This window comes from Hypanus sabinus, chromosome 8 (assembly GCF_030144855.1).
Source record: "Hypanus sabinus isolate sHypSab1 chromosome 8, sHypSab1.hap1, whole genome shotgun sequence".
In the NCBI taxonomy this organism is placed as follows: domain Eukaryota; kingdom Metazoa; phylum Chordata; class Chondrichthyes; order Myliobatiformes; family Dasyatidae; genus Hypanus; species Hypanus sabinus.
In genome coordinates, this window is record NC_082713.1 from 148,331,741 (window position 1) to 149,470,967 (window position 1,139,227).

The 1,139,227-nt window shown below is 39.9% G+C and overlaps 10 protein-coding genes, 2 long non-coding RNA genes and 1 other non-coding gene across 26 annotated transcripts; 5 read left to right on the forward strand and 8 right to left on the reverse strand.

The window, feature by feature from the left end:
* Window positions 1–28,874: 28,874 nt before the first annotated feature.
* Window positions 28,875–35,596, forward strand: crebl2 (cAMP responsive element binding protein-like 2). The gene is made up of 4 exons (XM_059978213.1): window positions 28,875–29,207; window positions 31,410–31,603; window positions 31,970–32,114; window positions 33,737–35,596. Coding segments are annotated over exons 1-4 (360 nt in total). The 5' UTR covers window positions 28,875–29,188; the 3' UTR covers window positions 33,739–35,596.
* Window positions 35,597–37,788: 2,192 nt separating this feature from the next.
* Window positions 37,789–39,021, reverse strand: gpr19 (G protein-coupled receptor 19). Its single transcript, XM_059976453.1, has one exon. The coding sequence runs from the start codon at window positions 39,019–39,021 to the stop codon at window positions 37,789–37,791; it is 1,233 nt and encodes a 410-aa protein (XP_059832436.1).
* Window positions 39,022–70,620: 31,599 nt separating this feature from the next.
* LOC132398574 (cyclin-dependent kinase inhibitor 1-like) lies at window positions 70,621–98,602 on the reverse strand. Of its 2 annotated transcripts, XM_059978215.1 has the most exons (4): window positions 98,465–98,602; window positions 97,534–97,936; window positions 75,744–75,818; window positions 70,621–72,606 (listed from the first exon to the last, which is right to left on the reverse strand). In XM_059978215.1, the coding sequence occupies exons 1-4, from the start codon at window positions 98,540–98,542 to the stop codon at window positions 72,548–72,550; spliced, it is 615 nt and encodes a 204-aa protein (XP_059834198.1). In that variant the 5' UTR covers window positions 98,543–98,602; the 3' UTR covers window positions 70,621–72,547. The 2 variants fall into 2 exon arrangements, with proteins under 2 accessions (XP_059834198.1, XP_059834199.1); XM_059978216.1 differs by lacking the exon at window positions 75,744–75,818 and having other exon boundaries at window positions 70,628–72,606; window positions 98,465–98,601.
* Window positions 98,603–120,490: 21,888 nt separating this feature from the next.
* On the reverse strand, window positions 120,491–162,707 carry LOC132398576 (uncharacterized). 5 transcript variants are annotated; one of them, XR_009513701.1, is made up of 6 exons: window positions 158,427–158,772; window positions 158,144–158,183; window positions 156,055–156,183; window positions 155,894–155,942; window positions 131,312–131,392; window positions 120,491–121,445 (listed from the first exon to the last, which is right to left on the reverse strand). It is a non-coding gene; the product is annotated as an uncharacterized LOC132398576 (long non-coding RNA). The 5 variants fall into 5 exon arrangements; XR_009513699.1 differs by having other exon boundaries at window positions 158,274–158,772; XR_009513702.1 differs by lacking the exons at window positions 158,144–158,183; window positions 158,427–158,772 and adding an exon at window positions 162,626–162,707.
* Window positions 158,973–162,354, forward strand: cdkn1bb (cyclin dependent kinase inhibitor 1Bb). Its single transcript, XM_059978217.1, has 3 exons — window positions 158,973–159,640; window positions 160,032–160,166; window positions 161,680–162,354. The coding sequence occupies exons 1-2, from the start codon at window positions 159,160–159,162 to the stop codon at window positions 160,154–160,156; spliced, it is 606 nt and encodes a 201-aa protein (XP_059834200.1). The 5' UTR covers window positions 158,973–159,159; the 3' UTR covers window positions 160,157–160,166; window positions 161,680–162,354.
* Window positions 162,708–178,835: 16,128 nt separating the features above from the next.
* LOC132398763 (U6 spliceosomal RNA) lies at window positions 178,836–178,942 on the reverse strand. Its single transcript, XR_009513792.1, has one exon. It is a non-coding gene; the product is annotated as a U6 spliceosomal RNA (small nuclear RNA).
* Window positions 178,943–246,128: 67,186 nt separating this feature from the next.
* LOC132398577 (potassium voltage-gated channel subfamily KQT member 1-like) lies at window positions 246,129–772,940 on the reverse strand. The gene is made up of 21 exons (XM_059978218.1): window positions 772,861–772,940; window positions 772,223–772,429; window positions 771,905–772,137; window positions 716,362–716,452; window positions 684,663–684,789; window positions 682,952–683,030; window positions 679,260–679,356; window positions 666,523–666,663; window positions 659,090–659,200; window positions 657,680–657,775; window positions 644,397–644,525; window positions 640,230–640,392; window positions 632,371–632,397; window positions 631,402–631,461; window positions 630,680–630,797; window positions 398,512–398,587; window positions 394,306–394,400; window positions 389,159–389,199; window positions 383,056–383,117; window positions 253,082–253,261; window positions 246,129–249,066 (listed from the first exon to the last, which is right to left on the reverse strand). The coding sequence occupies exons 2-20, from the start codon at window positions 772,277–772,279 to the stop codon at window positions 253,106–253,108; spliced, it is 1,959 nt and encodes a 652-aa protein (XP_059834201.1). The 5' UTR covers window positions 772,280–772,429; window positions 772,861–772,940; the 3' UTR covers window positions 246,129–249,066; window positions 253,082–253,105.
* A 46,354-nt stretch (window positions 772,941–819,294) lies between these two features.
* mrps35 (mitochondrial ribosomal protein S35) lies at window positions 819,295–843,448 on the forward strand. Of its 2 annotated transcripts, none has more exons than XM_059978223.1 (8): window positions 819,295–819,388; window positions 821,607–821,656; window positions 825,080–825,247; window positions 825,608–825,668; window positions 826,919–827,058; window positions 834,192–834,301; window positions 836,427–836,496; window positions 842,511–843,448. In XM_059978223.1, the coding sequence occupies exons 1-8, from the start codon at window positions 819,358–819,360 to the stop codon at window positions 842,787–842,789; spliced, it is 909 nt and encodes a 302-aa protein (XP_059834206.1). In that variant the 5' UTR covers window positions 819,295–819,357; the 3' UTR covers window positions 842,790–843,448. The 2 variants fall into 2 exon arrangements, with proteins under 2 accessions (XP_059834206.1, XP_059834205.1); XM_059978222.1 differs by having other exon boundaries at window positions 819,322–819,490.
* Window positions 843,449–849,854: 6,406 nt separating this feature from the next.
* LOC132398579 (MANSC domain-containing protein 4-like) lies at window positions 849,855–857,256 on the reverse strand. Its single transcript, XM_059978221.1, has 3 exons — window positions 856,875–857,256; window positions 855,744–855,878; window positions 849,855–853,798 (listed from the first exon to the last, which is right to left on the reverse strand). The coding sequence occupies exons 1-3, from the start codon at window positions 857,092–857,094 to the stop codon at window positions 853,098–853,100; spliced, it is 1,056 nt and encodes a 351-aa protein (XP_059834204.1). The 5' UTR covers window positions 857,095–857,256; the 3' UTR covers window positions 849,855–853,097.
* A 6,406-nt stretch (window positions 857,257–863,662) lies between these two features.
* LOC132398582 (uncharacterized) lies at window positions 863,663–868,876 on the reverse strand. The gene is made up of 2 exons (XR_009513703.1): window positions 868,773–868,876; window positions 863,663–864,272 (listed from the first exon to the last, which is right to left on the reverse strand). It is a non-coding gene; the product is annotated as an uncharacterized LOC132398582 (long non-coding RNA).
* An 89-nt stretch (window positions 868,877–868,965) lies between these two features.
* On the forward strand, window positions 868,966–876,264 carry klhl42 (kelch-like family, member 42). Its single transcript, XM_059978219.1, has 3 exons — window positions 868,966–870,014; window positions 872,301–872,494; window positions 874,413–876,264. Exons 1-3 carry the CDS (start codon window positions 869,254–869,256, stop codon window positions 874,856–874,858), a joined length of 1,401 nt encoding a protein of 466 aa, XP_059834202.1. The 5' UTR covers window positions 868,966–869,253; the 3' UTR covers window positions 874,859–876,264.
* A 17,297-nt stretch (window positions 876,265–893,561) lies between these two features.
* Window positions 893,562–896,639, reverse strand: LOC132398581 (parathyroid hormone-related protein-like). 3 transcript variants are annotated; one of them, XM_059978226.1, is made up of 4 exons: window positions 896,451–896,639; window positions 895,769–895,839; window positions 895,494–895,615; window positions 893,562–894,818 (listed from the first exon to the last, which is right to left on the reverse strand). In XM_059978226.1, exons 3-4 carry the CDS (start codon window positions 895,598–895,600, stop codon window positions 894,353–894,355), a joined length of 573 nt encoding a protein of 190 aa, XP_059834209.1. In that variant the 5' UTR covers window positions 895,601–895,615; window positions 895,769–895,839; window positions 896,451–896,639; the 3' UTR covers window positions 893,562–894,352. The 3 variants fall into 3 exon arrangements, with proteins under 3 accessions (XP_059834209.1, XP_059834208.1, XP_059834207.1); XM_059978225.1 differs by having other exon boundaries at window positions 895,769–895,843; XM_059978224.1 differs by lacking the exons at window positions 895,769–895,839; window positions 896,451–896,639 and having other exon boundaries at window positions 895,494–895,627.
* A 19,914-nt stretch (window positions 896,640–916,553) lies between these two features.
* On the forward strand, window positions 916,554–1,096,357 carry LOC132398583 (coiled-coil domain-containing protein 91-like). 6 transcript variants are annotated; one of them, XM_059978227.1, is made up of 14 exons: window positions 916,556–916,703; window positions 937,052–937,139; window positions 947,072–947,115; window positions 949,236–949,314; window positions 966,381–966,559; window positions 971,227–971,430; window positions 972,211–972,315; window positions 1,004,310–1,004,387; window positions 1,024,347–1,024,454; window positions 1,037,170–1,037,262; window positions 1,037,352–1,037,420; window positions 1,039,260–1,039,436; window positions 1,052,488–1,052,601; window positions 1,077,707–1,078,849. In XM_059978227.1, exons 3-14 carry the CDS (start codon window positions 947,086–947,088, stop codon window positions 1,077,836–1,077,838), a joined length of 1,368 nt encoding a protein of 455 aa, XP_059834210.1. In that variant the 5' UTR covers window positions 916,556–916,703; window positions 937,052–937,139; window positions 947,072–947,085; the 3' UTR covers window positions 1,077,839–1,078,849. The 6 variants fall into 6 exon arrangements, with proteins under 6 accessions (XP_059834215.1, XP_059834210.1, XP_059834214.1 ...); XM_059978231.1 differs by lacking the exon at window positions 1,077,707–1,078,849 and adding an exon at window positions 1,076,715–1,077,655 and having other exon boundaries at window positions 916,557–916,703; XM_059978230.1 differs by lacking the exon at window positions 1,077,707–1,078,849 and adding an exon at window positions 1,094,520–1,096,357 and having other exon boundaries at window positions 916,559–916,703.
* Window positions 1,096,358–1,139,227: the final 42,870 nt, after the last annotated feature.

The following is a 1,139,227-nucleotide window of genomic DNA, read 5'->3' on the forward strand; positions in this document are numbered from 1 at the left end:
TCAGGGTAATGGCTGTGTTTTATTAATCCCAGCGGCAGATCCATTCAGCTACATGCAGAATATAATAACAAGGAGTGATAAATTTCATTTCAGAAACTCTTGGTGCGACAGTTCCCCTCGCATTTTTACGCATGTTTAACTTACACTGATCATTACATTTGAAGTTCTTGACGATAAAAATTACAGGAAAAATAAATTCGATTATTAATTGTTTTGGTATAATTCCTCTTTCTAAAGAGTTTTACTGGTTTTAAGAACCTCATTCGACTTCCATGCAATATCCTGTTTCTGTTTAGAAAAGGAATCTCTCAATGTTTCTTAAAACAATCTTCATTTTGATTTAGGATGTCTCTTAAGTATTGTGTTCTATCAGTTGAATTCTGGTTAAATCTCCTTCACAGAATCCAGTAAATTTCCCAGTTAAAAGGTAATAACAACATGTAGAAAAGTTACAGGAGGAATTGTGAGCATAAACTCACATTTTGTTTTTTTTCCAGTTTGCAACCATGGCTAAATTTTATCAAAAGAAATCAAGCAATTTTCTGATAAACTGAGAATGCTTGTGCACAGATTAGTCCACTGCAGTTTTATTAAAATCTGGCTGTTTAAAGGAACATATAATAAATTAAAACATCACATCAAAAGAGAAAGATGTTTTAAAGATTCTAATAGTTTATTTAAATATATTGAATTATCTTGGTAGTGTGTGAATTTTTTTTGCTCTTCAATTTTTTAGTAGTGTTTTTTAGGGCGATGCTCACCAGAGATAAGAGTTTCTGTCAGAGCTGGATTGAATAACTTAAAATAACAAACTAACCCACTATATTTTTCTTTTTAATCCAGTGGATTACAGTGATAAAATATGGAGATTGTTAACTAACTAATGTTTCATCCAGGAACTGATAACAGCAGAGGTGGACTTAAAAATGTATGGGGGGGGGGTAAGACATTCTATAAGTTTCACACGAATCTTACCTGTTAGTGATTACAGGTGTTGCTAATTGGTGAATTGCTTTGAAAGATTTTTTCTTTATGATACACTAAATAATGAAAATACTGTATGACACACTTACATATTAATGTGAATGATGGGGGAATAGATTGGTACAACTTTATTAAGAGGATGCAAACCTATAACATTAACTTACAAAGTTAAAATACATATTTAGTACAAAGCATGATAAATAAACGTAGTGGAGGATTTTCCCATTTGACCCCAAGATCTACTTCCAACTTGTCCTCTCCATTTACAAATGTTATTTATCTCCTCTCCTGCATCTACTTACTTGTAGCTGAAACCTTTGTCCATTGTTATTTCTGGATTTTCCCATTGGCTTCCCTCATAGCACTCTCTATAAACATATTGGAAGTTCTATTGTCCAACTGACCAAGCTAGCACTGATCACATCTACTCATTACCAGTCAGCTGTCTGCTTTGATCAAGTCATCATCTGTGCTATGGTGTGGTATGAAATTATGTTCAATGACAGCATTGTGATGCCATGGACATTACTGCATCCATATAACCAAAGACTAGGGTTTCTCCACTTTATTTGTTTGTTAGGGATCCCTACCATTAACCAAGGGGTCCATAGACCCCAGGTTGGGGACCCCTACCACAGACCATAAGACATAGGAGCAGAGTCAGGCCACTCAGCCCTTTGAGTCTGGTCTGCCATACATCATGGATGATTTACTACCCCCCTCCTCCCAGTCTCCTACTTTCTTCCCGTTATTGTTAAACCCTCATTATTATGAACCTATCAACCTCCATTTTAAATATACCCAATGACGTGGCCTCTACAACCGTTTGTGTCAATGAATTCCACAGATCTCCACCTCATCTCTGTTCTAAAGGGATGTCATTCTATTCTGAGATTCTGTGTGCCCTCAGATCCTAGGCTTTCCCATGATCAGAAACATCCTTTCCACGTTATCTTGGCCTTTCAATATTTAGTAGGATTCGATGAAATACCACCCCGCAACCCCTCCCCCATTCTTCCAAACTACAGCAAGTACAGTCCCAGAGCTATCAAACACTACTCATATGTCAACCCCTTCATTCCTGGGATCATTCTCGTAAACCTCCTTTGGACCATCTCCAATGGCAATACATCTTTTCATAAAAATGGGTACATTTGACAATAATAAACCAATACCAACATCAAAACCAACAGTGAGGAGAGGCTAGATTAGTTTTCCTAGCAGTGAAGGAGGCTGAGAGAGGCCAAACTAAACATATATAAAATTATGAAGAGTATAGATAGGGTAGAGACCAGGACACCTTCCCCCAGCAGGCATATCTAAAGTAAGGCATAGTGGCAACTTAAACAACCCAGTGCTGCTGCTGGCAACCACCCAGGAAGTTATCATTGCATGATGTGCCCTCTAATAGAGTTCAAGGTTTATTGGCCCTTTATTAGCAACAAGCAAAACATACAATCTTGAAGCAATGAAACTTATGAAATTAAAAACTAGTGATGTTAAACATACTTATGGGAAGTTATGCAAGTTCAAATGCAATTAAACACTGTAAGTAGTCAACAAAAGACCTGACTCCCAATGGTCCCCAGCTCTAACCTGTCCAAAACAAAGCATAAATGCATGGCTAAACCCTTTGCTTTTACCACGCCCCCACCCACATGGCTAGTTAACATGATAAACACGCAATACAGAATACAGTGCAGATAGGGAACAGATGGATGACTTCTGAGGACATGCTTCTTCATCCAGAACCTTGACTTCACCGCTTGAATGGGTGGTGGGAGTAGGTATGCCGATAACATACAAGTAGCATCTGGACAAGCATTTGAACAGCCAAGTGGAATTAATATAAAAGTTACTTGACAGTTGGTGTGAACGTGATGACCAAGTAGCCAACATTCCCTCTGATTTTGTTTTTGCAGCTGTGTGGACCTACCATTGCTCCGAGCAGGATATTTTTACATGGCCTGAAAACTGCATGGCACTTTAAATGTATTTTTTGTAATTTGCAAAATATGAATATTTAGAATGAAAATGGAAAATCCACATACTTTTTATTTTATTTCTTAATTGAAGGGTATAACGAAATACAGTACAACAGAAAAAATCCTTTCACTTTTTGTAAATGTTTTCCTGTCTGACTTTATTACAAGTCCACTGTCTATAAACACTGTACAGATTAGTTTCTCATCCAGATGAAAGATACGTCTTAATCCTCATTAGATCATCCAAATGTTCCACTTACAGTCTGTTTCTGGATTTACATTTGACTGAATCCACTGGAAGCCTGAAATGTTCCAACAATGTCTACAAGAATTGACAATTCTTCAAATTCTTCGGTCAATAAGCTACCAACTTCCATCTGTGTTTATTGTTACAATTTGTAACTGTGTTGTAACTTGAAACACTGACCATGTAAATAGGTTGAAGCTCTAAAATGTTTAAAAGTAAAGGTTGTGGTATGTTTATTATTTTTAAAATGTATGGATTCTATTCATTCACATAATTAATTACATGGTATTTCACAATTATATTAACAGATTTTAAAATTATATGAGCATAATTTCAAAATTATACTAATGTTGTTCTGTGTAAAAGAAAGTTCCAGCTGCACAATGACTAAGGTTATGTGCAGTGAAGTATTGCTGTTACTGCTTGGCCGCGCAGCCATGCAGCTTAGAGGGAGCAGTGCAAATTGCGCACAAGCGGTTTAATTGTTTTATTAACTCCCAATTATCTTCTTCTTAGGCAGTCCCTGGGGGTCAAAAGTGATAGGAATTCCATTAGTCCTTTTTGTAACACCTTGCCAATGAAATCTATATTTGATAAATTAATTTTCAAAGACCTGTAAAATAAAACCATTATTTGGTACATGGTTGTGTTTTACATTGGTATGCTCCAGTGATTTGTTTCTTCAAACCCGGAGAACGCAAGTCAGACCTGGGCATAGGACTAAAAAATCCAATGCAGGTGATAATCTACAAGTTGCAGAATTTTTTACTGTGATAATTATTGGACTACTTTATTGTTTTACAGAAGGGGTTTTACAGGATTGCAAAAACCAATGGAACCCAATAAAATGGCCCTTGTATTATAAAGCAAAAGTGGACTAAGAGGCGCACTAATTTCTTGTATGCTACTCTTCTACCACAAAATGAATTCCACCACAGCCATATGCAAGAAATATATAGGGAGCAGCATCAACCATTGTACATGGTCCTTTGACCTTATGTAAGATGCTGATTTGGTCGACTGAGAACAACCGTGGAGAATCCTTCTAAATTAAAGATACCACAAATATGTAACACATTCAATGACAGCTCTATGATGAATTGCAGGCTGTGATTCTATCCAAGGAGGTCACCACAAACACAATCCCAGTGGAAACAAGGCCATCACATTATTCAAACTCACTCCTGCATTTTTCTCACTGCAATATTGCACTTCAACACCAACACCTGCTGCATTGAAGCTAATTTACAGGATACGATCTGAAAATAATCAATCTAGTCTGAAACAAAGGTCAGGTCAATCTCAGGCACTGAACTGCAGTACACAGATGCTTTTCTGTGTGTCTATTTAGAGGGTGAGTTCCATATCATTGTAAGCTCATTCACTCAAACAAATTGGAGAATGGGACCTGATCTAAACATCCAAAAGATGAGGTTCCTTTACCAATTTTATACTGTTGCCAACACTACCATATGATAATAGACGTTCACAATGCGAATATAGTGCTTCCCATTAACCTTCTCTGAACATTTGATTCCCATTCCAAATTCAATAAAAGGCAAAGAAGGCAAAGAAGCAGAAATTTATCCTTCAACTTAAAAGAGTAGAGATTTCCATATTCAACACTGAGTTCAGTTGTTCTAGGCTTGTACCTCCTCCAGACAAGTACTTCACAATCCATCGGTCACAAGCAAACTTTAAAAATACAAGGTACGGTTATTGAAAACAAATAGCTTACCCTCAAATGTATTTGCCAGCACCACTGCATGTTGCCTGATAGCTTCTCTCCTTTGAGCATCAAAGGTTGCACAAGCAAGTCAGTCATATAGATCTAGGTGCCAACAAAGGCTTAGGTTAGCCCGAATGGAACTTGGCAACAATTATACTTTGTGTTAAGTGGAGCTTCAAAAAACAGTCCCTAAAAGTAAGTTTGTTTTAAAAAAGGCCAGATATCTGCAACAAGTAATTCCTAAATAATTTTTAAAAAATTAAAAAATCAAATTCATTTTTACTTTATGAAATATATGTTTTAAGATGTACTAAGCATGTTTGTAAAGTTTTCTAAATTACTTGAGCCAAAAGTGTCCTAATCAATTGCAACATTACAGTAAGTAATATGATGGGGTTAAATGTCATGGAAGAGAGTGGTCTGGAACACATACAGGAAATGAGTCTTTACATTCATTGATAAAAAATACAAATTCTTAAACCGTCCTCTAGTACATTTGATATAAAGATTTCATCTTAGCCCAAGAAGAAAATGATTTGCAGGTACTAACCTGATTACTTAAGTGTTGATTTTCATATATTAATGCCATCTGCACTGAAATTTTGTCAAATGAAAGGTACAGTGTTTCAGTAATGAAAATTATATAAGACAAGCATCTAGGTATTTTAATGAAAATATTTGGAAATTTCACACTAATCATTTAAAATGAAAATATAAAATAATGGAAAACACAGTAGGTCAGGGAACATCCATGGAGAGCTCAGATCTTCAGTTAACCCGAAGGCCATCCATGCTCCGTCACCTGTATCCACGAGAAGCCCATTATTACCCAGAGCAAGTTCCCGGGTCTGAACTTTCTCCAGAAAACTATCTTTTAGCTGATTCGCAAGAGCTAGCCCAATCAAAACTGGAAAACCCTTCCTCACAAATATTTGCAACATATCGTGTTCTTAAATGTTTAGAACTTCCACAAGTATTCAATAGCTTTTAAATGTACAATTATCTGCTTCTTTTGTAATTAAGGAAATTAGACAAAAACAGATAAAATTCACTTATAAACACAAGAAAATGAATAAAAGCAAGCAATCTAAATCAATTCAAGTATATAAAAAAAGATCTAGCAATTTAATTTTGTCAACTTTATCTAAATCCAAATGTCGTACTTGCCCCTGTCAGGCCTCACAGACAGGCACCTCTCAGTGTCCACACAGCTAACAGGAGTCACCTGCCACCTGTTTCCAACTCATTACCATAGAAACATAGAAAACCTACAGCACAATACAGGCCCTTCGGCCCACAAAGTTGTGCTGAACATGTTCCTACCTTAGAAATTACTATGCTTACCCATAGCCCTCTATTTTTTTGCACTCCATATGCCTGTCCAAAAGTCTCTTAAAAGACCCTATTGTATCTGCCTCCGCCACCATTGCCAGCAGCCCATTCCATGCACTCACCACATTCTGCGTAAAAAACTTACCCGACATCTCCTCTGTACCTACATTCCAGCACCTTAAACCTGTGTCTTCTTGTGGCAACCATTTCAGCCCTGGGAAAAAGCCTCTAACTGTCCACTCGATCAATGCCTCTCATCATCTTATACACCTCTATCGGGTCACCTCTCATCCTCTGTCGCTCCAGGGAGAACAGACTGAGTTCATTCAACCTGTTTTATCATAAGGCATGCTCCCCAATCCAGGCAACATCTTTGTAAATCTCCTCTGCACCCTTTCTATGGTTTCCACATCCTTCCTTCAGTGAGGTGACCAGAACTGAGCACAGTACTCCAAGTGGGGTCTGACCAGGGTCCTATATAGCTGCATTACCTCTCGGCTCCTAAATTCAATACCACGATTGATGAAGGCCAATACACCGTATGCCTTCTTAACCACAGAGTCAACCTACGCAGCTGCTTTGAGCATCCTATGGACTCAGACCCCAAGATCCCTCTGATCCTCCACACTGCCATGAGTCTTACCATTACTATATTCTACCATCATATTTGACCTACCAAAATGAACCACTTCACACGTATCTGGGCTGAACTCTATCTGCCACTTCTCAGCCCAGTTTTGCATCCTATCAATGTCCCACAGTAACCTCTGACAGCCCTCCACACTATCCCACATCACCTCCAACCTTTGTGTCATCAGCAAACTTACCAACCCATCCCTCCACTTCCTCATCCTTGTCATTTATAAAAATCACAAAGAATAAGGGTCCCAGAACAGATCCCTGAGGCACACCACTGGTCACTGACCCCCATGCAGAATATGACCTGTCTACAACCACTCTTTGCCTTCTGTGGGCAAGCCAGTTCTGGATCCACAAAACAATGTCCCCTTAGATCCCATACCTCCTTACTTCCTCAATAAGGCTTACATGGGGTACCTTATCAAATGCTTTGCTGAAATCCATATACACTACATCTACTTCTCTTCCTTCATCAATGTGTTTAGTCACATCCTCAAAAAATTCAATCAGGCTTGTGAGGCACAACCTGCCCTTGACAAAGCCATGCTGACTATTCCTAATCATATTATACCTCTCCAAATTTTCAGAAATCCTGCCTCTCATGATCTTCTCCATCAACTTACCAACCACTGAAGTAAGACTCACTGGTCTATAATTTCCTGGGCTATCTCTACTCCCTTTCTTGAACAAAGGAACAATATGCACAACCCTCCATTCCTCTGGAACCTCTCCTGTCCCCATTGATGATCCCTCCTCCCTCGCCTCCCGCAGTAGTCTGGGGTACATCTCATCCAGTCCTGGCAACTTATCCAACTTGATGCTTTCCAAAAGCTCCAGCACATCCTCTTTCTTAATATCTACATGCTCAAGCTTTTCCGTCCGCTGCAAGTCATCACTACAATCACCAAAATCCTTTTCTATAGTGAATACTGAAATGAAGTATTCATTAAGTACGTCTGCTATTTAGTCTGGTTCCATACACACTTTCCACTGACTCACTTGATAGGTCCTATTCTTTCTCATCTTATCCTCTTGCCCTTCACATAGCTGTAGAATGCCTTGGGGTTTTCCTTAAACCTCCCTGCCAAGGCCTTCTCATGGCCCCTTCTGGCTCTCCTAATTTCCTTCTTAAGCTCCTTACTGTTAGCATTATAATCTTCTTGATCTCTAACAGTACCCAGCTATCTGAACCTTTTGTAAGCTTTTCTTTTCTTCTTGATTAGATTTATTACAGCCTTTGTACACCATGATTACCGGCAGCCTATTTAACCCTGCTCTCATCCACAGTCCTTGTTCACCCTTAAACCAGCCAGCCTCAAATAGTTGCTCCTAGCCTTCACATACCTTGTTGGTTGATATGCTTAGTAACCATTCTCCCTTGTTTTGTGGCCCTTTGCAGCTTATTAGTTTTGCAATTATTAAGGTTATTGTTCATTGCTGAATCATCTCAGCCGCTCTGCTTTTGGACCAAACCTCCTCTACATTTCCTGACAACCCCAAGTTTGTCAGTCAGTCACATGGAAAGTGGGGACTTTTGCCTTGGCTCAAGAGCTCCTAATTTCTGCCTAACCACATATATAAAAGTTAGAACTGCTAACTTTTAGGCAGAAGATCTGAGTCAAAATTCAAAGAGAGGATAAAAGGAAAAGTCACGGATTGCTTGGAAGATAGAAGACTACAGAACTGATTATGTATGTATTATCCAGTTGTTCTTCTTACCTTGTGCCTATTTGCATTCTGACGGAGTTAATTTTACCAGCTGTTGTTGACATGTGCACTGAAGTGTTGAGATTTCCAGTTGCAAAAAATAAATCCCTCTCACTGATATAACACATAAGAGCATGCAACTTTTCATAGGAAATAAACTGCAAATACACTAATCATCTTTCAGTAAGTGACAATTTTATTTTACAAGCCACAGAATAAACAATGTTTAACATCTTGTTCCATCTTTCTCTGAGGTGTTCATGTACTGTACTGTTTAATGGGGATTGGGCTATCACTGCTCCTGGCGATGAAATTTCGGTTGCACTTAATAATTACAGAATTGGTCCAGTTTCATTGATGTTACAATTACAGGGAATCATTTGGGACTTGATCAAAGGAATTTGTTGTGAGCTGGAACTACTATTTCCTGAATAAGGAGTTTTTTTATCATCTGAAATCCTGGCAGATGAACTTCATTAGATTCTTGGAGACACAAGAGACTGTTGATACTAGAATCTGGAGCAACACAAGATGTTGGAGGAACTCAATGGATAAAGGGTCTTGCCCGAAATGTCACCTGCCCATTTAATTCCTTGGATGCTGCATGACCTGCTAAATCTGTAATGGTATTTGGTTTGCTCACTGCAAAGTTTTAAACTCAAACAAGGACCTTAAGCCCTATCTTATATAAAGTTACAAATACTCTTACTAAGAGGAGATTATACTGTAGCTACCTATTCTTCAAATTCTAGTTTATTATCCATGGTGGGTTTAGTTGCCAATACCCACAATTTGAGAAGCAGATACTTCCAGCCAACAAAGTAGTTTAAGGCACAGTTCATTTATTTTCATTGATACACATTTAAAACCAAACAACATTCTCAAAGAGCATTTCCAAAACATGGGTACAATTCCTATAAAGACATATCAACAAGGTGCAGGTAAACAAAATGTGCATCACAGAAATTGAAGGTAGTTCAAACGGATTCTAGTTCACCCCATGTTTCTTCCATGCTGCTTGATGTTTCTTAACCATCCTTAGAAAGTCTGAAATGCTTTCTACATTTATGCTGTTTCTTTGCCACTTGAGTGACTTCACATGCATATGATAATTCCTCAAATACCCTTTGTACACAAACAGGCTAAAAGCATCTCAAGACGCAGTTCCACAATTAATGCTCTGAAGCTAACTTCTTTGAGTACATAAACATTTCAACATTAATAGATCAGTTATTGATATGGCCACAAGCTTCCTTGAACTAAGCAACTAGGTCCACTTGTCTGTTCTGAAACAATCCAAATTAAATAACCCATTGTCTTATACTAACCTCTCGAGCAGCAATAAACTACCTGTAGTAATTTTCTTCAGAGTTATTTTTAATGAACAGTTTCTTTGCAAACCCATTCTATAGGCAGTACTTTGTTTTAAGTTGAAGAACTGAAGACTGACTCCCATGTATGATCAGAACTAAAAGAGCAATATTAGTTGGAAGATTACTTACAACTGTTTTGATCTTACAAGTGGCATCTGCTGTGTTTAGAAAACAAGCTTTGCTAAACAACTTCCTGTCCCAGGAAGTGAATATCCATCGCAAGTTCTTCCAGCATCTTAAGTTCTTTCAGAATTAAACTCTACATCATGTTCTACATTGCCTTGTTGTCTTAAAGAACTTAAGTGAGAATTGACATCTGTTCTTGAAAATCTCGCTTAGGATTGTTTATTTCACTGAAAATCTAAATCTATGCTTAAAGCACAGAAGGCACAATTGCTTTGACCAAATGAACAAGTTTATTGTATTAAAAGATGTCTTTCTTTTATGCTTCATATGTTGTTTTTAAATAATAGAACAGACATGTTTCATAACATGTCTTTAGGAATATATATACTGGTAAAAGGGTATGGTAGCCCAGAAGCACCGAAGGACTAATTAATAAGTTGCATGAAAGATCTGGCAATGACTTTTCAGATAAGCAAATTATGGGAAAAATGTATAACTTATTTTGGAGTTTTACTGGAAAACATGTTTCTACCAAGGCTACAAGACTCTCAGCTGCTTGGATTATCTTGCAATCGTGGTCGACAGAAAAAGGTCATTAAATGAGCTTACATTAGTTTTGGTGCAATGTTGCTTGAGAATATCCTGCTTTTGCTTATTGTGCTGATATATTCATACTGGCATTTCAGTATAACATACCTGTTTAAAAGTAGACAGCACATGGAACATTATGTTCAAATTGCACAAAGTACACTAAACTCTGATGCATTCATCAAAGTGCAGCAAGCTCAAGCTGCTCATTAAGCGAAAACAAAATTTTATTATTCAGTAATTTGTAAGTACCATATTTGAATTCTGCATTTTACAACAGTGTGTTACTTTTAATCGCCACTTCCCAGCACAATGGATTCCAATTAACTGGGCCATAGTTTAGTCAGGGCAGCCATTTGGGACAACTCTCGAAGAACAAAAACTAATTGGGTAAATAACTTGGATTCCTTTCATTTATTGGGGACACCATGCCACTTCAGGAAATTGTTGCTGATGTTTCTAACTAGCATCAAGTCAAAGAGCACTTGAATAGCCATTAGACACTTAGCCTTGCTTAAAGCGAAGAGGTTTTAAATAGTGTCAGTTGCATGTACTTATGTTCAAAAAACAATGATTTTTGTTACTGATCATTGATGAGAATTGTCAGTACTTTTGTCACTAAAACATTTGAAGGTATCAATAATCATCTTGAATGTTACAATGGAAATTAATCATCAAAAGTATTGTATGAAGCCAGTCTATTATCTGCCCTAGGTATCTGCATTGATTTTGTTAATTCACTGTCAATTATAAAAACACAGCAGTGTACAATAGATGAATTCCTCTGTTAATAACTATTAGGATTGAATACAGTTTTATTGTACTATAGTAGTATTAGTAGTGTTTTCAGTTATTTGGTACTTCATTTAAATACATAATTTGTTAGTTAAACTTTAGTTTGTTCTTTTTGTATGTTTTAAATTATTTCCACAAAACTTGGGGCAGCCACTTATTTGGGCCAATACGTACTTGTCCCGATGTGTCCCAATTAACCAGAACCCACTCCACATACTTTGATAATAATATTACTTTGATCTTTGATGGATTTCAGGGTTGTCCAGGTACTATAGTTGGAAAGCAGCATGTTACTCTCCACAAAACAGATTAATTTCTAGTCTGTTCACCAGTTATGGTATGGATGATATGGATTTCCTTTCTGTTTCAACGTCCCAATGATATGATCTGGAACTGGGGTGATGCCATGAGACTTTGTTGCTGTCCCAGATAAAACAGTAACAAGGTTATATACCACTCATTTCCTCAGAAAGATAATGCTATTAGAGTTAACTTTTCTGACTCCTTCCTTACCAATCATACCTTTCTAAAGGTTTGTGTTCTTTCCAACTCTAGGATTGATGTTGCTTAGGGATCAAGTTTTTGCAAGTGAAGTACAAACCACTGGAGGAGCTCACCTGATCGAGTAGTATCTGTGGAGGCAAAAATTATGGTTGACCTTTTGGGTCAATACCTGCATCAGGATCAAATTGTCTTCTTCCGGGACATGAGTCAGGGTTTTTCTAAAAAGTAAAAATCCTCCTTGGGTTCATCCAGGGTTAGGACCAACATTCTGATGACCACAGATTGCTGGGTACAAACACATACTTTTCAGAGTATAAGTCTGTCCCCTTCAAAAGATAAAGGACTGCAAGTTGACCTCCCTGATACCTATTATCTGTGTTAGGCCCTAACTATCCAGGGACATAAACCTAGCCAAGACTTATAGAACTGTACAACTCAAAACTCTTTTCAAATGTTTATTGAAATTAAACACTACTACTATTGTCATAATTCAAGATACTACAAATAATATACAATGTCAGAAGAAGCTTCAGGATAATGTGATATAGGATAAAATTGCTACAATCTATACTTGATGATTATTAATGTACCATACACTTTTGCAGTTTGTTTCTAAAGATCTTAAATAATTTTTACTATTTGACTATAAATGAAGCTTCATCTCTCATGTAGAGTCATAGTCACAGAGTCACAGTCACAGAGTCACAGCACAGAGAGATGTCTTCCAACCCATTTTATCAATGGTGACCATCAGGTACTTATTCATTTACCTGTACGTAGTCCTTCTCCTTCTGTGTTGACAATTACAGAGCTCATCTATATTCTTAAATGTTGTGATTACTCACAGATCATCCACACAAGCAGTGAACTCCAGGTTCCAACCACCCTCTAGATGTCCAGGTTTTTCCTCAGATCCTCTGTAATCCTCTTGCCCCTTCTCCTAAACCTAATTTTAGATATCTCTGCTATGGGGAAACAGATTTTCCAATTTTCTTTATTTACTGTACATATTTTGTACAGCTTTCACAGTTTTTCCCCTCTCAGCCTCCTCTGTTCCAAGAGAAAGAAATCCAGTCTATCCAGTTTCTTCTCATAAAGGAAATGTTCCTTTCCAAGCAACATTCAGCTCAGACTCCACTGAAGATCTCGCTAGTGCAAGATCATCCTTCCAAAGCAGGGCCACCAAAACTGCTCAGAGTCCTCCATCTGTGGTCAAACCATGTTTTGTAAATATGTAGTATAACCTCCCTGCTCTTCCATTCAATACCCTGGCTAATGAAAGCAGATATCCCATGTGCCACCTTCATTACCTTATCGTCATGAGCTGCCACTTCTAAGTTGTTTGAACTTATACACCAAAGTCCTTCTGTTCCTCAATATTCCCTGGGCTCCATCATTCACTCTACATGGTCAACTTTTACTTGTTCATCTAAAGTGCATCACTTCATACTATCAAGAGCCTGAGGACCTCATTCAATGTTTTAGGAACAGCTTCTTCCCCTCTGCCATCAGATTTCTGAATGGTCCACAAACACTACCTCATTGTACCTCTTTTGCACTATTTATTTATGTTGTAACTTACAGTAATTTCTTATGTCTTGCATTGTACTGCTGCCACGAAACAACACATTTTATATCAGTAAAAATAAACCTCATTCTGATTCACTCCTTAAAAATGTCCTCATAATCAAACATGCTCCAAAGCCCCATGTTTTTCCCGTGAAGTAGGATCAATCAGTATCCGATTTGACATTTTTGTCCATATTGTTAACCCAAGAACAACAAGTTCTGCATCTCATTAATCTTTTCCCACAAATTGTCTTTTAATTTTCTTGAAAAGAATTTGACAGTTATAACACGGCATGGACATATGACAAATATTCTTTCGACATACCATAAATGTGTGTAATATTCTAGAACAAAAATAAAACTAAAGCAAGTGTTAGCAAACAAAAGGTATGCAAAACAAGGCATATTTTTTGGTGTGGGCTGAAGAAGAACTGAATGTAATAAGATATTTGTGAGACCATGAATTGATTTACTTGCCCTTTGAGAATGAGCCATACTTTGTGGAAACAACCTAGATTCTTTCATGGAGTAAAAAAGTGTAGCTAAAACAAAATCAAAACTAGGCACACATGATGCTTCAAGCATTTCATGAATTTCAAATGGCCTGCCCACTTATCTTCTACCTCAGTCATCAATGCAGTCATAATAAGAGCCTTTTGTTTACACGCCAGATTTACAAATCAAAGTACATGCTGTGAATAACAGAACATTATGCTGCTATTTGCTTTTGTTTTTCACTTGGGAAACTGGGTATTTTTACTATCTGCTCAAATGTCTCATGCCTTGCAGTAATCATAATATAGCTTTGTCTTCCCAACAATCCCTTCTCTCTCATCCCTCTACCCAAGCATCCTTAGAGGTAAAACCAGACATCACTTTTCTTTTAAATGGTTGAACTTACAAAAAAAACAAAATAGTGCTTTTACAAATTTACATTTTTTTAAGAAAAAATTGACTTTTGTGCCATATAGTGAAAAATAATAAATTTACTTAAATTCATCTAAATGTATTAATTTATTTAAATAATTTCATTATAATTTCAAAAGGCCTTATACTATTTAAAAACCTTGCCAATCACTACACAACATAAAAGTGCAGTTGTAATAAGCGAACAAAGGAATTTACTGTATTTTCATATGTGAGTCAGGAGCATTAATGTAGTGTATATCAAGAAGCCAATAAAATATAACCTGGAAATCAAAGGGGAAACTCTCAGCTTGCTGGTTTAATGATAGCATTGTGGATTATACCTATGTTCATTGGAGGTTAACAAACTTCCTCAGTGCAGTACAACTATCTTCAGCTGGCTTCATCAATGACCCTCCCTTTGTCGTAAAGGTAGAAATGAGGATGTTTGTTGATGACTACCTTTTTCCAATTCAAATTATAGTTTCCCCAAAACAAAACCAGCTGTTCTCACATGCAGCAACAAATGGACAATACTTGGGCTTGATAAGTCATAAATATTATTTATTTCTCAATACCATTAGACAATTAAAATCTCCACCTGACCTAGTGTTTTCCATGTCCCGTCAATATTCAAAAACATTACCGATGCCAAATCCTCTCTGTCAACTAACTGTGTTGCCATGTAACATCTGGACCAGACATATACAATTTACAGCTGCAAGATCACATCAGAGGTTGGGGAGTGTCTCTTAGGCTGACTCTCTAAAGCAATTCCATTAGCTACAAAGGGGATGTAGAACACACTCTGCTCACTTGTAAGAGCACAATTCCCATACTGATAGGAAACAAAGCAGCCTGACTGATTGGCACCTTAATCACCACATTAAACTTCAAATTGTGCTGTTGTTTCTTCAAGAACTCTGAACCTAAATCCTGGAACTTCCCTATCGTTAGAAGTGCAGTACTTTTTAGAAGATATATGATCATCACTTTTTCAACAGCAAACATAAAAGAGTAATAATTAGTGGCCTTTTCATTGACATGCATATCCAGTGTATGAATAGAAATGAAGACTAAAGCTAGGAATAGAAGTACAACAGCAGGTTATGGAAAACTGAGAGAGAATATGTTTTTTCAATAGTAGAGGGAATTCAGGAGAGACGTATAGGACGATGGGTAAGGCTGGGGTTACATGTGGAGAAGGTGCAGATGAAGTCAACAGGTTGATAGAAAATATGTACAGTTAGGGTGAAAGAACTGAAACAAAGGACATACAAAGTAAGATGGTAGTTAAACAAAAGGAACAGAAAGAAATGAAAATTAGTGAAATGCACAGTTACAGGAAAGGCCCAGCATTCTACTGGAGATAAAACATTTGACTGAGTATCACAGATGGGTGTTCCAGAGCAAAACTGACAAATTCTGAATAGGAACACACCCAAGCCACTACATTATATTTATAAAAACACATTTGAAATACAGTGTCATTACTTTATACTGCTACAGAATTTAATGATTCATTAATAAATGAAAAGTAATTATTAATAGGTATAAGTAATACACAAACTAATATATTAGTGTGCAAGGTACTCACTACATTATTAATATATCAATGTGTCATATGATGATAATAAATTACTTAAGCCACTATTCTGCAACAGCCTAAAATTCTTCAAATTAATTAATTTGAATTAATTCTGTTAGGTGAGCTGACTGAGCAAAGAATTATAAGACTAGTGTTTGGCAGAAGAACGTATCATTACTGCTTCTGCTACTTCCATCTGTTTTCTACTTCTATTGACAATATTTGATGATTTTACTTCATTATGGTTAGAGTTATGTACTGTGCTGTAATAGGACTCTTGCCAAGGTGACACAGTTTATTTAAGTATCATCATTGATCTTAGAGTTTGATATGAAGCTTATGGGCATGCTGGTGAAGGGGTAAAGTCGCGGTCAGAAACTGGATGTTCAAAATTTAGATTAGTTTCGGATACTTTACAGAGTTAATATCGGGGGTAGTTAGATATGCAGAAGAATTTGGCAGAGGTTCAGAGTTAGGTTGGAGATCAAGAAGTATATTCTGCAGGGAATAATTGACCTTTACAACAAATTATCACAAAGGCTGTCACATTAAGAACATATTTGTGATAAGTGTCTAATGCAGAACATGCAAGAGGAAAGCATCTCCATCTTGATGGAACAACAGAGTTGAGGTCTTAGCCATTGTTACATCTTGCAAGTTATATGATTGCTGCAGACATCAAAGAGCAAATCCTAAGCTGATCAAAGCGATTTTTTGCTTCTTCTTTTGCTCTCTTTGAGAGTAAAGTGGGCAAGCAAGGGTTAAATTTATCTTATAGACAGACCAGTCCAATTGATCCCAAGGATGAAAGTGTTAACCTGTGAGGAGCGTTTGATAGTTCTGGGCCTGTACTCACTGGAGTTTAGAAGAACGAAGGTGGATCTCATTGATTCTCATCTCTTATGCTCTAATGGCTTTTATCTTGTTCCTTTAGATGGAAGAAAACATCTTTTATTATCCATGCTAATCCATAACCAGCCAATCCAGAGTAATTCTTTGGAGGTATCTATTTCATTTTTCTTTCTCCTGTTCTTGAGTATGTTGAAGAGTGCTCCATCTAGAGGTCCAGTTCATGAGAGGCAACTGCATAAAGTTATTCCATGCATGCAGAAGGCTTTCACGACAAAACTGAAGCTGAAAGGGGATTTGCCTAAACATCACAAAGACTTCATCTAATTGCAAGACTTTACACCCTGTGTACTAACCTGTTTTTGAATTCTCACAATCATGGAAATCCCAATTAGCATCCCTTAAAGATTAGCTTTATTTATCACATATACATCAAAACAGTGAAATATGCTGCCCTCCTCTTCTAAATTACTCTTCAGATGTTGCCTTCAATGGCAAGGCCAGATTTTATCACCTATCCTTAAGCGTATTTGAGAAGCTGATGGTCAGTAATGTTCGTGAAGCAATGCTGACCGTCTGATGAAGATATCCCTCAGTGCTGTTGGGCATGGTGCTCCAGCATTTAGAACCAACAACAATGAAAGAATTATATGTATCCAAATTAGGATGGTGTATGGTAGTGGAGGTTTTTGCCTGAGTTTACTGCCTTGTCCTTCTTTGTAATAATTTATCAGTGATCTGTGATGCACCATCAATAACTCACACTGAGACGTAGGCGAGATATCGGCTTTTATTGACTGGAAGAAGGAACCAGGAGTGAGTGTTTATCATACAAGGTCTTGGAGACTGAGGCCGAGCTTCAGACCGCAGGTCTCCTTTATACAGGGGCCTGTGGGAGGAGCCACAGGAGCAGTCAGCAGGGGCGTGTCCCGACAGGCACATAGTTCACCACATTCTGTTAGGTGCAGTTGGAGTAGTCTGAGTGAACACTGAAGCTAATGTTCAAAGTAAGTTTATTATCAAAGTACATATATGTCAACAATACACCCCTGATGTTTCTTGTGATCATACTCAGTAAATCCAAGATACATAATAAAATCAAAAAAAGATTGCACTGAACAGGACAAACAATGTGCAAAATACAACAAATGGTGCAAATGCAAAAAAGCAAAATGATATTCATAAACAAGTACTAAATATCAAGAATGTGAGATGAAGAGTCATTGAAAATGAGTCCAGAGGTTATGGGAACAGTTCAGTAATGGGGTGAATGAAGTTATCCCCTCTTGTTCAAGAGCCTGATGGTTGAAGGGCAATAACTGTTCCTGAGCCTGGTGGTGTGGGTCCTGAGGCTCCTGTATCTTCTTCCTCTTGGCACCAGTGAGAAGAGAGCATGGCCAGGGTGGTGAGGGTCTTTGATGATGGATGCAGCTTTCCTGTGAGAACATTATGTGTAGATGTGCTCAATGGTGGGGAGGACTGTATGACAGACTGGGCTGTATCCACTACTTTCGTAGGATTTTCCATTCAAGGGCATTGGTGCTTCCAGATCACACTGTGATGCAACCAGTCACCACACATCTATTGAAGTTTGTCAAAGTTTTAGATGTCATGCTGAGCCTTTGAAAACTTCTAAGGAAGTACAGGCACTGGCCTGCTTTCTTTGTAATTGCACTTACGTGCTGGGCCCAGGACAGATCCTCTGAAATGATAAAATCGAGGAATTTAAAATTGCTGACCTTTTCTAACTTTGGTCTTCCAATGAGGACGGTCTCATGGATCTCCAGTATCTCCTTCCTGAAATCAATAATTAGCTCCTTGGGCTTACTGACATTGAGTGAGTGGTTGTTGTTGTGGCACCATTCAGCCAGATTTTCAATCTCCCTCCTATGTGCTGATTCATCACCACATTTGATTTGGCCAATGACAGTGGTGCCATCAGCAAACTTAATTATGGCATCTCAGTCATAAGTATAATGCGAGTTGAGCAGGGGGCTAAGCACAGAGCCTTGTGGTGCTCCTGTGTTGATGGAGATTGTGGAGGAGATGCTTTGCCAATCCGAACTGACTGTGATCTACAAGTGAAGAAATCAAGGATCTAACTGTATAAGGAGATATTGAGGCCAAGGTCGTGAAGCTTATTATTTTTGAGGGGATCATAGTATTGACTGCTGAGCTATAGTCAATAAAGAACATTTGATGTATGCATCTTTGCTGTCCAGATGTTCCAGGGTTCAGTGAAAAGCCAATGAAATGGCATTTGCTGCGGACCTGCAGGCAAATTAGAGCAAATCCTAAATTAGAGCTTCTCAGGCAGGAGTTGAAATGTTCCATCACCAACCTCTTAAAACATTTCATCACTGTGGACGTAAGTGCTACCGGACAATAGTTATTGAGGCAGATTACCGTTCTTCTTAGGCACTGGTATAATTGAAGCCTCCTTGAAGCAGGTGGGCGCCTCAGACTGCTGGAGTGAGAGGTTAAAAGTATGGGTGAACACTACAGCCAGTTGATCAGCACAGGTCTTTAGTACTCAGCCAGGTACTCCAACTGGGTTGGATACTTCCTGTTGGTTCTCGCTCCTGAAGGATGCTCTCACGTTGGCCTCAGTCTCAGGAATTACAGTCATCGGGGCAGTGGGTGTACATGAAGGGTCCTCCATGTTTTGATACTCAAAGCAAGCATGGAAGGCATTGAGATCATCTGGGAGTGAAGGCTTGCTGTTACCTATGTTGCTTGGTTTCACTTTGTAAGAAGTAATAGTATTCAAGCCCTGCCACAGCTGTCAAGCATCCTTGAGTAATACAAATTCAGCCTGGAATTGCCACTTTGCCCATGAGATGGCTTTCCAGCGATCATACCTGGTCCTCTTGTATCTTACTTGCTCGCCAGACCTGAATACCACCGATCTGACCCTCAGGCGATTGTGGATCTTGTGATTCTTTCAAGGCTTCTGAATGTTTTAGTGGGACACACTCATCTATGACTGTTTTTATAGAGTCCGTGACAACTGTGGTGCATTCATTCAGATCCTTTGAGTCCTTCCATGGTCCAGTTCACCAACTTGAAGCAATCCTGTAGCCGCCCCTCTGCCTCCCGTGAATACCTCTTTGTTGTCCTTATCTCTGGGGCCTTGCTGTTTATCCTCCGTCCGTATGCAGGTCAGAGGAAGACAGTCAAAAGATCAGATTTCCCAAAATGCCTTCTGGGCATGGAACGGCAGGCATTCCTTATCTTAGCATAACAGTGGTCTTGTATGTTGGGACCTCTGGTGCTGCATGTTATATGCTGATGGTATTTGGACAAGATTTTCTTCCAACAAGCCTGATTGAAGTCCAGACTGTGATTTGAAATGTGACTGTTTCTTGGTTGGTGATGGCAGCATTCAGTATCTCAGGTGCCTGGTTACCATAGGCTTTTGGTGGTACGTAAACTGCGGTCAGGATCACACAGAAGAACTCCCTTGATAAGTACTAATAGTACACTAAGTACAAAAATTAGTGCCCTACGAAGGGAAGGAATGAAGGGTTTAGTGTATTTGATGGTCTGTCAGTCAAGAGAGCTGACTTCTTGTGGATAAGTTAAGCTTCTTGTGTTGTCAGAGATGCACTCATTCAGGCAAGAGTATTCCATCACATTCCTGACAAGGCTTTGAGGTGGCAGGAGGTGAGGTATTTGCTGCAGTGTACACTACTTCTGACTTCCACTTGCAGCCACAGTATTTGTGAGTGGGTTAATAGGAAAGATAAGAGAAACTTGCAGTTTTTCAACTTTGTAAAGAATATGTTGAGACAGAACCTTGCATAAGTTTGTAAAATAGTAGCTCATATAGAATCTGTGGAGAGAGAAAGAGTTCATCAATACCTTCTAGCATCTAAAATTGCCTTTGTTTTTTGATAAATGAGGAATGAAATTTCTAAATTAAGACTAGGATACAGATTTAACTGTTGCAAGGTTAATTTTCACACAGAAATAATCACTGCATTGAACATATCTCTGTGTAAGCTCACAGCAGCCAAAACAATGAAATTATTTAGGAAATATCAGGATGATGTGATGGATTCTATATCTTTATTTAAATTGTGTGGTCCCACTCACCTGGAATGAAACTGACATACTGCTTCATGAATGTAAAAACACAAACAAGAAAGAATTTGCAGATGCTGGAAATCAAGCAACACACACAAAATACTGGAGGAATTCAGCAGGTCAGGCAGCATCTACGGAAAAAAGAGTTGACGTTGGTCTTCAGCTGAAACGTTGACTGTACTTCTGTCCATTGATGCTGCCCGGCCTGCTGCGTTCCTCCAGCATTGTGTGTGTGTTGCTTCAAGAATGTAATTTATTTTGATGGAATTCTGATCTCCAATTCACAGATCTCACTACTTTTAAACAATAACATCAACAACTCAGTCATTGTGGAGAGACAAGAACTGTTCTCGTGATCTTGTGGGTAAAGGGGATGGACAGAGAAAATTGGGAAGTCTTGCCACAATTATACAGAACATTGTTGAGGGCCCACATGGAGCACTGTGGGTATTTAGGGAGAGATATTTACACAAAAATAGCATAGAAAGACAGCATGGTAAAGCCTCTACTTTAGTAGTTTGCGCAGATTTGGCATGTCATCTAAACTTTAACAAACTTCTCTAGATGCGTGATGGAGAGAGTACTGTCTGGTTCCATCACAGTCTGGTGTGGAAACACCAATGCCCTTACATGGAAAAGCCTGCAAAGTGTAGTGGAGCACATCTACAGGAAGCACTGTCGCAGGAAAGTAGCATCCATCATCAAGGACCTCCACCATCCAGGTCATGCTCTCTTCATGGTGCTACCATCAGGAAGGAGGGTACAGGAGCCTTAGGTCCCACACTACCAGGTTCAGGAATAGTCATTTCCTCTCAATCATCAGGAGAAAACTTCACTCTTCTCACCACTGATTCTATAGCCTATAGACTCATTTTCCAGCACTCTACAACTCATGTTCTCCTTATTTATTTATCTATTTATTTATTTATTATTGTTTTCATTCTTTTTGTATTTGTACAGTTTGCTGTCTTTCGCACATTAGTTGTTTGTTTTTGTTGTGTGATTTATTCATTGATTCTATTGTGCTTCTTTGTATTTATTGTGAATGTCTGCAAGAAAATGAATCTCAGGGTAGTATCTGATGGCACATATGTACTTTGATAATAAATTTACATAGAACTTTGAACCAGAGCACCCAGGAGAAAGTCACATGGACACTGGGATAACATGGAAACTCCACACAGCTGGCACCCAATCTTGGGATGGAACCTGGTTCCCTGGAACAAGGAGGCAGTGGTGTCAACGTCTGTGCCACCAGGCTGCCTGTTACCATGGGCAGACAGTAATGTTGGAGGAAGGTTATAGTCAGATCGGCCATAATCTTATTAAATGACAGAACGGGTTCAAGGGGACAACTGACCTAGTCATCGTCATTAACATGTTTGTATAAAAACACCAGTAATAAAAATCATCTGTGCTTTTCACTGTCCCAGCAGCAATCCTCAAACGTGTTAGCAATGCTGCAGCTGTTAAGGTATAATGTACCTAAACATAATCCAAGTTGCTGCTGATTTAAAATCATCACCCTGTTGTTAACCATCTCTTGTTATTGAGATGTTCAAACTCAATTGAATTCAACATTAATATTGTTATTACATTTAATACACACTAAAGTAGACATCATCAGTAGGAATACGTTGATTAGAGAAGCACTTTTTAATGTCCCCTTCATAACCACATCAACAACTGGGCTTTGTCGAGAGTCATGGAGTCAGAGAAGTACAGCACAGTACAGGCCCTTTGGTCCATCTAGTCCATGCCAAAACCATTTAGACTGCCTACTCCCATCGACCTGCAACAGGACCATAGTCCTTTAAATCCCTACTATCCATGTACCTATCCAAATTTCTTTTAAATGCTAAAATCAAGCTTACAAGCACCCCTTGTGCTGGCAGCTCATTCCACACTCTCATGACACTCTGAGTGAAGTTTTCCCTCAAATTTACCTCAAACTTCTCACCTTTCACCCTTAAGCCATGACCTCTGGTCATAGTCCCACCCAAGCTGAGAGCTTGCATCTACCCTATCAATACCCCACATAGTTTTGTATACCTCTATCAAATCTCCACTCAATCTTCTATGTTCTAAAGAATACAATCCTAACCGATTCAATCTTTCCTTATAACTCAGGTCCTCCAGACCTTGCAAACATCCTTGTAAATTCTCCCTGCACTCTTTCAACCTTGTTTACATCTTTCCTGTGGGTAGATGACCAAAACTGCATACTATTCCAAATTAGGCCTCACCAATGTCTTATACAACTTCAACATACCATCCCAACTTCTGTACTCAATACATTGATTTATGAAGACAAATGTGCCAAAAACTTTCTTTATGACCCCATTAAACTGTGTTGTCACTTTCAATGAATTATGGACCTATATTCCCAGATCCCTTTGTTCTACCACACTCCTCAGTGCCCTTACATTCACTGTGTAAGACTTATCCAGGCTGGTCCTACCAAAGTCCCCTAACTTGTCTGGATTAACTTCCATCTGCCATTTTTCTGCCCATTCTTCCAGCTGATGCTGAGCCCTCTGCAAACCATGATGGTCTTCTACACAATATACCCAGTCTATGGAGTAGGCAGTTTAAATGGTTTTGGCATGGACTAGATGGGCTGAAGAGCCTGTTCTGTGCTGTACTTCTCTGACTCTATGACCCTTACAATGCTCAGTTATTGGTCATTCCCAAATTTGCTGATCCAGTTAACCATATTATCATCCAGATCATTGATCTAGATGACAAGCAACAAAGGACCCAGCGTTGATCCCTGCGGCACACCTCTAGTAGTCATAGGCGTCCATTCAGAGAGGCAATCCCCTACTACCACTCTCTGGCTTCTCCCACAAAGCCAGTGTCTAATCCAATTTACTACCTCATCTTGGATGCCAAGCGACTGAAACTTCTTGATCAGCCTCCCATTCGGGACCTTGTCAAATGCCTTACCACAGTCCACGTAGACGACTCTAATGTCTTGCCTTTATCTTTTTTTCTGGTAACCTCCTTGAAAAACTGTATAAGATTGGTTAGACATGACCTACCATGCAGAAAGTCATGCTGACTATCCTTAACCAGACCATGCCAACCAAATACTTCCATATTCTGCCCTGTAGAATATCTTCCAAGGTATATTGTTGTAATGAAAAGCATTTAAAGCATTGTATGACAGCAACCGGACTTTGAACAACCTAGTGAGCAGGAGTAAATGCCTGTAAAAAATACTCTTGTTTGACTTTGTAAAACAATGTAATATGGTATAGATAAAGTTAATTAAACTGTTGCTCGAGGAATTGAGAAAGAATAGGAAAAGGACAATGGTTTGACAGGGTTCTTAATGGTTGGCCATCCAGACCATGCTCTTTTTCTCACTGCTGACACCAGGAAAGAGATACAGGAGCTTCAAGTCCTATACCACCAGGTTCTGGAAGTTATTATCCCTCAACCATCAGTGTTTTGAAACAGAGGGGATAACTATACTCACCCCAACACGGAACTGATTCCATAAACTATCGATTCATTTTTAAGGATTCTACAACTTATATTCTCAATATTTATATATTTATTATATTACTTTTTTCTCTTTTTTGTATTTGCATAGTTTATCTTTTGTACATCGTGTAAGCTGTTAGTATTTGCTGTGTGTGTTTTCATTGATTCTGTTGTGTTTCTCAGGGTTGTGTATGGTGATGTACATATGTACTTAGATGACACATTTAATTTAAACTTTGAACAGTTCAGAAAATGTTCAGCAGGAGGTCGTCTTCTGGTCCAATGAGGATGAAGTTGAGCAGATTGGACTATGCTCAGTATGACTTGAGAAGAATGAGAGCTCACCTTATTGAAGCTTATAAAATTCCAGCAATGCTAAACAAGGTGGATGCTGAAAAGAGTTTACCCTCAAAAGAACCGAAATGAACAGAGCATAGTTTCAGAATAAGGGATCATCCAATTAAGAAGGAGATAAGGGATTACTGCTTTTCTTTGATCATCATGAATCTTTGGAATTCTTTCCTCTAGAAATCACTAAACAATTTAATGCTAAAATGATCATTTTTTTACTTTGGGGAGAGGTTAAAGATTATACCTCTCCAAGTGTTCATAAATCCTGCCTCTCAGGATCTTCTCCATCAACTTACCAACCACTGAAGTAAGACTCACTGGTCTGTAATTTCCTGGACTATCTCCGATCCTCCGGAATCTCTCCCGTCCCCATTGTTGATGCAAAGATCATTGCCAGAGGCTCAGCAAACTCCTCCCTCGCCTTCCACAGTAGCCTGGGGTACATCTCATCCGGTCCTTGCAACTTATCCAACTCGATGCTTTCCAAAAGCTGCAGCACATCCTCTTTCTTAATATCTACATGCTCAAGCTTTTCCATCCTCTACAAGTCATCACTACAATCACCAAGATCCTTTTCCATAGTGAATACTTAAGTAAAGTATTCATTAAGTACCTCTGCTATTTCCTCTGGTTCCATACACACTTCCCCACTGTCACACTTGATAGGTCCTATTCTTTCACATCTTATCCATTCTCTTCAGATTGAATTTCAATTTTGCAAGTTTTTTTTCCCTCAAAATGTACATCTATAATGTTTTGCTTCTCTTATATGAGGCTTAAATACTTCAATCGCACCTCCTCTGAGGACTATAGCATCAAATTTTCATGGTTTTTTGATTTAAAAATACAAGAGAAAATTGAGCTTTCTTATGTGATAACTGTATATAACCAAATCTCACACACTTACAGTGTAAATATGTATATAAAAGAAAACTTGAAACCCGCGGTTTCTGGTGGAAAAATGAAGTAAAAACAATATGCTGGAAATGGCTCACTCACTGGGCGAGGCATGACATGGAAAGAAACGGGTTTAATGTACTGACTTTTTGTCAGTAGGATACTGCAACTATTGCTGTGATATACAACAGGCTACAGTTTGGCTACTCATTCTGAAATCTGTGTATCACTAGGCAAGGCTTGCATTTATTGCCCATCCCTAATTGTCCGAATTAGTGGATTAGCAGTTTGAATTCTGGGTGGGAGAGAGAGAGTAGGAGGAGTGAGGCTTGTTTCACTGTTGTTGCTTGGTATATTCTGTTTTGTTCTACTGAATATTGAAAGCATACTATTTTGGGGGTGACGCTTGCAGGCTGCCCCCAGTACATCCTTGGCCATGTTGGTTGTTAATGCAATTGACACATTTCATTGTATGTTTGGATGTACACATGAGAGTTCTGAATCCATTTATCCAGAGACATAAGTTTGAATACAACACAGACAGTTAAATAATATAGAGGAAAAAATGTAACAGTAACCATGAAACCACCAGAATGTGGTAAAAACCTAACTAGTTCACTTATAATCTTTGTCAAATGCTATATGTGACTCCAACCCATCAAAGTGGTTGTCTCTTGACTGCTCAATTTTTTGAGCAATTACTGATTGACAGTGTATTCCCAGCAAAGTCCACATCAGGTGAAAGAATAAAGAAAACTTTTGTAAACATGCCTTATTCCCATAATCTTCTGAATCTAGAATAGCATTTCCCTATTCAGTGTTTCATCATTATACTGTACTTGATTTCTTAACTGTGTGTCCTCATTCATTATTTTTATAAGTTAATGTAAAATTCCTGTTGGGAAATTGCCAGTGCCCAACAGCACATCATAAAAGGTGTGAACATTAAATAAAAGTGTGATTCAGCCGGGTCAATTATTACTTGCCCTTTACAGCAGTGACATTTTTTAAAAAATACATCTTAAATGTGTCTGATGACACATTTGTTAGTATTACACACATTATGTCACAATGACAAATAAACCATTAAATGAAGGGTCATGGCCAGAAGTGTTGACCGTTTATTCCTCTTCATAGATGTTGCCTGACCTCCTGAGTTTCTCCAGAATTTTGTGGGTGTTGACCTGGATTTTTAAGGTTCTGCAGAATCTCTTGTGTTTATTGTCTCAACTGTGTTCCAAATTCTCTGATGGATTTTATTCTGAGCATCTCGACAGTATTAAATTTAACCTACCTTATTCAAATTGATCAATTTCATACACAACAGAATACCGATTAGAAATGCAGAGGCTAGTTCAGATCTCATTGAGCTCTTGGAAGTTGCAGAATAGTTTAAACTATTTATCACTCAAAAATTTGTGTTCCACAAAAAGCCTAATTCTGTTTCTTTAAATGTGTTTACAATCTGTTAGAACTTAAAGCAGGAATTATTTTCCTCCCGAAAGGCTTGTTTTTCTGATGTTCTCATGTTTAGGCTCTAGGTGGCACTGCCAAGGTAGCATTTATTGCCTTACCCTAATGGCCTTGAGAAAGTGATGGTCATTTGCCTTCGTGAACCTCTGCAGTGCTACTGGTGATGGTATTTCCACAGTGTTCATAGACATAGAGTTCTGGGATTTAAATCCAGTAGTGATGAACATACTTCCAAGTCAAGCTGGTGTGCTATTTGGTGAGGAAACTTTCCCTTGACCTTTTTGATAGTAGAGGTTACAGATTTGGGAGAGTATACTTGACAATTAATTGCTGTGCATTTTATTGACAATACATACCGTGGGCTGCAGGTGGAAGGAAAGAATGTGGTGCCAACGAAGTGGGCTACTTTATGCTGATTGGAACTGAGCTTCTTGGGATGTACTGGCACTGCACATGTCCAGTCAAGTGGAGTGTATTCCATCACATACCTGATTTGTGCTTTGGAGATTGTTCGAAAGGCCTTCTGATAAGTCATTCATCATAGAATACCTAGTTTCTGATCTGCAGTTGTAGCTCCTGTACTTATGTTGATATTGTTGAGCTATAGTCAGTGATGAGATTCAGGATACTGATGGTGGTAGAAACAATGATGTTAAATGTTTTCTTGGGTGTGGTCATTGCCTGCCATTTTCATGGCATGTGTCTTACCATCCTTTTTTTCAGTCCATACCTGAATGGTATCTCGGACTTCTCCTGCGTGCAGGTATGACTGGTTTCATTTGCTGAGAGTTGCAAATACAATTAAACATTGTACAGTCATCAGCAAACAACCTCACAACTGACCTTAAGATAGAAAGATAGACATTAATGATCTACATCTAACAAATTTGGTTGGGTAAGGAGACTATCCTGAGGAACTCCTGCAATGATGTCCTGAGGCTGAGATATTTGACATCAAGCAACCACAACTACTTCCCTCAATACAACCTTGTATTCAAAGGATCAATGTCAACACATCTCACCTGTACAATGCAGCTCTTTGATCCATGTTTGTACGAAGGATGTGATAAGGTCTGGAATCAAATGGTCCTGGCAAAACACAAACTGGGCTTTGGTGGATAGGTACTGGCAGATATTGCTAGATAGCACTGTTGACATCAGTTCCACCATGTACCGTGTGGATAACCAAGAGGCTTTTTCCTAGGGCTGAAATGGTTGCCACAAGAAGACACAGGTTTAAGGCACTGGGGAATAGGTACAGAGCAGATGTCAGGGATAAATTTTTCACTCAGAGAGCTGTGAGTGCATGGAATGGGCTACCGGCAACGGCGGATACGATAGGGTCTTTTAAGAGACTTTTGGATAGGTACATGAAGCTTAGTAAAATAATGGGCTAAAGGTAAGCCTGATAATTTCTAAGGTAGGGACATGTTCGGCACAACTTTGTGCTGTAGGTTTTCTACGTTAGAACCCAGAACCTGCATTAAAATGGAGATGAATTGTAACTTTCTTTGCCTACATCAGATTCGTACAGGTATCGGGGCCCAAGCACAGGACCACCGGCCGCCAGGTCTGGATGTGAGGGAAGGAGCGGCAGAGCGCAGCGCAGCGCGGCTTGATGATGTTTCCGGTCCCCGAACGATGACACCGCCGTTCACATGCGCATTGAGAGCAGTGTTTGTTTACCACCGATGGTTGCGAGTCTTTGAAGTTCTCGGGTTTGGCTTCGAAAGCACCCGCCGCGAGTCGGAGCCTGAGCCGCCCCCGACCGAGCTGCCGTTCAGTCGGGGAGCCGAGGCGTCGCCTGTCCCTTCACCGAGGCCCCAGCCACCCGTCTTCGGTGACCGGGGCCTGAGCTGCCGTACGGTCCGGCACTCGAGGCGTCCGCTGTCCCTTCGGCTAGGCCCGGCCGCCAGTTCCGTGACCGGGGCCCGAGCCGGCCGGACCAGACGGCGGGGCGTGGAGATGGACGAAAGTAAGGCAAGTAGACAGCCAAGAGCTGGAAGCAAACAATGTCAAATGGATCCGCTTCCAGAGCCGCTGTCATTCCCTTTTTAGTTTACCGTTATTAAAGTTCCATTTATACATTTCTGTAAATGAGATACAGACCTTTGTTTTGAGCTTGCTACTGCGCCAATTTACCTCCTATTCGGTTGTATCTTGAAAGATTGTAAATGTTTAATGGATTCGCCTGTTCAAAAATGATGAGATTTTAAGGCAATGTCGTGAAATTGGATGCATCATCTCTTGAAATTGAAAGTGATTTCCCAGTTATTCACGATCAGATTAACAATTTGTTCGAGGACTAAATGCAATATTTCCATGTTTACTGGTGACATGAAACTGTGGAAATGTGGGTAATGATGAAGATGCAAGCGAATACAGACAAGTTACTAGACAACCGAGTAGATAGAGGCGCGGGGTGGGTGAATATGCATTTAGGTAAGGAAATGGTGAGAGAGGAACGTTCAAAGTGAGTTTGTTATCAAAGTACACACTGAGATTCAATTATTGCAGCCATGCTCAATAAATTCGTAGTAGAAATATAACCAATACAGAATCAATGAAACAGCGCACTAACTGGGTGTTTAAGCAGTGTGTGAGAGACACAAACTGTGCAAATACAAAAATAAATAAATAATATTAAATAAATAAGCAATAAATATTGAGAATAAGAAGTGAGGTGTTCTTGAAAGTCCATAGGTTGTGGGAACATTTTAGTGATGAGGCAAGAGAAGTTATCCCCTTTGACTCGAGCCTGATGGCTGAGGGGTAATAAATGTTCACTTTGTGGCGTGAGTTTTGAGGCTGCTATCCCTTCTTGCAGATGGCAGTAGCGAGAAGAAAGGATGTCCTGGGTGGTGGAGGTCCCCGATGAAGATTGCCGCTTTCCTGCAACAATGTGTAGTGTAGATGTGCTCATTATCTGTGTTTGACTCTGTTTTAAGCCGTTGGTGTTTGTAAACCAGTCTGTGAAGCAGCCAGTCAATGTATTCTCCACTACACAAAAGTTGAATAGGTGAGGACTTTATTGCACAGAATGTAGAAGATTGAGGGGAGTTTTGATAGAGGTATGCAAAATTATGAGGGTATAAATAGGCTTTTTTCAACTGAAAAAGTGAGACCACATCTAGAGATCATGGGTTATGGATGAAAGGTGGAACATTTAAGGGGAACATGAGGGGGGAGCTTTTTCATTTAGAGGGTGGTGTGAGTGTTGAACCAGCACAAGTGGTGGATATGGGGTAGATTTTAACATTTAAAAGAAATTTGGATAGCTACATGTATGTGAGGAATGCAGAGGGCTTGTCATCTGGGTGCAGGTTGAGGGGGCTGGGCAAATTTATGATTTGGCATATAGATGAGCCAAGAGGCCAGTTTCTGTGCTGTATTACTCTTAGAAAATGTCTATGTGCACAAGGTCACTGGAATCCTTTTTGAATCAACTATTTTAATCTTATGTGTGCATGCAGTAGGCAATTTGGAAAGTAAATGATATGTGGACCTATATTGCAAGAAATTTTGTATATATGAATAAAGATGTCTTGCAACAATTATGTGTTTTACTATCTTGGTGAGACTATACCAGAAGCATCGTGCACGATTTTGATCTTCCCACCTAACAAAGAATACTCTTAGTTTGGAGGAATTGGAGCAAGATTTGCCAGACTGGTTCATAGGAGGCCAGGTCTTTCAGTGAATTGAAATTGAGTGAACTAGGCCTCTGCCTTCCAGCACTTAGGGGAATGAGAATTGATCTCATTAAAATTTACAAAACTCTGAGAGGAGTTTGACATAGAAAATATGGAAAGGATTCTTCTCATGCTGATAAACTGGAATTAGATGCCAGAGTCTCTGGAAAAAAAAAAGGCTATTTTGGGCTTTTATAAGGAGCTAATTATTCATCTGGCAGGTGGTGTCGCCTTGGAGTTCATGATCAGTGCATTGGTCATTGACGGCATTCAAAACTTAATGTTTTAATTCAGCTATCTGATAGATGTTGGGGGGACTTTAGAATAGTGCAGGGAAATGGTTTTGAAAGAAACTTCACTATATGAAAATGGATTGGGGTCCTGGGGCCAAATTGTTCATTCATGCTCTGATTTATGTTCTTATGTAATTGTAAGAAATAAAAAGATTGAATCTTGAATTGGTCTCATGCTGACATTTTTCCTCATCCAGGCAGTGGGAGGTAAAGTGAAGAAACCGGGAAAGCGGGGGCGTAAACCTGCGAAAATTGATTTAAAGGCAAAGCTTGAAAGAAGTCGCCAGAGTGCTCGAGAATGCCGGGCAAGGAAGAAGTTGCGCTATCAATATTTGGAAGAACTTGTATCTAGAAGAGAAAGAGCAATTTGCGCTCTGAGAGAAGAGCTGGAGATGGTATGTGAAAATGTTCACAAACAGAATTGCCATGATAGTCCACCAATGTCTGTAAATATACTTTACATTTTTATTTGTACATGGTTTTCAATCTCCTCTCCCCCCCCCGATTAGTTATCATTTAACCCATATTTTCTTTAAAAATTACAGTTTTTGTGAAATATGCTTAATAAAATGTAAATTGTGGTTTTATTTTGCTTCCAAGTTACTGTGTTTTAGGCTAATTTCCACTAACATTTGGGATCTGGCTTGACATAATCTTGTGGGACTATTTTCAAATTGTATTTAGAAAGATTTAGAAATGCCATCAAATAGATTTTACAGTTTCATTTTGCACCTGCTTGAAACTTATCATTTAATTTGTAGTACAAGCAATGGTGTACAGCAATGGATCAAGGGAAGATTCCATCAGAAATAAAAGCACTTTTGACAGGGGATGATCAGAGCAAAGCACAACAGTCTACAAACAAGTCAGGAAAGACAAGAACTGAAGGAAATACCAATTTGTCTTGTGAGTATTTAATTAAATAATTTGGAATAATTTATCGAGTAATAATGAGTTTTGGAAATGCCACATTTCAGTTTCTTCTGCAAATCATTGGAGCTATGAGCGATTCCTTTGGTGTCTGTGGGGAAAATTAGTTTATGTTGCCTCTTCATGATTACCATCAAACAAGCATTGCTGGAATTGTATATGCGTGCACAGCATGAAATCAGTAAGACCCCGCTTTGAAATTTTAACCAAAAGTAAGTGGGAAATTTTGCAACACTAAGAGGTAATTGTGTTAGAGCATGTGAGATTCTAAATATGCTTGTTAATTTGTATTCTGTGGGGATACTTCTGTTAGAAGAGCCTGGAAATATGGTACATAGACTGTAAGTAACAAGCTGGTTAAGATTCCAACTCATAGGAGATCAACTTGTGCCTGGAATGTAGTAAATTTATGGAATTTTAGCAGGAATTTTCTGCAGCAATATGCCTTAGAGTCATTAAGAAGCCAGGCCTTGTTATATTCAATATTTGGAAAGGAGTTTGATTGTTTTAACTTAACAATGTATTAATATTGAATACCAATTGTGGTGTCGGGTTAATTATTAATATACAAAGAGAAGCAATGATGTTAAAACTGATGGCTTTGAAAGTAAAATGCACATGGAATAACAGTGCAATTTCCAAGCTAGCCAATCACATAAACTTTGAAGTTGTGGTGCTCTTTGGAATGTGGCGGTACTTTTCAAGAAGTTTTATATAGACAAGCCAGTGGGACAAGCTTATCATTGGAAGATAATATTTAATGCCGAGAACATTATTTTACAGTTTAGTAGGAATAAGGTGTAAACTAGAAGGCACAATTTTAAAAGGAGTGGCAAAAGTCACACGTGCAGGTATGTTAACAGTGGCAGACAGGTAGACCAAATGTGGATCCTGGGCTTTACAAACACAGGATCATGGGTCATGGTGAATCTTAATAAAATACTGGTTTGGCCACAATTTAAGTATTATGCTCAATTCTAGGTATGGCATCTTCAGAATGAGGTGAACAATTTAGAGAAGATGCAGAAGAAATTTGCTAAGTGTGTAGGCAGGGTAGGTAATGATATCTGTATTGGTGAAAGTTTCAATAGGACAGAGTTGAAGGTGTTTGGCAAAAATACTAAAAAGTGACACAAGGAATACTTTAATATGTGTAAGAAGTTGTTAAGATTTGGAATGCACTGCCAGGTGTAGTAATGGAAGCTGATTTAATTGTAGTGTTCAAAATAATTGTCCAAAAGGAAAGAATTTCAAGGCTGCGGGAAGGTGGCTTGGGAATGGGACTAGATAAGTGTAAGAAAGGCCAAAGAAAAAGCACACCTAAGGCTCCAAGTTTATAGAGCCAGTACAATGTGACAGGCAGCATGGATTCTATCTGTGCTAGAGTAGTAGAGGTTTATGTCAATATCAAATAATTACCACTTAAAAGATAATGATTATTTATAATTAAGAACATTTCCAAGTAATTTGTGCTGCTACATGGTGATAGCATTAAATTTGATAGATTATTGAGGTGCTATATCTTGATGTGAAAATATTTTGAAACTTGGATGTTAACCTTGCATTTAATATATATATATATATATTTTTAATTACAGAAGAATTACCTGAGAATGGTGGCATGGGAAGGACGTGCAGAATCAATCCATGGTCCTGCAGTTTAACCAATATTGTGTTAAATGGACAAATTATCAGAAGATAAATTGATTGCATCCTTTGTCTGAGTTCTGACAATGCTGTATATCTGTAAATCAAAATGTAAATTATGTATCCTGGTAAGGGGTTCTTTTGTATTATATTATTCATTTAAAAGCAAATTTAAATTGTCAATTGAGTGTTTTGATGCATGTGTTGCTTTTAGCAATCAATTAGAAAGGGGTTTTAATAAACCTTTTGCATCTTTTTACCAAGTCAGTTTCCCACGTTTCAACAAACCAAACACAGCTGATGCTTCTTACATTTTGCTCCCTCCTTTGCTCCTTTTCCACACACTTCTTCTCTTTACCCTTGTCAAGAAAAAGGGTTAAATCTTTCATTTTGCTTTTAAAGAAGTTTATCTTTAAAGTCAAACTGCTTTTGAGGCCAACATGTTGCTATAAAAATATTTTTCACAAAGCTATAAAAATTTATTTTGTCTTGTTACCTAAAAGCTGTTAAACTAATGTTAAAATGTTAAACTAATCTTCAGTAGAATATTCTTGAAATAACCAAATAGTATATGTGTGCTGTCATGGTTTACATCCAGTGACATCACCAGATACTTTCTCCTATATTAACCAAAGAAATGATGTACATGTTGCATTTCAACAGCTAATTACTTATTTTCCACATCTATTTGTGGTATTTACAATGTGGTACTGCTACAAATGATAAGAAAAAATGAAAGAGATATGTTATCTGGAATGACTACACAAAATTATTTGCTAGTAACATTTCCTCTTTTCTTCCAACATTATAGATCAGTGTTGACTGTACTGTGCAGAATTTCCAATTCATTAATAGTTTTCCAATCACAACAGTATGTTAACTTCCACTCGGTTCAATACATGTGTTACCAGTATGATAATATTCCAGTCATGAACTCTGATTTAATATTTATCAACCTATATTTTGCTGCAGCGTGCCCTGTTAAATTTGTTCAGATATGTTTTGAAATTTATTCCAGTAATTTACTGAAGGCATGATGATCTCTCAAGGCAGTGAATCAAAGAGAATCCTTTTAACCAGTGAGATTAAAGGATTGGGCAAGAGACTGAATTGGAATTGGATTAATTTGATCTGAAGGGGAAAGTTGTGTACTGATTGGATCATTAACTTGCACAAAGATGTGGTTGTTTAATGCCATCTCAGTCCAAGGGTTGATGTGAAGGCTACTCTGGGGTGGGGGGTGGAGGGGGAGGGGATCTTAGACCCAACTGTTCCTTCAGTAATCTTACCTTAAGGTCTGAAGTGCAAATGTTCAATGTTTTCATCAGCCAATGATTTTCAATTTCATTTGTAACTCAATTAAGCTCATGGTTGGATGAAACATTCCCTGGTTAATATTCAATCATGGATTTATGGGCAACAGTGAATGGCAATCAACAATCTGAACAATGAATGGCAGTTAGTAACATCCTTAATGAAACTGTAACCAACCAGCATTGAAATTTAACACCATTGCTGTCTAAATGTATCTGCCTTAAACATCTTGTGGAATTTGGGGAGCTGTTCACATTGATCAGAAGCTCAACAAAACTAGCCATAGAAAAACTGTGGTCATAAAAGCAAGAGTCGCCACTTGAGTCCTAAAGTCTTTTAACTAGAAGACAGAAATAGAGTGAGTGAAGTATCCTCTAATTTCCTGAATTTCTAGGACAGGGGTTCCTAACCTGGGATCCATGGACTCTTTTTTTTAAATGGTATTGATCCATAGAATTAAAAGTGTTGGGAGCCCCTATTCTAAGAGTTTCACACAATGTAGGATACAATAATCTGTTTTCACTGACTCACTAAATGTACTGCATTTATATGACAAGGCCTTTCTTACAGTAACATGCCTCAATGGTAGCCTACAGAACCACATAGTACAACCTTCAGATTCCCTTCCCAAGTTGTGCACCATCTGATTTGGAAATATATCACTGTCCCTTCACTCTAGTGTCATGTTCCTGGAATGCCTAGTTTAACAATACCAGAACTACCTTCAAAGAAAAAGACTGCAGAGATTTAAAGTGTTGATTCAATATTTTCACAGCTACAAATCTATATACAATAGAGTACAAGAAGATTAGAGAAGTGACAGCAAAAGTTCAAAGCTACAAAATATATACCTTTAAACTGAATGCAACAACTAAACCAATGGATTCCATAACTATAACTTCCTGGTCAAGAAGCTAACGGTGTAATTAATCCTTTTTAACAATTGGCTGAGCTTCATGGTGAGTTTAACAAGCATTTGCTGCACTAATATAGCAACTTTATGAAAATCACAGAGGTATTTTCATAAAGCCTCCAGAATATCATAAATTAGTCATATATTCAGATTCATTTTCATCACGTACAAATAATTCCTTTGAATCACTGTGGGGAAAATCTAGATATACTGTCCCAGGAATGATCATTGGCGAGAACTCTTTAGCACAATTGGGTGTTGGAAAAACCTCTGCTGGATTAGGACTGCTTCAAGGTACTTCTAATTCCATAAGGACAGTCCCAAGTCGGGCTGTGAAAGGAGGAGGGTTGGAAATGAGGCTAGCAGCTCCATCCTATAAGGACGTAGAGCTACAGGAGTTCCAAGGACCTCATCCCTGGGAGAGGAACGATCTTCAAAGATGGGCTCCACCTGGGGACAACCTGAAAGACTGCCCCAGGACAGTCGAGGTGATAGGCTTAAGTAAGGTATTACATTGGATATCAATCTACTCCTTGATTGTTTTCAGCCTCCAGAAACCAAGGCCCAAGTCTGCAAGGTCCCAAGGCTCAAATTCCTGACCCAGGCACAGATCCTCAACTAATTACCCAATTACTGTTCCCCTTCATCCCACTGTTCCATGGCTAACTCATGAGGTAAGACCCTATCTTTGGTCTGTGCCCACCCATCCACTTTTACCCAACACCTGCAAACTGATCTCAGACAGTACAGGCTTAACTATTGAAAACTGCAACACATTTAGCTGTTAATAAAATTTGTACCTGATCATAAATTAAGTTATAATCTTTGTGTGCATTTTTGACTCTTTATTTTCTGAAATACATTGAATGAAAACATTGTAACCTGTGGAACTGAATTTATAATGTAGCTTGTCCCAGTAGCAACAAGTCATTGATACCCAAGCACTATAAACTGATGTGGCATTGAGTCCAATTGTAGCAGAATAATAGCAGTTATATTAGTTGGGTCAGAAATTATTGTTGAAGTAATAATTAAAAATAAATCGGAACAACTTGGAATGATGTTAAAACGTTATTCATTTTAAGCTTGATGATGAGTTTATTTTGACAAAAGACAAAAACCTAATATGGTAATACATACTCAATTATAAAGCCCTCTTTCTATGCAGTTCAGAAGTTATGCAAATAAATATTTTAGTAACTAGACAAAAGTTCTGGGGAGCAAATAAAACAACAGTCATATCATAAGATACTAAACTAAGTGGTGCTGAATGAAAATAGTTATTTAGTAAACACTTTGAATAGTTCCATCAATGTGATGACAATTAATATTGCTTCTCTGGTTATTAATTCATGTATTCGAACACTACATTCTGAAGCAAAATAACATTTACAATCTAATGCATATCCAGGAATAAATGCAAATATGATTAACTTTTATTAATTGGATGTGTCTACACCATCTGGTATTAGTTATACTAAACACACGAAATTCAGTGAGATGCCCAAGATTTAAAAATTCTGCAGAGTATTTTTAATGGCTGAATTATTTGATTTGCTCTTGATGCTGTAAAGTATATTTTATGCAGATGAGATAGTATGAAATACATGGTCTTTTACAAACTATAAATATATTAAATATTTTAATATTCTTTGATAGGAGAATTATTGAAGGAATGATTTTTCAGTTGATTGAATGCCCTTTCTGTTTGTTTTCAATGTAATGTCTGAATTCCATTGTCTCGGTGAAGCCAACAAATAAAGCCTGAACTGTGCTTTATACAAATGTATTTGGAGGATTTGAATTTATAGGCCATGCAAGTTTTTTCTCTCTTGCTTGCCTGTCAAATGTTTCATATATTGTATCTTTAGTAATGGTTTTGGTGGGTGCAGGAATGTCAGTGATGCCAACATAATTCTTTTTTGCCATCCTGGAGCTGGTAGTGATGGTGTATGCATTGCTACGGTAACATTTCATTGACGACATGCAGAACGTCTCCTTCATACCTCGCCTGAAGTTTGCATTGAAAATTGAGTAGAGGCTGGGTTTAGATGCTGAAGAGCTAAAAGACACCAGTGCGATGGATAGAAAGACTGCTGAACATCCTGTGTAATCCAGCTGATCTGGTTGCCAGATTTGAACCACATAAAAAGGAAACCAAGACAATAAGAACATACAGTTTAACATCAAAAACATCTTGATTGTTTTAACCTTTGTTCTTGGTACGATATTCATAGTTCTTCTCACAGTCCTGCCATCTGTACCTATTCTCCAAATATACTTTATGACTTTTTGGTAAAATAGTATGATGAGGACAGATGGAACTAGAAATCCCAGTAAAAAGTGAACAGTACCGTAGATGATACCACTCCAGGATTGGGGTAGGAACAAATTACAGGTACCTCCTTCTGTGCCATAGAAAAACAAAGTTGGAGATACAAATGCAGCATCAAAAATCCAGGATGCTGCAATCATTTTCTTGGCCTTCTCCCTAGACACTTTGAAACTTAAAGGATACACAATAGTATAAAACCTATCCACGCAGATGGAAAGAAGGACATAAATCTGCACTCCAGGAGTGAGATACTGGATGTACCTAACCAACTTGCACATGGCATCTCCTAACAACCATCTCCCCGTTGTAAAGTGCAAAAGGACGAAGGGAGTGCTGGCCACACTGATGAGCAAATCTGCTGAAGCCATAGACACCACAAAATAATTAGTTGTTGATTGTGTCCTTCGACTCCGGTGGATCACAAGGCAGACAAGTGAGTTCCCAAACAATGCAATGAGCCAGATCACGCCAAAAACAAAGCTGACAGCGACAATTTCCCCTGTCGAAAATTCCTGAGATGCGGTGTTATTCATTTCCCTCTGGTCCTGTCCATTCAGTTGTTCTCCACTACCTCCAGATGATATGTTTAATATCTCACTGAAATTGCACAAAGTTTTAGCTGTTGGTATTGTGTTCGAGGATGTCATATTAAGATTTCTTCCAGCGAATACCATTTTCAAGTTTTATCTGGTGACAAAAAGAAATACAAATTAGGATACAATTTATTTGAGTACCTCTGCTTTACATTTGATGTCTTTTGGACAATGGATTTCTAAAGTGATTTCTAAATCATTGTCTTTTGGACAAAGAATTTCTAAATAATAGTAACTGTATATCAACTCCTTCTCAGCATATTAATTCAACATATTACTGACGCATAAATGATGGAGACAAAAACATTGAGTTTCCTGCTAATTTTAACAGTAATTTTTGTAATAGGTGTTTACTTTGCTCTGTAATAAATTTTTGGGGTAGTTTTCATCAAGTCATTGAGCACTAAAGCACAGAAAGAGGGCCTTTGACCCATCCAGTGCATGCAATCCCGACCTTCTGTCTAGTCCCATCTAACTGAACCAAGACCATATCCCTTCAAATCCCTCCCATCCATGTACTTATCCAAAATTCTCTTAAGTGTTGCATCCAACCTGCATTCACTAGCAGCTCATTTCCCACTCTCAGCACCCGCTGAGTCAAGAAGTTGCCTCTTAAGTTCCCCTTCAATATTTCATCATTCACCTGCACCTGTCACTTCTGGTGGCATCTCATTCCACAGATAGAGCACCCTCTGAGTGTAGAAAATCCCTTCGTATTCCCTTTAAATATTTCACCTTTCACCCTAAACCTATGACTTGTACTTCTGTCTCACCCATTCTGAGTGAAGAAAGCCTGCATTCATTCACTCTAACGATACACCTCATAACTTTCCATACTTCTATGTGATCTCCTCTCATTCTCCTGCACTACAGGGAATAAAGTCCTAACCTACTCAACCTTTCCCTGTAATTCAGGTCCCCAAGACCAGGCAAAATCCTTGTAAATATCCTGGCTGCAGAAGATTCTCAGAGGGAGGGTGAATAGCCGGAGGTCATAATGCACATCGGCAGCAATGACATAGATAGAAATGGAGGTGGGTTGTGGAAGAGGTCCTGCACTCTGAGTATATGAAATTGGGGAAGAGGCTGAAGAACAGGACCTCCAAGGTAGTAATCTCTGGATTGTTCCCATACCATGTGAAGTATTCTAAAAGGAGAATGAGGCAACTATGGCTGACAAGGGAAGTCAAAGGGAAGTCAGGGTAGGAATAGGATGATAGTACAAATGAATGAATGGCTGAGGAACTGGTGCAGAGGGCAGATATCTGGATCATTGGGATTCTTTTACCTCTTTTGTATGACCTGTACAAAAAGGACGGGTTATGCCTGAACCTGATGAGAACAATATCCTTGTGGGCAGGTTTGCTGGAGCTCTTGGGCAGAATTTAAACTAATTTGGCAGCAGGATGGGAACCAGAGTGATAGGGCTGAAGATGAGGCATTTGGCATACAAGTCAATGCAGCATGCAGTGAGATTATGAGGATGTACAGGCAGATAATAAGGCTAAATTACAGTCAGTGGACTGAGTTGAAATGTAACATGGAAGCAAAATTGAAAAGGTGATGAACACAGGACCAAAAGTGTTATATTTGAATGTATGCAGTATATAGAATAAGATGGATGATCTTGTAGCACAGTTAGAGACCGGCAGGTATGATGCTGTGGGCATCACAGAGTTATGGCTGAAATAAGATCGCAGTTGGAAGCTTAACATTCAAGGGTACACATTATATTTAAAGGACAGGCAGGTAGGTGGGGGGGGGGGAGATGGTGGGGTGGCTCTGTTGATAAAAAGATCAAATCAAATCTTTAGAAAGAGGTGACATAGCAATGGAAGATGTAGAATCTTTGTGGGTAGAGTTAAGGAACTGCAAGGGTAAAAGGCCCTAATGCGAGTTATATACAGGTTCCCGAACAGTTGCCAGGATGTGGGATATAGATTTCAAACAAAAAAAAAAGAAAATTAATGTCATATTGCAGATAGATTGGGAATATCAAGTTGGTGCTGGATCCCAAGAGAGGGAATTTGAAGAATGCCTATGAAATGTTTTTTGGAGCAGCTTGTGGGTGAGCTCACTAGGAGAAAAACAATTCTGGATTGGGTGTTGTGTGATGGACCTGATTTTATTAGGGAGCTTAAGATAAAGGAAGCCTTAGGAAGCAGCGATAATAATATGAATAATATGATAGAATTTACCCTGCAGTTTGAAAGGAAGAAGATAAAGTCAGATTACTGTATTAGTATTAAAGTAAAGGGAATTACAGAGGCATGAGTGAGGAGCTAGCCAAAGTTGATTGGAATGGGACACTGGCAAAGATGATGGCAGCGCAGCAATGGCTGGAGTTTCTGGGGGCAATTTGGAAGGCGCAGAATAGATATATCCCAAAGATGAAGTATTCTAAAAGGAGAATGAGGCAACTATGGCTGACAAGGGAAGTCAAAGACAGCATAAAAGTAGAAGAGAGGGTGTATAAAATAGCCAAAATTAGTGAGGCATTAAAGGATTCGGAAGCTTTAAAAAACCAATTGAATGCAACTAAAAAAAATTAATATCAAAGAGGATACCAAAAGTTTCTTTTTCAGATCAATAAAGAGTAAGAGAGAGGCAAGAGTGGATATTGGACCTCTGGAAAATGACACTGAAGTGGTAGTAACAGGGGACAAAAAATGACAGATGAAATCAATAAGTATTTTGCATCAGTCTTCACTATGGAAGGCACTAGCAGTATGCCAGAAATTCGAGAGTGTCAGGAGTCAGAAGTGAGTGTAGTTGCTATTACTAAGGAGAAGGTGCTTGGAAATCCGAAAGGTCTGAAGGTAATTAAGTCAACTGGACCAGATGGACTACATCCCAGGCTTCTGAAAGAAGTAGCTGAAGAGATTGTGGAAGCATTCGTAATGATCTTTCAAGAATCACTAGATTCTGGAATTATTCCAGAGGACTGAAAAATTGCAAATGTCACTCCACTCTTCAAGAAGGGAGGAAGGCAGCAGAAAGGAAATTATAGGCCAGTTAACTTGACTTCAGTGGTTGGGAAGATGGTGGAGTCCATTATTAAGGATGAAGTTCTGGGGTACTTGGAGGCACAAGAACAAAAACAGCGTGGTTTCCTTAAGGGAAAACCTTGTCCGACGATTCTGTTGAAATTATTTTGGGAAATAACAGGCAGGATAGACAAAGGAGAGCCAGTAGATGCTATTTACTTGGATTTTCAGTAGGCCTTTGATAAGGCTGTTAACAAGAGCCGATAGAATTACAGGAAAGATACGCACATGGATAGAAGATTGTCAGATTGTCAGAAGGTAAGGAGTTGGAATAAAGGGGACCTATTCTGGTTGGCTGCCAGTGTCTAGTGGTGTTCCACAGGGTTCAGTATTAGGACTTTTTCTTTTCATGTTACATGAGATGATTTTTGATGGAATTGATGACTTTTTGGCCAAATTTGCAGATGATACAAAGATAGGTGGAAAGGCAGGTAGTGTTGAGGAAGCAGGGAGTCTGCCTAAAGACAGATTAGGAGAATGGGTCAAGAAGTGGCAGATGGAATATAGTGTAGGGGAGTATATAGTCATGCACAATGGTAGAAGAAATAAAGGCATAGACTATTTTCTAAATGGAGGGGAAAATCAGAGGTGCAAAGGGACTTGGGAGTCCTTGGGCAGACTGTGTTGGTGGTAAGGAAAGCAAATGCAATTTTAGAATTCATTTCAAGGCAACTAGAATACAAGAGTAAGGATTTGATGCTGAGGCTCTAAAATGCATTGGTGAAACTGCACTTGGAGTATTGTGAGCAGTTTTGGGCCCCTTATCTACAAAAGCTGTGCCAGCATTGGAGCTGGTCCAGAAGAGGTTCATGAGAATGATTCTGGAAATGAAAGGGTTGACATATGAGCAGTGTTTGATGGCTCGTGGTCTGTATTTGTTGGTGTTTAGAAGAATGAGGGGGAATCCCATAGAAACTTAACAAATATTGAAAGGTCCAGATCAGTGGATATGAAGAGAATATTTCCAATAGTGGGTCAGTCTAGGACCAGAGGGCACAGCCTCAGAATAGAGGAATGTCCATTTAGAACAGAGATAATGAGGAACTACTTTAGCCAGAGGGTGGTGAATCTGTGGAATTTGCTGCCACAGACGGCTGTGGAGGCCAAGTCATTGAGTATACTTAAAGCGGAGGTTGGTAGGTTCCTGAATAGTTAGGATGTCAAAGGTTATGTGGAGATGGCAGGAGAATAGAATGGAGAGAGATTATAATTCAGCAATGAAGGAATGGCAGAGCAGACTCAAAGGGCTGAGAGGCCTAATTCTTCTCCTACGTCTTAAGGTCTTTCTTAGGTAGGTGACCAGAACTGCAGACAATACACTAAAATTAGCCTCACCTATGTCTTGTACAACATCAGCATAACATTTCAATTCCCATACTCAATGCCTTGATTTATTTTGAATTAAAGTTCTTTTTGCTAATAAAGATTTCTTTATCTCATCGTCCATATTTACCTTATTCCATAAATCAATCAAGTCCCTTAATATAGGAGATTCTTTTTTTCCCCGTATCCATTTAGATTCCCATTTATATTCCCATTTATATATAAAATCTTCTGGTATGTTTTCTCCTATCTTATCTAACTCTATTCTAATCCATGCCGGTTTTTCTTCATCAAAAAAAGACGCAATAAATCTAGGTTGATTTGCTTTATAATAATTCTTAAAATTTGGAAGTTGTAACCCTCCTAAATCAAATTTACATGTCAATTTTTCCAATGATATTCTTGACATCTTTCCTTTCCAAAGAAATTTCCTTACATATTTATTCAGTTCTTGAAAAAACTTCTGAGGTAATTGTATTGGTAAAGTTTGAAATAAATATTGCAATCTAAGAAATATATTCATTTTTACAGCATTAACTCTACCCATTAATGTTATTGGTAACATCATCCATTTATCAAGATCCTCTTTTTTTAATAATGGCAAATAATTTTGTTTATATAAATTTTTTACATCATTATCAACTCTAATACCTAAATATTTTATCCCGCTTATTGACCATCGAAATTGAGTTACTAATCGACATTGATTATAATTTCCTTTGGTAAAGGGTAAAATTTCACTTTTATCCCAATTTACTTTATACCCTGATACTTTCCCATATTCTTCCCATCTAAAAGATAATCTTTGCAAAGATTGCAATGGGTTTGTTAAATAAATCAAAACATCATCAGCCAATAAATTAATCTCATATTCTTCTTGATTAACTCTAAAGCCTTGATTTATGAAGGTCAGTGTGCTGAAAATCTCTTTATGAGCCTATGTACCTGTGATACCGCTTTCAGGGAATTATGGATCTGTATTCCCATGTCCCTTTCTTCTATGGCACACCTCAGAGCACTACGATTTACTATGTAAATCTTGCCCTGGCTTGTCCTCCCAAAGTGCATCACCTCATTCTTGCCTGCATTATATACTATTTTTCATAATATTTTCCCAGTCATCTTCATAGAGTCGGAGACATGGAACACAAACAGGTATTTTGCCCCACTAAATCCATACCAACAATCAGTCATCTTTTCCTAAATCCTTAATCCCATATTAATTTCATTTTTGTTCTCCCTATATTCTCATCGCTGCTCCCCAAATCCAATCACTTCCCTTCATACATGGGACAGTTTTTACTGGTTAATTAAACTGTCAATCTGCATGTGTTGGGAATGTGGGAGAAAACTGGTCTGTCCAGAGAATATCCATATGGTATCAGGGAGAGCAGACAGACTCCACAAAGTTAACACCAAAAGTCAGGACAAAACCATAATTCTGGCACTATGAAGCAGAAGCTGTATTAGCTGTACGTACCACAGTGACATCTTTAAACTGCGACTGCATAGAGCATATTTACTAAAGCTATAAATAGTGGGCAGCTGAAATTAATTATTGACCATTATGGCCATTTTCAATCCTGGCTGCACTGGAAACAAAATGATAATCTCCCACATGCAAATAAGTCCCCCTCAATCCAAAGGCATTTTGAAAATCAAGGTGCCAATTGGTCACAAGCATCCTTCACTAATCAGTGGAAATAGCAGTAGTGCAAACAAATTGCTTTCTCTCAGAGATTTTTCACTAATATTTGCAGTAAGTTACCTTAAATATATATTTTGAATATGTTAATAACATATGTACCAACACTAAGATTTTCAGGGTTTCGAGATAGTATATAGGTCTTGAGATTTTTATTTTTAAATGTGACTTTCAATTAACTGAAATTAGTTTACTGTGTGTTTGGAAATCTTTTTGGAGATTTCTTCATTCATGAGATTTGTTTAATATTTCGTGTGTTCATCTGAAGTGATGTGCACTTAAACTAAATTACGTGGTTTTCAACCATTCCAATAGTAATTGTTATTCATCAACACTACACTGGCAGTGTGGCTATTCTACTGGATAATGCAAAGCTTAATACTTATTATATTAACCATCTTTTTCAGACTCCAGATAAAAGACCAGCATTGAATTGCATTCTGTCCATCAGAAAAGATTACTATCAATTCGTCAAAACATCTCAAAGGGTAGCATTAAAAAGATTGGGTGCTAATTTTATAGAGTAACCAGGCACTTTAATTTTTCTACCAGAATTCAATTCCACTCAGCACAAAATCCAATCCATTTCTTCAAGGAAGTCTGAGATCTGATGATACCCTTTAACATCTAAAACGATAGTACAATTAGTTGGCCTGAATTAGTGTCTTATTATCTGAGTACATTGTTTTCATGTGTCCAGTACAGCCAGGATTGACAGGTAATTACCATAAATCATCATACAATTACTTGGGCCTTCCAAGAAGTTAGGCAGAGGCCAATACCTGTCCATAAATTAGTAATATTTGTTTCACCTGATAGAACTTACAATACCTGACGTCTGGACAATCATGTCTCAGATACACTTTCTTTAAAAGCCTTTTTGCCATATTAAGTTCATTTTTGATTTCTAACATTACCATTTTTTTCTTTCCTTTCACGGCAGCACTTTTTGATGTAAATTGCTAAATCCAGCCTCACTGAATAAAGTATTTATTTGACAGAGAGCAGTGTCATCTGACCTCATCATTGCATAACAGGAAACATATAAAATTCTTACATCAATAAACTAGGCTTTTGATGATCTCCATTATGATGGTGATCTTCCTGGTAAGAACAAATAACCTGCTTAAGAGGAAATAAAAATTTTTCTAAGTACGGCTTTCTCTTTCAGCCATAGTTTCAGCATGAATAAAACAAGTGGGTGGCATGGTGGGAAAAATAGTCCAGCAGCAATCACTTTTACATCTGGAGTATTTAATTCAGGAAAAAATGTATCTTTAGATAAAGTAATCTGGCATATGAGATTGAAATAGTAAATATTTTAAATTCAATCTTTCATCTAGTGAAACTGCTTATTTTGTATAGCATGAGCTGTTAGATTATTATGCAGTTATGGTAGAAATACGAGTTGGAAGACGTGGCTCAGAGCTTCCCCCATGTTTCACGTTCATTTGTGCATTGTACTTCCCCTTTTTCTTAGTTTGTTGCAGTCAGATGTATCTAATAATCTCAACCCTTTCTATATCTCAAAACCAAAGTGGGAGTGTCATCTTCACACGATGAAATTAAAGTAGCTTCAAAGATCAATAATTTAAAAAGTGAGAAGATGTTTATCTCATACTACAAATGTAAACTTTGAGAGTTTACTGCACAACAGCAAAAAGGTAATATGTAATTAAATTTGAATGTTTTGAATCATAAATTGACTCTGTTATATGTCTTATGATGACGGAATAAACTGACAAACAGCAACCAATATGCTTGCATAACCAATCTATCTGGAAGGTTATATAACCATATAATAATTACAGCACGGTAACAGGCCATCTCAGCCCTTCTAGTCCGTGCCAAACGCTTACTCTCAACTAGTCCCACCTACCTGCACTCAGCCCATAACCCGCCATTCCTTTCCTGTCTATGTACCTATCCAATTATTTTTTTAATGACAAAATCGAACCTGCCTCTACCACTTCTACTGGAACCTTGTTCCACACAGCTACCACTCTCCGAATAAAGAAGTTCCCCCTCTTGTTACCCCTAAACTTTTGCCCCTTAACTCTCAACTCATGTCCTGTTTGAATCTCCCCCACTCTCAATGGAAAAAGCCTATCCATGTCAACTCTATCTATCCCCCTCATAATTTTAAATACCTCTAACAAGCCCCCATCGACTTTCTATGCTCCAAAGAATAAAGACCTAACTTGTTCAACCTTTCTCTGTAACTTAGGTGCTGAAACCCAGGTAACATTCTAGTGTTACGAATGTGCCACAGCTCTGAGGGGCCAAAGGGTGCGGGGTAGCCCCCTCCTTTTTGAGAATCGCAAGATCACTATTGAGTCAGTTCAGGAGACCCAGGAAATGAGAGAAAGACATGCAGAATCCACAAAGAGTTGGAATGTGTCCTGGCCTCCGAAAGGCGGAACCATTGATACCTGCTATTGTCTCTTGGAGACGGAATTGTGTATTGAATCCTGTACGATGCATCAAAGCCCCTAGGCAATGAACCGAGGGGGAGGTTGGTGGAGGGATTGCATCATCCCAACCTGATTGACATCTGAAACCCTGTGAGTCAGGATAAAAGAGGGTCTGTGGGAACAGCCCCTCAGGCACACCAGAAGAAATGCTAGTGATCCCATAATAGCGAAAGCCGGTGGGAAGGCCACGCGCATCTGTTTCCATTTGCCCCGGAATTGGTGGGTCTTTACCATGGAAGAACGGTTTTTAGCTAACAACGGGGAAATCAACTCCCAACGACTCTCGAAGGATTGACATCATAAAAGGAATGGGCAAGTTTTAACCCATCTTTCTCTCCAACCAAAAAGCTGCAGCTTGAATGAACTAAAGTGACTTTTGTATTTCCATCGGACAATACATTATCCCCTAGACAACGACAGAGCTATTCCTTATTGATTATTATTATACCCGCGCTTTTAGATTTAGTATTGACGACATATATTATCTGTATGTTTGCATTGATATTATTTTTGTGTATTTTTATCAATACTGTTAAAAATAGTACCATCAGACTTCAATGGACCTCTCTATCTTTGCTGGTAAGTGACCCAGTTACGGGGTACATAACAATTGGGGTTCTCGTCTCGGGATTTGACACCAAATTGGGAGGCCAGTGAATCGGGCTTGTAAGTCCAAACTTGGATCTGGTTATGCGGGTAGCCAGACGGGAAACCAGCAAAGATGGATGTGGGTGAATTTATAGAAAACCCGACTCTGGAGGCGCTAGAGGCGGCCACCAAATCAGACTTGATAAATTTGGTGAAGAGGTTAAACCTCGCAGAGGTGAGGTTGTCAATGAAGAAGTGGGAGGTGCGAAGGGCCATAACTCAGTATTATATTGGGAAGAATGTGTTTGTAGCTGAAGTATTGGAAAATATCCCTGAAAAGGTACCAGCTAGTGGGATGGCTCTGTTAGAGTTGGAGAAATTAAGGTTGGAACATGCAATTAAGGTAAAGCAACTGGAAGCAGCTGAGAAGGAGAATGAAAGAACCAAGAGAGAGAGGGAGCATGCGCTCCAGCTAAAGGAGTTAGAGGTGAAACGGGAGCAGGAAAGAGTTGAGAAACAAAGAGAGCACGAAATTCAGTTAAAACAGCTGGAAGCAGCTGAAAAAGAGAAGGAAAGAGCTGAGAAGGAGAAGGAAAGGGCCGAGAAGGAGAGAGAGGCAGAGAAACAGAGGAAACATGACTTGGAGATGGAAAAGTTAAGACAAGAGCAATGAGTTCAGGGGTCAGACCGAGAGGAGCGGTTTAATGTTAGTCGGGAGTTGAGGTTAGTACCTCCGTTCGAGGAGACAGATGTTGATAGTTATTTCTTGCTTTTTGAAAAGGTGGCAGTGAATCAGAAGTGGCCCAGAGATCAGTGGGTGGCGTTGTTACAAAGTGTGTTAAAGGGGAAGGCACAGCGGGCATATATGGCGTTGTCCATGGAGGAGGAAGAGGAGGAGAGTTATGACAAAGTAAATGCGGCCATTCTCCGGAGTTATGAGTTAGTACCAGAGGCCTATAGACAAAAGTTCAGAACTTTAAAGAAAGGGTGGAATCAGATGTATACCGAGTTTGCCTATGAGAAGGGTGTGCTCTTAGACTGTTGGTGCACAGCAGAGATAGTGGAAGAGGATTATTGGCGGCTCAGGGAGTTAATTCTGATTGAGGAATTTAAAGGTTGTGCTTCGGAGGATATCCGGATGTATTTGAATGAGAAGCCGAATAAGTCCATCTCTGAATTTGCCAGGTTCGCAGATGAATATGCCCTAACCCACAAGACAAAGTTTTCCTCGAATAAAGGTTCCCAGAGAGACCGTGGGAACGATCGAGAAAGCCCGCCGGCTGAGGCAGAGGTCCCGCCGGGAGCTAGTGGTAAGGTTGAGGGGGAAAGGCCAGATGGCCAGAGATTTCCGGGCTTGACCTGTTTTAATTGTGGAAAGGGGGGGCATATTGCATCTAGGTGCTTTGCTCCGAGGAAAGAGAAAGGAAAAGGGAAAGCAGCAGTCCCTATCCGATGTGCCGTGGTAATCAGTAAATCGACAAGAGATCCCCAGGTAGACTGAGTATGAGAAGGGTCTGAGACTTGTATGTCAAACGGAACCGTGTCTGTGAGGGAGGGAGACACCCCAGTTCCAGTACAGATCTGGAGAGACACGGGGGCTGAACTATCATTGATCAGCAGTAAGGTACTAGATTTTGGTCGCAAGACGGGAATGGTAGCTGTGAAAGGAATAGGCAAAGGGACGGAAATGGTGCCCTTGCATAGGGTCATTATGAATTGTGAGCTGGTATCTGGACCAGTTGAAATAGGGGTGCGATCAGAATTCCCGAGAACTGACGTGGACGTCCTTCTTGGTAATGATTTAGCCGGTGGTAAGGTTTGGTCAGCAATGACGCTGACAAGCCGGCCAGTGAGCGTTGCGGCCCCACCCCTAGATTCCAAGATCTATCCCGCATGCACGATCACTCGCAGCATGTCGAGAAAGGCAGCTGAGAAAGGGAGCAGTTTAAATCCGGCCAGTTTCGATTTGGCCGAGACGTTTTTACTGACCCTGTACCACGAGGGTTTAGAGGGTGGTAAAACGAAGAGTAGTAAAGTGAAAGAGAGTAAGGGAGAGGAGGTAGACCTTCCATTAGTGAGGAGAAAAGTTCTAGAGGCAGAAAATAAAGATGAGAAACAGATAGAGCTGTTAAAAGGTCCGGAGTTGGACAGGGATGATCTGTCTGGTTTGGCAGAACTGTTTGAAGAAGTTGAAAATTCTAAAGAGGTTCCCGATAATGAAATGAGGGCAGCCCTAACTAAAAAGGGTGCCCTTACCTTGAAGAAGTCTGCTGGGTTGGCAGATGAGGTTGTTTCAGCCCGCGGGGTTGAGTTTACTCCGGAAGGGAGTTGCCCAGAGAGTAGCTGGGAGAATCAGGGGAATTTAGAATTTGGATCGGGTACGGGTATTGAAAGCCCAGAAGAGTCCAATGTCCCATTTGAGTGTATCCAAGATGTGGATGCACGTGGTACTGAACCTAGTAATGGAGCTCAGAAAAAGTCTAAGGTATTTGATTCAGTTGAAAAGGAAGACAGTCCTTGTGGGTCAGATAGACTTGGTTCAGTGAAGAAAGGGTTAACCTTGGTAATAGTGGGCAGTGAGAGTTCCCAGGTGTTTGTGCTCGAAGGTGTGTTAAAAGTTAATGTGGAGATCAAAAGTGGGGAGATGAATATTATTATTGAAGGACAAGGGAAATATGTAGTTCCCAAATCGAATGAAGAAAATTTAAAGGCTGGATTAATATCAAAGGCAGCAACCAGGCTCCAGTCATTTCAATGGCATGGTACAACAAAGCCTGCGGATCACTTACAGGTTAAGTTGGAAGATGACAGGGCCCCCCATGCTATTGTTATTGTGGTGTGAAAAGGCAGAAATTGAAATGCTGCTTGAACAAAGAATTCGAACTGAAAACTAATAGCCTGAAGGGTCCTGAAGAGAAAACTAGCAACTTGTGTAAAATTAAAGAATTGGGTGGAAATTCAGAAGATGGTCTAAGTTTGGGACACAGTGTTGATAAAATAACTCCTATGGAAGAAGTGGGCGAAAGCCTATTTCGCCAGGGTACCCAAGCTCCCCACGTGGGAATTAACCGGAAAAGAGGCGAGCGTTAATGGGGACGCCATTTTTAAATAGCAAAAGCCGGTTTTACGGGATTTCGACAAAGCATGTGAAAAATAAAGACAACCCCATGGAAGCCTGCCTGTTATGTTTGAAAGCACCATAAAGATTAGTACTTGCATGAACTTTTGTAGTATACAGGTAAGCTAAGATCACAACTCTTTAGTTTTTGTTTGCTGAAGGAAAGAAATAAAAATGGGTGGTTATTAAATTGAAGTCTGATGCTACAAGACTTTAGTAAGGTACAAGATGTTAAGATATTAAAGGAAGTGACACTGTAATCGTTAACTGTTTAGATGCTGAATTGAATGTATTACTCTGTAGAAAAAAAAACTTTTGTATTGTGTTAGATTCTAAAATCCTGTAAGACTCTGTACTACTTTGAAGAAAGTAGGTGTGAAAGTAGAAAGTAGCTTTGAAGAAAGGGGGTGTTATGAATGTGCCACAGCTCTGAGGGGCCAAAGGGTGCGGGGTAGCCCCCTCCTTTTTGAGAATCGCAAGATCACTATTGAGTCAGTTCAGGAGACCCAGGAAATGAGAGAAAGACATGCAGAATCCACAAAGAGTTTGGAATGTGTCCTGGTCTCCGAAAGGCGGAACCATTGATACCTGCTATTGTCTCTTGGAGATGAGATTGTGTATTGAATCCTGTACGATGCATCGAAACCCCCAGGCAATGAACCGAGGGGAAGCCTGGTGGAGGGATTGCATCATCCCAACCTGATTGACATCTGAGACCCTGTGAGTCAGGATAAAAGAGGGTCTGTGGGAACAGCCCCTCAGACGCACCAGAAGAAACGCTAGCCATCCCATAATAGCGAAAGCCGGTGGGAAGGCCACATGCGTCTGTTTCCATTTGCCCCAGAATCGGTGGGTCTTTACCACGGAAGAATGGTTTTTAGCTAACAATGGGGAAATCAACTCCCAACGACTCTCGAAGGATTGACATCATAAAAGGAATGGGCAAGTTTTAACCCATCTTTCTCTCCAACCAAAAAGCTGCAGCTTGAATGAACTAAAGTGACTTTTATATTTCCATCGGACAATACATTATCACCTAGACAACGATAGAGCTATTCCTTATCGATTATTATTATACCCATGCTTTTAGATTTAGTATTGACGACGTATATTATCTGTATGTTTGCATTGATATTATTTTTGTGTATTTTTATCAATAAATAATGTTAAAAATAGTACCATCAGACTTCAACAGACCTCTCTATCTTTGCTGGTAAGTGACCCAGTTACGGGGTACGTAATACTAGTAAATCTCCTCTGTACTCTCTCTATTTTGTTGACATCTTTCCTATAATTCGGTGACCAGAACTGTACACAATACTCCAAATTTGGCCTCACCAATGCCTTGTACAATTTTAACATTACATCCCAACTCCTATACTCAATGCTCTGATTTATCAAGGCCAGCATACCAAAAGTTTTCTTCACCACCCTATCCACATGAGATTCCATCTTCAGGGAAATATGCACCATTATTCCTAGATCACTCTGTTCTACTGCATTCCTCAATGCCTTATCATTTACCATGTATGTCCTATTTTGATTAGTCCTACCAAAATGTACCACCTCACACTTATCAGTACTAAACTCCATCTGCCATCTTTCAGCCCACTCTTCTAACCGGCCTAAGTCTCTCTGCAAGCTTTGAAAACCTACTTCATTATCCACAACGCCACCTACCTTAGTATCATCTGCATACTTACTAGTCCAATTTACCACCCCATCATCCAGATCATTAATGTATATGACAAACAACATTTGACCCAGTACAGATCCCTGAAGCACACCACTAGTCACCGGCCTCCAACCTGACAAACAGTTATCCATCACTACTCTCTGGCATCTCCCATCCAGCCACTGTTGAATCCATTTCACAACTTCAATATTAATATCTAACGATTGAACCTTCCTAACTAACCTTCCATTTGGAACCTTGTCAAAGGCCTTACTGAAGTCCATATAGACAACATGCACTGCCTTACCCTCGTCAACTTTCCTAGTAACCTCTTCAAAAAATTCAGTAAGATTTGTCAAACATGACCTTCCACACACAAATCTATGTTGTCTGCTCCTAATCAGACCCTGTCTATCCAGTTAATTATATACACCATCTCTAAGAATACTTTCCATTAATTTACCCACCACTGACACCAAACTTACAGGCCGATAATTGCTAGGTTTACTCTTAGAACCCTTTTTAAACAATGGAACCACATGAGCAATACGCCAATCCTCCGGCACCATCCCCGTTTCTAAGGACATTTGAAATATTTCTGTCAGAGCCCTTGCTATTTCTACACTAACTTACTTCAAGGTCCTGGGGAATATCCTGTCAGGACTAGGAGACTTATCCACTTTTATATTCTTTAAAAGCGCCAGTACTTCCACTTCTATAATCATCATAGTTTGCAATAACTAACCTACTTGTTTCCCTTACCTTGCACAATTCAATATCCTTCTCCTTAGTGAATACAGAAGAAAAGAAATAGTTCAAAATCTCCCCCATCTCTTTTGGCTCCGCACATAGCTGTCCACTCTGATTCTCTAAGGGACCAATTTTATCCCTCACTATCCTTTTGCTATTAATATAACTGTTCTGCATTTGTAATACTATAAAGAAGTGTAAGCTGTTGCTAAACGCAAGATTCTAAGATTGGGAAAAAGTAATTGTTTTAAGGCAAGAACAAACCATACTGATCAGAGGAGTTATAATGGAGAAAGCATTGTGTAGGCAGTGCAGGAATTCAGTTTTTCTAATTTTCTAAATTCTGATTAGCATCATAACTCATTTGGAACAACAGAATTGGTTTAGACAAAGTTGATGAGCAGGTCCAGTAGTATAAGACATTTCATTGGAACAAATGTAAAGTACTGTAAATACCAATCAAACAGGATGTTAAAATTCCTCCATAAATGATACAATAGCTGAAAATAAATAGCTAAAGGAAACCAGACAGACTCCAGGCTCCTGACCAGTAAAGAGAAAACAATTATCAGCAGGTTCAAGAATGTAAGCCGTGGTCAAAAACGGCACAGAAAAGTACTAAGATGTTGAAAAGAAGTTAATGAAGAATATTGCATAGGTTAAACTATGTTGGATAGGGGATACTTTGGAGCTGTTCTGTTATTTTGATGAGGTAAAATGATGAAAATGAAATTATTTTAAGACATGAAAAAGCCGCGGGGACACTGGAGGCGAGGTCCATCGGGTAAAGCAATTAACACAGAACCTCTTGAACTGCAGATGTCATAACGTTACCCTTTAAGAACATATTCACTAAATAATTACTTGTAATTCAACATCAAGTCCTTAACTTTTTAAACCTTGTTCAAATAAGATGTACAATTATTGATTCACATAAGCAATTTTCAAATTGCAAGGACGATAGTTGTTATTGCAGTACTGTCACTTTCCTTATAAATCAATTTATTGCTGTGATACGGTCTGTTGTATCACCTGAACATCTCATTATTGAAAAAAAATACCTCCAGGAGAGGAACGTTTGCATGCTGCGTCTGGAGCAAATCGCAAGACAGATGATTAACAGGTCCCTTGGTATAAACATTCAAAGTAAATCATTAGCTAAATAGCCGAACCGGATATGTACATTAACACAATATTATCGTGTAACTAGTCAAAAAGAGTTGTTGGCAATAACACAATAGACCGTTCAACATACGTAAACAATGATCGCTGATGTAAATGTGTACTGTTCCATTGTTTTCCCTTACCTGGTAAACTGAAGACCCCACGATGTTTCAATATAGTTTTAGAATTCTTAAAAATCCTGTTCTTGTTTATTTGTGGACATTGTCTTCTGCTTTTGAAGAAGCTGACTCGTTCTAAACTCATCAGAATACCTTTTCTCTGCTAATTCTGCCGAAGATGCAACTAAACGAGGAAAATTGCATCCGTGGTAATTTTAAAAACTCCTGGGTTAACGTGGTCAGTCTTGCTAGTGGGAATCTGGTTTCAGATGCCTTTTGTGGCCCAAGTCCTTGACGGTACGGTAGCTATAAGCTGGAGAGAGCAGAAGTCCAGGACCTGGGAGGCGGAAGAAGAATGACATGAAACTGCGGTAGTGGAAATTACAACTTCGAGATCACGTTCTCCTTGTGAGTCACAGCAACACAGACTGATTGAGAGAGATGCGTTCAAGAACTGGCAGATCAGTCAGCGAGCTCAGAACCGCTGATCTGCAGCAAGTTCCAGTACGATATTTCATCCTAACCGATCACCATTGTGCAAAACCTTCCACGTAACTGAAGTGTTTTGCACTGTTTTTATTTCATGGTCCTTCGCTTGGAGAGGCAACTGCCTCTTGCAAGAACCTATCATCGTTCCGTTTACAGTTTAGAAAGAATATAAAAAGCAAAATTCTTGCCCCAACTTGCTCAGCATATTTCTTTGTTAAACTAGCGAAACGCGACACTTCTGGTCCTTTAGTAAAATGGCTCAAATTGTAGCGTCTGCCCAGATTGAAACGTCTGTATAACCGTTCTGCTACTACAACCCCAGTTTACCGGGGTTGCATACCTGCACTGGACGCTCAACCCCGGCTCGACACCCCAGTGAGTTACCCGTACCGTAAAGCTGGATTGAAACAAGATGTCGGGGTATCCTGGCCAAAGCGCCGTTTTTTTACCCCTTGCGTAGAAAACAGTCACGTGGGAAGATTGTCATGTGATTTTCTTCTAGATTTGTTAAAGTTTTTCATGTTAAAACCCATTTGTTTCAGCAATGTAGTCCACTCATTTAGAAATAAAACAAAACACCAGATTCTGTCTGTTCAAAGCTTTCTCTTTTCAATATGAAACTATTTCAGCCATGTTTGGAAATTATGTCAGGAATTTCACCTAGTTTTCACAATAATTCTTCAGGACCACGGAGAGCTCATTCCATTTGAACCTAACGTTTTCCTGCTGATCAACTCTTGCTTTGACATTGAACAAAACAGGCAAAACGGCAATAAGGTGATGGTTTAACAGACTGAATTTAACTGAAGGTGACTTGCTAAGTATTTGCATGCAGTTAAACGTATTCATGTAACATTGTTGGAGTTAACAAAAATACTAGGCAGGAAAAACATAATGCTTTCATAGATTAAACAGAAAATGTTAAGAATAATCAGGTGGAATATATTTAGACTTTCAGCTCTATGACTCATGATCAATTCCCAAAGAATCTCCCTTGGATAAGTTATTTCCTCACATCTGAGACGTTGTGGGTTTCATATAGTTCAGATCATGATCCAGGCTGACAATACACCACTTTGCAGAGAACGTGATGAACGACGTGGTGTGCTTTCTGTTTGGAATTTAAAATCAAAATCGTCTTCCCACGTGGGTGTAAGGGACATAAGAACAGTAAGGGATTTTTGTGGTATCCAGGCTAATATGATGTGGCCTTCGGCTCACACAACTTAAGGGAAAACACACACACGCACGCACACACACACACACACACGCACGCACACACACACACACGCACACACACACACACACACACACACACACACACACACAGACACACACACACACACACACACACACACACGCACACACACGCACTCACACACACACACACACACACACTCACACACACACTCACACACACACACACACACACACACACACACACACACACACACACACACACACACACACAATGCTGGAGGAACTCAGCAGGCCAGGCAGTATCTACGGAAAAAAGTACAGTCGACGTTTCGGGCCGAAATCCTTCGAAGAGTTCCTCTAGTATTTTGTGTGTGTTGCTTGCATTTCCAGTAACTACGGCTTCTCTCTTGTTTGAGATATCTTGCCTTTATTATTTTGTTGTTTGTAGACCTCACTATGCATGAATTGACCGCTGCTTTTCCCACCTTGTACGACCCAAAATGTATACAGTCGGTTTTCCTCCATAGGTGCCGCCTGATCCGCTGTTCCTCCAAAATCTTACGTGTTATAGTTCAGAGGCTCAGTCTAAATTATGAACTAAGGGAGGTTCTATCTTTTTTAACGTATTAGAACACCCGCAAGAAAAAAAAGCCTCTCCAAATAGATAATTACATTTAAAATTACGGAAAGTCAAACGTTTGTCAGAAAGAACAATGCATATTTTATTTGAGCTCCGAGATCTGCTAAAATGCAATGCTTTGGCCAATTATTACTATTCCTTGAAGAATTCTCATTTACAATGAACCGAAATTGGGTAGGAGCTCTTGCACTGACAAAATACAACGATCACTCTTCGAGCAGAAGAAATCAAATAAACGACGGATGCCGGCAATCTGAAAACAGACACTCAACAGGCCAGACAACATTTGTGAAAAGAGAAACGCTTAACATTGAGTAGTTCCGAAGAATTGTCTTGGACCTGAGCAGTTAGTTTTCTCTTTCCATGGATGCTGTCTGACCATCTGAGCATTTCTGGTTTTAAAACAATCTTTCCTTGTTTTGCAGTTTCACTTGCGTCAGTCTGTGGTAGTTAGAAAGCATGCAGCTTTGTCAGAACACACTCTTCCAGGATATTTTTGTTTGGTTCCTGTTTCAGCAGCATCACAAGATTTCAGTCGTCGATAACATTTATAACCCCGTTTTCTGAAGATGCAAATTATACTGACCAAATATAGATTAAATCGGGAGCTGGTCGCGTTTACTGGACTAGCTCCCTGGTTGCCGTGACGTGTTTGTTGCCAGGACTCCGTCTGATTGCTGAAGAAATGAGTCCTTTGCTGATGGTCACCATGGAATCCCGGTAATTGACGAGAGCAAGATGGGAAAAGGACCGACTGCAATGCCATTCCATTGGTTTCTATCGATAGAAGATGTTTCTGTTGCAAATCAATGAACCTGATTTTGTTAATTATTGATAGCAAGGATTTTGTTCTATTGAACTCAAGTGCCTATTGCGTTATCGAATGCGTTGTATCATTGCAACTATTTCGTCTTGCTACTTTCAGAATTTAATTCCATATAACGCGAAACACACGATCACAAAAGCGCCCAGCTAATGCACATGAAACGCCTCCCCCCCCCCACCCCCTTTGCTTCATCGTTAATCAGCAGCGTTGATGGGTAAATAGCTTGTTTTTTTTTGGTAGACGTGTTTCAGCAACATTATTCACTGTTAATGTTTTTGGACCAAACGCTACGCTGTTGTGTGTGAGACTTTGTTCAATTCACAGGGAATGGAACGCGACCCAGCCGGCCAGCGCCATTTTTGGAAAGAACCTACAGCGGAGTGCAGATGGCGAGGCATTTAGATGTGATTTTAAACAGAAGAGAGAATATATTTTCTCTCGGCACATTTTTTGCGTGTACTGTGAAAGGTGTTGATTTAACGCTAACAGGAAGATTAGTCCGTTGGATGCAAAGTGCAGCCATAGCGCTGCTAATAGTACCTGTTTAATGGAAGAGCAGTTTGTAGAGCACTGTTACGAAGAGAAATGCAAAGGGCTGAAAAATAACTAAATAGAACGGACGTCAGCCACAAAACAACACTATTCAAATAAAAAAAAGAACAGACCGGAACTGTTACAATGGTAGTTTATATGCCCAGGCCACCTTTTAGAGCACAGCTTCACACAGCGCAATTCCCGCTGGGGCGAATTGCAAATGCGGTGACAGAACTTTTCGGGGACGGCGTTACACCAAACCCCTTTCATGATTTCCGGCGGCAAGTTAGAAACAAATATGACTGCCGTTAAACTGTCTGAACGTTTCCATTTACAGCGTAAAATATCATTATTCCTTTTTACATTATGACACATAAAACTTCGAACCCAGCGTGAGCACGTTTTCTTTGATCGATCCAAAACTCTTTATAATTACTAATGATGCTACACCTGTCAATTGTAACTTAAAACAATTAATAAATGTTCCATATAAAGGGATTACCACATCTTTAATAATGTGTGCCTACCGACGGGGCGTTACGAAGAGAATACGACCGAAAATTCTGCAAAATTCCCACTGGAGTTTAACTTCGAAAGGACAGTTCCAGGCTGAGATAATCTTTCATCTGTTTCCAAAGGACACAGTGTGCTTTGCACTGGGCAATTTGTCTCCCATATGCGGCTTCAAAAGCGCTGCAAAAATTCACCTAATCTTTGATTTCCTTAAGATTTGTCATCTCTTCAAAGAACAGCTAGAAGGCTGGCCAAGTATGTTTTTCCGTGGATGTGTTCTCGTTTCCCTCCTGCAGTTCACAACGGATCTGCAGAATGCTGCGTCCCAGAAGCAGACCACTCGGCCCGATGAATCATGGTGGTTCTAACTCAGAGGAATCCGACGAGTTTCACTCCGCTCCCTATTCTCCCCTGACCTGCATTTTTTTCAGATTCAGTTTTCTTTTCAATACTACTTCCGAATTCTAAGTACACGTAGCTAACTTGTAAAATAGTTTCCTCTGGTCGCTTTTTGTTCTTTTGCCAATCATCTTACCTTTTCACATCAACCCAAATGGTAACAGTTTCTATTTACCCCCCCCCCACCACTGCCTACTCTCTTAATGATTTTTAATGCCCCCAACTCATAACCTCTTATATACCGAGTCCATGCATATGACATAACTCCGTTTTTCCCGAAATCTTTCCAGTTAATCTCTTCTGCATAGTCTCCAATGTCTTCATATCATCCCTAAATGTAATGGCCAAGCGTGGACATGATCTTCCAATTGTGGCTGGAACTTGTGTTTTGTTAAGTTCCATTAAGCCTTCAGTGTGTTCATATCCCATGTTTCCACTTATAATCCAAGCATCCTGTATGTTTTTCTAACCATTCAATTTAAACTACCACTAACAGGTCCTGCCACTTTAAGAAGGAGCAGGAGCCTCAAGACTCACACCACCAGGTTCAGGAACAGTTAATACCTTCACCCATCAAGCTCTTGAATCAGAGAGGATAACTTCACTCAACTTCACTTGCCCCACCACCAAATTGCTCCCAAACCTACGGACTCCCTTTCAAGGATTCTTCGTGTTTTCAATACTTATTGCTTATTTATTTATTTACTTATTTTCTTTTGTAGTTGCATAGTTTGTTGTCCTTTTCACACCATGGGTCTTTCAAAGATTCTGTTATGGTTATTGGATTTATTGAGTATACCTACAAAAATGAATCTCAGGGTTGTATATGGTGACGTATATGTACTTTGATAATAAATTTATTTTGAACTTTCAATGAACCACAGATTTTTAAAAATTGGCCATTCATTCACAATCTCCTAATGAGTTTATTGTTCCTGAAGTGCCAAGTCATTTGATCCAGAGATGCCTTTTGGAGGGGAGTATACTTTCTAATGATTCCCATTAAACCATTTGACTGATGACCTCCTCAACTTAACACTATGCATCAACGGTCTCACCATATTACAGATATTCCCTGTGTCCTGTCCACCACCACATCTTCCCTGCAACTTAAAACTAACATATTTGTCTCTCTTCCCTAATTTGGGCAAATGAGCTTTCTCTGTTTCCATTTCCAAGTTTTTCCTTACCAAACACCCACTCCTTCCATCCATGTGCAGCTGGACATTTACAGGGACATTGATTTCATGCTAGTTCAAGTGAAGTCTTGTTTCAGCTGTCTGCCCCTCAGATGTCTGATGACAAAAATGGAGAAAGTTCAGATTGCTGCTCAGAGATTAGATGATAGATCATCAGAAGCTAGTAAAAGGTGCTTTATTTGAGCCACTGTTCAACATAATTGATCATGATGGGTATAAAAGCAGACTAACCAAAATACAATTTTTCAAAATATCTTGAACCATATCAATAAAGTTTCAATACAACCACTAATAGAATAGATAGTATATATTGATGTGGTAGTTTGTATGGTTTGGCTGTACAAATATCAGCCAAGAATTCTGCAACATAGATGACCTCACTAATACTATCACAAAGAACATGATGAAAAAGTATTTGTGTCAGAATATTACTTTCCATTATATTGGGATCTTGTTTTACTTGCAACATCAATACAAACTGTTTAACCTTCCAAATACTTCCAAATAAAAAAAATCACAAATATAGCAATGAAGTAATAGCTCAATTTAATAGTTCTAATAGTTTACATTAAAAATACTTAACATAGATACATTCAGCACCAATTCTTAATCATGTTTAATTTAAAGTTAGCCCTTGATAATAAATATCTAGGCACCCACGAGAAAGCTACAAATGTATAAATATTATAACCAGAATATTCTAAATTTACTCTAGGAACTGATATTTTTTTAAATGTTCTACTAAGGTATTTACAATTAGCCATTTTTTATAGATATTCTACAGAGAGTCTTTAAAAGGAAGATTATGTCAGATGATACGGCAATAGCTAGTATCATTTTTATTCAGGGGTTATATGGTATAGATATCACATAGCATCTCAATATACATCATTATATCCTATGACAGAGCTGTCCAGATGTTCAAAAGACTTGTGGTCAAAGTTCTGCATCAGGAAAATTAAAAATAAGGGTTACATTATTTCCCTAATATAGAATAAAAAAATTACCATTGTTGTTTGGAACAGAGAACATAGGACAGTACAGCACAAAAGGAATCTTTTAAGAGACTCCTGGATAGGTACAACGAGCTCAGAAAAATAGAGGGCTATGGGTAACCTTAGGTAATTTCTAAAGTAGGTACATGTTCGGCACAGTATTGTGGGCTGAATGGCCTGTATTGTGCTGTAGGTCTATGTTTCTATGTTTTGAAAACAATCTCTTCAGCCCAGGACATTATGCCAATCTAATTAAATTAATAATCTATAGTCCAATTAAACTAATACCTTCCTTTATACATTGTCCATATCCTTCCATTTCTTATAATTCATTTGCCTACTGTGGGCCTCTTGAGTGCCCCTATTGCATTTGCCTCTGTCACTACCCTTGGCAGAGAATTCCAGATACCTACCACTTCCTGTGTAAAAATCTTGCCCCACACATATCCTTCGAACATACCCCCTCTCACTTGAAATACATGCGCTTTGGTTTTAAATATTTCAACCCCAGGAAAAAGCTATCAGCTGTTTTCTCTATGATCTTATACACCTCTGTCAGATCTCCTCTCAGGCTCCAGAGAAAACAGCCAGGTTTGTCCAACCTCACATTATAGCTCATGTCCTCTAATCTAGGCAGCATCCTGGTAAATTTCTTCTGTACCCTCTCCAAAGCCTCCAGATCCTTTCTGTAACGGGGAACCAGAACTGTATGCAATACGTCAGATGCAGCCTAACTAGATTTCCATAAACCTGTCACATAACTTCCTCAATCTTGTACTCAATTTCTCAATTAATAAAGGCAAGTATGCCATATGCCTTTGTTACCACCCTATCAATTGTGTAATCACTTTGAGGGTGCTATGGACTTGGACCCCAAGATTCTTCTCCATATTAACTTTGTTAAGGGTCTGCTAGTAGCAGTGTACTGTCTATATATGGTACACTGTATATAGATCACTGTAGATCTCACAAAGTGCAGCATTTCACATTTGGCCAGGTTAAACTCCAACTGCCATCTCTATGTCCAACTGATCTATGTATGGCCTATATATACTTAGGCAGTCTTCTACACCATCTGCAACATCACCAGTCTATATATTGTCTACAAATTTACTAACCCACCCAACTACACTTTTATCATGTCATTTATATATCACAACAGCATGATTCCCAGTATGGATTCCTGCAGAACTTCACTAGTCAGGATAAATCCCATTGACAACTACACTCTGTCTTCTAAGAGGAAGGCAATTCTGAATCTAAACAGCAAATTTTCTATGGATCCTATGCATCTTAATCTTCTACATGAGCTGCCCATGAGAGACCTTGTCAAATGCCTTACGAAAATCTTTATTGACAACATTCACTACCTTTGTCACCTCCACAAAAACTCAATCAAGCTAGTAAGAGAGAGGTTGTCCTACACAAAGCCATGCTGACTGTCCCTAAGTCATGGTTTTCCAAATGTTCATAAATCCTATCCCTAAGAATCCTCTCTATTAATGTACATACCATTGACCTGAAACCAGTCTATAGATTCTAGGATTATCACCATTTCCTTCCTTAAATGATAGAGCAACAATAGCTACTTGTCAATCCTCTGGGGCCTTGCCTGCGGCTAGTGGGGATACGAAGTTATTGTTTAAGACTCCAGAAATCTCATCTCTTGCCTCACTCAATAACTTGGCCCTGAGGACTTCCCACCTCAATATTCCTCAAGAGACAATACATCATTCAATATCTCAGAATGCCAAGCATATTAGTACATTCCACACTGATCTTACTATCCTCCCTGCCCTCCTCTTTGGTAGATAGTGATGCAAAACACTCAATGAGGAACTTACACACATCCTTGGCCTCCTTCATCCTTAAATGGTCTTACCCATTCCTTGGTTATTCTCTTGCTCTTGACGTATGTACACAGTGCCTTTGGATTCTCTTTATTCCTACTTGACATGGACATTTCATGGCTCCTCCTAGCTCTCCTAATTCCCTTCTTGAGTTCTTTTCTGGCTTATTTATATTCCTTGAGGGTTCTGTTTGATTTTATCTTCATATACCTTACAGATGCTTCCTTTTCCTTCTTGATTAAATTCATGACCTCTCTCAACATCTAAGGTTCCTTTGTCTTGCCATCCTCTCCTTCCTCCTTACTGAAAATGCCCATCCTTATTTGTTTCCAATAATGTTCTTCAGCATCTGAGTCTTACACATATTTACAGTTTCAAATCTTAAATATTCTAACGTAGAAGTGAAAAATATGCGAATGTATTTAAAACATCGCTGATACATTTCAAACACATACAGCATTATTTTTCTAGCTATTTTGTTGGAGGTATTCCTAGAGTCAGAAAATTCCAAAATCCTTTGGTTTATATGGCTTCTTTCCTTACAGTAGCAGAATTGTCCTATGACCTCTAATATCCAGTATCATTCTTGATCGATAGGCTGAAGTACAATTTCTTGAATTTTGCAGGTAATCCAACAGTCCTGGGTGTTAAACTGTATACTGTTCTATAAGCAGAAAGAGGTCTCAAAATGGCTCATGAAGATTGAGCTTGAGCCTTTAATTATTAGTCAGTTGTGGAGAATTACCATTTATATTCACTAGCTTTTGTGTCATCCTTCTAAAATAAACAAAACTTTAAAACTAATCAAAATTCCTGCACAGGAGGGAACACCTACTCAATGGCCAACAAACTTATTTCAAATCAAAAAATAAGGAAGCATTTTAGTTTTGTTAACTACAGTAACATAAATTGAAGTTAGTTGTGGATTTTGTTTTAATAATTAACTTTATGCATAAAATATGTTGGGACTTAAGTCAATTGTCAAATGGTAGCAAAGAGTATGGGCTGATTTGCAGATTCTTCTTTTTCAGCGATTCCTCAGGACCGAATTCTCACTCTCATCTTCAGGGCTCTGAAGTGTTTGACAAGAACAAAACTGGATCAGGTATTTGATGGTGGTATAGTGGCCAGTGGTGGAGTTGTGTAATGTGGAAGGTGGACTTCTGCATACTCTTGGCAAATAGGTTCGGGTCACCTCAGTCACATGAAAACACTTAAAATAAGAAATAAGCACATCTCGCTTTTCTTGTATCACAAATAAGAAAAGTAATTGAATTGCAATTTAACATAACTACACCTAAACAATAAAAATAGAAGCACATCAGTTCTATCTGCAATTGCTTGTGGGTCAGGGATGCCCAAGAGTCAGTGAGGATATTACTTTGCTTTTAAAGAGGCTTTGAGAACATTCTTAAAACGTTTTCTTTGAAGCTCCTTGTGACAGTTCAGATCAGAGTGCCTGTGCATGAGAATCAAATGATATGGCCTGCCTTTTGAAGTTGGCTGAATATGATCAGACCTGTGATTTTGGCCTGGGAGAGTGCCAAAAATAGTTACTTACCAATTGATTTAAATAATTTTGCTCAGTGCTTATGATATCTCACCAGTTTATGGAGACACCAGCTTTTGATTGTCATGTCCCTGAACTGGTGACTAGGTCAGGGATCACTACTACTTGTTAAGCAAAGCACTTAGTGGTGGTTTTGAGGTCCTGATCTTCAAACAATCTATTGCTGATGGCCAAGTTACTCTATAGGATGAATAGGGCTGTGTTCAGCTTCTGTCACCTCTATGTTAGAACATACATCACTTCAACAATAATAAATAAGGTGCAGTACTGAACAGGTAAAATAATTTGTGCACATTTGGAAGCCAAGTTCCATATCACTGACACCTGTTTACTGAAGCTCATAAGAAAATGGGTCCTTCACTAGAAATCTGCAAAACCCAAGCGTGTCTATTAACCTGACCTTACTGTACACTACTACTCCACCACCTCCCCCCGCACCTCTCCACCCTGGAGAATAGAACTCTAGGATACAAAGCAGGTGAATATCTGCAGTGCATTTTGTAGATAGAGCACACAGCAATCCCTGTAGAAGAAGTAAATCACTTTCCACGCCCAGGAAAACATTTGTCTTGGCATCAATTCACAGATTAGTAAAGGTATTTCCGTGATTGTAAGCCATACCATGTAAATTAAACATGATAATCATTTGTTTATGGTGTATCATAAGAAAGTAAGATTTCAAATAGTAATTGAGTTGTAAAAACTATGAACAAGCCTAAACAATAGAAATTCAAGACAAGTTAGAGACATCTGTATTAGAAGACCAAGTGCTATTGTCCATTAAAAAAAAATTGTACATTATGATATCCAGAAATATGCAGATCTAACTTAAGGCATACTCCTTGTATGTAACCATGTGAAGAAATTCTTCTTCTTAAGCCCATTACCCCTACAGGGGCACAAGCTGCCAACAGCAGCTTGCCAGAGTCCTCTGTCCTGGGCCAGTCTTTTAAAGTTATCCCTAAGTCTAGCCCGTCTTCAAAGATCCTTCCTCTCCCAGTGATGATGTCATTGGAGCTTTTGTAACGCTGGGTTTTTACATGATGGGGTTGCTAGCCCCACGCCCAATCCACTTCCTTTCGTAGCCGAACATTTATGGTGGAGTTATGTGAACAATTTGCTATTCCCTATTTCACAATACTTAACTGTAGTCTGTGCAAACACTGACATTCTTTATGACTAGGGATAGCCCACCATAAATTTAAAACAAGCAGACACTCATTCACAATTGGTCTGCAGTACAATCGGTGACAGTAAGTTGATCACAAAAAGCAGAACAAATCCGTACAGCCTATACTCATTATAGTCAAAGCAATGTAAGTTGAGGTTGAGAGTTCTATCAAGCAACACCTTCTCTCCAAAGCAAGGTACTATTTGACCAAGTGTAATGTCATGAAACCCTGATAAAATTGAAGCCAGTGAGCAGCAAACATAAAGCACGCTTATTCTTGGGACGTACTGCACACGAAGGAGATGGTTGTTGTAAGTCAAATACCTTTCCCACAGAACTTCACTGCAGAGTTCCTCTGGACAGCACAACCATTTTCTGCTGCTTCATTGATGATTTGCCATCCATCACAAGGTCAGAAATTGAGATCTTGCTGACTGCGTAATATTCAATTCTATTTCCAAGTCTGCATGTAGTAAGACCTAGGCAACTTTCAGGCACGGTACCTGAAGCATAGCAAGTGCAAAGAGCATGGTAGTGACCATCCCCAAGACCGCAATACCAGCTCTGGGTTGCCTGCCCTCATGGTCCTGGGTGTTACTACTGACTAGAAATTCAACTTGACCAAACATAACCTGTGCTAGCCACAAGGAGGTCTGAAGCTGCATATCCTCTGGCTCACCTGCTTCCTTTCCACTATTAAGCTCAAGTCAGGTGTAGGATGGAGTATTCTTCAATTGCAACTCCAACTATTGACAAGAAACTTGAGAGCATCTGGAGAAAAAAGCAGTCCACCTGATTTATACCTTATACAACATTCATTCCCTACACCAAAAGCAAACAGAGATTGCCTGTGTCCCACCTACAAATTGCATTTCAGTTACTCACCTGGGTTTTGAAGGAAAGGGGCAGTAAGCACATGGGGACATCACACCTAGATGATCACCTCTGAGTCACAAGCAATTCTGCTTTGCACTTATATTGACAGTCCTTCGTTGTAAAATTAGCTCTAATTCCTGAACTCCTTTCTGAGCAGCCCCCTGGGAGAACCTTCACTGAAGAACTGCAGCAGTTCAAGATGACGACTCACTGTCATTTTCTCAAGACAATTAAGGATGGGCAAATTTGCCTTCAGAATGATGGAAGGATCATTCATATTCTGTTATTCACTCTGATTTCAAGGCATTCATGTCCAGTGTCAGTTTACATTCCCACCTGTTCTTTAACGTAAACTCTTATTGGTGGGTTTGTGGAAAGACATGCACTTACTGTGGACTTCACGTTTAGACCGTAAGACAGAAGAGCAGAATTAGGCCATTCGGCCCACTGAGTCTGCTCCACCGTTCCATCAAGATTGACTTATTATCCCTCTCAACCCCCATTCTCCTGCCTTCTCCCATAATCTTTGATGCCCTGACTAATCAGAAACCTTCTAAACTCTGCTTTCAACATACCCAATTACTTGGCCTTCACTCAGCTGTCTGTGGCACAGGATTCCACTGATTCACCATCTGCTCTAATGCCTGCACATCTTTTCTCAGATAAGGGACCCAAAAATGCTCGCAATACCCCACGTGCGTCTGACCAATGCCTTATAAAGCCCCAGCATTACATCTTTGCTCTTGTACTCTAGTCCTCTCAAAATAAATGATATTGTAACATTGCATTTACCTTCCTTACCACTGCTGCAAGTTAGCCTGCACAAGGACTCCTAATTCCTTTGCACTTCTGATTTCTGAATTTTCTCCCCATTTAAAAAATAGTTCATGCTCTCATTCCTTCTACTGAAGCGCCTGACCATATAATCCCCTGTATATTCCATCTGTCATTTCTTTCCCATTCTCCTAATCTGTCTCAGTCTTTCTGCAGACCCATTTCCTCAACACTACCCACTTATTCAACTATCTTTATATCATCCCACAAAGCCATTAATTCTGTCATCCAAATCATTGATATATTGAGAAAAAGGTGGTCCCAATGCTAAATCTTGCAGAACACCAAAATAGCCTCTTTCTTCACACCCTTTGCCTCCTGCCAGTCAGCCAATCTTCTATCTATACTAGTATCTTTCCTGTAATACCATGGGCTCTTGTAAAACAGCTTCATGTGCAGCACCTTGACAAAGGCCTTCCGTAATCCAAGGAAACAACATCTACTTTGATTATCCTCTTTGTTATTTCTCTAAAGAATTCCAAACAATTTGTCAGGCAAGATTTCCCCTTAAGGAAGCCATGCTGATTTTGGCCTATTTTATCATGTGCCTCCAAGTACCCTAAAAGCTCATCCTGAATGATGGACTCCAACGTTCTTCCAACCACTGAAGTCAATCTAACTATCCTTGCTCTTGTAGAATACTGTGCTAGAGCCCATACACTGGGCTGACCAGTGAAAAAGTGTCACAAGTATTCAAAAAATATCTAAGTCTTCTGCAATTAGTTAATGGGCCATCTTAATATGCAGTATTGCCACCAGATGGCACAATGTGCTTTACCCAATGGCTGATACTACATTCAGAAAAACTGTGTGATACTGCATATTTGATTGGCTTTGAGTACATGGCGTTTTAAAATCCTATTGTGATTAATTGATAATGGCGTTTGAATTTGAATTAATGGCATTTTAAAATTCTATTTCGATTAAATGATAAGTAGTTCATTTTTTGGTGGATAGCTTTCAGTCATGCAGAACCATAACGTGCAAGTTCAGAGCATCTCATGAAAACAAAGTTTTGTAGAATTGGACCTCCCATTAATTGTGTTAAGGTCGCTGTTGAAACATTGGTGAAGCACTACACGCAACATATGGCTATTATCTTGTTCTGAAGATGGCTAATTGAGCAGGACCAGAATTTGTCATTAATTTTAATGTTGCCAAGACCCAAAAAGGATTGGCTTTTTTTGTGCTTTGCAGTGTGATGCATCAGATAAAGCAGAAGAAAGGGAAAAAGAGGACGCATTAATGGGAATAAATGGCATTGATTTGCCAGCAATCTAAGCACAGAGTAAACTCCATAGTCCCAAATTCCATTAGCCATGCAGCCTGGATAGAAGATTCATACTTATTACTAATTCGCAGCACAAATCTGAATAAAACTTCATTTTCAGGACAGAAATCTCTTCTTTTTAGAGGATGGCGTGAGGTGGGGGGAGGGGGAGTGCTTGGGATGAGCAATAAATCCTGCCCTACCAGTGAAGTCAAATCCCAATAATGAATTTGAAAAAAGATGATAGATGCATAGAACTGTACACGTGTGAGTCGATATTCAGTTTAGTGCTCAGAATGTATTCCATGGAGTATGCCTGCCATTAGCTCACAAGACCCTGGGACATAGGAGTAGAATTAAGCCCTTCGGCCCATTGATTCTGCTGTACCATTCCATCATGGCTGGTTTATTATCCTTCTCAACCACATTCTGCTGCTTTTACCCTGTAACCTTTGACATCCTGACTAACCAGGAACTTATCAACATACTTAATGACTTGGCCTCCACAGCCTCTGTGGCAATGAATTCCATAGATTCACCACCCTCTGGTTAGAGAAATTCCTTATCATCTCTGTTCTAAATGGACATCTCATTACAATCAGTGTTCAAGAGGAATCATTGTGGCATTTTATAGAGAGACGTATTACTGTCAGCGCAGCTCTGCCGGGCACCTGGGTGACTAGAACCTGATACAAACAACTCCAGTGTACCAGAAAACTGGCATGAATGTCTGCCCTCTTCTGACACTTTCCTGCTTTCGTATCTGTCCAACTATCTTTTAAACCTGTCGGAAATCAGAGAAGTACAAATAGGATGAGGGAAAAAGGATAGTTTCAGTTGTCAACAGAAATCCTGGAATAACCTGATAATGCTTACTTAGCCTCATAAGTGAGAAATAATTAGTCACTTCAATGAGGTATTAAAGAGCCTTCATGAAGTGGCTGCATATTAAAGGGAAGGCTTGAGTTTTGAGGTGCCACCAGCACAGATCATTTATCAAACCAGAGTGTGCTCCAGGCTCTGGGACCACGTTCTACACTAAGCACTGCTCATGATAGTTAAATCAATCTGCTTTTCCTATGAAACCTACTCACTAATCCCAGTGGTATCCTTTATTAAGAATAGAGTCCCTTAGATCTTCTTCTGACATCAGCTATCAAAATATCTCACACGATTGTCATATTATTTTTCTTTTACTCTATCTTTTGATCTAATAACTGGATATGGATTGAAATATAATTTGACAACTTAAACTTCACTTATAGAAATGATATTTGTTTAATACTATTTTGAGTCTGGATGGATGGTAAAAAAATGTGTACCTTTGCCAATACATTGACATTGGGAAAGAACCAGGTCTTTTGCATTTCATTGTACTCAGGTAAGCATTGAGTTAATTCTGCTTTAATTGTCCAAAATGAGAAGCACAATGAGGAAGTGTTTAAAGTATCAGGTCATAGATCTTTCCATTACAGAATGCAAGGGTTGGAAGAATGTAGAGGAGGAAGTGAAATCATGGTAACAAGTGTACTCTCCAGGTAAGATTAGCTGCTATTATTGTTGAAAACCAGATGGAAAGGGAAATTAAGGTGTTTTACTCTTCCATTTTGCTTTTAGTTATCTGGAACAAACATTTTATGTTGAATGTCCCTCAGGAAATATGTAAACTAAACCTGTACATGCTACACAACCTTGAGAACAAATTGGATTCTTATAAAAGTGGATTTAGAAGTTCACAGGGTAAGACTAATCTGGAATTAGAACGTATAGTAGATCTGCTCCATTGTAGCTCCAGCTATGAACCCAAGTTCATAGAACTATACAGCACAGAAATAGGCCTTTTGGCTGATCTAGTCGATGCTGAACAATTTAAACTGCCTAGTTCCAGTGACCTACAATGAGATCATAGCCATCACATCTCTACTATCCATGTATCTATCCAAACTTTTCTTAAACTTTGAAATCAAGCTCATATGCACCATCCTGAACTCTGTTACTCTGTGTTGGTCAATGGTGGAACAAGGGGGAGAGATTGAAGAAAAGTAGGATTATTGTAAAAATGACACTTTGATGATCACTGTCATATCAGTGGACTGGATGGCCTATTTCTGTGCTGCTCAATTCCATGATGATATTTTAAAAGTGGTTTTGATATTTATAACTTATAACATGGTGTTTCCTCTCATGAAACTCCACATTTTTCTGTGCAAATTAGTCATCTTATATTTAATTAGCCATTGGGAGATGAGAATGCTCATGGTCTATTCCTCTGAGCGAGGTGATAGGAGTTCTGGAATAAAAGGTTGGCTGTGCCCTAGCAAAGATGGATGATTTCTATTTCTGTATGTGTGTCTGGTTGACATTTAGTATATTAGAATGTTCACACTGTCTCTAAAATATCCTACTCCTCTCTGCAGATGTAGTGATTCTATCAGAGTGAGGCAATTGGGAGAAACCTAAATATGAGAAAAGGTAGCAATATTGAACGAATAGCAAGCCTTGAAGGAAGTCTCTATGAAAGAGTTGGACTGCAACACTACTGGAGGGTAGAGATGGTGGAAGGGTTGGCCTGGCAGTTAGCTTACATGCTCCAGGGAATATCAAACTTTTATTACTAAGTTCTTCCAGGATTTCTGAACTATTCAGCTTTGTATACTGTCTGTATCATTGTTCAGCAAAATTAAGTGTGCTTCATGACTATATGGGGCTTGTTTTGTTTTCATGTCAATGCGCTAGTCCTGCAGAATCTTCTTCTTTGGCTAATGTTTTGAAACATATAACCTGATTGTGTTACCAATAGTCTCAGCATCATAACCCTTCAATGTACCACTGCTGTATGATATACCATGCTTTCTTTATGTAAAGGCAGACTAAATCAGAGTATTGCAAAAAGAGGGTAGTTTTAAAATAAAAAACAAAATAAAATCCAGAGTACTTGCAGACATTTGCAATGAACAAGCCACTAGTGAAATACATTTCGTGCACAAAGTCTTTATGATGTGGAAGAGACGGAAATCATTTCTTTACCAAAAAGATTACAAGAAGTCAGAATTTGACTTTGTCCAGAAACACAATGAATTTTAACCTTACTTTGTAGCATACAAAAGCAATCCAGTTGAAGAAAATCCTACTTATAATGGCCTTCAATGATGAGAGTATCAACGTGCTAGTTGAAAATAATCTGTAGTTTAATAAGAAATCTTCTGCTACAGTTTCTTTAGGGATCATCTGATCATGTTCAGTTCTTTTGTAATCACTCCATTTTCTCTCCTGGAATGTTACTTCCTTCTGCTGTGGCAGGCCCGATGTGCGCATCTCTTCTTTGCGGGATAGTAATCTGCAGATGAAAGAAAGGCAGGCTGAGTGCACAATCAAACACAACACAAGCTAACAGTACAAAGTAGACTCTGCTTGGTACATGGAAACACCTTGCCTTGTGGATCTCCTACTTGAAAGAACACACGTGGCTAGCTTTTAAAGAGATTGATGGAGGGAAGAATGTGGGTGTGGGTTGAGTGGAAAGTGTAAACTTGAGCCCCAGGGAACTTGGAGATGCACTAGCCCCAGCAATCTTATAAACTCAGTCTTATTACCATGCATAATAACTTGACCAAACCTAGTTTACTCAAGCGACCTATCAGTGGGTGCTGGAGGCAAAAGGCCCAACCAGGGATGCTGCTAACTGTAAAGGAGGCTCAGAGCAGAATCTCCCTCTGGTACGTAGAAAATCTAAAACAGAATACGATTACCATCTTTCTGAGCCTTTCCTAGCCCACTCTCCTCTCCATGACAGCTCAGGTCTAAAAGTGAAACTGCAACCGATCCTTTGCTTACGTCTCTAATATTATCTTTGGTTTTCATTTGGATAATTGCAACCGCATTACTTTCCTGTTGGATGTGCTCTTGCCAGCCAAGACATATATAGAAAGCAGTAGGATGTGAGAGGAATTTTGAGGACCTTGATTTTAAAGCCCTTGTTCCCTTACAAGGTTTCTCCAAGTTATAATATAGGTAGTAAAAGATAAAACAGGTCTCAAGGTTTAAATGTATATGATCCCTTCCCAAAATATATTATACCTTAATTAATAAATGAAGACATCTTATTGTTAATTTATTAAAAGAAGCAATTATAATGCAACTCTTCTTACAAATGCAACAGCTGAATTGTGCCCACTCAAAAATATTTTTCTATGTGGAATTATATACTTGATGCCACGCGAGACAGCTGACAGGCTTAGTAAGTACATTAGCCTAGAAGGTCATGGTTATTAGGTAGTGAAGTATTTTAACCACTGATGCCACTCTAGTTTGACCTTAGTGCTACAGCACAGTTGTAATCCACTTTCTGATGTGCTGAGCTCCTGATTAGTAACTGTGACATGAGGGGCAGGTGAGTGTTAAGCGTAGCAGAGAGCGAATGATTTCCCCTAAGCTACATAAGAACTACAGTGGCCTCAGAATTAAGGGGTAAGATGATGCCTGCAGCATTTTTTTTTACTGCTGTTTGTTATTGAAAATTCCTGAAGCAAATCCTGACAAAATGAGCAGTAAACATGCAAAAGCATTTAAAACTCAAGGAGAAGATTTTATGTTCAATCTGTAACACAATTAAATCCAATACAGGCATTTAAGTTTCCCTAAATTTATCATAACTGTTTATCTAAATCTCTATTCTTGTTAAATTACCACTTAAAATATAAAACGGTGTTATTGAAACAATGTAACACCCAGTAACTTTAGTGTGCTACTGAAAATATAGGATTAAGAAAGTGTTGCTGTTCAGGACACTTTCCTTAAGAAGAGGGAAAAAAACCATTCGAGCCATTGTGGATGCAGTTATTAAAAAGACATTTTTCTTTTTCAATCCCGTTAATCATAAAATGAAATGCAAGCAATACTAAAAAATAACTCGTGCTGCTCATTAAAAATGTGTACACCAAATATTTCTACTAGCTCACAAATTAAAATTCAGTTAACTTTACAGAGGTTCAATGATCACCTCCAACTATCGTTTATTTAAATGTTGTTGTTCCTTTCTGTGCCTTGTAGCGCATTGGGCAGCAACCTTGCCACTCAGTGGGGCACTTGTTTCGCACTTCATTTGCATTTTAATGTTTTTTTTTACGTGGTCGCATTGCTAGCTCAGTGCTCAACCCGGCATGCAAGGAGCTGGCCAGATTTGAACCCGGGACCACTCGCCTCGAGGTCAGGTGCAGATGCCACCACACCAGTGGCCAAGAACAGAAGTGATTGAAAGAATTGATCCAAACGTCCTTTACAATCCAAAATTCTTGTAGCAATTCCACCAGAAGATGACAGCTCAGCAAGTCTGTCATTATGCATCAACAGGAGGTGAATGCCACAAACCAGATCCCCTCCATGCTTTCAACAGTAACCTGACAAGTCTACAGACTTGGTAAACACTTCATCTTTTGGTAGGATGTAGATTTAACTGGGCTTTCATTTGGAGTGGGGGGTATCGGATAAATGTAAGCCATTGGAGTTTTGATCTTGAAATTACTATCTGTATGAAGAACCTTTTTCTTAATGAAAATGCAAATGTTCTCTATATACTTTATTATAACTGAAATGGAAATATTTGAAGTTAGTTTTCATATTTAACCACCATAAATATTGAATTTGGCAGCAATGCTAATTTTGCCTTAACTACCAGAATCTATAAGAAAAGGACATGAAAACATGTAACTATCTTAAAATAGGTTGTGAGCTTAACATTGGTTGTACTACTGAGCTCTGGAAATGAAGACAGTCATAAGCAATCCTTTGTGGTTTTATACGTGCTACTTTAGAATAGTTAGCAATAATAATTTAAATAGATTGTTCTGGAGTTAATAAATTTCTTAATTTGAAAGCTGTGTAGATAAATAATCTTTCTTTGGATTAAAACTTCCAAAGTACTGCTGTGTAGCGAAAGACTGTATTTAGGAGCAACTGCATAACTGATACTTTTAAACAGAAAGACTCTAGGCCTAATTTTGACCCTTGTGGGTAACAGGCGAACAAATAAATGCCAAATCCTCCAGTTTCAACAGCATGAATCCCAACTACGCCTAAACACTATTGGTGTGCCCCCTGTGTGTCCTGACAAAGGGTCTCGGCCCAAAACGTCGACAGCGCTTCTCCCTATAGGTGCTGCCTGGCCTGCTGTGTTCCACCAGCATTTTGTGTGTGTTGGTGTGCCCCCTGTTAGTTCATGAAGGAGAGTCAGAAGAAGTATCTTTCTCTGTGGGCCAGAGAAGTTCCTGACCTACTTATTCCTCTTTCATGTAAACTAATCTTCCAGGAAAAAGCTGTGGCAAGGTTTCAAAGTCTGTCGACTGGGCATGGTGAAGAATGAATCAATTTTTCTGTCAATATTACTGCTTTTTTGACAATGAAGAGTAGTTCTTTAGGAGCGTCTGCTGCATTTCCATTTAAGCATATCCAATCCAAGCATACCACAGCCTAAATTACCTGGGCAAACATAAATAATCCCATAAAGAGGAAGGAACCCACTGCGGAGCACAATGAACTCACAGCTTTGATGCACTGCAAAAAAAAACACTTAAAATGTTAAATAAAAAAAAATGAGAAGGTGAATATATCTCAGTGATGGATTTGCAATTTTGATGGTACAAGTTCATCTAAAAATTATAAATAATTTTATTGTAATACTTTCATCCAATTTCATTTATTGGTAAAATGGTAAGTGAACCCACGAGATACAAATGTAGAAAAATATGGGTGGTACACTGGTCTGGAAGGAGTGCAGGGAAAGTAACAAGACAAGAATGTTTTGGTTCAAAAATATTCTGCATTGGAAATTAAGTCAGGCTATTCCGTGCCACCTGATTTCATGTGTCTCACATCTGTACAAAATTTACAATTGCAGAAACCAATCTAGAGTCTGAAACACTGCACTCCTGCGACCTGGGGTGCCAGATCACAGAAAATGACAAATCACCAAAATTGCTTCAAGGACACCCTTGTCAGTTTCCAAAGCAAATCTCATAATTGGCACCCGTGATTGTTGTCCTTGCTAAATTAGTTCAGTTCTCTGTACACATTCTGTTTCTATTTTTCTTTTTATTTTCATATCAATTCCATATCCCTAACGTTTAGGTAGTGATTTCTGAATTCCAGAAGGGCAACTTTTCATTACATGGGACTGTAGTTGATCGATGGCACCCGTTAGTCTCACGAGACCATGGATCTGCACCTGGAAAGTCTTGCTTCAGTCTGTCTTAGATATACATAATAAAGCTTAAAACAGAAAAAAAAAGACTATTAAGTTTGCCAATGCAGTTAAATTGGTGCCAGCCTGCCAAATAATGGTGCAAAATTCAGAACACTGGAGCTGCCAGGTAAGAGAATGCCAGACCAAAGAGTTTCAACCTGTACTTCCAAAGCAAATGATTGTATTTGTTTTTCAGTGTCCAATCAGGGCATGTACCCAGAGATCCTATCAAAAGATTCTATTGACCATATCTACCAAGCTTCAGAATCACCCAGAAAACCAAATTCCATTTTACCTCAGAACTCCTCTAATCACTCTGAAGTCAAGCAATCTTTAAAATTATTGCACGATCAAACACCATCCTCTGTTTTTACTAAACCTCCTGAACATTTATCTGAACCACCCATCACATCACCTGCCAGTTTCCCTGGTGTTACGAAATGTGGGGAGGAAAACCGCAGTTTACAGCTAAGTTAAGAAAATTGTTTCATAAGACACTTGTGAAAATACTTATGAAACATCCCAATAAACTTAAGAAGTAGTATTATTCAGTCATTGAGAAATAAAAGCAAAGAAACTGGATTGAAAAATAAGATGTATTTTATGTTTGAATAGCATACTGGAAGTGCATATGTTTTTAATTGTTTATGTCCATATCTAGGGAAAGTTCTTAATTCAGACAGCACTGATAAAAGTTACTGGATCAATGTGCTTCTGTTTCAGTAACCACAATAATTTCTGTCATAATGCCCCCACATTAGACCTTACTGCCATTTAACCCTTAATATCCCCCCTTCAGTTTTTTTCATTATCTCAACGTTACCAGCTTCTCTCACTATTTACTCTCATTTCCATGGCAGCCTGCAAGAGGGTGCACATTCAGAGTGCTGACTCACCGTCATGAGGGTGCATGTTCAGAGTGCTGACTCATCTCTCAACAGGCAGCCTGTGAGTAAGGCATCAGCTTCCCTCTTTGCAATTAGCTGCCATTTGTGAATGAGCTAAGTGCTGACACTGGTAAATGGGAATAAACCCACTCGAGCAAGGTTATCCTAATTTTGTGATATCATTGGTGACTCACAATTTACTGTCCTTACACATCTGGAGAAGAAGGATGCTTATGTGAGAATGCTGTTCTTGGACTACAATTCAGCATTCAACACCATAATTCCCTACAGGCTCGACAAGAAGCTCAGAGACCTCAGCCTTGACTCTGCCTTGTGCAGCTGAATCCTGGACTTCCTGTCAGATCACCAGCAGGTTTTAAGCTTGGGCTCCCTCACCTCCAATCCTCTGACTCTCAAAACAGGAGCCACCCCAGGGCTGCAAACTGAGTCCCCTCCTTTACTCTCTGTATACCCATGACTGTATCGCCACCCACAGCTCCAATCTGCTAATTAAATTTGCCGACAACACTACATTGATTGGCCTTATCTCAAACAATAACCAGGTGGCCTACAGGGAAGAAGTCATCTCTCTGACACAGTGGTGTCAAGAAAACAACCTCTCCCTCAATGTCGCAAAAATAAAGGAGCTGGTTGTGGATTACAGGAGGAATGGAGATGGGCTATCCCCTATTTACATCAGTAGATCTGGGGTTGAGAGGGTGAACAGCTTCAAGTTCCTCAGCATCCACATCACTGAGGACCTCATGTGGTCTGTACACACCAGCTGTGTGGTGGAAAAAGTACAACAGCGCCTCTTTCACCTCAGATGGTTGAGTAAGTTTGGTATGGGCCCCCATATCCTAAGAATTCTCTACAGGGGCACAATTGAGAGCATCCTGACTGGCTACATCACTGCCTGTATGGCAACTGTACCTCCCTTAATCGCAGGACTCTGCAGAGAGTGGTGTGGACAGCCCAGCACATCTGTAGTTGTGAACTTCTCATAATTCAGGACATTTAGAAGGACAGGTGTGCAAAAAGGGCCCATAGGATCAATGGGGACCCAAGATATCCTAACCACAATCTATTCCAGCTGCTACCGTCTAGGAAACGGTACTGCACCATAAAGGCCAGGACCAACAGGCTCCAAGACAGCTTCTTTCACAGGCCATTAGACTGATGAACTCACGTTGATTTGAGTGCACTCTATATTACACTGACTGTTTTACTTACTGTAAATTAATATAATTACTATGATTACACATTGCACATTTAGATGGAGATGTAACGTAAAGACTTTTACTCATGTATGTGAAGGATGTAAGAAATAAAGTCAATTCAATTCAATGCATGTTGTTAATTATATATATCCATATCTAGGGAAAGTTCATAATTCAGACATGACTGATAAAAGTTACTGGATCAACGTGCCTCCATTCTAGTGACCATAATAATATCTGTTGCAGTGACCTGATTACAATGCCCCATAAAATGGTCCCCACATTAGACCTTATTGCTATTTAACCCTTACTATCTCCCTTCAGTTTTGTTCATCATCTCAACATTTCCAGCTTCCCTCACTATTTACTCTCATTTCCATGGCAGCCTGCAAGAGGGTTCACATTCAGAGTGCTGACTCACCGTCATGAGGGTGCATGTTCAGAGTGCTGACTCATTTCTCAACAGGCAGCCTGTGAGTGAGGCATCAGTTTTCCTCTTTGCAATTAGCTGCCATTTGTGAATGAGCTTGGGAATAAACCCACTCGAGTAAGGTTATCCTAATTTTGTGATATCATTGGTGACTCACAATTTGGTGTTAAAGCAAACTTAAAGCACCCATTGAAGGCATCAATAATTGGGAGAAAACTAATTTCTAGGCTAAAGATGTGCAAACATTATTCTAAGATAAGTAGTTTTTCCCATACTTATTTCTGCAGAAAAGTTTTAAATTTTTTTTGGAGGGAGGACATAATGTAATAGTGATAAAACTTTACATGTTCTGTCTCTGTAAATCAACAGCAATGATAATTTACTGAGAAGTATTACTTCGCACTGTTGCTATCATAAAAAATATATCTTCAAAATTAATGTGACCTTTGTCACTACAGAAACACTGTAAGTATACAGGGAAATTTATTTGAATAAATGTCTTAATGATGACAATATAAATGCCTTTGTCAATCATCTTCAAATAATTGCAAATGATTATGTTTCACTTCAATATCTTAATCACTTCAAAAAGTAACCTGTATTTCAATCACGGGGATCAGAACACTTGTGCAAAATGGTCTTCGAATCTCTGTGTACCCTAAAGGAATCACAACGTTAGCCAAATACATTTTCCATTATACAGATTTGCAGTTCAGTCTGTACATCTAGAGAGGAAAAAAAAACATAATTAGAAATGGCATGGCATTCTGAAAGGAAGAACATATTGACCAGCATAATTAAAGAGTCATGGCAAAGATCAGTGTGCTTGGAGCCAGCAGCAACTAAGACAATGAAATTAAAGATGGATCCAAAGCAGAAGTTGGAGTCTAGGAATTAGAACTTTTATACATGTGTAAGTTGCAGTAAGGCAAGGGTTAAAGGCAATGATAACCTGGGACAGTTGTAGTCAAATGAGACTTTTGAAGTGAGACCTCTTCTTACTACAGATGGGATAAACTGTGGCAGTGTATACTCAAGCCAAACGAGTGAGGCCTCTGCAAAGAGATTTTTCCAGAAAGGTCTTCCTAAAACAGTCCTTTTACATAATGGGAGTGCCTGAGAGAGATGAGATCAGAGTGACAGAGGGATGTGAAACATACTCAACAACTAAGGCTCCAATGTTTTTACTAACTTTAAAAGATCATCAGCTGCTTGCTTGAAGTTTTGATTGACTTTAACACTTCTATAGTGAATGATGATTGGTCTTGTGAGTAAGGAACTCAAACATGTACAACTTACAATGACTAAAATTCATAACTGATAAGTCAATTCCGTATAAAGATAGCAGGTTTCTGATCAGACTTCAGAACAGTGTGAACACGCAAGTAAATAAAATGTCCAACATTCCCTTTACTTTTTTACAGCTGGTCCGAGCAGAGGATTTTTACATGGCCTGAGAACAGTAATGTTACAAATTGTAAACACAACGGAAGTCGATATCTCATTGCTAATAAACTACTGGCCCACTAAAAGCCAATGCCATCTAGTCAAAACATTTTATTTTTGCCATTGTGCCTGTCAGTTGTATTGATTACCTGACATCATTTACTTGTGAGTTGTGCTTTGTGTTTGTTCAATGTGAAAAATTCTACATTCTGACATTTTTTGGTAAGTAATCTTTTAGAAAAATCATTATCGAATAATATTCTTAATTTTAAAATTATTGGAACAAGGTAAAACTGCGTTTCCATAAAATGCTTTGCATGACTGAGGTTATTTTATTTTTTTGACTTACCTTAAATGTTTCAAATAATAATAATTACTATTTTTAGGATTCTCAAATAATAATTACTGTTATTTCCAGTACCCTAAGGGTGTCAAAAAGAAAAGCTGAAGAAGAGTTAAATGCATTGAAAAACAAAGCTTGTAGAAAATTTAAGGTAGAATGGCTTTTGCAACGCATAGATACTGAATTCCCATCTTTGCATCCAAACCTACCCCCAAAGAAAATTGGCAAAATTTTTACATATCAAGATACTGACCATAAATAAAATCAAAAGTATTAAGTATGTGATTTTTCAATTTTCGTTCCAAATATTCAAAGTATGCATATTTCAAAAAAAAAAGAGCTACTGACTTCCATTCTGTGTTTATTGTTACAATTTGTAACGGTATTGCAACTTGAAACACCGACAATGTAAATATGTTGAACACAATCAAATATTTCAAAGTAGAAGTTGTGGTATATTTATTATTTAGCAATTTTATGGATTCTATTCATTAGCACATAATTAATTATGGGGTACTTCACAATTATGTTAACATTGATTTCAAAATTATACTAGCATGATTTCAAAACTATATTAATAATATACAAAAGAAAATTCCAGCTATGCAGCAACAAAGGCTATGTGTATTTCAGTTACTTCACAGCTGTGCAGCTTAAGAGGGAACAGTTCATAGTTCCAGTAAAGTAAATTTATTATCACATATATGTCACCAGATTCCACCCTAAGATTCATTTTCTTATGGGCGTACTCAATAAATCCATAAAAATGAAATCAATGAGAGACCGCACCAACTCGGGCGTTCAACCAGTATGCAACAGATAACAAACAGTGCAAATACAAAAAGAAAGAAATAATAACAATAAACAAGTAAGCAATAAATTTTGAGAACAGGAGATGGGGAGTACTTGAAACTGACTCCATGCATTGTGGGAACATTTCACACTGGGACAAGTTGAGTGCATTTATCCCCTTTGGTTCAAGAGCCTGGTGGTTGAGGTGAAAGAATTGTTCCTGAATCTGGCGGGGTGAGTCCTGAGGCTCCTGTACCTTCTTCCTGATGGTAGCAGCTGAGAAGAAAGCACGTCCTGGGTGGTGAGGGTCTCTGATGATGATTTCCTACCACAATATTTCATGTAGATGTGTTTAATGGAGGGAAGGGCATTAACCCATGATGGACTGGGCCGAATCCACTACTTATTGTCAGATTTTTTTGTTCAAAGGCATCGGTGTTTCCATACCTGGCTATGATGCAACCAGTCAATATACTGTCCACCACACATCTCTAGAAGTTTGCCAAAGTTTTAGATGTCATGCCGAATCTTCGTAAATGTCCAAGGAAGTAGAAGCAATGTTGTGTTTTCTTCGTAATTGCACTTACATGCTGGGTCCAGGACAGGTCCTCCGAAATAATTCAATGAAGAATTCAAAGTTGCTGACCCTCTCCACCTCTTACCCTCTGATGAGGTAACAAGGACTGACTCATGGACCTCTGCGTTCCTTCTCCTGTAGTCAATAATCAGCTCCTTGGTCTTGCTGACAATGGTTGTTGTTTATGATACCACCCAGCCAGATTTTCAATCTCCCTCCTATATGCTCTATGACAGTGCTTGAGTAGTAAGAGTGCATGCGTTCTGGACCCAGTTATTTTAGTTATTTCATTTAACTGTCAGTGACAGCAGTTATTTGACACAGACAGTCGTAAAATGGGAAGTAGAAATGTGTACCAGAATTCTGTTACTTTACATCTAACTACATTAAATGAAATGTATCCAGTTTCTTTCTTTCAAAGGCTGACGTGTCCTCTTATGCTAACTTTAGATTTGTAATTAGAGGAACATGTAATGAAGGCCATAAGAAAGCCCTTTGCCTCATCTTAATATGACCTTGGATCCATAGTAAAATGCCAAATAGTAAGTGCTGGCATTGGGAGAGCTAAGCACTATTCAGTGGCAGGGAAGTCTTTCCAAGATCTCCGAATACTGAGAAGTGTTGAGGTCAGCTCTTACTGACCAGCATTTGATCCATTATCCTTTATGGCTGAGCCATTTGGACACTGTGTAAATGCTCTCAGCAACCCACATTCAGCCATTCTCTCAAGTAGTGTATTCAAGGTATTTACTGCTATCTGGGTGAAGAAGATTCCCTTTGCATCTCTTCTGAATGAGTTCATCACTACTCCAAACTTGTGCCTTCTAGTTTTATCTCAACCTGATATGGGAAACGTTCTCTGAGCTTACCCTACCGATACCACTCATTATTTCACATATCTCAAACAAAACCTCTGAACCTCCTATACTCCAGGGAGCAAACAAGAGAAAATCTGCAGATGCTGGAAATCCAAGCAGCAGACACAAAATGCTGAACTCCTCCAGCATTTTGTGTGTGACACCCCAGGAAGAACAGACTTAGCTTCTGCAGTGTCTATTCATGAATGAACTGCCCCACCCCAGGAAACAACCTGTGGAATCTCCTCTCCATTCTATTTCATCCTTCCGAAACCTAGTACATCAGTTGAGGTCTGACCCAGGCTTCTAAAATTTGGGGTAATAACTTCTCTACTTGTTTATACAATGTCCCTGCTAATGAAAGGCAGTATTTTGTATGCTTTCTTTATCATGTTATCTACTTTCATTGCCATTTTCAAGGTCCTAGCTTACAATTGTATAATTACCTTCCACACTATCAAACACAAGGCTGTAGTTTTCAGAGGAGGAGGAAGCCAGCATCTATGAGAGGTTGTGGTGTTAGGATAATGCAGCATGCACAATACTTCCTGAGCATAGTCTGGCATAACAGAAGCTGGTTTAGCCTAGGCCATCCACAAAAATAAAGTTTATTTAACTTGTCTTCTATAAAGCTAAAGCCATTATGCTGTCTATGTTGGAGAAACAATGGACAACAGTGACCCCTAGCCTAGTGGCCAAGTAATACAGAGCTTGAGATAAATTCAACCAACAGAAATTGTGCTCAGATGGAAGATATTTAACATACTGTGTACAGGTCTTTGCCGAAAACGCAATCACAAAACACTGTTTTTCTTGCGTTATTATGTAATTAAAACTCATGTCTTTCCTAGGCTGGTTGTGAGCCAAACATTCGACTGTGTATTTCCTAATGCATGGCTCTAGTGTGACTCATTTTATTTCTGATTCAGCCACAATATCAGTGCAATGTTCCTTTTGGAGCATTGTGAGAGAACTCAAATCAATTGTCCCCAGAGTAGCCATTGTTGGTCACACCCAGCATAACCAGGCCCTCACATTACAATTCTGGATTATGAGGAAAGTACTTTATTCCTTTGGAATCCAGCTGACCCAGCACTTGATATTGACCTGACCTCCCAAGGCTTTGGCTCTGACCTTCTGATCCTTGAGAACTACTGTGGTTCCTCTGATCCTCCCAGTGCTGAAGCCCCAGAACCAACATTCCTCCTTCCATTTACCCAATTGTCATTTCACTTTTGCAGTCCTGATGCTCAAGCAATTCTCCCTGAACTTACCTACAGCACCTCTTTTGACTCTCAGCCCCAATCTCCCAATAATGACCACTAACCCTAGACTCTTCACTGCCCTCCAGTTTATAGTGTTTGTTCAGTGAAAGACTAGGCCTCAAGCCTTGGTATCGACTGTTTGCAGCTGCCCAGGAGAGGGGTCGGAGTCATTGCTGGAAATAGTGTGGCACAGTGTCCATGCTGGCATCGGTGCTGCCCTCCTCTCTTTGCTAGGTGAAAGACCAGCTGTATTACGTTCAACAGCAGACTGTTGCAACAGTCTATTGGTGCTATATCTACCCTCACAGTGGAGTTCTACAGGGGTCGGTGTTTGGGACTGCTGCTTTTTACGATGATTTGAACTATGGGATTAATGGACTTGAGGCTAAATTTGCCGATGATACAAATATAGGTAGAGGAGTGGGTAGTGTCGATGAAACAGAGAGCCTGCAGAGAGACTTAGATAGTTTAGGGGAATGGGCAAAGAAGTGGTAAATGAAATACAATGTTGGATAGCATATGGCCATGCACTTTGGTGGAAGAGATAAATGGGCAGACTGTTATTTAGATGGGGAGAGAATTCAAAATCCTTGTTCAGGATACCTAAAGGTTAACCTCAAGATTGAACCAGTGGTGAAGAAGGTGAATGCAATGTTGGCATTCATTTCTAGAGGTATAGAATATAAGTATAAAAAATATAATATGTGATGTTGAGGCTCTGTAAGGCACTCGTGAGACCACACATAGAGTATTGTGTGCAGTTTTGGGCTCCTTATTTTAGAAAGGATATACTGACATTGGAGAGGGTTCAGAGAAGATTCACGAGAATGATTCAAGGAATGAAACATATGAAAAACGTCTGGCAGCTCTTGGTCTGTATTTCCTGGAGCTCAGGAGAATGAGGGGGCATCTCATAGAAACATTCCAAATGTTAAAAGGCCTGAACAGATTAGATATGGCAAAGTTATTTCCCATGGTAGTAGAGTCTAGGACAAGAAGGCACAACTTCAGGATTGAAGGACATCCATTTAGAACAGAGGTGCAGAGAAATTACTTTAGTCAGAGGGTGGTAACTCTGTGGAATTTGGGGAAAATGAGTGACTGTGGAGGCCAAATCATTAGGTGCATTTAAGGCAGAGATAGATAGGATCCTGATTAGCCAGGGCATCAAAGGGTATGGAGAGAAGGCAGAGGAGTGGGATGACTGGAAGAATTGGATCAGCCTTTGATTGAATGGCAGAGCTGACTCAATGGGCTGAATGGCCTACTTCTGCTCCTATATCTTAAAATCTAACATTCATGAACTCAGGGACTCAGACTGCTTTTTTGTGTAACTACATTTTACTGCTAACTTGTACATGCTATATACACCTCGTGCTGTGTATGACTGTTGGTACAGTACTGTGTTTTGCACTTTGGCCCTGGAGTAACACTGTTTTGTTTGGCTGTAATCATGGGTATGGATGTATGGTTGAAAGACAATTAAACTTGAACTTCACCGACTCCAGAACCTTTCTTTTAATTTTCCTAAATGGCAAATGGAAGAGTTTGATTCATTTGAATCACAAAATAGCACAAATGGAATGGCTACATCTTTGACTATGAATTACAGAACTTGCAAACAGTAAAAGCAAACAAGTTAACTATTTCTGTTATAAAAGTATTATTCCTAATATTGTTATTCTACTTAACTGATGTGACTTAAGTGTGAAATAATAAACTTTTTTTGGAGTAAAATTGCAGAAATGTTCCTTACATGTATGATTTCATTATATTAGCATTAAAGACATTTTAACACTTCAAAACAGTTACTGCTTAAAACTATTCATGATTGTATTGTACTGATGCACAGCAAGGCAGAGTATAGGTATTTGGATCTACCGTTTTCCCTGGGAGTGTTAGCTGTATCTCCCCTGTATAGTTGTCTCACCTGTTCATCAGCAAATTGTAATCTGACTCCACAAGGCTTTGCTAAATGAGCCCTTGCTGATTTCATCAAGGAAGTTCAGCCTTACGAGTATGAATCAGTTATGTGCATAGGCTCAGTAATGAGTTCAGACAATGAGGCATATAAGTATTCTCCTTTCTACCACCGTATTTGATGTGCTGAGTAATTCAAGCAGTTTTTAATTCAGTTTTTTATTTAACCACAGGCACTGATTGAAATGATAGTTTTCATGTACTGCATTGGACGGTTTGGGGTCTGGTGGGTAATTCTGTAATAAGAAACGGGTAAAAACTTCACTGCAAGTAACCCTAGTGCAAGTATTAAGGCTCACTGGAAGGTCCAGGATGTTCACACTAATTTGATTGATGGCCCACCATATCAAATTCAGTTCCAAGAGAGCCACCATATTTTCACAAGGTCAGGCTCATGGAAATTTGGTCTGTAGCAAAATGGAAATGGGTTTGGGAGAGTGGAAAGCTAATGGAGACCAAGAGATGGTGAACTGGAAAGGGGGATTTTGATGGACCAAACCTGGTGGATGGGAGGAGAGAGATTGTAGGCCTGGACACTATGGATGGGAGTAGGGTATCAGGAGCTAAGATGTAGTGATTACAGCAGAGAGAAGCAGAGGCCGAGTAAAAAAAAAACAGGGAGCTACAAACTAAGATTGGTAACATTGATAACTTACACTGTGACTTGAGCACAAAAACATTGGTGATTTGTGTGTACTGAGCAGAAGAGAAAAATACATGGAGAGGCTGCAAAATAAATCAACAAATTGACTTTAAATAAAGTGAATAATCATTTTACAACATGCCATGGTTGGGACCATGGTTAACAAGAGAAGTGAAACATCTGGTCGAGAGGAAGAAGGAAAGACACATAAGGTTAAGGAAACAAGGATCAAACAGGGCTCCTGAGAGTAATAAGACACCCAAGAAGAGCTGAAGGAGGGCCTTAGAGAAGGGGATTTGAGAAGGCCTTGGTGAGTAGGATTAGGGAAAACCACAAGGCACGCTACACATACACAAATGACATGTGGATGACAAGAGTGAGGGCAAGATCAAACAGGGGAAAAAAGAGGAAACATGCCTGGATCGGAGGAGATAAGGGAGGTGCTTAATAAATACTAAGTATTAACCAGTGAGAGGAACCTTGATGAATGTGAGGACAGCATAGGACAGATAGAATGATAGAACATGCTGATGTTAAGAAAGGGGAAATGCTGGAACTTTTGTAACAGATTGTGATAGATAAATCCCCCAGGGCTGGACTATATATACCCTGGGTTACTACAGAAAGTGAAGGAAGAGATTAATGCACCTTTGGTGATGATCTTTGTACCAGCACTGACCACAGTAGTACCAGAAGATTGGAGGGTGGCATCTGTTATTCCTTTATCCAAGAAAGGTAAAGAATAATCCTGGGGATTATAGACCAGTAAGTCTTACATCAGTGGTGGACAAGCTATTGGGGGGTGGAGGGGGGGAAGTTTTAAGAACACTTGGAGAAGCATAGTCTGATTAGGAATACTCTGCATGGTTTTGCAAGGGATAGTTTGTGCCTCATAAGCCTGATTGAATTTTTCAAGATAATGATGAAACTAATTGATTGATGTTGAACAGTGGAAGTAGTGTACATGAATTTTAGTAAGGCATTTGATAAAGTTCCCCATGATATGCACGTTCAGGAAGTCAGGAGGCATGGGATCCAAGGAATGTTGTTAGCGTGGATGTGGAACTGGCTTGCCACAGAAGGCAGTGGATGTAGTACATGGGAGCAGACTTTACCTGGAGGTTGGTAATTACTGGCACTCTGAAGAGTTCTGTTATGGGACCTCTGCCCATTGTAATTTTTATGAATGACTGGGATGAGAAAGTGGAAGGGCAAGTTAGTAAATTTGTGGATGACAGGAAAGTTGAGTTATTGATAGTGCAGAATGCTGTTGTAGGTTACAATTGGACATTGACAGTTGATTTGAGAAGTGATTGATAAAATTCAATCTAGACATACACTTTGGAAAGTCAAACTTAATCCAGAGTACAAACTTAATGACAGGATTCCTAGCAGTGTGTAGGAATAGAAGAATGTTGGGGTCCACGTCAAAAGATCCCTCAAAGGTGCCACACAAGTTGATAGAATGATTAAGAAGGCACCATCCACATCCTCTCTGTTTGCATTTATTAGTCTAGCAATTGATTTTGAGAGTCACCAGGTAATGTTGTAGCTCCATAAAACTCTGGTTAGACCACACTGGGAGTATTGTTTTTTGGTTTTGGTTGCCTCATTATAGGAAGAACGTGGAAGATTTAGAGAGGGTACAGAGGAGATTTACCAAAACACTGCAAGGATTAGACAGCATGTCTTAAGAGGATGTGAGTGATCTAGGGATTTCTTTGAAGCGAAGGCAGATCAGAGATGATTTGATAGAGTAAGATGGTAAAAATCAGAATCAGGTTTATTATCACCCACCTACCAGGCTTCACCTATCACCTTCTAGCTTATACTCCTTCCCCTCTCCACCCCACCTTCCTTTCCAATCCTGAAGAAGGATCTTGGCCCAAAACATTGACTGGTTATCTATTTCAATGGATGCTGCCTGACCTGTTGAGTTCCTCAAGCATTTTGAATGTTTTGTTCTAGATTTTCAGCATCTACAGAACCTCCTGTGTTTATCATCACTGACGTATGTTGTGAAATTTGTTGTTTTGCAGCAACAATACAGTTCAGTACATAAAAATTGATGTTACAATAAGAAAACAAAAAATATTGTAAAAAAAGTGCAAATGGAGAGGTAGTGTTCATAGGTTCCCAGACTCTTCAGAAATCTGGTAGTGGAAGGGAAGAAGCTGCTCCTAAAATGTTGAGTGTGTGTCTTTGGGCTCTTGTGCTAGCAATGAGAAGAGAGCATATACTGTACTGGATGGTGAGAGTCCTTCATGATGGACACCACTTTCTTGAAGTGAAGATATCTTTGATGGCTAGCAGGCTAATGCCCATGGTGTAACTGGCTGAGTTTACAACCCTCTGTAGCTTTTTCTAATCCAGTGCACTGGACCCACCCCCCAATAGCAGACAGTGATGCAACCAGTAAAAATGTTCTCCATGGTATATCTATTAGAAATTTACCAGAGTCTTAGGTGACGTACCAAATCTCCTCAATCTGCTAGTGAAATATAGACACTGGTGTGCCTTCTTCATCAATAGGTTGGGCCCAAGATAGACCTTAAATGATGTTGACACAGAGGAGCTGGACACTGCTCACCTCTCCACAGCTGACCCCCGAGGAGGACTGGTACGTGTTCCCCTGACTTCCTCTTCCTGAAGTCCACAATCAATTCCTTTGTCATACTGACATTGACTGCAATTCAATTAGCTGATTACTTCACTCCTCTCTGCCTCCTCGCCATCACCTGCGATTCAGCCAATGACTGTGGTGTCATCTGCAAATTTTTAAGATAGTGCTTGAGCTGTGGTTTTCCATGAAGTCATGGGTGTAGAGAAAGTAGAGCAGCAGGCTAAGCACACATCCTTGAGGTGCCTCTGTATTAATTGTTAGTAAGGAGGAGATGATATTTCAGATCCATATTGATGATGGTCTCCCAATGAGAAAATCAAGAATCCAGTTGCAGAGGGAGCTACAGAGGCCCAGATTTTGAAGCTTATTGATTAGTACGGAGGGTATGATGGTGTTGAACACAACTATAATCAATAAATAGCAGTTTGACATAGGTATGTCATTGTCCAGGTGGTCCAAGGTCGAGTGGAGAGCCATTGAGATTGTATTCATTGTAGATCTATTGTGGTGGTAGGCAAATTGCAGTTAGTGATAGTCCTTAAATAGGTGTAAGTTAATTCTGACCATGACTAAACTCTCAAGGCACTTCATCACAGTCGATGCAAGTACCATTGGATGATAGTTGTTGAGGCAGATCACCCTGCTCTTCTTGGGCACAGCTCAGATCGATGCCCTTTTGAAGCAGTTGGGAACCTCGGACTGCTGCAGAGAGAGACTGAATGATCTTGAATACTCCAGTCAGTTGGTTGGCACAGGTTTTCAGGTACACCATCAGGCCCTCATGCCTTGTGAGTATTCATCAACGTTCTCACATTAGCCTCAAATAGATATCACAGGTTCACCGTAGGCTTCAGGGATTCACACAGATGTAGTTTTATTCTCCTGTTCCAAGTATGTATAAAATGCTTTCAACTCATTGGGGAGAGCAGCATCATGGCCATTTATGATGTTGGGGTACACCTTGCAGGAATTAATGCCCTAAAAACCCTGCCATAGACCCTGCTCAGCCGGAAATGTCGACAGCGCTTCTTCCTATAGATGCTGCCTGGCCTGCTGTGTTCCACCAGCATTTTGTGTGTGTAATATGACAGAGCCCAAGTTTAGGGTGGTTGGAGGAAAGTACAGGTGGGATGTTGGAGGTAGGATTTTTACAGTGTGCATCGAATGCACTGATGGGAATGTTCAAAGAGACAGATATCATGAATTGAAGAAACACTAGCATAATGCATATTTTAAGCTGCTATATTTTACTCAGATACTTTTAATCAGATAGATAAAATGTATATTTTCAAGAGGATATTTAAAAAATACTTGCAAGTATCAAAAAAAGGATTACATTAGACCAAATACAAAAACAAATATTCTATGTTTTGAGAATGTCCCACATCCAAGTATAGTTTAAAAAGTTTGATTGAGCAGTCTAGCATATAGTTATAAGTTTTAAAATTCTCACATTGCTAGTTATGGGCTTTGTATGCAGATCAACATTGATGATTTGGATTGAAGAACCTTTTTTCCAAAATGTAGAACTCTATGATTCTGTAAAGTATGTTAACTTGGACAAAACCTCTCTTCTTCCTTGTGTACAATCCTGACTTTCAGCCTCAGCGGTTTATAATTTCCTCCCTGGAATATTAGGAAAGATCCCTTCTCCCTGACTATGGAAGGGGATTAAAAAGTCAATGTTTTGGAGCAACGTTTTTCATCAGGACTGGAAAGAAAGGGATAGAAGCAAGAATAAGAAGATGGGAGGAGAGGAAGGGGTAAAGCTGGCAGGTGATAGGTGAGGCTTGTTGGATGGCTGATTAGGACAAGGGGAAAGTTGTTCCAATTGGCCTTACCTACTAGCCCATAATCCTCTACTTACAGAAAATCGATCTTCAACAGGATCCTACCACCAACCTCATTTTCTCCCTCCTCCTCTTCCCCCCCCCCCACACCCCGCTTTCCACATGGAGCGCTCTCTCAGTGATTTGCTTGTGACATCTCCCCATTGATCTCCCTCCTGGCACTTAACCCTGTAAACAGGACAAATGTTACAGCTGCTCCTTACCTCCTTCCTCATTACTACTTAGGACCCCAAACAGTTCTTCCAGGTGAGGCAACACTTAACCCACGAGTCTATTAGGATCATCTACTGATTCCACTGCCCTAGGTGTGTCCTCCACTATATTGGTGGGACCTGATGTAGATTGGGAGACTGCTTTGTCAAGCATCTTCACTCTGTCTGCAACAGGGAGGGTTTTCCAGTGATCACCCATTTTAATTTTACTTTTAATTCCCATTCTGACATGTTGGTCCATGGTTTCTTCTCCTGCCATGATGAGGACACTCTCAGAATGGAATATCAACATCTCATGTTGTCTAGAAAGCCTCCAACTGATTGCATAAATATTGATTTCACTAACTTCCGGTAGTATTTAACCCACCCTCTTTTCTCCTTTCCATGCCCCATTCTCGCTCCCCTCTTACTTGTTCCCTTTTCCTCACCTGCCCATCATCTGATCATCTCCCTCTGGTGCCCTTCCTCCTCCCATGGTCCACTCACCTCTCCAATCAGATTCTTTCTTCTTCAGCCCTTAATCTTTTCCACCTATCAGTTCCCAGCTTCTTATTTCATCCCCATCACCCCCCCCCCTCCAACCCACCTACCTTCCCCACTTACCTCACTTCAATCACCTACAAGAGAAAATCTGTAGACGCTGGAAATCCAAGCAAAATACACAAAATGCTGGAGGAACTCAGCAGGCCAGGCAGCATCTATGGAAAAGAGTGCAGTTGATGTTTCAGGCTGAGACCCTTAGCTGAGGCCCAAAACGTCAACTGTACTCTTTTCCATAGATGCTGCCGGGCCTGCTGAGTTCCTCCAGCATTTTGTGTGTGTTGCTTCGTCAATCACCTGTTAGCTTGCACTCATTACTCTCCCTCCACCTTCTTATTCTGAATTCTCTCCCCCCACCCCACCACTCTCCTTTCCAGTCCTGATGAAGGGCCTCAGTCTGAAATGTCAACTGTTTATTCCCCTCTATAGACGCTGCCTGGTTTGCTGAGTTGCCCCAGTGTTTTTGTGTTGCTCTGGGTTTCCATCATCTGCAGAATCTCTTGTGTTTATGATTTGCTCTCTCTGACTGCTGGATAGAAGCTAAAGTAAATGCTCCTCCAAGCACTGTCCAAGCATTGTGCTTAATAAGCTGACACTAAAAGGTTTTAAAATTTTATACTAAGAAGCAGCAAGTAAGAGGGGCAGCAATGATGGAATCTGCTGCACCAGCTCCTTTTACTTTAAGTTTGTAGTAGAAGCTCCACTTTTTAAATTCGATATTTATAAGTCAGGATTCTTCACACATTACTTTTGTTGGAAAAAGTTGTCATTTAAAATATAATCTGAATTGTGCATTTTGATGGTTTGAACAATCTATTCCTTATCTTAGTTCTTTTTATTTCTGACACTCTAATTGAGAGTCAGTATCCTCCAAACCACTTTTTTAAAAATTTCCCAATTTGTCTTCTTCTACACATTGTTTGCTTGTCAGTCATTATTTATGTATAGCTTTTCATAAATTCTATTGTATTTCTTTATTTTCCTGTAAATGCCTGCAAGATAATTAATCTCAAGGTAAGTATATGGTGATGTATGGGTACTCTGATAGTAAACTTACTGTGACAAATCTTTGACAAATGAACCATGTTTATGTGATCTTGGTAGAACTGTTTTTTCAGATGTATTTCTGCAGACAATATACCTACTTGTTATAATTACAGTTGGGCCCAAATTACTGCTTGATTCTTTCAAGTGTCATTACAAACCTTTATGTACTTTTCTCTGTTTCAATGGTGACAAGCTCACCCTGATCAACTTCAATGGGTCTGCAGTTAAGAGGGTGAGTAGTTTCAAGTTCCTCGGTATACACATCAACAAAGATCTCACCTGGACTGTACTACCAGCTGTGTGGCAAAATAAGCACAACAGCATCTCTTCTACCTCAGCTGATTGAAGAAGTTCAGCATGAGCCCTCAAATCCTGAAGACCTTCTAAAGGGGCACCATTGAGAGCATCTTGTCTGTATCACTGCCTTGTACGGATACTGCACCAACCTCGATTGCTGGGCACACGGAGTGGTGTGGACAGCCCAGCACATCTGTGGACGTGAACTTCCCCCCCACTGAGGACATTTACAGCAGCAGGTGCACAAAGAAGGCCTAGAAGATCGTCGGGGACACCAGTCACCCCAACCATAAACTGTTTCAGCTGCTTCTATCTGGCAAATGCTACCGCAGCGTTAAAGCCAGAGCCAGCAGGCCACAGGACAGCTTCTTTCTACAAGCCATTAGATTTTTAAATTCACATGTCTGTACATTCCAACAGAGTCATAACTCAAAGATTTTTACTCAATCATGTTGTGGGATTGGTGTACGATTTAAATAAATTCAATTTGACACTTTCACATTGAGAAAAATTGTTTTAGGACTGTGAAGAAAATTCTTATAAGGTTTTGGTTTAAAATTTACTCAGGCTAGATGCAGACAATCCATTAATAGACCACTATTTGAATGTTGACAGAGGAGAAAGGCTTGGAACTAAACACTTCAATTTTAGTGTTTATTTATCAAAGAATAAGTGAAAACTGCAAATAAATAATGACTTGGGCTTCAAAGTGAAAATACATTTTTAATGACTTTTTTATCTTTAAAATAAAAAAAGGACATCCATCCAGCTCTGAATAGGGTTTGGGATAGGGAATGTCAGAATAATAGCTACTGGTCAATTCTGGCATTAGCTGTGCCCAGGCCTATTCCAGACCAGTCTAACCAGGATCAGGTAGTGACCCCTTTTACATCCAAATGAATGGTGTATGACACGTGGTGTTTCCATGTTTATTAATTCAGGATAGTACAGAGAAGAACGTGAGCCTCTTGAGATTGAATTGCCTCTCATCACCTTGGGATCTACATTTTCCTAGCCTGGTGACTTGTTAGGCCACAGGTGAGTTGCCTTGCATTTCTCAATGTAAACTGAGGCTCCAAACAAGAATCTCAGGTGGGCTTTGAACTGGCAGTTCAGTCCACACTGCCATTCAGTTCACCGAATTCCATTTTTGAGCAGTAATTAAATGAGAAGCTTCAAAGGAGTATTACGTATAAAATGATCAAACTTTCTAAGGAAACAATAAACAATGCAAGCTGGAAGGTTTTTAATTAATGAATAATTAATTTAATTAACGAATAAAATAATTGCAAACGCAAGCATACTTGATGGAAAACATAATCAGAATATTGTAGGATTTAAAATGTATTGGATCACAAAATGGCATACAGTGGCATGCAAAGGTTTGGGCAGCCCTGGTCAAAATTTCTGTTACTGTGAATTGTTAAGTAAGTAGAAGATGAACTGATCTCCAAAAGTCACTAAGTTAAAGATGAAACATTCTTTTCAATATTTCAAGCAAGATTAGTGTATTATTTTTGTTTTGTAAGATTTTAGAGTGAAAAAAGGAAAGGAGCACCATGCAAAAGTTTGGGCACCCCAAGAGATTTGAGCTCTAGGATAACTTTTATCAAGGTCTCAGACCTTAATTAGCTTGTTAGGGCTATGGCTTGTTCACAGTCATTGTTAGGAAAGGCTAGGTGATGCAAATTTCAAAGCTTTATAAATACCCTGCCTCCTCAAACCTTGTCCCAACAATTAGCAGCCATGGGCTCCTCTAAGCAGCTGCCTAGCACTCTGAAAATTAAAATAAATGATGCCCACAAAGCAGGAAAAGTCTATAAGAAGATAGCAAAGCATTTTCAGGTAGCCGATTCCTCAGTTCGTAATGTGATTAAGAAATGGCAGTTAACAGGAATGGTGGAGGTCAAGTTGAGGTCTGCAAGACCAAGAAAACATTCTGAGAGAACTGCTCTTTGGATTGCTAGAAAGGCAAATCAAAACCCCCGTTTGACTGCAAAAGACTTCAGGAAGATTTAGCAGACTCTGGAGTGGTGGTGCACTGTTCTACTGTGCAGCGACACCTGCACAAATATGACCTTCATGGAAGAGTCATCAGAAGAAAACCCTGTCTGCATCCTCACCACAAAATTCAGCATCAGAAGTTTGCAAAGGAATATCTAAACAAGCCTGACACACAAAATGCTGGTGGAACACAACAGGCCAGGCAGCATCTATAAGGAGAAGCACTGTCAACGTTTTGGGCCGAGATCCTTCGTCCAAACAGTGCTTCTCCTTAAAGATGCTGCCTGGATTTTCTCATGTTTGATCTAAACATGGCCGCAGTGTGCAAAGGTATGTTTGGATAAAAAAGGGTGCAGAATTTCATGAAAACACCTCTCCAACTGTTAAGCACGGGGGAGGATCGATCATGCTTTGGGCTTGTGTTGCAGCCAGTGGCATCGGGAACATTTCACTGGTAGAAGGAAGAATGAATTCAATTAAATACCACCAAATTCTGGAAGCAAACATCACACCATCTGTAAAAAAAAAAGCTGAAGATGAAAAGAGGATGGCTTCTACAACAGGATAATGATCCTAAACACACCTCAAAATCCACAATGGAATACCACAAGAGGCACAAGCTGAAGGTTTTGCCATGGCCCTCACAGTCCCCCGACCTAAACATCATCAAAAATCTGTGGATAGACCTCAAAAGAGCAGTGCTTGCAAGATGGCCCAAGAATCTCACAGAAGTAGAAACCTTTTGCAGGGAAGAACGGGCAAAAATCCCCCAAACAATTATTAAAAGACTCTTAGCTGGCTAGAGAAAGCATTTACAAACTGTGATACTTGCCAAAGAGGGTGTTACTAAATACTGACCATGAAGGGTGCCCAAACATTTGCTTTGGGCCCTTTTCCTTTTTTATTATTTTGAAACTGTAAAAGATGGGAAAAAAATTAATTTTGCTAAAATATTAAAGAAAACTGTCATCTTTAACTTTATGCCTTTTGGAAATCAGGTCATCTTTTACTCACTTAGCTATTCACAGTAACAGAAATTTTGAATAGGGTGCCTTAACTTTTGTATGCCACTGTATACCTGCTGTTTACCATTAATATCAAAAATAATACTTCAAGCAAAAATAAGACTTCGATGTGTTCCTTCTGCATAAATAACACTTCTCAGTGTCCTCCAGTAAAATAATTTACTTCGTTAAAATAATAAAAAATGGATCCCACACTGAACATTGAAATGGATTCCACCTTGTTTTGTTTTAAAAAAACAAAATTCCTAAAGAGGAAAGTGATCTTGAGAACAGAATTTCAAAGGAGCAACATAAGGGCTGAAGGGTGGAAAATACACAGAAAGGCCTGTGGTCAGAGAAATAGAATTTTCAGACAGGAAAGAAGTTAGCAGGTTGAACCAGCTGCCAGAGGGGATGGTGGAGGCTGAAACAGTAATAATATTTAAGATGCATCTGAGCAGCTAGTCGAATGAGCTGGTCTTCGTGGGACATGGAATTAGTGCAGGCTTGGGACTAATATAGATAGGCACACATAGGGTTGTCCCCAACGGTCTGAATCTATACTGTGCATCTCCATATCTCTGTATGATTAAGAACAGCATGTTAATAATCCAATTAACGGACACGAGATGATTAGGGTTTCTAAAGTGCCAGGGTAGAAGGAGGTGAGGCGGTTTTAGAGACAGTCTGGAATAATGAGAGAAAAAACTGAAGAATGATATCGGAGTCAAGCTGCGTAGCATGGATACCAAACCGATACCGCCAGTGGGAAGGGAAATGCAGTCAATAATGAAGAAACAAAGTTAGCGGCACAGGCAGAATCACCCCTTTTTTTGGGAGGTGGGGGGGGGGGGGAAGTGTCCAAGTCGGTTAGGAAGTGGAAATGAGTTTCAGTCCACCTGGAAGCTGCTCCGACCCTGATCGACAAACTCAGGTGAAACTTAAGAAAGATTGGTGCGAAGTCGCACAAAGTAAAAATAATGTTACGTGAAAAGGAAGTCCATCGGTACCTGTTATGCAGGTCTGCCGCCTTCTTTTGGGCTCAGGAGTCACCTGTGTCTTCATATCCTTGCTGGGAGGCGCTGGCTGATCGGAGTTGCTCTTTACGCAAGCTCCCTGCAGTCCGCACAAGTGCTTTGCTTTGTTGACAACGCGGCTCCTGTAAAAAGCTGGGACTTCTTGACATTTCAGTTCTTCCCATTCAAGGGTTCCTTCTGCCGGAATTTCCTTACCGAAGTCATAATTCCACCTTTGTCCGGCAGCTTCAATATTTGCCTGCAGTAAATGCTGAAAATCTTGCTGCAGCTGCTCGTGATCAACGGGACCAAATAAATTCCTTCGGACCCGTTCAGATTTACTCTTAAGATCTACTTCCAGCTTCTGCTCTTCGGAACTTAGACCCATCATAGTTACCTGAACAGAGGAGACGATCTTTAACTCAAAGTTGTAACTTGATGCAATGTCAAAGTTTCGCATCTACGCTGATCCTTGCAAATCTAGATTGCCCCCTTGGATGGTCAGTCGCTACGGTACAAGTTACACATTAGTTTGTAGATTGTCAGCAATCCCCAGCAAATCGTGGCGCTGCAGGAGTTTGCACCAATTTGTTTCAGAACTGGTTTACACGGCGTAACTGTACATTGCTGTGAAACGGCAGAATTGATGTGTGTTTGTGCGAGAGAGAGGTGGGGAGGAGATTTTGGGAATTATCCAATTCTTTGGGGGAATTTTGTACGGCTGATAAACTTGCAGCAGACGCATCCGCGGGGGTGTGTGTTTTATTTTGGTCTTCTTGTGTATCACGCAACTCTTTTTTTAAGCGTCAGGTCTGCGATGCTTTCCCGCGTCGAAACCACTAACTTCCACCCCTTTCGCCACACTGTGTACCCTGTGACCGAGCTTAAATGCGTTTTTTTTCCTCATCAGATACTTGAGCCTTACCTCCTCCGGGCCGCATTTCCCCGCCAGCGGTTCAGTGGCGCTAAATCCCACTAACTGTAGGTTGTGTAATAATCGCATTCCACACACCGCAGACAGCACTTCCCGTTACAAACCCAAACTCAAAGCCAGTGACGCACGCACGAACCGTTCCTCTCTGGTCTAGCTTTATAAATAGTCGCCGATATGCCCATTTCAGGAGGGGCTGGAATAGGTCAGCACGACAGTGACTGACAGAGCCGAACACAACACCGCAGCGCACTTTTACCACAGTAGCGAGAAAGCTTAAAGACCCTGGGAAAACAGACTGCAGTTTTCCCCAGTCTGGGAAAACCACCGCCGTATACATTGTCCAGCCAACGACTTTCTTGAGACATATTAATTTCTAGGTGTTTCAGAGTTTCGAAGGCCTCCTGCTTTGTTTTAAGAGACGCCGAACTAAATCTGTGTGAACAACAACCAGCATTTATGAAGTTTTCCGTTAAATTATGACATCGCTTTGCCGAACAGATCGATTTTCAGTAAATTGCACAGGGGGAGGGGGGGGACAAAATGTGTCCACTCGTCGGTTTGGGGTGACGGAGATCGGGATTCGGGAGTCCCCGCTGCCTCCTCCACCCCATCTTGGGATTCCCAGGTCCTCTACGTGACAACATGTCATTCGCTTCACATCAGTTCGATCACGGCACGGCGATGTAAACCGCACACGGCAGCTCTTCGCAGGGGAACAGTACAATTTTTACTTTTGCATCAAATCTTTGGGAAAACGTGTTTTACACGGAGAAACGCAGGAAGGAAGGTCAGGGCGGGATTGTCAACACAGTTGCATTTTCATTTCCTCAACGTATACATTTTCAGCTAATCAATCGTAAACATTGTTACTGTTGAATACATAAATGGAGCAGGCAGTTTGTTACACCCCCAATCTCACAAATTACAACAGAACATCGAGCAATAGCGCACAGGAACAGGCCCTTAGCCCACCACGTCATGATCAACTAATTATTAACTAGTAATTAAATGGCTAACTAAATAAATTCCTTCTGCCTCCCCAATGTCCACATTCTTCCATTCTCTGGACTTCCATGTGACTATCTAACACCTCATGAACGCTCTATCATACGTGCCTCTATTACCATCCTTCGGGGACACTGCAAACTCCCAACACACTGGGTGAAAGTTTGCCCCGCACACCGTCATCAAGATTAATGGCCAACTAATCCTGGGTGATGTTGCCACTCAGGAGTAAATCCCACTTTATTCTCCTCAAATTTCCATCAGATCTCCCGAGTTTCTACCTCTCACCAACCCACTTTAAGAGATTTACAGTGGCCAATTATCCCACCAACCCACGTCTATGGGAGGGAACAGCAGGAGACCCACAGGGTCAGAGAAAGTCCAAACAGATTCTGCGCAGACAGCATCGAAGATACACCTGGACAGAATACATAAAACTGCCGGGAGAAGGGGGCAAAACAAGAAGGGAGAGAATTATATTGGCTCGACTTAAGAATTGGGCGTACTATGCTTAATTATTCCTTTTAACTTGTTGGAAAACATTCTGGGTTGTGTAAGTTTGGTCATCATTATGAAACAGTTGAACATATACTATTGCAGTGTGAAGCATATAAGGTTGAAAGAGATCAAATGCAGACTCACTACTATCCTGGGGTTGACAATTTTCATTTTAAAATTTTATTTATGTAAATGACCTTAATTTAATTCACAGTTTTGTATTTCCTTACTTACTATATAGGACTTTTGGGCTACAATTTAGCTTTTATTTGATAAAGAACTAGTAAAGGTTTTATTTCCCAATTCTCTACACCACACTCCAGTCCAGTTGGTGGCAGTGATGCTCCTTTAACTGCCAACGACCGTTAAAAGTCAGAGGAAGAAGCTCCGAAGATCAGGACTGAACCATCTACCACGGGAGTCCTGATGCAGCGGAAGTCTATTGTGCCATCCAATTTAGTCGGACCTACACCAAATGCTATCCAATGTCAAGGGGGATAGCTGTTGTAGTGCTTTTCCCTTGTTCTTTGTTTGTGTAGCCGTACCCTGTCCCCACACCGCTTCCTGTGTATTGTAGTGACCCGACTTGTGTTGACCCGACTTCCCCTTGTAAATAAATTCCTTATTATTAAAACTGTGTGTGTCCAGGCCTCTACTGTTGAGACTCAAAGAACCAGTTATTTTCCATCACAACATTTGGCGCTGCGGAGCAGGGTCTCATAGGTTTTGGCTGGACACAAGCAAAGGGGATAATGTTCTGGAATAAGGGGAAGAAAGCCAGTGCAGGCACCCAGGATAAGATCCCCGGGTGGGCTGATGCAAGGGAGGGATTTGAGAGTCTGGCCAGCATGCTGGCAGACCCTGGAAAACCAGTGGACTGGTCTGAGCAGTTAGAGAGCCCGGTGGAGTGAAGCTGGGCCATCATGTGGTCTCCCTCCTGAAGGAATCAGGGTTCTCCAAAGCCAAGGGGAGTCCAAGGGGTGCCTTCTGGTTGTTTGCGTCTCTGTCTGAGACGCCAGGTTAGAATTACTGATCACCTGCAGCACTTGTGTGGTCAGAAGGACGGGGAAATTGAAGACCTCAGTCAGCGTTGTTGCACGCTGAAGGAAGCAGCACAGGCTGCCCAGGCCCGAGCCAATGACCTTGAAGTTAGGGGAACTGAACTTGCCTGTCGCCCCATAAAACCTCAGCCGGCCGGGGCAGCCCGTCGGTCTGGCTGGCAGCCGGACCCATTAAAGATTCGAGCCTTAGTCCAGTGTGGCGACAAGCTGGACGCATCGCTGGGGGATGGGGACATCTGGCTGGATAGTGACGACGAGGGGGTGCCCGAGGAACCAAGGTCCCACAACCACCCTTCCCCCTTCTCACCCGAGTTCCAACTTGCCCGACCCGTCACCACGCGGTCCCAGGTTCACCGCAAGGAGGAAGGGAACGAGGGGGAGACGGCCGGACCTTCCCCTCGTCACTCCGAGACTACGGAGACCCGGGACTTCTCCCCCAAGGAACTGACCCAGTTGGCGGATCGGTATCGCCAACGACCAGGCGAACACCTCGCCGCCTGGCTGCTCCGGCTGGGGGACGAGGGGGGACCCAACCTCAGCCTCTCCCATCAGGAGGCAAGCGCCCTGGGAAGCCTCTCTGACCAGCAGAGCGTAAACAATGCGCTGCGGGCGCCACAAGCAGAAATCCGCGACGGTACAACCCTGTGGGATCGGGTAGTGACCGCGGTACGAGCTCGCTGTCCCACACTATCCCAGTGGGATCTACACGGGCGCCCGCAATGGGGTACGGTCAGTGAGGACACCCGGGTTATCCAGGAATGGGCACTGGTCAACGGCATCTACCAAGGTGCCTGCGACCGTAACTTCCTTGAAAACACACGAGTGACCGGTGCCCTAGCGGGATACTTGGTCACTACCGCGCGCCCCGATCTGAAGTCGGTAATCCTGCCCCTCATGGCACCAGCTAGCGGTAGGACCGTACGGGATGTCATCACCCTCCTGGAGGGATTAGAATATATGCAGAGGGGGGCACCTACGCAGGTCCGGAAGACCTGCTGCGTGCGGGGTGGATCGTAACCAGATAGATGGCATTCCCACCCCCAACCTATATGCCCTGTGGAAGGAGCATTGCAGGGGGAAGACTACTTACAAAAAGACCACCCTCTGCGCATTCCCTGCCTGAAACTGTCTCGAAGGCCCTCGAAGCAGAACTCAGACAGTTCGTCAGGCAGGAAATGTCCCACCTCCACCAGCAAGGTGCCTCACCCCCCTCCCATAGGATGAAGGCCAGGGCCCCCGGCGCATTTGCTCTCTCGCCCTTTACCGCCCGGGGGACCTGAGGCCACATATACCCGTCACAGTACATTGGGGAAAGGGAAACACACAGAGGTGGACCTGAGGCCACATATACCCGTCACAGTACATTGGGGAAAGGGAAACACACAGAGGTGGACCTGAGGCCACATATACCCGTCACAGTACACTGGGGAAAGGGAAACACACAGAGGTGGACCTGAGGCCACATATACCCGTCACAGTACACTGGGGAAAGGGAAACACACAGAGGTGGACCTGAGGCCACATATACCCGTCACAGTACATTGGGGAAAGGGAAACACACAGAGGTGGACCTGAGGCCACATATACCCGTCACAGTACACTGGGGAAAGGGAAACACACAGAGGTGGACCTGAGGCCACATATACCCGTCACAGTACATTGGGGAAAGGGAAACACACAGAGGTGGATGGCGCTTGTCGACACAGGCGCCCAGCACACGATTATCCCAGGCAATCCTGCCTTATGGAGGGGTACGGACATGCAGATAGAGGGTTTGGGGGGCTCCCTGTTGCCAGCTAGGGAGGTCACCCTTCGCCTAACCATAGACAACCATTCCCCCAGACGTATACAAGTCCTTATTGCCCCCTCCCCGGAATGTATCCTCGGGATCAATGTTTTAAAGGGACAAACAGGAGCAAGTTCACCTTCGGCATCGCGCGACCCACTATTGTCGTCGGGCCGGCTAAGTGGGAGCCAATTGTTATATTCCCCCTCCCTCCAAGATCATCTGTAACAGTCAGTACAGAGTGCCGGGGGTGGGGGGGGGGCGCCAAGAGATCGCAGACTCCATTCAAGCCCTGTTACGGGAGGAAATTATTAGAACCGCTGCCTCGCCTTTCAATAGCCCCATTTGGCCCGTCCGCAAGAGGAACGGCTCCTGGCGGATGACCGTTGATTATAGGCAATTGAACAAGGCTGCACCCACCCCCCTCGCCGCCGCTGTACCTGACATTGTCACCCTTATTGAAGACATCGCAGGCCGTCCCCATAAACCCTGGGTACACTGTTGTCGATTTAGCGAATGCATTTTTCTCGATTCCCCTACACTCAGACAGCCAAGACCAGTTTGCCTCCACTTGGGATAGCAGACAATACATATTTAATCGCCTGCCCCAAGGCTACATTCACAGCCCCACAATCTGCCATGGCCTTGTCTCCCGCGATTTACACAACATCCAATTCCCACCAAGATTTCGATTGCCCATTATATAGACGATATCCTTCTGCAAGTCCCTTCTGAGACCATTGTGTCAAAGGCCCTTCACATGCTAATCGAATCCCTCAGGGGACGGGGCTGGGCCATTAATATGGAAAAAATACAGGGTCCCAGCCAGGGTGGCATTTCCCTTGGAGTACAATGGAACTCCGGGCACAGAAGCATGCCCGATGCCGCCAAAAATAAAATTTTAAATTTTGCCGTCCCCTCGAATAAAACTGACACACAGAGATTCGTGGGGCTCCTGGGCTTTGGCGGTAGCATGTACCCTACGTGACCATGCTTCTCCGGCCGCTCGAGAGGATCTCCAGGAAAAAAATCCACATTTCTTTGGGGGCCAGCGGAACAGGCTGCCTTTGATACGGCGAAACTAGCGGTGGAACAAGCCACTCCACAGGCTGCCTTTTGAGTTACAGGTCTCAGGAGCGAGACGGTCGCCGAGTGGAGCCTCTGGCAGAAGACCCCAGGCCGTAGAGTCCCCCTCGGTTTCGGGACTAAGTCCCTACCTGAAGCGGCAGTGCGCTACAGCCCCTTTGTGCGCCAGCTACTAGCCTGCTACCTGGCGCTCCTCGCCACAGAACACCAAACAGGCACCGACCCTGTCGTCCTTCGCCCCCATCTCCCCATAATGTGATGGGTCAAGTCCCCCGATTCTACCCACAAGGAGGGCCGTGCCGAGAGGTCCTCCATTGTCAAGTGGAAGTGGTACATTGCGGACCGGGCTGAGCCCCGGTCCTGAAGGGGTCAGCCGCCTCCATGAACAAGTCACGGCTTTCCCCCAGTCCCCAGGACCCTACCCCGGATATCCCCGAGGTACAACCCTCCCCAGCATGTTGGGGTCCACCCTTCGATTCTCTCGACCCCGACAGCCTGTTTCACAGACGGCCCCAGCCGCTGGAAAGGGGATAAACAATTTTGGAAAGCGGCAGCACTTCATCCCGCCACGGGTAGAATTTTAACCACCGAGGGAGGGGGTGGGGGGTTCCAGTCAACTTGCCGAGCTAGTGGCAGTAGCCCTCACCCTCCAAAACACCACCGGACCAGTCCACATCTATACAGACTCCTGGGCAGTAGCTAACGGCATTGCGGTGTGGATGGCCCGGTGGCAAGACATGGGGTGGGAAATACACGGACGTCCCCTCTGGGGACAGCACCACTGGCGTTTCATTTGGGACCAGGCTACCCACACAAAAATTTCTGTCCACCATGTGGATGCCCATACCCGGAAAGATAATGAAGAGGCAATGTTTAATGCTGCTGTGGACCAGGCTGCCCAAATATCATCTGCCACCACTTCCACCCCTGACACAGACCCCAGTGCACTAGCTGCGTGGGCACACCGCAAAGGTGGCCACTTAGGGGCCGATGGCATACGGCGCTGGGCTGAACAATTCGGTGTCGCCTTGACACTCGATCAATGTAAAACCTCTGTAGATAACCGCCCCATCTGCCAGCAAGTCAAGCCAGGGACTGGCCGATAGGGCCACCGGGCCAGGCACGGGAGCGGGTCAGGTATGGCAAATCGACTATATTGGACCGCTCCCGCGACAGAAAAAGAAGCAGTATGTCCTCACGATGGTGGACACATACTCGGGTGTCCTGGTGGCGGTGCCCTGTGAGAGGGCCGACCAGAATAGCACCATCAGAGGATTACAGCACCTCTCCTCTCTGTATGGGGTCCCATGGGAGGTACAATCGATAAGGGCTCACACTTTGCTGGGACCAAAGCCCAGACCTGGGCGGCTGAGGCGGGGATCTCGTGGCTGTTCCATATACCCCACCACCCCCAGGCATCGGGCTTAATTGAAAGAATGAACGGCCACCAATTGCCCCATGAGGTGTTGTGCTGGAGGAGCTGGTCCCTTGATTTGTGAATTTTAGCCACCGAGTCCCGAATGTGAGCGGCCAAGTGAGTGATGTTGCTGGACTCATCAGGGATAAAGGGACAGCATTCCTCACCAACCACTGCACACGTTCCACCATCAGCAGCGAGAAGGTAGTCCAGGGCCATTCGGTTCTGCAGGGAGACCATCCTGACAGCTGTCAGTCCTGCCGCCGTTCGGGTGAGGGCATCCTCCGTGCGTTGCAGTGCCACTGCCGTCTCGTTGGCCAGAGCCTCGAGCACGCTGGTCATCTGGATCACCACCCGGGACAGCCGGGCCGTAACTGGGAAAGGCTATCATCCGGAACCTCTCTGCCTCTGTAATGGCCCTCTTGACCCGGTGGCCGCTGAACGCCGGATGCTCCCCAAGGTCGTTCAGGGGGTGGATGAAGGGCACCACATATGCTGGAAAGCAGCAGCCGTACCAGCTCGTGGGGAGCCACGGGTAGGCGCGGTGGCCGCAGGTTTAGAGTCCAGGGAGCTCCCAGCTTAGTGGCATCGTCGGCAGTGGTCCAGCGGTCACTGGGGCACCCGGGTACCGGTTTCGCTGATGATGCGCTGCCACTCACGCCGAAGCCGCTGGATGACATTGAGATGAACTGTTTACACAGATTGTTTGCTCCTGCTGGTTTTGGTATATCTGTTTGGGCGGGGGGGGGGGGGGGCTCTGCTGGCAGTCCCCCACCACTCTCCTCCCCACTACACAACATCTCGTCCCTTGACCCCCCGATGGGGTGGGTGCTTCAGGAACCGGTATTTCCCTCCCTACAATTTGACCTCCACCCGAGTCCCCACCCTCAGTGATTCCACAGCAACTCATTCACTGGTCCATCGCACTCATTGTTGTACTCACAGCCATTTCTATACTATGTTGCACATGCCAGCTGACTAAGTGTCTCTGCGTTTACTTAGCTGCTCAAAATTGGTTATTTCTGTTATATGCGATTTTGTTCCACCCTCTTACGTGTGTTGGCTATGTGGTGCGTTTTCCGAGGGGTGGAGTGCATCCAGAGATACCGGCCACGTGACAGATGCACTGCCACCTGGCTGGTCGGAGGACACTCCACATGCCAATCAACATTTGGTACCTTCCAACTAATCAATGCACACCTAAATTACTTGTAACCTTAATTGGATTATCACACCCAGTCCAATGCTTTAAAAGGTGAGACTTGGCCTTGCCTAGCCTTCTCTTACAGACCACCACATTGGAGGTAAGTGCATCAATTTATGTTTGGGAAGGTCTATCGTTTGTCCTGGAAAGGGAGCCACGGCTATCCAAGGTCAAGGGGGATAGCTGTTGTAGTGCTTTTCCCTTTTTCTTTGTATGTGTAACTGTACCTTGTCCCCACACTGCTTCCTGTGTATTGTAGTTGCTTGTGTTGACCTGACTTCCCCTTGTAAATAGACTCCTTATTATTAAAACTGTGTGTGTTCAGGCACACCGTCATCAAGATTAATGGCCAACTAATCCTGGGTGATGTTGCCACTCAGGAGTAAATCCCACTTTATTCTCAAATTTCCATCAGATCTCCCGAGTTTCTACCTCTCACCAACCCACTTTAAGAGATTTACAGTGGTCAATTATCCCACCAACCCACGTCTATGGGAGGGAACAGCAGGAGACCCACAGGGTCAGAGGAAGTCCAAACAGACTCTGCGCAGACAGCATCGAAGATATACCTGGACAGAACACATAAAACTGCCAGGAGAAGGGGGCAAAACAAGAAGAGAGAATTATATTGGCTCAACTTAAGAATTGGGCGTACTATGCTTAATTATTTCTTTTATCTTGTTGGAAAACATTCTGGGTTGTGTAAGTTTGGTCATCATTATGAAAACAGTTGAACATATGCTATTGCAGTGTGAAGCATATAAGGTTGAAAGAGATCAAATGCAGACTCACTACTATCCTGGGGTTGACAATTTTCATTTTAAAATTTTATTTATGTAAATGACCTTAATTTAATTCACAGTTTTGTATTTCCTTACTTACAATATAGGACTTTTGGACTACAATTTAGCTTTTATTTGATGAAGAACTATTTGGGGTTTTATTTCCCAATTCTCTACACCACACTCCAGTCCAGTTGGTGGCAGTGATGCTCCTTTGTCTGCCAACCGCCATTAAAAGTCAGAGGAAGAAGCTCCGAAGATCAGGACTGAACCATCTACCACGGGAGTCCTGATGCAGCAGAAGTCTATTGTGCCATCCAATTTAGTCGGACCTACACCAAATGCTTATTGACCAACTGAGTTGCTCCAGCAGATTGTTGCAGTAAACTACATGTAATGTGACCGGGGAGCAAAATAAATTAATCATAATCAGCACTGAAACAGCAACAAAGACCCATTAATTAGTAAAACAACCCAAAACACCAGAGGAGCATTTTCAACCAATATTTGGCAGTCTGCCAACTGAGGAGATAATGAGATAAATGCCTGCTAGCTTAGTGAAAGGGACATGATCAAAGGAGGAGAGACATAGCAACTTGTGAACAGTAAGGTTTGGTGATTAAAGTCAGTGTGATCAAGAGGTCAGAAATGGAGGTGTGCATTTATCTCTGATCTTTTTAGATAGTGTTTGTGAAATATAATTGTCAATGAAGTAATAGAAGGGACAATGTCAGAAATATACTTGTTTTGTGAATTAAGTCACAAGGGGAGAGTACTGGTAGATATGAAGCAGCTTCCTTATTCTAAAAAAAACAAGGTGCAGTAAGCATCATATAGAGATGCTTTTGGTGGACAGGTGTCGCTGGCTCCAGGTGGGCCAAACATCAAAGGGCAATTCCAAAGCAACACGTACAAACAAGCTAGAGGAACTCAGCAGGTTGAGCAGCATCCGTGGAACTGAGCAGTCAACATTTCGGGCCGAGGCCCTTTGTCAGGGCTGAAGGGGGAAGGGGCAGGGGCCTTATAAAGAAGTGGGGGGAGGGTGGGAAGAAGGCTGGTGGGCGTCAGGTTTAAAAACCAATCAGAGGAAAGATCAAGGGGTTGGGGAGGGGAAGCAAGGAGGGGATAGGCACCCACACCAGACATCTAAGTTAGTTTTAATCTGCATTGTCTGGTCTGTGATTCCAGGTTTTTAGAAGCCTATTTTTCATTTGAATTTAATCTATTCACATTTATTTTTGAAAATTGGTGGCTAAATGTAAATATGCCAACCCACAGGCAAAAAAAAATCAGTCAATCATCTCACAAGTTTGAGAAGTCCATAGCTTTTTCTTTTGCTGGTGTTGGACTATAGCTAACTGCTGGAGGAATTCAGCAGTTGAGGTCGAACAAGTTAGGTCTTTATACTTTGGAGTATAGAAGGTTGAGGGGGGACTTGATAGAGGTATTTAAAATTGAGAGTAGGAGAGATTCAAATGAGGACATGAGTTGAGAGTTAAGGGACAGAACTTTAGGGGTAACATGAGGGGGAACATCTTTACTCAGAGTGGTAGCTGTGTGGAACGAGCTTCCAGTAGAAGAAGTAGAGGCAGGTTCGATTTTGTCATTTAAAAAAAAAAATGGATAGGTAAATGGGCAGGAAGGGAATGGCGGGTTATGGGCTGAGTGTGGGTCGGGGGGGATTAGGTGAGTAAACATTTGGCACGGACTAGAAGGGCTGAGATGGCCTGCTTCTGTGCTGTAATTGTTATATGGTTATATAGGTTAAGCAGCATCTTTTTTTTTAAAAAAAAAAGGTGGTCAATGTTTCAAGCTGAATACCAACAGCAGGATCGGAGAAGGTAGAGGGGAAATAGTCAGTATAGAGGTACAAGAGGAACGAGCAAGGGGCTGACAGGTGGAACCAAGTGAGAGGGAGATGAAGAGCAAATGGAGCTGGGGGAGGAGAGGGCTGGAGAAAGGAGACAATCAGGACTTGATTTAGCAGAAAGTTGCTACTGCTTTACTTGCATATGGATTGGTGATAAAGAGATGGGGGTGGGAGGATCTGCAATCACATTTTCAACCAGGCTTTTGAGGAGACACAGCACTGGCACACCTGCACCTTAGCACTGAAATTCCATGTGCATTCCTGGGATGTAATCTTGTATAAATTAAATTAATGGATTGAAATGGCTGTCATGTCACTTTTCCATAGGTTCCAGATATTTCGTAACTGAATCATAGCAGGAAAGCAGAAATCTTGTTGAATGATCACATTCAGAATTGAACAATGCTGAACTGAGCACTAACGGCACTAAATTTCTGTTCAACCATTTTCTTATTATATTTCCATTTAAATACGAGAAGCAAATTAAAGAACCTTTGCCTCCTTTGACGTTGCAGTACCACCAGTGCAAAACCAGATTGTAAAGGTTTCAAAGTCTACAGTTGAGCCACCAGTCTTTAAAAAAACACTTTAATGCGATCGAAAATTGACAATCACGTCAGATCTTGGTATCAAAATATTTACCGGCTACCGATCAAGCGAGCTCAGTACATTTCTAGGTATTCATCGGTAGGCTCGCTGGAAAGTAATATGGAGACTTCGTGGATCCTGGCGTTCTACCTTCAGCATCACAACCTCTTGGTTCTTAATCAACGAAACGGGCTATTTTCTTCCCAATCAAAAATTCTATTTAGGTTTAGGATCGCTTCAGGTTCTGCCCTTCCATAAACCCCTCAACTACCTTCCATATATTTCAGATCTAGAGTTAACACCGAGTTTATTCCCTGGTAATTCCCCCAGCACAAACCCGCTATACTGTATTGTACATGAACTCGCTCCGGATCCCATGCCGCACGTGAAATAGACACGTGAGGGAGCGCGCGCGCGCGCCCTGGTGGAATCTTGCCCGGATCAAGGATAAATAAAAGGGAGCTTTTAAAAAAAAATCTATTGGCGCTTAAATTTTGTTTATGCGCGTGTTTACATTTTTGTGTACTGTTAAACACGCTCTCCTTGCTATCACGCATAAAAGTGTCCCCAAGTACTGTTGCCTTGCTTTCGCTGGTGTGTTTGTGTGTACCGGAGGCGTTCAGTTACGGCATGGAGGAACGAGTTAGTGTTACACGAGCAAGATTGACGTGGGCGAGTATTGTTTTTGCCAGAGAAGCTCTGTAAACCTCAGAGAAATCGCGCTGCCGCGGATTCTCATTGTTGTACATCATTGATTATTAATGAATTTCAAGTCCGGGTGGCAGCATTAAGCTCTCTTTTCAACTAAAATAGTAATTCCATATTTTACCAAGCGGATGTATTTAATATCTGCTATTGCATAAGACTATGATTTTCCATAATATGGATGGGGGAGGGGTCCCATGATCTAAAACGGCGAAAAAAGACGGATTTTCAAACAAATGTAATAAAGTTAAAACTTCGTTCCCGTGTGAGGCAGAGAATATAAAAGCATACTTGCAGAAAATTAAGAAATATTAACATTAAATTACGTTTAATGCTAATTAGCATTAGTATGAAATTCCATTTTATTCAAGCTTTGTGTGTCTCACATCGCATCAATCAGTTTGATTCAAGTGAGGAAACTGTATTCAGCCTTTGATGTAGGACGAAGATATCTTTAACGTTACCGACTGCATAAATATTGCGCGGGGAATCCGGTAGCAGTTTACCACACAGTTCCTGGGGCAGGTGTCACGGAGGAGCAGAAGTTGCTTCCATCACTTTAACGAGATAAAATCGTTTCCTCGCACTTTTGGCCCACCCGCTCACCCAGTCCTGAGCACCCGCGTTTTAAATAAAGTGCAACAAGGACCGCGGTTTCTGGTTTTGCGGCGAACCGAGGAGGAGACTGAATCAACAAGTGGAGGTGGATCCTGTAAACACCTGGCGAATTTGATCAGTAAACCTGGGGAGAAAAGCGTGTGTTGCCTTAATGTTTCTGGCATTCTCTCCCCTCCCCCACAACCTTGAAGGGCGGGCTTGGCGGGGAATCTTTGCAGACATTTGGCACCTGCTAACTCTCCAGAAGTCTCCATGCGCTGATTTATGGGCGTTACCAGGGCTTGGTGAAGCTTCAGCCTCGTGGTAACTACTTCCTGTCCAGCTATTTAACCTTCCAGCTAATTGACCGTGGTCTTTACTCTTGGGTCCAAAATTATTGCAGGTAGTGGGCCTGGTTGGTATACGGAGAAACTGGAACTCATTTTGAATTAAAACCAGTAAAACAAAGGAAAAGCACAGAAGTGTATCTAACTTATTCGTTATTGTATTTATGAACATGATGTCAGTTTTCTGGTTATAAACAACTGCATCACTTGAATAAGAGTGGGCTCCCTCACCTCTGCCCCTCTGACTCTACAAAGGAGCCCCTCAGGGCTGTGTACTAAGCCCCCTCCTTTACTTTCTCTATACCCATGACTGTGTTGCCACTCACAGCTCCAATCTGCTAATTAAATTTGCTGACAACACTACACTGATTGGTCTAATCTCAAATAATAATGAGGCAGCCTACAGAGAAGAAATCATTACCCTGACACAGTGATGTCAAGTAAACAATCTCTCCCTCAATGTCGCAGAAACAAAAGAGCTGGTTGTGGACTACAGGAGGAATGGAGACAGGCTAACTCCTATTGATATCAATGGATCTGGAGTTGAGAGGGTTTAAGCTCCTCGGTATACACATCACCGAGGATCTCATATGGTCCATACACACCAGCTGTGTGGTGAAAAAGGCACAACGGCACCTCTTTCACCTCAGACGGTTGAAGAACTTTGGTATGGGCCCCCAAATCCCAAGAACTTTCTGCAGGGGCACAATTGAGAGCATCCTAACTGGCTGCATCACTGCCTGGTATGGGAACTGTACCTCCCTCAATCGCAGGTCTCTGCAGAGAGTGGTGCGGACAGCCCAACGCATCTGTAGATGTGAACTTCCTACTATTCAGGACATTTACAAAGACCAGTGTGTGTTTATAAAAAAAAAAGGGTCTGAACGACCATTGGGGACCCAAGTCACCCCAACTACAAACTGTTCCAGCTGCTACCATCCGGGAAATGGTACCGCAGCATAAAAGCCAGGACCAACAGGGCTGGACAGCTTCTTCCACCAGGCCATCAGCCTCATTTATTCATGCTGATACAGTTGTATTTCTGTTATATTGACTGTCCTGTTGTACATACTGTTTAGTATAAATTTACTATAAATTGCACACTGCACACTCAGATGGGGACATACAGCCTCATGTATATGAAGGATGTAAGTAATAAAGGCATTTCAATTCAGTTCAATAATAGAGCATCAGGCAATACATCTACTGCTATGTAGCTCCAGTAGGTAACAGGAACAGTGACAGTTGTGATAAGAGGTGACTTGTTCGAAGAATTTTGCTTTGTGATTTCATGCCCTCTCTGCTTTCCTAATTTCTGTCCTGCCTGCTTTTTTTTAAATTATAGTAGTAAAACAGTTTTGTTTTAATTGAAGCAATACACACAAAATGCTGGAGGAGTTCTGCAGGCCAGACTGCATCAGTGGAAAAGAGTGGACAGCTGATACTTCCAGCTGAGACCCTTCATCTGGATCTCTTGTGTTGTTTTAATTCAAATTGCTTTTCAGTTCCCCTTTGGACATCTATAATGGTGCTTGCTCTTTTTTTAAAATTTCAATCTGTTTGATGATCCTTTAAAATTAATGTTAAATCTATCTGACAATAGGTGGTGTTCAACATGGAGATTCATAGTAAATCAATATGCTCCCACAATGGAAAGCAATGGGACTGTATAATCTGCAGCTCCAGTAGAGGATTGCAATAAAGAAAGTTTGTCGGTGCTGAGAACATAATACTACAGCAGGCCTAGGAGGATATTAAAAGTACAGAGGAGAAATTAAACCTGAATCAGCAAAGTGAAGAGAGGCATCTGAAATGCCAAGTACATAAACAGCAGGAGGATAGCTAAAGAAATGTACTGTATTATGGCCCAGAAAGGTAGCAAGCCTGTTTACGGAGGCGGACAATGCAGTCAGGATTCTTAATCAACACTTCACAGCAGTTTTAATAAAAGAGAAGGAATTGCTTATGAAATGAGCATTTATTGACCTGGTCAGGAAATTGAATGATTTATCAGAACATGCACTGAACAGGCAGATGGGCCAGATTTGAATTCCTGGAAATATTTACACTATTTATGAAGTATTTCAATGTTGGGGCAGAAAGGATCACTTCCAAGTTTACTAATTTCACAAATAGTTGCCAATTTAAGCAATGTGAAAGTGAGCAACAAAATTTTAGAGTTTATACAGTATAGCACTATACCATGCCATTTGGCCTAACCAGACTTTACTGATGTTTATCCACACTCAAGCTTCTCATCTTTTAAAAAATATTTAAATCTATTAGCATAACGACTATTCCCTTGTTCCTTGCATGCTTGTCTAACCTACTCTTCCAAATTCTCACTACTTCTTCTTTTTAGACCTTTGTTCTGAATTCACTGTTGGATTTCTTGCTGACAGTCACATCAATGGCTTCCAGTTGGGCTCTTTCTCATCAAAGTGGAAATTTTCTATCAAAATATTCAAACATGTTAAAGGCCACAATTAGGTCTCAGCTCCATTTAATCAATAAATCCTCTCCCAACATGCATACCCTCTCACATCTAACATTATTCTTGTTAATTTTCCCTGAACTTTCTCCCTCCTGTGATGAACAATATTCACTACTCTAACTATTTGCTACAGGTTTAATATAACTTTCCCACTTTTCAATAACACCTTTGGAAATAACTTTAAGGCCTTGCTATCCCATGGTGTCTCTTTTAGCAAGTTGATCTATATGTAATTTTAGATCCCCTTGTTATTCTGCACCACCTGCACTTGTACGTGACCTCCCCTCTCTGTTTTGACATTCATTTCTCAATTATTTACCCATTTTACAAATAAAGGAAGTTATGATGGACATTTGTAAACATTAGTTCAGCAACAACCAGAATCCAGTTCTAGGCACCGCACATTAAAAAATATGTAATGATTTTGGAGAAGATGTGGATGATAGTTAATAAAATAAGAATGACCTTGAGAGGGTGCAGAGGATTTGATGAAGACATTTAATAATCAGGAAAGATAAAGACAGTAAATAGAGAGAAATTGATCCCATGGTTGGGATTACAGGTGAAATGTGGGAGCATAAACACATTTTTTAATGTGGTGTGCAATGCCACGGATAGTGGTAGAGATAAATTCAATTCTGGCTTTCAAAAGGAAGCTAAAATGTGCCTTGAAGGAAAGAATTGGGGATTAGCTGGATTATTCTTACAAAGAACTGGAATGGATTTGGCAGGCCAAAAGAGCTCTTCCATACTGCAACATTTCAGTGCCTAACGACTTCCTGTGATTTATTGCAGTCTCTTCAGTGTTGAATTTATTCCTACCACCTGCTAATTTAGAAATTCTAATTTTATGAACAGCATTTTATCAGTACCGATCCTCTGATTTTCACTTTAGTCCTGCTCTGTTTTCCATCTTGAATATGTCCACTAGTTATAGTTATATGTCCACTAGTTAATTGTTCCCTGATTTTCATTCTCTGATGCAATTTGTTAGCATATTGCATCAGTTATAGTTATATGTCCACTAGTTAATTGTTCCCTGATTTTCATTCTCTGATGCAATTTGTTAGCATATTGCAGGTATCTTATGGAAAATTTTAAGAAAATCTGGATAACTTATTATGGTCCTCTTTCTTTTACCAGTTGAAAACGTATAGCAAATTTGATCAAGCAGGATGTTACCATAATGCTCTGTATTAATTATTAATTTTCCCAGCTATCCCATTACCTCTAAATTAGACATTCTATTATGTGTCTTGACCCTGCTGTTATGTTCTGTGGGCTATAATTCTATGGATCTGTTCTTTACTATTGCATATGTGCAGTATCACATCTAGCCATAGGTCTGCTGGCTCTACATTTTTTTGTAATCTATATTTGAATATACATTATAATATTTAGTAATCTTTTCCTTGGGTTCTTTTGAAAATATGTGATCTACCAGGGATCTGATCTTTGATTGAGGTCAGTTTAATATATTTACATTTTCCTGTTTTAATTGCATTTACTTTATTATTTATCTCATTGCTCAGTGTCATGTCCACCTGTTCCAAAGTGACTTAATAATTTAATAGTTCTACTTTTTTCCCATTGTTACCCATGGTACAGTCTTTCCCATTATGCATCTAATCCTAATGCAAGCTTCCTTTCTTGATGTCTTTAAAATGCTTCTTTTACATTCCTTAATAAATTAGGTTTGTAGTTGTTCTTGGCCTACCCAACATTTTACTTTGACTTCTGAATCCATTCTATTATCATGGATTCCTCTCTCTGTACACAATATATGCCCTGTTTCTTACTCCCAGTTGCTGGTCAAGTTTATATTCAACATGGAGCCTCAATGTTGAATTTGCCCTTTCCTTTTAGAAAAATAACATTGGGAACATTCCCTGATGAATGTTTTAAATATTTTCTATTGTTTGCTGATATTGTTGGCCAATTTGCCTTTCCTAGTTATATTCAGCTTTTTCACAGCCTTTTAATTACTTGTTGCAGTAAGAATTGCCCTACTCTTAAATGTTTTGGTTCATCCTCCATTACTCTGCCTTTTTTGCAAATTGAATACTCATTTTCAGCACTTCACTCACTTATTTACTTTAGCCACTGCTTTGGGCCTGTTAATATGCATGGAAGACTGCAAGTAATCAGATATTGTTTTATGATTATTCCCCATGTCCATAAATTTTCCCCCTCTCTTCTGACATTTCAATTTTCATTCATCCCTTTTACTTCCAGATGTACAATCACCATCCTTTTTGGCCAGCACCACCACCTCTTGTGTAATTCAATCTTTCTTCAAAGATTGGTCCACCTGATAAAATACCATCTCCTTTTGCTTTGTGCACCATTGTTTCTATGTAATTTGAAACTTGTTTCATTTCTAAAATTTTCCAGATCTGATGAAAAGCCATGGATCTGAATGTTAAATCTGTTTCTAGTTCCACAGCTGCTGCTTAACCTGATGAGTATTTCCACTATTCTTTTTATTTAAGATTTCCATCAGTTGCAGTATTTTGCTTTTGAATCTTTGAAGACCATAAGATATGGGAGCAGAATTAGGCCACTCAGCCCATTGAGTTTTCGCTGCCATTCTCTCATGGCTGATTTATTATCCGTCTCAACCCCGTTCTCCTGCCTTCGACCTGTAACCTTGAATACCCTGACTACTCAATAATCTATCAACCTCCGCTTTAAATATACTCAATCACTGGGCCCCCACAGCTGTCTGTGGCAATGAATTCCACAGATCCACTATCCTCTGGCGAAAGAAATTCCTCATCTCTGCTCTAAATGGATGTCCCTCTAATCTGAGTCTGTGTCCTCTGGTCCTAGACTCAACCACTTTAGGAAACATCCTCTCCACATCCACTCTATCCAGGCTTTCCAATATTCGATAGGTTTCAATGAGAACTCCCCACATTCTTCGAAACTCCAGCGAGTACAAGCCCAGAACCATCAAATGCTCCTCATTTGTTAACCCTTTCATTCCCAGAATCATGCAGGTGAACCTCCTCCAGACCCTCTCCAATCTTTTCTTAGATAAGGGGCCCAAAACTGCTGACAATACTCGTAGTGCAGTCTGACCAACGCCTTCTAAAGCTTGAGCATTATTGCCAATAGGTCCAGGTGACTGAACTATCTTCAGACCTTTCAGCTACCCTAGCACCTTCTCTTTAGTAACAGCAGCCACACTCACTTCTGCCCCCTGACACACTTGAATTTGTAGTATACTGCTATTGCCTTCCCCAGTGAAGATGGAAAATACTTATTAAGTTAATCAGTTATTGTTTTGCCCCCCATTGCTACCTCTCCAGCATCATTTTCCAGCAGTCCAATATCTACTCTTGCCTCTCTTTTACTCTTTATATATCAGAAAATACTTTTGGTATCCTTTTGATATTATTGGCTAGCTTACATTCATATTTCATCTTTTCTCTCCTTATGGTATTCTTTCAAACCATAATGCATTGTAATTTACGTAGCTGTATCATCTTTCACTGCAGTTAAGTCTTTTGTAATACAAGTGCTAGATGGACATTTAATAAGATTTTAGATATCATATCATAACATGTCTGGATAAAAAGAGACCTCATAGCACAGCTGAGCCCCTGAAATGAGATTATTAGTGGACATGTCTCCAGAAAACCTGAAATTACAGACATTAATCATCATATCGACTTTGTTGGTAAAAATTGAAAGCATTGAATAGACTAGTTCTTGTTCATTGCTGTTTGCGTTGGTAATGCACTGTTCCTGACTGAGAACACTAAGCCTCCTGACTCATGAGTTAACAGTTATTGGGCATTTGAGATGACTGGATAATGCAACTGAAAGGTAATCTGCAGTATGGAACACTTCCATCAAGACCACAAATCACATGCTTTTGAAAAAATTTAGACTAAATATGAAAGATAATGGCTAAAAACTCGTGTATTTAAGATAGGGAACCTGCTTGTTGAGTTCTGTAAAACCATGGAGGTTTTGTTGCTGTGAAGTAAGAAGGCTAGATTTATTTTAAGTTGCTTGCTCTAATGATGATAATTTTCAGTAACTATATTGGGCAGTTTTTTCTTAATTAAATTTACTTAAGTTATTTTCAATTGTTTTGGAAAGTTTTGCATGTTTGACATGTTCTGGGTGGAGCTTGTTCTGACTTACCCTTGTAATTTGATTCTGCATAGCAAAGCCCTGGCTCCATTCTGCCAACCAGGTCCAGGATGCTCTTGGCAAATGGGTTCGGTCTTCCACATCTGCACCGGGTAAGTACCTGGCGAAGGGAATCCGAACAATGACTGCAAGTGGCCAGTATTTTAGCCTTACCTCTGTTCTGGTGCAGCAGGAATCTTTACCGAGTAAATACACTCCGTGCGCACTTCATTAGGCCCCTCCTGAACCTAATAAAGTGGGCACATGGTCTTCTGCTGCAGTAGCTCTTCCACTTCAGGGTTTGATGTGTTGTGCGTTCCGAGATGCTGTTCGGCACACACCTGTTGTAACACGTTGTTATATGAGTCACTGTCACATTTCTGTCAGCTTGAAGCAGTCTGGCCATTCTCCTCTGACCTCTCTCATTAACAAGGCATTTTTGCCCACAGAACTGCTGCTCACTGCATGTTTTTTTGTTTCTCACACCAATCTTTGTAAACTCTAGAGACTGTTGTGAGTGTGAAAATCCCAGGAGATCAGCAATTTCTGAGACTCTGAAACTACCCCATTTGGCACCAATTATCATTCTGTGGTCAAAGTCACTTCGATTACATTTCTTCCCCGTTCTGATGTTTGTTGTGAACAACAACTAAACCTCTTGACCATGTCTGCATGCATTGAGTTGCTGCCACATGATTGGCTGTTCAGATATTTGCTCTTCAGGAATAATTGTGTGATATCACAGATGTTGTTTTTCATTAGTAAGAAAGTGAACTGATGGAAGTAAACCTAGTTTCTTTGTTTCTCTCAGTGACGTCCTGCTGTCTTGAAAGGCAGCAGGATCAATTTCGGTAAGAGTTATTGCTATTCTCATTGGATTTGTGGCCTCACTCATCAACAAATTGGTTGATCTAATTAAAAAAAATAAAAGCCAGAACATCATAGAAGTAAGCAGAAGGAATTGTGACTGGTGTGGTCCGGGTGCTGCTGCTGTCTTCTTTCTCCCGTTATCAGTCTAATAGCAGTCAGTGTTCCTTGCATGGCATTTTTAGGCATGGGTTTTAAGAAGATTCTAAAACTGCGCCAAATGATTCTAATTTTCTATGAACAATGTATTGAAATAGATAAAATTTGAGTGTTACGAATCTGTTTGAGGTTGCATCTTCAGGATACAGATGACAAGCATAATCTAGTTGGAATTCACACTTCCAACATTTTCTCAATTTATGATCTGTAATCTGAATGTGATTGAATAATGTCTCACCAAAAGTTTAGAGGATATGAAACTGTGAAGGCACCACTTGACCAGTTTTTAATTTGCAGCTGAGCCAATGGATGAAATGCTTTGACATCACTTTGGCACTTTATAATAACTTGGTTTTCTCTTTTCTGTCACTATAAAAAATCATTGAAATGTAGATGAGAAGCTCTTTCAAGTGTCTTCTTCTTATGATAATTATTTGGGAGTCTTTTCTTTCCCCAAGCCAGAAATTGCCACGAAAGATTGTTTGAGTGGAAGCAGAAGGCGGTGCCTCTTTAACGTGTTATTGATTGTTTTGGCAGTAAGTGAAGGTGAGTTCGAAAATAATCACTGGGATGTCGAAACACTGAGTTCATTGTTGCCATTTGAATCCTACAACTATACCCTAAGTAAAATAATTTTAGAATTTTTAATGTTTTCTAAACATTTCGCCTACACATTAACTGTTATTTCAGAATGAGTTTAAATTTAGCATGAGTGAAGGAAGCAGTGGGTAAAGTCTTCATGCACGATATGTAGGCACAACAAAAAATCAACGTTCTTGGCAGAAGCCAATTTACAGAGATCTAGTATATTTGATTGGTTGATGTATCGTAATTTTTGATTTTACTGGTATTTATTTACCAGGTTTATCGATAAATTGTGCACAAATTTTAATATGCCAATGTTTTACTATTAGCTAGCATTGGAATTTCAGGTAAACATACGCATTTTGTGGTCACTGTACTGCCCAGTATTCTCACCACTGAGGGAACACACATGCATGACATGAATTCATAATCTGTTACTTTAAGACTCGTACTCTCTGACTTGATTTGTATCTATTCCAGCTTCATCAGCCAAGTAATTAGTAAGAACAAGAGAATGAGGGAAAGCACACTGTGAAATATTTGTGTCTTAACCTCCAGAAATTCACTACTACTTGGCAAATACCACTGTGGATTTAACATTCACCACAGGCAGGTTGGAGACAAGTTGTAGCTTTTTAAGCTTAGCTGGAATAGTTTGACAATGCTGATTTCTGGGGTTCAGAGTAGACAGGCGACTCCCTGTGTTATGGGGGGGGGGAAGGTGGGGGTGTTGCACTCCTACTCTCAGGTGGTATGATGATTTTCCATAATGCAAAACCTCTTCATCTCTAAGCATAGGCCAACAAGTGTGAGTTGAGACAATATATTTTCTTTTAATTCATTTACCTTTATCAGATAAATTCTGCAAATTTTATTCAGAATCTCAAAGTTTTAACTGGTGATTTGTGGATACTGTAAGGGCAAATTTTCATAATCTGAACAACCATAATATGGGGGATATCTGCGAAATCTTATTTAGTCACAAAATAGTTTCTCTTATTTCTCTTGTTGCAGTCTGCATGTACTGAATACAAAGCAAGCATACCCAGCCTATTTTTAAAGTTACTGGCTTTTTCTAGACCTAACAAAAAACCAGACATTATGGATGTCTTTAGATCTCCAGAAAGGCATCCATGAGGCCACTGTGAGGTGTATCTTGACATTGCAATATTGGCATTTGTCTCCGCACGCATGCAATGAATATTGATTGGGTTGAGAGGAGGCAAATCATGATCTCAGAGGTCAATGCCACCTTTTTAAATTAAGGATAGATATTTTGCACTATCCACTTTCACCTAACAATCCCAATTAAAGGGATGGCCATGGCACAGTTGTGTTAATTGATATCTTCCAACTGTTAGTACAATTTTACTAATGTTTGTGTTTCCTAATTTGTTTCAAGGGAGAAGAAATGTTCTGTGAACATATCTCCTATTGACTCTGGGCAAGGGAGTGTTCATTGTATGTTCTTGATGAAATCTTCTACCTACTGCAGCATTGCATTGTAGGGATCAAAGCAAACTTAGTTTTGCTTGTAAGTATTGGAATGTCATGGTATTGAACAGGAATTTTCTCCTCCTGTTAGTCATTAAATTTCCATTCATGCTTGAAAGAGGAAGAACTGAAGAGCTTGGAGAATATCTGTTTGTTGTGGGATGTTGCTTCTGGTCTTCAACATGTATATAGTCTTGTGCGGTAGCTTCAGCAGACACATACTTAGTACTGCCCTTGGTGTGCTTAGCTGCCCTCCTCTTTGGTCTGCAGTTGGTCCTTGGCTGATGGAATAAAAAGAAGAATTTGAGAGGTCATGGTGTTACAGATCTTGCTGCTACTGAAGGCCCACAGATCTTCCCAGTATTGCAGCTGACCCATTGACCACAGTGACAGTATTATGGCATGTGTCTTCAGTCTAAGGTAATGCTTCATTTCCTCATATACCTCTGCCTCAAATACTCAAAGACCCAGTCTCCAGCATGCAATAAGAGGAGTTCTACAGATCTCCTGAGATTAAGAATAACATCTCACCTCAGTCTTGAATAGGTAACTTTTATTTTTAAACAATAACTCTGGTTCTAAATTTTCCCACAGGAGGAAGCCTCCTCGCTACATTCACTCTGTCAAGTCCCTCAGTACCTTGCACCTTACAGTCAAGTTACCTATACTCCAACAAGCACAAACTAGTCTACCTAACCTTCCCTCATAAGATAGGGCATCTGTCTAGTTATTAGTTTAGAAAGACCTCCGAACTTCTTCCCGCACATTAATATCCTTATTTTGTAAATAAGGAGACCAATACTGTACACAGTACTTCAAGGGTCATCACAGAAATACCTTATTTGATTGAAACATTACCTCCTTTTGTCCCAAGAAGCAAATAATATTGTTTGCTTTCCTGATTACTTGCTGTACCTTCATACCAGCTCTTTGGAAATCAGGACTAGGACATCTAGCTCCCTCTGCATCTTCAACTTCTAAAAATGAGTTTTGCCCTGGGTGCAATTCTTTCTCCCTAATGGGTGTGGATGTTTGGAGTTCTCCTCCTCCAAGACCAGAGTAAGCAGAGTCTTGGAATATTTTTAAGGCAGACATATATAGATACTTGATTAGCAAAGTGTTGAGAAGTTATTGCAGATAGTCAGTAAAGATGACTTGAGATTATTGACTGAGTAGAATTGAGGGGCCCATTCCTGGTCCTAACTTGTATGCTTATGTGTTAGACTAATCTCAAATTTACATTTCAGAGATCATACCTGACCTCTAGTCCCACTATCCTGGATTAATTTCAATTGGAAAACTCCAACTTTTTCCAGATGTTCAGCATTGTATAATCACCTGATTTTCCAGAAAGGTGCCTTAGTTCATTCTTTGGCACTTGGACATCTTGATTGTTTCACAGTGACTGGAATAGAACACCTGGTAACTTCATCCAAATGTGTTTTTGAAATGTATACATTACCCGCTCTAAGTTAGCTTATCTGTAGCACACCTAAGTCTGCAATGCATTTTGATTTTTTATATACAATATTCTCTTTCACTTGCCTTAACTGCAGCCTCTATTGTCTTGTTATTATTAAAGTAACTTAAAATATTCTCACTTCAATCAGCATCTTAAAAGATGAATTAAGTAAACAAAATAATTAAACCCAAATATTTCAACAAAAACATCCCCAAGGACTAAATTAGATCAATGTGTAAATGAAAGCATTTTGGATTATTTCCATAATACCATAATATTCCACATGGCCATCAGATGTTCAAATGGAACACAGAGTTTAAGATTTAACCCAGTGATGAACCTGAAAGGTGATTGGACAGCAATTGCAACTTGAAATATGGAAAATTATTTCAAAGCTGAAAGTAAAAGTATTATCAAAGTATGTGTGTATTACCATATACTACCATGAGATTCATTTTCCTGTAGGCATTCACAGGAAGAAAGTAATACAGTAGAACTTATGACAGACTGATAAACAACCAATGCGCAAAAGACAAACAGTGCAAATCAAAAATAATATAAAGAACGTGAGTTGTAAAGAATCTTAAAAATAAGTCTGTAGTATGCAAAAGCAGTTCAGAGTTGTGATTGAAGTCATCCATACCCATTCAGGAGCCTGACGGTTGAAGGATAATAATTTTTTCTGAACCTGGTGATGTAGGACCTAAGGCTTCTGTACCAACTGCTTGCTGGTAGTCATGAGAAGAGTGCATGGTCCAGATAGTGGGTGTCCTTAATGATGAATGCTTTCTTGTAGCAGCAGTCCATGTAAATGTATTCAAAGGTGGGGAGGTCTTTGCCTGTAAAGGACTTTCTGTAGTCTTTTCTATTCCTGGGCATTGGTGTTTCCATATAAGGCCATGATATAACCAGTTATGATACTTTCCATTGTGCATCTCAAAGTTTAGCATGAGATGTCAAATCTGCACAAACTTCTAAGAGCTATTGTTGTGCCACCTTTGTGATGACACATAGGTATTGGTTCCAGTAGAGATTCTCTGATAGATGGTCGCCAACAAATTTAAAACTACTGACCCTGTCCATGCCCATTCCCCTAATGAAGACTTGCTCATGGACTTTTGGCTTCTTCCTCTTCTGTAGCCAAGGAGAAATTGTGATAGCTGTGTGTTAAGTTTTCAAGTCTTAAGGTACTACAGATTTATGATAACTGAGACTGAAATAAAGAAATTGATTTCCTTTATAATGAATGCAGTTTTTTTTCAACTTTGGAAAGAGTTCAATAATAGAATTGTTTCATATATTCATTTTTCAACATGTGCACTTTGTTGATAGTGCCAGCATTTATTGCCCATCCCTTATTGTCTTTGAGAATTTAATGGTGATCTACCTTTTTAAGATGCAACAATCTTACTGTTAAATGCTGAGGAGCTCTAGGATGTGGATCTAGTAACGCTATCAAGATGGCTAGTGTCTTAAAGAGAAACCTTACTTAGATCCCCTGCACTACAGATCTTTACCTAGGTATTATAGGTTGTGACGTTAGTGTAGTTAAAGCAAATGGCTTTGTTGCACTTTATAACAGACGTGTACTGCAGCTACACCATACCATGAGTGGAGGGAATAGGAAGGAATTGGTGCCTGTCAAGTGGGTTTCTTTGTCTTCCCTGATGTCAGGTTTCTTGAGTTTTGTTGGAGCTGACCTCACCCAGGTATGTGAAGTGTATTAACTGTATTCCATCATGCTTTGTCGTAGCTGAGTGGAAGAGATCTGGATTAGTATATGGGCTTGGTTGTTCAGTGAAGGTTTATCATGAACTCGAATAGTAATACTCTTTCCTTTGGTACACCTCCAGTAGGACCACCTCCAAAATCCATAACATCCCCACAAGACCATTTTGAATAATTATTCAGTTTTTCCTTCAAGATAAAACTCACCCTTTAAGAGCTACTTCCACACCAGATTCTGTAGTATAGCTAAGTATACTACAGACCAAGCTGTTTGGAAATCTTTGCAATAGCTTATTTAAATTTTGGGATGGTCTTCCATCATAAACATTGGCACAGTTCTCTCTTCATACCAAGGCCTGCACCACCCCAGTTAGCTTAGTATACTGCTTTTAAATAAACTTTTATTCACTTGGATTTTTCTCTCTCATTTTCCTGTATAGAACTGTAATACTAGAAACAGTAACTAATATTGTATATATTAAAAATCCTTTATATTATGAAAGTATATAAATGGATCTCACTATTTAAATCAACCCAATCATTCAACAATAATTTATCTAAAATCATTTTTAATATCTTACCAATTTTATGATTGTAATTACACCAAAGGTAGAAAGGTTTCTCCTTTGTGGAAGACTGTCATGAAATTGTCATAGCATTGTGCTAATATGATTGGTGCAGAGTCTACATCTCAAATCATGGAAGCATTTCTGACACAGAATAGGGGGTTTCAGCTAACCATGTTCAAGCCAGCCTTCAAAGGGCTTATCCTGCTGAAGCTCGTTCCAGTCATTTGTCTATTGCCACAGGGATATAACGTCTTAGCTGATCATCTCTATTAAATGCAGGGAGGATTTCTGCTCCACCATTCTTTCAGGAAGTGACATCCAGATCCTCATACCACCTCTGTGAAAATTAGATCCTCACATAACTTTGAATGCTATCAATTGCTTTACATCTATGATCCCTGGTTATTGACCAATACTATAACCCCAGGAGATATTAGGAGTTCCTCGGTGTGGTTTCATGAAAATATCTTGAGTAGGGGATGATTTACAAATGGGGATGTGGCGAATAGGGTTCTGTTTATAGCTGTGAATATTTGATAAAAATAATAAATTTGAAGTTTGAGAAGGTGCCAGAGATTTAAGAGGCCTGGCCAAAATGTGACATAGAAATGAAGCAGTTTCCATGGGCAGAAAGTCATCTTTAAGTACCAAAGTTCTTGCTGTTTTATATCCTTGAATCTCAAACCCTTATTTTAAGCCACCTTTGCATTTGCTACCTAACTTAGATAATTTAGAGGTCTCATAAATCTCAGTTTATCTTGATCTCCACCCCTTTTTACAATCTTTGGGATTGACCTGAAATAGAAAAATCAAACTTTTATCCTTTTATCCAAGTGGGGGGGGGGAATATGGGAAGGCATGGAGCAGGACAAGTAGAAAATGACATTGTAGTGATTGTTAAGACCACAAATACAGGAGATTATGCATTGTAAGGCTATTGGAGAATGGTCAGTCATGGACCTGAGCAGGAAAGGTACGAGGAGATTCATTTATTAAAAAATATGATTGACCATCCTGTAATCAGGCAGGAAGTAAGTGGAGATTCTCATGGGTTTATTAGCACTTTGGGTTCAAACATACAGTCTGGTCAAAGAATACTCCCAGGTCCAACCTTAATGTTTTTTGGCTCTCTCATCGGGTGGAAAGATGAAGGACAGTTTTCTGATAACAAGATGAATAGATCTGATAGATCTCCAATTCAAATCCCAACCATCCCAACCCCCTGTGCGTCAGTTAAGAATATTAGCATTAATTTTTTGAAAATGGGAATATAATAATTTCATGAATTTCACTTGTTATTAATTATATCAATTTAATTATGAATGATTCTGAGTTAATTCAAAATATTTGTGAGATAATTATATTAAGATCACTAAATTGAATTCACTCAGTGACTTTGGAGAAAGAACACAATGTGGATTTAATTTTATTGGCCCAGACATTCAGTTTTTGTATTTCTGATGACTGATTCATTGAAACAATCCATTTAAGTACCAGATTATTTGAACTCCATTGAAAACAGGTTATTACCAGTACAGTTATGTTTAGTTTATTGACTTTACTCAATACCTACATTTCTCTGTGCCTTGAAAGAATGCTGTCAGCAGCAAACATTATCACAATTGAAAGCTGAAGATTAGCTCCTGCTATTTTAAATATCAGAAATGGGAAGTTGTTCAGTTTAGCAAAGTTGGGTTAGAAATCACTAACTTTGTTTTAATAGGAAAAGCTGCAAGCCAAGTTTTTATTGTGCAGTGGATCATTATTACTTTATCAGTAAATCTAATTTGGAAGGAAGAGGAAATTTTAAAAATGCAATAAAATCTTTAAAATGTTTCATTGTTGCATAGTGCATATTTCAGTATTGGCTCAGATAGCTCTCATACAGTTTGAGTTAAATGGTTATGTTTCTAATTAATCCTGACAGTCTAATTTCCTTTATATATAATAAGCCATATGTTTCCCAATGTCTTGTTTCTGTGTGAAAACATTAATATCAGTATTTTCTTTATTTGTAAGGCATTGGATAATTCCTCTCCTATTTTTGAGCAATTGAGATCCCAGAATTTTCTGGTGCATGGTGAGGCAGGTTAAACAACCAGTACATGGTAAACCAACCAGTATTTTATGTCAGCATGTGCAGCTTTGAATTCATAATCATTTGGGAATGATGGGTGGGTCTACTATGGTAATCTTAGTTTTGAATGGTTTGAGATTATGATCCAGAGTGGGGACTTCATGGAGTATGGAAGAACCCCCAGTGCTCACACAAATCCCTTTCATATTTCATTGAAAGAGGCCTCACATTCATTGTGAAGGCTTGCTACTCTGAGTGTATGCACTGTTTTTCTTTTTTTTTTGTAATTTATTTTTTATTAAAGTTTATCATCAAACAAACATTTCCATAAGATGTATTTCAGATACACTACATATATATCATATAATCATATTTGTCACAAATCTCCACATTAAAATTATCTGAAGTATACACTCATAGAAAGGAGAGGAGAGAAAGAACAATCAAAATAAGAAAACTACCGGTAGGTACAAAGTAGGGAGTGATCATTTTTTAAACAACATATTCATTAACTTGTGCTTGTTTTTCAACTGCATTTGCATGAATGACATTTGGGACCTAGTTGCTTGAGTGCCACTTCACATGTTCACATGTCTCAGTGCATTAGTGTGTCATGTGATGGGCAGATGTGGTAGGAAAACTGTGGATCCTTTGGTCCACCTGCAAAGTCTGTCTTTTATCTCAGATTGGTTTTCCAAAGAAATCAGCCATGCAGAATGATAGAATTTCTAGGCTAATATCGCCATCAAAAGATTTAATAGCTGTAACTCATTATAAAAGGTAGTGATGATTTTCTTTTCCTCAAGCTGTGTTTGCTTATGACTCAGCTGCTCCCAAAAACATCAGAATAATAATATCATTTCCGTGGCCCGTGTTTTTGTGTGTGCTTTACAATTGTCATGTGCTCTGCTTGCCTAACGGGTATCTTGCCTGTTAAACCTCACATTTCCGGGAGGTTGGCTGCTGTTTAAATGCTAACATGTACATCTTTGGAATGTGGGTGGAAACCCTGCCCAGTCATGGGGAGAATATATAAATTCCTTACAGAGAACAGCGAGAAATAAATCTGGGTCGCTGGCATTGTAACGTGTTACACTAACCGCTACCCTACTGCGCCACTGTAAACAAATTTCATGACATACGACAGTGACAATAAACCTAATTCGGATTCCTCAATTAACCTATCTGCCAGTCTATGGGAGGAAACTGGGCCACCGGAGGAAACCCACGTGGTTACGGGGAAAAACTCCCCATAGACAGCACCAGAAGTCAGTGACCCCCCCCCCCCCCAGCTGTACACTGTGTAATGATTGCAGTGATCAAGATATCAAGGTTAAACTTGGAAGTATATATACCTTGCGTCTCTTGGAATTGCTCATTCTCAGGCACTTTATCAGTAGAAAATTTGAGAAAAGGCTACTTAAGTGGATTTCTGGAGCCTGTGTAAATTGCAGTTCACCAAACAGTGTTAGGTGACCAATTCTACTAGCATTAGTATCACTGAGGTTTCATTTTAGAGCTAGTTATACAGCTTTCCATCATCCTTCTGCCATTGACAGGGTGGTAAATCAAACTGGTAGAGGCTTCAGTCATTTAATACATGTTCCATATTATGCTGTTACATTGATCAGTGGGAATGCTAAGCAGTAGCCTGATGGCAGAGGTAATCTTACAATTGGCTAAGGATATCTTGGCATGGTCACATAGCTGGTTCCTCACTGATAGTGAGCTTTTGTTGTAGTGGCTTTGATACAATTGGTGCAATGGGAACGGAATGTCAAGATAAAGCTGACCTCACTGAAGTTTTAAAATAATAATTTATAACTCGAGTGAAGATGACGTTTGTGGTGTTTGATCCCCTTTTAAAATTTTTGTTACTTGTTTATGCATCATTTCACTGCTAAATCTAAAGTGTGTCTAAGTTATTGAAATGATTGCACAGTGTAGTATGCTGCAAGATGGTGTTGTCTTTTGTATAACTGAGATGTGGGTTTTTGAGCTTGAATAAGTTTAGGAAACATTATTCTTGAATCAGTGTAATTTTTGGACTAACAAGGCATTTAATAAGGGTAAATGGGAAGTGAATTGGTATGCTGAAATTTTAAATGAAGTTCAAAGTTAGCTTGAAATAGATGTTTATTTATTTGATAACAGCATATGTATTTTAAAGAACAATTTTACATTTCTGGTTCAAAAATACAACATGTATCTAACAAGCTCTTAATTTTAGAAAAAAATGAACATTTTTGGAACTGTTTTAAAAACTACATTATAAATTGTTTGCAGTTTGGATCAGGCATGGCTTCTTTAAATAATTGTGCCAAGAACATTCCATGCCCAATAAAAAAAAACCCTAAATGTGATATGCCATTTAAGTATGTTTGCTTTGGGGAAGTGCAGGTCCCTAACTAAACAATAAACTGATGCTTGATTGGTGAAAACCTTCATGAACTTCATCATGCCATATTTTATTCAGTTACAAGCAACTGTATTCAGTGGCAACTTATAGCTCCACCCATTTATTGTCATGAGTTAGGAATGCCCATAAATTAGCTGGAATTTTGGCTAAAACCAACTAGTTTAAATACTAATTAGTAATTAAACACAAATGGTATTTAGAAACATTGAGCGATTGCACCAGTAATATTTAACTCATTACAACTTTATATATACTGAACTGTATTTGTCTTTAAAGTGTGAGTTGTGTAAATCTCCAAAGTTAAAGTACTCATCGCTGTTGCAATGTTCCAAAGATATGCATTGCATGAATTTTAATTTGCCTTCAGGGACTTGGGTAAGGTTATAATGTGGGTGAGAGTTAATATTTGATGTCACAAGTTTACTGCAAATTTTGTATCAACTCAACCTAACTTTCTGTTTTATTATCGGAATTTGTTTTGCCACAGCTTTAAGTCAAATAATATTGAGGTGATTAGCTTTAATGAAATTGACCCAAGAAAACAAAATTCAGAGATGATCCATACTGGTACAGGATAAGCTGCCTCAAGAACTTTCACTCAGTAGCACTCACATCTTCTGTGATCAAGTACTTTGAGAGGTTAGTTATGGCCAGAATTAACTCCTGCCTGGGCCCGCTTTAGTTTGCCTACCACTGTAACAGATCTACAGTGGACAAAATTTCACAGGCTCTCCACCCAGCCATGAGCCACCTGGACGACAGCAAAACCCAAGTCCGGCTGCTGTTGGTCAATTTACAGCTCAGTGTGCAAAACCTACCAGATGACCAGACCTACTAATAATTTAGCACAGAGTTCCATACAAACTTTGCAGCATGAAATTCAATCGATGCATTTGTGGAAACAAATGATTTTCACCTTACAGTGTCCACTGGACGCAAGCAGCAGGCATCCAACATTGCTGCAATAGGACTAAAGGATTCCTGTCTTCAGAAGGATTTTGATGGATTATGGAGAGTCTTGAGGCTGCCTCAGTGGTTCCACAGACTACAGAAATCCAGTCTCTGAATGATTGTGTTCATACTTCCATCAAAGATACTCTGCCAGGTCCCTTCCTGTTTACTTCCAGCCAGCTGCAATTGCTGTTTCCACTCTAAGATGATGCAGTCTGAAGGTAGACTGACTAGGATTTAAGGTCATCCTCTGAGGCCATCTGCTCTCCTCTAGCTGAATCCTGCATCTTCCCACCAGCTCTACTGCAAACGTGAGTGCAGCTTTTAAGTAGGAGTGCTGGGACAGGACAAGGAACACTGAATGGTGGCCAAGAAATGCAGAGGCCTGATTAGCTAGATTTCCCATCAATTTGGCAGTATTTAATTTATAATTAAATAGTTTTGAAATGTTTACTTTCAAGTGTTTTCTATACTTGATTTGTAGTAAGATGATGTGATGGTCGTTGACAGAGGAAATGAAAGAAATTTATTTTTCTGTGAGTGATTCCAGTAATTTCCCTTAAGCACCAACTCGGTCAACAGCTAGAAAATGACGATAGAGCACAGTCACTCTGATAAAGCGATTGTGCACTGGAGATGGAATTTAATTTGCAGTAACTGTCACACATCAATAGTAGTGAAATCATAGTGAGCTGAACTAATCTCAAATATTAGTCATTATTCCAGTTCAGGTTTGACAAGTTACTCCTTGATCACATTAGGCTGATAATGGCTTCTCCTCTCCTTTGTTCTCTACATACTTTCTACTTTCTTCTCTTGATCATGCATTAGCCCCAGCGGAATATCAATGACTGGGAGCAACTGGTTTGTACAGAGGTCTTGAAATTAAATAAAATCTACTATCACAACACTTAAAACATAGAGTTGAAGCAAGAACAAACCCATATTTGTTGATTTCTTCAACAACGTTGGTTGTGTTTTTTCATGCTGTTTGAATTTCATCTTTGATCCTCGGGGACTACCTAAGAAGCAGGAATATATGAGCTGTCTGAGGTTAAAACAAATCATTACCTGAAGTATGGAACATGAAAATGGAAGCATGGCATAAAATCAGCATTGCCCACTGACAGCATGATGTGTTAACAGTATATTTCAATATGTGCAAACAAACTACCAACATAATTCCCATTGTTCTGCATCTGCAGTATGTGCATAAAGAAAACAAGCCAGTACTTTCAATCGGCTTTTAGGTTTATTAATGTGCGATTCAACACGGTGGTGTGGTGGTTAGCACGACACTTTACAGTACAGGCGACTGAGGTTCAATTCCTGCCTGCCTGTAAGGAGTTTGAATGTTCTTCCTGTCTCCATGTGGGTTTTCTCCAGGGTCTCCGGTTTCCCCCCACAGTCCAAAGAAGTACCAGTTAGTCGGTTAATGTAACACTATTCCCTGATTAGGTTGGGGTTAAATCAGGGTTTGCTGGGTAGCATGGCTCAAAGGTCCACAAGGGCCTGTTCTGCATTGTTTTTCAATAAATAAATAGATAGATTTAAAAAAAATGCCTATATTGGACAGTATTCCAAATGTCCCTAGTGCCATTTCTAAACATCAGTACTCTATTTGTAGATTAATACTTATACCAAGTTACATACCAAATTAAAGAATCTAGCAGATTCTATATCTCAGCTAAAATCAAACCACATGGAAAACAGGCCGCTTTACTGACTGAGTCCACAGTGGGCATCAAGAATCTATTTTAAATTAACTCCACGTAACCCCATTCCATTCCCAAGATTCCCATCAATTCCTGATAAGAGGACAAAACTTACACTTTCAATGTCAGATAAACTGGCACTTCACAATGTCTCTTTCATCCCAATGCAATCATGGCTACCTATCAATTTTTCGGGAGCCCCAGTCAATGGTGGCAATCTACAGTGGCCAATTAACCTCACAACCTACACATCTTTGAAGAGTGGAGCACTTAAAGGAAACACACACAATCACAAGGAGAACATGCAAACTCCACCCGGGTAGCACATGAGGTCAAGATTGGACCCATAAACCCAAAAAGGGATAGATAAGATAGAGGCAGGAAAGCTGTTACCACTGATAGGTGAGACTAGAACTAGGGGACATAGCCTCAAGACTCGGGGGGGTTGAATAGATTTTGGATGGAGATGAGGAGAATCTGCTTTTCCCAGAGGGTGGTGAATCTGTAGAATTCTCTGCCCAATGAAGCAGTGGAGGCTACCTCAGTAAATATACTGAAGACAAGGTTAGATAGATTTTTGCATAGTAGGGGAATTAAGAGTTATGGAGAAAAGGCAGGTAGGTGGAGATGAGTCCATGGTCAGATCAGCCATGATCTTATTGAATGGCAGAGCAGGCTTGATGACCAGATGGCTACTCCTGCTCCTATTTCTTATATTCTTATGCAAACTATCTATTGGTCAAACCGGTCTCTTGACCTCATGAAATGAATACCAATAACAGAAGCCTGTGAGTGGTTTGAACCAAGAGTGCAATGTATTTAATGAAGATGGGTGGCCATTAAATGGCTTTTGAGAGGGCCTCCAAGTACAGCCTGCCTGGTACACAAATTTCTATTCTGATCATACTGTCATAGAACCATTAGCATTGAAATGGGCCTTTTGTTCCACCCACTCACAGCTGAGTTGCCTACATGAGCTGTTCCCATTTGCCTGCATTTGGACCATACTGTATGTCTCGAAACCTTTTCTATCTATGTACCTGTCCAAAAGTATTTTAAATGTTGTAATTGTACCCAAATCTATCCCTTCTGCTTATTTCATATATCACAGCAAGAGTGGATATTGAGCTGCTGAAAAACGGTGCCTGAGAAGTGGTCATGGAGGACAAGGAAATGGCGGACAAACTGAGTAAGTATTTTGCATCAGTCTTCACTGTGGAAGACATTAGCAGTATGGTGGATGTTCCAGGTATCGGGGTCATGAAATGTGTGTGGTTACCATTAGTAGGGAGAAGGTTCTTGGGAAACTGTAAGGTCTGAAACTGTAAGTCAACTGGACCGGATGGTGTACACCCAGGGTTCTAAAAGAGGTGGCTGAAGAGATTGTGGAGGCATTAGTAATGATTTTTCAAGAATCACTAGATTTTGGAATGGTTCTGGAAGACTGGAAAATGGCAAATGTTCAAGAAGGAAGAGATGCAGAAGAAAGGAAACCTGACATTGGGAAGGTGTTGAAGTCAATCATTAAGCATGAAGTCTCAGGGTACTTAGAGGCACATGATAAAATAGGCCATAGCCAGCATTGTTTCCTCAAGGGAAAATTTTGCCTGACAAATCTGTTGGAATTTTTTGAAGAATTAACAAGTAGGATAGACAAAGGAGAATTGGTTGATGTTGTGTACTTGGATTTTCAGGAGGCCTTTGACAAGGTGCCACACATGAGCATGCTTAACAGGAGACAAAGAAGGAAATAAAGGGAGCCTTTTCTAGTTGGCTGCCAGTGACTAGTGGTGTTCCACAGGTGTCTGTGTTGGGACCAATTCTTTTTACGTTATATGCCAGTGATTTGGATGATGGAATTGATGGCTTTGTTTCAAAGTTTGCTGATGACATGAAGATAGATGGAGGGGCAGATAGATTTGAGGAAGTAGAGAGTCCACAGAAGGACCTAGACAAATTAGGAGAATGGGCAAAGAAATAACAGATGGAATACAGTGTTGTGAAGTGTATGGGCATGCACTTTGATAGAAGAAATAAAAGAATCTCCATTTTCTAAATGGAGAGAAAATGCAAAAAACAGAGGTGCAAAGGGTCTTAGGATCCCTTGTGCAGGATTCCCTTAAGATCAATTTGCAAGTTGAATCTGAGGTTAGGAAGGCAAATGTGATGTTAACATTCACTTCATGAGGACTAGACTATAAAAGTATGGATATAATGTTGAGAGTTTATAAAGCACTGGTGAGGTCTCACTTTAGCAGTTTTGGGCCCCTTGTCTTAAAGGATGTGCTGAAACTGGAGAGGGTTTGAAGGAGGTTCACAAAATGATTCCAAGATTGAATGGCTTGTCATATGAAGGGCGTTTGATAGCCCTGGGCCTGCATTCACTCAAATTCAGAAAAAAGAGGTGTGTCCTCATTGAAACCTATTGAATGGTGAAAGGCCTTGATAGAGTAGATGTCAAGAGGATGTTTCCTTTGGCAGGAGAGTCTGACCAGAGGACAGCCTCATAATGGAGGGTGTCCTTTTAGAACAGAGATGATGAGGAATTTCTTTAGCCAGAGAGTGGTGAATCTGTGAAATTCATAGCTACAGGCAGCTGTGGAGGCTACATCTTTATGTATGTTTTAGGCAGTGGTTGATGGATTCTTGATTGGTCAGGGCATGAAGGGATATGAGGAGAAGGCAGGAGAATGGGGTTGAGTGGAAAATTGGATCAGCTGTGATGAAATGGTGGAGCAGACTTAATGGGCCAACTGGCCTAATTCTGCTCCTATATCTTATGGCTTTATACCCAACCACCCTGAAATAGTTGCCCTTCAGGTCCTCTTAAAATATTTCCCCTCATTCAAAAGCTATGGCCTCCTATACAGTCGAAAAAAGACTGTGACCATCCACCTCATCAGTGCCTTTCATGATTTTATATATGTACATTCCTTAGCCCCTACACTTCAAGATTAAAAAGCCCCAGCAAATCCACTCTCTCAAGCACTACAAACCTGGTAACATTTTTGTGAATTTTTTTCTGCTTACTTTCCAAATTAATCCACCTACAACGGGCATCTGCTGTAGGCACTATTGGTTGTGGCCTAGTTGCATTTTGTCCAACTCCTTATCTACCTCCTCCTCCTCCTGTATTTCCAGCTCTTCACTAAGTTGTGCAATACTCAACAAACAATGACAAAGTTGGTAAGCTCACCTGTACATAGTGGAGAGCACAGCCAGGCTGAGACAGACAGTGGAATTTCAATTCACTGAGGAAACCAGTAATTAGCTGCACTAACTAAGTGTGCTGTACTACCACATATTTCATTACAAGGGTGCTCAGATACAAAGGCAGTGATCACACAGATATTGGTTAAGGAGGTCAAAGCCCTTGCCCCAGTTACAGCGACAGAGCAAAAGAAATGTCAGTGTAGGTTCCTGGACATGGTGATCTGTATCTTCACAGACGTTTTTTGCCCAACAGCTTTTAGGATCTTCCTCTGAACTTGTTAACTGGGAGATGATTGGCAAGTTTAGAGTTGACACTAGTATGTAAACACGATGCCCTTTTTGTATAGATAACAGGATGAACCAGTGCAACCTCGTTTAGAATAATACCATCTCAATCTTCAAATACACCATGTAGTTGCCTATTTCTACAATTGACTACGTTGATAAGTGTGTACTTGTTATGCAAATCAATTAATATCTTACAATTTGGATGATGGCATAAGAGTAAAATAGCATCCTGTGGGATACTGAAGGAATCGTTTTGATTGGAAATCATTTGGAAAATGCGTAGTTCAGGTGGTTGGGTTGAGTTGTTCTCTGGTCTTGGCAATTTACTTGCATGGGTTTTGTCACCATACAAGGAGACATCATCAGGGTGCTCCTAATGATGTTTCCTTGCATGATGATGAAACATTTACGAGTAAATTGCCAAGATCAGAGAACAACTCAACCCAACCTTATTATCCAGCGTTAAGTTAAAACTTCATCCCAGACACTTTGGAATGATTCTACAACACAATACCCAACCTAGAAACATAATCTTTTCTTCCTTATTCTTAAGCAGCCAAGTTTGCAATTCAGAAATTCACACATTTATCATGTAAGAAGCAATGTATTTATGATAGAAAATTCTGTGGGGATTGTTATCTCTGACAGAAATGAACAGTATTGCAGTGTTTCAATAAGCTTTTCATTTTCAAAGGATGTGGACAATATCACAAGAATACAAGAAGGACAAACTGGATCAGTACGAATCAGACCCTTCAATGTGCTTGGGCAACGTTGATGGAACAAGAAAAAATGGTATCTGATAATGAAGAACAAAATCCTAAGCTAGAACTTGCTTAGAAATAATTCTGAAAATGTGTAGCTTGGGTAGTAGTTGGGTGGGTTGAGTTGTTCTCTGATCTTGACAATTTGGTGACAGAATGTTTGCAAGTAAATTGCCAAGATTGGAGGACAACTCAACCTAACCAGAATTTGCTTAGTTATTGTCAGAGTGGGCATTCTGAACTGGTGAGTTTCCAAACAGATCAGTAAATGTGTTCAGAGGTAGATCACAAAATTCCATTTTCCTTCAGTGGATTAGCTGATCTTAAAAATTGTTGATTTGAAGACCATCAGTATTCAGTCTCCAGGCTGCTATCCAGTGAAGTGAGTATATCTGCATATCAAATAAAGAGAAACTCAACTGGGCTGTGATGCCCTCCTGTATTAAACTCAACTGGGCTGTGATGCCCTCCTGTATTAAACTCAACTGGGCTGTGATGCCCTCCTGTATTAAACTCAGCTGGGCTGTGATGCCCTCCTATATTAAACTCAACTGGGCTGTGATGCCCTCCTATATTAAACTCAACTGGGCTGTGATGCCCTCCTATATTAAACTCAACTGGGCTGTGATGCCCTCCTGTATTAAACTCAACTGGGCTCTGATACCCTCCTGTATTAAACTCAACTGGGCTGTGATGCCCTCCTGTATTAAACTCAACTGGGCTCTGATACCCTCCTGTATTAAACTCAACTGGGCTCTGATGCCCTCCTGTATTAAACTCAACTGGGCTGTGATGCCCTCCTGTATTAAACTCAACTGGGCTGTGATGCCCTCCTGTATTAAACTCAGCTGGGCTGTGATGCCCTCCTATATTAAACTCAACTGGGCTGTGATGCCCTCCTATATTAAACTCAACTGGGCTGTGATGCCCTCCTATATTAAACTCAACTGGGCTGTGATGCCCTCCTATATTAAACTCAACTGGGCTGAGATGCCCTCCTATATTAAACTCAACTGGGCTGTGATGCCCTCCTGTATTAAACTCAACTGGGCTCTGATACCCTCCTGTATTAAACTCAACTGGGCTCTGATACCCTCCTGTATTAAACTCAACTGGGCTGTGATGCCCTCCTATATTAAACTCAACTGGGCTGTGATGCCCTCCTGTATTAAACTCAACTGGGCTCTGATGCCCTCCTGTATTAAACTCAACTGGGCTGTGATGCCCCTGTATTAAACTCAACTGGGCTCTGATACCCTCCTGTATTAAACTCAACTGGGCTGTGATGCCCTCCTGTATTAAACTCAACTGGGCTGTGATGCCCTCCCGTATTAAACTCAACTGGGCTCTGATACCCTCCTGTATTAAACTCAACTGGGCTGTGATGCCCTCCCGTATTAAACTCAACTGGGCTGTGATGCCCTCCTGTATTAAACACAACTGGGCTGTGATGCCCTCCTATATTAAACTCAACTGGGCTGTGATGCCCTCCTGTATTAAACTCAACTGGGCTGTGATGCCCTCCTGTATTAAACTCAACTGGGCTGTGATGCCCTCCTGTATTAAACTCAACTGGGCTGTGATGCCCTCCTGTATTAAACTCAACTGGGCTGTGATGCCCTCCTGTATTAAACTCAACTGTGCTGTGATGCCCTCCTGTATTAAACTCAACTGGGCTATGATGCCCTCCTGTATTAAACTCAATTGGGCTGTGATACCCTCCTATATTAAACTCAACTGGGCTCTGATGCCCTCCTGTATTAAACTCAACTGGGCTGTGATGCCCTCCTGTATTAAACTCAACTGGGCTCTGATACCCTCCTGTATTAAACTCAACTGGGCTGTGATGCCCTCCTGTATTAAACTCAACTGGGCTGTGATGCCCTCCTGTATTAAACTCAACTGGGCTGTGATGCCCTCCTGTATTAAACTCAACTGGGCTGTGATGCCCTCCTGTATTAAAATCAACTGGGCTGTGATGCCCTCCTGTATTAAACTCAACTGGGCTCTGATACCCTCCTGTATTAAACTCAACTGGGCTCTGATACCCTCCTGTATTAAACTCAACTGGGCTGTGATGCCCTCCTATATTAAACTCAACTGGGCTGTGATGCCCTCCTATATTAAACTCAACTGGGCTGTGATGCCCTCCTGTATTAAACTCAACTGGGCTGCGATGCCCTCCTATATTAAACTCAACAGGGCTGCGATGCCCTCCTGTATTAAACTCAACTGGGCTGCGATGCCCTCCTGTATTAAACTCAACTGGGCTGTGATGCCCTCCTGTATTAAACTCAACTGGGCTGTGATGCCCTCCTATATTAAACTCAACTGGGCTCTGATACCCTCCTGTATTAAACTCAACTGGGCTCTGATGCCCTCCTGTATTAAACTCAACAGGGCTGTGATGCCCTCCTATATTAAACTCAACAGGGCTGTGATGCCCTCCTGTATTAAACTCAACTGGGCTGTGATGCCCTCCTGTATTAAACTCAACTGGGCTCTGATACCCTCCTGTATTAAACTCAGCTGGGCTGAGATGCCCTCCTATATTAAACTCAACTGGGCTGTGATACCCTCCTGTATTAAACTCAGCTGGGCTGTGATGCCCTCCTGTATTAAACTCAACTGGGCTGTGATACCCTCCTATATTAAACTCAGCTGGGCTGTGATGCCCTCCTGTATTAAACTCAACTGGGCTGTGATGCCCTCCTGTATTAAACTCAACTGGGCTCTGATGCCCTCCTGTATTAAACTCAACAGGGCTGTGATGCCCTCCTGTATTAAACTCAACTGGGCTCTGATACCCTCCTGTATTAAACTCAACTGGGCTGTGATGCCCTCCTGTATTAAACTCAACTGGGCTGTGATGCCCTCCCGTATTAAACTCAACTGGGCTCTGATACCCTCCCGTATTAAACTCAACTGGGCTCTGATACCCTCCTGTATTAAACTCAACTGGGCTGTGATGCCCTCCTGTATTAAACACAACTGGGCTGTGATGCCCTCCTATATTAAACTCAACTGGGCTGTGATGCCCTCCTGTATTAAACTCAACTGGGCTGTGATGCCCTCCTGTATTAAACTCAACTGGGCTCTGATACCCTCCTGTATTAAACTCAACTGGGCTGTGATGCCCTCCTGTATTAAACTCAACTGGGCTGTGATGCCCTCCCGTATTAAACTCAACTGGGCTCTGATACCCTCCCGTATTAAACTCAACTGGGCTCTGATACCCTCCTGTATTAAACTCAACTGGGCTGTGATGCCCTCCTGTATTAAACACAACTGGGCTGTGATGCCCTCCTATATTAAACTCAACTGGGCTGTGATGCCCTCCTGTATTAAACTCAACTGGGCTGTGATGCCCTCCTGTATTAAACTCAACTGGGCTGTGATGCCCTCCTGTATTAAACTCAACTGGGCTGTGATGCCCTCCTGTATTAAACTCAACTGGGCTGTGATGCCCTCCTGTATTAAACTCAACTGGGCTGTGATACCCTCCTATATTAAACTCAACTGGGCTGTGATGCCCTCCTATATTAAACTCAACTGGGCTGTGATGCCCTCCTGTATTAAACTCAACTGGGCTGTGATGCCCTCCTATATTAAACTCAACTGGGCTGTGATGCCCTCCTATATTAAACTCAACTGGGCTGTGATGCCCTCCTGTATTAAACTCAACTGGGCTGCGATGCCCTCCTATATTAAACTCAACAGGGCTGCGATGCCCTCCTGTATTAAACTCAACTGGGCTGCGATGCCCTCCTGTATTAAACTCAACTGGGCTGTGATGCCCTCCTGTATTAAACTCAACTGGGCTGTGATGCCCTCCTATATTAAACTCAACTGGGCTCTGATACCCTCCTGTATTAAACTCAACTGGGCTCTGATGCCCTCCTGTATTAAACTCAACAGGGCTGTGATGCCCTCCTGTATTAAACTCAACTGGGCTGTGATGCCCTCCTGTATTAAACTCAACTGGGCTGTGATGCCCTCCTATATTAAACTCAACTGGGCTGTGATGCCCTCCTATATTAAACTCAACTGGGCTGTGATGCCCTCCTGTATTAAACTCAACTGGGCTGCGATGCCCTCCTATATTAAACTCAACAGGGCTGCGATGCCCTCCTGTATTAAACTCAACTGGGCTGCGATGCCCTCCTGTATTAAACTCAACTGGGCTGTGATGCCCTCCTGTATTAAACTCAACTGGGCTGTGATGCCCTCCTATATTAAACTCAACTGGGCTCTGATACCCTCCTGTATTAAACTCAACTGGGCTCTGATGCCCTCCTGTATTAAACTCAACAGGGCTGTGATGCCCTCCTATATTAAACTCAACAGGGCTGTGATGCCCTCCTGTATTAAACTCAACTGGGCTGTGATGCCCTCCTGTATTAAACTCAACTGGGCTCTGATACCCTCCTGTATTAAACTCAGCTGGGCTGAGATGCCCTCCTATATTAAACTCAACTGGGCTGTGATACCCTCCTGTATTAAACTCAGCTGGGCTGTGATGCCCTCCTGTATTAAACTCAACTGGGCTGTGATACCCTCCTATATTAAACTCAGCTGGGCTGTGATGCCCTCCTGTATTAAACTCAACTGGGCTGTGATGCCCTCCTGTATTAAACTCAACTGGGCTGTGATGCCCTCCTGTATTAAACTCAACTGGGCTGTGATGCCCTCCTGTATTAAACTCAACTGGGCTGTGATGCTCTCCTATATTAAACTCAGCTGGGCTGTGATGCCCTCCTGTATTAAACTCAACTGGGCTGTGATGCCCTCCTGTATTAAACTCAACTGGTCTTTGATACCCTCCTGTATTAAACTCAGCTGGGCTGTGATGCCCTCCTGTATTAAACTCAACTGGGCTGTGATACCCTCCTATATTAAACTCAACTGGGCTGTGATGCCCTCCTATATTAAACTCAACTGGGCTCTGATACCCTCCTATATTAAACTCAACTGGGCTGTGATACCCTCCTATATTAAACTCAGCTGGGCTGTGATACCCTCCTATATTAAATATACTGGAAATACTAACCTTCAAGGCTGAGTGACTATTTTGTTCAGCGTTCATTTTCTGAAATTGTTTTCACTCTTTTCTAACTGCTTTGAATTTATTTAGAGCATCTGTCATTTTTCATGCCAGAAGTCAACAGGTGATCTGTTCCCAAGCATCTTGCATTGGTAATTTTAAAATTGACTGCAAGTGGCTGAGAGCAGCTTGGATGAAATTTTGCAACTTGAGCTATCTCTGAGCGCTCTTTACACTGTTAGCCACAGAATGCAGCTTCCAAAAACAGGCCAACACCTTTCCTGAACTGAAACTTAATCATGTGTGGTGAGTAAGATTGTGATAGAAATGCCCTAAAACTCATGGAGTGCCAGGCTAAACTGTAGGGAAAAGAGAAAGAATTAATAGAAACTTAATAATAAACTTAATAGAAAATGAATAGAAAATATTAGGCCAGTACTTTCTGAGAAATGCTGGCAGTTCTGCATCAAACTGTCAGCATTCATCTTAGGTTATGTAAAGAGTTTGGGGCTACAACACAAATGTAGTAGTGTGGAACTTGCTAGCTAAGTTCTATCAGTAATTTCCCAGCTCTGCTTTGGGGCCAGACTCCTCACTGAAGAACAAATTTATTGAATTTCTCAGCAGGTATGTTGGGAAATAGGTCTGCTGAAACTGTGCCAGGTCAGATCCAGTGTAGTAACAGCAAGCTCTGCCATTTGAAAGGAAAGGAATGGTAATTTACCTTTACTATTACTTTATGATAGAAAATTCTGTTGGGATTGTTGACTTTGTGACAGTGTTTTAGAAAGTTCAAAGCAAATTTATTATCAGAGTACTTAAATGTTACCATATACAAACCTGAGATTCATTTTCTTGCATGCATACTCAGTAAGCCCATAATATCAATGACAGACCACACCCAACAGGGCAGGCACCCAATTTGCAAAACACAATAACTTATGCAAATACAAAAGAAAAAAAAAGAAATAATAATAAATCAATAAATATTGAGAACATGATATGAAGAGTCTTTGAATTTGAGTCCATAGGTTGTGGGAACATTTCAGTGGTGGAGCAAATTAAGTTGAGTGAAATTATCCCGTCTGGTTCAAGAGCCTGACAGTTCAGGGTTAATAACTGTTCCTGAACCTGGTGGTGTGAATTGTGAGGCCCCTGTACCACCTTCCTGATGGCATCTGTGAGAAGAGAACATGACCTGGGAGGCAGGGGTCCTTGATGATGGACGCTGCTTTCCTGCAACAACGCTCCGTGTAGATGTGCTCAGTGTGGGGAAGACTTTACCTGTGGTGGACTGGGTCACATCCACTACTTTTTGCAGAATTAACCCTAACCCTATGGGGCTGTAATGCAGCCAGACAATATACTCTCCACCTCACTTCTACACAAGTTTGTCAAAGTTTTAGATGTCATGCTGAATCTTCACAAATTTCTAAGGAAGTATAGGTGCTGCCATGCTTTTCTCCTAATTACACTAATGTGTAATTTTCTCCTAATTTCTCCTAATGTGTAGTTACCAAGGCCCTCTGATATGGTAACACCGAGGAATTTAAAGTTGCTGGTGCACTCCACCTCTGATCTCCCAATGTAAAGTGTTTCTAAGTGAGTAAATTCTTTATCAAGAACATTCTGAATCAAAATTCTTGCCAATTTTGGCAGGTGGCAAAACCAATCTACGTGGCTTTGTGGGATGTAAAAGTTTATTTTCAGTAGTTTTATTCTGGGCTAGCCACATGATGACATTATGAGATGCAAAGCTCTGCCACTATGAAGTTTATCCTCATTTAGGATTGCAGCTGCACCAGCAAACCAACCAGGGTTTGATGCTGGCACGAAATTTCAACCAGTGTTATGAGGACAAAGGAATTTTTGTAGCTAACACCTAACAGTTGTTGGAGCTGGACTTGCCCTGAGTTAGAAGGTTCTTCTCAGTTGAGTGTGTTTGATGCAGTGTATGGTAACTGGCTTCCATGACTTTAATGGAATGACATTTCAGCAGTGGACTACTTGACAGTTAGTGCAAATCACAAAGAATGTTGCAGCATGACTGGAGGACCACAATGAGCAGAAAGCCATGTTGATTTAAGGAAAAAGAAGCTACCCTTAACTCCTTATGCCTGATCACATAACCTCATAGAGATGGCAGAATAAACAGTACAGGAGCAGGTCTACACAGCAATGCTCAACTTGAGATATAAACAAGTCTTGCTCATCTAACTCTAACCTCCCATTTTAACCTTCTGCTTACTTCTTCCTCACACTGTATGCCCACTTTGTTTCCCCTTTCCCTATCCATACTTTTCATCTTGGGCTGGCTGGTGGTGTAGTGGCATCAGCACTGGACTTCAAAGCAGATGGTTCTGAGTTCAAACCCGGCCAACTGGATCCCAACTGGGCAGCAGCAGTACCTGTGCGGAAGAAAGGCCTGGCAATCTACTTCCGTATCTTGTCATGAAAACCCTATGGTCACAAAGAGTCGGACTTGACTGAACAACAACAAATTAATAATGTTCCCCTTTTTCACCACAATGGATGTTTCTGCTAAATGCCGATTTGATTTCTTGCTGACTATTGTATATTAATTGCCATTAGTTAAGTTATTTCTGTTTAAGTGAAAGCATGATCTCATATTATCATTGCCGCAGTTTTACCTTTCTGGTACTAGTTCTGGTATTGGCCTTGTAAATCATTTCTGCACACTCTTCAGTGCCTCTACACCCTTTCTGTAGAAAAGAGCCTTGGAAATTGATGCAGAATAAGGCCTTTTGCCACATTATTTCGATACCAGTTGAAATTCAGGTATGAGACTAATGTCTTTTCCCAGTTCCCTTATAAAGTGAGGGTATCAAGTTCATGTAAGCACATATTAAATGAGGTGAAAATCAAAAACTTCTCACTGTATCAGTAAAGCAGTCAGCATAATCACTCACCCTAGACATTTTCTCTTTTCCCCTCTTCCACTGGGCAGAGGATACAAAATCCTGAAAGCACGTTCCACCAGGCTCAAGGACAGCTTCTACTCTTGGCTTCGCAATCTGCCTTTTTTCTGATCTTGCACCTTATTGTTTACTGGCACTACACTTTCTGTGTAGTTAAACTTTATTCTGCATTATTATTGTTTTAATGTCACAATCATGATTCAGCAGCGCAGTAGATATGGCAATTGCGCTTGTGAATTTGCACGTGTCAGCTAATTATTATTTAATCACGATATTTACTCCATACTTGTCATAGTGCTTGTCGAGACTTGGACAGAGCATAGCAATGTTTTGGTTTCGGTCTTCTCTGAGATATTGGACTTTCAAGTCACCTGACTCTGAAGACTAGTGGTATTCATTTAATGTTTAGATGTTCTTTTCAGCTGCAGTGTAGGCTTCATGTTCCTTTTGGGAGTTTTAGTTAATGGCCCTGTTTTGGCCTAGTGTTTGTTTATTTTCCCTTTACCACTGTTCGTATTAAAGTCTGTGGACTATCGACCTGCTTCAGTGTCTCTCACTCCACACTTGGACCACATCCGAGCCTGGTAACATTTACCTTGTACTCCCTCTCTGCCTCTCTACCTTAGTTTAATTTTATTTTGCTTATTAAAGGTTAATGGCTCACACCAAGTGAAAGGGGTTGTGCAGTGATTAAGCTTTTTTTTTATTATGTATGCTGGGCAGAGTAAAATATTTTGTAATTAATAAGATCTGGTTTTTGTCAAATAATTAGGCCTTTGCCCATTAGAAAGCTTGAAATGCAGAAGGTCTGAGGTCTGGGTAGCAATTACAGGAAACTCATTTATTTAAATAGGACTGATGTGAAGTGAAATGCATCGAAGGTCCTAACAAAAAGTTAAATTATAGAAGTTGAGGTCCATTGGATTAAAGATTTTATCACCTTGAACATGATGTATTGAGATGTATTAAGTTTGCCATAACAGCATTTTTAGTCTTTTATTCCTGGTACAATTTACACATGACAAGCATACGTTCAAAAGTTTCTGACTGCACAAAAGCAGCGATGCCAATTCGTGAACAGAGCAAGCTTTTAACATCACTTGTGTGCAAAACTGAAAGTGGATCTAGCCTCACACACCGAAGGAAGTCTTCTCTGCCACCTGGCCCCCCCCCCCCCCACCTTTGCCATTCCCAACATCCTTTACTCCTGCCAGGTTGATAAACTTGCTCTCCGTTCCACGTTGACAAATACAGTACTGTGCAAAGTCTTAGGTGCTCTAGCTATATATATGCATGCCTAGGACGTTTGCACAGTACTGTATACCCTTTATGGTCTTATTCCAGGCAGGTGCTGTCTTAACAGCATTGTGAAGGACTCCACGCACCCCTCACACAAACTCTTCTCCTTCCTGCCATCTGGCAAAAGGTACCGAAGCATTCAGGCTCTCATGACCAGACTGTGCAAGTTTCTTTCCCCAAGCCATCAGACTCCTCAATACTCCGAGTCTACAATGACATCTACATCATTTATTATTATATTGAAATTTGTCCTGTACTGTGCCTATTGTCTTGTTTATTAATTGCTGTACTGCCCTGCACTGTTCTGTGCACTTTGTGTGGTCCTGTGCAGGTCTGTAGTCTGGTACAGTTTTTATGTTGTTTTACGTAGTCTCAGTGTAGCCTTGTGCTGTCTCACATAGTCTAGTGTAGTTCCATGTTGTTTCATGTAGCACCAGGGTCCTGGAGGAACGTTGTTTCACTGTTACTGTGTACTGTAACAGCAGTTTATTGTTGAAATGACAATAAACTTGACTTAGTTTTTTTCTCTCTCTCTGCTCAGCACCCTGCCTGTTCTCCATCTCCCTCTGGTGTTTCCCCCCCTCCCCTTTCTTTCTCCCGAGGCCTCCCGTCCCATGATCCTTTCCCTTCTCCAGCTCTGTATCACTTTTGCCAATCACCTTTCCGGCTCTCAGCTTCATCCCACCCCCTCCGGTCTACTCCTACCATTTCGCATTTCCCCTTCCCCCCACTACTTTCAAATCTCTTAGTATCTCTCCTTTCAGTTAGTCCTGACGAAGGGTCGCGGCCCGAAATGTTGACAGTGCTTCTTCCTATAGATGCTACCTGGCCTGCTGTGTTCCACCAGCATTTTGTGTGTTGTTTGAATTTCCAGCATCTATAGATTTCTTCGTGTATGCTCCATTAAGACATGCCAGTTTCCACTAACTCCTCTCCAACTGACATCCCAATAATTTTTCTGACAGACCCTCACTCACCAACTCATTCTCACCCTATCCTTCTGGCCTCTCTAAGCCTCTCCCAACCCCAGCCTAGCAGTTCTTCTGACTAACCTCCTCCCTATCCTGGGCTGATCAACTTTGTGAATGACCCATCTCCCATGCCCATCAACTGATCCTGTTAAATACCAGGCCCTACTCTGACTGGTCCCGCCCCATTTTACACCCCAAGAGCCTCGCCCAATCGCCTCCGAGTGACTAGCTGCTTTGCACCCCCAGACCCCTCATGAGCCCAGCCTAACTCCTTCCCGGTCTGAGCTTACCTCTCTCCCACCACTTCCCACACCGCAGATTCTGTAATCCACAATCTATCCATTGAACTGAAAATGTTTCATCATGCAGGTGCAGCAAGCAGATGGGAGAGCAAATGGTACATGGCCTTTTATTGTGGCAGTAGTAAAAAAGATTTACTGTGATTATGTTGAGCCAACATGTAAAGTGTTGTGTTTGTTCTAGATCACCTTATCAGGAAAAAAATATATATTTAACCTGCAGTGAAGATTTACAAGACTTGTTCCTGGGATGGTGGATTTGCCATACATGGACAGGCCCCTTATTCTATGAAACTCAAATATATTGAGAGAAGAGCTTATTGAACCTTGTGAAATTTTACTTGGTAACAGGATGAAGTCTAAAACCAGGGATCACAATCTCAGAATAAGATTTCTGCAATTTAGGACAGAGATGGAGAAACTTTTTCACTCCAGGGTTGGTAAATTAGCCAGCCGGTAGTGTAGTGGCATCAGCACCGGACTTCGAGGCAAATTATCCTCGGTTCAAACCTGGCCAGCTGCTTGCATCTGTGCTTGGTTGAGTGCTGAGCTAGCAACTCAGCATTGATAAAGACAGACAAATGCTAAGGAAATGGCAAGGTTGCTTTCTAATGCTAATTATCTATCTGGATGAGTTCATTCAAAATGGAGAACAAAATGGAGTTTATCCAAAATGGAGAACAGTGGATTTCTAGATATTAAGGATTACAAGGGATTTGGGGATAGTGGCACTGAAGTGCAAAACCAGTCATAAATCAATAGTGGAGCAGTCTCAAAGGGCCACATGGCCTGCTCCTGCTGCTAATTCTCATTTTGTGTTGTGCCTTGGGCTTTGTTCTTATTAGAATTTTACTACTGAGGCAAATCTTTTACCAAACAACTTTTAGACATTTATGTGTATTTGGCAGAGCAAATGATTGTTTATGACTTGTGTGCAGGATTTAACTATCTAAAAATAGAAGTGAGATGCTGATTAAAAATAGATTCACTAGGGATATCCCTGAAACTAGCATTGAATATCTGGAAGTAGGCAATCTCATTCATTTTGATCCTCCTCAAAACTGAGGCCATATTAGGCCATATGGGTTCTGGAGACATTGCAAATGATTTTGTAACCATTACCACATTCTATTATCAATTAAATTTGGTGAATCAGTAATACTGGTTATCCAAAACTTGATTTTAGCTATGTGGATAAAGTATTTTAAACTATTTGTGCCATCCATGTCAATTATGGACATTGAGGCCACTGTTATGTTGTAATATACGGTGCTCAGCTATATTACCTTAAGGTTGTTATAGTCAGGGGTGGTGGTGGGGATGCTCCTGAAGGTGTGTGTCTCAAATAGCCTTTGACAACCAAGTCCAGCTCCTAGCCTCATGTGTGGCCTAGCTACTAAGCCTAGCAGAACTATTTCTACTGACAGAAGAAAGGGCAAAAGCGGGGTTACTGGCGCCTTCAAACCAGTCGCTTCAGGCAGATGGGGTTTGTCAACCGTGGTTTGCAGCTCATCAAGGAGAAGGAAAACTCTGATCTCAAATTTGCACTGTCTTACGGCTATATCCACTCCTGGGGAAGGCTTCAGGAATAAGCCCCAATGACCAGTCTAGACCTACATTTTCAGTGCTGACTGGTAACTCCTGCAATGCCACTGGTGCCAAACTGTATCGGTCTCTACCGTTCCTTTGGATTTATCAGTGACTTGGAGAGAGGGAGCCTGCTACATGGGTAACAGCTTGCTCTCTATATTGTACTGCCCAGGCTTGCATTTCACATAAACAGCTGGAACACAACATCCGTGGTTGACTCCGACCAAGGGAGGGCCTCATATAAACTCACACATATTTTAAAATAATTTTTGCCTTCATACATTGCACTCTTATTATTTGCTATTGTGATGCTGCTACTCATACGTAAGTAAAGAAAATTTACTTCATAATTTCAACATTTGACTTTCTCTGTATTCTTAACAAGAATCACTTAACACGTTCATTCAATTACAGGCCCAAGGCAAATCAAATATATGTTGGTATTTTCCTCTAAAGAAGCCGCCAAGTCAAATCACACTCCTGCTTGCTGCTTAGTCTCTTTTTAATATATTTGATTTTTTAAATAGCTAAATATCTGTCACAAAAATAGTCTGTGTAATTAACATTAGGTAGTACCAAAATTCTGATTTTTGTTTAAGTGGAGTTTTCTAAATTTGTCTTGATTTCTTTATATAATTATTTCAAAGCATTCTGTTTATAATATCTTACCAGCCCGTGGAGCTATTGCTATCTGCCTTTTCTACTACTTTATCTACAAATGCTACCAGCTGATACAAACCAAAGTCTATATTGAAGATCTTGTACTTTGAGGTTTATTATTAGTATGTACCTAGTTTTTATATTATTTTCAAATATCTATAGAAGTTGGGTGTTACCAGCAAGGGCACAATTCACTGCCCTTCCAAGGCCCTTCAGGAGGTGGTGGTGAGCTGGTCCAGTCAGTGCCACAACATCAGTGAATGTAGTATTAGGAAAACTTAGTTAGGTTTCATTGGAAAATCTGAGGCCTTGGTAAATACTTACCTAACCAGACTAGCAATATTCTTTATTTTGTCCTAATTCATAGTGTTCTTTGCATGAAATTTCTGAATGTACCATTAAAAAATTCTAATGGGATTGGTCTGTGATAAATGTCATGCTGCCATTTTATCACACACCCAGACTTGTAATTTAAATGGCTTCATCCCTCATCATAAATGCACATCATATCATAAGAACCCTTTTTTTAAAAAAAAAGATTACTGCCTCCTACGATTAACTTTACATGATTTTTATAGATAGTTTACATACGTATTCTGATCTGTCCGACAGAGCGGGTCATTTTTTAATTGATTGGAACATTGGTTTCACTACTTTATCAATTTGATTTAATCCTTGCATGATGCAACAAACTAATAACATGGTTTTAGCATATGATTTTATTTTGTGTGACGGTACTAGGAATTGACATTTTAGCAAATCATATTTCTGCTTTTGGATCTTCAGTGCTACAATTAATCTGAACAATGTGCTGTATTATATTGAGTTTTATCCATATTGCATTTTGAAGCATCGACTGAACAATATCTGTTACTTTATCATGAGAAATTAATATTTTGTTTTTAATGATTCATTGAAAGTTGGGATTCCTTTGTTTTTTTTTACAATTGATTTTAATAACTGTCGAAAAGGAAAGTTGGAGAAAATTTACATTTATTCCCCCCAGGATGAGCTTTTACAGTACTTTGTTGTATCAATTAGATATTTAGGACAACAATTTGCATTTACTTCCATAATATAATATTTAAAAGCAATGGAATATTCTTTAATTAATAAAATAGTTCAGATAGTATGTGCACAGAGTCTTGCACAGTAAGTTTCTGTCATTAAGGTCAAGGAACATCAGCTGGTTAAGATTACAGTTTCATCCGCTACTATTTGTGATCTGACTAATAAACTGAAAACCAGAAGTACATTTTAGTCTTTGTTTTATGGCAATAATTACCCTATTAACGTAAACTGGATGTGGTGGGAGTCAGTCTGTATCCACTTCATGCTAACTAAGTTTTTTTGGTTACTGTGAATTACAGTGTGTTTACATAAAACAGGCGTTCACAGTAGGAAAAGAAATGAGAAAAATCGCAGCCTGTGTGTACAGTGGAAAGGAAATTCACTGGTTTTTGTAAGGCTTTATAATTTGAAATCTTTCATATAACAAAAGAGCAAGGAGTAGTTTTACATCGTGTGCATATTATTGCAAACTGTATCATGCTAACTTAAAATCTGTTTATCCATTGTTAAATAACCAATAGTAATGGAAGACAGTGAGGTGTAAACCCCAAAGAGGTGCCCCACAAATAAATTAATGTAATACTCTAAGAAAATAGGAGAAAGAAACACAAGGTGTCACCTGTACACTTGCAAATTTCTTTAGAGGTATGGTGGAGAGCATTCTGACTAGTTGCACTACAGGCTAATATGGAGGCTCCAACGCACAGGATTGAAAAAATGCTACAGAAAGTTACTGGTTCAGCTAACTCGGCCATGGGCACAACCCACCCCACCATCGAGGACACCTTCAAAAAGGTGGCACCTCAAGAAGACGCCGTCCGTCACTAAGGACCCGTACGTTCCCCTCTTCTCACCACTACTGTCAGAGAGGAGGTACAGGAACCTGAATACCCACACCCAAAGATTCACGCACTGCCTGTTCCTCTCTATCATCAGATTGCTCAGCAGCTGATGAATGCATGAACATGACCTCATTATTCCCTTTTTTGTATTACTTACTTATTTTGTAACTTAAAAGTTTTTTTTGTCTTTGCATTGTACTGCTGCTGCAAAACAATGAATTTCATATCAATGATAATAAACCTGATTCTGATTCAGATTCTAAAGAGAAATGAAGGTTTTACATTTTTAAGTATCATAACTTCATATGACACGGCATTAGGAATTAAAAGGGAGGAAATTTAAGACCATAAGACATAGGAGCAGAATTAGGCCATTCAGCCCATTGATTCTGCTCTGCCATTTCATCATGGCTGATCCCAGATCCCATTCAACCCCAAACACCTGCCTTCTCGCTGTATTTCTGATGCCCTGACCAATCAGGAAACAATTAACTTCTGCTTTAAATATACACATGGACTTGGTCTCCGCCACAATCTGTGGCAGAGCATTCCACAGATTCACTACACTCTGGCTTAAAAAAACCCTCCTTACCTCTGTTTTAAAGGGTTGCCCCTCAATTTTGAGGCTGTGCCCTCTAGTTCTGGGTACCTCCACAGGAAACATCCTCTCCACATCCACCCTATCTAGTCCTTTCAACATTTGGTAGATTTCAGTGAGGTTCCCTAACATTCTTCTAAATTCCAGTGAGTACAGGCCCAAAGCCCTCTCAGGATTCTGGGATGTAGTCCATCTGGTCCAGGTAACTTATTCACCTTAAGACCTTTCAGTTTGCCTAGCACTTTTTCCTTTGTAATAGCAATGGCACTCACTCCTGCTCCCTGACACTCATGGACCTCTGGCACACTGCTAGTGTTTTCCACACAATGAAGACTGATGCGAAGTACACATTAGGCTCATCCGCCATTTCTTTGTCCCCCATTACTACCTCACCAGCGTCATTTTCCAGTGATTCAATATCAACTCTCATCTCCCTTTTACTCTTTATATAATGGAAAAAAATGGTCTCCTGCTTTATATTATTGGCTAGTTTGCCCTCATATTTCATATTTTACCTTATAGCTTTTTTAGTTGCCTTTCGTTGGAGTTTAAAAGCTTCCCAATCGTACAACTTCCCACTCACTTTTGCTACCTTATATGCCCTTTCCTTGGCTCTTATGCAGTCCTTAACTTCCCTTGTCAGCCATGGTTGCCTATCCCTACCATTTGAAAACTTCTTCTACGCTTCCAAGTTAAAACAGATTTAGAGATGAGCAATGAGTGAATTGGATATGGAAATATCCATGTTATTTTTTCAGTTCATGAGTGGCACAGTCTCAGACACCCCTCTTCCTACAGCATTGGATAGGGTGTTGGTGGATTTGTGAGGGTACTGCATTTGAAAAATAATTGACTCACCTTACAATCTGGAATTGGATTGTTAAACTCCTTTCTCTAGCAGTCTAAGTCCTTGGAAAGGTGTTTTTAAAACTGACCATTGTGCTTCTTGTTTTCTCAGCATAATGGATATCTACATGGAGTGTTTACAGCTGCGCTCTGAATACAGGAAGGCTTTTTTCCTTTTGTGCAAAGACCTCTGGTGCTACCAGAAAATCTTGGTGCAGGTACACTCTTATGTATTCAGCTCTTTCTCAATTTCACAGCAAAGATTCAGCTATCAACCATCTGCTCAACAGAAAAGGGTAAAGAATTGGCAAAAAAAAAATCCTGTCAGGATTTACAAGTGCTATTTTGGCATCTTCCTAACGACTACGCCAGTAACAAAGTTGTCCTCAGTTAATTCAATTCACTTCCCATGATATCAAGAATTGGCTGATCGTACAGTATTGCATTGTATGTTACAAAGTCTATAGGCCTTGAATCATAGATCAAGACAGGATCCCGTCCCTTCAGCCCAACCGCCGCATGCTGACCACAGTGACCACCCCACTAGTCCCAATTTTTGCATTCAGACGATATCCCTCTAAGCCCCACCTCTCTATGTAAACATTTCTTAGATGATACTGTTGTAACTGCCTCAAGCAGCTTGTTTCAAATACTCACTGTTCTAGTCCCCTTTAAATCTTTCCCCTCTCACCCTAAATCTTTGCGCCCCAGTTTTGGACACCCCCTCCCCCCCCCCCCCGTGGTAAAGACTGTTATCGTCCACTGTTCATAATTTCAAACCTTATAAGTTTCCCCCTCGTTCCCTTACATTCCAAGGAATGAAGACCTAGACAGGCCAACCTCTCCCTATAACCCAGTCCCTCTCGTCCTGGAGACAGCCTCTTACATCTTTTCTGCATTCTTTCTAATTTAACCACATCTTTTCTACAAGAGTGTAACCAGAACTTCCAAGTGTGGCCTCACCAGTAACTTGCAAAATTGCAACATAATTACCGGTCAGTGCCCTTACTGATGAAGGCCAACATGCTAATTGACTTTTTCACCCACCTGTCTGGCTATAACACTACTTTCAATGAACTATACTTGTGTACTGCTAGGTCCCTTTGTTCCATTACACTCCCTAGTGTCCTACCATTCAGAGTACAAGTCCTATGCTAATTTGATTTTCCAAAATGCATTCTCTCATACTTATCTGTAATGAAATCAATTTGACACTTCTCACTCTCCTAACTGATTAAGAAGCCCCTGTAATCTATAATAACCTTCTTCACTATCAACAACACATCCAAAATTTCATGTTATCCACAAACTAAATAACAAATGCAAGGCTCCCAAAACCAATCCTGGAGGCATACCACTAGTAACCAGTCCCCAACCCAAGAAACAATCTTCAACCACCGCACTCTGCTTCCTACCTCTAGGCCAATTTTAAATCCACCTAAGTAGCTCAAGATTCCATGGATTTCAAGGGAGTTAACTTTCTAGACCTACCATGCATTTCCTTGTTGAAGGCATTGCTAAAGCCCATAGAGACACCATCCACTCTCCTACCATCACTATCTTTTTGGTTAACTCTTCAATAAACTCTAAAATGGTCATCAAGCACAACTTCACATGAACAAAGCCATGCTGATTCCTCCTATAAAGACTATATCTGTCCAACTGCTAGAAGATCCAGTCCCTCAGAATTCCCTCTAGTAATTTCCTGACTGCTAATATCAGGCTGACCGGCCTGTAGTTCCCCAACTACATATTTTAAAGAAGAACAACATTAGCAACCTTCTGATCTTTTGGAACTTTGCCAATTGCTAAAATGAAGCAAATATCTCTGCAAAGGCCTCCACAATTTTTTCTCTGGCCTCCCACAAAGTTTGAGGATGCACTTGGTTGGGCCCTGCAGATTTACCTAACTTCATGCACTGTAAGGCTGAAAATACTTCCTCACTGGTAATATGAATTTCTTCCAGAACATCTCCACTAGCTTCCCTTATCTCTTGAATAACCATGGTTTTCTTGTCGGTAAACACTAAGTAGAAATATTCATTAAAATTCCCACCATTCTCCTGCTGTTTTGATACAGACATACTTTATTGATCCTGAGGGAAATTGGGTTTCATTACAGCCGCACCAACAAAGAATAGTGAAGAAATACAGCAATATAAATATTTGAGACATGTGTAGTCCTGCTGGATCCTAAGGGGATCTCTCCTTAACCACCCTTATACTCTAAACATAGTTATACAATCTCTTGGGACTTTCCTTAACCTTAACCTGCTAGATCTGTCTCATTCCCTCACTTTGCCCTCATGATTTCCCTCTTAAGACTGTTTTTAATTTTTTATAGTCATCAAGAGATTTACTGGGCCCCGAAGTCCTCAATGCTTCCTTCTTTTTCTTGCCCAGAGCTTCAGTATACTTAATTATCAAGTTTTCCTAAACTTGCCAGGTTTACCTTTCAGTTTAGCACTGGACACTTGATATCAATTTTCTTGAAAGCCTCCCACTTGTTCATTCTTGCTATTCCCTTCAAACAGGCTCACCCCATCAACCTCTGCTAGATCCTGTCTAATTCACACCAAATACGCCCTGATCCAGTTTGGGATCCCACGCTGTGGAATTGTCCATTCCTTTTCTATCACTATCCAAAATTAATAGAATTATGGTTATTGGATCTTAGTGTTCTCTGACTGCCACTTTAGTTACTTGAGGTCCAGTATTGAGTAGAGTCCTCTACATACTGACTCAGGAAACTCTCCAGAACACATTTCACAAATTCCATCCCATCAAGGCCCTTAATTCCTTGGGTAATTCAGTCAAAGCCGTGGAAATTAAAATTGCCCACTTATATAACCCTGTTAATCTTACAACTATAAGCAATTTATCTATGCACTTGCTCCTCAAGTTCCTGCTGACAATTGGCCGCAATACAGGTGCACTAGAGTGACTCTGCTCTTCTTCTTTCTAAGTTCTACTCGAAGTACTGCTGTTATGTGCTCCCTTGTCAAAAAGGCAAAACCCACCTCCTCACTTACCCTACTGTCACCCCTGTAGCATCTATGTCCTAAAATATTGAGCTGCCAGTCGTGCCATGATTCTATGATGCCGACAATATCCCAAACCTCAGAGCCAATCCATGCTCTCAGTTCATCCGTCTTGCTGCTTGTTTTGACGCTATCATAGCTGTGATTCTGAAGATGTGTGCTCCTGAACCAGTCATATATCTAGCCAAACAACTCCTCTATAGTTATTAAACAAACAAGGCAGAAAATTGTTCTAATCATAAAAAGCAAGATACATTTTATCCACTTAAATATTGACAACTCGCAAGTTTTGCAAAGTTGTGATGGGTGTCAAGCAAAGCTTATTATGGCATTAATTACTCACTTATAATTGGTTTGGATTTCAACAGAATCACTTGGCTCTTTGTCTTGGTCTAAATAAGAAATTAATTTTGAAAAGTAAATTAGAATGAATGCTCTTGATATGATGACAGCAGCTGAATCATAATAAAGCTGGTCAATTTAAATCAAACAGAAATTTCTCACCTTTTTTTTCCCTCCAGTACAAAGGAAGGCAATTGCAGTCAATGGAGAAAATCATCTCAATTTCTGATATTCTGACACTTTCGAAACCCATAAACCCTCTGGCGCTTCATCAGTTGCCTTTTTTCTTTCCTAATATCAGGAGTGGGGATGCGAACAGATAAATGAACTAAGTTTGATTTTAAACTTCTCAGGATAATGGGGCATTTCATGTCTGCAGGCAGCAATGCCTGGAAAACATTAATGCTGCTAAATTACAAGAAATTATTTGCAGCTTGCAATTGCCAGGCAGGTATTTGCATAGAGCAGGGGTTCCCAACCTTTTTTATGCCATAGACCCCCTACCATTAACTAAGGGGTCCATGGACCCTAGGTTGGGAAACCCTGGCATAAAAAGATGCAGGATGGTAATATAAGGAGAGATTGTGTTATCTAACCTACTTACCTCCGAAGTCTGGTATGATTGACCATTATCTAATACTTAACCTGGAGCACTGGTGTGTATTTATGAGTAAGGTAAATTGATCCAAATCAAGAGGAGGAACCTAAGATGGTCTTACTCTCTGTCTGGAAATGTTAAGTACTGCACCCAAAGGCTGTTCTGACAAGAATATTTGGGCCTTTATGACTTCTTGCTTCACTGAGAGCTGCTTATATCTCCTGTACTGGTGTTATTTAATTGCAAGATTAAAAACTCCCATCTAACATCCTGTCAAGAAGTTAAGTTCAGTAATGCCCAGTAAATTTTACAATATCAAATTCACATCAGCCCTGTATCAAGTTAAATCCTAACTCCAGAAGAGGAAAATTACTTTGAAATATGACTGCAGAAATGAGATTATAGAAAAATTAATAGAACTATTGAGGACCAGCAAAATTGAGATTTACTGTGTTGTAAAGTGAATCTAAATGGCCTTCCACGGAGAAACGGGGCAATTAGATGATTGTTCCGGCAAGGTGCCCCATTCTCCCATTCCAATCCCGGTCCGGTGGGAAGAGTTTGAAAGGAACTTATTTAAATCAGTGAAACAAACTTAATAATACTTTTGAAAATTAAATGGTCTGCGATGCTAAGGCAGAATTATAAACTATTACAGTTTTTAAAGGAATACTTATCAATGGTATAGACAAGACATTCATACTGGAATAAAGCCGGGAAAAGCGCTTCTGTCAGTGAGCATTAGAAAACAGCCAATGATTATAATTGTTTCCCCTGATAAGTTAGATCAGAAGTTAAAATGTATTTACATTCATTGCAAGAGCCTTGGGAAAAATGTAGCCCTATAAAATCAAGGTTATTTACACTGTGTCTATCTTGTAACGTTACGTTACAAATTATGCGATAATGTTATCAAGTAATCATTCCTCCCCGATAGATCAGTACTGTTACCCATTAATAGCCGCATGACAAAACTGTTTGTCAGGTTTTTAAAAAAAGAGTTACAGAAGGCTTGCCTCTAAATCACATTAGTCAAAAAGAATATTTTAACTATTCATAAAATAGTTTCTGTATTTATTATTTTCTAGATTTTAGTTGCCTGTCTGCCCACGACAGAAATATTTCGTTCTTTTTCCGATTTTGAGTAGCCACTGTTCTATTAACGTGGAAACATTGGAGTTCATCCACATTTCGTTTTGTTTTGTATAATACATGTTGAAATCAGAGGACTTCCATGCGCACAGTACGGGAGTTTTAAAAGTATGGGGATTAAAACTGAGGCACGAAATGCAATTCCAGTTTCGAATACTAAATACTCCAGCCTTCTACAGCGTACAGAAATCTTCATATCAAATGCTGAAAACTTCAATGCAAAGTATTTGCACAGATTTTACTTTGTCATAAAAACGATGAGATACGGCTGCAAGGATTGATCTGGTCACCTGCTGGTTCTATTGAAGAGACGCAAGAACTGCCAGTCAAAATGTTTACAATAAACACCTGTGTTAAAATCACGCAAGTTGATTTAAAAATGAACGTTTACAATCATGTCTTCGAGTACAGTATCTCTGCCTAACAGCTTTTATTCCGTGCATCCACTCATTCACATTCGGTTGAACAATCTACAATAATAATAGGATAAGTGAAACTGACCCTTTTTGGCAAAAAGTTCGTGTTTCAAGTATAAAAGATCCTGTAAAAAATAGAAGTTCATACTGCGTAAAAAGGAAGCGCGTTTGCGCGTTTAAAAATATAACCGCAGTGATATTAACCCCTTGAGCACCTTTTGTTTTGCAAAAAAAAAGCCAAAACAACCAGCACGGAAACCATCCAGTTCGCCGAGAAATGTCAAATGTTGAGAGATGTTTGTCAGAAATCATTTGATGCAAGAATTATTATTACTTTTAAACACTTTGGATTATTGATCGGGTCTTACTCCTGCAATGGTCGATCACTGGAATTAGTAGCCCGTCCTTCTCTGAGGAATATTCATGATGAAATCTTGTCAGTTAATCTAAGTGATGCAACATGTAGCAGCATTTTGTCAGGTTAGTTTAAGTGGGAGATCACTAAAGGGCTGTGTTTTCTCTGGTTGTCTGGACGATGGCGCTGTGAGCCGATTCCTCTTTCGTAGGTTTCACGCTTCGCTAGGACTACTCCACGGGCGCCTGCCTCTCACTCTTCGCCTCGCTGACGGGGGAAGGGTTGGGGGGGGGGGGGAGTTGTGAAGATCGAGCGAGAGAGGGGTTGCTTGTCAATAAACAAAACGCTTTTAGATCATAGCAAGGTCGCCCCGAGCTCCGAAGCGAGCTCGTTCTCTCGAGTCGCAGCCCTGCATGCGAGGGCGGGACCTGGGCGGAGCCCGGCCACTTCGGCCAATCGCATCAAGCTCTCTTTTTAAAATTCCTTGTCCATCACTCAGTTTCCTCTTCGTCAGCCTCCTTCGCCATATTGGGTAACTGAAAAAAAGCCAGTTTTTTTCCGCCTTACTAGAGTCAGTTTTGACGAGATACGTTGTAAACGGTTGTTGTTGGCGTTTTTGTTTTGGTACCGTGCTTTGCTGCGTTCGAAAGAATTGCACGACATTGCTAAATCGTGCAGTTTTGCATTTCTACTGGTCGCTTGATATCTGGACGGTTTGCAAACGAGCGGGGGTACGAAGGAAAAAAATGTCAAACGTACGCATTTCTAACAGTAGTCCTTCGCTGGAGATAATGGCAGCGCAACTAACAGGGCACCCGAAATCTTCTGCCTGCAGAAACCTCTTCGGTCCCGTAGACCACGACTTGTTAAACCGGGATTTACAGAAGCAACGGAAGGAGATTCACAAACAGGATAGAGAGAGGTGGAATTACGACTTCGAGAGGGACAAGCCGCTGGATGGCAATTACAAATGGGAAGCCGTGGATAGTGAGGATGTGCCTGATTTTTACAGGCGTCCTCCCAGGGAGCAAGTGTCATCAGCGGATTGTAATGTTGATATGAACGGGAACCCTACGATAGTTTACATAGGAACTCGGGTTCAGGGAAATTCAGGGGACACACACTTAGCGAACCCAGAGCAAAAGGACCCGGTTAAAGAGACAACTGAACACCTAACAGACTCAAAAGAGCAGTGCAGTAGTCCCCGAAAACGAGCTGCGTCAGTCGGTAAGTGACAAAGATGTATTCTGTTAGAAGCCACAGGATCCATTTTCAAACGGATCTTTTCTGACCTTTTAATAGACGTACAAAAATCATCCAACCAGTGAATTTCTTGTATTTCTCGCAGACCTGCTTTGAAATCCTGCAGATCTTGGTTTGTCCAAGGTTAATCTCGAATTCCTCTACTTTTTTTTTGGGGGGGGGGGAGATGCTGTAATTTCAGGGCTTTTTTTGAAGAAAGGCGAAGCAAATGTTTTTATTTGCTCCAATAATTGTTTGTGGTTGACTCATGCCAACAATCATGGGGCAAGTCAGAACAGAAATGACCTCGTAATTTATTGACATCCTGACTTGAGGTTTTCAATTTTTTAACGTTCTTTTTAAAAAATAATTGTAGATGGTATTCCAGATGCAAAAAGGTTCAATACGAAGACAGAGACAGACTGGTCAGCAAATACTCCCAGTGTGGGTGCATTAGAGAAGACGCCGAAAAAGACGATTTCTCGTGGACATCAAACATAAAAGTCACAAGGTAGTTTTTATTCACTACCTGTTATTTTACCAGCGACTTCTCGCATACCTTTAAAGTATTAAGTTTACGGTGTAGTATAGGGAGAAGTTGTAAGAGCACCTTGTATTGACCAATCCTAATTGACGCGGGGTTGAGGATTTGAAATTACACTGCATTGCAATGTCACTGGTGTTTCTTTAGTTCGAAAACGACACGTATGCACAGGTGATTATATCCAGCTGGTTTTAAAAAAAAACAATGCACACCCGCGTCTCCCATGGGTTTGGGAACGTCGAGGTGATATAAATTGCTTTCCTGCCTATTAATGTGCAGTTTGTTGCCCAAGTGTTGTCCTAACAGAGATGTACTGAGGGTTGACACAAAGTCTAGTAGAACTAGGGGCATGGCACCACGGGGAAATTTGTAAGCCCAACTTCCACTATGAGAACAAACACCTTTAAATCCTGTGCAGAAGAGTATGATATTCTTCATCTCACCAGCCATAAAGTAACACCTTGGGCAAGCTACCAGAAAAGTATAATATCTGAAGTAACTTAAATGTGTTACTTAATGCCTTTTGCATTCCTTTCTGAGATTCCTACTTTGATTGGGTACCATGTTATAATGCTGCACTTTAGACAATACAAAAAAAAAGTGGTGGATGGGGTAGAAGTGGGTAGAGAGGGATGTGTGATTTGAGGCAAGGGAGTTCTAAGTGCTAACCACAAAATGAATTGATGCTAGTTTTACTGCACAAAAAAAGTGCCCGCATTCAGTGTCCATCTGCAACTATTGTTAAACTGGGATTGAAAATGTAAGTCCACATTGTCGTCAAATGTTGCAGATCCTTTTTTTGTTTCCAGTTCGTTCCAGATAGTAGTAAACAACATTTCATTCACTTGATATGTAAACGCGTTTAAACAATTGTCTTAATCAGTTACAGATGCTGACATATTCGCAATTACTTTCGAGTCAAATACTGTTGGGTATTTTAACCGATTGATTGAAGGTCCAAATTCTTGAAGTCCACTAAATAGCAGTTACTGTCGCAGGTAGATTCAGCCGATCGCTGCACCTTTCCTCTCCAACGGTTCTACAATAAGTCAGCAAATCAATTTGATTGTAAAAGACCTCAGATCGTTATGCCAACTATTTTTACTAATTCGATAATACTTATTAATCTGTTGAGATGTTACAACTCCCCATTTAAACGTGATTTCGTGTGTTTTGCAGTAAACGTTTGCGTTGCTGCCCGAAATAAATCAATTGAAAGCTGGGCAACACGTAACAAAGACAAAGATACATTAAATCCGAAGGGAAAACGCATCGTTACAGTATCCTGATGATTAGTGAGAGTACAGTGGTTTAATATTGCTGGCGATATTGCTTGCTTCGGTCACCAGTTGTTTTGTTTTGCCAGCTGCGCCCGATATGACTGGCTTAAAGTGAACAGCCTGGCTGTGCCAAATAGGATCTAAGTAATTAAAACGATTTAAAATGCTTTGTTTTAATCTATATCTGTATTTCTTTGCAGATGCCAAGGTCCTCTTTTTCTTGTTCATCTATGGCAGTGCTTGCTGAAGGCTGGATAACCTCCGGAAGGGACACGTATCATTCCCTCTCCCGGTGAGGAGAGCCCGAGCACTGAACTCAAGTGAACACTAAACCGCCCATTTTAGAGTGGATATAGCGCTGTGCAATTAGGTTCTTCCTTATCACTTGGCTGATTTTACTACCTGTGTATATAGGGTTGTTTTTGTAGCACATAAACCAGTTTGGTGGGGGGAAGGGGAGGAGGATGGAAACTTGTTCAGAGTTTAGAAAATATGACTTGAATAGCAGAAATGTAGTTTTCCAATTCAGTTTTGAAACTGCCAAGTTACAATACCTGTGTATTGTATGTTTAAAAAAATAAAAAAAATCTAATGTACCTGTGTACATAACTTTGTAAAGACACTGAGAAATTATACTAACTTATTTATGTTATAAAGAATTGATGTTTTTTTTGATTCTAGAAGATAATTTTCCGTTAAGCCAAAGTGGCATTTTCCCTTGTGCATTTGTAAATGCTTTAATGTAGATTTTCCTTCTCCATTTTTGCCTGTCATAATATAAGGCTATGCTTGAAAAGAGAAAGCGTCCTGAGCCAGGCTTGTACTCTGCCTTAATATTGGTTATATTTCTCATTTTTGTTTTGTAACGTGTGAAGAGATGCTGACTTTTGTTTAGCATCATGAAATGAAAATAAAGATAAATGTACAAAATGTTTACGTGCATAATTCACTAATGAAGCGGGTGCTGCTGTTTATAGAGTCTTGATTACTGCCTCAACTTTGATCCGGAAAATCGCTTTGGCTATAGAATGATTTAAATATTTAATTCATTCAATAATTAAAAAGTCCCAGTTTTTTTGTCAACATGAACTCTGCTGGATAATAGACTTTAAACACTTCGACCCTTTCATATAATGATTATCCTACCTCTTTCCACCCTGAAGCGATTACTTCTGCCGCTTAAAGTTTTTGGGAAGAAAAACGTACATCCATCATGAGTGTGTTTTTGTAGAAAGTAGGTGGGGTGGTGTTGACAACACTTTGCCTGACAGTAGTTAACCCCCCCCACTTTCCCCCGCATAACAAGCTTTCTGAACCGTTTAAAGAATGATCAATAAAGGGATCTTCAAAAATGTAGGTTTTTAATAATATAAAAAGGATCATAAACTGGGAAGCAAAACCAAAAAGGACCCGCAAAAGTGGCAATAATCAGTGTTAGAGTGGGTTCGAGCAGTGGGCGCGCGTCCATGATTGACAGCTCAGCAGCTCGAGAAGAAAAAGCACGCCACGGTAAAGGACCAATGAAAGAGCGAGCTGGACGGACGTCAGCGCGCGCCGCAGCAGTGCCATCCGCGCTTTCATTTCAACCTGGAGCTTCGCCCCCAATCGATCGTCTCATTGGTCAATATCCTGAAAGACGAGAGGAACGGTTGGAAAAGACCGCAGTCTATTGGAGGAAAATATGTCAATCTCACGTCATGGCAGCACTTAAGCGCGCGCGCGCACGCAAGCTTGCCCAAGTTTTTGAATTCATATTTAAAACGACAATAACCGTTTTCCAAAGTCCTTTCTTTTAAAACTGCGCCAAAAATTTAGGAAGCTACATTTTCCAATGTTTTTTTCCCCCCGCAACGGTTAGACCGAAATGGTACATTGTATTAGTCGACAGCTCGATGTTAGAAACTGATGAACGCACAATTACTCCTGTCAGTGTAGTCGGATGGATTCAGTTGCAAAATATTTTAAAAGTGAAACGTTTTAAAGAGAAGTGATTCAAATCACGAAGTGGGAATAAAATATATTTTTCGGGAGTGCAGTGTGGACCGAATCTTTTAGTGATGTTGCGGTGCGACAGGTTACACCAGCTCTGCACCCCTTAAACTCCTTCATATTTCTCCTGCTGCCATTGACTTTAAGCGAATTGCTAATATTTAAACAATCTGACGACCGGTCACTTCTCCTCGATGTCACTTAGAAACAGGGACGCTGGTAAGTAGTTTGCTGTCATTTTAGAAGGTAGAAAAGCAAAGGAAAAACAATGTGGAAAAAGGTCGGTTGATCTTAACAAATCAGAGGGTGGAAATTGTAATATCAACCAAGGTAACTTAAAGGAGCTGTGTTCAACAAGCACGGTACCTCGAACTGATGATGACCTTATGCTATATGTCATCTATTTAAAACTTCCAGTGTAGGCCTCAGCAATTAAGTTTTTGGAAAAAAAGATTATAGTGTACATATTTTAAGAGGGCTTATTTCCCATAAACGATTTAATTTTGAAATATGGAAAATATTGTGTAAGCCGTGTTGGGGTGCTTTTAGCTTTACCCCTTTTAAGCAGTTTTAATCAACCTGTCTCGCGTCATTATTTTCATAAGGTCTCGTTCACTTTTGCTGTCTGATGCATTTTGCTGAAATTACTTCAAGAAGTTGTGCTGTCCCGCGTGGTTGAGGGGAACTAGATGCATTGCAAACGACACGATAGAATGTTGCTTTTTGCGCACATTAAGTTGACATTCTTCCCAACACATATGTATGTCTTTTTACTGTGAGTGCTCTCTCTTCGTATCAGCAAGCAACACAGATCCGACAACTCATAGAAAAAAAGGTTTGTAAAAGATTTGTCTAATTATTTGGAAAAGTGTAAGCATGTCATTACAGCACATTTTTTACAGATTTCTAAATCAATCTAATTCCACGTAAATATCTAATGATGACCATTCTGAATGTTGTTGAAAGGTACGTCTTAGAGGAAAAATGTATAGTGTATTTTTCATGAAGATAGCTTGCGACAATGAAGCAGATTGTGTCTTAATAATTAAATTTTGTCGATTCTGATCTAATTTTTACCTGTTGCTGTTAATTTATTACAAAATAGCCCATTAACTCAATTGTATAATATACCATTTGGACTGGCATCAGATCATCAGCCCCCAGTAAAATACTCAATACATTGCCCTCTATTTCTCCCTATCTGTTACTAATATGCTTTAAAACTATGGACAGAGTGTATATAAAAGCTGCCCCTGCATCATGTTTTGATATTAAGAAGCCAAGTGAGCAATCTATTATTTTTCAGAAGATGTTTAAGATCCGATTTTAGTTTACATATCCTTCGATGGAAATTTTCCGGCAAAGCTTAGTCTGCACACAATAGAAAATATATTTTATTAAAATCCACTGCCGTTCTTCAACGACGTAGAAGAATTGAATGCAATTTGGAAAGTAGCTGAAGTATTGAGTAAATTATTTGCAAGATGTGAATTATAGAATTTGAGCGGATACACGGTTGTTAAGGAAGACATTTCAGGCAATCTTCGTGAGTAGTGAAGAGTGCGAGGGCAGTCTGGGAAAAGATGATGGGTATATCAGGGTTGTTATATAAAGTGTAAAAACAATAGTGATTTTGTTAGTCAAGGGATGAACACTATAATCTACACGAAAGACAAAAATGGGGGGAATTGATGACTTTTGGAGCTGGTTGCACATCAGGATGGATAATCAATGTTGAAAATGAATGTCAGGTCTTCGTGGAGTAAGGAAAATAGCAAGGTATTGCGATGCCTGTAAAAAAATTGAATGGTGAGTTGGGAAGACTAATAATGAAGCACATAAACTTTTCCAGTTAAATTAAGATTTAAAACATAACGTGGAGAGATTAGAAAACGTTTCCCGTGCGTATATTTTCGTGGTCTTTTACATACCCCTATCAGTAAACAATACATTTTAACAATGATCCATAGTTTGTGCCTACATAAAATGATTACGTCAATATTAGTTAACATTTTTAAACAAGTAATTCTACGTTTTATTATCAAGTGACGAAGACGACATTTTTAAAAAATGTAATAATATACAAATAATAGAAGTCAGGTTTACGCACATAGTACAGTTCTCATCTTTCTGGTACGTAATCTTCAATCTGAACATTCATGCGTTGTTGACTGAGGAGGTAGGTTCACTTTTTAATTAACTACTGAAGCATAGCAAACCGAATGAAGAGCGGGTCTGGGAGAAATTTCTTCAAGTAACGAAATGATTCAGGCAGAGACTATTCTATTATGGGAGCTCAGTCAACAAGCCCCACACACTTCAAAATTGTTTTGTACCATATCTTTCAAGTTTAAATAATTAATTTGTTGAACAGGGTAAAATATTTTTTAATCCATGTAGAGGTAAAAGTGAGTCATTTTTACTACGGTTTCTCCATATGTAAGATGCATAACTACTTTTCATAAATTGTATTCTTCTTGTAGTTTTAAAGTGACAGAGTAATAATCCATGCAAAATCATATCACCATAAAATGGGTATTAGATTAATTACTGACTTCGCCCAATTTTTATTTCAATGCCAAAACAATTATTTTACTTGGGGAAAATTCTGGCGTTTTGAAAAATGTTTCAGATTAAGAATATGATGAATATAATAATTTTCGGACCCACTTTATAATAATACAAGAATAATTATGAATATTATAATTCGCATCCTCTATCTGATGGAACATATTGAACTGATTTTGGAATTGCATTATTAGCAGGATTTACCTGTTCACTGGCGAGTTAGTCTTAATCATTATTCATGTTACTGAATCCAGCAGAATCCTCTTTTATATTATGTACGCAGCGTACTTCATGTTAGTAAAGTAACGGTAATCGCACAAATGCTTTTAAAATGACATCAGACTGAACCTTCTTCTTTAAAAAAATCACATCTGAATCCCACACTGGATGCCACGACTAATTTAAATATTTACGAAATTATAATACCGGGATTATTATATTATCAACTGACAGTTACAGATTACAGTGCTTCCCAAAACAGTACATTTTGGGAAACAACAATTATTTCACGAAAATATTTTGCTACATTTTCACTTTTTTAATCGATAAGATAATTTTTGTTTTTAATTAAACCAGTACGCTATTCATAAAAGTTATTGAGCCTATCAGCAGTTCTCGTTGTTACAACGCGCCGATGGATAAATACTTGTCTATTGGAAACAAGTGTAATCAGTTTCACATTGTCAACTGGCAGATGAGAAATCATCAGACCTTTGCACTTCACCAACGCCAGCGGCAGAAACTGTTGATGAATAAGCAATCTGATTACCGCTTTTCAGTGGATTATTATTTCGATGACAAATGCTATCAAGCACGTCCCTGACGAATAGTTCCAAATGAACAGGATTTTATTTCATGAACGGGGGTGTGAAAAAATACCTTAGAAAGAAAATGGTAACTAATTCTCGAATCGGGAGCTTATGATTGCGTTTCTTTCAAGTCTTTTAGTTACTGTGACTTTCGCGTTTTTCTCCGAAGTTGAACGACTTTCTGATCCACAATCATTTCCCAAAAAAACTTCCACGTTAATGTTCAACGACTGAAGAAGTTACATTCGGTTTCTACAAATAAAAATCAAATTAGCCCTTTCCCTCAAAAGATGTAACCGTAAGTGACAATGAACCATTTTCAGGAACCCGAAATGCTATATTTCCTACAATATGTGTTTGTAGATGGATTTTCTGTGCCAGTTTCCCGTTAGTTCACAAGGAAATATGTTTTCCCTTTTGTTTGGGAAGTAATTGCGCAACAGAATTGCGTCAAAAATACTGGGCAGAATTGAGACATATGAAAAAGGAAAGTAGTCTAATTGAAAAGAACTTTGTCATTCCAAGAGTGTGTCAGAGCTATTTTGATAGTAGATGGTTTGTTCGCTGCAGATACCTATTGTGCTCGGAGCAAGCTGCTTGATTATAAGGAAATGATTATTGAATTTCACTCAGGAATGATGGCAAGGACACCATCCCTGGAGTCTGGACCTTCTATCTGTTGTAAGAAACTGTGGACGGTTGCGCATTAATATATTTAGAAATAAAAATAGGTTCCTTGCGTTATTTTTCATTTTTGGTTCACTAATTTCTGGGGGGAAATGTTACATGACAGGGCACTCGTTTTTTTTTTAATCGAAAGACAAAAATACTTGTTTTACAGTTGATACGAAACTAAAGCGGCAGTCCGAATATGCAAATTTACAACGCACTCCTGGCAATGAAGTAGGAATTGTTCAAGCTTCTTAAACAGTTAACGTGTTAATATTAAGAACAGTGAATACGGCTGCAGAGGGCGTATTTGAAAAGTTCTCAGTAGCGATCTGAGTAAACAGTCTAGCTCACGAACTTGCTCCATCGTTTTAATTTTGATCAGTACAACTGTTTAACACTGCTTTTGATTTTTCAATATATCTCATACGTATATGCACGATAGCTTATATAAAAACACTGTATTGGTACGAATGGAAGATCAGAAGTCGATGAACTTCCATCCCAGATTTTCATGCAGGACCAAAAACATTAAGGAAATGCAGAGAAAAGTAAAGGTTACTTCTCACCAATCATTGCTATTTGTTCAGGCACAGGTGTACCCAACCCCCTTTATGCCATTAACCAAGGGTCTGTGGACCCCAGGTTGGGAACCCCTAGTTTTGGACAAAGACTCTTCTTTTATACATCTTGCTCTCCCTATCTTCTGGAGATATATAGGTGCAATCACTCAGTTGGCCTCCACCACCAAGCTGCACTATTCTTTGGGCTGGCAGCATCAATAACCAGAAGAATGAGAGGGAGGACCTCAGGAATTGGAGGTCCTCTTCTGAAGATCCTGCCCAAGGCCATCACCAGTTAGGTGAGGACTACTCTAGGACAGGTGATCCTCTCCGATCAAGCATGATCTGTACCTGGCAGGAAATTCTGTGATTGCCTTGCACTGCTCAGGAATATAATTGCCCCATTCAGGGCAGAGGGCCAAATGGGTGCCGAGTCAACTTCACTTAGTAAAGGCCTTTGGTACGATGGGCATGTTTTCCAAAATGAGTTTTGGGGGAAGGATTCAGGAACTGGATCCAACTGCTCTGCACAGGTTTCTGTAGTGCAGTTTAAATCAATGGGGGGGGGGGCGGGGGTGTGGAATAGATAGTTTCACCATCAAGTTCTGTAGTCAGGCAGGGTTGACCAATCCCTGTCTTGTTTGTGAGTTGCATAGAACCCTTTGCTGAATCCATCATGAAAGATCAAAACAGAAGAATATATTGCTGTCTTCTTCTTGAATCCACAGTCTGTTTAGCGATTGATCAGGAACCGTGACCCGAGGGCCAGATTCACCTGCTGTATGAGAGAGACAATATTCTCCATCAACCGTATGCATTACATCAAAATTCTCCAACCATTCATCATGGATATCAGCAATTTGGCTAGTTGGAAGTCCAAAGGCCAAATTTCGAAGTGTGCTGATGATAGACAACCAGGTGAACATGTGCATAAAACCTTAGGATGTAAGGAGGCTTCCAGGGAATATGGACAACTATGACATATGGTAAGAGTATGACATTGAAATAGTGTGGGAAAATGTAATGCTATTCATTTTGATGCATAAAACTGAAAAAAGGAGTACTTTTCATATGGTGGCAGAGACCTTGTACAGAAGTCACTGAAAGCTAACATACAGATATACAAAGCAATTAGAAAGAATAGTGGTTTTGACCTTTGTTACAAGGGAGTTTGAGTATAGGGGTGAACATGCCTGACTGCAATGATATGTCCTTGGTGAGTTCACACCTGAAATATTTTATATAGTCTAGTTCTCTGCATCTGAGAGAGTATATGTTTGCCATAGATGGAGGACAATAAAGAGTTATTGCATTGATTCCAGGGATAGTGGCTTGCTTTATAAAGACAAATTGAGTAAATCTAGCTTGTATCTCTGAGGTTGAAAAATAAATGAAATGTGATTGCACTGAAACTTAGAAAATTACTGCAGCACTTGACAAGGATGCTGCTGCTCTTGGCTGAGAAATTGGAACCCAAGTCATAGTCTCCAAAAAAGAGATATTCCATATAAGATTCAGATAAAGAGAAATTTATTGTGTTTGTGAGTAATTGGTGTTTGCTATCATTATTGGAATTTTGGAGGACTGCTGAAGTTCAGTCATTGAGTTCATTAAGAACAGCAATTGATAGATTTCAGGATATTGAGAAATCAAAGAGTATGACAATAGCGCTGGAAAATGGAATTGAGGTAGAATTTTAGCCATGATCCGAAGGAATGCTAAAACAGGTTTAAAAGGACAGATGGTCTATTTCTGCACTTCATTTTTATGTTCTTATTGTAGGAATAATGAAGGTAAAACTCATCCAAGAAGGCAAACAAGTAAAATATACATTTTTAACACGTACTCCACAGAGACACAGCAAATTCCCATTGCTTAAATGGAATGACTGATGATAACTTTCACTGACACTTGTAATGCCAGTAGAATTCCCCTGCTGCTTCACAATGTCACTAAACTGGAAGTGGTGGTATTTGGCTTAATGCACTATGGAGTTTAACTCTGGCTCACTTTCAGACCTGGTTCCTTTGGACCCTCCACTGTAAACTTACCTGCCATTAATTTAAGTGTGAGACAGACATTCATTGGCCTACCCTTTCTCAACATTTACATTTTGAGCTATTTAAATGCAAAATTGTTATTCCTAATATTTGGGAGACAGCTCTGTGCCTATGTGCATTAAGGCATTTGCAGAGCTTTTGGCTAAACAGGTTGGTTAAAGTTTCAGCCAGGCAGGAGCCAAGCAGTGTAAACAGGCTTGCTTGGCTGAAACCCAAAATGCAGCTTTTTAGACCAGAAGCTACAGTGTAAATGTACCTAAACTATCAATTAAATGATACAAATACTTAACAGAAATGATATGGAGTAACAAATAGTTATGTTTTACCCTATTATTTTGTGATTACATTTCACATAATTGTGATCAATGTAATGTTAACTAAAATTATCTCTCACCTAGTGAGAAAACATGAGTTTATCCAAAATAATTTTATTCTGTATTTATCTGTAGTAAGTTATTCATATCTCAGTGATTCTATCATAAAGGTTGACTTTTGAAGGCACATAATTCACTTCCTCCAACATTAACATACTTTGGATAATAGAATTTAAGTACTGAAGAGGGAGAATTGTAGAATATGGGAAACCATCTTGTGAGATAACTAAGTGACTAGCCCTTTTGACGATCTGTTGTGGGTGCATTTTGTGTATGAGCCCATGATTACCTATGAAGTATTTTCAGAATGTGCAGATTGTGTTTTATGACACAGTATGTAGGTACTACACAGGTAATTACTTTGTTTGTCATTATTTCTCAAATAAAGGCTACATAGAATCATACTTGGGGAATTGAATGATTGGACACAAATTACACCATGGTTATGCATCATTCATACTTTGTATCGTATTCCGTGGTTTAGAAAAGCAAATTTTAAAGGAACAGGATATAATTTTAAACAATTAATTGGAATGTAATTGTTTCAAGATTTATAATAGATAAATAGGAAGTGGTCAAGGAAATATTGTTGAACATCCATAATGCAAAAGTGAGACATATTAAAATAAAACAAAGGGCAATAAACACGAGGAAGGGTGAGCAGAGACTTTAAAGTGTATAAGACCTCTGGTAAATAGAATAATTAAATACCAATGAAATCAGATATAAAAACAAGAGACACACTCAAAATGCTGTAGAAACTCAGCAGGTCAGGCAGAATCTATGGAAAAGAGTAAACAGTCATTGTTTCAGGCTGTGACCATTCAGCAGGGTTTCCAGCATCTGCAAATTTTCTTATGTTTGTAAAAATAAAAGATGCAGGTAATGAAAAGATTACCAAAATAATTTCAAGTAAAATGCAGAAATATAAAAGAAATAAATACACTGATTTCCATTTACAAAGCAGAAAGCTTTCTCAAACAATTGAATAGAGCAGTCCTACCTTATCTTCCCAAACAAAATGCATTAACACTTGCAAAAGATGTTTTGCAGTATGTCTGGTTGGGATTATCATTTTATATCATGCAACAACTAATGATTCCACCTGTCGTCAATAGTTCAGTAGCAGATTAGCAATAGATTTGATTTTTTGTATTTTAACTGGGCATGCAAAGAAAACAAACTAGTATATACATTTTCTACCAAATATATGTTACATGTATCTGCAAAATGATAGCAAATAACAAACTCTTGAAATCAAATACTTATGAATTCCTCTCATGGATATTTCTAAACAGTTTTCTGGAAAAATATATTAAAGTTCCAAGTAAATTTATTATCAAAGTACATACTGTATGTCACCATATACAACCCTGAAATTCATTTACTAAAACTCACATTTTCAGGAATTCAATGGAAGAGTTCATACCATGTCATAATACAGTAAATATATAGTTATGGTCAGTTATTCTTAAAGTAGAAGGATACTTGGGTCAGCAGACCTTATAACAATTTTAAGACAGATATATTTAAAAGTAATAACTTTTAAATGTACACATATTTTTAATGTTGCTATATTCTGGATCAGGAGTTCTCAACCTGAAGTCCACGGACTTGGTTGATGGTAGTGGTTCATTGCATAAAAAAGGCTGGGAACCCCTGTTCTGGTGTGATTCTTCAAGTTCTAGATGCAATTCAACACAGCTTCATCACTTGGTATGGTAGGATACAACTATGTTTCTTGTATTGTACTGAAGCATACCTCATAGTTCATAAATAGGAAAATTCAATTTTGCCTGAAGCAGTTACAAATTTGACAGCATCCTTCACCTGAAACATATGCTGCCAAGTTCATATTTCATTTGAATGCAGTGACCAAGTTATAGCTACCAAAATTCATGGTCCATGTAGTTATGGAGCCATAGAGTTTATAGAACACTACAGCACGGAAACAGGCCATTTCATCCATCTAGTGCATACTATTAATCTGCCGTCTCAATTACCTGTATCCAGACTATAGCCCTCCATATCCCTCCCATTCTTGTACCTATCCTAATTCCTTGTAAATGTTGAAATCAAACCCTTATCCACCAGCCCCAGAGGCATTTCCTTCCACACTCTCACCACTCTTTGACTGATGAAGCTCCCCATAATATTTCATCTTTCATCCTTAACCCATGACCTCTGGTTCTAGTCTCACCCAACCTCAGTGGAAGAAGCCTGTTTATCCTATCTATATATATATATATATATATATATCTGCATTTATCCTATCTATATCCCTCATAATTCTGTATACTTCTATCAAATCTCCTTTGTATACCTGTATCCTTTGTATCTCTGTATACCTCTATAAAATCTCCTTTCATTCTTCAATGCTCTAGGGAATAACATCCTAACGTAGTCAAACTTTCCCTATAACTCAGAACTTGTCAATATCTTGTCTTGGCAATATCCTTGTAAATTATTTCTGCACTCTTTCAATTTTATTGCTACCTTTCCTGTATGGAAAACTTCACAGAATACTTCAAATTAGGCCTCACAAATGTACAAGTTCAACATAACAACCCAACTCCTTATTCAATACTTTGATTTATGAAGGCCAATGTGCCAGAAGCTTTCTTTACGGCCCTATTTATCTATGATGCTACTTTCAAGGAATTATGGATCTGTATTACCAGATCCCTCTTCTGCAATTCTCAGTGCCCCACTGCTCACTGTGTAAGTCCTACTCTGATTTTTCCTCACAAAGTGAAACAAAGTGCAAAATTGCAAGAGAGCTGTGAATTATTAGGTTACATTTGATCACAAGACCATAAGAGTACAAGACATAGGAGCAGAGGCCCATCAAATCTGCTCCACCATTTGATCATAGCTGATTTATTATCTCTCTCAACCCCATTCTCTTGCCTTCTCCCCATAACCTTTGACATCCTTTCTAATCAAGAATCTATCAAACTTTGCATTAAATATACCCAATGACTTGGCCTCCATAACATTTGTCACAATGACTTTCTCAGATTCAGTGTTCTCTGGTTGAAGAAATTCCTCCTCACCTCTGTTCTAAAGGGATGTTTTTGTATTCTGAGGCTGTTCCCTCTGACCCCAGACTCTCTATGTGCACCCTATCTAGGCCTTACAATCTGTTGTAGATTTCAATGAGATGCCCATTCTTCTGAACTTCAAATACAGGTCCAGAGCAATCGTACATTTAGTACAATCTATTTAGTAGCTGACAATTAGTTTGGGCAACGGCCACAGAGGATGATTCTAAATGGGATTATGGATGAGCAATTGTCCACAATATTTGTAGCTGAACACATTTAAACATTTTAATATTCAAAGTAGGCTAACGTGTTCCTCATATATCTATAGGTTATGTGAAAAATTAAGATGATTGCTGTTGCCAGGTCAAGTATTTTATACTTTTATTTTTATTTTATTGAGATACAGCGTGAAATAGATCCTTCTGGCCCTTCGAGCTGCACCACCCAGTAATCCCCTGATTTAATCCTAGCTTAATCATGTGACAATTTACAATGACCAATTAACCTACCAACTGGTATGTCTGAACTGAGGGACGAAACCTATGCGTTCATGGGGAGAACGTACAAACTCCATAAGGGCAGTGGCAGGAAATGAATCTGGATCACTGGTACTGTAAAGCATTGTGCTAACCACTATGCTGCTGTGCTGCCCCAAATGGTAGTTCTTAAATGGACTACTTTATTTATTTTAACTGAAAACTAGATAAAAATGAAGGGAATCAAAGAAACAATTATTGTAGCTTTTGCTAGTCTCAACACTAATAGTCGCCAGAGAAAACATTGCTATTCTCTTTGTATACAACTCAAAAATTAGTCAAATTTATTTGGAATCACATTGTTCTATCTAAGAAATTGTTGCTTCAACAGTTAACTTCATCATAACTTGTCTCTGTATTGTACATGACAACTTTAAGATAGAGAACTTGTACATGCCAATGAATACTCAAAAGAAGCTCAAAATACTTTAATGTTGAACTGAATGTCATATCATGGTTTCTAATCTTGGTCTTTATGACAAATGAACCACTGTATGACTTCAGGACAATTATCATTTGCTGTTTTTATAATCTTTGAATACAATTAAGCAAAAAAGAAGTGCTGATTTGATTCCATCCTAAAGATTGATGAGGGCAAGATCTATTCATTGCTGACAGAATACAAACAGTTTTCTGACAGGGATTGTTCTGAGAAGGGCAGAAAGGATATGATAAAAAGATAAGTTGAGTTGATCTTGGGCCTGGTTCTAATCCATTTCTTCACAATAAACAATGCATTATGTTGAATGTACGATATACACTTTTCTCAGCAGATATACAGTGCCTATACAAAGTATTTACCTCCCCCTCCCGAAAGTTTTCATGTTTTTTTGTTTTACAACATTGAATCACAGTAGATTTAATTTGGCTTTTTTGACATTGATCAACAGAAAAAGACTTTTATGTCAAAGTGAAAACAGATCTCTACAGTGATCTAAATTAATTACACAAATAAAACACACAATAATTGATTGCATAAGTATTCACTCCCCTTGATTAAGACACACCAAATCATCACTGGTGAAGCCAATTGGTTTTAGAAGTCACATAATTAGTTAAAAAGACATCTGTTTTTGGAAACCTGTGTGCAGTCAAGGTGTTTCAATTGATTGTAGTAAAAATACACCTGTGTCTGGAAGGTCCAACTGCTGCGGAGTCAGTATTCTGGCAAAGACTACACCATGAAGACAAAAGTACACTCAAAGTACTTCCACAAAAAGATTATTCCAAAGTGCAAGTCAGGAGATGGATACAAGAACATTTTCAAGTCACTGAATATCCCTTGGAGTATAGTTAAGTCTATCACCAAAAAATGGAAAGAATTTGGCACAGCTGTAAATCTGCCTAGAACAGGCCGTCCTCAAGAAGTGACTGACCGTACAATAAAGTACTAGTGAGGTAGGTCACCTAGAGACCTATGACATCTCTGGAGGGGTTACAAGCTTTAGTGGCTGATTTGGGAGAGAATACACCTACACCAGCTGTCGCCCGGGTACTTTACCAGTCGCAGCTTTATGGGAGAGTGGCAAAGAGGAAAAAATCTCACATGAAATCTTGGCTAGAATTTGCCAGAAGATGTGGGAGACTCTAAAGTCAGCTGGAAAAAGGAAACCAAAATTGAGCTTTTTGGCCATCAGACTAAACGCTGTGCTTGGTGTAAGCCAAACACTACATATCATCAAAAACATACTGAACCTACTGTGAAGCATGGTGGTGGCTGAATCTGTTATGATCCGGTCCTGAATCCGCATTCCGGGTCTTGATCCGGTCTGCAGACTCTGCAGTCCGGGTCTTGTGGCCGTCCCTCCTTTCACCTTTGAGCCCAATTAGTCACATCTGTGGATCATCGTGGCTTGTTGGGGCTCAAGGAGGTGCACCCGATGCCCATCGGCTGGAAGTGTATATAGGGGGCTTTGGGAGTGAGTGGAGTTGGGGGGGGGTTGTCCTGGCTTGGAATTTCTCTGGTTAAAGACCAGTTCTTCAAGTAAGTCTGGCAGTCACCCTGAACCTAGTTCCCTTCCTATCCCTTGCCTCTTAGGCAAGCCTGGCTGGACTGCTGTTGCCTGGTGGGGGACTCTGCCCCTTTCCATCCCTCACTGCTGACAGCTTCTGCCCCGTGACCTGTTCAGGCCCCTGTGGCCCTGGGAGATCTGGGCCCTGCCTAGGAGGTATGTGGCCCACCCAGTGAACTCTGGGATACTGCCTTGCCTGAACTCTGGGATCCTCCTGCCTGCTTGAATTCTAATACTCTCTCAGGACCCTAGTCTTGAATGTCACGTTCCTCACGCACACCACAGTCTCCATGTCTTGTCTCTTGTTTAGTTGTTCCTGTGCTGCCCCTATTCAGTGCCTGTGTCCTGCACTTGGGTCCAGCCTCCTGTCCCCTTATGACAGTATCATGCTTCACTGCAGCAGGACCTGGAAGGCTTGCAAAGGTAGAGGGTAAAATGAATGCAGCAAAATACAGGGAAATCCTGGAGGAAAACCTCATGCAGTCTGCAAGAGAATTGCAGCTTGGGAGAAGATTGGTTTTCCAGCAAGACAATGACCCCAAGCATAACACCAAAGCTACAGAGGATTGGCTTACAAACAACAAAGTGAATGTCCTGGAGTGGCCAAGTCAGAGACTAGACCTCAATTCAATTATGAACTTGTGGCATGACTTGAAAAGGGTTGTTCACTCATGATCCCCATGCAAATGGACAGGTTTGTAAAGAAGAATGGGGTTAAATTGCAGTGTCTAGATGTGCAAAGCTGATGGAGACCTATCCAGATTCAAGGCTGTAGTTGCTGCCAAAGGTACATCTACTAAATACTGACTTGAAGGGGTGAGTAATTATGCAATCAATTGTTCTGTGTTTAATAAGTTAGATATGGCCCTTGTGGCTAATGGGATTGGGGGTATGGAGAGAAAGCAGGTACAGGGTTCTGAGTTGGATGATCAGCCATGATCATACTGAATGGTGGTGCAGGCTCGAAGGGCCAAATGGCCTACTCCTGCACCTATTTTGTATGTTTCTATGTTAATAACTGTAATAATTTTAGATCAATTTGTAGAAATGTTTTCATTTTCACTTTGTTGCAATAGAGTCTTTCCTGTTGATCTGTGTATAAAAAAAATCCACTGTGATTCAATGTTGTAAAACAATAAAATATGAAAACTGGTCCTGATAGGATGTATCCCAGGGTGCTGAGGGAATTGGTGGAGGTGATACTAGACACATTGGTAATCATTTACCAAAACTCTCTAGATTCTGGACAGGTCCCGGCGGGTTGGAAGACAGCAACCGTCACGCCACTTTTTAAAAAAAGGATGTAGGTAAAAGATGGGCGATTATAGGCCAGTTAGCTTAACATCTGTAGTTGGGAAAATGCTTGAAGCTGTCATTAAGGAAGAAATAGCGAAAAATTTAGACAGGAATGGTTCCATTAGACAGACGCAGTATGGATTTATAAAGGGTAGGTCCTGTTTGACAAACTTACTAGAGTTCTTTGAGGACATAATGAGTGCAGTGGATAGAGGGGAATAGGTGGATATCATTATATCTGGATTTCCAGAAGGTGTCCGATAAGGTGCTGCACAAGAGACTTATAAATAAGTGGAGTTGGAGGAAGTGTATTGACATGGATAGTGGATTAGTTAACCGACAGAAGCAGAGAGTTGGTATAAATGGGTGTTTCTCCGGTTGACAGTGGTGAGTGGGATGCCGCAGGGGCTGGTGCTGGGCCAGCAGCTGTTTACCATTTACATTGATGATTTGGAAGAGGGGACTGAGTGTGGTGTAGAAAAATTTGTTGACACTAAACTAAGTGGAAAAGCAAATTGTACAGAGGATGTGGAGAGTCTGCAGAGGGATATAGATAGGTTAATTGAGTGGGCCAAGGTCTGGCAAGGAATACAATGTTGATAAATGAGAGGTCATCCACTTTGGAAGGAATAATAGAAGAGCAGATTATTATTTAAATAGTGTAAGATTGCAGCATGCTGTTGTGCAGAAGGACTTGGGAGTACTTGTTCATGAATCACAACAAGTTGGCTTGCAGGTACAACAGGTTATTAAGAAGGCAAACAGAATGTTGGCCTTCATTGCTAGCGGGACTGAATTCAAGAGCAGGGAGGTCATGCTGCAACTATACAGGGTACTGGTGAGGCTGCACCTGGAGTACTGTGTGCAGTTCTGGTCTCCATACTGGCTTTGGAGTCAGTGCGGAGGAGGTTCACCAGTTTGATTCCAGAGATGAAGGGGTTAAACTATGAGGCGAGATTGAGTCGCCTGGGATTATACTCTCTGGAATTCAGAAGAATGAGAGGGGATCTTATAGAAACATACAAAATTTTGAAAGGGATAAGATAGAAGTAGGAAAGTTGTTTCCATTGGTAGGGAAACTAGAACTCAAGATTTAGGACAGAGATGAGAAGAAACTGTTTTTCCCAGAGAGTGGTGAATCTGTGGAATTCTCTGCCCAGGGAAGCAGTTGAGGCTTCTTCACTAAATGTATTTAAGCAACAGTTAGATTTTTACATAGTAGGGGAATTGAGGGTTATAGTGAAAAGGCAGGTAGATGGAGCTGAGTATTCATAAAGGTCAGCCATGATCTTATTGAATGGCGGGGCAGGCTCAATGGCTTACTCCTGCTCCTATTTCTTATGTTCTTAAGTTTCAAAGGGGGGGGGGTGATGAATACTTTTTATATGCACTATATATATTGCCTGAGAATTTGAGTAGTACTTTAATAATTTTATGTATTTTTTTAAATCATGAATTTGCATGCCATCCTTGTGCAGGGGCCATGCTAATCTTCTCTGTATCGTTCCAATTTTAGTATATGTGCTGCCGAAGCGAGCACATAATTTTATATATTGCACTGCACTTTAAAGGAAAACAAATTTCATGATATATGAGAGTGATGATAAACCTGATTCTGATATAGGTATCTGTTGTGGATTGACCATTGGAAGGAGGCAGAAAGCGGGGAATCGTGGCTGGGAAAAGGTGAATGGGAGAGGGGAGGGAACAGGAAGCACCAGAGGGAAATTCTGTAATGATCAATAAGCCAATTGTTTGGAATTAATTGACCTTGCCTAGTGTCTCAGGGCTGGTTGTGTCTGCAACTGTGCCACCCACTGCCCCTGTTCTACACCCTTGCCATGGCACTCCACCCTCACCTTTACCCAACATTCTTTGCTCCCACCAGATTTACAAACTAGCTCTCTGCTCTACATTGATAAATAGAGTACTGTGGAAAAGTCTTTGGCAACCTAGTTCTATTTATGTGCCTAAGACCTTTGCACAGTACTGTATAAAGAGTAAATGAGAGGTAAGAGTAGGTATTGTTCTGCTGGAAAATGATGCTGGAGAGGTTTTAATGGAGGACAAAGAAATGCTGGAGGAACTAAATAAGTACTTTGATTCTATTGCATAGCAGAATGCCAGAAGTTTGAGAGTGTCATGAGGCAGAAGTGAGTATAATTGCTAGTGCTAGGTCTGAAGGTGAAGAAGTCACCTGGACAAGATGGACTACAACACTGCATTCTGAAATGGGTAGCTGGGGAGATTGTAGAGACATTGATGGATTCTGGCATGGTTCCGGAGGACTGAAAAATTGCAAATGTCCCTCCACTTTTCAATAAGGAAGGAAGGCAGAAGAAAACACATATGTGGTTGGAAAGATGTTGAAGTTGATTGTGAAGGATGAGGTCTCTGTACTTGGAGGCACATGACAAAAGAGGTCAAAGTCAGTATGGTTTCCTTAAGGGAAAATCTTGCCTGACAAATCTGTTGGAATTCTTTAATGAAATAAGAAGCAGGGTAGACAAAGGAGAATCAGTGGATGTTGTGTACTTGGATTTTCAGAAGACCTTTGAAAAGGTGTTGCACATGAGACTACTGAAAAAGTTAAGAGCCCTTGGTATTACAGTAAAGATACTAGCATGAATAGAGTATTGGCTGATATGTATGAGGCAAAGAGTGAAAATAAAGGGAGTCTTTTTGGTTGGCTGCCAGTGACTAGTAGTGTTCTGTAGGGGTCAGTGTTGGGACCTCGTCTTTTTATGTTGTATGTCAATGATTTGGATCATGGAACTGGTGGATTTGTAGCCATGATTTCAGACAATATGGCGATAGGTGGAGGGGCAGGTAGTGTTAAGGAAGTAAAGAGGCTGTAGAAAGACATTAGATAGATTAGGACAATGGGCAAAGAAGTGGTAAATGGAATACAGTGTTGGGAAGTGAATAGTCATGCTCTTTGGTTGAAGGAACAACAGCTTAGACTATTTTATGAACAGGCAAAACATTTTAAAAATCCAAGGTGCAATGGATCTTGGGAGTCCAAGCAGGATTCTTTAAAGACTGACTTGTAGGTTGAGTTGGTGGTGGGGAAGGCAAATGCAATGTCAACATTTATTTCTAGAGGACTAGAATATAAAAGTTTGGATGTAATGCTGTTGCTTTGTAAGGCAATGGTGAAGCCTCACTTGGAGTATTGTGACCAGGTTTGGGTCCCTTATCTAAAAAAGGATCTGCTGACATTGGAGAGGGTTCAGAGGAGTTTCACAAGAATTCTTATGGGAATGAAAGGGGTATTGTATCATTTGATGGTTCTGGGGCTGTATTGGCTGGCATTTAGAAGAATGAAGAGGGATCTCATTGAAACCTATCGAATGTTGAAAGGCTTAGACAGTGGGTGTTGACAGAATGTTTCCTAAAGTGGGGGGAGGGTTCCGAGACCAGAGGACACTGCTTCAGAATAGAAGGACATGCATTTAGAATGAAGAGGGATTCCTTTAGCTAGAGTTTGGTGAATCTGTGGAATTCATAGCCATAGGTGGCAGTGGAGGTAATGTCATTGGGTTTTCTTAAGGTGGAGGTTGATAGGTTCTTGATTTTTCAGGGCATGAAAAGTTGCGAGGAGCAGGCAGGAGATCAAGGTTGAGAGGGAAAATGGATGCCATGATGAAATGGCAGATCAGACATGGGCTGAATGGCCTAATTCTGCTCCTATCTCTTGTGTCTTATGGTTTAAGTTTCTTCTCAAGGTGGTGATGAATTTCTGGGATTCTTTGCCCCTGTATATGGTGGAAGCTGGATTATCAGAAGTATTTCAGATCAAAGTTGAATAAATATCTGACAAATTGAGGAATAGAGGGGTATTGGGAAATGGACCAGAAGAAAAATTGGAGCCAGTACTGATCAGTTGTGATCAGGTTAAGTGGTAAGCAATTTTAAACAGCCTGATTGCCTATTTGTACTCCCATTTTCTTGTATACTTCTATAATAGTTTCAACAAAAATATGATGTAGTTATTAGTCTTTCTAGGCCTTTTCTGAATTAACCACATGAGCAAGGATGGCAAATATCTCATCCCAAGACAGTCAGATTTTATAGTTTCATTGTCATGAATAGAATGTATGCATAGTGAGATATGAACTTAGTTTCCTGGATTATTAGTCAGGGTCTCAGATTACTATTCTGGTGATTTAAGCACTCACCAGTTTGTATTCATTTTTATCTTTTGTTTACATTTCATATTACAATTGGATTTTAAACTGTTTCAGTTTTGGATTTTATATTTTATTTGGCTTCAGTAAAGTCGATCATTATCATTGGGCCTTGTTTTTCACAACCTGCATTGTAACTTTCTTGCATGTCACCTATCAAAGTGATGTCTAGAACTAAAACTACACTCAGATGCAGAAAAATCAACAATAATGAGTTTAAAACTTGGATATTCAATTTATAAATGTTGCTACTTCATGCATTTATCCAAAAAATATAAATCTCCTATTCCTGCGCTATCATGTAATATATAGTATATAGACCATTGAAACTGATTTGCAACTCTTAGGAAGTGAAATAGCATCCAAGAATAAATAATTCTGCTATTTATACATTGATACACTGATGTTTGAAGCAAAATATCTACTGAGCTACTATTATCACACGTTTGAGTGTAACTTACTGTTCACAACTATTTCATACAATTCATCTGTATTAATAAGGATGGAATGCTGACTGTAAATGCCATTGTTTGGCTCAGTGAGGCCTGTGTAGTGCTAGGGCTATATGCAAGTTAATCTAGTCGATTGAGATTTATCTAAAATGTCTGAGAAAACTCTCAGATGGCAATGTTTTCCTACCTGCTTTCTATCTAACAAACTGACTATTTTAGTATTAATTTTATCCAAGCAGTTTTAAAAAAACTGCTAAATAGTTAAATGTATTACTGTAAACAAATTATATTAAAATATAACAATTTTCTCCTTGCAATAATATCATAGTTCAAAAGAATGGGCTCAAGGATCCTGTACCTGGAACTGATCATGCTTCTCAGGAAGATCTTGCTTATTATGTATGAAGTCTGTTCTGGTTAATTAGGACCCATCGGGACAAGTATGTTTTGGTCCAATTAAACCACTGCCCTAATTAGCTGGATTCTTAGAAATTATTAAAAAGTTGTTAACATTCAAACTACCATTTAATTGAGTACCAAATTATGTATTTAAATAAATAACAGAACAAATTAGAACACTATCAATATCTACTACAGCACTATAAAACTATTAGTTCCTAATAGTTATCAACAGAGGAATTAATCCTGTGTACACTGCCATATTCTTTTGATAGATTGTAAATTAACAATATCAGCACAGATTTATATTAGACTATCTTCATACAATCCTTTCAATGATTACATCCTCCAAATCTTTATTTTCATTCAAGATGATTGTCAACACCTTCAAATTTTTTCTATAGTTCTGTTTTCACTCATGGCCATTTCTAGCATCTCCAAGTTTGAATGGTTGAGACAACAATGAGCAAAACGGTTCTGAATTGTCTTGCTGCTTATTTCTTGCCAACTATCAGTGACAAAAATCACTGCTTTTTGAATGCAAACACATGCAACTGATGCTATTTAAAAACTGTTCACTCTAAGCACAGTGTAGCATCTAACAGCCATGCAAGTGCACGCATTTGACAGAAGTTTCTGTTTGGTATTCGTCTCCTGTCCCAATTAAGTGGTATAGTGTCCCAAATAGAGAAAAGGAGTCCTGTCATTTTCTCAATTAGTTTTTGTTCTTTAAGATTTGTCCCCAAAATGTGGTGGCCTTGATTAATTAATGGCCCAATTAACTGGAATACATTGTATACATGACCATATCCTACCTTGCATTTCCTTGCAGGCATTTTCAGGAAAAAAGACCAATATGATTTTGTGAAAACTATATATAAACAGAAGACCTAAGTAAGCCACTGCCCTGATTAACCAATGGCTCACTGTATATACTAAAGAAAGCTCATTCACAAAGAAATGCATTTTCCAAAATAAATTAGTCAGTGACTAATTAAAAACAAAAGGTGTTTTAGACCAAAATGATAATTCAAATAACTTGTAAAGATTTTATACATTGGTTTGTACAGACTAGAAAGTGAGCAGGTAGAATAGCACAAAATGTGCAATAATTGTACATGAAAACAATAGAAGTTAATATAGTTTTTATAAATTGGGATATTCTATCATTGTTTGCACTACTGTTCAATGATAACTTCTCCACATTATAGCAAAATACATTTAAACACTAACCTCTACTTGTACAGACCCATAACACAGAAAGAAGCATCTTAAGATGTTCCACAAGTGTAACTGCAGACAAGAATCAAAATTGATGCTGTGCTAGGTAAAAAAAGAAATTAGTACAGGCAACCAGAAGTTTGGTCAAAGAGGAAGTTTTTATAATCCTTAACAAATTTTCCATCAGCTCATTACACTTTCTCCAGACTCCAGGGATAGCCATCGGCACCAGCATGAGCCCCAGCTATGGCTGCAACTTAATGGCCCTTTGGCCCACAAGGTTGTGCTGACCCTCAAACCCTGCCTCCCATATAACCCACCACCTTAAATTCCTCCATATACCTGTCTAGTAGTCTCTTAAACTTCACTAGTGTATCTGCCTCCACCACTGACTTGGGCAGTGCATTCCACGCACCAATCACTCTCTGAATTAAAAACCTTCCTCTAATATCCCCCTTGAACATCCCTCCCCTTACCTTAAAGCCATGACCTCGTGTACTGAGCAGTGGTGCCCTGGGGAAGAGGTGTTGGCTGTCCACTCTATCTATTCCTCTTAATATCTTGTACACCTCAATCATGTCTCCTCTCATCCTCCTTCTCTCCAAAGAGTAAAGCCCTAGCTCCCTTAATCTCTGATCATAATCCATACTCTCTAAACCAGGCAGCATCCTGATAAATCTCCTCTGTACCCTTTCTAGTGCTTCCACATCCTTCCTATATTGAGGCAACCAGAACTGGACACAGTACTCCAAGTGTGGCCTAACCAGGGTTTTATAGAGCTGCATCATTACATCATGTCTCTTAAACTCTATCCCTCGACTTATGAAAGCTAACACCCCATAAGCTTTCTTAACTACCCTATCTACCTGTGAGGCAACTTTCAGGGATCTGTGGACATGTACCCCAGGTTCCAATGCTCCTACACACTTCCAAGTATCCTACCATTTAATTTGTACTCTGCCTTGGAGTTTGTCCTTCCAAAATGTACCACCTCACACTTCTCCAGGTTGAACTCCATCTGCCACTTCTCAGCCCACTTCTGCATCCTATCAATGTCTCTCTGCAATCTTTGACAATCCTCTACACTATCTACAACACGACCAACCTTTGTGCTGTCTGTAAACTTGCCAACCCACCCTTCTACCCCTACATCCAGGTCGTTAATAAAAATCACAAAAAGTAGGGGTCCCAGAACAGATCCTTGTGGGACACCACTAGTCACAACCCTCCAATCTGAATGTACTCCCTCCACCATGATCCTCTGCCTTCTGCAGGCAAGCCAATTCTGAATTCACCTTGCCAAACTTCCCTGGATCCCATGCCTTCTGACTTTCTGAATAAGCCTACCGTGTGGAACCTTGTCAAATGCCTTACTAATATCCATGTAGATCACATCCACTGCACTACCCCATCTATATGCCTGGTCACCTCCTCAAAGAACTCTATCAGGCTTGTTAGACACGATCTGCCCTTCACAAAGCCATGCTGACTGTCCCTGATCAGACCATGATTCTCTAAATGCTCATAGATCCTATCTCTAAGAATCTTTTCCAACAACTTTCCCACCACAGATATAAGGCTCGCTGGTCTATAATTACCCGAACTATCCCTACAACCTTTTTTGAACAAGGGGACAACATTCGCCTCCCTCCAATCCAATCCTCCAGTACTATTCCCATGGACAATGAGGACATAAAGATCCTAGCCAGAATCTCAGCAATCTCTTCCCTCACCTCGTGGAGCAGCCTGGGGAACATTCCGTCAGGCCCCGGGGACTTATCCGTCCTAATGTATTTTAACAACTCCAACACCTCCTCTCCCTTAATATCAACATGCTCCAGAACATCAACCTCAGTCATGTTGTCCTCACCGCCAAGTTACCTCTCATTGGTGAATACAGAAGAGAAGTATTCATTGAGGACCTCGCTCACTTCCACAGCCTCCAGGTACATCTTTCCACTTTTATCTCTAATCGGTTCTACCTTCACTCCTGTCATCCTTTTGTTTTTCAACTTCAATGGCAATGTAGAATATCTTACATTTCAATGGAAATGTAGAATAGCCCATATTCCAAGCCTTCTCCCTTAATGCTCCCCAACTCTTCCTCTGATACATTGATACTTGCATTGGTGCTGCTCCATACAGCCGATGAGCTTGTCAGTTTCATCAACTTTGTCCCTAACATCCATCCTGCCTTTGAATTCACTTGGTGCATTTCTGATACCTTCCTCCTCTTTCTTGATCTCTCTGTCTCCATCTCTAGAGACAAACTGTTGATTGACATCTTGAATAAACCTACTAATTCTCATAGTCATCTTGACTATATCTCTTTCCAGCCTGTCTCCTGTATTGCTTTTCTCAGTTCCTTTATCTCTGCTGCATCTGTTCCCAGGATGCAGCTTTCCTTTCCAGGACATCAGAGATGTTCCTCCTTCAAAGAATGGGGTTTCCCTTCTTCCACCATTGATGCTGTCCTCACCCACATCTCATCCATTTCCTGAACATCTGCGCTCACCCATCTTCTCACTACCTTAACAGTGGTAGAGTTCTTCTGGTCTTGCCTACCACCACATGAACCTCTGCATCCAACAGATCACCCTATGCAAATTCCGCCATCTGCAAAGGGATCCAAACTTATCTTTATCTCCCCTTCACTTTCTGCAGGGATCACTGCTTTCATGATTCCCTTGTCCGATTATCCCTCCCCACTAATCCCTCTCCTGGCACTTACCCTGCAAGCAGCCAAAGGTATTCACCTCCTCCCTCACCTCCATTCATGGCCCCAAACAGTCCTGTCCTTCCAGGTGAGGAACACTTCACCTGTGAAGCTGCTTGGATCACCTATTGATGGTGAAACATTCCAATTCCAATAATCCCATTCTGACCTGTCGGCCCATGGCTGCCTGTTATGTCAAGGTGAGGCCACCCTCAGGGTGGAGAAGCAATATGTTATATTCTGTGTGGGTAGCCTCCAACCTGGTGGTATGAATATCGATTTCATCTCTGGTTTAAAAAAAACCCCTCTCCTTCCCTCTTCCTCAGTCTGGACTCGTACCTCTTTTGACCTGCCTATCTCCTTCCCCTGGGTCCTCCCCCCACCCTTCCCTTTTCCCTATGGTCCATGTTCCACTCCTATCTGATTTCCTCCTCTCCAGCCTTTTTATTTTTCCTAACCACCTGGCTTCAGCTATTACCTTTGAGCTATCCTTCCCCTCCACCCCTTTTTTTTATTCTTGCATCTCTCCCCTTCCTTTCCAGACCTGAAGAAGGGTCTCAGCCTGAAATATCAGCTGTTTGTTCATTTCCGTAGACACTGCTTGACCTGCTGAGTTCCTTCAGTATTTTGTGTATGAAGTTTCATTAAGAGTCCTAAAAGAGAAAAGAGTTTAAGAAGGAAATTCTGGAATGCAAACTCCTGTCACCTAAAAATATGCCCACTAATAGTGGAGCAATTACATGCAGAGATGAACTAATGGCTAGTGTGGCAGAAATATGGACTTCCAGAAGGGATTTAAAGCAAAGGTGTGAGAATAAACATTTTAAAATTGGCCATTGTTTGATAGCAAGTCAATGTAAATTAGTGAGTTTAAGGGTAATAAGTGAGAAAGACAGTATGTTTCAACACAAAGTAGAGTTTTGGATGACATAGAGCTTACAGTGAATAGAACAGGTAAACAGCTAGGTGATATTTGAGCTTGGTGGTGACCAAGGCATGGATTAACCGAGAGAGGGGTGAATGTTTTCTTTCTATCCATTTTACTCCTGGATTTGCTGTCAATTCACTATCAAAACAATATTTGTTAGGTCATAAGTGAAAAATACTTCACATCAATTCATTTCTGGGCAATGTGCTTGAAACTCATCTTGAATGTGCATCAAGCTGATTGCTTAGTTTCCTTATTTTACTACCACAGTTTTATTAAGACCTATATTTTAAGATTTTCATATTTTTATATAAATATGTGAAGATTCTGGGAACCCTGTATTACTTTAATATGCTAATATTTTGTATGGAAGTTGTTGCACTGAATGATGCGAACAAGAAATTCACTGGTACCCCTGAAAGCTCATGGAACACTTATTGTGCTGTGATATGCTAAAGTAAAATTATGCAAGTGCAGGACTGAGGCAGGTCCAAATTGGAAGAGAGGATTGGTAGTGAGGAGCCATGTTGTTGCCAAGGTTAGGTGTGGTTAAAGATTTGGGTCCAATGGTAAGAGGACTGTCTTGCTATTGTGACCATGGTGATAAAAATGGGTGGTCGTTAAAGTGTAGGTTCTGACACACTGGAGAGGAATGTGTGGAGCCTGAACAAAAATTGAAATTGAAAGAAATTAAGGAGTTCTAAATAGTTTCCTGCTTCAGAAGATTATCTTAATGGTATTGCTGCAGAGCAGCAAGGCTATGAAAGCATCAGTAGTCTGCAAGTGAGCAACAGCAACTGTCCCTTAGAACAATATGAACTGATTTCCGTGTGTGATGTGTATTGCACAGTGATTGATGTCATCCTATGCACAACTTGTGGATATTTAATTATTGATACAAGAATGAATTACAGTTGGAAATGTTAAATTGAATTTCCAGAGCTTGGAGTATAAACAGGAAACCTTTTCTGGAATGGGGGAAACAGTTTGGGTTCATCTAGTTGCATTGATATATTGTGCAGCTTGCAGTATACCGAAGGTGACTTTTTGCTTCAGGGATTAGATTTGGAGTGTGGATCTTGGTTAAGCTGTAGCACTGATAGCCATCTAGAATGTTCTGAATGTTCTCAGTATAGTGCTTTCTGCTGGAATATAACCAATCACTTTCCTTCAGAACTAGATCATTCCAGTGATTAAGTGTTGAGGCTTTTGTGCAACATGTTTACCACAGCCAGACTGCAGAGTGCCTTCAAAGGTGGTGGTGTAACTGCCAGCTCACAGTAAAGTACATAGGGTGCAACAGTACCAATCATTGAAATGTGACTTGACTGAAGACCCATAAAACCACCATAAGAGGTGCTAGATATGTAATAATATTCCTGAAAAGTTAGCCTTGATTTTTAAGATGTGCCAAGTTAAAAGAAAATTTTTTTTTCTATAATTTGCTTTTCTTGATATGGTCTTTGTACCCAGAGAAAGAGAACCTATTAATATTTTGGGTCTATATCGCTTTGCCAGAGTGCAATAGGACTAAGAAATCCTCAAATGTCATTTGCTTTTTTTTCCCCCACAGAAGTGCTGTTCCTGAATTCCAATAGCAGATGTTTTCTCTGTGGTCTTCTGATTTCAATGTTCCAGAGCTCAGGATTGCTGAGTTTTTATATTTCTAACTTCTTGGGGTATGCTGGGTTCTTTACAATTCTGGGTGTTCTACACAGTTTGCTACTCCTTTGTTTGGGATCTGGGTTGTATTTAATGCTGTCAGTGCTCTAGAACTGGAGCCTCCTCTCTGCTATTTTTTTTACTGTTATTTGTAACATTTTATTATAAGATTGGAAGTTGCTGCTATTGTTTTCATGTGACATAAGCACTTTGAGCCTTAGTCTTAGTACTATAATAGCTTTAAATTGCTTGTGGAATATTTTGCATCTTTTTTCTATTCCATCCCAGTTTAATGATAATTATCTTCTAGCACCCACCAATGCTTCTCTTAGCCAGGAGTTCCTAGCATTTAGGTGTAGGAGTGCTTTGTGACAATACTTTCCTTCTTGCTTTCCTTTGTATTCAGTTCGCTCATAGCCTTTCTATCTGGTCCTTGGTGGAAATAATGCACCCATATGGAAAGTGCACCAGCATCTTTACTTTGAGGTGTCCTAACACTTTCTTCTGGGGCAATCTTGTCTGCATCTAAGAATATAGAACAGTACAGCACATTACAGGCCCTTCAGCCCGCAATGTTGTGCTGACCCTCAAACCCTGCCTCCCATTTATTCAGTTTTGTGTTTTTGAACAGGTTCTGTAGAGGTGAGTATGGAAACAAGAGACAATTTTGAAGGGCTTTGTTTTCTGATGGTAAGGCCAGGTTAAGAATGAGTCTTTTTGCATCTAGTTTCAGCACCATTTATTCTTCCAGATCTTAAACAAATCTTTTAAGTTGATGTTCTTTCACTCCCCTTAATATATCTGGCAAGGAGTATCAGCATATGAATTATTGGAATGTATATCTCTTTGGAATCCAGTAATGTTTTAAATATCATCAAAATATGTATTACTGGAAAATCTTGTATACTGAAGATATTTGCAAGCTTTAAACCTGCAACAAGTCCTTTCAATGAAATGATTATGGTCATTTCTTCTATATTTTCTCTGTCATCCTCAGAGTGTTGTATACTCTGGTGCTTGACTTTTTGCACATTTCCCTGGTCCTGCAATTAAAGCCAGCAGTGAGTTGAACATAAGTAGTTAAACAACAAAATATCACTTAAAGAATAGACATTAAGTTCAAAGTAAATTCATTATCAAAGTATATATCACAATGCACAACTCTGAGGTTTGTTTTCTTGCGGGCATACTAAGTAAATCCAGTAGCCACAATAGAATCAATGAAAGACCACACCCAATAGGGCAGACAACCAGTGTGCAAAAATAACACTCTGCAAATACAAAAGAAAAAAATAAGTAAGCAATAAATATAAGAGCATGTGATTAAAGAGCCCTTAAAAGTGAATTCATAAGTTGTGGGAATAGTTCAGTGATGGGATAAGTGAAGTTGAGTGAAGTTACCCCTCTAGTTCAAGAGCCTGATGGATGAGTGGTGATAACTGTTCCTTGAAGCTGATGGTGTGAGTCCTGAGGCTCCTGTACCACCTTCGTGATGGCAGCAGTGAGAAGAAAGCATGACCTGTGTCTTGCATTGGGACATTACACTTGATCTTAACCAAAAAATTGCGAACAATTATGTTGGAGATTTGTTGTTTAGTAGAAACATAGCAAGGTAATAAAGTTAACCAAATTTTAAATTCCTTGGAGATTGCTGTCAATAGCTCTTTGACATAGAATGCACATTTAACAATAAAATCTTTAAAATACATTAATTTCACACTAATTTAAAATGTCAACTCTTTGCAGCTGTCACGATGAAATAAACAGATTATTGAACATAGAACTTAACTGCACAGTACAGGCCTTTCAGCCCTTGATATCATTTTAACCTGCTCTAAGATTACCTAACCATTCCCTCCTACGTAGCTCTTCATTTATCATGTGCCTACCTAAGAGTTTCTTAAATTTCCCTAATATATATGTCTCAACCACCACCCTGGGCATTGTGTTCCATGCATCCACCACTCTTTGTACCTCTAACATATCCCTCCCCCATACTTTCTTCCAATCACCTTATAATTATGCCCCCTCATATAAGCCATTTCCATCCTGGATAAAAGTCTGGTTGTACATTCGATCATCTGATGCTCCTTATCATTTTGTACACCTGTATCAATTTACCTCTCATTGTCATTAACAAATCAATTTAGTTGTTAACAATACTCGGTAACAAATCCATTTCAATAACAGTTTTATAAATGTCTCATCTAATATTGTGAAAGACAAATATATAAAGAATACAAGCTCTCTAAGGCAGTGAAAAATTATAAATTGAGTAAAGAAAGAATCTTCTACATATGGAAAAGGAAGTAGAATTTAATTTTATTAAATGTAAAGAGATGTCTAAAATTTAAATGGTGTTGAATAGTTGAAAATATTCAAGAATGAATGGATGAAGGATCTTCATGAAACATTTATACAGTTTAACTTTATAAACTGGTTTATTATTGTCACATGTACAGTCAAAAACTTTTGTATACTGTTCATGTAGATCAATTCATTCCAACAGTGCATTAAGGTAGTATAAGGTAAATTAATAACAGAGTGCAGAATAAAATGTTACAGAGAGGATGCACTACAGGTAGACAGTAAGTTACAAGGTCAGTGTGAGGTAGAATGAAGTTAAAAATCCATCTTGTCATAAAGGAACTATTCCATTAGACCATAAGACATAGGAGCTGAATTAGGCCATTTGGTCTATTTGAGCCTGCTCTGCCATTCAATCATGGCTGATCCCTTTTCCCTCCTCCTCAGCCTCACTCTGCAGCATTCTCCCTGTAATCTTTTGATGCTAGGGCTAATCAAGAGCCTGTCAAGCTGTGCCTTAGCCTGTGGTAACATATTCCTCATATTCACCACCATCTGGCTAAAGAAATTTCTCCACATCTGTTTTAAATGGATGCCCCTCTATCCTGAGGCAGTGCCTCTTGTATTAGAATCCCCCACCATGGGAAACATCCTTTCCACATCTACTCTGTCTAGGCCTTTCAACATTCGAAAGGTTTCAATGAGATCACCCCTCATCCCTCTAAATTCCAGCAAGTACAGACCCAGAGACATCAAACGTTCCTCATATGATAACCCTTTCATTGTCAGAATCATCCTTGTGAGCATCTTCTGAACCTTCTCCAAAGCCAGCAGATGAGGAGCCCAAAACTGTTCACAATACTCAAGGTGAGGCCTCACCAGTGCCTTATAAAGCCCAAGCATCACATCCCTGCTCTTGTATTCTGGACCTCTTGAAATTAATTCAAACATCCCTCAACACTGACTCAACCTGCAAGTTAACCTTTAGGGTATTCTGCACAAGGACTTCCAAGTCCCTTTGCATCTCAGATTTTTGGATTTTTTTTCCCCATTTAGAAAATAGTCAGCACATTTATTTCTACTACCGAAGTGCATGACCATGCATTTTCCCACATTGTATTTAATTTGCCAGTCTCTTGCTTATTCTCTTAATCTGTCCAAGTCCTTCTGCAGCCTACCTGTTTCCTCAACACTATACCTGCCCCTCCACCAATCTTCATGTCATCTGCAAACTTGGCAACAAAGCCATCTATCTATTCCATCATCTCAGCCATTGATGTACAGCATAAAAAGAAGAGGTCCCAACACCGAACCCTGTGGAATGCTACTAGTCTCCGGCAGCCAACCAGAAAAGGATCTTCTTATTCCCACTTGCTGCCTCCTATCAATTAGTCAATGCTTTAACCATGCTAGTGACTTTCCTGTAATACCATGGGCTCTTAACTTGGTAAGCAGCCTCATGAGTGGCACCTTGTCAAAAGCATTCTGAAAATCCAAATATTCAACATCTACAACATCCCCTTCATCTGTCCTACTTGTAATCTTCTCAAAGAATTCCAACAGCTTCGTCAGGCAAGAATTTCCCAGAAGGAAACCATGCTGACTTTGCCCTATCTTGTCCTGTGTCACCATGTATTCCATAACCTCATCCTTAACAACTGACTCCAATATGTTTGCAACCACTGAAATCAGGCTAACTGGTCTATAATTTCCTTTCTGCTGCCTTCCTCCTTTCTTAAAGAGTGGAGTGATGTTTGCAATTTTCCAGTCCTCCAGAACCATGCCAGAGTCTAATGATTTTTGAAAGGTCATTACTAATGCCTCCACAATCTCTACCACTACCTCTTTCAGGACCCCAGGGTGCATTTCATATTGTCCAGGTGCACCCTTAGATCTTTCAGCTTTTTGAGCACCTTCTCCCTTATAGTAGTAACTGCACTCACTTCTCTTCCCTCACTCTTCAACACCTGGCACACTGCTGGTGTCTACCACAGTGAAGACTGATATAAAATACTTATTTAGGTCATCTGCCATCACCTTGTCCCCTGTTGTTATTTCTCCGGTCTCACTTTCTAGTGGTCCTATATCCATTCTCATCTTTTATTTTTATATACTTGAAAAAGCCTTTTCTATCCACCTTGATATTGTTTCCTAGCTTGCTTTCATAATTCATCTTTTTTTCTCCTAATGACTCTTTTAGTTGCTCTCTGCAGGTTTTTAAAAGCTTCCCATTCTTCTATCTTCCCATTAATTTTTGCTTTGTTGTACGCCCTCTTTTGTTTTCACCTTAGTGTTAACATACCTTATGAGCCATGCTTGTATTATATTGCCATTTGAATATTGCTTTGTTTTTGGAACATTTCTGTCCTGCACCTCCCTGAGTTTTCTCAGAAACTCAAGCCATTGCTGCTCTGTTGTCATACCTAATGGAATCTCCTTCCAATTTACTTAGGCCAACTCCTCTTTCATACCACTGTCATTTCCATTACGCAACTGAAATATTCCAATGTCGGACTTTACTTTCTCCTCATCAGATTTCAAGTTGAACTCGTATTGTGAACACTGGCTTCTAACAGTTTCTTTACCTCAAGCTCCATAATCACTTCCAGTTCATTACATAATACCCAATCCAGTGTAACTGATCACCCTAGTAGGCTCAATGACAGACTATTCTAAAAAGCCATCTCACAGGCACTCAACAACTTCACACTCTTGTGATCCATTACCAACCTGATTTTTCCCAACCTAGTTGCATGTTAAAATCTCCCATGACTTTTATACCATAGCCCCTTTGATATGCCTTTTCTATTTCCCGTTGTAATCTGTAGTCCATATCCCAGCTACTATTTGGAGGCCTATATCTGACTACCATCAGAGTCCTTTAATCCTTGCAGTTTCTTTACTCCACCCACAAGGATTCAAAGTTTTCCGATCCTATATCAGATCTTTCTAATGATTTGATGCCCATTCTGTACCAGCAGAGCCATACTTACTTTCCTATCCCTCTGATACAACGTGTTACCTTGGACATAAGCTCCCAACTACAACCATTCTTCAGCCATGATTCAGTGATGGCGACAATATCATACACGACAATCTGTAAAAGTGCAACAAGATCATCCACCTTATTTCTTATTCCATGCATTGAGACATAACTCTCATATCAATGGCTTCATTATTATTATGTGGTATGTCATATGACCTGGATAATCATAGTCTTTGATTGTTCTTGACAAACCACAAAAGTTGTCTGCCTGACATCAGTGGTTGCGTAACCAGGACATGTGATATGCACCTACTGTTCATATAACCACTCAGCACCTGCTTATCCTCCCTATCATGTGAATGTTATTGGGGGGGGGGTGCTAAGGTGATGCTACACCTTGCCCAAGGATGAGCTGCAAACTAGTGGAGGAAAGAAGCACCTTACACCTTCTTTGGCAGGGACCTATCTCCACCCCACCATTCCAATAATAGCCTCATAAGAGAGGGATAGAAGCAGCCTCGTGGTACTTGTTTTCTTCTGCCCAGTGGGAGGGGGGAAAAGAGAATGACTGAGGTATGTAGGGTGTTTTGATTGCACTGGCTGCTTAATTGAGGCAGTGAGGTAGAGACAGTGTCCAGAGGTGGTAGGCTGGTCTCTATGATGAGCTGAACTTTGCCTGTGACTGCAAAACAAGTGCATGGAACAGTGAATGGAGCAGCTGTCACCTCAAACTGTGATGCACCTTGATAGCTTTCTTTCTATGGTGCATCAAGTAAAAATTGGTTAGGATCAATTGCTGAATTTTCTTCTCCTCCTCCTCGTGATGTAGAGGCATTGATGAGTGGCCAATGTGTCAACATGGTTGGACCAGGATATGCTACTGGTGATGTTTAGTGCTAGGAATTTTGAAGTGCTCAACCCTCTTGACATCAGCACTGTTGACATACACAAGAACTTCCTTAAATCAATGATGACTACTTTTGCTTTGCTGACATTGAGGGAAAAGTTATTGCTGTGACACCTTGTCCATAAGCTATCAATCTCCTTCCTGTACTTTGACTCATTGTTATTTAAGTTACTGTAATGCTTTGTAACTCCAAAACATTAAACTAATTAAAAGAAAAACACAGCTGGGATAACTTGCGCACGTTAGTTTCATTTTTGGTTTAATTGATACACACACACGATGTGGTGGTGTGATGATGTATACCATTTACCTACTTTTACATATAACCAATAATGAATTATTTAAGCAAGCAAACAAGTTTGTTTGTATAACTGCCTTTTTAAACACAAGGCAGTTCCAAGTGGTTTTTATAGAACAAGATATAAAAATAAAACATTAAATTTCAGACAATATATAAGAAAATAAAATCACACAAAAATGGATATGATAAATAAAAGTCACAGTGTAGGAGATTCTAACAAAAAGCTGCAATGAAAAGAAAAAAATTTAAGCCTCAATTTTAAAGGAGTTTAAAAGTGAGGGCAGACTTCACATCTTATGGAATGTTATTTCAGATATGTGGAGCATTATAACTAAAAGCTGCTTCACCATGTTTAGTTTTTAGTTCTTTTTAGTTCATGTTTAGTTCTTCACCATGGTAAGAAGACCTGCCCCAGATGGCCTGAGAGCTTGGGAAGGTTCACAATGCATCAAGAGATCAGATGTATTTTGACCCAAGACCATTCAGTGCTTTACAGTAGTAGTATTTTAAAGTCAATCCTCTAAAAGACAGGAAGCCAGTGTAACAATCTAAGAATGGGAGTGATATGTTCTACTTTCTTGGTCTTTGTGAAGACTCTAGCAGCAGTGTTCTGAATGCTCTGCAGCTGTGTGAGCAAACAAAGAAAGCATAATCAAAGAATATATTTACAATATTACTCAAATTTTACTGAAATATTAAATTCACACAGAAATATCAAAATACAATGGTGTCATCTGCAAACTTAGAGATGGAGTTAGAGCAGAACCTGGCCATGTAGTCAGAGTATAGGGAGCAGAGCAGGGGAATAAGGATGCATCTTTGTCGGGCCTCAGTGAGCATAATTGTGCCGGAAATGTTTCTGCTGATCCTTACTGATTGTGGTCTGTTGGCCATGAAGTAAAGGATCCAATCCAGAAAAAGTTGCACTCATGTGCTTAGGAGAATAAGTTTGTTGATCTGAATGTATTTACATTTTATATAATGTCAGGGCATAAAGAGAAATCTGTAAGACTAATAAATGCATTCTGCAATTAATTAGATATTCTACAATATCCTGTCAGTTGTATAGGCTGATTGTTTTTATACACAATCAAAGGATTGCAGAAGTTGAGGAATACCATTTAGGGTCACACCTGAACAAGCAACAGGCTGTTTGCATATACAAGTAAGGAAGCAGATACCTTTATTACAGACCTTTAGTCCCAGAATTTTAGCGCAAAGTTTTTTTTTAAACTAAAGCATTTCCCACTTATTAGAAATGACTCTAACTTGAAAAACTTGGGAAGTATATATGATGGAGTATTTGGGTTCAAGTTTCATTCCTGGACTAGAGCACAATTTCTTCTGTACCACATACAGGAGCATTGCATTGTTAGATGTGCAATACTTAATGCCAAACTAAGTAATTGCATGTTCAAGTGCAGGTCAAAGATGTTGTGCTTCATATAACTATTCTTTAGGTATGTATGTGTAATGCATTTTAGCCCATTTTATACATGGCATAGTATTTTTTAGTTAAAGGTTCTACTTTAAAATGCTTGAAATACTGAGCAGGTCAGGCCATGTCTGAGAAACAGAGTTGACATTTCAGGTCACAGACCACTTGTGAGAACTGGAAAGATGACAAAAGAAGCTAGTTAGGCTGGAGGGAGGGTGAGGAAGGGTATCTGACAGGATAAAATGGAGGTGATCATTGGGGATAATCTGTAAACAGGGTTATCTAGTTAATGAGTGAATGGGAGCTGTTAAACTGTGTGAACATAAACAAAAAAGAATGTAGGTATTGCAAAATGCAGAGCAAGAAGACATGTTTAGCGGGTGAATTTGGACATGATCCTTTACTCTGAGGAATAAAAGAGGGAATAAAATTATTTCACAAACAAGTGATACAGAGAGAGATATCAAGTTAGTCCAGAAGTCTATATTTTCATACAGAAGATGAGTTAAATGTTCAAAAATTCAAAGTACATTTATTATCAAAGTATGCATGCATTAGACAACCTTGAGGTTTGTCTTTTACAGGGAGCCACAAAACAAACAAAAGCCTCAAAAGAACCCATTTTAAAAAAAAGACTGTTGAATGCCCAATGTGCAAAGAGAGAAGAAACCATGTTAACAATAAAAGTAAGCAAATGGCTTTAGAACTGAAGGCTTATGAAAGACATGAAGCCAAGCATCACTGCAGCTGAAACAGGCCACAGTCCCAGTTCATCACAAAGCTGAGTAGACATTATAAGAGCAAGGACATGAAGCTAGGAATCACTGCACCCGGAGTAGGCCACAGCCTCAGTTCAGCATGGAGCTGAATAAACATTGCGTGGAACTGGCCCTTGCCTCATCTCCGCACATGACACACTGACTTTTTAAATCTGGCCCTGCGCTTAAATCATCCAAACATTGGGTTGTTCCTTGCTTTCAGACCACTCTGGAGCCTGAACCCTGCCACCATGATTTGGCCCATACCCGACCTTTTAAATTCAGCCCAGTGCTCAAATTGATCAAACATCGGGACTTTCTTTGCTCTCAAGGATGCCATGACACTCCCTTGTCTCTGATTCAACCCTATCCCTGCCTTTGCTTGCCTGAACCAGGCCTTCCCTGCACCTCCGCTTCTGCTTGCCTCCAGTTCCCTTGACCATTTCTCGCCCTCACCATTGTTAACGTTGATCGTTATTAATAAGCTATCTATTAGTTTCCTTTATTTTGCTTTTTGCCACCAATAAATAGTTGCAGGGCATCACCTGCACTATCTTAAAAATTCTGCAATAATCCTCAGCATGTATAGTGCCTTTTTGAAACGGTATAAAAGACGACAGATCAATAGGTCAAAGTCGAATTGGGATGAGGAACTTAAGTGAAAAGTATTCCCAAGCTAAGGGTCATCCCTTCAAACAGCTTTTTAATACTGTCACTTTGAATAAAATAGATAAAACCAAAAAACTTATTCAGTTGTAAAGGCATTGATAAAGAAGTGGATTTGAATGTAAAATGAAAAGGCAAAATCCCATCCAATATCCAGCAAATGCAGCATGAGTAGAAAATTTAAGTTTTTGCATGATCTATGTTGGTACAAATGATAGTGCAGGTGATGCCCTGCAACTATTTATTGGTGGCAAAAAGCAAAATAAAGGAAACTAATAGATAGCTTATTAATATTATAGAAGTGTATATTTTTATTTTGAAGCTGCTAGTTTTTCCAGTTTAGTGCAGGAACCAAGGCAAACTGTAGAGAAAATCAGTACTAAAAGATAAGCCTCTTCTTCCTCTCTCTAAACTATTTATTTATTTTTCTAACTAGCTGACTTTACAATTTTTACAGGAAATGGATATTAAATTTTGCTGAGCCATGCTAGACACAACTGAACAAGGAACCCAAGATACTTCTGCAAAATAGTGTCTCTAGCTATCTTGTTAAAAGCATTTCATAACGACAAAGCTCCTTCCATATCTCTGCAACAAACTATCCCACAAGGACTTCAGATAACTTTTGTCAAATAGAATAATTTTATCAGTCTTGCTGTTCCATTGTATACAAAAATGTTAGAGTTCATTTCCTACTTTATGGTGTAGGATCATTGGATTTTAAGAAATTACCAAGAGGAAAGCAAAATAATTTAAAGTAAACTATATTTAGAAGTGTTAGGAAAATTGAGTGTAGAATTGCTCTAGAGTGGGTCAGAAATATTTGTTTCAGAACTTGTACAGTATAGTTTCAGCAAAATACTAGGATTGTGGAAGTACTCTTGCCTCTGAAACAGGAACAGATTTAGCCTGCACTTCAGAGAATTTAAAATCTAGGTTAATGCATCAGTGCTGTATTCTCTAACCAACTCTGGCTGGATGTATTCTTGAATCCATTCAGCCATTTCCAAATGTAGTACCCCGTAAAAGAATCTTCTTAAAATATATATCTTTTCATAAGTAATATGAAAACTGAATATGGCCTGAAATTACTGACTAGGGATTTCATGTCAGCAATATTGATGGACTTAGAAGTCGGTGGGGGCGGGCGTTCAGTTCAATGAAATAGTAACTTGTAGCGATGTGCTGCACACAGCGCTGCAATAACGACACGCAATCGGTAAGTCGTTTCGAGACTAGTTTATTCAAACTTCATGGCGCTGGCACTTAATCCCTAGCGCCTGCCCTCTCCGGGCGTCAGAGGTGCATTACCAAAGTCTCCCCCCGCGCGCTGGCTATTTGTAAGCCGGTTCGCCTGCGCAGAAAGTGGGTCGTCACAAACTGATGGAATCAAAATCAAATTAATCTGAACCAACCATCAGATGCTGAAGAGCTTCTGTTAATAATTTTGAGGACCTCCATTCTCAATGGTAACTAGGACTTGCTCTGTAGGGCATAATGACAACCAACTTCTGCACGAGTTCATTGCAAATGATTAGGTTGTGTCTTTAATGCTACGTGTATGTTATGCTCTTGCAATGTGCAACTAAGTTTTTAATTTACCTGTACATGCATGTATGTTGAATATAACAATAAACTTCACTTTGACCATTCCAGTAGGAATGGAAATCTAATAAATGATGTCTCAACATGCATGTATAGCATTGAATGCCACTATGTGTATTCGAGGACCTCTGTTTTATAACATCTGGTGCGTAATGAACATAGAACAGTACAGCACAGTATGGGCCCTTCAGCCAACTTTTTAACCTATTCCAGAATCAATCTAGCCCTTTCCTTCTACATAGCCCATAACCCTCCCTTTTTCTTCCATCCACTTGCCTACTTATTGATTCTCTTAAATGTCCCTAATGTATGAATAACCTCTTCTTGAGCTTCCAGTTGGGTACAAATCACAGCTTATATGGATCAAAGATTACCTTGGATTCAGGACAGCTGACGTTTACAGGATTGCCTGTGAATGCGGAGCAGCATATATCATCAGCCAGATGAGATGCACTATGAAAACCTGCATCAAGGGAGCACAGGAGGTTTATCCACTTGGTTACCTGGAAAAATGGGCAGGAACAGAACATTGCATTTGCAATGGCCATAGGATTGTCTTTGGCAAAAACTACTGTGCTGCACCAATGGCTTTTGGGATTGCTGGGTGAAGGAAACCGCTGAAATAAAACTAGAGAAAATGAATTTTAACAAGGACTAAGGTCTCTCTCTAAGTAGGAACTGAAATTTGATTGTAACCAAATGGGATAGTGGAAACCTGATTGGATGAAGACTAACCAATCAGGAGGGGTGAATGACAGGGCTATAAATATCACTGGACTAGACATGCCTACTCATCATCCCTGATGAAGATGGCAGCGTTTGTAATTGAAACATCTGCTAAAATCAATACCTGTACCCATTTGGAAGCCAAAGAAGAGTTTATTCATCATATATGCTGGGAAAGCACTAAATCCTTTTCCCTAATGTATCAGTTTATGAGAAATGCCTTAGCTCATTCAACCTTTCCTCCTAGGACATATTCTATAATCCAGGTAGCATCCTGGTAAATCACTTCTGCACCCTCTCTAAAGCTTCCACTCCCTTTCTACAAAGAGGTGACTAGAGCAGAATACAGTATTTCAAGAGTGGTCTAAGCAGAGTTTTATCGTCTTACATTACTTCTTGTCTCTTGAACTCAGTCACCCAGGCACTGAAGGCCATTATATGCTATGCCTTCCTCATCACCATTTTAAACTTATAGTATGGCAATTTTATTATGAATAATCTGGAACAAAACTCTCAAGAGTGTAATTCAAAATTTTTTCTGTTCCATCAATGATGGATCCAAATCCTTGAACTATGTGGCATTGAAGAAAATAAGCCAGGGGTATTTACAAAGGGCTTTGTTTTGTTCACAACTTGCAAATAAATAGCTAAATACATAGAAAATCTAATTCATTATCTCTGGCTGATTGTATTGGATATATTTCAGTTAACAGAATTTTTTGGTGCTTAAATTTGTTGGGTGATATTTCATAATTATACAATAAGATTCTTCAGATATTTTCACTTTTCCCTTTGAGGCAAAAAACATCCAGAGATTCACAACCACTCGAGAAAAGAAATTTCTCTGCACCTCTATTTTAAATGATCAACTCCTTGTTTGGAACTCTCCTACTAGTGAAAGCAACTCAACATCTATCCTATTATGTCCCTTTAGGATTTTATATGTTTGAAAAAAATCATCCCTCATTCTTCTACACTCCAAGTTGACTACCCTCAGTTTGATGTAATAACCTTCTCAACTCGGGAATTATTCTGGTGAGTTTTGTTTGTACTGGCTCCAATGTTTTGTATCTTTTTTTAAAAAAAAAATTATTTCCTGCAATTTCAGTTTTTATTTTGTATTTCTGGCATTGGTTTTATTAATTTTCATTTACCACAGTGACCTGCTTGCAAACCCTTCATTAGTACTAAAATACCTATATTTCTCTGAACTTCACTCATTTTCAGTCCCCCTCTAGTTAGGTATTAAAATACCTTTTGATTTCTCTTACATAAATACATAACCACAGACTTTTATTTTCAAAATTGCCTTTGGAGTGAATGATTCGGTACATTTTTGCAGAGGGCAGTTAGGAATAAAGTACATTGCTATGAATCTAGAATTGTGTACAGACCAAATGGGTCCAAGAAATGACTCCCTAAAAGGAGTTTGTAAAACTCTTTTCAGAACAATATGGTAGTTTCATTATTCTCATTGTTGATATTACATTTTTTATCCCAAATGTCATTAAATTACTTGCCTTTAATTTCTCCAGACAGGGAAGTACATGGTATGATTTGAATTTACTTGTCTAGATTATTAGTCCAAGTTTCTGGATTACTAGTGCCATGATAAAACCAGTATGTTTGCTTACTCCTTGTGCAGTAGATTGGCCTGACCCCTTTGTAGACAAAGCTGCAGACTTTTGAGTAAAAATAACTTTCCTGGAGACTTTTTAGACACTTTATGTTAATATATGTGAATGGTCTCTAATATTTATGCATTAATTTCTGTCTATTTATATAGTTACCCTTCATTTTTATATATGAATATGTAAAATCACTGCAACTATGTGTATACCAATGGAAGTTACAATCAAAATAGTAAAATATTCCAAAGCAAAAAATCACAAAACTTAGCAAAAAATTACATTAAGTCATTATGGGAGATATGTACTGATTACAAATAGTAAGATTTTTTTCTGGACAGAATCGTATCAGTTACATAAGTTCCTAAACTGCTCTGCAATCAATAATATTTATAAGTACAATTACTGTTTGACAATTTTCTGCAAGAAGCATACTTTGGCTTAATCTAATAGACATTTATAACTTATTTCACCTCAAAATATCTTTGCTCTGGATTTGGAAGTAGGAGCTGGTAGAAGTATAATGGGGCAATCATGATCTAATGCAATGAATTTGTTTTTGGAGTATTGATACAGTAGAACAGTCTTGATGCAATCTTACAGATTCAACATTTCATAATTATCTATCCAATGAGATGTGAGATGGAGAAAGGGAGAACTGAGAATGAAATAGTCACTTTGAATCACAACAGATATGTGATACAAGAAGAGATAAAAATTGAAATAGAAAAGATGAGACGGAAAGGAAAAGCAGAAAGAAAATTAAAACTAACACTTTTAAGTCTCTAAGAATTTACTACTTGCAAGAATGGAACTTCATTGTAGGATCTGTTCTGTTTATTGGACAAAGATGTTGAGAGGCACTACAGCAGCATGTATATGATCAGTAAAATATTATGTGTATATTATGTACTGCATTGAACTGCTGCTGCTAAGTTAACAAATTTCACGAGACTTGCTGGTGATAATAAACCTGATTCTGATTCTAAAATACCAGGCCTAGTTGTTGTTGTTTTTTTTTGCAGTGAGTATATTTGGTAACTAATGTGGAAGGACATCAATTTCGTGAAACTCACAATTACTTTGACTGTGAGCTGTTGTTTTCTTTAGGCAGAGTGCTGGAAATCATCCAGTAATTTGAAGTGATCTAAAAGTCACGTGTATCTCTTACTTGCCACAAGTTGCTGGATGATTTATTCACTGAAACTGCACATTAAACTCTACATTATACTGTCAGCAATTTCTGGCCCAGTAACTCTCCTGCTGAATTCATTAATTTAAATATTTTACAGCAGCATTTTAGACAAAAAAATACTTTTTAAAAATAATGAGAAGACTGAATTACAGACATTAGAAGTAACCTGGAGTGGAAACTAAAATTGTGCTTGTTGCACTTTAGTAAGTTTAGCCCATTATGTGAGTCAAAAACCTTTGAATGGATATTATTTGTCAAATTCAAACTCCATTAAAATAATACATTCAAACTGAAAAAATATATAGTTTCATATTCTTTCCCTCTGTGTCCCTTAGAACAAAGGTTGACATTAGTTCTTTCCCTCTGTGACTGTTTTTCAATCCACCTCTGCAGGTTCTGTAAGATCATAATGAATTTGGGTTAAATAAAGGGAAGCTGTTCTTGATATTGGATGGTTCAAAGGGACACAAGTATAATTTTTTTTACAAAAGGTGCAAGGAACAATGTTTTTGCTCAGAGTAGTTAGGATCCAGAATATGCTTCCTGTAATGATAGAAACAGAATGAACCAGTGCTTTCAAAATAGAAGTGGATAGGATTTTGAGAGAGATGACCTGCAGGGTTATAGTGCATAGTTGAGGTTCAATCATTCAATAGGTCCACTTAATATCAGAGAATGTATATAATACACCACCTGAAATTCTTACTCTCCTCAGACATCCTTGAAACAAGAAAAAAACCCCAAACAATGAATGACAGAAAAAAGATGTAAGAACCCCAAAGCTCCCTGCCCCCCACACACAAGCAGTAGCAAGCAACATCAACCCTCCCCCTCCCTCCACTTCCACCAGCCACCATGCAAGCAACAACAAAGCCCCCAAAGGGAGACCATGGTACATCAAAAACTAACTGATCACTCCAACATTGTTGAGATCCCACAGGCACTCTCTCACTAACAAGGGAGAGACACGTATCACTCCTTCCCCAGTTACAGGGGAGACAAAGACAACAGTCACTATTTTGATGTTACAGTCAGTCTGAAGCATTGCTTACTTTGAGCTCCCCAATTCAAGAATCAGCAAATCAATTATGTACTGAGCGCAGAGCCCTTCGACAGCCACTCTCACTGTCTTTGATGTTCCAGCTCCCGCTATGCTTCAAGACGTGCACTGGCAAGAATCTATGCCTACAGGGCCATGCAGGCCCCGAAGTTGCCCAACTTAAGGCCGAACCTGGACGTACCAAAATGCAGCTGATCAGTGAGCTCCAAGAATGAGAACATGCCATCATGCAGAACTACAGTTTTTGAGTGTTGCTGTGGATCAAAAATGCTGATAGGACCTGATGCATCATCAATAGCTCTGAGACTGGAATTGAATGATAGGCTTTTATTAACAGCAAAAGGGAGCACGACATCTCAAAGACTGAGGGAGGAGCAGTACCCCATTCGCCTTTATACAGGGGTCTGTGGGAGGAGCCACAGGAGCAGTCAGCAAAGGGACGTGTCCAGACAGGTATACATAGTTTACCGCAGGACCCCAACCAACCTGAAAAGGAAAATAGAGACATTAGAATAAGAGGAATTTAAATGTTTTATTGATAAGCTGCGAGAAGTCATCTTCTGGTGCCATCATTAGTAATGGCACTGATGGTATTGTTCCATAGTACGGACTGAATGGCTTACATCTGTACCATAACTGGTCTATCACACTTTAACTGAGAATTTTTATTTGTGAATCGCACGCTCCTTTTCCCCCCGCAGTAGGATAAAAAACAGGGAATATTAAAAAGCACAAAAAACTAAAACTTCAGAAATTGGAGTGTCAGCAGTTTAAAAATATTCATCTGTCTTTGGTCAGAACCTAGTTGAACCACCTCTGGCAGATAAGTCTCTGTTAGCTTCGTACACTGTGATAGAGTAAGATTTGCCCATTCTTCCTTGCAAAATTGCTCAAGTTAGGCCAGGTTAGTTGAGGACAGCAATCTTGAGGTATTGCTAGAGGTTAAGGTCAGGACTTTGACTGGGCCACTCAAGAACATCAATTTTCTTCATTTGAAGCCACTCCATGGTTGCTCTGGCAATATGTTTTGGGTTGTTGTCCTGTTTAAAGGTGAACTTTCTCCCCAGTTTAAAGTTTCTGGCAGAGGATAGCAAGTTTTTGATCTAAACTCTCTCTGTATTTAGCAGCATTCATCTTCCCATCAATCCTGACCAGATTTCCAGTCTTTGCTGCTGAAAAGCATCCTCTTAGCTATCTCCATCATACTTTACATTTGTACAGGGCCCTGGTGAGACCACTCCTGGAGTATTGTGTACAGTTTTGGTCTCCAGGGTTAAGGAAGGACATCCTGGCTGTAGAGGAAGTGCAGCGTAGATTCACAAGGTTAATTCCTGGGATGTCCGGACTGTCTTATGCAGAGAGGTTAGAGAGACTGGGCTTGTACACGCTGGAATTAAGGAGATTGAGAGGGGATCTGATTGCAACATATAAGATTATTAAGGGATTGGACAAGATAGAGGCAGGAAATGTGTTCTAGATGCTGGGAGAGTCCAGTACCAGAGGGCATGGTTTGAGAATAAGGGGTAGGTCATTTAGGACAGAGTTAAGGAAAAACTTCTTCTCCCAGAGAGTTGTGGGGGTCTGGAATGCACTGCCTGGAAGGCAGTGGAGGCCAATTCTCTGGATGCTTTCAAGAAGGAGCTAAATAGGTATCTTATGGATAGGGGATTCAAGGGATATGGGGACAAGGCAGGAACCGGGTATTGACAGTAGATGATCAGCCATGATCTCAGAATGGCGATGCAGGCTCGAAGGGCCGAATGGTCTACTTCTGCACCTATTGTCTATTGTTTACAGTAGAGATGGTGTTACCTAGCTGATGCACAGTATCAGATTTACGCCCCACATACTGCTTTGTATTGAGTTTTATTTTAGTCTCATCTGAACACAAGACCTTCTTCCACATCTTTACATTATCTTCTGAGTGATATTTTGCAAAATCTTTATGGGCAAGGATGTGTTTCTTCTTTGTAGCCAGGGCTGCTTCTTGCCATTCTTCCACAAATACTCTTTTTGTGTAAGGCCTTAGAGATTGTGGAGCCATGAACTTCATCTTCAGTTGTAGCTTAATCAGAGTGACTTTTGGTTCCACAGTACCCTCTCTTACAAGTGCCATTCTTCTCTAGCGAATAAGTTTAGAGGGGTGGCCTGACCTAGGCAGAGTGGCTGTGGTTTTCATATTTTTCCACCTTTTCACAATGGACTGCACTGAGCTCAGAGGTATGTTTAGTACCTTTGAGGTGCTTTTATACTATTCCCCAGATTATCATTTCCTTGACCTGTCTTTTTTTCTTCATTTTGGTCTGTTGAAAATCTACCATACTATTGAACTATACAGGGCGAGGGGGTATTTATTTTTATGAATTCATTGAAAACAGGTGATCTTCTAATTTTCTACATCAATAAATTGGGTGAGTTGGTAAGGTAATGTATTAAACCTAAGGAAATTTAGCCATAGTAATTACAAACGGGATGAATACTTTTTTAGCTTCACAATTTTGGTTTTTAATTTTTAGTAAATTGTTTTAGAATTTTTCTTTTGATTGAACGTACACAATGTTTTGTAGAATAGCTCCTAAATCCTACTTCAATATCTTTTAAATTTAGAAAATGAGACAGTAAATTGTGAAAGTAGTTGTGGGCTGAATACTTTTTCAAGGCACTGTATGCACATGATCCTGCCTTTGTAAGTTTCTTACGTTGACTGTTAAAAAGTGGAAAGCAATAGTGTAAGTGATTTTAGGAGCGTGTAGTGGAATATTATAGTGTCACTGCCACTTTTAAAACAGTATCACTATAATACACTGAGTTCATTTAAGGAGGGGAGAAAAGAAGAAAAGCAAAGATGGGGCTGAAATAGTTTAGTGATGTGGAAATAAAAACTAAAGAGCCAAAATGGTTCTGGGTAGTTAAAGAAAAACTTAGAAACATAATCAAAACCGAAGCTGCAGAGGCACACATTTTTAAATACTTTAATTATTGCTTTTTCTTGGCTGTGCAGAAACCTTTTTGCATTGATTTTCTTTAAGTAAAATCCTCAAGGATATTTGAGATGGCAGCAATACATTTGAAGTCTGCATTAGATTTCCTCTTGGATTCAATATTGTTGGTCATTCATCTGTGTGCAGTCCATACACTTACAACATGTAGTCTTCTGTAAAGCAACTTGGAGCCAAAAATTAAAATCTTATATTTTGTTCATTAGAAGATGGGTCACAATTTTATCTTCCGTACAATGACTAACTAATACTAATATATTTGACACATCTTATGGTCTTATAATATTTAACAGATAAAATGCAATTTTCAGTGAAATTTAATTTGCCTTTTGCTTGCATATCAACAGAAGTAATAAATAAATAAAAAATCCAATAATAGGCAAAACTTATTTTACATGCTAGCAAACCCCTGAACTGAGTTACGAAGAGTTCTTTCCCTCTGTGACTGTTTATCACTCCACACCTCTCCAGACTCTGTTTGTTTCAGTTTAAGAGAAAGCCAAAGAGTTAACCTTTGGCTCTCACCAACCCTCTGTGCTGGGAACAGGGGAGATGAGCTGCCAATCAAACCTATTATTACTCTCATGGGCTTCTATTGGGCTCAGTGAAAGGGCCATTCCAATCACGTGGCTGTGAATGGATTAATGAACTGCACTGTTCTAAACAGATATGGTAAATGAAGAATTTTGTAAGTCACTTTATGTAGTCCTGGCTACTGGGTTGAATTCACGTTCCCAAATTGTTTTTAAATTCTGTGGTTTTTAACTTCCAGTGTACTGCATTTAATTTAATCAAAATAGATGGTAACCTGAATATCCTAATAAAATCAAATAGGCAATCTCATTGATGATGATCAATTACAGTTTAAAGCACCACCATTTAAAATACCATTTATAGCCCAACTTACCCTTTGGGTCTACTGCCCAGATGGTCTTTAATCTCTTGGTCTTATGATTCTTTGATACCACAAGGTGCCTTATATCAGTGTTACTTTCTAAGGTTTGTTCCTACAAATTCTAAAGTGCATGAAATCCAAGGGAATTAATATGATGCGCAGAGGTTGCGGGAAAGAATGGGCTTATGTTTGGGGAAAGTGGTTGTTTTGGAGTCGGCTAATTGGCTGGCAGAAGGTCAGGATTTGTGGAGGGATTGGAAATGTGAATGAAGGTGATGAACAAAAGAGCCATATTTGTTTTTAGAGGCCTTGAATATAAAAGTAAGGATGTACTGCTGGGGCTTTAGACATTGGTCAGACCACATTTGAAATACTGTAAGCTTTTTCGGCTCTTGTATCTAAGGAAAGATGTGCTGGCCCTAAAGAAGTTCTGGAGCAGGTTCACAAGAATGATCCGAGGAATATGAGGAGCATTTGATATTCTGAGCCTCACTGAAACTGACCCAATACTGAAAGGCCTAGATAGAATGAATGTGGTGATGATATTCCCATTAGATGGAGAGTCCAGCACTGCATTGTCTCAGCATAAAGAGATATTGTTTTTAAGCTGAAATGAGGAATTTCTTCAGCTAGAGGTTAGTGATTTGTTGCCACAGAGGGCAAGGGAAGCTAAGCTGTTAGGTGCATTTAAGGCAAGGATTCATAGGTTCAGAGGTAATCTCCAATGGGATCCCACCACCAAGCACATCTTTCCCTCTTCCCCCCCCCCCCCCCACCACCTTCTGCTTTCCACAGGGATCACTCTCCACGTGGTTCCTTTGTCCATTCATCCCTCCCCACTGACCTCCCTCCTGGAACTTATCCCTAGAAGTGGAACAAATTCTATATCTGCCCCTACACCTCCTCCCTCACTACCATTCAGAGCCCCAAGCTGTCCTTCCAGGTGAGGCAACACTTTACCTGTGAGTCATTTGGGGTCATCTACTGTATCCGGTGCTCCCAGTGTGGCCTCCCATATATTGGCGAGACCCAATGTAAATTGGACTGAGCACCGGTGCCCTGTCCGCCAGAAAAAGCAGGATCTCCTGGTGGCCAACCATTTCAATTCAACTTCCCATTCCCATTCTGACATATCAGTCCACGGCCTCCTCTATTGCAGCCATGAGACCACACTCATTTTGGAGGAACAGCACTTTACATTCTGTCTGGGTAGCCTCCAACTTGAAGGCATGAACATCGATTTCTTAAACTTTCATTAATTGTCTCTTCCCTTCTCCATTCCCATTACCCTCTCTTACCTTATCTCCTTACCTGCACAACACTTTCCTCTAGTGCTTCTTTCCCCTTCCCTTTCTTCCATGGTCTTTCACCCTCTCCTATTAGATTCCCCCTTATCCAGCCTTTCATCTCTTTCACCGATCAACTTCCCAGATCTTTACTTCACCCCATCCCCTCTCCCAGTTTCACCTATCACCTACCACCTTGTACTCCTGTCTCCCCTCCCCCCCACCTTCTTGCTCAACTTCTCATCTTTTTTTCCAGTCCTGATGAAGGGTCTTGTCCTGAAACATGGACTGTTTACTCTTTTCCACAGATGCTGCATGACTTGCTGAGTCCTAGCAACATTTTGTGAGTGTTGATTTCACAGGTCCTTAATTTGTAAGAGGGTTAAGTTTTAAGAACAGAACTTGGGACAATGGGGCTGTAAAGATTGTATCAGCCTCAATTGAATAGTGGAGCAGACTCAATGGGCTGAATGGTCTAATTCTGATACTATATTTTACTGTCTTATGATCTAATGTAAGAGCCTTGGGGAGAGCCATCATGAAAACTTAAACCCAAAATGCTGTTTGGAGTTTAGCCAGTCAGACAGCATCATTGGAGGGAAATAAAGAGCAGACATTTTGAGCCAAAACCCTTCATTAGGATTGGAAAGGAAAGGGCAGAAGCTTGATTAAAAACAGTAGGGATGAGTGTAAGCTGGAAGGTGACGGGTGAGTCCAGATGAAAGGGAAGGTTGTTGAGTGGAGGAGAGGGGATAAAAGGGAATGGTGTGGGAAGCTAGGAGATGATAGGTGGAAGAGATAAATGGTGATCTTCACATTCTTATTCTGCCTTCTTCTCCCCTTCCTGTTGAATCCTTTAAAAGGATGTTGGCTTGAATCTATAACTGTTTATTCCTCTCCATAGACACTGCTTGACCTGCTGAGTTCCTCCAGCATTTGTGCTTGTTGTTAAGTATTTGTATCTGCAAGGCATAAGATAGCTATTGACCAAGTGCTGTTCAATGCTGTTGGTAGAGAGATGCTTGATGATCAAAGGGCTTGTTCTTTAAATAAAGATGACAATTTTGAATGGCAGTTTATAGGTTAAATCTGGTGAATTGTTTATTTTACAGTTTTCTGAAGTGGTGGAAGATCACTTGGAGACAAATGAAATGATCCATGTAGTTAAAGATACAGTACAATTTGAACTGTGCCATAGGGCAACACAGTAGTGCAGTAGATCCAGTGACTGGGATTCAATTCTGACCTCTGGTGATGTCTGTGTGGTTATTGCAATTTTTCCCTCTATCCATGTAGCTATTAGGCTAATTAGTTACTGTACATTTGTTCTAGTGCAAGTAACTGGCTTCTGCAGGTGAAGTAGATTGCCACGTGAGAAAGAATAGAGTATAGGGAAGTAACTGGAGGAACATGAGTGATGGGAATCCTCCGAAAGCCTGCTTGTGGCACAGGGTCATTCTGCCAATGGAAATATGAATTTATGAATATCAACTCCCACTGTATGCAGGAACATGGCCTAATGTCACTTCAGCCATCCATTGTGTTGATCTGTTTATGGCTGCATGTCAGGCAAGGGAGATACCAGTTATAAGATCAAATTTGTGAGTTCAAAGGGCCACCATCAAAGTGATACCCAATGGCTCCTAATAGAAATAGAAAATGAGATCAATACATAACATTAGTTGACCCACTACTGGTCACTTTGCATTCTAGCCTGGAATCAAACTTGTCACTATGCCTATTGAGTAAAGTGAAGATACGTGAGGTTCATGCATATTGGCTTTGCACAGCATTTCTACAATGGCATGAGGAAAGTAAAGAATGTAAAGGGAAGCTTTTGTGATGGGAACTGAGGAAGAAATGGTAGGAGTAGCTATTCATTGTGTCATAGGTAGTTTTAAGAAGTGAATAGTTCTAGTGTGTGGGTACAAAAAGGAAAGGAGGAGGTGTGTTTGGAATGTGTTGCAACATTCCACAACAGAGACTCATCTGGCTTTAATACACATATTCAATGCCTGCAGCTGTTCCTTTATACTTAAACCTGTGAATTGTACTTTATTTTGAAATGTAACACTTAAACGTAGCCAATTCCCAAATTCTGACAGAAGCTTAAAAATTTATCAAAGATCCTAAACATAAGGATCATTCTGTTTTTTTAAATTAATTTTTTTTATAGGAAGTGATAGAACTATGTGTACTGTCCAGTGTTAGTAAACACTGAAATATTAAAACTACTGTTATGATCTTGAATCCATCCAAGATAATTTCATCATTTAAGAGTTTTGCCTTTAGTTTATGAAATGGATTAGTTTTATTACACATGAATCTAAATCCACAATTTCAACCATACCAACTTTAAGAAATGAAGTTGTTTAATTGGTTGAAATTATGAGTATTGATTTTTTTTTTGTTTCTGCCTGAAATTCACTGAGTTGTGTGTTAACTCCAAAGCTGGCTGGATCACAATACACTTTCCAGAAAGAAGTTGGTGTCATTAAGTTCAACTAGGGGTCTGGTGACATAATATTGATTCTATTTCCATTTCAACCAGGTGGGTCAGAAGTCTTGCCTAGCAGTCATTCTATTGAATAAATCTCAGTGACATTCATCTCACAATCTGACCGACATGATTGAAAGCAGAATTTCAAATGGCATTCACTTTGAATCTCACAGCTCGTTAGAATCTGTCCTATTTTGTGTAATGGATCTGTTTCATTTTGATTTCCTTTTTCCCCTTTACACTGGTTAAACTTTATTGCTATGTATGAGTGGTGTTTTTGCCTCACAACTTTACACCAACAAACTTTGTTGGAAGAGCAGTCATAACAATGAGGAGAAGCAGTTACTAGTTCTAATGGTCACTACATTTAAAGGCCTTATCCTGGCATGGGCCCATTGTCTCAAATTAGTTCATGAGCTACTGTACCTTGGAAGAGCAGTACAAGAAGAGGCTATTTCTTATTTTGCAATTGGATTCTGGAGTCAGAGTCTGACCTAGCATTGGAATGGGCTGTTGAAAAGTTAGTTTGGATCCAACAGCTGGTTTATGTTACACACTTCAGCACTTTACATTGAGTATACATGTAATATAAATGCATCCAGAAAAAGCTGCTTGTCATAATGTACATATCACCATTTAAAACAACATGTTCATCAATAAAAGCTCCCTTTTTCTATTTTGAAGGGAATTTAGCAGAAGTCAAATTAATTCTCAGGTGCCTAATTCAAATGATTTCATGTGGAACCTCATTGGTGACACCAATTGACCTTTTTTATACCGACAAACATATGCTGCCAGTAGGAAGCTACATGAAATACCAGTGCAAGAAACTCCCCATTGTCATGTCTTTGACCTCAGCACAAAAGGTGGCACACAACTAACGTGCCTTTAATGGATCCATCATCAATCTGCCCCCTTATTGCTCAGTGTACAACTGTTCATTGGTTCCAAATGTCAGGCTGGATTCTTTCCCTGAGGAACCAATTTTTATATTAGTTTTTATGACCCAATATATATGGTAGTATTTTAACTCAATCAAAATGTTTACATTTGCTTTAACTTTTTATTGTCCAGTTACAATGATGAGCAAGTAATTGTCATAATATCAACTAACAAGGATCAAAGTTATGACAGTATTACATTGTACTTCTGAAACAGCCCATAAGAATATAGGACTTGTTGAAGTAAAGGCAGTGGATGTTGTTTATATGGACTTTAGCAAGGCCTTTTACAAAATCTCCCACGGGAGGCTGGCTGAGAAGGTTTAGTCACTTGGCATTCAGAATGAGGTATTAAATTGGATTTGACGTTGGCTTCACGGGAGAAGCCAAAGAGTGGTAGTAGATGGTTGCCTCTCTGACTGGAGGCCTGTGACTAGTGGTGTCCCGCAGTGGTGCAGGGTCCATTGTTGTTTGTCATCTTTATCAATAATCTGGATGAAAATGTAGTAAACTTGAATCAGCACATTCGCTAATGACACCAAGAGTGGGGGCATAGTGGACAGAGATGATGGTTATCAAAGCTTACAGTACGATATGGAAAAATCCAGCTGGAAAAATGTGCTGAAAATGGCAGATGGAATTTAATGCAGACAAGTGTGAGGTGCTACATTTTGGAAGGACCATACAGGGTAGGACTTACACAGTCAAGACGTATTAAAAAGCTAGATGAATTCAGCAGGCTGGGCAGCATCCGTTGAAAGAAGCAGTCAACATTTCGTCCTGACGAAAGGTCTCAACCCGAAACGTTGACGGCTTCTTTCAATGGATGCTGCCTGACCTGCTGAATTCATCCAGCTTTTTTGTACATCTTGATTTGACCACAGCATCTGCAGTGTACTTTGTGAGGACTTGCACAGTGAATGGCAGGGCACTGAAGAGTACAGTAGGCCGGATGGATCTGGGAATGTAGATCCATAATTCCTTGGAGGTGCTGTCACTGGTCGAGAGGGTTGTAAAGAGAACTTTTAGCACATCAGCCTTCATTAATCAGAGTACTGAATAAAGGAGCTGAGTAGTGAATACTTATAATTGAAGTTATATATGGCATTGATAAAGCTAAATTTGGAGTATTGTGGATATAGTTGGGATTTACATGGTTATAGTTGGGATTTGAGGACCCAAGTTATAGGGAAAAGTTGAATAGGTTCGGACTTTTATTCTTAGATAATGAGGGGAGATTTGATCGAGGTATACAATATTATGAGGGGTATGGATAGGGTAAATGCAAGCAGGCTTTTTCCACTGAGGTTTCCTGAGATGAGAACTGGAGGTCATATGTTAAGGGTGAAAAGTGAAATATTTAAGGGGAACCTGAAGGGGAACTTCTTCACTCAGTGGTGTGAGTGTGGAACGAGCTGCCATTGGAAGTGGTGGATGTGGGTTCTATTTCAACATTTAAGAAAAATTCGGATAAGTATATGGGAGGGAGGGGTGTGGAAGGCTATGGTCCAGTTGTGGATCAATGGGACTAGGTAGAGTCCCATTTACTATGGACTAGATGGGCTGAAGGGTAAATTTCTGTGTTGTAATGCTCTATGACTCCATGACAGCTGAATGTTTGCCTAAAGAGCAGGTATGAGGATGGGGAAGGAAAGGCTTCAGGTATTTGGATCACTGGGGTCTTTTCTGGGTCACGGATAACCCGTAAAGTGGATAACCCGTAAAGAACAAATAGCCTTGCAGAGAGGTTTGCTAGAGCCTCCTCACTGGGAGGAGGGGTATGATTTTAAACTAGTGAGTCAGGAGGGTGTGCTCGAATGACAGTGCTGAAGTGGGGAGACGGAATCAGATTTAGGGAATAGACCAGCAAGTACAGTGAGTTGAGCAGATAGACTTGCAGGGAAGCATGAGAGGCCTTAACCATTTGCTTTAATATAAGGGCCCTTCCAGGAAAGACGGATGAGCTGCAGGTATGTATCAGCGAAAAGGATTATAATATTGTTACAATCATGGAAATTCAGTTAAGGGTCAGTCAGACTGGCAGTTCTCTATTCCAGTTTAAAGAAGTTTCAGGCTTTTGAGACTGGTACAAAAGGGGGTGGAGGAGTTGCACTGCTGATTAGGGAGAGCACTGAGGCTACTGTATATGGGTAGAACTTGGAAGTAAGGAAAACATGATCACTTTAGATTTCTACAATAGGTCTCCAATAGTTGACGGGAATTAGAAGAAGAGATATGTAGGTCACAGAAGGTTACTAAAAGAAAATGGGTAGCAGAGAAGGATTTTAATTTTCCCAATATTGACTGGGATTCCTTTAGCAGAAGTGGCTTAGTTGGACCACAATTCATAAAGTGCACCTGTGAAGCATTTTTAAAGCAGCGTATAGTAATACTACTAGAGAAAGGGCTGGTTGAACTGTCTCTGGAGGAACCCTTTGGCAACAGTGACCATAATTAGATAAGTACCAAGCTAATTGTAGAAAATTGTCTGTCCTGGAGTTAGTGTCTTAAATTGGGAGAGGGGTGATTTCGATCGTATGAGTCAGAACCTGGTGAAAGTAGATAGGGTGAGCAAATGAGTCTTATAAAGTTTATAGTGAATTATTAGGTAAAACTTAAAAAGTGAATTAAGAAGTCAAAAAAGCTTGAAATAGCATTAGCAAGCAGAATTAAGTTGAATCCCAAAACCTTTTATAAGAATATTAGAAGCAAGTGGGTAGTTAAGTCTCTGTGTGTGGAGCCAGGAGATGTGAACACAACTCTCAGCAGTGCCTTGTGGTCTCGGGCAGAACAGTTGTTATGCCAAGACACAATTTGAGATTCAAGATAATTTCCAATGTGTACATTACAACATACAGTGAAATGCATCATTTGCATTAACAGCTAACACATTCAGGAGTGTGCTGAGGCAGCCTGCAAGTGTTGCACACATTCTGACTCCAAAATAGCATTTGCCAATGATGCTCAAACACAAAATACAATAAACAACAAAACAATAACAATAAAACAAGCCTTGTACCTTCCTCCCATCCATGCACACACACAGGACTTTAACCTCAGAACAGGTCTCCAGCCTCCAGCTACCAGAGTATTTGGATTCAGACCTGCAGACATTAGGCTTTGATTTCCCCATTAGACTCAGAGATTTGCTGTCAGCTCTGGCAAACAGGCTTCGACTCTTGGACTTCCAATTTGATCTTTGGGCCTTGATCCTTGCATTGATCCCAGGCTGTGTTGATCACTGAACATTAGGCCCCAAACTCCAGACTCACTGATAATGGGACACCAAGCACTAGCCCTCAAATCCTGGTCTTTCAAACCGAGTGGGTGATCGGAATTCATTTCTTTTGTCTGCACAGAACTCCAAATCCGGAACCCACCGACAACTCGCAGAACTGGGGGGGGGGGGGGGGGGGTTGGGGAGGCCCTCGTCCACTTTTTGCTGGCCCAACATTTGACCATAGATGTCCAATGTCTACATCACTGGCTTTTGAATGTGGAATGGAGACAGACTTTGGCTTGACCTCCTAATTGCCCAACATTTCTGTTCATAAATGCTAACCTGACCCCTGACTCCCCTCTCTGTCCCTAAAACCATTTCTATGAACCTGAAATCAACTAAATCTGAGTGATGACACAATGGAGGTTGCAGCTCAGAACCATTTTATATTATTGGTGCCAGATAGGATGCTTCCTATGGAGTATCAATAAAACTTGGAAAGGTTAAAGGCAGCATGCTAAATGTCTTTAGCCTCATGAGGAAGAAGAGGTTGCAGATGTACTATCTTGGCCATGAAATCTATGTGGTTAGAGCAGGACAGGCTCTCAATTTTCTTCACTTCGACACTGTTGATGTACACAGGAACATGTGCACTGCTTTCCTTCCTGAAGTCAAAGACCAGCTCTTTTGATTTGCTGACATTGAGGGAAAGATCGTTTTTATGATATAATGCCACTCTGCTCTCCAGCTCTTTCCAGTACTCCAACCCATTGTTATTTGAGATTCAGCCCACTACAGCGATGGCATCTGCAAACTTGTAGGTGGAAATAGAGCAGAACCTGGCCATGCAGTTGTGAGTGTATAGGGAATACAGTGGGGGCTGAGGACGCAGCCTAGTGGAGTACCATGTGTGAGGATACTAATGATAGAAGTTTTGCTGCCTATCCTATAAATGTGATGTTGGTCAGGGAGTCAAGAATCTAGCCGTGAAAGGAGGTGTTGAAAGTCCTACCAAACTTTCTAGTATAGGAGTTTGGTAGGACTTTCATAGTGAATGGTAAAGTTCAAAGTAAAATTTGTTAACAGAGTACATGCATGTCACCATATACAACCCTGAGATTCTTTTAAACTGCAGATATACTTAGATATACTTCTATACTTAGCAAATCTATAGAACAGTAATTGTAAACAGAATCAATGAACAACAATCTATGCAAATGCAAATTTAAGTAAATAGAAATAAATAATGGGAGCATGAAATAACAAAATAAAGGAGACCATTGGTTGTGGGATCACCAGAAATAGAATATGTGTGGGGGTTATTCCCTCTTGTTCAGGAGCCTGATAGCTGAGGAGTAGTAATTGTTCTTGAACCTGGTGGTGCGAGTCCTAATGCTCTTGTACCTTCTAGCTGATGGCAGCAGTGAGAAAAGGATGGCCTGGGTGGTGAGGCTCTTTGATGAGGGATGCTGCTTTTGTACCCCAATGTTTCATGTAGCTGTGCTCAATGGTGGAGAAGGCTTTACCTGTGATGTACTGAGGCTGAATCCACTAACTTTTTGTAGAATTTTCTGCTCAAAGGCTTTGGTGTTTCCATACCAGGCCATAATGCAGCCAGAATACACTTTACACCACACATCTATAGAAGTTTGCCAAGTTTTTTTGATGATATGCTGGATCTCTGTCGACTCCTGAGGAAGTAGAGGCACTGTTATTCTTTCTTTTCAATTATATTTATATGTTGGGTCCAGTTCAGGTCCTTTGAATGGTGGCAAACAGGAATTTTGAAGTTACTGACTCTCTCTACCTCCGATCCTCCAATGATTATTGGCTCATGGACCTCTGGTTTCCCTCTCCTTAAGTCTATAATCAGTTCCTTGTTCTTACTCACAGTGAATGAGAGATTGTTGTTACACCACTCAGCCAAATTTTCAATCTTCCTCCTGCATGCTGATTCATCACCACCTTTGATATGGCCCACAACAGTGATGTCATCAGCAAGTGCGTATATGGTGTTGGATCTGTACTTAGTCACACAGTCATTGGTGTAAAACGGTCTAAGCACACAAGTTGTGGTGTTCCTGTGCTGATGGAGATTGTGGAGGAGATGTTTTTGCCAATCTGAACTTACTGATGTCTACAAATGAGGAAATCCAGGACCCAGTTGCACAAGGGGGTATTGAGGCCGAGGTCTTGGAGTTTACTGATTAGTTTTGAAGGTATTGTTGGCCAGAAAGAATGGCAGTTTACAAACCAGTGAATTCAAATGAATCAAGGACATTGGAAGCAGACAGACTAATTGTCTTTGTTCTTGCTGCGTGCTTCAGGATGGAGGCTGCCATTTTATGAAGACACTCTGTTCTCCATGTTGTGAGCTCGACATGCTTTGCTTGATCTATGTTGTAAAGAAGATACAGTGATACTTCACATAATCTATTGGATTGGAGATAATTTCCAAATAGGAAGTTATTTGTGAGATGTTCTTTGGTTGGATATAACATGCAGGTTTGTGAATGTTGTGGTTGGTGCCTGTCTGGAGTGATTTGAGTTTGTCGCTGATTGAGAACAAAGAGCCATAAATTATTGACTGTCACTTGATGGGAAGAGGGCAATAAATGGATGCTAGCTTGGAGCAGAGCAGAGCCAATAACAAGGTGTTAAAGGTCAGACACAGAATTGTGGCCAATGACACTGGACCATAATATTTGAATTGATAAGGAATGGATATAAAAGTGGATGCTACACGTGTGCTGGCTGTGGTAACTTCAAAGAATAACCATCGTAGATACAAGCACGAGCAACCCTGCTAGGAACACGTGGTGAGTGAATTGGGACTACAAGGTACACCTGGCCAGCATAGATTCCTTTGCCTGGGTAATACTTTTGTTATTCTTTGACTATTCAGGAGAATCAGGGATACTTAGTAGGTGTGCACACAAGGTGTTTAGTGTATGAATTCACATACTTGTTAGTTTAAGCAATAAAGGTACTCTTTGTCTCATTGATCATTGTTATAAGAGGTAATTCTTACAACAGTATTAAATGTTGAGCTTAAATCAATAAAGAGCATCCTGATATATGCATCTTTACTGTCCAGATGCTCCCGTGTTGTGTCAATGGTAGGGCCGAGGGAGTGTTGTGGAACAGAGTGATTTAGAAATGCAAACACATAGTCATTGAAAGTAGTTACACAGGCAGACAGGGTGACGAAGAAGGTATTTGGCTGGTTTTCATTGGTTTGGGCACTGAGTATAGGAGTTGGGATGTTAGGTTGCAATTGTAAAAGATGTTGATGAGGCTGCAGCTGTAGTATTGTTATATGATTAGTGTGTTATATTCACCTGTTATAGGAAAGATGTCATTAAGCTGGAAAGAGTGCACAGAGGATTGATGTGAATATTGCCAGACTCACGATTGTTTCCTTAATCAGTACATAGAGGTCCCAAATAGAGAGAGTCTGATACCAGATCTCCTACTAGGGGATGAGGCAGGGCATGTGACAGAAGATTGTGTAGGGGAAAACTTTGCATCTAGTGATCATAATGCTATTGGTTTCAAAATAATTATGGAGCAGGTTTGGTCCTTGGGTTGAGATTCTAAATAAGAGAAGAGCCAATTTTGATGGTATCAGAAAGGACCTGGTTACTGAGGATTGGGGCAGGTTGTTTTCTGGTAAAGGTGTACTTGGTAAGCAGGAGGCCTTCAAAAGGGAAATTTTGAGAGTACAGGAATTGTATGTTCCTGTCAAAATAAATGGCAAGGATAACAGGTTTAATGAACCTTGGTTTTAAAGACATATTGATATCTTGGTTAAGAAAAAGGAGGAGGTGCATAGCAGCTATAGGCAGGAAGGAACAAATGAGGTACTTGATTAAATGAAAAGCAAGAGAACACTTAAGGAAAACAATAGGGCTAAAAGAAGACAAGAGGTTGCTATAGCAGACAAGGTGAAAGAGAATCATAAGGGCTTTTACAAAAATATTAAGAGCAAAAGGATAGCAAGGGATAAAAATGCTCTTCTGTAAGAATCAGAGTGATCATCTTTGCATGGAGCTGAAAGAGATGGGATTTTTGCATCTGTGTTTACTTAGGAGATGGACATACAATAGAGACTATAGAAATGAGGCAAAACAGCAATAAGGTCATAAACCATATACAAATTACAGAGGAAGTGTTTGTTTTGTTGAGGCAAATTAGGATGAATAAATCCCCAAGGCTTGACAAGGTGTTCCCTCGGAGCCTGTGGGAGGCTAGCTGGAATGCTAGCAGAGATATTTATAAAGTCCTTAGCCAAGGGTAATGATTGGAGGATAGTTGATGTTGTTCTGTTGCTTAAGAAAGGCTCAAAGAATATTGGAAGGTATTCATATAGAATGGATATATAAGTATTGAAATCAACAGGGACTGAGTAGGCATAGTCAGCATGGCTCTGTGCATGGAAAGTTGTGTCTAACCAATCATACACCATTTTTCAAGGAAGTTGCAAGGAAAGTTTATGAAGGCAAGGCAGTTGATGTGTCTACATGAACTTTAGCAAGACCTTTGACAAGGTCCCTCATGAGAGGTGGTTAAGAAGATTCAGTCATTTGGCGTTCAAGATGGGGTAATAAATTGGATTACATATTGGCTTCATGGGAGAAGCCAGAGAGTGGTAGAAAATGGTTGCTTCTCTGACTGGAGGCCTGAGACAAGAGGCATACTGCAGGGATCAGTGCTGGGTCCATTGTTGCTTGTCATCTATAACAATGATCTGGATGATAATGTGGTGAATGGGATTAGAAAATTTGCAGATGATTGAGAGTGTAGTTGACTGCAAAGCTTGGGGTAAGATCTGGACCAGCTGGAAAAATGGTCAGAAAAATGGGCTGAAAAATAGATGGAAGTGTGAGGTTTGCACTTTGGAGAACAAACCAGGGTCTGACTTATGGTGATAGGGCACTGAGGAATGTGGTAGAACAGGGAGATCTGGGATTACAGATCTGTAATCCCTTGAAAGTGGCATCACAGCTGGCTGGGTTATAAAGAAAGCTTTTGGCATATTGGCTTTCATAAATCAATGCATTGTATACAGGAGTTGGGATGTTATTTTGAAGTTGTGTAGGATGTTGGCAAGGCCTAATCTGGAGTATTGTGTGCAGTTCTGGTCACCTACGTATAGGAAAGTTGTGAATAAGATTGAAAGAGTGCAGAGAAAATTTACAAGGATCTTGACAGGACCTGAATACTTGAGTTATAGAGAAAGGTTGAATAGGTTAGGACTTTATTCCTTAGAGGGGAGATTTGTTAGAGGTATAGAAAACCATTCGGGGTTTAGATAGGTAAGTGCAAAGCAGGCTTTTTCCACTGAGGTTGGGCAAGACTAGAAGTAGAGGAAATGGGTGAAGGGTGAAAAGCAAAAAGTTTAAGGGGAACATGAGAAGAAATTTCTTCACTCAAAGGATCTTGAGAGTATGTAACAAACTACCAGCAGGAGAGGCAGGGTTCGCTTTCAAAGTTTAAGAGAAACTTGGACAGGTTCATGGATGGGAGGGATATAGAAGGCTCTGGTCTGTGTGCATGTCGATGGGACGAGTCAGATAAATAGTTTGGCATGAACTAGATCGGCCAAAGGGCCTGTTTCTGGGCTGTAGTGTTCTGTGACTCTGTAACTTGACACCTGAGTTATAGCGAAAGATTGGATGTAGATAGGGTGAATTTACATGGACTAGTTCCCCAAAGCAAGTGAATCAAACTTGAGGTGAGAGGGGCAAGATTTAAAAGGGACACTGAGCTTTGTCAGAAGGAGCAAAATCAGCTGTAAAGTTGGGTGAAGTGCTAGCAGGTGGAATTTAATTAGACAAGTGTGAGCTAAATGCATTTTGGGATGTCAGATACTGGTAGGACATATAGAGGAAATGGAAGAGATCTTAGGTGTATAGTTGCACAGCGAGTCCTTGGTGCAAATCCCTTACCTCCTTGAAGATAGCAACACAGGTGCACAGGGTAGTGAAAAAGGCTTTTAACATTTTGTCTTTACAAGCTGAGGCAGTAACTGAAAGAGTTGAGACAACTTGTTGCAGTTTTAGAAGACACTGGACAGACTGCACTTGGAGTATCATGTAAAATTCTGGTTAACATACTGCAGGAAGGATGGGGTAGCATTAGAACAAGTGCGCAAAAGACTTTCCAAGATATTGCCTGGAACAGAGGGTTTGAGCTGCATGGGAAAAATTGGATAAGATAGGTTTATTCTCACAAGAAAATAAAGGGTGACCTTTCAGAGGTTTAAAAGATTGAAAGATGTAGATCAGGCAGATAGTCATAGTTTAAGTAGAGAAACTTAAAGGAGATCTGAAGAGCAAGGTTTTCACATAGAGGGTGATGGAATGAGCTGATCGAGGAGGTGGTAGAGGCAGATACAGTTGTAATGTTTAAAAGGCATTTGGACAGGCAATTGAATAGAATCTAATGTAGAAAAATAGGAATATCATGGTTGGGGGTGATGGTTGGTATAGACAAGTTAGGCAGATGGGCTAGTTTCTATGCTTTACAGCTCAATGGCTCTGCCAATGACACTCAAATCACGTTGAAGAAGAACGAATAGCACTCCTGATTATGGACCTCCATAATCAATAGTCAAGAACTGTGAGCAGATGCAATTGATGCAGATATTTTGGATTCTTGACACTTCAGAGTTGAATGATTGGCCCAGACACAGTGGAGGCATATGTAGTGAGCTGCCTTGCCTGAAAATGGAGCACCCTCATTCCTCCCACCTTGTTAGACAGAAATCCAGAAACTGATACTTGTGGTTCAACCTATACTCTGACACATGCTTGATAATCAATCTCAATATCAGGTGTCCTTTTAACTTGGTGAGACAAGGTCTAATGTTATTGAAGTATGTACTAGCATTTGTGTTTTATGTATAGTAAAATGTAATTACTAAACGGGTACATATGATTTCAACAGCTCACAATATTGATACTCCTTGGGACTGAACACCACAGTGCTTTGAAAATTGCACAGCTTAAAATTAGTGTGATTCAGCCTAATGAGGGTGCTGGAAATCTGTAATGAGAAAATACTGGTGATATTCAGCAACTCAGGTGATATTTGTGAATAAAGAGGATCAATGTTTTTAGGAGATGACATTTCCTTGTTTTCTTTCCCACAGAGCATCTGAAGTGTTAAGGGATTTTAGCATTTTTTGTTTTGAACTTTTTTGTAAGTTTGAATGGTATGGATAAGAGCCTCTAGCCTGGATCTATGGTACACCAATTGGAGAAAAAAAGTATTTTAGGATAATGTTTTGTTAGAACAATTTGCTAGAACCCCTAGAGCGAGGGGTTTAGATGGGGTGGAGTTTGTTTGGTGTGTTCAGGAAGGTTTCTTGATACAATATGTAGATAAGCCTACAAGAGGAGAGGCTGTACTTGATTTGATATTGGGAAATAAACCTGGTCAGGTGTCAGATCTCTCAGTGGGAGAGCATTTTGGAGATAGTGATCATAGTTCTACCTCCTTTACAATAGCATTGGAGAGAGATAGGAATAGACAAGTTAGAAAAGTGTTTAATTGGAGTAAGGGGAATTATGAGGCTATCAGGCAGGAAATTGGAGGTTTAAATTGGAAACAGATGCTCTCAGGGAAAAGTACAGGAGAAATGTGGCAAATATCCTGGGGGTATTTGTGTAGAGCTCTGTATAGGTACATTCCAATGAGACAGGGAAGTTATGGTAGGGTACAGGAATCATGGTGTACAAAGGCTGTAATAAATCTAGTCAAGAAGAAAAGAAAAGCTTGCAAAACATTCAGAGAGCTAGGTAATGTTAGAGAACCAGAAGATTATAAGGCTACTAGGAAGGAACTTGAGAAGGAAATTGGGAGAGCCAGAAGGGGCCATGAGAAGGCCTTGGCGGGCAGAATTAAAGAAAACCCCAAGGCATTCTACAAGTATGTGAAGAGCAAGAGGATAAGACGTGAAAGAATAGGACCTATCAAATGTGACAGTGGGAAAGTGTGTATGGAACTGGAGGAAATAGCAGAGGTACTTAACGTATACTTCAGTATTCACTATGGAAAAGGATCTTAGTGATCGTAGTGATGACTTGCAGCAGACTGAAAAGCTTGAGCATGTAGATATTAAGAAAGAGGATGTGCTAGAGCTTTTGGAAAGCATCAAGTTGGATAAGTTTCCAGAACCGGATGAAATGTACCCCAGGCTACCGTGGGAGCGACAACGGTGGTGGAGGCGGATATGATAGGGTCTCTTAAGAGGCTTTTAGATAGGTACATGGAGCTTAGTAAAATAGAGGGCTATGGGTAAGCCTAGTAATTTCTAAGGTAGGGACGTGTTCGGCACAAATTTGTGGGCCGAAGTGCTGTAGATTTTCTATGTTTCTAGAACAATTATGATAATAGGAGTTTCAAGTTTGAGTACAGACCGGCCTAAATCCTGTAACGTTGCTGACATTGAGATGTTGGTATGGAGGTACTGTAAGATGGTATGCAAATATTCATTCCGTTAAATTACTTTGGGAATTTGCTTGTGAGTAAAGTTAGTATATGGAACTTGGGTGATAAGGATAAGTCTACCAATGTGAAAGGATAAATATGTATTTTGTCCATTAGTGTTGTTTAGCAGATGGTTGAAATGCAGTTTGAAAGGGAAGATTAAATAATGTCTGAGTTTAATTGTTCATTTACTCCAGACAAAATGTAGCAATGCAGATGCCATGCTGATCCTTGGGTTTACATGGTGTGTATAAAATCCACAATAGGATTCTTGAGAGAGAGTAAGGTAGTGTACAAATCTGTGTAAGGAACAGAACACAAAAATGTCCCCGTGTCATAAATAGAAATTGTAAAAATAAACAAACCCAATATGTTTAGAATTACTCAATCTAAAAAGTTCAAATCTATATTTACTTTCAAAGTTCCAGTTTTGGTTTCCTGACTTTGTAGTGCCAGGCCTTCTCTAACATTGGCAAGAGAAGTTGAAGGGAAGGGTGGATTTACAAACACAACTCCCAGACATAGTTTGAATAGCCACACTTGCTGAAAATCATGAGAAAATATTTGGAGATTTAACGATCCGTGCTGGAAATCAATGAAACCATGAATAGTTTGTATGGAAAGCAGATTGAACACATACTCAGATCTGCTATGATGAAGTGCTTTGGGGGTTTCGTTATGTGTAGAATTAACTTCTGCCTGAGCAAGTACAGGCAGAAGACATTCAAGTCTACAACAAACTTAATCTCACTGGCTCTGTTCTCAACTCTGGAGCACCAAGATAGCAGTGAAACATACATCAGGCTGTTTATTGATTACAGCTCAGTGTTCAGCGCCATCACCCCCTCATTACTGATTAACAAGCTTCAAACTCTAAGCCTTTGTACCTCCCTCTGCAACTGAATCCTTGACTTTCTTTTCAGGGGACCCCATTCAGTATGGATTGATGCAGTGTTGATTCTTGCTGACAATCAACATAGATATACCTCAAGGATGTGTGCTTAGCCCACTGCTCTACTCTCCCTACGCTCATGACTATAGACATTCATCCTTATAAATTCGCCAGTGACACCACTGTTAGCAGAATCTTGTGGTGATGAGGTGTACAGGAGTGAGGTAGATGGGTTGGATGAAGGGTGTTGCAATAACAATCTTGCACTCAACATCAGTAAGACCAAAGAATTGTTTGTGGACTTCAGGAAGAAGTAGTCTGGAGAACACACAAGTCATCATTAGATGATAAAACCATAAGATATAGGAGTCGAATTAGGTCATTTAGCCCATTGAATCTGCTCCATCATTTCATCATGGCTGATCCAAGAATCTATCAATCTTTGCCTTAAATATACATAAAGACTTGGCCTCCACAGCTGCCTGTGGCAAAGAATTCCACAGATTCACCATCTTCTGGCTAAATTAATGTCTCCTCATCTCCATTCTAAAAGGATGTTCCTCTATACTGAGGATGTGTCCTCTGGTCTTAGACTCTCCCACCATGGGAAACATCCTCTCCACATTCACTCTATCTAAGGCTTTTCACCATTCAATAGGTTTCAATGAAGTCACCCCTCATTCTTCTGAATTCTAGTGAGTACAGGCTATCAGATGTTCTTCATATGACAAGCCATTCAATCCTGGAATCATTTTCGTGAAACTCCTTTGAACCCTCTCCAGTTTCAGCACATCCTCCATAAGATAAGGGGCCCAAACCTGTTCACAATACACCAAGTGAGGCCTCACCAGTGCATTATAAAATTTCAGCATTACACCTTTGCTTTTATATTCTAGACCTCTTGAAGGGAATACTAACATTGCATTTGCCTTCCTCCCCACAGATTCAACCTGCAAATTAACCTTTGGGGAATTTTGCACAAGGACTCCCAAGTCCCTTTGCATCTCAGTTTTTTGTATTTTTTCTGTTTTAGAAAATAGTAAATTCTTTCACTTCTTGTGGTAAAGTGCATGACTGTACACATCCTGACACTGTATTCCATCTGCCACTTCTTTGCCCATTCTCTTAATCTAAGTCCTTCTGTAGCCTCTCTACTTCCTCAACTCTATTTGCCCTTCCAACTATCTTCATATCATCTGCAAACTTTGCAACAAAGCCATCAATTCCATCATGCAAATCATTGACATGTAATGTAAAAAGAATTGGTCCCAACACAGACCCCTGTGGACCACTGCTAATCACCAGGAGCCGGTCAGATAAGTCTCCATTTATTCCCACTCTTTGCCTTCTGCCAATCAGCTTCTGCTTTATCCACGCTAGAATCTTTCCTGTAATACCCTAGGCTTATGTGTGGCACCTTGACAAAGGCCTTCTGAAATTCCAAGTACACAGTATCAACTGATTCTCCTTTGTCTATCCTGCTTGATACTTAAAAAAAAATCCAACAGATTTGTCAGACAAGATTTTCCCTTGACTCTAACATCTTCCCCAACTACTGATCAGACTCACTAGCTTATTGTTTCCTTTTTTTCTGCCTCTGTCCCTTTTTGAAGAGTGGCTTTTGCTATTTTCCAGTCTTCTGAAACCATTGGTGGGTCAGGAGTGTAAGATATGAGCTGTATCAGGTTCCTGGATATTAACATCTCAGAATATCAATCTTGGGCTCAACACATTGATGCAATCATAAAGAAGGTACTCCAGCAGCTCTATTTCATTAGGAGTTTGAGGAGTTTTGGTATATTACCAAATTTCTACAGATGTACGATGGAAAGAAGTAGTTGCATCACAGCCTAGTATGCAGCCTCGAATGCACAAGATTGCAAGTGGCTGCAGAGGGTTGTACTCTCAGCCAATTCCATCACGGGCTGTTCTCAGTATAAAGAACATTTTCAAGACTCAATGCCTGAAGAAGGCAGCATCCATCATTAAAGACTAGGACCATAACCTCATTATTCGTCCTTAGTACTATTCAACTAACTTGTAATTTGTAGCAATTTTTGTCTTGCACTGTACTATTCTGCTGCTGCATAACAACAAATTTTATGAATCAGAAACCATGATTCTGATTCTATAGGATTCCAAAAAATGCTTCAATGTATTTTAAATATCAAGATTCTGACTTTCAGTCAAGACAAGTAACTATTTTCAAATTTTCTGTATTATAAACAATAATATCAGCACTAAATTTCTCACTATTTGCACTTTGTTTATAACATGGAGAAACATTTTGTGTATTGTTCCCTACACAGATTTGTACTTTACCTGCTATTCTCTCAAGAATCACTTTTCTGGATTTTTTGCATAGGAGTATATGGAGATAGTGTTGGCACGCGGCCTAGTGGGCAAGGCATCAGACTAGTAACCTGAACGTCACTGGTTCGAGCCTCAGCTGAGGCAGTGTGTTTGTGTCCTTGAGCAAGGCACTTAACAACACATTGCTCTGCGACGTCACCAGTGTCAAGCTGCATGTGTCCTAGTCCCCTTCTCTTGGACAACATCGGTGGCGTGGAGAGGGGAAGGCCTGCAGCTTGGGTAACTGCCAGTCTCCCATACAACCCTGCCCAGGCCGTGCCCTGGAAACTCCAGGCGCAGATCCATGGTCTCTTGAGACCGATGGATGCCACCAAATATGGAGATAATCAATTTGCATTCAAAATAGTGTGAATAAGACAAAATGTTATAGTTTATTTATTCAGGCAGCATCCATGGAGGGAAATAAATAGCAGTTCAGCCCAAAATGTTGACAGTTTATTCCCCTTGATTTTTTTAAAAATCTACAAGAGAGAGTTGTTTGTTTCCATTTTGAGCTTTATCTGCATTCATTCATTACTGCTAATATTGCCCTCTCTCTGTATCACTGTGCATTGCATGGAAATATTAAGAAAGCAAAATTCATAAACATTGTAAGGATAAACGTGAACTATCCAAGCACCATAAGTACAGATATGAACACACTATGTGGTGTTTTGGATGATCAGAAACGGCTGCTGTGTGAAACAAAATACCAGTCGTATGGCTGGATCTAGCCAGGCTGAAAAACAGACTTCAAATCACAACAGCTGCTACTTGGTGTCAAAATGTTAAAATGGACCTGCAACAAGCAAACAAATGGCGAGCGTGTGTCAGCACTGGCAAACGTGCATTTGGTGTGTTGCTTATATTACACCGAACAACTGCCAGGAGCGCCTTTCATTAAAGTGCTACATCTCTATTGTGTTGACTGCTGTTCACTCAGTACAGCAAATCCTATCACATCTACGAGGAGGATCCTACAGACCATGTCTGATTCCATTTAGTTTGTTCTGACTTTTTGTTGTACAACTATAAAGAACAGTAGAAAAGCAGGATTCTCTCAGGTTTGTGAAGCACCAAAGACCCATTACAGATTGTACTGAATTTCTAACACCCATTATATTACTGCATTGAACGTTCTTAAAATCAATACCATTATTTCATTTTATCTGGGATAATGTTGCTCATTATGGAACCATGAGCTTCAGGCTATGATAAAATACTGCAAGTGATAACCCAAGACCATTCAGTATAAATTGCATTAGGCATTTTGGTCTGTTTCCAATGCCCTTACAATAGTCAGTTTTAGGATCAGGCTATCAGTGTAAACAATGGCAATGTGATTTTAATTTGGGCTAAGTTTTGATTTGTAGGTTTATTGGAGTGAACAACAAATAGATACTGTATGTGGATCATTTTTAAAAAAAAAAGCCATATCCTAGGTGCTCAGATGTATAAATTAACAACTATGAACTTTAAAAAATATTATGTTAAATAGAATGTCAAAGAAATGAGAATAATGGTTATTTTATTATGTATATAGTATGCAAACTTCCTTTTTGTTATGAAAGTGACCAAAAATTTGATGAATTGTATTTTTATTTCCAATTGCTTTTTAAAGTTGCAAAGACCATAATGATAGTCACTTTAGTGACATAATTTTTATCTAACATCAGGGCACATTTCCATTGTCTTCATGCTGATAATTTAAGTCCTTGCCCAAATCTGAAAGACCATTTTTCCTAAAGGTTTTGTGTGTTTTGTTAAGCATTTCTGCTTGCTTTTGTAATCCATTCTTGTGACTATGTGTTAATTTTTGGAATTCGATTTTAAGCTATTTCAACTCAGCTTTTGGCAACTGAAAATTAAATCAGCAACACTAAAAACTTGAAATTAAATCAGAAATCTGACCGTGTGACTGGTCTGTTTGCAACTGTAAAGAGAAAAGCTAGGAGAAGGGTATTGAGCTAATTGCCCATGTACATGTTGAAAGCATGGGTGCATAACTACAGAAACTGCTCTTCCCCAGTGTCTGACAAGACTTTGTAGCAGTATTTTTTAAAATAGAATTGTTTCAGAATCTATTGCATTCCTAAACAAAGGCAGACATTTCAGCTGTTTATAGAATTTAGATATTTAAGGAACACATAGTTTGAGCATTCAGCTGTTGTTAATCACGTGATTGGTCACAACCATCTGTTTATAGACATTGATATTAATATATCAGAATTTAAGCTTAAAACAGATTATAATACATTGCATGTAAATGCTACCACGAGAAAAGTAACAGGAAGCCAATTTACAGAACATTTCAGTTTAAGTTTTCTTTGTTTTAAATGGGCTTTCAAACCTTTGACCCAAGTGACATCATTGATTATTACAGCTGTGAGAGTGACACCTGCTGGAAATAACTCTTTAGTGTGTTCAATGGAAATGGGTATAATTGATCATACCAAAACTTTAGACAAATTACAATAGCTTCATATCCTCAAGATGACTGATCCTCTCATGAAAGAGGACTGAAACTGGACTCATTTGAATCTGTTTTATGGCTGAGATTGTGGTGCACGTTGCACAATTTCAGGGATCCATATCCTGTGTGACTGCCATATAATGGGTACAGGTATATTGGCATAAACAGCTGCACAGCTATAAATGGGGTCAGTCTGAATCCGGCACCATGTCTCCCAAAAGTGTAAATGACAGACTTAATTTTTTTTCAGGACCTCTGAACTAAATAGCTCCTCAAGTGGTCTTGCATCAGCTTGAAAAACCACTGCTGTTAGAAACAGGAATATATTTTCCACATAAATATATGCTCCTGTGGAGTCAGGAAAAAAACCAACAGTCTCTGATCCTTGGCTGTAGGTTTGATTTTTAGTCTTTTTTTTAAAATCTTGTCTCCAGTCTGTCTAGGACTTTAAGGTAGATGCCAAGAACACAGGCAATCAAAAACACAATCATGTTACCAAATAGATTACGGTGAGGCATGGAGCTTAATTTTGATAAAGCTTTAGTCATGTGATGTCTGCATATAATTATTTATGTGCTTGTAAAGTAACTTATATTTTTTTAAATCCTCAAATCTATGTTATTAAAATTGTTTGTCACCAGCAAGTTCAGTATGTTTATCTTCTGAACATAAAAAATAGAGCAGGAGTAATGACCTCCTCAGGATTGGTTCACTTTTCATCAAGGGTATGGTGATCTGACTTATGGTTTCCAATCTACTTTCCTGCTTCTTCCTCATAGTCCAAAACTCCACCTATTTCAACCTTAACATTGTCAATGACCTGTTTCCATTGCTTTCTAAGTGCAGAATTCCACAATTTCTCTTTATTCCTATCCTAAATAGTGACTTCTTATTCTGAAACTTCCTGTGGTTCTTGATTGCACCACTAGATCTAGACTCTTAACCGACCCTTGAAATGTTCTGGCAAGAAATCCGCAGCTTTCTTGGTCAGCAGCCCCAAAGTCTAGGTCAGACATTCTTCTAGATAAGGATGGATTCTTCTCTTCATAGCAGGCTCAGGCAAGGCTGTGCACATGGCTCAGATATTCTTGCTACGGCTGAAAACTTTCTAATTGCTGTGCCATTTCAAAGATCAAGTAAGGGTCAAGTGTATTGTTATTCAACCATACACATGTATACTACTAAACAAAACAACATTTTTCAGGGACCAAGGTGCAAAACACAGTACATATATCACATACAGCACATAAAATAATAACAGATAATTAAAGAATTCCTTAGATGTACAAGTTGACATAAAGTGCAAATACAATATATAGTTAAGTGTACAAGTGTCTTCAATACCAAAAAAATCCTCATTGCTGGTGGAAAAGCTCCATTCAATGCAAATTGGCACTTCCATTGTATTTTGGTTAATGGACTACCTGACTGGCAGACCACAGTATATGCAGCTTCAGAGCTGGGTGTCAGACGTGACTATAAGCAGCACTGGGGACCCATTGGCTCCCTTCCTGTTTACCCTGTATACCTCAGACTTTAGATACAACACCTAGTCACGTCATCTGCAGGAATTCTCTGATGACTCAGCATTAGTTGGGTGTACAAAGGGAGGACGGACAGATGAATACAGGGTCCAGGTGGAGAACTTTGTCAAATAATGCAAACTGAATCATCTGCAACTCAGCATTAGTAAGACCAAGGAGATGGCGATGGATTTTAGAAAGACTAAGCCTGTATTACTCACTGTTACTATTGATAGTGAAGATGTGGCTGTTGTGAGGACCTACAAGTACCTGGATGCCAGACTTGAGTGGAACACTAACACAGAGGCTGTGTACAAGAAGGGCCAGAGTCGCTTCTGCTTCCTGAGGAGACTGAGGTCCTTTGGAGTATGCAGGCCTCTTCTTCACATGTTCTACCAGTCTGTTGTTGCCAGTACAATCTTCTATGTGGTGGTGTACTGGGGCAATGGCAGCAACATGGGTGATGCCAACAGGCTTAATAAACTGATTAGAAAGGCTGGCTCTGTTATGGGAGTCAAACTGGACCCACTGGAGGCTGTAGTAGAACAAAGGACCCTATCCTGGCAATTCTGGACAATGTGTCTCACCCTCCACATGCCACTTTGGCTGAACAAAGGAGCACTTTTAGTAATAAACTAAGGCAACTGCACTGCTCCAAAGAGCACTACATGAGGTAATTCTTACCCTCTGCAATTAGGCTCTATAATGAGTCAACCTATAGCTGGGGAAATGATGAACCCCCCCCCCACCAAATTAGACTGTTTGTGGTAACTTATTTTATTCTTTCTACTTTTTTTTCTAATATTTATATCTGTGCACTTGTAATGCTACTGTGACCCTGTATTTCCTTTGGGATCAATGAAGTATCTATCTATCTATGTGTAATGTCTGTGCCCCCAATTTATCCCTGTTCACCTAGGGTGAACCGCTGTCGCCCCGCCAACAGTGCAATACTTCAGTGTAAATACGGTGTAATTCCCCCTCCCCAGTACACACTCGCAACACAAATACCAGATAATACACCAAAGGCGAGTAAATAATTACAACTTTATAGTTATTTCTTAGTGATAGGTTAGTAGAAACAGATAACCTAAAAGGTGCCAAATCAGTAAGTTTATCAGTTTGTGCACATAATATTTTAATACGTTGGAGCTCACGCCTCTGGTTCCATCCACAACGACTTTCCGAGCCTTCAGCCACTGTCCAAACTGCCAAATTCCAGTATCCGCTGCCCTGGAACCGCAGTCTGCTCCTCACACGTCCATCCTCCTCGCTCGCCTCCCGAAAAGACTGCAAACTCCCGCTCAGTTTGCACGTACAAGTTGCATAACAATTCTCCATTGGTTAGTTCCCCCTTATCTGCAGTTATAACCCAAACATTCCAGCTACAGAAACCCATTACAGCATTAAGTAACATTGCAGAGACACCATTTTGTTAGCCTGAACAGTTAACACCACAGTTAATGGTACTGAGAGCCCTACATATGAATAGTGTGTATTAGGTGGTAGGGGTCTCACAGCCTGGGGGTAGAAGCTGTTATCCAGCCTAACAGTTCTTGCTCTTATGCTGTGATGCTTATACTGAGAAGCTTCTGTACCTCCCTCTGCAACTGTATCCTCGACTTCCTAACTGGAAGACTACAACCTGTGTGGATTGGTGATAACATATCCTCCTCACTAATGGTCAACACTGGTGCACCTCAGGGGTATATGCTTAGCCCACTGCTCTACTCTCTATATACACATGACTGTGTGGCTAGGCACAGCTCAAATACCATTTATAAATTTGCTGATGATACAATCATTGTTGATAGAATTTCAGGTGATGACGAGAGGGCGCACAGGAGTGAGATATGCCAACTAGTGGAGTGGTGCTGCAGCAACAACTTGGCACTCAACATCAGTAAGATGAAAGAACTCTGGTGGACTTTAGGAAGGGTAAGACAAAGGAACACATACCTATCCTCATTGAGGGATCAGAAGTGGAGAGAGTGAGCAGTTTCAAGTTCCTGGGTGTCAAGATCTCTGAGGATCTAACCTGGTCCCAACATATCGACGTAGTTATGAAGGCGGCAAGACAGCAGCTATACTTTATTAGGAGTTTGAAGAGATTTGGCATATCAACAAATACACTCAAAAACTTCTATAGTTGTACCGTGGAAAGCATTTTGACAGGCTGCATCACTATCTGGTATGGAAGGGCTACTTCACAGGACTGAAAGAAGCTGTAGTGGGTTGTAAATCTAGTCTGCTCCATCTTGGGTACCAGCCTACAAAGTACCCAGGACATCTTCAGAGAGTGGTGTTCCAGAAAGGCAGCGTCCATTATTAAAGACCTCCAGCACCCAGGGCATGCCCTTTTCTCACTGTTACCATCAGTTAGGAGGAACAGAAGCCTGAAGGCACACACTCAGTGATTCAGGAACAGCTTCTTCCCCTCTGCCATCTGATTCCTAAATGGTCATTGAACCCTTGGACATTACCTCACTTTTTTTAATATAAAGTATTTCTGTTTTTGCACTTTAAAAAAATCTATTCAATATATGTATACTGTAACTGATCTACTTGTTTATTTATTATTTTTTTCTCTCTGCTAGATTATGTATTGCATTGAACTGCTGCTGCTATGTTAACAAATTGGTGATAATAAACCTGATTCTGATTCTGAACAGTAGTAGGTCAAGGAGACTGTGGGACAGATGGGAGGGTCCCTTGACAACATTGAAGGCTCTGTGAACACAGAGCTTTTGGTATATGTTCTGGTTTGGGGTAAAGGATGAGATGCTTCTCGCAGCGGTCCTCATAATCTATTGCAGGGTCATGCGGTCAGTAGCCTTGCAATTTCCATCCCAGACATTGATTCAGTTCAGGATTATGTTAATAGTTTAGCTTTTGTTAATTATGTTGGTAGGTTATTTTTTCTCATCTTTTGAAAAAATGTTAAAAGACCAAGATCTCTAAATATGCACAATGTCTGCTTGGTAGCAGGCACCTTTGCCTTGTACACTTCTAAGGTAAAGACTATACCACAGGCATCTCAAAACATTAGGGAGAGTTCACCAAAACTCCACAATATCCACAAATATAATATCAGGTATGAGAATCAACATTAGTGCCCTCTCCAAAGTGTATATTCCCAGCTTTAAGGCACTAATTAGATTTAGTCAGCATTGATAGGCAAGCAAAGTTGTCTGTGTGTCTGAAACCAGACTTCAGAGGAATGCCGATGTTCTGAGAAAGTAGCTGATAAACAAAGTAAAAGGTTCAAGAATGTTCTCAAAGCTGCCTTGAAAATGTATAATGTCTCCAGTAACATATCAGGAATCTCTGGCCCATGACTGTTCAAGATGAGGCTGTACTATTAACAAGTTAAATCCACTTTCTGGAAAAACAGACAATGTGGCACCTCTATGTTCTATTAAAGGAGATTTTGGGATAGCAGTAAGAAGTTCAAGTCCATTTACTGAGAGTGCACAGAAGCTCAATGTAAATAGTATAAGACATACTATATGTCTCAGGCCAGCCATGTGTTTTTTTTGTCATAAACCTTTCCCATCTGGATGTTGATCCCACATTGATCTCGCCACCCTCCAAAAATGCCACAGAAATATAGTAGAAGCACATCATCCACCAAAATGCGGAATTGCCTAATGAGAGAAGATGGGGTTCTGGAATTACTGTATAAATCAGATTTCTTGTCCTTCATGGCATTAGTGAACCAGATGAAGTCTTACAAGCATCTGGTAAGTTTATTGTCTTCATTACAGATGCTTTTCTTTACCTCCAGAATTAGAATTTTCAACTTGCTCTGAACATGAATTCCAGAACAGTGGTCCTGTAGCACTCTAGATACTAATCTAGTAACTCAGCCACAATTCCATTTCCCTATCTTAGAACAAGGTGTTCCAGTAGGTAACTCTTGAGTTGTCGTAGCCCTTATTTACACCTTGTGTGTTTTCCCAGAAAATGGATTTAAGCTCGTTGGTGCCATTCCAAATGGTCCTTTACTATTTTGAGTTTTTGTGGGCCAGTGATTCCTGTATGTTGTGAGTTAAATTATGTTTATCACGCCTGTTCTCTCAGCTACTTGGTTTTATTTTGGAGTGTCGGTTTACAAGAGTCTTCAGTCATTGTAGTTTTTCTTGTTTCAGTTTTGGTTCCTATCTGTAAAACTATACAAAATATTTTCCTAAGGTTTCCTTACAAAAGATAGATAGTGAAAATTTAAACTGTAGATGGTAGAAATTTGAAATAAAAATGGAAAATACTAAAAAGCTGTTCCTAGCATTTTCCATCTTTAATTTGTAGAAAGAGTAACAGTTAACATTTCGAGTTAAAGAGCCTTTGTCAGAAATCTAGAAGAGAATTTCTTCAAAGATGGCATTTTTGAAAATTACAGTGAATTCAACAGTAAATGGAAATCAAAAGAAAATTGCAGATGCTGCTTATCTAAAGTAAAAACATATTTCTGGAAACACTTGGTCGATTAAAGACAAAGGACCTTAAACCTGAAATTTTAGCTCTATTTCTTTTTCCACAGCTTATGTCTAAACTGCTGTGTTTTCAGCATTTTCTTCTTTAGAAGGTAAATCCAATTTAGCATAGAGCTATATTAGAGTATTCACTTTTTAAAATTATGTTTTGGCTTTACTCAATTTCTAGTATGTACTTCGATATAGCAACTATGGCTCAACTATTATCCCATAACGCAGTGCCTAAAAATCAATAGTATATTTGAAGTTCTTTTATATATTTTATGAACTCCACATTGAAGTCAGTTTTTACACCTTCTCTATTAAACAGGGACGTGTATAAACAGGAGCATTATAACAAATGCAATAAAAATAAATCATAAGCACAAGTGACTCTGCAGATGCTGGAAATCCAGAGTAACACACACAAAATGCTGGAGGAAGTCAGCAGATTAAGCAACCCCTACCGAAAGGAATAAAGATTTGATGTTTCAGGTCAAGATCTTCATTAGGACTAGGAAGGAGGAAAGAGGAAGAAACCAGAATAAGAAGGTGTGTGGGGAGAAGGGAAGAAGTACATTGATGGATGATGTGTGAAACCAAGTAAGGGGGAAGGAGCGATGAAGTGAGAAGCTGAGAGGTGATAGGTGGAAAAGGTAAAGGGTTGAAGAAGACAGGTGAGGAGAGTGGACCATGGGAGAAAGGGAAGGAGGAGGGTCACCAGAGGGTGGTGCTAAGCAGTTGAGGAGAAGACGAGGAGTAAGAAGGGAGCTAGAATAGGGAATAGAGAAAAAAGATGGATGGGGGAAGAAATTACCAGGTTAGAGAAATTGATGTTCAGGCCGTTAGGTTGGCGGCTACCTAGAAAGAATGTGAGGTGTTGCATTTCCAACCTGACAATAGGCTCATAGCAGTAAAAATAAACCAGGTGCTGATGGTTCTGACTTTCCCTAGTACTAGACTGATTTTCTCTATCGTAAGTAACTAAACTCACTTTCTGATCTAAGGTATATTTCAGAATTTTTGCAATTAATTTTAACACCTGTTATTGTTTTTGTTATAAAAGAACACAAATATAAGGAGTGACATGGGATAATGCACTGACTGAATGAGTTAAATTGCTTGATTTATGTTTTCATGTATCACAATCAAACATGATTGAGCACAAAGTAGTGATATCACTTAACAAAATCATTTACTTACAAGATATGATCAGTAAGATATTTACATCTGCACTAGGCAAACTCTAAAACTTCAACATAACTGTTAAAGTTTATAAGACAGATGTAACATTTGATGGTATTACAGGCATTATAGAATAATCATCCTCAGCACTTTCTTCATTTGTTTTAAGTGGCAACAGCTATACAGTTAGAAAATCTACTGAATAAAGATGCAAGGGTAGTGTTTTATCATGAATAAATGCAATGCAGAGAAGGAAACTCAATTACAACCAAAGTGAGCAGGATCTTTCCAGAGTAGAAACTGATATTAAAGCAGTTTTGAGACTGATGGTTTTCATAATGCAGCTGTGGTAAGGAAAACGTCATTCACCTTGTATTAATTGACTGAGTACTAATGTTGAAATTTGTCTAAAACAGGGGTTCCCAACCTTTTTTTATGCCATGGGGCCTTACCATTAATCAAGGGGTCCATGGACCCAAGGTTGGAAATTCCTAGTCTAAGCTATCCAAATGTCGGTGTGGTATTTGATTATTATTCTTTATTTTGCAAGATGGTTGCTGTCACTCATTCTGACAATCTGCAGCTTCTGTTTTGAAGTTTACCCACAAACTGAAGGTAGCGATTTAGACATTTGTCTGTGCACATCCAAAACAGTAATCTACGCTTATGGCAGTAAAACCAATTGTTGTCAGAAAAGTCTCAACTGTTTTCTGGAAAAAAGGTTATTAAATGTACAACCTGTGCAAGAAAGCTCTGAAATGTAAGACTAATATCAGAAAGTAATGCACATAAGACATGAAGAAGCTCTACAATTTGGTACTAATTTGTTAGTTTAAGATCCTCTAAGTAGCATTAAAACTTCTTAAACATTTATTGTATAGGCGAAATGTTTTCAAGTTTATTGTCATTAAATTGTACAAATGTATATCACCAAACAAGACAACATATTTCCAGACTGTGGTACACAACACAGTATAATTCATACACATAAGACCATAAAAACATAGAAGCAGAATTAAGCCATTCAGCCCATCAAGTCTGCTCCACCATTTCATCATAGCTGATCCATTACCTCTCCTGCCTTATCCCATTCTCCTGCCTTATCCCCACAATCTTTCATGCCCTGCACAAAACACATGTTATTTGTGATACTTTAACAAAGGAGGTGCATCTACTGTACAATTCAAGTTAAAAATAAACAGTATTATGCTACTGGGTGCTTCAGATGTGATGAGACCTGAATGGAGGTAGGAAGTTCAGTAGTCTTGCGGCTTGGGGGAGAAAGCTGTTTCCCATCCTAACAGCTCTTGTCCTCTTGCTGCAGTACCTCCTGCCTGATGGAAGGGGATCAAAGAGACAGCTGAATGGATGGAAGGGATCATTGACAATGTTAAAGGCTTGTGTAAACAGTGCTCCTGATAAATATCTATAATGGGTGAAAGAGAGACCCCAGTAATCATCTCAGCTGTCCTCACAATCCTTTTTTTAAGAACTTGTGGTCAGATGTTTTGCAGTTCCCATAGCAGATGGTGATGCAGGTGGTCAGTACACTCTTTGTGCTGCTCCTGTAAACTTTGGTTAAAATAGTGGAGGGTGGGGATGGGAAAGTCTCGCTCACCTCAATCTCCTCAACAAGTAGAGGTGCTTCTGTGCTTTTTCTGTGCCAGGTGAGATCGTCAGTTACGTACATTCTCAGAAGCTTGGTGCTCCTAACTTTCTCTGTGGAAGAGCCATATATGTGCAGTGAGGAGTGGTCAGCCTGCACATTCCTAAAGTCCACAATCACCTCTTTGGTCTTGTCCGTATTGAGACTCAAGTTTTTGTGCTTGCATCATTCTACCAGTCACTTTACCTCTCAGTACGCCATTTCCCCCCACTTCATCATCAGTGATGAGGCCAACCTCTGTTGTGTTATCAGTAAACTTGATGATTTGGTTTGAACTGGATCTAGTAATGCAGTCATGTGCCAGATACGTGAACAGCACTGGGATAAGCGCACAGCACTGGGGAGCGCTGATGCTCAACATGATGGAGCTAGAGATGTCACTGCCTACATGGACTGACCGTGGCCTTTCTGTCAAGAAGTCCAGGATCCAGTTACAGAGAGAGATGCTGAGGCTCAATGAAGATAGTTTACCCACCAGCATCTGGATATGATCATATTGAATGCCAAACTAAAGTCAATAAACAGCATTCTGATATTTTCCAGGTGAGCACAGGATGGAGTGGAGTGCAGAGACTATGGCATCATCAGTGGACCGATTAGAGTAATAAGCTAATTGGAAAGAGTCCAATCTAGCAGGAAGATGAGATTTAATGTGATTCACAACCAGCCACTCAAAGTACTTCATTATTGCTGAGGTCATTGGCATTGGGTAATAGTTGTTCCCTTAGGTTACAGTCACCCTCTTAGGCACCGGAATGATAGTGGCCTCCTTGAAACCTGAGGGGACAGGATACTGTTCCAGAGAGATGTTGAAGATGTTTGTTAGAACCTCTGTTAACTATTTCACAGTTACTGCAATCTTCTTTAAATGATTATGAAAACTGCAATGCAAACAAAGTTATCAGTAATATTTATTTTAAATTAAAACAAGCTCAAAGCAACGTTAAAGGTGAAATCACATTTCCAGAATGATGGTTCCAAATTTCCATTCTTTATTTTGCTAGCATATAAATATGTTGAAAACAAACCATGTATTTGGAAACTTGATTTTATGAAGAACAAGATTATACAGTGGCATGCAAAAGTTTGGGCACCCCGGTCAAAATTTCTGTTACTGTGAATAGCTAAGTGAGTAAAAGATGACCAGATTTCCAAAAGGCATGAAGTTCAAGATGACACATTTCTTTAATATTTTAAGCAAGAAAACTTTTATTTCCTTCTTTTACAGTTTCAAAATAACAAAAAAGTAAAAGGCCCAAAACAAAAGTTTGGGCACCCTGCATGGCAGTACTTAGTAACACTCCCTTTGGCATGTATCACAGCTTGTAAACACCTTTTGTAGCCAGCTAAGAGTCTTTCAATTCTTGTTTGGGGGATTTTTGCCCATTCTTCCTTGCAAAAGGATTCTAGTTCTGTGAAATTCTTGGGCTGTCTTGAATGCACTACTTTTTTGAGGTCAATCCACAGATTCTCGATGATGTTTTAGTCAGGGGACTGTGAGGGCCATGGCAAAATCTTCATCTTGCGCCTCTTGAGGTAGTTCATTGTGGATTCTGCGGTGTGCTTAGGTTCATTATCCTGTTGAAGCCATCCTCTTTTCATCTTCAGCTTTTTTTTTACAGATGGTGTGATGTTTGCTTTCAGAATTTGCTGGTATTTAATTGAATTCATTCTTCCATCTACCAGTAAATTTTCCCCGTGCCACTGGCTGCAACACGAGCCCAGAGCATGATCGATCCACCCTCATGCTTACCATTTGGAGAGGTGTTCTTTTCATGAAATTCTGCACCCTGTTTTTCTCCAAACATACCTTTGCTTATTGCAGCCAAAAAATTCTATTCAAAAGGTTCAAAGGAACATCTAAACAAACCTGATACATTTTGGAAACAAGTCCTGTGGACTGATGAAGTTAAAATAGAACTTTTGAAAAGAACCCCTCTCCAACTGTTAAGCATGGTGGTGGATCGGTCATGCTTTGGGCTTGTATTGCAGCCAGTGGCACGGGGAACATTTACTGGTAGATGGAAGAATGAATTCAATTAAACACCTGCAAATTCTGGAAGCAAACATCACACCATCTGAAAAAAGCTGAAGATGAAAAGAGGATGGCTTCTTAAGAGGCGCAAGCTGTAGGTTTTGCCATGATCCTCACAGTCCCCTGACCTAAACATCATTCAGAATCTGTGGATAGACCTCAAAAGAGTAGCGCATGCAAGACAGTCTAAGAATCTCACAGAGCTAGAGGCCTTTTGCAAGGAAGAATAGATGAAAATCCCCCAAACAAGAATTGAAAGACTCTTAGCTGGCTATAAAAAGCATTAACAAGCTGTGATGCTTGTCAAAGGGGATGTTACTAAATTCTGCCATGCAGGGTGCCCAAACTTTTGCTTTGGACCCTTTTCCTTTTTTGTTATTTTGAAACTGTAAAAGATAGAAATAAAGTTTTCTTGCTTAAAATATTAAAGAAATGTGTCATCTTGAACTTTATGCCTTTTGGAAATCAGTTCATCTTTTACTCACTTAGCTATTCACAGTTACAGAAATTTTGTCCAGGGGTGCCCAAACTGTAGGTTATGAATTTTTGATTTAAATTGTAATGTTACAAAACACTTTTCAATTGCAAATGTTTGTGCAGATTTGGAATTTTCTATCTCCAATGGCTAAATAATGCTGCGTTATCTGTTGGTTTAAAATCTGATGGATTTTTGATAAACAATAGTATTGAGAGATTATACAGGAAGAGCTGCACATGTGGAAATAGGTGATGAATCAACTATGATGCTGATGAATATTGGTGCTGGCTTGGTTAAATAGCTTTTTGATGTTCATATATCAAAATTCCCATTTCATTGAATTGTAAAAATTTATAGCAGTGAGGAAGACAATTTGGATCCTTTTGTTGCTACTAATTTTATTTAGGTATTCCTTGCTAATTTTATTCACAAAAATCAGCCTAAATAACAACAGGCACAATGTTAACCTTTGACACTCCATTCATAAGTAACAGCCATACATATATGTGAGTTACTGCTATGTTATTGACACTTTTATATGTTTACAGGATGTGAACATAATTTGTAAACATTCATAGCCCAGTCCAAACTGTTCTTTGAAATGATTGGTTAGATTGTTTAAGAGTCAAAGTTCAAAGTAAATTTATTACCAAAGTACATATATATCACTATATACAACCCTGAGATTAATTTTCTTGTGGCCATACTCAGTGAATCCAATAACCATAATAGAATCGATGAATGACTGCACCCAACTTGGGTGTTCAACCAGTGTGCAAAAGACGACAAACTGTGCAAATACAAAAAAAGAAAGAAATAATAAATAAATAAATAAGCAGTAAATATTGAGAACGAGATGAAGAGTCTTCAAAAGTGAGTCCATAGATTCTGGTGTTATATACCCCATGGGTATCTTGTGACTGTCACATGACCATGATGTAATTAAGTATCTGGTGAGCATGATGTAATGGTCTTGTGATGGTGGGGTGATGTAATTTCCTGCCAGTGAGGTCACATGATATAATTTTCCCACCAGTGAGAGGTCATGTGATGTCCTGTTTCAACAGGTGTAAAAGGGGAAAACCTTGCTGTGACGCGGGTCAGTTCATCATTTAATTCGTCAGAGACTCTGTTATGCTGCGTATTCGTCTCATGACGCAGTTTGTTTTAAAGTGGAGTTTTACCTTTTATCTTAAATATCAAATGTTATTGCTGGCAGTTTTCGCCACAGCGCTGCCAGTTTAGTCCAGTCGGAGAGAGAAGAATTTATTGAAGTGTGGCAAACTGAAGGATCGAGTAAAGTTGGTGTCGTCGGCGGTAAAACAGGATCGACCTTATTGAATCTTCATTCAGAAGGTAGTAACCTGCATCTGGAGATAGCTCCTGCATTGTGAAAGCAGAAAGAGCTGGACGCAGCAGTATTCACCAAGGAAAGGTCAGTGCCTTTAAGCTGTTTTTTTTTCCTTCGTCGTAAATCCTTTGGGCAAGGCATATTTCAGCTGGGATCAGCAGTAACATCACGTTGTCGAGGAATTCGTTACTTCAGGAAAGTCTCTCCTAATTGTGTAAATCATTTGGACTTTCGTATTTACCACTTTTAAGAACTGTGTTTGCATTTATCGCTTTAAGAACTGTGTTCGCATTTATTGATTTAAGAACTGCTTGAGTTGCCGTAGAGCAGTTAAATTCCAGTTAAGTTAGTCGTCTGTTTACTTTTCATTTATTGGTGAACTGAGTTTAAATAAATGTTTTATTTGTTTATAAAAAAAAAACCTGTCTCAATTCTATATTCATTGTTGCCGTCCCATAACACTGGGAACATTTCAATAATGGACTAAGTGAAGTTGAGTGAAATTATCCCCTTTGGTTCAAGAGCCTGATGGCTGACAGAAAATAACTATTTCTGACTTGGTGGTGTGAGTCCTGAGGGTCCTGTACCCTTTTCCTGATGGCAGTAGTGAAAAGAGAGACATCCTGAGTGATAGGGATACTTGATGATTGATGCTGCTTCCTGCAGCAATGTTTTGTGCAGATGTGCTCAGCGGTGGGGAAGGCTTTAGCAGTGATGGACTGGGCCATATCTATTACGTTTTCTATGATTTTCTGTTCAAGGGATTGGTGTTTCCTTACCAAGTTGTGATGCAGCCAGTCAATGTACTCTCCACTACACATCTATAGAAATTTGTGGAAGTTTTAGATATCATGTTAAATCTTTGCAAACTCCTAAGGAAGTCGAGGTATTGTCATGCTTTCTTTACATTTGTACTTATGTGCTGGGCCTAGGACAGTTTCTCTGAAATAATAACACAGTGGAATTTAAAGTTGCTGACCCTCTCCAAATCTGATCCTTCAAAGAGGACTGACTCATAGACTTATGGACTTATGGGTTCTTCTCCTGAAATCAATGATCAGCTCCTTGGTCTTGCTGACATTGAGTAAGAAGTTGTTGTTTTAGCACCACTTAGCTAGATTTTCAATCTCCTTCCTATATACTGGTTCATCACCAATTTTGATTTTGCCTAAGAGAGCAGTGTCATCAAAAACTTGAATATGGCATTGGAGCTGCGCTTAGCCATGCAGTTTATAAGTGTAAAGCGAATAGAGCAGAGAGATAAGCACACATCCTTGTGGATCTCCTGTGCTGATGGAGATCATAGAAGAGATGTTGTTGCCAGTCTGAACTGACTGGCAAATCGAGGACTCAAATGTATTAGGAGCTATTGAGGCCCATGTCTTGGAGTTTATTGATTAGTTTTGAGGGGATGATAGTATTGAATACTGAGCTGTAGTATTTTGAATACAACCTGATATATGCACCTTTGATATCCAGATGTTCGAGGGCTGAATGAAGAGCCAACGATACGGCATCTGCTGTGGACCTATTGCTCCGGTAGGCAAATTGGAGTGGATCCAAGTTGCTTCTCAGGCAGGAGTTGATATGTTTCATCACCAACCTCTCAAAACACTTCATCACTGTGGATGTAAGTGCTGCGAGACAAAAATCATTGAGACAGGTTACCACATTCTTCCTGGCCACTGGCATAATTGAAGCAAGGTTAATGATCTCAGTGAACACATAAGCTAGTTAATCACCACAGGGTTTTGGTACTTTGCTAGGACTCTCTCTGGGCCAAATGCATTTTGTGGGTTCACTCTCCTCAAGGTTTCTTGCATGTTGGCCTCAGAGAATGAAATCACAGGATCATCAGGGGCTGTGAGAGTTTCGTGGTGATCCCTCCATATATTGATGGTCAAAGTAAGCATAGAAGGCATTGAACTCATCTAGGAATGAAGCCCTATTGTCCCATGTGTCACTTGATTTAACTTTATAGGAGGTGATAGCATTCAAGCCCTGCCATAACTTTCGAACATACTTTGATGATTCAAGTTTAGTTCGAAATTGCCACTTCATTCAGCTTTCTGGAGATCGTACCTTGACCCCTTGTAACCTTCTTGGTCACCAGACTTGAATGCCTTTGATCTAGCCCACAGTTGATTGCAGATCACATGGTCCATTGGTCCTTCTGGTTGGGGAAGACTCTGATTTTTTTAGGGACGCATTATTCTACAACTGTTTTAATAAAGTCTGTGACAACTATGGTGCATCCATTCTGATCCACAGATGAATCCTTGAACACGGCCCTGTCCACTGACTCGAAGCAATCCCGTAGCTGCTCCTCTGCCTCCCGTGACCACCTCTTTGTTGTCCTAATCTCTGGAGCTTTGATCTTTAGCATTTGCTTGTATGCAGGTAGAAGGACTGCCAAGTGATGTGATTTACTGAAATGCGGTAAAACAAGTCAGTCACATGAGTGGATTTGGTATCACATATAGGCCAGTCTGGGTTAAGGTGGCATTCACTACATCAGTCTAATGTGATGTCACAATCCTGCACTACCTTATTCTTTCCTATCAGGAAAGTTACTTTTGGAAAGGACAGCTGACCATTTTTGGATCACATTCTTCCACCAGATAGTAATGAGAATTTAAAAAAAAAGGATTTGAAGTAACAATTGTCCAAATCTGTCCGCAGATCCACTGAGTAATAGATTTTGTGAGATGATAATGACATCACTTTTAAAACAACATTAGTAAATTAGATAAAGATACACACTTTTTAGTGTCAATTTCACCAATGCTTTATTTTCACATTTGCAGTTCACTGGTTGTGATATCCTAAGTTCCCAGTATGTCACTATTTCCTACACTTTCTTTACTGTTTTGTAATTTAAAATCTTTATTAGATTAATATGATATACACAACTAATATGCTACATTGGAACATCAATACTATAAACTTCCTGATATTGTAGTAGCTTTGTAGTATACAGAAAACTCCTGATACTGACAAAACTTCTGTAACAGTGCAACTAATTGTTAATCTCTTTTCCCCATTTTAGGAAGAGCTAATTCTGTGTGATACTATTAATTACAATAATGAATTCTGAATTTATTCTACAAGGGAATTTTGCAAACAAAAAAATAAATATTTACATAATTAACATTTCTCATTCATAAACCATAGATAAAATATTATAGAATTGTAATATTTCAAAATATGCTTTTGTTTCACCACATTTTGTTCATTTTGTGTTTGACTATATTACACTGAAATTCTCTGTGCTCTCTCAGAAGTTCCATTTTTTTGTATTTTCCTTTTTCTTTTATTCCTCCAATTATACTTTGATTTTCTCTAATTCTGTGAGTTGAACTAGGACCAAGAACAAAAATATAAAGACAGTACAACATTGTTTCCATTGAACATTGTGGAATACTCATTTTTTTAATGGAATACAGGTCTATTAATAATTTACTGGCAAGTCCTAATAACAAAGCTTGCATATTTGAAACGTTGGTGGTGATTGTCTGCTTAAACTACAGCTATTGTAAAGCTACCCTAAGTGCCGTTAGTTAGGCAATGCTCGCACTTTGACCTGTGTCATTGAAGCAGTATTTCTGAGGATAATGTACGACTTGGAGGAGATGGCATTCCATGTGTCCACTATGCTTCCTAGGTGTTAAAGTTCCTTGGGTTTGAAGTGTTCTGCTAAAGTGGTAACAGTAGTTGCAGTGGATTTTGAGTATGGTTCACAGAGCACTAGCAATAGAATGGTTAATTTGTTTACCAAAATGGTGAATGTGAAGTCACTTCCTAAGCTGCTTTAGGATGGGCTTCACTTGAATCTCCTTAATACCTGTTAAGCAGGTAGCACAAACGTAGAATTGTTGCCTCACAGATCTGGTAATTCTTGTTGAATCTTGACCTTCAGTGTACTCTGTGTTGAATTTGCATGTTCACTCTGATTGTATGAGGTTTTCTCAGGTGCTTCAGTTTCTTCTCATCTACCAGAGATGCATTGTTTAGTTGGTAAATTGACTACCGTAAATTGCTTCCTACATAGATGAGTGGAAGGAGAATCTGGGAAGTTAATGGACAAGAAAAAGGGCACGTTTACGGAGAAATGTGAGAGTGATGAGATTGCTGTGAGATCCATTACTGAAGTAGACCAACACATGGAAAATGCTTAAGAAACTCAGCAGGTCAGGCAGCCTCTATGGAGGGAAATAAACAGGTGTCATTTTGGACCCTTCATCAGGACTGAAAATGAAAGGGGCAGAAGCCAGAGCAAAAAAGGTGGCTGGAGGGGGAGGAAGAAGTTGGGAGGTGGGAAGTGATATGTGGCAGAGTTAATGAACAAAAAAAGAAGGAATCTGATAGGAGAGCACAGTACGGCATGGAATAAAAGAAAGGAGGTGGTGAACTAAACGGAGATGATGAGTAGATCACGAGGGTGGGGAAGGGGAAGAGAGGGGTTGACAGAGCCATCAGAGTGAGGAAAGCAAGGTGTGGAAGGAAACATAGGGGAGTGGTTACCAAAAGTTAGGGGAATCATTCTTTATGTCAAGCGTTAGAGAAATTAATGCTTATGCAAGTTACCAAGATGGAATATGCGGTGTTGCCTTGGTAGTCTGCAACCTGATAGCATAAACATCAATTTAGATAACTTATGGTAAGCTCTCATATTTGTTTCCTCCACTCCTCTCCCCTCCACTTTGTTTCCCTTTGTTTTCCCTTATTCTAGTGGCCCTCTCACCCTTTCTCTTCCCCTCCACCCCCCATGACCTGCCTATAACCTTCCACTGGTTCCTCACCCATACTCTTTATTCCATGGTCTACCGTCTTCTCCTATAAGATTCTTCTTTCTTCAGTCCTTTACCTTTTCCATCTCCCATCTTCTTACATCATTCCCCCTTCTCCTGCCTACATACCTTCCCATTCACCTGGACTCACCTATCACCTGTCAGCTTATATTCCTCCACCTTTTTACTCTGGCCACTCCCCTTTTCATTCCAGTCCTGTTGAGGGGTCTTGACCTAAATCATTGAATGTTTATTCCTCTCCATAGATGCTGCTTGACTGTTTATTTTCCTCCATGCTCTTTTAATGCTTAGTTCCTTAAGGTAATTATAGCAAGGAATGGTAATGGGAACAAGCTCCCACTACATATTAGGCAGTGCTCCTAATGATGTGCACCTCTGACAACCATCTCCAGCTCCTGGCCTTCACGTGTGGCTTAGCTACTAAGCTTGGCAGAAGTGTTTCTACTGATAGGAAAAAGGGCAAAGACAGGTCACTAGCACCTTAAAACTAGTTGCTTTGGGCAGATGGAGTTTTTCAGCCGCAGTTTACAACTTTTCAAGGAGAAAGAAAATTCTGATCTCAACCATCTGCTGCCTTATCCACCCATGGGGAAATCAGGAGTAAACCCCAAAGGAAAAAAATGGATCTGGAATCCCTAAGGCAGTACTACGTTGAGTTGGCAACTACTGTGATGCTGCTGGTGCCAAACGGTCTCTGCTGTTCCTCTGGGTTCATCAGATGCATGGAGAGCAGGAGCTTAATACATGGGCTTGCTCTTCATATTGTACTGTCCTGGTTTGCATATCTAGAGAGCTAGGACACACATCCATGGTTAGCTCTGATCGATGGAGCCTCAGAAGCTGCTTGATCTGCTGAGTCGTCCTGCATTCTGAGTACGTTACTCAAGATTTCAAGCATCTGCAGAATCTCTTGTGTCACAGAAGGAGGCCATCTGGCACATTGTCTATGCAATAAGGATAAATATGAAATGTCAATAACTAGGGATAGGACTTCAAACTAAAAGCAACTTGGGAAAAGAGGTCAAATTTTGGTCAGGGGAAGATGAGGAGAAAGGATAATACAACAGAACAGGGTAGAAAAAATGAGTCAGGAAACAACAAGGTGTAAAATCAAAATAAAATGCACTTCTAGCTACAGTCAGAGTGAAGGGAGCAATGGTACAAAGATAGAATCGAAGATTCTTTATTTGAATGCAGGCAGCATTTGTAATAAGGTAGGTGAATTAAAGGCACAATTCAAAATAACTATGATCTAATACTACTACATAGATGGCTACAAACCCCCAAGTTTGTGAATGATGTAATCCAGGATACATAATTTTTTTGAAAAGACAGATGATGTGGAAAAGGAGCTGGGTAGTCCTGAATTTTTTTAAAGGATGAAAGCAGTAGAAAGAAAAAAAAACCTTGGTTAGAAAATGAAGTAGAACTATTCAGGATTTGCTATGAAACAACAAACATAATGCTTTGATGAATTTTCCTTACAGGCTACCAAACAGTCATTATAATGGAGCACAAAGTATGGCAGAAAATCAGAGGCATATGTAATAGGTGTGGTACAATAATAATAGGGCCATAAAACTACACATATCCTTAGAAAACCACATTATCACTAATATTGTGGAGAATGAGTTCTTTGAATATAGGAAAAATGGTTTTCTAGATCTGTATGTTGAGGAAGCAATGAGTGAACAAGATATATTGGGCCTAGTATTGTGTAATGAGAAAGCGTTAAGTGTATATTTAGTAAAGTGATTAGTGATCCTAATATAATATATAAAGGAATATTAAAGTCAATTTGTTCAATCTAAAACCAGGGTTTCAAATTTGAATGCAGCAAACCTATGAAGGCTTGAGGCAATGTTAGACGGGGTAAACAGTTAAAGATATGAAAGTGTGGTAAACTATGTATACCTGTCAGGACACGCCCCTCTGCTGACTGCTCCTGTGGCTCCTCCCACAGACCCCTGTATAAAGGCGATTGGAGGCACTGCTCCCCCTCAGTCTTTGAGAAGTTGTGCTCCCTTTTGCTGCTAATAAAAGCCTATCGTTCACCTCCCGTCTCCGAGAGTTATTATTGGTGCATCAGAAAGTTAGGAGCAATAGCTAACATTGAAAAATCTTCTACCAGTTTACAAGTCAAGTGCAGCATTCAAAAGAAAACAGGAAAGTGATCCAGCCATGATCATTGACAGAAAATAAAAGCACATTGAATAAAATGAAAAGGCTTATAATGTCACTAAAAAAGGCCAGTGAGTCTGAGGTTCCGGATTATTTCAGACTTGGTTGGCTGCCAGTGGTTGACTAGTGGTGTTCCTCAAGGTTTAGTGTTGGGACCACTGCTTTTCACATTATATGTCAGAGATCTGGATCATGGAATTGGTGACTTTGTGGCAGGTTTGCAGATAAAACAAAGATAGGTGGAGGGAGAGGTAATATTGAGGAAGCAGGGTGTTTGCAGATGGACTTGGACAGATTAGGAGAATGGTTAAGAAGTGGCAGATGGAATACAGAGTAGAGAAGTGTATGGTCTTGCACTTTGGTAGAAGGATTAAAGGCGTAAACTATTTTCTAAATGGGGAGCAAATTCAGAAATCAGAGGTGCAAAGGGACTTGGAAATCCTAGTGCAGAATTCCCTGAAGATTAACTTACAGATTGAGTTTTCATTAATTTAGAGAGGACGAGAATGCAAAAGCAAGGATGTAATGCTGAGGCTTTATTGGGCATTGGCCAGACTGCAATTGCATTATGGTGAGCAGTTTTGGGCTCCTTATCTAAGAAAGGATGTGCTGACATTGGAGAGGGCCCAGAGGATATTCATAAGAATGATTTGTGGAATGAATGAAAATGTTAACATATGAACAGGTTAATGTATGTGGAGCATTTGATGGATCTAGACCTGTACTCGCTGATGTTCAGAAGAATGATGAGGCTGGGGAATCTCATTGAAACCTTTCAAACATTGAAAGGCTGATATAGAGTGGATGTGAAGAGGATGCTTCCTATAGTGGGGGAGTCTCAAACCAGAGGGTACAGCCTCTGAATACAAGGATGTCCCTTTAGATCTGAAATGAGGAGGAATTTCTTCAGCTAGATGGTCTTCAGCGAATCTGTGGAATTTATTGCCACATATGACTGTGGAGACCAAGGCAGGGGTGTATTTAAAGTGGAGGTAGATAGGTTCTTCATTGGTGAGGTTGACAAAAGTTATGGGAAGAAGGCAAGAGAATGGGGTTGAGGGGATAATAAATCAGCCATGACAGATGGAAGACCAGACTTGATGGGCTGAATGACCTAATTCTGCTCCTATGTCTTATGGCCTTTAGCAATTGAGCATCAAAACATAACTGTGAGAAATATAATGGAACATAAAAAATATGATGTAAAACGGGGAATGGATTAGCAAAAGTTAATGTAGGTCTCTTACAGACTGATACAGGGCAAATTACAATGGGGACTAATGAATGACAGAGAAATTAAACCATTATCAAAAGATGATGAACCCCCCAGCACCTAATGACATGCACCACAGATTCTGATGAAAGTAACTGTGGAAATAGTGAATACACTGGTTGTCATCTTCCAAAATTCCATATTCTTGAATGGCTATCACAGAAAATTTTCCACAATATTTAAGTTAGGACAGAAAACATGATGCTAGAGACCAATTATCCTGACATCAATATAAGGAAAATATAACAAAATCTATTAAATACAGTAAATAGTAACAGCAGAAAATATTAAGATTAGGCAGAGTCCACTTGTATTTATGGAAGAGAAATGAAGTTTGACAAACTTGATTTGTGTTCTGAGGTTGTACCTCAAGAGTATCACATAGATGCAATTTAATTGGCTGCATTCTGGGTTTTTTTTATAATGATCCCAAGCAGAGATCTAGATGAATTGACCCTCTTGGCACTCCTGGCAGAATGTTATAAATATTTTAACCTCAACTTTTCCATTGCATACTGATCTCTGGCACAGTTTACAAAAGATGTTTTCTCCCTTTTTTGTTGTTTTTGTTCAAATATCCATCAGTTTCACAAATGGATGTGGCAGAGCTGTAGATTCATTCTCTTTGGATCACATCTAGTCTATAAGATGCTGCTGCTTCTATGCAGCAGTTTTGGAGTTCTGACTTGTAGCTTTAGCAGCTCAGCATCTTATCGTTAGGTATCCTTGGTGATACTCCTGATTTATTTTTTTCCATTCTTCCAGTGGAGTGAACCTTGTCACTTGATGGGAATGGTAGAGTGAGGTTTATCTCAGAGCAAAAGATAAAAAAATGAAGCATGATCTTCCGTTCAAGAAGGCTTACATTACCTCATATGTCCAATTTTTGAGCCACTGAGTATGTTCCATGTTTTCTATTTACTTTAGCTTTTGGTCATCCTCCATGTGAATACCATTCCCACAAACGATGTGTGGCAGTCACTTCCACTAACACAGATGTGAATAGATACATCATTGACAGTCAGACTAATAAGAAGGTGAGTCAGTATTTTGTTTTATATTGGTTCTTCCAGAATGTACCAAAGGTTCAGTCTGGTAATAAAATCCTTAGGGCATACCTAACAATCCTTGACTTTTGACAGTGAACCATCTTTGGAAATAGATTGTGAAGTCTTCTACCCAAGCACATTGGTGCCTCTTCCCTGTGGTCTTCAACATGGAGGAAGACAGATTCATGAAGTAGGACAGTGTGTTAGGTGGTAATTTAGTAACTTCATTTGCAAAGCATTAACAAAGCTTAAATTCTCATTGTAAAACATTTAGAATTAGTTAGCTAAAGTGCAGACAGATGTAGACAATCTTATGGAATAAACAAGTTTTAGGAAGAAAGCATATTTTTCAAAGCATTAAATTATATCTAATACCCAAAGAAACAGAGCATGCTTCATTAGTTTGTATTGTTTTCCACTGGTACTCTGAGAATGTTCACCAACAGGGATGCTTACATTGCAAACACTGCCCATGCAACCTCAGGCTTCGGAATTCATTCCACGTGTCTCTGAAGTGGAGAGAGTGTATTTGATAGTTGACGATGTAGAACCTGAGGAGTATGGCAGGTGTTGTATGGCAAGCTGGTCTTTTAGCATAATCAGGATGTCATCTAATTTCTGGTCTATCTTTGTGATCTGTTAACAAAACAGAGCAGTTTTGAAATCAGCTTTCCATCATATCAGTAACATGGCAGCTGCCATTTTCTATCACCTGATGATCTACTTCCCTTTCCTTTCAGCATTTTGAAGGGACTATTCCCTTCAACTGCAGGATTGTTCTTCCATCTTCACCAACTATACTCTTCTTGCAATTTCCCAGACAACTGGTAGAGTTGTAAACCTGTTCTTACACCCTCTCCTTCCTCTGGGGAACCAAATAGTCCTTGCAGATGATCCAGTAATTCATTTTCACTTCTTCCACACTGTGGAGTGCAATTGGAATTTACAATATGGTCTCCTGTGCAATGGGAAAGCCAAACCTAGAATGGGTAACTGCTTTGTGGAATGTCTACAGTGGCAACTCTGAGCTTCCTGGTACCTACCAAAGTACTTTCTCATCCCATGTGCACACTGATCTAATCTATCTGTGGTCTTTGGGACTATTTCAACAACACCCAGCATAAACTTGGGGAACAGTGTTCTGTACTTTATCAAAATGTACAACTTCGGGTAATTTGATTTCTTGGTCTTTGTCAGAACTGGCTCCTCCATTTATGATTTGACTCAGTTTTCCTTTCAATCAGCACTGTCTATCCTTCTGAGCATTTCCTATGGCTCTGCATTTCATAGTATTTATATGCCTTTGTTTGTGTTCTCACCTCTAACTGCCCTCATTTCACAACAAGTATGTTCAGATTCATATTCTCATTCTCTCTCTCTCTCACCCATTAGCCGGATGACCTTGTTTACAGTTTATCCCCTCAGCAGCAATGACCTCAGTTTATCAAAAATATTGCCTTCATAAACATTGCCTAATCCTCCCTACTACATCTCTACAACTTAAAGCTAACTTGGTTTATTTCTTTCCCATTCAACCTAAAATGTGAACTCTGTTTCTTTTTTCCACATATGTGATTCCATTTACTAAATGGTTTCAGCATTTTCTGTTTTTATTTCAATCTTCCAGCATTTGGAGCTTTTAGATTGACACTTTACCTAATCAGAATCAGGTTTACTATCATTAGCATATGTCATGAAATTAATTTACTTTGTGGCAGCACTATAATGCAATACATGATAAACAGAGAAAAAAATGTTCATTGCAGTAAGTGTGTGCGTGTATGAAATAAAATAGTTAAATAAGTACTGCAAAAACAGAAATAGAAAAGTAGTGAGAGGTAATGTTCATGAGTTCAATGTCCATTCAGAAATCGGATGGCAGAGAGGAAGAACCTGTCAACCTTAAGGATGGACACCACCCTTTTAAGGCATCACTCCTTGAAGTTGTCTTGCATACCACGGAGACTAGTACCCATGATGGAGCTGACTAATTTTACAACCCTCTGCAGCTTACTTTGATCCTGTGCAGTAGCACCCCCCATACTAGTGATGTAGCCAGTTAGAATGATCTTCATGGTACATCTGCAGATCCATTGAATTTTTGTCAATTTGTTTTTCATATATTTTGTTGGATTTAACATATTACCATATGGGAATTTAAGTTGACAACTTGCATATTTCCAAATGTAGACAGGATCGGTTTATTCAAATCACTTAGCAACATACAGTGTTTATAGCACACAAAAGTGCTAAGTTGAAAGGTAGGATCTCCAGGATTGTAATCTCAGGATTGCTACCCATGCTACATGCTAGTGAAGCCAGAAATAGGAAGATCATACAGCTTAACATGTTACCATACAAGGAATGTTTGACGGTTCTGGGTCTGTACTCACTGGAATTCAGAAGGATGAGGGGGGATCTCATTGAAATCTTTCAGATGTTGGAAGGCCTAAACAGAGTAGCTGTGCAAAGGATGCTTCCCATGGTGGGAGAGTCTAGGAGAAGAGGGCACAGCCTCAGGATAGAAGGGGCACCCTTTCGAACAAAGACACAGTGAAATTTCTTTAGCCAAAGGGTGGTGAGTTTATGGAATTGGTTGCCACATGCAGCTGTGGAGGCCAGGTCATTGGGTGTCTTTAAGGCAGAAATTGATAGGTTCTTGATTGGACGTGGCATCAAAGGTTCTGGGGAGAAGGCCAGGAATTGGGGTTGAGGATGAGGTAGAAAAAAAGGATCAGCCGTGATTGAATGGCAGAGCAAAGGACCAGATGGCCTAATTCTGCTCCTCTGTCTTATGGTCTTAACATGTGGCTAAGAAGATGATGCAGGAGGGAGGACTTCAGTTTTGGATCATTGGGCTCTCTTCTAGAGAAGGTGGGACCTGTACAGAAGGGATGGTTTGCACCTGAATTGGAGGGGAACTAATATCCTTGCTGGAAAGTTTTCTAATGCTGCATGGGGTGGGAAGGTGGGTGGGGGGAGTGTTAAGTTAGAGTTGCAGGGGGAGGGAAACCAGAGCAGATAATGCAATGTTTGTGGGGAAAGATGTTGTCAAAGCTACACACAAGTTAGGAATGAAAAGGTTGAGCATGGTGGGACTGATGTTCTGGGTTGTGTATACTGTATTTCAGAGCAAGGGGTATTTCATTTTGGCATGGATTAGATAGGCTAAAGGACCTGTTTCTTTGCTGTAGTGTTCTATGACTCTAAAATTGAGCATTTGATGCACAAAAATGCTGCAAATTCTAGTTATAAAACACTTTGTTTTTTGCTTCAATGAATTGTCTATTATCTTTGCTGAATAGTGAATGACTAGATAATTTTTGAAGGTTATCCAGTATACTGTTATTTATTTAGTGAAACAATGAAAATGAAACATTTTAAAAAACTAAATACAGCAAAACCCTGATTTTATGCGCCACAATTTAACATGAATTTGGATATAAGGCGATGAGTCATTGGACTCCATGTCCATGTCAGTCTATACTCCCCCCTTCTCTACCCTTGTATCCCTTTTGCCAATCAACTTCCCAGCACTTGGCTTCATCCCTCCCCCTCCTGTCTTCTATCATTTCAGGTCTCTCCCTCCGCTCCCACTTTCAAATCTCTTGCTATCTCTTTTTTCCGTTAGTTCTGATGAAGGGTCTCAACCAGATGCTGCCTGGCCTGCTGCGTTCCACCAGCATTTTGTGTGAGCTGTTGGACCTTTCTTTTGCTCAAAATGGAACAAACTGCTAGAAAAAAAAATCTTTTTCTGTGAAAGGTAAGCTTCACACACTTGATGCGTGAACAAAGAAGAGCTATGCCAGTGATACTCTGCCAATGACAAATGCCCAACATGTGAGCACCTGATTTAGCGCGGCCCCTCTTTTCTCGCAATGACATTTTATGGACCCAAACAATCATGTTATGATGGGGTTTCACTGTAATTTTTGAAAGTTAAATATGGATGAACCAGGAGGTTCATAATCTGCTGAGGGCTAGATTTGTGGCACTCAAGCCTGGTGAGTCAGATTTGTACAAGAAAACCAGGTATGACTTACAGAGGGCTAGCTGAAGACCAAAGAAACAAATCCAAATGTGGTTAGTGGCGGAGTTGGATGCATGTCAGGTTAGCAGTCCATTACTTCTTACAAGGTGAAACCTAACATCATGAATTGAAGTGATGCTTCATTCACAGATGAGCTCAATGAATTTTATGCTCGCTTTTAAAGGGAGAATAAAACTACAGCTTATGAGGATCCCCGCAGCACCCAGTAACCCTGTGAGCTCTGTCTCGGAGGCTGACATTAGGTTGTCTTTCAAGAGGGAGTCCTCGCAAGGCAACGGGCCATGATGGAATACCTGTAGGGCTCTGAAAACTGGTGCCAACCAACTGGCAGGAGTATTCAAAGACATTTTCTATCTCTCATTGCTACAGTCAAAAGTTCCCACCTGCTTCAAAAGGGCAGCAATCATAACAGTGCCCATGAGGAGAAGCGTGAGCTGCCTTAATGAATATCATCCAGTAGCACACATATCTACAGTGATGAAGTGCTTTGAGAGGTTGGTTATTAACTCCTTGCTCAGCAAGGATCTGGACCTGCCACAATGTCTACAATGGATGCAGTCTCACTGGCTCTTGGATCATCTGGACAATACAGATGTCAGGATGCTACTTATTGATTTCAGCTCAGTGTTTAACATATCATTCCTAGAGTTCTGATCAAAAAAGATCCAGAACCTGTGCCTTTATACCTCCTTTGTAACTGGATCCTCGATTTCCTAACCAGAAGACCACAAACTGTGCTTATCAGAAATAATATCTTCAATTTGTTGACAATCAACACTACTGCACCTCAGGGGTGTGTGCTTATCCCACTGTTCTACTCTTCCTACACTCATGACTGTGTGGCTAGGCACAGCCAAATGCCATCTATAAATTTGTTGATGATAGATTGTTGGCAGATTTTCAGAAGGTGATGAGAGAGTGTACAGGAGAGAGATAGATCAGCTAGTTGAGTAGCGTCGCAGTAACAACTGTGCGCTCAGTGTCAGTAAAACCATAGAACTGATTGTGGACTTCAAAGTGTGTAAGACAAGGAAACACACACCAGTCCTCATTGAGGGATCAGAAGTGGAAAGAGAGAGGTATTTCAAGTAGTTCCTGGGTATCAATATTTCTGAGGACGTATCCTAGACCCAACATATCGATGCAGCTATGAAGAAAACATGACAGTGGCTATACTTCATTAGGAGTTTGAGGAAATTTGGTATTACACCAAAGATGCTCAGAAATTTATACAGATGTACTGTATAGAGCATTCTTACTGACTGGATCAATGTCAGGTACTACACTGGATCGAAATGAGCTGCAGAGTTGTAAACTTAGTCATCTCCATCATGGGCACTAACCTCTGTAGTATCCAGGATATCTTCAAGGAGCGAATACTTGAAAAGGTGGTGTCCATCATTAAGGACACCCTCCCCCACCCACCCAGGTCATGTCTTGTTCTCTTTGCTACCATCAGGAACGAGGTACAGAAGCCTGAGGGCACAGACTCAGTGATTCAGGAATAGCCTCTTCCCCTCTGCCATCCGATTTCTGAATGGACATTGAACCCATGAATACTACCTCACTACTTTTATTTCTGTGTTTGCACTACTTACTTAACTATATTTATATTTTTAAACTTTTTATATATATATATACTTACTGTAATTCACAGTTCTATTATTACGTATTGTAAATTCCACAACATATGTTGGTTGATATTAAACCTGATTTTGATTCTGATTCTTCAAATTGCCCAAAACTTTGCAGTTTGTGTTTGCAGATTTCAGAGGTGCTCTTGGGGTTGTTTCTGTGGGAATGACTTGCTTCCACTCCAATTTTATGGTGTCTGAGGTGTCTAATGAGGCCAATGTGGAAACTACATTATTTCATAGGTGAGCAATATAATTAAATTTTAAAAGTTCTAACTTCATATAAATTGAAACCTTCCTTTATACCTATATTTCATCCATCAACCCAATAAACAAAATCAATCTCTGACCTTTCCATTATGGGTTTTAACCTACATTTATTATTCCCTAATTAAGGTAAATATTTAAAACATCTGGCCAAGTTTATATTCCTAATTAATGTACAGTAAATGATCTTAAGTTGCTAATAATGTGATAATATCATATGAAGGGTATTGCTGCAATTTGTAGATCAGGATTAGTCATGACACTCTAAAATACAGACCATTCAAAGCGAATTACTAATCAGCTACTTGAATTTCCATTTGTGTGATTTTAAGGGAATTTCTATCTCTATTTTCTACAGTGTACTTATCTAGATCTTGGGATTGCTCCCATTTGTGATGAATGTATATTGAATATAAATTAGGTATCTAGCAGGATCATCTGCTAGAAGTTTTGAAATTAGCCATACCTACATTAATACAGTGCTATGGTGACTTGCACACAAAAGTTTGTGTTTAAATTAGGACATGTGAGGTTCTCTTTGGAAGCTGTGAGAAAAGCTCCCAACTGCCATGTATTTGTGAGGGTGATTATTGACAATGGCTCAGATTGAGGAACTCACCCCAGAGCAACCACAGAACAGCTGCATTAAAAACCATCTTGCAGGAGATGAAAACATATGGGGAAAGGGGCACATGGCTATCCTATGAGTGGTGCCTTTCCCTAAGTAATCACCTGCTCTAACAGAGTCCTATGCTGTGATTGACACTGGGAGGTGTGGGGTGATTAATGATACAGAGTGGCTCTCATCAAGTAGTTGTCTGTGTTTATGAAAAAGGTGGGACACTCAGTGCTAAGGTTTTAAATATCCTGAGCATTGAAACCCATGGCTGCCAGACGCTAAGGAGAGAACAATGTTATTAGAGTGGAGACTCCTTTGAACTAAAGTCTTGTTAGCCACCTTGGTGTACTATGGTCCAGTTAATTTGCAAATGTTGGGAAAAAGATTGTAGGTCGCATTCAAAATGTTCACTTCATATCTACAATGAGTGACTTGTGATGTCTTTAGTTATGTGACTGACACTAAGGCAAAAAGCAAACAGAAGTGCTCAGGCTAATTTCCCAAAGGGCTTGATTTCACTTGAAAGAGATCATTTGCATGATCCAACCTGGTTATGTTTCTAGTATATGTAATTTGAATATGAAAAAGGAGCACTAATTTGAATATGAAAGATGAGCTCTAAAGGATCTAATTTTGAAGCTATTTTGATTATCCAAAAACTTGAGTCACACATTTTATGCTTCCTGTTAATGTGCTGTGAGAAAGAGGTCATGTGAGATTGGTCTTAATTGTTTAATTTTCTGATATATGATGTATATGCAGCTGATTGAGTCAGCTAGTCTCCAATTTGTGTGGCAAAAGTCATCATAGTTAGGGTTAATCCATCACTGACATTGTATATGACATGACACACAGAACAAACAAAGAAATTCAAACTAAACTAGGCTCAAAGTTCAAAGTAAATTTACTATCAACATACATCTATGTCATCATATATAACCTTGAGAGTCCCTCTCATAAGGGATGTCCTTGTACTCTGAGGCTGTGTCCTCTTGTCCTAGACCCTCCCACCATTTGAAATATCATCTCTACACCTTTAATACTAAGTACTTTTCAATGAGATCCTCCCCCATTCTTCTAAACTCCAACGAGAACAGGCACAGTGTAATAAAAAACGCACTTCATTCCTGGGATCATTCTTGTAAACCTCACCAGGGCCCTCTTCAGTACAAGTGCATTTTCTTAAATAACTACTCACAATACTTCAAATTATATTCCATCTGCCACTTCTTTGCCTATTCTCCTAATCTTCTGCAGGCTTCCTGCTTCCTTAAAATGACCCACCTCTCCTTCAATCTTTATATCATCCACAAACTTGGCCACAAAGCCATCAATTCCATCATCCAGATCATTAATATATAACGTGAAAAGTAATGGGCCCACCACTGGCCCATATGAAGCAACATTAATCTTTATGTGTTAATGATCTGTGTGAAGAGCCAATAAGATAGCATCTGGTGTGGACCTGTTGCTCTGATAGGTAACTGGAGCAGATTCAAGTCGGGACCTGTTGTGCTTCATCACCAGCCTCTTAAAACACTTCATCACTGTGGGTGTAAGTGTAACTGGGTGATAGTCATTGAGGAAGGTCACCATGCTCTCATTGGGTATCATTGAAGCCTGCTTAAAGCAGCCAAACTGCCAAAGTGAGAGGTTGAAGAAATCTCTGAACACCAGCCAGTTTGTCAGCATAGGTCTTCAGTACACAGACAGGTACCTCTTCCGGACTGGATGCTTTCCTTGGATTCACTCTTCTGAATTCAGCTTGCTCACTATCTTTGGATACTGAGACCAAAGGATCATAAGGTGTTGTGAGGGTTTGTGATGGGTAATTGTGGTCAAGTTTGCAGATGATACCAAGGCACGTTGGAGGGGCAGGTAGAGTCACAGAGGGAGGAAGTAGGCAGAAGGATTTGGCAACATTCAAGGAGTGGGTAAAGAAATGACAGATGGAATACATTATAGTGAAGTGCAGGGTAATACATTTTGTTAAAGATGTAAGCTATTATGTAAATGGAGAGAAAATTCAGAAATCAGAGTTGTTCAGGGATTTGGGATTTCTATTTCAGGATTCCTGGTTAACTTGCAGGTTGAGTTGGTAGCAAAAAAAGCATATTTAGTGTTGGCATTCATTTTATTTTGAGAGGACAAAAATATAAAAAAAGTTTTAAGAAACTAGTTAGACGAGCCAATTTATTCTTGGACATATCAGCCCTGTGCACAACTTTATGTCCAAGGATAAATTGGCTCATTTTTATTCCTATATAAATCCTGTATGTGACAGATGTCATTCTGAGATGACATCTTTAACTCGTATGTTTTGGTCATGTCCGCTTTTGAAAAATATTGGAAAGCCATTTTCGATATTATTTCCACAGTATTGAACATTGATTTACAACTTCATCCTATTACTGCAATTTTTGGTTTACCAATGATGGACTCAATCCATTTATCATCTTCTGCTTGTCGAATGATTGCATTTCTTACATTAATGGCTAGAAGATCTATTTTGTTGAATTGGAAAGAAATTAATCCCCCTACCGTATTTCATTGGCTTTCTCAAACTATGTTATATCTAAATTTGGAGAAAATTAGAAGTGTTGTATTTGACCCTTCTATTAAATTTGAAAAGACATGGAGACCATTTATTCAATATTTTCATATGATGTAATTTGACCCTGTTCCAAACCTATTCATTTTTCTGGTTTTGGTTATACATATGTTGAGAGGATCGGAGTTGGCGACACTGATGATTTTGTATTTTTTTATATAGATACTATAAACAGCCCATTATTCATTATATTTTTTTCTTTTTTTTCTTCCTTTTTTCCCTTTTTTTCTCTTTATTAGTTATTAGGTTGTCAGATTAGTTTTTCTTAGGGTTAAATTTTTTTTCTTTTTCTCTAATTTTTTTTACATATATATGATATACCTAGTTTTGCTTTGTTTATATGATATTTGTATCATTCATGATTTGAGAAGACTTAACTATATTGTAACTATTGCTTGTGTAAGTTTGTAATCCCACTATCTATGTATTAATCTTATCATGTTGATATTAATAATAATAATAAAAAGATTGAAAAAGAAAGAAAGAAACTAGTTAGACTACATTGGAATATTGTGAGCAGTTCTAGGTGTCATATCTAAGGATGTAGATATAGAGAGGAACAGAGGAGGTTCAGAAGAATGATCCTAGGAATGAAAAGCTTAACATATGAGGAGCATTTGATGTCTCTAGGCCTGTTCTCGATGGAGTTTAGAAGATGAGGTGGCTTTCACTGAAATCATATGGACCCTGAATAGTCTAAGTAGAGTGGATGTGGAGAGGATCTTACCATCAGTAAGAGAATCTGTAGTTCAAGGGCACAGCCTCAGAATAAAAAAAAAAGAAAGATTTGCTTTTCCTGTCATGTGTACATCAAAACATAGTGAGATGTTTGTATCAATGGTCTATATGGTCACAGATGTGCTGGGGGCAGCCCTCAAGTGTTGCCATGCTGGCAGTGCCAAGAGAAATGTCCACAACTCACTAACCCTAACCTGTATGTCTTTGGAATGTAGGAGGGAACCAGAGCACACGGGGAAACCCACATGGTCATTGGGAGATCATACAAACTCCTTACAGACATTGGTGGGAGTTGAACCTTGATCACTGGTGCTGTAAAACATTACATTAAATGCGAAGCTAGTATGCATCCCTTAAAAGAGAAATGATGAGGAACTTCATTAGCCAGATGGTGGTGAATTTGTGGAATTTGCAGCCACAAATGGTTAAGGGCCAAGTTAGACAAAAATTGATAGATTCTTGACTGATTAGGGTCTTAGGGGTTACAGGCAGAAGGCAGGAGAGTGGTGTTGAAAAAAATCAACCATAATTGAAATGTGGAGCAGACTTGATGGGCCCATGGCCTAATTCTGCTATAACATTTGGTCTTATTATGTGCCAAAGCATGGTGTACAAAGAAATTGCAAGGTTAATGACAATCCATATGCAACATTTTATTAAATGTCTGCTGTATATATATTTGCATATACACAGTCCTGAACATGAAAAATTTCCTAGCTGCAGAGTATAATACCAGCATTGCTACATTGGGAGTCTCCCAGCATCCAGTGCTTGATTGATGTTATTTCCTAGGCACAAGACGTACAGCAGATGCTAGAAATCTAGAGCAATGCACACAAGGTGTTGGAGGAGCTCAGTGGGTCAGGCAGCATCTGTGGATGGGAATAAACAGTCAATGTTTCAGGCCAAGACCCTTCATCAAGGAGCACCAGTGAGTAGGTACTGATACTGTCTCCTTAGTGGGAGAGTCTTAACTGAGAGAAAGCAGCTGCACAAAGACAAATTCCTTTTCTGAAGAAGGTGGTAATTGAAAGTCTCACCCCTGAAAGGCTGTGGAGGTGAGATCACTATGTGGGTATTTAAAGTGGAGGTTGATAAATTATTGAATATCAGGAAAATGACATTGTAGAGGAGTTGGAAGTGATAAGCCATGGACATATCAAATGGTGATGTAGGTTTGAGTAACCATGTGGCCTATTTCTGTTCTTATTTTCTTTCGGTGCATGAAAACACTCGTGTTAAGATGCTCATGAATAGCAACGTGTATGCATTCAAAGGCACTTGACACCACAAAAGTATCAGTAATCAATTTAACTCCTTGTGTTCACTTTGGCTGTGAAAAGAAGCGAGATTAAGAAACCATCTTTTTGTACAGAAGCCACTGTGTTGTCTCCTATTCATCTGTATTGTAAATTGAGACTTTAGTTATAATTGTACGAGCAGCACTGACGGAATTAAGCATAGCAAAGATTCGGAATGTATTAAACTTGAGAGTCATAGGCATTCTGGTAACAAACTTTGAAGCAGTATTTATGAGATGCTGCAGTTAGAGTGTATAAATCAGAATCAGATTTAGTATCACTGGCATACTTTATTTCATGAAATTTGTTGTTATTGTGAGGTAGTATTCATGGGTTCAATGTCCATTCAGAAATCTGATGTCAGAGGGGAAGAAGCTGTTCCTCAATCACTGAGTGTGTGCCTTCAGGTTCCTACCTCCTCTGTGATGGTAGCAATGAGAAGAGGGCATGTCCTGGGTGACAGGGGCCATTAATGATGGATGGCAAATTGCCCTTTTGAGACATCACTTCTTGAAGATGAACTGGATGCAAGGGAGGCTTTTGCCTAGGAAGGAGCTGAGTTCACAACTTTCTGCACCCATGAACACTACCTCACTTTTTTTAATTTTCTGTTTGTTTTATCCACTACTCATTTTAACTTAACTATTTAAAAGACATAATATACTTGATGTAATTCAGTTTTTATCTATATTATTTATCATGTATTTCATTGTACTTCTGCTCTAAAGTTAATAAATTTCACGCCACATGTCAGTGATGTTAAACCAGGTTCTGATTCTGATTCATTTAAGCTGTGCCTAGCCACACAGTCATGGATATAGAGAGAGTAGACCAGTGGGCTAACCATGCATACTTGAGGTGCACCAGTGTTGATTACCAGTGAAGTGGAGATGTTATTTATGATCTGCATAGATTGTGGTGTTCCAGTGAGGAAGTCGAGGATCCTGTTGCAGGGGAAGGCACAGGGCCCAGGTTTTGGAGCTTTTTGATCAGACCTGTAGAAGTGATAGTATTAAACACTGAGCTGTGATCAATAAACAGCAGCCTGACATAAGTACTAGTATTGTCCTGGTAATCCAAGGCGGCGTTAAGAGCCAATGAGATCACATCTGCTGTAGAGTTATTGTGGCGATATGCATATTGTGGTGGATCCAGATTCTTGCTGAGGCAGGAGCTCATTCTAGCCATAACCAACCTCTATTGCTATTGGATGATAGTCATTAAGGCAGCTCACCCTGACATTCTGGGGTATTTATATGATTGTTGCTGTTTTGAAGCAGGTGGAAAAGTCTGACTGTAGCAATTAGAGATTGAAAATATCTTTGAATACACCTGTCAGTTGGTTGGAAGAGGTTTTCAGAATTCTGCCAGGTATGCCATCGGGGTCTGTTGCCTTGTGAGGGTTCACTCTCTTGAAAGATGTTCTGAGATCTCCCTCCAAGACAGAGATCACAGAATCACTGAGTGCTGCAAGAACTCATTGCTGCAGCTTCATTCTCCCTTTCAAAGTGTGCATAAAAGATGTTGAGCTAATCTGTGAGTGAAGCATCACTGTTGTTCATAATGTTAGGTTTCACCTTGTAGAAAGTAATGGCCTGCAAACCCCGCCAGAGCTGACGTGTATCCGATTCCGTCTCTAACCTCAGTTGGAATTGTTCTTTTGCTCTTGAGATAGCCTTCTGTAAGTCATACCTGACCTTCTTGTATAGTCTTGAATGCCACAGATCTAGCCATCAGCAGACTGTGAAATTATCCACTGCTTTTGATTCGGGTGTGCACAGTATGTTCTCGAAGGCACACACTTGTCCACACAGGTTTTACTGGAGTAAGTGACAACTGTGTCATACTCATTTTGAAACAGCTTGGAAGTAAAGAAGTTTGATAAATGTTGTCTTTGCTTTGGTTGGGGTGAAGAAATATATTGTTGGTGGATATAATATGCTGGTCGGAGCTTTTGCTTCAAGGTGCCTATCGCCAGAAACATTTTGTTCATGTAGGTCTTTTAAGATGACAAAAATATACTTTGCATTAGCCAATCCACTGCTGTAAAATATTTAAACTTTAGTTAAGAATAATAAATGGCCAAAATATTTATAATTGCTCCAGCAGCCAAAATAAATTATCTAGCAATAAACTATAAGCAACTAATGATCCCTTTAGCAGAATTGTTGTGGGGTTCTTTGTTCAATTTAACTGCTGAACTACTTAATTAGAACCTTGGTGTAGACTCTGTGTTACTTCTGTGCTGAGTTTGCATGTCTGGCTGGGAATATTCAGACCATGCAAAAAAGTTAACAGCTGAATGACAGCTGCAGAATCATTACTGGCTGCATTAAGCTAACAAGCATTAACAGCTTGTATATTCTAGCTGGAATAACACCACCAAACATTCAGAGAGCCAAAGAAAAGGAAAAAAACAACTGGATGATGTCTGACCTCCACTAGGTGGTCCCCTCTGTGGAAAAAAAAAACAAAGTGTGCAGCAATTTCCTCAGGAAGATACAGGGAGGTAGCATCATCTATGTTTCTACAAGGCAAAATTCACAGAGCATTCTAATACATTAGCATTAGAATGCTTTCCCTGCAGGAGAGGAGGAAATACTGACTACTAAATCGCCTCCATATCCAAATTGATTAGCCAAGTGCCAGTGTAATAAATTGGCATCAAACCTGTGCTTGCTTTGTGAAGCTAACATGCAATGTCTTTTGGACTCCAATTGTTCAGTATATCTTGCTGAGGCCAATTCTTACTTGACACCATTTCCAGCCACTTTGATGGATGGACATGAGAAGACAAAGCTGCAGAAAGTTAAAATCATGCATTAGCTGGAATGTAGAGATTAAAAATGGTAATGCTGGTATGAAATCAGCATTGCCTATTAAATAATGCTATTTTACATGATGCAAGACAGCAGAGCCTGAGCAAATTGGCATTGGAACAGTATGATAACATATCGCATTTTCAATCATCAAGCCTAATTTACATGAATTGTTTGTAATTCAGTTCATAGGAATTTTTATTTTATTTTTTGTGTATCATGTGGCCTGTCGGGAAGCGGCCTGGTCGAGGGAAGTGCCTGGTGTGAAAAGTGTTAGTCTTTGGCTTGAGAGATTCTGGCAGTTTTGGTAGTTGGATAGTGCAATCGACAATTGATTAGCATTTGATTGGCAAGATTTGAATAGCTCAGACTCAGCAGTAAACAGCTGATTGGGCAATCAAGGTCAGGTGATCTTGCAGCTTGCAAAGCTCAAGCAAATAAAAAGAGGGAGAGCTCTAGCGGAGCGGCTTGGTCGAGGGAAGTGCCTGGTGTGAAAAGTGCTAGTCTTCGGCTTGAGAGTCTTTGGCGAGGAGGCTGAGGGAGGAGACTACGCCAGGCACAATGGGAGAGGGTGAAGACATGACCGCTAAGCTGATTCAGTGTGCTACGTGCATGATGTGGGAGGTCAGGGACACTGATGGTGCCCCCAGCTGCTACAGCTGTGGAAGGTGTGTCCAGATTCAGCTTCTGAAGGAGCATATTGTAACACTGAAGAAAGAACTGGATGACCTCAGGTTTATCTGCGAAAACAAGAGTTTTCTGGACAGGACCTACAGTGAGGTTGTTACACCGAGGATACTGGAAGAGAGAAAAGGGGTGACAATGAGGAAGGAAAGGATGCTTGAAGTACAGGAGGCCCCAGGGGATGTACCTTTCATAAACAGGTTCACCTTCTTGGAAGCTGTCAGGACAGAAGATACTGCCAGTCTGAGAGGCGGACAGGTCTGCGAGCCGAAAATTGGTGCAGAAGCAGAGCTGAGGAGTCAGACATCAGGAAGAGCCGTGGTGGTAAGGGACTCCATAGTAAGAAGTATGGAAAGGGGTTTCTGCGGCAACAGGCGAGATTTAAGGATGGTGTGTTGCCTCCCTGGTGCTAGGATCCAGGACATCACGGACCAATTGCAGGGAATCCTCAAGGGTGAAGGAGAACAGCCGGAAGTGGTAGTGCATGTCAGCACAAATGACATCGGGAAGAAGAGGAAGGACATTCTGCAGTGGTACTTCAGAGAACTTGGAAGAAGGCTGAAAAGCAGGAATTCCAGGGTGGTTATCTCTGGTTTGCTTCCAGTTCCTCGTGCTGGAGAGGGCAGGAACAGGGAGATAATGGATCTGAATGTGTGGCTGAGGAACTGGTGCAGGAAGCAAAGATTTACATTCTTGGACCACTGGGATCTGTTTTGGGGTAGTGATGAATTGTACAAAAGGGATGGGTTGCACCTTAATAGGTGGGGGACCAGCATTCTGGCAGCCAGGTTTGCCACTGCAACACGGATGTGTTTAAACTAAGTAGTGGGGGGGGGGGGGGGTGGGGGAAGAGGGGATGAACTGGAAATATAAGAATGGAGTTAAAGGGAAAGTGAAAATAAGAAAAGTTAAAAAGGACAACAGAATCAATGGAGTAGAAAGCTCAAGAAGAGATCATACAGTATGGCCAAGTGAAATAGGAATTGATATGAAAGGAGAGGGGAGTAATGAATTAAAAGTATTATATATGAATGCACGAAGTATAAGGAATAAAGTAGATGAGCTTGGGCTCTGTTGGAAATTGGCAAGTACGATGTTGTGGGAATAACAGAGACTTGGCTTCAAGCAGACAGGGCCTGGGAAATTAATATCCAAGGATATACATCTTATCGAAAGGTCAGACTGACTGGCAGAGGAGGTGGGGTGGCTCTGTTGGTGAGGAATGATATTCAGTCCCTTGCGAGAGGGGACATAGAATCAGGGGATGTAGAGTCAGTATGGATAGAACTGAGAAATTCTAAGGGTAGAAAGACCCTAATGGGAGTTATCTACAGGCCCCCAAACAGCAGTCTGGATGTAGGGTGTGTTGAATGAAGAGTTAAAATTGGCATGTCGCAAAGGTAATGATACAGTTGTCATGGGGGATTTCAACATGCAGGTAGACTGGGAGAATCAGAATGGTACTGGACCTCAAGAAAGGGAGTTTGTGGAGTGCCTCCGAGATGGATTCTTAGAACAGCTTGTACTGGAGCCTACCAGGGAGAAGGCAATTCTAGATTTAGTGTTGTGCAATGAACCGGATTTGATCAGGGATCTGGAGGTAAAGGAACCATTAGGAGGTGGTGACCATAATATGTTATGTTTTAACCTACAATTTGAGAAGGAGAAGGAAAAATCGGATGTGTCAGTATTACAGTTGAACAAAGGGAACTATGGAGCTATGGGGGAGGAGCTCAATGGAACAATATCCTAGCAGGGAAGACAGTGGAACAACAATGGCAGGTATTTCTGGGAATAATGCAGAAGGTGCAGGATCGGTTCATTAGAGGAAGAAAGATCCTAAGGGGAGTAAGGGGCGGCCGTGGCTGACGAGAGAAGTAAAGGGCAGTATAAAAATAAAAGAGAAGAAGTATAACATAGCAAAGATGAGCGGGAAACCGGAGGACTGGGAAGCTTTTAAAGAGCAACAGAAGATAACAAAAAAGGCAATACGCCAAGAAAAAATGAGGTACGAAGGTAAACTAGCCAAGAATATAAAGGAGGATAGTAAAAGCTTCTTTAGGTATGTGAATAGCAAAAAAATAGTTAAGACCAAAATTGGGCCATTGAAGACAGAAATGGGTGAATTTATTATGGGGAACAAGGAAATGGCAGATGAGTTGAACAGGTACTTTGGATCTGTCTTCACTAGGGAAGACACAAACAATCTCCCAGATGTAATAGTGGCCAAAGGAACTAGGGTAAAGGATGAACTGAAGGAAATTTATATTAGGCAAGAAACGGTGTTGGATAGACTGTTGAGTCTGAAGGCTGATAAGTCCCCGGGACCTGATGGTCTGCATCCCAGGGTACTTAAAGAGGTGGCTCTAGAAATCGTGGACGCATTGGTAATCATTTTCCAATGTTCTATAGATTCAGGAACAGTCCCTGCTGATTGGAGGGTGGCTAATGTTGTCCCACTTTTCAAGAAAGGAGGGAGAGAGAGAACGGAATTATAGACAGGTTTGCCTGATGTCAGTGGTGGGAAAGATGCTGGAGTCAATTGTAAAAGAGGAAATTATGACGCATTTGGATAGCAGAAGAAGGATCAGTCCGAGTCAGCATGGATTTATGAAGGGAAAATCATACTTGACTAATCTTCTAGAGTTTTTTGAGGAAGTAACTATGAAAATGGACAAGGGAGAGCCAGTGGATGTAGTGTACCTGGACTTCCAGAAAGCTTTTGATAAAGTCCCACATAGGAGATCAATGGGCAAAATTAGGGCACATGGTATTGGGGGCAGAGTACTGATATGGATTGAAAATTGGCTGGCTGACAGGAAACAGAGTAGTGATTAACGGGTCCCTTTCGGAATGGCAAGCTGTGACCAGTGGGGTACCGCAAGGTTCGGTGCTGGGACCGCTGCTGTTTACAATATACATTAATGATTTAGATGAAGGGATTAAAAGCACCAGAGGGAGATGGAGAACAGGAAGAGTGATGGGCAAAGAGAGAGAGAGAAAAAAAACAACTAAATATGTCAAGGATGGGCTGTTTACAATATACATTAATGATTTAGATGAAGGGATTAAAAGTAACATTAGCAAATTTGCTGATGACACATAGCTGGGTGGCAGTGTGAAATGTCAGGAGGATGTTATGTGAATGCAGGGTGACTTGGACAGGTTGGGTGAAAGGGCAAATGTATGGCAGATGCAGTTTAATGTGGATAAATGTGAGGTTATCCACTTTGGTGGCAAGAACAGGAAGGCAGATTACTATCTAAATGGAGTCAAGTTAGGAAAAGGGGAAGTACAACGAGATCTAGGTGTTCTTGTACATCAGTCAATGAAAGCAAGCATGCAGGTACAGCAGGCAGTGAAGAAAGCTAATGGCATGCTGGCCTTTATAACAAGAGGAATTGAGTATAGGAGTAAAGAGGTCCTTCTGCAGCTGTACAGGGCTCTGGTGAGACCCCACCTGGAGTATTGTGTGCAGTTTTGGTCTCCAAATTTGAGGAAGGACATTCTTGCTATTGAGGGAGTGCAGCGTAGGTTCACAAGGTTAATTCCCGGAATGGCGGGACTGTCATATGTTGAAAGATTGGAGCGACTGGGCTTGTATACACTGGAATTTAGAAGGATGAGAGGGGATCTCACCCACTAATGGGTGAGTCCAGAACTAGAGGCCACAGTTTAAGAATAAGGGGTAGGCCATTTAGAACAGAGATGCGGAAAAACTTTTCACCCAGAGAGTGGTAGATATGTGGAATGCTGTGCCCCAGAAGGCAGTGGAGGCCAAGTCTCTGGACGCATTCAAGAGAGAGTTAGATAGAGCTCTTATAGATAGCGGGGTCAAGGGATATGGGGAGAGGGCAGGAATGGGGTACTGATTGTGTATGATCAGCCATGATCACAGTGAATGGCGGTGCTGGCTAGAAGGGCCAAATGGCCTACTCCTGCACCTGCTGTCTATTGTCTATTGAAAATTTCTTTGAACAGTTCATTATTGGCATTAGTGGTTGTCTTCAAGATACCAAAAAGGATTAAATAAACAACTCTGCTGATCTTTTTAGATTATGAATTTGTTTAGGAATCTACTAGTAATTTTTATTCTAGCAGATTTTTAAATTCCCTGTATTTGTTTAAATATTGAACTATTCACTCTTCACCAACATATGCAGAAAGACTGGAATTATATAGACAAGAGTAGAGCTACAAATTTAATGGCACTGTAACTTTCTCTGGCATAAATTTGGGATAAGCTTCCAGGTTAATAATCAGAAGAACATTCTCAATATCGGCTAGAAATATGATGTCACTATATTAACATGGGCAAGATATAGGCATCTGAATACCAGGCGCTTGATGGTCTAAACCATTGGTTTGCTTAAATTTCCTATTACTAGTACAGGAAAAACCAGATCAACATGTAGTCTTGCACATAATCCATAAGAACATCACTGCTGACTGAAACCACAAGGGTATTTGTTAACTTTATTAATTGAGTTTGCTGCAGAGAGGAGTGGAGGTACATTACTTCCCGGATTGTAATTATGCTATCCCATAATCATCATCATCTCTGATTTTGGTCACTCCTGCACTACAGTTAACAAGCAGGGAAAGATCATTCAAACAACACACACAAAATGCTGGTGGAGCACAACAGGCCAGCGAGCATCTATAAGGAGAAGCACTGTCGACGTTTTGGGCCGAGATCCTTCGTCAGGACTAACTGAAAGGAGAGATACTAAGAGATTTGAAAGTAGTGGGGGGAGGGAGAAATGCAAAATGATAGGAGAAGACTGGAGAGGGTGGGATGAAGCTAAGAGCTGGAAAGGTGATTGGTGAAAGTGATACAGAGCTGGAGAAGGGAAAGGATCATGGGACGGGAGGCTTCGGGAGAAAGAAAGGGGTGGTGGGGAAGCACCAGAGGGAGATGGAGAACAGGAAGAGTGATGGGCAAAGAGAGAGAGAGAAAAAAAACAACTAAATATGTCAAGGATGGGGTAAGAAGGGGAGGAGGGGCATTAACGGAAGTTAGAGAAGTCAATGTTCATGCCATCAGGTTGGAGGCTACCCAGCCGTTACATAAGGTGTTGTTCATCCAACCCGAGTTTGGATTCATTTTAACAGTAGAGGAGGGCATGGATAGACATATCAGAATGGGAATGGGACGTGGAATTAAAATGTGTGGCCACTGGGAGATGCCGCTTTCTCTGGCAGACTGAGCGTACGCGTTCAGCAAAACGGTCTCCCAGTCTGTGTCGGGTCTCATCAATATATAAAAGGCCACACCGGGAGCACCAGACGCAGTATACCACACCAGCTGACTCACAGGTGAAGTATCGCCTCACCTGGAAGGACTGTCTGGGGCCCTAAATGGTGGTGAGGGAGGAAGTGTAAGGGCAGGTGTAGCACTTGTTCTGTTTACAAGGATAAGTACCATTAGGGAGATAGGTGGGAAGGGATGGGTGGGACGAGTGGACAAGAGAGTCGCGTAGGGAACGATCCCTGCGGAAAGCAGAAACGGGGGGTGGGAAAGATGTGCTGGGTAGTGGGATCCTGTTGGAGGTGGCGGAAGTTACGGAGAATTATACGTTGGACCTGGAGGCTGGTGTGGCGGAGACGGAGGAAGTGTCACCTCACCTGGAAGGACTGTTTAGGGTCCTGGATGGTAGTGAGGGAGGTGGTGTTGGGGCAGGTGTAGCACTTGTTCTGCTTGCAAGGGCAAGTGCCAGGAGGGAGATCAGTGGGGAGTGACGAATGGACAAGGGAGTTGTGTAGGAAGTGATCTCTGCTGAAAGCAGAAAGTGGGGGGGGGGGGGGTGGGAGAGAAGGGAAAGATGTGTTTGGTGGTGGGATCCTGTTGGAGGTGGCCGAAGATTTGGAGAATTATATGCTGGATGTGGAGGCTGGGGGGTGGAAGGTGAGGATAAGTGCAACCCTATCCCTGGTAGGGTGGCAGGAGAATGCGGTAAGGGCAGACATGCATGAAATGGAAGAGATGCGGTTGAGGGCAGCATTGATGGTGGAGGAAGGGAGGCCCATTTCTTTGAAAAGGAGGTTCGAGAATGAAAAGCCTGATCTTGAGATTAGATGCAGCAGAGATGAAGGAATTGAGAAAAGTGATGGCATTTTTACAATAGGAATGTGGTGCGAAGTGTAGTCTAGGTAGCCGTGAGAGTCTGTGGGTTTGTAATAGGCAACGGTTGATAACCTGTCTCCAGAGATAGAGACAGTGAGATCAAAAAAGAAAAGGGAGTTGTTGGAAATAGACCAGGTGAATTTGAGGGCAAGGTGGAAGGTGGAGGCAAAGTGGATGAAGTCGACAAATTTACTTCATCCCTCCCCCTCCAGGTTTCACTTATCACCTGGTGCAGGAAGCACACCAATGCAGTCATCGACGTGGCGTAGGAAAAGTGGGGTATGGTCACTAGTGTAAGCTTGGAACATAGACTGTTCCACGTAGCTGACAAACAAGCAGGTGTAGCTGGGGCCCATGGATCCCACCACCAACAAATGGTTTCCCCTTTTGTTTGAAAGAAGTGGGAGGAGCCAAAGGAGAAATTATTGGGAGCAAGGACAAGTTCCACTAAGTGGAGGAGAGTGGTGGTGGAGGGGAACTGGTTAGGTCTGGTGTCCAGAAAAAATGGAAAGTTTTGAGGCCTTCCTGGTGGGGGATGGAGGTGTTTAGGGACTGGACATCCATGGTATAAATAAGATGATGGGGGTCGGGGGACCTGAAATCCTTGAAAAGATCAAGAGCGTGTGAGGTGTCATGAAGGACTGAACTAGGGAGGTATAAATCTGTTGAGGTATGGCGATGTGAGTTCAGTGAGGCAGGAACAAGCTGAATCAATGTGTCTATCTGGACAAGTGGGTTTGTAGATCTTGAGTAGGAGATAGAAACGGGAGGTGCGGGTGACACCTCAGCTGTGAATATGTTAGGGTCATTTACTGTGTTCAGTGTTCTCGGTGTGGCCTTCTGTACATCAGTGAGAGCCGATGTAGATTGGGAGACTGCTTCACCAAGCTTCTACGGTCCATCTGCCAGGACAAGTGGGATCTCCCAGTGGCCACCCATTTTAATTCCACTTCCCATTCCCATTCAGATATGTCCATCCATGACGACCTCCACTGTTGTGATCAGGCCACCCTTAGGTTGGAGGAGCACCTTATATTCCATTTGGGTAGCCTCCAACCTGATAGCATGAACATCGATTTGTCCAGCTTCTGGTAATGCCCCCCAACCCATCCCAACCTCTTCCCCATTTCCATTCCCTTTTCCTTCTCTCACCTCATCTCCTTGCCTGCCTATTACCACTGTTTGGTGCTCCTTCCCCCTTTTCTTTCTTCCATGGCCTTTGTCTCTATCACCAACCAATTTCCCGGCTCTTTACCTTATCCCTCCCCCTCCACCGATCACCTGGTGGTTCTCTCTCCCCTCCCTCCGCCTTTTAAATCTGCTCCTCAGCTTTTTCTCTCTAGTCCTGCCAAAATGTTTCAGCTCGAAATGTTGACTGTGCTTATTTCCACAGATGCTGCCTGGCCAGCTGAGTTCCTCCAGCATTCTGGGTGTGTTGCTCAGATTTCCAGCATCTGCAGGTCATCTCTTGTTTAAGATTAGATTGCATGGTTCCATTTTGCACATGTATAGCATTTACAATTAGATGAGAATAGCAAATATTTGTGCTTGTTATTACCTCTGGAAAAGACACAGACATCATTTGTAGCAAAATTAAATTCATGTGCTGGTTTTTTTTCAAAAACATGGCCTAGGAATTTTAAATAGGTTGGTGATCGGGTTCCATTGAGAATCTTCAGTGATCATTGGTTAGTTGGAAAATCAGAGAGTCATCAACTCAACAGAAATTTTTGTAAGTGATCTGAGAGACAAGGGATCAGAGTGATGTAGGGAAAATTAAGATTTAGGGAGGGGATTACATGGTGGTTGGTTTGGTTTCTAAGAAGGAGAACTTCTAAGATTATTAATTGTAAATATGGTAGGGTTCTAAACCATTGCAGCACCCTGAGGAACTAGCTAATAGAAAGGCTAATCATGGCCAATTCTTATAATGCAAAATAATCCTATAATGGTTGTCACTGCATTTGATGGAAATAAACAATACTGTACAATCTTGTAGGCTCTTCCATGTTGCAATAATTTGGTTTTCAAATTTCAAACCAATGCAAATTTGAAACGTTAGTAATTTTCAGAAAAAAACTCTGAGAACTCCAACATAAAAAGGATAAGGTTGTTTCAAGCTTAATTTTCAGGTATGATTTGCTGTTAGAGAATTTGTTCAAAGGATTATTGCTTTTCTACATAGTGAAAGGGACATCAAAGGTAAATTCCTAACATTCAAAAAAATATTTATAAAGTCCATTAGCATCTTGGGGATCATTTCATTCATAATTGGTGCAGTTTTTACAAGTTGCCAGGCGATAAAAGTTCAAAGTAATTTTATCATCAAATTACATTTATGCCACATATACTATCCTGAGATTCATTTTCAGGAAAAGGTGACTTTAATAATTGGGTAGGTGCCTTTTTTTTGGAATTCCTTTAACATTACAAATATCCACTTCCACATCATATAATGAGATTGGAACTGATAATTGAAACAAAAGCTATATTTAATTTTGTTTAATTTTGAAGTATGATCTCTAAGGTCTCATTTACAATACTCTCACTCTGCTACGCAAAGATGAAATTGCAAATCATGAGGGAATAAAATATATAGTTATGTCATAGTTGCTACGATGGAGTATGCAGTGTAGAGTGCCTATGTTATGTACAATAATAGCACTTTATAGAATTCCAAAGTCATTAAGTATTTATAAGGCTATACAAATTGTTCTGTCTTTCTGGTATATACGTGTTTTAATATTGGAGTTGTATATAGATATGAATTTCTCACTAAACTCTGAAAACCTTTGTCATATCATAGATCTAAATTAAAAGCAGAAAATGTTAAAATACTCAAAAGTCAACCTATCTGTGAAGAGTTAAACCCAAACTGTTACCAGTGAATTTGTATTAGAAGTCTGATCAAAACCAAGTTCCTGTGCCGACTTACTGATTTTTTTTGCATTGATGGTGTCTGGCCTGAATAATACTTCCAGGATTTAATGATTTTATTTGTGATACCTGGCGTCTGTAGCATTTGTAAAGGAAATGGTCAAAGTGATTAATATGCGTTTGGTTGCAGAAAAAGTACTGGGTAACAGCCTATTCTTCAATATCTAGACACCTTTAATATTCACATAAATTTCCCTAATAGGTAAAGGTAGTTTTCAATTGTTAGTACAGCTTTTTACAGCAACTCAGATTGCATTCGAAAACAGTGTTAACTAACTAATGGATGAGGAGAACTCTTTTTAACTGGACCTAATTGAACTTTTCTGTCTGAATCAGAAAGATCTCATTTGATATTACACTAAGTTTACAAAAATCGCCAGCAGTTCAGTGCACTACAGAGAAACTGAGTTGCCTTGCTTCAGAAAACACATCAAATCAAGGCCTACCCTTCTACCAAAGGAGGTGTAAGGTACTCCTTCCCTCCACTAGCCTGCAGTTCACCCTTGTGCAAGATTTAGCACCTGCTTAGCCCTTTGTTAGTCACATGAAGCCATTGGAGTAGGTGGAGGGTGGTCATATGAGCAGCTGGTGCATATCAGAAGTCCTGGTTATACAACCACAGACACCAGGCAGACAATCTCTGAAGAGTGTTGATAATGGGTGGGGTCACCTGTCTTGTAAAGACAGTGCCTAGATGGAAGCAATAACAAACCACCTTGCAGAAAAATTTGCCCACTTCATACAACACAGCATATAATAATGATGATGTTGATGATTCTTCTTATAAAAGGTAATTAACCTGAAACAAAAATGATCTTTTTCTTCATAGATGCTGCATAAGTATTTTCAGAATTTTCTGTTTTATTTCAGATTTGCAGCACCTGCAGTTTTGTATTGTGTTTTGTTTTATTTGATCTCTTGGGTATATACAAAAGAATTTAAAAGTACTATTTTAAAAGAGAACAGGGAGATTACTGACCAATAAATTTTTGCCCATCATTGTTTAAATTGGTTATTTAGTTATTAACATATTGTATTTGGGAACTTCCACTGTACAAATTAAGCGTAGTATTTTTACTCTACAACGTCACTAGTTGTAAAGCACTTTGAGATATTCTGAAAGGAATATGAAAGAACTTTATGAATGCAAGTCTTTCTTTCACAGCAATCAAACAAGTGGTACAGGCTGAGCAGGTGCTTTCTACTATGTTATCCCAGGCTATCCTCTTTTTGCTCATAAGAACATGAAGCAGTTCTGAAACACTAAAAGCCTAAAACAATTTATCTGTCCAAGAAAAATATAGGGATGGGATGAAGAATACTCTAAAGCCTGAGGAAAACAAACTTAATTAAGCTAAATGGTTTATGCATGTTACCTTGAGAAATGTTTGCATATTTTTACATAGAAATTCATAAAATCATTATTTAATTCTGGATTCAGAATAAAGAGATTAAATGAAAAAGTTCTTATAACATTAGTAGACTCTTTCATTGTCTCTCTAGAACCTTTTACTTTAAAAAGAAGTGAGTAACCTGATAATATCCTGCCATTATTGTACTTTAATGCAAAATCCTGTTCTTGAACATTTATCTGAGAGAAGATTTTTGAGGTATAACTTATATAAATTTAATTTTTTTAATGTAAACCTGTTATTGTTTCCAGTTTTGCCAGCATGGATCAGTTGTTAATCTTTAATGTTCCATGATTTTTAAAAAATCTAATAATATGTACAAGAGCTGTGGGACACTAGTGCAGCATTTATTTAAAAGGTTGGAAATTGAGAAAATTTTGTTAAATAAAACACTTAAGTACATATCATTCAACTGGTATTTGTATACACATTAATGAAATGACAGTTGCTCTGATTGACTTGTAATATCAGATTGCAAATTGTCTAGAGATAACTGGGAGGAAAGTTTGCATTATAATAGTGTTTTCAACTGTAACTTGCTGGAGGTTTATGTCTTTTGCTTATCATTTTAAAACTGAGTTGAAATCTTTAATGATACCTGTTTTACTGCAAAATTATTTTAAAGATCAAGGGAATAGAAGTTGGTCAAGATGACAAAAGACAATGAGAAGGGTTACTCTAAAAGTGCATAAACATAAATAGTGTTAATTTTACTTGAATACTACCATGCCTTTCTGCATAGCTTCGCCCTGACAAAGCCATGGTTCAGTACTGAGAATTTTCTAAAGTGATTGAAATCAAAAATCTAAAGCTCATTGTGCTAAACAATTGAAGCAAGAATGAAATTATAAAGAAAGATAAGCTTGGAAGCACAAAAAATAAACTCTCTGAACTAGAAATATTTTTTTCAGATAAATGCACAGTAACATAATTGCTATATTGAGTAATGTGGTTATGAACATTGTAGATATGAACAGAACTAGTCCTTTAAACTGGCTTCCATGAATCTGAACCAAAATTAATTTTTGTTGGTTTGAAAGTTGATGGAGCTGTACCCAGTCTAAAAGTTGCCAGCCAGGTCTGCACAGGGGAAGCAAGCATTAGCTTATTTGCATCTGAAAATAAGGGCTTAAGACCTACTTGAAGACCCCTCTGCAATATTGAGGAATCCCTCAAATACCATTCATGCACTCAAAAACCAGGTTTACCTGCAGTGTAACTGGATGTTCTTAAAGGGATTGCTTTGACCCAAAAGTAATAGTTTAGAACAAAGTTATCATTATCTTGGAATTGGACAGAGCTGGTGTGTTTTTGTCAATCCCAAATTAAAGCAACATTGGCTGCTACCAGCCACTGTCTCCTTCCCGGTCCAAAGGTGCCTCACTCAAATTAAAGCTTCCACCCTCACATATCCCAGACTCTGTTCAATTCAGTCCCGGTTTGTGTAACCCCACTAACTCCCCAACTACACTGTTTGTCCACATTTACCTAAATCTCTGCCTGCCTGAACATAAGTGACCATAAAGGAATACCATGATTTCTAGTTAATTGGGCTATCAGTTAATTAGGGGAGCTGTTTATTAGGGGCTCCCCACTCTAGCACTGACCCACCTCCACAATGGCTGCTCTGCTTAAACCTAGCTTATTTTTAATTAGCCCTTAGTCCTATTTATGCACATTCCAAAATCTCTTTGGGAACTATGATGCGTAGAATCTCCTGAATAACACTGCTTGTATCTTTTGAACTCTCTCTCCCCTGCTATATAATTCAACATCTCCTCAGGAACTGTAGCACACAGAATGACTTGTATCTTCTTATTAAATGAATAGTTTTGGAGAGCCAGAAGGTGTAACATGATACCCAACCTCTTATCTGTCCTTGTAGACATAGTATTTATTTGGCAAGTACAGTTAAATTTCTGGTCAATGTTGAGGTTCGGGTTTTTAAATGGGAAATGACTCATCAATTGTAATCATATCGATGAGAGGAGGTAGTTGCTCTTTTTGAAGATTGTCATTGCCTGGCATTTGTATTAGCCTCCTTTATTTCAAATCAGCAGGCATCCATCAGATGTATTGCAACCAGTGGTATAGGAGCACAACGGACAAGAATCAAGGGAAATCACAATGATAATTACTAACTGTCTGCATGTTTTTGATAGTACAATTAATGTACTTTGAGTAGTTGAATTGACGTGGTCTTCTATTTATAAACTGTGGAAAAAATAACAGTTTTTTGAATGGTCAAGGGCAGTGATTGTGAATGAAATCTGAGCATCATTGGCCTGCAAGTAGGAACTGGTGGTGATTTTTTTGATAGTAAAAAGTAGAATATAGAATTTGGAGGGACTAAGGGTAAGTCAATGAGGGGCATCAGATGTGATAGTTTGGCTGTGGTTGAATAGATAATCAATGAACAAAGTGACAACCATGTGGGAGAGATTATGAAGATGGCAGAGTTAATAATTAAAAGCTTTAGAAGGATAATTGCCTTATTACAATCAGATAACATGTCCCTAATTATGTTAATTAGAGCTATTTTAATAACTGAGGGGATTGTAAACTTGATTCTAATGGCTCAACAAAAAGCATGATAGGTTAAGGTGGGCATGAATTTGGATGACTACAATGCATTCTGGGACATTGAAAGAAAATCATTTTTGAGCTAGTCGTCAGCTTGGAAGAAAATGTTGGTTTTATTTGCTAAGAGATGATAGCAGTAGAACTGAAAATATTTATTCCTTTCAGGGATATCCCTTGTAGTCTAAATTGAGTTCTTTTTTATGATTAATTGGTCATTTCGCTCCATCAGTTTACTCTGGATGGCAGTAATTTATATGCCTTTTTAATTTAAATTTCCTTTGCTCTGTGTCCATAATATACCATGCATTATTTCATTAGTCAAGGATTGAGGTATGCAAAATTCTTCAAATCATTTACTCAATATGTTCTGTATGTAAAGGCTAAGTATTCCAGCACTATGTCCATAAGTTTCTTGACCTTCCTTGGTCTAATGGAATTAAAATTCTATTTATGATAATTCCTTTTATCCTCCCAGTAGACTCTGTTCAGCACAGCAAAAGATGTGACTGATAGCAGTAACTTCAAGGTAAGAGACAGCAAGCACAAGCATGCATTTCTGTATGTAGTTGACCACATAATCACGCTATTACCTATCATCAATAGAAAGTATTGCAATATCGCATTCCTTCAAATTACAAATGACTTTAAACTGCACCACTGCATAGTTTCAACAAAGCTGAAATCTAGACACAGCTGTTTCCCACCGACAATTGGTGTGACCTGACCTTGCACCTGCTTAAATACTTCAAGCACCATTAGTTTCAGTTGTTCCCCCACAATCAAGCTACTAGTATTGTTTATCAACAAAATGACCTGTGAGAGGCAGATGCACTTAAAACCAAATAAAATCTAATGGATAGTGGATTTCACATAATACGTAATGAGTCACCACTGAAAAATGACAGTATATAAAACCTGTCTGCTCTGTGGTAATTTTTGAGTAAAATAAGTGGTACACTTACTTTCTTAATTTTAATTCAAGGAAGTGTAAAAAAATCCTAAAATCCAATGTTTAATTCCAATATATTTGATATTCCAAATCCTATATAAGATATCGGAGCAGAATTAGCCTATTTAGTCCTTTGAACCTTCTCTGCCATACCATAATGGCTGATTTATTATCACTCTCAACATCATTCTCCTGCCTTTTCCCCATAAGTTTTTGATTAATAAAAGGATCAAACACTATCACCTCCACTTTAAATATGCCCATTGAATTCCACAGATTCACTACTCTTTGGCTAAAGAAATTTCTCCTTATCTCTGTGCTAAAGGAACGTCCTTCTACTTTGAGGATATGCCCTCTGGTCATAGACTCTGCCACTTTAGGAAACATTCATGCTATCTTGACATTTCAGTATTCGATATGCTTCAATGAGATCCCCTTTCATTCTTTTAATGCAAGTACAGGCTCAGAGGCTTCAAATGCTCCTGTTATGTTAACCCTTTCATTCCTGTGATCATTCTCGTAATGGTTGAACATCTGGTTGCTTCTCCTGGCACAAGATTAGAAGCTAAAATATTGGCCATTTGATCCCACTTGCTACTGGATTTAGCCAAGTGTTGAAATAAAATCACTATAATTTCCATGGCAAATGGTTTATTTTCGGGCAGTATGCAGTAGTGTGCTGGGGATCCCCACAGATCCCCGACAATGCAAGCAGATTTTCCCAAGTTCTTGCTGCTAAAGCAGACATTTCTTTGCATCTACCAAGTGATCAATGACCTTTTATTTGCAGTGTTTTTTTTCTCATAGATGCTACCTCACCTGTTCAACATTTTGTTTCCCGCTTACAGCATCTATAGTTCAAAGTTCAAGTAAACTTATTATCATAGAACATATATGTCACCATATATAACCCCGAGATTCATTTTGTTGTGGGCATTCACAGTAAATACAAAGAAACATAATAGAATCAGTGAAAAATTGCACACAAAACGAACAACTAATGTGCAAAAGATAACAAACTGTGTAAATTAAAAAGAAAAAAAACCCAAAATAATAATAAATAATAAATATCAAGAACATGAGATGAAGAGAACTTGAAAGTGAGTCCATAGGTTGTGGGAACAGCTCAGTGTTGGGGTGAGTGAAAGTATCCCCTTTTGTTCAATAGCCTGGTGGTTGAAGGATAATAAATGTTTCTGAATCTGGTGATATGGAACTGGCGTTTACTGTGCCTCCTTCCTGGTGGCAGCAGTGAGAAGGGAGAATGGTTAGATTGTGGCGGTCCTTAATGATGGATACTGCTTTCCAGCAACAACGCTCCTTGTAGATATGCTCAATGGTTGGGGGTGGGTGTGGGAGGGGAGATCTTTACCCGTGATGGACTGGACTATATCCACTACTTTTTGTCAGTTCCTTTCACTGGTGTTTCCATACCAGGCTGTGATGCAGCAAGCATACTCTCCACATGCATCTATAGAAGTCTGTCAAAGTTTTAGAAAACATGCTGAATCTTCACAAACTTTTAAGAAAATAGAGGCACTGCTGTGCTTTCTTTGTAATGGCACTTATGTACTGGACTCGGGGTAAATTCTCTGAAATGGTAATGCTGAGGAATCTAATGTTGCTGACCCACTCCTCTTCTGATACCCTGATGAGGACTAGACCATGGACCTCTGGTTTCCTCCTCTTGTAGTCAATAATCAGCTCTTGGGTCTTACTGACATTGACTGAGAAGTTGATTTTCAATCTCCCTCCTATAAGGTGTAAAAGATGATGAGAGGCATTGATTGTGTGGACAATCGGAGGCTTTTTTCCCAGGGCTGAAATGGCTAACATGAGAGAGCACAATTTTAAGGTGCGTGGAAGTACGTACAGAAGAGATGTCTGGGCTAAGTTTTTAATACAGTAGTGAGTGTGTGGAATGGGCTGCCGGTGATGGTGGTGGAGGCAGATACGATAAGGTCTTTTAAGAGACTCCTGGATAGATACATGGAGCTTAGAACAATAGAGGGCTATGGGTAACCCTAGGTAATTTCTAAAGTAAGTACATGTTTGGCACAGCATTGTGGGCCAAAGGGCTTGTATTGTGCTGTAGGTTTTCTATATATCTACATTGCTGATTTGTCACCACCTTTGATTCGGCCAATGATAGTGGTGTCATCAGCAAATTTAAATATGGTATTGGAGCCATACTTAGCCCCTCAGTCATACATATGAAGTGAGTCAAGCAGGGGCTAAGCACATAGCCTTATAATGCTTGGCCAGTTTCTTTTCCAACTGGCCGCTGCATCAAACCCTCAAAGTATATTGAACTTTTATACCCTTCTCTTACCACTTGAACTCCTTAGCTACCCTTTAAAGAACTGAAAAGCACATATCTGAGCTATTGATGGCAAGTGTCAAAATGGAGTTGAGTGTCACTTCAGTCATTGACCCTTTCCTCTTTTATTGCCTGTTCTGTTTACAGTTTTAACCTACTGAAAAAGAAATGTCTACAAAAAAAGGAAAAGGACTACGGTCGTGCTGAAGGGGCGGAGGAGAACGCAAGAAGTGCATGCCATTTGAAGACACCATCAGCTGAAAGAGAAGTGGACTTACAGAAACATGACAACACCATAATAGTTTCAGCCCCACTATTAATTATGGTAACCCCCTACTCTTCCACAGGAATAAAATGTCATTGTGCTGTCTGTCCTCAGTACTTGTTATTGCTGCCAACAGTTATGCCAAGCAATTTACATTGCAATAGTTTGGCTCGTAATGCGTTTGATCACGAGCTAACACTGCTTAAGGTGTGAAATGTGGTTGCAATGCTCAGCGGAATATGTAATTATGTAGACTATATGGAAATAAGATCAAAGTCTGAATAAGACATTGATGACAGCTGATTAGCAGGATTGTTATTCAAATACACAAGCTGCAACATTGCTGCAGTCAACTTTGCACTGTCTCATCCATACTGGTCTGACTGATCTGTAGAGACTCAGGTGCTCATCTAGATATATCTTAAATGTTTAAGTAGTATTAACCCCTCTGCCAAGTGTGTTCCAGATTCCAGACATCCTCTGCATGAAAAAAAAACTCCAGAGCTACCCACCAAACCCTCTGCCCTCCATCCTAAAGCTGTGGAGGGGGTTAGAGTCTGCCCAACCAGCAAAGCTCGTCTAATACCTAGTGTGTGTTACCCCATGAGAGGTTACCCCTACTGAAGGGGACCCAGGTCCTGCTTTACATGATAGAGTTTAACCCGTTACATTTTCCTGCCAGGTTAATTTACATAAAACCAACTAAGTATAATAAGACCGACACTGTTCATCCTACTGTGTGTTTTAGCTAGAAATGCAAGTGGTCCCTGAGTTATGTAAGGATTCTGTTCCTGAGAACTGCCTATAAGCTGATTTCTTCGTATTATAATGCTCTGTGATCAATTGCTATAATTTTATTTTACTGAATAATCATCCTGATTCTACCCATAATTAAATCAATGGAATATGTACTATGTACAGTCATCAACAAATAATAAGAAACATCATTATTATTCTTACTAGATTGAAAATTGCTTTTAAATGTATGAAATTGTTTTTACTTGTGTAAAAGTCATTTTCTTAAAGTTCAGTAACCTATGAAGGACTGATTGACATCTTCCAAAACTGTAACTGTTCTACCATTCTATGAACCAACATAGCCATTCAATGTCAGACCTGGCTAGACCATTTAAAGCATCATTGACTCCTGATCATATCTGCCAAAATTGTTCATCATTTCAGAATAAATCTGGACTACTAAGGTAACCCTCAGCTTCTTTCCTGAAAGCAGTCATGTTCCCTGTTCTTTCACCCTCTTCTACAATTACATGTACAGTATATGGATAACATTGGCTTCAATGTCAATAACACTAATGATCTCAACTGCAGTCTTTTCTTCTTCCCCTCAGTCTCGTAGCATAATGGATAAATGTTCTAATATTTCCCCCTGTATTAAGAGCAACCTTGCACTAGTTTCTCTCCTCAAGCCTTCTGTCCTTGATCCAAAGCCGTTTACTGATAAAGGGTATTGGACTGGAAATATGTTAGATCTTGTTTATAGATGCTGTTTGACCTGCTACCTTTCCAGTATTTTTTTAAATTTCTAGCATCATCAGTACTTAGATTTTCTGGTAACACTAATCATTTGTGAGGCACTCAGCCATCAATAGAATTATATTCCACCATATTCTCTAAATTAGTAATCAAATAGCTTGGTACATCCTTCACTCTACCGTTACCTCTAAGTCAGGACTATTTCTGGTTAGGAGACAAACATAGAAGGAAAAGCTACGACCTGCACCAGTAGTAGCCAAAAATTAGTAAAGTTAAGAGGCTGCAAATGTGGCAAGTCAGCTTGCATGTTCAGAGCTGAGCAATCCCATGACCAACAAATCAGAACACATGAATGGTGGCAGTCAACTAATAAAAGAGGAAGGTTTCATTATCCACATCCACATTGATGGTGAAGATGCATTCTATGGCAAAGACTTTTCTGAGCATTTGCAACCATGTTCAGCCATAAGAAACGTCCTTCAGACAAATTGATTTTCTCCATGTGATTATAAAGAAAAGTGCATTGAATGCCATAAGGTTGTACAACTGCAATAACATCTCAGCTAATAGAATTGAAGACTTTCATTGCAAAGCACACTGCGCAGATAACAGCGGTATGCCAACACAACTGCAACAATGGCGGTTATTTGAGATTGTGGAAAAGTGTTGGGTATATTAACAAGATAATTGTAAATTCAAGTCAGCTGATCAGCATGTTCCTCAGCTAATCCACTGCTGTTGGAAACAGTCATCAACAGAGCTGCAGTACCAAGTGGCACTTAATTCCCATTAACTTGCTCACTAAAGAGTTTGTTAGGATCACTCAGTTCCACACCTCATCAAACTTTCATCCAGGGGTGGTGAATCTTTCTGAGAGTGTGTGTCATGTCCAAATTGGCAATAATTTTCTAAAAAAATTCTCTTGCGTGCCATGGTAATTTTGAGCAGAGATGATCAATTATTAATAATAATTTATTAACAATAATTATAGCCTTTTTTAAAAAAGAGAAAGGAGTCCTATTGCTCATTTATGTGTATTCATTATTTTACTATTAAATAATAAGGCATAACAGTGATTGAAATAAATGAAGAATTTTAGATATCCTGATCAAAATATATTAATAGGACGTATGTGACAATGGTCTAATGACCATGAATGTTCTTGGCAAATTTTCCTACAGCAGTGGTTTGCCATTGCCACCTTATGGTTAATGTCTTTACAAGATGGGTGACCCCAGCCATTATCAATACTCTTCACAGATTGTCTGCCTGGCATCAGTGGTCACATAACTGGGACTTGAGATATGCACCATCTGCTCCCATGGCTTCACATAGCCCTGATTAGGGGGTGGGGAGGGGCTAAGCAGATACTGCACCTGGCCCAAGGATGACTTGCAGGGTAGTGGAGTGAAGGAGCATCTAACACTTCCTTTGGTAGAGACATATATCAAACCCACCATGCTTGTGTTGTATCTTTATTTACAACATAAGAAATGCAAGTGTGAAATTATAAGCTTTGGAGCAAGGAAAGGAAGATAAGTATACTTTCAGTGACAGTTTTGTTGCTGCACTATCAGTGACAAATATTTTATATTCAGTTTGTAAATAGGGTGTTTTGAGAGCTATGCATGTAACACTAGTTTCATCAGTAAGTCTACTCAGATAATCAGACCTGTACAAGTTCATCAAATGTGACGCTATCTCTGATCAGCAATGCCATGCCTCTTTTGCCTCCCTCCCTGTCCTTTCTGAAACATCTAAAGCCCGGCACTCTGAGTAGCATCCCTGCCCCTGAGCCTTCCAAGTCTCTGTAATGGCCACAACATCATAGCTCCAAGTATGGATCCATGCTCTGAGCACATCCACTTTGTTCATGATGCTTCTTGCATTAAAATAGACACATATCAAACCATCAGTTTGAGCACATTCCTTCCTTAACACCTGCCTATCCTCCCTCTCACACTGCCTACAAGCTTTCTCTACTTGTGAACTAACCACCTCTTCCTCTGTCTCTTCAGTTCGGTTCCCACTCCCAGCAATTCTAGTTTAAACTCTCCCCAATAGCCTTAGCAAACCTCCCTGCCATCCTTCGGGATATATGTCTATGATGCATTGTGTGGTTTTGCCTACCTGTTGTAGAGACTTCCTGTCTGCTGCAGTGCAGTTTCCATACAGTAATGCAGTATGTGAGGATGCTCTCTACTGCACGTTCTATAGAAAGTTGTGATTATTAATGTGCAAAGTCCTGCTCTCTTCAGCTTCCTCAGAAAGTAGAGGTGTTGGTGAGCTTTCTTGATTATATCAGAGGTATTCTGGAACCATGAAACACTCCCAAGAGTGGTGCGAGTTCTTCTGAAGTCAATACCATCTCCTTTGTCTTGTTGCCATTGAGAAAGAGGTTATTTGCCTCCCTTCAGGCCTTGAGCTCTTGTGGGAGCACAATAGACACATGTGCCACCTAATCCCCAGCTCTCCTCAATTTAAAAATCTATTGGAAGACATGTTATTGAATTGCTTCGACACCCTGAAAACCTTTTCAAAGGCTGGAATCCACCATCATGATGGTCTTTATTGGATCTTATATGGCTGCATTTGGGCTTGCATGCCATGTTCTGAGTTTCCACTGCAGCTCCCAGATATTCACTAGCTTCTGCTTGTGTTATAATGGAATCAGTTTATCATGGGCCCGCAAGTATGTTGCCTGTCATTTCCATGCTGAATGGACAGATTGTAGACACTGCACATTTCTGTTTCAGGCTGGTGATGGACATTACTGATCCTTCACATTGCACACAGGCTTCTTGACAATACTGGCGATACATTTAGCATTATATTGTGCTAGAATCATCAACACGAGAAAGTCTGCAGGTGCTGGAAATCCAAGGCAAAACACACGAGATGCTGGAGGAACTTAGCAGGTCAGGCAGCATTTATAGAAGTGAAGAAACAGTCGACGTTTCAGGCCATGGCCCTTCATCAGCCCGAAATGTCAACTGTTTTATTTATTTCCTTAGATGCTGCCTGACCTGCTGAGATCCTCCAGCATCTTGTGTGTCTTGCATTACATTGTGCTGTCTTCTGTGGCAACTCGTTCAAAATCTTCTCAGTACTCTGTACTGTATTGTTGCTCTCCACTGAGCAGGCCCCTTTGCTGTCCTTTATCCTTCCCTTACTGTGCCTAATGCCTCACCACTTGCAGATCCTATTCCACTCTGAATTACATGAATGAATGATGTTATGTCTTCATACTTACTACTTTGTTATAATTCCACCATTGCTCAGTCAGTCTGTAGTTTATGGCAACTTAAAAAGAGAACTGTAAAAAGATAGATTTAAGGTGAGGGATAAATAGAATGGAAGTAAAAGATGTATGTACTACCTGTAGATTATTAATCAGAAAACTGGTGTGATGAGATGGAAATGAAATGAAATGTGTAAAAGATATGCTTTAAAGTTATCTTCAATGATTTCTACACATCAGGTTTATTATCACCGGCATGTGCTGTGAAATTTGTTAACTTAGCAGCAGCACAATGCAATATGTGATAATATAGAAAGATAAAGTAAAGTAATTACAGTAGATATGTATATATTGAACTGATGAAAAATAGTGCAAAACCAGAAATAATATATATTAAAAAAATGTGAGTTAGTGTTCTTGGGTTCGGTGTCCATTGGCAATCTTTTAGCAGAGGGGAAGAAGCTGTTCCTGAATCGCTAAGAGTGTGCTTTGGGCTTCTGTATCTCCTTCCTGACAGTGACAATGAGAAGAGGGCCTATCCTGGGTGATGAGAGCCTTTAATAATGAACATCACTGTCCTGAGGCACTGCTCCTTGAAGATATCTTGGGTATTACGGAGGCTAGTACCGCAGATGGAACTGACTAATTTTACGGCTTTCTTTAGCTTTCAGTCCTGTGCAGTGGCCCCCTCCTCCTGACCCCAGCCTCCATACCAGACAGTGATGTGGCCTGTCAGAATGTACTCCACAGTACATCTATAGATGTTTTCAAGTGGTTTAGTTGACAAACCAAATCTGTTCAAACTCCTAATGAAATATAGCTGCTGTCTTGCCTTCTCTGTAGCTGCATCCATATCTTAGGACCAGGTTAGATCCTCAGAGATCTTGATGTCCAGGACCTTGAAATTGCTCACTCTACGCTTCAGATACTGTCAACATGTGCAGTAATGGCTGCTACAATAATGTCTTCTGCAATGTTGTCTACCACCTGATTCCACAATGGAGAAGGTAAAGCCATTTTTTGAGTGTCATAATATTTAATTAATTTGTTTAATATTATTGAATATGAAGATGTGTGCACACAGAAAGACATGAATGTGAAGCCTGCAACAGTGCTAACTGTGTGTAGATACACTGGAACATACGAAGTTCGTGATCAGTACTGATTGGTGAGTAGGTGAGTGATCGGATGTGCTGCAGTGATCAGTGTGCAAGCCTGGTAGAAAAATTAGTGACATATGGTACTTTTCATTTATCGGAAGTCACGGAACACCTCAGACAAGAACGTGATTGCTGACATGACTACTGTACTACAGTTATCTCCTTCCACTGCCTACTGAGTGTGTGCTTGGGCGGCTACACGATTCTTGTGGATTCTTGATCACCTTTCCTCCTCTTCACCCGTATCAAAGTCTTTACTATAGAGTTGGTGAAAAAGTAAAATTTGTTCAATCCTGGAAAACCCAACAGCACCTGCTGTAGCCACGATCCATTATTTTTAAGAAAATGCAGGCTACTTTTAAGTTGTGTTAACTATCTTTAACTGCCATCAGCCATTCATGAAACTGGGCCTCCTGGCGAGGTGATAAACCCATAAACAACACAGTTAATTCTGACAACACACTAAAACCATTAGCAGGCAGGGCAAATTTAGTACGTTCTGTATAATGAAAGCAACGTGGCCAGGTTAATTGCTTCTTTGGATCCTGTGTCTGTTTTCAGAGATTATTTCAATTTGTCTACTCCTATTTAAAGAGTAAAGTTATGATGACAGGTTACATAAATTTATTTTATACTAGTGCAAGCTTAAAAGGTCGATGAGTAATTTAATTGACAAGCTTATAATAAGAAGAAAAATTAATAGATTGGATATGGGCAAGCAATGTACAGAGATGCAGGCATATTAAAATTAGGAGGGAAGTTAGGAAATACTTTCTCAGTCACATGAAATCTGGAACCATCTGCCCAAAAGAGCCATGGATGTGAATGAATTTTAATAACTAAAACTAAAAGAATGTAAGACCATAAGACATCAGAGCAGAAGTAAGCCACACAGCCTATTGAATATGCTCTGCCATTTTGACATAGCTGATCCATTTCCCTCTCAACCCCAATCTCTTCCCTTCTCCCCATAATCTTTTACACTCTGACTAATCAAGAACCTATCAACCTCCACCTTAAATACACCCAATGGCCTGGTCTCCACAGCCATCTGTGGCAACAAATTCCACAGATTCATCTCGCTCTGGTTAAAGTAATTCCTCCATATCTCCATTCTAAGTGGACATCCCTCTATTATGAAACTGTGCCCTCTAGTCCTAGATTCCCCAACAAGAGGAAACAACCTCTCCACATTCACTCTATGTAGACTTTCAACATTCGATAGTTTTCAATGAGATCCCACCTCACCTCATTCTTCTAAATTCCAGCAAGTAAAGGTCCCAGAGCCATCCATCACTTCCCATACAATAAGCCTTTCATCCCCAGAATCACTCTCATGAAACTCTTCTAAACTGTCTCCAATGTCAGCATATCCTTCCTTAAATAAGAGGCCCAAAACTACACATAATACACTGTGTGACATAACCAGTGCCTTATAAAGCTTCAACATTACATCCTTGTTTTTATATTCTAATCCACTTGAAATGAATGGTAACATTGCACATGCCTTCCTCACCATTGACTCAACCTGTAAGATAACCTTTTGGGAATTTTCTACCTGTTTAGAAAATAATCTATGCTGTTATTCCTTCTAACAAAGCGTAGGATCAGATGCTTCCTGACACCATATTGCATCTGCCCATTCTCCTATCCGTCTAAATCCTTCTGCAGCCTCCCTGCTTCCTCAGCACTACCTGTCCCTCCACCTATCTTCGTATCATTCATAAACATGGCCACAAAGCCATCAATTCCATCATCCAAATCATTGACATATGACATAAAAAGAAGTGGTCCCAACACCAAACCTTGCAGAACACCAGTAGACAGCAACAACCAATCAGAAAAGGCTTCCTCTTTTCCCACTCTTTGCCTCTTGCCAATCAGCCAATGCTCTGTGCATGGTAGCATCTTTTCTATAATATCATGGGCTCGTGACTTGTTAAACAGCCTTTTCTGCGGCACTTAGTCAAAGGCTTTCTGAAAATCAAAGTAAACAACATCTACCAATTCTCCTTTTTCTATCCTATTTGTTATTTCCTCAAAGAATTCCAATAGGTTTGTCAGGCAAGATTTGCCCTTAAGGAAATCATGCTGACATTGTCTATTTTATCATGTGGCTCCTAGTACCCCAAAATCACCTGTTCTCTTTCTTGGGATCCATTACTAGCCTGATTTTCTAATCTACCTGTATATTAAATCCCCCAGGACTGTCATAACATTGCCCTTCTGACTTGCCTTTTCTATCTCTCGTTGTAGTTTGTAGCCCACATCCTGGCAGCTATTCAGAGGCCTGTATATAGCTACCATCAGGATCCTTTTACCTGTGCAGTTTCTTAACTCTTCCCAGAAGGATTCTACAACAATGTGCATTATTGTATATTGAAAGAACATTGTTCTGTAAATGATTATTCTGTTCTTTATTACTAGTTAAGTCTGCACACTGCTAAGTGTGTTTTTGAAATTTTGCTGCTGTAACGAAAGAATTTCCCATGGGATCAATAAAGTATTTATTGTTATTATTATTACATCTTCTGATCCTATGTATGTCATCTCTTTCTAAGGATTTTATTTAATTTTTTATCAACAGAGCCATGTCAACCTCTCTGCCTACCTGCCTGTCTTTTTGATACAATGTGAATCCTTGTATATTAAGCTCCCAACTTTAATATTTTTTCAGCTACGACTCAGTGATGCCCACAACATTAATCCTGCCAATCTCTAACTGTGCTACATCACCTATCTTATCTCATATACCGTGTGCATTCAAATACCTTCAGTCCTCTATCCATCACCCGTTTCAATGTTAGTTCCCTTTTATACTGCCAACTCATTCCACTAACTGCAATTTTGCCCTGTCACCTGCCTGTCCTCCCTGACAGTCTCACTATGCACACCCTCTGCTTGTAAACCAACAACCCTATCCTCAGTCCAATCACTCTGGTTCCCATCTCCCCCTGCCAAATTTGTTTAAACCCTCCCCAACAGCTCTGGCAAACCTGCCTGCAAAGATATTCATCCTTTTTGGATTCAGGTGAAACTTGTCCTGTTGAAACAGGTCATACTTTTCCCAGAAGAGATACTAATGATCCAGAAATCTGAAATCCCAACACCCTGCATTAGTTTCTCAGCCACACATTCATCTGCCAAATCATTCTATTCCTACCCTCACTGACACATGGCAGATACGCTGCAATCCAGACTTTCTTCCTAGCTCCCTAAATTCTCTCTTCAGAGCCTCTTCCCATTTCCTACCTATGACATTCATGACAACAGGCACCAAGACCTCTGGCTGCTCATCCCCCCCCTCCCCCTTTTAGAATTCAAACTGAGACATCCCTGACCCTGGCTGGTACCTGGGAGACAATGCACCATCTGGGTGTCTCTGACACGTCCTTTGCCTACTCTAACTACAGATCTCCTATCAGTGCTGCAGTCCTTTTCCTCCCCCTTGTCTTCTGAGCCACAGTGCCAGCTTCAACGCCAGAGATGTGGTTGCTGTGGCCCCCCCACCCCCAAACAGTATCCAGAACAGCCATAAGGGTACACTGTAATGGTTTTATCTGCTCTCCCAGTGACCACATCAGTTTCCTCCTAGAGTACAAAGACGTATAATTAGGGCTGGTGAGTTGTGGGCATGCTAAGATGCAGATTTGATTTAACATATATAGTGCATCTTACTGGCAACACGAGTGAATCTGCAGATGCTGGAAATAAATAAAAACACAAAATGCTGGCAGATCTCAGCAGGCCAGACAGCATTTTGTGTTTTTAATGCATTTTACTGTATGGTTCAATGTACATGTGATAAATATAGCTAATCTTTAAAAATCTTTAATGAGAGAATCATAGAAATCTACAGCACATAACAAGCTGTTTTGACAATGTAACCTACTCCAGAAGCTGCCTAGAATTACCCTACCGCATAGCCCTCTATTTTTCTAAGCTCCATGTACCTATCTAAAAGTCTCTCAGAAGACCCTGTTGTATATCCGCCTCTACCGCCATTGCCAGTAGTGCATTCTACGCACCCACCACTCTCTGTGTGATAAACTTACCTTTGACATCCCCCTTGTACCTACTTTCAAGCACCCTCATGTTAGCCATTTCGGCCTTGGGAAAAAAACACACAATCAATGCCTCTCATCATCTCATACAGAGGAAATGTGAAGCAAATAAATATTTATCTTAAGATTTCCAGCCTTCTTTCCCTTATTTTATGTGATCTACTTCTTATTGTTCTGTTCCCTTTTCAACATTCCTTTCACCATCTCCAAGACTGATATCTGTTCTAATTCCAGTGGGTCTTGTAATAATCCAAACTCTGTTTCTATTCAATTTACTTACTTTAAGGACTGTTCAATTCTCCTAGATTCTCAGCCTTTTTCAATTTCTTACTGTTCCACTCTTAAAATCAGAGCTCTTGAAATTACCTTTTAACTTAGATGATAAATCTACGCAATCATGATGAATAAGGCTTTCAACCAAGTATGTCTCCCTCCTAGAAATATGGTAGTATTCTCTTCAATTAAACTTACAATTCTCTCACCTCTGAAATCAAATAGGATGATTTCCATTATTTCCGCCATGGTACATGGAGCTGAGAAAAAGTGAGGGCTATGGGTAACCTGAGGTAATTTCTAAAGTAAGCACATGTTCGGCACAACATTGTGGGCTGAAGGGCCTGTATTGTGCCATAGGTTTTCTATACTTATACGTTTCTATGAATATATGTTAACCACTCCCCTTCTTGTATTGAATAAGGCCAATTTCCTCAGTAATAGTCCACCCACTCTTCAATCACCTTAGTAACTGTTCCCTTCTTGAGAACATTTTATATTTCTTGGGAACCTGTCAGATTTCTGTTAATGCCTCCTTTGCTCTATAATGGTATTACTTCTGTTGGTTAATTATCTAATTTTCCATCAAATTCTTTCACATTATCATTTTATTTCCTTATGACCTTTCCCTTTTTACATCTACCAGATTAACAATGTAAAGGTGTTAAAACATGAGAAGTAGAGCTTGCCTTTAATTGGGGGCCTTGATCTCTAATTGCGTGGCTTCTCTTTCACCTACTTTTCTGTCTCTTAGAAACTCGACCTTGTGTGTCCTATGCTCATTCTCCCACTCACTGTGCATTCAAAGGCCGGTGTATGCAGGTAGGAGTGTAACTGGATTGTACAGAAACTTGAAATCAATACTTGTCACATTACTGTGTGAAGACAGTAGCAACTTTAAAGACCTTTTGTTAACATCAAATACCTCTGCAAATATTTCAATAGTCAAATTGTTTCAGTAGAAATTGATTTTTAAACAGTTTGCAAATCCCTTTAGATAGCGATTTAGTACACGGCTTTCTGGCACTCCATATATGTACAGTTGGGCATTGTTACAACTGGATGCCCTCTATCCTGTCGAGCTCTAACCAGGCAGCTCTGATTGACTTGATGTGTCTGCCATGTGCAATGGGTAAGTGGTAGTATTGGTGTCAATGTTTTCCAATATCACTATATACTATAAGTGTCCAGATGTACTTCCAGTTTCTTTATGAAACCACTTCAACACTCATGGTATGGGCGCTATACATCCAATTTTGTGTCTCAGAACTGTATGTGGTAGTGCAGGTGTGGTCCACTAAAGTTCTTTAAAACTGCAGTTCTTTCTGGCTCTGGTCTTTCTCTCTAATAATTTGTCCATTGCACATTCCTCAGACTGCTCAAGAAGATCCAGAAAATATAATACATCTAGTTTATTTTTCTGCACAAATGCTTCCTGGCTCAATATTCACATCACTTTATATTTTTTTGTTTCAATTTTGCAGTATCTGCAACATTTTGTCAGTTCACATTGCTTTGTTAATAATTCGTTTTACTTGAGAATTCAGTAAATTATTCCAAAATATTTATGTCTTTCACAGTTCAGTTTTTAAGCAAATCTTTTGGGCATATTCAGGAATTTAAATGTGACCTTAATGAATGAGTGAATATCTGAGCTGTAACCTGTGTCTCTGCCTGCTCACCCTTGAATACAACCTAGCACATCTCAGAACATGGAACAGTTCGGCACAGAAAAAGACCCTTCATCCCATGATTTCTGTGCTGGTCAGAATTGGAATCAGGTTTAATATCACTGGCATATGTTCTGAAATTTGTTCTCAGTAGCAGCAGTACAATGCAATACATGATATCATAGAAAATAATAAATCAATTGCAGTAAATGTGTATATATGTGTATGTATATATATAAAAAATAGCTACATTAAAATAGTGCAAAAACAGAAATTATAACAAAAAATAGTGAAGTAGTGCTCGTAGGTTCAATTTCTATTTATAAATTGGATGGCAGAGGAGAAGAAGCTGTTCCTGAATTGCTGAGTGCATGCCTTCAGGCTTCTTTAGCTCCCTCCCGATGATAACAATGAGAAAAGGGCATGTCCTGGTGATGGGGGTCCTTAATAATGGACACCACCTTTCTGAGGCACTGCTCCTTGAAGCCATCTTGGATGCTATTGGAGGGTAGTACCCATGATGGAGCTGACTACTTTTACAACTTCCTGTAGCTTCTTTTGATACTGTGCAGTAGCTCCCCCACCCCCACACCAGACAGTGATGCAGTTTGTCAGAATGCTCTCCAAGGTACATCTATAGAAGTTTGAGTGTTTTAGGTGACAAACCAAATCTCCTCAAACTGGTAATGAAATATAGCCAATGTCTAGCCTTCTTTATAGCCACATCAATATTTCGGGACTAGGTTAGATCCTCAGACATATTGACACCCTGGAACCTGAAATTGCTTACTCCCTTTACTTTTGATCCCTCTGAGGATTGGTTTGTGTTCCTTCATCTTACCTTTTCTGAAGTCCACAATTGGCTCTTTAGTCTTACTGACATTGAGTGCAAGGTTGTTGCTACGATACCACTCAACTAGCTGGTACATCTCGCTCCAGTGCGTTCTCTCGTCTCCATCTGAGATTCTGCCAACAATGCTTGAGTCATCAGCAAATTTATAGATGGCATTTGAGCTATGCCTAGCCACACAGTCATGGGTATAGACAGGGTACGGCAGTGGGCTGAGCACACATCGCTGAGGCATGCAGTGTTGATCATCAACGAGGAGGAGATATCCGCACAGATTGTGGTCTTCTGATTAAGAAGTCGAGGATCCAATTGCTGAGGGAGGTATAGAGGTCCAGGTTCTGTAGCTTTTTGATCAAGGTGGAATTTGTTAAGATGCCAAATTAAAATAATCCATCTGCCTGCAAAGATCTATGCCCCTCTATTCCCTGCATGTTCACATTCCTGTCTAAGTGTCTCTTAAAAATCATTGTCCTATCTAAGTCCTCTTCCGAACCACAAACCCCAGCTCCTCACCACTCTGTCTAAAAAGACCTGCCTTCAACATCTTCTGTAAATTTCCCCTCTCACATTACAGATATATCCTAAAGAACTAGACATTTCCATCCTGGGAAAAAGACTCTATCTGCTTTATTCTATGCTTCTCATAATTTTATAAACTTCTATCAGAACTCCCTTTAGCCTTTGAAGCTCCAGAGAAAATAGTCCACATTTGTCCAACCTCTGCTTAATACTCTTTAATCCAGGCAACATCATGGTGAACATTTTCTGAATTCTCTCTAAAGTTTCCACAACCTACCTGTAATGCGATGACCAGAACAGGACACAATACTCAAAATGGTCCCTAGATAAAGTTTTATGCAGCTGCAACATGACTTCCAGACATTTATATTCAGTGCCCCCAGTGATAAAGCCAAGGATGTTCTAAGACTATCTAATTTTGTTGCCACTTTCAGAGAGATCTGGACTTAGATCCCAAGATCCTTCTCTATTTTAATTTCCCCAAGGATCCTGCCATTTACTGTACTCTTACCCCCAACATTTGATCTCCCAAAGAGCAACACCTCACAATGGTCTGGATTAAACACAAAGTCTTCATTGGTAAACATAACTTCTGTTTACTTCATATAACTTGTATACTTTTGTTGGCATCCCAAGTTTAAAAAATAAACTCCAAATAATCCAAACATTATTGTTTATATCCGGTTCCATTTTAAATTCCAGTGAGAAATTATTCCTTTGCCAAACTCCACTATTATTGCCTTAACTGCCTGTAGCCAACTTTGTTTTCTGCTATTTCTTGCCAATCTAAAAATCAGCTAATGTTGCATCACAAGTTCAATACAACTAAGTTCGAAGTAAATTTATTATCAAAGTACATGTATGTCACCATATACAACCTTGAGATTCATTTTCTTGAGGGCATACTCAATAAATCTATAGAATAATAACCCCATAACAAATCAATGAAAGGTCACATCAATTTGGGCATTCAACCAGTGTGCAAAAGACAACAAACTGTGCAAATACAAAAAGAAAGAAATAATAATAATAAATAAGCAATAAATATAAAAAAAACAGTAGATTAAGCAAACTTACTGAGCAGACGAGCAGACTGTATGACTGTAGCCTGTTATTTTGTTTATGGAGCCAGAAGTAGTAATTCCCATTAGTGAATTTGATTCAGGACCAAACATTACATGGAAGGCTGATAAAAAGTATGAGGAAAAAGCTGAATCAAACTCATTCTGGACAAATATGGCCTTCCTGTACAGGCAAATAGATTTGACTCCAGAAGAGTTTTGAAAGGAAAATAAAACCACATATGTACTTTGCAGTTCAGTGACAATTTATCACAGTAAACTGGCTGGCTTGTATAATTCCTGTTCTCCACAGGTAAGACAGGTTGAGTAATGTACATTCTAATCATCGTTAGCACCTGGAAGCCAGTTTTGGTCTCATACAACCAGTCAGAGGAGGGAGGAAGGAAGTAAAGTTTTTAGTAACATGGTATCCTGACAACAATATCAACAAAAGAGCTAGTCATTATCTTCAGGAAGCGGATCAGTGCACATGCTCCTGCTACATCAGCGGTGTTGAGGTTGAGAAGAATTGAGTTCAAATTGCTGGTAGGGAAGACCATAAGACATAGGATGTAATTAGGTCATTTAGCCCATTGCATCTGCTTCACCATTTCATTATGGCTGATGTATTATCCCTCTTAATCACATTCTTTGATACACTTACTAATCAAGAATATATCAACATCTGCTTTAAGTATGATCAGTGGCTTAGCGTCCACAGCCATCTGTGGCAATGAATTCCATAGATCCACTACCCTCTGAGTGAAAAAAATCCTCCTCATCTGTGTTCTGAAGTTATATCCTTGCATTCTGAAGCTGTTCCCTCTGGTCCTGGACACCCCTACTAGAGGAAGCATGCTCTCTACATTCACTCTATCTCAAAACATCTCAATATGTTTCAATGAGATTACCCCTCATTCGTCTAAACCCTTTCTACAATAAGAGGCCCAGAACTGCTCACACTACACCAAATGTGGTCTGACCAATGCCTTATAAACCCTCAGCATTACATCCTTGCTTTTAAGTTCTAGTCTTCTTGAAATGAATGCTAATATTGTATTTGCCTTCCTCCCTACTGACTCAACCTGCAAGTTAACTTTCATGGAACCCTGCATGAGGACTCCCAAATCCCTTTGCAATTTTGATTTCTGAATTTGCTTGCCATTTAGAAAATAACCCGTGCCTTTATTCCTTCTACCAAAGTGCATGAGCATACACTTCCCTACACTGTATCCAATCTGCCCCTTATTTTCTCATTCTCCTAATCTGTCTAAGTCTTTCCGTAGACTCTCTGCTTCTTCAACACTGCTTGCCCCTCTATCTATCTTTGTATCCTCCACAAACTTGGCCACAAAGCCATCAATTCCATCATCCAAATCATTGATATGTAAGGTGAAATGAAGTGGTTCCAACATCACCCTGTAGAACTAGTCACCAGCAGCTAACCAGAAAAGGTCCAGCTTATTCCCACTCTTTACTTCTTGCCATCCATCCAATCCCCTAACCATGCCAGTCTCTTTCCTGTAATACTTGGGCTCTTATCTTGTTTAGCAGCTCATTGTGCAGCAGCTTATCAAAGACATACTGAAAATCCAAGTAAACAACATTCACTGATTCACCTTTGTCTATCCTGTCTACTTTCACTCAGAGAATTCGAACAGATTTTGACTGGCAAGATTTTTCCTTCAGGAAACCATGCTGACTTTGGCCTGTTTAATCATGAGCCTCCAAGTACCCCAAAACTTCATTCTTTATAAGCGATTCCAAAATCTCCTGAACCACTGAACTCAGGCTAACCTGCATACAATTACCTTTCTTCTGCCCTCTCCCTTCTGAAAGAGTGGAGTGACATTTGTAACAGTCCAATCCTCTGGAACCATTCCAAAATGTAATGATTCTTGAAATATCATTACTAATGCCTCCACTATTTCTTCCAGTACCTCTTCAACTTCTCAAGAACCTTCTCCTTAATAATAACAACAACACTCACTTCTGCACCCTGACACTCCAGCACTTCTGGCATTCTGTTAGTGTCTTAAACAGTGAAGACTGATGCAAAATACTTATTAAGTTCATTCACCACTTATTTTGCTTTAATTACTACCTCTCTAGAGTCTCACCTCTCTTTTACTCTTTATATATCTGAAAAAAAAAACCTCTGGTATTCTCTTTAATGTTCTTTTATTATTGGCTAGCTTACCTTCATATTTGATCTTTTCTTTCCTTATTGCTTTTTTAATTGCCTTCTGTTGGATTTTAAAAGTTTCCCAATCCTCTATCTTCCCAGTAATTTTTGCTATTTTACAAGCCCTACTTTTGCTTTTGTGCTGTCTTGACTTTCCTTGTCAGCTATAGTTGCTTCATTCTCCTTTTAGAATATTTCTTCCTTGGGATGAATCTATCCCACACCTTCCATATTGCCCTCAGAAATTCTAGTCATTGCTGTTGTGCTGTCAGCTCTGCTACTGTCCCCTTCCAATCAAGTTTGGCCAGTTCGTCTCCCATGCCTCTGTAGTTCCCTTTACTCCATGTAATGCTGATACATCTGATTTTAGATTCCCTGTCTCTCAAAGTGTAGAGTGAATTCTATAATATTATGATCACCATCTCTTAAGGGTTCCTTTACCTTAAGCTCTCTAATCAAATCTGGTTCATTACCAATGCAAAATGCAGAATTGCCTTTACCCTTAGTAGGCTCAACCACAAGTTGCTCTAAAAAAGCACCTCATAGGCATTCTACAAATTCCTTCTTTTGGGATCCAGCAACAATGTGATTTTCCTAATCTACCTCATATTGAAATCCACATAATTATCATAATAATTCCTTTTTTGCATGCCTTTTCTATCTCCCATTATAATTTGTACCCCATGTCCCAGCTACTATTTGGAGGCCTGTACATAACTCCCATCAAGGTGTTTTTACACCTGCAGTTTTTTAATTCTATTGACAAGGATTCTACATCTTCTGATCCTATGCCTCCTCTTTGTAAAGATTTGGTTTTATTTTTCACTAATAGAGTCATCCATACCTGCCTGACCTTTCAATACAATGTGTATCCTTGAATGTTAAGCTCATATCTGTGATCTTTTTCGGCCATGACTCAGTGATGCTCATAACGTTGTACCTGCCAATTTCTAACTGCACTCAAGATAACTTGTTCTGTATTCTGCATGCATTCAAAATCAACACCTTCAGTCCTATATTCATCACTCTTTTCAAATTTGTCTCCATGTTACTGGAAGTTAAATTCTCATCCCTTTTCTAAACTTTTTGTCTTTTTATTTATTCTGGAGAATTTTGTAAACACTCCTGCACTCTCCTTCTCAGTTACTTTATCCTAATTTTTTCCAATCTGTTGAAACCATCCCTTTACTAGAGTGTAAATACACACTTCAATCCATCACACTGACTGCAATTTTGCCCCATCAACTGCCTATTCTTCATTACAGTTTCACTAGTTGCTGCATCTTAGGAACATAGAAAACTTACAGCACAATACAGGCCCTTCAGCTCACAATGCTGCGCCAAACATGTACTTATTTTAGAAATTACCTAGGGTTACTCATAGCCCTCTATTTTTCTAAGCTCCATGTACCTATCCAGGAGTCTCTTAAAAGACCCTTCTTTAAAGAGTCTTCTTGTATACCATCTCCCCCATCTTCTGCCTTTACATGCTGGTTCCCATCCCCTGGCCAAATTACTTTAAATGCGCTCCAACAGCCCTAGCTCACCTGCCCACAGGGAGTTTGGTCCCCCTCAAGTTCAGAGTAACACATTATTTTATACAGGTCATACCTTCCCCCGAGGAGATCCCAGTGCTTCAGAGATTTGACACTCTGTCCCTACACCAATTACTTAGCCACACATTCTGCCAAACCATCCTATTCATAGCCTCACTGGCACATGGCACAGGCAGCAATCCAGAGATTATTACTCTTGAGGTCCTGCTTTTCAGCTTTCTGCCTAGCTCCATGTATTCTCCCTTCAGGAACTTATCCTTCTTCCAAGCCATATCATTGATACCAATATGTACTGCGACTTCTAGCTGCTCATCATTCCCCTGACTGTAGCACCTGGGAGGCAATATACTATCCAGGTGTCTCTTTTATGTCTACAGAATCTCCTTTCTGCTCCTCTAACTACTGCACTCCACTCCTCCTCTGCACTCCTCCACTCTCCCCTTCTCTTCTGAACCACAGAGCCAGATACAATGCCAGAGATGTTGTCACAGTGGTTTTCTCCTGGTAGGTTATACCTCCTTCAACAGTATTCAAAATACATAGTATAATTATTATTGAAGGGAACACCCACGGGGATATGTTGCAGTGTCTGCTTATTCCCTTTCTCTTTCCCGATAGTAACCCAGCTACCTGCCCCCTGCAACTGTGCGTTGACTATCATATTTGTCACCTCCACATTTCTTCTTATATGAGCCTTAGATCATCCAGCTGCAGCTCCTATTCTTACAGGTTTATAAGGAGCTGCAGCTGGATGCACCTCATGCAGATCAGGGAGACTGGAAGTCTCCCAGACTTCCCACATGAAGAACACACCACTGACTCTGTGACTGACACCAGCTATGCACTAATACACAAAGAAATAAAGAAATTTACCAGAAATGTTTCTTCTTCTCGTCTAAGTCTTTTGAGCCAAAGTCTCAAATTAACTGGTCTAGCACTGGTCCACTCACACTAGACCGCTCCTACAATGGTCGCTCTTCTTAAACCTGTTATAGGACTTTGCCAATTTCTAATAAATCGTGATGATTGAATCCTGCTGAAAAGTCCCAAAAGAACCCCAAACTCTTTTGAACATTACCAACAGCCTGTCCTGGTCCAACTGCAAGGATTCTCTGGCCAAGAAAGCTCACCAATGCCTCTACCTCCTTGGGAAGTTAAAGAAATTAGGTTTGTCCCTGTTGACCCTTACCAACTTTTATCAATGCTCCATAGAAAACATCCTATTTTATTTAGTATGGTAACTGCTCTGTACATGACCGTAAGAGAGTAGAGAACAAAACTCAGCACATCACGGAAACCAGCCTTCCCTGTACAGACTATGTTTCTTGCATCTGTGGTAAAGCAGTCAGCATAATCAAAGGCCCCACACACCCCTGACATTCTCTCTTCTCCCCTTTTCCATTGGGTAGAAGTTACAAAAGTGGAAAGCAGTACCACCATGCTCGAGCAGTTTCTACTCCACTGTTAGAAGACTATTGATTGGTTTCCTAGTATGATAAGATAATCTCTTGACCTCACAATTTACCTCATTATGATCTTGCACCTTCTTGTTCACCTGCACTACACTTTCTCTGCAGCAGTCACAGTTTATTCTACATTGTTTTTAAACCTTGTTCTACCTCAATGCACTGTATACTGATTTGATCTGTTTGAGTAGTATGCAAGACGAGCTTTTCACTGTATCCCAGTAGACATGACATTACTGCCTTTGGGAAATGAAAATCCAGAATTATTTCTCCTCTGAATTAGCCTGCCGTCTTCATTTCTGAGTCAGATAATTGTGGATTCAGGTCCCACCCTAGAACCGACAGCATCAAACAACAGGCAGCATAAATTTAATATGCTGGCAGCAATATAATGAACAAACAGTGCTATTTTTGTACAATGATATGCCTTCACGGGGCTAGCCGCATTAACCACCATAATTTACAATTATCTTTAAATAATAAAGAATGCAAGATTTTTGCCTGGCTCTTTTGACTTCCAAGTGGAGATTGCAATTTTATTAAATCAGTGTATGCCTGACTTATGTTGGCAAATGAGGTATATGTTTTACATCAGAAGTATTTTTCCAACAATTAATAATCAACATTTTTCAGCCAACCTGCCTCCTCCAGATTAAAATTTAGGAGTTTTTTGTAGTAAAACAAAGAGAAAATGTGCCTGGAGCGGCAGAATACTAATTGTCAGGTTGAAGACAGCCTGTCTTAACAAACAGCCATACTTCTAAAATGGATAATTTAAAGGCACACCTTAAATCTGTCTCAATCTTAATCTCTACTATATCATAAAGCCACAAGCAATCTAATTCCTAAACAAATCAGTTCATCCTGAAGAACGTGAACTTGGTAGAAATGTGCCCTTTTCTCCTTTGAATTTTTGACTCTGAGCAGACTATGAATCTGCTTATTATTTTCCAGGCCTCATCAGGAATCTGTTCGTTTGCTTTCTACTTTGTAAGCAACGGCATCCCTCTTTTCAACTGAGCAACTACAATTAGCTGAGATCTTTTCTTAAAGCCTATATTTAAAGACTGACTCAGTATCCTGAAACTTTCAGTCAGTACCCTGCTTTAACAAAGAGCCCAAATCAAATTAATTTTCCTATGAAGAAGAATACACATTGCTTCATAAAACCAAAGACATCATGTATTTAGCATGATAGTAAATCACAATAGCATTGCAGATAAGGATTTTTAAGTCTATTATGTCATTTTAAAGAGTTGTGTGATGTTTTTAACAATAAAACTTGATATTATCAAAAAAATTTGTAAATCAAAATTGTCAAACCGAATTTATGACAATGGTGGTGTTTCCTACTTCATGCAAAACAAATATTTATCAAGGATCCAGATAAACTGTAAATGCGTGATTGACTTTGCATAATATTCACTGTAGATATAAGTACTGAGCATGAATTAAGAAAATAAAAACTGGAAGAATTTTGCAGATAGCAAGACTTCCTTATCAGGGATTAAATAAATTTTGCAAGTAAAAATCTGCTCAGGACTTTTTTAAACATTTGTAATATCCGTGATGAAATTAGATGTACCCTAATTTAATGAAGTCTTGTCCTCAATCTTCTTTACAGGTTGCTGAAAATCTCTTCTGTTAAACAATGTACACACACATACATCCCACCACCAACCCCACCCCCCCCCCCCGGTGTGGTCTTCTCCTGCAATAGTCTATCCACTTCAAATTTTGACATGTCATGTGTTCAGAGATGCTCTTATGCACACCATTGTTGTAACACTTGGCTATTTGAGTTGCTGTTGTTGGGGAGTATTTTGGAGTCATGTGAATGTAGCAGATATTAATTCAAACAAGAACCAGGGTTCAGTTCTTATTGTAAATCTAAATAAGTTCATGAAGCTTATCCTTTGGTTTTGCAGGAAGTAAATTAAAATTACTTCACAGGCTGCTCCACAGACCAAAAAACTGCATAAGCAACACACAATCATTAAGACAATGGGATTGTATTAATTGGCTTGTATCAAACCAGGCAACGTGGCTTAGTTATTTGCACCATTGTGACTGAGTTCAAACTGGCAGACCAGACAGATGTTATGAATTAGCATATCAAATATGGTCACAGGAATAGACGGTCAATAGTTTTTGTGTACTTATGATATTTGTGTATTCAGAGGCAGCCCTGACAACATTAATTTTGGGTGTCAAGGATTTCTGCTCCTAGAAGCTTTTAGGCTATTTTTGTGAATGACTTTGTGACAAAGGTGTGTGAACATTCAGCACTGTCTGTCGCTGTAGATATGTAATTCAAAGGAAGCATTGTCAGCCCAAAATATTGAAGGAAACAGAATCAAAAAATTGTATTGTGTCATCTACTGTTACCTTTGATCGTAAGGGTATAAAAATGTGATGTACCCTTGGGTTTGTAAGCCTTAACTGAAAGTATCTCCAGAATGATGCTTGCTCGTTGTTATGAAAAAAGGCTTCTATATCACCAGCTTCAGTGTCTTTGGTGGCACAATATTTGGGGGCTCGTCTGAGATATGCTCATGGTCACAGTGTGACCAGTGACTTAAGCATTCTAAGAGGGCGAATGTTTTTAAGAGTAGTACCCATTCTTAGAACCATTCAGGTTAATGAGTAAGTGGGAGGAGCTAGAAAAGATGGTGGCTGAGGTTTTTACACACACAGGCAACTTACATAGAATAGTACAGCACATTACAGGCCCTTCGGCCCACAATGTTGTGCGGACCCTCAAACCCTGCCTCCCATATAACCCACCACCTTAAATTCCTCCATATACCTGTCTAGTAGTCTCTTAAACTTCAATAGTGTATCTGCCTCCACCACTGACTCGGACAGTGCATTCCACGTACCACTCTCTGAGTGAAAAACCTTCCTTTAATATCCCCCTTGAACTTCCCTCCCCTTACCTTAAAGCCATGTCCTCTTGTACTGAGCAGTGGTGCCCTGGGGAAGAGGCACTGGCTGTCCACTCTGTCTATTCTTCTTAATATCTTTTACACCTCTATCATGTCTCCTCTCATCCTCCTTCTCTCCAAAGAGTAAAGCCCTAGCTCCCTTAATCTCTGATCATAATCCATACTCTCTAAACCAGGCAGCATCCTGATAAATCTCCTCTGTACCCTTTCTAGTGCTTCCACATCCTTCCTATATTGAGGCAACCAGAACTAGACACAGTACCCCAAATGTGGCCTAACTAGAGTTTTATAGAGCTGCATCATTACACCGCGTCTCTTAAACTCTATCCCTCGACTTATGAAAGCTAACACCCCATAAGCTTTCTTAACTACCCTATCTATCTGTGAGGCAACTTTCAGGGATCTATGGACATGTACCCCCAGATCCCTCTGCTCCTCCACACTTCCAAGTATCCTGCCATTTACTTGTACTCTGCCTTGGAGTTTGTCCTTTCAAAGTGTACCACCTCACACTTCTCCAGGTTGAACTCCATCTGCCACTTCTCAGCCCACTTCTGCATCCTATCAATGTCTCTCTGCAATCTTCGACATTCCTCTACACTATCTACAACACCACCAACCTTTGTGTCATCTGCAAACTTGCCAACCCACCCTTCTACCCCCACATCCAGGTCATTAATAAAAATCACAAAAAGTAGAGGTCCCAGAACAGATCCTTGTGGGACACCACTAGTCACAACCCTCCAATCTGAATGTACTCCCTCCACCATGACCCTCTGCCTTCTGCAGGCAAGCCAATTCTGAATCCACCTTGCCAAACTTCCCTGGATCCCATGCCTTCTGACTTTCTGAATAAGCCTACCGTGTGGAACCTTGTCAAATGCCTTACTAATATCCATGTAGATCCCATCCACTGCACTACCCTCATCTATATGCCTGGTCACCTCTTCAAAGAACTCTATCAGGTTTGTTAGGCACGATCTCCCCTTCACAAAGCCATGCTGACTGTCCCTGATCAGACCATGATTCTCTAAATGCCCATGGATCCTATCTCTAAGAATCTTTTCCAACAGCTTTCCCACCACAGACATAAGGCTGACTGGTCTATAATTACCCTGACTATCCTACTACCTTTTTTGAAGAAGGGGACAACATTCGCCTCCCTCCAATCCTCCGGTACCATTCCCGTGGACAATGAGGACATAAAGATCCTAGCCAGAGGCTGAGCAATCTCTTCCCTTGCCTCGTGGAGCAGCCTGGGGAATATTCCGTCAGGCCCCGGGGACTTATCCCTCCTAATGTATTTTAACAACTCCAACACCTCCTCTCCCTTAATATCAACAAGCTCTAGAACATCAACCTGTCATATCATCATATTGTCCTCACCGTCATCAAGTTCCCTCTCAGTGGTGAATACTGGAGAAGTATTCATTGAGGACCTCGCTCACTTTCACAGCCTTCAGGCACATCTTCCCACTTTTACCTCTAATCGGTCCTACCTTCACTCCTGTCATCCTTTTGTTTTTCACATAATTGAAGAATGCCTTGGGGTTTTCCTTTACCCTACTCGCCAAGGCCTTCTCATGCCCCCTTCTTGCTCTTCTCAGCCCCTTCTTAAGTTCCTTTTTTGCTACCCTATATTCCTCAATAGACCCATCTGATCCTTGCTCCCTAAGCCTCATGTATGCTGCCTTCTTCCACCTGACTAGATTTTCCACTTCACTTGTCACCCATGGTTCCTTCACCCTACCATTCTTTATCTTCCTCACTAGAATAAATTTATCCCTAACATCCTGCAAGATATCCCTAAACATCAACCACATGTCCACAGTACATTTCCCTGCAAAAACATCATCCCAATTCACACCCACAAGTGCTAGCCTTATAGCCTCATAATTTGCCCTTCCCCAATTAAAAATTTTCCTGTCCTCTCTGATTCTATCCTTTTCCATGATAATGCTAAAGGTCAGGGAGCGGTGATCACTGTCCCCCAGATGCTTACCCACTGACAGATCTGTAACCTGACCCAGTTCATCTATGAAACAGCTTATTCTTCTCTTTTCATGTCTCTCTTTTCTTTTCAAGGTGGCTGGGGCCCCGTTAGAATCCGTGATCTACAGCTGCAGCTCATTCTCAGACTTGCCGAGCGGCCTGGTGCGTCAATATCTCCTGGTGTGGCCTGTTAGGCGTGTGCCTTAGGGGTGCGGGCCCGGTTCCTTGCCGGTGTCACTGACTGAAGCATTGGGGGATATTGAAACTTTGAGACAGCAGGCAGAAGGCCCCTGCACTCTCATTCTCTCTCTCGATGCTGAGTGAGAGTCTGTTGGTCCTTGAGTCAGGGGGCTCAGAGAAGGGATGCGGCAGATTGTAATATCAAAACAGCGAGCTGCTGGTCTCCTGCTCTTATTTGATGCAGCAATGATATATCTACCCCACTCGCTCGTGAGAGAGAGCCTGTCTGAGATATTGAAGTGTTGGGATAGAGAGTAATTTTTTGATAATTTTGATCATGGCCACTTTGGGGGCTTTGCTGTTGCTCGCATGGTGTGGGGATGGATCAGTGCTTTTGCTGGAGCAAGTGGGCGGGGCAGGAGGAGGGCAGGGTTAATGCTTTTGCTGTGGCTTGTGCGTGGAAAGGGGGTCTTTGGGGTTCATTCTGTCATTCATTGGGTTTTTTTCTATTTTGCGGATGTCTGCGAAGAATAGGAATTTCAGGCTGTATACTGTATACATACTCTGATATTAAATTGAACCATTCAACTCCATTTTCAAAACTCCTTAGATTCTGGATTAGTTCTTGAGGATTGGAGGGTGGCTAATGTAACCCCACTTTTTAAAAAAGGAGGGAGAGAGAAACAGGGGAATTATAGTCCGGTTAGTCTGACGTCGGTGGTGGGGAAAATGCTAGAGTCGGTTATCAAAGATGTGATAACAGCACATTTGGAAAGAGGTGAAATCATCGGACAAAGTCAGCATGGCTTTGTGAAAGGAAAATCATGTCTGACAAATCTTATAGAATTTTTTGAAGATGTAACTAGTAGAGTGGATAGGGGAGAGCCAGTGGATGTGGTATATTTAGATTTTCAAAAGGCTTTTGACAAGGTCCCACACAGGAGATTAGTGTGCAAACTTAAAGCACATGGCATTGGGGGTATGGTATTGATGTGGATAGAGAATTGGTTGGCAGACAGGAAGCAAAGAGTGGGAGTAAATGGGACCTTTTCAGAATGGCAGGCAGTAACTACTGCAAGGTTATTCGCAAGGCTCAGTGTTGGGACCCCAGTTGTTTACAATATAGATTAATGATTTAGACCAGGGAATTAAATGCAGCATCTCCAAGTTTGCGGATGACACAAAGCTGGGCGGCGGTGTTAGCTGTGAGGAGGATGCTAAAAGGATGCAGGGTGACTTGAGTAGGTTAGGTGAGTGGGCAAATTCATGGCAGATCCAATTTAATGTGGATAAATGTGAGGTTATCCACTTTGGTTGCAAGAACAGGAAAACAGATTATTATCTGAATGGTGGCCGATTAGGAAAAGGGGAGATGCAACAAGACCTGGGTGTCATTGTACACCAGTCATTGAAGGTGGGCATGCAGGTACAGCAGGCAGTGAAAAAGGCAAATGGCATGTTGGCATTCATAGCAAAAGGATTTGAGTACAGGAGCAGGGAGGTTCTACTGCAGTTGTACAAGGCCTTGGGGAGACTGCACCTACAATATTGTGTGCAGTTTTGGTCCCCTAATCTGAGGAAAGACATTCTTGCCATAGAGGGAGTACAGAGAAGGTTCACCAGATTGATTCCTGGGATGGCAGGACTTACATATGAAGAAAGACTGGATCGACTAGGCTTATACTCACTGGAATTTAGAAGATTGAGGGGGGATCTTATTGAAACATATAAAATTCTAAAGGGATTGGACAGGCTAAATGCAGGAGGATTGTTTCCAATGTTGGGGAAGTCCAGAATGAGGGGTCACAGTTTAAGGATAAAGGGGAAGCCTTTTAGGATCGAGATGAGGAAAAACTTCTTCACACAGAGAGTGGTGAATCTGTGGAATTCTCTGCCACAGGAAACAGTTGAGGCCAGTTCATTGGCTATACTTAAGAGGAAGTTAGATATGGCCCTTGTGGCTAAAGGGATCAGGGGGTATGGAGAGAAAGCAGGTACAGGGTTCTGAGTTGGACGATCAGCCATGATCATACTGGATGGCGGTGCAGGCTCGAAGGGCCGAATGGCCTACTCCTGCACCTATTTTCTATGTTTCTATGTTTCTAACTCTTAGGCTGTCTTCTTGGATTTGTGTATATAGCAAATAATTAAGTTCAATAGCAGCTATTCTTCAGACATGAATGTGGATTGTAGATTAAATTTGAAATGCATCCCCGAACAAGGTCAACTATTGTTTTTCCGGGGCTGTGGACACCAGTTGATTGAAAACCAGACAATGCTGATTAACATTCATTTTGGGTATCTCGAGTGCGAGTGCAAAGAAGGTGGTATGTGAAAATTATATGCAATTCAAAGGAAATATTGTATATACATTGTTACTATAGAACTGTCCTGCTGATCTTTGGCACATAAAATGTCATGTAATATTGGGTCAAATAGGGCTCTTCCTCCAAGAGTCTCATTTTGTAGAATAAAACACTTCTGTATCAACTAGTTTCAGTGTCTGTCCTGCGATATTGTTCATGTTACAACAGAACCATTGAAACATTGACCACAGGATCACAAAGTATCAAAGAATACACAGAAGAGCTGAAATGATAGATATAAAAATCTGGTGCATGTGTGTTTGTGTAAAGGACCAGCACTCAGACAGTTTTGCGCAGCTTGTTGAAGCCGGGCGACTAGTTGTGAAAGATGGTTACTGACCGTTCAGGATGCCAGAGGGTGCGTGTATACTCGTTTGGGGAAACTGTATTGTGGCATACTTGTTTCTGAGTGTGTTTGAGTGTTTTAGAAGAAGGTTGAAACTTACATAACAAGAATTTTAAATGCAAGTATGTGAATTATTGTGGAAATATTTGAGGGAAAGGTTATTCCTAAATAAATCTTTTGGGATGGTATCTGATGAGGTCAGACAATGTCATGTCGAGTATATTTATATACTGATTTTACACACACACACACACACACACACAATGGTGAAGCAGTCTCCCAACCTATGTCTGGTCTTACCGATATACAAGAGGCCATACTGGGAGCACTGAACACAGTACATGACCGCAAGAAACTTAAAAATGAAGTGTCTCCTCTCCTGGAAGGACTGTTTGGGGCCCTGATTGGTAGTGAGGGAGGAGGTGTAGGGCAAAGTGAAGTACTTGTTCTGCTTGCAAGGATAAGTGCCAGGTGGGAGATTAGTGGGGAGGGATGAAGGGATGAATGGAAAGTGGAGGGGGGGGGGAGGGAAAGATGCATTTGGTAGTGGTATCCAGGTGGAGGTGGTGAAAGTTTCGGAGAATTATTTGCTGGACGCGAAGACTGGTGGGGTGTGCATTTATGCTCCGTCCACCAGAATAAGTGGACTCTTCCAGTGGTCACCCATTTTAATTCCACTTCCCATTCCCATTCCAATATGTCTATCTATGGCCTCCACCACTGTCAGGATAAGGCCACGCTTGGAGTGGAGGAACAACACCTTGCATTCCATTTGGGTAGCCTCCAACCTGATGGCATGAATGTCAATTTCTCAAAATTCCATTAATGCCTCCATCCCACCACCTATCACCTGGTGTTTCTCTCTCCCCTGCCCCCACCTTTCAATTATAGTCCTCAGCTTTTCCTCTCCAGTCCTGCTGAAGGGTTTCGGCCCGAAATGTCGACTGCACTTTTTTCCATAGATGCTGTTTGGAGCTGAGACCATTCATCTTGACCCAATGCCAGTTACTAATTAATTTATTTTATTATATTCAGTGCTTCAGATCCCGTTTCCACATGAATTAATAGCTTACCAAACTTGCATCAGTATGACATAGCAGTATTTTCATTTCACTACCTATCCCTCCATATTCCTATATTTTCCTCCAATCTTAAAATTGTTATGGACATTTTTTTCTCTTTGATCTATTTCCTATTAATTATCATTGAATGTAAATGTCTTACCATTAGTGGTGAGCCTGCATAGATCAGTATTCTCAATTCCAAAACTGCCCGCTTTTCTATTCTTTTCTCTCTTTAGAATTAGACCAAATATACATTATTATTTTGGTTGGCATCAAATTAGGCTTGATAGAACAATGAGGGATCTTGGGACATTTTTGCTATATTGTTGTAGTTCGCATGGTGTAGGTCTGCATCCATGACTATCATCCAAATTGCTTTACCTTGGAATTTTCATTGAGGATGGCTAGAATCCTTCCCAGAAGAAATGAAAGTGAGAAATAGGATGATGAAGAAGAAAACAGAATTAAAGAATGGGTGGAAGTAGGAAGATTTTGCAGCCCCTAGTTACTCAGGAGCAATCTATTCAGCTAGGATTAGGAATAATATTGGAGTAAAATTACTCAGAAGATAATAAAGAGGAAGCGGAAGGGATAAAATATCAAGAAATAAACAAAAATCTCTGCTCTCTGAATTTTCAGATTTTATGTAATCACCTACATTCTTATGATTGGTTCAATAACATCAACATTCTACAAATCCAGGAGCTGTTCATCCTCAGGAAGTCCAAATGCCAACGCTTGAATAGTTTCTGAAGGATGATAGTTTATTTCTTCTAGAGTTGGCACCTCATTGCAGTTCGGAGTAGAGAGCTGAAATATACTTTTTAACATGCTGTTTTCTACAAACCTGTTATATTGTGGTCATTTTGGACTGCAGAATTATGTGGAATGCCTACTTTTGAAATAGTTCCACAGACAGTCTTGAGGGGAGAAGGCAAGGGAGTGGGGATGACTGGAAGAATTGGACCAGCCCATGACTGAATGGCTGAGCAGACTTGATGGGCTGAGTGGCCTACTTCTGCTCCAGTATCTTATGGTCTTAGTCAGTCTGAAGCAAAAATTATTCTCAGCATGTATACAGTGACAGTACATTGTCTTGTAAATAAACAGATACTACTTGGAGTATATGTTTGCTGTGTCTTTGTTCAATCAGAAAATACGATAAATCCATGATGAGCATAATTACAAAAAGATATTGTTGACTCCTTACAATGAAAGATCTGGGTGAATTTAGACTTCAAAAACTGATGTTCTGTAACATTTTCCAGTGATCAGTGATTCAGAATCTTGTTTGCCTAAGGCGTCTGTGTAACCTGATGAGAGTGCGGAGTGCAGCATGTTAAAGTAGCAAGGCCTAGCAGTATTGACCTATCATATGCAGACATCCCACCTCTCCTGGAAGTTCCAGGAGTCTCCCACATATTGATAACGGCTCCCTGACACCTGCAAATTATATACAATATCTCAGAAATCGATTTTTTTGAGAGGGAGAGGAAGAGCATGAGCAAGAGGGAGCATCCTGATTGGTCTCTCTTCCTGCTAAGTAGACCTATCAATTGTCTCTGTGGGCGGGCTTTACAGTTGACCTCAAAAATAATGAGAGTGTGGCTTGCTGCGTTGTTTGCAACAGTGACTTTTCTATTGCCCATGGTGGGTTAAAATGTAAAAGTCATGTTGAGGGGAGTTTAACAGGTGTCATTCATTCATTAGCATAGCTAATGTTATTTAAACTAGCTGGGTAGCTGCTAAGGACCTACTCTATTGATGACCTACGTGATGAGGCCAAACTCCCTGTAGACTTGCTTAAAGTTGTTATAGAAAAAAACGACCCCATGATAATATAATATAAATACATATTTTAATGTCATATTTTCTGCATATACCTAACTTGGTTTACAGATTAGACAAAATCACTAAACAAAGTATTACATACACCCTTGGAGGTCGACCGGGGGGGGGGGATATGGGGTTGCGGGGGGGCGGGGGTGCTACCTCCCTGAAATAAGTTTTTGCAGGGTGGGATGTCTGCATATGCTCCAGATTTAGCCATGTCACCACTGGATATGAAATGCCAAAATGGCTACCCCACTGAAAAACTTGAGAACCACACAATTCATGTCAAATGAATGGGCATTTTTTTAAAAAGCACATGATATTCTGGAGATTGATGGAAAAGATAACCCAAGAGTATCTGGACACTACATGCATATGTAAAATGAACAATAATCATGGTGATGATTCGGCTGAAACAAATGGCACAATGACATACCTTTTTGTACCAAACAAAATAATCTTCAGAGATGCGAGGAACTAGATTAATTTGAAGTGGTTAGAAATAGCTGAAACCTGTTTGTTTAGGTCTGGGAGACAGAAACTGGATGAAAAAAATTAGTAAGTACAGTATTTTATTAAAGAACTTAACACTGCATTGTATTTTTGCTTTTGTTTTGGATGCTGCCTTATGACATGAGCTCGTGTGTGGTCTGGCAAATGAACAAATGTAGGTAAAACTACTAAGTATGCGAAACCTGCCATTTAAAATTGTGCAAAATAATTGTGTCGATGGAAATGACACCCAAGGATGCTAAATGATTTGTACCCGAGTCAAATCCTGTAAAACTGATTCTGAAGTACACTGGAGAGACGAGTTCAAACAATAGTTTTCTTTGCAAAGGTCGTCTTAATTTCGGCCTGTCAGTTTAGAACAGCCAAGAGTTTCGTTTGCCAAAAGAAAGGTAATCCGTCAATAGCCAATAGATCCAGAGCTAAGACAAACAACAACATCAATATCAGTGGCAATCTGAAAGTACAAAAGAAAGGAAAACTTAGTTCCTAGTCATTCATACAATCAGGAACTGGAATTGCACAGTGTATATATATATATCTGTATGTCACAAGCAGTATTGAGAGACCAATAGAAAGACTTTCAAGTAAAAGTTTTAATTCAAAATAAAAATCAACTTGCAAACTGATATTGTTGGGTAATAAGTCAAGACACTCCTGCTAGTTCTGCCATATACCCTACACAGAACAGACAGCGGATATAAAAAAAAGGAAATCCAATCTGGTAAGATTTTCAAGACTCAGAGCAGATGGAATCTGCACTGTAGAGTGAGTGATATCAGCTAGAGATTAACTAAGTCTGGATGTTGAATCACCTTACCATAAAGTTTGGGTGCCACAGTAACACAGCAGTTAGCGCGATGCTATTACAGCTTGAGGCACTACAGTTCAGAGTTCGATTCTGACATCATCTGTAAGGAGTCTGTCCATCCTCCCTGTGGAATGCGTGGGTTTTCTTCCACAGTAAGTTAATTGATCATTGTAAATTGTCCTGTGATTAGTCAAGTGTTAAATGGGGGGTTGTTGGCTGTTATGGCTCGAGGGGCTGTGCCTCTAAATAAGTAAGTAACATCTGACTGGAACTACTGTAGACTTCAGGAATTGATCTACCAATGCCAAAGTGAGTCGGGCTTCTTGGATTTGAATTCTTTGAGTTCAAATCCAGTCCAGATGTTTCAAAATTACATAAAACAACAAATCCCATAAGGAGATCAGGAAGACTCCAAATTAATGTCTACAGCAAAGATTTACAAAGATGTTACCAGGATAAGAGGGCTGAGTTATAGGGAGAGGTTGGCCAGGCTAGATCTTTATTCCTTGGAACGTAAGAGAACGAGGGGGTGACCTTATGGAAATGTTTACAATTATGAGAAGCATTGATAATGTGAATGGTAACAGTCTTTTTCTCCAGGGTAGGGGAGTCCAACTCTAATTCAGATTTTGGTCTTTCATCGATTCTATTATGGATTTATTGAGAATGCCCACAAGCATATGAATCTCAGGATTGTATATGGTGACATACATGTACTTTGATAATAAATTTACTTTTAACTTTTGAAATTTGAACTTTGGGAAGGGAAAGATTTGAAAGGAAGCTGAGGAGGAGCATTTTCATGCACAGGTGGCGAGTGTCTGGAATGAGATGTGCATGCCCCTTCCAATTAGTCGAGGCAGGCGCAATAGTGTTTTTTAAGAAACACTTGTGTAGGCACATGGAGGGAATGAGCCTAGGGAGATATGGATTGTCTGCAGGAAATTGGAACTAACTAGGTGGGCACCTGGTTGGCACAGACTCCTTGGGCCAACGTGCCTGTATAAGTGCCATGTTACTCTAGACTCTATATTGACACGTTAATTGTATTTCAACCCTGTTTACACATTGGAAGGAGAGTTTAATATATCTTAAGCATGGAACATGCTGTTTTCTCTATATTTGTGGTTGTTTGTTTATACTCTGGTCCAAGCAGGATTATGGTGCTTTGCATAGATCACGAACAATATAATGGCTTCACAAACAGTCCAGGACACTCCATTTACAAAATATCCTAAAGTCTCAGCGTATAAATAATGAGTGCGCTGCCTTGTAAATAAACCTCTACCCAGTTGGATACATATTTGTTATGTCTCAGTGAATTCTCAGGATTTTACAAGAGCAATTGTAATCACAAAAAAGGGGTCATTGGGAGTTAGAACCCTTTAAAAAATGCTTCTTAGTCCTTAACTTTCAATGTCAGAGGTCACCATAGGGGAACAGGGAAGGTGTTGTTAAATGTATAGCATTGGTAACAGCAGGCTGCATTAGAATCTTAAGTTGGGGAGGTTGTTGGGATGGATTGAGGGGCAGATTGTTCAACAGAGAGAAGTGGGATGCAGCAGACCAGTAGGGAAGGGAAGTTGGAGAATCAAGGCCATGAGAAGAAGAGGAGATGGAAACGCCTTAAGTTTTGGTTATGTACTTGACTTATCTATATGCCTTACAAGTCAGCATTGTGGTTTTAAGTCCATTTTGTCCTGGGAATATCCTAAGAAAAACACTACCAGAAGAAAGGGGTCTGTGGTTTAGGCTTTCCTGTGAATACTCCAAAATGTGCAATACATGGGGAATCATTTTACCTTGTGCATCCCTGATGTGAAATTGTACTGTGCTTCAAAGGTTACTCCTGAAATCCCTTGTCACAATTGGGCCAATTTGACTTGGAAATTGTTGCAAACATGCTTTGCTCTGGGTAAAATTGATTTTTAGTCAAGTAGTACTGGAAAAATGAATGCCATGCAGTTAAATATCCAGACAATTTCTTCCATGTCATCATCCCTCTGTTACTGGTGTATTCTGCAAAATGTGTAAGCACACCAGACTTATTTATTTTTTCAAACAAAAGTAGAACAATGTAACTGTAAACAAATCGTGTTTATGCATTTCCTTAGTGCCGGATGTCTACGCCTTTGCCTGCCCTATTACTTTAGTGCAGTACCCTCCCATAACCCCTTGATTAAGGCCAAGATGATAGATGGGATATTGGAGGCTCCATGTTTTTCAAATGTTGCACCTTGGTTCGTGGTAGGAAGTCAGGGCGTTTGGAAAGGAGTCACGGATCAGAAAGCCGAGGAAGGCGGTAGCAGTTGCCAACAGCTGAGTGTTGCAGTGGAATGTCAGAATACCACCTTGGCAGCTCAGATTACTGCCATCAATTTGTCCATTGTACAAAGGGACTCACGGCAGTCCAGACATCTACCCTCCAAGAGTTTACTGGCATTGCTTTGTTCCAGGGAAGGGACAAAGACTCCTTAGGTCTCAAATTTCTTATCTTCTTTCAGGAAGACAGCATTCTGATTGTACAAACCCCATTTCCAGAAAAGTTGGGATATTTTCCAAAATGCGATAAAAATAAGAATCTGTGATATGTTAATTCACATGAACCCTTATTTAACTGACAAAAGTACAAAGAAAAGATTTTCAATAGTTTTACTGACCAACTTAATTGTATTTTGTAAATATATACAAATTTAGAATTTGATGGCTGCAACACACTCAATAAAAGTTGGGACAGAGTTAAAATAAGATTGAAAAGTGCACAGAATATTCAAGTAACACCGGTTTGGAAGACTCCACATTAAGCAGGCTAATTGGTAGCAGGTGAGGTATCATGACTGGGTATAAAAGTAACGTCCATCAAAGGCTCAGTCTTTGCAAGCAAGGATGGGTCATGGCTCAACCCTTTGTGCCAAAATTTGTGAGAGAATTATTAGTCAGTTCAAAAGGAACATTTCCCAATGCAAGATTGCAGAGAATTTAGGTCTTTCAACATCTACAGTACATAATATTGTGAAAAGATTCAGAGAATTCAGAGACATCTCAGTGCGTAAAAGGCATGGTCGGAAACCACTGTTGAATGTGCGTGATCTTCGAGCCCTCAGGCGGCACTGCCTAAGAAACCATCGTGCTACTGTGACAATTATAGCCACCTGGGCTTGGGAGTACTTCGGAAAACCATTGTCACTTAACACAGTCCATTGCTGCATCCAGAAATGCAACTTGAAACTGTATTACACAAAGAGGAAGCCATACATCAACTCTATGCAGAAATGCCAGTGAGTTCTCTGGGCCTGAGCTCATCTCAGATGGACCGAAAGACTGTGGAACCGTGTTCTATGGTCAGATGGGTCCATATTTCAGCTAGTTTTTGGAAAAAACGGGCGTCGAGTTCTCCGTGCCAAATATGAAAATGACCATCCTGATTGTTATCAGCGAAAGGTGCAAAAGCCAGCATCTGTGATGGTATGGGGGTGCATCAGTGCCCACGGCATGGGTGAGTTGCATGTATGAGAAGGTAGCATTGACTCTGAGGCATATATTAGAATTTTAGAGAGACATACGTTGGCATCAAGGCGACGTCTCTTCCCGGGACGTCCATGCTTATTTCAGCAAGACAATGCCAGACCACATTCTGCATGGGCTACAACAGCGTGGCTTTGTAAACACAGAGTGCATGTGCTTGACTGGCCTGCTGCCAGTCCAGATCTATCTCCTATTGAAAATGTATGGCGCATCATGAAGAGGAGAATCAGACTACGGAGACCATGGACTGTTGAGCAGCTGAAGTCTTATATCAAGCAAGAATGGACAAAATTTCCAATTGCAAATCTACTACAATTAGTATCAGTTCCAAAATGATTAAAAGTGTTATTAAAAGGAAAGGTGATGTAACACAATGGTAAACATTCCTCTGTCCCAACTTTTGTTGAGTGTGTTGCAGCCATCAAATTCTAAATTTGTGTATATTTACAAAATACAATTAAGTTGGTCAGTAAAACTATTGAAAATCTTTTCTTTGTAGTTCCGTCAGTTAAATAAAGGTTCACCTGAATTAACGTATCACAGATTTTTGTTTTTATTGCATTTTGGAAAATATCCCAACTTTTCTGAAAATGGGGTTTGTACATTCACATATAACTATAACTCAGTGATCAGTCAAGCAGGTCCGAGTGCTAAGGGCACTTTTAACTCTCCTCCATTTGAATTTGCCCTAATCTTCCAGCAGCCATGCTCTCCCTCCTAGGTTAGTACCTCTAGGATAGACAAATGCAAACAGAAGTCAGTCATTATAGGAATGCTTAGTGTTGATCAGTTACAATAATCTCAGCACTTGAGTGTAAAACATAAAGCAGAACTGATTTCAATCATAAGCAAGAGATAATCTGCAGATGCTGTAAATCAAAGTACCACACACAAAATGCTACTGGAACTCAACAAGCCAGGCAGCGTCTATGGAAGTGTTGATGATTTTTGATAATCAACAGTTGATAATAAACTGTTGATGATTTGGCCAAGAACCATTATCAGGACTGGAAAAAAGAGATTGGCAGTCAGAGTAAGAAGGTTGGGGGGAGGGGAGGAAGAAGTTCAAGGTCGTAGGTGATAGATGAAACTGAGAGGGGGAGTAAGGAGCTGGGAAGTTGATTGGTGAAAAGAGATAAAGAGCTAGAGAAGGAGGAATCTGACAGGAGAGGATAGAAGGCCCTAGAAGAAAGGGAAGGGGGAGGAGCACCACAGGGAGGTGATGGGCAGGTAAGGAGATAAGGTGAGAGAGGGAAATGGGAATGGGGAATGGTGAAGGAGAAAGGGGGGCAATTACTGGAAATTTGTTCACACCATCAGCTGGAATATAAGGTGTTGCTCAATCTTCAGTCAGGCCACTGTATTGATCATTCTGACCTCCACAATTACAATGCCAGGCTTCACTGAAGCTTGGTATAGCAATATCTCAATGATGAAGTTACCGAACTGCTAAATGGACTAGTAAACAGGAGACTCAGGTTCAAAGTAATAACCAGGAATGTGGTTGGAAAAATGCAGAGCGACTAGCTTTTAGTAAAGATGACCATGAGAAGTAATGGATGGTTGTGACAACCAACGTAACACTAATGTCCTTAATGGGAGAAAAACTATATGCCTAGGCTGGCCCATATACGAGTCCAAGTTCAACCCGTGAGGTTGATCTTTAAATGTCACATGAACTGGCTTGGAAATGTCAAGATGGCACCAGTGAACAACAATTCCTCAGGCAACATCTTCCAGATAGCAAATCTCTTCAATTATTTCACACTTTCAACACATTCTGTTTGTTCTTTTAGTCTTGTTTGTGTTATGGAAACTGTTGGAGCCTCTGATGTGCAGTCTGGAACTCGAAAGGATGATCTGCTGCTCTGCTGTGTCTGGAAGGCTGCCTCGTGGAGAAGATCAGAGACTAGAACCCTAAAGGGACCGAGAACATGAGCTGACTTGTGGGCGAGACCTGAGATGGGGCTCAGAGTCATGAACAACTCCATCTCGAAGTGACGAGGAAGAATGAAGCATTGAGGTGAATGCGAAGGGGATCAGCTACTGCTCCCAACGGACGCTTACGGGGCAACGATGGTCAGCAGCTGGGTCGGTGGCATTTGGGCTTGACATGTCGGTCACTCTTCACAGAAGGACCAAATTCCAGTAGCTGCTCTCCTCACATGCTGACGGAAAGATGTTTTTGATATTCTGAGATTTATATGATTATTGGACTGCACTTTATATTGGTCTTATTCAATTTTTCAGTGTTTTCTTTCTTGTGGGCAATTGGTGGGTGGGTGATCTGTTATCTTTTTGTGTCTGTGGGGGGGTAGGGATGGGGGTTTTCATGTTATTGTTGCTGTTTTTACTGTGAATGAGGGGGTTGAGGATTGTTATTGTTGCTGTGTTTTTCTGCAGGGGAGGGCTTGGGGAATTGTCTCTATTGTTGCTGTCGTTTTCTGCAGAGCGGGTGGATTTTGGGGTTTGTGCATCTGTTTTCTTTTTTGCGCTGGGGGTGTTGTCTTTGCTTTCAACAACTCTCATGGTCTTTCTGTGGTTCGTGACTATCTGGAAATGATGGATACCAGAGTTGTATTGTATATGCATCCTTTGACAATAAAATGAATATCTGAACCTTTGAGCCATTATATTATTACAGTTACAAAGAAAGAGTAAACTTCCAGTCCTGATGAAGGGTCTCAGCCTGGAATTTCAACCATTTATTCCCCTTCATAGATTCTGCCTGCCATGCCCTCAACATTTTATGTGTGTTGGTCTGAATTTCCAGCAACCGCAGAATCTCTTGTGTTGAAGAATTAAGTTGGATGGGTTGCCTGGTATCAACTTCAGTGGCAAATTCAGCCATTGCAAAGTTATTCCCAACTTAGTCAACTTTACAAAGTGATCCTCACTGATGTAAAAGTTGAGAGATGTCCCACAGGCTTATCAAACAACAGTCTAATGAAAGTTGTATTCACAGAATTATATTTTGCAGGCCTTGTGCCAGACTCCTCCATCACAGTTCTTGGGGGTGACTTGTCCAACTGATAAGACAGACCAACCAGAGGGGGCCACACAGTGGTATACAGGTGCTAGGGACAAGCCTTGACATTGATTCCATACCCTAAGAAGTTGCATGGCACCAGGTCAATCATAGATAAGGAATGCTCCTTCTGATTATCACTCAATATCCTCCCTTGACTGGTCTATCAGTATTCCTTTATACAGAGCAACATTTAGAATAAATATGGCTTCAAAATGAACCCTTCAATGTCCATCACCAAAATTAACTTGGGAACACTACCACAGATTGAGCTGGCCCATTCCAAAAGGATTCAGCTATAAGTGAGCCAACAAGAGGGATACATTTGCTTGATTTTGTCCTGACCAATCCACCTGTGATAGATGCATCCGTCCATTATAGCACTGATAATTATGAACAGCAGGCAATCCTGATGGAGACAAAGTCCTGTCTTCACAATGGAAACAGACTCCATTACGTTGTGTGGCACAATAAAAGTACGCCATAGGAAAGACTCAGATGAGATGAGCCAGCTCAAGCTGTGAATTGATGAGGCACTGTGGACCTTTAGCAGCAACTACCTGTAACCTCATAGTCTGGCATTCTCCTCATTCTACCATTGTTATCAAGCCAGATGATCAACCCTGTTTCAATGGATGAATTCGAGGCACAATTAGAGATTGGGCAGTATGACGTTGTGGGCATCACTGATTCAGGGTTGAAAGAAGGCTACTGATGGGAGCTTAACATCAATGTACAGGCAGGAAGGTATAGGCGGTGGTACAGCTCTGTTGGTAAGAGATGGAATTACATCTTTAGAAAGAGGTGCCATAGAGTCAAGAGAATGTCAAATCTGTGTTAAGAAATGTAAGGGTGAAAAAAACCATTATGGGAATTATATATAGGCCTTCAAATTGAGCCAAGATGTGGGGCTGAGATTGCAAAGGGAGCTGGAAAAGGCAATGTCACAATTGTAATGGGGGACTTCAATATGCAAGGGGATTAGGAAAACTAGGTTGGTGTCGGATTGCAACGGAGGGTATGAGATGCTTTTTGAGAGCTTATGCTTATGAGATGGCTTTTTAGAGCAGCTTGTGCTTGAGCCTACTGGGGGAAAGGTGATCTTAGACTGGGTGTTGTGCAATAACACAGATTTTATTAGGAAGATTAATGTAAAGGAGCCTTTAGAAGGCCATGATCAAAATATGATTGAATTGACTCTGCAATTTGAAAGGGAGAAGCATAAGTCACATGTTACAGTATTGCAAAGGAATAGAGGGAATAGAGGCATGAGAGAGGAGCTTGCCCAGGTGGATTGGAGGAGGATACTGGTAGGGATGACAGCAGACCAGAGATGGCTGAAGTTTCTGGAAATAGTTCACAAGGCACTGGATAGATATGTCGTATAGAGGTTTTCAAATGGTAGGGATAGGCAACCATGGCTGACAAGGGAAGTTAAGGACTGCATAAAGGCCAAGGAAAGGGCATATAAGGTAGCAAAAGTGAGTGGGAAGTTGGATGATTGGAAAGCTTTTAAAATCCAACAAAAGGGAACTAAAAAAGCTATATAAGAAGGGAAAAGATGAAATATAAGGGCAAACTAGCCAATAATATAAAGCAGGATACTAAAAGCCTTTTTCCAGTTATATAAAGAGTAAATGGGTGGTGGGAGTGAATTTTGGACCACTGGAAAATTATACTAATGAGGTAGTAATGAGCCAGCTGGTGGCGTAGTGGCATCAGCTTTGGACTTTGGAGCGAAGGCTCCCGAGTTCGAATCCAGCTAGCTCCCTTGCACGTTTTCTATCCGTGCTGGGTTGAGCATCGAGTTAGCAACTCGACCTCATAAAAATAAGAAAGCCTGCTAAAAAAATGCTGTCACGATGGTGTCCCAATGACTCCACTCGGAGTTAAGGGCTTTCTTCTTCTGCTTCTAAGGTAGTAAAGGTGGACAAAGAAATGACAGATGAACTTAATGAGCTCTTTGCAAGACATTAGTAGTGTGCCAGAGGTCTGTGAATATCAGCAAGCAGGAGTGAGGCCATTGCTATTACAAAGGAAAAAGTGCTAGGCAAATTTAAAGGTCTTAAGGTGGATAAGTCACCTGGACTAGATGAACTACATCCCAGAGTTCCAAGAAAAGTTGGTGAAGAGGTAATGGATGCATTGGTCATGATCTTTCAATAATCACTTGATTCTGGCATGGTCCCAGAGGACTGGAAAATTGCAAAAGTCATTACACTCTTTAAGAAGGGAGGAAGGTAAAAGAAAGGAAATTATAGGCCAGATAGCCTAACCTCAGTGGCTGGGAAAGTGTTGGAGTCTATTATTAAGGATGAGCTTTCGGGGTACTTGGAGACTAATGATAAAGTATGTCAAAGTCAGCATGGTTTCTGTAAAAGGAAATCTTGCCTGACAAATCTGTTAAGAGTTCTTTGATGAAGTAACATGCAGGGTGGACAAAGTAGAGGTAGTGGATGTCATTAACTTGGATTTTCATAAGGTGTTTGATAAATTGCCACAAATTGCTGCTTAACAAGATCAAATGTTATGGTGTTACAGGGAAAGATACTGGCATGGATAGCAGAATGGCTGACAGGCAGGAGGCAGCGAGTGGGGATAAGAGGGGCCTTTTCTGGGTGGCTGCTGATGACCAGTGGTGTTCCTTAGGGGTTAGTATTGGGACAGCTGCTTTTCATATTGTTTGTCAATAATTTAGAAAATGGAGTTGATGGCTTTGTGGCAAAGTTTGCGAATGATATGAAGATAGGTGGAGGGGTAGGTGGTACTAAGGAAGTCATGATTACAGCAGGACATAGACAAATGGGAAGAATGGACAAAAAAGCTATTATTTAAATGGGAAAAGGTTCAAACATCAGAGGTGCAGAGGGACTTAGGAATCCTTGTGCAAGACTCCCAGAAGGTTAATTTACATGTTGTGCCTGTGATAAAGGAGACAAATGTAATGTTGGAATTTACTTCAAGGGGAATTGAATATAAAAGCAAGGAGATAATGCTGAGCTTTTATAAGACACTAGTCAGGCCACACTTGGAGGATTGTCAACAGTTTTGAGCCCCATATCTCAGAAAAGATGTGTTGTCTTTGGAGAGAATCCAGAGGAGGTTCACGAAGATGATTCCAGGAACGAAGGGGTTAACATACAAGGAGCATTTGGCAGCTTTGGGCCTGTACTTACTGGAATTTAGAAGAATGCGGGGGAGAGATTGAAACCTACTAAATGTTGAAAGGACTAGATAGGGTGGATGTGGAGAGAATGTTTCCTATGGTGATGGTATCCAGAACTAGAGGCACAGCCTCCAAATTGAGGGGTGACCCCTTAGAAGTAAGGAAGAATTTTTTTAGCCAGTGAGTTATAAATCTGTGGAAATCTCTGCCACAGACTGTGGTGGAGGCCAAGTCCTTGGGTATATTTAAGGCAGAAGTTGATAGTTTCCTGATCAGCAAGGTCATCAAAGGATATGGTGAGAAGGCAGGTGTATGGGGTTGAGTGGGATCTATGATTAGCTATGACGGAATAGTGGAGCAGACTCGATGGGCTGAATAGCCTAATTTTGCTCCTATGTCTTATGGTTTTATGGTCTTAAGTTCTAATAATGTTGATGTATAGAGAGATCTTGGGGTCAAAGCTCTTAGTTCCCTGGAAGTTGCTCCACTGGTTGATAGGGTGAAAAAAAAAGTGTATGGCATGCTTGTTTTATTAGTCAAGACACCAAGTTCACTAAGCAAGAAGTTATGATGCAACTTTATAAGACTCTGGTTAGACTGCACCTGGACTATTGCGTTCAATTCTGGTTGTCCCATTATAGGAAGGATGTGTAGGTATTGGAGAGAGGCAGATGAAGTTTACCATGCTGCTGGCTGGATTAGAGGGCATGTAACATGTAGCGATTGGATGAACTTGAACTGTTTTCTCCGGAACAGTACAGGCTGAGGTGGAACTTGATAGAAGCCATAAAATTATGAGGTATTGATAGAAAACTGGTATCTTATTCCTCGGGTAGAAATGCATAACATTAGTGGGCATGCATTTAAGGTGAGAGGGGGCAAGATCAGAGAAAACGTGGAGCATAAGTTATTTTTTTACATAATGGTGACTCCCTGGAATGTGTTGCCATGGATGGCAGAGGAAGCAGTGCACAAGAAATATTCCAGCACATCAACGTGCAGTGATTGGGGTGATAAGGACATTGTGTATTCTGAAGGGTTTAGTTGAGTTAGGCACTCATTTGTGAACTTAATTAGTTGGGCACATTGTGAGCCAAAGAGACTGCTCTGCGCTGTATAGTTCTATGTTTTGTGTACTTTCCCTTTGATGCTTCTTTAGGTTTATAAGGATGTTTCATTGCTGAATGCTACCTGATGTCAACGAAGTCACTCAGCAAAACTTTGGAATTCAGCTGTTTGGCCCATGTTTGAACTAAGAGGTCCCAGCAAAACCCAAAATATGCTTCAGTGGGGTGGTTATTGAGGAATAATGCCACTCTGCTGATAACTTAAGGTGGACTGTTTGATCGGAAACAGCCAGAATGATTTGCCTTGGGTTTAGTGATAGGGATGTACCTAGTAATTTTCTCAGAACACATTTCAGCTGAGGTGTGGCACAAAAGGAGCTAAACTGACCATTGTGGATCGGAGAAAAGACTTTACTGTGAGAATGCAGCATTTTGTGATCATGGTGGCTGGCACCTAATCCATTACCTGATGTATCCTTCCATGCATTTGCTATGTAATCGTATTCCACAATTTATCAATGGCATTTACCAAAGCTGCACCTTCCATCACAAAGGGAGCATGTACTTAATGGAATATCACTACCTACAAGACCACATCCAAGTCACTCACAGTTCCAACATGAACACAATTTGTTTTAGATTTATTATTGCTAAGCTAATGTAGTGCAGATGTTCAAAATTATATTTTACCATCAATTTCTGAAGGATAAATTAGGATGGCCAATAAATGCTACCCTTGTTTGTACTAGCCATATCATGAAAATTAATTTTAAAAGATGTATAAATCTTTATATTTCTGGTAACAGTATATTGATCACAGTTATCGAGCCAGCAATATTTGGCAATAGTGAAATCTTCCAGATAAATAACTACTGTCAGAAATAACTATGTTAAAGCACATGGTTACTAGGCAATTACAATTAAAGCAGGTTTCACCTCAAGCAATGACACAACAAAGAACAATGAGGAAAACAGGTTATACCCATGCCCCATTATAACAATAAACACATCAAGTGTATAAGATTACCAGCTATACAGACTGCGGCACATACCATAATCAATATCATTGTTCTTCAACGAAGTTTGCAATGAGTAACACAGATCACACCCAAAGCCATAATTTGACTGAATACTTGAATAGTATCAGAGAGGTTGATAGCTGTTGATACATCATAAAATTTTTCACTTTGTAGTTGAAAGAACACAGCACCCATTAATGTCAATAATACAAATTACAACAAAGATGAGTGTCAAACCTGTTAGGCAACATTTAATGTGTCTATAGTTGTCATAGATAAGTTACGTCACGAAACTGACGGACTGGAATGGTGATATATCTACAAGATCTTGATAATTAAATTAATTATCCAAATCTACATAACTGATGAAAATTCAACAGAGATTCATAACATGCTGAATCCTGCAAAACAAGGAACTCCAAGAAGTATTAGCAAAATGTTCTGTTTGATTGACCATTACGATATCAACTTTTTTTGTAGTGGGTGCAATGAAATTACATAGGAAGGTAGAATTTTATACAGTACATAAAATATCCATTAAAGTGATATGTGCTTCAACTTTTCTGCAGGGATTTGTTCTGGGACCTCTGCTCTTTGTGATTTTTACAAATAACTTGGATGAGGAAGTAGAAGCATGGGTTAGTACATTTGCGAATGAAACGAAGGTTGGTAACATTGGTGATAGTGTGGATGGTTATTACAATGGGACATTGACAGGATGTACAGCAGTGCTGAAAAGTGGCAAATAGAACTCAATCCAGAAAAGTGTGAAACAATACATTGTGATAGGTCAAACATGAAGGTAGAGAACAAAGTTAATGGCAAGATTCTTAGCAGTGTGGAGGAGCAGAGGGATCCTGATGTCCACATCCATAGATTCCTCAAGTTGTTCTGCAAGTTGATAGGCTAGGTAAGAGGGCATTTCATGTGTTAGCCTTCATTAGTTGGGGGACTAAGTTCAGGAGTGACGAGGTAATATTGCACCTCCATAAAGCTTCACATAGACCACTCTTGGAGTATTGCATTCAGTCCTGGTTGCCTTATTAGAGGAAGTATATGGAAGCTTTAGAGAGGGTGCAGAGGAGATTTACCAAGATGCTGCCTGGATTAGAGAGTTAGTTTTTCAGTGAAGGTTGAGCAAGCTAGGGCTTTTCCCTTTGGAGCGAAGGACATTGAGAGGAGACTTGATAGATTTGTATAAGATGATAAGAGGCATGGATAGTGTGCACAGCCAGAACTTTCTGTTTTTGCCAGGGCAGCAATAACAATATGAGCAAGCATACTTTTAAGGCAATTGGAGGAAAATATAGGGGGTTTGTCAGAGTTAGGTTTTTTAAATAGAAAGTGGCAAGTGCAAGGAATGCACTGCCAGGTATATTGATAGATGGGTGCTATAGATAAGTGATATTTAAGAGACTTTTAGGTAAGTACATGGATGAAAGAACAATAGAACAGTATGTGTGAGAAAAAGGTTAGGTTGAGCTCGGAGTAGATTACAAGGTTGGCACAACAAAGGCCCCTACTGTGCTGTATTATTCAAAGTCTTATACTGACTCCTTAGATTGCTGGATGAAAGTAACAAAAGTTGTTTGAAATTATATTTAGTATACATTTAACAACACAAATGGAATTGTTTGTCTAACATGAAACAGTAATATTTGTGCTTATTCCTCACAGATCCTCTGGTGGATTTTCTGTCTAAATTGTTGAAGCAGTGTTCCATAGATGTTGGGATGCTGGGATACACATAATGAAAATAAAGCACACAAGGTGCATTCCCCAACAGAAGGAGATTGAAGATCTGGTTGAATGGTGCCACAATAATAACCTCTTACTCAGCATATGCAAAACAAAAGAGTTGACTATTTACTACAGGAGGAAGAAGCTGGAGATCCATGAGCCTATCCTCATTAGGGGATTGGAGATGGGGAGGGTCAGTAACCATAAATTTCTGGATGTTTCAGAGGATCTACCCTGGGACTCACACATAAGTGCCAACACAAAGAAGGCAGGACAATCACACTGCCTACTTAGAAGTTTAATTAGATTCAGCACGTCACCAAAAACTTTGACGAACTTCTGTTGGTGCACAGTGGAGAGTATCCAAACCATTCACATCACTGCCTCGTATGGAAATACCAATGCCCAGGAATGGAAAAGTCGGCAGAAAGTGGTCCATCACAGGTAAATCCCTCCCCACCACTGAGCACATTTACAAGAAGCACTGCCACAACAAAGCAGCACCCATCATCAAGGACCTCCACCATCCCAGTCCATGCATTGGGCAGGAGGTACAGCAGCCTTAGGTCCCACACCACCAAGTTCAGGAACAGTTATTACCCTATAACTACTGAGCTCCTGAACCAGCATTGATAACTTCACTCACCTCAACTCTGAATTGATTCCACAACATATACTGTACACTCAATTTCATGAACTCTGCAACTTATATCCTCAGTATTATTTATTTATTTTTCATTTCTACATTTTATCTTCTTTTGCAAAGTGGTTGTTTGTCACTTTGTTTATGTATAGTTTTCATAAATTGTACTTTTTTTTCTTTTTCTGTAAATGTCTACAAGAAAATGAATCTCTGGGTAGTGTATAGCTCCAGACCACTGACACGGAGATAGGAGTTCAAGTCTCACAACGGCCGATGGTAGTAAATCTAAGTATTTTAACTAAATCTAGAACATTAAAAAGATAGTTTCAGTAAAGTTAACCATAAATCTCCAGGTCATTAGAAAACCTATCTGATTCATTAATGTTTCTCAGCAAAAGACATCGGATGTCCTAGTTTGGTGCATGTGAGTGACACCAGACCTACCATTCTGGCTGATGATTAACAACTTCCTTAGTTCAAGGCAATTACCAAAGATAATAGGCTATAAATGCTGGCATTACCAGTAATGTCCTCTGGCTAATGACTAAAGTAGTAAATACAAGTCTATGAATTTAATGTTAGTAAAGGGAAAACTACCGGTATCAATCTCCATGGAGACACTACCTAATCATTTATCAAAGTATATAATAAAAACAGAAAGCTGCCCATCAGGTAGCATCTGAGAAAAGAATAGAAAAGTTAATGTTTTATAAGAACTGTTAATTATTTCCAGCATATTTTATTTTTATTTTAGATTTCCAGCAATTTTTGATTTGTAAAAAAGGGAAAAGTACATGCTTTGAAGTAGAAAACTCGTGAAGATCTTTTGTTCTCTGGAGTCTGTAATGCAGTTTACGCAGTACTGTATGAATGCTGCTTGTCTGCTTGACCCGTTATTGACCCCATAAGGTTTCTAATGTCAAGATTTTGTATGCTATCTTCATAAGGTTTGCAGAAAGAGATTGTTTGTTGAAATTGAAACTCAGTGAACAAAGATGAAACTCTAGTCTGGGAAGCTGAGACTAGAAAATTTGGCAAGTTGTGTAGCTAGGCTGAATTGCTGAGTGCAAATGGATTTTTGGTCCAAGTCTGGAATTCAGATGCAAGTCAGTTGGGAATACAATTTCAAAGATGCTGCAGATGCTGGAAATCTTGAATAACACTCATAAAATGCTGGCGCAACTCTGCAAATCAGGCAGCATCTACAGAGAAGGAAAAAAAAGTCAATTTTTGGGCTAACTGTTTGGTATCAAAATCAGATTCGGATTCAGATTCAGGTTATTGTCATTTAGAAACCACAAATGCAATGCAGTTAAAAAATGAAGCAACGTTCTCCGGAATGATATCACAAAAAAGCACATGGCAAAACTGACCACACAAGAAAAACCAAATGTTTGGTAATCCCCAATCCAGAGTCCGGTGAGGCTGCTGTGTATCAATATCACACTACCACCTTAGTATATTCCCCAGAAAGGAACTCCAAACCCATCAGAAAAAACAAGACTACCCAGACACACCAAGTCAAGAGACCAGCACTACCACTCAACAAATCAAAAACCTACACAAAACCACATAGTTATAGTTAACATTTAGTTGCAACAGTGCAAACAATACCATAATTGATAAAAGACTGACAAAAATCACATCATTGTAACATTTAGTTACAACAGTGCAGACAATACCATAATTGATAAAAGACTAACTGACAAAAACCACATAATTTTACATATAGTTCCAACAGTGCAAAGCAATACCGTAATCTGATAAAGAGCAGACCATGGCATCTTTTACCAGTGTTGTTTGGGCATTTAAAGGCTGCCCAAATGTGGCAAAACACTGTTGCCTGCGGATCAAGGCTTTGTTTGTTAGCCTGCTTCAAAACAAGTACACAGGTAAGGTCCAGTTCAAGCTAAAATGATGAAAAAATATATCACACATGATATTGTTACTTTATTGCTATCTGCTCCAATTTTCAGGTCAACCTATAGTTAAGTAGTCAAACTACGTTTAGTACAGTTGTAGTCTTACACAAGATTTTCAGATTGGGTCAAGTGATGTCACACCAGACTTGCATCTACGTGCACAACTGCTGTCAATGTGGGCTCTCAGCACCAGCTATCAACTAAAATAGCCATTTTAAGCAAAAGTGAAAGTGATGTGCTTCTGTTATGAGACAAAGTTGAAGTTGTTGAAAGCTTTCAAAATTAATGGTGCTGAAGTTACATGTAGTTCCCTTCTGCTCATGATTTGGACTACGGCATTAATGGATTTGTGGCTAAATTTGCCAATGATACAAGGATAGGTGGAGGAGGGGGTAGTGTTGAGGAAACAGAGAGCCTGCAGAGAGACTTAGATAGTTTAGGGGAATGGGCAAAGAAGTGGCAAATGAAATACAATGTTGGAAAGTGTATGGTCATGCACTTTGGTGGAACAAATAAACTGGCAGACTATTATTTAGATGGGGAGAGAATTCAAAATGCAGAGATGCAAAGGGACTTGGGAGTCCTTGTGCAGGATACCCTAAACTTACAGGTTGAGTTGGTGGTGAAGAGCGCTAATGTATTGTTGGCATTCATTTCTAGAGGTATTGAATATAAGAGCAGGGATGTGATGTTAAGGCTCTATAAAGCATTTGTGAGACAACACTTGAAGTATTATGTGCAGTTTTAGGTTCCTTAGTTTAGAAAGGATATACTGACACTGGAGAATGTTCAGAGAAGATTCACGAGAATGATTCCAGGAATGAAAGAGTTACTGTATGAGGAACGTCTGGCAGCTCTTGGGCTGTATTCCCTGGAGTTCAGGAGAAGAGGGCGGATCTCTTAGAAAGATTCTGGATGTTAAAAGGACTGAACAGTTTAGATTTGGCAAAGTTATTTCCCATGGTGGAGGATTCTTCGACAAGAGGGACTGACTTCAGTATTGAAAGATGTCCCTTAGAACAAAGATGCGGAGAAATTACTTTAGTTAGAGGGTGGTAAACTGGTGGAATTTGTTGCCACGAGCAGCTGTGGAGGCTAAGTCATTTGGTGCATTTAAGGCAGAGATAGATAGGTTCTTGATTAGCCAGGCATCAAAGGGTATGGGGTGAAAGCAGAGGTGTAAGGATGATTGAAAGAATTGGATCAGCCCATGATGGAATGGCAGAGCAGACTCGATGGGCTGAATGGCCTACTGCTCCTATATCTCACGGTCTTATAGATTGTTCCGGTTACTGTAGGTTCTTAACAAGTTATTGCACTGCTAGGTTCCTGTCTATAAATTGGTGAATTTGTGTTGGCAGATTAGCAACATCACTGTTAGCAACAACAGAAAGATGACCATGAAAAATGTCTTGGGTCCCATGCCAACTTCTCCTGTGGCTATCACATAAACTGCATTCACCATACACATGTCTCATGCATTTTATAGTTGACATAATTAATTGAAATGCACAGCACATATTTCATTACAGTTGAAGCAGAACATGACCCATCACAAAGCCCTGTAGAATATTCCACAATATCCATGACATATATGTTCTCCATCAGAAGAGAACATATATAATTCTCTAGATTATTTTAGTAACTTCAAGTGTACTGTCAGTGATAGAAGTAATTCATGCTAATATGCTAAGAAGCTTTGAGGCATGAGCTTGGAGTTTCTACTTGGTTGAATTGTTTTTACATTCAATTTGGTTAAAAATTGGCATTATCAGTGCAAAATGTCAGAGACTTGCAAGTATGCTTTCAACATGGCTGGAGTTTCTGCAAATTTGTAAGCTAGTTTAAAGAATATGATGTTAGGATATAATGTAATTCTGTCTACTGAGAGAGGATACATGGATGTGCTGACAGCTGGGTCATCTTGCAATTCAAAGTGGTGTTTTTGCAGCTGAGAGTCCAAACTCTTCATGCAAAATCTTTTTCTGGCCCCACAAGCTTCCAAACATATTTTTTTATTCTTCATTGTTAGACTGTCTGGTTAGAAGAAACTTCCTTCTTAAAGCTTCCCAAATATAATGTGGGAACCTGAGATAATTTGTTGGAAGGTCATGAGTCTGAAACAATGCACTAGATGGCAGTGACGAAGGACAAAACTGCACAGTCACTGCCCACTGGATCTCCACAGCCACATTGACCTTTTGCTGCCAGGACTGGGTTTCTTCCCCGGTCATTCCACCAGACAGAGCAGACTGCACGCAGCATGTAGCCAAAAGGAGGCGGGAATAAAGACCCTGCCTGTGCAACACCCTTTCAAAGCAGTTGGTCAAAGAATTCGGAAAAGATTGGAATCTAATTTAAAATGTCACTAATCACTAATATATCATGTGAATAACTGCATTCCAAGCACGGAAATCTGAAGCATTTCACTGGTCACTGAATGCAACTCGGAAAAGAAATGGTCTTTTCCCATATGTTATTCCTTGTCAACTATTCAGATCTTTGTCCATCTCAGTACATTATCCCTAATCCCATGTGCCTTAACTTTGCGAGTCCTTGCCAAAAGTTTTCTGAAACTCCTAATTCATTGTTCCCCCACCCCCAACCATTCTGCTAGGCACGTCTTCAACAGAACAGCTAATTTGTCATGCATAATTTATCTTTTACAAGTCTATGCTGACTTTGATTGATCCTATCATTATTTTCCATGTGCTTTATTATTACATATGTAACAATGGACGATGGCATTTTTTTCATTACTGATGTCAGGCTAACCAGAATATAACTCTGTTTGCTTGCCTTCTTTTTTAAATGGGGGAGTTACATTAGATACGCTCCAACTTATGGTTCAAAGATTATTGGTATTTTACAGCTCTCAATTCCATCAGTTTTTTTAACATAATTTTCCTGCTAATGTCAATAGCCTTCAACTCCTCTCTATCATTGGACCCTCAGTTCCCGAACATTTCTAAAATGTTATTTGTGTGCTCCTGTGTTCACACATAAAGTGAGGTCAATTCGCCTGCAATTCCTCTGATCTTTATTATACATTTCAATTTCTTTGTGTAAGACATCTACATTTGGCTTCACAAATCTTCTTCTCTTCACATATCTGTAGTAGTTTTTACAGACAGCTTTTATGTTTCCTGTAAGCTTCCTCTCTATCTCTATTCCCCCCCCCCCCATTAATTAATCTATTGGTCCTCCTTTGTTGAGTTTTAAGACAATACCTTATCCTTAGGTTTGTTGCTTTTTTGGATCAAATTACAGGTCTCTTCCTTGGATCTAATTTTATTCATAGCTTTTCTTTTTACCCACTGCTGAGCCATTCTTCATCTTTAGTTTCTGTGCCAAACAATAATGAACTACTGTAGTAGTTCCAAAATCTTTCTTAACCATCTGTTTCCTCGTTCCTTCATTATTTTCTTTATTTAGAATCACGATTCTAAATTAATTAGATTCTACAAGATGGCGCCAGCAAACATTGGCGACTTTCTGTGGGCTACAGAAAATGTTTCCAAATTTCCTCTTACTTCTTTTGAATTACTTTTGCTGCAATCCATAGCATGTAACTTTCCTCCAATGAACAAACTTTTAAATCACCTCAATGTTCTGATCTCACAACCGACTGAAGGACCCAGACCAGTCTGGCATGGAGCCCCCAAGGCTCATTGCCATGGCCAAAAATGCAGCAAGAGAGGGGGAATCCAAGCCAAGATGAAATGCAGAGAGACAAGACCTCCTCTACCCAGCATCTTGTTGGCAAATATGTAGTCACTGAACAATAAAATTGAGGATATGAGGGCAAGACTGCTGCAATGAAACATGGCTTTCTCCAGATATGTGGCACGTGGCTAGCGATCTGAAGGTCATGGGTTTGAGCCCCAGCCGAGGCAACGTATTGTATCCTTGAGCAAGACACTTAACCACCCACTGCTCCAGGTACCGGCAAAATACTGGAGGTTAACCTTGTGATAGGCTGGCATCCTATCCGGGGGGTGGGAAGTCTAGTCTCTCAGTCGTTTCACGCCACGGAAACCAGCATAAGCACCGGCCTGATGAGCCTATAAGGCTTGGGATAGACACTAACTTTAACTTTTCTCCAGATATGCCGTATGCAGCAGTCAGACCAGAAGGAGTCACGATTCACATAATGGACTATACTGCAGACTCAGAGAAGTCAAATGTAGGAGGTGCATGTTTTATAGGTAGCTCTCATTGGTGCTCCGACATGGTGATTTTGTCAAACTGCTTGGTGCTCCCATGGCTTGGAACACCTAACAGTCAAATGCTGTCCATTCGATTTGCCTCAGCAGTTCTCCTGTGTAATCCTGATTGCAGTTTGTATACCACCAGCCGCAGAGTATAATAAAGCATTTGTGACACTGCACGATGTCATCTGCAAGCACGATACAGCCCATCTTGACACGTTTCAAATTATAGTTGGATTCTTCAACCAGGCTTGTTTGAAGAAAACCCTGCCCAATTATCACTAACACATAACCTGTAGCACCAGGTTACAACACACTAGACCACTACTATACTAAGATAAGGAATGCCTATTGCTCCTTGCCAAGACCGCATTTTTGTAAATCATTACAATTGATGGTCCTTCTCCTACCGCGGAGGCTAAAAAGCAAAGTTTCAGAGATTAGGACAACAAAGAGGTGGATGTGGGAGGCAGAGGAATGATTACAGGATTGCTTTGAGTCAGTGGACTGGAGTGTATTCAAGCATTCATCCAGAGATCTGAATGAATACACTATGGTTGTAATGGACTTAATTAAAACAGCTGTAGATGAGTGTTCCCTCTCTAACTCAGTCAGAGTCTTCCTCAATCATGTCCCCTGGATCAACCATGAGGTGTGAAATCTGCTGAGGGCCAGATCAGAAGCATTCAAGTCTGGAGACCTAGAAAGCAACAAGAGATGCAGGTATGATGTCCGAAAAGCCATCTCATGGGTGAAGTGGAAATTTTGGACCAAAGTTGAATCAATGAAAGATGCTCGACATCAGGCCTTTGATTCCACATGAGCTCAATGCCTTCTATGCTCACTTAGACCATCAGAACATGGAGGAACCATCACGACCTCCCTCAGCCACCGATGATCCTAAGATCTCAATCTCTGAAGCTGATGTGCGGGCCGCCTTCAGGAGGGTGAATCCAAGGCAGGCATCTGGACTGGATGGGTCACCTGGCCACATTCTAAAGACCGATGTTGACTAACTGGCTTGTGTGATCACAGAGATATTTAACCTCTCACTTTGTCAATGTGTAGTACCTACCTGCTTCAAGCAGGCTTCAACTGTACAGGTGCCCAAGAAGAGCGTAGTGACCTGTCTCAATGACTATCACTGCTGCACTTACATCCACGGTGATGAAGTGTTTTGAAAGGTTAGTGATGAAGCATATCAGCTCCTGTCTGAGAATCGACTTGGATCCACTCCAATTTGCCTCCTGGAGCAACAGGTCCACAGCAGATGCCATCTCATTGGCTCTTCACTCAATCTAGGAATATCTGGACAGTAAAGATACATACATCAGGATGCTCTTTATTGACTACAGCTCAGCATTTAATACCTTCAAAATTAATCAATAAGCTTCAAGATCTTGGCCTCAGTACCTTCTTGTGTGATTGAATCCTGGATTTCCTCACTTGTAAAGCACAGTCAGTTCAGATTAGCAACAATATCTCCTCCACGATCTCCATCAGCACAGGTGCACCACAGGGCTTAGCTCCCTGCTCTATTTGCTTTACGCTAATGACCGTGTGTCTAAGCACAGCTCTAATGCCATAATCAAATTTGCTGATGACACTTTTATAGATGTATGGTGGGAAGTGTGCTGACTGGCTGCATTACGATTTTCTATGGGAACATCAATGCCTTTGAGTGGAAAATCCGACAAAAGGTAGTGGATTCTGCCCAGTATATCACTGGCAAAGCCCTCCCAACCATTAAGCACATCTACATGAAACGTTGCTGTAGAAAAGCAGCATCCATTATCAAAGTTCCTCACCACCCAGGCCATGCTCTTTTTTTTCACTGCTACCATCAGGTAGAAGGTACAGATGCCTCAGGACTCACATCACTGGGTTCAAGAACATTTACTATGCCTCAACCTCTTGAACAAAAGGGGATGACTACACTCATTCACTACAACCAATGATCTCATTTTAAGTATTCTTTATCTTGTTATTTCATGCTCTTGTTATTTATTGCCATTTATTTATATTTCCATTTGCACAGTCTGTTGTTTATTGATCCAGTTTATAGTTACTGTTTTATAGATTTACTAAGTATGCCTGCAGGAAAACGAATCTCAGGGTTGTATCAGGGTTGACATGTATGTACCCTGATAATAAATTTTACGTTGAAATTTGGACACCACTATTGTGGGCTGAATCATAGGTGGTGATGAATCAGCATACAGGAAGGAAATTGAAAATCTGGCTGAGTGGTGTCACAACCTCTCACTCAATGGCAGCAAAACCAAGGAGCTGATTGTAGATTTCAGCGGAGGGAAACCAGAGGTCTATGACCCAGTCCTCATTAGGGGATCAGAGATGGAGAGGGTTAGCAACTTTAAATTCCTGGGTGTGACTAATTCAGAGGACCTTTTCTGCACGTAAATACAATTGTGAAGAAAGCACAGCAGCACCTCTTCTCCTCAGGAGTTTGCGCAGATTTGGCATGACATCTAAAACTTTGACAAACTTTCTCAGGTGTGTGGTGGAGGGTATATTGACTGGCTGCATTACAGCCTGGTATGGAAACACCAATGCCTTTGAATGGAAAATCGTACAAAAAAAAATAATGGATGTGGCCCAGTCAATCATGTTAAAGCCCTCCCCACCATTGAGCACATCTACACAGAGTGTTGTCACAGGAAAGAAGCATCCTTCATTGAGGTCCTCACCATCACCATGGGACCTCACCATCTCAATGCTACCATCAGGAAGGTGGTACAGGAGCCCCATGACCAAAGCCACCAGTTTGAGGGATGGTTATTAGCCTTCAAACATCAGGCTCATGAACCAATGGGGATAACTTCAATTGGCCTATCACGGAACTGTTCCTATAACCTATGGACTCAATTTCAAGGATTTTTCATCTCATTTTTGTGATATTTTATTTAGTCATAATTTTTTTTTCATTTTTTATTTTTGTATTTGCACAGTTTGTGGTCTCAATTTGTTGTCTTTTGCACATTAATTCTTTGTCTATCCTGTTGGGTGCAGTCTTTCTTTGACTCTGTTGTGTTTCTTGTATTTACTGTGAATGCCCGTAAGAAAATGAATCCTCGGACTATATATTGCTACATATATGTACTTCATTAATAGATTTACTTCGAACTTTGATAAAGTAGATCTAAGTCAGCATGCTTTCCTTAAGGGGAAATCTTACCTGACAAATCTGCTGGAACTCTTTGAGGAAATATCAGGCAGGATAGACAAAGGAGAGTCTGTGGATGTTTACTTGGATTTTGACAAGGTGCTACACATGAAGCTGCTTAACAAGATAACAGCACATGGTATTACAGGGAAGATACTAGTATGGATAGAACACAAGAGATTTTGCAGATGCTGGAGATCCACAGCAACACACACAAAGTGTTGGAGGAACTCAGCAAATTGGGCAGCATCTACGTAGCTGAACAAACAGTCCATTTTTCAGGCTGAGGCCCTTTTTCAGTACTGGAAAGGAAGGTGGAAGATGTTAGAATAAAAAAGTGGGTGCAGGGGAAGGAGGTCTGGCCAAATTTGATTGGAAAGGCACACTTGTAGGGATGATGGCAGAGCAGTAATATCTGGAATTTCTGGGAGCCATTTGGAAGGTGCAGGATAAAAACATCTCACAGAGGAATAAGTATTCTAAAGACATCTGAGTTTTCAAAGGCATATTCTAAATTTCCTTTCAACTGTGGCTTACAAAAGAAATCAAAGCCAATATAAAAGCGAAAAAGAGGAAATATAATAAGAGCAAAAATTAGTGGGAAGACAGAAGATTGGGAACTTTTAAAAACCAACAGAAGGCAACTCAAAAAGTCATAAAGAAGGAAAATATTGAATACGAAGGTAAACTAGATAACAATATTAAAGAGGATACCAAAAATGTCTTCAGATACATAAAGTGTAAAAGAGAGGTGAGGGTAGATATCTGACAACTGAAAGATAATGCTGGAGAGGGAGCAATGAGGGACAAAGAAATGGCAGACGAACTGAATAAGTATTTTGCATCAGTCTTCACTGTGGAAGACACTAGCAGTATGTTGGAAGTTCAAGAGTGTCACAGGGCAGAAGTGAGTGAAGTTGCTCTTACTAGGGAGAAGGTTCTTGGGAAACTGAAAGGTCGGAAGGTAGATAAGTCACCTGGAACAGATAATATACGCCCAGGGTTCCGAAAGAGATTGTGGAGGCATTAGTAATGATCTTTCAAGAATCACTTTCAAGATTCTGGATTAGTTCTGGAAGACTGAAAAATTGCAAATGTCACTCCACTCTTCAAGAAAGACAGAGGAAATTATAGGCCAGTTAGTCTGACCTCAGTGGCTGGGAAGGTGTTGAGTCAATTGTTAAGTATGTGGTTCAGGCCACTTGGAGGCACATGATAAAATAGACCGAAGTTAGAATGGTTTCCTTAAGGGGTAATCTTGCCTGACAAATCTGTTGGAACTCCTTGAAGAAATTACAAGCATGATAGACAAAGGCGAATTGGTGAATGTTGTGTACTTGGATTTTCAGAAGGCCTTTGACAAGGTACCACACATGAGGCTGCTTAACAGGCTATGAGCCCATGGTATTACAGCAAAGATATGAGCATGAATAGAGCATTGGCTGATTGGCAGGAGGCAAAGATTGGAAATAAAGGGAGCCTTTTCCTGGGTGGCTGCCAGTGACTAGTGGTGTTTCACAGGGGTCTGTGTTGGGACCAATTCTTTTTACATTATATGTCAATGATTTGGATGACAGAATTGATGGCGTTGTGACCAAGTTTGCTGATGATACAAAGATAGGTGGAGGGGCAGGTAATTTTGATGAAGCAGAGAGGCTACAGAAGGATGTAGACAGATTAGGAGAATCGGAAAAGAAGTGGAAGATGGAGTACAGTGTCAGGAAGTGTATGGTTATGCACTTCCTACAGTGAGGGAGTCTAGAACCAGAGGACACAGTGTTAGAATAGAGAGTTGTCCTTTTAGAATGGAGATTAGGAGAAATTTCTTTAAGCTAAGAGAGGTGAGTCTGTAGAATTCATGGCCACAGGCAACCGTGGAGACCAAGTCATTGGATATATTTGAGTCAGAGGTCAATAGATTCTTGATTAGTCAAGGCATGAAGGGATACAGGGAGAAGGCAGGAGATTTGGGCTGAGAGGGAAAATCGATCAGCCTTGATGAAATGGTGGAGTAGACTCAATGGCCAAATGGCCCAGTTCTGCTCCTATGTCTTATGGTCTTTGGTGATGCACTTAATTTGGTTATAATACTTTTTCTGATAAGCCAATAACACAATTTATCTATCAAGGGAATCCTGTACTCTTTGCCTCCTTCCTCTATGCCTAGCAGACACCCATTCCATTCCTACTTTAGACTTTACATCTTTTTAAACTCTCTGGGCCTCTGTTTCCATTTCCTTTAAATCACCCAGCTCTCTTTTCCTGCTGTTTCTTTTCAACCTTCCACAGCTCTGTTGCTGTTCCTTTTAAACTCTGGGCTTAAGGGTCTTTCTGGACCCATGGTTTACTTTCAATGCATTCTAGTCCATTAACTCTTGCCTCATAAATGCTGGCTCTATGATTTTATTTCAGCTAAAACATGAAGTATATAATTTTTATTTCAGATTTCCAGCATTCACAGTATTTAGGTTTTGTATTAAGTGGTTTGGTTTGCTCATCTTTGCTGTCTGGTCAGTAAAGGTGATGATATATTAATCTGTTCAGCTCTCTGTGACCTCAAGATGTGTAAAATACAGTTGATGCTTTCTGTCTACTTACCAAATTTTCTCTTGTTTGAAGCAGATTATTTTTCATTTGGAATTTGTGTGGCTGAGCTAGAATAACCTCATTCTTAGAGCTGACGCTGAGCCAAAAAAACTGTTGCATCAGAGTCAGAAGAAAATTATTTTAAATCAGAAGTTCCTTTGATATATCTTCTCTTCATTCTTTTTTACCTTCAATTCTTATGCCTCTTCAAAAATAACACATCTCAAAATCCTTTTCACCATAAATAGTTTCTGCTACAACTAATTATTGTGCCTGAAGTAGAAAAAAATGGCTTTGATTGGTATATGAACTATGTTGAGGCTATTTTTCCATAAACAGCTTCAAATCCATAGTGATCCACTTATGCCCATTATTCATTTTTACTGAATACACCTTGTTAGAGTAATTTTTTTGAGATTAGCACAGTTACATTTATCAAAAAACTTCTCAGCCACCAATCTCCAAATCTGAATGTAAATTGTAGATTTAATTTAAATGAACAACAGTTTCCTAAAAGCCGTGAATCACAGATCAGACATTGCTGATTTAAAATTAATTTAGATGTCTGTGGTGTGGGTACGAATTGGGAGGCGTTAAGTTTGTGTGTAGCTTCAAAGAAATCATTGTAAATACGTTGTAAATATGGAATTGTCCTTTAATGTTTAGAGCTTAAAATATTGAGCCCCACATTTGGCCAGCCAGACCTTATGACCCAAAGTATCTTCATATGATGCCTGCAGTATCTTGCTTTGTCAAATAAAGAAGCTGAATCGTATCTACCAGTACTTTTCTCCAGTGACTTCATTCACACAACAACACACCTGATATACCACTTCATGCACTTAGAAACTTGGTCCTGTTGAACCACATTCAGTGCATGTGATTGTGGGTGGAAATTCTGACCCAATGTGCTTTTCTCAAATTGTCTAAATTGCTGGGAAACAGTTGAAGTTGTTTCAGAGTTAATTGATCATCCACCAGAAAACCAACGATGAGAACACAGATAATGTCTGAAGCTGCAATTAATTAACATTCTGAAAGATAGAAGTGCAATTTTTCATAACTTTCAGAATCCAACTAGGATCACATAAGGAAAATAAGCAAGTTATAAACAGGGAATGCATATTCAACAGTAAGTCTACAATAAAGAAAGTAGCCACTTAGCCAGTCCAAACACCTGCTAGTTTATGTTCCATGCAAGTTTTCCCCACCGCTATACATCAGCTAGCTCTAAACATCATTTTCTTTAAGGAAAACTGACATTGAAATTAAGTGGATTTCCTTCACCTGACTGAAAAAGGCCTCCCAATTCCAAAGAACTATCTTCAATTTGTAAGTTAGTGTATTCACACACTAGTTGCACTCCTGGCTGCTATTAACTAAATGATGTAACTAAAGAAAGCAGCCAATTTGCTTATAACATAACAAAGTTGTTAATTTGATATTTTAAACTAGATATGAAATTAATATTGGTTGTTAATGAGGTTTAATTCAATGAAAATCGCAAATTGTTGACATTGAACTCTCAGAAACTGATGGAGAGACAAATAAGTTAATTTTTTATATTATGAATTCAAGAACACTGTGCATTATATCATAAAATGGTAAGTTGATGGTAGACCAAGCTACTGGATTTTCATCTCAGTTTTGTCACGAGTAATTAGTGAAAAAATACATTCTGGAGAAAAGTGGCATGCGGAGAAAACTAATTGTGGAAGGCAAATGATTCAAGTTTACAACATATTGGATTAAGGATATATGTTTATCTCATGCAGATTCTGGTAACTTCCTTCATATGAACTATTAAATGTATTTGTTGAACGAACTTCATATTGATGCCACGATAAAATCGATATTTTTTTGTATTTAAAATACATTTTGTCTGTGCTTCATTTGATTTTATGACTGTTTCCAAACACACAGTGCTTCTAAAAACATTTATTTTGCTCATTTTACCTTGTCAGTACTTCCCCTTGTTCTGAAAAGCAAGTTTGGCTCCATGAGTTATTTTATAAGAAAAGTTTTTCCTTTCTCTAATTTTACTACCAGATTTTATATGCAAATGTAGTCAAACCTAACAAATATTTTAGAAGTCTGTGTGTCACAGAACTATGATCAGCACTTTTAAAGATTTAGAGGCTGTTCACATACCAGAATGTTAAGATGGTGCAGATAAGTGGCAACTCTATGCACGCAGCTCTGCTGGATGTTGTTCTGAAACATTCTTGTTTAGGACCACTACAGCTGCAATCCATAGTCACAGCCATGGATACTGCAGTGAGTGACATCATTTTAAGGCATTGAAAAAATCTATTGATACTCAAAATCAATGGATCCTGGACAGCAGATTCAGGTCACAGGTGTAGGTCCTCTTTAAGAAAACATAAGCAGTGCCGGTGTACTAGTTTACAGGTACGATTGAAACTCAGAGGCTTTAGACCTCCATTCCCGACTTTCCTGCTGGGAAATATACAGTCTCTAGAAAATAAAACTGAAAACCTCAAAGCAAGAGTGCAGTAGCAGAGGGACACCAGGAACCGCTATGCACTTTGCTTCACGGAAACATGCTATCTCCTGCCTTTTTGGACACAGCACTGCAGCTCTATGGCTTCACTATTCTCTACAAGGACAGAACAGTTCAGTTTTTTTAAAGGTAGAAGAGGTGGATTATACTTTATGATTCACTCACCATGGTGCACAGATACAATGGTTCTGTCTCAACCCTGCTCACCCGACCCAGAACATTCAGCAATCAAATATCATCCTTTTTATCTGTTAAGGGAGTTTTCTGCCATCATCCCAATAGTGGTGTACATTCCACCTCATGCTGAAGTTAGGCAGGCACTGTAAGAACTGAGTACTGTGATCAGCAGTTACAGAACAGCCCACCCTGATGCCTTCCCTATCATTGTGTGGAGTTTCAATCAGGCCAGCATGAAGAAATCTCTGAACAATTACCACCAATATATCACCTGTGGAACCAGAGAAGCCAACACAATTGACCACTGTTATACCATTATCAAGAACGCTTACTGTGCCATCCCACACCCACACTTTGAAAAGTCCAATAATCTAGCTGTACTTCTGCTCCCACCATACAGGCAGAGACCAAAGACCACATCACTAGTGCTGAGGGCCAGGAAGGTATGGTCACGGGAGGCAGGGGACTGTTTACAGGACTGCTTTGAGTTGGTGGACTGGACAATATTCAGGGTTTCATCTTCAAATCTGAATGAATATGCCACAGTTGTCACCAACTTCATCAAGACCTGTGTGGGTGAGTGTGTACCTTTGAGAACATAACTGACAATCCTAACCAAAAACCATGGATGAACCAGGAGATTTGTAGTCTGCTGAGGGCTAGATCTGTGGCATTCAAGACCGGTGATCCAGAACTAAACAAGAAGTCCAGCTACAACCTATGGAAAGCTATTTTAAGAGCAAAAAAGCAAATCTGATTGAGGTTAGAGACTGAATCAGATGCACATCAGCTCTGGCAGGGTTTACAGGCCATTACTTCCTACAAAATGAAACCTGACATCATGAATGGCTGTGATGTTTCACTCCCATGTGAGTCAATAACCTATATTCACACTTAGAAAGGGAGAGTAAAACTATACTCATGCGAATCCTTGCAGCTATTGGTGACCCTGTGATCTCTGTCTTGGAGACCGATGTCAGAACATCCTTCAAGAGGGTGAACCCTTGCAAAGTACCAGGCCCTGATAGTGTCCCTGGTCGGGATATGAAAACCTTTGCCAAACAACTGACTGGAATGCTCAAGGACATCTTTAATCTCTCACTACTGCAGTCAGAAGTTCCCACCTGCTTCAAAAAGGCGAAACCAAGAAGAGGAGCCTGTGACTATCACCCAGTAGCACTCACATTTATTGTGATGAAACGGTCTGAGGGGTCTTTGACTTCCATACCAGGAGACCACAGTCTGTGTGATGCACCATCAATAACTCTTGGAGACGTGCAGCGAGATATAGGCTTTTATTGGCTGTAAGAAAGAACAAGCAGCAATTGACCACCACACTGCATCCTGGAGACTGAGGCCGGGGTGGTGTCCCCAATTGCCTTTATACCAGGGTCTGTGGGAGGAGCCATGGTCAGTGGGAGGAGCCACAGGAGCAGTCAGCAGAGGGGGCGTGTCCAGACAGGTATATGTAGTTTACCACACTGTGCAGATCGGAAATATCATCTCCCCTTTGCTGACAATCATCACTGTTGCATTTGATGGATGCATGTTTAGCCCACTGCTCTGCTCTCTCTACACCCACAAATGTGTGACTGGGCACAGCTCAAATACCCTCGATATATTTGCCACTACTATTGTCAGCTGTACAGAAGCAAGACAGATCAGCCAGTTGATTGGTATTGATACAACAATCTTGCTCTCAACCTCAGTAAGACCAAGGATTGTGGACTTCAGGAAGGGGAAGTCGAGGGAACACACACCAGGCCTCACTGAGGAATCAGCAGTGGAAAGGGAAAACAGTTTCGAATTCCTCGGAGTCATCAACATCTCTGAGTATTTATCCTGGTCCCAAGATATTGATGCGATTACAAAGAAGGCATTACAGAGGGATATTTCATTAGGAGTTTGAGGAGGCTTGGTATGTTATCAAAGGCATTCCTAAATGTCTACTGATGTATCATGGAGAACATTCTAACTGGTTGCATCACCATCTGGTGTGGAGAGGTCATTGCACAAGCTAGGATAAAAGTGGCATTAAGTTGTAAGCACCCAGCTCCATTATGGGCCCTTGCCTCCAGCAGAGGACACCTTCCAAAGGTGATGCCTCAAAAAGGCAGCATCCGTCATTAAGGATCCCCATCACCCAGGACCTGCCCTTTTCTCATTGCTACCATCAACGTTTCAGGAAAAGCTTCTTCCCCTCCACATCAGATTTCTTAATGAACAACGAATCAACGAATCCACGAACACTACTCTCTATTTTTCCCTCACTTTTTGCACTGCTTAGTTTATATATATATACATACACATACACACACATACATCTTATGGAAGTTATTGGTTTTTTATTACTATGTATATCAATGTATTGCTGCTGCAGAACAACAAATTTCACAGCATATGCCAGTGATATTAAACCTGATTCTGATTCCTTACATTTGAAACGTGCCTGCTCCTCTTGCTCAAATTCCCAGTGATCTTTCCATTTCATTTTCTACTGTGGCATATTATTATTTTCCCCCATTTTTGTTATGTAATAATCCATTCCTCTGGGATCCACTTTCCAGCTTTTTTACAGCTTTATTTACTTACATTTTCCCCCATTTCTGAGCATTTCACTTTTTATTTGAATCTATTTCTTTTTATTTGAATCTATTTACTAATGTGGATTCTATTTCTCAGATTTGGCAGAATATGTGCATGTTATGACATATTACATTACATTCAGAGGACAGGCTAAATAATTTCCAGTTATCAAAAAGCTATTCTGCCAGAGTTTATGGTTGCTTTATAGTAGGTCTGGCAGAAACATACTCAATTACCTCAAACTGGAAAGGTCGATCAACTCATGCTGAGAAGTATTTCTGATTGGATATTAATCATGATTTTCTTCAAACTGGTACCAAGCTAAAATTGATGCAAAGTACAATATCAAGATTACATTATAATTAAAGGCTTGAAACATGATTTGCATCTGTTTTCATTTGTTGTTTGATTCCATGTCATGATCTTTAGACAATATTACAGAATTGAATCATGTTGACATTTCTACTGACGTTTGGCTGTGGTATTTGTGAATGAATTAAAATGACACCCATTGCAATAATGTCAGTAAATATCTTTCAACTTGTCTCACTGAAATGTAGCTGAACTCTCAGCCATGGCATCAGAATTCTACTAAAAATGGAAGGGATGATGGAGTAAATACATATTAGGTATGTGTCCTGACTGTTAGCAATTGTTGTTAGTTGAGTGACAGGATCACTTTGTGTGGTATAGTTTTATAGAGTGTCCTGGCTTGCTGTCATCAGTAATGAATTCTGCAAGCATTTTCCCTGTATTTTTTGGATTCATGGGCACAGGCTCAAGAATCTGTGGAATTCATTGCTGCAGAGGGCTATGGAGGTCAAATCATAGGGTGTATTTAAGGCAGAGTTTGTTAGTTTCTTGATTTGTAAAGGGGTTAAACGTTATGGGGAGAAGGCAGGAGAATGAGATTAAACAAATTAACCATGATTGAATGGCAGAGAAGACTATTTGTATGGACTATTTCGGCTCTTATATCTTATGGTCTTATGTTCTAAATGAAAATTTAAATAATGCAGATGATGGAATTCTGAAGTAAAAACAGCAAATGCTGGAATTACTCAGTAGATTAGGTAATATCTCTTGAACATGAAACAAAGTTATCATTTCAGATTAAAGACCCTTGTTTGTGTTTACACCTGACTTTGAATGTGAGATTATTAAACATTCTGCAGTACTGTGCCCATATCTTGTACTTCTCTGTCTTCAGGCTCTTCCCACAGTGTAGTCTTTTCTCACAGCGGCTTCATTACTGACCTAGACGGCATCTTGAGCGATGGAGAACTTATTTCCTTCCCTCTGCCTTATTCAGTGAGGCATCCAATACAATGTCAGAAAGCCAAGGGTTTGAGGGAAAGCAGGGAGCTTCTCTATCTGTTTTTCGGCAAGCTTCCCAACGTTTTGTAATGGCTTTGGTTGCCAGTCAGAAGCAATGCACATTTTGTCTTTAAAATGCACAGTCACGGCTTCAATCAGTGCTAGCAGCTCCAATTGGCGCTAGTCACTTACAATAAGCTTAAGAGTTCCCAGGTGTAGACAGTCTGCTGAACAGAAAACAGCAGAACAACCTTGCCATACAAGAGGCTAAGTGGGGGCATAAACAGCCCAGTTCCACCATGCTTGGAATACTGAGGAGGGTAAAATGTTTATACCACTTTTGGATAGCAACTGTTGCATCCCCATGTGCGATTACAGTTTTAGCCTGATGCAATGCATGAGGAGCTCAAACGTTGTTGAGATTCTCAACCTTCTTAATTCAAAAACAATGGAGTCAATACCATGAGCCCAACGTAATCTAATATCAGTGAAAGTACCAGCAAGAGATTGAAGTAACTAAGTAAGTGAAATAAAACCTTAATCCACTGTGAGTAGAAGGAAGAAAACAGGAGAAAAAAATTTGAAAGCTGGAGCAGTTTGAGAATATACTGCTGCTTCATTTTGAAATGTCGACTGATCCTAAATCCAGGAGAATCAACAATCAATGCTTTCTTTGGCAGTAGATAACATTCCACCAAAACAGCAATCAAATAGCACCTCACCTAGTTATTATCTGATTACTTTAAGTACTTTCACATGTGCAAAGCAGTGTGCAGCAGTATTTAACCCCTCACAATAAATGGTAAGAAATTGATTAATTCAATTGATTTTGGATTGCTGAAAATTTTCCTAGTTCTTTGACTCAAGTTTTGTATAGAATCCCATATTACTTGGATAAACTGTAGATTCCTTTGCAATAAGCAGCTATTGTGAAATTCCCACATCTACTACATTAAGGTTCATGGCCGTTAGTATCTTATGGTCCCTCTTTTCAATAGGTTCACTTTCCCTTAGTGATTTACTTGTACTTGTTTGGTGGCCCAGCTAGGCAATTTTGCTGCTTCCCCTGACTGAAAAGAGCTGTTTGTAAAAATAGCTGGCACCACACCACTGCTCAGATATAATCAGATTTGGAGGCATTTTCCATTTTGATTGCGCACTGTTTTGAGAGTGTGAAATACAGAAATATTGGTTTATCAGATGTTCTTCAGTTAATATTTGTAATTTTTCTCAACCCCTCCCACCCTGATTGACAGGTTGGAGGCTTACTCTGAGGTCAGTTTTCTGAGTTTCCCACCGCAAAACAGCACTATCTGCTGCGGCACACTCTTTAAACCCTAAATACATTGTGAATAATGCTGATGGACATCGATTAATTACACACTGTGATTTCCTTTTACTACTGTCAGGGACTATCTAAGTTAGTCCCCACTGGCTCTCATCCTAACCCCCGTCAATACTAAAATTATGATATACACTCGACTACATTGGAGAAAATAAATGTAAATTAGTTGATTGCAATTCAGATCCATTCAGTTTATCAGGGTGATCCAGAGGATCATGTCCCCATTCCGCATTCCACTTCCACCCTGAGACCTTTGGCCTCCTGCACTGTTCCAAAGGAGCCCTGTATAAATTTCAGAAACAGCAGCTAATTTTCAGTTGAGGCACTTTGTAGCCCTAAGGATTTATTAAATAATACAACAATTTCATGCAACCAGCATTCCCCGCTTGAGTTATAACTGGCCACCTCCAAAGTAAATTCATCCACCAGGGAACTTGTCTTTTCTTTCAAGGTACTTGCAAGTATCACCTGAACTGCAAGGTATTTCTTGCATTCTGTTCTATTTTAGATCTCCATCAACCACTGTCCTCTTCCTCTTTTGGCTCCAGCAGTTTCCATTGTTTTCCCTTCATCTTTGAGTGCTTTTATTGATCAGCACCAAAAGTATTGCACCACCCGAGCAAGCTGGGTCTCTGTCTTTTCAAAGTTCACAGTAAAGTTTATTATTAGAGTACATACTTCCATGGACATTCCTGATGTTCTCTCCAATCCTTCCTTTCCTGTAGTTTAAAACACAATTGATTTCTCATTTTTACAGTTCTGATGAAGGATCATTGCTCTAGGAAGTTGACACTGCTTCTCTTTCCACATATGCCTTAAAATTTACTGAATATATTGAACACTTCCTGTTTTTATTTCTAAAGTTCTCAAACTTGACAGGAATTACGCCAGTTTTGCCTAAGGGGTACTAAAATCAACAGATGAAGAGGGTGAGTAAAGTGAATCTGTCCAGGATCAGACAAGCAGCTTTCAAAATACAGTGTACTTCAGTTAATTGGGCCATTAGTTAATCGGAGCAGCCTCTTATTTGGGACAACTCTTGAAGAACAAACACTGATTGAGAAAATAGCCATGTTGCCCTTTGTTTATTTGGGGCACTATACTGCTTAATTGGGATGGGAGTCCGTTACCGAACAGTTTCTAACTGGCAGCAGTCATGTGGACTTCTGTGGTCATTAAACACTACACTGTGCTTAGAGAAAAGTGTTTATAAATTTCATCAGATGAGTATGTTTGTGTTCAAAAAGTAGTGATTTTTGTCACTGATAGCTGGCGAGAAATTAATAAGACAATTCGGAACTGTTTTGCTCACTGCAGTTTCAAGTGTTCGGGCTTGGAGATGCCAGAAATGGCCAGGAGTGAAACTGAAACAGATTTTGCTATTTCGATAAGTTAGGAACTTTGAAGTATTTGAAGGTATCAACAATCATCTTGAATGTTACAATGAAAAGGAAGATATGTAGTATGCAATCATTGATAGTATCGTATGAAGACAATTATCTTCACTAGATGTCTGCACTGATTTTGTTCAGTTAAAGTCAAAAGAACACGGCATCATCTACTATTTTAATTATTCTGCCTATAACTATGAAGAACTACAGTTTTATAGGAATGTGGGTGTATTGTTAGTGTTTTAATTTGTTCTCTATGTCATTGAAGTATCTAATTTGTTACTTATTTGTCTTTTTTTGTACATTTTTAACTTTTTCCATGAAACTTTAGCTAATTGGGGCAGCTGCTTAATTGGGCTAAAAGGTACTGGTTCCAATGTGTCCTAATTAACTGGAATCCACTGTATATTGAAATTTTTACATAGCTGAAGATGCAGTCTCTGTCTTTTTAAAGTATTTATGACTGAAAATGCTTCTAATGGAATTCGCTGTTATTTAATAATTAAATCCATCAGCAATAATAAAGACTTCTTAGTCAAATAACACAGTCATAACTTGGCGAAAAAATTCTTTTGTTATAAAGCTCACAATATTTTTTAAAATTACCCATGCTCCAGTTAGAACATAATTATGGTCAGAGAAGTTCAGTCAACCTTTCAATTTCATAAAAAGGACTATTGTGTCAGTTCTGAGGGGAGGGGGTTACAATAACATGCCCAGCAGTATAGAGGCTGCCTGTATTTGCTGTTTTCTGCAGCAGTTGATGGCTTACCAAGCTTGTCTCCAAACACCCCCAGTGAAGAACTCGTACCACAAACTCAAGCTGATATTTTGTGATGATTGATAATGTACACACCAAACTGGTGCCATTTCAATCATCATCACATACAACATGTGTTTTTAGTTTTAATTTATGAAAAGGAGCTGGGTTTGTGTACAATATATTTCATCACAGTGACAGACTATGAGTGTGAGTTGCTGTTAAAATTCAGTACACACTACTGTAGCCAAAACCCAAGTCTTTCACTTTAACTTAAAATAAAACTGCTCTTGAAAAGGAAACAAAAATAGTTCATTAAAATACATGTTTAAACCACTTTTAATTATATGAATTCCAACAGATTTGTCAGGCAAGGTTTCCCCTTAAGGGGAAATGTGGGCCAAAGGGCCTATATTATGCTGTAGGTTTTCTATGTTTCTATGAAATCATATTGACTGTTGCCTATTTGATTATGTACCTCCAAGTACCTCGAAACTGCATCCTTAATGATGGACTTGGCAACATTTCGCCAACTACTGAAGACAGGCTAACTGGCTTTTAATTTCTATCACTTGCTTCCCTTAAAGAGTGAAGTGATATTTTCAATTTTCCAGTTCTTTGAAGCCATCCCAGAATCTAGTGATTCTTGAAAGATCATTACTAATGCTTCCATAATCTCTTTAGCCACCTCTTTCAGAACTGTGGGGAGTTGTCCATCTTGTTCAAGTGACTTACCTATCTTTGGATCTTTCAGCTTCCTAAGCACTTTCTCCTTAGTATTAGCAACTACATGCACTTCTGACCCTGAATCTGTTGAATTCCTGGCATACTGCTGGTATTTTCCACATTGAAGTCTGACACAAAATACATACAGTTCATCTGCTGTTTCTTTGTTCCTCATTACTCCCTCTCCAGTGTCATTTTCCAATGGTCATGTGTCCACTCTTGCCTTTCTTTTACTCTTCATTTATCTGAAACAACTTTCTCCATTATACTGTTGGCTAGCTTACCTTTATATTTGACATTTTCTCTCCTTATTGCTTTTCTAGTGCAACACACACATAATGTAGGAGGAAGTCAGCAGGTCAGGTCAGGCAGGTCCTGATGAAGGGTCTCAGCCCAATACGTCAATTGTACTCTTATTCATAGATGCCGTCTGACCTACTGAGTTCCTCCAGCATTGTGAGTGTGTATTGCTTGGATTTCCAGCATCTGCAGATTTTCTCTTGTTTGTGCCCTTTTAGTTGCCTTCTATTGGTTTTTAAAAGCTTTCCAATCCTCAAGCTTCTCACTATTTTTTGCTATTTTATGACATCTCGTTTGCTTTGATGCTGCCTTTGTCAGCCATGTTTGTGTAATTCTCCCTTTAGAATGTTTCTTCTTTTGGATGAACCAATCCTGAATCTTTTTAATTACTTCCAGAGACTCTACCATCATTCCTGCTAGTGTCTCCTTCCAATCAAATATACTGCTATCCCACTGACACTTATCCTTGCTTTTATGCAATAATAGGTGTCTCAAGCACAAACACTGTCAAAATGCCCTCAAACCACTTACTATTTTCTTGTGTAAATCGATTTCTTCACTTACTCTGAAGAAAATTCCAAAGCTATGAAGCTAACAGGTGCAAAGCAAGATACAATGAAAATAAGAGGGATCTCTAATTGTGCTTGGCTACCAGAAATGGGGAACAGAGCTCTTCCCAGCTGTCTACTGAATTACATACCATATAGTCATATGTTAATCAATACACAAAAATTTTCTTCAGATCCCCTGGTAAATGTGGTACCACTGTTGTTAGAATCAGGATCAGAGTAGCTTTACTTCTACTATTAATTAGGGTTCTGCTCATGATGGGGAACATATATTTTTTTACAATAATTTACATCCAAATGTAACAAGTACATTGTTTAACATTTATTCCTAATTGCTTCTAAATAGGTACTGATGAACTGTTTATGAATTGCTGCATGCTTTGTCGTAAAGAGGGATGCTCCAGGAATTTGATCCAACTACAAAGGAAGACTTAATATTTTGATGTTAGGTCATCAGCCTAAAATGTTAAATCAGTTTCTCTCTATATAAATGCTGCTTAACTTTAGTATTAGTATTGATTTAAGATTTCTGGCATCTGCTCCAATTTGGCATCACCACCGCAACTTAATGGACTGCATCTTGCCCTGCCTCGGGCTTTTCTGTAGAGTTCATATTAGACAACTGTAAAAGCTCCATGGGATCGATCATATCCTGTGCAACCTTAGGTCACTGATAAATAATCCATGCTGCGCAATAAATTGACTTCCAGGATTAAATCCCTGATATATTGCTGGTGATCAATCATTGCTGCAATGCGAATTGCATGTTATCACACAACTGGGAGCTAATTCATTAATATTTACTGGTGGTGGCAGTACTTACAATTGTTTTCTTAAGAAGAATGATGAATCGCAATACTTCTGTAATTAGAGGGGGCAAATACAACCTCTCAATTTTACAAAGGGAGAGAACAAAAAACAGGCCACCATTGCTCTGTTAGTCAAATGTCAGTAGTAGGGAAAACGTTGGAACTATAATGAGAAGTAATATTAGAAAACTTTGAAAACTATAGTAGAACTGAGTACAGTCAGCATGGATTTATAAAAATAAAATAATAATTATCTAAACTGTCAGAGTACTTTGAAGGTGTGACTAATTGATGAGGGATAATCAGTGGATGTGGTGTATTTGGATTTTGAAAAAATTTAGATAAGATTGTTTAAGAGGGTTATTGCATTTGGAAATGAGGAAATATACAAATGGTAATTGAGAATTGGTTATTGACAGAAAGCAGAGTGAGAGTAAATGGACGTTCTCACATTGAAGATATGACAGCAGAGTACCTGAGCCCCAGCTATTCACGATCCAGAAAAATATAATTTGTTTAAGGGAACAAGCATTATCATTTCAAGGTCTGCTAATGATAATAAATTATTAGTTGGGATTTTGAGTATAGTGTTGGGTGTAAGGAGGCTTCAAGGATATATAATCAAAGCTGAAAGAGTAGGCAAGAACATGGCATGTAGAATATAATGTAGGGAAATGTCATGTCATTCACATTGGTGCAATTCTGGTATTGATGTTCCAAGGACCCCAGTATGCTTGGACATAAGTCACTGAAACTATAATGCAAATATAATATGCAACTAAAAAGACAAGAACTTATGAAAATATGAGCAAGAAGAGGCTACTTGTCCCCTCAGGCCTGTACTGGCCTTTAACTTAATTTTCTAAGCCTCATCTTCTCTTCTTTGCTTGGTCCCCACATCCTTCAATTCTCTGATCTTTCAAAAAATGTGTCTACTTCCAACGATCTAACCCTTCACAATCCTCTGAGAAGAGAATTCCAGAGATTCATTACAGTTTGCTAGAAGCATTACCTATACATTTTCTTTCATCATCCCCCAATATTGTAATTAAGCCCTCACATTTGAGATTCTCCCATTAATTGAAACATTCTTACATGTTCTCTGTCATAGTCCCAGAGGATCTTTTATATTTCAAAAAGATCATGCTTCATTTTCTATAATGTCAATAAATTCTGCCCTTTCCAGTGATGTGTAAATATTAAATGGTAGCCAGGATGAGGGATACAAATTACAACGGGATATAGAAAAGGCATGTAAAGAAAGCAATGTTAAGATAGTAATGGGGGATTTCAATATGCAGGTTGACTGGGAAAATCAGGTTGGTGCTGGATCCCAAGAGAGGGCATTTGCAGAATGCTTATAAGATGGCTTTTTAGAGCAGTTTGTGGTTGACCTCACTAGGAGACATAATTCTGGATTGGGTGTTGTGTGATGAACCAAATTTGATTAGTGAGCTTGAGGTAAAGGAACACTCAGTAAGCAGTGATCATAATAGGATAGAATTCACCCTGCAGTTTGACAGGGAGAAGTTAATGTATAAGGAGCATTTGGTGGCTCAGACCCTGTACTTGCTGGAGTCTAGGAGAATTGAATGAGGGTGAATCTCATTGAAACCTATTGAATATTGAAAGGCCGAGATAGGGTGGACGTAGGAAGGATATTTCCTATAGTGGGGGAGTTTAGAACCAGAGGGCACAACCTTAGATTAGAGGGATGCCCATTTAGAACAGAAATGAGGAGGAATTTCTCTAGCCAGAGGGTAGCGAATCTGTGGATTTCATTCCCACAGGCAGCTGTGAAGATGAAGTCATTGAGTATTTTTAAAGCACAGGCTGATAGGTTCTTGATAATTCAAGGCATCAAAGGTTACAAGGAGAGGGCAGGAGAATGGGGTTAAGAGGGTTAATAACTCAGCCATGAGCAGACTCAATGGGCTGAATGGCCTAATTCGGCTCCTATGTTTTATGGCCTTAAAACAAAATACGGAGATACACAAGACGCAGATGTTGTCATTTGGAGCAAAAACACAAGCTGCAGGAAAAACTCAATGGGCCTGATGAAGGATGACAGTCCATTTCCCTCCGCGGATGCTGCTTGACCAGCTGAGTTCTTCCAGCAGCTTGTTTTTGTGCTAAAAAGTATATGATGTTCAGAGACTTACAAACGTGTGAAGTAAATAACTGATTAGAATAAAAACTAAGTTTTCTTATTTTTTTCCTTTGCACAACTTGGTTTGGAATGATCTGCCATAATGGCATGCAAACAAAACCTTTTCAATGCACTCAGTGCATGGGACAATAATAAACTGGTAGGATTATTTTGTCACTGTAATTTTTCACCATGTACATTCTATCACCTAAGAAATTACATTACCATTTGCACTCTTGATTTATGTAAGTTACTGAACAAGTTTAGTTGCACAATAATTTGTCTTAATTTGTTGTTCTTATATGCCAAACGTATTTTAGAATTAGAGAGAATTATAGTTTAAAGTTAAATGTTAATCTATTTCAATTAATATAATATTTTTCCCTTTTTTCTCTGTTGAAGATATAGACATAAAAGTAATTATATTTATGATGTGAATGAAAGATTGTACAAAGCACCATAGATTATTCTGTAAATCTTGGGTGATATAAGTTTCATAAAAATAATGACAATAAACACAAGAGCTTCTGCAGATGCTGGAAATCCAGAGCAACACACATGAAATGCTGGAGGAACTCAGCAGATCAGGATCATCTATGGAAATGAACAAACAGTTGATGTTTTGGGCTGAGACTATAGAAAATGAAGCAACATTAATTGTGAATCATATCTATCATCAATTCCATTCTGGATCAGTATAATAGAATTAGAAATAGCCTATACTGCTTAAACCTGACCTGTATTCCTTAAAGGAGAGATATTTTATGACTGTTTGGGTGCCCGGTAGTCATACAGCATGCAAAATGCATCAGGAAACATTAAAAGAAAGTGCACAATCAGCCAAAGTTTGATGATGCTTCACTATCCTTGGTGAAAAAATGTTAATAGGGCAGATACCCTAATTTACAGGTGGCCAGGGTACTTTCTAACAATATAGTCAGAGTAGTGGGACTAGAAAAATGACAAATAAAACACTGAGATCCTGGGTGTAATGCTGCAATAAGTCCTGAAAGGCTCCTTCAAGTACCAAATCCTACAAATCACAGCATGAACTTGCTACACTCAAATTAACACCCACAATTTCTTACGTAAGGGGAAAGGATCCCCAGCAGAAGAACATATCCTCACTTCCAAGAGGATGCATTTAATATAAGATGTTGCAATTTGAGATATTCACAAAGTGATGCCTTAAAAAAGCAGCATCTAATGCTAAGGACCTAAACCATCTGGGCATGACATGCTTGGTTCTCCATATTACCATTCAAGATGAGGCACAGGAACCTGAAGATTCACTTTGATAACTGAGGAACAGTTTCTTCCCCTCTGCCATTGATTACTGAATAGTCCATCCATGAAACTAGGAACACTACCTCATTATTCCTTTCTTTTGTATTATTTATTTATTTTGTAATTTATAGTAATTTTATGTCTTTTCACAGTACTGCTGCTGCAAAACAACAAATCTCACATCATAGATGTCAATGATAATAACCCTGATTCTGATATTGCCAACAAAGGAAGCACATTGTTTAAAACAATCCATTGGCTTTCATTCACATTCTGCCAGAAAGCAAGGTGAAGAATGGGGATGTGTCTGAAAGGATTCCAGGTTTCCTCTGGATGGAGGGCTGCCTTAACTACACACAGATTACTTTGAAAATGGGGCATATCCATACTGCAATTGAGAAAGATTCCCATTCTATATACATTTAGCCAGTATCCAACCACAAGTGGGGAAAAAAGGTTTAGATTACTGGGCAATAGGAAAGCATCAATCATGTTTTTACTTCACAACCTAACCCTAACCTACAAAAGACTAACCGACCCTCCATATCAAACTAAAGGGTGGCTAAAGGGAAACCAGCCTATCTACAGGTAACACAGCACACAACTCCAATGTGTAGAACACAAACAATAAAAGCCATGCTAACATGCAAAATATGACAAAGAATATGCTTCCATGGCCTGATTGTCTCCAGCTTGAACTAGTTTTGCTTCTTTGTTCATTTAAAAAATAGTTACGTTGATTGTTCCTTTGCATTGCATTCAATGAGCAGCAGGCCTACAAAATCTAACTTTTATTTAGCTTCATGCCCAACTATTTCAATAGCATTTACAGAGTTAAAAACAAACTATTAGAGGAACTTCAGCAGTGAGACAGCATGGAAAACTTCTTCAAAGTCGGCATACCTCAAAGAAGTAAAACTTCTTCTGAGCTTGACCCAATGAATTCCTCCAGCGCAGTTCTGATGAAGGGTCTTGAGCTGAAACTTAGACAGTTTACTCTTTTCCATAGATGCTGCCTGGCCTGCTGAGTTCCTCCAGCATTTGGTGTGTGTTGCTTGAATTCCTCCAGCAGTTTGTATTTTTTTTGTTTCAGATTCCAGCATCTGCAATCTCCTGAAACTCTATCTTTTGTGTAGTATGTATCTTCCCTATTAAAGTTTATTCTACTCATTCATGCTAAACTGCCTTCCTTTTTTATTTTAAACACAAGAAAATCTGCAGATGCTGGAAATCCAAAGCAACACACACAAAATGCTGGAGGAACTCAGCAGGTCAGGTGGCATCTGCAGAAATAGATAGTTGACATTTCTGGCAGAGACCCTTCCTTAGGACTAAGAAAGAAGGTGGAAGTTCTGACATATCTTGTATCATGATGAGGCCAACTTCTGGATTGAGGAGCAACACCTTATATTTCATCTGGGTAGCCCCCAACCTGATGTCATGAATATCAATTTCTCCTTCTGGTTAATAAATTCCTTCCCCTTCCTCTATTCCCCACTCTCCTCTCCTATCAGATTCCTTCTTCCCCAGCCTTTGACCTTTCCCAACCACCTGGCTTCACCTATCACCTTCCCATCCCCACACCATTTTATTCTGGCATCTTCCCCCTCCCTTCTCAGTCCTGAAGAAGTGTCTTGGCCTGAAGTGTCGATTATATATTCATTTACATAGATGCTGCCAGACTTGGTGAGTTTCTCCAGCATTTTGTGTGTGTGTTGCTTCCCTTTTTATTTGCCCACTTACAAATCTCTCTGAACTCATTCCAATATTTGTGATACCCCTCCTCCAAATTTACTGCTGTCATAATTTGGCCTCATCTCCAAGTCATCACAATCTTTGAAGAGGTTCTGATTCCAAACCTTTGATGTTAATTGGAAAAAGCCGTTGTCCCAGTGTTAATCCCCTGCCATCTGATTGAGGACTACTCCCCAACCACAACAAAATACCTTCAAAAATTATGTTATTAGACTTTTAGAAGATGATCTAGTTCCATCATACAGCAAGAATTCCCATAGTCTTGAACTTTATTTTTGAAAAGCTGACCACAACTTGACATATTGCATTCCATTGTTAATGAGTAAGTTCACTTCCTCAAAGAGAACAATGAAGTTTGCCTGACAGGATCTTCCTTTTTTGTCAATACTTTGAATGTTGATCTTTATGTTACAATGTGCATGCATTTCCCACATTGAATGAGTAATATTAAACTACAGAGAATATGTTAAAGTAATTTTCACCTATAAATCACATTGGAGCAGATTGTAACACTACCTCTCAGTTCTTAAACTCAATCCCACAATTAGGTAGAGAAATAGAGAGAGATGCTTCCCATTGATTAAAGGTCAAGAACCTAAAGACCCAAAAGACATACAATGAGAGCAGTTGGCAAAAAAAGCCAGAAGTGACAGTGGAATTTTGTTTAAAACACTATTGCGTGGTTAGGATTTGGAGTTCTCCGGTGGGGGTTAAAGCTAAATTTTATTGTGGGTTCAAAAGGGAACTGAATGTGTAGCTAAAAGGAAAAGAATTGCAAGGCTATTTCAGAGAGTGAAGGGGAGCCAAACTATTTGGAGAGCTTTTAGATAAAGTTGTCAAATGCTCAACGGGCTAAATGGTGTCTTTCTCTGTTACAATCTTTTTGTGATTTTGTGAGCGCGGCTAAGATAAGGTGGTATATTTTTACTGATGCCAGCTGTGAGCCAACATTGCTTTGCAACATTAACCTTTTGAAGCTGAGGGGCTTCTGCATTCTTGCTGGCAACGCTGCCTCAGTTGTGGAGCAAGCCAAGCAGAATCACTTGCACCTGAACTCACGGGTGTTCCAAATGACTGCAATGTAGTGCACAGGCTTGGGTGTCTGCAGCATGCACTGTACATCATGAGCAATGAGTAAAGCTAGTTTGTTATAAACATACGGTATGGGTGCTTGGGCATGTGGAACTGCTTTGTATAATATCCTTAGTCTTTCCCACTCTATAGATGGATCTTTGACTTACAATTTTTTGGACAAATGCCTCGCAGACACAAACAGCACAGGAGCCGAGGGCTGTTGTTGGTTGTTTCAGTAGAAGGCCAAAGATGAAGTAGCTGATGTCAGCAAGATTACCATGCTGGATACAGAATGAAAAACGGAATAAATCAGCTTAAAGTATTTCCCTGCTGACAGACTATGTCAGTTTAACTACTATTAATTTCATTCCACTCTGTTCAAAGCACTACTTTGCATTTGTGGATTTTCTATTAGAGATTTCCTTTCCTTACTGTAAATTGAAATAACCAAGTAAATAAAAGGTTAACTGGGGACTCTGGGAGTTTGGCATCTGTTCCCAACATTCTCTGGTCAGGAGAGTCAAGTGGTCTGGAAAACAGTTATGAGGTTCAGAAGGCCACTTCCTTCAACAAAATTTATCAACAGCTGTTTGAGGGTCTGCCACTTAGGTCCACTAGAGAACAGCACAGTCTGCATCCAAGAAGGTCACCTCTGCATTCAAAACCTTCAAAGGCAGTGTTGTTGAAAAGTTGAAGACTGGTGGACCATTCAGTGAAGGGCGAGGGTAAATCAAATGGAAGTAAACAAGCAGTAAAAAGGGATGGAGAGAGGGAGGGGGTAAGGGTAGAGGGAATGGGAGAGGGAGAAGGAATGGGGAGAAGGGAGGGAATGACAGATGAGAAAGGGGGGAGGGGGGAGACAGCTACAGATTAAATATCATGACCCTATATCATTCCATCTCTAATGGCAATCCTCCAACCTTTTAGTATTTAACAAAAAGTTATGACCTGTTATTTTGTTACTATGAGGCATATCTGAGCATTAAGTTGCTGTTCAATTGATGTCTATTTATAATGAGTGACAGAGAAATTACTGTTTCTCCCTTTCCTGGATTCTATCTGTGAATTTTTCCCTAATTTTCAATTTCCTCCCTCTTTTCCCTGATTTCAGATTCACTCTTCTACCTCCAGATTCTGAAAACACTTTATGATTTTGATTTTAAAACTGTGTTACTGGAACTCAAACTCAAAAAAATTTGCTGACCACACAATTGTCATTAACAGAATTTCAGATGGCAACGAGAAGGCATACAGGAGCGAGATAGGTCAGCTGGATGAGTGGTGTTGCAGTAACAACCTTGCACTCAACGTCAGTATGACCAAAGAATTTATCATGAACTTCAGAAAGGGTAAAATGAGGGAAAAGCCCTCATTGAGGTCAGAAGTTGAAAGAGTGAGCAATCTCAGGTTCCTGGGTGTCAAGATCTCTGAGGATCTAATATTGGTGCAGTTACAAAGAAGGCCTGACAGTGGCTATATTTCATTAGGAGTTTGAGGAGATTTGGTATGTCACTGGAGGCATTCACAATGTACCATGGAGAGCATTCTGATTGGCTGCATTGCCATCTGGTATGGGGGAGTGGCATTGCACATGATTGAAATGAGCTGCAGAATGTTACACTGGCCTTCCCAGCATCCAGGACATCTTCAAGGAATGATCCCTCAAAATGGAGGCATCCATCATTAAGGACCCCATCACCCAGGACATGTCCTCTTCTCATTGTCATCATCAGGGAGGAGGTACAGGAGCCTGAAGGCACACACTCAATGGTTCAGAATAGCTTTTTCCCCTGCCATCAGATTTCTGAATGGACATTGAACCCATGAACACTAAATCACAACTTTTTTTCCTCTCTTTTTGCACTGCCTCTTTAATTGAGCTTTAAATAAATAAGTATATATATATATATATATACACACACACACACACAAACACACTTACTGTAATTTACAGTTTTTATACTTATTTATTGCTATGTACTACTGCTGCATAACAACATATTTCATGACATATGCTGGTGATATTAAACCTGATTCTGAAATCATAAACAAAGATACCCAACTATAGAAGAAAAACAGCATAAGACAAGCACAATAAAACCCTAGCTTGCATGATTAGACATCATGATTAAACCTGCAGGAATGCCTCCAGCATAACTGACAACTTTAACATTACAGAACATGGTGAATGTAAAAGTTTGAAACAGAGATATAACATTACATAACAGAGCATATGAAATGAAACAATTATTTTGGGTATTGGTCCTGCCAGTTCTAATTTTCTTACCCAATAAAGTATAAAAGATATTTGAGGAATATCTAGAGAACTCAGTGCAAGAAATCATAATGATAGTGAAATTCAGTACACTGAAAGATCAAGAAGATTATCTGTGCCAAGAACATAACCTTTAACAAATAAAATGTCTGGGAAAAAACAAAAGATTGAATCCAACTCAGATCAACGGGAATCAAATAACAGGTCTTGAAAGGAAAGTACATCCCAAACTTCAGAGAGGTTAGGCAGATGAATATATAGGCTAGAAGAAACAGGAAATGATATGCTTGATACAAAATGGCACAGAAACGCATGGGTACAAATGCTGAGAAGGCAGATAATGTATCTGTCAAGATGATTTTCATTTAACTTGTAGCATTACAGTACACATGCTGCTAAATAATTAGAGAAAATTAGTTGAGGGGGTGGCATTAATCAGCATTGACATAATAAAGAGTGGCTGTTGGTCACGACTCTGCCACTTTCTGTTACAAGTTACAGCTGTCATATCAAGCTAGAGCTACTGGTATTGCCCCAAATTAATCAGAATTCTATAATTCTTGGAACAAATTTCATCTGTTGCTGAAAAAACTTGAGTGACTTAGTGGCTGAGTAATGATCCTTAACATAAGAATTGCATACATGAGAAAGAAAGCATTTTTAATTCTTATTTTCAATTGAAAACATAAATATTGAGAGAGCTTGAGAGCAGATTAGGGCAGAAAATAGAAGTAAACATGTTGATAAAATTTATGTAATTAAATATAATATTCTAAATGTAGTGCCATTCAATTAAGTCAGTTCATCTCAGTGTGGTTAATGGGCATTGAGGCCTCAATTAGAAATGTGCTTTGTTTTCTGGGGCAAATTGCTGTTATATTCTCAGAAACCACTCTCCACACTTTATATGCAGAGTAAGAAATGTTTTCATTCCAACAATGTTTGACTGGTATGTGATGTTAATCACCTATAGACAGGCAGACAGACATACTTTATTGATCCCGAGGGAAATTGGGTTTTGTTACAGCCGCACCAACCAAGAATAGTGTAGAAATATAGCAATATAAAACCACAAATAATTAAATAATAATAAGTTAATCATGCCAAGCGGAAGTAAGTCCAGGACCAGCCTATTGGCTCAGGGTGTCTGACATTCCGAGGAAGGAGTTGTAAAGTTTGATGGCCACAGGCAGGAATGACTTCCTGTGACGCACAGTGTTGCATCTCAGTGGAATGAGTCTCTGGCTGAATGTACTCCTGTGCCTAACCAGTACATTATGGAGTGGATGGGAGACATTGTCCAAGATGGCAAGATGGCATGGATAGGTACATTTTACTGCTAGATACCTGGAAAATCGCCTGAAGTCTTTTCCTGTCCAAAAGTCCACTATTCCTATCTTTGTGAGCAACCTATTTTACCCATCTTCTTCATTCAAAGCTGGAGAAATTGGAGAGTTTTAGTTTTTTCCATTATGGCAGTAAAATTCCAGTAATATTTAGATTTAGGTAGCTATTACTTTGAAGAGACAGATCTATGAATGGCATGGCCACATTTCTTCATAGTATTTGCAATTCATGTTGTTCAGAATTAGATGGATATGGCCTTTTTAATTGAAATGAACTTTTGTTAATGTCACAGCCAAAGTGAGCTGACGTTATGGGAGGTTTATGTCAAGAATGATAAGTGTTTGGAAGGTTAATCCTTTACGTTACTGTTAGCAGGTGCTGAGAAGAAAATGTACTCCTAACCTGCATTTATTTATGGCTCTATAATTGCTATGTTTACTTTGACCGATCCTGAGAGCTCAATGAGTATGCCAGCATTATTTATTACTTCTTGGGTGGTGGAGCTTTACCATTTCCCTGCAGATGTTTTAAATCATGCTCATATGGGACTTTCTAAGTAACTCCCTCCTAGCTGGCATTTCTCAACAAATTTATCTGAAAACCTGGATGCCTAGCATGTGACTGGAAACCCTGAAATAGCTGATTGATCAACTTCCAATACTTGGAGTTAAAAATTTGTTTCCCCTTTACTGATATTTTGTTTTGAAAGACTGAATCAGAATTGTACCTTTTGTTCATCAGGAGCAGTTTTTTTTGTCTTAAAATTAAATTGCATGACTGACTGTGGGAGAGAACAGTAGTTGTTTTGTATTTTTATCAGCTCACTGATACAGATAATATGGAAGAAAGTATTGAGGGAGTTTAACAAGATCATCCAACTGCATGAGGTTTCATCATTGGAAACAGTTTTACATTCATCTGACCTTCAAATGCTTTTAGCAAGGAAATGATCAGGAGTAAGACACTATTTCAGAGCTAAGTTAAGCCAGCTTTGGTGTCTCTAGCAGTACCTTACAACAAACAGTTCACTTTGCATACACTAGACTTAAAGCTGGGATCTTCTTATTCTGTTTGGAAACTCTATTTACAAAGCTGATGAGGATATTTTATAATCATTCATCTTTCATATAATGAGAATGACAAATAACCCAAATTATATTCTATTTTTGTTACTGTAACTCATGAATATCTTCAGCACTAAAGATACTTTTACAGTAATACTCCAAAATATGGTATTTATTGCAGTAAATAGGACTACCAGCAGAATATTTGGAAATGGCAAATTAAAGGTTTGTTAGCTTATAAGACTGGACTCCATACTGCTTTAAACAAAGATGAGGTTTTTATCTTCTATCAACCTAAACTATCATTATGATTGTGAAAATCTCGTCACTTTAATGGTTGGTTTTAACTTGCGAGTACAACAAAATAGAAAAAGATATCACAGTTTATTTTGAATCTTAAAGGAGTTTCTCTGCTACCTGATTAGGATGTTAGCTAGTGTGTTTTTATTCTTAAAAAAAATATTTAATGAGAAATTGCTTTGGATCATCCCAGTCACTAACTGACAGTATTAGGAGTCACTATCTGTACCTAGCTTCTTTGCAGTCAGAATGTGGCCAATTGTCAAGCTGTGACCAACAAGGCTGGTCCCTAGATGTGTATTTCAAAGTTGGAGTCCTTCAGGCTTGGCACAGTAGGTAGCCACTATTCAGCAATCCAAGTCCGCTAATATTTTTCAACTCAGTTTGACTGTTGAGTGGTGGGGAGACCATGCCTGGGTAGGACATTAGCCCCTCCTGGGCCCTCTGGCTCATTCTGGGACTCTCTGTTGGGAGCAGTGTAGGTACAAATCTTGTGAATGCAATTTGCTCAAAATACCAGCCAGCATGGTAGGGATATTTTGAGCAAAGGAATTAATGATTACAGAAGCTGGCCCTTATTTTTAAAAATGTGTTTTTTTTTCCAGATGTCTACTTCCTTCTAGGTGGTTGGTATGGAAACTTAGGCGTTGTCTCTCAGCCGCATCTTTTTTGTGGTAGGGTGGGGCAACAGATATAAAACCACATTCCATCCCAAGCAGTAAATTGGGACCTGAATAGTGCCTCGCCTAATTAAGCACAGATGGAAACACTTGTTTGCTTACCAGTGGCAGAAGGCATGCTTCCCCACTGCAGCAGGACAGTAGCAACAAACATTCTGGCTGTCAAAGAAGACAAAGAACATGCAGGAGAAAGGGAGGGAGCTCTCCCTTTTCACAGAGGAACACTAAAATCCTGAAGGCGAGAGGCCTCGAGAGAGATCCAGTATGTCAGCAGGCTAGTAATCCCACCAGGGCCAGCAGTTGAAGAGTGCAGTGGCTGGCCACAGTAGTCTCTTCCAGGAGAGAGGATCCCCTGTGCTAGAGAGCAAAGCAGGAAAAATATGCCATATTCTCCCATAACATGTTAACGAAGACCAAAAGAAATACAAGGGCTGATTGATAAGTTTGTGGCCTAAGGTAGAAGGAGTCAATTTTAGAAAACCTAGCACATTTATTTTTCAACGAAGTGCACTCCTACAGTTACACACTTAGTCCAGCGGTCAGGGCGCATACCGATCTTGGACCTCCAGAAAGTGTCCATTGCATGGGTGATTGATAAGTTCGTGGCCCAAGGTAGGCGATGAGTTATACAACTTGCTACATGCACATGCAGTTCAACTCTTTGAATAATTGTGCAGAAAGTTTGAAGTTAATAACTCATCGGGGTGATTGATAAATTCGTGGCCCAAGGTAGCAGGAGATGAGTTATTAACTTCAAACTTGCTGCATAATCACTTTCTGGAGGTCCAAGATCTGTATGTTCCACTACTGCTGGACTAAGTGTGTAAATGTAGGAGGGGACTATGTTGAAAAATAAATGCGCTAGGTTTATCTAAAATTGACTCCTTCTACCTTAGGCCACAAACTTATCAATCACCCTTCGTACTGTTCTTTCACCATGACATTCAGATGCACACTCACTCAATTGAAGCTCATTAATTGTTACTCATTCCTTCCAAAGCAATCTGCAGGAAATCTAGTGAAGGACTTTCCTAAAGGATGGTGAGTATGTCTGTACTGCTGCAGAAGACTTAGATGAAGTCTATGACTGGGTTGCTTTTGTGACAGGGATAACAAGGGTGAACAGAGGGGTGGTTAGTGAGCTGCCAGGCCTGCTTCACTAAATATAAGGGGTGCACTGTGGTGGGCTCTACCTCCAAGCTGCACTAGAAACCAGCAAACCATAACCCACACCCTGGAGACCATGCACGCTTTTCTGCTTGTTACTGGCATCAATCCCACTACGCAGCACCTACTTGCTCAATGGTCATCTGCCATCAATGCACAGAGGCCACACACAAAGCCTGGCTGCTTCTTTTTAGTCTCACACTGATTCAGATACGTATTTGCCCCTATCACACAGGATCAGTTTGAAATACTGAAGAAACCAATGGGCTTGCTAGAGGAGTGCCACCAGCAACGGCAGCAAAAATAGCTCGAAAACTAATACATTAAAAGTCTGCGGTATTGCCTACTTGTACCGTGAGTGTTCGACATCGGTTGTAGGTTGCGCACAAGACTTTCCAATGTACACTGGAAAAGGTGAAACGTGGGATGTGCACGAGTGGCATTACTCATGAACCACACCTGGAGAGTATCACTTGCAATAAGGTGAATTGCTCATAGTCTAACCTCCTGGCAGAATTTAACCTGGGACTAATCGCTGGCCCAATCTATTCAGCATTGAATTATTTCACATGTGATTTGCACAAGAAAGACATGCATAAGTAAACCCAATTTCCCTGCCTAATAGGTAACAATTAATGAAATGTGCCTTTGCAAACTGAACTAACAGTAAACAGAAAACAAGTAAAACTGCAGATTCTAGAATATGAATATGAAACAAGACCAGAAATACTGCAAGAATTCAACCAGGAAAGCCAGCTGTAGAAAGAAAAGCTCTTGCCCAAAGCGTGTTGGTTTATCTTTTCACAGATGCTGCTTCACTGGCTGAGATCTTCTGCTTTTCAGTTAACAAATGGGTTCATTCCAATGGGCTGGGCACTACTCTGGTAGTCATCATTTGCTCGCACGTGAGTCAATTTTTCTTCCTGTCTGCCAAAAGAACCAGATTGTAGTTTGATTTAAACAAATGGCTGCATTCACCATCTTACAATCTAACTAACTCAAATTTGGATCTAATGCCATCCAAAAACCTCAGATACTATTTTGAAATAGCGATGGGAAGGATGTGTGCTATTCTCTCCACTGATTCCAGGTGGTCAGCAGCCATTGATATGAAATAAATCAGCAACCCTTGAAGAGCCAAAAAAAAAGGCAAACACCTTGTTAGAGTGATTATTAGGTTTAGGACACATAGCAAATAACTTCAGATACCAATCTTCAAATCCGAATATAGATTGTAGACTAAATATAAAATGAAGCTCCAAACAACAGGTTTCTAAATGCCTTGACTCACAGACTAGACAATGCTGATTAAAATTCATTTAGATGTTTATGGTGTGGGGGCAAATTGGGAGGTGTAACGTTTGTGTGTAGTTTCAAAGAAAGCATTGTGGATGTGTTGTAAATATGGAATTGTCCTTTGATGTTTGGCACATAAAATATCGGATAGTATTGAGCCAGCAAGACCTTTTCACCAAATTTCTATTTTCATCATAGTAGCTTGGAACATATTACCTTTAATGGATTTTTGTTAGCATTCCATTACAAATATAGTTTTATCAATTTTTTTTCAGCCTGGAACACTGTCTTATAAATCAATCATAACAAATAGTAAACCAATCACAAACAAGAGAAAATCTGCAGATGCTGGAAATCCAAGCAACACACACAAAATGCTGGAGGAACTCAGCAGGCCAGGCAGCATCTATGGAAAAGAGTACAGTCAATGTTTTGTGCTGAGATCCTACAGCAGGACTGATAGCAAATAGTAAATCATCATTTTGCATTATAATAAAGGTACATTGATTATTATCTTAAAATTTAGAAATTTCACCTTCCCCTTTCATCGATAACATGATTCTGTAATCCTCCCTTTAGAATCACCCATGGTTACAATCAATAGCAGTAATGCATTTATAATCTTGGCTTAGTTCCTGCTTGCAACAATAACCCTAGCAACCCTGCACGCTTCATGCATAAATATCCTTTACAACACCACTTTGCCACGTGTAGAGCAATGACTGACAGAATGCAATGATTATAGTGATCGAATGATAAACTGTGGAAAAAATGTACAATGTGTGCTTAATTCCAAAGTTAAAGAGAGCCCATAAATAAGTGATAACATCCAGCTGATTGTGAATAAACCTTTAATGTCCCTAATTACAGTAATTATGAACCAGAACTCAAGTTATGAGGGGGATGGAATGTTTTTTTTCCTTCATGCAGTTAGTTGTGTTGTAACAATTTAGCTTCACATGAACTTCCATTCCAGCCTACTCTAAAAAAAACTACAACATACAAAGACTTCCACTACTGGAACATGAAATATGTATTGTATAATAAGTTCAAGCTACCTGTAATACCTGCAGTGGTTTCTTCATTACTGCTGCATGCTGCAGACATAATTAATTGTAAGGATACTTTTTAACTTAAGACTTCAAAATTTCTGTGGTTATATTTTTCCGAGCCCATTCCTTCACCCAGTTTTAAGTTTCTGCTCCTGAACTCTGCTACTTGTACAGGACTTTCCTTACTTTACAAATTATTTTGACAACCAGTCCTGCCTGTGGCCCAAACCTCGTAGCGCTGTTTCTAAATTTCCTGCCTGTGAATGGGACTGCCAAAATGCTACATTCCTGTCATCTTTATGCCCTGCTACATATAGCTTGTTTTGTTCCTGTTTTTTTTAACAAATCCAATAATACAAGTCTTTTTTCCCCCCACAGAATATATGTAAATCAACAAATAACCACGTTTATTGAAACAAGCGTTCCCCTATAGTGTTTGATTGACAGGCAGTTGTCAAAGTTGCCCATTGTCCTTAATAGAAAGGAAAATCCTGCAGGCTCTATAAACGACAAGAGACATTTTAATTCACAGGATGTGAATATCACTGGCAATGCCAACATTAACTATTCATCACTTTATTCCTATGAAGGTAGTTAAGAGTCAACCATGTTAGTGAAATGGGAGCAGTACACAGGCCAGAGTGAGTACAGTTAAAAGGTATCCTACCCAGAACAAGTTTAATGGTTACAAAGCTAATAATATTTTATTCCTAATTTATTTAGTAACTTGAATTTAGACTACAAATCATCCCCAGTTTATGAACTGGTTCCTTTGTTAGAAACATCCATAAATTGATTTTGTCCATAAGTCAGAAAATACATAAAATTACTTGATACATTATCCGTTTTCCTTGTATGGTAATTGCTAATGTCAATGAGGGCAACTTACATTAATATTTATTTACTGTCTTGTTACAATGGTACAGAGTCAAGATGTCCATTGCTCAGTAGCTAACTTCAATGAGCTTGAAGTATCAGGGTATGTTACATTGTTTAATAAGTGGCATTGCACAAGTATCAATAGAAATAATTGGTTGCCAATCACCAAAGCAAGCTTCTTAAATGACTGCTCACAGTGAAACTGTCAGTCTGTGTTTTTAAAGAGACAATAGTGTCTGTTACTCCAAAAAGGTTACATGGAAACGGTTTTCTTCAAGACTGTTTCTTGTTTGAACTTGGTGATACTTATGAGAGTTTGTTCAAATGCATGTTTGTCTATAAGTTGTGCAACCATGCCCTGGGCTGGATCTGCACTTACAAGAGAAGATCTGCCGGTGCTGGAGGAACTGAGCAGTCCAGGCACCATCTATGGAAAAGAGTACAATTGGCGATTTGGGCGGGACCCTTCAGCAGGATCAGCACTTGCCTGCTGGGATGGGGTTCTCTTAATGAATGGTTCGGGATTCTGATGTGAACCATTAATTTCTACTCTGTCACTGGTTTGGATCCACAAACTTCCTACTCACAAAGATGAAGTGTTATCCTTATAGTGTTCCATCTCCGTTTCTTATCAGCATTGCAGCATAAAAGAAAATTAGTAACATTTTTTTTCTGATTTATCTATAATATGCAAAAGCTGTGACCTTCCTGAACATGCAGTCATGTTTACATACGAGTTTACATTCAAGCCATTAATTCAACAAGACGGAACTCAGTCACCTGCTCATCATAATCATCTTCCTTCCTTAAAAGTTACAACTAACATTTATCCTACTGTTCCAGCATTTAAAAGATGTGGCACAAAATTATATGGAACTCTGATTCATAACAGCTTTACTTATCAGGAGACAATTAAATACAGATGGTTAATAGCTTCAAACAGTCATTTTGAAACTGGATGGGTTCTGAAAATTTGGCAGATTATAATTTTACACATTTTTAATGGGCTGGATATGAGCTAAAGATTAGCTATTTCAATTAAAAGGCCTAATACCACTATTTTTAAAATTTCCATTTTTCTTGTACAGTGAGGGAACTTTTGATTGTGTAAATCACCATCTCTTTTACTTATTATAGCCATTACATGTTTGAGGTGATGAGAGTCTCAGATGACAAAAACTATTATGTAAAATTATGGTATTACTGCTATTGTTCTCGGCTGCATATTTCTCCCTTACTCTTTCGGAGTTGCTTAGTTATATTGGGTGGAGACTGCTGTCAACACTGTTCAATTATTTTCTTTCCTACTATTACATCATAGGTACATTTATGCTTCAGTTTTAAAGGTTACTTAAATCCTTTCTCAACAACAAAATCACCTGATGTTAAGAGGGCTATTGATAACTAAATCGAGAGAATTGCAGGTTAACCCAAAATTATAATATGCCCCAATAATGGTTAATAATGATTGTGTGATAATTCAAGGCTGGGATATTCAAAAGAATTATTACTACACCACAGAACAATGCAAGCTAAACTGGAAACCTACTATAATGAAACCAGACTTTCTACTGGGATTAAAACCAAATCATATTAGAATTACAGGTAAATCTCGTTATTTATGTCCTAAACATTGGACAAAATACAAAGAAATTATTCATCTACAGGAGTGTCAATCATCCTTTTTGAAACCTGACAATCCCTCTTATGAAGTCTGTGTTGCATAACGAGGATATATTAAGAAAACCAATCCCATACAATTAAGTCTGTTCGATAACTAACAAAGGAGGAAGTTAAAATAATAACGAAGAGTTTCAGATATGGAAATTTGTATTTATAAGGCCTTTCAAAATCTTGGAACATCCCACTGTGCTTTACAGCCAATGTCATATTTTTGACATGCTGTCATTATGGCAGGAAAAATAATCAGAAAATCTGAGCATGGTAATCTTCCATAACCAGCTATGTGATCATATGCTATATTTTTCAGTAGTAGGTGGTTCGGAGCAAATATTAACCTGGAAACTATTCTTTACCCTTATCTGTTGTCACCTGAATGAGACGACAAGCCTGCTGTTTAACATCTTATCCTATTGATCATATGCTGTCAATCAGTATTGCAACAGAGATCCACACTCCAGTTTTTTTGCTCAGATTTCCAGTGGTTGGATTTAAACACAAACCTTCCAGTTCTGAAGAGGGCTTCCATCTGAGATACAGCTTATTCTCATTAAATCCCACAGCAGCTTCTGCACAAGACTTGTTCTGCAAAAGGCTTAACCTAAAGTATTCATCTAAAATTATAATGATTTAGATTGTTTCTTTAAAAAATATTCAAAGCTTTACAAAGATACTATGTCTGTTCACTCAGCAAGAGCATCCAAGGCCAAAAACACTCCCTTGAAACTGAATGATGCTTGCTTAGCCACAGAAAACAGCTAATGTGCCGCTGACAAAAAAAGGTGCTGTTTGAGGTCAGGTCCGGCCCAAAACGGAAAGGGTGATCATCGGCTGTTAGTAATCAATGGGATGCAACACAAATCAGGATGGCTGTGGAAGTGACAGGCCAGCAGACTGCTGGTCAATATTTTCAAATGTATTTATTCACAGACTGTGGACAATGATACATCAATTTATTGCCCATCCTTAAATGTCCCCGGACAGATGAAAATCAACTACATAGTCGGGGTTGGAATGACACCAAAGACACTTAAGGAAGGACAGCATATTTCCTTCTCTGAAGGAACCAGATAGACCTTTTGACTCTCCGATACTTCCAACAATATCCTTACTGAGGTTAGATTTTGTTTTCCCCAAAGTGCTGTATGTTTTTAAATTACTCACTTGAATTTAAATTTCCATTTTGTCATGGTGGGTGTTAACTCATGTGTCTAGCTGCTAGCCCAGTGAGTTAACCACTGCAGTGGGACGGAATGGTAGGCATCCTTGACTGCTGTGTAGCAGTGGTCAAGTATATTCGGGCCTCTAGTGGAGCAGGAGACATGTTGGTATAACCTTGGCAGTGCTTTTCTGAGGTTGGCCTGGTTAAAGTCCCCGGCTGTAATGAGCAAAGCCTCTGGATACCTGGTCTCACGTTCACTGATGTTGGCATACAGTGTATTCACAGCACACTCCACATCCGCCTGGAGGGGATTGTAGACTGCTGTCAGTATTACCGAGGTGAATTCCCATGGCAGATAAAAGGGATGACCCTTCACCGACAGATGTTCCAGGTCCGGACTGCAGGAGCTTGTCAGTGTCACTGTGTCTGAGCACCACGCGGTGTTGATCAGTAGGCAGACACCACCTCCCTTCGTCTTGCCCGAAGATGCCGTGCGGTCCATCTGATGGATCGAAAATCCTCTGGTCGGATGGCACAGTTAGGGGTGGTAGAGGAGAGCCAGTTCTCTGTGAAACAGAATACACAGCAGTTCTGCATCTCCCTGCAGTAGGTGAGTCTCCCTTTAAGATCATCCACCTTGTTCTCTATGGCTTGCATATTAGCTAGTAGGATGGTGGGCAGAGGGACCCTAAAGCCCCTCTGCTTCAATCTGACCAGCAGCCCAGCTCTTTTCCCATGCTTCCTCGGTAAACAGTGCATCTTTCCGGGTTTCCATTGATGCAGTGTGTTGTTGGCAGCTCTTTGAGGTTGGAGGACGCGTCCCGCGGGGATCGATCGGTGGGTTGCATTGTTGGGCGCTCCAGGTTGGGCCGAGTGATGGGGAGGCTCCGCTCCCACTTCCAACTTCCATTGGCCCAGGCTGTCGATCGGGTACCTTCCAAATATCTGGACCTGACTTGCACTACCTTACTTTCCATTTTCTATTTTCTAATTATGATTTATAATTTAAATTTTTACTTAATTTGTACTTAAGGGAGCATGAAGCACAGAAACAAATATCACTGTGGTTATTGTACGCTCTAGTATCAATTGTTTGGTGACAATAAAGTATAAAGTAACATACACTTGAATGGGTGAGATTAATACATAGGTGACAGGTTAAACTTGAGGCTGATCACTCCTCAAGCTGAACTCACTGACGTGTGCAGAAGTTTTTGTGACTCATCTTCCTGCATGCTGACATCAACTTTAAATCCACACCCCAAAACTATTTGAGGGGTTATGAAGGTTTCTACCCCTGCAGTTATTTAGTATTTCATTACCCAAAATTAAGTCTAAGAGTTTTACATTCAACAATACCATCCCCTCAAAACTAATCAATAAACTCCAAAACCAAGGCTCAGTAGCTCCTTGTGCAACTGGATCCTCACTTCCAGTCAGTTCAGAATCACCACAACCACCATCAGCACAGGTGTGCCCCAAAAGCTGTGTTTAGCTCCTTGCTTAATACTTATGACTGTGAGGCTAAGTACAGCTTCAATACCATATTTAGGTTTGCTGACAACACCACTGTAGTTGGCTGAATCAAAGGAGGTGATGAGTCAGTATATAGGAGGGAGATTGAAAGTCTGGTTAAATGGACAACCTCACTCTCATTGTACCCAAACCAAAGAGCTGATTATTGAGTACAGGAGGGGAAATCAGAGTCTGTGAGCCAGTCCTCATCTGAGGATTGGAGATAGAGAGTGTCAGTAACCTTAAATTCCTCAGGATTATCATTTCAAAGGAACTGTCCTGGGTCCTGCACATAAGTGTAATTACAAACAAGGCACGGCAATGTCTTTACTTTCTTAGAAATTAGTGAAGATTCAGCATTTCATCCAAAACCTTGACAAACTTCATTATGCGCATGGTGGAGAGTATACTGACTGGTTGTATTATGGTCCAGTATGGAAATACCAATGGCCTTGAAAGGAAGGTAATGGATGTGGTCCAGTCCATCAGAGGTAAAGTCCTCTCCACAACTGAGAACATCTACAGTACAAGGGACGTTGTTGCAGGAAAGCAGAGCCCATCGGTAATGACTCTCACCATCCAGGCCATGCTCTCTTCTCACTACTGGCATCAAGAAGGACATACAGTAGCCTTCAGTCCCACACCATCAGGTTCAGCAACAGTTATTACCCCTCAACTATCAGGGTCCTGAACCAAAAAGGATAACTTCACTCACCCCAACACTGAAACTTGATTCCACAACCTATGGACTCACTCGCAAAGACTCTACATCTCGTGTTCTCAATATTATTTATTTTGCATATACCTATTATTAACATTTTGTTTTTCTTTTTGTATTTGCACAATTTTCACATTGGTCGTTTGTCTGTCTTTGTGTGTAGTTTCTGATTGATTCTGTTGTGCTTGTTGGTATATATTGTGAATGCCCACAAGAAGATGTATCTCAAAGTATATGGTAAATTTACATTGAGCTGTTCTAATTCTTGCCTCTCATATACAGTGGCATGCAAAGGTTTGGGCACCCCGGTCAAAATTTCCGATACTGTGAATAGTTAAGTGAGTAGAAGATAAACTGATCTCCAAAAGTCACAAAGTTGAAGATGAAACATTCTTCTCAACATTTTAAGCAAGATTAGTGTATTATTTTTGTTTTGTACAATTTTAGAATGCAAACGTTTGGGCACCTCAAGAGATTTGAGCTCTCAGATAACTTGTACCAAGGTCTCACATCTTAATTAGCTTATTAGGGCTATGGCCTGTTCAGTCATCATTAGGAAAGGCCAGGGTATGCAAATTTCAAAGCTTTATAAATACCCTGACTCCCCAAACCTTGTCCCAACAATCAGCAGCCATGGGCTCCTCTAAGCAGCTGCCTAGCACTCTGAAAATTAAAATAAATGATGCCCACAAAGCAGGAGAAGGCTACAAGAAGATAGCAAAACATTTTCAGGTAGCTGATTCCTCAGTTCGTAATGTGATTAAGAAATGGCAGTTAACAGGAATGGTGGAGGTCAAGTTGAGGTCTGAAAGACCAAGAAAACTTTCCGAGAGAACTGCTCATAGGATTGCTAGAAAGGCAAATCAAAACCCCGGTTTGACTGCAAAAGACCTTCAGGAAGATTTAACAGACTCTGGAGTGGTGGTGCATTGTTCTACTGTGCAGCAACACCTGCACAAATATGACCTTCATGGAAGAGTCATCAGAAGAAATCATTTCCTGCATCCTCACCACAAAATTCAGCGTCATAAGTTTGCAAAGGAACATCTATACGACCCTGATGCATTTTGGAAACAAGTCCTGTAGATTGATGAAGTTAAAATAGAACTTTTTGGCTGCAATGAACAAAAGTATGTTTGAAGAAAAAAGGGTGCAGAATTTCCTGAAAAGAACTCCTCTCCAACTATTAAGCATGGGGGTGGATCGATCATGCTTTGGGCTTGTGGGCACAGGGAGCATTTCACTGGTAGAGGGAAGAATGAATTCAATTAAATACCAGCAAATTCTGGAAGCAAATATCACACCATCTGTAAAAAAGCCAAAGATGAAAAGAGGATGGCTTGTACAGCAGGATAATGATCCTAAACACACCTCAAAATCCACAATGGACTACCTCAAGAGGTGCAAACTGAAGGTTTTGCCATGGCCCTCACAGTCCCCTAACCTAAATATCATCGAAAATCTGTGGATAGACCTGAAAAGAGCAGTGCATGCGAGAGGGCCCAAGAATCTCACAGAACTAGAATCCTTTTGCAAGGAAGAATGGGCAAAAATCCCCCAAACAAGAATTGAAAGTCTCTTAGCTGGTACAGAAAGTGTTTACAAGCTGTGATACTTGCCAAAGGGGATGTAACTAAGTACTGACAATGCAGGGTGCCCAAACTTTTGCTTCGGGCCCTGATCCTTTTTTGTTATTTTGAAACTGTAAAAGACGGAAATAAAAAAGTAATCTTGCTTAACATATTAAAGAAATGTGTCATCTTTAACTTTATGCCTTTTGGAAATCAGGTCATCTTTTACTCGCTTAGCTATTCACAGTAATACAGATTTTGACCAGGGGTGCCCAAACTTTTACATGCCACTGTAACCCTTTGATTGAAGCAGCATACAATAAGCAGACTTCCCATTTTATTGCTACCTTCAAAATTTGTCACTAACAAACATAAAATTAATACTCTGAAAGGGATAGTTTTCACTAGAAAACTGTTGTGCTGCACATTTAGCACTACCTACAGTATAACCATGCAAAATTTTCAAGACTTAAGTACTGAAATAATCTAGTAAATGATGGTAAGAATGCCTCCTGTTGTCTAATAAATAGGAAACAAAGAAGCTTCAGAATATAAAGACATTCCTGGAGATGTAAGCTTCATTCAAGAACAGAAATAATACTGATAATATATCACATTAGCTGTAAAGATTGTAAAATGTAATCATCTTGGTCAATTATGATGGAGCATTGACCGTAAAGAGAGGTTACTGATAATCAGCTAACCATTAAGCTTTAGGGACTTGAAATTTATGTAGCAGCATATCCTCTCCTTGCAACTAATTAATCTAACATCACAGCACACCCTAAAGTACTGTAATCTATCAGCTTTTCTGATGTTCTGGAGTGGATGAATTCAGATTTATGCCTTGCAGTGAAGAGTAGTGAACAGAGCCAAGTTGGAATGGAACCTGTTGGAGCCACACATACACCAAGCTAAATGCCTGATCTGTTTAATGGTTACAAAGCAACCCACCCAAAAAGCTCAAGGGACTCTGCAAGTCAGGCAGCATCTTTAGAGGGAAATGAACAGTTGATGTTTTGTGCCAACACCTTTCATCAGGTTTTTGTGGAAGATTTCCAGCATCTGTAGAATCACTTGTATCTCCATACTGGTTACAAAGATTGTGATTAATGTTAATTTATTATTACTGCTGAGACGATATATGGAGAAATGGCAACACTGCCTGGTACTGGGAGACACCTGCCAATGCAAAGGCCAGGAACACCATTGAGAAGCTGACTTCTGGAGCCAGCAGCTGGAAAGGCAATAGATCATTGGAGGCATGCACAGGCACAGTGCCAGCAACTTTTCAACACTGGAAGGTGGTAGTTGCTGGTGACAGGAGACCGTGTACAGTGGTAGAAGGTGAGACGCTTGGTTTATGGGAGCAGTAAAAGGTTATCATGATCTACTACACATAACACAAACTTGTCATGATTAGCATAGCCCTGGCATGATCAATAACAAAAGGAGGACAAATGATAGACAGCAGGCAGTGATGAAGGCCCCATATTTATAATCATGTATTTATTATTTATTATTTCTGGCCCTTTGAGACGCGTCGGCCAGAAAGCCCCAATTTAACCCTTACCTAATCAGGGACAATTAACAATGACCAATTAGCTGATAACTGGTGTGTCTTTTGACTGTGGGAGGAAACCAGAGTACCCAGAGAAAACCCACATGTTCATGGGAAGAATATACAAACTCCTTACAGGCAGCAGAGGGAATTGAACCCGGGTTACTTGTACTGTAAAGCATTGAGCTAATCACTATGCTACTGTGCTGTACACAACCCTCCCCCAGATGTTGCTAGGCATACCCTATGTGTGAGAACGTTCTATTAACTCAAGGTTTATGTAAGAAGGGAATCTGTCCTTGAACACTGCAAAGCCTTGACACTATGTGACTACTACCATTGCACTGCAATAGTAACAACCATCTGTTTCACGTGGAGGTCTCACAATTTCTTCTTTCCAGCGAGTGACATTACCATTGCTCATTCTCCCAAAAGCAACCATCTGGAAAGCATTAACGACAAACAACTACTATAAGGCACTCAGTTATAAGAGTTGATTGCAAGAGTACGGCGAGTGTTGTGTCTGTTCCAAGAAATAACAAATTCTTTACTTTGCAATAATATTCACCAAAGCACACATTAGCTCCAAATCTGTGATGACATTCAACTCTATTGAGCACAAGGCCTCTCACTAAATTGCCATACAGTCTGATGTAGACAGTGAGTGGAGTGTGTGAGCAACAAATAGATGAATGCAGTACATCACCCTGTGTAATTATATCATTTTTAAACTCATTCTATGATAATCAAATAGAACGTTATGTAATAATTACTGTTAATGGAGACATAAGATTATGCCATACTCACAGTGGGGACAGATGTTATTGAAAAATGTGAACTACAGAATGAAAGGTATTTTTTGTTCAATTTACTGTTGGGTTAAATGTGACATTGTAGCGGTGTGCTACACGCAGCGCTAAAATTACGACACGGAGTCGGTAACTGCAGTCGAAGGAAAAACTTTATTCGAAAACTTCAGCCTCACTTTTAAGCCTCTGTCAACCGGCCCCCCATGGCGAAGAGGCTCCAAAGCTCTGTGCTCGCAAACCCCCGTAGGCTATCTAATTGAGAGTCGGTTCGGATACGCTAGGAAATGAGTCGCCACAACATAACCATCAGTTGGAAGCCTACTATCAACTCGAAGATGGGCAGAAATCCAAACAATAGGGGTTTCTCCTAACCTTTTACTGATGTTAAAGCAAATGTTTTGAAGAATCTTTGCAAACTTCACCGTGATCATACTTCTCCATATTACTTCATATTGATGTATATTTAGCAGTATCTATCAGGTACATTAAGGACAAACACCTATAAGCTTTTAATATACCCTTGGTGTTGCACCCTTTATATTACTGTTGGATCAGTTTGGCAAACATGTATAATTTCTACAGAAAACTTTGTTATAGTTATTTAGAAGTATGAAGACAGCCAAAAAAAACATATCAAGGTAGAATCTCTTCTGCAGTAATTATTTTTTTATTTTAACTTTTTCTGAAACTTGGCCATATTTTTGGTGCAGACGCATATTGATTTCCATAAATTTGGTCTGAGTCCTCTGTGTGTGGTACATACATACACATATAAGGGAAGACATTGGAGTTCTGTGAATGGTATGGGCCATTCACAATGAAGCAGACTATATACTGGGACTTGCATTAGTTTTTGTAAAAGAGACTGTTCTCACCTGAGATGTTGCCATTAAATTGAAGGCATGAAACCTTTTGCGTATAAGTTTTCCTAAAAAAAATCCCTTGAGGTTTGTTAATGCAGCCTCTCCTTTTGTGTTAAGTTGTTAGAATCATTGCTCATTCGTCCAGCCAATCTTCAACTTTCCTTAGCAAACTACCGCAAATGCAGCACGATTGGAAACCTTCTCCTCTGATTCCCAATTCCCCATTCCGCCATTCTCCACGTACAAAAGCTGGATGAACTCAGCAGGTCGGGCAGCATCCGTTGAAAGAAGCAGTCAACATTTTGGGCCGAGACCCTTCGTCAGGACTGAAGAAGGAGGGGGCAGGGGCCCTATAAAGAAGGTGGGGGAGGGGTGGAATGCGTCAGGTGAAAAACCAATCACAGGAAAGATCAAGTGGTGGGGGAGGGGAAGCAGAGAGGGATAGGCAGGAGAGGTGAAGAAGGAATGAAAGGGGAAAGCACTATGGGTGGTAGAAGAAGGCAGAACCATGAGAGAGGTGATAGGCAGCTAGAAGAGGAGGCAGAGAGAAAGTGGGATGGTGGAAGGGAGAGGGAGGGAATAACCAGAAGTTGGAGAATTCGACGTTCATACTAAGGGGCTGGAGACTACCCAGACGGTATATGAGGTGTTGCTCCTCCAACCTGAGTTTGGCCTCATCATGGCAGTAGAGGAGGCCGTGTATGGACATATCCGAATGGGAACGTGAAGCAGAGTTGAAGTGGGTGGCAACTGGGAGATCCTGTCTGTTGTGGCAGATGGAGCGGAGGTGCTCAATGAAGCAGTCCCCCAATCTGTGTAGGGTCTCGCCAATGTAGAGGAGGCTGCACTGGGAGCACCGGATGCAATAGACTACCCCAGCAGACTCACAAGTGAAGTGTTGCCTCACCTGGAAGGACTGTTTAAGCCCTGAATGGTGGTAAGAGAGGGGGTGTATAGCACTTATGCTTGCAGGGCAAAGTACCAGGTGGGGAGATCTGTGAGGAGGGACGTGTGGACCAGGCAGTCACGGAGGGAACTGAACGATCCCTGCGAAAAGCAGAGAGGGGTAGAGAGGGAAAGAAGTGCTTAGTGGTGGGGTCCTGTTGAAGGTGGCGGAAGTTACGGAGAATAATATGCTGGATCCGGAGGCTGGTGGGGTGGTAGGTGAGGACAAGGGGAACACGGTCCCTGTTGTGGTGACAGGAGGATGGGTTGAGGGCCGAAGTGTGGGAAATGGAGGAGATGCGGGTGAGGGCGTCATTGATGACAGCAGAAGGGAAACCATGATTCTTAATGAAGAGGACATTTGAGATGTCCTGGAATGGAAAGCCTCATCCTGGCAGCATTGTGTCTGCCATTCTCCAAATCTGCCATTGCTTTCCTCCTGATATTTCCCTCTTGTTTTATAACCTCTCAGAACCTTTTCTCTATCACATTCTCAAATCAACCCCTATTCTGTTGTACTTGGTTGACCTGGATTCGTGCAAGTTTCCTTTTGGTGTCTAAATTTTGACCTTCAGTTTAGTACTCCACAGCCTTCATGTCAGGTAGGTATGTGCCTTCCCCTCATGAAATGTACTTTCATGTGCTTTCCCAGTGTAGAAAGACTTCACACTTTCCTGCAGTTCATTTTATTTTATTCAATATAAGCCATAAACTAATATCCTTAATATTATATTAATCCCCTTCATTATTGTAACTGGGAGACAGAAAATGAAGCAGAAACTCTCCCATGTTATGTCAGCTTTTCAATTTTATGGTGGGGAGAGAGCACACCTTCCCCTGCTTCCCTACATCAAGATAAGGAATTTGGTAGAGTTCCTGCACCAGGTTGACTATGTTATCCATTAAGCTGTTCTCAGACTTCAAGAAAATTGTTGGCACCTCATGATTCCCACTAAAGCCTCAGGACTAAATAGAATCAATTAGCATCAGAGAATCTATTACTGGTTTCCCAAAGAGCTAAAATTTAATAAATGGTTACGAACTGTTCTGATAGTTTCTGTCATTTGTTGCAGTGGTGCGGCGTTTTTCCAGCATTCCTGGTGACATGTTGAGTGCATGCTGGAGCGATATACTTACACAAGAAATCAAAATGCTCTCACCCCTGTGATTTGGAAGAAAGCACGGATCTTGCAGCATAATGTAATCTTTTTGGAATTGTATATTGGTATTTTAAGACTTAAGTACAATGACAATATTCAGGTAAGAAGGTCAACTGTGATATTTTGACTCTGTTCATATTTAATAAAGATAAACATGCAATTTTAATCTATCAGTATTAAACTGACACTTCCCTTGAAAACAGGTTCTTCACCAATATCGGTATCAAAATTGGCATCAATAACTTAAATATGATGCTTCATTTAGCTTCAGACATCAGTCATGAAAAGCAAAATCTGAATTCCTCTGGAACAAAATCAAATGCAGTCAAAATATTCTAATACTATCTGTATCACAAGGCAGGAATTCAGAAGAATGGTGCTTATCTGCTCTCAACTTTTAATCTATTCATCAAGAATAAATCAGTAAAATCTTGTCAAAACCCAGAACAAGAAAATGAAGAGTACAATGTGGCAAAATGAGAAAACTAATCAAAATAGTGCAAAGTCAATGGCGTTTGCATTGTAATAAACTATATTATCTAAATGGTTAATCCAAAGATGTTTTTCAGATAAGGATCTTAATTACACCTGAGACTTAAGCAATTGCATCATGCACCTACCTTATCTTCCAGACGAATCAGTCTGGCTCCTGCAGTGTAGTATCCTTTGTCTAGTCCCTTTTCTATATGAAAAGTTAAGATACAAAAACAGGGAAAAAATCTTTAAAAATTCAGATTACTGTGCATCATGACTAATTTTTGGGAAACTCATTCTTGAAAGCCCATAATAAAGCAAATGTTACTAACTTTGATTGAAGTCAACCAAGATAAATTAGACAAATCCAGGAGAAAATGGCAGTGGGTCAGTTACTGCCCAGTTTAAGCTATACTCTAGCCTGCGTAATCTTGATGGATAATTTGCCCTCTTTAAAATGAAATGTGTAGCGCCAGGATTGTAGCTATGAAGCTTGAATGACCTCAGCTCACTGTCACTGGTTTCTCAGACAAAAATATTGAAACCTAGCTGGAGGCTCACAAGAAACAGCAAACATACGCTAAATGTTAAATATTTGTGAGACAATTAAAATTGTTATTGGTCCCATAAAAACAATCTTGCTGGTTCGGGTACATATCTGGGACTGTATCACTCTTGGTCAGTTCCAACCCTTCCACAACTACTAAGTCCCTTAGGAGCTGTTATTTTGACACACATACATCATTGTTGTTGTTCCTTTTTGCCCTATGGAGCATCGGGCGACATTTTTGCCATTTACTGTAGCATTTGACTGATTTTTTATGAGGCCCAGTTGCTAGCTCAGCCCAGCATGGATGGAAAGTATGCAAAAAGCCAGCTGGATTTGAACTCAGGACCACTCACCTCAAAGTGCTGGATGCCACTACACCACCGACTGACACACATACAGTATCTTTAAATTCATAGAAATGACTATCATTTCTCTTAAATATGGTGAGCTATAGCAGGGTACTGGTTAGGGCATTGCAGACATGAATTATTTATCTGGCAATAGATGTTTGAATGCCACTAATGCAGCCAGGGAATTTAAATTAATAAAATCCTGGAATTATAAAATATGTCTGGAAATAGAATAGGGGAAGAATGTTGGAGGGAAAACATTTGGATGACAAACATCCTTTCATAAACCTTATCTAGTGTGGTTTATTTGTGATTTAAAACTATGATTTTTATTGCCCTCAGTAAGAACCTAGTAGCCATTTAGTTCAGGCATATATGTGGGCATAAAAGTGACATCTGTAACTCAGGAACAGACAGTTAAAAATAGCGTCGATAACAGGAGAGCTTTGTGGGCACATAAAACATTTGGTTCAGAGCCTGGCACTAATGCTTCACTCTTATTTTTAAATTGCCATGGTTTCATCTCTCTTCACCTCATTCCAATCAAATTGTTCCAAAATCTTTGTATTCTTCTAATTCTCATCTCTTAAGCATCTCAAATGTCATGGTTCCAACATTGCCAACATGTGCTGCATAAGATAAAAACTTTGGAAATCTCTTCTAAACATTTTTTCTGCCTCTCTCCTCTTAACACAGTCCTTAAAGTACACTTTCGACTCAGTGGATGGCCACCTTTCAATTCATTATTGGTTTATTGTTAGATTTTGTTTTATAAAGTTCTTGCCAAGTCTCATAGGTTATACTGTATATACTCTAGAAGTACCATTTAAAAGTAAGATGTCATTGGGCAAAGTTCTATTATTACCACCATGGTTCCAAAACTTGCAAAAATTGTTAAGTTATGATGATCGGATAATTTAAAAAATGTGTTCATGTGAGTGTTCAGTGCAAAACATTAAGACATATAAAGAATGCATGTGCCCTTTCTGTATTATTGGGTGTTAATATTCAATTTGTTTGCTAAGTTTGCTTTAATGGATGCCAAACCTTAGCAACTTTATATTGCTGTCAATGATGGGCAATGCCTCAGTTTTCTGAGTGTCTTGGAAAAATCAGTCTGTATTTTGTAATTGAGCACGATGTGGCATCAATCAGCTACATCACAGGATTCCCAGAATATGTTGTAACTAATCAACTCAACTACAGTCATCTGCAGTACTTCACATTTATACTCTTTACGAAATGTGCTTGATGTAAATAATAGATTCATGACTACCTTCACCGATTGAGTTGAATTTGATATACGTGACATGCTGGAAGGTTCAAGGTCGTTCCTGCCCATCATAACCCTGTTAGGTTTAATGAGTCTTCCCATTTTAAAGCAGCCTTAAGATCTATTTTGGATCTGAAAATGATCCCAGAAGTGCGTCAGTGTGATTATCTCTGTAGCTCCACTTACAGTTGTTACAGGTTTAGGTACAAAGGGGATGAACCTCAATATTTCCAAAATGCTGGTGGAACACAGCAGGCCAGGCAGCATCTATAAGGAGAAACACTGTTGACGTTTCGGGCTGAGACCCTTTATCAGGACTAACTGAAGAGAAAGATACGAAGAGATTTGAAAGTAGTGGGAGGAGGGGGAAATGCAAAATGATAGGAGAAGACCGGAGGGGGTGGGATGAAGCTAAGAGCTGGAAAGGTGATTGGTGAAAGTGTTACAGAGCTGGAGAAGGGAAAGGATCATGGGACGGGAGGCCTCAGGAGAAAGAAAGGGGGAGGGGGGAGCACCAGAGGGAGATGGAGAACAGGCAGAGTGATGGGCAGAGAGAGGGAAAGAAACAAACAATTAAATACGTCAGGGATGGGGTAAGAAGGGGAGGAGGGGCATTAATGGAAGTTAGAGAAGTCAATGTTCATACCATCAGGTTGGAGGCTACCCAGCCGGTATATAAGGTGTTGTTCCTCCAAACTCAGTGTGGCTTCATCTTGACAGTAGAGGAGACCATGGATAGACATATCAGAATGGGAATAGGACGTGGAATTAAAATGTGTGGCCACTGGGAAATCCTGCTTTCTCTGGCGGACCGAGCATAGGTGTTCAACGAAACGGTCTCCCAGTCTGCGTCGGGTCTCACCAATATATAAAAGGCCACACTGGGAGCACCGGACGCAGTATACCACACCAGCCGACTCACAGGTGAAGTGTCGCCTCACCTGGAAGGACTGTCTGGGGCCCTGAATGGTGGTGAGGGAGGAAGTGTAAGGGCAGGTGTAGCACTTGTTCCGCTTACAAAGGTAAGTGCCAGGAGGGAGATCGGTGGGGAGTCACATAGGGAGCGATCCCTGCGGAAAGCAGAAAGAGGGGGTGAGGGAAAGATGTGCTTGATAGTGGGATCCCGTTGGAGGTGGCGGAAGTTACGGAGAATTATACATTGGACCTGGAGGCTGGTGGGGTGGTAGGTGAGGACAAGGGGAACCCCATCCTGAGTGGGGTGGCAGGTGGATGGGATGAGGGCAGATGTGCAGGAAATGGGAGAGATGCGTTTGAGAGCAGAGTTGATGGTGGAAGAAGGGAAACCCCTTTGTTTAAAAAAGGAAGACATCTCCTTTGTCCTGGAATGAAAAGCCTCATTCTGAGAGCAGATGCGGCGGAGATGGAGGAATTGAGAGAAGGGGATAGCATTTTTGCAAGAGACAAGAAAGGGAATTACTGACCTCTACCTGGCCGAGGCACAGCGACAACTCTCTGATACCTCCTCTTATTTACCCCTTGATCATGACCCCACTAAGGAGCACCAGGCCATTTCTCCTATAACATCAACAACCTTATCAGCTCTGGGCATCTCCCATCCACTGCCACCAACCTCATAGTTCCCACATCCCACACTTCCCGTTTCTACCTCCTACCCAAGATCCACAAACCTGCCTGTCCAGGTAGACCTTTTGTCTCAGCTTGCTCCTGCCCCACTGAACTCATTTCTGTATACATGGACACTGTTTTATCCCCCCTTGTTCAATCTCTTCCCTCCTATGTTCGTGACACTTCTCATGCTTTGAATTTTTTCAATAATTTTAAGCTCCCTGGCCCCCAACACCTTACTTTCACCATGGACGTCCAGTCCCTATATACCTCCATCCCCCACCAGGACAGTCTCAAAGCTCTGCGCTTCTTTTTGGAATCCAGACCTAACCAATTCCCCTCTACCACCCCTCTCCTCCGTCTAGCGGAATTAGTCCTTACTCTCAATACTTTCTCCTTTGGCTCCTCCCATTTCCTCCAAACTAAGGGTGTAGCCATGGGCGCCCGCATGGGTCTCAGTTATGCCTGCCTTTTTGTTGGCTTTGTGGAACAGTCCATGTTCCAAGTCTATACGGTATCCGTCCCCCTCTTTACCTTCACTAAATCGACGACTGCATTGACACTGCCTCCTGCATGAATGCTGAGCTCGTTGACTTCATTAACTTTGCCTCCAACTTTCACCCTGCCCTCAAATTTACCTGGTCCATTTCCGACACCTCCCGTCCCTTTCTTGATCTTTCTGTCTCCATCTCTGGAGACGGCTTATCTACTGATATCTACTTTAAGCCTACAGACTCTCACAGCTACCTGGACTATTCCTCTTCCCACCATAGAAGGAATGCTATCCCCTTCTCACAATTCCTCCGTCTTCGCCACATCTGCTCTCAGGATGAGGCTTTTCATTCCAGGACGAAGGAGATGTCTTCCTTTTTTAAACAAAGGTGCTTCCCTTCTTCCACCATCAACTCTGCTCTCAAATGCAACTCTCCTATTTCCCGCATATCTGCCCTCACCCCATCCGCCCACCACCCCACTTGGGATAGGGTTCCCCTTGTCCTCACTTACCACCCCACTAGCCTCCGGGTCCAACGTATAATTCTCCGTAACTTCCCGCCGCCTCCAACGGGATCCCACTACCAAGCACATCTTTCCCTCGCCCCCTCTTTCTGCTTTTTGCAGGGATCGCTCCCTACATGACTCCCTTGTCCACTCATCCCCCCCATCCCTTGCCACCGATCTCCCTCCTGGTATTTATCCTTGTAAGCGGAACAAGTGCTACACCTGCCCTTACACTTCCTCCCTCACCACCATTCAGGGCCCTAGACAGTCCTTCCAGGTGAGACGACACTTCACCTGTGAGTCGGCTGGTGTGGTATACTGCGTCCGGTGCTCCCGGTGTGTCCTTTAATATATTGGTGAGACCCAACGCAGACTGGGAGACTGTTTCGCTGAACACCTACGCTCATTCCGCTAGAGAAAGCAGGATCTCCCAGTGGCCACACATTTTAATTCCACGTCCCATTCCCATTCTGATATGTCTATCCATGGTCTCCTCTACTGTTAAGATGAAGCCACACTCAGGTTGGAGGAACAACATCTTACATACCGGCTGGGTAGCCTCCAACCTGATGGCATGAACATTGACTTCTCTAACTTCCGTTAATGCCCCTCCTCCCCTTCTTATCCCATCCCTGACATATTTAGTTGTTTGTTTTTTTTTCTCTCTCTCTGCCCATCGCTCTGCCTGTTCTCCATCTCCCTCTGGTGCTTGCCCCTCCCCCTTTCTTTCTCCCGAGGCCTCCCGTCCCATGATCCTTTCCCTTCTCCAGCTCTGTATCACTTTCACCAATCACCTTTCCAGCTCTTAGCTTCATCCCACCCTCTCCGGTCTTCTCCTATCATTTCGCATTTCCCCCTCCCCCCACTACTTTCAAATCTCTTAGTATCTCTCCTTTCAGTTAGTCCTGATGAAGGATCTCAGCCTGAAACATCAACAGTGCTTCTCCTTATAGATGCTGCCTGGCCTGCTGCGTTCCACCAGCATTTTGTGTGTGTTGTTTGAATTTCCAGCATCTGCAGATTTCCTTGTGGTTGAACCTCAATATTGTTTTGCAGCATAAGGTCAATCTCTTTCTACTTCACTTCCTCCTTTTATCATAATTTTGCACAAACTTGATTTTGAAAATAAGTTCTGGGTCACTCCTCATAATAACTCTCCCAACTTTTCGTAATTGTCGGGTGTTTTTTCTTGCTTTTCTTCATAAAATACCTTTTAAATCACTATATCAGTGCAGCTGGGTGTCTTATTCAGTGCAGCATGTATTGTAAAACTGCAAACATGTTCATAAATTACATCATCTTTATTATTTTTGATACATCTAAGCAAAAGAAAACCACTATTGTTAAGTCTCATCAATCACATTCCTTTTTCATTACAAAGTTGTATCTAGCAAGTATGAAAAGTTGTACATTTTTGTGAACATTAAAAATATCAGCATGGTATTTTGAAATACATGGTGAAACATGAAACCATGATGAAGCATATTTACCTGAAAGAAAAAATGCAGGTTTTCCCAGAGAGTGATCCAACCTGAAACACAGACACAAGACGGTTTACCCTTTTGCAACATTGATGCAACTGCAAAATAATGTAATGACAGGGTATCATTATTTTAACAGTTAATTATCCCTAACTCCAAACTTCATCAGTCATGAGCAGATCTTCAATTGCATGACTGATAGGTAGACTTTGGTCTGGAATGTGGCTTATATTATTTATAATGCATGCTGATTCAAATGTTACAACCTCCTGTTGAACAAACTTATGGGAGCAACATATTACTAACGTATTCAAGGTAAAACTCTGGCTCAACATAATGCAGCATTTTCCAAAGTTTGATTAAAATGCAACTAAATTTGCTTGCTTCACTCCAAATAGCCTCAGAATAGATGGAAGTATCTTTTGCACAGAGATGAGGAGGAATTTCTTTAGCCAGAGGGTGGAGAATCTGTGGAATTCATTGCTACAGATGGCTATGGAGGCTAAGTTATTGGGTATATTTAAAGTATAGGTTCTTGATTAGTAAAGGCATCAAAGATTATGGAGAGAAGGCAGGAGAGTGGGGTGGAGAGGGTTAATAAATCAGCCATGATGGAATGGCAGAGCAAACTTGATGGACCAAATGGCCGTATCCTGCTCCTATGTCTTATGGTAAAACAAAATTGTGTTCCTTTGATCCTTCTGTAACTGTGCCATTATCAGATGTGCATAATTTGACTTATTTACAACCAATTAATTTATTCATTCTTTCCTCTTTTCTCCCCACCAACTTTCATCCTAAGAATACACATAATTTATCCAAAATATTTTCTCTTCACTTTTCTACTATTATGACTTTGTAATTCTTGCTAGTATTTTTATTAGTTGGAGCATTCCTTAGAGAGAAATTTCACACAACGAAATATGTAAGTACATTCAACATGACTAGCACTTGGCTGTTGGTCTCTGGATGAATTAAAGTGCCTCAACAAGATCAGCTCCCTTCTGCCACACTGTAATAATTCAGAACATATCACAGAATATTATGATTATTTATTTATTTAAAACATACTTATAACTTGTAAGCTCTCTGTCCAGTTTTCATAATTTACAACATGCATATAGAGAATAAAATAACAGCATCTCTCCCCACTTATACTCACAAATTTCTTAAGTAATCCATGGTGACTTATTTATTCGAGAGATTGCTGCAAGTTTGATGTTGGATCCATCTACTCTACCACAGGTGACTGACAGGTCAGGTGGATGAATAGTTGTGTCTGTTGTCTGCTTTGTTGTATAAAAGCATCCTCTTGTCAGAGATTCAGGAAGGCCAGTTAGAGTGTGGGCAAGGGATTCCCAGGAGGCAATGAATACAATACTTTTTTTCCCCCATTCAGGGTTTGAGAACATTCTTAAAAGATTTTCTTTGTTGTCCAGACAAAACTCTCGTTGTACAGGGGCTCAGAGTAGGAGTTTGGTTCTGGTTGAGCCAATTACGTGGCTGCCCACTGAAACTGGCCTGAGGACATGGCACACGGAAGGCAGAGGTGAATTTCTTACTAAACCCTTCCTTTACAGAGAAGTGGCACCCACAATATTCTCTGCTGCTTTGCCATTGATCTTGATAATTGTGATGCGGTGTGCTATATAGTCAGAGCAGGTGGGTAGAAAATCTCTGCCCTCCAAATGTTAAGTGCAGGGCGCATCCTTTCATGTGCTTCATTGAAGGTCTCAACGTTGACTTGGAGCTTGGTCTCAGAGTCGGAGTATACTACATGACATCAGTGTATTGTAATTCATAAGTCAAATCAAGTCACTTTTATTGTCATTTCGACCATAACTGCTGGTACAGTACATAGTAAAAATGAGGCAACATCTTTTCAGGACCATGGTGTTACATTACACAGTACAAAAAATAGACTGAATTATGTAAAAAGCAACACAGAAAAAAAAACTAGACTACAAACCTACCCAAGACTGCATAAAGTGTGCAAAACAGTGCAGGTATTACAATAAATAATAATCAAGACAATAGGGCATGGTGTCAGTTCAGGCTCTGGGTATAGAGGAGTCTGACAGCTTGGGGGAAGAAACTGTTACATAGTCTGGTCGTGAGAGCCCAAATGCTTCGGTGCCTTTTCCCAGATGGCAGGAGGGAGAAGAGTTTGTTTGAGGGGTGAGTGGGTTCCTTCATAATGCTGTTTGTTTTGCAGATGCAGTGTGTAGTGTAAATGTCTATAATGGTGGGAAGAGAGACCCCGATGATCTTCTCAGCTGACCTCACTATCCGCTGCAGGGTCTTGCGATCTGAGATGGTGCAATTTCCAAACCAGGCAGTGATGCAGCTGCTCAGGATGCTCTCAATACAACCCCTGCAGAATGTGATGAGGATGGGGGGTGGGAGATGGACATTCCTCAGCCTTCACAGAAAGTAGTGACGCTGCTGGGCTTTCTTTGCTTTGGAGCTGGTGTTGAGGGACCAGGTGAGATTCTCCGCCAGGTGAACACCAAGAAATTTGGTGCTCTTAACGATCTCTACCGAGGAGCCATCAATGTTCAGGGGGGAGTGGTTGCTCCGTGCCCTCCTGAAGTCAACAACCATCTCTTTTGTTTTGTTCACATTAAGAGACAGTTTGTTGGCTCTGCACCAGTCAGTTAGCCACTGCACCACCTCTCTGTAAGCTGACTCGTCATTCTTGCTGATGAGACCCACCATGGTGGTGTCATCGGCAAACTTGATGATATGGTTCGAGCTGTGTGTTGCAGCACAGTCATGGGTCAGCAGAGTGAACAGCAGTGGACTGAGCACACAGCGTTGGGGGTCCCCCGTGCTCAGTGTGATGGTGTTGGAGATGCTGCTTCTGATCCGGACTGACTGAGGTCTTCCAGTCAGGAAGTCTGCGATCCAGTTGCAGAGGGAGGTGTTCAGGCCCAGTAGGCTCAGCTTTTCAATCAGTTTCTGAGGGATGATTGTGTTGAATGCTGAACTGAAGTCTATGAGCAGCATTCGAACGTACGTGTCTTTTTTGTTCAGGTGGGTTAGGGCCAGGTGGAGGGTGATGGCAATAACTGATGTTTTTGGTGATTTTGATGCTAAAATGCAGATAACTGATGGTGAATGGTTTCAGATGAACCCTAATTCCAAATGGAAGGGAGTTGGAAGTGAGGAAGGGAGGTGAAGCAAGGAGGACTGAGATGACGTTCTAGGGAATTAAGCAGCGAAGCTTTACCCAAATCTGCACTGAAATTGAGTTGGGGTGGACCCAGAAATTGGGATCATTGTTTGTATCTTCTCTATGTGACAAGAGTAGAATGAATTTCTGAGGAGCACTAAATTCATGAAGGACTCGCCCTAATCTGTCTTGACCAATGAAGTAAAATATTTTTGTGAGGTAGTCAAAGGACGAGTTCATGTATTTAATTACTTTAGAGTATTCAGTGAGACTATCATCGCCTAACTTTTTAGTATCAACATCCTGATGGTCACCATTGACCAAAAACTGAATTGAACCAGCCAGATAAGCACAGTGACACCAGGAATCAATTAGAGACTGTGCATAATCTAGTCAGTCACTCTCTTCCTGACAACCTAAAGCCTTTCTACCACCTTCAAAGCAAAACTGTGGAGTAAGATGAAATGCTCTTTGCTGGATGAGTCCAATAAACTCAAGAAGCTCAATACTTTCTTGAACAATCAGTTGATTGGCTCCACACCTACTATTCGAAAGATTCTTTCCATTTACAACTGTTTCATTGTGGCTGTAGAGTGCGACGTCAACTGACTGTACTTCATTTACTTGCATGCTACTCCGATAGCATCTTCCAAAATTGTAGCCACCATCACCAGAAAGGATAAGAACATTAGATACATGGGAATGTCGCCACCTGCAGGTTCCCTACATGACACATGACAACCTGACATGGAAATATATTCCCTCCCATTCCTTCATTAATAGGTTTAAATACCAAAATTTCCTATCCTTCAGCTGTGCAAGTACCTTCATCCAAAGAACTACAGCAGTTTGAAAAGGCCATTCACTATCACCTTCTTAATGGTAATTAAGGATGAGCAGGAATCATTGCCAATCCATTCTATCACTAACATTCCTGCATCCCAATAAATAAACAAATGAGGAAAACTATGGTAAAAAGGCTTTAGGCTGTCAGGAGGAGAGTGACTGGCTCGATCACAACCAGTCTCGAACAGGCTCTTGGCGTCACTGTGCTTGTGTGGCCAGTTCAATTCAGCTTTTGGTCAATTAGGATGCTGATACTGAAAAATTAGGCGATCATAGTGTTGTTATTTTCATAGTAATAGGATAAAAACATCTCTCCCTTTCTCTCTCCCTCACCCTCTTTCTCCTTCTCTCTCCCTCTCTCACCTGTATGATTATATACCCACAGGTACACAAAAGGTTTGTCCATAAAAGCTTGAAGCAGAAATTTATTTGACATTTCCAACAAGTTCTAATATTCAGGGTGAAAGCATGGTCAATGTGGAAAAAAATCAGTTTGCTGGGATTTTTAAAAAATTAAATGAAAATGATGGGCAGGTTTAGTCACTAATTTTTCCAAATGTTAGAATTATCAACCTATCAACCATGATGGAAATAGGCACAAAAGAAGAAATTCACCGTGGAAAGTATGTTATTTGATTGACCAGTTCCGCAATAGACCAATAACATTGCACCCAAATGAATGAAATTGATCAGTAATTATTCATATTAAACTGATTTGATTTGTTTGATATCTGAACAGAAAGGCAAGTCACTCACTTCTGAAAAAAAAACGTGCAGATGTTAGAAATCTGAATTAAAAACAAAATCCTGTAAATACTTATCAGGTCAGGCAGCATCTATGGAAAGTGAAACAAGTTTATCATTTGAATCTCGCAACTATTTTATCAGAACGAGGAAATGTTAGAGAGAAAAAAAACATGTTCCAGGAGACAGGGAAAGGGGAATGTTTAGAAAATGCAAGGAATGTGTGTGATGTGTAATTGCCAACAGAAGGAGGGTGGTGAAAACTAATGAATCATTACCAGTCTTTTTGGGAAAGATGTAAATAAATAGAGATGAATGATAATTAAATAAATATTGCTGGAACTACAAGAAATAGACTATAGCAGTTGGTGGAATATTTATTAAAGTTTACCTTCGTTGTAGTTCTTTGATCCGGACCATCATATTCAGATGTCCCTGGGAATATTGTTCAATAACATCTCGTACATCATACGGTTTTCGTGCTTGCTGTGAAATAATCCCCAAAATACTATGAATTTAACAATTATAAAATCAGTAAACACTGAAACTTGCTGCAGCATGTATAGATGTATTCCTCTCTTTTGACAATCAAAAGATTAAATCTGACTTGTATAGTACTTTCGATCTCATTTGGCATTACTTCACAGTCATGATTATTCATGAAATATAGTTGTCATTATAATGTAGTAAAATTTAGTAGCCACTTTGTGTATAATAGGGCCACACATGTAATTCATAGAGAAGCACTTAAATCATTTTGCTTAAAAAGCTGATTGGAAAATAAAACCTGCTCTGATTACCAAATGACTCCCCTTCAAATTGAAAGAACTTTGGTATACAATCTTATCATTAAAAATAGCATGTCTCAGAAGACCACATTCCTTCGGTTCATACAGCTACATGCACATATCTGGAGTGAGGTTTCAACGTGCAAACTTCTGATCCAGATGTAAGAATACTACCTCAGAACCAAGGGTGATACCAGGTGGAGTGTGAACAGAAAGACAGATAAAAAGCCAGATCTCATTTTTAGTGAGTTTCCATGCATTTTAACTCAAAATATCTGCTTCTTTGTGAGGTCCTCTTCCAGCACCCATCCACTCCACCACTAAGTCATGTCCATTTTAATGATATTACTGAAACGACGAGTTTCTCCAGCATTGGGTCACTTACACTTTCCTCTTATCTCTACCACACCAACAATGTACACATTCATGCAGCAGAGCCAGGTAATGGATCCACAAAGGTGTATTCAAAAATCCATTAATTCAGCCAGTATAAGCTCTATCAATATACAGGGTGTATAAGATAGGGAGCAGTAGTAAGATACTTTGTAGTCTTTTAAATTGTCAGCCAGATAAAAGTGTGCATTACTGACCGCTCGACTTGGCTACCTGAAGATGTATCTGAGGAGGTTAAGTACTGGGGATGAGGTGTTATGTTGAAATTGTGTAAGATGTTGGTGAGGCCTAATTTGGATTATTGTGTGCAGCTTTCGTAACCTACCTATAGGAAAGATGTAAATAAGGTTGAAAGAGTGCAGAGAAAATATACAAGAATGTTGCCTAGGACTGGAGGACCAGAGTTATATGGAAAGATTGAATAGGTTAGGACTTTATTCCTTGCAATAAAGAAGATTGAGAGGAGATTTGATAGCGGTTTACAAAATTATGAGGTTATAGATAGGTCAGTGCAAGCAGGCTTTCTCCAGTGAGGTTGGATGGGACTACAACTACAGGTCATGGGTTATGGGTGAAAAGTGAAAAATTTAAGGAGAACCTGAGGGGACACTTCTTCACTCAGAGGGTGGTGAGAGTGTGGAACAAGCTGCCAGTGCAAGTGGGGTATGCGAGTTTGATTTCAACACTTAAGAGAAGTTTGGTTAGGTACATGGATAGTAGGGGTATGGAGGGCTATGGTCCCGGAGCAGGTCGATGGGAGTAGGCAGTTTAAAAAGATCAGCATGGACTAGATGGGCCAAAGGGCCTGTTTCTGTGATGTACTTCTTTATGACTCTAAGACCATTTGAAGGCACTCTTTCATGGGTCGGATGTAGCTTACTGGAAGGCATTTCAATTATGCTACTTCAAACTACAATAGTGTTTGACAGGAGATCCCTCCAATCACAGCAGTGCTCAACAGCAGCATGGTTTTACTTGGATGCCTTGACTGATCTTCCATGTTGTCATCCACTCTGACCATGAATAAAGATATTGACGCAAAGTTCTACAACATCATTCTGACTTGAGTTGGACCCCTCCGTGCTCTTCGCAATCACTAATATGATGCATGGTAGTCTTTCTTAATGCTACAAAATTTCTGCTGTCTTTAATGATCGTTCTTTTCACTGAGGCACTGCTGTCTGCTCTGCTTGCTTGAAAAGCCAACTATCTCTTTAACTGCATGTTGGTGCATAGTAAGCAAGAGCCACACAGAATGAATCCTTGTCAGAACGACTGTGAATTCATCACCTGCTAACTGCTCCTGAAGTCCTGACTGACAGCATAGCCTCCACCCTCCAAGGGAGGCAACAGATGATCACGACACATTTTTTGATTCTCTACAAAAATGGAAGTATTAACATCGGTCAGGGATTTACTGCAAGGATTGTGATTTGATGTGACAGGACTCTGATATGCTCAGCAGTGATTAAGAGTTTGTAGCACCTGTGTGGAAGCTCCCTCCATATACTTCAGTGCATATGAGGATCCCTCATTGTCCACAGGCCATTCATCCATTCAAGGGCTTTAAAGTTGTCTATGACGTGTTATTCTGCAAAACTTAACATGTCAACTCTCAAGGAGATCTCTGATAATTAGTTTATGTTGTTTGTTGTTGAATGCCGTCAAGTCGTCGTTGACTCATGGCAAGATACAGAAGTAGATTGCCAGGCCTTTCTTCCATGCTTCTTTAGTCCTTTCGACTGCTGCTGCCCAGGTTGGGACCAGGCCAGATTTGAACTCTGGACCATCCATCCCAGAGTCCAGTGCTGATGCCACTACACCATCAGCCGGCCCAACTTTATGTCTTTTACTTCACACCAATAACACACATTCTTATAAAATAATTAGCACCTTGCAACTTTTGCCAAACTTCATCACTGTCCCCCTATCCACTAGATTGCTACTTTTGTTACTTGGATTGACCTAGATCCCTGACAGGTGACTTTTCAACCCAAGATACTGACTGCTGACTTCAGCCTCCAGTTATAGCATTAATGCCTAGATCAAAGGCCACCTCAAGTAATTCTCAGTCCTACTCCTTTACCAGTGGTACAGTTTCTAACATTGTCCACCTTTACCCATGGTCCATTTACTACGTGAAGGTCTGGACTCAGATACACTCCAACCATAGCCTGACATTCACCCAATATCCCTGGCACATTCTACCGTGGGCCTCAGACACTGCTGAATTTTCCAGCAGCAGCCCCACAAATAAAACATTCATTGGGTTGCCACACAGCAGCTAGTTAACGTGCTTCTGCTCAAACGTGTGGTAATGAATTCAAACTGCCAGGACAAGAATGCTGTAATTCAGCCTTATGAACATGATCATATTTCATTCTCCGATGAAATCAACATGACTGACGGTTTTGTAATTTGTGGATTGCCAATATTTAATTCTGTCAGTAGGCAACTGAGAAGTACCAATCTTCTCTGACAGTAAGTATGAAGGAATCAACTTGAAAGTCTGCAGAAGGACTCCCTCCAGTATTCGCCTTGCCTGCAATGTCTGCACATTCTTCCTGTGTAATGGGAAAGAACATGCACATTGTTTCTTTGAATGTGAATTCATCTGAAGGATGAATCCATGAAGTTGATTTTTCAGGATAGCCATCATACTGCATGAGAATCAGGGTAAGTGACAATCACAGGTGGACAGTTGGTAATGTTATTAAGCATATGGAAAAATAAATGAAGGACATGTTTTAAATTAATATGACATTTTATTATGATAGATTTGCCTTAACCAGACTAAATGGCATAATAGCGAAGAACAAGAAATTATTTTCTTAAACTAGGCCATTCTCCAACTTATAATAGACAGTAGACAGTAGGTGCAGGAGTAGGCCATTTGGCCCTTCTAGCCAGCACCGCCGTTCACTGTGATCATGGCTGATCATACACAATCAGTGCCCCGTTCCTGCCCTCTCCCTGTATCCCTTGACCCCACTATCTATAAGAGCTCTATCTAACTCTCTCTTGAATGCATCCAGAGACTTGGCCTCCACTGCCTTCTGGGGCAGAGCATTCCACATATCCATCTCTGGGTGAAAAAGTTTTTCTGCATCTCTGTTCTAAATGGCCTATCCATTTACTATTAATCCATTAACCCATTTACTTCTAACATTATACATCGCTCCATTTGGTGCTGATACTGAGCAGCCCAGATCTGGAAGGATAATTCAGCACATTCCAGCTCATATCAGAGATATCACTGGTATCTCTAATCAAAAAATTTCAACATCTCCCTTCTCAAAATATAAATCTGTGCTAAAATTCAGAAACCTTCCCCAGCACATTTATTTCCTTTTCTTTTGACCTGTTGAGAGTACTGACAGGGTTTTGACTTTATTGAATTGAATGTTATTCCTCACCTGAAATTTTCTCCGGGCAACAAAATACTGCATACGTCGAATAACTTTTACAGCAGCCCTATGTGCTTCTGTTAATCTGTAAAATAGTCAGGACAAGAAAGAATAAAATGCAATGTTTATGAATATCTCAGTGAATAATATTAAACCAATTTAATAAATATGTTGAATGGCTGACTTGTCATATAGACAAGAAGTTCCTTCTCTGATCTGGGATAGATGGCCAAACTAGGAATGTTAGAATTTTCAAGATTATTTAACATCATTTCCTGTACACAAGTGTAAGGAAAACAAAATTATTGTTACTCCGATGCAGCACAAAATAAACTACAAAAGATGAAGAACACAATAACAATAATAAAACACATAATAAATACAAATACATAAGCTTAGCTGATGATATAGATTGATTACACATCCATAAATGCTAGGCTGTACATAATGTGACAGATGGGAAATAATAAAGTAGTGGTGGAGGTGTTGATCAGTCTTACTGCTCGGGGAGAGTAACTTTTTGAGTTGCGGTTCTAGCGTGGGTGCTGTGTAGCCTCCTCCCTGATGGGAGTGGGACAAACAGTCCACGAGCAGGGTGGGTGGGATCCCTGGGTGGGATCCCTCATGATGTTACTGGCCCTTTTTTAACACCTTTCTGTATACATCTTTTTGATGCCGAGTAGTTTGGTGTCAGTGATGCGTTGGACAGTTTTGACTACCCTTTGTAGAGCATTCCTCTCTGGAGCAGAGCAGTTTCTGTACCAAGCTGTGATGCAGCTTGTTAGAATACTCTCTACTACACATCTGCAGAATAGCGTGAGTACTGATGTGCACAGTCCTACTCTCTTCAGCCTTCTCAGTAAGTGGATGAATTGGTGAGCTTTCTTAACTGTGTCAGATGTGTTCTGGGACCATGAAATGCTGTGTGAGACGTGAATTCCCAGGAGTTTGAAACTGCTCACAGTTTCCACTGCTGTGCTGCTGATGCAAAGGGGGCTGTGAATGGTGCGAGTCCTCCTGAAGTTGATAACTACCTCTTTAGTCCTGTTGACATTAAGGAAGAGGTTACTTGCCTGCCACGAGGCCTCAAGCTTTCCTACGTCCTCTCTGCAGGCAGTCTCATTGTTATTGGAGATGAGTCCCACTACTGTCGTGTCAACAGTGAACTTGGCAATGTGATTGCTCAAGGGTTTGGCTGTGCAGTCATGTGTGAGCAGAGTGTACAGCAGTAGGCTCAGCACACAGCACCCATGTTGACATTGAGGGAGGGAGCAACAGCTGTGCATCCTGTTGTCAGGAGGTACAATTCGCAGTTGCATAGTAATGTATTTAAACAGAGGAGCAGGAGGTTATTTCTGCATTGGTCTAAGGGAGCAAAGGAAGATACATAAAGAAAATTTACACAGGTACCTTTCCCCACCTCACTACTACCAAATATTTTTTGTATTAGAGCCATTTCCATAGGGATCTCCATAAATTCCCCTGTTGGCCTTAGTAATAGGAGTAGATTTTTCACTGTAATTATGGTTTTTTTTTTGGAGTGTCACAAATAATGTCAAAGTGGCTTATCTTATTAAACATAGATTCAACCTTTTGATTGGAATGTAGCTTTTCTCCAGGTGTGGACAAAAAGAGCAATGAGATCAAATTTGAAATGCATAAGGGGTGATTTTAATCCTACACACCCAATGAAAATAGCCTGACATTTACCTGATCATGTTTTGCTCCAATTTAATCTGTTTCCTGAGCAGGTGGCAAAAACCACAACTGAGGCGATTATTTTTATGCAGTCTGAAGACCAGTGACATAAGTGTAAGATAGATTTTGTAGTCAGGTGTAACAAGATATTCCTCATTCTCCCTCAGGACTTTCCTAAAACTAACTCCCATGATTTATATTTTCAGTAAGTTCCTGAGGCTCAAACTTCATCAGTGATCCACTACCGTTTCCTACTTATTTTGGTGCAATGACAGACCAGCTTCATTCAAATGAATCAAAGTGGTTAAAATTAATTGGGCTTGCTTGACAGTTACAACTCTTGGTGGGTTTGGAACTTGCCTTGCCACCGACCCATAGTCAAGTTGTTATTAAAAATTAGAGGTGGGTTTGTGCGATGCAATTCATAACATTTCTTTACTAAGAATAACACTTTTTACATATATTCCTGTCAACATTGCTAAAGACAAATCATGTTCTGTGTTCAACTGTGATGCTTTACATTTACCACAACAACACAATTCAGTAAGTTTCAAATAGAGATTTTAAAAAGTACAGGGCAGAAACAAACCACTCTGCCTAATGAACCACATATCTTTCTTTAGAGTCACTGGTCATTCCAATAATCAGCAAAACTCTCTGTTTCCACTCTCCCTTTTGTGTATCTAACCTTCTCTTACACATAGCAAGTAATCCTCCTCAAGTATCACCACTTAATAGTGAGTCGGTTCAGCTCTCTTGAAATGAAGTGGCTTTTTCAGTATTCCCTATTCTTTACTATTTCTTGTAATGGTATTATTGAATTATCCTGACAGAAATAATAGTGAAAGATGTATATTTGCATTTACTTGCATAGCTTGAATACTTGTTAATGCATAATAGTTACAGTGACAAATAGCTTTGCAAACAGAGATCATCTGCTTACTTCACTCATTCACGGCTTGGCTTCGCGAATGAAGATTTAGGAAGGGGGCTGGTCACGTTTGCTGGAGGCTTGCCGGTGGCTGACGAGGCCAATACGGGACCGGGAGATCTGGCCACAGCGGCTGCGTGGGAAATTCTGTTCAGGGTTTTGTGCTGCTGTGTCACAGTTTTTCCTCCTTCTCCTTTTGTCCTCAAGGCCAGCTTTGCATGCGTTCTCGAAGGAGGAGACAGACTGATGAATGGTGTGTCACCGACCAGAGGCTAGAGTAGACCACTGGCGATAGTCAATGTGACAGACACCAAGGGATTTTTTCAGAGAGTCAGTGTACCTCTTTTTCAGTGCCCCTCTGTCATGGTGGCCAGTGGCGAGTTCGCCATACAGCACAATCTTGGGCAGGCGATGATCCTGCATCCTGGAGACGTGCCCTGCCCAGCGCAGCTACGTCTTCATCAGCATGGCCTTGATGCTGGTGACCTCTGCCTGTTTGAGGACTTCGATGTTGGCAACGAAGTCACTCCAGTGGACTTTGAGGATGGTGTGAAGACAGCGCTGGTGGGAATGCTCAAGGAGTCGTAGTGCAGTGTTAAGCAGTGTTAATATAACATGCAAACAGGTCCTTCTGCCAACTCCATCCATACTGACTGTAAAGCACTAAGTTACAAAAGGCCAATAGTGATATCAATTTTATTCTCGCCCCATTCCCATCAATTCCCCCATGCCCTCAGGGCAACAGACAGTGGAGTGGCCAATTAAATGACTTGGATATCTTTGGGACTTTGAAGTAAACTTGGATGCCTGCAGGGAAAGTGTGTAAACTTCGCAGACTACATCGGTGATCAATATTGGTCCAGAGGACTGGAGCTGTAAGACAGCAGCTCTACCAACAAGATCACTATGTTGCTCAGTGAAGAGATGAACAACATAGAATGAAGATTTCCCCAGCACATAAAATATGCTTGACAAAATGGTAATCAGGCAATGCAATTAATCACACAATAGAGTTATCATGCGTGTTTTGAAGGGAAAGATAACACTATGCCTACACAAATCCCCCCAGCTTCTGGTGTCCCTGTGATCTCTGTGAAAGGCTGATGTCAGAACATCCTTCAAGAGGGTGTACCCTCAGAAGTCATCAGCCCCTGATGATGTACCGGGCAAGTTACTGAAAACCTGCACTGGCCTACTGGCTGCTCAAGGACATCTTCAACATTTCATTGTGCAGTCAGAGGTTCCAATCTGCTTCAAAAGTGCATGAATCATGCTGGTGCCCAAGAAGAGCTGTCTCAATGACTACCACTCAGTGGCACTCACATCTACTGTGAAAGGTTGGTCGTGGCTAGAACTAACTCCTGCCTACTCAATGACCTAGACCTGCTGCACTTTCCCTACTGCCATAATATGGCTACTGCAGAAACCATCTCAATGGCTTTCCACCCAGTTTCGGAGCACCTAGACAACATCAAAACATACGTCAGGTTGTCATTTATGGATTACAGCTCAGTAATCAACGACAGCACCTCTACTTCCTCAGGAGTCTGCGGAGGTTTGGCATGTCATTGAAAACCTCTCTGTATGTGTGATGGAAGGTGTGCTGACTGGCTGCATTACGGCCTGGTATGGGAACACCAGTGCCTCTGAGCAGCAGAAACCCCTGCAAGAGGTGGTGGATTCGACCCAGTACATCACAGGTAGAGCCCTCCCAACCATTGAGCACATCTACATGAAACATTGCTGTGGAAAAGCAGCATCCATTATCAAAGATCCTCACCACCCAGGCCATGCTCTTTTTTCACTGCTGCCATCAGGTAGAAGGTACAGGAGCCTCAGGACTCACACCACCAGTTTCAAGAGCAGTTACTACCCCTCAACCATCAGGCTCTTGAACAATAGGGGATAACTACACTCATCGAAGTTCTCTGTTATTTTGTTATTTCGTGCTTGTTATTTATTGCTACTTATTTATATCTGCATTGGCACAGTTTGTTTACAGTTAACAGTTCCTGATGTCTACAGTTACTGTTCTATAGATTTGCCTGCAGGAAAACAAATCTCAGGGTTGTATGTGGTGGCATGTATGTATTCTGATAATAAAATTTACTTTGAACTTCAATAAATACCATCATCTTTTCATTACTAATCAACAAACTTTAGAAGCAGGGTCTCTGTACCTCCCTCTGCAACTGAATCCTTGACTTCCTCATCAGGAGACCATGGTTAGTGCAGATCGGTAATAACATCTTCTCCTTGCTGACAATCAACACATGTGCACCTCAAGGATGCGTGCTTACCTCACTGCACTACTCAGTCTACACATCACTAGGCACAACTCTGATGCCATCCATTTATTTGCCAATGACACCACTGTTGTTGGCAGAATCTCAGATGATATTGGGAAGGCATACAGACGAGTAATAGATCAGCTAGTTAGGTGATGTCAGAATAACAACCATGTGCTCAACATCAGTAAGACCTACGAAGTGATTGTGAACTTTAGGAAGGGAAGTCAGGGGAGCACACACCAATCCTCATTGAGGGGGTCAATGGTAGAAAAGGTCAACTACTTTAACTTCCTGGGCAACAATATCTCAAAGTATCTAACCTGGGCCCACCACATTGGTGTAATCATGACAAAGGCATGCCATCAGCTCTACTTCATCAAGAGTTTGAGGAGATTTAGTATGTCGCCAAAGATTCTTGCAAATTTCTACAGGAGTACTGTGGAAAGCATTCTGACTGGTTGCATCATAGTCTGCTATAGAGGTTCTAATGTACAGGATCTCAAGAGGCTTGCGAGCCAGTTTGTTCCATCAGAGGCAAAACCACCCCCCATCCCCACCACCCTCAAGGAAATCTTCAAGAGGTTGTGTCTCAAGAAGGCGACCTCCATCAATAAAGACCATCACCAAGAGAACATGCCCTCTTCACGTTAGTACAATAGAAGAAGAGGTACAAGTACCTAATGACCCACACTCAATATTTTAAAAGTGTTTTTTATACCTCGCCATCAGATTTCTGAAAGGACCCTGAACCCATTAATACTAACTCATTATTCATCCTTTGTACTTCTTTTATTTTTGTAACTTGTATTAATTGTTTTTATGTCTTGCACTGAACTGCTGTGGCAAAACAACAACTTTCACGATATACGTTGGTAATAATAAATCCAAATCTGATTCTGAAATGGCAGACTTATCACTTCAGGTGGACATAGAACATAAGACAGAGAGAAGTTCAGCACAGTATAGGCCCTTTGGCCCATGATGTGCTGACATTTTATATGATCAATATAATCTTTTCCTCCTAAGGAGCACTGCATTTTTCTTTCAGCTGTGTGCTAATCTAAGAATCTCTGAAATATCCTGAATATATTTACTTGTACCACTAACCTGGGGAATGCATTCCATGCACTTAACTTTCTCTGTGTAAGAAACCCTACCTCTGACATCCCGCTATACTTTCTTCCAATCGTTTTAAAATTATGCCCTCTCGTATTAGCCATTGCCACCCTGGGAAAAAGGGCACTGGTTGGCCACTCTACCAGTCTCTTATCAGCTTCTGTACCTCTATGAAGTCATCTCTCATCCTCCTTCGCTCCAAAGCAGAAAGCCTGAGCTCGCTCAACTTCTCTCATAAGACATGCTCCCTAATTCAGGCAGCATTCTGATAAATCTCATCTGCACCCTCTCTGAAGTTTCCACATCCTTCCTGTAATGAGGTGACTAGAATTGAACACAGCATTCCAAATGTGATGTAACCAGTTTTACAGAGCTGCATCATTACTTCATTGCTCTTGAACTCAGTCCACTGACTAATGAAGCCCACCACACCAAAGGCCGTCTTAACAATCCTATCAATTGCACAGAATTTGATGGAACTATGGAGGTGGACCCAGGGACAGAGTGAAGGCATGTCTATACGTTTAGTCATCTGGTGAGGACAAGATATGGTCAGTGGTCCAACATTCTGCTAACTGGTTTGTTTATTCTCATTAGCTTGAAACTTTATCAGGATCTGTTAATCAGGTGCAGGAGTTAACATCTCCGAAGCTTTGAGCTCCAGACAATTTTACCTCTGCACGCACAAAATAAAAAGCAGTGGAATGTGTTCTGGGCATCTGCTTTCATTATATACAGAACTGCAACCTTTCAAATGTTTGCAACATTGGGGAGTAATGAAAGAAAGAACTTACATAGGTCAAATGCTCTAGACTGTGTGCCCACTGAATGAATATCTTCATTTATTGCCAGAAAGGACAAAATTCTACCTTCAGTAGACCATAAAACATAGGAGTAGAATTAGGCCATTCACTCAATCGAGTCTGCTCTGCTATTCCATCATGTTTGATTTATTAACCCTTTCAACCCCATTCTCTCGCCTTCTTCCCATAACCTTTGACATCCATACTCATTAAAAGCATATCAACCTTTGCATTAAATATAGCCAATGACTTGGCCTTTATAGCTATATGGTACTGAATTCCACAGATTCCCCACCATCTGTCCAAGCAGTTTCTTTTTTTTTGTGAGTATGTGGTTCACCGCACCGAAGCCTCTTTCAACAAGGTAGGAGGATGGAAGGCAGGAAACTTCATATGACAGCGTACCCATATACCACAAAAGCCAACATTTTTGAAAAGCATTTTTGCTTTTTCATCATTCTGAATTATGATAATTTCTTCCTGCAAGCTCTCTTCCTGTTTTTCCACCTTGCAAAGAAATGGGTTAATTACCAACCAAAATTCCCAGATTCTTGGGTTGATTCTGAAAATCCCTTTTCAGTGACTGCAGGTGTAAGTAGTACTCTATCACATCTGTGAAAGTGAGTGCCACACTTCCCATGCAGGGAAACTGTGAGAGCATTCTTCTCCCAATGTTTTGCTTACATATTTCCAATTTTCTGATAAAAGTGGAGTCTCCACTTTTTGCATGGATTAAATTGAAATTGTCACCCTGCAGTTTCATATTTAGTGTTGATTTGTCATACAGATTGGCTAGGTTTGCCCACATCTCCATGTAGAAGTTCAATCTTCTTTTGCAAGCTCTTGTCAACCTTGAGCAAAAATTCAACCACAGTGCCAAAAAGATCAAAGAAGCATTTTAAGCAGCAGCCTTTTGACAGCCAATGCATTTCAGTGTTAAGCAGCAAGTGTTCAAACTCTTCATTGTTGTCTTGGCATGACTGGTGAAATATTCTGCTATTTAATGGATGAGCTTTAATTTTGTTGATAGCAGATATTACAAGAGTCACGCTTGAAAAAGTTGCTGGCTGAGGTTTTTGGCTGTGAGATGTTGATGATGAATTACATAACGGATTATAAACACACTTGGAATTTCTTTTTTCATAAATGCCACTAAACCAGCATGGCAACCTGTCATATATGGTGCTCCATCTGTTGCACAAGATATCATGTTCCAAACCACAATATTTTTATCCTCAATATATATTTTGAGCTTGTTGATTGATTCTCTGTTGATATTTGTTTATAGCATTTTTACAAAAGAGAAACTCTTTATAAACTTTTCCATTTTTAGTAAACTGTACATATGCCATTAGCAATGCCTCATTGCCTCATGCAGTAGACTCATCCAGTTGTATCCCATATTCTGTTTTTGTAGCTCTGCGCATAGTTGATACTCAATGTCTTCACTCATTTTGTCAAAAAACCAAGCTACAGAGTTATCACTCAGAGGCATTGATTTTAAAATATTACTATCTATTTTGACATCAGTGGAGAGCACTTCTGATACAGCAGACATCATTAATCTTTTACCAATTGCATGAAATTTACCACACTTTGCTGTCATTTTGGAAATATTATAAGAAGCAATGAGACCACTGTCAAGTCATTTTTAGCTTTCTTGGCAAATGTTTTTCAAATGCTCTTTCATCTTCTGGAACTGAGTAATACCATAAGTAGCCTTTTCAGAATGTCATTTTTCAGAAATATTTCTGTAATCTTGATGGTTTCATGGCTTCATTAGACAGTACAGTATTACAAATAAGACACACGGGGTGTCACTGATCTGACGGGATGGAATAAAACCATACTTCAGCTTTGTAACATCATTTTGACGCACTTTCTGTAGTTTCTGTTTCTTAGCAGGATTAGAATTCAAGGCTTCACCACCTTCAGACTCGTAGAGCTCACGCATTTATCCAACATTAACAGGGATAGATTAAAATAAACTAGTAACAAAAACTGGGAGTGCCTTTCGGATGTTGATGATGACAGGCGAGTTGACAAGAATGGAATGATGGTAGTGGCACACAAAGTAACGGCGAGGTGAAGATGAAAACAATCGTAACAGCGAAAATTACATTTACAAGGATTCAAATTGGAAGCTGAATATTAGTGGGGATAGAGCTGGTGTTCGGCAAACTACCTTTATAATATTCCAGTTAGCACGAATGCCCAATTACGTAAGGTCTCATAATCCCCAAAGATGGTTCTTGATCGCACTTATGGAGCCTAGGTAATTTTGAACACCTCAAGAGGAATCCTCGGTGTCGGCGGGTTCAGTGATTAGCTCTATTTCACTGTTTTGTTCCGGCCAGTGCTGTATTGTTGCCTGACCTGTTTTCATAGATCTGTAGAGAAAGTTGAGAAGGTGTTCTTGACTTACCAATGTTCCGTGCCACAAGTCAAGAGGAACTGTTGGGCACCCTGGTTGCTAATTTATGCATCCCCAATGATGTCTGTTTGGTTGGTAAAGTTGGATAAGATTTCTAAGTTTCAGACGCCTTGTGACTACGAGTGCTCACCACCTGCAGATCTATTGTTCCTCTTGAGTTCCAGTGCCTTTTTTTTGGAAATGCCTGCTCTACTAGCAGTCAGTCAAGTCTTGTGCATCAAGATAGGGTGCTGCTTATCGCCCCCACCCAAGAATTTTGAACGCCTCCGATGACTCTTTTTTCACCTAACACCCCCTTAGGACATGTAACTGCCCCCTTGGAGGGGACAGTACCATTCCTGGTGGGATCACTGGTTTATACCGAAGTGCATGACCACTCATTTTCCTACATTGTATTCCATTTGCCACTTCTTTGCCCATTCTCGGAATCTATCTAAGTCCTTCGTCAGACTTTTTGCTTCCTCATCACTACCTGCCTCTCCACCTATCTTCCTATTATTCGCAAACTTGGCCACAAAGTCATTAATTCCATCATCCAAATCATTGACTAACGTGAGATGAAGTGGTCCTAATACAGTGACCACTTGTTATTGGCAGCAAACCAGAAAAAAAGCCCCCTCTATTGTGAGTGCAGAGTTCCATCTCTGACACTTGGAAAATAATTCTCCAAGCTTAAAGGAAAGTACTGAGGTTTAAGTAGTAACAGGTGTGAACTGCTGGAGGGACAAGTGGATTAGACTGGAATTAGTGAATGCATTTTTTTTAAACAGACAGTAAGAATTTTTCAAGTATTTATTGAATGCTAAAGGGAGATTACAGTAGTACAGGCAATCTTTGTTTAGAAATCTGAACTTTAATTTAACATTATATATTACCTGCATCTTATACCTTATCTGCTCCTTTTTAATCATTTTCCTCTTCATCTTTTCCATCCGTTTTATTCTCTGAAGCCTTTACTTTCTGCTAGAACATCAGCCTAAAGAACAGCAAGCCTTCAATGTCATCACTGAGTAGCAATTATTTATATTTGGGCACTCAAAGTGAGCCTCATAAATCCAGGTCTGCTGTTGACACCTAAGTTTCGAGGGAAACCTGTGCAGTCATAAATAATTTGTGCCTCTTACTTTTATTGGCATCAGCTCATATTGCTTTATATGTACGTACCATACCATAATATGCTGTTATAACAGCAGTATACTCTGGTAACCTGAACTACAAATTCATGCCTTTTACATATATGATTTTTTTGCAAATTTACTTAAGACAATAAGCAAACAGAAGGCGAGGTGATTAAATTCAATCAGAAAGTGAGGTGAACAATCAGAAAACAATTAGAATCAATCTCTTTGATTCGGTGTGCATGGTGGTGGAACAGTTAGCCCTCATATTCTATAGTTCCAGCAATCTGTGTGCTGCCTATGGAGGAATGTGCCTGTTCTCCCCATGACTGTGTGAGTTTCCTCCGGGTCCTCCGGTAATTGACTAGTGTAGATTGCCCCCAATGGGTAGATGAGCTGTATAATCTGGGGAGAGTAGATGAGAATGCGGAGAGAATAAAAATAGGATAAATACATGATTATTATAATAATTGTGGTTGATGGTCAGCAAGGGCTTGGTGTGGCATTAGGGCATGTTTCAATACTGAGCAACATGTACAAACGCTGGAGGAACTCAGCAAGCCAGGCACTATCAATGGGAAAAATGTACAGTCAATGCTCAGCCCAAAACGTCAACTGTACTATTTTCCATAGATGCTGCATAGCCTGCTGAGTTCCTCCAGCATCTTGTGTGTGTTGCTTAGATTTCCGGCATCTGAAGATGTCCTCTTGTTTGTGTTTCAATACTGAGTCTTTCTATGACTCTCAGGTCCTAATATTACAGTGGTTAGTCGATATAACCATTGATAAGCGGTAAAAAGAATCAAAAGTTAGCTGCTGGGTATTGAAGAGAGAAAAAATGTTACAGAAGTATATGGAAATTGGGTTGGGGTTGGTGGAAGCTGATGTGAGTGCTGAGTTAGGATTCAGCAAAGACCCAAAGGGCTGAATTACTTCCTTTTAAGTTGTTGCAGATATGAAGTACACACTGTGTTTCCCCATTTTTGTATGTTGCATTACCAAATGCAAACAAGGTAATTTCTATATTGACCAGACTTCCCATCTTCTTTGGTCAAAGCTTTCCTTAAAAACAATAACTTCTGGAGGATGACTTCCAAGCAGTTTCCAAATGGACTTCAAGTTATTGGCAACTGCCTTAAGATATTTCTGGTTCTAAGTTTCCAGTCATTGGCCTCACCAGTGTGAGCAACTGACAGAATCCTTCTGGTTGTGGGAGGACAACACTGGGAGAAGCTGACCTGGCTGTGGTGGATGTCATGAATGGGTCAGTCAGTGAAGGAATGCTGGACCCTCAGAGGTACTGTGGAATATTAACTGAGACCCTCCTACTCTCTTTGGTGGAAATAAATAATCCCAGGATAATTTCAAAAGTGAAGAGCGCCCCATCCAGTATCATAGCTGATATTTATCCCTGAATCAACGTTATTAAAATAAATTAATTGGACATAAAAGTACTGCTTGATTGAGCTTTCTGTGTGCAACTTGGTTGTCATATTTCCAATATTATATTCCTGAAGATACTTTAACTGGATGTTAAACAACAATTCCCTTAAACTATTTTATACGTACTCCTTGCAATATGGATTGGTGAAAACCCTACCTTAACTAGTAGCTGTTAATAACCAACTCATTCTTATCCAGCAGGTTGACGTTTCTTCTTGGTTTTATTTTAAAGGACTTTAAAAGATATGAATAGTTTACGTCATGCTTTTGAAAGTACCTAATGGCAGACATGAGAAAATGGATTAGTGGAGATAAAAGTCTAGCTCCACTTGGAGGAGTGAATCTCAGTTACAAATAAGATCAAAGATCCCAGTGTAGTGCTCTGGCTCTAAGCCAATCCAAATCAAACCAACTAAACCAAAGGACGGGGCCAAAAGAGCTTGGAATTTTGTGGCTTAACAACGGCTTTCATTACCTTTCCAGATGCCGTATGCTTAGTCATTTTGGCCCCATAAGAAGTATTGCAAGCCTATGTTTAGGGGCTTGTATACTAAACTAACAGGTTTTACTGAGCATGTATCTATGAAGCACACTTTACCATTTAGGGAAATGAAATGGATTGAGATACTTTCAAATATTTTAGGACACTGATTTACATAGATTAATGAGGATCTAGCCATATCCTGGCATAGGCTCTGTTTGCTTATTTTTAAAAATTTACTGAGATAAGGCATGGAGAAGGCCCTACTGGCTCTCCAAGCTGTGCTGCCCAGAAATCCCTCGATTTAATTCTGGCCTAATCATGGGACAATTTACAATAACCAATTAGCTTAGTATGTCTTTGGACTATGGGAAGAAACCAGAGCACCCAGAGGAAACCCACATGGTCACGGGAAGAACATACAAACACCTTACAGGCAGTGGTGGGAATTGAACCCAGGTTGCTGGTACTGTAAAGCATTGTGCTAACTGATATGCTACCATGCCTTTGAAAAATGGTCACTTGCATACTCCTTGGTGCTGTTTGGCAGAGAAAGATGATACCTCCCCGAGAAACAGTGTTCACATGTTTTACTGTGTTTCATTCTCTTCATCTGGCCCTGTAGCAATGAATTCATAGACAGCTTGTGCAATCTATGGAACCACAAGATGTGGCTAATTTCCCAGTATGTTACAATTTAGATGTGAATATAGTGCTTTCAGGTGAATTCATACTCTTATCTGCTTAATTTTTACACTCTTGATAGAGAAGTAACTAAATTCTTGAAACATCCGCAAATAATTCCAGAAATCTGCACTTCAACATGAAGCAGCAGGCCTCTTCACTCTCTGTTTAGCCTTTGTTGATCAACTTACCAAAAGTTTATCTGTTAATCAATTTTCCCGAGTAGAGTCTGGATCTACTTATGGTAGTTGAAGTTTCTGCACACCTTTCAACATATATGGTTCACAAGCATTGAAATCAGCATGTTTTACAGAATCATACTCCATATCAGAGGAGGTATAACTGACATGAGAAAGCAACAAAGTGATTTTAAGCTCTTCATTCCATTTAGAGAGGGTAAAATATTGGTAAGCCTGATATCTTTTTAAATGAAACTCTAGGAGTTAGATGCTACAAGAATCAAACAACACTGGCCTCATTGATAGACAATTTGAGTACAAGACCATTGATGAGAGAGCTTTTGGAGTATTGCGCATAGATCTTGTCTCTAAAGTTAAGAGAGCACATACCTATGATAGAAAATGTCTAACCATGGTTCACAGATTGAGTCCTGTGATTGGAAGAGATTCTGTTACTAGGAGAGTTTAACAGCTTCTAGTCTCTATCATTTAGTAGAACGAGATTTGATCTCTTTGAAACATATCAACTTTTTTTGGTGCTTGACAGTGTGTTTACTATGGCACAAAACATCATATCATGCATTGTAATGAGGGAAGAGGAATAAACTGCAGCTTCCCTTCAATAGCTTGAATGAAGAGTTCATGGTTTCCCGCACAAGAAATTTGCTGCTGTACAGAGATTCCTGCAAACCCAAAGTCTCGACAGCAGGCACTGAGGTCTGGACTGGCAGGAAGTGGAAGGCCTAGGAAGTGGGGATGGCTGAGTCACATCTGAGGCACAGGGCTCTGGTAAGGACAGTGGTGTCTGGTCAGACAAGGCGGCAGCTCCCCTTCAACCAGCTTCAACAGGGCCCAGGACAGGGACAGATGCAAACTGGTCTGGGAAGAGGTGTAAGCTGCTGTCGAGGAAGTAGGCACCACTAGGGTGGTAGGAGTGGGGCAGCATGGAGAATGGACAAGGTGGGAGGGTGTGCGGAGGTGGAAGATCTCCTGGTTCAATGTCTGGCAGACCCAGCACATCAAGTTCATGGTCCAGACTGTGTATGATATCCCAATAGTCCAGTGAACCTTTTTGTTTGGGGCAAAAGAGAGGCACCATCATGTCCTCTCTGCAGTGGCAGAGAGACCCTGGAACGCATCTTCAGCAGCTGCCCAAAAGCCCTGGGAGAGGTGTGCTCTAGCATACCAGCCCCTTAGACAAACTCTCCAATTGAAGTGGGAATAGAAACTGAGATGCCAGTGACAGGAATCAAGCAATGAGGAGCACAGAGCAAACAAAAGCAAAAAACATAAATGTTGGAAGAACTTATGGACCAGTGGTATTCGTGAGACGAGAATCATAGAGTCAAAGGCCTTTCATCAGAACCAGAAAATTGAGAAAACAAGTGAGTTTTAAATTGCAGAGAGGGGAAAGGATGGAGAGAACCGAGGGAGGGTCTCCGATAGGGTGCAAACTAAAGTTGTCAAAGTAACCAGCCCCTGGCCCTCTCTCCAATTTAAAATGTACTGTATCATATATATTTTTTAGAAGTAATGAAGGATTTTTGACCTGAAATGTTCACAATTTTCCTCCCTTCTGATGCTGCTTGACCTGTTAATTGCTTCTGCAATTCCATTTTTGGATGAAGCGGTGAAGAACTGGAAACCTTCCAGTTCGCTTATCGCTCAAATTGATCCACTGATGATGTAATAGCCTCTGGTCTTCACTCCGTCCTGTTCCACCTATAAAATTAGGGTCTTGTATGCCAGACTGTTGCTTATAGACTTCGTTTCTGCATTCAACACCATCGTACTCCACAAACTGGTGGGGAAACTGTCTTCTCTGGGTCTCAACACCTCCCTCTGCAATTGGATACTGGACTTCTTAGCAGTAAGGCCACAGTCAGTCTGTGAGGGCAGCAACATCTCTTGTCCCATTATGCTGAGCATTGGCGCTCCCCGAGGCTGTGTGCTCAGCCTGCTGTTGTTCATTCTGCTGACTCATGACTGTGTCACAGGATCCAGCTCAAACCGTATCATGAAGTTTGTGGATGACACAACAGTGGTTGGCCTTATCTAGAACAATAATGAGATGGAGTATAGAGAGGAAGTGGAGCAGCTGGTGGATTGGTGTGTGTGGTGAACTACATATACCTGTCTGGACACGCCCCCCCCCCCCCCCCCCCCCGCTGACTGCTCCTGTGGCTCCTCCCACGGACCCCGATATAAAGGCAATTGGAGACACTGCCCCGGCCTCAGTCTCCAGGATGCAGTGTGGTGGTCAATTGCTGCTTGTTCTTTCTTCCAGCCAATAAAAGCCTATATCTCGCCTCACGTCTCCGAGAGTTATTGATGGTGCATCAGTGTGAGAAGAACAACCTAAGCCTGAATGTGGAGAAGGCAAAGTAAATCATTGTGGATTTCAGGAGGTGCAGACAAACCATTCCCCTCTGCGAAAACATGGCTCCTCTATATAGAGAGTTAAGTGCACCAAGTTCCTGGGAGTTTTTCTGAATACCACCTCCCCAAACAAGAAGGCACAGTAGCACCTCCACTTCCTAAGAAGACTGAGGCAAGCGAGGCTCCTATTCCCCCCCCCCCCCCCACGGCATTTTATAGGAGCACCATTGAGAGCATCTTGACAAGTTGCATCTCCACCTGGTATGGTGAGCAGTCGAGCATTGGACCAGAAGTCCCTACATAGGACTGTCAGGACAGCTGAGAGGGTCATAGGGGTCTCCCTAACATCCACTGGGGACATTTATCAGTAGTGCTGCATACACAGGGCCCTAAGTATGATTATGGATCCCACCTATCCATCCAGCATCCTCTTTGACTTTCTACCATCAGGCAGGAAACTACGATTAGGATGAGAAACAGTTTCTTCCCCCAAGCCGATAGGCCTCTGAACTCCCAGCCACATCGTCTTCGAGGTGTCATTGGTTAATAGGTTCTGTACCTGACAATATTTAATATTAACATATTTTAGTTTGTTATTTATGTGTTATTCATCTGTAGATTTTATCCTTACCTTCATAAGTTATCATATGTTCTGTGTGTTGTGTGCGCTAGTTTGAAGAAAGTTTTTCTCAATGAAGAATGGTTATGTATGTAATATACATGTATGTAGTTAAATGACAATAAACTTGAAGGGTTGCAACAAGTTAAGTGACCTCACATGCTTGATATGGGGCAATGAATAGACCTCCAGAGGCAATATCCCATCAGGCTTTAGGAACAATTTGATGCACCCCACCCAAAACTCACCTACTAACAATCATTGTCAATTAGATTTCATAACTAACACTGCTAGATTGATCTTGCACTCACACGTATATTTCTCCTGAAAGTCTTTAGTGACATCTCAAGGTTAAATCCCAAGATTTTCAAGAAGTCATAATTGAAGTGCACAATATTCTGCAGGAAGAACTTCAGCTATGCCCTTAGGCTTAGCTGCCCTCTCTGTCAAGGTAAAGGTTACAGTAACTCTCAAATTCAGCACTCTAGGATTCTTCCAAGCAGCTGGAGCAGTTGTCTGCAATGCTTCAGATTTTCTGTTCACCGTACATTGGAGAGATCACGCAGGCATTGTATTCATGAAGAAATGACCATCATCACATTCAAATCATTACCACCAACACACCGCATTCATAATGAGGCAGAGAAGCCTAGTAGATTTAAAAGTCTCTCACATCCTGATTTACAGGTCCAGTTGTACTGATCTTAATCCATTGAATTAATTAATCCTAGCTCCAACTACTTAGGTAGGTTGCTCCAATATCTCTATGTCATGATGAGTGCTATTTGGCTTAAGTAATTCTGAACTCCACATATAAGTATATTTTCCTATGATCATCTCTTCTATACAAATGTAGATACCTTGATATGTTCTGTAAGGACATGAAATTTCTCTCTGCTTTGTTTCATTATGTAAGGATTCTGATTCGTAGAGGAGATTACCATGGCCACCTCCTGATGGGTCTCCTGATCCCTGTTAACATATTGGTCATGAATCTCCATGAATAAGGTAGTGTCCTCCCTTTGCCCTGTCGCCTTTATCATCTCTATAGTGCTTATCACATGTGGTGCTCCTATCTGGATGCCATGCCCTTCTCTCTTCAGCAATAAGGAGATGGAAGATACTATTTCATATTTCCTTTTAACAGAGGGAAACCATTTGACCCAACAGTCAACACCTTCATTAGGATCCTCCTATCAAATTTCCTCTAACTTCTCCTTTACTTTCCTATTAACACCCCTCCAATTCTCCCATCACCTAGCTGCTCAAGAGGTAATTTACAGCCAGCCAGAGCATCTCTGGGATGTGGGTAGAAATCGGGATACCAGTGAGTTTTCTCCCCACCCTCTGGCTGGCCACCAGACAGACACCACTGGAGGTCAGGATCAGGGAGTGGTCACTGGGGTTGTAGGGCAGCAGCTCCCACCCCACTGAATTGATCATAGAGTGCTGGTTCTATTTCTTTAGTGAGTTTTCCAGCAGGAGGGAATTTACAAGGATCTTTAATTTCACTGAATTGGAATATAGTGCTCTTCACTGTAAACACTGCAAGTTTTTTATTGCACGGCAGTTGAGAAGTGAGGTCAGTGCATACCATTATTCTAAACCTCATTACTAAATGCACGGATATACTGCATGCTTCTTTCAAAAGAGATCGTCCCAGTTAATGTTAAAGTTTTATCTAAACCACATTGTCTGGTACAGTGGCGCATCTCATAAAGAACTGACCAATCTCTTTAATTAATTCCTATTTACATTTTATTCAGGATGTCACAAACAGGCAGTTCAGAAAATGGGGTAAAGTGACAGTTATGCTTGATCAGCTGGGACCAGTTAACTGCAGTCCTGTGCAGTCAGTGTAAAACTATAAATAAATCTACATTCCAGTTCTATTCATTACCAAAGGCTTTGATAAAAGAATCTTTGGGCCGCAGCTCGGGGCCATTAAGTTAACTACATTTTGAAATCATGTGACCCTTCCTGCTCAAAGAATGAATGTCATTAGTTCAGAGTAATTGATTTGCTGCAGTTCAGCAATACCAATTGATCCAGTCCAGCTAAATGACTGAGTAACAATGACAAATTCAAATCATTCCCGGTGGTAACTTTAAAGAAACATATTCAGAAAAAGATAAAGAATTTTAGAGAAGTAATGGGGGGGGGGGGGGGGGGTAAAAAAACGAAAGTTGAAAGAATGGAGAAATACAAAGCCACACCTAATGTTAATGGAAGCAGCTCAACTCTTGCCAGGTGCAAGTTTATCACTTGAAGTATCTTAATAAGAATGCTTTACACTTTAAGATAATTTACTCATTGTCACTTACATTTTGTCAGCTTCAAAAAAACTGGCAAATGAAGAGGAGGTATAAAAGGATGGATGTGTGTTGTGGATTAAAAACTATACTGAATGTAAAAAGCTGCATTAAAGTAACAGTGCAAAGGAGAATCCATTTCAGCTTTGGGTAATACAATGCCCCCTCTCCCACCCCAGCAGCAAGCCTGTCATGCTAGAGTGTCAAGGTGCCATTTATGAAAATTCAGAATATGTAACCCTTATATGAACAAAGGCCTTCTGTCTGGTAGGTTCTAACCAAAACTAACATTTGTTCGTACAGCTGTGTTTTTCTAGATCTAATCTAGCTTAAGTACTGGGGGATTGTTGTAACTTTCTACTTCACTGCTAGACTTCATGAGGATTCCAACACTAGAGTGCATTCTGTACATACATCATTCACGGCTCTCAGCAACTCCATGATTTTCACATTCTTGACAAGATTTTTCTTCTTCCTTTGATGTGACAGTGGCCTCTATTTGCCCTAATATAGAGCAGCAAAACGTCTTTGCAGTTTTCAGCTGGGTTCCACAGACAGACACCTTTGCTCTACATATATTAATCTGACACCTGCTCCGATCATTTAAATAATCCATTATTGGGATATTAGACAGGATTAGCCAGGTCCGAATGCAGATGGCCTCTGGAATTACAGGAGCAAGAAGCAAATTGCTGAAGGGTGTCAGTGGGTCAGGCAGCATCTGTGGAGGCAGAAGAATAGTCAACATATCAGGTCAAATCCCTGCATCAGGACTGCAGGATCTCAGCTTGAAAAGTGTGACTATCCCTTTGCACCCCTTAATTGCTGCCTGAAGCACTAAGCTCCTCTGGCTATTTGTTTTTATTTTGATTCAAGTTGCAGCATCTGCAGTCACTGCACTTCCTGAAATTTGAGGGTATCAGTGTGAAATTTGTTTCTTTTTTGTAACTGGCTTCCATGTCCAATAATTATAATGTTCACTGCTCATTAAGCCAAAACTTATCACCTGACTTTCATTATAGACTATACCCACAATTAATAGAGGCATTCTAAAATAATCAAATACTTGGCCTTGAAAATGTTGGGGCTGTTTTGTGTTTAATAATTGTAATAGACTAGTTTGTAGAAACTTGTTTTCACTTTGACAAGAGTCTTTTACTGTTGATCAGTGTAAAAAAAAGTCAAATTAAATCTACTGTGATTTAGTGTTGTAAAACAATAAAATGTATAAACTTCCAAGGGAGGTGAATACTTTTTACAGTCTCCGTATCACTTAAATAATAGTAAATACATTTACCAATAATTGTTTGATTTTTAAGAGAAACTCCATTGTCCATAGGTACTTGCAATTCATTCAATTCTTTTGGTCTTCTTCCTTTTCCTCACCATGTGTGTATATGTATATTATTATCAGGGCATTTTCATTAGCATTTTACCAAGATAAATCGATGAAGCAACAAATTACAGATTTTAAGAATGATGTTGAAATAACTCAAAGGTATATCTAATCTTTGAGTTATTTCATACAGTGCAATGTCAATAAATCTCAGCTCATCATAGTGTTCTATATATCATTAAGACTGATATGTTTTAGCTCGTTGCAATGTAGAGGGCCTAATGAGAGCCAGTGTCTGTGAGGCTGTATGCTTGACAGAGTCTGTGTATGTGGGATGCCTAATTTGCATTCACAGCCGGCACAGTAATCACTTTACAGGGCCAGTGATCATTAACCAGGGGTTAATTCCCACCGCTGTCTATAAGGAGTTGGCAAGATTTCCCCACGACTGCATGGGATTGCTCCGGGTACTCAAGCTTCTTCCCACATTCCAAAGATGTGTAGATGTGGTTAGTAAGTTGTGGGCATATTAAAATGGCAACACTTGCAGGCTACCCGCAATAAATCATTGACTTGTCTTGATGCAAATAACACATTTCACTGTACACGTGACAAATAAAGCTAATCTTTTTAATGTGTGGGACTGCATCTCAATGAGGCATGGATCCCACACTCACTGCCGCTTACTCTAGAAGTGTCAGTATACATGGGATCTGTCTGCCTTGGTGAGTAGGTGTGTGCATTTATCTCCTGTAATGTATAATTAAATGGAATGTTACAGCACCAGTGGATAAAAATATTGAAAGCCACATCTATGGTAAGAACCCAAACCCATAAATATTGTTACTCCTGCATTCCAAACCCCCTTGTAGTACAGCTAACATAACATTTGCCTTCATAATCACTTGTCTTTCTCCTTCACTGTCAACTACATGATCAGTTTTTTAATATTATTTGTAAATGTTTTTTACTCTAAGCTTCATTTTCAGGTCATTATAAATATTACAAATATCAGGGGACATAGTACTGATCCCTGTGGGTTCCTTCTAACAAGATTCTGTAAAACACTCATCTGCACTTTGCTTCTGCTAGGGATCCACTTATCTTGCCACCTTCTCTTGGATCCTATGTGCCTTTACTTTATTTTAAATCAGGCTGTTATATGTGATCCTGCGATAGCCTTTCTAAAATCCACGTGGACTACAGTAAACTCACTACCTCTAGAATGCCATCTCACATGCAAAATGGCAATTCTGGACCAAACGTGAATCACAAAAGCATTCTCGACAGCTGTTGCAGGGCTTGAATGCTATCACCTCCTACAAAGTAAAACCAAACAACATTGGTGACAACAAGGTTTCGCTTCCAGGTGAGCTCAATGTCTTTTATTCTTGCTTTCAGTATTAAAACATGGAAGAACCTTCAAGAACTCACAAAGCCCTGATAACCCTGTGATTTCAGTTTCTGAGGTCAATGTGAGAGCATCCTTCAGGAGGGTGAACCCACAGAAAGCATCTGGCCCAGAGAGCATACCTGGCCAAGTACTGAAGACCTGTGCTAGTCAACAGGTTGAAGGTTTTACTGATATCTTTAACCTCTCCTCTCAACTGTCTGAGGAACCCACCTGCATTAAGCAAGGCTTCAATTATACCAGTGCACAAGAAGAATATGGTAACCGGCTTCAATGACTATTGTGTAGTAACACTTACATCCTCTACGATGAGGTGCTTTGAGAGGTTGCTGATGAAACAAACTCCTGCCTGAGGAGCAACTTGGATCTGCTCCAATTTGCCTACTGTCACAACAGGTGATATTTGATTGGCCCTTCCCTCAACCTTGGAACATCTGGACAGGGAAGATGCACACATTAGGATGCTCCACATTGACTGCAGCTCTGCATTTAACACTATCATCCCCTCAAAGCTACTCAATAAAACTCCAAGACCAAAGCTTCAATACCTCTTTGTGCAACTGTATCTTTGACTTCCTCACTTGCAGACCGCAGTCAGTTTGGATTGGCAACAGCATCTCTGCTACAATCACCATCAGCTCGGTCCACCACAAGGCTTCCTGCTCTACCACTTTACTCCTATGACTGTGAGGCTAAGCACAGCTCCAATGACATACTTAAGTTTGCTGACAACACCACTATTGTTGGCTGAAACAAAAGTGATGACAAATCAGTATTTAGAAGGGTTATTGAAAATATGGCTGAATGGTGTCACTCAATGTCAGTAAGACCAAGGAGATGATTATTGACTTCAGGAGGAGGAAATTGGAGGCCCACGAGCCAGTTCTCATCATGGATCAGAGATGGAGAGGGTTAGCAACTCTCAGAGATATCATTTCAGACCATTTGAGCTGGTTCCAGCATGTAACTGCTGTTACAAAGAAGGCATGGCAGCACCTCTACTTTCAAGTTCAAGCTCAAGCTTAATTATCATTCAACCATAGATGAATCCCCATATTCTTACTTTTGCATAGATTTGGCATGCCATATAAAACTTTCATCAACTTCAATAGATACACGGTGAAGAGTATACTAACTGAGTGCAGCATGGCCTGGACTGGAAATACCAATGCTCTTGAATGGAATAACCTTCTTTTCGCCATCAGGAAGAAGGTGTAGGAGCCTCAGGTCCCACCTCACCAGGGTCAGTGATTGCCCTTCAAGCATCAGGCTCTTGAACCAGAGAGGGTAACTTCATGCATCCCGGGGCCCAGTGGGGAAGGACCACAGTATAGGGTTCTTCTCCCACAGGAATTGAGGGGTAGGGGGGCAGGGTATATACCCCTGAACAAGTGTATGTAAATATGAAGTAACACAGTGCCACCTGGGTGGCAAAAAGGTGGGAATGTAAAGACTGTAACGGAAACATTTGTAAAGGACTGAGAGTGATTGAATGGTTTATTGTAGATAATTTTATTTTTGAATAAGGTATATTTTGATTAATTAAAAAAAAACCACGCATCCCACAAACTGATTCCACAACTCGTGGACTCACTTTCAAGGACTCTACAACTTACGTTCTTGATATTTAGTACTTATTTATTTATATTATTACTTTTTAAATTCTGTTTTGCATTTGCACAATTTGCTGCCTATTGTACATTGGTTGTTTGATCCTTTGCAGACTTTCATTGATTCTATTGTTTCTTCATGTAATGCCCTGCTTCGTATTTTTTACTGATATGTTGTATGTATTTCATTTTGTGCTATTCTGTGTGAACTGTTTGTTGTCTGCTTATCTTTGGGCTATGGTTGAAGATAAGAGATGAGGAGAAATCCAGTTAGGATGGTTGAATTGAAAGGGAAGTTTCTCTGGTGAGGGATACTTAGGTTGGGCTTGGGGTTGGGGTTTTTTTTGGTTGGAGAGAGATGAAGAGATAGAGAGAGAAGAGTTTGTATGATTCAACCCAGAGTGAGACCACAATTTGATGAAGCCCAGGGTGAGATCGATTGAGGATCTCTTATTGAAGAGATCTCTTATTGAGGATTGCTTATTGAACTTGGGGAAATTATGAGCTCGAACTTGTGCACTTTGGACTGTTTCATTAAAATGGCCCCTTTTCTTTTTTGTTTACTTTTTCTTTACTAACCCTTCAGTCAAATTAATAATTATAAAGATAAATCTTTTGATTGTATGCAGCACACTGTCTGTTATTTTGTGGCACTCATTTGTACCAGGGTAGCGAATCACACAGCATCCACACAAACAGGGGTTTGGGTGGGCTCACGATTCAATCTCACAAGTTTGGTAGGGCCGGAGATCGTCTTCCCTAGACTTACGCAGCCAAGGAAACCAGTGTGTTTCATTTGCATTTACTGTGAATGCTCACAAGAAAATGAATCTCAGAGTAGTATATGGTGACATATATGTACTTTTGATAATAAATTTACTTTGAACTTTAAAATGCTGTCATGTCAGTTGGACAACACAGATTCTGAACAAATCTGTGTTGATTGTCTCAGCTGAATCTGTGCCTTTCTAAATAAAGACTTCTATTGTACTATGGAAAGGATTCCATTAATTTGCCACCATTGAATTAAATTAATTGACCTCTGTTTAAAAGTGGAAGCTGGGATAAATTGAGTAATCAATGGTAAAATGTTATTAGTCATCCAATCCTTTGGCAACTCTTCTATAGCGATGGAGGCTTGAAAAGTTATGGCCAAAGTCTCTGGAATTTCCTGTTCCTTCTTTTAAGCTCTGGGATATATTTCATCTGGTTCTGACAATTCATACACTTTCACAGATGCTAGGCCTCTTAATACTTCCTTTATTGCTAAGTTTCTCCTGTCCAATATTGCACATCCCTTCTGCTTAACCATGACATTGGCATCACCACCTTTTTGTGAAAACAATCATAAAATAGTCATTAGGAACCTTATTCATATCCCCAACCACCCCCTTTAAGTCCTACTCTTTCCTTTATTAACCCCTTGCAGTTTATGGTCTGATTGCTATAATTTTTCATAACATCTCAGCTTTCTTAACTTCCCTTTAAACTTTACTCCCTTTCTATTTTTTTTTCAGTTTTGTGAAACTTTAACCTCTTAGTGTGTCACAGAGCTGTCTTATCTTGCTTCTATGCACCTTATCTAGATTTGGCAGGCACTTTATTTTTCTTTGTGGAAACATGTTTACACTGAACACATTGTGTTATCTTCTTAAATGTTTCCCATTGCTATGAGATTGATTTCCCTTCAAGTAGCTGTTTACACTCCACTTTAGCCAAATCAGTTCTTGGTCTAGTAAAACTGGTCTTTCCCTTATTTCATCCTTGACCTTTCCAGTAACACACAAAATCTAACTGGATCATGATAACTGAATCAAATAGTTCTACCACTACTACTCCGTCAACCTGACCATCCTTATTCTTCAAAACTAAACCCAAAATTGTATCCCTATCCTTTTCTGTGGCCATTATACCTTCCGCACTGATTACATTCAGTTAATATTACTACATTACTGCCCAAGTGCTTTTGGACTTGTTATAGATTTACATACAAATTTGATTTTCTGTCTTCCTTTGAAAGTCTATAGTATAATTCCAACAGTGTGACTGACCTGTTCCCCCCCCCCCCATTCAACTCAAAATGCCTCATTTGATTTGCCCTTTCAGACAGAAGTAAATTTCAGAATTGGGGAAAGACTGATTTTCACAGCTAAAGAAGTGATTTGCAAAATGCACTTGAAATAGCTTTTTGAAGTTCAATCGGTTTCAGAGCAATAAGAAACATTTATGAAAGTATAAAGAATTCTATGTGAAAGGAAGCTATGAAGCTTTCTAACTACGAAACCTCAGAATAATTGCTTTTATAATACCAGCAGCATTACAATTTATCATGTTGGTCTACAACTTATTTGCATAGTGGAATATACTTGTGCGACACTCAAAGCCATTTAATCTAAAATCTGATCAATTTGGTCAATAAATGCAATTTGGTCCTTTATGCTGGGCCCAATAAATTGCTACATTTCTGCTGAATAGTCCAAGTACACAAGCGTGAAGCCCATCAGAAATATATTACACACATTTAGATGTCACTTAGGCAAAATTTATTTCACATCTATCGTTTGTGAAGTGTTGATGTTCGCACAAAGCAAGATTTAACAACACATACGGATGCTGTCCAACCTGCTGAGTTCCTCCAGCGTGTTGTACGTGTTGCTTTGACCACAGCATCTACAGTGCACTTTGTGTTTAAGATTTAACAACATATTTATCTGCTTCATTGTTATTCAAAAGTGATGAAAGTCCTGATGCAGCTAACTTTTCCTACCCAGCTGCCTACTGGCTTCTCTCAACTTCCATTACGCACACCTCCCATCCAGTTTTCCTTTTCTAGCAATGCAACCTTGCCTTACATCTTTACATGGTAGGGATGTCTGTCATGCACGATTGCTTTGATCTTGAGTGCAATGGAATATTATTTCATATTTGTCAGTCACAAAACAGAAATGCTCCCTACACATTACTGGTTTAATGCCCCTCTTCCTCAAGACAAAGGAGATGGTTAATGACTTCAGGAAAACTCACACCCCTCTCCTTATCGATGGTACATTAGTCAAAATCGTGAGAAGTTTCAAGCTCCCGGAACTGCACATCTCGCAAAATCTCTCATGGTCCCCGAACACATCCTCCACAGTCAAGTTCACCAATACCTCTACTTTCTGAGGAGACTGTGGGAGCTGGACTATACACATCAATACTCATGATGTTCTCCAGGCGTGTGTTTGAGAGAAGAAACTACATGAGGGAAGAGGCTATGCAGCACCCACACTAGGGCCACTGGACTCAAAGACAGTTAATTCCCCCAAGCCATCCAGCGGAACAACTCCTCCACCCATTATCCCACTGCACCAATCCCATCACCCATCATCACTACCATACAGGTCAGACACTGCTCTCCACAGCCTCTCAGTATCTTTCATCCCTCCCCATACACCTCCACTTTACTCTTACAGTCCATACCTCATACCTACACCGCCACAGTCACTGTCCAAGTGTGTTTTCATATGCCCTGCTTTTACCTAGGTTCCATGAACTTTGGTGAAACAGTAACCTTTAAGTACATAAGCCTGTTTCAGAGATAATATCCAATGTATCTGCATTAAACATTCTCAATGTACCAAATACTGTCAGAACACAGTCACCATGCCACTTATTCTGATTCAGACTGGATACGCAATTAAATAATTTTTATCAGTTTATCAAAACAAATTACTTTATTACTCAATTTTAATTTGAATGTTCACATTTATATTTGAAGCATGAACAATTCACTTGTTGACAGCAAAAAAATTTTTGGCAAACATAGCATTTGGAAAAGTAAATAGATATCATGATTTGAAAAGGCAACTTGTTGGTAAGAGGTCAGAGCAGTATCAGAGATCTGGCAAAATTCAGATAAGTCACTTCTTTAATAAGTGGCAGGTGGCTAGATCAGTGTTATTGTTGAAATTATATCCTGCTAAAAAGACTGCAAGGTAGATTTATTATTGGACACTGTTTGGGGTATTCTCATTTTCTGCATTAAAAGTGAGAAACATACTTGTAGAATAATTATATTCACAAGAGCAACTGGGATCATAAAATAAGAAACATTAAATTCCTTAGTTTTACAATCAAACATCCTGTGGCAAATAACACTAAACAAGGATTTGCAATTAATTTAGTAATTGGATTTTGAACTATTTAGAAGGATTAGTCATGTTAAAGAAAAACCCATTAATTTCAGCTTGACAGCAACTTAAATTATATAGGTCTTCTGTTGATATTTCAACAATTCATAGGATTACTCAGCAGCTGAAGCCCGAGCTCCTCGGTCTATAATATGCCACAGTAATGGTGACATTTAGATTATTTCTGTTTCTGTGGTACAGTTTCATAATCACAGAAGGATAAGCTGACAATTAGTGCAAACTGGGAACCAATCAAAATGCCAAGCTTTTAAGACCCTAACCTCTGCGACCTCAGTAATTCAGTTGTGGGATGCAGTTTTACATGCTTGAACGCTTTGTTTTATAGTTTCACCACAAAAGTGCTGATGGTGCTTTCTGTAGAGTGACAAAGCCCATTGATTCAACTGCAGAATCACATACATATCAAGATGAGGGGGAGTAAAAGTAGTCAAAGAAATCATCAGCTATTCCAAGAAGAATTAGAGAAGTGGATCTAATTGTACATTTTTGTGAATAATTGAACATTTGATGTTATTTCAAAAAGAAAGCATTTAGCAAAAATAAAATCATGTTCAGAGTTCTTAGTGCAATTTTTAATGGCAAACTTTTTTTGTAAATGTGAACATACTAAAAAGTAATTTTTTGAGGCACTTTTGCTCAAAGATTCAACATAATCTAACAATGACTTACATTGATACAGAGATTTTAATGCAGTAAAATCTTGCAAGGTGTGTACTTGAAGTGCTACACTGAACAAAATTATACGTATAACAAAGCTGCATTTTATCATGGCACAGTCTTCAACAGAAAGTTCTTCTTTTGATTCCTCACCAAATAGTATTTTTAACCTATAATTCTCATAAAGAGTTGGCTGAAAATGAGCAAATTCAATGTCTGAATTATATTTCTGCCCCACAAGTCATTATTTGAGGATGTCTGAAAGTGCATTATAGCCAATAGAACATTACAGTACAGTTCTGCTACAGTATAGAGAATGCTATCATCATAAAGCTTTCACAATGCTGTCAGCATTGGATTCCTAATAACTTTTTACAGCATTTCTGTTCCATATTAATGTATTGGTAAGGAATTCAAAGCTGAGACACCTACTCCTTTACATTGCAAAGGCAGAAGATGGTGCCCTAGTTTAAAATCACATTTAAAAGATGGCAGTGCAGAGTTAATCGAGGTGTTTATGACCGAATCTTTGTTTATAACCTGAATCCTTCTAAGGCAGATGTGAAAAGTTGGGTTGGCAGTGGGATGGGAGTAACTTGCAGAGAATCATTTGAATGAAAAGGTCTTTACATTTTGTTGGCCTCAAAGATAGCTTGTGTGTGAATCATTGTGTCGCTATAAGATCTACAAATTTTCTCTCCTTTCTTCCAAATAATATCTGAAATTAAGTTCTAATTTTCAGTTTGATCATTCAGTGGGGTTGTGATGCATCTGACAACTACAGTAACATAGAGGATTCCAACCTAGAGGCCTCAGTAAGTATTCAGAAGACATGAGTTCAAACCCACCATGGTACCTGAAGAAAGTAAAATCGAGAGAGACTTACTATATTTCCTTATGACATATGAGAAGCCTTTATCTATTCCCATTCTCCTTATTCCCCATTAAGTCTGTATTCCCATTCCACTTATTTTTTCCCTTTCAACCTATTCTTCCCAGGTTTCCACTAACATTTCCAAAATCTATATCTCACCTGCATTTTAGGGACAGTTTACAGTGGTCTGTCAACTTACATATCTTTGAAGTGTAGGACACAACTAGCACACCTGGAGCAATCCCACATGGTCACAAGGACAGTGCGCAATCTCTACATAAATAGTACTGAAGGTTGGGAGTCAAACCCAAGTCACTGTGCTTTGAAGTTGCAGCTCAACGAGCTGCATCATTGTGCCATCTAAAGAAGCCCAAAACTCGGATGGAACTCCTTCATTATTATCTTCCAGAGAAAGAAATAGCAATTATTACTGGAGTCAGGCCTATTTGTAAATACCCATCACAATATGCTTGCCTCTTAAATGAGTCAAACTCCTGGCAGTGTAAATCTTGCACAGCTTCTCATGGTTCCAGAACACATTCTACATGATCAGGAAAGCTCACCAATGCTTCCATTTTCTGAGAAGGCTGAAAAGAGCTGGCCTACATACAACTGCACTCATGTTGTTCGGCAGATGTGCAGTAGTGAGCGTTCCAACATGCTGCTTCACCGCATGGTACAGAAACTGCACCGTGACAAACAGGAAGGCCCTACAATGGGTAATGAAAACACAAAGCTAACCACCATCGAGGAGATATATACAGAAAGGTGTCAGGAAAGGGCCAGTAAAGATCCCACACATTCTGCTCATAGACTGCCTGTCCCACTCCAAATAGGGAGGAGACTGCCGAGCATCATGCCAGGACCACTAGACTCAAAAGCAATTACCTTTCCCAAGCAGTAACGCTGATCAACACCTTCACCCACTAATCCACTCCTCCACACCCCCAACCACCACTACTTCATCATTTCCTGTCAATCACCTTATGTACAGAGACACCTGTGGCTTGCCTCACTTTATAGGCATACAATTAATCCATGTTTATAAGCTATCTTATGTCTTTATAGTTTTTGGTTCATATGATAATAATAATAATAATAATTATTATTTTTGTGTTCTTATTTTATTGTGGTATTTTTTGTGCTGCACCAGAGTCTCCTTTACACTTGTGTACTGGAAATGACATTAAATAATCTTGAATCTTAAACAATCATGAATTTTCTGAACCATTTAGTTGACACCACTTAGTTTTGACAGTGTTTGCAACACTCTCTGAAAGAGTATTATGAAGATACTGGGTCAAGCTTGAACATCAAAATATTTGGATTTTAGTTGGATAGAGGTTTTCTTTAAACTTCAGCTCTGATTTCTACACATTCATTTTTGGTCTTAATCCATGACTTCTACCCATTCAGTTTCGGTAACCAATGCCATCTCAGAAAATATGCCAGTAGTAACAGCTTTCAAGAAAATCACATGATTCCATTTTAAAATGCTTTCTATTTTGACTTGACAGATTCCTCCCGATGTTAATAGAAGGGTAGAAAAGCTAGATTCATAAGATAGAGGTCACCCATGTTCCTTCATGTACACCTGCACACAATGGACGGATCCATTTTCTCAATCTTGTTGCTCCAGTCACACTCTTAATTCCTCTGACCACCACCTCAATAACAATTTAAAATAAAATCTAGTCAGTAATGCAAAGATTAAATTCGACTAAACTACCTGCTAATTTCCCAATGGGAAAATGGAATTGGCTAGTTTCACCTCTTTTGTTAATTCACAAATTCCCCTATTGTCAAGATTTATGGCATGTCTTAGTGTTGATAACTAGCTGAATATTATAATGTATTCAAATTTTCAGCATTTGAAATATGAATCTTTTTGAATATGCATTAGAGTTCATGTATTAAAACATGATAAATGAATTGTTTTTGTAACCTGAATCTATTAAATGCTTTATAGATATTTAAAAGAGATGTCATTGAGCAATGAGGGAATCAACTGGCATTCTTTGGTAACCTACGCAGTTTGTTTTATAAACAGGGTCTCTGCTTTTACACCTCCACAAGCCTGTGTGAATTTTAGAGCATTTTAATTGCTTTTGTGAGTTATTTTCTCATTGGGTATTTCTATATCTACAAGGCAACAGTGTTATTGTATTCTTAATCTGAGTTTTGTCACATTTGTAAGAAATTAGATGAAGAAAATTAGTGGTGATGCAAGCTACTGCTTTCACGGTATTAAATGGAAATAGTTCGAATGGCACAACAACAAAGAACCTGTTTAGCAAAGCAATCTGTAAACTTGGCACAGCTGTGAAAGAGGTACTTGGTTCGCATAGTGACAGATTAGGCAAATTGAACACATTTTTCATGATTGGTGGAGTGGAAAGGGCTAGCAAAGCTGAATATTTGGCCATGATGGTGCATTTATTAGAGGCCACAAATGTCATCATTGATACAGTTCATTGAGTTGGCAATGCTAGTATAACAAGCATGGAAGGCACTGGTGAAATTCCTTATCCATTGATAGAACCACAGATAAACATCAAAAGTTCAGACAAAGGAAAGTAGAAAATTAGTAGTCTGCTCTTCAGTTGGTGAAGGTTGTAAGCATCATTTTTGGTGCTTTATAAAGATATGACAAATACGTGAAAATTCCTATTAAATTAATGGACTAACATTGATCAAAAGACATGCAGCTGAATGACATCATGGCAGCTGGGGAATTTAAGTATGTCTGAATTTTTTAAAAAGTTAATCCCAGCGTAATGTTACTTAATTGTCATATAAAGCATCTGGTCCATTAATATCCCTCAGGAAAAGAAATCTGCTGTTCTTATCCAGTCTGGTCCATGCGCAACCAAGGCCCACCAAGAGTAACTAGGTGCTGACAATAAATGCAGACATTGCATGTGATGCCTACATCCTGTAAACTTATAACAAGCAAGACTGGAGCTTGGTGGTGATGTAAGGAGGAGGGACGGGGAAGGATCATGAGAAAGTTCTCGGGACTGTGATCAAAGCATTTAATGATATATATACCAATAGTACAAGTGGTGGAGCTTGGCTGCAGAGGAGAGGAGAGGAGCTCCTAGTTGTAGGAGGTTGATAAATCCAGAAAAAGACACATCATGTAGTTGGGTACACACTGTGGGCAGTGCCACTTATGTCCTTTTTAATTATTTCCTTCAGTTTTTTAATAGTTCTTATATCTCTTTGAAGGTAGAGGTTTTAAAACTTTTATAATTGGCCAAGGTCAGCACTATTCCTTGGCACCTTACAGCAACAGCTTAATGATGCATCTGCTCGAGCTGCTGCCTCATAGCATCAAAAGCCTGGTTCAATCTGTTAGACCATATTCTGGATTGAGGGTGTATAGCAAAACATTAACTTTAGTCACTACTCTTCAGATCTGAATATGGACTGTAGATCAAATGTAAAATGCAACTCTGGTCAACGGGTTCCTAAGAACTATGAACCACATTTAATTGGAAGACCAGACAACGCTGATTTAACATTTATTTGGGTGTCAATAGCGTGGATGTGAAGAAGGAGATGTGAAAGTTATATGTAGTTCAAGGGGAGCATTGTAGATACACTAAATATAGAATTGTCATTTGATCTTTAGCACGTAAAATGTCATGTATTATTGGGTCGAGGAGACCTCTTCCTCTCAAAGGGTCTCAGTATGATGCTTGCTGTAATTCTGTCAAATAAAGAGACTACTTCATATCAACCAATGTCTCTCCAATGACTTTGCTCATGTGACAACGTGGGGTTTCATATAGGGATACCTTCTCGTGATCCATCATTTGGCCAGCAATCTCAGTGGGTGAGCATTTTTAAAATTAACACTTACACTTGGGCCTGTTCGGGCAGTGGCTGCAGGATCGCAAGGTATCACGAACATGGTGGAGAGCTGAACTGGTAGATGTAAAAGTGGTGTGGTGTATGTGCATGCTTGAGTGTTTATGTAAGGGTCTCGAAATGTCCACTGTACTTTTTTCCATAGATGCTGCCTGGCCTGCTGAACTCCTCCAGCATTTTTGTGCGTGTGGTGTACATGGTCTTTGTCTGGTTTCAAAAATGGCAAGATTGCTGTAAGATTACAAGTAGACTAGAACATACACCATAGAATGTAGAAAAATACAACACAGTATAGGCCTTTCAGCCCATGATGTTGTGCTGACCTTTTAAACTACTCAAAGATCAATCCAATCCTTCCCTGCATTTTATAGAACTGAACTAGGAGTGGGTGAACTAGGGCTTTAAAAGAATTGGGAAAGTTTTCTCTGTAGTTTAGGGGAATAACAGGACATTTCACTAAAACTTAGCAAATTGTCACAGATCTTAACAAGATGGATTTAGGGAAAATATTTCCTTCAATCGAAGAGTCTAGAACCAGGCATTACATTCTAACATATGGGAATGAGTTGAGGAACTTCTTCACTCAGAAGGTAGTGATCTTTTGGAATTCTTCAACAAGAATAGATGTGGATACTCATTCAATGAGTGACTTCATAATAAGGAGCATTACATTTGTAAACTTTAAGGGAGTCAATTGATGTCAGGTAGAAAATGACACTGAGGTAGGATATCAGCAATGATCTTAACGAATATCAGAGCAAACTTGAAGAGTGGAACCAAACTACTTCTGCTCCTATTCCCTCTATTCTTATATTTAATGAACTATACCCATTGTCTAGTGCAGCAACATGCCTGCTAAAAAAATTCCACCCATTATCAATCTACAGATGCTTAGTGTTGAATGCAGTATGAGTCCACTATGGGACTTTATAATGCAAAGAACAGCTCCTGTTGTCATTGTCAGCCAGAAGGAAAGTCATTGCCAGGATCCTCTTCAACCATCTCCTCTCAGAAGGCAGAATTGTCCATGAATTTAGAAGCCCAGTGGACATGACCTTCTCTGTGCAACAGCTGTGCAAGAATGCAGTGAGCCCCGCCAGCCATTATGCCTGGCCTTTTCAACCCCATGAAAGCCTTTAATTCTGACAATTGGAAGTGACTGTGGAACACACTGCTCCAGTTCTGCTGCCAGCACGCACTTGTTTCATGTTATATTCACTTTATGACAGTGTGCTGGCATGATGCTCCTAATCAACCGGTGCATGAGGAAAGCAATCTCATTTAACAGATTTTCCTCAATCATTCTTGCCACAATGATGCTCCTCACCTCCAACAGGCTTTCTACTGGAATGGAGTTAATCTGCAGGGCTAATCGGAAATCACACCTTGAGTGTATAGCAAAATATTAACTTTGGTCCCAGTCTTTAGACCTGAAAATGGCATGTAGATTAAATTTAAGATGCAGCTCTGGACAATATGTTCTTTGAGCTGTTAATTGAAATACAAGACAATGTAGATTAACATTCATTTTGGTTGCCTGGAATGTGGGTGCAAAGAAGGAGGTGTGAAATGTATATGTAATTCAAACGAAGCATTGTAGATACATTGGAAAAATATGGAATTGTCCTTTGATCTTTAGCATATAAAATGTGATATAATGTTGGGTTAAACAGGGCCTCTTCCTCTGAAAGGGTCTCAATATGATGTCTCATTTTGTCAAATAAAAGACTACTTCATATCTACCGGCATCACTCACAGCCATGAATCAAGATGACACTAACCCAAGTACTCAAGGTGTAGTGCATAGAATACCTTTTTGCACAAGTGCCCATTTGAAGGTTGTATATTGAATGGTTGTGTTGAGAAGTTGGGTTTTATACTCAGCATCCACAAAGCATAGGTCCTTTGCTAAGCTGCTTCTGCTGTACAACCCATCCTCTGCACATAAATGTTCTCTGCATAACCAAGAAGAAATATGCACTCCCTTTCATATTTTGAGAGTCAACTCATAGTAAGGGATGACACAGATAATGAAAGTCATCATCCCCTTCGATGCACCAGCACATTCTTCAGATGGCCAAGCAAGAGGGCATTGGAAGATTGAAGCCAAGATATTTTACAAATAATGGTCTCCTAGGCAGCCATCTGGCCTAACTTTTAATATGTTTTCGAAGCTTGGACTGCTCGTAGCAAGCACTCTAAGGCAAAGAAAATAAACCATGAAAGTGATCTCCACAAAGTCCAAATCAGCTGGTAGGATAAGTTGGTTGGTTACAATAACATTTTGATTTTATGATAGCTAGGATATAAATAAGAATGCTGCAATGAATCTCAATTGGATGGTTTGCTGTGATGTGTAGTCAAGGACACTTAAGTTCTTGATAGAATCTTGGTTGAGGAGCTCTTTCCAGAAAGCACTGGCTGTCTTTCTGTGCTTAATAAGTTCGCATTTGTTCTTGGCTCTCCATGGAGAGTGCTCTTAGGTGTTTGGGCAAGTTCTTTACAGACTGAAGCATGTCATATTTATCAGTGAGTTGCTATATCTGTTGAAGTTTTCAACCATCATCTGTTCCTTAGGTCAAGAGTTTTTGCCTGGATCTCACCCTTAAGGTGCAGGTCTGTTTCTCTTCTCTTGTGAAGAGATTGAATTTCAAAACCAAGAATGCCTTACATTTCCTGTCATCTAGCTTCCAAATATCACACACTCAAGACATCAGACCTGGCATTTTCTGATAGAAAAACAGGTGTTGGTTAAGGTGAATGGCAGAGCAGTCCAGATGCTGCATCTCCTACTGGTTAAGTTGCCTTTGAGGCAGTGTCTGAAGAGAGCCATCTTTGCAAGGTTATTGTTGTTGCTCCGGGGTTTATGAACATAACCAAGCAGACTAAACATCAGTTCAACAGTCACGAGCACCTGCCACGTCATGGGTGATGCAGATATCTTTGCAGCCTCTTACTCAAATTACATAGTCTAATAGGTGCAATTTGCTGGCATAACCATGAGATTTCCTATTTATCTCTTTGATGAAATAGTGTGTTAATTATAACACTTTGTTTCAAGAATTTTAGCAGAAGGGGAACTCTATTGATAACTTCCCCTGCTGCTCTTGGGTATTCTCAGTGGGATCATCTTTACCAGCCCTGATGTTCAGGCGTATCAGTTCTCTCACTTTGCATAACAGGCCATGGATTTTCCAAGATCCAAGAAGGAATTCTGCTGGGCACTATCTGCAGCTTCCAGGGCTGGAGGATACGTGCAAATAACATCTCATATTGCTTCAGCTGATCCTTCATCTGAGTTAGCTGGGGAGGTATCTATTCCATATGTGCAGAGCTAGCTCATTCTCATTAGCAAGACTCACACGCTGAAGATGTTGTTCCACTCTGATTTTTCCTTCCAGGAGAAGGATGCATTGATACATCTTTTCTTGAGCTGCCCAAATCCTGGAATTTGTCATTCAGGGTGATGATGTTGATGTCAAAGTGTCTGAATTCCTTGGTGATAATAGTGAAGAGACATTCATGTCTCTCACCTCTTCCCATTGTCCTCTGTCAGTCAGCCATTCATCAGAAAGGTGTCAAGATGCATGGTGGAATAGTATAGCCCAGGAACAGGCTATGCCAACCACAATGCCAGATGAAACTAATAGCATTTGCCTATTTAAGCTCCATATCCTTCCAATCCCTTAATGTTCATGTGTCTTTCTAAATGGATCTTAAACACCATTATTATATCCATTAAATGTCACTGTCATATCTGTAGTAATAGCACCAAAAAGAGTAATTGATGCATCTTTTCATCATTAGCAACAGTACTAAATGAAGGGCTATTCATAATCCTCCTTTAAAATGATCTTTGACAGTTTTCGAACAGCTGCTAGTTTCATTATACTGTACTGTAAATGTCAAACGTTGGTGCATAGTGAAAGACGCTGCATGAGAAAATGTGTGAAAGTAAACAGAAAAGCTTGACTTCATGGCGAAGTTCTACACACTCTATTAAGTACAGAAATAGACTGATGCATGAAAATAATTTGTGAGGCATGCATGACTGACAGGGTCAATGCTGGCTTGCTATTCGGGATTTGGCAGGAGGTTGGAATTTAAAAAAAACATAAATAAAAGAACATAAATTTTAGTGAGAAATAATAGCACAAGGCAAACATGCATATGAAATAAAATAGGTAACATGAAAGATGCTGACGGTTCTCCATGGCGTACCAAGTCAATGTACCCTTTCAAGGAGAAAGGAGGAGGGAATGCCAATTGAGAGTAATGAAAAACAAGAGGATACACAAAATGAAGAAGAATGGAAATAGAAAAATGGGCAAGTGGGATGGCTTTGCCAAAGAATATAATAGGGAGAAGGAACAGTGTTATAAGAAGAGCGGGGGAAAGAAGATGTGGATGGAAATGGGAAATTACAGATAAATACTGTATTTTTAAAATAAGGTTCCCTATAAACAAGGAACAAAGCAAAGCGAGGAGCTGTGAAAATATGAGACAAAAAGGGAAAATGGGAAGAAAAGTATATGGGGCAAAAGAATGAGATAAGGCAGACAAAATATTTCTATGATCCCCATTATCTGATTACTGCAGATGAGAGATGGCAGCCTAGCCTCCTGGTCATGGCCACTTTTCCATTTGGTACAGAGGATGGAGGAGGATTGTTTTCCATTTGTCTTGTCACTCTGCTTTACTGAGTCAGTATTTCATCTTCCATCCTCAATCATCTACAATTCTGCTGTGTCCAACTTGCAAAACTACATCCACTCATCATCACTTGTGCTTATTAAGCACGTTCTTCCATCAATCACAGAGGCTGCTAAATGGTTGAATTCCTCCCTAAGCCTTTTCAGATTTTTATGTCACCTATCTGCAAAGATACAACCTTTCAGGCAAGAAAGTCTACCTTTCAGGCAAAATATCTAATCATTTGCATTACATTTACCTTTCTGACCAAGAGGAAAATCACAAGAATGAAGACCTTCAAAATGTTTTATAGCATGGATTACAAACAGCTTGCCTGAAAATTGTAATTAATCCTATCTTGATTTACATAAATTACCTACATAGTTAAGCCCAATGGATTTTGTAAAAAAAAAATTCAAAATTAAGCAAGACACATGACAAATAGACCTAACACATTTCTAATCATGGGGCATGATTTCAGGCACTAATATAGGACTTTGGCTGTTCCTGTTAACACCTCTGCATAAAACTTCAATATTCTATGCCATTGCCTCATTGATCTGTGGGAAGTAATTTACTGCTAAAATAATTCTTTCCACAGGAATGGAGGTCTAGTGAACTTCACGTTTATTGTCTCATCCTTAAACACTGCACTGTTTGCTCTTAGTTTTTAAATGAATTAATAAAAAATGATCACGTTTTCCCCAAGAGCTCTAAACTCTGTGACATCATCTGCTGTGAGACTATCGCTGGACAACTATATGCAAGTGAATCAGACTGACCAAGTGCCCGTGCCATTTTTCCAGTGGCTGCTAACTGCTTTGGAAACAGCTGCAAACACAATCTCCTGCATTCAAAATAACTGCACATAGCCTGCATGTACAAATTAGGCTGCAGGTTTCTGCAATTTCTAGACAATAGTGCTGTTGTATAACATTTCTTCAAACTTAGGATTTTAATCCCTATATATATATATAAATATAAATAAAAGTGTCACAGAGGAAGTCTAGCAACAAAGCTATTAAATATGAAGATAATCTAGTAGGCTAGATTAGGTCATGCCTTTGGTGATAACATTTCTAACTATTTAACTCTCTTATGGAGTGTCAGCTATCACAAACAATAACATAGATTATATGAACTGATTACAGGCTACAGTTTTTGTGCTGGCACAAGTTAATCTGAACATTCATCAACAGGCCATGTTTATGTTAAATGGATGCCTGCTGCTTGTTACTTAGAAGCATGCCAACATAATAAACATCAACTAATGGACGCAGCTCTTATGTGGCTCCTGAGAGACGGTGGGGATGTTGGGACTACCCAGAATGGACAAAGCAAGGGCTAACACCAGTCTTCAGGACTACTGTGGAGTCATGGGGAGCATGCCTATAAACAACTCAAATGTTTTGTTTTCCTTACAGAATGGTGTGCATTAACTGGCTTGTGTCTCATTGTAGCTATCAGCTGAGAACAGTTGATAGTATTGTAGATTATGCGTTCCACCTCCACTTTCTGAGCAAGCTCTGACTGCATTTAGATAGAAACTCTTGAATAAATCTGAGAGGATGTTAGAGCTGGAAAGAAGTCAATTCAGTTTTTGTGAGGCACAAATTAGATTAGCTGACTACCTGATGGTCATACACATGACTGTTAAAGTCAATGGTAAAATGCTCAAATTAAAATAATTGCCAAGAAATCAAATGGAGAACTCAGAAGTAACTTCTGTATCCAGAGAATGTGTAATTTCCAACATTAGAAGTGATTGTACCGAATAGTATGCACACATTTAAATAGAGGAGCGAGAAGCACACAAAGGTGAAGGGAAATAAGGGGTATTACATATGGTAAGTCCAAAAAATATGGCTAAATTGATCATTCATCACTCAGCTGTAATAAGATTAGATGTTATGTTTGCTTTTATTTCACCAGTAATCACATTTAAAATTGTAAGTGCAACATCCTGAGAATATGGTATAAACATTTAGGTCTAAGGCTTTTCATCATTATCTTGCTGAAAAACTGGCTAATCTATTAAACTAAATCCACTTCTTAACAGATGTTAAGAAGATCTTAACAGTCAAGAGTTTTGTTTATCCTCACAGGGAATCATAGCAATTATTATTTTTAGATTATTTCATTCTATTTCTTATTAGATAGACTAATTCTCCAAGTTCATTTTTATTCTGAGAAGTCAGCTTGCTGTTGCCGTGCAGAAAGGGCAATGTCAATAATGCCTTATACAGGCATTTTACAAGTCATTTATCAAGAGAAATCCTAGCCAGGGTAATTAAATTTAACATCTCCTTCACTAGACACGTGCACTGACTTAATCAATCTGACGCCAGCAGCCTGCTCTTTCACATTGTTTCTTGGCTTTGTTCCGAACAAATTCCAACTACTGTACATCTCTGGGCAAAAGCGATAAGGAATGTGATCCGAGCCAGCAAACAAAACTGCACTAAATTAAACGTCAATAATTTGAGCTGTGTTCCTTCTGTATGAATCTGCTGTTTCAGCAGAAGGCACTCTCCTGTGTGTGCAGCAAAAGGCAGAATGCTGATGGCTGATGTAGCCCAAGGCAAGTTTAAAATGCTCCTGATCTGCTAATTGCTGTTGAACTTGATCATAAACTTCCAGTTCTTTTGATGCTTTACAGAGACCTCTCCCATGGTTGCACTTTAACTTAGAAGTTTATTAATTTTCTCATAAGTATCTCATCCTCTGTAGCACTCTTTAGTCTACTCTCTTCGCTAAATAACAAACCTTTTGTTCAGGAATTGTTTCAGAAGTAATGGTATTGAATCCACAATGGTGGCAGGAAGCTTTTCCCCAAATGGCACAGGCTTGTCCAGCTACCTTTACAGTCCAAAGACAAAGGAGAAGTGATAGTCATTCAAAGCTTTTGGATGTTCAATTTTTTTAAGCAATTGGCAAAACATCCACAAGTACAGCCTCATAAATCCAAATATGAATTGGGTGTAGTGACACCCAAACTTTCTCCTCCCCTTTCATGTCAATTAATATTGGGTTAACATTCAATGATGTTATTAGACTTCCAACTAGTGACATCAGATAGTGAATATTGTGGTATTCAAGAAAACTACATTTGTCCAAGCTGTGTCAAAAAACTAACAATACAACAATGCTTGGAAATCAGAAGAACTTGGTGCTGAAGATGCTCTGGGGAACAAGCTTAACAAGTCTTACATTAGGTATACTCATACTTCATCAGTGAAATACTTTGTTGCAAGAGCTGTCCATTATTATAGTGAAATTAAAATCATTTATTGAAAATTAATTGGGTTTTATGACCAAGCCTTTCAGATCTACCCACGTGATGAAGAATCAAATCTGGACAATGTAACAGCTGGCTACATCCTATTCACAGGGGTAACAGTCGCCAAGCAAAGTGGATGCATTTCAGTTACTAGATTTCTGCCCTTTCTCACTTTTGAACTTAATACAACATAGACCATACACATCATTAACAAAGGCTATCAATCTATGCGACACAGCAATCGGTGAAACACCTTGGCAATAAACCAGCAGACTGAGGCAACATTGTCTTGTCAAATCGTAAAATCCATGCCAAGAACAATGAAAGGGAGCATGAATTACAGGGATAGAGTGATAAAGAAATGAAAAAAAGAGAGAAGAATTATAAGTTCTATCACTTTGACTTCCTTAGGCGAGAGTAAGTAATTGGCTTAGGCTTATGAATGTGTTATATTAGAAAGGGCAGCATCTGTCTTACACTAATATTATTAAGGAAGCCCGATGGCAAAAGCTTCAGCATTTTATTATGTTCTCTAATGTTTAGTGCTTCATCATAATTATGTCTGTATTGTAAACACCAGGAGCCTTTGATGAATTGTGCTTTGCTGTAAACTGTTTGGAAGTTCTGATTATATGTGTTTACACATCAATTCAATTGCTCCATATGCCTTAGCTGGACAACATCACAAAAGACAGTTAATTTATAACAGTTATCTGACAAGATCAGAATAAAGTACCACAAAACTTGTTCCTTATATATTCATAACTGGTAGTAAGAAAACAGACAAAGCTGAATATTTAAAATTTCATACAACCGTTTACAAAATTGCACACTATTTAATGAAAGTGATGTAAGCAATGACAATACACCTGTAATATTCACAGGTCAGTTTGACTCAGTCATACTATTGAAAAGAAAGCAGCTAATCTACATTTAAGTCAATCCCTAAGCACTGCATGTTTGATACTGCTATGGCTACTTTGCACCTGCACACTCTTTACGGAACTGTGGTGGGCAGTGGAAGCCCTGACAGAAGGAAGCAATTTATATATATAAATTGAGTTTCCTTTTCTTGCAGGCATTCACAGTAAATACAAAGGGACATTGCAATGAAACAATCAATGAAAACCTGCACACAACTAAGATGAACAAACAACCAATGTGCCAAAGACAACAAATTGTGCGAATACAAAAATAAATAAATAAGCAAGCAAGCAATGAATATCGAGAACACGAGTTGTAGAGTCCTTTAAAAGTGGGTCCATAGCTTGTGGAATTAGTTCAGTGCTGGGGTGAGTGAAGTTATCCAGTCTGGTTCAGCATTCTGATGGCTGAGGTGTAAAAACTGCTCCTGAACCTGGGACCTCGGGTGCCTGAACCTCCTTCCTGATGGCAGCAATGAGAAGAGGGCATAGCTTGAATGGTGGGGGATGATGATGGATACTGCTTTCCTGCAACAGCGCTTCTTGTAAATGTGCTCAATGGTGGGGGAGCGGGAGCTTTACCTGCAAAATCCACTACTTTTGTAGGCCTTTCCATTCCTGGGCTTGGGTGTTCCATACCAGATTGTGATTCAATCAGTCAGTATACTCTCCACCATAAAGATAGAAGTTTGTCAAAGTTTTAGATAACATACTGAAACTTCAAAAGTTTCTAAGAAAGTGGAGGCACTGCCATGCCTTCTTTGTAAAGGCACTTATCTGTTGGACCCAGGACAAATCCTACAAAATGTAAAGTTGCTGACCCTCTCCACCTCTGATCCCATGATGAGAGTTTCCTTGAAGGTAGTCAGATTACAGCTAGTCTTCAAGAATGGTGCATCCATGAACACGATGGGGAGGAGCAAACATTGTGCAATTTCTTCTTGTTGCATTCCATAGGACTTTCAGATGGTGTCTTTGTAGTCAGATAGCTGGTATCAATAAGACATAGCATTTGGATAAACCACAGTCGCAGCAGAAGTTGATGGCGAGTAATTTGCTTCTTTTAGTCCATGTATGGGTGAATTTATGGGTATTTGAATGGTTTTCTTCTGGTAGTTCATTTGCGGCACAATAAATCAGTTATTAAGTATTCACTAACAGTTGCCGCACTCTAGCTAAATGTAAAGTTCTTTTTAAGTTGTCTGGCCTTTGGTTTGTGTGGATCTTTTATGCAAGTGTGGCAAGCAAACTATTCAAAACATTTGGATACTGTAAAAGCTCATAAAAACATGAATAATTTGGCACATTCTTATCTGTTTCAGGGTTACTAACAGTCCTGAAATCCAAAGGATATTCACTATTTAGATCGAAGATTGGCTTTACTGTTGCTCCAAAGTGCCAAGCCAATTTGGCGAGGATTGAGAATGGCTTCGGACTGGGCAGCCCAAGCATATCATGGCACTGGGGTACAGGTCTACCATTCTATAAGAAAGTGCCATGCTGTCAGGCAGTGCAATAAAATTCACAGATCAAAAAAAAAATAACGGATGTGATTTTCTCAGTGATGTTGCCTCCCGTAAGTGCAATTACCATCAAGAGACAAGCACAATAACATCTGCAACTGCTAGAAATCCAAAGCAACACAGACAAAATGCTGGAGGAACTCAGCATACCGGGAAGCATCTATGGAAATGAATAAACAGTCAATCTTTCAGACCGAGACCCTTCTTCAGGACCGGAGTCCTGACTGCCCCTTGCCCACTTTCCCTGCACTTGAAATTAATTTGTTTCTTCTCTTTCCCAGTTCTGGCAAAGAACCTTCAATTTGAAATGTTAACTTTATTTCTCTTAGATGCTGCCTGACTGCAACACCTATTTTTTTAATGACTTCCAGCAATTGTTTTTTAAATTTTATAAAGTTATGTAACACTGAAGTAGATCCTTCAGCCCACATCTGCACCAAACCACAAAGCACTCATTTACACTAATCCTACACTAATCCCATTGCACTCTCACTACATTCTGATCAATTCTCTCCAGATTTACTGCTCAGCTACACAGTTGGAGCAATTTACTGTAACCAAATAATCCACACTTCTTTGGAATGTGGGAAGGAACCGGAGCATCTGGGGGAAACACTGTAGTCACAGTGACAGCAGGTAAACGTCACACACAGAACTCCAGTTTATGTCTGAAGCAGAGTCAGTGGAGCTGGGAGGTTGCAGCTCCAGTAGCTGAGTCAATGTGCCACCTATTTTCAATCCCTTATGGAGAGCTGGTTTGTATAAGGACTCTCTCTAGTCAAATTCCAATGCAATGCTATCTTCACCATACCAAGATCCACAACACCAGCATAATTCATCAAAAAAGAGCTGAGAAAGCCCAGATGACACATTTAATTCCTTATGTTCACCAGTAGCACCAATCATATAACCATATAACAATTACAGGATGGAAACAAGCCATCTCGGCCCTTCCAGTCTATGTGGAACACTTACTCTCACCTAGTCCCACAGACCAGCACTCAGCCCATAACCCTCCATTCCTTTCCTGTCCACATACCTATCCAATTTTACTTTTTTTTAAGACATCAATGATAAAGACATCAATCATAAGACATCAATGTACGAATCCATAATATACTTATTGAAATGGCTTGTTAGAATTTAAAATAGCTTGAATAAGCATGCATTCACATATCCAGTGGAGATAGTCTGAGCAATCACTTATCAGGCATGTCCACTGTTCCAATGTATGAATCCCTGATTAACTTATTGAAATGGCTTGTTAGAAATTAAATAGCTTGAATAAGCACACATTCACATATCCATTGGGGATCGTTTGAGCAATCACTTGTCAGGCATGTCCAGTGACGGCTTTGAGTTGTGCCCTCCCCTTGGTACAAAGAACCTCACTGTATCATGTATCTCTTTGAAGGTGACTTAGTGACGTTTGCATGGAACCATGAGCTGACCACTGACCCCCTTCCTCTCACCTCCATGGCACTCAACGTGCATGTTGCTGCCGTCTCTTTGGAATGGGGAGTGTGCCTTTAGGTACAGATCACCGTATCATCTCCTCCCAGTCTTGATGAAGGGTTTCAGCCCAAAGCGTCACTTGTTTATTCATTTCCATAGATGCTGTCTGACCTGCTGAGTTCCTCCAGCATTTTATGTGTGTTGCTCTGGAGTTCCTGCATCTACAGAATCTGTTGTGCTTACCATCTCATCTTCACGCTCAGTAGCTGTGGAAGCTGCATTCATTTGAGCTTGGTGTCTTTGGGAGCTGCAGAGGCAGCATTTCAGCATGTTCTTCTGGATATAAACCCCAAAAATACTCTATTTGTTCTGGGAGAAGCAATTACATGTTGCCACTACGTACACTGCAAAGTTAATCACACCTGAAGAAGGTCTAAAATCCAATTTCTGGGCAAGAGTGCGAAGAGCCACCTTGTTCCTGCTCACATTTGCTACTTTCAGCTACAAAAGACATATTGCAATGTCTTTCATCTTTATACTATCATGACTCATGGGGCCAATAAATTTCAAGCTTTGTTGCATAAGTGACCTTCAGCTGAACCTGTGAATAATCACTTGGAAACTGCAATCACTGTCTGTAACTAAACAATTATTCATGGGTTTTACGGCTTGATTTGTGTGGTGGCAGTGCCATGCAAAATTTCAGAAATTAACCAGAAATTCTGTTTTGAGGATTTTCATTTGGAATAGCAGCAGAACTTCTATTGTTAATAATTATCTAAATAAATTCATGAAATCAATTGATATTTTAAAATATGACATAATTTGATGTAGCCTTAGTGGGGTATTAATTTTTCTATAAACTCATTTTTGAAAAATTAAATTAAGTAACAAAAAGCTGCTGTTATTTGGATGCTTAAAACTGTCCGACTATAACAAGTGTTCCATTACCTTAAACAACTACCATGAAGAAATTCTGGCCTAGATATTTTATCATATTGTGTGTTGACTGAATTACTAAATTATTCACTTGAAGCTTTTGATTTTCTTTCCAGGTTCTCTGTGCATTGGATGAGAATTCACACAGTTGCCCAGGCATTTAACACAGTGCAAAATACATTAAACATTGTTTCAGTAATTTTCTGTCATTCGTGCAGAAGCAAGTTGATATAACTTCACTGTTCATTAACATATGCACCACTGAACTCCATTCTGACCATTTTCTTGGGCTAATCTGAACCACTCACATATTGTTCTAGTTGACACTAAACTCACCCTGCTTTATTGCAAATCTTGAGGCACCTGCCTATCCTGACACCAACTTCCATCCAAATCCCCTTCATAATGCCTTAATGCCTTCTTGTTGCCTTCAGTTCCCCCTCTCCAAACTTTAGCTCTGCCACTTGCACCAAATCTCACTGACCCTATTCTTTTTCTAGGACCTAGTGCCTCACGTTTATATCTGCTGGAGGAACTGAGCAGGTTGAGCAGCATCGGTGGGATGAAAGGAAATGTTTATATTTTGGGTCAAAAAACCTGCATCATCTCTTGTGGCTCCATTTAAATCTGGCATTCCACTTAAACTTTTTCACAGCCTGATTCTTGCTATTGAATTTCTAGTCTAGGAATGTCAAATGTGTGACCTCGAGACCAAATTTAGCACATCATTCATCCATCTGATAGTATGCAATGCTACGCTGTGCTTGGTGTTGCTGAATCTCCTGCAACACCATATACATTTCTTAGACTCAGCTTTCAGCAAACTTGAAAAACAATTCCCTTTAAATTTTATGTTGCAGCAGCACCCATTTATACTGCATGTTGTCAACACAATGTGGAGAACTGGCATTTATTTAGTGATGTACATAGTATTGAAACTGACTGGTGAAAAGGGGAATCAGGGCTGAAAATATGGAACTTGGCTTTGGTGCCATAAACTGAAAAGGGTATAATATGTAAAAAAACTACATGCAGCTTGTGTCAAACAGGCTATGGATAATTTATCTAGTTCTTTGTTGGCATTAATATTAATCTGCTAAGGGACTATTAAAGCCCTGAAAGAATGATAAATGTATAATTTCTGTGCTCTGACATGAGAAGAGGCTTGCAGGCAGACAGAGGAAACAATTCATGGGTGTGCTAAAAAAAACTCCTTGAAGAACCACAGCATGCCCGTTGACTGTTGGAAATCTCTGGCCCATAACTGCTCAAAGTGGAGGGGGAGTATCTGGGATGTAACTCAGAACCCAAAGGCAGTGATAAGAAAAACAATTGCAATGTTAGCATTCATGTTCAGAGGATTAGAATATAAGAGCAAGGATATAATGCTGAGGCTTTAGAAGGCATTGGTCAGACACACTTGGGAGTATTATAAGGATGGGCCGGCATTGGAAAGGGTCCAGAGGAGGCTCATGAGAGTGATCCTGAGAATGAAAGGGTTAAAGAATGAATACCTTTTGATGGTCCTGGGCCCATACTTGCTAGAGGTCAGAAGAATGAGGGGCAGGGGGCTCTTATTGAAACCTACTGATTATTGAAATAGAGTTGGACCTCTGGGTTGGTCTCCATGCTGTACAACGCCATGGCATCACTTCTTGATTGCACATCCTCAACCAAAATTATGAGTTCTTGATGGTTACCCCTCCAGCTTCTCACTTCGCTGTTTATGGTACGACACCACTTACTGTAAATTGTAGTACGTTGCACTATTGTTAACATTTTTCAGGATTGTTTTACACCAGAACAAAAGTAATATACAGAATGAAGATCATGCCAGGAAACAAATTTACTGACATGTGTTGACATCTACAGGTTTAGGATAAACTGTGGGAAGATTGGCCCAATGCAGTTTGATGCAGAACTCATTCATATTTAAGCCGATGGTTAAAATGTGATATATGGCCAATACATTGTAGCAATTGACAGCTTGTTACATTTCAGCTGCATAACATTCAATGAGGTAATGAATATTTATAAATGTTAAGTAACTACCTTCTAGTAAAACCTGGCAGTTTTAAAGTTGAAAGCCCCTTTCTGGAAAGGTACAGAGATCAGCTTTGTTAATTCCATCTGGCTAGGGAAAGGTACAGTGCTGATGGAAATTGGCTTATGTAGTAGTTCAAGATTGCAGATTTCTAGATGTCAACACATGTCAACTAATATGTTTTCTTCTTTCTTGGCATGATTTTCATTCTGTATATTATTTTCAATCTGGTGTAAGATGTCCCTAAATGATGTTCACAATAGTGCAACATATACTTTTCAACTGCAACGAGGATAGCATCCTCAGATGAAAGAAAAAAAAATCTTATGTACTTGTAGAACAACTATCTGTAGACTAAGTTGATGTCTTTACTAAATTCCTAAAACTTCATTGGCTAAAAGGCCAACACTCAAATTTTCTTAATTCTCAATGAAATCTGTCAACTCCTATTACTTCAAATGTAACTTCACATGTGCATCTTGGTTGCTTTAATAAGGACGTGATGCAGTCTATAATTATCTGGACCCTGACAAAGTCTGCAATGCATGAAAATGCTCATACCAGCTGTGTCTGCTTCTGTGAGATGAAGAAAATATACTCTCTTCAGCTTGGAGTTTGAGTGATCTCCAAATTCTGCAATAAGCAGCCGACTTAGAAATGGAACAAATTATTGCAGGCTTCTAATCTTGAGGTTAAGAAACTGAGAATTACAATTACATAGACAACTGATAAAGCATGTCTATGCTCACTTAACTCACAGTAATGATTGCCTTTACTGGCACAAATTCTCTAAAGTAACGTGATTCCATCCCTTGTCAATTTATGGGCCAGCTACTGGTCTACAAACTTGACACATGACCTTGTCAGAAATCCAAGCTTTGCGGCAGAGAAGATTATGCTGCCGCTGGAAGAGACAATGAAAGTGCTCAAGTTATACTGTTGTTACTTTTAGTGCTTGCCTAGAGCTTTATGGTACAGCCCCACTTAAGTATACAAGGTGGTGGTAATCCACTGCATACAGTCTATGAATCTTACTGCTTGGAAAATAAGTCCTTCATCCCAACATGTTCAAACTGAAAGACATCAAATTTATAAACATTAGGGTCCCAGCAGCAATCTCTGTGAGATATCACAGGTCACATAGGCTTCCAACCACAATATTAATTCTTGACCATCATTCTAATTTCTATTACCAAGGCAATTTTGGATCAGATTTGTCAGATAAATGGTGAAGTCCATGCAGGGTATATTAACTGTACCCTCGCAAATACACATGGTGGTATCTCTTCAAAAAACCTAACCAAATTGGTCAGATACCTGAACCGGAGGGGATCTAATATCCTAGTGGGAAGGTTTGTTAATGTTGTATGGTGGGGTTTAAACTAGAATTGCAGGGTGGTGGGAACCAGGGTGCCAGAACAGTTAGTGGAGAGGTCGTGGAGGCAGATGTCGGTAAGATTGCTGACAAAGTCAGGAATCAAAAGGTTGAGCATGCGGTGACCAGTGTCCCGAGCCGCATATATTTCAATGCAAGAAATACTGTAGGAATGGCGGATGATCTCAGGGCATGGATCAACACCTGAAATTACGATGCTGTAGCCATTAGTGACACTCGGTTACAGGAGAGGCAGGACAGACAGCTCAATATTCCGGGCTTCTATTGTTTTAGACGTAACAGAGTGGGAGGGATTAAAGGAGGAGGGGTGACGTTACTAGTAAGGAAAAATATCACGGCAATGCTCTGTCAGGACAGACTGGAGAACTCAACTAGTGAGGTGTTATAGGTGGAAGTGAGAAATAAGAATGGTGTGATGATGTTAATAGGGCTATGTTACAGACCATCCAAAAGTCCTAGGGATTTAGAGGAACACATTTGCAAAGAGGTTGCAGGCTGTTGCAAGGAACATAAGATGGCTATTGTAGGTGATTTTAACTTTCTACATATTGAATTTATGCATTCCCATTGTAAAAGGGTTAGAGTTTGTCAAAATGTGTTCAGGAAAGTTTCCTTCATCAGTACATAGAAGTCCCAATGAGAGAGCATGCAATACTGGATCTGCTTTTAGGGAATGAGACAGGGCAGATGACAGAAGTTTGTGTAAGCGAACACTTTGCATCCAGTGACCACAATGCCATTAGTTTCAAAGTAAAAAGATACATCTGGTCCGCTGGTTGAGATTCTGAAGTGGAGAAAGGCCAATTTTGATGGTATCAGAAATGATCTAGCAGGTGTGGATTGAGACAGGCTGTTTTTTTTTTTTGCAAAGATGTTCTTGGTAAATAGGAGGCCTTCAAAATTGAAATTTTGAGACTACAAAGCTTGTATGTGCCTATCAGAATAAAAGGTACAGATAACAAGTGTAGGGAATCTCGGTTTTCAAGAGATATTGAGGCACTGATTAAAAGAAAAGGGAAGCGTATAGTGGATATAGACAAGTAGGAATAAATGAGATGCTTATCGAGGATAAAGAATGCAAGAGAACACTTAAGAAAGAAAGAAGGAGGGCTAAAAGAAGGCATGAGGTTGCTCTTGCAGACAAGGTGAAGGAGAATCCTAAGGGATTCTACAGATATGTTAAGAGCAAAAGGATTACAAGGGATAAAATTGGTCCTCTGGAAGATCAGAATGGTAATCTATGCTTGGAGCCAAAAGAGATGGAAAATAACTTAAATGAATTCTTTACATTTACATTTACTCAGGAGATGGACACAGAGTCTATAGAATTGAGGCAAAGTGGCATCAACTTGTACAGGTTACAGAGGAGGATGTGCTTGCTACCCTGAGGCAAGTCAGATTGGATAAATCCCCAGGGCCTGAAAAAGTCTTGCCTCAGACCTTACCCTATGGGAGGCAAGTGCAGAAATTGCTGGGGCCCTAGCAGAGATATTTAAATCATTCTTTGCGATAAGAGAATTACCAGTAGATTGGAAGACAGCCGATGTTGTTCTGCAACAATGTTGTGTAAAAAAAAGCTCTAAACATAAAGCAGGAAATTATAGGCTAGTTAGTAAATCTGACATCATTTGAGGGAAATTATTGGAAGGTATTCTGAAGGACTTGATATTTAAGCATCTGGTTAAACATGGGCAGATTAACGATAGTCAGCATGGCTTCTACGTGGTAGGTCATGTCTAATCAATCTTACAGAGTTTTTACAGGACGTTACCAGGAAAGTGGATGAAGGCAAGGCAGTGGGTGTTGTCTATATGGACTTCAGTAAAACAGTTGGCAAAGTCCCAGGTTCAGTAGTTTGACATTCAGGTTGATGTAGTAAATTGGATTAGACATTGGCTTTGTGGGAGAAGCTAGAGAGTTGCAGCAGAGGGTTGCCTGTCTGACTATCTCTCTGCTTGTGACTAGTGGTGCATCACCGGGATCAGTGCTGGGTCCTTTGTTCTTTGTCATCTATATCAATAACGTGGCTGACTAGATTAGCAAATTTGTGATGACACTGTGGTGAACTACATATACCTGTCTGGACACACCCCCTGCTGACTGCTCCTGTGGCTCCTCCCACAGACCCCTGTATAAAGGCGATCGAGGCCTGAGCCCAGCCCTCAGTCTCCAGGATGTAATATGGTGGTCAACCACTGCTTGTTCCTTCTTCCAGTCAATAAAAGCCGATATCTCGCCTTTACGTCTCAGAGAGAGTTATTGATGGTGCATCAGACACTAAGATTGGGGATGTAGTGAACGGTGAGGAAGGCTATCGCGGCTTGCAGAGAGATCTGGAACAGTTGGAAAATGGGCTGAAAAATGGCAGATGGATTTTAATGCAGACAAGTGCGAGGTTTTACACTTTGGTAGGACCAACTAAGGTACATCGTACACACTGAGGAATGTGATAGAACAAAGGGATCTGGGAATACAGGTCCATAATTCATTGAAAGTGGTGTCACAGGTAGATAGGGTCGTAACAAAAGCTTTTGGTGCATTGGCCTTCATAAATCAATGTATAGAGTACACGTGGGATGTTATCAAATCACAAACAAGAGAACATCTGCAGATTCTGTTAATCTGAGCAACACACATAAAATGCTGGAAAAACTCAGCAGGCTAGGCAGCATCTATGGAAAAAAGCACAGTTGATGTTTCAGGCCAAAACCCTTCTACAGGACCGGAGAAAAACAAGCTGACGAGTAGATTGGAAAGGTAGGGGGAGGGAAGAGAGAAACACCAGGCAATAGGTGAAGCTTGGAGGGGGTGGGATGAAGCAAAAACTAGGAAGTTGATTAGTCAAACAGACAGAAGGCTATGGAAGAAAGAAAAAATGGGGGTGGGATGGAACACCAGAGGGAGGCGATGGATGGGCAAGGAGGTAACATGAGAGAGAGACAAGGGGATAGAAAATGGTGAAGGGGTGGGGAGGCATTACTGGAACTTTGAGAAATCGATCTTCATGCCATCAGGTTGGAGGCTATACAAATGGAATATAAGGTGTTGTTCCTCCAACCTAAGTATGGCTTTATCATGACTTCCAGGTGAGGTGACACTTCACCTGAGAGTCTGTTGGGTCATGTACTGTGTTCGATGCTCCTGGTGTGGCTTCCTATATATCAGTGACACCCTACGTAGATTAGAAGACAACTTTGCTGACCATCTATGCTCTGTCTGCCAGAACAAGCGGGATCTCCCAGTAACCACCCATTTTAATACCACTTCTCATTCCAATTCCGATATGTCCATCCATGGGTCCTCCAATGTCATGATAAGGCCACACCTATGTTGGAGGAACAACACCATTTGGGTAGCCTCCAACCTGATGGCATGAACATCGCTTTCTCAAAGTTTCAGTAATGCCTCCCCTCATCCCCCCTTCACCATTTTCCACTCCCTTGTCCTTCTCTCATGTAATCTCCTTGCCCGCCCATCACCTCCCTCTGGTGCTCCACCCCACCCCCATTTTTTCTTTCTTCCATGGCCTTCTGTCTCTTTCACCAATCCACTTCCTAGCTTTTTGCTTCATCCCTCCCCCTCCAAGTTTCACCTGGTGTTTCTCTCTCCCCTCCCCCACCTTTCAAATCTACTCCTCAGCAATTTTTTTTTCTCTGGTCCTGTAGAAGGGTTTTGGCCTGAAACATTGACTGTGCTTTTTTCTATAGATGCTGCCTGGCCTGCTGAGTTCCTCCAGCATTTTATGTGTGTCCAAATTGTATAAGAAGTTCATGAGAATAATTTGGAGTATTGTGTGCACTTTTGGTCACCTACCTACAGAAAAGATGCAAACAAGATTGACAGACTACAGAGAAAATTTACAATGATGTTGGCGGCGGTGATTGAACAGGTTCGGACTGTATTCTTTCGAATATAGAAGATTGAGAGGAGATTTGACAGAGGTAGACTAAATTATGAGGGGAGTCGATAAGATATGTGCAAGCAGGCTTTTCCTACTGAGGATGGGTGGGACTACAAGCAGAGGTTATGGGTTAAGGGTGAAAGGTGAGAAGTTTAAGGGGAATATGAGGGGAAACCTTCACTCAGAGGGTCGTGAGAGTGTGGAATGAGTGGCCAGCACAAGTGGTGCATGCAAGCTTGATTCAAACATTTAACAGAAGCTTGGATAGGTACATGAATAGTAGGGTATTGGGCTGTGGCCCTGGTGCAGGTTGATGGGAGTAGGCAGTCTAAGTGGTTTTGGCATGGACTAGATGGGACAAAGGGTCTGTTTCTGTGCTGTACTTCTCTATGACTATGACTCTAAAAGTTCTCCCCCCTAGAAAAGCCATACTGACCATTAGATTAATCAGGTAGGTGGCAGGAGAATGGGGATGAGAAGGAAAATAAAAACAGCCATGATCAAATGGTGGAGCAGACTTGATGGCCAAATGGTCTAGTTCTGATCCCTTGTCTTATGTGTTTCAATTGTTTAATCCTGACCTTATCAAGTTTAGATTAACCCTGTCCCATAGAATATTTTTCTAATCACTTTCCCACTACCAACATTACATTCACAGCCCTGGTACATCCTCGTTGTCTTTCTTAAATAAAGTTAACAGTTCTGCTTACCTCCAGTCACAAGTGGCCAGCTCACTTGTTTGCTTGTCTCATAACTGGTGTAATTAAGAACCAGTTTTTATCACCATTTGAACAGTACAGAGGAGATGTCAATGACCGCTAAAATTCCTTGCTTCCAATCCATCTTTGGAAAAAAAATATTTTTGAGCTATAAATTCTAAACCATAAATGTAATTGGGAAATGTCCTACCGTTCCTTATTCTGATTCTCTACTGTATAAGCTTGTACTGAAATGTTGCTGCACTCCACATTGAACAGCAACATATCTTCAGAAATAAAAGCAGAACATGCAGGAAGTAGATGAGGAGCACTTAGCATAATAAAAGTTAGCATAATGAAAAATTAAAATGTTTGAGTGTGTACACTTCATTTGGCTGTATTAATAGTTAAATATATAACAAGCAGAGTCAATATATATAGTTCACTGATGGGCTCCACTATTTTTAACTTGCAAAAAAAAAAGATAAGTTTTATCACCTTTTTTAAAAAAGTTAGATAGTGATAAGAACAATTAAGGAAACAATGTAAGCTGATTTGGACCCTGCCATCTTGCAAGAGTCCAGAATTGAGGCAATTTTTTGAACTGCTGCCAAAAATAAAATTTTAATATATTGCCAAATACTGTACAGATTAAAGGCAGGTGACTTTGCAAATGTTGTTACACAGCACTTCATCAACATTAAGGTTTCTGTTATTGAGATCTTTGGTGGAAATATGGAATATATATCTATTTTTAATGGATTCACCAGCGTTTCCCATTGCCTCCAATGGCAGACCAGGCAGAGTAGTTGTTGCTCCAAAACTATTTCAGCCCCTGCAGTCCAGAACTTTGCTGCCAGAAATATTGGACATATAATACAGCTGCACATGTCAGGTTAATAGTGCCCGTGACTCACCGAACAATTTTGAAGGAGTGTGGAAAATTTAAATCTCTGGCGATATTTATTTGCAAATATGGGTAAGTTGTAAATCTTTTTCTTTTGTGATGCTCTTTTGAACTACTTCAGCTATTTCAATAAAATATTATAATATTATCTGAAGTTGTAGTGTCATAGAGTCATACAGAAATGCAGCACAGATACAGACCTTTTGGCCCAATTCTCCATGCTAGACATGGTGCCCATCCCGCTAGTCCCAATTTCCTGTTTACAGTTCATATCCTTTAAGTCCCGCCCTTGCATGTACGTATCCAAGTGCTTCTTCAATGACACTGTCACACCTGCCTTAACCACTTCTGGCAGCTCCTTCAAGGTTCTCACCACCTTACGTATGAAAAAGTTGACTTTCAGGTCTCTTCTAAATCTTTTCCCTCTTATTGGCCTCAAATTTGTGAAATGACCTTGAATCGCCACCTTCTGATTCCTACTACCGATAGAATTTTTAATCCACCTAATTAGCCTTCTCTGGATTCCATCCAACCTAACTTCCAGTCCAGCCTACTATCCAGGATCTCGAAGGCCTTGCAAAAGTCTAAATAAACAAAATGCACTGCCCTTACACAAACAAGAGAAGATCTGCAGATGCTGGAAATCCAAAGCGGCATACAAAAAAATGCTGGAGTACAGTACAGTCAATGTATTGGGCCAAAACGCTTCAGCAGGACTGGACAGAAAAAAAGGATGAGGAGTCAGAGTTAGAAGGTGGGGGGAGAGAAGGAGGAGACACAAGGTGATCGGTGAAACTGAGAGGGGGAGTGCTGAAGTAAAGAGCTGGGAGGTTAATTGGGGAAAGAGATACAAGGCTGGAGAAGGGGGAATTCGATAGGAGAGGACAGAAGGCTATGGAAGAAAGTGAGAGGTGATGGGCAGGTAAGGAGATAAGGTGAGAGAGGGAAATGGGAATGGGGAATGGTGAAGGGGGGTGGGAGGACATTACCAGAAGTTCCAGAAACTGATGTTCATGCCATCAGGTTTGAGGCTACATAGACGGAATATAAGGTGTTGCTCCTCCAACCTGAGTGTGGCCTCATTGCGACATCAGAGGAAACCATGGATCTGCCATGTCAGAATGGGAATGGGATGTGGAATTAAAATGGGTGGACACTGGGAGATCCTGTTTTTTTCTGGCAGACAGTGTTGGTACTCAGTGAAGTGGTTTCCCAATCTATGTCGGGTCTCACCAATGTACAGGAGGACACACTGGGAGCGTCAGGCCCAGTACATGACCCCAGCAGACTCACAGGTGAAGTGTTACCTCACCTGGAAGGACTGGTTGGGGCCCTGAATGGTAGTGAGGGAGGAGGTGTAGGGGCAGGTGTAGCTCTTGTTCCACTTGGAAGGATAAATACCAGAAGGGAGTTCAGTGGGGAGGGATGTAGGGAGCGATCCCTGCAGAAAGCAGAAAGCGGGAGGGAAGGAAAGTTATGCTTGGTGGTGGGATTCCTTTGGAGATGGTGTAAGTTATGGAGAATTTTGTGCTGGATGTGTAGTCTGGTGGGTGGTACATGAGGACAAGAGGAACCCTGTCCCTGGTGGGATGGTGAGAGAATGGGGTTAGTCAGTGCCCTAACGTCATTTACCATTTTGGTTACCTCTTCATTAACTGTAAAATGTTTGTCAAGCACAACTTTCCATACATAAAGCCACATGGACGCCTTCTAATCCTGTTCCTCAGAATTTCTTCCAGCATCTTCCCACCACTGACGTCAGGCTGACTAACATGCCATTCTCAGGATCGTTCTTGCTACCCTTCTTAAAGAATGAAAGGACATTAGCCACCATCCTAGCAAATGACAAAACAAACATGCCTTGCAAGGATCTCAGCAACTGCGTCTCTAGCCTTCCATAAAGTCGGAGGATGCACTTGGCTAGGCTATGGGAATTTGTCTACCTTAATGTATTGTAAGGCTGCAAATACTTCCTCCCTGGTAATGCGAATACCCTCCAAAACATCAACCTTGTTTCCTTCAGTCTTGAGCAACCATGATTTTATCCTTGGTAAACACAAGGAGGGCTGGCTGGTGGTGTAGTGGCATCAGCACTCGACTTCAAGGCAGATGGTCGTGAGTTCAAACCCAGCAGCAGCAGTATCTGCCCGGAAGAAAGGCCTGGCAATCCACTTCAGTATCTTGTCATGAAAACCCTATGGATCCTATGGTCCATGAGGTCACGAAGAGTCAGACTCGACTTAATGACTGAACAACAAAAACACAAGGAGAAGTATTGTTAAAAATTCCACTGATCTCATGTGGCCCAAGACATAGGTGGCCCTGCTGAACTCTAAGGGACCTACTTCCTTCCTAACCTCACTTTTACTCTTGTTTGGTTCACTTCCAAATGCCATTACATCCTGGAGATAACAACAAAGTAAATTTTAGAGTTGGATTATTTACTTAATCTAAGCGTTTAAACTGCCAAACTTCAGCACACAATTCCTAAAAAACAGCCAAGGGGAGTGAAAGTTAGGTAGTAGCTCTGAAACTTTTCCAGATGGGAGACTGGTTGATAGATAACTGGGTAAAGGCACAGACTTGTGTGGCAGCAGAATGAAAAAAATCTTACTTAAAATAATAATTTCAGTAAAGAGGAGGCAATCAACCCAACTATTGGAGATAGCAAAAATGAGCAGCCAAGTTCTAAAAGCTGTCCTTGGATATTTTCTAAATATAAAAATTCTGTATCTATTAACAAGTAACTAGGTTGTGATTATGGATATAATCTTTTCAATATAATAGCCACTATCTCTATAATAATTGCAATGGTTTTAATTTCCTACAACCCCTCATTATTTAGTAATTGATAAAGAACAGGTAAGTGACTTCTTGGGGCCCTAAAGCAGCATTTTGCTGCCTTGACTTTTCTTAAGACCATCTAAAATATGAGCAAATAGTTAACTCAAAGAAGCAGCGGTACCAATCAAAAATATGGTAAACACATTGATAGACTATTATGATATCTAAATGTTTCAATAACCAGTGATATACTTGATCTGTTGTAAGAAAGCCTTCTTAATGACTCCAATTCAACAATAACTTGCTGTCAAATACACAAAGCAATGAGCACTACAACAAAGCAGATGGCTAAAGTACTTTGACAGAAGAGGACATTGAAAACTAGTTGGCAGCAGCGCAATGAACTATGCTTGAGGAAAGGAAAGTGGTAACATTGACATTCTGGCATCTTTAAAATCAGTGATATTGAATAGATATTTTATTTCAATCCATCCTGATATTTTTCTTTTTCAGAGCTTTATGCTGTTATTAAAACATGCTGTATGGCTGTGTGTCAATGAAATAACAATGAAAAGGGTAGGGAAGAAAGAATATTAAGCAAAGGAAAGTTTTAACTCTCAGCTAGAATAAATCCCAAGCCTTGTCCCTAGCTTACTGTGTCCAATATCATCATAAATAAAAGGGTAGACCCTTCAGGGAGTTGATGTTCAATCATTTGAAAGTCTTTCTTTTCCATTTTTACCCCATTAAGTTTATTTGTTTTCTATAATAGAAACAAGCTGAATAGACTTTGACAGACCTGAACCAGTGTCACCTGAATCTGTGCCCTAAATGCCACAATGAGCCAATCCATTACGTTCCTTCAGCTTGCAACATGCAAGTAAGTAGCTTGTTATTTTCGATCAATTAGTAGCCCCAATATAAACATATTTTTATGCAACAGCAAAATGGATCTTTGCATTTTATGTTTATGTATCTGCCAAATGAATGGTTGTGTGAGTGCTTTAAAACTGCCTCAATGAGATATAGCCAAGGTGAGAATGAACTCTTGTTGCCATTGACTGCAGGGCTATAAATTAAAAGCAGGCAAACTGTGAGGACTAGTACCTTGGCAATGTACACAGGCAGTTATATATTAATTAATAAAATGAGTTCACCTTGAAAAAAACCACACAAGGTCAGCTCTCTAAACTATTTCTGAACTGCAAGCATTGCAACAAGATTGCATAACCAGGCCTCGTAATTTAAACCATCCAGTTTTGAAGTGTTTGATGCAATCTTTGTAAATAAATAAAACATTATTAGAATACTCAATGAAATGTAGTTTTGTAAATTGACAAGTTAAACCTTTGAAAATAATGTCAATTAAAAATGGCAGTGCATAACTATGCACTTACTTCAAAAAATTCTGTTAAAATCATGATTAAACTTGAATGAAGAGAATATAAACTCAAATTAGCTTCAATTTTTCTCTGAATCAGCTGAAAAATATTCTAAAAATACCAACTTTTTTAGATTTGGGAATGAAAACCTTGACCATCATAACCACACAAAAAATATGGTCTCTTCAGCTGGCAGATGTGAAATTCAAACCTCTTCTGAAATTTATGAAACATTCTATAGTACTAGCATGCAAAGTTGATATTGAGCAAGCTTATTGTATTATGGGAAGTTCAGCCCTGCTTTGGCATTTACCCAAAGAGCAGGCATGTAGACTGTCAGCACAAAATGTGCATTATTGTGCATGTCTGCAATGCTTGATCAAAATGGTTGTGTTCACATGTAAGCTACTTAAGAACCGTTGAAAGCTGGTGGCATTACACCTGTGATAATTTCTGTTCTCACCTGATGTTTTCAAACAAAGGCTGAACTGAGAACAACAGGAACATGGTTGATTGCCTCTTCCTTAACTGAAGGACTTCGATTTGGATTGACGAGCTTGCTGTTGTTCTGAAAGCTATTTGTCAGCAGCTTCAAGAGATGCACAAAGCCTGATAAGCTCCTTGTGTGGTCTGCGATATGTTGTTGATTCAGCTATACTGCAATAAAATAACACCAGAAACTGCTACCTAATCCTAATTTGGTGTCTCTTGGTGATCAATCATTATGGCACTGTGTGAAATTTACCACATTCATACCTCTTCAGCACAAGCAATTATAAATTAAACAACACTAAAAAATTCAGATCAAAATTAATTTGTTAAAACCTACATTTTTCAACTGGAAAACTTGCTGAACAAAATGTTCTATTTTCACTACAGTTCACTAGGTTTAGATGACTCAGGGTAATCAATTGAGATTTATTAAGTTGCCAAATGAATGCTGACTTTGTCACCACACAGCTCCAACTTAGCACAATGCCAACAAACAATAAATCTTATTAAAATATCACACTGCCCTCTTCTGGACCTAAAACAATCAAAATTGATATACGAACAAAACATTTAGCAAATGCACTGCAACATGTTTGTAGTTTATCTATGTGCTTCTCATTTGAGAGTTTCTCTAATATCAGTTCAGTCTTTGCCTGATCTCTTCTAATGATCACTTATAATTTCAATTTTCTGGATCTTCACATGTAAAAGTGTCAATGGGATTGCAATCCTGTTACATTTCAATACTCTTCAACTGAAAGACTGTCACGTGAGACCTTCCAGTACATATGCGTGACTAAGAATGGAATGTGGTTATCCTTATCCCACATTACAAATTCTAGATTCAATCTCAACACTATGCTTCTTTAATGTTTAAATTCAAACCAGGTGCACTATGATTTATGTGCATAGAAACACTCGACAATTTTAGCATCATGAGCTCGTGTGAGAAAAGCAATTTTTTTTCTAAAACTTGTCCTCTCTAAACTGAGAAAACAAAAATGGTGCAGTAACGTTACTTCTTAAGCAGTCATGCCTTTCATACAGCTTTTTTTACAGTGTGTGACTCTTCAGAAATGATAGGATATTTGAATTTGAAGAGGATTAAATTTGAATTAAAAATTTTGTTAACTAATTCAAACTTACATTAATACACTAGAGATAATGATTCTTTTGTAGTTCTTTGTTCTACTGTGAATGCCGGCAAGAAAATGGATTTCTGCATCATACATAGTGACATATACTGTACGTACTTTGATAATAAATTTACTGTGAACTTTAAAAACATAGACAAAAACCTACAGCACAATACAGGCCCTTCGGCCCACAAAACAGAGCCGAACATGACCTTACCTTAGAAATTACCTTGGTTTATCCATAGCCCTCTATTTTTCTAAGCTCCATGTACCTATCCAGGAGCCTCTTAAAAGACCCTATCATATCCACCTCCACCACTGCTGCCGGCAGCCCATTCCACACACTCACTACTCTGTGTGAAAAACATACCCCTGACATCTCCTCTGCACCCACTTCCAAGCACCTTAAAACTATGCCCTCTCATGCTAGCCATTTCAGCCTTGGGAAAAAGCCTCTGACTATCCACACGATCAATGCATCTCATCATCTTGTACACCTCTCATCCTCTGTTGCTCCAAGGAGAAAAGGCCGAATTCACTCAACCTATTCTCATAAGGCATACTTCACAATCCGGGCAACACCCTTGTAAATCACCTTCCCATCCTTTCTATGGTTTTGACATCCTTCCTGTAGTGAGGTGACTAGAATTGAGCACAATACTCCAAGTGGGGTCTGACCAGGGTCCAGTATAGCTGCAACATTACCTCTTGGCTCTTAATCTCAATCCCACGATTGATGAAGGCCAATATACCGTATGCCTTCTTCACCACAGAGTCAACCTGTGTAGCAGCTTTGAGTGTCCTCTGGACTTGGACCCCAAGAACCCTCTGATCCTCCACACTGCCCGGAGTCTTACCGCTAATGCTATATTCTGCCATATTTGACCTACCAAAATGAACCACCTCACACTTATCTGGGTTGAACTCCATCTGCATCAGAGTCTAAATAAAATCAAATCATTAAGGGAAGTCGAGTGGCTTACAAAACAGAGATTGGATTCTTGTTTAGTATTTCATATTACATATGCAGAGAAACTTCTCTGCAGTTTTTAGCATTGTGGGAATCCCAGTAGTGCAGCAGGTAGTGCTGCTGCTACATAGCTCCTGATTCTGTTCTTTTTTAAAAACATATTTTTTATTAAATTTTTAAGAGAATTACATACAATGAATAGAATAATAGAGTAATGAAAATTAATATTAGCCCTCCCCCCCTTAACATCCCTGTCTAAAAAAAAGAAAAAAAGAAAGAAGAAAGAAGAATTGCCTGAATATCAGAGGATCCCCACATGCACCATGGAGTTCAAAATAACTTTGGTATATATCTTTTTTTCCCCCCAAATAACTAATAATTTTATCTTCAAAGGACCTATATACTTAATCCTATTTTTTGTAGATAGAGGTGCCAAATTTTCAAAAATATATCATATTCATTTCTTAAATTATAAGTAATTTTTTCAAGTGGAATGCAGCTATATATTTCATTATTCCAATGGTCCATAGTTAAGTATGAATCTGATTTCCAAGTAACTGAAGTAGCTTTTTTGGCTACTGCCGATGTAATTTTTATAAATTTTTTCTGATATTTATTCAATTTAGGTTTTGGTATTATCCCTTCAATATTGCCTAATAAAAATAATGTTGGGCTATGTTGAAGTTGTATTCCAATAATTTGTTCCAGTAAAAGTCTTAGATTTATCCAAAAAGGTTGAATTTTAAAACAAGACCAAGTAGAGTGTAAGAAAGTACCGATTTCTTGATTACATTGGAAACATTGGCCAGATAAATTTGGGTTTAATCTATTTATTTTTTGTGGTGTAATATATAATTGATGCAAAAAATTGTATTGTACTAATCTAAGTCAGAGAGACATTTATTGTACTTGTCATACTATCAAGACATAGTCTTGACCAATTTTTTTCATCAATTTTAATATTCAAATCAGTTTCCCATTTTTGTCTTGACTTATGAATTCCTGGTTTAATTGTCTGTTTTTGAATCAAATTATACATACAAGACATAATTTTTAAAATTTTTCCTTTTTGAATTAAAGTTTCTATTTCATTAGGTTTTGGCATTAACATTGTTTGACCCAGTTTCCCTTAAATAGGCCTTTAATTGAAAATAACAGAAAAGAGTGTTATTTGATATTTTATATTTATTCTTTAATTGATCAAACGACATCAATATACCTCCTTCAAAACAGTCACCTATATATCTGATCCCTTTTTGAAACCAGTGATATAAAAGTTGATTATCCATTGTAAAAGGAGTAAGTCTATTTTGAATTAGGGTTCTCTTTGCTAATAAAGATTTCTTTATCTCGTCATCCACATTTACCTTATTCCATAAATCAATCAAATGTTTTAATATAAGAGATTTTTTCTTTTCCCGTATCCATTTGGATTCCCATTTATGTATAAAATCTTCTGGTATATTTTCTCCTATCTTATCTAACTCTATTCTAATCTATGCCAATTTTTCTTCATCAAAAAAAGATGCAATAAATCTAAGTTGATTTGCTTTATAATAATTCTTAAAATTTCGGAGTTGTAACCCTCCTAGGTCAAATTTACAAGTCAATTTTTCCAATGATATTCTTGACATCTTACCTTTCCAAAGAAACTTCCTCACACATTTATTCAACTCTTGAAAAAACTTCTGGGGCAGTTGAATTGGTAATGTTTGGAATAAGTATTGTAATCTGGGAAATATATTCATTTTTACAGCATTAACTCTACCTACTAATGTTTTTGGTAACATCATCCTTTTATCAAGATCTTCTTGTATTTTTTTCAATAATGGCAGATAATTTAATTTATATAAATTCTTTATATCACTATCGACTCTTATACCTAAATATTTTATACCATTTGTCGGCCATCTAAATTGAGTTACTAGTCGACATTGACTATAGTCTCCTTTAGTAAGGGGTAAAATTTCACTTTTATCCCAGTTTACTTTATACCCTGATATTTTCCCATATTCTTCCAATCTGAAAGATCATTTATGCAACAAATGCAATGGGTTTGTTCAATAAATCAGAACATCAGCGGCAAATAAATTAATCTTATATTCCTCCTGGTTAACTCTGAAGCCCAAAATATCTGGATCCGTTCTAATTAATTCAGCTAATGGTTCCATCGCCAATAAAAATAGGGCAGGTGATAATGGATAACTGGAATGATGTTGAAATTTGACCATTTGTCAAACTTTAGTTTTGGGACTAGTATTTAAGGTTTTAATCCATTTTATAAAAGATTTTCCTAACCCATATTTTTCCAATACCTTAAATAAAAAGTCACATTCCAATCTATCAAATGCTTTTTCTGCATCCAAAGCAACTGCCACACAGATGAATTATGCTAAGTAACTGAGTTACATTATCCGCCGATTGTCTATTTTTAATAAAGCTGTTTGATCCATATGTATTAATTTTGGTAAATATTTAGATAAAATTTTTGCTATTATTTTATAATCTGTATTCAACAAAGAAATAGGCCTATATGATGTTGGTTTTAAAGGATCTCTATCTTTTTTTGGCAATACTATTAGGATCGCTGTCGAAAAAGATTGTGGAAGTTTATGAGTTCTTTCCGCTTGATATATTAACTCCATAAAGGGAGGGATTATTAAATCTTTAAATTTTTTTTTATAAAATTCAGGCGGAAAACCATCTTCTCCTGGAGATTTATTACTCTGAAGTGATCCTAAAGCTTCTTCAACCTCTTTTAATGTAAAGGGCATATCTAATCCTTTCTGTTCTCCCGAATTCAATTTTGGAAGAGTTAATTGTGATAAAAAAAATTTCTATCTCAGTAACCTCATTTTGTGATTCTGATTGATATAATTCGGAGTAAAATTTTTAAAAAGTTTCATTAATTTCTGAAGGTTTATAAGTAATTGTATTTGCACTTGTTCTAATTGCCTTTATTGTTTTGGAAGCCTGCTCTGTTTTCAACTGCCAAGCAAGAATCTTGTGTGATCTTTCACCTAATTCGTAATATCTCTGTTTAGTTCTCATAATTACTTTTTCTGTTCGATATGTCTGGAGTGTATTATATTGTAGCTTCTTATTAACAAGTTGTCTTCATTTTTCTTCTGTCATATATCTTTGAGATTCTTTTTCTAATTTTGTAATCGCTTTTTCTAATTGATCTATTTCTACCATATATTCCTTCTTAATTTTAGAAGTATAGCTTATTATCTGACCCTTCAAATATGATTTCATCGCTTCCCATAATATACATTTATCATCAACTGAATATGAGTTTGTATCTAAAAAAAACTGGATCCGTTTTTTTCATAAAATCACAAAAATCTTGACGTTTTAATAAAATCGAATTACATCTCCATCTGTAAATCAATTCCTCCTTATCCATCATTATCATTGTCATTATCAAGAGGGAATGATCTGACAGTATCCTCGCTTTATATTCTACACCTTTCACTCTATCCTGGATATTCATTGATAATAGGAAAAAATCAATCCTTGAATAAGTTTTATGTCTATTTGAAAAAAATGAATAATCTCTTTCCCTTGGATTAATTCTTGTCCATCTATCAATCAAATTTAAGTCCTTCATCAATGATAAAGTTAGCTTTATTAGTTTTGATTTTGTAATAGCCTTAGTTGACCTATCTAGAACTGGGTCTAAACAAAAGTTAAAATCTCCACCTATTAATACTTTATCATGTGCATCGGCCAATTTCAAAAAAACTTCTTGTATGAATTTTGCATCATTTTCATTTGATGCATAAATGTCCATAAGAGTCCATAATTTCAAAAAGATTTGACAATGTATAATCACATATCTCCCCACAGAATCAATTAGTACATTTTGTATTTTAATTGGTAAGGTTTTATTAACCAAAATTGCAACTCCCCTCGACTTTGAATTAAATGAAGCTGCAATAACACTTCCAACCCAATCTCTCTTTAATTTCTAATGTTCTATCTCTGTTAAATGTGTTTCTTGCAAAAAAAGCTATATCTCCTTTCATTTTCTTAATATATGTTAAAACTCTTTCTTTTCACAGGTCCATTAAGCCCATTAACATTAAAACTTAAAAAAATGAGTAAATTAGTCTCTTTAAAATTCTCCATGTTGCTATGTGTCTCCCACCCCAATCATCCAGGCAAAAAAAGAAAAATAGAAGAAAGATAGATAGTAAAGAAAAAAATAACAAAATACCCCCCCACTAATGTTGTGAATGAATAGAAACACAACATTACCCCTCTCCATTTTACGGGTCATGGCATTAGCCATGATTACACACGTGAATCCCGCAGCAATCGATCAGAACCTCCTCCAGCTCCCCCGTAACAAAAAAAGATATATATAAGTGAAGAAGAAAAAAATTAATATCTCTATTCCCAATTAATATTCCTCAATTTTTTTATCTTGTTCCCCTTCTATCATATATTTAAAGTATACTTGTATATTCTTCTACTCATAAATCTCTATCAAATCCGATCCCTATCTTAGTCGTCATCTTTAATCCATTTCATTTCCATAATTCTTTACCGCATCTCGCGAATATTAGGAAGTTCTTGTACAAACTCCTCTGCTTTCCGATGATCAGTAAAAAATCTTCCTTCTTCATCGTCCAAAAAAATTATCAGTGTTGCTGGGTAGCTCAATATAAATTTATAACCCTTTGCCCATGAGATTTTTTTCACTGAATTAAATTCCTTTCGCCTCTTCAAAAGGTTGTAACTTATATCAGGATAAAAAAGAACTCTTTTCCCTTCTATAATCAATGGCCCATTTCTCTTTCTGGCACCTTGAGCAGCTGCCTTCAAGATTTTTTCTTTATCTTTATATCTTAAACATTTTATCAAGATTGATCATGGATTTTGATCTTGTTGGGGCTTTGGTCTTAAAGCTCTATGAGCCCTGATTCTGTTCTGAACTCTGGTGCTGTCTGTGTACTGTTTCCCTGTGATAGGATGGGTTCAATCAAGAAGTCCCAATTTTCTACCACATCCAGAAGAAGTAGGTAGGTTACATGGCTGTAAATTACTCTTGTACAATATGTATGCAGAAGGAGAATTAAGGTGGAGTGTATAAGCATGTGTGAAACAACAGTTAAATATGTTCACCCCGCCAAATCTCTGTCAACCATAATGCCTATACATACCAACTCCACTTTCCTGCATTAATTCCATTTCTATTAATGTGTTCAGGTCATGATGTCTTTTAAATGTTCTTATATCTTCTGATTCTAACAGCCCCTCTGGCAGCTCATTCAAGATACCAACTACTCTTTGATGGAAAAAATTACACGTTAGATCGCCTTTAAATCTCCTCTCTCTCACAACTGAAACCTTTGCCTTTTAGCTTTAGACATGGAAGAGAGAGTCTGGCTATCTTCCCGATCTATGCCTCCCATAGTTTTATTTAATTCTATTATGTCACCTCTCAGCTTCCTTTGCCTCCTTCCCAAAAGAAAAGCCTAGAATATTGAATCTCTCCTGATAACTCAAGCCCTTCAATCTTGGTAACCTTTTCTTCCTTATTTTCTTCCCATGATGTAGTGACCGGAACTGAACACAATACATCTCAATGCTGTGGCTGATGAAGGCAAGCATGCATCAACCTTCTTTACCACCCTGCATAGCCATGTTCTCATTTTTAGAAACTATGTACTTGTACCTTTTAACGTTTAAGGGAAGTTCGGCTAAGTATGTGGATGGAAGGGGCATGGAGGACTATGGTCCGAGAGCAGGTCGATGGCAGTAGGCTGTTTGAATGGTTCAAAATGGACTAGATGGGCTAAAGGACCTGTTTCTGTGCTGTACTTTTCTATGATTCTTCCTTAAGGTAGCAATATTCCCCAGGACTGTGTCATTCACTGTGTATGTTCACCCTTGATTTAATTTCTCAAAATGCATCATTGTGAACTTGGCTGACTTAAAATTCAATTGCAATCGTTTTAGCCATTTTCCCAGTTGAGTTCGATCCTGCTGTAATTCCATACAACCTTCTTCACCTCTACTATAACACCAACATCAACTTATTAATCATGTCAGCTATATTTTCATCCAAATCATTAATACAAAGTATATGACAAGCAACAGCACAGATCCTTGCAGCACACCACAAGTAATAGGCTCCAGTCTGAAAGCAGCCCTCCAAAGACACTTTTGCCTCCTATGATGATAATTTTATCTCTAGCTTGTTAATCCACCCTGCTTCCAATGTGCTCTAATCTTCTGGAGCAGTCTACCTTGTGGTACCTTGTCAAATGACTAACCGTCCACATAAACACTGGCCATTACCCTGTCATCAACAGCCCTTTTGGTCAGCTCGTCAAGAAATCTAATCTGTAAGATATGATTTTCCATCCGCAAAGCCAGTTGACTATCCTTATTCAGTGCCTTTCCAAGTGCAAAATAAATAAATTCTCTATCTCAGAAACCCTTCCAATAACTTACCCACCACTGAAATAAAGTTCACTAATCTGTAGCTCCCTGCTGTCTTTCTGAAATAGAACTATAGAACATTATAGCACAGAAACAGGCCTTTTGGCCCTTCTTGGCTATGCCAAACCATTTTTCTGCCTAGTCCCACTGACCTGCACCTGGCCCATATCCCTCCATACACCTCTCATCCATGTACCTGCCTAAGTTTTTCTTAAATGTTAAAAGTGAGCCCGCATTTATCACTTCATCTGGCAGCTCATTCCACACTCCCACCACTCTCTGTGTGAAGAAGCCCCCACCCAATGTTCCCTTTAAACTTTTCTCCCTTCACTCTGAACCCATGTCCCCTGGTTTTTTTCTCCCCTAGCCTCAGTGGAAAAAGCCTGCTTGCATTCACTCTATCTATACCCATCATAATTTTATATACCTCTGTCAAATCTCCCCTCATTCTCCTACGCTCCAGGGAATAAAGTCCTCACCTACTCAACCTTTCTCTATAACTCAGTTTCTCAAGTCCCGGCAACATCCTTGCAAACCTTCTCTGCACTCTTTCAACCTTATTAATATCCTTCCTGTAATTTGGTGACCAAAACTGCACACAATGACAAAATAAAAGCACAAAATTAGCAATCTTCTCATCTCGTTTAACCTCACTTGTAGTTAAGAAGGACAGAAATATCTCTGCCATGACCCCTTATATCAGCTCTCTTGCTTCCCATAACATCTTTGTATGGTCAGATTCTGAGGATTTATTCACATTCAAGCATTTCAAGACCTCCAGCATCCCTTCTTTTGTGATGCTGTTAAGTCATTGTTCCTGCCCCTGAACTCACTAGCTTCTGGATTCTTCTGGTGAGTGGGAGTGAATGAGATTGATGGGATTTCTCTCAGAGTTAGCATAGATTTGATGGACGGCATGGCCCCCCACTAGGTTGTGAAGAACTAGGAAACATGATATTACATTGCCAATGAAATTACTAATTGTCCATTACTTTGCAGTAAGACCTATGTTAACATCTCGGGGGATAAAACCAGTCATGTGATTTCAGCTCCGGATCAGAAATTAATAATTAGACTCATTCGGGAAGGAAAATATACACCTGCAAAAAAAAAGTTTTTCTTCATTCTGGATCATGTCCTACACAAAAGGCGTTAATAATGAAAACATAGGAGACATTTCACAATGAAAATGCAAAGGTAAACTTTGCAGTTGGACAATTATGTTATCTTAAACTTGGGCTGAAGAGTACAGAATCAAGATTGTTTAATATCATTTCCTGTCCAGAAGTGTAAAGGAGAATGTAATAAATGTTACTCCAGATCCAATGCAGTACAAAAAAAAGATAGTGAAAACAATAATAATAAAACACAATAAATATAAATACATATGATAGCTTATATACATAGATTGACTGTATGTCCACAAAGGAATGCTAGGCACATGAATATCTGTGCATATGGTGACTGACAGGAAATAATAAAGTAGGGGCAGTTGGGGATGTGGAGTAGTGGGTGGAGGTGTTGATCACCCTTACTACTTGGGGAAAGCAAATGTTTTCGAGTCTGGTGGTCCTGACCTGGTTGCTACATAGCCTCCTCCCTTGGGAGTGCTATAAATAAACTATGGGATACTTCAAGATGTTACTGGTCCTTTTCCAGACACACATCCTTGATGGTAGGTAGACTGGTGCTGGTGGTGCAGGCCCGGATGGTTTCAGCCCCAGGGTGCTCAAAGCCTGTGCTCCCCAGCTATGTGGAGTACTTCACCATGTCTTCGACCTGAGCTTGAGTCTCCAGAGGGTTCCTGTGCTGTGGAAGACATCCTGCCTCGTTTCTGTACCGAAGACACCGCACACCAGTGGCTCCAATGACTACAGACCAGTGGCATTGACCTCCCACATCATGAAGACCCTGGAGAGACTTGTTCTAGAGCAGCTCCGGCCTATTGTTAGGCCACACTTAGACCCCCTCCCAGTTCGCCTTTCAGCCCTGACTAGGAGTTGAGGATGCCATCGTCTACCTGCTGAACCGTGTCTACGCCCACTTGGACAAGCCAGCGAGCACTGTGAGGATCATGTTTTTTGACTTCTCCAGTGCGTTCAACACCATTCGCCCTGCTCTGCTGGGTGAGAAGCTGACAGTGATGCAGGTGGATGCTTCCCTGGTGTCATGGATTATTGATTACCTGACTGGCAGACCACAGAACGTGCGTTTACAACATTGTGTGTCAGACAGAGTGGTCAGCAGCACTGGGGCTCCACAGGGGACTGTCCTGTGTCTCTTTCTCTTCACCATCTACACCTCGGACTTCAACTACTGCACAGAGTCTTGCCATCTTCAGAAGTTTTCTGATGATTCTGCCATAGTTGGATGCATCAGCAAGGGAGATGAGGCTGAGTACAGGGCTACGGTGGGAAACTTTGTCTCATGGTGCGAGCAGAATCATCTGCAGCTTAATGTGAAAAAAACTTAGGAGCTGGTGGTGGACCTGAGGAGGGCTAAGGCACCAGTGACTCCTGTTTCCATCCAAGGGGTCAGTGTGGACATGGTGGAGGATTACAAATACCTGGGCTTGCAAATTGACAATAAAGTGGACTGGTCAAAGAATACTGAGGCTGTCTACAAGAAGGGTCAGAGCCATCTCTATTTCCTGAGGAGACTGAAGTCCTTTAACATCTGCCGGACGATGCTGAGGATGTTCTACGAGTCTGTGGTGGCCAGTGCTATCATGTTTGCTGTTGTGTGCTGGGGCAGCAGGCTGAGGGTAGCAGACACCAACAGAATCAACACTATTCACTACACTATTTCGTTGCAGCTGTAACGAAACCCAATTTCCCTCGGGATCAATAAAGTATGTCTGTCTGTCTGTGATGCACTGGGCAGATTTGACTACCCACTGTAGAGCTTTCCTATTCTCCGCAGTGCCGTTTCCACGCCAAGCAGAGATGCAGCTTATCAGGATGCTCTCTATTGCACATCTGTAGAATGGCATGAGTATGGATATGCAAACTCCAGCTCTCTTCAGCCTCCTCAGAAAGGAGAGGCATTGGTGAGCTTTCCTGACAGTGTCAGATATGTTCTGGTTCCATGAAAGGTTATGTGAGATGTACACTGCCAGAAGTTTGGAACTGCTAGTAAAAAATGAAAAGCGCTTCTTAAAAAGGGGAGAATATATAAAAGGCTGCAACTTTGGACAATAGATTAGTTCCAATGTACAGATTATGCTCCAATTTTTTTCCAAAGTACTTAATAAAATCCATTACTGAATAAACAAAAACTTGCACTAACCAAATAATAAATCAACAGCAATCACTTTTAATACCCATTATAAAACAGATACATGGGCACCAATTCATTCTTCTCCCTTTAAACTGTCTAACGTAGAATCTAACTGTCCACAGACAGATGTCTTTTTTAACCTGAGATGAGCTTCAAACATCTCTGTGATCACAGGCACCACCTATTTGACTTTCCTCCTACCTTACCTGATCTTATGCTGAAACTCTTAGTTAATTACTATACTGTCACTTTCACATACCCATGTCTAATTCTTCCTTTACTATCTCGATTTCTCCATCTCCATATCAGGAGAAGATTGGTGACAAAGGGTCTCAAGGTGATTTTTATGACTACCTGCTCCCTTAAAGGATTCTATTCCAATCTCCAAGTTTTCTGTCTCAGTCATATCCATTCTGACAGAGATTTTCTGGATCAGTAACTTTGAGATGCCTTTTTCCTGTATCATGGATTTCCCACTGCTGTAATCAATAAGGCTTTCAACCAAGTTTGCTCTATAATTCCAAACTTTTGCTCTTGTCCCTTTGCTCCCGGTCAGAGCCAGAGTACATTGCTCTTGACCTCTTCAACCACCCTAACAGATTCCACATTTAATGATTCTTCATTGTATTGCACTTACCTTTTCCGGCTTCACTACCCTTGGGGAGTAGGCACTTTTCTAATTCTGGCCTCTTGTACATAGTCAAGTTCAATCTGTCTAGCAGCGGCACTACACCTCCAACCTTAAACAATGGATCTCCCTCAATTGTTTTCATTTTTTAAGGTTTTAAAATTCTATCCCTTTGATAAATCTTTTTGTAATCTACCCTAAAATAGTTTAAGTGCCTTTTTTGTTTGATAATGGTGGTGTGAAATGCCTTGGGATATTTTTGCAAATCGCTCAGAGGTATTATATAAATGAAGGGCATCATTGTTGTTTTTCAAATAATGAGTAAAGTGAATTAATATTACTCTGTTTTATGCTCAAATCTTTTTCCTTCATCATCGGTACAAAATTTAAATACTGCTTTGCCAAGCAATGTTACTGACAAAGTTTTCTTGCTGATTATGAGCTGTTGCATTCTCATAAAACATAATGTAGGAAATATAACAGCTAAAAATAAAGAAGTGAGCCTATTAGTGCAACCATCATTTTCAAATATGGATGTATTGTAAATGTGTATGAAAAAGCAAAAATGAATCTGCAAAAAAAAAATCCAAATGTTGACATGTAGGGCAATCGTCAGAGTACAAAATTTAAACAATATTTCACATGCTGTTATTTATTGTAAGTGATTGCAAAAGCCACCTTTAGGAGTATGACTCAGAAATATTTAATTACATTGATAATAAATTATGAATGAAATCATATTTTGAACAGAGCAAGCTAATAATATTTATAATAATAATAATAATAATCACCACAAAAAGGCTTTGAAGAATGGATTACAGCACTAGACACCAATATAAAATCAAAATATTCTGAGATGCTTCTGGAGTCAGAAAGTCTACATTTCGAGGAGAACTTAAGTCAGTTTTAATTGTAAATGTATTTTAAGCCCATTGAAATACCTCACTAAATTTCTTTATATAATGCTTGGACAAGGGGGAGGTGGGGAATGCCAGAGGATGGATGGAATGCTGGAGTAGAAGCTATGAGTTCATTTTTGGCTGCCTCATTATACGAAGGATGTGGAAGCTTTAAAGAGGGTGCAAAGGAGATTTACCAGGATACTAACGAGAAAATCTGCAGATGCTGAAAAAGACAACAAAATACTGGAAGAACTCAGCAGGTCAGGCAGCATCTACAGAAAAGAGTACAGTCGATGTACCAGGATACTGCTTGGATTAGAAAGTATGTTTTACAAGGAAAGGATGAGCGAGCTGGGGCTTTTCTCCTTGGCGTGAAGAAGGATGAGAGGTGACTTGGTAGAGGTTGTACAAGATGATAAGAGGCAAATATAAAGTGCGTTTTGTTTCCCACAGTGGAAATGGCTAACACAAGAAAGCATAATTTTAAGGTGATTCTAGGAAAGCATAGGGGAGATGACAGAGGTAGTTTTTCTTTTACACAGAGATTAGCATATGTATGGAATGCACTGCTGGAAGAGGTTGTAAAGGCATATACATTAGGGACATTTAAGAGACTCAGATTGGCACATTAATGAAAATAAAATGGAGGTCAATGTGGGAAGGAAGGGTTAGATTAACCTTGGAGTATGTCTATGTTCTATGTGTTATGTCAATAATGATGAGTTATTGCACATTCTCATGATTGTGAAAATGATCCAGAAAGAAAATATGCCATAAAGTAAATCATGAAGCATTACTTTTTGGGCACCTTCTGATTGAATTTCACTGTACCTATGAACCACAGAAATGGGATCATTCAGTGTGAAGAGCATAGAAAATTCTTTGGGGAAAATCCTTATCCGTGAATGTTCAGAGATGACTGGAATGATGTTTTTTTCTCGCATTTTCTTTTTTCTAATTTTATCCTCAAATGGACTGCCCAATTTTTCTTTTCTTTTATTTTGTTTGTTCTGTTTAGTTAGTGGGTGTTTTTTCTTTTATTAGATAAAAATTCCAATCTTTTTTTTTCCACGATTGTCAAGTGGAGTTGTGTTTTTTAAATTATATTGTATATATAACAGCGTAACATTTTATCTATCTGATTTTGACAATATATACTTTCTTTTTTTATTGCTGTTTATATGTCTTTTGTATTATCTGTTTGCTAAACTTCTCCTCTGATTTGTATATTCTTTACTGGAAAATCAATAAAAAGACTGAAAAATGAAATGAGAAAATAATTCAACTTGTCAACTCAGTCAGACTCAATCTCAGCTACAAGCTAGCTACACAGTACAACTAATCTATATTGTTGTACATTATATCAGCAGATTCTCTGTAAGCTGCAGTGTACTTCCAGCAGCTTTTGTTTTAACTCTTTCATCCCTTCATACTTACATGTCTCATTATTGTTCTTTCAATTATCAGTCTAATATCTCACTGAATGCTGAAGCAAATTCCGCCTTACATTTCACAACCTCACATCCTTCAATGTAAGAATGTTTTGTTTCCCCAATGAAATACATGGTTGACAGTGACAGAGTGATTAAAACTGGGAATGTGTTAGAGATCAGAACTGAAGAAGCAGAGCTATTCCAAAGGGCTGTACAGCCAGATGAAATCACATTCTCTCACATGGGTTTCCTCCAAATGATAATTTCTATGTACTTGCCACAGATATGAGGGTTGGGAGGTTACCGACTACTGTAAATTGTCCCAAGTGTGAAGGGAAGTGGTAGAGTAAGGGGTTGAGAGTTTATTGGAATGTCGCAAGAATAGGATTAGTCTAGTATTCATGTAAATGGGTGGTTGATGGCTGGTGTGAACTTTGCAGAGCATGTTATTGTACCGTATGACTTTATGACCTTAGTATTATAGTAGAGTACAAGCATACAGCATCAGCGCACGGTAACAAACCAAGGGAGGGTTTCGCAGCAGGAGATTGCAACTAGTGGTTTCAAATAGAATGAAATCAAATGGTATCTTGAAAGTGCAATGAGAGAAATTTTCTAAGAAATTAGACAAATCGTACTGCACTGGGTCCTCCACCAGGAATGTGTAACAATGTTGTTGAGAAATCAGAAATTTCTTCTAAATGGTATGAATCCTTCTAAATGGTTGAAAGGCATATTTGTGTCAATGGCAAAAAGCAAGCAGGAACAAAGGGAGATGGTCTGCACTGTCAAGGCTACATCTGAGGTATTTTTAGACTTTGATAAATAACAGCAACAACATTTTTATTTACACAACATATTTATTTTCACAAAGCATTCTCTAATGCTTGGAGGGATTTTAAATGAAACTTGACACTGGCTAAAAAGTGCTTTGATGATGATATTAAAGCAATGTGTTATCCTTGAATCTCAGAACAATTATTCAGCAACAAGAAGGAGACCTTCCAATTCTATTTAAAGGGATCATTAACAACTCACAGGTAGGTTCTGGTTAACTTCTACGAAGTGCAGTTGCCAGATGTGGTAATTTGGTGGTCATTGCTCAAGGGGTAAGATGGAAGAGAGAACGTGTCGATACAACATAGAAGGAGTAATCATTAGAGGAGAGTCAAAGAGAAGAATAATCAGTGGAAAACCACATTCATATGGATAATCTGTGATGGCTGAGTCGTTCAATAATGTTATCACTTGGATCACCTGGACAATACTAATACCTGCATCTGCATCAGGTTGCTGTTTATTGACTATAGTTCAGCATTTAACAGAATAATTTTTATAGTTCTGATCAAAAACATCTAAAATTTGGGCCTCTGTACCTCCCTCAGTAACTGGATCCTCAATTTACTCACTGGCAAACCACAGTTTGTGTGGATCAGAAATAACATCTCTACCTCGCTAATGATCAAAACTGGCACACCTCAAGGATGCGTGCTTAACCCACTGCTCTGCTCTCTCTACACTCATGACTGTGTGGCCAGGCACAGTTCAAACACCATCTACAATTTTGCTGACAACACAACTGTGTTGGCAGAGTTTCAGATGCTGACGAGAAGCTGTATGGGAGCTAGATAGACCAGCTGGTGTAGTGGTGTTGCAGCAATATCCTTTCAGTCAACGACAGTAAGGCTAAAGAATTGATTGTGAATTTCAGAATGGGTAAGACAAGAGAACACACACCTGTCCTCAATGAGGGATCAGAAGTTCCTGGGTGTCAACATCTCTGAGGATCTATCCTAGACCCAACCTAGCTTCATCGTGGCCACTAGCCTCCCCAGCATCCAGGACATTTTCAAGGAGTGGTGCCTCAAAAAGGCAGCATCCATCATTAAGGACCCTCATCACCCAAGTGTATATATTTATATTCTTACTATAATTCAGTTTTTATTATGTACTGCAATGCATTGCTGCCACACAACAAATTTCACGACATATGCCAGCGATATTAAACCTGATTCTGAAATATGTCATAATTTACAGCCACGCATGCAAACGGACAGACCTGCATAGACCACTTCACCTCAGATAGTGAAGACAATTGATCTTATTCATATCTACATTGCTGGCTAATTGCATCTTTGAGTTGGAGATTAATGCATCATCTTTCAGCTTCTCACGTTATTACATCAGGGAAGTTATGGATCCTCTCAACTCTCATGAACTGAATACATAGCCTGCTCTGTAAGAACCATGTGGAACAAATTTATGGTTTTTGGAAGATCAAAGTTTCGAGTGATACAAAGGATAATTAGTTATACGTGCATGGCTTTGAGGATATTACTTACGTACTTAAAAGTTTCAATAGTAAAGGGTTCTGCTCTCAAAGTCCATTTGGCAGATATCTGCATAGAGTACATCATGCTGATCACTCTATCAAATCTAGGCCACACTTGCCATGTGTCTAATTTGCAGTAAATCACTACACTAACAGATATAAAACTCTATTGAAGGGTGACTACTGAATGAGAAAGGTCAACATCTGGCTTCTAATTCTTGTCCTTGCCATGCATACATAGGCTGATTATCTACAACATAAGAAGGGCTGCTATACAGACTACCATAATGGAGACCACTGGCATACTTAAACATATTGCCTTGACCAATCAAAGTCTTCCTATGGTACTTACCCAAGTAGGATCTGTATTGCTTTATTTTATGTTAAAGCCTTTAAATATTTTAAGGGGAGTATTAGATAAATTGCTTCTGTATGCTCTTTGACACTATAATAACGCTCAGGCGCAGATAAGCAGGGGTTGGAAGGACAATGGGGGTGAGCAGGAATGTGAAATGGCACATCACGGGAACAGGATCATCGGCTCAAAATGTTTTTGTGTTCCGGTTACAATCAGAACAGCCACAGCTTTATTGAATGATGATGATGCCTGAAAGGAATTTTTTTATGCAGAAGTTGGTGAGTATATGGAGCGAACTGCGGAGGAAGTGGTTGAGGAAGATATTATTTCAGCAGTACTTGGATTGGTGGGGCTAATGACAGAAAATGGGACCAGCTGAGCGGGCACTGTGGTCAGCTGGGACTGGTTGGGCTGAAGGGTCTGTATCTGTTCTGAATGCTCTTTGACACTATAACAATGCCTCAATTGGATTAATCAATGAGAAGAGAAAAAGTGATAAAGGAAGTGTTGTTCACACCTTCCTCTGACAGAAGAAATATTTCCCAATCCCCTGAACTTAAACCTGGTTGTATTTTTTCACTGTTCACTTCGAGCACCAAATTACTGTGTGACATTAGTTTTATCTGGGAATGCCTCAAGTTTATGCACCAATGGCCCTTTGTAATGACCAACTGATTATAAAGGAGGGAGGCAATGGCAGACATGGTATCTCAAAATTCAAAGTAAATTTTATTTTCAAAGTACATATATGTCAACGCATACAACCCTGAGATTCATTTTCCTGCGGGCGAACTCAGAAAATCTATGGAGTAGTAACTATAACAGGATCAACAAAAGATCAGCCAGAGTGCAGAAGACAACAAACAGTGCAAATGCAAATATAAATAAATAGTAATAAATAACGAGAACATGAGATAATGAGATAAAGAGTCCTTAAAGTGAGGTCATTGGGGAACATTTCAGTGATGGGGTAAATGAGCGTAGTTATCCACTTCTATTCAAGACACTGATGGTTGGGGGGTAGTAACTGTTGTTGAACCTGGTGGTGCACGTCTTGAGGTTTTTGTACCTTATATTTTAAAGAAGCTTACAGTCCATCACCCTTGGTCTAGCACTGTTATGTCATCAAGGGACCTATTCCCCCTCCAAACACTGCATAGTGTGGTGAACTACATATACCTGTCTGGACACGCCCCCCTGCTGACTGCTCCTGTGGCTCCTCCCACTGACCGTGGCTCCTCCCACGGACCCCGGTATAAAGGCGACTGGGGACACCGCCCCGGCCTCAGTCTCCAGGATGCAGTGTGGTGGTCAATTGCTGCTTGTTCTTTCTTCCCACCAATAAAAGCCTATATCTCGCCTCACGTCTCCGAGAATTATTGATGGTGCATCACATAGTACCAAAATATTAGACAGTGACAGACATCTGCCCATCACACTGTACCTTCATGTTACACAGTACTGTCGTGCATTCCTATGCTATATTCACCAGTGCTGCAACACTCTTGCTCCCACAGGTGTGTTAACTGAGATCTTGAATTAAGTACAAGCTCAGACCCAGAGAAGACCAGGAGTCACATAGTCCCTGCATTTCCATTCACTTTCCATTAGGTGTCTTAGACCTAGTCCAGCTTCAGGTGGCATTCACCTTGACTGGATCCTGATAACTTCCGAGGTAATACAGTCCCAAATACATACAAGTACGTCCGAGAACATTCTAAAAGAAGTTACACTCAAAAACAAACACACAAAAATAGTTACATACCTAAAAGGAAATGATATTAACAAACACTTTCCACTGAAGTTTACAAGCAGAGATCAGTAAATACAGCTGTGTAAACAATGGCTATGCTCTAGTGGAACAGCATGAACTTGGCAGTCACTTGACATAACGGTTTGTTGTATTAATACAGCAGTGATTGAGTCCTCAATATCTCCATCTACGTATATAGATGTGTCTGTGAGAAGATATTTGAGATGGAACTAGGATCAACCCCATGACTGCACAAATCAACAAGAGCATACCAGCAGGTAACAAAATCTAACTGTACTCACTTATGGGAAACTCCGGCACAAGATGGAAAGGAAGCATTTAGGATAGCATAAGAACCTGCCTCCTATTTAAGGGCACGTAGAATCCCACTGAAAGTGACCGAAGCCATCTATCCTGTCCCTCATTAACTTCAGCAGGTATCTCAGAACCCATGGAATGCGAGTGGAAGAAAGTTAACTTTGAATTACGGGGAGAGAGGACTCCACAGGGCCACTATCAGTACACCGACGGATTTTGGGAAATAGTTTATAATAATTTGTAACTCTGTCAATCATGATTAATACTATCAGCTGTGGATAGGTTTCTAACTATTCATGTTTTTCCAAAGTACTGATTTGGAATCCAATTTATTTTGAGTAACATATGAAGGAAATCTGAATTTTTCAATGATTGCAGTGAACCAGTGATCCAGTTGTAATCAATGTTCGCTCTAAAAAGTGTGCACAAAAGATTGTCACCCTCTACCTTGTTTGCATGTTAAGCATATTTCATGATAGTACACAATCACATTTCCTTTTCCAGTTTCTGATCCAGACGGTATTGACAATGTGGAGTTTGCAATGATTTGTCTGCAGATTTTAGAACTGGCTTATCTATATTGTTTTTATTGAAGAAATTATTGATTCACTATGTCAAATTCCAAAGAATCAAAGGGTGTGAAGTGCAAAAAAACTGCTAGTTCATTTAAATGAATTGCTTAATGAAACAGTGGAAAGCTCATTAAGTCAGGAACGTACAGCTATGAGAAATAATTATGTACAATATATAATCTGGTGTTACCTGCGTGTATTGTCCTAATGCAAAAGTTGCTGCAGAGTTTGCAGGTGTGAAGAAGTGGAGTGATATTTGGAAAGCTAATTTTTAAAAAAGTGTCATTTAGCAAACTAATCACATATGGATGGTGTGCAAAAGCTCCTACAAGAAATTTCTTCATTAACCTCTACAGGCCTGTTACTTAAATTTCATGAGAGTGCAGATGAACAAGAGTGAAACCAATCAAACCAGGAGATCATCAAAGTTCTTATTGACACAGTTTTGCTTGCTGTTAAAATGAAAACCTCTATATATGTAATTCAGTGTGCACATGTTGTTGTCACTGGGCAAAAAATTGCACAGCACAAGATTTTTGCACACACTGGTCTTTACAAATTAGAGGGGACCATTGGTTGCAATGATTATAAAGTATGATTTACAACCAGGAAACTGGCTAATCTGAACACTCACTGTGTTCAATTAAAACCGATTACAGCTACAGTGGAGATTACAATAATATACTATAATTCCTCAAATTATATAAGTAAATAGTTTTTACTTCAGCCACGTCTGCAATCGGAGTTGGGTGCCCAGGATTTTATTACTTGTAAGCCCTAACATCAATTATCATTAGCACAGGGTTATAGCATGTAGCTTCATACTGTGACATAATAAACGAAAGGATTTTAACTTGTACTCATTCAGTTAATTTCTATTAGTTACATAAATTTCAGCAAAAGGAACTAAACTTACGAGATCAGAAATCAATCTTTTGATATCAATCTTGACCAGCAAAAAAAGGACAAGAGAACAGAGAGAAGAAAAAATCACAATTGACTGAAGAGGTGCATAGTCCCAGTGAAATAAATTACTTTCCTTCTTGTAAGAAACCAGGGGCAGAGAAAGTCAAAGTGCAATTTTGTAACATTGTTTCTTTAAAAAAAAAGTCTGAAACAGTATGCGCTTTCAACTTGGTTAGTAAAAATATCATATTGAAAACAAAATAAATGTAATTTTAAGATTAAAATTACTGCTTTTCTCTTCAATTACTTGTTAATAATTCCATTGTCTATCTCTTGAGTTTTTACCCCTCTAATACATGTGCTTCAGTTTTTCCACATCACATTGCGCACCTGAACTCACATGAAATCACAATAATCCTTCTGTCCATTACACTCCTGCCTTGAAATGGAGATGTATATTGGTTATTACTCTGGTCTTATACCAACTCACCTACACTCAGTGGCCACTTTATTAGGTACACCTGTTTGTTAATACAAACATTTAATCAACCAATTGCGTGGCAGCAACTCTATGTATAAAAGCATGGGACGTGGTCAAGAAGTTCAGTTGTTGTTCAGACCAAACATGAGAATGGGGTAGAAATGTGATCTGGGTGATTTTGACCATGTAATAATTATTGGTTCCAGACAGGATGGTTTGAGTGTCTCAGAACCTGCTGATCTCCTGGGATTTTCACACTCAACGAACTCTAGAGTTTACAGAAAATGGTGTGAAAAAAAAAAACGTCCAGTGAGCAGCAATCCGGTGGGTGAGAACACCTTGATAATGAGAGAGGATAGCGGAAAATGGCCAGACTGGTTCAAAATGACAGGAAGGTGCCAGTAACCCAACTAATCATGCATTACAACACAGGTGTGCAGAAGAGCATCTCAGAACAAAGTAAACGTCAAAACTTGAAGTGGATGGGTGACAGCAGTAGAAGGCCACAGCAGCTTCAATATCTGTACCCAATAAAGTGGTCACTGAGTGTATACTTCAAGGGGAAAGCAATCAGAAAGAGGTTGCAATCTTTCTACAGGTTTAGCATTGTCACTGAGAATTTCCTTGAGAGTTATCCAGATTAGCAGTTGGAGTTGTTATAAACGCTGGCAGAATCACAGGTAAATTACTTAAACCAGTTATCAGCAGAACTTCCCGATCGCAAGAACATTCCCAGCAGTTATGTCACTTACACTTCAATCTCACACCCGTCGCATGACTGCGATAGAAAACAGCCTGGAAACACTTCAGGCAAGACTAATTAACTGCCAGCTGTAACTGTTGAAAGAGTGTAATCATTTGCCCAGAGCAATTGAACTCATGACATACTCATCAATACTCATTACCAGTATAAAAATTACACATTTAGTTTGAGTGTCTTGTCACTTACCTAACAATAATAGATAGCAAGAGCTTACTGGTGAAGCCTAGTACATTCAACTGACATGATTTTTTTTAACTGTCCCTGATCCGGAACAGAGGAGAACTACACACCTTTGTCTACCCAATCCATTGACAGTTCCATTGATATCGAGGAGCATGGCAGTGCTGAGCTCCATTGGCACATCAGCATTTCTTCTCCCCTTAATCGGGATTTGACTTCACTCCCCAGCCAGCTATCCCTGATCTGGCAGTTGAAGGACAGCCATGCCCAGCTGGAAGTCATTGACAACATCACCGAGGAAGGTGCTGCACAGGAATGGCAGACCCTTTGTGTCCTGGTCCAACAATGCAATGCAACTTCAGCTGACAATAACAGTGTCAATGTACAAATGTGAATGAGAGAAGGACTGCTCAGAGATAAAGGGGTAGAGGAGCGAGGGAAAGTCCTTAATGAATACTTTACTTCAGTGTTCATGAGGGGGAGCGACTTTAAAGAAATGTGAGGTCAGCGTAGAACAGGCTAATGTGCTGGAGCATAGTGAGATTAGGAAAGATGCTATTTGGAGCTTCTGAGTAACAGTAGGATAGACAAGTCCCTGGGGCCAGAATAGATATACCTTGGGTTACTAATGAAAGCAAGGAAAGAGATTGCTGGGGCTACAATGATTCCTTTGTGTCCCCACTGGCCACAGGAGCAGTACCAAAGGATTGGAGGATTGCAAATGCTTCTCCATTGTTCAAGAGAGATAATCCTGAGAATTATAGACCTTTGATGGACAAATTAATGGATAGGATTTATAAGCATTTGGAGAAGCATTGTCTTGTTAAGGATGATCAGCATTGTTTGGTGAGGAACAGGCCATGCCTCATGATACTGAAAGAGTTTTTCAAGGAGGCAACAAAGCAAGTTGATGAAGGTTGCGTGATGGATATGGTGTATATGAATTGACAAGGTTCCCTGTGGTAAGCTCATTGAGAAAGTCATGAGACGTGGGGTAAATAGAAACTCGACTGTGTAATTCAGAATTGGCTTGCCCACAGAAGGCAGAGGGTGGTGGTAGATGGAGATCATTCTGCCTGAAAATTGGTGGCTAATGGTGTTCCTCAGAGACTCCTACTCTCTGTGATTTCTATAAATTTTCACATAAGGAAGTGGAAGGCTGGTTAGTAGGTTTGCAGATCATACCAAGGATGGAGGTGTTGTGAATAGTGCTGAAGGTTGTCCTAGATGACAACAGGATATAGACAGGATGCAGTGCTGGGCAGAAAAGATGTCAAATGGAGTTCAATCCAGAAAAGTGTGAGGTAACACACTTCGGAAGATTGACCTTGAAGGCAGAGCACAAAGACAGTAGGACCCTGATGTTCAAGTGCATAGTGTAGATCCCTCAAAGTCACCATGCAAGTTGATAGGGTGGTTATAAAGAAGCATGGAGTGTTGTCCTTCATTAGTTGCAGCATTGAATTCAAGAACCATGAGATTATGTCGCAGTTCTATAAAATTCTGGTCAGACCAAACTTGGAGTTTTGTCTTCGGTTCTGGTCAACTCATTATAGGAAAGATGGGGAAGCATTAGAGAGGGTACAGAGGAAATGCTGCCCGGGATAAAGAATATGTCTTATGAGAAAATGATGAGCAAGCTAGGGCTTTTCTCTTTGGAGCAAAGGGGGATAAACCGTGATATGATAGAAGTGTATAAGAGGATGAGACATAAAATGGACCTGATTGTATTTAGTTTAAGGAAAGAAAGCAAAAAAATTGATTTTGTCACACAAAGGGACTTCTAAACAACTTAATATATTAATCAGTATGTTATAATATATATATTTTAAAAAAATAAATTAAGTACGGGTTTAGACCAGAATTTTAAAAGCTTTCTTTTCCATTGTAGGGTAGATGAATTAGCCCAAAAAATCTTATGATATTATTCAGTAAAGCACTAAAAACTTGAAGTTGCAATTGAAATTAAAACAATACAGAAGTATTTCATCTGACAAAATGGGCATTCATAAATAAACCAACAAACTATAGCAGACAAAAACATTAAAAAGGCAAAATTATATTAAAAAAAGAAATAATTACCATCCAGTTTCGAGTCCCCTTCAAACAGAACTTCTGGAAGTGGTTGTTCATTCAACCACACTTCGATCAAAAGAAAGTTGTATAAACAATTTTGATGACTGAAATGATTGAAGATTACTTTTTCCTTGGATGGTGATATAACATGTGCAAGAGAAATCGGGTAATCTATTTTGCATTGTATTTTCATCTCTACTTAAGTTAACCCATACAAATTGTTTCAGCTGTTTGATTTCTAGTCAGCAAGTATTACATACATAAAGGACTTCACTAAATATTGAAAGAGTTTCCTAAGATCTTAATTTTAATTTAAATGCTGCTCCTACTGAATGTTGATAAGGTTGACTGGTAAAATAAATTGCCCAATGTAATTTTAGAATACACAAACAAAATTGAAATTTGTTCTCCAACCTGAAATATCCAACAACACGTAACTGATTATTATTTGTTGTTTGCATAAACGAACCTCCAAATGTCCCGACTGGGAACTGGAGCTTTCAAGTTTGTTTATAGATTTTAAAGAAGCACATCTGGGTGTACAATTACTTCACTTTTATTTGAGGAGATTAATTTCGGTCAGTACCTCTGTTTAAGTGGAAATTGATTTTCGTGCTAAATAAACAAAGAATGAAACTAAATTTGCATATAGTGTCTGCTTTCAACAGATTCAGACTAAGGCTGGAGAATCATAAAAATCTATAAACAAAGATGCCCAGAATTTACATAATGACTTTCATGCTCCTTGTATATTACAAAGCAGCATCGTACTGAGGTATGGTGGTTTCAACATAATCAGAAAATTTAATTCTTGTATTCCAAAATATCTTGAAATTATCTTAATCACCAGCCTCAAAGTGAATTCAGGAACATTTAGTGCATTAAGACATATTATACTCAATTTAACTTGGCCAATATTTTCATTTAGTAGCTACTCTTAGGAGGCTACTTTTAAAACAGTATTTTATTTTTCCATGGGTTGGGTGCAAAATTATGTAGCAATTGTTATCGGAACATCAAATAGTACAGCACAACAGCCGGTCCTTCAGCCCAAAATATTGTGCCAAACTAAATTAAACTAGTAATTAAAAGTCTACTAAACTAGTCCTTTCTGCCTACATAAAAATAAGAGATTCTGCAGATGGTGGAAATCCAGAGGGAGATACATAAAATGCTGGAGGTGCTCAGCAGGTCAGGCAGCATCTATGGAGTGGAATGAACAGTCAAATTCCCCATGAGGGGTCACCTCTAAGAATTTAATTTTTATATAAAGGCTGCTTCTATTAAATATTGTTAGGGTTGATTTGTAGAATACATTGTTCAGTGTAATTTTACAGTAGATAAATGAAATTAGACTTTGTTCTCCAACCTGAAAAATCCAACAGCATGTTACTGACTATTATTTGTTGCTTGTATTAAAGAACCTCCAAACGTCACACCTGCAAAGTGGAGTAAGTTTGTTTATAGATTTTTAAAAAGCACATCAGTATGTACAATTACTTCACTTTTATTTGAGGACATTAATTTCAGTCAGGATCTTCGCTCAAGTGGAAAAGAGACAGTTTATTCCCCTCCATAGATGCTGCCTGAACTGTTGAGTCCTTCTGCCTACATGCTCTGCATATTCCTCCATTGTCTGCATATTCGTGAGCCTCTTAAAAGCTCCTACCAAATTTTCCTCCACTACCACCTCTGACAGGCAATTCCTCATACCTAGCACTCCGTGTAAAAAAAAAACCACTTGGCCTGCACTTCTCTTTTGAACTTACCTCCTCTCACCTTAAATGCTTTGTTGTTATTTCTTCTCAGGCCTTGTGTTGCATTGGGTGGCATTTTTGCCATTTCCATAGCATTTGACTGTTTTTTTTTCTTATGAAGCCAAGTTGCTAGCTCAACACTCAACCCATCACAGATGGAAAGCATGCGAGGAGCTTTCTGATTTGAACTTGGGACCATTCACCTTGAAGTCCGCTGCTGTTGCCACTACACTATCGACCAGCTAACCTTAAATGTGTGCCCCCCTCTGTTGTTAGACATTTTGACTCTATTTATGGCCCTCATAATCATATAAACTTGTAGCAGGTCTCCATTCAGCCACAGCAAAGTCCATCCAACCTCTCCTCATAGCGCATGTTCTCTAATCCGAGCAGCATCCTGATCAACCTCTTTTGCACCCTCTCCACATCCTTCCAATAACGGGGCAACCAGAACAGAATGTAATACTCCAGATGTGGCCGAACCAGAGTTTTAAAATAATTAAAACGTTAATTAGCATTCTTGCTTCTGACTCAAGAGGTCATGTTATTCCCAAGTCGGGCATGTGAGCACCAAATATAGGCTGACACTCCAATGTATTGTGGAGGGAGAGCTGTAATCTTAGAACACAAGTAGGGGGAGAAGTTGGCCAAACAGCCCAAGGGCAGGCTCAACCGAAAGATCATGGCTGATCTGATATTTGGTCTCAATCCCACTTTCCGGCCTAGTCATGACCCTTCATTCCTGTAACATCTAAAATCTGTCTTAGTCTTGAGTATTGCAATGTCTCTGCTGTCTGGAGTACAGAATTCCAAAGGTACCCAGTTTTCTCGTGAGGATAAATTTCTCCTCATCTCTCTGTTAAATTGGCGACTCCTTAGCATGAGGCTATACCTTGTTCCAGAAGAAATATCATCAGCATGTATTACAGATTTTCCTGCATCTTATTTTAAAGATTCTGTCTTTTGGATGAAACGCTACAACAAGACTACATTTAGTCTCTTTGAAAAATGTTTAAGATCCATGCCACTATATTGAAAGAATGGGGATGTTTTCTGCAGTACTTAGACTCCTGCATCAAAATAATGACTGCGCTTCTGAGAAATACCTCATTGGCTATATAGTGCTTTGGGACTTCTCGAAGTTCACAGGACATTTACTATCCTGTAAAGATTTTTACTCCTCATGTATCTGAAGAATGTAAGTCAATTCAATTTAAATTCAGATTCAAACTGTATTTTCTAAGTTTTTCATTGACATATGGAGCAGAATAGGCCCTTCAAACCACCCTAGTTATCCCTGATTTAAACCTGGCCTTATCACGGTACAATTTACAGAGACCAATTTACCTACCAACCAGTACAGTACCTCTTTGGACTGTGGAGGAAACCGGAGCACATGGAGAAACCCATGCGAACGTGGTGGGGATTGAATCTGGGTCGCTGGTACTGTAAAGCGTTGCGTTAACCACTGCGTTGCTGAGCTGCCCCAATACAGTACTGTACACAGAACACAACCTTGAGATGCATCTTAAAAGCAGTATTTTTGTTGCTCTGACTATAATAACACATTCTTTACCACAATATATTTTATTGTATTACCAGAAACAACTTCAAAATGCACTTTCAAGACTGTAAATCTTATGACATAAAATAGACCAACTGAAAAATATTAGGTGATAAAGAAAATTTTCTGATTGATCAGTGTTTTTTCATCCTCTACCCAGCCCTAGGTTTGTGTGCTCAGTCCATGTAAAACCATTCAGTATATCTGAGCAATATTACACAAAAACATTTACACGTCGAAGTGTAGGATTCAGAATCACCTTTTCATTTAAGTATTTAATGCTAACAACTAATTTATTCAAATTAGAATGGGACAGATAGATCAGTATGGGAACTGGACGACATTATTCATGTCCTCCAATAAAGGAGTGCCTTTAATATAAGCTGCAGTAAATGGAAAGTGTGGTCTTTGAGCTTCTGGAATACTATTTGCATTTATACGTGAGAATGGATTAAGTGGAATACACACAATTCTAGAAGGCTAAATGTTAAAACTATGGGCTTTAATTGCAAACTCTTTATTATCCTCAAAATCTTTTCAAATCAAAGCTTTAAAAACTGTCAAGAAACATTTTCTATCTATTAAGCTCATGCCATTACAATTAATCTTTACCTCAGGTGGCAATGTCGAATTGTAAATATAGTCAAAAGGCCACAGAATGATTTCAAACAAGAGAAAATCTGCAGATGCTGGAATTTGAAGCAACACAAAATGCTGGAGGAATTAATCAGGCCAGGCAGCATTTATGGAAAAGAGTATAGTTGATGTTTAGGGCCGAGACCCTTCAATAGAATGATTTCAACCATTTTCAGTTTGTGTTTCCATGAATCTGTGGCTCATTGACTATTGGAATCATAAATCAAGTGATTAGAAAACTGTTCGTAAAACAGCATACTCCTTTAGTGATCTTGAATAAAATCTTAACTCCTAAAGGTCAATCTGTTGTCACAAGTTTATATCGTATTATGAAGTTACAAAAGAAAACTTCTGAAATCAAACTCACAGAGTGATGCAGTTGTCATGTCCGAATTCGGATTTACTGATTGATCAAAAGTATAAATAATTGACACAAAAAATCGCTGAAATTTCAAAGCCACGAATTATCAGATGACTTTGTGAAGTCGCTCTCAGATACCACTTGGCAGGCTGCAAACCCCAAATTTCAAGTTTTTCTTTCCTAACTGATTTTCTTTCGATGCAGCACTGCAGAGCGGCTTGCTAGACCATTTCAGTGTAAACAAAATTCCTTTCTTAAAGGTCAATAGACAATAGGTGCAGAAGTAGACCATTCGGCCCCTCAAGTCAAAACAGAATTCTATCTTATTCTCTGATAATCTATTGGTTTCAGGGCTGCCATTCCTGGTAATACAATTGCATTTCAATATTGTTAATTAATAGTATTCCTTTGAAGCTATTATGCAATTTGACCTCACATTTCTGGATCCTTGATCTTTGTCTCTGGATTACTCATCCACCAATTTGCCATTCTACAACCCTTTCCATCTAAAAAGCATTCAACATTATTGGTTAAAAAATAAATTGAATGTGTAATAGCTACATATTAAGCAAATTTATTTAAATTTAAAAAAATATTTCTCTCAAGAATAACCTGCTATAAGACAAAGGCCAGTTACAAAATGTTATTTGTTTCAAATGCTATATTTAATGGAGAGGAAGAAGAGCCAATGAGTTTCTGATTAAAACCTACCTTCAGCCAAATTAAAGAAAATAAAAATAAATTAAAACTCTAATTGATCAGAGGATACAATAGTGAAGATCTATGCAACAAAACTAAATCATTATTTTTTAAATTGTTATTTACATAACAAAACCGGTTATGTAAATCAACAACTTCATGTTTAGAAGTCAATGACAACTATCTGGAATATTGATCTATATTTCTGCTAATGATTTTTCAAAAACAAAGCAGTATATATTCTGCAATTTTCCCCATCCCAATCCACTGCATAATGAAGAAATTGTTATCTAATTCAAATCAAAGACTACTCGAGTCAATCACCTGGTGCTTTGTGGCTATTGAAGTAACTATGCTGTTTATATGTATTACAGTGAAAGCTGACCCTTTCAAATGTTGATAAAATATAAAAATCTAGTATAAACTATGAAGTTAGTGTACAAAATGAGAAACAAATTAGCCTTTACCCCAAAATAGTGATCATCATTATTATGCTTTGTATGACGTAGGCAATTATGGTCTCAAGACCATGATTTCTCTTAGCATATTTTTCCACAGAAGTAGTTTGCTATTGCCTTCTTTTGTGCAGTGTCTTTACAAGACTAGTGACCACCCCCACCCCCCAGCCATTACTAAGGCTCTTCAGCGATTATCTGCCTGGTGTCAGTGATCACGTAACTAGGACTTGTGATATACCCCAGCTCAACATACAACCATCCACCACCTGTGCCCATGGCTTCATGTGACCCTGAATGGGTGAGCAGGGTCTAAGCTGGTGCTATACCTTGCCCAAAGGTGACCTGCAGTCTAGCGGTGCAAAGGAGAGCCTTACGCCTCCTTTGGTAGAGACATATCATTACCCTGTCACCCACTTATTACAGCATGTATCCTATCGAGGCAAACTATGAAAGGAAGTTTGCACTTCTGACTTTCATCAATGGCTTAAAGAGATCCTGCAGCATTCCTATGATGGGGTGTCAATCAAAAATTAAATATAAATATATTGCCACTACAGGCCCTTTATAACTAAAGGAATATCTACCATGGATTCAGGGCAGAGGGCAGAATTAAATGAGATTTGCAGACTTTCAACAAAAGAAAGAGATGGGGTGGCAGGAGGCCACAAAGGAGTTTGCCTACCTGTAGCAAATCAAGGCATCACTTAACCTGGAGCTAACATAGTTCAGGAAATAGATGTTGATGTGAATTGGAACACAGCAAATTTTTGGGTGAGCTCTGAGGTATAATGGAAAGAATGAGGAAGAGCGGCCAGGTGTGTGATAGAAGAGTCACGGCTACAGGTAATGGGAGCGAGGGTTTTGGCAGCAGCAAGGAGAGTCTATGAAGCTATGCAGTGGAAATGTGCTATCTGAATATCACAAATGCCTGATTTGCAAGCCATCTAGGGTTAAACACGACTTCAAGTTTATGAATAATCCAGTTCAGTTTCAGTTCTTATTATGGAGAGGGATGAAGTCAATGGCAAAGGAAAAGAAATTATGATACAGAACACAGAAAGCGACTTTGTTTTCCCAATATTTAATTGAAGAAAATCTCTCCTTATCCAGAGCTGCATGTCAAAGAAGCAGTAAGACATTAAGTGAACAACTCCTAAATTCCTAGCTGGAACAGCTCCTGGCAGTAGTGGGTCTGAATCCAACAGTGTTTTGCTAGTTATGGTGGTAACGATGTGAGCAACTACCTGGCGTCTCTGATAAACAAACAGACATTCTGCCATTGAATGTGGATGATCTGGGGAGCCATCTTAGTGGTCTTGGATGCCAAGGAAATGAAAACCTGCATTTGAAATATCTGATTTAATGACAACAATTCCCCATCAGCAACACAATCAAGGACCATCTCTAACTTATGATCATATCAGACCCCATCTGCTCTTTAATGTCTGCCTTTCCAATTGAACTTCATGCTGCTTCTTCATCATGCATAGCCATTTTGTGATTGATTTTGCCTCACCATTCAATCAATGTATTATGCACTACATGTTGAACTTAAAGGATACAGAATAGTCAACTTATTTGATGAGTAAATCAACTTTAAACAATTTTAAAGCTGAATTTCATAGACTGACTTTTAAATTACTCAAAACTCTAAGTGAATTGTGACAGAACTTGTATTTTTCTAAAATTCCCAAGAAACTTAGATTCTTCAGTTTAAGAACCACATCAACATACACAAGTAATGAGAGTATTTTTCCAGTGTGTTTTTAAATGGAGAGAGGACACCGATTAATCAAAATATTTAGCTTCATTTCATACTTTAAATAATTTGTGGTCCCCTATCTAATAATAAATAAAAACACTAAAACATTCTTTTTTTGCCCCTTTCGTATGTGGCTGACACTTAAGATTTCTTCTGATCAGGCACTTGATCAATTAGGGGCCAGTACATGCCAAGAGCACATTCAAATTCCTAGGATTCCATAAGCATCTCATATCTGAGTAACAACTGTCAACATTTTTATGCATTCATAAACTTCACCTGGTGTTTGCTACATGCACGCATACAGTGGGTGTAACACATATTTGAGACTGTAAATGATATGAGATATTTCAACTTGGATAGATCACAGAGAGAGAATCTCTACACGCACAATGGCTGAATATGACAGCCGACTGATCAGCTGGACATCAGGTTCAATCCCAAGTTCAAATCAGTGCAGGGGTGAAAGGTAGGAGAAATGAAAGGTTAACATGGCCAAAAGTTCACTTATAGACAACAATTCACATTTTAAGAATGGTCAATGGACAAAGAAGCAGAAATTGCTAAATACGTCAAGAAGACATGCAGTGTGACAGCTTAGGAGGAGAGTGGTGGGCATGGGAGGAAAGGTTGGATGAAGAGAAGCAGATTCCCCCCACACGATTCTTCTGCAGAGATTTTCCTGTTGCTAGGCAGAGGCACCATTTCTGCACATAAGGTGTAAGCAGAGCAAGTGCAGGAACCTCTTCCTATCTAAAGTTACCCTAGTGAACTCTGTCCCTTTATTGTCTCTGAGGGACTACAGGTAGTTTGAGGACATATTAGGAAGGTACAACTCATTTCAGAGGTACCTAACCCAATTGTCCCTCTGGTAGAGCACCATGTCAGCAGTCTGCTCATCAGACATTACCATGAGCAAGTAGATCATCAAGGCTAAATTTTCAAAGCATGAACGGTTAAAGGCTGAGTAGTAAGACTATTTTCAAAACCAGTCTCTGAGACTGCCTTTCTTTTGCCAAAGACTTAGTTTCAGCAGTTAAGTTTGACATCATGGATGTCAGGCAGAGAGTGTTCTGCTTCTGGAGGTGCTGTTCAATTTTCTGAAGTTCATTTTGCACAATATCAGTTCCTGTTTGTTAGTTGTATTTTACATTATTTCCTGCACATGTTCATTTGGATTTCAACTTGGAGCAAACTCGGTAGAAATACATCCATCTCCATCCACTCTTTACCAGTTCTTCAAACAGCAATATCTGTGAGGCTTATGCTTTCTTAATATTGGTAAACATGTAGTGGATGTACTTTGAAGGAAGTATTACGTTTATCGTGCATCGCTATTAAACTACTGTTACACCATTAGCTCACTCTAGTCCACAACATAGCTATAGAATGTTGCGTGTGTGTGTATTACTTTGTTTAATGTTGATTATGAGAATAATCACATAAAGTTATTTTCGCAGGCGCGTGACAATTTGGTATTGAATCTAATATGTGTTTTACTTAACTTCCTGCCATTTTACAAAGTTTTCTCAGTAAAAACCCTGAAGGAAGCTTCCAGCTCTGGAGACTTTTGGGAAGGCTTTTAATTCCCTGCCAGCTTTGTACACAACACACTGTGAGGACAGTAAATTTAGTGTTACTTAAAATAATTAGAAACAGTAAATTGGAAGAAGATGATTTTCTGCTTCTTTGCGTTATCCAAACAGTGCAAAAATTAATCTTTAATAAATGTTACCAAGTTTTATACAGCTACTTTAATTATTTTGATGATACACAACATACGATGCTCCACCTAGTATAGCACATCGGAAGTTACCAGTGCACTGTCCTTCGACTGGGGAACTTAAAGTCTGATTCCTACAGCAGGTTTTAACATGCTGACATGATCTGCTCACTCCCTTCAAGTCTATAACACAAAACTAATCCTCTAGAAGCCTACAATTACTGAAGCAGCAGCTGAAAGCTTGCTCCATGAAACATGATACAAAACTATAACTATGAATGGAGCTGTAACATAAGCTTTCTATCAGAGTGTAATAAACATGTAACTGCATCTATTATAAATGCTGAAGACATATGCAGAAAAGGGTGCTTTTTAATAAAAGATCATTGGCCATATGGTCGTTTGGTGATGTAGCTGACAGACACAGACAACGAAACCTTATTGTAAAGTCAGAAGCCTTGTATTTCATTCATTTGCTCGGACTCTGATCCTCAAGTTTAACCACCTAGGCCAGACTCACTTTACCTACTTTAGGAGTAATAAGTTAAAAAGGTCATATTCACTTCTTTGCTTTCCATTTATTTTTCCACAGACACAATATAGCATTGTGTTGGAGTCACTAAATATATATTGTATTTATATTATCATCACAAGGCTCAGATACCATGAATTGAAAGATAACAGAAAAGAAGTATTATGTAACCTTTAGAGTGTCAGTCAGATACAATAGCCTAACTAACTTTTATTATTATTTTATTTAGAGATACAGCACGGTAATAGGCCCTTCCAGCCCAATGAGCCTACACCACTCAATTACACCCATATGACTAATTAACCTCTAACCCTTATGTCTTTGTGATGTGGGAGGAAACCCAAGCAGTCAGGGGTGAATGTACAAACCTTACAGAGAGCGGTGGGAATCGAACCCGGGTCACTGATGCCGTTATAGCATTACGGTAAATGCTACCACACTGTGCCGCCCCGAATCAGTCCAGCTGGTGGAAGATGTTATGGCTATCACCGGTCAATGCCCTGTTTCCTTCCTGGGATACTCAATTTTAACTTGTTCCTCCATTGGTTGTAATAACGCTGAACAGTCGCTTGTGTAGCTTAACCTCCAAATGAATGGTAAAACTGGAACTTTGTGAATGAAACATGCTAGAGTCATTTTATCTGCCCCTTTACTTCCATTATGAACAAACCAAAATCAAACACCTTACACTGACATCATTATGTCAGACACCGTCTCTTAAACTGAACACAACAAGTCAACGACAGTTTGTGAATTATATAAAACAATTTCTATTATGAACAATATGTGTCATCTGTCACCCAATTACATTATCCTACACAGGCCTCTCCAGAATTCACCAGACTCAGCATTGTAGGTCTGTCTGGAGCTCATAGCAGCTGTCCAGCTCAGGTCCTATGTGCCGGAGTTGGAGTAACATCTGGTGCCTCTGGCTCGTCCAGGGGAGCACTTACACGTTCATGGTCATGTTGTGAATCAGGGGAATGGTAGTATCACCATCCAGGTCTCGGTGGACTGGTTTAAGGTGATCTATAGAAACACATTCAGGTTTACCCTTCCTATCTACAATACAGGTCTTTTTGCCCTGTTCCAAAATGTGGAACGGGCCATTGTAAGGGGGCTTAAGGAGTGCTGATGTACATCATGGCGGACAAAAACGAAGTAGAATATAGGTCAGTTAGAACCCAAGAGTGCTGCACGGCATGATGGGGGGTAGGAATAGATGTAAGTTAATTGAGTTTACTGAGGAGGGCAGAACGTGGCTGTGATGCCAACCAGGTGGCTGTGGTGTCAGGAACGAAATCACTTGGCACCCGTAGCGGCTGCCCGTACACCAACTCAGCTGCAGAGGACTGCAGGACCACTTTTGGAGCCTTCCTGAGCTACAGCAAGACAAACTGGAGACGATTGTGCCAACACTCATCCGTCAGGGAGGCTCTCGGAGCAGCCTTTAAGGAGCAGTGAAACAGCTCACACAGGCCACTGGACTGTGGGTGATAAGCCAGGATGGGATGCAATTTAGTGCTGAGGTTCCGGGCCATTTCACTCCAGAGGTCTGACGTGAATTGGGGTCTAAGTATCGAATGGGGTAACAAGCTGAGCGAGCCAGATGTTGATGAACATCCACAGCTATTGTTGATGCTAAAGGGACAATATCTGGCCATCTGGTGGTACAGTCCACCATGGTAAGGAGATGCATGGAACCATGGGGTGGGGAGAAGAGAACCAACCAGGTCCACAACTCTTGCCCTGAGACCTTGAAAGGTGCTGATGGTGCCCGAACATGATGGTTAATTTTCTCCCACTGACACACAATACAGGCTGCACTCCAGTCTCGCAAATCCTTCCCAAGGCTGTGCCACACAAACTTTAATGGATTTGGTTTCTGTGAAGGCTTCCTGTGCAGTTGCAAGAGGCTGCGAATGGAGTAAAAAAAAGTACACCTCCAGTTTGCAGGCACTGTGGGTCGAGACATTGCACAGGAGAGAAACACCTCCATCCCCAAATCTGATTTCAGCCAACCACAACACAGTGCCTGCTGTCCTGTAAGCCTGGACCTCTGGGTCAGCTGCTATGCCCGCATAGTCGATGCTGATGTATATGGCATCAGGCAGGCTGTGAGAGTTAATTAGCCACAGCATTAATTTTCCCTTTGACATGCTGTATGTCAGTTGTGAATTCCGAAATGTAGGCCAGATGGCATTGCTGCCAGGCAGACCACGCGTCCGATGCTTTGCCCATCGCATGCATGAAGGGTTTGAGGTCATCGAATGCTGCAAACTGCCGAACCTCCCAGAGAAACCGAAAATGGCAGACAGCTGGATAGTGACCGAAAAGTTCCAAGTCAAACGTGCTGTATTTCCTCTTGTGGTGGACAGGGGTTTGGGAGCTGAAGAAGGCCAGGAACTGCCACTTGCCTCCAAGCAACTACTCCTGCACAGCAGCCATAGCATAGTCTGAGGCATCAGCAGTAATGGCTACAGGTGCATTGGGGAGCGAGTGTGCCAGTAGTCTCATTTGTAAGAGCTCGTTTGGTGTCTTCAAATGCTCTAGTCAAGTCTGCTGACCACTCAAGCATGTCATTCCGGACTCTGCCTTTAAAGGCACTATACAAGGGGAGCAGAAATTCAGCAGCTCATGGAACGAAGTGGTGATAGAAATTCACCATACCTAAAAACTCTAGTAGTGCTTTGGTAGTGCAGGGCAGTGGGAAGTCCATAATAACTGCAACTTTTAATAGCAGAGCTGTCGCACCTTCTGCGGAGATGTGATGGCCATGAGAGTCAATAGTAGAGAACCTAAACTCACATTTAGCATCGAATACTTTGCCTGTTTGCATTTTGCACGATTAATAATCACTCCGTGTAGGCTTAAGCACTTGAGAAGTGTGCACAGATGTGATCATGTTCGGTGTTGAATGTGCTGGCACCAAGTATGTCATCCAGGTAAACAAAAATAAAATCTAAGTCTTTTAGCCGAATCCATTAGTGACTGGAAAGCCTGTGCTGCATTTTTTAGCCCAATCAGCGTGTGCAAAATCTCCACAGGCCAAACGGGGTTATAACAGTGGTTTTGTGAATGTCCTCAGCAGACAAGGCACCTGATGGTAGCCCCTGACAAAGTCCATTTTAGAAAAAAGTTATCTTTCCAGCTAAATATGTTTCGAATATAAGGGACCGGGTAATAATTGGAGGTGGGGTGGTCTCGGTAACCTCATTAAGGTGGCGGTAATCACTGCATGGATGGCAACTACCATCAGGCTTAGAAACTACATGGAGGGGTGGAGCCCAGGGGCTATTTGACAATAACAAGCATCTCCATGTTAGCAGACTTGGCCTTTGCACTGGCCCACTTTTCTGGGTCCAGTCTATGCACATGGGCATGGATCAGCGAGCCAGACGTGGAAATGTGGTGCTTTGTGACTGGTGGAAAATAATGAGCTTGGTGAAGTTTGGGAATTTGCCCAGCAGGCGAGTGAATTCACATGTGGTGGTGCGTGCGTTGGAAAGAGCCATTGTGGGGAACTTACAGGGGGCACTGGGGAAACAACCCAAAGTCCCTTTGATTCCACAAGCCAGCAGTTCTTAAGATTTACTAACAGTCCTTCGGCGCACAGGAAATCCGCACTGAGCAGAGGTCGAGCAATTTTAGCCAAGACAAAGCCCCATGTGTAGCATCATCAACTGAAGCAGAGTGTCTCGTGTCGTGTCCCATAAATCTGAATCTTGCTGCTGTTGGCGACCTCCAGCAAGGGTCTGTTGCCATCTGCTTTATAATCAACGGACAGCACATTCACTTCAGTGCCTGTATCACATAGGAAGCGTCGTCCTACAAGGGTATAAGTAATGAACAACAGGGGCCCTGACAGCTGGAACCTGCGGTGTTCACTGACCTCCAATGTTCCGAGGTGCTGGCACTGTCAACACTGCACGGCAGTTGGAACTTCCTGGCATTCGTGCTGAAGCATGTGTGGCAAAAACATAGACCCAGTGGTGTCTGGTTGGGAGCAATGGACGTCAGTCTACTGGAGGCTCTGCTACTATAGCTTACTGACACAGGGAAAGGAGGAGGAACAGTGCACCTCTGCCTGGCAGTGTAGACTATCAGCCATTTTAGCAAGCTCCCTGTAGTCCTTCATAGGTGTACTAGTGAGGTCTACACAAACTTGATCTGGCATTTGTTGCTTAAACGTTCATCAAAAATATAAGAAGGATGGTGATTGCCCAGGAGAGGTGGCCTGTGGTCCCTTAATTCCGAAAGCCATGCATCACCTAGGCTGGGCATGGAGAGTAACTGCGTGGCGAGCTCTGACTCAGACATTCCAAAAGTCTGCGAGAGGTGACTTTTCAGGGCAACTTATTCAACATGCGTAGCCAGATCTTTTAATAGACTTGCCATTCTGGTTGCAGTGGAACTACTTAACAATACTATGAGGTAGTAAAATTCAGTAGCGTCTGCAGTGCGAACTGGGCTTTCACCTGTGCAAACCACGCGGTAGCGTGCTGCTCCCAAATCTCCAGCAGCTGCAAAGTGACTGTATTGAAAGACATGTCCTTGAGTAACCGTGGAATCGTCCGAGAGCATTGGGGTTACCAATGCAGGATTTTGTGAATAAAACATGTGAGAGTTACTTTATGTGCATAACAAAATCTGCAGCCCTTACTTCCATTATGAAAAAAAAAACAAGAAGTCACCTTACAGTGACGTCTTTACATTAGACACTGTCTTTTAAAGTGAACACTACAACTCAATGATGGTGTTTGTGAATTATTAAAAATATGTGTCATCTGTCACCCTTTTTTTGCAGGTGTGCAAAAAGGGTCCATAGATTATCGGGGACCCAAGTCACCCCAACCACCACGTATTCCAGCTGCTACCATCCAGGAAGCGGTACCACAGCATAAAAGACAGGACCAACGGGCTCCGGGACAACTTCTTCCACCAAGCCATCAGACTGATGAACTCACACCTATTTGAGTGTAATCTGTATTACATTGACTGTCCTATTTATTATAAATTACTATGATTGCATATGGTACATTTAGACGGAGATGTAACATAAAGATTTTTTACTGCTCATGTATGTGAAGGATGTAAGAAATAAAGTCAATTCAATTCATAGTTATTAAGTTATCACCCACAATTTCAATCCAATTCTGAAGTTTATTGGGGTGTTTGGAAATTGTGTTGAGACCTGGGCTTCATGCTCAGCTGACTTCAAGAGGCCACATTCGTGGATCAAACATTGTTGGTCTGTCATGAACAATTGTGTAATGTACCTATTTAAGCACCAACTAACAAATGTTTGCACAGAACAATTATCTGAATTTACTAAAGACAAAAGCTGGTCAAAATATGACTGACCGCATATCCTTAACATTAAATATACTGGAGTCCCTAACATGGAAGCATGTGGTATATTCCACAGTAGGGCAAATAATGTTCATGAGAAAGTAACAAAGTCTACTTTCAATTTACCTACTTCCTAGTTCATTGGAAAGTCAGACTTTGAGAAGTGAAGGCAAGGTACATTATCCCTGCCAAGGACTGAATGAGGAACCAAGCCAAAAGAAGGTGTTAATGCTATGAGAACTATTTGTTTGTTTTGTAGTCTGTCTGTCAATGAAAGTGAACCATTAAAACTCAATAGAAATTCAAAGCAGAACAATGGAAATTCTCCAGAAGCAAGATATTTGTGGTTATGTGGTTTGATCATCCTGCAGCATGTGGGAAATCAGGGATACTTCCAGTGTCCCAGACGACTATGTGTGCAGGAAGTGTGTCCAACTGCAGCTTCTGGCAGACCGCAATGAGCGTCTGGAGCTGCGATTTCATACTGGAGCATCCACAATGCTGAGAAAGTCGTGAATAGCACATTCAGTGAGTTGGCCACACCGCAGGTAAAGGCTACACAGGCAGAAAGGGAAGGGGTGGCCACTAGACAGTGTAGCAGTAGGCAGGTAGTGCAGGAGTCCCCTGAGGTCATCTCCCTCCTAAACAGATTTACTGTTTTGGATACTGTTGGGGGAGATGTCCGGTAGGGGAAGGCAGCAGCAGCCAAATTCATTGCACCATGGGTGGCTCTGCGGCACAGGAGGGAAGGAAAATGAGTGGGAGAGCTATAGTGATAGGGGATTCGATTGTAAGCGGAATAGATAGGCATTTCTGCGGCCACAAACGAGACTCCCGGATGGTATCTTGCCTCCCTGGTGCAAGGGTCAAGGATGTCTCTGAGAGGCTGCAGGACATTCTGGAATGGGAGGGTGAACAGCCAGTGGTCGTGGTGCACATAGGTACCAACAATATAGGTAAAAAACGGGATGAAGTCCTACAAGGTGAATTTAGGGAGTTAGGAGATAAACTAAAAAGTAGGACCACAAAGGTAATAATCTCTGGAATACTACCAGTGCCACGTGCTAGTCAGAGTAGAAATAGGAGGATATTTCAGATGAATACGTGGTTTGAAAAATGGTGCAAGGGATGGGGATTCAAATTTCTGGGGCATTGGAACCAGTTCTGGGGGAGGTGGGACCAGTATAAACAGGACGGTCTGCACCTGGGCTGGACTGGAACCAATGTCTTAGGGGGAGCGTTTGCTACTGCTGTTCAGGAGGCTTTAAACTAATGTGGCGGGGAATGGGAACAAGTGCAGAGAGACAGAGGGGTGTAAAATGAGGGAAGAAGCAAAAAGTAGTAAGGTAAAAAGTAAAAGTGGCAGGCAGGCAAATCCTGGGCAAAAAGCAAAAAGAGACACTTTTCAACATAATTGTAAAAGTGTAAAAGCTAAGAGTGTTGTAAAAACAAGCCTGAAGGCTTTGTGTGTCAATGCGAGGAGCATTCGTAACAAGGTGGATGAATTGAATGTGCAGATAGTTATTAATGAATATGATATAGTTGGGATGACAGAGACATGGCTCCAGGGTGACCAAGGATGGGAGCTCAACATCCAGGGATATTCAATATTCAGGAGGGATAGACAGGAAAGAAAAGGAGGTGGGGTAGCATTGCTGGTTAGAGAGGAGATTAAGGCAATAGAAAGGAAGGACATTAGCCTGGAGGATGTGGAATCGATATAAGTAGAGCTGCAGAACACTAAGCGGCAGAAAATTCTGGTGGGAGTTGTGTACAGGCCACCTAACAGTAGTAGTGAGGTTGGGGATGGCATTAAACAGGAAATTAGAAATGCGTGCAATAAAGGAACAGTAGTTATAATGGGTGATTTCAATCTACATATAGATTGGGTGAACCAAATTGGTAAGGGTGCTGAAGAAGAGGATTTCTTGGAATATATGCGGAATGGTTTTCTGAACCAACACGTAAGGAACCAACTAGAGAGCAGGCTATTCTAGATTGGGTATTGAGCAATGAGGAAGGATTAGTTAGCAATCTTGTCGTGTGAGGCCCCTTGGTTAAGAGTGACCATAATATGGTGGAATTCTTCATTAAGATGGAGAGTGACATAGTTAATTCAGAAACAAAGGTTCTGAACTTAAAGAAGGGTAACTTTGAATGTATGAGACGTGAATTAGCTAAGATAGACTGGCAAATGATACTTAAAGGGTTGACGGTGGATATGCAATGGCAAGCATTTAAAGATCACATGGATGAACTACAACAATTGTTTATCCCAGTTTGGCAAAAGAATAAACCAGGGAAGGTAGTGCACACGTGGCTGACAAGGGAAATTAGGGATAGTATCAAGTCCAAAGAAGAAACATATAAATTAGCAAAAAAAAGTGGCACACCTGAGGACTGGGAGAAAGAGGAGGACAAAGGGTTTAATTAGGAAAGGGAAAAAAGATTATGAGAGAAAGCTGGCAGGGAACATAAAAAAACTGACTGTAAAAGCTTTTATAGATACGTGAAAAGAAAAAGATTGGTCAAGACAAATGTAGGTCCTTTACAGTCAGAAACAGATGAATTGATCATAGTGAACAAAGACATGGCAGACCAATTGAATAACTACTTTGGTTCTGTCTTCACTAAGGAGGACATAAATAACCTTCCGGAAATAGTAAGGGACCGAGGGTCTAGTGAGATGGAGGAACTGAGGGAAATACATGTTAGTAGGGAAGTGGTGTTAGGTAAATTGAAGGGATTAAAGGCAGATAAATCCCCAGGGCCAGATGGTCTGCATCCCAGAATGATTAAGGAAGTAGCCCAAGAAATAGTGGATGCATTAGTGATAATTTTTCAGAACTCCTTAGATTCTGGATTAGTTCCTGAGGATTGGAGGGTGGCTGATGTAACCCCACTTTTTAAAAAAGGAGGGAGAGAGAAACCGGGGAATTATAGACTGGTTAGTCTGACGTCGGTGGTGGGGAAAATGCTAGAGTCGGTTATCAAAGATGTGATAACAGCACATTTGGAAAGAGGTGAAATCATTGGACAAAGTCAGCATGGCTTTGTGAAAGGAAAACCATGTCTGACAAATCTTATAGAATTTTTTGAAGATGTAACTAGTGGAGTGGATAGGGGAGAGCCAGTGGATTTGGTATATTCAGATATTCAAAAGGCTTTTGACAAGGTCCCACACAGGAGATTAGTGTGCAAACTTAAAGCACACGGTATTGGGGGTATGGTGTTGATGTGGATAGAGAATTGGTTGGCCGACAGGAAGCAAAGAGTGGGAGTAAACGGGACCTTTTCAGAATGGCAGGCAGTGACTAGTGGGGTACCGCAAGGCTCAGTGCTGGGACCCCAGTTGTTTACAATATATATTAATGATTTAGACCAGGGAATTAAATGCAGCATCTCCAAGTTTGCGGATGACACGAAGCTGGGCGGCGGTGTTAGCTGTGAGAAGGATGCTAAGAGGATGCAGGGTGACTTGGATAGGTTAGGTGAGTGGGCAAATTCATGGCAGATGCAATTTAATGTGGATAAATGTGAAGTTATCCACTTTGGTTGCAAGAACAGGAAAACAGATTATTATCTGAACGGTGGCCGATTAGGAAAAGGGGAGATGCAACGAGACCTGGGTGTCATTGTACACCAGTCATTGAAGGTGGGCATGCAGGTACAGCAGGCGGTGAAAAAGGCAAATGGTATGTTGGCATTCAGAGCAAAAGGATTTGAGTACAGGAGCAGGGAGGTTCTACTGCAGTTGTACAAGGCCTTGGTGAGACCACACCTAGAATATTGTGTGCAGTTTTGGTCTCCTAATCTGAGGAAAGACATTCTTGCCATAGAGGGAGTACAGAGAAGGTTCATCAGATTGATTCCTGGGACGGCAGGACTTTCATATGAAGAAAGACTGGATCGACTAGGCTTATACTCACTGGAATTTAGAAGATTGAGGGGGGATCTTATTGAAACATATAAAATTCTAAAGGGATTGGACAGGCTAAATGCAGGAAGATTGTTTCCAACGTTGGGGAAGTCCAGAATGAGGGGTCACAGTTTAAGGATAAAGGGGAAGCCTTTTAGGACTGAGATGAGGAAGAACTTCTTCACACAGAGAGTGGTGAATCTGTGGAATTCTCTGCCACAGGAAACATCTGAGGCCGGTTCATTGGCTATATTTAAGAGGAAGTTAGATAATCCCCTTGTGGCTAAAGGAATCAGAGGGTATGGAGAGAAAGCAGCTACAGGCTTCTGAGTTGGATGGTCAGCCATGATCATACTGAATGGCGGTGCAGGCTCGAAGGGCCGAATGGCCTACTCCTGCACCTATTTTCCATGTTTCTATGTTTCTATCAGGCTTCAAAGTCTCATTCTGGTCCATATTTACAGATTGTTGCTGTGATTTTTGCAGGTATTTTCAATTACTAACAAGACAAATGAGGCTTTTGTAGAAGGCAATGACTCACTAATAAGTAGTAATCACTAATAAAAATCAGTCAGCTATGATCGCACAAGAACAGACAATAAGCTTATTTGCTAAAATATTCTCTTTTTTCTCAGTGGTCCCTTAGGGTCAAGAATGACTTCTGTTTGCTGGAGGTTGATGGATTTCAAATTTCCTGCAGCAGGGAATGGGGGATCCAGACTGTACAAGGCTGCTTGATGAAGATGATGTGTGAGTAGTTTGTGAGGTGGAGTGCTCTTCATGTATTCTGAGCCTTTTTATGTTCCCAATGAAGAGATTCAAGCTTATTTTCAAGTTCAGTTGTCATTCAACCACACATGAATACAGCGAAATGAAACAGTGTTCCTCTGGGGCCAAGGTGCAAAACACAGTCATACACAGCACAAGGCACACACAGCAATAGTACATATGTAGTTCAGCGGTAAAGTACAGTCACACAAAAAATATATAGTCGAAGTCTCTGAGCCCACGCATGTTGCAGCAGTCTGCAGGCTAACACAATGCATCTTGACTTCAGCCAAGCAAACACAGGAGGGTGGCATCTATTCCAGCATGTACATCCGTGGCACACTGTCTCCAGTTCTCTGGTGGAGTATACCAAATGACGCTTCTCTCTTGGCAGCTACAAACAGGCAACACCACAGCTTGGGGCCTAGTCCTCACTACAACTGAGGCCACACGGTTCTCTCACCATTCACCAATAAACCAGTGAACCGGATTTGCACATTCCACATTAACAATGTACCACAGGATGTTGCAATCACAAGAAAAAACACCTCTTTTGCAAGTGGCAGCACGATCCACACCAAGTCTAGCTCCTTCAGCTTCCCCGCAAATGAACAACTCATCGATTTGGGTAGACCTGCAGTTCTTTAAGTTCTTAATATCCAGTAGAGTCTTACAATCATAAAACCTACATTTTAAAAAAGATAATGACTCCCACCATCCCTAAAGCTCCTTCTCTATTTCTAGCATACAAGGGCAAGTCATTCCAACAAGTCATAGGGATGTTACTTTTTTTTTTAACTCCCACAGTAGTTTTGAGTACATCCATGGATATTTTATTTCTGTCTACTGGTGGAACTTGGAACAGAGCACCTATTTGATGACCCTGTTGTTGGGCATATAAATGATATGGCCTACCCATCAGTAAATAAGACAAAGGAGCAGAATTAGTCCATTTGGCCTATCGGGTCTGCTCTGCCATTTAATCATGGCTGATCCATTTTCCGTTCAGTCCCAATCTCCTCCTACCTTCTCCCCGTATCCCTTCATGGCCTGGCTAATCAAGAATGTATCAAACTCTACCTTAAATCTACATACAGATGTGACCTCCACAGCTGCCTATGGCAACAAATTCCGCAGATTCACCACTCTCTGGCTAAAGAAATTCCTCCTCATACTCATTCTAAAAGGATGTCCCTCTAATCTGAGGCAGTGTAAAACAGCTTAATTTGTGAAATTTTAGGCTTGCAGAGGACCCTGGCATTGATAAACTTACAGCGCTACTGAATTTGGAGGAATTTGTGGAGCCATTCATAGCTTCAGTGCTTTGTGATATCAAATGAAGTAACCTATTTATTTTTATTAATTTATTATATGCAGTCTTTCATTATTAAGTATGCATTTCTGATGATATTTCATGCTTATTTTGAAAGGCATTCATGGACCAATTAAAATTTTTCACTGTAGTTTTATGACAAGAAAAAAATTGAGAATGCATGGCTAAAATCAAATAATGTCTGTGACTTGCTAAAATCGTAAGTTGTTATTTGTTAACATACAAATATATCTTCTGAAGGTATAATATGAAATATCCAAGATGGTCCACATTTCATAAGATACAAGAGGCCAGAGATTGAACAGCCCAGTAGATAGTAGCAGTTTTGAGATCTTGGTTTTCAAATAGTCCTCAGATAACCAAAGGCTGTACTAATCCATCAAAGGCAATAGTATCTATCTTTACTGAGAGATGTTTCTCAAGAAATGGGAAATGTAATGTTGGCCTTTTTTTTCCACATCTCAATAATCTCCACACGATGCATATAAAATAATTTGTAGTGAATTAAAATGAATATTAAACATTTAAACAAGAGTTTGGCCTCTGAGCTCTAGTCAGCATTACCCTCAACATAAAAAAACCCTGTACATGATAAAGAATAATATCATTCAGAATGCAAGCTTATATGACACAAGTTATTGAAAGCAATGCAGGCAATAATATGTCTTTACTGAGAGATGTCTCTCAAAAAATGGGAAGTGTTCCATGCTCCCCCCCCCCCAAGTCAAAAAGAAGTAGAAATGCATTGAAATTTAAAAAAAAACTGGCCTCTGAACTCTGATCAATATTACCCTCAACAAAAAAACCTATACAACATAAAGATTATCATTCAGAATGCCAGCTATATGTCACAAGGTATATGGAGTTATTGAGCCCCTTTAAAAATTGGTGACTTACATAATTATTTAACCATTTTTGAACAAAGCGACTTATTCGTTTTCTTATCCTAGTATAAACAAACTTTCCCCTTGTGCAGTTTTATGACATGAAGAACTTTCGAGAAAGAAAAAAAGAGAATAAAATTTTCAACTTGTGATGATTGTGGGCTACTAAACAGTGAAGCCGAAGTATGTCTTCCCAAGGTACAGTGAAAAGCACTCACAACTGAAATAAACATGGAGCTTGGCAAGTCTCTTCCTTTAATATAATTCATAAATGAAGCATTTTAGTTGAAGTTCTCTATTTAAGTAATATAATAGGGCAATTGTTTACATGGATAAACCTACACTCTAACAATTAAAATCTGAAAATGAATGCACTCAGTGAATTTAGCAAGCAAACACATTGTATTTCATAGTCTGACCAAATAAAAGTAGATTAGCCTTACAACAGTATCTATCATCAGCAACACTTGTATTAGTTTATAACCTGTGATACAACATCTTGGTCAAACAAAAAACAAGAGAAGAGAAGTGAGTACATCATTCAGCAGATGGTTAAAATTGCAGGGATAGAAGACGTAAGTATTAAAGTTAATTAAAATCAAGGGTTATAGGCTCCAAGTACTGTGGTAAAAGCAGAATTAATTATCTGGCTTTACCAGTGGAAAGGCCAGTAAAGCATTATGCAACATGAGTAGGATTGACATATCATAATCTTCATAATCAGCTCCTTTTCTTGGTACACAGACTCTATATAAATTACCTCTCCAGTTCAAAATTTGTTTAATTTTCAGCAGTGTCTGCTTCATTACTTTCTTAAAACCTTATTCAGCTAACCCCATGAATCTCAATCTGATTCTCAATGCACATAATATTCTGCAAATAATATGTCAGATAATATCTTCAAAATGCTTGAAAGTCAAAAGAAAATTGCAGATGTGGGAAATTTTAAACAAAAAACAGAATATGTAAACAATAGGGTCGGGCAATATTTGTGGCAAGTGATTCAAATTTAACATGCCCCTTCATAAGAATTACTTGAGATTTGAAGAAAATAGTTCATGGTAGCAGAACCCCAACCCATGTTTTATGCACTGACTATTTGTAAATCAAGTCAATAAGTAAGTTATGGAAAAGCTTAGAAAAAAATCTGTGAGCTAGAAAGTTTTGCATGGTATAATGCTTTTAAAATGGATTTAACAATAAAATTGACCACATAATGTGACTGAGTCCTTATTGTGAAGTTGTAACTTTATGGAAATATTTTATTTGTCCTCCCTATGTACAGAGAACCTGTATAGGGAGGTAGTACATGATAAGTGCAGTGATGTTAAAATAGGTGCATTTTTGTCAAATGTGAATTGCGATATTCATTACAAACCTCTCATATATCTTCCCACTGGTGTCACTCTGCTTGCTGTATCTGGCAATAATTATACTATTGCAAAGAAACAGCAAAAATTGTTACATAACCAAACATCAATAATTTTACAATTATCAGCAAAAATAATAAAAGCGGAAAATGTTGGAAACAGATTAGACAGCATCAGCTGCTCTGCTGCCAATAAAACAACAAATTTTGCAACATATATCAATGATAATAAACCTGATTCTGTAAGAGAGACAGAGTTAAATCTCAGGTTGAAGACCACTCATCAGAGCTGCTCAAATGGGCCACATCAAGTAAAGCTGACCAAGCGTTGTAGGTGGGCAGACTGAACTATATAAAATGTGTTATTGATTCATTAAATTTTCCATTATATCTGATAGTTCTTTGGTTTAATATTACCTAGAATCATTATTGTAACTGAAAATTACAAGATATATCCCCAGCATAATTTAGTCTTGAAGAAAAAAATCCTTCTGCTGAAACAAAAGTCTGTTTTATTGCAGTTTGGTTTTTCTTTCTACTGAAATTTTTAGCACTTAGAACTGAAGTGGTTGAAAGATGAAGCCATTTAGCTCCTAAAGTAATTCTACTCTTCAGGTTCCAATGTAAAAACATCACAAATTAACTTTAAAATTAAATTGTTCATCAGAATGGAACATCTTCCATAGTAAAATGCATTATGAAACACCTCCTCCACTTTACTAAATGTTGCAACTACTGTATATCTCTTTACAAATTAAAACACAAAATTACCACTTTACATTCTTGCAAGTCACACGAACAGGAAGATCTCAGATTTATGCTGACTGCACTGATCTCAGCCAAGAAAAGTAAAACTGAAATAATAAATTTATTGAGTAGCACGGGGATTGGAAAGGGGCGAGAAGTTATTAAGTCTTCTATTAAACCCTTTCAAATACCTCCCTCTATAATGTGCGTATGTACTAATATTGGATAAAGACAGTTATAATAATGTCATCAAAAACTAGCTTTTTAAAACAGGCGATCTAGGCTCACATGAAATATTGATTTGTATGAAGTAAAGAGGTCAAAATAAAGAACTGCTGGCAGTAGCAACAACATTGTCTTAAGAAAGCAATCCATTTTATATAAATCTTCAAATAAGAATCCTTGCTGAACTACATAGTTTTGCCACAGACCTAAGGTTCCTTTGAAATTTCCTGCTCCTATCAACATAATTTACTGTAAATTTTAACCTCAATATAAAGATATACTACTTTCCTTCAAAATCATTTCAGATATCAAAAGGGAGAGGTTGCACACAGTATTTACTACAGTCTTCTATGCATTTGGTTACATATAACTTGCATTACGCAGACTTTAATTAAAATTTCCAGCTAGATGAGCAAATAGGAAAAAGGGTGTCATTTAAATACTTCAATAAAAGTAGTCAAAGTGCAATATGACTGATAAGATACCACCCAGTTTGTAAATATAACTGAGAATAATTGAAGATTCTGTGTTCTATTTTTTAGCAACATATACAAGAAGAAAGACCTTAGGGTGGCTCTATTTACTCACCTACTACCCTTCAATTAAAATACGTATACTTAAAACTATTTTGTAATTGTCCTAGCTTGATACTTACATCACTGATCTGAGGTAAAATGGAAGCCGGCGTTACAGAAAAGAACTAAACATTTGCTTGCTTCAGGTGCCACCTGTTGAAGCATCCTAGAAATCAGCTGTTGGAAGCAAAACCACCTGCTACTGCTGACTACAATGGGGCTTTCAGCCTATTCACAGTGTGCAGTAGGGATGCTAGCAGCAAGTTTGCTAAAGGGTAACTACAAAATACATACAATGGACATAAAAGTGGAGAAAGTTTCTTAGTAATAACATTCTTCAAATTTGTATTTCAAAAGATAAATGAAATACAATGGGTAGACATCACAAGTTAAGTGAGTAAACACAGCTGTTTCTGTGTGAGATAAACAGAGTACTTAATAAGTCAATAAACAATGACTCTGAAATTAACTATAACGCAAATGATTAATGTTTACCTTTCCTTGGCCAATATAAATGTCTACAGCTTTATGTGTGGTTGTTTCAGATGTCGAGGAGATTGTATACTGAATATTGAACCTCCCAACTAATGACCAATGCTAGCTTTATTTTTCTCTAACACTATCCTTTTTATTAACTATCTTTTGCATGTACCAAAGCTAAAGCCTTCTAAAAACTCATACAGACAACAGACAGTATATAATGTTATCTTATGTAACCTTTGTGTAAACTTGTCATCTTGTGTGAATTGCTTGGGCACAATCTGCCCTATACAAATACATCCTGATTCTCATGTGCTGTTGCTCAATAAAAATAATTGATGCTGCACCCCATTAGTTTCCCCAAAATAATGCTAAACAGCTGCAGCTGTAATTCAAATATCAAAGTACATATATGTCACTATATACAACCATGAGATTCATTTTCCTGTAAGTATACACAGTAAGTCCAAGAAACACAATAAAATCAATGAAAGACTGCAACCAACAGGACGGACTAACAACCGATGTGCAAAAGACAACAAACTGTGCAAATACAAAAGATACTGCTACTACTAATAATATTACTATGGTTTTGTCTAGCTTTAAACCCACTCTCTAATTGACTGAATCGGAAGAAAATAGGATATCAAATCAGATGAATTATGTCTCAGCACATTTTCTATACATGGATGATTTGAAATTATATGCTCCTTCATCAGTAAAGCGAAAGAAATTGATTCAAATAGTAGAAATATTATCTAAAGATATAAACATGAACTTTGGACTAGATGAGTGCAGGATATTAACATAAAGAAAGGTGTAATGGAGGTAGTAGAATATTAAACAGAGCAGCAGGATACAATACAACCGATGGATGAATATGTACCATTCTGGGATATCAACAAGCAAAGAAAATAGATCACAGTGTGATAAAGGGAAAATTACTTCAAGGCCTAAGAAAGTCTGCCAAATAATAAAAATACAACAATAGCAATAAACACTTTAACTACACCCATATTAATGTGTTCTTTCGGCATAATATCTTGGTCCGAAACCGATCTGAAAACACTATGTACATTTGAACGCACTTCAATTAACACTACCTAGGACAGATGAAGGTAGAGGAATAACAGACATAAAAAGTTTACACAACAGTCAGATAAAACATCTGAGCATATATTTTAATCAGTGAAGACATGACTCAGCATTCCACGTGAGCATATGCAGTTCTGATAAGTACATGCCACTAAATTTAAGCTAAAGCACAAACTATAAAAATGAAGAAACTGTCAATATAGAAGAAAATATTAACCAATGGAAGAGCATGGCCCTCCATGCAAGATATCTCCACGATCTGAGCAGACAAGATGTCAAAAAGGAAAGACAAAAAAATGTCAAATGCCTGGCGCAAAGTTGGAGAGCTCTCCCCAGAAACAGAGGGTTTCTTAGTGGCAATACAGGACCGGATGGTTAACGCAAAATATTGCCAGAAATACATAATAAAAGACCAACAAATTCAAGATGGTAAATGTGGAAAATGACAGGAGAAGCCAGAAACAATCCAATACATTACAGGAGCACGCAGCAGTTTAACTCAATCTGATTACTTACACAGGCACAATCAAGTGGCAAACAACATTTGCCAGAATCTCGCTTTAAAATACAAACTCATTAAAGAAACTGTGTCTTACTATAAATACAAGCCGGATCCAGTTTTAGAGTAAAGTCCTACAAATTATATTACGACTGATCCACTATTACAGATAGGACAATCCATAATAAATGTCTGGATATAATATTACAGGAAAAACAAGCAAGAACAACTTGATCGATTTAGCCATTCCAAACACACATAACATACAGTAATCAATAAGTTAAAAATCACCAGAAATAATGCTGAATTACAAGAGGAAATTGAAAGGCAATAAACATGAACAGGGTACACTTGGTCCCAATAGTAATATCTACAACTAGTATCATTCCAAAGTTACTATACAATAGTATTAAACAATTAGGGCTACACAGCAATATTAATGTAAATCTCAGAAAGCCAGAATACTAAATGTCACTAGGATAGTCAAAAACTTCCCAGCAATTGAGAAATGAGTGTGCTTGGCTATGACTGTACCTCAGGTTTTACTGGTTTGTGCTGAAAAAAAATACAATAATAATAATAATAATAAAGCAATAAATATTGAAGCTCTAGCTTCTATTATTGTTCTTCCTTCTTAAGGCTACCTTAGACTATATTTCTTTTTCTCTCAGTTTGTGTTAATTTTATGTTTATTTTATAAGTTATTTTCTCTGTTAATTTAAGTTTATATTATACTATTTAAGTTTGTATTATATTGTGCCATTGTTGCTAAAAGCTAATTTTCAATGTGTATATACACATATGACTACAAATTTCAACTTGAACTCCATGTCCAGTGAGTGTAAGGTGCATCTTACTCAATTCTTAAATCCACAATCAGGATGTGTTCTTACTGTAGTGCTTTACAAATGATGCTTTGAGGCTGATATGCACAATGAAAGACAAAAGATACTTTGAAGCACTTATCAATACAATACGTGTCATAGAGTATTAATAGGCAGTGTGTGGTCTCTAAGTATTCCAACAGACAGGACAATGCAAAACAAAAAGTTGTTTCTTTCAGAAAGTAAATAGCCATTTTTATGTTCTTTGCATGGGAATGACAGAAGGGTCCTTCTTCTCTCCTCATGCAGCAAAGTTGTAGAGTATCCAGCCAATGGTGATTTTGTAGATTGTCAATGAGCTTTCTAGGAATACATCCTTCCAGGGCATCATGAGCATCAGAATTTTTTCTCAGAATATTTCATTTTTCTAACAGCATAGCAGGAGGCATTCTGCCTATTGTGCCCATGCCAGCTCTCGGAACATTCCCATCAGACCCATTCCCTCACTTATTTCACCATCACAATATTCTCTCTCATATGTCCACCATTCTCCAGTCACCTATCTACACTAGGGATAATATACATTTTCTACCTGCATGCCTTTAGTATGTAGAAGGATGCCAGAGCATCTGGGGAAGATGTGCACAGTCACAGGACAAACATGCAGGGGCCATGTAGAAAACACCTAAGGCCAGAAACAAATCAGGATCCTTAGAACTGTGAGTCAACAATGATAACTGATGCACCACATGCTATCCATTATAGTAATTCTGATAAACATTTCAATGTATATGCGATCTGCTGGACCTGCAAGTTAGAATTCAAGAATGCTGGGCTCCCAGCAACTTGTCCTTAAATTGCCTCAACATAATGACACACCTCAAAGGCATAAATGTACTCCCAGGATATTGGGCATTAACTTGCATTATTTTCTGATTTCACTGTATTCCCTGGAGTTCAAAGGCAGAGGGTCCTGAGTTCAAACCCAACTGGATCCCAACTGGGCAGCAGCAGTATCTGTGCGGAAGAAAGGCCTGGCAATCTACTTCCGTATCTTGCCATGAAAACCCTATGGACCCTACAGTCCATGAGGTCCTAACCCACCCGGACAAAAAAGACACGTACGTTCAAATGCTGTTCGTAGACTTCAGTTCAGCATTCAACACAATCATCCCTCAGAAACTGATTGGAAAGCTGAGCCTATTGGGCCTGAACACCTCCCTCTGCAACTGGATATTAGACTTCCTGACTGGGAGACCTCAGTCAGTCTGAATTGCAGGCAGCATCTCCAACACCATCACATTGAGCACGGGGGCTCCCCAGGGCTGTTCACTCTGCTGACCCATGACTGTGCTGCAACACACAGCTCGAGCCACATCATCAAGTTCACTGATGACACGACCGTGGTGGGTCTCATCAGCGAGAACAACGAGTCAGCATACAGAGAGGAGGTACAGACTGGTGCAAAGCCAACAACCTGTCTCTGAATGTGAACAAAACAAAAGAGGTGGTTGTTGACTTCAGGGGGGGCACGGAGCGACCACTCCCTGCTGGACATCAATGGCTCCTCGTTAGAGATCGTTAAGAGCACCAAATTTCTTGGTGTTCACCTGGCGGAGAGTCTCACCTGGTCCCTCAACACCAGCTTCATAGCAAAGAAAGCCCAGCAGCGTCTCTACTTTCTGCGAAGGCTGAGGAAAGTCCATCACCCACCCCTCCATCCTCATCACATTCTCGAGGGGTTGTATTGAGAGCATCCTGAGCAGCTGCATCACTGCCTGGTTTGGAAATTGCACCATCTCGGATCGCAAGACCCTGTAGTGGATAGTGAGGTCAGCTGAGAAGATCATCAGGGTCTTTCTTCCTGCCATTACAGACATTCACACTATATGCTGCATCCGTAAAGCAAACAGCATTATGAAGGACCCCACGCACCCCTCATACAAACTCTTCTCCCTCCTGCCATCTAGGAAAAGGTCCCGGAGCATTCAGGCTCTCACGACCAGACTATGTAACAGTTTCTGCCCTCTACTGTGCCTATTGTCTTGTTTATTATTTATTGTAATACTTGCACTGTTTTGTACACTTTATGCAGTCCTGAGTAGGTCTGTAGTCTAGTGTAGTTTTTTTTCTGTGCTGTTTTCACATAGTTCAGTGTAGTTTTTGTACTGTTCTGTGCAGCACCATGGTCCTGAAAAACATTGTCTCATTTTTACTGTGTACCAGCAGTTATGGTCAAAATGACGATAAAAAGCAACTTGACTTGAGGTCACAAAGAGTCGGACTTGACTTAACGACTAAACAACAAGGTTCTTATTGAGATGCTAACACCACATGTATGGGCTCAGATGTGTGCATAAGACCCTCTGACACAATTTTTTTGTTACTAGCATGGGTGGAGCATTGGCCGATTTGCAGAAAACATAGAGTGGGAATAAAGGGATCCTATTCTGGCTGACTGCCGGTTACCAGTGGAGTTCCACAAGGGTCAGTGTTGGGGCTGCTGTTTTTTATGATGTATGTCAAAGATTTGGACTACGGGATTAACGGATCTGTGGTTAAATTTGCCAATGACACAAAGGTAGGTGGAGGAGTGGGTAGTGTTGAGGAAACAGAGAGCCTGCAGAGTGACTTAAGATAGTTTAGGGGGATGGGCAAAGAAGTGGCAAACACAATACAGTGTTGGGAAGTGTATGGTCATGCACTTTGGTGGGAGAAATAAACAGGCAGACTATTATTTAGATGGGGAGAGAATTAAAATGTGGAGATGCAAAAGGACTTGGGAGTGCTTGTGCAGGATACCCTAAAGATTAACCTCCAGGTTGAGTCAGTGGTGCAGAAGGTGACTGCGATGTTGGCATTCATTTCTAGAGGTATAGAATATAAGAGCAGGGATGTGATGTTGAGACTCTATAAGGCACTCGTGAGGCCACACTTGGAGCATTGTGTGCAGTTTTGGGCTCTTATTTTAGAAAGGATATAACTGACATTGGCGAGGGTTCAGAGAAGATTCACGAGAATGATTCCAGGAATGAAAGGGTTACCACATGAGGAATGTCTGACAGCTCTTGGTCTGTATTCCCTGGAGTTCAGGAGAATGAGGGGGGATCTCATAGAAACATTCAGAATGTTAAAAGGCCTGAACAGATTAGATACAGCAAAGTTATTTCCCATCATAATGGAGTCCAGGACAAGAGGGCACAACTTCAGGATTGAAGGATGTCCATTTAGAACAAAGATGTGGAGAAATTACTTTAGTCAGAGGGTGGTAACTCTGTGGAATTTGCAGCCATGAGTGACTGTGGAGGCCAAATCATTGGGTGCATTTAAGGCAGAGATATGTAGGTTCTTGATTAGCCAGGGCATCAAAGGGTATGAGGAGAACGTGGGGGAGTGGGAATGACTGAAAGAATTGAATGTTGGAGCAGCTCCATGGGCTGAATGGCTTACTTATGAGGAACGTCTGGCAGCTCTTGGGTTGTATTCTCTGGAGTTCAGGAGCTTGAGTTCAGGAGCTTGAGTTGGGATCTCATAGAAATATTCCGAATGTTAAAAGGCCTGAATGGTTTAGATATGGCAAAGGTATTTCCCATGGTAGCGGATTCTAGGACAAGAGGGCATGATTTCAGGATTGAAGGATGTCCATTTAGAACAGAGATGTGGAGAAATTACTTCAGTCAGTGGTAAATCTTGGAATTTGTTGCCACGAGTGGCTGTGGAGGCCAAGGCATTGAATGCATTTAAGGCAGAGATAGATAGGTTCTTAGTTAGCAGGGCATCAAAGGGTATGGGTTGAAGGCAGGGGAGTGGGGATGACTGGAAGAATTGGATCAGCCCATGATTGAAAGGTGGAGCAGACTCAATGGGCTGAATGGCCTACTTCTGCTTCTACATCTTATGGTCTACTTTGCTTGGGAGCAAACAGAATGCCATTCACGTCTCCACACAACTCTAGGAATTATCTGATTTAAGAATGTGCCCAAATACTCTTTAAAGTTATTATAGAGCTTATTTCTGATGTTATACTTTAACATTTATTATAAATGATTTTCTCCACATTTTTTCTCTAATGCTTAAAATGTAACTGCCATTTCTGTGCTTCTACTTCCTTATACACTTGCAAAGATTTGGCACATCATCTAAAACTTTAACAAACTTCTATAGATGTATGGTGGAAAGTATATTGACTAGTTGCATCAGGGCCTGGTATGGAAATACCATTGTTCTTGAATGGAAAATCTTACAAAAAGTAGTGGATATGGCCCAGTCCATCATGGATAAAGCCCTCCCTATCACCGAGCACATCTACCTGAAACACTGTCACAGCAAAGCAGCATCTATCAGCGATGGCCCACACCAACCAGGCCATGCTCTCTTTTCACTGCTGCCAGCAGGAAGAAGGTACAGGAGCCTCAGGACCCAAAGCACCAGGTTCAGGAGCAGTTATTGCCCCTCATCCATCAGGCTCTTGAACCAAAAGGGATAACTTCACGCAACTACACTTGCCCCATCACTAAATTGTTCTCACAGCCAATGGACTTACCTTCAAGGAAACATCATCTCAACTTCTTAATACAAAATACAAAAACACAATTTGTTGTCTTTTGCACTTCGGTAGTGTGTCCATTCTGTTGGGTGAGATCTTCCATTGAATCTATTGTATTACTTGGATTTACTGAGAAAGCCCTCAAAAAAAAAGTCTCAGGGTTGAATATGGTGACATAAATGTACTTTGATAATAAATTTACTTTGAACTTTTCCTTCAGAAACTTACTATCAGATCTACACAGTGAGTGGCTGCCAAGTTGCAAAATGAATATCAAATTTAGAACACAGGGAGTTTTGGTTGATGCTGTCCTGATTGCAACTGGCCTATACACCAATGCACTAACATTTCACGAGTAAAACAGGAAATAAGCGCATACTGCCGTCTGCTCAGTTCTGTGGAATGAGAAGTAGCATGGGTTTGTGCATGCCCAACTTAATGGTTAGAGGATTAGTTTCCAACTGAAACATTTTTGACTGATTATGATCTGAAGGTACAAATGCTTCTTCAAAGGAAAAAAAGGCATTTAAAAGAATGAAATTAAACAGTAAGTTTCTACAAAGCATGACATAAAAAGTATGCAAGATCCTATCTGGTTTACTCTGATAAAGATTTCCAAAGGAAGCTATATATTCCAGTTTAAGCACTGACAAACTCACCCCAGGACTGGCACATGATACTTTATAAGTTGAGCCAAACCTGACCCACTAACCAAGTTAGCTGCTCCTCACATTTCCTGCATTTGAGGCGGTGCAGTGGCAATCAATTTGAGGGTTGACTGCGATGGATGAGGAAGTATGAGGACTTAAACAATAGAACTTAAGCACTTGCACCTGGAATTCCCTGAAGGGTTCTTGATAGCTCACTGGTGACAAAAGCATTGAATTTTTAAAAAATATCTGATAAGACACTGGTAAGATGGCAGTGCGTTTGGCCACAGTGGCCTCTCAGGTTCCAACGGATGATGCAAATGTGTCTTCAGCGATGTTCTTGTGATCACAAGATCCAATTGGATATTGGTAATGCAAAATAGTAAATCTGATTCAGGGGTTCATTGGTGAGACTGACGATGGAGGAGCTACATAGCCTTGGTTATTGCCAGACCTTCATGCCATGGCATCACCTGTTACACCACCTAGGGGAGGAGGAGACGGAGGCAGTATGGGAGAGATGAGAGATGCAGTAGGTATGCACGCTTGGGGGCTGGCTCTTTCATCGGTGCTGCTCTCCAGTGCTTGTTCCCTGGAAGGTAAGCTGATATGCCTTTTCCTTCAGCTGATCCAGCATGAGACGAGGAACTGCTGTGTGCTTGTTCATGCAGAAACATGGCCTCAGGACAACAGCTCATGCACCTTCAATCTTCAAGCCATACAACCCAGGATCTACTATTATCTTTGTGACTGTACGTGCTTTTGTAACTACAGTATATGTGTTGTGTGTGACTGTTTGTACTGTGTTTTGTATCTTGACTCCAGAGGAATGATGTTTCAGTTAGCTGCACATATGTGTATAGTTATTAACAAGTAAACTTGAAATAATTCAAATTAAAAGCTAAATAACTACACTTCAAATATCACAGGGCAGATTGGCAAAGGACTTCTATCTGCCAGCTGTCTAGTGTGTATGTAGATAAGCCCTACATGTTAGTGCACTTGGGTTCCAAGTGTGCCTATGTACCATCTGCTTTCTGTAAACTGATGACTGAGGTTAAAGTTGTAGGGTTTCTCTGTACTGTTAACTGCTAAGGCCAATGTAATGGCTTCTCTGTAATGTTAACTGCTGATGTAATGGTTTTTCCATAGCAGTGATGTTTGGGTTATAACTACAGATAACGGGTAGTTAACCAATGGGAGAAATGTTATTCTTTCTTATGTCTAGGAGTGGGGTTTTCACAGGCTTTCGGTCGAGGAGAGTGAAGAGGAAAGATGAGTGTGGAGAGCGCTCAGTGATCACCGGACGGTGTATACAGGAATTCGAGGGTCTGGAGGTCGGCAACGTTTCAGCAGAGGTCATTTATGGAGGAATACCTGAGGCGTGAACTTCAACTATCTCTTGTGCATGAACTATTTAATAAAAGTGGTGCCTTTTTCTTTTATATTTTCTTTCTCTACTAACTACATAGCAAAGTAAGAGATATAAAGTGTAATCATTTAATTGCATATTTTGTACTGTCTGATATTTTGTGTTTTGGGTTTATACTGGGATACATCACACAGCATCCACCCGAACGTGAATACCCTGTTTGGCGGGGCTGAAAGCTGATTCCCCTAGACAAACATGAATGGCAAGCCAGGTGGGCTACAAAATGGTCATGTTTCTGAAGTGGAGGCAATGGAGGATTCATCATTAAATGTTGATCCTGTATGATTACTTCATTCCAATTTAGGATGGCCAATTAATCTATCAACCAGTACATCTTTAGAATGATGGAGGAAACTGGAGGACTCGGAGAAAACCATGCAGTCACAGGGAGAATGTACAAACTCCTTACATGGCAGCAGTGGATTACTGAAAACAATGAAATCTGTGAAGGGTTCTACGTAATTCTTCTTCATTGACAGAGTCAAAGGTTTTGTTACCCTCAGACTGTTCATGTACATTGAGTGATGTTGTTCTTTTTATCTCTGAACTGTAATAAGTGAAAATTATGTTCATTGTACCTCATGATGACTCTGAGAGAAACTTTTTCTGCACTTGGAGGAAGTGACTGAAGAGGATCCTGGTGGTAACTTTTTGTGGTTGGGATAGCAAGTAGATTACTGTTGCGTATTTAGTATTTCAGTAAGATTTGAATGATATTTGTTAGTATATTGTTTGATTAACCATTATTTGTTTGTTTAAATAATTAATTGCAGGTTTTTTGTAAAAGAACATCAATGGCATACAACAGTACTCCATAAGGAAAAAAAAACAAAGTTTTAAACTCATCTTTTGAGCTCCCTTGTTTTTCTTTCAATTAAGAGTAATAATAATAACTTTAGTTATATAGTACCTTTGATACATTAGAAACATAGAAACATAGAAAATAGGTGCAGGAGTAGGCCATTCCGCCCTTTGAGCCTGTACCACCATTCAGTATGATCATGGCTGATCATCCAACTCAGAAGCCTGTACCTGCCTTCTAAGATTGTAAAGATAAATTAATATAGTCATGAAATTTTGAGACAAAATTAAAGACAAACATGAAATAGAATAAAATGCAATTGAATAAACCACATTATATAAATATAATTAACATTAACAGGCATTAAGTAAGCCTATAAGTAAGGCAAATTAAAAAGGTAGGTTTTTATAAGTGTTTTGAAAGTTTAAACAGTACTAGATTGGCATATCTCAATCGGTCAAGTATTCCAGATTTTTGGTACACAAGAGCAAAAGGCTGCATCTCCAGTTCTTATATGATTGGCTTGAGGAATATTAAGCAAGCCTGTATTCATGGATCTAAGATTACGATTGGGAATGTAAGGGGATAGACACTCCAAAGTATATGGAGGAGCTAGATTATTCAAAGCCTTACATACAATTACGAGTATTTTAAAATTGATCCCAAAGGACACAGGGAGCCAGTGTAATGATGCCAAAACTGGTGAAAGGTGATCAGATTTTCTTTTTCAGATAAGATTTTTGCTGCTGCATTTTGAACAAGCTGCAGCCAATTTGTCTCTTTCTTAGGCAGTCATGCAAACTGTGCATTTCAGTAGTCTAATCAGCTAAAAACAAATTTTCAAATTTTCTGCAATTGGAGATATAATAAGAAATCAAAATCTTGCAATGTTCCTTAAATGAAAGAACACTGTCTCGGTAATGTTTTTAATATAAAATTTGAAATTTAGCTCAGAGTCAATAATAACCCCTAAGTTCTTTCATGCTCTCTTCTCATTGTTGCCTTTGGGAAGGAGGTACAGAAGCCTGAGGGCACACACTCAGTGATTCAGGAACAGCTTCTTTCCCTCTGACATCTGATTTCTAAATGGACATTGAACACATGAACACCACCTCACTACTTTTATTTAATTTTTGCACTACTTACCTTAATATAATGTATATATACTCAAAAATAATTATGTTTTTTTCTCTATTTATCAGGTATTGCATTGTACTGCTGCCACAAAGTTAACAGATTTCACAACATATACTGGTGATATTAGACCTGATTCTGATTCTTCACTGCTGGCTTGATTTGTAAATTACTTTTATGTTTTGGAGTTATAAAACAAAACAGAGGCAAGGAGTAAGCCTTAAACTATCCTGAGATGACTACCTACTTGTTGTAGCACAGCAGGACATTCTTGAGTTTTAAAAGTTGCAAAGACAAATGGAAAAGCACAGTGTGTGCATGGATGTTTAACTGCTGCATCCAAACCAACTGAAATGAGCTTTGCTAATATTGTGAAAGTAATGTGAGAATATTAAGAACCTGAAAACCATTGTTGATTGCAGAATCCTTTAAGTTTCATTAACAGAATTAAAAGGCAGGGGAGTCCATTTCAGCTTACAGGGCTGAACTGAAAACATTGTCTGAGCATTGTCAGATCAGTGATGGGCTTAATGATGCACCAAGAGATCATATAGTTTGTGGAATCTTACAAAAAAGCATTCAGGAATGGCTCCTATCTGAAGCACAACTCACATTTAAAAGAGCAATTGAAATTACTGTATCAATGGAAACAACAGACAAAGACACAATTGACACAAAAGACAGTCAGCAATGTAAGTGAGCACGAACACAATTGCAATTTCTAAACAGAAACTGAACAAATTGTGTCACCATTGTGGCAGGGGCTCACATACACCAGGTTTAAAGCTGAAATTTGCACAAATTAAAACAAAGTGGGACATATACAAAGAGCATGTCAGGCAGATAAAAATAAATGGACTGCACAGAGACAAGAAAAAAAAATAAGAAATCAAGTTGCAGTTAGAAAAAGAGCACTAATCTATATACTGTTGATGAAAAACCTGATAATGATAAAAGTGACACAGGACTAGATAGCCTTAAGATATTCATGAGAAAACTAACAATGGACAAACAATATGGCTTACAGCATAAGAGAACGGTAAATTAATTAAAATAAAATTAGACACTGGCTTGGCTGTTTCAGCCATTCCACAAAATGAGTTTGAATGGCATTTTAAAAATACTGAACTGAAGCCTGTAGATATCCAAATAAGAACTTATTCTGCAGAAAAAAATTCCTGTGGGAATGACATTTGTAACAATAAAATACAGCAACTAATAAACCCCATTGGTCTTGTATGTGGTAAAAACAGGAGATCCTACATTGTGTGGTTATGATTGTCTGAGACAACTACAACTTGATTGGAGATTAATCCACTATTTGCATACCACTTCCCCTGCAGGAATCAACTGAATACAATTAAGAAATGTACTGACTGATACAACAGCAGCATTCAAGAATAACATTGGAAAACTCAAACATGTCAAAGGTAAAATAGTGTTAAATGAAAATGCCACAACCAAGTTTTATAACCATCCAGTTCCTTATACCATCAGTGATAATGTAGCCAGTGAATTTGATCACATGGGGGCTGAAGATATTCTTTCCGAGGTTGAGTGGAGCCCATGAGCAAAGCCATTGGATTCCAGTGGTCAACAGGAGTGGGTCAGTCAGGATCTGTGGTGATTTTAAATTCATCATCAACCCAATAGATCAATACCCTCTGCCCAGGACAGAGGATATCTTTGCAAACCTTTCTGGAGGAAAACACTTAAGCAAAGTGGATTTAGCCAAGACCTTCCTACAGAAGGAGATGGAAGAAGAATCCAAAGTGTTTCTCACCATAAACACACATACTACTTATGTAGTAGCAACTGTACCTCCACGCTGGCAGAAATTTATGGGCCAGGTACTGCAAAGCTGCCCAGGCACTCAGCATAACCTGGATGATATAATTGTTAAACATCTTCAAAATCTCAAAACAGAGTTAAATAGATGAGAAGATTATTGGCTCAGAGCATGATACAACAAGTATGAATTCTTGGCCTGGAGAAACATATTAGAAGTCAGTCTTATATCATTGCTTTGTGTACAGCTCTGGGGTATCCACACCAAAATTTGCCTAATATGTTAGAAAAAGAACAATTCAGGGTCACTGGATCAATTCCAAGATTGGCCTAATTGTGTCATAAGAAGAGAATAAATAGACTGAGCCTTCTACTGTTAAGTTTAGGAGATGAGAGATTATCTCATTGAAACTTAGAAAAAAAACTTCTCTCTGACAGGTAGATGTGGAGGCGATGGTTCAAATGTCACCCCCCCCCCCCCCTCCGGCCAAGGTATCTAGAACCATGAATAAAACCAAAAATTTGTAAACAAAAGAGTCACAGATCTAAAATGTTCTTTCTGGAACATTTATGTGTTTTTATGGATGCTGCTTGAGCTGTATTTTCTGATTTTCTCATTTCAAATTTTGAGCATCTGCAGTTTAACTTTTTAAAATCTAGAACCAGATATCACAATCTGTCATTCAGAAATCAAACCAGAAGAAATTTCTTGACTCAGACAGCAATGAATCTTTGGAATTTATTATTGAAGAGGACTGTGGTGAGTTTGTCACTGAGTACATTCAAGGCAGAAAAGGGTAGATTTTGGATACTTTGGAATCAAGGGATATGGGGTTCTGTAGGAAAGTGACACTGCAATAAAAGATCAGTCATGAGGGGCTGAAAAGTCTACTCCTTCCATTTTTGATATTCCTAGTTATTGCATCTCCAAGATACCCCATCATGCACTCCTTTATTGGGAGTAACAAAAGTGCTTCTTGACCATGTTTAGAACTTCAAAAATGTTCACTCAGGGTCTAATGTTATTTTTAATGACCACCTGATAACTTTTTTCAGTGTTGGCTGGTTGGAAAGAAATACACCTCCTAGATTAATAACATCTAGGAATAGAATGATAAAGTAGAATAAGAGAGTTAAAGTTTCATTAAATTTGAAACAATAACATGAGATCAAAATGAATGTGATTGACCATAATAGTGGTCAATCAGAAGTAGTTAAAGTGAAGGAGGATAAATTTCTGATAAACTGAACTATAGAGGAATCTGGAGAAATGCCACAGAAGAATAAATGACACCGCACAGCTGTGATCATATTAAGTGATGGGGTCATCTTAAAGGGGATGATGGCCTACACCCGCTACTATTGTCTTTTGCCTTTGTGTTTTGGATTGCTAATTAAAGATCAAAAGCAGCATTCCGGGAAATAATCAGATGGCAAATGCAAGATGAGAAATAACAACAATCTGTATTTCACATTTCTGTAGGCAATAAGGTCCAATACAGTAACAAGAGGATTTTATCTTGTACTGTTTAGTCTGTTGTAGTCAGATTTCCTGTTGCATACAATGATGGAGTTTAATTAGATTCTTCTGTATAAAGCAGAAAGAGCTATGTAATTCATCTATCACTTTCTATTTCAGATATAAATTCGTTCATTTTCCCTAAGTACTTGCTTGATGCTGCTTTGCCATGTTGAATTGACTGATTTATTTTAGATACAGTTTATCCACGGCAATTTACTTAGCATTCGGAAAAGTCACTTATACATTGTTAAAATGCAAATCATGCAAAGGGTCATATCATTATATGGCCTCCCTACATTTCCCATGGCTTTAGATAGATTTTGGAAGCTGTCGTACCAATCTACTTGCTGCCCGAGTCATTCCCTAAGGTAGTGCAAGCTTTAGGCAAGGATCCTGAAGACTTGCCCAAGAATGCCCATCAAATGACTGGCCATGTGACAGCTTGCTATAGTATTTTCCTTTGTATTGCAATAATGAAACATTTAAAAGTAATTCAAATACCCTTAGCTAATTATAAAAAAGGAATACAGGCATAGATTATTTTCTACACGGGGAGAAGCTTAAGAAAACAGAGGTGCAAGAGGACTTGGAAGTCCTAGTGCAGGATTCCCTAAATGTTAACTTGCAGGTTGAGTTGGTGGTAAATGCAATGTTAGCATTCCTTTCAAGAGGACTAGAATATAAAAGCAAGGATGTAACGCTGAGACTTTATAAGACAATAGTCAGACCACCATTCACAGTACTGTGAACAAGTTTAGGCTGCTTATTTAAAAGAGGATACGCTGGAATTGGAGACGGTCCAGAGGAGGCTCATGAGAGTTATCCTGGAAATTAAAGAGTTAATGTATGATGAGTGTTTAATGTCTCTGGGTCTGTACTTGCTGGAGTACACAAGAATGAGGAGGGATCTCACTGCAACCTTTCAAATATTGAAAGAGTGGATATAGTTTCCTACAGTGGGGGAGTCTAGGACTAGAGAGCACAGTATCAGAATATCCTTTAGAACAGAGATGAGGAGGAATTTCTTTAGCCAGAGGGTGTTGAAATTGTGGAAATCATTGCCACAGATGGCTGTGGAGGCCAAACCATTAGGTATCTTTAAATTGCAGATTATGAGGTTCCGTAAGGGTGTCAAAGGTCACAGGTAGAAGGCAGGAGAATAAGACCAGAAGATATAGGAGCAGAATTAGGCCATTTGGCCCATCGAGTCTGCTCTGCCATTCAATCATGATCCTTTTCTTCCCTCCTCCTCAACCCCATTTCCCAGCCTTTTCCCTGAAACCTTTGATGCCATGTCCAATCAAGAACTTATCAATCTCTGCCTTAAATACATCCAATGACCTGGCCTCCACAGCTGTATGGGGCCACAAATTCCCCAAATTCTCCACTCACTGGCTAAAGGAATTTCTCCGCATTTCTGTTTTGAATGGACAACCCTCTACCCTGAGGCTGTGGCCTCTTGTCCTGGATTCTCCCACGATGGGAAACATCCTTTCCATATCTACTCTGTCTAGGCCTTTCAACATTTGAAAGGTTTCAATGAAATCACCCCTCATTCTTCTAAATTCCAGTGAGTACAGACCCAGAGCCATCAAACGTTCTTTGTGTGATAAACCTTTCATTCCTGGAATCGTCCTTGTGAGCCTCCTCTGAACCCTTCCCAATGCCAGCACATCTCTTCTAAGAAGAGTCTAAAACCATACACAATACTCAAGGAGAGGCCTCACCAGTGCTTTATAAAGCCTCAGCATCACATCCTTGCTCTTGTATTCTAGACCTCTTGAAATAAATGCTAACATGGCATTTGCCTTCCTCACCACTGACAACCTACAAGCTAACCTTTAGGGTGTTCTGCATAAGGACTCCCATGTCCCTTGGCATCTCAGATTTTTGGAGTTTCTTCCCATTTAGAAAATATATATTTCTACTATATATATAATACCACATATATTTCCACTACCAAAGTGCATGACCATGCATTTTCCAACATTATATATCATTTGCCACTTTCTTGCCCATTCTCCTAATCTGTCGGTCCTTCTGCATCCTACCTGTTTCTTCAACACTACCTGTTCTGACTGATGGAATAAGATAAATGTTGATGATGAGACAAAGAAATCTTTATTAGCAAAGAGATCTTTAATTCAAAATAGACTTATTCCTTTTACAATGGATAATCAACTTTTATATAATTGGTTTCAAAAAGGGATTAGATATATAGGAGATTGTTTTGAAGGAGGTATATTAATGTCATTTGATCAATTAAAGAATAAATATAAAGTATCAAACAACACTATTTTTTGTTACTTCCAATTAAGGGCTTATTTAAGAGAAAAATTAGGTCAAACAATGTTATTGCTGAAATCTAATGAAATAGAAACTTTAATTCAAAAAGGAAAGATTAAAAAATGTATTTCTTGTATGTATAGCTTGATTCAAAAACAGGCAATTAAACAAGGAGTCCATAAGTCAAGACAAAAATGGGAAAGTGATTTGAATATTAAAATTGAAGAAAGAAATTGGTCAAGACTATGTCTTGATAGTATGACAAGTACAACAAATGTCTGGTTAAGATTAGTGCAATATAATTTTTTACATCAATTATATATTACATCACAAAAAATAAATAAATTAAACCCAGATTTATCTGATCAGTGTTTCTGATGTAAACAAGAAATTGGTACTTTTTTACATTCTACTTGGTCTTGTTCTAAAATTCAACCTTTTTGGACAAATTTAAGAGTTTTATTGGAACAAATTATTGGAACACAACTTCCACATAATCCAATATTATTTTTATTAGGTGACATTGAAGGGATAAAATCGAAACCCAAATTGAATAAATATCAGAAAGAATTTACAAAAATTGCACTGGCATTAGCCAAAAAGGCTATTGCAGTTACTTGGAAATCGGATGCATACTTAAGTATAGATCGTTGGAAGAATGAAATTTACAGCTGTATTCCACTTGAAAAAATTACTTATAATTTAAGAGATAAATATGAAACATTTTTGAAAATTTGGTGCCCTTATTTACAAAAGGCAGGATTAAATATATAGGTGCTCCGAAGGTAAAATAATTGGTTATTTGGGGAAAGAAATAAATATATATACTAAAGTTATTACGAACTCCGTGGAGCATGTGGGGATCTCCCGATATCCAGGCATTCTTTCTTTCTTTTTTTTTTACTATAGGGATGTTAGGGGGGAGGGGTTAAGGGTATATATATATATATATATATTTTTTTTTTACATATTTTCTTTTTCTTTCGGTAATTATTTGAAAACTCAATAAAAAAAGTTTAAAAAAAAACACTACCTGTCCTTCCACCGATCTTCCTATCATCTGCAAACTTGGCAACAAAGCCATCTATTTCATCATCTATATCATTTATATACAGCATAAATAGAAGTGGTCCCAACACTGACCCCTGTGGAATACCAATAGTCACTGGCAGCCAACCAGACAAGGATCCTTCATGTATGGCACCTTGTCAACACCTTCTGAAAGTCCAAGTATACAACATCCACTGTATTCTGTTTATCTATCCTATTTGTAATCTCCTCAAAGAATTCCAACAGGTTCATCAGGCAGGATTTTCCCTTAAGGAAACCAAACTGACTTTGTCCTACCTTGTCCTGTGTGTCACCAAGTACTCCATCACCTCATCCTTAACAATTGACTCTAACATGTTCCTAACCACTAGGTTAGGCTAACTGGTCTACAGTTTCCTTTCTGCTCCCTTCCTCCTTTCTTAAAGAGTGGAGTGATATTTGCAATTTTCCAGTCCTCTGGAATCATGCCAGAGTCCAATAATTCTTGAAAGATCATTTTTAATGCCACCACTATCTCTAATGCTAACTCCTTCAGAACCCTAGGGTGAAGTTCATCTGGTCTGGGTGACCTATGTATTTTTAGGTCTTCACTGATGGCCACAACATCATACCTATCAATATGTAATAGTGCAACAAGATCATCCCCCTTATTCTTATACTCCGCGTATTGAGATACAACACCTTGAGTACCGTATTTGCCATCCTTTTTGATTTTGGATTGCTAATGTACTGATACTCACCTTGTTGGCTGCGACTAGGTCCCATCACTTGCCTGCCATTCCTGACAGTCTGACTACACGCTATCTTTATTTTTTTACCATCTGTCCTATCCTGAGTCTCATCACTCCAGCTACCACCCCCTTGCCAAATTAGTTTAAACCCTCTCCAACAGCTCTAACAAACCTACCCACGAGAATATTGGTCCCCCTTGGGTTCAGGTGCTAGCCATAACTTTTGAACAGGTCATACCTCCCCCAGAAAAGATCTCAATGATCCAAGAATCTGAGCCCTGCCCTCTGCACCAGTTTCTCAGCCATGCATTTACCTGCCATATCATCCTGTTTCTACCCTCACTGGCATGTGGCACAGGCAGCAATCCAGAAGTTACTACCCTGGAGGTCCTGCTTCTCAGCTTTCTACCTAGCTCTCTAAAATCTCTTTTCAGGACCTCTTTGCTTTGCTTCTATGTCATTGGTACCAATGTGTACCAGAACATCTGGCTGCTCTCTTTCCCTCCCTCTCCAAAATGTTGTGGACACGATCTGAGACGTCCCTGACCCTGGCACCTGGGAAGCAGCATACCATCCGGGTGTCCTGTTCACGTCCACAGAATCTCCTATCTGTTCCCCTCACTATTGAGTCCCCCATCACTACCGCTCCCTTCTTCTCTCTCTTACCCTTCTGCACCATGGACCCATGCTCAGCGCCTGTAATGTGGTCACCAAGGCATTTCCCTGGGAGGTCATCCCCCACAAGAGTATCTAAAGCAGTATACTTATTTTTGAGGGCAATGGCCACAGGTGTGCCTCCCGACAGTCACCCAGCTACTCGCTTCCCAAAACCTCTGGGCGACTACATCCCTGTAACTCTGATCAATTATAAGACCATAAGATATAGGAGCAGAAGCAGGACATTCGGCCCATCAAGTCTGCTTTGCCATTCAATCAAGGGCTGATCCAATTCTTCGAGTTATCCCCACTCCCCTGCCTTCTCCCCATAACCTTTGATGCCCTGGCTAATCAAGAACCTATCTATCTCTGCCTTAAATGCGCCCAATGACTTGGCCTCCACAGCCGCTCGTGACAACAAATTCCACAGATTTACCACTCTCTGAGTAAAGTACTTTCTCCACAATTCTTTTTTAAATGGGCAACGTTCAATCCTGAAGTTGAGCCCTTGTGTCCTAGACTCCTATAACATGGGAAATAACTTTGCCATTTCTAATCTGTTCAGGCCTTTTAACATTCCAAATGTTTCTATGAGTTTCCCCCCTCATTCTCTTGAACTCCAGGGAATACAGACCAAGAGCTGCCATACATTCCTTAAATGGTAACCCTTTCTTTCCTGGAATCATTCTCATGAATCTTCTCTGAACCCTCTCCAACGTTTCCTTTCTAAAATAAGGAGCCCAAAACTGCACACAATACTTCAAGTGTGGTCTCACGAGTGCCTTATAGAGCCTCAACATCACATCCCTGCTCTTATACTTTCTATCTCTAGCAATGAGTGCCAACATTGCATTCGCCTTCTGCACCACCAACTCAAACTGGAAGTTAACCTTTAGGGTATCCTACACAAGGACTCCAAAGCCCCTTTGCATTTCTGCGTTTTGAATTTTCTCCCCATCCAAATAATAGTCTGCCAGTTTAATGACCATACACTTTCCAACATTGTATTTTATTTGCCACTTCTTTGCCCATTCCCCTAAACTATCTAAGTCTCTCTGCAGGTTCTCTGTTTCCTCAACACTACCCATGCCTCTAACTATTTTTTGTATCATCGGCAAATTTAGCCAGAAATGCATTAATCCTATAGTCCAAATCATTGAAATACATCGTAAAAAGCAGTGGTCCCAACACTGATCCCTGTGGAACTCCACTGGTAACTGGCAGCCAGTCAGAATAGGATCCCTTTATTCTCACTCTGTTTTTTGCCAATCAGCCAATGCTTCACCCACACTCATAACTCCCCTGTAATTCCATGGGCTCTTACTTTGTTAAGCGGTCTCATGTGCAGCGCCTTGTCAAAGGCGCAAAATCCATGTACATCACATCTACTGCATCTCCTTTGTCTACCCTGCCTATAATTTCTTCAAAACATTGCAGTAGGTTAGTCAGGCAGGATTTTTCTTTCAGGAAAAAAGGCTGGTTTTGGCTTATCTTGTCATGTGCCTCCAGGTACTCTGTAACCTCATCCCTAACAATCCATTCCAACAACTTCCCAACCACTGATGCCAGGCTAACAGGTCTATAGTTTTCTTTCTGCTGCCTTCCACCCTTCTTAAATAGCAGAAATATATTTGCAATTTTCCAGTCATCTGGTACAATGCCAGAATCTACTGATTCTTGAAAGGTCATTGTCAATGCTTCCGCAATCTCTCCAGCTACTTCCTTCAGAACCTTGAGGGTGCATTCTACCAGGTCCAGGAGATTTATCCACCCTCAGACCATTAAGCTTCCTGAGCACCTTCTCAGTCGTAATTTTCACTGCACCTACTTCACTTCCCTGACACTCTTGAATATTCACTCTTCCACTGTGAAAACTGATGCAAAATACGCAGTAAGTTCTTCTGCCATTTCTGTGTCTCTCATTACAATATCTCCAGTGTCATTTTCCATTGGTCCTATATCTACCCTCAACTCTCTTTTACCTTTTATGTACTTAAAAAAGTTTTCAGTATCTTTTTTGATATTAGTTGCCAATTGTTGCCAGTTTCTTTTCATAATTTATCTTTTCCTTCCTAAAGACCTTAGTTTCCTTCTGCATGATTTTATAAACTTCCCAATCCTCTATCTTCCCATGAGCTTTGGCTTCCTTGTATGCCCTCTCTTTCGCTTTTACTTTGGCTCTGACTTCACTTGTCAACCACAGTAGTGTCCTTTTTCCATTCGAAAATTTCTTCTTATTTGGAATATATCTGTCTTGCACTTCCCTCATTTTTCACAGAAACTCCAGTCATTGCTGCTAGTGTTCCTTTCCAGTCAACTTTGCCTAGTTGCCCTTTCATGCCATTGTAATTTCCTTTATTCCTCTGAAATACCAACATAGTAATTTAGTTTCTCCTTCTCAAATTTCAAAGTGAACTCAAACATACTGTGATCACTTTTCCCTGAGTGTTTCTTTACCTTAAGCTCTCTTATCACCTCTGGTTCATTGCACAACACCCAGTCTAGCTCAGCCGATCCCCCAGTGGGCTCAACAACAAGCTGTTCTAAAAAGCCATCCCTTAGACATTCTACAGATTCTCTCTCTTGAAGTCCAAAACTGACCTGGTTTTCCCAATACACTTTCATGCTAAAATCTCCAATGATTATCATGACAATGCCCTTCTGACACACCTTTTCTATCTCCTGCTATAATTTGTAATCCACATCCTAGCTGCCGTTTGGAGCCTGAAAACAACTGCCATTTGGGTCCTTTTACCCTTGCCATTTCTTAATTCAACCCATAGAGACTCTACACCTTCTGTTCCTATGTCATCCCTTTCTAATGATTTAATATTATTTCTTACAAACAGGGCCACACTATCCCCTCTGCCTACTAACCTATCTTTCTGATACACTGTATATCCTTGGACGTTCAGCTCCCAATGGCAGCCATCCTTCAGCCAAGTTTCAGAGATGGCCACAATGTCATACTTGCCAATCAGTACCTGAATTTCAAGATGTCCATTTTATTTCTTATGTTGCATGCATTCAAATATAACATTTTCAGCCCAGTATTTGTTCCTTTCTGTTGTAAATCATCCCACTGGCAGTGATTATGCCTCATCTCCTGCTTGTCCTTCCTATCATCTCTGTTGCACACTATCTTTGATATATTCCTGTTTCTTCCTTCCTCAGTCCTATCACTCTGGTTCCCATCACCCTGCCAAATTAGCTTAAACTCTCCCTAACAGCTCTATTAAATCTGCCTGCTAGGATATTGGACCTCTTTGGGTTCAGGTGTAACCCGTCCTTTTTGTACAGGTCATACCTCCCCCAGAAGTGACCCCAATGGTTTAGGAACCCAGAGCCCTGCACCCTTCACCAGTGTCTCAGCCTGTTCATGCTATTCTTGCATGATGGCACAGGCAGAAAACCTGAGATTATTACCTGGAGGTCCTGCTTTTCAGCCTCCTACCCAACTCCCTGAGTTCTCTTTGCAGAACCTCCTCCCTTTTTCTACCTGTATCTTTGGTACCAACATGTACCAAGGCTGTTCACTGTCTCCTTACAGAATACTCTGCACTCAATCCAAGACATCTTTTACCCTGGCACCTGGGAGGCAAAACACCATGCGGATATCTCTACCAGGCTGACAGAACCTCCTGTCTGTTCCCCTCACTATGGAATCCCCTATGACTTCCTCATCTTCTTCTCTCCCTTCTGCACCACGAAACCAGGCTCAATGCCAGAGACCCAATCGGCATGTTTGTCCTCTGTCAGGTCACCCCTCTCAAAAGCATCCAAAATGAGATAACAATTACAGAGGGGATGGCCAGAGGGGTGCTGTCTACTATCTGAGCCCTTCCCTGACAGTCACCCTCTTGTCCAACTCCTGCAGCCTGGGGGTGACTAACTCTCTGTAACTCCTTTTTATCTCCTCCTCACTTTCCCTAATAAGCTGTAGGTCATCAAGCCACAACTCCAGATCCCTAACACAGTCTCTCAGAAGCTGCATCTCAGTGCACTTGGTGCAGATGTAGCCATTTGGAAGAATGGAAGATTCCCAGGATTCCCACATCTGACACACAGAGCAAAGTACTAATCCTACAGAATGAAGCCCGAATGAGCCAAAGCCCTACCACACTGACTCAGACCACTCCATTGATCTCCTCACTCTCCCGTACAAGCGGAAGGTCATCCAGCTGCTGCTTCAGATCTCTAACACAGTTTTCAAGGAGCTGCAACCGGATGCATTTCACTTAGTGAATGGAGCTAAGAGGGCAAATAAATCAGCCATAATGGGCCGAATGACATAATTCTGCTCCGCTGTCTTATGGTCTAAAAGTTTAAGATTAAACTTGTTTTAATTTGCATAGAAGGAGAAGGGTGAAGAGAACAAAGGGAATATCTGTGTAGGGAGGAGACCAAGAGAGTCTGTTTGACACAGATGGCAGTGTGCTGGCTGAGAAGTCTGGAGATGGTTATTAATCAAGCCTTCAAACTTCATTAAATGTAAATAGTTAGCTTCCACCTTGCCATGTTAAAATGTAAGCGTTATTTCCATGGAAAATATTTCTTGTGTTGTTTCAGTTATAACACTGTACTTCCCAGAACAGCAAAGTAATCTATTCTTATGGTCCAAATCCTTTTAATTCACTTTTTTCACATGCAATAATAAACTCTATAGTTCGTACATGAAGACTAAAGGCTTTTGTTTGAGAAGGTGGTGTGTTCCTTAAATATACTAACTCCAGTTTGTTAAATCACTGGATATTTACATTTCAACAATGCAGTGGAGTTTTCATTATGTTATGAATGTGAAACTTCACCATGGAAAAAATGCCTTTTGCCAAAAATTCTCACTAACGCTAACATATGAAGGGTTACATCAGTAGGCTGCTAGATGTGAATGAAAAGCCTGTTATTCCTTTCTCCATTGAATCTAGAGAATTTTATTGAAAACTGTTTTATTGTTTAATATTTGGATAATAAATATTTCCATGACATTCCAGAAGGAACAGGTTTTATCATTGACTTATTTGGCAATAAACCTTATCTAGTGCAGGTATATTGCCCAGATTTTCCAATCTAACTGTTGAGAATCTGCAGAAAGTAGGAGTTTTATCACTAGAGCATAAACAGAAGAACAATGGCAAAGATTCGTAGAGTCTGGTATTTGTACTTTCACGTAAGTCATTTTACAAAGAATCATTTTCGACGTAGCCATCCTAAAAATAAACTTGTTCTTTCATTAATGTTGGTCAATAAAGATAAAGCACCTAAAATTGGAGTAATGCAATGACATTGAGAATTGGGTATCAGAGAGAAAAGAAAAAATGGGAATAAACAAGTCCTTCTCAAGCTGTCAGGTTATGAGAATTGCTTGAACACCATTTTTGCTCCAGAGCAGCACTTGTTTGAAGAAAACAGACATCATTTAAAGCAGGTTTGCTGACTCTACTAAAAGAGATGGGATTGTGATTATGTAGGAAGACATTCAATGGCTTCAAGGTGATATGGGTAAGCTGAGTGAGTGAGCAAGGTTGAGGCATATGAAATCTAAAGTCAAAATTGTGAGGTCATCCACTACGGTACTCTGAACCTAACACCAAGATATATTTTTTAAAAGAGGAGAGATTGATGCTCAAAAGGATCTAGAAGACATGTACATACAGTAGGTTACTGAAAGCTGATGTGCACCATGCAGTCAGGAATGCACTTTATCTGTTAGCCTTCATTACAAGACGATTTTAATGGAGGAGTATGGAAGCCTGAATCAATTGTATTGGGCCTGGATGGGACTTCACCTGAAGTGCTGTGTACATTTGGGGGTCTATTTCAGACATCCCACCCCGCAAAAACTCATTTCAGTGACGTAGCACCATCAACCTGAGGGAGTCTCCCAGGAGAGGTGGGATGTCTGCAATAGAGTAGCTCCTTAGCAGCTAGCCAGCTAGTTTAAATAATGTTAGCTATTGAATGACACCTGCTAAACTCACCTCAACACTGATTTAACCCACCATGGGCAATAGAAAAGTCACTGTTGCAAACAGTGCAGCAAGCAACACTGTCATTATTTTTGACCCCTGTTAGGCAGGGGTACACTTTAGTGTAGTCTGAGGTGAAGCACGTTTTATATTTTCTTAATTTGGAACACTCCGCCATGGCATGTTCTCTCTCTCTCTCTCTCTCTCATTCACTCACTCTCTCGCTCGCTCTAAAAAAAATCGATTTCAGGGATAGTGTATATAATTTGTGGGTGTCAGGGAGCCGCTATCAATATGCAGGGGACTCCCAGAACTTCCAGGAGAGGTGGGATGTCTTAACCTAAAAGAAGATATAGCGAAAGTAGAGAGAGTGCCGCGAATACTAACTAGACTGGTTCTATGGATGTAGAGACAGTACTTTCCAGAGGTTAGAAGCATAAAAGGAGATCTCATTGAAATTACACAGGCTTCTTATAGGGTGGGTGCTTCTGCTGGTGGAGGAGTCTAGAACCAGGGATTATAATCACAGAATACAATACAGGCTGTTTAAAATGGAGTTAACGGGAATTTTCATCACTCCAAAGTTGATAAACCTTTGGAACTTTCCAGCCCGGAGGACTATGGAGGTTGTCAATGAGATCATACAATACAGAGACAACAGATTTCTGAGAATAAAGGGAACTAGGGGATGTAGGAATGGTAGAAAGCTCTGAGATAGAAGATTAGCCATAATCCTAATAAATGGCAGAGTAAAACAGAAACTTTCTGAGTGACCAACAACTACCCTTCGTTACTTATGTGAGGGAAATGATAAAGATAGCATGTTGCTGGAGACCATTATTTTCAAGGTGAGATGAAATAGTTCGGGGCTGTATTCCCTGAAATTTAGAACAAGGATGACCTTATTCAAACACGCAAGATCATAAGGGAGCTTAACAGGGTAGATGTTGGGATATTTTTGGCAATGGGAGAATCTTGTTGTAGAGGACATAACTGCAAGGGGCTGGTAATTTAAAACTGAAGTACATATGACTTATATCCGTTGTGAAATTTGTGTGTAACTTCTGTTTAATTTATGATTTTCTTATGATGTTATTTGTCTGTGATGATGCTGCTGCAAGTACATTTTTCATTTGATCTCTGCACACATGTACTTTGCCTTAAAATAAATTATACAATGCAAGACACTGACATCCATTCCTGTACCAACCCAATTTCCTGTTAGTCTATTACTCTGTGACTCCTGTTAACCAATTTTCTGTACACACCATGAGCTTTTGTGGCTGGACTATATGAGCTATATATCTATATATACCAATAATGATATAGAAATATGATTATTATACAACAATAATCATATATCCAATTAATGATTTGGAAGAAAGGACTAAGTATATTGTAGAAAAAATTCTGATGGTACAAAGATAGGTGGGTTAACAAGTTGTGCATGAAATGGAAACAGGCTGCAAGTGGACAGAGACAGACTGTGTGTGGCAAGAAGTTGGCCAGTAGAGTATAATATAGGAAAATGTGATATTACCCCCCCTTGATAGATACTTTATTGATCCCAAAGGAAATTACTGTGTTACTGTAGCATTACAGAAATACAAATATACAAATATTAGAAGAGAAGTAAGAAAGAATAAAAAAATAAGTTACCACAAACAGTCTAACCAGAGGGGGTCATCACTTCCCTGGCTATAGGTTGACTATTATAGACCCTAATGGCCAAGGGTAAGAATGACATCATAGCGCTCTTTTATTACTAAAAGTACTCCTTTGTTCAGCCAAGTTGGCATGCAGAGGATGAGAAACATTGTCCAGAATTGCCAGGATCTTCCATAGGGTTCTTTGTTCTACCACAGCCTCCAGTTTGACTCTTATAACAGAGCCAGCCTTTCTAACCAGTTTATTGAGCCTGTTGGCGTCACCCGTGTTATGCCATTGTCCCAGCACCACCGCATAGAAGGTTGTACTGGCGACAACAGACTGGTAGAACATGTGCAAGGAAAAGTTAAAATGCAAATGATCATTTAAATTGATAAAGTCTACAATGCAGTACAAAGGAACCCTAGTAAATGAAACAGAAATGTTAACATGCAAGAAGAATGGAGTATTAGAATTGCAAATGGATTGTTGATCCTTATATCTGTGATCTAGATAAATCCTTTTGCAGCATTACAGGGTGCTCCTGAGGACATGCCTGCACAATTTCAGTCTTTTATTTAGGAAGAATATACTGTATTTACCTTGAAGGTAATTTAGAGAAGGTTCACTAGCCTGGAATGAAGGGATTCATGTATGAAGAAAGGTTGAACAGCTGGAGTCCTTTCTCATTCAAGTCTTGAAGAATGAGAAGGATTACTGTAAACTGGGTGTAGATGGGTGCATGATAGTGGGAATGAACATAATGGGCTGAAGAGCCTATTTATGTGTTTTACATCTCTTTGACTCCATCTTATTGGAACATGAAGAGATTATTAACATGGTGAATGCTCAGATGATATTTCCTGTAGTAGAAATATCCAGAGATTTCTATCTCAGAGCCATAATGTTTCTATATACATAAGTAATACACATTTACACACATCCTGATAAAGGGTCTTGGCCTGACACATCAACTGTTTATTCATTTCCATAGATGCTGCCTGACCTGCTGAGTTCCTCCAGCATTTTCTGCGTGCTGCTCTGGATTTCAACCTGTGTAGTCACTTTTGGGGAGCTGTGAACTGGGATCCCAAGATCCCTCCTCATCAACACTCTTCAGGGTCTTGCCTTTAACACTGATGGCTACCAGAAAGCTTATGGGAACTCACCACAAACAGATGGAGGAACTCAGTGGGTCAAGAGTCCTGACCTGAAACAAAGACCATCCCTTTGCCTCCATAGATGCTCTCAGATCCACTGAGGTCAAACAGTTTGTTTTTTGCTAAGCATTTCTGCTGCTCTGGAATCAGATGACAGTTGTGATGGGACAGGCGATACAAGAAAATGTATGGGTATTCTGCACAAATTATCCAATGGTTCAGGAATTCTCTTCTGCACGCCACTGTTGTAACACAATGATACGAGTTACTATCACCTTCCTCTCATCTTAAACCAGTTTGGCCATTCTCTGCTGACTTCTCTCATTAACAAGGCATTTCCCCCCAGTGAACTGATGCTCATTAGATTTTTTTTTTGTTTGTTTCTTGCACCATTCTCTGGAAATTCTAGAGACCATTGTGCATGAAAATCCCTGGAAACCAACAATTTCTAAGATACTTAAAGCACCTCATCTGGTACCAATTTTCATTCCATGGTCAAGATCACTTGATCACCTTTCTTTCCCATTGTGATGTTTAGTCTGAACAACAACTGTACCTCTTGACCATGTCAGGATGCTTTTATGCATTGAGTTGCTCTCACGTGATTGGGTGATTAGATATTTGCATTAATGAGCAGGTGAACAGATGAACCTACTAAAATAGCCACCATGTGTAAAATAAATTTAAACTGAGACAGATTATCTGACATCAGTTAGACACCAATTCAAAGACTGCCCTGAAAAAACAAGTACAGTAGATTACACAGCAATGCAGCCACTTGCAAGCTCCTCCCCAGAAATGCACACAAAATGCTGGAGGAATTCAGCAAGTCAGGCAGAATCTATGGAAATGAATAAACAGTTGCCATTTGGGCTGGGAGCCTACTTCAGGACGGGAAAGGAAGGGGGAAGGTGCTAGGATAAAAAGGTGGGGGGAGGGAAAGGAGGATACCTAGAAGGTGATAGGTGAAGCCAGCAGGGTAGGAAAAGTAACGAGTTGGAGGGGAAGGAATCTGAGAGGAGATGGGAGTGGACTTTAGGAAAAAGAGAAGGAAGAGAAGCACCAGGGGCAGGTGATAGGTAGGTGGAAAGAGGCAAGAGGCTCGAGTGGGAATAGAAGAAGAGGAGAGAGGGAGGGAGAAGTTTTTTTTTAATTCAAAGGAGAAATCAATATTCATGCCATCAGGTTGGTGAATATAAGCTGTTGCTCCTCAACCCTGAGTGTGGCAGAGAGTTCATCCCTGGTTTATACATTATCCTAATTTGTTAATATCACTCTTTATCATCACTAGATCAAAATCTGGAACTCTTTACCCGACAGCACCATTAGAGTAATTTTAATGAATAAACTGGATTGATTCATAAGGAAGATCACCATTACCATCTCAAGGTCAATGGGGATAGGGAAATAAATGCTGACTTTGTCAACAATACTGTAAATGAATGAAAAACCTGAGATGTATGTAAATGAATCAAAACATGGAATTAAATTTTATGTATAGAGTTGTTCATACCAAAGTAGATACTTTGTAGTTCCTGGCCAGATAACTTAATTAAAAGCACTGGCACAGTTACATCTTAATAATATGGATATTTCATTTATGAATCCTAGAAAATCAGAGTTGATAAATAGATTAAGTTCTATTAAACTTCCCAGTGTGCACAAAGATCCTTTATGGCTTGCTCTCTTCCTGGCACCCAACTCCTGTGGCTGTTTCAGGACGGGTTGTACATAGCGGAGGGGGGAAGACCAGATGAGTTATAGTCAGGGCGTATGTATAGTGAAAGGCATAAAGACCAGCAAATATTTTTACTTGTCTGAAGCACCTCTGAGATAAGTGATGTATGAGGAATTGCATTATACAGGTAGAGAGAAATTCTGGAGTAGAATCTGTGCTGGAGTTGAAAGGATGGCTCATAATAGAAAGAAGCCAACTCATTTTCACATTCAATCCAGAAATAGTCAAAATCATGAACATTAAATCAATTTCCAATTCACAAAAAACAGTAGAATACTAATGAGCTTCTAGAAGACTTGACAACTTAATGGAAAGGATGATATTATCAGAGTGAGGTCGGCAAACCATATTTCCATTGCATTACTGGAGACTGCATGTAATTTTAAAATCTCAAGAAAGTAGTCAAGATTAGGGAATAAATTGCCAAATTTACAGTGAAAAGAATGTAACGTGGATAATTCCTCTGTTGAATAATACTAGGAACTAATACACAGTTTTATATTACTGCAATAGTATTAGTGGTGTTCAAATATGTTTTAATTTATTCTGTATTTCATTTAAAAACACAATTTGTTATTCTATTTTTATACCTTTTTAACTATTTCCATGAAACTTGGGCTAATTGGGACAGCTGCTTATTTGGGCGAAAATGTACTGGTCCCAATTAACCAGAATCTACTGTATTCACAGCTATTCAACTGTAATAGACACAACAACCAAATATAATAGAAACTGCACGACTAGCCCGCAGGTATGAAAAGTACAAGATAGTCTGGATCCTGGTATTTGACCTCCTGGAGGGCAAGGTCAAAGATAAGGTTTGCTGCCAAGTAATTTAAAAAGTACTATATGCAACAGGAGAGAGGAGATGGCAATCCCTTTTAAAATGTTTGTGCTTAGGCACTCTTCTCTGAAATCATGAAAGAAATAACTAGCTCCAACCTTTTGGCAAAAAGAATTAACAAAAGTGATGTAGAAGATAATGTTTCCCAGCACGCAGTCAGGTCCATTTTAAAAGCAGAATACACAAACTGGATATTTTGCTGATGTCTCGGCTTCCAAATCAACTCCAGCTGAAGCTCAGTTATTTGCCATGTTCAGAGTGCTATGAAGATATCTCAGGCTTTGAGCTCCAGCAATATGTACACATTTACTACTACTACGATGGTGACTACTACTGCATAACCACATCTGCAGCAACTCGTTTATAGACTGCCCTTACATTAATGAAATGTCCAAACTGCTTCACAGGAGAGTTATGAACAAAATTTATTGCTAAGCCACAACAGAATATTAGTGCATTTACTAAAACTTTAGCCAAAAGTTTAGATTTTAAGGGCAGCTTCAAGGAAAAACAGAAGCCTAGGCTTCAGGAAGAAAATGTCTGACTAGGGACTTGACAGCTGAATGATCACCAGACCAGATATAGAGCAGAGGTACCTTGTAAGACTGTGAGGCTAAGCAAAAGTACAGACACAGGGAGAGGCAAGGTCATTGAGGGGGCTCCAAATTGGTGAGAACTGTAAATTTGAGATGTTGCTTACAGATCGACTAGTTCAGGGGAGAATGTGCAAACAAGGCATAATGCTCAGTGTTCCAGGCATATGGATAAAAGCAGTATGCAGGAAAGTGGCTGGGAATCCTTTCAAATACCTGGTTCCTAACATCACCCAATACCACCTTATTTATGTTTATGTTACTGAAACTTGCATCCATCCATTTGTTACCTCCAGATTTGACTTGCCATTTCATTTCTTGTCAGAATAACACATTCAGCTTTTAAGTTTGTAAATACTGATATCAAACTACTGTTACATAAGGACTAATATCATAAATAATTATTTTCATTTTTTCTAATTTTTATTGATTGTATGCCAAAAAAGAACAATCTGTTTAAAGTAATCCTTGACTGTTTATTATTGACATTTATTTGTTATAAAAGTCTGTTTTTTTAGCATGTTATATATTATCAATGCCTGCCTGACATTGAAATATATTGGAACGGAAGTTCTATTCTTCATATGATTAACTTTTAATTAACTTGGTCTTGTAATACTGTAATTTATGTAACCCATAATCCATTTTACTTGAATTTGTTCTTTTTTTTACTTTATGTCATAAATTAGTTGCATGACAAACCCAAATGAAAAATTGCAAAACACTCCTCAGTTACAAACAAAATGTTGACTCATAGGAATTCTGTGATAAAAAAAACACAGAAAACCACTTCAGAGCACTGAGGTCTGGATATACTTTGTTCTGGCAAATGCTAAAAGAAAGTTAGTTGCAAATGAAAGTGGTCCAGTTTAATATTTATCCTCCTTGTCTTTTAATTAAATATGTATGCATTGACAATGCAGAAAAGGCAACAGCTGCAGACCTCTAAATTTTACAGGGCAGAGTCTTTGTTGGTCCCTTTGGTGAGAGCAGATGTGAACAACATTCCTTTAAGCCGTGCAAGAGTAGCCAGTTGCTGGCTTATTACTGTATATGGTAAATATACCATCTGTCAGTGACAAATCTGAAGTTATTAGACCTGAGTGAAATGATCTGCTCACCCACAGGGTCTTCAAGAAAGGAACCTTTGACCCTGTAAATTCTAACGTGCAGTTTATGTGGCAGAGTCACTCCAAAAGAACTTAAACCTGTTCCTGCAGCTGTTAGAAAGGCAACTAACTAAACACAGAAAAGTCTCCCCTTGAGCTTACTCTGTATTTTGAAGGCAATGTCACCTGTTCATTCCAAGACACAGCTTTGTCAAATGTTGCTTGATATTGGCTTACTTTCAGCAAAACAAACGTTTTGTATCTTCAGAAGATTGGAACCATTTAAAGTTCTGTCACATCCTAACAACAAGAACTTATAATTTATAAATTATTTTCTGTGCTCCTGCCTTTTTTCCCATAGTTGAATATGAAAAATTGGCTTCTTCATGTGACTATACTAGGCAGATTAGATCAGAAAATTCAAAATGGCATGCATATTGCTGCATGGCCTTTACTTATCATGTAAAACTCACAATATGGAATGATACTCATCCTCATACACATACATGTTCTTTGATGATATATATGTACGTTGATAATAAATTTACTTGAAACTTTTAAGTGTTGGTCCTCATTACTGTAGTTTCATAAATTAACTTTTTAACTAACTTTGTAGCTTTTTAAAAATGATGTTATGTATTGCACTGTACTGCTGCTGCAAAACCAATGAATTTCACGACATTTGCCAATGATATTAAACCAGATTCTGATTCTGGTATCTGAAGAGTCTGCAGTGCAGTTGATTGCATACTTAGAGCACAGCACTGCCTGGAAGGTTTTATCTTGAGGGATAAGAGCAACTCAGTCTTTATTGGAGAAGGGTGTTTAGTTAAATTCATTCAATTGGCCAGCAATTTATTGTGGAGCAGAAGTAAGGTTCAGCTTTATGAGCAAAAGTAGAACAGAATATGCAAGGTTACAGACACAAAGCTTCAATCAGATAGTGCGATGAGATTGTCAAGAGAATTTTGAAGTCGGTGTATTCCAAATTGGAAACCATGGTATGAAGGCAAGATTTGAAGTGTTGGACAAACGAGATATAGATTGCAGCATTTAGGTCTGGGAGTAGTTGGATGGGAAACTCACAAGGGAGTCACAGGATAAGATTAATCTAAATGAATTATAAATATAGATAAAGATTGAAGTTGGTGATTACAATGAAATAAGAGTTAATGGAGTTGGTGTTACAATAATATAGGGTGAGAGCATAGTGAGAAATTGAATTTGGACACTGCAATTAGATTTTGAATTGAACAAGATGCAATGTTGACAAAACTCAGTGATAGGATATGGGATTTTGGCAGGAGGCGCATAATATATTTAAAGCTTTTAAATTCAAATTTTGCATAATATTATTTGATTTTAGTTTGTGAGTCTGGCAACACAATCCTTGTAAACAACTTGACAAATATTAATCATCTCTAATAATATTTTAGCAATGGATCCTTAATGTGTTCACAGCAATCCCTCAACCTAATTGGAAAGTGCATCATTTTACTTTATTATATCAGCTGAATAATAATATCCAAGCACTGAAGTATAAATTTCCACAGAAGTCAATCCATTTAAAATTAAAACTCAGGCAACACATCCAAAATGTTGGAGGAACTCAGCAGGCCAGGCAACATCAATGCAAAAGAGTACAGTCGACATTTTGGGCCAAAGTGTCAACTGTACTCTTTTCCATAGATACTGCCTAGCCTGCTAAGTTCCTCCAGCATTTTGTGTGTGTTGCTTGGATTTCCAGCATCTGCAGATTTTCTCTTGGTTAAAATTAAACCTGATATTGGAGGCGGACATTCACAAGTAATCTGGAGGTTCCTCAGTTTTGAAAGATGAGAAACTGAATGTTTCTTGGGAAGATCAAGTTTAAACATTGCATTATTTTTCTCCTCATACTGTTGAAAATGATTAAGATTCTCCCAGATACTCATTTTCCAAGACTGAATTTGAACTCAAAGGCACTGCTCAAATCTGGACAGTGATCATAAAGAAGCAGCTTCCAGTAGTAAGTTGTTTTGATTTTCCTGCTATCCCTTTTTTAATGTAATTGTTATTTTGGTTGGACAAAAGAAAGCTTCACACATTAATATCTATCACTTTCTCTATAGACATTGGTTCCTTGCAATACTTTAATGAGATCTGGGACAAATTAATAACTCATTCTCAAATTATCATGATATTCCCCTCAAAGGAAATACACTACAGTTTAACTGGAAAAAAGCAACAAATGGCTTCACACTGGTGGTGCTACATGAGTGAAATGAGCTGTTTATCAAATGTCTAGCCATATTTGTTGAATTACTACTGAACATGTTCATTCTTGATGATTCAGAATAAAATTGTAATAAATAAACATTGTAGCCTCCAAATACACATATTAAACCGTGAGAAATTAGTAGTCAGAAAACCAGATAGGTAAGGAGAGGAAATGGCTTGCAATATTAGGAATATTTTATTAAAAATAATTATGATGTTATAGCATTACTATATAAAAAAACATTGGTTTGCTATTGCCTTACAGGGAAGAAATCTTTTATCCTGACCAACTTTGGCCTGATGTAACTTCAGATTCACCAATCTGGCTGACTTTCATCTTGCATTTATTTGAAATGAACAACAAATGTCAGCATTATCCATATCCCTGATTAAATAAATATTCTTATTTTAATTTTGTAATTAACATCAATATCATGAAATTATGAATATTCAAATAATATAGATAATACAGTTTTCAAATGAATATTTGTATTTAAACAATGTTATATTATTTTACATATTTTTTAAACTACTGCTTCATTTATGGCATGCAAATTTTAGACTATAAGACATAGGAGCAGAATTAGGCCATTTGGCCCATCAAGTCTGCTTCACCATTCAATATTAGCAGGTACTTTTTTTGCAGATTTTGATCGTCAATTGGTCAATCTCCAGACCAGAAAGCAAAGTAAATGTTAGTAGAGCCCAAACAACGCACACAAAATGCTGGTGGAAAACAGCAGGCCAGGCAGCATCTATAGGGAGAAGCACTGTCAACGTTTCATGCCGAGCCCCTTTGTCAGGATTCATATCTGTTGAATTAATAGAGCCCAAGTACCTTTAGAATTTAACAATCTAATGAATGGAATTGACATGAAAAAGTGATGTAGTTTACTTAAATGGACATTAAATTCCAATCAAGTAAATGACAAAAGTGACATTAGGCTACATTATTTACAGGTGTGGTCAGCAACCAATATTTTCACATCTCACTGCTGCAAAGTGTTCGTTTGCCCTTGCTTTATCTAATGTTCCTCCATTAGAATTATTTTGATTAATAGATGAATATATGAAAATGTTTACTAAAACTAAGTGATTTTCCAACTGCAATCTTCTTCAAGATGAAATATTCCAATAATAAGCCATCGATACTGTCCTTTTTAATTACCAAGACAAAATGTTTCAAAATGCTTACACTTACACTACAAACACATGTTAAAACCAAGCAGAGTGCGGAAGATGGAATTTTACCAACTACTTCAAGTAGTACATCCTCTGCTGGGCTTTTCAGTTAATATAGGTGATGTGCTTCTCCGACATGATGTCCTATGAAATAATGATGCGCAGGAACCTGAATGCTGAAATTCTGCCAGAGTTGTTGATGATGAGAGGATGGAGAGGAGACACATTTCTACTGAAGTCTGTATGCATCTCGACTGTTTTGAGCGCATTCAGCTCCAAGTTGTTGACATTAGCTTCTTTACTTCCCAATGGACTTGGAATAGTCACCCCTGGTGAATAGTCCAATGACAATGCTGTCATCTGCAAACTTTATTGGTTTAACTGATGGAATGCTGAAAACACAATTATTGGTGTATAAAGAAACTAGGAGAGGGGAGAGAACACACCCCTGTCTTCTCAAAGAAAGAGCTATAAGGAGCTTTTTAAAAAAAGATCATTGCGGACTTCCTGTGTATTTAAAGCACTATAACAATCCCATTTTAAAATTGCCCTTACAATTTGACTTGCAGAGTCATACAGTGCAAAAACTGACCCTTCAGCCCAACTAGAGCATGCCAGCCAAGACGCACATCTAAGCTAATCATATTTTCTGTGTTTGGCCTATATCTCTCCAAATATTTCCCATATAGGTAAGTGTCCAAGAGTCTCTTAACTCCTGCTCAACCACTTTCTCTGGCAGCTCGTTCCATTATACGGACCACCCTCTAAGTGCTCCAGCTATGACTTAGCATAAAGCTACTTAAATAACTGAAATCTACATGACCTTGAAAAGCATACTGTATTATTAACCCAAGCACATGCATTTCCAACAGGAAATATAAAGGCAATTTATAGGGCATGACAAGTTAAATACAACCTCTGAAAACTGTAATTCATTTCTTAGTCTTAAGTCAAAGTAAAGATTATTGTCATGTGCACAAACACATGTATGGAGAGGTGCAATAAAAAACATGCTTGCACTAGGCTCACAAGCTTAACTTGGTATTCAATAATTTTGGAAACTAGTTATTTGGTTAGCTTCTTTTGGTTACTAAATTTGAGCAGGAAAATAGCTTAGAAAGTGGAGGAGCACATGTTAAACCAGGTATATTAGGAAGTTGTTATTTATTTTGTGGTATAGAAAATTTCACTAAAGGTGACAGAGAAGATTGATTGAGAATAAACTAATTATCTGTGAACATTTGCAGGTTGTTGAACAGGATAATTATATGGGTATTCTCTCCTTTCTTTCCTTTTGCCTTGTTTAACTGTCCTACCAATACCTGCTCTGACCACAGAACTACAACAAATCCTTATCAGGCAATACACACAATAAACTGGAGGAATTCAGCAGGATCAGGCAGCATCCTAACATTTTGGGCTGAGACCCTTCATCCTTATGAATGGTAGAAATGTCGACTGTTTATTCATTTCCATTGATGCTACCTGACCTGCTGAGTTCCACCAGCATTTTGTGTGTGTTGCTCTGGATTCCCAGTATCTGCAGAATCTCTTGTGCTTATCAGGCAATTGTCACTTTTAGGTGATGATTGAAGAAAAAGAAGCATTTGCTCACTTAATCTGCATTTTCCCTAAATTACATTTCACACAGAGAGCAGATGCAAAGTTACACACTTAATACAGAGAACACATTTTCCTGAACAGCTGCCAAGAAAATATGACCTTTCTGCTGAGGGCCTTGGGGAAACACATTGGAAGGAGAGTAGACCTCGTTAATTACACATCAATCATTGGCTCAAGCAAAGAAAAAGTCAGACATTTTTAAAAAAAATCAATAACTTAAGAGTTACAGAAATAAAATATTCATTGGAAAAGAATCTTAAACATGTCAGAACAAGTTACAGATTTGAAATTTTACCTGTGAAATTTCATAGAAATAGATTTTCCATGTTTAATTAATGAACGTGATAACAATTAATTTTCTAGTTTGAATAAATTCTGGTGGTTTTGATAATAAATCTTAGAGATTTGGCAGTTTAAAATAGAGCTATTCTTTAAATGATTATACAAAGCTTTTTATTACTTGGAATCTGTGACATTCTAATGATGATAGATAGTTTTGTCATTATTTAACAAGCTTTTAAATACTTAAACATAAATATTCTGTTCAATAATATTTTCGCCATCCCTTTTTCATGAAAACATTCATGGGTAAGCTCCTTTTATTTTTGGATTTGTGCCAGAACAAATTGACACCTGAATTTGAAAATCAGGTGTTATCTGATTTCAAATTCGTTTATTAGTCTCTACAACCAATTACTTCATAATGCTGAGGAATCTTCAATTTCACTTACATATCTACATCTCTCTGGTAAGCAGCAATAACACTGGTAACAAATGCTGCACCATGAAATAACTAATCTGGTCAAGCAAAATTATTGGTGAAATTGGTCAGATGGTGAATTTTTAACCCACAAATAGCAAGATCTATATTCTTATAGACTGAGTGTGTAGATAAACCAAGCAATAAAGGGATGTGCCTTATGTTTATTTTATATTGGAAGTTCTGGCACAGGTACTAATTTGTATGCCAATTTATAAAATTTTAAGATTATCATTTAAGTATAAAAGAATACTGAGGATTTAGAATAAATACCAGAGATTGGGAACCCAAGAAATTAAAGGTACCTCAGCAGAGGGAGATCCTGTGACTATAACAGAGACAGTGAATCTGTGAGTTTATATAGAATGCAGGAGACATAGACCTTCTAGTTTAGGAACAAGGAAAAACTTATGGTACTATTTTCCTACACTAATGCCATATCTTCTGATTACAAGAACATCTAAACATTTATTGCTCTTTCTTGAATAACTAAGACTCCACATTCTCTTGGGTAGAGAATTCCAAATATTCACCACCTCTTTGGCTGAAGAAATTGCTCTCCTGAATGGCTAACTGCTTGTTTTAAGACTGACCTCTCCTAGACATCCTCAAATAGGGAAAATGTCAGCCCTGCATATCTTGGAGGCCTTCAGAGAATTTCACACTTCAATAAGATCAGCTGTAATTTTTCTAAACTTGAGAATATAAGCTCTGTCTACTGATTATTTCCTCATATAACAAAACTACTATCCCAGGAATGAAACTGGTGGACGTTGCTACACTCCTTCCTTGGTAAAGGAGACCAGAGTGGGAAAGGTTGATTGAGAACCTGCGATCAGGGACCGGGCCTGAAGAGGGAAAGTAGCATCAATTATGAAAACATCTCATTGAGAAAAGAACAGTTTGCCAGCACTATTTGCCAGTGGTGTCTTTGGTGTCTGTGAGGGAAGAAGCCAGATGGGAATATCAAAATGGAAAGGAAGAGAAAAGGGACTAAGAAGAAAGGGACTATGAAGGATGAAGATGCTAAATGAGAGGCAGACTAAGGGAAGGATAGACATTCAGGGATGCAGTAACTGGAGCAGGACGACTGAAGAAGGGGAACCAAAAAAGAAAGGTTTAGAGATTGGGCTGGAATTGGAGGAACAATGAGGTACGGGAAGTTATCAGCTTGGATTTAAATGTTGACAGAAGGCCACACAAAAATAAAGTATTTGTTGTCCATTGCATCAGAGAGTAAATTAGTATTTTTCATCAAAGAACGCTTTATTGCTCCAAGACCCTGTGACTAAATTGGCTTCATGAGTCAACGCTATCGACACCATTCCTATTACCTTTTATATAATGTCATTCAAAATCCATCACCACATGATGCTTTAAAAAGTTTTTGCTATAAGAATTATGTATATGCATAGGCAAACAGCATAATTTTCCTTTGCTCCATGCCCATGAATATGGAATTATGACCATTAATCTCTCCTCCTTGCTTCTCCCCACCCTTAAATTCAGGAAAATGTCTGAAAGTATAAGATAAATAAATGAAGAAAAAGTAGCCAATATAATTTTTTTCTGACACAGAAACTTGCCATGATCACACTACTTTGCATTATGCCTGGACACAATTGGCCTGGTAGGATTTAGAAATACATTCCATATGCTGCACGCTCGTATGTATATTTCTTTGGAACACTGTACAGAGAATTTGCTCAGTTTCTATCTTTGCTATTTTACTGAGGCCTCTCACATGATTGGAACAACAGTCCCTTTACCAATGGTTCATGTTATGTTGGATAACAAATTTTGTTAAATGTCATCTTTTTTTTACAAGGGAAGGATTTTGAATTTATGTTAAATCTAACTGAATTGTTGCTTTTATATTGTTTCCTAAACATAAAATAAAACTACTTGCATTTTATGAATAACCGGATTTCAGATGTGTATTCCATTAGCAATATATGTAAACATTTCTCTTTTACATACGAGTCTTTACTTAAAGACTAGTCCCTAGATCCAGCCAAAGATATACCATCTCCAGCACTTTTATATGCCACTCAAAAGAATTCTCTCACAAGTGCAGTCAGGGTCTTCTGTGCAGGCCATACGCATGACACCAAATGGCTCAAATCACAACTGACATCAAACGCGTAAATTTCTAATTTGTTTCCAAGCCCCGCAGATAGGATTAGCCTCAAACTGAAAAAAAAAGCCTCAATCAAAAGACTTTCAAGCTAGTAATTTTATGCAGGGCTCCACCACGGATTCCTAAACCTTCAATTTTCCCCATTATAAAATCCTTCCTAACCATTATAATCTCACCCCCACCACACCCTCACATTGATGTCTTCCCAAAATCGCTCTCTTACTCCCTCTCCATATTTTGTCTTGTCAATCCCGACCCCACAATCCACCCCCATCTCCTCAGTTTCCTCAGCTCAGCCATCTCCTTAACCATCCCTATTCAGCAACACAGATCTGCTCGCTAACCTGCAATCTCCCCAGTGATAGTAAATTTAGGAATGAGGACTTGGGATTCATTTACATGTGCAAGGCTTGTCTAAACATAAGGGATGCATTGGGTGTTGTACGAACAAGGAATGCAGAAACTATCATAGCCTGGAAAGTTTGCAATCTTTTAAACACGTGAACTGGCTCTTCAGCATATAACCATATAACAATCACAACACGGAAACAGGCCATCTCGGCCCTCCTAGTCCATGCCAAACTCTTAATCTCACCTAGTCCCACCTACCCGCACTCAGCACTCCTTTCCTGTCCATATACCTATCCAATTTTACCTTAAATGACACAACTGAACTGGCCTCTACTACTTCTACAGGAAGCTCATTCCACACAGCTATCACTCTCTGAGTAAAGAAATATCCCCTCGTGTTTTCCTTAAACTTTTGCCCCCTAACTCTCAAATCATGTCCTCTTGTTTGAATCTCCCCTACTCTCAATGGAAACAGCCTATTCACGTCAACTCTATCTATCCCTCTCTAAATTTTAAATACCTCGATCAAATCCCCCCTCAACCTTCTACGCTCCAATGAATAGAGACCTAACTTACTCAACCTTTCTCTGTAACTTAAGTGCTGAAAGCCAGGTAACATCCTAGTAAATCTTCTCTGCACTCTCTCTAATTTACTGATATCTTTCCTATAATTCGGTGACCAGAACTGTACACAATATTCCAAATTTGGCCTTTCCAATGCCTTGTACAATTTTAACATTACATCCTAACTTCTGTTCTCAATGCTCTGATTTATAAAGGCCAGCGTTCCAAAAGCCTTCTTCACCACCCTATCTACATGAGGCTCCACCTTCAGGGAACTATGCACTGTTATTCCTAGATCTCTCTGTTCCACTGCATTCCTCAATGCCCTACCATTTACCATGTATGTCCTATTTGGATTATTCCTGCCAAAATGTAGAACCTCACACTTCTCAGCATTAAACTCCATCTGCCAACGTTCAGCCCATTCTTCTAACCGGCATAAATCTCCCTGCAAGCTTTGAAAACCCACCTCATTATCCACAACACCTCCTACCTTAGTATCATCGGCATACTTACTAATCCAATTTACCATCCCATCATCCAGATCATTTATGTATATTACAATCAACATTGGGCCCAAAACAGATCCCTGAGGCACCCCGCTAGTCACCGGCCTCCATCCCGATAAACAATTATCCACCACTACTCTCTGGCATCTCCCATCTAGCCACTGTTGAATCCATTTTATTACTCCAGCATTAATACCTAACAACTGAACCTTCTTAACTAACCTTCCATGTGGAACTTTGTCAAAGGCCTTGCTGAAGTCCATACAGACTACATCCACTGCCTTACCCTCATCAACATTCCTCGTAACTTTGTAACTTCTCATGTGCTGCAAGCGCTTGTAAAGACCGCTGATGTACCACCTAGATTAGTGACCTCATGGAAAGCAAATCTAAATTCCTCTAATAGGCCGACAGAGTTCAGAATTCCACACCATCATTCTGCTGAAGCTAATCCTGTTGCTGCCATCAATGCTGGCTGGTACTTCCGCTGAACTGTGGAATCTGAAAGGAGGACTTCAAGGCCTAGCATTCTCCAACTCACTATCCACATTTTTTACTGACAAACCATAGAAAACATCCTATCTGGATGCATCACAGCTTGGTATGGCAATTGGTCTACTGCAGAGAGCTGTGGATACTGCCCAGCATATCATGGAAAACAACCTCCCATCCATGGTCTCTGTCCATATTTCTCTTTTTTTTGTAATTGTTTTTTATTGAAGTTCATCATCAAACACACATTTCCATAAGATGCATTTCAGACATTGTACATATATATCACAAATCTCCACAAAGTATTTATCTGAGGTATACCCTTATAAAAAAGAGTGGAAAGAAAAAACAAGCAAAAGGAAAAAAAAACTAGGTACAAGTAGGGAGTGATCTTTTTTTACAACAGATTCATTGATTTGTGAGAATAAAATCAGGCCTATGAGGCATTATGTCGTTAAACCATTTTTCCCAGTATGAATCAAATTGTTCCCGCTTATGATTAACAGATGCTGTTATCTTCTCCATTTTGTAAATGTCCATTGTAATTTCCATCCATGCATTTAAAGTTGGGCTCTCCTGTGATAACCATTTCCTAGTAAGGGTCTTTTTACCAGCCACCAGCAGTATATTCATCAAATATTTATCTCATTTCAACCATTCTTGAGGTATATATCCAAAATATATGGTCTTATTCTCTAAGGGTATTTCACATTTAAAGATGTCTTGTAGGGCATTGTGTATCCCCCTCCAACAGTCTTTGATAACAGGGCAGTCCCAAAAAATATGATAATGATTTGCATTTTGATTTCCACAATTTCTCCAGCAAACAGGGAGATTACTATCATAATGGGATTTCTGAGAGGGTGTAATAAAATATCATCATGTTTTTCCATCCAGACTCCCTCCATTTCTGTGAACTGGTACACTTCTATTGATACCTCCATATTATTGTCCCTTTTTCCTCAGATATAATTATCCTTCCTTCCTTCTCCCATTTTGTTTTAATGTATGAAGTTGAATGTGTTTTAAGATTTGACAACCCCTTATACATGCTTGAAATGTCTGTCCATATTTCTCACAGCCTCAGTAAGGAAGCCAGCAGAATCAAAGACCCCCACCTACCACAGGCATTCTCTCTTCTCCCCCCTCCCATCAGGCAAAAGATACAAAAGCCCAAAAGCACATACCACCAGGCTCCTACCCCATTGTTATAAGACTACTTAAATGGTTCCCAAGTAAAATAACCACAGTCCACCTCGTTATGATCTACCTGGACTGCACTTTCTTTGTAGCTGTTGCTCATTATTCTGCATCTTTTCTAGACTTATTTTGTACTACCTCGATTTGATTTGTATGAAATGAATGCAAGACAAACTTTTTGTTATATCTTGGTACATGTGACAATAATGAGCCAATTCCATAGACATTTGAAGCCAGTAGCTTTCTTCCAGTTATGTTACAGTCACAGGAATAACCTGGCAAGGGAACATTAAGGTAGATAAAGTTATAAATCCACTTTGTCAAGTACTGCAGAACTCTTATGGAACTACTCATCAATGGCAACGCTCTTTTAGTTCATCAGTGGAATGTTTTATCACATTTTATGTAAAAAATTGACGTTACTTTAAATGAATGTGATCATATGTACATTGTTTATACGCCAAATCTATAAATCACCTCATCAGTCAACAGCCCTGGTAGCCCAGTTATACTTCAGTTTGTTTAGATGGCAGAGTGGACTGCCAAGAATGACGGCTTCGAAGATACCAGTAATTGACTTTTTATAATGCACTGAATATGGCGATGCACCAGCTCCATGCTGAAGGAATGAAATCCCTTTTGGTCACTGTCCATCTTAAAGTGTCCATCAACACAACTGCAAAATGGTGTACACAGGATTGGTGGCATTCTGCACCTTTGATAAAACCTGCAATCCACATACTGTTTACATCTCTTGAGGAACAAAAAAAAATGAAATAAAATCACATTTAATTTAACAGAGGATGCACGAAAGAGGTGAAGGCCTAACTATATGAAACTGCAAATATCTAAACTGGTGGGAGATTGTTTAAAGCTTTGCTGGTCATAACCATTGTCACCTGGACACCGCTGCAATGTCTCCACACTTTGCTCTGGGATTTCATCTGTGTGTGGGGGATGACAGCATAGATTCCTCAGTCTTTATTAACTAATTTCAGAACATGTTCACATGCATTTATATGTACTATATGTGCACATTTAAAGTGCTCCTCTAATGGTCAATTTTTAATTCATGCACATGTCTCTGCTGCAGCAGGTGGTTAAATTAAGATACCGCTAACCTACAGGATTTCACCAGTAGAATTCCTCCCTGGATTTCCTGACATATCTGGCCTTCCTTATTCTGTATGCCCTTTGCTTATTCTCGCAGTCATACTGTATTCCAAGTGGAATGTCCAAATCCGTACCATTGGCTGGAAACAACTGGGCTTGTACATTAGCTTTGAAGATCGCTGAATTCCTTTAACACATGCCACGTCACTCCCCACAAACTTTGCCAAGCTCAAACAATTATAGAAAACAGTGGCCACTTTTAGAATTGTAGCAACAGCTAATGTAAATCAATCTGAAAACAAACTGGAAGTATTTCATGGTCCCTTTAAAGATCAGCGCAGGTTGCTGAACGTGTATTCAGCTGTGCAAAGGGCACTGAACTACAAAATGGCAGTGCCTGGCATAAAATTAGTGCTGCATGCTGATTGATGTTGGAATATGCCTATTTGGAATTTTTCTTGTGGGCATTAGTGACATCTGCGCTAAACCATCACCAGTATGGTGCAGCTTCCACCACAACTGATCAAATATCACTTCAGAACCTGTTCATTCAACATGCATATTACACAGTGAGAAATTAGGATAGATTTTGGATTCATAATTGTACTTCCAATTATGTTAAAGTGATTTTCACCATCTTATACTCAGACTTCACAGCTGTTGCATCTAGGTGTCAACAAGCACTCGCTTTCTTTTTAAACAAGTATATTAAAACACATTAATAAAGATTTAGGAAGTTAATTCAAAACTTTCAAGGTCTACAATAAGATTTTGATAACAAACATCTACCTTAAATAACTAGGTTTCCTGGTGCACATAGATTGAAAGATTCTTCTGGTACAAATATTCAAAATATTAAGTTTATTAAACTATTCCAAATGCCTTACATAATACAACAACAACCTTTTATTTTAAGCAAACTACACAGACTTTTCTGCATTGATTCTGATAAACCATTTCTAAAAGGAAAAGAAATCTCCATCAAACAGACTTGATACATTTAATCAGGCAGAAAGCCTGCTGCATATGATGACAGCTATTTTCAAACAACTAACTACATAGAAGTTTACCCCCATAAAAGTGACTTCAAAGAGCTCCAGCATACCCTTTGTGTTTTAAACTTCTAAGCTCACCACATCAAAGACATGCCATTCATTGATGGTTTTTGATCAAATGGGTTAGTGAGAACTAGTTAAAAGGGTGACTTAACTTGCAATCTAATATCTTATTCTTTTCGACATGTGTAACATTATAAAATTTTATTTAACATTTTGGTAGTGTAGAGAGCAAGAGCAAAAGGATGCAATGCAATATGAAATCAATTTATTTTACAATCCTTCAACTTCAATAAAACAGAAAATAGCTTATAATGAATCAACAAGTATAACATATAAATTATATTGCAGACAAATAACTATACCAATTACTCAGTATTATTATTTCGGAGAACCTGACTAGGGCCCAGAATGTAAGTGCATTACAAAGAAGGCACAGCAACACGTCTACTTCCATATGTATTTGCAAAGATTCGGCATGACATCTAAAACTTTACAAATTTCTATTGAAGTGTAGTGGAGAGTATATTGACTAGCTGTATCACTGCCTTGTATGGAAACACCAATGCCCTTGAACAGAAAATCCTACAAGAAGTAGTGAATATGGCCCAGTTTATCACAGGTAAAGCTCTCCCCACCCCCACCCCCACCCATTGAGCACATCTACACGAAGTTTTGTTGGAGGAAAAAGACATCCATCATCATGGACACCAACTACCCAGGACATGCTCCCTTCTCGCTGCAGCCATCAGGAAGAAGGTGCAGGAGCCTCAGGACTCACACAACAAGGTTCAGGAACAGTTATTACCCCTCAAACATCAGATTCTTGAGCCAAAGCAGATAAATTAACTTGCCCCTATCATTAAAATGTTCCCACTGTTAGAGCAATTTTTGGGGTTTAGGACATACAGTAGTACAAAATATTGACAAAATATTCATCAACCAACATTCAGATTCAAATATGCATTGAAGATTAAATTTAAAATGCGGCTCAGAACAGTAAAATGCATATCAGACAGTTGAATAAAGAGATTGCTTCTTGTCTACCAGTACTTCTCTCTGGTGACTTCATTCAACCAACAACACCCGCAACCTATGGACTCACTTTCAATGACTCTTCATGTCATGTCCTTGATATTTATTGCTTATTTATTATTATTTCTTTCTTTTTGTACTTGCACAGTTTGTTATCTTTTGCACACTGGCTGAGCGCCCAAGTTGGTGTGATCGTTCAATGATTCTATTATGGTTATTATCCTATTATGGATTTATTGAGTATGCCCGCAAGTAAAAGAATCACAGGATTGTATGTGGTGACAAATATCCACTCTGATAATACATTTACTTTTAACTTAAAACTTTAAGTTATTCTTAAATAGCTTTTGAAGCTTTAAGCTTTTTATCTGATGTAAAGACTGTAATAGTTAATGTTAATTTCAAACATTTATGATTGCTTTCTGGTACATAAAGCATTTGGAACCCACCATCCCTGATGGAAGGAAATTATCAGGCAATGTTGGGCACAAATGCATAAGAAGCTCAAGTGTACTTATGGGTGGTGCAGTACAACTATGGATAGTACAGCTATCTCACAGCTCCCATACCCTGGGTATGACTCTGACCTCCATTACTATCTCTGTAGAGTTTACACATTCTCACTTCGGTTTCCTCCCACATCATAAAGATACATTTGTTGGTGGTTACTAAAATTACACTTTATAGATACTGGTATGATAATAGGGGGGAAGTGTCTTAAATGCAAAAGAAAATGAATAGGTTATAGGAAAATAAGTGGAGGAATAAGTTTCATGAGGAAATAAGAGTCATAAAGAAATATGAAAAAGCACAAAATTTTAAAATAAATTCTGAATATCCCACACCAGCTATTAAATACTGTATTAGTTAATATACATTGTATAACATTTTAGGCTTTTATGTATGGGATGCAAAACTTTAAAACAAATCATTTATTAATAGAATCTTCAGAATATTCCACTGAAATATGTAATCTTCATGGGATACATGCAGAAAGATTATGAACAGTTCTGATGAAATACTTTGAAGTAATGTTAAAAAAATAAAAACAGATCAAAGTAACCACATCAAGGAACCTGCTGCTTATAGAGGCAAGTCAAATATAAGCCATTTGGTGATTCAAGTTCCTCAGCTAGATCAATGCAAGTCTTTAACCAGACTGCCAAAAATAGAAAAAAATGTCAGCAGCCAATGATAAACCATCAAAAGAGTAAAGAAATATTTCTGATCATACATCAGTACCACGTTCATGAGATATTAAAATGCTGAGTAAAGAAACTGCAATAACCTCCTGACACTTTCCACTCTAAATGGTAGTCTTTCTGAAGGAGCCAGCTGTGTTTTGATGTAATTCTTCAAAACAGTAAGCCTCAGTTGTCTGCTTTGAAGCCTCATGCACAACTCTTTGGGCATTAGCAAGGCAGTAAGTTCTCCAACTAGTCATGCGTGGAGCAGAGAAAGGAACTATTAGTTAGCTATAGAAGAACATGAAAAGCATTGAAAGCGCTTGTTAGGACAAAGAAGATTTAAGCATGGAAATTAATTGAATGAATAGCTGATGAGACATTAACCAGCCTTTGAGACCTTACATAATGTTACACAAAGGTGTTTATGATTTAACTGTTTCTTTCGCACATATTGGTGCAGACCCGGAACCACAGTGCAGACTTTTCCCCACTTTAAATCTGATTCTTCTTTAATAATGGACACAACACTTTTTTTAAATTTAGTATCACCATGTTGGATTTGCCACTGAATGACATAAGATAAAAATGGTGCCACAAAGTTCAGTAGAAAATTAAAAATGTTTTTGAAATATGCAGATAAGCACCAAATTTGTATTTGTTTTCTGCTTGCAGTCTTTTAAAAGTACAGCCATTAACTCTGGATGGAAGAAATTCCATGAACTTGAAGAACCTCAAAAAATGGCAGAGCCAATTGGCTTTAGAATGAATGTAAAAGCCAAGGTCAAATGATTTGCAAACCCACTGTTATCAAGTGGAGACTGATTTTGCCTTCACCCCCATCTCCCCAAGATCCCATCTGTCATAGGAGAGATTTAAGTTAAGGAAATAAAGTTGAAAGCATCTAATAAAGCAAGGGTACTGGGCTCCTGCAACATCCTGCCTTTGAATTTGCTGTGGCTCCACCCAAGCTATTTCAATCCACCTTCAGCTATCTCAACAAAACTTCCATCCACAAAGAGTTGGGCATTTCAGTGCAGTTAATTACTGCCCATCAAACTACTGTGAAACACAGGCAAAATAAGAAGGGCCATCATCCATGTTTATTAGACAATGACCTATTCACAAAGGATTAAAACTTAATTATATACATAAAGTGAGTGCCTGCTATTGGCAGCAAGGAAGTATTTGATCAAAGCATAACAAAAATTATCTCACGAAGTTTATTGAGGTAAGTCTTCAGAATTTCACATTTCATTATCTTTAGATTCCTTGTCTTCACGTCCCTTCAAATTGTGCTAACTTCTCACAATAAAGTATATTCTCCCTGTCACTGAAACACACTAGCTGCTCCTCCTTTCCTTTTCTCTTTTGTCTATCTTTTCCCTGACCCTGTTGTTCCGTGTGCTATCCCTTTCTCTGTTCCTTCTTCATGTGCTTCCTTGTGTGCCTCCCATACCTCTGTTGCTGTCTGCCTCTCTCCCTATCTCCCACACATTGTGCCTTGCTGTCTTACCCCCTCTCCACATGCCTGCCTGCACATTGAACATGATTCATGCACCCAGTGAATCAGCAATGCATTCTGTCCTTCATGCCATAAACCCACTCACATCTGTATTTTTGTATGCCACACAGTCCTATAAAGAATGTGGAAGGCTCTGTACAGGTCTGGTCTCCTGACCTAGAGTAGATTGCACTCAAAGCAGGAAAGATTGACCAGATTGATTGCTCACACACTACAGCTCAAGCACTATTATCACTTGTTCTCTCTTGCAGGATCAGACCAACAGGGTGTCATTTTAGGAGAATGGGTCAATGTCTCTGGAAAAGAGAGTAGATGCTGGGCCAGGTAAGCCCCAGGAATAAGAAAAACTGAACATGTCTGAGACTTGTCAAATATGAATTTGTTCCACTCTTAAGAAACTCACTCATTGATACAGATGTCTTTATGTGCAGGAAGTGCACCTACATCGAAGAGGATTCATTTACAATCATTTTCAATGAATACAGTCCTCTGACATCAAAAGGAAATGAAATCCAGACATTAGCTAAGTGCAGGCAATGAGCCACAGAACAAATGGAGAAATGTTTAAAAAGTATATGGTTTACAAGTCATATATATCCCTTTAAGGCAAAAAGAATCCACAGGAAAAATGGTCCAGCTGCGGCTATCAAGGAAAGTTAAAAGACTGGATTAGGAAAAAGAAAAAGACTTACAAATTTGCCAAAACAGAAAGCAGTGAGCCTGAGGATTGGGAAAATTTCTGAATTTCTGAATTCAACCAAGATGAACCATGGCATTAATAAGGAAAGGAAAAGCAAAAACTGAGAATGATCCAGCAAAAAAAATGACAAAAAAGCACATCTATAGATACATTAAAATGGAATTGCAAAAGTTGAAGAAGTTTCTTACAGACGTAGAAAAGAGTATAAGAAAATGGCAGAGAAATTCTAAAATAATTCTGTGTCATCATGGAAAAGAGAACAGAACAGTTCTCAGAAACAGTGGAGAACTACAAGTCTGTTATGAATGAAGAACCCAGACTGACAAGATTGGCAAGTATGACATTGAGGCCATCTCTGAAACTTGGCTGAAGGATGGCTGCCATTGGGAGCTGAACGTCCAAGGATATACAGTGTATCAGAAAGATAGATTAGGAGGCAGAGGGGGTGGTGTGACAAAAAGTAGTAAGGTGAAAAGTAAAAGTGGCAGGCAAGCAAATCTAGGGCAAAAAGCAAAAAGAGCCACTTTCCAACATAATTGTATAAGGGCTAAGAGTGTTGTAAAGACAAGCCTGAAGGCTTTGTGTGTCAATGCGAGGAGCATTCATAAAAGGTGGATGAATTGAATGTGCAGATAGTTATTAATGAATATGATATAGTTGGGATCACAGAGATGTGGCTCCAGGGTGACCAAGGATGGGAGCTCAACATCCAAGGATATTCAATATTCAGGAGGGATAGACAGGAAAGAGAAGAAGGTGGGGTAGCATTGCTGGTTAGAGAGGAGAGATAGAAAGGAAACGCAATAGAAAGGAAGGACATTAGCCTGGAGGATGTGGAATCGATATGGGTAGAGCTGCATAACACTAAGGGGCAGAAAATGCTGGTGGGAGTTGTGTACAGGCTACCTAACGGTAGTAGTGAGGTTGGGGATGGCGTTTAACAGGAAATTAGAAATGCGTGCAATAAAGGAACAGTAGTTATAATGGGTGACTTCAATCTACATATAGATTGGGTGAACCAAATTGGTAAGGGTGCTGAGGAAGAGAATTTCTTGGAATGTATGCGGGTTGGTTTTCTGAGCCAACATGTCGAGGGACCTACTAGAGAGCAGGCCATTCTAGATTGGGTATTGAGCAATGAGGAAGGGTTAGTTAGCAATCTTGTCGTGCGAGGTCCCTTGGGTAAGAGTGACCATAATATGGTGGAATTCTTCATTAAGATGGAGAGTGACATAGTTAATTCCGAAACAAAGGTTCTGAACTTAAAGAAGGGTAACTTTGAATGTATGAGACGTGAATTAGCTAAGATAGACTGGCAAATGATACTTAAAGGGTTGACGGTGGATATGCAATGGCAAGCATTTAAAGATCGCACGGATGAACTACAACAATTGTTCATCCCAGTTTGGCAAAAGAATAAACCAGGGAAGGTAGTGCACATGTGGCTGACAAGGGAAATTAGTATCAAGTCCAAAGAAGAAACGTATAAATTAGCAAAAAAAAAGCAGCACACCTGAGGATTGGGAGAAATTCAGAGACCAGCAGAGAAGGACAAAGGGCTTAATTACGAAAGGGAAAAATGATTATGAGAGAAAGCTGGCAGGGAACATAAAAACTGACTGTAAAAGGTTTTATAGATACATGAAAAGAAAACGATTGGTCAAGACAAATGTAGGTCCTTTACAGTCAGAAACAGGTGAATTGATCATAGGGAACAAAGACATGGCAGACCAATTGAATAACTACTTTGGTTCTGTCTTCACTAAGGAGGACATAAATAATCTTCCGGAAATAGTAAGGGACCGAGGGTCTAGTGAGATGGAGGAACTGAGGGAAATACATGTTAGTAGGGAAGTGGTGTTAGGTAAATTGAAGGGATTAAAGGCAGATAAATCCCCAGGACCAGATAGTCTGCATCCCAGAGTGCTTAAAGAAGTAGCCCAAGAAATAGTGGATGCATTAGTGATTAATTTTCAAAACTCCTTAGATTCTGGATTAGTTCCTGAGGATTGGAGGGTGGCTAATGTAACCCCACTTTTTAAAAAAAGGAGGGAGAGAGAAACCGGGGAATTATAGACCGGTTAGTCTGACGTCAGTGGTGGGGAAAATGCTAGAGTCGGTTATCAAAGATGTGATAACAGCACATTTGGAAAGAGGTGAAATCATCGAACAAAGTCAGCATGGATTTGTGAAAGGAAAATCATGTCTGACAAATCTTATAGAATTTTTTGAAGATGTAACTAGTAGAGTGGATAGGGGAGAGCCAGTGGATGTGGTATATTTAGATTTTCAAAAGGCTTTTGACAAGGTCCCACACAGGAGATTGGTGTGCAAACTTAAAGCACATGGCATTGGGGGTATGGTATTGATGTGGATAGAGAATTGGTTGGCAGACAGGAAGCAAAGAGTGGGAGTAAATGGGACCTTTTCAGAATGGCAGGCAGTGACTAGTGGGGTACCGCAAGGCTCAGTGCTGGGACCCCAGTTGTTTACAATATATATTAATGATTTAGACCAGGGAATTAAATGCAGCATCTCCAAGTTTGCAGATGACACGAAGCTGGGCGGCGGTGTTAGCTGTGAGGAGGATGCTAAGAGGATGCAGGGTGACTTGGATAGGTTAGGTGAGTGGGCAAATTCATGGCAGATGCAATTTAATGTGGATAAATGTGAGGTTATCTACATTGGTTGCAAGAACAGGAAAACAGATTATTATCTGAACGGTGACTGATTAGGAAAAGGGGAGATGCAACGAGACCTGGGTGTCATTGTACACCAGTCATTGAAGGTGGGCATGCAGGTACAGCAGGCAGTGAAAAAGGCAAATGGTATGTTGGCATTCATAGCAAAAGGATTTGAGTATGGGAGCAGGAAGGTTCTACTGCAGTTGTACAAGGCCTTGGTGAGACCACACCTAGAATATTGTGTGCAGTTTTAGTCCCCTAATCTGAGGAAAGACATTCTTGCCATAGAGGGAGTACAGAGAAGGTTCACCAGATTGATTCCTGGGATGGCAGGACTTTCATATGAAGAAAGACTGGATCGACTAGGCTTATACTCACTGGAATTTAGAAGATTGAGGGGGGATCTTATTGAAACGTATAAAATTCTAAAGGGATTAGACAGGCTAAGTGCAGGAAGATTGTTTCCAATGTTGGGCAAGTCCAGAACGAGGGGTCACAGTTTAAGGATAAAGGGGAAGCCTTTTAGGACCAAGATGAGGAAAAACATCTTCACACAGAGAGTGGTGAATCTGTGGAATTCTCTGCCACAGGAAACAGTTGAGGCCAGTTTGTTGGCTATATTTAAGAGTAAGTTAGATATAACCCTTGTGGCTAAAGGGATCAGGGGGTACGGAGAGAAAGCAGGTACAGGTTTCTGAGTTGGATGATCACCCGTGATCATACTGAATGGCGCTGCAGGCTCAAAGGGCCAAATGGCCTACTCCTGCACATATTTTCTATGTTTCTATGTCTCCCATTTCATGCACATCTGCTCACACCCCAGCCTCTTGCCATCCCACTAGGGATATGGTTTCCCTTGTCCTCACCTACCACCCTAACAGCCTCCAGTTCCAACATATAATTCTCCGTAACTTCCACCACCTCCAATGGGATCCCACCACCAAGCACATCTTTCCCTACCCCCCCCCCCCCTTCTGCCTTCCATAGGGTTCGCTCCCTATGCGACTCCCTTGTCCATTCGTCCCCCCATCCCTTCCCACCGATCTCCCTCCTGGCACTTACCCTTGTAAGCCGAACAAGTGCTACACCTGCCCTTACACTTCCTCCCCCACCACCATTCAGGGCCCCAGACAGTCCTTCCAGGTGAGGTGACACTTCACCTGTGAGTCGGCTGGTGTGGTATACTGTGTCCGGAGCTCCCGGTGTGGCCTTTTATATAGACCCAACACAGATTGGGAGACTGTTTTGCTGAAAATATATGCTCTGTCCGCCAGAGAAAGGAGTATCTCCCAGTGGCCACACATTTTAATTCCACATCGCATTCCCATTCTGATATGTCTACCCATGGCCTTCTCTACTGTCAAGATGAAGCCACACTCAGGTTGGAGGAACAACACCTGATATTCTGTCTGAGTAGCCTTCAACCTGATGGCATGAACATTGATTTCACTAACTTCTGTTAATGCCCCCCTCCCCTTCTTACTCTATCCCTTATTTATTGTTTTCCCCTTTTTTTCTCCTTTTCTCTCTCTGTCCCTCTCACAATCACTCCTTGCCTGTTCTCCATCTTCCTCTGGTGCTCCCCTCCTTTCTTTCTCCCTAGGCCTCCCATCCCATGATCCTCTCCCTTCTCCAGCTGTGTATCCCTCTTGCCAATCAACTTTCCAGCTCTTAGCTTCATCCCTCCCCCTCCTGTCTTCTCCTATCATTTTGGATCTCCCTCTCCCACTTTCAAATCTCTTACTGTCAATTAGTCCTGACGAAGGGTCTCAGCCTGAAATGTCTACTGCACTTCTTCCTATAGAGGCTGCCTGACCTGCTGCGTTCCACCAGCATTTCATGTGTGTTGCCAGGAGATAGAAAAGATGTGTCAGAAGGGCAATGTCATAATAATCATTGGAGATTTTAACATGAAAGTAGATGGGAAAACTAGGCTAGTACTGGACTTCAAGAGAGAGAATTTGTAGTTGGCTTTTTAGAACAGCTTGATGTTGAGCCCACTAGGGGATCAACTGTGCTGGACTGGGTGTTGTACAATGAACCGGAGGTGATAAGAGAGCTTAATGTTAAGGAACACTTAGGGAACAGTGATCATAATATAATTGAGTTCACTTCGAAATTTGAGAAGGAGGAACTAAATTTCAATGTCAGTATTTCAGAGGGATAAAGGAAATAACAATGACCTGTGAAGGGAACTGGCCGAAGTTGACAGGAAAAGGACACTAGCAGCAAGGAGAGCAGAGCAGCAATGGCTGGAGTTTCTGCGAAAAATGAGGGAAGTGCGAGACAGATATATTCCAAATAAGAAGAAATTTTCGAATGGAAGAAGGACACCAATGTGGTTGACAAGTGAAGTCAGAGCCTAAGTAAAAGCAAAAGAGAGGGCAGACAAGGAAGCCAAAGCTTGTGGGAAGATAGAGGATTGGGAGGTTTTTAAAATCATGCAAAGGAAACTAAGCTCATTAGGAAGGAAAAGATGAATTATGAAATGAAGCTGCAGCTAATATCAAAGAAGATACTAAAAGCTTTTTAAATATATAAAGGGTAAAAGAGAGTTGAGGGTAGATATAGGACCAATAGAAAATGATGCCGGAGATATTGTAATGAGAGACACAGAGAAGGCAGAACTGAATGTGTATTTTGCTTCAGTCTTCACAGTGGAAGAGTGAATATTGAAGAGTGTCAGAAAAATGAAGTGGATGCAGTGAAAATTATGACTGAGAAGGTACTCAAGGAGCTTAATAGTCTGAGGATGGATAAATCTCCTGGACCTGATGGAATGCATCCTCAGGTTCTGACGGAAGTAGCTGGAGAGGTTGCGAAGGCATTAACAATGATCATTCAAGAATTGCTAGATTCTGGCATTGTACTGGATGACTGTAAAATTGCAAATGTTACTCCGCTATTTAAGAAGAGTAGGAGGCAGCAGTAAGGAAACTATAGACCTGTTAGCCTGACATCAGTGGTTGGGAAGTTGTTGAAATCGATTGTCAAGTTTAAGATAATGGAGTACCTGGAGGCACATGCCAAGATAGGCCAAAGCTAGCATAGTTTCCTGAAAGGAAAATCCTGTCTGACTAACCTACTGTAATTTTTTGAGGAAATTACAAGCAGGGTAGACAAAGGAGATGCAGTAGATGTGGTGTACTTGGCTTTTCAGAAGGCCTTTGACAAGGTGCTGCATGTGAGGCTGCTGAGCAAGATAGGAGCCAATGGAATTACAGGGGAGTTACTAGCATGGGTGGAGCATTGGCTGATTGGCAGGAAACAGAGAGTGGGAATAAAGGGATCATATTCTGACTGGCTGCTAATTACCAGTGGATTTCCATGGGGTCCACAGGGCTGCTTTTTACAAAGTATGTCAATGATTTGGACTATGGGATTAATGGATTTCTGGCTAAATTTGCCAATGATACCAAAATAGGTGGAGGAGCGGGTAGTGTTGAGGAAACAGGAGCCTACAGAGAGACTTAAGACAGTTTAAGGGAATGGTCAAAGAAATGGCTAATGAAGTACAATGTTGGAAAGTGTATGGTCATGCACTTTGGTGGAAGAAATAAACAGGCAGACTATTACTTAGATGAGGAGAGAATTCAAAATACAGAGATGCAAAGGGACTTGGGAGTGCTTGTGCAAAATACCCTAAAGATTAACCTCCAGGTTGAGTCAGTGGTGCAGAAGGCGAATGCAATGTTGGTATTCATTTCTAGAGGTATAGAATATAAGAGCAGGGATGTGATGTTGAGACACTATAAGGCATTCGTGAGACCACACTTGGAATATTGTATGCAGTTTTGGGGTCCTTATTTTAGAAAGGCTATACTGACACTGGAGAAGGTTCAGAGAAGATTCACGAGAATGATTCCAGGAATGAAAGGGTTACCATATGAGGAATGTCTGTCAGCTCTTGGTCTGTATTCCCTGGAGTTCAGGAGAATGATGGGGGGATCTCATAGAAACATTCAGAATGTTAAAAGGCCTGAACAGATTAGATACAGCAAAGTTATTTCCCATCATAATGGAGTCCAGGACAAAAGGGCACAACTTCAGAATTGAAGGATGTCCATTTAGAACAGACATGTGGAGAAATTACTTTAGTCAGAGGGTGGTAACTCTGTGGAATTTGCATCCATGAGTGACTGTGGAGGCCAAATCATTGGATGCATTTAAGGCACAGATATATAGGTTCTTGATTAGCCAAGGCATCAAAGGGTATGAGGAGAACGTGGGGGAGTGGGAATGACTGAAAGAATCGAATGTTGGAGCAGCTCAATGGGCTGAATGGCTTACTTCTGCTCCTATATCTTATAGTCTTATGGTCTTAACTCAAAAATAACAACATTAGTGAAAATTAATTAAGGAGAAAGTAATGGGACTGAGTTAATTTCTCAGAACCAGATGACCTGCAACCCAGGTTTTGAAGGAGGTGGCAATGGAGAACATGGACATGATGGTAGTCAGCTTCCAAAAATTCCTTTGATTTTAGAATGATTCTCATTGATGAAATATAGCAAATGCAAACCTGCTGTTTAAGAAAGGAGGGAGCCTAAAGAAACTGGAAAACAGAAATAAGCAGTAGGGAAAATGCTGGAATTCATTATTAATGAGGTACTAACAGGTACTCTGATTTGGCAGAGATTGCATAGGTGGGAGGTACTGAGTACTGAGATGCTGTTGGGATTGGCTTTGGTTCCAGCAGTTCACAATATACAATGGATTCCATGGGTTAATTGGGGAAACTGCTTAGTTGGAACAACTCTTATAGAACAAAAACGAATTGAGAAAATAGTGGGGATTTTTTTTGTTTATTTGAGACATTATACTGATTAATAGGGGCAGGAGACTATTGCTGACAGTTTCTAATTAGCATCAGCAGCATGTACTAGTGTGGCCATTAGACACTACACCATGCTGAGAGCAAACAGTTTTTAAGTAGTGTCAGTTGCATGTTCAAAACACAGTGATTTTCATCACTGACATTCAGAGAGACATAAGCAGAAAGATAGTTCAGGACTGTTTTGTTCACTGTGGTTTCAAACACTGAGGCTTGGAGATGTCAGAAACAGCCAGCAATAAAAATGAAACTATTTCCCTACTTCAGCAAGTGAAGGTATTGTTAATCACCTTGACTATTACAATGAAAATGAAGATTTGGATGATGTAATCAACTAAAGTATTGTACAAAGACAGTCCATGTACACTAGGTGCCTGCACTAATTTTGTTCATTTACAGTCAATCAAAAGAACACAGCCATGTACACTGAATTAATTCCTCCACTGATAAATATTGGGAGCTGACACAGTTTTATAGTACTGTAGTAGGATTGGTAATGTTCTCATTTGTTCTGTACTTCATTTAAATACATAATTTGTTACTCAATTAAATGGTAATTTGTCTATTATAGTCTTTTTAACTATTTCCATGTAACTTTGGCTAAATGGGCCAGCCACTTAATTGGACCAAAATGTACTGGTCCCAATATGTCTCCATTAACCATAATCCACTGTATATCAATGACTGAATGATTTGTTTAGGCACAATATATTCAACCTTGTAGATGGTACAAAGCTGGGTAGCTGTGTGGGCTGTTAGAATAATCCAAAATCGCTTTGGGAAACATACACAGGTAAAGTTAATAAGAAAGGTTATGGCAGACTGAATATTATTGTAGGAAAGCTTGAAATCATCCACAGGCATTGTATTTTTTTAAATAGTAAGTGGTTGAAAGCCACGAGTGTTCAAAGGAGTTAGCTTGTACCACTGAAAACCAAGGAACATGAACAGCAAGAAACTCAGGACACAAGTGTGATGTCCTTCATTGTACAATTACACTGGAGCATGAAGCCTATACTATTATTATCCAATTATATTGGATACTGGTGGGTCCATATCTGGAATTTATGTACAGGTCTACTCTCTCCATCAATGGAAGATTGTACCTGCAACAGGGAGATGCAGCAAAAGTTGACCAGTTTGATTGAAAGTTTGTCTGAGAAGTGGCAAGCATATTGGTCTGACTCTTTCTTGAACTTGGAAAAGTGAGAGACTACCCCATTGAAGCATACACAATTCTTGCAGGGATTCATGGAGTAAATGCAAAGACGATACAGGTTTGCTTCTGTTTGGAGCATCTAAAACCAATGATCATCAGCCACAAGGTTAACCATTAATGGCAGAGATCAGGAGAAATTTATTAAACTAGAGGGTGGTGAACCTTTGTAATTCTCTATCCAAGAGGGTTGTAGAGGCAAAAAGAGATTGTTTGATTTTTAACTAATGAGGGGATCAGGGGAATGGAGTTAGTGTAGGAAAGTGGCACTGAACGAAAAGCAATGAATTTACTGAATCTCAGAGCATGCAGAAAGGGCCAAATGGCCTACTCATGTGTTGCCAAACACAATGCCAAGATCTCTTCTACAGCTTCTAGTTCTTTGGCACTGTCCTTCACTAGAGTGACTAATCCTTGTATGACAATGAAAAATGTGACACCAGATATGTAGCAGCTTATACTTCATCACGGTTGGGTTATCAAGTGTGAAAAAAGAATTGGTCACTATTTCCATCCTGGAAAGGATGGACATCATAGCTTGCCAAGCTCTCTGCCAGACTTCACTTTGTGCTTACTCTCAGGGTTTCTGGCAGGATGTCAATATGCAGACTATTTTGCATTGCAAACCTCCCAGCCCACTTGTGCAGTCTTACCCAAAGTCCTTAAGTACTTCCTTGGCAACACAATCTGAGTGGAACCAAAATTATTGCTGAGTTGACATCTGCACTATCCTTTTCCCTTGCCCTGGTTGTGCCTAGAATTTCACCCACTTCTCATCTCACCACTTTGCTTTTGTTTAAATTATACTCTAGATCGGTATTTGTCAGTGTGATACTGATGCCTTTGTACCGTAGATTCATGAAGAGAAGCAGGTGACCTGGATTCAGGTATTTTATTTATCCATTTATTGACATACAGTGCAGAATAAGCCCCTCTAGCTCTTGAAGCCACAACACCCAACATCCCCCAATTTAATCCTAGCCTAATCATGGGACAATTTACAATGACTAGTTAACCTACTAACCAGCATGTCCTTGGACTGTGGGAGGAAACCCACGTGGTCATAGGGAAAACATACAAACTCCTTCCAGGCAGTGGCGGGAATTGAACCCAGATCACCTGTACTGTAAAGCATTGTGCTGGCCACTATGCTACCGTGCCGCCCCAGTATCCTGTGGTTCAGCCACCAGATCATCCTGCTGCCCCAAAAACTCAGAAACACTGGAAAACTGTTCACATTGATTTTTTTTTAAAACTAAAGGTAAGAAAGTACACCCCATAATGTTGATATGTTTTTCATCACTGTCTTCTTCTTGTCCCTACAGTGTCTGATCAAATGGTTGGCTCAGGTGACTGAAATCAGAATGGACAAGAGTAGGGTAAGGTTGTTATGCAGAAAGAATAAGAAATTACTGGATGCATATTTACAATTTTTTTGCAGATAGAATCCCAGAGGACAGAGTAGGTTGAAAGGGTAGGCAGAACAAGTTGAGTGCAGTCATCTTTGATGGTTTTGTTCTATTGCTGCAAATGGTCTCAGCAACATCTACACTTAACAATATCAGTGACCTGGATTCAATTCCTGCCACTGTCTGTAAGGAGTTTGTACGTTCTCCCCATGACTGCGTGGGTTCCCTTCGGGTGCTCCAGGTTACTCACACAGTCCAAAGATGTACCAGTTGGTAGGCGAATTGGTTATTGGAAATTGTCTCAAGAGTAGGCTAGGATTAAATGGGGATTCAAGCAACACACACAAAATGCTGGTGGAATGCAGCAGGTCAGGCAGCATCTATAGGGAGAAGCGCCATCGATGTTTCGGGCTGAGATTGGGAAAGGATTATGGGACGGGAGGCCTAGGGAGAAAGAAAGGGCCTTTCACTTCTCTAGCCCTGTATCCCTTTTGCCAATCACCTTTCTGGCTCTCAGCTTCAACCCACCCCTGGTCTTCTCCTATCATTTTGCATTTTCCCCTCCCCCTCCTACTTTCAAATCTCTTACTATCTTTCCTTTCAGTTAGGCCTGATGAAGGGTCTCGGCCCGAAACGTCAACTGCACTTCTCCCTATAGATGCTGCCTGACCTGCTGTGTTCCACCAGCATTTTGTGTGTGTTTCTTGAATTTCCAGCACCTGCAGATTTCCTCGTGTTTGCCTTTTAAATGGGGATTGCTGGCTGGCATGGTTCAAAGGGCCGAAATGACCTACTCCTCACTGTATCTCAATAAATAAATAAATTAATAGAGTGTTGAAACATCTTCTAGGATATGCAGGTGTTTCTGTTCCATGTTTGTCAATTACCACCTGCTGCTAGTTTCATCTCTAACCTGCAGCCTGCCTACTGATGGTGGATAACCTTGATTTCAGAGTTTGGTCACTAGAGGTTAAACAGCTTCTGAAAATTAGTTGCATTCTCACAATTGGTTGATAGAAAGATGCACAATTATGGCAAGAATGATTGGGAGAAGTACTTTGACTTTGCCTTATTTGACATCAGATTTCATGAGGCCTAACACAAGGTTGGGGAGCAACCCCTCATTTTTCGTCTGGGCACACTGCAACCTGCACCACAATGATAGCATTGGGTTTGCTGTCCGTGAAGTTCTGAACTCAAATGAAGATCTTAAGCCTATCCAATAAGATAGTTATGGGTACCCTCACTAAAAGGGAAGCTATACTGTAACTACCCGATTTTCATAGACTTGCTCACTTCCTGTCTATTCTCCACGACAAGTTTTGCTGCCAATACTCACTATTTGAGCAGTGGGTCCTCTCTCTCCTTCTTACCAAGGAGCAGGTACTTCCAGCTGACAGAGTAGTTAAAACGCAGTTCATTTTTTTTTTGGGTGATTCATGTTTAAATTTAGATAAAATTCTTAAAAAATATTTAAAACTCACAGAGACTTTCTATCTTAAAAACATTTGCAAATTACAAACAATTTATAAAACACAAAGGATTTCTAAAAAACCCAGGTATAATTCCCATAAGCTAAAAAAAACATACCAATGATTTATAGATGAACCAGTTATCCATCATAGAAAATGAAGCAGAGAAATGGATTCTAGTCAACCGTCTTTAGTCATTCTTCTTGCCATCCCTTGACCATTAAAAAAACCTGACTGCTCTCTTACATTTATACTGTTTTTTTGCCACGTGTGATTTCATTCAAATGGTCTAAAAGCTTCTGGTGACAGCACCCAAGCACCCACAATTAATGCTGTGAAGGCTGACTTTCTGAGTACACAAGTCTCCCAACTATTGATAGATCAGACATTTTATGTGATAAGTGATAGAATCAGTCTGGCCTGCAAGCTTCCTTAAACTAATTTAGCCGGTGTTGTCCGGTTTGATATAAACCCAATTAACATAACCCCATTGTCTCACATTTCATCTCCTGAGTAGCCATCCTTGTGCTGTGGGCCAGTAGTCTGTACTCTGTAGGCAGTGATGTTTGTTTGCAAAGCTGTCCTTTAAATTCAGACTGATGATTGTTCGCCAATCGCATTAAGAACAGAAGACTGGCTCTTGTTTATGTTAAAAAAACTGAACAAAGACTATTGGTTGGGAGCTTAACTTACGTAAAATAATTTTTTGATCCCTGGAAGTGTCAGCTGCTTGTGGTGGAAAGCTGAGCTTGACAAAAAATGCCTCCTAACCCTGGACAGTGAATATTCATCACACAGCCCAACATCAATATGCCCAATTTTAGATTGGTAAATAGAGAAATAGAGGCAGACAGGAGTGGGGGGGGGGGGGCACAGAGAAGTGCCCTGAGATCTGCAAAAATTGCCATTTGTGAAGAGGCTTTTAGCTTCTCCAACACAAAGAACCTGGACTAACTTAATGAGAATGACTTGGAGATTGAGAAGCTAATTATATGCAACCATTGATTGAAAGCTCCACCTTACCTCACAGGTAAACAGTCAGCTCCTCTACCAAACTCTCCAGTAGCATGTCCAAAACTAAGTCCGCTCCCTCCATGCCATGTTATTCTTTAATGTTATGTTTATTGGATTCACTTCCTGTATGGCTGCTAGTATTTGCATGGCAACAACACACCCCACATTTTAAAGTATAGCATGTTTCAAAACAATGTAGACTTATTTTAACTTGATTGGACCACCAAAAAATCACAGCATTGTTCTGCTCAAACTTGTGCAATAAGGCATCATCTTCCAGACCTATTGTTAGGCACTTTCAAATTTTTGTCCAACCTTTTTTATGCCTTAATTTAATACTGGGTACAGAATGAAATTATTCTTCAAATCATGAATTTTCTTGCGTTATTGGTTTCTTCTGCTGCAGCTGAGGCTAAGGTGCTGTAGTATCACAAGTTGCTGGATTCCTACTTGCAGATAGGTATATCTCCGATGCAGCAAGTGTTAAAATAATTATTTTAATCCAGGGAATGGAGCCTTGGTTATAGCAGAATCAGCATGATGACTTTAACTTTGGCTCCAACACTCTCCTCAGGGGAAAATACAAACCCATTCTTTCTAATGCTTTAAATGTATTTAATAGATTTGAGGTCTAAATTATGAACCAACTTTATATTAAGCCAAATACTTCAAAGCCAAAATTGCTTAATAATAATTGCTTCTAATTGATTCTCAAGGGTAAAGGATCATTGGTTCTCCTTTTTCAAACAGCTATTACAAATTAGAATAGAGCTTTTAGAATTCCGCTATATATTCCAGTGATGAAGTTAATTTAAATGTAAAGGTTTATCAATGCTTCTTGTAAGTATACAAGTTCTTTACACAATATGGTTTCTTCTGTAATTGATCTCCTATATACTTTTGCAACCTTTAATGAAGGTTCTTCATTAGATTAGAGAGTTGGGAACAGTAAAGTAAATCTGTAGGAATGATCTCACATGAAATGATGTGCAACTTAACACTGGAAATAATTTCATAATAATAGCAAATATCTGCTAAATTTATACTCTTGCAACGAAGCTTGGCACCTTATTTCATTCTCGTTTGGATTGAGCGCCCTCAAGGGGAATCCCACAGGGCATAGGTTACATGCGTGTCAAGCAAGCTGCATACCAAAAAGACATAAACATTAACTTTGCTGGATTTACTGTTATGCTCATGATAAATGAAATGTTGCTTTCGCATTTCCAATATGCCCCTCTGGTATTTCAACAACTATGCAGAACTCTTCTCTCTTATAATATGAGTATAACACAGTTCTTTATGGTAGTAAATACGTGAATCACAGTCTATACTTTTCTGTGACGAACAAACTATGATGTGGAGTTGGAATATCAAAAGTTATTTTCATTCTGGTAATGCTGAGTCATCCACTTTTAGATTTGAAGAACATAATTTATAATCAGCAAATGAGAGGATCATTTGATTCTGACTATGGTTGACAAATGAAATATCTGCTGGAAATTTTAGCTATGCATTGAGAAACAAATCCTACACTTTTACAAGAATTTCTTCATCAAGAAAGAACTTCCAGAGATAAAAATCAATTCTCGTGATTTTAGAACATCCTTGGCCAATCACAGCCATTTGAGCTTGTGAAGTATTGCCACCGTTCAAGAAAAATACAACAGCTGATTTGTACGAGGTCCTAATATATCCTGATAAACAAGAGGCTTTATTGTTCAACTTAGGAATATGTTGTCAGTCAGTCAGGATGGTGGAATTGAGAGAAGGTTCCAGAGAACGCTGGCTGGAGAGGTTTTGTCACTGTTCCCATCCGGTAGAAGGTACAGCAGCCTGAAGACACACATTCAGTGATTCAGGAACAGCTTCTTCCCCTCTGCCATCCGATTCCTAAATGGACATTGAACCTGTGAACTCTACCTCACTTTTTAATACACATTCTTTCTGTTTTTTGCATGATTTAAATCTAATCAATATTTGTAATACTGGCAATTTATTATTATTATTATTATTATTTTCTTCTTCTCTTCTTCTATATTACGTACTGCATTGAATTGCTGCTGCTAAGATAACAAATTTCACGACACATGCTGGTGATAATAAATAATAAGAATTCTGATTCTGAAAAATGGGCTGAAAATGGCAGATGCAGACAAATGCGAGGTTTTGCACTTAAGTAGGACCAACCTGTGTATGGAAGAGTACTAAGAAGTGTGGCAGAACAAAGGGATCTGGGAATTCATTGAAAGTGGTGTCACAGGTAGATGGGGTTGTAAAGAAAGCTTTTGCCACATTGGCCTCCATATATCAATGTATTGAGCACAGAAGATGGGATGTTATGTTGAAGTTATATAAAACATTGGTGAGGCCTAATTTGGAGTATCATGTGCAGTTTGGTCACCTTCCTACAGGAAAGATGTAAACAAGATTGAAAGAGCGCCGAGTAAATTTACAAGGATGTTACCAGGACTGGAGGACCTGAGTTATAAGGAAAGATTGAATGGGTTAGGATTGTATCCTTTAGAACATAGAAGATTGAGAGATTTGATAGAGGTAGACAAAATTATGAGGTATATAGATAGGCTTTTTCTACTGAGGTTGGGTGGGACTACAACCAGAGGTCACGGCTTAAGAGTGAAAGGTGAGAAGTTTAAGGGGAACATGAGGGGAAACACGTTCAGTCAGGGGGTTGTGAGAGTGTGAAATGAGCTGCCAGCACAAGCGGAGCATGCAAGCTCAATTTTAACATGTAAGAGAAGTTTGGATAGGTACCTGGATAATATTGATATAGAGGGCTATGGTCCTGGAGCAGGTCAATCGGAGTAGGCATTTAAAATAGTTTTGGCATGACCTAGATAGGCCAAAGAGACTGTTTCTGTGCTCTATGACTCTAAAGAGTCACAATCTGCAAGACTAGGTTGGATGGCTCTTTTTTTGACTTGAGCAAAATAGAAATTTTTAACAGCACAAAACTTCAGAATGATTTCCAGAATTATTTGAATCCAAGTGATTAATATAAATAGTCAACAACTGAGGATCCAGTGGGAGTCTGCTATTACCAACCAGTGACAGTCTGCCAATCTTTTAAACAACCAATTTATCCCTACTTTTTGCTTTCACTTCTCTATCCATACTATTCCTCCGTTTGTATCATCAGTAACTTGGAAACACTGAATTTTCATCAAAGCTTTTGGCTGGCATGTATATGATGGGCGAAATTGTCTCTTTTCAGAACTATAAATTTCTGTTTTCCTATCAAAGAAGAGTTTATCTTTCATCATCCCATGTTTACTCTACCAAGGATAATGATTCCTATAATGATATAATGCTATAATGATCCCTGTCCTCTAAACGTGGTAATTAGTGCAAACTGAAGGTACAATGCATCAACATTACAGCAGGAAAAGCTTCCTTTAAGCAGATATAATCAACTGAACCACAATTGGAATTAAGTTATAAATCAGACTGACAAGAGCACTGATGCCAACATTACACTCATTTACAAGAAATTAACAAGATTCTGAGCCAACATAGCACTCTGAGGAATATGGAGGTAGATAATGCTCAGTGCTTTTAATTTGCATTTTCATTTCAGGATCTGGGCATCACTGGCAAAGCCAGCATTTACTCCCATCCTTATATACCCATGAATTCAGTGGCCCTTTAGAATATTTCAGTGGATACTTAAGGGTCAACCACAATAGTGAATCTGGCTTTCCGGTTACAGAAATTTGTCCATACAGATTTCACAAATCGTTACTCAAAAATTTGAGATACGAGTCCGGGTGAAGGGTCTCAACCCAAAACACTGATTGTTTATTTCACTCCACAGATACTGCCTGACACACTGAATTCCTCCAGCACTTTGTATTTTGGCTATATAAAGACTGCCTGGCTGTATTGCTCATCCTACTGATTTGCTGCATATTCAATAACTATTTTAAAATTAACTTTACCAAAAGCAACAAAGGAAAGAAAATTTAAAATTAAAAAGATTGCTCTCTGCATTTTGGATTGATTCCAGACACCATGGCATCCATAGTTTGCAGCAAATACAGGATACCATGTGTTCCCACTCCAGGAACACCCAGGTTAAATTCTGCTAGAGTCCCATACTGCAGAGGCTGCATTTCCCACTTAATACCACAAAGCAATACATTGAATTTCTTCATTTTAACACAGAACTGTTTCAGCATTTACATTGTAATAAATGTTTCCATGATAAGAATAAAAGAGGGAAAATGAACGTGGAAACGATTGCCGCTCATCTCTTTTTGACAAAAATGTTGGTAGATTCAAAGCTGAATGAAAAACTTAATCAAAGGAGGCCTAGAATTCTCCCTGCCTGTCTTACAATATATTGTAAGTGTGCTGCTAGTTAAATAAAGTAAGCACACAGCGAAATTCCACACCATGGCTACAGCAAACTGGCTGGTACTCTGCACCCAGCTGTCACAGCATTTTCAGTTTAGGCGTGTGAATAAAACCATAGGGAGCAAATGAAAGGCCAAACTTCCAGACCAGCTCTGGTTGCTTAAGGCATATGAAACCCTGCTTTTGATTGAAAGCATACAAAGAAGGTTGGAGTACTAAAAATAGAATAATTTGTTTGACACCACATTCCACCCACCCGTGTCTGGCACATGCTGTGTTCATTCATACAGTCAAAACAAAGAGGATTACATTTCCTGAGCATCACCAATCATAATACTAAGTAGCTACAAAATGTCAGTGTCTTTTTTTTATTTCGGTCCACTTCAGTCAAAATTAATCGCAGCTTGTCATTGGAAACCATCATGAATTTGAATATTTCTGTTTCTCTCTTCAGTAATATTATTAAAATTAACTGTCATGATAGGTCCAAATTAATATTCATTTCATTGCAATAAGACACATTTTGAATCTAGTCACTTTATTAGCCTCACCCATGTAGTCTTCAGTGAAACAGATATTTTAGAACACACTTACAGAAGGAATGGACATAAATATTTCTGCAAATTGTGAAATATAGTGTTGAATATGGAAGCAAGGAACTGGTGTTGAGGCCAAGCCTAGATCAACCAAGATCTCAATTCATGGCAGAACAGGCTCAAACTGCTACTTTTGCTTCAATTTCCTACATTTTTAATGGTTTTATATATGACTGCAAGTACCTTAAAGAATTATAATGCCATTGAATGTGCCATATTAGTGAACCTAATATATCATTGTACAAGTCACTGCTCTTTAGTCTATGATGACTGTCTTCAATAAAGATCATTCTGCTGTTAGCTTTATTTAACATGAATGATGGTAGATACAACAAAACACCATGCATGAAAGATAGGCACTATAGATAGTAAGTTTTACTTCAAAAGGTAAGCAGATTTTTCTTGGATATTTTCAAAATTTAACTCAATCCATTAAACTGCTTTGGATGTAGCACATGTACAAAGGGGGTGGGGGTGTGGAGACGCAGCACTCTCTCAGTTGTGCCAATGACCTAGATGTCACAAATGCAAGGATTTAGAATAAGGAAGATTTGAAGATTCAAAGTACATTTATTATCAAAGTATGTATACAGAATACAATTCTAAGATTCGTCTTCCCACAGGCAGCCACGAAACCAAGAAACACATGGAACCTGTTTTAGAAAACATCAAACACCCGACGCAGAAAAAAAAAAGAACAAGTTGTGCAAAGGGCAAAAAGTGAGTGAACGACACATGGAATATCAAACATTAAACTGGTGGTATTCAGTGTAGTTCAGTTCAGAGCTGCATTCTTAGCCAATGCAGGCCACAGGGTCATTCATCGCCAACGCACCCTGGTCCGCATTGATCGCTCCGATCAAACCACTCAAAAACAGGGAAAAAATTATTAACAAGAATCCAGGCACACAAGCAACATGAACTGCAACGTCCCCCAAAACGAGTCCCCAGCCTTGCTGATCAATTCTAGTAACATGGATCCCAAGACTCTGACAGCAGCCAGCAAGAGAGAGAGAGAGATAAGAGGCATTTCTTTGGAAATTGTGAAAATTATCTTTGTCTCTGGGCAAAAAGCACTTTGTATAAGATAGAGACTCTGCAAGAACATTTGGGAAGATGTCATTAAGGCAAAGAAATACACAGAGAATAGAAGGATATTAAGAAACGTAGAGGAGCAGCTGAATCACGGACTTCATCCCATCTACTCCTGTAGGTAGAAGGAACAGGTGGTAAAACGCTTAAGTAGTCATCTAGTTTGACAATGCAGAAAATTCAAGAGCAGGGAGACTAAGTTTGTACTTTACAAAGCACTACAATAATGTGCACTAAAACTGGTGAGAAAGACTGGGAGACACTGCAGCCAATTAACCACAGTGAATTTAATCACAAAACATTACAGCATAGAATGGATTTTTCTAGACTGATGTCCTGTACCCATAGAACGCCAGAAGCACTTTGCAAATCCACTTAAGGTACAATGGGAGCAGACTGTCCTGAATATCAATGAAAAGGTAATTTAAAGATCTATATGTGGAATATCAAAGATCTCATGAGTTATCAGTCTTCAGAGAATGCAGCTTCAAATTGCAATAATAGTCCATGACATTCTTCAGTTCTCCACCTTAACTCACACCCACTAAGTTCTGTTAACCAGGACTCACATTAAACTTCCATAGAATTCATTGCAACTTTGTACAATTAGTACAACTATAAACATCCCAACCATCTCACAGATTGCATGCACTGACGGCTATTCACACATGACAGCCAAATAATCCAAACAGTTGACAAATATCCCACTTATTAGAAGGAAATGAAAGCGCGCACACACAATGACAACATAGCTAACCTACAGGTAACACGATATACCTGCATGTCCTAGACCTTTTGGATTAGGCAATTCAAGCCATTAATGGGACAGCTATTATTTGCCTTCAAAATTACTTGTTGAATTAACTTCCAGTTGCCTGTATACAGGAACACATAGGACTCTCTAAACACGATCTTCTATCAGTCTCCTTTTTGTATTCCTTATCTAATCCCATTTGGGACACTATTTTCCCTTTCCAATGTCACACACTCTGAAAGTTAACTTGGACTTTGATGAGTATAGTGTAAAGAATTAAAAAGTTAAATCATAAACTTTGGGCTTGGACCTTATCTGTGGTATTTTAATTGAACAATCGGGTATTATCTTAATTAGAAGTAGAACACACACACACACACACACACACACACACACACACACAATATTGAAGAATTGATACATTTAAGTTTAAGAATTTTCTTGTTAAGAAACTAACATCTAACAAAGAGAAGCAAATAGGTTTCAGATGCAGATGAGCCATAGTCTACTTCAGTAGCCCTTAAGGAATGAACGACCATCCATGGCTCCTAATATCTTTGTTCTGACACATCTATACAAAAAATATATTTCTTAGTTGAAAGATCAGCATTATCCATTTGAAAATGCACAGACACTCCAAAACATATAAAAAGCTGGATGAAATCAGAAAGTCAGACAGCAATTATGAAAATGAATAAAGAGTCAATAGTTTGGGCTGAGACCCTTTGTCAGCACTGGACAGGAAGGGGGAAGACACCAGAATAAAAGGTGGGTGGAGGGTAAGGGCGACAAGCTAGAAGGTAATAGGGGAAACCAGGTGGGTGGGAAAGGTTAAGGGCAGGAGAAAAGGAATCTGATCGGGGAGTGAACTACGGGAGAAAGGGAAGAAGGCGAGGCTTCGAGGGGAACATGATAGGCAAGTGAGGTGAAGAGGTAGAGGCCAGAGTGGGAAATGGAAGAAGGAAGTGGGGGGGGGAAGAAAAAAAAGAGGGAAAAAAATACAGAAAGAAGAAATTGATGTTCATGCCATCAGCTTGGAGGCTACCTTGACAGTATATGAACTGTTGCACCTCCACACTGAGAGTGGCCTCATCATGGCAGAAGAACAGGAATGGGGATAGGAATAAAAATGGTTGGCCACCAGAAAATTCTGCTTTCAGTGGATGGAACAAAGGTGCTCGTAAAGGTGGTCCCCAATTTACATCGGGTCTTACCAATGTAGAGGAGGCGGCATAGTGAGCACTGGATACAATAGACGACTCCAACAGATTCGCAGGTGATATGTTGCCTCACCTGAAAGGACATTTGTGGCCCTGAGTGGATGTGAGGAGGGAGGTGAATGGGCAGGTGTAGTATTTCACTCTCTTGCAGGATATGTCCTGCCTAGTCATCTCAGGAGAGAGATTAGTTGGGAGGGGTGAATGGACAAGTGAGCCACGGAGGGAGAAATCCCTGCGGAAAGCAGAGAGTATGGGGGAAGTAAAGGCGTGATCCTGTTGAAGATGGTGAAAGTTGCAGAGAATGAGGTATAAATTATAATGGATCTGGGGTGGAACTCTTGAAGCAAATACACTTCCTACAAGTAAAACTTGAAGAGACTACTTTGACACTGCAACCAGAGTACAGTCGGCCCTCCTTATCCACTAGGGATTGGTTCCGGGACCCCTCGCGGATATAAAAATTCGCAGATGCTCAAGTCCCTTATTCAACCTGTATCAATGCAGTGGACTTTAGGACCCAGCGGAACCTAAGACCTTATTTAACCTGTCTCAGTGCGGTGGACATTAGGATCCAGTGGCAGAGATCTGAATCTGCAGTGTTTCATTGGTCATTGGAAAAGCATTAGGCTATGTTGGTCAACGATTGGAACAATTTTAAAGGATAAAGTGAGAAAGGCTTTGCTCCGATTAAAGCTACAATTATTACTAAGCAATGCAGTGGTTTAATTATTGGGTTTTGGGTTTTTGATCCTCCACATCAGTCCGGCATGGTGGAGAGTGCACTCCATAGCGATCTGCCACTAGATCGAACTCGGGAACTTCCCAAGCCCGTCGCTGAAACATATGTTCTTAAGTGTATTATATGCCTAAAAAGGTAAAATATATACTATATACAAATGCAAACGTATGACTAACTGACACCAAAATATACCGAATGTACCTCTTCCGACTTACTTAGTAATAGAACTTCCGATTTTTTCAATCCCGATCGACGATAACCCACGCACACCCCCTTGCATATTTTAAATCATTTCTAGATTACTTATAATAACTAATACAATGTAAATGCTATGTAAGATAGTTGTTATACTTCATTGTTTAGGGAATAATGACAAGAAAAAAAGTCTGTACATGCTCGAACAACAAGTGTTGGAAGAGCACTTCCGGGTTTTCACGATTCGCGGTTGGTTGAATTCGCGGATGCGGAATTCGCAGATAAGGAGGGCCGATTGTATTACATTGCCTTCTCATTGTCCGTGCAAAATAATTCAAAAATATTAAATTTAGAATGCCAAATTAAACTGAATAACATTAAATCCTATTCATTATCACTCCACATACAGTTTAGATAAAGACTACTCCAATTCATATAAATATATTTTAAAGAACTATCTCAATTATTTTGCTATTATAGCTTGTACAGTCACATTCTTACTATAATACGGGAAGAATGGTCAAAGAGAGCAAACCTCCTTGGCATGAAGACAAAAGCAAGCTGTTACAAGGAGAAAACGTCTCTGCTGCTTCTTCTGTCTTGCTTATTTCCCTGCTGATTACAGTTTCCAGAACACTCACAGCTTTGAAAATGTAGATGGGACACCTGCCAGCACTGTCTTCTAACAATAATTACACTTTTCTCCTGCCTAGTCATCTTAGATTTAACACTTTTTTTCAAATAAGAAAAAGAGTGAGGCAGGCATTTTGATTTAAAGTTCTAATATGTTTAAGACTTGGTGGGAACAGATAAGTTAACTCCAGATTATTGATTTTTGACTCTGACAATATACTATGCATAATCACATAAAGATGAATGCTATTACTTCATAAAGTGATGATAAAAGATATTTTTTAAAAGCTTTAAGAAAACAAAAGGCAACCAAAGTCATACTGTAAACACAATTAACTCTCAAGTTATTGCTGTTGTGCTCTAAAGACTCATACTGTGAGATCATAAATTTAATGAGCACAGGAAATTTAATAATAACTTGACCATTTCCTGGGTTTAGCTTTTTCCTCTGACAAATGTCAACTTTGTATATTTTTCATCAGATTTGCATACTTAAACCCCCAATAAAAATTAAATTATTAACCACTGATGTAAAAGTAGTTCACAATGAGCCTCTGATCTTTATAGTTCATGGGCTCATCCAGAATAAGATATATTTTTGAAGTGGTAAAGATATTTAAGTAATACCTGGATGCAAAGGTTACAGAACTACATCATTAGTTTACTGCTATTTGCATTTGAAAATGCATTTGCTTTAGTCCTACTAACACAATACAATATGTGTAAGAGGTGAAGCTCTAATCTGATTTGAAATTATCCACATCAGTGACTACTCTACAGCTTGAACAAAGGAACAATCTTCTATCAAATTCAAATAGATGCTCTTCAAAACCACAGCAAATAATCTCAACAAAATAGCTACTGGCTGCTTTCACTTAAACAAAGTGAAAAATAAACTCACTTCCAAGTTTCCATTGCATTCCTGAACAGAATCTTCTTGGTCTATTCAACTTAAAAAATGGGAAGACTTACTTTGGACAAGTTTACCAGATTTTTATGCCAAATCTTCACACACTTTACTTAAATGGTACTAAGAAGTGGCAACAAGTTAGAAAGTAATCTAGTATGTGATCGTATCCAATTATCCACCAGAACTAACTGAAAAGAACTTTACACCTTATTTCAGTCTTGGCTTCAAATGTGTATTATTATATTTTTCCTGGACATAGACCTGAGCTAGCCTCTAACCAAACATAATGATAACAGTTCAATGCTGTGCCGCACTTAAGTCATCCCGCCTGCCCCAACGTCTGCCTAACATTATGCACGGTCTCAGATCTGAAATCAGAAACAAATAGCTATGTATTGATTAGGGTACAATGAAACTATTACATTTGCTATTTAGAAAAAGCTCTAAACATTGTTCTGGATAATAATTGTTGGGAACTCTAATCTGGTTGGATATCAAATAGATGTATTCTCCCCAATAACTTCATTTCCTAGTTGCAGAAGGTTGTTAAGTTATTTATCATTAAAACGAGATATCCATCTGTTCTCCAATTTCCCACAGCAATTCCAACTAATAGGAGAGTAACATACTGTTGAGATGAAGGTTATTTCTTTTGATAGCTATTAAACATCCTTTAGGAATGATGTATATACTCTATTTCCAAACTAAGGTTTCAAAAAACAGCAAGAAAGCAGCATACAACTCACTACAACAAAGCTAGTACATTTAAATAAATTAAGCTTCTCTGGTAACCTGAAAATTCAGTTCTGTTTACAGAGAATTATTTTCTGGTTTTACAAATTAAAAACAGTGCCAAGAAAAATATTTTCCCCTATCATGGACAATTTCTAACATTTTCTGATAAGCAAATGAACAGCTTTGCACAGTTCCACATCTCTTGGCAGTTATAGCAAAACATCAATTTCAGTGGGACAACTTGCACAAGATCTTACATAATATTGCTTTTAAGTGTATGTGTAGTCACCTGAAGTCCTGTGTTGGCCCCTGGGTTATGAACCTTTGACTTATAGATCGCTACCTACAAACCAGCTCACATAATATTATTTAACTCAAATACCAAACAACCTACAAACAAGCAGAATTAGCTTCCTCTCTGCACTTTCAGGAATTCTTCTTTCTTATCAGTCTTTGTGTGCTTTTGACACCATTCATTAAGATATTTTGGAGGTTTGGTTACTGCATCAAGTGATTTTTATGTATTTTCCAATTTACAGACTAAACCAATTTACAGGCATTAGTAAAAATAGAACCTGTTCATCGCTTGCTGTATTGTTTAATTGTGTTAATTGTTGATTGCCCTTAACTATAGCAATACCATTTTTACCACAGAATGAACCAGATGATAATCACAGCAGAAGCAAAAATACATCAATTTTGGCAGAAACAAAAATGTAGCTGATATATTATGACAGTATAATATAAATTAATGCTTTAATGCAGTCCAAGGTTTGCCCAGCTTTTACCAGTTAATGTGGGGTACATAAAAAAAGCTTTTCATATGTAATGTTAAAAATAAACAGCAGGTCATTGGATATTTAGGTTGTAAAGATTTTGACCCAGATCTGTTCAGCCAGAATTCAGGGCTAACAATATAATTCAGATGAAATGTACTCCTGACTTCCATGTCTATTGGAGTGTGGAAGTACAAGCATACAAACACGAGTTGCTTTTCATTTGACCTCCCAGATCCAACTTGAAGTTGAGTGATGGAACTTAGTTTTGCACAGTTAATAGACCGGATACACTACTAGACAGCTCTCAGTAATAGAAACTGCCCTTTTAGATTTACATCAACTAGTGTAACTAGAGTATTTGTGTTAGCCCACTCAGAATCAGAATTAGACTCAGGTTTATTATCACCTGCATGTGAAGTGAAATTTGTTAACTTAGCAGCAGAAGTTCAATGCAATACATAGTCTAGCAAAGGGAGAGAAAAAATAAAGTAAAACATAATAAACAAGTAAATAAATTATTTATATTAAATAGATTATTTAAAATGTGCAAAAACAAAAATACTGTATACTGTATTAAAAAAAAGTAGGATAGTATCCAAAACTTCAAAGTCCATTCAGGAATTGGATGGCAGAGGGGAAGAAGCTGTTCCTGAATTACTGAGTGTGTACCTTCAGGCTTCTGTACCTCCTACCTGATGGTAACAGTGAGAAAAGGGCATGCTCTGGGTGCTGGATGCCTTTAATAATGGACACTACCTTTCTGAGACACCACTCCTTGAAGATGTCCTGGGTACTTTGTAGGCTAGTACCCAAGATGGAGCAGACTAGATTTGAAGCTGCTCACTCTCTCTATTTCTAATCCCTCTATGAGGATTGGTATGTGTTCCTTCGTCTTACCCTTTCTGAAGTCCACAATCAGCTATTTTGTCTTGCATTATTTAACTTGTGTTAAGCATATGTCTAAGATGCTTTTGAATAAAATGGTTATCTTTAAGAACATAGCAATCATTTTACTCTGGAAGATTCCTTTGACAAGTATTGAAGATAAATAACAATCTATTAGAGTTGAACTATCTACACGGCCACTTTCCAATGATAGTAATATGACTCACTACCCTTTTCCCTTATTTTTGGTGAGCATGAAAGAAGAGAGGAGAAATTTTATGTGGGTATTATTGTTGGTAACTTTTTTTTTATAATGCACACAATACATCTATTCTGTAGTACAAACTAGCTTATTTACCATGATGCAGCAAAAATCATGTGTCTAAAAATAGTTAAGGCATTTCCATTTGGCTGCAGGTGAACTACTGAACCGCACAAATCTGAAGGATGGCAGAACTGAACTCAGTGTCAGTTTACATGTTAGTTTGATCTAACCTGACCTAGAAATTACGAGCCAGTTATCCACTCCAGAGACCAATGTATACATGAAAACATACAATGTGTGTAATAGATGTATGTGACACTGGCATAGTAAATCTCAAATATGTGCATTTAGAACATTAGCAGTGTAACTGAGTTTTAAATAAGACTTTTTGAACATTTGGTTAAAAAAAAACATTCTAAGCAAAGGGAAGAAAATAGAACAGGAAAATGCAAAACAGATTTGTACAATTAGTAAGCATAGTTAGTATTTTGATTTTTAATTGAAGTCATAAACAAAGAATATTGAAAATATTAAATCTAACACTGCAGTCCTGGCTGGGAGATTAAACTAGTTAAATGCCAGTCAGTTTAAACATAAGGATTTGACCAAGTCAGAATCAAAGCAAGGCTGTTTTCAATGTAGATCTCTTGTGGTATTCAATGTCGAAAATAATATATACATATATTTGAATAACTTAGACAGTTAAAGATGTAACAAAAATTATTAAGCAATTATAACAATTCTATCAAGATAAGTTTATCCCAAAATTAGATCAAAAATGTTCTGCTTTGATTTAAAGATTAACTGATATTTGCTTGTTTATGATTCTACTGAAATGACTTGGCACATTGAATATTTTGATATTTTACCGGGACAGACATTCTAGCAGATCAATAGTTGTTCTTACACCTGAATCAATCCTTCTTTGCTTAATCTTATTATATAAATGAAAGGAAGAACATGTCCACATCAAGCTGGAAGAATAATTAATAAGATTTGTTCAGGTGCTGGTGGTGTTGCTTCACTGAAAGTCTCATTACACACAGACTGGAAGCAGGAAGAATTCATTTATTTACACAGGTGTCTTGTTTGATTCATAAGGCACATCGAATCCAAACATATAGTGGCTAAATTATTCGCCCACATAAAGCACACATAATATGGACATAAATTCTGACAGAAAAATGTTTCTGTTTTAAGACTATTACACTAGGAATGAATACATCTTGATAGGCTGAGTTTTAAACACATTTTCTAACACTAAAAATGTAAATAGAATCTCACCAGTTCTAGGGAAAAAAGTAGTTTTTACATTCATAGAGCTTAGAGAAGCTTTGAAGTTTTTTTGCATTCTAATGCTAAAGAAATTCTGACAAAAAGATTCTGAAGATACATTTAAGCAGAATTGACTCATGATAAGCAAAACAGACAAAGCCCAGTGCTATTTTAAGAATTGCTATGAGCTAGATTACAGGCTAGAAACTCATTGGCACAAGGAAGATGTACTGATGAAGAATTACTCTGCACCTCTGTTTTGAACAAGGGCTGATTGAAGCAGCTCCTCAATGATTTTTGGCACTCCAGAACGATCTTAATCTTTTCTTCATGGTATGCCATTGCTGATTTTTTTTATTTGAGGGTCAAATCAGGGCCTCAATTAGGAGCGATCAAGGAAACAGGATGCAAGGCCAAAAGTGAAGTAGGGAATATGGAAAGTCAGGATATTGTCCAAACCTGGGAAACAGCCTCCAGCTCAGTACCCTATAATCTGAAACATGTAATTTCCCCTTGAATGTTGTGTTCCACTCAGTACTCCCTCCCAGCGATTTGGACCTGACTTAGCCGTTTTCCTTTGAGATAATAAGGCTTTTTCTTTGATATATGAAGTCTTGAGCCAATGCACTATGATTCCTCTAAACCAACAAAATGGTTGACCCTTCAGTGACTCTTTCAGGCCAGGAGTGACACTCATTAGTGAAATCACTGCCGTGATGAAACAGAGAAAGAATAAAACCAGGCGTAAAACCTAGGATTGATTTAAGCAGTGAATTTGGACATGGGGAAAGTTGCTCCCACCACAATCAACTTTGTAAGGTCTTCCTCGCAAGCTTGTGTCTGGGAACTGGCGTCCAATTTGTGAAAGCTGATCCAAAGGCTAATAAAGCAACAGCCTGACACAGTGCTCTGAATGATTGTTTCAGACTGCTCTATCACAATGGAAGCACAAGTGACTGCATTGAAATCTGGAGCAGTAAATAAACTCTGTGGCTGAGCCATTCAATTCAGGCCCCATGAAGCTTCATGGTATCACAGATCAGAATCAGATTCATTATCACTGCCTGGAAATGTGGAATTCGTTATTTTGCGGATGCAGTACAGTGGAAAGATATAAAATCATTACAAGTTACAAAGTAAATAAATAACGCAAGAGAAGGAAAATAATAAGGCAGTGTTCATGGATTCATGGACTGTTCAGAAATCTGATAGGAGAGGAGAAGAAACTCTGTCTGAATCCTTCAGCGCGAGTCTTTAGGTTCATGTACCTCTTTCCCACCATGGCAGTAAAGATAAGAGATGGGTGAGGGTTCCTAATGCAGACTGTCACCTAGTTGTTGCACTGCCTCTTAAAGATGTCTGTGACAGTGGGGACAGTTGTGCCTATGGTGGAGCTGACTGAGTCTACAATTCTCTGCAGCCTCGTGCATTCCTGTGCACTGGAGCTTCCATAGCAGGCTGTGGTACAGCCAGTCAGAATACTCTCCACCAGACACCTATAGAAATCTGCATGAATCTTTGGTGACATATCAAATCTCCTTGAACTGGGAATGAATTGGAGCTACTGATGCATCTTCTGAATGACTGCATTAATATGTTGGGCCCAGGACAGATCCTCCAAGACATTGACACCCAGAAACTTAACGCTGCTTTTCCTTTCCACTGCCGACCTTTCAGTGAAGACCAGTGCACGTTCTACCAAGTTACCATTCCTGAAGTCCACATTCAGTTACTTGCTCTTACCAACACTGAGTGTGAAGTTGTTGCTGTAATACCACTTAACCAGCAACCTATCTCACTCATGCAATATCCTTCTTGATTTTATCAATATAGAAGTGTTATCTGTGAATTTATAGATGTTGTTTGAAATGGGCTTAGCAACTCAATTATGAGTGCAGGGAGAGCGGAACAGTTGGCTAAGCACATTCTATCATGGACAGGGAAAAATCCCCGCTAGTTAGCAATAAGTCCTCCCTCAGCTGATGAATCACTGCTCCTCCATGGTGAACAGCACTTGGAAAAAGCATTGGAAATAGTAAGGTGGGAAAATTGTTCCACATGAGAGACTTCCACAACTATCATCAAACATTAATGTTCATCCCTGCCAGACTGTCTGAGCAGGTAACAAGTAAACCAGTATAGGAATAAATCAAGTCTACTAAATTCTCTTTGTGCCAATAGCAATAGCAGAAGTTACCACCACTTGTACCTTGTGGAGATAAAGTCCTCTCTTCAAGGGCAATACCTGTCATGCTGCTTGGTAACATAAACATTCCCAATGCAATAGATTCAGAAAAGACCCAGCAATCCAAAACTGGGCATCAATGAGGTACCACAGACCATCAGCTGCAACAGACAAGGACCTTGTTACAATCTGTAACTTCATGGCCCAGCACCTTTCTCAATATATGAGGAAAAGCACCGATGTGAATGTGCCATCTACATAACATTCAGCTTTACAAACACGCTGTTCAAATCTGACGACATTATGCATCCTGGTTCACCAGGGAGTGCAGAAGGGCTTGTTGGATGAAGTTGCTGGTGCACACTACCTAAAGCAGAGTATCAAACTGGTGATGGTCAGTTCCTGATTATGTGTGCTAAATAATAAAAACAATATGCAATCAGCAGATTTCGGCCATCACACAATGAACAGATCAAACCAAAACTTGATAATCCCGTCATACTTTGCCATGAATGCTGGTTGCAAAAGCTTTCAGAGCAGCTTGCCCACACCTTCACGTGGATGACTGGGGATGGGCAACAACTTGCTAGCATTATCCAGATCCCAAAAATAAGCATAAAAATATTAGAGTCCTGGACCAAAATATTTGCTGACCTGCCATTGATATCCCTTTCAATTAGGTTTTAAAACCAATGCATACACCTTGTGTTTCCAATCACAGATTCCAATTAACTCCTTTATGTAACTTCAGTTTCACAAGCTGCCACAAGCAAGTTTTCCATTTCACCTCTGTATACATGCATCTGACGACAGACTTGACTGACTTTAGCTCAGGATAAAAATAACGAACTGTCATCTTGGTAAAATTCTATTGGAACGATATTATGTCTGGTTAAATATAGTTCAGGTATAACAATTAACTTTCTTTGCGATAATACATTCCTGGAGAAACTATGTGATGTCCACTATATTTCTGATAATTTAGCTGAAGGAAAATATATTATTATGCTGTTGTTAAAACATATCTGTATTTATTTACCCCAGGATCATGGTTCTCTTCAGCTGATGGTTCCAAACAGAACTCTGGGCAAACAGCCATCAGTGAGTTCCTGACTCCCATGCCTTTTTGCAGCAAGGACACGCATGATACGCAAAACATCTGTCTTGCTGCAACACTGGGCTCAGATCAGTTATGTTCATTTGACAGGCTGTATACAACTCCTACACCCAAGAGATTCTGCAAATGCTGGAAATCTCGAGCAACACACACAAAATGCTGAAGGAACTCAGCAGGTCAAGCAGCATCAATGAAGGAGAATAAATGGTTGATATTTCAGGTCTGTCCTGCTGAGTTCCTCTGGCATTTTTTCTGTGGATATACTCCCACTCTGGCCTCTCAGCTTTGCATCATCCATAGTTGATACTATCCTAAGGTGGAAAAAGATATTGTTTCTCTTCCTTATCTAAGTGCTTTTAACTTTTTTCTTATCAATTTTCATACTGAATTCGCATACCCTGCAGTTTGCGTACTTTTCCAACCGTTCAACAGACGATGCCATTGCCATCACCCTCCACCTGGCCCTAACCCACCTGGACAAAAAAAGACACGTACGTTCGAATGCTGTTCATAGACTTCAGTTCCGCATTCAACACAATCATCCTCAGAAACTGATTGCAAAGCTGAGCCTACTGGGCCCGAACACCCCCTCTGCAAATGGATTCTAGACTTCCTGACTGAGGGACCTCAGTCAGTCTGGATTGCAGGCAGCATCTCCAACGCCATCACACTGAGCATGGGGCCCCCCAGGGCTGTGTGCTTAGTCCACTGCTGTTCACTCTGCTGACCCATGACTGTGCTGCAACACACAGCTCGAAATATATTATCAAGTTCACCAATGACACGATCGTGGTGGGTCTCATCAGCAAGAACGATGAGTCAGCATACAGAGAGGAGGGGCAGCAGCTAATGGACTGGTGCAGAGTCAACAATCTGTCTCTGAATGTGAACAAAACAAGAGATGGTTGTTGACTTCAGGAGGGCACAGAGCGACCACTCCCTGCTGGACATCAATGGCTCCTCGTTAGAAATCGTAAAGAGCACCAAATTTCTTGGTTTTCACCTGGCAGAGAACCTCACCTGGTCCCTCAACACCAGCTTCATAGCAAAGAAAGCCCAGCAGCGTCTCTACTTTCTGCGAAGGCTGAGGAAAGTCCATCTCCCACCCCCACATCCTCATCACATCCTACAGAGGTTGTATTGAGAGCATCCTGAGCAGCTGCATCACTGCCTGGTTCAGAAATTGCACCATCTCGGATTGCAAGACCCTGCAGCTGATGGTGAGGTCAGCTGAGAAAATCATCAGGGTCTCTCTTCCCACCATTACAGACATTTACACCACACCCCAAACACCCCTCATACAAACTCTTCTCCCTCCTGCCATCTGGGGAAAGGCTCTGAAGCATTCGAGTTCTCATGACCAGACTATGTAACAGTTTCTTCCCCCAAGCCATCAGACTCCTCAAAACCCAGAGCCTGGACTGACACCAATTTAGTGCCCTCTACTGTGCCTATTGTCTTGTTTATTATTTCTTGTAATGCCTGCACTATTTTGTGCACTTCATGCAGTCCTGGGTAGATCTGTAGTCTAACGTAGTTTTTTTTTTCCTGTGTCGTTTTTATGTAGTTCAATGTAGTTTTTGTACTGTTTCATGTAGCATTATGGTCCTAAAAACCGTTGTATCGTTCTTACTGTGTACGGTACCAGCAGTTATGGTCAAAATGACAATAAAAAGTGACTTGACTTGAATTGCAGCTGTTTGTAAAATAGTTATTTAGCATTATTTTAAAAATATTTAGACTTACTTCAGTTGCTTTTAAATGGCTCTGATCGTCAAAAGATCAACAGTACAAACTGGAGTTGTACCTCAGGATATGTCGGCTGAGGTTTTGTTGTCTCTTGCAGATCCCTCCAGCTTATGGAACGACTGTGGGGCCTCCAGTTTAATTAGATCCAATTGGGACAATAAAGGTGAGTGCACTATGGAATTTGTGTTCAGGGAAGTTGTGCTTGATTGGCCTAATATTTGCCATGAAGTTAAAGCAAACTGTTCGAAGCAATGAGGTAAGCAAACTTAACGGTCTCTTCATTCGAAGACAGGTGATTAAACAATTTGCACGTACTGATTTGCTTTTTTTTTATTAGTCTCTTTTTAACACTGATAACAATCAGAAAATACATTTTTGCCTGACAAGGTAGAATTTAGCTTACATTTTAAATGTACAGATCTACCATTAAAGCAACTTTATTGGTTATCTTTCATCTTATAACAGGGAGTGCAGTGCCATATTAACTTTACAAATTACCTACCCTAAAATTAACAGTAATTCTGATTGTCAAAATCATCCCTGGTATGATTTGAGTAAATTTATTGGATTTGTCTTAAAGTTAATCATTTCTAAGATGCATTTTGTGTTGATTATATTTATGGAGTTAATTTATAACAAACTTGAAATTCTATCATCTGAATACCTTATAACATTGACATTATATTTAAAGAAGTCTTTATTATTAACAGAAATGTTAACCTACTTAATTTAATTGATTCTATTGCCTCAACTAAAATTATGTGTACAATAATTCTGCACTGCAAATAGGAAGATAATGTGCATACTTTAAAATACCATAAGAATTGTGACACAGTAGGAGGCCATTCAGTCCAATGTAAGCATGCTGGGCAAAAATAGAATTCAGACTGATGCCACTTCCTGGGTCTTGATTATGACACTTTTGGTTCTGGATGTTCAACTGCTCATCCAGATATGAGTATCTACCTCCACCCAGAATTTAGGGTGGAGTTTACACCCCATCACTTTTTCGCCCAATTTTCCTTCAACCCTTCCACCAATTAACTTAAGTCCCATTGCCGAGCTCTCTGCTAAGGGAATAAATACTTCCTGTCTATTTTGTCTTTGCCTCTCTTATATCTGCCTATTAATACTTAAATATGAATGTGTTGCCCATGTAATATTCAGTGTTACAAATATACTATTCAAGATTGATGACATTAAGCATCCTGTATTTCCCACATGGTACAAGAATAATTCCATGTTGTATAACTGGTTTAATTGCTGATCATTCAGAATTAATTTTAACTTTTTGTTCTAATACCAAGGATTGCTTCTGCAACATTTTCTCATTACATGCACCTCTCCCCATCCAATTTCACTACTAAACAAATCACCAACTTTGTACACTGTAGAAACTACACTCCAGTGAATCTGCACTGAGGGTTACATATACTCAAATAATCGTAACTGCCAACACATCAAGTTTAAAATACCATCGAAAATTATTGAAATTAAAACACAGAAATTAAGATTCAGAATACTGAGCTGGTATTTATTTAGAGAAATTGAATTTATAATGAATCTGATTGTGATCCTTATGACTCCAGGAGCTACAGAGGCAAAGAATGTAATATATTTTAATCATAATTGCATAAGAAGTAAATAATGTTGAATTGCTCAGATTTAAACAGATAAGAGGTGAGTGGGTATTTACTACAGGTTTCATATACATGAAATACACTGTCACTATAAACAGCTCCCAAAAAGCTCAATAAATAGCTTTTTAAATACAGGAATGGTATTATAAAATCAGAATCAGAATCAGGATTAATATCACTGGCATATGTTGTGAAATGTGTTAACTTAGTGACAATAGTACAGTGCAGCACATGACAGAGAAAAAAATTAATTACAGTAAGTGTATTAAATAGTTAAATCAAAAATAGTGCAGAGACAGAAATAATAAAAAAGTGAGTTAGTGTTCATGGGTTCAATGTCCATTTAGGAATCGGATGACAAAGGGGAAGAAGCTGTTCCTGAATCACTGAGTGTGTGCCTTCAGGCTTCTGTACCTCCTTCCTGATGGTGGTAATGAGAAGAGGCAAGATGAATCATTGAAATTCACAGCAAGACCATCTGTCACACTATTGAAACTTGATTATAGACTGTTATTATGAAAAGATTAAATTAAACATGTGTAATTAAACATAAATTAAATACGAAGAGAAGCATTTTATATTAATATTATTTGCGTCAATTACACAAAGCAATCCAATAGTGGTCAAAAATACAATGCCTCTAGTAATTTGGGCTGACCTTCCACACATAATTCAGTTTAAATGTAGGGAAAAAATAATACTATGACATACTATTGTAATCAACTTGTTCTTAGACAAATTCGAAACTAAGATCAATAGATAATATTAAGTAAGTAGCACAAAATGGATCTAACCCACTCTGGGATACTTGTAAAGAGGAAGACAACTAAAGTAACCACATGTGGCTTGATAATAAATCAAATAAAGAAATTGGCAACTCCACCAGAGTTGGCTCCATTGATCTAGAAATATCTTATTAGTGGTCACAAGACTTAAACTGAACTACACCTATTTATTTGGCAGCTTTCCAAGTTAAATGGAAATCTGAAGTGTTTAAAGAAAGTTCTGAGGTATCAGTACTATGAAGAGAGGTACTAAAGAGTGTTCTGCAACCTTCATTTGATGCTGGCAGTTGGACTGCAGCTGGCTAATTTCATTACCATTCTGGCCAGCTGACTGTTGCCTTTGACCAGCCTTGCAGCGATTTACTAGGCTTCCACTGATAATTTCTGCATGGGGAGTGTGTCCATTCGAACAGACCAACTCGAGAGCTGAAAGATGCACCTTTTTTTGTCTTCAAGGAAACTAGCTTTTAATGAGAATAGATATGCAGGTGATCTAGCATGTGATAAATCATGATTTGTTGTATGCATTGCTGTCAAAGACCAGCATTTAAACTATTGTAACTGGGTGACCATCGAATGCTATTCATTATCGTTAAAAAGTGTACTCAGGCATCCATCCGGGTAATGCTAGAATAGTTGTCTGTACCTTTAAGTGCAGGTAGTAGTGTCATTATGCATGCGCAGGATAGTGGGGAGACCATTTTGTTTTCTGCTGCAGAAGCTAGTGGGGCGTTGGGATCAAGTTCCCCCAGAGGTACTGGGCTGGGTGAGGAAAGGTGAGCATTAACTTACAATATCCATGTGAATTTGTTTATGCTTGTTGGCGAATTGAGAATATTGGTAATTTGACATGTTTTACATGTGGATGCTTTAGATTTTCACAAATGAAGGTCTCAACGCTGGATAGCGTGGGTTGCAAAGTTCTTTACCAGTCAAGTAGGTAAGTCGTACTGTAATTTAACTACCAGGCAATATCTTGTAAAAGTTGTGCCAAAGTGTACCTTTTGTCTAACTTTATTGTATCATGACTGATTGTGCATGTAACTGTGTAACGTGAATGTTTAGTCTCCGTTCGGGGGTTCAGCACATGTGTACGAAAAAGTAGAAGACATCTTAGATGAGATGTATTTGCTTACATTTGTCACTGTTATGTTTGAGGTACAGGGTCCGGGGAATTCTAATGTTGTTTGTATTGTGTTTCTTCAGAATTGCCACTACTGTATTAGTACCGTATTAGTTTTGTGCAGTTTTCTTTGTATTTTTATACTGTATACGCAATCCATCGATACACAAGTGTGTGGATCGAAGGTTAAACGGAGGTTGTAATGGTGGGACCTGATTGTAAAGTCGTTTGTTTTGTTTTAAGGCCCTCTTCTGGCACTTAAACATCTAAAACTGATTAATTAAATTAAAACCCAAAAAAGTATTTGCTGTCTTGAGTGTGTACTTTTCCCCAGGCTACAACACTATAAACATCTATAAAGCTGCTTATGCTTTGGTCATGTGTAGTAGGATATGGTGTCAAAGATACTTGTAATCATTTATACTTTTATTCCATTTAAAAACAAGAATATAATCTTGGCCATTTATTTGTCATGAACCATTATAAGCATCACAGTGCTCAAAATAATATCTCCTCAAACTTGAAACTTTACAGATTCTTGATTGATTGTCATTGAAATGTAAGATTATAGCTACTTCAGTGGGGAGTATTAAATTGTCCTTTACAAGAGGATTATTGCAGCAGACACTCCAAGAGTTAAGAAGGTGAAGCTATCTGAAACAGAAATACACAAACCACAGACAGCTATGCATGCTGGTTATTGTAGCTAATGCAGATGGCAAATTTGCGAGAGGAACTCTTTCAGATGGCAAGTACCTCAGAAATTCTTTCTAATAACCGTAAGAAAATTGTACACTGAAGACACGATGCAATTTGCTTGCTGCTGAGAGCCCTCCCCCTTTCTCCATTTTAGTTTATGTGTCTGCTGCTCCTCATTCTGGTCATTCTGCAGTCCTTAAATAATGCCTATATCTCGATCAGCTAGTTATTGTCAAAGATAAATTCTTCAGCTCCTGGTACAACACACAGAGTAGTTTTTATAAATTCCTAGGAACTCTGTGACACCACACAACAGTTGAAATAAAGGAACAAGACTCAGTAGAAGCCTTTCAGTGACTGAGCTTGCAAACAACTAGTGATATCTTCATATAGCACTGTCCTTCATATTGCTGCGTCTGTTCAATAATGCAGTAATACGTGGCTTTAAATATACCAGTTATGTCCAGTTTTGCAGAACAGCCGTCAAACCAGCATTGCGGAAGAACTGATGTAACAATATGCCACACCATATATTTTAAGCACGTATTAGAATTGCACATTGAAAAAAGCTTACCATCATGGTAACTGGTATAAGTAATAGTACAGGTGTATAACGCAATAGTGGAACCAATATGACAAATGAAGGTGATATATTTTTCATATTTAACAACATAAAAATAGCCACAGGCTATAATTACATTTTAGATGGACCAAAGATATTTCAAAAAACATAAAATTGCATTAATTGTTGCTAAAATAATGTATTTAATAAAGTGAACTTTAATGTTACTATGAAACACGGAGAGCTTTTGACTGTGTTGCTAAGTACAGCTCCAATACAATATTCAAGTTTGCTGACAATGCCACTGTCATTGGCCCAATCAAAGGTGGTGACAAATCAGCATACAGGAAGGAGACTGAAAATCTATCTGAGTGGTGTCACAACAATAACGTCATACTCAATGTCAGCAAGACCAAGGAGCTGATTATTGACTTCAGGAGGAGCAAACTGAAGGTCCATGAGCAAGTCCTCATGAGGGGATCATCAACGGAGATGGTCAGCAACTTTAAATTCCTCAGTGTTATCATTTCAGAGGATTGGTCCCGGGTCTGGCGTGTACATATCATTGTAGTAGTGCCTCTACTTCCTCAGACATTTGCGAAGTATCACCACATAACCTAAAACTTTCAGAAATTTTTATATATGTGTTGTGGAGAGTACATTGACTGGGATGGAAACACCAATGCCCTTCAACAGAAAATCTTTGAAATAGTAGCAGATACAGCTCAGTCCATCATGGGTAAAGCCCTCACCACCAATGAGCACATCTACATGTACTGTTGTTAAAGGACAACAGTATCCACCATTAAGGACCCATACCACCTAGGTCATGTTCTCTTCTTCCTCCTGCAATCAGGAAGGTGGTACAGAAGCCTCAGGACTCACACCACCAGGTTCAAGAACATTTACTACCCTCAACTATCAGGCTCTTGATCCAAAGGGGTAACTTCACTCAACTTCACTTGTCCCATCATTGAAATGTTCCCACAACATATGGATTCACTTTCAAAGAATCTTCATCTCATGTTCTCTTTAATTATTGCTTATTGATTATTATTATTGTTTCCTTTTGTATTGGCATAGTTTGTTGACTTCTGAACATTGGTCGTTTGTCCAACCTATTGGGTGCAGTCTTTCAATGATTCTATCATGTTTCTTAGATTTACTGCATATGCCCACAAAAAAATGAGTCTCATGGTTGTATATGGTGACATATATAGAATTTGATAATAAATTGTTTCCACACATTGGATTGCATATATTCTGTCCTTGAACACAATGCTATTGAAAATATTTCTTTCAAGTGAAACAAAAGTGACACAAAAAATAATGTTCACTGTCAAGTCAGTTTCCCTGTTGCTCGGAAAATTAGTCCACATCATCCTGTATATTACTGAAGGGCTGCTTTCAACAATGAACTAGGGTAGGGTGTAAGCCTTATGTTTACTTTTCAATGTTCAAACCCATAATCAGAGCACCAAATTGCTCACCAATCTTGCATCAACCATCAGTTTCTCCAGGTTCCTAAGACCCGATTAGTCCAGGCCGTTGACCACTTCTGCCATACTCAATCCCTTCAGGTCTCCAATCACATGATTCTCCTGGTCCTTGAAGTCTTAGATCCTCCAAACATTTCAGTGCTCCAATCCCCTTACTCAGCCCAAGGTGTTCTCTCAAAGGTCTCCAGGCTTCTAATCCCCCAAAGCCTCTTCTCTGATCACCAACCTTGCAGATTCCCTTGGCCCTATTGCATGAGAGAACCCACTTTCTATCCACTTGATCACTGACAAAAGCTTCACCTGATCACTGATCTCCCCCAGCCCTTTGCCTAATGACCACCACTATCCTGCCTCCAACCCCACCACAGCTCTTCACTTTTACTTGGATAGCATACTTGCTGTGCGCCTTTTGCCTCAAGGTTTACTGCAGTTTTCAGTAATGGAACTGCAACTAAAAGAAACCTGTCATGGCACTATTTGGCATAATATTCACATTACATTTTTGACAGGTTTGATATTAATCCTATACTTTGGGGGAATTTTACCTTGTTGAATAAAGTAGAGACCTTTTATCGTACTGAAAATATGAGTAGCTTAAGCATTTAACGGATATACAATAAATGCAACTGAACCTAATAAATATTGCTTATTAATAATTTAGATTCTGCCTCTGGTACTGTTCATCTAAATGAAAGTTATACTGTTCTTATATGTGATTGACGGGACTGCATTACTATCTAAAAATAAAAATAAGTTTTAAAGGAAGTTATTAATTATGGATGAAAGAGTTTGAGTGTTCTCTCCCCATTAGTCGTCAGAAATGAATAGGTTTACATTTCAGCAGATTTTCACCAGATGTCAAAGGAACGCCCTTTCATAACAAGGAACTTGTCATTCCTATCTATAAATATTTATAATGGTTTAAAAGAGTTCTCATTAATCTAACTTTCTGAAGCTCCAAGGATTTCAGAAATGTTAGACCACAAGTGTGGGTAATTAGGCAATTTATTTTTACAATTTTCATTTGCTCTCTGTTCCTCAATGCTTTTCAGTGTATTATCATGTCTCAGCTAAAAGATCATTGATGCAAGATAACCATAATTACACAGGTGGAAAATATACATTAAAACATCAATTTTAAACATGGGGTGAAATAAAATCCATTTTCTTGTGCTGTTATTAATTTTTCAAAACTTATTTTCAGAAGCACACCCCAAGTTTCCTGAGGTATTTCGAATGCATTTTATGAAATCAGCTAAAGACATGTATCAGTGAAGTTACTCCTCTCACTCATAAATGATCTAAACTGACAGTAAGAGGTTTCTAAATCGAAATCTCCCTTCCTTTACTTTGTATTGCATTTTCTATTCTTCAGCTTCTGGCCGGTTAGACAGTGGTAAGGTTGTTCTTGCATAACGGTCAAGTCGACAGCATGTAGTATATTTTTTATAAATCTTAAAAACCCTCAGTTTGATAATACAGTATTCTGTCAAAGTATCCCAGGTTACTACAGTGTACACTAAGATATTTCTATGGCAGTAAGTCCCCTACTTTAGACGATAAGACATAAGAGCAGAATTAAGACATTTGGCCCATCGAATCTGCTCCACCATTTGATTTCGTTTAATTTATTATACCTCTCAAACCCATTCTCCAGCCTTTTCCTCATAACCTTTGATGTACACACAGATCATAAACTCATCAGCTCCCACTTTAAATATACCCAAGGACTTGGCCTCCATAACTGCCTGTGGCAATGAATTCCACAGATTCACCACCCTCTGGCTAAAGAAATTCCTCATTGTCCCTGTTCTAAAGGAACATCCTTCAACTCTGAGGTTGTTCCCTCTAGTCCTAGACTCCCCCACTATTGGAAACATGCTCTCCATGTAAAATCTATCTAGGTCTCTCAATACTGGTACTTCTCAACGAGATTCCCCTCAGTCTTCTAAACTCTAGAGAGTACACGCCCAGAGCCATCAAACAATCCTCATACGTCAACCCTTTCATTCCCAAGATCAGTATCAGAAACTTCATCTACCCTAACCAATGCTAGCACATCCTTTCTTAGACTTGGGGCTCAAAACTGTTCACGTACTTCAAATGTGGTTTGACTGATGACTTTTATAGAGTTTCAACATTATATCCTTGCTTTAATATTCTATTGCTGTACACTTTGCACTTCTCTCTCACCAACCTCTTTTTGGTTTATACAGGCATTTTTGACTTTAGCCATGAATCATTTCATGAATGAATTACATTTTTTTTGGCTCAGATGCCATTTGATATGTGGAACAGATAATACCACGAACTGGAGAGTCAAATGACCACTGTAGAGTAATGGGACTTCAGCTGCTCAAAGTAATGCTTGTGATTTTAAAACCAACTGAACACTGCAGGAATATAATCCTTTGTGGTTAATGTACATGGTTAAATTTATAAAAGATGTCTGTGTAGGCACCACAGGGAGAGCCTGCAAACTGTGAAAAACCATGCAGTTTCTCCACCTGTTCTCTCCAATGGAATAAAATGAAATAACATATTCTGTTTTGCATTAAGAGACTTACTAACCTTTTTTATTGAACATGCAAGACCATGCAGGAGTCATCAATTTGATCCTGCTAGCCAGTTCGACTATTCATTACACTGATCTTAGGACTTAAATACCATTTCTTTCCCTATTAGCACATTCTTTGACCCCTTTTACACCCAGACATCTACTGATCTCTGTTTTAAACAGTATGAATGACTGCACCTCCACAGGCACCTAGAACAGAAAAAAAGAAATATTTGCTACCATTCAAATAAAAAAAAATCCCTTATTTCAGTCTAAATTATCTTACTTATTTAGCACTCTTTTAATCTTATTTACATCTTTCCTGTAGGTAGGTGACCGAAACTGCACACAATGCTCTAAATTAGGTCTCAGCGTTTCTTAAATGACTTTAACAGAACATCTCAACTCCTGTACTCAGTACATCCATTTATGAAGGCCAATATGTCAAAAGCTTTCTTTACAACACTATCAGCCTGTAATGCCAGTTTCAATGAATTATGGACCTGTATTCTCAGATCCCACTGTTCTACTGCACTCCTCAGTGCCCTACTGTTCACTGTGTAAGACCTCCCCTGGCTGGTCTTCCCAAAGTGCAACACCGGACACTTAAATGCATTAAATTCCATCTGCCATTTTCATCTCATTTTTCCAACTGGTCCAGATCCTGCTGCAAGCTTTGATAGTCTTCTTCACTGTCCACTACACCCCAATCTCAGTTTCATCCACAAATATGTTGTTATAGTTAATCATGTTATCATCCAGATCATTAATGTAGAAGACAAACAGCAATGCACCCAGCACTGATCCCTGTGGTTGATCACTAGTCACAAGCCTCCATTCAAAGTGGTAATCATCTACTACTCCCGCTTCTCCCGCAAAGCAAATGCCCAATCCAATTTACTACCTCATCTTCGATACAAGCGACCTTCCTTGACCAACCTCCCATGCGGGACCTTGTCAAAGACTTTGGTAAAGGTCATGTAGACAAAATTCACTGCCTTGTCTTCATCAGCTTTCCTGGCAACTTCCTTGAAAAACTCTATAACATTAGTTAGACACAACTTGCTATACACAAAACTATGTCAAATATCCCTAATCAACCCTGTCTATCCAAACACTTACATATCCAGCCCCTTAGAACACTTTCCAATAACACCCTCTACTGATGCAAAGCTCATTGGCCTATAATTTTCTGGCTTATTCTTAAAACCTCTCTTAACAACAGAACAACACTAACTCTCCTCCTATCTTCCTGTACCTGACCTGTGGCTAAGGATGTTTTAAATATCTCTGTTGAGTCTCCTGCAATTTCTGCACTTGCAGGGTCCAAGGGAACACCTTGTCCACCCTAATTTGCCTCAAGATAGCAAACACTTCCTCTTCTGTAATCCGTATAAGGTCCATGAACTCTCTGCTTCATTACCTCACCTCTATGGACTCAGTGCCCATCTTCCAACTAAATACGGATCCAAAAATCCATTTAATTTCTTCCCCATCTCTTTCAGTCCATGCATAGATGACCATTCTGACCTTCCAGTGGACCAATTTTGCCCCATACAAACCTTTTGCTCTTAATATATCTGTAGAAACCCTTGGGATTCTCATTCATCTTGTCTGTTCATGCCTTCTTTTACTCTTCTGATTTCCTTCTTAAGTGTTCTCTTCTATTTCTTATACTCAGGTACCTCAATTGCTCCTGCCTGCCTATACCTGCTACACATCCCCTTCTTTTTCTTATCCAGGGCCTCAATTCTCTTGAAAACCAAGGTTCCATAAACCTGTCCTCCTTGCCATTTGTTCTGACTGTATTTCCTACCCAGTTCCTTGCTTTTTAGATTGTGGCAAAGTTGTGAGATGCTGACAATCCCACCCAAAAAACGGTTGGTGAACCTTCATGGCACTCCTTTTGGAGCAAATATATTTTTTTCAGTATGAGACAAAGGTCATCTCACCCAGATTCTCTTTAAGTGCCTGCAAATTTTGAAATTTTGCTTCTGTCACCAATTTAAGCCTGAAATTAGGCAGATGCATAAAAATTAAGTCACCATCAGCATCGCTTTCCTTTACTTACTGTGAAATTGCACTTAAGATAGCAGAAATAGTCAAGTTTCAGTCTATGTTGAACCACAGGTTTTTCATGTGCTAGTCATTATTGATAAATGTCTAATACCAGAGGGCATGCATTGAAGGGAAGGGTAAAGTCAATCAAAGCAATAGTGATAGGAGACTCGATAGTTAGGGGGACAGACAGCAGATTCCATGGCTACAAAAGAGAAGCCAGGAGAGTGTGGTGCCTGCCTGGTGCTAGGGTCCAGGATGTCTCAGAGCAGCTGCAGAAGATTCTCAAGAGGGAAGGTGTGCAGCCGGAGGTTGTGGTGAAGATTGGCACCAAAGACATAAAGGAGGTAGAAAGCAGAAGGAGGTCCTGCACAGTGATTATAGGGAGTTAGAGAAGAGGCTGAAGAGCAGGACCTCCAAGGTAGTAATCACCGGATATTCCCAGTATCATGTCAGGACAGGCTTAGGATGATGGTACAAATGAATTAGTGGCTGAGGAAGTGGTGCAGGGGCAGGGTTTCAGATTTCTGCATCATTGGGATCTCTTCTGGAGAAGGTATGACTTGTACAAAAAGGACTGTTTACACCTGAACCTGAGAAGGATCAATATCCTTGCGGGCAGGTTTGCTAGAGCTGTTGGGTGTGGGGTTCAAACTTAGTTGGCAGGGGTATGGGAACTGGAGTGATAGGGCTGAGGATGGGACAGTTGGTATACAAGTCAATGTAGTGCATAGTGACACTGTGAGAAAGCACAGGCAGATGATAAGGCAAAATTGCAGTCAGAAGGACGAGTTCAAGCGTAACATGGGGGCAAAATTGAAAAGGGTGATGAATACAGTACTGAAGGTGCTGTATTTGAGTACACACAGTATACAGGATAAGGTAAATGATCTTGCAGCATGGTTAGAGATTAGCAGGAATGATGTTGTAGGTACCATTGAGCTGGAAGAAGATTATAGCTGGGAGCTTGACATCTAAGGGTACATATTGTATTGAAAGGACACACAGGAGGAAGAGAGGGAGGGGTGGCTCTGTTAGCAAAAAAAGAAATCAAATCCTCAGAAAGAGGTAACATACGATTAGAAGATGTAGAACCTTTGTGGGTACAGTTAAGAAACTGCAAGGGTAAAAAGATCCTGATGAGAGTTATATACTCCCCTCCAAACAATAGCTATTTTGAATAGCTCTTTTGGAAGAAGACAGCAAGGCTTTGAGAGGAAGTGCGGTGGTGGCCATTTTCAAATTGCTTCTCAGATCGGAGTTCTGAGAGGCGGGACTGCACAGGCGCGTGAAGGAGGCCTGGAAAGGAGGGAAGATATAAAAAGAACGCAGCCTTAAGCAGCGAGCAGTGGAGTGAGCTGGGAGTAGAGTGTAGGGCTTGGGCTCAGAGGGCTTAGGCGGAAGAGGGCACAGTAGGCTTATCTTTTAGTTCTCCTTGTTATTTTCAGTTATTCGGGAAGTATGAGTGTGAGGGCAGCTTGTTGTTCTCGGTGTCGGATGTGGGAGATCCTGGAGGCTCCGAGCCTCCCAGATGTCCACATCTGCGCCAGGTGCGCCGAACTGCAGCTCCTGAGGGACCGAGTTAGGGAACTGGAGCTGCAGCTCGATGACCTTCGCCTGGTCAAGGAGAGTGAGGAGGTGATAGAGAGGAGTTACAGGCAGGTGGTCACTCTGGGGCCACGGGAGGCAGATAGGTGGGTCACGGTCAGGAAGGGGAAGAGGCAGGTACTAGAGAGTACCCCAGTGGCTGTACCCCTTGACAATAAGTACTCATGTTTGAGTACTGTTGGGGGGACAGCCTACCTGGAGGAAGCGACAGTGGACGGCCCTGTAGCTCAGAAGGGTAGGGATAGAAGAAAGAGGACCATAGTAATAGGGGACTCGATAGTCAGGGGTTCAGACAGGCAGTTCTGTGGAGGTGATCGGGAGTCCCGGATGGTAGTTTGCCTCCTTGGTGCCAGGGTTCGGGACGTTTCTGATTGCGTCCAAGATATCCTGAAGTGGGAGGGTGAGAAGCCAGAGGTTGTGGTACATGTAGGTACCAATGACATAGGTAGGAAAGGGGAAGAGGTCCTGAAACGAGAGTATAGGGAGTTAGGAAGGCAGTTAAGAAGAAGGACCGCAAAGGTAGTAATCTCGGGATTACTGCCTGTGCCACGCGACAGTGAGAGTAGGAATGGAACTAGGTGGAGGATGAATGCGTGGCTGAGGGATTGGAGCAGGGGGCAGGGGTTCAAGTTTCTGGATCATTGGGACCTCTTCTGGGGCAGGCGTGACCTGTTCAAGAAGGACGGGTTACACTTGAATCCTGGGGGGACCAATATCCTAGCGGGGAGGTTTGCTAGGGCTACAGGGCAGACTTTAAACTAGTAAGATGGGGGAGGGGGGAATCAATTTGAGGAAACTATGGGAGAGGAGGTTAGTTCACCAGTAGAGCAAGTAAGTAGACAGTGTGTGAGGGAGGAAAGGCAGGTGATGGAGAAGGGATGCGCTCAGCCCGAAGATGTAGGGGAGAAGAAAGAAAAGGATAATAAATTTGAATGCATTGTTTGGGATGAAAAGAGAGGAGGAGGTGGAGAGTATCTTAAATGTATCTATTTTAATGCTAGGAGCATTGTAAGAAAGGTGGATGAGCTTAAAAGCGTGGATTGATACCTGGAATTATGATGCTGTAGCTATTAGTGAAACATGGTTGCAGGAAGGGTGTGATTGGCAACTAAATATTCCTGGATTTAGTTGCTTCAGGTGAGATAGAGTAGGAGGGGCCAGAGGAGGAGGTGTTGCATTGCTTGTCTGAGAAAATCTTATGGCGGTGCTTTGGAAGGATAGATTAGAGTGCTCCTCCAGGGAGACTATTTGGGTGGAATTGAGGAATGGGAAAGGTGTAGTAACACTGATAGGAGTGTATTATAGGCCACCTAATGGGGAGCGTGAGTTGGAAGAGCAAATGTGTAAGGAGATAGCAGATATTTGTAGTAAACACAAGGTGGTGATTGTGGGAGATTTTAATTTTCCACACGTAGATTGGGAAGCTCATTCTGTAAAAGGGTTGGATGGTTTAGAGTTTGTGAAATGTGTGCAGGATAGTTTCTATGTATAACAATACATAGAAGTACCGACTAGAGTTGGATCTCCTGTTAGGGAATGCGATAGGTCAGCTGACAGATGTATGTGCTGGGGAGCACTTCAGGTCCAGTGATCACAATAGCATTAGCTTCAGTATAATTATGGAGAAGGACAGGACTGGACCTAGAGTTGAGATTTTTGATTGGAGAAAGGCTAACTTTGAGGAGATGCGAAGGGATTTAGAGAGAGTGGATTGGGTCAAGTTGTTTTATGGGAAGGATTTAATAGAGAAATGGAGGTCATTTAAGGGTGAAATTATGAGGGTACAGTATCTTTATGTTCCTGTTAGGTTGAAAGGAAAGGTTAAAGGTTTGAAAGCACCATGGTTTTCAAGGGATATTAGAAATTTGGTTCGGAAAAAGAGGGATGTCTACAATAGATATAGGCAACATGGAGTAAAGGAATTGCTCGAGGAATATAAAGAATGTAAAAGGAATCTTAAGAAAGATTAGAAAAGCTAAAAGAAGATACGAGGTTGGTTTGGCAAATAAGGTGAAAGTAAATCTGAAAGGTTTCTACAGTTATATTAAAAGCAAGAGGATAGTGAGGGATAAAATTGGTCCCTTAGAGAATCAGGGTGGTCAGCTATGTGTGGAGCCAAGGGAGATGGGAGAGATTTTGAACAATTTCTTCTCTTCGGTATTCACTAAGGAGAAAGATATTGAATTGTGTAAGGTGTGGGAAACAAGTAAGGAAGTTATGGAACCTATGACAATTAAAGTGGTGGAAGTACTGGCGCTTTTAAGAAATTTAAAAGTGGATAAATCTCCGGGTCCTGATAGGATATTCCCCAGGACCTTGAGGGAACTTTGTGTAGAGATAGCAGGAGCTATGACGGAGATCTTTCAGATGTCATTAGAAATGGGGATTGTGCCGGAGGATTGGCGAATTGCTCATGTGGTTCCATTGTTTAAAAAGGGTTCTAGAAGTAAGCCTAGCAATTATAGACCTGTCAGTTTGACATCAGTGGTGGGTAAATTAATGGAAAGTATTCTTAGAGATAGTATTTATAATTATCTGGATAGACAGGATCTGATTAGGAGTAGCCAGCATGGATTTGTGCATGGAAGGTCATGTTTGACAAACCTTATTGAATTTTTTGAAGAAGTTACGAGGAATGTTGATGAGGGTAAGGCAGTGGATGTAGTCTATATGGACTTCAGCAAGGCCTTTGACAAAGTTCCACATGGAAGGTTAGTTAAGAAGGTTCAGTCGTTAGGTATTAACGCTGGAGTAATAAAATGGATTCAACAGTGGCTAGATGGGAGATGCCAGAGAGTAGTGGTGGATAATTGTTTATCGGAATGGAGGCCAGTGACTAGCGGGGTGCCTCAAGGATCTGTTTTGGGCCCAATGTTGTTTGTAATATACATAAATGATCTGGATGATGGGGTGGTAAATTGGATTAGTAAGTATGCCGATGATACTAAGGTAGGAGGTGTTGTGGATAATGAGGAGGGTTTTCAAAGCTTGCAGGGAGATTTATGCCGGTTAGAAGAATGGGCTGAACGTTGGCAGATGGAGTTTAATGCTGAGAAGTGTGAGGTTCCATATTTTGGCAGGAATAATCCAAATAGAACATACAGGGTAAATGGTAGGGCATTGAGGAATGCAGTGGAACAGAGAGATCTAGGAATAACAGTGTATAGTTCCCTGAAGGTGGAGTCTCATGTAGATAGGGTGAAGAAGGCTTTTGGAACACTGGCCTTTATAAATCAGAGCACTGAGTACAGAAGTTGGGATGTAATGTTAAAATTGTATGAGGCATTGGTAAGGCCAAATTTGGAATATTGTGTACAGTTCTGGTCACCAAATTATAGGAAAGATATCAATAAATTAGAGAGAGTGCAGAGAAGATTTACTAGGATGTTACCTGGGTTTCAGCACTTAAGTTACAGAGAAAAGTTGAACAAGTTAGGTCTCTATTCATTGGAGCGTAGAAGGTTGAGGGGGGATTTGATCGAGGTATTTAAAATTTTGAGAGGGATAGATAGAGTTGACGTGAATAGGCTGTTTCCATTGAGAGTAGGGGAGATTCAAATGAGAGGACATGATTTGAGAGTTAGGGGGCAGAAGTTTAAGGGAAACACGAAGGGGTATTTCTTTACTCAGCGAGTGATAGCTGTGTGGAATGAGCTTCCTGTAGAAGTAGTAGAGGCCAGTTCAGTTGTGTCATTTAAGGTAATATTGGATAGGTATATGGACAGGAAAGGAGTGGAGGGTTATGGGCTGAGTGCGGGTAGGTGGGACTAGGTGAGATTAAGAGCTTGGCTCGGACTAGGAGGGCCGAGATGGCCTGTTTCCGTGCTGTGATTGTTATATGGTTATATATGTTATATGGAATATAAATTTCAACAGGAAATAGAAAAGGTTTGTAATAAGAGCAATGTTACAATAGTCATGAATGATTTCAATATGCAGTTAGATTGGGAAAATCATGTTGATGCTGGATCCCAAAAGAGAGAAGTTGTATTATGCTTATGAAATGATTTTTCCGAGCAGCTTGTAGCTGAGCCCACTAAGGGAAAGGCAATTCTGGATTGGGTGCTATGTAATGAACCAGATTTGATTAGGGAACTTAACATAAAGGAACTCTTGGGAGGCAGTGATCATAATATGATAAAATTCACCCTGCAGTTTGAGAAGGAGAAGATAAAGTCATACGTACCACTAACAATGGAGAAAGGGAATTGCAGAGACATGAGAGAGAAGCTGGCCAAAGTTATTTGGAAAGGAACTCTAGGAGGGATGATGTAGGATGTGGAAATTCATGGAACTTGATTGTCTCCATGAAGACTACACTTACAGGAAGTGTAGTCAACTCCAGCTCATGAATGATCACATTAAGGAGCTGGAAGAACTTAGGATCATCTGGGAGGCAGAATATTTGATAGATATGACTTTTGAGCAGGTGATTACACCCAGAGTGCAGAATTTGGGGAGTACATGGGTGAACACTGAGGGCAGGGGGGGGGGGTAAAGAGAGAAGGAAGTCAGTGTAGTGTCCCCCTGTGGCCATTCCCCTCAGCAACAGGTACACCCCTTTGGATACCGCTGAGGGGGATGACCTATTTGCAGCAGCAGCCAGACCAATAGCACAGTGGTTGGCTCTGAGCCTCAGAAGGGAAGGGTGAAGTCAGGTGGAGCAATAGTCATAGGAGACTCAATAGTTAGGGGGACAGATAGGAGATTCTGCAGCAGCAAAAGGGACTCCAGGGTTCTAGAGTCCAGGAGATCTCTGAATGGTTGCAGAGTATTCTTGAAGGGAGGGTGAGCAGCCGGAGGTTGCAGTACATGTTGGCATCAATGTCAAAGGCAGGAGAGGGACAGAGGTCCTGTGCAGTAAATTTAGAGAGTTAGGAAGGAGGCTGAAGAGCAGGACCTCCAAGGTGGTAATCTCTGGATTACTCCCAGTGTCACGAGCTAGTGAAGGTCAGAACAGGAAGATAGCACAAATGAGTGGCTGAGGAGAGGGTGCAGGGGGCAAGTTTTAAGTTCTTGGGGAAGGGGTGACCTGTACAAGCAGTGCGGGTTGCACCTGAACTGCAGTGGAACCAATTTTCTGGGAGGGAGGTTTGCTAATGCTATTTGGGAGGGTTTAAACTAGATTTGCAGGGGGGTGGGAACCAAAGTGAAGAGGCAGAGGATGGGGCAGTTGGAACACAAGTAGTGACAGCTTATAGGGAGTTTGAGGAAGGATAAGCAGATGATTGTGCAAAGAAGAATTCAGCTAGATGGCTTGAGATGTGTCTATTTTAATGCAAGAAGTATCATAAGCAAGGTGGAAGAACCTAGAGATGTTGTGGCCATTACAGAGACTTAGATGTCTCAGGGGCAGGAATGGCTGTGGAGTGTGCCGGGCCTTAGAAGTTCAAAAAGGGCAGGGAGGGAGGCAAAAGAAGTGGGGGAGTGGCACTGCTAATCAGAGAAGGTATCATGGCTGCAGAAAAGGAGGAAGTCATGAAGGGATTGTCTACTGAGTCATTGTGGGTGGAAGTCAGAAACAGGAAGGGGGCAATAACTCTACTGAGTATTTTTATAGACCTCCCAATAGTAACAGGGACATCATGGAGCAGAAAGTGAGGCAGATTCTAGAGAGGTGCAATAATAATAAGATTGTAGTGATGGGTGATTTTAACTTTCCTAATACTGACTGGCATCTCCTTAGACCGTGGGATTTAGATGGGGTGGAGTTTGTTAGGTGTGCTCAGGCAGGTTTCCTGATGCAATATGTAGGTAAGCCATCCAGAGAGGCTGTACTTGATCTGGTAATGGGAAATGAACCTGGCCAGGTGTCAGATCTCTTGGTGGGAGAACATATGGAGGTATTGCTGGAGAGGGATAGGAGCAGACAATTTGGGAAAATATTTAATTGGGGTAGGTGATATATGATGCTAATAGGTAGGAACTTGGGGACATAAATTGGGAGCAGATGTTCTCAGGGAAATGCACGACAGAAATGTAGCAAATGTTCAGGGAACATTTGCATGGCGTTCTGCATAGGTTTGTTCCATAGAGGCACGGAAAGGATGGTAGAGTGAAAGAAACATGGTGTACAAAGTATGTAGAAAATCTAGTTAAGAAGAAAAGCTTACAAAAGGTTCAAGAAACTAGGTACTGTTAGAGCTCTGGAAAATTATACGGATGTTAGGAAGGATCAAGAATGAAATTAGGAGAGCTAGAAGGGGCCATGAGAAGGCTTTGGTGAGCAGGATTAAGGAAAACCCCCAAGGCATTCGACAAGTATGTGAAGAATAAGAGGATGAGCCGTGTGATAATAGAACCAATCAGGTGCGATAGTGGAAACGTGCATAGAGTTGGAGGTGTAGTGGAGGTACTTAATGAATACTTTGCTTCAGTATTCACCAGTAAAAGGGACCCTGGTAATTATGGGGATGACTTACAGCAGACTGAAACGCCTGAATGTATAGACATTAAGAAAGAGGATGTGCTGGAGCTTTTGAAAAGTATTAAGTTAGATAAGTCACTGGGACTGTATGAGATATATGCCAGGCTATGTGGGAAGTGAGGGAAAAGATTGTTGAGCCTCTGGTGATGTCTTTGCATCATCAATAGAGACAGAAGAAGTACCAGAGGATTGGAAGTTTGCAAACATTGTTCACTTGTTCAAGAAAGGGAGTAAAGATAACCTGGGAAATTATTGACCTGTGAGTCTTACTTCAGTGGTGGGCAAGCTGTTGGATAAGATCCTGAAGGGCAGGTTTTATGAGCATTTGGAGAGACATAATCTGATTAGGGATAGTCAGCATGGCTTTGTCAAGGGCAGGTCACACCTTTTGAACCTGATTGAATTTTCTGAGGATGTAACAAAACATATTGATGAAGGTAGAGCAGTGGATGTAGTGACAGCCATGCGAGGCTCATTCAGAAAGTAATGAGCCAAAGGGTCCAAGGAGTCCTTGCTTTGTGGATCCAGAATTGACTGGCCCACAGAAGGAAAGGGTGGTTGTAGATGGCTCATATTCTTGGCTAAAGGTGGCCAGTGGTGTTCTGCAGGGATCTGTTCTGGGACCCCTCCTCTTTGTGACTTTTATAAATGACCTGGATGAAGAAGTAGAAGGGTGGGTTAGTAAGTTTTCTGATGACACAAAAGGTGGGGGTGTTGTGGATAGTCTTGAAGGTTATCAGAGATTACAGCGCAACTTTGATGGGATGAAGAACTGGGCTGAGAAGCGGCAGATGCAGTTCAACCCAGTTAAGTGTGAAGTGGTTCATTTTGGTAGGTCAAATTTGAAGACAGAATGTAATATTAATGGCAGTGTGGAGGATCTACAAAACCTTGGGGGTCCATGTCCATAGGACACTCAAAGCTGCCGTGTAGGTTGACAGTTTTGTTAAGAAGGCTTATGGTGTGTTAGACTTCATCAACCATGGGATTGAGTTCAAGAGCTGTGAGGTAATGTTACAGCTATATAAGAAATTGGTTAGACCTCACTTGGAGTATAATCAAAAGAATGATTCTCGGAATGAAAAGATTACTGTATGAGGAGCTCCTTGCCTGTACTCTCTGGAGATTAGAAGAATGAGAGAAGGATCGCATTGAAGCCTATCGAATATTGAAATTCCTAGATAGAATAGATGTGACAAGGATGTTTTCTATAATGGGGGAGTCTTGGACCAGAGGGCACAGCTTCAGAATAGAGGGTCATACATCTAGAATGGAGATCAGAAGTAGCTTGGTTAGCCTGGGTGTCAAAGATTATGGGGGGGGGGGGGGAAGGCTGGAAAATGGGGTAGAGAGGGATAATAAATCAGCCATGATGGAATGGTGAAGCAGACTCAATAGGGAGAATGGCCTAATTCTGCTCCCATGACCTATGGTCTTATGATCTTACACAAAGAAACAAAATAGAATCAATGAAAAACTACAAACAACCAAAGATGGACAAACAACCAATGTGCAGCAGAAGACAAGCTGTGCAATTACAGGGAAAACAAATAATGATAATAAATAAATAAACCAGTGATGAGTAATATTGAGAACATCAGTTGTCGAGTCCTTAGATTGTTGAGTAGTTCGGTATTGAGGTGAGTGAAGTTATCCACATGTTCAGGAGCCTAATGGTTGAAAAATAATATTTGTTCCTGAACCTGGTGGTGTGAATGGCTGGCATTGCAAATTGATTCACATCATAACCTCATCATCTTCATGCTGTTGTCAGTTATTCATCACTTGAATTAATTTGTTTATTGAGACAGTGTTCTCTGTAATTCCTTACAAAACATGCTGGACCTCATATTCAAGTCTTAGAGGGTTCTTTGTTACAAAAAAAATACAACATGGCTCCATTTTGATCACCCCCACTTGAGTCACAACCATTTTCAGGTGAACTTGCTCACTCGACATTTCATTTGCTAGTTGGGTAAACATGCCAAAAAATTTATAAGTGTTAATGCCATGCCTAATTATGACATTATGCACCCAATGCACATCCCATTTTGTATTCATAACCTATTCATTATTATGTTATGTTTTTTCTATATGTATATATGAAACTCAATAAAAAGATTGAAAAAGAAAGAAAGATTTTAAACTCTTTATGTTGAGTGAGTCTCATCTGATAACTCAATCTGAGTTAAATGATCTGGTCAGAAACTTAGGTTTGTCAAAGGGAAAAGTAGAACTACTGGGTTCAAACCTGCAAGGATGGGATCTGCTGCCAGTAGGCACAAAAATCTCCATCTTTTGCAGCCACCAAGAAGATTTGGCACAGTTCTCTGGTCAGGTTGATGATCCGTGTTTCTGCATTGACATCAATGCATTTTGACTGTTTTGGGTTGCCAGTATGTCCCACAACAATGGCTTCTTTTTATTGATTCTTTAGTGTCAAGCCTGAAAGCTGTGCTGCCACACCATGGCAATGTCCACCCTTCAATGCCAATCGGCCGTGCAGTACACATGAAGAAAACTACCGAAATTTGGAAGCCTTGTTGAAACACAAACAGTCCAGCAGCTACAAGTGGAACATCTGTGGTGATTTGAAAGTAGTAGCACTAGGAATGCAGCTCGGATACACCAAGTACTGTTGTTTCATTTGCGAATGGAACAGTCGTGCTAAAGAATCTCATGGCATTAAAAAGGATTGGCCACTACATGAGCAGTTGGTTCCAGGGCAGAAAAGTGTGGCGCATAAGCCACTTGAAGACCCAGCAAAGATATTTTTTCCCTCTGTTCATATAAAACTGGGGCTTATGAAAAATTTTGTGGAAGTGGTAAACAAGGTAAAGGATTTCAATATTTGAGACAGCTGTTTTCTAGAATAACTGGTGCCAAGTTTAAGGAAGCCATTTTTGTTGGTCCACAAATCAAACAAGTCATCAATGATAGGCAGTTTGAAGAACTTCTAGTGAACCAGGAGAAACTTTCATGGAAAGCATTCAAAGATGTTGCTGAAAATTTTCTTGGCAACTACAGAGCAGCAAACTAGGTGCAGCTGGTTGACAACATTCTTCAAGCGTACAAAACCATTAAGTGTAGCATGTCACGAAAGATTCATTTTCTGCACTCCCATTTAGACTTCTTCCCTGCAAATCCTGGCAGTGTCTGAGATGAGTATGGTGAAAGGTTTCATCAGGACTTTGCAGTCATGGAGAAACAGCATCAGGGTAACTGGAATCCATCAAAGCTGGCTGATTATTGTTGGACATTTAAGCAAGAAGCCTCAGACACTGAGTATAAATGAAGACTATTAATAGAAAATTTTTAGCTTAGTTGAACTATTGCAAAGCATCAGCACCATAATGCAATTAAACACATTATATTCAATAAAAGTTCATTTCTTGTTTTTCCAAATTCCTAGATGATACAAGTAGTCTGAAATTATATTTGTATTCAGCTTCAAGTGGTCTATCATTAACAAATAAAAATTGCAATCCAAAATGATGAGGCAAGAAAATAGAGACTTCAAAGAGACTTAACTGTAAAAACAGCGCAGTCAATTGTGTGAGATTGTACTTGAGTTTTCATGAAGCCACAGAGAACATGAAAAGCTTGTACAAAGACTTTCAAAATTGTATGAGTGTCTTTGCATTGTAACATTGTGATTTTCAGGTGAATTTTTTTTGGTATTTTGCAGACAAATTCCTATCTCATTGAGTGCGGCCACAAAATACTTGAGACACCAGCAATGCGCTTAGGTTTTGACTCCGTACGTGCTCTCTCCGCTATAATTACCTGGAACTGCAGTATCTACCAGTACTACTACTACGAAGAGAAATAAGCAGTAATCAATGGCCCAGATAATGTAGTGAACAAAGTCCCTCATAACTAAGCAATATTGGGTTTCCAATGCAAATACACAAGTCTAAAAGTTACTGACAGCATTTTGCAATTGCTCTCCAAAACACATTTTGACGCTGGGCATCTTGCAGAGTCTGGACTTTGAGGTTGCACCATTTCCCACAACTTATAATCACAACCCACATGAATATCCTGCTCCAGACTGGGTTTGGGCACTGGGCTGTTTTACTGCTGTTTTCAATGAAGGGAATTTCACAATGAGCAAATAACACTTAATTTTTTTTCCTAATGTGTAGAAGACTAAATTTTCTTTTACTTTTTTAACATTTTTATAATAGTTCTTCAATATCAATATTTTTGAGTGTCAAATTATTCAAAATCCTCAATTTTGGACAGTTTTGACTGGAAGAGTGTGTCTTAGACTTTCTGCCAATAGATTTTTTTAAGCTTTGTTATGGGGAGGGATTTCTCCGAATGCCCCAAATGTCAATGACCAGGACCAAGCTATGAGGGTCCTGGGCAGGCAACTTAGGAGGCAAATTTATACTTCATTTGATCATTGGCAGCAAGTATGCAAGTGCCCCACCAATAAAAATACCATCACTTCCACTTTACTTTCAAGCTAGGCACCTTTTTGGATATTACCAATTGAGTAGCTAGCATCATATTTTGTCTTAATATTCTGTAGAATACAACACACAAGTCTGATGGCCTACTCCCTGAGCAGTAAAAAAATAACCCTGAAGCAGAGAATACTTGGAATTAACTAGATTTTAAATTTTTAAAAATTGGAGAGAACAAAATTGATTCAACTTCATTCACTGTTTTGTATTACACTGAAAAAGGATCCAAGTTTTGTCAAATACCCCCTTCATTTCCATTTTACACCCCTATATATCAACTGAAACATTTAGAATTAAAAGTGCACAATAGCAAATTTATAGATCTATCCTTCCTGAGCTGACTCTTTTTCTGCTTACACCTCTGTTTCCCTTTGCTGCTTCAACAACTTTACAATTCCCCCCTTGGTTCAAATTTCATGGATATACAATTTCATTGAGTTCCTCCAGCAGACTGTTTGTTGTTCCAGTTTCCATATCCCAGTGTCTTGTGTCTATGCATGTCATCCAGAATGATCTTTGTTTCAGCCATTCATAGGCCCCTACTCCCTTAATTTTTTTCCAGTACGTTAATGACTTCCTGCATTAAGAGAACTTTTGCTGTTAGTGTCTATCCTGCTCTTACAAGAGATATCATCCACCCTGACTCTGTTCTTCCTTTCTGGATCTCTCTGTCTCCATGCCAGGAGATCCGCAAGCAATAAATGTCCATTGTATTGCTATAGAGTCCCACTCTGACAAATCTGCCTGTGGTGTCCTGCACTTTTGGAACAAGGTCCAATGCATTTTGAGAAAACAACACTTCATATTCTGTCTGGGCTCAGTATTGAATTCTACAAATTCAGCATCCAGCTTTCTCTACTGGTATGTGAACTGGTCACTCAGTTTTTATCTAATAGCACAGCTTGTCCTGCTGAGCATATCCACAGCCTGTACTTTGAAACTTTTAGTGTTCCTTTTTCATACCGTTGGTCTTTAATTGCCTTAATTTCATAGATTTTGTTCATTTTTTTTCTAACTGCTCCAATTAACCCATCAGCTACATGACCTTTACTCTTTATCCTCATTGCAACACTGACCTTATTTTATCAGAGTTATTTTCCTTTGTTCTTTCATCCATTCCCTCCTCTATACTGTAACTTAAAACTAACTTGTTTGCTCTTTCTCCTTGCTGATGAAGGCCTTTCACCTGAAATATTAACAGTTTCTCTTTTCATATACAGTATGCTATTTCAGCTGCTTCTGACTATGTGATTTTTTTTCACATTATGAAATCTGCCAAGTAGTACTTCTGATATGAAGTCCTACTTTCATATATTATCATGCTATGTACAAACTTTAAAAACTTCCTTCAAGACTAACCTAATTAATAATCTTATTAAAAAACAATCAGCTTATAATAAAACACCACCAACTAGAAATTCACCTCATCGCTTAGCTGCAGTGTGCATTCTTCTCAACTAAAATATTCAGTTCCATTGAAATTATGTGGCACGCTATGAATCTTTTATTTTAAGACTTAAATTCTACAAACTGCATCACATCTTTTTAATAACAGTAAGCAGCCAAGTAATCCTGTCTAGCAGGCTACTGATATAAATCTGAACTGATAGACTACAATTGGGACTTCTTAACAAGACAAAGGCAAGGTAATTAGACAATTTTGTGTCTGAACTCTGATATAAATCTTTAAAACATTGCCTAAGGACTATGATTTATATCAGAGCATTCAAAATCATATAATTAGGAGCTGGCTGATAAGGCAACAGAATATTATTGATTTTGCAGATATCTAATAAAAAATTAAAAGATTTATGTTTTAGAAAAATTACAGGTAAAATCACAGTTGAATGCCAAAGTTCTGTATTTAATCAGAGGGGAAAAAGAGAATCATTTACTCCAATATCTCAGGTGGAATTTCCAGCGCTACCTCTTTTAAGAAAGCTGAAGGAAAACTCTTACCAGGTAATTGTTGATCACTCCATTCTTTCTTGCCTTCACTGCTTTGCTCCAAAACTTTGCACATTTATTTTTCACAACTGCTATATGAAATACGCCTTTTAGTTTTACTCCTATTTGTTATAGATGAAAATATCACCTTACATCCTCTTTTTGAGCCTCACTTTCCCATTATATTCATCATCCATCTTATTGTCTCATTTATATCTTAGGTGATGCTGTAAAGAATGTGCCAGATCTTTACACTGGCTGTAGGTCAAGTCAGATATTTCTCCAGCAACAGGAGGAAAATACTTGTTTTAATCACGAGTAAGGCAATAGTAGAGTTGTTGAGAAGGTGCCAAACAGGAGTATTGTGTCTGGGTTTTTGTATGTAACATAGGAAGTAATGTAATGATCTAACTGTTGCAAGAAAAGCATCTACTGATTCAAATGCAACCTGTTCTCTATGTCACTGTCTCCTTTCACTTAGTATTCATTACCGACCATGCCCAAATCTTTTGCTTTCTCTGCACTTCATAACATCTCCATTAACCATTGCCAATCCTTAAGCAAATTAAAGTATCACACTCTCACAGAAAGCACTGCATCTATTTTATAAGCGACTTACCTTTGCTCATTTATAACTCTGTTTTCTCAATCCTTGTAGGACAAATAATGTCGAGAACTATTACAGTTGGGAGCCATATTTGTATTCCTTCTCATTACTCAGTGACAGAAAGACAGGACGCTCACAGATTGCTGCTGATTGAATTCCAAATATCCATATAAACCTCATTTTATCAGAGAGTTAATTCTGACCAATTTTAGCAATTGCCAGCATTTCAATGTGCCTATGACAGAACCCTTCCATAACCACTATTGTAACTAGGTCCTTCATAAGGTCAAATGGAGAGAATCTTACCCTTTCTAAAGGTGCACTCTGTTTTCATTTGGTCAAAACTATTGGACAGCTGTATCATGGATGGATAATTGGCTGCAGGAGTATTTACTGTGCAGTATTTAGAAGAGCTGATAATGGGACCAGAATCCCTTTCACACTAGAAGAACTTTTATAATATTCTCCCTCTCCTTCTCCCTCTCTGATTTTTTATTTTAATGAGATACAGTGTGGAATCAGCCCTTCTGAGCCATGCCAGCCTGCAACCCATGATTTAACCCTAATAGTCACCGGACAATTTGCAATGACCAATTAACCTACCAACAGGTCTGTGGGAGGAAACCTGAGTACTGGTCATGGAGAGAACTTACAAATTCCTTACAGGCAGCAGCGGGAATTGAACCCAGATCAAATTTACTGTAAAGCGCTGTCCTAATCATCAATGATGCCCTCACCCGCATCTCCTCCACTTCCCACACTTCGGCCCTCACCCCATCCTCCCGTCACCACAACAGGGACCGAGTTCCCCTTGTCCTCACCTACCACCCCACCAGCCTTCTGATCCAGCACATTATCCTCTGCAACTTCTGCCACCTTCAACAGGACCCTACCGCTAAGCACATCTTTCCTTCTCTACCCCTCACAGCTTTCCGTAGGGACCGTTCCCTCCGTGACTCTCTGATCCACACGTCCCTCCTCATGGATCTCCCACCTGGTACTTATCCCTAGAAGTGTAAGTGCCACACCTGTCCCTACACCTCCTCTCTTAAGCAGGGCCCCAAACAGTCCTTCCAGATGAGGCAACACTTCACTTGTGAGTATGTTGGGGTAATCTATTGCATCCGGAGCTCCTGGTGCGGACTCCTCTACATCAGTCAGACCCGACGCAGATTGGGGGACCATTTCATTGAACACCTCTGCTCCATCTGCCACAACAGACAGGATCTCCCGGTTGCCACCCACTTCAACTCTGCTTCACATTCCCATTCGGATATGTCCACACATGGCCTCCTCTACTGCCATGATGAGACCAAACTCAGGTTGGAGAAGCAACACCTCATATACCGTCTGGGTAGTCTCCAGCCCCTTGGCATGAACATCGAATTCTCCAACTTCTGGTAATTCCCTCCCCCCCTTCCCCCATCCCAGTTTCACTCTCCTCCCCTTCAGCTGCCTATCACCTCCCTCATGGTTCCGCCTGCTTCTACTACCCATAGAGCTTTCCCCTTACATTCCTGCACCTTTCCTGCCTATCTCCTCCCTGCTTCCCTTCCCCTCCCCTTGATCTTTCCCCTTACTGGTTTTTCACGTGGCACCTATCAGCCTTCTCCTTCCTACCCTCCCCCACCTTCTTTATAGAGCCCCTGCCCCCTCCCTCTTCAGTCCTGATGAAGGGTCTCGGCCCGAAACATTGACTGTTCATTTCCACGGATGCTGCCTGAACTGCTGAGTTCCTCCAGCGTGTTTGGAGAGGATAGTCCTTGTTAAATAATAGTTTGAGTCTTGGAATTTATCTGGGATTATCTCAAGTCATTTGTAGAGCTCCCAGGAGATTTGACACAGACCAGCAAGAACTTCTTCCAGCTCACTATAGCTGTCATAAATCTCCCTTCTGCTTTATAAAACTCCATAACTGTAGTAGATGACAACTTATCTCTTTAGCGAAGACTTAGTCTCTCTGTATTCATAGGAATTCAGACACTTCATTCCTGTTATTATCATCACAGGAAAAATTAGGTAAATCAAAGCCCTATCAAACAATTCATCCGTGAACTGCCTTGATTAATTGATTATAAATCCTTTAAAATATTTTGTGGTGCCTTGGACAAAACCCGAGACAAAGAAATTGAGCGAGCATGCTTGAATTTTTTTCCACTGATAATGCTTGTCCAGGTTTTCTTTTAAGAGGCTACTGATGTCAACCAACATCTAGAATTACAAACTCACATACTGAAAGGTGAAGGAAGCTGAATTGGCTTGTAAACATTGTGAGGTGCTAAGGCCTTCTGCATCATTAATTCTTCTGAGCACATCATAAGTGTGTAACTCTTTCCTTCATACCTGCTGATTTTTGTTATAATTTGTCATGTGTTGGTCAGACACAGCCAAAACTTGTCTGCATGAGACCTTGCCAGTTTTAAATTGTGTTGATTAAATTTGAGCTAAAACACCAAATTTCTTTACTATGCTGTTGCCAAACAAAATGGAAGTAGTGTTCAGTAATTCATGCTGGCTATGATACATTTAAATAACACCAAAGTTGGCCATCATTTCATTGGTCAGAACTCATTAAGTATTCATTGGTCAGACACAATGACTTGAAATGTTGAGATGTTCCTCTTTCCACAGATTGAATTGTTGATAATACAATTCTAGGATACTAAAGTAAACTTCACTAAGGAGACATCATAACGGTACACAATAATTCTATTGCCCATAACAAGATTCAGGTCATTGCTTTCCAAATAATTTTTCTATATATCAACATTTCAGTTCATGCTGTCAACCCTACCAACATTTACATTCTCCAGATAGGTTACTCCTTACTTGAATCACATGTTGATTCATCATAGTGTTATTCAAATACTGCGGAACCTCTTGTCAACTGTTGGCACCGGTCCACCAAGACTGTCTCAGTCTGAGTGATAACAGATTATAATTTAAAAAAAGGTTTTAGAATCATTCTCATGTTATTTTAACTATTTTCTAATGAGTACACTTCACTGGCTATAAGGCTTCATCTTCCCAGTGACTGTCCTAGCCTCAAAGCATACTGCATCATATCTTTGCCACAACTCCAAATTGCTTTGAAGTGGCTACAAGTACCACTTTAAATGCCTTTTGATTTTACCACCAACTCTGCTTCCACTTTTTATATACCTTAAGAGATCCTTACTTAGTGATTAAGTGGCTAGCATGTCTTTATTTATAATGTCATCAACATAAAAAAATTTGTAGGGAAAGAATTAACAAAAAATGTTGAAATCTAAACCTACTTACTTCTCTTATTAATTAAGGACTAAGAGCATAATGTTTTAGTCACCTTCAAGGGTGGATGTAATCTTTTGTTGTGAATTATTTGTAATGGAAGATTCAAATTAACCTGAGCAAAACAATATTTACAAATGGCCTATGGCACCAAAATCTGTTAGGGCATCTTATCTGTGAGTCACTCCCTTTGACCCTATGTAAAAAGAGATATTTCAGTGATAATTATTTCCCCTTATAAAGGGTCATTTCTTTGCAAGCAGAACCTAAATACATGGAGAGAAAGATATTAAATTGTCCTAATAATTGATTAAACTACAAAAACGTAACTATATAAATTGATTCAGGCTCATCACTTTTCCTTGGTAGGAACTACTGATTAATGACCAGTTCATATCAATGTTTAACTTTGGATGCAACTTTTTATATAGAAAAAGTTGTAAACTTCAATTTTGGATATTGATCAAGAAATAAAATATTGTTGGAGGATCTCTCATTAACTTATATGAATCAGATAACCCGCCAATGCAAACTTAACTTTACAAAGCTTTGCACATCTGCACCATAGTTGCTGAACCAGGTCACTAAAGAGGTCACTTGAGGCAATTCGGAAAACTTTAACAGCTGTGGTGATTCCTCAATAACATTCCCGCTTGTCCTGTTGGAACATACTACATCATCCCCGACTCCTTCTTATTCTGTAATGAACTGGCATTCTCCTTGGCACAAAATACACTATTTTACCTCCACTGGGAGCCATTGAATTTTTTGACCTTGCATGGACACCACAAGCCAAGAAGATTGTGACCAAGCACAATCTTGGGTGCAGTTTATGCTGCTTATGAAATTAATTAGGCAAACAACAGACATAATCGACTCACCAATGTCCAATACGCCTATCAAGAGCTCAAATTTGCTCAAAGAGAGTAAACTGAAATAGTCAAATGTAAATTTGAATCGTCACAGCATTAAAGTATATAAACAGTACTCAAAGCATACAAAATAATTTGACAAAATGATGGCCTAGACTTTGCGGTAAGAAAAGCCAAGCTCTCTATACTCACCATTAAAACAGAGAAAAGAAGAGGGCAAACTTCGGAGGGATCACTTGCACAGTTAAAACAAGAAATTAGGTTCCTATTAGTGATTCTTAATCCTCCAGTGGGTATGGAGTTTCTCCAAAACAGCCTTCGATATCCAAGAATTAACAAGAAATAATGGCTTACATAATGTGATAAGCATAAAAACACAGTGCCATGTCGCCATTATCCAAAGGCTCTGAAATTCAACTATGCCAAAGGCCCACCCTTACCCTTAGTTCCAAAATGCATTAACCTACAGAGGGGCCTTTTTCCCCTGACTTTTCTATAATTTTGGACAGTAAAGATAGTAAAGTATAGAAGAAGTGCATGATAGGGTAGGTTTTGAGAAAACTGAGTGTTAAGACTGTAAGGATTTGAAACAGAAACTGGATTCAATTGGGGTGGGAAGAGGAGAGACAAACAGGAAAGAAGGGAGGTATTGTTTATGTGGTCACAAGAGTTTGTTAGTTGAAAAGATTGCCAGTTAGTGAGTTTTAAGGACTATCATGGAGATGGTCAGATGGTGGGGGGGATAAGGTGAACTGCTCAAGGAGAGATTGGGAAAGGGAGGAGTCAATTGGTGAGTGATCAATTAGTCAGTGGATTGTCTGTGGGAAATCAAGGTGATCGTGTGAAGTGTATTATTATCAAATATGGGGTGGGTTGGTTAATGATATAATCATGGACTGTAAATCGAGAAAATGAAAATGGTAGTCGATCAGGAAACTCAAGGAGGCAGAGGATTGATGATGCGTACCTAAAGCCACCTTCTGAAATGTCATGGAGAGGTAATATGGTGACCATTTAAAAATTAATTCAACAAAGAAGAAATCAAGGTGGTGGAAGATGAATGCCTTGCATTTCCTGAGAGTAGTCGAGGTATAAGAGTCTCTACACAAGCTCAAAGAAAGCCTCATCCTTATCATTTTATCAACCAACAACCTCCATTCATACACACTTCATATGGTGGATCTAGATCAGAAATCCAGAAGTACACTTCTGGTGCAAAATATAACTGATTATATTCAGGTTATTTATTTATTCAGTGAGATACAATGTGGAATAGGCCCACCAGGCCCTTCAAGCCACACCACCCAGCAATTCTACCAGTTTAATCTGAGCCTAATCACAATTTACAATGACCAATTAACCCATCAACAGGTGCGTCTTTGGACTGTGGGAGGAAACCGGAGCACCTGGAGGAAACCAATGCAGTCACAGGGAGAATGTATAAACTCCTTACAGGCAATGGCAGGATAAAATACAATTGAGTAGCTCCTAAAAGCATTGTACCACAAGATAAAATTTCTAGGCCAAGGCATTTACAAATTTTCCTGACTGGAAAATACACAAGAAATTCTGCACTTTATTGCATGAAATAAAAAGGCTTTAATTCATAATTACTGCTTAACAACCTCTCGAACATCTAAGTGGTACGCTTTGTCATTCCCTTAGTTAATTATTTCAAAATTCTGTCTTTTTTTATTTTTGTTTAAAAAGTTTAGCACTTTTCAACAATCTCATATGTCTGATTAAACCATTCTGGTATTCTACAGACTGAAATTTTAGGTAAGAATTGTGATTTACGGGCTTACCATTGTGAGAATTCCTCAATTCAACCAGTTGTTCTGACTACTTCATTTTGATCACAATTGCCAGATGCAGAAAGCAGATAAACATAACCAGATCTTTATGATCAACATTCTTCAAAATCAGGTGCCTCTGTTGAGTGTGAAGTCCAGGCTTATAAAGAAATTAGTCTTTAAAAATATTTGTCATTGAAAGCTTGAAACTAACAGCACACAATCGCAAAATAATCACTAACTGGTGTACGGCACTTACGTGAACAGGATGAACAAATACAACTGCTGCAATGACAAGGCAAACTAATTACAAGTACTAACGTTTTCACTTGTTATGAGGAGTCAAAGAAAACACATAATTTATTTACCAATTTTGAACTGAATGCTTGATATATTTTTAGACAATGGCTAAATATTACAATAAGTGAACAAAACAACTTTGATAAAACCGCAAGTTCTTAGGAGTTTCTTCACAAGTCAAAATATACAAATGTAGAATGCTCCACTATGTTTCAATTGCCTTCATATACAAAGCAAAAAAAAACCAACATGAACCTAACATTAAGAATATTTATACCTTGGTTGTAAAAAAAAAATCATGAAGCATGTAAGAAGGTACAATATTTCAATGAGTAAAAAATGAAAATATTGAAAGAAAAGACAGACTCTAATCTAAGGGAACTAGATGGGTGATAACAATACAAATTTCAGTAAATACCTTGTTGAATTAAGCTGCTTTGTTGCCTGTGATTCTAAGACCCTTATGTACAAAGGGGTTGTCAAGGAACTGTAAGAGAAAAGTGTTTCACCTATTTTACAAATGTCAATTAATATTAAGTGTATAAGAAAAATAATGATATAGTAAGGTTAAAGGAAAATTTGTAGAGATCGGCTGCAAGAGAAAGGTACTAAAATTGATTGTGCGATTCTTAATTGATTTATAATTATAATTGAATTATACAGTTGTTTATGCACAATCTATAGAATGCAACACATGCTTTGGTCCATCATTTTGTTAAACAAAACATCTATTTAATTTATTCTAGCTTATTTCCACAAAATATCTTACAATCTGATTTTAAAACAAGTATAAATAAAAGTATATGTACAACAAGCTTAAGCACATCAAAATGGGAAAGATATTAAGGGAATTAAGAAATATATATTCTGAGGAAAACTAGAATGATAGAAGTTAGTCATGACTTCTGTTTGAACATTTAGTTCTGTGACGTAGTGCATAAAAATATGCATTCAGATTACTTAAGTAATATTTTGAAGTACATGAAAATCAACACGTACTAATTAAGAAAATGCCATTTTGAATTAAATTACTCAGGCATAAAGGTTGGTAAATCCAATTACTTGTTATCTCAAGATATACTACTTTAGGTAATCATCAAGGCTTTTGAGTGTAGGACAGTCAAAGAACAGACAGCACTAGATTGGTACTTACCTACTGGAATTTCTGTTGGCAAATAGTGGAAAACAAAAATAAAGAATATCTTACTAAAATAAATGTATTATATATTGATTACAGACTACAGCTGATTTTTCAACTGGCCGTGGGCACGAAAAGCACACAATCTCAAATGTTGTCAGGTGATTAAAATGGATTTACTTCATTGATCATTGAGTTTTCCAAATGAAATATACAAAATTATGCAAATATATGAAAATGACTCTCCTACCAGACTGTTACTCAGAGAAAGTAAATAATAAAAATAATCACTTAACTTGTTCAGACCAAGAACCAAAAGTAATCATTACCCATTAAGATGTAGCAAATACAGTCCCTTCAATCAGAATCTTGGAGCTACTGATCCTTAAAATCCATGTTACACTTTGAGAACATCCAATACATGTGTGAAGTTGCCATTGGGAACACAGAGTCATTTTTCAGGTATGAGCCTCATATGGATAAAGTTTGCACATTCATAGACTTCAGACAGGTGATAAATTGTCTACAAGTGAGCAAGGAAATGTATGGATCGAGACAAGGAACAAAAGCCAGTTGCACGTTATATATTTCTAAGTAGAGAATGAATGAAATATTTGAGATATTTTCTGGAGTAGCTGATTGGCATGTCTATTCATTGCCTGATATGGATGAGTAGATATGCACTACTTAAAACATGAAAATTACAATTAGGATCTTACATTGGATGCTATCTCCAATTACATGCAGGAAAGGCATTCATGAGACTTGAAATTTACTGGTGTTTACGGAGCATGAATATGATAATTGGTTATATCCTTGATGTTATAGATGCGAAAATATGAAAATATGTGAAAATATGAGCTACATCCAAAATTTGTTATTATTTGTATTTCTATTGAATAATTATTTCAAGAGGGATTCAAGTCTCCATACATCCCCCATCACATTCCTTTGGACAATGTTGTTACCCTTTCCAGCAGCCAATCTTAAAAACAAAAGATGGACAAAAAGGACCCTCAGTATTGACCTAAATAACGTCACTTACACCTTTGTTTTTAAATAATTCCCTGTCCGCAAATTAGATCAGCAATACTGTATTGACAAAGCATAGATCCAGGTGGGATACAAAAAGCGTCCTCTTTTACGTTTCTTTGCAGACCCAACACATTGCCAAGGCCAGAAATAGAACCAAAACTGAAATGATCAATGCTATCCCCTGCTACGTAACCCTTCATAAATGATTATGATTTTTAAAATTGTTGAACAAATTGATCTTCCTCGGGGAAGTGAGATATATATACAATAATTTTATGAATATAATTTATGATTTTATGACTTAAGTATGTTAAATGAGCAATAAAACCATTGGCTTTATTCAGTCAGCTGTCAAAATAGATGAGGGTAAATAGAACCTGTGGTTATTTGGATTACTTTATTGAGTATTGAGAGAGTACAAATATTTTTCACAATATCAATTTAGGTAAATACAATTCTCAATAATATTCCTCAATAGCATTGGTTTTAAATATTATTTAATAAGGAAACAATGTGACTTCTAAAATTCTTTTGTTGAAACCTGATTGCAGGTACAGTGCAGAAGAATTTGCTTAAGTCAGAGTTTTTTTAAAAAAAGTAAATGTTCAGTTTACGTTCAACAGTAACATCATGGAGTTAGAATCATAACAGCATGGAAACAGGCCCTTTGGCCCACCTTGTCCATTCCAATCAAAATGCCCATCCAAGCTAGTTCCATTCTCAATGTTTGGCTTTGTAAACCTTTCCAATTAATACACCTATCCAATTGTCTCTTAAAAGTTGATATTATATCTGCTGAACTACTTCCTCTGGTAATTGATTCCACATAGGCACCACCCTTTGTGTAAAAAAGTTTCCCCTCAAGTTCCTATCAAATCTTTCCTCTCTCACCTTAAACCAATGCCTTTTAGTTGTTGATTCCCCAGCTCTGGGAAAAAGACAGAGTGCATTTATCCTACCTATCCCCCTCAAGATCACCTCTCGATCTCCTATGCTCAGCAAGTCCAATCCTGTCCAATCCCTCCCTATAACTCAGCCCTTCAAGTCTTGGCGGGTGCCATGTAAATCTTTCCTGCACTCTTTCCAGTTTAGTGACATCTTTCCTATAGCAAAAATCAACACAATAATCCAGTGCAGGCTCATCAGCATTCTGTACAAGGGTACCATGTCTTCCCAACTTTCACACTGAGTGCACTGACTTATGATGGCCAAAATGCCTAAAGCCTTCTTCACCACTTTGTCTATCTGTGACTCCACTTTTAATGAAACATGTACTTGTACCTTGATGATAAAGAACAAAGGGTCCAGCACAAACCCCCTGAGACGCACCACCAGTCATACACATCTAGTCTGAAGAATAACTTACCAGTATCACTCTCTGCATTATACCATCAAGCCAATTGTGTACCTAGTTAGCCTGTTCCCACTGGACCCCATGCACTCTTACCTTCCCAAGCAACTTTATCAAAGGCCCTACTGGAGTCCATATAGATCTCAAAATGTCCTATCCTCATCAATTTTCTTGGTCACTGCATCAAATCACATGATCTCCCATGCACAAAGCCATCCCAACCACTCCAAATCAACCTGTCTTTCTAGATGTCCATACAGAGGCAGTCCCTGGGTTTCGAATGAGTTCCGTTCCTGAGTCCATCTTTAAGTCGGATTGGTATGCAAGTCAGAACAGGTACATCCGGTATTTAGCGTCAGTTAGTCAAACGTTTATCGTAGTATATATTTTACCTTTCTATGCATATAAATACTTAAGAAACGTATGTATTTCAATAATTAAACCACTGCATTGTTTAGTAATAATTGTAGTTTTCATCAGAGCAGGGCCTTTCACATGATCCATTACTCTCACTTTATCCTTTAAAATTATTCCGATTGTTCACCGACTGTAGCTTAACACTTTTCCAATGACCGATGGTGTTCCACCTCTTTCCGATCGCTTTATTATTCCCACTTTATTTTCAATCGTGAACGTTTTCCATCAATGGAGCAGAAACACTGCGGATTCAGCAGCAGCCGCAGGTGGCGGGTCCTGACCCGAGTTCCCCCGGGTCCTGAAGTCCACCCACACTGAGACAGGTTAAATGGGACAAGTGGGGGCGGTACTGACTGGAAAAGGTGGGTGGGAGGAGTCGGGGTGAATCTTGCTAAGAAAAATTTAAGCCAAATACAAAATTACACACTCACAGCGTTAACGGCAATGACTTAAAATGGCAAACGGTGTTGTGATCCAACTTAAAATAGCGGACCGCATTCTTTTTCCTCCGTTCGTAAGTACGAGTTATTCCCAAGTCAGACGTTCTTAACTCAGGGACTGCCTGTACTTTATTGCTCAGAATCCTTTGCAGAATTTTACCACAGATGTTAGACTTACTGACCTTTAGTTCCCTGGCTTTTCTTTACCACACTTCCTAAATATAGGCACAATATTTACTACCCTCTATCAACTAGCACCTTACACATAGCTAATAATGATTAAAATATCTCAGCCAGGACTCCCTCAGTTTCTTCTCTAGCCTCTTACAGTGTCGTTGCATATACCTCATCAGGACCTGGAGATCTGCCTACCTCCATACCTTTCAAGATATCCAGAACCTCCTCTACTATAATCTGGACAACCCCAAAACCTCCTCATTTACTTTTCCGAGTTCTAAAGTCTACATGACTCTAAAACAGAGTTTTAAAAAAAGAAATATTCATTAAGGACTTTGCCCATCTATTATGGCTCCAAACAAAGGTGTCCACTTTGGACATTGAGAGGCTCTGTTCTCTCTCTAGTTACTCTTTGTCCTTTAATATAAATTACATAATTTTTTTTGGATTTTCCATTAATCTTCTCTGCCAAAGTTACCTCATGCCTCCTTTCTACCCTCCTGATTTTCTTCCTGGGTTTACTTCTGCATCCCCTATACTCCTCCAGGGTATTGCTTGATCCCAGCTGCCTATACCTGAACCATGCCTCCTTTTACTTCCTGGCCAGTGCCTCGATATACCTCATCATCTAGGGCTCCCTATTTCTACCAGCTTTGCCTTTTACTCTGTCAGGGATGTGCACATGTTGAGGTCTTACTTCTATAGCCTCCCCACCTGCATGCAGTCCCTTTGCCGGCAAACAACCTACTTCAATCAAACTTTTCAAGTTTCTGTATCATACCACCTAAATTCACCTTGCCCCAATCTCTGATATATTATATTCCTTCCAAAATTCTAGAAACATTTGTTATATAGAAAGGTTGATTTGCATTAAAGCCAAATGACCAAAGAAGACTTACCTGTAATTTAATCTTGTGCCCTTCGCACAACACAGTTTATTCAAAGATACAATGTTTTTAAGGTTTCATTTACAGAAGTTTGAACAAAAGCTATTAGCAATTTCCTCAATTCATTTTTAAAGTGTTCATGTAACACAAAACAGTAAATATAAAGCTTTGTTGGAGTTTAAAAAGGTGAGCAAAATGACTTGAATCAGGAAGACAGCTGTATTTGTTATTTAGACCATAGACCATAAGACATAGGAGTAGAATTAGGCCATTTGGCCCATTGAGTCTGTTCCACCATTCAATCTTAGCTGATCCTTTTGTCCATTCCTCAGTCCCACTCCCCCGCCTTCTGCCCATAACCTTTGATGCCATGTCCAACCAAGAACGTGTCAAGCTCTGCCTTAAATACACCCAACGACCTGGCCTCCACAGCTGCCTGTGGTAATAAATTCCACAAATTCACCACCCTCTGGCTAAAGAAATTTCTCAGCATCACTGTTTTAAATGGGTGCTCCTCTATCCTGAGGTTGAGGCCTCTTGACCTGGACTCCCTTAGCATGGGAAACATCCTTTCCACATCTACTCTGTCTGGGCCTTTCAACACTTGAAAGGTTTCAATGAGATCCACCCCTCATCCTTCTGAATTCCAGCAAGTACAGACCTAGAGCTATCAAACGTTCCTCATACAATAACCCTTTCATTTTCAGAATCATTCTTGTGAACCTCCTCTGAACCCTCTCCAATGCCAGCACATCTTTTCTTAGGGGAGGAGCCCTAAATAGTTCACAATACTCAAGGTGTGGCCTCATCAGGGCCTTATACATCCCTGCTCTTGCATTCTAGACCTCTTGAAATGAATGCTAACATTCATTAAACCCATAGGAAAGTCAAATATGGTGCAAAAACCATTTTTCAGTAAGAAAATCCCATTCAGTTACATAGGTTAATACCCAAATACTAATCTCTTTCTACTGCAAATGACACACATTTTCTCTTTTTATTATTTGAATTTTATTCATAATAATTAAGGATTTGGTTCAAATAATTTAATCAGTCAACCACAATATGGTAAACAAATAAGCAGATGGTCCTTCAATTTACTTAATAGATGCACAACAGCTGCATGCCCAGGGCAATGAATCATATAATTATACTTTATCTCCTATAGCACCAGTGCTATTGCATACACAATTTATAACATGTTAACATACAGGCAGTACAGCACACAAGGCCCTTTGCCCCATGATGTTATACTGAACTATTTAAGCAAATAAGATCAGATTAAACTAAACAAAAAATATATTCTATATGATATGCAGCCAAAATCATGTTCAAGTTTAATTGTCATTTAACCATATGTGAATATGCACAAATTCAGCCAAACAAAACGGTGTTACTTTGGGGTAAGGAGTAAAGCAGAGTACCAACAATCATTCACAGCACAAGGCACACATGACTCATATAAGACAGCAGTAAAATACAGTCACACAAAAAATATATAGCCTAAGTCCGTGAGTCCATGAGTATTGCAGCAGTCTGCAGTTGAACACAACACACCCTTTCTTGTGCTGAACAAAAACTGGAGAGCAGCATCGACTCCAGCATGGTTGCCACATTGTACCACCTCTGGCACTACGGTGGAGAGTAACATCTTCAGCGCTTCTCTCCTGGGCGGCTGCAAACAAGCAACACTGCAGCTCGAGGACTAGTCCTCGCTAGGACCCTGTGTCCACCCCCGCCATTCACCAGTGAATCAGACTTGCAGCATTTCACATTAACATTGTCAAACAGCGTTTTGTGATCACAAGAAAAGTGACTACGATGATCACTCACTGTTAAACTGCACACCTTCTTTGTAAACTCATTCAAGAGACTCCTCGGATGCAGGCAGCAGCACTATCCACACCACTTCCAACTCCTTCAGCTTCTCCGTTAATAAGCAATTCATCCATAGTGTAGACCTGTCGACTAGGTTCTTAATGTCTTTAAGTTCTTAATGTCCAGCAAGATCTTGTGATCATAAACAAATGCATTTACTAAAGGCAATAACATCTTTTGTTGGCCCCGTAGAAACTGCTGTGACTGAGCGTGCCACCATTTTACCAGAGCCCCACCCATTTTAGAGAATCATTTACTACTACACAGAAAATTCTAAATTAAACAGAAAATTCCAGCAATAATACAAATTCAGACAAAAATAAGATACGCTTTTTCTTTTTGTCTGTACAGTGCTTATATTGAGGATTCACAGGTAACATGGCAAAACACAAGCTAAGATTCCTAACTGTGTCCTAACAATATGCTTTAAAAGACTGTCCTAAATATATCATCCTTCTGCTGCAGTCAGGCACCAATTGTCACCTCACTGAATGAGATAGTTAATTTAATAATGACTTCTATAATGCTTCCATTGCTTCATTAATCAGTCTGAACTTATTGATGCTATGTCAACCCAAACATATAAGACAATGATCTAGTCTGCTATTGTTAATATAGCTGACTGTTTTCAGGTTCCAGTTTTGCTGAAAAGACAACACTAAAAAAAAGTATTTGAATTCATATTGAACTTTAGTATCTTCAAGGTGACACAAATCACCCCAGAACCAACATAAAACAGGCAGGCAAGGAAGATCTCACCAACATTCATGACAACAGTTACCAATAAATCTCTTTCATCAGTCCTGATGAAGAGTCTTAGCCCAAAACATCGGCTCTTTATTCTATAGACACTGCCTGACCTGCTGAATTCCTCCAGCATTTTGTGTGTGTGACACTCTTTGGTGATAATCTCATTTTTATGTTTTTATGAGACAGATCCTCAGTCAAACCTACCAAAAGAGTTTCACACACAAAATGCTGGAGAAACTCAGCAGGCCATTTTACTTTTTACATGTTACATACTTTTTCCACATTTCCTTCTAGTCATGTAATATCATTGGTAAATTCAGAGTCTCCATGCCTGGGCTGATTAAGTTCTCGGCTAGCTAACGTACTGCACAATTGCGCTCACTGTAGAAATTGAGGAGTTTACAGTCATGGTTGATAAGATGAAAAATCGGCCTCAAGTGTAAATCAGAGGAATTACCAGAGAGCCAGAGCTTAATGAAATGATGTTGTATTAATTTATCATAAAAACAAGAATTTTCTGGTTTGTATTTTAAAACTTAGTTAAATATAACAACATAGTATCTAATAAAATATAAATAATCCCAAAATGTTTTATAATAAAATAGCATTCAGCAACCAGTTCATGTACAATAAAGAATTATCAAAATGAATAATTACTACTTTCAATAGATTATAAATAGATACACCAGATGTGATGAAATCTATGGGCTAGAAAAAGCTGGTTACTGTAGAGACTTGGCTCAAATACTAATCAGCTTCTCTTATCATTACAGAACTATAGCTAACAGAATTATGTTGTGACAAACTAAAGTTATTTGAATTCTCAAAAGCCTCCAGACTCTATAATTGAATTCTGCCTGTTGTCACATGATAGTCAAAATTACTGGGCAAAGTATCCTAATTCATTATTTCAATTGAATAATTACTTGAAGCCAAGAGAAAGCTCATTTCCTTCCAAATCAAAACATGGATAATCTTTTCAACACTTTTACAGTTTCTAAATTAAAAACATTTTATCCTCATGCTAATATCTAGTTCACTCCATTTCCACAACTGCCTCTGCCTTTTTGCCCAGCTGGCCATTCTTAGTATCAAAAAATGAAGGTTGACATTTTTCATTCAAGAGAAACAAATTCCTAATAGTGACATTGTTTACTTTCAAAGACCAAATTTCAAAATTTCTGTTGTATTTCCCAGTATATGGTTGTTGAATCAAATTATGTGTATTTAAAAATCAGGGTAAAATATATTTAGGTTTAAATAGGTGCTTATGTTTCTCTTGAAGGAAAATATTTTGTCTATTTTATCAAGTTTCAATTGTTATTAAGCTACCATTGACTCAGAAGCAGTCACCAACTAATGTAGTACAGAGACAGATTAACAAAAGATGGTAGGATATGAAAAAATTAAATGGATTCAAATCCTGACTAGACTTACTGTAATACATCTGTCACCACCGGCAGTGTTGATTCTTCAGCCATCAAGTCCATTCCATCAGTAAAACTGCTGGTCCGTGAAATATCATTTGGATTTCCTTCAATGGCACGTTTTCTCACTTTTAAAATAAAACATGTACAAAAATAGAGATATAAAAATACTTTTTTGAGACAAATATGATTTTCAGTGTGAACTTAGAGAGCACCAGCATTATCACAAAGTTTAGTGTTGCATTTTGATTTGTCATATTGGCCTAAGTGATCACAAGCTACAATAACAGCCTGCAGCTTAAACATAAATATTACTCCAAATTTAGTTAATATTAATTGACAGGTACCATCATTCCATTATTTTAAGGATATTCTAATTAAACTAATACAATACTGTGACATTATAATTAAAATATTTCTTACAGCTTGCTTCTATGGATGTCAAGACACAAGAAAATGCAAAATATATATATATATTTTTTGCATTTTGTTGTTATATATATATATATATATATATATATATATATAAAACATGGTACATGCATTTATATTTCATTATTAAGGATTAAATTTATTTATTAGAATTATCAAAATCTATGAAAAGATTTTATTATTAAAAACAAACCCACATTAGCTCTGACTAATTCATATATTATGAGCAAATACTGTATGTTTATCCTGGAGAACACAAAATTCTTTTGTAAAAAGTAATGTTAGAGATTCATCTGGTACCTGGTGATGAGGGACAGCTTGAGGTACAGATGGTGAAGGAGGACCAGGAAAACTGTCGATCTGCATGCACAAAGCCAAAGCAAGGCAAAATCCACAAGGGAGGTGTAAAACAAGATCATTAATCTCCAGTAAAGTGGAAGACAAACATGCAGCTGTTAAGACTAAGAGATTGATTTTTTTCCAGTCTGAGGCAGGTAAGAAATTGCAGCATGCTGGTGCCAAGATTTGCAAGAACTTCACCAGTGGAAACTTACATAAATTGCAAGAATTAGATGAAAGGAACGCTTAAGTCAAGCTGAGATTGGCCAAAGAAGACTTTGCAATAACTCGGATATAAACAGTCAAAGAACCTAATGAATAATTTTTATAGTCATACAATAAAAATGCCTGTTGAGTTCATGAATCTTGGTATAAAATAAATGATTTACTAGCACATATTAATCAAGCAACAGACAATGACTGCTTGTTATACATGCTTAAATGAATCGCTTGGTTTAGTAGTTGCACAATGGAAACAAATGCTTAGAGTGTCATTGACAAAGCTCATTCTACATTCAAGGCAGACAGGAAGCAAGGCAGATGAGTATGTAATAACACTGACATTCATTAACAAGTATTATCCCCAAAATGATTGTGCATTTATCTCAACGACTGATTTCAGAAATAAATTATTAATACTGCATGAGAAAGCCAAACAGATTAGTGAAAAATTATATACTGCAACAACAGACACCAATAATAATATGCAAATAGATCATTGAAACAATGAAAAAAGCACTAAAATCAACCATCTGTTTAATTTTCCACACAGCATAAGAGAATTAAATGGAGAAGGAATAAGCATTGATGAGAACTGATGGAGAAAATTATTTATGGAGAGGAGAGTTGAGACAAAAGCAAAATTAATTCCTCAACAATTACAATTCCGACTGCAGCATCTGAATAATTGTTACATTAGGGCAGACTTACCAGATTGTCTAAACATCCTTGTAAGACCTGACAAAGCAGAAATTAATGTGCAAACAAAGGTAAGCATGTAAGATTACTCCTCTGTGTCAGTCTCATCATTATCTAGGTGATTCATTATTTTGCGAACAAACATCTACATGATATATTTTAAGAATTATTGTAAAACAGGTAACTCAAATTGCGTACAACTTGTATTTTTTAATTAAAATACAAATAATATTGTTCTTATTAAATTATCATTACAATATGATGGATGATATATACTTGATACACCCATCAATACAAAAATTCAGCTTTTCCAATCAATGTATAATCTTCCTATTCAATGTCAGAGAAACAAGTTTTTTACAAATCAGGTGAACAGTTACTATCACCCTAGAGATGCACACAGATTTGTCCTGCTCTCTTGTTGCGCATTTCCAAGATTCCACATCAATGTCAACATAGTGACTCCTCTGCTGCTTCAATCAAAAGTTTGTGGGGAAATTGCTGAAGCTTTTTAAGCAGGTAAAACTAAGCAATGGAAATTCAGAACTGAAGTGACTAAGGGAGAATAACATTTGTATATTTGTTTCTATTTTCCTAGTTTACCCAGAGAAACTCAAGGAAAGGTGTTCAAATAGTTCTTATGGTAGAGCACATCTCTGAATCCTCCAAAGAAAGATCAGTTCACACATGCCAATCTCTACAACTACAAGGATCTCCCTCCGTCTATGGAGGAAAAATAGTCATGTTCTTTTGCTGCTTGTGAACACCACTGTGAGCAACTCATGGTTGTTCCTTCATCTCCCCTAGAGCATGAAAATCTACTCGTCTAAAATCTAGTGGCCCCAATGAGGGTATCCTGCTTCTCCATTGAGGAATCTCCTTGTTCCTGAAAAGTTTCACTTGTCCCAGGTGGTACAGCAGTGAACTCTCTGCCACCTGGTAGGGAGGGCTTGATCAACATGAAATTCTGCAGAGGAAGAAAGATATCTGTACTGACTTGGCAGATGTTATGTAAACCAGCAGATACTGTGTGATAGAATTGCCACAAAAGCTCTTGCAAAGAAACGCCTGTCAGAGCACACAGATTTATCCAATCAACCAATCAATAAATCACCACCTACCATTAACTGAGGCACCCATGGATGCTAGGTTTGGAACCACTGTGCTAGTAGTGGTACAGGCAGATGCAATATCAAAATCTGAGAAAAAGTAGATGGGTACATGGCATAGGACGGGTTCAGAAGGATATAGGCTAAGCACAAGGTTGGTACCTTGTGTTTCCTCACTGATTAACTCTATGATTAGCAAGCTTTTCTCAAGCTTTGAGTTTAACTGATGTTTCAATGACAAACTCAGCCACCTTCATCATGGATGATGCCTGTGCTTATCTAGTTCAGTGGTGTATATATATCTCATTTTCCATCCCTTCTAATTGGTTAATCCTCAACTCCAGCTCTTATTTAGAGTGAGTCCTTCACCTTTGTTGAAGTTCAATTGTAGACAAGGTAGGACAGCAGAAAACTGATCAGTTGAGGATTAAGCAGTCAGAAGGGATGTACGATGGGGGAAAATGTACCACTGGACTAGATGTGACTAAACATCATCCCTGATGAAGTTGGCTGAGTCTGTCATCATAACATCAATTAAAATTGATACCTTTACCTGGTTGGAAGCCCAAGAAGAGCTTATTCGTCATATACACTGGGAAGCACTAGATCCTTTTTAACTCTATAACTCTAAAATACTTTGAGCCACATCCTAGCAGGCTCTTCTGGTGCATCTAGAAAAGTCACCTAACTACCCACCATACTCCACCTATTCAGCAACAACCTCCTTCCTACATCTCTCACATTTGCAAATACTTCAGTGCTATAATTTTAAAACCTGGGAGCTCTTAGCATCTCTGCTCAGTGGCAACTATTCTACTGCTACTACTGGCTCGCTGTCTTTAACACCTGACACCCTCCTCTGACTGCTGTGCAGCAAAGTATCAACTATTGTGTTCAACTTGAGGTTTCCCCATCAAGAATTACAGTGGTCCAATTTTAGCTCTTCTCATTAGGTCAGAAACATGCTGATGCTCTTTCATACTTGTCTCCAGCATTGTTTAAGTACATCAAAAACACACTACTATAGAAGAAAATGTTTCTTATAAAATAATTGCAATGGTGACAGATGCCTCAGCATTGGCATTGGATCTCTTTTAAAATTGAAGGATTGTTTTCTTTTTTCTACAATTTTATGTAATTTCATTATGACAAGTATTAGCCATCCCTGAAATCTGTTTGGAAAGGTCATTAAGTCAGACAGATAGCATGAGGGAGCAGAATTAATGCACAGTCTAAACATCCTGTGTTAACTACTGTATCTCTAATACTAATTCAGCAATGTCGCATGGTCTTTGCATAACTCATCAAATTTACTAATCCAGCAAAGTCATCAGGATGTGTTCAATCTCATGCTTTCAAATAAATCAATGCACAGACAAGAAAATGGATGATGATAAAATTTCTGGACAATAGTTTGACATTTTAACCTTGTTGCACCTCGAATATATGTTTGTACTCAAGTGCATATGTGCTCAGGGAACAAATTTAAAATGAATGTTTCTGATGTCAAAATAACGATTTACACAGGTTTCAATTTGTGGAGTAGTAGACAGCAGCTCCTTTCAAATTCTAACTTCATGTTGCAAGTTATTCTTATTGACAAAGTATGCAGTAAGGTCAAGGAGAACCCAGAAAGAGCCAATGATTCTAGTCAGGGTGTGATGTTCCTAAGGTGGAAACCCGATATCCCAGACACACGATTTGATCATATGATGACTCATTTTGGGACATTTAATCACATCATGAAATCATTGTGCTATCTGGAAAAAGTGGGATGGAGGGGGGAAGATGGGAGGAATGAAAGGACAGCAGAAGATAATCATTTTGGGTGGGAAGAGGAAAAGAAAGGAAGGAAACACAGGCGTGTCTTAAGAACTTTGCTTTAACAGATGTTGAATTCCACTTACATGTTTGAGAGATAAATAAGAAAGGAAACGCATAAAAAGACTGTTGTGGATGAAACAATAATTTATCAAGAGCAAGTATAAGACAGGGGTTCCCAAACTTTTTTAAGCTATCGACCAATACCTTTAACAAGAGGTCTGTGGACCCCATCTGAAGTGCTCTTTTTGGTTTTAACCATCAAATGGAAAAATTATATGCTTAATTAGGAGTGATCAAAACATCTGAAGGGCACAAGGACCTATTTAGGTAAAATCATTAAGATTACATAAACAATTGATAATTTGTTGAGCTTAGAATGGTGTGTAGTTATTTCATCAAGATTTTTAAGAATATATATGGGGTTCAATATGGTAAGTTCAGAAGCTATTTCCTCCAGAGTAAGAACCCAGGTAGAGATTGCCAAATATTAGAACAATGTTTAACTCATGTAGAAGTGAAATGATATTCAGGAAGAAAATAATGGTGGTAATTTTCTTCATAAAGAAGAATAAAACAAAACTAATCTGTTCAATTGTAAAATAGTTTTGTTCTTTGAACAGCAAAAAACTGATTTACAAGTCATGCCAGAGTTTAAAGTGCATTTTAAGGTATAAAAAAGTATAAAAGGTATAATAATAAAAAATGTTTTGAGTATCTAAAACACCATAACTAAATTTCAATAAAAGTTATGCATTAATTTTGTTGAAGTAACTCACTTGCCATAAAATATTTCTGCTATGTCAGTTTATTTCTACAGTATTTTTCCTCAGTTAACCAATGATCTTAATGGAAATTACATTTACAAAATTCCCTCAAATATTTTTATTTAATTCACTGCAGTTATTTCTTGGGAAATTAGCATAACTTTATTCAAACTTCTGCAGGAATCTGACTGTTTAATGTTGACTTTTCACCCTGAGGACAACTACAAGAAATTAAAATTAAGAAAGAGAGATTTACTCATGCATAATAGTTATTGTATTGGAATGAATCCTGCAACAGGGAATCTGAAGAAAGCATTGAGAATTGATGAAAAGGAGTAGCTTGGTATCTTGAAAGATAGAAAACTTGTGGAAATTTCATTCTAACACTCATAGCATTCAGGTTAAATTGCTGAGCACTTCCAGAGCAATTCTTTTGAAATGCCTTTTGTGGGGGAGTTTGTTTTGGCTTATAGCGCCACAGTGAGGAATAAACTGCAACTGGAAATTTACTACAGAAACAGATTACGTATATAGAATCTCATAGTATTTTGCAAAGCATCCCTATCAACTATAAAGTACAGAAATCAAGCAGTTCACAGCAAATGTGTTTGTATATTTAAAAAGGAAATAAGTTTAATATATTTTAAGATGTTTAAAAAGCTAAATAAGTTACAATAATATATTTTCAGTGATAAGTTAAAGCAGCTAGAGCTTTAGCTAATGCTAATGATATATCCTGTCAAAGCAGTGGGCTTGCACTATATTAAGCTATGTTAATACATGCATTTAACACAGCAATTCTCATATTACCATTTGAAAAGCAGCAATAACAATTTGGGATGGAATCTGGGGAAAATGGGATCATGAGGTTATCCAAATCTCTGTGTAATCACATTTAATTACAGTGAGACTTAATATGATGAGACAATTTTCTGCTGCAATTTAGTTTTGTGATGGCTTGCATTGCCTTTCCATTTTGTTGTAAGTGCCAAACCAAAACTAGGAAAATAAGCAGTTGGTTCAGAAAACAAAAATCAGCTTTGTATCTTTAGCTAAATTTATATGCAACAATTGAATAGAACATCACATTTTAAACAATTCATTTCAAAAACTAAAGAAAACAATAAAATCTTCAGGTAAATAAAAATCTTCAGTGGTGCTCCAAATCTATTGTAACAAAACATGAATTCATTGTCAACATGCTGTTGAGCTGATCATTACCAACACTTGAACATTTGGGGTGCTCTCAAGTTCTGGGTGCAATTCCATTTATTGTGTTCTTTTAACGCTATTACAATCCACAATTTTAATCACATTTTTAAAATTCAAATTTAAGGGCAGTTATAAGTTTCATATGCACAACATTAGATTGCAGCAACAGGATTAGAAAACTACATTAAAATCAGTTGTCAGTAGTTTTTTTTTTACCTGAGCAAAAGCATTGATGAGATACTAAATACAGCCTTGCTCACAAACAATAGTAATACCTAATGGTTTTTTAAAAAAATCCAATAGCTATTCATCATAGAGACTTTCTGTGGGCATTATACTTTGACAAATTCACCAGTAATGAGTTGTGTACATGACCTGTAATTACTAGTGTCGAATAATGATTTCCATCTGCTCTCCGATTCATTTGGCATTTGTTCTCTACGTACACATTCATTCTAGTTCAAATTTCTGAATAGCAATATTTAATTTAACTTCATATGGAATCATTTATTGCATTTGCTTTCCTTTTATATAAAGGATAAACTATCTTCTAACGCAAACACAATAACCAAAATACAGGTGATGCAGCATTTCCTACATGTAGCATATGTTTTGCTTCTGCTCCAAAATGTCATCTGGACACTGGAGATTAATGGCATGAAGTGCAGCTGATGAGGGCATTAACACGCGCTCAGCCAATACCCACCAGGCTATGCAAGTCGACACCATTCTTGAAGTCTAACAGTCTGTGATAGAGATTTGACATCAGCATTGCATTTTTTTAAATTCAATGTTTCAGCTAACACCCTCCTTTAAACTTGCATAGCTGAACATGAAGTCACCAGCAGAGAGTAACCGCCACTTGTGCCATTTTAAGGGATTATCAACTACTGCTAGGTTTGCTGGTGATTGATTTCTTTTGGATGTTGCAATGATTGTACAAGTGTTTGGTATTTTTTGGGGTCCTTTAAAATTGTTGAAGTCTACAGGGAGTGATGTGGCAGGTGTTGGAAGATTTGAAGACTTCTGCACAAACTAGTTGCTTCCGTACAGGAACACAATACTAAGCATTTCCCCTTGCGGTGCAGAATTACAAGCAAAATAAGCAGTCAGAACAAGGAGAGGAAGGAGAAGCAAGGAAGACTTCCAGTAGAGAGCTGAGGGTAATTTTCTTAGCTAACCCTTAGTGAAAAACAGCATGTTAAAAACAATGAACCTCTTTCGATGCTCTTGCTGAAATCTCTCACAGGCAACCATATTACATCTCTCTTTTAAAAGCTGAAGGCCAGCTTCAAGTGATGCATACCAGCTTCGACTAGAGACAGACCTCACAATGTCAACACATTACAGAGCATAGATCTATAAAAGCAACAATAATGTTGTTGCTACTGGCTACAGATTGTGAAAAGAAATACAGAGTACATTTTAGTCTGATACCTGCATTGAGTGCAATGGGTGTGAGTAAATTCCATGGCCATTCTCAGTTTTCACAGGTTTAACTCCAAAAGCAGGAGAATATATGAAGCCAAGCAATTACATATCCAGAAAATCACAGCCAAAACTTGAAACTTCAAAACATCAAACTGGCAAGTGGATATATAGAAACAAACAACACAAAGTCATTCATTAAACATACCCATCTTTGGCCACAGTAGATCCTTTTCTGATACTTCTGGGTTTGAAAATGTCTTTAGTCAACTAGATGGTTGCACTGACAACTCACAATATCGTCATCATTGATTTCAGTTTCCAGACAACTAAGATGCAATGGAGACAACGAAGGCAGCATGTCCTGAGACATGCTGTTATAACTGGTTTCCTAGTGGCTCTGTCTACATTTGTTTCTGATATTACATATTGTTTCCTTGGTCCTTCTCCGATCCTGGTCATATTAAATGAAAAAGGCTGGCTGAGATACTGTATGTATCAAGCCAACTTCAAAAAACACTCAAATTTCAAAATGTAATCTAATTAATTTGTTTTAATAATACAACTTAAAAATTTAAATATTGGCCAGGACAAGAGTAATAAACACTGTGCTTTATTAAAGAGGTGCACTTGAACCTCTAATACCAAAAAAATCCACAATTAACCATCCATTTCAAAGACAAAACCTCCAGATGTATAACAATCAGTGCACAGAGGAACGTCGCCAGATTTTGTGTTGCATCGTGGCACAGAGACCATTGCTTGATCTTGATCCTGAGTTTTGTCTGCATGGAATTTATCTATTTTCCTGGGCTTGGCAGGATTCTCCCAGGTGATCTCCCACATGGCAAAGACATGCTGGGCAGTAGGTTAATCGAATACTATAAATTACCCCAAAGCATGGGTGGGTGGCAGTAGATTCAGGGAGGATGTGAGAGTGAAGATTACCTTTTTGCCTAATGCACGACTCTAAACCCACAAAATGATGGATTCTGACTTGACTAATTTTATTCACTACCCTTCCTCCCAATTATTGGACTGACTATTGTGCACTCTCTAGGATATAAGATTTTAACTAAGGTTTTATTGTAACAAAAAAACAATATCATGTACAATAGCAACATCCACTATGTTTGGAAATTATGAATACAACTACCAAAATTATTTTGAAAATACATTAACAGATGGAAAAATGATCCTCATAACTAATTAACTAGGAATGTAGTGGCAAGATGCTTTGGTGAACTACTCTTAATGATTAAATGCAACAGATTGAGTTGCAAGGCCAGTTAAAGGTCAATAATACTGGTGTAAGTCTGAGAGTCAGTAACAAACTAAAATTAGCAAGGAAGGCAGATTTTGTGTCCCCTTCCTGAACATGACTGACCAGATAACTTTTTGCAAAAGTAACACTGGTTCTGGAGTTATCGATATTGATACCAACTTTTATTCAAAATGCTTTACAAATATCTAGCCACCATTTACCATGAGCGGGATTCTAGTATTATATTCATATATATATATATATAAATACCTGATGTCTCATCAATAAAAAAGGTGACATCTTTCTTATCTTCCTTTTCATCAATATGGTCATAGGTTATCCGTGGTACTGAAAGGGCATGTTCTCCAGTATTCACCGCAAGTGCTGCCTCGTTATCTTGTCCTGTTTTGCATTTTCTTTTATATTTTTTGAGCTATAAAAGAGAAAAAAGGTTAGTAAATATTTAAATTAAATGTGATATTCCGATACTGACTTTATTTTAAAAAATGCAAATCCTTAGCAATATTAGTAACACTGTGTTAGCATTAATGGGCTAAATAGACTTTGAATACAGACAAGGATTGCACTGGAAGATTAGCTCTGCCCATTGTTCTAATGAAGGCAGCAGGCACCAGGTTGGAGCTGCCTGCACAATAATACAAGGTAGCTGGCCATTCTGTCCGTTACACAAAATCTTAATGGAGCCAACATTGTGGATGTCTCATGCCAATTAATGCCAGTCTCCTTTATTTAAAGACACCTGCATTTCTTAAAGACACAATGAAACAGAAAATGCTGGAATTACTCAACAGGTCAGGCAGCACCTGTGGAAGAGGAAAAGGAGTTAATGTTTCAGGTCAAAATCTTGGTTTTGCTAGCAAGTTAGAAACTTGGTTTTGTTTCTGAACAATTTGTCAAGGGGAAATATCATCCCTGTATGTACTCTATCAAACCTCAGACTCTCCATCAGGATGCTAGAAACCTTAATAAAAACCAAAAATACTGAAAACACTTTTCAAGACAAGTAGCATTTGTGGAAAGAGAGACTGGTAATGTTTCAGATTGAAGAGCTTACATCAGAACCCCAAGTTATCAGTCTCTCCAACTTTCTTCAATCATCCATTGAAAAGGTTGTCAATGGTGTTTCATTAAATCAGGTCGCTAATGCTTAGTTGAGTCATTTGGCTCCTGACCTTACTATTTTGGCCAAAACAGGGTCAAAGGACTGAATTCAAGAAGGTAGGAGTAATTATACTTGCTATAATGGCAGCATTTGACTAAGTGTGGCATTAAGAAGCTTAGTAAATACAGTCAATGGAATTAAGGGAAGACACCTCTGGTGGTTAGGGTCATATTTTGTACAAAGTTAGCTCCCCATGAATGATGGAATGCTATCATCTCAGCCCCAATACATCATTACAGGAAGTTACTAGGGTTACATCATAATTTAGTCTAGGCACAGAAAGGCAGAGTTGTCCATCAATTGTAAATCCATTGTGTATGGGAACAGTAGGACATCGCTCACATTCTACATAGGCTAAGTTTTCATCTGGAGAAACTCAACCTCTCCCTTTTGAAATTTCTCTACTTTGTGATGCAACCCCAGGGCCAGGAGGCACTGAAGGTGGCATCCAGGAGATTAAGTCCATGTAGATAGAAGGGGAATGGATGATAGCCAAAAAGACACAAGGAAATGAGGAAAGAGTCCTCCTCAATGCCAATATTTAAATACAGGTGAGAGATTTTTTTCCTCAGAGCAATTCCAGCTCCTTAGTGTCAGAGTCAGGATTATAATTTAGTGGCAGCATTAAGAACAGGGGGGTGGCGGTAGGAAATAGGGTTAATTAATGGGAAAAATGAATGACCAAAGATACTTATCAAAACTAGGTAGTAAAGGCCAAGGTACAAAGTTATCACTGAATATTTTGTATTAAGACATGAAAATTGGCATGAAAATTCTTTTCAAATTTTATTTTCTCATGAGTAAAGGCCCAGGTTTAAGGTACGAATACCAAGAAACAACAGAACCACATTTTTAATGTACTTACCAGACTAAATGTCAGGTAATTCAATAATTTGGGGCGGTACGGTAGCATAATGGTTAGCACAACGCTTTAAGGTACCAGCGACCCAGGTTCAATTCATGCCTCTGCCTGAAAGGAGTTAGTACGTTTTCCCTGTGACCACGAGCTTCCTCCGGGTGCACTGGTTTCCTCCCACATCCCAAAGATGTACCAGTTGGTAGGTTAATTGCTCACTGTAAATTGTCCTGTTATTCAGCTAGGACTGAACTAGGTGACAGCTGGACGCTATGGCTTTAAGGTCCAGAAAGACCTCTCTGTGTTGTATGTCCATAAGATAAAAATAAAAATGTGTATATTAATGTAATTGATAGAGTTTACAACAAGGCCATACTTCTATTATATAGTGCATTCATTTAATTAAATTTCAATATCAAGAAAATAATTTTGCATTTATATACTTTTAACTCCGGTAAATTAGACATTGCAATAGAAAAGCTAAACAATTGTAATTGCATTTTAAAAGATTAATCACACACAAATTGATAGACACTTGGATGCTACTAAATTGATTCACTTTTGTCAATCAGATTATTTTTCAGGCTATTTTATCATAGTGTTAAAATGTATCAGCATTTTTTATAACAGTGGAATTTGAAATAGTAATACTTTGGAAAAAGGATTCAAAACTTCAATGGCTGTTGTAATCTACTAAAAATAAATTGACCTTCTGTTGATCTAATAATTGGCATGCCTGGCATGCATAAGTGTATTTAACTGAATAGTAAATTCACACTGTTTAACAGATTATTTTCCTCTCCAAAGTTTACCGTTTTCAAAGAGGGATAACCTGAAAGGCAGTTTCTCTCTGTAGCGAACCAAATGGAAAGTTGAAGCTGGTTAGCCTAGCATTATTGTCCTCTCTCATTCCATCACAATGTTATGCAATTAGCTACTGAATCTGGATGAAACCAAACCATGAAGCCTGAGCTATTCTGATCTGGACGTAGAACATGGAATGGTACAGTACAGTATGGGTCCTTTTAATCTATTCCATAATCAATCTAACCTACATACCTCATAACCCTCCATTTTATTTTCATCCATGTCCCTATCCAAGAGTCTTTTACATGGCCATAAGCTATCAGGCTCTACCATCAGCCCTGGAAGTGCATTCCTGGCACATACCACTCTGTGAACAAAAACTATCTCTGACATCTCCCTGAAACTTCCTTCCACTCACCTTAAAAGCAGTCCTCCAGTATTAGTTATTGCTGCCTTGGGAAAAAGGTGGCAGCTGTCCACTCTATATATGCCACTTATAATCATATATACCACTATCAAGTCACCTCTCATCATCCTTCATTCCGAAGAGAAAAGCCCCAGCTTGCTCAACCTTTCCTCATCAGACATGTTCTCTAATCCAGGCAGCACTTTGGTAAATGTCCTTTGCACCCTCTCCAAAACGTCCACGACCTTCTTACAATGAGTCAGCCAGAACAGGGCACAACACTTCAAGTTGAATTGACTTTATATCTTACATCCTTCGCATACATGAGAAGTAAAAGTCTTTACATTACATCTTGTCTAAATGTGCAATGTGTAATCATAGTAATTCATAATAAATAGAACAGTCAATGTAATATAGAGTGCACTCAAATCAGCGTGAGTTAATCAGTCTGATGGCCTGGTGGAAGAAGCTGTCCCGGAGCCTGTTGGTACTGGTTTTTATGCTGCGGTACCGCTTCCTGGATGGTAGCAGCTGGAACAGATTGTGGTTGGGGTGACTTGGGTCCCCAATTATCCCACAGGTCCTTTTTACACACCTGTCTTTGTAAGCATCCTGAATCATGGGAAGTTCACAACTACAGATGTGCTGAGCTGTCCGCACCACTCTCTGCAGAGTCCTGCAGTTAAGGGAGGTACAGTTTCCATACCAGGCAGTGATGCAGCCAGTCAGGATGCTCTCAATTGTGCCCCTGTAGAAAGTTCTTAGGATTTGGGGGCTCATACCAAACTTCTTCAACCATCTGAGGTAAACGAGGCACAGTTGTGTCTTTTTCACCACACAGCCAGTATGTACAGACCATGTGGGGTCCTCGGTGATGTGGATGCCGAGGAACTTGAAGCCGTTTACCCTCTCAACCTTGTCAATAGGGGCTAGCCTGTCTCCATTCCTCCTGCAATCCATGACCAGATAGGTATACAGGGAGTAAAGTGTGGTCTACCAGAGTGTTACGGAGCTTCAACCTTACCTCATGGATTATTCTAACTTCATGAGAATTTAAATAACTGCTGAGTAACAGATTACTACCAGTATTGTCTACTTTCTAAAAATACCAACAGATTTATACTTTAGCTCAAAGGTAATGTGGTTTTTACTGTTCAATGAATCCTTAAACGTATCAAATTTTACCTGTTTTCTCATTTGTGGACTGGCTGCTGCTGCTGACATTTTGGAACTACGATCAGGAGGCATTACATATATCTTCCATGTAGCAGTAGAGCTGTGGGTCTTCTCTGCAGCATAACATCTCCATAAGGTCTACAAAGGGGAAGATATTAGTTTGTAAATTATAACTGTGTGATGAAGTACTTGTGAAGTGGTAACCAATAAATTTTGCAAAGCTATCTCAAAACCATAGAACCATACAGCACAGTACAGGCCCATCAGCCCTCCACGTTGTGCTGACCCATATAATCCTTTAAAAAAAAGTACTAAACCCACACTACCCCATAACCCTCTATTTTTCTTTCATCCATGTGCCTGTCCAAGAGGCTCTTAAGGACCCCTAATGTTTTAGCCTCCACCATCATCCCTGGCAAGTCATTCCAGGCACTCACAACCCTCTGTGTAAAAAACTCATGACTGATGTCTTCCCCTAAACTTCCCTCCCTTAATTTTGTACATATGCCCCCTGATGTTTGCTATTGGTGCCCTTGGAAACAGGTACTGACTATCCACCCGATCTATGCCTCTCATAATCTTGTAGACCTGAATCAAGTCCCCTCTCAATTTTCTATGCTCCAAAGAGAAAAGTCCCAGCTCTGCTAAACTTGCTTCATATGACTTGTTCTCCAAACCAGGCAACATCCTGGTAAATCTCCTCTGCATCCTCTCCATATTTTCCACATCCTTCCTATAATGAGGTGACCAGAATTGAACACAGTAAGTGCAGTTTCACCAGAGATTTGTAGAGTTGCAACATGACCTCTCTACTCTTGAACTCAATCCCCCTGTTAATGAAGCCTAACATCCCATAGGCCTTATTAACTACCCTATCAACCTGTGCAGCGACCTTGAAGGATGTATGAATTTGAACCCCAAAGTCCCTTTGTTCATCCACACTCTTAAATAACTGACCATTAATCCTGTACTCAGTCTTTTGTCTTGTTCTTCCAAAATGCATCACCTCACACTTGTCCAGATTGAACTCCATCTTCCGTTTTTCTGCCGAACTCTGTAGCCTGTCTATATCCTCTTGTAACCTTTGAAAACCTACAGCTCCATCCACAACTCCTCCAATCTTTGTGTCATCCATAAACTTACTCACCCATCCTTCTGCCTCTACATCCAGGTCATTTATAAAAATCACAAATAGCAGGGGTCCCAGGACTGATCCCTGCGGCACTCCACTAGTCACTGACCTCCAGGCAGAATACTTTCCTTCCACAACTACCCTCTGCTTTCTTCCTTTAAGCCAATTTTTTATCCAAACAGCCAAGGTTCCACTGATCCCATGCCTCTTGACTTTCTGGATGAGTCTCTCATGAGGGACCTTGTCAAATGCTTTGCTTAAGTCCATGTAGACCACATCCACTGCCCTACCCTCATCAATTTCTTTTGTTACCTCTTCAAAAAACTCAATCAGGCTCACGAGGCACGATCTTCCCTTCACAAAGTCATGTTGATTATCATGAGTAGACTGTACTTCTCCAAATGCTCATAGATCCTATCCTTAAGAATCCTTTCCAGTAGTTTGCATACCACCGACCTAAGACTCATCTGTCTATAGTTCCCAGGTTTCTCCCTATTATCTTTTTAAACAAGGGAACTACATTTGCCATTCTCCAGTCCTCCGGCACTTCCCCGCAGCCAAAGAGGATTCAAAGATCATAGTTAATACTCCTGCGATCTCTTCTCTTAATTCCCACAACAACCTGGGGTGTATCATATCCAGCCCTGGGGATTTATCAATTTCATTGTTTTAAAGAAGATCAAGCACTTCTTCTTCCTTAATCTCCACATTGTCCAGCACACAGGCCTGCTCTACTTCGACCTCATCCTGATCAAGATCCTTTTCATTTGTGAATACTGAAGCAAAGTATTCATTTAGGACCTCCCCAACCTCCTCTGCTTCCAGACACATGTTTCCCTCTTTATCCTTTAGCAGTCCCTCCCACCTTTGTTCTCGTCATCCTCCTATTCTTCACATTCGCATAGAATGCCTTGGGGTTCTCCTTAATCCTACATGCCAAGGCCTTCTCATGCCCCCTTTGAGCTCTCCTAAGTCCTTTCTTTAGCTCCTTCCTGGCTACCCTATATTTCTCATAAGCCCCTCCTACTTCCTGCTTCTTATATCTAACATATGTTTCCTTTTTCCTCTTGACGAGTTGCCTCACATGTTTCGTCAGCCACGATTCCCTTTTCCTACCATTTCCTTGCCTCAGTGGGACAAACCTATCCTGAACCCAGCTCAAGTGGTCCCTAAGCTTCTCCCACATTACTTCTGTGCTTTCCCCTTTGAACATCTGTTTCCAATTTACTCTCGCTAGTTCCTGCCTCATCCCTTCAAAGTTAGCCCTTCCCCAGTTAAGCACTTTACCATTTCGTATGACTTTATCCCTTTCCATAGCTGTGCTGAGGCTAGGAGAGTGGTCACTCTCACCAAAATGCTCCCCCACCAAGAGGTCTGTCACCTGACCAGGTTCATTACCCAGAACTAGATCCAGTATAGCCTCTCCTCTCGTCAGCCGGTCCACATACTGTATTGGGAATCCATCTTGAACACACCTGACAAATTCAGTCCCATCTATCCCCCTTGCCAGTCAGTATGAGGGAAGTTGAAATCACTCATAACTACTACCCTGTATTTCCTGCACTATTCTAAAATCTGCCTTCTTATCTGCTCCTCGGTGTCCCAAGGGCTATTTGGGGGCCTATAGACTACTCCCAGCACAGTGATTGATCCCTTCCTAATTCTGACTTCCACCCAGACTGACTCCGTGCACACTTCTTCTGCAGCGTCCTCCCTTTCTATAGCCGTGATACTATCCCTGACTAGCAATGCCACTCCCCCCTTTTCTACCTCCTATCCTATTCCTTTTAAAACACCTGAACCCCAGGACCTGCATCATCCAATCCTGCCCTTCCTCCAACCAAGTTTCAGTAACGGCCACAACATCGTAGTTCAATGTACTAATCCATGCTCTAAGTTCGTCCTCCTTGTTCTTAATACTCCTAGCATTGAAATAGACACATTTCAACCCCTTTAACTGGATACAATTATGTTCTGTCCCCTGCCTGTCCATCCTCATCAACTCAGAACTCTTAGCATCTTGCCCTTGTACTTCTACCTTAATCCCTGCACTCACATTCTGATTCCCACCCCCCTGCCAAACTAGTTTAACCCTCCCCTCCCCAACAGCTCTATCAAACCTGCCCACCAGGATATTGGTCCCCCTGGGATTCAAGTGTAACCCGTCCTTTTTGTACAAGTCACACCCACCCCAAAAGAGGTCCCAATGATCCAGAAATCTGAGTCCCTGCCCCCTGCTCCAATCCCTCAGCCACGCATATATCCTCCACCTCATTCTATTCCTATTCTTACTGTCACATGGCACAGGCAGTAATCCCGAGATTACTAACTTTGAGGTCATGCTTTTCAACTTCCTTCCTAACTCCCTGTAGTCTTCTTTCAGGACCTCTTCCCTTTTCCTACCTATGTCATTGGTACCAATATGTACCACAACCTCTGGCTGTTCTCCCTCCCACTGCAGGATATCTTGGACGCGATCAGAAACATCCCGGACCCTGGCACCTGGGAGGCAAACTACCATCCGAGTTCCTTTCCTGCATCCACAGAATCACCTGTCTGAACCCCTGACTATAGAGTCCCCTATCACTACTGCCTTCATCTTCCTTTCCCTACCCTTCTGAGCCACAGGGCCAGACTCTGTGCCAGGGGCACGGCCACTGTCACTTCCCCCAGGTAGGCTGTCCCCACCAACAGTACTCAAACAGGAATACTTATTGTCAAGGGGTACAGCCACGGGGGTACTCTCTAGTACCTGACTAGAGTCTTCCCCTTCTCCCTCCTGACTATGACCCAAACATGATTAAAAAGCAGTCCCGTAATAAATACTGGGGACATATTTGGGTACTGCTACTTTAAGCACAAATTAACACTGATTTAGCTGGAATAAAAGATTGAGGTGATCAGAATGAGATGGTTTATCTGATTATTCTGAATTCCGATACATTCTTTTAAAGGTCGTAATCTAAAAATTATAGTTCAGCCATTCAGGGGTAAAAATCAGGAAGCAACTTGATAGAAAAATAGCAGCAGAAATGTTCAACTTCCTTCCATAAAAGGACACGGCTATTGGATTAAATGCATGGATCTTTGTTACACAAGGGCATCAAGGATTAATGGCCAAAATCAAAATAAATGCAGTTGAGGTACAGGTGTCCACCACTTTACAAATGTTTGCTCTATGCAACTTCGCTTTTCCAAAAGACCTACATTAGTAACCTGTTTTCGCATTAAAGAGAATTTTGGCTTTTACAAAAATTTTTCCATACAAATTAATTGTTCTTTGCTTTACGCCATTTCGGCTTAAGAAAGGTTTCATAGGAACACTCTACCTTTGTAAAGCTGGGGGGGGGGGGGGGGTGGGGGAGGGAAGACTCCTGTACTGTATAAATCATTTATTATTGAGTTTAGTAGTACAGGCGAAAGAAGCTCTCCATAACAATTTTATCAAGCTGACTCACATGATGACCTTTGACTGCAATATTTATGTGAAACTAGATGGAGAAGTTGTGACAGCAAACTGTAATACAAATGAGCACAAGTCACTTGTGAAATTATTTTTCTCCAGTAATAGAAGCAATTTAAAATACTTTATGTACTGTTTATTTTTTTTATATATCTTTTCTTTGGCACATGCAACCATAAGTGTAGGAGCTCTGGACAGAGGTAGTATCTTTGATGTCTGGGAGCTGCAATCTGCCTTGTAGGGTGGACGGGCATCACTGGTCCTCATCTATCTGCTAAATCTCTCACATCTGCCACCAATTGGCACACCCTGGTACACTGCTTCAGCTGGCAGGCTGAACAATGTAAAAGGGTGGTGTTAACATGGCACCGCTGGGTAAATGACCTCATCAACGAAATCACCTGCCAGGGTGCATGAGTTCCCTGAAGAACTACAATGGCCATGTGTTCGAGACCAGGGTGAGCCACCAAGTTGGAGGACATCAGATGTTGTCTGACCTGGAGATGGATGGTCGTCATTAGGCTTCACTTGCTCAAGAAATGCGAAAACATCCCTACAACCCATAAAAAGGGTTGTAGGATCCGAACCCAATTGAATTCTTTGGCATTTAAGCAATCATTGCATTTCATGTAATGCACTGCCAATAATGTTAGCTGAGAAATTCTTCTGTGCTCAGAAACTCTGTTAGGCCAGTTTCGTTTGAACATTCCTATAGTTTATGTATTTAGGAAACTTCCCCATGGAGCAAAATGTTGTAGCACACAAGACCCAAGGTTTTGTGATGCACAAAAATGCTTTATGAGTGCATAGGCATGCACACACACCAAAATCCTTTCTGCTGTTTGCTTTGTCGCTGTGCAGCTGGTGGAATTAAAGAAATTGGGCCTCGCTTTCCTAGAAAGATCTACTATTCAATCTATGTGACAAAAGCCAGGAATTCTGAAGTCAATGGAGGTGTTACAGTTTCTCATGGACACAGAGAACTTTTTCTGTTTATTATGACTCACTGTTCAACACCATCAGATCCTCTGTACAAATCAACAAGCTACACAACCTCTCTCTGCAACTGAATTCTTGACTTCCCCATCAGGAGACCACAGTTTGTGAGGATTGGAAATAACCAGTCAACACTAGCACACCTCAAGTAAGTGTGCTCAGCCCTCGGCTCTACTCTCTCTACATCCACAACTGAGTCAAATCAAGTCAAGTCAATTTTATTGCCATTTCGACCATAACTGCTGGTACAGTACCTAGTGAAAATGAGACAATGTTTTTCAGGACCAAGGTGTTACACAACACAGTACAAAAACTAGACTGAACTACGTAAAAAACAACACAGAGAAAAAAAACAACTACACTAGGCTACAGAACTACCCAGGACTGCATAAAGTGCACAAAACAATGCAGGCATTACAATAAATAATAAACAGGACAACAGGGCAGTAAGGTGTCAGTCCAGGCTCTGGGTATTGAGGAGTCTGATAGCTTGGGGTAAGAAACTGTTACATAGTCTGGGCATGAGAGCCCGAATGCTTCGGTGCCTTTTCCCAGACGGCAGAAGGGAGAAGAGTTTGTATGAGGGGTGCGTGGGGTCCTTCATAATGCTGTTTGCTTAGCGGGTGCAGCGTATAGTGTAAATGTACGTGATGGCGACATCACAGAGTAGCTACACACAGCTCAAATTTAAATTTATCAATAAATTTGCCGAAAGCATGTCTATTGTTGGCAGAATTTCAGATGGTGACAAGTGGCAAGATAGATCAGCTGGTTGAATCCTGTTGAAACAACCTTGCGCTCAACACCAGTAAGACCAAGGAATTGACTGTGAACTTCAGGAAGGGGAGGTCAAGGGAACACACATCAGTCCTTACTGAGAAATTGGCTGTAGAAGGGATGAGCAGATTTATGTTCCTGGGTGTCAACATCTCTGAAGGTCTACCGTGGGCCCAACATAAAAATGCAATTACAAAGAAGGCATGACAGCAACTATACTTCATTAAAAGTCTGAGGTGACTTGTTATGTCACCAAAGACTATTCCAAATTTCTACAGGTATAACATAGAGAGTATTCCAACTGGTTGGACTCTGGAGTACGCAGGAGCCACTAATCAAGTATTGAAGAGTCACTTCTCAGGATCAGAGAAAGCTGCAGAAAGTTGCATTCTCAGACAGCTGCATCATAGGTACTAGCTTCTGCAGCATCAAGGACATCTTCAAAAGGCACTGTCTCTAAAAGGTATCCCATCACCCATTACATACCCTCTTCTCATTACTACCATCAAACTAAGTGGGGTAGGAGTCTGAAGACATACACTCTATGTTTTAGCAACTGCTTCTTCCCTACCACCGTCAGATTTCTGAATGGACAATGAACTCAGGTACAGTACCTCACTATTTTCTTTCTAAGTTTTTTTGCTCCTTTGCACTACCAACTTAATTTATTTCAAATAAAAACACAAAATGCTGGCAGAACTCAGCAGGCCAGACAGCATCTATGGGAGGAGGTAGTGACGATGTTTAGGGCTGAAACCCTTCATCCGGAAACCCTCCTGAAGCATCGTCACTACCTCCTCCCATAGATGCTGTCTGGCCTGCTGAGTTCTGCCAGCATTTTGTGTTTTTATCTCCAGCATCTGCAGATTCACTCGTGTTCCCTTTTAATTTATTTCATATAGTTTGATGGTAATATATAGCTATTTATTATGTATTAAAATGTACTGCTGCCACAAAACAACATATTTCATGACATATGTATTGATATTAAACTTGAGTCTGACTCTGAAACATTGTGCTTGCCCATTAGAGCACACCTAGTGCAATTTGGGCCCCACTGTTAAGACTTGTGCAAATAGCGTTTGTTTTATTTCTCTAGTAGATAGTCTATTCCTTAGAAGTAAATAGGGTAATGATCATTGCTGCCTGGAAGACTACAGATGATCTTCAATTACTTCTTTTCTATGTGGTCAAAGGATTTGGTTATACACTGAAGGCAGTGATAAATTTAATTATTGATGTTTTCCTTCACTGAAAGGTGGCTCCTGAGATATTATGCCAGGATTTTAACAGGATAATTCCTCAGAAGAGGTTATTCTCATTAAGGCTGAACCATCTCAACACTCATGCCTAGCTAATTCAGATACCCAGTACATTCAATAAGAAAGATAGCTGGATTCTTGTCTATTACTCATATCAATTTATCTCCACCAACCAGTCCCATCAATCTACCTCTTGATCTCCTCTTATCAATTATCATTGAAAATTGCAATAACTTCATTTTAAGTGCCAGAGAGACTGACTAACAGTAGTTGGTTTTTATCATTCTGCAAGAAGGATATTTAGAACAACAATTACGTGGCTTGTTGTGGCAATGCACATATCCAGAAATTTAATATCATTCAATGTTTTTCAATGGGATGTCAACACATATTGCCACTTGCAAAAATTAATGCTGCAGAGTTACATTGTGGCAACAACCATTAAAGTTCAATATTGAATTAAGCATAACAAGTTAATAAAACATTGGCAGCAAAGAATATATGTTATTTTGTGATATTGACATTAAATTTTTAAATAAGATTTTATGAAGTAGAAAGCTGCTCTAGCATTATAGCAAAAACTTTAGCATTAAACCCTCTATCATGCTGTATCAACAAGTGCAAGCATATCAAGAACAAGAAAGTTGCTATTAAATGCATTGGTATCGAACTGCCTGATGCATTTTGAAACAGCATCTTATCAACAGCCTAGTATTGTCAATGTAAAAAAGACAGCACTTAAGTCTGTAGCTGAATGATATCTTCATTGTATTTTCTGTACCTAAGCATCATTTAGAGCTTGCTATTTGTAACTTATACATAACAACATAAGAACATGAGCAAGAGTAGGCCATCTGGCCCATCAAGCATGCTCCACCATTTAATTAAATCATGGCTGATCTGGGCATGGACTCAGATCCACTTACCAGCCCTTTGCCCATAACCTTGAACTCCTTTTTGTGATGAAAAAAAACTTTCTAACTTTGACTTACATATATTTAATGAGGTAGCCTCTATGGCTTCTCTGGGTAGAAAATTCCACAACTCCACTGCTCTCTGGAAAAAGCTGTTCCTCCTCATCTCCATCCTAAATCTAATCACTGTATCTTGAGGATACGTCAACTTAGTTCTAGTCTCACCCACCAACGGAACCAGCTTTCCTGCTTCTATCTTATCTATCCCTTTCATAATTTTATTTCTTTCCATAACATAATTTCCCATTCTTCTGAATTCCAGTGAATTTTAGAAGAATTCCCATTCTTCTGAAAGTCGGTTCACTGGATCAACATGTTGAAGAAAACATTTGGACAAGAGGCCCCCTCCAAAACCAATAGATTCTTTTTTTTTAAGTGCTAAATAGGTGAAACATTGTAAATACAGCTGGAGGAATCTCATGTGGAGAATGATCACTGCTATTAACTAGTTATAGAGTCATAGAATTGAAGTGAATGACTGCACATCTGGCCAAAAGAGAAGCGAAAGACAATGTACGATGCTTAGTCGGAGTCAAATGCATGTCAACTTCTCCCAAAGTACCGAGAACAACAATCAGAGGGTTAGGTTCCAAATAGCAATTAAGTATATGAGATAAAGCTAAAAAAACATTTCTCCAAGCTAGGATAAGCCCAATACATATGAATAAGAGAGGCCTCGCCCCCTTTACACTTATCGCAACAGGGACTAATATCAGGATAGAACTGCAACAAGTTTTAGACATATGAGCCCTGTGTACCACCTTGAACAGTAAAAGGCAGTGGCGAGCGGATAGAGAAGTTGAATTAACTGACTTGAGAATTGAATCCCAAACCTCGTCGGACAAAGAAAAATTTAAATCATGCTCCCTTCTTAGGTGGAGAGATTCTGCCCCACCCACTCATACTCAATGGCTCAGAGATATTATGCCCTGCTTAAACCTTGAAAAGATTCATAATTCACTTCTTAACTCAAACATAAAGTTCTAAAAGGTGTGGGGACATTTTCTTGAATATTTTCATAATTCTCATTTAGATTAAGGGTGCAACCCTCACTTTTTTCTTTTGCATTTAAATCTCTTACTTCCAGCATCTTATGGTTAAGATTTAAGGGGTTTTTTTATGTGTAAACATATTATAGTTTAGGTTGTAGGCAATATAGCTTCTTTTTATAAATACAGCTCTGTGGGGATAAAGTTCCGATTAACTTTTTTGTATATATCGTAAGGTTGGCTTGGAGTTGGGTAGTGGGAGGGTCGGGTGGTAACTAACTTTATACGATTCTACTTTGAGTGCTTTTAATTGTTATGAACTGTACTTTTGATATGTTTGTTTTGCACTGTATAAACCTTTTTCTTACTTTTTTTTTGTTTTGTCACATTGTAGAAACTGATAAAAAAAATTAATTTAAAAAAAGAATTGAAGTGAATGACCTGCATTACTGCAAATTTATTGGAATGTATATTTGCCTTTAGAAAACTACAACAACTCAAGGCCTTTCATATCATCACCTATACACTATGCCAATGGCCATCTGTGGTTCAATCAATCTCTTAATGACTCAGCCTCTCCTCATAGGCTAACCCAGCATTTCCCAAGTCAGATGTGGGAGGGAAGATGTACTTGGTGGTGGGATCCTGTTGGAGATGGCAGAAGTTTCAGAGAATTATGTGCTGGACACGGAAGCTGGTGGGGTGGTAGGCAAGGACAAAAGGAACCCTATCCCTGGTAGGGTGGCAGGAGGATGTGTTACGGATTCAGCAACAATGTATGTAAATGAGGCAGGGTTTTTATTACAAATAAAACACTTATTAAACACTGAAAAACAAACCCCCAAAAGTAAACAAACAACTAACGTAACCAGAAATCAGCTGCTGTGCGGCAGCTTAAACAGTTCTTAAAGGAATAAAGTGAAAACAGTTCTTAAAGCAATGTTGCAAAAACAGTTCTTCAAAGTAGGACTGCAAAAGTTCAAAATGCTTACAGTCCATTAAAGGAGAGACTTTTTAGACGATTTAAATTCTCTTTCACGTCGTGTTGTTGCGGTTCCCAGTCAAACTATACTTTTCCCGGAGAATTTACAAAGATGAAAATGAAACGGCTTAAAGGCACTGACCTTTCCTTTCCACAACTGTACCCAACCCTTTCTGCTATTATTCACAGGGGTTAACACGGGCACAGCTAACGAATTCCTTCCGAATGAGGATCAAACAAGGTCGAACCTGTTTCACCGTCAAAATCAACTTTCCTCGATCTTTTAGCTCCCAAACTCTGATCTTCAGTCTCCACTGTTTTTTAACCGGCAGTATTATAAAGAAAGTGCTGGCAATGACCTTTTAAACTTTAGGCATTAAATAAAACTCCACCATTCAACCAAACTGCATCATAATATTCAACCACGCAGTGGCATGGAGTCAAAATGGCAAATCCAGCCACGAACTGCCCCTCCTCACAGGGATGGGTCCTCTTTTTATACCCTGTAAAAAAAAACCTGTCACATGACATCTACTGGCAGGAAATGATGTCACTCCACCATCACAAGACCACTACCTCAGGTCCAATGTATTTTCAACACCACTGTCACGTGACAAGTACAAAATGCCCACGGGTACATAACAGATGGGGTAAGAGCAAACGTAAATAAAATGGAAGAGATGCAGTTGAGGGCAGTGTTGATGGTGGAGGAAGGGAAGCCCCTTTCTTTGAAAAAGGAGGACATCGCCCTCATTCTAGAATGAAAAGCTTCACAGTGAGAGCAGATGTGGAGGAGACAGAGGAATTGAAAAGGGGGTGGCATTTTTACAAGTAACAGGGTGCGAATAGATATAGGCCAGGTAGCTGTGAGGATCAGTGGGTTTATAATAGACATCAGTGGATAAGCTGTCCCCAGAGATGGAGACAGTGCGATCAAGAAAGGGATGTGAAGTGTCATAAATGGACCAGGTAAATTTGAGGACAGGGTGGAAGTTGAAGGCAAATTGGGTGAAGTTGACGAGTTCAGAATGGGTGCAGGAAGCAGCACCAATGCAGTCATTGATGCAGCATAAGAAAAGTGTGGGATGTTCACCAGTGTAGGCTTGGAACATAGACCATTCCACATAGACAACAAACAGGCAGGCATAGCTGGGACCCATGCAAGTGCCCATGGCTACCCCTTTTGTTTGAAGGAAGTGAAAGGAGCAAAAGGAGAAATTATAGAGAGTGAGGCCATAGGCAGAGAAAGGTGGTGGTGGAGGGAGGTGGTTAGGTCTGGTGTCCAGGAAGAAACGGAGAGCTTTGAAGTCTTCCTGGTGGAGGATGGAGGTGTGTAGGGACTGGACATCCATAATAAGATAATGGGGACCAGGGAAACTGAAATCCTTGAAAAGATCAAGAATGCATGAGGTGTCACAAATGTAAATAGGAAGTGACTGAATCGGGATAAACAGAGTCAATGGAAGCCGATATGAGTGCAGTGGGGCAAGAACAAGCAGAGACAATGGTCCACCTGGACAAGCGGGTTTATGGATCTTGGGTAGGAGGTAGAAACTGGAGGTGCAAGGTGTGGGAACTGTGAGGTTTGTGGTGGTGGATGGGAAATCCCCAGAGTTGATAAGATTGGTGATGGTGAGGGAGCCAATGTCCCTGTGTTCCTTTGTGGGGTCCTGTTCGGGGGGTAAGTAAGAGGAGGTGTCTGAGAGTTGGTGCTGGGCCTCAGCAAGGTGGAGGTCAGAACGCCAGACTACTACAGCACCTCCCTTATCTGCGGGTTTGATGGTGAGGCTAGGATTGGTGCGGATCCTGTTCAAGGGGTAAGTAAGAGGAGGTGTCCTGTTTGAGGAGACTTCTACTGTCGTGATGAGGCCACACTCAGGTTGGAGGAACAACACCTTGTGTTCCATCTGGGTAGCCTCCAACCTGATGGCATGAACATCTATTCTTCAAACTTCCGGTAATGACCCCCCACCGCACCCCCCTTCACCATTTCCCATCCCCTGTTCCCTCCCTCACCTTATCTCCCTACCTGCTCATCAGCTCCCTCTGGTGCTCCTCCCCGCTTTTCTTTCTTCCACGGCTTCCTGTCTCTTTCACCGATTTACTTCCCAGCTCTTTACTTCATCCCTCCTCCTTCAGGTTTCATCTATCACCTTGTGTTTGTCTTTCACCTCACCCTACTTTTTAAATCTCCTCTTCAGCTTTTTTTTCTCCAGTCCTGCTGAAGGATTTTGGCCCGATACGTCAACCATACTTTTTTCCATAGATGCTGCCTGGCCTGCTGAGTTCCTCCAGCATTTTGTGTGTGTTGCTCGGATTTCCAGCATCTACAGATTTTCTCTTGTCTATCCACTGTATGTTGTCCCACTCATCTGTCATAACTCAAAGCCACAGAAACCCAGGACATCCACTATGTAAATTAGTTCTCCATCGCTAAGATTACTGCAGATAAGAATTGTAGAAATTTATCCAGAGGTTTCGCAATGCGATCTCAGGTGCCCCCAAGAGACAAGGACCCAATTAAACAATGCAAATGCACACAATTCAAATCCCATATCCAATAATACTACCATGGCAGCAATTCAATTTTTCCTTCTGTTTGATAATGGTGACAATGAGGTTTCAAGACACTCTTATGAGTAAAAATAAAATTCCAAACTGAACTATTTTGAATAACGTGACAATCAATTTCTCTGATTATACTTAATGAATCATACCTGAATGAGAGAGGCTGCAGCGGGTATCTGTCGACTGAAATGTTTTTGACGTTGTTTCTGCTGAACTTTAAGAGCAAATCCAGATCCCAGTATGCCCTTAAAATGGAATATTTAATTAAAACTATTTACACAAAATTACCTTATTATGTTATTACACTGTATAAAGCATGATACTGAAAAATGGCAAAATGTCATTCTGAGAATGGATGAATAATGAAGACTTTTGGAAAAAAATGTTACAATATTTTCTTCTGCTTCATCACAAATCTTAACAAGAAAAAAATTCTCATCAACAAGGCCAAATCTCTGGGCTTCAAGAAAAACAAATGAATGGCTGTTTTATGTAAATGCAGAGATTAAAATTATTTACATATACACTTAACAGAAAGTAATCTCCTTAAAATGTGACAACATAAGCATTTTTCACAAATATTCTTCATTTGGCTTGTAAATGATACAACAAAGTAAAAAAACTCAGTAAGAAAAATTCTATTTATAAAAATGTCTGAACCATTAAAAGTGATGAAGTAAAAGAACCGGATAAGTTTAATTTGCGATCTTTAAAAATGCCCAATACTCAGCCACTCATGATAGAACCTCCCAAGAATTAACCCATTAAATCACTTTTGGACTATCTCCAGAACCAATATATTCTGTGTTGATATGCTAGCTAGATGAAATAGGTAAACATAGTTGGAGGAATCTCATGTGAAGAATGGTCACTGCTATTGTCTAATTATAGAGTTGTAGAATTGAAGTGAATGAGCTGCATAATTGGAACGTAGACTTGCCTTTAGAAAACTACAAGTTCAAGGACTTTAATATCATCACCATGGTTTAAAATTAGATTTGTTAACACCTGGAGATAGATTGTTTCAATTCATGAGTGGTCAGGAAAAGTAATTATATGATGTGATGTTAATCATTTAAATTTGATTAATATTTAATGCTTTAAGTGGGCCAGAAGAATTTCTTTTATGCCTTAAATGAGCTGGAAGAATTTAAGTCAATTTGCCGCATATAAATGCAAAGTCATTTTGAGGGTAGTATCTCCCTTACAAAAACTACTTTTTCAGCTTAGTATCTTAGAAGAAAGAGAGTTTATGAATTGAAAAATATACTAATGTTTATGCAGTAACCATACTAAAATTATATTTTAAAATGCTTCTTGATTGTTTAGAGTTAGCCCAACGACTTACATTTCCAACTAGGTACCTCCGCAAGTTCACTGAAAGATCTTACTCTTCCAAAATAATATTTACACCACCTATCAAGTATCAATACAAACCAGTGTTGATCATGCAACAAAGGCTTTTTGATATATTCACCTCATGTATTACCTGGCTGATCCTTGACAATAAAAGGCCAAAAAGCAACTTATAAACCGGAAGAGATAAATAATGTACTTACTGCTGGAAGTGCAAAGAAAGATATTGCAAAGACGGAGAAACAGGAAGCTATTGTTTTTCCAATCCATGTCTGTGGAACTTTGTCGCCATATCCAATTGTTGTCACTGTTACCTAAAAATGAAAAGGTCATTGTAATCATACATTGCAGCTTGCAGTATGTTTTTAATTAGTTATATTTAAATGAATAACTAAGGGCTTGTCATTGTTTCCGAGGACTTCCTTGACTTCTGGATATTGTTGAATACATGAAGAGGGAATGATTGAATTTCAAAAGCACTAGGTACTGTTCACAGAGAAAATATTTTGTACAAAATGTTTCACCATTTAACAAATGTATACAAGCTGCTTTACATGCCTTAGTATGATAGAACACATGAAAGGCAAGTACGTAGGCTTTGCATTGTAAATTATATAGGAAAAGTAAATAAGGATGAATACTTCTAATTAAGTTTATCCCTGACTAAAGATAACTTGCTATGCATATACAGGTTTCCCATTTTTCAAACTTTGCTTAACGACAACCCGCTGTTACGAAAGATCTTGGCTTTTACGAAAAAAAAGACGCCCGCTTTATGTGTGTGTTTACCCCAAGAAGGACTACAATGACCATGAAACCTTGTGCGGGTCATTGTTTGCGCATGCGTGTACGTGCCAATTTCTTTTCTCCAAATCAACTTTGGCTCGCTGTCTTCACGATTTTGATAAGTGAAAAGACACCGTACCTACAATATTTTCTACTTTATATAGGGTGTATATTTATCATATCATTCTCGCTTTTACTATATGTTGCTGCTATTTTAGGTTTTATCTGTTATTTGATTTGATTTGGTAGGTTATTTTTTGGGTCTGGGAACGCTCAGAATTTTTTCCCATATAAATTAATGGTAATTGCTTCTTCGCTTTACGACATTTCGGTTTACAAACGGTTTCATAGGAATGCTCTACCTTCGGATTGTGGGGGAAACCTGTATAAAGAAAATTCTTCCAACTGTGAGATGGCATGCAAGATTAGACAATCAGTTCCATTCAGGTGCTCAATGTCATCTTTAACAGGGCACCTAAACAATAGAGACCATAACTCAGGGCGAGGCCAAGAGCTCTGAAGTTCCACGACAACAACAACAAAAAACAGCAATATCCACATATCCTTCATTGTATGGTAAGGGTATATCACGGTTTTTTTCCAAAGCAGTAGCAAACTGTAAAAAATATTATGCATCAACAATTTAGCTTCAAGTAAGTGGGAATGCAAGTGGTGGTGATGATGCAAAGAGGATTCAAAGAACAAGCCAAGTGAGTGGCAAGTGAAAAATATACAGTTATGCCATCCAGCATAATCTCTATCTACACCTTTTATAACATTGTAACCACTATCAAGTCACTTAAAAGTGAAAAAGCCCTGGCTCCCTCAACCTTTCCTCATAAGACACGTTCTCCAATCCAGGCAGCATCCTGGTAAATCTTGAAAAAGAAAAACGAGAAATGTCTTTGGTCAAGGAGTTGTGAATCTTTGGCGTTCTCTATTCCAGAGTGCTGCTGAGATTTGGTCACAGATTTCATTCAAAACTGAGAGCAATAAATTTTTGAATTTTAGAGAAACCAAGGGATTTGGAATTGTACAGGGATAGGGCGCTGAGACAGAAGGCTGTCCATTGATGTGTCTGATGGTGAGGCAGCTTACTCCTGGGGTCTTGATTGAAAGAAATGGCAGAAGTTACAAGAGATGCATTTATGACAATTTTCCAAACACTTGTAGATACCAGCAGATTAGAAGATGGAAAAAGTCACACCACTGTTCTTGCAGGCAAAAAGGCGGTAACTATAGGCCAATTACCTAAACATCTGTAGTTGGGAGAAGCTATCATGAAGGAAGAAATAGTGTGGCACCTGGATAGAAGTGGTTCCATCAGGCAGGCACAGCATGGATTCATGAAGAACAGGTTCTGTTTGACAGACTTACTAGAGTTCTTTAAGGAAATAATGAATGTATTGGATGGAGGGGAACAGGTGGAGGTTGTAAATTTGGATTTTCAAAAGATATTAGATAAGATGTCACATAAAAAACTTATCCATAAGGTAAGGATACGTGGATTTAGATGTACAGTATTGTATCAGCAAGGATAGAGAATTGGTTAACCAATAGAAGACAGAGATATGGGATAAATGAGTGTTTCTCTGGATGCCAGTCAGTGGTGAGCAGAGTGCAGCAGGAGTTGGTGCTGATATCACAACTGTTCACAATATCAGAATCAGATTTAATATCACCGGCATGTGTTGTGAAATTTGTTAATTTAGCAGTAACAGTTCAATGCAATACATGATAATATAGAAAGAATAAATAAATAAATAGATAAATTACAGTAAGTATATATACATATATTGAATAGATTAAAATAGTGCAAAACTGAAATACTAGATATTTTAAAGGAGTGAGGTAGTCTTCATGGGTTCAATGTCCATTTAGGAATTGAATGGCAGAAGGAAGCGGTTCCTGAATCACTGAGTGTGTGCCTTCAGGCTTCTGTACCTCCCTCCTGATGGTAAAAATGAGAAGAGGGCATGTGCTGGGTGATGGGAGTCCTTAATAATGGACTTCACCTTTCCAATACACCACTCCTATAAGATGTCTTGGGTATTATGAAGGCTGGTATCCAAGATGGAGCTGACTAATTTTACAACTTTCTGTAGCTCCTTTTGGTCCTATGCAGTAGCAACCCCATGCCAGACAATGATGCAGCCTGTCAGCATGCTCTCCACAGTACATCTATAGGTTATCAAGAGTTTTAACTGACAAACCAAATCTCTTCAAACTGCTAATAAAATATAGCCACTGGCTTGCCTTCTTTATAGCTGCATCGATACATTGGGACCAGGTTAGATCCTAAAAGATCTTGACACCCAGGAACTCAAAGTTGCAGCTCTCTCCACTTCTGATCCCTCTGAGGATTGGTTCATGTTCCATCATCTTACTCTTCCTGAAGTCCACAATCAGTTCTTACAACTTTCTGATATTGAGTGCAAAGTCGTTGCTGTGACACAACTCAACTAGCTGGTTATCTTGCTCCCGTTTGCCCTCTCATTTCTATCTGATATTCTACCAATAATGGCTGTATCATCAGCAATGCAGTCATGGGTATAGAGAGAGTGGAGCAGTGGGCTAAGCACACACCCAGTGTTTATCATCAGCGAGGAGGATATATTACCAATCTGCATAGATTGTGGTTTACAGTTAGGATGTTGAAGAAACAATTGCAGAGAGAGGTACAGGGGCTCAGGTTCTGTAACTTATCGATCAGGATGGTGGGAATGATGGTGTTAATTACAGTCAACCAACAGCATCCTGACATAGGTGTTTGCATTATCCAGGTGATCCAAGTCGGTGTGGAGAGCCATTGAGATTGCGTCTGCCGTTGACCTACTGTGGTGATAGGTAAATTGCAATGTGCCCAGGTCCTAGCTGAGGCAGGGGTCAACTCTAGCCATGACCAACCTCTCAAAGCATTTCATCACCGTAGATGTGAGTGCTACTGTGTGATAGTCATTAAGGCAGCTCACTCTACTCTTCTTAGGGACTGGTATAATTGTTACCTTCTTGAAGCAAGTGGGAACTTCTGCCCATAGCAGTGAGAGGTTGAAAATGACCTTGATTACTCCTGCTAGATGGTTGGCACATATTATCAGAGCCTTACCTTTGGGGCCTTACACCTTGCGGGGGTTCACCCTCTTTAAAGACAGCCTAACGTCAGCCTTCACGACAGAGAACACAGGGTAACCAGGTGCAATAGGGAACTTCACAGCTGTAATTATCTTCTCCCTTTCAAAGCGGCATAGAAGGCATTGAACTCATCTGGTAGTGAAGCATCGCTGCCATTCAAGTTATGAATTTTGCTTTGCAGTAAGTAATGTCTTGCTAACCCTCCCAGGGTTGACATGCATCTGATGTCACCTCCAAACTCATTTGGAATTATTTCTTAGCTCTTGAAATAGCCCTCTGCCAGCCATACCTGGTTTTCTTGTACAGATCTTGGTCACTGGACTTAAATGCCACAGATCTAGCCCTAAGCAGACAACGTACCTCCTGGTTCATCCACAGCTTTTGTTCTGGGAATGTACAGTGTCACGTACCCCGTGACCAGGTTACAGAACCAGCAGAAATGGAAAACACTTTGGAGCCTGGTATTGCTATAAACTAATAGTGTTTATTAGTAGCTAAGCAATACAGTAATATAAATGCAAATATATCAAACAGGTTAGCAATGATACATATATACATAAGTGTGGAAATAGGAACAAAACTAGGCTCTTTCAAACCTCGGGGTAAATGGGTACAGCCTTACGATGTGATGAAGAGAGTTCAGTTCAGTTCAAGGTAGTTGGTTGAGTAACGTTGGACAGAGAGAGAGAGGTGATGCCTTCGATCTTCCCATTGTCTTCCGAAGTCCTGTTGTGGTCACCGACCATGACCATGATACGTACGACCGTTCTTCAGTGGTGGAATTATCACCCAGGCGAGGATGGACACACAAATAATTCCCCACCGGTCTCACCTTTTCACACTGTGAGCCACTGATCGATTTCCCCGAATCGATCCTCCAAAACCCCCACCTTCCTGTGGGTGCAACAAAGCTCGTTCAGTGTCCGAAACCTATGTGTCTTCTCATGGTGTGTCTTGGTGTGTTTGTCTGTGTAACAGCAGACCTGGTTTTTATCTCTCCATGTTGGACACCGGCTGTCCATCAACCTGCTCCGCCCTGCTCTCTCTGCAGGAACTTCAACAAGCAGGCAAGTGACCTCGGGGAAAAGGTAAACAAACTGGCAGAGAAACCATAACATCAATCTTTCAGGCAGGGACTCAGACTCAGACTCTCTCTCCCTCGCCCTCTCCCTCCCTCTCCCCCTCTCCCTCCCCCCCCCCCCCCCCACTGGATGCCTCTCCCTCTCTCTCTTAATAACAGCACAGTTCATAGGGTCTATTCTGGACCCTGTTTCAAACTAGGTTTTTCCCTGACAACTGCGTTTTCGTAGACACGCACTCATCTGCACAGGTTTTAATGAAGTCAGCAACAATTGTGGCAAACTGAATACAGTCCAGTCCACTGAATCAAAGCAATCCTGTAAGGCACCTGTGCTTCCTTTGTCCATATTTTGTTGGTCCTCTCTACTGGTGCTGCAGTCCTCAGTCTCTGCCAATACTCAGGGAGTAGAACTACAGCCAGGCGATCAGACTTTCTGAAGTATGGGAGTGGAATAGCATGGTAGGTATTCTTGCTGGTAGTGTAACAGTGGTCTAGTATGTTGTTTCCTCAGGTATTACAAGTGATTTGCTGATGGTTTAGTGATTTTTTTTTCAAGTTGGCCTAGTTAAAGTTCCCCAAAGTGATGGTGAAGCACAGGATGTTGTTTCATGCACGTTGATCTCATTGCTCAGACCATCTAAGGCCCATTTGACATTAGCCTGAGGTGGAATGTATACTGCTATCAAAATTATCACAGAAATCTTCCCTGGCAGGTAAAATGGATGGCACTTAACTGCTAGATATTCCAGGTCTGGTGAGCAGAACTGGGACAGCACTGATAAATTTGTGCACCAAGAGTTGATCATGAGGGATACTCCTCCACCTCTGCTTTTGAGAGACTCTATAGACCTATCCTAACAGTGTATAGAAAACCCATCAATCTGAATCAGTGCATCCGGTACAGGAGGGGTTAACCATGATTGCATGAAACAAAGGGCACACGCAGTCCTAAAGCCCCTCTGATACATCACCCTAGTTCTGATAGCTTCGATTTTATTTACGAGACAATGTATGTTTGCCATCAAGTCAGTTGGATTTGGAAGTCTAAAACCCCGTTTCCTTAAACACACTTGTACTCTTGACCTGCAGCCACATTTCCGGTGAGAAGTACAGCCACAACCAGCCTGTATCTGTCGGTTTTAAGCAGTTTATTCAATTGCATTAAGAAATCTTTATTAACTGTACGGACCTTGGAAGCAGTTGTGGTTCTCAGCTTTACCAGGCTGAAATGGGAATATTTAATCAGATCCATCGAGCTCTGCTGCTCAAGATTGCCGTTCTGTAAGGCCCCCTGGAAGTTATACATTAACGATTCGAAGAGTGGTCTGATATAAAAATATTAGAAGAGAAGTAAGAAAAAATAAAATTTAAGTTTCCTCAAATCGTCTAAAAGGAGGGGGTCATCACTTCCCCGGCTATAGGCTGACTCATTATAGAGCCTAATGGCACAATTGAAAGCAACATGATCGATCTGATCAAATGGTAGAGCAGGCTCATGGGTCAGATGGCCTACTCCTGCTCCTATTTCTTATGATTTTATATTCTGCTCTTATGCTTTCAAAATGTAAAATTGCACTTTTTGCAATCATATACCGTCGACTCCAGTTCATTGGGAAGCATTGGGACTAGTACACGTTGACCCAATTAAGCATCTGTCCCTATTAGCCAAAAGTTTTGTGGAAATAATTGAAAGGCATAACAAAGACAAGCTACCGTTTAACTGAGTAACAAGTTATGCATTTATATTAAAAACAAAACAAATCAGAACACTAACAATTTGAATACAGTGTTATAAAACTTTGTGTTAGTTCCTAACAGTTATCGATGGAAGACTTCATCACTGCTGCGTTCTTTTGATTGACTGTAAATAAACAAAATCAGTGAAGACACCTTCCTGCATAAAGTCAAAATAGAAAAACAAAATTATCCATCAGCCCAAATGAATGACATAACACAAGCACTACTGACGCTATTGAAAAACTGTTTACTCCATAACGACTAATGGCCATCTCCAAGCCTGAATGCATGAAACCAGTCACCAAAACAGTTCTGAATTGTCCTACTGCTTATTTCTCACCAACAATCAGAGACAAAAATCACTGCTTTTTGAAAACATGCGCAAATGATGCTATTTAAAAACTGTTTGTTCTAAGCACCGTGTAGTGTCTAACGGCTCTACAAGTGTAGGGGGCTGACTGTAGTTAGAAAATATTCGGTAACAGTCTTCTGTCTGTTTAAAGTGGCATAGTGTCCCAAAGAAGCAAAGGGAATCCTCACTATTTTCTCGAGTAGTTGTTATCTTTTAAGATTTATCCCAAATAAGCAGCTGCCCCAGTTAACTGTTAGCCCAATTAACTGAAATCCAGTGCATTTAATAAACATTACAGATTCTGCAGATGCTGTAACTCCAGAGAAACGCATACAAAGTGCTGCAGGAAATCAGCAGGTCAGGCAGCATCAATGGAAAGGAATAAATAGTTGACCTCTTAGGTCAAGTATCCCCCACATCATTCCTCCAGCATTTTGGATGTGTTAACTCTTGATGTTTAATTATGTGCCTTTTCAATTCTACACTAATTTTACTCTTTTAAATGAAAATATCATTGACAGTATATTATCAAATTGAAAGAAACTTACCACACCCCACCATAAAGCATCAGCATAACTTCCAAATCCAGTCATCCCTTTCTCATCAACTGCATCCTTTTCAGCCAGATACACGAAATAGGAAGAAAAAATCAGACCCAAAAAGCCTATGTATAGTGTTGTTATGAGCTCCTGCAAAACATAACATTAATTACACATGAAACAGCTGATCTTAGACAATAGGTTATTGTGGAATTTTTTTGTTAACCATCTCTAATTTTAAATCATTTCTCTCATGATAGCAAGAGCTGTGCAGTAAAATAGTACTGCGTTCGGTATATTGTTTCTTTCAGTGTGGACGTCAGTTGCAAAGAACTTTATGATTATGATTTCAATTACTCAGAATCTGCATGCCAGGCAAAAATATTGGGGAAACTGTTATTAATTCTGTTTGGTATGGCGGGGCCACTGATTAGGATCAGAGAACACTGCAGTGGTTCAGACTCAGCCAACTCCATCATAGGCAATTGCCTCTGCAGCATCAAAAGAAAATCCCTCAAAAAGGCAGCATCCATTATTAATGATCTCCATCACTCAGGACATGTTCTCTTCTTATTACTACCATCAGAGCGTAGGTACAGGAGCCTGAAGACACATACTCAACATTTTAGGAACCGTTTCTATTTATTTATTTATTTACTTACTTACTTTTGTTACAAGAAATAAATTTCACAGCATGTATCAATGATTTTAAATCTGTTTCTTTTTCTGTTAATAAAATCAGGTCACATGAACAAGAGTCTGAAAACCATGAAAACCAGAGGTAGAAAGCCATTAGACAGGCAGAGGTCTAGTTTGGACTCATAGCTAACAGAAGAAAACAATAGATCAGGCACTTGGGGAAGAAGGATGGCCACAGTGGAGAGTAGTCCATAAAAATAGGCAGTCGAGAGACAGGACATCAATCAGAGAGGATCCTCATTGAACGCGAGGAAATGGAAGGCTTGCAAAAGTGAAGAGGAAGTTCAGTGGTCACAAAAGGAAGAGAATGTTTCATGGCTCAGTTGTGATGGCTGCAGAGGAGATAGAGCTAAGAGGCCAAGCTTTGAATGTAAAAGGCATCTACCTGAAGGCAGTTCCTTGCACTTGATTCCAAGGGCAGATACCTGCCAACTGAACCAGGCCTTGTATTAGAACAAGGAGCATCAAATAGTACAGCACAGGATGCTTTGCTGAACTAATTAAGCTAATGACACTTCAATGAACTAATCCCTTCTACTTGGGGAATTATCAGTTGGCATTTTGGGCTGAGCTCCTTCATCGGGACTGGAAAGAAAGAGAAAAGAAGCCAGAGTAATAAGGTAGGGGAGGAGAGGACATACAGCCTTGCAGACGACATGCAAGACCAGGTGAGGGGGAAGGATTGTCAGTGGGGGAAGGATGGGAAGCAAGAAGATAGGAGGTGAAAGGTGGAGGAGGTAAAGGTGGAAAAAGGAGGAATCTTATAGGAGAGGACAATGAACTATGGAAGAAAGGAAAGTGAACCATTAGAAAAAGGGAAGGAGGAGGGGAACCAGACAGAGATGATAGGCAATGGTGGATCACCTCAGGTTGGAGAAGCAACACCTAATATTCCATTTAAGTGGATCCATCCTGATAACTAGAACATTTCTCTAATCCCGGTAGTTACTCCCTACTTCCTTTTCCCATTTCCATTCTGGTTACCTTCTCACCAGCCCATCTGGTTCCCCTCCTCCTTCCCTTTTTCCCATGGTTCACTGTCTTGTCCTACTGGATTCCTTCTTCTTCAGACCTTTACCTCTTTACCTATCACCACCTACCTGCTTACTCCCCCAAACACGGACCTTCCCCCTCACTTGGTCTCCAATATAAATGGCCAGCTTATATTCCTCCCTCTTCCCCCACCTTTTAATTCTAGGTTCTGTTCCCCTTTCTAGTAGTCCTGATGGGAGTCAATCTGAAATGATGACTGCTTATTCCCTTCCAAAGAAACGGACTGACATGCTGAATTCCTCCAGCATTTTGTGTGTGTTGGTATTCTTTTTTTTATTAATTTTTTATGCATTTCTACAAACCAACTACAAATAAAGAAACCAACAACAAAGTGAAGATTAATACAGTGCAAAATAAACTTAACAATTACATAATTCATAACAATAACAGCACCCAGAATAAAATCATAAACAGTTAGTATCCTTCCCTCCCTCCCACTATGAAACTCCAGGCCAAACATTACAATATGTAAAAAAAAATATTAATCGGAGCATTCAACCCCTGTAAATATAAATCTTAAAAAGAATAATAATGCCTACTACCAAAACTATAATGTAATTTCCATAAAAAGTAACCATAAAACTTAGAGAGAAAAAAGCTGAAAGTAAGGGATTAAAAAGAGTAAACTTAATCTAAAGAGAAGTTATGAAAATATTCAAGAAAAGGTGCAACACCTTTTGAAATTTTATGTCTGAATTGAGAAATGAGTAATGAATTTTTTCAAGGTCTAAACAGGATATAACATCATTAAGCCATTGAGCATGAGTGGGTGGGGCAACATATCTCCACCTAAGGAGAACTAAGCGTCTAGCCAAAAGAGAGGCAAAAGATAATGTTCGACATTTAGTCGGACTCAGATGCATGTCTGCCTCACCCAAGGTACCGAAAAGAGCAATCAGAGGATTAGATTCCAAGTGGCAATTAAGAATATGGGATAAAGATTTAAAAAAACTTCTCTCCAAAATTTCTCTAGACTAGGACAAGCCCAGTACATATGGATAACAAAAGCCTCGCCATCTTTACACTTGTCACAAACAGGACTAATGTCAGGATAAAACCGCGACAATTTAGTTTTAGACATGTGAGCCCTATCTATAACTTTAAAGTATAAAAGACAGTGGCGAGCACATAAAGAGGTTGTTATTCTTACAATACATGTTCCATTCATACTTGCAAGATAAGAAATAGTGAGAGAAGAGTGAGAGGGAAAAAGTGAGAGAGCATCTGCCAAATAAAAGCTCACACATGACAAGTGCTAAGGATTGATAATTTTGGCAAGACTAATGTCTGCAAATGAAAGCAAAGGAGTCCTTTGAAAAACAAGTCAACTACAAACCATAGAGAATGCAATTAAGTTTACTTGATTCCAGCAATAAAAGACATAAAATTATCAATTTGATAATATAGAAGATATATGTACTCTGCAGATTAATTCACATCTACTATTTCCAACAGGGCTTCCACATGTGGAGTAGTGATTTAGCAGATTTTTAAAAAATTATTTCCAGAGACATACGAAACAGGACCCACCGGCCCAACGAGTCGTACCGCCCAGCAACCCACCTGTTTGACCCAAGCTTAATCACAAGACAATTTACAATAACCAATTAGCCTACTAACCACAACATCTTTGGACCGTGGGAGAAAACTGGAGCGGAGACTCAAGGAAATCCATACACTCATGGGAGGCCATACAAACTACTTACAGGCAGCGTTGGAACTGAACTCCAAAGTCCAATACTCTGAGCTGTAATAGTATTGCGCTAGCCGCTACACTACTGTGGTTTCAAATGATAAAATTTCTGTTGAATCTTTGAGCTTGCGCCAGAAGAATCAACAAAATCAGTTATCAACTCAAACACAGACACAGCTGTGGAATAAGAATGGTAAATTTTTTTGGTGCAACTGGTGGAGCAAGGAGGATTAAAGAACACACTAAAGAGTTTGCAGTAGAGATTGGAAGACTATGAGCAAAGCAATGGCAGATCTTAGAAGCAGAATCCTTTAAACTGCAAAGGCACTAAAAGTGTCCACCACAAAAAGGGAGGGATTCGGCAGATCACTGAGTTGATGCATTTATCATTTTACATATTATTCAGTGGTATAGACAACAGTTTGCTCCTTTGCACACGTTTAACAACATGATGCAGGTTAAACCACATTCCCTCCATGCACAATGTAGCTATGTTGCCCAAAAACTATTCACAGTGTAACATGTAACATAATAAGAGATCTGTGTTTTATTAATTTCATCCCCTTTATACTCTTAAAAATGAAGGTTTTACTCTATGCATTTAAGTTGTATATTTTACACAAACTCCTAAAATTCACATAATTAAAATTAGTCCCATTTTGAGGATACCAATGCATTGCAGATTTTTACTTTAAGATATAAAAGCTTAATTTCTAATGCATAGGAGTTAATCCATACACTCTTGTGCTTTGAAAGGATTTCCAGTTATTGTTAGAATAACGTGATCCTTACATTCTTCATTTAAAATCAACTGAACTTTAAATCCAATGTTACTGTTTCTGAAATAACAGCTGTGAGCAATCAACATTTTCCAAGTTCAAACATACCAGCAATTTTGTCTTATAAGTTTTTATGGTTAAACAAGTAGAAATAATCAATCTTGTCACTTAAAACCCTGGCACAATCATATAGTACTTTTTACATATTTACCCAATCATCAAATGCCAAGATAGCAGGTCATTAGTCTCTTGCAGCTATTTGCAACAATAAGTATGAAATATCCTTCATATTTCATGAAGAGGATATTATAACTGAAGACAGATGAGAAAATATTTCAAATGAATCACTTGTACTAGCTTACAAATTATGCACAAATGTAATTCCTATTTACTTTTAATGACACATATACTAGAGTAGAGTAGGTTTTCGTAAATAAAATGGCAGACTTGTTTTAAGTTAATGGGAAACTGTAGCAACTCACTTTATTGTCAACCAAATGCAGAACATAATGTGAGGTAAAAACTACGTCATTATGTCATCGTGTTAGACCAGCCTCTTAAAGGGAACCCCAACTCAATGTTGGTGGTTATGAATTACGCATATGTTTCCACCCATTACATTTCCCTACAGTAGTCTCTCCATAGCTAAAGCCTGTAGATGCCAGCTTGGAAAGGGCTGATGCAACTAGAAGTTAATGAAATTCATGCTAGTTTAATAATGTCTGGAATTATCTCATATTATAGACTTCACCTGGCAAAGTGATGGATGCTATCAGGTCTCTCTGCCCAAGAATTGCCCACAATGGAATGAATGCTACAACATCAAAAAGATGTGCCCAAGCAGATACTGTGACTAACTTAGAATGCATAGGTAAGGTATTAACTTTGACATCAACTTTGTAAGGCAAGCTGAAGAACAGAAATTGGGATGACTTGTTTGATTTAACAGTTAGTTTTTTGTTTCATGGTAAGAGTTCATTCACTTCCAGGGAATTCACTAACAATGTTACCATCGGGAAGGAGGTATAGAAGCCTGAAGGCACACAATCAGCGATTCAGGAACAGCTTCTTCTCCTCCACCATCCGATTCCTAAATGGACATTGAACCCGTGAACACTACCTTGCTACTTGTTATTTCTGTTCTTTTTGCATTACTTATTTTGACTTAACTATTTAATAGACACATATAAACTTACTGTAATTCAGTGTTTTTTCTACATATTTATTTATAATGGGTTTCATTGTACTGCTGACATAAAGTTAACAAATTTCAAGATGTCTGCTGGTGATATTAAACCTGATTCTGATTCTGAATGTTAGGAAATATGAAGAAAGTCGGCGTCATTAAATGGAAGACTTATTCCCAATATTCTGCTCCAGTCATGACCTCTGCTGTGGTCAAATCCTCTGGATCTTGGTCTTGGCATACAATGGGTAGAATTCTCATCATTTCTATGAAAATATAAAATCTACCGTACAGCATTCCCAACCTGTGGGTGTATGCCATTTGTACTTGGAACTAGATGCTTACATGGGGTGCATGGGGCTTAATTCTTTGCTGGCAATTCATTCAATAGCTTTGTTGCTTAGTTTTACCCTGATTCATTTTGGCAGGGCTAATATTGGGTGATACACAAGATTTAAATAGTTCAATAAAAGATGAAAATATATTTCTCATTGAGAAATAACATTGAACTATCTTGATGCACATGTGGCAGCTGGTGAACAACTGACTCTGGTACATAACAGTTGCTGACATATCAAATAATGCATTTACACTCAGTGGCCATTTTATTATGTGTCTCCTGCAGCTGATAAAGTATCCAATGAGTGTATGTTCATGGTCTTCTGCTGCTGTACCCCATCTACTTCAAGATTTGAAGTGTTGTGCATTCAGAAATGCTCTTCTGCACACCATCGTTGTGCATGGTTATTTGAGTTACTGTCACCTTCCTGTCAACTTGAACCAGTCTGGCTATTCTCCCCTTACCTCTCTCATTAACAAGGCATTTTTACCCACAGAACTGCTGCTCACTGGATGTCTTTCATTTTTTGCACCATTCCCTGCAAAATGTAGAGACCGTAGTGCATAAAAATCACAGGGGATCAGTAGTTTTTGAGATAATCAAACCACCCCGCCTGGCACCAGCAATCATTCATCAGTCACTTCGATTTCATTTCTTCCCTGTGATGTTCAGTCTGAACTACAGCTGAACCTCTTGGCCACGTCTGCATGCCATTGTGCAATGAGCTATTGCCATATGATTGGCTGATTAGATATTTGCAGGAGTACAGGTGTACCTAATAAAGTGGCCACTGAGTGTAAATGACCATGAAAACAGTTGTCTGTGATGCAAGACTGTAGTCCATTGGAATATCAGTCTGCACCTATTGAAGTGCAATCTTGTTGCACCCCAAATCAATCTTTTCATTACTTTAAAGTTAACAGACCTCTATTGGCCTTTACCTTGCATCTTCAGGGAAACAAAATGCCAATACATCTGCTCTCATGCGCCTCAGTGTCAACACCGGATGACACAGTTTACATATCATTGTCAGAGTTGAAGTGGGGCTTCCCTCATTCTGCACAAATTTCTGAATGCATCCCTCTCACAAGCCTCATTTAAAACATAACCAGTGCTATTGTGTGAAGTCACCCTCCAGCATGTAGGCATACTAGTTTTAGCCTCTTGCCTAACTGCATCCCACACATGCTTTTAAAATGTTCTCCTCTAAGTCATATTCTATTCTTGCTGCCAGTATCTGAACTGGTGCTTTGCAGGGACAGAGGGAATGACATTGTGTGCCTTCTGCTACCAAATCAACCAAAATCTCAACAACTTCATCTACCAGCTCATCCTCAAAGGTTTGTACTATTGGAAATGCTGGTGGTCTTCTTCCTAACGATTCTTCAATGACAAGATCATATACAATGGCAGTCCATGAACTTGATCTCTTGTGGAAAGTAGAATCTTTTAAACAGGGAAGTAATTTCAGTAAGGGAGGGTGTGATGTGGAAAGTGCTTCAAATACATGCATACCAAGGAAAATGTGACTTCAGGGCAGATCCTGGAGTTTAGGGCTCAACCACCCTAATGCCCGTAGAGGGTAGGCTGTTTTCTTGCACACCAAATCAATTAGACCCTAAACCTGAGAGGGCACCTTTCTGCCCGAAGAGCAGGCACCTATTTCTTGCAATCTTCACCTGCAAGACAAAAATGTAAACTACCAGACAGCTATGCTGGGCAAAGCAATGACACCTGCATTCTCAGTGAGGGAAGGAATGAGCTTAGCTACTAGATTTCAGAAGGGAGATGCAACTACCTAACAGATCTTCATGGCTTTAGTGGTCTCTAGATAATCCATCTTATTAATAACTACCACTCAACTTTCTTCTTCCTCATCATTCAAAAAGTTTCTTTATTCCCTTGCTTGTGACTCCCATAGCTTAAATTCAAGTTTATGCCTGGTCTCCAGAATTGCAGCTGTGACTAATACCCAAGGAATTTCTAATCTGGTTATTTTCTTCACATAGCAGATCTGGTTGCAAGATGGCGTTAGTTGTACCATTCCTAAGCCTCATTAGGCATGTATCTCCTGGGTAATATTGACAATATTACAAAGGGTTATCCCTGAATTCTATGTAACAAGAAGTTAAAAAAAAAGGAAAAGGGGACAGACACAGGAGGAAGATATTATGGCAATTTGCAGGAATCTTACATGGCCTACGTGCTAAGATTTTTGTGCTTGCACACCAGCTGTACATTGATGGATAGAGAGCCCTTGTGGATTAAATGCAGGTATAAAGATCACAATATGAGCAGCAAATGCAATATGTTAAACTGGAGGTCCAAGTAAACTGCTAAAACTTCGTGACAGCTGAAGCAGTGCCTATTAACATCAACTAAAGTTTTTCAAATGCCACCTGCTCTAATTATTATTCCCAGCATTTTCCACCATTTCAGATTTCTAGTTACTAATGTGTTTTTATTTCCATCTCCTTCAGTTTTTATTAATAAACATTCTTCTCCCTCTTTCAGACGGCATCAACAGCATTTATGCCACCTAGACAGTCTTGACTATCATTGACATTGAACCCTTCCCCACCTCCCATTCCCAAACCAACCCCAACAATTTAAAACACACTTAATTTCTCAATTTTCCAGTCCTGATACAATGTCACCTGAAATACAAACTCCATTCACAAAAGGAGCCTGACCTGCTGACTTTTAATTTTATTTAAAACTATTCTATTCTCAGTTCGCTGCCCAAAGCCTACTCCTTACCTACTCACACTTAAAGGGCAATGCAGAACACCAATTCAGTTTATTCGTTGAACCGAGGACATACCTGGGAAGGCAATTAACAAGGTGTCAAGTGGTGCTGATGTGGCCACATTCTGGATGCACTGGCAGCCATTGATAGTAGGGAAGCCTGACACAGAAGGGATTATCTCCTGCTAGAGCTGAAAGTTTCTAAATGTCTCAGATATTCAGGAATAATCAAAGACTATAAAGACCATCTTGCTGGCAAATGTGCAGTCTCTGGTGAATAAAATCAATCATTTCAGAGTTAGGGTGCTGAATCAGAGGGACATTAGGACCACGTGAATCCTGGTTAACCCCTTCTGTACCGGATGCACCAATTCAGATCAATGGGTTTACTGTACACTGTCAGGACAGATCTATAGAGTCTTTCAAAAGCAGAGGTGGAGGAGTATGCCTCATGATCAACTCTTCTTGGTGCACAAATATATCCGTGCTGTCCCAATTCTGCTCACCAGACCTGGAATATCTAGCAGTTAAGTGCTGTCCTTTTTACCTACCATGGGATTTCTCTGGGGTCAGTTTGGTAGCAGTTTACATTCCACCTCAGGCCAGTGTCAATCAGGCTTTAGATAATCTGAGCAATGGGATCAACATGCACAAAACAGCACATCCTAATGCCTTCACCATTGTTTTGGGAGATTTCAACCAGGCCAGTCTGAAAAAAAATCACTAAGCAATTACAATCAGAAGATCTCTTGCAATACCAGAGGAAACAGCACACTTGCCACAACACCATCAAGAATGCCTACCATGATATTCCACGCCCTCACTTCAGGAAGTCTGATCAGCTGGCTGTACTTCTACTCCTTGAGTATAGAGAAAGACTGAAGACTGTAGCACCAGCAGGGAGGCCCAAGAAGGTATGGACAAGGAAATCACAGGAACACCTACAGGACTGCTTTGAATCAATGGACTACTGGACTGTATTCAGGAATTCATCTTCGAACATGGATGAGTATGTTGTAGTGGTTAGAGACTTCATTAAAACCTGTGTGGATGAGTTGCGTGCCCTCAAAGACTTACAGTACGTTCCCAAACCAAAAGCCGTGGATGAACCAAGAGGTACGTCATCTGCTGAAGGCTAGATCTGTGGCATTAAAGTCTGGCGACCCAGGCCTGTACCAGAAAACCAGGTATTATTGGCAAAGGGCTATTTCAAGGGCAAAGAGACAACTTCGAATGAGGTTGGAGGCGATATCAGATGCACGGCAACTCTGGTAGTGTTTGCAGGACATTACTTCCTACAAAGCGAAACCCAATAGCATGAATGGCAGTGACACTTCACTACCAGATGAACTCAATGTCTTCTAGGCCAGCTTTGAAAGGGAGAACACAACTACAGCTGTGAAGATTTCTACTGCACCTGATGACCCCGTGATCTCTGACTCAGAGGCCAATGTTGGGCTGTTTTTAAAGAGAGTGAACCCTCACAAGGCAGAAGGTCCAGATGGAGTACCTGGTAAGACTCTGAAAACCTGTGTCAACCAACTAGCAAGAATATTCAAGGATATTTTCAACCTTTCATTGCTATGCGGAAGTTCCCACTTGCTTCAAAAAGGGAACAATTATACCAGTGCCCAAGAAGAATAGTGTGAGCCGCCTAAAAGACTATCCCCTGGTAGCACTCACATTGACAGTGATGAAATGCTTTGAGAGGTTGATCACCCCTGCCTCAGCAAGGACCTTGACCCATTGCAATTTGCCTATCGCCACAATAGGTCAACAGCAAACATATTTTCAATGGCTCTCCACATGACTTTAGACCACCTGGACAACACAAACATCTATGTCAGGATGCTGTTCATCGACTATAGCTCAGCATTTAATAACATCATTCCCACAATCCTGATGAGAAGTTGCAGAACCTGGGCCTCTGCACCTCCTTCTGCAATTAGATCCTCAATTTCCTAACCAAAAGACCACAATCTGTGCAGATTGGTGATAACATATCCTCCTCACTGACGATTAACACTGGCGCACCTCAGGGGTGTGTGCTTAGCCCACTGCTCTACTCTCTATATACCCATGACTGTGTGGCTAGGCACAGCTCAAATATCATCTATAAGTTTGCTGATGATACCGTCATTGTTGGTAGAATCTCATGTGGTGACGAGAGGCCGTACAGGAGTGAGATATGCCAACTAGTGGAGTGATGCCGCAACAACAACCTGGCACTCAACATCAGTAAGACGAAAGAGCTGATTGTGGATTTCAGGAAGGGTAAGATGAAGGAACACGTACCAATCCTCATAGAGGGATCAGAAGTGGAGAGAGTAAGCAGCTTCAAGTTCCTGGCTGTTCAGATCTCTGAGGATCTAACCTGGTCCCAACATATCAATGTAGTTATAAAGAAAGCAAGACAGTAGCTATACTTCATTAGGAGTTTGAAAAGATTTGGCATGTCAACAAATACACTCAAAAACTTCTACTGATGTACCATGCAGAGCATTCTGACAGGCTGCATCACCATCTGGCATGGGGGGGGGGGGCTACTGCACAGAAGAAAGAAGCTGCAGAAGGTTGTAAATCTAGTCAGCTCCATCTTGGGTACTAGCTACAAAGTACCCAGGACATCTTCAGGGAGCGGTGTCTCAGAAAGTCAGCATCCATTATTAAGGACCTCCAGCATCCAGGGCATGCCCTTTTCTCACTGTTACCATCAGGTAGGAGGTACAGAAGCCTGAAGGCACACACTCAGCGATTCAGGAACAGCTTCTTCCCCTCTGCCATCTGATTCCTAAATGGACATTGAACCCTTGGATGCTACCCTACTTTTTGTTTAATAAACAGTATTTCTGATTTTTCAACAGTTTTAATCTATTCAATACACATATACTGTAATTGATTGATTTATTTATTATTGTTAATATTTTATTTTTTCTTCGCTGCTAGATTATGTACTGTATTGAACTGCTGCTGCGAAATTAACAAATTTCACATCACATGCCGGTCATAATAAACCTGAGTCTGATTCTGATTATTGCAAATAATTGAAATACTAATATGCTAAAAGTAAAACTGTTGGATAGTATTTAAAAAAGTTTAAATAAACTTCATTATTCTTTTTTCCGTACTTGCCATTTTGGGAAACATTCCAATGAATTGGAATTCTGCCCCTTCACCAGGGTTGACTGACAGTTTCATACCGAACAACTGTTCGGCATAATTCTGGGAAGATGGCAAATTCCAGTAAGATCGCAGCAGTTTCTACGGGATCAACAAAGGGTACTAGTGTTCTTTGTAAACTTATTTTTTAAGATCGCAAGATCCTGCTAGATATTAAGGATTTAAAGTACTGCAGGTCTACCCCATCAGCGAGTTGCTCGTTGGTGGAGAAAACAAAGGAGCTGGACCTGGTGCAGATTGTGCTACTGCTTGATTTCAGAGAGGCATCGGAGTAGTCAGTGCAGTCAAATATTGAGTGATCATCTTAGTCATTTTTCTTGTGATTGTGAGAACCTTTTGGACATCGTTAATGTGGAATGGTGCAAGTGTGATTCACTGATTTATTGGCAGGTGGCAGAGGAGAGGCGTGGCCTTGACCATAGCAAGGACTAGGCCTCAACCTATGGTGTCACCTGCTTACAGCTGCCAGAGAAAGGTGTCAGAGCTGATCCACTGGGGCTAGAGTGACACGGTGTCCAGGCTGCAGTCAATGCTACCACCCCTTGTTTTCACTCGGCAGAAGACAAGCTGTATTGTGGCAGACAGTAGATTTCTACAGCATTCATGGCCTCAGAGTCCAGACTATTTTTTTGTTGTGTGGCAGTATTTTACTGATCTTACATGTGCTTGCTATCTCGTATGTGCTATGTGTGCACTATGCTGTGTGTAACTGTTGGCACTGTATTTTGCACCTTGGTCCAGAGTAGTACTGTCCCATTTGGCTGTATTTCTGAGTATTCATGTACGGTTGAATGACAACCAAATCTGAATTGAATTGAGTAATGCCAGGAAATTCTAGCAAATCAGGGCCCCGCATTTGTGCTCTTTTGTGCAGTACAGCAAGGGAGAAAACTTGTGGATCAACTGGCATCTATCCATCAGCTTTGGATCTCGGACTTACTTATCAAGGAGCAGCTAAATGCTGGCAGTTCCTTTTAGAACTACAGGCCAAATTCGACCTAAATATTTTGTCACTCAAAGTCAGGGCTGAATAGATGGCTTCCCCTCTTGCTGAAAACAGTGGCGTACCTGCCGATGAATGAATACGACAGATCCCAAAAGTCTCCAAGTACCACCTTGCCGGTCCACATGCAGCATCCTTAAGATCTGAAGGAAACGAATACCCCTGAAAAATAAACAAAACAGAAATGACTTTGTGAGGAAAGCTAAAAGAATGAAAATACTTTTCCATTTTCCTTGTAACCAACAATTTTCTTTCAGTTACATCCTTCATTTGAAGGATCATTTGATTTACATTTCATTTATGTATATGGAGCATCTATCTTTAGCAAACATGCTATCTGCTTTGGTCACAAAGTTTTGCTTAATTTGCACCACCATTCCAGCTTTGCCCAATCTTTACACTTGTTTTTCTATCCTTAATACACCCAGGTGCATTTTGACAAGAGTTAAAACCAAATTCGAAAGAAGATCAGAGCTCTCACACTCAAATAGTATAAAATCTTTGCAGTTCATGGCTATCACCAGGATAGTTATGATTAGGATAGGTATCATTGCAATAACTATAATTACTATTTTACTTATTTCCTCTTAAGACCAAAGCAATAGTTCTGACAGACAATGAATCAACCAAGAACTTTTCATCCAACTTCAAATTTATGACCTGACCATCTAAGTCATATTCATTTGGATAAAATACCATTATTAAAATTTTAAACTCAAGAGATTCTGCAGATCCTGGAAATCATGAGTAACACACACAAAATGCTGTAGGAATTCAGAAAGGAAGTCAGAATCAACACTTCAGGCCAAGACCCTATATCAAGACCAGAAAGGAACGAAGAACAGGACAAAATAAGAAGGTGGGAGGAGGGAAAGGAGGAAAAACTAGAAGGTGATAGGTGAAGGGGAAGGTAGATGGGTGGTGGAGCAGGAATAACTTCTGGTAATTTCTCTCCTTTCTCCCTCCTCTCTTTTTTCATTCCCCATTCTAGTGCCCTCTTACCCCTTCTCTTTTCCTCACCTGCCCACTACCTTCCTCTGGTGTCCTTCCTCCTTCCCTTTCTCCCATTGTCCGCTCTCCTCTCCTATCAAATTCCTTCTTCAGCCCTTTAACTTGTCCACTTATCATCTCCCAACTTCTCAATTCATCCCCCCCCCTCACCCACCTATCTTCCGACTTACCTGGTTTCACCTATCACCTTCCAGATTGTACTCTTTCCCCTTGCGTCCCCAGCTTTTTATTTTAGTTTATCCTTTCCAGTCCTGATGAAGGGTCTCAACCCGAAATGTTGATTCTTTATTCTTTTCCACTGATGCCTCCTGACCAGCTGAGCATTTTGTGTATTTATTAAAATTTCATGTATTAAGAAAAAAAATTAGAATTCTCCCTTTGAAATCTTATTTTATATTCCAATGTTATTCCCATCAATGTTCCAACTTTCTATCAGTAAATCTGGTACGGCTGGAGGAAAGTAATTTTTCTGAGTTTAAAAAGAAAGAATTCTTAGATTTCTTCTTTAAGAAGTTGCCTTAAATTGTTAGATGCTGACTTCCAGTCCTTATTGTAACAATTTTTGAAATTTGCTCAAAGATATTTTCTCCAGATATAGAAAGGGATAATGGACTGAGATTCAGGTGTAAAGGAGAATGAAATAATTGTTACTCAGGATTTGATGCAGCACCAAAATACACAATTAAAGAACACAATAATAAAAAAACACAATAAATATAAATACATAAGATAGCTTACATATACATCAATTGATATAAGCTATATAAGATAGCTTATGTGAAGTGACACCACACACAGGAGTGTCTGTACACAAGGTGACTCTGAAAGGAAATGATAAAGTTGGGGGCACGTAGTGGTGGGTTGATGGGTGAAAGTTGATCAGCTTTTCTGCTTGGGGAAATTAACTGTTTTTGAGTTTAGTTTTTGCTGCTGTGGATGCTACCTAGCCTCCTTCCTGATGGGAGACAGACAAATAGTCCATGAGCAATTTGGGTTCTCTTTCTAATATTGCTGGCTTTTTTCTGGCACCTTTCTGTCTGCATGTCCTTGATGGTGCATAGGCTGTACCAATGATGCATTGGCAGTTTTGATTACCCTGTTGTCGAGCCTTCCTGCCAGCTGAGGTGCAGTTTCCATACCATGCTGTGATGCAGCATGTTAGAATGCTTTGTGCTGTGCATCTATGGAAAGTCATGAGTATTGATATGCATAGTCCAGCTCCCTTCTGCCTCCTCAGAAAGCAGAGAGATCGGAGAGCTTTCTTGACTGTGCAGGATGCGTTCTGGGACCATGAGAGGTTGTGTGTGATGTGCACCCCCAGGAATTTGAAACTGTTTGCAGAGGGGTAAAGAGGGGTGTGAGTTCTCCTGAAGTCAATAACCATCTCTTTTGGCTTGTTGACATTGACCAAGAGATGATTTACCTGGCACCAAGGCCTTGAGCTCTTCTACTTCCTCTCTGTAGCGTGTCTCATCATAAGGGATAAAAGCTGATATACCTTAAAATATTACTGCTTAAAAGTTGTTAATACCATTTAAGGGAAAACAGAATTAAATTTTAATAAAATATTATTAATGCTGGCTGTCTGCACGTTGTCATGTAATGCATGGATGTAAGTTAATCCATACAAAGGTGATGTAATACATTCTGTCTTATGTAACACTGGCCAGGCATATACAGTAAAAGGAAGATTAATGCATGGAGGGAACATGAGGTTCAGGTTCAGAGCTCCCTGAAAACGGTGGGCTTTACTTACAAGGAGATATTGCATAGGATGGGATTGTAGGAGAGTGAGAGCATGTTTTTGTAGAGGCTCATAAAATTATGAGAGACATTGAAAAAGTGGGCAGTCACAGTTTTTTGTCAAAATTCTGAGGGGCATTTTATTGTACACATAGGGTGGTGATTCTATGCAACCGGTTTCCAGAGGAGGTGGTAAAGGCAGGTACAATCGAAGCATTTGGATCGGTACAAGGATAAGAATGGAATAGAGGAATAGAAGGATTTGGGATTGGTGTAGACAAGCCTTTTATTCATCAAGACCAAGTCATACTGTAGGGGTCATTTCTATGTTGTGTGACTCTATGATGTGTACATGCATCAGCTTTTCTCTCTTCCTGTTGCTGCTCAAAAATGAAATATCATTCTTTTAGAAACCCAATGAAATTCTACAACAGAATTCAACTAATAAACAAATTCAAAGAAAAATTATAGACTTGTATTCTTTTGAGTGCGAGACTTTTCAGCAACCCTCACTCGCCCTGTCATAAACAGTGCTACACAGAAAAACAAAAATGCACATGATGTGAAATAAATTAAGTCAAGCTTTCAATTAAACAACCAAATTTTGGCCTATTGCAAAAACAAAATACATTATCAAAATGTTGCATTCTGAAGAACTCATTCAGTTAAACATGGAAACTGGACATTTCAGAAGTCTGAATTTACCTATTATTTTGCAAAACCATGCTTTACACACCCTTTATCATTGAATCAGAGCACAGAGTTTTCAAGTACACCCCAAAATATTTGCTGATTAATTAAGTTCAAAATCTTGCTGCAATAAAGTTTTATAATGTTAACAAAACTTGTTCTGAATTAAAGTCTATTGCAAGTTTTACAACTGCATCAATTGTTCATTTACTCTAGATTTTCTGGCTTCTACAAATTAATTGGTCCAATGGAGATACACAATTTCTTTCTGTGCCCTTCATTCAATTTACATTGTAGAGCTACGCTGCAATACCTGATAGCAGAAGTCGCAAACACTTGGCCATTTGATCCAACGCTGAGAACTATGATGGATGCAATCACTACAATCAGATCTGCAAGTCAAAAAAAGCAGACATGCAAGTTAAGTTTCAGAAGTAGGATGATAAAGACGTAATTCTTCACTTTTCAAAGCAACATCCATAGAGATCATTGCATTGGTAGTAAACATTCAAAACTTACAGCTGAAACCATTTTCAAACAGCATACAAATGTTTGCTTTACAACAACTCGCTGTTACGAAAGACCTACATAAGTTACCTGTTCTTGCTAACAGAAGGTGTTTTCACTGTTACAAAAAAAGGCAGCGTGTGCGCCCTGAGCAGTTCCTCCCCTGGAACTGCATTCTAGCTGGCATTGCTTACACATGTGTCTGTGAGCAGCAGTAATTTATTTCAATCTATTTTGTGCATCCGTTACCAAGATGAGTTCTAAGGTTTTGGAAAAGCCTAAACGAGCGCATAAGGGTGTTACACTTAGCATAAAACTAGACATAATTAAGCATTTCAATCATGGTGAACAAAGTAAGGACATAGTGAGTTTGGCTAAGCAGGCTGGGTTTGTGGAAGCTGACAAAAGTGATGTTGAAGAGGTTTTGGCATTTCATGACCAAGAACTGACAGATGAAGAGCTGATGAAGAGGAAAGGATAACAATTGAAACCAAACGCAGTAGCGAACGGCCCGAAAGTGAAGTCATCCAGGAACTGAACGTGAAGCAATTGCGATTGACAATGCTGCAATGATTGCAGAAAAGTATGACTTTAGTTTTGAAAGGGTACATAGGTTTAGGACATATTTGCAGGATGGTTTGAGTGCTTACAAAGAACTGTATGATTAAAAAATGCGCGAGGCTAAGCATTCAAGCATACTGGCGTTTTTCAAGCTTTCCACATCAGCCACAACAGACGACAAACCTCAACCTTTGACATTGAGGCAGGCAGACGTAGAAGATGACCTGTCTGCCCTGATGGAAACAGATGACAATGAGATGACGCCCCATTGTAACACCACTCCAACCTCTGACGACTCAGCCTAACACACCATCATCAGTGTGCTCACTGTCTTCCTGATTCCGGTAAGTGAAACTACACTGTATATACATTATTTCTGCTTTATATAGGTTGTGTATTTTTATGTGTTATTTGGTAGCTTCATAGCTTAAAGGTTACTGGAAAGGGTTCTTCTGCCGAGAGTGCTTGTGCTGTGTGTTTTTGCCGCGAGTGTTGCCAAGAGCACTTGCGTGAGATTTTCGCTACGGTGGACAGAGCTGCAGTGATTGCAGAAAAGTATTCCTACTTTATATAGGCTGTGTAGTTATCAGGTCATTCCTGCTTTTACTATACATTACTATTATTTTAGGTTTTATGTGTTATTTAGCATGATTTGGTAGGTTATTTTTTGGGTCTGCGAACGCTCACAAATTTTTCTCATATAAATAAATGGTAATTGCTTCTTCACTTTGCATCATCCCGGCTTATGAACCATTTCATAGGAACACTCTACCTTTGGATAGTGGGGCAGGAGTTGGTGGGGGGACACACCTGTATTTAACACCATTAAAACACTCAGATGTTCATTCAGATCTACGGGACATTTTGTTTAATGGCAACTGCCGAAACCGAAACTGACCATGATTTAAACAAATGTTAAGGCAGAACTTTCAAGAAGAAGCCCATAAAATTCTCACCTATTATTGAAATGGGTTTTCTGGCAAACCGAATCCTTCCTTTAACACCAACATATTTACTCCTGCAGCCTGCAGACCATAGCCGGACGATATATTCAGCTCCAAAAAATACCACTAATACAATTTCCTAAATAGAGAAAGAATAAACTGCTAAGAATGGATTGATGTTTCTGCATAAAGTTGATGATAATTACAATAATGGATAAATGTTTAGAATATTTTTAGGACACATTAGCAAAGTTAGCAAGTTCAAATTGAAGTACATATTGCCACTGGAGAAGTGTTAGAGTCATGAAGTTACACAGCTCAGAAGCAGGCCTTTCTTCACTAGATCCAAGCCAACCATCAAATATCCATTTACCTTAATTCTCCCAAAGATCCATTTTGTTGAATCCCTCATTCTACAATCGACTACACAAAACTCCTGCAATGCAGTCAAAAACTGAAGCATGCAAGGAAACCCACACAGTCACAGCAACAGCGTGCAAAACCCATAAAGACAGTATGAAACAGACCTAGGTTGTTTGAGATACGGGGCAGCAGCCCTACTAGCTCTACCACTGTGCTGTCTATACAGTCATTTTTCTGTGACTAAATTTCTTCAATATCATCCTCAAACATAATTCTAAGATCTTTATTTAATTCCAGTCCATGCAGAGTGTAATTTAGTATGATGCAATCCATTTCAAGAATTTTTAAACTTCAGTGAAATTAAATGAGCTCTCCTTTTACTTATCGTTCAACTTCTTATTTTCCTTTGAAATTGTTTAAATTCATTTTCTTCTGTAGTTGATTTCTTGGTTTTCTTAACCTTTATTTTTGTTCCATTCTTTTGGTGCTGCAAGCACTTTTATTTTCTTGCTGCAGTATCTCCTTTCCTTCCATTCGATGTGTATACGGTCTAAAGATTATCAGCAGTTTTCCTACTGATGACTGTTTTGAATTTTACATGATTATTTTATTCTTGATGAGCATTGGTGTTGTTCCTCTCAGTGCTCTGTGGTATATTGGGCATCAGCCTTGCAGATCCTTTAGCATTTTTTACAAGGCTGAGTTGCTAGCTCAATGCTCAACCCAGCATGATGGAAAGCGTGCAAGGAGCCAGCCGAATTCAAACCCAGGACCACTCGCCTCAAAGTCCGGTGCAGATGCCACTACACTACCGGCCTTGATGAGCATTAGGTCACTTTTTTTTTTATTTTGCAGATTTTTAAAAAATTAAATCTATATCAGAATCACCTTTTTTTGCCTGTGAAACATAACAGAATTGTTTGAGGTTCGATAACAAGCATACAACACAGGACAATACCATAACAGACAACACAATAGCAATCAACAGTTTACAAGGCAAAAGTGCAAACAGCCATGGGCAATCCACAACTAGCAGAACGGTCACATGCACAAACATCAATAGTCTAGTTTAAATAAATGTGAACTTATGAACAAACTCAATAATTACCAACAGAAGAGAGAGAGAGCAGGAAAGACCAATTATCGGATGTTGTGCAGGGACAGTTAGGCTACTACAGCTGAGAGAGTTCTGTTGAGAAGCTGGATAGCTACAGGAAAGAAGCTTTGGATTAGACACAAAGTCCTGGTGGTGATGGACTTGTAGCATCCCCCTGATGGTAATTTGCTGAATAAGTGACTTCTAGAGTGGGTGGAGTCAGCAGTAATTTTTTTTTAGCTCTTTTCTTCACTCTGGCGATGAACAGGTATTCACATGTCGGTAGCTGATGGTCAATGATCTTCTCCACTGAGCAGACCACTTGCTGCGACCTGGATTTGGAGAGGAAGGAGGCAGCGGGAAATCAAACGGTGACAGAGGTGGTTGCAACACTTTAAACGATGGCTGAGTAAAATTCAACAGGTCACACCCTGAGATGTTAAGTTCCCTAAGCCGGTGTAAGAAGAACAATCTCTCCTGGACTTTCCTAGTGATGAGCTTGTCCCACTTCAATGTATTGGTAATGGTAGTCCCCAGGAATTTGAATGACTTGGCCACAGACACCATACAACCATTAACTTCCAAGAGTAGAGGGTTGTTGGCAGGTCAATCCTCATTTCCACAGTTTTGATAACATTAAGCTCCAAGTTGTTATGAGCACACCATGCTGCAAGATGGTCTACCTCTCTTTGATAGCAGGTTACATCATTATTAGAGATGAGACTAACTACAGTTACGTCATCTGCAAACTTCAGGATTATAATGAATTTGTTTGTGGAGGTACAGTCATTTGTATACAGTGAGGACAGCAGGGGTGAAAGAACACAGACCCAGGGAAAGCCTGTGCTTATTGACATTGGATTGGACAAGTAGGAGCCCAGAACATAATGCTTCCTTCCTGTCAGGAAGTTCGTAATCCACTAATAGATACTGTAGGGTACTGCTAGCTGGATTAGCTTGTTGTGGAGCGACTCCAGAACAATAGTGTTGAAGGTAGAGCTATAATCCACAAGTTCCTCATATAGGTGTTGGGAGAGTCCAAATGTTGAAGAATGTAATGAAGACACAAGTTAACAGCATCCTCAACTGAGCGATTTGCTCTATAAACAAACTGCAGAAGGTCAAGAAGGTAATGGAATTAAGTTAGGCCAACATCAAATGTGCAAATGTTACCATAACGAGTGAAGTCACAGCCTATAATCATTAAGTCCAGTGATGCTGTCTTTCTGGGGAACTAGAATGACTGCAGCAACTTTAAAAGGAAATAGTGTCTCTAATAGATTTTTATTTTACATTTCTAGACAATGCATCTTTCATGAATTCAATAATCCAAAGAGGAAGCCTATTCTTAATTATAAGCAATTTGCTTTCAGGAACATTAATAAAAGCAATGCAATTTTTTGTGTTTTTAAACTTCCAATTGACTGGTTGACAAAATAGAGCATTAACATTAATCCTTGACACACATTCATCATTCATCTAGTCCATGCCAAGACAAATAATAAAATAATGCTTGGTCAGGTTAAATAAAGGCACACAAATGAAAGAATGAATTTCAAAATCAACCTTCTGTTATTCCCAAGCATCAACACCACACCATTGTTGTTAATGCGTACAACCTGTAATAATGCACAGCAGCAGGTTGATGAAGTAATTTTAATTGCCCTCTTCAAACTTTTAAAAAGTAGTGTCAGAAAAACTACTAGTTCCAGACTTTTTTTTTAAATGAATCACATGCATATCACAATTTCTTCCTCACCAGTGGGTTAGAACCCTACCTGTTGCGATAGTAAGAAATCCAAATCACTACAACTTCTGATTCATGGTTTCAAACAGAAGCCTCTACAACTCATTTCCTCCCATAAATACTGTTCAACTCAAAGAGTTCCTCCAGGAGGAAAAATACCATTACTAAAATCTCAAGGCAAGTAGCAACGGGCAAAAAGGCAGCCTTGCTTAAAAAGAAAACTGTTTAAATATAATCAGTCCTTTCAATATCTCCAAAATAAGCAAGGTATGCTTTCTTTGAGTCAAATCAATTCAGTCTGCCTAATCACACACCTGCCTGCTGGCAGATCCTCATTGTGATGAGTCTGTGGCATTCTATCAATAAGACTTTCACAATGGAAAATATAGCTTGTGAACAAAGCTTTAAGAAATTCTGATTTTTTTAAATCTTTCTCTGTTGTCAATGGGGGTTGGTTTTGCTATTTTTTTTAAACTGGGTTCATTCGGGTTCCTAACTTTGCGACTGCCTGTAAAGCAAACAAATCTGAAGGTTATCCAATCACGAACAAGAGAAAATCTGCAGATGCTGGAAATCCAAACAACACACACAAAATGCTGGAGGAACTCAGCAGGCCAGGCGGCATCCATGAAAAAGAGTACAGTTGGCATTTTGGGCCGAGATCTTTCATCAAGGTACTATAATTTATATATTCTTTGATAAAAAAAATGCACTTTGACAGAATAAACCCTTGATAGTTGCCAATGTAATCCATCGGCAGATGCTACAATTAACTGCCATGTTTTCTGTAAGGATTTCTGCTTTAGTCACTCTAACACAACTGTAGACAATGTTCTGTCCAACATAACCTGAGAATTTATTGATATCCAATTCACATTTTGTAAACTTTACTTGCAAGTACCCTCCTGATCATTTGATTTCAAGGTGTGCCCTTCCCCTCAACCCTTCAAATGATAGAAGCCCAGAATTTGAGACAAATGGGAACACAAGTGGTGTGGCTTGTTTTAAAGCACAGTATCAATTTATTCCACCTGAAAACAATTACAAAGATTATACAGTGTTTTTTTTTAATGTGAACTGCAATTTGGTACAGGATATATGTTCCCTACCAATTTAATGCAATTTGCAAATCTGAATGCTCATATTTTGTAGGTAGGTAAATGTTTCTGTAAATCCATATTGCAAAATAATCTGTAACTCATAACTAATTTTATTTTAAGAAACCAGAAACATATATGATTTTGTGATATATCACTAAACATGTTTTGGTCTTTGTGCAATACATCACTTGTGGTGCAATAGATCACTAAAACAATACAATCAGTGACCATTTAATTAGGTACCTCCTGTATCTAATAAAATGGCCACCATGTATGTTTGTGATCTTCTGCTGCTGTAGACCATCCACTTCAAGGTTCAAAGTTCATTCATAGATGCTCTTCTGCACACCACTGTTGTAATGCATGGTTATTTGAGTTACTGTCACGTTCTTGTCAGCTTGAACCAGTCTGGCCATTCTCCTCTGACCTCTCTCATTAACAAGGTGTTTTTGCCCACTGGATGTTTTTTTTGTTTTCTCACACCATTTCCTGTAAACTCTAGAGACTTGTGCGTGAAAACCCCAGGAGATCAACAGATACTGAGATACTTAAAACACCATGTCCAGCACCAACAATCATTTCATGGTCAAAGTCTCTTGGATCTCATTTCTTCACCATTCTGATGTTCGGTCTGAACAGCAACTGAATCACTTGACCATGTCTGCTTGCTTTCATGCATTGAGTTGCTACCACATGATTGGCTGATTGAATATTTGTATTAACAAGCAGGTGTGCTGGTGTATCTAATAAACTGGCCACTATATCAAATGGTGAATATGTCTATCAAATCCAAGAGGAAATGTACTATCACAGAGATTTGGGTAATTGTTCAAATTACAGCTGTTAGCAGCAGCTCCTTAACTTTGTCAATTATCAGGCTCCAGGCTTCCTTGAAGCACAATTTAATCACTGCACAGAAGATGCCCTTTCATATGATGCATTTGTGAAGACTAATGCTTATGTAACTAACACAAATTTATTCATACAAAATGGAACATGATAGCTTTTTCAGATTTATTCATCTATCACCAAAAGGATTGTGATATACTACCACTGACAGGAGAAAATCTCAAACCTACAGCTTTCTCTCCTTTAGTGAGGCCTTCAATGTCTGTTCCAGTAAAGCCATCCATAACAGCCACGCCACTCATTTGGCTCCAGATCTCCTCAACAAAATAGAGTTTTAAAACATGCAGTATAGAACTGGCTCAGACATTCTTAAGATTTGGCTCTCCTTCGGGTTTATTTTGCTCCCTTTTAGTAAAGCCACTTAATAATTGGTATTATCTGAAAGGGCAAAGCTGACCACTGAATAATATAATCTAACAATTACCCTGCCTAAGCATACTTTGCATCTGTATTCACCTCTGACATAAAGTGTTCAAAAATGCTTTCATTACTCAGTCAGAGATCCATTGAGGACTCTGTGCTTTTTTTTCCAAACCGTGTGTGGTGAACTACATATACCTGTCTGGACACACCCCCTGCTGACTGCTCCTGTGGCTCCTCCCATAGACCCCTGTATAAAGGCGATTGAGGTCTGAGCCCGGCCTCTCAGTCTCCAGGATGTAGTATGGTGGTCAACCACTGCTTGTTCCTTCTTCCAGTCAATAAAAGCCAATATCTCGCCTTTACATCTCAGAGTGAGTTATTGATGGTGCATCACCGTGATGATTACTGGGAGACAATTATCTCCCCGAACATCCAGATAATTCCAAATTCCAACATGAACCATCTCACCAATGTCACACATGTTGATCCTTGGAACTCATTCCTATTAATCTTCTGCCTCCCATCTCCACTTCCCTGTCCATCTTGGTCCTGAACCAAATTAATCGGCCATCATTCCTTTAAAAAGGCAAAATTCACCTTGATACTTTGCCTTTACAACCACCTATCTCCAGAGTCATGTTCTTCACTCTTACCCTATCATTCTTGGAACCATCAAGTTAACTTTCCACTCCTACTGCAAGACCAAAACATACAGATCCAAAATATGGCTTTTGACATTCTTTGTGAGACAACATAACAACTTTTCTTGGTGATTCAAACTGATTTCACATTTGCTTCCACTTATATTTATCATTGAGTGATGGTATATCTGCCCACTCCACATCATCACCTTCAAATAGTATTGACATGAAGATGTCTGGAAAGTAAAACAAAAAGACACTGAGGATGCCCAAAAATTTGCAATACAAACTGAATGTGATAGAATTACTAAGGAGGCCAAGTAGCATTAACTGAAAGAAAAAAAGAATCAACGTTTCAAGTCACAGGCATTTCATCAGAACCATCTGTGATCAATCGCTAATCTACCTTGTTACACTCTGCAGAGGAGGAACACGACGATTACAAGAGAGATACTTAGATTAAATATTTACTTATCTTTCATTATGTTTACTCACTCCTCCTATAACTCATGCCCTCTAGGATCAGCAACATCCTACCTAGTAAATCTTTCAAGTTTAACCGCATCCTTCCCATTAGAGCGGGGTTTCCAAACTTTTTTTACGCTATGAATCCCTACCATTAACCGAGGGGTCTGTGGACCCCAGGTTGAGAAACCCTGCATTAGAGGGTGACCAAAACTGTACACAGTACTCCAAGTGTAGCCTTATACAATGTAACACTATGTCCCAACTCCTATACTTAATGCCCTAACTGATAAAGGCCAGTGTGCAAAAAGCCTTTTTCACCACCATGTCTACCTGTGATGTCATTTTCAGCAAAGTATGTACCTGTATCCCTAGGTCTCTCTGTTCCATTCCACTCTCTAGTGCCCTACCACTGATTGTACAAGTTCTATGCAAGTTTGACTTTCCAACTCACCTGTGTTGAAATCCATTTGCCATTCCTTGGCCCACTTCCCTAACTGATCAAGATCCCCTTGTAATTCATGACAACCTTCTTCACTATCAACGGCACCTCCTAATTCAGTGTCATCCACAAACTTACTGATCAGCCCTAATGCATTTGCTTGCAAATCATTTACATACTGTAAATAATGAATAACAAGGGTGCCAATACTGACCCCTACAGCAGACCATTGGTCACAGTCCTTCACTCTGAGAATCAAACTTCATCCGCCACCCTCGGAGCCCATTCTGAATTCAACTAAATAGCTCTCTTTGCATTTCATGGGACCTAACCTTCCAGAACAGCCTACCAAACAGGACCTTGTCAAACACCTTGCTTTAGTCCAAATAAACAACATCCACTACCTTACCCTTATCTACCCCTTTTAGCTACCTCTGACAAACTATGAAAGGTTCCTTGAGTACAACTTTCCATACACAAAGCCATGATGACAGCTCCTAATCAGATTCTATCTGTTCAAATGCTGGTAGATCCTACGACTTAGAATTGCTTCCAGTAACTTCCCCGCTATAGATGTCAGGCTGAGCATCCTGGCTTGTCATTGCTACTCTTCTTAAATACCTCCCAGTCTTCAGGAACTCCACCAGTGGCAAATGATGGAACAAATATCTCCACAAGGGCCTCTGTACTTTTTCTCTAGCTTCCCATAAAGTCTGAGAATGTACTCAGTCAGGCCCTGGGGATTTATCCATCTAAAGACCTGTAAGTCTGCAAATACCTCTGCCAGAGTGATAATGAATTTCCTCTGGAATATCTCCAGTACTTACTTTTATCTCAAGCAACCATGATTTTCTCCTCAGTAAACACAGCAAAGAAAAATATTCATTAAAATTCCCACCCATCTCCTGCACCTCAAGTCACAGATGACTCTGTTGACCACTAAAGGTGAGGGGCTACTCTCTCTATAGCCACCTTTTTAGTCTTATTATAGCTAAAAAGCTCTTGGGATTTTCCTTAACCCTACCTGCTAATCTACCCCATGCCTTTTCTTTGCACTGCTGATATCCTTCTTAAGAGTATTCATAATCTTTTATAATTATCCATTGATTCACTTATTCCCAACCTCCTAAACCCAATGTCTGCTTCCTTCCTCTCCTTGATCAGAGCTCTCATCAGCTAAGGTCCCTTAAAATAGCCAGGGTTACCCATCTCCTAAACAGTCTTAAAAGTCGATCACTTGCTGCTCATTCATTTTCTCTTCATACAAGCTTAAGTAATCAACCTCTGTTTGTCTCATTTTCCAAAATTAATTCCTCATCTTGATCTATCGGAGCAAGTTTCTGGACTGGAACTTAAATTCAGTGACCCCAAAACGAAGGTGAACTGAAGAGAATTGTGACTGTCGTCAGCTGCAGCCCAAATTGCAGCCGCAGCAAAAATGGAACGTACAATTAAAGCCTGACAAAGGTATGACTTACATTCACTACAGAAATCTAGGAAGTGCTAGAGGCACATTAATTCAGACTAAATTTGGACTTTTATGATCACTGGCAAGGGTAGTTTTGGCCCTGCTTTGTGAGTTTCCTCAAGCTTTGGCCCTTCTTCAGGTTCATATAGAAAAAAATGCTCCAAGAAAACTCAATATGCATAGAAATGCAATGACTAAAGCCTTCCTATCCACCTACAGCTGGTCCAGATTAAACCTAAGCTGTAACATGTGCAACAGCAATCTCTTGAACCTTCTCAAACTTCAATGTTCACTAACAATCGAACTTCAGAAATTCTGCATAACCAACTCTCCAACCATTCACAAGCCTGAAAGTCATCGAGGATCCCTTAAACAGCATATTTTGTAATGGTCAAAATTACAAAATATGTAGAGGATAGAGGAAAGGCTGATGAGAATGTGTCTTTCCAGCTGCTTCATATCAGATTCCAGGGGCAAATTCAATAAGAGGTCCAATATGGGGCAGCACAGTGATACACCTGCAAGGGTACCTGCCTCACAGCACCTGTGAGCTCGCCTGACCAACAGTATCATCTATGTGGAGCTTGCACATTATCCCTATAACCACATGGGTTTTATCTAGGTATTCCCATTTCTTCACACAACCCAAAGGCATGTGGGCTTATAAGAATATCAACCACTGTAAATCACACCTCATGTATAGTTGAGGGAGAATATGAGGGAGTTGGTAAAAGACAGGGAAAATAGGTCATTTGAAAAATAGGCTTGCATTTAAGGCACATGATAAAATGGGCCGTAGTCAGCATAGTTTTCTCAAGGGAAAATCTTGCCTGACAAAACTGTTGGAATTCTTTGAAGAAATAATAAGCGGGATAGACAAAGGAGAATCAGTTGATGTTGTGTAATTGGATCCTCAGAAGGCCTTTGATAAGGTGCCACCCACATGAGGCTGCTTACCAACCTATGAGCCCATGGTATTAAAGGAAAGATTTTAACATGGATAAAGCAGTGGCCAAGTGGCAAGAGGGAAAGAATGGGAATAAAAGTATCCTCATCTGGTTGGATGACTGGTGCCTGTATTGGGAACGATTCTTTTTATGTTATATGTTAGTTCCCTGGATGATGAAATTGATGGCTTTCTGGTAAAGTTTACAGACAATACATGGATAGGTGGAGGTGAAGATTGTTTTGAGGAAATAGGGCGGGCCATAGAAGGACTTAGACAGATTAGGAGGATGGACAAAGAAGTGGCAGATGGAATACAGAGTTGGGAAGTGTATGGTCATGCACTTTGTAGAAGAAATGACAAGTTTGCAGATGGTACAAAGATAAGTGGAATGGCAGGTAGAATTGAGATGCGGGAGTCTGCAAAAGGGTCAAATTGAGAGAATGGACAATGAAGTGGCAGATTGAATATAGTGTAGAGAAGTGTATGATCGTGCACTTTGGTAGAGGGAATTAAAGCATAGAATATTCTCTAAACAGGGAGAAAATTCAAAAATCAAAGGTGAAAAGGGACCTGGGAGTCCTTGTGCAGGATTCCCTATAGGTTAATTTGCATGTCAAGTATGTGGTGAGGAAGACAGATGTGATGTTAGCACGCATTTCAAGAGGACTAGAATATAAAAGCAAGGATGTAATGTTGAGGTTTTATAAAGCACTGATGAGGCCTCAGTTGGGATATTGTGAGCAGTTTTGGACCCCTTATCTTAGAAAGAATGTGCTGAAACTGGAGAGGGTTCAAAGGAGGTTCACGAAAATAATTCCAGAATTACACGGTTTGTCAAATGAAGAGCATTTAATGGCTCTGGGGCTGAATTCTCTAGGATTCAGATGTTAGGGGTTACCTAACAGAAACCTATCAAATAGTCAAAGGCCTTGATAAAGTGGATGTGGAAAGGATGTTTCCTATGGTGGGAGAGTCAAAGACCAGAGGACACAGCCTCAGAATAGAGGGGGCATCCTTTTAGAATAGAGATGAGGAGGAATTTCTTCACCCAGAGAATGGTGAATCAATGGAATTATTTGCTACAGGCAGCTGTGGAGGTCTTTATGTACATTTAAGGCAGAAATTGATAGATTCTTGATCGGTTGGGGCATGAAGGGATACGGGGGGGGGGGGATTGGGGCTGAGAGGAAAAATGGATCAGCCATGATGAAATAGTGGAACAGACTCAATGTGCCAAATGGCCTAATTCAGTTCCTATACCTTCTGGTCTTATGGTCTAAAATCCCCGAAGATCAGCAATTTCTGAGACATTCAAACCACCCTAACTGGCACAAATATGGTCAAAGTCACTTAAATCACATTTCTTCCCCATTGTGATGTTTGGTCCAAACAACAACTGAACCTCTTGACCATGCCTGCATACTTTTATATATTGAGTTACTGCTACATGATTGGCTAATTAAGTATTTGCATTAACAAGCAGGTGTACAGGTTTACCTAATAAAGTGACCACTCTGTGTTGTTGCAGATTTTGAAAGTGAACTACTCTTAAATTCTAGATGAAATCTTATTTGGACTTGCAGTGGTCAAAGTTTGAGTGGTTATTACCCCGTATGGTGGTTATATAAAACTGGAAAAAGTAATTTTCAATACACAATTGAACACAAGTTCATTGTAGTGGAGCTCTACTTTTCACAGCACACCTGTGAGAGAAAAAGAATGAAATGTCAAATATTAAATGTTATTTAGATCAGAGTGCCACATTTATGTTAATTAGTATTCTGATCATTACCTTAAACAAGCCATGAATTCTGAATGGTACAGAGTTGGATGCAGCTTTTTAAAGGCTCCTCAAAGGGGTCCTGACCTCATTGCATTAAAATGTCAAAGAAACATTACATCACTTTATGTAAGTTATTATGAAAAGAAAAATGAGAAGCAGATTTACTTCAAAGAAGCAAACAAAAATACCACTATCTTGGAAAAGTGCCAAACAGAAAGAACATAATTGGAAGATAAATTTACTGGTTGAAGGAATTAAAATACTGCCAACTTATTTGATAATCAGAAACCCATTCATATAATTATTTAAAAGTAGAGCAGGTTTAAAAATTAATACGTTAAGTCGCATCACCTGCATCCATTTAAAAAATAATGGACTAGAGTTTTGTTGAAATCTTAGTGGCCCATTTTGGATGTCTTTTTAAATACATTTTAAGACAACAGTATGTCAAGGTTGTGGATATTATTGTTAATCCCAACAATGGAATGTAACAACGTTAATTCTTCTAAAAGCTCCCCATGACTTATCTAAATCAGTCATGACTGCACTATCAGTATCATTTTGAAAAATGTTCACACTGGTTCTATGCTTAACCCTTTAAAATGTATCAATGATTAACCTAAAATTTCTCACCTATCCAGTTTGGCCGTGAGATCACTGATTCCTGATATTTAAAAAAAGAAAAATCTATTCTAAAAAATAACTTGACTTTTCCATTTCATTCCATTTCTTAGCAGATGGAAATAACTACTAAAGATACAGAGACTGGCAATGATGTCAGCCACATACAACCTCATTCATTGCTCTGCCTTCATCCTCCAATGGCAATTATTACACCCATTCAACTCAAAAAAGAAAATCACCTTTGAATTTATCCTCCAGAATTTTCATGCCAGTAAAACTTACAGTAGTTTTCATCAAAAGAAGCATTATTTATTTTTAAAGCCTATTTTGAATGACTTTGCTGAAGGCCTTTGGTACTGTAGTTATGAAGACGACCTAAGTACTAGAGAAAATTAATAGCCCCCAATGGTCAGATTTTTATCAATTCACTAACGCCATGAAAAAATATAAATTTGATTACTTGAGTTTGTTTTCTATCCTTTAAACCCAAAACTTTGAATAATTAATTTTATTAATTAAATTGGCCTTGTTCACTAATATTGAAGTTTTTGCCCATCAATATAGTACTAAAAATATCATATTATAAAAAAAGCAAAATATGAAGCTTTACTGAAACCTGCAAATAGAACAATAAATTCAAAGTTCTGAAAGCTTGTAGGTCATTTCAAGTTCAAGAATGTAGTGTGGGAGGTATGATTGGCAGGAAGATAATTGAAAGCCACCCACTACCTGTTTATTAACTCACATATTGTAATTGCTAAAGGCAAGAAGTATCAACTAGTAACTTTCAATAAATGTACTGTTTGTTACAATTTCTGCAGGGGCATACAGTTCTTACTTTTGAAAGACTAACCTTTATTTGAGTTAATTATGATCTGACATTTGAACATGCACAAATTAATTTTTCAATTTAAGTCATATTACACTGATATACTTTTTTCCCATAAAGATGAAAATACATGCCAGTATAAATACACTATATACTTTCAATAGGTTTATTAAGTAAAAAGCAAATACATTTTGTTGTAAATTTGTACCACCAACTTTTCAGAGAGTTAAACTTTGTCTTCAGCACCAAGATTTATATTCATCGAGAACCTTTTAAACAAAAAATTGCAAGGTATTCATCACAAAGTTCTGTTACTGATTTTTATTGGCTTTCAATAATGTCACAAGAGCAGTAATGCATAAACATTGGTTTTTCCTTTTTTTCACATCTAGCATCACTGTAAAATTTCAATCAATTTGTTCTAACGTGCAGATGTTTGACAGTATGTAGTTGTAGGATGAGCTCTCCCTGGTCCCTGAAGACACTGATTGATACTATCCCTCCCTTATTTATGCCTGATCCTCAAAGATGATAAACCTGACCTTAATAAAAACATATAAAAGTTAACTTGTGGTATGGCTTTAAGCAACTTATCCTATTAAACAGTTAAACAAGTGTCATCTATTTGCAAGTGACAAAGCACAGACTAACTGGGGATGCGTGTCTCAATATTCATCCAGATAATTTATCCATACAAGTTGCTTGTGTTAGCCATTGTCTTGCGAAGCTAATTTTTTTTTTAACGAGAGTAATATGATAATCAAATCAATCTGTCATACTGCTTAATGTCACACTGATCCTGAAGGTACACCAGCACAATTTTGTGTTATGTTAGCTCCTGGTTTTGATTACTTCCATTGATAAAATATGTGCCAGTAGACCACGGAGGAAATATTCTGCTACCTAGGTGATACTTGTGAAGTAATTACAAACATATCATTCTTCCTCCTGATACTATAATGAACCAATTCTTATCATTTATATATGCAACTCAAGTGGTGAGATTCTTATCCATTAGCTAGTTTGAAGTGGGTGAATTTCAAATGAGGTTGAAGATTTGCAAGCACTTTTGTTATATTCATGGCCACCAACCTAAGTAGATGAAACTTACAGCCATCAATGTCACAAACTTATGGAGCAGGAGTTCTACAACCAAAAAGATCATCTAGAGCAGTCCATTCATTTTGTCTGTACCCATTCTACCTACAGAGATATTTTGTTAGGATTCATAATAAAGACAGATCAGGGCATATATTGGCTATGATTGGAAAGCAATTTCTCCTCTTCGTGATCAAATATGTCATGTGTTATTACATCAAGGTATCTAAGCCCAATATACTGCCATAAAAATTGTAAGGTTTATATATTTATGTGGAGTTATGTGAAAAGTAAGTCTGTTGTTTAAATAGAATTAAATATGAAAAACCTACCTTGATTTGGTTTGTTATGACTCGGCATTTAAACATGTGCTTCCGCACTCTGTGTTTGAACCAGTGACGTGGATATGGGACAATGGACAGATTTTGAACCAGCAGGGGTGTAGATGCAGGCCAGCAAGGACAAGGGCTGGAGACTCCCCGAGGTCAGCGAAACCACCCCTCCTCCCCGAGGTCATCAAGCCCTGGGACTGGAGGTCTGTGCAGGCAGGAGGGATGAGGGCCAGTGACCCACTAGGTACGCAAGTTGAGACCTAGACTTCAAGGTCCTGACGTCTTGAGGTCAGAGTCCCATCTTGGGATGTAAACGGAAGATCAGAAACTAAAGGTCAATCAGAGGTCTGAAAGTCGAGGCTGAGCATCTCAAGTCCACGAGTGGAGGCGGCTTGTGCTGAGGTTGCAGGACTGTCTGTGTGTGAGAGTGGGTGGATGAGTGGATAGGAGATAGGAAAGTGGTTTCCTTTTGCTCTTGTTACTTGGTTGCTGTTGTTCTGTTGTTGTTGCTGCTGCTGCTGCTTACGATGTTCTGCTGAACATTGCGGGCATGCCAAGTTGGCACTGGAATGTGTGGCAACACTTGTGGACTGCCCCCAGCGCATCCTGAGGCTGTTTCGGTCGTTAATGCAAACGATGCGATAAATAAATGAACCTGAATGCCGATTTACTTAATCACGTTGTCAAGGTCAAATCCTCGATGGAAGAAAATAAAGAGCCAATTCTGGAAGTAAAAGTCAAAGTTTTCACTTATTGTCATATGCACAGATATATTTATGTCAGCTGGTGGCATAGTGGCATCAGCGCTGGACTTCGGGGGGAATCCGGCCGGCTCCCTTGTACGCTCTCCATCTGTGCCTGGGTTGAGTATTGAGCTTGCAACTCGACCTTGTTAAAAAAAAAAATCTGGAGAGGGATGGACTCCACCAGGTTTCAGATGCCCAAGACACAGCGTACAATGAACAATCACCAAAAAGCCTGGAACCATAAGGCTGCAGAACCACTTGCTACAATAACATGCCACATCCAAGATCCTACAAATATATATTAAGTCCCTGCTGCTTTAACTTGTAATGCATCAGTTTCTTGAAATTGAATGATTCCATTGCTTGACTTAGATTTTGTGATAGTAAGCCTATGAGTAGTGGTGTAGAGTTGGGATTAGTGCTGGGATCCTTATTGATTTTTTACATGTAATAGTGATTAGATAGATAAGATGGATAGGAAGGCATCTGAAATATTTGATTTCATTATTTGGAGCACAGACCACAAGAGCAGAAAGGTATGGTACAAAAACTCATTTATCAGATCACTCATCTAACACCGTGGGCAGTTTTAGTTGTCACATCATGTGAAGATATGACTGACTGGATTGGATACAGAGGATAATCATCATAATATTGTCTGGGATGGAAAATGATAGCCATTAGAGATTGGGATTTTTTGTGTATGGAGTGGATAAAGGAATACAACATTATCAGAGGCACAGATGGGGTAATTTAGTAAGGATGGCTATGACCAGAGGACATTGATATATTTTAAGCAGTATGAGATTGAAAAGAGATTCATGGACATTTTTTCATCCAGTGCATGTTTGGATTGTGGAACTCGCTATCCGAGGGGTTGGCAGAGGTCAGTACTCTCACTAAATTCCAGTACTTAGATGAGCATTTGAAGCATCAAAGAAGCTCCGAGAGTTTGGAAAGGGATTAGTACATTGTGGGTTGAAGGTTCTGTTTCTGTGCTCAGATGCTACATATGACTCAACCTGCAAAATTGTTATTACACAAGGATTGCTGCATAAAATTGGACCAATATCCCCCTCTAGTGGCAACAAATGACAATTCATAATAGCATGATACCATGAGGAAATAAATGCATTCAGCTAATCGAAGAAATAGCAGAAATCAGTGAATATTTTCTAAAATTGTCTCAAAATAAGCTTAGATGTCATAATTTCCCAGGTATAATCAATTCAAAAGGGCAAGCCCAAAATTTGTCCAAACTGGAAATATACTACATACGTTCAGGACTCCAAAGATGAGACTTCAAGCTAGGAAAGAGCAATCCTTGGAATGGATTTCTGGCTGAATGCTTGAAGTAAAACTGTTGCAATCATTTAATGAATAACTTGATGCAGCAATAACATTGAAAGTGCAGTGGGTTTTGGATTTGCTGTAATTGAAATAGATTACATATCCAAAAGTCACAAAAGCCTACATCAGAAATCTTTGCCACTTTGTTTTTATAGTAACGTTAATTTGGAAAGCTCCTGCTAAATCATACTACCATCTACTCTGCCCCTACACTTGATCACAATACTTGCTGGTTCTTGTTAAAGAAATAATTTAAGCATGTGATAAATATTAAATGCAAAAACACGTTTGAAATGTTAATTCCCAAAGGTAGACCAAAAACTTATACCTGTATTTTATAAAGCATGCATGCATCCAACATATTGCTTTCATTCAAAAATGTCAGTTTTAAATAATCTCTTTTTTAAATTTTCTTAAATAAGAAAAAAATTTAAAATATCCAATAGTTGGATAGTGTTGTGATCAAAACATATAAGCAGACATTTTTTTTCTATGTTATTCCACCACCTCAACTGATCTTTGGTTCTTAAACAGGAAGAGCATTTGATAGGGAAAAAAGGCATTTGTTCCCATCTACAAAATGAACCAGACCGTGTAGTACAGATGTGATGTCAACTCCTCCTGGTAAGTCAGAACTCGTCCTCTTCCAGCTGCTTACAAGATAGGTGGCAAGGTAGCATAGCGGTCAGCGTAACCCTGTTACAATGAGAGCAATCAGAGTTCAAGTCCTGGCGCTGTCTGCAAGAAGTCTTCCCCATGACTGCATGTGTTTCCTCTGAGTGTTCCAGTTTCCTCCCAATTTCCAAAGACATATAGATTGAGATTAGTAGTGAGCATACTATGTTGGTGCCGGCGCCCCCAGCGCATATTCAGACCATGTTGTTCGTTGACACAAATGGCACATTTCACTGTGTGTTTCAATATTTTGATATACAAGTGACAAATAAAGGATCTCCATAAAATTGAATAGAACTCACAACTGTACAAGTTTCAGTCATATTGTGATCTCATATTCAGTCATTTGATCTGTTATTAATGCAGTGTGCAGACATTGTAGAAGTGTATCTTGTCAAGCGATTTGCTATACAATTGTACTTTAATGGAACAGGATTCTGCACGCCATTAAGAAACTCCACATTTTCTTGGTGACAACAGTGCAACTATTCACACTTTGATCCATAATAGTGGATGTATTATGAAGAAAATGTATGCAATGCAAAAATGCCAATTTTGTAAAATATAATGATGTGAAAACAAGCAGAAGGCAGGGTCAAAGCATTCATAGAGTATGTGTGTACAGTATATGTTCACTTGGCATTTGTAAGATAGAAAAGTAAAATTCAAAAGACAGATTCAACTAAAGATTGATCAGAAAATGAACATAAATAATTCCCATGCAACACACACAAAATGCTGGAGGAGCTCACTAGGTCAGAAAGCATCTATGGTAATGAATGAACATTCAATGCTTCAGGTTGAAACCCTTTATCAGAACACATGGGAATAATTCCTATATTTTTATTATGAAAGAAATCTATCTGCTATGACCTATCGTAGATTTTCTAGTTGTATTGCCCACCAGACAACACAACCAGACACCAAAAAAACAGGACTACTGTATAAAGTAAGCAGTGATTTAGAAACCTAAATCTGCAAGATCATGACCTAGTAATTCGGAATCCCATGTTGAAGAATATAAAATGCAAATGACTTATGTTTCTTTTGGCCAATTCCTGACTTTTCTTCCTCCCTGCTTGGGCACCTTGTTTCTTACCTTCCCTCTTCCATCTTGTCACTCGGCTGCATCGAACCTTAGCATTGGCATATCAAACTACAAAAGTGCAGGACAAACTGAATTCATGAGAGAGTCCAGAGGGTACGAATCATCATTTAAATTTGGCAATGACCTCGAGTGAATGTGGAAGTGAAAGACTGTTCAGAAAAAGTTAGTTCTATTACACACCACTGACGTGAATTCGTCATTTGTTCATTTGATGAGATTATGGTTTTCTACTAACTGTAAAGTCACCTGAAATCACTTTAAAGCACAAGAACTAAAATATAATTGGATGACCGCTCCGAAGTTTAGCTTTATTAGTACTATCGGGTCTCTTCTTAGACCCTATTAAGATTCCGTCGAACTGGTAATACGACCGTAAGAGATAGGAGCAGAATTAGGCCATTCAGCCCATCATGTCTACTCCACTATTCCATCATGGCTGATCCCAAATCCCACTCAACCCCATACACCTGCCCTCTTGCTATATCCTTTGATGCCCTGACCAATCGGGAAGTGATTAACTTCAGTCTTAAATATACCTACGGACTTGGCCACCACCGCAGTCTGTGGCAGAGCGTTCCACAGATTCACTACCGGCTGGCTAAAAAAATTTCCTCCTTACCCCTGTTCTAAAAGGTTGCCCCTCAATTTTGAGGCTGTGCCTTCTAGTTCTGGATATCTCCACCACAGGAAGTATCCTCTCCACTTCCACCCTGTCTAGTCCTTTCAACATTTGGTAGGTTTCAGCAAGATCCCCCGAATTCTTCTAAATTCCAGTGAAGAGAGGCCCAAGGCTGCCAAATGCTTCTCATATTTTAACCTCATTCATTCCCAGAATCATCCTCGTGACCCTCCTCTGGACTCTCTCCAGTGACAACTCATCCTTTCTGAAATATGGGGCCCAAAATTGTTGACAACACTCCAAGTGCAGCCTGACCAGTATTCTTAAAAGGCTCAGCATTATCTCCTTACTTTTATATTCTATCCCCCTTGAAATAAGTGTCAACATTGCAGTTGCCTTCTTTACCACAGACGCAACCTGTAAATTAACCTTCTGGGAGTCTGGCATGAGGACTCCCAAGTCCTTCTTCACCTCTGATGTTTGAACCTTCTCCCATTTAGATAATAGGCCGGACTATTATTCCTTTTTACCAAAATGCATTATCATGCATTTCCCAACACTGTATTCTATTTGCCACTTTTTGCCCATTCTTCCAATTTATCTAAGTCCTTCTGCAATCGCATTGCTTCCTCAGCACTACCTACCCTCCACCTATTTTTGTATCATCTGCAAACTTTGCCACAAAACCATCAACAGCATTATCCAAATCATAGACAAACAATGTGAAAAGTAGTTGTCCCAATACTGACCCCTGAAGAACACCACTGGTCACTGGCAGCCAAACAGAAAAGGCCCTTTTTATTCCCGTTCACTGCCTCCTACCTGTTAGTCATTCTGCTATCCATGCTGATCAAGTGCCTTCTGAAAACCCAAGTAAATGACATCCCACACAAAATGCTGGTGGAACACAGAAGGCCAGGCAGCATCTATAGGGAGAAGCTCTGTTGACATTTCGGGCCGAGACCCTTTGTCAGGACTAACCAAAAGGAAAGGTAGTAAGGGATTTGAAAGTAGTGGGGAGAGGGGGAAATGCGAAATTGTAGGAGAAGACCGGAGAGGGTGGGATGAAGCTAAGAGCTGGAAAGGTGATTGGCGAAAGTGGTACAGAGCTGGAGAAGGGAAAGGATCATGGGACAGGAGGCCTCAGGAGAAAGAAAGGGGTGGGGGAGAGCACCAGAGGGAGATGGAGAACAGGCAAACAACTAAATATGTCAGGGATGGGGTAAGAAGGGGAGGAGGGGAATTAACGGAAGTTAAAGAAGTCAATGTTCATGCCATCAGGTTGGAGGCTACCCAGCCGGTATAAAAGGTGTCGTTCCTCCAACCTGAGTTTGGATTCATTTTGACAATACAGGATGCCATGGATAGACATATCAGAATGGGAAAGGGACGTGGAATTAAAATGTGTGGCCACTGAGAGATCCTGCTTTTTCTGGCGGACAGAGCGTAGGTGTTCAGCGAAACAGTCTCTGTCCACTCTGCTTGTTACTCTCTCAAAGAACTCTTAACAGATTTGTCAGGCAACATTTCCCTTTATAGAAACCATGCTGACCTTGACTTATTTTATCATAAATCTCCAAAGTCTCCAAGTACCCCAAGTACCCCACACTTTAATAATAGACTCCAACGCTTTCCCAACCACTGAGGTTAGGCTAACTGGCCTATAATTTCCTTTCTTTTACCTTCCTCCATTCTTAAAGAGTGGAGTGACATTTGCAATCTTCCAGTCCTCTGGAACTGTGTGATTCTTTCAAGTGATTCTTGAAAGATCATGACCAATGCATCTATCTCTTCAGAAACCTCTCTCAGGACTATAGGATGTATTCCATCTGGCCCGGGTGACATATCCACCTTAAGATCTTTGAGTTAGTCTAGCACTTTTTCCTTTGTAATAGCAATGGGATTCAGTCCTGCTCCCTGACACTCACAGACTTCTGGCACACTGCTAGTATCTTCCACAGTGAAGACGGATGCAAAGTACCCATTATGTTCATCTGCCGTTTCGTTGTCCCCCATTGCTACATACCAGCATCATTTTCCGGTGGCCAAATATCAACTCTCACCTCCCTTTTACTCTTTATAGAACTGAAAAATTGTTTTGGTATCCTGCTTTATATTCTTGGCTAGTTTGCCCTTATATTTTATCTTTCCATTCTTATAGCTCTCTTGCCTTTTGTTGGATTTTAAGTGTCCCAATCATCCATCTTCCCTCTCATTTTTGTTGCCTTATATGCCCTTTCCTTGGCTTTTATGCAGTCCTCAATTTCCCTTATCAGCTATGGTTGCCTCCCCTGCCATTTCAGAACTTCTTCTGTGAAACATATTTATCCTGTAGTTTGTGAACTATTCCCACAAGCTTCAGCCATCTCTGCTCTCCCATCATCCCCACCAGTATCATCGTCCAATCCTCCTCGACAAGCTCCTCTCTCATGCTTCTGTAATTCCTTTCATTCCATTGCGATACTGATATATGTGACTTGTGTCTCTCCCTCTCAAATTGCTGTTTGAATTCAATCATATTATGCTCCCTCTCAAGCTGAAGTATGAATTCAATCATATTATGATCACTGCCTCCTAAGGGTTCCTTTACATTAAGCTCCCTAATAAGATCTGGGTTATTACACAATACCCAATCTAAGATAGCCATTCCCCGAGAAGGCTCAAGCACAAGATTGTCTAAAAAGCTATTTTGTAGGTATTCAACACATTCCCTCTCTTGCAAACGACATCAACCTGATTTTCCCAATACCCTTGCATATTGAAATCCCCCATTACAATTGTGTCATTACCCTTATTACATACTTTTCCTAGCTCCCTTTGCAATTCCAGCCCTACATCTTGACTACTGTTTGGAGGCCCTTATGTGGTTCCCATAATGGCTTTTTTTACCCTTGCAGTTTTTTTTAAACTCCACCCACAAATATTCAACAAACTCTGGCCTCTTTCTAAAGATGTAATTCCATCTCTTACCAACAGAACCATACACCACCTATGCCTTCCTGCCTGTTCTCTTGAGACAAAGTATATCTTTTCATGGCAAGCTCCCTATTATGGCCTTCTTTCAGCCACGACTCAGTAATGCCCACGACATCATACCAACCAATCTCTCATTGCACCACAAGTTCGTTCACCTTATTCCAAATACTACACACATTTAAGTACAGCAAGTTTGCCCTGCATTCTTTGCCCTTTTGAATTTTGCCTCCGTGGTACAATCTGACTCTTAGCTCTGCCTGCATTTGTATCCAATCATTGGCTTGCCCTTCCTTACATTCTTGTTACATCCATCATCTCTTGTAAATCTGCTGGCTCATCCTCAGCTCTACCATACTGGTTCCAAGTAAGCTAACCAATAATATTAAAGAGGATACCAAAAGTTTCTTCACATACCTGAGAGTGAAAGAGAAGTCAGAGTGGATACTGGACATTGGAAAACAATGCTGAAGAAGTAGCAATGAGAGCAACAAAATGGCAGACAAACTGAATAAGTATTTTGCATCAGTCTTCACTGTGGAAGACACTAGCAGTATGGTGGAAGTTCCAAGTGTCAGGGGTCATGAAGTGTGTGAAGTTACCATAACTGGAGAGAAAGTTCTTGGAAAACTGAAAGGTCTGAAGGTAGGCAAGTCACCTGGACCAGATGGTGTACACCCCAGAGTTCTGAAAGAGGTGGCAAAAGAAATTGTGGAGTCATGAGTAATGATATTTCAAGAATTACTCCACTCTTCAAGGTAGATGGACAGAAGAAAGGAAACTATAGGCCAGTTAGTCAGACCTCAGTGGTTGCAAAGATGTTGGAGTTGATTGTTAAGCATGAGGTCTCAGGGTTCTTGGAGGCACATGTTATACTAGGCCATAGTCAGCATGGGTTCCTCAAGAGAAAATCTTACCTGACAAATCTGTTGGAATTCTTTGAAGAAATAACAAGCAGTATAGAGAAAGGAGAATCAGTTGATGTTGTGTACTTGCATTTTCAAAAGGCCTTTGAAGGTGCCACACATGATGCTGCTCAACAAGCTACAAGCCCCTGGTATTACAGGGAAGACTCAAGCATGAATAAAGCAGCAGCCTATTGGCAGGAGGCAAAGAGTGGGAAAAAGGGAGCCTTTTCTGGTTGGGTTCTGGTTACTAGTGGTGTTCACAGGGATTTGTGTTGGGACCATTTTTTTATGTTATGATTTGGATAATGGAATTGATGGCTTTGTTGCAAAGTTTTCAGATGATATGAAGATAGGTGGAGAAACAGTTAGCTTTGAGGAAGTAGAGAAGCTACAGAAGGGCTTAGCTAAATTAGAAGAATGGGCAAAGAAATGGCCAACAGAATACAGTGTTGGGAAGTGTATGGTCATTCACTTTGATAGAAGAAATGAAAGGGTTGACTATTTACTAAATGGAGAGAAAATGCAAAAACTGAGGTGCAAAGGGTCTTGGGAGTCCTTGTGCAGGATTCCCTAAAGGTTAATTTGTAGGTTGAGTCTGTAGTGAGGAAGGCAAATGCATTGTTAGCATTCATTTCAATAGGGCTCGAATATAAAAGCAAGGATGTAATGTTGAAACTTTATAAAGCACTGGTGAGGCCTCACTTGGAGTGTTGTGAGCAGGTTTGGTACCCTTATCTTAGAAAGGATGTGCTGAAACTGGAGAGAGTTCAAAGGAGGTTCATGAAGATGATTCCAAGATTGAATGGCTTGTCAAAAGAAGAGCTTTTGATGGTTCTGGGCCTGTATTCACTAGAATTCAGAAGAATAAGGGGGTGACCACACTGAAACCTATTGAACGGTGAAAGGTCTTGATAGAGTGGATGTGGAGAGGAAGTTTCCTATGGTGGAGAGTCTAAGACCAGAGGACACAGCCTCAAAATGGAGGGGCATCTTTTTAGAATGGAGGTACAGAGGAATTTCTTTAGTCAGAGTGGTGAATCTGTGGAATTATTTGTCACAGGCAGCTCTAGAGGTCAAGTATTTATGTATATTTAAGGCAGCATTTAATAGATTCTTGATTGGTCAGTTCATAAAGGGATACAGCGAGAAGGTAGGAGCTTGGGGCTGAGAAGAAAATTGGATCAGCCGTGATGAAATGCGGAGCAGATTCGATGGGCGAAAGGACCTAATTCTGCTCCTATATTTTATGATAAGTCCTTTAATCCTGAAATCATTTGTGAATCTCCTTTCAATCTGCTGCAACATCATCACGTCCTTCCTTAGATAAAGGACACAAAACTGCTCAAAATACTCCAAGTGAGGCCTCACCAAAGACCCCTCCACCTATCTTCATCATCTATAAACCTGGCCACAAAGCCATCAATACCATCATCTAAATCATTGACGTATAACATAAAAAGAAGCAATTCCAAACAGACCCCTGTGGAACACCAAAAGTGACATTTGCAATTTTCCAGTCCTCCAGAACCATGACAGAATCCATTAATTCTTGAAAGATCATTACTAATGGCTCCACGTAATCTACTTAGCCACCTTTTTCAGAACACTGGGGTGTAGACCATCTGATTTGGTTTAAGATCATGCTACTGAAGGTGGGCGACAGCTTACTGGCAGTTTTCAAAACAAGAAATACAACTAAATTCAAGATTTGTTTACTATCAATAAATTAGACAATCTTGAGACTTGCTTGCTCACAAATAGACACAAAGCAAGAAGCCCAAAAGAACTCAATTAAAGAAAAAAAAAGAATATTAAAAAATAAAAGACCAACACTCGAGGTGCAAGAGAAAGAAAAAAATTAAAATCATGCAAACAGCTGAAGCGAACAACATCATTCTAAACCAAAACTGAGTCCTCAGATCCGATCCCTGGAGAAGCCTGGGGCAGGTTCAACATCTCACTTAACAGTTCATTATAGTAGTGGTTATGCAGTACAACAACTGGGACTGTCTTCATAGCCTCAGCGCCATGGAGAGAGGAGTGACTATTGCAGAATGCGTGTGAAATGTTCTCATCCTGACTGACTCCCTGGGCCAGTATTTGCATTAACGCAAAGATGGAACAACAAAAGGCCTTGGTGCCCTGGAGAGAGGAGTTAAGATTGTAGAGAGCATGTGAAACTGGCACTCACCTCCGATCTTGGCCGGATTTTAAGTTGCCTAAACAGTGAATCGTACTTCACACTAGGACCGAACTGCAGCAAAAGGCTCTGGGCTAGACCACACAAGCCAGTGACTCAACTTGGGCGCAGATTTCACTGCTGAGTGACTCACTCAGGGCCCAGATTTCACCAGCCACTGACTCATTCCAGGCCCAGATTCTGTCGCCCAACCCGAAGCCACTCTCAAGGTCTTCAGGTCAGCTCAGCAACCAGAGCGGTCCAAGTTCGTACTTGGGCCAGTTGAATGACCATTGGAACTTCTCTGTCAGGGCCCTGACTTCTCTTGGCACCCAGAGCAATCCAACCTCATATCCAGGCTGGCTGTACAAGTATCAGAACTTCATCCGCAACGAAATTGCAACATCTCACAAACTCGGCTCATCCCCCGATCTCAACTCGCTATCACTAACGTCATCACTGTTTGCGGTGATAACTTACACAATATACCACATAAAAGGTATTTTTAGTGATGTTTTTAGTCAGATTTCTTATCTTTTTGACTACCAGAAGCTGTCGCCACATTTGGTAGCGCCACCTTAAGGTGAGTGAAGGTGAGGCTGATCCCAGGATCAAGGCATGTTGGTGTGGACAGAGTCGGACTGTGGTCGAGACATGTTCAAGTGCCTGGAGTGAAGTTGAGGCATGTTGAAGACGTAGTTGGAGTCAGAGGCGCAGTTGGAGAGAGCAGAGCAGAGAAAAGTTAGAGTGGAGTTGTTTCAAAGCCTATCTACCAGGAGCTAGGTTGGAACCATCCAAGTGCTAGGCCAATTTGGAAATGTCTGCCTTGAATATACATAAAGTCTTGGCCTCCTCAGCTGCCTGTGGCAAAGAATTCCACAGATTCACCACTCTCTTGCTAAAGAAATTCTTCCTCATCTCTGTCCTAGAAGAACATCCTTCTATTCTGAGGCTTTATCCTCTGGTCTTAAACTCTCCCACCATAGGAAACCATCCTCTCCATATCCACTTTATCAAGGCCTTTCACAATTCGTTAAGTTTCAATTAGGTCACCCCTCATTCTTCTGAATTCCAGTGAATACAGGTCCAGAGCCATCAAACACTCTTCATATGACAAGCTGCTCAATCCTGGAATCATTTTCATGAATCTCCTTTGTTTCCTATTCCAGGTTCAACATATCTTTTCTAAGAGGCCCAGAACTGCTCACAATACTCCAAGTGAGACCTCACCAGTGCTTTATAAAGTCTCAATATTATACCTCTTTTATAATCTAATCCTTTTGAAATGAATGCTAACTTTGCATTTGCCTTCCTCACCACAGACTCAACCTGCAAACTAACCTTTAGAAAAGACTGTAAAATGACTCCTAAGTCCCTTTGCACCTCAAATATTTATATTTTCTCTTCATTTAGAAAATAGTCAATCCTATCATTTTTTCTACAAAAGTGCATCACCATACACTTCCTGACATTATATTCTATCTGCTATTTCTTTGCCCATTCTCCTAATCTGTCTGTCCTTCTGTAGCCTGTCTTCTTCTTCAAACTACTTGCCCCTCAACCTATCTTCATATTGTCCACAAGCACAAAAGCCATCAATTTCATCATCCAGTTCATTGACATTTAACGTAAAAAGAATTGGTCCCAACACAGACCCCCTTGAAACACCAATATCCATCGGACCCCAACCAGAAAAGGCTTCCTTTATTCCCATTCTTTGCCTCCTGCCAATCGGCCACTACTTTATCCATGCTAGAATCTTTCTTTTGATATCATGGGACCATTGCTAGTTAAGCAGCCTCATGTGTGGCATCTTATCAAAGGCCTTCTGATAATCCAAGTTCACAACATCAATCTATTCCCCTTTGTCTATCCTGCCTGTTATTTCTTCAAAGATCTCCAAAAGATTTGTCAGGCAAGACATTCCCTTGAGGAAACCATGTCCTATTTTATCATGTGCCTCCAAGTACCTTGAAATCACATCCTTAACAATCGACTCCAACATCTTCCCACCACTGACGTCAGACTGACTGGCATATAGTTTCCTTTCTTTTGACTTTCCTTCCTAAAGGGTGGAGAGACATTTGCAATTTTCCAGTCTTCCTCAACCATTCTAGAATCTAGTGATTCTTAAAATATCATTACTGATGCCTCCATAATCTCTTCAGCTACCTCTTTCAGAACCCTGGGATGTAGACCATCTGGTCCAGGTGACTTATCTACATTCAAACCTTTCAGCTTCCCAAAACCTTCTCTCTAGTTATGGTAACTTCACACTCTTTGACCCCTGACATCTGGAACTTCCACCATACTGCTAGTGTCTTCCACCTTGAAGACTGATGCAATATACTTATTCAGTCCATCCACCATTTCATTGTCCCCCATTACTACCTCTTCAGCATCATTTTCCACTGGTCCGATAACCACTCTCACCTCTCTTTTACACTTCATGTTTCTAAAGAAACTTTTGGTATCCTCTTTAATATTACTAGCTAGCTTACTTTTGTATTCCATCTTTACCTTCTTAATGACATACTTAGTTGCTTTCTGTTGGTTTTAAATGCTTTCCAACTCCTCTCTCTCATACCATTGCAATTCCACTTACTTCACTCCAACACTGATATATCTGACCTTAATTTCTTCTTCTCACATTTCAGGGAGAATTCGATCATATTCTGATCACTTTCCCCTAAGAGCTCTTTTACCTCTAATCAATTCCGGTTCACTGCACAACATCCAATCCAGAACTTCTTTTGAGCTCAAACATGAGCTGTTCTAAAAAGCCATCTCCAATCTGATTTTCCCAATCTACCTGCATATTGAAGTCCCCCATAACTTTTGTAACATTGCCCTTTTGGCAAGCATTTTCTATCTCCCATTATAACTTGTAAGTCGCATCCTTACTACTGTTTGTGCATTTGTATACAACTCCCATTAGTTTATTTTTACCCTTGCAGGTCCTTAGTTCTATCCACAATGATTCATTACCTTTTGACCCTATGATACCTCTTTCTAAAGATTTGATTTCAGTTTTTTACTAACAAGGCAATGCCTCCCTCTGTCTTCCTGCCTGTTCTTTCGGCACAATATGTATCCTTGGACATTAAGCTCCCAGCTATAATCTTCCTTCAGCCATGACTCAGTGATGCCTCCAACATCATATGTGCCAATCTAACTATGTTGCAAGTTCATCTACCTTATTCCATACACTGCGCGTATTCAAATACAACACCTTCAGTTCTGTATTCACCGTTTCCGATTTGTCCACCTTTTCACGTTACAACTCATCCTGTTGACTGCAATTTTGCCCTATCATCGGCCTCTCCTTGCTAGGAGTCTCACTACAGATTACTTCTGTTTGTAAGCCAACTACTTCATCTTCTGCACTATCGCTCCAGTTCCCATACCCCTGCCAAATTAGTTTAAATACACCTGATCAACTCTAGCCAACCTGCCTGCAAGGATATTAGACCCCTTCAGATTCAGGTATAACCTATCCCTTTTGTACAGATCTACCTTCTCTAGAAATGATCCCAATGAACCCCTGAACCTTTTCCCTCTGCATCAGTTCCTCAGCCATGCATTCACCTGACAAATCATCCCATTCTTACCCTCACTGGCATATGGCATAGGCAGCAATCCAGAGATTACTATCCTGGAGGTCCTGTTTCTCAACTTGCTCCCTAGTCCCTAAAATCTCTCTTCAGGACATCCTCACCTTGTCTGCCTATATCACTGGTGCCAAAATGTACTGAGACATATTCCAGCTGCTCACCCTTGCCCTTGGGAATGCCATGGATGTGATCCCAGACATCCCTGATCCTGGCACCAGGGAGGCAACATACCATCCGGGAGTCTCTATCACACCCACAGAACTTCGTTTCTATTCTTCTATATTTATATTCTAGTCCTCCTGAAATGACTGCTAACATTACATTTTCCTTCCTCATCACATCTTAACCTGCAAGTTAACTTTTAGGGAATCCTGCACAACAGACAGACAGACATACTTTATTGATCCCGAGGGAAATTGGGTTTCATTACAGTCGCACCAAGAATAGTGTAGAAATATAGCAATATAAAACCATAAATAATAATAAGTAAATTATGCCAAGTGGAAATAAGTCCAGGACCAGCCTATTGGCTCAGGGTGTCTGACACTCCGAGGGAGGAGTTGTAAAGTTTGATGGCCACAGGTAGGAATGACTTCCTATGACGCTCAGTGTTGCATCTCAGTGGAATGAGTCTCTGGCTGAATGTACTCCTGTGCCTAACCAGTACATTATGGAGTGGATGGGAGACATTGTCCAAGATGGCATGAAACTTGGACAGCATCCTCTTTTTAGACACCACCATCAGAGAGTCCAGTTCCACCCCCACAACATCACTGGCCTTGCGAATGAGTTTGTTGATTCTGTTGGTGTCTGCTACCCTCAGCCTGCTGCCCCAGCAGACAACAGCAAACATGATAGCACTGGCCACCACAGACTCGTAGAACATCCTCAGCATCGTCCGGCAGATGTTAAAGGATCTCAGTCTCCTCAGGAAGTGGAGACGGCTCCCAAGGACTCCCAAGTCCCTTTACACCTCTGATTTCCTCATTTAGAAAACAGTTCACCAACTTTATACATTCTACCAAAGTACATGACCATACATTTACCCACACTGTATTCCATCTGACACTTCATTGACTATTCTCCTAATCTGAGTCTCTACTTCCTCAAAACTACATGCTCCTCCACCTATCTTTGCATTGCCTGCAAACTTTGCAATAGAGCCACCAATTCTGTCAATCCAGATCACTGCTATATAATGTGAAAAGTAGTGGTCACATCACTGACCCCTGAGGAACATCACTAGTCACTGGCAGCCAACCAGAAAAGGCATCCTTATGCAACACACACAAAATGCTGGTGGAACGCAGCAGGCCAGGCAGCATCTATAGGAAGAAGTACAGTCGACATTTCGGGCCAAGACTCTTCCTCAGGAATGCTTCCTTATTCCCACTCTTTGCCTTCTGACAGTTAAGTTCAAGTTTAACGTTATCCGACTGTGCATATTTACAACTAAATGAAACAACATTCCTCCAGACCATGGTGCACCCACACAACATATATCACACACAGCACATAAACCAAAATATTATACTATAACAAGTTAATATAGCTCAAAATGCATGTACATAGTAAAGCACTGCACGGTAAATATCTCACTCTCCGAATGACAAGTCCTCAGTGGTTGCAGGGTATTCATTAGTCTCACAGCCTGAGGGAAGTTGTTGTCACCCAGTCTACTAATTCTAGTCCTGATGCTTCTGCACCTCCTGCCTGACATAAGTGGGTCAAAGAGATTGTGGGGATCCTGAACAATGCTTTGAGTAGTTCATCTGCAACACTTCTCAAAAATGTCACAAAGGTAGGCAGACCCTGATTATCCTATTGGTAGTTTCTTCCTGTCTTCTGTAGGGTCTCGCAACTTCCGTACCACACAATGATGCAGTCAGACTGGACACTCTCAGTGTTGCTCCTGTAGGAAGTTGTTAAATGGGGGCAGAGAGCCTTGCATGCCTCAGTCTCCTCAGAAAGTGTAGATGCTGCTGCACCTACTTGACTAGTGAGGTGGTGTTGTTGTTCCAGGTTAGATCGTCTGTAATATGCATACCAAGAAACTTAGTGCTCTTCACACTTTCCACGGTACAGCCATCGATGTGCAATGGAGAGTGGTTGACTGGTGCCTTCTTGGAATCCACACTCATCTCTTATGTCCACATTGAGACTCAAGTTGTTGTTCTAGCACCATTTGTCAAGTCTCTGTACCCCCTCTCTGTATGCCGACTCATCATTGTTGCTGATGAGGCCAACCACTAGTATCATCAGCGAATTTGTTAATGCTGTTAGGGCTGAATCCTACAGTGCAGATGTGAGTCAGTAGCACACAGTCTTGGAGGCCACCTGTGGTCAGTGTGATGGAGCTTGAGATGTTGCTGCCAACTCAGACTGACTGGGGTCTTTCCATTAAGAAGTCCAAGGTCCAGTTACAGAGAGGAGTGTTGAGTACCAACGAAGATAGTCAGCCAATCTATTCCACATACTTGGCACCCTTTTAATAAACTGTTCCTTTGACATCTCTTACTTATTTTTCTCCTCTTTCCTTTGTAATCTTTGCAATCTAGTTCTTGTTAGAATGGGGGCGGAGAGCCTTACATGCCTCGATCTCCTCAGAATGTAGAGACTGCTGTGCCTACTTGACTAGTGAGGAGGTGTTGTGGGTCCAGGTTAGATCGTCAGTTGTGTACACACCAAGGAACTTTATGCTCTTCACTCTCTCCATGCCAGAGCCATGTGTTGCATCCTTAGTGTTGCATCTTTGAGTTTAGGTGTAGAGGAAATCAGGAAGTGGAAAACATGAAGTCACTGAAGGATTGTGCATGCCATTGGAGTCTATAGCATTTTGTCTCTTTCATGGAGCAAAAACAGAGCACTGCCCTGAAATTGGATCACTTCTAAACTGGAGAACCTGTCTGGCTTATCTGCCCTTTTTCCACAATGATTTAATAACTATTGCCATAAAAAATAACTATGTTTTGAGTACATATGCTTCTTTTCTCTCATTTATGCACCATACACAATAATCTATATCCAATAAATTTTCCTCTAAATGAATTTGAATTTCTATGTCTAAGTTAAGACAGAAGTCAATTGCCAAATTTAATTAATAACCTGATATCCCTCTTTCAAGCCCTCTACTGTTGGATAACTGGAATAGTAAAATCTACAAATAAAGCTGTTCATGGAAACAGACAGATTTCCAAATGAATGGTGGAAATGACTGCCAATTACTGAAGCCACAATTCTTATTTATATATATTTTAGTAGAAAGGAATATCAGACAGCCTAAACAATGTCTCATAATGCCAGATACATGTCAACCATTACTGTACTTACCATCCAAAAAAGAGATCCTGTGGCAAAATCAGCATAATAATCTATAGTAGATAGCACACTGAAGATCAAACAAATCAACACCATCAAGAATCTGTAATTAAAACAAAATAAATCTTTAGGAAGAATAATAAAAAATTGAACATTGAATGAAATAATAATCAAGAACAAATATTTGCACAATTACGATCTAACATTTTGCATTCCACTTGTAGGACCACAGGACATAGGAGCAGAATTAGGCCATTCAGCCCATCGAGTCTGCTCTGCCATTTCACCATGGCTGATCCTGGATCCCACTTAATCCCATACACCTGCCTTCTCACCATATCCTTTGATGCCCTGACCAATCAGTAAACAATCAACTTCTGACGTAAATATACCCACAGACATGGCCTCCACTGTAGTCTATGGTAGAGCATTCTACACATTCACTACTCTCTGGCTAAATAAAAATCCTCCTTATGCCTGTTCTAAAAGGTTGCCCCTCAAATTTGAGGCTGTGTCCTCTGGTTCTGGATACCCCCACCATAGGAAACATCCTCTCCACATCCACTTTATCTCGATCTTTCAACACTTCATTGTAATTTTCACTTGTAGTTTTTCTTTCAAACACTCAGCTACCTGCTCAAGTCAATTGTGAGCATAGTTGGGTAAGGTGCACAATAGGCAGCTAATTTTCTACTTCTGTGCTTTGGGAAGATTATTTGCCCAAAATACAAAGAAAATCACGTGTGATTAAATCATGCGCATTTTTCTTAAAATTAACATTTCTTTGCAACCAAAGACACAGAGAACAGGATCACAAAGTTATTATTCTAAACCTAACTTCAACTGAAAAAAATAATATTTTTCAGTCTGAGGTAACTTCAGTTTATCTTATTTGAACAAGAAGTCATGGTTGGAGATTGGGCCAATGTCTTGCAATCAGCTCTCATAGAATGTCTGCAATTGGACTTTTGCAGCTGCATGATTCACAATGTGCTGCTGCTATTGTTGCTGCCACCATCCCATGAAGCAAAATGGTTCACAGCAGCAATAATGCAGCTTACAGTGGAAATTTAGACTCCACCCACATGCTGACCTAATGGCATAAAGCCTTTTCCACTATTTCTATGTGCCTTTGATGATAAAGTCAAATAACTTTTTAATAATAAGTAATAATATATTTAATGAAAACCACATTGTGTTCAAGTTAATTAAAAGCTATGATATTAATTAAAATATGATAAAACAAACTATTTTTCTTCAATTTCCTGTTCAACAAATGTTACTGGCTCCAACCAATTGAACAGTACCTTGGTAGATGTTTCAGTTGTAATAATTGTGTTCAACTCTTCAGCTTATATATGGAGCCCACTATTGGATTCCAAAATATGCTCCCATGATATAGTGCATATTCTGCCTTTCTCCAGTTGCTATACAGAAGATGGTGAGATGCCATCTTGAACCATGGTCGCTCACATAGTTAAGGTGCTCCAATAATGTGAAGAGGTGACAATATTTTGACCCAACATTGTTGCAATAATAAGAAAAGCTAACAAGTGAGATTACTGACCAACTTCAAGGTAATGGCATTCCTATTATTCTTACATCTCCCAGAAGTTATTTCCTACAATTTAGTAGTATGTTCATATATATAGTTCTATATTCAAAAGAATTAGGTTCTTGAATATACTAGATATATTTGAGTAAATACATTGCTTTATTTTGTAATTTTGTACATATTTCTACCGGCTGGTGGCGTAGTGGCATCAGCGCTGGACTTTGTGACGAGAGATCCTGAGTTCGAATCCAGCCAGCTCCCTTGCACACTCTCCATCCGTGTCTAAGTTGAGTGTTGAGCTAGCAACTCAACCTCAAAAAAAACCTGGAGAGGAATAGGCTCCGCCGGGTTTCAGATGCCCAAGACACGCCGTATGATGAGCAATCACCAAAAAGGTCGGTGCAAAAATCTTATTATGATGGCACCCCAACAACTCTACTGGGAGTTCAGGGCGCCTATATATACACACATACAATTTCTATGTACCTTACAATCTCTACATATTTAGAATAATATTTTGATGAACTGATTGATCCTATCAGACTGCCTTATTAGAAATTATTTTAAAATGGCAATTCCAAACCATGATGCTTTAATGTAAATTTAAAAACAAAGTTTTCCTGCTTTATTTTCATATATTATAATATGTTCAGAATGCAAAGTAACACAGCAAATACATATCCAAATGAAGATATATTACAAGACTACACACCATATCAGCCCAGAGCAACTGATTGCTTGTCCAATGGAGTATGACAAGTTAAGTCTTTAGCAAACTGTGTCACTTTTTGATCTTAGCCATGTGGTGGAGATCCTGTCACGGTGGAATTCATGTACGTTCATGTATATGTATATATTTATGTGTATTTCATATATAGTATATATCCTGCCCTCTATGCACCTTATCAATCAAAGACCTCTGGATTTAGCAACCAGCCCTTTTCTCTTTGTGGGAATCTCTTTCATAAATGCCTTCAGTTGTTCCAAGACTGCACTCCTGTACACTTATCAGACTGGTCCAGTCAATAACAATATTGACATCTATCTGACTGCTGAAAAACCAGGCACCAAAGAACTGGGCAAATATAATCTGGTTAATTATCACATAGCCGTCTCTCTATCACCAAAGTGATGAAAGCTGTTGTTAATAGTGTCTCCATGTGGCTTATTCAAATTTAACTGTATCCTAGTAAGAGTTTTATCAAAATTGTTCATCTGCAGATCCTATCACTACTTTGGTCCAAACATAGACAGCGAACTAAATAACAGAGGTAAGGGAAGACTGCAGCCCTTAATATCAAGGCAGAATCAGAATACCCTTGTAAAACACAAGTCAATTGGCATCAAATTGAAAACACCCCAATTTCACACCTTATACAAAGGAAGATGGTGGCTTATTCCAGCCCCAGGTCCTCACTATAAGAGTTCCTCATGCCTGTATTTATTCCAAGCCCAACCACCTTTAGATAGCTATTAGTCATAGATGCTTTGATCATAGATGCTGCTTCATAACTCCAATAACCCAATCCTGATCTCCATCTCCAATATGGGTTGGTAGATTAATTGACCTTTGTAAACTCCTTTAATGGTAGAATCTAGGGGGGAATTGATGAGAATGCAGAGGTAATAAAATTGAATTTGTGGTAACTTGGTGGGCCGAGGACCTGCTTCTGTACTGTATGACTGATACTGCATCTCTCCAGTATCAAAATTGGACATATTTGCTAATGACTGCATAGTATTCAAATCCATTCCCAACTCCTCCACAAATGAAGTAGTCACTGCCTTCATCCAGTAAAGACCTAGACCAGTATGGGTTGATAAGTGATAAGTACCACATGTGCCAGGAAAGATCTTACAATGCCCATTTTCAACTACTAAATACCTGACCAAGTAACAGCATTATTTTCCTCAACTCTCTCAACATCAATATCCTGGTGTCATCATTGCTCACAAAAATAACTAAACCAGCCACATAGATACAATGGATACCAAAGCCAGTCAGAGGCTGGTAACTCATTACTTGACACTCAAAGCTTTGCTAGCAAGGCACATGTCAGGACCATGATGTGTAGTGGCAACAATTCTGAAAACACTTAATATTATCCAGGGCAAAGCAGCTTGCTTGAATGGCAGCATACCAACCAACCTAAATACTCATTTCCTTCTCTGCAGACATATAGCGTGCAATACTCACAAATCACAAAACAACTCTTCACTCAGAGGGTGTTGCAAGTGTGGAATGAGCTGCCAGCTGAAGTGAAGGTTAATGGTGTAATAGTTCAATTATCATTTAAGAGAAATTCTGATAGGTACATTTATAGGAACAGTACAATGTTCCATGTGCAGGCTGATAAGACTACACAGAATAACAGTTTACTACGGACTTGATGGGCTGAAGGTCTGTTTCTATGCTGTAGTGCTCTGTAACTGTGCAAGATGATGCATTCAGGGAGGTGCAACAAGGTGAGAGAAAATACAATAAATCGGGAGACATTAAAGGTCATGTAGCAATGAAGGATCTATGTCTTAAAATCTCAAAAACTAGGATAGATCATTTAGATGAAAAAAGCGAAGTTCAAAAAGTTTAAAGAAGAAAATAAATGTATTATCAAAGTGCATATACGTCACCATTTGCAACCCTAAGATTCATTACCTTGCTGGCATACTTGACAAATCCATAATAGTCCATAATAGAGTAACAAACATAATAGAAGCAATGAAAAACCACACCAACTGGGGTGTTCAACCAGTGTGCAAAAGACAACTACTCAAATACAAAAAGAAAGAAATAATAATAAATAAATAAATAAGTTCCACCCCCCAAAAAATTGAGAACATGAGGTGAAGAGCCCTTGAAAATGAGTCCATAGGTTGTGAGAACAGTTCAGAGATGGAGCAAGTGATGTTGAGTGAAGTTATCCGTTTTGGTTCAAAAGCCTGATAGCTGAGGGGTACTAACAGTTCCTCAACATGGTGGTGTGAGTCCTAACGGTCCTGTACCTTTTTCCTGATGAAGGCTGAGAAAAGAGAGCATGTCCTGGATGGTGGAGGTCCCTGTTGATGGATGCTGCTTTCCTGTGACATTTTATGTAGATGTGCTCAGTGGAGGGGACAGCTTTACCCATGACGGACTGGGCTGCATCCATTACTTATTGTAGGATTTTCCATTCAAGGACATTAGTGGTTCCATACCAGGCTGTGATGCAACCAGTCAATATATTCTCCACTACACATCTATAGAAGTTTGTCAAAGTTTTAGATGTCATGTCAAATCTTCACAGACTCCTAAGGAAACAGAAGCAGTGGCATGCTTTCTTCAGAATTGCACTTACATGCTAGGCTCAGGACAGATCCTCCAAAATAAAAACACCGAGGAATTTAAAGTTGCAGACCCTCTCCACCTCTGATCCTCTAATGAGGACTGGCTCATAGACCTCTTGATTTGTTCTTGATTGTTATTTCATTCACTGATTCAATTCAAAATTGTACACCATTACTATTTGGCGAAGGAGAGATTGTCTAAAATATTGATAGCTAATATTTGATAACTATAAAAACATTGATAGTTGTTGTGATAGATGTAAAGCTGAGACAGCTACATTGACACATATGTTTTGGTCCTGTTCCATATTGGAACAGTTCTGGAATTCAGTTTTTTCCACAATTTCTACAATTTCTAAAGCACTAAAAATGAATTTACAACCTAATAAATTAAGCTGCAACTTCTAATACTCCACTTTGGAGCTGGAACTGGATGAACTCTGGCTCAGTCAGAGCACTACGTGGGTAATAGATAGGACATATAGACAGGCAGTTATATCCAAGATGTGAGACATAGGATGGTCAGGAAAGGGAAAGGGGTTAATACCCTGTGCCAATTATCCTGTGGCCATCCCCCTTACCAACAAGTATACCACTTTGGATACTGTTGGGAGGATGAGCTAGCAGAGGAAAGTCACAGTGATCAGGTCTTTGTCACTAAGTGACACTGACTCAGAAGGAAAGGGGGAGATGAGGCCAGCTGTGGTGATAGAGAATTCATTGGTTAGGGAACAGAAAGCAAGCTCTATGGACAAGAACAAAATCCCCAAATGGTATGTTGCCTCCCAGGTGCCAGAGTCCAGGGTATCTCATATCGAGACCTCAGCATTCTTAAGTGAGAAGGTGAACAGCAGAAGTCGTGGTCCATGTAGGACCAATGACATAGGTAGGAAGAGTGACAAGGTTCTCCAAAGTGAGTTCAGGGAATTGAATGCTAAATTAAAGGGCAGGACCTCCAGGATTGTGATCTGAGGATTGCTACCCATGGCACATACTAGCGAGGCCAGAAATAGGAAGATTATACAGATTACTACATTCCAGGTATTGGCAGGTAGGAGCAAATGAGGGCTTTATGAAGAATAAGGAATGCAAGGGAACACATAAGGAAGAAATCTGGATGACTAAAAGAAGCCTTGCGGGTGCCTTAAAAGGTGAAGGAGAATCCTAAGTGGTTTCTTCATGTGTTAACCATATAACAATTACAGCATGCAAATAGGCCATTTCGGCCCTTCTAGTCCGTGCTGAATGCTTACTCTCACCTGGTCCCACTGGCCCGCACTCAGCCCATAACCCTCCATTCCTTTCCTGTCCATATACCTATCCAATTTTGCTTTAAATGACAATACCGAACCTGCCTCTACCACGTCTATTGGAAACCCATTCCACACAGCTACCACTCTCTGAGTAAAGAAATTCCCCCTAATGTTACCCTTAAACTTTTGCCAACTAAGTCTTAACTCATGTCCTCTTGTTTGAATCTCCCCTTCTCTCAATGGAAAAAGCCTATCCACGTCAACTCTGTCTATCCCCTGCATAATTTTAAATACCTCTATCAAGTCCCTCCTCAACCTTCTACGCTCCAAAGAATAAAGACCTAACTTGTTCAATCTTTCCCTGTAACTTAGGTGCTGAAACCCAGGTAACATTCTAGTAAATCTTCTCTGTACTCTCTATTTTGTTGACATCTTTCCTATAATTCAGTGACCAGAACTGTACACAATACTCCAAATTTGGCCTTACCAATGCCTTGTACAATTTTAACATTACATTCCAACTCCTATACTCAATGCTCTGATTTATAAAGGCCAATATACCAAAAGCTTTCTTCACCACCCAATCCACATGAGATTCCACCTTCAGGGAATTATGCACCATTATTCCTAGATCACTCTGTTCTACTGCATCCCTCAATGCCCTACCATTTACCATATATGTCCTATCTGGATTATTCCCATCAAAATGTAGCACCTCACACTTATCAGTACTAAACTCCATCTGCCATCGCTCAGCCCACTCTTCTAACTGGCCTAAATCTCTCTGCAAACTTTGAAAATCTACTTCATTATCCACAACGCCACCTACCTTAGTATCATCTGCGTACTTACTAATCCAATTTACCACCCTATCATCCAGATCATTAATGTATATGACAAACAACATTAGACCCAGTACAGATCCCTGAGGCACACCACTAGTCACCGGCCTCCAACCTGACAAACAATTATCCACCACTACTCTCTGGCATCTCCCATCCAGCCACTGTTGAATCTATTTTACTACTTCAATATTAATACCGAACGATTGAACATTCCTAACTAACCTTCCGTGTGGAACCTTGTCAAAGGCCTTAATGAAGTTCATATAGGCAACATCCACTGCTTTACCCTTGTCAACTTTCCTAGTAACCTCTTCAAAAAATTCAATAAGATTTGTCAAACATGACCTTCCATGCACAAATCCATGTTGACTGTTCTTAATCAGACCTTGTCTATCCAGATAATTATATTTACCATCTCTAAGAATAATTTCCATTAATTTCCCCACCACTGATGTCAAACTGACAGGCCTATAATTGCTAGGTTTACTCTTAGAACCCTTTTTAAAAAATGGAACCACATGAGCAATACGTCAATCCTCTGGCACCATCCCCGTTTCTAATGACATTTGAAATATCTCTGTCAGAGTCCCTGCTATTTCTACACTAACCTCCCTCAAGGTCCTAGGGAATATCCTATCAGGATCTGGAGATTTATCCATTTTTATATTCCTTAAAAGCGTCAGTACTTCGTCCTCTTTAATCGTCATAGTTTCCATAACTTCCCTACTTGTTTCCCTTACCTTACACAATTCAATATCCTTCTCCTTAGTGAATACCGAAGAAAAGAAATTGTTCAAAATCTCCCCCATTTCATTCAACTCCACACATAGCTGTCCAGAGCAAATGGATTGCAAGGGACAAAATTGGTCCTCTGGAAGATCAGAATGGTAATCCATGCATGGAGCCAGAGGAGATGGAGGAGATCTTAAATGCATTTTTGCACATGTACTTACTCAGGAGACAGAGAGAAGGTCTGTAGGAGAAAAACAAAATTATATCAATTTCAGATTACAGTGGAGAGGGTGTACTCTGCCTTGAGACAAATTAGGGTGGATGAATCCCCAGGACCTGACAAGGTGTTCCCTTGGACCCTATGGGAGACAAGTGCAGAAATTGCTAGGGCCCTTGCAGAGATATTTAAATCATCCTTGGTGACAGGTTAGGTGTCAAAGTATTGGAAGATAGCCAATGTTGTTCCACTGTTTAAGAAAGGCTCTAAAAATGAGGAAATTATAGGCCAGTGAACCTGACATCAGTGGTGGGAAAGTTATTGGAAGGTATTCTAAGGGGTCAGATATGTGAGTACTTGGATAGACAGGAACTGAATAAGGATAGTCAGCATGGCTTTGTGTATCATAGGTCATGTCTAATCAATCTTATTGAGATTTTCTGAGAAGTTACCAGAAAAGTTGATGAAAACAAGGCAGTGGATGTTGTCTACATGGACTTTAGCAAAGCATTTGGCAAGGTCCTGCATGGGAGGATGGTCAAGTAGATTCAGTCGCTAGGCATTCAAGATGAGCTAATAAATTGAATTAGACATGGTCTTTGTGGGAGAACCCAGAAAGAGGTAGTAAATGGTTGCCTCTAACTGGAAGACTGTGACTACTAGAGTGCCGCAGGGATCAGTGCTGGGTCCATTGTTGTTAGTCATCTTTATCGACAATCTGGATGATAATGAGGTTAAATGGATCATTAAATTTGTGGATGACACCAAGACTTCAGGTGTAGTGGATAGCGAGGAAGACTATCAAGCCCTGCAGTGGGATCTGGACAAACTGGGAAAATGGGCTTAAAAAAAAGGCAGATAGAATTTAATGCAGACATGTGCAAGGTGTTGCACTTCAATAGGACCTACACAGTACCAAAGTAGGTCCTATGCAGTGGATGGTAGGGCCCTGAGGACTGCAGTAGAACAAAGGGATCTGGGAATACAGGTGTCCCCCACTTAACGAATGTTCGCTTTACGCCACTTCGCTTTTACAAAAGACCTACATTAGTAACCTGTTTTCACATTACAAAGAGGATTTTCGCTTTTACGAAAATGTTTCCCATATAAATTCATGGTTCTTCGCTTTACGCCATTTCGCTTAAAGGTTTCATAGGAACGCTCTACCTTTGTAAAGGGGAGGAAACCTGTACAGGTCTATAATTCATTGAAAGTGGCGTCACAGGTTGATAGGGTCATGAAGAAAGCTTTTGGCAAATTGGCCTTCATAAATAGAAGTATTTAGTACAGGAGTTGGAATGTTATGTTGAAGTTGTATAAAACATTGGTGAGCCCTATTTTGGAATATTGTGTGCAGTTATGATTATGTACCTATGAGAAAGATGTAAATAAGCTTGAAAAAGTACAAAGAAAATTTATAAAGATGTTGCCAAATCTGAAAGACCCGAGTCATATGGAAAGACTGAATAGGTTAGGTTATTTATTCCTAATAATGTAGAAGACTGAGAGGAGATCTGATAGAAGTATACAAAATTATGAGGGGCATAGATAGGGTAAATACAAGCTGTCTTTTTCTTCAGAGGTTGGGTAGGACTACAACTAGAGATCATGGGTTAAGATGAAGGTTTAAGGGTAACATGAGGAGAGATTTCTTCTCTCAGAGGGACTTGAGAGTGTGGAATGAGCTGCCAGTGCAAGTGGTAAATGAAAACTAGATTTCAACATTTCAGAGAAGCTTGGTTAGGTAGATGGATGGTAGTGATACAGAGGGCTATGGTCCCAGTGCAAGTCGATGACAGTAGGGAGTTAAATGGTTTGCATGGACCAGATGGGCTGAAGGGCCTGTTTCTGTACCATACTTCTTTTATGATAAGTTTTAGAAGTTTATAAAACTTTTACTAAGTACTTTTGATATATTTTTGAAAGAACCATTACCTGCAGGGCTTCAGATCTTTTGCAGCAAGATAGCTAAGCCTGGCGAATTATTGTTGGTTCAACATAGATACAATGGGCCAAATGGGTCTATGTCCTAAATATGATATGATTTCATGATTTACAGTGTAATGCAGTATATGCAGCAAATAGAATTTTACACAACTATATTCAAAATATAATGTTGAGAATCAAGTTTCAAGGTAAATACCACAAGGCAGATGATACAATGTACATAATTATATTGTGGTAAAATAGTATGAGAAAAATGCAAAGGATTAAGATACAACACAGAAACAGACATTTAGCCAGATTCAAAGTCTTGATAGTTAACAAATGAAAAAGTGAAGTTTAAGGAGAATAATAAGATTATCCTATTGAATTCAGCTATAATTCAGATAAATTGCCAATCAAAACAATGTGACTTTGCACACAGGTTCATCACATTTTAAAATCTTGGATGAGTGAGGGAAGCATGGTGTGAAATTTAATACATGTGTGAAAGAATGGGTTACAGGGCGATAGCGGGATAATGGAACTGATCGGACTGCTCTGAGAGCAAGCATAGATTCAATGGGTCAAATGGCCTCCTTGCATGTCATAAGTATGAAAGATGAAAGGACTCACTGTTTCTATGAGGTTCAGCAGGAAGTTAGGTGAATTTATTACAACTATTCTGAGAAACACTGGCAGTTTACGCTGAACTGTGGTGTTTCTTAGCACATTCTAGCAGAACAGTTACACAGCAGTACAGCACAGATTCAGGCCCCTCGGTCCCAAATAGCCCATGCCAACCAGAGTGTATAACAAGCTAGTCCCCATCTGGCCCATATTTCTCTAAATCCTGCCCCTCTAGTTATTTATCCAAATGCTTCTTAAATGATACTATTGTATCTGCCTCAACTACTCCCTCTGGTAACTCATTCTATATACTCACCATCCTCTGTGTGAAAATGCTGTCTCTCAAGTTGCTTTAAAATCTTTTCCCTCTCACTTTAAAAATCTATGCAACCCTAGCTTTGGACTCCCATACTTTGTGGAAAAGACTGTTTCCATCCACCTTTTCTATGCCTCTCATAATTTTAAATACTTCTACACGGTGATCCATCGCACTCCCACATCTCAAGAAATACAGACCTTGCCAACCTCTTCCTATAATTTAAGTGCTTTAGTGCTGGCAACATCATGGTAAAAACTGGCTGCACTCTTTCCAGTTTTACCACATTTTCCCACAACACTTTGAGAGATTGAGGTTTGCAAGCCTTCTCTGTACTCTGCCTGATGAGGGTCAGCAGGCTAAAAACCATTTTTACCACCACGTCTACCTGGGATGCCACATTCAGCAAACTATGCACTAGGTCCCTCTGCTCCATTATACTCCCTAGTGCCCTCCTATTCGCTGTATAAATCCTATGGTAGTCTGACTTTCCAAAATGCATCACCTCACACTCACCTGTATTGAAATCTATCTGCCACTCTTTGGCCCAACTCCCTATCTGATCAAGATTCCCTTGCAATGTATGATAATCTTCACTATCAATAACACCTCCTATTTCAGTGTCATCCACAAATTTAGTGATCACGTCATGTGAATTCACATCAAAATCAGATATATAAGGGTCCCAACACCAATTCCTGGAGCACACCACCAGTCACTGGCCTCCACCCTTTGCTGCCTACCTCCAAGCCAATTTTGGATCCACATAACTAGCTCTCTCTTTGGATTCCGTTGGACCCAATCTTCCAGATCAGCATACTAAGCAGGACTTTATCAAAGGCTTTGCTGAAGTCAAAACAGACAACATCCATTACCTTACCTGTTGTAAGTTAATAGTATTGTTCTTATGCAACTCAGTTATAATGTTGGCAATTTATTTTTTGCTTATGCAATGAGCATAAGTTACGTGCTATGCGCAAAGTGAACTGAATCACATGATTTCAGTAATTAATTTCAATGCAGACAAGTATATAGCTAGTCTTTCTGTTTTTCAAGAAGGGAAGATGTAATGGTAGTTAATAGATTATTCCTATGCCACTCAGTTATCCACTCCCACATGGGAGGAGTTCACATACTGTACAAGCAGCATTTTCAATAAAGTTCAGTTGATTATCCTGCATGCTGGTACCTTCATGTGCTCCGAACTATCCCTCAATATTGAACACAATACTAACCTCATCTAGCTTTTCAGTTAGCTCTTCAACAAACTATCAAAAGTTCATTAAGCTTGACTGTCCACACACAAAGCCATGCTGATGCTTCCTAATCAGACTCTGTCTATCCAAATACTGGTACCTTCTGTCTCTCAGAATTCACTCCAGTTACTTCTCAACTACTTACATTAGGCTTACATTAGTTCCCTGGCTTGATGAAGCAAGATTCTCCAGAAGGGCCTCGGCAGTTTCTTCTCTAACCTCCTAGAAAGTCTGAGGATACACTCGGTCAGGCCAGTGGATTTATCCACCTTAATGCATAGTCATATTTATTTCCTCCAAATCATCTCCACTTGTTTCTCTCATCTCTTGAGCAACCATGATGTTCTTCTCAGTAAACACAGTAGAGAAATATTAATTAAAAATCTCAATCTTCCCCGCCAAGGACATTGGTCCCTCTCTAGGTCAAGTGTAACCTGTACACCTGGTACAGGTCATCAGAAGAGATCCCAGTGATCCAAGAAGCTGAATCACTACCTCCGCACAAGTTCATCTGGCCTACTTCTGACCTCACCTGCACGTGGCAAGGTAGTAATCCAGAGATTACTACTGTCGAGGCCCTGCTTCCTAACTTGTTACATAATTCTCAAACTTATTCTATACCTCATTCCTTATTCTATCTATGTCATTAAGGTGCAAAAGTTTAGGGGTAACACGAGGGGGAACTTCTTTACTCAGAGAGTGGTAACTGTGTGGAACAAGCTTCCAGTAGAAGTGGTAGAGACAGGTTAGATTTTGTCATTTTTTTAAAAATTGGATAGGTATATGGACAGGAAAGGAATGGAGGGTTATGGGCTGAGTGCAGGTAGGTGGGACTAGGTGAGAGTAAGCGTTCGGCACGGACTAGAAGGGCCGAGATGGCCTGTATATGGTTATATTTGTACCAATATACTGTCTACAACTGCTTTGGGCTGTTCCAACCTTCCACTCAAGTCTTTACAGCAATTGTTTTGAGATGTCTTAGTTCCTGGCATCCAGAAAGATATCTCCCTGGCATTTCTTCTGTGACCATAAAATCTCCTGTCTGTCCCCTCCCTATTGAATTTCCTAACACTATCATCCTGACTGACTGCACCCTTTTTCCCTCTGAGCCACAGAGAATGTCACAGTGCTAGATACTGCTACTGCTGCTAGCTCCTGAAAGAGCACTCTCCTTCAATAGTATCCAAAGAGGTACGCCTGTTAGTGAGGGGAATGGCCAAAGAGTAACCCTGAGCTGACTGGAATTCCATAACTTACTACTCAACTTACTTCTCATGGTGGTTACCCATCTATCTGAAGCCTGTACCTTGGACATGACCACCTCCATAAAAGCCTCATCTATGATCTCAGATTCCCGATGATCTATGATCCAGAGGACATGCCAATCCAACTCCAATTCCTTGACAGCACCTGTCAGGAGCTGCACTGGAGATCACTTCTTGCAAATCCAGTCATCAGGGACACCATGAAGATTTTGTAGAAGGAACATTCCTCATTCATCAAAGTCATAGAACACAAGCAAGTAATCAAATTAATTACTTTAATGTGGAAAGTAATAAATTTAGCAATTTAAATTTTCTTCTGCATTAGATCAATAATCAACATCTTTGCACCAAACAATGAAATTGTTCTAAAAGTCAGGGCTTTAAATAAGATTCATATAACTTCAATTATACTTGCTATATTTTTTTTCATATTGAGTGAAAATGCTAAAATATTTGGACTTTCTTTCAAATACAAAATTCTATAAAAGGTTTAGTCAAAACATCAAATTTATTCAAAGCCACGGTTTCTCTACATTTCTCCACCTCATGTTAACAGAGCAGGATTTACAAATTAATCTGTTCTTTTAATTCCAATTTTTCATTAAGAACTGGCACATATATATCTGCAAAATTCACTATGATTATCTAAATTCTCTTAAGATATTTTTCTCTGCAATTAATCAAAATAAAAGCCTTAACTTCTGTTGAATTTATGCACAAAATTAATTTCTGAAGAATACACAGCTTTAAAATAAGGTCCAGTTGGTTAATTCTTCCTCGACAGGATTATCCTTTCTGATCAAAAGCACGTCAAACCAGATGCCACTGTCAGTAAATTTAGTACAAGCATTACTTTACCCTCTTCCTTCTATTTATCAGTGCTGTTATCATTATTAATTACCCAAATCTACACAGAGCCCAATACGGTACCCAGAATGTAAAATATACATGCATAATGAAATAGTGTCATTACCACTCCAAAGATACTATTTAAATATTTATCTACCAAGCATATTCATGTTACAGTTCTGTTATTAGATCACCTGCACATTCTGAGTAAGCCTGCAGAATTACAGCAGACATTCTATGCATTCCAAAAGTGCAAAGTAAGAGTACATTCCAATTATTTTCCAGAAAATAATACAGTACATTTTAGTTCATCTGTCCAAAAACGTCAGTAAAGCTATTAAAACAGATGAATTGTTCATTATCACTTCTTCTTTCTGAGAGCTTGCAACTGCAATTGTCAGATTGTTAAAGTGAATATACTGCATTTCAGAAGCATTTTACTTGATGCTAAACACTTAGGGATGCCCCAAAGCTGTGGAAGGCACTATATCAGTACAAGACTCTGCTTCTCAACTACACCCCACTCAGGAATGTAGGTGTCAGAATCAATTTTTTTCTAGTTTGAAGCTATGACCTCTTGGCCTACACTCAAATTAATTTATTTTCCTAATCATACAAATCAATCATATTCCATTACAGATGCAGTAAAGCTACCTTTCTCCAGTATTTCCTCGGAGAAACTGTGGGCCAAGTTATGAATGCATTTTGTCGCCCTTTTCTGCACTCAATAAAAATAAATAAATGACAACAGTTTATATTAAAGAAATTAGCCTATCTTAACTCAATCATGTATTTTCAATCCAATTTAACAACTATTTTGTCATCACTATTTTTCTGCCAGCTGATTTCAGACAGAATATGAGCAAAAAATATGGCAATCTGATTAATATTAAACAATGATTCAAATTTACAGAAAATGCCCCAGAGCATTAAACCCCACCTATACCTCCTACCCAAACTCCCAGCCCAATCCTTGTTCCCATGCTGGTAGCCTGGCTGCACCAACCATATTTGTCCCGCTCAGCTCCCAATGTGTTAAAAGTGCCATGGTCCTGTAAGGTAAACAGTGACTGAATTACAAGAGACAAAGACTAAGTAAGGCCTGATATACAGGCTGCCTCCATTTTGACAGATGGCCTTTACAGTATTTCCTAATCTCTGCTGATTACAGACATGTAGAAACCATTGAGGGAAAAGCTAAAAACATGCAAGTACTAATGAAAAGTTTTTAAAAACTTAATTGACACATTAGATTAGTGTATATTGAAACATTACTAAGAACCAAAATACATTTCAAAGAGGACAAACCATTTTCCTTTTTAATAAAATTTGGTGATCTATTCAATTCAATGGGGAAATTGTGGTGAACTACATATACCTGACTGGACACGCCCCCTTGCTGACTGCTCCTGTGGCTCCTCCCACAGACCCCTGTATAAAGGGGTCAAGGCCTGAGCCCGGCCTCTCAGTCTCCAGGATGTAGCATGGTGGTCACTCACTGCTTGTTCCTTCTTCCAGTCAATAAAAGCCGATATCTCACCTTTACATCTCAGAGTGAGTTATTGATGGTGCATCAGAAATGCTAGACATTTCAGTTTACCCTGGCAAAAACCTGAGGGGCCAAACATGAAGCATCTGTAGCTCCTAGGCTCAGCAAATTAAGGAATGCCCTGGTCTCAGTTTTGGTCAGATGCACCTAATCTTATCTTCAACACATTCCATATTTCTATGCTATATGAAGTTGATTAACTATCAATGCAATCCAATCCAATATAGTCAAACACTTGCTAGAAAGGTACAATTACATGTTAAGCTTCTAGAGACAAAAATAAACCAAGAACATGTGGTTTATGTTTGATTCTGCAATGTATACAGGTGAAAATCTGACTTTAAGAAATGAATGTACCTGCACAATGATCTTGATGTTCCAAACAGTGCAGTTCATTTGAGAGGTACTGCCTTCAATAAAAGATATTTTGTTTACAATGTCACCCCCATCTCATTGTCTATGCTGCAGCAATACAAAGAAACTGACAGACACAGTGTTGGCTTCATGTTATTTCTGTTGCTGCTTGAAGGAGCAGCAAGACAGTAATCAACTATAATGGATTTCTCGGGGAGGATGGTGGTAGACAGCAACCACTTCAGAAAATTTACAGCAAGAGGTAGTTTTCATTTGGGCTCCTTTTTAGGAGTCCAAGAATTAAGCAAACAAAATTAATTTGTAAGAGCAGCATCTCCTTAAATGCAAGGGTATATTTCATGTGTTTACAGAAAATAACTTTGGTGATAACTTCTTGAATCACTACCACCCAAAACACAAGAAAAGCCAACAAGTTATTTTTTTCCGGTGATGTCATCGTTGAGAATGGCAGCTTAAGTCACTAGCTCCCCCGTAAAAACGCGTATTAAGCCCTGTTAACTCATCAAATATAGTATTTCTCGAAAAATATTTGAACTGAAAAAAGGGTCAAGAATGGGGAAAAGGAATGGAAATTTAAAAAGCAACACTGCGGAGCCTGCAGCAGAGAGGAGTGCAGCAAGCAGCTCTCCAACCTGACCACGTGCTAGCGAGGCGGAGCGGCGAATATGATCAAAATCCTGAAAGAGATAAGGGAGTTCCGGAAAGAAATAGAGCAGCAGCTCCGTGATATTAAGCCAAAGCTCGCCAGCGTCAATCAAAAAATAGCGGTGGTAGAGACTCGAATTGAGAAGGTGGAAGATCGCGTTCAAAACGTGGAATGGATACTGAGTAAGACAATAAAAATATTAAATCACCAAGAAGGTAAACTGCTTGACCTGGAGGGAAGATCACAGCAGAAAAATATCAGAATCTACAATGTTCCCAAAGGAGCGGAGGGCTCGTCTATGACGGAGATTGTCAGAAAGTTACTGCGGGACGCGCTGGATGTTTCCTCAGCTATGGAGCTGTAAGTTGAAAGAGCCCATCGTGCGCTCTTCCTGAAACCTACCAGGGATAGAAAGCCATGCTCAATAATAATTAAATTCCTTCAGTACAACACCAAAGCGGAGATTCTACGAAGGGCTTGGACTAAGAAGAGGGTGTTTTTAGATGATAAATTAATATATTTTGACCAAGATTACCCCCCCCCCGGTCCTGCAGAAACGTATAGAATACTCTGAAGTAAAGCAAGTGCTAAAGCAAAAAAAGATGAGATTTCAAACTCCGTACCCTGCTAAACTTCGGGTGTTTTATGACAACAGGACGCGGTTGTGCCAGACAGTGGAAGAGGTGACTACAGACCTGAAGGCCAGAGAATTGCCCATCAGCATGACCAAAACGAGGGAAAGACTGGCTGAGCAATTATCCCGCTCCACTTGGGAAATAGTGCGAGAATCCAGAAGGCAGGAGACGGAAGGAGGCTGAGAGAAGTACATCAGGAAGAGACCGGGAGTGTCCCAAAGACAGTCCTCACCCGCTTCAGAAGAGCCATAAGGTTTGGCTAACTTTAAAAATGTTGAGAAGCTAAACGGAAGCAAAAGTAGATGGTGATATACCTATCTCGAGAAATACTTATTATATTGTGGATTTCATATTACTTAATTGTTATTCTTTAATCGCTGTGTGCGTGTACATGCGCATATATATGTATATATAGGAGTACAACACAGGGAAATCTTTTCTGAGCAATGGATTTGACTTTTATGAATACTGCACTGGGGGCCCTCAACTCACAAGGAGGAGGGGTTATCCCCCACAGCTAGACATTTCCTCTAGCTCAATGCAGGGTCATCTACTAGAGACCTCAGCCTTGGAATCACACGTTCGTTGCCATTTTTGTTGTTATTTGCGTTTCTTGGTTCTTATTTGTCCAGGGAGTAGATCAATTAAGTTTTATTCTAATTTCAATGATACATTGACAGATAAATACAGATGGCTAAGGACAAGGTAAAATTCATTTCTTTTAATGTCAATGTGCTAGTAAATCCAGTCAAACGTAAGAGAATTTTATCCAAAATGAAAAAACAAGCCCATGTAGTATATTTACAGGAAACTCATTTAAGTGATAATGAGCATAAAAAACTAAAGAGAATGGGCTTCACTAATCTGTTTTTCTCCTCATATAAATCAGGACATAGGAGAGGAATTGCTATTCTTATCTAAAGTAAGCTAAATTTTGAAAAAGTATTCGAAATGGGAAATAAAAGAGGGCAGATATATTCTGGTAAGGGGGAGTATAGACGGAAATTCAGTTACTCTATTGAATATATACGCCACCCCCGGGAAGTGATATTGGTTTCTTTCAGAAAATTACTGATATTATGGTAATAGAAACGGAAGGTCTCCTGATATGTGGGAGAGACTTAAATTTACAATTACAACCAAACTTAGACTCTTCCAATAGAAAAACCTATGAAACAAAATCTTTACATAAGAAAGTTAATACACTGTTTGAGGAAGTCGGTTTAATTGATATATGGAGGGACCTTTTCCTGGACAGAAGGGATTACACTCATTATTCTGCTCCCCATTCTGTATATACAAGAATAGACTATTTCATAGCATTTGGAAAAGACAAAGACAAAATAAACACCTGTGGAATTGGGACAATAGATGTAAGTGACCATGCACCTATATATTTATCTGTTGATTATGACCTACAACCAAAGAATACTATTTGGAAACTAAATTCAAGTCTACTCAATTACCCGAACTTTAAGGAACAAATTAAAAAAGAAATTAGTCTCTACTTAGAATTTAATGATAATGGAGAGGTTTCACCTCCCATTTTATGGGATACTCTGAAGGCGGTCTTAAGAGGGAAAATTATAGCGATATCTTCATATAAGAAAAAATGAATAAAACATTAGAGGAATTACAAAATAGGCTGAAGAAACTAGAGAAAAAACACAAATTGAATTTGGCACAGGATACATTAGGGGAAATTAAAAGAATTAGGAATGAAATAAATAGTTTGGCTATGCAAGAAATCAGGAAAAACTTAATGATTCTGAAACAGAGACATTATGAAAGTGAATCACAAACTATGAAAACACTGGCGTGGAAACTGAAAAAAAAGAAAGCAGAAAATACAATTCATAGAATTCGAGACCCAAGAAAAAAAATGATTAAAAAAAAGCTAAGTGAAATTCAAGAAGCTTTTGAAGTGTTTTACAAAACTCTATATTCCAAAGTTCCAGGGGGAAGCATAACCCAAATTGACACCTTCTTGAATTCTCTAGAGTTACCCACTTTAAGCGAAGAACAAAATGGAATAATGACTGCTGACATAACTGAAGTTGAATTAAAAGCTGCAATTAGTAGGCTTAAATTAAGCAAGTCACCAGGATCAGATAGGTATACAACAGAGTGGTACAAAGAATTTAAAAATTAAAAATGAGTTAATTCCTGTTTTACTCCCCACACTGAACTGGGCTCTAAAAAAGGCACAAATGCCACCCAGTTGGAAGGAAGCGATAATCTCAGCTATACCGAAAGAAGGCAAGGATAAAATGGAATGTGGGTCATTTAGAACAATATCCGTTCTTAATGTAGATTATAGATTATTTACCATCATGGCCAAATGATTAGAGGACTTTCTACCCATACTGATACGTAACAATCAGACAGGTTTTATACAACAACGCCAGACAATATATGAAGGACACTTCACATAATGGATCATATACAAAAAAATAAAATCGAAGCAATAGTGATAAGCGTGGACGCTGAAAAAGCATTTGATTCAGTTAATTGGAATTTTCTTTACAGAGTTTTACATAGATTTGGTTTCCAAGACACAATTATTAAAACTATACAGACACTATATGACAATCCTACTGCTAGGATTAAAGTCAATGGATATTGACCAAATAGTCTTACCCTAGAAAGGGGCACGAGACAGGGTTGTGCATGGTCAATGCTACTCTTTGCATTATATCTCTTTGCTCAATACATCAGACAAAATGAAGATATCAGGGGAATTACTATTAAAGGAACAGAGCATAAATTGGCTTGCTATGCGGATGACATTTTGATCTATTTAAGGCAACCAACATACTCTTTACCTAAATTGATGCAATCCTTTGAACAATATGGTCAATTATCAGGATACAAGATCAACATAGATAAAACCCAATTATTTTCATATTACTATAGCCCACCAAGAGAAGTTGAAAGTCAATACCCCTGGGCATGGCACACAGAGTCTTTCAAATACTTGGGCATCATTATGCCAAAAGATTTGGCAAAATTATCAGAATGTAATTATCAGCCTTCATTTAAAAAAATTAAGGAAGATGTGGCAAGATGGAAACTGATTCCTTTTTTCAGTCTCAGTTCAAGGATTGAGTCTATTAAAATTAATATACTGCCCAGGCTGTTATATCTCTTTCAGACCCTACCAATAGAGATTAATCAAAATCAATTCAATGAATGGAACAAGATGCTATCAAGGTATATTTGGCAGGGTGAAAGGCCTTGAGTTCGTCTCAAAACTTTGCAATTAGCAAAGGAAAAGGGGGGATGGGGCCTACCTTCTCTTAGAGATTATTATTTTGCAGCACAGTTGAGAGCTGTGACACGTTGGTGCAACCCATCATATGATGCTCAATGGAAAAACATTGAGGAGCGGGTACTTCCCATCCCCATACAAGCAATTTTGGCTGATAACCTGCAAAGGTTCATAAATACTATTGACAACCCATGGGTGAAATTGACTCTTAAAATATGTAAAACTACTATAAAATATAATCTAGAGGGAGATATTGCAATTCTTAAATGGTGTGCATATGACTCAGATTTTACACCAAATAAATTGGATGCTAGATTTAAGGACTGGACAGCTAAAGGAATAACAGTTCTTTGCAACATAATGAAAGAAGGAACATTGTTCAGTTTTGAAATGCTTAAAGAGAAACACTTATCAGAAAAACAAGATTTTTTTTTAAAATTCGGTATTTACAGATGCGACAATATGTTAATAAGACACTTAAAAATGTAACCAAGGCAAATACATGCTTGATAGAGCTCTTTAGAAAAGCATATAATTCAGATAATGGTAGTAGAATCATTTCAAGCGTGTATAAGGGTTGTCAAATCTTAAAACATATTCGACTTCGTACATTTAAACAAAATGGGAGAAGGAAGGAGGTATAATTATATCTGAGGAAGAATGGACAACAATATGGAGATATCAATGGAAGTGTACCAGTTCACAGAAATGGAGGGAGTTTGGATGGAAAAACTTGATAAGATATTTTATTACACCCTCTCAGAGATCCCATTATGATAGTAACCTCCCTGTTTGCTGGAAAAATTGTGGAAATCAAAATGCAAATCATTATCATATTTTTTGGGACTGCCCTGTTATCAAAAACTATTGGAGGGGGATACACAATGCCCTACAAGTCATCTTTAAATGTGAAATACCCTCAGAGAGTAAGACCATATATTTTGAATATATACCTCAAGAACGGTTAAAAAGAGATAAATATTTAATGAATACATTGTTGGTGACTGATAAAAAGACTCTTACTAGGAAATGGTTATCACAGAAGAGCCCAACTTTAAATGCATGGATGGAAATTACAATGGACACTTACAAAATGGAGAAGATAACAGCAATTGTTAATCATAAGCCAGAACAATTTGATTCATACTGGAAAAAATGGGTTAACTACATAATGCCTCATAGGCCTGATTTTATTCTCACAAGTCAATGAATCTGTTGTAAAAAAAAAATCACTCCCTACTTGTACATAGTTCTTTTCTTTTGCTCGTTTTTTCTTTCCACTCTTTTCTATAAGTGTATACCTCAGATAAATACTTTGCGCAGGTTTGTGATATATATGATTATATGATATATATGTACAATGTCTGAAATACATCTTGTGGAAATGTTTGTTTGATGATGAACTTCAATAAAAAAAAAATTACAAAACACAAGAAAAGCCAACAAATGCACAATAGAAAATTAGCACAGGAAGGTCGTTATGTCTTTCCTGATTTGGATTGTTGTTTTATTTCCAGTCACTGGATTTCACTGCTTACTTGTGGGATTACAGTTTTGGTTAATTGCTTATTATCATGTTGTTAAGCAATTAGCTTTCATCATCAGGGTAGCCATTTTATATCTTTGTACATTTCATTTTGTAGTTAGAAGCACTTGTTAGAAGTCAAACAAATTTCAATCAATATTTGAATTTGCCTTTCATAAGAACACCAAGAAGTACTGTCTTTTTACACTGGCTCCTTGCATACTGTAATACTGATGAACAATAAAACTGCCTTTAACTACAACTATGCCAGGACTGTCATATGTAGAGCTTTTGTTGGCCCTGGGCCTGTATTCACTAGAATTCAGAAGATTGAGGAGTGACCTCATTGAAACCTATCAAATAGTGAAAGGCCTTGATATAGTGGATGTGGAGAGGATGTTTCCTATGGTGGGAGAGTCTGAGACCAGAGGACACAGCCTCAGAATAGAGGGGCGTTCTTTTAGAACAGAGATGTGAACGAATTTCTTTAGCCAGAGAGTGGTGAATCTATGGAAGTCCTTGCCACAGGCAGCTGAGGAGATCAAGTCTTTATGTATATTTAAGGCAGGGGTTGATAGATTCTTGATCGGTCAGGGCATAAAGGGATACATGGAGAAGGCAGGAGAATGGGGCTGAGAGTAAAAATGGGCCAACCATGATGAAATGGAGAAACAAACGATAGAGGTCAACTGGTCTAATTCTCCTCCTATATTTTATGGTCTTATGGACTAGAGTTATCTATCTGCCTAGCTTGAGAAAATAGGCAAAACAATTGAACAAGGGCAGAATAGTAAAAAGACCCTCTCAGTGGCAGTTCTCCATGGTGAATTTGATATTGATTCTGCGAGCTCCCAAACGGCATGAAGTTAAAATGTTGGCAATGGAGGAAAGAGAAGCCTTGAAACCAGTTCAGTGTGTTTGATATATTCATCTAGGTTACCTACACAGTCTAATGGATCAGCAGGAAACATGGTGGTGCTGGAAGCCTGCGTGAGGGCTGAAGCAACACTAGCCAAGGCATCTTTTGCAGGTAGCGAAATTGTTGTTAAAGTGTGTCTGGCTGAATTAAACACAGAGAAATCACAAATGGAAGCCACAATAGAGGCACTACAGCATGAAAAGAAAGTGGAATTGATTTTAGCCAAGGCCAAAGTCTTTGAGGTGAGTATGTAGCAGCTGGCTGACAACGATGATGTCAGATCAAACTCAGCATATCATTCAGCTGAGAGGACTACAAAGTATATCCAAGACCAGTCTGTTTATGATTATACCCACCCACCAGCAGACACTGAAGATTTAGGCCAGCCAATCAAGACTGAAAGGGAGGCTCCTTTTCCCACAGGATAACACCCTGCATCTCGACACCTTTTACCCAAATGAGACAGAACAAAGACTACCTCCCACACATGCTTGTACTTACACCAAACAGGCAGATATCTCAGAACATTCAATGACCGGCCACTCACTCGCCCATAGATATGAAGGAGGCATGCAGCAATGTAGTAGACTCCAGGGCTCCTAAGTACATTGCGTATCACAGGTGTTGACATTACTCAGGCTCCTGGTAAAGTGCACCACACACCCAATGAACCCAACCTAATCACCATGTGTCAGATCTTACAAGATTCTTAGCCCATCAAAACCTGCTGATGGCTGGACTCAATAAATTCGATGACAAGTCAGAAAATCACTGGGCTTGGAAGTCCACATTCTCCAATGCCACTGAAGACCTTGAGTTCAAGCCTAGTGAAGAACTCGCCCTGCTGGTGAAGCGGCTTTGACACAAGTCTGCTGAGCATGCAAGAAGGTTAAGGGCAGTTCACATCAAACACCCCAGTGCTGCTCTCAGTTTAGGCTGGCAAAGACTGGAAGAGTGCTACAGATCTGCTGAGGCAATGGAGACTGCTCTCTTCAACAAAATAGAGTCTTCCCCAAGATTTCTAGCAGAGAGCCCCCAACAACTGTGAGAACTGGGAGACCTGATATCGTAGTTGAAGGCAGCCAAAGCTGAAAGCTACTTATATAGCTTCTCTTACCCTGACACTGCACAAGGTTTATCCATCCTGGAGAAACTCCCCTGTCGTCTACAGGAGAAGTGGATGTCAAAGGGAATTAGATTCAACTGGAAAAGAAGGCCCAATTCCCACCCTTCTCCTTTGCTCGTTTCATCCAGGGTGAAGCCAAAATGAAAGCCCCAGCTTTCGATGGTGCCTCACCTTATACACTTAAGACATGTGCAGATGTATCACAGGTGGTTGGGTGAAGAGCAAAAGGCTTTATTGTTGAATCTGTTAGAAACTTAGAAAATCTACAGGAAAATACAGGCCCTTCAGCCCACAAACCTGTGCTGAACATGTCCTTGCCTTAGAAATTACCTAGGCTTATCCACAGCCCTCTATTTTTCTAAGCTCAATGTACCTATCCAGGAGTCTCTTAAAAGACCACGTTGTTTCCACCTCCACCCCATTCCATGCACTCACCACTCTCTGCGTAAAAATCTTACCCCAACATCTCCTCTCTACCTTCTTTCAAGCACCTTAAAACTATGCCCTCTCGTGCTGGCCATTTCAGCCCTGGGAAAAAGCCTCTGCCTATCCACATGATCAATGCCTCTCATCATCTTGTACACCTCTATCAGGTCACCTCTCATCCTCCGTCGCTCCAAGGAGAAAAGTCCGAGTTCACTCCATCTGCTCTCATAAGGCATGCTCCCCAATCCAGGCAACATCTTAGTAAATCTCCTCTGCACCCTTTCTATGGTTTCCACATCCTTCCTGTAGTGTGGCGACCAGAACTGAGCACAGTACTCCATGTGTGGTCTGACCAGGGTCCTACATAGCTGCAACATTACCTCTCGGCTCTTAAACTCAATCCCAAGATTGATGAAGGCCAATGCATCGTATGCCTTCTTAACCACAAAAATCAACCTGCACAGCAGCTTTGAGTGTCCCGTGGACTCAGACCCCAAGATCCATCTGATCCTCCACTCTGCCAAGAGTCTTACCATTAATGCTATATTCTGCCATCATATTTGACCTACCAAAATGAACCACCTCACACTTATCTGGGTTGAACTCCATCTGCCACTTCTCAGCCCAGTCTTGCATCCTATCAATGTCCCACTGTAACCTCTGACAGCCCTCCACACTATCCACAACACCCCCATCCTTTGTGTCATCAGCAAATTTACTAGCCCATCTCTGCACTTCCTCATCTAGGTCATTTATAAAAATCACAAAGAGTAGGGGGTCCCAGAACAGATCCCTGAGGCACCCCACTGGTGACTGAGCTCCATTCAAAACATGACCCCTCTACAACCACACTTTGCCTTCTGTGGGCAAGCCAGTTCTCGATCCATAAAGCAATGTCCCCTAAGATCCCATGCCTCTTTACTTTCTCAATAAGTCTTGTATGGGATAACTTACCAAATGCCTTGCTGAAATCCATATACACTGCATCTATGGCTCTACCTTCATCAATGTGTTTAATCACATCCTAAAAAAATTCAATCAGGCTCGTAAGGCACGACCTGTCTTTGACAAAGCTATGCTGACTATTCCTAATGATATTATTTCTCTCCAAATATTCATAAATCCTGCCTCTCAAGATCTTCTCCACAACTTACCAACTACTGAAGTAAGACTCACTGGTCTATAATTTCCTGGGCTATCTCTATTCCCTTTCTTGAATAAGGGTACAACATCCGCAACCCTCCAATCCTCCAGAACCTCTCCCGTCCTCATTAATGATGCAGAGGTCATCACCAGTTGATGAAAAGACTCATTTAGCTCTCCCCATGCTCTCTGAATGTGATGAACTTCCAGACAACAGGAAAGAAAATCTCCACTCCAGAAACAGCACCCTCACCTCAAGTCCCTAGCCAGCAAGATACCATCACTCGAACCAAAGGCTGAGATACTACTCCTGCTAGGAAGGGACATCATACAGGTACACAAGGTTCTTGAGCAACGTAATAGGCCTCCAAACACTCCTTTTACACAGAGATCAGCATGGGAATGGGTTATAGTAGGAGACGTCTGCCTAGGGAATGCACACAAACCTTCACCTGTGAATGTCTTCAGAACTAGCATCCTAGAAAATGGATGCTGCCACAGTCTCATGAACTCCTACCTTAGCAGCTTTCATGTCAAGGAAACCTTTGGCCAATCCTGCCAGTCTCCTGTCTTTCTCACCTTGACCTTGTAACAAAGAGGTTTGACAAGCAATACAGCAAGCATAGGTGAATCTGCTTTTGTCCATACAAAGGATGAAAACAAACCAGTTTCTTCAATGGATGACCTTACTTTCCGAAGAGTGATAGAAAACAGGTTCCATCAAGGCAGCTCATGCAGTTAGATGGCACAGCTCCCTTTCCGCAATCGATGATAATGCCTCCCAAACAAACGTGAGCAAGCAAGCAGCCATGTTCCTTCACTTACATGCACATTCAAAAAACATCTTGAAATTACTTTGGAAGGAAACAAACTGTATAAATGGAAAAATAGACTGTTGGAAAATGATTGAAATGTGAACTCAGGTTACAAATCTGTAAAACCGAAGTCAATATTTTGAGTTTGTAAAGATTCTAGATCTGTTTTGGATTCTCTGTTTTATATTTGATATTATCTAATTGGCTTATTTCAAAGTTTGGAGAGTTATACCTCTTGAAGGACAGAATTTCACTCCACTATTTTGAATCCAGATGGTGGTCTTATTGTTCTGTAGTATTTGACTGTGCTATTCAATTAATCAGAAGCATTGACTCTAATATGTTTAAATGTTTTACTTGTGAAAGTTGGTGGGATTTTTTTGCACAGATACCAGGCAGGGAGTGTTATGTCTTTCCTGATTTGGATTGTTATTTTATTTCTAATTACTGATCGGACTGCTTACTTGTGGGTTCACAGCTGCGGTTAATTGCTCATTCATAAAGGCTTCATGAATTACACCATGACTGGCTGGCAATGTAGTGTATTAACATAGCACCTTGGGCCAGTAGAAACTTAAAAACCATTGTAAACATCTCTTCACTGACTCATACAGTGGATTTGTTGGATACACAAGATCACATTTTTTTCAGGAAACAAGCCCATTTATTTTGGGCCAAGACAGGCTGTGTAGAACTTTAATCCAAATGTGCACAAAGAGCTCCATATTTTAAAACAGAAGGTATGTATTGCATTGAAGGGGAAATCTCATGACTGGTATTCCCAAGGCAGAGCCACTGATGAGCAATATCTAGTGTCCAACTCAAAAAACTTAGTTACATGATTGATTGGGTCTCAATACTTCTAACAAGTTTGATTTCTTTCATGCCACATACAGTTAAATTTGGACTTACAAGGCATATGGGGTCTTGTTCCTATGCTATTAACTTACATGTATGTTTTCTATGAAACAGGAATGCAAATAGGCCATTTTGGTCCTTGAGCCTGCCAGACCAATTGGTAATGTCAAGATGGAAACAATCCTGGCCTCAATACACTCTCCACAGACCCCTTTAACTTTTTTGCTGTTTGAATATTTACCAAACTCTGTCTTGAACATCACAAAGTTTCTACCTCCACAGCAACACACAAAATGCAGGAGAAACTCAGTGGGTCATGTGGCATCTATGGGGAGAATTAAATAGAGAACATTTTAATGTCAAGACCTTTCTTCAGGACTAGAAAAAAAAAGGAGGGAAGTATAAGGGGATGAGGAGAGCTGGTGGGTGATAGATGATTCCAGATGACTAATCTGTTGGAGTTTTTTTGAGGGTGTAACAAGGATGTTAGATGAGGGTAAGCCAGTAGATGTTGTGTACCTAGATTTTCAGAAGGCATTCGATAAGGTGCCACATAGGAGATTGGTGAGTAAAATCAGAGCTCATGGCATTGGGGGCAGGGTTTCAACATGGATAGAAAACTGGTTGGCAGATAGAAAGCAAAGAGTAGCAGTGAATGGGTGTTTCTCGGACTGGCTGGAGGTGACTAGTGGGGTACCACAGGGCTCTGTATTGGGACCACAGCTCTTTACGATTTATGTCAACGATTTAGATGAGGGCATTGAAAACTATATCAGCAAGTTTGCTGACGATACTAAACTGGGTGGCAGTGTGACATGCGAAGAGGACGTTAGGAGAATACAGGGAGACTTGGATAGGCTGGGTGAGTGGGCAGATACTTGGCAGATGTCATTCAATGTGAATAAATGTGAAGTTATCCACTTTGGAAGCAGGAACAAGAGGGCAGAGCATTGTCTGAACGGTGTAGAGTTAGGTAAGGGAGAAATGCAAAGAGACCAAGGAGTCCTAGTTCATCAGTCAATGAAGGTGAATGAGCAAGTGCAACAGGCAGTGAAGAGGTTAAATGGAATGTTGGCCTTTATTACAAGGGGAATTGAGTACAAGAGCAAGGAAGTCCTTTTGCATTTGTACAGGTGAGACCACACCTGGAATATTGTGTACAGTTTTGGTCTCCAGGTTTAAGGAAGGACATTCTGGCAATTGAGGAAGTGCAGCGTAGATTCACTAGGTTGATTCCTGGGATGGCAGGGCTGTCTTACGCAGAGAGATTGGAGAGATTGGAGAGATTGGGCTTGTACACGCTGGAATTGAGGAGATTGAGAGGGGATCTGATTGAAACGTTTAAGATAATTAAAGGATTTGATAGGATTGAGGCAGGAAATATGTTCCAGATGTTGGGAGAGTCCAGTACCAGAAGGCATGGATTGAGAATAAGAGGTCAGTTATTTAAAACAGAGTTGAGGAGGAGCTTCTTCTCCCAGAGAGTTGTGGAGGTGTGGAATGCACTGCCTCGGAAGACAGTGGAGGCCAATTCTCTGGATGCTTTCAAGAAGGAGCTGGATAGATATCTGATGGATAGGGGAATCAAGGGATATGGGTACAAGGCAGGGACTGGGTATTGATAGTGAATGATCAGCCATGATCTCAGAATGGCGGTGCAGACTCGAGGGGCCGAATGGTCTACTTCTGCACCTATTGTCTATTGTCTATTGTAAGAGGGGGAAGACATTAAAGTAGAAGAGGAGATGAGTGGAAGTGATGCAAGATATTGGGAGGTGACAGGTGGAAGTGACAAAGGACTGAAGATAGAATCTGATAGGAGAGGACAATAAACCATAGGATAAAGGGAAGGATAGGAGTAGAACCAAGTGTGAGGGGCAGAGTGGGAGTTTGGAGGAAGGGAAAGAGAAGGGGTATTGGGCCAATGGTATAAGGAAAAACAAAGGGGATAACAGAGGGGAAGTAGTTATCAAAGGTTAAAAAAAATTATATTCATGCCACAAGGTAGAATATGAAGAGCTGTTCTAGTAATCTGCATCTAATTGTCTCCTCCAGTGCTTTAAAGGGTTGGTAATTAGGCCACAGAGTATTTTTTATAACTACACACTCCATATGATCCATCTATTTCTTCCTGAAAATTGTAATTAGTTATGCGTAGCTGGCATTGCATTCATTTATAAATATTTAAATAGCTGCCTGGCGACCTGTAACTGCCGGTAGTTCTTTCATTTACTTGATCACTGAAGAATTGTACCACGTAGGCATTGGTTGCAAATTCAGCAAAAAAAATTATTAAAATTAGTCCATGATGAATTTATGCCATTGTAAAAGGGGTTTATTTTATTGTATTACTTATGAGAAATGTTACACCTAAACCAATATCATTTTCTTTGTCAAAATCTATGTGGTCCAAATGAGTTAAACAAATCCTATTCACTGTAAATTAACTGCTATTAACATAGACATTGTAGAGTCATAAAGTAGAGAAACAGGCCCCTCAGCCCCATTCATCCATGCAACCAAGGCGAGAAACTCTAAAGTGGCAATATCATCATGTTATTAAACTATTATCTGTCTAAGTATACAGAATGTGAGTTGACTATACAACAGTGGTGTTACTGCTCAGAGAGGATAGTCAAATATATATAACATTACCAATACCATCAAAATTTATCTTTTGCTCTTTTTTCATCAAGGTGTTAACATTTTTACAGATTTTACAAATTTGGATATGTACAGTCAATTGCAGTTTCAAATTCTATCAAACTAACAAGTACTCTGATAAAGGTGGGTATTCACTTGCAATAGTTTGCGGTGTGAGGAAGTACAAGGTTATGAAAGATAAAATTTGGACTTTCTGAGAATGCATAAAGAATGCAGAAAATTTGACATACATAAAAGTATGAAAAAAGTTTAATTGGTGTGAGGACACTACTTTTCATTTTTGGATATGGGTATTGATGAGGCTTGATGGGGCTCATCAGCCTTGGACAGCAGCCCAACTAGGAGAAGGAAAACTCTGATTTTAAACTTACGCTGCCTTGCGGCCATACCCATCCATGGGAAAGGCTTTGGGAATAAACCCCAAGAAAGAAATCCAGAGCCGGGATCCCCAAGGCAGTTTGCAGTTCTTTACAACTTCACTCTGGCAACCTCTGCGGCTATACTGGCGCAAAGCCATATCAGCGCTTACCCTTCCCTTGGACTAAATCAGTGACATGGAGAGGGGGAGCCCGCTGCATGGGCAACAGCCGGTACTTCAAATCTCCCCCGCCGATGATGATTGTTGCCAAGACCAGCAGTATCATGGTACAACTAATGGAGCTGCTGCTTCACAGTGCCGGAGACCGGGGTTCAATCTGAACTTTGAGTGTTTATGTGGAGTTTGCACATACTTCAAATGGCTACATAAGTTTCCTTTAAGCAATGGAATTTCTGAACACATCCCAAAGGTGGCTGAATAGTGGTTTCATTAGGTTACTGTAATTTGCCCTTTATACGTAGTTGAGGGGTAGAAGCCAGAGGTGGGGATGTCAAGTTGTTGAGAATGTGGGAGAAAATGTGGTGAATGGAGGATTAGTACAAGTTGATGCTTTATGAGCAGAGGGGACTCAGGAGGCTGAAGTGGCTGTCTCCATTCTGTATCTCTGTCTCTTTATGACCAGCATTTATAACTCACGAACAACCTCTCTGAAGTACATGATAGTTAGAACTGCACTGGGTCAACAGGAGGCTCATAGGTTGGATTTCAAATATTTAAAAGTGATGTTTTGAAAGCTCAGACCTCAATATTTAGCAAGGCACACTTCCCAAAGTCGATAGGGGGTACAAAGGGAAAGGAATAAAGGGATAAAGGTATAAAGGGATAGGGGGTATAAAGGACAAGAATCCCAGAGGAATGGACTTCCCAAATACATAGTAGTTTCTAAACTACAGACATATTTTACTCTTGATATCCGTTTACCAGCAGAAAGAAAACTTACAAGAGTTGGAGGAAACCACTTAATGATCAGAAGTGGAGAGAGAGAGCAATGTCAAGTTCCTGGGTGTCAATATCTATGGGGAGCTAACATGGACGCAACATATTAATGCAGCTATGAGGTGGCAAGACAGTGGCTATATTTCATTTAGAATCTGAGGAGCTTTGGTTTGTCAACTTAAACACTCAAAACTTCTAAAAGTGTAACATGGAGAGCATTCTTTTTTTTAATTGAGTTTCATATATGCATATAAAAAACATAACATAATAATGAATAAATTATGAATACAATAGACTTGAAGTCGCATTAATAATAAGATAACAATATCCTATTAAACATCGACAAAAGAAAATACATCAATCAATCAAGTCCATATGATTATATATGAAAAAAAACAAAAATAATCATCAAAAGAAGAAAAAATTTGAAAATATGTGAAAAATATATACTAAGAAAAAAAACACTAAACTAACATGGGCAATAATAATAGTTTACAAGTATATGATAGTGTCAAAAAATTCCGGAACTCCATACCTGAACAAGAATAAGCAGAAAGAAGGTCTGGAAAAGGCCAAATTAATTCATATGAAAGTGTCGAATGAACGGTCTCCAAGTTTCTTCAAATTTAATTGATGAGTCAAAAATAGTGCTTCTAATTTTTTCCAAGCTCAGATAAGAAATAGTTTGAGAAAACCACTGGAACGTCGTAGGAGGATTTACTTCTTTCCAGTTTTGTAATATAGATCTTCTGGCCATTAATGTTACAAAAGCAATCATTCGTCTGATTGAAGGGGAAAACTGATTACCATCCTCATTTGGTATGCCAAAAATTGCAGTAATAAAATGAGGTTGTAGATCGATATTCCAAATTGAGGAAATGGTAGTAAGTATGTCCTTCCAATAGTTATGTAAAGTGGGACATGACCAAAACATATGGGTCAATGAAGCCACTTCTGAATGACATCTGTCACATTGAGGGTTAATATGAGAATAGAATCGAGCAAGTTTATCTTTAGACATATGAGCTCTATGTACAATTTTAAATTGTATTAAAGCATGTTTAGCACATATAGAAGAGGAATTAACCATTTGTAAAAATTTTTCCCATTTATCTGTTGATATATTATATCGAAGTTCTTTCTCCCATTCTTGTTTAATTCTAACTGTTATTTCTGGTTGTATCTTCATAATCATATTATAAATAAAAGCTACTAATCCCTTCTGACAAGGGTTTAAGGTAAAAATCAAATCTGAAAAATCCACTAAAGTTGAATTAGGAAAAGATGGTAAAACTTTATGTAAGAAATTTCTAATTTGTAGATATCTGAAAAAATTAGATTTAGGTAATTTAAATTTGTTGGAAAGTTGATCAAAGGACATCAAAGTATCTTCAAAAAAAAGATCACAAAAACATTTTATACCTTTCCTTTTCCATGTTAAAAGCTTGATCTGTCCAGGAAGGTTTGAAAAAAAAAAATTAAGTAAGATAGGGCTATCAAGAACAAAGTTTTTCAGAGTAAAAAACTTACGAAATTGAAACCAAATTCGTAATGTATGTTTGATAACAGGATTAGATATTTGTTTATTAAATTTAACTAAATCAACAGGAAGACAAGAACCAAGAACAGAGAATAGAGAATACCCCTTTACCTCATTACATTCCAAATTTACCCACTGTGGGCACAATGGTGAATCCAAATCTAGTTTCCAATACACTAAGTTACGAATATTATTTGCCCAATAATAAAATCTAAAGTTAGGTAAAGCTAAACCACCATCTTTTTTAGATTTTTGTAATTGCCTTTTACTTAACCTAGGGTTTTTATTTTGCCACACAAATGAGGAAATTTTTGAATCAATGTTATCAAAAAAAGATTTAGGAATAAAAATTGATAAGGCTTGAAAATAAGTATAAAAATTTTGGTAAAATCATCATTTTAATAGCATTAATCCGACCAATTAATGATAAAAATAAAGGAGACCATCTTGTAGTAAGTTGTTGAATTTGATGAAGCATAGGTAAAAAATTCAGTCTAAATAAATCTTTATATTTCTTGGTAATTTTTAGCCCTAAATAGGTAAAGTTATCAGTAACAACTTTAAATGGTATCATGTCATTCAATAAAGTTTGTGCATTTAAGGGAAATAATTCACTCTTATCTAAGTTTAGTTCATAACCAGAAAAACTACCAAATTGAACCAACAAGGATAAAATAGCGGGAATAGACCTGTCAGGGTCAGAAATATATAACAGCAAGTCATCAGCATAAAGTGATAATTTGTATAACTTCTCATTACGGGTAATACCAAAAATATTAGGAGATTCACGAATAGCAATGGCTAAAGGTTCTAATGCGATATTAAATAATAAAGGACTTAAAGGACAGCCTTGTCTCGTACCACGAGATAATTGAAAAAAAGAGGATCTATAATTATTTGTAAGAACAGAAGCAACAGGTTTATAATATATTAATTTAATCCATGATATGAAGTTGGGACTAAAATTAAAATTTCTCAATGTATTAAATAAGTATGTCCATTCGACTCTATCAAAAGCTTTTTCAGCATCTAATGAGATAACACATTCTGAGATTGTGGGTGGTGAAGTATGAATTATATTAATCAATTTTCTAACATTAAAAAAGGAATACCGATTCCTCATAAAACCAGTTTGATCTTCTGAAATAATCTGTGATAGTACTTTTTCTAATCTAATGGCTAAAATTTTTGTAAGAATCTTAGAATCTACATTTAATAGTGATATAGGGCGATAAGATGTACATAAAGTAGGATCTTTATCTTTTTTAATTAGAGAGATATTAGCTTCATAAAAAGATTGAGGTAATCTCTTCTTAACAAATGCATCATTAAAAATTTCACATAACCAAGGAGAGAGCAAAGAAGAAAAAGTTTTAAAAAATTCTACTATATATACCATCAGGACCAGGAGCTTTCCCTGAATTCATTGATGAGATAGCCTCTCCTATTTCAACCATAGAGATAGGAGCATCTAACAAGCTATGGTCTTCATCTATCAGTTTAGGAATATTCAGATTGTTAAAAAAATTATCCATCATGGACAGGTCACCAGCATTCTAACTCGCTGTATCACTGTCTGGTACGGGGTTGGGTGGTGGGGGGGAGGGGGGAGAGAAACTACTGCACAAGATCAAAATAAATTACAGAAACTAGTAAAATTAGCTGCATTATGAGTACCAGCCTCTGTAGTACCCAAGACACCTTCAAGGAGCGGTCATTAAAAATCCATCATTCAAGGATCCATCATTAAAGATACCCACCACACAGGACATGCCCTCTTCTCATTGTTACCATCAGGAAGGAGGTACAGAAGCCTGAAGGCACTTACTCAATGATTCAGGAACGGACTCTTCCCCTCGACCATCCGATTTCTCAATCGACATTGAAACCATGAAAACTACCTCACTACTTTTCATATTTTTTTCCACACTACTTATTTTAACTTTCCTCTGTATTTATGTATCATAGATTTCACTGTACAGCTGCCGTAAAGCCAACAAATTTCACAACATATGCCGGCAATATTAAACCTGATTCTGATTAATGATTGGGGGCAAGCTGATTGTTGTAAGGATGAACTGTTGGAGGGGTGGGGGGGGGGGGGTGGAGGAGAAATGGAGACAGAGATAGATTGAGAGTTTGTAGGAAGAAAAGCAGCTCCATAGAGGCTTTTTTTTTTTAATTTCAGTATCTTCTTCTGGCTAATTGAGGGGAAAATGTAGCTGATAGTTGTTAAGACTAGAGAAATAGGAGCAGAGTTAGGCCATCTGCCCCATTGAGTCTGCTCTGCCATTTCATCAAGGCAGATCCATTTTCCCTCTCAACTCCTTCCTCCTGCCTTCTCCCCGTAACCTTTCTCACCCTAAATAATCAAGAACCTATCAACCTGCGCCTTAAATTCACCCAATGACCACAGCCACCAATGGCAATGAATTATATAGATTCATCTCCCCTGGTGAACAAACACCCTCCTCATCTTCATTCTAAATGGATGTCGTCTCTTCTGAGACTATGCTCTTTGGTCCTAGACTTCCCCACTATAGGAAACATCCTCTCCATATCCACTCCATCTCGGCCTTTCAACATTTGATAGGTTTCAATGAGATTCCCCCTCATTCTTCTAAATTCCAGTCAGTACAAACCCAGAGCTATCAAATGCTCCTCATATGATAACCCTTTCATTCCCAGAATCATTCTCATGAACCTCTTCTGAACCCTCTCCAATGTCAGCAGATCCTTTCTTAGATAACGGGACCAAAAATGCTCACAATACTCCAGGCGAGACCTCGCCAGTGCCTTACACAGCCTCAGCATTAAATCCTTACTTTTAAGTCCTAGTCCTCTCAAAATGGATGCTAACATTTCAATTGCCTTCCTCACCACTGATTCAATCTGCAAGCTAACCTCTGGGTAATCCTGCATGGGGAATACCAAGTCCCTTTGCATCTTGGATTTTTGAATTTTCTCCCCATTTAGAAGACAGTCCACACTTTTATTTCTTCTACCAAAGAGCATGACCATAGACTTCCTGACTCTGCATTCCATCTGCCACTTATTTGCCAATTCTCCTGATCTGTCCATCTGCAGCCTCACTGCTGCTAACTGCCACTCTATCTTTGTATTCCCCACAAACTTGACCACAGTCATCAATACCATCATCCAAATCATTGAAATGTAATGTAAAAAGCAGTCCTTTTATTTATTTTATATTTATAATAGAAAAAGTGATAGTACGGAGGCATGCAACCTCCTTCAATGCTTTTATAGACTTAACAGCTGAGAATGGATTGATTACAGTATTCCACCCGACTTGATAGTTCCTTCATGAATGTTGAATCCAATTTTGCAATTTAGAAATAAAATTTAAATTCCCTCCTAATGCAATCCTTCACAGTTCTAACTGTTACATTGCAAGTAAAAATTAGATGAGGCAGAAATCATGACAACATTGAAGATCAGACAGTCAGATAAACAAGAAAAGTGTTGAAGTGATAGTGGAGGCAAATCTGATTGACAACTAATTCCTCAGTGGAACCAAATTCTCTTTAATTTCTTTGCATTGGTCAAAAAACTAGTCCACTTCTTTTCCATCATTATTACTTAAAAATTGCTTAAACTGAGTTTGAGGAAAAGTAATGAGCAAAAATTACCCAAAAGAATTTACTTACTAAACCAATGCACAAAACTAGTACATTATGCACTAACTTTGTTATTTCAAGAAATTCAATACTGAGTTATTGCTTGTGCATTTCTGCATCATAACATTTCTCAAACATAAAAATTCCAATCAATTATACATAGAGATTCCAAACAAGATTAACATATTGCATTTGTTTACATCAAGTATCTTACAATGAAATCAGTAGGGAAGCAAGTATAGAAACATAGAAAACCTACAGCACAATACAGGCCCTTCGGCCCGCAATGCTGTGCCAAACATGTTCTTACTTTAGAAATTACCTAGGGTTACCCACAGCCTTCTATTTTCCTAAGCTCCATGTACCTATCCAGGAGTCTCTTAAAAGACCCTTTGTATCGACCTCCACCACCGTCACCGGCAACCCATTCCACGCACTCACCACTCTCTGCGTTAAAAACTTACCCCTGACATCCCCACTGTACCTACTACCTGAAAACTGTGCCCTCTCAAGTTAGCCATTTCAGCCCTGGGAAAAAGCCTCTGATTATCCACATGATCAATGCCTCTCATCTTATACACCTCTATCAAGTATCTTCCAGTTGGTATTTTATTTCTGGGTTTTCAAAATGAAGTAGGGAATGACTCTTTTAACATTACTATCAATGGCTGTAATATAGTACCTGCTCAGTGGGAGGCATGAAAAAATGGAAATGAGTCACTGACTGAGAGTTACTTAAAATAGTAATGAAGGACATCTTTCAGTAGGCTTTAGGTTCTCATCTGGGAAAACATTGATATTATGCTTCAGATTACTGTTACTCAATCAACAGCAACATAATATTGTTCAACATTTTCATCACAATGGGAGTCCAAGTTTCAAATTGCAAGTGTACATAACAGTAGGCTATTAGATTTCATTTGTGAGAAGTATATTGCTCACCTTTTCTTCTTCATTTCATCTACCCAAGGCAAATAATATTTAACAATATACAAATAAAAAAATGGAATCTCAAAAAAATTACATGACAGGCCAGATCTTCATAGCCAGATCTCCATTTGAATTTACATGGTTTAACAATAATTCATTTGTAAAGTGATCTACTTTTCAACACTATATCTTACAAGTATAACAACAACATTTTCACATTTGCAAAATGACTGCTTTTTTCCCCTTCCTTTCCTTCAATGTACTCATGGATTTTGGTAATTAGGTTAAAAAAACCAAACGGTTTATCAAATGTCTGTACTTCATTTTAAATAAATCAACCACAGATAGATGATACATACTCGTATAATATCTTCATGAAGGAAGCAATTTCCATTAAAAACTGGTAACGATAATAAAATATGCTCACTCTTGAAAGAGTTATCGTTTGACTTTCCTTCTACTGTGCATGGATGAAGTTAGCAATTGTGGCAGTTCAGAGAGCAAATTACTGCTCTCTGGGGAGAGGTGAATTACAAGGTGAGTATAATAACTCTGATGAGCAGCACATTATACATTACACAAATGACACCAATCAGAATTTTCCCTGGTATCCATCAGGAAGTTCATCTCCACAATTTATGGCAGGATTTTCATTCTCATTAACGCTTTATAGACAATAGACAGTAGGTGCAGGAATAGGCCATTCAGCCCTTCGAGCCAGCACCGCCATTCACTGTGATCATGGCTGATCATACACAATCAGTACTCCGTTCCTGCCCTCTCCCCATATCCCTTGACCCCACTATCTATAAGAGCTCTATCTAACTCTCTCTTGAATGCATCCAGAGACTTGACCTCCACTGCCTTCTGGGGCAGAGCATTTCACACATCCACCACTCTCTGGGTGAAAAAGTTTTTCCGCATCTCTGTTCTAAACGGTCTACCCCTTATTCTTAAACTGTGGCTTCTGGACTCACCCATCAGCAGGAACATGCTTCCTGGCTCCAGCGTGTCCAATCCCTTAATAATCTTATATGTCTCAATCATATCCCCTCTCATCCTTCTAAATTCCAGTGTATACAAGCCCAGTCGCTCCAATCTTTCAACATATGACAGTCCCGCCATTCCGGGAATTAACCTTGTGAACCTATGCTGTACTCCCTCAATAGCAAGAATGTCCTTCCTCAAATTTGGAGACCAAAACTGCACACAATACTCCAGGTGGGGTCTCACCAGGGCCCTGTACAGCTGCAGAAGGATCTTTTTACTCCTATACTCAATTCCTCTTGTTATAAAGGCCAGTATGCAATTAGCTTTCTTCACTGCCTGCTGTACCTGCATGCTTGCTTTCATTGACTGATGTACAAGAACACCTAGATGTCATTGTACTTCCCCTTTTCCTAACTTGACTCCATTTAGATAGTAATCTGCCTTCCTGTTCTTGCCACCAGAGTGGATAGCCTCACATTTATCCATATTAAACTGCATCTGCCACACATTTGCCCACTCACCCAACCTGTCCAAGTCACCCTGCATTCTCATAACATCCTCCTGACATTTCACACTGCCACCCAGCTTTGTGTCATCGGCAAATTTGCTAATGTTACTTTTAATCCCTTCATCTAAATCATCTAAACAGCTGCAGTCCCAGCACCGAACCTTGCGGTACCCCACTGGTCACAGCCTGCCATTCTGAAAGGGACCGGTTAATCGCTACCCTTTGTTTCCTGTCAGCCAGCCAATTTTCAATCCATGTCAGTACTCTGCCCCCAATACCATGTGCCCTAATTTTGCCCACTAATCTCCAATGTGGGACTTTATCAAAAGCTTTCTGGAAGTCCAGGTACACTACATCCACTGGCTCTCCCTTGTCCATTTTCAGAGTTACATCCTCAAAAAAGATTAGTCAAGCATGATTTTCCCTTCATAAATCCATGCTGACTCGGACTGATCCTTCTACTGCTATCCAAATGTGTTGTAATTTCCTCTTATATATTTGACTCCAGCATCTTTCCCACCACTGACGTCAGGCTTACCAGTCTATAATTCCCTGTTTTCTTCCTCCCTCCTTTCTTGAAAAGTGGTACAACATTAGCCACCCTCCAATCAGCAGGAACTGTTCCTGAATCTATAGAACATTGGAAAATGATTACCAATGCGTCCACGATTTCTAGAGCCACCTCTTTAAGTACCCTGGGATGCAGACCATTAGGTCCCGGGGACTTATCAGCCTTCAGACTCAACAGTCTATCCAACACCATTTCTTGCCTAATATAAATTCCCTTCAGTTCATCCTTTACCCTAGTTCCTTTGGCCACTATTACATCTGGGAGATTGTTTGTGTCTTCCCTAGTGAAGACAGATCCAAAGTACCTGTTCAACTCATCTGCCATTTCCTTGGTCCCCATAATAAATTCACCTGTTTCTGTCTTCAATGGCCCAATTTTGGTCTTAACTTTTTTTTTTGCTATTCACATACCTAAAGACGCTTTTACTATCCTCCTTTATATTCTTGGCTAATTTATCTTCGTACCTCAATTTTTCTTGGCGTATTGCCTTTTTTGTTAAATTCTGTTGCTCTTTAAAAGCTTCCCAGTCCTCCGGTTTCCCGCTCATCTTTGCTATGTTATACTTCTTCTCTTTTACTTTTATACTGCCCTTCACTTCCCTCGTCAGCCACGGCCGCCCCTTACTCCCCTTAGGATCTTTCTTCCTCTTTGGAATGAACCGATCCTGCACCTTCTGCATTATTCCCAGAAATACCTGCCATTGTTGTTCCACTGTCTTCCCTGCTAGGGTATTGTTCCATTTGGCCAGCTCCTCCCTCATAGCTCCATAGTTCCCTTTGTTCAACTGTAATACTGACACATCCGATTTTCCCTTCTCCTTCTCAAATTGTAGGTTAAAACATATCATATTATGGTTACTACCTCCTAGTGGTTCCTTTACCTCGAGGTCCCTGATCAAATCTGGTTCATTGCGCAACACTAAATCTAGAATTGCCTTCTCCCTGGTAGGCTCCAGTACCAGCTGTTCTAAGAATCCATCTCGGAGGCACTCTACAAACTCCCTTTCTTGGGGTCCAGTACCATTCTGATTCTCCCAGTCTACCTGCATGTTGAAATCCCCCATGACAACTGTATCATTACCTTTGTGACATGCCAATTTTAACTCTTCTTTCAACTTACACCCTATATCCAGACTGCTGTTTGGGGGCCTGAAGATAACTCCCATTAGGGTCTTTCTACCCTTAGAATTTCTCAGTTCTATCCATACTGACTCTACATCCCCTGTTTCTATATCCCCCCCCTCGCAAGGGGCTGAATATCGTTCCTCACCAACAGAGCCACCCCACCCCCTCTGCCAGTCAGTCTGTCCTTTCGATAAGCTGTATATCCTTGAATATTCATTTCCCAGGCCCTGTCCGCTTGAAGCCATGTTTCTGTTATTCCCACAACATCATACTTGCCAATTTCCAACTGACCCTCAAGCTCATCTACTTTATTCCTTATACTTCGTGCATTCATATAATACTTCTAATTCGTTACTCCCCTCTCCTTTCATATCAATTCCTATTTCACTTGGCCATACTGTATGATCTCTTCTTGAGCTTTCTACTCCATTGATTCTGCTGTCCTTTTTAACTTTTCTTATTTTCACTTTCCCTTTAACTCCATCCTTATATTTCCAGTTCATCCCCTCCCCCCCACTACTTAGTTTAAACACATCCGTGTTGCAGTGGCAAACCTGTCTGCCAGAATGCTGGTCCCCTGCCTATTAAGGTGCAACCCGTCCCTTTCGTACAATTCATCACTACCCCAAAACAGATCCCAGTGGATCTGTTCAGTGCTCTGTCAGACACAAAACCTTCTCAAATAACATTAACAGTTGTACAGCACACGAAACTCATCTTGAGTTTGATTTTCTGCTCTGAAAAACAACAGCTCCCATTTACAAACTTAACAGCCAGGTTTTTCAAAACCTGTGCTATTTTAAAGAGTCAACATTCAAATTACATACTTTGCCTTCACTAAAGATCTATGACATTAGATTATACTGATGCTTTGACCTTTTTGCCCATTGGATCAGTTTTTCAATTTCCCATCCAGAGGATCTTTCAAGATACTGCTTCTCATCTCTATCACTTCTTAGATTTTACAACATACAATAGCTCACCCAAACCCATGGACAGAAAAAAATCATCTACTTTTTCTTCAAACCACCAGACCTTGCAGAGCAGGGACCGGTGTCTGCCAGTACTGAACCAATCTCAAAGTCCAGGCATTTAGAACTAAAGCAACAAGCACGAGGACTGTGAAAAGTTTAAAGTTTAGACAAAAATTGATTTAAAGAGGTGAAGAGAAAATAGACTGATTTTAGGCTTGCAAGAATTTAAGAACTGACAGTAAATGCTTCTGTAAATAGAGAAAAGGTTATTGAAGGTATGTGCAGTCTCCTATGATTAGAAAATAGGGGAGATTATATTGGACAGGAAAAACCAACAGCATCTTTAAATTCATATTTGGTTCTGTCTTCACAAATAACCGCCCAGGTACTTTAGGGAACCATAGCTCTTGAGAGGGATGGGAGGAGAAGAGCTGAAAGAAGACTGCTTAAGAAATGGTGCTGGGGAAAACAACTGAGCTGAAGACTGACAAAGTCCCAGGACAAACTACATCCCTGTGTACTGGAGAGTCACACTGTAACTGTACAGTGCTTTGGTCAGAGCCCATCTGGACCGGTCCAGTTTTGGGAAGTCTGATCTTGTACAGAAAAAATGCAACAAAGATTTACCACATTATTCCAGAGAAAGCAGAACTGGCGTACATGTAAAGAATGGGGCAATTCTCACTGGAACTTAAAATGGGATAACATCTCACAGAACCCCATAAGACTCTATTAAAACTAAACAGGATAGATAAAGTGAGGAAGTTCCCGATGACTGGCAAGTCCAGAAGGAATGGTTACTACCAAAGGATACAACTCCAAATAATGCAATTTGCAACCAGGATGAGGAGAAACAGATCAGATTACCACACTACATGATTATGTTGAATGAGGAACAGGATGCATGGGCCAATTGGCATTCATCTGTTCCTTTTTTAAAATATTTCTTCCAGAAATGCTTATGGTAACCTCCTGCCAAGAGTGCCAGATGTGACCCTGGAAATTTTCCACGCCTTCCAAGTCACTCCAACTCCTTGGGAGCACTTCCCAATCCTACAAAACCCCAGTCAAACTGCCTCCTTCTCTCCTCAGTCATCATTGTCTTACTGATGTAGTGCAAATCATTTAAGAGCCACCTATAATGATTGCAGCTACCATGCGTAAACTGTAATAACTTTGAGAACTTGTAAGATGAATGTCATTTTCAACACAACATTACACAGGCAAATTTAACAAGTCTGTTCAGTTAACTTCACAATTGAAACTCATGATCTTTATGCAATTTGCACCAACAGCGTTGAATGACCTACAGCACTGCTTTAGCCTAGAAAAAAGTTTGGAGTAATTCATAGCCATATTAGTTCTTAAACAATTTTCAAGCCGCAGTCTGAATCATTGACAGAAAGATTTGGTTTCATTCAGACACAAAGCTTCTAGGTTTCATATTCATTGATCAATCTGTTTAATCAATGGTACAAACAATTATACACTAACGTGCAGCATCAGAAGTCTCACTCCACACACTGGGTGCAATAGATTTTTGCTTCTCCATATAATCCTAAAAGTAGTTTCAATTACGGTTCTTTGCATTGGTGAAGGTGATTTCAATTTGTCAGAACAAAATGTTAACAGATTCAATTTTGACTGAGCATCAAGTTTCAAGTAATTCAATTACTGATTTCCTAAATATGACAAACATTTTTAAAATTGGGAATGGAATGGCCCTTGCAAAAAAAAAAAGCACTCAATAAGGAAGATTTCCCCGGTTGTTAACTTTCACTATCATTGACAATTTGTACTTCATAACTTTATACAGTTCCAAAATGAAACTGAACATTGCACTGAGGGCCAAGGGCCAAATTCTTAAGTTAATTCAGTTCATGCTTTCAAGTGAAATTTTAGTCAATTTTGTGAGTCATTATAATAATGCCTAGGTATTCCTTTCTGGCTATTACAAATTGATCTTATACAAATTTAGCCCATTCAATGGCATAAGAATACACAAGCGCTCTGATATGATCACACCAACTTTACTTGTGCCCTCTTAAGTGTTGACTGGAAGTGTGAAGGAATTTTGTTGCCGCAAACATGCTGCAATAAAGGTGTCAGAGAGTGCTTTTGTGCTTTTGTGTACAGTTCTGGTCACCGAATTATAGGAAAGATATCAATAAATTAGAGAGAGTGCAGAGACGATTTACTAGGATGTTACCTGGGTTTCAGCACTTCAGTTACAGAGAAAGGTTGAACAAGTTGGGTCTCTATTCATTGAAGCATAGAAGGTTGAGGGGGGATTTGAACGAGGTATTTAAAATTTTGAGAGGGATGGATAGAGTTGATGTGAATAGGCTGTTTCCATTGAGAGTAGGGGAGATTCAAACGAGAGGACATGATTTGAAAGTTAGGGGGCAGAAGTTTAAGGGAAACACGAGGGGGTATTTCTTTACTCAGAGAGTGATAGCTGTGTGGAATGAGCTTCCTGTAGAAGTAGTAGAGGCCAGTTCAGTTGTGTCACTTAAGGTAAAATTGGATAGGTATATGGACAGGAAAGGAGTGGAGGGTTATGGGCTGAGTGCGGGTAGGTGGGACTAGGTGAGATTAAGAGTTCGGCACGGACTAGGAGGGCCGAGATGGCCTGTTTCTGTGCTGTGATTGTTATATGGTTATATGGTTATATCAAAACAAGTAGGAACAATTACTTGGGGAAAAAGAAAGGAAGTTAATTAAGTTAAGTATTCAAATCCTGTAGAAGGAAATAATGTTGAAGTAGCTGTCGTTGCCAATAATAAATAACTAAAACAGCTGGGCCTAGAACACACGCAATCTTACAACTTAAGCTTTCTTTTTATTATACTTGAGTACAAGGAGAAAAACATGGGCTCCTGTCACCCACACCATTCTGAAGTCTGAACAGAAAACTGCTGTTTTTATACAGAACTGCCTTATCGGTTATGGATATTGATTGTTATAAATTGTATATGTTTGAATTCCTTTCTGGCAAAGTCAATTGCCATTCACAACAGAGGTATTAAAGTCAATCGAACCTTTGAGCGGACGACTGATGATATTTTGAAGTTAGTAAAGAGCATGGAGCTTCTGGTTGTTTGGTATGTTTCACATTCATCTGTCTCTGGCATTCCCTTTCTTGAAAATTCTCACTAGAGATCTCCCTCATCTGGTTTGAGTACACACTGCTGCAATCAACCCAACCCATTTTATCTATAGTAAGCAAAGGTAAGCACTCACTTCAAAAGGTCTTGCTTGACTACAACTGCCCAGGCTATCCTCGTCTTGACTTCACAATAGCATAAAATGCCACTTTCAGCAGCATAACTAAGATCAAAAATACTGTTTTCATATCAAAACAAGATTATTAGTTTTTAACTGTTTCCTACAGCTGATAAATTGAAAACACTTCCCTTCACACCAGGTCACACGTATCCACACTTTCCTGCCTTTTTCTTGAAAATTCCAACAAAGTGCAATATAGGTGGATGTTTCAGTCAGGATAACCCATGCTCACACTGAAGTGCACCAAACTAGCTGAATAGATTATCAAGTAAGTCCTTGTATCAGATCTTAGTGTTGTTATTCAGGTAGCGTGCCAACTTGAATTTGTAGAGTGGACAATATTCAGGAAATCATCTGCAGATCTGAATGAATATGCCACAGTTGACACCAGCTTTCTCAACCTGTGGATAAACCTTAAGAGTCACAATTTGTTGAGGGCTACATCTGTGGTATTCAAAACCGGTGACCCAAAACTCCAGCAGTCCAGGTACAACCTACAAAAGGCTACCTTGAGAGCAAAAAAGCAAGTCTGAGTTACATTAGAGAAAGAATCAAACACATATCTGCTCTGGCAGGGTCTGCAGGCCATTACTTACCACAAGGCAAAATCTATCATCATAACTAGCTGTGATGATTCATTCTCAGATAAGCCTATTGCCTTATATGCACACTTGAAACATCAGTAAGACCAAGGAATTGATTGTTGACTTCAGGAAGGGGAAGTTGCGGGAGCATAAACCAATCCTTATCAAAGCATCAATAATAGAAAGCATGAACCATTTCAAGTTCCTGGGTGTCAACATCTCTTAAGATGTATGCTGGGCCCAACACATTGATGCAATTACAAAGAAACCAAGCCAGTGGCTATATTTCATTAGGAGTTTGAGGAGAGTTCATATGTCACCAAAGACTCTAGCAAATTTCTAGAGGTACCGTGGAGGGCATTCTAACTGGTTGCATCACTGTCTGGCATGGAGCAGCCACTGCACAGGATCAGAAAAAGCTGCAGAAAGTTGTAAACTTGGCCAGCTCCATCTTGGGCTTCTAACCTCCACACCAGTGAGGATACCTTAAACAGGGTGATGCATCAAAAAATGCAGCATCCATCATTAAAGACTCCCACCACCCAGGAAATGCCTCTTTTCATTGCTACCACCTGTGACAAGGTATAGGAGCCTAAAGATATGTACTCAACATTTTAGAAACAGATTCTTCCCCTCCATCAGATTTCTGAATGAACAATGAACCCATGAACACCCCCTCACTATTTTTGCACTACTTATTTACATCTTCTTATACAGCTTATGTATTGCTGCCATTAAAAAAACAAATTTCCAAACACGCCAGTAAAACAGCAGGGCACATCCAAGATGGCGGCGCGAAGCAGCTTGCAGCGGCCACTCCAGAACTGATTATCTGTTATTGTGAAGCGGGGTGCCATGTGCAATCATAATCGATTGAAAACAGACGTGGAAGCATGGAGAAACAGGGAAATTCCAGGAAGACCTTCGTCGTTGCTGCTGCTGTTGTGAGGTCCAGGACTCTGCTGGGAAGAACAGGCCCCCAGTCCTCGGGGTCGTGTTGCCCCTGGCCGTTGGCGGGGCCGTCTTAATACGCTTGGCAGAGGATGGTGCTCGGAGAAGCTGTGCTGGAGGGGATGGTTGTCGGCTCGGAGGTTCGATGGACTCGGGTTGTTTTCAGTGTGTGCTGTGTCTGCGGGGCTGGTTTCGACGGAGCTTCCATTGTGTGCTGCGTCTGCGAGGCTGAGTCGGGTGGCGCCTTGGAAGTCCATAGCAGGGGTATTCCCTTCTGCCGCCAGCGTGGGATGGCGAGTCTGTCGGGACCCTGGGGACTTGTGGAAACTGTGGTGATTTCTTTTGAAATTACAGTCCTTTAACATCTTGGTCTATTTTTACTGTGCCCATAGTCTGTTTTTTTTTAAATCAATTATGCTATTGTTTGCACTGTTGTAATTATGTGGTTTTGTGCAGGTCTTGTAGCTTTAGTTTTTGGTCTTGATTTTGTCTGGTGGATTTGGAGCTCCTTTCCGGGGAACGTGCTAGATGGTAGCACAATATTAATACGCAGCAGCCTCTCCGGACTCTGGACTGGGGATTGCCAAACATTACGTGGATTTTGTGGTATAGTCTGTTTTGTCTTATGCTTTTGTGATATCATTCTGGGGGAACGTTGTCTCATTTCTTAACTGCATTGCATTTGTGGTTTCTAAATGACAATAAACTGAATCTGAAAAATAAACCTGATTCTGATCAATATTGACTGTATTTATCTATATATAACCAAAGGATTAACTAATAATCAATTTAGAAACTCAGTGAATCTGGAATATCTGGGGAGAACTTAATGTATTTTGTCATCACTAAGAATGACAGAAAAATAACATGATTCTGAACCACAAACTAAAGGTAATCAAATACTTTTTATTCATTCCAGGGGGACGTGAGCAGTATCAATAAACTCTATATTTTCAATGATTTTCTATTAAGAGAGACATTAAATATTTTTAAAAGAATGAAATTTAACTTGACAGGACTGTGCTCAATGCTGTTTCGGGAGCTTAGCAGCAGCTCTGGCAAAACAGAACCATACCAGCACAGACACCAGTCCTTTGACTCATCAAGACAGAGCTGACAATTGAGCACTCGTTTATATTTATCCATTTTATCATCAACTCCCTCCTGCTCCCCCCCCCACCCCAGATTCCACCACTCATCTACATATTAGGACCAATTAACCTAGCACAAGCACATCTTCAAGATATGGAAGAAAACTGCGGCTGATGGAAGAAACCTGGGACTGATGGAAGAAAACCCATACAAGGAAAAACATGCAAGCTGCACAGACAGTATCAGAAGTTAGCAGTCAATTGCACGTGGCAAATCAAGATGTACAACACAAAGTTTACTATGGAAACCAAAGGAACAGTCTACTACCTGTCCTGTCCACTCAAAAGATGATGCATATGACTCTGCAAGACATTATTAAAGCTTAAAAATAATGAAATGCCTTTGTAAGAAGCTTAGTTATACCTACATTCCCAAAATGTTAACCATTTATGGATAACTTGGATCAACATGTGGTGATTGCATTTCCAATTATTAAAAAAATAAATACTGGACAATCTTTATAGAAGTGCACCCTGAATGTTCATTTTATATGATTATCATTTGTATACAAGGTTAAAATGTACATTTGCTGATGGCTACGCACTTTGTGCCTTCCATGGCTAAATATAAGAATGTTTAACCTTAAGCATGCAGTGACAGAAGGCAAGCTTCATTCCAGCCACACAAATAGTCAGAAATGTAACTGGACCAGCCTCAAGACACGGCAACAAGAACAGGCAATAGGCTCTATGTTCTGGGGCAAGTGACACACTTCCTCTCTTCCCAAAGGCAATTCTCTATTCAGAAGGCAGACTATAGGAATGCAGAATACCTTGTTTGCCCAGCTAAGCCCTACTCCAACAGTATTCAGGAAATTTGAAAAAAAAAAGCAATCCACTTACTGGCACACCAACTTCCATTCTGAACATTCCACTCTCCTCACATCTAAAGTGTGTTCTTTCTACAACATGCTCTGCAGCAATTTACCAAGAGTTGAACAATACCACTACTATTTGGAAAGCAAAAGAAGTCACTTAGAAACAATATCCCATTTCCCTTCAAGTCATTGAAACCATAATTGCCTTTTGTTCTTTCTCACCAAGTCAAAATAACAGAACTCCTTACCTCGCAAACTTTGGGAGTACCTTCAAAAAAAAAACTACATCATTTCAAGTAGAGAGCACACCACCAGTTACTCAAAGAGCAATAAGTCACAGGCAATAATTACTGTCTTGGCAGTGGCATCTAAATTCCATGGGACAACAAAAGCAAATAGTATATATCTGGAATCTGGAACTACTACACAGATAAGGAAAGCCAGTGGATGCAATACTTGGGATGTCAGTGCTTGTGACACAAGATTAGAAAGGTCATATAAGAATTGGTTAACAGACAGAAAACAACAAGGTATTTTTCTCAGGTTGATCGTCCTTCGTTCACTCATCAAACCAGCCGCCTCAAAAAGTTGCTCCTACCTTTCATTCCCCCAGCCTAAAGTTTACCTTGTTGCCTGCTGTGTTAAGTTTCTGTTCTCTCTTGTTTCAGTGGCCCTTTGTGGCTTGTTATTTTGCAGCCTATTATTAAAGTTATATTTCACCACTGTTTCATCTCCACTTTTGGGTAAAGCCTCCTCTACATTTTAGGATGTGTGAACCAACAATTGACCCAGCAGAATGTGCTTACCTAAAGGAAGTCTTCGGCAGACACAAGCACATGATCCAGAAGCAGCAGGAAGCCATTGACCATCCGTCACCAGTTGCCTCGTGCAGCAACTCTACACTAGTCAAACTCCTCCCTCCAAACCCTGGATTCCCAAGCCCAAATGCTTCAACAGATCTCCAACCCACTGCTGCAACTTCCTATCCCAGTGCATCTTGCACTCTGAGCTCCAGCTCTCTCTGTATTTTATGTTCCGGGACATCTCTCAGCTCTCTTGATTGGGTGAGCTCTGAACTGGGCCACCGCGAACTAGGATAAAAAGCCACCATTTGCAACAAATATGAGGATTTCATCACCAAGATGCACGGGGTTTTCAGCCATCTAGGAATTGGAAGGGAGGCAGCAGATCTGATACTTTGCCTACGCCAAGGCCCACACTCTATGCTGGATTACACCATGGATTTTAGGTCCTTCACAACAAAAGGCGGCTGAAACCAAAAAGATACCCAAAGCCTCACCACTCTGGCTTTTCGTATTGAAAAGAGGCCTATGGATCGACACTCTAGATCATCTCCATTAAGAACTGCTACTCTCTCCCCTTGATTGTCCATGGGGACCAGTCCATGGGGGCCAGATCTTCAGCAAACTGGATCTACAGAATGCATACACCTGATCCAAATTCAGCAAGGGGTTGAGTAGAAGATGGTATTCTTAGCACTCACTGGCCACTACAAATACTTGGTAATGCCTTTTGGACTTTCCAATGGTCCAGTCATTCTCCAAATCATCATTCATGAGATCCTCTGAGACATTTACATACATACTTGTTCATCTATCTCGATGAAATCATCTTCTCCAAAAAAAAAATCAAGATTATGTCTGTTTAGACCTTCATCTCCTCAAAAACCAACTGTACTCCAAGTTAGAAAAATGCTGGTTCCACACCCCAATCATCTCCTTCCTGGATAATACACTTATATCCCCAGGCATAACATGGTCCCAATGAAAATGTATGCCATCATTGAATGGCCCCGATCATTCACTCTCAAACAGCTACAGCGCTTCTTGGATTTCTCAAACTTCTACTGCCGTTTCATCAGAAACTACAGCCAAATCGCCTCTCCTCCCACATTCCTCACCAAAACACCTACCTAGCGGATAACCTGGTCTGCTGTCATGGACCATGCTTTTGAGAAGCTCAAGTGATGCTTCACCACCATTCCCATTCTCTGTCATCCAAACTCCTCCAGACCTTTTGTGGTAGAGTTGGATGCATCTGACACAGACACGGGGCCATTCTCTCCCAATAACACCCTTGGGCCTTTTCACTCAAACTCAAAGCCACACAGCATTGTTATGGAGTAGGAGACAGGAAGCTGCTTGTTATTAATTGGACCTTTGAGAAATGGAGACATTGGCTGATGAGAAACACTGAGTCCTTCCTGATTTGGACTGACCACCAGAACCTCATGTCCATACAACAGACCTGCCACCTCTATCCATATCAGGATCACTGTGCCCTCTTCTTCAAACAATTCAACTTAGTTTCCTACCAACCCAGTTCCAAGAACACTAAAGTGGTTGCCCTATCATGACAGTTCAACCCAGCTGAAGCAGAAACAGACCCTCAGCTCATCCTCTCACATTCTTGCCCCGATTGTCCGGGCCCTTGGGAACCAGATCCACTAGGTCCTACAGTATGAGCCTGCTCCAGCTGAAATGCCTGACAATCACATGTTGTCTCATGTTCTAATGCACTCCAGTGGGCCCTCTCTCTGCCATCCAGGCACATGACACACTCTGTGGCACCGATTCTGGTGGCCCACCATGATCACAGGTGTACGTCAGTTCATCACTGCCTGCCCTCAGTGTCACAGTACAATACTGCCAACTAGTGGCCCTCTGGGCTTCTGCAGCCCTTAACAGACCCTCAGTGCCCAGGGTCTCACATCTCCATGGATCTTACCACCTTCAGTGACCATGACAGTGGTGGACCGGTTCTCCAAGATGGCCCACCTCATTGTCATCTGCTGCTGAGATGGTGGACCAGCTTCTGCAACATTTAGTTCAGCCCCATGGCTCCTTCCAGGACATTGTGTCAGACCGGGGCTCTCAATTCATCACCCACTTCTGGCGAGCCTTCTGCTCCTCCTCCGCACGTCAGTGAGCTTGTCCTCTGGCGATAATCCACAGACCAAACGGCAAAGAAGTTTTTACAATGCTTTGCTGCCTCTAACTCTTCCACATAGAAGTATCTGCTCTGGGCTGAGCTGTTCCACAATCTACACACTGCCTCCGCCACAGGTATTTCATCCTCTTAAGTCCTTTATGGCTACCAACCCCAAATGATTGCCGCCTAAGAACCCACTGTGGAAGTCCGGTCCACCAGGGCCTTGGTTTGCTGTTGCCAGAATGCATGGAGAAGGACATGGAGGGCCATGCTATCTGCCATCCATGCCTACAGCCACCAGGGCAACCACAGTCAGAGCCCAACCAGACTATTCAGGCCTGGAGAATGTGTCTGGCTGCCCACCTGAGATTTGCCACTGTGCAATTACTTCTGCAAGCATTGGTCCCTTCAAGATCAACCATCTCATCAATCCAGTCACTTACCATCTCCAGCTTCTTCTGTCCCTCAGAATCATGCCTACCTTTCACATGCCCTACCTCAATCCTGTTGACTATGGATCACTCAACTCACCAGAGCCTGCATGTCCAGAACTAGGATGGTGGAAGGTCAACTAGTGGACAGAGTTCACTGGTTGATGGATTCATATCAGCATGGACAGAGTGTGCCTGGTCAGCTGGGAAGGGTTTGGGCCAGAGGAGTGATATTGGGTGCTATCCAGCTACATCTTGGACCCATCACTCGTTGATGAGTTCCACTGGACCTATCGGGATCATCCTGGAGTGTTGGGGCTGGCCATGTGAGGGGGCAGGAAGTAGATAGTTTCAGGCCTGCATCCACTGACACCTCCCAGCCTGCACATGCAGCCAACTTTCAGCCTCCACCCAGCTAATAAGATTCACCTGCAGTTTATTGCATACTCATCGCCTGCAGCCTATTTAACCCCATTTCTCCTCTATAGTCCTTATTCACTCATCAAATCAGCTGGTCTCAACCAGTTGCTCCTAGTTTTCACTCTCTTGGACTAAAGTTTACCGAGTTGCCTGTGTTTAGTTTTGTTCTCTCTGGTTCTGTGGCCCCTCGTGGCTCGTTATTTTGTAGTCTGTTATTAAAGTTACCATTCATCACTGCTTTGCTTTGGGTCAAGCCTCCTCTACATTTCCCGACACTTTATGTTTATTGCAGAGGTTGCAAATATAAAAATAAGAAAGCCCTGATACAGTTCTACATGGCTTTGCTGAGAATACATGAGATATTGTCTGAAGTTTATCAAGTTATCCAAGAAAGGATGTCTCTGGCTTGAAGAGGATTAAACAAAGTTTTAAAAACTGGAAGAATTGATTGAGTATTGAATTGATGAATATTACATCAATTGTGAAAATAACAGCAATAAAAGGGGAAGTGATCAGTTGTGATGGAAGATCATTTGAAGTTATTCACTTTGTTAAATTACTTGCACTCAATTGAAGTTACACTTCTGGAACAAAATCTACACATTGTCTAATAATGCTATATTCCCATATTCCCATTCCATATCTTGTTGTTCACGTCTATCAGCTCTGTTTTCTCAATGGTTCCAAAATCTCTATCTCAAAAACAACCAGTGCCATAATATCCCCTGCGAAAACAATGCTTGGATAAAACTCTTCAGCTTTTCAACAATAAATTAACAGAGGAGACATTGAACAGGCCATGGCTATTCATTGGAGCATAGGAGAAAGGATTGTGATCTTACAGAGGTTGATAGAATTATGAAGGGCATAGATAGGGTGATGTATAGTATATTCCCAGGGTTGGGAAACTGAGAGAGCAAAGGTTTAAGGTCAGGGGAGGGGGGGAGGGAGGGGGAGATTCAACAGGAACTTGAGGGGCACCTTCAACTGGAGGGTGGTCAGAAGAAGTGGTTGACAGGGTAAATTACAAAATTTGAAAAATATTTGGATAGGCACATAGATAGGGAAGATGTAGAGGGACAGGAGTTAAACATGTGCAAATGGGACTAGCTCAGACAGACATCATGTTTGGCATGGAGCAATCGGGCCAAAGGGCTTGTTTCTGCATACTTTTACTCCATTTCCTTTTTTTAAAAAGCAATAGTGACATTTATTTGATAAAATAGCCTCTTCGCTGAGTTTGTTTATAGTTTTTTTCTGTCTAATGATTCCTAGATCTACGATAAATTGCTACTTTTTTTAGCTTTAAAATTTACTGTCCCTCTCCATGTTTCCTTAAGTATAGATTACAGTTGTTTAGCTAACTTTGTGATGTTTTCTAAAATAGGATCATTATTTTCCTCCAGACCGATTCCATCGGCAGCATCACCCTATACTGTATGGCTATGACACCTGGGCAAAACACACAATGCTGCACTTAAAATGCTGATTTAAATATATTGCTTAGATTCAAAATAAATCATTATATTAATCAGATCACCACATTTCCAGTAACTATTTCAGATATGGATTTTTGAATACCCATCCTACTTATGACAAAAGAGTTGCTAACTTCACTAATGTGTTGTTTTCCTTCAGTTCCTGAAAAAAAATTTGTAGAAAGCCTGCCAGCAAAAAAAGGCAAGTGCTTTGAAATTTTCCAAAAGCAAGTTAAGGGCTCAAATTTAAAGAAGGGACTAGCAATGAGCATAAATAAGGATGATCATAAAACTCTTTCTTCAGTATATTAGAACTGGTGTGATCATTTTAGAATCATTAAAAATAAAGTGGCAGCTAATCAAATGAAACTATTTATTTCAGTAATGGTATTATCATTATAAAATCTTTTTGGATTTTATTGATATCCTGTTGCACTGAGATTGCCAGATACTACTGCTGCACATCTCCTCCACCCCTACCCCACTGTTACCTGTTAAATTTGCTATTGATATCCTGTTGCACTGAGATTGCCAGATACTACTACTGCACATCTCCTCCACCGCTACCCCACTGTTACCTGTTAAATTTGCTATTAGGTGCATAGTTGCCCTGTCAGATCATTTTTTTTAAAAAAGTGAGTATTCCTGTTAATGCTGCTCATCTTACATGCACTGATATGCAGAAGGAGTAATGATAATTGCTAAGAAGTTTGATGAAATGCTGTTCAAACAATTAGCCAAAACAGCCCATTTGTTGACCATTGTGTGTGTACCAGCACAACATTGCATTTAAACTTTTTCTAAAATTAAACACTGGAAACCCTATTTCTCTACATATTATACCACCTTTCCATTTTTTTAATTATATCCATGCCTTTCCAGTAGATAACTAAATGATAAGAACCATGCTTCATCTGCTCAGTCTCGAAGTCATTGTTGCTAGATGAATTTCCTGCCAGTGGATCACTGGGGCCTTCTCCTACCGCAGGACTACAAATTTTACAATAATATGTGGCTATGTGCTTTACCCACCAACTTCTGTTCATTTTGAAAAGAGATAGTTGTCACATTTTAGATCAATTATATATAGATTATGAAAAATTATATTAACTGGATTATGCAACTGAAAATTCATACAGACTACAGTACTATGCAAAAGTCTTAGGCACCTTAACACTATATATGGCCTAAGAATTACCGTGTGAGATGTTTTTGGATAGAAATCTTCAATAAGCATTGGAAAAATGCAATATTGTTCTTCATAAGTTAATTCAGAAATGAACTTCAAAAAAAGGATGGAATTTCCAGTATACATATCAAGTGAAACAAAATATCAATTTAAAACTTTGGACAAGAAAACACTTACAAACTTAACAGATTATTTAGTGCTATATATATACAGTTATAAAATTATGTAAAATTCAATTTCACTAAATGTTGCAAACACACTTAACGGACTTTATTCTCTTACAGGGCATGTATGTCCTTGAGAAAGTGTTTGTTGGGAGGGATAACAGATCATAACGGGGAGGGGGTGGGAACAAGAGAAGGGATCCAGAACCCGAAATTCTAGTCTTTAAGGGGAAAAAAAACTTCCCGACTGGATCCAGACATTTATTTTCGAAGGGGATTTATTTACACCAAAAACTTACATCGAACTTTTTTCCATTTGTTTTAGTTTCCCATAAATTAAACGAATTCCTAGCACAGGTATGTCATGCGCCGCGTAGTGATGTGATCTGTTTCAAATGTACAGTCTCACAATTAATACTTACACAGAGAAATGATATAAAAAGCATTTCCAACCGCTGGGTCTTTCTAAGAAGTTGTACACATCTCCCTGCACGCTAGTCTTGGTCAAGTATGGTCGGTAAAAGCGGGTCGACGAATTACTTTTGAGCGTCTCGGTGTAGGCAATGGGTGCACCGTTTTTCCGAAGAGGAGAATTATTCACGTCAGCCTCCGGATTGCAAGGAATATCCGATCTATTATAAACCGTGGCGTCGTCCTGCTCAAATGAAACCGGAGAACAGCAATTTCAGACCCCTTTCTGCCCACTTCTAAAAAGCCAAGACATTTTTGGTTGCGCTCACCTGTGTCTGCAGACTGTACATGGGAAACCCGTCAGCTTCATCTTTGGAATACGACATGCCGTCCTTTTACCTTTGATCCCCAGACCATTTGTTAACTCAAGACAATGAATCGTTTATCCCCCCCGACTATAATCTTCCCGTTAGACGTTATAACAATTCTGGTTTGGAATCGTCGCGAACCAATCTTTCAAATCACAGCTCAGTACCCTGAAAGAGATTTTAAAAATGAAAACCAATCTTGCTTCATCCGCCAGTGATCACACGAGCGATTGAAAGGTCAGAAAGTGAAACGAAAGCAGCTGTTTCATTAAAGATTGGAATCAGATAAAACCTTAATCCGAATCGAAGAGAAGGACAACGTGGAGGATATGACTACCAAAATTACATAAAATAATTCACATATTTTGTAAACAGATGGAGACGCTTAACAAATCACTTAAAATAAAACAAGCGATACATTCTGCAGGGGCGCGAGATATAAGTATACGCGTGTGAAAAAAAACATTTCTCGTTTTGAATAACAGCGTTTGCAGCAAAGCGCAAATGTTTGTTTTAGATTATCTAACTCAGTTTTCATTCTTTAAAACACCCGACTCTGCAAGTTGTTATTCAGTGCGCATTTTCCTCTTTCACTGTACCTTCTCTCAGAAGAGTTGGGAGGGACGCGAGCTTTCTGTCTCCATCCCCGCTCGCAGGGATAAGAGCCGAGAAAGTAGCAGCCGCCACGATCTCGTCGCCAGCGGCCGATGAAGTGCGCGCCCGCTGGTTGTCGGCACGTGCATGGCTTGTGGCCGGAGGCCAGCACGCGCACGAGCACGAGCACCGACGCCGGATGACTCCGACAGAAAGGGCGCTCCATTCATTGAATCTTCAACTACGGTCACATGGCGCGCGTGCGCACCTCCTCGCTTGATGGGCAGAGCTGACAGCTCCAGGTGACGTGGGAACTCACTTGTTGCAAACGCCCACGGTGCAAGAGTTCATTCATGCAGGTGCAACTTGGACCAGCTTCTCGATTTCGAGTGCATTAAATAATTGTGAAGCTTGAGAAAGACTTTAATTGGGTTCAGAGTCATAGTTTATCTTTTTGAGTGTGAATCTGATTCCGACGATCCCTCTCACGTTAGCCCCTGTATGACGAGTGATTCGCTGTTGAATGCTACATGACCAAAAGTTCTGCAATCAGCAAGCTAACCAGGTGAGAAGTTAAAACATGCAATTCCCAAATCGAAGAGCAATGATGAGGTTCCTGCAATAGATATTGAACAGTAAAACGTGATATCAGTCAAGATTTATGATATTGAGTTCATTGCTGTAATTCCTGCTGGATCCCTGTAATGTGTTCAAATAATTGTCGGACAAAACAGTGTGGCAACGATGTTTTCTCTTGCCATTACAAAGGAGTTTATTCTGTGATCCGAAAACAAAATAAAAACAGTGGCAGGAAAAAAAAGGTGCTGGAATTGTGGAGCAAAAACAAATTCACGTAACATCTCGACGGGTCAAGCAGCATCTGTGGAGGCAAAGGGGTGGCTGACATTTCGGGTCAAGATCTTGTGTTCGGACTGAGAGTAAATCGGAAAAATAGCCAACGAACAGAGCTTGATATGGGTAACGTTAGAGGCGCAATAATCCGAAATGAAAATCTAAAAGGAAAATAAACTGGAAATCTAAACTAAATGGCAATTATGTTAAATATTATTGACTCAAAATATTGGCTGTTTTTTTGATCTTTGTATCTGCTGCCTAAACATCTGGACATTTGTGAGAGGGGAAAGATTTAAAGGGGACCGGAAAGGCAACATTTCACGCAGAGCGGGGTGAGAACGCGGAATAACCCGCTATAGGAAATGTCAGGTACAATCGTACCATTTAAGAAGCACTTGGATATGTAAGCGGAGGGTTGGAGCACAGACGGATATAGGTAGAATGTAGGAAGTTGGGACAGCTGGCATTGGCTAGATGGGCTGAAGAGCCTGTGTCCCTGTTGTACTGCTCTATAACTCCGATGTTCATTGTCTGAATTTACTGAATTCGCCACTGAGTCTGCAAGTCCGTAATATATCTAATCTGATTATCACGATGCTATGTCTTGAGCCCAGATCGAGCTGCAACGGTAATGGGGTCTCGACCATTTAAATTTATATATCTTGTTGTTGGGTCTGGAGGGCATGGGTTATAAGGAGAGGCTGAATTGCTGGGCTTGTTTCTCTGGAGAGAAGGAGGCTGAGGCTGGCTTTGCAGAGGTTTGTAAAATTATGAGGTGTATAAGGTGGATGTTTTCACCCCAGGACAGGGGAATCTAAAACGAGAGGGCATAGATCATGAATAGGAAAGGTACAGAGGGATTTGGGGTCATTGCAGGCTAATCGGATTCGTTCAGGAGGGTACCTTGAATTGAACCAAAGGGCCTGTTTCTGTGCTGTAAAAACTCTGTGCAAGTTGTCTAGAGGGTATAAAGGTCTACAGTGATATAGGTAGTTAGAAGTATATGTTTGGCACAGCATTGTGGGCCGAAGGGCCTGCATTGTGCGGTAGGTTTTCTATGTTTCTGCGTTTCTTTCTAAATGGAATATAATGTAGGAAATGTGAAATTGCCCATTCTGCCAAATATATATATATAGTGAGAGGCTGCAGGGATGCAAGATACAGATAAATGTTAGTGTCTTGATGCATGATTTTCAAAAGGCTAGCATGTGGATACTGCAAGTAATCAAGAAATTTTCAGAATGCGATCACTTATTGCTAGGGAATTTGACTGCAAAAATAAAGTTTATGCCAAGACTGTAATATTGCCTTTTTTTTACTATTTCCTGTTGTAACATCCTGGCTACTAATCAGAACCTTGCATATAACTCCTCAAGAATATTTTACCCTTGCAGTTTTTTTTAATTCTACCCACAAGGATTCTACATCTTTTGATCTTCTTGCTAAGGATTTGATTTCATTTTTTTTTATGAACACCACCCAACCTGCCTGTCTTTTCAATAGGATGTGTAACATGGAATATTTAGTTCCCAGCTGTGATCTTCTTTCAGCCACAACTCGGTGACACCCAAATGTCATACCTTCCAGCTTCTAACTGCACTATAAGCCAATCTACCTTGTTTTGTATAGTGTTTACATTCAAATATAACATCTTCAGTCCTATATTCGCTGCCACTCTTCTCAAAATTGTCTTCATATTTCCTGAAATTAAATTCTTATCTCTTTCTAAACTTTGTTTTTTTTTATTCTAGAGACTTCAACAATCTCCCCTGTGCTTTCTTTCACTTGTACTTTAGCCACATTTATCCAATCTGTTGAAACCACTACCCCTACTATATATTTTAAAGTCCCAACCAGTGACCTAGTCATGTGGTTCACCAGGAACTTAGTCCCAACATAGTTCAGGTGGAGCCTGTACCATTAGTACAGCTCTTCCCTTCCACAATAATGCTGCCAATGCCTTACAAATTCAAACCCATTTCTCCCACACCATTCTTTGATCCATGCATTTAACTCTCTGATCTTATCGATCCTGTGCCAACTTGCACATGGCTCAAGTAGCAATTCAGAGACTATCACCTTTTTGGTTTAATTTAGACTCTATAAGCTCAAGTTCCCTCAGCAGAACTTACTTCCTTGTTCTAGCTATGTTGGACTACGTATGACAAGTGGATCTATGTCTTCCTACTCCAAGTTCCTCTGTAGGACAGATGAGATGCCCCAAACATGGACCCCAGGCAACAACACAGCCTCTGGGACTCTCGACCCTTGAGATAGTGAATTGTGTCTATTACCTGACTATACTACCCCTAGGTTTCTTCTTCCCAACCCCAACCCTCCCCCATTATGATTGGCTCCTTGAAACATGGAGGCATGGTAGTTTGCTCATCTTTCCTGCAGCCTCCACTCTTGCATGCACAGAGAACAAGTATCTCAGGCCTATTAGACAAGCTAAAGTACTGAGACTCTTCCACTACTACCTCTTGGATCCCCAAACTGCCTCAATCTCAGCCACACTCTGATCATAGATCAAATTTAAAGCAGTCAATTAATGAATGTGACATTGGTTAGCTATTGTAGAAATATCTAAGATCTGAGTATGGATAAGATTTAAGCATGACTTGCTGCAGGAAAGTTCCGCATCAATGTCTTTCACCGGTGCATCATTATTTTAGTGTGTGCCTCTGCAAATTGCACTGTAGTAATTTGTTAAGGTTTAGTTGATAAGACTTTTCTAACCATTCCTAAGTGGGAGGGTGAGCAGCCAGAGGTCATGGTCCATGCTGGTACCAATGAATTTGGGTAGGATGGGTGACAAGGTCCTGCAAAGTGAGTTCAGGGAGTAAAGTGCTAAGTTAAAGGACAGGACCTCCAGGGTTGTGATCTCAGGGTGCCTACCCATGCCACGTGCTAGTGAGACCAGAAATAGGAAGATCATTCAGCTAAGGAGTTGCTGCGGGAAGGAGGACTTCGGATTGTTGGATTATTCAGCTCTTCTCTAGGGAAGATGGGACCTGTACAGAATGGACAGTTTGCACTGGAACTGGAGGAGGACTGATATCCTAGCAGGAAGGTTTGCTATTGCTGGACAGGGGGCAGTGGGGAGGATGTTTAAGCTAGAGTTGCAGGGGGATGGAAGTCAAAGCGCTAGAACAGATAATGGTGTGGTTGTGTAGAAAGATATTGTTAAGCCTGCACGCAAAAGGATGAGTATGATAGGACATTGGTTTTAGTGTTCAATCCCTCGCTAAGGAGTCTGCGCAAGTTCCCTGTGGAATGCATGAGTTTTCTCCGGGTGCTCTGGTTTCCTCCCACGGTCCAAAAATGTACCGGTTCGTAGGTTAATTGGTCATTACAAATTGTCCCGTGATTATATTAGGGTTAAATGGGGGTTTGTTGGGTGTTGCTGGGCGTTGTAACTTGAAGGGCTCAAAAAGCCTACTTCTGTGCTGTATCTCTAAATAAATAATGTTCTGAGCTGCGAATAGTTCAATACAAGGAGTATTGCAGGAAAAGCAGGTGTGCTAAGAGCATGGATCAGGAGTGGAATTATAACACTGTAGCCATTAGTGAGACTTGGCTGCAGGAGGGTCAGGACTACAGCTCAGTGTTCTAGGGTTCCACTGTTTTAGACATGATAGAGCGGGGGGGGGGTGGATTAAAGGGGGAGTAGTACCTTACTAGTCAGGAAAAATATCATGGCAGTGATCAGTCCGGACAGGCTGGAGAGCTTGTCTAGTGAGGGTTTATGGGTACAACAGAGTAATAAAAAGGGTATGACCACATTAATACATTAATGGGATAATATTAAAGACCACCCAACAGTGCACAGGGTTTAGAGGAGCACCTTTGTAGAATGTTGCAAGAAACAGAAGATTGTAATAGTAGGTGATTTTAACTTTCCACACGCAGTCTGGGACTCCCATGCTGTAAAAGGGCTGGATGGGGAAAAGTTAGTCAAATATGTTCAGGAAAGTTTCCTTAATCAATACATATAAGTCCCAACTAGAGGAAGTGCAACACTAGATCTCCTGTTAGGGAATTTATTTATTGAGATACAAGGCAAAATTGGCCCTTCCAGCACAGCAAGCTGCACCACCCAGCCCCCAACTGAAACCTAACCTAATTGTGGGACAACTTACAATGACCAATTATCCTACTAACCGGTATGTCTTTGGACTTTGGGAGGAAACCAGAGCACACAGAAAAAACCCACGTGTTCCATGGGGAGGATGTCAAAATTGAACTCCAAACTCCGATACCCCAAACTGTAATAATGTTGCACTAACCAGTAGACTACCATGGTGCCCTAAGAGTGGACATGGAGATGATGTTTCCAATAGTGGGAGAGTCTAGAACCAGAGGATAGGGGACTCAACTTATGCTCACAATATTTATTGCTTATTTTTTTTTTCTTTTTTGTATTTGCAGCTTGTTGTCTTTTGCACACTGTTGTATGTCCATCTCTGGTGTATGTGACTTTTCATATATTCTATTGTATTTCCTTGTATTTACTGTGAATGCCTGCAAGAAAATGAATCTCAGGGTAGTATATGAGGACTTACATGCACCTTAATAATAAATTTACGTTGAACTTTGAAACATGATATTGCTCAGGTGCAACCTGTCTTTTTTGAATACGTTTTTCTTGCCAAAGTCTCAGGAAACTAAAAGCCTCCCTCCTGCACCATATCTCTACTTGCACAAAGACCTGTCATACCCATCTATTTTTACTCACTAAATTCATGTGACATTGGAAGTTATCCAGTGATTTCTACCAGCTTGATTTCTACCTCCTTGAACTCTAACTAAAGGACGACGTGGTAGTCACAGTAGCAGAGCAGTTAGCACAATGTTATTACGATGTGGGATGTTCAGAGTTCATTTCCGGCACCGCCTGTAAGGAGTCTGTACATCCTCCCCGTTGAATGCATAGCTTTTCCCCAGGTGCTCTGGTTTCCTCCCACAGCCCAAAGACATACCGGGTAGGTTAATGAGTCATTGTAAATTGTCCTGTGACTAGGTTAGGGTTAATTGGGTTTGTCAGGGGTTGCTGGGGTGACGTGGTTTTCAGGGCCAAAAGGGCCTATTCCATGTTGTATTGCTAAATAAATAAATAATAACAGTGGCATTCTCCTTCCCTGTGTGACCCTGAGGTTCAGCCAGCATATGTTTGTCTAGGGTAAGACAAACTCTGGCCTAGCCAAACTGAGAAAACTCGTTTGTGTGGATGCTGTGTGATGTGTTGCCATGGTTACAAATCCAAACCGCAAAATATCAAGAGAGTACACCATATGCAATTAAACAATTGAACTTTATAAATCTTAATCTGACCATAGGGTTAGAAAAGAAAATGAAAAAGGGCCCATTTTAAGGAAACAGTGTACAGTGCACGTTGGAGCTCACAGAATCGTCCATTCGACCCCCAACAACCTCCTCCAAGCGTCACTGACCATCGGACCCTCACTCCAAGTCCACTCTGTCCACCGGTCTACCAACTCTTTCCATTCGTGTCTTCTCTCTTCATCTCTTGCTGACAAAAGACCGCAAAATCCCTGCTCCCAGACCCACAAAAAAGAACAACATGCTTCTCATTGGCTAACATATATTCCAGAGGCCCCGGTATCTCTAACCATAACCCAAACGTTACTGCTACAGAAAAACCATTACCTTAGCAGTGAAACATTACAGACAGGACATTTCATTAGCAGTGAAACTTTAGAGCATTACACCTATATCATTGGAGCACACAGACTGTTATTTTGATTCTTTCCACTCATCTGTCTGGGTGAGCTATAACACTTTTCTCATATATTCCCTTAACTTAACACCAAGACACCAACATATTCACTGTAATGCATTTACATACAGTATATGTTCCAGTGTATGTTCACCATTTACAAATATATTCCAACATTTGGCTCTAAGTCTTCTTTACCCTTTGTCACATGGCAACAGGTCCAGGCGTCATCATAGACACCAGCACTCAGTGACGAATTGGTACGAAAGTGTCACACTCCTGGAGAATTCCAGTATTGCTTAAGTTTCCAGGTGGCATCTATTTGTTACTCTGAATTCTATCCGGCTGTAGAATGATCATCTCTTAGTTCCTGCAATCCAGGAAGCATTTGTTAATCCCTGAAGAGGCTGTTAAGTTCTTTTGAAGCGTAGAAAAGTGCATAGGGGCAAGCAGCTGCGGGCATTTTTTGCATGCACAGCCTTGGTTACCTGAACAGCCCTGGGAGAAACTGCACGCTATAGGTTGCACCTGTCTCTTCTTTCCAATTAGAGTCATAAAATAAAGCCCTTAGATATTAGGTGATTATTTATATAATTGATTTTAACTACGCCAAACAGCAGAGTTTTTTTTTACTTAATCCTCAAAGCAAACAAATGAAATGTTAAATTGTTTATTTAAATCTAAGAGCACTAAAACCTTAATCAAGAGCTTAATTTTAACTATTTATGTACTTAACATAAATGATAAATATGAAATACAGAGCATCCTAACCTGTGTGTGTGCCCATGTGTGAGGGCGCGCGCGTGTGTGTGTGTGTGTGTATCTCTGTGTGTGCGTACGCGTGTCCGTGTGTGTGCCTGTGTGTGTGTGTGTGTGTGTGTGCGCGCGTGTATATGTGCCCGTGTATGTGTGTGTGCATGTGTGTCCGTGTGTGTGTGTGTGTGTGTGCACTCAACCTAAACATTTATCTCAAAAGGCCTTACCTTAGTTTCTCTAACTCAGATTTTGTATTGTTCAAGAAATCCTTTCTCTTCTCTCCAACAAATTACTTCAATTACCAAAATGTCAGCTGCATTCTGTCTCCAACTCAGCCTGATCACCTCTGAGCGAAAGAAAGAAAAGGCAACACTGGTTTCAGGGTTCATGACCACTGTTGCAGTGTCATTTGCTATCCTTGTAGAATCGTTCATGTTTGCCATCTTTCTGTACTGTTACTTATCATATGAAAGTTACAGTTAAATCTATCATTCATAATCATATTCCTAATTTGGAGATAACACAGAAGAAGAAAATTAAGTAACTTGTGGAGATAAAAGTAAGAATTTATGCAGGAACATTGATGTAGAATGCAAAACAAATCATAGCACATCAAATTTAATCCAAGCCAGTCAGGAACTCTGGTTTTCAAAAGCACAAACTGTGGACTGATATGAGGCATAGGGACTTGTGTCACATGCATAATAATAAAATCCTGTTTAAATGGTACAAAACACATATATACACACAGTGAGTGTATGTTTGTGGTCTTCTGCTGCTGTAGCTCATCCACTTCAAGGTTCAACATTCAGATTCAGATCAGATTCAGTTTGTTGTCATTTAAACCACAAATGCAATGCAGTTAAAAAATGAGACAACGTTCCTCCAGAATGATATCACAAAAGCATATGACAAAACAGACTACACCAGAAAATCCACATAACGTTTGGCAATCCCCAATCCAGAGTCCGGAGAGGCTGCTGCATATTAATATCGAGCTACCACTTAGCGCGTTCCCCAGAAAGGAGCTCCGATTCCACCAGACAAAACAAGACCAAAAACTAAAGCTACAAGACCTGCACAAAACCATATAGTTACAACAGTGCAAACAATAGCATAATTGATAAAAAACAGACTATGGGCACAGTAAAAATAGTCCAAAGATATTAAAAGACTAAAAGTTCAAAAGAAACCACCACACAGTTTCCACAAGTCCTCAGGGTCCCTGATAGACTCGTCATCCCATGCAGGCGACAGAAGGGAATACCCCTGCTATGGACTTCCACGGCGCTGCCAGACTCAGCCTCACAGACACAGCACATAATGAAAGCTCCATTGAACCCAGCCTCGCAGACACAGCACACACTGAAAGCGACCTGATCGCAGCTGACTCCGAGTCCGTCCAGCCTCAGAGCTCCCGACCATCCCGTCCGGCACTGCTTCTCCAAGCACCATGCGCTACCAATGGCCATCGGCAACGTGACCCCGAGGACTGGGGGTCTGTTCTTCCCAGCAGAGATCCGGACCTGACAGCAGCAGCAGCAAAGAAGAAGGTCTTCCTGGAGATTTCCAGATGTTCCTCCATGCTCCCATGTCCGTTATTCATCCGATTATGATTGCGCAAGGCACCCCGCTACACAAATAACAGATAATCAGCTCCAGAGTGGCCGCTGCAAGCTGAGTCGCGCCGCCATCTTGGATAGGACGTTGAGCATTCAGAGATGCTCTTCTGCATACTACTGTTTTAACACATAGTTATTTAAGTAAATGTAGCCTTTCTGTCACCTTGAACTAGTCCAGCCAATTTCCTCTGACCTCTCCAATTAACAAGGCATTTTTGCCCACAGAACAGCAGCTCACTGGATACTTTTCTGTTTTTTGCAGCATTCTCTGTAAACTCCAGGGACTGTTGCGTGTGAGAATCCCAGGAGATCTGCAGTTTCTAAGATACTCAAACCACCCCATCTGACACCAACAATCATTCCACGGTCTAAGTCACTTGAATCACATTTCTTCCCCATTCTGATGTTTGGTCTGAACAACAACTGAACTGCTTGACCATGTCCTTTATGCACAGAGTTGCTGCCACATGATTCGCTGATTAGATACTTGTATTCAGGAGGTGTACAGTTGTAACTAATAAAGTGGCCACATTAATATTGTTTAAGTAAGAAGGACTTACAATTTCTGTGTCTGTCACAACCGCGGACTATCATGGGGTCTGATTGCCCTCACAAGTGGGCAGCTGAAAGGGTTTAGCAGTCTCACTCATTCCAGCCAATTGGGTTTCTTTGTAGTTGTATTTAACTCCCTTCCTTTCGTTTCAGTCCTGTTGAGTCTTGACCAAGGCATAGCAATGGTAATGCTCCCTGCTAACCTTAGTCCACATTGCAGGAAAGAGGACAATTGAGGTTTATGCTTTTACAGTAATTGGTATGTTAGTTGGTATTAGTTTAGTATTAGTTACTGCTTCCAAGCTGCAGTAACAGCGTTAGATGCTTTAGTTAGCAGCCCTGTTGACTTAGTATGTATTTTTTTTCTTTTTTCTATACCGTTCATATCAAAACTCAGCGTACTGTTCATTCTACCAACCTCTACACTTGGGTCTTCATCAAACATGGTGTCAGCAAGAATTGGCCATTAAAATGGACCCACTGGATAGAGAAAGAAGACCTAAATTTCTTTGGGCAGGTAGGAGAGAAGTTAAAGTCAGTAGAGGCTAGGGTGGTAAAAGTCACCAAGCATTGCAGAGCAGTAAACTTAGCCCAACCCGAAGTTTGTTGGTCAGCTGGAGGAGTTAAAATCAGTGGAGTCTGGGCTGGCAGAAATGGCTCGTGCAGTGTGACAACTGCTTTCAGAGTGGCAATTCAAGTCCAAATGGGAAGAGCAGATGTCGACATTCACAGCAACAGTTCAGCGACTCACCACAGGAAGTCAGAATCAGGTGGCAGTCACTACCGCTCTCACTACCGCCATTCCCCTTCTATGGGCCTTCATCCAGGACGGTCCCAATTCCAGCACCTCCCACATCCTCTTCTTTAACTGCCTTATCAGCCGCAGCTACTAATGCCCCGATACCCTTGGCTGCTCCCGGATCAGAACTGAGAATTCCTCCACCAATCAGATACTTTGTGACCCCAATGGCTGAAGGAACTTTATTAATCAGTGTGAGCTGACTTTCCAGGTTCAGCCAGGTTGGTTCTGTGATGATGCTTGTAAATTGGCTTACATGGTTAATCATTTAGACAGACCCCCAATCAGCCTGTTGAATGCTCTATGAGAACAAGGTTTCCCTGGAGCCCAGTCTTTCCCACAAATCGCAGTGTTTGATCTTCCAGTACAGAGTCAGGAAGTTGCCCATCAACTCTTGGACCTGTGCTAAGGGAAAGGGACAGTAAGGAAACAATGTAGTACGGTTATGCACACCTGTGGGTGAGATAGGTTGGAATGATAGATCTCTCATCACTGCTTTCCAGAGTGGGCTGAGCGCAGAAGTCCGGCAAGAGGTCACAATGAGTGATGAAAAGGACAGCCTAGATGACATGATAACTCTGGCCATTCGAATAGATAACTGGGCAACTGAGTGGTGCAGAGAGAGAGATTGCCTCAAGTCTCCTATTCTTTAAATCACTATCTGTCTTCACCCTCTCTCATTACCAACTACACAGTCCACAATGGAGCCTGTGCAGGTGGGGGCATGCATCTATCTTAAGAGGAATGCGACTGGCACAGGAGACAGGTTGTTGCCTCTACTATGGCATTCCAAGGCACTTCCAGGCATCATGTCCCAAATCCCTGGTGAAAAAGGATACCTGTCAGCAAGAAGAGGAATTCTGATGGCTCAATTCTCCCTGCAGGTATCTTCCCATAATCGCATAATGTTCCCAGCTTCCTTGTAGTGAGAATTCCCAAAGATGAGAGTTCCAACACAACAATTGAGAGAGAGTATTGATGTCAAAGCCCTGGATGGCCAGCCATGGCAACCAGCAAGACCCAACTTTCCACTGCACCCCTTCTAACTTTTGCTAGAAGGCAACCATAGGGAACAGCTCCCCTGCTATCTGGTTGACTTGCCTGAACTGCCACTGGTGCTTGGCTTTCCCTGCCTGTCTCAACACAACCTACATTTTGATTGGTCCCTAAAGGTGCTCCAAGGGTGGAGACAGGAATGCCTCTCTGCCCTTCTGGATCAAACTCAAACCCCTGTCAGCATATCCTCTCTTGTGCTAACTGCCTGTGTGGACGTGTCTGGGGTTCCAGCTGAATAAGCTGACCATCTTGAGGCCTTCAGTACAAGGCCACCTTCCTGCCTCCACACCTGCCATATGACTGCGCTGGGCCTGGTTATTTTCACTCTCTTGTCCTGAAATGGTGGCCATGGAAGAATACATCAAGGAAGCACTGGCCTTGGGATTTATCCATCTGTCAACCTCACTAGCAGAGGCAGGCTTCTTTTTTGTGAGCAAAACGGATGGCAAGCTTTGTCCCTACATTGATTATAAACTCCTGAACAACATCGCAGTGAAGAACCGCTACCTTCTTCCCCTGCTTGCCTTTGCACTTGAATACCTCCAGGGAGCAACGATATTCTCCAAGATAGATCTACACAATGCTTACAACCTGGTTCGCATCCAAAAAAGGAGAGGAGTGGAAGACAGCATTCAACACCTCCACTGGCCATGATGCAGTACCTCATGATGCCATTTGGTCCAGGCAAGGCCCAGCTATTTTTCAGGCACTGGTCAATGATGTGCTCCTGAACACATTGGATCAGTTGGTTTTGTGTATTTAGTCAACATTCTTACCTATTCTCACTCTTGCCAGCATCATGTCCAACATGTCCGGAGGGTTCTCAGACAGCTCCTCAAGGACAACCTGTATGCTAAGCTGGAGAAGTGTGAGTTCCACAATGAGCAGATGTCATTCTTGAGCAGTATCCTCACCCCTTCCAGTGTTCAAATGGGGCCTTGTAAAATATAGAGTGACCCAAATCATTGGCAGAGAGCAAGTGAGGTGCTTCATGGGGCTTGGAGATTCTATCGCTGCTTCAGTGGAAACTTCAATTCCATTGCGGCCCCCGTAAATGCACTCACTGAAAAGACTCTGTAATTCTCAGAACTAAAGCGAAGCTTCACCACTGCCCCAGTGCTGCAACATTCAGACCCATCCCATCCATTCATCATCAAGGTTGACAGAACAGATATCAGAGCTGTACTCTCCTAGCATTCTTCTGTAGACAATCGGCTCCACCCCTGTGATTTCTTTCCCCCATCGATTGAATCCTGCAGATTGCAACAATGAATTCCGGAACCAAGAACTTTGCTTGTCAAGGATGCACTGGAGGCATGTTGACATTAACTGGAGGGGGCAGAGCACCACTTCCTGGTATGGACAATTCACGAGAACTTCTCCTATATTCATGATGCCAAGAGACTCAACTGCCATCAAGCCTGTAATGCTCTTTTCTTCAATCATATTAATTTCACCCTCATCTACCATCCTGGCAGCAAGAATACCAAGGCTGATGCTCTCACCCACCAGTTTGACATTGTTAAGGAGAATGCCACACCAGAGCCCATCCTTCCTCGCTCATGCACAGCTACTCCAATGACTTGGAGAAATGGAAGCGGAGGTGAAGGGTGACCAGCAGTCAGATTCAGACCCAAAGTGGGGGACTTCCCAATGCAATATTTGTCCCTGCCACTGTGCACCCCAGAATATTGGAGAGGGGTTACTCTTCCCATCTGATTGGCCACCTGGGTTTTCAACAGATCCTGAATTTATAAAGCAATGATTTTGATAACCGTCTCTATCCCAGGATGTCCACAGCTTCGTCTCTACTTGTCCCATGTGTGGCTGGAACATGGCATCACCTCAGTGCCACCTCAACAGGAAGTTGAGTGCTAGTTGATTTGGGGGGTGGGGGTGGCCACAGTGCAGATTGCCAGCATTTTTGCAGTAATGTCATTGATGGTCAGGCTCATGATATATAGTGCTAAGACTGTGTTAATAGCCAGTTTCTCCAGCAATGCTGAGGCCATGTTAATGCTTTCACGAGTCAGTTTGGCAGGTTCCCAAAACAGGAATACTACAATCCTAAAACACTTAATTCTCCATTGTCCTTCTATAGCAGCCCGACACACTAGAATGTAGAGAGAAATTGGGCAGGTGGCATATTTATGGTGCTACATATGCCAAATAACAACAGCAACAGCCCCTCCATGGATTTGGTTCAGGACAAGATTCCATTTTAGAAGGGGTGCTCCGAGCAGTCGGTGATAAGCCCGTCAGCCACATACCTAGTAAGTACCGTGAAAAGGATTTGGAGAGTCACCAGTAGTATAGACATTACATGTACTGTTACCCAAGTCTAGTCTCAGCTCTTGATGGTTACAGTAACATACTTCATCCCTACCCCATGTAGCAACTTCGGAGTGGGGGGAAGCGTATTAATGCAATTGTAAGTTGGTTGATGTCAGGATGTCAGGCCTCAACACAGTTGCATTGGTAAGAGTCATTCCCATGATGGGCAGTGCAGTCTCGTGCTCCTTTTACAGTTCTAATTTCTTTATTGGAGTCAAATGGAATCAAACTCACTGCAATTCTGGGGTATAAATGCATTGGCAAACCACCTTTCAAATGTGTAGACACTCTTTAGAGCACACCCAACAACCTGACTGTTCATAACCAAGGTGAAGAAAAGTGTTCAGAGTGTTGGTGTTGTGGGATACTTCTGCATTTAGACATGAAATAGATATCCTAATTACACAAAACATATAATACATATTGGTTACTTCCATCAGTGCTTATCATCAACATTCTTGTGGCCACATGTTCCCTGGTCAGGTGACACCTCTGCTGGCTTAACGTGCCAGGCATGTATCCACTTTGGCTTCTTCTGGACCTTTAAACATAGAAACATAGAAAACCTACAGCACAATACAGGCCCTTCGGCCAAACGTTCCTACCTTAGAAATTACTAGGCTTACCTATAGTCTATTTTACTAAGCTCCATGTACCTATCTGAAAAGACCCTATCATATCCGCCTCCACCACCATTGCCCTTTCCACGCACTCACCACTCTGAGTAAAAAAAACTTAACCCTGTCATCTTCTCTGTACCTACTCCCCAGCACCTTAAACCTGTGTCCTCTTGTGGTAACCATTTCAGCACTGGGAAAAAGCCACTGACTATCCACCTGATCAATGCCTCTCATCTTCTTATACACCTCTATCAGGTCACCTCTCATCCTCCGTCACTCCAAGGAGAAAAGGCCAAGTTCACTCAACCTATTCTCATAAGGCATGCTCCCCAATCCAAGCAACATCCTTGTAAATCTCTGCTGCACCTTTTCTATGGCTTCCACATCCTTCCTGTAGTGAGGCAACCAGAACTGAGCATTGTACTCCAAGAGGGGTCTAACCAGGGTCCGAGACAGCTGCAACATTACCTCTCAGCTCCTAAATTCAATTCCACGATTGATGAAGGCCAATACACCATACACCTATTTTAACTACAGTCAACTTGAGCAGCTGCTTTAAGCATCCTGTGAACTCAGACCCCAAGATCCCTCTGATCCTCCACACTGCCAAGAGTCTTACCATCAATACTATATTCTGCCATCATATTTGACCTACCAAAATGAATCACCTCACACTTATCAGGGTTGAACACCAGCTGTCACTTCTCAGTCCAGTTTTGCATCCTATCAATGTCCCGCTGTAACCTCTGACAGCCCTCCACACTATCCACAACACTTCCAACCTTTGTGTCATCAGCAAACTTACTAAAAATATCCCTCAACTTCCTCATCCAGGTCATTTATAAAAATCACGAAGAGTAAGGGTCCCAGACAGATCCCTGAGGCACCCCACTGGTGACTGACCTCCATGCAGAATATGACACGTCTACAACCACTCTTTACCTTCTTGTGGGCAAGCCAGTTCTGGATCCACAAAGCAATGTCCCCTTGTATCCCATGCCTCTTTACTTTCTCAATAAGCCTTGTACACGATACCTTATCAAATGCCTTGCTGAAATCCATATACACTACATCTACTGCTCTTCCTTCATCAATGTGTTTAAAGTGGTATATATGGTCAGCAACACTTGGAGTGGACCTTCCAGTGGAGCTCCAGATAATACTTTTATCACGAGGCTCATACCAGTCCCCTATCTCCTAGGTAGTTCTGACACTCTGCAGGTAGCATGATCTTCTAGGCTTCAAGTACCTTTTGATGGGAACATTTAAGAGTTTGTGTAAATGCTGTACAATACTGCAACATGCTTTTGCTCATAATATGGATGTCCATCTGTTTCATTAAAAAGGGAGGGGTGACTGGCAGGTGTATAGATATGAGATAGTTTTGGACATCCCCAAACAGAGATAGACCTGTTACGCAGTTTGGAGTTAAGCAAATTGTGATGAGGGCCAGTTTAGCTTTAGCTTGATTTCATTGTTCAATTTAGTTAACCTATTTTTCAGCTGTCCCGTAAGATTGAGAGTGATAAGAGCTGGTGAAATAATGCTCACACTACAAGGCTTTCGTCAACTCATGCCACTTCACCAAAAGGTAAGGACCGTTATCACTTGAGATTTTCTCAGGGATCCCAAACCTGTGAATAAATTCTCATAAAAAATTACCAACAGTTCATCATAATTTCTCTGAGTTGGATAAGCTTTTACCCAAGAAGATAAAAATAAAATAACAAGTGCATAATCACAACATATAGGTAACTGCATAAAGTTCATTTGGAGATGCACAAATAACCTCTGGGGTGGGCACAGCGGCAGGAGATACTGGCAGTGCCTTTCAGGATTACGTCTCTGGCAACTCATATAATTGTTGCTACTTTCTTGCTATGATTGAGAATCTCTCATTTTTAATTATACCCATCATCCTTTGTGTGCTTTAGACCATAAGGTATTTTTTCAACTACTGACGCTGATGCACCATCAATAACTCTCTCTGAGACGTAAAGGCAAGATATCGGCTTTTATTGACTGGAAGAAGGAACAAGCAGTGGTTGACCACCATACTACATCCTGGAGACAGAGAGGCCGGGCTCAGACCTCAATCACCTTTATACCCAGGTCTGTGGGAGGAGCCACAGGAGCAGTCAGCATGGGGCGTGGCCAGACAGGTATATATAGATCACCACATTCACCCCCCACTTTGTTTTAAAAGAGAGTCCCCATGTGGCGAAGTTTCTTACAAGTATATTTATAGGTTAAGTCTATCAGGTGGTCGAATCTGTCGCCGCGATCTACGTAGCACCGGCTGTGATTGCACAGGTGCTGGTGGTGATTGCACCGGAGATGGAGGTTGTGCTGGTTCCAGCCTAACTGGAGGTGTCAGCTCACTAGGCATCAGTGATCCCTCACGCGTGTGCGAGGTGCCTGGTATATACGTGTACGAGACACCCGATATAGGAGTGTCGTGAGGAGTCTGTGTAGGGCTTGGTGTGCGCGGTGTCACCTCGGGTACAGGGTTCATAGTTACCGTGGAGTGTTCGGGGTACTGGTCTGCTGCTCCTGTGGGTGCCAGGTCGCAGACGGAAACAGTGTCCTCCCGCCTATCAGGTAAGACCACATAGGCATACTTGGGGTTCGCATGTAGAAGGTGAACCCTCTTGACCAGCGGGGAGTATTTATTACTCCTCACATGTTTCCGGAGCAGCACTGGCCCTGCAGACGTCAGCCAAGCTGGTAAGGTGGTCCCAGTGGCAGACTTCCTGGGAAAAGAGAATAGGCGCTCGTGAGGGGTGGTATTGGTGGATGTACATAACAGGGAGCGGATAGAGTGGAGTGCCTCAGGGAGGACCTCCTGTCATTGAGAGACCAGCAACCCTTTTGACTTAAAGGCTAAAAGTGTGGCCTCCCACACTGTGGCATTCTCCCTCTCCACCTGTCCATTTCCCTGGGGATTATAACTCGTGGTCTGAATAGTAGCAATGCCCCTAGCTAGCAGGTACTGGCACAGCTCGTCACTCATAAAGGAGGACCCTCTATCACTGTGGATATAGCAGGGATATCCGAACAGAGTGAAGAGCTGCCGCAGGGCTTTTATGACGGATGTGGTAGTGATGTCGGGGCAGGGGATGGCAAAGGGGAACCGCGAGTACTCGTCGATAATGTTGAGAAAGTAGACATTGCGGTCGGTGGAGGGAAGGGGGCCCTTAAAGTCAACACTCAATCGCTCAAAGGGGTGGGTGGCCTTGACAAGTTGCGCCTTTTCAGGATGGTAGAAGTGCGGTTTGCACTCAGTGCAGACTTGGCAGTTCCTGGTCATCGTCCTGATGTCCTCCAGGGAGTATGGCAGGTTCCGGGCTTTCACGAAATGGTAAAATTGGGTGACCCCCGGATGGCAAAGATGTGCATGGAGGGCGTATAGCTGGTCAAGCTGTGCGCTGGCACACGCTCCCCGGGATAGGGCATCAGGGGGCTCATTGAGCCTTCCAGACCGGTACAGGATATCATAGTTGTAGGTGGAGAGTTCTATTCTCCACCGCAAAATTTTATCATTTTTGATTTTGCCCCACTGTTGGTTGCTGAACATGAACGCAACCGAGCGCTGGACAGTCAGCAAGGTGAACCTTTTGCTGGCGAGCTAGTGCCTCCAGTGCCTATTAGCTTCCATTATGGCCTGGGCTTCTTTCTCCACTGTGGAGTGCCGAATTTCAGAGCCTTGAAGGGTATGAGAAAAGAATGCTACTGGCCTGCCTGCCTGATTAAGGGGAGCAGCAAGTGCGAAATCGGAGGCGTCACTCTCTACTTGGAAGGGAATGGTCTCGTCCACCGCATGCATTGTTGCTTTGGCAATGTCCCCTTTAATGCAGCTGAAGGCCGTGCAGGCCTCGGCAGAGAGGGGAAAAGTGGTAGACTTGACCGGGGGAGGGCCTTGGCTGCGTAATGTGGGGCCCATTGGGCGTAATAGGAAAAAAAGCCCAGGCACCGTCTGAGGGCTTTGAGAGTGGTGGGAAGAGGGAATTCTAACAGGGGGCACTTACAGTCGGCATCAGGGCCAATGACCCCGTTTTCCACGACATACCCAAGGATAGCGAGTCGGGTGGTTCCGAACACACACTTGTCCGTTATAAGTAAGGTTCAGGGCTTCGGCCACTTGGAAAAATCATTGGAGGTTGGCGTTGTGATCCGGCCAGTTGTGACCACAGATGGTGATGTTATCCAGATAGGGAAATGTGGCCTTCAGTTGGCACTGGTCCACCATCTGGTCCATTTCCCTCTGGAAGACAGAGACACCATTTGTGACACCAAATGGGATGCGCAGGAAGTGATAGAGCCTGCCGCCCGCCTCGAAGGTGGTGTAGGGGCGGTCCTCTGGGCGGATGGGGATAAGCGGATTTCAGACCGATTGTCGAGTACACCTTGTACTGAGCTATCTGGTTGACCATATCCGCGATGCGGGGTAGGGGGTACACGTCAAGCTGCGTGAACCTATTGATGGTTTGACTATAGTCCACAGCCATCCTATTTTTCTGCCGAGTCCAAACAACAACCACCTGGGACCTCCAATGGCTTATGCTTGGCTCAATGTTCCCCTCCCTGAGCAGCCGCTGCACCTCTGACTGAATGAAGGCCCAGTCCCCCGCGCTGTACCTCCTGCTTTTAGTTGCCACAGGTTTACAGTCGGGGGTCAGGTTGGCAAACAGCGGTGGGTGAGGGATCTTGAGGGTGGAGAAGCTGCAAGTGGTGTCGGTAGCGCAGCTGTCGGCATGGTGCTGGGTGGGACGTGTGGTTCGGTGTTTGTATGTGGTCAGTAGCGGGGTATATGGCGAAGTCCCACAAAAGTGAGGATTCCTGACAGTGAGTGGTGGGAGGAGCCCGTCATAGACAATAGACAATAGACAATAGGTGCGGAAGTAGACCATTCGGCCCCTCGAGTCTGCACCGCCATTCTGAGATCATGGCTGATCATTCACTATCAATACCCAGTCCCTGCCTTGTCCCCATATCCCTTGATTCCCCTATCCATAAGATATCTATCTAGCTCCTTCTTGAAAGCGTCCAGAGAATTGGCCTCCACCGTCTTTCGAAGCAGTGCATTCCACACCTCCACAACTCTCTGGGAGAAGAAGCTCTTCCTCAACTCTGTCTTAAATAACTGACCTCTTATTCTCAATCCATGCCTTCTGGTACTGGACTCTCCCAACATCTGGAACATATTTCCTGCCTCAATCCTATCAAATCCTTTAATTATCTTAAACGTTTCAATCAGATCCCCTCTCAATCTCCTCAATTCCAGCGTGTACAAGCCCAATCTCTTCAATCTCTCTGCGTAAGACAGCCCTGCCATCCCAGGAATCAACCTAGTGAATCTACGCTGCACTTCCTCAATTGCCAGAATGTCCTTCCTTAAACCTGGAGACCAAAACTGTACACAATATTCCAGGTGTGGTCTCACCACGGCCCTGTACAAATGCAAAAGGACATCCTTGCTCTTGTACTCAATTCCCCTTGTAACAAAGGCCAATATTCCATTTGCCCTCTTCACTGCCTGTTGCACTTGCTCATTCACCTTCATTAACTGGTGAACTGGGACTCCTAGGTCTCTTTGCATTTCTCCCTTACCTAACTCTACACCGTTCAGACAATGCTCTGCCCTCTTGTTCCTGCTTCCAAAGTGGATAACTTCACATTTATTCACATTGAATGACATCTGCCAAGTATCTGCCCACTCACCCAGCCTATCCAAGTCTCCCTGTATTCTCCTAACGTCCTCTTCGCATGTCACATTGCCACCCAGTTTAGTATCGTCAGCAAACTTGCTGATATAGTTTTCAATGCCCTCATCTAAATCGTTGACATAAATCGTAAAGAGCTGTGGGCCCAATACAGAGCCCTGTGGTACCCCACTAGTCACCTCCAGCCAGTCCTAGAAACACCCATTCACTGCTACCCTTTGCTTTCTATCTGCCAACCAGTTTTCTATCCATGTTGAAACCCTGCCCCCAATGCCATGAGCTCTGATTTTACTCACCAATCTCCTATGTGGCACCTTATCGAATGCCTTCTGAAAATCTAGGTACACAACATCCACTGGCTTACCCTCGTCTAACATCCTTGTTACACCCTCAAAAAACTCCAACAGATTAGTCAAGCATGATTTGCCCTTGGTAAATCCATGCTGTCTTGGCCTAATCCTATTTCTGCCATCAAGATGTGCCACTATTTCGTCCTTAATAATGGGCTCAAGCATCTTCCCCACGACTTATGTTAGGCTAACAGGGTGATAGTTCTCCGTTTTCTCCTTCCCTCCCTTCTTGAAAAGTGGGATAACATTAGCCACTCTCCAATCTTCAGGAACTGATCCTGAATCTAAGGAACATTGGAAAATGATTACCAATGCATCCGCAATTTCCTGAGCCACCTCTTTTAGAACCCTCGGATGTAGACCATCTGGACCCGGGGATTTATTAGCCTTCAGTCCTATCAGTCTACTCATCACAGTTTCTTTCCTAATGTCAATCTGTCTCAATTCCTCCGATATCTTATGACCCTGGCCCATCCATACATCTGGGAGATTGCTTGTGTCCTCCCTGGTGAAGACAGATCTAAAGTACGCATTAAATTCTGTTGCCATTTCCCTGTTTCCCATAACAATTTCTCCCAATTCATTCTTCAAGGGGCCAACATTGTTCTTAACTATCTTCTTTCTCTTCACATAGCTAAAAAAGCTTTTGCTATCCCCTTTTATATTCCTGGCTAGACTGAGCTCATACCTGATTTTTTCTCTCCGTATTGCTTTTTTAGTTAAGATCTGCTGTTCCTTAAAACTTTCCCAATCATCTGTATTCCCACTCATCTTAGCCCTGTCATACTTCTTTTTCTTTAATGCTATACAATCTCTGACTTCCTTTGTCAACCACTGTGGCCCCTTCCCCCTCTTTGAATCCTTCCTTCTCATTGGAATGAACTGCATTTGCATCTTTTGTATTATCCCCAAGAATATCTGCCACTACTGATCCACTGTCTTTCCTTCTAGGGCATCCGCCCATTTAACTTTGGCCAGCTCTTCCCTCATGGCTCCGTAGTCTCCTTTATTTAATTGCAACACTGACACCTCTGATCTGCCCTTATCCCTCTCAAATTGTAGATAAAAACTTATCATGTTATGATCACTACTTCCTAATGGCTCCTTTACTTCAAGATCACTTATCAATTCCTGTTCATTACACATCACCAAGTCCAAAACAGCCTCGTTCCTGGTTGGCTCAAGCACAAGCTGTTCCAAAAATACATCTCTTAGACACTCCACAAACTCCCTATCCTGGGGTCCAGCACCTACCTGATTCTCCCAGTTCACCTGCATGTTGAAATCTCCCATAATGACTGCATTACCTTTAGCACATGCCAATGTTAACTCCCTAATCAACTTGTACCCAATATCCACACTACTGTTTGGGGGCCTGTACACAACACCCATTAGGGTCTTTTTACCCTTACTGTTCCTCAGCTCAATCCACACAGACTCTACTTCCCCTGTTCCCAAGTCACCTCTTGCTAAGGACTGAATCTCATTCCTCACCAACAGGGCCACCCCACCCCCTCTTCCCATATTTCTGTCTCTACGATAGCACGTATACCCTGGTACACTCAATTCCCAGGCCTGATCCCCTTGCAGCCATGTCTCCGTTATCCCAACAATATCGTAGTTCCCTATTTTCATCTAAGCTTCAAGCTCATCTGTCTTATTTCCGACACTACGCGCATTCAAGTATAGAATCCTGAACCCATTCCTCCTCTCTTTGCTTAAAACACTGTCTACTGTACCTAACCCAGCTCCTTGAACTTCCATCGGGCTAATTGCACCCTGAATTTTGATGACCTTCTCAAGATCACCCAAACCTTCTACACATTTAACCCCATGCTCTTTCTGAACAACCCTCTGGATCTGGATCCCTGCCCCCTGCACATCTAGTTTGAACCCCCCCCCCCCCCCCGAGCAGCACTGGCAAACACTCCTGCAAGAATGTTAGTACCCCTCCGGTTCCCTTCGAAACAGATCCCAATGTCCCTAGAACAAAGACCAATTATCCAAAAACCTGAACACTTCCTTCCTGCACCATGCTCTCAGCCTGTATTGATGTGCATAATCATTCTATTCTTCGCCTCACTCGCACGTGGCACAGGTAGCAATCCCGAGATTGTCACCCTGAAGGTCCTGCCTTTCAGCTTCACTCCTAACTCCCTGAACTCTCTAAGCAGGACCCCCTCACTCACCTTACCTACATCGTTGGTCCCTACATGGACCACTACATCTGGGTCATATGTCATAGTCACACTTTCGAGGTGCCTCTGGATGTCCAGCCCCAATAGCACAGGCGCGCACAGTTGAGGCATGACCAGTAGCGCAAAGTTCCGATATTCTGTGTCCTGCACCACCAATGTCGCTACACAACCCCCTCGGATGTCTGTGGAATACGACCCAGAAACCAAGGTGACCCTCTGGCTTACCGGCCATATCATGAGTCTGCAGCGTTGCACTGTGTCCGGGTCAATAAAACACTTAGTGCTGCCCGTGTCAAACAGGCAGCTAGTCCTGTGCCCCTCCACCAGGATGTCCATCATTGACCTTGCAAGCTGGTGTGGGGCGCTTTGGTCGAGGGTTATGGTGGTCAGAGTTGAACTGCCGTCTTGGTGCCCGGTAAGCACCGGTGGGTAGGGGGTGGGGCATGTTGGCGCCGACAAAGATGGCCGCCCCTATCTGGGCATGCAAGATGGTGGCCCCCATGCCTGGCACGAGGTGGGCAGGCAAGATGGTGACCCCCATGTCTCACACGCAGCGCTGCCCGACCCCGCTCGTGGTTTAGACTTACAGACCTTGGCGAAATGGCCCTTCTTCCCGCAGCTGGAGCAGGTCGCTTCTCGGGCCGGGCAGCGTTTTTGGGGGTGCTTTTCGAGTCCGCAGAAGTAACACTGCGCGGGCTTTCAACTGGCCGCAGCTGTGGTCGGGTTCGGGGAGTTCGTGGAATCGCGACTGGCAGTGGCATCAGCGAATTCACTTACGGGAACCGGCGGCAGTGGGGTCTGAGATGTCCACAGAACCGGCGGGGAATCGCGCAGCTGGACAGCGTTAGCGTTGTACAGCACAGCCTCCAGCATGTCGGCCGTCTCAATCGCCGAGCGTAAGGTAAGATCGGCATTTTCCAGCAGCTGCTGACGCACATACACTGACCTGATCCCTATAACAAAGGCGTCTCGCACTAAGAGTTCCGCATGCTGTTCCGCCGTGAGAGTTTTGCAGTCACAAGTTCAGACGAGTGTCTGTAGGGCTCGGAGAAACTGGGCGCTCAACTCTGCAGGCTGCTGCCGTCACGTAGCTAAGCGATGTCTTGCGTAGACCGTGTTCACCGGCCGCAGGTACTGTCTTTTGAGGGTGTCCAGTGCCCCTTCATAGGTCGGCAGGCCCCTGATAAGTGAGTAAACTTTCGGGGTGACCCTCGAGAGGAGAATTTGGTGCATAACAGCGGGTTCAGTTGCACTAACCTCCTCCAAGTATGATTGGAAGCATGCAAGCCAGAGTTCAAAGGCAAGAGCTGCCTCAGGGTCTTGGGGGTCCAAATCCAATCTGTCCGGACGTAAAATGCTTTCCATGTTTTAAAACTTACAGTCAATAAAATTGATGCACCATCATTAACTCTCTCTGAGACGTAAAGGCGAGATATCAGCTTTTATTGACTGGAAGAAGGAACAAGCAGTGAGTGACCACCATACTACATCCTGGAGACTGAGAGGCCAGGCTCAGGCCTCAATCGCCTTTATACAGGGGTCTGTTGGAGGAGCCACAGGAGCAGTCAGCAGGGGGCATGTCCAGACATGTATATGTAGTTCACCACAAACGCATCACGCTGCAATTTTACTAGTTCAAAGAATGTGAAAAGTGTTGTCAGCTTGATTGCACTGGAGTGCTCTGTGGCCCTAAAAATCTGCTGTTGCTGCCCTAGCAAAGGACTCCGCTTGTTTGGTCCCTGCAGTTATTTCATCCTTCCCGTTAACGGGAGCCTCATAGTTTATAACAACAATTGTAGGAAGTGATTGAAAAGCAGGTAAAGTTTGATAGCTCATCAACTGTATACTTTTCCATAGATGCTGCCTGGCCTGCTGAGTTCCTCCAGCATTTTGTGTGTGTTGCTTGGATTTCCAGCATCTGCAGATTTTCTCTTTGTGATAGTTCATGTGTTTTATCGGAATTCTGAATGGTGAGAAGTCCATGTAGTTTAATTGTCCATTGTCACGTGCTGCTCCTAAGGCAAAACGAGATTCAAGTGCATTGGCTGCAAGCTTTTGTTAAGGCAAAATGGTTCAGCTGCTTGAGGAGATCAGGAGGGAAGGCAGCTGTATCACAAACAAAAGAAAATCTGCAAACTTGCAGATGAAGGGTCTCGGCTCGAAGCGTCGACTGCACTCTTTTTCATAGATGATGCCTGGCCTGCTGAGCTCCTCCGGCATTGTGCATAGGAAGGTAACTGTGTCGCCTCAGGTGTTATATGATGTGCACACTAAAATATTCCACTATATTTTTCAGCATCAGATCAGGATAAAGAGCCATCAAAGAAAAATACATCAGGTGGCATTTTAATTGTACAGAATTAAAATCGTACAAGTTCTTAAAGTACAGTTCAAGGACAGATTTTTTAAAGTAACCTGCGTAGTGAATGGTGCTGGTGGTGGAGGAGGCAGAAAATGTTATCAAAGTTGGCCCGACGACGTTTTCGAGCCCAGAGATAGGCTGTCTGCAACAAAAATATACCACACGCAGTCATCCCCATGTCCCATTTCCATGTTTGTTGGATCAAAGAACTGTAAAACCCGCACATTTAGAATAGGATTATATAAAACAACGATATTGTTCAAAACAAAAGTGGATCACATGAGCCATATGTGTATAAAGCAAGCAATGTTAATACCCGAAATTTAGTGAAATTTTAAGATATTAATCCAGTAATGATGAGCCAAAATGTGGTCACTGTCAATCTAGTTAAATATAAAGGTTGAACAAGTTAGGTCTTTATTCTTTGGAGTGTAGAAGTTTGAAGGGGGACTTGACAGAGGTATTTAAAATTCTGAGGGGGATAGATAAAGTTGACGTGGATAGGCTTTTTCCATTGAGAGTGGGGGAGATTCAAACAAGAGGACATGAGTTGAGAGTTAAGGGGCAAAAGTTTAGGGGTAACACAAGGGGGAACTTCTTTATTCAGAGAGTGGTAGCTGTGTGGAACAAGCTTCCAGTAAAAGTGGTAGAGGCAGGTCTTTTAAAAAAAATTGGATAGGTATATGGACAGGAAAGGAATGGAGGGTTATGGACTGAGTGCAGGTAGGTGGGACTAGGTGAGAGTAAGCGTTCGGCACGGACTAGAAGGGCCGAGATGGCCTGTTTCCGTGCTGAAATTGTTATATGGTTAAAACAAAGCTACAATTTATAATAACATTCAGATTGTATACGGTAGCTATTGCAATACTTTTAAAGCAACGTACAATATTGTCCAGTGGCTATAGCGGAGCAGCTTGTTAAGTGTCACACATTCCCCTAACAGCTTTAATCCTTTGATGTTGTAATTGCTTTTGGCAAAATTGTAAAACACTTGCAATTGTACTTAGCTCTCATCTCACACAGGCAATAGTATAGGTTTTTCCTTTAACCTGGGTTGTAATATATTTACACTAGCATTTCTGAAGACTGGCATCCCCACTTGTAGAGTTAATCAGGACACATTTTTGAAAACATTTAGAATCAGAATCAGATTTAATATCACCTGCATATGTCATGAGATTGTTAATCTTATGGCAGCAGCACAATGGAATTCATGTTAAATAAACATAGAGAAAAAAAATTGGAATACATTAAGTAAATACATTATGTTCATTAAATAGTTAAATGAAAATAAGTAACATAGTAACATAGAAAACCTACAGCACAATACAGGCCTTTTGGCCCACTAAGCTGTGCCCAACATGTCCTTAGCTTAGAAACTACCTAGAGTTACTCATAGCCCTCTATTTTTCTAAGCTCCAGGAGTCTCTTAAAAGACCCTATTGTCTCCACCTCCACCAACATCGTTGGCAGCCCATTCCACACACTCACCACTCTCTGTGTAAAAAACTTACCCCTGACATCTCCTCTGTACCTACTTCCAAGCACCTTAAAACTGTGCCCTCTCGTGCTAGCCATTTCAGCCCTGGGAAAAAGCCTCTGACTATCGACATGATCAATGCCTCTCATCACCTTATGCACCTCCATCAGGTCGCCTCACATTCCTCTGTCACTCCAAAGAGAAAAGGCTGAGTTCATTCAACCTATTCTCATAAGGCATGCTCCCCAATCCAGGAAACATCCTTGTAAATCTCCCCTTCACCCTTTCTATGGTTTCCATATCCTTCCTGTAGTGAGGCAACCAGAACTGAGCACAGTACTCTAAGTGTGGTCTGACCAGGGCCCTATATAGCTAAACATTACTTCTCGGTTCCTGAACTCAATCGTGGAGACTGTTAAATATTCTGATACTGCAGGACAGGAGCTGTCCACTGTCCAAGATTGTGCTCCTCCCTGTCGAAGTGGGCAGTATCTTTTCACTTTGTCTCCTCAGTATTGTTTGGAATTCTAACTGTATTCCCTTGGAACAGCCTGATGAACCACTGAAAACTCTCAGCACTGTTGCTCCTCCCGTCGGCTGGTGGGGCTGCCATCACCTTCAGCCTGTGGGGTCGCAGGAAGCATGTCAGGAAGGGCCCCCCTCACAGGGGCAGCTGAACTCAGAGCAGACACAACCCAACAGGAAGTTTGGGGAATGGTGCCAAATGTTGAGCGAGTAGAGGCAGAAAGATGATGGAAATGATCAGTCACAATCGAGACGGAGCATCTGGGGCCTAGAAGCACAGCTCCTGGGTTAGAGGGTTCAGAGAGTTGGAAAATTAACTGCCATTCATTAGGTTGACTTGTTACAAGCTTACCTACAAATGGAGACTTGTAAACTACTACCATTGGTTCCTCCAAAGCACTGTTACAGTGCAGTACCCGTTCAATGTACTGATACATTCAGCAGCAAAGTGGGAATGGTCAGAGATGCGAAAGAACATTCAAAGAAACAAAAATATGAATAACTGCTCACCTATTATGACCTATCTCTGCCCATCAGACCGACGTGTGTTGCATCCTGTTATGGCATTGGATTTGTTATGTCACACACGATGAATGATGGGTCTGAACGCCCGATTGCACTTGCCTCAAGATCCCTGAAGAGCACATCCAAGCCAGTCCTATATTTGCCCATGTTTGGCCCTTTTCTTTCTAAATCTCTCCTAGCCATGCACCTATCCAAGTACTTTTTAAATGGTGTTAACATACCTGGCCCAACTACTCTGGCTCTCGTTCCATATACTGACTGCCCTCCAAGTGGGACATTTCTCCTCAAAGTTTCCTCAACTTCTCCTTATTGATCATGGCCAGGCAGCATCCTGAACCTCTCCTGCACCCTCTACAAGGCCTCCACACCCATCCTGTAATGGGATGACACGTTCTTGGTCCATTACTGATTTCCACCCTGGGGCAATGTCTCTGGCTGACTATCCGAGCCTCTTATCATCTTGTACACCTCTGTGAAGACATCTCTCTTCCTCATTTTTTTTTAAATGCCGTATTTCGCTCAACCTATCTTCATAGATGTGCCCTCCAGTCCAGGCAACATCCAGGAAAATCTCCTATGCGAGCTCTCTAAAACTTGCACATCCTTCCTATAATAAGGCTTTCAGAAAAAAACTTGCACATCCTTCCTATAATAAGGCTTTCAGAATTGTGTTTGTGCGATGGAAGCTGTCCTTGAACCTGGTGGTGTGTGTTTTCAAGTTTTTTTTTGATGGGAGAGAGGACAAGTGTGCAGGTCTGGGGTGAAATGGTCTTTGACTATACTGTATGCTTTGACGTATGTGTAATAATACATCTGAATCTGAACCTGCAGGTCTGGTTGCTCTCCATGGAGAGGATAAAGAGTTAATGTTCAGGACAGACTCTTCATCAGGACTCATCCCAATTCCTGAAGAACATTATTGGCCTCAATCATTGACTCTTTATTCCTCTCCATGAATGTTGTCCCTCCAGTCCCTCCAGCACTTTGTATGTGTTAATGTGGATTTCCAGCATCTGAGTTCAACCCAGGAAAGTGTGAGGTGGTTCATTTTGGTAGGTCAAATATGATAGTAGATTATAGTATTAATGGTAAGACTCTTGGCAGTGTGGAGGATCAGAGAGAGGGATCTTGGGGTCTGAGTCCATAGGACACTCAAAGCTGCTGTACAGGTTGACTCCATGGTTAAGAAGGTTTACGGTGCATTGGTCTTTATCAGTTGTGGGATTGAGTTTAGGAGCCAAAGGTAATGCTTCATAGTATGCAGCACAGGATTGTTGCTCACTTCAAATCCACATATCTGCGAACAGCTTCGGCTTTCCTTTTCTTGATCACCAGGACAATGGTCATGGACCAACCACTCCACTCAACCTTTGGGACAATGCCAGATGCTTCCAAACTCTGCAGTTCAGCATCCACTTAGGGACATTGTGCAGAAGGCACTGGGTGTACATCATGGAATGTTGCTGCTTCATCCAGTTCATTTCTGATCTTCATCCCTTTGAGTTTACCAATACCCTTCTTAGACACTTCCCCATTAGCATTGAGTAGCTGTGACAGTCTCTGGTTAGTGCTTCCATATGGGCTGCAGTGACCTGTTGATGACACTTTGAGAGCTTTGATTGTTTGCCAGTCTACTTGGATTTTTCACAACCATTCATATCAGAAAAGTGCTAACCCCTCCACCTTTCAGCACAAAGCTCCAACTACTGTGTTTAAACTCCATGCATCACATTTGCTTTCAGTTTGCCTTTGGGAGACAGCTTTTCACCTGTGCAGGTCTTTGGCATCACCGAGGTCTTTTCTTATGGCAGTCTGTTGTCGTCAGCCTCTGAATTGATAGATAAACTGTCCCTTCATCCAGCTCCATTTCCAGTTTTACACCAGACACATCTATTGTGATTCATTTGATTTCGTGATCTACTTCAGTAATACTTGGCAGTTCTAGGCATGACAGCTCATCTTTGCCAGACTTTGTGTTGTCTGATTCTGTTTCACATTTAGTCACTTTATGCATTAGCTTACTTTCATGTTTGAAACTTTTCAGTCTATGCGGTGTTTCTCTTTGGTCGTGCATTTTGGCTGACTTGCGCACTTTTGTGTAACCTTGTCTGTGATGTTTCCTGCAAACTCCTTCTTTGAACCAACAGTCATTTCCATCATGGGAGGATTTGCCAAAACAATAACATTTTTGGAATTTAGCACCATTCAGGGAAATGTTGTGCACTTCACATTCTAAACTCTTTTTCTGTCGTCCTGCTGCAGTCTCTAACAATATTACAATGAGCAATGCCCGTTCTAAGGTTAGGTCGCTTTTTGACAGTACCTACGTTTGAGTGCTTTGACTATACATGCCACAGCAGTGCAAAAAATAGAAATAAAAAAAGTAGTGAGTTCAATGTCCTTTCAGAAACCGGATGGCAGAGGGGAATGAGCTGTTCCTGATACACTGAGGGTGTGTCTTCAGGCTTCTCTGTCTCCGTCCCAACGGTACAATAAGAAGAGGGCATGCCCTGGATGGTGAGGATCCTTAATGATGGACGCCACCTTCCTAAGGCACCACTCCTTGAAGATGTTTTGGATACTACAGAGGCTAGTACCCATGATGGAGCTGACTAATTTTATAAGTATCTGCAACTTATTTTGATCTTGTGCAGTAGCCCCCCCACCCCCCGATCCCACACCTCAATACCAAACAGTGATGCAGCCAGTCAGAATACACTCCTGGTACATTTGTAAGTTTTTGAGTGTTTTCATTGGCAAACCAAATCTCCTCAAACTCCTAATAAAATAGAGCTGCTGACTTGCCTTCTTTATAGCTGCATCAATGTGGTGAACTACATATACCTGTCTGGACACGCCCCCCTGCTGACTGCTCCTGTGGCTCCTCCCAAGGACCCCAGTATAAAGGCAATTGGGGACACCGCCCCGGCCTCAGTCTCCAGGATGCAGTGTGGTGGTCAATTGCTGCTTGTTCTTTCTTCCAGCCAATAAAAGCCTATATCTCGCCTCACGTCTCCTAGAGTTATTGATGGTGCATCAATTTTATTCGCTGGAAGTTTTAAAACATGGAAAGCATTTTATGTCCAGAAAAATTAGACCTTGATCCTCAAGAGTCAGAAGCAGCTCTTGCCTTTGAACTCTGGTTTGCATGCTTCCAATCATACTTGGAGGAGGTTCGTGGGACTGAACCCGCTATTATGCACAGAATCCTCCTTTTGAGGGTCAGCCCCAAAGTTTACTCACTTATCAGAGACCTGCCGACCTACCAAGGGGCACTGGATGCCCTCAAATGACAGCACCTGCAGCCAGTGAACACCGTCTACGCAAGACATCACTTAGCAACGCGATGACAGCAACCCGACGAGTCGAGCGTCGAGTTTCTTCGAGCCCTACAGACACTCATACGAACTTGTGACTGCAAAGGACTGATGGCGGAACAACATGCGGAGCTGCTAGTACGAGACGCCTTCGTTACGGGGATCAGGTCAGTGTATGTGCGCCAGCGACTGCTGGAAAATGCCGATCTTACCTTACGCACGGCAATCGAGACAGCTGACACGCTGGAGGCTGCTCTGCACAACACTGGCGCTGTCCAGCCGCGCGATCCCCTGCCGGTTCTGTGGACACTGCAGACCCCGCCCCCGCTGCCCGCGAGCGAATTCACCACCGCCGCTGCCAGTCGCGAGTCCACAAACTCCCCGAAACCGACCACAGCTGCTGCCAGTCGCAAGTCCGCGCAGTGTTACTTCTGCGGACTCGAAAAGCACCCCCGAAAACACTGCCCGGCCCGAGAAGCGACCTGCTCCAGCTGCAGGAAGAAGGGCCATTTCGCCAAGGTCTGTACGTCTGAACCACGAGCGGGGTCGGGCAGCGCTGCATGTGAGGCATGGGGGCCGCTATCTTGGTTGCCGCCATCTTGCCTGCCCCCCTCATGCAAGGCATGGGGGCGGCCATCTTTGTTGGCGCTACCTCGCCCCGCCCCCGACCCACCGGTGCTTACCGGGCACCAAGACGGCGGTTCAACTCTGGCCTCCGTAACCCTCGACCAAAGCGCCCCACACCAGCTTGCAAGGTCAATGATGGACATCCTGGTGGAGGGGCACAGGACTAGCTGCCTGCTTGACACGGGCAGCACTGAGTGTTTTATTGACCCGGACATGGTGCAACGCTGCGGACTTGTGACATGGCCAGTAAGCCAGAGGGTCACCATGGCTTCTGGGTCGCATTCCACAGACATCTGGGTGGGTTGTGTAGCGACATTGGTGGTGCAGGGCACAAAATATCAGAACTTTGCGCTACTGGTCATGCCTCAACTGTGCGCGCCTGTGCTATTGGGGCTGGACATCTGGTGCCACCTCGAAAGTGTGACTATGCATATGACGGGCCCCTCCCACCGCTCACTGCCAGGAATCCTCAGTTTTGTGGGACTTCGTCATATATCCCACTACTGACCACACACACACACACACACACCGACCTGCACATCCCACCCAGCACCATGCCGACAGCTGCGCTACCGACACCACTTGCAGCCTCTCCACCCTCAAGATCCCTCACCCACTGCTGTTCGCCAAACTAACCCCTGACTGTAAACCTGTGGCAACTAAAAGCAGGAGGTACAGCACGGGCGACAGGGCCTTCATTCAGTCGGAGGTGCAGCGGCTGCTCGGGGAGGGGATCATTGAGCCAAGCACAAGTCTTTGGAGGGCCCAGGTGGTTGTTGTTCGGACCGGGCAGAAAAATAGGATGGTCATGGACTATAGCCAGACCATCAATAGGTTCACGCAGCTTGACGCGTACCCCCTACCCCGCATCGCGGATATGGTCAACCAGATAACTCAGTACAAGGTGTACTCGACAATAGATCTGAAATCCGCTTATCACCAGCTCCCCATCCGCCCAGAGGACCGCCCCTACACTGCCTTCGAGGCGGGCAGCAGGCTCTATCACTTCCTGTGCGTCCCAATTGGTGTTACAAATGGTGTCTCTGTCTTCCAGAGGGAAATGGACTGGATGATGGACCAGTGCCAACTGAAGGCCACATTTCCCTATCTGGATAATATCACCATCTGTGGTCACGACTGGTCGAATCACAATGCCAACCTCCAATGATTTTTCCAAGTGGCCAAAGCCCTGAACCTTACTTATAACAGGGACAAGTGCCGGTTCGGAACCACCCGACTCGCTATCCTTGAGTATGTCGTGGAGAACGGGGTCATTGGCCCTGATCCTGACCGTATGCGCCCCCTGTTAGAACTCCCTCTTCGCACCACCCTCAGAGCCCTCAGACGGTGCCTGGGCTTCTTTTCCTATTACACCCTATGGGTCCCCCATTATGCAGACAAGGCCTGCCCCCTGGTCAAGTCTACCACATTTCCCCTCTCTGCTGAGGCCCGTGCAGCCTTCACGATGCATGTGGTGGACGAGACCATTCCCTTCCAAGTAAAGAGTGACGCCTCCAATTTCACGCTGCCTGCTACCCTCAATCAGGCAGACAGGCCAGTAGCATTCTTTTCTCATACCCTTCAAGGCCCTGAAATTCGGCACTCTGCAGTGGAGAAAGAAGCCCAGGCCATAGTGGAAGCTATTAGGCACTGGAGGCACTATCTCGCCGGCTAAAGATTCAACTTGCTGACCAACCAGCGCTAGGTTGCGTTCATGTTCAGCAACCAACAGTGGGGTAAAATCAAAAATGATAAAATTTTACGGCGGAGAATAGAACTCTCCACCTACAACTATGATATCCTGTACCGGTCTGGAAGGCTCAAAGAGCCCCCTGATGCCCTATCCCGGGAGCGTGTGCCAGCGCACAGCTCGACCAGCTATACGCCCTCCATGCAGATCTTTGCCACCCGGGGCATCACCCGATTTTACCATTTCGTGAAAGCCCGGAACCTGCCGTACTCCCTTGAGGACATCAGGACGATGACCAGGTCTGCGCTGAGTGCAAACCACACTTCTACCGTCCTGAAAAGGCGCAACTTATCAAGGCCACCCACCCCTTTGAGTGACTGACTGTTGACTTTAAGGGCCCCCTTCCCTCCACCAACCGCAATGTCTACTTTCTCAACATTATCGACGAGTACTCGCAGTTCCCCTTTGCCATCCCCTGCCCCAACACCACTGCCACGTCCCTCATAAAAGCCCTGCGCCAGCTCTTCACTCTGTTCGGATATCCCTGCTATATCCACAGTGATAAGAGGGTCCTCCTTTATGAGTGACAAGCTGCGCCAGTACCTGCTAGCTAAGGGCATTGCTACTAGTAGGACCACGAGCTATAATCCCTGGGGAAATGGACAGGTGGAGAGGGAGAATGCCACAGTGTGGAAGGCCACACTTTTAGCCCTTAAGTCAAAAGGGTTGCCGGTCTCTCGATGGCAGGAGGTCCTCCCCGAGGCACTCCACTCTATCTGCTCCCTGTTATGTACATCCACCAATGCCACCCCTCACGAGCGCCTATTCTCTTTTCCCAGGAAGTTTGCCACTGGGACCACCCCACCAGCTTGGCTGACATCCCCAGGGCCAGTGCTGCTCCAGAAACATGTGAGGAGCAATAAATACTCCCCGCTGGTCGAGAAGATTCACCTTCTACATGCAAACCCCCAGTATGTCTAGGTTGTCTTACCTGATAGGCGGGAGGACACAGTCTCCATCCGCGATCTGGTGCCCGCAGGAGCAGCAGACCACTACCCCGAACACTCCACGGTAACTATGAACCCTGTACCCGAGGTGACACCGCGCACACCAAGCCCTACACAGACTCCTCACGACACTCCTATACTGGGCGTCTCGCACGCACATATACCAGGTGCCTCGCACACGCATGAGGGATCACTGACGCCTAGTGGGCTGACACTTCCAGTTAGGCTGGAACCAGCACAACCACCGTCTCTGGTGCAATCACCACCGGCACCTGTGCAATCACAGCCGGTGCTACGTAGATCGCAGCGACAGATTTGACCACCTGATAGACTTAGCCTGTAAATATACTTGTAAGAAACTTCATCCCATGGGGACTCTCTTTTAAAACAAAGGTGGAGGTGAATGTAGTGAACTTCATATACCTGTCTGGACACGCCCCATTGCTGACTGCTCCTGTGGCTCCTCCCACTGACCGTGGCTCCTCCTACAGACCCTGGTATAAAGGTGATTGGAGACACAGCCCCGGCCTCAGTCTCCAGGATGCAGTGTGGTGGTCAATTGCTGCTTGTTCTTTCTTCCAGCCAATAAAAGCCTATATCTCGCTTCACGTCTCCAAGAGTTATAGATGGTGCATCAATCAATTTACACACACGTTCTACATATTCATTAGCATCATTGTCTCCTGCCCAACACTTTTTCATGCCAATCTACAGTGTGAGAAAAAATATTTTCTTAGAGCTCCTACTAGGTGAGTTCAAGGTACATTTCAATCAATATTTCACTCATCCCCTCCGCACCCCTCCACCTCCCACAGTGTTTGTTGGGACCGCCACCTGTGGCAGGGCACTGACTGACCATGCCTCACTTGACATGGGTTTTGATGAAACTGTACCTGGGGAAGGCAGGGGTACAGCATTTAGCGCATCCTCAGACCCTAGTGCTAATTGTTTCTTTTCCAACACGGAGGTGGTTTTATACTTTGTCAGTTCTTTCTGTGTCTTTTCCTTCTTAAGATTTTGCTCACTTTCTCTCCTTTTTACAGATTCATCTAACCATTTTTGCATTTCACGTGTACATTAAGCAAACACAGACCACCCACAGTTTCTCACAGGTTCCTTTCTCTTACACATCTGCAGATGATCACTTAGTCCATTCCACATGCTTCAACATACATTTCAACATACTTAATACTTTCTGGTACAAGCATGCACACTTCCTCCTTTAGCGGTCTGGGACAAGGGACTTTCAGGCTACCATTCACGCACACATTTCGCAACTGTTCTTTTAAAACAACACACGCCGAATTTTCGTGTGGGCTCCAACCCGGACCACAGCAACCTCATTTTTTTAATGCTGCGGCGGCGATTGAAGTGGCGTATCTTGACTACTGTACTCCACACAGGAGGAAATTTGTATTCCAGCAGCAGACTCAATCCCTTGCGCAAATATGAGCAGCCTAAGATTTAGAACTAATCAGCTACCAGAGCTAAATTCCTTTCTTTCTTATAAAGAAGCCAAGGGTTAGCCATCTCAGTGGAAGCTCTACGTAACAGTTGAAGAAATTGTTGCCGCCAAGAATAAGATAAAATAGCACACACTCTTACGACTTAACTTTCATTTTTATTTTACCTGTGCTCAAGAAGAACAGCATGAACCCTATCACCCATTCTGTCCTGAAGTCTGAACAGAAAACTACTACTTTTATACAGAATTGATTTATCAGTAACAAATACTGATCATTGTAAATTGTATATGTTTCAATTCCTTACTGGTAAAATCAATCACCATCTACAGCAGACGTGTTAAAGTCAATCGCAACTTCAAGCAGACAGGGCGGTGATATTTTGAAGTTGGTAAAGAAAATAGACCCTGTTTCACATTCTTCTGTTATCTTGTCTTTCTCTGGCATTCCCCTATTGTAGTGGTCACCAACCTTTTTAAGCCCAAGATCCCCTACCTCAGCTTTAGTGAAAGGCAAGATCGACCCCAGATCGATTAGTTACATGCATGCGCACTGGGCAGAAAAGACCGGAGGTAAAACCCCACAACCCGGAAGTAGAAATAATATATAAACACCAGGGGTACCCACCCTTTTTTGCACTGCGGACCGATTTAATAGTGACAATATTCTTGCGGACCAGCTGACGGGGGGGGGGGGGTGGGGGGGTGTTAAACATGACGGGAATACAGCGATACTCGAAGCAGGTTCCTTACGTCCAGACTATTCCACAATTTAGTTTTTGGGGCTCTTGGCACTTAGCTTCTGTCCCGCTTGCTCAGGTTTTTTCTGCTCACAAAACTCAGCAGGTTTGTCTTTAAGTGCAGGGTGCTTGGACTCAAGGTACCGAAGCAATTTCGAGGGCTTCATTGCCTCATTAGACAGCCTCCCGGTCCGAACTGCAGCCTTCCACCCACTCGCCGCCAGACGCCTTGGCCAGGGCAGCTGGTCATGGGTGAGGTGAGAGGACAAGGTCAGGGTGGAGGTCCCTGTGCTGGGGCCGCGGCGATTGCAGTCTAGAGAGAGCGACTGACCAAGCGAGGAGAAGTGCAACAGGATGTGCGCCCACTCCCCTTGTAGGATCTATGGACCGACAAAAGTTTGTTTCAGTAGATCGCAGCAGGTTAGCTGCTCTGCTACTTACGAACCCCTGAGCCCGAATTAGGTCGTCTGCGAATATTTTAGCCAGGTTCCCCATGAACATTCGGTGTGGTAAACAGGTTTAGAGGCGGTGCCCATCTGTCCGCGCTCCAGGCCAGTAGCAACGGCACTTCCTGCCGGCCGCGTGAGGCCAACCAGTGATCCCTGGCACGAGGGTATCACGGCGTTTAGGCGACTGATGACCTCACGTGGGTTCAAGTTCAACAGTGGGCATGACAGGGAATGAGGAAAGGTGCAGCTGACTCATAACGTTTCCTCGCAGCCTGGTGGTTGGATACCACTGAATTACACTGTGTAGTGCGGGGGAGCTACACACATGTGCACTGGGCAGAAAGAACGGAACTAAAATCCTGCAACCTGGAAACAATCTCTCGACAGGATTTGTGTATTTACTTTTCATTTTTTTTCGGGATCTACTGGGAAAGTCTCAAAGATCAACCGGTCGATCGCGATCGACGGGTTGGTGACCACTACCCTATTGTGTAAAGGGAAGCTATGTTTCACCGTTCCGGTAAAGTCAATGGAGGCCTCACATCTGGTTTGAGAAGACACTGACATAGTCAACACAGCCTTTCTTGGCTGTAGTAATCAGATGTGTCTCCAGCGATCTCACTTGACAACAACTGCTCCAGGCTATATGCTGTTTTATCACAAATTCCACACAGGTAGTAGGAGGACAGCTAGATGATCAGGTTATTCAATAGTTCCAAGGAAATCAGCCCTCATTCTTCTGGACTCCTGGGTCTGAAACTGACTGTTGGGCAGCCCCACTTCTACTTCTATTGCCTAACTCAAAAGGGCAGCTGTGCATGAGTGAGGAAGGATGGCTTCTGGAGTGATGTTCTCCTCAGCAATGACAAACTGACAGGAGAGTGCATCAGCTTTAGTATTCATTTGCTAGGATGGAAGCTGCGGGTGAAATTTAACTGGGTGAAGAAGAGAGCACAAAAAGCTTGACAGGAATTGAGTCTCTTGGCTTCATGGATATAGGAAAGGTTCTTGTGATCTGTCCATACCATAAAGAGGTGCTCTGCCCCTTCCAGCCAGTGTCACCATGCCCTTAGGTTCTCCTTAACAGTTCCTGACATCATAGTTGCACTCTGCAACAGTCAAGCGATGGGAAAGAAAAACATGGTGGTGCAGCTGATTCTCTACAGAAGAGCACTGGGAGAGTACAGCTCCAATGCCAACATCTGATGTATCAACTTCGATGATGAATGGATAGAACAGGTCTGGATGCTGCAGCACTGGGGCAGTGGTGAAGAGTCACTTTCTGGCCTGCTTCATTTGTCCATTGGCATCTGCAGAGGTCTTCTTGGTGAGTGCATTTATGGGAGCCACGATGGAATAGAAGTTTCTGAAGAATCGGTGATAGAAGTTTGCAAACACCATGAAGCGCCTCACCTGTTTGACCGTATATGGTTTGGTCCACTCTGTGACTGCCTAAACTTTACATAGATCCATTTGAACACTGATAGAGGTGAGGATACTGCTCTTCTGGAACTTACACTTCTCTGGCTTGGCATATAGGTTGTTATCGAGGAGCCATCTGAGAACATACCAGACATGATCCTGGTAAGAGCAGGAAAAGGTAAAAATGTCATTCAAATATACAAAAACAAACCAATTCAACAGATCCTGAGTGCATCATAGACCAGGGTCCGAAAAACAACTGGGACTTTTCCCACACCAAATGGCATCACGAGGTACTCACAGTAGCCAGTAGAAGTGTTGAGTGCTGTCTTCCCTTATCTCCTTCTTGGATGTAAACCAAGTTGTAAGCATTGTGCAGATCTACCTTGCTCCCTGGAGATGTTCAAATACAGATGCAACCAGGGGAAGGCGGTAGCAATTCTTCACTGCAATGTTGTTGAGGGGCTGTTAATCAACGCAGGGATGGAGCCTGTCATCCTTCTTGCTCACAAAAAGGAAGCCCACCCCTGTTGGTGGGGTTGATGGATGGATAAATCCTAAGGCCAGTACTTTCTTGATGTATTCTTCCAGGGCTACCATTTCAGGAAACAAGCGGGAAAAGAATCAGCCCTGGGGCAGAATAGTACCAGGTAAGAATTCAATGGTATAGTCGTATGGCTGGTGTGAAAGCAGACAGATAGCCTTCTTACTGAAGACATCAGTAAAATGTCAACCTATTCAGCCTGAACACCAGACAGGTCAGTGCCAGCATTTGGCATAGGAGAGGATATGCTGACAGAGGTTTGTGCTGTACACAGAAAGGCAGACAGCCATTCTGGTCCCAACTCTTGGAGTGCCTTTAAGGACCAATCAAACTGTGGTTTGTGTTGAGATAGTCAGGAAAAGCCAAGCACCAGCAGCAGTTCAGACAAAGCAACAAAATAGCAAGAGAGCTAGTCTCTAAGGTTGGCTTCTAACACAAGTTGGAAGGGATACTATGAAAAGGTAGATCTTGCCAGTACCCATGGCTGAACATCCAGAGCCTTGACATCAATATTCTCTCTGAATTGTTGAGTTGGAACTCCCAGTTTTAAGCCAGAGAGATATACCTGAAGTTTCTGGCTGCCCTGGTGTCAATAAATGCCTGAAGCTCATGGATCTGAGAGCCCCACGACAAGGAAGCTGGGAACATTACGCAATTAGGGGAAGATGCTTGCAGGGAGAATCAACCCATCATGGTCATGGATATCCTCTTTTACTGGGTGCCTAGGACATGATGCCTATAAGTGTTTTGGAGTGCAACAGTAGAGGCAGCAATCTCTTCTCTTGCACCTATCTTGTTCCTTCTGAAATAGGTGCATGCCCCCAACTGCACATGCTCCTCTGCTGACTGAGTACTAGGTGATCAAAGTTCAAAGTAAAAATTATTATACATCACCACATAAAACCCAGAGATTCTTTTTAGTGGCCATAATCAGCAAACCTATAGAACAGTAACTGTAAACTTTCTAGCAGCACTGTAGATCAGAGAGTCTTCATTTCACATGGCACCTAAAGTATGACATGGCACCTTGCATCCTTCTCCAGACCCCCCTTTGATTTAGTCATTCGTAAAGAGATGGGTGACTGTGTGTGCATTGGTAGCGAGACACCAACTATACAGCAAGCATGTGACAGACAGACTCTCCAACAGCCAAGCAAGATCTTTGAGCTTGTTGGTGAGCCTTGGTGATGAAGTGTTAGGTGTATTCTGGGGTTAGGGTATATAGCAAGCATTAATTTCAGCTGCAACCAGTCTTCAGACTGGAATGTGGATTGCAGTTTGAATTTAAAATGCAACTCTGAACAATTGTCTTCCTAGAGCTGAAGGCTGGGATTGATCACCTGAGATGTCTGCATATGCATGATTGCAGCTAGAGATATGATGAGAATTAACATTCACTTTGGTGGTCTGGAGTGTTGGAGGTATTTGAAAATTATATATATAATTCAAAGGAACCATTGTAGATACATTGTAACTATAGAATTGTCCATTACCTTTGATCTTTAGTATATTAAAATGCAAAGGAGAAGATGGCGGTGCGATGCAGCACACGCAGCCTCTCTGGAGAATGGATATCCGTTATGTGTTAAGTAGGGATCCGTGCACAATCCTGATTTGATGGAGGCAGACGAGAGAGCCTGGAGGAACATCTGGAGAAACTTCTGAAATGCCCACTTCGCTGCCGCTGCTACTGTGTGGTTTGGAATCTCCGGAGGAAAAGGCCTCCGAGACCTCGGCTTTGCCTGTTTCGGCAGCCGGGACAAGATCGAAGGCGCTCAGCTGAGGATGGCGCTCGGGAGTCTGTATCGGAGGGGCTGGTCGGAGGCTTGAAGTTTTTGGACAGACTCAGAGTCTGCTGTGGCCGGATGCTTCCCAGGCATTGTCAGTGCCTGGAAGTTTATTGCGGGGAGAGTTCCCCCGTTTGCTGCTTGATATTGGAACAATCGGAGTCGATTGGGACTTGAGACTTTTTAAACCGTGTCCATGGTCTGCGTTTATCGAATTACAGTATTGCTTTGCACTGCTGTAACTATATGCTATAATTATGTGGTTTTGTCAGTGTGAGTCTTGGTTTGTCCTTTTTTATTTTGTGATATCACTCCGGAGGAACATTGTATCATTTCTTAATGCATGCATGCATTTCTAAATGACAATAAACAAGGACTGAGTGTCCTCATAATCTAATCTAATCTAATGTCATGTAATATTGGGTCAGACAGACCTCTTCTTCCGAGATTGTCTCAAATATGATGCCTGCTGCTCGTTTTGCTGAATAGACTTTTATATTCACCAGCTTCAGTGTCTCTCCAGTGACTGTAATGAAGACAGTCTGCTCATGAGAGCTCAGTGTACTGCAGGTCATTCCCAGGTTACGGCAAAGCTCTATTTCTGTAAACTGTAACCCGAACAGTTCGCAAGACAAAAATGTCACCATGAACTAAGTTCCCAGGCAACAGAATATGCCTGCAGCACCATAGCAGCCAGCAAATCCATAATGCCAGTCTCCCAGTCATTCAAATTTACAGGCTGTGCATAAGTCAGGTTTGGTAATAGGTGGCATTAGGGTGAAAGATTATTTTTGTGATTGGAAGCCTGTAACCTGTGGTGCACAGGAGAAGTAAACTGATGGAACCCTTTTTGGTTTTTTAAATATGTATTAACAACTTAATGTAAGAGACGTGATTAATACATTCATGAATGACACAAACATTGATAGTATTTTTAAGGCAAGAAGCTACAGAATGATACTGATCTGTGGGTAAGATGGGCAGAGCAGTGACAAATGGAATTTAATCCAGCTAAGTATGAAGTGATACACTATGGAAGGACTAATATGGGTTGGACATATACAATGAATAGTGGAGTCTTCAGAAGTACAGAGGAAAATTGGGTTCTCAGTATACATGTCCAAGGATCTTTGCAAGTAAAAACACAAGTAGATAATTGGGTAAAGAAAGCATGTGACATACTTGCCTTCAGTAGCCAAGGTATGGCATATAAGAGCAGGAAGATTATGGTACAACTTCATAAAATATTGGTTAGGCCATAAATACAGATCTGATCACTATAGGATCTATAGGAGGGCATGATTACATCAGACAGGGTGCAGAGGACATTCAGCACAACTTTGCCCAGGATGGAGCTTTTCAATTATGAAGAGAGACTGGACTGGCTGGGTTGGTTTTCCTTAGAGCAGAGAAAGCTGATGTCTGATCTCATCGAAGTATACAGAATTACAAAGTGCATAGACAAAGAGTAACAAAATTGTCCCCGTTGAAATGGTATCTAAAACTAGAGGATATGTATCTTTGCTAAGAGGTAAGAAGTTTAGAGGAGATCTAAGAAAGGGCTTTTTCACCCAAAGGATGGTTGAAAACTGGAATGAAGTGGTGATGGAGGCAGATACTCTCATAACATTCAAGAAGTATGGTACAAAAACTGTACTGCAGCGGACAGGAGGGCTCTATGAGCAGTCAACTTGCCCAACACACCACTGGCACCTGCCCACTCGCCATCAAGGACATAAATACAGAAAGGTGCTGGGTAAAGGCCAGCAACCTCGTGAAGGTTCCACCCCACCCTGCTCCTGGACTGTTTGTCCCACTCCCATTAGGGAGGAGGCAGCATCCACGACAGAACCACCACACTCAAAAGCAGTTACTTTCATCAAGCAGTAAAGCTGATCAATACCTCCACCCACGAGCCACCCCACCATAACTTTATCATTTCCTGTCACTTATGGACATACCATTAATCTATGTATATAAGCTACTATATCTTGATATTTATATTTATTGTGTTCTTTATCTTTTTGTGCTGCCTCAGATTTGGAGAAACAATTATTTTGTTCTCCTTTTTACTGTGTACTCCAAATGGCATTAAACAATTTTGAATCTTGACTTGAAATGCCAGGGCATAGAAGGTACAGACCAAGTGTTGGTAAAGTGGATCAGTATTGAAAGGTACTTAATGGCTGGCATGGAAATGGTGAGCCAAAGGCTTGCTGCTATGCTGTCTGACTATATATACCATGTGCTTATAGTCTCCTCTACATTGGGAAAACAAAGCCACAACTTTGCCAGAAAACTCCGGTCAGTATGTAAAACTGACCTTGCCTGTCAATTTAAATTTCTTCCCAATTCCACCTTTATTTCTCCGACTTTCCACACTCCAGTGTTTCCATAAAGGTCAAATGTAAACTCCAGGAACATCATTACCTTCCAATTCGGCATATTACAACTCTCAGGACATAACACTGAATTCAGCAATTTTAGCTAACAACTTTTCTAGTTCTAATGGAAGGTCATCAACCTGAAAGATTAACTTTGTTCCTGTCTTCACAGATGGTGCCTGATCTGCATTATCTGGTTTTATTTCAGATTTCTATTATGTAATGTTTTGCTTCTGCAGTTTGTATCTGACTGTTCCGGCATTTTTAAAAAATCTTGATCTCTTTCTCATTCTAATCCTGTTGTCATTCACATTTCCTGCAGTCAGATCCACTGCAATTAACCCGCTCTCAATTTTGTTAGTCAAGGCCATCACAGAAATTCCTTTTGGTCTCGCTATCCCTTCTTTTTAATCATAGAGTCATTGTCATAAAACACTACAGCCCATCTAGTCCATGCCAAACTATTAATCTGCCTAGACTTATTGACCTGCACCCAGACAATAGCTCCCCATACCCCTCCCATCCATGTACCTATTCAAATTTCCCTTAATTGTTGAAATCAAATCCTCATCCAACATTTTCACACTGAAAACTCTCATTCCACATTCTCACCACTTTCTGAGTGAAGACATTCCCCCTCATGTCCCCCTTAAACATTTCGCCAATCAGTCTTTATCCATGACCTCTTGTTCCTGTCTCATCGAACCTCAGTGGACAAAGCCAGTTTGCATTTACCCTATCAATGCCCTTCATAGTTATGTATACCTCGATCAAATCTCCTCTCAGTCTAGGTAATAAGCTCCTAACCTATTAAACTTTTCCCTGTAATGTTCAGGTCAAATCTGGGCAGCATCTTGTAAATCTTTTTCTGCGATCTTATTGATGTTTTACCTGTAGGTAGGTGACTAGAACTGCACACAATACTCCCAAATTACACCTCACCAACAACTTAAACAGCTTCAATATAACATCCTGATTCCTGTACTCAATTCATTGATTTATGAAGGTCAATACTGTATGACAAAAGTCTTTTCTGCAACTGAAACCGTGCTTGATTTCTATCTTTTCTCATTTCTGACAAAAAGTCATCATCAACTGAAATATTAACTGTTTGTCTCCATGGCCACTGACCTGTCTTTATTTTTATATGTGTCCTCCTAACTAATTGATTTTAACGCAACAATTCTCAGATACTTTTAGGACACATTTCTCATTTATCACCTCTCTTTTTGGTCCCAAATTGCTACTGAATCTGGGTAAATAAATCAATAAGGAGAATGACCATGACTGTGATGTTTTGGGGGTGGAACTGGACTCTCTGACTGTGGTGTCTGAAAAGAGGATGCTGTCCAAGTTGCATGCCATCTTGGATAATTACTCCCATCCACTCCATAATGTACTGATTAGGCACAGGAGTACATTCAGCCAGAGACTCATTCCACCGAGATGTAACACTGAGCATCATAGGAAGTCATTCCTACCTGTGGCCATCAAACTTTACAACTCCTCCCTCGGACTGTCAGACACCCTGAGCCAATAGGTTGGTCCTGGACTTATTTCCACTTGGCATGATTAACTTATTATTAGTTAATTATTTATGGTTTTATATTGCTATATTTCTTCACTATTCTTGGTTGGTGTAGCTGTAACGAAACCCAATTTCTCTCGGGATCAATAAAGTATGTCTGTTTGTCTGTCTGTCCCAATTATACCTTATTCTTAAATGTAACCATACTTTTATTTTCTGTATATTCTACTTACAGGAATATTGTTCTCTCCTGTTCTTACTCTTAATGGATTGTCGAAGAATGTACTCCCAAAGGTTTTATTCCCAATCATTCCACCTTCACTCTCCATACTATCTTTGAGCTATATCACACAAAAGCAAGAGGCCACGGGGTTGCTATGCACTTTCTGCATTAGTCATTTGAGTAAAAGACTGGCAATTTGAAAATTGGCTCACATCACAGTTAAAATTATTAATTTGTGTGTCTGAACACAGAAACACAAAATGCTGGAGATATTCAGCAGGTCAGGATTTGAATTAGATGCCATATGATAATCTAAGTTTACAGCACATCTGTTCACTTCCTATCGGTTCTACTGCATCAAATTGCCTCCAAGTCCACTCCATCAATTGCCATACATTAGCTCATTCTGGCCCAGACTTCACCACTCTTGAGACTTCAGTTCACACTGCAATTCCTTCTCCCACGAAGGAAATTATCACTCGGTATTTGAAATATCAAGCTCCCTCATATCTCAAATTCTTCTAAATTCTCTCATTCTTCTAATCTCCAATGATTAGTGCCTTAAAACCATAAGAGTGAAGAACAGAATTAGGCCATTTAATCCATTGAGTCTACTCTGCCATTCACTAACAGCTGATTTATTATCCCCCTCAACCCCTTTCTCCTGCCTTCTTCCTGTAACCTTTGCCGACCTTACTAATCAAGAACCTATCAACCTCCACATTAAATATACCAATGATTTGGTCTCCACAGTAGTCTGTGGCAATAATTCCACATATTTACCACTCTCTAGCTATATAAATTCCTCCTTATCTCTGTTCTAGAGGGATATCTTTATATTCAAAGCTGTGCCCTCTGGTCCTAGACTCTCCCACTAGTAGAAACATACTCTGCACATCCACTCTATCCAAGCCTTTTAATATTTGCAAACATGAGGAAATCTGCTGATGCTGGAAATTCAAGAAACACACACAAAATGCTGCTGGAACGCAGCAGGCCAGGCAGCATCTATAGCGAGAAGCACTGTTGACGTTCCGGGCTGAGACTCTTCGTCCAGACTGGGTGAGTGAGTCCTGACAAAGGGTCTCGGCCCAAAATGTCGACAGCGCTTCTCCCTGGCTGCCTGGCCTGCTGTGTTCCACCAGCATTTTGTGTGTGTTGTTCTTTCAATATTTGGTAGGGCCCAACCTGAATAACCATTCGTCCAAGGGCAGCATCCCAAGAATTGGCATAGACTTCTCTGAACTGCTTCCAGTGTACCCATATCCCTCCCTAAATAAGGATACTGGAACATTAGGTAATTTGGGCTCAATCCATCTGTAATTATTGCAAAAGTAATGGAATTTACTGCAATTTATTCATTTGGAATAAACTTAGTTAACAAAGGGTGAAAGGCGAAAAGTTTAAGGGGAACATGAAGGGAAACTTTTTCACTCAGAGGGTCGTGAGAGTGTGGAATGAGCTGCCAGCACAAAAGGAGCAAGAAAACTCGATTTCAACGTCTAAGAGAATTTAGGTTAGTTATGTGGACGGTAGGGATATGGAGGGCAATGGTCCAGTGCAGGTCGATAGGAATAGGCAGTTTAAACGGTTTCGGCATGTAGCTGGGTTTCTGTGTTGTACTTTTCTATGGCTAAGTACTTTGTGAGTATGGTGATAGTTTCCACACTTTCCAGCTCAGCCTCCCTCTTAGTAAACTTACTGCAACTGAATCACGAATCTGCTGGCAGAATACTAAATTAATCCATGGACCTGCGTTTCCCAGGAGCCGCCGCTGGGCTCGGCGCCGCGCCGCCAAGTGCACTCTGGGCCGTTGGAGGACTGGATGATGGCGGCTGTCCCGATAACACGATGCGGTTTGTGCTCATTAACTGTCATGTGCCGGGCAAATTCACGTTTCAGGCGCGCTGCCTTTTATTCCACGGCGTTTTCGGTAACCTCTTCCCCTCCGGCCGAAGGTAATGGGACAATATTAGGCACAGTAAGAGAGGTGCTGCTCCTGGTAAAAACCGGGCCTCAGTCATTCAGTGTGTTACTGGGGTTCAGTTTGTAAACTCTATAACATTTTAAACTTAATAAAACCAACTTTGAAATAAAGAAATAAATCTTTGAATAACGAGCACCAGGCTGTGAATAAATCACATTTAGATTATGTACTGTTTTCATGCCTTGCAAACCAATTTACACTCTTCGGCATGACCTTGCTGACGAAATTGCTAAAATGAGTTGAGATTTACTCTGGTTCGTTCCTCTGGCTGCCCTCCCAGCGGAGGCACACCCGATATCATTAAATACATGAAGCCCATTCATCTTAATTGGAACTAGATTATTAGATTTTTTTAACATACTAAATTTAGCAAGATGAAACTACTGGTTGCGAAACCGTGGGGACAGGAGTGTGTTCTGACTGCTGCCTTATTACCTGTGCTGTATTCATTTTCATGTAGTCCAAAGTAAATGGCATTAATAAATGTAATTATCCGAAGTACAATAAAATGTTGATAACTTCTGTTGTTTACAATTATATAGTAACTAACGCAAGTGTATAGCACAGTAAGCGTTCGTCAGTAATTATTTAAAACAAAATTCCGTGTGGCAGATTATTCTAAAAATTAAACACAGGATCATAAATAAAATTGCAGATACAGTTAACAATAGACAATAATGGTGGAAAGCACAGGACTCAGATTTAAGTTACTTTTAGTGGTGTGAATAAATGATTCTGACTTAAGTGTACAAGCCACAGTTCAGAAATTTGAAATCGGTACTGTGTTTTATCTGGAGAAAGAAAGTTTTGGTTAGGTGGACACATTAGTGGCAAATGGAATTCAATCCAGAAAAGTTGAGGAGAATAAATAGGACAAGGGATGCCCTATTTATTTTCAATGTTGTGCTAACTGCTATGCTACCCTATACATATAGAAAATACTTTCCCTTTATTAACTGAAGCTAAGAATATAGGAGCAGAGAAGTCATGCCATAACTGTGTAAAGCTTGGAGTATTTTGCATAGCTGTGTTACAACATTACAGAATTACCTGATAGTGCTAGAAAAGATGCAGTAGTGATTTTCAGGGGTCTTGCCAGGGCTGGAGAATTATAGCCACTAGAAAAGACCATCTCAGCTGGAGGCTGTTTACATTAGAGTAAAGGGGACTGAGAAGACATTTAATTAGAACGTGTATAAATATGACTGAATTAGAAATAAAACTTGTTTCTCCTAATAAAAAGAAAAGGGGAAAGATGGTAATTTTAAGTTAATTGGTAGAAGGATTGGAGGGAAACGATGAATGATGGTTTGTAACTCATTGTTCACACCCTATTTACTATAGGGTGTGAACTTTGAAGGGTCATAATTAATAACTAGGAGTGGGAGATGGGTTTCACCTAGGAAGTTACTATTATGTATTTTCTTATATATGTAAACTGATCATCAAGTGGGTAGTTGGTATGTTTAAATGAAATACATAAATTCACAGTGTTTGGTGTGCACAATCTGGTGAACAGTACAAACATTGAAATTTGAAGGTAATTGATTATTTTCAAATTTATTCTTTCTCCTGATATATTTGAATGGATTGATGATTAATTCTTGGGTGATCAAAGCCCAAATATGATGTGCAAAGGATCAGAAATGTTAGATCCTCTTTGTTCATTGTCCAATTTGTCAAATGTGCACAGGTGATCCCTTTAATCTGTGCACATTTGAAGAACCTTGTGTAAGGTTCTACAAATTCTTAGCCTGTTATTGCTCAGTATGTGTTACTAAACTGTGCCAAAAGTAATGCAACTATTTGTTATATTGAAATAAGCCATTTTTATGAATTGGTCATTCTTGTATCTCACCAAAACATGAACTGTTTGTGCAAAAAAAATCAATTTCTTAGCAAAAGTTAAACTCCACTATTCCAGTCATGAAAAATATTGATGGAAACAATAGTTATTGTTTTTGTTTCCTTGTTTTTCCTTTTATGATTATTATCTATTGAAAATAAGAACACAATATATTTCTAAAGTAGCTCAAGAACGGTCAAGTTATTTTCAATGTCATTCTAATTTTATCGAATCTCTTCAGGTGCAATAGGCGACCACATACCACCTCCAAAACAAAGACAAAGGAGAGAGGTAACGACTGCACATTCTTAAAGGTTTAAAGTACTTGAAGCTCAGAAGTGGAGCAGCTGAACTTTCTTTATATCCTTTATCTTTTTTTCCTTTTGAAAGCTGATTTTAGTTCCTTTCTAAATTATAGAATGTTTGTCTCAGCGGTTACTTTATCATATTGTTTAAAAGCAATATGAACAGGGAGAAGATTTAAAATAGGGAGAGTAGATGGAGTAAGGCCAGCCAGGAACATAATGGGACAACAAATTAAGTACGTTAATTTACAACATCTTGCCTAAGACATTTTAATTTAGCTTTTCCAGTGAGTATGAAGCTGCCTGTGCTCACTCATATTCCATGTACACTTATCTGGAGAAAATTCCTAAAGCCAGTCCTTGCAGTGTGCTGAGCTGTTCAAGGCCAACCTATTGTGAACACCATGCCGTATTCTGAGAAATGCTTTCACAGCTTATTAAATCATGGAGAAAAACTGCTAGACTGTGAAAAATATTCAATAGTTATTAAAAGTTTATCAGGCTTTTGAATTAATTAGTTTATTTAAAAATATGTCATATGGAATGTTCACCATCACAGCTAATTCTTTCTGTTGTAATGAGTGCAGTCACTAAATCTTTTAACGTACTGTACCTGTTAGGCCACAGAAGAATTGAAATCAGAAACTTTTTGAACATTCACATGCTGGGCACTAGCATTATTGAGAATGGCATGTTCTTGGAGCTTCCTGCTCAGTTAACTGTTTAACACTCCACCACCACTTACATATCTAGATGTGGTAGGTTTGAAAAGCTTGGATTTGATCTGTTGTGAAGTTGCTTACCTCTATCATCTGCATTTTATTTTGTGTTATTATTTGCATGTCATATTGTACTATAGCTTCATTAGACTGGCACCTTCTCATTTTTAGGATGCTGTGATGTGCACTCTCAAGCTTCTATCTGATCCTGAGGGTACAAATATTTTTCTTTAGTTTCAGACAGTTGCTAGAGAGTGGATTAGAGGCTGATCTGGTTAAGAGGTAGAGTTTGAGGGGCTTGATCTTAATAGTCCATTGGTAGAAATTGTTGCTTATCCAAACTTTGATGTCAACCAATTGGTCTGACAATGAAGAGTTAATGGAGCAAATAAAAGAGCTGGGTGCTTCAAGCAAGTGGAAGTAAGCAAAAGCAGTGACAAAAGTGAGCCAAGTAGCACCTGTGCTTGTGGATACTTCTTGCTTATCGCCCTGGGTAAATTCAGTTAACAAGTTTCAAGTGATAGAGATTTAGTGATTTAATTTTCTGTTGACTACAAATACCGTGTTGGCCCATTGTAAAACAAGTACTCTAAGCATTTGTTAGTGTACTGTACAATACTATGGCAGTTACATATTAAAGCAAATAGGACCAAGTTTTTTTTTTCCAAATGCCCACAAAATAACAGTTGTACAATTTCTTTAGGAGTGGATTTTGCAGTCAGCAACTCAGCAGCGTTCCCTGCTGATGAGTTGCAGAAAGGTTCATATTTGACTTGTAAGGTTACAAGTGAATTTTGTTGATGTGGCTTGCACCTTTTCCATTTGTTACTTGTTGTCAAGCCCTGGTTTCAAGGAAGCTCTGAAGTGCATCGAGCAGATTGAGTGGCAAAAAGTAAAAAAGTTCATTGGCTCACAAATTTTAAGTAAATTTTCAAAAATTAAAACAAAACCTGAAATAAAATGCACAACACACATAAGAAAAAAGTCAGAAGCTGAAATATATTAAAATGCAAATTTGGAACTATAATTTTGAAATGACTGAAGCAAAGGCTAAAAGATATATAAAGATTACTTTTTAGGGCCAGGAAGTTAGTTTCACTCTAATTTTACTTCAATGTGTTATTTAAAACTTAATCTTCTCGTGCAGTAAAGCGCATCATTTCAGGCTTTATATAGCAAGAATAGTTTATAATTATCATTGTTGAACAGATTATCTTTGGGCAAACAACACACATTGTGGAGAAGCACAGAATCATTAACATCATCTGGATTTACACACTTAACTCTGCATAGTAGCACCACAGAACTTCTTAACTTCATAATATGATGAAGAAAAATGCACAATCTTAGTCATGCTTTTCGTATTATGTGTTTTTAATGTAATTATTTCTACTGTAAATATTCTGTCTTAATCCAGCAGATATTATCTAGTCACTGAACAATATGACTACCTGAACAGGTCCAACATGTGCATCAATTCATCCAGTTGTTTAAAAGCTCTCACTCTCTTGCCAGTATACTGTGAGCACAAGGCACATTATGTATTGGATCATTCTCAGAAATGTAGACCATAGGTCATAGCAGCAGAATTAGGCCATTTGGCCCACTGAGTACTCCGCCATCCAATCATAACTGATTTATTATCCCTCTTAACCCCATTCTCCTGCCTTCTTCCTGTAACCTTTGATGGCCTTACTAATCAAAACTTATCGACCTCTGCCGTAAATATACCCAATGACTTGGCCCCTGCAACTGTCTGTGGCAATGAATTATACAGATTCACCATCCTGTGACTAAGAAATTCCTCTTCATCTCTGTTCTAAAGGATGTCCTTCTATTAAGACTGTGTTCCCTGGTCCTAGACTCCCCCACTTTATGAAGCATCCTCTCCATGTCCACTCTGTCTAGGCCTTTCAAAATGAGATTATTCTACATTTTTCTGAGCTCCAGCAAATACAAGCCCACAGCAATCAAATGCTCCTCATATGTTAACCCTTTAATTCCCAAGATCATTCTCGCAAACCTCTGGACTTTCTCGTATGTCAGCGTGTCCTTTCTGAGATAGCCCAGAATTGCTTACATTACTCTAAGTGCTATAAAGCCTCAACATTACATCCTTGTTTTTATGTTCTAGTCCTTTCTAAATGAATGCTAACATTGCATTTGCCTTTCTTACCACCAACTCAACCTGCAAATTAACCTTTAAGGGCTCCTGCACGAGTACTCCCAAGTCCCTTTGCATCTCTGATTTCTGAATTTGCACCTCAATTAGAAAATAGTTCATGCCTTTATTCCTTCTATAACAAATTCTTTAAAATCACCACCCAGACTTAACATTGATCATCTGAAAGTGCACAAACAACCTGGGAATTTGATCCTCCAAGCTCCTCTCCAGGTCTTGTAGGTTCTTGGCTTTGAATTGTTTCTTGTTCATCATGTTTTCTGGATCAAAATTCTGGGTGTCCTCCCTATCATGGTATGTAGAAGCACTTTCTCCACATGTGCTATCATAGTTCAAGAACACAGCTTAGTGCCAAGTCCTAAACTTTTAAGGAAAGACAACTGACATCCACATTCTGAAAATCATGAACGAATCCTTTGACTAGCATTGCATACCATATTTAATGATAATTCTGTAAGAATCTGATGTAAAATGAACGTTTTAAAGAAATGCATACTTTGCATTGTAGTCTTCTTCTCCAAGAACTGAAAAGATGAAAGTGGACCAAAACTGGTGCAACGTGTACCCAACTGCTGCAACATTCAAACCTTCCGTTGTGCCTCTTCCTGTTCGCATGGGTTATCCAGTAAAGAGAGGCATACCACCAAGCAAAATAGGAAACCTGGAGCTCATAAAAGTAGGTATAGTCTGGTCTAATTCAATTAATTATAGCACAATGTTTTGATTATGCTTTGAGCCATATTTTGAGAGAAGCCTTTCATTCTGTAGCTAATATGTGATAACTATTACTGGAGTGTAGGGGATTCTATACTAAACTAGATGTTTTATTTGTATCTTGATTCATTTTTATCATTGTGCTCTATGGGTATCACTTGTGGTTAAGCAATATTTTTGATTGTGTATTGCTTCCCAAGTTGCATTTTACACTGGTTTTTCTGAGGATCACTTTTCCTACGCAGAAGATGATAATTAATTTACAGCTTTAAAATATATAGCTAAAAGTATAAGGGTTTTCCTATTTCTAATCTTTTTTCAGATTCCAAACTTTTTGCACCTCACACCCCCTGCAATAAAAAGGCACTGTGCAGCTTTAAAAGGTAGGTATTGTATTCTTTTTATATATCATAGTATGTTGAATATCTAATCCCCAGTAGGTTGTTGTAAGGGATAAGATAATTCATTTAGAATTGCTCTTTCTTTACAATGATCATGAATGCTAAGTTACATATCAATTCTACAGCTAAATAATATAAAGTTACAATGAGCCATATTTAAATAGTGCTGCTTAATCACTAGCTTTGTCTGTTGCTCAGTTTTTAAATAATCTGATTTACTTGTAACTATTTTGCTTTGCTTGTGTGTAACTTTGCTATTGCCTTTTGGTTTATAACTGTAAGTTTATTGTTCCACAGCGGCTGACAAGCTATAATGATCCTACATTGTTGTATAATGCTTTGTGTTCCTTTCAGTGGATTTTATTCTCATGTTGCTATATATAATGTGTTAAATTCTCCATTTGGTACTGTTAATCTTTAATTTCCACATTACTCATTACTGTTGGTCAAAATGTTTTAAAACAACATGTCGTTATGTACATAGCTCTTCAAAGCTGAGTGAACTAATAGGTGCTTTATCAAAATCATAAGAGTATCCTTATTGTTCCAGTTTGATGGTGTACATTTACTATAATGCTTATGTGAAGCAGGACGAATAGTGATGCAGCAGTTTCATCTGTTGCTGCGCAGCTCCAGCAACCCGCATTCAATGCTGAGCATCCAGAAGGGCAATCCTGTTTATCCTATTCTCTCCCTGCATCTTTGTTCCTTATCTACTCACACATACCTGCCACTTTCCCTTGGATTCAGTTTTCTATTAAACTATACTGAAGAAATAACTTACAATTGCCAGTCAACCTTCCAACACGTTTGTAGGACATAGAAGAAACCAAAACACCACGAGCTCAGTGGAACATGCAAACTCAGCATACACAACACCCAAAGTCATGATAAAACACTGCTTCACCACCAAGCTAGTCTATTTGTTTTATTGTTTAATATAAAACACTTGCAGCTAGTCTAGTCCAGGTCAAATCCAAATTCCATACTGCTTGCTGTAATGTTGATTCTAGTGTTCAAAGAGGTATTAAAATAGATTTTGTACCTTCACTGCAAAAAAATATTAGTATGACCAGATGATCTTAATTTTATAATGGCAAAATTTTTATTTGTAGTTATAAAAATAGGCAGCTTATAGCTAATAATAGTTAATGCAATAGAATTATAATATTAGTTGCTTAGTATTAAGCGCACTAACTATTTTGCTGTTTACTCTTTTCCCCTGCTATCAGATTTCTGTACTGTGTGGCCAGCAGCACTTGATAATGATGAAAAATGTGAAGAACATTTTCCTATTGAAATTCAAACAACTGATTATGTTGCAGCAGGATCTACTGTCCGAAATCCGAATGCTAGAGTGGTTACCTTGACAGTAAGTGATGAATTGCTAATAGAAAAGGGCTATTGTGTATTATTTAAGGTTATGTCACTTCTTCCACACAGTGAGCATTATAAGACCCCTTTCTCGGTGAGGGTTTGTTGATTGTAGCCCAGAAGAAAATGAATTTCTTACAATCTATCTGCTAGGGTACCAGCTGGATTTCATGTTTTGAGAGCTACTTTACTGAATTCACAAGCAACATGTGGATAAAATGTATAGTTTCTGGGTAATTAGCTCATTCCCTGATTTTTCAACTCTTGAAGAATCCTGTTGGATATAAATTCGTAATGTAGAAACTAGGCTGATAATATCTTCCTTTAGCTGAAACATGCTATTACTGGAAAAGCAATCCTGATGTGAATGATTTTGTTTTGTTCTCCTTGCCTTTGGTGATATGTCTGCTATTTCCCACATGGCACACTGGAATTTTAAATACAATTCATAGAAAAGGAGACATTTTATTCTAGCAAAATGTAATACTGCTTTGATCACTTTGTTTTGTAAGGATAAAGTACTTAGCTTCAAGCAAGTCACTGAAACTTGCAAAATATAAATAATGTAATCTGTTGTTCTACCTATATTAATACAGCTGGCCCCCGTTTTACGAACATTCGCTTTACGACAGCTCGCTGTTACGAAAGAGCTACATTAGTTATCTATTTTTGCTAGCCAAAGAGTGTTTTCACTTTTACAAGAAAAGGCAGTGCGCGCCCCGAACAGCCAGGCTCCTCCCCCAGAACTGCATTCTAGCCGCCATTGCTTAAACACTTGCCTTGTCTGTGCTTTATCTCGATTTATTTTGTGTATCTGTTAGCAAGATGAGTTCTAAGATATCAGAAAGCTCTAAAAGAGCTCATAAGGGTGTTACACTTAGCGTAAAACGTAATTAGACATAATTAAACGCTTTGATTGTGGTGAACGAAATAAGGACATTGTCCACACGTTGAACTTGCCTGCATCCGCCATTCACACTATTTACACGCAGAGAGAAAGTATCTTGAAAGCTGCCGATGTTACTGTTGGTTCTGCTTTTAGTCAGCATCCAGTAGTGGATAAAATGGTAAGTCTGTTGCTTGAGTGGATTGATGGGTGTACAAAGCGTGGTGTTCCATTAAATTATCTTGTACTTAAGAAGAAATCAATCAGTCTTTTTAATAAGCTGAAACAAAATGCACTGGACGATGGTGATGAAGGTGTTGTGAAAGTGGAACTTAAAGGTAGTATGGTGTGATTTGGTAGCTTCATAGCGTAAAGGTTACTGGCAAGAGTGTTTCTGCCGAGAGCGCTTGCATGAGATTTTCGCTACGCTAGACAGTGCTGCAATGATAGTAGAAAAGTATTTCTACTTTATATAGGTTGTGTATTTATCTTATCATTCCTGCTTTTACTATATGTTACTGTTGTTTTAGGTTTTGTGTGTTACTTGGCATGATTTTGTAGGGTTATTTATGGGTCTGGGAATGCTCACAAACATTTCCCATATAAATAAATGGTAATTGCTTATTCACTTTACGACATTCCGGTTTACTGCCCGTTTCATAGGAGCGCTCTACCTTTGGATAGTGGGGGAAACCTGTATAGTGAGAAGCTCTAAACCAATTCCTCAAAGGACGAGTGTTGCAAGGTTGTATTATAGTGGTGTTAGAAAGTTTGTGAACCCTGTAGCATTTTCTCTGTTACTGCATGAATATTATCTAGAATGTGATCAGAGCTTCACATAAGTCTGAAACTAGATAAGAGAACTCAATTAAGTAAGTAAATAATAAGAAAAATATTATACTTGTTTATTTAGTTATTGAGAAAAATGACCCAATATAACATGTATTTGTTGGAAAAAATACGTGAACCTTTGCTTTCAGTAACTGGTGTGACCCTGTTATACAGCAATAGCTTCAACCAGGTGTTTCCAGTAACTGTTGATCAGTCCTGCACATTGGCCAGGAGAAATTTTAGGCCATTCCTCAGTACAAAACTGCTTCAACTCTGGGATATTGGTTGCTTCCTTGTGTGAACTGCTTGATTCAGGTCCTTCCACAATATTTCTTTCAGTTTAAGGTCAAGAGTTTGACTCGGCCATTCCAAAACACAAATTTTCTTCTTTTTAAACCATTCAGTTGTTGATTTACACTTCTTTCGGATTATTGTCTTATTGCATTATCCAATTTCTATTAAGCTTCAGGTGATAGACTACTACCCTGATATTTTCCTGTAAAATGTCTTGATACAGTTTTGAATTAACGATTGCAAGCTGTCCAGGCTCTGAGGCAGCAAAATGATGCTCCTTCCACCATGGTTCATAGTTGGAATGTGGTTTTGGTGTTGGTGTGCTTTTTCCTCCAATTATAGCATTGTGCATTTCTGCCAAAAAGTTGAACTTCTGTCTCATCTGTCCACAGAACATTGTCCCAGAATTGTTGTAGAACATCCAGGTGGTCTTTTGCAAACTTGAGATGTGAGGCAATATTTTATTTGGAGAGCAGTAGTTTCCTTTGTGGTGTCCTTCCATGAACACCATTCTTGTTCAGTATTTTTCATGAACAGAGACTTAGCAAGTCTAGAGATTTCTGCAGATCTTTTGCTGTTGCCCTTGGGTTCTTTGTCACCTCCTTCAGCATTGTACATTGTGCTCTTGATGCAATCTTTGCAGCTTGCCGTCTCCTAGGGAGAGTAGCAACAGTATTGAGTGTCCTCCATTTGTAGACAGTTTTTCTTGCTGTGGACCAATGAACACACAGGTCTTTAGAAATGCCTTTGTAGCCTTTTCCAGTTGTATGCATCTCTACAAGTCTTCTTCTAAGGTCTCCTGAAAGTTGTTTTGATTGTGGCATGGTGCACATAAACAGATCTATCTTGAGAATTAAGATTCTGTCAGTTACCTGACTTTGTGTGCCTTTTTTATAAGTCAGGGCACCTCTATAACCCACACCTCCAATCTCATTGGTTGGAGTACCTGACTCCAAATAGCTTTTGTAGAAGGTATTACCACAGAAGTTCACATACTTTTTTCCCCCAACAAAATACATGTAATATTGGATATTTTTTCTCAATAAATAAATGAACAAGTATAATGTTTTTTTCTGTTGTTTATTTAATTGAGTTCTCTTTATCCAGTTTGAGGACTTGTGTGAAGATCTGATCACATTTTAGGTCATATTTCTGTAGAAATAGGGAAAATTCTACAGGGTTCACAAATTTTCTAGCACCAATGTATGTGTTGGGCAATTTGGTAAGGAATTGGTTAAATATATAAATGTGTGCTTAAAATGACATCATATAAAAAGTGAGTTTTCAAATTCCTAAAACAGTGTCAAACTTGTTAGCAGAAAAAGTTGAAAAACAAAGTACCAGTGTCATTAATATACCAAATACCATTAAAGGAATAGTTTAGATGGAGTTAATGTAAAGAGATCTGAAGAAAGTGAATAGGATTCTCCTAAAATAAAGAAATAAAAAGGACAGCCTGGGTGGATAATTTGCTTTCATGCAGTATTGTTAATGAAGAAAGATGCTCAGAACCCTTTGCAGATGTATTCTCAATAAACGAGAAAGCATCATAAAATGAAGAACTTATTCATTTAAGAGGGTGTCATGTGTATGTGTAGAAATTGATTAATTGAAGGAAATAATTTCAGAATATAAATTACAGGTGCTGAAAATGGCTATTAATGACAGAACTAAGAAAAGTGGGTATTACACAATTGGCTGGAGTTGAAAGGAAAGATTGCGGTAATTGGTAATAGTGCTGGGAGGTGCTGGAGGAATTTAAATATGAGAATAAGAGGACAAAGAGGCATATGTCGACAAAGACTGTGAAATTAACCATATTGTACTGTCACATTGTCAGTATTCTCTTGGTAACGCTGTCCATAACAATTCAGTGGCCTCGTATATGGATAAAAAAAGATCTAAAATAGAATGCCCAGTTAATGTGATGTGCAACACATTAATATATAAGAAACAAACACAGGGATTTATATTCAGTAAAAAAGGGTGAGAAAAGTTCAGTCATCTATAGTTTACATTTTAGGAAGATAAATATTGCCTGGAGGAAACATGTGTTTTGTTTATTCAAGTAAATGCCATGACACAAAAAAATGTACAAAAAATTCAGAGTATGTTATCACCAGTTTCTTTCCTTGCTTTCTAGTGCTCTCTTTCTAGCCTTAAACTTGCCTAAGTGATATCACCAGTCAAGAAATATCCAAATTTAGTCAGCTGAGAGATTGTGAATCACATTAGTCAAAAAAAATGACAATTACCATTAATTCTCTGATGAGGCAGCATTTCTTGTGACCCTTCTGCTTGATGTTGATAAGAAGAGGACATGACCCACATGGTTGGGATTGTTGATGATAGATGTTGCCTTCTTGAAAAAGTGCCTCTTGTAGATGCTTTCAGTGACAGGGATGGTTCTGCTTGTGAAGACCTGAGGTGTGTCCTCTACACTCTGCAGCTTTTCTGTGTATTGCAATTGCCATTGATGCATCTAGTCAAGATACAACAGTGCATCAGTAGAAGCTTGTAAAATAATGTAGACGATGTTAACCACCAAACTCTTGAGGTGCCTTTCAGTAAACATGGGAATCACTAGAACTATCACATGCAAAGAAACAGCATTTCAGTGCCAAGAAAATAGTAGCGATTTTGTTTGTGTGTTCCTTTAAGGCAGGTGTTCCCAATCTGGGATCCATGGACCCTTTGCTTAGTGGTATTGGTCCATGGCATGAAGGTTGGGAACCCCTGCTTTATGGCCAAGTTGATGAGCTCTTGAGTTGTTTCTATCTACTGCAACTGTAAAGAAACCCAGTTAGAGCCTTTTAGTAAAGTCCACTGATTCTGAAATAATACAGTGAGACACTTAGTTCTTTTGTTTTAAATAATGCTGTTGATTTTCCTCTATTCTTTTTAATAGCCATAAGTTTCCTTCCTAGTGCAAGCAGGCTGGCAGCTTATGGTAATGATGAAAGAGTTGAGATGTAACTTGAGGATTTTTGTGCAACCAGAGATCATGAAATCATTCATCAAACTCCATGGGGAAAATGCATCCACCTGAATCTCCATCCCCAGTTAAGGGCCTCTGATCTCAAGCATCCTGGAGCTGATCAGCCCTTTAAACTTCTATTTAGTAAGCAGAAAATACAAAAACAACACAATCTTCCTACTGCTACTGGCCTGCGGGAAGTAGATGCTACAGTAATTTTCCAGCAGGAACTTGTTTCTAAATGTAATTTTTTTTGTTTATTATGGTTGCACTTTGGATTTTATTTTCAAAATTATTGCCCATTCCTAATTTCCATTGAATAGGTGGGAGTGAATCACTGAGTTATTAGGTAGAATTAGCTTAGTGTTCACCTTAGTCGTCCTTTTCCCATCAGTACTCCCATCCACTTTTTCTTCTTTTCTCACCACATCCAGCTGTAAAACTGTAATATATTTGTTGAAACTGATCTACATACATATTTTATAGAAAAAAGAAGCAAAGTTTTGGAAAATGGGTTCTCATCATGGTCATAAATAATTGAGTAACCATTTCATTTCAATGCTGATAAATTGGTCTTCCTAACATAATGAGCCCTGTGAAACTACAATAGTGATTTATGAAAGCAGGATTAATGAAATTCAAAATGTTAATATTCTATGTGGAGGACCACGTGCCACCTAGGCACTAAGGGTTCAGATGACGATGAATATTCTGTCTCAACAGAGACAGGAGACAAGGTGCCTATTTGCTCATATCCAGTTTCAAATAGCCGTGCTGTTCCCTCCAAAGACCATCATGAGGAACTAAGGATATTGTGTTTAAGGTTATTCCTAAATACGTTGAAAAGGTTGACTTGAGGATTGGTAACTTTATATATTGGCTGTATTGCTGTAACTTCATAATACATAGGAGTAGAATTAGGCCATATGGCCCATCAAGTTCACTCTGCCAATTGATTGTGGCTGATTTATTTTCTCTTCTCAACCTTATTTTCCTGCCTTTGCCCTATGCTGTATGACACTCTTACTAATCAGTAACCTATCAAACACCACTTTAATATAGCCAGTGACTCCACAGCCCTTTGTGGCAATGAATTACACAGAATTACCATCCTCTGGCTAAAGAAATTCCTTCTCATCTCTGATCTAAAGAGGCATCCTTTTTTTTCTGATCTAAAAAGGCATTCTTTTGTTCTGAGGCTCTGCCTTCTGGTCTTAGACTTCCCAGTACTGGAAACATCCTCTCCATGTCCACACTATACAAGCCTTTCAATATTCAGTGGGTTTCAAAAAGATTTCTCCTCATCCTTATAAACTCCAGAAGGTACTGGACCATCAAACACACTTGATGTTAAACTTTTCATCCCTGGGATCATTCTTTGTAAACTTCTTCTGGACACTTTCTGGTGCTTCCTTAGATATGGTGCCCAAAACATGCTTTTGACTTCCTTACTGCTGGCTCAACTTGCAAGCTAACCTTTAAGGAATCCTACACTAGGACTTCAAAGTCCCTTTGCACCTCCAATTTCTGAATTCTCTTCCCAATTAGAAAATCGTCTACACCTTTATTCCTTCTACCAAAATGCATCAGCACATACTTCACTGTATTCCATCTGCCACTTCGTTGCCCATTCTCTCAATCTGTTAGACTCACAGCTTCCTCAACATTATCTGCCCCTTCACCTATCTTTCTGTAATCTGCAAGCTTGACCACAAAGCCAACAACTCCTTCATCCAGGTCATTAAGATCTAATGTGAAAAGTAGTGGACCCAATAAGAACCCCTGCAAAAACAACACTAGTCACCAGCAACAAACCAAATAAAGACCCCTTTATTCCCACTTTTTGTCTCTGCCAGTCATCCAATCTTTTATCCATGCTAGTACCTTTCCTGTATACCATGGGATTCTATCTTGTTTAGCAGCCTTATATGTGGCACCTCTCAACAGCCTTCTGAAAATAGGTAGTAAGGTTTATAAAATATTGTTTTGAAATATTGTTGGATCATAGATAGGCACCAGATGGTTTCATCATCCTCCTGGGGGGGAAATGGCTTTACTTATCTCCTTTCATTTAATAATTGACCATTATAATTCTAGTATTGTTCATGGAAATATGTATATATATTTATTTTATATTTTATAGATCAGACTTTCGAATCTCAATTTGGATGACCATGCCAAGAAGAAACTCATTAAACTTGTTGGAAATCGATACGACAAAAATACCGATATGCTTACCATTACAACAGACAGGTACAGTAACATGAAACAGATGTCAGTTATAAGAAGAATTAGTGTTACCAAGCACTTAATCACTGTCTTCATTAGGAAACAACAAACCTTTAATGCATAATGGTGAGATTAGAGTCCTGCAGCTTTTTTCGCAATGAAGTATAATGTTCAGTGCTTCATAGTCAAAACATTGTAGTTTTTGATTGCTTTTTCAGTTTCCATGCTGTGTCTGCTACAGGGTTATCTAATGAATTCAGTATAATGAATTGGGGAAGAAAAAAATCCACTAAAATAAATTGTAAAATTAAAAATAGTCAATGGCTCATAGGCTATCTGTGGCAGGATAAACTTATAATTTCAGATCAGGGACAATCAGGGAAATGCAGTGTGTTTTAAGCAAGTACAGAGGAAGAAAGGAAAGGAATAATGCAAGAGAAGTTTGTAAAGTACCTGATTAAAGTCTTCACTTGTCAATTTGCTGCAGTCACTCTGATCCCTCTGTTCTCAGCCTCCTACACACTTATAATGAACCTGAATTGAAGTTCAATAGTCAGCATTTTGTCTTCTAATTAAGATACATAATGGCCTTGCAGATTCAACATTGAGTTCAATAATTGCAGATTGTATCTCCTTTTTACAGACACCAATTTCTGATAATTATTTTGCTTTTGTCATTCTGAATATCTCCAAACCCTCTCGTTAATTTTCATTCCTGCATTTTTGCATCTCGTCTTTAATTACTCCTGTGGATTACCCTATCACAGACAGCTTTAGTTTCTGCTGAACATGGTGGGCATGATATTGTGTGGAAACACTGGTGGGCTGCCCTAGCACATCCTTGGTTTGTGTTGGTTATTAAAGCAAACAGCACATTTTATGTATGTTTTGATGTGCATGTGATAATTAAATGAATCTGAATCTTTTGGTATTCCAACCAACCTTCGCCTGGCACTCTGACACCTTCCCTACAATAATACTTTGCTTAAAGCCTCTTATGTCTTATTTATCATTACTACTAACGAGATGTTGGCTTGTAATTTCAACTCTGAATTTCTCTTCACAGATGCTAAATGATCACTTGAATACTTACAGCATTTTCTTTGAAGGAAAAATTGCTATCCCACTCTGTTCCTTTTGACTTCTACATTCCCATAGAATATTTGATTTTTCTGTGTGTTCCAGCTCTGTGGAATCACTTTTACCCAACCATTGTAACCAGTCCGAAAGAATCTACATGGTTCCGATATTATTTCTTTATCTCTGTAGTTACCTCAATAGTGTTCTAAAATTGCATGGTTAGCTATATGTTTTCCTTATTCATATGATGCCCCTTAAAAATTTTTGTTTCTGGGGATCCACCTGATGCTATCTAGTTCCACTTCTCTTATCAGTTCACCTCCATGCTGTCAAATTATTTGAGTGATATTAATCAGTGACCTTATGTTAGCAGTTCTGAAGCCATCTTATTTTATTCTTGAGAGAAACCGTTCACTCTTGCCTTGGTTCCCACTGCTCTCTAGTTGCTTATTCAGAGCAAATATGATTATGCCAATTTTTAATCCGTTGCTTAATTTCAAAAAGAAATTTGAGCTCAATTTCCTATCCATTACTTAAACTGTTGACTTCTACCTTTGTTTTAAACCCACCACAAACTTTCTTCAACCACCTTTACCACAAGTACATCATTTTCCTGCGCTAAGTCATTTATTACTGTTATTTTTAGCTGCATGTGTAAAATCTGGTTGCTGTTCCATACCAAGCTCCACTTCCCCCTTCATTCTTAATCTTTTTTATTTGTTACTCCCTCCCAATGCCTTGATTAAAAATAGTATTATCATTCATTGATCTTTCCACATCATTATTCCCAAAACTTGGAACCTGGATAACCCCATCTTCTTTCAAATGTTTTAACTAGTCTGCCCAACACTCCTGGACATCACTGTGTATCTACCATAGCTTAACCAGATGCTGAAATTGCCTTTGATTGACACTTTGTAAACTTTCAGCTGAGGAACTGCATGCAGAGATATTTCAGTACTCTTCAGTGCCTCTGGATAAAGGAAAATGCTTAATAAGAATGTCTTATGTTGCTTAAATTATGATTATATCTGTACGTAGATACACATATTGAATACTTCTCTTGTAGGTGCCCACTGAGGCGGCAGAATTATGATTATGCCCTGTACTTACTCACTGTTTTGTACCACGAATCATGGGTGAGTGAACACTTATGAGAACTGCATAATATTTGACATATGGTGCTTATGGTTATTTTCAATTATGTGTTTTTCATGAATAATTTTTGGAATACTAATTGAGCTAAAGTGGGAGTTATCATGTATCTATTAAGACTGAATAACTTGAAGGTAAACCTCAAGATTTCCAAAGCATCAACCTGTGCAGACTGGTCTTTTCTTCCCCCTCATGATATGTTTTAAATTAATTATTTTACACTTTCAAACTCAATGTTTAAACACTAATCTTTTATTATTGCTTTAATAAGAAAGCTATTGAGCTGGTGGCAAGTGGAAACTTCCAATGCTAGCAGAGTGCAAATGGTGAAAGATTAGGAGATGACTTGTTTATTAATGGGAGGTAAATCCGCACTCTTCTGACTATAATGTTACTTAGCTGGGGAGGCCAAGTTACCTGATATATTTTGTTGTGTATTTTATATTCTGAATACACAGGAAAGCCTTTGGTTAAATGTCTGCCTTTCTATTACCTTTCAGAATCAACATCAATAGTTAATGGACGTGTCAATCAGTTGTAATTGTACTTGATTTTTGTGAAATATTAACAAGCGCTGTGGCATATTTGATTTTCCATGGTCAATACACTCTCTTTTCAGATAGCTTAAAGATAATGAAGCTTATTGTTACAGGAGTTTCACCTGTCTAATACACTTTCATGAGCATGAGTACTGTTAAATAATTGCACTATTTAGACATTAGTTATTGTAGTAAGCTGTGCAGTAAGAATCAATACAATCATAATCCATGAATTGATTGCCTAGTTAACAAAATACCAACATGCTATGGGGAGTGTAGCTTTACTGTGTGATGAAAAAATGCAATGTGAGAACATGGCCCACATATCATTCTGTGAGAGACTGGTTTTCTTGGTGATACTCCATACAGGGGATAAGCGCATCATCATTTGCAAATATCAGGATTTGTTTACTACATATATAAAACAGGTATTCATTTAGACTTTTTCTTTAGGCTATGATTTACACTGAGTGATGTAAATTCTGAATTGATGATTTCTAAAGTTAAATGTGTTCAGTAATGCTATCCTTAACAAAATATGGTTATTTACAGCAAGCAATTTATCGGATGAGAGTTGTTAGCAAATGTAAAGAAGCCCATTATGGCCAAATGCTTCAGCTAGATATTCAGTATCAAGATATATAATTAAACTACAGTTTCCTATTTTAATGTGCCAAATTCAATAGAGACTTCATGGGAAATTATTTCTCACCTGAAGATTTTATTGCAGACTTGTCCTCAGTGCCAAGAGTATTAATATGCTGGGGCATTTCAAAGTAAACAAGGAAGTATTGTTGGTCTCTTAAACAGCACTGAGGTGTATCAGTCCCCAGGGCCTGATGGGATATATCCCAGGTTATTGAGAGAAGCAAATGAAAAGTTTGACCAATATCATTGTCCTCTGGCCACAGTCAAGGTCCTGGAGGACTGCCAAGAAGTTAATATAGTTCCATTACTTAAGAAGGGAACCAGGGATATTCCTAGAAATTATAGACAAGTGAGTCTCACATCAGTGGCAGGGAAGTTACTGGAGAGAATTCTTGGGATTAGTATTTATGAGCACTTGGAAGACTATGTCCTAATTAGGGAGCACCATCGTGGCTTTGTGCAAGGCGGGGCAAGTCTTACTATCTTGATTGAATTTTCGAGAAGGTGAAGAGGGTGATTGATGAAGGTCGACCTTTGGATATGGTCTACATGGATTTTAGGAAGGCTTTTCGCAAGACCCCCATTGGGAAGCTCATCCAGAAGATAAAGATGTATGGGATCATTGGTGAACTAGCTGTTTGGATTCAGAACTGGCTTGCACATAGTGGTAGTGGTTAAGGGGCTTCTAGCTGGAGGTCTGTGATTAGTTGAATCTGTTCTCTGACCTCTGCTGTTTGTGATGTATATAAATAACCTGGATGAAAATGTAGATGTTAGGTTAGTAAGTTTAAGGATGATACAAAAGTTGATGGTATTGTTGGTAGCCTAGATGACTGGAAAGAAATATAGCAAGATACAGATCAGTTGCAGATCTGGATGGAGATATGGTAGATGGAGTTTAAGCTGGCCAAATGTTAAGTGTCGCAGCTTGGTTGGTCAAATTTAAAGAGAGAGTACACTGTTAAAGGCAAGACCTGAACTGTGTTGAGGAGCAGAGTGACCTTGAGTTTCAAGTTCATCACTTCCTGAAAGTGGCTACACGGGTTAAGGCAGGATAAGGCCTGCTTACCTTTATTAATCAAGTTATAGAGTTCAAAGGTCAGGAAGTTATGTTGCGGGTTTATAAAACTCTAGTTAGGCTGCATCTGGAGTATTGCATACAGTTCTGGTCACCCCATTATGGGAAGGCTTTGGAGAGGTTACAGAAGAGGTTTAGCAGGATGAGAGGGCATGTGCTATAATGAGAGGTTGGACAAACTTGTTGTTATCTCTGGAGTGGTGGAGGCTGAGGGGAGATCTTATAGAGGTTTATAAGATTATGAGAGGCATCGCTAGCTTAAACAGACAGTATCTTTTTCCCACGGGGTTGAAATAGTGAATACCAGAGGGAATTCATTTAAGGCAGGGGATGGGGGGGGGGGGGGGAGTTCAAAGGGGATGTGATTGGGCAAGTTTTTTATTCAGAGAATGGTGGGTGCCTGGAATATGCTGCCTGCATGTTCTGATATGTCTATCCATGGTCTCCTCTACTGTCAAGATGAAGCCACCTTCAGGTTGGAAGAATAATACCTTATATTCCGCCTGGGTAGCCTCCAACCTGATGGCATGAACATTGACTTCTCTAACTTCCGTTAATGCCCCTCCTCTCCTTCTTACCCCATCCCTAATATATTTTGTTTTTCCCCCCTCTCTGCCCATCACTCTGCCTGTTCTCCATCTCCCTCTGGTGCTCCCCTCCCCCTTTCTTTTTCCCTAGGTCTCCCGTCCCATGATCCTTTTCCTTCTCTAGCTCTGTATTCCTTTTGCCGATCGCCTTTCTGGCTCTCAGCTTCACCCCAACCCCTCCAGTCTTCTTTCATTTTGCATTTCCCCCTCCCCCTCTTACTTTCAAATCTCTTACTATCTTTCCTTTCAGTTAGTCCTGATGAAGGGTCTCAGCCCGAAACATCGACAGTGCTTCCCCCAGCATTTTGTGTGTGTTGAATGTGGATATTGTGTTGGGAGAGGGGATTTGTTCAGTTGGCCATTTGATTAATGATTTATTTGGTTCAGGACAACATTGTGGACCAAAGGGTCTGTTCCTGTGCTGTACCATACGATGCTTCTTCTAAAATCAACCCTATGTTTTTATTAAAGCATGGGTAGAAACACTTGCTTCTACCTGTGCTGGTGCCTGAGCACTGAATATGGTGGAGGAACAAGAGGATTATGAGATGCTTTCTGACTGGGAATTTGCACTGCTTAGTGAATACTTGGGTAAAGGGACAATTTTAAAGATATGGACTGAAGTTGTTCATGTAAAATGCACTATTTCACTTATATCAATGAACTGCTATAAGTAAGTGTAATTGTAGAAAATTCTATCTATATTGTTGGGCCAGCTAATGCTCAACCTGAGCCAAGGTTCCATTTGATCCTCCTTGGCCATGATAACAATTCACAGTCCCAAATGTCAAAAAGAGCTCTAAGCCTTGTTTTGCATAGCTGCCCTGAAAAGTAGACCAGTTCACAAACCAAATCAAGATTTTGGATTGTGGATCCTAATATCCCATCCCAAAAGCATTAAGATGTCAAGGGTCTTTTCATCTATTGCTAAATTTCCCTAGTAGAATTGATAATAATTAAAGAAAAAAGAACTGACCAGTATAAATTAAAATAAGCTGAAGAACTTGAACCATTTAATTCACTTTTTTATCTGGATTAACAATCCTGTTCAAATTATTGGGGTTCTTCTACGTGCTTGTCTAAATCTGTGAAGCCAGATACAAAGTGCATCCACCCCTTAAAGTTCTGTTAAATTCCAACCCTGAGCACCAAATACGGTGGCAAAGCAAGAGACAAGATGTGCTGTTATCTGCATTTTTCTGACTTGGACACTGCAATACACAGAAGTGGAAATCTGGAACATGTGAAAGGCACTTGGCAAGTAGTTTTATTCTGAAGCAGTAGCAATGGGAAAATATGCTTTGGTCCATGTTAGCCTGATATAATATCTAGTGTAATATCATATCAATGGCATATTGTATGTTGGGTTACATATTTTTAAAGTAAAAGTAATTCAATAGAAACCCTAATCTATTCACAAGATACAGATTGCGGTGCTACTGGTGTAAATTGCCTGTTGAGATTTTCTAATAGTATTTATGCTGCCCCCAGGTGGTTCAGTAACTTTGTTTCCCTTACAACTCCTTTTCAATACTGGTGGCACGTGCAGCTGGTGACAGAGCAGTTTGTTGGTATTGGTATGTATCATGGCCATGATGTTTACAACAGTTGGCCAGCTGTACTGTACACGGTGATGGTGCATACAGGACATTTGCACTTGCGCAGTGCAACATAAAAGTAGAAAATGAGTGGAGGTCAGTTAGTTGTTCATCTGACTTCCAGCCCTACTTTTACACCCACTATTGGGTCCAGGGGCATTCCATAAGATCTGAGCTGAGGGACTATTTACATTTTTTAAAATCTGGTTCCCTGGCATTTTGCCAGTTTTAATTTTTTTTTATTGAACTGTCAGAAAGTCATCAGATTGGTCCGGAAGTAGATTTCTTGTTTTCATTGTCCCCTGAAACTCATGAAAGGACTGCAGCAGCTATTTTGGCAGTCTACTGGGAGCTGTGCAACTGTAAGTGTTTAGTTTAGCTGCTGACTGGTGTGAAGTGTTGGCTAGCATTGGCATGATCCAAACTGTTGTAAGGATGATTTGTCATCCTAAGTATCTCTCCAGCTCTATGATAGATTTCGGGAAATAGTTACTGCTTCAAATTAAAATTAAATTTCAGACCTGGACAAATCTCTTTATAGTTCAGAAACTTTGGCTTTCTGGATTCAGTTTCAAAGTTGCAACCAGGTTTTATGGATAGTGGAGAAGATTTTCAGTGTACTAAGTATGAAACGGGCAATGGAAATGAAAATCAGTTGATTCCCATGACGAATGGGCAATTTGTATATCCAGTTTTTACCTGAGGAATTTGTTTAAAATGTAAAATTAAATTTAAAAATGTTAAAGGTAAAAGTCTATGTTCCAGAAATACTCTTAGATAGGCACATGATAAAAGAAAAATGGAGGCTGTGTGGGAGGAAACGGTTTGATTGATCTTGGAGTAGGTTAGAAGGTCGCCACCACATTACTGTGCTGTACTGTTCAATGTTCTATGCAACAACACATAATCCAGACAATTTAGGCAGTTGAGAAATATTATGCACTTCAAAATTTGTTCTTGGCCTGGAATTTTAGCAACCAAACTATTGTCAAATTGAAACATAAAGGCATAGAAATCTACAGCACATTACTGGCCTTTCAGCCCACAATGTTGTGCTGACCTACTCTAGAAGGTGCCTAGAATTTTCCACATAGCCCTCAATTTTTCTATGCTCCATGTATCTATCTAAGAGTCTCTTAAAAGACCCTGTTGTATCCGCCTCTTAATACCTTCACTGGCAGTGCATTCCATGCAACCACCACTCTCTGTGTGAATAACTTGCCTCTGACATCCCCCTTGTGCTTACTCCAAGCAACTTAAAACTATGCCTCTCATCATCTTGTACACCTCTATCAGGTCACCTCTCATCCTCCATCGCTCCCAGGAGAAAAGGCCAAGTTCACTCAACCTATTCTCGTAAGGCATACTCTCTATTGCAAGCAACATCCTTGTAAATCTCCTTTGCATTCTCTCTACAGAATCCACATCCTTTCTGTAATGAGGTGACCAGAGCTGAACACAGCACTCCAAGTGGGGTCTGACTAAGTTCTTAATAGCTGTAACATCACCTTATGGCTCCTAAATGTACTTTTTATTCCTCTTCCCCAGAAAACAGAAACATGGGAATCTGACATAACTGAAGCAGACATGGATGAATTTATTTGGGAGAATAGTCAATCTGAGAAAAATGCTTTGAACACAATCTTCAGGATGAAAGAAGCTGAAAAAATTCCTTCAACCTCAAAAGAAGAAATTGTTAATTCACCAGAAGTAAAAAATTATAAGGAGTCTGTTGTGAACATTAAAAATGAAGGGGAAACAGAAGATAGCATTTTACAATACAAAGAATCTGTGAAAAGACTGTTGAGATTGCATGCTGCAATGTGATCTATAAGATGTTACAGATGACATGACCAATGTATATGCAGTTGGAATATTGGTTGTACAGACTTAATCATTAAACTTGATGACATGACATATTCATGTAAGTGGTCTTGAGAAAAATATTAGATTCTGAGTGTAAACAAATGTTCTTTACAATTGTATTTGAGTTGAAAATATGAAGTACAGAATGTGAATAAAATGTCAACTTTTATTTCGTTAATGTACAATCCATACGCTACACTCATTGCTTCTGCCCTAAACTTTTGCACCTGTTTATTTTTCTTTTCAGGTCTTTCTCTGTTAGCATGCCTGCCATTTGTATTTAATGTGTGTAATTGTGTTTTTCCACTTCTGACAGGTTCTTTGCAGTTTTTTTACATTCAAAACAGGACGGCGCAGTATCGTAGTGGTTAGCACAACGCTATATGATACCAGTGACTCAGATACAGTTCCCGCTGCTATCTGTAAGGAGTTTGTACATTCTCTTCATGACTGTGTGGGTTTCTTCCGGGTGCTCAGTTTCCTTCCACAGTCCAAAGACTGTAAATTGTCTCATAATTAGGTTAGGGTTAAATCAAAGTTTGCTGGGCTCTGCAGCTCAAATGACCACTGCACTCTGTATCTCAATAGATAAATTAAAACAATACTATTTCTTGCTCAGACATTGGTTATTGAAATTTGTGAAAGGTTTGAAAATACCACTGAATGGCCATCAAACTAAAATATTAGCTGTGATTTGCTGTGCTTAGATGCTCTCAGATCTGCTAGTTATTTCCAGTACTTGCCATGTGTATATTTGAAAATACTGTGAAGTACAGATGAATTTTTTTTCTTCACTTGGGTGGGATGCCATTCAAGTTTTCAGGCTAAATCCTCCTCCACCCTCTATTTTGCAATACCCTGCTGTTTGTGCTTTAATGATAGCAAATGAAATCGGGAGCATTCATGTAAAGAAGCATTCTGCTGCATGTGAAGCTCTGAGATTTTAAATTTAGGATATGGATTTTTCAAGTTTTTATGTAAATGTAATCAGTTTTATAAATAATAAAGCTTTCATTTGGAATTGGAAGATTATATCATAAAGGAATAGTTATTAATACAAAGTGAAGTGAGGATGACATACTAAGAATATTGTTATGAATTTCAATTGTTTTTTTAAAAATAGATTTCTTGAACCGGAGAAAGTTACAAATGTTGTGCCAAGCAAGCATGGATACATCTGATACTATTCACCATCAAAATGATTTTTAACTGATCTCCACTTTTATTAATGTTGATTTCTGTTTTTATTAATGGATTTTGTTAGTGAAAGCGCTTTATTATTTGCTCTTGCATCTGTACATTAAGATTCTCAAAACAAATTATTTTATGAACTGATCAAATTTAGCATTCTCCTTTTCAAATGTATGTCTTTTATCAAGGAAACACTCAATTCCAGTAAAATGGATTATTCAGAACCAAAGCTACAAATAAGAGAACCAAAAGAAAACTTCCACCATTCAGCTTCAGGTTAAGAACCAAAGCTTTCTCTTTAGTCTGAATGCAATACAGAATTAAATCTTTTCATTTGTTTGAGAAGTACAAAAACATTCTGAAGATGTGTGACTCTTCCACTTACCTCAATTTATTTATTTAGGCAGGATGGAGGCTATTCAAGCTTGGTTTTTCTGAAGTTACAGCCTGTTTATTTCGTGTAAGATGATACCTCAAAAGCAGTGTGCAGGAATAGTGCTTTTAAATAGAGATGACTTGTAAGTTTTTATTTAAAGTACAACCAGGTAATTGTGAATAGCATGCAAGGTTTATCAAATATTTTAAAAATTTACAACTGAAAGATTTAAGTATTTGTCATAGGTATTAGCTTTCCTACATTGTATATACCTTATAAAAATCTCAAATATAAATCTTAGATTCCTGTGCTAAATACCACCCAGTTGATACATTCCTATTCAACTTCTGGATTCTGGTAGCAAAAAATACTGTACTTCATTGTTACAATTGTTTCATTCTTTGGAGGATGTCAGAAATTCAACATGGTAACAACTCAGCTCCTGTCAAACCTTACGTAACAACAAAATGATCAATATATACCCTGCATGTTGATCTTCCCTTATTTTCTCCAACTTTAAAAGCCACTTCCCACAAACAGTTTAATTAAGCATCTAGTTTGCAAAATATCTTCTTTGGAAAAGCTTGGTATTGAAGTTATGGTGATAGGTAAGCAAAGTAACCATTGTTACTTAGTTTATTGAGAAAACAGGAAGGTAGTTTCAATTACAGTGTTGGATTTTGCAGCATGATGGTGCAAGAAACTTTTTCATTCCTACAATGGATTGCATCTTCTTGCATTGCCCAAGGGTGATTAGTGCTTTACAGTTCAGATGACCAGGGTTCAATTCCCGCCATTGCCTGTAAGGAGCTTTACATTCTCCCCATGACTGCATGGGTTTCCTCCGGGTGCTCTGGTTTCCTCCCATGGCTGGTAAATTGCCCCGTTATTAGGCTAGGATTAAACTGGGGATTGCTGGGTGGTGTGTCTTGAAGGGCCCACTCAATGCTGGATTTCAATAAAACCAATAAATAAAGAAAATCAACTAGAAGAGTTTGAAAGGTTACTTGACTTTTCAGAAATGTAATATTTTCATATATGTTCTGACTTATGTTTTCTACATGGAAATCCAGATTCTGTTTGTGAAGTGTTAATGTGAACACTTTTACAACATTAATAGCATTTTCAGGTATTTTGGAGAAATATGTGAAAAAGCATTCCTGTAGTTCTAGGTAAAACTATATAGCTTCTGGGTCTTATTTTCATTATCCATTCGAGTTAATTAAGTACCCTACACCATACTCAATAACCTTTATGAATCTTACTTGAAACTCATAAGTGGCAGCCAGTTATGTTTGCAATTCAGGTATCTGGCTCTGCAGTGAAGAACAGATTTCACTTAGTCTCCTGTCTCTTTCAGTCATTTAATTTTCCCACTGACCAATATTCTTCAGACTTTGTTTTAAACAATTCTATTATTATTTACAAGAAATTATGTATTATTTTTCTTGAAGACTGTTAATTCTTTGTGAAATTTGTGGCACAGAATGCTACTATAACAAGACTCCACAAAATATTTAATGTCTGAGGCTAATAATTGCAAGCTCTTCAAACATTGTGTAAGATTGTAAATATTAAGTATTTGAATTTATAACTTAATTTATTTTGAAAGTAGGTATTTAACATCAGCCAGGTGTTTAGCTTTTCCTTTTTACTGTCATGTAAATTTGTTGTGAAACATAAATGAAAAAATCCTTTTAGAGATGAAGCATATTCTACTTCAGTAGTGACATAATGATTTAATTTTCTGTTCATCTAAAGATATGGATGTAATTTAATTGATGCAGCCCCTACCGCTCAGTTTCTATAATTTTGATAATAATGTTACTATCTATGATAGTAAATTATCAAGCCCTGATAGATATACATTAAAGAGTTACAAAATAGAGTAGATCAAACACATTGAAAGCAAAGGGTTCAAATAATATAAAACAAATGCTGTCATATTTGTGTTATACAGGTGTCCCCGCTTTACGAAAGTTCGCTTTACGTCGCTTCGCTTCTATGAAAGACCTACATTAGTACCTGGTTTCACTAACCAAAAGAAATCCAAAGAGGATTTTCGCTTTTACGAAAAAAGGTGCCCGCTTTAAACTTTTGTTTACCCCGAGAAAGACTACCACGACTGTGAAGCCTTGTGCGAGCAGGTGTGTGTGCATATGTGTACATACTGATCTTTTTCTACAAATTGGTTTTAGCTAAATCTTCTGGATTCTGTTAAGTGAAACGACATTGTACATACATTATTACTTCTTTATATAGGCTGTGTATTTATCATATCATTCCTGCTTTTACTATATGTTAGTGTTATTTTAGGTTTTATGTGCTATTTGGTATGATTTGGTAGGTTACTTTTTGGGTCTGGGAACGCTCAAAAAATTTCCCCATATAAATTAATGGTAATTGCTTCTTCGCTTTACATCATTTCAGCTAACAAAAGGTTTCATAGGAACGCTCTACTTTCGTATAGTGGGGGAATCCTGTATCTCGATATTTGTTGGTATTTACATATAAACTATGCAAAAAGTGTGAACTTTTCAGTATTTAAAATTATCTCAAAATATTAACTATTTCTTTCCCTTACTGGTGCTCAACCCACTGAGTTGCACCAACAGATTGTTTGTTGCCCCACATTTCAGCATCTACAGTCTCTTGTGTCTCCATTTTAAGAGAATAATTGTTCAGAACCAAAGTGACATTCCTTTTTTTTCAAATACTGGGTAAAATACAAACTACAGCAAATGTTCTCAATACAAAGTGGAGCCATTTTCCCAGGAAAAATTGATCGTAACATATTAGTTGCATAAAATTACATGAGTGATCACCAAGATTTATTGGCAATAGAATTATAAAATCCACTCCTGCTGGCTGTCGGCTGTTTATTATATGCAACCATTTGTTTTAACTGTCACAAGTTTAAGTTCAAGTTCAATTGTCATTCAACCATAGGAGTACCCATGAATACAGTCAAATAAAACAATGTTACTCTGGGGCCAAGGTACAAAATACAGTGCCAACAGTCATACACAGCAAAAGGTGCACACAGCTCATATAAGAGAGCAGTAAAATACAATCGCACAAAAAAAATAGTCCAAGTCCCTGAATCCAAGAATGTTGCAGCAGTTTGCAGTCGAACACAATACAGCTCATCTCCTGCCAAGTGGACGTGGGGGGCAATACTGATTCCAGCATGGTCTCTGCCTCCAGCACTTGGGTGGAATGTCCAGCCTGCCCCTGGGTGGCTGAAACAGGCAACACTTGTGTGAGGCCTAGTCCTTGCTATGAAAAAGACTGAGGCTACACAGCTCCCCCTCCATAAATTGGGTTTACAGCATTCCACACCACCAATATCCAACAGGGTCTTGTGATCAGAAGAAATGTGATTAAGATTATCACTTGCTGTTACAATGCACATCTTCTTTGCACACTGACACTTCTCTTGTCACAGGCAGTATTACAGCCCATGCCAAGTCCACCTCCTTGAGCTTCTCTGCCAACAAGCAACTTGTTGCTCCGGTAGACCTGCAGTATTAAGTCTAGCAAGCAATAGTATCGCAATAGTAAAAACATACACTTAAAAAGGCAATAACACATTTGGCTGACCCCGTAGAAGCTGCTGCATCTGAATGCACTGCCATCATACCAAATAATACAAGGTTATACTTTGAGTCTTTGAATGGCAAAGTTACAGATTCATAATAAATTCAAAACATCTGAAAATAAATGTTAAATATTATCTGGAAGATGTTGTTCTAAGTGTTTCGTATGTTCATGTTTTTGAAGAACTACTCGGTGAGAGTTAAAATGGGAATTGAGAAATGTGTTATTGAAATCCCCGAGTACTGGTCTACCTGATACCTCAAATAGGGTCTCTATCTTCTGAGGAGACTGAGGTCCTTTAATATCTGCCAGGCGATGCTGAGGATGTTCTACGAGTCTGTGGTGGCCAGTGCTATCATGTTTGCTGTTATGTACTGGGGCAACAAGCTCATTCGCAAGGCCAGTGATGATGTGGGGGTGGAACTGGACTCTAACGGTGGTGTCTGAAAAGAGGATGCTGTCCCAGTTGCGTGTCATCTTGGATAATGTCTCCCATCCACTCCATAATATACTGGTTGGCACAGGAGTACATTCAGCCTGAGACTCATTCCACTGAGATGCAACACTGAGCATCATTGGAAGTCATTCTTGCCTGGCGCCATCAAACTTTACAACTCCTCCCTCGGAGTGTCAGACACCCTGAGCCAATAGTCTGGTCTTGGACTTATTTCCACTTGGCATAGTTTACTTATTATCATTTAATTATTTCTGGTTTAATTTTGCTATATTTCTACTCTATTCTTGGTTGGTGCAACTGTAACAAAACTCAATTTCCCTCGGGATCAATAAAGTATGTCTGTCTGTAAAACCTGGTTGAGGTAAGTCAAATATTATACAAAGTGAAAATATTCCACAAAAACCTATTCAGCATTCTTTTTATTCATGCAATAGGAAAGTAGGCAAGCTAATATTCTTAAGGATTCAGAGAAAAAGAATCTGCTGTGTCGCTCATTTTAAATATCAGTTTTACATCTTCAAAGTTTTAACATTTTAATCATGGTTTCAGTCTCCAGATCACTGAAAAAGCTGGAGAGACTTAGATGTTTTTAAAGGTTATTGAAGATGCCACTTTATTTGGTTTTCTGAGTCTAAACATCTTCAAGGCTTTTAACTTCAAAAAATTTTTCTGTGTTGGTATTCAATAGCAAAACAGGATCATTTAATTTTTGTTTAATGTACAAAATGTGCCTGAATAGCAGCTACACAAATAATAAGGTGGAAACTTCAATTTATTAATTTACAAAAATGTCAAATCTATCATCTGGTCTACTGCAAGAGCCTACAAGCAATTGTGAGCACTACTGAGGGGATCATTTGGGTCTTTCTTCCACCTTCCTGAGATACCTATCAGGAGCACTGCATAAGCAAGCCCCTTAGCATAGTCAAGACTCCATCCCACAGTCTCTTTCACACCCTCCAATGAGGCAGGAGGTAATGTAGCATTATAACAAGGACTGTTATAATGGGAAACAGCTTCTTCTCCCAGAACTCCCTGTCACCACACAAATCTCATCATCTATGAAGTGCCACTAATGTGGTATGTAAAAGATATATGTTTATTTAGGTATTCTGAGATGAGATCCTTATAGGTGAAGAGGGAGACTTCCTTATAAGTTCTGCTTTTCTGCTATTCCCAAGTATTTTTAAACTATTTCTTACAAAGAGTTTGAGGAAAGAATGTAACTCAATCTCACTTAACCTCCCAGCTGTATAAACCATGTAGTTGAAATAAAAACAGAAACTACAGGTTAAAACCTATCAGATCAGCATCCATGGAAAGGGAAACTGAGTCAACATTTCAGGTCTTTTACCAGAACTGGGAATGTGAAGAAACAAGTTAGTCTTAAGTTGTACAAAGGATGGGGAGCTATGTGTAGGATACACGGAATAACTCTGAACCAAGAGGGAGCAGGGCTGCTCAGGTAACTTCAGAAATGAGAGAGCCATCTAGTTGATTAGTTAATGATGGCAGTTAGAAAGAGAAGAAAAAAGAATAAAAGGACTTGTAAACACCGTCACGTGCTGTTGCTGAGTTCTGAATTCAAAATGGGAATGCTGGAAATTTCCTGCAAATCATGCAGCACCTGCAGATGGAAGAAGTGATTTAAAATTCTTTGTAAATAACATTACAGCTAACAAAAGAGGTTGCAAAGTGCGTAGACGAAAGAAGAAATTATGTTCCTTAAATTTACATTAAGCTTAATGGGAAAAGTGCTGAAGCCACAGAAAGATAGGATTGGGTTACAAACTTTAAGTGCCAGGCAACCAGAAGCTCAGCACTGATGTTATAGTCGGCAAAGTAATCACTCAATCTCCAATAAGAATCTCTACTGTAGAAGAGCGCAATGAATAAATGTTACCAGGTTCGGATATGGCACAAGTGCGAAGTGAGAGAAACTGAAGTGGGTCGACATTTCACTGACTTTAATGCAAACAATGTTAAAGGTAAAAGAAAACAATAAACACTAGGCCAAACAATGCCATTAACTAGGCTCTCGAATGAAAAACGAAGCCTACAATGCAGCTGAAAAGAACAACTAAGAATAAAACAAATGCCATTAATCTTCAGAGTCAGTCCAATTTCTCAGGCAAGGCCGAAGGCAAACAGGCAGTGAATTGTTACTGTGCTGTGTCCAAGTCTCGACAAATACTATGACAGAATGAATGGAGTTAAATACTATCACAATAAAATAGTAATTAGCTGACACGTGCATATTCACGAGCGCAATTGCCATATCTGCTGCACTGCCGAATCTGTGGTTGTGACAATAAATTGGAAGGAGTAGAAGGAAATCTCTGCTTCAACTGAAAGGACTGGTTAGGTACACAGGAGACAACTGAGATTGCAGAAGTTGGAATCTGAAGCAAAAATAAAAACTAAAAGCTGGAGGAAGTCAGCAGTCAGGCAGTATCTGTGGAAGGAAATGCGAAGAGTCAAGGTTTTGGGTGGAGACCTTCCACCTGGACTGAAAGAGGGTAGATAGCCAGAATAAAAAGATGAGAAGAGGTGGAGCAAAAGGGATAATTAAATCCAGGTGAGGTGGGGTGATAGATGAGGCAGGGAAGAGAGGAAGTAGTGATGGAGGCTGGGAGGTGACAGGTGGAGGTAACAAAGGGCTGCAGATGATGGAATCTGAGAGGAAAGAAAGTTAGAGCATGGAACAAAGTAATGAGGTAGAGAGATCAGATGGGAAAAGTAAAGGAGGAATGAAGAAGGATGCTGGGAGGGTGTGGTGGATATGGGAGATATGTGTGTAGTACGAACAAGACAAGGGACGGGAGGAACAAGTTACTTGAAAATGGAGATTTCAATGTTCATGCTGTCAGGTTCTGGACAACTTTGCTGGAATATTAGGTGCTATTCCATTGGATTCCTGGATGATGGAAAGGAATAAAGTTAAAGACCAAGTGTTGCAACCCTCAATCATGACCTAAACTCGTGTGTGTGTGTGTAAGATTTGCACATTCTCATGATCTTGTGTGTTTCTTCTGGGTGTTTTGGTTTTGCCCCATATCCCAAAAGACATGAGCTGGCACTTTAATTAGTTACGATAAGTTACCCCTATTGTGTTGTTGAACGGTGGAATCTGGGAGGAGGGGAGGAGTTGATGGGAATGTGGCAAGGAAAGAAAATAGATTTAGTATAAGATTAAAATGCTTGTTGGTTGACACAATTTCCTTGAAAAAATCATTTAACTTTTCATTTACATAATTTAAGCTATCATACTTTTGACAAAAATGTTATTCTGCAGCACTTTAAAATGGGATAATTGGCAAGTTTAATGTAGGTAATATCAGGTTTTGTTCATACTGAACATGAAACTGGTGTACATGACATTTAAGATAAATCTGATAATCAGTTATCAATCGTATTATTTTCCTTTGATGTCTAAATAATGGCAAGGATATAGTAAATATTTTGCACTTTATTTTCTTTGAAGATGTGTGTGGGTTACATGATGAAATTGTGCAGTACATCTTGTGTCATACAGTAAATGACATCTTACTCAATTTAAATTTCAACCTAAGTCATAATGAAAAATAGCTTAATATTCATTAACACAAAAGATTCTGTAGATGCTAGAAACTGGGAGCAACACACAAAATTCTGGAAGAGTTCAGCAGGTCAGCACCTTCTATGGAAGGGGAATAAATAGTTAATGGTTTGGGCTGAAACCCAACAGGAATATTTATTAAGGCTAATATCTGTTCCAACATATCAGACAAAGAAAGCAAAAATAAATTTCTTAGCTTTTCACCCTTTTTATTTCCTATGGATAAATTATGAAACATTCTAAAGCAATGTATCATATGCATTTTATTATTCACTGAAAATATATGTACCTCATATTTCCAAATTATTTGAGATTTTTGTGTCAGAATATGCACATTTTCCCGATGCCACTGCTTTCCATTATTTTAGGGCCAATAACAGTGGAATCAGGATTACAATTCACTTCCACTTTGGATTACAGTGTTATAAATTTAGATAAAAATTCAAAATGGTTCCTTTTTACGAAGTGCTTTTTTTCTCTTACCAGTGTATACACAGAAGCATCATTGCATCTAATTCAGTTACCAAAACTAATTGGAAATGTTGTTGTTTGGGTAATTAGTTAATGATTTCATTAAAAGAATTAGAAAAGATTGTATAAATAAACTCATTGCTTGCAGAGAAAGCCTTCATATACATGCACTGATAAATGAGTAATTTTGGATGGGCTGCTATTCCTAGAATTGTCTAATAAAGGTTATGTCATGCATGCGCTAAAACAGAAAATGTGATGTTTTCTTTAAGCTTCCTTTGGAACAGGTATTTTGCATGGCTTTTCTCGCAGGAATTCTGTGTTCATGTAAAGTGCTGACTCTGCTGATTGTCTCGACAAAGTGTAACAACACATTTTACGTAGGGGAAAGGTAAAATTATTGGAAACAGCTTCTGAAGTTTTTGCGTATAACTGGGCAGATGGCAAGGTCAGGGATTCTAATCGGTCCTATAGAGTTTAATCTTGAATGCCAAATTTTCTATCGACAAGTTTCAGGACATGGAATTTTAGCACTAGGTCAAAAAATAGAGCATTCTTTGAATATTGTCAGTTCATCTATTTAAATAACCTGTTTCTAATTTCAATTTTATTTTTACCAGCACCACTGGGCTGGGGAGGTCTATAGCATCCTCGCTTTTTCTTGCACCTTGTTGCTACCCCCACAATAGCGCACCCAAAGATCAACGCGATTAAAGATAACAATAATGGAGTCAGTAAAACTTCGAGATCCACTTGCCAAGGTGTCATGGTAGTCGTGACATCAATCGTCTGGTTCTTGCCATTGCTTCCTATAGTACTACTTGCCTTTCCTAATGAGTGGGTGTTAGGAGTCGATTTTAAATAACTTGATTCTTCATGGGTTGCGCTGTTTGGGAAACGAGAGGGCTGGGAAGTGTTTTCCGATGCAGTATTAGGGAGCAGCTCATCTTTGATTAAGACTAGCGCTTCTGGTAGCTCAGACGATTCGATTCGGCTATTGTTTGTTCCTCTCCCAGTGTCCAGTGAATCAGTGACTGACGCCGGGTTCGATGCCGAAAGAAATGGAGTCCGTGATGGGAGTGACCCATTTGGGTACCAGTTGTAAGTGGAAAGAGTTGCTTGTGACGAAAGCGAAGCATACCTGTTGAAAGAACGTTGTTTATCCAGTCCAAGATATCCAGAATTATTCAATCTTGACATGTTGGCAGAGAATCGGAAACCTGGGTCCCTGGTTTTATTTCGACGGTCTCCAAAAACAAGCAAATCTGGATCTTCTCCTGTGAAGCAATTGCAGAAGAAAAAGATGAGGCGTAGAAATTAAGTTAACATGTCATCAGCGATCTCTGATATAAGTGAAAGATTAAATTAAGGTCATAACCTCATTGATAGGACCTCTGTTCATAATGAAACATTGATTCTGGGTAGAGATTCACAGTTTTAACGAAGGGCCGCAAATTCGAAACGTTGATCGTTTTTTTTCCACGAATGCTGCCTGTTAAGTGTTTTCCTTTTATTTTGCTTAAGGTTTCCGGCATCTGCAGTTCCTGTGGGTTCCATTTACTCGGATATTGCCGACGTACTCGACCGGATCGTCACTCAAGCCTCAACGGAAGATGCTGTGCTTGCAAATGTGATGGCAAATCTGTCTACGTGGCGTACAGGAGCGAGATACATCAGCTGGTTAAGTGGTGTCGCTGCAACAACTTTGCACTCAACATCAGTGAAACCAAAGAACTAATTGTGGACATCAGAAGGGCTAAGACGAGGGTACAGTACACCAGTCCTCGCAGAGGAAACAGAAGTGGTAAGGGTGAGCAACTTCAAGTTCTCGGGTGTTATTTTTTCTGAGTATCTAACTTGGACCCAACATATAGATGCCCCGACAAAGACGGCATGACAGCGGTTATATTTTATTAGGAGTTTGACGAGATTTAGTACGGCACCTAAAACACTTGCAAATTTCTACCGATGTACCAAGGAGAGCATTCTAACTGGCTGCAACAGCGCCTGGTATGGAGGCGAGGGGGTGGTTACTGCACAGGATCGAAGTAAGCTGCAGAGAGTCGTAGCTTTGCTTCATCATGGGCACTAGCCTCCGTAGTATCCAGGCCATCTTTAAGGAAGTGATGCTTCAAAAAGGCGGCATCTATCATTAAGGGCCACCATCAGCCTGGTCATACCTCGTTCTCATTGCTACCATCAGGAAGGAGGTACAGACGCGTGAAGGTAAACACTCAACGATTCAGGAACAGCTTCTTCCCCTCTGCCGTCGGATTTCTGAATGGACATTGAACCCATGAACACTACCTCACTACTTTATTTCCATTTTTGCAGTAGTTATTTATTTTAACCATTTTATGTTATATATATATTATACAGTACGCATACACTTACCGTAATTCACGTTATCCCCCGTTATTACTGCCGCAAAGTCAACAAATGCCACGATATATGCCGGTGATACTAAACCTGACTCAGATTCTGTGTATTAAATACTTACTGGGGTTTCAGCTCTCTGGGCGTTCCCAAAGGTAGTGAATAGCTCTCATTGTCGCTTTATTGGCATGCATTGGAACGGAATTTACAGAACTAACTATGTGCTTAAAATTGCATTGGAGATAATCAAATGCTTAATCTATCTATGGATGAATTGTTGAGAATATTAGGCAGATGCAGCCAACCCACGTAAAATAAGTAAGAAAAGATCTGCAGATGCTGGAAATCCACGCAACACACACAAAATGCTGGAGGAGCTCAGCGGGTCAGGCAGCATCTATGGGAAAGAGTACAGTCGACGTTTCGGACCGAGACTTTTCATCAGGACTGGAGAAAAAAACATGAGGATTCAGAGTGAGAAGATGGGGTTTCACCAATCAACTCCCCAGCTCTTTACTTCACTCCTCCCCCCTCCCCCCAGTGTTTCATCTATCGCCTTGAGTTTCTTCTCTCCCCACTCAACCCCACCTTCTTTCTCTGGCTCTTCATCTTTTTTTCTTCAGTCCTGATGAAGGGTCTCGGCCCGAAATGTCGACTGTACTCCTTTCCATACATTCTGCCTGGCCTGCTGCGTTCCTCCAGCATTCTGTGTGTGTCACGTAAAATAATTGTTTTTTTAACAATTGATTTTCAAATTGCATTGAATAAAAATATTGTTTTTTTTCTATTCATTCACGTTAAAATGAAAAACTAGCAGCTTAAAATAGAAAATAGTGGTGGGTTTACCTCTTGTTATGTTAAATAGTGTAAAATCAATCCTTCTTCTCATTATACAACTTTCCTGACTTGGGCAGTTAAGGTGAAAACAGTTGGAACCGCCTTGATGTTGGGCAAAACTGAAGACGGCTATGTTACACGTGTCTGTAATAAATGGAAAAACAGGACCAAAATTATTTGAATATTTATCCAATGAATAGAAATAGATTACCGAGGGGGGGGGGGGGGGGGGGGCGGAGGTTGGTGAGATGTGCAAGCGCCTCTGAGACGTTTCCCGACAACTGATTGCGTAAGGGCGAGCACGCCAGCATTCAATTATCGAGCAGCAGATAAGATTTAAAGAGGTTGAGTTAAATTGGAGAGTGTGAATGAATGGAGCACTGTACATGTAGAAGAGCTGGAAGTACATTCGAGCTTAAGGACCCTGTTGAATGGAAGAAAGAAGTAGTACAGTAATTGTTACCAGTTGAATGAGAACACGCAGAGTGGTATCCAAAGTACAGGGGAAAGGTCGTTCGACACACGGGCTGGGCTGAGATTGCTGGAACACAACGATCATTGTACTGAACGAGAACTGGATTCAGTTTCATGAAATTTAATCCTCAGCCAGAACGTCACCTTTATCGATCAGCAATCTTCCTTATTTTTTTTTTTGGCCAAATCTGCTCCTTAAATGTATTGCTCGGCCCCGCTTATACTTTTTTTTTAATTTGACGGTCAAGATTTAAGATTGTTTAATGTAATTTCCTGTACACAAGTGTAAAGCAGAACGAAGTAATTGTTAGTCCTTAAACTTTGAATCAAAACTTCTATTGTTTGAAACATTATTTCTCTTGGATAGCTGAATTTTTGGCACAATTAAAATTGTTACGGTTTCACTAATCAAAACTTGATTTTCCCAGTGAACAACCGTGAATCAGATTAACTTACGTCGTTATATTTTGTAACTCTCATCTTGAGGACCACCCCTTAATGTTTCTACTTCTCGGCTTCAGCTGCAGACGTCGAGTAACCACGCGAATGAATAGTAACGCTCATCTAATCGGATTTGGGAGATCAACTAAACACGAGGCATATCATCATATGAAAATCCCGGCGAGCAGAGTGTAAACTCTTCCTCCAGTAGCCTGTCACACTCACCGTTCCGGAGGAGGCAACAGGACCTGCTGCACTGTTGAGCAGTCTTCGCGTGGTAGTAATTAACCAAGCGGGCGCCCCTTCTTCTGGAAAGTGGCAGATCTATAAGTAACCCAGGAAAATGGCGCAACCAGCAGTTTCTATAAAACACTGTTGGCGAACATCGAGGAGTGGATCTGTGTAGGACAGGGAAGAACATCAGCAGAATCAACGTGAGAATCATGGCTACTGACTGCTCAGATCTGAACTGGGAAACAGTGTCGGCGCTCTTACACAAGGACTTTCTTAAGGTGAGGTGCTACTTCTGCGTCAGAAATGAACATGTTCACCATGGCACTGCTTCAAGATTTTAATTATACAGAAAATGAGTGGGTGCAGTTGTTAATATTTTTCGAAGAAAATTAATTCATTTTCAGCATTATGACAGATAATTCTCCGGTCTGTCAAATGAATCTATTCTCTGCATCCCCCCTTTTATCCGAACAAACTTGAGATGAAATCTAAAAGTCAAAAGGAGAACACCTCGAGTATAAATCTAATGGAGCTTAGGCGTACTGACAAACATAATTAGGGTATTAATAAAGCTAATTATCGATCTTTTTCTTTGTGCGAATCTTTACAAAAATTAGAATAAAAATCGAAGAGAATGTTTGAATTAATCGATTTCGAAGAATTACTCCACAGCATCAGGATTTGTTAATCCCTGTAGTACCCTCCGTATCCTTAATAAAAGGTGGACTTCGGTGATATTCTTACAAAGATACTCCTACATATTAAAATGTTTTCTTTACTAATACGGAGTTGGGCTGCATTTTGTGCGTTTTGCAGTGAATATTGGTGTTTGCCTGCATGAGTTAATCAAATATCATGTGGAACATACAAGGCATGATCTAAACAGGCAGTTAAACAAAAATTGGCGATCCGTTGGCGATTTTTCTTAGAATTTTTCTTAAGTCCTATGCATATGACTTTCAATAACCCGACGAAACATGCTGATTAACCTAGAATCACAAAAGGACACGCACGTCCCCAAGCCCACAGTCACAGTATTGATTATCTCAATAGAAAACATGTCGAGCGAGGTTTACATAACACCTTTTAATAAGGGCAAACAATTCGTCAACACTTGGCAAAGCTGAATGAAAGCATTGTGTAAACGGGAATCATACGTTACAAAAGGTATAACAAAAAGAACCAGGACCTTAACATAAATACACAATTTTTTTATAATTACAAGATTCTTTTGCTAAGGACAGTTTCATAGTACCATGGATCACAGTGAATTTTCCTTGTAAAATTGATTATGAAGACATCGATGTAACACAAACATGTTTCGTAATTGCTTTAAATAGTTTGTGATCTTCGGCATCTTCACAGAGAACAGCGTATACCTTACGCACAGTTCAGTAAATTATATATCGAAAAGCGTATTTATATCAAGCCAATATGTAACTGAACGTGAATGAAACGTCCTTGGATGCAAATCTAGTTTCCATTCTAATTCAAGTGTAGCAAAGAAATGATTGATGTACTAGAATTGTGTTTGTCTGGCGTTGTGTTTTAGCAGATACAAGATATGCTAGAGTATTGATCGCTTTCCAAAATTCACCCGGAGTCAATAATAAAGATTACTCTGTATGAAAAGTGCTCTATAAACAAATTGTTATTATTATTATTATTATTATTATTATTCATACCAAAGTAAAACACAGGCAAGTATAAATTAAAAGCCACTTAAACCTAAACTGGAACGCCAAATGCACAAAAATGATCTTGTAGGGGTACGAGGCCAGCCATCATTGTTAATTTTTTCAGTACAATTGATATGTTGTGCAAATTGGGAACTTTTTATGAAATCCCATGTATTGACATCGGATTGTAGAAGTTTATTTCATGTCAAATATTATTATCCAGCAGAGACAATAAAGGTTTATTTTGTTTCTTCCCATATGTCCCATCAGATAGTTGCAATGATTCACGATTCCAATGATGCAGTCTATTTGTGCCGTCAACTTAGTTCTCAAGAAACTAATTCTCCAATGTGTTAAAATGGAGGAAAATCATGTTACTTATTTAAGAAATATTTAAAAATATCCCTCTGACATCCAGCCCTCAAAAAAGGTTAATCAGCAAATTCAAGAAGATCAGAATAAACAGTAAATCCTTGTGATTTCACATCCAGGTTCATCCTGTTAGGAATTTTGAATTTCTGTTGTTTATAATTTAAGATTTGTTAGAGTCACAGAGTCATAGAAAAGTACAGCACAGAAACAAGCCCTTCAGCCCATCTAGTCTGCGCTGAGCCATTTAAACTGCCTACTCCCATTGATCTGCACCAGGACCATAGCCCTCCATATCCCTTCTATCCATGCACCTATCCAAACTTCTCTCAAATATTGAAATTGAGCTTGCCTCCAGTCCTGGCAAAATCCTATAAATTTTCTCTGTACTTTTTCAACCTTATTTACACCATTTTTTTAGGTAGATGACCAAAGCTGCAGACAATACTCCAATTAGGCCTCACCAGTATCTCATACAACTTCAACATAACATCTCAACTCTTGTACTCAATACTCTGATTTTTAAAGGCCAATGCGCCAAAAGTTTTCTTTATGACCCTATGTACCTATGCCACCACTTTCAATAAATTATGGACCTGTACTACCTTTGTTCTACTACATTCCTCAGTGCCCTAATGTTCACTGTGTAAGATCTACCCTGGTCGGTCCTACCGAAGGGCAACTTCTTGCACTTTTCTGCATTAAATTCCATCTGCCATTCTTCAGCTCATATTTCCAGCTGGCCTACATCCCACTACAAACTCTGATAGTCTACCTCGCTGTCCTCTACACCCCTAATCTAAGTGTCATCCACACATCTGCTGATCCAGTTAAACACATTATTATCAAGATTATTGATATAGACAGCAAACAACAACAGGTCCAGCACAGATCCTGTGGTATTCCACTAGTCATGGGTCTCTAGTTAGAGAGGCAACCATCTACTACCACTCTCTGAACTCTCCCACAGAGCCAATATTCAATCCAATTTACTACCTCTTTCTGAATGCTGAGCAACTGAACCTTCTTGACCAACCTCCCATGTGGGACCTTGTCAAAAGTCTTTCTACAATTCATGTGGACAACATCCACTACCTTGCCTTCATCTATCCTCCAATCCTCTGGTATCTCACCTGTTGCTAGTGATGATTTAAATATCTCTGCTCGGGCCCCTGCAGTTTTAGCACTTGCTTCCCACAGGGTATGAGGGAACACTTCCCCAGGCCGAGTAGATTTATCCACCCTAATTTGCCTCAAGATAGTAAACACCTCCTCCTCTTATAGGGTTCATGACTTTACTGCTGCTTTGCCTTACTTCGATAGACTCTGTGTCTGTCTCCTGAATAAATACAGATGCAAACAAACCATTTTAAAAGATCTCTTTTGGCTTCCTGCATAGATTACCATTCTTATTTTTCAAAGGATCAATTTTGTCCCTTGCAATCCTTTTGCTTTTAACATATCTGTAGAATCTCTTAGGATTCTTCTTCACCTCGTCTGCTAAGGCAACATCATGCCTTCTTTTAGCCCTTCAGATTTCTTTCTTTATTTTTCATTTAAATTTACCCAACTCCTTTCTGAAGACAGGTAAATAATCCACATTCAGTTTTTCTTTGTTCTGGCAATCTATTCCATAGGTCATCAACTCTGCAAAAAAGAAATAGTTTTTGGAGTCTATGCCTATTCTGCCTTAGGATCCCTTGTTTTAATTTCTTTGAGATTAAATTCTGCTGAATCTTGCTATGATTCTATTCTTTAATGGTCTTGACTTGTATTATTTTCAGAACATTGATATCAATAACTTAAAATTCAACATGCGCCCTGCTGAATTAACAGGGCTGTTTTTTATAGTTTGCAGCTGTAAACTAACTGAGGGAGAATGGAGACAAATATGACCATAGCTGCTGGAATATGGAGCAGCAAACAATCTGCAGAACAATCTCTTGATTCAGGGTTTCAACCTGGAGCACTAACAATACCCCCACCACCACCATCACCCACAGTTCCTGACTGACCTGCTGAGTTCCTCCAACAGATTGCTCTTGCTTACTGGAAGAGAAACTAGATAATTCCTAAAAATGCATTTTGTGATCACAAAGTGCAATTAACCGTTGCCATTTTTAGTTGGTGATGAATGAACAAATTCCATTATGGTGCTTTTAAGATCCAGTCAGCATTAATCACCTGTTAACTGCCTTAGTGTTTGACAACAGGATTTAATTTCATGGCTGCACTGATTGAAGCTAGCTAATGCTGGAGTAAAACAGGTTTCTATTTCTTAACTCGTGTAATCATTAGTGGAAGACACCCCACATATTTGGAAAACTTGTTGAAAGGTCCTGGTGTCTTAGTGGATAAAATGACTGAATCTGTTCTCAGGTGCTCAGGAACATCTAGAGTTAGACCTGGAACTCAACACCTTCCTTTGCAAATAAATCCTTGAATTCATGACTAATAGTTCACAATCAGTAAGGATAGGCAGAATCAACTCCACCATGATTATCCTCAGCACAAGGCTGCATCCTCAGCTCCCTACTAGTTTATTCCATATATACTCATCTCTACCTGGCCAGATTCTACTCAAACTCCGTCTATGTTTGCAGATGATATTACCATAATGGGTTGAATCTATAATAATAATGAAGGCTCATGGCATGGTGTCATGATACCAATCTTTCTTTCAATGTCAGCAAAGAGACAATCATTGATTTCAGAAGGGGAGAGGGGGTGTGTACATATTTAAATCAATGGTGCTGAGGAAGAGATAATCAAGAGCTTTTGGACCCAAGTTGCAAATATCACCTATAATCTGCTACATCATCTCAGTGAGAAAGAGTAGCCTAGGTGTTTAGTTCCTGGACAGCAAGGTTCAGTGTTGAATTCTGTGCCAAAGTACTTACAGGGTAGTCAAAAAGAGAGGTCTATTCAACATTCTCATTAAGATGATAATGACATTGCCATCCCTGTGTGAAATGTCAAGGAGAATATCCTGTTTCAGCCTTCATATTGCTTTACATACAACCAGAAGCTCAGTCTGTCCAGGATTAAGATAGAGGGCAGCTTTATTTTAACAGTTGCAGACTCACACCTCTTACTGTATCTGACAGTCTCATTTGTTATCTCAAATTCTAGTGGAAGACAAGCAGAAATGCTGCAAAAGAAACTGACTTCAGATATGCAAGCTGTAACTTCTGCTATCAAGGCCCTGGAAGATATTGTTCAAACTGTCGTACCCTGGCGATCTGTCGTTCAGCACATCACTAGGATTACTGAGCCAGGTACCACTCCAAGGAATGAATGTGGCTTCTCACCGAATGCTTGGTTTGGAATAAATTATTGCCTATTACTGCAACATATCCGCACCATTGTTATTGCTTGTCCTTTAGCTTTAATAAACTACTGCTACACATAGCAAGGCAATGAAGTCCAAATCTGGGCGATTATCTCCAGGGGAAGGTCAACCTTTGAGTTCAGTCACTGCCCCTGCAAAGGAGAAGCAGGCTTACCGTAACCATTATGCCAGAAATTTGGAAATGTCAGATGACAGAAGTGAGTGCACAATAACTGCCATAGCTAAAGAGAATGTACTTGAGCACCTGAAAGGTCTGAAGGTAGATACATCACCTAGACCAGATGGACTACAGCTCAAGGTTCTGAAAGACATAGCTGAAGAGATTATGGAGATATTGTTAATGATCTTTCAAGAATCACTAGATTCTGGAATGGTTCCAGAGGCCTGGAAAATCATAAATTTCACTCCTCTCTAAGGCCAGTTACCTAACTTTAGCAGTTGGGAAGATGTTGGAATCCATTACTGAGGATGAGGTTTCTGGTTATTTGGAGGCACATGATAAAATAAACCAAAGTCAGTATGGTTTCATTAAGGGGAAACCTTGCCTGACAAATCTGTTGGAATTCTTTGAGGAAACAACAGGGAGGATAGACAAAGCAGAGTCATAGATGTTGGTTATTTTGATTTTCAGGGGGCTGTGATAAGGTGCTGCAAATGAGGCTGCTTAACCAGAACCCGTGGTATTACAAGAAAGATACTAGCATGAATAGAAGCTTGGCTGATGGCAGGAGGCAAAGAATGGGAACGGAGGGGGCCTTTTATGGTTGGCAGGGCTCAGTATCGGGATTGCTTCTTTTCATGTTATATACCAATGATTTGGATGACAGATTTGATGGTTTTGTGACCAGGTTTGCAGATGATACAAAGGTAGAGGGGCAAGTAGTGTTGAGGAAGCGGGGAGTCTGTGGAAGGACTTAGACAGATTGGGAGAATGGGCAAAGAAGTGGAAGATGGAATATGGTGTAGCGAAGTGTATGGTCATGCATTTTTTGTAGAAGCAATAAAGGATTAGACTATTTTCTAAACAGGGAGCAATTTCAGAAATCAGAGGTGCCAAGGAACTTGGGCATCTTAGTGTAGAATTCTCTAAAGGTTAACTTGCAGGCTGAATTGGTAGCAAGGAAGGCAAATGCATTGTTAACATTAATTTCAAGAAGATTAGAATACAAAAGCAAGGATGTGATACTGAGGTTTTATAAGGCATTAGTCAGACTGCACTTGGTGTATTGAGGGCAGTTTTCAGCCCTTTACCTAAGAGAGGACATCCTGGTATTGGAGAGGTTCCAGAGGAGGTTCAGGAGAATGATTCTGGGAATGAAAGGGTTAATATATGTTGATGGTTTGATGGGTCTGTGCCTGTACTTTTGGCAGTGTAGAAGAATAATGGGAGGGGGTGGGGGATCTCTGAAATCTACCGAACATTGAAAGGTCTGGATAGAGTAGATGTGGAGAAGATATTTCCTATAGTTGGTGAGTCTAGGATCAGAGAGCACAAACTCAGAATAGAGGGGTGTCCATTTAGAACAGAGATGAGGAGTAATTTATTCAGCCAGAGGGTAGTTGTATTCATTGCCACAGTTGGCTGTGGAGGCCAAGTCACTGAGTATATTTAAAGTGGAGGTTCATAGGCTCTTGAACAGTCAGGGCATCGAACATTATGGAGAGTAGGTTGGAAAATTAGGTTGGAAGGAATAATAAGTCAGCCATGATAGAATGGTGGAACAGACTCAATGCACTGAATGGCCTGATTCTTCTCCTATGTCTTCTCGTCATATACTCTTATTATGAGAAGTTGACATTACATGGACTGCATAATTCCTTAGGTTTTCTGATCCAAATTGGCCTTGAAGTTGGAAGAATACGAAAATGAGAGGCACCCATAATGCAGACAAAAGGTGCTATTCTCAGCACCTGCTCCCTCCTTTCTCCTTCGTTTCCTCCTCTGCTTCTTCCTAATTCTGCTTCATTACTGTAACGAAGGGGCTTTTCCTGCATGGTGGTATGGGTGTGGTGAGAGCAACAAGCAGAGAAATGTTGATTAGCCATTTCCCTCCACGGATGCTGCCAGTTTTGTCTCCATTGTCTACAAGTACTCGATAATATCCCTTATGGTAAGCTCATCCAGAAAATTGAGGCACATGCAATCCACATAGACTAGGTAGATTACATTCCAAATTGTCTTAGCCGTAGATGGCAGAGGATAGTGGTGGAAGGGTCCTATTCTGACTGGTACTCTGACACTGGTGTTCCACAAAGACCAGTGCTGGGATCTCTGTTGCTTGAGACATATACAAATGTTTTGGATGAGAATGTAGGTGGACTGATCAGTTAAGTTTGCACAACACAAAAATTGACAGAGTTGTGGATGGTGTGGAAGGTTGTGAAAGAAAACAAGTGTGTAGATCAGTCAGAAATATGAGCAGAGAAATGACAAGTGGACTTTAAGTCCAGACAAATGTGAGGTGTTGCACTTTGTGAGGTTAAATTTAAGAGGAATATATATACTGTAAATGGCATGTTTCTTGGGAGCATCAATGAACAGAGGTATCATGGAGTGCACTTCCATAGCTCCCTGTTCTAATTACTATATACATATGATTGAACTCCAATGCCATATTTAAGTTTGCTGAGGGCACACCACCATTGTTGCTGAATCAAAGGTGGTAATGAATTGGGATATACTGTAAGAGGGAGACTGAGAATATGATTGAGTAGTGCCACAAAAACAACAACCTCTCTCTCAATGGCAGTCAAGCCAAAGAGCTGATTATCAACTGCAGGAGGAAGAAGCCAGAGGTCCATGAGCCAATCCTCATTGGGGGCTTGGAGGCAGAGAGGATCAGTAGCTTTAAATTCCTTGGCATTATCATTTCAAAGGACCTGTCCTGGGACCAGCACATAAGTGTCAACACAAAGGCGTGTCACCAAAATCTTTGACAAACTTCTATCGATGTACAGTGCAGTGTATCCTGACCGGTTGCATCATGGCCTGGTCTGGAAACACCAGTGCCCAGGAATGGAAAGTCTACACACTGACTGCACAGCCAAACTCTTGAGTAATCACATCGTCAAGTTCACCGATGACACAAGAGTGGTGGGGTTCTTCACCAACAACAATGAGATGGCCTGCAGAGTGGAGATGGAAGAGCACAAGGCCCGGTGTCAGGCAACTGACCTCTGCTTCAATGTCAACAAGACAAAGGAGATGGCTCTTAAGGAGTGCCCGCACCACTCATGCCCCTGTTTACATCAGTGACACAGCTACAGGCAGTTTCAAACTCCTGGGTGTGCACGTCTTGCACAACCTCTCATGGTCCAAGAACCCATCGTACACAATCAGGAAAGCTCACCAATGCCTCAGCATTCTGAGGAGGCTGAAGAGATCTGTGCATGTGGCATTCTACAGAAGCATGGTAGAGAACACCCTAACAAGCTGCATCACTACATGGCATGGAAACTACACTACAGTGTACAGGAAGGCTCTACAACGTATAGTCAAAACTACCCAGTGCATCACTGTCACCGGCCTACCTACCATCAAGGACATACAGAAAGGTGCCAGAAAAAAAGGTCCAGTAACATCATAAAGGATCCCACCCACCCTGCCCATGGACTGTTTGTCCCAGTCCAGTCAGGGAGGAGGCTGTGTATATCCACGCCAGGACCGCCAGACTCAAAAACAGTCACTTTCCCCAACCAGTAAAGCTGATCAATACCGCCACCCGCTAACATGCCCCTCAGCACCACTACTTTATCATTTCCTTTCAGTCATCTTATGAACAGACGCTCCTGTGCCTTACCATCACTTAATCAACAGACAATCAATCTATGTATATTAGCTAGCTTCCACAATCTGTTACACCATTGGTGTTTAGGGAAGCAGTGAAGGTCCTTCATCTCTGGCAGTGTTCCGAGCTTCCTTCATTGTGTCAGAGGCTTCCTCTCGGTGTTCACAACTGTCAGTTACGCTGGAGACTCAGGAATACCGTTCTACACAGGTGTAGACATAGTTACATCTGTTGTGTTTTTTATTATTATTGTGTTCCTTAAATTATTAAGTGTTTTTGGATCCAGAGTAACGATCATTTCATTCTCCTTTATACTTGTGTACTGGAAATGACATTATGAAAAAGTGATAGATACAGCCCAGTCCATTGCAAGTGAAGCCCTCCCCATAACTGACTACATTTATATGGAACGCTGCCACAGGAAAGCAGCATCTTTCATCAAGGACCCCTACCACCCAGGCCATGCTGTCTTCTTGCTACTATCATCGAGCAGGAAGTAGAGAACCCTTAGGTCCCACACCACTTGGTTCAGAAACATTATTATCCTACAAACATCAGGCTCTTGAACTGATGTGGATATCTCTACCTATCTATCTATGTATTTATTTATTTAGTTAGTTAGTTCCAGCCTTTTGAGCTGCACTGGCCAGAAACCTCCAACAATCTCTGAATTAGCCCTCACAGCATCACGGAGTAATTTACAATGACCAATTAACCTGCTATCTGGTACGTCTGTAGACTGTGGGAAGAAACCGGAGGACCCAGACAAACCCCACACATTCCACGGGGATGTCATACAGACTCCTTACGGATGACGTTAGAATTGAACTCTGAACTCCAACATTCTGAACTGTAATAGGGTCGTACTACCATGACGCCCTTCAGTCACTTCCACTCTGAACTCAAACTATGACTTACAGACTCATTTTAAAGGACTCTTTACAACTCATTTTCTCAGTTTATCTTCTTTTGCTCATTGGTTGTTGGTCAGTCTTTGTCTGTTTAGGTATCATTTTCATTAAATTCTATTGTATTTCTTTTATCCTGTAAATGTTTGCAAGAAAATGAACCTCAGGGAAGTATATGGTGAACTTCAATTTACTTTGAACTTTGAAAGGAGCAACATAATAAAATAGGATGGTAAAGAAGGTGTAAGTATACTTCCTTTATTAGTTGGGGCACTACTTGAGGAGTGACTTGGACCTGCCTCAATTCACAACAGGTCAACAGCAGATGCCATTTCATTGGCTCTTCACTCCACCCTGGAACATCTGAACAGTGAAGGTACATACATCAGGATGCTCTTTATTGACTACAACTCCACAGTCAACATGATCCTTCCCTTAGAACTAATCAATAAGCCCCAAGACTTGGGCCTCGATACTTCCTTGAGCAATTGGATGCTCAATTTCCTCAGCTGAAGTTAGGACTGGCAACAATATCTTCTCCACAATCACATTAGCACAGGTGCACCACAAGGCAGTGTGCTCTGCTCACTTTATATCGCAAACGGTCAGTTGCTTTAAATTCCTCAACATTATTATCTCAGAGGATTTAACTAGGTCCAGCATGGACCTGCACCATTTAGGCCATGCTCTCTTCTTGCTGCTGCTATCAGGAAGAAGGTACAGGAGCATCAGGACCCACACCACCAGATTCAGGAACAGTTATTACCCCTCAGCCAACAGGCTTTTGAAGCAGATGGGATAACTTCACCCAACTTCACTTACTCCTAACAGTGAACTGATGCCACAACCTATGGACTCACTTTCAAGAACTCATGTTCTTGATATTTGTTGCTTATTTATTTATGAGTATCATTTTGTTTATTCCCTTTCTGTATGTGTAGTTTTTTGTCTTTTACACATTGGGCGTTTGTCCGTCTTTGTTGTGTGCAGATTTTCTTTGTATCTACTGTGAATGTCCACAAGAAAGTTAACGTCAGGGTTGTATATAGTGACATGGTGATAATAAATTGACTTTGAACTTTTGAGTATAAATATTGGCAATTCATTTTGCAATTGTATAAAACCTTAGCTTGACTACTTATGGAGTATTGTGTGCAGCTTTGGTCCTTGCTTTGCTTGAATGATCCAGAGGATTTAGAGAGGCTGCAACATAAGCTCACCAGGTTTTTGCCTGAATTAGAGAGAGTGCAGTTTTCGCTGTAAGGAGAGATTGAACAAATTTTCTCTGGAGTATTGGACGTTGAGGGGTGGCCTGACAGCAGTATATAAAATTATGAGAGAGATATTCACAGTCTTTATCGCATGGGGGAATTGTCAAACTTTGAAGTTTTACGGAGAGGTTGGTGAATGTACATGGAACACGGTGCCATTTGATGGGGTAGGGTAAGAGATAGACCATAAGCAAGCAGGTGGCATTAGTTTAAATTGGCATTAAAGTAAGCACGGCATGATAGGCGGAAAGATCAGATGATGTGCAGTACTGTTCGATATAATGGGAACCATACAGTCCAGTTCACTCGAGTTGCTGTTATATCTCAGAGTTCAGATTTCATATTCATGTACATCGAAGCGCACAGTAGAAATCGTTTAACAACCAACACTACTTAAGCACCGACAAACAGTAATTCTTTATATACAGTATTTCGTGTTGTTTACTGTGTGTTCATTCCAGTTTGACCCTTTAAATATATTGAATGTTGTGTAAAATAGAGGAGCAATGTTTGACAAACTACCTTTATAATTAGATAGTCCCGTCTCCCAGAGACACGACCGATATCGGCACGTACCCGATAACATCAATGGGTTGCGGAAAACATTTGGTACAGTCAGAGTGCCTTTAAATGGTGAAGTAGGTGAAAAGCAGATTGGGCAGATTGTTGCCTTTTACGGTCGGTGATTGGTTGTTGAAAACGGAACGAGAAATGACGAGTCTTAAATGAGAAGGAAACCAGATTCAACAAACTAGCGAGCCGATCCGGAGGCTCTTTCTGAAATTTCTTGAAAAGTGAACAAGTGTGAGGTGGGTGCATGTCACGTGTACAGCAAGTTTCTGTCGTTGAACACAACTGTGCACACCAATGCTGATGCGCTGCCAGGAGCCGGCCTTTCGTGCGAGGCGAAGACCAATGCGCAGGTCTGAGTAAATGTAAATAAAGGCTGAAGCTGCCCACTTAAGGAAAGCGACTGCACGATCGGGCGTTCCACCCTGCCACAATGTCCTCCGACCAAATCATTGCGATCTCGATAGAAGATAAGACGTACAATGTCAGCAAAAGGAAGTTAATCGAGAAAAGCGACTACTTCAGAGCTCTTTATGAGTCTGGGATGAAGGAATCCGAAGGGGATTCGGTTCAACTGCAGGGATTGAGTGTTCATGGACTAGAGCTCGTGATTGAATTCATCAACACCTCCAAAGTACATTTTGATAACGACACCCTGGAAGATTTAGTGGAAACGGCGTCTTTTCTGCAAGTCACTTCCATATTAGAACTGCTGCTCTCAGAGCTTAAGGTGGACAACTGTGTGGAGTTGTATAAACTTTCTGAGATTTATGGAATCGATGATCTAATGAATGCTTCCCTCAGGTTTATGGCGTGGCACTACCACCCTATGCTCAGGAGACAAGCATTTAGGTATCTGCCGAACACTTTGCGTCACCAGATTAAGGAGATGCGATTTAAAGGCACAGCTGTGTTGGTGGCAGTTGGAGACTTCTTCAGTACTTCCTTGGACCTGGCTCCAGGTGAACCGTGGTCGATGCTGAGATACGATGAAGTCGCCCAGAAATGGTTTCCCCTTGCTAACAGTCTCCCCCCTGACATGGTGAACGTGAGGGGTTATGGCTCAACTGTATTGAATAATTACCTCTTTATCGTGGGTGGCTACAGGATGACCAGTCAGGAGATTGCGGCAGCACATTGTTACAATCCCTGCAAAAACGAATGGAATCAGATTTCGCCAATGAATCAAAAAAGGTGCTAGCATGATATAATGCATTCTTGCCACTTGATAATATTTGAGATGCTTTCTCCCACTCTATCTCCGCCATAATTATACAAAATTAATTTGCTTAAAGTAAGTTTAATGTTCCCACCCCTGAAAATAACTGTCAAAAGTCTTGAGCAATGTCTTTACAAGTTGTATGTAATGGGTAAAACGTGTTAAATTCATCAAGAAGAGTTTATCAGCTGAGATGCTCTTACCACCATTGCAGCCTGTTCATTCCTAAATGTAACATTTGCAACAAAGTTAAATCAAACGGTGTTTTTGAAGTCCAGTAAATTGGTTGAAATTATTTGGTTGATGCCATTTGCCTTCCACTATTACACAGGTGAGAGTATGATTTTGTTTCATTTCCATCAATCATTTCATGCCAGAATTTAAAATAGAACACAAATCTTTTAAAGGAGGATGTGTCAGTGTATTTATTGTATAAAATAAACCACTCAAAGAACTCAGCAGATCAAGCAGCCTCTGTGGAGGCAAAAGGTGGTCAATGTTTAGTCTTGAGATACTTTATCAGAACTGAGAGTAGAGAGAAGCAGGCAGTACAGTGGATTCTGGTTAATTTGGAAACATTGGGACCAGTACATTTTGGCCTAATTAAGCAGCTTCCCAATTAGCTGGTTTCATGGAAATAGAAAGGTATTAAAAAGACAAACTACCATTTAACTGATTAACAAATTATGTATTTAGATTAAAATCATAACAACTCTGAACACTATCTACAATACTATAAAACTGTGTATTAGTTCCTAATAGTTAACAATGGAGGAATTGATCCAGTAAATACATTCTTTTGATTGACTGTAAATGAACAAACTCAGTGCAGACACCCAGTGGACTGCCTTTCATTGTAACATTCAAGAAACCTTCAAATCGTTTATAGTTCTTAACCTATTGTAGTATTGAAATAATTTCGTTTTCACTCCTGACCATTCATGGCTTCTCCTGACCTCAATGCTTGAAACCACAGTGAGCAAAACAGTTTGGGATTGTCTTGCTGCTTATTTCTCACCAACTATCAGTGATAAAACTCACTGCTTTTTGAACACAAGTGCACACAACTGATGCTATTTTAAAAATTGTTTGCATGATGTAGTGCTTAATGGCCATAAGTGTGCACACATCTGACACTAGTTAGAATCTGTTCGGCAACAGTTTTGTGCCCCAGTTAAGTGGCATAGGACCGCTGAAGTGTCTTGGGCCAAAATGTCAACTTTTTATTCCTTTCCATAGACGCCACAGATGCAGTCTGACCTCCTGAGTTCCTCCAGCATTGTGTGTGTGTGTGTGTGTGTGTGTATGTCCTTATCAATCTGCTCATAAGACTGTAATTGTAGAATACTTGGTAAGTATGTTTTCTCAGTGAGCAAGAACTCCACATCCAGCAAGGGACACCAACCAACAAGTGTTGCAATTCTAGCACTGATCCCTTTGCACAATAAAGCCTGTATGCTTCTCTCTGGACCAAACTATGTTAAGGACATGGGCCTATAACAAGCTAAAATGCAGTACAGCCCATTACTTATTATTTTAAGCATCCATTAAGTTATCTTATTTGTGCAGCCTTCAGAACAATTGGGTGAGTTTTGTTACAATGTGACTATCATCTTCTTGTTCGTTACCCAGATATACATGAATCTCAGAACTTCAATACAAAACTGAATGTTTTTTCTTCTGATTTTGAGTACATTCCCCCCCCCGGCCAAGTCCAGTATGTACCAAGCAACTCTCCAATTTTATTTTGAGTTTTTTCAAATTCTTAACACAGGGTTGTGTTTGGTGCAGAGCTGATGTTTTTTAAAAAAAGGATCTAAATTTAGTCCCTCTTGACAGTGCTCAACTCTCTTGTTTAGTGACTATAAGTGTGGAATCTAAAATGGGCTAGATCAATCCCAGGCTTTTGGATGCCTGCCCACAGCACTAAGTTATTTTCAACTGAGCGCCAATGAGCCCTATATCATTAATCTCACTTGATGAAAAGCAGTGATTGGTGGGAGCTCAGAGAAATAACATTAATCCAGTAGAACATGTATTAGAAGTGAAGATTGTGGTGATACTTGTTGAGAGCAGAGTAAAGGAACTTTAGTCTGTATTTAACCATATCTCACCTGAATCTGGGAATGGTTGAGAGTGCTGATCAAAATATTTTCTTGCCTAACATTTGCATGCCTCATTGTTGCCTCATTGTTATTTAATAGTCAAATTCTATATTCTTGTTAAGCTGTGTTCTCAATTTTTTTAAAATTTTCTTTCAGATCAAATTTTAAGCTTCTGGCTGTATGTGGGAAGTTGTATGCTGTAGGTGGACACTCACTTAGCAATGTGGAATGCTACAATCCTGAGATGGATTGGTGGAGTTTTGTAGCTTCAATGCCAGATACTCTTGTGGAGTTCTCGGCTTGTGAATGCAAAGGAATGATCTATGTAATAGGTGGATATACAACACGGGGTGAGTTGTCATTTTTTATTAGCATATCTTTTGGAGAGGTTCGTCTTTCTACTTAATCAGAGATTCTAACAAATAAAGCCATTGTTGCTCTTGCAACTGGCAGGACAGTAGTGTGGAGACATCAATTTGATCTTCCATTATATTGTCATGGTCTGGTCTTGGCTGCATGCTGTAAATAGAAGCTTGGAGTTTATATTCAGATTAGTAAGAAAAGGATGTACAGGGCTTTCTGCCAAGAAATAATATGCCCATATATGAAAGTTTAACACCAAGGTGACCCTATGCCATTTTCTATAGTAATTGAACCAAAGGTATTGTCAGTTTTGATAGTAGAATATCTTGCGCATCAACTTTTCAAAACCTGGTATTCTGTGCAATCAAGAATATTGGTAAAAGAGTTATGTCATTTTGACTCAGTTACTTTTAAAAAGCTGCTTCCTTCCCATCATTCAGTGTAGTTTTTCTATTATTCATGTAACACCATGGTCCTGAAAAACATTGTCTCATTTTTACTATATACTGTACCGGCAGTTATGGTCGAAACGAGAATAAAAAGCAACTTGACTTGATTTGTATCAAAAATAATTGGCCAGTTTGCAATCATCACCAATGCCATTTCCCATTAGAAGATTTAAAAGCTGATTAATATCAAACTTTTCTCCCCGTTTTACTGAGATATGAGATTTGTAGCAGGAATTTGTGTCCCTACGAAATCAGTTTGCTGAACAAAGGTCTGAAAATTTCTATTCTTAAAGGCAAAAAATGTTTCCTGAAAGCTCTGTCAGCTATTGGTACTCAGACAGCATTGTAATAGGACTGAATTGATTGCTGTACGAGCAGCCAGCACAAACATTGAGCTAGTTAACAGCCACCTGTGCTTGTTCTTTGATTCCAGAAGATTATTGCATTTGGTAGTTTTTTCAAAGTTTCCACCTAGCTGAAAGTTCAAAGTAAAATTAATATCAAAGTACATATATATCACCATTATTACCCTAAGGTTCATTTTCTTGAGGGCATAATCACTCTATAATAGAATAAGAACCATAATAGAAACAATGAAAGACTGCATGAATTTGGACCTTCAACCAGAGCACAAAAGACAAAGTATGCAAATATAAAATGAAAGAAATAATAGTAATATAAATAAGCAGTAAATATTGAGAACATGAGATGAAGAGGCCTCAAAAGTGAGGCCATTGGTTGTGGCAACATTTCAATCATGGGCAAATAAAGTATCACCTTTGGTTCAAAAGCCTGATGGTTGAGGAGTAGTAACTGTTCCTGAACTTGGTGGTGTGAGTCCCGAGGCTCCTGTACCTTCCTGATGGCAGTGTTGAGAAGGAAGCATGTCCTGGTTGCTGGATGATGATGGGTGATGCTTTCTCGCGGCAATGCTTTGTGCAGATGTACTCAATGTTGTAGAGGGCTTTACCTGTGATCGGCCATATCCATTACTTTCTGTAGGATTTTCTTTTCAAAGGTTTCCATACCAGGCTGTGATGCAGCCAGTTAATATACTCTCCAGCACACATCTATAGAAGTTGGACAAAGTTTTACATGTCATGCCGAATCTCCACAAACTCCTATGGTTGTCGAGGCTGCCATGCTTTCTTCATAATTGCACTTGCATGCTGGGCCCAGGACAGGTTCTCCAAAACAAAAACACAGGAATTTAAAGTTGCTGACCCTCTCCATCTCTTTTGTTTAAGAGTTTCTGCAAGACGTAGCCTTGTGTACTTCCTGTTCCAGTAGATGTCAGTGGAGCCAATTTTTGTCTTTCTCTGTTAAAATCTGTAATAAATGAGAAGTTTAAGTAATACCTTCAGAAGCCAAAACTGAATTGAGAGTGTTATAGTGCTGTAATGCTTGTTTAAATTTATTTTGTTTTTCAATCACTTAAAATTACTTCCAATTCCAGAGAGAAATATGAACATATTACGATACTGCCCTACATTGGATGCCTGGACTGTCATAGAATCCTGTGAGGCTCATATTCGTAAACAACAAATGGTTTCTGTGGAAGATACCATTTACCTTGTGGGTGGCTGCATTCATGAGAAAGGCGGAAGTAAAAAGGGAACTCGTACTGAAGACATGCTCACTGTACAGTCATACAACGTGAGCAGTAGGGAATGGCTGTACCTTAAGGAGAACACATCAAAATCTGGACTAAATTTAACTACTACGTTGCACAATGATGGAATCTATATCATAAGCAGAGATTTTACACTATCAACCAGCCTTGAACATCGTGTATTCTTGAAATACAATATATTTTCAGATATGTGGGAAGCATTCCGACGGTTTCCACCATTTGGTCAGAACATTTTGCTTTGCTCATTGTATTACCCTAATGGACTTTAACAGTGTTGTTTGGTGTGAAAATGCAGTTGATATTTGTGCAGGAAGATCACTAAATGATTAACAATTTGTTTATTTTATGCTATTACTCTCAAGTAAAAGAGTTAAACTGATCGCTGCTCTCAGGTAGTGAGTTTAAAAAAAACTAAGACATTAGAGATTGTTGCACAAACAATAGCTGGCTGCTACACAGAAGGACCTCCATAAATATAGTACTTGGAAACTAAGCCAGGCATCATTAATAAAAGGCTAAGAATGATGGATTGCTTTAGATTGCAAATACATAATGAATTCTATTTATTGATCTAAGGTACTGATCTGCATGCTTGCAGTACAGTGATTAGTCTTGACCTTTCAGGAAATTGGCAAAGCTACCTTCCAGTAAAGCATGATGTTAGACCTGTAAGTGAAACAATGATGTGCCTTTAATTCAGTATATGTATACTATAATTACAATTAATTTTAAAAGCTTTTGGGGCTACTCCACAATGCAGCAGTTTCTAATTTAATTTATATAAACAGTTCACCAGCTTTCTGATTTGCATATCACTGTGGTTTTACATCTAATTGAGTTTTTGAAATGCAAATTTCTGAACTCCATCAAGTTTACATTGAAAAATGAATCCATTGCAAAGTCTTAATTCAACATTTCTCTCTATCTTTATATCAATAAATTATTTTGTTGTATATTTGTGTGACAATATTGAGCACGCAGGCCTAAAGTGGATTTGACGGGATGACAGTTCTAAGTTAACAATGAGTCTTTGGCAGACTAATAAATTATTAATTTGTACTGTTAGAAGTCTCTAATATATTAAAATATTGCTGTTGTGTATTTGTCATTGTGTCAACCTCTTCGATAATTTCTTATGCTTGCAGTTACAGTGGAATTGGGTCCTGGGAGCTTGTTACCTCTTGGCAAATTACAGCGTCACATTTGCTGATCAGCCTCTTCTGGATAAAGGGGTATTAGTTGATGTAAAGTGTGTAGATTTTCAAAGGCATTTCGTAAGGTGCCATGTAAGCACAAAGTAAGATTGTGTGATTGGGGGTAATAAAGAGGAATTTAGAGAATGTTCTCAAGTTGATTCCTTGATTGGCCATGCTATCTAATGAGGTTACGCCGATACATAAACAAGCTTAAAGACTCAAAGGTTTTCTCATTGAAATACGAGATACAAGGGGGACGTGAAAGAATGGATGCTGAAAGCTTATTTCCCTTTATGAAGGAGTCTAGAATCGGCAGCACACACAAAATGCTGGAGAGACACAGCAGGTCAGGCAGTGTCTATTTTGTGGAAGAAACAACTGATGTTTCAGCCTGATACCCTTCATCATTTCTGCAAAGGGAAGGGACAAGGCCCAGAATGAGAAGGTGAGGGAAGATGAGGAATACAAGCTGCCAGATGATATGTGAGGCCAGATGGGTGAGTGAGGAAGAGGGATGAAATGACAGGTGGAGAAGTGATGGGTGGAAGAAGTAAAGAGCTGAAGAAGAAGAAATCTAGTAGGAGAAGATAGTGGACCAATGAAGAAAGGAAAGAAAGAGGGGAAACCAGAGGAAGGTAATGGGCATGTGAGGAGATGAGAAGAGGTGAGAGGGTAACTGGGGCAATGGGTGCTGAACTCGTGTATCAAGAGCAAATCTGCTCCACAGAATCTGAAACTTTGGAATACTCAAGCACAGAGAGCAGCAGGATAAGACAAATCATTGAATATATTTATATCATGGTGAGCTAAATCAATACTAACGGGACTGGAAACTAGCAGAAAATAGATTTAAGATAAATGGATTGTTTCAGGGTGAAAATCTGTAACCAGTGGCCTGTACAGACATTGGTGCCAGGATGTCAACTATTTGTAATCTACATTATGACCAAGAATAGCCAGGTTTTTGATGGTAAATAGAAAGATCGATAGGAACGCTAGTTATGAGAAGGACAAAATGCAAAAGAATATAAACAGGTAATGTGAGTAATCAACAGTTTATCAGATGGAGTATGATGGGGATGTGATAAAAAGAATAGAAATGCAAAATAAATAAATGGAAAGAGATTACAGAATGCCACTGTTCAGAAGAATTTAAATTACCTTGTATATGAAGCAGTGAAAGTTACAATGCAGGTGCAGAAAGATGCTAGGAAAGGAGTTATTTATTCCAAAAGATGAAATATATAACAATGGATATCATGCTGTACCACACACAAATGAGACCAAGGCTAGAATAGTGCATGCAGTTTTGGTCTCCTGTGTGGAGATAGTTTACAGAAGGCTTACTCAATTGATCCTTCGTTGCCCTATGAGAAAAGGTTAAGCTGGTTCGGCTGGTATACATTGAAGCTTAGAAGAAGAATAAGTAATCTTGTTGAAGTATATGAGATGTTAATGGGCATTGGAAAGTAAAGGTTGAAATCATTCCAACAGTAAAGTGGTCTAGAATTAAGGGGACAGTTACAGAATATTTATAATAGTAACAAATTTAGTGACAGATGTATGATCAGTAGTTATCATTCAATCTTATTGTTAAAGGATACTTGCGCTTGAAATGAAAGACTTAAGAACAGAGGTTTTGAACAAATTTAGGTGCTTAAATGGAATTCAGTACTATCATAGTTGCACTATCACAGTGGATGTTTTGAATGTATTAGACAATAGTTAGCTACTTATCTGTTAATAAGACCATAAGGTATAGGAGCAGAATTAGGCCATTTGGCCCATTGAATCTGCTCTGCCATTTCATCATGGCTGATCCATTTTTCATCTCAGCCCCAATCTTATGCCTTCTCCCCTTACACAAAAGTGCATGACTGTACACTTCCTGACACTGTATTCCATCTGTCATTTCTTTTTCCATCCTCCTAATCTGTCCAATTCCTTCTGTAACCTCTTTACCTCCTCAAAGCTACCTGCCCCTCCACCTATCTTCGTATCATCTCAAACTTTGCAACAAAGTCATCAATTCCGTCATCTAAATCATTGACATATAATGTAAAAAGAATCAGTCCCAACTCAGACTCCTGTGTAACACCAGGAGTCACAGGAACCCAACCAGAAAAGGCTCCTGTTATTCTCAATCGTTGCCTCCTGCCAATCAGCCACTGCTTTATCCATGTTAGAATCTTTCCTGTAACACCATGGGCTCATAGCTTGTTAAGCAGCCTCGTGTGTGGCACTTTGTCAAAGGCCTTCTGGACAATACATTCCAGTTGAGGACTTCCTATTAGGTCCAGTGGATATGCTCAATCTTAGGTTAGGCTGGGGAATCATCTCTTGAATATTGCCTTGGGTCTTCAGCAGCAACTGAGATCCTAATACATTTAACAGGGATTCTAGGAACATGTGGAGAGGAGTTTTTTAAAATCTTAAGTTCAGGTAAGTTTTAAATTTTTACAAGTATTTTAGATAATTTTGGTTTTAAAGTCAAACTTTTTTAAAAGAATTATTTCATTTTAAAAACATAAAATCAAGCACAAAAATGATGCCTTGATCCATCATTTTCCTGGTGACTATTTTGCCCTGTTGCATGTCTTTGAACATCAAAGGTATTTAAAATCTTCTACAACAATACCTAATGATTCTTGGGAACAAGCTTTCTCAGTTGCCTCTGGAAGCCATCCACTGATCAGGCCAAGCCAGTGTAGTCCAGGGTACTTCAGGCCAGGGAGACTGGCTCTGTTCATTGAGACCAATTAAGTGAAGGCTCAGTTAAACACCAGGAGACAATTCTTCACAGTATCTTAAACCACCAAAACTGGTTTGAGTCTACTTCATATCTAGCCCACAAATATGTCCACTTTTCAACATTAGAAGGATGTCAATGATAACACAGACTGGGAGAAGCCTTGTTTACAAAGATGATGTGAAATGCAATTGTTTGGACTGTAAATAATTGGTACTGGCTTTTAGGTGAGATCTGTAAAATATGTAACACAATCCAATAAGTTTAAAATGTAGAAAGATGAGAAAATGTAGAAAGCTGAAGCCACAGTAGGAGGAGATTAATATTTTGAGAAATTTGAGAAGTTCACTGGGAGATGATAACTTAGAGACCATCTAAAAAGAAAGGGTTTTCATTTGCACTAGGTAGGCACAGTGCACAAACCAACATCTTTTATACAACCAAAGAGAACAAAATTATTGGGGAAAAAAGTTAAGACATAATGAGATTCCTGCGATTTAAGAGTAAAGGGAGGTGTGGCTGATCAGACAGCAAAAATGATTATTTATGGAGGTAGGTGGCATGGGTTAAACACTTCATGAGTTCTTTACATCAGCCCTTAGCCAAATTACTTATTTTGATGCATCCTGATATATGCTTTTAAAGTTGAGGTATAAATAATTCTACTCTGGTATGGAACTAATCTGGCTGGACTACAGATAATGAAGGTGCAGGCTTATTATCCAATACTTTGATTTTTAAATTAATATCTATTAATAGTCATATATGTAATTTAAAAACATTTCAAACAAATTCAGAGTTCTTCAGAAATTCTGAATATCTTGACATAGTGGTTTAAGCCAATTTATTTGATATCCTCTTCTTGCTGATATAAAAGCAGTATAAACATGCAGACCCTTTCTCTATGTTTATATAACCATGGAAAAAATACACTGTGATTTTTTAATGTAAGTTTCTTGGCAATATTAGGCAATTTAGTGTTAAGTGGCAAGAAAATATAAGATCATTGTCAATAACCTTATTTTGTACTCTAAAGATAAAATTGAACTTCCTATTTCTGTCCAGAGCATTAGCTCCCTCTGTTGACTGTTTTAGGAAGGTGTGAAGCAGAAGATGAAATTACTTATCATCCCATTTTGATGGAGGGTCCCTTTTATCTCCCACATACTGTTGACCAGTTTACATGTTGATCTTTCAATATTTGAATATTAAGATATTAATTAAATCAAATGTGCCCTTAGTATTTAAAGTCCACTTTGACACTTACAATATGATTGTAAATAACCAGTGCCACTAATAATGTTATAATTTTTAAAAATTGAAATACAGCCTGGAATAAGTTCTTCTGGCACTTAGAGCCAAGGTGCCCAACAGTCCTCCAATTTAATCCGAGCCTAATCGCGGGACAAATTACAATGACTAATTAACCTACCAACCTCCACAGTCCTTGGACTGTGGGAGGAAACCAGAGCACTTGGAGGAAACCCATTTGGTCACAGAGAGAACATACAAACTCCTTGCAGGTGGTGGCTGGAATTGAACCCACACTGGCTGTACTATAAAAGTGTTGTAACCACTACGCTATTGTGGCAACCAAGAACAAAAACAATCAGATATGTCTATGAAGGTTCTCAGTCTCTCAGTCATCCAGGTCATTGTATATCAATGGTAGTACATCAAGGCAACTGGACTTGCTGTGATGTCTAGAAGATGTTTCATCACTCATCACTCATCCAGGAATATAAAAGGGGATAGCAAAAGCTTTTTTAGCTATGTGAAGAGAAAGAAGATAGTTAAGAACAATGTTGGCCCCTTGAAGAATGAATTGGGAGAAATTGTTATGGGAAACAGGGAAATGGCAACAGAATTTAATGCGTACTTTAGATCTGTCTTCACGAGGGAGGATACAAGCAATCTCCCAGATGTATGGATGGGCCAGGGTCATAAGATATCAGAGGAATTGAGACAGATTGACATTAGGAAAGAAACTGTGATGAGTAGACTGATAGGACTGAAGGCTAATAAATCCCCGGGTCCAGATGGTCTGCATCCGAGGGTTCTAAAAGAGGTGGCTCAGGAAATTGCGGATGCATTGGTAATCATTTTCCAATGTTCCTTAGATTCAGGATCAGTTCCTGAAGATTGGAGAGTGGCTAATGTTATCCCACTTTTCAAGAAGGGAGGGAAGGAGAAAACAGAGAACTATCGCCCTGTTAGCCTAACGTCAGTCGTGGGGAAGATGCTTGAGTCTATTATTAAGGACGAAATAGTGACACATCTTGATGGCAGTAATAGGATTAGGCCGAGCCAGCATGGATTTACCAAGGGCAAATCATGCTTGACTAATCTGTTGGAGTTTTTTGAGGGTGTAACAAGGACGTTAGACGAGGGTAAGCCGGTGGATGTTGTGTACCTAGATTTTCAGAAGGCATTCGATAAGGTGCCACATAGGAGATTGGTGAGTAAAATCAGAGCTCATGGCATTGGGGGCAGGGTTTCAACATGGATAGAAAACTGGTTGGCAGATAGAAAGCAAAGGGTAGCAGTGAATGGGTGTTTCTCGGACTGGCTGGAGGTGACTAGTGGGGTACCACAGGGCTCTGTATTGGGATCACAGCTCTTTACGATTTATGTCAATGATTTAGATGAGGGCATTGAAAACTATATCAGCAAGTTTGCTGATGATACTAAACTGGGTGGCAGTGTGACATGCGAAGAGGACGTTAGGAGAATACAGGGAGACTTGGATAGGCTGGGTGAGTGGGCAGATACTTGGCAGATGTCATTCAATGTGAATAAATGTGAAGTTATCCACTTTGGAAGCAGGAACAAGAGGGCAGAGCATTGTCTGAAAGGTGTAGAGTTAGGTAAGGGAGAAATGCAAAGAGACCTAGGAGTCCTAGTTCATCAGTCAATGAAGGAGAATGAGCAAGTGCAACAGGCAGTGAAGAGGGCAAATGGAATGTTGGCCTTTGTTACAAGGGGAATTGAGTACAAGAGCAAGGATGTCCTTTTGCATTTGTACAGGGCCCTGGTGAGACCACACCTGGAATATTGTGTACAGTTTTGGTCTCCAGGTTTAAGGAAGGACATTCTGGCAATTGAGGAAGCACAGCGTAGATTCACTAGGTTGATTCCTGGGATGGCAGGGCTGTCTTACGCAGAGAGGTTGGAGAGATTGGGCTTGTACACACTGGAATTGAGGAGATTGAGAGGGGATCTGATTGCAACGTTTAAGATAATTAAAGGATTTGATAGGATTGAGGCAGGAAATATGTTCCAGATGTTGGGAGAGTCCAGTACCAGAGGGCATGGATTGAAAATAAGAGGTCAGTTATTTAAAACAGAGTTGAGGAAAAACTTCTTCTCCCAGAGAGTTGTGGAGGTGTGGAATGCACTGCCTCGGAAGACGGTGGAGGCCAATTCTCTGGATGCTTTCAAGAAGGAGCTAGATAGATATCTGATGGATAGTGGAATCAAGGGATATGGGGACAAGGCAGGGACTGGGTATTGATAGTGAATGATTAGCCATGATCTCAGAATGGTGGTGCAGACTTGAGGGGCCAAATGGCCTACTTCTGCACCTATTGTCTGTTGTCATCAGAGAGGCTTCTTCAGTTCTAATGCACAGTGGTAAGGAGCAAAGCAGATGGAGCATAGTTATCCCAAATGTAGCTGGAGTTTCAGACAAACTCAGAGGAATTTTCAACAAACACCAAATCCCTGTGCTTTTTAAACCTACAAACACACTCAGACAGAAACGCGTCCACCCAAACATAAACAGAGGAATATTATGTATGTTGTCCAATGCAATGGAAACTGCTCGGATCTGTATATCAACGAGACAAAAGAACCACTTCACAACCAGATGGCCCAACATAGGAGGGTTAACATCTCAGGTCAAGATTTGGATGTACATCTATACCTAAAGGACAAGGGACACTCCTTTGATGATAACATTGTGCACATTTTGGACAGGGAGGACAAGTGGTTTGAAAGAAGCCTAAAGAAGCCATCTTTGTCAAAATGGAAAACCCATCTCTGAACCAAGAGGGTGGGGTATGACACCACCTATCAGCTACATCCAATGCATCTCTACAACAGTTCACACCTCCATTCATGCACAGATAAGACTAATAACCCTCTCATTACTTCTACCGCTCTTAACAACCCTCATATGATTGCTCCATCTTTAAACAACTCACAGAGTTTATAAACCAGAAAACTACCCACTATGGATTAGAACTGTAGAAGCCTGGCGGATGAGCAGTGACATATTTTCTAGACAACAGAGAAAGTCCAATTGCCTTGATTTACTACAGATTGATATACAATCAGTTTCACTGCCATTCAGTCCATAGTCTGGAATGTCATTATATTATAATCTCATCTCTACTGAGTAATTATGTGTGATCTGACAAACAATGTAGAACAAGAGTCACACTGACGATAGGCTTACATGTTAAATTGGATAATGTGTAGTTTTACTGAATGGATAAAAACATGATTCTGAGCCATTTGTAGAAAAAAGGTAGATTTTGTGATGGGCAATATTCTTTTCCTAAACCAGTAGGACCAAACAGGCTGATATCAAAGTTGAAGTGCTATGGGCTTATCAGATATCCTCAATGACAATGTGTTCTTTCTTCAGCTAAGGAGACAATTACCTAGGATTCACCACTGTAAGTTTAGGATAATAGAATGTCTATGCATTCCCCGAATGCTCTACCTGTGACATTTTTGAAGGGTAAATCAAATAAAAAGCTGCTAAATATTGAGTCGGATTGACATTGAGCCAGAGCATAACTGCATTGGAAAAACATCATTAGGGAAAATTAGCTGTAAGGAATGAAGAAAGTGGGATAAACATCGTGAAAGTTAAACATTGTGAAAGAAATGGATTCTGTGGAGGTGGTGTTCAAAGATAGGTAATGGAACTGCAGGAAAGACATTATATTGGGAGGGAGGATTTCAAAGGTAGAAGTATGATTGTTGAATCATAGACGAGTTTAGGGGTTTAGGGATATAATGTATGCAGCTGTGTTCAATTATTTCAGATTTACTTACAGCTGAGCAGCTTCAGTTTGTAACCCGATTTCACCTTTAGCTGAAGTAGATCATACCAAAGCTAATTTCCAAGCAAATTCACCTGAATTGCAAAATTGAAATGCTTCTAGGCATGATCAGCGTAACGCCACCCGACCATTCAATTGAGCCTTGTTCGATTGGCAACTCTACGGTTCCTGTTTTAGCATTTGCTTCTAGACGCGAGCCACCTTAAAGCAGTTTGGGAAATCTAACTGCTAATGTTGTGGTGACCTTGAGTCTAGAGTGGAGGGACAGAAGGTTCCCATGTGTTTCTGTAGATCGGCCCCAGTCCCAGAAGTACAAGTTTTACTTTAGCTATTCACTCGCACTGGTGGAAGATTCTGCGACCTCGTCCGTCAACTCGAGGTCTACAGATCCGGTATGGAAAGGAATTGTCCTCACTTGGTCCAGAAGAAGACAATTCAGATGAGGTTCTCTGCTGCCGTTATGGCGTCACGCCGGACAGGGAACGCTACAGAGAAGCTCAGATGAACATTGAAGTGTCTACGTTCGTGGCTATCGCTAGTGGGTTTCCAAAATGATCCAAGCCAGGAAAAGGAGATAGTTCACAGAGAATAAACGCCAGAAGCTGCAGTGGAAGCAAGTGGAACTAACTGGGATATTCACGGTCCGCGGGAAAGGCACGGCGCAGCCGAAAGGAGCACTGGTGACAAACGGAGGCTGGAGATAAAACGTGCCGCGGCCGCGCTCACCTTAAAATGTCCAAGCGTGTTTATCAGGATGAAACATACTTTGCCAAGAGAATGAGCAAACACCCAATTAACACAAAGATACTGCGGCTGGCTGACTAAGATGATCCCTGGGCGTTGTGCAGACACACGGAGCAATAATGCCTTAAGACACTTGGTGGCAGGTACACGCTGATGATGCCGATAAAGTTCAAGATTCAAAGTAAATTTTATTATCAAAATATATGTCATCATATTCAACTCTGAGATTCATTATTCCTTCTGTCATACTCGGCAAATTTATAGAATTGTAACTATAACAGACAAGATCAATGAACAATCAACGTGGTGGATATTCTTAGTGTTTACTAGCTCTGATTAACTGGTTAATTTAAACACTTCACAGTGCTGTGAGCCTTGTGATAGTTCGCCTTGCTTGTAAATGTCACACACGAGTATTCTCAAAGTATGTCAGTCTTCAAATACAACTCAACGCGCTTTCCACTCCATTTCCAGAAAGTCTGTTCCCTTTTATTTCAGTATTATAAAGACCTTACGTACAGTTCAGTCTATATGACTTTTATTTCCTGTAAGTTGATTAATTCTATATTAGAGGGCGATTGTCTTTTATGTTTGGGAGGACGAAGAGACTTGTATTCATTTCCTTGACACTGTCTCCTTCTTATCAGTCATTTATAATCCAAAACAAATGCAAGGAAGCTTTATGCACCCGCTTAAACATCACACAGCAGTGATCTCTTCTGAGATAACGGCAGCCTCATTTCATTATGATTTATTGTTGGATTTCCCTAATGGTTTCTTTTCTGCTTGAGCGCATTTTAGGAGTGTTTCTTTTTAATCAATCGGAAAGCACTCTCTAATCACAGGATGTATCTTGCCATGCACAAAGAGCCGATAGGGATCCTGAAGACATTAGGCCTGGAAGAAGCATTAGAGATGCGGTGAGGATCAAGCAGTTTACAGATTGAGTCATTGTTCTGGCAGAAGCCAAGGTCGGGATAAGAACAGGTGTAATTGGTGTGGAAAAATAGAATAAACTAAATGAGGCAGAGGATTAAATGAACACGGATTTACATCTGGAGGCCAGAAAGGAAAACGGTGGAAATTTTAACAGTAGAGAAAACACGACACTGGCAAAGAGTTCAGCAGCAATTGAGCTGAGGCCAGGTGACTTTACAGAGGCAGAAATGGGAAGTCTTAGTAATGAGACATGTGTGAATAAAATCAAACTATACGTCAAATACAAGATTAAGGGCACAATATTGAACAGTTTCCCGGGATGGGAATTGTAACTGATGAATGGAATGCAAGGGGCAGGTCTGTCACCTTAGCACCACCACCCCCCCCCCCATCCATCCCACCCCTCTTCCAGGGTGTCATTTATGTAACAAACACAAAAAGATCTGCAGATGCTGGAAGTCCAAAGCAATTCACACAAAATGCTGGAGGAACTCAGCAGGGCAGGTGACATCTATGGAAATGAATAAACAGTCAATATTTTGGGCAGAGACTCTTCATCAGGACCTGATGAAGGATCGTGGTCTGGAGTGTCACCGCCTGGCTTGCTGACTTCCACCAGCATTTCGTGCATGTTCTCGTGTATGTAGACTGTGTGCAGTGGGCCTCTCCATCCAGCTTTCACATTGCTGAGTCCAGCAGATTGATACATGTCCTATTATTGTGACATGTACTGAGGTTCAGTGACAAATCTGTTCTTGCACACAGTCTATAAGGGTCAATTCATTACAGAAGTAAACTGCTGTTGTACAATAATGACGTAAGTCAGAATAAAGTGTGTTATGGTACACAGAAAGGGCCGCACAAAATCACAACAAGGTAGATTGTGAGATTAAGAGTCAAGGTTACTTAGCTAGATTCTCCCATTTTTTGCGAAAAAAAAAACCTTTGCCAGGGACCTATCAGTCAAACATTCAAAGTTCAAAATAAATTTATTAGCAAAGAGTACACACATATATGTCACCTTGAGATTCATTTTCTTGTGGGCATTCATGGTAAGTACAATAGAATCAATGAAAAAATACATATAACCAGGACAGGTGACTGAACATGCAAAAGACAACAAACTGTGCAAATAGAAAGAGAGTGAAAAAGAACAAAATAATAATAATAAACAAATAAGCAATAGACATGAAGAGCATGAATTGTAGACTTCTTGAAAGTGAGTCCACAGGTTGTACAATCAGTTTAATGTTGGGGTGAGTAAAGTTGAGTGAAGTTATCCCCTCTGTTTGAGAGAAATATCTGTTCCTTAACCTAGCGGTGTGGGTCCTGAGTCTTTTGTACCTTCTTCCTGATGGCAGCAGCAAAAAGAGTGCATGGCCTGGTGGTGGGGGTCCTTGATGATGAATGCTGCTTTGCTGCAACAGCTCTTATTATAGATGTGTTCAAAGGTGTGGAGGGCTTTATCCATGATGGACTGGGCTGTATCCACTACTTTTTGTAGGCTTTTCCATTCAGGGGTATTGTTTTCCATAACAGGCCATGATGAAACCAGTCAGTATGCTCTCCATATCTGCAGAAGTTTGTCAAAGTTTTAAATGACATGCTGAATCTTTGCAAACATCAGTGTGATGTATGTGACACAACATGGTCGGCATGAAGTGATACGGGGAGAAGGCAGGAGATTGTGGCTCAGAGGAAGTATAGAAAAATGGATCAGCCAAGATGAAATGGTGGAGCAGATTCAGAGGGCTAAATGGTCCAATTCTGCGCCTATATCTTTTGGCCTTATGGTCTAAAATAGAGGCATTGCTGTGCCTTCTTTGTAATGGCACTTACATGCTGGACCCAGGACAGATCCTCTGAAGTGATAACACTAAGGGATTTAAAGTTCCTGACCTTCTCCACCTCCGGTCCCCTGGTGAAGACTGGCTCATGAACCTCTGGTTTCCTCCTCCTCTAGTCAATAATCAGCTCATTGGTTTTGCTGATGTTGAGTGACAGGTTGTTGTTGTGACATCATTCAGCCAGATTTTCAATCAGTGCTGTCAGCAGCAACATAAATATGGCATTAATGCTTAGCCATATTATTATTTTCATCACACCTATCTGTGTCAGAACACAGTCTAAGTCTTGTTGTGTGTAGATATACATTCCCCATTATGTGAGGAGTTGAAGGTAGATTTAAACATAATGAAATCAACAGTGAGAAACTTCACTTCAGACTTAAGACCGTTGAAGGAAAATGCATTGCTGTAATAGCTGAAGAAGCCATGGTCTGGGATGATCAGCAATGCTCTCATGTTGACATGGTTTTAATTTATAAGTTAGTCATCACCCAACCTGTCTTTCACAATATCATTATGCCGTACCACAGGAATTAGCTTTTGAGGTGATGAAACAAGAGCTAACATTTTCATTGTTGATCTTTTTCTTATATTTAATTGAGTAAAGACCACGTGTTCTAAATGTATTCTTTGATCTGTGTGGGTCCAACTCGTGGGCAATGGGTGTAGTTAACACTGGAAGAAAACAAATAAGCAAAGCACATCTGTGAATGATCCGTTTTATGTGTTTTCTGGTTATTTTGGAAACTTAAGTGAAAATTTTAATTAATGACAGCTTTACAAATGTTTGATTGACCTCAGATCACCTCAGTCTCACACACACATGTTCACAGTTACACATAGCAATACAGCCTTGAAAAGTTAAGGTTGAGGGTGCCCCCTTTTTGTGAAGCACTCTGTAAACTTTGTACCTTGATCACTAATTTACTGTCATATACATCATACTGAAAAATGTAATTTCAGCAATGTGAATTACCATTAACTCTTCATTTCCACAAACTGATTAAAATTAAATTTTGAAGATAGTTTTCCTTCATAGTTTGCTTTCATTTGTACTTGGGGACCTGTCTGACACTATTTGCATCAGGAAATTTTGATGCAACCTGAAACATGAATATTTACACAAGCAAAGTTTTCTTGTTCGGGGACAACTGAAGAATTTTTACCCTCAAATCTAAGAATATGTATAGTGAGTTAGAATTCATTTGATCCTGGATAAAAATAAAATTATTTGGGTTAAGATCTTGATTCACTCCTTGAATTGGACTCATCAAACTAATATTTAATCAAAAATGGTTTGAGTTCCCCAATAATAAATACAATTCTTTACATGTTTGGTAATAGAGCTGTGCATTCCATGAAAGATTAAAGATGTAGATCAGCCAAATCCAAACAATGATGCCTGACTCTTGTCTTTGTTCTCTACAGAGGAGTGTTCCTGAGAAGGGAGTCCAGAAATTCTATCAAGAGTTGTGAGTGGAAGAATAGGACAGTGCCGCTCTTTGTGAGTGGCACAGTAGTGTGCCAGTTTGCATAATGCTTTACAGTGCCAGTGACTTGTGTTCATTTTCTGCCACTGTCTGTAAAGATCTTGTATGTTCTCCCCATGACCGCATGGGTTCCTCCAGGTGTTCTGGTTTCCACCCAAATTCCAACGAAGTGTAAGTCAGGTGGTTAATTAATCACATGGATGTAATTGGACCGCAAAGGGTCATCCGGCCGGAAGGGTCTGTTACTGTTCCATATCTCTAAAAAACATTTTTTTTGAAAAAGTGAAGAGTGAAGATGGTGGAGGAGGTGAACTAGGAAGAAGCTGACTTGGGTGAAACTGTGAAAAGGATTAAAACAAATGTTGGGTGGGAAACAGAGCAAATGATTAGCATTGAAAGCAAAGAAAAGTGCTGTGAGAACTCAGTGGTCAGGCAGCATCTGTGGAGGAAAGAATGTATAATTTGCAGTTGTTTTTAAACCCTGCGCTAAGACTGAGAGGGAAGATACCAAGGAGTGTAACACAAGTTAGTAGACGATGATTGGGACCAGGTGATGAACTGATGGAGAAAGGGTAGCAAAAGTGATCAAAGAATGAAGAAAACTCAGTGGCCTGGTGAGAATGTGTGGAAGGAAAACACTGGGAAGGTGGATTATTTGAGATTGGAACATGCTATGTTCATGTTACTGAGTTTTACAATACCTGAGCAGAAGGGATGATTGAGGATGTTGAGTGGATGAGGGGTGTTGATTAGGCAAAGGTGCGAGGCATCAGGTGCGCAATAGTATTTTCATTCTATTTATTGACTGATTGATTGATATACAGTGTGTAACCGGCCCTTCTGGCCCTATGAGCTGCACCACCCAGCAACCCCTGATTTAACCCTAACCTAATTACTGGACAATTTACAATGACCAGTTCATTGGTCTCTGGACCGTGGGAGGAAACTGGTGCGTCCAGAGGAAACCCACGTGGTCACGGGGAGAATGTACAAATTGGTTACAGACTGTGGTGGTTGTTAAACCTGGGTCTGGTACTGTAAAATGCTGCACTGTCAGAAGAACACTCTATGCTGTTTGTTGGCATTGTGTAAATCAGTTCCCTAAAGTTCAGGGAACTGGCGGGACATGTGCTTGGAAATGCCAGCAACAATAACAGTCCTTGTCTTCTGCTTTGGACATTGTCCCTCCAAACACTGAAAGGTGGGCACGCCTGGCCTGGAGACAATCTATGTGTTGATGTGCATTATTGCAGCTTTTACTTTTACAACCAGTTGTGCATTATTATTTAACTCTAAATAAGGATAATCATGGCTTTTGGCTATTAAAAGGCCTTTTAGGAACCAATCCAGGAGTTATATGCAGAGGTTCAGGAAGAAATTTCTTATTTCCTATTACTTATGTTCAAATTTTAAGTTAAATGCACAGGTATAGATTATTAAATGGCATTCATTGAATGGATTGGAACAATGTTTTTCTTTAGCTGGCCCTTTTTTGCAAGAAAAAAACAAGAACAAGAGATGATTGAATATGTATGATAGTTCAAAGCTTTGGACTGAATTTCTTTACAATTTTCCTGAGTGCTTTAGTTTGGAAATTAATCATTTTCTTCATTTCTCTATTGCACTTGAAGTGCATTCTGCCCTCCAGTGGTGCACGGAAAAATTAACTATCCATAGATCCAATATCTGCTGCATTTCCCAGCTTCAGGTCGTGTGGTCTGATAAAATGTAATGTTGACTCACTGCAAAAGAAATTGATTAAAGAATTGGGGTGTTCCTCTTTCACAGAAAATCACCATGGTGGAGTGGGGGTAGTCTATGTCCCAAACCTAAATAAAACCCATCACATTTAACCAAATATTCTAAGAATATACTCAAGAAATTCTGCAGATGATGTAAATCCCGAGTAACACACACAAAATACTGAAGGATTTCAGCTGGTCAGGCAGCATCTATGGAAAGGAGTTGACATTTTGGGCCAAGACCTTTCTTCAGGACAGATGGTTCTAAGAATAAAATTATCATTGGGCTATAGAATCATAGAGGACAGCAATACATAAACAGGGCATTCAGCCCATCTAATCCATGTTATTCAGCGTAATCCCAACATCCCTCGATTGGAGCATAGCCCTCCACACCCATCCCATCCATGTACTTATCCAAATTATGGATGCAGTTCATGAATCTTGATGATGTATTAAGTACAAGTCTATCTTGTGCAAAAGCAACTTCTTCCCCTCAAATCAAAAAATGAAGTTCAAAAGTCACCATTTTTCTAGCAGGGGTCTTTTGGGGCATGCAACACATTACTGGCCAAGCAGGTGTGTCTACAACTTTTCTGAACTCTATTATCGAGATTTGGGTATCTTTTTGCAAGCGATATTTGGTAAAATCTACTGAAATATTTTCAATAACTTTGCTGCTTTATCAATTGCTTTGAAAAGTAACCATTGAATTGTTGTTATTAAAGAGCATTACTCCTTTTTTCCAATTTAACAAACCACAAAATCACTTTATTATTGGTCATATAACAACATTACTTGAACTTTAAAGTGCATATCTTTACAATATATCAAAAGTTAGCAGCACCAATGATACACAGTTCAAATAAATAGATGATTTAACAAATAAATTACGGTATGTGACATTAATCATAAATTGTCAGATATTCACAATGACCAATGGTATAGTTCCATAGAGTAACACTCATGTTTTTATTCCCTTGCGTGCTTTATATTTACAATCAATAAATACGTTTAATACTTTAGTTATGATCACACAAACAGAATACTGCAAAAGATATTTTTTTCAGTCTTCACCTACAGAAATAAAGGAAAATTAAACAGTCGCTCAATATTTTAAGCAAGAAACCACCTTAACACCATTAAATTATTGTCCTTGGAAAGTGACTCTGATAACTTTGTAGCAAGTAGAACTTTACTTGGGCATCTCAGAGATGCCCAATTAAGCAATACGAACTAACGGTCCAATAATTGTGGTGTGTCCGATTTCGGTCATAAACTTATTTATGTTTACTGGATGGGAATCAACATTGTGGAGATGTTAGTCCCTACCCTTTATCCTCTAAAGAAGAACTTATATTTGGATCATGTCTATGCAAATCATGCAACAAATAATAACTCAAGATAGATAGGTTCTGGTGTGGTTCCTCTTCTTACTCAGTAACCAACCAAATGCCCCCAGATCAATATATACTATCAAAGATGCATTTTCCCCACAGGAAGAGTCCAAAATACAAAGCCGAGACGGATAATCAAAATAGCCACTGTAGGTAGTTTATCTGGAGTCTTTAATCTAAAGGTTAACTCCCACATTGAGAATCACATTTCTAAAGTCAAACAAAATCCAAATATAAGTCCCAATATGCTGCATTTTGTTGCATTCTAATACATTAAAAAGCTCAGTTGGTAAATTACCAGAAAATATTTTCAGAAAACTTTGAAATGATTTAATTTGAATTTTAGTCATCTGCATATTGAGAATTACATAATTGGCATCTTTGCAGATGATTACACCAATATTAGCAAGAGCTTCCTTCAAAAATCAAGAAAACTTTCAAACTTTCTGTACATTTTCAATATTTTATCTTGAATTCATACTACATATCAGCATTTTTAATAATATGTTATTTCAAAGACAAAGTGAAAGTTGTAAAATACTTAATTAATTATTAAGTTGTCTTTGCATTGCATTTATAGAAGTTAATTTTTAATACCTATACAATTATTAACCACAGGCTATGAAACATAACAATTGCAGTATTTAAATTAAATGGTAGGTTTTACCAAATGGAATATATTGCTCAATGGATTTCACCCATTGAAAAGCCTGGATTGTAAGAACGTGCCTTGAGTAATCTCTTAATTGTAAAGGACTACCCTAAAGAACAATTATTGCAACAATGCTGCTTCCTAGGCTAGAGTGTCATTATATGGCAAACACAATGTGGCGTCATGTAAATAATCGTAAATGGAACTTAATACAGAGTCTGAAGAGTAGGGATGGAATCTCATTATTTAGGGCTTTAGCAGCTGAAAATGTTGTTTTATTATAGTTGTAGCAATAAAATCAGAAACATGCACAAAGCCAGAATTAGGAGAGCGCAACTGTCTAAGGCAAATTTAGGGATGGTTGAAAGCATGGAGGGAACTATGTACAAAGATGAGAATTTAAAGTCAAGGCATTGCTTAACCGGGATCCTCTGTAGTGATGTGGATGATCACAGGGGCAATGTGAACATGACTTGGTACAAGTTGGAACCTGGAAGCAGAGGTTTGGATGACCTCCAATCTAGCAAGGGGAGAACATTGACAGCTGAAAGGAATTACTGTGAAGTCATGACCAGAGGTAACAAATCCAGAGATGGCGGTTTCCTTGGGAGATGAGCTGAAGCTGGGCCAGAGTTAAGTAATATTACAGAATATGCAGTTGTTGTGGTGGTGGTGTGGAATTGATTAGAAACCCTGTTGGGACTAAGAATTCACTTGTCCAGAGGGGAAACTCCTTATGGGTACACTGCCAGCTAAACAAAAACTGAAGTGTTGCTTGCAGAATGCATGCTATTTAAATTAACGTGCTCAATTCAGCAGATATCCAGGAAACCCCATACACTGGGTATCCACTCAAGTGATGTGCTGGTAAAGTGCAAAGCACAGCCATTATATAGATGTGTTGGACGCAGCTGCATGTCGGCTTTCGATAAATCAATGCATTCTGACTTTCAGACGTTTAGTTCCCAGATTCTGGAATTACCTTCCTCAGCTTGTACGCCCCTCTTTCTCTACCAAAAATGAGGAAGCGTTTATCTGTCTGCTTCATAGTCTTAGTTTGCCAGACTATTACTGTGAAATGTTTCGAGTGTTTCTCTAAGTTTGGACACATTTTGCGCGCGCTTCATGCCTTCTACGCCTATTTGTTTTTGATGGGGGTGGTGGTCAGGGGGGACTGATTAAACGTTCTCATTTACTCACGTTGTGCTCTCACTTAAAAAAAAGAGATCCAAGGGGTTAGAACATATTTTAAACCTCCAATATACACACGGAAGCTCTCACCACCATTGATCTCTGAAGGAGTTTACCATCACTGGGGTTAGGTCCTGACCTACCTCGGTGTGCAGTCAAATCATGCCACAAAATTAGAATCATTACTGAAAACATGGGGCTTTTTAGGAGGGATTATGTTTGTATAAGATTGTTTTGGATACCTTCAGCTATTATCTGGCTACAGATTATTGGCACATTTACACTTATAAAGTGCTTTTGTCTATTAACTTCTAAACTAAGGAAAGAAAATATGACAGCGGTTGTGCTGTCAGTTGCGTTCATAGACTACGATTTGGGGCATGCAACAATGAGAAAAGCGTCACTTGGCTGCTGACCATTCACTATGGTACCGCACAACGCCTGTGATGTCTCCTCAATCCACGTGAACTGATTGGTGCTACGCGCCTATTCTCTGCTAACATTAAGATGCAACTGAACGGGTGTATGCGCTTCCAAGCGCTCGAGTGCAGCCGGCCTAATGCTTCTTGTATCTGGACGCTTATTAATCGGAGATCCCTTTCTGTTCACGTTCACAGCACATCACAGCAGATGCCGAACTCGGGCGTTGCCTGCAGTCTTTAAACTTTAAAGCAAGCGTGAGAGGGTGGACTGGGAGAGTACTGAGTAGTTACCTAATAATGTATTTTACAGATTGGACCCTCAATGCCAAAGCCGTCCGTAGACGGCATTCAGGAGCGGGTTGGAACCGAGTCCGATGCCGGGATCCCTGACTTCCGAACCGGCGGAGCGTGCGTGCCTCCTGCTCTTCTCCTGACGACCTTTCTGTGCTTTGCGCCTGTTATTTTTGCCTTGCTTCTTCTTCTTGCCAGTCTTCTTTGCGTTTTGGTATTTTAAAGCACCGGGCTTGGTCTCTTGCAACTGCTCCGCCGGGGTCTTGGTACCCTCGTTGTTGGACGCCAGCTTGATAAGAAGCGCTGCTAGGTCCGGCGAGTCCGGCCACGTCGCCGGGTGTTTGGGACTGCTCGGCGGCTGTGGCTGGGTCAGTCCACGGCCCTCTGCTGTATGCAGTTCTCCCATTACATTGTTCAGCCAGATCCGCCTCTGCAGTTCCTGGATAGACCTGCTCTTATCATGCATGAACTGGTGCTCCGAGACAGACCTCTTCCTACAAAATACAGACACGAGATTTGTATTATTTTAGATTAGTCAGCTCGGCACAGGCTCAAGCACAGTTCGCTCCAGTTCTGACCACTTCAAACCTGGAAAATCAAATTCCGATTGACCATACCAAGAACGCTCTGAACTGCATTCCAACTGAATTTACCACCCTGGAGTTATTTTGTAGTCAGCATTCTTTACGCACGCTGCCTCCTTTTGGAAGGATTTCATATGCCATTCATTTCCAGATCCCCGAGTCTAAAGCATCGGCCCGAACGCGTTACTGTGCGTCAAAACAATCCAGCAGAGTGCGCGGCGCTCCGAGCAGCCTCTACAACTGGATGGCAGTACAGTGCTTCAGCCGAGATAAGCTCAGTGCGCAAGGTTTAAAAAAAAGCCTTAAACAGGATCAGTTACTGACCCGGAGCGCTGGCAACACACTCTGTGAAGAAATTCTTCACGCTTTGTAGTTCGTCTATTACACAAATAAAACGCCTAAAAGTTTCCCCTTCTCACACACCCTCTCAACTAAAGCTGGCGAAAACAAACACATCAGGTGCAATACTTAATCAAGTAAAACGAAATAGTTTATATTAATTGAAAAGAAAACTCGTGTACTTGACAGCGTTGCATGCACGCTGCAGTCTCGTAGCCCGATTTCTACTAATATGCCATAACTTACTTTATATTGGAGATGTCATCCACGGGTTTCCCATAGGTAGCCATTGAATAACATAAGATAAATATCGCGAAGTTCAGACCCTGAAAGAATCTCCTGGTGTTCGACATTTTACCGTTCCCAACCTGCGAACACATGAATTTTCGAGTTATGATTAAATACAGGGCTCAATCCCACCGGTTTCTACATACGAGATCAAATCTTTCCACAAAGAAACTGTGAGAATTGTTAAATTATGTTATACTACACATGTAAAGTGTCCCTCTTCCCCCACTTACTTCAGGGTGGCCAGTTCCTGCGACGTTTGACTGGATTTGATGTTTTACCGAACAGTAGCCGTTTTAAAGTTCTGTCTAGGACGAAACAGAAAGGTAAATGAATTGCAAAAGTTTATCCAGCCTTGCAAATGAGCCTTTTTAAAACCTATGCCAATTCAGCTGGATCGCTAGCTGTAGGACCATCGACAGCGTGCTGTGTGGTTGGAACTAGCCGAGCCCCTATTACGCCAGAGACGTGTAGAGCAGCGCCTAGAATTCAAACCCACTAATCAAATTAAAGACACAGTATCTCCCTGCACCGCTGCATCGGACACATTCATGACAAAAGTGAACTTTAAAATAGCTCACCTTTTTAAAAATCCTAACCTGCTTTAAAGATGGGTGTTCTTTTGCAAACACTCAAACCGAATATGTCAATTATCTAACCTCTAGATATTTAAGGAAGCATTGACATGGCAAACGATCCGTTGAAGTTTATAGGAACATGAAGTTCTGATATAAGTTAGCACTTCATCCAGAAGAATGTGTGCCAAATTTACAACGATTATGCCAGTCGCGCAACTTGTGTATGCATTACAGAAATTCCTGGAAAGTTTGAACTTGCAAATGTGATACAAAGACATTCAATCTGTTAAACATCATCACCCCTTTTAAGACTCACCCGAACTGATAGATCACTTACTAGATCAGAATTCGTGTTGGGCGGATCTCTAAACTCACTGCGTTCAGTGGTACTCAATACATAGCTTTGAAACAACACGGATCTTCGCGGAACAGATTCGAGGCTTATAACAGAAATAAATGAGCTTAGTTCTTGCATGTGTCTTGCATGCTTACCGAACCGATTCTGCCTAGGCAGGGTTTCAAATTCCGAGACCAAGGCTAGATAAGCACCTTTTCTCTGACATCACGCCGCGTTAATTTGCGTTTGACTAAGTCATCGCCGGTTAGATGTTGTTCAATACATCCGCATTGTTATGCAAAACCAATGAATTGGAACAAAATGGACAACCGTTAAGGGGAAAAATGTTGGCAACAGTCTCTCGAAGGTTAACAATGAAAATGAAGTTAATTCTAGTCTTAGGCAACCGTAGCCAGGTAGCAATCAGTTTGTCAGCAGAATTTCTTTCTCTGGCTCCCAGAGCTAGAGGCATTACTGGGGAGGCAACAGGACAAATTCCTTCCTCCGTGTTGCGTTTCGTGGCTTTGATGAATAAATCTTAACTTGATAGAAATTTTAAAAAAGCTGTTGAATATAATTCGGTAAATCAGATACGTTATTGATCTGTAACATTAACGAGTTGACCCAAAGCACCTACTTTTTATTCGCCCACCTTCCCACAATTAGACGCCCTTAAGTGAAAATCAAAATTATATTCGGTAGCTGAATCAAGTTGTTTTAGTTGTTTGTATTCTGTCAATATACAGTAATTGTACAGATCTGTCTTTATAAACGACCGCGATACATCGGTACGCCTTAGAACCTTCACTATATTGGCATTTGGTATTGCCTGTATACAATGAAACCAGTATTCTTCAGTCATCTAGTTCGAAGATGTGTCCCATCTCTGTTTACTTTACATTTAAAAGCTAAATAAAAATGTAAATTCATTAACAAGCAGTCTCCACTGGAACATGTAGATGGTTTGGTCCAGTCAGTACCCATTAACATAGAGGCAATACCAAAAGCGCTTCGATTTTGCAGACAATTGCATAACACTGAGAGCTGTCCATGGTGATTACCAGATTTGTTCTTTCTCGGGAAGATTAAAACACAATTGGTTAAAAGACGGGAAAACAATGCAAAGGTACCTACAGAACCTTGATGGAAATGCTTGTGCGTTGATGTTTTTTGTTGATTCAGTGAATAATGGAATTTAGAATATTCCCCGGTCTACTGTTAATTTGTTTACGTGTAGACAATAGCAAGTCTTCCTTACAGCAGTACAGAAATATATCTAATGATCCAAAAATACAAAAGATCTTGATTTATTTCACACAAATCACGATAAAATCATTTAAACCTGATCATTAATTATAAGATATAGTTTAAACTCGGCATTTGCCCGTTTATTTACTATTGATGTTAGGACATTCTCTTGTACGTATGGTTTGGCTGCCACTGAACAAAACCTTCCATGCTAGATTTCTAGTTCAAAACGAAGCTGTCACAACAAATCCAAACTTCACCTGAGTGAGCTCTTAAGAAACCAAGCGGCAGAAAAATGCTGGATATACTCAACAGACCAGACAACATCTACGAAGAGAGAAAATAGAATCTTGCTGCAGACTGATTATATTTAATCAGAACGGGCCAGTTTTCTGAAATTGTTGAATTCATCCCTGAGTCCCAAAGTGATTATGCGCCAGATCGGAAGTTGACCTGCAGTTCTTGAGCTTACATTGAACTTATTGGGTCATCGCAAGTGGCAAAAGACAGAAGGAACGGACTGTGATGGCCAGAATATGCACAGACAATTGGAAGACCAGGGGCACCCTTGTAGACTGAACGGAGGTGACCAGCAAAGTAGCAACTCAATCTGCTTCCAGTTTGTAAAAGGAATCAACAGTGAAACCATTTTGTATGACTTTGCACTCCTGCAATGTACTTCTATTCTTCTCTTTTGAAACCAGTTTTCCAATAATCAGTTGACAACTGGCAGCACTCAACTGGAGCCATTTTCTTCATGGATTTCAAATGGAAATTCTCAGAACCTGGAGTATTTTTGACGGAAACCAATGTGATCCTGTATTTTTTTTCTCAGTGCTCTGTCCATCTAACCTCGACTATTGGTAGCACTACTCTGACAATAGTTTGTGTTTCATGAGCTTTCAGGATACTTTTCCTACAATCTATGATTTGACGTTCAATACCGTGGTCAGTTAGTGATTTTTTTTTCAGAATGTATACAGTCCTCACCCTCTCCATTGTCTCCAGTGACGTATGAATTCAGAAGTGGTTTAACGCTGTGGTGGGATAACTAGATATACAATTATATAGGTTCTGTATTATGAATCCATATTAGATAGCACATATCCTCGTGTACCTGGCTCCTGATATATCATGTATAGCCGATGGCTCCCTAAAAAGCAATCCTGGTGGGATTTGCTAAGCTTGGCCACTACAAGATGGGTCTTCTTGGAAATGTACTTTGGTAAGGCTGCCAGTTGCAATTGTGTGATACCATAGCAGTGAGCCAGCCAACAGTACCAGCTTATGCCAGAATGAAAGCGGTTTTATATGTAATTGTATTACCTTGGCCAGAAGTAACTCTACATATACTTTCACATACAAATGTTTGACATACAAAGAATTCAAACAAGAAAATAACTACTTAAGCATAGACAATTGGTATGTATGTAAATCTACTATAGATGCTTTCTCATGTTCAATGGTGCCAGATATTCTTGTGGGTATTCTAAGCATTTCACTTTTATAATAATTGGCCTAATCATTGTTTGTGAAACACCAGTTGAGGGCAGATTCCTGGCAGACAGATTTCTGGCAGAGCAGAAGACACCATAAGCAGATGTCATTTTTAATGTATAGTGGGGTATATACTGGATATGTTGAACTGGAACATGAAGTCTGCAAAAACAAATCCAAGTTCCATCTTCTTCTGTAGGGATAAACCAGAATGATAAGCTGTCTTCACTGAATGACCTTTGTCTATGAGAGGTCTAGTGCAGCATGGCAGCAACATTTGTTGTGGAATTGATGAATACCTTATGCTCCTTTGGCTTATTCTAAGACAAATCAAGCATGCTATAGTCATTAGTGCAAATGCCCAAACCGAGGAGCTTCAGATAAGGCTAAGAAAGACTTCCATTCTAGCCTTGAAAATCTCTGATTCTCATCACAGTGGGGGATAAAGAGCTGTTCTTTTGAGATATCATTGCCACCATAGGAAGGGACACAGCCATCTGCGAAGGCACATTGGTAAGGAAGATGCAGGCAATGCCAACTCCAATTATGGGCTTCTCACGAAAAATCTTTGCTACATGGTCTAGTCATTATAAATACATTGTTATTAGAGGAACATTTAGAAGGTATCATGTCAATACCCTCCAAACATTGGTAGCTGTTAGATTTTATCTTCAGCTGAGTGGGCGATGACAGAATTATCTATATCACCCATGCCATAACATGCACCAGTAACTACAAAAATGACACTACCTAATCCATTCTAATACTCCCCAGCCTAGCCAGAAAACATCACAGAAGCATTACCAGATGAAAATCAATGTTGAAACATCCATGGACTCCACACAATCAGCTGGTTTCAGCCAATGCACTTGAAGGCCACCTGTTCACTCTCAGCCAAATGGAGCCTCTCAGAGACCACTACTTACGGGCAGTCCTAAATCCTTTCATAGGTTGCAATTGTGGCTGGTTTGATAAGAATGACCAGGAGATTGAGAAATAAAATAACTACAGACAACAAAATCAGAAAATGATGGAAATGCTCTGCAGTTCAGGCCACGACTAAGTGGATGTGAGGAGAACAATGCCCCAGAAATGTTTGATAGTTTGCACTTATCCGTGACCCTGGGTGGACAATCCACATAGATGAGTTGGAGCCAAGGGCGTTTGCTAAGGAAAGAGATGTGGCTGTGGAGATATGTTTTGGTCAATACCTTACCAAACAAAAAGGGAAAAAGACACAATAGAGAGTGAACAAGGCAAGAGAGACAGATGGAAATCGCAGAGTGGAACCTCTTCAGGTCAGATATTCCTGGAAGAGAGGTGTCATTAAATTCCTCAAGTAATTGTCAATGGAACAAATTACAGATTCTGGAAATCTAAAACAAAAATAGAAAATGCTAGAAATGCTAGATGGAATGTGACCTCCTGAGCATTTTCAGAATGTTCTGCTTTTGTTTTAGATTCCTAGCATCTGCAGTTCTTTTCATTATCAGCCACAAACATAAGGTATTCCTACACTGGAAGGTCCATCATTCCTCCAGGGAAAAGAATAGAACTGCTGGCAACAATCTAAAAGCCACCTATATGCCCCATCCTACTGAGAGCTAAAAATACTGAAGTCATCAAGTACAGAGAGTCACCTAACACACCGTGGAAGGAGTCCATTAAAGACCTCCTCAAACTGTGATGTGCACACCTTTGACTCAGTTTCACAACAGGTACTCAGGTCAGCCTTGTCATCATTCCTGGCTGACGAGAAGTCAAAAAGACTATACCCTACTGAAAACTAACAAGGTATCTGGAGATACCTCAACCCCTCCCCACCCCCAGCTCAACCATTACCTTAAAAATCCTAAAGCTCATGAATCCACAATTTTAATTTTTACCTCTGGGAAAAGAAGAATGCACAATGAAATCTTAGGGATACTCTGCCTACGGTCATCTATGGAATTGGAGCCTGACCCTGTAACAACAGATCCATCTGCCAGCTGTCTGCCAAAAAAAAAAATCATCATTAGTCTTCTTCGACAGCTTTCTCTCATGGCCAAGCAGTTGATCCTCAAATTGCAGCGTGGTTTCCATTTATTTTAACTCCCAGATGATATGAATGTTAATGAATGATATCTCCAAGAAAAATATAAGAAACAGCAACATCCACTATACATGGTCTGCTTCAACCACTCTAAAGCCCTTGATTCCATTGATCCAGAGAGACTGTGGAACATATTCTTTATTGTCAGAGGTTCACACAAATCCATCTTGATATTATGTTTGCCCTCAGTGGCATGCAACCAACCAGAACCCTAATCAATGGATTTACAATCTCAGTGAAGATCAGTGTCAAGGAAGTTCCCTAGCACGTTTCTCAGAATTTCTTGCTATAAGTTTCCATGTTACTTCTAGAAAGAGTGATTCCACAGAAGTAGTGGGGAAACTACTCAACCCACAACCACTACACTTCAGACCCCAGTAGATGGTGCTTGAATATGCACATGCTGATTGGCTAAACTCTAAGCCATTGTTGACTTTGGACTGAAGCATTTGAGAGAATTGGCCTTATAATCAAAATTAACAAGACCAAGACCATCTACCAATCTGTCCCAATTGACCTCTATAAATAAAGGTCAAAAGCAAGGCCCTAGAAGACATGGTCCACTAACACATTGTAAGAGATATTTCATAGAAAAAGCAGACAGGAATGATGAAGTTTATCACTTTGCATCTGCCACCCTGTGTTTGTTTGATTGAGGAAAATAGTATTTGAAGAATATATCCTCATTTGTGTTGCAAAACTCACATTCTACCAGGCAACACAAATTGTTGTCCTCCAATATCTTTCTGAGGATCAAGTTACAGCAGGCACTAAAATCCTGGGAAGGATTTTTGGACATAAGCTGTGTCCAAAGAATTCTCTAAATTCACTGGAAGGATATTCTGAGACCTGGATTAACTGCAGCAATGACTTAGAGCCCCTGAAAAGATACCACCTCTGCTGTCTCCAAAGAATCTTCTAAGTTCACTGGAATGATAAATGTCACCTCCCAGGTGCATATCTCTAATATTAAGGTGCCTGTTGCACTCTGTTGATTACATTGGGCAGGAATAGGTTTTTGTCTTCCCAACATTGGTCTCCTAACTCAGCCACCCAACTCCAAACTCTGTCCTGGAAGTGATTATCAGGCAAACCACAGATAAGGTTCAAGCAATGCACACAAATTGCTGGTGGAACGCAGCAGGCCAGGCAGCATCTATAGGGAGAAGTGCTGTTGACGCAAGATTCAAGGATGTGCTTAAAAAGTACATGAAAATTTGTTAGCATGGCTTCTGATTTCTGAGGAACTTTTTGACCTGTTGCATTTGGGTGAGTACGGGAATCCATACAATAGCCACACATAGATACTCCGTATTGAGAGAAACATGAGCATGCTACTTCACAAACTACCCACCCATCTTCTCCATCGGCCATTTGCTGTCCCATTCTTGGAGGGGTCTGCGGTTCCCTCCTTGATCCCTATTGTGTTGTGGTGAAAACAATTTAATAATGCGTTGTAAAGGGCTATGTTAATGGTTGAAATTAAAACACTACTAAAGCATTGTACATCTCCCACCTTTTTCACAACCTTAAGGTTTCAGGGCATAAATCGCATGGGTGGGACAGCAAGTTTCCCGCTTCTTGTTCTCCCACCGATGACAGGAATATTAATAAATGTAGCGTTTGCTGTGATTGTTTGGAATGTGTGTTTTTTCCCCTACCACCAAGATAGGAGGCAAGTATAGCCTCATGTACTCAGGGAAGTTTCAGTACCACGCTCACATTTCAGGTGAGACTTTCAGCCATTGCAGACTACCGAGCACCGGTTAATATTGAACTTTTCATGATCATTTCACATTAAGTTATAATCTCACTGTGGCATACCATTGGGGTAACTTCATTTCCAGGAATGAGGGAACATAAATATCAAATCAACTTTGAAGAACGACAGCCTAGAGATTATAGATATAGAAAGAAAATACAAAATAGTGAAGACATGTATATTTAGTAATGTAAAGAACAGGCATTAAAATAAAATTAAACCATATTTAATAGAGTGTATGTCATTAGGGACTTATGGCACAGTCATCTGTAAAATGGCCATTGGGTGTTTGGATCGATTAAATACACGTTTGTAAATTGAGAGAGGTGAAACTATTTCCTAAAAGTAAAATCATTATAAATTGAGATAGATGGTCTTAATTGCCCAGTAATCTTCTTCAACATTCCCCCTGCACAGTTTGGTTGCTCCAACTTTTTCATGTTGACTTTTACCCATGAACTACAGCTGGAAAAGTTCAATGATACAACATTAAAATACTAGGCACAGTAGTTATTTAGAGATCAGAAACTTAAATCAGAAAGAGAAAGCGGTCACTCTTAATTTCCCCTCTGCAACTGCCATAAAATAAAGGGGGCAATTTCTTGGCTGATAGTCTTTCCGTCACTGGTCCAGACCGGTGCTTGAGTCACAGTTAAAGATTTTAAAAGCTGCATAATGCTACCAGTTTTGCGATGTTATCTCAACAAGAGCCATTAAAAGTAACATACTCCGGAAAGAATCAGTTTAGTTCTGAAAATATAACATTTAAACATGTTTAACGATTTATTCATGAATAATGAATTCTGTCCGGCCATGCTCCCCATATAAAAATAAAATAATTGGGTAGCTAAGTCAAATAACTGGTTAAAGGCTGGTAGGCTTCTTGCGAAATGCTATAAACCTGTGGGGTTTTCTCCTCCCCTCTTCCATTGCCACCTAATAATAGTTCCTATTTTCATGATGGAACCAAGGGCATGAAATCTAATTTAGAGCTGCTGTTAATGTTTTGCTAAAGTTGTAAAAAATACTTTTGCTGCTGTGGCCATGTATGCATTGAACCTCTGGCATTTGAGAACCTTATCATTCCCTTTGCAATATATTCTTGCTGTAAGGGCTTTCTAGAAATGGCTAACCTGTGTTCTAGTCTATACTTTCTTACTAAGGGTTAAGTAATAATTACATGGGTTCTTTCTCCATTTGTATTCTTGCTTGAAATCAGGATGGCCACAAGCATTTATGTAAAAACAGATGTTAAGTTGAAATTTCTCAAAATCAGTTAATAATTTGGTGGTCCCAGGTAAAATATATCAACACCATCATGAATTGGTTCATCTTCTGCTTGTTTTTATGGTAAAGTATATATATCGGCACTCCACTAAAGTGGAAAGGACCATCATAAACATTCCCTGTATTTCTTTTTATCAGTAGAGGACTGATGAAAAGAAATATACACCAGGACTGTAAATGCCCTCAAAGATGTCCATCCCATTTCTCATACATCTGTTTTCTCATCTGTTGTTTATTCCCAGAATCATTATATGGTTCCTCTTGGCTTCAGATTCAAACTACACAAAGCTACATACCACCCCTAGCTCGTTGTCAATGCACTTTAGACTCACCACATTCTGAAGATACCTATGTCTCTATAAAACTGATGGTCCACTCTTCCATTACACCAGAACATTTGTTTTTGCACGCCACCTTCCTATGCATCTTAAATGCAATACATACTGCTTCTTATTGTTCAGGACCCCAACCGTGTCCTTCACGATGAGGCATCATATGCTCCGTACATTCATTTTATCGAACTGTTTTGCTGATCGTGCACAATCTCTTTAAACCTGGGGATAGTCAAATTTTATTCCTTTCTCGCATACATCCTTTGTCATCCATAAACACAACCCTAATCTTTTAGTTACTTTAAATTTCCAACACTCATGTTTAAATTTGACAGTTTTCAAGTTCCAGTCATAATGGGCAGGCAATTCCAAAGACTCAAACCTTCTCAGTGAAGAGGTTTCTCTCCTTTTCACTCTTAAGAGGATAAGCCTCTATTCTGAGCTGATGAATTTTGATTCGGTGTGGGAAACACTCCCTCTGTATCTACATATCTTGCCTAGCCTTTTAAGAAATCTATACATTTCAAAGAGGACCCTCCTCATTCTTCTAAATTTTTGAAAATAGAGACCTAGCCTCCTTCAATCTTTAATCATATGACAAACCCATCACCCTACCAAACAGTCTGGAGAATCTTCATTGCATTGAGTTTAGATCCCATTCTGGTTGGCTGCTGGTTACCAGTGTTGTTCCACAGGGATCCATGTTGGGATCGCTTCTTTTTACGTTGTGTATCAACGATTTGGATTATAGAATAGATGGCTTTGTGGCTAAGTTTGCTGATGATCCAAAGATAGGTGGAGGGGCCGGTAGTGCTGAGGAAACAGAGAGTCTGCAGAGAGACTTGGATAGATTGGGGGAATGGACAAAGAAGTGTCAAATGAATTACAATGTTGGAAAGTGTACGGTCATGCACTTTGGTAGAAGAAATAAATGAGCAGACTATTATTTAAATGGGGAGAGAATTCAAAGTTCTGAGGTGCAATGGGACTTGGGAGTCCTTGTGCAGGATACCCTTAAAGTTAACCTCCAGGTTGAGTCGATGGTGAAGGCAAATGCAATGTTGGCATTCATTTCTAGAAGAATAGAGTATAGGAGCAGGGATGTGATGTTGAGGCTCTATAAGGCACTGGTAAGCCCTCACTTGGAATACTGTGTGCAGTTTTGGGCTCCTTATTTAAGAAAGGATGTGCTGACATTGGAGAGGGTTCAGAGAAGATTCACTAGAATGATTCCAGGAATGAGAGAGTTAACATATGAGGAATGTTTGACCGCTCTTGGACTGTACTCCTTGGAGTTTAGAAGAATGAGGGGGGACCTCATAGAAACATTTTGAATGTTGAAAGGCATGGACAGAGCGGATGTGGCAAAGTTGTTTCCCATGGTGGGGGAGTCTGGTACGAGAGGACATGACTTGAGGATTGCAGGGCGCCCATTCAGAACAGAGATGTGAAAAAAAATTTTAAGCCAGAGGGTGGTGAATCTATGGAATTTGTTGCCACGGGCAGTAGTGGAGGCCAAGTCATTGGGTGTATTTAAGGCAGAGGATGATAGGTATCTGAGTATTCAGGGCATCAAGGGTTATGGTGAGAAGGCAGGGGAATGGGACTAAAGGGGAGATTGGATCATCTCATGATGAAATGGCAGAGCAGACTCAATGGGCCAATGGCCAACATCCGCTCCTTTGTCTTATGGTCTATATCATTCCTTGTAAATCCTTTTAAGCACTTTTTACAGTTTAATAATATCTTTCTTGTAGGAAGGTAACCAAAACTGAACACAATACTCCAAGAGCTGCCTCACCATCTTGTACAATTGCAAGATAACCGCCAAGTTTTCATGCTCCACAACCTGACCAATGAAGGCCAGCATGGCATCTGGCTTCTTCACCATCCTGTCTGCCTTTCAGGGAACCCTGTATCTGAATGCCAATTGCTCACGCTTGATTATGATCCCCTTGTAATTTTTGGTAACCTTCTTCACTGCCAATGATATCACTTACTTAATGTCACCTATTTTTGCAAGCTTTACATCTTGTACATCCTCATCCAAGTCATTGATATAGATGATAAATAACATTGAGTCCAGTACTTACCCCTGAAGCACACAACCTCCAGAATGAGAAAGAACCTTCCACCATCACTCTCTGCTTCCTACTATCAAGCCAGTTGTGTATCCTATTAACTGTCTGTCACATAGTTCCATGAAGTCTATATGAAGTGGAACCTTATCTACCAAGTGGACATTAAGTGGATCTCACTGAAGAATATATACTGCCCTGCCCTCATCATCCTTCTTGGTCATTTCAAAAAATTCAGCCAAGTTCAACAGGCATGAGCCATGCTGACTAACATTAATCAGTCCCTGTATTTGCAGATATATATGTATTTTATCTCTCAGAGTCCTATCTAGTAACTTAACTATCAGATTCTAGGCATATTAATCTATTGTTCCCAGGGCTTTCTTTACAGTACTTAAATAAAGGCACAATATTCACTTTCCCCTCTACTCTTGCAGCATCTAACCTGTAGCTAACAATGGTGCATATATCTCAGCCAGAGCTCCCATTATTTCTTCTCTAGCATCCTACTGTGTTCTTGGATATACCTGATTGGGCCTTGGAGATTTGTCTACCTTCATACATTTCCTCTACTGTAATGTGGACAATCTCCCAGGCTTCCCAATAATTTTCCCAGGTTTGAACCTCCCTGTGCAACCTGCTCAGATAGCCGGCTGGGTCATGTCTGCTGCATGCAGGATGGCCGCATCCAAGGACATCCTTTAGGCAAGAGAACTGCTGGCCACCTGCAACTGTGCTGCAAGGGTATCTGCAAGTGGGACGTGAGGGTGCTGGACATGAACATTGGGTCCTGGGAGAAACTTGCAGTTGACTGCACCAGCTGGTGAAGCACCCAGAAAAAACACCTTAAAGCAGGTGAGGAAAAATTCCGGAAAGTGGAAGAAGACAAACAGATCCATAAATGGAAATGCTGCATCTCCTTTGCAACGGAGACTGCCACTCTTGCATTGGTCTCGCCAGTCACAGAGGTCGTTGCACCAACAACGTAAATAGCTAGGACGCAATATCCATGGTTGACCTCAATCAACGGAAGGTCGCAATGAATTGATGGTCAACTTCAATGTGGTGTCTGAAAGTCTGTTACTGTTCTCTGTTCTTTCATGCCTTGGAAACGTATTCAGACCCCACCAATTTCACAGTCTCATTTTCTAAAATTAAAATATGTTGAAGTATGATTTTTGAGCTAATCTACAAAACATTGTGCATCATGTCAAATCAAAAGAAACTTTCCAAAACCTGTCAATAATTTAATTAAATAAAAAAGCAAAATTGTGAGGCTGAAATAGTATTCATGACCTTTGTAATTACTATGTTAAATTTCGTCAGGTATAATTCATGCATTACTCCACCAACTCGCCCAACCTGTTGATGTAGAAAATTGGAGGATCATCTTCTTCCATTTAATTCACAAGAGTAACTTTTCTCATTTTCTCTCTCTCGCTTTCCCCCCCTCCCCCACCTCTCAACAGACCAAACCAAAGTGAAGCCAAAAGAGCATTCAGGACAAGTCAGGAGAATGATAATAGAGAAGCACAAATCTGGGGAAGGGTATAACATCATCTAAAAGACATTGAACATACCTCAGAGCTCACTGCATTCCACTCTGAAACCACAGCCACACTGCTTGGTCAGGCTGCCAAAGAAGAGTGGCACTGTAAGAGAGGCTACTGTGATGCCAACAGTCACTCTGAGTGACAGCAGAAATCACTGACTGCAACTGGAGATGGCTCCACAACCTCTAAAGCCATGCACAAAAGGGTTATTTATGAGGGTGGCAAGGAAGAAGCCCTGGCTGAAAAAAAATCCTTGCCCAAATAGACTTTACAGAACATCACTTACAAGATACCGTAAAGGTGTGGAAGAATGTCTTGTGGTCAGATGCGACTAAAGTGAAACATTTGGCCTCAACACTAAACAAAAACTGTGGCATAAATCTATTACTGCATATTAGCCAGGTAACACCGTCCCTTCTGTAAAGTATGCGAGGGTAGCATCATGCTTTTCAGCATCAGGAACTGGAAATCTGAGGCAGGATTGATGAGGAGATGAATGTTCCTAAATACAGAGAGATCCTGGATAAGACCAGCCTGCTAACCTCTGCCAGAAAGCTTAACCTGGGGAGGAAGTTTATCTTTAAGCAGGATGATGACCCAAAGCACACAGCCAGAGCAACAATGGTGTAGCTTCAAATAAAAATAATTGATGTATTTGAGTGGCCCTTACAGAGTCTTGACCTTAATCTAATCGCGCATTCCTGGCAAGACCTCAATATTGCTGTACACAGCCACTCCTCAACTAATCTGGCACAGCTTGAGCAATTTTGCAAGGAGGAATGGGCAAATCTTGCTCCACCACATTGTGCAAAGCTAAAAGAGACTCATCTAAAAAGGCTACTGGCTGTAATAGCTGTGAGAGGTCGTTCGACTAAGTTCAACAAAGAGATATGACTACTTTTGAACTGCTGACATTTCAATTTTGAATTTTTACTTTTTCATGCTTTACATTTTTCCCCAGTGTTTGAGTTCTACTGTGAAAAAAAGGAACCTGTGACTCACAAATCAAAATTCTTGGTTAAATCGATCAAAATCACTGGTTGCAATGCTTACATGAACAAAGGTTTGGGTGCAGAATACTTTTACCAAGCACTGTAGATGGAGCGACCTGCAACTATCAATGTTGGAAGCTGGGTTTGAGAAATATAACCCCAATGCTGCCAAAACCTTACAGCAGAAGAACAACATAGAGTGAATCACTATCCTGCTAAAAATATTGCCACCAAAAAATGCAGATGAAATGTTATGATGGACTGTGATTGTCAGCATGGGTTGGCAACCAATCTTTAAGTAGAATCCCAAAAGGCAGACCAACTGAAGATCTTCGTGCTGCTAGCTCTTCCAGTCAAGCTGGCACCAAGCATATTGGCTTATTTCTTTCTGTTGGGAAGAACCAGCTTGGCTGAGAGAGGGAAAATGATACAGCTCTGTATCAGCTGCCAGTCTGATAAACATATGCCAAATAAGTGTTTAAAAATATTAAGTCTTTCAGAGTTCCAAGAGATCTTACCATCTCAAAACAGCCTCTATTTAACCAAAGAGGGTACAGAAAATACTGCCAGAAAACATATCCTGACGTCCTCTAATCAATTAGAGAATCTGTTAACATTAATATGCTTATCTCCCTTGATTAGACCATAGTTATTAAATCTGGCCCTAATGAAATTAATGTTTGCCAGAACTTCATAGTTTCTGCTTCTGTATCCTACATCTTTTGGGTTGGCCACAAAATAACACATTTCATATGCTTTGCAATGATTTCACAATCTGTATAATGCACCCTAGTTTCCATATTCATATTTCAGATTAAATAGGGTGGATCAGCCTCAATTATGGAATGTTAGCTGATTCCCATTACTCTGGAAAATCTAAAGGATAAGTATTAAACTGACAATATCTCATGGAAAAGTATTCATATTATAACTGTATTTGTGATGTTAACAGATTTTATATATAGCTTTGTCATTTGGCACATATTCTGCTTTCAGAAACATATTTGCTGGTTCTTATGTAAGCATATGGCATATTATCATTCGGGATTGGAATTTTGTGATCATAGAACTGTAGAACAATACAGCACAGAATCAGCTCCTCACACCAATGAGTCCATGCTAACAATAACACCCACTCAGCTCTCTCAGTTTCCAAGATTATTACTGACTCTTATTTCTGTGTAACATTAACTCTTGCTTAATTTTATTGACATGTATTTGGATGGCAGGTTGCTGAAATTTATTTTCACTATAAAGCAACAATCTGATGCCAAGAAAAACAACAGAAGCAGCTCCAATGTAGTTTGTGATGATTGAAGATAGCCCAATGTATTACCTGCTTTCATTTGGTGACTTTAAAAACTTTCAGTAAAATTGTTTCAAAAGGAAATTAACTAAAATCTATATATCTGATTCTCATGATCTACTGCCTTTGTCTTTAACTTTAATCATGTTTATCTATTATTACTAAAATTCTCCTTTATTATTAGTGATTGTGCTCACCATTGTGAAAATCTACAAGGAGCACTGTCACAGGAAAGCAGCATCAAGGACTCCCATCACCCAGGCCATGCTCTCGTCTCACTGCTACTATTGAGAAGAAAGTACATGAGCCTCGGGACCCACACACCAGGTTGAGGAACCCCTCACCCATCAGGCTCTTTTACTAGAGGGAATAACTTCACTCGCACATCACTGAATTGTTTCCACAGTCTATGGACTCATTTTTAAGGACTCTTCATCTCATGTTCTTGATGCTTATTGCTTATTATTTATTATTATTATTTTCTCTCTTTCTCTTTGTATTTCACAGTTAGTTGTTTTCTTTTTGCATATTGTTTGTTGTCTGTCCTGTTGGCTGTGGCCTTTCATTGAGGCTATCATGTTGCTTGTATTTATTGGATTGCCCATAGCAAATGAATCTCAGGGTTGTACATGGTTAACAAATTTGATGACATATGTTGGTGATATACGTATTTAGATAACTTGTTTACTTTGAACTTTTTGAATCTAAATGTATTTATTGTGAAACCACTTACGGACAGTGAGTGAGTCGTCATTTCCTGAGACTGTAACTTTTTAACTATCCCTGGACAAAAGTTATATTTAAAACTGTTTACTGAAGCATACAATTGAACATACTGTGTTGAACTTGCATCATTTAGTATGTATTACTTTCAAAATATAATTGGAAACTAGGAGGGTGAAATGCTCCAAGATAACATGTGGAAAAAAACATAATGTTACTATATTTTTCCTTTAGAACACAGGTGCAGTTTTAACCACAGCACAAAATTTCCATCTGGTATACAGCTGTTCATTATAGTGTGTCACAACAGCAATTGCATCACTTACAGTACCTTATTGTGAGCATGTCCATAAAGTGAAGGAGAATGTTCCTTAGTTCTTTACTTTTCCCAGTAAGGCTGTTCTCACTTTGATTGTCAATCTTAGGTAATTATTTAATAACTTTATAAAATTTTCAAATTAAACTTTGCAATAATTAGCTAACCCAGAGGCTATCCAATTATGTCAATGCTATTGAATTTGTTCTGATCTTGTACAGTCAAATTTGATGTAATAGAGGAACAAAATTATCAAATAATGCAGCAAAGAAACAATTATACTTTTAATTTAAAAAGGCTTAGGGATTCAAATGCTATATTTGGTAACATTTGAAGATATTGGAAATTAAATTGGTCTGCGTGGTAGCTGTTTATCAGTGTATTTAAGTGTCTAATGATTAAAAATAGCATTGAAGTGCAGGTACATAATTTTGATAGAAAAATGTGGATGATGCAATCATGGTAAAGATCATGATATATACTATTGGACTAGGCATGCCCAGGCATCATCCCTGAGGAGGATGTCAAGGCTTGTCATTGAAATGTCGGTTGAAGTTGATACCTGTACCCGGCTGGGACCCTGAGAAGAATTTATTCATTATATACACCGGGGAAATAGTAGATCCTTTTTCATGGTAAAGAATAGTGTGCACTTTGATGGCTATCTCATGGCAGCAAGAAGCATATAGAGTAGGGTTATGGTGATGCAGTCCAGTGTACAATTGCGGATTTCTGTTAAAAATTGCCACTTTTTAATTGCGTACATCAGAGAATTATCTGTGTTAAACCAAATATTGGTACCTCACCAGTGTTAGCCACCTTAACGTATCCTTATTACCAGTAGATAAAGAATAAATGCCATAATATGATTTAGTTAATGGACATGATGTAGTGTGCTATAGCATATGGCTTTTGTGTGTCCACGAAGGTAATTCACTGTAGTTGTATAGGATAAACAGTTCAGGTGCTATTTTAGGTCTAGATTGAAAGCACTAGAGAAGAATGTAAATAAACACTGACACAAACAAGGAGGTGACAATATCAACAGTTTTAGTCCTAGAGATAAGTTCTTACTAATATTTCTTAATGTCCCTGTTGATTTCTTCATCATCTATTTGCTATGAAATATTGTTTCATGGCATACAACTAGTTATTGAAACAACAGTATAGGATGCAAAGTCAATCTGATATTTTGGGGTTTTATGGAGGGATTCAGCAGTGAATTAATATTTAAATTACTGGACCAGTAACCTAAAAGCCTAGTAAATGTGCAATTGACATTCATATAACTACCTGGAATTTTAAAAAAAAGATCGATATCAATGGTCATAAGATTTTTATAAATATCCATTTGTGACGAGAGTCCTTGATGAGGATGGTTTAGATCCTAGCTGGATTATCAAACTGGATCAAGAACTGAACACAAAACAAACACCAGATGATATAACTGGTAAGGTTTATGATTGAGCCCTGAGGCTCCCTTCAGGTGCTCTTTAAATACTCAGTTCTTGGCACCCAAAACATGATTGCTAATTAGTGGGACAGCCATGAATCTTTAAAGGGGCCGAGCCAGTCACCCATATTCCAGAGAGTTAGAACGTCTAATGTCCAGAAACTGGCACAGTTGGGTGCATATCGTACCACTATCTGATTCACTGATACCTTCAGAGGACTTACACTACCACCATGGCCCGAATGCAATTCCTGACCAAATGTGGTTGATTGCAATACTCTTAAAATCTACTCAATTGTGTGACAGCTGGAAAAGAGTATGACTGAGCACACCACCTGACAACCTATCGATTTAATTGGATGCGGCAAGTTGGTCTGCTCCAGTCAGCTTTCAAAATTCATTAAGGGCGGTCAATTTGCTCAGCCTGCAAAAGCCTATATAAATTGAATGAGTAAAGTGTAGGGACCGATGTGAAAATTGGAGCGCCATCCCAAGACTAGCCAAACAGCTTGACACAGTCATGTTCACTGAATCAAACCCTACATACAATATTTTAGAATCTTCCTTCAAACTCCCTGGGTACACGGTTTTTCAAATAATTTTCTCCACATCCCAGCATTTTGTTTATATACCAGATACTATATTTGCTGAAAGGATTTTTCATGGAATTGTTATTAGATATACAATTAATTTTCACAGTACAAGACCCTGACAGAACAGCATATTTAAAGTTAACATTCTTTAAAGTTTAAGTATGTTATTGCATTATAAAGAAAACATTAATTATAATGCTATTAACACAATTCCTCTTCACGATTGCTTTAATTTTTATTCTGTAAAATAGTTGATCCTCCTTGAACATAAGAAAGTTATAAATACATGCTCTGTCAAGCACAAGAATGTAGTATTCAAGGATTTTTTTTAAAAAACTGTCAGATTAAACATACTTTCTGCAAGGCTGCACAACAAATCATTAGTGAGCTGTGCCAACCATGAGATCTACATTGCCTTAGGATGAAGGTAAAGCTAATTTACTGCAGTACAAGTATCACCTTAAGGGTATCTGGGGACAAACTGTTCTCTTAATGGTAGTTTTGAAATGTGATTTACTTCTAGTATGGACCTGATTCTTCTAGTACATTGGATATCTGTTGTAACCAGCCAAACCAGTTTACCACTGACTGCAGAATAGGAGAGTGAAATTCAACTTTGGTAATAGTTTTAAACATGATGGTGAATCTAAGACCATAAGACATCAGGAGCAGAATTAGGCCATTTGATAATGCATCAAATACTGATCCTTTTCTCCCCTCCTGAGCTCCACACCCCAGCCTTCTCCCTGTAACCTTTGATGCCGTGTCCAATCAAGAACCTATCAACCTCCACCTTAAATACACCCAACGGCCTGACCTACATAGCTGCCTGTGGTAATAAATTCCACAAATTAAACACGTTTCTCTGCATCTCTGTTTGAAAGGACACCCCTCTATCCTGAGGCTGTGCCCTCTTGTCCTAACCTCTCCCACCATGGGAAACATCCTTTCCATATCTACTCTGTCTCGGCTGATGCACCAGCAATAACTCTCAGAGACGGGAGGTGAACAAAAGGCTTTTATTAGCAGCAAAATGGAGCATGGCATCTCGGAGACTGAGCGAGGAGCAGTGCCTCCAATCGCCTTTATACAGGGGTATGTGGGAGGAGCCACAGGAGCAGTCAGCAGAGGGGCATGTCCAGACAGGTATACATAGTTTACAATATTGGCCTTTCAACATTTGAAAGGTTTTAATGAGATCCCCCCTCATTCTTCTAAATTCCAGCAAGTGCAGACACAGAGGCATCAAATGTTCCTCATATATTAACCCCTTCATTCCCAGAATCATTCTTGTGAACCTTTTCTGAACCCTCTCCAATGCCCCCACATCTTTTCTTAGATGAGCCCAAAACTGTTCACAATTTATGCCCTATTCTAAAACTCACTGAATTTTCTTAGTCATTGACTATTGTGCAAAATAGTCTGCCAATTCACTGTTATCATGTCATACGACAACAACACTCAAATTTCATGCCCAATAATTCTGAATTGCTTATGCATGTCTTTGCTTTCCACCAGCTTTCATTTTTGAAAATTCATTCAGAAATCTGGAGATTGTCAGAAGTAAAAAGATTCTGCAGATGCCGGAAATCTTGAGCTACAGACACAAAACACTGGAGAAACTCAGCAATTCAGGAAGCATCTACAGAGGAGAATAAACAGTTGACATCTCAGGCTGATAATTTTTATCAGGGCGTTGGCAGAAGCCAGGAAAGGTAGGTAACAGAGGGGGAGCAGTGTGACGAAGTTTCTTTGAATTCTTATGAAAAAGTAGATTTAAACTTTTTCAGAACAGTATACCTCAAAGAGACTTTGCAGTGGAGCTCTGCCTCCTATATTTCCAATACCGATGAAGGGCTCAGCCCAAAACTTCGACTGTTTATTCCCTCCAAAGATGTTGTCTGACTTGCCGAGATTCTCCAGCATTTTGTATGTGTTGCTGGGGACTCTCAAACTGGTTTCTTGCTAAGAGCATCCTTCACAAGTTCTATTATTGACCTTAATTTTTTTTTCAGCTGTTTGTCAATATGCTTGCACATTTGATAAAACCAAGTGGGTCTTGTTGAGGTGTGAGGGTAAAGGAAAAGAGTAATTAATATGTGCAATTTAAATTAAAATAAGCATTACAATGTAGTAAGTTAAAATTCCTCTGGTCACTTTCCCTTTGGGTATCACAGTACATTGACCTTGCCCAACCACAATTTCATGTTTGTTCCCACCCACACAACACAAAGTTTTCTTTTTTTAAAAAATAAGTCCTGCAAATAGCCAAAAAGGGTAGAAATGATGGATCCAAATTGGATTCATGCATTCTACAGGAAAAGTGATATGAATAGTTAAATGATTCAAATAATGAAAATCTGATAATTTGATCATGGAAATCGGAACACAGGACTTTACCCTTGAGGCTGTTTCGCCGCTCATTGAGATCAATGTGGTTTCTTTTTTTTAACTCCTAAGTCTGCTTGTTTTCGCTCTATATCATTTCGTATCCTGGAATTTAAAGATCCATCCATCTTATTTACCCCCGTCCTTTCCAGTCCTGATAGAGGATGTTGGCCCGAAACGTCGCAGGAGGAAATCGTTTGCGTTGTCTGGTGCTAACAAGTATGAAACCTCGGTTGGACAAAATCGATATAATACAAAACCCAAAGAGAAAGTGACTTTGTGAAATGACCAGTGGAATTTTTAACTCGTCATTCGGCAAATGCAAAGTAAATCCAGAGCAACACACACAAAAGTCAGGCAGCACCTATGAAAGACAATAAACTGTTGGCGTTTCGGGGCGAGAAATTTTGACCTGCTGCTGCAAAACATGTTATTTTACATTTTAATTTAAATTGCAAGTATTGGTAACGCTCCCACCCACAGGCGCTGCCTACGGCAGAGACGGAGACCGGAGCGCCGGCGAACACGCCGCCACATGGGAGTCAGGGCCGCGCGGCCACGTGACAGACACTTCCGGGTCGGAGGGCGCGCGGCACTGCTCCCGGGAACAGGTTGGCGGCGGCTGTCGGACAGGTGAGCAGTCGGTTACCCCCCCTAGGTACCGGTACCGGTACCGGCCCCGGCGGCAGGACCGGGGTAGCGGTGGAGATTCGCACCGCTCGGAGCCCTGTGTAGGATTGGGAGATAAAACTTCTGCTTTGGATTAAATGTAGGCCTGGGGGAGTTGACGGTACCTGACGCTCTTCGCCGCCACAGAGACGGTACATGGCTTGTCGAAATTGCCTTTGATCAAAGTTGAGCGGAGAATAAATGTCGGTACCGCAGTTATGGTGTACTGGGAGATCTGCTGCAGTATTTTCAGCCTTAATTCCTTCTGTCTCCAATGCCGAGTATTAGAAATAACAAAATGAGTGAATGTTCAGTTTATACACTTCTCTCTGTTTTCTGGAGGACTGATTAAAAATGTAATTGAATCCTAAAAGCACGGGTTATAACTATTATTGTGCCACTCCAATAAATCATTATTCTGCACCACAGCACCTACAACCTCCAAAAGTATACCTGGTTGATCGTGGCTTCTAAATGCCATGTTGTCTAGCAGGGTTGGAGATATGTAATGTTTAGTTTTCACTGGAAAGAAGCTCGACAGGCCCATGAGAACGTCTGTACAATGATGAAAAGTTCTATTGCTGCTGTTGGTTTAGTAAATTGTATTTATGGAAGCTAAAATATTTCTTGGACCAGGAACTCTTTGTGCCACAGGGAATGATGGAAGTCATTGCTTCTTCCAAAGAGAAATTGGGATTTAGAGTAAGTAGTGGTAGCGGTTTCATTGCACAAAAAAGCAGTTGGATATTAGTCAAAAAACTTACTTGTAACATTCTATATGTTGAATGAAATAAGATTGAGGGATATTAACTCAATTACTCGTATCCACAATTTGGGATGTTTGCTGGTCATTCTGTAGGTAGAACCATATCTGATGACTTTTAAAGCGTATTTTAATGCTGAGTAAAGATTGTAAAGAGCACCAAATTTCTTGGTGTTCACCTGATGGAGAATCTCACCTGGTCCCGCAACACCAGCTCCATAGCAAAGAAAGCCCAGCAGCATCTGTACTTTCTGTGAAGGCTGAGGAAAGTCCATCTCCCACCGCCCATCTTCATTACATTCTACAGGGCTTGTATTGGGAGCATTCTGAGCAGCTGCATCACTGCCCGGTTTGGAAATTGCACCATCTCGGATCGCAAGACCCTGCAGCGGATAGTGAGGTCAGCTGAGAAGATCATTGGGGTCTCTCTTCCTGCCATCATGGACATTTACACTACACGCTGCATCCGCAAAGGAAACAGCATTATGAAGGACCCCATAATCTCCCTCCTGCCATCTGGGAGAAGGCTCCGAAGCACTTGGGCTCTCACGACCGGACTATGTAACTGTTTCTTCCCCGAAGCTGTCAGACTCCTCAATACCCGGAGCCTGGACTGACACCTTGCCCTATTGTCCTATTTATTATTTATTGTAATGGCTGCACTGGTTTTGTGCACTTTATGCAGTCCTGTGTAGGTCTGTAGTCTAGTGTAGCTTTCTCTGTTTTTTTTTACGTAGTTCAATCTAGTTTTCGTACTGTGTCATGTAGCACCATGGTCCTGAAAAAGTCGTCTCATTTTACTATACTGCACCAGCAGTTATGGTCGAAATGACAATAAAAGTGACTTGACTTGAGTACTTAAGTAGAAAAATAACCTAGAGACTCTAATGTGACTATATACTTTGGAGTCATTAATTGGAATCATAGAACTGTACAGCACAGAAATAGGTCCTTTTGCCCAGTTTGTCCATGCCAACAACGATTTTTGTCTGTGCTAATCCTGTGTATGTCCCTTTACTTTTTTCTCATCCAGGTATCTACCCAAATTCCTTAACCACTGTAATCTGGTTCCACCAGCTCCTTTGAGAGTTCTGTGTGGAAACACTTGTTCCTTGCATTTTTAAAAAACTTCTTTCACCTTAAACCAAAGACCTCTAATTGTAGACTCCTTCACTTGGGGGGAAAAAGACTGTGACTACAATTATATGCCTCATAATTTTAAAAGCCTTCAAAAGGTCATTCCTTTGAAGAAGAGAGTTCAAAAGACTTGACTTTTTGAGAGAAAACATTTGCCTTATCTCTGCCTTAAAAAGATGACTCCTTATTTTTCAACAGATACCTGGTTCTAATTCTCCTTCATAAGGAAACATTCTTCCTATGTCCAATTGGTCAAGACTGCCCTGGATGTTCTATGTTGCAGCTATGTTCCCTTCCTCTAAATTCCTGTAGATACAAATCTAGTCTATGCAATGGTTTTTAAAAATATATTTCAAAAATGAAACTTATCCATGAAGTATATAGAAGAAATATCAAGAAAGCTCTGCATGAATTTCTTTTTGCATTCCTGATGTCATTCTGCCTCTGCATTCAGTATTATAGGTCCTATTCATTTGTAAAGTTATATTCTGTTTACAGAGCATCATTGCACACAAGGCCTCCTTGGCCAGTTCAATCTTAGAATTTGAGAGGTATTCACACAAGACTCACCCTCTCAATATCTTATGTATTTGCACTTTGAATGTAATCCTTCACCATAAACCTCTGCATTAGTGGCACCGAGCTTCAGTGCTTTCCTAGCATGCACTCCTTCAGCTTGGTCTGGGCCAAATGGCAGCATTCCCTCACAGAATCTTGTTAGCTTTAGGCAGACCAAAGAGCTTCTTTCACAGAGTTGTTTATCTGTCAGTAACATGATGTTTGCCTTGGTATTGCCAGAGTCTTGCTCCCTTCAGAAGTTATCTGATGACTCTGCCATAGTTAGATGCATCAGCAAGGGAGAGGAGGCTGATTACAGGGCTGCGGTGGGAAACTTTGTCACGTGGTGTGGGCAGAATCATCTGCAGCTTAATGTGAAAAAGACTAAGGAGCTGGTGGTGGAACTGAGGAGGGCCAAGGCACCGGTGACCTCTGTTTCCATCCAAGGGGTCAGTGTGGACATGGAGGATGACAAGTACCTGGGGATACGAATTGACATTAAACTGGACTGGTCAAAGAACACTGAGGCTGACTACAAGAAGGGTCAGAGCCATCTCTATTTCCTGACGAGACTGAGGTCCTTTAACATCTGCTGGACAATGCTGAGGATGTTCTACGAGTCTGTGGTGGCCAGTGCTATCATGTTTGCTGTTGTGTGCTGGGGCAGCAGGCTGAGGGTAGCAGACACCAACAGAATCAACAAACTCATTCGCAAGGCCAGTGATGTTGTGGGGGTGGAACTGGACTCTCTGACGGTGGTGTCGGAAAAGAGGATGCTGTCCAAGTTGCATGCCATCTTGGATAATGTCTACCATCCACTCCATAATGTACTGGTTAGGCACAGGAGTACATTCAGCCAGAGACTCATTCCACTGAGATGCAACACTGAGCGTCATAGGAAGTCATTTCTGCCTGTGGCCATCAAACTTTACAACTCCTCTGTCGGAGTGTCAGACACTCTGAGCCAATAGGCTGGTCCTGGACTTATTTCCACTTGGCATAATTTACTTATTATCATTTAATTATTTCTGGTTTTATTTTGCTATATTTCTACTCTACTCTTGGTTGGTGCAACTGTAACGAAACCCAATTTCCTTCCGGATCAATAAGGTATGTCTGTCTGTATTAATCTGACCTATTGGTCAGAAAACCTCCTGTTATGTAGCTGCTTGGGATGAACTACAACAGGTTCAATAGGTACATTTAATGTCAGAGAACTGTATACAATATACATACTTCCTGAGAATCTTTTTCTTTGCAAACATCCACAAAAACAGAGGAGTGCCTCAAAGAATGAATGGCAATTAAATGTTAGAACTTGAAACCCCCCCCCCCTCCCATGCACAAGCAGCAGCAAGGTAACGACCCCACCCCATACCAGCAAAAAAGCATCAGCAACAGAGACCATTACATCTTTTTCCAGACATTTTTGCAAAGAGTGGGAGCTGGATCTGAACGATCTCAGGACCATCTGGGAGGTTGAAAACAACATATGTTTACTGAGATGGTCACATCCAAAGTGCAAGCTTCAAAGAATAGGTGACCACCAGGAGAAGTGAGGGGAGTAAGCTGTCAGTGCAGGGTTCCCCTGTAGCCATTTCCTTCAGTGACAAGTTTCCCATTGCTGCGGGAGTGGGGGATGGAGAGTGACCTATTAAGAGACAGCAGCAGCCTCCAAGCCAATATCACTGTGGCTGCCTCTGAGACTCAGCAGGGAAGGGAAAAGTCAGTCAGAGCTATAGTGAGAGGAGACTCAGTAGTTAGAAGGACAGACAGGAGATTCTCTTGCTGAGAAAGAGACACCAGGGATGGTCTGTTGCCTCCCAAATGCTAGGGTCTCAGTGCAGCTGCAGAAATTTCTCAAGAGGGAGGGCAAGTAGCCAGATGTTGTGGTGTTTGTTGGTACCAGTGACATAGGTAGAAAGTGGGAAGAGGTCTCGCACAGTGACTATAGAGAATTAGGGAAAAGACTGAAGAAGAGGACGTCCAAGGTATTACTCCCTGTACTACGTGTCAATCATGGCAGGAATAGGATGATAATACAGATGAGGAAGTGGTGCAGGGGGCAGGATTTCAGATTTATGGATAATTGGGATCTCTTTTGGGGAAGGTATGACCTCCACAAAAAGGACTGGTTACACCTGCAGCTGTGGGGAACCTATATCCTTGCAGCCAGATTTGCTAGAACCATTGGGGAAAACTTAAACTAATTTGGCAGGGTAATGGGTACCAGAGTCATGGGGCTGAGGATGGGCTCATTTGGTGTACAAGTCAGTACATTGTGTAGTGGGACTGAGGAAGAACAGGCAGATGATAGAGCAAGATTGCAGTCAGTGGGATGAGTTGAAGTGTAACGTGTGTGTGTGCGCATGCATGCATGTCCTTAACTCCTGATGGAGTCATTGGGGTGCCGTCATGACAAGCTTTTTGCACCGATCTGTTTGGTGATTGCTCACAGCATGGCGTGTCTTGGGCATCCTGAAACATGGTAGGCAGAGGAGGTGGGGTTGTGTTCTGTTGGTAAAAAATGAAATCAAATCCATAGAAAGACATGACATAGCATCAGAAATGTAGGATCGTTGTGGGTAGAGCTAAAAAAAATACTGCAAGGGTAAAAATTCCCTGATGGGAGTTATATACAGACCTTCGAACAGTAGCAAAGATGTAGGCTACAAAATACAACGGGATAGAAAATGCATATCAAAAGAGCAATGTTATATAGTCACGGGGGATTTCAATGTGTAGGTAGACTGAGAAAATCAGGTTGATGCTGGATCCCAAAAGGAGTAATTTGTAGAGTGCCTACAAGATGGCTTTTTTAGTGTGGTTGAGCCCACTAGGGTATTGTGCAATGAACCAGAATTAATCAGAGTGCTTAAGGTAAGGTAAAGGCACCCCTCTATGGTATGGTGTTCATAGTGTGATAGAATTCACCATGCAGTTTGAGAGTGAAGTAAAGGGAATTACAGAGGCTTGAGAGAGGAGCTGGCCAAAGTTGATTGGAAGAGGACACGAGTAGGGAAGATGGCAGAGCAGCAATGGCTGGAGTTTCTGGGAGCAGTTCAGAAGGTGCAGGATAGATACATCCCAAAGAAGAAGTAGTATTCTAAAGGCAGGATGAGGCAGCTGTGGCTGACAAGGGAATCAAAGCGAACATAAAACCCAAAGAGAGGACACATAATAGAGCAAAAATGTGTGGAAAGTTGGAGGATTGGTAAGCTTTTAAAACCCAACAGAAGGCAACTAAAAAAGTCATGAAGGGAAAAGATGGAATACAAAGGTAAGCTAGGCAATAGTATTAAAGAGGATGCCAAAAGTTTCTTAAGATGTGTAAAGAGTAAAAGAGAGGCGAGAGTAGATATTGGACCACTGAAAAAAGATGCTGGAGTGGAGGTAATGGGGAACAAGGAAATGGCGGATGAACTGATTAAGTATTTTGCATCAGTCTTCTCTGTGGAGGACACTAATAGTATGCCGGAAATTTGAGGGTGTCGTGGAGCAGAAGTGAGTGAAGTTGTCATTACCAGAGAGAAGGTGCTTGGAAAATTGAAGGGTGTGAAGGTAGATAAATGACCTGGACCAAATAGTCTAGACCCCAGGGTTGTAGGCCAGAGTCAGCATGGTTTCCTTAAGGGGAAATGTTGCCCGACAAATCTGTTGAAGTTCTTTGAGGAAATAACAGCAAGATGGGAACAGGAGAGTCAGTGGATGTTGTTTTATTTTCCAAAGGCCTTTGACAAAGTGCTGCCCATTAAGCTGCTTAAGATGAACACCCATGGTACTACAGGGAAGGTATGAGCATGGATAGAAGATTGGCTGACTGGCAAGAGACAGAGTGGGAATAAATCAGGCCTATTCTGGTTGGCTGCTGGTGACTAAGAGTGTTCAGCAGGGGTTGGTATTAGGAATTCTTCTCTTAACATTATACAGTATATTAAAGATTTGGATGATGGAATTGATGGTTTTGTGGCCAGGTTTGCAGACAGTACAAAGCCAGGTTGCAGAAGCAGGGAATCTTCAAAAGGACTAAGTTGACTGGGAGAATGGACAAAGAAGTGGCAGATACCTTGAAAAAGTATTCAGCCCCCAACAGCTTGTTCACATAAATGAGTATTGCAACGAGGGATTTAACTAAGAATTTTTATGTGTGAATCACAAGCTCCTTTTTCCCAGTTGAGCCCAAAAAATAGGGAACATTGTAAAGCATGAAAAACTGAAAGTTCAAAAACATAGATGTCAGCAGTTCAAAAGTATTCATCTCTGCTCACTACTTAGTTGAACCACCTCTTGCAGCTATTTCAGCTAGCACACTATTAGCTTTGCATCATTCGATGGAGCAAGATTTGCCCATTCCTCTTTGCAAAATTGCTTAAGCTGTGCCAGTTAGTTGGGAAGTGATGGTGGACACCAGTCTTAAGGTCTTGCCAGAGATGCTTGATCGGGTTAATGTCAGGACTCTGAATGGGTGACGCAAGGACATCAGTTTTTTTCATTTGAAGTCACTCCATGGTTGCTCTGGCAGTGTGTTTTGGGTCTTAGTCCTGCTGAAAGATGAACTTCCTCTTCAGTTTAAGCTTACTGGCAGAGGCTAGCAGGTTTTTATCCAGGATCTATATGTATTTAGCACCATTCATCTTCCCATCAATCCTGACCAGATTTCCAACCCTGCTGCTGAAAAGCATCCCCATAGCTTGATGTTAGCTCCACTATACTTTACAGTAGGGGAAAGTTGTTACCTGTCCGATGTGCAGTATTAGATTTATGTCACATGTACTGCTTAGAATTGAGGCCAAAAAGTTCTGCTTTAGTCTCATCTGGCCACAGGACCTTCTTCCACATCTTTGCAGTATCATTTAAGTGGTGCTTTGCTAAGCAGGGACATGCTTTTTTTAAAGCAGTACTGTGGTGCAAATGTAATATTGCCATCAGGTTAACTTGCAGGTTGAGTTGGTGGTAAAAGAAGGCAAATGCAATTTTAGCATTCATTTCAGGAGGACTAGAATACATGAGCAAGGATGTAATACTGAGGTTTTTTAAGGTATTGGTCAGACCACACTTGGAATATTGTGAGCAGTTTTGGGCCCCTTATGTAAGAAAATATGTGCTCGCATTGCAGAGGGTCCAGAGGAGGCTCACTAGAATGACTTCATGGAATGTAAGGGTAGATGTCTGAGGAGGGTTTGATGGTTCTGGACCTGTAATCGCTGGAGTTAAGAAGAGTAAAGGGGGGCTTGGAATTTCATTGAAACCTGTCTAATATTGAAAGACCTATTAGTGGATATGGAGTGGATGTTTCCTGTAGTGGGAGAGTATAGGACCAGAGGGCACAGCCTCAGAATAGGGGAATGTCCACTTAGAACAAAGATGAGGAATTTCTTTAGACAGAGGGTGCTGAATCTATGGAATTTATTGTCATGGATGGCTGTAGAGGCCAAGTCATTCAGTAAATTTAATGTGGAGTTTGATAGATTCTTGATTAGTCAATGCGTCAAAGGTTGCAGGAGAATGGGATTGAGAGGGATAGTTAATCAGCTATGATGGAATGGCAGAGCAGACTCGATGGGCTGAATGGCCTAATGCACAAACTGCAAAGGTGTGGGCAGTAATCTCACAAGAAATTCAGCAGTTGCTGGATTTCCAGTTCTGATAAGAAACTTACTCTCAAACATCGACTGTTTATTTTCCTCTTTAGGTACTGCCTGACTTGCTGAAATGCTCCAGCATGTCTCTATTGGATGATCATTTTATCCACATTAAGGCACTCTTAAGGATAGCTTGCGATGGAAGTGATAGTCCAGCTGTGCAAGAATAATCTATTGGGGTGGTCCTCTCTCAATGCCAGTCAGGTGATGTCTTGGTGCTTGTTGGTGTGCTCTGGTAATGAGACATTCTGTCAAATGCATATAAATATTGTACCCATCACCTGTAACATCTGCAGGACATTGTGGGCAGCACAGTAGTGCAGTAGTTAGAGCAATTGCTTTATTGCGCTAGTGAACATCGATCAGGGTTCAATTCCTGCCACCATCTGTAAGGAGTATATACGTTCTTCCTGTGTGGGTTTCCTCTGGGAGATCTGCTTTCCTCCTACATTGGAAAGATGTACAGTTAGGGTATGTGAAGTGCCCTACCCCCAGCAGAATTCTTGGATTGGATTGATTGTTGACACATGACGACACATTTCACTGCATGTTTCGATGTACATGTGACAAATAAAGCTAATCTGTAATCTTCTTTAACTCTTTACATTCAATTCTGACCATTGCCCAATGAGCTTGCAGTCAGAGGTATTTTTAGACCATAAGATCTTGGAGCAGAATTAGGCCATATGGTCATCAAATCTGCTCCGCCATTTCATCATGGCTGATAATTTTTTCCTCTTAGCCCCAATCTCCTGCCTTTTCTCCGTATCCCTTCATGCTCTGACCAACGAAGAATCTATCAACCTCTACTTCGGCCTTAAATATATGTAAAGACTTGGCTTCCACAGCCTCCAGTGGGCAAGGAATTTCACAGATTCATCACTCTCTGGCTAAAGAAATCCCTCCTCATCTCCATTCTGAAAAGGATGACCCTCTATTCTGCAGCTGTGTCCTCTGGTCTAAGACTCCCAGCACAGGAAACATCCTCTCCACATCCACTCTATCAAGGCCTTTCAGCATTCAATAGGTTTCAATGAGATTCTGGTGAATACAGGCCCAGAGCCATTAAACACTTTTCATATGACAAGCCATTCAATCCTGGAATCATTTTCGTGAACCTCCTTTGAACCCTGTCCAGTTTCAGCACATCTTTTCTAAGATAAGGGGCCCAAAACTACTCACAATACTCTGTGAAGACACCAGTGCTTTATAAAGCTAATATTGCATTTGCCTTCCTCACTACAGAGTCAACGTGCAAATGAACCTTTAGGGAATCCTGCACAGGGTCTCCCAGATCCCTTTGCAACTCAGATTTTTGAATTTTTTCTCCATTTAAAAAATAGTCTACCCTTTTAATTTTTCTACCAAAGCGCATGACCATACACTTCCTGACACTGTATTTCATATGACACTTCTTTGCCCATTTTCCTAATCTAAGTCCTTCTGTAGATTTTCTGCTTCCTGAAAGCTACCTGCCCCTCCACCTATCCTCGTATCATCCGCAAACAAGGCATGAATTATGTCATCCAAGACATTCACATATAATGCAAAAAGAAGTGGTCCCAACACAGACCACTGTGGAACACCACTAGTAATGGTACCCAACTGGAAAAGGTTCTCTATATTTCCATTCTTTGCTTCCTGCCAATCAGCCAATGCTTTATCCATGCTGGTATCTTTCCTGTAATACCATTGGCTTTTAACTTGTTAAGCAGCCTTGTGTGTAGCACCTTATCAAAGGCCTTCTGAAAATCTAAATACTCAACATCCTGCTGGTTATTTATTCAAAGAATCTCAACAGGTTTGTCAGGCAAGATTTTCCTTTAAGGAAATCATGCTGATTTTGGCCCATTTTGCCATGTGCTTTCAAGTACCCCAAAACCACGTTCTTAACAATCAACTCCCAACATCTTCCCAATCACGGAGGTCAGAATAACTGGTCTATAATTCCTTCTGCCTCTCTCCCTTCATAAAGAGAGGAGTGACATTTGCAATATTCATGTCTTTTGGAACCATTCCAGAATCTAGTGAATCTTGAAGGATCATTTCTAATGCCTCCACAATCAATTTAGCCTCCTCCTTCAGAACCCTGGGGTATACACCATCTGGTCTGGGAGACTTATCTACTTTCAGAGCCTTCAGTCTCCCAAGAACCTTTTCTCTAGCAATGGCAACTTCACACACTTATGACCCTTGACATTCTGGAACTTGCGCCATTCTGCTTCCACAGCGAAAAATGATGCATAATACTTTTCAGTTCATCTGCCATTTCCTTGTTCTCCATTACTACTTCTCCAGCATTATTTTCTGATGGTCCAATATCCACTGCAACCTCTCTTTTACACTTTATGTATCTGAAGAAATCTTTGATATCCTCTTTAATTTTACTGTCTAGTTTACTTTCATATTCCATCTTTACCTTAATGACTTTTTTAGTTGCCTTCTATTGGTTTTTAAAATTTTCCTAATCCTCTTACTTTCCATTCATTTTTGCTCTGTTATATGCCCTTCTTTGGCTTTTATGTTAGCTTTAACTTCTCTTGTTGGGTCATCTTGCTTTTGGAAATCTTCTATTTTGGGCCGTAATTACCTTCTGCCTACCAAATTGCTTCCAGAAATTTCAGCCGTTGTGCTGTGCCATCATCCCTGCCAATGTTCTTTTCCAGTCAGTTTTGGCCAACTCCTCTCATGCCTCTGTAATTCTCTTTACTCTGCTGTAATACTGATGTGTCTGACTTTATCTTCTCCTTCTCAAATTCCATGGTGAATTTGCCTCTAAAGATTCTTTTACCTTAAGCTCTCTAATCAGTTCTAGTTCATTGTATGACACCCAAATTCAGAATAGCTGAACCACTGGTGGGCTCAATCATAAGCTGTTATAAAAAGGCCAGCTTGTAAGCATTCTAGGAAATCCCCTTCTGGGGAAAATCAGATAGGTGCCAGATCCCAAATCTAACCTCCATGATGAAATCCTCCGTGACTATTGTGACATTGCTCTTTTAGCATGCACTTTCTACCTCTTGTTGTCATTTGTAGACCACATCCTTACTACACTTTTTGGGGTCTGTAGTTTGAGTTCAGAAGATTGACCTTCTCTTCCCTTCCGGTCCTGATGAAGGGTCTTGGCCTGAATCATTGGCTATTTACTCTTTTTCCATAGATGCTACCAGGCCTGCTGAGTTCCTCCAGCATTTTGTTTGTGTTGCTATGAAGGACAGGTAGTCAGGTAGAAGGACTGGTGACAATAAACAGTCCATCAGGGTGTGCGTTCTGCAGTTCGCTAATAGCCTTCAGCAGACGACGTACCTCCTGGTTCATCCATGGCTTTTGGTTTGGGAAAATACTGTAAGTCTTTGCAGGCACACACTCATCCACACAGGTTTTAATGAAGTTGGTAATAACTGCTGCATACTCATCCAGGTTCGAAGATGAATACCTGAATACAGTCCAGTCCACCGATTCAAAGCAGTCCTGTAGGCGCTCCTGTGCTTCTCTTGGCCATACCTTCTTGGTCCCCACTACTGGTGCTGCAGTCTTCAGTCTCTGCCTATATTCAGGAAGTAGAAGTACAGCCAGGTGATCAGACTGGCATTCTTGATGGTGGTGTAACAATGGTCCAGTGTGTTGTTTCCTCTAGTGTTGCAGGTGATCTGTTGATGGTAATTGTTTAGTGATTTTTTTTCAGACTGGCTTTGTTAAAATCTCCCAAAATGATGGTGAAAGCGTTAGGGTGCATTGTTTTGTGCATGCTGATCCCATTGCTCAGATCATTTAAAGCTTGATTGACATTGGCCTGAGGTGGAATGTATACTGCTACCAAAATGACTCCGGGGAATTCCCGTGGTAGGTAAAAAGGACAGCACTTAACTGCTAGATATTCCAGGTCTGGTGAGCAGAATTGGGACAGCACTGATATATTTGTGTACCAAGAAGAGTTGGTCATGAGGCATACTCCTCCACTTCTGCTTTTGAGAGACTCTACAGATCTATCTTGACAGTCTTTAGTAAACCTGTCGATCTGAATTGCTGCATCCAGTACGGAAGAGGTTAACCAGGATTCAGTGAAACAAAGGACACAAGTGGTCCTAATGTCCCTCCGATTCAGCTCCCTAGCTCTGAGATCATCGATTTTATTCACCAGAGTCTGCATGTTTGCTAGCAAGATGGTCAGTATTGGGAGTTTAGAATCCTGTTTCCTTAAACGCATTTGTATTCCTGATCTACAGTTTCCTTAATGGAATCCTATGAGGATGCATCTGTCCACAATCAGTATTGTTTCCATCAGTCTTAAGCAGCTATAGTTCGTGTAAATGCATTTAGACATCTTTGTTGACTGTACTTCCCCACATAAATTCTATGAGAGAAAATATTATTCTGCTTTACAGATTTTTTGGCAATAATTTGTGAACTCAGCTTGAATTTCCATAACCTGAATCGCTATAATGTGGGTGTTGCCTGTTTTTCAGATATAAATGTCACAAATTAAATCTAAATTATGTTTCTTTATTTAATATTTAATTTCTCACTCATTAACTTTAACATTGTTAATTTTATCAATTACTTGCACGATTGTATAATAGTTTTATGCAAGTTATTCCAATATTATAGTTGATATGTCATGGTAGATTTTTGTATTCTGCATTTAACACCACCACCCATGAACAAAATAACAAGATACTTAGCAGCATAATGATTTATCTCCTCTGTTCCTAAAGTAATTGTCTTGATGAAAATTTCACTAATACCTTGAAATACTGCCATCATTATATTTTCCATTTAGGTCTCTTAAATTGAAAGTTATATTTGCATCAGGATACAAACTTTTGAATTGGGTTGAACTTGTCGCTGATGGGATATGACTATTATGTTGCCTTTTCTAAAGCTGTGCCAGCATACTCATCAGCAAATCAAAAATTAATGCTGCAACTTTGGTGTTTAACTGGTTTTAAGATCAATGTGTTATTGTTAATGCATTATTAAATAAAAACACAATATCAAAGGCTAAGCATTTGCACTCAGTGGCCGCTTTATTAGGTGTACCTTTACACCTCCTTGATAATGCAAATATCTAATTAGTCAATCAGCGGGCAGCTACTCAATGCATAAAAGCATGCAGAAATGGTCAAGAGGTTCAGTGGTTCAGACCAAACATCAGAATGGGGAAGAAATGTGATCTTAAGTGACTTTGACAGTGGAGTGATTACACTGGACAAGAAAGATTTTGCTTCCTGAAATCTTACAGATTTTGGACTGTTGACCATGAAATGTTTTCTATCTTCTCCAGGCATGCCTGAGAATGTTCAGGCAGGGCAGATGCTGCAGAGCAGGACAGGCTTTAGAAAGGCTATAAAAGCATCACGCATACACCATTCTATGCTTTGCATGTACATGTATATCGGCTTGCGATCAAGTTGATGCGCCTGCTCTATGTGCATAGCATATTGTGTGTACTCATTATTATAAAGTAATTGTATTTTCAGGAGTATTTGTAATAGCTAAATGGTGCCACTGTTGCAACGACCATGATACTTTCTGTTATGTTTATGGTGAGTATATGCTTAAATCTCAAAGACGAAGCATGACTCCTCTTACGGACTCTATGAACTGTAGGAAAGCTTTCTATGGAAAGCCCATGGACTCGACTTTGGGTGTAAAATTGATGACCAAGACAAAGCTTGGGCTCCTCACATTTGTTGCACAGCATGGGGTGTCGATCTTAGAGCTTGGCTCAGAGGTACTCAGATGTCAATGCCATTTGCTGTCCTGATGATATGGTAGAGCAGACAGATCATGTGACATACTGTTACTTCTCTCTGACCAGTGTGTTTGATTTCTCTGCTAAAAGCAAGAACTCAGTTGAATACCCCAATCTCCCCTCAGCCATGAGACCTGTTCCGAATGACAATAGTTTTCCAGTACCAAAACCACCAGAGACAAGGAGTCTGGAGGAGGCTGACAAAGGTGCCATGATGCATGAGCCAAGAATGGAAAACTCATACAGAGTTTGAACCCTTTATGCTGAGTGAGCCTCATCTGATAACTCATTCTGATTTAAATGGCCTGGTCAGAGTCTTGGGTTTGTCAAAGGCAAAAGCAGAATTTCTGAATTCAAGATTGCAAGGATGGAATCTGCAGTCACCAGGCACAAAAATTTCCATGAAGGATTTTGAAATTTGAGACAGATGTTTTCCAGAACAACTGATGCCAAGATTAAATATAACATTTTTTTGTTGGTCCACAAATCAAACAGGTCATCAATGATATGCAATTCCAAGAACTTCTAGTGGGACTGGAGAAAATTGCATGGAAGGCATTCAAAATATGTTGTTGAAAATTTTCTTAGCAACTACAGAGCACTGAACTGTGTGTAACTGCTTCAAGCATACAAGACCATGAAGAGCACACCATGCCATTAAAGATTCATTTTCTGCATTTCCATTTAGAGTTCTTCCCTGCAAATCTTGGTGCTGTCAGTGACGAGTATGGTGAAAGGTTTCACCAGGACTTTGCAGTCACGGATTAACGGTGTCAAGGCAAATGGAATCTGTCAATGCTGGCTGATTATTATAGGACACTTAAGTGAGAAGCCTCAGATACTGAGTACAAATGAAAATCATTGACAAAACATTTTTAGCTTTGTGGAACTATTGCACAGCATTAACATCATTATGCAATTAAATGGATTATATTTAGTAAAAGTTAATTACTAGTATTTCCAAATTCCTACACAATATAAGTAGTCTGAAATTATATTTGGGTTCAGCTTCAAGCAATCTATCATAACCACAAAAAAAAATCTGAGGAAGCACCATTTTGAAAATATTTGTTGTCCATTGTTAGTGGTTCTAAATAGGGTGGATTGAGTATCTCAGAAACTGCTGATCTTCTGGGATTTTCAGTCTCAAGACTCTAGAGTTTGCAGAGAATGAAAACAATAATCATCCAATGAGCTGCAGTTCTGTGGATAAAAATGCTTTTTTTTAAATTGAGAGAAGTCAGAGGAGAATGGCCAGACTTGTTCAAACCGTCAGTAAATGAAATAACCATGCATTACAGCAGTGGTTTGCAGAAGAGCATCTCTGAATGCACAACACGTCAAACGTTGAAGTGGATGGGCTACAGCAGCAGAAGACTGCACAAGTTCCACTCCTATACCTAATAAAGTGGCCACTGATTGTATAATTCCCAAAATGCTAAGCTTTAAAATGTAGGTAATTTTAGCAAATCATTAAAAAAAAAATGAAGAGGGGAGATTCAGCAACTTTAATGAGCGTGAAATTTTTTTTTGCCCTTCCTGGATTTAATCCAAGCTGAGTCAATTTTTCAACATAGTTTCTAATGAACATAATGAACATGAACATATAACATAAGTTATAAAATATTTTACCTTAGCCAGATTATTTATCTTGAAAGAGCAGTTTTTTAAAGAACTTGCCATGTAGCTAAAATCAGTTTGTGATGAAGTCAAGGCAGGGCACTGTCAAAATGTAAATTCTAATTCCCATGGAGAGGTTTTAATATAAATTTGTAAGATTAATTTCTTAATGTTGACATCTGTTAGGCTTTGAAACAGTAAATCCCCTCCTACTGTAAATACTTAAACATTTAAAATTGATGGAATAGATGTGTTTGAATGGATTAAAGGTGACTACATTTCTGCTAGTTCATTGTTACTGAGTGCATGGGCAAAGTTACCAAGCAAAATAATTGGAAAAAAGCATTTCAGTACATATGAACATACGTGGCTAGTGTGATTTAAAATCTTGCTTTAAATATAACAAGAAAAGTAGTTACAATAACAGTCATAAATATTGTTATGACTGGTATGGTAGCACAGTGGTTCATGCAATTTCTTTACAGTGCCAGTGATCACTGATTGCGGTTTGATTCCTGCCACTATCTGTAGGGAGTTTGTATGTTCTCCCTGTAACCACGTGGGTTTCCTCCAGGTGCTCCAGTTTTCTCTCACTTTCCAGAAGATATATGGTTAGAGTTAACGAGTTGTAGGTCTACTATGTTGGTGCCAGAAGCCTGCAAACTGTCCCCTGCACAGTCCTCGGACTGTGTTGGTCGTTGATGCAAAATGACACATTTTGCTGGAAGTTTTGACGCTTTTATGCACGTATGAGAAATAAAGATGATCTTTAATGTCTTGAATAACACATACACAAAGTGCACAAAGTCAGCAAGTCAGGCAGCATTCATAGAATGGACATTTTGGGATGAGACCTTTCATCAGAACTGGAAAGAAAGAGGGTAGAAGCCAAAATAAAAAGGTGGGGGGGGGGGGTGGTGAAGGTGTATAAGGTGATGAGAACTGTTGATCGTGTGGATAGTCAGAGGCTTTTTTCCAGGGCTGAAGTGGTTAGCACGAGAGGGCACAGTTTTAAGGTGCTTGGAAGTAGGTACAGTGGAGATGTTGGGGTAAATTTTTAACGCAGAGAGTGTTGAGTGCATGGAATGGGCTGCTGGTGATGATGGAGGTGGATACGATAGGGGCTTTTTAAGAGACACCTGGATAGGTACATGGAGCTTAGAAAAATAGAGGGGTATGGGTAACCCTAGGTAATTTAAAAGGTAAGGACATGTTCAGCACAGCTTTGAGGGCTGAAGGGCCTGTATTGTGCTGTAGGTTTTCTATGTTTCTATGAAGGGAGGGAGTATAAATAAGCAAATGATAGGTGAGATGAGGCGAGGGAAAACGTGAGTAATTAGTGGAGATGGAGGATGAAGTAAGAAGTTGGAAGGTTATATGTGAAAGAGGTGAAGGATTGAAGAAGTGATTATCTGATAGGAGAGGTCAGTGGACCATGGAAGAAAGGAAAGGTGGATGATAGTGCCCTATTAGGTATGGTCTCTGTTATATCAAAAACTGAAGAATCAAACATTGCCCATTCAAAAATTGATCTGTTTGTGATAACTCATAACGCTTGAATAACAATAGCTTTGCTGGAGTGACATACTAAACCCAGAAGACATAGGAGTAGAATTAAGCCATTTGGCCCATTGAGTCTGCTCTGCCATTCAATCATGGCTGATCCTTTATCCCTCTCCTCAGCCCCACTCCCTAGCCTTCTCCCTGTAATCTTTGATGCCGTGCCCAATTAAGAACCAATTAAGCTCTGCCTTAAATGCACCCATTAATCTGGCCTCCACAGCTGCACTTGATAATAAATGCCATAAATTCACCACCCTCTGGTTTCTCTACATCTCTGCTTTAAATGGATGCCCCTCTATCCTGAAGCTGTGCCCTCTTGTCCTAAATTCCCCTACCATGGGAAACATCCTTTCCACATCTACCCTGTTTAGGCCTTTCAACATTTGAAAGGTTTCAATGAGATTCCCCTCGTCCTTCTGAATTCCAGTGAGTACGTTCCTTGTATGATAACCCTTTCATTCCTGGAATCATCCTTGTGAACTTCCTCTGAACCCTCTCCAGTGCCAGCACATATTTTCTTAGATGAGGAGCCCAAAACTACTCAACACTCAACCTCACCAGTGCCTTATAAAGCCTCAGCATCTCGTCTTAGTTCTTGTATTCTAGACCTCTTGAAAAGAGTGCTATCATTACATTTGCCTTCCTCACCACCAGCTCTACCTGCAAGTTAACCTTTTAGGGTGTTCTGTACAAGGACTCACAAGTCCCTTTGCATCTCAGATTTTTGGATTTTCTCCCATTTAGAAGATAGTCTGCACATTTATTTCTACTACCAAAGTGCATGATCATGCATTTTCTGACATTGTATTTCATTTTCCACCCTCTTGCCCGTTCTCCTAATCTGCCCAAGTCCTTCCTGCAGCCTACCTTTTTTCTCAGCACTACCTACCCCTCCACTAATCTAATTTTCATATCATCTGCAAACTTAGCAGCAAAGCCACCTATTCCATCATCTAAATCATTGATATACAGCATAAGAGGTGGTCCCAACATCGACCCCTGCAAAACACTGCAATCTTCATATCTTCAGCAAACTTGGCAACAAGCCTCCTGCCAATCAGCCATTGCTCTACCCATGCCAGTAACTTCCCTGTAATAACCTGGGCTCTTAACTTGGTAAAGAGCCTCATGTGTGGCACCTTGTCAAAGGTTTATATTTGGACCTTCATGAAAGTCCAAATATGGAACATCCACTGCATTCCCTTTATCTATCCTATATGTAATCCCCTCAAAGAATTCCAACAGGTTTGTCAGGCAAAATTTTCCCTTAAGGAGACCATGCTGACTTTGCCCTATCTTGTCCTGCGTCACCAAGTACAACTTAACCTTGTCCTTAACAACTGACTCCAACATCTTCCCAACCACTGAAGTCAGGCTAACTGGTCTATAATTTCCTTTCTGTGGCTTTCCTCCTTTCTTAAAGAGTGGATGACATTTGCAATTTTCCAGTCCTTTGGCACCATGTCAGAATCCAATGATTTTTGAAAGATCATTACTAATGCCTCCACAGTCCCTTCAGCTACCTCTTTCAGAACCCTAAGGTGCAGTTCATCTGGTGTGGAAGACTTATTGTCCCTTGGGTCTTTCAGCTTTTTGAGCACCATCTCCCCGGTAATAGTAATAACACTCACTTCTCTTCCCTCACAGCGTTCAACATCTGGCACACTGCTAGTGTCTTGCACAGTGAAGACTGTTGCGAAGTACTTATTTAGTTCATCTGTCATCTCCTTGTCCCCCATTATTATTTCTCTAGACTCATTTTCTAGTGGTCCTGTATCCATTCTCATCTCTCTATCTCTTTTAATTTTTACATATTTGATAAAGCTTGTATTATCTAATTTGATATTGTGTACTAGCTTCTTTCATATTTCATCTTTTCTCGCCTAATGATTTTTTTACTTGTTCTCAGTAGGTATTTAAAAGCCTCTCAGTCCTCTGCCTTTCCACTAATTTTTGCTTTGTTGTATGCCTTCTCTTGCTTTTACATTTGCTTTGACTTCGATTGTCAGCTATGGTTCTACTATTTTGCTATTTGAGTATTTCTTCATTTTTGAAATGTATCTATCTTTGCACCTTCCTCATTTTTTCCAGAAACTCGCGTCATTGCTGCTGTGCTGTCATCTGTATTAGCATCTCCTTCCAATTTACTTTGGCTAACTCCTCTCTCATACCACTGTAATTTCCTTTACTCCATTGAAATACTGCTGCATCAGACTTTACTTTCTCCCTATCAAATTTCAAGTTGAACTCAACCATATTGTGATCACTGCCTCCAAAAGATTCTTTTACCTTAAGCTCCCTAATTACCTTCAGTTCATGACATAACACCCAGTCCAGTATAGCTGATCCCCTAGTAGGCTCAGTGACAAACTGCTCTAAAAAGCCATCTCGTAGGCATTCAACAAACTCACTCTCTTGAGATCCATTTCCAACCTGATTTTCCCAATCAACCTGTATGTTAAAATCTCCCATGACTATCATAACATTACCCTTTTGAGATGCCTTCTCTATTTCCTATTGTAATCTGTGGTCTACATCCCAGCTACTGTTGGGAGTCCTGTATATAACAGCCATCAGGGTCCTTTAATCCTTGCAGTTTCTTAACTCAACCCACAAGGACTCAACATTTTCCAATCCTATGTCACATCTTTCCACTGATTTGATGCCATTCTTTACCAGCAGAGCCACACCACCCCCTCTGCCTACCTTCCTTTCCCTCCAATACAACATGTAACCTTGGACAATTAGCTCCCAACTACAACCATTCTTCATTCACCATTCAGTGATGACATTTTTCACTTAGTTTTAATAACCAGAACAGCATTTTAAGAGACTTGATGGGAAAATTACTAGACAGTCTGAAATGTTGTCCTTTTGTGTCTCTTAAAATACTCTATGTATTCACCTCTACCACTGTCACCGGCAGTGCATTCCATGCACCCACAACTTTCTGCATGAAAAACTTACCTGATATCCCCTCTGTATCTACTTCCAAGTACCTTAAAACTATGACCCCTCGTGTTAGCCGTTTCAGCCTTGGGGAAGAAGCCTCTGGCTATCCACACAATCAATGCCTCCCATCATCTTACACACCTCTATCAGGTCACCTGTCATCCTCCATTGCTCCAAGGAAAAAAGACTAAGTTCAATCAACCTATTCTCATAAGAGATACTCACCAGTGCAGGCAACATCCTTGTAAATTTCCTCTGCTGTCTCTGTCTCTATATATGGCTGTGGTACTTATTTGTATTGCATATTTGTCAACCTTTTCAGAGCAAGAAAGCTGCGAGTGGAGCGGCGAAGGATTTCCGGAGCGAAGGCATTTTACTACTCGGTGTAAAAGAGAGGCAAGACTGCGCAGGTGCGTGACGTCACCCAGTAGAGAGGGAAAGGTTTAAAAAGAAGACCGCTATATCCAGCGAGCAACGGAGTGAGAGGTAGCAGAGTGATAGGGCTTTGCTCAACAGGCTTAGGCGGTAACGAGGCGAGGTAGGTTTATCTGTGTTAATTGCAGAAAGGCAGTATATGTGTGAGGCCAGTTTTCTGTGCTCAGTGTTAGATGTGGGGGGTCCTGGAGTCTCCCAGCCTCCCGGACAGCCATACCTGCATCAGTTGTGTCGAGCTGCAGCTCCTAAGGGACCGAGTTAGGGAACCGGAGATGCAGCTCAATGACCTGCATCTGATCAGGGAGAGTGAAGAGGTGATAGAAAGGAGTTGTAGGCAGATGGTCACACTGGGACCACAGGAGACAGATAAGTGGGTCACAATCAGGAGAGGGAAGGGGAAGAGTCAGGTACTAAAGAGTACCCCCGTGGCTGTACCCCTTGACAATAAGTATTCCTGTTTGAGTACTGTTGGGGGGGACAGCCTACCTGGGGGAAGTGACAGTGGCCTTGCCTCTGGCACAGAGTCCAGCCCTGTGGCTCAGAAAGGTAGGGAAAAAAAGAGTAAGGCAGTAGTGATAGGTGTCTCTATAGTTAGGTGGTCAGACAGGCGATTCTGTGGACACATGAAAGAAACTCGGATGGTAGTTTGCCTCTCAGGTGCTGGGGTCCAGGATGTTTCAGATCGAGTTCATGGTATCCTGTGGTGGGAGGAAGAACAGCCAGAGGTTGTGGTACATATTGGTACCAATGACATAGGTAGGAAAAGGGAAGAGGTCTTGAAAACAGACTACAAGAAGTTAGGAAGGAAGTTGAGAAGCAGGACCGCAAAGCTAGTAATCTCGGGATTACTGCCTGTGCCACGTGACAGTGAGTATAGGAATAGAATGAGGTGGAGGATAAATGCATGGTTGAGGGATTGGAGCAGGGGGCAGGGATTCAGATTTCTGGATCATTGGGACCTCTTTTGGAGCAGGTGTGATCTGTACAAAAAGGATGAGTTGCACTTGAATCTCAGGGGGACCAATATCCTGGCAGGGAGGTTTGCTAAGGCTACTGGGGAGAGTTTAAACTAGAATTGTTTGGGGGGTGGGACCGGAACTGAAGAGACTGGGGACGAAGAGGTTGGCTCACAAATAGAGAAAGCTTGGAGACAGTGTGTGAGGGAGGATAGGCAGGTGATAGAGAAGGGACGCGCTCAGATGGATTGTTTGAGATGTGTCTATTTTAACGCAAGGAGGATTGTGAATAAAGCGGATGAGCTTAGAGCATGGATCAGTACTTGGGGATATGTTATGGTGGCCATTACAGAGACTTGGATGGCTCAGGAACAGGAATGGTTACTTCAGGTGCCGGGTTTTAGATGTTTCAGAAAAGACAGGGAGGGAGGCAAAAGAGATGGGGGCATGGCAATGTTGATCAGAGATAGCGTCAGGGCTGCAGAAAAGATGGATGTCATGGAGGGATTGTCTACAGAGTCTTTGTGAGTGGAGGTTAGGAACAGGAAGGGGTCAATATCTTTACTGGGTGTTTTTTGTAGGCTGCCCAAAAGTAACAGGGATATCGAGGAGCAGATCGGGAAACAGATCTTGGAAAGGTGTAATAATAGAGTTGTCGTGATGGGAGATTTTAATTTCCCAAATATTGATTGGCATCTCCCGAGAGCAAGGGGTTTAGATGGGGTGGAGTTTGTTAGGTGTGTTCAGGAAGGTTTCTTGACATAATATGTAGATAAGCCTACAAGAGGAGAGACTGCACTTGATTTGGTATTGGGAAATGAACCTGGTCGGGTGTCAGATCTCTCAGTGGGAGAGCATTTTGGAGATAGTGATAATAATTCTATCTCCTTTACAATAGCATTAGAGAGAGATAGGAACAGACAAGTTAGAAAAGTGGAATTATGAGGCTATCAGGCAGGAAATTGGAAGCTTAAATTGGGAACAGATGTTCTCAGGGAAAAGTATGGAAGAAATGTGACAAATGTTCAGGGTATATTTGTGTGGAGTTCTGCATAGGTACGTTCCAATGAGATGGAAGTTATGGTAGGGTGCAGGAACCATGGTGTACAAGGGTTCTAATAAATCTGGTCAAGAAAAAAAGAAAAGCTTATAAAAGGTTCAGAGAGCTAGGTAATGTTAGAGATCTAGAAGATTATAAGGCTAACAGGAAGGAGCTTAAGAAGGAAATTAGGAGAGCCAGAAAGGACCATGAGAAGGCCTTGGTGGGCAGGATTAAGGAAAACCCCAAGGCATTCTACAAGTATGTGAAGAGCAGGAGGAGGTGCAACGGCTAATGGACTGGTGCAAAGCCAACAACCCTGTCTCTGAATGTGAACAAAACAAAAGAGATGGTTGTTGACTTCAGGAGGGCACGGAGCAACCACTCCCCACTGAACATCGACGGCTCCTTGGTAGAGATCGTAAAGAGCCCCAAATTTCTTGGTGTTCACCTGGCGGAGAATCTCACCTGGTCTCTCAACACCAGCTCCATAGCAAAGAAAGTCCAGCAGCGTCTCTACTTTCTGTGAAGGCTGAGGGAAGTCCATCTCCCACCCCCATCCTCATCACATTCTACAGGGGTTGTATTGAGAGCATCCTGAGCAGCTGCATCACTGCCTGGTTTGGAAATTGCACCATCTCGGATCGCAAGACCCTGCAGCAGATAGTATGGTCAGCTGAGAAGATCATCGGGGTCTCTCTTCCCGCCGTTACAGACATTTACACTACATGCTGCATCTGCAAAGCGAACAGCATTATGAAGGAACCCACTCACCCCTCAAACAAACTCTTCTCCCTCCTGCCATCTGGGGAAAGGCACTGAAGCAGTAGGGCTCTCACGACTAGACTATGTAACAGTTTCTTCCCCTAAACTATCAGACTCCTCAATACCCAGAGCTTGGACTGACACCAACTTACTGCCCTCTATTGTGCCTGTTGTCTTGTTTATTATTTATTGTAATGCCTGCACTGTTTTGTGCACTTTATGCGGTCCTGGGTAGGTCTGTAGTCTAGTTTTTTTTCTGTGTTGTTTTTCATTTAGTTCAGTGTATTTTTTGTACTGTTTCATGTAGCACCATGGTCCTGGAAAACATTGTCTCGTTTTTACTGTGTACTGTACCAGCAGTGTTGGTCGAAATGACAATAAAAAGTGACTTGACTTGATTAAACATGAAAGAATAGGACCTATCAAGTGTGACCGTGGGAAAGTGTGTATGGAACCAGAGGATATAGCAGAGGTACTTAATGAATACTTCAGTATTCACTATGGAAAAGGATCTTGGTGATTGTAGTGATGACTTGCAACAGACTTAAAAGCTTGAGCTTGTAGTTATTAAGAAAGTGGATGTGCTGGAGCTTTTGGAAAGCATCAAGTTGGATGAGTCACCGGGACTGGATGAGATGTACCCCAGGCTTCTGTGGGAGGCGAAGGAGGAGATTGCTGAGCCTCTGGTGATGATCTTTGCATCATCAATGGGGATGGGAGAGGTTCCAGAGGATTGGAGAGTTGCTGATGTTGTTCCTTTATTCAAGAAAGGGAGTAGAGATAGCCCAGGAAATTATAGACCAGTGAGTCTTACCTCAGTGGTTGTTAAGTTGATGGAGAAGATCTTGAGAGGCAGGATTTATGAACATTTGGAGAGGTATAATATGATTAGGAGTAGTCAGCATGGCTTTGTCAAGGGCAGGTCGTGCCTTACGAGCCTGAATGAATTTTCTGAGGATGTGGCTAAACACATTGATGAAGGAAGAGCAGTAGTGTATGTTGATGTAGTGTATATGGATTTCAGCAAGGCATTTGATAAGGTACCCCATGCAAGGCTTACTGAGAAAGTAAGGAGGCATGGGATCCAAAGGGACATTGCGTTGTGGATCCAGAACTGGCTTGCCCACAGAAGACAAAGAGTGGTTGTAAACAGGTCATATTCTGCATGGAGGTCGGTGACCAGTGGTATGCCTCAGGGATCTGTACTGGGACTCTTACTCTTCGTGACTTTTATAAATGACCTAAATGAGGAAGTGGAAGGGTTGGTTTAGTAAATCTGATGATGACAGAAAGGTTGGAGGTGTTGTGGATAGTGTGGAGGGCTGTCAGAGGTTACAGCAGGACATTGATAGGATGCAAAACTGGGCTGAGAAGTGGCAGATAGAGCTCAACACAGATAAGTGTGAAGTGGTTCATTTTGGTAGGTCAAATATGATGGCAGTATATGGTATTAATGGTAAGACTCTTGGCAATGTGGAAAGTCAGAGGGATCTTGGGGTCCGAGTCCATAGGGCGCTCAAAGCAGCTGTGCAGGTTGACTCTGTGGTTAAGAAGGCATATGGTGTATTGACCTTCATCAATCATGGAATTGAATTTAGGAGCCAAGAGGCAATGTTGCAGCTATATAGGGCCCTGGTCAGACCCCACTTGGGAGTACTGTGCTCAGTTCTGGTCACCTCACTACAGGAAGGATGTGGAAACCATAGAAAGGGTGTAGAGGAGAGTTACAAGGATGTTCGCTGGCTTGAGGAGCATGCCTTATGAAAACAGGTTAAGTGAACTTGGCCTTTTTCCTTGGTGCGACAGAGGATGAGAGGTGACCTGATAGAGGTGAATCAGATCATGAGAAGCATTGATTGTGTGGACAGTCAGAGGCTTTTTCCCAGGGCTGAAATGGTTGCTACAAGAGGACACAGATTTAAGGTGCTGAGGAGTAGGTACAGTGGAGATGCCAGGAGTAAGTTTTTTACGTAGAGGGTGGTGAGCGCGTGGAATGGGCTGCCGGCAACGGTGGTGGAGGTGGATATGACGGTCTTTTAAGAGACTTTTGGATGGGTACATGGAGTTTAGAAAAATAGAGGACTATGGGTAAGCCTAGTAATTTCTTGGGTAGGGACATGTTTGGCACAACTGTGGGCCAAAGGGCCTGTATTGTGTTGTAGGTTTTCTATGTTTCTACCTCACAGTTCCACTGCTTTAGTAGTGCACTCAAGATACTGTTACCTATCCCTACATAGTCAGTACTTTTTTTCTATCTTGCCTTCATATTGCAGTATCATCTATGATCCAGCCTTGACTCTCTGCCCTTTTCCCATCCATAGCTGTTCCTCAAGCTCAAAGATAGTTTATGTGTGCTCTGGTTCTGTGAGTTGTGAAGGACTAATGAGGCTCTGATGGGAACTACAGACTCTTCCATGGATGAGGCAGGAATTTCTCATGGGATAAGGGAATGGATAGTTTTGTTAGGTGGTATTCTTTTTTTTTGCCAGTTTATGTGTACACCCAATACATGAACACAAGGTTCTCAGATACTAGTCTCCATCTTCAATGGTTGTGGGCTAGAATTCCTAAGAATCAGTGGTAATGCTGAGTATTTTGAAGAAGGCTTTGAGAATATGTGTGCTTGGTAATATCTTCCTGTTACAGAGCTTAGTATGGTATCTGTTTTGGGTCTCCATTGTGTGTCACACATGGGAACAATGTACCTTGGTTATCAGAGCTATGGGGATGAAATGTTGCAGCAAAGCTAGGGATGTCTGCTGGGACTTTATGCTTTTATTACCTTGATTATTCTGTTAGCAGGTTTGGAATATTGTTCAGAAACTGCAGGTTCCTGCAGTAGTTAGTCCTGGTCTCAGAAGCATATGGTACGGCAGAGAGACTGGTTGAAGATTCCTAACCTGAAATGCAGACTGTCCATTTCTCTCCATGGATTCTGCATGGCCTGCTTAATTATTACAGCTTTTTGTGTGTTGGTTTGGATTACAGCACCTGCAGTCTCTTGTATCTCTGGAGGACATTGCTGCTTGTTAGATCATAATTATTTTTTGGCAGATTCAAGGTTCTGATCTTTTTCTTATGGTGACCAAAGACTCTACTTGTATATTTAAAGTGATGATATATTTCCAATCAGGTTCTGACTTTTTGAGACAGGGCTTATTGTGAACCTTTTTATTGTTGGAGGGTAATGTTGTGCAGCATGGACAGTTTGGAAGAGAAACATTGTCTTGCAGCAGTTGAATGTAAGGACATTAACATGCTTCAATGAACATTAGCAATGGCTTGACAATTAGCCTCTGTGTGCAAGCAAGTGTAAGTATCTTCGGCATGTAGCATTTTGTCTACAGTGGTTAGGATAACCTTGGTTCTGGAGTGTAGTCTTTGTTGATTGAATGGTTTCCTGTTATTTCTGAACATTAGCTCTGCTCCAGGGAGAAGCTTGATGGAGTTCTATCAAATGATCTAGTGCTCTGCTGTCCTTGGAGAGGACTAAGAGCTGCCTTGCTGAGAAGACTAGAGACTCTGTTTTGAAGTGTTGAGGCAGATTGAAGCATTGAGGCGAATGTGGAGGAGGTCAGCGCCTCTCTCCATAGAGGCCACGGGTCGACGGGTTTGTAGCCAGGTCGGCAGTGCACCGGCCACTCTTCATGGAAGGACTGAGTTTGATTCTGATGGGAATGTTTTCAAAATTCTAAGATTTATCTTTTTATTGGACTGTAGTTTATATGGTTCTCCGTCAGTTTTCTGTGTTTTCTTTCTTGTTGCTAATTGCATGGATTGGGGTTCCGAGTGGGTGATATGGTAGTTTTTGTGAGAGTGAGGTGTTGGGGATTTGCAGTTTGATATTCTTGTTGGTTTTTCTGTGTGGCGATTTGTGTACTAGAGTAGGGGTTGGGGGTTTGATGTTATTGTCGCTGTTTTTTTGCAAGGGAGGAGGTTTGGGTTTTTTGATGTTCCAGCTGTCGTTCTCCATGTAGCCGATTTGTTAGCTTTTGTGTGAGAAAGGGGGTGGGGGTTTGGGGTTTGCGAGTTTTCTCTCTTTTTACCTTTTCATGTGGTGAGGGGGTTGATGTCTTTCAATGATTCCCATGGCTTTTTTTCTATATTTCATGGCAATCTGGAGAAGACAAATATCAGAGTTGTTTCTACATGAATACTTTGACAATAAAATGAACCTTCGAATATTTTGAATGCCATCTACTCTCAAGGTCTTGTTCTTCCAGTTGCAATGTGGCTGTCTTGATGGAATAAGTTACTGTAGAATAGAGTCAATGCTGGTTGCCATTCAGTCGGACTTTGGAAAGTTCCTCCCAATGAGTGTGGGCTGTTTCTCTGTTCTTGGTTCTTAGTGAAGTCTTGAGTGAGCTGGTAATGGTGGTAATGAATTTTTAGACTTGTGGTGGAATGTCTTTTAAATTTTGTTCTGGATGGTATTGAGCTTCTTGAGTGCTGCTGAGGCTGCACTCTGTGCAAGTAGATCATATTCCGTCACACAGCTTGTGGAGGTTGGTAGCCTTTTGGGGATTTAAGTGAGTCATTCAGTGCAGGATACTGAAATTCCGACCTGCTTTGCAGCTTCAGTATTTATAGAACTGGTCTAGGTGCACTTCTAGTGCATGGTGTTGATGGTGGGAGCATAGCAATGATAGAGCTGAGGGTAGGTGATCAGGCTATTCAGTTAGAAGCGATTAACTGAATTCTGCAAATGCTGGAATTCCAAAGCAATGCACACAAAATGCTGGAGGAGCTCAGCAGGTCGGGCAGCATCTATGGAAATGAATAGATAGTTGGGGTTTTGGGCTGAGACCTTTTTTCAGGAGTGAGAAAGAAGGGGGAAGAAGCAAGATTAAAAAGATGAGGGGGAAGGAAAAGAGGCTAGCTAGAAGGTGGTAGGTGATGCCGGGTAGGTGGGAAGGTCAAGGGCTGGAGAAGAAGGAATCTGATAGGAGAGGAGAGTGGACCATAGGAGAAAGGGAAGGAGGAGGGGACCCGTGGGAAGCAATAGACAAGTGAGAAGAAGTAAAAATCCAGAGTGGGAATAGGGGAAGTGGGGGTGGGGGGGAGAGTATTTGTTTTCTGGAAGGAGAAATTAATATTCATGTAACTAGGTTGGAGGATACCCAGATCAAATATACAGTGTTCCTTCTCTGAGGGTGGCCTCAGCTTGGCACAAGAGGAGGCCATGGACCAACACATCGGAATGGGAATCAGAATTAAAATGTTTGGCTACCGGGAAGTCCCGCTTGTGGTGAATGGTGCTGAGGTACATGATGAAACGGTCCCCCAATTTACGACGGGTCTCACCTATGTAGAGGAAGCACAACAGGTCTTTCCAATATGATTTTTGCCTGATGTGAGTTGTTTTACTTGCCAGTTCCCAGCCAGTCCCTGAATGTTGTTTAAGTCTTACTCCACATTTTCGGAGGAGATGTGAATGAGATTGAACGTTGTGCAGTTATCGGATTTCCTTACATTTGAACATAGGATAAAAGGAAATTCTTTGAGGAAGCAACTGAAGACTTCTGGGTTTGGTACACTGCCTGATGAATGAATTTTCTATGTTCTGAAGATGAGTAATTGATCCACTCCCACTTTCCCAAGTTCTGACTACAGCAGTGGCAAATTTTCCATTGATTTCAGTGTTTTGAGAGCTCCTTGAATCCACATTGATGACATGATGACTTGACTGTCATTACAGCTCTTTTGATCTGAGGTTGTGATAGGGTTTAGAACTGAGTGGTCCTGGTAACATTCAGCCTGGTGAGTAGGCTATTGGTGGCATTGTCAGGGACATGGCTTGTCTGGAAAGGTAACTTGTTGTAGACCTCAAATCTTCTGCATGGTTTGTCTATTGACCTTTACCCCAATGACAACTGCGGGAGGTACACTGGGAAACCACTACTGCATTTTAACATTCACCCACCACACATCAAATTGTGCGCCATCCTGATTTGGAATGTATTATTCTTGTGTTGTCTAAATTCTGAAGCTTCCAATATGGGAAATCTTCATCAGGAAAATGCAGCACTTCAAATTAGCAGCTCATTATTGCCATCAAGAGAAGGGCAATGAAGTTTCAGCAGTAAATGATGACCTACCTTTCATAAATGAAATTATAGAGCAGTTCTGATGGGTTGACTGACAATTTACAAGTCAAACTATTGTACTGAATAGACTGATGCTTTTTATTGAATGGAAGTTTGCTTTTAATTTATGATCAAGAAGTGCTCAGAGCTTTTGCTGTAGCCAGTGATTTGTAGTATTAGCGTGGCTCATGGTATTCTGGTAAAAATGGCTACAACTGCCTCAACATTATATTTGGCATTCCTATGCTGGTCAGCTAGACTCCATTATTAGAGAGGATAGGATTGTTCTTGGAGTCACTTTCTCTCATTATCTGTTTGGTTGTTCATATTCCTGTTGTAATGTTTGGGGTAGTGCACTTAAAAGAATGTAGCACAGCCAAAGTAACATGGATTTTATTTTTGTTTAGAAATATGTTTATAGAAATTAAACACAAAAGAAAATCTGCAGGTGCTGGAAATCTAAGCAACATACACAAAATGCCAGAGGAACTCAGTAGGTCAGGCAGCGTCTATGGAAAAGAGTACAGTTGACGTTTCGGGCCGAGAAGTCCTGGTGAAGAGTTTCAGCCCAAAACATCAACTCTACTGTTTTACATAGTTGCTGCCTGACCTGCTGAGTTCCTCCAGCATTTTGTGTGTGTTGCTATATTAAAAGTGCATTTTAATTGTTCTTGATGTTTTAATTTGTTCTGATTTATTCCTTTTGGATTGATTAATTTGATGTTGGGTGAAAATGAATAATGAAGTATTTGTTCAAGTTAAAAAATACTTCAGGCCTGCAGCTGTTTCAAAGATATTGTCAATGAAACATTAGGAATTGAGAATTTTTAACTAACATTTTAATAGGTATTGCTTATATGAAAAATTGAATTAATTTGTTCTTATTATTATACTGTAATAAACTAAAGTAGTTGACCATTTTACCTGTGAAATTAGACCAAACCCTTAGAATACATAGTACAATGTGTATCTTATTTTTAAAAAAAAACAGTAAATGTTTTCTAAATTTTCTTTTTGTGGTATATTACTGTTATAAATGTGTGATGTTTTGTTTATTGTAGGTGCATGTTGAAGGATGGACGATGATGATTTTGGAGGATTTGAGGTATGTGTTTAAAATGTGTGGTTTCAGATTCTGCAGTTTTTCTTATACTCAGTATTGGGCATATACTTTCATAATGATGGGTGGTACATTGTGGTAGAGTACTGTGGTTTGGTTTTGGAATTGGGTTTTAAATTTGATTTGGAAAGATAGGAATAGGCTTAAGGCCATGAGGTTTTAAATATTATTTATTTGTTTTATTTAGTGAGACAGCATGGAGTAGGCTATTCCGACCCCTCAAACCACGTTGCCCCAACAACCCCTGACAAACCTGATTAACCCTAACCTAATCATGGGACAATTTACAGTGACCAATTAGCCTACCTGTTACGTCTTTGGACTGTGGGATGAAACCAGAGAAAACCCACATGTTCCACAGGGTGGGTATACAGAGACTTCTTACTGAACGGCACCGGAATTGAACTCCAGACTCCAGAACGCCCCAAGCTGTACTAGGGTCGTGCTAACCACAATGCTACCATGGTGCCCGTAATTTGGCATACAGATTGCAGTTTCTAGAAAAAACTTAAAACATTTGTTAGAAAGGACCTCTTTTTTGGCTATATTACAAGATCAGGTGAATGGTAATTTCTTAGCGAGTGATTGTAAAGGGAGTCAAACGTTTTTTTTCTTTTCCTGTTTCTAATATTTAAGGAAGCTACTGAGTATTGCATGACGTGCTTTTTATTTGGTCTTCATGTGATTGTTTTTTCTTTGCCTATCAAAGGAGACTCGAAATAGGAAATGGAACCAATTTCCCTTTATTGAATACTGTTAGCATTAGTGCATAACAATTCAAAAGGAACACTGTTTAAGCTCTTTCTTCTTTTGCTGCAGTGATGTCATTATATCCCATTCTTTAGTGTGCTGTTCTGGACTTTTTTTCTTCTTTGCAAATATTAGATACCTCTGAATCCGCTCAGGTAAATTTCTACCTTTTTAGATAATTTTAGTGTGGCTTATATAGAAAGGCAATGAGCTGAAACTGCCCAAATTAATTTATAGAGAGAAGAACCCTTCATTTGTTTAGTGTGGTCTGGATACTAATCCAGGTCCCAAGAAAGAAAGGAGAATGTGCCAAAATATACAGACTATTTAAAAGAAAAGTACTCCTTTTCATTCAACCCCTTATGTGTATTGTAGGGGCCCTTGTTGGAACGTTGACTTGGAACAACATTTTCTGTAGTATCTTTCACAGAGCCTCATGTAACAGTACCAGCACCTGGGCAATTGAGTTGAACCTTCTGGCATCCACTGTGCATTTAATTTACTTGCTGAAGGCTCAAAACAAGCCTAACAGCTTTTGTGAGCATGTATAAATCAGCTCACTTGTTTAGTCCTAGAGTCTATTCTCTCCTTATGTGATGGGACCTGCCATTTGAATAATTTGTTCAGATTGGATTCACATTATGTACTAATGATGACTAAGAAGAAAAAGTAATTTCTTTCTAATAGATGCAAGCATTAGCTTTTCAGCTTGCTCCATGGGGTAGGATCTGCATTTTTTTCCTCCTTTCCCTCCTCTTTGATCTGAGAGCTGCTTAATTGTTTAGGCCAAACCACCTTACACCCATTAACAATGAAGAGGCCACTGATTGTAACTTGTAGTCTGACTGGCTTTTATGTATGGCCCAATGCACATTTCATAATACCATATTTTTTAATTTTTGCTTTAAAAGTACTGTAAAATATTACTATTGACGTGTAAGACTGAGGTTTCTTTCGGTGTTTTTTTAATTTGGTGTTCATTTCTTGGGATAATAAGATGTGTTCCTAGTAGCTGCATGGAAGGCAGTTTGGAAGCTAGTTTTTCATTTGGGGTTGGAGGGGCGGTAAATTTCTTTCATAATGAGTAACTCTGTTCCAAGATGTAACATCCCATCAAGATATGACTTCAGAACATTTGTATGCCTAACTGTATTCAGATGGATATTTATAAAATAGGTTCCAAGTCAGCCCCAAGCTTGCTTCAACCAACACTTTCTCATCTTTCATTTGGATTTGCCTTTTTATTCTGAACAAATTCTGATGACTCTTCATTCTTTTATTAAATATATTTAGGAAATAAGTTAGTACTGCCAAATTAAACTGTGCTTTTTTTCCTAAAAAAAATAAATGCTCAGGCAGCAGAGAACTTTGAAGATGGTGAAATGGGAACACAGTCAGTCTCCCCAGCCATTCCTTGGGCAGCATTTTCTGCAGGTAAATAAAACCCATTGATCGATTAGCTCTGGTCTCTCTGATGTGTAAACCTGTTTTTAATAGAATTTTCTTGGAAAATAAAAGCTGAGTTTCTTGTAAAAGCATTTATGTGAAAGAAGGGTTCATTAGATTAAGTGAGTAATCTATCAAATGTATGTAATTATTGCTCAAGTATTCTCTGTTTTATTAGCATGTGTTTTGCTTCCTGGTATTGCCTCCTGGTGATTGTGAACTTTGAAAATGCCTCAATCAGTTTTAAGCTGCCAGTGATAGGCCAAGTGGTTCGGTATATTCAGATTTGAAGTAATTCTCAATTGTGCTGACTGAAGACATGATAGTTTCTGGTTTCGTCATAAAATACAGTCTCACAGGTGATAAACAAAAGCAGAATTACAAAAGCAGTGTTACTTTTCATTTTGTCATTCAGTTGCTGCCACCTCCTTCCAACACTCGCCATTCACTTATATGTGTATAATTTCATATTGTCAGTGGATAAATAATTGGTAAGATGCTGATGATAACTTGCTCCAGAGAAGATATTAATTCTTGAGGAATCATATTTGGGAAACACTGCTGTTATCCCTTCCATTACTTTGTATCGATGGAGACGTATTAATGAGAAGACTGGCAGAAATGGAAGACCCTTGCGGAGCCCCCATGTATCACCTAGGCACTAAGGGTTCAGACGATGACGAATGATGGCGATGCAAGTGACATCATGAGACAACTGAATCTATTTCTTTCCCACGTTGTGATGTATTTTCAATTTCCACTGTACTGAAACCTGCTGTAAGTACGTGACTTTACTTTTATTGTCACCAAACAATTGATATTAGAGCGTAAATCATCACAGTGATATTTGATTCTGTGCTTCGCGCTCCCTGAAGTACAAATCGAAGTAATATAATAAAAATTTAAATTATAAATCATAATTAGAAAATAGAAAAGGGAAAGTAAGGTATTGCAAGTCAGGTCCGGATATTTGGAAGGTATGGCCTAGATCCGGGTCAGGATCCGTTCAGCAGTCTTATCACAGTTGGAAAGAAGCTGTTCCCAAATCTGGCCGTACGAATCTTCAAACTCCTGAACCTTCTCCCAGAGGGAAGAGGGACAAAATGTGTGGCTGGGTGGATCTTGTCCTTGATTATCCTGGCAGCACTGCTCCGACGGCGTGCGGTGTAAAGTGAGTCCAAGGATGAAGGATTGGTTTGTGTGATGTGCTGGGCTATGTTCATGATCTTCTGCAGCTTCTTCCAGTCTTGGTCAGGACAACTTCCATACCAGGTTGAGATGCACCCTAGAAGAATGCTTTCTATGGTGCACCTATAAAAATTATTGAGGGTTTTAGGGGACAGGCCAAATTTCTTTAGCTTTCTCAGGAAGTAAAGCGCTGGTGGTCCTTCTTGGCAGTGGACTCTGCGTGGTTAGACCAAGTTGGGTCATTTGTGATATTCACCCCGAGGAACTTAAAGCTTTTGACCTGTTCCACCTGTGCACCACTGATGTAGATGGGGTCATGTGGTCCGCTACTCCTTCTGAAGTCAACAACCAGTTTCTTCGTCTTGCTGACGTTGAGGGATAGGTTATTGTCTTCGCACCATGCCACCAGGTTCTTAATTTCCTCTCTGTACTCAGACTCATCATTACCCAAGATGCGGCCTACAATTGTGGTGTCATCAGCAAACTTATATATTGAGTTCAATGGAAACTTGGCTACACAATCATGGGTGTACAGTGAGTACAGCAGGGGGCTGAGTACACAGCCTTGTGGGGCACCGGTGCTCCGAGTGATTGTAGAGGAGAGCTTGTCTCCTATTTTTACAGCCTGGGTCCTGTGTGTGAGGAAGTTGAAGATCCTGCTGCAGATCTGAGTGCTAAGACCCAGGTTCCGGAGCTTAGGAATCAGTTTATTTGGAATGATGGTATTAAAGGCAGAACTGTAGTCAATGAAAAGGAGCCTTACATATGTGTCTTTATTCTCCAGGTGTTCTAAGGAGGAATGTGGTGCCGGAGAGATGGCATCTGCCGTTGACCTGTTGCTCCGGTAGGCGAATTTCAAAGCGTCAAGGTTGACCGGTAGGTTATGGTTGATGTGTGCCATAACCAATCGCTCGAAGCACTTCGTAGCAATTGATGTCAGAGCCACAGGTCAATAGTCATTCAGGCATGTCACCTTGCTTTTCTTCGGCACCGGGATTATCATTGCCTTCTTAAAACACGAGGGGATCTTAGACTGAAGCAGTAAACAGTTGAAGATGTCAGCAAACACTCCAGCTAGCTCGCTTGCACAGACCCGGAGAACCCGTCCCGCGATGCCATCTGGGCCCATCGCCTTCCTTGGATTTATCTTCAGGAAAGCTCTTCTAATGTCTTCCTTGGTTGCGATGAATCTTGATGCCACCAGTTCCAGTCCATCCGGAGTGGGCGGGACACTCCTCTTCTGTTTGAATCTTGTGTAGAATACATTATGTTAGTCAGGAAGAGAAGCGTTACAGTTATTGATATTCTCAGCCTTTCCTTTGCGCCCAGTGATCTCATTTAGACCCTGCCGTAGTCTACTGCCATCCCTCTGGTTAGCCTGGGCTTCCAACTTGGCTCGATATTGCCTCTTGGCGCCCTTAATGGCTTTCCGGAGTTCATGTCTGGATTCCATGTAGCGACTAGAATCCCCGGACCTAAAAGCCACAGCTCTGGCCTTCAAAAGGGACTTGACCTCATAATTCATCCAAGGTGAAAGTAACTTTTGAGTTTGGTCACAGAAATGAAAACTTTCTATAATGAATGGCATGACCTAATGCAGAACATAATGAAAGGCAGATCTGCTTTTTTGTGTATCTCGGTGGTTCCAATGAGTTGTGAAGTTGTATTGAAAGCAGCAAATAGTTTTGGTGATGAGAGAAATGAGTTCACAAAATTCAAGTTCAAAGAAATTTTTTTTATCGAAGTACGTATACCATATACAATCTTGAGATTTATTTTCTCAGAGGAAAACAAAGTAACACAATGGAATCCACAGAATATCACACTCAACAAAGATTGATAAACATCCAATGTGCAGAAGAGGACAAGTTGGGCAAATAATAAGAGAAACAAATAGTACACAGGAGATGAGCAGCAGATTTCCCAAAAGTGAGTCCACAGCAGCGGAGTCAGTTCAGCGCTGAGCTGAGTGAAGCTGGTCCAGGCTTTAGGACAACAATCACTCCCGAAGCTGGTGGCTTCAGAGCCGAAACTCCTGTAACTCTTAAAGGAAAATTGCAGGTTGTGGATTGCAGAGATCAGAGTTTAGAAGATGTACTGTATATCTAATAGAATATCTAGTAGTTTTGTGAGTGACCTGCAAAACATAGCTGTATACAATATTGACTCTTTCCTTAGGATTAAAAATTATTATTTTAAAGAAAAGAATTACAAATTGTTTGGAAATTTCCAATGTTATGGGTGTGATTGACCCTGTTGATAAGAAAGACAGTAGTTACTCTTGGTGTTTGAAGACCTGTTCCTGGCAGCTAAGTGTCCCTGGTGATGTAAATTACAAGGTAAGTTAAGGTATCTTAACTTTATAATCCATCAGTTGACTGAGAATTATGGCTGAGGTGAGCACTAGAAGATTCACAGATGTGAATTCATGGTTCAGTTATGTGAATTAGTAAGGATTAGTTTGGTTATATATAGTTCTTAGTCATGTTTTATGTAAAAGAGCAATCTATCCACTTCTATGTCTCAAGAAGCATTTATAGCTGTATGATAGTTCAAGATGAAAATAATGAAGAATATTGCAATGAGTGTTGTTGATACTGTGGGCTGAAATAGTTATTATTGGAGTAATTTCAGATATTACTGAGGGAATACTTATTTTCAGTATGAGCAATTTTATGCTGACTTTGTATCATTTAAAAGTACAGGTATCATGCAATCTTGGCATTGGATTTCTTTTTAAGTAACAATATATGCCAAAAGTTAACTTGTACAAACAATGAACAGGATATTTTGATCAAGTATCAGCAATATTGAATTCAAATGAAAAGTGCCCCAGGGTTGCATGTGGTCTGTTCAGATTTATAGAACATGTGGATCTTTTGCAGTTGATTTGAATCGCTTATGGGGAAAATGAGCATGGATTTTGAAGAGAGATATTCATTCCGAAGTTAGCACCTGTGTATGTTTGAGGCTTGGCTAGGATTTGAGATATTGTGTAGGGAAGCATAAGTAGATATATTTCTATAATGTTAATTTGCTAGTTTTTATTTAAAAATGAATTGTGAATACCATGTATACTATTTAATAATATAAGAACCCTTGATTACATTTTGGTTCAGTGGCTTGCCACAACATACTCTTTATGACCTATTGAGTCCTGTTCTATTTGATTATCTATTTTTAAAAGGATACCAGACACGTTAATAAATGATGTTTGTACTCCTGTGTAAAATGATCTTTTCATGTTAATTGTTCACTGCTGGCATAGCCTTAATATTGTTATACATGTTGAAAGACTATAACAAAGTGGTCAGGTCCCATGTTAAGCAGTATGTTGAAATAGCAATAGAGTTCGGAGGAAAGGGGAATGTGTGCAGAATCCTAGTATGATTTTATATGCTCCACAGGGATTCTGAATGAGGCATCAAACTAGTTTCCCTTACTCCATATTCTTCATTAATCTGCAGGGCTTAGCTCCAAGGTGCATCCATTACAAGGCGGCCTCAGAAAGTATGGAAATTTATGATGAATATTGCAGTTCCATTGGTTCTTCACTCAACCTTACAACATCTGGCCAGCAGCAATGCAGACATCAGGATGCTCTTTAGCGACTACAGCTTGACATTCAATACTACCAGCCTTCAAAACTAATCAATAAGCTTCAAGACCTCTGCCTCAAAACTTCCTTTTGCAGTTGGATTCTCAATTTTCTCACTTGTAGACTTCAGTCCGTTTGGATTGGCAATAACACCTCCACAGTCTCCACCGGCACAGATGAACCAAAAGACTGTGTGCTTAGCTCCCTGCTCTGTTTGCTTTACATTTATGACTGTGTGGCTAAGCACAGCTTCAATGCCATATTTAAGTTTGCTGATGACATCGCTGTTGTTGGCTGAATCAAAGGTGGCGACAAATCAGCATATAGGAGGGAAAATCTCACTGAGTGTTGCCACAACAACAATCTCCCACTCAGTGTCAACAAGACCAAGGAGCTGATTATGGAAAACTGGAAGAATGCAAGGCAGCTCATCTACTTCCTTAGAAGTTTGCAAAGATTTGAGTTGACATCTAAAACTTGGACAAACTGCTATAGATGAGTGATGGAGACTGGCTGCATCAGAGCCTGGTATAGAAATGCCAAAGACATTGACTGGAAAATCCTGAACAAAGCAGGGGATATGGCCCAGTCCATCAATGGGTAAAGTCCTCCCCACCGTTCAGTACATCTACATGGACCTTTGTCACAGGAAAGCAGAATCCACCATCAGGCTCTTGAATCAGAGGGGATAACTTCACTTGCCCCAATGCTCACCTGCTCCCACAATCTATGGACTCACTTTCAAAGACTCTTCATCTCATGTTCTTGATATTTATTGCTTATTTATTATTATTATTATTATTATCATCATCTTGTATTTGCATAGTTTGTTGTCTTTTGCACATTGGTTGTCTGCCCTGTTGATGTGGTCTTTCATTGATTCTATTATGGTTATTGGATTTATTGAGTATATCCACTAGAAAATTAATCTCAGTGTTGTATGTGGTGGCATCTATGCATTTTGATAATGAATTTGCTTTGAACTCTTTTGAACTGTACTGTTACATAGAGGAGAAATCTGACTAGCAATATCTGGAGTTTGTGAATGAAGTTGAAAGTAAAATACAGATGTTAGTGATAGCCTTCTACACAGAGTATACAATAAAACTACTGGATAATGTAAAGGTTATTGCATTCAGCTACAGCAATTTTGCATTTGGATACTAATTTTTCCAAGAGGTTTTAAGAAAAGTCTTGGGTAGCTTGATTCCTTTGATAACAGTGCTTCCTGTCTTAGGATGAATGACTTAAAACTGTGATTATCTTTGTGATTTACAGTTCCACCATGTTTGATGCACCTTCTCTCTGCAACCTCCTCTCACCCTTGAATGCTCAGTTGATTTGGTTGTGCATTTGACATTCTTTCACTGATCTCTGGAGGCAGACACTTCAGCTCCTTCAGTGTTTTGCTGTCTGATATTTGTCGGGCAAGATGTTCTATAGTATGATTTGTTTGGGGATGACTGGGTATTATTTTAACATGCTGCGCATTATGTGTTTAGAATAGTCCATTAGAAGTCTTGCTTTCTTAAATATGCACACACAACTTGGGAGTCCAAACTATGCACAGTGTGCATCCATTTCTGCACTATCTCCAATTTTGGTGGCAGCAATCCATTGATGGATCTGCCAGGAATGCTAGATGGTTATAGAGGTGACCACCATGTTTTCAGGCTGATGGTAAATTTTGCCATTCCAGTTGAGTGGTTGGGGCAGGAATTCATGGTTGCTGCTCCATGAATAATGAACATCTTTTCCAAAAAATGATTTTGGGGCCATCTGTAGAGAATGCCTTTTCACTATTGAACTCCTGTGTGGTAGTTCAGATAAAGTCGAACAGGTAATAGCATCTTCTGGAGCAGAGATGAATGTCATTTGCATACTGCATATTTGTGGTGGAAAATTCTATGTTTAGCATTTGTTATGCATTTTGTTGTTGCTATTAAGGAGTCATATTTCTGGTGCAATCTCTACTATATTTTATGTGTGTCATATATTTTGACTAGCAGTTTGGACTCCTCCCAACTAGGAACATAATCTTAGTTCCTATTATTTTAATTCCTTCTATAATCTTAAATAACTGTAGCAGATCATCTATTGTAGGAGAAAATAACCATGATGTCTGATCTCCTCTGATGGGCTTAATCTTTTGATTAATTGGGGGGGGGAGGCAATGTATACTTTATTACACTTCTGCCTCTGTTTAATATGGAGATCAAATTCATAATGAAATGTATATATTTTGGCTAAAGTTGTGATGGAAATATTCAGTTACATAAGGGTTTATATCAAGTTGGAATGTTATTACTGTTTTGAAGATTTTTGAGTTTTGAACTTTCAAGATAATTACGGGAAGTGGAGCACCAACTTATAAAAGATTTTTGCCAAGCTGCACCTGCTTTTGTTGAAAAAGAGATAAAATGATCTTAATTTTGTTCTTCAGCTTGAGAGTCAAAGATAATCAGAATCAGGTTTAATATCACCGGCATATGTTGTGAAATTTGTTGTCCTAGTGGCATCAGTACTCTGTTAATACATTTTTATGTAAATATAAATTCATATATATTATTTATATATATATATTTATGTGTGTATGTATATGTGTGTGCATGTGTATATGTATATATGTATGTAGTGAAAAATAAAAAGTAGTAGTGGGTTAGTGTTCAGAGGTTCAATGTCCATTCATCCATTCAGAAATCAGATGGCAGAGGGGAAAAAGCTATTCCTGAATTGTTGAGTGTGCACCTTTAAGCCACTGTACTTCCTTCCTGATGATAGCAATGAGAACAGGACACATCCTGGGTGATGTCCTGGATGTAGATGAAAGAAAGTTTTTGTAATAATGTCAACACTAAACTAGGCGCTTTTATTTCACAATCTGTACCTCAAATGGCACATAGTATGTTGATTGTAGCCAAAGGGTTTATTGTTCATTTGTCTGTGTTTCTGTGGATAAATGCAATTTAAATGCAAGATATTGATATTGGGAGGAGAAAGTGCATTTTCTTATTGTCAAGTTGTGACACTTGGTGATGGCTGTACTGTTGAAATATAGTTTTTTGTCTTATAATTATATCTCTGCTCTGTACATCATCTTTATAGTCTGAATATAAATGCTGACAGTCAAAAAGTCCAAAGTTCATTGTAATGTTAATATTTAAATATGAAATATTTAGATTTACGACTGTATATTTTTATATAAAAGTACAAATACCTCAGCTCACAGATGATAATGCTCTACTGTATTCTATGATTAGAAAGCAGTTTTTTAAGAGAGACTTTTATAAGTTACCAATTAGACAGTTTTACTCGGATTGCTGATGTTACTCCAATTAATGGAAAGCATATATAAAAATGTATATATTCAGGAAGTGTGGCATGATATGTATGCTTTGTATCTGGTGAATTATACTTACTTTTTCAGCTTTAAATTTTACATTTCCAATAATCATAATATAAAATTGAGTTTAACTGTTTAGCTTTGCAAATAAATAACGTATAGCTATAAATGCAGTCACTAATTTTCTTCAGTTCCAGAATCAGCTCTGGAGTCTGAAAGACATCAAAAGAAGCAGATACAAAAGAAAAATGTCTTGGAAAATAATAATGAAACAGTAAATAATAGTTTTGCTATCCTGCTTCTAATATTCTATATAATTTAGAAAGAAACTATACCTGCCCAGTAGCAAGATGTTGTGGGGCCGTCTATTATGCTGGATTGTTGTGTGCTTTCTCCTCTGGTTTGCGCCGGAGATCATCCTCCAACGTCACACATCTGGCTAGGTGGAATGATTTCACAATGTTCTATGATGACAGCAGCAGAAATGTGCATCTAAAATTAATGAATGCATTTTTGTGCAAAGTTCTTGATCCTTCCCAACCCAATCTAGGTAAGTGGTGCAAAACTAACAGCTTGGCTCAGCTCCTAGTACTTTTGCCTGGAGTCAGAACACATTGTTTCAAGCCCCACTCCAAACCATATATATTTAGTAGTGATTGATACGTCTGTGAAATATTGACTGCTAGAAGTTTCATCTTTTATTTGAAATACTAAGCCACATCCAATGTCTTGGTTCATTAGGAAATAACTAATCTGATAGTGTTATTTAAATAGAACAAGAACAACTAGTGTTCTAGCCAATCTTCATTCATCAAATGCTACCAAGGAACGAACAGATTGATTGAAATTCATGGAACAGTGGTGTGTGTTTCAGCACGTCCCAAGGGGATAGTGAGGTGCTAGTTCTTTCATTCACACATCACATTTTGTTCTAGATTTTCTTGTCCAATGCAGTCAGTTTAGTATGAATATCATGGAATAAAATACCTTCTGATCCTATTTCACTACTTCTCTTGAGACTTACTCAAGGAGAGGTCTTGGCTAAGAGAAACTCTGTTGGCTCCAGTTTAATTATTGGATTTGAAACAGCTGCCTGGAATATTCATTTTGCTGTGCATTTAAAAACTCATATTGTTGTATGTATGTGAATCTCACTCTTCAGCCACTGCCTTTTCAGCCAGTATATCTGTCATTATGGATTTGATATATCCTTGCTCATCTTTTCTGAATATAAAGTATTTTCTCTCTTTGAGTCACAGTGTTTAAACATGTGGTAAGGTAATCTAACCATGTAAGTTGCAAAGCTACCCTGTGGACCATGACTCTGCTATGTTTTGTAACTCCATAACACAAAACTAATTGAAAGAAAAAAACATGGAGCTGGGATAATTCGTGTATGGTTATAGTTTTACTTTTAGTGAGGCTCACACTTATAATGTGTTGGCATGATGATGTATGCCATTCACGTACTTTTACATATAACCTGCAATACATTATTACATTACCACTCAAATATTAAGTACACAACTCTCCTTCCTGCTTAGCTATAAACTCCAATTCAATGTAGAATGCAACTCAGTCAAATATGTAACGTATTGCTCGGTCGTCATCTATATATATACCCCACTTGGCAAGTGAGGCTTGTGGCTGTTATACAATCTCAGGTTCTGCGGATTTCTCCATGGACTCCGGAGTTGACGTTGGGACTGCAGGAAGTGGTTCTGACAGCCCTGGATACCTTTCTTCTCCTTTCTCCCAGATGCTCTTGGCATTTTCAGGACGTGTTGGCATCCAAACAGTGCATGGCAAACTGCTCGATCTGCTGATCTATCCCAGGCTACCAGGCAAAGCTTCAAGCCAATGCTTTCCCTTTGACCATGCCTAGGTGACTGGCAAGTAGCTCCTTCATCACTTTAGCTCTCAGCAACAGATCTCAATCCCACATAAGGCAACTTCAGTCAAGGACAAGTTCATCTCAGTGCTGGTAAAAATGGGGGAACTGGGATTTTGGCTGCACATTCCAGTAATTTTGGGTTGTCATGTAGACCTGAGACAATGTGGGATCTTTTCTGGTTTCCATTTGGACCATCTTGCCATAATAGAGAGACTTTAGATTTGCTTTAGGGAGAATACATCAAGAGGAGTGATCTCTTTTATAAATTTTTCAGGTATTTCCTTTTCGAAGGGTAAATGGGACAATCCATCAGCATTTCCGTGATTAATCATCCTTTTGAATTTGATCTTGAAATTGTGTCTTCTAAGCAACAGAGCATATCTCTGCATTCACGCTGCTGCTGTTAGTAGAATACCCTTCTGTGGATTGAAAATGGACACTAGTGGTTGATGTTCAGTAATGTGGATAAACTCTTCTATACAAATACTGATTGAAATGTTATACATCCCAAACCAGACTCAAGGTCTCTGTCAACCTGTGCATAATTTTGTTCTTCTGCAGTAAGGGAACATAATGCAAAAATTATGGGGCGTTCACTTCCATCACTCATAACATGACACGATCTCACAGATATGTTTCACTAGATGATGTAAATCATAATGTGTGAATATAATGTCTTTTGGAAAGGCACTTCATACTGCCATTGCCGTTTCTTCCAAATCTGCAGTAAGGAGTTCAAAGGGTGGAGGACAGTAGCCAGGTTTGGCAGGAACCTGTTATAGTAATCGACAAATCATGAAAAGGACTGCAACTGTGACACATCCTTCAGTCTTGGGGCATCCGCCAATGCCTTAATTTTCTCAGCATACTTAATGTACGCAATAATTGTGTAATGGTGTGACCACAGTAAGTGATGTTTGGTTTAAAGAATTCACACTTGTTGCGTTGTGCTCTGAGCCCATAGTCTAATCTTTTTAACACTGTCTTAAGATTTTGAAGATGTTTCTTCTCAAGGCTGATTTATACTTGTGCGTCGCATCTACGCTGTAGGTGTCAAGTACCCTACACCGTACCTACGCTGTACCCTATGTAGTAGGGTGATGTGAACCTCTCCAGAAAAGTTACTCATGTGTCGTAGCGATGCAGACCACAGCAACTGTGATTGGTCTGCTTGGTAGCATCGCATTTCCTCCTATGCATTTTCGGTTGCTTCTTCTCTGCCATGTTTGTAGGCTGTGCGTACGCCGATACGAAATAGATCAACCAGATCGTCAAATCTACCTGCCAACATGCGAAAATGTTTGAAATGCATTTCCTCATCCATGTCTCTCACGAAGAAACTCATCACAGTGGCATAGAAACCTCACCGCCAACTAGCATTTTGGTGCACACCAACGCATGCTCGCTATGGCGTAGAGTGATGCAGAAGTGAAAATCAGGGCCACGGCGTAGACCGTACGCACAAATATAAATCAGCTGTCTTCATTAATAACAACGATGTCATCCAGGTAACACCGTGTGCTTGGGCAGCCTTGCAGCCGCTGGTCCATAGGTTTCTGCTGGAGTGCAGATGCAGATGCTGCTCCAAAAATAAGCCTATTATAGCACTAAAACTTTTGAGGGTGTTTATGGTGAGAAACACTTTGGACTCTTCTTCCATCTCCTTCTCAGCCAAGTCCACTTCGTTGAAGTGTTTTCCACAGGAAAGATCCACAGAGATATCCTCTATGCTGGGCAGAGGATATTGATCTAATTTCAGTACTGGGTCCCGACAGACCCATTCATTTTGGCTTCTGGGACCACTGGCATTCCCCAAGGATTGTACATTGTACATTAAACTATGATGATTAAAGAACAGGAAGTACTGGCACTTTTAAAGAATATAAATGTGGATAAATCTCCGGATCCTGACAGGATATTCCCCAGGACCTTGAGGGAAGTTGGTGTAGAAATAGCAGGGGCTCTGACAGAAATATTACAAATGTCATTAGAAACGGGAATGATGCTGGAGGATTGGCGTATTGCTCATGTGGTTCCATTGTTTAAAAAGGGTTCTAAGAGTAAACCTAGCAATTATCGGCCTGTAAGTTTGACGTCAGTGGTGGGTAAATTAATGGAAAGTATTCTTAGAGATGGTATATATAATTATCTGGATAGACAGGGTTTGATTAGGGACAGTCAACATGGATTTGTGTGTGGAAGGTCATGTTTGACAAATATTGAATTTTTTTGAAGAGGTTACTAGGAAAGTTGACAAGGGTAAAGCAGTGGATGTTGTCTATATGGACTTAAGTAAGGCTGTTGACAAAGTTCCACATGGAAGGTTAGTTAGGAAGGCTCAATCGTTAGGTATTAATATTGAAGTAGTAAAATAGATTCAACAGTGGCTAGATGGGAGATGCCAGAGAGCAGTGGTGGATAACTGTTTGTCAGGTTGGAGGCTGGTGACTAGTAATGTGCCTCAGGGATCTGTACTCGGTCCAATGTTATTTGTCATATACATTAATGATCTGGATGGTGGGATGGTAAATTGGATTAGTAAGTATGCAGATGATACTAAGATAGGTAGTGTTGTGGATAATGAAGTAGGTTTTCAAAGCTTGCAGAGAGATTTAGGCCAGTTAGAAGAGTGGGCTGAAAGATGGCAGTTGGAGTTTAATGCTGATAAGTATGCGGTGCTACATTTTGGTAGGACATACATGGTAAATGGTCGAGCATTGAGGAATGCAGTAGAACAGAGTGATCTAGGAATAATGATGCATAGTTCCCTGAAGGTAGAATCTCATGTGGATAGGGCAGTGAAGAAAGCTTTTGATATGCTGGCCTTTATAAATCAGAGCATTGAGTATAGGAGTTGGGATGCAATGTTAAAATTGTACAAGGCATTGGTGAGGTCAAATTTGGACTATTGTTTACAGTTCTGCTCACTGAATTATAGGAAAGATGTCAACAAAATAGAGAGAGTACAGAGGAGATTTACTAGAATGTTACCTGGGTTTCAGCACCTAAGTTACAGAGAAAGGTTGAACAAGTTAGGTCTTTATTCTTTGGAGAGTAGAAGGTTGAGGGGGGGACTTAATAGAGGCATTTACAATTCTGAGGGGGATAGATAGATTTGACATGGATAGGCTTTTTCCATTGAGAGTAGGGGAGATTCAAATAGGAGGACATGAGTTGAGAGTTAAGGGGCAAAAGTTTAGGGGTAACACGAGGGGGAGCTTCTTTACTCAGAGAGTGGTAGCTGTGTGGAGCGAGCATCCAGTAGAAGTGGTAGAGGCAGGTTCGATATTGCCATTTAAAAAAAAAAATTGGATAGGTATATGGACAGGAAGGGGATGGAGGGTTATGGGCTGAGTGCAGGTAGGTGGGACTAGGTGACAGTAAGCATTCGGCATGGACTAGAAAGGCCAAGATGGCCTGTTTCTGTGCTGTAATTGTTATATGGTTACTGTAAATCTCAAGGCTAACCAATTGTGTGTCATTTTCATCATCAGATTTTTTATTAGCAATGTGCAGGTTAGTGCTCTTTAAGTCGCAACTTGAGTTTTTATCTTTTACTCTTCCAAGTGCAGTCCATTTATTTCTGTCTGTCTGACATGCTTTTTCTATGTGTCCTACTTTGTTGCATTTTCTGCAAGTTTCACCTTTCAGTCTGCATTGATATGGTGCATGTGATTCCCTGTCACAATGGTAACATAATTTGTTTGGGTAAACCAGTTTCTGTTTAGACATCGCAATTTTGTTAGTGCTCTCTTTCATTCCTGACTGCAACTCAACTGTGTTTCTGTCTGCCTTTTCCATTGATACAGCAATTTCAACTGCTCTTTTAAATGTGAGTTAGGAGCTAATTTTGAATGTTTTCTTGTAAGATTCTACAAACTAAACAATCTTTTAGTGAACAAGAAACACACACAAAATGCTGGTGAAATGCAGTAGGCCAGGGAGCATCTATAGAAAGAAGTACAGTCGATGTTTTCAGCCGAGATCCTTTGTCAGGACTAACTGAAAGAAAAGATAGTAAGAGATTTGAAAGTGGGAGGGGATGGGGAGATCCGAAATGAAGACAGGAGGGGGAGGGATGAAGCTAAGAGCTGGAAGATTGATTGGCAAAAGGGATACAGTTGGAGAAGGGGGAGGATCATGGGACAGGAGGCCTACGGAAAATAAAGGGAGAGGGGAGTACCAGAGAAAGGTGGAGAGTAGGCAAGGAGAGATTGTGAGAGGGACAGAGAGAGAGGGAAAAAAAAGGAAGATTAATAAATAAATAAGGGGAAGAGGGGCATTAACAGAAGTTAGAGAAGTCAGTGTTCATGCCATCAGGTTGGAGGCTACCCAGACGGAATATAAGGTATTGTTCCTCCAACCTGAGCGCGGCTTCACCTTGACGGTAGAGAAGGCAATGGATTGACGTATCAGAATGGGAATGGGACATGGAATTGAAATGTGTGTCCTGGGAGATCCTGCTTTCTTTTAGTGCATAGTTAAGCCCATTACTGAACTGCCAACTCTTAGACAACTCTTTCAATTTAGCCACACACGCTGAAATGGACTTCCTTTCCTTTTGATTCTGCTTAAAGTGTTCTGCAATCAACAATGTTTTCAGTTCTACACGTTCCTACGTACTTCACAAAATCGTTTGGGGTTTGTTTAAAACTTCCTCATCACCACTGTTAGGTTTTGTAACTGCAAAACATAAAAATAATTGAAATAAAAAATATGGAGCCTGAATAACTTGTATATTCTTAGTTTTACTTTTAGTGAGGTGTTACTTATGATGAGGTGAAGTGATGGAGTATGCCATTCATATACTTTTACAGATAACCTGCAATACACAATAAAGAATGCTTAATCAAACAATATATTTACAAGATTGCTGAAATGTTAAACACACAGCAGATCTCACTGGTGAACACCGCGGTGTCTATTCTGAACTCTGTAGACAAGAGTATTCTCAGACACTGATTTTGTATTCTTTGACAATCATGGCTCCATAGGCCCTAGCTCCTTACTTCTTCAAACACTTACAGATATTTTCTACCTCCTGGCTGAGCTGCATTAGCAGTACGGACAAGATGGACCCATTGTTTCACCCTGTTCATATTTCAAATAACCTATTTCTTCCAGCTTTTTTCTTTCCTTCCTATTTACATCTGTGTTTCCTCTGCCATTTTATTTCTTGTATCCAACTGTTCACTATTGCATTGGATAGAATTCCTTTACACTCCCATTCCTCACCAGGAGAGCCCTTTACTTCTTCCTTGAACACAGGTCCAACTATTTTTCTTGTACCACCGCTCTCTGGCTGATCTTGAACATTGAGGAACGTGTCAGTTTATTTCTACTTACTTTTTCTAAATTATAGGAGCAGCAAAAGTTCAAATTATGCCCGTCTCTTTGCAATATAAATGGAAATTATTTTTTTCACTTTCCTTCCTTGCCTTTTCCTAGTGAATTGAGGATTCTGGTGCTACATCTTACTCTCATAAAACCCTCAAATTCATCACCTTTGATGTAAATTTCCACCCTATTGCATGATTTAATTCTGATTCTTCCCTTTCTCGGGATAGATTAATAATCAGTTAAAAGCCTGCAGGCTTCCCTAGCTCTCCTCCCTTCCCTATCCACATTGTTGTTTTATCTGCTTCATATCTAATGATTGACTCTACATCAATGTTCCCAAGGTGTCTTCATTTTACCTTAATTTTGGTTAATCCTGTCAGTAGTATCTGTTTTCACTGTCTCCTGCCCAGAACCATGTTGGGCTTTCCCTTGTCCTTCCCTTCATTGTTCACATTCAGTGAATAGTCCCCTCTAGTTTCTGCTATCATGAGACACTCTTCCCACACCTTTTCAAAATTCAAAAGAGCTTGTCCTCTGAAATACTGTCATTTGTTCTTCCACCTTCATTAACACTCTCTTCCCATGTGGTTACAGTGCCCGCAGTTTTACCTGTTTTCTCAAATTATAAAGTATAGGTGCATTTTACTTGTACCAGATCAGTTTTAATGTACCGTTTAGGGCTGAATGGTGGTGTTCTGCAAAATAGATACGTTCTGCACTTGGTGACCAATTATGATCAGTTAGTGCAGTGCACTGAATTTGATGAGGCCTCATCACATCACTCATTCTACTCTGCAATTTTAATCCATGGTTAATTTCTAACTTTTCACAAATTTGATGAAAAGTCTATTAATCTGAAATACTGAAGTTTGTAAATCTACTGATTTTGCTTGAATCTCTTGAGTATCTTCATAATTTTCAGTTTTTATTTATGTAAGGTGGGCTGTAATGTTTTTAATGTTTTCCAAATTATAGTAACTAGAAGCATGGAGGTTGTTATACTTAATGCAGATCTCGCATAGTTTGAAATTGAAATGTAAGAGTTAAATTTAATTTTAAGCAAGAAGTTTTTCAAAATTTGAGAGAAAAGTGTTAGAATATTTGATCAATATTGAGATTTATAAGTGGGTAAAAACTGTTATAAGTTGGTAAAACATGTTATTTTGTTCTCATGTGGCATCTTTTGGCAGTTTTAATATGCCTGGAATAACCTGGAATTCATTAATGATAAGAAATGGAAATAAGCTTGAATAATTGACTATTTATAAATATTATTGTAATATTTATCAAGTGGGATAGAGAGAATGGGTAAAAGATTGTCTTGCATCAAATATATTACACAACTGTTATATTACTTTGGGGTCTCCATCATGCCTGGAGGTACAATGGAACGAAGGATGAGATTTTAATTTTCTTCACTGTTTGAAATAGTTGCTTGCCTTTTGGAAGTTAATGTAATGAACTTGAGGAAAATCCCGTGTTTTAAAGTTTTATTTTGTCACCAGAGAAAATCTTTGAAATTAGAAGTTTAATACAATATACTCAAAGCTTCAAATATGTGCAGAGTAAAAGTATCATGCTACTTGTAGCTGCAAATGTGTGAAAATATCAGATGCCAATGTGTTCAGTGATCTTAGTAGTTGTCATTGGGTTATTTTATTTTGATTCATCTGGGGTCTTTTTTGTCCTAGGGCCAGGAGTGGAGCTGGGCCAAAGAAATCCTCCAAACATCCTCGTCAATGAGACAACCCAGTCATTTGGAAAGAACACTTCAGAATCTGTCCCTTTTGTAGATACTGAGCCTGGCTCTGATTTGAGAGTTGATGCAATGGAAAATGCCACTGTAGAACAAATTCCATCATCAGAAAAGGTACAGTATTGAAACTACTACTGTATTTAAGGATATGGATTCCTTCCAAATATAAATTTAATTTAAGATGACTGAAAAATATCATGATTGATGGGTGCAGTAAAACATATGTTATACGCTACAATAGTTATTACTGTCCACTTTATTCCTTGCAAAAAGTTTTGGAGTTTTCAGCAGGTTTATCTTTGTAAGTAGTGGAGAGAAAAGCAGTGGAATTAATCCAGTGTGGTAAGCTCAGTGGTACAAAAAGAGTATGTTAATGGAGAATTAGGTTAGGAAATTAAAGTGTCTGTTTAGTCAAGAAAACTGTCAAATGCATGTGAAAATTCAAAAGGAAAATTAATTGATTTATTTTTAGCGATACAGTATGGATTAAGTCCTTCTGGCCCTTTGAGCCACCTGCCCCAGTAACCCTCAACAAATCCGATTTAACACGAACCTCATTACAGGACAATTTATAATGACCAATTAACCTACTCAGTACGTCTTTGGACTCTGGGAGGAAACCAGAGAACCTGGAGAAAACCTATGCATTCCATGTGGAGGGCATAGGAATTCAATTCCGACCTCTGGAAAGCACTGAGCTGTAATAGCATTGTGCTAACCACGACGCTACCATGGCACCAAACCATGATGATGATTAAGAAAAAAAGAATTAGTGAATTGAGAGTAGTTTGCCACTGGAGTTCTGTTTTCTAAGCCATGTTAATGTGGGGAGATGAAGCTGCCCTGGAGGTTCTTCAATAAGTGTACCAAAATCAGGAGAAGGAGTAGGTCATTCAGCCCTTGGAGTATGTTACTTCATTCGACAAGGTCATAGCTGAACTTTTTAAACTTTGAACACCATTTTCCTACCCTATCTATCCTCCATATTTCTTGATTCCTAATAATATCTGGATGTGAGACACAATGCGTGGAATTAAACTTCCAGTTTAAGATGCTGGTGATGCCCAACAAATACTTACTGACGACAAAAAACAGAACAAAACAAGCTATTAAATACCTTATAATTAACACTTTATTAATAATGATCAATGGAGAGGCGAACAAAGGGTGGTCAAGGCAAGCAGTGCTGTAGATGGAGGCGAGCCATGGTCATAGCAAGGAGAGTTGAGGACAAAGCAGAGTTAAGGCAAGAGGAGCGAGTAAAGTTCTGATGTCTGACTGATTTAAGCACCGGGTTGAATTGATATGTCGGGTGAGGGCTGAATTGTGGCAGGGTCCAGCCCCCAGAGTGGTCCAAGAGCAAGGAACAACTCAATGTTAGGATGATTTAAGTGCCGGGCCAGATTGAAAAGGTCAGGGTGTCGGGCCCGGAGGTGAGGTGAGGGACGGTTCTGCTCACTGCTCAGTGACGTTTGCTCAGTTCGATGCTGAACTGCATTGCAGGCTGCAGTGAAGCCTGGCTTCGTGTCTGTGGCTTTACAACGTTTACTTTTCTTTGTGATGAACTGTTTCTGTTGCCTGCTCCAGCTGCAGTGATGTCTGGCAACGTGTCTTCCATAAAACTCCAGTTCTGAATGCTAATCGCTTACTTTTATTCTTTTGCATGATTTGATTTTTTTCTCTTTCTCTCTGCGCATTGGGTGTTTGATGTTTTTTTTAATGTTTATTTTGAGGTTTTGTGGATGTCTGTAAGGAGATGAATCTCAAGGTTGTATAATGTATACATACTTTGATAATAAATGTAGATTGAACTTTGAAATTGGAGAGCTATGAAGAGTCTGCACTTGCTTTGTCTCTGGATCTTCTCCCACTCCACAGCAGCACTCTCTACATGTGAGGCCCACGAGATTAGGTGCAATTGATGAACCTAATTTGTGCAAATGCTCCAAGTGGCTTTTTATCCACCAGCATTGCAATGGCAATATTAATGGAGGAAATCTGCATCAATCAGGTGTATTATCATTGACTTGTATGTCATGGAATTTGTTTTGGAACAGCAGTACAGTGCAACAACATAAAATTACTATAGATTACAATTTCCTGCTTTTAAAAAAAAAAGGAATAATGAAAGTGTGGTCATGGACATTTAAGAAATATAACGGCATAGGGGAAGAATACGTTCATAAGTTTAGTGTGGATCATAAGGCTGCGGACAGTTGAAAGAAGAATGCAGAGAATGTGGTTTGGAAGTGATGTCAGGTCCCTGAGGTTTCATGTATTTGTGGCTGTGACAGAATAGGACAGGGCAGTTAGGGAAACAGTTGGGCCAGGCTCTATAGATGGTTGGAAAACAAAAGTCATGTGGATGTGGGAGATGTTCTAATTAATATCAGTTGTGAGGAAAAATAGTGTATGTGATCAGTAGATAACAATCTTGAAATAAGACTGCGCGGTGGTATTGCAGGTACTGCTGTTGCCCCAGAGCTCCAAAAGCCTGGGTTTGATCCTGTGTGACTTCCGATGGGGGCTTTGGTTTCTTCCATATGCCAAACTTATGCTGGTTGGCAACTCAATTGGCGACTACAAATTGCCTCTAATATAGGTAGATGATATGTCTGTGAAAGAGAATAAATAACCCGAAAGGAGTAGTGGATTAGGATAGAGAGGATTGCTTTGAGAAGTTGCTCAGACTCTGGGCTGAATGGCCTTCTGTGTTGTATGAATATCTAAAATCAGCTTATTAATGGATCAAGACAGTGGACTTGATGGCTGTGAATTGGATCAGGCCAGAAGCAGGCCTGAGCTGTAAGCTAAGACTGTTTTCTGTATGATTGCCATTTAATTAGGCCATGGATGAATGTATTGAATTCTGCATAAATGATACCAAAATATGTGTTTTATACTTTGTGTTGTCATTATGTATTCAAGTGATCTTGCAACAAATGCCAGTCATACAGTATATATTGCAGATTCTGAATTAATTTACCAACATATAAACCATGACACAAAAATAATCGAATTTTATCAAAAACTCAGTGGCATAGTATTTAAAATCGTGGAATTATTTCATTAAAGTAACTTGTAAATGCTTTTATTGTTTAGTGCAGGAAAGAAGGAATTATTTGTTTGTAAACAATTTTTCATTGGATTTCATGTGCACAGATTCTATTATTATAACCAGTAGTTTATGGTTAATGGGGCTTCAGATATAAAGGCTTCTTTAAATCTGCTTCCAAAATGCATACTAAATTCAAACTGTTTCTTTAGTAGCTCCAAAGCCATTGTATTTACTAGTTTAGGGTACAATTGAAAGTCTTTCAATTTCAATTTTGTCATACAAGGCTGATTGAAAGTGATTAAATACATAAGGTTGTTCTGAACAAATTTGATTTGCTGAACGAAGTGCTGTTGGTTAAGAATGAGGTATGTGGTATTAACCTTGCCTGCCCTGATGGCTTATGGATTACACTGCTGATCAGTCATTGTGAGGGAATTTGGATTTTGTACTTGTTTCCTGTAGGAACTGGACATGAGGTTTGACTTTGTGGAAACACTTAGAGGGAGCCGTCTTGAAGCTTCTGAGTAAGGGTGTGAAAGAAAGCACAGCCAAAGTTCTCCGAAGTGCAAGTGATTGTGGTTGGTCCATTTGTTAACTGGTAAATCCCTGGGCTCAGTTGATACCAAAGTAACCAAGATAATGCTCAAGTGACTATTACTCGTCATTAAGTCATATTTTGGAAATAGCTTGCAGAACTACTTAACTGCTGATTTATTTTGATGCCAGATCACAATGTGCTGAAGTTGGAAGTTGAACTTTTATGTAATTATTGTGTAGATATTTTTTGTGCTTGGGGTATAGACTTCAGAAATTAAGATTTGTTGTTTTCTTCTGGTATATTGTCCAAACTTTCTAGTACTGTAATTTTTCATCTGACATTTAGAAAGAACTTTTCTTAATGAACTGGATGTGTTGCAAACGTTATGTGTACGTCCCCTCAAAAATGTTAATTCTTAAAACTTCAGACACAGTCAAGAGCTTCAGAATAGGGAAGAATGTGATCTAAGTGGTGAGGTGTCAAATTTCTAGCTGTTGCCTGTTTGACTCAGAAAGGGATTGGCAAGGTAAATGCTGATAAGTAGTTTCTGAGGCTAGAACTTGGGGGCTAAGGGGATGGTCATCTGAGATGGAGGGGAAAAATTTATTTATACTGTGGATTGTATCTTTGGTATTCTCTATTAGGGCTATGGATACTGTATCTTTGACTGTAAAATTGATTTAGGCTTTGGGAATTGAAGGGAATGGGGATTGGATGGCAAAATGGATGAGGTGTGGTATCAAAAGTGGGTGACTGACAGGCTAAACAGGCTTAAGATTCTAGTTTATTCATCATGTGTACATACATCAAACATACAATAAAATGTGTAGTCTGCAATAACAGCCAACATACCCAAGAGTGCGCTGGGAGCAGTCTGCAAGTATCTCTAGACTTCCCAGCGCCAACAAGCCCACAATGCTTGGCAACAAAATAACAGAGCAAGTCCCTTTCAGAGGGGTCACATGGTTTCCTCCCATTTCAAGTTGCTTAAATATCTATAAATTATCAAAATGCAAGGTATTGCTTCTGTGGATGTATAGCTCGAGGGTAATTTTTTAAGTAATAAAAGTGGAAGTAGCAACCCTCAAGATTTTGTGTTTTGTTATTTGTCAGATTGTGAATTTGTGTTTATTTAAATATACTTCTTGGTATTTATTTATAATAGTTTTTAAACCTATATTGCAGGTTCAGCAAACGTCTCAATTGTTGCTTGATAATGCCGTAGCATCAGCAACTTTGCAAGAAAGTGATCCTCAACACTCTACAGATCTTGCAGACAGCCCATTGTCCATAAAAGCAAACAAAATTGAAGTAAAATCAAAAGAAACATTGAAAGATGTGGAGGCGAAGCTTTCCGCTGCTGAGAAGGAGAAGTTTGAAATGAAAAAGGTACTATGGTGTGCAGTATGCTTTTTAAAGTCATTGACACAATGCTTATTTATAATATTTTCATTGTTTGAAAATACAAATCTTTCACTAGGAATATGTTTTACTGCTGATTCAGATTGGGTTAGTTTTATGCACCTTGTCTGATTCCAGGAAGCTGCTTTATCAAACATTGTAGCTACAAGTATCCTTACCAGTGGCATCTTTCCCAAAGAAGTACAAACGTTTCATTCTGAAAAAATTAATCTTGTCAGAAATTACATTGTTCTTTTATTTTGATCAGAAGTGTATCAGCAAACCTAGTGTTATTTTCAATATATTTATCTTTTTGGAGGTGACATGTAGTGTATGAGAATTTGTTTCTATTTGTGTATTTCTTCGGTGATTTGACCATCCACTAAGATTGTATACAACTTCCATTCATGTTTCTTAACTAACTGCAAAATGAAATGATAAGTTAATATTGTGCTCCTGATTTAATGGCCCCAATGATTTTGTAATTGATCAGTGTTTGCATATTAAAGCCAGCTTCACATCAACCATTTTGGCCTCTTCCAAGTATTTCTTGGTTCTGTGGAATATATTATGATCAGACTGGGCTGTTTCTTTCAATCAATCATGATTGGGAAAGTACTATAAGCAAAAACTTCAGAAAGCATTACAGGAGAAAAGCATCATTTCATCTCATCAACTTTAAGTGTTATTTTAACAGCAAATTAAGTAAGCTAATTTTTCTGTATGCTATACGTTTTATGTTTTGCCAATTTATTTCAACTTTTTAAGGCATTAGCAGAGATGTTTGAGAAGTATTCAAAATTAGAGGAAGAATATTTACAAGAGAAAAAAGCAGAGGAAATTTCACACCAAGATCACTACAATCAACTTCAGGTAATTTAATGCAATTTGAGTTAATAAATAATGTTGGGATTTGAAACATATGCAGCTTGTAACATATGGGAAAGTCCTAAATTTATCATATTGCTTATGGATGATCACCCTGGTTGTTTTAGCATTTTAAATGGTAACCTCTGTTTATTCAAGGAAATGATTCAGCTTTTAAATTTGTGTTTATACAAGGTCACCTATCTAATCAGTTTCTTTCTTGTGAGGCAAATATAATCTATTTTGATCTACCTTTTATTATCAAAATAAATCAAAGTAAATTTATTTTCAAAATACGTATATGTCACCTACTACCCTGAGGTTTATTTTCTTGTGCACATTCACAGTAAATACACACAAACACAATAGAATCAATGAAAAACTGCACACAAACAAAGATGGAGAAGCAACCAATATGCAAAAGACAATAAACTGTACAAATACAAAAATGAAAAATAAATGGGTGTAGAGTCCTTGAAAGTGAATCCGTTGGTTGTGGAATCAGTTTAGTGTTGGGGTGAGTGGTGTTAGCCACTCTGGTTCAGGAGCTTGATGGTTGAGTAGTAATCGCTGTTACCAAAACCTGGTGGTGTGGGATTTAAGATTTCTGTACCTCCTTCCTGAATGTAGCAATGAGACGAGATCATGGCCTGAACTGGTGGGGATCCTTGATGAATACTGCTTTTCTGCAAAAACACTCCCTGTAGATGTGTCCATTGGTGGGGAGGGCTTTATCTATGATGGACTGGGCTATATCTACTACTTTTTTAAGCTTTTCTGTTATAGAGCAATGGTGTTTCTATACCAGGCCATGGTGCAACCAGTCAGTATACTCTCCGTTGTGTACCTTCTGAAGTTTGTCAAATTTTTAGATGACCTGCAGAATCTTAGCAAACTTCTAAGAAAGTAGAAGTTTCATGCCTTCTTGTCATGACACCTACATGTTGCATCCAGGAAAGATCCTCTGAATTGATAATACTGTGGAATTTTAAAATTAGGGACCTATGCACCTCTGCTCTTCTAATGAGGACTGGCTAATGGACCTCTGATTTCCTCCTCTTATTGTCAGTAACATTGATAGATAACAAAGATTTTACTTCCTGAATACTTTTGGGTGTATCTGTGGATGAACTGCTTCCGTCCGGTAGGCGCTTCAGATCCCTCCAGACTAAGACTAATAGGCACTGGAGAAGTTTTTTCCCTACTGCGGTCACTTTGCTGAACAGTTAACTGCTAGTTAACTGTCAGCTAACTATTACTTGGATTGCACTACCTGTATGTATAATCTATATTTTCATTTATATTTATCATTTTATTGTTATGAGCAGAGACACAACATCTGTCGGAAGTAAATTCCTTGTATGTGCACAGGTACTTGGTGATTAAAGTCTGATTCTGATTCTGATTTTGGGCTGTTGATCATGAAAATCACCATGAAATTTCCCTATCATGCACCTTTTTTTTAAATGGCCTACATTTGTTATTTCAATTCATAATTCAAGTCACAATAACTGATGCCAAGATTAAGGAGGGCATTTTTGTTGGTCCACAAATCAAACAAGTTGTCAATAAGAGGCAATTCAAATGACTTCTAGTGGGACCAGAGAAAATCGCATGGAAGACATTCAAAGATGTTGAAATTTTTCTTGGCAACTACAAAGCACTAAACTAAACTGGTTGAGAACATGCTTCAAGCATACAAAACCATGAAGTGAAACTTAACACTAAAGATTCATTTTCTGCATTCCCATTTAAACTTCTTCCCTGAAAATCTTGAAGCTGTCAGTGATGAGCACAGTGAAAGGTTTCTCCAGGACATTGCAGTCATGGAGAAACGGTATCAGGACAACTGGAATCCATCAATGGATCATTGTTGGATATTTAAGCAAGAACCCTTGGGCACTGAATACAAATGAAAATCACCGGTAAAACAATTTTGGCTTAGTTGAACTGTTGCACTCAAACAAGATGGTGCCGCGATCAGCGGCTGTGTTGCGAGCTCCGTTCCAACTTTTCAGTATACTTTTAATTTCTGTGATTTTCTTCGTATTTCTTGTTCAAGTAGCCAATAGTCACATCAGATACAGTAAACTGACTCTCCTGAACATCGAGAATATGGCATTTACCCACTATGTGCAGCCTTTTCTACACTGGGATTCCCTGCTTGCTCAATCAACTACACCGCCTCACCTACTACACCGCTGCTACCTCGGAAGTGGTGTCGGAGGTGAGGGAGAAGGGCCAGCGTCATGCTGAGGTTGAGATGGTGTGCTAATCAGTCACTGCTTCCTACATACTCCTGGCTAATGTTCAGTCCCTGGACAATAAGCTGTGCGAACCGAGAGTCAGAATATCCTACCAGCGGGAAACAAAGGAATGCAACATTTTGTGCTTCATGGGGACCTGGTTGATGGAAGAGATACCGGATCATGCTACGAGCCCCCTGGGTCTTCCTGTTCCAGGCGGACAGGCGTAAAAGCCTCTCTGGGAAGAGTAAAGGAGGAGGGGTATGATTCATGGTCACTAATGTCTGGTGCGACCCTCAGAACGTGCTCTCAAATCCTCTTGTTCCCTGGATCTGGAGTAGCTGGTGTTGCTGTGTAGACCTTTCTGGCTGCCTAGGGAGTTCACGGCTGTTATCACAGCTGTGTATGTTGCGCTGCAGGCTCATACTGACCTGTACGAGACCATCAACACCCTGGAGACTGCACAGCCAGAGGCTGCCTTCATCATTGCCGGTGACTCTAGTAGAGCGTCACTGACTAAGGTCTCTCCAAAGTTTTGCCAACACACTCAGGTGAGCACACAGGGGCATAGCATACTCGACTACTGCTACTCTCCCTTCCGCAATGCTTACAAAGCGCTGCTCCGCGCCCCTGTTTGGAAAATCAGGTCACTCCTCCATTTTGCTGTTGCCAAAATACAGGCAGAAGCTGAAACAAAAGACGGCCATAGTTAAAACAGTCCACTGTTGGTCTGACCAACTGACTTCCATGCTGCAGGACTGCTTTGATGATGTAGACTGGAATGATTTCCATGATGAGGATGTCTTTGAGTTCAGGGAAGGGGTCACGAGTTTCAGCCAGAAGTGCATCAAAGATGTTGCCCCCGAGAAATTGGTCAGGGTCTTGCCAAAACAGAAACACTGGATCAACAGTTCTGTGCGAGCAGCACTTACCACGTGAGATAGAGCTTACACTGCCAGTAATCAGCTAGAGCTCAAGAAATACAGCTACGATCTGCGCAAAGTCAGCAAGGCAGTAGAACAATATAGAGACAAGATTCAGACTCAACTTTCCACCAATAACACACGGAGCTTATGACAAGGTCTACACACCATCGCAGACTTCAAAGCTAAACCCAGTGGAGTTTCCAACATCAATGCCTCTCTGTTTTTTACGCTCGATTTTATGTCACCAATACTGCGCCCCTATGGAGTCCTGCTGATGATGCGACCGGCAGCTTGGTCATCTCTGATGCCGAAGTACGCAGGTGTTTCCAACAGGTGGATAGTCGCAAGGCTGAGGGACCAGGCGGCATCCCAAGGTGAGTATCAGGATGTGTGGCACAGCTGGCAGGTATGTTTACAGATATTTTAATCTCTCCCTCTCCCAGTGTATAGTTCAGGGGTGGGCAAACTTTTTGACTTGTGGGCCACAAAGGGTTGTAAAATTTGACAGGGGGGCCGGACCAGGAGCAGATGGACGGAGTGTTTTGGTAATACACCTCATAAGAAAAAATAAAATATCATGGGATATGTAGAAAACATGTGCTTTAATTTCAATTGAAAATGAACAAATGCATTACAACAAAATATCTGTCTTTGAAGTCCCATGGTATTTAGCTATTTATTGAAATGACTTTTAAAACACAGAAAATTAAATGAATAAAATACAGCTTTTTTAATAGTAACAGTTATTATTTTAAAGCACTGAAAATTCTGTTATCCTTCAAGATATTATCATCATCACCACTCTCCTCCTGACTGTCTTTATTTCAAAAACGGTAGGAGATGCAGGTCTACTTGTCCTGCTCCTTCTTATTCAATTGTCCCCGTGCCAAAACTCAACAACGACCAGCACAAAGACAGAACAGTGACAGTGCGCTAGTATGCGGAGCGCGTTATTTGATCTGGAGCGCATTTTTTATTTTGAGAACGTACGTGCACCTGCGCACTACTCATGTCCATCACTTAACAGAAATGACATGTAACATGTAAGGCTTATTGAAAAAAATATTTTCAAATGCATTTTTTACATAACACAACGAAGAAACTTATTTTTAATTTCAGTGGGAACAGTGTTGTTGGTCTCCCTTTTTAGCCAGCGCATCAAAGTCTGGATTTAGTTTTGTTGTGGCGATTCTCAGGATGGGTCTGAGGTGTTGGTCAGGTAACTTGGATCTGTGGCTGGCTTTGTTGATGTTCATGACGCTGAGTGCCTGTTCACACAAATAGGTCGAGCCGAACAAAGACTAAAGCGCAAATGTGGAGTAATACGCTGCACCTCAACAAAGGTCAATGTATATAGAGTGCGTCATCTATTGGGAAAACGCCAGAATTGCGGGGAAAAAACGTTAACAAGGTTTATTAATATAATTTCATCAAGTTCTGCGGGCCGGATTAAAAAGCTTAACGGGCCGCATATGGCCCGCGGGCCATAGTTTGCCCATGCCTGGTATAGTTCCTTCCTGCTCAAAATGTCCACCATTGTCCCTGTACCTAAAAAGACCAAGGTAGCATGTCTGAATGACTGGCGTCCTGTCACGCTCACCTCAATAATATGCAACTACTATGAGAGCCTGGTGAAGGACAACATCTGCAGCATGCTGTCACCCAGGCTGGACCCCCTACAATTCGCCTGCCTTCACAACTGATCGATAGATGACACAATAGCCACAGTTCTACACACTGTCCTTACGCATGTGGAGAAGAGGGATGCTTATGTGTGAATGCTACTCGTGGACTACAGTTCAGCATTCAACAACGTAATTCCCTCCAGGCTCAACAAGAAGCTGAGAGACCTCGGTCTTCACTCTGCCTTGTGCAGCTGGATCCTGGACTTCCTGTCAGATCACCGTTAGGTGGTAAGAGTGGGCTCCCTCACCTCTGCCCCTTTCATCCTCAACACAGATGCTTTTCAGGCTGTGTATTAATCTCCCTCAACTCTCTGTATACGCATGACTGTGTCGCCACCCACAGCTCCAATCTGCTAATTAAATTTGCTGACAACACTACACTGATTGGCCTAATATCAAATAATGATGAGGCAGCCTACAGAGAGGATGTGATCACCCTACGCAGTGGTGTCAAGAAAACAACCTCCTCCTCAATGTTGCAAAAACAAAGGAGCTGGTTGTGGATTACAGGAGGAATGGAGACAGGCTAACCCCTGTAGACATCAGTGGATCTGGGGTTGAGAGGGTGAACAGCTTTAAGTTCCTTGGCATAATCATCACCGAGGATCTCACGTGGTCTGTACATACCGGCTGTGTGGTGAAAAAAACACAATAGCGTCTCTTTCACCTCAGATGGTTGAAGAAGTTTGGTATGGGCCCCCAAATCCCAAGAACTTTCTACAGGGACACAATTGAGAGCATCCTGACTGGCTGCATCACTGCCTGGTATGGGAACTGTACCTCCCTTAATCGCAGGACTCTGCAGAGTTGTGCAGACAGCCCAGCGCATCTGTCGATGTGAACTTCCCAATATTCAGGGCGTTTATAAATATAGGTGTGTAAAAAGGGCCCAAAGGATCATTGGAGACCCGAGTCACCCCAACCACAAACTGTTTCAGCTGCTACCATCCAGGAAATGGTACCGCAGCATAAAAGCCAGGATCAATAGGCTCTGAGACAGTTTCTTCCATCAGGCCATTAGACTGATTAATTCACGCTGATGCAACTGTATTTCTATGTTATATTAACTATCCTGTTGTACATAATATTTGCTATAAATTACTATAATTGCACATTGTACATTTAGATGGAGACATAATGTAAAGGTTTTTACTTCTCATGTATACGAAGGATGGAAGTAAGAAAGTCATTTCAAAGTGTCAGCATCCATATGCAATTAACTGTATTACAGAAACAACATAGAAAACCTACAGCACAATACAGGCCCTTTGGCCCACAAAGTTGTGCCGAACATGTCCCTACCCTAGAAATTACTGGGGTTACCCATAGCCCTCTACTTTTTTAAGCTCTATGTACCTATCCAAAAAAAAAGACCCTATTGTATCCACCTCCACCACCGTTGCTGGCAGCCCATTCCACGCACTCACCACTTTCTGCGTTATAAAAAAAACAAAAAAAAACTCACCCCTGACATCTCCTCTGTACCTACTTCCAATCACCTTAAACCTGTGTCCTCTTGTGGCAGCCATTTCAGTGCTGGGAAAAAGCCTCTGACTATCCACATGATCAATGCCCCTCATCATCTTATATAGCTCTATCAGGTCGCCTCTCATCCTCCATTGCTCCAAGGAGAAAAGGCCGAGTTCACTCAAGCTGTTTTCATAAGGCATGCTCCCCAATCCAGACAACATCCTTGTAAATCTCTTCTGCACCCTTTCTATGGTTTCCACATCCTTCCTGCAGTGAGGTGACCAGAACTGAGCACAGTACTCCCAAGTGGGGTCTGACCAGGGCCCTATATAGCTGCAACATTACCTCTTGGCTCCTAAATTCAATTCCATGATTGATGAAGGCCAGTACACCATATGTATTTAATAATTTCTTGTTTCTCCAAATTCCTATGTGGTACAAGTAGTCTGAAATTATATTTGTGTTCAGCTTCAAGCGGCCTATCATAAATAAATAAATAAAATCTTTGGAAGCAACACTTCAGAAGAATTTGTCTAGTGTAATTAGTTCTTTGATTTTGCTGATGTTGAATGAGAGGTTGTCACTGCGGTACCATTCAGCCAGATTTCTAATCCCCTCCTAACGCTGATTCATCACCACCTTTGATGTGGCCACCAACAGTCATGTCAAGAAACTTAAATATGCATTATAATTTCAGTCGTGTAATGAGGTTTTAAAAGATAGGGCAGTGTATCCGTAAGGCGCTCTATTCCATTGCAGTAAGAAAATTTACTAATTTGGGCCTTAAAGTGGAGAACTGCTGTAAGTTAAAACTTATTATACGAATCAGGGTATTAGAGCTTTCTCTGGGGGGGGGGGGAATAATGGCTGTTTTAATGGTGCAAGTTGTAAATGTGAAGTTGCAAGGCATTTGAGTGGTATGATAGTGGGCAATTTCATTTCTTGAGAGATTCCAGCCAACTTTTTAGTGCAAAAAGTGAAGTGATTTTTCCCATGGAAAGTGAGGGAATCTGACTATAAACTAATATAGGGGAATAGGTGTCAAGTCAATTAAAACATCTTAAATGAATCAGGAAATAAAGGAAATGCTGAATCTATTCAACAAGCTGGGTGGCATCTGTGGAATTGGAAATGGTCTAGGAACTCTAGGGTGGGACTTGCCTCTTTTTCTCCACTGTTCCTGATGCACCATCAATAACTCACTCTGAGACGTAAGGCGAGATATCGGCTTTTATTGACTGGAAGAAGGAACAAGCAGTGAGTGACCACCATACTACATCCTGGAGACTGAGAGGCCGGGCTCAGGCCTTGATCGCCTTTATACCGGGGTCTGTGGGAGGAGCCACAGGAGCAGTCAGCAGGGGGTGTGTCCAGACAGGTATATGTAGTTCACCACATTCACCCCCCCTTTGTTTTAAAAGAGTCCCCAAGTGGCGAAGTTTCTTACAGGTTAAGTCTATCAGGTGGTCGAATCTGTCGCTGTGATCTACGTAGCACCGGCTGTGATTGCACAGATGCCGGCGGTGGTGATTGCACAGGTGCCGGTGCCGGTGGTGGTGATTGTACAGGATACGGAGGTTGTGCTGGTTCCAGCCCACTAGGCGTCAGTGATCCCTCACGCATGTGCGAGGTGCCTGGTATATATGAGTACGAAACGCCCGGTATATGAGTGTCGTGAGGAGTCTGTGTAGGGCCTGGTGTGCACGGTGTCACCTCGGGTACAGGGTTCATAGTTACCGGAGAGTGTTCAGGGTAGTGGTCTGCTGCACCTGCGGGCGCCAGATCATGGACGGAGACCGTGTCCTCCCGCCCATCAGGTAAGACCACGTAGACACACTGGGGGTTTGCATGTAGAAGGTGAACCCTCTCGACCAGCAGGGAGTATTTAGTACTCCTCCAGATGTAGTATGGTGGTCACTCACTGCTTGTTCCTTCCAGTCAATAAAAGCCGATATCTCGCCTTACGTCTCAGAGTGAGTTATTGATGGTGCATCAATTTTATTGACTGGAAGAAGGAACAAGCAGTGAGTGACCACTATACTATATCCTGGAGACTGAGAGGCCGGGCTCAGACCTCAATCGCCTTTATACCGGGGTCTGTGGGAGGAGCTACAGGAGCAGTCAGCAGGGGGTGTGTCCAGACAGCTTTATGTAGTTCACCACAGTTCCATTATTTAAATGCTAACTATTTTTGTGTTTTCTCTTTCCATATATAATTTTTACTTTCTCTAATTATACTAAGATATTTTTGTTCTTACTGTTGTCTTAATACGATTACAAAAGAGATAAAAAAAACAAAAATGAAAAACATTAATTTGAGTTTGAATATTAACACAAAGTTTAAGATTGTGTGCAACATATAGTATGACAAAAAACATTATCACAACCATTGCATACCACAAGTAAATAGTTGCTATGACTAATAAATCAAATGCACTGTTAGAACACTATCTCATTTAGTGCCAACGATACGTTCCTAAGAACGGGAGGGTTATGAAATCAGAAGCTAAAAGTCTTGTGTAACCCACGGTACTGGGAGTCTGATATAAACCCTTGGGCTTTCTGCTACTTCATGCTACTGTGCTGTGAATTTGTTGCGAGCCTAGTCCTCCAAATGCAATGGAACAATTGCAGCTTGGCTTTGGCAGCTGCTTCATTTATTGAGGGACTGTCTGGACTCTCCTGTTGGATGTGTTACGAACCCCATAACTGGGTGTCTTACCAGCAAAGATAGAAGTGTCAGTTGGAGTCTGGTGATACTATTTTCAACAGTATTTATTAGTAAAAATACACAAAAATAATACCAATGCAAGTATACAGATAATATACGTCATCAATACTAAACCTAAAAGTACGGGTATAATAATAATCAATAAGAAATAAGCTCTGTCGTTGTATAGGGGATAATGAATTGTCAGATGGAAATATAAAGTTCAGTTCTGTTCATGCAGGCTGCGGTAGTTGTTGGTCGCGGTGTTTCAATTGTTGGAGAGAGAGAGAGAACAGTAACAGCTATTGACTTGCCAACTTTCCTTTACGATCTTGATCCGTCGATGCGTTGTTGTTGTGGCCATTCACGTATGATCCCTCCATCCTTTAGCTAGACTGTTCTTCCGTGGTGGACTCGTCACCCAGGCAAGGGTGGACACACACACAAGCCCCCACCGGTCTTGCTACAAAAACACTGTGAGTTAAAATTTACTGACCCTTTGTTCAGTCTCCGGTCTCCCACCCTGTCTCGTGGGGGTTCTGATGCTCACTAGCATTTCTCCTGGTGCTTCTGAGGGGTGTTACCCCAGACCTCACTCTTATCCCCGCTCATGGGGTCTCAGGTGTCAATCAGGTTGAGATGATGTAACCCATCAAACCAGCCCACTCTGGTTGCCCCCTGAGGGGTTTCAATGAATAGAACAGTACCAGTACACAATCCTTCTCCAAAAGACAATAGCAGTAATCAATGGTTCCGTTCCAGTTTTGTTGGTAGGAGACATTCCACTTTGTGTATCTCTGAGCTGTCTCTCTTTCATTAATTTTCATGAGCTGTTATCAATAACAACTGCCCCGGCAGTGTCCTGTGTCTCTCTCACTTCCTTGATAACAGCATTGGAATAGTAGCGATTAGCGATTCTCCAAAATGGGGGGCATTGGCGATTCTGTACCATTAGAGTTGCCCATTAGAGTTGTTCATCATTCGGAACAGATGTGATGGGAGCTGCAGACTCCCCTGTTTTAACCTACTGAGCTATCCCCAGTCTTCTTGCTGCAATATGTTCAATGGCTTCTTCTGCAAGGGAAAATGCTGAGTAGGATCTGGCTGTTTTTTTTTATTAAGTAAAACTATCATTGTCAGTCCAAAGCACTGGCATCATTACTCATCGTGCCAGCTGGAATGCACCTTTTAGCTCTGCTCTCAAAAGCCCACCCAACATTGGTCCTCATGGGCAGCCTCCACATGTTGCCTGAGTGTTTTACAATGAACTGTGTGGTAATAGAATACTAACAGGAATTTGTACCTGATAAATCAGAGTAGCAGCATGCAGGATATGTCTGTTTTGAAGTATATCATAGTACTTTTGGTTTGGTATAGATTCAGGGCTGAGAACACTAAAATGAGTCTGTGGTAGTGCTAAGTAGGGTACCATTGTAAAGTTATTTTGGTTTTCCGGTTTCATCTTCTGGCAGTACCATTGTTTAAAGCAGATGCATAAATGTGTACAGTATGTATTGTGTTACGTATCCCGTAACTGGGTCACTTATCAGCAAAGATAGAGAGGTCCGTTGAAGTCTGATGGTACTATTTTTAACAGTATTTTTTGATAAAAATACACAAAAGTAATATCAATGCAAACATACAGATGATATACGTCGTCAATACTAAATCTAAAAGCGCAGGTATAATAATAATAAGAAATAGCTCTGTCGTTGTCTAGGGGATAATGTATTGTCCGATGGAAATATAAAAGTCACTTTAGTTCATTCAAGTTTCAGCGTTTTGGTTGGAGAGAAAGACGGGTTAAAACTTGCCCATTCCTTTTAGGATGTCAATCCTTCAAGAGTTGTTGGGAATTGATTTCCCCGTTGTTAGCTAAAAACCATTCTTCCATGGTAAAGGACCACCAATTCCGGGGCAAATGGAAACGGGCACACGTGGCCTTCCCACCGGCTTTTGCTATTACGGGATCGCTAGCATTTCTTCTGGTGCGTCTGAGGGGCTGTTCCCACAGACCCTCTTTTATCCTGACTCACAGGGTCTCCGATGTCAATCAGGTTGGGATGATGCAATCCCTCCACCAACCTCCCCCTCGGTTCATTGCCTGGGGCTTCGATGCATCATACAGGATTCAATACACAATCTCGTCTCCAAGAGACAATAGCCGGTAATAGTGATCTTGCGATTCTCACAAAGGAGGGGGCTACCCCGCACCCTTCGGCCCTTCAGAGCTGTGGTACATTCATAACAATTGCAAGCTCTCCTTAATTATGCCAAGACATTTGTGTTCTGAAGGATTGTGAGAGCATGTTGGGAAACAAAAGTAAAATTATTAAGTACTATTTTTATGGTTCTGATCTTGTAAAGGAAGTGTTCTCTCATGCATACCTATGAGTACTCAATAGCCAAGACTGATTTGATTAGATAAAAGATTAACCTACGGCATGAAGCCTAGAACCACAAACTACAGCACCAGGAATGTTGGAGTTGCTATTAACCATTCAACTGGAGCTAACTGCTTGAATCTTGTTCATTGCTTTATAACTCTCTCTCTCTCCCCCACCCCAAAAGTTCAAAGTTCAAAGGACATTTATTATCAAAATATGTGTACATTATAGAACCTTGAGATTTGCCTCCTAACAGGCAACCACAAAACAAAGAAACCCAAAAGAACCCATTTTGAAAAGAAGATTGTCAAACCTCCAGTGATCTGAAAGAAAAAAAAACAAATCATGCAAACAATGAACGCATGCAACTAGCGTTCTGAACTGAAGTTCACAAAGACAGTCCTGCCCATGAACATTTAGTTCAGCATAGAGTGGGGCAGCAGCCTGAACTGCCTGTCTCTTGCCTTGGGCCCTGACACCCTGACCTTTTCAATTTAGCCTGGCAACTAAATCGTCGTCCAAACTTCAGGTTCAGTTGCCTTGATATGCTCTGCGGCCTTGACCCTGCTGCCTCGGTTTGGCCTGTACTTGGCCTTTTCAATTCAGCATGGTGCTTAATTCATCATCCAAGCAGTGGGTTCAGTTGCCATGATATGCTCTGGTGACTGTATACTTCCACTTCGTTTTAGCTTGTACCCGACTTTTCCGATTTGGCACAGTTCTCAAATCGATCTAACCTCTGGTCTTCCTCGCTCTTGGCAACAGGCCAACTGCCTCGCCTCACCTCGGTTCAGCCACATTGAATTGCCTCCAAGTCTAAAGGGAAATTATAGACTTGCTTGTAAAGATAGTTTATCAGAAAAATAGTTGTTTCATTGGGCACTGGCTAGAAGTTGCCGAGATTAACCAGTGCCATCTTAAACTGGAAGCTTAATTTAAATCAAATCACACTTTATTCACTTAATCATGAATTTCTGCAATATGCATGAGAAGATCCAATTTTAACCTTTCTACCATAATGGGAATGCATTGCTGCTGTTTAAATGTTTCTCCTCACATGACACTATTATTATTGTAGCGGTGTGCTACATGCAGCGCTAAAATTACGACACGGAGTCGGTAACTGCAGTCGAAGGAAAAACTTTATTCGAAATCTTCAGCCTCACTTTTAAGCCTCCCTCAACCTGCCCCCCGTGGCGCAGAGGCTCCAAAGCTCTGTGCTCGCAACCCCCCGTAGGCTATCTAATTGTGAGCCGGTTCGGATGTGCCAGGAAATGGGTCGCCACAATATCAGACTTTTCATGATAGTATTCTCTGCAAGTTGCAGAGGAATTAAGGCCAATGTGTCACTTCTCTGTTTTTATTTCAACTGGTTTCCAATAAGGTTATACTGAAATTATTGAGAAAGATGCACAGAATTTAGAGCTAAAATTAATGTAAAGAAAACATGAGAATATTTTTAAAAATGTATTTGCATTTGAGACTTATTGATGTTTATAATATCACAACATTGATGTGCATAATTTGAGGTATCTGTACACAGTTTTCAATTTCTGCTGACCATGACAAATTTGTAAAATGTGTTTATTTCTAATATTAAGTATTAGGGAGTATCAGAAACACAATAAATGGTTATTTAACAATTTGAAGATCATATGCTTTTTCAAATAATAATTTACTGCAAAAAAATTGAATCATATTTGCATAACAGAACAGGTAATTCAAAGTTCAAAGTAAATTTTTTTTATCAAAGTACATAAATGTCACCATATACAATCCTGAGATTCATTTTCTTGTGGGCATACTTAGGAAATCTATAGACTACTAACTATAACAAGATCAATTAGAGATCAACCTGAGTGCAGAAGACAACAAACTGTGCAATTGCAAATATAAATAAATAGCAAGAAGTAACAAGAACATGAGATGAAGAGTCCTTGAAAGTATATCAATTGGTTGTGAGAATATTTCACTGATGGGGCAAATGAAGTGGAATGTAGTTAACCCCTTTCGCTCAAAAGCTGGACAATTGAGGGGTAGTAACTGTTTTTGAACTTGGTGGTGGAAATCCCGCGGCTCTTGTACATTCTCCCCATTGGCAGCAGCGAGAAGGAAGCATGACCTGAATGTTGGAGATCTCTGATGGACGGCTGCTTTCCTGTGACAGTGTTTCATGTAGATGTGCTTAGCAGTTGGGAGGGTTTTATCCATGATGTACCAGGCTGAATCCACTACTTTTTGTAGGATTTTCCGTTCAAAGGCATTCGTGTTTCCATACCAGACTGTGATGCAGCCAGTCAATATACTCCCCACTACACATCTATAAAGTTTGTCCAAGTTTTAGATAAAATGTCATATCTCTGCAAACTCCTAAGGAAGTAGAGGTACTGCTGTGCTTTCTTTACAATTGTGCTGAATCCAGAACAGGTCCTCTGAAACAATAATACCTCGAAATTTAATGTTGCTAACCCTCTCCACCTCTGATCTTCTGATGAGAACCGGCTTCTGGGCTTTTTTTCTTCTGAAGCCTATAATCATTTCCTTGGCCTTGCAGACATTGAATGAAAGGTTTTTGTTCTGACACCTTTCAGCCAGATTTTCAATCTCCCTCCTATATGCTGTTTCACCACCATCTTTGAGTCGGCTCATGATAGTGGTGTTATCAGCTACTTGAATATGGCATTGGAGCTGTGCTTAGTAACACAGTCATTGGTGGAAAGTGAGTAGAGCAGTGGCCTAAGCACACAGCCCTGTAGTGTACCTGTGCTGATGGGGATTCTGGAGGAGATATTGTTGCCAATCCGAGCTGACTGGGACAAATGACAAATGAGAAAATCCAGAATCAAATTGCACAAGGAGGTATTGAGGCCAGGGTCTTGGAGCTTATTGATTAATTCTGAGGAGATGATGATAGTGACTACTGAGCTGTAGTCGATAAAGAGCATCCTGACGTATACATCTTTGCCATCCAGATTTTCCAGAATTTAGTGAAGACCCAATGACATGGCATCTGCTCAGGACCTGTTGCTCCAGTAGGCAAATTAGAGCAGGTCCAAGTTGCCTGTCAGACAGGAGACATATTTCATCACTGACCTCTCAAAGCACTTCAGCATTGTGGATGTAAGTGCAGCTGGGCGGCAGTCATTGAGACAGGTCACCACGCTCTTCTTGGGCACCAGTATAATTGAAGCCTGCTTGAAGTAGGTGGGTACCATACACACCCAAAGTGAGAGGTTAAAGATCTCTGTGAACACACCAGCCAGATGGTCTGCACAAGTCTTTACTATGCGGCCCTGTACCCAGTCCGGTCTGGATGCTTTCTGTGGATTCACCCTCCTGAAGGCAGCCTACAGGTCAGCTTCAGAGACTGAGATCGTAGGATTTTCGAGGGATGTGGGAGTTCACGATTGATCCTCCATGTTCTGACAGTCAAAGTGAGCATAGAAGGCATTGGGCTAATCTGAAAGCAAAGCCTCGCTGTCTCCCATGTTGCTTGATTTAACTTCATAAGAGGAGATAGCATTCAAGCCCTGCCATAGCTGTTGAGCATCCCTGCTTCATTCAAGTTTGGTTCGGAATTTCCACTTTGCCTGTGAGATGGCTTTCTGGAGACCATACCTACACCCCATGTAGCTTTCTTGGTCTCCAGACTTGAATACTTCAGATCTGGCCCTCAGCAGATTCTGATCTCATGGTTCATCCAGGGCTTCTGACTGTGGAAGACTCTGAATGATTTGGAGAAGACACATTCGTCAATAGCTTTTTCATTAAAGACCGTTGCAACCATGGAGTATTCATTCAGATCTCTAGATGAGTGCTTGAACACAGCCCAGTTCACTGTCTTAAAGCTATCCCATAATCGCTCCTGTGCCTCCTGCGACCACCTCTTTGTTGTCCAGATCTCTGGAGCTTTACTTTTTAGCCTCTGCTTGTATGCAGGTAGGAGAGGGACAGCCGTGCAATAGATAAGATAGATAGGTACTTTATTGATTGCAAAGGAAGTTACAGTGTCACGGTAGCATTACGTGCACAGATGTACAAATCTTAGAAGAGAGGTAAGAAAGAATAAAAAAAATTGCCTTAAAAATAAGATGTTCAAGATTTACAAGTCAAAGATGACAAGATTTATAAGATTTCCAAATTCACACTGATAAGATCATAGTGGAAGAATTGCCATAATGTTAAATAGTAATAGGTGCACATTCACACCGTCCAGATAAGAAGTGATGGTATTGCACAGGGTCTATGCGATAACAAGGTGTGGTAAACATTTTAAACAGAGCTATAGTAAACAGGAGTTAATAACAGTCTAACTGAAGAGGTGGGGGGGTGGGGGCGTCATTACTTCCCTGGCTATAGGTTGACTTATTATAGACCCTAATGGCCAAGGGTAAGAAAAGAATGACATCATAGCGCTCTTTGGAGCAACGCAGTTGTCTTAGTCTATTACTGAAAGTGCTCTTCTGTTCAGGCAAAGTGGCATGCAGAGGGTGAGAAACGTTGTCTAGAATTGCCAGAATTTTCCAGATTTTGTTCTCCTACTGTCTCCATTGTGTCCAGTTTACCGCCCATAGCAGAGCCAGACTTTCTAATCGGTTTATTGAGCCTGTTGGGATCACCTGTGTTGATACCGTTGTTACAGTACACCACTGCATAAAATATTGTACTGGCAACAACAGACTGGTAGAACATGTGAAGGAAAGGCCTGCATACTCCAAAGAACCTCAGTCTCCTCAGGAAGTAGTGGTGACTCTGGCCCTTCTTGTGTTAGTTCTCCAACCCACATCCTCATCCTCACCCTCAGTGGTGGTTCTCCATTCAAATCTGTCATCCAGGTGCACCCCCAGGTACTTGTAGATCCTCGCCACCAATAGTAACAAGGGGCAGAAGGCTTGATCTTCCTAAAGTCCATCACTATCTCCTTTGTCTTGCTAATGTTGAGCTGCAAATGATTCAGCTTGCACCATTTGACAAAATCCTCCACCAGAGTCTTGTATTCATCCTTTCGGTGGTGTCTGAAAAGAGGATGCTGTCCAAGTTGCATCCCATCTTGGACAATGACTCCCATCCACTCCATAATGTACTGGTTAGGCACAGGAGTACGTTCAGCCAGAGACTCATTCCACCGAGATGCAACACTGAGCATCATAAGAAGTCATTCCTGCCTGTGGCCATCAAACTTTACAACTCCTCCCTCGGATTGTCAGACACCCTGAACGAATAAGCTAGTCCTGGACGTATTTCCACTTGGAATATTTCACTTATTATTTAATTATTTATGGTTTTATATTGCTATATTTCTACACTGTTCTTGGTTGGTGTGACTGTAACAAAACCCAATTTCCCTCAGGATCAATAAAGTATGTCTGTCTGTCTGTCCTCCCTTTATACACCCGACTTTTGCTGAGTCATAAGAGAATTTCTGAAGATGACATGACTCCATATTGTATCTAAAGTCTGAGGTATACAGGGTAATCCGATTTACCAAAATATAGTCAAAATTAATATGGTGAGTCACTCACTAGCCTACTTCAACTAACCCCATTAATATTACTATCTAGCTTTGTGACATCCTCAAAATAAATTTGAAATGAGTTAAAAACTGACAGATTTAGTCTCTCCTATAATAAAATATAAATGTATGAAATACTCATGATTCAAAGTTCACACCACTGAACTTCCATGGATAATAGTAATAGTTGCAATTTTGAGAGTGAGTTTACAACATCATATAACAATGTCTTTTAAAAAAAATCAAATGAAGTACTTAAATGTATGAGCATCTATGGCTTGCTGACAAAATAACTATTAATGCCAAACAATGAAATGCGAAGTGCTTCTTTCAATAACCTGTGGGTTTTTTTTGATGAGTTTATTCCTTCAAGACTGAAGATACCTTTAATGCTGTTTAACTTATTTCATTAATTTCTTGAGCTGAATGACTACCCAGTAGATAACTTTTTTATAAGATTCTATTTAATATTGTATTGAAATCTTTGCTGTACATCAGTGGTTATGGTTGTCTATCTTGTAGCATGCCAATTTGTTTGTAAATCTATAGAAAGAAAGTAACCTCCTTTGGCACCCTCAAAGGATACATCACACACAGCACGTAAAACAAAATATTACCATAAGTTAATAAAATATAATTCAAAATGCATGTTGTGCACAGGTAAACAACTTGCTGTCCTAGTGACAGAACCTTGGTGGTGGCAGGGTAATACATTAGTCTTATAGCCTGAGGGAAGAAGCTGATACCCTGTCTGGCCATCCTAGTCCTGATGGTAGAAGGCCAAAGATATTGTGGAATGGATGGTTCAGATCTTCAACAATGCTTCAGCCCCTTCATCTACAACACTCCCTCCCCTCTCACTGCTCTCCATCTATAATTTCTTTGGCCCTTCAACTTTTTGACCACATCCTGACCCAGACCCGTTACTACAGCCATATATCTTAACCTCGGAACTTTCCTCCACAACCAACATAGTCCACTTGGCTTCAGGATTCATTTTCCATACTCCATAATGTACTGGTTAAGCACAGGAGTACATTCAGCCAGAGACTCATTCCACTGAAATGCAACACTGAGCGTCATAGGAAGTCATTCCTGCCTGTGGCCATCAAACTTTACAACTCCTCCCTCAGAGTGTCAGACACCCTGAGCCAATAGGCTGGTCCTGGACTTGGCATAATTTATTTCTTATTACTTAATTATTTATGGTTTTATATTGCTATATTTCTACTCTATCCTTGGCTGGTGTGACTAACAAAACCCAATTTCCCTTGGGATCAATAAAGTATGTCTGTCTGTCTGTTGAGCTTCTCAATTTGGACCTTCTGAGGATCCCAGGTACTCACATTTAATTGACTCTGCCTCCCGTTGTTTCCCCCGTCGAGCTCTAAGGGTGACACTGTCTGCCATGAGGAGGTACCTGGAGTCCCTATCACAGTCCATTCCATGACTCTGGGACACTTTCTTCACTGTTTGTAATGGACCTGTTCATTATTTCATCCTCCGTCGGATCCATGTGTGCAATCGCCGTTTCTTTGACTTTGTCATGTTAAGCAAGGATCGCAAGATCTTCCATCTGCAGACCCCAGAGCCTGCTGGCTCTGCCACTAGCAGGCATGAACTTCAGATCATGGCTCCCGCCGTCGATCTCAGCTGCCCCAGCAACCCAGGGCATATTCAAAACCCAGACTCCAGCACCATCAGTGCATGTTCCAATGACCATGAACACCTTCAAAGCAATTGCACAGCCTCCAACTGCGACTCCAGCCTTGAACTCCATGCAGGATCTTTGTGTGCCACAATTGCGACTCCTGTCTTCCCTTCCCCCACCACCACTCTGCACTCTCCTCTCCCTCAGATCCCATCGTCAGCTCCTGGGCCCGCAGAGGCTCCATCTTCCTTCCATACCAATTCTCCCCTCTCCACTGACACTATCAACCTTCCTCCCCACTCCGATCCCAGCTCTCATCTGTGCCGGGTCTTTATCATCCCCTCCGACCTTCAACTCTCTGAGGCAGAGTGCTCTGTCCTCAACAAGGGCCTTCCCTTTGTCCCCCTGCGCCCACACCTCAGTGAGTTCTGCATGCACCATGACGCTGAACTCTTCTTCTGCCGGCTCCGTCTTTGAGCCTACTTCTTAGGCAAGGACTCTCCCACCCCTACCAATGACCTCTCCTCCTGTCTTCAACTCTCCTCCTCTTCATGGACACCCTGCTCTGGTCTTTTGCCTGCTCTGGATCTCTTTTTTGCTAACCGCCGATGGGACATCAACCATCTCGACTTCACCACACTTTGTTCCAATTCCAACTTCACTCCTTTCGAACGCTCTGCTCTCCACTCCCTCCACGCCAATCCCAACCTTACTATAAAACTTACTGATAAGAGGGGTGCTGTTGTAGTCTGGTGTACTGACTTCTACCTGGCCGAGGCACAGCGACAACTCGCTGATACCTCCTCTTATTTACCCCTCGATCATGACCCTACCAAGGAGCACCAGGCCATTGTCTCCCACACCTTCACCAACATTATCAGCTCTGGGAATCTCCCATCCACTGCCACCAACCTCATAGTTCCCACACCCCACACTTCCCGTTTCTATCTCCTACCCAAGATCCACAAACCTGCTTGACCCATTGTCTCAGCTTTCTCCTGCCCCACTGAACTCATTTCTGCATACCTCGACATTGTTTTATCCCCCCTTGTTCAATCACTTCCCACCTATGTTCGTGACACTTCTCATGCTTTGAATTTTTTCACTGATTTTAAGTTCAACTGTCCTCAGTGCCTTATTTTCACCATGGATGTCCAGTCCCTATATATCTCCATCCCCCACCAGGAAGGTCTGAAAGCTCTCCGCTTCTTTTTGGATTCCAGACCTTACCAGTTCCCCTCTACCACCACTCTCCTCCGTCTAGCGGAATTAGCCCTTACTCTCAATAATTTCTCCTTTGGCACCTCCCAATTCCTCCAAAGCAAAGGTGTAGCTGTGGGCACCTGTAAGGGTCAAAGCTATGCCTGCCTTTTTGTTGGCTTTGTGGAACAGTCCGTGTTCCAAGCCTATATGGGTATCCGCCCCCCACTTTTCCTTAGTTACGTCGATGACTGCATTGGCGCTGCCCCCTGCATGCATGCTGAGCTTGTTGACTTCATTAACTTTGTCTCCAACTTTCACTCTGCCCTCAAATTTACCTGGTCCATTTCTGACACCTCCCTCCCCTTTCTTGCTCTTTCTGTCTCCATCTAATATAAGCCTATGGACTCTCACAGCTACCTGGACTATTCCTCTTCCCACCCTGTCTCTTGCAAAAATGCCATCCCCTTCTCGCAATTCCTCTGCCTCCGCTGCATCTGCTCTCAGGATGAGGCTTTTCATTCCAGGACGAAGGAGATGTATTCCTTTTTTAAAGAAAGGGGCTTCCCTTCCTCCACCTTCAACTCTGTTCTCAAACGCATCTCTCCCATTTCACGTACATCTGCTCTCACCCCATCCTCCCACCACCCTTCTCAGGATAGGGTCCCACTTGTCCTCACGTACACAGGCTGGGAGACCCCACCAGCCTCTGGGTCCAACATATAATGCTCAGAAACTAATGCCACTCCAACGGGATCCCACTACCAAGCACATCTTTCCCTCCCCCCTTCCTGCTTTTCACAGTGATCGCTCCCTGTGTGACCCTTGACCATTCGTTCCCCCCCCCCCAACCCTTCCCACCGATCTCCCTCTGGTCACTCATCCTTGTAAGCCAGGGGTGGGCAAACTTTTTGACCTGTGGGCCACAAAGGGTTCTAAAATTTGACAGGGGGGCCGGACCAGGAGCAGATGGACAGAGTGTTTTGGTAATACACCTCATAAGAGAAAATAAAATATCATGGGATATGTAGAAAACATGTGCTTTAATTTCAATTGAAAATGAACAAATGCATTACAACAAAATATCTGTCTTTGAAGTCCCATGGTATTTAGCTATTTATTGAAATGACTTTTAAAACACTGAAAATTAAATTAATAAAATACAGCTTTTTTTAATAGAAAGTTATTATTTTAAAGCACTGAAAATTCTGTTATCCTTCAAGATATTATCATCATCACTCTCCTCCTTACTGTCTTTATTTCAAAAACGGTAGGAGATGCAGGTCTACTTGTCCTGCTCCTTCTTATTCAATTGTCCCCTGTGCCAAAACTCAACAACGACCAGCACAAAGACAGAACAGTGACAGCGCGCCAGTATGCGGAGCGCGTTATTTGATCTGGAGCACGTTTTTTATTTTGAGAACGTACGTGCACCTGCGCACTACTCATGTCCATCACCTAACAGAAATGACATGCAACATGTAAGGCTTATTGCAAAAAATATTTTCAAATGCATTTTTTACATAACACAACGAAGAAACTTATTTTTAATTTCAGTGGGAACAGTGTTGTCGGTCTCCCTTTTTAGCCAGCGCATCAAAGTTTGGATTTAGTTTTGTTGTGGCGATTCTCAGGATGGATCTGAGGTGTTGGTCAGTTAACTTGGATCTGTGGCTGGCTTTGTTGATGTTCATGACGCTGAACGCCTGTTCACACAAATAGGTCGAGCCGAATAAAGAGTAAAACGCAAATGTGGAGTAATACGCTGCACCTCAACAAAGGTCAATGTGTAGTGGTGTGCTACATGCAGCGCTAAAAATTACAACACGGAGTCGGTAACTGCAGTCGAAGAAAAAAACTTTATTCGAAATCCCCAGCCTCACTTTTAAGCCTCCCTCAACCTGCCCCCTGTGGCGCAGAGGCTCCAAAGCTCTGTGCTCGCAAATCCCCGCAGGCTATCTCCCTTAGCCGGAACGCTGGCTAATTGTGAGCCGGTTCGGATGTGCCAGGAAATGGGTTGCCACAAATGTATATAGAGTGTGTTATCTATTGGGAAAACGCCAGAATTGTGGGGAAAAAACGTTAACAAGGTTTATTAATAAAATTTCATCAAGTTCTGTGGGCCGGATTAAAAAGCTTAACGGGCTGCATATGGCCCGCGGGCCGTAGTTTGCCCATGCCTGTTGTAAGCGGAACAAGTGCTACACTTGCCCTTACACTTCCTCCCTCACTACCATTCATGGCCCCAGACAGTCCTTCCAGATGAGGCGACTCTTCACCTGTGAATTGGCTGGTGTGGTATACTGCGTCCGGTGCTCCCAGTGTGGTCTTTTATAGATTGATGAGACCCGACGTGACTGGGAGACCGTTTCACTGAACACCAATGCTCTGTCCGCAAGAGAAAGCAGGATCTCCCAGTGGCCACACATTTTAATTCCACGTTCCATTCACATTCTGATATGTCTATCCATGGTCTCCTCTACTGTCAAGATGAAGCCACCCTCAGGTTGGAGGAACAATACTTTATATTCCGCCTGGGTAGCCTTCAACCCGATGGCAGGAACACTGATTTCTCTTCTATCTATTTGTCTATCTATCTATCTATCTTTTCTCTCTTCCCCCCCCCCCCTTCTCTGCCCCTCTCACAGTCACTTCTTGCCTGCTCTCCATCTCCCTCTGGTGCTCCCCTCCCCCTTTCTTTCTCCTTAGGCCTTCCATCCCATGATCCTTTCCCTTCTCCAGCTCTGTATCCCTTTTGCCAATCAACTTTCCAGCTGTTAGCTTCATCCCTCCCCCTCCTGTCTTCTGCTATCATTTCGCATTTCCCCCTCCCCTCCCACTTTCAAATCTCTTACTATCTTTTCTTTCAGTTAGTCCTGATGAAGGGTCTCTGCCCAAAACGTTGACTGTACTTCTTCCTATAGATGCTGCCTGGCCTGCTACGTTCCACCAGCATTCTGTGTGGGTAACCTCCTTTAGTCTCATTTTCTTATTTTTTATATAATTTTATTAATTCTTCACTTTGGGTAATGCTTTGCATTGTGATTTTTTTCTCCTCCACTTTCTCTCCATAATCTGTGCTGCACCTGGCTGCTACCAATTTCCATTAGAATTCTCCTTTTGTCGTTTGGAATTCTAAGCTGCTCTCTGGGGACTTGTGCACACTTTAGTTGCTTTCTAGCTCTAAGCTATTGAACATATGTGTTTTCAAGGCTGGACCAACTTTCTACTTTTGGTTACAAAAATACAATACAATTTTATTAAAATCTGAAAATGATTATTGTCTAGAGCTGAATTCAAATAGAACTGTAAAATGTTATTGTGATAGCTCTTAAGGAATAGAAGCATGTGCAGGTGATTTTGGATTTTAATTTCTTCTCTACCATTCAGAAAATCATTGCTGATCTTTAACCTTGGCAACACTTTCATGCAACAATCTCATTTCTCTTGACCCCCTTCTAAAGACTTTAACTATTTGATAATTTTAACCAAAAACATTAACCTTTTTATCTTTTATCAAAAGTTGAATCGTAAGGAACTAAAATGCTGAAATAGCTTGCTGATAAGCAGCATTTGAGAATCTGAAAAGGCATTGACCTGTAACATTAACCCTGTTTCAGTTTTCACAAGCATTCCGGACCTGTGGAGTATTTCCAGTATTTTCTGTCTTTACATTCTTCATGAGTTTAACAGAGGAATTTCCAAAGTTATTGCTTTTTATTTCAATTAACATTTGCACTCCATGTTAAAACAAGGTACTGATAAAATTTCTAAATACGATAAGATAAATCTGAAAATAATCAATACATTTTTAAGATGAATTTGTGGATTAGCACAATGAAGTAAACAAATGGATGCAGCGGAGTACCTGTAACAAACCACTTTTGCACTTGTTGTCAATTACTTAAGGTGAAACTAGATTACTGTCCCATGATAAATTTTCTATATGTTGCACACTTGTCTTGGCATCAATTTTTCAGCTGACTTTTGCTACCAGATGACAATTCATTATCTGCATGATCTACATAATCCTTTATTAATGCTATGGATAACTCTGGGAATTTGTATGTGTTTGTATTTCTCACCATAATTTTCTGATAGTTATCTTGCTAAACTTTGGAGCCATTAGGTAGAACCTTGCAGAGCTGATTGGCTGAAAAGGTTTGCATGGAAAGGAGTGTCTGCTCAATGGAAAGCCTTCAAGGATGTTATGTCAAGAGTTCAGGGCCTGCATGTTTCTGTTAAGGTGAAGAGCAAGGATGGCGGGGGAACACTGGTTGATGAAACATACTGAGGCTCTGCTGAAGAGAAGCAGCGAGTCATCTGTTGTACATAAGCAATTGGAAACTAACTAGTTTCTCTTGATAACTACAAGAAATGTAAGGGTGTACTTGAGAGAAAAGTTAGGGGGCAGAAAGAGGATATGAAAAGAATCTAGCAGGTAAGGTGAAGCAAAATCCCAAGAGATTATATATTAAGAGTAAATGGGTAGCTTGGGAGAGAATGGTCTCTTTCAAGACATGGCCATCTGTATGTAAAACCAAAAGAAATGAGTAAGATTTTTAATTAATTTTTCTTCTCAGCTTTTACTGAGGAGAAAACTATAGAAGTTAAGGAAATGGAGGAAATGAGTGATGTTGTCTTGGACCACATACAATTTAACAGGGAGGAGGGATTGATGGTTTTAAAGTGCATTAAGGTAGGTAAATCCTCAGGGCCTCATCTGGTGCATCCTTGTAGGAAGCTCGAGAAGAAATTGTGGGGACCTTTGCAGAGATTCTTATTTTGTCTCTGATCACAGGTGAGGTTCAGAAAGACTGGAGATTGGCTAATGTGGTACCGTTATTTAAAAGGGTAGCAAAACCAAGCCAGAAAACTACAGGTTTTGTGAATCTACATCAGTGGTGGGTAAATTGCTGGAGGGGATTTTTGAGGGAAAGGATCTACCAATGTTTGGATGAACAGTCCAGTTTGAGACATTCAGCATGCTTTTTACATGGGAAGTTGTTTCTGATAAATCTGTTGGAGTTCTTAAAGGAGGTAATGAAGAGGATAGATAAAGGTAGGATAATAAATGTTGTCTGTATGGACTTAAGTAAGATCTTTGACAAAGATCCACGTGGCAGGCTAGTCTAGAAGCTTAGATCATATGGGATCCAAGGGGAGATAGCAGATTGGATTCAAAATTGGCTCAGTGGTAGGAAGCAGACGGTGATGGCTGAGGTTTCTTTCTTGGATTGTGAGCATGTTTAGTGGTGTGCTACAAAAATCAGGTCTATTCTCATGTTTTTCAAAAGTACCGGCACATCCTCTTTCTTAAAGTTGACGTGTTCCAGCATATTAGCCTGTTCTACACTGTCTTCACATGCATCCACACCCTCTCACTGGTAAATACTGAAGCAAGGGACATCCCCTACCTACTCCAACTCCAGTCTCTTGATTACTCTTTTATCCCTGATTGATCCTACCCTCTTTCTACACTATGTGAAGAATGCCTTGGGGTTTTCCTTAATCTGACTCACCAAGGCCTTCTCGTGAACTTCTAGCTCTCCTAAATCTCTTCTTAAGCTTCTTCCTGACTGCCTTATAGCTCTCAAGAGCCTGGTCTGGTGCTTGCTTCCTAAGCCTAAGTATGCTTCCTTCTTCCTTTTGATTAGATATTCCACATCTCTTATCAACCATGATTCGTTCATCCAACCATCCTTTCCCTGCTACAATGGAACAGACTTATCCAGAAAACCATACAAGTGCTCCCTAAATAACATCCACATTTCTGTTGTACAATTGTTCCCAATTTATGCCTCCAAGTGCCTGCCTATTAGCATCATAATTCACCTTTCCACAATTAAATACTTTTCACACCATCTGCTCCTAACCTTGTCCAAGTTGTAGTGACTGTCTCCATAACTCTTACCCTCTGAGAAATCTGTTACCTAACTCAATTCATTGCCCAGTACTAGATCCAGTATGGCCTCTGCTCTAGTTTGCTGGTCCACATACTGTGTTAGGTATCCTTTCTGGACACACCTAACAAATTCTACCCCATGTATACCCTTTGCAAAGAGGTGGCAATCGATATTAGGCAAGTTGAAATCACCCATTACAATAACCCTCTTATTTTGCATCTTTCCAAAATCTGCCTCCTGATCCTGTCTCTGTTGCATTGGGGAGGGGTGTATAGCAAATGCCCTGATAGGGTGCTTGCTTCTTTCCATTTTCTGACTTTCACCCCCACTGATCCCTCCACGACATCCTCCTTTTCTGCAGCTGTGCAACTATCCTTGATTAGCAATGCTACTTCCCTCCCTGTCCCTTTTGAAACATCTAAATCCTAGATCATCCAGCAGCCATTCCTACCCTTGTGACAGCATTCTTTAATTAAGGTGAAAGTTTTAAAATATATACTGTAAGCTTCCAGCTTTACATAATATTTATTGGAGAAACTTTATACTTAATTATATGTTCTTATGAACAGCCCCAAAGGATTTTTTTGAAGTAGCATGCTTCATATGCACTTCCCCCTTCATATTACAGAATTATAGAAAATAGTGTCTGTGTATCTGTGTTTACAAACCTCATAATGTTAAATAATGCTTGAAATAAAAATACCATTCACAACAACCTCAAATAATAAATGGGTTCTGTTTTTGCAGGTGTTCATGAATCAATTTTTCCTTTTGTAAGAAAATCAATAAAAGTCATTCAATATGGTCAACATACCTTCACAATATTGTAATGAATGGCATCGAAAGTGCATAAGAACAATTAAAAAAAGTGGTGAGAGAGAGAGAAGGAGGAAACTAATTCTGCTTTGTGTATGTACATGTGTAGGACTTTTGGATTTAATAATTAGGAACTTATTTCCATGTAGGTGTGTCCGTAAGTCAGGGCATTCGTAACCAGGGGATGGCTTATATTGGGAACCCCAATGGAAGTTAGGTTAAGAGCTCATATACAAGGCACATAGAAGCTCATTTTTGGCAGTCTAAAACATTCTTTAAAAATGTTTTCTTTTACTGTGTTTTGGGAATATCTACTTTTTCATTGTTCATTGAAGCTCTAACAGTGTGTTGAAATGGAGAATTGCCCATAGGAATTTTTTTTCATTTCCTGTTTAAACAATGACATTCTTCAGGTGCATATGTTATATTTACAGGTCATTAATGGAACTGTAATAAACTAATTTATCCATGTATTTCTGCTAGCACTGAGTTACATCATTCATAAAAAAGGTGCAATAAAACGTACATGGCATTTAATAAGAATAAGATAATTCGTGCTGTTAAACTATCTCAGCCTGAAATGTTGACTGTTGACTTATTTCCATAGATGCTGCTTGACCTGCCGAGTTCCTCCACCATTTTGTGTGTGTGTTGCTTTGCAAATTGTAACTTTAGTTGATTTTAACTATTGAATTGAAAACAAATCACACTTAAAAAAAATCCTTCCTCTTTGCCATGATTTCAAAGTCCTTTTTTTAATAGGGATTAGATTAACATGCAAAAGTGTTTAGTTACAAAAGGTCTCAAGAAGAACCTATTTCCAATTTTCCAATGAAAGTGGACACTGCACTTTATGCCTGGATTAAATTGAAATTCTTATGCTACAGTTTTGTATTTACAATGTTCACTTTTGTCATACAGATCAACTAGGTATGCCACATCTCCATTAAGGCATTCAATTTTGTTTTCCAAGCTCTTGTTGACTTTGTGCAAAAGTTTAACCACAATGTCAAAAAGATCAGAGAAATGTTTTAAGCAGCAGTCTTTTGACAGCCAATGCACTTCATTGTGAAGAAGCAAGTGTTCAAACTCTTCATTGTTATATTGGCATAGCTGGCAAAATATTCCGCTATTTAATGAATGAGCCTTAATTTTGTTGATAACAGATATTGCAAGAGGCATGCTTAAAAAAAAGTCGCTGACTGATGCTTTTGGTTGTGAGGTGTTGACAATGAATTACACAATGGATTGCAAACAGACTTGGAATGTCTTTTTTCATAAATGCCACTGAACCAGCATGGCTCCGTCTGTTGCACAAACAATCATGTTCCTAACCTGAATACTTTTATCCTCAATATACAATTTGAGCTTGTCAGATTGTGGATTGTTGTGGATAGTGTGGAGGGCTGTCAGAGATTACAGTGGGACATTGATAAGATGCAAAACTGGTCTGAGAAGTGGCAAATGGAGTTCAACCCAGATAAGTGTGAAGTGGTTCATTTTGGTAGGTCAAATATGATGGCAGAATATTGCATTAATGGTAAGATTCTTGGCAGTGTGGAGGATCAGAGGGATCTTGGGGTCCGAGCCAGTAGGACACTCAAAGCAGCTACGCAGGTTGACTCTGTGGTTAAGAAGGCATAGGTGCATTGGACTTCATCAATCGTAGAATTGAATTTAGGAGCTGAGAGTTACAGCTATATAGGACCCTGGTCAGACCCCACTGGAGTACTGTGCTCAGTTCTGGCCGCCTCATTACAGGAAGGATGTGGAAACCACAGAAAGGGTGCAGAGGAGATTTACAAGGATGTTGCCTGGATTGGGGAGCATGCCTTATGAAAACAGGTAGCGTGAACTGTGCCTTTTCTCCTTGGAGCAACAGAGGATGAGAGGTGACTGATAGAGGTGTACAAGATAATGAGAAGCATTGATCGTGTGGATAGTCAGAGGATTTTTCCCAAGGTTGAAATGGCTAGCATGAGAGGGCATAGTTTTAAGGTGCTTGGAAATAGGTGCAGAGGAGATGTCAGGGGTAAGTTTTTTACGCAGCGTGGTGAGTGCGTGGAATGGGCTGCCTGCGGTGGTGGTAGAGGCAGAAACGATAGGGTCTTTTAAAAGAGTCTCCTGGATAGGTACATGGAGCTTAGAAAAATGGAGGGCTATGGGTAAGCCTAGGTAGTTCTAAGGTAAGGATATGTTCGACACAGCTTTGTGGGTCTAAGGGCCTGTATTGTGCTGTAGGTTTTCTATGTTTCTCTGTTGCTAGATTGATTCTCTATTGATATTTGTTTTTAACTTTTTACAAAAGCGAATCCTTCATAAACTTTTCCATTTTTGATAAACCATACATTTGTTATTAGCAGTGCCTCATTGTTTCACACAGCTGATTCGCAGTTTTTTGTAACTCTGTGCATAGTTGATACTCAATGTCTTGACTCATTTCGTCAATATGCCGAGCTACAGACTTACAGTGCCTATAAAACATATTCACCCCCTCCCCTTGGCAGTTTTCATGTTTTGTTGTTTTACAACATTGAATCACAGTGGATTTAATTTTTTACAAAAGAAGACTTTCGTATCAAAGTGGAAACAGTGGCAGTACAGAATACACTTTTTCCAGATCTCTGTTCCTTCTACAAATATACAGTGTATGCAGTGCTGTTCCAGTCTTGAACATTGCATTTTATTGTTTTGAGCAAACAAGAAGGAAAGAACACTTGAGCGATTATCTTTTAAGCCTCCCAGAATTTCAAAACTTCACTACTTGGTAGGCAACTGCTCTCAAGTAGAGAAAAATACAAGGAAAGCATGTCATTTAATTTCTTGTTTCCTAGGTATTCCAGTTTATGAACTACATGTTTATTTTTTTCCTGTTTATCAAGTGAACTTATTCTTCATATCTGAATTGTCTTGCTGAAGTTAAATTCTTGCTCCAAATAAAGCAGAATTCACTTTCCATGCATCTGGTTTCAACTTGGCAAATGTTGATTTTGTTCTGGATATTATTAAATTGTGCCTCCAAGCTAACAATTTAGTCATGAAAACTCTAAAGGGACAATTGTAGTAATTTTGGATTACTCCAGTCATTGTTACGGGTCGTTAATTAGGGCATATTAGCTTAACTAAGTCATGAAGATCCAAGAATTGTTCCCTGCCATTGTTTCCTGCCATGTATTGGAGTCCAATAGTTAAGCCAATTAGGTTGCTTAGTGCCATATTAATGTTAAAATAAATGTTCGCTGTATGTGATTCCATTTCCCATCTGCATAGATTGAAAATAATTTCATTGTTAGCCTTCATGTTGTTTATAAGCCAGGGAAAAGGTACTGCATTGAAAAACTTTAATTTGAATCTTTATGCTGGTGAGTTAAATCTTTCAATTTCTTACAGTCTGTTTTACTTTTTTTTCTCATTTATTACATTTACAGCCAGCCATTCAATTTAATTCTTATTTTCCTAAATTAAGGGGAAGAAAGGCACATATTTTTTTCCTTCCCTCTACTACTTTCCTCATCTATAATTCCTTCATAGGGCCTTGTGATGAAAATAATGTGTAATTGCAATTTGTTCTTTATCTGTTCCTTTGTGGAGGTGTTACCTTGATGCTTTCCAGGGTGTATGTTTGAATTGGAAAAAATCATAATACAGCTGATGATTTGAGAAATATTTCCCTCCCAGCACCACCACACCAAATGGCTCTGTTCTTTTATAGGAGCTAGCAATTACTGCCTGTATCTCCTCACCTGTAAAGTGAACCACTGCGGCCTTTCTGGTGAAGGTGCTCACAACATGTTATTAGGGCAAAAGTTCCAACATTTGGATAAGGAAGCAGGTTATTTCCAAGTCAGGGTAGTATGTGATCTTCATGTGATGGACATGGTCCTAAGGTAGGTATTTGCTGCCATGGTTACTCAGGAGAGTAACCACATTGTCAAGATATGAAATGGATCAGTCCACATAAAACATAAAAGTAAGTTTATTATTAAAGCATGTATATGTTACCATATCGATCTTGATTCATTTTCTTGCAGACATTTACAGGAAGAAATAAGAAATACAAAAGAAATTCACAAAAAAAAACATATAAATACTGACAAAGAATGTGCAAGAAAAGGACAAACTGTGCAAATAAAAAAATAATACTGAGAACAAGAGTTGTAAAGAATCCTTGTCAGTGAGCATGTGGGTGATAGAATCAGCCCAGAGTAGTGGTGATTGAAGTTATCCTTGCTGGTTCAGGAGCCTGATGGTTTTAGGGTAATAACTGTTCCTGAACCTGATGGCGTGGGATCTGGGGCTCTTGTATGTCCTGCCTGATGGAAGTAGCAAGAAGAGGGCCTGGTCTGCATATTGGGAGTCTTTGGTTGATGCTTTCATGTGGTAGTACTCCATGTAAGTGTACACATTGGTAAGGTGAAGGTGGGGGGAGCATTTTGCCTGTGATGGACTGGGTTATATACACCACTTCCTGTAGTCTTTTCCATTCCAGGCCATTGGTCTTTCTATACCGGGTGATGATGCAACAAGTTAGGGTACTCACTGCTAAGCATCTATAGAAGTTTGTCAAAGTTTTTGGTGACATGCGGAATCTACGCAAACTTTGAAGAAAGTAGAGGTGGTGTCGTGACTTCTTTGAGTTGACACTTAATGCTTGTTCCAGGGCAGATCCTCAGATATGTTCATGCCAAGGAATTTAAAGCTGCTTTAAAATGCAATACATTTATTCAGATTTACTTGATGTCAATTCAGATTTGTATGTTATTGCTTTGGTGAAAACTGCACATTATATGAAAAAATGATTTAAGCTACCTTTAAATTTAAAAACATTTCTGTTCAGTGGATAGTTCTGTGGGCTAAGAGTACTGAATTTGCTCTAGCTGTTAGTAGCAATGGCATATCTACAGTACCTTGATTTGTAAATGTTTCACGGTTCATTACTGGTTGTTTCAGAGTACATGGTAAACAATTCTTATTACTACAATGCTTAACTTGTTCTCCACTTTCCAAAGGTATTAATTTTTCTTCATTCTCAGTGTCCTAATTATTAAAACAGCAACACCTTTGTCTCAATAACCAGTCCAACTGTGAATCCATTTTTGATGACATTAGCACTGCAGTCTTGATCATGTAGCCATTCAAATATTTAATACACTCATACAAAAGCTCCCTTATCAAAGTATAGTAAAATTGCATTAGAGTGAAGCTCATGCTGTTATGAAAAGTTATATATACTATGTTTACATACTATGAAATTCAGTAATGGCTCAAACATAACACTCAATTGAATTTTTGTAATAGAGTAAGTTAGGTTGTCCTGTTATGTACTGGCATGTAGATAGCTAGGAATTTTGTGCTGCTTTCAATTACCATTATTCAAAAAATTGCAATATTTCTACACAGCATTAAAATGTTATCACTATGGCATTGATAATGGCTGTAATAACATTTGTTCATAATTCACACATTAACAGATTGTAATATTATTTTCCAGGAAAAACATAAACAGCAGTTAGAAGATCTTAGAAAAGCTGGCAACGATGCTCTTAGCATTATCATTGAAGAATTTAAGGTTGGTATTCTTCAGGCTGAATTGAAATAAATTGAAACACAAGAAAGACTGCAGATGCTGGAATGGAGCAACATACAGAAAATGCTCGAATAACTCTAGTCAGGCAGCAGCTGTGGAGGGAAATGAAATTATTGATAACGACATCTTTTACAAGTCTACTGATTCCAACAACTCGATTACACCCCTTGCCACCCTGTCATTTGCAAGGATGCTATTCCCATCACTCAGCTCCCCTGTTGTTACTGCATTTGTTTTCATGATGAGCCTTTCCTATCCAGGGCATCTCAGATGTCCTTTTCAGAAAATGGGGTTTCCCTTTCACTGTTATCAATGTAGCTCTTAACCGCATTTCCTCCATTTTCTGGACAACCAGCCTCATCCCATCCTTTACCAGCATAATAAGGACAGGATTCCCCTTGTCCTCATCTACCACTCTGGAAGCCTCTGAATCCAAAATATCATTCTCCACAACTTCCACAATTTCCAGTGGGATCCCACCACCAGGCACATCTTTTCTTTCCCTCCCTTCTCTGCAACTCCTTTAGCTTGTTTTGCTCTCACCTCCATGATCTCCCTCCTGATACTTAACCCTGCAACCTTCCTAAAAGTTAGACTTTGCTTTACACCACCATCATTTAGGGCCCTAATCAGTCCTTCCGGGTGAGGCAGCACTTCATGTGCAAATCCATTGGTGTAATTTTTTTCCCCATCTAGGAGGCTCCTAGTGGGGCCTCCCCTACATAGGTGAGACCTGACACAGATTCGGGAATCACTTCATTGAGCACCACTGGACCATCTCCAATATATTTTTTTACATAAGGGGCTCAAAACTCCTCTCAATACTCTCAAGAATGGTTTGACTAATGCCATATAAAGGGTTAGCATTACATTCTTGTTTTTATATTCTAGTCCTCTCAAAATGAATGCCAACAAATGATTACACTTGTCTTCCTTACTGATGACTCAAGCTGCAAGTTAAGCTTTAGGGAATCCTGCACGGGGATTCCCATGTCCCTTTGCACCTCTGATTTCTGAATTTTCTCCTGTTTAGAAAATAGTCTACGCCTTGATTCCTTTTATCAAATTGCATGACCATATGCTTTCCTACACTATATTCTATCTGCCAGTTCTTTGCCCATTCTTCCATTCTGTCTTAGTCCTTCTGCAGACTCCCTGCTTCCTAAACAATACATGCCCTTCCACCTATCTTTATATTTTCCAGAAACTTGGCCTCCTTTCCTCCTTAAAGAGTGAAATGACTTTTGCAATTTTACAGTCCCACAGAACCATTCTGGAATCCATGATTCCTGGAAAATCACTACCAATCACTACCACAACTTCTTCAGCTACTTCTTTCAGAATGTTGGGCGTCTTTTATCTGGCCCAGGTGACTTACCTACCTTCAGACTTTTCAGCTTCCTAAGTACCTTCTCCATCGTCGTAGCAACAACACTCACTTCAGCCCCCTGACACTCTTGAATTTCTGACACACCAGTAGTATCTTCTACAGTGAAGACTGGCACAAAATACTTAAGTTAATCTGCCATTTCTTTGCTCCCCCATTATTACTTGTCTAGCATAATTTTCTAGCGGTCTGATATCCACTCTAGTCTCTCTTTTACTCTTTATATATCTGAAAAAAACTGCTTTCCTCTTTTATATTACCTTCATATTTCATCTTTCCGCTCAGTTACAAATCTAAAGATTAGTTTGGAATATTTTCCTTGATTCAATTCTGTCCATGACCTCAGGCATTATTTCCAGCATTTGTTTGTGTTTAATAAGGTTTTCATAAGTACCCCATCTGGTGGTGTATCTGAGTATCAATTTAATTGTCCACTTACAATTAAAATCAATGCCAAACATTGGTTTTTGAATGTTTTCATAAGGTTAACTTAAAAAAAAATTCAGTCAAGAATCCTTACAGTGTATCGATCTTTTTTGCTTATATGTAACTCTCTTTGGGATATTTGTTTGGTATTAAGTTCATTACCTGACAGTGTACAAATTAATAGAGAATAAATGAATATTAATATCTGCAGCATTCTACTGTATTTAAGTAAAATGATCAATACTGTACTCTATGGATCACTAATACATATTGCAAAAGAAGTAATAGTTACTAAATCAAAGACAACATACGTGTAATTTAATACCATGATATAATGTAATTTAACTGATTTTTCTGAATTAGAAACAGAATCAGATTTAATATCACTGGTATATGTCATGAAATGTTGTTTTACAGCAGCAGTACATTGCAATACATAATAAAATCTAAATTATACAATACGAAGTATATATAAAAATATAAATAAAAAAGTAGTGGAAAAAGAGAGGAAAAGTAGTGAGGTAGTATTGATGATTCATTGTCCATTCATAAATCTGATGACAGAGTGGAAGAAGGTGTTACTAAGTGCGCCTCTTTAGGCTCCTGTACCACATTCTTTGTGTTTGCAATGGAAGAGGGCATGTCCTGAGTGTTGGGGATCCTTAATGATCAATGACGCCTTTTTGAGGCACCACCTTTGGAAGGTGTCCTGGACGCTGGGAAAGCTAGTGCCCATGATGGAGCTGGCTGAGTTTACAACTTTCTGCTGCTATTTCTGATCCTGTGCAATGGCCCCTCCACACTGGATGGTGATGCAACCAGTTAGAGTGTTCTGCATGAGACATTTGTAGAAATTTGCGAGTGTCTTTGGGAACATATCAAGTCTCCTCAAGCTCTTAATGACATATAGCTGTTGTCTTGCCGCCTTTGTAATTGTGTCAGTCTGTTGGGTCCAGAATAGATCTTCAGAGATGTTGACACCAGGAACTTAAAGCTGTTCACCTTTTCCACTGCTAATCCCTCAATGAGGGCTGGTGAATGTTACTTTGACTTCCCCTTCCTGAAAGCTACAGTCAATATCTTGATCTTATTGAGATTGACTTCAAAGTTGTTGTGGTGATACTACTCAACCAGTTGATCTATCTTGCTCCTGTACATCGCTTCATCAGCATCTGAAACTTTTGTCAACAGTAGTTGTTGTGGATGTAGAAGAAAACAGAACAGTGGGCTAAGCATGGTTCCTTCAGGTGTGTTAGTGTTGATCGTCAGCTAGGAGGAGATGTTATTTCCAATCTGCACAGACTATGCTCTCCTGGTGGGAAAGTCAAGATTCCAGTTGCAGAGGGAGGTACAGAAGCCCAGGTTTTGGAGGTTGTTGATTAGAACTGAATAAAGAGCAGCCTGATGTAGGAATTACTGTTGTCCAGGTGATTCAAGGCTGAGCGAAGAATCAGTGAGATTGCATCCACTGTAGACCTATTGATGTGATAGGCAAACCGCAGTGGGTCCAGGTCCTTGCTTCGCCAGGAGTCGAGTCTAGCTGTGACCAACCTCTCAAAGTCCTTAATCACAGCAGATGTGAGTGCCACTGGATGATGGGTGCTGAGGCAATTCACCCTGCTCTTCTTGGGCACTGGTATGATTGATGCCCTTTTGAAGCAGGTGTGAACCTCTGACTGCAGCAGTGAGAGACTTAAGACGTCCTTGAACACTCTTGCCAGTTGGTTGGCGCAGGCTTTCAGAGTCCTACCAGGGACACCGACAGGGCCTGATGCCTTGGGAGGTTTCACCCTCATGAAAGATGTTCGGGTGTCAGTTTCTGAGATGGAGATCACAGAGTCACAAGGTGCTGCAAGACTTGTACAGATGTAATCCTATTTTCTCATTCAAAGCATCCATAAAAGGTATTGAGCTCATCTGCGAGTTTTTTCCCTTCAGGAGTGAATGTGGCTACTGCTGCCTATTACAGAAATTAATAAAAGTAAATATTACCTATATGTATATATGGATTTAGATTTAAAGGTAGAATTTTAATACCTTAATTAACTTTTCAGGCAATGATTTAAAACAAACTTCCTCTATGTTGCATTAATAAAAACTGCACATTTCAAAGTTTCCATACTTGGTTGATAACTCTTAAAGAAGCAATTTTATGAACCCTATCAGTACATGGAACAGGGTGATTGAAAAACACTCTTCCTGAAGACATGGAATTATTGAGCTTTGGTTGATTTGCTGATTAATATCATTTTTATTTTCTTTTTATGGATCTGATATATGACTCTGAGATACCATAAATGACATTACATCTCATTTTGAGCCATTCTGTAGCTTCTACTTTGAAATCTGATCAAGTTCATATATCCTCCAATAACTTCAGCAACTCACTTCAACAATCTTTCACTGATTTGTCTTTATTGTTATTTTCACAGTTATGACATTATATCTTGTCTTGAAAGCTCAATATCTAGCAATTACACTGTTTGGGAAGTGGATTCAAGATTTCAGCTACACTGTTACGTCAAAACATGTTATTTGAATTCTCTCCTTAAACAATAGGGCTTTGATTTTAAGCCCCTTCAATGGGTTGAGTCTCATTGATATAGGAGGCCACATCAGGAGCACCGGACGCAGTATATGACCCCAACAGACTCGCAGGTTAAGTGTTATGACCCCAACAGACTCACAGATGAAGTCTCCCCAACGTAGATTGGGAGACCGTTTTGCCTAGCACCTACACTCCATCTGCCAGAAGAAGCGAGATCTCCCAGTGGCTACACATATTAATTCCATTTCTCATTCTCATTCTGTTACATCAATCCATGGCCTCCTCTACATTCATAATGAGGCCACACTCAGGTTGGAGGAACAACACCTTATACTCTGTCTGGGTTGCTTCCAACTTGATGGCATGAACATAGATTTCTCACATTTCCTGTGCTGCCCTCTCCCCGCTTCTCCTTCACCATTCACTATTACCCATCCCCTCTTCCCTCTCACTTTATCTCCTTGCCTACCTATTGCCTCCCTCTGGTGCTCCTCCCCCCTTTTCTTTCTTCCATGGTCTTCTTTCACTCCTATTAGATTCCCCCTCAAGCCCTGTATCTCTTTCCTCAATCAACTTCCCAGCTTTTTACGTCACCTTTCTCCCTCTTTTTAAATCTACTTCTCATCTTTATTTCTTCAGTCCTGATGAAGGGATTTGGCCTGAAATGCTGCTATAGATGCTGCCTGGGCTGCTGAGTTCCTGCAGCATCTTGTGTGTGTTGCTTGGATTTCCAGCGTCTGCAGGTTTTCTCTTGATTTGATTAGTCCTTTCAAGCAGATGGACCAGAATCCCAGGAATGCAAATTCTGTATACATCCTGTTTTTATCACATTTTTTAAAAAGTTTTAAAGTAAAAGCTATTGGTTGGGACTGAATACATGTAAACAGAACTAAATATAATTTGTCAGGTTACACGTTAAATTTGTATCTGCATTATATTATAAGTTAAAAGGTTATATTTTAAACTTGATTAACTTCCTGTCTTCAGTTAGAACAGGAAAAATGCAAAAAAAATTAACATTGTTGGAAGTTTTATTGTGCCTAAACAATTATCCTTGCAAAGCACAGCTAGAGTTGGAGTTTGATGACATTTCATTGCTGCAGTCAAGGTTCAGTATGTGTCACAAATGCTATTCTTTTGCATTTTAGAAGTTCATTTTTGTTCAATAACACAAGAGATTCTGTAGATGTTGGAGATTCAGAGCAACACAAACAACATGCTGGATGAACGGTCTTGGCCCAAAATGTCTGCTGTTTATTTACTTGTATAGATGGTACCTGACCTGCTGAGTTCCTCCAGCATTTTGACTGTGTTGCTCTCCTTTTTGTTCAGAGCTTTTTAAACGTGATGTTGTTTTAGAAGAGGCATGGTTCCCCTATTTTGCTCATCTCTGGTTATACATTGTTTTGAGGGAGATTTCTGATATTATGAGGGACCCTGGAACTTGTGGAATGGTAGGTTTTAATACTTGGAAGTATTACCACATTGAGGGAATGTTAGATATAATGTTGTGATCTTTCTAGAGTATTTTAGGATTTGGAATTGGAGGAAAACTGGGCGCCATGGTAGCATAGCAGTTTGTGCAGCGCTATTACAGTTTAGGTAATCAGAATTCGATTTTCATTTCCGGTGTCCTCTGTAAGGAATTTCTTCTCTGTGACTGCCTGGATTTCCTTTAGGTGTTCCGGTTTCCTCCCTATATCCAAAGACATACCAGTTAGTAGATTAATTGGTCACTGTAAATTGTCCTGTGATTAGGCTAAGATTAACTAGGTGAGTTAAGGTTGCTGCAGGGCTAATTAATTGCATATTGGAGAATTATTAGGAGAGATTGTCTGAGAAAACGTCTGATTATCATTGCAGGTTTTCTAGGAATCTAACCGGGTTTCAGGAGCAACCTATAAGACAAGCTATCTGTGAAAATGCCATAGTCTCTTTGGATAACATTAATTTGACAAAGAGCAGCTTCTCTAAGTCTATTAATAGCTTATTTTGATTTTGAAGGTTATTTTCCATCACCATCCACCAAATTTAATTTGTAAAGATACATTTCTAGCTTAACCCATTAAGCACACATTCCTCTTTTTACAATTAGTCTCAGAGTGTGCAATTTCCTGAAATGTACATCTGGCATGTACTAAAATTCCAGTTTTGTAGACAGTTACTGAATTGGATAACTTGTATTATCTTAATAAATGTTTCTATATATAAAGATTGGATCTTTAATATCCAATCTCTTTTGCATGTTTTAGGCTTTTGTGTTCTTTGTTAGTAGGGATAAGCTTTGTTAATTGTAATAGAACTGAAGAAGAATGTAAAGATTAGTGCAATTTAATTTTTTTGACCTTTCTTCAATACACTTTCAGAATTGCTGTTCTGTCCCAAAGGCAAAAAAAAAGAAAGAACACAATGTACATGGCCCTGGCATGTCAGAAGAGCTAAACAGCCAATTAAGTACTTTTGATGTGTAGTTGCTGTAATATAGCATATGGAACAGCCAAACTGAATGCGCAGTCCCGCAAAAAAATACTAAAGAATTAATAACCAAATAATTTGGCCAATGTAGTGCTAGGTTTTATTGACAATACTGTAGTTAGCCCTGCAAGTGCCAGCAAGTTCAGGAAATGCAGATGGCTCCAACTTGCTGGAAAAATCCTAGTTACGCTGAGAAATTCGCTCTTGGGTCTTGCAGCAGGCTAACTCATCCCTCTTGAATATTGAATTTGCAGCTGTGAGGAAGAAAGTTGCATTGTAATTGTAATTTTAAAAAATAACATTTGTTTTGATGTATCAATTTTGAACGTTTTTAGATGTTTCAAACTGTCAAGATATATTCAGAAGCACTGGAAAATCTGACTGTTTTAGCAGATGACAAAGTTATGGCCATATCAAGACTTACAAACGAGCTGGATGAACTCAGCAGGTCGGGCAGCATCCGTTGAAAGAAGCAGTCAACGTTTCGGGTTGAGACCCTTCGTCAGTGTACTTTGTGTAAAGTTATGGCCATAGCTTTGCTCTCAGAGTTTATCAGAAGAGCGCTGACAGCAGTACTTGTCATAGCCTACTTATATATTTGATTCATACTGCACAAGATCCTGATGCCATGCAGCGATTTGCCTTGTGGCTCCTTGTGAGCAAGAATATATTTTCATGTAGATGAGGAAATCCATCATAATTGATGTAGTTTAGCAATTTTTGTAGACTCTTTGACACTGGCCCAAATCAGTAAGCTACTGTTTAATAATTAGTACCGGAATTAATAATTAATAATTAGTACTGGAAATTATTGGTCACAAGTACACTGCACATTCTCAAGAGTTAATACCATGGTCTCTTGAGCATATAAGAACTGTACAAAAGCCTTATGCACCCTAGGTTTTTTGTATGGTTTCAGATATCATGGCCACCACAGAGCCCTGATCTCAACATCATTTAGGCTATCTGGGATTACCTGGAGACACAGAAGCATGCGAGACAGCCAAAGTCTGCAGAAGAACTGTGGCAAGTTCTCTAGAATGCTTGGAACAACCTACCAGCCAATTTTTTTTTAATAAAACTGCACAACAGTGTACCTAAGAGAATTAAAAGCAAAGGGTGTTTGTTTACTGCTCTTTATAGTAACATTTTTGATATTTAGAAATTTTTCATTTTATTCTTTTTGAAAGCATATTAGCTTTACAGAATTATTTTACATGGGCCTAGGACTTTTACACAGTACTGTACCTGAGAGAACATAAAGGCCTTTGTTTAATGCCTCAAAGTGACAATACTTTGGTCAATGTAAAGCTCCCTCAGTACTGCATTATGCAGTACTGAATAATGCGCTGAAATCTCTTGGAAATGGATCTATAACCTTTGGATTCAAAGGTGTGAGTGCTGTTAAGTTGTGAAGGCAAATTTTCTTGGTTAAGAAAATAAATGTAAGAATCCTTTGGGCTTGAATGCATGCTCAATGATTTCAGATCTTTTTCGTGACTTGTTCAAGTTCAGTTTATTGTTTGGTCAGGGCGTTTCTTGATTGGTCATGGTGTGAAGGGAAATGGGAAGAAAGCAGGAGATTGTGAATGAGAGGGAAAATGGATCAGCCATGATGAGATGGCAGAGCAGATGCAATAGCCAAATCTACTATATTTTATGGTCTTATTGTCATTTAGCCGATTACATGTATACTGCCAAACAAAACAATGGTTCTCAGGACCAAGGTGCACAACACAGTACAAATAACTCACATACATAACACATTAATATCACCACAGATAAATTGACAAATAATAAAGCACATTTTACGGCATATGTTTAAAAATAAACAGTATAGCGCAACTGTTGCTTCATATGTGATGAGACCTAGATGGTGGCAGGGAGTTCAGTAGTCTCATAGCCTGGGGGAACGAAGCTGTCTCCTATCCTAACAATTCTTGTCCTAATTCTATGGTACCTCCTGCCTGGTTGTAGGGAATCAAAGAAATTGTTGAATGTATAGGAGGGACCTTGTTAAAGGCTTTGCATTTGCAGCGTGCCGGGTAAGTATTTCTGATGGGTGGAAGAGAGACCCCAATGATCCTCTGAGCAGTCCATGCAGTCCTGTGAAAGGACTTGCAGACAGATGCCTTGTAATTCCTGCTTGATGGTGTTCCTGTATAAATTGGTTCAAATGGGGGTGGGTTGATAGGGAAACCTGTGAATGATTATCTGAAGTATTGCACTGTTTTCATATATATGTAATAATATTTACATGTTAAAATCAGCTGACAAGTAAATAATGGTGGCTCTGACATTCTTTTCAAAATGATAGTGGTAAATTAAATGTAATGTGGATTTATACTAAGCAAGTGAAGCATTGAAGGAAGTAACAAACAGACTTGAGATGTCTGAACAGGATCAACATACATGAAACAGCGCATCCTAATGCCTTCACCATTGTTTTGAGAGATTCCAACCAGGCCAGTCTGAAAAAATCGCTGAGCAATTACCATCAACAGATCGCTACAGGACCATTGCTACACCACAATCAAGAATGCCTACTATGCTATTCCATTTCCTCAATTCGGGAAGTCTGATCACCTGGCTGTACTTCTACTCCCTGAGTTTAGGCAGAGACTGAAGACTGCAGCACCAGTAGAGAGGACCAAGAAGGTATGGACAAGGAAAGCACAGCTTTGAGTCAGTGGATTCAAGATTCATCTTTGAACCTGGATGAGTATGCTGAAGTTGTTACTGACTTCATTAAAATCTTTGTGGATGATTGTGTGCCTATAAAGACTTACTGTACGTTCCCAAACCAAAAGCCGTTGATGAACCAGGAGGTACGTCATCTGCTGAAGGCTCGATCTGTGCCATTCAAGTCTGGCGACCCAGGCCTGTACCAGAAAACGAGGTATGATTTGTGGAGGGCCATTTCAAGGGCAAAGAAACAATTTCGAATGAGGTTGGAGACGACATCGGATGCAGCTCTGGCAGGGTTTGTAAGACACTACATCCTACAAAGCAAAACCCAATTACATGAATGGCAGCGATACTTCACTACCAGATGAACTCAATGTCTTCTATGCCTGCTTTGAGAGGAAGAACACAACTACAGCTGTGAAGATCCCTGCTGCACCTGATGACCCTGTGATTTCTGTCTCAGAGGCTGAAGTTAGACTGTCTTTAAAGAGTGTGATCCCTCACAAGGCAGAAGGTCCTGATGGAGTACCTGGTAAGGCACTGAAAACCTGTGCTGACCAACTAGTGGGAGTATTCAAGGACATTTTCAACCTCTCACTGCTATGGGCAGAAGTTCCCACTTGCTTCAAAAAGGCAACAATTATTCCAATGCCTGAGAAGAATAGAACATAGAATAGTACAGCACAGTACAGGGCCTTCGGCCCACGATGTTGTGCCGACCCTCAAACCCTGCCTCCCGTATAACCCCCCACCTTAAATTCTTCCATATACCTGTCTAGTAGTCTCTTCAACTTTACTAGTGTATCTGCCTCCACCACTGACTCAGGCAGTGCATTCCACGTACCAACCACTCTCTGAATGAAAAACCTTCCTCTAATATCCCCCTTGAACTTCCCTCCACTTACCTTAAAGCCATGTCCTCTTGTACTGAGCCCTGGGGAAGAGGGCTGGCTGTCCACTCTGTCTATTCCTCTTAATATCTTGTACACCTCTATCATGTCTCCTCTCATCCTCATTCTCTCCCAAAAAGGAAAGCCCTAGCTCCCATAATCTCTGATCATAATCCATACTCTCTAAACCAGGCAGCATCCTGGTAAATCTCCTCTGTACCCTTTCCAATGCTTCCACATCCATCCTATACTGAGGCAACCAGAACTGGACACAGTACTCCAAGAGTGGCCTAACTAGAGATTTATAGAACTGCATCGTTACATCACGTCTCTTAAACTCTATCCCTCGACTTATGAAAGCTAACACCCCATGAGCTTTCTTAACTACCCTATCTATCTGTGAGGCAACTTTCAGGGATCTGTGAATAAAGTGAGCTGTCTAAATGACTATGGACCGGTAGCACTCACATTGACAGTGATGAAATGCTTTGAGAGGTTGGTCATGACTAAACTGAACTCCTGTCTCAACAAGGACCTGGACCCATTGCAATTTGCCTATCGACACAATAGGTCAATGGCAGACACAGTCTCAGTAGCTCTCCAAATGGCTTTAAACCACCTGGACAACAGAAACACCTATGTCAGGATGCTGTTCATCGACTATAGCTCAGCATTTAATACCATCATACCCACAATCCTGATTGAAAAGTTGCAGAACCTGGGCCTCTGTACCTCCTTCTGCAATTGGATCCTTGACTTCCTAACTGGAAGTGGATTAGTGATAACATACCCTCCTTGCTGATGATCAACACATATGCACCTTGGGTGTGTGGTGACGAGTGGGTGTACAGGAGTGAGATAGGTCAGTTCGTGGAGTGGTGCCACAGCAACAACCTGGCACTCAACATCAGTAAGATGAAAGAGCTGATTGTGAACTTCAGGAAGGGTAAGGTGAAGGAACACATACCAATCCTCATAGAGTGATCAAAGGTGGGGAGAGTGAGAAGTTTCAAGTTCCTGGGTGTCAAGATCGCTGGGGATCCAGCTTGGTCCTAACATATTGATATAGTTATAAAGAGGGCAAGACAGCAGCTATACTTTATTAGGAGTTTGAAGACAATAGACAATAGGTGCAGAAGTAGACTATTTGGCCCTTTGAGCCTGCACCACCATTCTGAGATCATGGCTGATCATCTACTATCAATACCCGGTTCCTGCCTTGTCCCCATATCCCTTGATTCCCCTATCCGTAAGATACCTATCTAGCTCCTTTTTGAAAGCATCCAGAGAATTGGCCTCCACTGCCTTCCGAGGCAGTGCATTCCAGATCCCCACAACTCTCTGGGAGAAGAATTTTTTCCTTAACTCTGTCCTAAATGACCTACCCCTTATTCTCAAACCATGACCTGTGGTACTGGATTTGGCATGTCAATAAATGCACTCAAAGGCTTCTATAGTTGTACCGTGGAGAGCATTCTGACAGGCTGCATCACTACCTGGTATGGAGGGGCTACTGCACAGAAGCTGCAGAGGGTTGTAAATCTAGTCTGCTCCATCTTGGTACTAGCCTACAAAGTACCCAGGACATCTTCAAGGAGCGGTGTCTCAGAAAGGCAGTGTCCATTATTAAGGACCTCCAGCACCCAGGACATGCCCTTTTCTCACTATTATCGTCAGGTGGGAGGTACAGAAACCTGAAGGTACATACTCAGTGATTCAGGAATAGCTTCTTCCTTTCTGCCATCCAATTCTTAAATGGACTTTGAATCCTTGGATACTACCTCACCTTTTTTAATATACAGTTTTGTTTTGCACATTTTTTAACCTATTCAATCTGTATATGTATACTGTAATTGATTTACTTATTATTATTAATTTTATTCATTTTCTCTTCTATATTATGTAGTGTATTGAACTACTGCTGCTAAGTTAACAAATTTCACGTCACATGCCGGTGTTAATGAACCTGATTCTGATTCTGAAACAATCAGAATATTTCATTTTGACTGATTGTATCTGCCAGTTCTGGTATATAATCATCTTTGGGCTTGCATGTGCTTCACAATTTTCATTGCAGACCAAATGTGTGCCTATTTGGTTACAACCTCCCTGGATGGTTCTGGTCAAGGTGGCGCTGAGCTGTGATGTCCATCAAAGTTGTGGCTCAGACTTAGGATTTTAGGGTATGAGGAATGATTTTAGGGGATAGCACAGGGAGTGAAGGGTCAGGTTAGGGTTTAGGGACAGGGATGAATAGGTGCTGGAAGTCAGGGGCAGTTAAATAAGAGTGGGAAATGGGTCAGTGGCGCAGTAGAGGTTGAAGTGAGCCATGGTCGAAGTGCAGCAGTCTACGTGGATGGATGTTGGGTCAGCAGGCAATGCAAATGAAGAGCAGCCATTCCTGTAGTCAATGAATTAAGTTGGCAGGCCCCATGGACTAGGGCTGTTGACCATGCAGGTCAGCAAATCCGGGGGTCAGATATCCATGTGAGTCAGGAGTTTGAGGCCTGAAGTTCAGAGTCCGTGACTGGTGAGCCCTGGGATCGATACTGAAGATCGAAGCCCAAAGGTCAATGACTGAAGTTAGCAGTCCGGACGTTAAGGCCTGATGGTTGAAACCCCTGAGTTGGCGTCCACAAGTAGGGGTCTTGATGTCTGTGAGCCCACTGGAGGCCTGGAAGCAGCCTGTCCTGGGGTTGGAGTGTTGTCTGTGTATGTGGGTGGAAGGGAAGGGGCTTGTTTTGCTGATGTTACTTTGTGTTATTGCTTGTGTTGTTCTGCTGAAAATTGTGGGCATGCTATACTGGCACTGGCGTGTGTTGTCACTCTTGCAGCTGCTCTCAGTGATTCTTAGTTTGTGTTAGCAACACACACAAAATACTGGAGGAACTCAGCAGGCAAGGCAGCACCTATGGAAAAGAGTACTGTTGACGTTTCTGGTTGAGACCCTTCAGCAGATTTTGTGTGTGTTGCTTGGATTTCCAGCATCTGCAGATTTTCCCTTAGTTTGTGTTGGCTGTTAACAAAAACAACACATTTCACTGCACAGTACGTTCAATGTATATGTGTTAAATAAATGAATCTGAACCTAAAATGATCAGGAAGTGAATTTCTGAGCAGCAGTCAAATATGTCCAACAGAAGAGTAAGGAGTATGTTGCTAAATAATTCGGAATATCATGTGTTGTAATATCGGCAAGAATTTCTGTGCTGCTTGAAATAGATAGTTATTGGCAATAATAATTGGAGAATTCCTCCAGATCAAGAGTTTGCTGATTTGGATGTTTAATTTGCAGCCAAGTAATGTTAAAATTTCTATTTACTTTTCCCCAAATGACCAGCCTTATTCTTGAAAGCATTTTCCTTGAACAGTTGAAAGCTCACATTTTTTTCACTAACCGCTGAGTGAGATTGCCAATATGGCGGGACAAGTAATAATATGGTCACTTGCCTTAGTAAGTATTGGAGGTTGCTTTGGTCAGGTTAGTCAGTTGCTGGGTTAATTTTGATTTTCCTCTTCATAAAAATAGCACAGGAATGAAATCCGTCTTGTGTTTTCCTGAGGCATAGGTACATTACTATCAACTTACAATAGAATTGCAAGTTAACAGCTGTGTATCCATACTACCAACTGACAAGGTACCAATTATAGATCACCTTTAAAACTTCCTACTCTTTCTTGCATTTCTCAACATCGTTTCACACTGCATGGGAGTTGAAGGAATGTGGTACTCATAACTGAATTTAGAAAAAACTGTCAGAACATTATCTGAAAAATTTTTAATATTTAATATGTTCAGGTGCAAAACCTATGTGTGTAAGCAAGCATATTCAAATATTTTAAAGTATATTAAATAACCAGACATTCTTACAAATGAACAAGCATTCCTGCAGATTCTGCTTTCGTACAAAGCTGTGGTTGTGTTTTTGACTACTAAATAGTTATTTACTAAATTGTATATTTTTGGTAAATAATTAATTTTGCTATGTACAGTTTCTTATCCACATGATATACATCTATCCTTTCAGTATTATCTAAAGAAAATGGAAAATATAAAGCACCTGCTGTCAAGTAAGAATAAATTCCCTGTGTATTTTCTATATTGAATGTTGTTACACAGTCTGTTTGTGGTATATGACATAATGAAATATTTTTAAATTACACTACTTCTGATGATAGATACATGATCCTTTTTTAAACCTTGTGTGCCAGGTATGCACAAACATTTCAAAGCAATGAGGGTTGAGGGTTTCTGTCTTCTGACCATACAGGTTCTAAATGTAGTGGATACCCCCTGCCCCTTTCTTTCTTCTGAGGCCTCCCGTCCCATGATCCTTTCCCTTCTCCAGCTCTGTATCTCTTTCGCCAATCACCTTTCCAGCTCTTAGCTTCATTCCCCCCCCCCTTCCGTTCTTCTCCTATCATTTTGCATTTCCCTCTCCCCCACTACTTTCAAATCTCTTAGTATCTTTCCTTTCAGTTAGTCCTGACGAAGGGTCTTGGCCCGAAACATCGACAATGCTTCTCCTTATAGGTGCTGCCTGGCCTGCTGTGTTCCACCAGCATTTTGTGTGTGTTGTATGGATTAAAAGGTAAACCTTTTAGTTTAGTCAGAAAGCTTATTTGCTGGATCATAGCCAAGAACATTGCAGGCTTGTAGTTAACTAAAAGGCAGAATGTTTGATGTTCATATTGAATGGCTGGAATTGAAGTGTCATTCCTGATCACTTATTGTACACTGCTTGAAGTATCACATGATAAAAGATTTCTGAAAATAGTATTGCTGTGGATATAATGAGATCTTTTTAGTAATGTGGCATAGCTGAAACTGAGCATAAGTTTAAGAAAGTTAAACATTGAAAGTGAGAGACTAATCATTCAGGGTTTACTGTGTGCTGTCTCAATGATCACCTCCTGTCATTGTTCAAGCCACTCTTTCCCTGTTGATTTAATGTTGAATTTGTACTTTTCAGTGTGTCAGGATTTGTTTACTATTGATCCTCAGTGTGCAAATGGACTTGTATTTCAGTTTAATGGTCGAATGAGTGCCAGTTCTTTTTGTTAGATTTGAGCTTAGGTTGATTTTACTTCCCAGAAATTTATGTTCAATTCCGTCAATAAACCAAAAAGTAGATCATGCTATGTTGATAGTGTAAAACTGTATGTCAGTCTGGCTAGCCTTTTCAATCTGGCTTTCTTTGCTCGTGTAATGTTGGTCAGCAATTGTCTTATTACACAAGATTGTACATTCTACTTTGACTCTTGTTTCATTGTTTCGTTTATGTAGACTTTATTGTCAGGTCTCAAATTTGGCATGTACTCTAACTCTGTTGAATGTTGAACCTTGCAGAGACTGTACTTGCTTAAGCAGATGTTCTGTATTTTTTATGTTTCCTTTGGAGTATTAAATAGGTATAATTAAGTGTTCTTCCTAATAATCCTTTTAATGTTTAACAGGATGTTTGAGACTGGCAATGTCACTAATTTAAAGTTGTTGTGTAGTTAATCATTAAGATTAGATGCAACAATATCATTTCATAAAAGCATTTGTTAGAATTTTCATTTGTCTACCATCTTTCCTATTGATGCTGGTAAATTTTGCAGTTCTAGCCAAATAGACATAATAGTGCTGAATTCATTGGATTTCTGTGCTCGAGTTTGGTGAGGACATGGGGGGGGGGGGGGGTGGGGGGTGATTCATTGACAGCTATTTGTTTAGACTAGAACAGGACAAGGTGTGTAAAAGCATTTGGATATTAAATTGAGTCACTTTATCAAAATATGGTAGCTTCAGACTGGGACATGAGATCTTGCAGAAATTGAATTTATTCCTATGACAGTAATAGTGCCAGCAATGATGGGAAATTATTATGCACCGTCCCTCATTTGTGCAGACACATTCATCATCTGACATCAACTGTGGGAAAGGCTGAAAGTGACAGGATTTGGCAAAGGCTTGTGGAATGACTACTGAGCTAAATATCCTTCTCTGCATATATGGCAGAATTAACATTTCTGAATGAATAGCTAATATTATGTACATAAAAGTTTTTATTTGCTTTTGGTCATCTGTATCTGGCAGAAGATATTCTAGATCACTTAGACACATGAGATTCTGCAGATGCTGGAAATTGTGAGCAATGTGCACAAAGTGCTGGAGGAACTCAACAAGTCAGGCAATGTATATGGAGAGGAAGAAACAGTTGACAATTTGGGCTGAGACCCTTCAACAGGACATGCTGAGTTCCTCCTTGATTTTGTATGTATTGTTCTAGAATATTTGTTATGCAGCTCTTTGCAGAGTGTGTTCAGTTATAGAGCAACATTAAAGGGATCCTCAGAATGTACTTTAACTTGCATGAAATTTGATTCATTTATGGTGCCTTGTTGCAAAATTAAAGTTGAGTTTATTATCATCTGTACAAGTACATTTACATACAGGTGCAATGAGAAACTTGCTTAGCCTGCATTATGCTACAGTGTCTTGAGGTAATGAGAATTGGATTACACCATTTAATCACTTGAAACAATTTCACCATTCATTGTGATCCTGGCTGATTCAGACAAAAAACTAAATCTCCAACTTGTTTCTACGTCTCTGTGCTTTTAGTTAACAGAAAAAATGGATCAATCTCAAATTTAAAATCATTTGTCATGGCATGTATTTCCATTTGGGTTAGACCGCTTGGACTTTCCACAGCATAACCTCTTGATTATATTTTAAAATTTGGGAAACTATGACTGATTTGATTAAATTCCAGCTAATGCATTCCTTGCCTGTGTGATCTTATAATGTTATACTAGGGATCTAGGTGTTACTTTGATATTATGTTACATTCTCTTCAAAGCCAAAATATTCTATCTTGACATCAATAGAAAAGAATCAGTAAAACTCTAGCAAGTCAGGCAGTGCATGTGGGGAATGAACTAGATTAAACATTTTGCATCGAAGACCTTTCACCAGACTGGAAGTCATTGACATTGACATGAACTGTTGACCCTATTTTCCGCTCTATAGATGCTACTTAAGCTTCTGAGTATTTTTACAATATTTTCAGTAATGATTTTAGATTCCCAGCAATAAGGAGTTTGTGTTTTGCTTTTCAAATATATTCCCAGATCTGCATGGCCTGAATAATTGTTTGTTAACTTGAGCTCTTGTCTTTCCTTAAGAAACAGGCTAACATTCTATCAGTATCTTAATTACTTTTTCTCCTTGTTCATGGCATTTTAAGGGTTTTTGAATATGAACTTATGTATCTCTTTGCACTTGAACTATTGTAACATTGATGTATTGTCACCACACAAATAAACCAAAATAAATTCATCTTGCAAGATTTTCATTGTTGTCAAATGACAGATAATGCCCTGAAATACTGCATTGAATGGGTAGTTTCCCTATGCATTTATGATCTCCTTATCTATTGAACTGATTATTTAGGATTCTCTCAGTGATTCATCTCACCATGAGCATCCAGCTCACCATGATCACATGTAATCTCAATTTTCAGACCAGTCAACCATGTCAAAAGTCTACACAAAGTCAACATATACTACCCTACACAAAATGTCGTCGTCGTTTTGTCAAAAACTCTCAAGTTCATGAGACATAGTTTCCCAAACACAAAGCTACGCTGAGTATCCCTAATTAGTCCTTGCCTTTCCAAACCAACAAACAAACTGCTGGAGGAACTCAGTGTAGTGAGCAGCATCTATGAGGGAGGAAAGGCATTGCTGACATTTCAGATTGCAACAAGAGAATTCCTCTACCCCACAGACCCGCTGAGTTACTCCTAAAGATCGCTTGCCGTTCCAGATTCCAGCGTCTGTAGTCTCTTGTGTGTACTTAGTGCCTTTGTCGATGTAGATCGATTCTCTCTTAGTATCCCCTCCAGTAACTTACCTATCACTGATGTTAGGCTCACTAACTTGTGCCTTCCCTGGCTTGTCCTTGCAGTTCAACTTGAATAAAGGCACATTATTATCCATCCTCTAGTCTTTTGTGGCTAAAGAAGATTTTAAAAAGTTCTTTGGAGTGAGTCTTGAGATGGCAAGATCGCTATATGAGGAGAGATTGGCATCTGCGTTTATATTCAGCAGATTTTAAAAGTATGAGAAGGGGTGTAATTGAAACATGAAATTCCGAAAGGTCTGGACAGGCTGGAGGCAGAAGGATATTTCCCCTAGCTGGTGTGTTTAGAATGACAAGTTACAATCTTCTGCTACTTGGACAGAGGTTCAGGAATGATTGAAGAAAGGTTTCTCCATTCTGAGTGATTAGCCTGTGGAGGACTACTGCAGAGGACTGGAGAAATCTGTTGCTGAATACAGTACATATAAAAAGGAGATGGATAACTGTCTAGTTACAAAAGGGATTGATGGGTTTGAGAGGGCAGGAATATGGTATTGGGAAAGATGATTAGCCATCTTCACTGGCTGGGTGGGCAAAAAGACTTGCTTTTCCTCCTTTTTGTGTTTCTATGATTTTTTTTTGCTGTCAAGAAGAAGAACTGTTTAATGATAACTTATTATGATCTTTTTTAGGCATGAAGAACTGTAATTCAATCAATTACATTACATTAATTTGAATTACATCATTTTGTTGGCAGAAATCTAATATAATTTCCTATAAATGGTGCAAAAAATGTCCCTAGTTGTTACTAGCTGGTTATTGTCAATCAGCAACATCATCATTCTGTGCGGTCTTTAAAATCAGGGAATTATTTTTATGTTCAGGAATTTTAAGGCAGAAAGAGATGTAGGACAATATCGTAGTAAATATAACAATATACCAAAATTAAAATTAAAGCTTGTAGTTAGTACAATTGGATACTCCAATGAATTCAGGAAAAGGATAAGAGGAGTCATACCTTTCTGAGCCATAGCCTTATATCATAATTTCTGGGCTTTGGTATAGTCTGGTAACTTTTATTTTAATGCATCTTAACTTCCTTTCCTCAAATTCAGACTCGTTGAGTGGATCTGCATGGGATGCTCTAATTGCTCTGCTTCACCCACACAATGGGGTGTTAGCCTTTTATGCTCCATTTCTTGGAATTTCCATCTGCTTTTGCTTGATGTTTTTAACATCATGCTGGCCCATGGGATTTCACAGCATGCAGATTTAATGTGTAGAGGATGTGGTATTTGTCAGTTAGTGAAATATGTCTGGTGGTTCTTTCTTCAGCAGGTTTTATTTGTCTGCGTTCTGTGTGGTCTGTCTTAAATTCACTAAGTCGAACCCACTTTAGTCAAGTGAACCCAGTACCTTCCCAGTTGCCTGTGATGTGTCTGGGTTTGTACGAGGTGCAGTCTTTGCAAAGGGAATGCTGACTGGGATATTAAATAGCCATTTATAATAGATTGAATGTTGTGACTTCATATTAACTTTTTTAATTAAAAGTGATCTTTTCTGAAAGGTGTACAGTACATGTAATTATAGGTTTGTTTTTTAATTTGACTAAATTGGAGGGAAAACGTGTTATTGTGTTCAAAAGCTGTTTAACTTGGCTTGTTCTTTGTTCAAGGCATTAACAAAGTCTGCTGTAATGCAGCAGCAAGAAACAAGCAAAATATGTCTTCAATCAGCCATAGAGAAACAAATACAGAAATGTGAAGAATTGCTCAATGCTCAGGTAATATTGGCTTGTAACATAGACACCTTATTTCTTGTTTGCACCATGTGAGTCCAATTATCAGATGTGTTCAATATGAGTTTGAAAATTTTATATTTTACTTCATTTATTGTGGTTGCGTTCATTATGTTTCAAACTCTGATGTGTTTCTTCCACACAAGACTTATACTAAAGTAGTTTTATAAACTTCCTCTGGTCATTAATAAGACAGATTTGCCCACAACTTGCTAATTAAGTAATTGAAGTGAAGCCATTCATAAAATTTGCATCAATTTGACATGTTTTACGCCCCCTGTACTACAACTTCAGTATGTTGATACATATGGGTTTCTGAGGGGAAAGCTTCCTGCAGTGCCAGCCATATTCTGGTCTTAGTGAAGAAAAGAGATAGAAATTGTGCTTCAGATATTGCAGTGTTCACAACCTCAGTGTGTTCCAAAATACTTAAGTCTATGAAATACTAATAAAATGTTATTGCTATTCTAATGAAATGTGGCAGATAAGTCCACAGGCAACAGTGAGGTGAAGGGTTAGATGTGGAGACATGAAACTGCAGATGCTAGAATCTGGAGAAAAAGGTGAACTTCTGGAGGAACTTAGTGGGTCAGGTAGCATCCAGGGAAAGAAAGTAGACAGTTGACATTTTGGGTTGAGACTGAAGGAGAATAGAGGAGATAGCCAATAGGGGGAGGCAATGGGTGAAGTAAGAGCTGGTAAGTGACAGATGGATCCAGGTGAGGGAGAGATGATAGGCAGATGGAGAAGGGAAGAGTAGGGATAGCATTAGCAGCTGGAAGGTTATGGGTGGAGGCAACAAAGGGCTGCCAAAGATGGAATTTGCTAAAATGGAGCATAGAACCAATTGAGGGATGGGTAGGGGGAAGTTTGAGGAGTATGTGGGTGATGGACAAATGGTTGAAAAGGAAAAGAGAATGAGGTGTTTGCAGGCTGTGTGTGGCATTAGATAATTAAGATAGCTTACAGCTAGGTGTTTGAGGCATCTGTGAAGGACTGTCATGGATTCTTGGTAAACCTACTCTGTGCTCAGACTCACTGATGTAGAGGGGGCCACATCGAGAGCACCCAATACAACAAATAGGGTTGGAGGAGGAGTGTGTGAATCTCTGCCTGACTTGAAAGGGCTGTTTAGGTCCCCGGATGGTGATGAGAGAGGTGGTGTAAGGACAGGTTGTTACACCCCTTATCATCCAGGGGAATGTGTCTGGGGAAGGGGCAGAGTAAGTAGTCCAGGGCATCATGGACAGACTGCTCCTTGCAGAATGAGTTGTGCAGGAGAAGATGTGGCTAGTGGTGAGATTTCATTGCAGCTGACGGAAGTGTCGAAAAATGATGTACTGGATGTGTAGTGAAAGGGACCAGTTCTGCCTGGGGAAAGGTGGGGCGAGAGCAGGATGTAAGGAATGGAGGAGGTGTGGATGCAGGCTGCATTAATCATGGTGTGATGGGGTGCGGAAGATGCCCCATTTTCTGAAAAAGAAGAACATCTGATTTCTCCTTTACTGAAAGAACAGATGTGGTAGCGACAGAGAAACTGAGAGAAAAGGAATGGTATGGGAGGTGACTGTGGGAGTCAGTGAATTTGTAAAAATGCTCGTTGATAGTTTGTCTCCTGAGATGGAAACAAAGAGATGAAGGAAGGGGAGAGGCTGTTGGAAATGATCCAAGTGAATTTGAGGGCAAGGTAGAAGTTGGTAATGAAACTGAAGAAATTGATGAGTTCAGCATGGGTGCAGGAGGCTGCACCAAAGTGTGTCTCATGTTATTTTTCAGACTTTTGCCCTCTTAAACTTGTGGTTGGCACAAAGCCCAAAAATCAGTTCTCAGATTTCTCCTTCAAAGTGAAAATGTCATTTTGCTACTTGTTTTGCTCTGTCCTACGATATCAGCTCTGTACCTCTGAAGCAGATCGATAGTGGATTCCATTTACAGCTAAAGTGGTGCAACATTCTAACATATTATTAGTTCTAGAACTGCTTTTAAAAAAATCTTCCTGCTGCCAATATTTTTCTCACATTAAGCTGGCAGATAGAAATGGGTTGTATTTTCTTTGTTCCCGCTTGTTCTGATGGAGTACTGGTCATGTTCTGCATTTGATGACCAAGCTACTGTACAGCACATTTTCCTGAAGCATGGTTATTTGTTTAGTATAGTTCATACATTACAGTCATTTAAAGTTGGCATGTTTACCAACCCTTTTTTTTAAAAAAAGGTCACCATGAGTGCATTATTATATAAGATTTGTGTTTTTTGCTGAGTAGATCTTCTCATTTTGCAATGCAAATACAAAATAAATTTTAAAGCTATTAAAGCAGTTGTCAAAACATTAGCATAAAGGTTAGTTACCTAGTGGTTAAATGATGCATTAATTTTAACATGAAAAAGGTTTGGTTTAGTCCCGGTAGTTTTCAAGTAAAGCTAATGATTTTTAGCATGAGAAATTGATGGAAAGAAATTCACAGGTTTGTTCAAAGACATTTAATTTTGATAGAAATTGGAGGAAACAAAACTTTCACTATGAAAGTTTGAAATGTTTATGGAGGGATGAATATGCAGTTTCTAATATGTGTTTTTTAATAGGAATTTTTAGTGTTAGATATGATAATAAACTGGGTAGGGAGTGACAGTAGACTTAGAAAAGGCTGCTTTGTTGACAAAATATAGTCAGACAAAAGTAACTAAAACAGAAAACATGTTGTCATAGATAATTATGAAGTGGAGAACCTTGAGCATATCTGTCTATTTATCTGGATGTTTTAATATGGAAGCGTGCCACATGACTCAAACAGTTCCTATTTTGTTTTAGATGGTGAAATAGGAACATTCAATGTTTATATGATGGGGTTGAAGACTATCTAATTGGAATATGAGTTGTTGTTCCTGTAGTTTACAGTGGGCCTCAACCTGGCAGTGGAGATGACTGAGGAGGGACAGGTCATTATGAAATATAGCTATCATTTGGGACTCAAAAATACAAAGGAAGGCATGCATCACTACTGCCAGTGTTATTCCAGTTATGTGGTCTTTATCTTCAAAAATGCTCTTCCTTATTCACTTGATGGAAGATTTATATTTGCAGATGTTGATTGTAGGGCCAGACCTCTTGTTTGCTTCAATGAATACACAAATGATGGCTTTGAGCTTGACCTCTGAGCTGTCAAAAGCAAACATCATTTGCATATTTCAGTATGACTACCTTTTAGGCTTGAGTGAACTTTGTTTTAAGTTGAAATTTTTGTTAGGCTGAAAGTATTGTGCAAGATGACTGAAGCTTATGTCTTCATGAGTAAGGTTATATATTTATAATTCTAATACAGAATGAGACTTCTATAGAATCAAAGGGCAAGGGGAACAGAAGCTTCAGTTGTAGATCACAGAAGAGGGAATAGAGAAAATAAATTGAGAAAAAGCATGCAGAAATGCAAAATAAAACACAGCTAATAACAATACTAAAAATAACCAAAGCCAACAAAATAGATGTTAGGCAATGCACACAAAATGCTGGAGGGACACAGCAAGTCAGACAGCATTTATGGAGAGAAATAAACAGTTGACATTTTGGACAGATCTTTCATCAGGAAAGTTGCAAAGTGGGTGTTAAGCACTTGACAAGAAATTTGTAAGAGAAAGCAGAATAAAATTGCAATGAACAGCAATGTTAGGTGGAATTAATAATCAGGTACAAATTGACTTGGTGAGAATGAAAACACAGACTTGGAGGACAGGTTTAAATTCCTATTTGTAATGGAGAAATGCTGGGTGTCCCAAGGAAGTTAATATTGAACTGGGGTAAGGGACTCAGCAGAATTGATATAATCGTGAAAATGACTCTAAAGAATGACAAATCCCAGGGCAAGAAGGCATCAAACATACAGTTTTAGAGATGAAAAAATTTCAGATGCCATATATGTAATCATTTAAAGTATTGTCATTTCTAGAATAATTCCTTTAGTTAGGAAAAATACTTAAGTCACCTTACTGTTTTAAAAACAAAACTGATTATGAAACCAGAGTTATAGACCACTTTAATTTTCCAACAGTCAGTTTTATGCAGTCTGTAATCAAAGATAGAGTAAATTATTGTTATGAATATTTTTAACAGATCGTAAAGAATTAGTATGGATGTGTAAAAGATGATTCATACCTGACAGATGAAATTAAAATTTTTGAAGATATGACTGAAGAACTGGAAAACAAAATGTCTATGAATGCTACTGGTATGGACTTTCAGAAGGCATTTAAAGAAGTCCCTCTTATGAGGCAATTAATATAAACTGAAATTCATAGAAGTAAGGACAGAGTGTTGACTTAGATGATTGAGTGACTTGAGACAGAGATGATGAGTAATTAGACCAAATAAGTTTATGGCCAGAAAAAACTGTTTTAATGCCACAACTGTTCATAATGTTTATTAAGAACTTAAGTAACATTGTAAGCAAATTTAAATGGAACCATTCAAATTAGTGGTGTTGTTAAATATACGTAGGTTGAACTGACAAATATAGTTTGAACTCATCATCTTTTGAACCTAGGATGAATAAATCAGTACTTTCTAATTAGTGAAACACAAGCAACACCGGAAGTCCGGAAACTTGGGGTTCATTTACATAACACCAAAAATAACCAATAAAATATAATTAAATAGTATTTGGAGTACTGGAATTATTTGGTTGGATGCAATGCCACAGCTTATATGCAGTTCCCAAGTGTCACCCCTAAGGATTTATTATCCTTATAGAGAAAGAAGCATAGATTTACTAGAATGTTAACTGATCTCTCAGAGGTGAAATTAGAGCAATTAGAGCAGGAGTTGTTCCCTGCAGACATTTAAGATTTCAAAGTAGAAAAAGCTGATGGGGCTTATGCAAAGACCAGGGATTTCCAACCTTTTATATGCCATGGACCCTTACCATTAACCAAGGGGTCCATGGACCCCAGATGTGAAACCTCTGACAGAGACAATTTTTGATGATTGGTTGGGGGTGGGAGGAGCTAGGTTGAGAAACTTAATTTGAAAATTATAGCACAGTGATTGTGAAACGTTTCCACATGCAAAAAGGGTTATAGCAACATGGAATTTCAGCTCACAAATAGAACAATGTTAGCTTAGTTATTAGTTTTAATTGGGGTCAATACAGTTTTACGCTGATATTTAGGGATGAATTTCGGATAGTATAGTGACTTGCATTGCAGATCTGCCAGGATTTCACTGAGTGGCAAAGTTGACACAAAATATGGCATCTTCCTATACCCATATTATTTGCTGAAAATTATATTTATTTGCTAGAAAACTTGTATGAAACTGCTATAGAATAATTGAGTCTTTGAATGTTTATAAAAGAAAATTGAAAACATTAAGTGGAAGACACGCTTTTCTCATCAAAGTTTAGAGACACTTGCTTCCAGCTAGTGTTGTCAGTTGATACATCAATTTTCTGATTTTTTTGCTGCTCTACAAATTTAATAATATAGTCTTTTGATGTCAGAACAATTACATTGGTTCATCTGAGCCAGTTCAGTGCATCTGCACCATTGCATCATGAAAAGATTGTGTCAGTACGTTTGAATAATGAAGTATATTGACTCATTATCTATTACCAGAACTGCCGCTTGTTTTTCTTTAAAGACATAGAACTATTAATAAATGTCTTTTTTCTTCCTATCTGCTATTTTTAACATCCAAATCTCAGTTTTCCATACCACTCTTTAGAAGGTTGACAGGAAGCACAGGAGTGCATCGTTTTATGATTGGGCTCCCTAAAGGTATAATGTAAGAGTGCATATGGAGAGCAGGGAACTCCAGCTGGCTGCAGTGTTCCCAGTTAATCAGTCAGATATTTGTCCATTGTTTCTGTTGCCTCAGGCCTTGTTTTACTCTGATGCACTGATTTTTAAATTACATCAGAACAGCTGTTGTTTTAACTATGACATTTTTAGCACGCATTAATATCTGCTTCAGTTATTTCTTTTTTTCTGGTGCTTCTGGTGAAAACAGTTAACATTGCTATTTAATATTCGATTGGATCCCATTTTTGTAAAAATGTACATATTATGTAATTATTTTTTAATTCTATAAGAAAAGATCCAAAATCAGTGTTTTGGCTCAAGGAAGCTATACTAAGCATGCAGTAATTGTAGTTGTTATTGTCTTAAAGAGAAAAAAAAATCCTTTTATTTTGTCACTATTTGTCAATGAGCATTCATGTCTCCTCACCTCTGGATTGAGCATGGCAGGTTTCCAGATTCAGCAAACTGCCTCTGTGGATTGCTTCACTCCTCCAAGAATATTTAAAATTTAATAATATACCTGCAAAAATGACAATTTCTATTAACACAAAAGATTCTGCAGATGCTGGAAATCCAAAGAAACACACAAAATGTTGGAGGAACTCAACAGATCAGGTAGTATCAGGAATGAACAATCGACGTCTCAGGCCGAGACCCTTCATCAGTCCAGTGTGTTACTCTGGCAATTTTTATTATCTTAAAATAAGCAGTTGGCATTTCTGATAGCTGGAAATCACAATTCCTCTCCTCACTTCCGCCCTCCTTTCTTCCACTATTCAACTTTGATTGTAGTAGCTTCACAATAAAATTGACATTTTATCTAGCAGCTTCCTCCTAAAACAATTGGCAGTGCAGTTAATTTCTTTTGTCTGCAAGGTGCAGATTATGCACAAATGATAATGTTGAATATGTAGTTTCCTCTGATTTGCCTAATTTTAATAATTAACATACCATTGAATATTATATATAATTGTGTTTGTATTTTGTTTTAATTAATATCTGACATTTAATTCCAATATAAACTTTGCCTTGCTTCTATCCAAAAGAAATTTTCCATATCTCAATGTTCAAAAGATAAAAGTTCTGCCTTCATTTAGGAGGAAAGTCTGGTATGATTCACTGGAAATAGTAAAACCAAATAAATGGTTCTCTGGAGTGTTTTGCAGATTCTAAATGTTAGAATGTGTTATGATGAAGATTGTATTGACAGCTGCTGTTCCACATGTGTTTTACTTGGAAGTGCCATCTAAATACAACTTGTTATATAGTACAACTCTTATGGAGCTTTCAGCTGAATTTATAAAACAAAGTTGGAAGAATAAATAGTTACTTGCCTTGTTCTTTATAGTGAGGTATTTTATTTACAATTGCTTTGTCATTGTTGTATCGTATAACGCTTATGAGACAAAAGCCATAAACTCCATTTTATCTGTTCCCTTTCCCCATTATCCTATTGGCTTTTGTTTTCATCAGTTTCTCAGTGAGCAGCAGGTTGTGGGAAATGCACCATTTTGAAGCAGTGAAATTAGGCTACTGAATGGATGGAAAAGACTGCAGTTTTTTTGCGAATAATACTTTTGAAGGTAATAACATTGAGATTGTACTGTCACAATGTGGAGGATGACAGCAGCTTTCTTTTCTACAGACAGAGCACTCCAAGTGTGTGTGGCCAAGTGTCAATCGCATTCTCGATTATAATACAGGGAATTTGATTAAATTGGCAATTGGTTTGGGTCGTCAATTCCATGATGAGTAAGGTATATGAGCTATGTAATTATATTTTTAGGATAAAGTGTTAGAATAAATAAATGCTACTTGAATAATGGTTAGATCTGGTATACCATTATCACTGCGATATCCACTTTTGATTGCAGTATATGTACATGATTTTGGATAGGTATAGAGAATGGACACTGGTTCCCATTCTATCAAACTTCTGGCTGCTTCTTTGGAGAACATCAGGGCCACACCAGCCTCATGCGGGTCTTCCTCTTTTTCTTTGCCGGAATAGAGCAGAGTTTCTCCCATCTGCAGTTTGGTCTCACCAAAAGTATTCCACCTTGCTTCGCACATGCCCAGGAGTGTGAGGTGGTATCAGTTCTTTTCCTTCACTGCCTGTGCGCACCTACCTGTCTCCCAAAGCGATCTCACATTCCATGTTCGGATTAGGATAGATTTCTTCTGTGAGAGCAGCTTTGGAACCCCCATTATGGTTTTCCTTGGGTGAAGGAGGGTTGTCAGCCCTTCAGCTTCCTTACGGGTTTGGTTGCAGCACGTCATCAGCCTCCTGAATGGGGCCCTGCTTTTCCCGAGATCTGGGTTAGTGGTTGACAATCTGTTGACGGTTTCCTTAACAATAAAGGGGACCTCAAGGCATTCTACATGACAACTAAACTTTTGAGAGGGAAGAAATGCAATTTCAACAGACCTGTTAGAGACAAGACAGGCCATCTGCTCACTTTGGTTGAAGATCAGCTGGTGAGATGGAAGGAACACTTCCAGGAAGTATTGAATGGATCACCACCACAGAACCCACCTGACCTGGAACCTGGAGACCCACTCAACATCAATATAGGTGAAATCACCAAGCAAGAAATTTGAAAAGCCCTGAAAAGCCTGAAGACTGGCAAGGCTGCTGGAGAAGACACCATTCCTGCAGAAGCATTGAAAGAGGGTGGCGAGGTTATGGTGGACCATTTGCATATACTGCTGAATTTGATATGGAGAACAGGAGAGATCCCATCAGATTGGAAGAAGGGCCTCCTTGTAAAGCTGCCAAAATCTGGAGATCTTTCACTGTGTGGCAAGTGGAGGGGGATCACCTTGTTGTCCATTCCTAGCAAAGTTCTCACCAGGGTCATCTTGGAGCGGATGAAAGACGTCATTGACCAGAGACTTAGAGATGAGCAGGGAGGGTTCAGGAAAGACAGATCATGCATTGACCAGATAGCTACACTTAGAGTCATTGTGGAGCAGACAATAGAATGACAAACTCCACTATATGTGTGTTTTATTGATTTTGAGAAGGCATTTGACAGCCTGGACAGAAAGTCAATGTGGAGCATCTTACGACATTATGGTGTACTGGAAGAGATGGTGAATATCATCAAGCAGCTTTATGATGGCTTCTCATGCAGGGTCATCCATGATGGGAGACTGTCCGAAGAGTTCCTGGTCACTACTGGAGTCAGACAGGGATGCCTGCTGTCACCTCTACTTTTTCTCGTGGTACTCGACTGGTCTACAAGAACAGCCTGTGCTGGCTCAGAGAGAGGCATCCAGTGGACGTTAACAGAGAAATTGGAAGACCTGGCATTTGCAGATGATCTCGCTCTTCTCTCACACCGGCTTCAAGATATGCAGAAGAAAGTAGGTTCCTTGGGAGAGACCTCATAGCGAGTAGGCCTTAAGATCAGTCAGGAGAAGACCAAAGTTCTACGCATTAATAACAAACGAGAGGAGCCATTACGGATTGAAGGACAAATAGTTGAAGATGTAGACAAATTCACCTACCTCGGAAGCAAAGTCAGTAAATCAGGAGGTACAGATGAGGACATCAGAGCAAGGATCGGAAAAGCCCAACATGCCTTCACAACCCTGCAACCTGTTTGGAGATCTATGGCCATCTCTGTCAAAACTAAGCTCCGTATATTCAGCTCCAATGTGAAAGCCATCCTGCTATATGGATCCGAAACATGGAGAATCACTAACACCAGCTGCAACAAGATCCAGACCTTTATCAACAAATGCCTCCAGCAGATTCTCCGCCTCAAGTTGTACGACAGAGTGTCAAACCTAGACCTGTGGAAGAGAGCAAACCAAGAGCCCATTGTATTCCAGATAAGGAGGAGGAAGTGGAAATGGGTCGGCCAGACCTTGAGGAAGAGCCAGTCGAATGTCACTCGACAATCACTTGAATGGAATCCACAAGGGAAGAGCAGAAGAGGTCGCCCAAAGCAAACCTGGAGGCGTAGGCTTTTGGATGAACTGAAAGCCGCCGGCCAAACTTGGGAGACGGCAAAAACATCTGCTAGAGATTGCAGAAAGTGGAGGACTTTTGTTGAGTCCCTGTGCTCCATAAGGAGCAAAAAAGATTGAAGAAGATAGAGAATGGAATCATGATTCATGAGTCCTAAAGTCTAATGCCTGGAAGAGGTTGGAGGGATTTTACATGTTTTCCTCTGATATGTTTCAGTAACAAATAAATGCAGAAGCAAGATGTGCATTTTAGTGGGGGCAATGTATTTTATGGAGTTGGATGATAAATTTCAAATATAGAGTACATGAATACAAAATTGTAAAGATAAAAACACACCTGAAAACTTGCTCTGAGTAGGTATTTATTTATTGCAATATATCTAGCGCAACCTATTTTAAATATTATGATGTTCACTCCTTAGAGGTAACAAAAATTGCTGAGAACTTTTACAATAAAAGAGGAAAAAGAAGACATTATCTCAGGAAAATAAACGTTTATTATTTAATCCGGTTCAACGAAGCCAAATGTTCAGAGTAAATGCAAGCTGCAAGCCTGACTGGAATATCCATGAAGCAAATTTTGTACTTATTTGCATCAAGCCTTGTATATAATTGCCAGGCTTGAAGCCTCAAGTGGGATCCTGGTGAAAGTTTTCTTCGAGAAACTGACTGCCAGCTGATTGATAAGGTCTTGTGCAGTGCAGGACCTTTTGGATTTGCCTCTGCCTCTGCCTTTAGAGTTGCTTTGATAATATTCTGATGTCCTGTACTCAGATTTGTAGGCTTCAACTTAATCCTAACCCTATTTTAATTTCATTTTGATTTAAAAAAGATACAAATCTGAGAAACAGTGAACATTTAAAGCAAATCAGTAAAATAAAATGTTCATCAGCTTGCTTTTATTGCACTTCTCTCCAGCCAATTCTTCTCTTTAAAAAAACAGGTTGTACTTTCCAAGGAACCATTAGCAGCTTATTCCACAAATCAGAAATTCCTTGTGATAAGTAATTCCTAACCCTTATTTCACTTTCTATTTCATCCTTTTGAAAATCAAGACACCTTTCAGCAAATTACTATCTGCTGTACTTCCTCTCAATCTTTTAGGTTAGATGTGTATTTAGTTAGAAGAGAGATAGCAGGAATTGACAAGGAGGTTAGAGAGGAAGAAGAGATTGATGGAAATATCCTTACTCTGTTCCAAATTGCAGTGCATTTTATTACTCTTTTACTTTCTAGATCCTTTGTTTATATTGACTAAAGTAGAACTGCTAGACTTTCTGTTATTGCATTATCAGATATTCAGATGAGATGAACATGCAGATTATCTGGGGAAACAAGTTATTACAGCCAATATGAGGGCACATGTTTGTTCTCTGAGCTCTGGAGAAACATTACATTCTGCTGAATTACTTCCTCCTTCACCTGAACTTTGTTGCAATATTTTCAATAGCTAAGCAGCAATTCAGTATTAAAATATTTAGTGAGATTAAACAATAAAAGTGTAAGCAGAAGTTTCATATGGGTTTTGAGCTAGCACACTAGGGAATTTTTGGTTTTACTGTCATCCAACTTAAACTTGGGGAGTGATTTTCATATTGTAACTGTCACCATATTAGGTAACAAGCAGGGTGAGAACACATTCAAGACTTATATACATATCAAATCTGCTTCCATAATGTTTTCATGAATGAAATATTTTGGTTTCTTTCTGAACTTTTTTTACATGCTTATACAAATGAGTTTGAATGAGGCATGTAAGTCCAGACTCTTAATATTGTTACATCGCACATATATATAAAATACTTTACTAGTGGTTTCAGTATATGTATATTAACTAGGTAAGAATATGTATCAAATATAATCTATTAATCACAATAATCACAGTTTTACTGATTAACAGAGATGCAATAGTACACAATTATGTTCTCGCCTATTCACCAGAAAACTGCTCAAATCTCAGCTGCTGTTTTTTTTACCTTCTGTTTCTGTGCAATGATCAGAAATTGGTAGAATTCAATTTTACATACAAGCAGATTAAAATTTAATGTGTGCCTAAATATGAAAGTGCTGAAATAGGGTGTAGAGTTGTTATTTTTTCTTGTATGTTCTGTGTAGTTTAGCTTTTCTATGCTTGTTTGTATTTTATATAAATGCCTATATACAGTACATGTAATTGTTCAGTGAATTTTAAGGAAATTGTGCAGTTGGTTCTGTATTTTTTAGGAACTACTTAGTTTTCGGGAGCAAGTTTCATGCCAATTGAATCTTTTTTTATATGTTAATTATTATAAATGGAGTTTTGTTATCTCTAGTCTGATTATGACGTGACAACAATTGATACTTCCTTTTATCCCCCTTTGTTCTCATCGTTGTTGTTTGTTTTCCACTCTTGAAACACTTAATAAAATGGCCTTAAACAATAAGTTTTATGCCTCACTTTTGACTTGTGATGAACCTTTGGATTACAGAAGCGCAACGAGCCAACAAAAGTTATGTTGCTTTTAATGCTGTGCGGTAGATTATCTGAATCTGCCAGAAAGCCCAAACTGGTAAGCCTTCCATTGTATGTGGTAAGAGTACTTCTTCAAGAATCACAGTGAAAATCAAGCCCTTCATTCCCATCTAACCATTCCAGTCCAGAACTGCCTGTCTGTCCCCTATCCATCGCTGGGTTGTCCAGCAGTTTACAACTGCTTTCCATTCACCCCCTGTCAACTTGGAAGAGCTGGGAAATGGTCTGGCAACATGTTAACAAAGTTTAGGGATGGCATTTGAAGTCTATGTGAAGTTAAAGTTGATCCCAGACTATTTAGCACATTTAATGAATTGAATGAGCTGCTTTTATAATTTTAGATAATCATTTAATATTTTATCTGAAACTTACATTTTATGTGAATTTTCTGCTGACATTGTCAACTGTGTAACCCCGCAGCATGAACAGTTAGTTGAAGTACTGGAAAAAGAAAAGTGTGCACTGCAAGACAAGATAAAAGAAGCTTTGGAGGAACAAACAAAATGGCATAAGGTGAAATTATGGTTTTCTTAAAAAAATAACCTTCAATATTGCTCTTGCATAAAAATAAAAACCTGAACATTTTGCCTAATTATTTACAGGAGCTACTTGAAAAGTGTGTGGTTGAAGAAAGGTTACGAAGCACAGAGGCAATGGAGAAAGTTGTACAGGTATCTTAATCAGTTTTGCTAATCAAAAGTCTTTTTTTTTAAGGATTAAATATATTCGTCTTTAATACTCTCTTTAAAGGAGAGATGTACTTCCTTGTAGGTCCCTTTTCATCTTTCTTCCAACTGTCAAAGTAAATTTATTATCAAAGTATGTATATGTTACCATATACTACCTTGAGATTCATTTTCTTGCAGACATTTACCCAAACATAAAGGATTACAATAGAATTTATGAAAAGCTATACATAAACAACCAACAACCAATGTGCAAAAGAAGACAAATTGTGCAAAGAAAAAGCATAAATAATACTAAAAACATGAGCTAAAGAGTTCTTGAAAGTGCGTCTACACTAAAGGTTGTGGAATCAGTTCAGAGTCAGAGTTTATACATTGCAATATTGCATTAATCTGTTGTAAACACACTTGTAAAATTTCCCAGAACAGATCCTTCTTGGGTTATTGCAGTGTTTTTTCATAAACTGTTTGTAACATGAACAGTTTGCAAGTCAGAAAATGCTGTTGTGAAGTGTTCCAACATGGCTGATGATGCCTAAAGCCCCTCACCAGTCAGCAAATCCAGACATTTATATGTATGGGCTGTACATAAGTTGGGCACTTATAAACTGAAGAGGATATGTGATAATCTGTCTTAACTGTCATAACATTGCAAAAATAATAGTATTTTAAATCTGTACTTCATTTTTCATAACCATTATCCTTTACTATAATTAATGCAATTAAACAAAGTTTGTTCTTAGTTAACAAAGTTTTTGATTTTGATTTTAAATTGGAAAACAAACCTGCTTTTTGTATTTTCCGGATAATATGAAAATAATTAGGAATGAATAATTAGGTTTGTTTCATAGTGAGCACTATTTGGGTAACAGCACAGTGCACAAGAACAAGTTTGATCTTCCTTCTGCCTGTGCTATCTTATTTGATTACTGATCCACATCAGTTGATTGAAAAACTTATTGAATTCTACAAGATTTGCAGATCATTTGATCCAATGAAAGGAGGTTGAGATGGTGCAGTGAAATATCACTTTGAGTTCCAGTATGCATGGTCTAACAACAATTGCTTGTAGATAATTACTGATGTGTCTGTATGTCATTTCAGACTTTATTTAGTAGCGTATCAATTTGTTCTTTTAGGGGAAAAGGATAATTTAGTGTGGTCAAGTCTAAGTTGTCTTGTCTCAGCCCAAATCACCAGAATTATAGTAGTTTGGGAAAGGCTCAACTCTTTCACCATATCTCTTCTTAGGTATTACAAAACAATGTTGGAAGCATAGTATTCAGTGTATGGTAAAATAATGGAGGGTAGTTAATGTTACGTGCCTTTAGGTTGAATTCATTATGTGCAAAAGCTTACCAGTCATTTACTTATATATTAGAACAATGTATATTATGTATAAAATGGTGATTAATCAGGAAAAATGCTAACTTATTCAGTGCTATAGTATTGTTGTCATCTGTTTTCTGTAGTCCTTTGAAGATTTATTCTTCCCTTGAAATTGTAGACCATCTGTGGTTGCCAATGGCAGCCATTTTCTGAACATTGCCACTGTAACAATATTGTAACAAGAAAAATTTGCATTATTGGCAAGGAATGCTATAATAACAGGGATAACAATATTTCTGAAGCATCTGCTTCCAGCTTTGTAATCCAATTCCTGTTGAAGTTGGCAGACTTGATCATTTTTCAACACATTTGTTACTTTCTCTGATCTTTTATTTTGTATATGGCCATAGGTTTTTATGTGGTATTATATTTGGTTTAAATATCTTTTGATTTTTTTTCTTAAAATCCCGTTTGAACAATGGTCTGTTAACACAGGCAGAAAAGGAAATCATTACAGAGGCTGTTTTGAAAGCTGTGCAAGTGGAGAGGGAAAAGATGGAAAAAATCCAGATGGAGAAAAGAGAACTCTGGGAAATTGAGCGTGGCAAGGACCAAGAAAAATTTGAGCAGGCTATCCAGGAGGCATTGCAAGAGGAGAGGAACAAAAGCCAGGTGAAGCATGAATTATGCAAATTTACGATTTTTCAAATCTGGATCCGCTTCTGCGTTATTTGTTCATGGATCTTTTTCTGGTTGGTTAGATATAATGAATGGTGTGCCACAGAGATCAGTGCCGGGGCATTTATTTGTTACAGTTTATGTAAAACTCTTGGATGGAAACACAGAGTATGGTTGCTAAATTGCTGGTGACACTGGGTTGGAAAGTAATTTGTAAAGGTGACATGGGAAGGGCTGCAAAGGAGTTTAGAAATTTCAGGTAAGTGGGCAAATATTTGGAAATAGTGTGGGAAAATGTGAAATTGTCCATCTGGCAGAAAGAATAACAAGAAACATCTGATCTAAATGTTGAGAGATTGGAGCTCTGTGTTGCAGAGCAATCATTGTGTTCCAGTGCGTGATTGGCAAAAGGTTGAAAATTTTAAAAATGTGCAGATACTGAAATCCAACATAAAAATGAAATTATCTGCAGAAGTACTGCCACACTTGGCCCATAGTGTCAAAAGATAAGTACAGCCTTGAAGTCCAACTGAGCCTCTCTTCAGGTGATTCCCATCATCACAACACTATTTAAACACATCACCATGGACATTGTGGCTCCCCTGGAGAAGAGCAGTAGTGGATTTGAGTGCATCCTTGTGGTCTGTGATTATGTCACCAGATTTCCTGAAGCATTCCCCTTGCCCTCCATAACTACCCTCAAGATAATATCTGCTCTCATCCAGTTATTTTCCAGAGTGGGCTTTCTGGAGGAGACACTTACCAACCAAGGCACCTATTTCACTTTCTGGCTGATGTCCACATCACACTGACAGTTTGGTGTCAGTGTCATCTGCACCAGTTCCTACCATCCCCAGACTAATGGACTTATAGAAAGGTTTAATCAAACCCTGAAGTCCATGTTGAGTAAGTTTACTTCTGACACTGGGAGGGACTGGGACAAATGGCTTCTATTGCTCCTCCTTGTTTATTGGGAGGTACATCAGGCCACCACTGGGTTTTCACCTTTTGAACTCCTCTGTGGATGGACTGTCCGAGCTCCTTTGGATCAGCTTTGCAGTAACTGGGAGGAGAAGTGCCAAGATAAAGCAGGAGAAAGATTGTCTCACACATTCTGCAGATGTGGGATCATCTTGACCAGTATAGTGAGGAAGCCTACTCGAGCACAATAAAGGCACAGAAAAAACAAAAGTTCTGGTATGATGCCAAAACCTGATGAAGGAAATTGTGTCCAGGTTTAAAAGGTCCTGCTTCTTTTACCTACCTCGAACAATGAGTTGCTGGCCAAATGGCAAGGTCCTTATGGAGTTTTGAGGAAGGTAGATCCTGTGAGTTATGAAATATTCCATCCAGAGAAGGGAAAATGGTCCCAGATATGCCATGTTAGCGTCTTGAAAGAATAGAAAGAGAGGGAGGAGGCCAAGGTGTCCCTGATGATGCAGAGGGTGGAAACAGAGGAGTACAATAATCAAGATCTCGGGCAATGGGAAGCCTCGACACAAGCTCATCTCAGCCACTTTGAACCTCACCAAAAGACAGCCCTAAAAGGTCTCTACTCACAGCATTCTACTTTTGTTTAAACTACAACTTGTGCGTACCAACTTGATCAAGTACCCCATCTGTTTAAAAGGTGACGAACTTATTCATCAGGGACCATACAGAATGCCTAAACATCTTGTCAGTGCCTTGAAGATGAAGATGAGGTCAATGTTGGAACTGAGTAACACTGAGCTATCAAATAAAGAATGGTGCAGACCAGTAGTTAATGTTCCTAAACCTGATGGTTCCCTGAGGGTGTAAGATCAATGCCATCTCCAAATTTGATGCTTATCCAATGCCATGGATAGATGAGCTAGTGGAGAGGTTGGGACATGCTCAGTATATCATCGCACTGGATGTATGTAAAGGTAATTAGCAAGTTCTGCTGGATGAAGTGCCCAAAGGATACACTGCTTTCCAGACCCCACTTGGCCTTTTTCATTTCACAGTCATGCCGCTTGGCCTGTGTGGAGCGCCACTGATGCTTCAGTGACTCATGGACTGCTTTGACAGGGGTGTGAAGAGTTCAGCATGGCTTACTTCAGTGACATGGTGTTTTTCAGCATGAATTGGGAAGACCATCTCCAGCATGTCAGGCAGGTCCTGGGACAGCTAGCCTCATCAGGTCTTGCGCTCAACCTACAGTGGGCAAAGAAAGAGACCCAGTACTTGGGATATTAGCTTGGGAATGGGTTGATATGCCCTCAATTGGACAAGGTACAAGCAAATCAGACCAGCCCCCTTCCACCCTCCACAAAGAAACAAGACAGGTCTTTGCTTTAACTGGTTGGATGGCATCAACATTTCATACCATGGTTTGTTGAGGTGGCAAATCCTCTGACCAATTTGACGTTAAAGTCTGCAAGGAATCCTATATACTGGACAGAGGAGTGTGAACGGACTTTTGTAAGTTTAAATGGGGGGCATTAGAGTCGTTAGTTCTGATTTCAACAAGCTCATCCTGGTGCAAGTGGAATAGGGATAGGTGCTGTCATGGCCCAAGGAGAAGGCAGCAACAAGAGGCCTGTCTTATATCTGAGTAGAAAGCTGCTGCTCTGTATTCAACTGTTGAGGAAGAGGCTCTGGCTATCAAGTGGGCCTGAGACAGTCTACGCTATTACCTCCTTGGCCGGGAGTTTGTTTTGAAGACAGACCACCATACCTTGACATGGATCCACATCATGAAGGATCAAAATGCTAACATTACCAGATGGTATCTAGCCCTGCAACCTTTCCACTTCACAATCCGTAACAGAGTGGGCAGCCCGAATGTCATTGTGGATTATCTCACCCATTTATCCAACTTAGGTAAACTAGAAGAGAGGGGAGGGTAATGTTACAGAGCAGGCCAGCCACAAGTAATTTCTTCCTCCTGCACCCCTCTCAGTCCCAGAAGCCCTGCAATTCTCATTATCCCTGTCTGGCACTGCTGATGTTATGCTTATCAGGTGCACGTGCTAGGCTAATGCGCAATCTGGACACTTTTGTTTGTACTTGCATGCACTAGAACAGTGGCATTCTTTGAAATGTCCAGTTTGTTTTTGCTTCCAGTCAGGGAGGGGACCTGACTGATGGGTGAGATGTCTTTAAAAAAGGTGCCTGTTTGTTGTGGCACGTGCTCTGTGCTGACTCAGTGAAAGAGATCATTCTGGGGGATGGGGAAGACTGCTGGCTCCTGGAAAGTGGTTAGTTGTTTGACTTTGTTACACAATGTCATTGTGATCGTATTGTGATGAATGTATTGTTGAACATTTGTGATGAAAAGAAGGATGTGAAATCCTGTGTTTTGGTTTTTGTGTAATCATGGCAGACCTGCTCTGTCACATTATGTAAACACCCAGCAGGTCAACTGGTGTCAGTGGAAAGAAATGGTTAAAGTTTCAGGTTGAATGCTGAGAAAGGCAGAAAATTTTCTTTTATGCTGCAGCTTGGCTGGAGAAGAGATGAAAAGTATAAAGGGAATGTTTCTAATCACATGAGAGAGTGATTCCAGTGTTTGTGATTCCAGTGATTCCAGAGAGGTGCTCAGAGGGAAAGAGGAGGAAAGAAAAACAAGCACTCAGTGGTCACTTTATTATGTACACCTGTCCATCTCATTAATGCAAGTATTTACTCAGCCGGTCATGTGGCAGCAAGTCAATCCATCAAAGTATGTAGACATGGTCCAGAGGTTCAGTTGTTATTCAGAACAAACATCAGAATGGGGAAAGAAATGTGATCTTAGTGAGCAACACAGACAAAATGCTGGAGGAACTCAGCAGGCCAGGCAGCATCTATAGAGAAAAGTACAGTTGACGTTTCCAGCTTCCAGCATCTGCTGATTTTCTCTTGTTTGTGGTGATCTTAGTGACATTGACTGGAATGGTTGTTGGTGTAAGAGAGGGTGTGACTTGAGTATCTCAGAAACTGCTGATCTCCTGGGATTTTCAGGCATAACAGTCTCTAGAGTTTACAGAGAATGGTGCGAAAAACACAAAAAAATCCAGTGAACAGCAGTTCTGTGGACAAAAACGTCTTGTTAATGGGAGAGGTCAGAGGAGGTTGGCCAGACTGATTAAAGCTGTATGCAGGTGAAAGTAACTCAGACAACAGCGGTTTGCAGAAGAACATCTCTGAACACACAATATATTGAACCTCGAAGTGCGTGGGGTACAGCAGCAGAAGACCATGAGCACACACTCAGTGGCCCCTTTTTTAGGCACAGAAGGTATCTCATAAAGCAGCCACTGAATGTAAACTGCAAATCAGATTTAACAGACTTAGTATTTCAGATGCAAAAGGACAGGTATGCTTAGGCCATTGGTTGGAGCACATTTGAGGTATTATGCACAGTATTTCCTCTCTCATTTACTGAAGATATTAAAGTTTTGGGAACAGTTCAAGGAAGATTTAAAGACTTGTTATCCAGAGTGATTGAATTGCCTTGTGACAAATGATTATACTTAAATTTGTTGGAATTAGAAGAATGAAAGGGGAATTGATTGAAATAGCTCTTGACCCATCAGAATCTTACTGAATAGATGTGGAGAGAATGTTTCCTCTTGTGGGAAAATCCTTCATAAAGATTATAACATGGAATTCCATGATTTCATTCTTCAGAGAGACATCTTTGAAGTGGTGTAAGTAATGCAATAATTATCTGCTTCATAAAAATAAAGTTAAGTGTGTCAGTCAGTCACAGATATATCCAAGCTGGCAGATTTGTATCAAAACATTACCATAATATTGATCCCTCTTGCAGCTTTTGGTTGAACAGTTGTTCTCTCTATTCAGACGTTTTTCTACATATTCCCAACATATTTTTGTTTTTCTATATAATATCTTCCTACTTATTCATTTTGAGTCACAGCATTCTCAGCCCAAATGTTCCATCTGTTATACCAGTCCTGAAATCCCACATACCACAAGTTGCTAATTTTGGCCCATTAATTCCTTGTTGGTCATTCATAAAGCTGGGATTTATCATTGAAAGTGTGGATATTCAAAGCAGACAAAATTGGTTGCAGCTCTGTTTCTCTAAACCTGTTTAGCATATGTCAGAGCATACTTATAGGCTAGGGAGCACATAGACAGAACTTAAGTTTTTCTATTTTGACACGTACTTAAAATATGAATACTTCCTCTAGATGATCTCTGAAACTCGACTTGTATTTTGACCTGCTGATAGAACTCCATCCTAGTAATAAAAGTATTAGCAATTGTGTTTATTCATCTGATTTATTAAAAGACTCATCACTGCTGACCACTCCCTTCTGATCTTGTGATGAATTAGTCAATGGCATGATGTGGCTGAACAAGACTGGAAAAGTGACAACACAGGGAGATGAATACTGATAAACAAAGGCTTTTGCAATCATATGAAAAAATGAAGGTTTTCTTAAAGAAGTAAAATTGAGATAAAACCTGAACTAGTCTAAAGCTATAATTAGCAATTTTGATTCACTTGCGCTTCACAATGAACAAAGGTTGGGGTTGATGCATATTATTTTTAACAATCTGATTTTGCTAGCTACAATCTTAAAAATCAAAACTAACCAATGAATTCAAGCAGAAATTATAACACTTGGGAGCAAAACAAAATCAGGTACTCGTATATTTGTGAGATAGCAATGTTTTGTCTTAGCTACAGTTACGATAGCTTATTCAATGAGTACTTGCAAGGGGTCAGGGAATTTAATGAAAGTAACAATGATACTTTTAGAATCCTAATGTGAGATGTATGAGGAACCTAATAATTAAACTAAATTATACTTTTATTATATACTCATAAAAATGTATTACTGGAAGGGAGGGCAGACTATTCCACACTTTTATGGATTACATCAATGCAGGGGGCAACGTAACACACACAACAAGCTGGAGGAACTCAGCAGGTCTGGCAGCATCTACAGAGAGGAATAAACAGTTGATATTTCGGCATTTTTAAAGTTGTTTGTTATGTTGTGGGGTACACTTGAATGGCATCAACAACTTGGCACAAATGTAGAGTAAAAATGGTGTTGATTTTATTCTAGACATTATCTAGAATGCCTGGCAAAACTAAAGCTGACTCAGTAGGTTAGATGGCAAAAATCCAAGTGGACTGCTGAGCTGCCTTTTCTGGGGGTAGGATCTTTCCCTCCCTTTAAATTTACATCTTGGAAATCTGTAAAGGTAATTATTTTGAGACTTAATAAGCCAAAGAGCTCTGAACCAGCCTCCCAATTTGTTGGTTTTGTAAATCTAAGGTCGCTTAAAATTCCAGTTCCCATCGTTCTATTTTCAGATCACATAGTGTTTGCTGCCCTACAGCTGGGGTGCCTCAATTAAAATTTCTTACCCTAGTCTGTAAATTAACCCTTGACTTAGGTCAAGGGTACTACTGTCTCAACACTCAGATTACAGCAGTTCTTCAATACTTGCTCCATTTCGTTTTAATTTTTTGCTCCACATTTGGCTATTATGCTCATTATTGCCTTGGTCCTAAATTCTGGAATTATTTCATAAACTTCTCTTACCTTTCCTGCAGTTTAGGAGGCTGTGTATAAATTATCTCTAAGGCCAGGCTTTTTGTTACCTCTCCTAATTCTTTTACATGGCAGCCTTGAATTTTGTTCATTGATTGCTTCAGTAAGATTATGTAGAAACATGATGAGAGCTCATGACCCCTTGAGCTGTTTTAGCTGTTTAGTAGAAGCATGATGCACCTTGTACTTAGTCCACTTTTCAGCTTGTTTCATCTATTGCCCTAAAACATATGAATTGCCACACTGAGGTAGTGATTAGGATATTGTATGTTGGTTCAAGAACCGAATGGTTGAAGGGAAGTAGCTGCTCTTGTTAGCACTGTGGAACTTGAGGTTTCTATTCCTTGGAATCAAAATCAAGTATATTACCAGCACATGTTGTGAAATTTGTTGTATTGTGGTGGCTGTACATTGCAATACATAATTAAAAAACTATAAATCACAAGTTAAAATATATAAATTAAATAGCAGTGCAAAAAGAGAGCAAAAAAAAAATCACATTGAGGTAGTGTTTATGGGTTCATTGCCCATTCAGAAGTCTAATGGTGGTGGCGAAGAGACTCTTCTTATAATGTTGAGTGTGTGTCTTCAGGCTCCGGTACCTCTTCCTCAATGGTAGCAATTAGAAGAGGGCAGAGGGAATGTCCTGGGTGATGGGGTTCCTTAATGATGGATGCTGCCTTTTGAGGCATCGCCTTTTGAAGATGTTCTTGATGCTGGCACTCCATCATAGGCAATGTGCTGTGGCCCCTCTATACCAAATGGTGATGCAACCAGTTAGAATGCTCTCCACAATAGGTCTGTAGAAATTTGTGAGCGTCTTTGGTGACATACCAAGTCTCCTCAAACTCCAAATGAAACATAGCTGCCACCTTTGTAGTTGCATCAATATGTTGGGCCTAGGATAGATCTTGAGAGATGCTAACACCCAAGAACTTGAAACTGCTCGCCCTTTCCACTGTTGATCCCTCAACAAGGACTGAAAGCAGATGGCATGGCCTAAATGATGGGGATCTTTGATAATCGTTGTTGCCTTCTTGAGACAGTGCCTCGTGTAGATTCTTCCAGTGGTGTGGAACGGTATGCCCATGATGTTTTTGACTTGGTCCTCGACTCTCTGAAGATTTTTGCACTTCTGAATTGCCGTACCAGACCTTGATGCAACCAGTCAGGATACTTCCAGCAGTATATCTATAGTAGTTTGTCAGAGTGTTCAAAGCCATATTGAAACTTCCAAGAATGTAGAAAGACTGGCCTGCCTTTGCAATTGCATTGATATATGCTACATTGGGTAGGTCACCGGGTGTGTAAATGCCCAGGAATCTGAAGCTCCTGACCCACTCCACGCCAGTCCACCAATGTAGACTAGTGCATGTTCGCCTTCCTTCCCAACCCTGAAGTCAGCAATCAGTTCTTTAGTTCTACTGATATTGAGCGAGCGTTTGTTGCGGCATCACTCAACCAGTGGTCCACTTTCACTCCTGTATGCTGACACACACCACCATTGGTTTGTACAATGACAGAGGAAGAGATGGTGTTACCAGCCCTCACTGACTGAGACCTGCTATTGAGGAAGTTTAGGTGGGTGAATAAGCAAAAAGGTTGGATGGGCCGAAAGGTTGTATAACTCTGTGATAAGTCAATGACTTGAATTTACTCCACCAATGAGCAGTCACAGTCTTTCTTTAGAGAATTCCAAATTGGTACAGAGGGTAGAGTATCTACCTTACCACTACAGTAAATCAAGCACGATTCTGAACCTCTGTCCTGTCTATGTGTTTTGACTGTAATAATGTGGGCTTCTCAAGGTGCTACAGTTTGCTCCCAATTAAGGATATCGTGGTTCATCATTTAAATTAATCTGAGTCTAGATTATGTTAGCAGAATTAGATACCAGGAGTTGAATGGAATCCAGGTTACCAGGAAATAAGTGGGGATTGATAAAATTGCTTTGAAGTCTTATGTAAACTCAATGGGTTCAATCCTACTTGATGAGCAGATATAAATAAGAAATGACTTACTATGAAGGCTGTCTTCCAAATTCAAAAAGGCTCCCTTTCTTATCTTGACACTATGTAGCAGCTGTTTATTTTAAACCCTCTTCCAGAGCAGAATGCATTTGTAGGTATTTCCATGTTGGACCGTGACTTTCTGGAAACCATCAGGTCTAGATGACAGGAGGCAGAAGAAGGTGATTGAGGGTGCTTTTCTTAAACACAAAATACTCTGCAGATGCTGGGGTCAAAGCAACATGCCCAACAAGCTGGAGGAACTCAGCAGGTCGGGCAGCATCTGTGGAAACGAACAGTCAAACATTTTGGACTGAGACCCTTCATCAGGACTGAAGTTGGGGGGGCAGGGGCTCTATAAAGATGGTGGGGGGAGGGTGGGAAGGAGAAGGCTGGTAGGTGCCAGGTGAAAAATCAGTAAGGGGAAAGATCAAGGGGTGGGGTAGGGGAAGCAGGGAGGGGAGGGGATAGGTAGGAAAAGTGAAGAAGGAATGTAAGGGGAAAACACTATGGGTAGTAGAAGGAGGCAGAACCATGAGAGAGCTGATTGGCAGCTGGAGGAAGAAGCAGAGTGAAAGTGGGATGGGGGAAGGGAGAGGGAGGGAATTACCGTAAGTTGGAGAATTCAATGTTCATGCCAAGGGGCTGGAGATTACCCAGATGGTGTATAAGGTGTTGCTCCTCCAACCTGAGTTTGGCCTCATCGTGGCAGTAGAGGAGGCCATGTATGGACATATCCAAATGGGAATGCGAAGCAGAGTTGAAATGGGTGTCAACCGGGAGATCCTGTCTGTTGTGGCGCTCTGAGCGGAGGTGCTCGACGAAGCGGTTCCCCCAATCTGCATCGGGTCTCACCGATGTAGAGGAGGTTGCACCGGATGCAATAGATGACCCCAACAGACCCTCAAGTGAAGTGTTGCCTCACTTGGAAGGACTGTTTGGGGCCTTGAATGGTGGTAAGAGAGGAGCTGTAGGGACAAGTGTATCTCTTCTGCTTGCAGGGATAAGTGCCAGGTGGGAGATCTGTAGGGAGGGATGTGTGGACCAGGGAGTCATGGAGGGAACGATCCCTGTGGAAAGTGGAGGGTGGTAGAGAGGGAAAGGTGTGCTTAGTGGTGGGGTCCTGTTGAAGCTGGCAGAAGTTGCGGAGGATAATGTGCTGGATCTGGAGGCTGGTGGGCTGGTAGGTGAGGACATGGGGTACTTTGTCCCTGTTGTGGTGATGGGAGGATGGAGTGAGGGCTGAAGTGCGGGAAATGGAGGAAATTGATGACGGCAGAAGGGAAACCATGATCCTTAAAGAAAGAGGACATTTGAGATATCCTGGATCGGAAAGCCATATCCTGGGAGCAGATGTGGAGAAGATGGAGGAACTGGGAATAGGGAATAGCATTTTTGCATTTGGCAGGGTGGGAAGAGGTAGTTATGAGAGTCAGTGGGTTTATAGAAGATGTCAGTGGATAGTCCGTCTCCAGAAATGGAGATCGAGAGATTGAGAAAGGGGAGAGAAGTGTCCGAGATGGATCAAGTGAATTTGAGGGCTGGGTGGAAGTTAGAGGCAAAGTCGATGAAATTGATGAGCTCAGCATGGGTGCAGGAAGCAGCACCAATGTAGTCGTCAGTGTAGCGAAGGAAAAGTTGCGGAGCGGTACCAGTATAGGTTTGAAGTATAGATTGTTCCACATAACCAATGAAGAGGCAAGCATTGCTAGGGCCCATGCGAGCACCCAAAGCTACACCCTTGGTTTGAAGAAAATGGGAAGAGCCAAAAGAGAAGTTAATAAGTGTGAGTACCACTTCCACCAACTGGAGGAGGGTGGTGGAGGAGATGCACTGGTGAGGTTTATTGTCCAGAAAGTAGTGGAGAGCTTTGAGGCCTTCTTGATGGAGAATGTAAGTGTATTGTTTGGATATCCATAGTGAAAATGAAGCGGTTGGGACTGGGGAACTGGAAGTTATTGAAGAGGTGGAGGGCATGGGATGTATCCCGGATGTAGGTGGGGAGGGACTGAACAATGGGTGACAAAATGAGTCCAGGTGGGCAGATACAAGTTCGGTGGAGCAGGCCGAAACTATGGGCCTACCAGGACAGTCAGGTTTGTGGATCTTGGGGAGGTGGTAATACCGAGCAGTGCGGGGTGTGGGATTTATGAGGTTTTTGGCTGAGGATGGAAGGTCTCTGGAGTTGATAAGGTCAGTGATTCAGATTCAGATTCAGTTTATTGTCATTTAGAAACCACAAATGCAATGCAGTTAAAAAATGAGACAACGTTCCCCCAGAATGATATCACAAAAGCATATGACAAAACAGACTACACCAGAAAATCCACGTAACGTTTGGCAATCCCCAATCCAGAGTCCAGAGAGGCTACTGTGTATTAATATCGTGCTACCGTCTTAGCGCATTCCCCAGAAAAGAGCTCCAAATCCACCAGACAAACAAGACCAAAAACTAAAGCTACAAGACCTACACATAACCACATAGTTACACCATATAGTTACAACAGTGCTAACAATAGCATAATTGATAAAAAAAACAGACCATGTGCACAGTAAAAATAGTCCAAAGATGTTAAAGGACTGTAAGTTCAAAAGAAATCACCACACAGTTTCCACAAGTCCCCAGGGTCCCAACAGACTCGCCATTCCACGCCGGCGGCAGAAGGGAATACCCCCGCTATGGACTTCCAAGGTGCCACCCGACTCAGCCTTGCAGGTGCAACACACAATGAAAACTCCGTCGAACCCAGCCTCGCAGACGCAGCGCACACCGAGTGCAACCTGACCGCAGTGGAATCCGAGTCCGTCAAACCTCCGAGCCGACAACCATCCCCTCCGGCACAGCTTCTCTGAGCACCATCCTCTGCCGAGCGTATTAAGACGGCCCTGCCAACGGCCATCGGCAACGCGACCCCGAGGACTGGGGGCCTGTTCTTCCCAGCAGAGTCCTGGACCTCACAGCAGCAGCAGCAACGAAGGTCTTCCTGGAGATTTCCCGATGTTCCTCGGTGCTGCCACGTCCATTTTCAATCGATATGATTGCGCACGGCACCCCACTTCACAAATAACAGATAATCAGCTCAGGAGTGGCCGCTGCAAGCTGCGTCGCACCGCCATCTTGGAAAATCCGTGATGGTATGGGAGACAATGGTTTGATGTTTTTGGTGGGGTCCTGTTCCAGGGGTAAGTAAGAGGAGGTGTCAGAGAGCTGCCGTTTGGCTTCAGTGAGGTAGAGGTTCGTCTGCCAGACTACTACGGCACCACCTTTGTCTGCGGGTTTGATGGTAAGGTTAGGATTAGTGTGGAGAGAGTGGAGGGCAGTGTGTTCAAAGTGAGTGAGGTTGGAACAGGAGAGAGGAGTGGTGAAGTTGAGAAGTTTGATGTCTCAGTGACAGTTGGAGATGAAAAGATGGAGTGCAGGTAAAAGGCCGGGGGGGCAGTGTCCAGGAGGAGGAGGAGGAGGGTTGAAGATGGGAGAAGGGGTCATCAATAGGGGGAGGGGAATCCTTGTTAATGTAGTAGTCTCGGAGACATAGATAACGGAAGAAGAGTTCAGAGTCATGGTGGGCATGGAACTACTGAGGTTTGGACGGAGAGTGACAAAAGTGAGGCCCTTGCTAAGGACAGAACGTTCTGCCTCAGAGGGGATGGGGGTTCTGCCCTGCATGAGGGTGCTTCTCTGACTTGGTCTGTAACTGGTGATGCCGCACAGTGAGCAGTACAGTGAACATTGTTGCTTGTCGTATATATAAGTAACTTGGATGAGAATTTAGGTGGACTGATTTGTTGGTAATAACAAAACTCGAAGCACTAGGTGGAGATGAAGGTTGTGAAAGGATTTAGAGGAATGTAAACTAGATGGAAAGTAAGCAATGGCAAATGAAATTTAATGCTGATAAGAGTGAGGCAATGTATTTTGGGATGTTAGATACTAACAGGATATACACAGTAAATGGCAGGGACCCTAGGAGTGTTGATAGTTTGCAACCTTGAATTATTAGTATTTGCGGAGGAATACAAAGCTGAAATAGTAATTGAAATACTTGAAGTAATTGAAATAGTAATTGAATTGAAGTGATTCATTAACACAAAATACTCTGCAGATGTTGTGGTCAAAGCAGCATGCACAGCACGCTGGAAGAACTCAGCAGGTCGGGCAGCATCTATGGAAACGAACAGTCAGAGTTTTGGGCTGAGACTGAAGAGGGAGGGGACAGGGGCCCTTTAAAGAAGGTGGGAGGAGGGTGGGAAGGTGAAAGCTGGTAGGGGCTAGGAGAAAAACCAGTAAGGGGAAAGATTAAGGGGTGGGGGAGGGGAAGCAATTAAGTGATTCATTAATGCATCTTTTAGGGTACACAACAATAATAATGATGATTTGACAGAGTGGTATTCATTTATTTCAGTTCATCATTGTACTTTGCTATTTGTGCATCTCCTGTGGATTTGGGATTAATACCATAGTGACTTCTGGATTTCTTTCTACTCCACCAGGAAGCCATAAAGGAAGCAGTAAGTCAAGAAAGAAAAAAAAGTAAGAAAGCTATAGAGGAAACAATACAAAAAACCAAAGAAGATATGGCAAAATATATCAAGGAGCAAAAGAGGGTAAGTGATTCGAAATATATGTATATTCTACCAATCAACTATGACTTTTATTTTTCATTTCATAATGACTTGGATCATTTCTGAATTTTACTCTGTTCTTTTCTATTGGCTAACTCAGTGTCAACCGTGGATTTTACTGAATTGTATGGTTGAAGGCCTTGCAAAGAATTAGATTTAGTTGTTGAATGAGCATAAAAGTGAAGTTGTAGTAGAGAAAATAATGAATTGGTTTTTTTCTAGGAGTTTTTATAAGCTCCCTTTTTTAGTCTGCCATGTGAAAACACCAAATTACAATTCATGAGAACAGTAATTTATATGAATCCAGTGCTGCTTAGATTTAGGAAGATTGCAAGTAACTAAATAACGTACTTGACAAATCTGTATTATGCTTCACTGTCTCTGTTTATGAGCCTTAAACCCTTTGATAATTACCATATGTAAACTTGTTACAGAATTTTTAAACATTAGACTATATAATAGTTAATATTATCTTATGTCCTATGTAATAATTAATGTTGTCATTTTTTGATCATTTTTAGAAATTCTTATATCCTTAGATTCTTGGCAAATGCTGCCATTAAACACAGATGTCTTGATGTAGATTTACTGAGCACAACAAGAAATTAAAAGCTATTTTTATTAAACCATCAATTAATTCTGGCTCTTGATTTTTGACAAACAGTTCATTCATTAAACAGAGATGTCATGAAATAATTTATATTACATCTTAGTGGACAGTTTGGGTTGCTTATGGTGAGGAGTCATTTAAAGTTGCCAATTAATCTATCAGCACTCAACAGAAGCCTGTCCAGTCTTGGGAAAAATATGAGATCAGGATTGAACCTGATTTCCTGAAGCTGAGTGTGTTATCTGCAGTGATTGTAATTCTTTCCTTGATTTATTCCATTTATGAGTTTAATGTTTAATTGTATATCTGTACAAGTTGAATAAGTTCCTTTCACCCAAATCTTCATGGTTATCTCTATCAATAGTTCCTTTCTCTGTGTAAGGAAATAATGATGCTTGCAACAGAGTAAAGCAACCTATATAACTTTTAAACACGAGATTCTGAAAATACTCCAGAGTTACACACACGAAATGCTCAATAAACAATTAATTGATTTTTTAGGCCGAGACTGTTCATTAGGACTCCTGATGAAGGGACTTAGTCGGAAGTGTTGACTCTTCGTAGATACTACCTGACCTACTGAATTCCTCCAGCATTTTGTGTGTGTTACTCTATATAATTTTTGCCGTTTATTCTGTATTTTTACATATTTCACTCCCTTATCAATAATTTTAATTGGTATAATTTATATATGTGGAGAAAATGTTGTTGCAATTGCATAGCAAGCTATACTTGGATTTGCACACAGAAAGTGTTTTCAATTACATGGACAAAATCCCCACAAAGCAACTTTTATCAAAAGTATGTCAACATAATATTGGCTTTTGTGAAACTGTAATGACAATTTTTGCTGAATCTGTGCAAAAAGTGATTTTTAATGAAAATAAAAAAATATGGTTAGATGGTATTATCTTGGTCCAAGGTTAGTCTAAGAATAAGAGGATTTCCTAAAGTCCATTTTCCTGCCAATTTGTAATGATATCTACCTTCCCTGAGCAGTCTATCTTCCTGTAATTCCTCTCATGTCCTCATTGTTTTCCTGAGTTATATTCCCCCTGCAGATGTGTTTTTCAGTTTTCTCATTCCTTATTGGACTTGGCTTTTCGATTCTAAAAATTATTGCTGTCAACTTCATGGCATGCTGGCCTTTGCCAAATCTGAAACAAAAGTAGTAAACACTGCAGAAGCACAGTTTGTCAGACAGCAGCTGTACTGTAAAAAATACACTGTAATACCTGATGCTGAATCATCATTGAACCATACAAAATGGATATTTTAATAGATTCAAAATTAAAAGTAAGATTCCAGTTAAAATAAGAGAAGCTGCCAATAATGTAATGATAGACATTTCATGGTTGACCTTTCATTAATTCTGACAAAGCCATTTTCTTATAATATATCTTGATTGTATTTAAAGTTATAGGGTTGTGCAACACAGAAAGAGACCATTCAGCTCAGCTAGTCCATGTTGACCAAGATACCGATTGATTCAGATCTTTTTTTTTTGCATTTGGCCTATGCTGCTGTACTCCTTTCCTATCCATCTACAGTACTGTGCAGAGTCTTAGGCGTGTTTCTGTGTATATATACATACGATGAGGGTGCAGCGCTGTGGAAGGGGTGTGGGATAGATAGCAGAGAAGTGTCAGGGACAGGAGTTGGTGTGAGTGCAGACACCCCCGACCCTGAGACACTAGGCAAGGTCATTTGATTCCAAGCAATTTGTTCATCATTACAGAATTCCTTTCTGGTGCTTCCTGCTTCCTCTCCTTGCCCTTCTCCTGTCCCAACCATGATTCCACTCTTAGTCAACAATAGAGACACATATCAGAATCAAGTTTATCATCACTCACATATGTCATGAAATTTGTTTATTTTTGTGGCAGCAGCACAGTGCAATACCTAAAGTTACCACAGTACTGGGCAAGTGCTTTTTAAATGCTGCGATTTAAAACTTGCTCCTTAGATCTCCTTTAAACTTTCCCTTCTCAGCTTAAATCCATGTCCTTCAATTTTAGACTTCTCTAGCCTTGGCAAAAGACGGTGGCTTTCTACCCTATCTATACCTCTCATAAATAAAAACTTCTGAGGTCATCTACCAACCTCTTGTATGGCTGTGAGAATCCAATCCTTCCTTGTAACATCTTGGTAACTCTCTTCTGACCAATTTGCATGCAGTATTTCTAAATGTGGCCCAATCAACGTCTTGTACAATTGCATGATGTCCCAACTCTTAAATTCCATGCCGCTTCCTGTGAAGGCAAAAAAACTGAATACCACCTTCACTCTACTTCTGAGTGCCCATTTTTAGGGAGCAATGAATTTATACCCCGGGATCCCATTTTGTGCCAACTCTTCTAAGATCTCTCCCATTTAATGAAAATATCTGGACAGTATCAGATACACAAAATGCTGCATTACCTCACATTTATCTTAATTAAATTCCATTTGACACCAGTCTGCCCAACTGATCTATGGTCCTTTGTAATCTTGGGCAACTATCCTCACTATGTACAGCTAATATAATTATCTAGTTTATTTGCTTTTCAATTTTTATATGCTTGAATGCCCGTGTATGTTCTTAGTATAGCTATGGGAGTCAAAGTTTCACATTAACTTCTTTAAAACATAGAATGTAGACTCCAAGATTTTTTCCAAATTACTGGCATACAGATTGGAGAAGGTATTACCCAAAATTATTTCAGAAGATCAAACCAGTTTTATTAAAAATCGCTATTCTTTTTTCAACGTTAGGAGATTACTGAATATTGTTTATACTCCCTCACATGACGCTTCAGAATGCGTGATTTCATTAGATGCGGAGAAAGCATTTGACAGAGTTGAATGGCTTTACTTATTTAATGTGTTGGAGAAGTTTAATTTTAGGCCGACATTCATTTCCTGGATTAAATTGATTTATCACATTCCAGTAGCCTCAGTGTTTACCAATAATCAAAGATCTCCCTTTTTTCGCCTATTTTGGGGCACTAGACAAGGATGTCCTCTTAGTCCATTACTATTTAACATTGCCTTAGAACCTTTGGCAATTGCCATCTGAGAATCACAGGATATTTTGGGTATTAATCGTGGGACAGACATTCATAAGTTATCTTTGTATACAGATGATTTATTATTATTCATTTCTAACCCTGAGAAATCTATTCCAGCAGTTTTATCATTGTTGGCTCAATTTAGTGAGTTTTCTGGGTATAAGTTAAATCTTAATAAGAGTGAATTGTTTCCTTTGAATAAATAGACAGGTCCCAATATATGGAAATTTACCTTTTAAATTAGTTAATGACTCTTTTATTTATTTAGGGATCAAAATCACAAAAAAACCATAAAGATTTATTTAGGTTTAATTTTTTATCCTTAATTGATCAGATTAAAGGGTTGTTTACTAAGTGGTCACCATTATCTTTATCTCTAATAGGCAGGATTAATGCTATTAAGATGGTTATTTTACCTAAGTTTTTATATATTTTTCAAGCAGTACCAATTTTTATTCTGAAATCTTTTTTTACTAATGTTGATTCAAAAATTTCCTCATACATATGGCAGTATGAAAATCCCAGGTTAGGTAAAATATATTTACAGAAGACGAAGAAGGAAGGTGGGTTAGCATTACCTAATTTCAGATTTTATTATTGGGCAGTTAACATTAGATACTTGTCATGTTGGTTGAAAGATTGGGGTGGATCTTTTGGCCCTCATTGGGTGAGTTTAGAAATTAAATCTGTATCAGTTTATGCTCTGGGTTCTATTTTAGGGACTTCTCTCCCTTTTGCTCTTTCTAAATTGCCAAAACGAATTGACAACCCGATAGTTAAACATACTTTACGTATATGGTTTCAATTTTGGAAATTTTTCGGGTTGACTCAATTTGTTTTAAATAGTCCTATTGTATTTAATTGCTTTTTCCACCCTTTCATTATAGATCAAGCTTATTTGGCTTGGAAAAGTAAGGGATTGCTAAGATTTTCTGATTTATTTTTGGACAATTGTTTTATGTCTTTTGAGCAATTATCCAACAAATATAACTTGCCTAAATTTCATTTTTTTTAGATATTTACAGATTAGACATTTTTTAAGTACTGTACTCCCTACGTTTCCAAATTTTGTGCCTTCAGATATTTTGGAGAGTTTGTTTGAATTAGACCCTATTCAGAAAGGGCTTATTTCAAAACTTTATAATATAATTATGAAGATATGTTCAGAGCCCCTTTATAAGACCAAAAAGGATTGGGAAAGAGAGCTTAACCTTATTATTCCTAGTGAGAATTGGGATAGAATTCTTCAATTAGTTATGTGCCAAACATTCATTAATACAATTTAAGGTCGTACATAGGGCCCATATGTCCAAGGATAAATTAGCTCATTTTTACTCTTATATAAATCCTATTTGTGATAGATGTCAATCTGAAATAGCGTCTTTAACTCATATGTTTTGGTCATGTCCGCTTTTGAAAAAATATTGGAAAGATATTTTTGATATTATCTCTGCGGTTTTGAATATTGATTTACAACCTCATCCTATTACCACAATTTTTGGTTTACCAATGATGGACTCACTGCATTTATCTTCTTCCGCCCGTCGAATGATTGCATTTCTAACTCTGATGGCTAGAAGATCTATATTGTTGAATTGGAAGGAAGTTAACCCTCCCACTGTATTTAATTGGTTTTCTCAAACTATGTTATGTTTAAATTTAGAAAAAATTAGAAGTGGTGTTTTTGATACTTCTATTAAATTTGAAAAGATATGGAGACCATTTATTCAATATTTTCATATGATGTAATATGACCCCGTTCCAAGTTCATTTGACTTTCCAGTCTTTTAGCTAATGTATGTTGAGAGGACCGGAAGTGACAGCATTGATGATTATTTATTCTTGTGAGATATTATAAACTCTCAACATTTCTCCCAACATTTCTTTTTTTTCTTCTTTTTTTTTGCTTCTTTTTTCTTCTTTATTAGTCATTAGATCAGTAGATTAGTTAATTTTGCATTATATATATTTTTTTCTTTTTTCTGTTTTTTTTTATATCATACATTATAAAATATCTAGACTTACCATGTTCATACATATACTGTATGGTTTATGTCTTGGTAAACCCATTTATACCGTAACTATTGTTTATGTCTTTTTTTCATCTGTAATGCAATTTGTATGTTTGTAATTTTTTTATTAATGTATCATTTGTATTTTGTCCACATTATCAATAATAATAAAAAGATTGAGAAAGAAAGAAAGAAAATATAGAAGAGTACAGTTTAGTATGTGCAGAAATCTACAAAGAGTTTCAGGATTATTCAGAGTCATTATATTTTTATAATATGGGGGTGGTTACTTAAACTGTGAATGAACAAATTAGGCCATAAGACCATAAGATATAGGAGCAGAAGTAGGCCATTCAGCCCATCAAGTCTTCTCCGCTATTCAGTCATGGTCTGATCCAGTTCTTTCAGTCATCCCCATTTCCTTTGATGCCCTGGCTAATCAAGAACCTATCTATCTCAGCCTTAAATGCACCCAATGATTTGGCCTCCACGCCCACTCGTGGCAACAAATTCTACAGATTTACCACCCTCTGACTAAAGAAATGTCTCTGCATTTTAACATTCAGAATCTTTCTATGAGATCCCCTCTCATTCTCCTGAACTCCAGGGAATACAGACCAGGAGCTGCCAGATGTTCCTCATGCAGTAACCCCTTCATTCCTGAAATAATTCTTGTGAATCTTCTCTGAACCCTCTCCAATGTCAGTATATCCTTTCGAAAATAAGCAGCCCAAAACTACACACAGTACTCCAAGTGTGGTCTCCTGAGTGCCTTATAGAGCCTCAATATCACACTCCTGCTCTTATATTCTATACCTCTAGAAATGAATGTCAACATTATATTTGCCTTCGTCACCACCAACTCAACCTGGAGGTTAATCTTTAGGGTATCCTGCACAAGGACACCCAAGTCCCTTTGCATCTCTGCATTTTAAATTCTCTCCCCATCTAAGTAATAGTCTGCCCATTTATTTCTTTGTATGGCCATACACATTCCAACATACTATTTCAATTGCCACTTCTTCGCCCATTCCCCTAAGTCTTTCTGCAGGCTCTCTGTTTCCTCAACACTATCCACTCCTCCACCTACCTTTGTATCATCGGCAAATTTAGACACAAATCCATTAATCCCATCGTCCAAATCATTGACATACATCGTAAAATTCAAGTTGATCAACGCATCATTCTTATAAGGAAGCAGCACTATTAAAAGTGGATGCCTCAAAGAATAAAGTGACTTATCTGATTTGGAATCTAGTTATGACTTGAAATATGTTGGCCTTTTAAGTATTCATTATGATATGCCTGGAGGGATGAACATGTCCAAGAATAGCTCAGCATTATAGACTGAAAGCAAAATCAAGTCCTACATGGAATTAAATTAATCAGTGTTAGTACCAAGTATCTTGGTGCTTTTCTAATGTTGGTAATGGATGTTGCTGTAAATACATCTTGAAAATTTCTCTGGAGCATCAGAAGCTGAGGGCAGATCTGATAGAGGCTTACAAGATTATGAGAGGCATAAATAGAGTGGACAGAGTGTATCTATTTTCCAGGGCTGCAATGTCTTAATACCAGAGGGCATGCATTGAAGTTGAGAGGGTGTAGGTTCAAGGGATATGTGAGGAGTAAGTTTTTTTTACTCAGGGAGTGGTGGATGCCTGGAATGTGCTGCCTGGTATGGTGGTAGGGGCAAATATTTTTCATATCTGAAGTTTCTGAGCAAAGCTGAAAACTTGATTAATTTGGATGTGCTTTGAGTAAGGAAACCCGTGTTACAGAAATTACACTTTACAGTCAAAAAACTACAGCCTATTTTAAATAGAAGATGAGCAATAGATTGTGATCATCAGCTTTATGATGATTATTATTAGTGATAATGTAATTTCCCAGGTTTGCTGTGGACGTGTTTTACTTTGTTGTTCTTGTAATATTTATGTAACCCCATCTGAAAACTGGGGCTAATTGTTTCTTAAGAACTTGATTGACGTTGGGAAAACACTCTTACGGTAACACATTGGATGCCTTTTTACATTTGGTTACCTCCAGGTTCAGGTGAGTTATCTCTCCCATATTTTGATCACATGGATAAATTGCCTTGATTAGATTCTTAATGCTGAAAGATGGCCAAAAATGTCAGGCATATAGTAATCCATAAATCCATTTAAGAAGAGCAGGAGTAGGGTATTAAGGTATTCACGGCTAGTTTGTATTTAATGTGATGTTGGCTGATCTATAACTAAAGCTATACCTGTATTTGCCCTGTTTTCCTTGAATACTTCGGGTAAGAACAATGCTCAGTCTTGGATTTAAATTCACAATTGACTTAGCTATTTGAGAGTTTCAGGTTTTTGCCACCCTCTGTATTTGTTTCATAACTTTAGTCCTTAAAGGTTAGGTCTGGCAGTAATTTACTTTATCCCTTAATATTAAACACTCAATCCAGTGGGTTCCCAACCTTTTTTATGCCATGGACCAATACCATTAAGGAAGGCTCTGTGGATCCCAGGTTGGGAACCCCCTGGTGTAGATACTGTTAAGTCTGCCTACAGACTTTGCTCAATATGAAAGCACTCATTAAGTATCTTTTACCCTTCTGTATTCTAGCAATGACTGCACTCTTTGTATAACATAGAACAGTGCAGGCCCATCAGCCCATGATGTTCTGTTGACCTTTTAACTTGCTCAAAGATCAATCTAATCCTTTTCTCCTCCATAACCCTTCATTTTTCTATCACCCATCTGTTTGTATAAGAGGTTCTTAAATCTCCTAATTATCTGCCTCTGACTTCACCACCACATCTGATGTGCCATTCGATGCACACACCACACTCTGACATCTCTTCCCTCCCCCACCACTCCAATCATCTTAACATTATGCTCTTGTATTAGCTATTTCCACCATGAGAAAACAGACTGATGTTTTCATATAGAATTATGAAAGGGATAGATAAGATAGAGGCAGGAGAGTTGTTTCCACTGGTAGGTGAGACGAGAACTAGGGGACATAACCTCAATATTTGGGGCAGAAGATTTAGAACGGAGATAAGGAGGAACTGTTTTCCCCAGAGAGTGGTGAATCTGTGGAATTCTCTGCCCATTGAAGTAAATATGTTTAAGACAAGGTTGGATAGATTTTTGCATACTAGAGGAATTAAGGGTTATGGGAAAAAGTAGGTGGGTGGAGATGAGTCCATGGTCAGATCAGCCATGATCTTATTGAATGGCAGAGCAGGCTCAACGGGCCAGATGGCCTACTCCTGTTCCTATTTCTTAAGTTCCTCTGTTCAAATTTGGTTTGTATATAGTTATGAATTCTACACCTTCAGCAAACCTTTTGCACCAGTCCCTTAGATATATAGGCCAGCTTTCTCCTCATCAAAACCTATTATTTTAAGAGCCAAACATGATATTTTAATTATCTACAGTACGTAATGTCTTAACAAGCCTGTCACTTTGGAACTCTTGCTTTAAATCACACGGATGGGAATCCTTAATGACACTTTTCAATGGCTGAATTTCTATTGCTTACATATTTTAGAAACTTCATATCATTTCAATATTTGCTTCAGCATTTGTTTTCTTGGCATGTCTAACAAGCTGATCTCTTTCTCATTTATAAATATGAATGTAAGTTTTAATTCAGCATTTCCACTATTTCAACTGTTACCATTCTTAAATGACTCACATTTTTTCTTCAAACTTAAAATATTTTGTGCTTAGTTTTACATTTAGTTTCATACTCATTTTTTTTTTGCTTTTTGATTTTTCTTTGGATTTTTTCCCATCACCAAGCTCTGTTGTAGTTTCAGCCTTTTTGCATGTCTTTTACTATGGTTTTATGTTTTCCTTTGTTTCTTTGGACTCCCATGGAAGTTTATTTTGGCAAGTGGTCCTTTATAACAATGGACCTAAATATATGTTGAAAATCGCTTTTAAATCCACTCTACCATTGGTACGTTGTTTGCTTTCTACATTTATGCATTGTACTGGCCAGCTGGTGGTGTGATGGCATCAGCACTGGACTTCAAGGCAGAGGGTCCTGAGTTCAAACCCAGCCAGTCCCACCTGGGCATCCTGAGTTCAAACCCAGCTAGGTCCCAACCTGGGCAGCAGCTGTACCCGTGTTGAGGAAAGGCCTGGCAATCTACTTCCATATCCTGCCATGAAAACCCTATGGACCAACGGTCCATGAGGTCACAGAGAGTCAGACTCAACTTAACAACTGAATAGATAGATATACCACTTTATACCTGCCACCAGAGGGCTCAAACACTGAAGTCTGAAATGTTAATGCCAATGAATTCTTGTTGTTATCTCACTACATCTCATTGCATCACTGAAGCAATTTCATCATTAATCACCAAGGCTGCTATTCATCCATTATCATTTTCATTATTTTTCCTTGTAACTAGTTTTTTGGTATTTACATTAAGTTCCTTGATCTTGCTGTTTTACTCCCTTGCTTCAACAATTGGCATCATGTCCTAGTATTCAAATTTTGCCAGCAATTCATTCAATTTGTCACCATTTAACTAGTCTACTTAAAACATCTTGTTTCTTCTTAATTTTTTTTCCTGCTAGTTCAAATGCTTTGCATCCTTTAGTACTCATAATTGAAAAATTGGAGGCGCAAAATGGGCTATGATGTCTCAGCTCAGGGTTCTCATAAGGTTAACTTGCAGGTTGAATTGGTAGTAAAGAAGGCAAATACAATGTTAACATTCATTTTGAGAGGATTAAAACATTAAAGCTGCTGCTAAGGCTTTATAAGGTTTATAAGGCATGTGGTATGTTGTGAGGAATTTTGGGCCCTGTATCTCAGTAAGGATGTGTTGGCCTGTAAGGGAATCCAGAGGAGGTTCACAAGAATGATCCCAGAAATGTAAGGCTTATGGTATGAGGAGTGATTGACATCTCTGGACCTGGACTCAATGGAGTTCAGAAGCATGGGGTGGGGGAGGGTTTTTCATTGAGACTTACTGGATTCTGAAAGATTTGCATAGAATGGGACATGGAAAAGATGTTTCTATTAGAAGGAGATTCTTGGATCCAAAAGCAAAACTTCAAAATAATGGAATGGCCCTTTAAAACTGAGATGAGGAGGAACTTATTTAGTTAGAGTGGTAAATCTGTAAAATTTGTTGCTGCAGAGGGGGAATAAAATTACACCTGTGCAAATCCTTGCAGCATCTGGTGAACCTGTGACCTGCCTCAGAGACCAATGTCACAACATCATTCAACAGTGTGAACCTTTGCAAGGTCTGATGGTGTGTAGCTGGTTGGGCTCTGAAAACCTGTGCCAACCAACTGGCACCTTCAATCTCCCACTGCTGCAGTCAGAGATTCCCACCTGCTTCAAAAGTGTGACAATCGTACCAGTGCCCAAGAAGAGTAGTGTGTACTGTCTCAATGACTATTGCCCATTTGCACTCACATCTACTGTCATGAAGTGCTTTGAGAGATTGATCATGGCTAGAATCAATTCCTGCCTAAACAAGCACCCGGACCCACTGTAATTGGCTTATCACCACAATAGGTCTACAGTGGATGCAATTTCACTGGCTCTCCACTCAGCCTTTGATCACCTCGACAATAACAATACCTATGTCAGGCTGCTGTTCTTTGACTACAGCGTGTTCAACATCATCATACCCTTAACTCTAATCAATAAGTGACAAAACCTAGGCCTCTGTACCATCTTCTGCAGTATTTTCCTTCTCTGCACTGTATTTATATGACACTCTCGAAGTGTCCTAATTCAGGCAACTTCCTGCTTTTCTGCTCTGGGCACAAAACTAAACTTATTAGCCTGATTCTGTGCTGGTTATTGAAGCTTGAAAGATGATAAAACTAGATAAATGTACAAGCTTTTGACTTTGAGGTTGAATGGTTTATTGGTTGAAACAACTTGAGGTGACATCATAAAATGAGCAATATTGTTGAATGAGAGGTAATTAGCATTGAGGATGAATGAGAAAATCCAAAGTAGTCAAGCTGTAAAGATCAAAATAAATGACTGAGCGATAACAAAAGGAAGTAAATAATAAAAGTAAATTAATGTGTTCATAAATTAGGTCCATGTATGCTATAAAGTAATTTTGTTTTCTCTTTTAGAATGCTGGTAAAAGAAATAATGCTATAACGTGTATATTATCTAGAAGCATGTCTCAAAATATCTTTTGTTTCTGGCATATGAAGCAAGTAATTTGAAAAATAAATATTTTTCAATTACCTGTTGCAGTATCAGACTTATGATACTGTATATTTAAAATTAGAGTTAGAAAATATTCCCAATTTTTATTTTTAGCTATAAGTTATCTTTCTATCTACCAATGCCACACTGTACGAAAATGACTAGATTACACCTTTTGATATAATTTTCTGGTCATTATGATGAGAAAATTGAAAATGATCAGTGTAGCAGGACACTAAAGTCACAGAAAGGAGTTCAATTTAGTGATTAATAAATTCTGTTTGGAATTCTAAGGGACAGTTCTTTATCCAATATGGTTTGAATGTATGCAGCAAGTGTTAATCATACCACGATAGTTGATGCCAGGATGCTGGGGCGAATCAATAAGGATGAGAGAGAAACAGAAGAAGAATGCATTATATTTGTCCCACATTAATGCAGGTTGTCAATTGACAACACAATGATATATGCCAATGGTTTGGGTGCCTTTAGTCTCTGGATGTTTCCTTTTTTTATTTCTAGAAATGTGCATGTTCAGTGCTCTTTGATATGGCTATGGCTGAAAGTGGACATTTTGATTGCATAATATTTGGAGGCAGGTATATATAATTTGAATTGTACATTTGTGTCGCAAAATGTACAATCTGGAACTTCTAGCGTAACTGATCTGTTCACATTTTGGATCAACTGATGGAAAAATCTTGGACTATGCTGGGAGGAATTATCTCAGTTCTTCATAAAATTGATTACTTAAAATTATTTAGTTTTACAAGGTGAGGGCATCCTTGCATTTCTCAGATGGCTGTCAGTATCTTGATTTTTGCAAATAGAATGAGGCTGCAGTGTGAAAACAGATAATGGTGGATAATCCTGAACAGGTCGGGTGTAGAGGGGGAAGCCATTCTAATTTGCACTTTCTTTACTATTATGTTTTTCTGCATAATGCACACTCTGCTTTTCTGTCTCCATTTTCAGTCATATATGCACTCTATGATTATTTAACCAAGTTGTGCAGGCTGCCATAATTCAAGCAGAAAGATTACTTGTGTTGAGCCAGAAGTGGTACTGATTTAAGCATAGTTTGTTGATCTAATTTGAGACTTGATATGATTTAAATAAATTATTCAATTTCTCCATACCAGCAGCCAATAATTATTGTGCCACCTGGCACCATTGACTTTAGCTCCAGTGGTTATTGGATGGCAGTAGTGCTGATATAATACCCAAATTCCTGAATGGCATAGGATATGCCACAAATAATTTTAAGTTATCAACTATGTAGTTTCACTGATTTCCAAAAGGCCACTAGACTGAAATGAATTGTTGATTCAAGTATTTGGATTTGGGAGATACTAATTTTTTAATTATCTAATTAATTTGCTGGTAACAGTTCTTTTGAATTATTTATCAACAGTCTCCAGGGTAGTCAATGGTGTGATGTTTCAGTGTTTGAGTTAGTGCCATAGCAGTGGAAAAGCTAAGAAGTCACGTACTGGTTATGGGAAGATGATAGAGCTTGCATTGAATTTTTAAAAAATCCTGAAGTGAGTCTCATCCATACTAGAGCAGAATAATGTCTTTTCGCTACAGAACAAATAAATTTGAATTAGTTACCAAAGCATGGAACTGCTCTGGCACTGAACATCTGGATTCTTGCATCTCAGCAGCAACATAATTTTGATATGATCAGTGAATAACATACTAACAACATATCAGTCTGTTTAACAAGTAAAATGTCATCAAGGTTATTTGAAAGTTTTTAGTTTGAGCTGTTCTCAAGATTGTCTTGAATTACCTGACAGACTGTTTCGCATATGCCTGTCTGATCAACGTCAACTGATGAACTATTGATTACCTCGTGGAGGAATGGGCAGTAGAAGAATATGGAATTAATTTGTGTGGTCTTTCAGGCATATCTATGGAACAAATTTCATACACTGAGAGAGAAATTAACAGTTGAAATGATACGTTCACAGCTATTTAAACATTTGTTTTACTTGTAAGAATTCTAAGGGGGGTAGACCAGTTAAATCCTGAAACCATTTAGTCAGACTATAACGGACCTGTGACTTTATAGATTAAATCATGTTGGATCTGACCATTTGTACAGAGAGTTGCAGCCAACATTGTCCAACAACCCACACTTCACTGGGCTTGATGCAGAGGATCTAACCTTCTCTATCTGAGTGGTGAGACTTTGGTCTCACTTTGGTGACACATTGCTAAAGCTCCACCCCCAATTCTAGAAGGACTTGTAGAAGGCGGTGATAGAAGTCAAAGTTAAGGGTGTTGGTTTGCCTTCTGTCAAAGTTACGAAGTTTAACTTTAACAATTCTTTAAAGGTGCTATAATAACCATCTCAGAAACTAGTCTTATAGATAATAGGTGCAGGAGTAGTCCATTTGGCCCTTCAAGCCAGCACCGCCATTCACTGTGATCGTGGCTGATCATCCACAATCAGTACCCCATTCCTGCCTTCTCTCCGTGTCCCTTGACTCTGCTATCTTTAAGAGCTCTCTATCTAACTCTTTCTCCACTGCCTTCTGAGGCAGAGCATTCCACAGATCCACAACTCCATGGGTGAAAAAGTTTTTCCTCAACTCCGTTCTAAATGGCCTACCCCTTATTCTTAAACTGTGGCCTCTGGCTCTGGACTCCCCCAACATTGGGAACATGTTTTCTGCCTCTAGCATGTCCAATCCTTAATGATCTTATATGTTTCAATCAGATCCCCTCTCATCTTTCTAAATTCCAGTGTGTACAAGCCCAGTCACTCCAATCTTTCAACATATGACAGTCCCGCCATCCTGGGAATTAACCTCATGAACCTACGCTGCATTCCCTCAATAGCAAGAAGGTCCTTCATCAAATTGGGGACCAAAACTGAACACAATACTCCAGGTGTGGTCTCACCAGGGCCTTGTACAACTGCAGAAGGACCTCTTTGCTCCTATACTCAACTCCCCTTGTTATGAAGGCCAGTTACTAGTCAGTTACTGGTCTTCAGCTAGTTTAGTTGATTATTACCAAAATCAAGAAGTAATTAAAAGCTCTAACTTGATGCCATCCCAACTTTAGTGCTGAACCTTCTAGCCAAGCTGTTAAGTTACAGATATGCCAAGACATATTAAGTCAGTGGTCCCCAACTACCAGGCCATGGTCTGGTAGCACATGCTTTGTGGCCCAGTGCCAGTCCACGGCCCGGTGGTTGGGGACCACTGTCTTAAGTGACCATGAAGAGAAATCACAGGAATATTCTCTCTGCAAAGAAGGCAAAAGTAGTCCAATTCACTAATTACCATCCTACATCAACACACGTTTTTTCGGGATTAAATTCCAACTGTTATGACTCTGTCCATCTTACCATGTGATCAATATTGTTCTGCATTTGAAGACTACCCTCTTTATAAACCACAACACCACCAATTTTTTGCCACCTGCAAACTTAGTAACCGTACTTCCAGTTGTTATATCCAAATCATTAAATACGTGGGTCACAGCAATGCTCTCTGTTTTTCAGCATCTGTAACATGCTTCCAAAAAAAAACAACCCACTGCCATCATCTTCTGCTTCCTAATAATAAGTTAGTAAATTGGATCTGAAATTAAGTTGCTGGATCCCATGAACTCTAATCTTTTGTATCATCTTTCCATGTGGAACCTTATCAAAGGCCATTCTGCAGTCCATGAACATTATGTCACCTGTACTCATTAAAATAGTTAGCTACCTCTTTGAAAGATTCTGTTAAATTAGTAAGACAGAGCATTGTTGACTCTCCCAGATTAATTTCTATATTAATTTCCTGCCTTCTGAGTGCAGATTACTGACCTTCATCTAATTGATGTTAACTGAATTCATCTAACATCTAACTGATGTTAGATATGTCAGCATGCAATTATTTGGCTTATCTCTGTTGTCTACTTGAATACAAGCACCACATTTGCTACCCTGCAGTCATCTAGGGTCAGTGAAGATTTTAAAGTTTCTGTCAGAACACTAGCAATCCCTTCTCTTGTCTTCACTTCAGCCAGGAGCACATCTTTTCATGTCCTCGGGGGCTATTCTTTAAGCCTACTAAGGTATCTGTTACTTCCTCCCTGAATTTCAAGCTCTAATGTTCTTCTCCATAGTAAATACAGGTAAATATTCATTTAAAATTTTACCGAAGTTTCCTCTTCTACGCATAGGTTGCAATTTTGATGCCTTCTGGGCTCTATTCTATACTTTGTTATCCTGTTGTCCTCACTAGATTGATAAAATACTTTGATGCTTTAGGGCAGTGTTCCCAACCTTTTTTATGCCGTGGATCCTTTCCATTAACCGAGGGTTCTGTGGCTCCCAGGTTACAAGCCCCTGCTTTAGGGTTTTCCTTGATCTTTTCGGCCAGCGCCATTCTTTGCCCTGTTAATTTTTTTTTACATCTTCAATCAATTTCTATAACCCTCTAATGCCTCTCCTGATTTGGTTCCCTATATCTGCCTAAAGCTACCTTATTTTGTTCATCCAGCCTTTCATATTTCATGGTGTCCATGATTCCTTGGCTGTTGGCTAGGATAATGTGGCCCTGAACCCTGAGTACTTCATTTTGAGTGACTCCTACTCATTGCATTTCTACACTTACCTGCAAGTTGCTGCTTCCTGTCGACTGTTACCATGTCATACAGCACAACAGCACCGAGACAGACCCTTTGGCCCATCTAGTTTGTACTGGCCTGGTCTTCTGCCTAGTCCAATCTAATTGCATCTAACTGTAATCCTCCATACTTCTCATCCATGTACCATTGAATTTGCACCTGCTACTTTCGCCAGCAACTTGTTCCACACTCTCACCATCCTCTGAGTGAAGAAGATCCCCCTCAGGTTCTCTTCATCTTTCACCGATGATCTTTAGTTCTAGTCTCACCTAACCTGAGGGGAAAGGCCTCAAGTAAAAAAAAAATTCGCCCTATCTATGCCCCTCATAATTTTTTACATCTCTCCTCACTCTTGTGCATCCTGGTGAATAAAGTCCTAACCTATTCAACCTTTCCTTATTACTCAGGTCCTCAAGTCCCAGAAATAACCTTGTGAATTTTCTCTGCTCTCTTTCAAGCTTATTGATATTTTTTCTGCAGAGAGGTGACCAGCACTGCACACAATACTGCAAAGCACCTTGTACAACTTCAGCATAACATCCCAACTGCTGCACAGTGCCATAATTTTTAAAGGCCAATATGCCAGAAGCTCTCTTTATGACCCTTTGTTCTATTGCACACCTCAATGACTTCTGTTCACTGTTTAAGTCTTATTCTGGTTTTAGTTTAATTACTGTCCATTATGCCACTGCCATTTAGGGCAGCAAGGAAGGTCTTCCATCTTGCTGTCCAGAAACTAAATTTCATCTTGCTCTTGTTTAGGGCTTCCTTCATTTTGCCGGTAGCTTCCTCTTGGTTTTCACTACTGTCAGCCATGCAAGTTGTGGGTAGAGACTTGGGAATACCTTTGCACACTAATGTAGAAAGATTCTTCATTGCTGTTTCTGTAACAGTTTTGTTTGACCAGTCAGGGTTGTTACTTCTGAGCTGCTCTCCCAAACCTAGAGAACAAGTGAATCGCTCTCCGTCTGCCCTCTACTCTTTAACCTGTTTGGCATGGGTGACCCTACCAAGAGCCAAAGCATTAGGCCCTGACTCCAATCAGCACAGCTCTCTGGGCCATTGAGGAATGCAAGACTCCAAACCATGGCAAGGTTGTAGTCCACTTGAAGGTTACCCTCATTTGTTCTCCCAAAATGCAACACCTCACACTTGTCTGCATTAAACTCTATATGCCATTTTCAGTCCATTTTTTCCAGCTGGTCCAGGTATCCTTTCTTGTCATATTAAAGTCAGTATTCCCCCAATTCAACCCTAATTTCCAAGCCAACTTTGTCCTTTCACATAGCAATCTTAAATGTTAGAGTTATGGTCAGCCTCTAAATTACCCTCCACTGACAGTCCCACCATTTGCCTGACTATATTGCCAAGGACTTTCCCTTTGTGCTATCCTTTTCCAGTTGGGCTACCAGTGTTTCTCTCAAAAATGTTGTCTCTTGAAGCCTTTCCAAAGACTGTAGGATTCAAGAACTGCCTTTGCCTTAAGGTAGGTTGGGCTGAATAATAAATCTTGGTATTGCCAATAATACCAGAAATATTTTATTTTTTAAAGGCAAGGATCGAATGGTTTTACATCTTTAAAAAATGTTTATTGGGGCCCTGATGATTAATCCTAGGTTAAGAGAAGCAGTGATGGAAAAAGCAGAAGTTGTGACAGATTTTACAATCTTATTTGGCTAAAGGCTTTGTGGTGAAAGACAAATCAGCTGCTAATGTAGTGTTGTGTTTTAAAAGGGAGAAAGTGATGAATCATCGGCCAGTCTGCTGAAGCATAGTGACAAGTAATTATGGAAAAAGATTCTGTGGGCTGTGTAAATGATCATTTGGAAAGACACAGTTTAATTAAGGATGGTCAGCATGAATTTGTTAACAAAGGTTGTTTCTGACTAACAGCTGATTTTTCTTTGAAGGGTAATAAAGTAGGTGCAGTGTAGAATTGATGAGGACAATGTATTTGGTGTAATCTGTGTGGATTTTAGCAAGGCAATTGCCTCAATGGAATACTGATCTGAAATACAGAACATCATAGAATCCAAAGAAAAGAATATTGGATCCAAATTTACTTTGGTGCAGGAAGTAGAAGGCTGGTCGAAGTGAATTTCTGCAGGGATCATCTTATCTGAAGTTTGTTGATGATTTAAACAATTGGTCATGTGAATGATGGCAAGATTCTGCAAGTGGATAAAAATGGATTAAAAATGACAAGTGAAATTTGAGATAGTAGCATTGACAGAATGTATTTGGAGAGGGGAGAGAAGAGAGGAAAGCCTATTAGGTGATACTGAATCAGGCTCAACCTCTGCAGTCACTACATATGGACAAAATGCGAAGGGTCTATCTCATTGTCCCTCTGTGTCCTTGCGTGAAGCAATAAGGCTTAAACAGGATGACTTGAGTTGCCATAAAGCTGCAAAGGTGAAAAATTGCCAATATGCCTGTTAGAAATTTAAAATGTATCACACTAATTTAAAAAATGCAGCACGTTTAGTCACAGTCTTGATCTTGGCATTTCTTTCCTGGCTCTTAATATGAGGAATGCCATGTAGAGTCCAACAGCAGATATGTCCTAAGTATCTGTTGTTAAAGCCTGACAGCATAAATGGCAGTGGTGCTTCACTCCCCAATGAGCTTAATGCCTTTGATGCAAACTTTACAAGGGTGGCTATCGCTATGCCTGTGTGATACCCCAAAGCACCCAGTGACTAAGTGATCTGTCTTGGAGTTTGACTTCAGAACATCCTTCAAGTGAGTGACCCCTCTTAAGCTGTCAGGTTCTGATGGTGTACTTAGCTGTTCTGCTCTCACTACATTCATGACTAAGCACAGCTCAAATGCCATCTATAAATTTGCAGATGACACCATGGTGAAATGTCAGATGAAGAAGAGGAAGCGTACAGGAGTGAGATAAAATCGGCTGGTGCTGTGACATTGTAGTAACATCACACTCAGTGTCAGCAGGGCCAAGGAAGTGATTGTGAACTTCAGCAAGGGGAAGTCTGGAGAACATTCATTAGTCCCAGTCAGCACTGAAAAGGGGTGGGCAGCTTTAAGTTCCTGGGTGTCTCCAAGGGTCTGTCCTGGACCCAACACATTGCTGGAATCATGAAGAAGACACACCTGCAGCTCTACTTCATTTGGAGTTTGAGGTGTTTGTCGCCAAAGGCTCTTGCACATTTCTATAGATAAGTATACAGTGGAGAGCATGGTGACAGGTTGCATCTCACCCTGATATGGAGGCTGCAATCATGGACAGGGTCACAAGAGACTGCAGAGGGTCGTAGACTCTGCCAGAACCCCCATGGTCAGTTTCTTCCTCTCTGTCATCAGATTTATGAATTGTCCAGAATCACCACCTCATCATTTCTTCTTTTAACATTATTTATTTATTTTTTTATGTCTTTGCATTGTACTACTGCCACAAAACAACAAATTTCACATCATACAACACACTGATAATAAATCTGATTTTAATAGGTCAAAGATGCTGTCTGGGATGATGCCTTGGATTTGGGACTTGGATTTAAAAACCTGAATGCTGGTGGTTGTATTCAGAATTATTTGCCACAGCCAACACCTTTCTGCCTATTATATGGTAGACGACTGATAAGCTGATGAACAGAAGGATGTTTGAGTTAGTATAATCAATTGCTAATGATAGTAGAATAAAGAGTAAGGTCACAAAGGTATAAGGTACCTATTGGCTGAAATGCAAAGAGCAGAGAGGCAATACTAACGTTGTTTAAACTAGTAATTAGGTTACAGCTACTGCATTACTCTATATTGTTCTGGTCATCACACTATAAGAAGCCTGCTGTAACAAGCACGCTCTGAGCTTGAGAATTTTAGATAAAAGGAAAGGTTGGGAAGGAGACATATAATCAAGGTGCTTAAGATTGTAAGAAGCACAGATAAGGGGAATATTTGACTTTCAAATACACGTGCTCTCTGTATTATGAGGGATTCTGTTCATAGGAAACAGATCTTTGGATAGCACAGGAAGTAGGGGTTATGGGGCAAAGGCAGGTAGGTGGAACTGAGTCCACATCCAGATCAAGCACATCTTATTGAATGTGGCTCGATGGGCCAGGTGGCCTATTCCTGCTCCTATTTCTTATGAATAGGAGACATTTACTTTCCATAGCAAAAGATATAGTAACTACGGACTTAAACCAAATACTACTTACCACGGAAACCCTGAAGGAAAATTTTCACCCAGTTTCTGCTAATAGTTTGGAACACTTCCTTTCAAAGAATAAAGTGGAGGCAGAAATTCTCATCACATTTAAATGTGTCTGAATGAGCATTTAATGTTCCCATGCCTGCAAGGTCTAAGACTGAAGTCAGAGCTGCTGTGGCCCAACTAATGTTATATATAAATCCAGCCTGTATCTATTTCTGAATCATAGAAAGTAATCAGTGTGCACTCTTATTTTAGATTTTAAAAATGTATGAAATAGCCTTTCATATCATTTATAGATTGTTTCAAAGTGCTTTACAGTCGATGTTTAAGATAGATTAACTTGTAGGAAGTGTAGTCAACAAGCTGATAAATATCAATGTGTTAAAGGATTATTTTTAGAAGAGTTTGTTGAAGAATAGAGATTGACTAGGATCCATATGTTCACATTAATTTCCATCTGTAATCTCTCACATTTACATGTTAAATTCTATTTGCATCTTTTCTGCCAACCTGGCCAATTTACGTCAATCTTTTTGCAATCTACAGCCTTTTCCTTGCTTTCAATCATATATCCTATTTTTTTTAGATAAATAGCAACTAAATGTCTTTCACTGTTTTTCATGAAGATAGAAGCAGGTAATGTTCTCAGAGCTATTACCAATGTTGGGACAGTGAGGGACAACAGGTTATTTTTAAGTTAAAGAAAGCGTAGGGAGGAATGTCTTTGATAAGGTGAGGCCAAGGCTGCTAAGCTGTCTGGCCAACAGAATAATGAGAGCAGCTATAGGGAGAGACAGACATCAAACAGAAGGATATGTGAAGCAGGACTACTGTTGCTGAAGTGAAACCATTTGCTGGAAATGGTCAGCACATCAGACATTGTCTGAAAGAAAAAGTTGTTTGTACCACCAAACTGTCCTCCTTTCAGCATTCAGTAAAACCAAGGCAGATTGATAATGTACAGTGTTAAACTCTTTTCATACTCATTTTAATGCGAATGTAAGCACCAGAATCCAGCACCAACAGTTATTTGGTTTCTTTTTTAAGTTGTAAAATGAAGATATTAATTTAGTGCTTTCAAAACAGACTTCTTTTTCTTTAGGTTGTAAAATTATAACAACTTTGAAGTCTTAACATTTCTTTTTATTGGCATGTATAGATTAAATTTCAAATCACCAGGAAGAAAAAAATCACTAAGTTCTTTCTGTGTAACAGCTCCTCTACAAAAAGTTCTCTGTAATTTTTTTGATCTAAGAATTTCTGTTGCTACTGGGGGGTTTTCATCACGTACTTTAAAAATATTTTGTAAAATTAAATTGCTGAAATGAAATATAGCATATTACACACAAGACATTTTCTTAAGAAATTCTAGCCTATTTTTCTGATATCATGCAATAAATATTCCTAAGGATCTGAATGGAAATTTCTTCAATTAAAGTTAATGTTATTCTACAGAGCTTTTTAAAATTCATTAATCACAATCCTTCTCCCCATTTTATTTATTTTAATATCTAATATAAATGAGGTCTGTCAAGTTTGGTACTTTATATGTAAGTTACTCACCTTTGTTGAACTGCTTTACATTTATGGATTAGCATTAAATAAATTTCTATCTGTGAGAAACCATTTGAGATAAGGCATTTGGATTGTCAGGATGAAATTGGAAAGGATGATAATATAATGAAAGCGCGGGATGGATGTGAATCAAACATTCAATCTTAGATGACAATTCTATAGGGAGTTCTTCATTCTGGTGATTTATGCAAATATAAAAGTTTGAAAATGGGAAGAATACTTGTTGTGAAAGTTGTCATATAGAATGTATTCATTTAGCTGGCTATAGTTATAACAGATACAGTCGGCCTTCCGTATCCGTGAGTTCCGTATCCGTGAATTCAACCAAATGAGAATCAAGAAAACCTGAAAGTGCTCTTCCAGCACTTGGTGTTCGAGCATGTACAGACTTTTTTTTCTTGTCATTATTCCCTAAACAATGCAGTATAACAACTATTTTACATAGTATTTGCATTGTATTAGGTATTCTAAGTAATCTAGAGATGATATAAAGTATACAGGAGGGTGTGCGTGGGTTATCGTGGATCGGGATCGAAAAAACTCGGAAGTTCTCTTACTAAGTAAGTCGGAACAGGTACGGTATTATTTAGCGTCAGTTAGTCAAACGTTTGTCTTAGTATATAGTATATATTTTACCTTTCTATGCATATAAAACACTTAAGAACATATGTTTTAGCGCCGGGCCTGGGAACAGAAGTTCCCGGGTTCAATCCAGTGACAGTCCGCTATCGAGTGCACTCTCTATCCGTGCCAGGTTGATGTGGAGGATCAAAAACTCAAAACCCCAAAACCCAATAATTAAACCACTGCGTTGCTTAGTACTAATTGTAGCTTTCATCGGGGCAGGGCCTTTCTCACTTTATCCTTTACAATTGTTCCAATCGTTGACCGACGTAGCCTAACGCTTTTACAATGATCAATGGCGTTTCACCTCTTTCCAATCACTTTATTATTTTATTATTTTCAATCACGATCATGATTACTTTAGTGAACAGAAACACTGCGGATTCAAATGTCTGTCGCTAGGTCCTAATGTCCACCACACTGAGACAGGTTGAATAAGGGACTTGATCATCTGCATTTTTTGGTATCCGTGAGGGGTCCTGGAACCAATCCTTCCTGGATAAGGAGGGTCGACTGTATGTTGCTGTAATGTTGAGAGCATGGTTCCATGCTTCAGTGTAAATGTAGAGGCAACTGAAAGTTTTAAATGCCCACTTTAGATATTTAGGAGTAAAACACGTGACTAATGTGCCTTTTCCAGAGCAACAGCAAAAAGCTAAATGGAGAAATTCTGCACAACAAAGTTTGGTGAATTGATGTATTAGTATTTAGTTCCACCACAATAAACCTAGTCTATGCATGCCAAATTGTTAATCTCAGTTAAGATGGCTAAATTGCACCTGATAGTTGACACTTTTCATCATGGGGTAAGATCCTTCAACTGGAGGGTCTAGAATCTCGACATAAAATGTCAACTGTCATTTCCCTCCATGGATGCTGCCTAACCCACTGAGTTCCTGTTTGGCTTGGGTGTTTTTTGTTCCAAATTCCAGTGCCTGCAGATTCTTGCATCTTCTTAAAGCATAAATTGTGCTTATTTAATATTCCATTTTGGCATATTCCATTCCAATCATAAACAGTGTAGGGTGTAGTGCTCATTTTGATCCATTTTGTTAATCTTTCATATATCTTTTGTAAATATTTTAACAAATTTATTTCAAACAGATTGCCAATGGCTTCATTAGATTATTTGATCGGGGGAACCCTTGCAAAGTGCAGAGGAGTGATCCAGCAGAGGGCCAGTAGAACTGATGTTTGTTTCTTTGTCTTGCAGGAAGCTGAGAAAATGGATAACAGAAATAGACTGTGAAAACATACAGTCTCTTCTCCCCTGTTCTCTCCAAAATCCAGTTCCATTAACAATGTGGTTAGCAACAAAATTGATCGAATCTTAATGCCTGGGTGCAGTGTTTCCTTACTATGTGCATGCTCATCAAGACTACTTCTGCTAGACTGGGAGGCAGCTTCCCATACTCCCAAAAGTATATTCTTAATGTGGCAAGCACTAAAGATGTGATGGGGAAACAGCCTTGCAAAGTCTCCTTCCAGCTTTGTTATCCATAAAAGCTGCTTAGGTCATTTAATAATTTTAACATCTGACTTTCAAAAACATTTAAGCTATTAACAGATAAGTAATAGAAGTGTTTTTAATTGTCAAAAACACTTGAAAATCCATGTAATTTGTAGAGAAGGAACTTGCCTTCTCTTTTGTGTTATATCTGCAGCCCTTTGCTCCTAGGTGAACTTGGAGAAGTCTCTGATTCTGCATGAGGTCTAACCAGGCAAAGGATCCACGTAGTGATTGACTCAATATTACTGAGGCTGGAGAATTTCAGCATGGTAGAACACTCCTGTCATACCATGTCAATAAGTTATAGACTTCATGACTGGCATTGCATGCGTAGAACATAATAGATTAATGCTGATGGTTCTATGCTGACAAGTTACAAGTCTGTGTTTAAAAGTCAGACAAAGTAAACAAACTTGTGAATCTCCTTTTTGTGTTGCAACATTTTTATCAGGATTAAAATAACTAGTGTAGTTAGAAGAAAAAATCATAACAAATGTAAGAGACACTACTTGAACACCTATACTTATAGTGGCATGCAAAAGTTTGGACACCCTTGGTCAAAGTTTCTGCTACTGTGAATAGTTAAGTGAGTAGAAGATAAACTGATCTCCAGAAGTCATAAAGTTAAAGATGAGACATTCTTTTCAACATTTTAAGCAAGATCAGTATATTATTTTTGTTTTGTACAATTTTAGAGTGAAAAAAGGAAAGGAGCACCATGCAAAAGTTTGGGCACCCCAAGGGATTGGAGCTCTCAGGTAACTTTTACCAAGGTCTCAGACTTAATTAGCTTGTTAGGGCTATGGCTTGTTCACAGTCATTGTTAGGAAAGGCTAGGTGATGCAAATTTCAAAGCTATATAAAGACCCTGCTCCTCAAACCTTGTCCCAACAACCAGCAGTCATGGGCTCCTCTAAGCAGCTGCCTAGCACTCTGAAAATTAAAATAAATGATGCTCACAAATCAGGAAAAGGCTAAAAGAAGATAGCAAAGTGTTTTCAGGTAGCCGTTTCCTCAGTTTGTAATGTAATTCAGAAATGGCAGTTAACAGGGACAGTGGAGGTCAAGTTGAGGTCTGGAAGACCAAGAAAACATTCCGAGAGAACTGCTCATAGGATTGCTAGAAAGGCAAATCAAAACCCCTGTTTGACTGCAAAAGACCTTCAGGAAGATTTAGCAGACTCCGGAGTGGTGGTGCACTGTTCTACTGTGCAGCAATACCTGCACAAATATGACCTTCATGGACAAGTCATCAGAAGAAAACCTTTCCTGTGTCCTCACCATGAAAGTCAGCATCAGAAGTTTGCAAAGGAACATCTAAACAAGCCTGATGCATTTTGGAAACAAGTCATGTGGACTGATAAAGTTAAAATAAAACGTTTTGGCCACAATGAGCAAAGGTATGTTTGGAGAAAAAAGGGTGCAGAATTTCATGAAAAGAACATCTCTCCAATTGTTAAGCACAGGGGTGGAGCGATCATGCTTTGGGCTTGTGTTGCAGCCAGTGGCACAGGGAAAATTTCATTCGTAGAGGGAAGATTGAATTCAATTAAGTACCAGCAAATTCTGGCAGCAAACATCACACTGTCTGTAAAAAAAAAAAGCTGAAGATGAAAAGAGGATGGCTTCGACAACAGGATAATGATCCTCAACACACCTCAAAAACCACAATGGACTACCTCAAGAGGCACAAGCTGAAGTTTTTGCCATGCCCCTCACAGTCCCCTGACCTAAACATCATCAAAAATCTGTGGATAGACCTCAAAAGAGCAGTGCTTGCAATACGGCAAGCTGGCATTTGCACCGGAGCCACGACAGCCCTACAGGCCAACCTTCTACTTTATCTTTATGACACATTATAAAATAAACTTTCAATTCAAATTATAACATGCAAGTGTAGTTCAGTTATTTGATGGTAAAAACCTTTGGGTTTCCCTTGTATCATGTATCTTACAAACAGCCAAGCAGCAATTAGAATACTGATTTGATCTTTGTTAATCAACATGTTATCCATGAAAGAAATTGTATCTTAGTTTATTGCAAGACAGCCATGTTAGCAGTCTTCCTTTTACCCTCTTTCTCCTCCTATACTCCCCGCAACCCATCTTCAGTTATATCAGTATTAATGAACACCATAACATGGTGGAGTCGGACAGAAAAATAATATTACTAGGCAAGATGCTATTAATAGAATTACAGAATTATTGCTCCTTAGCAGGATGACATGAAGTATGTGCTGGCTTTATGCAGGGATAGAGCAGCCATAACACTACTTCATCCTCTCTCCATAGCCTTTCCTTATTAGTATTCATACAGTCTCCTTTGAATGCTGCTATTGAATTTGCCACCATTACTACCCCAGCAGCTAATTACAAACCTCAAACTCTTGCTGAATCAAAGTAGTTTTCCTTTATGTCTAGCTGCTTCTTTTGATCATCTTTATTTTAATTCCTCAAGGTCTTGAATCATAAATAATTTCCTCCTTCAGATCCCATCGGCATGCCCCCATCAACCCTCGCCAATTTTTATTGATGCATCGTAGAAAACAACCTATCTGGTTGCATAATGGCAACAGCTCTGCATGTGGCCACAAGTAACCACAGGGGGTCGTGGACACAGCTCAGCACATCATGGAAACCAGTCTCCCCTCGACGTACTTGTGACTATACTGATCACTGCCTCAGTAAAGCAGCCAGCATAATCAAAGACTGCACCCCCTCTTGACGTTCTCTTTTCTCCCCTCTTCTATTGGGCAGAAGACAAATGCATGAAAGCTTGTATCACCAGGCTGAAGAACAACATGTAGCCCACTGTTACAGGCCTGCTAAGTGGTGCCCTAGTTCAATGGCTAAGATGGATTCTTGATCTCACAATCTACCTCATTATGATCTTGCACCTTTTTATTTACCTGCAGTGTTTCTGTAACTGTTACACTTTCCTCTGCATGGTTATGTTTTACCTTAATCTACCTCAATGCACCGTGTAATGACTTGACCTATGTAAACAGTATGCAGGATGAACTTCTCACTGTATCTTGGTACTTGCAACAAAATTCCATCCAACCTGTTTCAAAGAGAACAACTTTAATCTGACCAATGAAATTCATTGCTTGGAGACACAGAAGATTTTAGATGCTAGAATCTGGATAAAAAACACAAACTCTTGGATGAACCCAGTGGGTCAGGCAGCGTCTGTGGAGAGAAAGGAATGGTCTATGCTTAGGGTTGAGATCTCGCGTCAGGATTATTATTTTAATATTTTTAGTAAATCTTGTTTGTACTTTTTCTGAGGTATTCACATCTATCCTAAAATGGACAGAGTACTCCAGTTATGGCTCTGCCAGGTTTTATAAATTTCCCCATGATTCTTACATCTTTTTCCAAAGACCAGAATCCTGTATGTTTTTAAATATTCAATCTATCCTGACACTTTCAATGCTATAAGTATATTTAACCTCAAATTTCGCTGTTCCTCTACCACTTTTGGAAGTGTGCCATCCAGCTAATATTGCCTGTCCTCATTCTTTCTCCAGAAATGTAACACTACATATTTTTCTGCATTAAATTCATCTGTCACATGCTTGGCTGTTGCTACCATGACCGATGCCTGTTGCAATTTCAATTTTTGTATCATCTGCAGATTTGGAAACTTTGGTTTGTGATTGCAGATCCAAGGAAATACATATTAAGAAATGCAGACGTCTTTGTTCCAAAGCCTGAGGAATACTACCTCACATTTCCCTGCATAATACTACTATTCTGTACTACTCTCTGTTTCATGTCATGGAGCCAGTTTTCTCTCCATGCTGCTACTAGCCCACGGGCTTCAATCTTGATGTCACATTTTCTCAAATGCCTTTTCAAAGTCATTTATCTCATCAAATCTCTCATATTTAATCAAAAATGTCTGTCCAGTAGTTAAATGTTTTTTGCCTAAGCATATTCCTGGTGATGTTTCTTCACACTTGTCAAAGTGACTGTTAGTTCTGGTCCAAATTATTGTTTCTAAAAGCTTCCCCACCACTGTGTTTAAACAGACTGATGTGCATTTGCTTGATTTATTTTTGCAAACTTTCTTGTGCAAAGGTGCAAAATTTACAGTCTCCAGTCTTCTACAACAACTTCAGTTTATTTGTATATGGGGTCATCTTCCATGTGAAGGTCTTTTTTTTTCATCTGATCACTAACCATAAGTGTTCAGATACTTGAAGGATTTTTACTTGCTCCAGTGTGTTTACCATCCATCTTTTCTATTTGTTTTTGATCCTCATTTTTGTTCTTTGCTTTAACTTACCACTTTCTTTTAATAGTTTCTCAGTTTCTTTCTGCAAAAAAAATCTTTTTTTTCTGCTTATTTCTGGTTATCTCAGGAGCACTGATTTTGATTTTCCTACCTTTCATCCACATGGAACTGTTATCTAGATTTCACCCAGATCAACTTAGAGACCATTTATTAGTAAATTATATTTTCACTTGTCCGTCGTTGATAACATTTAACCATGCCAAATGTATTTTCATTGCATTTAAATTGACCTTTCTCCAATTGACGATTCTTTCCTTAGAGTGGGTGATCTCTCTTGAATTGCAGTTCTCAGTTTAATGATAGTTGCTCTCTACATTTCTGTTTCATTGAGCTTTAACCTGCCTCAGAGCCCAGAGACAAGCCCAACCCTTCTTTGTCTGGAAGGTGCTGGTCAGGATTGACCTGAGTACACTTGAAACTTTTCCCCCCTCTTTTTCCTTTCTTATTGTTCTCTCTGTTTATCTAAGGATAATTGAAGCTTCCCATAATAATCAGTCATGGTTTCTGCATATTTGTAATTTCTCTGCAAAGTTGTTCCTCTATATTCATCTCACTTGTTTTCAACAGGTATAATTGTCTAATACTGTAATGGCACCTCCATTGTTTCTTTGCAATTGTCTTTTGTATATTAATTTATGTACAACATCAACACATTCCCCTCATGTAATCTCTTATCTCATCAACAAATTCAATTTGCTTTTAACTTTGTACTGACTTCTTAATCCATGTTTGTTCAAGTAGCTGTTAATGTTCTCCAGATTTTTACATAACAGTTAGTAAAGAGCTGTAATTGGCTCATTTGGGTTCCTAAACACTAATCTTAGAGTAAGAGTATAATGTTTGCAATCCCTCTGTTCCTTTAACAATCGCTTGTTCATTATGTGCTGTGTCATATGACATGTGTGATCATGGTCTTTCTATGACTGTGATTGTTCTTGGCAAATTTTTCTTCCAAAGTGGTTTGCCATTGCCTTCTTCTGGGCAATGTCTTTACAAGACAGGTGACCCCAGCCATTATGAACACTCTTCAGAGATTGTCTGTCTGGCAGCTGTGGTCGCATAGCCAGAACTTGTGATATGCACCAGCTCCTCATGTGACCATCTATCATCTATTCCCATAGCTTCATGATCTGAGAGCCTGATCTGAGAGCTAAGCAGTTAGCGGGTGCTACACTGTGCCCAAGGTTGACCTGCAGACTAGTGGAGGGAAAGAGTGCCTTACATCTCCCGCCACCCCCGGCTTTAATAATAGAGGAATTCTTCATCAGCTTTGATCTTGAGCTTCATTTCATGGCATTCTATTTCCTTGCTCCCATTAAAATCATCACCATGCATGGTCAAGGTGATTCTCCACCATCTCTTCAGCGGCCAGAATCCGGAATAGCTGTTCAAGAAGTTAATGGAGACTGAGCAATGCAGCAGGCAAAATACCCTGGCATGTTGTCAAGCTATGTAAGCAGGCTGTTATAACTAATTTGTATTTGTAACTTAATTGAAAATATTATAAGCTTTTTAATTCAAGTTTAATTCAGTATTCAAATAGTAAAAGAGTAGGTGTAGTAATGTGAAATGCTGGAAGGTTGAGGTGCAAGCTGCGATCTGTGACATCTACATTTGCAATAACTATGTGCAACTCATGGAACTCAGCTCAGCATTGTTGACATGTCTTTGAAATGCAGGATTTCAGAGATGATAACAGTAACCGGAACTTGATTCAGGAGTGTAAGTAAGGTACAGTTGTGGTTCATGATTATGAATGGAAGCATGTTATTACAACTTGGGTAGGTAATGGGACACCAAATGTCTATTATTATTAACTGCCCTGATATTGGGGTTCCAGAAGTTATAGAAGAAGAAGAATAGCACTAAACTCAAAGTTATCCAAGCACCATCATGACAGCTGTTCTTGTTTTTATGAGGCCGAGTTGCTAGCTCGATCCTCAACCCAACTTGGATTCGAACTCCGGAACTTTCGGTCTGGAATCCGGCGCTGATATTATTGTGTCACCAAGCAGGATTTCCCGAAGTTATGCTTAATAGCTTAATAGCAAGATTGAGGACATCTTGCAGCTGGAGAGAAATTTGGAGTTGATTGAGGAGAACTCAAATGTATAACAAATACAGTTCTTATGGCAAATCCTGACTAAGATTGGAAATCAGTATCTGCAACAGAGTTTGAGCAACTTGGATTGAGAGTAAAACCCAGAACTCTGGGAACTATGTGCATTGTTATTTTGAGGCACATATCAAAAAATACTTGATGGATAAATGTATGGATGTAAAATTAGAGTTTGGGGTTCCTGTTCAAGATATTCACACCTGTAGAAGTGTGAGAGCATTGTTCTTTGAGGTTAAATTCTCAATGGAAAAGAAAAATTTTGTTTGATCCATCCATTGATTTTGCAGTATTAACTAGCAGGATAGGTGAGTGGAAACTAGTCAATGTGGATTATTTTAATTTTCAAACAAAAGGTGCTACACAGAGATTGTTGCAAAAATAAAAAGAGTAGCTCATGATATTGGTGGTAATCCACTGACATTGATTAAGGAATGGAAATGGACGAAAAAGTGAAAATAATTCACCTTTCAACTGGTGATCTTAATTGTTTGGATACAACAAGAATTGTGCTTCCTTTTCAACTAGTTGCAATCTGACAAATGACAGATGTAGAGTCTACAGGTAATACATTACTGACTAGAAAGTTAAGTGAAAGGTACATTGAAGTAAACACAATATGTTAAAAAAGTATGTAGGCAGGTTATAATTTAAAAGTAAATTATAGATGGAATATAATATAGGATGAATACACCAATGCCCAGAAATGGAAAAGTCTACAGAAAGTGACAAATGTAGCCTAGCCCATCTCGGGCATATCCTCCATTGAGCACGTTTACAATAAGCACTGCCACCATCCAGGCCATGCTCTTTTCTTGCTTCTACCATCAGACAGGAGGTGCAGAACCCCCAGGTCCCACACCATCAGGTTCAGAAACAGATATTACAGCCATCAGCCTCCTAAACCAGCATGGATTACTTCACTCTGCTCAACTCTGAACTGAACTCACAACCTACAGATTCACTTTCAAGGACTTTACAATTCATGTTCTAGCATTCTTTTGTGCATTAAATGTTTTTTCAGTCTGCTTCCATATATTTTTTCATAAATTCTATTGTATTTCTTTATTTTTCTGTAAATGCCTGCAAGAATATGAATCTCAAGGTAGTATATGGTGATATACTATATATGTAGTTTGGTTATAAATTTACTTTGGCTTTGGTAGAATGTAATGTTCATTTTGGTGGGAGAAAATAAAAGGCAGAACTTTTTATGAAATATAATTGCGAAATATTGGCATTGCAGTGATCCTGATGTATGTTTGCACAAGTTGCAAAGTTAACATTCAGGAACGCAAGACACCTTCATTTTACTGGCTTTCATTGCCATAGAATTGAGTACAGACATTAGAAGTCTTGGCTTACGTTTCACAACCAGATGGATTTTGGGTATTTCTCATTGTTTAACTGGAAACCTTATTGAAGAAGGTAGATGTTCTAGTGACAAATTACCGAAATTTTTATATTTATTCCAAGCTTTACCAATTTTTATTCCTAAATCTTTTTTTGATAATATTGATTCAAAAATTTCCTCATTTGTGTGGCAAAATAAAAATCCTAGGTTAAGCAAAAGGCAATTACAAAAGTCTAAAAAAGATGGTGGTCTAGCTTTACCTAACTTTAGATTTTATTATTGGGCGAATAATATTCGTAACCTAATGTACTGGAAACTAGATTTGGATTCACCTGTGTGCCCACAGTGGGTAAATTTGGAATGTAGTGAGGTAAAGGGATATTCTATATTTTCCGTTCTTGGTTCTTTTCTTCCTATTGATTTAGCCAAATTCAATAAACAGATATCTAACCCTGTTGTCAAACATACACTACGAATTTGGTTTCAATTTCGCAAATTCTTTAATCTGAAAAACTTTGTTCTGGACAGCCCTATTTTATGTAATTTTTTTTTCAAACCTTCACTGACAGATCAAGCTTTTAGTATATGGAAAAGGAAAGGTATAAAATGTTTTCGTGATCTTTTTTTTGAAGGTACTTTGATGTCTTTTGATCAACTTTCCAACAAATTTGAATTACCTAAATCTAATTTTTTTAGATACTTACAAATTAGAAATTTCTTACATAAAATTCTTCCATCTTTTCCTAATTCAACTCCATCGGATTTTTCAGATTTGATTTTTACTTTTAATCCTTGTCAGAAGGGATTAGTAGCTTTCATTTATAACATGATTATGAAGATACAGCCAGAAATATCGGATAGAATTAAACAAGAATGGGAAAAAGAACTTCGTTGTAATATATCAACAGATAAATGGGAAAAAATTTTACAAATGGTTAATTCCTCTTCTATTTGTGCTAAACATGCTTTAATACAATTTAAAATTGTACATAGAGCTTATATGTCTAAAGATAAGCTTGCCCGATTTTACTCGCATATCAACCCTCAATGTGACAGATGTCACTTAGAAGTGGCTTCATTGACCCATATGTTTTGGACATGTCCCACTTTACATAACTATTGGAAGGACATTTTTGATGTCATTTCCTCAGTATGGAATATCGATTTACAACCCCATTTTATTACTGCAATTTTCGGTATACCAAATGAAGATGGCAATCAGCTTTCCCCTTCAATCAGACGAATGATTGCCTTTGTAACATTAATTGCCAGAAGGTCTATATTACAAAACTGGAAAGAAGTAAATCCTCCTACTACATTTCAGTGGTTCTCTCAAACTATTTCCTATCTGAGTTTGGAAAAAATTAGAAGCACTATCTTTGATTCTTCAATTAAATTTGAAGAAACCTGGGGACCATTTATTCGACACTTTCATATGAATTAATTTGGCCTATTTCAGATCCTTTTCTCTACTTATCCTTGTTCAGGTATGGAGTTCCGGAGTTCTTTTCTTGACACCTTCATATATTTATAAAGTGCTATTATTGCCCATGTTAGTTTAGTTTAGTATTTTTTTTCAATATATATTTTCTCATATATAATTTCAATTTTTTTTTCTTTTTTGATGATTATTTTTGTTTTTTTTCATATATATTTATATAGACTTGATTGATTTATGTACCTTTTGTTGATTGATGTTTAATAGGATATTATTATCCTATTACTAATGTAATTTCAAGTTTATTGAATTTGTAATCTATTCATTATCATGTGTTGTTTTTTTTATATGAAATTTAATAAAAAGATTGAAAAAGAAAGAAAGATGTTCTAGTGACAAAGACAGACCCCTCTGATTCATATCTATTCCTCTTATCTACCTTACGCACTTTTTGGTTTTAGTTTTTGTTTTGCTTTCCAAAGTTTATATGTAATTGGCAAATATTTAATGATCGCATGTCATTTTGGTGGCTAATTTCCTTTTTCACGTGGCCTATAGAACCTGGCAGATGGTTTTCTTGCAAAGCAAATAACTGTAAATGCTGTAAATCTGAAATAAAAACAGGAATGCAGACAATACTTAGGAGGTCAAGCAGCATTCTATGAATAGAGAAATAAAGATAACCCTGAAGAACTGTGCCCTGAAGGTTAGTCCCTGATAATGGATGCCATTCTGTAATTGAGAAGCAAAACAATTGTAAGCACATGATCAACAGTGACTGTGAATACTCTGATTGAAGCCCTCCCTTGTGCTGATGAGGTAGACCCAGGTATATTTTCATATTACCATAATAATTAATTTAATTGCAGTGGAGAAGTATGGAATTTTGATGGTTTATGAGAGTAGAGGGTTGAAAATTGAGGCTCTCAACACTGGTATATCTGCTTAAAGGCCAATCCCTCCAAAATGCTTGGAGTCAATCCTGAGGGATCTTTTAGAAACTCTATAAGGCTGTAAAGAAAAGGGATTTTTTTAAAAAATGCCCTAAATGCTTGCAGGAAAAAATGAGGTCATTCAGTGAAAATGAATAACTGTTTTGGGCACTGGGAAAGTATCCACAAATACCACATAAAATGACTAGTGAAATTATAAAAGTCTGACAGCTTGCATTTGCTGCAAGCCCACATAGCAACCTGGCAAGCTCTGTTACCCAACTGCTGTAAAGATATTTGAGACACTCATATTCGGCCATCACTTCTAAAATCTATTTCAAGTTGCCAGTTTTTTTTATATGCCATTTTTACTTGTTTAAATATGTTTAAATTGAAATGCTTGTCAATGAGATAAATACATCAATTTTTTTCTTCCTTCAAAAACACCATGATACTATTTTCATTTAATAGTGCTTGTAAAAGAGTATCACAAATCCATGGTGCCAATAGTTTGTTGGAGCTTCTATACAATTCAGTTTCAGTTCCTTAACCAGAAAATATACCTTTACTGTTAAATATTTTATCTCTCTGCAGCTAAAATGCCAAATGCAACATAAAGTTTCAAAAGCCAAAGGCAATTAATAATAATTTTCCCACTAAACTGAATATAGCCATTCCAAATTTCTTGAATTGCTATAGAAAGGTCTTGTTATTCTGTGCTATATAAAATGCAGCTTACTACTCTGATCTAATTGGTTAATTTTTGTAGGGCAAGTCATTGTGTACTGTTGCATCCTTAGAAACACAGTAAGTTTGTGAAATGATTTATAAAATTCCAGTGATGCTTCTTGATCTTCATACACTGAAATAAGTAGTCTTCATTTTGGAATAGTTATTTTCACGGAATCTTTTGTATTAAAGGTTGAAAGGTTCAATTTATTATCAATGTATGTCTGCAGAATACAACTCTAAGATTTGTCTTTTGTAGATAGCTATGAAACAAAGAAAACCGTGGAAGTCATTCATAGAGAAACATCAACCCCACCCCCCACAAAAAAACTAACAAATTGCGGAAAAGAACGGCAACACGTTCATTCAACCTTCCCTTCCCGCTACCCCACATGAGAAGAAAAAATTAAACGTCTGAACGTTTGATCATGAAGAGAATTGGCCTTCTCTAATCTGGATGATGGGGTGGTAAATTGGATTAGTAAATATACAGATGATATTAAAATAGGTGGTGTTGTGGATAATGAAGTAGGTTTTCAAAGCTTACGGAGAGATTCAGGCCAGTTAGAAGAGTGGGCTGAAAGATGGCAGATGGAGTTTAATGCTGATAAGTGTGAGGTGCTACATTTTGGTAGGAATAATCAAAATAGGACATACATGGTAAATGGTAGGGCATTGAGGGATGCAGTAGAACAAAGTGATCTAGGAATAATGGTGCATAGTTCCCTGAAGGTGGAATCTCATGTGGATAGGGTGATGAAGAAAGCTTTTGGTATGCTAGCCTTTATAAATCAGAGCATTGAGTATAGGAGTTGGGATGTAATGTTAAAATTGGACAAGGCATCGATGAAGCAAAATTTGGAGTATTGTGTACAGTTCTGGTCACTGAATTGTAGGAAAGATGTCAACAAAATAGAGAGAGTACAGAGGAGATTTACGAGAATGTTACCTGGGTTTCAGCACCTAAGTTACAGAGATAGGTTGAACACCTTAGGTCTTTATTCTTTGGAGGGTAGGAGGTTGGGAGGGGGCTTGATAGAGGTATTTAAAATTATGAGGGGGATAGACAGAGTTGACATGGATAGGCTTTTTCCATTGAGAGTAGGAGATTCAAACAAGAAGACAAAAGTTCAAACAAGAGTTGAGAGTTAAGGGGCAAAAGTTTAGGGGTAACACGAGGGGGAACTTCTTTACACAGAGAGTGGTAGCTACGTGGAACGAGCTTCCAGTAGAAGTGGTAGAGGCAGGTTCGATTTTGTCATTTAAAGTAAAATTGGATAGGTAAATGGACAGGAAAGGAATGGAGGGTTATGGGCTGAGTGCAGGTAGGTGGGACTAGGTGAGTGTAAGCATTCGGCAGGGACTAGAAGGGCCGAGATGGCCTGTTTCTGTGCTGTAATTGTTATATGGTTATATGGTTAATGTTAGCTTTTCTTAAATGTTTGGCATTTTGTATTGAATATAAAGCAAAGTGGGAACATCACATGGATCAAGATTCAAGATTCAAAGTACATTTAATATCAAAGAATGTATAAGTTATACAACCTTGAGATTTGTCTGCTTACAGGCAGCCACAAAGCAAGAAACCTGAAAGAACTCAATTATAAAAATGACCAACACCCAATGTGCAAAGAAAGAGAAAAAAAATCACAAATCATGCAAACAAAGGAAATGAGCTACAGCATTCCAAACCAAATTGAGCAGCCTGCAGTAGGCCCAAACCCTCGGTCTTAGTTTATCATAGTAGTGGTGCGAATCATCACGAAGCTCACGCACACGAAGCGCAGCAGCCGGGGCGGTCTCAGAGTCTCAGTGTGAAATTAGCACCACCCTTGCCTTTGGTCCTGACATCCTACCTTTCCAATCTCTCTGGGATGGTGTTTAAATTGTCCACAGAGGATCATGCTTAGCATTAGGACCAGACCCCTGCTCTAGGCCTAGACCACAACACCCAGTAATTTGCTCTGGGCCTAGATCTCACTGCTCAGACTGAAGCTGTTCTCAACCTCTCCAAATCAGCTTGGTGCTTAGAGCGATCCAACCTTGCATCCTTAGTTGGATGGGCATCGAAACTCCTCTGCCTCGACTTCTCCTCTCCGAATTGCTCACTTCAACTCCATCTGCGTCAATTTTGCAACACACCAGAAGGGCTCATCCCTCAAATTCAATTTGCTTGCCTCATCACCGTTTGCAGTGATAATTTACCACAATTTACTTAAGAAAAGGTGTTGTTATTAATGATTTTAGTCAAATTTTTTACCTTTGAAGCGACCAGTAAGTTGTCACTCACCTCTTTTTTCCAGTGAGTAATTAATTTTCAACAACCAAGAAGCACTCAGGTTTGGACTTAATTGATTTCAGCCAGAGCAATGGTTAATTTTATGACAATCTATTCTGGTGTTTAGCATAAACGAGGGGAAAGTGAGCAGGATTCCTACTCCCAATAGTGGTGGCAGATGTGAGTAGATGTTGGAAGGATTGGACTTGGAATGTGGTTGCTGCAACTAAATGGCCTGCCAATAAGTTGAGTCAGAATTCTCAACTCCCCTAGCCAAGGCTTTGGAAGTTGACCAATACCTATGTAATGACACCCTCGCAAAATCAGTATCCAAGGAGGAAAGAGAATAATCAGAAGCCAATTTTTGTGAAAAAGGCTGACACTAAGAAATTGCACTATTAATCTCTGCTCGTCTTTCATTTAAGTGACCATTTTTGCATATGAATAGTCAATTGGCTGAAGGCAATGGAGAATATTATAGCTAAAGTCTGTTTGTCATGTCGTGTTGTGCATTCACCTGCAGAACCAAAAATTAAACAGCTCTTAGAATATTCGGGTGTTTTTGCAATATTAAAGCACAATGTCTCATGCCAGTAACTTTGTTTTTGAATTGTTGTTATCAATATAAAACTACTTGTGTTTTAAGCAGTCTTTTGGCTAATTGTAATGTTTGTAGGCTTTTCAAATATCTGTGGTGAGAGTGAAATCCTACAAAGCTCACTTCTCTTGTAAATAAATCACGAAGAAGTGTCTCGATTTCTGGTGTGTATATTGTATTTGGACAGAAAAAATGGATTTGAAGTTAATGATTCTCAGTGTTAAAACTTTTTTTTTACACTGGGATGGTTGTCAGTAGCTCTTAAGAACAAGATTTGAGACTTATTACATTTATTTCTCATGAATATATGCTCCCACCCCTCCATCAAAGTCTTTCATTGCTCCAGAAAGTTACTGTACATTGTTAGGTAAACTCAATGCTGCCTTCAATCATGTATTTGATTTAAGCTTTTATTTTTACATGGATAATTCCATTTGCAAAATGTTTTCTGTGTGTTACAGATTTTTACAGAACCTCACAGGGTACGGAAATATATATGTGGCTGTAACTGATTGTACCATTTCCACTGAGCATTAGATAGAGTGTTTAAAAGAAAGCAGCTTTGAAGCATCTGGTACCCTTTTAGTCTGTGTTTCGGGACTTTTAAAATAAAAAGCTATTGTTTGCATTCCTCATAATGCATATTGCTCCTGATCATTTTGAATAATTCAACATTAATTTACTGATTAAAACCAGCTGAAATTATGTAATAAGATTTAATTCCTATAATGCTGAAAACCTGATGTTATTTTTTTTGGGGTATGTATCTGGACAAGTTCAGGAGCTGTTAGAGATCTGCTTCTGCTCTGTGGTGTACCATGTGGCAGAGTAATCAGCATACTGACACGAGCATTAACTATTCTCACAATTACAAAAACCTTTAAAATATTGCTCTTTGAATGAGATGCAGCTGAGGTTTTAATAATACTCAAATTTTAATTTCTGCTTAATACAATGTAGTCATTAACATAGAAATATTAGGCATATGATTTTCTTCCTTCATTTATTTTAAATTTCCAAGCTTTTAATTTTTATGCAGTTTGATTTTCAGTTTCTACCTTATTTGCATGTGAATGTCCCATTATTTTTGCGGGATGTTGGAGATCCCCAGAGCCGATACCTGGTAGTAATTGATATCAGGAGAGAATAGTTCACGCACAGAGGTCGCTTGCCCTTTGTGTGCAGCTTTATTCAAAGTTGGCAATGTGTACTTTATGAAAATGCCAAATGGTGAGTTCAGGCACTCCTTCTTTGCCTTAAAGTACACAAAATAAAGTGCAACAGAATGCAGACACGCATTTAAAGTACCAAAAGATTTTGAAGATTTGTGATTTTGTATTTATGTTTAGAGTTAGTCTAAACTTTTGTTACTTTAAATGCGTGTCTGTATTTTGTTGCACCAAAGTTTCTTTTCTAAATCTATAAAATTTATTACTAAAGTACATATATGTCACCATATGCAACCCTGAGATTCATTTTCTTGTGAACATAGTACAAAGAAACACAATAGAATCAATGAAAAACTGCATACAACTGCAATTGCCAAGGACAACAAACCATGCAAATACTAAAAGTAAGGAAAAAGGCTAAGTAATAATAAATAAATAAGCAATAAATATCAAGAAGAGTCCTTGAAAGTGAGTCCATAGGTTGTGGGAACAGTTCATTGTTGTGGTGAGTGAAGTTAAACCTTCTGGCTCGAGAGCCTGATGACCAAGGGGCAATAACTGTTCCTCAACCTGGTGATGTGGGTCTTGAGGCTTCTGTACCATCTTCCTGATGGCAGCAGCGGGAAGAGAGCATTGCCTTCCTTGATGATGAATGCTACTTTCCTGCAATAGCGTTCCTTGTAGATGTGCTCAAAGGTGATGAAGGCTTTATAAGTGATAGACTGGGCAGTGTCCATTACTTTTTGTAGACTTTAATAATACACCTAATATATTTAACCAATATCAGCCCCACCCTTTTCTCCCATTCCTCATCCTTTCAAATAACATTTTTAGATCAGTTTTATCAGCAATTGTATTTGGTTTAGTCAGCTTATATTTAACAAGGAATATACTCTACTGCTTCTCCAAGAGTGTTTTTTTTTCATTTGCTTTAATTGTATTATATATACTAAGTGGTTCAGTTGCATAGTTGATCTGAGGAGACTCTGAAACGTTTAGTGACCAACTGACATAGTGATGAAGTTGAAGGACAATGTTCTATTAGGAATCATCCTAAGTAGCCGATAGATTCCTTCTAAACCTGTTGTTGCTGCTTTTTGCAAAAAGTTTTAAGATAATCTTGTATTAATATGGTAAAATGTAATGAAATTACATGAATACCATGATTGCATTTGTATGTGCAGCATTTTTTTGCTATTAAAAAGAAATCAAAGGATTTTCAAATGGGAATTGGTGAAAATCCCTATGCTATAATGTTGTGAATAAATTACATTATGTTGAAAGAAGTTCCTTTATTTCATTAATGCAAGATAGAGTTCTCTCTGTACTGGATAGTTGTTGAAAATTGCTTAAAAAAACTGTGGCTATGGATCAAAGTTTTGTTGAATCCTATAGTTCTGGAAGTGTTTATGATACATGCAAATATATGCTATTGTTTAATTTTCCCTTCTCATAGTTCTGTGATCATGAAAAGAAGATACCATCCTTATCAAAGTTGGAATATTATTTAACTTCTGTCTAGTATTTTAATTGTTTGCAAAAAGATAATGAAGTAATTGAGACTTTGAGTCACAGGAACAAACTATTCATCCCAACTAGTCCATGCTGACTAAGGTGACTTAGTTCTATCTGCCTTATTTGGTTCACGTGCCTTTAAACCTTTCCGATCTACGTACCTCTTCAAGTAATGTTTAATACTGTTAATGTACCTGCCTCAACCACTTTCTCTGGCAGCTTGTATCATGTACTGACCACTCTGTGTGAGAAGTTGTCTTTCCTTGGGTTCTTATTAAATCTTTCCCCTTCGACCTTAAACCTGTGCCCTCTAGCTTTTAATTCCCCAATGCTTGGGAAAAGTTTATGTGCATTCTCCCAGTCTATGGCCTCATAATTTTGTAGACCTTTTCTGATTTATTAGAAAAAAAGTTGACTCATCAGAGTTTATTTTGAAATTGAGAAGTGCTACAGGCAGGTGCAAATTTCACAACAAACCGCATTTCAATGATAATAAGCCTGATTCTGATTTTGAAGTATTGCAGAATACCTCCCAGAAATCTGAATGGTATTCTGTCGTACTTGAATGTTGTAAAGACAGTCCCCAGATTACAACAAAGCTCCAGTCCTGTTTGTAAACCATAAATGGACAAAAAGAGTGCATTGGAAACGATCAAAGAAACAGCTGTAACAGAAGAACAGCCGCCGGCCTGCCTCATTGATGAACAAGTAGGTGGGCCTGCTCACCACCCGCAGCTCTGTTCAGCTTAACATAATACCTGAACATTGCAGTGTGATCTTAGGGCATGGAGGGAGTAGAGAGAAGGCACATGGAAATGCCCCATTCCCACTATGCTGAAGATGCCTGAAGCCTCTCAGCGGCCTGGAAGTGTGTCCTCTTCCATCCTGCCTCTCTACCAAGCATTTTTCTTAAGTTGAGCATTCACATCCTAAGGAGAAACCTGTATCTTGCTTTGTATTTAAGGCATTAACTTGCTGATGTCATCTGTTGTTTTCTATTTTCAGCCATCTGTTTAAAATTAGCTCATGTCTTGTTTTGTAGCACTGGTTTATTATGAATTATTTTTTCTCTTGCAGCTTGACCAAGTGGCTCAACAGCGTAACCTAACCAGCCTGGGACTGTTTCTGTCATGTGCACAGAAGCAGCTATCTGCACTTTTGGAAGATATGCCTTTAGCTGTGGAACAAGACATTGAGTAACTTCAAGATGTTTAAACAGATGAAGCAAGAGAAACAAATATTACAATAAACCTGACACCATCTATTTGGTTTCTGTGTGTTTGGAAATGCCATTCCTGTTAAACTGGCATGCCAGTTTAAAATGTGTGCACAATACTTACTTGAAGTCACTAGCAGCCTTGAAGATCTTCAAAACAGATCCTCTTAAGATTGCACAAAAATATTATCAATTGGCACAAAACTATAAAATTAGCTTAATAAAGGGAATAACATTAAGCTTATGAACATTAATTTTACACAAAAGGGACACCCTCGTTCATATATCATTAAGATATAATTTTATGAGCACTGTAATGAGACTTCTACATACCAATTTTGTACAGGTACCAAAATTGCTTTCATCTAATGCCAGATGTATATTTCTTCATCATATTCAACATTTGCAACATCTGAAGAGTTTTGGACAATAGGGGACTTAAAACCAGTTTTAAAAGATCTTGTATATCCTCCATTGAATTTTTTAGTTTCTTTAATTTTATATTGTCTGCTGCGAAATAACACTATAGTTTTTATGGTTTCTTATTTCGGTGTTCTTCTTTACAGCAAAGAATTTGCCAGATAGCTGTGCACATCAAAATACTAATTTGAATTCAGATTGCACTTATCACAACAGTACATCAAGCTTCCATTTAATTTGGATTAAATATTTAAATTGAGAGTTTGGAATAATGAGAGGCGATCTAATTGAAATGCCTCAATTTTAGAGAGCTTCTCAAAGTCAATGTGCTATTTCCCCTGGAAGTTCTAACGTTATGGATTTCAATCTCAGTTTGTTATTAGCCATTTAAGTCTGAGATGATAGTTCTTCATTTATACTTATAAATCCCCAGAAAGAAGACTGGCAGTTCTGTCATAGGTGAGTACAGTAAACACAGGATAGTGTAATTTTGGACATGAAGAAATGGAAAAAAATTATCAGGTTCACATGAAGATGATGTAAACAATTAGCTGGGATCTTATTAAGTAATCGGGTTTGAGGGTCTGTTTGCACTATGCTCTTTAATGTACATTTTTTCTTGAATATTTTGACCATTAACTTGAGTATTGAGCTGAAGATGAATTATCATGTCAATAGGTAAATGAAAGAAATATGCAGGCAGGTTGATAAACCAGATATTTAGCTGGTTGGGCAGCTTCAGTGGACAGGGAAACAATTTTAAGGTCACAAGTCAATTACCTTTCACCAAATAGAAATCCCTTGCTGCATTTTGTACTTTTATTTCAGACTTCCAGCACCTGTAATTTTGCGGTTTTAAATTCACAAGTATGCCTAAGTGACCATATACAGTATAGCAAAGCACCTCAAAAACATACGGACTATTGGTCCCTATGAGGTGAAAGGGTCATTTTCCTAGTTCTCAGTGTTTCTATCATATTGTCAGTCACTAATTTTGATTATGTTTGTGTAGATTTTGGAATATTTAAGCATTTTAACCAAGGATTTTTCTGGACCAGGCCTAATACTGTGCTTTCTGTCATCACTTCTGTGTTTGACAAAGTTAGAAATCAAATGTAAATCATATTCAACAAAATATCTATTTTAGAAATATCACTTTCTGTTATGAACAAGCTAATTTTATGTTGATTAAAGAAGTAAAGGAAAATAAATTCAATCTGTGAGGTGAATGTATAATGGTACTTAATTTTTAAGCAATTAAATAAGAACTTCTAATCTTTATGGTCTCATTAGGAGTGACTCCTTCCTATGGTTAAAGAATGGGGGTAAATATATTATTGTGATCTGCCTTCATAGAACATAGAAATCTACAGCACATTACAGGTCCTTCAGCCCACAATGTTGTGCTGACCAGGTAACCTACTCTAAAAATTGCCTAGAATTTCCCTAGCGCGTACCCCTCTAATTTTTTAAGCTCCATGTACCTATCTAAGAGGTTCTTAAAAGACCCTATTGTATCTGCTTCCATCACTGCCACCAGCAGTGCATTCCACACACCCACCACTCTCTGTGTGACTATCCTGTGTGAGCACCACTATCCTCAACCTCGAAGTATAGCCATGACGACGACTGTCTGTGTGACAAGCTTACCCCTGCCATCCCCTCGGTACCTATTTCCAAGCACCTTAAAACTATGGCCCCTCATGTTAGCCATTTCAGCCCTGGGAAAAAGCCTCTGGCTAGCCAAACGATCAATGCCTCTCATGAGCTTACACACCTATACATCATGGTAGTTTATATTTTCCATGATCATTTGAAAAGCAGACTATACAAAATTACAAACACGAGGAAATCTGCAGATGCTGGAAATTCAAGCAAAACACACAAAATGCTGGTGGAATGCAGCAGGCCAGGCAGCATCTATAGGGAGAAGCACTGTCGATGTTTCCGGCCGAGACCCTTTGTCGGGACTAACTGAAAGGAAAGATAGTAAGAGATTTGAAAGTAGGAGGGGGAGGGGAAATGCAAAATGATAGGAGAAGACTGGAGTGGGTGGGGTGAAGCTGAGAGCTGGAAAGGTGATTGGCGAAAGTGATACAGAGCTGGAGAAGGGAAAGGATCATGGGACGGGAGCCCAAGGGAGAAAGAAAGGGGGAGGGGAGCACCAGAGGGAGATGGAGAACAGGCAGAGAGAGAGAGAGAAAAAGCTAAATATATCAGGGATGGGGTAAGAAAGGGAGGGGCATTAACTTTTTATTACTTTTTATTGTTTGATTTTACAGTGCATTCTGCTTAATTGGGACAGGTGCTTATTTGAGGCAACACTTAATGAGCAAATACTAATTGAGAAAATAATGAGGATTTCCTTTATTTATTTATTTAGGACATTATGCTACTTAAACAGGACAGGAGACCGTTGTTGAGAAGTTTCTAACTAACATCAGTTGAGTGGTCTTATGCAGCAGTTAGAAATATAACCATGTTTAAAATGAACAGTTTTCAAATAGTATCAGTTATATTTGTGTTCAAAGAGCAGCATTTATGTCATTGATAGTTGGTGAGAAGTAAGAAGTAAGACAATTCAGAATTGTTTTGCTCACTGGTTTCAAGCATTCAAGTTTCAAGATGACAGAAGATGCTAGGAATGAAAATGAAATGAGTTTTTCTACTTCAACAAAGTTAGAAACTGCAAAGAATTCGAAGGTATCGACAATCATCTTGAATATTACCACGAAAAGGAAGCTTTTATCATCAAAAACATCGTATGAAGCTAGTCCATCATCTGCACTAGGTGTCTGTGCTTAATTTGTTCATTTACTGTCAATCGAAAGTACACGGTGGGGCACATTGAATGAATTCCTCCATCAATAGCTATTAGGAAATAATACACAGTTTTATAGTACTGTAGTAGTATTGATAGTGTTCTAATTTGTTCTGTATTTTATTTTAAACTAATATATAGTCATGGTTAAAGGCTAGTTTGCCTTTCTTATACATATATTTAAAATATTTCCATGAAACTTTGTCAATTTGGGGCAGCTTCTTAATTGGGCCCAAATATACCTCTCCCAGTGTGTCCCAATTAACTGGAATCTACTCTATATTGAATTTTAGATTTTAGAGACTTTTAGTAAATAAAGCAGAAAACGATTAACTGTAGTGGATGAATAATATTAATTAAGAGTTAGTGCTCCCTTGAGTAAATATCTTCATACTTATCCATTTAATCTTTTCCCCACTCCAACCCCTACCATGCAAATTTGGCAAAAGTGGGGTGGTAAACATGGTTAAATCATCTCTGAAAGGCTCATCTTATTAACTTGTACAGTATAAACATGCTTATACATTCAAACAAATTTTACACCTCCTGTCAGCACTGTGCTTCGTGGATCTAGAACTGGTTTGCCCACAGAAGGCAAAGAATGGTTGTAGATGGGTCATATTCTGCATGGAGGTTGGTCACCAGTGGGGTGCCTCAGGGATCTGTTCTAGGACCCCTACTCTTTGTGATTTTTATAAATGACCTGGATGAAGAAGTGGAGAGATGGGCTAGTAAATTTGTTGATGACACAAAGATTGGAGGTCTTGTGGATAGTGTGGAGGGCTGTCAGAGGTTACAGCAGGACATTGATAGGATGCAAGAATGGGCTGAGAAGTGGCAGATGGAGTTCAACTCATAAGTGTGAGGTGGTTCATTCTGGTAGGTCAAACATGATGAGAGAATATAGTATTAATGGTAAGCCTCTTGGCAGTGTGGATGATCAGAGGGATCTTGGGGTCCGAGTCCATAGGACACTCAAGGCTGCTGTGCATGTTATCTCTGTGGTTAAGAAAGCATACGGTGCAATGGCCCTCATCAATTGTGGGATTGAGTTTAGGAGCTAGCTGTAGGATTCTGGTCAGACCTCACTTGGAGTACTGTGCTCAGTTCTGGTCACCTCACTACAGGAAGGATGTGGAAACCATAGAAAGGATGCAGCGGAGATTTACAAGGATGTTGCCTGGATTGGGGAGCATGCCTTATGAGAATAAGTTGAATGAACTCAGCCTTTTTTCCTTGGAGCGATAGAGGATGAGAGGTGGCCAAGTGGTTAAGGCTTAGGGCTGGTGATCTGAAGGTCAATAGTTCGAGCCTCAGCCGAGGCAGTGTGTGTGTCCTTGATCAAGGCACTTAACCACACACTGCTTCTGCATGCTTATAGCCCAGTGGTGGTGGTTGGTCCAGTATAGACAAGATAAGACTATACCTGATAGTCTGATAGACAAGATAAGACTATACCTGATAAGATGATGAGAGGCATTGATCATGTGGATAATCAGAGGTTTTTTCCCAGGGCTGAAATGGCTAGCACGTGAGGGCACAGTTCTAAGGTTGGAAGTAGGTACTGAGGAGATATCAGGGGTAAGTTTTTTTATGCAGAGTGTGGTGAATATGTGGAATGGGCTGCTGGCGATGGTGGTGGAGGTGGATACGATAGGGTATTTTAAGAGACTCCTGGACAGGTATATGGAGCTCAGAAAAATAGAGGGCTATGGTTAACCCTCAGTAATTTCTCAGGTAAGGACATGTTTGGCACAGCTATGTGGGGCAAAGGGCCCATATTGTGCTGTAGGCTTTCTACATTTCGACGTTTCTAAGAATTTCATTTAATTCATGCCAACTGCAGAAGGGAATACCTTGACAGGAGACTTGTTAATGATAAAAGCTAGAGATAGAAAACAAATGACTTAACATATGGCTGTCAGAGAATACTTAGGACTTTTCAAATATATATTCAAACAATAACAGGTTATTGTGTATTTTCTGCTTTTTAAAAGGAGAGAAAAGCATAACTGAAATAATTGCAGATTTATTAGCCTATTCATTTTTCCTCTCAGCCCCAATCTCCTGCTTTCTCCCCGTATCCCTTCATGCCCTGACTGATCAAGAATCTATCAGCCTCTGCCTTAAATATACAAATAGACATGGCCTCCACAGCTACATGTGGCAATGAATTCCACAGATTTTCCACTTTGGCTAAAGAAAGTACTCCTCATCTCCATTCTAAAAGGATGCCCCTCTACTCTGAGGTCATGTCCTCTGGTCTTAGACTCTTTCAGCATTGGAAACATCCACTTTATCAAGGTCTTTCACCTAAATAAAGATAAGCAAATGAACAGGAGAAGTGCTGAAAGGCAGCATTAATTGTAATTTAGAAAGTTATGTTTTAAGCAAACTCAGTAATTTAGTTGGGAAAAGTCATGCCTGAAAAACTTGATTGAATACTTCGAGGAAGAAAAAGGAAGGCCAATGATAGTGATGCTGTTCTAAGGCATTTGACAAAATTTTCTATGGCAAGCTGGTTTCTAAATAGTAAAAGGCCATTGGCAAAGGAGCAAGACTATATATATACTGTATATAACAGCTAATATACAAAAACTGAATGTATTATTTATAGAGAAAACTAGTGTTTTCAAAAGTAGTAGTTCAAAATTAAATTCGGAACTTTTAAAAGAACAAACATAGCCTTTGTCTCATATTATAGTGAATCTATACTGAGGATAAAGAAGAATCTGCATTTTTAAGACTGGAGTTTGAGAGAGACCTCACTCTCTGAAATGATATAAAGACAACATTTTATTGCCATTAAAATACATAGATGAGCATATTTGTAAACTATGCCTACAGACTAAGAGTTGGCATGTGATTAGGCTTGATAGGTTTGTTGGATGACAATGTAGGAAAGTTTCCTGACATTCTTCACAAGAACATAATTTGATTTAAAAATTGACACCAAACCAAAGGAGGAAATATATCAATTGTTTCTTATTAATAAGTTACAAATTATTGAGTTGAACTCCCACTCCTTGAAACTCTGAAACCTAGGCTGACTCTCTGTGCATTAAATACACGCTACTTGATAGGAGGCGTCATCTTTTAGGTGAGATGTTAAACTGGGATTTCATCTGCTGTCTTGGTTGATGTAAAAAAATGCATCTGACATAATTTTGAATAGGAATAGCGAGTTTGCACCCCATGTCCTGATCAATATTAATTTCCCAACCTGATAAAATATTACGTGATTATTACATTATGGTTGTGTGAATGCTGGTTGTGTGCATGTTTGCCCCTGTATTTCCTGAATTGCATTAGTAACATGAGTAAGTCAAACTGTATTCCATTTTTATGAACAATTAGTTCAACCAGAAATAATACTGAGTGATGTAATCAATGGCAAAATTGCAGTAATGATATATGTAAGTAAATATATAGTAGGGTGATTAAATATTGTAATCAATTACTCAGATCAATGATCATTTCATACTTAAAAGCACACTAGCAAAATGCATTATGTGGGGATCTGTTTATCATTTTGTAAAGGATATCAAATCTTATTTAAATCTATTATTTTGCATTTCTTTCTTGAGGAACAAATGGCATAGTCTATTTAGAATTTACTTTATTCTGCATTTTGGCTTGCACATAGTTAATTAGTTTATCTAATGATGAACAGCATCCTTTTGTACAAAAGCTGCTTCAAGTTGATGTGGAAGAACAACTTTCAATCACCAGTCAACCAAAGGACAGTCAATCCAGAACTCGGTCTTTTAAAGCTCACAGAGTTGCTGTGTTATTAGAATTTTGTAAGTCAGGCCAAAATTTGATTGACATATGTGCTTTTTTTATTTCAGTCTTCTGTTTAATCTATAAAACAGTTGTCATTGGGATCACTAGAGGATTATCAGTTTAATTAATTAAAATACTAATACCTGCACTGCAGAATTACATGGTGTGATTACATGATGTCAATAATTTGCTTTGTGGGGGTGGGGGCAGCTTTAAAATTTACTTTTACCTTGGTTATTGATTCTTTCAATTGCTTAGTTGTACATTTTGATTGTTTCATCAGTGAAAATTTGTAATTCATTGTTTAAGGTTTTCAACATTATTAAATAGCATTATTCAAATTAATTATGAATTAATTTACCATTACAGTAGTGCTAGAAAGTTTGTCAACCCTATAGATTTTTTTTCTATTTCTGCATAAATATGACTTAAAATGTGTTCAGATCTTCATATGTCCCAAAACTAGATAAGGAGAACCTAATTAAATAAATAACACAAAAAACATTATACTTGTTCATATATGTGTTGAGAAAAATGATCAAATATTTTACGTATTTGTTGGGAAAAGTACGTGAGCCTCTGCTTTCAGTAACTGGTGTTACCTCTTGTACAGTAATGACTTCAAACATTTCCAGTGACTGTTGATCAGTCCAACACATTGACCGTTCCTTCTTTCAAAAATGCTTCAGCTCTGGGATGTTGGTGGGTTTCCTTGCATGAACTGCTTGCTTTAGGTCCTTCCACAACATTTTGATAGGATTAAGGTCAGGACTGACTCAACCATTCCAAAACACAAATTTTCTTCATTTTAAACCATTCTGTTGTTGACTTACACTGATCATTGTTTTGTTGCATTATCCAACTTCTATTAAGCTTCAGGTGATGGATTGCTAAGCTGGCATTCTCCTGTAAAATGTCTTGACACAGTTTTGAATTTGTTGTTCCCTCAATGATTGCAAGCTGCCCAGGCCCTGAGGCAGCAAAGCAACCCCAAACCATCATGCTTCACAGTTGGGATGAGGTTTTTGTGTTTGTGTGCAGTGCCCTTTTCCCTCCAAACATAGCAGCATACATTTCTGCCAATAAGTTCAACTTTTGTCTCATTTGCCCACAGAACATTGTCCCAGAAACATTGCAGAACATCCAGGTGGTCTTTTGCAAACTTGAGACATGCAGTAATGTTTTTTCTGGAGAGCAGTGGTGTCCTCCATGGTATCCTTCCATGACCACCATTGCTGTTCGGTGTTTTTCTTATAGTGGACACATGAACAGAGACTTTTGCAAGTTATAGAGATTTCTGCAAGTATTTTGCAGTTACCCTTGGGTTCTTTTTCACCTCCTTCAGCATTGCACGTTGTGCTCTTGGTGTTATCTTTGCAGGATATCCACTCCTTGGGAGAGTAGCAACAGTACTGAGTTTCCTTCATTGTAGACAATTTCTCTTACTGATGAACACTCAGGTCTTTAGAAATGCTTTTGTAGCCTTTTCCAGCTTCATGCATCTCTACAATTCTTCTTCTAAGGTCCTCTGATAGTTGTTTTGATTGAGGCATGGTGCACATAAACAGATCTATCTTGAGAAGAGCAGGCTCTGTCAGTAACCTGACTTGGTGTTTTTTTAATAGGCCAGGGCATCTCTACAACCCACACCTCCAATCTCATCTCATCTCATTGTTCACCTGACTCCAAATAGCTTTTGTAGAAAGCATTACCCCAGAGGTTCACGTACTTTTTCCAACAAAAACATGTAATATTGGATAGTTTTTCTCAATAAATAAATAAACAAGTATAATGTTCTTGTGTTATTTATTTAATTGGATTCTCTTTGTCTAGTTTAGGACTTACCTGAAGATCTGCACAGTTACACAGAAACAGAAAGTCTACAGGGTTCACAAACTTTCTAGCACTATTGTAAGTGTCTTGATTTTAATCACTATGAATAAATTGTAATTCATTCCATTTAATTGGGATGGAGCTATCCTTTTTATATAAATTTTGTTTTAGATTTTTTTTGTCTTGAATTAGTAGTGTGTCAGTAGAAAAGAGCAAATTTTTGATTTCCAGACATTAATATTCCAAGCAAAGGTTACAGAGATATTTTTGTATTTAATTTTTTAAAAGTAACATATTAAGTAATAGACCATGTTTCAAATTTTTAAAAATTTGATTTTAAAACAAAGAGAGGGTGCAGCATTCTCAATTTCGATTGAAAGTAAGTTAGTTAATAAGTTAAAAGGATGCAACATAATTGAAACCAGTATGAAAGTGCTGTTTGTGAATTCAATGTGGTCTTAACTGGATGTGGTGTGAGAATCTTATTCGATACATCTTTTTTTAAAGGAGTTTACAATGTGAAGCTGGAGTTCTAACAGAATTACAGTGTTGAATAAATTCTTCTCTGGTTTCCAGCTGGGTATAGGTATCAGTTAAACCCAAGAAGAGTTTATTTTTCATATACGCTGGGGAAGTACTGGGTTCCTTTTTCAGAAGTACAGTGAATCTAAAATTAGCAAAAATCAATTAGTCAGAAGCACATATATAAGAGCTGTGGAAAGATTTATTCATATTCTGTAGCAATCTCTTAACAAGGAAGTAAAATATCATTCAATGTTCAAAGTAAATTTATTATACGTCAGCTTATACATCCTGAGGTTCATTTTTTTTGCAGGCATACTCAATATATGCAAATCATTACAGAATGAACTAAGGACCAGACAACCAGTGTACAAAAGACAGCAAAGTGTGCAAATACAAAAAGAAAGAAAAAAAGAAATAATAAATAAATAAACAAACAAACAAGTAAGCAAGCAATAAATATCAAGAACATGAAAAGAAGAGTCCTTGAAAGTGAGTCCATAGGTTGTGGGAGCAGTTCAGTGATGAGGCAAGTGAAGATATCCCCTATGGTTCAAGAGCCTACTGATTGAGGGGTAATAACTGTTCCTGAACTTGGTGGTGTGAGTCCTGAGGCTCCTGTACTTTCTTCCTGATGGCAGCAGCGAGAAGAGAGCATGGCCTGGATGATGGGGATCTCTGATGATTGATGCTGCTTTTCTGCAACAATCCTCCATGTAGATGTGCTTAATGGCAGGGAAGGCTTTACCTGTGATGGGCTGGGCTGTATCCACTAGTTTTTGTAGGATTTTCCGTTCAGGAGTATTGGTGTTTCCATACCAGGCTATGATACAGCCAGTCAATATACTCTCCACCACACATCAATGGAGGTTTGTCAACATTTTAGATGTCATGCTGAATCTTTGCAAGCTTCTGAGAAAGTAGAGATGTTGTGCTTTATATGTAATTGCACTTATGTGTTGGACCCAGGGCAAGTTCTCTGAAATGATAAAACTGAGAAATTTAAAGTCGCTGACCCTCTCCACCTCTAATTCCCCCAAGGAGGACTGACAGATAGACCTCTGGTTTCTTATATAATTGATATTATGTTTTTGAGGTTTTCTGTGTTAAAGATTGTTTTGCCTATATAATTGAATGAATGCTATGCTCTCTGAAGTATGACCTTTCACCCCAGAAAGGGTGATTTTTCTTTGTCTAGTAGTAACAGAGGGGTCAGTAATTGGCTTGGAGGCAGGTGACTGAATTGGCAGTGGTACCTTCAAATATATATTTTTTTGAACCTTTCTGTTTGTGGCCTATCCTGTGGTTCCTTAATAGCTGATCTTTTTGACTGCATAGATCAGGTTTTCATGAATTCTGTCTTAGGGCAAGCCAAATTTGCTGCAGGATTGTCATGGGCTGGGCTCCTTACTTGTATAGTATGCCAGATATTCTCAACTTTACTTTAGCCTGTTGGATGAGACGCGTAGCCCAGATTCTGTGGGCTCTCAATTCCAAAAAGCAAGGTGGGATTCCTTTTGTCTGTGCTTTCCACCCACAAATATTCATATTCGGACATCGATAACTCTAGTCTGATTTTATTTTGGCTCTTCCTAATGGAATTCGCTGGTTCACTTTTCCAGCTCCATTATTAGTCATTCGCCTTGTTTTGTACTTGCAGGAGATGGAACACCACCTCATTTATCTTGTGCCCCCAATTGTCCAATTCTCTGTCAAAATTGTCAAAAGCTTTGAATGCTTTTGAACATCAGGTATTCAAAACTAATAATTTGAAATGTATAATTCTTTTAAAATGCTAAAATTAGAACAACTAAAATATAGACACCTAAACATCAAAAAATTTAACCAAGCTTGAGCTCAATTAATTAAAAAATATGTAAATTCCCTCATATCTTGCCTTTGAAATTATTAGTCTTTTTATTCAAATAGTGTAGATTCTTCAGTTTTAGAACTGGAATATTTCTCCCTGCTTGCAATATTATGCAAGACTTCATAAGGATTCCAACATTGGAGTGAATTTGTGAAATTGCTGGTGATGAATCGGATCTCTATTTGTCATCCTGAATTGGCTGGAACTGATAATACACAAAGCATTTTCCCATCAATTTTTGGCTGTTTTCTATAATAACAGTGGTATTTTGAAATCACTTTGCTAAAATGTAATTCTAGAGCTCTTACTTATGGTACTGAGTATGGCATTATTCCTTAATTAGGAGCTTAATAATACATGCCCCACTATACTCATGCATTAGTATTTATTTTGTCCCTGGGAAAAGATTGTACCAATTATTTGTAAATGAATTCAATTTAGCCATTGTGTTCCTTTTTTTTTCTTTCTAACATATGCAGTATTACATATTCATCTGTTTGGTGTAACTGGTGTTAAATTTCAGCAAGTTTAATGGTGTTACCTTTTTAATAAAAGAAAATGGGCAAAAGAAGACCCAGTTGCAGATATTAGGATTCTCATTAACCAAATGAGCTAATGAAATGCTGCGGGGTTCTTTTTTGCAACATGTCTAAAGCGGTTTGTCCGTTTTGTGTGGGTTTCTTGTACGAAGAGATAGCTGGAAGACATGAGTGTTTTGTTTAAGAAATGGTGCAATCACAAGACTGGCAAGCATCTCTGGCTGCAAGCCGACCTGACAGCAAAACTCAGCTTTGCCACACATGGTTTAAGACAAACATCACCCACTGTGTTCAACTATTTTTAGAAACAAATTGAAATCTATTCATTCTTCACATTATCTAAACTTCCTGTTCCAAGGTCCACCAGACACAAGGCATGAGGTGGAAAAGTAACATGCCATAACCTAGACAAGTATGTGAACATTGGGCTATGGAAAGGTTCTCCTTTTGTGTCAACAGTTGCACTCCAGCAGTCTGAATTGATTAGTATTAGAGGCACATTTCATTTGCACTGAGGAACCCCAAAGAAATACTGCTGTATCATTTTAGGATGCACCCTAACTTCCTGTTTCCCAGCTTACTCCTCAGCCCAGTTTATTTTTGAAGATATATAATTTGGAAGATTCATGTATTTTCTGAGTACGAGTTTGATAATCACTAGAATTACTGGACTTAGTGTTCCCTCTGATGCGCACATTGTTGCTCCATCTGGCCTACATTTCATCATTGGTCTGGATTTCCTCGGTCAATGGTGACACGTGCCGTTGCAGGTGTTACATGGCTGAATATCAGTGACATAAAATAACATCTTGATGTATTGTTGTACAGTGAGTACAAATTGCAGCAGGAGAATGATAATTATTTTCCATTACTTCCATTACAAATCTGAATTTAATTAACACAACTTCTCAATGTCTTTTTTTTACAGGCAAGTTATCCCGATTATGCAGGCTGATTTCCTGCCCAAGAATGCCAGAAAAATACAAATTCTACTCTGTCTGTCTCTGTGCCCATATCTCTTGGCTTTCCTTGGAAGGAGGTCTTATGTTTGGCGTCTATCATTCCCATCAGCACCTCAACATTCTACTAGATAAACCTTGGAACATTGAGTGTCTTTCTGCCATGACCATGATACGTTTGATTGCAATGGGGAGTAGTCCTTGAGAGTTAACTCCCTTCTTAAATTGATGCACTGAGTGAGTGTCCTTGTGAACTATGTAACTCCTGCTTGGTGCATTATTCTTAGTGATCAATTTTACAGTGTATTTTGTGAATGAACTGATGACTATTAGTATTGAATATTCCATCTACTTAGCATACCAAAGGGAACTAAAATCCAATTTTTTTATGCTTACCTTCAAAAATAGAAGCATAAACCCAGCAGCTGTAGTCCGAATAATCTAACCTCTATGGAAGAAAAGCTTTTAGAAATCAGGTCTAGAATTAACAGAATAGACTTACTGAAGGAAAATAATGCTTAACTAACTTGATAAAACCTTATACTTCTTCCCTCTCTTCTCCCACCTTCTTACTCTGTCTTCTCCCCTTCTTTTCCAACCCTGAAGAAGGGTCTGCTCCCAAAATGCCAACTGTTCACACTTTCCCATTGATGCTGCCTGGCCTGCTGAGTTCCTCCAACATTTTGTGTGAGTTAATTTGGTAGGACCTTTGAAGAGGTTGCAGCAAAGTTTGATGAGGGAAATGTCGTGATGTCATGTGTATGGATTTTCTAAAGGCATTTGATAAAATATTACACAGAGGCCTGCTACTGAGATTGAAACTTACGGAATAAAGGAGGCAGCAGCAGCAGAGGGGGATCATTGGCAACGTGACAAGAAGCATTAGTGTGTTTTTTTCTGATTGAAAGGAAACTACAGTGTTTGAAGTACAGTAGGTCTATTGCATTTCTTAATTTTAATTTTCTGGATTTGACTGTATAGGGTGCAATTTTCATTTCTGCTGATGTCATACAATTTGGAAACATAACAAATTGTCAAAAGGATTAGGAATATATTTCAATAGTGTATTGATAGTTATGGAATGGAAAGACATAATGGGATAATTTAAAAGTTAATGAATGGAATCTTAGATTTTATTAGAAGGGGTCATGTAAACTAGTAATGATGCAGGCAGAAAGATTTTAAGATAAAGATGGAATGAAAAATGAATGAAAAAAAAAGAATGAAAAATAAACCTCAACATAGGATTTTCAAATGGAAGCACAAGAATACAAGAACCTTTTCAACCACAGCTAGAGTATCAAGTAGTTTGGGAGCTACAATTTAGGAATATATGAAAGCATTAAAGAAGGTGCAGAAGTGGTTGAATAGAATGATTCTAGAGGTGAATCTTTACCTGTGAACAGATTGGGGAAGGTTAGGTTGTCCTTCTTCAAAGAGTTTGAGAGGGAATCTGATTAAAACAAAAAAGGTCCACATATGGTGAATAGAGGAATTTTCAACTTTGATGGAGGGATTAAGATCTAGAAGGCATGGAATGAAGATGAATGACAAAAGACCCAGAAGCAACATGAGTAAGTAAAAATGTTTTATGCATTTGATGGAGGAAGATGCAATCTTGACTTTCAACTGGGCAACTGAAAAGAAAATCATGCAGACCTATGGCAAATGATTGGGGAAATGGGACAAATTGTTTTTGGATAATATTAAATCTGTAGCTGTCCTGTCATGCTGTTTGTTTCCCCTTAAGTATGCTTTGTTTTATATATGTTAAGTCCTTTTCGGGACGTATTTAAGTGTAGATTGGCATAGAAAGGCCATTGAAATGGATTGTTAACAAAGAACGAAAGTTTCTGTTCATACATGGTAGCCTCTGTCTGTATTCTGTACTTTTCTTATGTTGTGTTCTTGGTGAATAGGTGGAAGAGTTAAAATATATCCAAGGTCATGAAACAATGAAAAACATCAGTAATGAAATGGCACTCAGTAGTTTAAAATACCTGATGTAATAAAATTGGATGGCCTAAATCCAAAAGAACTTAAGTCAGTGAAGTTATAAAAAGGGGTTGCTGAAGTTCTTCACAGTTCATTGAACAGAAGTAGTGGCAATAGATAAGAAAACAATTAATATTGCTGCAATTTACAGGTACTGCCCAAAAAAATGCATTGCAGGTTTGTTAGCTTGGCTTCTGCATTAAACAAAAATTTTAAGATCTGCAGGCTAATTCAGCAAAATGATCAATACCTCACTGAAATTCTTTTGACTATGTTAAATAGCAATGGAATTGTTTATTATCTTTTGACTTTTCAGATTTGTTTGATAAAAACTGAAAACTTGTAGATCAAGGAGAAAGGCAAACTGATAATCAATTAGCCATACAATAGGTAACAAAAGTTATGAATAAACAGAGAGAGTGCTCATTAAATAGCAATAAAGGTAGTCTTGTAAATCATTTGTATATAAAACCAAATGGTCTTTGAATTATTAAAAATAGTATGTCAAGGGTATCAAGGACATCAAGCATTGTAAAGTAGCTTGTTGAAAAATTCACAAACATTGTTGAGGTGGATTAACAAACATTGTTTAATGTTATGTGTAACATGATTACTGCCAATGACAATTTAATTGCAAGTGAAATGTATTTTTGACAAGGTAAATCAAAGGAAAAAAATTAAGAGATGTATTGAGAGCCAGTAGCTGCCATAGATCCAAGTATAAAATGACATTTCAATACATTTTATTTTAAAGTGAAAAACTAGCAACAGAAGGTTGTGTTCGCTGATGTGAGTGTTAGTCCAAGACTTGCTGGGAAATCGGATCTCATCTGCTTAGTGAGCCGTGAACACCAATGAGGCTTCCTGGGCAATAAATTTGGCCAGGTTGAATTAGGTCCTGGAAAAGGGATGGTGTCTGTAGGGATGGGGATGGGAGAACTCAAATTGGCAGTGTGTTGAAGTATTCTCCCTTGATTTGATGTTAAGTAAATATAAAGAATAAAATAAGTATTTTCTTTTCTTTAGACAACTTCAGTTTTGGGGATCTGAAAATAACATGCTCTGTCTATTTTATGAGGAGCTTCGAGTTGTAGCCTAAAAAAAGTGTTAGATCCCTGATTTGCATTTTGGCATGTATCTAGCCTTTCATCAACACTTTTGGTAAGGTGTCAGTTTCCATTGCATTATATAGAAGTGCCAGGATAAAATCATGATCTCAGAAAAATGGGCTTCACAGACCCATATACTTCATTTGTTTAAACTATTTGCAAGCCAAAAAAAATTGACTAGGTTTTCTACATTACATAAAACAACACTCTGGAAATATTAAAAACTAGTATAATCTCCAAATCCTAAAGGCTGTAAATGATCTAAGCTTTTCTCTTCTAGTTTATGATCATCTACATTATAACTGCTCTCCATTCCTATTAGGAACTTGTATAATTCCGTATCTTTTGACAGCAATCAGAGCAATTGACGGGGGAGATCAACAATAAGGGGCCATATCTGAAATTTGTTCCTTTCATTGTTAATTTTTTAATCAAAACACAAATGTGACTCCTTGGGAGGCGTATACCTATTTGACTGTGGGAGGCATATATCTATTTGACAGTGGCATGTTTCAAATCTGAGAATATTTTCTAGCGCTATGAAAAGAAACCAAGCCATTCGCATTAAGGTTCAATGATAGAAGGGAAGTATCTTCATGTCAATATCTTGAAAAATAGATTATATTGAGACATCTTCTATGGAGATCAAGGATTTATGACTCACAGCCAATACTTGTTCTGTCTGCTATTGGAAACATTAAACAGTTCGTTGGTGGAAGCATTGAACAAAAAATATGGGTTCCTGGTTTGCGGAAGAGAAGGGGCTAATGGTAGGGGATAATTGATCTAGAAATATGATGAGAGGAGAACTTGGAAATGATGGTAGTTGGAAGGTTGCTGTGTCAGATAGTTGCACAATTAAATTGCATCATCCATTTCAGACTTGTTAATTAAGACTAATTATTAACATCGGACCACTTGCTTCTGTTGGTGGCTTAGCCTAATCTGGGCCGTGCACTGCCGCAAGCTAACTGGTTTTGAAGTTTCACATCTTTAAAGGTTTTGTTGATATTCAGATTGAAGGTGGCACCTTCCCAACAGTGTAACTGGTACAGCACTGAGAAAGAATAGTAGATGACTGTAGGTAAATATGTAACATGAAATAAATAATAGAAATACAGAACCCTTTCTTTAATGTAAGGAGAGGTACAGATTAATAACTTACTGAAATAAGTATTAATTCATTTTATTGATTATTTTTTAATTTTAAGATGAAAACAGATTTATGTGAAATATTAATTGGAATGGATTGTAGCTTACTGCTCATCGTAAGCTATAAAAGCAAGTCTTACTCAGCTTACAGCTTTCAGATTCTAGAGGTTGTACTGTTTTTTTAACATTTCCAGTATGTTGTTTAATGTAATATGGAGAACTTATTTAATTCTTTTGGCTGGCAAGTAGGATAAGCAAATGAAGTAGATGGGGTTATAAAGTCCATTTTTCTGAGGTCATGATTTTATCCTGACAGTTTTACATAATGCAATGGAAACAAACCACTGCAAGAGTGACTAGATATACATTTATAATGAAGCACCATATTATTATATTGTGTACTTTATAAGGATGGTACCTCTGTGAATTTCAATGAGAGTAAATCTTGGTTAGCCAGCCCTCTATTATCAGGCAATTTCAACAGATATTTAAAAGGGAGCACTTGGAATAACACCCAAAGGATACCAGATAGATGTTGGGATAGTTCTAAGAAGGTGCCCAGCCTGATGTCAGGATGTGGTTTGGAAAGCTGCTGGGCTGACTTAAGTGAGCTGGCATATTTGCTGAACTGGCACTTATCAATTCTAGAGCATGCCAGAAAATTAAGCTTTTATTGTTTTATGGCTATTGCACACTTGTGGTATAGCATTAACTTTCAAGGGCATTTATTTGGCAGAATGTGTAAAATATCTGTCTCGTTCCTGGATTTGGCTCAGTCTAGATTCATTGTGATAATTGTGCTGCTCTGAATGGGCCAATGTTACACAATAAAGTTAGCTTTCAGGCTCATGGAAAATGATGATAAGGCAGTGCCTCTTCAGAAGGGTCTCCATGCTTGTTAGGTGGAAAAATAGTACGTGCAGATAATGCTCATTTTTCTTTACTGGTCTAACACACCCTGTATGCTGCCAACAAGGAAATCCTTTATACCAAATTTCTCTGTGCTTCCATTTTGTATCTACCAGGTTATTTGAAATACCTGTCCTTTATGTTGTGTACCAGGTCTCCCACAACGTGATTATCTCCACTGAAAACTGCAGGTATTTGCCTCTTGGCTTTCTTTAGCAATCACAGCTGTAAATTTCATTTTGACACTTGCTGTTATTATTAACTCTAATTAAGTCTATTTGGAATTACCAATTAATCAAAATCATTACGTGTGTTAATAGATGGAAAGTGGGTAATGAACTTTTCTAGATACAGTTCAAGGTCAGGCTGCAATCTGATGCAGTTTTTTTTCTGGCATTGCCACTATTAGGCATGTATGAGGTGCCCTCTAGTGGAAATCCAAAATGCCTTCAAAAGCATTTTTTGTATCTTAGACTGAAAATATAAATATACAGAGACACAACATCAGTACAAAGCCACTATTAGCTTTATTTATTAACTAGTACATCAGTGGTGCTCTATGTTGTAATTTTGGTATTGATTTTTATTTTGTTTTGGAACAAGAAATGCCAAAATTTAATGGTTAGTATGTTACAATTACACTGTCAATACTCTTAGTAATCAATTTGCAGGCTGAGTTTTGGTCAGCGTTTCCCACAAGATAATTGCAAATGAAGAAAGCCAAAAATAATGTTGGTTATTCTAAACAGAAGGACATCAGACATCCACATTACTATATCCAAATGGTGTGTAACCCAATACAAGGTGTATATTGCTGCTTTCCTATACCTGGCGTCTATGTTATTCGTTGCCTCCATGCCGGAGGAATAACTTGGAAAGTTTACCTCATATGAGAAAATACAGAGAATTAAGCCATCCCAGCATGACTTGTGAAGTAAGTCTAAGCTGTAAAGTTGTGACCTATGGACATTTGCTGAGTGAGCTGCAATGCTATTATCTGCGCCATTGAAACTGGTTGGCTGCTCCAAAGAAGAACGTTGTTCCATAGCTTTATGACTGAAATACAGCTTTCTGAAACAAGAGTTTCTGAGAGGGATCTCAGAAGATGTGGTTGTCTATGTTCTGGAAATTCACTCATATTCTCCCAATATTTTTGTCTCCCTTGGAGGTGAAACTAGGTGTACATATTTGCAAAGTCCATTAAATTCTATTGCTCTTCAAAGCACAGTTCGCACACTTGCAAATTTGATGTTTAGCATGTAGGCTACACATGGAATTACATCATTTTTTATGTATTCATTTGTACCAGTAAACAACTAAAATTTGGACACAGTTTTCTTTGATGGCATTGTTTTCAGTATTTCATTCATTCCAGTTACACAGTTTAAAAGGCCACTCAGATTTCTTAGCTTACTGTTGCAGTACATTTTGAAGGCTGCCTGTGGACTTGGGAAGACTACTGCAATGATCAGTAAGGTGTACCGTGTGGCCTTTGTACACTCATGTTTCTGTGGTGATCTTGTTGATCAATGCTGTATGCAGAATTAATGTAAATGTGCCTAGGATTCCAGTTGGAGAAGGAGAAGAAGGCTTTTCATGCCTTCAGACTCTATCCTTCAAAATTCTACAGAGTCTCGTGCCCCAGACACGTCCACATTTCAATATATCTTGAAGGTTTCTGTATCAGTAGTGACACATATCTTCGATATGCAAGATTTCTAGCTATGCATCCATTCTAGGACTGCGTTATCAAAAGAGGTCACAGTGACTGTCATTCTTGAATTTCCAAGCTTCTGGATCAATAAGTGACTTCCACTATCAATTTCAACAAATGGCAATGTCAGAAAAGCCACCAAAGCAAAAGCCATTGATTGTAGTAGGCATATGGATTTGGAGGATTTTCTACTTATGACATTTGTGCATAGGAGGGTTCATGGTGGCATTCATGAAGTTTTAGGCTGTCTCAGCAATGCAAAATCATTCTTATCACAACATAGAAATAGGTCATTCAGCAGTCTATGCTGGCTCCCTGTAGGGCAAATCGCATCAGTCCTATTCCCTTTCTACTTTTGCTCATGTGTTCAAGGTAAATTTATTATCAAAGTATGTCTATGTTATCATATATTACTTTGACATTCATTTTCTTGCAGGCATCTACAGGAAAAATGAAATACAATCAAATTTTATGAAAAAAACTACATAAGCTGACAAACAACCAATGTGCAAAAGAAGGTAAATTGTGCAAATAAGAAATAATGCTGAGAACATGAACTGTGAAGAGTCCTTGAAAGTGAGTCTGCAGGTCATAGAATCAGCCCAGAGCAGTGGTGAATGAAATTAGCTAAACTGGTTCAAGAGTGTGATTACCCTACAACCGTCTACAAACTACAAACTTCTGAACCACCGTGGGCAACCTTGTTGTCAGTTGTCATCCATGAGTATTTTTTTACCACAAAAACCAATTGAACTACTGGTACTTGGGAAAACCCAAGCACCAAGCATACCCTTACCATTGTGGGAAGGGCATACAAAATTCCTCAGAGGACTTGAGATCAGGGTCAAACCTGGAGATGTGAGGCAGCAGTGTTAAAGGCAGCACCACTATGCTGAGTAAATTATGGTGCCCTCCCTACCATCACACACATCTGCAGGGACTGCTGTCACAGGAAAGCAACATCCATCCTCACGAACCCCCCCCCCCCCCCACCCCCACCATCTAGGCCTTGCTCTCTTCTCACTGCTGCCATCAGGAAGGAAGTACAGAAGCCTCACCCCACTACCAAGTTCAGAAACAGTTATCACCCCTCATTGATCAAGGTTCTGAGCCAGAGTGGATAACTTCACTCACCCCAATACTGAACTCACTTTCAAGGACTCTACAACTCACTTTCTCAATATTCTTTATTACTTATTTATGTATTATTATTATTTTGCTGTTCTTTTTACATTTGCCTATTTTGCAGTCTTTTGCACATTGGTTATTTGCCTTTCTTTGTTGTTTTTCATTGATTCTATTGTATTTCTTTGTATTTACTGTGAATGCCTACAAGAAAATTAATCTCAGGGTATGATGACATGTATGTACTTTGATCATAAATTCACTTTGAAACTTCAAAATAGCTTCAGGCAGGTGAAGAGCTTGAGGCCTAGTTCCAGGCAAATAATTTCTTCCTCAATGTGACAAGACAAAGGACGCAGCTCTTAAGGGAAATTCACACCACTCACATACCTTTTACATCAGTGACCCAGCAGTGGAAACTGGGAACAGTTTCAAATTTCTGGGAGTACAGTACATAAAATGCACAGACTCTCATGGCCCAAGAGCACAATGCACAATCTTTCTGAGGAGGCTGAAGAGAGCTGGACTATGGACATCTATCCTCATGTCATTCTACAGATGTGTAGTAGAGCTCAATAAACTGACTCCCTCGGAGTGTCAGACACCTTGAGCCAACAGTCTGGTCCTGGACTTATTTCCATTTGGCATGTTTAACTTATGGTTTTATATTGCTATATTTCTTCACTATTCTTGGTTGGTGCGGCTGTAACGAAACCCATTTTCCCTTGGGATCGATAAAATATGTCTGTCTGTCTGTAGAAAGGCTGTCTCTGTTACAGGAGTCAAAATGGACCAGCTGGAGGCTATGGTAGAACAAAGGACTCTACTGAAAATCCTGACAATTCTGGACAATGTTTCTCACCCTCTACACGCCATCTTGGCTGAACAGAGGAGCACTTTTAGTAATAGATTAAGACAACTGTGCTGTTCCAAAGAGTGCTATATGAGGTCATTCTTACCCTTGGCAATTAGTGTCTATAATGAGTGAATCTACAGTCAGGGAAGTGATGACTCCCTCCTGTTAGGCTATGGTAACTTGTTTTTTATTCTTTCCGCTTCTCTTCTAATATTTATATCTGTGCACTTGTAATGCTACGTGACATTGTAATTTCCTTTGGGATCAATAAAGTATCTATCTAACTATCTAGAGAACATCTTAACAAGCTGCATCACTGCATGTTATGGAAACTGCACTGTTGCTGACAGGAAGGCTTTATAATAGGTAGTCATCGCTGTCCAACACATTACTGGCACCAGCCTACCTGCCAACTGGGACATACAGTGCCTATAAAAAGTATTCACCCCCTTTGGAAGTTCTCATGTTTTATTGTTTTACAATGTTGAATCACTATGGATATAATTTGGCGTTTTTGACACTTAAAAAGACTCTTTAATATCAAAGTGAAAACAGATCTCTACAAAGTGATCTAAAATTAATTACAAAATATAAAACACAAAATAATTGATTGCATAATTATTCACCTCCTTCAAGTCAGTATTTAGTAGATGTACCTCTGCCTGGAGCAGGCAGTCCTCAAAACAGTGACCGCGCAAGAAGGGGACGAGTGAGGGAGGCCACCAAGAGACCTATGACAACTCTGGAAGAGTTACAGATTTCAGTGACTAAGATGGGAGAGACTGCACATACAACTGTTGCCTGGGTGCTTCACCAGTTGCAGCTTTATGGGAGAGTAGCAAAGAGAAAGCCACTGTTGGAAAAGATCCACATGAAATCTCAGGTAGAGTTTGCCAGAAGGTATGTGGGAAACTGAAGTCAGCTTGAAGGAGGTTCCATGGTCTGATGAAACCAAAATTGAGCATTTTGAACATTAAACTAAACTCTATGTTTGATTAAGCCAAACACTGCACATAAACAAAAACACGCTATCTCTACCGTGAAGCATTGTGGCAGCTATATCATGCTGTGGAGATGCTTCACTGCAGCAGGCCTTGGAAGGCTTGTGAATGTAGAGAGTAAAATGAATGCAGCAAAATATAGGAGAATCCTGGAGGCAAACCTGATGCAGTCTGCAAGAGAACTGACTGGAGAAGATTTGTTTTCCAGCAAGGCAATGACCCCAAGCATAAAGCCATAGCTATAAGGAATGGCTTAAAAACAACAAAGTTAATGTCCTGGAGTGGCCAAGTCTGAGTCCAGACCCCAGTTCAATTTTGAAAAGGGCTGGTCATGCATGCTCCCCATGCAATCTGACAGAGCTTGAGCAATTTTGAAAAGGGCTGGTCATGCATGCTCCCCATGCAATCTGACAGAGCTTGAGCAGTTTTGAAAAGGGCTGGTCATGCATGCTCCCCATGCAATCTGACAGAGCTTGAGCAATTTTGAAAAGGGCTGGTCATGCATGCTCCCCATGCAATCTGACAGAGCTTGAGCAATTTTGAAAAGGGCTGGTCATGCATGCTCCCCATGCAATCTGACAGAGCTTGAGCAGTTTTGAAAAGGGCTGGTCATGCATGCTCCCCATGCAATCTGACAGAGCTTGAGCAATTTTGAAAAGGGCTGGTCATGCATGCTCCCCATGCAATCTGACAGAGCTTGAGCAGTTTTGAAAAGGGCTGGTCATGCATGCTCCCCATGCAATCTGACAGAGCTTGAGCAATTTTGAAAAGGGCTGGTCATGCATGCTCCCCATGCAATCTGACAACACTTGAGCAGTTTTGAAAAGGGCTGGTCATGCATGCTCCCCATGCAATCTGACAGAGCTTGAGCAATTTTGAAAAGAGCTGGTCATGCATGTTCCCCTTGCAATCTGACAGAGCTTGAGCAGTTTTGAAAAGGGCTGGTCATGCATGCTCCCCATACAATCTGACAGAGCTTGAGCAGTTTTGAAAAGGGCTGGTCATGCATGCTCCCCTTGCAATCTGACAGCACTTGAGCAGTTTTGAAAAGGGCTGGTCATGCATGCTCCCCATGCAATCTGACAGCACTTGAGCAGTTTTGAAAAGGGCTGGTCATGCATGTTCCCCTTGCAATCTGACAGAGCTTGAGCAGTTTTGAAAAGGGCTGGTCATGCATGCTCCCCATGCAATCTGACAGAGCTTGAGCAATTTTGAAAAGGGCTGGTCATGCATGCTCCCCATGCAATCTGACAGCACTTGAGCAGTTTTGAAAAGGGCTGGTCATGCATGCTCCCCATGCAATCTGACAGAGCTTGAGCAATTTTGAAAAGGGCTGGTCATGCATGCTCCCCATGCAATCTGACAGCACTTGAGCAGTTTTGAAAAGGGCTGGTCATGCATGCTCCCCATGCAATCTGACAGAGCTTGAGCAGTTTTGAAAAGAAGATTGAGGAAAATTTGCAGTGACCAGATGTGCAAAGCTGATAGAGACCTATCCACACAGACTCAAGGCTCTAATTGTTTCAAAAGGTGCATCTACTAAATACTGACTTAACGGGAGTGAGTAATTATGCAATCAATTATTGTGTTTAATAATTGAGATAAATTTAGACCAATTTGTAGAAATTTGTTTTCACTTTGACATGAAAGAGTCTTTTCTGTTGATCAGTGTCAAAAAAGCCAAATGAAATCCATTGTGATTCAATGTTGTAAAACAATAAAACATGTACACTTCTCAAGAGGGGCAAATACTTTTTATAGGCACTGTATATATGGAAAGGTACTGGAAATAGGCCAGTAATATCATGAATGATCCCACCTACCTTGCTCATAGACAGTTTGTCCCACTCGCATCAGGGAGGAGGCTACGCAGTAGCCATACAAGGACCACTTCACTGAAAAATAGTTATTTCCCCAAAAAGTAACATATCTACCCACTAGCCACCAATACTTTATCATTTCCTGTCAGTCACCTTATATACAGACACTTCTCTGCCTAGCGTCACTTTATGGACATACTGTCTATGTCTATAAGCTAAATACAATCTATTATATAAACAATGTAATGTATTTATATTTAATGTGTTTTTTATAATCATTATGTTCTTCTTGTGTTTATTTTCTTTACACTGCATTGGATCTAGCATAACAATTATTTCATCTCCTTTAAATTTGTGTATTGGAGATTTCTTGTAATGTCCTGGTTAAGATTTTCCTGCTCTGCTGTAGGTATTTCATTTTAGCAGTTCTCTAAGAATGATCTGTTCTTCCTTCAGCCTGTTTGGGTTTGATCTGAGATAAGAGGCTTTGTTTTTTTTAATTAGTTTTTTTATACATTTTCTACATCGCTACAGATTAAAAAAAACCCAGATCAAAATGAAGAACATTGATACAGTGCAAAAATAAACGTACAATAATAATATGGTACAAAAAAAGATAATTGAGAAAGCACCCAAATTGAAGACATGTAAAATTAGTATCCTCCCCAAGCCCCGCAACAAAAAAAAAGAACTCCAGACCAACCACAACACAATATAGAGAGTATATATCAGGACAATCAAACCCCCAAAACTGTAAATACATTTAGCAACAGAAGATATTAATGCCTACTACCAAAAAAAAGGAGCTGAAAGCAAGGGACCAGGAAAAAAATCCTTAGTTAAGAGGAAGGTTATGAAAGTACTCAATAAAAGGTCCCCAGACCTTATGGAACTTTATATCCGAATTAAGAACTGGATGATGAATTTTTTCAAGGTCTAAGCAGGCCATAATATCGTTAAGCCATTGAGCATGTGTGGGCGGGGCAACATCTCTCCATCTAAGGAGGATTAAACGTCTAGCCAGGAGAGAAGCAAAAGATAATATTCGACACTTAGTCGAACTCAGACGTAAATCTGTCTCACCCCAGAAACCGAACAAGCAATTAAAGGGTTAGGTTCTAGGTGGTGATTCAGAATATACGATAACCTTATGAAGACATATTTCCAAAATTTCTCCAAGCTAGGACAAAACCAGTACATATGAATGAGAGAGGCCTCGCCCCTTTTGCATTTATCACAAAGCGGACTAATGTTAGGGTAAAATCAAGATAATTTAGATTTAGACATATGAACAATCTTAAACTGTAAAAGGCAATGGCGAACATAAAGAGAGGTTGAATTAACCGATTTGAGAATCGAGTCCCAAGTCTCATCAGATAAGGAGGTATTTAAATCATGCTCCCATGCCATTTTAATTTTATCCACAGGGGCCCATCGTAAGGCTGCTAATTTATCACGAATAAATGATATTAAACCTTTACCTAGTGGATTAATAGAAAGAAATAAATCCATAACATTTTTCTCAGGCATTTCAGGGAAGTTAGGAATTAAAGGATTAATAAAGTGTCTAATTTGGAGATATCTAAAAAAAATTAGCATTGGGCAGATTGAACTTAGCAGAGAGCTGTTGAAAAGAAGCGAAGCAATTATCAATAAAAAGATCTTCAAAATGTCTAATGCCCTTCCTATACCAATCATGGAATGCTGAATCATACGTAGTAGGTAAAAAAAGGTGATTATGTAAGATAGGGCTAGAAAAGGAAAAACCATGGAAACCATAAAATTTCCTAAACTGAGCCCATATACGCAAAGTGTGTCTAACAAGAGGATTAACTACTAAACTGGACAAACTACTAGGGAGTACAGAGTCAAGAAGTGCAGAGATAGATAAATCTTTAGTGGAGCTCAACTCCATTGCCACCCAATTAGGGCACTCGGGTTGGCCATGGAAAAAAGACCAAAATGTAGCACAACATATATTGGCTGCCCAATAATATAAACGAAAGTTAGGTAAAGCCATGCCACCCTCTTTTTTAGGTTTTTGGGAATAAACTTTATTAATTCTAGAGCACTTATTCTTCCACAGATATGACAAAATAATAGAGTCTAAGGAATCAAAAAAAGATTTAGGAATAAAAATTGGGATTGATTGAAATAAATATAAAAGTTTAGGGAGAACATACATTTTAACAACATTAATACAACCTACCCAAGACATAGATAGAGGTGACCATTGTAACAGACTCTGTTTTATAGTATATGAAAGATTAGCACGAAAAAGATCTTTAAATTTCCTTGTGACTGTAATCCCAAGATAAGTAAATTGATTATGAACTACTTTAAAAGGGAGATCACGGAATGTTAATTCTTGTGCTTCTTTATTAATTGGGAAAAGTTCACTCTTATATAAATTAAGTTTATAGCCAGAGAACTGGCTAAACTGATCAAGAAGTGAAAACATTGGAGGTAAGGATGTAGACGGATTTGAAAGGAAAAGTAATAAGTCATCAGCATAAAGAGAAACTTTATGCTCAACACCCCCTCTCCAAATCCCGGTCAGTTCAGGACAATTTCGAAATGCTATCGCCAAAGGTTCTATAGCCAAATCAAAGAGAAAGGGACTTAAGGGGCATCCCTGACGGGTGCCACGTTTGAGGTTAAATTACTGGGATTTCTGAAAATTAGTCAAAACAGAGGCAGTAGGACACAGATACAGCAATTTGATCCAAGAGATAAAACTTTGACCGAGGTCAAATTTTTCTAAAACTGCAAAAAGGTAGTTCCACTCTATACGATCGAATGCTTTCTCCGCATCGAGGGAAATAACACATTCAGGAATCCCAGTTGGATGTGAATATAAAATGTTAAATAAACGCCGAATGTTAAAAAAAGGAAGACGATTTTTAATAAAACCAGTTTGATCCTCGGAAATAATAGAGGGAATAATAGTTTCTAATCTATAAGCCAAAACTTTGGCCAAGATTTTAACATCAACATTAAGCAAAGAAATCAGCCTATACGAGGAACACTCTGTTGGGTCTTTACCCTTTTTTAATAAAAGAATAATAGAAGCCTCATTAAAAGAGAGTGGAAATTTACCGTAATTAAATGAATCAGATAATACTGAGAATAACTGAGGAGAAAGAAGTGAAGAGAATGATTTATAGAATTCTATGGGGAACCCATCAGGTCCAGGAGATTTCCCTGAAGGCAATGCAGAAATTGCAAAAGATATTTCTTCTGATGATATAGGCGCATTAAGTTTAGCTTTAAAATCAGATGAAAGCGAAGGAATATTCAGATTATTTAAAAAATGATCAACAGAGATATTCTCATTCAGAGGAATAAAGTCAAGAATAAAAATTTTTAAATGTGTCATTAATTTCTAAGTAATCCGATGTAAAGTCTCCATTATCCTTCCGGATCTTTCTAATACGTTGTTTGGCTTTGGAACGCCTCAGCTGATTGGCAAGAAATTTACCAGATTTGTCACCATGAATATAAAAGCGACTCTTACTTTCAAGAAGTTGGCGTTCGACAGGTTCAGTAGACAGAAGATTAAATTTAGTTTGAAGTTCTACACGCTTTTTGTATAATTCAGGATTCTTAGTTTGAGCATACAGTTGATCCAATTCTTTAATCTGATTAATGAGGTCTAATCGATCTGCCCAGGACTTTCTATTAAGATTTGCTGTATAGGAGATTATTTGACCTCTCAAATATGCTTTCATGGCATCCCAGACAATCTGGGATGACACTTCAGGTGATGTATTGGTGTTAAAATAAAAGGTTATCTGATCCTTAATAAATTTTAGAAAATCATCATCTGATAATAAAGACGAATCAAACCGCCAGTGTTTATTCCTCTGAGGGAGACCAGGAAAATTTAAGGACAGAGTAATTGGGGCATGGTCAGAAATTAGTATACTCTGAAGATCACAAGAATAGACAAATGGAATAGGTTGATTATCGAGTAAGAAGTAGTCAATTCTAGTAAAGGTATGGTGAACATGTGAAAAAAAAGAATAATCTCTCTCAGTAGGATGAAGGAAATGCCATATATAATTAGAGAGAAACGATTGAATAGCTAAGGCAGATTTAGTAGGTGGTCTAGTAACAGAGGACGATCGATCCAAATTAGGATCTAACCAGCTATTGAAATCGCCACCCAGTATAAGAGAGTATGAGTTTAAGTCTGGTAGTGAGGAGAAAAAAAGTTCAAAAAAATTAACATCATCAAAATTGGGGGCCTACAGGTTTGCTAGTGCAACTTTAGTATTATATAATTTTCCAGAAACAATAATAAAACGGCCATTTGTATCAGATATCTTATCATGGAGTTCAAAAGGAATATTTGAGTTAATAAGGATGGAAAAGAGGCTTTGTTGTTCAACTTGGGAATATGGTATCAGCCAATCAGGATGGTGGATTTGGGAGAAGGTTCTGGAGAGCACTGGGTGGAGAGGTTTTGTGCAGGACACTAGTGTGGGTTGAGTTCTTTTTTGGCAGGAGCTGGGAGAACACCTGAGGGAAGATGGCTGAGGATGCTGTCCATGTTGCACAAGGTGCTTTGTGCAGATGGATGGCTTCAAGGAGGAAGGATCGATACTTACGTGGGAGACCCGTTTCTTCGAGATGGAGTTTGAGCGACACTTGGAAGGCGATGTGTGCTTTCACACAGACTGAGGGTCCAGCGCATGAGTGCAGGCAAGTTCAAGATGAGCTCCAACTTGGGTGCACATTTGGCTGTTCAACTGTAATGTGCCTTTTTTTTGTTTTTTTTTTCTTTCTTTTCTTTAATAACTTTGGTTAAGTTGGTATTCATAAATATGCTGTCTTTGTAATTGTGTGCAGTGTACAATCTGTTATTTCTTGCTGATGGGTGATTGCAGGGGGGCAGTAAAACACACAGCATTCACACAAACCAGAGATTGGGTCGGCAAGACATCACAACCCCATGGGTTTGGCGGGGCCACAGTCGTATATACCCTAGACATACAGAATCTGAGAAAGGGGGTTTCTCACCGCAGAGTCCAGTAACGATTAGTGAGGAGCTAACGAGCTCCATTTTCAGAGATACCCAGTAAAAAGGGCTTTTGTTCTTATTTGAGTCCAAACTTCTCTTAAAGATTAAAATCATAACTGCATCGCCAGTTCTGCTGGAATCTCATTCTTCACTCGCACTATCCTCTGAGTGAAGAAGTTTCCCCTCGGGTTCAGAATCAGGATTAAATTTAATATCCCTAGCATCTGTCACAAAATTTTTTGTTATGCAGCAGCAGTACATTCCAATATATCATAAAAAAGACTGTAAATTACATGTAAATTGCAGTTAGTATACTTATATGCCATACACACACACACACACACACACATATAGTTAAATTAAGTAAATAGTGCAAAATGAGAAAATAAAAGTATTGAGGTAGTGTTCGTGGGTTCAATGTCTATTCAGAAATCAGATGGCAGAGGGGAAGAAGCTATTTCTGAATCACTGAGTGTGTGCCTTCAGGCTTCAGGACATTTACAAAGACAGGTGTGTTAAAAGGGCCCGAAGGATCATTGGGGACCTGAGTCACCTCAGTCACAATCTATTCCGGCTGTTACCATCCGGGAAATGGTACCGTAGCATAAAAACCAGGACCAATAGGCTCTGGGACAGCTTCTTTCACCAAAGGTTCAAAGGTCCAATTTAATGTCAGAGAAATGTATACAATATATATCCTGAAATGCTTTTTCTTTGCAACCATCCACAAGAACAGAGGAGTGCCCCAAAGAATGGACACCAGTTAAATGTTAGAACCCCAAAGCACCCCCCCCAGATCCCCCCTCCCTCATGCAAGCAGCAGCAAGCAACAAATCTCCCTCCCCCCACTGGCAAAAAAAAAGCATCAGCACCTGCAACCGAGCACTCAAGCATGAGCAAAGCAATAGCAAAGACACAGACTTGCAGTTACCCCAAAAATTTGTGTTTCACTCAGTATACAACATACCACAGGCTCTCTCTCTCCCTAATAAGGGAGGAGATGTCTCCGCTTTCCCAGTGAGCAGGGAGACATAACAAACAACTCACTGGTTTACAATGTTAAAACTCCGTTACGTCACTTTTTTCAAGCTCCGTGCCAGAAGACCTCAAAGATCTCGGGTCTCCGGGCGCACAGCAGCAGTTATTCTGACTCCCCTGACGACACACGGGTCTCCTGCAGTGACACCGACTCTCGATCCACTTGTCTCCAGAGCCCCGAGATCCTAGGTTTCCAGATCCAAGGCCAAGCCCTTGGCGGGCTGAACAACAGCCGGTTTATGACACCCTGAGAGTGGGTCCCATCCCCGCAAAGAGCCATAGTCAGTGTGTAACTTGAGGTCAGGGTCTTCAAAAGAACCCTGAAAGGGAAAAATAAAGATATTAAAGATGGAAATAGAGCTGGTTCCACAGATGCAAGCAAAGGGGTCGCTATTTAGTGCCATCATTACTCTGCTCTGCCTCTTCCAGGCCATCAGGATGATTAACTCACACTGATTTGAGTGTATTTCTATTTTACATTAACTGTTCTATTTATTATAAATTACTATGATTGCACATTTAGATGGAGACATAACATAAAGATTTTTACTCCTCATGTATGTGAAGGATGTAAGAAATAAAATCAATTCAATTCAATTCAGTTCAATTCCTGTATCTCCTTCCTGATGGTAGCAATGAGAAGAGGGCATGTTCTGGGTGATGGAAGATTCTTAATGATGGATGTGCTTTTTGAGGCATTGTTCCTGAAGATGTCCTGGATGCTGGGGAGGCTAGTGTCCATGTTGGAGCTGACTGAGTTCACAACTTTCTGCAGCTTATTCTCTTAAATATTTCTCATTTCATGCTCAACCTATGACCTCTAGTTCTAGTCTTACCCAACCTTTGTGGGAAAAAAACTTGCTTGCATTTACCCTATCCATATCCTTCATAATTCTGTATACCTCTACTAAATCTTCCCTCATTTTCCTACACTCTAGGGGATAAAGTCCTACCCTATTCAACCTTTCCCTATAACTCAGGTCCTCAAGTCTTGGCAACATCCTTATAAATTTTCTTTGTACTCTTCCAATCTTAATGCTATCTTTCCTGTAGGTAGATGACCAGAACTGCAGACAATACTCCAAATTTGCCTCACCAACATCTCTTCAAAATAACACTCAACTCCTCTACAAGGTACTTTGAAAGTTCAAAGTACATTCATTATCAAAGAATATACAACCTTGAGATTTGTCTTCTTACAGGCAGCCACAAAACAAAGAAACCCAATAGAACCCACTCAATAAAGACTGTCAAACACCAACTGTACAAAAAAAGCACAAATTGTGCAAACAATAAAAGTAAACAAATAACACTGAGACCCAAAGTTCATGAAAATGAGTCCACAGCCATGTGACCCCAGTTCATCATTGCAGCCAATTCCGGAGCCTGTTAGTTACCAGCCATAGCCTCAGATCAGTGCAGTCACAAGTAAACCTTGCGAGCAGTGAGCTGAACACAGGCCCATTCCTCACCTCTGGCCCTGATACCCCAACCTTTTCAATCTGGCCTGGCACTTAAATCGACCAAGCATCGACTCGTTTCTCACTCTTTGACCCAGGCCCTGCCGTTTCAGTTCGGCTCCACTTTCATTCCAGCAACGGCCAAACATCCTCACTCAGGCCCGAGCTCCACTGCCTCGCTTTGGCACGTAACTTTTACACTTTGATTTATTAAGGCCAATGTTGCTAAAGCTCTGTTTATGACCGTCTTCCTGTGACACCACTTTCAAGGAATTATCATCCTGTATTCCCAGCTTCCTCTGAACTACTGTGCCCTACCAGTCATTGTGTAAGCTGTACCCTGGGTTGTCCTCCCAAAATGCAACACCTTACACTTGTCTGCATTAAATTCCATCCGCCATTTTCCAGTCCATTTTTCCAGCTGGTCCAGATCCCTCCACAGGCTTTGTGAGCCTTCCACGCTCTCCACTATGCCCCCAATCTTGGTGTCATCCACAAATTTGCTGATCTTGGTTACAATATCATCCAGATGTTTGATGGTAGATAACAGACAACAACAGACTCCCTGCAGCACACCACTAGTCACAGGCCTCCAGTCCAAAAGGTAACTATCTCCTGCCACACTCTGGCTTCTCCTATGAAGGTAATGTCAAATCCAATTTGCTACCTTATCCTGAATGCCAAATGACTAAACCTTCCCGATGTTCTTGGAACTTCATCGATGTTCCTAGTAATCTCCTCGAAAAACTCCATGAGATTGGTTAGATATGACTAACCACACACAAAACCATGCTGACTATCCTTAACAAACATGGGAAAATCAGCAGATGCTGGAAATCCGAGCAACACACACAAAATGCTGGAGGAACTCAGCAGGCCAGGCAGCATCTATGGAAAAGAGTACAGTTGACATTTCAGGCCGAGACTCTTTATCAGGACTGGAGAGAAAAAGATGAAGAGTCAGAGTTGAAGGTGGGGTGGGGGGAGGTGGAAAAGACACAAGGTAACAGGTGAAACTGGGAGGGGGAAGTGGTGAAGTAAAGAGCTGGGAAGTCAATTGGTGAAAGAAACACAGGACTGGAGAAGAGGGATCTGATAGGAGAGGACAGAAAGCCATGGAGGAAAGAAAAGTGGGAGAGCACCAGAGAGAGGTGATGGGCAGAAAAGGAGATGTGGTGAGAGATGGAAATAGGAAAGGGGAATGGTTGGGGTGGGGGCATTACCAGAAATTTGTGAAATCGATGTTCACGCCATTAGGTTGGAGGCTACCCAGAGAGAATATAATTTGTTTTTCCTCCAACCTAAGTGTGGCCTCATTGTGACAGTAGAGGAGGCCATGGACTGACATGTCTGAATGGGAAGTGGAATTAAAATGGGGGATCCTGCTTTTTCTGGTGGATGGAGCATAGGTGCTTGGCAAAACAGACTCACAATCTACATTGGGTCACATTGACATACAGGGGGTCACACTGGGAGCACTAGACACGGAATCACTGGTTAAGTGACGCCTCACCTTGAAGGAATGTTTGCAGCCTTGAATGGTAGTGAGGGAGGAGGCATAAGGGCAGGTGTAGCACTTGTTCCTCTTTCTTTCTTTTCCAATATTTTTATTAAATTTCATGCATGCAAATACAGAATTCATAAGGATACTTATTATATATCAAAATAAGATAGCACAAAATGCACTATATATAAATCACACTGATACAATCACAGTATCCCATATTCATGATCAAATAAAATAAAATGAATTGAATTATGATATAATTCATATGATTAAGTATGTATATTAAGTATGATTATAAGTAATATGATTAATTATATTATTTTTAAAAATCTACACCCACTACCAAGCCAAAGCTGTTTAGTAAAAAAAGAGAAAGAAAGAGTACTTTACCATATAGTGTTTTATAATAATAGCCCAGATCTATATTTTAATAACAATAACAATTCAAAGATTTTTTTAAATAGTTCAGAAAGGGTCCCCATAGCATTTGAAAATCTTGGTTAGAATCAGAAATCGAACACCAAATTTTCTCTAAATTTAAACATGACATATCATCGCATAACCATGGAGCACATGTGGGGGGGGGGGCAACCTCCATCCACTTAAGCAAGTTCGCCCTCCTAACCATAAGAGAAATAAAAGCCAGTACCCGCAAATGAGAAGGCTCCAAAATTATAGCTCTTTCCTCAACAATACCAAATAAGGCAGTCAAAGGATTGGGCTTAAAATTAACTTTAATCAGAATCAGAATCAGACTTTAATCGCCAAGTACCTGTACACATACAAGGAATTTACTTCCAGCAGATTTGGAATACATCTTTCCAGTATTTTTCAAGGCTTTAACATGACCAAAACATATGAGTCTCTCCATTATTACATCTGTCACAATAAGGAGATATATCTGCAAAAAAATTAGAGAGCTTATCTTTAGCCATATGAGCCCTATGTACCACTTTAAATTGTAGGAAGGAATGATGAGCACATAATGATGAAGAATTTAACATTTTGAAAATAGCCCACCAGGTCTCATCAGATAACGAGTGCTTGTACTTCTTTCAAGTATAAGTGTCAGGTGGGAGATCAGTGGGAAGAGACGAATGGAGAAGGGAGTCTCCTAGGGAGCGATCCTTCTGGAAAGCTGAAAATATGGGGGTGGGGGAAATGTTCTTTGTGGTGGGATCCCAGCAGAGATGGTGGAAGTTGTGGAGAATTATGTGCTGGATGTGGAGGCTGGTGGTGTGGTAGGTGGGGACAAGAGGAACCCGATCCCTGGTGGGGTGATGGGAAGATGGGGTTACAGCGGACATGTGAAATGAAAAAGATGCAGTTGAGGGCAGCATTGATAGTGGAGGAAGGGAAACCCCTTTCTTTGAAGAGGGAGGACGTCTTCATTCTGGAATGAAAAGCCTCATCCTGAGAGCAGATGTAGTAGAGACGGAGGAATTGAGAGAAGGGGATGGCGTTTTTATAAGTACCAGGGTGGGAAGACCTATCGTTCAGGTAGCTGTGAGAGTTCATGGATTTATAATAGACATCAGACGAAAAACTGTCACCAGAAATAGAGAGAGAGAGATCAAGAAAGGGGAGAGAGGTTTTGGAAATGGACCAGGTAAATTTGAGGGCAGGGTGTAAGTTGGAGGCAAAGTTGATGAAGTTGAGGAGCTCAGCACGGGTGCAGGAAACAGCACCAATGCAGTCATTGATGTAGTGTAGGAAAAGTTGGGGAGTGATACCAATGTAGGCTAGGAACGAGCCTGTTCCACATAGCTGACAAAAAGGCAGGCTTAGCTGGGATCCATGTGAATGCCCATGGCTACACCTTGTATTTGAAGGAAATGGAAGAGCCAAAGGAGTGAGGACAAGTTCCACCAGATGCAGAAGAGCGGTAGTGGAAGGGAACTGGTTGGGTCTGGTCTCCAGAAAGGAACAGAGAGCTTTGAGGATGGAGGTGTCTAGGACGGACATCCACAGTAAAAATAAGATGCTTGGAGCCAAGGACCTTGAAAAGATCGAGCTATCCCTAATCAGGCCCTGTCTATATACAGTATATACTTTTACACCCAGTGGCCACTCTATTAGGTATTTCCTGTACCTAATAAAGTGGCCACTAGTTGTATATTTGTGGTGTAGCCCATCCATTTCAACTTCAGCATGTGCATTCACAGAATGTTTTCTGCACACCACTGTTGTAATGTGTGATAATCTGCGTTCCTGTCACCTTTCTGTCAGATTGAAGTAGTCTGGCTATTCTCCTATGAGCTCTCATTAAGAAGGCATTTTCATCCACAGAACTGCTGCTTAGTAGAAGTTTTCACTCCATCCTCTGTGTACTCCAGAGACTGTTGTTCATGAAAATCCTAGGAGATCAGCAGTTTATGAGATACTGAAGCTACTCTGTCTGGCACCATCAATTATTCCATAGTTAAAGTCATTTAGATCACATTTTTCCCCATTCTGATACTTGGTCTGAACAACAGATGAACGTCTTGACCATCCCTATGTGACTTGATGCTCTGAGTTGCTGCCACATGATAAGCTGATTTGATATTTATATTAATGAGCAGATTTACAAGTGTACCTAATAAAGTGGCCACTCTGTGTTTTTCCAGTTTCTTCCAGTATCTCCCAATAATTTACCCACTACTGATGTGACTCTCGCTGTCCTATAATTCCCCAGCTTATTCTTAGAGCCTTTCTTGAATAATGGAATAGCATTAGCTATTCTCCAGTCCTTTGGCATCTCAACCATGGCTGTGAATGTTATAAATACCTCTAACAGGACTCCTGCAATTTCTGCACTAGTCTCCCACAAGGCCTGAAGTAACACCTTGTCAAGTCCTGGGAATTTATCCAACCTAATTTGCCTCCAGACAGTAAGTACCTCATCCTATGTACAGTAATCTGTAAAAGCTGTTGTGCCTCAGTTCAATACTCTGTCCATCTCCCGAGTAAACACAGATGAAAAAATTCCATTTAAGATCTTTCTGTCATGGTCCGGCCCGTGAAATCCATATTCTGGTTCACGGTCCAGTCCATGTTCCGTATTCCAGGTTTTCCAGGTTTCCCCAGTTTCTGTTGAGGCAGCTGATTCTTGTTTGGGCTGGCTTCATAAATAGCTTCAGAATTCAGCCTCTGGCTGCTGGATTATTTCTGTCCAAACCCCCTGTCTGTATCCCTTCCCTTCACCTTCCTGCCTGGAGCCTTGCCTCACCTCACTTTGCCTCTGCCTCTGCCTGGAGCCTTGTCTCACCTCACCTTGCCTCTGCCTTTGCCTGGAGCCTTGCCTCACCTCACTTCACCTTGCCTCTGCCTTTGCCTGGAGCCTTGCCTCACCTCACTTCACCTTGCCTCTGCCTCTGCCTGGAGCCTTGTCTTGCCTCACCTTGCCTCTGCCTTTGCCTGGAGCCTTGTCTCGCCTCACCTTGCCTCTGCCTCTGCCTTTGCCTGGAGCCTTGTCTCGCCTCACCTTGCCTCTGCCTCTGCCTTTGCCTGGAGCCTTGCCTCACCTCACTTCACCTTGCCTCTGCCTTTGCCTGGAGCCTTGCCTCACCTCACTTCACCTTGCCCCTGCCTCTGTCTGGAGCCTTGTCTTGTCTCACCTCACCTTGCCTCTGCCTCTGCCTGGAGCCTTGTCTTGTCTCACCTTGCCTCTGCCTCTGCCTTTGCCTGGAGCCTTGTCTCGCCTCACCTTGCCTCTGCCTCTGCCTTTGCCTGGAGCCTTGCCTCACCTCACTTCACCTTGCCTCTGCCTCTGTCTGGAGCCTTGTCTTGTCTCACCTCACCTTGCCTCTGCCTTTGCCTGGAGCCTTGTCTCGCCTCACCTTGCCTCTGCCTCTGCCTTTGCCTGGAGCCTTGCCTCACCTCACTTCACCTTGCCTCTGCCTTTGCCTGGAGCCTTGCCTCACCTCACTTCACCTTGCCTCTGCCTCTGTCTGGAGCCTTGTCTTGTCTCACCTCACCTTGCCTCTGCCTCTGCCTGGAGCCTTGTCTTGTCTCACCTCACCTTGCCTCTGCCTTTGCCTGGAGCCTTGCCTCACCTCACTTCACCTTGCCTCTGCCTCTGCCTTTGCCTGGAGCCTTGTCTCGCCTCACCTTGCCTCTGCTTCTGCCTTTGCCTGGAGCCTTGTTTCGCCTTGCTTCTGCCTTTGCTTGGAGCCCTGCCTTGCCTTGCCTGTGTCTGGAGCCTCGTCCTGTTTGGAACTGTCTGTCCATGTCCACACCTTCGCTAGGTAGGTCTGAATGTTTTGCTGCTACCTAGCATTGGGAACTGTCTTGTCGTGTTTGGTGTTCTGTGTAATGAGCCCCGGCCCTACGTCCTGTATCCAAGGAGGGGTCCCGGCTCTGTGTTCCATGTCCCTGACTCTCAGTAGGCTCTGGGTTCTCATCATGTCCGTGTGCCTCGCCCAGCCCAGGAGTACCTTGTCGAGCCCGGTGCTGGGATTCCCTTGTCCTGCGCTGGGGTTCCCTTGTCCCATCCATGAGTCTCACGTCCAGTCCTGTTGCCTCTCTTTGTCCTGTAACCTCATCATGTCCTCGCCTGGTTTTGGACCGAGCCCAAGTCAAAACCCAGGTTCTGGGTCCTTGTCCAATCTCTGGCTCGGAGTCCAAGCCCAGGCTCCTAGTCCCCAGTTCCACATCCTGGTTCCGCTGTCCTGGTCAAGTCCTAGCCCAGGCCCAGTATCCTTGTCTTGTCCGGGGCCGGTGTCATGTCCAGTGTCCTTTCTTCCCCATTTTCCTTGCTTCCTTCTCAGGCCTAGTCCTGTTCCAGGTAGTTCAGTGTTTGTGTCTTGCATTTGGGTCTGCTCCCTTTGCCCCTCTTGTGACACTTCCCCCTCTTTCAGCTCTGACCATGCTGATCTTTAAGTGGACGAATTTTGTGTTTTTGTTCTTTATGTATATGTAGGAGCCCTTGGGATTCTTCTTCTCCTCCTCTGCCAGAGCAACATCAGCACTTCTTCACTTCCTCCCTCACCACCATTCAGGGCTCCAGACAGTCCTTCCAGGTGAGGCAACACTTCACTTGTGAGTCAGCTGGTGTGGTATACTGTGTCCGGTGCTCCCGGTATGGCCTTTTATATATTGATGAGACCCGACGCAGACTGGGAGACCGTTTCGCTGAACACCTACGCTCGGTCCGCCAGAGAAAGCAGGATCTCCCAGTGGCCACACATTTTAATTCCATGTTCCATTCACATTCTGATATGTCAATCCATGGCCTCCTCTATTGTCAAAATGAATCCAAACTCAGGTTGGAGAACAACACCTTATATACCGGCTGGGGTAACTTCCAACCTGATGGCATGAACATTGACTTCTCTAACTTCCGTTAATGCCCCTCCTCCCCTTCTTACCCCATCCCTGACATATTTAGTGTTTGCCTGTTCTCCATCTCCCTCTGGTGTTTCCCCCCCCTCCTCTTTCTTTCTCCCGAGGCCTCCCGTCCCATGATCCTTTCCCTTCTCCAGCTCTGTATCACTTTCACCAATCACCTTTCCAGCTCTTAGCTTCATCCCACCCCCTCCAGTCTTCTCCTATCATTTCGCATTTCCCCCTCCCCCCACTACTTTCAAATCTCTTACTATCTTTCCTTTCGGTTAGTCCTGACGAAGGATTTCGGCCCGAAACGTCGACAGCGCTTCTCCCTATAGATGCTGCCTGGGCTGCTGTGTTCCACCAGCATTTTGTGTGTTGTTGTTTGAATTTCCAGCATCTGCAGATTTCCTCGTGTTTACTTCTTCTGACTTTCCTGATTTTCCTCTTGCATTTCTTATATTTCTTGTGCCTCATTTGCTCTTTGCTGCCTATATCTGCTATGCACCTCCTTCATCTTAACCAGGGCTTCCAAATCCCTCAAAAACCAAGGTTCCTTAAAACTGTTACCCTTGCATTTTATTCTAACAGGAACATACAAACTCCAGACTCTCAAAAGTTCACTTTTGAAAGCTTCTCACTTTCCAAGTATTGCTTTTCCAGAAAACAACCTATCCTAATTGACACTTGCTGGATCCTTTCTAATTTAGAATCTCAAGCTGAAGTCCAGTTCTATTCTCCATAATTACCTTGAAACTAATGGAATTATTATGACTAGATCCAGAGTGTTCCCCTACACACACTTCTGTCACCTGTCCTGTGTCATTCTCCAGTAGGAGATCCAGTACCACATTGTCTCTAGTTGAGACCTCTACGTATTGATTAAGGAAACTCTCTTGATCAGATTTGACAAACTCTATCTCATCCAGTCCTTTTATAGTCCAATATGTAGAAAGTTCAAATCATCCACAATCACCACCTTATTTTTCTGCTATCTCTCTAAAGATATGTTCCTCTAAATTCCCAAGTCTATAATATCCCCTTAATGTGGTCATCCCTTTCTAATTTCTCAGTTCCACCCAAAGAGCCTCAGTAGATGAGCCCTTCAATCTATCCTGTCTGAGCACTGCGGTGACATTTTCCCTGACTAGTAATACCACTCCTCTGCCTTTAATACTGCACCCTCTATCATGTCTAAAAGAACAGAATCCAGAATGTTCTGTGTTCTGTGGAGCAGCATTCCCCTCCCCATCAGATTTGCCCCTTCCATTGACTCTTTTAAATCCAGGCTCAAAACTTACTTTTATTCACTAGCGTTTGAATCCTCCTGATGTGGCTGATTTTTGACTTGTGCCTAGGCCCTTGTATTGTTTCTTTTGTGCCTATATGCTGTTTGCCTTGTTGGTTATGTCTGTGTTTCTTGTATTTGTGATTTTAGATATCTGCTCTGATCTGTACAGCACTTTGGTCAACATGGGTTGTTTTTAAATGTGCTATATAAATAAATTTGACTTGACATTCAATCCCAGTCCTCCTGCAACCAAGTCTCACTAATAACTATACTGTCATAATTTCACGTACAGATCAAGGCTCTAAGCTTATCTGCCTTACCTAGAATACTCCTTGCACTGAAGTAAACACAGCTCAGAACATTAGTCCCCACTATGCTCAACCTTTTGATTCCTGTCTTTTTATGAAGGCTTAACATCAACTTTCCCCACAACTCCTCCACTACCTGCACTAGCACTCTGTTTCTCATTCCCCTGCAACTCTAGTTTAAACCCCATGGAGCAACGATAACAAACCTTCTTGCAAGAATATTGGTCCCTCTCCAGTTCACATGCAAACTGTCCCTTCTGTAAAGGTCCCACCTTCACTGGAAGAAAGCTCAGTGATCCAACACTCTTTCCAGTATCATCTCCTTAACCACATGTGAAACTGTATTACCTTCTTGTTTCTGGCTTCGCTAGCACTTGGCACTCCTGAGTTCCTAACCATTGTGGTTCTTCCCGTCTTTGTCATTGATACTGACATGGACCATAACCAATGGCTGCTCAGCTTAAGAATGCTGTGGTCTGGATTTGAGATGCCATTTGGTTTTGGTATTCAATACCCATGGACATATGACAACAATGATCTTTATGAGTTGGATCTAACACAGACTGTGATGGGTTTCATCAATAGTTGCTTCAGTGACCAGTATCCATAGTAAAAGCTTTGATGCAATCTGACCTGGGTAGCCAAACATGTTCCAGTAAATTATTAACTGTTGCCTTGGAGGTTATGGACAATAAAAATGAGCTGATTGAATTATCGCTTCAGTTCTTTGAAAATAATTTGATATTCTAAGTAGCTATGCAATTCTGATGAGTCTGTGTTTGAGAGGTAATAAGGAAAGGCCTTTCCTGAAGCCAGGTCCTGCTGCTGAGTCTGGACCAGCTATATCATCAGCACACCGGTGCGGCCAATAGAGGCATCGCCTCACAAAAGCAGATAATCAGGTTCAATCCTGATCTTGAGTACTGTCTGTATAGTGTTTGAACCTTCTCCATGTAATCACTTGGGTTTCCTCTGGGATATTCTAGATCCCTCCTAATTGCCAAAGGTTTGTGGGTTAGTAAATTAATTGGCCACTATAAGTTGCCATTAGTTTGTAGGTGAGTTGTAGAATCTGAGGAAGTCAAAGAGAATATGGGGGTGGGGGGGGTAGGATTTTTGTAAAAATGGAATGAATGTAGGATTAGCGTAGAATGGGTGGTTGAGCCTTAGTGCTGACGTAGTGGGCAAAAGACCGGCTTCTAAGTTTTATCTCCTCAAGATTTCAAGAAGCATAAAGATCAATCATCTGGTTTTGTAAAGGATCATGAACATAAGTGAGGTTATTTGTTTTAACAATTTTTACGACCATCCACACAGTTAATGCTCTGTGCTGATCACAAAAAATAACAAGACTTAATGGCAGACTCAGCGTTGCCAGAGCATACCAACTAATGTGTTTCTGAGGTCCAGCATTATGTCCTGAGGAGCACTTTCTTGGAGTGAGGAGCAAAATATGAGACTCAAACGATGCTGGTCTCAAGCACAATTTGAATCCTAGATGAAGTATTCAAACCAGGTTATCAAAACACTAAATCTCATTCGTGCAAAGAATCAGGCTCTTAAAGATTGGAAACCGTTGGCTGCCCTCCAGGAAATACGGTATCTCCCATCCTATTATTCAATGGATTTGGGAACAGAGCAGCAGACTGGGCAAACCACAGGCTGATGAGAGAAGTATCGCGGGCAGTTATCTGTTGCAGAATTCAAGTTGAAGGTGCTCAAACTTGAGGGGATTTGTACCAGCTTCAAAATATACCCATAGCAGCGGCTACATTGTTCCATATGGTAGGACTATCAACATAAAATTACTTTGTTATATAACTATTGGAGAATGCTGGTCCCTTATTGAAGTAATTGTGCATTACTGTATAGGAGGAATTGGCTGTCAAATATCTTACCATGTGCCTATGCCAGAGCTTTGGGTATATCTTGAAGCTGGTACAAATTCCCTCGATGCTGCTCAAGTTTGAGTACTTTCAACTCGAATTCTGCAACAGATAACTGCCCGTGATACTTCTCTCATCAGCCTGTGGTTTGCCCAGTCCTATCAACCTGCATCGTGACCTCCATTGTGAGCTAGATGCAAGAAGAAATCCAAGCAGGAGTAATCAGAGAGAGCACCACTGGTGATGATTGATGCTACAGTGTGAAATCATTGCACTTTTAAGCCATTTTCCTCCTAGTTTTACTGCATGCACCATTTTACCCTAGTATCACTCACATGGAGTTGTGAAAGGACACACCCCAACTCCACCTGAGTATTTGCTTGTAATTGTATAAATTATGGAGGAAACAACTTTGTAATATGTGTCTAGTCTCTCAGAAGTACATGCATTGATTAAAGGGTAAAGGTGATATGGACAATTGTGCCTTATAATAATCCATTCTTCCAAAACTAACTCTTGCTCTTTCTGGGTATTTCTTTGGAGTAGACATGGTAATTGCAATTAGTAAAAAGTTTTTAAAGTGTCAATCAAAGGAAATTTACAAGTAAGACTATAATTTCCTCATACTTGTGCTTGCACTTTATGGTAGCTTTTCAACGTGAAGGCTGAGGCAGCTGGTTTTATGCAGTGTTCAAAGTTCCGACACCATGTGGTTGTATCCATGCTATGATTTGGCTGTGCCTTTCAGCTTTAAAGCAGCAGGTAGTCATGATAAATGAATGCAAAGTGAACTGGTCCTGGATAAGCCAGCTGGCATCTACATTATCTGAACACTGCAAAGCAGAATTGATGTGTGATCTTGCCTCCAGGGGAAGTGGCAACCCTTCTCCATCCTTGTGAGCAATCTCTCCTTCCTTATAATACTCTGGTACCCTTAACCTCTCCAGGCGAAGTATCTTATCGACATTTATTGTACCATATTTTGAACTGGAGTTTAATGGTGTCACAACATAAGTTACAGGAGCTTTAGGTCCTGTACCACTAGGATCAATTATCAATCAGAGTCAAGTTGAGAATGTACTATCCTCACAGGGTGATTAGAAAAAATAAATGCAAATATTCATCAGTCAATTTGTGTGATGATGACTGTTTATTTATAAAAGACCTTTAGGAAACATGGGTCAGGTCATACCAAGAACAATGAAAATAATCTGGGTTTCTTTGGGAAGAATGTGATGTCCCAAGAGAAGAAGAGAAAAGAATTACTAGAATGATTCCAAGAAGGGTAAATTGAGATTATAAGGAAAGACCAGTAAAAGCTTGGATAATAGTTCTTGGAACAGCAAATTTTGAGAGATATGTTAGAGGTGTGCAAAATGATGAATGGTTTAGATTGAACAAATACAGAGAAAAGGTTCCCGTGACAGAGGAGCCAAAGACAACACTATACAAGTTTAAAGTAATCTGTAAACAACATGAGATTGAACTGTTTTTCCCCAGCAATTAAATATAATCTAAAGTCTGCTGCATCAGTCATCTGATAGTCCAGGTTTAATTAAGTCTTTGAAATATGTTAAGGTAAACAAAAATGTATGGATAAGGCAGGAGAATAGGGTGAATTGGACTGTTCTACAAAGAATCAGCACTTGATGGGGTTAAATCACCTCCTTTGCAACTTATGAATTGCTTTTTAAATGTTGGGAAAACACTAGTATGGTTGGAATATCTCGTGACGGATACTCAACCAGTGACCATAAAGCCACATTATTAATGTAGCTGTTCTATGGTCAATAGTAAGCACCAGAATATCGATAGCAGGTAAAGTAGTGTTGGCAATGCCAAAGAATATTGGGGATAGGTGGTTAAACTCGAGTTAGAGATGGTCATCTTTGACTGGTGTTTCTGTGGTATTAGTGTTACTTGTCAATTATTGGCCCATTGCTAAATTTTTTTCAGGTCTCCGTCCTTGCTGAGATGGACTGCTTATTTTGCTCAAGAGCTGCAAATGAAATTGAGCACTGAATGGACATCCAAACTTCTGCTCTCATGATGGAAAGGAGGAGCAGAAATTGATTGTACCTATGACATTATCCCAAGCAACTCCTGCAGCGATGAGCTGAGGCTGGGGGGTGGTCAGGTAATTTCAGGACCACATTACCTTGCTTTGTAGTTTTCCCGTTGGTGCCCATTGACTTCAGCTTTACCAGAGTGTATTGATACCACACTTGATTAAAAGCTGTCTGAACATCAAGGGGTGTTCAGCCTCACCTCATCTCTGGAATTCAGTTCTTTGCAGTGTGGTGCAGTCTATA

Coding starts and splice junctions, on each gene's coding strand:
- crebl2 (XM_059978213.1), top strand. Junction 31,604..31,969: donor TGAGAGAAGAGCTGGAGATG/GTATGTGAAAAT, acceptor TTTAATTTGTAG/TACAAGCAATGGTGTACAGC.
- gpr19 (XM_059976453.1), bottom strand. CDS start 39,021: ATGGTATTCGCTGGAAGAAATCTTAATATGACATCCTCGAACACAATA.
- LOC132398574 (XM_059978215.1), bottom strand. CDS start 98,542: ATGCGATTATTACACAACCTACAGTTAGTGGGATTTAGCGCCACTGAA. Junction 97,937..98,464: donor GGAAATGCGGCCCGGAGGAG/GTAAGGCTCAAG, acceptor TCCTCTGTTCAG/GTAACTATGATGGGTCTAAG. Junction 72,607..75,743: donor GATTATTTATGTTTGCCCAG/GTAATTTAGGCT, acceptor TTTCATCTGCAG/ATTACTATCCCGCAAAGAAG.
- cdkn1bb (XM_059978217.1), top strand. CDS start 159,160: ATGTCAAACGTACGCATTTCTAACAGTAGTCCTTCGCTGGAGATAATG. Junction 159,641..160,031: donor AAAACGAGCTGCGTCAGTCG/GTAAGTGACAAA, acceptor AAATAATTGTAG/ATGGTATTCCAGATGCAAAA.
- LOC132398577 (XM_059978218.1), bottom strand. CDS start 772,279: ATGTCGTATTCCAAAGATGAAGCTGACGGGTTTCCCATGTACAGTCTG. Junction 398,588..630,679: donor GTGGTGACAGATGTATTACA/GTAAGTCTAGTC, acceptor ACTATTTTACAG/ATTAACAGAAGCACATAGGG. Junction 389,200..394,305: donor ATCAAAGAACTACAACGAAG/GTAAACTTTAAT, acceptor TCTGTGTTTCAG/GTTGGATCACTCTCTGGGAA.
- mrps35 (XM_059978222.1), top strand. CDS start 819,358: ATGATGGCGGCTGTCCCGATAACACGATGCGGTTTGTGCTCATTAACT. Junction 821,657..825,079: donor AACAAAGACAAAGGAGAGAG/GTAACGACTGCA, acceptor TTTGCATTGTAG/TCTTCTTCTCCAAGAACTGA. Junction 825,248..825,607: donor GAAACCTGGAGCTCATAAAA/GTAGGTATAGTC, acceptor ATCTTTTTTCAG/ATTCCAAACTTTTTGCACCT.
- LOC132398579 (XM_059978221.1), bottom strand. CDS start 857,094: ATGATTCTCACGTTGATTCTGCTGATGTTCTTCCCTGTCCTACACAGA. Junction 855,879..856,874: donor CTGTTGCCTCCTCCGGAACG/GTGAGTGTGACA, acceptor CATTTATTACAG/ACACGTGTAACATAGCCGTC. Junction 853,799..855,743: donor ACTATTTAACATAACAAGAG/GTAAACCCACCA, acceptor ATTGCTTCACAG/GAGAAGATCCAGATTTGCTT.
- klhl42 (XM_059978219.1), top strand. CDS start 869,254: ATGTCCTCCGACCAAATCATTGCGATCTCGATAGAAGATAAGACGTAC. Junction 870,015..872,300: donor TCGCCAATGAATCAAAAAAG/GTGCTAGCATGA, acceptor ATTTTCTTTCAG/ATCAAATTTTAAGCTTCTGG. Junction 872,495..874,412: donor AGGTGGATATACAACACGGG/GTGAGTTGTCAT, acceptor TTCCAATTCCAG/AGAGAAATATGAACATATTA.
- LOC132398581 (XM_059978224.1), bottom strand. CDS start 895,627: ATGTGTTCGCAGGTTGGGAACGGTAAAATGTCGAACACCAGGAGATTC. Junction 894,819..895,493: donor GATGACATCTCCAATATAAA/GTAAGTTATGGC, acceptor TGTATTTTGTAG/GAAGAGGTCTGTCTCGGAGC.
- LOC132398583 (XM_059978227.1), top strand. CDS start 947,086: ATGGACGATGATGATTTTGGAGGATTTGAG. Junction 947,116..949,235: donor ATGATTTTGGAGGATTTGAG/GTATGTGTTTAA, acceptor ATAAATGCTCAG/GCAGCAGAGAACTTTGAAGA. Junction 1,039,437..1,052,487: donor AGGAGAGGAACAAAAGCCAG/GTGAAGCATGAA, acceptor CTACTCCACCAG/GAAGCCATAAAGGAAGCAGT.